The 1,153,433-nt window shown below is 40.1% G+C and overlaps 7 protein-coding genes and 1 non-coding gene across 17 annotated transcripts; 4 read left to right on the top strand and 4 right to left on the bottom strand.

Moving 5' to 3' along the window:
- Window positions 1-52,256: 52,256 nt before the first annotated feature.
- Window positions 52,257-54,856, bottom strand: NKX2-3 (NK2 homeobox 3). Its single transcript, XM_063103517.1, has 2 exons — window positions 54,502-54,856; window positions 52,257-52,987 (listed from the first exon to the last, which is right to left on the bottom strand). Exons 1-2 carry the CDS (start codon window positions 54,854-54,856, stop codon window positions 52,257-52,259), a joined length of 1,086 nt encoding a protein of 361 aa, XP_062959587.1.
- An 86,941-nt stretch (window positions 54,857-141,797) lies between these two features.
- Window positions 141,798-164,439, top strand: GOT1 (glutamic-oxaloacetic transaminase 1). The gene is made up of 9 exons (XM_063102292.1): window positions 141,798-142,025; window positions 150,003-150,184; window positions 156,924-157,047; window positions 157,515-157,627; window positions 157,994-158,098; window positions 159,892-160,042; window positions 160,128-160,293; window positions 161,034-161,176; window positions 163,871-164,439. The coding sequence occupies exons 1-9, from the start codon at window positions 141,908-141,910 to the stop codon at window positions 164,008-164,010; spliced, it is 1,242 nt and encodes a 413-aa protein (XP_062958362.1). The 5' UTR covers window positions 141,798-141,907; the 3' UTR covers window positions 164,011-164,439.
- A 5,720-nt stretch (window positions 164,440-170,159) lies between these two features.
- On the bottom strand, window positions 170,160-227,152 carry CNNM1 (cyclin and CBS domain divalent metal cation transport mediator 1). 4 transcript variants are annotated; one of them, XM_063103116.1, is made up of 12 exons: window positions 225,583-227,152; window positions 200,550-200,693; window positions 197,447-197,587; window positions 195,953-196,122; window positions 194,060-194,159; window positions 193,578-193,625; window positions 190,050-190,112; window positions 182,173-182,336; window positions 173,235-173,418; window positions 172,950-173,102; window positions 171,273-171,374; window positions 170,160-170,239 (listed from the first exon to the last, which is right to left on the bottom strand). In XM_063103116.1, exons 1-12 carry the CDS (start codon window positions 227,150-227,152, stop codon window positions 170,160-170,162), a joined length of 2,919 nt encoding a protein of 972 aa, XP_062959186.1. The 4 variants fall into 4 exon arrangements, with proteins under 4 accessions (XP_062959186.1, XP_062959188.1, XP_062959187.1 ...); XM_063103118.1 differs by lacking the exon at window positions 172,950-173,102; XM_063103117.1 differs by lacking the exon at window positions 190,050-190,112.
- An 8,736-nt stretch (window positions 227,153-235,888) lies between these two features.
- LOC134382905 (U4 spliceosomal RNA) lies at window positions 235,889-236,029 on the bottom strand. The gene has a single exon (XR_010024150.1). It is a non-coding gene; the product is annotated as a U4 spliceosomal RNA (small nuclear RNA).
- A 27,833-nt stretch (window positions 236,030-263,862) lies between these two features.
- Window positions 263,863-265,663, bottom strand: LOC134382272 (heat shock cognate 71 kDa protein-like). The gene is given in 2 exon segments (XM_063102720.1): window positions 263,863-264,826; window positions 264,828-265,663. Coding segments are annotated over 2 exon segments (1,746 nt in total). The 5' UTR covers window positions 265,610-265,663.
- A 31,113-nt stretch (window positions 265,664-296,776) lies between these two features.
- On the top strand, window positions 296,777-1,012,151 carry HPSE2 (heparanase 2 (inactive)). 3 transcript variants are annotated; one of them, XM_063103266.1, is made up of 12 exons: window positions 296,777-297,066; window positions 300,164-300,321; window positions 375,548-375,709; window positions 744,886-745,059; window positions 764,249-764,420; window positions 804,180-804,227; window positions 859,677-859,770; window positions 875,275-875,381; window positions 880,597-880,711; window positions 979,805-979,950; window positions 986,943-987,089; window positions 1,011,986-1,012,151. In XM_063103266.1, the coding sequence occupies exons 1-12, from the start codon at window positions 296,777-296,779 to the stop codon at window positions 1,012,149-1,012,151; spliced, it is 1,779 nt and encodes a 592-aa protein (XP_062959336.1). The 3 variants fall into 3 exon arrangements, with proteins under 3 accessions (XP_062959336.1, XP_062959337.1, XP_062959338.1); XM_063103267.1 differs by lacking the exon at window positions 744,886-745,059; XM_063103268.1 differs by lacking the exons at window positions 375,548-375,709; window positions 744,886-745,059.
- A 9,156-nt stretch (window positions 1,012,152-1,021,307) lies between these two features.
- HPS1 (HPS1 biogenesis of lysosomal organelles complex 3 subunit 1) lies at window positions 1,021,308-1,044,497 on the top strand. 5 transcript variants are annotated; one of them, XM_063102099.1, is made up of 20 exons: window positions 1,021,308-1,021,386; window positions 1,022,059-1,022,175; window positions 1,023,871-1,023,987; window positions 1,028,880-1,029,017; window positions 1,029,238-1,029,380; window positions 1,030,543-1,030,651; window positions 1,031,547-1,031,707; window positions 1,032,204-1,032,306; window positions 1,032,861-1,032,959; window positions 1,033,125-1,033,194; window positions 1,035,163-1,035,212; window positions 1,036,466-1,036,633; window positions 1,036,716-1,036,895; window positions 1,037,488-1,037,549; window positions 1,038,071-1,038,205; window positions 1,038,286-1,038,351; window positions 1,039,392-1,039,536; window positions 1,041,571-1,041,684; window positions 1,043,126-1,043,208; window positions 1,043,722-1,044,497. In XM_063102099.1, the coding sequence occupies exons 3-20, from the start codon at window positions 1,023,871-1,023,873 to the stop codon at window positions 1,043,882-1,043,884; spliced, it is 2,106 nt and encodes a 701-aa protein (XP_062958169.1). In that variant the 5' UTR covers window positions 1,021,308-1,021,386; window positions 1,022,059-1,022,175; the 3' UTR covers window positions 1,043,885-1,044,497. The 5 variants fall into 5 exon arrangements, with proteins under 5 accessions (XP_062958169.1, XP_062958168.1, XP_062958170.1 ...); XM_063102098.1 differs by having other exon boundaries at window positions 1,022,059-1,022,225; XM_063102100.1 differs by having other exon boundaries at window positions 1,022,059-1,022,225; window positions 1,041,571-1,041,793; window positions 1,043,722-1,043,807.
- A 1,827-nt stretch (window positions 1,044,498-1,046,324) lies between these two features.
- PYROXD2 (pyridine nucleotide-disulphide oxidoreductase domain 2) lies at window positions 1,046,325-1,076,877 on the top strand. Its single transcript, XM_063101597.1, has 19 exons — window positions 1,046,325-1,046,451; window positions 1,051,437-1,051,456; window positions 1,052,620-1,052,713; window positions 1,052,785-1,052,858; window positions 1,057,118-1,057,273; window positions 1,059,315-1,059,468; window positions 1,061,437-1,061,498; window positions 1,061,583-1,061,680; window positions 1,063,692-1,063,833; window positions 1,064,243-1,064,377; window positions 1,065,655-1,065,727; window positions 1,065,970-1,066,126; window positions 1,068,201-1,068,355; window positions 1,069,042-1,069,148; window positions 1,071,097-1,071,217; window positions 1,072,020-1,072,082; window positions 1,074,566-1,074,858; window positions 1,075,820-1,075,966; window positions 1,076,836-1,076,877. Exons 1-19 carry the CDS (start codon window positions 1,046,325-1,046,327, stop codon window positions 1,076,875-1,076,877), a joined length of 2,220 nt encoding a protein of 739 aa, XP_062957667.1.
- The last annotated feature ends 76,556 nt before the right edge of the window (window positions 1,076,878-1,153,433 follow it).

Genomic DNA, 1,153,433 nt, shown 5'->3' with positions numbered 1-1,153,433 from the left:
AATAGAGTAAGAGAGAAGTGCAGAAATCCAGGGACCGTCTTGGAGGCCTCCCACTAGTGGGGTAGAAATGTCTGCCAGATTGTGAGACTCTTGTAGCAGACACGGTCTTCTTTATGTTTTATCTCTAGCACCGAGCATCACATAAATGAGGAAGGAACAGAAACTAAAGAAGAGAAACTTGGGAGCAAATCTGTAGCTTGAAGCAAACTCAGTACTGCTCTTTCTTTCTAAGGGCCTCCCCACCAGTGACAATATGGCATCAGGTTGGGTGTCTTATTTGGGGCATCCCAGAACAGGCCTAGAACCAAACCAGAGTGGGGAGTGGGAATGGGGGGGGGGGGGAGGGGGCACAGAGCCTGGGCATCTGTCTACAGGTGTACACAGAAAAATAAACTGAAAGAAAAATCCCAGTTTGCTGCAGAGGCACCGATTCAAGGCTCTGACTTATCCCCTACATAATTTCTTTTGACTGTGAGGCCCCTGCCAAACTGAAGAACAGGAGCAATTATACCTGAATAGGGAAGCAATGAGTCATGATGGTTTGAGCCCTGCAGGCACCAGCTGAAAGCTTTCCCTGGGTATGGTAAGTAGAGACCCACCCTGGCAGCTGAAACAAGATGCTGCACTGAAGAGCAGCAGTGCTCCTCAGGGTGCTTCCATTGCTGAAGAGGATAACTGAGTGTAGATGACAAGGCGAGGGGCTCTTGGTCAAGGCATAGTGTCCCTTGAGTGCCTCCTTTGTACAGCACATGCCACTAAGCACAGGCGAGGAATCCAAAAGAAGCAGAAGACCCGGTTCCTGTCATGTGGCTCAAGAAAATTTAGAAAGTCATCTGTGGACAAAAGAAAAATCATACAACATAACTGAGCCCATACAAGCTGAGTGATTGGTGGGATGGAGTGAATCAGAGGAAGCTCCCCAAAGGAAAGAGTTGATAAGGATTTTGAAGAAGGGTTAGGACTGAAGAAAGAAGAGACAAGAGATGAGGGCATACCAGCTGGCAGTGATGGCCCAAGGAATAAGCAGAGGTATGGAGAAGAGACAGCTTGACCCTGAGAGCAGAGAAGGGAGGTTGCTTTAAAGGCCAAACCGGAGAGTGGTGAGGTCGTGTGCCTTTAAGAGGCGCTGTTCTTCAGGAGGAACCTGTGATGAAAATGGTGTTTAGGGAAGAGACTGTGTGGGGCTGAATTTGGGAGTTGCCAAATGCAAGGAGGATGACAGAGGGACTACTGAAGTCCCCTGGTTGGTAGAAATTTGCTGGGCTGGGACAGGTGGCAGTTGGACCCTCTGTTAATCTTACCTGCTAGCGGATCTATAAAAGATTAAAATAAGAATTTACATTTTATATTACTCTGTGGTTTAAAATCACAGTTGCACATATAAAATTCTTACAAGCATCTATTGTATGTCAGTCATTGTGTGGTAACTGCTCAGGTGGACCTCACAACCACTCTGAGGGAAACACAGGGGACTTCAAAAAGTTTGTAGAAAAATAGAATTAAAAGATAATACTAATCTAGGAAGCCATGTACATCACTTGATATCATGCATTCTAAATTTGCTCAATCAAATGTGAGTCTTAGGAGAACCCTGTGAATTAGGTGTGACAGGAATTATTATCTCCATTTTATAGATGAGAAAACCGAGGCCCAGAAAGGTTAAGGCACTTGCCCACACTCACACGGCCAAGGACCATCAGCCAGCTCTTTGGACTCTTATACTGGGATCCTTACACCTTACTTTCACTCTGATTTCATGTGCACAGTGTTAACAGGCTTTTGTACAATACCACTTTGGCCTAGATCTACTGCCTACTTCAGCTAAACACTAAATGCCTGGCATTGATTTACCAAAGGTCAGTAACTCAGTTTGTTCAGAGTCACTCAGCTGAGTCTGGTCTGCCTGGACAAAGCACCCAGGGAATGAAAGTAGGGGTGAGGACAAGGGGACCAGCCCTGCTGGTCACCTCCCCATCTTTCAGAAGACATAAACACTCTCCTTTTCCGTAGCTCCCAATTCAGAGAGCCTGGATGGCCAGAAGACGGAAGACATGTTGGATCTGCATTGCATCAGGTTGTGCAAGACACAGGCAGGCAGAGCAACAGCAAGGTCTCAAGGTCACCATTATTTCTGCATGCCAGGGTTGAGTTCAGGAAAGCAAAAATGCTGATGGTGACTTGGAAGCTGAGCAAGCAAGGAGGAGCTCCCCGAGGAGGCACCTTCCGAGGCCTTGTCCCCCACGTACTCCTGCCAGCCACCTGGAATCCACTTCCACTGCCTGACTGCCTCAAGCCCACACATCAAGTTCTTCTGTTTGGGGTGTCCTCCTCTTTTCCCCTCAAATCTTCCCTTTTCCAGGACCATGAGCTGCTGCTTTCAATTTTTCTAAACCACGTAATTACAGGCCAAGATGGTTTTTGCTGGTCTCACCTTCTGAACATGTGAACTTAAGGGTGTTTTGCATCTGGCTAAATCCTGAGATTCCTGCTTTATCTTCCACCTGGCTCACGTTTTTATTTGACTGCTTTCCACAAATCGCAGGGATGACTACAACAAAGTGCTGTGAATGGGGGTGGGTTGAACAGAAGGGCTCTGGAGGGGACTGGTAGGAGACCCCATTCTCAGGGGCTGGAAGGCAGCCAGAGCTAGGCAGGAAGTAAACAAGCTGCTGCTTAGCTTCAGGCAAAGATCAGGCACTGTATCCGTTCCTCTCAAGTTAATAACTTTTCATGGTTTCCATCTGAGCATAAGGCATTAAAACAGGCTTGGGAGCAAGAAGTTAGATTAGAGATTTAGCTTATCTCACAGGTATTCCAAGATGGATCCCTTCCAGAGGCGAGGGGCTTTTTTAGGGTGGGCACATCCCCTTGCAACAGCAGCAACTCTAAATATGAAATTATTCATGGAGCATTTTCCTACTCTAGAGCTTTTGTTCCACAAAAATTTATTGAGCACTTACTATCTGCCAGGTATTTGGAATGTGGGTAATGACAATAAGTAACATAATTTTGCACTTATGATATGCTAGGCCCTGTTCATTCTCATAACAGCTCTGGGAATTAGATATCAAACTAACCCATTTTACAGATGAAGAAACTGAGGCTCAGAAAAGTAAGAAATGTGCCTAAACTCATACGGCAAGAACATGACAGGACCAGGGTTCCAATCCTAGATTACCAAGGCTGTGTGTCTTGCCACCACCCCACAGGGCCCCAAGAAGTGAGCAGTAGTCCTGTCTACAGAAGCCCGCATCCCAGGGAGAGACTGACACATAAACAGTGAAATGTCAGTGCTCCTGACTCTAATAGGCATAACGTGGTCTTTTCTTTCTATCTGCCTCTTCCTAGGGTGGTGCTCCTGGGAGGGATCCCAGGACAATTGGGAATGTTAAGTATAATACCCTTCTTTCAGTTTTTGGTCACTTCTTTGCCAGCTCTCAGAGGGTCAAGAGGCCAGTGAGGAGTGGCCCCCTTGGAGGGTCCTTTTGTTCACATTTGACATCCAGATGTGATAGGTTAGGGCTGTCACACCCATTGTCTCACTTCAGCCCCTCCTGCTGCTTTTGCTGTTCCTTCTGCGTGGAATGCTCCTCCCCCAATGCTACCTGGGTCACTCTCTCACTTCTTCCTGGACTCGGCTCTGGTGTCACCTCTGGTCTCACCTCCCCGGAGGTCGTCCCCAAATTCCTTAGCTAAAATAGCCTCCCCTGCTCCTCTATCCCTCTCACTCGGCTTCAGTTCTCTTATCACACTTAATCACTGTCCAAGTTTGTATCGTGTACTTATTTGTTTGCATCTGTCTCCCCCAAGTGAAGACTGGGACTTTTTCTGTCTTGGTCACTGCACCTAGAACGAGATCTGGAACACAAGAGGTACTCAACAAATAATTCATTAAGTAAATCAATTTAAATTTACAACAATCTTGCGAGGTAGGTGTCATTAAACCCATGAACCTCTTGGCCACTTGTAAATAAGGAAGCAGGCTTAGAGAAGTCTGGTGGTGCAGTGTGCACATCAGTCTGTGTGCATGACCAGGCCCCTCTTGCCCACCCTACCCTCTTCGCCAGCACAGCACTCCTGTCCTCCCATGACTCCAGGACCCCACAGTTCTGTGGTCCAGAGACTGTTAGCTCATAATAGAAAGGAAAGAAACCCAACAATACCCGGGAGAGCCATTTATAAATCCCTGGGCAGGGCAGGGTCGTGTCCTCCCAACACAGTGTCAGTGTCACCAGCTCTTAAAGGCCTTCCCTTCCAGTGGCAACCTCGCATCCAGCCACAGGGCAGTGAGCCGTGCCCCGATCGCCCTCCAGAGAGGAAGAGAAGCTCAACCTCACCCGCTCGGCAAGGCACGCCCGCCTTGCTCCCTCCTGGCCTTTCACTGGCAGCCCTGGAGCAGGCGCCCGCACTTCTGTCGCAGTTCGCTCATCGAGAGGGACAGAGTCCTCCCCAGCCACGCTTAAAAATTTTTTTAATTTTTAAAATTAAAAAAAAAAGAATAACAACACATAATAGAAAATATAGTCAACATATAAAAGTATATTGTATAAAAGTATATTGTATAAAGTATAAAAGAAGAAACTAATCTATAGAAATTATATAATTCCACTACACTAGATAACCACTGTTACCATTTTGTATATCCCCTTTCATCTTTTATCAAAAGCACCATATGTCTGCAAATATATACTATGAATGCATATGCCCATTCATCACAAGACTGGAGTCACAGACTGTACCCCCAGGGCTTCTTAGAATTTTTATCACTAATTTCATTAGAGTAGTAACCTCAGTCTATACTGGAACTTTATCATTGTTCTGGATAAGTAAGAAGTTTTAGGAACTTACTGTTAATAATTTCTTCGTTCTTTAGTTTAATAAATACAAAGTCATTACAACATAGTACAACAGGAAAAAGAAGATCTGAGCTCTTTTCCTCTGTCTACCAACAAAGGGCAGTGTATACTCTGGCAAGAAGCCTGTGCATCTCAGTTTCCCCTTCTGTGAAATGAAAGTGACAGACTATGACTTGACAATCAGGGGAGATGATGCATGGGAAAGTGCTTAGTGAAACACAAAGCACTCACAGTTGGGAGGTACTGTTTGTACCCATCTCCACACATGCAAGAAACCAGGGAGATATAACACGGGTATTATTCTCAATTCCACTTAACACGTCCTAACAACCTAGGGCAAAGGCTACCTTGAGAGAGTCTGCTAGTTTCTAAGATGCGAATGTACCATTCCTTTGCCTCCAGCACTTAATAATGAGTCATTCCCATCTAAACCAGAGCTTATGTGGCCCCCAAAGTGGTTTGCTGTTTTCCCAAGAGAGGAGGAATACTGATACCATCCCAGTTAGTCTTGTCCTTGAGGAGCAGAGCCACATCCTGTCTGAGGCCGGTAGGTCCTGTTTTCTCAAAGTGTGTTCTGGCATCTCTGGCAGCACGGTGAAGGGAGGCTCATTAAACATGCAAATTCCCAGGGCCCCAGCCCAGAGCCAAAGTCCCAGAGGGGTGGGGCTCAGGAATCTGCATGTTTACAGCCCCATCCAGCTGATTCCGATGCACTCATAGAGTCTGGGAACTTCTGATCCAGGCCAACCTCTCACGTTACAGATGGGGAAACTGAGACTCAATGTTACAAAGCCATGAGTGGCCAAGTCAGAGCCAGAGGACCAGAACTCAGATTTCTTTCTCAATTTCTCTTTCTTTCTTCCCTCTCTCCATCTCTCCCTCCCTTCCTTCCTCCGTCCTTCCTTCAAGAACATAGACATTTTTTTTCTTACCACGTACAGTTCAGCACAGGGGCTCCAGTTTGTGGGGCAGCTCTATTCCACATGGCTATAAAATTCAGATTTCTTGTTTGTATTTAAATACGTTCTAGTTTTTTTCTTTTAAAGTCATAATTCTTTTAAAAATCAGTTAACGAGGAGAGATGGTTTGAAACATAGCAATGAGTAGCCATAATTTTTCATCTGCCAGCTGAAGCTAAGACAAGTGAAGAGGGAAACAGGCCAGAGTGGGAGCAAATGGAAAGAGCTTTATTTATTCATCCGTGCATGCACACATTTATTTATTCCCCAGACCAGCCCTACACATCTAGTAGGTGACTGGTGCTGGGACTACCACAGCACCTGACAGGGCGCCTGCCTTTGGTCCAAGTCAGTTCGTGTCACAGCTTCCCTCTATCTAAAAACTGAAACCAGATGACTGAGCAAGAGCTGGAGCCAAAGGGGCCAGCTGCAGCCCCGAGGGAAAGACAACATGATCCCAGTCCTGCCATCTTCTTTCATCTGACCTTCACCCGCCCGTCCTCCTTCTTCTTGGAGGGGCAGGATCCATGGTTTGAGCATCACATACGGTGTTTCTATTTGCAGACTGGCCATATCCTTGGTTCGAGAACAGCATCCAGGGTGAGGAAGAAAGAAGACTCTCCTTCCCTCCCAGAGCATCATTCCCCAGCATGCTGGGAACACTAGAGACTCAACGGGTGGTATCCCTGGGCAGACCGGCAGGCTTAGTTAACGACACAGAGCCAATAAACGTCATCTCTCTGGACTTTAATAAGGTTTTGAATAGGTTCCCACTTAACTAGTCCTTGAGAAACTTGGAAAATCTGGCTGAGTGTGAAAGTTTTATTAAGCAGGATGTTGAGGAAATTGGTGGTGCCATTTAGCACCCCCCAAAATCATTTTGGAATTAATTTGCTTTACCCTAGGTGGTCTTCAAGCCATCCTTGTCTTATTCCCCCTTTGTCTCTTTCCTAATCTCAATGACCCTTTAAAATCATATACCATCCTTCAGAGGGACTTGTGTGGCCTTAAGGATGGCTGTAAACTGGGACTTGCATAAAAACTGGGGTCAAGGGAGGTATAACAATGATTTAAGTAAACGAGGGCCAATTTATGTTTCAATTTAAATGTCTAAAACATAAAAACATTCTTAAATACATGCTGGCTGGGTACATGGAGAATAAAACTTCCTTTTGAAAATAAACTTTGTCTTCTACAATCAGTTCATTTGTACACCATAGCTAACATGGCTTGGGCAGAGAGAAAAGCATCGCAAAGGCAGATAAAAGAGCAGAAACTGCCCAAGGGGTTCAGAGTGGGGAGGAGTCGGGGGCTGCAGCATGAGGGCATGAGGTGTCTGAGGCTGAGGGTTTCCATCTCTGTCCTCAGTCAACCCTGTCAACCCACACACAGCTCCCCATCTGCAAGAGGCAGAAAATAAAACCAAGAAAACAATAGCTCCTGATATTTACAGCCACCGCTCACTATGTCTCCTAAATGCAGAGCACTGTGTTAAGAGATTTCCATCATTCTCTCACTTGATTTCACCGAAAATTAGGCAAGGGAGGCATTAGCATTCCCGACTTCACAGCTGATCTTGCCATGCCATCCTGCTAAGGTGGGATTAAACTCAGTGCCCCCCCACCCCCTGCCACTTTGAAGCTTAAGTCTTTTTATTTTTTTAATCATCGTAGAGAAGATGAATATAAGCGCCCGTGCTCATGATGACATGAGCGTTTCTCATGGTTTCCTATACTTATTAATATATTTCATCTTTGAAAAATCTTTTCTTTTTTTCCCAAAAGGCAGCAAGTTTTGAAAAAAATCATTGATTAAAAAAATACACAAGTAACACATATTTAATACATTCTTATAAGAGCCAAACAATTCAGAGTGAATAGAATGGAAAGCAAGAATTTTCCTTGACATTTCCCATAGTTAAAAGTACACATGTAATAAAAGCATTTTGTAGAAAAAAAAAATTTTTTTTTAAAGATGACCAGTAATGGGATCTTAATCCTTGACTTGGTGTTGTCAGCACCACGCTCTCCCGAGTGAGCCACAGGCCGGCCCTGTGGAAAAATGATTAAAAAGAGAACAGAAACAAAATCTATAGTCCCTCCATGCTGATGAAGCAAGAGGGACTAATTTAGAATCTTATTTTTCAATCTTGCTTTTTCTATACATGAGGTGCTTGTTGTGTGATAATACACCAGATATATTTTGCATCCTGCTTTTGTCCAATTATGTTGTGGGCATTTTCCATGTCATCTGCCTGGTCTTCTTACCCCTCAGAATTATTGACTGGGTAATATTTAATTGAGACCTATAGTTTGTTTAACCATTGCTGAACATGTAGATTCCTTCTAATTATTTGTTACCATAAAGTGTGTTGTGATTAAGATCTCTGTGCTTTTTTTTTTCCTTTTTCTAGTTTGGATTATTTCCCTAGCATTCCCAGAAGTGGAATTACTGGGTCAAAGGGTGTGAACATTCTTAAGGCTCCTGATCCAAATTGTTTTCCAAAAGGATTGGATCAATTTTCACTATTTGGAGGCTTGCTACTTTCTCTGCATGAGAAGTTCTGGGGAAAGCCTTTGTTTAAGGATTCTTCTTCCGCTTAGCTGAAATCATTACATTTTAATTTTGCTGTTTCGTACAGCCTCTTTCAAAGTCTGTTGACAATGTTTGACTATCTGATTATTGGGTGGAAGATTTATATTGGTCTCCCTGTCTCCAGGCTCTTCCTGCCTTCAATCTGTTTTGCATACTTGAGCCAGATTAATTTTTTTGGAAACATCACTTGCCTCATGTCACTGCCCTGCTCAGAAACTTGTAGTGACTCTTTATTTCCTTCAAGAGCAAGTCCAGATTCCTCTAACATGCCTTTGAAGACCCTCCATAATGGGCTCTCACCACTCTTCCCAATCTAATCTGATCTACAGCCCTCAGTGGAAACCTTCGGCCACTTCCCTTCTAGTCCCCAAATTATGTTCCATCTACTTTCCCTTGTGCTTATGTTTTCTTCTGCTTGGAATGCTTCCCCTTCCTTTCTACCTAGTCCAATTCTTCTCCGCTTTCAGGGTGGTTCCGTCCCATTCGGTCAGTGTGAGAATTCTGCAACCAGGTGCCATGGAAAGCAGGGAAAGTCCTGGATTTAGGAATACAGAGAGAGGGGGAAACAAAGGAGGGAAAGCAGAGAGAGATGTTTGCATGTTGTTGGGGCTGGAAGGACTCAGGCACCCCCACATTAAAGGCATGAATGGATTGGCAACGGAACCAAGGCCAGGCTCTTCATACTACTGATGACATTTAAGCTGTTTCTAATTGCCTAAAGAAGAGATCTGTGAAAGAGCAGGATTGTGGGCTAGGGCTAATAAAATAGTGATAACAATAATTATACTATATTAGTTACCATTAGCTTCACTTTAAGAAACTAAGATCTGAAAAGTAATGGTCTAAATATGAGAAAAATTATATTTTATGATAATAAATCCTCAGGAAGTCCAGAGCTGAAATTACAGCTCCCTGCTCATCAGAACTCATTGGCCTAGTCACTTGGCTGCATCTAGCTGCAAGGAAGTTTCTATGTCCAGATAAAAATCAGGGTTCTGTAACTAAAAGAAAGAGGAGAATAGATTTTGGGGTATGCAGCTAGCTCTCTCTGCCATCATTTACTGAGGATCTCTTTTCATTTTTATTCCAGTTTCTATACCAATTTTATTTATTTTTGTTTGGTTGATTGGTTTTTGGCAGCTGGCTGGTATGGAATTGAATCCTTGACCTTGGTGTTGTAACACCACTCTCTAATCAACTTAGTTATTCGGCCAGCCCTATACCAGTCTGAATTTTTATACCAAGCACATAGTAGAAAGAAGAGTAAGACCTGGATTCTGAGTCCAGAGCCCGGGCTCTTTGTTTTTCTTTTTAGGTTTCATGGAAGATTATTGTTCATTATACATAAACACAAAACAAAACAAAAACCAGAAAAAAAGAAAAAAAACACAAAATAATTGATTAACATCTTTTTTTCCTTGACATACACATGCACACACACATTTCACTTTTCAAAGACTGAGTCTTAAGCTTGTATATCTCAGCATGCAGAACTCACTTGGGTCCCTCCTTTAATAAGTGTTTAACTACATTTTTTTGTATATCATAGATCTTATCTGTGAGAAATATATAAGACTTTCTCTATATGTTGTAAAACACATGCAGTTCTCAATAAATAATACTGAAATGACTCTCTAAAGGGAGAAATAGCAATTTTTTTTTTTAAGATGACCGGTAAGGGGACCTTAACCCTTGGCTTGGTGTTGTCAGCACCACGCTCACCCAGTGAGCGAACCGGCCATCCCTATATAGGATCCAAACCTGTGGCCTTGGTGTTATCAGCACTGCACTCTCCCAAGTGAGCCATGGGCCAGCCCTAGAAATTTATTTTTATTGAGACTATCTAAAGTAAAACAGTTTTCACAGGTGAGAGGTTCACTAAAACAGCTGTGAACATGAAAGAGAAGGGTACAAAGATTAAGTTCTTCATCCCTCGATTTGTATTGTGTTTTGGATTGAAACTTCAGTTTTCCTGTAAAATAAATGGACAAAATTTGCCAGATAGAGAGGCTGGGTGGGTGTGGCAATGCTAATTTTGTGATTGCTTGGTATCTAAGATGCTAGGAAGTAGGAACTCTTGGTGGGATGGGATGAGTATCTTGGCCCCAGTTGGGGAGACAGGGGGTGGCGGCACAGGGCAGAGCGGGGCAGAAGGAATACTCTATTAGAAAAGGAAAGCTGTTGAGAAAAGAGGTTTCAGACTGATATAGATCACAGACAACAAAGGAAGACAGGGTTTAAGGCAGAGACTTGTTTTAGAAAGGTACAGTGGGCAAGGGATGGGGGTTGGGCTGTCCAACTGGAGTGGAAGTGTTTGCAGATAAGGCAGTTTCAGCTTTATAACACTGGGTACCTCCGAAGGTCACATTTTACCCAAGGACTGCAGCTAACGAATGATCAGGCCACAGTAACTGCCAGTATCTTGCCATTGTGCCATGCCTTCTGTGACTGTGTGAGCCTGAGTTTCTGCACACTGCAGTAAAGGGGCTTTTGTACCCTGAAGGAATGGCCAAGACTGGATGTTGCAGAGGGAGGTAAGCCAGAGAAAACCACAGGGAAAGGCTGGTTCCTAGAACATAAACACCCAGAGAACAGCCAGGTTAGTTCTGTTCTATGTTATAGCTCCATGCCAAGTACAGTGACTGGTCCCTGGTTCTCTTCACCCCCACCTGATGAAGACCCATTGAATGAATGAATGAAAGACTGGGACCCCAAGGTCACAAGCTAAGAAGTATCCATAAGCACCTTCCTGCTGGCCATTTAAGACGACCAGTTGGGAACATCAGGAAACATTCTATGGGTGGCAGCCCTGACCTATTTCATCATACGGGCAAATGGGGATCAAAGCCAGGTACTGGTTATATCAACATGGTAAGTCTTTGGTATGGGGTCTGGGGCCTTAAATGGCAGAGACTGAGAAGTCACAGGGATTGGACAAGGGGAGGACTTTATCCTTTCTGTGTCTCTTTTTGCCCTCTTCCTACCATTTTTCGAGTCTTTACTATCTATGTACCAGGCGTCGTCTTAAAGTGCTGTCCCTGCACTGTCTCATTTAATCTCCTGATATTCTGTATCGTCCCCATTTTCCAGATGAAGAAACTGGAACTGAAAAAGACAAAATAACCTGTCCAAGGTATGACAGCTCTTCGGTGGGGAAGCAAGATGCCAACCCAGCTCTCCCTGACCCTAAAACCTTCATCTTAACCACTGTTCTCCCGCCTCTAGCTGCTCCACACTGTCCCTCGGGTATTTATTCACTCACCTGGTTGCAAAACATACTTTCTTTTTCTATCTAACAAACATTTTGCTAGTATTTTGAAATATATTCAAATGAACAGAAATTTTGCAAAAATAGTATGAAGAATCCCCATGTACCCTTCCTCCACATGCCCCAAATGTTGGCGTTTTACTGCTGGGAGTAAATATTGACTACGTTTTCTGACTACATTATTATGTTCCCTCGGACTTAAATTTTCATCGGTTTTCCAGCGACCACAGACCCTTGCCGAGGGTGAGGAGAAGCAGCGACGTGGCAGCCGGCTGGTGGGCAGCAGGCTCCACTTGCCACAGAGGAACCCTGAGCTACTGGAACAGATGTGCTGACTGCCGGCATGCTCCCGAAGGACAGGAGGGTCACCCAGTCACTTGCCTGATGGGGAGGCTTCTGAGGAACAACCCAGAGCCAGGCTTTGAGAGATGCATTAGCTATAGAAGATGTCTAAACAGGGGAAACATTAGCAGTGACAGCCCCTCAGAATAATTCCTCCTCTTCCTCTCTGGTGCTGTCAATTCAGGGCAGAAAGACTTACAGTGAGCCTACTGTGTGTTGGGTGCGAATTAAGTACTGGGGCAAATGATAATATGATCAGTGGTGCAGCCTTTATCAGCAGAAAAATGAAATGGTTGACGAGAAAAAATAAGAGAGCATGGATAGGAATTTCCCCACTGGTAGCACATCAGGGACCTCGGTTGGGGAAAACACCTCACAAGTATTTTGGAAACAAAAATTAAGAGAGAGGGGGAGGGAGGGAGGCAGGAGAAGATGGGACAAGTTCACACATGAAAACAAGGCAATCCAGCTCTGTTTCCTGCCTAATGCTGGTGGTCTTTGGAAGGGAGGGGGAGACAGCTCAGGGAGGAGGCCCTGTTAGGCGTAGCCAGAAAAGCAAGGGGCCAGAACACTGCAGTTCTAAGGGTGGAACCCAACCGGCAACACAGGTGAGCCCCAGCTCAGCCCCCAAGCAAACTTACTTTGTGCAGAGAAGAGAGGATTTGGCTAATGCTTCTGGGACAATATTTACATACTCAGCAGAGGGGAGAGCTGATGGAGGGTGAGGAAGCGGCTCTGCCCCCAGGATCATTTATTGTCCCCGCAAGCCTTCCGGGTCCCCTTTGCTTGCAATATTCTCGGTGCCTCCCTCATGCCCAGTTTCATCCTGTAGACTTTCACTTACCTGAAAAACCCCAGTGGAGACCTGCTGAGGCTCTTGATTGGGATAGATCTGGATTCAAGTCCCAGCTCTGCTACTAACCAGTTGGGTGGCCACTTAGCAACCTCTCCTAGCCTCAGTTTCTCATCTATATCATGAGTTTGATGTGATGATTGAAGGAGATTATGCATGTCAAGTGCCCGGCATGGTTCCAGGCAGGTGGTCCTCCTCCTGACTTCTCAGGCCACTTTGCTCTCTCACCTGCCTGCCCTTGACCTCAGATCCACTGGTGGTCAGCATGCTGCTCTCTCCTTGTCCATCTTCTTGTCCAGGTTATGGTAGAAACAGCAATAGACCAAGGAGCCTAAAGATCTGGGTTTGACTCCTCATGCTGCCACTTAACAGTGTGACCTTTGACAAGTCACTTAACCTCTCTGAGCCCTGGGTTCACCACTTGCAAAATGGAAATTATACCTACCTCGAATGAGATAATGTAGGGAAGTACTCTGTGTTAAAGCACTTTACAGGAGTCAGCTGATGCATTGCTGCCCTTCCCACTTCTCTACCCACACCTCCCCTCTATCTCCCCACCCCCACCCACACCAAGCCCAGGCTGGGTGGAAAGAGCACTGGACAGGGAGTTAGGAGCTCTGAGCTTGGGTTCCAGCCCTATCATCAATTTTGGTTCTTAGGCAAATCATGATCCTCCCAGGGCCTCAGTTTCCTCACATATAAAGTGTTTGAACAGAGTATCTGTTTCATGGCCCCTTTACTGTGAGGTTCCACCCAGTCATCGTTGAAGAGGTCAGGAGTTTAATTTCCACTAGGAACATGGCTGGGCTTCAAGGCCGTCCCTGCATCTGTGCTCAGATATGCTTTCGTTGCATTCTTCTATCAATATGGCTGGGGATTATGCACTTCTTGGTTGTATGTGAGCCTGAGGGTGTCTCCAACGCTCGGTTTAGGTCACTTAGTCTTTTTGACCCCTAGCAGGGGAAATGTCTCGAGTTGGGGGGAAATGAAGTTGTCAAACACAGTCCTTAAGGAGAGGGAGATTTATAGGAGATCACATACAAAAGCACAGGAATTAAACAAACAAACAGGGAAAGAGCACTTAAAAGCTCAGACCAAACAATGTATGCTGCACGCTATGTTCAGGCAGGTCAACCAGTGGCCCACAGTCTCCCCGAGCACACCCAGGCACAACGGCCCAGACAATTGTTCATCTTCCAAGAAAATCTTCCCAGAAGCCATAGGGTTGCAGGAAGGTAAAGCCAATGACCTCACCGAGGGGAAGGAACGGCAGCGGTCAGTACAATCCTTTGGTGACCATTTTGTTTTATAAAACTTGCTTTTGTGGAGCCCAGGATTTGGGCCCTGCTGTCTCTCCTACCCCTCCTCACGGCACCCCCACCTCCTGACTGCCCCAGTCGCACTGCTCCTCCTCGAGTCTCTCCAGCTGCACTCCTGCCCTTGGTCCTCTTTCAGGTAGGGTCCCCATAAAATACAAGATGTCCAGTTAAATCTGAATGTCAGCCAAAGCACACACAAAACATTTTTTTAGTGTAAGTATATCCCATGCACTCTTTGGGATATACTTATACTAAAAATTATTCATGGTTAAGCTGAAATTTAAATATAACTGGGCATTCTGCATTTTTATTTGCTAAATCCAGCAACATAGATTCAGGGCATTCTTACCTGCTGTTACCTCTGCTCAAAATGGGCCATCCCCACATCTTGTCTCGGCCAGCTCCTTGTCATTCAGGCTCCACTCAAGCATTCCCTCCCTAGAGAGATGCTCTCTGTCTGCCCTACCCCCATCTCAATTTTAGGTAGCCATCCTGCCCTACAGTGCTCTCTAGCACATTTTCCTGTATTACTTTCTCACTCTGAAATGAGTTTGTTTATTTGTTTTCTTGCTTATTGTCTGTTTCTACCAGCTATAATAACAGACCTTCTGTGTTTTTCCTGGATCGGTCTCCTTCACCTGCATATACCTGGCACAGACCAGGCATTCAATAAATATTGGTTGAATATTGGAATGCGTGTTTTAGAGCAGTGCTCCACAAACTTTAATGAAAACCCTAGAGATTTTGTTCAATTTTGTTAAAATTCAGATTCTGATTCAGAAGATTGGGCATGAGCTTGAGATTTTGCATTGCTAACAAGCTCCTAGTGATGCTGGTGCTGCTGGCCAACAAACCACACTCTAACAGGCAATAGAATTCTCTGCAATGATGGAAATGTTCTGTACCTGCACTGTCCAATATGGCAGCCTCTAGTCACATATATTCCTCAGCATGACTGATGAATTGAATTTTATTTATTTATTTATTTATTTTTTCTTTAAAGATGACTGGTAAGGGGATCTTAACCCTTAACCTGGTGTTGTCAGCACCACGCTCTCCCAAGTGAGCCACAGGCTGGCCCCAGGAATTGAATTTTAAATTGGATTTAATTGATTTAGTTGAAATAGCCACATGTGGCTAGTGGTTACCATATTGGAAAGCACAGTTCTAGAGCAGTGGTTCTCAATTTTGGCTGCACATTTAGAATCACCAGAAGCACGTTCTTTTGTTTTGTTTTGTTTTGTTTTGTTCGCAGCTGGCCAGTACAGGGATCCAAAACCTTGACCTTAGTGTTGTTACACTGCTCTCTAACCAACTGAGCTAACAGATGTGGGCTGGCTGGTTAGCTCACTTGGTTAGCATGGTGTTATAACACCAAGATTAAGGGTTCGGATCCCTGTACCAGCCAGCCACCAAAAAAAATATTCCAAATGCTTTTTTCTGGCCAGCCACACACACAAAAAAAAATACAGATGCTCAGAACCCACCAAGATCAATTAAATCAGAATCTCTGGGTTTGGGTCTTAGAGCATTGGTTACTGTTGTTTTTTTAAGCTCTCCCAGGTTATTCCAAAGTGCATCCAGAGTTGAGGACCCTGCCTTGGAGTTTTCAGAGCAGCAATACTTTCCTTTGCTCATTCAGTCCTTACCACAGCCTGGACAGCAGATAAGGCAGTTGCGAGTAAATATCATCAATCCCATTTTGCTGAGAGTAACTAAGGTTCAGGAAGGTGAAGGAATTTGCTCAAGATTATATAGCTAGTAACTGATGGAGCCAGGACCTACACAGCCTTTATGTTTCCCCATCCAACCTCTGCCTCAAGTCCTTTGTGAAAAGAGTCAAATATCTGTCCTGCAGTCAGCCAGGCAAGTCCATCCTCTTTCCATAGCTGCCTCCAGCATCCATCTGCCTTTGATGCCTCCTTTCCCAGGACCTTGTCTGACCACCTCATTCCCCAGGGAGGCAAGTTGACTAGAATCCTCCCCCTGTTTTCATCTCGGATCAATAAAAGGATGGGTCTCTCTGCCAGATGGGAAGGAAATCTGAGTTTCAGTGGAAGAGGGTAGCTCCCCATGGAACTCACCAATCCCAGGGTGGGGTCTTGGGTCAAACAGTCCTACTCTTCCTGCCACACTTGCCCACACTGTGGCACAGACTGAAGGGCACTAGTGATAGAAGTGACAACACGGGTGACCCAGGGGAGTCTCCAGAAGCATTTACAGACCTTGCTGGGGTTTCCCATGGTGTGGTCTGGATATCACTGGTGGAGCCACACAGGTGATTTAGGTGATCTATGGGAATTTTTTTTTTAATGCTTAATACTTATGTATTTATTTTAATGTGTATTAAGAAAAATGTACCTTATTAAATCTGTAACTTCACAGATATTTCTAATATAAAGTTCCTGTCAAAATTAATTGATTTAAGAAAAAAGGAAGCCCTTATAAGAGAGAATTTTGAATGTACCTAACACAAAGAAATGATAAATGTTTGAGGTAAAGGGGAAAAAAATCAGTGGTTGCCAGGGTTTCAGGGGAGGGAGGATGGGAGGGAGGGACAGGTGGAGCACAGAGGAATTTTAGGGCAGTGAAACTAGTCTGTATGATACTGTAATGGTGCATACATGATGTTATGCACTTGGCAAAACCCATAAAATTGTACAGCACAAAGAAGAAACCCTAACATAAAACTGAGTTAATAGTAATATATCAATATTGGTTCATAACTGTAACAAATGCACCACACTAATGCAACATGTTAATAATAGGAGATACTGTGTATGTTTGTGGGGGAGGGTATGGGAACTATCTGGATTTTCTGCTCAATTTCTCTGTAAACAAAACTGCTACAAAAAGAACAAAAAAAATGGAAGCTCGTATAAAACAAAATATTAAGGAAATAATAGTAAAGCAGGATTTTGATTTGGCAAACATGGTGACGGTGGCCTGGGTGTGCTCCCGAGGATGCAGTGGGAGGGATGGACAGTGTACTTTGTATAGAGGATTGGAGGTGGAAGGGAAGGCTGGTGTAGGAGCATTCTTGTCCTTGTCAACAGCACCTCTTTAAATAATAAAGAATTACGGCTGCTGACAAGAAATCCATTGTCTTGGAATAATGGCAATGAATGAAAACAGCACAGCCTCGAGTCCTTCCTGGGCCTGCAGTGAGGTCTGGTGAGGCAAGGGACTAGCAGCTGCTCCCGCCCTTTCGAGCCCCAACAAGCCAGAGCGAGGCCACACTTAGCCCGACGTCTCAGCTGCAGTGTGTGTGCAGCGGTACTGAGAGCACCGCGGTGGTCTGAGCCCCGTGTCTGAGGGCAGCTCTTACTGGAGGCCAAAGAGCCTGGCTCCAGCTGTCCAGGGACAGGATTTCCTAAGGCTCACCAGTCCGCACTCTGGCCGGATCAGGGGGGGACTTAGCTCAGAGTGGTCACTGCCTAAGAGAACACACCCACATATCTATGGAACAAATCCCACATACAATCAGTTCACATCTTTATTTGTCAATTGGAACTCAGAGTTCTCTGGGGAATGGGACCCTGGGATGGGGGAAAGAGTCTGTGGACAGTATAATGGGCTGGCAGTCGCTCTTTGAGAATGAAATGGGATTGGATCCAGTTGTTAGGAATGAGAATCGCCATCTTTAAAGTGTCCTAAGAGAATCTATGAACACCCAAAATCCAACCAAGGTAAACGGGGACCATGGGGGAAGGAAAGGTGTTGGTGGTTAACTTCAGGGAGACCTGACTTGACTGTGGGTATAACTGAGGAAGCTTAAACAGATTATATTTTATGGGGCTCTAGCAAAACAAAGTGCGTGGAACAATAGTGTATATAAGGCATCCATGAAGGTGTATGCAGAGAGGCAGTTGGCCATTGTGTCTTCTGTAGGGTGTGTAAAGATGAAATAAGAAGATATATCCAAAGCGCATAGCAGAGTTCATGGAGCACAGGAAGCCCTCCATGGTTACTCATGGTTACTGATCAGCTCAGGCACCTCTGCAGATAAATCTTGGGAAGCCTTATCATGACAATGGCTCCCATTTCATGGCTTCTCATGTGCCATTCACTCTGCTAAGAGCATCAAAAAACATCCTCTCATTTCCAGGCAGGTAGGTGTTATCCTAATTCAAGACATTTGAATTACGGTTTATGCATTTGCCTCTTGTGATTTTAGCCATTTCCTCATAGACAAACCTCTTTTGGGTATAGTAACCAAATAGGATCTCAGTATTAGTTTGTTTTCTGTTGCTTTTAACAGAATACTGAAACTGGGTAATGTGTAAAGAAACAAAATTTATTTCTTACAGTTTTGGAGGCTGGGAAGTCCATAGTTCAGGGGAAACATCTGCTGAGGGCTTAGAGGACAAGAAGACCAGGGAAAGTTTGGAACTTCTTAGAGATTTGTTAAGTAATGGTAACCAGAATGTTGATAGAAATATGGGCAGTAAAGGCCATTCTGAGGAGGTCTCAGATAGAAATGAGGAAGAGCTTATTGGAAAGTGAAGCAAAAGTCATCCATATCATAGAGTTGCAAAGAATTTGGCCATCATGCCTGATGGCTTTACAGAATGTGGAACTTAAGAATAATAAACCAGAGTATTTAATGAAAGAAATTTCCAAGAATCAAAGCATTCAGGCAGCTGCATGGTGACTTTCAACAGCTTACTCTGGGCAATAGTAGCAAAGGCATGATGTAAAGGCAGAATTTGTAATGAAAATGGAAGCAGAAAGTGAAAAATTGAAAAACTCTCAGCCTGGCCACATAAAGAGTGAAAAGGTGCGTTTAGGAGAGAAGACCAGGTGTGTAGCCCAGGGCAGAGAGAAGGGGTCATCAGCAGAATGGAAGAAAGACCCTGAAGACATTTCAGAGATCTTCTAGGCTGACCCTCCCATCTCAGGCCCAGAGGCCTAGGGAGACAGAATGGTTATGGGGAACAGGCCCAAGACACCCCCACAGGCTCACTGTCCAGGATGCTGTTCCCTGCACTGTACCCTGGCTTCTCCAGCTATGGCTAAAGTGGCCCCAGAAGATACCAACCTGAAGCTTTGGTGGTGTCCACATGGTATTAAGTCTACAGGCTGACAGAATGCAAGAGCTGTGGAGGCATGCAGCCTCCACCCAGATTTCAAGGGATATGTGGAAAAGCCTGGGTGCCCAGGCAGAGATTTGTCACAGGGGTGGAGTTACCACAGTAAGCCTCCACTAGAGAATGCCAACTGGAAATGTGGGATTGGATTTGCAGCAGAGAACCCCACCAAGGCCAGGCCTAGTGGAGCTGTGAGAGCAGGACCACCACTGAGACCCCAGAACTGTAGGGCTACCAGAGTGCAATACCAGCCTGGGAGAACTGAAGGATGGCCTGAGACCAGGAAAACCATAAAAACAGGGTTGCCTGAGGACTTGGGGGCCCGACTCCCGCACCAGTGTGCAGAGGACGCTCGACATGGAGTCCAGAGAGATTATTCTTTAGCTTTAAGGTTTAATGCCTGACCTGCTGGTTTTCAGACATGCTTAGGCCCTGTTATCTCTTCCTTTTGGCTCATCTCTCCCTTTTGCAAGGGGAATGTCTGTTTTATGCCTGTTCCACCATTGTATCTTGGAAGTAGAGAACTTGTTTTAATTTCAGAGATAAGATTTTGGACTTTTTGAGTTGGTGCTGGAACAAATTATCACTCTGGGGCTATGGGGATGAAATGAATATATTTGTGTGTGAGAAGGACATGAGTTTTGGGCTGACGTCAAATCCACAGCCACCTCCAAGCCCGCAAAGCTGAGACCTAGATCCCTGAAGGCTCCATGGGGGTGCCCAGCTGGCCCATCCAGGTATCAGCCATCTGACGCAGGGAGCCACCTCTACAGGCTGCCACAGGATATACCTTAGACACCCTGAAGCTGCTAATCCCAACATCAACACTGTGCTTTTCCTTGAAGGATTTCCTTTCCTTCAACAAAATTGGTATTGAATAATAGTAACACTTAATCACAAACTGTTAACACCAATGCTTGTTGGATGTGTGGCCTTCCAGGCATTTGCATATGTACATATGTACTGATCTTGTTTTCTGACTTGAGAAATAATATAAATCTTTCCATGTCAGAACATATATTGCTGTATCATTTCTTAAAAGGCTGCATAGAATGCATGATTTTTGTTTAACTGTTTAAGGAAGATTGAATTTTTTTAATTCATCTGTATTTCATAATTCTTCAACAATGAAGATATATTATGTAAAAAAGTGGTCACAAATGCTTTTTTAAAACTAGTATTGAAAAGGTAATGTAACAACACAACTAGTTTCATTTTTGTTATTTTCCAGTTCTTGTCCACATAAAAAAACTAGAACAGATATTTTTACCTAGTTATAACCATGCTGAAATACTCCTTTATCGCCCTGTATCTGAAACATCTGTCCATGTTCCTGCAGACTTCCCTTAAGGGCTTGTATAAGGGAGTGAGAGCTTGGGGATGGCAGAAGGGGATGGGCTGCTCGATCGGGCAGTTTCTACAGAATTTATTTTATGCATTTGAAACTATTATTCTGAGAAGGGGTACAGAGGCTCCACCACACTGCTAAGGGGTCTGTCCCTGGAGACAAAAGAAACCAATTACTAACACCAAGGTCACGGGTTCGGATCCCCTTACTGGCCAGCTGCCAAAAAAAAAAAAAAAAGAAAGAAAAGAAAAAAAAGGAAAAGAAACCCTTTACACTGAAATACACTTATCAAAATAAAAATATGTAATATAGTAATAATATACATACTTCTCTGTGCATTAAGTAACAAGTTCTAGTAGTAGAACATTAAGTAGGGCTTAATGTCTATCATAATTTCAAAGTAGTGGTGAACATAAAAATTTCATGATATCTACAACATAATAATGTGATTTGAAAACATTTCTGATTTTTATTAGTGACAATTCTGAGGTTCATAACTACAACTGTGGTCCATTGCGTACATTAGTAATTGAAGGAAATGCTGCATTTTATTTAAAGGTAGTGAAGATGTCATTTTTCCCCCACTCAAATTCACAGACTTCCTGAGTTCTATGAGGGTCAGGGGTTCTAGATCAACAGAGCCCCACTCCAGAGAATTTTGACACATATTAGCCTGGGAAAGGTGAAGGAAGAAAATTATTTCCATATCTTTTTCCCCTTTCATTTTTTTCTATCCCTTCTACCCAAACGAGCAGCCTGTCCCTCATCTCCCACTACTTTGGGATCATTCAGAATTAATTTTTGGGTTTCTCCCATCCCTAGCCATCTACCCAGCTGCCAACCACTCCCATTCCCTGGTCTTTCTCTGCACATACATAGAGAGAAGCCCATCTTGCCACCTTCCAACTCAGCATGTTTTGTATTTGCACGAGATTTAACACGCACACCCCTCCTTCTTTTCCTGATCATTATGAAGTCGTCTAACAAGCCCTGTCAGTTCTGAACGAAGGAAGCTGGATAATCCACCTACTTATTGGAGGCTGCCTAATCCAAATAGATGTTTTTTATCATTGAAGGTATTTTCCAGGACTCTGCAAATCCAGAGGATCAGTCTCCTTCCTTCACACAAGCATTGGATTCATTTCTGAAATCACAGGCACCAACCAGGCTCTGGTTCTTGGCCCGGATTTCAGAATTTATCTGAGATTGTCCTCCCTTTTCCTTCCACCAATAATTACAAATATATTGCATTTGTGTGGCAACTTATGCTTCTCAGAAGTAATGCTCTCATACTTTTATCCAAAGCCAGGATGTGGACCCAGAACTCTGGATTCCTAACCCAATGTGTATTCCAGGATGCCTTGATTCAATTATTACTACTTCCATTATAACACAGGATTCTTTAAACGTGTTAAACATGTATCCCCTCTGGCTGAACATGAAAATCTCATGTTCTCCTTTAATACAGTTTGAACATTTAAAATAATTAAAATGTTGTGGCTGAAAACAAATCAAATCAATGGGAATTTTAAAAATACTCTTTATTTGATTTTTAATAACGAGATATATGTAACTTCAATCATACAATAGGGTGATCAAGTTGTCCCAGTTTGCCTGTGACTGTCCCAGTTTTAAAACTGAAAATTCTGCATTCCACAAACCCCTCAGTCCTAAGAAACCCTTAGTCTTGGGCAAACCTTCAGTCTCAGGTGAACTGGGGTATTGACTTTGGCATGCAGCTGCTCTGTTTTCAGTCTTTTCATCATTTGGTTCAAGATTCAAATTCGAGGGACAAAGCATCTGATTGGCAGAAAGAACTTGGGTCACTGGTCTTTGGCCAGGGAAGGGTGGAACACCTTGACTGGCCAGAATTTTTCCAATCCAGTATTTGCTTTCCCAAAGCAACATTAAGGATAGTCACCAGAAGAGGGAGAATGAACGGCAGGTGGAGCTGAAACAACACATGCTTACCCATCACCTCCTGACCTTCTTTCTCATCGTGTTGGTTTCTCGCTACCACTTTATTGTCTAGGGAAGGAGTTAAAGAAACCCAGGTGGTCCTAGCATCAGAATATAGTCTATTTTCAACTGATACTTACTAAGTGAGCCTTGTATACCAGGACCCCATTTCTCCCAGTTCAGCGACGAGATTTGAACCATAAGGAATGTTAACCGAATGAGAAAACTATCATTAAATTTAGTCCTTCATTTTACAGAGAAAGAAATGGAAGGCCAGAGAGGATATGGGGGTTCCTGTATTGCCAGCTGTTTGGGGGTGCATTTGCATGTCTCTGTGAATGACATGCACCCCCTAGAGTTGTGCAGGGAAGCCCCGGGAGAAGTGGCTGGTTTGGGGTTACAGAGTCAGTTCATGAAAGGGATGAAATAAGAACTTCTCGGACTCTTAGTCCAGGATTGTCTCTGTTGCACCCTTAAATTAAGTCTAATTAAGCCCAAAACTTGTTTTGTCCAACGCAAGTAATCCTCTCTCCTCCCCTTCAACCAGCCAGCACCTGGCACTTTGGTCCTTGTGGACTCAGAGCTTGCAACACACTTCAGCAGAGTAGGCACAGCTTCAGTGGGTGCATTTGAGAGATACATAATGCACTATCTCCAGGGATATAGGGTCTGCTAGTCTATTATATTGCCTGGAGTTAGAATGGCTAGTGAGTGAGGAAGACAATTGTTCTTTTACATTCTAGTGAGTCCTAGGGAGACTGTTCTGGGTTGTTCTTTATTTTTTAATTCTAGAAGCAAAGTATTCCTAGTCTTCCATGTCCTGGAGTCATTCTGACTTGTGTATCTGTCTAGCCTGATTCTGACCCCCACCTCTACTCTTCCTCACCCAACACCTCCCCTTCTCGGGGCTCTTTGATCTTGGCTCAGGTGGAAACCAGAGGAAATCCTAGATTAGGCTCTGATGGCCAAAGAATGTCTACCAGCCCCAGGCAGGGGCACTCAATTGGAATGAGATAAGAGCATGGATTTTACGTTTGTGAAAAAAATTGCATTTTGCAGTATTTCTGTAAAAGTTGAGTTAATCAATGTAGAAACTGAGTAGTATGGTTTTGATAGTGAAAAAATAAATACAGATTTTTATTTATTGCATGTGACAATAGGGTTTAGGGTAACCAAATATCACAGTTTGCTCAGGACTGAGGGATTGCCTAAGACATGGGGCTTTCAGTAATAAAATGGAGAAAGTCTGGGCAGATGGGGATGAGTTGGTAACGCTAGGGATAAATCATGATAACAATGACCATAATAATTTATTATGTGTCAGGCACTGTTCTAAGCACTTTACTTCCATTTACTTCTCAACCAACTCAATGAGAGATGTTCTGCATTTCTTTTTGTTCCATAAATGAGGAAACTGAGGATCAGATAAGGCAAGTAACTCACCCAAGGTCACACAGCTATGCAAGTGTGAAGTTGGGATTGAAACTCAGGTCTCTATGACTCCCAAATCCATGTTCTTAGTCGTCATGATAATATTTTCCATCAGACATATATGTAAGTAAATATATATTGGGATTAGCCTTTTAGGAATTATTGTATTGAATTGGGTGGCACTGGACCAGACATATCTATAACCACTCCCCAAATGGGAAAGAGCACAGAAAATTCTTTTTTGTGTGTGCAACGCAACATGCTTAATCATTCTTGCAAATGAAATAGAATGTTTAGACACAAATACAAATAGGAATGTATTATTTGATAAAGACGGGACTTCAGATCAATGGGGGAAAAGGTGAATTATTCAGTAAATGTTGCTGGGATAATTAGGTAGCCATCTGGAAAAAAATAAAGGTGGATCCCTATTTCATACTTTAGACTAAAATAAATTCCAAATAGAGCAATGGTTTATGCATGAGAATGAAATAAGATAAACACTAGAAGGAAACATGGAAGCCAAGAAGATCTTTCTGAGTATAATACAAAATTCAGAAGCCATAAAAGAAAACTTGATAAATTCAACTACATTTAAAAAATACCCTGCATGACAAAACAAAAATATCAAACAAACAGGGGGAAATATTTTCAATGCTCACCAAACAAGAATTCATTTCCTTAATTGATAAAGCATTTATACAAATCATATGAAAAAGACTAATAAACAACACAACACCATACAATAAAGAAATGAGGACTGAACAGTCAGTTCATAGAAGAAATTGACTCCTAACCATGACATCCATCAAAGGGAATTGGTTAAATAAATTGTGTTATTTCTATATAATGGAATATTACACAGCCATGAAAAAGAATGAGGAGACTGTATCTGTAGGAATAAGAACTGGTTTCAAAGATATATTGTTAAATTAAAAAAACAAAACGCATCACTTGGAAGAGTGTGGTTCAAGTAACGCCAATGTCACAGGTTCGGATCCCCGTACTGGCCAGCCACCCAAACAAATAAAAAGAAAACAAAATGCAAAACAATGTGTACAGTATGTGGCTATTTGTATGTGTGTGTCCTGAAGGAAGGTAGATAATATATTGTTATGTATGTATGTATGTTTGCAAATGAATGAAAACCTCTGGAAAGATATATAAGAAATCGATAACAGTGGTTCCAATAGGGAAGGGAGCTAGAGACTTATTTTTGTATCTTTTAAAATTTGTAATATGGCCAACTTCAATCAATCATTAAACAAACAAAGAAATAGAAATTTTAAATGTAAGAATGACCCAGGGCAAGCATCATGAATGTGAAATCTATGCACTTACAAAGGGCCTTGCCCTTGTTTTAATGCGCTGATGCTGCCATCTAGAAATTTTAAATAATTTTTTAACAAGAGGCCCTTCACTTTCATCTTGCACTGGGTTCTATAAATTAGTATCCAGTACTGGAGAGGCCATTGATTTACAAGTGTTTTCTGAGACTGAGTCCTGATTTTAAAGGAGATACTTGTGGAATTCAAATACATCTTCATTTTCATGTAGCCAATAATAACTACTATTAAAAAATAAATATCCAAATAAATCTTTGCAATTGCAGTGCAAACAAGCAAAATCATCAGTATCTGCTTGATCAGTAAAAGCCACACATTTGCTGGCAAAAATAACTACTCTGAAATGGTGAGGTGCTCCCTGCCCAAACTGGAACAGCTATTTACAACTCTTCAAAAACTACCTGACATTTCCAGCTTTCTGTAAAAGGAAGCTCTGCACAATAAAAATGTCATGTGGTTTCTGCCTCCCGAACAGACTAAACAAAATCATGCTTCTGTTAAAACATATATGCATGAGATAGTTTGCTTTTAGGAATTTTGTTATGATAACCTGGGGAGGAAAACAAACACAGTCACACTAGCTCCTACCTGGCCAGGGTTGCATTGGTCTGCCCGTCTCAACTCCAGATAGTCCTTTCAATGTGGGCAGCTTCAGCTAAGGATGCTCATCTGCAAAATGCATTTCATTATAGAACTAGAATTAGTGTCAGAAACATTATAAGAAAGTGAACCAAAGACAACCCTCAAAGGATGAGAAGGTAAGAAAGACGCAGCTTAGACAACAGTAATGTGCATTTCTTGTGCATTTGTTTCTCAGCTGAAAAATGGGTAAAATACTATCTGCTTCCCAAAACTATTCCATGGATTAAATGAGATAGTGGATGTGAGCATGCTTGGTAAACTGCTAGTTATTAAGAAATCATCGTCCATATAATTATGTGAGGATATTATTTTGAGTGGGTATTTGTGTTTCTACTGCCAGTGCTATTTTGAATGGGAGAGGACAGCCACATATAATATCCACACAACTAACTAAACAAACCTTTTTTCTAAGTTACAAAAGTAATACAGGACCTCACACTATAAAATAAACAAACAGCTCAGAAGTAAATAGCGTGAAAATGAAAACCCCTTTCACCTTCTGCCACAAATCCTGTTCCTCTGTAAGCATAACATGAATTCTTCCAAGAGGTTTTTTAAAAAAAATCCATCTAAATAATTTAAAATAAAACCATTAGAACACTCTGAGGTATGTCATAACCCCCTCATCATCTTTAGGGAATGTTATTTCTTCTCATGAGATGAGATCCTTACCACTCAACCTTCTGTAGAAGCAGAGATGCCTCTAACTCCTAAGACTGCTTCATTAAATTAGTTCCCCAACGCCTCCCACTTCCTGGCCATTGAGAATATTCACAAGCAGTCATTTTAAAAAGCAAACTCTACCATTAGAATAATCCCTGAATTTATTACTGAATATATCCTTGGGGCATAAGGTCTCAAGGGAGCAGACCAGTGGGTAACCCTAATCATTAAGGAAAGTAGCAATCTTGACTCACCTGTTAGAACAGTAATGATAATTTTAATAAGTACTTTACATGTATCATCTCTTCAGTTTTCACAAAGACCCTATTAGGTAGGTAGCATTATTAGTCCCATTTTAGAAACGAAGAATCTGAGGCACAGAGAGGTCCAGGGGCTTGTTACACACTGGACGTGGCAGTCTGTACTTTAAAGCCCCTGGTGGTGGCTGACCCTCACACACGGCTTTTGGAAAGTATGAAACAAACAGCCACCATGACAGAAAGTTGATGTTTCCCCAAGACCACCTGCATCAAAATCTCCAGGGATTTAAAAATAAAGATTCCTGGGCTTTCTCCCAAACCTGTGGAATCAGTAGTGTGGGATCCAGGAATCTATACTTAAAATTTTTTTAACTTTTTTTTTTATCGTGGTAGAATATTCACAGCATAAAAATTTACCATTTTAATTACTTAAGTGAACAATTCAGTGGCATTAAGCACATTCAGATGGTTGTGCAAACATCACCATCATCCATCTTCAGAACTTATACATCTTTCCAAACCGAAACTCTGCCCATTAAACAATAACTCCTGGGGCTGGCCAGTTGGCTTCGTTGGTTAGAGCACAGCCTTGTAAAACCAAGATCAAGGGTTCAGATCCCCTTACAGGATTGCTGCCAAAAAAAATCAAAAACTAAACAATAACTCCCCATTGCCCTCCCTCCAGCCCTTGCTAATCACTATTCTACTTTCCTTCTCTATAAATTTGCCTATTCTGTTTCAAAAAGTAGAATCATATGGTATTTGTCCTTTTGTGTCTGGCTTATTTTACTTAGCATAATATTTTCAAGGTTTATTCACGTTGTAACATGTATCAGAATTCCACTCCTTTCTAAGATGGAATATTCCATTACACGTGTATACTACATTTTGTCTACGCATCCATCCGTTGATGGACATTGGGTTGCTTCCACCTTTTGGCTATCGTGAATAATGCTGCTATGAACACAGATGTACAAATATCTGTTCAAGTCCCTGCCTTCAATTCTTTGGGGTATATACCTAGAAGTGGAATTGCCGGATCATATGGTAATTCTATGTTTTTCTGAGGAACCACCATACTGTTTTCCTCAGTGGCTGCACCATTTTGCATTCCCATCAGCAATACACAAGGGTTTCGATTTCTCGCCAACATTCGTTATTTTCTGTTTGTTTCTTTTTTTTATATGTATAATAGCCATACTGATGGGTGTGAAGTGGTGGATTCTGCACTTTTGAAATGAGCTTCCACATAATTCTCATTCGTACCAAAGTTTAAGAATTGCTACTTTTTAGAAATCTTAGCATCAGGAAGCAAGGATTGGTGAGCCTTCTAAGTCTGAGAAGCAAAACAGGGATTTGAACACAAGTGTCATCATCAATAGTAGACTGAGAAAGTTTGACATAGACCTCACCCCCTCAAATGAAAAGTTTTTTTAAAAAGGAATGGTCTTAAACCACCACCTTAAATGGCCTTAAATTTAAGTCAATGGTTTTAAATCTACCAACTAAGAAGTTGGCAGATTGAGAAAGAGAAACAGGGACACTATTTCTGATCCTGGTAACCACCCTGAGTTGGGCCAAAGCAAGAAGAAATTTCTTGCAAACCAAAGAGTTCCCCACAGCAGCCTTGGTCAATACTTTTAAATGACAAAATAACTTTTAGCCACACAGTCCACTACGGAAAAAAAGAGCTCCGTTCTGGAAATTTCTGGCTGAGGAAGTGTAGGGAGGCCCCGCCACCCCAGGAGAGGTGACGCGACGCCAGAGACCCATGAAAGGGAGGAACCGTGAGCCTGGGACCTTGGGTTTCCCTCCACCTGGAAGCTTCCCTAATACTTGGGTTCATATTCACATAATTTTCGGACAGGGAAATGCACCGGTAAGAGACTTGGGGAATGGGTCCCAGGTTGTCCAGTGATGAGAGTGTGCCCCCTAGTGGTTGTTCTCTACAACGTTCACGTCATTAAGATTCCCGGACCAAGGCGAGGAATGAATGGGCCGGTGGCCGTGACTCGGCCTGTACTGAATTCCATTACACTCGGTTGGAAGGGGGAGAATTCGGAGAATATTCCCCTCTGCCCTATTTCCTGTGGTAATGTGGATGCTGGAAGTACTTTCAGTAACGAAGAGTGACATCGGCTGCGTTCCTGGAGCGCTTGACGTATGTAGCATGTTCCTCCGCACAACACGGAAAAGCAGTTTTTATTACTGTTGTTATTACGATTACTCTTCTCATTTAACCGGTAAAGGTGTGGAGGCCTTTTCCAAGGCCTTGGGCTCCAGTCTTGAACCGCAGCTGCTCTCAACATGTAAGCACATAATAACATAATGAAAAAGAAACAGTAAGATTACTGGGAGGACGATCCATGCCTCCTTACTTAAATCCTCCGCCATGGAAAGAAGGAAGCAGAGAGACGCACTAGAAGATAACTTTGTGTATTTTTTGTACCGTGCAAAAGTACATATTGTAGTAAGCCTTACCACAGTATGAAGAAGGAAGCAGCAGATCCCTAATCTTTAGAGTCTGATGTAGCGCAGAGTAACTTCTCTCTCCACTGGGTGTCCCTGGAGGCCACTTCTGTGTCTACAGCACGTGTCTCTGGGGCCTTCAACTCCACACGCCCCGGCAGTAAGGGTTTGCCTATTGCTATCTAAGCTAAGGAGGTTCCCTCCTTTTCCTCCTTTATAAAAATGTTGGGTTGGACTCTGAGAGTAACCTTTGAATCTAAGACAATTATGTAATCTCAGGTGTAAAATGCAATACCCGGGGCTGGCTGGTTAACTAAGTAGGTTAGAGTGTGGTACTGATAACATCAGGTCTAGAGTTCAATCCCTGTACCAGCCAGCCACCAAAAACAAAAAAATAACATTTAATACTCCCTCTTCACAATACACAAATAATTAAACATTTTTTTTACAGCAGGAGGTATCTTACAATCAATGTCAAAAGAGATTTTCCTGCCACCACTTGCCCTGCCCTGGCCCTCTGAGTTGTTATTAAACTGATGGCATCTTTGAAATGAAGAAACCATTGAACACCTCAATGAGAGGAAAAAAGAATTGCTTGGGGTAAATGGGCTGGGCTTTCCAACTGACTTGGATCCCATGACCTTGTCGGTGAAATGGAGTCTTGACTGCTCAGCCAAGTCCTGAGTCCAGGCTGAAACCTTTATTATGAAAAGGGCTTGACATGAAAGTTGTCAAAATGTACACCTAAGAGCCTTGTAACATCAATTCCACTCCTGGGTATACACCCGAGAACTGAAAGCACAGGCTCACGTAAAAGCTCTCACCAGTGTTCATTGGAGCATTATTCATACAGCTAAAAAGTGGAAACAAGCCAAATGTCCATCAGATGATGAACGGATAAACAAAATGTGATATAGCCATACGATGGGATGTTATTTGGCCATAAAAAGGAATAAAGTATGGATACATCCTGTAACACGGATGAACCATGGAAACAGTATACTAAGTGCAAGAAGCCAGTCCTGTATTCTATTTACATAAAATGTCCACAGTAGGCACATGCATAGAGACAGAAAGCAGACTTGCGGTTGCCAGGGGCTGGGGAAAGGGTGAATGGAGAGTAACTGTTAATGAACATGGGGTTTCTTTTTGGATTGATGGAAATGTTCTGAAATTAAGTAGTAGTAATGGTTGCACAACTCTATGAATATACTACAAATTGCTGAATGATACATTTTAAAAGGGTGAATTTTATGGTATGCGAAGGGTATCTTAATTAAAAAATTTTTAAAAACAAAAAGCTGTATAAATAATTGTATATCACTTATACCTCAATAAAAATAATAATAAAAAGGGAGAGGGCTTTAGCAGCTGCTTTTTTGACTTTGGAAAGCCATTCAGGAAACACTCATTTACCCAGAGGATGGGACAAATTTCTGAGAAAGCAGAACCTTTCGGGTTCCAAAGCTTCCAGTGGGGAGACCTGCAGGGCCTGGGGAGATCCCACAGTATATCTCAAGGTGTCTGACATCTCTAGGCTCTTCCTCGGGGAGCACACTTAGAAACCGTGGACACTGGTGAGAAAGGATGGCGAAGAGGGGGCTGTTGGGCCAATCTGTGCTGCAGGCGTCCCTGTCAGGCAGCTCCCTCTCAGCTTGAAGGGGCAGTTTCTTAGCAGATGAACATTGAGATAAGGAAGGCAGAGCTGTTAGTAGAGCCAGACTACAGACTGATGTGTTTGAAGAGGAAAGTTATTCAAACTCAAACCTTCTAATGCTCTCAGGAAGTACTGTGCAGTGATTAAGCTCTAGGGCTCTGGCTTCAGCCTGGGTTCAGACCCTGACCCATCCATCACTTAGTTGCTGTGTGACCTTGGGCAATGCATTAAGATCTCTGAGCCTCCTTTCTCTGGTTAAAAAAAAAAAAAATTGGAATAACAATAGAACATACCCCACAGATATGTTCTGAGGATTAAGTGAAATAGTATAAATAAAGCACTTAGCCCTAAAATATATTTATGGTAGTTGTTGCCAACTCACCTAAACAAATTTAATAATGCACAATTAGGTTATTTTTGGTCATTATAGATAGATCCCAAGCATTATGGGTTGCTGAGGGCTAGCTACTCCCACCACAACTTCACACAAGTTTCAGGTCAAATTTTACCACATTTCAGACATTTATTAGACAATTTTATCAGCCAGTAGACACAAAAATAACCTGTTTTGAAAGCTCATTATAGCTCTGTCCTTTTGAGTGCTCTCACCATGACTTGCATGAAAGGTTTGCTTGCAAGGGACTCTACAGTCTAGAATAATGATTAGGTTAACCTTAAGGCTTTGGGCAACTCAGACCCTTTGACATCATGGCTGGACACAGGACCACTTCAGAATGAGCTACCATCTAGAATCAGCCTTAGGTACCATCTGGAAAGCTGAACTGTTTAGAGCCTAGCGGATTCCTTTTTCTTATTGTGCAAGGGTAGGGAGTGACTGTGAACTGTTCTAGCCAGCATGCAAATCTGGAATACTACTGACTTTAGTGATGAGAACTCATTTCTAACTGGGCTTATTAACAAGCCACATCTTTCCCCCCAATGAAAACCTAATACATTTATTATGCTCATGACAATGCTCTGATGGTACTGGGAGACAATAATGGCCGAAGCCCTCATAGTAGCAATGAATGTTTGATTAAACATAGCTGATCACATCTGTGCTATATATAATCCATGATTAAGGTACTGACTTCCCCTAGAGCAGTTTAAATGAACACTCACTTACTATCACACTGAAAATCATAGACATCTGAGAGCTGACTGCACTTCACAGTGCCCTGGTGCTTCTGAAATAGACACTTGCTTTTAGTAGGAGATAAACACCTAGATTCAGAGCCCATTAGCATTATGGAATGCCTCCAAAGTTTAAGTTCTCACAACGGCCCAGTGAGGTGCGGACTATGGCTCACTTTATCAATGACGAAACTGAAGTTCGGAGAGGTTAAGTTACTTGCCCAAAGCTACAGAGAAGTAGGATATTTGGCAGAAAGAAAGTGAAGAAAAAAGAAATGAGAATCTCCCTGTAAATTTAGATGAGGATCAAAAAAGAAGACACATGTGGCTACCAGACCTGCCTCCCAGCTGTGGAGAGCCTTCCCTGGTAACGAGAATCACTCATGCGCTTGTGTCATTCCAGCGCATCTAATTTACCTCCATTTGAGCAGTAATTTCATGCTTTCAATTGACTGCAGAGGGATGCACTCTCTTCCTGTGGTCGAGCTTAGGACCTCTAGGCCTGTTCATGGAGTCCCATCCCTGCCCAGCCCCAGACCACCTCTATCTAGAATTACAGCAAGCCAGGGGCTAGAGTTACCGCACTTAGCCCAGAAAGGCCCACTCATCCCAGCCTTTTAGAGCCAGGAGGTTAATCAATCATCATTTGCCAGTTGGCTGCTGTATTTTGGGCCTGCTTTGTTTCTATAAGGGCTGAAAATGAGCAAAGGGTAAGGGGCCATGGGGAATGGAACAGGCTAAGCAGGGCTGAAGAATGACAAGGGAATTTGGAGGCCAACATTCCCAACATGTCGGGGCTGCGGACACATGTGAGGATCTCCATAACTGGCATCATGCTTGTCACTAGGGGCCTCATGCACTGTCCCCTGCTGGGATTACTGAGGGCCTGTTATGTGCAAGGCATTTTTAAATGGGAACTTTAACACAGCCCCTGTCTCTGAGGGGAGGTTTGTAGAAGGGGAGTCAGGTAGGTGTCCCCCTTACACCCAACACAATCAACCTGTTCCCCCTCCCCTCCTCTTCTCTTGCTCATCTTTGCATCTTTCCAGATCTGTGAGGCCCCATTCACCTTCTCTTTTAGTCCAAGAAACCAGGAATCATTCTGGAGTCTCTCCCTTACCTCTTACACCTGATTAATTATCATGTCCTACAAATGTTAGCTCCTTATCTTTCCCATTTCCATGACCCTAGTTTCATATGTCATCATCTTTTACTTGGACTATTACAGTAGCCTCCCCACTAGTTTCCCTAATCCAGAATGTAGGTAAAGTGAAGGTAAAAGGTCGGGGTCCCCCAGATGTTCAGAATCCTGCCAAGCATTTGATGTAAATATGCATGAGTACCCACCCAGGTGTTCCTTGGTTATTGTCTAATGTAACTGCTCATGTGTGCCCAGGGGTTCTTTGGTTGTCTGACTCCACCCAGGTGTTCTTGCATTATTGGACTTAAGTATAAAGGATGAGCGGCTCCAACCCACAGTGCCGCCTACCCCTGGGATGCCCTTGGGGGGCAGGGGCATGGGGAGACCGCTACTGCTGCTGGAGGCTGTTGCGGCCAGGGCCCCTGGGATGCTCCAGGAGGCCACTGCTTCTGCTGCTGAGGGCTGAGCTTGTGTTGGAATGAACCTGTCAACTCTGCCAATGGCTCTCAGGAACTTTTCCAATTACCTAGCTCGTGACCTGTATGTGAGGGGTCTGTGACCCAGCCTGCCTAGCACATGAGGGGTCTATGACCCAGTCTGTACAATGGGATAGGTTTGAAGAGTCTATGAGCCCTAGCCCGACACAGGATCAGCCCCTTAACTCACCCTCTCCCCATTGTAGCCAGAGTGATCTCTCTAAAATGCACGCCTGACCATGCTAGAAATTCTTCAGCAGCTTTCCACTGCCTGCAGAATAAAGCCCAAGTTCCCCATTCTGTCACTCTTCCAGTAAATATTTGATGAGCACTTTCTCTGTACTAGGCTACATGCTAGGATCAAGTATAGAGGAGCAAAGAACAGAGTCTTTGCCCTCAGAAAGTTTGCAGTCTAGCAAAGGAGACAAAACAGGTAAACAAGAAAGCATAGTATCAGTCTGTGATAAGAGCCAAGTAAGGTATAGAGAATAGCAGTGGGCACCTGCTTTAGACCGGACATGAAGGGAAGGCATCTCTGAGAACTGAAGGGTGCATAGGAGGGAGCGAGGTGGGGGATGAGCAGAGCGTAGAAGAGCTTAATGTATTCTAGAAACAGAAGAAGGTTGTGTGGCTGCACAGTGATGAGAGAAGAGATGCAGAGAGCCTGGGGAGGTGGGAGGTTAGACCATGCCTTGTAGGCTGCAAGGAAGAGGAAGAGTTAGGATTTCATTCTAAGTACATGAGGAAGTCTCTGAAGGCTTTTAAGCAGGTCAGTAACTCAGTCTGACTTACATCTTTAGAAAGTGACTGGTGACTGCATGAAGAATGGCTCAGGGGGACACAAGAGTAGAAGTTATGATATGGGCTGAATTGTGTCCCCACCAAATTCATACATTGAAATCCTAACACCCAGTACCTCGGTATGTGACTGTATCATGTCTTTAAAGAGCTAATAAAAGTGAGGTCATTAGGGTAGGTCCTGATTCAATATTACCGATGTCCTTATAAGAAGAGATCAGAACACAGACACACTCAGAAGACCAGGGGAAGACACCAGGGAAGACAACCATCTGCAAGCCAAGGAGAGAGGCCTCAGAAGAAACCAACAAGGTACCAAAACTCTGATCTCAGACTTCTAACCTCCAGATTTGTGAGAAAATAAAGTTCTGTGTTTAAGCCACCCCATCTGTGGCACTTTGCTATGGCAGCCTGTAAAGCTATGCTAATTGTCTGGCCAGGTTAATTGTTGGAATCCTGCTGACGTAGCCAGGTGTATCGCTAGGGCAATTCATAACTAAAGCCAAAATGTTTCATTATTTTAGTTACATTAAGTTTCCATTTGTATTGTCCAGGCTAGGGCTCACAGACCCTTCAAACCTGTTGTATAGACTGGGTCACCAGACCCCTCACAGGCAGGTGCATGCTCGGTAATTGGGAAAGATCCCGGGAGCCATTGGCAGATGACACGAGCTCAGTCCTCAGCAGAAGCAGTGGCCCCTCAGGGAATCCCACGGACCCTGGCAGCAGCAGCCTCCAACAGCAGTAGCGGCCTCCCCAGGGGTGGGACAGGGGGGGCAGTAGATTAGAGCCACTCATCCTTTATACTTAAGCCCATAACCCAGGACACGTGGGTGCAAGTCAGACAACCCAGGAACATCTGAGTGCACGTGCACAATTACATGAGGCAATAACCAAGCAACACCGGGGTGCACGTGTACAGTTATCTATATCAAATGCTCGGCAAGATTCTGAACATCTGAGAGAGCCTTGACCATTTTCCTGTATTTTCCCTACACAGCCCTAGAAAACTAATACAAGTAGGATGCCCACTGAAGAGGCCACTGAAGAAGCCAGCAGGGGGAGTGGTGATGGTGGCTCGTTCCAGGGGGGAGGAAAAGGAGATAGATTCCAGCGAGAGCTTACGGTGTGAGCTATGCAACTAGGTGATGGGCTAGATGGGGGTGAGCGAGACAGAGAGATCAAAATGATTCCCAGGCTTCTGAGCTGTGTGACCAGGTGATGTGGTGCCCTTTACAGAGATGGGGGAGGACAAGAGAGAAATGGGTAGAAAGGGAAGGTGGGTTCCCCGCAAATCAATAGGCAACCCAACATAAGGTTTTAAAAACATTAACAGACTTCATTTTTTAGAACATGTAAAGCTACAGCAATAGCTACACCAATTGAAAGGTTAGGCAAATCATAACTAAAGCCAAGACGTTTCATTGTTTTAGTTATGCTAAGTTTCCATTTGTATTGTTAGGGCTAGGGCTCAGACCTTTCGAACCCATTGTACGGACTGGGTCACTAGACCCCCCACATGCCAGGCTGGGTCATAGACCCCTCACACTCAGTTCCATGCTAGGTAATTGACAAAGATCCCGGGAGCCATTGGCAGATGACACGAGCTCAGTCTTCAGCAGCAGCAGAAGCAGCAATGGTGGTGGCCTCTCAGGGCATCCCAGGGTGTTGAGAAAATATAGGAAAATGGTCAGGGCCCCTCAGATGTTCAGAATCTTGCCAAGCATTTGATGTAAATATGCACGTACATCCAGGTGTTCCTTGGTTACTATCTAATGTAATTGTGTATGGCCACCCAGGTGTCCTGGGTTATGGACCTAAGTATAAAGGACTAACGGCTCTGATACATGGCACTTCTTGGATGCTCTGGGAAGCCACTAGGGAAACTGCTCCTAGCTCTGAATAAAGCCTATTAACTTTTTTACCCACAGCTCCCAGGATCTTTTCCTATTACCTAGCTCGTGACCTGCATGTAAGGGGTCTGTGACCCAGTCTGTACAACGGGCTTGAGGGGTCTGTGAGTCACTTGACACGGGGGCACTAACAGCAACAGCCTCCAGCAGCAGTAGTGGCCTCCCCGTGGCCCCCCGGGGGGTATCCCAGGGGTGGGGGCCCCTGTGGATTAGAATCACTCATCCTTTATAATTAAGTCCATAACCCAGGACACCTGGGCGCACATGTGCAATTACATTAGACAATAACCAAGGAACACCTGGGCGCACGTGCATATTTACCTCAAATGCTCGGCAAGATTCTGAACATCTGAGGGGTCCTGACCATGTTCCTTCACTGTCCCTACAGAACATTTTTAGATTTATAGGAAAACAGAGCAGAAGTACAGAGAAGCAGAAGTATGCTTCTCTCCTCTGTGCAATTTCCCTTATTCCAACATGTTTTTTAAATTATTTTTTAATTGCCAGATAAAAATTGTATATATCAATGGGGCACAACATGATGTTTGGATATATGTACTCATTTGCAATGGCTAAATCAAGTTAACATATTGATTACCTCATATATTTTTTTGTGGGGAGAACACTTAAAATCTACTCTCAGCAATTTTCAAGGGCACATTACATTGAGATTAACTGTGGTCACCATGATGTACAAGAGATCTCCTGAACCTATTCCTCTTGTTTAACTGGGATTTCATATCCCTAGACCAACACCTCCTCAGCCCTCTCCCCCAGCCCCTGGTCACTGCCATCCTACTCTCTGCTTCTGAGTTTGACTTTTTTAGGTTCCACATAGAAGTGAAATCATGTGTTATTTGTCTTTCTGTCCAATACGAGTTTTATTTGTTTTATTTTTTGGTGGCTGGCCCATCCGGTGATCCAAACCCTTGACCTTGGTGTTCCAACCTAAGTTTTAAAGCCATAGGAAATTGTTCCTAGAATCAACACAAAACCTGCACATTTCTACCTGTTTCTCCTCAACACAGAGTGATGTCAAGCTGGGAAAACTTTGTAACGACGCAGCAGTTAGCACGGCTCGCCCCTACCTCCCTCTTCAACCCCGTCTCCCACCAACTTCCACCTTTCCTATCACAGAACTAGTTTTGCTTTTCCTCACTTAGCCTGGCCGTCTCCTTCCTATTCATGCCTCAGACTTGGCTCAAGTGTCACCACCCCCCAGAAGTCTGTCCTGACTCCTCCTATTGGGCCAATAACACCCTGTGCAACCCACAGGTTGTCACTCCCCATAGCAGAGGGAGGGAAATGTTCTTTATGAATCTGTCCTTTCCCCCTCCCACAATGACACTACAACCCACTGGATGGAGGGGCAGGGAGGGGTCCCTGGCTTATTGTATCTGTATTCCTAGTGCCCAGCACAATGCTTGGCTATAATATATACTAATAAATACCCCATAAATATAAATATTTTTTCAACTGAACAGAAAGTGATAGGTGCCATTAAAAAAAAAAGTGCTCTGGGAATTCAGGACTTAATGAACTCAAAGCCAGCCAGCAAGACTGCCTACTGATTGCAGCTCACACCTCCCCGGCAGGAGGAATGACACAGCTCTTGCAGGAGAAGGTACTGGAGGATGCGGAAGGGCTCACGGTAACAGGAGCAGCTGTTTGTCATGAGCTGTTGTCCAATGTGTCAGTGAGCCAGGCCCCGGGTGTGTGCCGAGTGCTGAAAGGAAATCAGATCATCTTCTGTGTGGATGGCCCATATCCCTGGCCCTCCATTAGAGTGACCTATTGCATGTGAAGGTAATTTGACATGTAATCTATAGATGTTTGAGTTGAATCTGAGTTTGTCCACCTGGTAAATGAGTGTTGGTTAAATGATCTGTGTTCTCCCTGGAGGTCGTAAATTCCATTAAGTGGTGACTGGGTCTTGGTAAGTTGTTTGAATACTTGGAGCTGCTACAGAAGAGGACATTACATGTCCAGTGTTATATCTCTGTTGTGTTCAACAAATAGGTTCCATTCAAGGTCTTACCATAAACTGACTGCGTGACTTCGGTGAAATCATGTCACTTCTCTGGCCCTCTATTTTCTGTCTGGGGGCTGGGGTGGGGAAGAGCCTGGATTAGAGAATCCCCCCTGAACATTCTATGACTCTAAGCTTCTCTTGCTGCTGGTGTGCTGAGGATTTCCCCTCGCTGCTAATCAGATAAGTGCCTCCTTGTGGGCTGTCCTCCCTTTCCTTGGACTGCACAAAAGGGGGGGGGGGGGTACTTTTCTCTATCAAAGATCCCTGATACACAGAAAAAACTACTTATAGTTTAAATACAAAATGAAAAGCTATTTAAGATAGCTGCTATTTCTATAAGAGAATTATGACTGGTTCAAGTTGTCTTATTTTTAAACATAAATAATACATAAAGCTATTTCAATATTTTTTAATTCCATATTATAAGTCAATGGATAAAAAGAGAAGGGAGGAAAGAAAGGGAAGGGAAAAGGAGACAGAGAGAGGAATCTGTACACAGAGGATGAGGCAGAGAGAGGGGGAGAGAGAGAAGAGGGGAGATGGAGAGAGGAGAGAAGAGATGGACGTCAGGGGAGACCAAAGGAAATGAGTCCCAAATGCCCTTGATGGGCCCTGCCGCTCAGCGGGGCTGTCGTCTTTCATCAGGGTATAATTTGTTCTCACTGGCCCCCAAGGGTAAGGCTCTAATTCATCACTGTCCCCAACCCGAGTCTTCATTTGTAGGTCACTTCTTTTAGTGACTAAGGATTAAATCCACTGTAGGAACCGCACTCAGTTAAGGGTGGGATTCTTCTTTAGGCTGTAGTGCCGATGACCAGATCAATGTCTGCCCCGTGAGTGAGGAAACTGAGCAAATCTGGAGGACTAGCCTTCCCCCCGGCCCCACTCCCGAGAGGCCAAGCCACCTACTTATCACTGCATTTTCCCCAAACAGTGATTGTTTGGTACCGGTAAATGTGGCCAGCATATCCATTTAGTGTTGGGTCATTCAGGGAATAGAATGAGTGATTAACAGATGCATGTGGCACGAAAACCACCAGGTTTCGTTGTAGGGTTTGTTCACTGAACAAGAGCGCTGGGCCCAAGAGAAACCTTATCCACCCACCAAGCTAAGCACCTGACAAAAGCCATGTCCACTTGGAGGAAACGATGCATTTTTCTAATTTTCCCAAAGGTGCCGGTGTTCCTACGTGACCCAGAGTCCAATCAGAGCAGTTTGCTGAAGAAACACTTTGATATTGTGGACAGCTCCAGAGGCTTGAGCTGCACGTGGGCTCCGGTGCCCCAAGACAGCAAAAGAGAAGGAGGGTGAACAACCTGAGACCTCGCCCCCACTTTACGTTTGCTCTCTGGCTTGATCCACATCGCATCCCTCTAGGGTAGGCGAGGTGGATTCCTATCTTTTTTCATATGGGGACACTATTGCTCAGAGAGATTAAGAGACCTACTCAAGGTCATGTAAAATAAGTAAATTTTGGAACTTAGTACAATACCAGGCATAGATGTGTGTCAATGAACAAAGAACTAAAGAAACTAATAGCCATCAGTTGTATAGACTCTGATCAGATGCTCTCGCTGACTCCCTGAAAAGGAATTTGGGGCTGATGCCCAGTCCCTCTCTTACCCGATTTTGGTCACCATCAGGCATAGGTGACTCTTCCTTAAAGGACTAGCAGGAGTGGGGGACCCAGAGAACCCAGGACCTTCCTCAAGGAACAGCCCAGGGAAGCCCAGGAGACTTGTTCCCCTCTGAAGCCTGAGTCTATATGGCCTTGGGTCCCTGGCCAACACCAGAGGGTGTCCCAGAGGTCCTCAAAGACAGTGCCAGAAAGGGTTGTGCATCCCCCTTTTGACCACTAGAGGGTGCAGGAAGAGCACTGCTTCTTGGCACTCAGGGGATGCTGAATAAGGTGGCATTATTGGTGGAACCAAGGTATGGGGGCAGTTTTTAGCTGAGAGACACCCCCAAGAGCAGCTATTGAGGAGGAAATGGGCATTCAACTGAAGTGACCAACAGTTGGTCAGTATGTCTTAAAAAGGCAAATAGATTAGTTCAATCTCCTGCTCTGATACTAGCTGTGTGTCCTTGAGCAAGTTGCTTTACCTCTCTGAGCTTCAGTTTTCTCATCTGTAAAATGGAGCTACTATGATTTGGGGTTGTTGAATTGCTGTGAGCCTTCTAGAATGTCTAGTGCACTGCCTGGCACTTTAAGCAGTTGGACTATGGTTGATTTTTTTTTAAAACCCCACTATGTTTCTAAACCCAGGAAAATTTTGAGAGGGTATCTGAGCCCTGGAGAGAGTCCCTGAAGAGATTCTGAATTGTAACTTCCTGGTGGAGATTGTGTTCCTCCCAAATAGTCATAAGTTATGAAAGTGTGTATGTTCACAACCTTGGAGGTATTTTTTGTTTACATTCCCAGGAGCACTGTGTACAACATTAAACACAAATTGGGGGCATGCAGAGTGCAGAGCTGGGAGAGGGGATGTGGGAAAGGAGACTTGCCAGAGAGAAAGGGTTGCGGATTGACGCAGGCACAGAAAATTAAAAAGTGGGAGATGGTGAGAAATAGTGGGGAAAAATACTGGATTGGACTTCAGAAGATACAGGCCACTAGGATACAGGTGACCTAGGGACACATGTTCTCTCTCAGATCATTTTCTTATCTTTAAAATGGGGAGGTTGGGCTGATCCCTTTGAGCTCTGACATTCTCTCATTGCACATTGGGAAGCAGGAAGTGATTCCCAAAGGAATCAGAAATGTAGGACAATGCCAACGTCAGCTCCAGGTCATATATCTTCAGTTCATTCTTTCATCAGACAAGTATCAAACATGTGCTGGGCACCGTGCTAAGGTGCTGCATGAAAGCCGGACAAACAAGACAAGTGTTGCTTGTCCTTACGAAGCCAGTCATCTAGTGGGCAATGCAGGCGCCTCTCCTTTAACATGTTCAGTCCCAGAGGCCAGGAAAGCACTGTTAAGGGTTAAATAGAAGGAGGGAGAACCCTTAGGCCTGTCTTATTCATCAAGTTCCTCATGTTTCTGTTGTTTGTTGAACCTGTGCTGAAGTCCAACTAGAAAAGAAATGCTGCCAATGTTTATAACATTAGTAATATTAAAAATAATATCCTTCACTTATACTGTACTTTATACTTTTCTAGCCTTTTTCTCCTAAATTATTTCATTTATATCCACCTCTGTGAGTAATGCAAAGGAAGCATAAAACATAACCCTTACCCTCAAAGAGCTTATTTTCTAAGTGAAAGTGGAAATAGTGAGACAACGAACAAGACTACTTAGATCAGGGTCTAAGTTTTGCAGGTAAGGCTATTTCACCTACATTCAAAGACAGTGTGATTGCTGTGGACTGTGCTAGCTGGAAAAGCCTTCAGAGTTAGGAGAGACTTGACTTAAAGTTAGGGGATACTTGACTGGGAAGGGCTGAGAGATTCCTGCAGGAATGAGCACGGCAGATAAAGTGCGGTTGGGGAGGTACAGTGAGAAGATTGTGTACATCATAGAAAAGATGAGAAATTTGGTTGACTAGGCAAGATAATTGGGGCTCACTAGCAGTCTTGAGTATATATTTGATCCTATTCACAGTGAGGAGCCATAATGTGGTCTAGAAAATGTAGGTACATTTGAGTAAGAGGCATTTGTGGAAAATAAATCCACTGCCTGTATGATGAGGAAGGGGTTTATTAGCGATACACCCAAGCCAAGGGACAAGTTAGGAGGCCATTACAGTAAAGTACGTAGGCTTTAGATTCAGGTAGATTTGATCGGAATCCTGGATTCTGTCACTCCAGAGCCAAGGGTCATTCAACATGGTGTTTATTTCATCAAAATTTAACTTCTTAATCTGTAACATGAGGATAATGGCACTTACTTTTCAGGATTGTTCTAGTATGAATTGGGTCAGGATATGCAGAGCCCCATGCCTGAAATGTATTAGGTGCTCAGTCAATATTAGTTCTCTCATTTCTTCTGCTCTAAGTGAAAAGAGACTCTCAGGGAAGTCATTTGTTGGCTGCTTTCAAACAAAGGGAAGAGAACAAGGAACGGTGACGCTGTTGGCAGGAGTAGGGATGTAAGGAGTTGCAGGCCGTGCTGAGAAACTCGAGATGACGATAGTATGTACAAGTAGAATCATCCCCTAGGCATTTGGAAATATGACATTAGAGGGAGACCGTATTAGTCCATTTGTGTTGCTATAACAGAAATACCTGAGACTGGGTAACGTGTAAGGAAAAGAGGTTTATTTGGCTTACGATTCTGGGACAGCTGTGTCTGGCACGGGCCTCAGGCTGCTTCTACTCGTGGCAGAAAGTGGCAGGCAGCCAGCAGGTACAAGCAGATCACATGGTGAGAGGAAGAGAGAGAGAGAGAGAAGGTGCCAGGGTCCTATAAACAACCAGCTCTCACAGGAACTAATAAAGCGAGATCTCACTCAGGACCCCCACCCCCCAGAGAGAGCATTAATCCATTCATGAGGGATCCACCCCCATGACTCAAACAGCTTCCAGCACGGCCACATTGTGGATCAGATTTCCACATGAGTTTTGGTGGGGACAACACATCCAAACTCTGTCAGAGACTAAGGCTAAAGCTGTAGATTCAGGGATCCTGGGTATAAAAGTGGCAGCCAACACTATGTAATGACAAGCTTCAGGACAGTGAGAGTGTAGAAAAGTCACTGAAACTTGGAGAGTTCCATTAAGTGGAGAGGGAAAAATGAGTAACTATTCTTTGTGAAAAAATGATCAGGAAAATACAGGGTGTCAAAACCACAATAAGACTTTTCAGAAAAAAAAAAGTCATGCCAAATGTTGAAGAGAAGTAATAAAGAACAAGCCCAAGGGGAAGCCATTTGACTGATGCTCAAAGAATGAGTCTCAGATAATTAGAGGCAGTGGCTGGACAATAGCTCCCCAGGAATGCTGGAGGCGGGATTTGGGCATTGGGGAAAGAGTTGAACCAGATGACCACAAAGGTATCTTCCAACTGGGCCTCAATATTCACCATGTAGCAGGTAAGAATCAGTCAGGCTAGGGCACGGGAAGGAGCTGGTGGACAAATGGTCAGTAATCTGACAGAAAAGGGAGGAAAGATATCTGAGGAAGGGGCACCAGCATTAAGAGAAGATAATATGGAGAGATTGCTACATGTTAAAGGTGAAAGGAAGAAGGCAGAGAATATTAGATTGCAGGGTAGGGGGACCTCAGAACTCAAAATTAGAAGCATTGTTTCTAGAAGAAGAAAAGAAATTATATCTAGACTTTCAGGGGAAGTGTTGCTTTTAGAAAGAAGAATGGGTGCTTATTCCTCTGAAGACTGAGGAATTAAAAACATAAACTGGGGAGAGTGGGGCTCATGAGGGGGAGCCTCCCAGTTGGCCTCAGCCTTCTGAGAGAAGATGGACATGTTTAAGGGCTTAGGAAATTGGGACCTCCTGTGGGGAATGCACAAGAAAAGCCCAGGCACAGGAGAAACAGGGGAGCCTGGGAACACCCATCGATGAATGACCATGAGGCCAAGAACAGTCATGACACTGAGGCTATTTCACCTGGAGAAGAGGTCTACCTGGGATTCAGTGGCTGGCTTTGAATACTTGAAGAGCTGACCTACAGGAATAGACATGGGGAATAGGAGGAGCTGTTGGTGGAAGTTGCAGAAAGGCAGATTCCACGTGGACATAAGGCAGAACTTTCTCCCACTTGTGGAGAGGTGAGTGGTTCTCCCATGGGTGGTGTCCAGGAGACAGAGAACAGTTTCTTGACTAGGATGATGATGATTTCTAGCTGAAATCTATAGCTGACTCTATAGGCATGTAACAAATTTAAAGAATCTCAGGTCTGGAAGGGACCTTAAAGGCCATCTAATTTAATAAACCACTTGACTCTTCAGCCCCCTCTGTGAGAGGCTCACCAAATGGTCAAGGACTGTAAAACACATCCATACTGAGATCAAACCTGCCAGTAGCAACTGGGGGCAATTGGTTTCTAGTTACTTATCATCTGGATTGAGAACTAATCTGTGTACCTTCCAGAGAATTCACTCTCAAAATGGTCCAGATGAAACTTTTATGATAGCCCTTCCCAATGAACTAGGAAGAATGTATGAAATATGAATGAATCTTGTACATAATTCTGAGTTGCTCATCACTTTTATTTATTACTTGAAACCCTAAACTTACAAAACAAATACTGGGTTATTATTCATATTTCAAAGGGATCCTTCACTTTACAAAATAATTCACTTTGGGATATTTTTAAGTAACAAATTCTAGTGATGAGTTTAAAATGTACTGTTTTTCTTCCTATCCCCCGTCAAAAGATTCTTTGCACACAACTTTCCAAGAACTCGTGGGTCACACAAAGTGAATTCCACTGGTATTACAATATAGCAAGCAATTTCTTTGATTAATCACCAACACACAAGTGGTCGATGATCAGTCTAGGTCCATCCAAAGGGAGGCTTAGCTGAGGGCATCTAATTTAATCCAGAATTTCAAGATCTGCACTTTTACCCAGGAAAGAAAGGTGGAAAATGTCAGAAATGTTCTCAGTAAACTACTACTGTTTACTAGATGTGGGACTTGGGGGGAGTGATTTAACCTCTCTGAGCCTCAGTTTCTTCATGTGTAAGCAAGGAATACTTAACTTACATGGTTATTCTGAGGATTAGAGAGAATGTCTATGAAGCACCCCAAACACACACACACACACACACACACACACACACACACACACACAGCCTGACACATAGTAGGAAGTCCCTCTGCTGCCTCCCCAGGGCTGACTTTGTTTCTCAGCAAGCCAGTGAGGTAGCACACCCAAGTATTGTTAATGCTGCTTTACACATGGCAGATACAAGCCACAAATTAAAACTTCACCCAAAACAAAACCTGGCTTCTCTGCCCTGGTTGCAGCTTGCCAAGCAAGCTCATCATCTCCTCTGGTGAGATATTCTAATAAGTAATAGTAAAAGAAGAGGGGACACAGATTTTAAGAAGGTATAAAGTAACAAGAGTTGTGGGGGTGGATAACCTCCAAGCACATGGCCCCTCCCCTGATGTCTTGCGGACGTCCTAGGTCCAGTTCCCAAAGGAGAACGCTGATTGGGTGGGAGACATGACTGCAGAGGTGAGGTGAAAAGGATGAGCCTTAGACTCATGTATTATCTCTCAGCTTGCCAGAAACCTCCCAATCTTCCTCGTCCTCATCCTCACCATCATCATCATCTTTACTACGACTAAATGGTAATTTCATAATCTCAGGTAAAAGTGAACAAAAGCCTCTTTTAACTGTATGCTCACCAGAATGGCTAAAATGAAAGAGAAATGAATGAAAATAATAAGCATTGGGGACCATGTGCTGGTGGGAGTGCAAATAGGTATACCCAGCTGCTGGGGAGAAAACTGCTTGGCAGAATCTACAAAGCTGACATTCAGAGCAATTCATAGCGATCGTACTCCTAGGTATATACCGAATAGAAGTGTGTATTACAGTCACCAAAAGACGTACTAGAACTGTGCTGGCCACTACAGTAGCCCTAATCACATGTGGCTATCTAAATTGCTTAAAATTTTAGAAAATTATCACTTCTGTTCTTCAACGGCACAGATATAGGACATCTTCATCACCTCAGAAAGTTCTATTGGACACTGCTCTGGAATGTTTGTAGCAGCCCTATTCACAACAGCCCCCAAACTAGAAAATATCCAAATGCCTATCAACAGCAAAATGGATAAATTAATTGTGGCATTTTCACACAATGGAATATACTAAAGTAATTAAAATGAACGACCTACAACTACACCCAACGATATGGATAAATCTCGCAAACGAAAGAAGCCAGGCAGATAGGAGTACATACTATATGATTTATTTTATATAATGTTCCCAAACCAGGCAAGACTAATCTGTACTGTCACGAGTCAGGATAGTGGCTCCCCTTGGCAGCTTTAGTAGTGACAAGAAGGGAGTATGAAGGGACTTTGGGGGACTAGTAACGTTTTGTTTCTTCCTCTGGGAGTTTGTAGCATGGGAAGATTCAGTTTATGAAGACTGAGCAGCTGTACATTTATGTTTTTCTGTATGTCTCTCATAGTTTAATATGTATCTCATAGTTCCAAACGCCCCTTTAGAAAACTCTGCTGCTATTAATCTGTTACCTATGGTCTAGGTTGGGGGAGGAAAGAAGTCTTTTCAACAGCAAATGTGGTTTGGAGATCAGTGCGCCCTGCTCCTGACGCCTCCCCAGGACTTGCAGAGAGGCCTTATGGCCTCACCAAACCCCATCTAGGACGTCGTATCTCGGCGCTGCGCGCTGGGCCTGGCTCCTCGCCCAGGATGCGATGGTCAGGACGGCTGCTCCTCCGGTTTGGCCTCTCACCACGAGAGTTAGCCATGCTGTCCCCGGGCCCGCGGGTGCACTCCCTGCCCACCGGGCTCTGGCCGCCCCGGGCCTGACTGGGAGGCAGCACCTGGCCCTTGGGTATCCCGCCCCGAGGCACCTGCGCGCCCCGGCGGTTCCGAGGACGCTTCCTCTTCGCGCCGAGCCAGGCCGCGGCCGAGCATTGAACTCTGTCCCGTCACGGACAATCGTAGTCCTTCCAGGGCTCGGTCCCCTCGAGTTGAGAGAAGGCGCCCGGGAAGTCCCCTCTGGCACCCTGAACCGTAAAGCGAAGGAGGCGCGCGGCCGTGACTGCGGCCTTGAACAACCCTGCCCAATTCTCCAGGGAAGCGCCCGCCCACCCCGTCCCCACCCCGTCCCCACCCCGGAGCAGATGCACTCTGGCGGCGCCCGCCGACCCTGCAGCAGTTCTGCAGACAGGGACTGGATTCCCCCCCGACCCTTTCTTCCCTGCGGTGATGGGCTAGAGGGGACTCGTGGCTGCTCCTGGAATGTCCTTTCACCGTCGGTCTCCTTCAGTTGAATTCCCCAGACGCAGCCAAGGTCTAAACCTCCGCTAAGCATTCCCAGCCCTGCAGACCCCGCCGGGTGCTGCCTGCCCCGGGCTTACCAGTCATGGCTCTGCCGGGTCTCAGTCTTGACTCGAGCCCACGGTGTTGGGGCTCCGAATCCTTGGGCCTGGCTCGCTCTTCCCCCTCCGGTGGACCCGGGAGTGCCTCAAGGCACCTGGCCTGGCCTATGACATTGATGCAGTGCCTGATGAGACTCTGCACTAAGCTACGTTTACACGGTTATCTCATTTAATTTTCAAAGCCAAGGTGATTAGCCTCAGAGTGTTTACACATATAAACATTCAGTTAACATTTGTGCATTTTATTGTAGCTTTGAAAAAAAGCCTAAGATAGAGACTCTGTAAACATATCCATGTGATACAGAGAAAACTGAGGTTCAGAGGCTTCTAATTTACTCAAGGTCTCTACTGCTGGTCGTGGTGGTGCTGAGATTAGAATGGAGTCAGCCTGACTCTAGAGTCCATCTTCTTAACTCCTCAAGATCAGGCTTTGCAGAAAAAATTGCTGGCCATCTAGAACTTACCCCACTTCTCCCACCAGTGGTGCCTACCCACCTCCTGAGCCTGGTGTGGCACAAGTCACTGTGCCACTCTGGGGAGGAGTTATACACTCATCCAGGGAAGCAAGGAGGGTTTGAGCCAGAAGTCACCTCTGAAATCATGTAGTTCACCCTTCTCTCTGCCTTAGAGCTCAGAGATCAGAGCCCAGAGGGACATCATACTTGGTCTGCTCAAAGTCTCATGGGTCATTAGAAAGCTTTCCTGGATTTTATGATTCCTCCTGTCTCACAGGACAATCTAATGAAGCAGTCGTTTGGGCCTAGGACGGAGATCTTTTCCTGTGGGTAGGGAGCTCAAGGAAGAGGTAGCTGTTTTGGTCAAGGGTTTTCACCCTCTGATGACCATCGTCCTGGAACCCCAGCAATGAGCAGCACGGAAATCCTTTAAGGACATGATGGGAGCTATTTATACCAGGAGACTGCAGGCTCCAGAGAAGGGTAGGGAGCGGGAAGGGGGCTGGTCCAGGCTGACTTTAAGTATCTCAAGACACGCAAACCACGCGGAAGCCAATCCATAGAACCAGCTCTGTTTCCTCTATGAGGGTCACACGGCTCTTTTCCAGAACAGGAGGGGATGCAGAGTGATGGAGGACTAACGTGGGCTGGGAGGAAGCCGGCCAAGGAAGGTGGAGATCTGGCTCTGAGAGCATCAAGAGGCCAGGTCCCAGCAGGATAAGGGGCTGGATTGGAGAAAAAGAAGTTGCATACTTAGGAAATCCCCAGAGGAGGGAGGGCAGCTACTCCCAGAAACTTTGGCTGCTAGAACGCAGATGCTGAAATCTTGCCTTGGGAGTGAGCACTCGCAGAGTGCCAGGCTGGGTCTTGCTCACCTACCATTGTCGGTACATAGTGAATGTTAGGGAAGTCTAATTGGGTCCCAGATGCAGGTCCTGAATTTATCTCATACATCCCAGTTTTCTATACCCACCCTGCCCAAGTCCTGGCTCTCTTCCCTATCTGCAATCCCCAAACGTTGTGTCTTGGTGTCAAGGTCTTCACGAAGTTCTCAATCAGCTTCGTTTCCTAGATTTTGAGCTGTAGAGCATGGTGCAACATCCTGGGGAGGGGGGGGAGTCATGTCCCCAGGTGGCGTTGTGGGTGTACAGAAGGCAGGACCTCCCTCTGGGATTGGGATGGGCTGCTAGGTGTCCTGGCTAGGCCCCGGGAGCCAAGAGTCTGGCTCCACATTTCCCTTGCAGCGAGCACCCAAAGCCACAGCTCCGTTCCACCAGGACAATCACCATGGCCCCGTAGCACCAGGAAGAAGGTGCTGAGAGAGGCTGGAAGGTATCCCCCACCCTCCAGGCCCCATGAGCTCCTACTGTAGTATCTGTCCCAGAAGAAAAAGATGCCAACCTGACCCTCTATGACGTCACAGGGAAAGAGTCAAATCTTTGCGCGACACCATGTTATAATATTGGAAAGTACCTAAGACTCTGGTGGCACAAATGAGGGAGTAATTACCTCCACTTGGGTGGTTCAGGAAAGAAGCTTGGCCTTGAAGCAGGAGCAAGAGTTCACCAGAAAGGTGAGGGTGGAAGGGCTTTCCAGATGGGAGTGCAGGTGCAGAGACATGGAGGCTGAGACAGCAGAGCAATGTTTGGATGGCTTCCTTTTTGTCATTCAGGCATCAATTTAAATGTAATCTCAACACGCTTTCCCCTACCGCCTACTCTAAAAGGACCCCCACTCCCAGCACTTGGTCTATTTCCTTTTTAGAATTTATCTACTATTTTTACATATATTTGTCTTCCCACCTCTCCCTTCAAATAAACTCTATGGATACTGTTCTTTTTTGTTGGTTGTTGTTGTTGTTGACTTGTTTGTTTTCCTCCACCGTCCCCAGCATCCAGAACAGCGCGAGTGAGTATGCAGTCGGTGTTCGGTATGTATAGTTGAGTGGGTGAATGAACGAGTCTTCGCAGTTGCAGGCCGTGGGGAGCGCGTAAGGAAGCGAGCATTCCCTCCCAGCCCTTAGCCTAAGCAACCCGCGGGAAGATAATGGCTCCAGAAGGGGGCTCGCCAGTAAGGGGGCTTAGGGCGTCACGGTGGTGACAGCGATGGCGGTGGGTAGTGTCCCAGCTCGAGGGCAGCCTGAGAGAGAAGGGACCTGGCGGCAGCGAGCTGAGGGACCTGCAGTCTGATGCACTAACTCACGCCAGGCTCCTGGGTCTTTTTGCCGCCTGAGAGGCGAGGAGAGGGAGGGTCTTCGCCCCCCAAGCGCCGCTTCTCCAGCCTCCCGCTAGGCCCTTTTGGATGCGTCCAAGTCGCATCCTGGGCGGTCAGAGGGCTTCGGCGGGCTCCCTTGCCTGCCTCTGTCGCCTCCCTCCCCTTTCTTCCTCCTCCTAGCGTCTCTCCAGCTCCCCAGCCGGGCGGCCCCGCCGCAGCCTGGCAGCCCCCACCCCCTCCTGTAAGGGCGAAATTGCTAAACTTGTAGCAATAATGACCCTGCATTCAGGCCGCCGACTCCCGCTGAACGCCTCCGAGCCCCGGCCGGCCCGGCCTAATCAGCGCGCCCCTCCCTGCTGCCCGCCCAGCCCCCGGCCCCTTGGCCGCCCCCTCCTCCAGCGCACAAAAAATGCGGAACAAAACCCCCGCGCATTTCTGCGTCCCTCTGTGGAGCGGGCTGCTGCACAAAGCCCCCGCTCTGAGAAGCGACGGGGAGCTCGGGGGGGACGTCAATCCGACGCGCTGAGGTTTTTGTTCGCGCAGGGGACCTCGCCTTCCTACCACACCTTTTGTTCGGGACTCCAATAAAAAGCCATTCTTTCCGCACCTTCCCGGCCCGGAGCTGCCTTTCAGCGAGGCCCGGCCCCACAATGGCGCGGCGCTCTCGGGCCTCTCCATTCACCCGCTTTGGCACGCTCACAATCGGCCGTGTGGCAGCACAGGCCTCGCACAGGCATTCTCCGCAAGTGACAAGGAGCCGCATAAAGCCGCGGCCGCCGGGGGAGAAGGGAGGGCGGCCGCGGGGGAGAGCTCGGCCGCGGCGGGGCGCACCGAAGCGCCGGCGGCGGCCGAGGAAGGAGCCGCCTTCGCGCGGCCCACGGCTGGGCCTGGGGAGAGGCTTCCCCTTCCCTGGCGACCCTCGAGGTGGGGCCGAGGCTAAGCCTAGACCTAACGCAGGGTCGGACGGCCAGCCCGAGCGTCTGGGCATCACAGAGCCCAGGGCCTCGATGGCCCTGCGCCTCCGGCCCGTCCTCCCTACAAAAGTGAAGAAATTAACGAACAAAGCCACGAAGAGACCAGACGTGTAGCCTGGGGCCTGGCTCAGGGGAGACCGGGACTGCGGACGGTGGTCCAGGGAGGGCCGCGTTCCCTTCCGCACCTTTTCCTTCCCTTCTCGCCCCGTTTAAAGGGCCCCTCCCTACTCTTGGGTTAAACAAAGTCTGTAGCCGGCCAACGGTTTGGACATATTGCACCTTGTTTATTGACTCCTGTAGTGTATGGCAGCGGGTGTGTACACGGCGTGTGGATATATAGAGATAATATGTGCTGAATACAGAATACGAAACAGAAAGGAAACCCGGTGGCACCTCCAGTAGGCCACCAGGTCCCGGATTTGTTCAACGCCCCCCTCCCCACCTCCGATCTCACTCGGCTGCTTTTCCTTGCACAGTCCTGCGTACCCCGACAATCCGGGGCTCTGAGCCGAGATACCCTGCGAAGGAGAAGCGGTTGAGAGAGGGCAGTCGACTGCGATGTGGTGCTCCGGGCCCTCAAAGGCGTCAGAGCATCGGTACGGTCTGAGCCTTCTCACCCCCGTTTTTCTCTCCTTCATGCTTTTTTTTTTTTTTGGTCCTTGGGTTCCCCGCTAACGCTTCGCGGAGGCCGCGGAAAGGCCGGGAAGAGAAGCCCTTGTTCCTCTGGGAAGCCGGAGTCCCAGCTTCCCGCACTGCCGGAGCCATCGGCCTCCCCGGCGCCCAGCCCACGTTTCTGCCTCAGAGACAGTCCTGGCGACCGGACCTGGGCATCCTCCTCGTCCCTGAGCCCCCTTCCCCAGGCCTCAGTGAGCTGCCATCTGGAAGCCCTGGGGAGCGAGGCGTGTATTTTTTTTAACGAGGGGACCTGGCCCTTGGATCCGGCTTTTCTCGCGCTTCAGTTCTGCGGCGCCAGGCTGCGGTGGGGCACCCGCCACGTAAACCGCCCAGTCCCTACCAGGCTCGGATGCCCTGTAAGGTGCCCTGCGCGCACGCGGCCCCGGCTGCGGCACCCTGGTGCAGCGGCTGTGCGCCGCCGCCGCCGCCGAAGCCTCCCAGGTTGTTCACGTTCACAAAGGGGCCGCCTCCGGCCGCGCTGCAGGCAGGCTGCATGGCCGTGGCGGCCGGGGAGGCCCCGCCGCCGCCGCCGCCTGCCGGGTACGCACAGCCGTAGCTGCCGCTGTAGGCCGCGGCGGCCGCGGCGGCGGCGGCGGCGGCTGCGGCCGCGGCAGCCGAGTTCCCATAGCCGTAGGCAGGGAAGCTGTTGTAGGAGTAGGCGCCGGCGCCCACGCTGTAGGGCGCGCCGTAGGCCTGCGCGCCGGGCGTGACGCACGGCTTGCCATCCCGCACCAGCACCGGTACAGCCACGCGGCGCGGCGGCGGCGGCGGCGCGTGCGCGCCCAGCTCCAGGGACTTGTCCTGCCGCTGTCTCTTGCACTTGTACCTGCGATTCTGGAACCATATTTTCACCTGCGTGGACGTGAGCTTCAGGCTGCTGGCGAGGTGCTCGCGCTCGGGCGCCGACAGGTACCGCTGCTGCTTGAACCTGCGTTCCAGCTCGAAGACCTGTGCTTGCGAGAAGAGGACCCGGGGCTTCCGGCGGCTGCGCGGCTTCGGCCTCTCGCTCTCCTCGGCAGCCTTGCAGTCTCCGGCCGCCTCTAGAGGCTTCTTCAGCGGGCAGCTTTCTGCGGAAGAAGCAAAACAACAGCGTCCCTTAGCTGTTCCCGGCCTCGCCGCGGCTCCTCTCCCGGAGCCCCGTGGCTCGCGTGCGGTAGTAAATGTCTGGGCTTTTGGGAAAGTTTGTGGCTCCTCGCGCGGCGGAACCTTGTACCCAAAAACACCCTCAGCGGGCGGAGGCACGTTTTGTGGGAAGGGGTAGTTACTGCGCTTTTATTTAGAAATTGAGCATCTGCGAGAGAAGAGATTACCCTGTATTAAACGTGCGGCTCGACGTGTTAATGACTATTTTCGGGATGAAAGATTGCAACTACATCGCACCTACAGTATTTGCGAACTCGTTTGCCTTCCACTCCACCACACATAGCTGAAGGTGTGAGGTGTGTTGATAATGGGGGGGCCGGTGTGCGTGGGTTGCGCAAAAATCTTTCTGTTCAGAAATATCTGAGTGTAACTCTTGCTCGTTGCCCAGAGGCTGTTTTTGCTTATAAAAGACTACATGCAAATGTGTGCGTGACGATGTCTGTGTTACCTTAAACCAAGTTCGATTGACTGATTTTAGACCGTTTTCTGTGGATTTTAGGCCTGGGGAGCTGTCAGTGCATAGGTTTTGGTCTCAGCCACGTCAAACCTCCTCTTGGGGAAAGAGATTCTTTGACTCTGTCCCCTAGAAACACTTCCCTGGGGTCTTTATTCAGGTATCCGATCTCCCTACCCAATTCACCTCCCGTCTGGTGTGAGCGGCCGGGATCTCGGGATTGAGTTCGGCGCGTTTTCTATTCCGCCCGCAGCCTGGCACACAAAGCAAAACGTTACGAATTTTCAAAAAGGCTGGCGCCTCGGGGGTGTGAGAGCTGCGGTCGCGCGGAATGGACTGTGTTCCCACGCACTCTTTGACCGTCCCCTCCCTCTCTGCCGAGTGCCAGGGCTGCGAGGACGCTGAGCTCCAAGGAGAGGACTGACGAAACCACCCATCTGGTCTCTACCAAGGTTCCTGTACCCTGCGGACGCTAGAGACACAGCCTGCTTGGGCTGTCTTTTCGGAGAAAAGGAAGTGGCTGCCTCGGACTCAGAGAACTCCTCTTACGCTACAGGGAACGCGAAAAACGTTCAGGCTCCTGCCCCCTTTTTTGGGAAGAGCTCTTTCTTTTTTTTTTTTTTTTGCGGGGGCGGGGAGAGCAAAAATACTGCCAGCATGAAGACAGCAGCTGAGCCCGTGTGGCTTACCAGCGTCAGGGTAGCAATAACCACTTTCCCTTCCCCGGGGCTGCATCGTCTCCCCCCTCTGGGGGGAGTCGTTGTCAGGGTCACCTCCTCATCCTTCTTCCACCGTCCGCCCCGGCTCCCTCGCAGGTAACTAACTGCGCTTTGCGGAGCTGTCGTTGACCGGGGCGGAGGCATGACCCCGGTCAAAGGTTAAAAGGAAGGGCAGCCGCCGGGCTGACAAGGTTTGTGGGTTGTTTGCGGGCGTTCCGCCATGGCTCCAGGTGTGCGGGTGCGTTTCCTTTCCCCCTCTACTCACTTTGGCTCCGGTCCCTCACGACCTCGGGCTCCTCTTCACGTTCCTTGGGCCCGCTGCACGAGTCTCGAAGGACCGTGTGGACATAGCTCTGGGGACAGATCCCCGAATCCCCGCGGCCGTCGGCTGCGGCTAGAGAGTTCAGATAGGACAGTTTCTCTCCCTCTTCTTCCTCGTCCTCCTCCCCTCCGTCAGAAAATTGCGTGCCCTCGGCTGCGGCAAGCATGCAGGGCGCCGCGTGGAAATGGTGCTCCAAGTCCGCCTGCAAGTGCGCGCCGTGGAAGTGCTGCTGCTGCTCCAGATTCAAAATGTCTTTGACTGAGAAAGGGGTGGAGGTGACCGGGCTTGGTAACATCATCAGGGCCACTTAATTGTCCAGTCCAAATACTCAATAAATCCCGGCGGGGGCGGGGAGGCAGAGCGACGGCTCCAGCTCTCCTTCTGGACTCCACCGCTGCTGCCGAGTCGAGCTTTTGACAGACGCGGTCCCACTCCAGTCTAAATGGCCTCCATTGGCCGGGACCTGGGGGTCTGGGTTTTGTTACAGCCACTGCAGGGACTGGGGCCGGCGCTGCGAAGCCTCTGTCCGGGGGCCTTGCGTCACGTCGAGGGGCGGGGCCCGCGCCCCGGCCGCCCTCCCCATTGGTTCTGGCTCATGTGGGCCACGCCCTCGCTTCCACCCAGTGGGATATTGCAGCGCTACCAGAAATAGACAAGGACTAGCGTAAGAGCTGTGAAGTCCAAGTCGCTGCGGGCGAGGCTGCACTGACCCGGGTGTCCAAAGCACCGTTTGCCTCCCCGTCTGGCTGCACTTTCCCGGCCTGGGCCGGTTCTGGGAGGCTCACTGTCCAGGAACCGACGCCTGGGAAGGATGCCCCAGGAGTGTGGTTTTTCCAGCTGTTGCGGAGGCAGAAAAACTTCCTGCCCGGTAAATACCGGGCGCTGGATCCACAAGGAGACTGGAGTGTTTTATCTATGGATGGGCGACGTGTCAGTTTTCGCCTTCTGCCTTTGCTCAAGCTGTTCTCTTCACCTGGAACGCCTTTCCTGCCCTTGTCTCCTCGAGTCGAAAGCTGTTCTCCAAGGCCCTGCTTTCAGATACCACCTCCACCATGGAAGCGCTCTCTGATCGCCTAGCTGGAAGTTCTCTCTCCCGCCTCTGAACTTGCAGCTCCTCTTAGCAAAGGACATTCCTGTCACTTACCACCACTCATTTAGTTTTATAGCTGTCTGTGCCTGTCTGATCGCCCCGTTAGACTGTGAGCTCCCTGAGGACAGAGTCCCAGTTGCATTTGCCCTTGTAGCCCCTTGCAGAGGCTTCAGGGAGCAGGTATGTGAAAGATAAGATGACAGAGTTTTATAAGTAAACTTTGGTGTCAGCTCTTGGTTTGAATCCTGGCCTAGTCAGTGTGTGGCCGTGGGCGTTTCTAAGCCTCAGTTTCCTCTCTATAAAAAGGAGACAGTAATACCTTCTTCAGGGTTATTGCTAGGGTTAAATGAGGCAAAGCACGTCAGGTGCTTAGTGCAGGGCCCTACGCATAAGTGCTCAGTACATGTCAACTACTGCTGTTCTGCATCAGAGGTCAAGCAGTGTTTGTTAACTGCATTGGTGGTGACGTAGCTGGAGTGTCACACATACTGGGTGGCTTCACACGGTTTTGAGAGCAGGAACTGTCCCCACAAGGGGGGTGACGCAGCTGTGGCGGCCGTCTTTTCCGCCTATAGAAATCGGGAGCCTGCGTCTAGGCCTTGACTCTACAAGGCGTCTTTCTAATTTCTCTACCGTCACACGCCTTCTGGTGCGCTCCTGAGGCCTTGGTTGTTTTCTGGGGGAACCTATGGGGTCCCCAGACCTGGAAACTCCGCGCTGGTGGGGACCATCTTCTTCCCGACCAGTAGGTGTTCACCCACCCGCCATTATGCGTAACCTAGTAAGGAACGCGGGCACTGCTGTGAGCCCACAGAGAGACTGGTGCACAGCGCTGGCCTTGAACATGTCGGGAACAGTTCCAACCTAACCCGTGACGCCCCTCATCTGGTCCCAGCCGCCCTAAGCATTTTTAGCGGCCAGGATGGTGGAGGCGAGAGAGACCGGCCTCAGCTGGAAGGGGCTGGTGGAAGGTGCAGGGACTGTGGACAACGCCCTCGGGCGGCATCAGACACTGGATGAGAGTGGGGAAGAGGGTGCAGAGCTGCCATGCGCTCCCTCCACCCCCCCGCAACGGCGAGAGAGTGGGTGCCCAAGGCCGGGGAGAGGAAGAACAGCCTGTCGGGAGTGGAAAGAGGCGGGGCTCTTCGGGAGGGAGCGGAAATGTGGAGGGAGGCAGCCTGTGGGGCCGCCTGGGGAGCTGGGGCGCCGCGCGGGCCGAGTGCGCCGGGTGGTACTTCGGGCTGCGTTGGCCCGCGGGCGATGGGGAGAGACCCTCTGTGGACAGGGTCTTGCCCCCGGATAACCATCCCTCAGCCACAGGGGCGCCCTGTGCCTTTCTGCTTTAAAACTTGAAACTATTGACGCTCCATGCAGAGGCCTGTGTCTCCAAACCAGGCCTTGACTCTGCAGAGGGAAGAATGCACCTGGTTTTGCTGCGGGTCGCGAGCGCTCCGCGCAGAGATCCAGAGAGAGGTGGGGGTGAGTGCGCGGCACTGGACACTGCGGAAGGTGGACCTTGAGTGTGCGTGCGCGCGTCACGGTGGCGGGCTTGGGTGCGAGAAGGAAGCTGCGCTCCAGCCCCACACGCCCACCCCACCCCCCACCCCTAGGCAAAACCGTCGCGGGGAAATGTTTCTGTTCCCTTCTGGTCCCCAATTTTCTTCGCTTTTTGGGTAACTACAAGATTCGGAAAAAAGAAAAAGGCTGCTGAAATGATCTTTCTGTCCCCAGCTTCCAACCGAAGCCTACTTTTCTCTTTGCTACATTCGCTCGCTTCTCAGCGGGGCTTCGCTCCTAGGCCTTACCTAAACTTAGCCTCAAGAACTGCGACCCCAAGAACTGGCCAGAACACCCCTCCTGCGCCCAGAACGCCGAGACACGCCCGCACACCCACTGCAGCCTCCAGAGCCCACAAGGTCGCCCTCTCTGCGCACGCAGAAGGCTGTCTTCTCCCCACCCGCAGGTCCACGAGGGTCCTCTCCCGCAGATCCCACTGCTGCCACTACAGAGCCAGGTATACTCTTTGTCCAGGCCTAGGCGGTTCCTTCTCGAACACCCTGACCAGGCTGCTCCTCAGAAGGCCGCCCTGGGGCGCAGCCCATATGCCTCCTTATTCACGCTGAAGGCGTGAGTAGCTCTGGCGAAGAGGCCCTAGCGGGCGGCTTCAATACCCTATTTCCCCTTCTCTCCCCATCCCCAGCCCCGCGCAGGGCTCATCCAGAGCTCAGGAGACTTCTTTCCTCTACTGCGTCCCTAGGCTTGATCTTTGTTTTATGCCCAGAGCAGGGGTAAGGGTACTCTCCGGCTGCTGTCCCCCGCGATTGGTTGTTCAGGCTCCCTCTGGTCGGTCTGGTACCCTGGCAGATGGGGCTTCCCGGCAGGGATCCCCGCCTGGCCAATCCCGTCTAGGTGGCCTCCCTTTCCGGAGCCAGCAGTCTGCACCCCCGACGACTGTGAGCTAGTGAGCCGCCAGCTGCGCGCGGCGCCGCTGTCGTGGAGGAAAACGCTAGACCCATAATTCTACAGCAGTCGCTTCGCGGGAGTCACTTATCAGAGTGTGGAATCTGGTTCCAACGCGTATCCAGTTACGATCGCGTTCTGGGGCGTTTACATTCTCTGGTGTGAAAAGGGCGTTTGCATTCTCTTGTGTGAAAAGGGGATCTTTGAAATCTTCTAGCTGTGCTCAACTTATAATAGGTATTCTTTCCAGACAGTTTAGCTAATTATTGTCAGAAAACAATGGTTACCTGCATGAAAGCGTTTGATTTTATTTTAATCGAGTATAGTATCTGCCTTGGTATACTTCTGTCACATCATACATTTACACAAGCCCCTCGCCCCACCGGAAACAGGAGTATGATTAAAGTTCATTTTAAATGGTGGCAAATTTCATGAAGGAGGAGTGCTATATAGATACATAAACGATAAATAAAATTGTCCCCTTTTTTGAGAAAAATTGCATACTAACCATTACAACAAATACATTATCAAATGAAAATATAATTATTTGAAAACTGTAGTGTTCTCATAACTGTTATTCCCTACACATTTTTGATTAATGTACATATAATTATAGGCAGATAATCGATAATTTTAGTTATATATGCTACTGCTTATCTTGTTGCCTCCCAGCTATTGAAATAGCTGTTTAAATATGTAACCCAGGCCACACACACACAAAAAAAATGTTGAAAGTTATCATGGCTTTCTAAATATAACACCACAATTATAAGTGATTTTCTGTTAAAGCATGATAAATCATCCTGTGATGACCTCAGCTAGGCTAAGCTACATAACATTTCAGGTGAATTTTTAGAATTGTTTCTTATTGCTCTTTTAGAAACTTCATTTTCAGTGACTTAAAAAAGACATCAAGAAAAAAGAGAAAGAAAAAAGTTTCCCTTTTAACGGCAGCACTAAATGGGTTTTTGTTAATTTGTTCTTGGTGGAGAGTGTGTGTGTGCTGATTTGGCTTTTAGTTGAGGGATGTTAGAAAGCTATCCAAAAATTTTTAGCGACCTAGAGGCAATAGCATTTCAATTGTTAGAAAGGAGAATATATTTTCTACCTTTAAAAAACGTCAACTGGGCTGGCCAATCCTAGAAAACTTTAAACTGGTCTAATTTCTTGAGAGTATTTTTTTTATTGTTGAAGTGATTTTGTGAGAGATTTTTCAATGCCATTTTGAGCATTTAGCTTGTTTCGCATGTGTTTACATAAATGTCAAATTTTCCTAGATTTTGTTTGGAACTGAATTTTTCTAATAACCTACCATTTCTCCTCCCTGGGAGAAAATCAGTCCAAATTTAGTAATTCGTGTAGTTCGTTGTAAATTAAGGGGACTTGCTGAGAACGTGAGTTTCGATTTCTCAGGGAGTGGACTTTTCAAGTCTCTCTCCACAATTTAAAATAAAAATATAAATTAAGCTTTCCTCACCAAATTCAGTTCTGTAAATAACACAATCAGGTCAGAAAGACTAACTGTACCTTTGTCGAATGAGAATTAATTCAATATTTTTTCAAACAAAAACGCCTAAAGGGCGCCTGTACGCAGACATTTATTTGTACTAGTTGCGTGTGCTATTTGGGAGTGCAGCGGATTTTAACTTGGGGATTAAATTGGAATTCGGAATGCATTCCTTAACTTTTTTCTTCTTTTTTCTTTTTTCCATAGTGTGAGTTTAAATTCATGTAGCAAAATTTCAATGTCTACAGAACGTTTAAAATATAATCTGACTTCAGAAGAGCAGCTTCAGTCGTTGGCCAGTTAGTTTACTTTCACCAGCCCGCCTGCCCTGTGCAGATCCCTGAGTAGCAGAGCGGGAAGAGAAAGAAACGTGGTTATCACATTCCCAGCAGCAGAGATCCTTCGTGTCTCTTCCTAGCGCTGTCTCCTCGGCGCTGTCTGCTCTCAGCCGCAAGCGGGCTCCGTGGGACCTCGGCCTCCTCGGACGCAGAAATCTGTCCCCAAATCCCCCTGGGGGTCACGTTGAAGAGAATACCTTCAAACCCTCTGAGAACGAAAAAGACCTTTCTCACTTGAAAAGAAACATTTGCCCCAGTCTTGTCGTTTGTGTAACGTCTTATCCGACCCTCGCTGCGTCCAGCCTGGAGATACCGGTCTCGGGTGCGGACCCGGAGAGCGATTCCCGGGGTGCGGCCGGCCCTTGGCTCCATCGGTGGCCGCCGGGTCTGCGATCCTGGCCGCCCACTTGCCCTTGGCTCCTGACGCTCCGGGGGCACCCAACAATTACCACCGCCCCGGCGGCAGCCCCGGCTCGCCAGACCCCGAAGGGATATGAGGGTGGGGTGGAGCTGGGGACTGCTGGGCTCCGACGCGGAGAGGACCGAGGCCGGGACAAGGGCGGCGCACCAGAGCGTGCGGCCGCAGGGATCAGAAGGCGCGACGCTCCCAAGGAGCCAGTGCCAGTCCCGCAACTCGGACCTCAGGACTTCGCAGCATCGCCCTGCAGAGACGCGGGTGTGCCAGGTCCGAGGGCAGGGATCCGGCGGCTCGAGGCTGCTGGGACTGTGAGGCCGCCAAGCCTCACTCCGCCCTGCCCGCCGCGGCGCCGCGTCTCCAAGCCGGGGCACTTTGTCCGCGCTGATGGGGACCGAGAGTGCCGGGCCTGGAGAAGAGGGCCCGGGAGACCTGGCTGGCCCCCGCGGCCTGGGCCTTTGTCCTTGAACCTGTCCCTAGGTTCTCAAACTCCCCTCGACACCACCCCCCCCCCCCCCCGCTCCCGCCAGCCGGAGCCGAGGACCCTCTTACCTCTGAGTCCCCGTAACTCCCGCGGCCTTCCCCCTCGCAGTCCTCCTCCTCTCCCTCGCGGCCAGTCTTGCCCCCTCTCGGCCCCTTCCTCTTTACCGAGCCCATCTCCTGCTCCGACACCCCTTCCCTTCCTCGCTCTCCCTTTTCCTCACTACCCTTCCCCCACTTCCTTTCTCCCTCACCTCCTCCCCCATCTCTCCAGCTTCCTTTCTCCCTCGTCTCCACCCCTCCCCACCTGTCTCTTCCTCATTTTCTCACTCCCTCCTTTCCCACTCCCCCCATCTTATGTTATTCTCTTTTTTTCTCCCTCCTTACCCCTTCCACTCTGATGCTCCCAGTGCCTTTTGATCCTGGGCCCCGCTGACATGAAGGGAGTCCAGGGTTGCACAGGAGGACTGTACAGGATGGGGTCAGACCCTTTGTCTCCCCCCTGTGCTTCCTGCTCTCAGAGGCCGCTCATGAAAATGCTCATGCACCCTTGGGCATGTGAATGGGATGCCACTCTGTGCCCTGCTCCAGCTGGTAAGACCTCCTGCCTCCCAGCCCCCCAGCCCCTCCCAGTGGGCCCCAGCTGGTCTGCAATGCTCCAGGTGGCGGGCTTGGCCACCCTCCCCATGGAAATCCCCGCTCCAGGCAGATCCTGAGGAGCCTCCATTTCCTTCCATTGTGGCAGTCTGGAGAGAATCAGACGAGAGCTGTGGGTGACCTGAGGCACCAGACATTCCTTGAGGGCAGATGGGGGCTTCCAGACCAGGAATCATCTCCCTTCCCCCCTACATACAGGTGAGAGCGGACTAATCTTCCCTTCTTTCCTGCCAGCCCCACTTTAGACTGGGAGTTGTTTAGCCTTGAGATCACCCCAGCTGGGAGGCGTTGAAGGGACTGCCTTAAAGTCTGAGAGAGGAGAGTGGCACTTCTCATGCCAGCCTTCAGGGGCAAGGACTGGGCATTCTGTAGCTGCTCTGGACCCACCCATAATCTCTTGCCTTCTCCCTAGTTGCCAGGTATGGGGCCAGTGGGGCCACAGTTTCACTGGCCTCCTGAGGGAAGACCGGGCTTCTGGCCTTGTCCTCTGAGTCACACTCCCCGGCTGCATCATAGACAGCCTGCTACCCTCCACCCTTTTACCTTCTATCTGCACCCATGTTTCTGAGATTGGTGGTAGTTGCATCACCCTGAGAAATATGGGTTTCCAACAGATGGACACAGACCTGACACGTACGTTTCTACAGACTTATCTTTCTCCTTGAATGAAGAAGATACTTTCCTGTGTGAGCACACTAGTGTGTGCACGTGTGGATAGGAATGGGGAAGAAGGCACTCCCTATAAACGTAGACTCCACACTAGCGCTCCTCCGCTCTTTCAGAGTGTGTGGTCATTACAGGAGGGCTGGGCCAACACTCTTTGTTAATTCTCTTCCCTCCTTTCCTCCCCCGCCACAATAATATGAATTACTGGTACTCATATGATATTTGGAGAGAATTGTTTATATGACCCAAGGTGAAAATTAGCTTCCATGACTATCAGATGCATTATTTCCATGTAGACAATTTATGGGATAATCACAATTAGTCTTGTACAAAGTGTAAGCTATAGTCAGAGAAGAGGCAATAGATTTTATTACCAGAGTTGTAATGACCATGTGTGTTCTTGAAAGTAATAAAACCACATTAAAATATCCTGCTATTTAGACTTTTTAAAACTCCACATGCCATGCCCTGACATTAGAGAGGGTGGCCTGAGTGTATGTATGTGTACATATTGTGCCCCCACTCTGAGCACATGTGAACATTTTATACCACCCACTATCAGCAAGCCAGTAGGAGTGTATAATATGTGATGGTTGTACACAAACCTCATGAGCATGCATATGTAAGGGTTGGCACCCATGATGCCATCCTCTGCAGGGAGAACCCATAGAGTGAGAAGGCTGAGTTTGGAGTGGAGCCCATGAGAGGTGGCTTTCTCTAAGCCATAATCACACTCATGCCTCTGTCTTGGGCTGGAGCACTGACCCTGTAGTCCACCAGACCTAGGTTTAGAGATAGGTCCTGCCACTGTTGTAGTCTTGTAATCTTGAGTCAGTCTTTCAACCTCAATAAGCAGCTGTTTCCTCACCTATAAAAGGAAATGATAATGATTCGGACTTTACAGGCCTGCAGTATGGATTAAAGAAATGATGGAAGAAAGCACTTGCAGGGCGCTCCCCACAGAGAAGTCCGTAGAAAATGTTCCTGTGATGGTGGCTGGGGGTGGACCTGAGCGTGGTTGTTAGGCACAGGCAGGGAGGTGCCGAACCTCTCCTTGGCTGAGCAGAGATCGGGCTGTGGGATTCCCTGGAGCTCCATTTTCCTACTTGGAAAACAAACAAACAAAAAGCTTTATTTATCAATCACATTGTGCTCTTTCTTGGTCCCTAAACAAGGAGACTCATTCTCTTAGTCATTGGAGTTTTAGGAAATACTCACGGAGGCACCAACAGCCTGCTCTTCGCTCCCCATACCTACTCCCCTCTCCTCATCCTCTGCAGCCGAAAGAAACAAGTCCTGCACTCCAACCAGAGCTTCCCGCTCCCACAAATGCATCATTTTCAGCTGCTGTAAACAAATCCCTGAAGTCTCATGTCATTGTTATCATGTTTAGATAAAGATCTGGCCAATTAGTGTCCGTGCTGGAATGCAAATAAATCAGCTGGCCAGGACCTACGCCGGAGGTGGGAACCCCTCTCCTACCCAGGACTCCGTGAGTCACCCTGAACTCCTTTTCTCCTTTTCCGCCTGGTTTCTAATATCTCCACTAGGCCTCAGGTGGACAGTGTGACTTTAGGCAAGTCACTTACCCTCTCTGAGCCTCTTTCTGTCTCTGGAAGGGAGTTAATGATGACTACCTTTCAAGGTTGGTAGTGAGTAGCAGTAATTGTAAAAATAATACAGCTGACAACAATAACAACAGCAATAATCCCACCACAACGACCACATAGATAATACTAGCTACTGTTCATGGCTTTCCTGCGAGCACAAGACAGTGGTTGAGCCTCCCCTCCTCCAACAATCCCCAGGTAAACTGGCAGACCCTAGACAGGCAACCTCCCACCTCTGTAGGGCTGGGAGAATTGACTCATAGGTATAAAGATCCCAGCACAGCACCAGGCAGCTGTCAACTTTTGCCAAGTGTCCACCATTGTTATTGTTTCTGCTTCTTGCAACAGCTCTCTGGTCATTGGCCCTTTTAATATAACCATTTTACAGAGGAGGAAACTGAGGCTCAGAGAGGTGAGGTAAGTTGCCCAAGATTGTTAAAGTTCTTTGCCTTGCACACTCAGCTTCCTCTCTTGGCCCCTCTCCCTCCCCAGGCCAGCCACGGCCGGTTACCAGCTCTGCGCCTGGCAGGGACTGCCTGCCCAGGCACCGTTCCCTCTGCTTCTGTGAATTCCTGCTCGTTTCTCGATGCCCCTCCCCCTCCTCAACTCTTCCTGCAGGGCCCAGGAGGTGGTTCACAGCCCCCCCGAGAAGAATGTGCCCCAGTGACAGGATTGACTGGAAGCTGCCTTGAAAATAAACACGGCTGGGTGCTTGGGCGGAGCCCCCTGTCCTCCCCATGAGCACCCCCGCCCCCAGCTGCTTCCTTTCTCTCCACCTCCGTCCTTGCTTTCTCTTCGGTCTGGGGCTGCCAGCCCTCTGCCCTGCCTTGTGAGGCGCCTACTGTTAACATTAATCACGATCATAAACTTCCCACCGGCGGGCGAACAAAGCGTTCAACCTCTACATGAGACAATGATCATTGCTCTTCCCCCTCACCTCCATTTTAGAGCCATGGAAATGGGGACCGCGGAAATAAAATTACGTGTCCAAGGGCAGGGACCAGGTAAGGGGTGGCTGCGAGACTTGCAGACTCGTGTGCTAGGGGCCGCCGCGGCACGCCTGAGCGGGCTGGCGACAACGTCCTACCCCAGCCGACGCCAGGAACCAGGACTCCACGGCCGCCTGGCCCAGGACAACCTTTCGTCCAGTGTGTGGGCCCCCGGGCTGACCCGCTATCCCGCAGGCCTCGCCAGCCTCCTCCGGCCCTGGAGTCCTTGCTCTGGGAGCCTCCGCGCCGGGGCACGGCCCGCCCAAGCCTCTGGGAGAGTCGCGAGGCCCCAGTGACGGGTCCCTGGAAACAGGTCACAGGGCATTTCGAGGCTGCTCCCCTCCTGCCTCTGTCACGACCTCTCAGACCGTCACTCTGCCCACGCCGTCGGGAGAAGTAGAAACTTCCCATTAGAAGCCCAACCACCGCTGTCCAGCGGGGCCAGGGATGCGCCGGGCCGGGCTCCAGACCTTGCAAACCCGGCACGTCGGAATCTGAGCAAGTGCCTCTGCCTCGGCTATGCAACCTGCGCTTCCTGCAGCAGAGCTGTGGGTTCAAATCCTGTCTCCGCTCGGTCTCCGGGCGAATTCCTTAACCTCTCTGAGCCCTGCTTTTCTGATTTGGAAAACTGGGAATACTAAAAATACGTACTTCAAAAGTTGCCTGAGGATTAAGGAGATAACCTCTGCGAAGCACTTAGCGCCGTGCCTGGCACCGTAAACGCTCCATAAATGTTAGTTTATTATTATTCACCCCGGGACAACGGCGGCTGACTTTTCCCGTTTCTGGGCGTGAGCTCGGGATCCCTGGGCGCACCGAGGCTGCTGACCGGCCGGGTGGCGCCCTGGGGCTGGCCGCACAGGCGCGGAGTTTTTGAAGAGCGGGGTTAACCCGGGTTCTGCTGTGTTTGGGGCGTGCTCGGGCAGTTACGTTAACGCGACCTGCGTGTGCGCGTCTGTCCCGCACCGCGTGCGTGTCGCGGCCTGTGCATGTCAGAAACCGGGTCCCCGTTGGCGCGCTTGTGGGGCCCTCACGCCGCTGGATTTAGATTTCGGCCGGGACGAGAACCTCCGGGTCCCCGGACGGATGCGTGCTGTCCACGCTGTGTACACAGCCCGAGCGAGGCTGGAGTCCCGGGTGCTCGGCCTCCAGCTCATCGAACGATTTGCGCTATTAATGGTTATTTTATTTACATCGTTCGAATGGTCCCCCCGGGTCTGTTTACACCAGCGTCTGGCCGTCCCGGCCGCAGTGTTTGGACAGGGGATTACGCTAATGGATGGCGAGCTGGGAGGGGAGAAGGAGGCGCGGCTGGCAACGGGGCTCCAGGACGCCGCGCGCGGTGGGCCTGGAGGGAACGGGGAGCAGGCCTCTCCCGGCTCGACCTCTGACCTTAGAAGGGAAGGAAACGTGTCCGCCCGCGATAGGAAGCCTCGGCCTCCAGCGCGGTGGGGGCGGGAGACGGCTGCGGCCTGGGCCCCTACCCCTCTCCTCGCAAGGCCGACTCCAAACTCGAGGCCGTCCCGCTTGGATGCGCACACGTCAACAAGAAAACAAAACCGGGAGCTACCGGGGTGGCTGCCGCTTTGATTCAGCCCTGTCGGGGGCAACCGGCTTAGTACATGGGACTCCAAATCCGGATTATGGCCTGGGCGCCTGGCGGCCGGCGGCGTTACAGCCGCCTTCAAAGGGCGGCCGCCCAGCGAGCGCGCATCTCCCCAACTTACGGAGGCCCTACAGCACCCCGCCCTAGTGCGCACCCGCAAACCACCACCGACCCGACGCAGTGGAAAGGCAGCCAGCTGGCAAGGGGCGGGTGGCCCAGTGGCGCCCAGGGCCAGCGAAGGGCTTCGGGGATCTTGGCAGCCTTCATCTTGAAAAGACTATGCCTGGAATTTCTGGCTTTGGAGCCAAGTACCTTTGCTACAGGGCTGGGGGCCGATGCGTAAAAATAGCTGACATTTAGTCAGCATTCACTTTGTGCCAGACACCTTGCCAAGAGCTTTTGCTGTCCACAATAATCTTAGGAACTATTATTATCCCATTTTACAGAAGAGGAAACTAACCGTGGGCAAGCCTTACAGCTAGTTAAGTGGCAGAGCCAGAATTCTAACCATGCCGTCCGTCTACAGAACTAGGGCGGTGGTGCTCAGCGTTTTGGGATTCCAGCACTCATTTAGGATCCTGATGTAAACTGTTAAGTCCTCTCCCCGGAATAGTGTGCATAGGCACATGCAACCCTTTGACAACGATTCCAGAGGCTTCTCGGAACCCCCTAAGCCCAACCACGAACCTCTGATTACTAAATTTGGCTCTATGGGTTATACAAATCACATTTGATTTAATCTGTTAATTTTGAATACAGACAAGGAAGGTGGTACTTTTCATATCCGTTTTACAACTGAACATTCCTGAGGCTTAGAGAGGTGAAGTCACTTGCTCGAGATCACAGCTAGTAAATGTGGAGTTAGGGTCCCGTGTCTTTAGACTCCAAAGTCTTCGTGCGCACCACTTCTCCAGTCTCCCCAGACCCTGAAGTTTTCCCTTTCCTTCCCTCTTGACTCCCTCTCTCCCCTCCGGAGGGCTTGGGGCCAGGTCTCCGGAGGATCTGGGTGTTTCTTGGGGGCCTCTGGGAGGTGCTCGGCTGGCGGGGGCGCAGCGCCAGACCCGAGTTGCCCTGTGCTCTGTGGACCGTGCTGCCAGGACGCGCGCTCCGGTAAACGGTTTATCTAAAGACAACTTCTGTTTCTCGTTCGCTGTCTGGAGTTGCCCAGCAATGAAAAATGCGCCTTTTCCCGAGACTCCGGCGCTGGTGATTTATGTGGGAACCGTCCTCACCCGCGAGGCCTGGGCTGCACAGCCTGCCCTGCGGGGTGGAGGGTGGGGGGCCTGGAAGAGAACCTGGCGCCCCCGCCCTTCCAGCGCCCACTTTTACAGCGCCCCCTTCCACCCCTACCCCCAGGACATTATACAGCCGCTCCCCCAGGAAGCTGAGCGCTTTATCGCAGTAAAGTAAACACCATTATCCCAGGTCCATTAACACGGCGATTTCGGCGTTGTAAATAGATCCGCGAAAGGGAGAAGACCAGCCCCCGCGAACTCCCTTGTAAAACGGTGAAGGTTCTCTAAGATTTATGGCTGCTGATTGGCACCCCCAACCTTCTAAGAAATCCCAGTCTTCGCCAAAGCCAGAAGGTGGGGCATTCCCCCTAACCTAGAAATCCCGCCCCGGGTGTTAGGGCTGCGAGGGTAGGGAGTCCTCAGGACGCGTCTGGCCTAAGTCATTAATTTCTTTAAGTCTCAAGCCCAGGAATGCTGATTCCTTTCCGGCTGTGGATGCATAGATAAACTCATGGCAGGGAGCAGCCAGTGTAGATGTGCCAATCTCTCCCACCCCACCCCACCCCCCAGGACCAGGATGCCTGCGTTCCAAGCTCCTTCCTCATTTGTAAACTGGATAGTGCTTTCAGCAGCTACTTAGGAGTCTATAAAGCACACGGGACTTGTAATTGGTGGGCACTGCCCAAACACCCCGTAATATAGGGCAGGCATTTGGCCAGCTTGTATGGCATTGCTTCTTCAGCTTCTCTTTCCGAAGAGATATGCCCACCCCTGTTTATTCTTTGGGCCAGCCTGTAAATATAAAGCCAAGTAAGGATGATGATGCTGGCACACAACAGAATGGGCAGCCCTAGTTCTCCACCTCTCTCAGTTTCTACTTCAAATGAGTGTATTTATTTTTTAACTATTCCAAGAAGTTTCTGCTCATCTACAGTGTGGTTTTCTTAACTCCTCAAATCAATATATCAAACAGTGGATTTTGAACTAGGAAGGGTGGCTCAGTTTGATTGGGGAAACAAAGGGACATGTTCACCAGGCTAAGAAAAGCTGCAGAGAACCCAGTGTCTCCTAATTCTTGTCAAGGTCACTTTCAGGACACAGTCCATGCCCAGAGCTGCTCCTTCTTTAGCCCTGAGAACTCAGTCATTCTTAGGGGGGCCACAATTTGGCTGAAGGATTGATCGGCGTTGGGGGAGGGACAGGAGACAAGAAATGGAGCAGAAAGTTGCCAGATTTGTTATTGGTTTTTTTTTTGTTTGTTTGTTTGTTTTTGGCATAACTGGTTTTGTCTAGAGCAGGACGTTTAAACTTTTTTGTGTGTCAAGAATTCCTTTGGCAGTCTGGTGAAGCCTACAGGTCCCCTTCTCAGAATATTTTTAAATATATAAAATAAAATACATAGGATTACAAAAGAAACCAATGATATTGAAATACAATTATCAAGATATTTTTTAAAAACAGACATAGTAATATATGTGCTTCTTTATTAATTAACTAAATAACAAAATCTAGTGGTGGGGCTAACAACCACCATGATTTCAAAGGAGTGACGAATGTAAATGGAATTTCAAGGTATCTGCAGCAGCAGTAATGTGCTTTAACAATATCAATGATTTCTATTGGTGATGTCACAGGTACTACTACTACTAGGTTTGTGCCTACATCAAATGGCATTCAAAAGAAGAAAATGCTAAATTCCGTTAGAGCTAATCAAAATAAAGATGTATTTTTTTTATCCTTCAAGTTCATGGAGCCCCTGATTTCGATCTTCAGATACCTTGGGAATCTATACACTGCCAGGTTAAGAATCTCTATTCTATGGTCAAAACCTAGACCACTTCATCTCAAAGAGAGTCTTTGGATCTTCTACATCAGAATCTTCTATGGGTGTTTGTTAGAAGATTCTAGGGTCCCTTCTAAGACCTACTCTGTGGGCAGACCCAGAAAAGTGCATTTTAAACTTAGTCCTTAGAGGATTGTTTTCACATGAAAGTGTGAGAATCACTGCATCTGGACTTCGCAGATTTGCACCTGCACTTTGGTTGGCTGCTTGGACGATGAAAGGAAGATCTCCTTGTAGAGCTGGGGGGTGAGGTGGAAAAGCAGGGCTTCTGGGCAGAAGCTGCTCTGTGGAGACTGTTTAGAGGTGGGGTACATGAACTTGGTGGGCACAGCAGGCTGGGGCATGTGAGGGAAGGAAGCTGGAATGGGGCACCTTGGTGAAGGGCCCCAAAGTGCTGGTGGAGGCTCTGAAAAAAATTAGAAATTAGCTGGTCCCCGTTCTAACCTTGACCCTATATTTTACACATGAGAAGGGAAGCTTACTAAAGACCACATTGCTAGTGGCAGAGGTATCCGCTATACTGAGATGGCAAGTTTAACTCTCTTGCTTACTGATATTGAATTCAGGGCATAACCACATAGTCAGTGGCAAGCCACATCTCTATATAACTTCTTCACCAACTGTAAGCAGTGGCTTTCTTTTTGCTTTCAAGTCCTCCTGAGTTCTGAGCTCCTTTACAGAGTCTTCCCCAGTTGGCACTTTTGGAGCTTTCATTTATTCATTCATTCACTCAATGAGTAACTACTTTCCATGGACCAGGCATTGACCTAGATGCTGTGGAAGATACAGAAATGAATAAAGAAGTGATCACTACCCTTCAGGAATTTTCACAGGTCTCCTTTCTCCTTATTGCCAATCTTAGGTAATCCTGATGTAGGGAAAGTTAAGGAAAATGGTCAGGGCCCCTCAGATGTTCAGAATCTTGCCTAGTGTTTGATGTAAATATGCACGTGCGCCCAGGTGTTCCTTGGTTAGTGTCTAGTGTAAGTGCGCATGGGCACACAGGTGTCCTGGGTTATGGACTTAAGTATAAAGGACAAGTGGCTCTGATCCACAGGGACGGCCACCCTTGTGATGCCTGCCGGAGAGGGCCGTGGGGAGGCCGCTACTGCTGCTGGAGGCTGTTGCTGCCAGTGCCTCCAGGATGCCCTGAGAAGCCACCACCACTGCTGCTTGTGCTGCTGCTGCAGACTGAGCTCATGTCATCTGCCAGTGGCTCCCAGGACCTTTCACAATTACTTAGCGTGGACTTGCATGTGAGGGGTTTGGTGACACAGCCTGGCATGTGAGGGGTCTGATGACCCAGTCTGTACAATGGGCTTGAGGGGTCTGTGAGTTCTAGCCCTCTCCCTAGCCCTGACAATGCAAATGGAAACTTAGTATAACTAAAATAATGAAACATTTTGGCTTTAGCATAGCTATTTCTGTAACACCAACTTAGTATAACTAAAATAATGAAACATTTTGGCTTTAGCGTAGCTATTTCTGTAACACCAGACAATTGGCGTAGTCGCATAGCTTTACACCTGATAACCATCAAACTTCTTTTGACTCAGTCCTGATTTAATGTTTATGCAATTGCCAAAGGGCAAAGAAGTCTTATTGAAAGGGAGAAAGAGCTTTTAGCATATTAATTGTAAACACGTCTTTTCTATTGTAATAGGTGACTAGTTAGACTGAGATTGATGAGCACCATTATAATGTTAAAGTGTTGAACTATGCAAGATACACCCAACATGACACTTAAGGATAGTTATGAAATCACTTGTCCCAGATCAAGCAAGTGATTATAATTGAAAGCACAGAGTAAACACAGCTTTAACTAATACATTTTCACCTGGCAGGAGCTTCAATGCTAGCAGTACTGTTTGACTTTTTTTTAGTATTCTCCCATGTGCCTTTATCAGGTTCTTAGATCACACACTCATAGACAGCAAGTGGGTCTGTGTGCAGAATTCAGAGTTTAATGAAAACATGGAAGCGTGGAAAGGGAATAGGGTCTAGAGTCAGAAGATCTGGTTCCAATTGTTTCTGTTACTTGAGAGCTTTGTGACTTGGACAGGTAAGTTGAGCTTGAGTTTTCTCTTTGGTAAAATGGGTAAGTAATGCCTATTTCATGAACTTGTTGGATGGAGTGAATAAGGTAATGTATGATAAAAGCACTTTGTAAATTGTTAAGTCACTGTACAATCTGAGTAGTTACTATATGCTTTTGGAGCCAGGTAGACCTGGATTATAAGCCGGGCACGAACTTGCCATTTGAATAAGTTATTTAACTTTCAGAACTTCAGTTTCTTCATCCATAGAATGGGACTAATAATACTCATTTTTCTGGATCGCTGTTCTAAGATTTAAATGAGATCATTTTATATAAAAGAGTGTCCATCACATTGCAAAGCAGTCAACAGCCATTCCTAGGTTCTCAATGTTGGGATGACAATGTGTCCTATTTATTCTCATTGTCCTTAGAGCATGGCAGAGACTGCTGCCGCACCTAATAGGCTCTTAATGTTTTGAATGAATGACTAAGAGAGCTTTGTAAATGTATCTCCATGCACAGCATAAGCTATGCTTACACAAAGTCCTCACTGGCCAAACAGAGCTACTCCTGGGTTGATTTCAATCTCAGCTCTACCCTAGTAGGCCAAGTGCATTCATCTCTCTCCTTGGAGGAAGATGGGGTCATGATGAAATTCAGAGTCAGTAGTAGCAAAAGGCTCCAGCAAAATGGCTTGGGAAAAAGAAACAAGTTTCTAAATTACTATTCATCAATCAAGCAATCAATCAAATATTTATTGAGCTATGACTGGGTACCAGGTACAGTTCTAGGTGTTGGGGGTTCAGCAAGACAGAAAAGATTTGTTACTATTCCCTTTAACCAGTACCAAGAGTGACTCCTAGAGTTTGTTTCTTTTCCTGTTTTCTTTTTGAAATAAGGGGATTTGAAAATCTGGAGGTTGAATCCCAGGAAACTTGCTGAGATGGTCTCTGCGGAATTCAATGATATATAAAGGACTGGAGAATCAAGCATATAGTAATCACATGTACTAGTCAGTAAGAACAGAATTCACTCATTCACTCTCTCTCTCTCTCTCTCTCTTTCTCTCTCTCTCTCTCTCTCTCTCTCTCTCTCACACACACACACACACACACACACACACACAGAGAGGAATTTGTTTTCTATTGTTTCCGTAACAAATTACCACATAGACTTAAAATGCAATTTTTTCTTACCATTTCTTTTTTGTGTGGTGGTGAGAACATTTAGCATTTACTCTCTAAGCAAATTTCAAGTATGCAATATAGTATTGTTAACTATAGTCACCATGATGCACATTAGATCCCCAGAACTTATTCATCCTGCATAACTGAAAAGCTGTATCCTTTGCCCAACATCTCCCCATTTCCCCCACCTCCCAGCCTTTGGCAACCATCATTCTTCTCTTTTTCTGCGTTCAGCTGTTTTAGATTCCACATTTGTGAGATCATGCAGTATTTGTCTTTATCTGCCTGACTTATTTCACTTATCTCAATGCCCTCAGAGTTCACCGATGTTTTTACAAATGGCAGATTTCCTTCTTTTTTATGGCTGAATAATATTGCATTGTATATATAAACTACAAATTTTTAGTCTATTTATCTGTTGGAAATGCAAAATTTTTTTCATCTTACAATTCTATAGGTCAGAAGTGTAACACAGGTCTCACAGGGTTAAAATTAAGGTATCAGCTTTTCTGGAAGCTCTAGGCAAGAATTCATATCCTTCCCTTTTCCAGCTTCTAGAAGCTTCCCACATTCTTTGGCTAGTGGCCCCCTCCCTCCATCTCCAAAGCCAGCTATGATGGGCCATGTCCTTCTCACACTGCCATCTCTCTGGTTATCTCCCTGAACCTCCTCTGTAGTCACATCTCCTTCTGACCACAGCTGGGAAGTGTTCTCTGCTTTTAAGAGTGTACATGATTAGGTTGGGCTCACTTGGATAATCAAGAATAATCTTATATCAAGGTCTGTACCCTTAACCACAGGGATAAATCTCTTTTGCCATGTGAGGCAAATATTCACAGCTTCCAGAGATTAGAGTGTAGGCATCTTTGGGAACTGTTATTCTGACTACCAAAGAGAGAGAGAGAAATATTCGCTTTATGTCTTTCCCAGGAAAATGTACTTCTGATAATTGAACAATTAAAAATTAAGAATACAGCTAAAGGTCAACATTTTCTAGTAAATTATATTTTACTCTTTGCTACACAATCAGCATCTGTGACATAACACATGACACTCAAGGCACAAGCCAGTGCTTTTAACTTCTGCCCCCTCTTCTCATCCAGGAGTCCCTTGCTACATGCGAGCTATCTTTGAGAGTGCAAGAAGCCAGCTCCTTATTAATTGCACTTTAAGCTTTTTATATTTTCAGGTTTCTATCCAAAGCAAGATGAGCCCCAGGCCAAGCTGTGGCATAGCTGAAGTTTGTCTTCAGGGCTGCCCAGTCTTCATCCCACCACTAAACAGACTCCTCTGCTTGAAACCATACAAGTAACTGTCTGAGGATATTTTTTTCTTTTTTGAGGTATACATATGGGGAAAGACTTGAAGAAAGTACTTTAAAATGATAGCGTTTATTAGGATTTCTTTCTTATTTCTCTCCTAAACATTATCTAATGTTCTTTTGTATTTATCAATAAAACTTTATATTTGCAGGGACCCAAATGCCCCAAGGGATCACACCCCGATCACATAAGCCCTTCTCGGCCACACCCCATCATGGCGCTGGTTGCTCTTCTCTTCCGTATTCTCCTTCCCGCCGGTGCAAATTACACACCAATCAGCTCCCCCCCAAGCCCCATGCGGTATGCTAAGTAGGGATTGTATTTTAAGCCAATCAGCTTTCCCCTTAAAGCCCTATATATGTGTGTGTGTGCTGCCTAATAAAAGGGCTCTCTCTGGTGGATCGTCAACTGGTGTCGACTCTTCCTTTCAATATTCACAATTGTTAGCCATTTGATGGAAAATTAGTTTTGCAATATGGAATTGAGAGTTGTAGATGATGAAAATTTAGATTTATACTTTTATTTCTGAGGAGACAGCCTTACTCAGAAGTGAGGAACATGAGAATGAGGTACATCTGGGTTGGAGATCTAATTCTTCCATATACAACCTCATTGACCCTGGGCAAGTGACTCAGTGTCCTCAGCTGTAAAATGAGGAAGCTAAATAGCTTTTACCTTCTGTACCCCACAAATACATATAATCAATTTTTTTTTTTTTTTTGTCGTTTTTTCCTGACCGGCACTCAGCCAGTGAGTGCACCGGCCATTCCTATATCTCAGCCAGTGAGTGCACCGGCCATTCCTATATAGGATCCGAACCCGCGGCGGGAGTGTCGTGTCGTGCTCCCAGCACCGCACTCTACCGAGTGCACCACGGGCTCGGCCCTATATAATCAATTTTTAAAAATAGCTTTTACCTCATAGTGTTACTGTGAGAATTAAATTACAGGTACATGCAAATTTCTTAGGCTGTTGTCTGGCACATAAATAGGCCCTCACTAAACATAAGTGTTATTTTTAGAGCTCAAACATTCTTAATCCAGGCTTCAAAGCAAATACCAAATCTATTATCAGGGACAGCAGAGGTGGTCATGTTCCCAATTTCTGAATGTGACAATTATGGACAAGCAGAATGTGTTTCCACTTGAAACCTTCAATTTGGGTGAAAACCCATAAATGATTTAATTATATAGACAAACTATTTGTAATGCAGAATATTAAGGCAAAGAATAAAAAAGTGGCTTTCAAACTTATTTACTTATTAATTATGGAGCATTTAGTATTTTCCAGGCCCTCTAGAGATAGGTCTCTGTTCCCAAGAACATGTAGCATACCAAGGGAGAAAAGAAATGAACACAAATAACTATAAAAAGATGCAGAATAGATAACAAGTACCCTGGAGGGCTAAAGAAGGGGATTCCTCTGGAGAGTGGTCAGGGAAGGATTTATGGAGAAGGTGGGGTTTGAGCTGGGCCCTGAAGGAAGGGGGGTTTTTGACAGAATGATGGGGTGGTGGGAGGACATTGTGAATTAACCCGCAAGCATTTTCAGATACAAACTTCCACCAGCACAAAGATTCAGTCCATGTTATTCCCAAGAGCCATGATCTTTGAAATAGGAAAGAGTTTCAATGCAATATTACATGGTTTCTAGAATAATAAATATGCAAATAATTTAATGTAAGATGCTTATGTTAAACAGTCTTTCAAAAAAGGAATACATCAAAAATGTATGCACAGCATAATATCAATGATGTAAAGTGCACAGAAAAAAGGTGAAAGGAAATACTTGAAATATTGCCACTATTAGATGAAGTTTCCCAGGAAGAAAGGAAGGAAGGAACAGGGGAAGGAAGGAAGGAGGGAAGGCAGGCAGGCAGGCAGTTGAACAGAGTCTCTAGGTCATAGTCCTACTGTAGCTTTCCTGAGAGTTTACCTGATCCATCTTGGAGAAGTCAACGGGCAAGGCTGTGCTGAAGTCCTGGAACTGAGGACTCTGGGACCAGAGAATCTGGCAGAGCTGCACTGTGGAATAGGGATTAAATATCCAGTAGATATATGGGCAGAGGCTGCTCTGCATGGTTCTAAGCATCTATAGAGTTCCTCTAGCTCTCAAAAGTAGATCAAAGACTGTAGAGTGAAATGAATGTTGTCAGCTGGCCCAGTCAACTGGCATGTCTAGAATTTGATCCATATATTGTCAGGATGAAGAAAGTATAGATAAGAATCTGGGCCAGGCTTACCTGGGCACTCTGCTGCAGGTTAAAAAAGGGTACAATGGCAGAGGAAATCCTGGTGATGACAGTGCTCAGAGCATCCAGTCCTCAAACCTTACTGTTACAGTCTGAACTGGCTGTCCTCTTCAATGGGGACAAAACTGTTCTCTGGGGGCCTCCGTCACTCTCTTGGGAATTGCCTTAGTCTCTCTTACTGGTTTACTGGCTTACTGGTTTCTTGTATCCCATGTTTTTTTCATGGTTACTGCCTTATTTTGTAGGAGCACTACCTCCAAGAACTTTTTTAAAAGGAAGGGTGCGTGGGAGGTCAGCAATTTGAGAGCTTGAATATGTTAAAACTACTTTTATTCTGCCTTCATTCTTGATGGATGGTTTGTCTGGATCTGGAATTCTTGTCTGAAAAATGATTTTTCTTCAGAATCTGAAAAACACAACTCCATTGTCTTCTAGCTCTCCATGTTAGTGTTTAGAAGTCCTAATCCTCTCTAAATCACCTATGTTTTCTCCGGAATCTTGTAGGAGCTTTCCTTTTTCTCTAATGATGTGAAATTCCACAATAATTGTGCCTTACCGAGGGTTTATTTTCATTCATTGTGCTAAATACTTAGTGGACCCTTTCAGTTTATCAATTCATATCCTTCAGTTTGGAAAATCCTCTTAGATTATTTCATTGATTTTTGTTTATTTTCTTCTTTCTCTCTTCTATTATTTGGATGTTGGATCTTTTGGATTGATTATTTTTCTTACCTTTTACTTCTCTTTTTTACCTCTAACTTTTTGCTCAAATTTCTGGGAGATTTCCTGGCTGAGGTTTTCATTGTTGCTTTCATGTTTTCAGTTTTCACGAGCTCCTTTCTATTTTGTCCTCTGAATGCAACTTTGTTGAAGGATATTGAACATCCTTTTCTTGTTTCATGGTTGCAATATCTTCTGTTATTTCTCTGAAGATCATATTGATACTTTTGTTTTCTCCTCTCTGCATAATTGCTATATCTTCAAAGTTGTGTTCTCTCTCTCTCTCTCTCTCTCTCTCTCTCTCTCTCTCTCATTTACATTTCATGATAATGGTTTTTCCTCAGATGTCTGGTGATTCTCGAATGATTAAGATCTGATCTAAACACCGATAGGAACCTCTGAGAGCAGGAGTGATGCTTCTTTTAACTCTGAGCTTCACTGCAGGGTGACTTGGGTGAGCTGTTTGCTGCAGGATTTCCATTGTCAGAAGCTTGAGGTGTTCCTCTAGGGCCCATCAAATTCTCAGGGAAGAAGCTCTAGTCTCCTGCCTGGCGCCTTCTGTTCTGAGACCTTGAGAATTCTATGGTATAAATTAAATTGGTTCTCAGCTTTCCCCACTATTAGCTTGAAACGTATCTTTCTTAATTCTGCTATCTCTCCCTACTCTTATAATTGGGAATTGAAAAAACTAAGCAACAAACAAAGGTAGGGCTATGTTGTGAGGTTAAATTCTGGATCCTAAGGTCAAATTTTCGTTTTAGAAAGGAGTCAGACTTGTATAAGAGGATGCAAAAATCAGGTAAGTTAGATACATCCTGTCTATTCGGCTAACTCTTCAATAGCCTGCGGTAACGGGGAGAATCCTGGATCCCCAGAACAGCAGAATGTCAGAACTGGGAGGCACCTCGGAACTTATTCAAGCCTGACACACATATGCAGAGAAAGAGCCCCCAAGCTCGTCACCACGTATTTGCTACAGAAGTTTCTCTCGGCCCTGTGTTTGCCTGGCTTAATGTACAGCTCTCTCCACATCCTTGAGCATGGATCTGCAAGGGAAGGGAGGGAGCCCAGAAGTCTGGATCTTGAGGGAAAGGAAAGTTTCAGAGGTGATCTGCCCACCGGATTATGTGCCTACAGAGGTGACAAAGAAACTGTATAAAAGTTGCCTTGTCGGGTTTGCCCCTTTGGATAAAGTTCTGAACAACTGGAAAGGGCTTGGTCCTGGAGAGGGTCAAAGAGTGATTACAAGGAAGAATAATGGAGGAAACCCCTGAACCACCGCTACCCTACCAGGGGCAAGGCAAGGCTACGGCCCCAGATGTCAAACCCATCATTAAAACCTGTACCATGGGCAGGTCAATAAAAAGTGGTGTTTCTCCCAGCATCCTCAGCTGGTGGAATCACAGCAAAAAATATACCAAAGGCTTTTAAGATGATCTTAGATGTCGTTCTGGTTGTTCTTTGTTTTGTAATGTCACTCACCTGGAAATGTGCTGATCTGACTCCACATCTTCCCATTTCCGCTTTATTTTATTTTGTATTTAATTGTAATTCTACTTATTTGATGAATAGATATTAAACTCATATTTTGCAAATTTCAAAAGGTACAAATATCCTGTTTTTCCATGTGTCCAGCCCCTGGTTTCCTTATGCAGAGGCAACCAATATCTCCAGGTTTTTAAATGAATCTTTCAGAAACATTATATGCACAGATAAGTAAATAAATACATATTCCTTTTTTTCTTGCTTTTCACCATTTGCACAGATGGCAGCTTCTGTACAAGGCTTCTGCACTTGTCTCCTCGCCAAACAGCACTTCCTGTTGTTTCACATAACTCCTCTACATGGTGTCGCACTGAGTGGACGAACTGTGGGCATCTAACCAGCCCACTGTTGACAGCCTCGGGTGACTTCGTCGCCACCTTTTCTTTTGAGGGCTTTATTTCCTAGTCTTTTTTCTCCACTCGTCTTTTTTTTATAATTACTTCTAAAAGGTATGACAAACTTTTAGAATTTTACTAGGTATTGCCAAATTACTCACTAAAAAGCTTATAGCAGTTTACATTTTCATCAAAAAGGTATGAAAGAACCTGTTTTATCAAAGTTTCACCAATACCGATTATTCTCAATTTCTGAAATATTTGTCTGTCTAATAGGTGTTTATTTACTTTTAAATATCATTTCCCACACTCTAACTACACACAAAAAATAAATGATTGCTAGGCAAAATTTACAAAATACGGAAAAGCAAAGTAAGACGGTTGAAAAAAAGAAACATGATCCCACCCAGTAATAACCAAGTTACAATTTGGGGGGTATTTACTATTAGAGCTATAATTTATATTTCTTTTCTTTTTTTTGGTAAAAATGTGGTGACATATTATATTGTTTTATAACTCACTTTTTAACATTAATAGCATATAATTAACTTTTTTATATTAGTTACTCTGTCTTTTATATATCATTTTTTATAAAATTTTTTGAAAAACATGTATAAATAGATATGTCATAATGAATATCCATATGCACACTGCCCATTTTTAAAATTATTAACCTTTTTCCATTTCACTTCATATATTTCTTTTTCTTTGATGAGTATTTTAACATAATTTCTGGCTATTTTACCCTAAATATGTTTTTCTAGATCTTAGTAAAACCACTCTTCCTCAGTTCTCCTCATAATCTGACATTATTACAAGTGATTTTACATATATAAAATTATGCAGTAATTATATGATTTTTATATATATACTTACAATTTCTAATTATGTATAAATTTAATTATGCAATAGAATTACAGGGCTGCTCTAAGGCAAAATGCTGGGACCAGGCAGGCTTCTTATCCTTAAGTACCCAGCACCTTTGTCCTTTCTCTTAGAGACCTAGCAAAACCATTCACACAAAGTTGCCAGGGATATAACGAAACAATACATACTGAAGAGCACTTAAGTCTTAAAATTTCTCTTTAGAGCACCATTAGCTGTGAGGTAGCTAGGGAAGACATTAATATTCTTGTTTTAAAGACCAGAAAACCAAGGTTGCGTGAAGTTAAGGACTTGCTACAGGCCACACACTGATGAACAGAGGGAATTCAAACTTGTCCCCTTACTTTAAGACCAGATGTTCTTCCTCCCAGGAGTTTTGCATCTTAAAAGAGGACTGCAGGAGACATTGTTGCTTTACACAAAGTAGTGAATTGGTGGTGTGGAATTTTCAGCTTTGGAAGAAGATATTCGGGAAAGTTACTATCTTTGCAAAGACTTTGGTCTCCCTGCCTTCTCCACCAGGAGTTTGAGGTGAGCCAACGAGGGTCTGCCTTGGAGAAGGAACTGGTTGAGGAGATTTTGCAAAGGAAGAGCTGATGGGATTTAGGGATTTGCTGGACACTGGAAAAGAGGAAGAGGCATCAGTGAAAATGCCAGTGTTTGAGCTTAGATGAAAGGAAGAATTCAGACTTAAGAGCTGATTTTGGGGGAAAGAATGATAGCACCAATTAATTTTGACATATTGCCTTTGGAGGAAACCATAGATAGAGGTGTAAAGTGGCCATTGGGAGATTCAGGGTTACAGCTCAGAAGAGGAATCTATAAGGCTGTAGAGTTAGGAATCACTGAGGTAGAAGTAATGGTAGGTAGAGGCCATGGCAGGAGATGGATAGAGACAGAGAGAAAGGACAGTGAGACGTGGAGAGGGCCAAAGATGAGTTTTTGAAATAGAGTCATGCTCAGGATCCTTGGGAGAGGGAAGTGACACAAACAAAGGAGACAGAGAAACACCAGAGAGAGAGAGAGAGAGGAGGATGGTGTAGTGTCACCTAAGTCTGATGCAGTCCCACCAGGAAGGCAGGGCTGGTCAACACACCAAAGGTTTCAGGATGTCAAGGAGGATGACAACTGAGAAAAGGACATTGGATGTGATGAGAGCTGAGAGGGTGTTCTGAATTGAGTGTTCTTGGGGAACCTCATGTTGAGGGATTACAAATGGAGTAAGGTACAGATAAAATAAGCACATATCACTCCATCACCCTGTGCTCCACTGCGGGGCTCACGGGGCCTGACCAGGGGAAGCAGTGGGTCCCACACTCTTCTCTCCCTGATGCTCCAAGTCCAGCTTCCATTCTCTTGCAAGTACATATTGCATCTAATCTGCTGTTGTTGTTCCTTTCTTTTTTTTTTTTTTTTGACCGGTAAGGGGATCGCAACCCTTGGCATGGTGTTGTCTGCACCACGCTCAGCCAGTGAGTGCACTGGCCATCCTTATATAGGATCCGAACCCGCAGCCTCGGCGCTATCAGTGCCGCACTCTCCCGAGTGAGCCACGGGGCCAGCCCTGTTGTTCCTTTAGACTAACTTCTTTCTAAATAAAAATATTGACAAGAGATTGTGACACAAGGCTCTTGGCCCTCCACCACCCTATCCCCTACATAGCTGTGTGATTCAAAATATTCATAGGAGGGGCTGGCTGGTTAGCTCAGCTGGTTAAAGCATGGTGTTATAATACCAAGACCAAGGGTTCAAATTCCCATACCAGCCAGCTGCAAAAAAAAAAAAAAAAAAAAAAAAAAAAATCATAGAAAAGTTCCCGGTAATAATGAGAGGAGGATGAGCAGGAGGAAAGAGAATGAAAGAGATTGTGTGTGTGTTTAATTAAGGTATGCTATGCATATATAGGAATGTGCAAAAATCTTAAGTGTATAGCTTGATGAATCTTTGTAAATAGATGCTGTGTAACTACTACCCAGACCCTGATATAGAACATTTCCAGCCTCCTAGAAGGCTCTCTCAATGCCCCTGAATGTGATTGTGGAGAAGGGGTTCAACCCAGGGAGAACCCATGATGGGGAGAAGGCAGGGGCAAGCCTTGGGAGCAGAAGAAGGAATAATATATTTACCCTCCTGATAATATCTGAGTCAGAGTCCTGACTTGAACGTTTTAGCTACTCCTGAGAAGCAGGACAGCATTATGGTGAGAAGTGTGGACACTGGGCTACTGCCTGGGTTTGAATCTTGGTTCTACCACTTACTGGCTCTGTGACCTTTTGTAACTTACTTAACATTTCTGTACCTCAATTTGCTTATCTGTAAAATGGGGTAACAATGGTAGCTACTTGATACGGTGATGGCAAAGACTTGATGAGGTACAGAGAATAGTGCCTGGCACATAGTAGGCACTCAATAAATGTTAGCTCTTTTTGAGCCACTAGTGGGAATTACAGGTGTACTGCCAGAGCCAGTGGGGCATATATCTGGGCATGGGTCATGCTGACCCTTCAAATCCCATCCTCAGCTATGTCCACCATGCTCACAAGGAGCCAGGGCTTTTCGCTGAATCACCCCTTCTCTTACCTGGGCATACAGTCCTCTCAGAATTCAGCCTCTCCATGGCATTTCTGCTTTATCCTGTCCCTGGGCCCTGCACAAGTAGCTGAGGGAGTGAAAACGGCAAGCCTAGCTCTGGTGGTGATCTTATCAAGACTTTTCCACCATGCTCGCTGGGTCATTGGAAAGGTTTGCTCACTGTACAGGCCAGTCAGCTTCCAAGGAATTCATCAGTGGCTGGAATTGGGTGTGTGTGACCCTCAGCTGCTCCCAGGGCTTGCCCCTTCCTTTTCCCCACCCTGAGTTCACCTCTGGAGTTGGACCAGTTCTCCACAATTGCGGCCAGGGTGACAGCAAGGTGTGATGGATGGACAAGGAGCCGTGGAGTGGCAGAACGCTTGGTCAGGAACACAAGGCTGTGTTTATGAGAAGGAAGAGGCTGTTTCCTGGAACAAGCATAATGCAGCTCTAAAAAAGGCAGGGGAAATACATCATGCAAGGGAGCATAACCCTGGGAGGGCCGCTGGGAATCCGAGTACCAGAGAAGCCCTGGCAGGTCAAGGTGCCTCCGACAAGACCTTTTTTATAGGCCATTTGCGTGAGGGTTTGCTGCTGTTCTCTACAGAGCTGACAGCCACTCAAGGTCTCAGTGGGGAGCTTGGAAGCTAATCTTAGTTGTCGCTTTCCAGACCTTCTCCACTGGTCCTGTGGATGCATTTAGAAAAGAAATAAACCCTACTGTTTTGAAAACACTGCAAAAATGGTGATTTTGACTGTTGACTCTTGCATTGCTGCAAATAGGTTGGAACCGTCAGCTCCTCCCCTGCCCCCGAAACCCAGGGCAAAAGAAAGTTTAACTGGATTCTCCCAATGGTCAAGAGAGGTACCAAAATATGTTTTTCTCAAAGAATGTTAATATCTGTTTATTCCCAAGGATTCTTGTTCTTCTGACTTCCTTGAAGATCCTGCTGTGCTATAAAGGAGACTCGGGATAAAATGAGAACTTTCTATTAGTTTTCTACAGCAGCTGTTAACGAACAATCATAAACTTAGTGGTGTTACACAACGGAAGTGTATTCTCTTACAGTTCTGGAAATGAGACGTATGAACCGAGTCTTATGAGGTTAAAATCAAGGTGCCAGCAAGGCTGGTTCCTTCTGGAGGCTCTGGGCGGGAGGGAGGAATCTGCTCCCTGCCTCGTCCTGCTTCTGATGGCTGCTGGCATTTCTTGGCTTATGGCCCCTTCCTCCATCTTCAAAGCTCTGAATCAGCCTCCCTCGGCTTCTGTCATGTGTCCTTTTTCTCTGTTGTAGTCTAATCTGCCTCTTGTGAGACACGTGATCAATTTAGGGCCCACCCAGATAATCCAGAATAATCTCTCCATCTCAAGATCTTGCAAAGTTCCTTTTGTGATATAAGGTAACATTCACAGGTTCTAGGCGTTAGGACCTAGATATTTTTGAGGGCTGTGATGTTTAATTTTATGTGTCAACTTGACTGGGCCAAGGGATGTCCACCCAGCTAGCTGGTTAAACATCATTTTTGGGTGTGTCTGTGAAGTGTTTCTAGAAGAGATCAGCATTCGAGTCAATAGACTGAGTAAAGAAGATCACTCTCACCAGTGCGGGTGGGCACCATCCGATCCACTGAGTGCCTGAACAGAACAAGAAGGTGGAGGAAGGACAAATCCACTCTGCCTGAGCTGAGACACCATCCCCTCCTCCCTCAGACACTGGACATCAGCACTTCTGGTTCTCAGGTTTTAGGACCCAGACCAGCACGTACACCATTGGCCACTTGATTCTCAGGCCTTCGGACTTGGACTGAATTACACCGCCAGCTTTTCTGGTTCTCCAGCTTGCAGATGGCAGATTGCTAGAGAACCTTGACTAATACAGGGGTCATTGTTCAACCTACCACATCCTCAAGTAACCATGGGAATTTACTGAGCATTTCCTGTGTGCTAAGTACCTTCATACAGGTACCCTTTTAATTCTCCACCCTTTGAATAGGTACTGTTCCTAATTTGCAGATGTTAACAGCTAATGCTCATTTAATTCTTAGTATGTGCCAATCTCTCTTCTTGGATTTTATATGTGTTAACTCTTTCAACCCTCACAGCAACCTATAAAGTAGGTACTATTATTATCTCTATCTTAGAGATGGGGAAACTGAGGCATAGACTGGTTAAGTAACTTGACCAAGATCTTCTAGTAAGAAGCGAAACTGGAATGTGAACCAAGTACATAGCTCCTAAACTTTCTGCCAGCCTAGCTCTGTTCTTCCTACTTCCTAGCAGAAGAGAGTTTACCGGGCTCTTGATTGTCCTTATTGCACTGATGAGGTGAAGGTGGTACCTGAAGACCTAAAAGTTCATCTTGCCAAATATCAGGGGTTTTTCATTGCCTGTTTGTGATCTTTTGCATTCATATTGCCCTTATATTGCCTTTGAAACTAAATATTCTTGGAGGAATAACATTGATAGCATTGTCATTAATACCGTTGTGAGAACAGGTTTACTGTGGTAGTTTTTATAACAGAAAGGGAAGCATGAACTTGGAAAGTTAAGAACGAGAAAGCTGGGATACCAGGGGGTGGAGGATTGGGAATAAAATGACCCAGCTTCTGCCCTGAGAGGAAGAGGCCATGATAAGTGGGGCAGGGAGACAGGGAGGGAGTGAGGAGACAGGGAGAGAGGCTTGACAAGTGAGAATTGGAGTGTTTTGAACCTACTGAAGGCAAGTTTTCTTCAGGGTGGCCAAGCTCAAAGTGTGGAAATGAATGAACAACTAGGCATTGGAGCAAGCACTTTACTGGGAAGCAAGGTGTAGAGAAGAGAGGACAAAAGGGACTCATTCCTTCAAATTTTTCAGCCCAATAAAACCCCAGTCTATTACCATAGCCTGCTCAGGGCTTTTCTAAGAGCTGCCACTGGAGAGGCTCCACCATCATAAGTACAACAACGACGTAATGCCCAGGTCACAAAGTGGCACCCCAGAGGCCTAATTCTGGAAGCAGTACTTCTGCCAGCAAAGCATTTTAAAAGTTGAATTAGAATTTTTTTTTAGTTAAAGCATGTACTTTCCAGCTCACCACACTTCTCACATTCTACATTGACATACGAGGGTACTTCAAAAGGTTCGTGGAAAATAGAATTAAAAAATAATATGAATCTTTCAATGAACTTTTTGAAGTACCCTCACATGTCAATGTAGAATTGAAGTACTCTTATATTCCCAACCCACTTCATTCATTACTTGTCCAGCCTCTGAAGGCATTTGAGCTTGCAATCTCTTTGGGGTAACGTCTTTTGCCATGTTATAGAGGCTGCCAAATTTCCAGAATGAAAGCTGTTAAGCCAAGGAAAACTATGCTTACAACCATCTTAATAACTCTAGAAGGTCACACACCTGACCTTTCACCCTCTTTTGTCCACTAAATGTACCCCATTAGAAGACCCATATGTCATGAATTTTATTGCCACAAATTATAGGGTCAGCTCTTTTCCCATTTTGTCCTCCACCCTTGGCTTTCCTGGGAGGCAGGAGGTTGTTTCTCCTTCAATGGGAAGTGTTTGTCTCAATGATTTTTAATGGGTGGGCAAGATTAACCTTTAGCTTCCACAAGTACCTGGGTTGTGTGGCAAAGAAGGTAGTTTGGGTCAAGACTCATTGGTGGCTGGCAGGGGCTAAGGAACCAACCTTAGGTCAGATGATTCCACCAAAAGTGATATGATGTCAGAGCTAGAAGAGAGTTTACACTCATTCATTCATTCAACAAATATTTACTGAATGCTAGCATTTTGCTAGGTGCTGGGGTCACAGAAGTAAAAGACAAAGTCCCTGCCCTCATGAAACTTACATCTAATAATGTAGCTACTTAGAAATCATGTACATAGTCCAATGTCTTTATTACATAGGCAAGGAAACCAGGATCAGATTTGGCACATGAATGGCCTAAAGTCGCATAGCTTGTAAGTGAGAAAACCAGGACTGAAAATAAGGTTTCACCCTGATTCCTTGGCTTTTTCTACTGCCTGCTTTCTTCTTACTTCCACGTCCTTCTCTATGGTTTTTAACTGCTTTCATCTTCCACAATGCTCCATCCCAGACCATCCTTCTACAGAAGTTGACCTTATTGAGGTCCCCTGAGCTTGCTTACCTATCGATTCTCCTATCTTCAAAGATTGAGAGATTTGTTCCATATTTATTAAGAAACTTTCCTCTATTGCTACATTACGTTCCTTCCTTCCTTTAAGTTACATTCAAAGGCTTCACCACCTTCTGCAATTATTATATTTCTACAAATGGATTAAACCTTTGTTTAAATGGGTCATTTTTACAGAAGAGTACAAGCTGTATGATTCCATTTATATAAAATTATAGAACATTTAGGAAAGGGAAGTGTATCAATAGTTGCTTAGTGTTGGGGTGGGAATTTACTGCCCAGGGGCATAGTGGAACTTTTTGGGGTGATGGAAATGTCCTCTCTCTTGACTGTGGTGGTGGTTACATGGGTACATACATTCATCAAATTTATCAAACTGTATACTTAATATGGGTGTGTCTTATTGTTTATACATCGTACATCAATAAAGCTGACTTTTTAAAAATGGGACCCCTTAAAACATGCTTGCCTCTCTGCAAAGAGACAAATAGGATCTGCCAAGTATAGAGTCGGGACTTTAAAATACAAGACTTAATCAGTACAGGTGATTCTATCCAGAGAGTAAGTGAGACTGGACAGGTGAATCTACTCTTCACTCATTTGGTCTCATTTGCCATGTGCCTGTCATGATGTAGCATTTTGCTGCAATGGGTGTAATTCTCATGGTTAAAGACACTTTTTGTGTGTGTATGTGGGGGTGGGGTGGAGAACAATATGGTTTTCAAATATAAGCCAGGTACGCCATCTAGTACCCAATTTATAAAGCACTGTTCTTGCCCTGGAGGAAAGACTGGCTGGGCTGTTTTGTGGAGGTGTCTTTAGAAAGGCATGTAAGTATGGGTACATCTTTTCTAGTTTACAGCTGATTTAAGAACTTTTCCAACATTGTTTTTATTATACACGATTTTTACTGTATCAGCTGACTTTAAAGCTTAACTATTCCATGTAAAAATCCACTCCACTATTTGTTCTCAGCATGAGTGAGGCCTAAAGGACAGAACTGAATTCTAGGACCATCACAGTCTAATTTCCCTCTCAGGTATTTGACAGGATATTTTCTTGGGGTCTTGACTCAGTTTATCAATTTACAAATAAGCCTGGGCCTCTCTATGACTTTGAATATGGACATCAGTGTACATGTGTGAGTGTATGCTTACAACTCATCTATCAACTTAGAAGCATCTTCAAACTCCTGGAAGTGAGAGATTATTTCCATTTTACAATAATATGAGTATGTACAATGGTCTCTGTGGTTACCTGATAAATACCTGTGGCCCAGTTTATTCCCACTGCTTTTCTAATCTCAAACTGTAATTGCAATTTCATATTTAAGGAGCTCAGTTAAACACCCTAGGTGTGCCAAACCAAATCCCCCCCACAGACACACCACAGGGCTGGTGAAACTATCCCACGGGGTCCATGCAATAACTAGTTCACTGAAGTTGTCCAGTCTTTCTCCAGCTTCACCGCAGCCTGTGGGCAATGGACATTCCATTTTGGGAAATGATTCATATAGAACTTAATCCTAATAATACCTTAGATTTGCTGGGCATTTTATAAATTTCATGGTACTTTCACATGCATTATCCTCATAATCCACCTGGGAAGTATATTGGACAGATATTATCCCCATTTCATTGAGGAAAAACCCAGCTCAGAGAGGACATGAGATTTGCCTAAGGTCATATGATGAATCAGCAGCAGAGTTGGAACAAGGACCAATAGCCACGAACAATTCATTAGACAAGGATAGAATAGAAAATCTTTAGAATTATCATAAAAGGATTCATCGGGCAAATATGAGGAAAACAGTCACAGTTCATTGAGAACCTACTATGTGCTGGGCATTATGAGAGGTACTTTATGTATATTACCACATTTAAGGTCACAGAAAACGTGTAGGGTTGTGATTATGTGGGAGAAATGGCTTTTTATTATACCATTTTACAGAAAAGGAAATTAGAGTCCAAAAGGATGAGTAATTCATTCAGAGAACTGGGAAGACGTCCATTCATTGTCCATTTTATTTTAGTTTTTATTTTTAAAATTTATTTAATTGACAAATAAAAATTGTATATATTTATGGTATATAACATGATGTTTTGCTACATGTATAAATTGTACAATGGCTAAATCAAGCTAATTAACATATCCATTTCCTCATGTACTTCTTTTTTGTTAGAAGAAAACACTTAAAATCTAATCTCTAAGCAATTTTCAAGTATACGATATACAAACTATAGGCACCATGTTCTGCAATAGCTCTCTTTTTCCTCCAATCTAACTGAAATTTTGTATCTGTTGACCAACATCTTCCCAATCCCTCTCTCTTCTCCCAGTCCCTGGTAACCACCATCGTACTCTCTGCTTCTGTGAGTTTTTGACTGTTTTTGATATCACATATAAGGGAGATCATGTGGTATTTGTCTTTCTGTGCCTGGCTTATTTCACTAAACATAAAGTCCTTCAGGTTCATCCATGTTGTCACAAATAACAGAATTTCCTTTTTGAAGGCTGAATAGTATTCCATTGTGTTCATATACTGCATTTTCTTTATTCTTTCATCTATTGATGGACACTTGGGTTGTGAATAGTGCTGAAATAAATGTGGGAGTGTGGATATCTCTTCAACATACTGATTTCATTTCCTCTGGATATATACCCCATAGTGGGAATTGCTGGATCACATGGTAGTTCTATTTTTTAGTTTTTTGAGGATCTCCATATGTTTCCCATAATGGCTACATTTATTTACATTCGCACGAACAGTGTACAAGGGTTCTAGTTTTCTGTACATTCTCACCAACATTTATCTTTTGTCTTTTTGATAATAGCCATTTTAATAGGTGGAAGTGATATCTCATTTTGGTTTTAATTTGCATTTCCCTGATGATTAGTGATGTTGAGCATTTTTTCATGTGCCTGTAGGCCATCTGTATGTTTTCTTTTGAGAAATGTCTATGCAGGTCCTTTCCCCATTTTTAAATTGAGTTATTTGTTTTCTTGCTATCAAGTTGTTTGAGTTTCTTATATATTTTGGATATTAGCCCCTTTATCACATACGTGGTTTGCAAATATTTTCTCCCATTCTGCAGGTTGTCTCTTCACTCTGTTAGTCACCATTCCTTTTGTAAGAATATCCCAGAATGAATAGATTACCAAGCCCCAGTCATTTTTTTCTTTCTTTCTTTCTTTTTTTTGAAGACGTATGGGGATCTGAACCCTTGACTTTGGTGTTAGTGTTATCAGCACCACGCTGTAACCAAGTGAGCTAAGCGGCTGGCCCTGCCCAGTCATTTCTTCACCTCAGGTCAGCATCTACTTCCTTCTCCTCAGCCCCCACCCTCATTACTGATCTTCACTTTAGTTCACCTTCAACTTCATTCTCAACCTCAACCTTATTCTCAGTCTTCATCTTTTTCTCCACATGATCAGACAGAGTCATTCTCAATAAATAATATTTGATGATAAGGAATTTTGTGTTTCCTGAGTAACCCCACCTACTCTCCAACTTGCCAGCACAAATTCTGACATGCCATCTTCCTCACGCCAGTCTGTAGAGAATTGTTTTAAAATATTTCTGTTGAGTAAGTTTGTATGTTGTTTTTTCCATTAATTTTAAGCTCCCTCAGATAGGAATTAGGGCTATACTTTGCTCTCTAGGCTAAGAAGCTAGCATAGTTATTTTTGCACTGTGAGAGGTTAATATATTTTTGTTCCTGGTGATGTTAGGATTATGTTCACATAGGATACACAGGACTTCTTCCCTGATCATTTTCATTTGCTTTTCGTGTTGGATCCAGAAGTTTATCACCTTTTCTTATTTTCGTGATACATTTTTTACTATTACCACTAGATTTTACTCAATGTATTCGTTTATTTATTCAACAAACATTTATCATGCTAGGTAACAGGAATACAAAAAGAATAAGACATGATCTCAGACTTCAAGTCTAATGGCATCAACTAAGTTTTTCTAATTATGCATGCATTTTATTTTGGCTTTGTAGTTGTTTTGCAAGAAGAAATTTGACTTGAAAGGATAACTATAATTTTGTGGAAAATTGTTGAATTCTTCTTGCAAGAATCCAGAGAGACATTCACTTTTGAGGTCTTAATGTGATTCTTTTCCAATGGTTCTTTACCCACAGTATGGCTGTGTTTGCTCTATTTGGCATGCTTTGCATTTCTCTAGCATTCAGCCAGACTCCTCTATTTCCTTCTCATGAGGAAGAAGCTTAGGTTGGACACAAGGGGCCTCCCAAAAGTAGTAAGTTGCCAAATAAAGATCAGAAACAATTGTATAGAAAGAAAGAAAAATGGAGAATCTTTCATGAGTCATGGTCTTTACCTTATAAGAGGATTTACTTACTACATCGGAATATCCCAGCCAAAAATAGTTATAAGATGCCCGTGGCTGGGGAATAGGACAGAGTTGTGGAGTTCTAGCAGGATTGAATCTTGGTGTAGAGATGCATGCTGCCCTTTCCTTTAAATGTGCTGATTTAGAACTGGGGTGGATCAGTGTGTGAAAGAAAAGACAGGAACAGGGTTCCCTTTCCTAGAACCTTCCAATTAGGAAGATGCTTTCTTACATCTATAGACATCAGACTAGATAAACATCATTTTGTTTCTGAGAGCATAAAGAATAAATTTTTTTGAAGTGCTCCTCCCCCCCTATAGAATCTATCAAGATAATTGTTTGATTATATTGTTATTATTGTTGCAATTCTCATCATTCCATGTAGTTCACTATGGTGGTTTTAAAGTATAGACCAGAGTAACAAATATTTTAGAATAACGGGGGTATTTGATAATTCTGTGCATGTAAGAAGTTGGCATGCATCCTTTGTCCAGTATCTTTACCTTTTCCTATATTTTTATTTGTTTTTCTAGATCCTTCATAATCAGGGGCTACCTTATCTTCCTAAACTTATTTTCCATATGGTTCCTCAATCAAAACCCCTCTCACAGGTTAGGTCAAGTTTCCTTACTTTGGTTCCTCCCCCACAGGATACAAATCCCTCCCACAGTTCCCCTTGGGAGGCATGCCTTTTCTGCCTTTCCCAATCCTTTCCTTCCTCCAAGGTCTACTTTAGACCAATGTCCTCCATCAAGTCCTCCCTGACAGCTCCTGCCCAGTTCCCTCTTCCTTCTCTGACCTCCTAGTACACAATAGTATGTGATAATTATAGCCTTCATTGGCCCAGTGGTTGACAGAACACCGCATTCACTTTTGATTTTTGCAAGCCCCTGAGGTTGGTAAAGAGAATTTTCGTGTCCCCTCAAAGAGAAGGAACAACCAGCCCAAGGTTATATTGCAAGTAAATGGCAAAACTGGGATGTCAATGTAGATCTCTGATGTCCAAAGCTTTGCCACTACAGTCTTTTGTTTCTGTCTTACACCTCTATACCTCACCAGTGCCTAGTTCAGTGTTGGGAAAAATTAGATGCTCCAATAACTATTTGTAGATGGCTCTATTGACCTTGTCAGACCTTCATCTTTCTTCCTACATGCCACCTGCTCCCAACTCAAAGTGACTGCTTCTACTTGTCATGAACCATGAGTGTGCGTGAGTGAGAGTCTGCAAAGCACCAGAGGTGGAAAGTCTGCTTTTTCCAGACATCATCTGTGATGGAAGCCGTGTTGGGGAGTGAGGCTGGGGTCTATCATCCAGGGATGCTGTCTGTGAGGGACAGTCTCCCTGAAGGGCTAGACAGGGGGATATCTCTAAGGCACAGCAGAATGAGGACATGATTTCACTTGCTTGTTATGAGGATTTTTTAGAACCAAAGAAAAGGGGTATTTAAAAAACACTGGCAGAATAAATCTCTCTCCTTTGGCTGAATGACATTTCATGCCTGCCCATAACGTTATGTCAGTCTTTGAAAAATGAAGAGCTAAAGCACTCTCTTTTCTCACTAGACAAAAGGAAGAGCTGGGTGTTTCCCCACTAGGAGACCCCACTGTGATGAGTGAAGCATTAGGATTGAAAGTGAGTCACTGGCATTGGGAGGGTGTGGGTGGGGGCATCAGAGCTTTCTCCTGAGTTTTCAAAGCCAGCAAATGTGCTTAGGGCCATAGTTACACACACCTGTTGGCTGCAACCAGTGCTGGTATTGTCAGCATGTGGGACATGGCTCAGGGAGAATCTCCAGCTGTCTTTAGTTCTTTTAAAATGGATCTTCTCCAGATCAGGTGGGCTAGTGTTTTATTTTTCGATAATGTTTAAAAAATTTAGGATTCACAAGAAGTTGCAAAATAGTACAGAAAATTCCTGTATATCCTTCACCCAGCTTCCCTCAATGATATCTTATCATAGATATTTGTTATTAGTGTGGTATTTAAGAACAAATAATTTATTATTATCTGTTACAGTTCTGGGTGTTGAACTCAGTTGCATAGTTTTCATGTGGGGTCTATCAGATGCCTTGGTTGCTATCAGATGGCAGCTGAGGCTCGAGTCATCTGAAGGCTTCTTTACTTGTGTGAAGCTGGTCTGGTCAGGCATCTCTTTCTCCATGTGGCCTCTGCAAGTGGATAGCTCAGGCTTGCTGACAGCAGGGTAGTCACAGCATGATCAGATTTCTTATATGGTGTCTGGCTTCCACAAGAGCAATTGCTCCAAAGACCTGGATAGAAACTGTAAGCTTCTTATGATCTAGTCTTTAAAGTCCCAGAACATCACTTCTGTCACATTCTATTGGTATAACAAGTCACTAAGGTCAGCTAGATTCAAGGAAAGAAGAACCAGTAGACCCTACATGACAACAGGAGAAGTAGCAAAAAATTGACAGCTATATTCAATCCACCACAACTGTTCTGTAGTTTGGTGGTCACCAAGTGAGTAGACAAACATGTGAAAGAAGAGATTATTAGAGCTGTTGTCAAGGTCATTAGTAGGATAAGTCCTTATGTCTAATTGGCCTTATGAGAATTTTTATTCAGTCACAGTGTCAAGCACTGGTAGGCAGTATATGTTTAATAGATGTTTTTTGACAGAGTAGTTGAATCACCTTCTCAACCCACAGGTAGTAAATGGAAATAAGCATGAAAGTAGTAAAGATCTCTGTGGACTTTAGGGTAAACCCTGGAATTAGCTTTGCACTGCTGTACATTCCATTCTCCAAATAGGCTGGAATCCATCAAATATTTTTTGCTATATTTGTGTCTGTTACAAAGTAATCTGCCTGGAATAGATCAGGCACTGTGCTAGGTGCTATGAAGGATACCAACATGACTTAAGTACAGCTCCTGCTCTCAGAAATGTTAATGGTTCTTCCTTATCTTTCTGCCGGGGTCTTATTTTCCAGCCGGGGTGTTATGCATGACTGGAAAAATGGAGAGGACCTAGGTGATAAGCGGGAATGGAGAAGCAATTGCCACAGTTGTGATGGTTAAAACAGGTTTGCTTGGTTATTCCATGAGGGATTAGCAGCTCGCTTCTCAACAGCAGCCCTGTTGTTGTCGTTGTCGCTGATATGTAATTGAACATCAATGCCTGTGTGCGGTATGTGAAGCTCAAACCAGGATAATTAGTATATTCAGCCTTACACAATAGAATCACTTTTTGTGGCCCTTTACCAATTTCCTGCTAACCTCCCTCCCCCTCCCCCTTTCTCACCTCTGGTGGCCTCAGTTCTGTTCTCTCCTTTTGAAAGTTCAACAAATTATTGTGATCATTGTATCTTTCTTTTTTCTTTTATTTATTTATTTATTTTTAGCTCCCACTTATGAGTGAGGACATGCGGTATTTCTCTTTCTGTGCCTGGCTTATTTCACTTAACAGAATTCATCCATGCTGCTGCAAATGGCAGTATTTCATTCCTTTTTGTGGCAGAGTGGTATTACATCGTGTATATACACCACATTTTCCTTATCCAGTTGTACGTCGCTGGACATTTCGGTTGGTTCCAACTCTTGGCTATTGTAAATAGAGCTTCAGTAAACATGGGAGTGCTGGTATCCCTTTGACATGACGATTTCCATTCCTTTGGGTATATAGCCACTAGTGGGATTGCTGGATCGTATGGCAGTTCTATCTGTAGTTGTTTGAGGAACCTCCATACTGTTTTCCACAATGGATCAATAGCAGCCTTTATAAGACTCTTTGGTGGAGAAACATCCTTTCTGGCTCGCTCTTAGGTGGCGAACAGGGAATGAAGATTGGCATGCTGGATCTTGACTTTTTTCTCTAAACAATTTATCCTCTTCCATGCCCAGATGTCTGATGATCCAGGGAACAATTTTTTGAACACATATTTTCTGAGTGGAAAGAAATATTCACTGAGGGGTGGGGTACATCCAGCTTACGGTGGGTGGAGTTGGGCAAGTCTTTCAGGCAGGAACACAATGAGCTCCAGCGAGGGCTGGAGAAGCAAGGAGAGAGTTAAGAGTGAATCATGGGCTGCTTGAATTAAGGGAAAGGCTCGCACTGAACAACGCAACTATTTATTTATTGAACATGTGTCCCATGATCCTCTTCCTCAGATTAAGGATGATTATAGTTCCAGTCCTGAGGTTTGTAGGGAGGAAATTCAGTGGAGAGGAAATTAGGTAGAAAACATAAAATGGGCGTGTCTGACAATTGCAAAAAAAAAAAATTGAGACAAAGGGCTCCACCTAGAGGTCTTTTCTAGTGATGGAAGCGGGAAAGTGGGACCCTGGTGTGTCTGGGCAGTGGACTTGGGGTCTGAAGAAGAGAGGAAAGTTCATGGCCTGAGATTCCCTCATAAATGGTGTCAGATTGTAGAGATCTGGGATGATAGAATGGACCACAAGAGAACTTTGTATGTCTAAACTCTGGAGAGTGTTATTAAGTGAAACCAGGAAAGGCTGCCTTAATCATGGGAGAGAAGCTAGACAACTGCCAAGGACTCAGCTACGGTGTGGCCAGTCTCTGGAAGTGTCACATTCTTTCCCACCTCCATGCCTTCACCTCTACTGGAGTACTCTCTGCTCTTCTTGTGCCTGGATAATATGAGGTTTTAAGATTTAACAGAAGCATCAGGACCATAGGGGGGACCTTTTCTGATTATTCCCAATTTGAATTAGGGATCCCTCTCTGTGTCCCATGTGACTAGGGTCCCATTGGACACAAGCTTCATAAGATAGAGATTTTGTTCATATTGCTCATTGTAACATTCCTAAAATTTGTAAATTTTCAAGAAACATTTATTTACTAAATAAAATATCTCTGTTGTAGCCATTATCATAGGTATCAAAATTGTGTGTATACTTGTCTGTCTCTCCCACTAGACTACGAGCTTCCCGAAGGCGGGACCATGGCTTGTTCATCTTGGTATTCTAGCACATTGTCTCAGAGTCTGGGGAATAGAGGGTGACTTATCAATATTTGTTGAATGAGTGTTAGGAAAGAAGGGGGCAATTTGGGGGTCACATAGGGTTAGTGACTCTAAGCTCTGGCTCACAGGAAGAGCACCAGGGGAGCATTAAAAATACTAATGCTCAGGCCCCATGCCAGACAAATCAAAACAGTCTCTAAGGTGGAGCCCAGTCATTTGTATTTTTAAAAGCGCCATAGGTGATTTTAATGTTGATAACCTCTGGGATAGGCTCTAAAGGAATGTCAGAATCTAGGGCAGCCAAAAGAACATTCCAGAACAGAGGCTCTGACCACTGGACAGGGAAGGGCTTCGGTTCTTTTTCAGAACTGTGTAGGTACTAGAGCAGGGAGAATAAGGAAAGCTGGATTCCATCCTAGCGCTCGATGGATTCTCTCTGGGAGAAGAACTGAGGTAGCCAAATGTGCTCTGTTTTTAAATTAGGGCATTTTCAAGAACAGTCTTTGCCATAATTCCCAGGACCAGCGGAATCAGCATTACCTGGGAGCTTATTAGAAAATGCCAAACTATTTTTCAAAGCAGTTGGATCATTTTACCTTCCTACCAACAGTGTAGGAGATGTCTAGTTCCTCCACATCTTCACCAGCCCTTAGAATGCTATGTTTTTAATTTTACCCATTCTAATAGGTATGTAGTAATATTTTACTCTGGTTTTAATTTGCATTCCTTAATGACTAATGAAGTTGAGCATCTTGTCATGTACTTATTTGCCACCTATATAACCTCTTTGGTGAAGTGCCTTCAAATCTTTTGCCATTTTCTTACTGCATGCTTATTATTGAGTTTTTTCTTTCTTTCTTTCTTTCTTTCTTTTTTTTTTTTTGTCTTTTTCGTGACTGGTACTCAGCCAGTGAGTGCACCGGCCATTCCTATATAGGATCCGAACCCGCGGCGGGAGTGTTGCCGCGCTCCCAGTGCCGAACTCTCCCGAGTGCGCCACGGGCTCGGCCCTTATTGAGTTTTTTCTTATTGTTAAGTTTTGAAATATGTTTTGTTAAGTTTTGATTATATTCTAGAAATAAGTCCTTTATCATATATATGATTCGCAAACATTTCCTTCCAATCTGTGGCTTGTCTTTTCATTTTCTTAACAGTGTCTTTCAAAGAGCAGAATTTTTTACTTTTGATGAAATCCAATGTATCTATTTTTTTTTTAACAGAATGTGCTTTTGGGGTGTGTCTAAGAAATCTTTACCTAACCCAGGGACACAAAGGTTTTCTTCTGTATTTTTTTTCTAGTAATGTTATAGTTTTAGGTCTTATATTTAAATCTATAATCCATTTTTTTGTGTACAGATATCCAATTTATTCAGCATTGTTTGTTTGAAAGACAATCTACTGAATTGCCTTCTACCTTTGCTGAAAATAAGTTCATATATGTGTGGGACTATTTCTGGACTCTCTATTCTGCTGATCTAATTGTCTTTACTCTGATATGTTGTCTCAAATTAAATGGCAAATTTTTACCACCATTAGCTGTAACACACATGAACAGATTTCATCAAATAATGTAATATATTTTCATACATAATGTTAAATTTTCATATATATTTTCATATCTATGAAATATTTTAATATATATTTTCCATATTTTCATATATAATGTTAGATGTAGATTTTTCAGAGATTTTTAAAAATCAGGTTAAGGATACTCCCAACTATTCCTGGTTCATTGACTTCTTTTTTTTTTTTTTTTTTGGTCCATACAGGGATCTGAACCTTGACCTTGGTGTTATAACATCATCCTGTAACCAACTGAGCTAACCAGGTGGCCCTGACTTTTTTTTTAATATCATAAATAAATGTTGGGTTTTGTCAAATGAGTTCTTTGCGTTTGTTGAGATAATTATATGATTTCTATTTTTTATTTTATTAATATGGTGAATTAAAATGATTTCCAAATGTTAAACCAACCTTGTATTCCTGGGACCCCACTTGGCTATAATATGTTAATATTTTTATATGTAAATGGATTTATTTTGATAAAATTTTGTTTCAAATTTTTGCATCTATATTCATAAGGGATATTAGTCTGTAGTTTTCTTGTCACTTCTTTATCTGGTTTTGGTATCAGGGAAATAATTGGCCTCGTAGAATGAGTTGGGAAGTATTCCTACTTTTTCAATTTTCTGGAAGAGTTCGTGTACAATTAATATTTCTTCCTTAAATGTCTGGTAGAATTCATTAGTGAGATCATCTGGGTCTGGACTTTTCTTTGTGGAAAGGTTTTTAACTACAAATTCAATTTCTTTAATAGATAAAGGGCTATTCAGGTCATCTGTTTCCTCTTGAGTGAGATTTGGCAGTTTGTGTCCTTCAGGAAATTTGTCCGTTTCATATGAGTTGTTAAATTTATTGGCATTAATTTTTCATACTATTCCCTTATTATCCTTTTGATAAGTGTAGGATCTGTAATGATGTTGCTGTTCTCATGTCTTATATTAGTAATTTTATCTTCTCTTTTTTCTCATCAGTCTGGCTAGAGTTTTATTAATTTTATTAATTTATTAACTTCATTGATCGTTTCAATGAACCAGCTTTAAGTTTCACTGATTTTCTCCATTTTTCCATTTTATATTTCTTCTATTTCTGCTCTGACTTTTATTACTTCTTATCTTCTCCTAATTTCAGATTTAATTTGCTCTGCTTTTTCTAGTTTCTTGAGGTGGAAGCTGAGGTCCACCAATGATTCAGATCATTGACTTGATTGAGGCCTTTCTTTTTTTCTGATGGACATTTAGTGCTATCAGTTTTTCCCTAAGTACTGCTTTAACAGTATCCCATAAATTTTGATATGTTGTGTTTTTACTTTCTTTCTGTTAAAATATTTTTTAATCTCACTTTTTATTTCTTCTTTGATTAATGGGTTATTTAGAAGTTGTCATTAAATTTCTAAATAGTTGCAGATTTTCAGAGATTTTGTTTGTTTGTTTCTTTCTTTCTTTCTACCTTGATTCTACTGTGATCAGAGAACATACTTTGTATGACCTGAATTCTTCTGAATTTATGTAGACTGGTTTGTGGTTAAGTGTATGATTTAGCTTGGTAAACGTTCCAAGTGCACATGACAAGAATGTGGATTCTTCTATGGCTGTGTGGAGTGTTCTATAAATGTCAGTGCAGTCAAGTTGGTTGGTAGTGTTATTTAACTCTTCTATCTCCTGGTTTTCTGTTTAATCTATGAATTGTTGGGACTGGGGTATTTAAATGTCAAATTATAACTGTGAATTTGTCCATTCCTCTTTGCAATTCTATCAGTTTTTGCTTTAAGTATTTTAAAGCTCTGTTATGAAATGCATAAACGTTTAGGACTGTTGTATTCTTTTGACGACTTGACAACTCCATCCCTTGTAATATTCTTTGCTTTGAAATCTATTCTGTCTTAAGTCAACATAGCCACTCCAGGTTTATTTGCTAAGTGTTAGCATGGCATATATTTTCCCATCCCTTTACTTTTAATCTATTTGTGTCTTTAGATTAGGAGTGCATTTCCTAAAGACAGCATATAGTTGGGTATTGATTTTTTTAAGTCCAGTCTAACAATCTCTGATTTTTAATTGAGGGATTTAAGCCATGTATACTTAATGTTGTTATTTGTATGATTAGGTTTAAATCTATCATCTTGTTATTTGTTCCATCCTTCCTTGTGCCCATTTCTTCTTTTTCTGCCTTCTTCTGGATTAAATTTTTTGTGATTTCATTTTTTTTTCTTTTTTGTTGGCTCCTTGCCTATCACTCTTCGTTTGATTTTAAGGGTTATTTTAGGGTTTATAAAATACATCTTTAATATATCTCAGTCTAGCTTCAAGTGATATTATACCACTTCGTGTATATATAAGAACCTTACAGTAGTCTTTAATTTCTCTCCTTTTGACCTTTGTGCTATTCTTGCCATACATTTCACTTTTATATATGTTATAAACCCCATATTACATTATTATTTTTGTTTAGACAGTCAATTAGGTTTCAAAGAGATTTAAATAATAATAATACTTATATGTTTACCCAATGTAATTACCATTTCCAGCTTTCTTATTCCTTTGTATAGATCCATACTTGTTTCCATATTCATTTGTATTCATCCATATTCATTTGTTATCATTTTTTCCTCTGCCTGAAGGACTTCCTTTAATAATTCTCTTGGGGTGAGTCTGCTGGTGATGATTATTTCAACCTTTGCTTTAGAAAGATATTTTCAGAGTATAGAATTCTTTTTTTTTTTTTTTTTTGGCAGCTGGATGGTATGAGGATCTGAATCTGTGACCTTGGTGTCTTGGTGTTCTAAGGCTGTGCTCTAACTGACTGAACTAACCAGCCAGTCGCAGAGCATAGAATTTTTGGTTGATACTTTTTTCTTCTTTCAATATCTTAATGATGTTTCTCCACTGCCTTCTCATTTGAATTGTTTCCAAAAACAAATCTGCTTTCAACCTATCTTTATTCCTCTGTATGCTGTGTTTTTCTTTCTTTCTGTTTATTTCTCTCTTCCTTTTGCTTTTCTTTCTTTCTTTCTTTTTTTTTTTTTTTTGGAAACCTTTAATATTTTATTTTTATCACTGCATCTGAGCAATTTGTTTATGACATGCCTTGGTGTAGTTTTTATGTGCCTTGTGCTTGGGGTTCATTGAGCTTCTTGAAGCTATGGGTTTTTATAATTTTTGGAAATTTTTTTGGTGATTATTTACTAAATATATTTTTTGCCATCTCCTCTCTCTTTTCCTTGGAGGAATCTAATTACATGTATGTTAGGCTTTTTGAAGAGATCACTTATGCTGTTTTTGTGTTTAAATTATTACATTTTCTTTCTTTTTCATTTTGGATAGTTCTATTGCTATATCTTCAAGGTCACTAATCTTTTCTTTTTGTGTGTAATCTGCCATTAATATCATTCAGTGTATTTTTCAGCCCACACATTGTTTTCAAATGTCTGCAAATGTGTTTTCATGTCTACAACTGAACAACAATAAAACAAATAACCCAATTAAAAAAGGCAAAGATGTTAAAGAGACATATATCCAAAGATAAAACACAAATGGCCAAAAAGCATATAAAAAGATGCTAAACATCACTAATTATTAGGAAGATGCAAATTGAAATCACAGTGATTATTCCCTCACATCCATTAGTATGGATAGAATTTTTAAAAAATGACAACAAACAAACAGAAAATAACAAATGTTAGTGAGAATGTGAAGAAATTGAAACAGTTGCACACTGTTGGTGGAAATGTAAAATGGTGCAGCCGCTATGGAAAACATTATGGAGGTTCTTCAAAAAATTAAAAATAGAATTATCATGTGATACAGCAATTTCACTTCTAGGTACATATCCAAAAGAATTGAAAGCAAGGTCTCAGAGAGATATTTGCACACCTGTTCATAGCAGCACTATTCACAATAGCCAAGAGGTGGAAGCAACTCAGGAGTCCACTGATGAATAAATAGATAAGTAAAATGTGGTTTATACATACAATGGAACATTTTCAGCCTTAAAAAGGAAGAACATTCTGATACATACTACAACATGGATGAACCTTGAAGACATTCTGCTAAGTGAAATGAACCAATCACTAAAAGACAAATACTGTATGATTCCACATATATGAAGTATCTAGAGTAGTCAAATTCACAGAAACGGAAAGTAGAATGCTGGTTTCCAGGGGCTGGGGGAAGGGAGAAATGAGGAATTTTTCTTTAGTGGGTATAGAGGGTCAGTTTTGCAAGATGAAAAAGTTCTGGAGGTTGGTTGTACAACAATGTGAATATATTTAACACTACTGAATTGTACACTTAGGAATGGTTAAGATGGTAAATTTTATGTTATGCATTTTTTACCACAATAAAAAAATACACAACAAATCATAAAATAGATCATAAAACAAAAAGATAATAAGCAAGAAATCTATTAACAATTAACATAATGCCAAAATATTTTGGGGAAAAGTAACATATTGTTTGTTCCTCTAGAAAGTCCATTTTTAAAACATGTTCTTTCTAACTATATAATTATAAATAAAACAAATGGTATTTCTTTTTTTAAAAAATATATCTTCCATGTCTCTACTTAACTTTTGGAACATATGTAACAGTTATAATAACTATTTTTAATGTCCTTCTCTGCTAAATCTAATATCTGTATCTGTTCTGTGTCAGTCTCAATTGTTTTATCTCCTTGCTATGGATTGTACTTTTTTGTTTTTAGATTCCTGGTAATTTTTTTTTTTTTTTTACTGGATTCCACACATTTAAATTTTATTTTGTTGGGGGCTGGGTATTTCTGTGTTCCTATAAGAAGTCTGGAGCTTTGTTCTAGGATTTGGTTAAATCACTTGGAAATAGTTTGATCCCGTAGGGTCTTGTTTTGAAGAGCTGTTAGGCAAGACTGGAGCAATGCTCAGTCTGGGACTAATTAGGCCTTACTACTGAGACAATGCCCTTCTGTGTTCTCTAACTCCCGTGTATCTTGAGGTTTCCAAGGTTTGCTGGTAGGAACAGATACTGTTGTGTGAGTGCCAGTCACTGTTACCTCTAATATTTTTGGATGGTTCTTTCTCTGGCCTCATGTAGTTTGCCGATCAGTCCTCAACTGAATATTCAAAAAGGAACCCTCTACAAACCTCCAGAACATTCCCTCTCTGTGCACTCTCTCCTTCCTTGTACTCTGTCCTAAGAACTCTAGCAGTCTTGGTCTCCCCAGACTTTCAGCTCTGGATTCTAAAGTCATGGAGTGTGCCCAGCTCTGGCTGGGTTTCCCCTCGTTGTGTTGTGGTTTGGAAACTCTCTCAAGGCAGTAAGCTGGGGCAATTGTAGTGCTTTTTTCATTTGTTTTACATCTCTCAGGGATCGCTGTCCTTCTTTGCGTGATATACAGTGTCTTTCAAACTGTTTCATATATTTTGCAGGTATTTTTAGTTGTTTCAGCTGGGAGAGTAAACCACTCCCTGTTACTCCATCTTGGCCAGAAGTGGAAGTCTGCATTTAAGCTTTAAAGCATGTGTTTATCCTTAAAGTTATTTATGTATTCCATAGAATTAAAAATAATCGATTTATATATTTCTCAAATAAAATCATAGTGTTTTTCACCTGAAAACTATTCCTGACCAAGTGAATTGCCCTTTGCTTTAAGAGCAACCCCATTGCTCACTCCAAGATGTTAGAAGAGCTGCATCTGAATATAAACCAAACCACATTAAATCATTGTGTGTGTACTTCACAATGACTGGTAAAACACAACTGTAGTTCTAGGTACAGCCACTTGAACTGGAGCAGCAGCATTAAATCTTTGTCTCACTCAAGTATGGCCATTCTGTGGTTTGCTTTACAGCTGACACGTCAAAGACATTATGAGGAAAAAGATGAAACTCAAAGGTAAGATTTATAAACATATGCTCCCTGCTCTTAGATTAAGTGTCCCTGAAGACTTCAGCCTAAAGTGGATCTCTCTAAGTCAAAATCCTGATCATGCACATGCTGATGTCTTCTATTTGGATACCAGCAGGAACTGTTAAGTGACTATGTAAATCTGACAGTAGTGAAGCACAGGCATTTATTCGATAGTGTTGAGTGGGGGAAGGTACAAAATGGGAAGCAGTAACAAATGGAAACTTCCTGTAGACACAGAGGAACGACAAGGATATTTCAGGCATGTACTGAAGTATTAAAATATAAGTGCACTCTAGAGAGAATGCAGCCTCTGGATCCTGGATTCAAGTTCTGTCTGTGACAATTATAGCTGTGTAACCTTGGGGAAGTCATTTAATCTTCTTCAATTCCCACAGTACTCCCTCATAGGGTTGTTGCAAGGACTGAATAAAATAATGTGTGCAAAGCACTCAGTACAGTGTCAGGACATAGTGAGCTGAATATAAGTGTTAGCTATTGGTATCATCATCATCATTACTGTCCCTGTTTTGGAGAATTGAATGTGCAAGGGCAGGAAGGGGTTAATGTGTGGAGCATCAACAGAGAGTGCCTCCTCTAGAAGGCGGAATCTGAGCTGGGCTTCGAAGCATAGAGAGAACTTCCAATGATAAAAATGGGCAGTGATTCAGGGTGTAGGAAACAGAATGAGCCAGAGTCCAGAGAAAAAAGCTTGAGATATATGCTCAGAGAAAAAGTCCGAGTCTAACTGGAGTGTATGGCGTTGCTGAGCAGTAGAGAGCGATAAGGCTGAAGGGGAAAAAATGACAGGTTGGCAATATTTTGATGTGGCAAATGAGGGGAAAGTAGGTGCTGTGTATAACCCAGGTATAAGCTGGACATCCGCATCGCCCAAGCTCAAAGAAACAAAGAACTGAAAAAAACAGTCTGACAACCAAAAAAGTATTTTAAAACTGATTCAAAATTTTACTTACTGTTCTCCAAGAGTATTAAGAAGCATGCAATTCATACACTTTCGGAATAATTCTTAAACTTCCCTTTCCTCTCCTCAATTCTTAGATCTCACCAGCCCTGGAGCATCTAACTCTCTTAACCTCTCACTTTCCATCTCTCCTGCCCTGAAACTCTCTCAAAAGCCTCAGCCCAGGAGGCTCTTATCTTTTGTTCCCTTCCTCCTTTCTTTCTGTCTCTTCAAGTCTTGTCTCTGTTTATCCACTCTCCTCATTTTGAATCTAAGGACCCTCTTGAAAAAGGCAGAGGTCTCCTAAGAAGGCAGGCTTAGGCAAGTAAAAAGAATATTCTATATGGGTGGGTGGTAGAGAGGTGGAGAACTCTTAATACATTTTTAATTCATCACACAAAGGTAACCCTAAGGTTTGGGGCACTGGTGATGGGATAATGAAAGATAAACCATAAAAGGAATAGGGAAGCCAAGAAATGGAAGAGCTTTGGGGGCAAGATGCTGAGTTTGGGGCTGAACATGGTTGCAGCTAGAGCATCATTCCAGGTATAGATGGACAAAAGAAAGCTGGATAAATGGGTCAGGGGTTTTAGACAGCCTTGAGCATCACCCCCAAAGAAGTGGTAGTTGACGGTGTAGGAATGAATGAGAAGAGAAATATAAAAAAGGATAGAGAAATATGACGGTAACAGACAGAACTTTAGAAAACGCCTACATTTCAGGGTAAGAGTTGACAGGAGGACTCATGAAAGGGGAAATCGTTGTGTCTAAACCTCATCCAGACCAATTCCATCAGAATCTCAGACGTGGAATTCATGCATTCATGTTGTTTAAAGGCCCCCAAGCAAGTCCATGTGAAGCCAGGGTTGAGAACCATTTTTCTAGTGGCCAACATGATGCTTAAAGGTTTTTAGGGTTTTATGGGAAAGCAATTGTTAAGGAATAAAGTCCTAGTTTTTTGGATTTAAAAACTAGAAACTCCAACATTCTCACTTTGCTGAGGAACCTGAGGCTCAAATAAATAAATAAATTTTGGACCTTAAACAAGACGTTTAATGAATTTCCAACCTCTTACTCACCTCTCACTGTCGTCAACGCCAACTCCTCTCCTCTTCTCACTTCAGTCCTCCTCGCGTCCTCTAATATCCTTGCCCTGAGAATTCCTGCCTCTCTTTCCGAGGCTGTGCAGTCCTTCCAAAGGCTCTTGGTTCAGATTTTGGAACACCATATTTCTGTCAGGTTAAAGGCTCACTTGAAATACTGCTGTGGATTGGCTGTCCCTCCAAAGCTTATTGAGACTTAATCCCCCTGTGGCAGTGTTAAGAGGGTGGGAAGTCCTGTTATGGTCATTGAAAGGTAGGGCCTCAAAGAGGTGATTAGATTATGAGGACCGTGCCCTAGTGACTGGAATAATCCATTGATGGTTTAATGGTGGTCATGGGCATCGTTCTGATGGCTTTAACGGGGGAGCGGGTGAGAAGCTCTCTCTCTCTGCTTCTGCCATTTCGCCATGTGACACCCTGCATCACTGTAGAGTTACCACCAGATGTGTTCCTTGGACTTTGGACTTCCCAGCCTCTGAAACTGTAAGAAATAAATTTTTTCTTTGTAAACTACCCAGTTTCAGGTATTTTGTGATAAGCAACAGAAACGGACTAAAACAGGTCCCTTCGGCAGCAGCAGGAGACCACGCTGTCAGAGGAAAACCGTTTAAGGGGTGTCATAACTCTGTGAGCCTGGAAGGAAGATTAACGTCTAGAAGAAAATGGGAGGGGGGCATCCTGTCTTTTGAGGTGCTGGAGTTGAAGATGCCGGGACTTCTAGCACAGCCCCCTCCTCAGAGACTCCAGCAGCTCCCTCCATGCTGTTTATAAAGTGGCGTCAAAGTCTGGGGCTGTGATGGTGAGTCCTGCCAGAGCTGATGAGAGCACAGCATTTGTGGGAATTCTGTGACTCAAGAGGCGAAAGGTCAGTTTCTTTTCACTGACAGTGTTCTTGCTGCCCGGGGGTTTATCTCTGGGAATCTTGACTGGTTTCCAGGGTCAGGCTTCACCTCCATTGTTATCTGGAAACACAGGAACAGCCCTTTTGTCGTGCCAGACTGGGTTAGACATTGGACCCCATTCCCCACGGCACTGTAATCACACCCTCCCCCCATGAGCAAAGTTCCACACTCTTCCAAAACAGCTGGAAGAGGATTTTAAAAAATACACAAACCTGCTTATGTTTCTCTCATATGCATACATTTGTGCTTGATTTATACTCTCCTCTGTATTTCATTTTCTCTCTGGCTCCACAAAATTACCAATGAGTGTGATCTAACGTTGGAATGCACCCTGGAGCTTGAGGACATGCCCGGAGTCCCCTGCAAACACTTGTCTTTCACTTGTCCTCATACACAGAAAGGATATGCACATATAACCCCTGAACTCACACATGCCTCCACAGCCCACAGCCACACTAAAAGTGGATTCGAGTTACACGTGTGGTGCTTCCACCTCAGCTCCCACAGTCCCACCTGGAGGTTTGTGCACACAGGGCCTATTCATTCCTGGCAGAGCCAGCCACATCAAAAACACACCTAAAGTCTCCTAAGAAACAAATGGCAACAGAGAAAGTTGAAAGAACAGACCTGCTCCTTCCTCTTGTCCTGAAGCAAAGCAACCAGGACCTTTGGGGCTAACTTGGTTTGCTGGGTTCCAGTGTAGATTCTTATAACAAACCCTGAATTCAACTCCAAGGCCAACAGCAGCAATCTCCTCCCCAGCAATGTCTGCTGGGTTCCTCCAGCTGTCTCTGGGGCAATTCTCCCTCAATGCAAACTATTAGCATTTCCTGTTAAAACATTTCTAATAAATAAATGAATACATCATCTTCCCAACCCGAAGCAGGTCTGAAAGCTGCCTATGAGCTACTCGGAGCTAAGGGCCGACACGGACCACCCAGCACCAGCCCACTGGCCCAGGGCCAATGCTGCTTTTGTTTGAATTCCTGTATGAGTAACTCCTCAAGCTGACGCCAGCCAAACTCAGTGAAATATTATTTTTAATATTAAATAAATAGATGGTGGGGCGTGTTGATCTTTTTTTTTTTGCTTGGTAAATTGCAGCATTGCAATCTAGAAGCCGTCTCTTGTATCCAGATTTCCTCAGATAGCAGAAGGAAGGTTGACATTCTCTTTGACCTTCCTCATGGAGCACTTACTCCCCAAGAGACAGAAGAGTCCCAGTTGGTGTTCACAGGACTCTATTTGGAGTAAGCTGGGACTTCAAATGGTAACAAAGCTTGATCACCAACCATTTCTATTAATTTTTCTAACTTATTGTTTCCTTTCTTTCTTTCTTTTTTTTTTTTTTGGTGGCTGGCCAGTATGGGGATACAAACCCTTGACCTTGGTTTTATCAACACCACACTCTAACCAACTGAGAGCTAACTGGCCAGCCCCCTATTTCCTTCCAATACACAAAAAATACATTCTCTTTATAGAAAAATTGGAAAGCACAGATAAACAAGAAGAAGCTGAAATGAATTACACAGTGAGATAATTACTGCTACATTTGGTGAATACTCTTCCTGGCTTTTATATATTTATGTGAATACATCATGCTCATTGTATGTTGATTTGACAAAAATAAACTCACATTGAACATATGTATATTTTTTACAGAGAATTAACTTTGGGCATCCATTTTGTGCCAATAAATACTCTCCTAAAACTCTACTCTTAAGGGCTGCATAATACCCTATCCTATAAATACGCCACAGTGTACTCAGTAGTCTCCCATTGTTGAATATTGATGTTGTTTCCAAGTTTTTGCTACTGTAAACAACACTTCAGTAAAAAATCCTTGTAAGTAAATCTTTGCTTACATTCTTAATTATTTTCTTAGGATAAAGTCCCCAAAATAGAATTTTAAGGCTTTGGCTACATATTGCCAAATTGACCTCAAAAATGAGTATACCAATTTACATACCCCCCTAGGGAAACAGCATGTTCCCCTGCTTGTACCTCTGCCACACTGCATACTAGTCTTCAAAAACCATCTTTGACAATTTGTTAAAAAAAAAAAAAAAAAAAAAAAAGAGCAACCAAGCTTAAACATGTAACAGGAGAGGTGAGCGATATAGAACTTCTGCCGGTCTGAGTGGTGGGTGGTTGCAGTCTTGGTCAGTGAAGGGGCCAGATGGACAAGAAGCCCCTGACTGTGTGGCATCAGAAAGGCTCAGCCAAGTGAGAAGACACTTTGACACTCGGATCAACGGGATGAAATAAGTGCTTGGAAGCCCTAAAGTGAGCCGAGACAAAAGGCTCTGCCTCAGAGTTTCCCAAAATGTATTCTTAATGAGATTCATTTATTTGGAAGGAAAAGACACTGAGGTCAAGACACTTGGGGAACACTGGGATAAGCCAAGTTAGAACAGTTTCTTTACAGCAGACTTTCTCAGAACCTGTGGAATGCTAGCAGGCATGCTGGAGCTCCAAGAAGGGAATTTGGTAGAGAGCCTATTTAACCATTGATCCAGCCCCACCCCCATCTTTTTTTACTTTCCACCAAGTATCTCATAGATCTAGTGCTGTTCCACTAGATCTTGTGGATCTAGTGGAGCACACTTTGGAAACACAGTCTAAAGCGTAAGGGGAAAATGGTTTTCACAGAAAGAGTAGAGAATAGGATAGGACAGAAAAGAAGGGATGGGAGAGAGAAGAAGAAAAGGGGAGGAGAAAATGAAGAAGAAGGGAAGGAAAATTAGAAAAGAGGGACAGGAAAGAAACACAAAGAGAAAGGAAAGGAGAAAGAGATGCAAAGAGAGGGAGGAAAAATTTAAGAGAACAAGGAAAAGTAAGCGGGGAGCAGAAAAAAGGAACAAGAGAGAGGCCCTTGTTACAAACCACCTCCCCACTGCTTTTAGGAGAGACCTGGGTGCCTGTAATCTCTTCCATGCTCATCATCTCTGGAAGCCACCCCAACTCCCAGCGTGTCACTCTCCAAAGCAGTTTTCTCTGGAATGTTCTCATCTCACAGCCTCTTCCTCAATAGCTATTACTTAAATGCAAAAATTCATTTGCAAGGGAAGCTCAGAACGTAGAGAAAAATGGCAAGCCTTAAAGAAACCCAGGAAAAGTAAAATACAGAGTAAGAAATTCCAAAAATATTTAATCACTATGTCTTGTTGTATAGCTTTATGTTGAAATACAGTAGGACATGACCAGAACAAACAAATGCACTCCCCTCAGCCAGGAAGCCTAGCTGCCTAAAGGGCAGACAAGGCAAACTGACAGTGTTTAAACACCAGCTGGGCCTTTCACCCAAGAGGGCCTGCTTTCAAGAAAACTGAAAGCACCAAAGTGGTAAAATAAATTCCTAAAAGCTTAAACGCAGTGCATGTACACAGTACATAAACCCTTTAGAATTCCACAGTAAAAAGACATTTAATTATTTAATAGAAGCTATCTGTTAATTTTTAAAAGTCTCGAGTAACGCATACTGAAATAGAAATTAGGCATTTTGAAATAAACTCATGATCTGTTCATCCAAATCTGAAGAAGCTTCTAGAATTCTCAGAAATATAGGATAGGATTTGAAGCAGTTACGTTAAGATTGACATCGTTTCATTTGAACGATGATTCCCAACCTCTTTTAATCACCAAGATTCTTTTCTTAGCATTGTTCCCTGCAATCAGTCACTTATCTGAGGTCATCCTTGTGTACTCAGGTACACAATGCTCACAGGTTCAACTGGCATGCTGGACTGTCAGGGCAACCAATAACATTCCAGAAATTTGTGTGATTTCAACTAATGTAAATCATAGTGACTAGCATGACACACCTAGGGCGAAGGGAGTTGATACTACTCTACCCAAAAGGAAAGAAAATTGACATTTATCAACCTAGTCAACCCTGTCACAGATGAGGAGTTGAGCCTTCATGTTAATGAAAATAAGACATAAACCATTATTACTGACTTTGTAAATGCTCTGGGAGTCCAAGACCCCAAGGACGGAAACCCCCACATTTGAGATATTTCTGAAAACCTTCCAGCTTTCAATAGAGCATTTTTTAGAGTTGACTCATCTTGAGCCTCTACACCAGGGATGGCTAGTGACAGCACGAGTGCTGCTGTTCTCATTTCCTGCGCCTGGAGCAGGCATGGCTAACCCATCTCTGCACTTCTGCCCATTGACTGCTTTTTTACTTCTCAATGCAGTGTTCCAAGCAAATAACAAATCAGAGCTGGTGCTGAAGATGAAACCAACTTGCTTTTCCTGCTCTGCCCTATGTCTTAGGTGATTTGTTCTTAAGGCAAGTATGAGGGATATAGTTTTGGGATTCCCCGAGTAGGGAAGCTCAAGAGCTCATAATAAAAATGGAACATGTAGAAATGAGGGGAGGTAAGAGATGTAGAGTCATGTGAGAATAAGGACCTGGCTTCTCTCCCACCCCCACTGACAGCTGATTGTAAATATAAATTCTCATCCTTTTTAGGGCTGGCCCATGGCTCACTTGGGAGAGTGTGGTGCTGATAACACCAAGGCCGTGGGTTTGGATCCCTATGTAGGGATGGCCAATTAGCTCACTTGGGAGAGCGTGGTGCTGACAACACCAAGTCAAGGGTTAAGATCCCCTTACTGGTCATCTTTTAAAAAAAAAAAATTCTCATCCTTTTTGCCTCTTGTACTCCTCTTCCTAGCACGGAAACAAAGATTGGACGAAAAAGTATCAGAGTGGATAGGAAAGGTTAATCCAAAAATGTATGAGTCTGGACTGGGGAAACTTTCAAAGGGGTATTGGGATAATACTGATATGGCCACAGGGTCAGGGCTTCCTGGTCTCCCAAGTCCTTTCTCTCACATTAATTACTTGGAGCTTGACAGCCCTGTGAGAAAGGCAGAGAAGGTATCATCCTTCCTTTGACTCATGAGGCAAGAAAAGCTTAAAGAAGGCAAGTGATTTTTCAAGGTCATATGCCTAGGAAGGGATGGAATCAGAAAAAGAGCCTGGATTTAAAACTCTGAATCCAGTGCTCTTTCTGATGCACTGCGCTTCCTGTATTAGGGTGTAAGCATCCCAGGGCAGGCAGGGTGGGGCCAGGAAATTATTTCAAAGATTTGGGATTAAATAACCCTTCTCAAAGATTTTGAGGGAAACATTTTGATGTAAAAATATTATAAAGACGCATTACAAAGTAGGATGCACAATTTGAATTTATTTTTATGATAAAAGATTTCAGAGATATTGGCACTAATGGTAATGAGCTTGCTGGGCACACCCCAGACTTTCTTTTCTGATCTTGTGCTTTCATTGTTCTCTGCTGTTCAGTGGAAAGGGTGAGAAGTATTGCTCTTCACCATGCCACCTTGCATCTCTTCTTTCTTCCTTCTCCTCCTTTTTCTCCTACTTGTTCTTCTTTGCCTTCATTTATTTAGGTGATATTGCCACACTCCCAGCACCCCAAAAGCAGCTTGTTGGTGAGATCATTTCAGAGGCATGGGGCTGCCATCAGGAAGGCAGTTATGGGAGGAGCTGACTCTCCCAGGGGTGAGGCAGAAGGTGTTGAGAAGAACTTGCAGTTGAACTACCCTGCCAGCAATATGTTTCCTAAGGTGGGCTGCCATAACAAAACACCATAGACCAGGTGGCTTAATCAGCAAAACTTTATTCTTATTATTATTGCAGTTATGGAGGCTAGAAGTCTGAGATCAGGGTGCTAGCATGGTCAGGTTCTGGTGAGGGCTCTCTTCTTGGCTTGCAGATGGCTGCCTTCTTGCTGTGTCCTTCCATGGAGGAGAGAGCTTTCTAGTGTGTCTTCTTATAGGGATACTAATCCCATAACAAGGGCCCCACCCTCAAGATCTCATCTAAATCTAATTACCTCCCAAAGGCCCCATCTCCAAATATGATCCCATTGGCAGTTAGGGCTTTAACATCTAAATTGGGGGAGTGGGGGACACAATCCAGTACATAGCAATCAGTTAGGATAATTTAAGTTGTGAGTCACAGAAGACCCAACTCAAAGATATTTAAGCAATAAATGGCATCTGTTGGCTCAGATAACTGGAGGCAAATTAAGTTGGGAAGAGTTACTCCTCAAGAACAGCCTGAACTATGTCATCAATGACTCTGATGTTTATAGCATTGCCTTCATGCTAAGACTGCTTATTCTTTCCATGTAGAATGTCTAAGACTTTATGCTTCCTCGTTCATCTCCAGTAAATGTGTCTCATCAGCTGGAATTATGTCATGGGTCCATTCCCAAATCAATCACTGTGGTCTAGATGGTGAGCTTTACTGATTCACTTAAACCAATTCTGAGAGCTTGTAGTGGACTGAATTATGTCCCCGCAAAACTCACTGAAGCTTGAATTGTGTCCCCGCAAAACTCACTGAAGCTTGAATTGTGTCCCCCGAGTTTTATGTATTAGAAACTTAGCCCCCACTGTGACTGTTAAGAGGGTGGAAAATCCTATTACGGTAATTGAAAGGTGGAGCCCTGAAGAGGTGATTGGATTGTAGGACCGCGTAGTAGTGAACGGATTAAAAATGGGGCGTGGTTCTGAGGGCTTTAGAGGAAGAGGAGGGTCTGTCTGTCTCTCTCTGCTCCACCATTTTCACAGTGTGATACCCTGCCGTCACTGTCACCACCACCAAGAACTTGGCCAACTATGTTCCCTGGACTTTGGTCTTTCTATCCTCAGAAACTGGAAGCAATAAATTTTGTTTTCTTATAAATCACCTAGTTTAGGTATTTTTTGTTATAAACAACAGAAATGGACTAATACAGAGCTCAAGAGTCAACCCATTCAATTTCTGTAGCTGCATCATAATCAGGGAATGAAAGGAATAGAGACGATAGGAGGTGACTATGTTGCTCACTTCAATTTTCTCTTCAAAACTGTCCAATTTAAATTGTTGACAATGTCTGGCACATGGCAAGTTCTCAGTAAATATGTATTATCTAATTGATGGCTGGCTGAGTGTTATGAACTATTGTGAGCATCCTGGGGAGAGGTAATAATGGCACGGACCCTATGGAAAGCGTAAAGTGAATGCTGTCAATCTTTAGGTCAACAACCCTCTGAACTCTTACGTGGTGGCAACACAAAGGAATTCAAGAAAGGGGCAGGAGTCCCTGGCCCTGAAAGCTACATTTGGGGTTTCATTGGGACCACACTGCATCTGCATCTGCTCCATCTTCCAGACCTTAGAAGAGTCACTTTCATCCTTCTTTCACATGGAGACTGGCACTGGGTTATGCAAGCCTGGTTGGACCTGAACTTTTGCTTTACTTAAAACAGTTACTTTGACTTATATCCACAAATTACTTTGAAAATGACTTGGGGATACATCTAGTTTAAAAGCTGGGAGTCCATTATGCTAAGTGAGATAAGCCAGTGACAAAAAGACAAACACTGCATGATCCCACTTATGTGAGGTACCTAGAATTGTCACATTCATAAAGACAGAAAGTACATGGTGGTTGCCAGGGGCTGGGGAATGAAGAGTCACTGTTTAATGTACAGAGTTTCAGTTTGAGAAGATAAAAAGAGTTCTGGAGATGAACGGCAGGGATGGTCGCACAACAACGCGAAGGTACTTAATGCCACCGAACCGTACACTTACAAATGGTTAGGATGGAAAATTTTTATGTTATGTGTATTTTACTATAATTTTTTAAAATTGGGAGTTGTGTGGGATTTCCTTTTTTACCTTACTTTTACCATCATATTTTTTTAAAGCTCTTTTCTTTTCCTATTATAGACATGTTACTTGGGCAGTCAGCAAACAACGTTATTCTTTTTCCTCTCCAGGCACCAAGATTTTTTTTTTTTATTTTTTTTCTGGCCAGTAAAGGGATCTGAACCCCTGACCTTGGTGTTATAACACCACACCCTAACCAACTGAGTTAACTGGCCAGCCCCTTTTTAAAGATTAAATATAGACCCTCTATTGAAGTACTCTAGATTACTTCCCAGACTTACTATGTGTTATTTTTCTGCTAAAATCTTTTCCATTTCTATCTTCCCTGATAATGGAATTCTTTTGCAGCTTCTTTTTCTTTTCCCAATGAACTAACTTTAGTGGCTATTAGAGTTACCATTGTCACACATTTTCTTGGGAGGGTCAGAATTGCCCAGCCAAGTTTGGGGTAGGATACAGCAAAAGCCAAATTCTATCACTTACTGGGGCTGCAGCCTGAGTGTCACATTCTTCCCCAGGCACTCAACAGTCACCTGCTCTGCCAGGCCCTTTAGGAGCCTGATTTCATGGGGTTGTTGCAGCTTCCCTGTGAGGTCTGCACATCATCACCATCATACACGGGGACTCTCAGAGAGGTTAAGCAACTTGTTCAAATTTCATAGCTTGTATCCTTGGCTGCGGATCCTGGTAATGTCTCTCCTTCTGTATTACACTGCCTCCACCCAGTCTTTTCCGCCTACTGCAGGGCATTAGGATATCCCCATCTCTGATCTCCCAGGGTACTGACTTTTTTTGCCTTTGGGGGGAGACTGAAAAGCCTGCTGGGAGGAGCGGTGGTGGAAGCCCCCGCGGTAAGAGATGAGTCATCTCGCTTTCCAACTCACCTCCCACTTTCTCCCAGCTGCATCTGCCCACTTCCCCCGTTCTCCAGCTGACACAACCACATCTAACCCAAAGGACACTTCAGTCCTCTCCTTGAGCCAACCTGGGTGGAGACAAATCCCCTTCTTCCCTTCATTCAGCAGAAACTAGGATAGTACTTTTCAAAAGTAAAGTAACATTTACTGCGAAAGTTGATGCCAAACCAAACTGCAACCAGCAAAGAGAAAAGCATCAGAGTAGCTGTACTGGGAGGATCCTCTTCATAATTTAACCCAGTCCTTCCAGAGTGGCTAAGGGTTACCTTAACTGCGGTTCTCCCCATCTGCACTCCCAACTCCCCTCATGGCGAAGCAGAATCTGATTCCTTCGTCCTTCCAACAATAGATCTGACAGGCTGGATGGACCATTGCCCCGCAGGAGGTCACCTTCACATTTCTCCAGGGTTAAAGTAACATGACCAATTTTCATATCTGGAATCTAGTGTCCTTCTGTCCTGTTGAGGGGCAGAGGGACACTGACATATTGAACCTTTGGTGTGAGAGGAACTTGACAAGGCCACCCCCACTAGCAAAATTCCATAAGAATTAGAGTGTGTGCAAATTCCAGGACCGCCTACAACTGGCTGTGAGACCTCAGGCTGGGCAAATTGTTCAGCCCTTTTAAGTCCCACTTCTCTCCTGCGGAGGGGATCAGGCAGGATTGAACTGGGAAGTGCGCACAGCACTCAACAACCCCCCCCCCCAACATTCCCATTATTAATGACCTTGACTCTGTGAGCTGGGTGTCAGTACTCCACACAAGAGGCAGGCTTTGAACAAGGTCTGCTGAAGAAAAGGCCCAGGTTCTTCCTATTTTCGCATTGCTGAGGCCCTCATCTGAGCACTGGTTTTCCTACTGTCTTGTACCGTTACCAGACTATGCATTTGTGGAGGCCATAACAGCCCTAAGTAAACAACTGTTTGAACTGAATGCATGAATGCCCATGTTAGAAAAGGAGAGGAAATGATTTGAATTTGAGAAACAGCAAAAGCACTATACCAGAGGCTAATAGACTAACTCATTTAGACAGTCAGTTAACATTTACTGAGGGTTAATGATGTTAACCCTAACATCACGGGGTTTCTAGCCTTGTTCATACAGATTCCACCATTTTGAATGCCTGGAGGGACCAGGGGGGTGGGGACAGGTTGCTGTGACCAGAGGAATGGGGACCTTGGTCTAAAAAGAAATCTGAATTATAATTTTTAATATTATTTTCTTATTGTCAGATAATTATAATCCTCAAACTAGGTTAGAAAGTATTGTTAGATTAAGTAAAAAATGATAATATAATATAATTTGTAATAGCTATAGTATTCTTACGTGAAAACATTTCTCTCCTTGGTTACATGGATCCTGGTTACTTTGCATAATCTCACAAAGCTAGTGATTTTAAATTCTAATTAGTGTAGAGTACAAGTGAAGGTTTTTGTTGGACTGTTGCTATGGGCATAAAGTAGTTGAAAAGAAGACACAGTGCCTAGGATTAGAGAGAAAGATTCCAGAGAGCAGGACTTCTCGTCTTGAAGATGGTCAGTGTCCTTGACTCAGTCATTCATTTGATTTGAGGAAGAGACAAGCAGCACAGGTAGGAACCCCAAAGGTCAGGGGCACATGCAATTAGTTGGGGGCACAACACCATGGCTGCCAAGGCTTGTTACAGTCAGGGTTGTAGATAGATAGGTGGAGAGGGGGGAGAAAAGGGAGGATCCCAGGGCTAAGAATCCCTCAGTGTAGGCACCTGCAGGTTTTGACAGGTAAGAGAACAGGCAGGTTAAAGCAGGTTGGATCACAGATGACATGGTGAGAAAGGGTTCAGAGGAGCAGCTCCTGGGCAGGAAATCTCGAAATTACTGTTAAAGTAGGAGTGAGATGAATCTGGGGACCTCACTCCTCTTGCAGTCAGTCTTGAGTCATTAAATGGATTCTGGTTGATGCAGAAAGGTAATCTGTGAAGGCTGCCTCATAAGGTGCCTCCAAGCATATCTGAATCCCGATCTGTCACAAGCTGAGTGATCTTGGTAAAGTACTTAATCTTTGGGCTTCCACTACCTCATATGTGAAGTGGGGATGACAACAGCACCTGCCTCATTGGGAGTTATGCAGATCAAATAACTTGGTGAGCGCCACATGTTTAGATTGTACCCGGCACCTAGAAGGTGCTTGATACCAGACAGTGATGATTATTCTGAAGTATAGGACTTGTAGCTGCCGCATTGGATTTGTGATCTCCTCAAGAACAGGTTCTATGGTTTTATCTTTAAGTACTCATTAAATTACTTGGTCATCATCATTATTGTTGCTAATAAAATAATGTTTAGTTATTTTGAAACACGGCTTCTGCTTCCAATGGTGACTAACACCTGACACCAAGTCACTTCTGTGGACCTGGAACCAACTCTTCTAGGTTTTCCACTAGCAAAGAGCTAGCCGAGCTACAGCTGTCACGTGAGTCGTCCCTGCACCCATCACGTATTTTTAAGCTATTCCCTGAACCTCAGATCTCAATAAAGGAGACAGCAGAGAGAGAAAGAAGAAAGAAGTATGAAAGCAGAAGTGGAGAACTGTTGACTCAGGGGGTTGGAAGAGATCTTGAAGGTTCTCCAGACCTACCACCTCACAGTAACCATGAGAGCAATAACAGGGATGTCAAGAAGGAACGGGGAGGAGTGAAGCGAGCAAGGAAAGGAGCCCTTCCAGGAAAGGCAGGTGTAAAGGCTCTCAGGGGGTTCAACAGAAGCTTTGCTTCTAATTACAGTATTATCAGTTGTTCTCCTTTAATTTGGATGGGTTGAGACCCCTGGGGAATCTTCTCCAGATACTAGGTCTCTGGCTGAGAATCTCCCTTGCAAAAAGGCAGCAATAATTGCTTGAGGATATTCCCATCAGATAACCTTGATTGAATTATAATAGACCTCTTCTATTAATTTTTTTACCCTAATTACTCTCTTCCATGTGGCTTTCTTAGTACTTGATGCATGTTACCATCTTTCTTTCTTTGTAGTTTCTTTCCATTTTAAATGTTAAGTCTCTCTACATCTCTCTTGCATTCAAAGTATAAATTATTTTTTCAAAAAACTTCCTTCATTTTCTTATTTTCTTTCCTCTGCTTCTCCAACTATCTTCTTTGTGTGTGTGTGTGTGTTTATTTTAAATTAAAAAAAATGTTTTTTTATCATTATATAGTGTAATTGATTTTCATGGCCCTTTACTGATTCCAACTGTCTATCTTCTGCGTTTTGCCCTGGACTGGAGACCAGAGTTCTGGATTCTGGCCTTTCCCTTATTGTGTGCCTCTGTTATTCCCTTAGTGCTTTCAATTCTTGGTCTCAGAATTGAAGAGAGAATGGACCAGGGCATTACTTTGTGAATCACCTTTTGACTAAGGGCTTAAAAGACACAGCTTCATCATCTAAGATGCAAGATGTTCAGGGCTGATATTATGCCACTGATACCATGGCAGGCTGACATTATGCTCTTGCAGGACTAGGTGTTCTGGCTGAAGCCTATCCCTGCTGCTCTATTGCCCATAGGCATTGGAACACTTTGCAATTCTGGGTAGATTCACTTTGGGATCAGAGACTTTAGGAGAAAGTTTCTTCAAAGTCTTGTAGTCCATATAGCCTCGAACCCAGGGAAGGAACTACTTTCCAAGGCAGCCCATCTACTCCATGGCCAAATAATAAAACTGAATTTTCAAAGAAAACATTCCTATGTTTGGTCATGGTTGCTGTCTCCTTAGCAAACTCTCCTTCCATGAATGACAGTTATCCTTAATTTTCAGTAGCCACAGCTCATTCTCTTCCTACCAAGGCTTTTAAAGTTATCGGAATACTGGATTGTTTCTCTTTTCAATTTACTGATGTGGAGGTAAAAATGTGCTTGTAATGCATGGATTCAAGCTCATCACCTTGGCTGGCTGGTTCACTCGGTTGGTTACAGCCCAGCCTTATAACAACCTCATCATCTTCACCATCATGTCAATGATGACAATAGCTCACACTTCTGTACAAGCTAACACTTCTAGCATCACTATGTGCTAGGCATTATTCTAAGCATTTTGTGTATATTAGATCAAGAAAATGTCATTTCTCTAAACAATTTTCCCTATTTCCTCTCCTTTAGGGAGGGGTCCAGAATATGATGGCACATCAACAAAGAGAAGGAACCTAGATGTCATCTAGTCCAATTCCCAACTTTCCAGATAAGTCCCAGAGAGGATATGTGTCTTACTGAAGATCATCCAGCTATTAGTGGGAGTCAGATCTTCTGACCTCTGGGCCAGAACACATCCCGAGTGTTTCAAACATCTTAACGAGAATAAGCTAACCATTCATTGTCAGGATCAAGTAAGGTATTTTAGGAACCTGGAATTCTTTTTTTGTAAGACTCTGCCTTATTTTGGTCTACATGTGGGTAATACTCCGTCACAAGTTGCCAAAATCACCTATTTTTCCTACTTTTTTATCTTTCAAGATCAGCCCTTCTTTGAATTTCCTTTTAGGCACGTGTGTCATCTCTCTTTCCATTTCTCAGGCTTTAAAAACCTTCCTAATGTAGCCAAGTGAATTTTTTTTCAAGTTAGGGTGGGGTTTCTGGATTGGGAACAAGATAGTCACTTGAACTTCTCTGCCATTGACTCTCTTATCAGAACAACTGATAAACACACTTAAATTGACCTATTCAAGACCTGTCAGGTCTTTCTCCTATGAGGCTTGTGGTGAGGAATGTCAGAAGCGGTAGAAAGGCAGGTGCCAGGATGAGGGGCATGCGGGGCAGGGATGTGGACAGCATCTTAGCTGGCTGTATGTTGAACAGAATGCCTGTCTAGCAGAAGAGCTGGCTCTTGGGCTGTTTCCATGGGATTCCATCTGAATTTTGCTTCTGGAACAGTCCTGGAGCACTGTATGGAAACGCCCTGCCCATTCTGGTTTTGAACATTTCTCTCTAAGAACCTTTGTCTGTGCCCTACCCACATTTGGAAGCAGGTCTGGCAACATCAGCAGAGAGGAAAGACTTGTTCTTCTTAGAACATGGGAATATTCTAAGTCAACAGCAGCTTTTCAATAAGGGTTTAGTGCATCAGTGTGTGAATATATAAAATATTTTTAAAATCATATTTGCCTTCAATAAGTGACAGCTTTATAAACAGCATTGACATGAATAAATGAGTCAAATTCAATTTAAAACTAATGCTAAGGGCTGGCTACTTAGCTTACTTGGTTAGAGTTTGGTGTAATAACACCAAGGTCTAGGGTTTGGATCCCCGTACCGGCAACCACCAAAATAAAAAACAAAAACAAAAGAAATCACTAAAGCAATATGAAAACTATTTTACTGTATAAAATATTGTTCAGAATTTTAAAATTAGGTTTGAACTTCTTTTTTAAAAATTATTTTTCATTTATTTTATTTCTTTTTTGGCAGCTGGCTGTCACAGGGATACAAACCCTTGGCTTTGGTGTTGTAATACTGTGCTCTAATCAACTGAGCTAAATGGCCAGCCCTTCTTTTATTTTTTAACAAAGAAATTATTATAATATTATTATAGCTGTATTTGTTGGGAAAAATACTGATCAGAGATTGTTTGTTTTTTAGTTAGATTTGGGGCAAAAAGTATGTTTTCCCCAATTATCTGAACTTCTCTCCCTTTTAGTAACTAGAAATTTCTTATGGGTTTTATAGTCACACACACCTGGGGCTCAGTCTTCATTCTGCCACTTACAATTGTGGGAGCTTGTTTATGTTACCGAACTCTCTGAGTCTCTGCTTCCTTACATGTGATAGCACTTAATTCACAAACCATGGTGGGTTTCAAATAAAATACTGTATGTGGAATGTTTGCACAGTGCTAGTTATATATAGACACTCAGTAAATGTTAGTTTCCTTCTGTGTGTGTGTGTGTGTGTGTGTGTGTGTTTGGTGTAAAGAGGAGGAATTGGGTTTGAATATGAATTGAAGGACTGTTCCAGAAATAAAGGACCTGTAAACAATCACACTAAAAACCAAACACGAAACCAGAAAGGAACAGCAGTTAGAAATAGAAAATAAGTTTAGGAAAACTGTTGTCAACAATAAATATTTATTAAGCACCTCCTATTTATATACTTAGGGCCCTCTGCCAGGTAGCCAATGTATATGGGACTCAAGGATAGTTCTTGTCCTCAAAGAGCCTACCATCCATTTGAGGAGGCAAGACATTCATTTGTAAAAGAGATCATTAAAATGCAAAGGAATTGTTACTATCTTAGTGGAGAGGAGAGAGCACTCTCTGTATTTATTGTATCTTTGGAGATCAGACAAAAGTTCAAAGGTGCTGTGGGCAGGAGGAAAGGGCAGATGAGAACATGTTGAAAGGACCAGCCATTTGAGTCCGATGACAAAGATTTGTAAATGTCTACACAAGAGGAGACTGTTGGTTTTGTTAAAACAGCAGTGATGAAAAATTATCTTAACATTTTCAGAAACAACAGAAAATCCCCAAACAAAGCTAAATGGGGCCTGGTAGCCTCACTGCACTTTTGCCAAAGGGGAGGAGATGAGTGCACAAGATGAAGACATCCCATGCATTCTGCTGGTTTCCTTATTGAGTCTGAGAGACACCTATACCCTTTGTGTTACTTATCAAGATCCTCTTTAAGCTCCGTTTCTTTCTTTTCCCAGCAGATCCCTGGAGAGATGCCCTTTCAACCCTCCATCTCTGCTAAATGCCTGTTGGATCCCAGCAGTGGAGCCCATTGGATGGCTGGATTTACTTAGAACAGTCTATTACCAAGCCCTGTTTAGAGTTGGCAAAAAGAATTCTAGCCAAATCCTCCAGGTTAGAAGAGACATGACAGCTCCTCCCAGAGGTATTCCCGTGACAAAGCACAGCAACCATCCTTCATAGGGTTAATATTCCCCCCTCCTCTGCCCCCCAACTTGCTGCCAGAGATCAGCTAATCTGATAATTACGGCAACAAACACAGTTTAGACAAACAAGACCTGACCCTGAGGGTTTGGAATGAAAACATTTACTCTCTCCCTCCCCAGAGAGACGGTGCCTGGAGCATACACACAGAGAGACACTGGGAAAATACCCTTGTGCTGGAGCAACAGGGTGAAAACATCTGTGTTCTTGTACTGCTTAGTAAGATAAAGTTAATGGGGAGAAGGCAGGGGTGGGGGAGGTGGGAAGAGCGGGGAATGGCGCAGTCCAAGGGCGTGCATGTTTGGAGCAGATGGAAAATGTATCCATAACTGGAGATGTAAGCAAATTGTAATTGATTTTACAAAAGAGGTTGAATGAAAGGAAAGGTACAAAGGAGGCTGATGCAGGATTCACGTGAAAAACCTGGGGAGTGGCTAAAGGAGGAGAAACAGCTTAAAACACCAAATCAGGATTTACTCCTGAAAGCTTGAGACGAAGGATACTCAAAGTGGTCTGTGATTCTAAGTGGATTTAATATCCATCTGCCAGGGAGGAGACCCAAGTTCTGACGGCCCAAGTTAGCTGGTCACCCTTTTCCCACCCCCAGTTTTATTTCTAAACTGAAAATGCCCCTTCCCCCTCCTTGCCTGCCTCAAAAGTTGTCGAGCTATTTTTTCCCCTTTTACTATTAAAATGCAACTTCCTAGAAGAAATCTTTCTTGGTTGCTCAAAATGGAGATGCTGATTTGGCCCTGCTTCAACCTGGAATTCCAACACTTATTCCTTTCTCAACTCCATCTGTAGGTGTTGCCCCACATATCCACGTCCTGGTGCCAGACGTCTTTCTTTTTCACACATGTCACAGCATCAGCTGCTAAACACTCCTTGTTCCTCTGAACTCTACAAATTACCTCTGGGCATCTAAATCCTGGGGGGTTTGCGCATTATGTGTACGAACAGCGCCAAGCTAAGAGGAATAACCGCCGTGATTGATGATAGGATCAAGGTTTAAAACGAGTTCCATAAGCTGAAAGATGATCTTGAATCAATAAGAGAGGCTGCACTAGGAATAAATGTGAAGCAATGCATTCAGGTCCAATAATCAATTGCCTGAGCACAGGATAGAAAGACCTATAAAAACAACAGTTTATGTAAAAACAAAACCAAATAGTTTCTGTCTGACAATTGGGTCAGTACGAGACAGCAACAACTCTGCTTACATAGTGAATACGATCACAGTAGGCATTAATAAAAGTGTTGTGATTACATTAATACTTTATTAAGTATAGGATAGGAATGAACAAAAAAATTTTTCCTCCAGAGTATAACTGTTGGCTGACCAAGCACACAGAGTCCAGCAGGCTATGCAGAGCATTTTGTTTGTTTGTTTGTTTGTTTGTGCTTTAAATCATTTAATTTAACTTAATTTCAGGTTCAGGTTCCCTATTGCAAACTATACAGCGTCTACCTTGGCAATAGTAAGTGGCTCTCATAGCCTGTTCAGCTGGTTCCAGTCGCCCTGTGTTTTGTAGCTCACACAGGCTCACTTGGCTGCCACCCTGCCAGTCTATTGGAGAGACTCCCACTCCCAAAGGAAGACACCTCTTTCCAAATAGGCTAGTCTGTCACTGTTCCTCATATATACTATGGTCATTCATGCATTCGCGCATTCATTCATTCACATACCCATTGAACATCCACCATGTGCCAGGCACTGTCCAGGAGCAGGGATTCGGTAGCGAACAAGACAGGGTCCTTGCCCTCACCAAGCTTGCATTCTCACAAAGGTAGGCAGACCCTAAACAAAAACTTTTAAAATGTTAGATAATAAGAAGGTATGAAAAGTTACCAGGTACTTGAAAAGTCTTCTGCCTAGACTTCCCAGAACATTACCTCCTGCCTCCTACCCCAGCTCAAGTTCCACTTTCCCCTGGAGGCAGAGAACTCCTCTGAGCCCTGCCTTCCCTGAACTGTTGCCCAGGGGCTTGTACCACATAATGTAGCACTCAACTGCTCTCTAATTGTTTTCCTGACGCTAATTTTGCCTCCCCTACAGACTGCAGGCGACTGTTAGCTCTTTGTGGTTATAGGATATGCCTTCGATTTAAATATATTCAATCTTTAGCTAGGTTGCTCTTTAAAGGGAAATGAAAAGCACAGTTCAAACCCGACTTGATTTTTAAGCCGATTGCCAGATAACAAGAGAACTTCTTCCAGTGCCTCTGAAATACTCTAGAATAAGAATGTAAAGTTAGGACAATAGTTTGTTTATTTGTTGAATTTACATCCTCCCAAGAGTCCTAGACTCCCTAAGCAGATCTTTAAAACAACAAACATACATTACACTGAGTAGTAGCAAGATTAGAAGGAACAGCAGGAGGGAAGCATCCCGCAAGCTCAAAGAGGGAGGAAAGGTAAGGACAGACAATGGCAAATGCAGAAAAATGCTCAGTCCAAAATTTAGCCCAAACGACATTCTTTTGGGTCTCTCACACTCTGTAGAAAAAAAGCAGGCCAAGAAAAATCAGAAACAATGGCACCTTCATACTGTGGACTGGTATGCGGAAAGAATAAAGTAGGTAAAGCTGATTAATAAAAAGATTGGCCACTACATAGCTTAAGAAGCAAGTCTCAGGACAATACAGGTAATATGATCCTTTTCATTTAAAAACTATATTTGCATACTTACATATGTGCATAAAAATGCATATAAGGATATATACCAAATTGTTTATAATGAATATTTCTGGGAATGGAGTTATAGGTAATGGTGTGGGGGAGACAGTCAGGGGAATTTAATAACTGGGTTTTTTTGTTTTTTTTTTTTGACTTTACGTATTTCTGAAGTGTTACATATGCTGAATTCAATTATATACTTTTTCGGAATGAACATTTATTGTTTTAATAAAATAACGATTAACAGAGCAGCCAGAGTGTTTGTTAATTTGTCTTTTGGAGAAGATACACTTGTTGTAGGGAACAAGATCATTAGTAATGTTTGGTTTGCTCCTTGGAGAATCGTAGATACCCAAGGTTGCTCCTGGATTTGCCTAAGTGCCCTCGTGCCATGTGGGAGGACTTCTGAAGAGAAATCCTAAGCATCATCAATGGACTGTGCATGGCTATCCCCTAGGGAACACCCCTGGGTGGAACAAAAGCAGGTCCAGACTAAAGACGTGGCAGGACACACAGGGAGAGAGATGAGGAGGCAGCAAGAATCACATTTCACGAGACTGCTCCCTTCATGCAGCTGAAGAACGCACTGAACAAATTCTTTGACAAAATTTTTTTTGTTGTGTAAATGAACTCCTGGAGAAATATGTACAAATAAAATTTTTATATCAACTGTAATTTTAGGCACTAAGGGAGAAAAATATTTAAGAGATGTTGAGGTCAAGAGCGTGGCTTCAGAACAACAGACATTTTGAATTCTAGGTTTGCCACTGACTAGCTTTGTGATCTTGGGCAAATTATGTCACCTGTCATTGTTTTCCTCCTACCTCTTCTCAGTCTTTTGTGGGACTCTTCTCTTTGCAGCCCCAAAATGCTGGTGTCCCCTGGGATGCTGTCTGAGGCCCTCTTCTCTCTTCCTTGGGTAATGTCATCTTCCCATGGCAAGTCACCGCTGCATGCCCGTGACATACGTGTCTGTGGATTAGGCCAAATCTGTCTTCTCAGCTACATTCTCTGCCTAGTACCCTTTAATGGATCCTCATTGTCCACACACTAAACCCTTTAACGTGCTTTACAGGGTCCTTCAAAATCCGGTTCCTGTGTATCTTTCCAATCTCATGGCTCACACCTTTCCCTCTTCCCTCTCTGCTTCTGTCATATCAAACCATTTTTCAGTTCTTTGACCAACGATGTTATGTGCTCTCTTAACTCTGGGCCTTTGCAACTACTGTATTCTCAGCCTTGCGTCCCCTTTCTCCTTCTTTTCTCTTGGCTGATTCATACTCATCCTTAGATCTCAGCTTAGACTTCACTTGTTCTGAGAAACCCCTCATGGTCCTCCTTGTCTAGGCTAGTTGTTAGCACTTAACCCAGCAATGTCCCGGGACCACACCCTCACACTGCGTTGAGTGGCTCCTTTACACATCTGGATTGCTCACTGGATCATGAGCCCTACAAAGGCAGGGACAGGATGTATCTTATTTGTCATTGTATACTTAGAGCATAACCCCTAATACTGGTACTTAGTTTCATAATAAATATTTGTTGAATGAGGTACTATTATTAGTAATATGAGTGAGATGACATAATGGTTAAGAGTTGGGGTTTGGATTCAAATTTTAGTTTTATTGATTAACAACTGTGCAAACTTTGGCAAGTAAATTAACTTCTCTGTGCCTCAGTTTACTCATCTATTAATCCATCTTAAGTGCTTACAACAGCATCTGGCACATAATAAGAACTTAAATAAATAGTACTTCTTATTAGCACTATAATTTATTGTAATGATAAAAATCTTTAATTAGTTTTAAAAGTTTAGATTTTTGAGTAAATCACAGTGTATTTGTACTTGGTAAGTCAGGTAGTCTAGTAGCTTTTCCCTCTAGGAAAGTATTTAAATACTTGGTGGAAAATTATTAGGGACCTAAGAGAGCAAGCAATTGTATCGTATTCATAATGTTTTAGAGTTCAGTTTTTGCATTACAATGGTTGGACTTTAAAAATAATCATCTTTCTATGATTGTTGCTTTTGTTCTAGATGGTAGTTCTCAAACTTTGGTGTGCATGAGCATCTCCTGGTAGCTTGTTAAATGATCAATAGCTACTATCCCAGAGATGGGTCTGGGATAGAGCCTGGGTCTGTGGACTTTTATCAAGCTGTCCTGGTGATTCTGATACATACTGAGGTTTGAGAACCTGGGAGCTAATAAAAAGCAATTGGTTAAAATCAGCAACTACTATGACAAAATCATGTAGCAGGATTGAGCTCAGCAGGGACTTTGTTGGATGGAAGTTGCCTTCTTGAGGGGTCTCTGAGAGATTGGCATGGAGCTGTCTCTGGGAGATGCCTCTACAACTGGGAGTGGCCTCTGGCGACTGTTGTTTCCTTCAGGAGAATCCTGGAGATGGACTGGGCCCACCTTTAATGAGAACAGCTCATGAGAATGAGCTCTGGGCTTGGCAACCAAGAGGGAGGGAACCTCTGGCTGGAGGTACCATTAAGAGCCCTTGCTGGAGGCACTGCCCCAGCTAGCAGCAGGTAGTAGCAGTGCTTCTCAAAGTGGCCCCTGGATCATCTGCATCCAGAATCACCTAGTAGGGCCAACTGGGCTCTCCTCCAGACCTTCTGAATCAAGATCTGCATTTTAAACAAGCTTCACAGATTTTTCTGAGATATGTTAAAGTCAGAGAACCAGTGACAGGGGCCAAATTGAGGAGACCTTGAGATACCAGTGTGTCCCAGCCTCTGCTGTCTGGAGTGGAGAGGTGTTTTTGTTCTATTCCACCCCCCTTCCTGGTGATCTGGCAAAGTTGGAGGCCCAGACCCTCTGGATGGAGCCTCAGACTGACTTCTCAGATCTTCAGTGGTCACCAGCCCCCAAAGACCAACTGGAGGGTGTAGCCTGGAAAATATTTTTTTGTAAATCATCATATAACTTTGTTTGAGTTACAGGCCTTATATGCACTTTTCTGAGAACAACTAAAATGGACATTTGCTTTTTAGGAAATGTCTGGTTAAAATGATTTTCTTTTGCAAGAAATCTTGATTATAGTAGATGAGCCTTGGTCTAGATTCTTCCTGTTGGGTCCTTTGAGGGTGGCAGGACCATCGTGGCATTCTTGATTCAGGTGAGTGAAACGTTTTGTAGGTGACATCAACTCTCCTCATCTGCCAAACAAAGACAGATGAGCAGGGACTCGGCAGCCGCGGGGGACATTACCGCCCTGGTTTGCCCATCAAACTCTGTCAGGCTCTGTAACTTGAAGAAAGGAAAGGGGAGCTACAGAGGGACAGTTTCTAACCAGCTGTCAGCAGGGCCCCACCACGGGCTGGAAGCCTCCCTCTCTGCCGGCCTGCCTCAGCCCTGACTTTGTTCCAAGGCTATTAGGGTAAAATCCTTGAGTCTCTCTCAGAGAAAAAGAAGTGGCCTGGGGCTGAGAGGCAGAAATTCAGAAGTAATTTCTCTCATTATACACTTCCAGTGCTTAATCACCATTTCAAAGAGGAAGAGCTACCGCAGCCGACTTTGAAAGTTTTGCCCTAGATGGGATGCAGATTCTTCCCAATCAGCATGCTTTTTGCTTTTCTCGCTTGCCTAAAATGGGGGAGGCCTGACTCTCCGGGAGGCTGAGTTGCAGGTGGCCTTCTGTTCCCAGTGATTTTTAGGGCTGGGTCAAGGGAGAATTCACAAGGTACTAATATAGAGATCCTTCTAGAAGCAGAGTCTGCTAGCATGGGTGAGAGTTCTGAGGAACCAGAGAGGTTGTTAGAGTCAATACAAGGTCTATCGTTGGAAAGGGAGGGTATCTAGAGAAGTCAGAGCAACATGATTCCAGTAATCTCAGAGTCGAGAAGTGACAGGTTTAATAACAAAAGCCCTGGGTGTCCTTGTAGCTTTTGTTTTGAGTAGATACATAAATTTGTGTTATTTTTGTCAGCCACTGTACTATTTTTACAAAATTATTCATTCAAGTTTATAATATTAAAATAATAACTAGTTTAGTCTATTATCCAAGATTACAGATGGTATGACAGTCAATATATCATATCAAGAGCCCTGGAACATGTTCTGAATAGTTACACAAGTAGTGCATGAATACGTTCTTGTTGTAGAATATTTAGAAATTTATGTAGCAAAATATCCCTTTCCCTCCCATTCCTATTCCCAGAGGAAACAGGTGTCAACAGTTTGGTGAGTATCCTTCAGTGAATGATCTTTCCCAACATTTACATACAAATGCAGGTATATGTGCACACATATCTTTTACATAAATGAGATCCTATATCACACATTGTTATGTGACTGTCTTTTGTTTTGTTTTATTTAATAGTATTGATCTTGGAGATATTCCCATGGCAGTGCATATAGGTCTGCTTCATTCATTTTAACATTAGCACAGAATTGCATTATATGGATGTGCCCTACTTATGTATGTAATCACCCACTAATTGGTGGACCTTAAAATTGTTTCCAATGTTTGCTTTTACAGACAGTCTTCACGCACATACATCTTTGTATACACATTTTGGTAGGACAGATTCCTGGAGGTAGAATTGCAGGGCTAGTGGCAAAGCTCACGCCATTTTTATCAAGCCACTTTTTAGTTTCATTACCATTTCTACATTTGTTCTCTATACAATGTGTCCAGCTCTGCTCATCTCCTGATTCATATCTATCAATGGTTCTCATGCTGGCAGTACATTAGATTTGCCTGAGGAATTGAGAAATTACATATGCCCAGGCTGCACCTGGACTCGCTGAATCAGAATCTTTGGGAGTAGGTCTCAGATTTCAGATTTTCTGAAAAATTCTGAAAATTCTAATGTGCAGCAAAGATTGAGAATCATTGATCTAAGCATTAAACAAAATAAAACAGATCTCTAGAATATTTTTAGATAGTATTATGAATTGTTATGGAGGCAGAGTCAGTCTAATAGTCACTGATTAATCTTTAATTGTTTACTCTGAAAATATCTTGAGTAAATCAAATTGTCCAGGTGAAAATAAACATGATGTTTAATAATTGTATAGCACTTTTATCACTTGAAAATGTTTTCCTTTAAAAAATATTAATAAAATCTCACGGCATCTAATAACCTTATTCATTTTATAATCCAGGAAGCTGATGGAGGTAAAATAATGCTTCTTAATTTATGAGCTTAGGAAACATCTGAGATCTTCTTAAGATGCAGATTCTGATTTAGTAGGCCTAGGGTATGGCCTGAGATTTTGCATTCCTAACAAGCTCCTAGGAGGCACTATGCTGTTAGTCTGAGGTTTGCACTTTGATTAGTAAGCACCTACGTAAGAGATAGTGAGCTCAATACAATTGGGAGCCAAAATCAATAGAAGAAACTAAGGGTCATTGAAATGAGAAACACTTGGTATAACAAAGGAGTGAAAGGAGAAGGTGACACAGGGTATGGAGGGATGGAGGGCAAAGAGGCCCTTCCTCAACATCAGCTAAACAAGGATGCCCTTCATCCTAGAGTCCCACACCCCAAACAGGGGTGCATGCTGAATATGGCATTAAAAACATTCCAAGGCTGTTGGCTGTCGTACTATCTATAACACTGGAGCTTTCCCAATACTGTTTCTTGCCTCTGACTATAACCTTCCCTTCTGCGGGATCCTGATGGGAACCCATGGGCCCTTTCATGCTCATCCTACTGTCTTCCATGCCTCCAATACAGCCCAATCCTCCCCTGGGGCCCAGAGGTCCTAACTTTGAACTTGACCTGTCTCTGCTCCCCACCTACTCTGTTGGTACAATGGTCTTCCAGAGAAGACTTTGCAGCCCAACTCTGGCTCCCATGCCCATCATACATGAAGGAGATGCTGAAGTCTCTTGGGAAGTCCACTTTCCATAAATGACAGAGCTGTCCTTGGGCAGTGCCAGTCACTAGTTTTCCTTTCGAACTTTAGGGATTCTTGTCCTATGGAGGATAATAATAAAAATCACAAATAAATGTTTCTGGTTCTCCCTTCTTTTGATTGTTGTTTTTTTCTTTAACTTAATAAAGATCTACGCTACTCAGAGTAAATTTCTTATTGCTTCACATTTCTTAACTGAATCACAAAGATAAAAAACTTGTATCTTACTATGCAAATTAGATTCTTAAAGTAATGTTTTTGTGTTTCTGTCTTTTGGAACAAAAGAGCTAGAAGCAATAATAACAAGGTAATAAATTTAAAATATTGTTATTATTATAATTGGCAACTGGCCAGTATAGAGATCAAACCCTGGAACTTGGTGTTACCAGCACCGTGCTCTAACCAACTGAGGTAACTGGCCAGTCCCCCAATTTTTTTTTTTTTGTCTCTTTTTGTGACCGGCCCGCATGGCGCTCAGCCAGTGAGCGAACCGGCCAGCCTTATATAGGATCCGAACCCGCGGAGGGAGCACTGCCGCACTCCCAGCGCCGCACTCTCCCGAGTGCGCCACGGGCTCGGCCCCCAAATTTTGTTTTTAATAGGCCATTTTCTCTTGAAAACTTTGGTTGCCAAAAGGGCCTCCAGAAATTTGAGATTAATATGTGCAAGCTGTGGGGGCTAAGAGGTGCTCCCGGGGTAGGAATTTCAAGGAATTTCAGCTGCTGCAAGGAACATTCTGAGGGGTAAAAAACTGGCCTCGACTAGATAATTCCCTCTATTACAGGCTTTGATGTCCTTGTCCACGAAGATATGTAGCACTGACCATGGCTGTATCTTATTAATTTTACTTGTGCAATGCTCTCATCATGTGTCTTCCCCATTAGATCATAGGAACTGTGAGGACATGAATTTTGTCTATTTGTTCACCATGCCCTTATCAGCACCTAGTACAATGCTGGCACATAGTAGATGGTCAATAAATATTTATGGAATGAATGAACAAATCATGAAGAAAAAGAAACACTGGTATTAAGTTATGAGATGAAGTTAAACTAAGGTTAAGATTTAAATCAAACTAAAACTAAAAAAAGCAAACTCTCAAGAAATCTACAGAGCTTAGGTACAGAAGAAAGATTTCTTAGAAAGGTTGGAAACCCATTGCTTTGGTTATGTGGGAGAATAAAATACACACACACCTTACCCCTTTAAATAATTTCAACATCGTTATGTAATTTTTCTCTTAAGACTATACCTCTTGCATTTCTAGAGGGGGGTATTTTTCTATTTAGAAATTGGAACTGTTGTTATGGAAATTAATATGATGTCAGGCAGCAAATACAGTGACCTCATCATAGGGACCTGCCACGTTCCTTTTAAACACAATTAGTGAACCAGTAGTCTACTAAAAAAAGTTTTTAAAAATATGCTCTACCTCAAAGGGAAGTTGTGGAAATGATTTTCAGGTGTGATTTAATTTGAACTATTCCGAGCTCCCTGAGATAAAAGCACAATATAATTTCAAAAAAACAGTAACACCTGATTCATTCTTTCATTCAATTAATTTTTATCACACAGGAGACAACATGGCACAGTGGAGCAGGGACCCTGGAGCCAGACTGTCTGTGTTCATATTCTCACCACTGTTCATCTTGGGCCAATTGCTTCATCTATTAAATGGGATAATAAGACCACCTACTTCAGTTTGAATGAGTTAGTATTTATAAAGCACTTAGAACAGTATCTGGCATATAGTAAGCACTTATTTTTTAAGTAAGTAGACCCCTGCAATGTGCCAGGCAGGTATTAAGCAGCAATAGGCCCCCAGGAAAGTAGTGAACTAGTATCTACTGAACACTTGCTATATCTCAAGTGCTAATCATTAAACACTTTTGCATCATTTCTTGGAACAACTCTGATGGAGGTATCAACCTCGTTCATTTCTTCAGCCAATATATATTGAGTGTCTACGACATGTCAGGAGCTGTAGTAGGTCCTGGGATACAGCATCTTGGGATTTATTTATTTATTTAAAATCACGATTATATGGACAAGTGTTTTTCACCCTAGATTTCCAGATCAGCTTTAAAATGTAGCACAGCACATTCTTCTTTATTAAAAATAGTTTCTCATAACTTCTGCAGTTTTAAATTACTACATGTGTACTGTTTTGTAGAGCTATTTTTTTCCTCTGCCTGTTCTACTTAATTATCACTGTTAGAAACTATCTTAGTTTTGTATTTTTGTGAAGTCTCTTTCAAACCTGTTGTTTTTTCAATAAAAACTTGATTTTTTTAGGTTATAAAAATAATGCATTTGTTTACTATTTTTCTATTAAAAGCAATGCTGCAGTGCATAATTGTGTACCTCTATACCTATCCATCTTTGCAAGCCTGTATAAATTTCTTTAGAATAGATTCCTAGAGGAGAAATTGCCTGATCAAGTGGGATGTGCATTTTAATTTTGACTATTATTGCCAAAATGCACTCTAATTGGGTTTTATCAATTGACACTCTCCCCAATAGTACATCTCAGTGCTCTTGGCCCTCACCACTATTTTATCAATGTTTTAAATTTTTGTCAATATGATGGGTAAACATTGATAAATTGGTGTGGTTTCAATAATGAGAATGATTTTTGGCATGTTTATTGGCCATTTGTATTTATTCTTTCCTGATTGATTTCTTTATATCCTCAGCTCATTTTTTCTACCAATACAATGAAGATCTAAGTATATAATAAATGTGACTGATAACCTTGTTGCAAATATTATATTTTTACTTATGGTGCCCATCACCGTACAAAGTCAATTATTTTCTTTATGGTTTCTGAGATTAGGTCACGATCAGGAAAGTCTATTCCACCCTAATTCTATGTTTCAAAAATCTCCATTATTTTCTTTATTTTGTTTATAATTTAAAATATTTAAATCTTATATCCATCTGGAGTTTATTTTTGTGCTTGGTGCAAAGGAGAAAACCAAATTTCTTTTATTCCATATGAATTTGACATGATAATTGAGTCATGACATTAAAGGAAGATCTATGCTTGAGAAGGTGCATTGTTTCTAAAAGCATGTATTGATGGTTAAATATGGTCATGCCATCCTGAGAGAATTCCAGAAGAACATATATCTATAGGCAATGCAGGGTCCTTTTCTGGGACAGTTTCCCTCTATGTTACAGTCCTCACACATACCAGCTATTTTAAAATGCTACTGTGATAGCTTTGATGATTAAAAATAATCTTTATTTTCAGTAATTAACAAAAGTCAGATATCCTGAAAATCAAATAATTGGCAAGTGAGTTTATATTTTTAACCTGATAATTTCCTTCTCGTAAATGTTTAATTATACGCTAGATGTAAATGACTCGTCAAAGCACTTTATAGAGGCACCTGCCGTTCTGGCATCTATTCCTGAATTGACAGGAAATAGCTAATCCACAGGGTAGAGAGAAAATAGGGCAGAACCTCCATGAGGGGAGGATGAATTTAAAACAGAGTGGAAATCTTTTGATTACCTTGTTTCACAAATCTCTTACCACATGGTGAAAGTCCTACATTCTTTTCTTGTTTTTCTCAATCGATAAAGAAGCTCTTTGAAAACCAGGTACTAGTGGTGTGGAAGATAGTTATTAAGAGTTAATTCTGAACAAAAGAGTTCTAGAGGTCTGTTGAACAACAACATGCATATAGTTAACACTATTGTATACATATTTTAAAATGGTTAAGATGGTAAATATTATATGTTTTTTGCCATAATTTTTTTTAAAAAGAGTTAATTCTGCATTGTAGTTTATGCTTTTAATCAATCAACAAATATTTGAGTATCTATTATGTACCAAATACCTTGTTGATGTGGATGATACCAAGAAGTGTATCTGATGGTTTCAGTTCTCAAGGAAATAACTAGCAATCAAGTTGGAGGAAAAAGTTATGTACACATGAAAATTAACTAACAATCTCAGTCAATATAAGATAGCAAATAAGGAGAAGAGGAATAAAGTGTTATAGGAGTTTAGAACAGACAGAAATCTCTTTGGGCTACAGTGACAGAAATATTTGTTAGGTATTCGAATGATTTTCAAAGCATTTTAATACATGTTTCCTAAATTGACTCTTTTAACAAATCTAGGAGATGTCATCTCTGTTTAACAGATGAGGAAACAAAGGCTCAGAGGCTATAATTTACCCAAGCTCACATGGCAGAGCTGGGAACTAGACTAAGCGTCTTCCAGGTCTTATTCCTGGTGGAATTTATTTAAATTGGCATTGAAGATTTGCTGCCAGAAAAAGTTTTGAGGGTTAGAGCGGAATCCAAATGTGCTAGGAATATTGTGGATATGTATTTGCCAGAATTAGAATTATTCTCTCCTATCATCCTGCCGAAGAGCATCAAGTAACTTTTAGTACAAAATAACAGATTATTTTTTTCTCGCTATTTACTGGATAGGGAAACTTCAATCATACTGCGGTGATAGAATGAGGACTAGCATACAAGGCTTCAATTTCACTGCTGTTTACACAGAGCCATTTTGCTAACTTCAGTCCGATGAAAGACATTCCTTTCCCACTATGTCAGACATCATTCTTTAAAATCATAACACTTGTGCAATATTTGAGATAGTTCTTATCTGACCCAGGTATGACAAAGAAGAACACTAACATAGCAGAATAAAGGCAGTGAATGAGAATTCAGAAGCAGTTTATCAGGGCTAAGACTGTATGAGTTGCATGCATTTTTTAAGCCACATCCTGCTGTTTCAGAAAGTGCAGGAGCATTAGGTCTGTTCATACAATAATGCTATCTGATTACCCAGGGTCAAGCTACTGTTTATCTTTGTAGACAGAACTCATATCCCTGACAGGGGCACCTAAAATCTTCTGTGTTTTTCACCAGTTACCTGGTCTACCACTTCAAGACATGTTCTTCCTACATAATCACCTAAAGAATAAGAAAAGTACTCCAATTTTTTAAAAAGTATATGGTAAAAGTAAACACAGATACAGTGGTCAGAAGCTTTGCTTTTATTTTCCTTCTCGGGTGCTCAATATTTGCAAAAGAAGGGTAGTGCTGCCCTCTACTGCTGACAGTTGAAATGTTAGAAATACATTCCCATGGCCCTGCTAGCTGTGAGTGAGATTACGACAATCTAGAGTATTACAGTGTTTTTAAACTATCTCTTTAGGAGTTGTTTAAAAGACAGTGTGTTCTTGGCAAACACATTGAATTTATTTCCTTCATTATCTCTTCATCAACCTTCATCTTGTACCAAAGCCTAGGATTTTAGGACATGACCCAACAAAAAAAAAACAGGAAATCACAATTTGGGGAAAAAATCTTAAGACATTGCTCTACAAGTAAGACGTTATTTGTGACACATTTAGGGAGAAACAGGGCAAGGAGAGGAAATTTTCTGACTTTGAGGTTTGTAGCCTTCCCATTCTTCTGTCATTTGGAGTGTCTTCTGTCATTTGCTTTTAGCTAATGCGATCCATTTTCCTCTTTGTGTTTCTCTGACTAGAGACAACAGTTGCCCCGTGATGTTGAGAGAACAGTGGCACAGTGTTTCTAAAACACTTTCTATTCTTTAGAAAAAGATAATATAGAAATACACAGGGCTATTGTTAACATATTTACATTTTAATTAATTATTAAACACATGTTGTCTTGTTATCTTTAAATTGCTTTGAGATTTTACAGACCTCTACAAAGACTTTTTCGGAGTGCTCTATATATATTTTTAAAATTGTGTTCTTTGCTTTCTTTTACATTTTAAAAATATTTCAGAGTACATGCCTGCAAGAGGCCAGATCAGACAGATTTGAAAGAGAGTTAGCCTAACCATTACCCTACAGCTACCCAGGGACTAAAGTGTAATTTCTGACACTTAACAATAATAACTTCTACAACTATGTTAAATAACTTCTACAAAAATCTTTTTTTAATTTTTTTAATTTACAGATAAGAATACTAAAGCTCAGACATATTAAGTAATTTATTCAAAGTTTCAAAACTAGTAAGAGGCAAAGCTAGAATTTGATTTCAGATCCAAGCCTATACCTTGTTCTACTATGCTGCTCATCATTTGATGAAAAAATTAAACAATTCTCAAAGGCGGTGCTTGTAAATAAAATCTGTAATGATGATGATGATGATGATGATAATGATCCCAGTTAACACTTATTGAGTACTTACTAAGTATCAGGTATAATTCAAAGAATTTTACATGAAGTCATTTAATTACATTAAATCATTTAATCCTCACAGCAAACCCCTTAAGGTAGAACTATTATTATCTCCATCTTACAAATGAGGAAAACGAAGCATAAGAGGAAATGCAGTTCCAGAGGTCATGCTTTTAACCATCATGCTATACTGCTTTTAAATAACGTACAAAAACTGTATAGCATAACAATTTCTAAATGGAGCCATGGAACTTAATTATATTCAACAAGTAGATAAAACCACCAATAGTTCTCAGTCCTGTTTGCATCTCTCTCTCTCTCTCTGTATCTCTGTTATACAAAGATCTCAGTAGCTTTAAATAAAATTCTGCAGGGCTGGCTGGTTAGCTCAGTTGGTTAGAGTGTGATGCTAGTAACACCAAGGTGCAGGGTTTGATCCCTGTATTGGCCAGCTGACAAAAACTAAAAAAAGTTTCTGCACACGCAGGTGTCTAATTTAAGAATGAACATTAGACCTGACTACTCCAGGCTTCACTGGACACGCCCTTCTATGAGATAGGAAGTAGCAAGATACCCTTGCTTGGGGAATGAATCATATATAAGGAGGGAAGAGAATCAAGGGAAGAGAAACAAGGAGATACGATTCCACCAAGGCACACCTGGAAAACAGCCAATTAATTTGTGGGGAGAGGTTGATAAGTGATTACTTTCCTCAGCAAGAGTAAGCTCATTACAGTGGGAGAACAGAACCACCTTAGGGGCTGAAACAGGAAAAAACACAAATTGTTTTCTCCATTTTCTCATACCACAACAATCAACACAGAAAACTTCTGTGACCAAATGTGTGGGAATTTCTTCCCACCAACAGGTAAGCAACCACTTCTGCAGCGGACACCAGCTGGGTGTCCTTCAATTCAATTCCTACTCTATCTACCTGGAGATAGCATCACATCCCACAAATTGTTATGGCCAACGTCCGGGTAAAAGAAATTTGCCCACGAGAACCAGGTGATAGGAAAAGGAAAAAAGTTTATTTCTGGCAGCCAGGGCTATGCAGGCCAATCGAGAAGCACAGCCCCGAGTTGAAACCTCTGGCAGCTTTTATTTTTAGCTAGGCGGGAATTTTTCGTACCTGACACAATCTAGCTAATGCAAGCAAGCCAGTGGTACATAAGCTAATTTTGTGGTTAGCCCTGTAGCCCCTCCCCACCGTGGATTCCCCATAGGGACTTTCCAGGCTAAAATGGCAGAGCCGCCTAAAATGGCATTGGCCATGCTACTCTGTTTATTCCCCCATTTATTTTAGCAAGTGATTTGTACAGAAGCAGAATGTATATGTTAAGGTCAGTAGGGGTTGGTGCGTCCCTTAACAAAATTAAGGGCTCAGTCCCCAAGACTGCCACCACTGCAGATGCCAGTCACAAATCCAGACCCCTGGAACTTATGTCCAACCAGCTATAAATTGTGGTTCCCACAACCCACTCCTTGAGTTCAACTGATTTACTAGAGCAACTCACAGAACTCATGGAAACACATACTTATGTTTACCAGTTTATTATAAAGGATGTTAAAAAGGAAACAGATGAAGAGATGTATGGGGTGAGGTATTGGGGAAGGGGCGCAGAGCTTCCATGCCCTCCCTGGGTGCACCACCTTCCAGGAAACTCCATGTCTTGTGGAGCTTTATTGTAGGCATGATTGACTACTGGCTATATTACATAAGCATGGTTGACTTCTGGCCATATTACATACGCATGATTGACTATTGGCCATCAACTTAACTTTCAGACCCTTCACCCTCCCTGGAGATTAGGGGTTGGGCTTAAAGTCTTAACACCTAATCATAAAATTGGTTTCCCTGGCAACTAGCCTCCACCTTGGGGCTGCCAGCCATCAGCCAACTCATTAGCATAAAAAAGGTACTCATCACTTTGGAGATTCTGAGGATTTTCTGAGTTGTATGCCAAGAGACAGGATGGAAGACCGAATATACATGTCACAATATCACAGGGCTTTATCTTACTTTATCACCCACTATTTATCCACACTGTGCCTCTTGAACAGATCTCCTGTTACAGCGTTAGTTTTTAAAGAAATATTTGTTCAGCACACAACCCAGCTTCTAAATAATCCCACCCTTAGTGACAGCATACACTCAAATATAACCATTCCAAAGCACTTTGCTCTTGAGTGCAAAGGGTGATAAACTCCTCCCTTCCCTGACTTGTTCCTAAATTTAGACCTTCTGGGTATTCAGGGGCAGAACTGAGTAAAATAAGCAGGTGCGGATTTGCTTAGAGGTCCATGCAGTGCCCACTGCTGTCCTTGCCTGTTCTGTCGCTTATACTAAGGGACAGTGCTGCTCAGCCCTGAAGGTTTCAGATTTCCAAGAGAGTATATTCTAAAAGAATTCATTCCAGTTAAAGCTGTTACTATGTGGGTTCCCAGTTCCTCTTTTCTAATTCTTTTGAAGAAAAGAGGGGGAAAAAGGCAGAAGGGAGATGGTAGGGAGGACAGATAATCATATGGAAGTCAGGACGCAGTGAGAATAACAACCCCTTTCTCTTGTGACCCTTACTGCCCTTTCCCTGGACACTCACTTTACCTGGAAGCCTCATTGTCTGGTCAGTGTTCTGCTCTCAAGAGTCTTTTGCTTGAATTATCCATTCAGCAAAGAGGCAGTGTTGAGTCAATTCTAAATCAAAGTGTTAAAATTAATCATGACCTGGGAAGCATTTTGTTTATTTCAAGATTGCCAGTTTTACTTACTGGCAGCCTACAGGGCTCAAGACAGAAGGGTACTGAATTTAAAGTAATCTCCGAGAACCTCACATTCCCAAAGGAAAAAGTTTGAGGCTTGGATCCCACATAATATACAGGCTTCCCTCCCCATCTCCCTTACCCCCAGTAACTGCCCTTTCTAAAATTCAGGACAGCTATTATGAGGACATGAAGAAAAACTTCATATGGCACCTTCTTTGTCCCTATCATCATTGACTTGGTTATGGAGCTTCTTGGGTTGTCAGTAAATATTTATTTGGCCTTAGCCAAACTGATAGTGTTTAGGTAACCTAGGGTTGTTTTCCCCCTGGGAATGACGTAGGAAGTGAGCATGATGTTGTTGGCCAATGCTGTGAAGTTCATACTTATAAATCAAATTCTGGGAAGGCCAGGCTGTGGAACACCCCTCTCAGGAGTTGCCCTCTGCCTCTGCTTTTAGAATCACTGAAAGGGAGACAGAATAGGGTTAGGCCTGTGAACCAAACTGACTCCATTTTCCTGCAGAGGACAGTTTGTTACTTTTCCACTCTTCAGTCATGAGACCCCTCAGGGCACATGATTACCCCATGGCCTACCCCAATAAAATAAACTGAGATAAGAGGGGAACAGATATTCACTGAGTTGTAAAACCCCTCCCCAAGGCTTGTTTATTGCAATTGTAAAAATAAAGTAACGGTTAACCTTAAGACCCCTTTAGGAATTCCCGCATGAGCACAAAGCTTCAAGGTGATACTACAATGACCCTCCTGGGTGACAATAATGACCACCACCACCATCTTGTACCTACTGAGCAGGTGCAAGGACCAAAGCCCTAAATGAGCTTGCGCACATGATGCAACCAGGAAGAACAGAGTGGACCACCTCCAGAGGTGCAGAATGATGCTGGCCTGTACCCCCTAACCTGTTTCCCTATAAAAGACCTTGAACAGCTCCCCTTGGCGGGGTGGGGGCTAGCTTTCCTGTAGCTACCTCCTTATGTATAAGTACATGTCCTCTTTCAATAAAGTGTTGCCTGCTTTACTGCTGGGTGCATTGTTCATTTCTATAAATTTGGGGCCCGAGAGCCTGATTCAGTAACAAAAGTTGTCTCGGCCTTCATTGTTGAACTTGCGATTTTTAGGGGAAAGCATTAATGAAACACTGTAGGTAGTAGCCTTTAAACCAGAGGCAACGTTTCTAAAAAGAAGCAGATGATACAGAAGGTCGACAGGTGTCACACAAAGTTCTTTGGCTTGTGTTTATTACTGAGTGGAAAATCCTTGTATTATCTGATGAATAGAAGCTGTGATATTGTTTTCTTCTGAAACACCAAGAAAATTAACTCCTTCATCCACCATTTGTTGAATACTTGGTAAGTGCAGGAAACTGAAGGAGACTTTAATAGGGTCAGATTCCTAGCCAGAAGAAGCTACAAGGGTTGTGGCAGACGTGCAATGACAATAATAGCTAACATTTAGGGAGCGCTTACTATACGCAACTAAACATTTTATATGTATTAATTCACATATCCCCACAATAACAAGAAAATACTATTATCTCCACTTTACAGAGCAGGAACAGAGAGGTTAAATAACTTGCCTAAACCTGCCCAAGTCAGTAAGCGGCAGTCAGAGTCTAAACCTACGTATTCTGGCACCAGAGCTAAGTTAACCACAAGGGCAATTGTAATGTTGCCAACAAGGTACTGGAGCTATTGACCAGGGTGACAGTTAAGTGAAGGCTTTATGGAAGACTAGGCATTTGGTCTGGGTTTTGAAGGTCAACAGGTGGAGAAGGGGCCCAGGGAGGAAGGAATCTCGAGGGGGAGAAAGAGGCAGTTTGGGTACCAGCCAGCCGATGGCAGCAAGAACTGGTTGAGTGTGTGGGGGAGGAAAGCTAGAAAGGGAGGCCGCGCCCAGTCCTGAAGCTCCCTGAGGACCACTCCCTCTCCGTTAAGGAACGGGGAGCAAAATCTCAAACTAGGAGAGCGGCAGAAAGAAATTCATGGTCACGTCCTGACTTTTGAGATCTCCCCCCGCCCCAGACACCAAGGCAGAAAGCACACCCACATTTCCCTCAGGGTAATGTCCGGCCGAGTCGGTCAAGGTCGCCTGCGTGGGCTCTGTGGCTGCACGCCAGGCGCAGGACTCGCGCAGGGATTTGGCTGCCCCTCGAGACGTGAGGCCGCGTCACGAACGTGCGCGCTGCCGGGCCTGGCCACAGAACACCTGCTCAGCGGGTACACGAAGACCCGTGCTCCGGAACTGGGCACGGCCACCTCTCCTTAGTCTCCAGGCTCTCGAAGGTCGAGGTGGCAAACTTTCGGGGACACCGGCCGCTCGGCTCCTCCCTTCGACCGGGGAGACGCAGGGAATAACAGCCTCAGCGATAGGAGCATGCTCTGCCAATCAACCCTAGCCCCCGCCCACACCTCAGCCAGAGTAAATTCCATTGGTTGTATCGTTACCGGCCCCCGATAAGATTCTCTTCTTGGATTGGCTAATAGCATGCCCTCCCTCCTCGCCCTTCTTCGTCGGAAGCCTACGATTGGTTAGCCGCGTTGCCAAGCTCCGGACGCGGCTTGCCCATTGGAAGCCGCGGGCCCGCCCGCGCCGGGTAGGTGAAGGTGAGAGTCTCCTCCGGTAGCTGTGCACAGACCCTAGCGAGCCACTCCCGGCGTCGCGTGAGAGCTCTAGGCAGATTCCTGCCCTCTCGCTATGGCGCCTCCGTCAGTCTTTGCCGAAGTTCCGCAGGCCCAGCCGGTCCTGGTCTTTAAGCTCACTGCCGACTTCCGAGAGGATCCGAACCCCCACAAGGTCAACCTGGGAGTGGGAGGTAAGGGTGCAGTGCCCTGGAGTGTGAGAGGCTTGGGGAGTGGAGCGGACCCAACCCGGCCCGTGGGGACTGGGGCAGAGGCCGAGGCTCAGCTGGGCGCTGCCTGAAGACGGGGTCCCGGAGAGGAGGCAGGGTCCACGAGGGCTTCGTTCAACCTGCCCTTTCTACAGATGAGGACATGGAGTTCCTGGAAAGGGGAGATGTGTCAGAGGTCACGCAGAACAGGTGTGGCAGCCAGGACAGAGACAATCGTTCTGATTCCGCATCCAGCATTCTTTATGCCACATTCTCCTAAGAAATGGGGCGGCCAGGGATTGAACAGAGGGGGAGGAAAATCGGAAGCCTGATGGGCTTAGGGATCCTGGTCGCTGGGAAATGGGGAAAGGAGGACTGTTAGCCCCAGGGAGCTCTGGTCTGGATCGGTAAATATCGAGTGAGCACCGGGTATCAGTCAGGTACCGTATTAAGCTTGTGGGGGAAGACTGAGTCTTGGTTTCGCCCTCAAGAATTTTAAGATCTGCAGCTGTCCGTACACTACAGTAGAGATCTAAAATGCTTCTGAGACGGGTTGATACTGCCAGGAGGGATCTGGGAAGACGGTGCTGGTCCTCGCAAGTGTGGTAGGAATGGGTAGAGATAAGGGAAAGGAGTGCACTTTCCACACATCCTTGTCCTCATTTCTTGATTTGGGCCTTGGACAGCTCAGAACATGGGCCACAGTTTCCCCGTCTTCCAAGAAGGTTTGTATGGGAGTGCTTCTGAAATTCCTTTTAACTCTAACCTTCTCTGGTGAATTTGTTGTTTCTGTCACTGTCATTTGGATGTTTGAAGACCCACAGACATTTTCTGGAGTTGGGTTTTGCCACAGCTACAGAGACAAAAATGCGTAGGATGATGTCCTATGCTAGGGAACAGACTTAGAGTAAAAGGATTAGAAATTTTGAACAAGAAAATGAAATTATTTTGTAGGAGAGGGCAACATGAAGGAGGTTCAGAATCAGACCTCCCATAGAGAATGTTTGTGTCTGTCCGTAGCACCTGTTAAAAAAAATCTTCACCAAGGAGTATGGGGGAAGGGTAAGGAAAAAACCATTAAAAAAGTGATGGTTTGTTGAAGCTGATGATTTGTTGAAGCTTGGTGATGGGTGCATGGGCATACATTATATTATTCTCTCGACTTTTGAATATGTTTGAAAATTTTCATAGTAAAGCATGAAGAAGAATAAGTCAATATTCTATAGTTTCACCCATGGAGGGAAAGTGATGTTTTCAACAGGCAGCAGAGTGAGAGAAATATTGAAAGATTGCCTCGAATTGAATTGGAATGGATACCATTCAAGCTTGTAATTTAAATCCAATCCAAAACCTCCAGTATTTCTTTACACAAGATATATATTGAAGATATATATCAATGTCAGTATAAATACATCTTTTTAAAACCCAGATATTATTGGCTCAATTACCTTGAACTATCTTACAGGGTTTTTGTGAGGATTAAGTGCACTGGTAAAGTGCTTACAACCATGTCTGGCACATAAGTGAAAGTTATATAAATGTTAGCTATTACTATTTTTGTTGTTTTGGCATTTCTTTGGGTGAGTTTTGTAAAAGATGTTGAATAAAATTTTTCAGCTCAAGAACTGCAAATGAAATAATTTATGACATTGGTTCAGAAATAAACTGCTCATGCAGAGAAAAGCACCCTGCTAGCCCAGGCTAGAAGTGATTGGCTCAGAATCATAGTCTTTAGCTCAGATGACCACCTCACCTGTGATGGTGCCTTTATCATGTTTTCCAGCAACCTAGGAATTCCATCTCTTTACTGTGAGTAAATGATTTATGTGTGTAATCTCATTTAATGCTCACACCAACTCTGGAGAGTTATTACTATTACTGTTTAGAGGTAAGGAAGCTGAAGCCCAGAGAGATGAAGCAATTTGCTCCAGGTCATATGACCACTAGGTGATAGAGCTTGGGATTCCAGGCCCGGTCTCTCAGGCCCCAGCATCTCTGCCCACTCCCCTGTTTAGGGTACTTTCGGATGGTCTGGGGGCAGCCAGTGTACTGTAGTGGGAAGAGCCAGGAGATTTGGGTACAGGCCCAGCTGTGTGGTCTAGCAGCGTGAACTTGGGAGAGTTGTTTAAAATTCCTGGGACTCAGTCTGTTAAGTGAGGAGCCAGGACTGAATGACCTCTCTCTAAGATTCAACTCTACTAAAAGTCTACTCCAAGATTCACTAGCATATTCTATGAACGTAGTATAGGGTAATAATTTTACTGGCCTCATCAGGTGATTGAGGATTAAATGAATAACTATGTGTGAAATGTGATATGTGAATGAAAAGTATTATGTATGTTATTTTTGATCATCACTGTGACCCATCTTTTTGTGGATGGAAAGTGCTCAGATAAGGGTAGAATTAAAGTAGAGTAGAACAAAAGGTCTCTTTCCAGCTTTTGTGTGTTCTAGCTTTATTTATACATATGCCAAAGTACACCCTTTGTGAAGGAAATGTAATTAATCACTTATTTGGGGCGAGATACTCTTTTTTCCCCCCAAGTTAAGATAAAACCTAATGGATGTTATCCAGCTCATGTTCTAGCAGTGTTGGATATGTTTAGAATAAACCATAACTATAATCTCAGCCAGTTCCTACTTGTAGGTGGTTTCTCCAGAGATTTTCTTCTTGTTATGATTTCAATAATTTCCTTGGAGTTAAAGTAGAGTATCGCATTTTCTACTTTTAAGTGCAACACTTTGAGTTGATGGTTTTATTGTTTCTCAGACTGAAGTGGCTTTAAGGGCAGGGGAGACATGGGTCCAGTCTGAGGCAGAGTGTAGCAAGAAATTTCTTCAAACACTCCAGTCCATTTTTTAAAATAAACTTAGCTTTCTTTTGGCCCAGATAAATTGTGCTAGCTTTGATATTTGTTGTTTTCAGTGTGGTTTCCTAGCATCTTCAAATAAAATTGTTGGAAAGATATGCTAGATAAGATGTTTCTGAGTACCCCTGGGCCCTCTTCCCGGTATCCTAGTTGGAGAAGGGTCCCAGAGGCGTACCTGCACGGGTCTTGGGTGGGGATGGAGAGGGAAGTGGAGATCTTAAGAGGAGGGTGAGGGTGATGGTTTGACCATTTAATTCTCTATGTTCTTCGTTCCCTTCCTTCTGCAAAGCAAGACGGCTGGGCCCACCTGTGGCCTGTTTGACTCCTCTAAAAGGACTTGTACCCAGGAAGAAGGGCAGTGGTGCATGGAGCTGGGAGCATGATGATGAAAAGGCCCTGACACAGTTCCCTGGGGCCTGCTTGCTTCAGGCTTTCTCTAGACATCTCTTGCTCTTAAAAAAAGCACATAGATCCATGAGTTTAATAGTATGACAGCCTAGCTTTTACTATCCTTGTGATCTTGGGCAAATTATTTAAGTTTTCTTGCCTCAGTTTCCAGATCTCTAAGATAGACATCACAATATCTATTTTGTGGGTTGTTATGAGAATTAAATAGAGTAAAGAAACATAAAGTATTTGGCACAGTGCCTTGTACGCACAGAGTATTTAGTAAATCCTTGTTGTTACTACTATGGCTTCAGCTACTGTTGATGGCTACAATTATGAAATCTTTCTCTCCATCCTGGACCTCTTCTCTGAGTGCCAGGCCCATACTGGACACATCCTGCAACCACCTCCAGTTCAACATATTTAAAGCACAACTCATCATTTCCACCTTCCCCTTGATCTTTTGTTTTCTTCCCCTTGTGTTCTGTATCTTGTTCGGCTTCACCACCACCATCTACTCATTACTCAGACAAGAGGGAGACCTTGGAGTCATCAACATCCCTTTCTCTGGTCTCATGTCTATTTATTTGGTTATTAGGTACTGTCTTTTCTACCTCATAAATGTATTTTGAATATGTCCTTTCTTCATCTCTGCTGCCACTTGCCTTAAATCAAGACCTCATTATTTCTGTTCTGGGTTATTGCAGTAGCCTTCTGACTTAACTCTCTGCCTCTGTCCTCCCCTCCAGTTTGTTTTTGGTGGTGTCACTCAAATGAGCCTGTTAAAATGCACAGCTGTTCATGTCACTCTCTTGCTTAAATGCTCTTGGTGCTTCCTCATGAAACGGAAGTTCCTTAGAAGAGACTCCAACACTCTTTGAACCACTTCAGGCTATTCATCCATGGATCCTACACCCTAGCCATGAATGTGGATCCTCAAAAACCTCATACTCTCCAAGTCTCTGGGGCCTTGCACAGGTGTTCCCTCTGCCTGGGATGCCCTTCTTCTCTTGTCTACCTTTTAAATTGTTATTCATCTTTCACCCTTGGTCCTCTGTAAAATCTTCTCTGACCCCTCAAAGGAGAATTAAAGGCTCTGTGCTCTATGTTTCCTGCAGGGCAGATGGTCTTAGTTTATCTTATAGTTACCTCTCTGTGTAGCTTCTTCTAGCTGGTGCCTGGCACATGGTAGATTAAGTCCTTGTTAAATGAATGAGTGAATGAAAGAATGAATGAGAAATGCATGGGCCTGAAAAACAAGAATAAAAATTCCCTGGGAGAGCAGGAATAGCAATTGTTGATAATGCTTGACCTCACTGCTCCAATCACCCAAGAGTAATCTGTATGTCTGCTTCATTAGGACAGTTAGGCGAGACATTGGGAATAAATCTAGAACTGAACCTCAGAGAAACTGGGCAATGGAGAAGAAAGGGGAGGTGGGGCTGACCCCGTGGCGCACCCGCAGCAGCGCTCCCGCCGCGGGTTCGGATCCTATATAGGGATGACCGGTGAGCTCACTGGCTGAGCGCGGTGCGGCCGGTCACAAAAAAAAAAAAAAAAAAAAAAAGAAAGGGGAGGTGAAAATTGCCCAATTTCTTTTTTGTGATAGTGTAGGCACAATGTCTCTCCTTCCAATCCCCAGCCCCAAGTAGTATAATAGGATTTTTTAGAGTTTTACAGAGTTTACAGTAGCACTACAGCCTTTTCTTTCTCTCCCACATTTTATTTATTTATAATACATTATTTATGAATGATCTATTATCATAAATATAAATATAGAGCATAATTATATAATACATATAACTCCCAAACACAGACATGAATCATAATAGAAATGGTTTTTCTATGCACACACAAACTTCTGTACATCTAAGTAATATCCTTTCTATATAGTCTAAACATGCTGCTATTGCTCGAAGATTTCTGGAAACCCCCTTTTGGAATGGCCTTTGAAGCAAGTAGAACCCACACAAGAGACTGTCTTTTTATAATTGCTCCGTGAGTATTATCCAGTTTACTCCCCCACCCTCTTCACTGGAGATGATGCAAGTACCATTTCCAAAAATTAAACTGACTTTCAAAGATGAGGATTTGGCACTATTGAAGATGTTCAAAATAATGAGATGTTCCTCCAAAAACAATTCCAAAAGGAGTTCAAGAATATTTTCATAATGGTAGCACTGTGATCATAGATAGGGTAATCTGCCTCAGGGACAACTCTAACTTGGAAATAGTTATTTTGGTATGACTTTAAAGAAACTAGACCAAATTCCACCTGGTAAAGTAGGCTTTTTGATCTTGTTGAGAGGGAATTAGTTTGGTGGGTCAGGAGGTATAATATGAGTGGTAAGATAGTATTGTTAGATTCACCTACCCAGAGACTGTTAGTTAGTTAGTGTCTGTGTCAGTCTGGAACTCTGTCCACATTTTTATTTACTAGCTTGATATGTTTCTCAGATTTGCAGATGGCATATTCCTGGAGAGTAGAGTTAGCTGATAGAAGACAGGCACAAAATTCAAAATTGGCTTATAAAGTCTTTTATGTGTTATATTCCTTTTGACCTAGTAATATTACATTTAGAAATTTTCCTAAGAAAAGTTATGAATATGTATAAAGATATAACACCATTCATCACAATGCTTATAATAGCAAATAATTGAAAGCAACATAGTTGACAAATTTATGCATACAAAGGAATATTATCTAGCCACTAAAATGATATTGTAAATGACTCATATATGAAAAATACACAATTGCATTCATAATAGGAGAAGTACAAATTACAATTACCCTGAGATACCGTATGCACCCTCATATTGGTAAAAATTTCCTCACTGGGTGAGGGTGTGGGGAAGCAGACACTCTTCACAGTGCTGGAGGGAATGTAAATTGATATAATCTCTATGGAGTGAAGACTGTAAATACACATCCTCTCACTCTTCCATTTTCAGCCTTGCATCTTACAGATATGTTTGTGTACATGTGAGATGATGTATGTACAAGGGTGTTCACTAAAGTTTTAATAGTCAAAGATTGTAAACAACTCAAATATGCATCAACAAGACACTGACAAAATAAAATATGATATGTTTGTCAGCTACACAGTTGTAAAAAAGAACAAGGACATTCTATACACAAATATATAAAGATCATCAAGTGGAAAAAGCAAGGAACAAAACAGGGTATAGTATGTTATATGCTACCTTTTGTGTAGAGAGGGCAGATGTAAGAAGCTGTATTTGTTTGTGTATGTATAGGGAAATTCTGGAAGGATACGTAAGAAACTAACAACAGTTATTTGTGGAGGGAGGGATTTGGGAAACAGATAGATGGTGGATAAGGATGGTATGAGAATGTATCACCTATTAGAAGAAGTTAATGTTGATGAAAGATATAATATTTACTTACGTGGAAAAAAGCATGTTGAAAATTCTATACACAATATGATCCATACTTTATTTTTAAAAAATACCCATGGAAAATAAAGCTTGGAAAGTTGTACACCAAAATTTTCATACTCCTTGTCTCTGAGTGCTGGGATTACATGTTAATTGCAATGTTTATTATTTACTTTCTGGGCTTTTCTAAATTTTCTACAATCAACATGTGTTGTTCAGTAAACAATAACTACTGTCCTAAAAAGTGACTTTTAAAAAAAAAGTCAGAGATTAATGGTAGGCAGAAATCAATAAAGTAAAATTTAATCAGAATTATTCTAAAATTTTGTTTCAGTTTCAAAATCACTTACATAAGTATAGGGTTGTTGGAGATCTAAACATGTGAGCAGAGAGGCAAATGACTCCTGTCAGGAATTCTGCCAGGAGAGATAATTGGCTTGAATACAAGGCCAAAGCAGCTGCCCTCTAAAGCTTTAATCCTAACATAACCATAGAGTAGAGTACAGGGAAAAAATCAGGAATAGGATAACTCAAAGTGGCCTAAAAAACTTTTAGGGTAGAAAAAATGCTTAGAAATTTACTGCAAAGCAAGATTAAATCTTGCGAAATAGATAAATTTAGATCAATGAAAGGGTGAGGCAAATGAAATGGGATGTACAGTCAAAATGGTCAACACTGGCTGATGTAAAAATACAGAAAGAGGACAAAGACGTGTTTAAGTGGGTCCCGGGGTGACTGTGTAACTGGTTGTTGGAATCTTCAGTCACAGAGCATTTACTCACTATTTGTCCTGTTTCTGTTCCTCTAGGACAAGAAGAGGGTGGGCCTCTTTCCACCCTTCTGTTTCTCTGTGTTTATGTTTGAAGGTGCAGGGTTCATGTGAAACGGCACCTAGACCTTTTCTGGCAATCCCTTTGGGAGATGCAGAAAGAAGAAGATTGCTGGGCCAATGGCTGTAAAGACCTTAGTGCACTGGCAGTATTGACATAGCATTTGTAAGACATTTTTCAGGGTGCTTTCCCATGCCCTCTCTCACTTGATCAGGCTCCGTGATGCCCCAGTTTTATTTCAGCATTCTACTTTTTGAAGGTCACATATTTAAGAGCTATAAGTTCTATAAGGATAGAAACCATTTCTGTCCTTCTGTTTGCCGGCACCTTGCAAAGGTACTCACTAAGTGAATGAACTTCACTTCGGTTTTCTTCACTGTTCTGTTTTAACTGGAAGGGGTGGAATTCTCCCTGTTCACAGTTACAAACTCTTACTTAGACAAAGCCTTCGTATCTAACGCTTTTTTATGTCCCAGCTTATCGCACAGATGATTGCCAGCCCTGGGTTTTGCCAGTAGTGAAGAAGGTGGAGGAGAAGATTGTACAGGACAATAGCCTAAACCACGAGTATCTGTCAATCCTGGGCCTGGCGGAGTTCCGGACCTGTGCTTCTCGCCTTGCCCTTGGGGAAGACAGCCCAGCTATCAAGGAGAAGCGGGTGAGTTTGGGGTGAGGGTATACTTTCTCTTTAGAAACCGACAAAATAAAAAGAGATTGGAAATTCCATTTTTTAAAAAGCATTAGGTGTTATGTCTATTGAACTGTAAATGAATAAGGGTTTAAGAAGTGTGAGTTCTGGAACCTGATAGCACAAATAATGTGGTCATGTAAAAAGCTCGGCTTCTTTGATTCTTCACTTTTGCCCAGTACATCAGATTTCAGCTGCTGGGTTCGAAGCAATCAGTGGAGATGCCAAGTAAAGGGAATTTAATGGAATAATAAGAGACTGGGGTTCTAGATTCTAGACTCAACTGTGCCACTACTTTTGACCACAGGCAAGTTATTTACCCCTCTGACTCCTACATCCACATGACAGAAAAAGACTAATTTGTGGCTCATGGTCCTGTAAGGAGCACTTGCATAGGGGATTGTTTAAGGGGCCTCTGAACCCCTTGAAATTGTATGTGGAATTTTGTGTGTACTTATTTCTGGGGAGAAGCTCATAGCTTTTATCAGATTTTCAGAAGATGTCTGTGGCCCCCAAAAGTTCAAGAGCCACTAGACTAGGTGCTGTCTGAAGTTTCTGTTCATTCTGATATTCTTTAATACTTCTAGCCTCCATCTCAGCATCTCTCATTTAAGTGTATAAGTAGAGATATATGGGAGAACATATTCAGAAGCAGACACAGTGAGATAAACTGTATGGGGGAGGAAGTGGTATGGGACAGGTTCTCAGTGTTGCAGGAATTCGGAGAAGAAGAATACTCATGAGGGCCAGAGATGGGACTTGAGCTGACCCTTGGAGAATGTGTGAGCGAGGCCAGGACATGGTTCTCAACTCTGGCTGTACATTAGTATCACCTGGGGTGTTTTTAAAAATGCACTGATGGCTGGACCCCATGGACCCCATGCCAGACCAGTTCAGTCAGAATCTCGGAGGTACCCTTCCCCCTCCCTGTCATTCCCTTTCCTCCTCCTCCTTTCCCTCCCCCATGGGCATATTTTTTAAAAGCTTGGCAGGTGATTCCTAAGAACGACCAGGTTTGTGAACCACAAAGTACAGAAGAGGGGAAAAAGGAGGGGCTTTCATCTGGAGTGGCAGGAGTCTTGGGATAGAGGTAGGCTGTAAGCAAGTCTAGGCTATAAAGAGACTTACAAGATTAGAGCTGGGAACATGGACAGATCAGGCAGGCTGACTGACAGCCAGGGCAGGGGAATTCATCTGAAGGTGTGAGCAGAGGAGTTATTCAATACAAGTGTTTGAAGAAGGTAAACCTGGATGGGTGGGAAAGGGAAGAGCTCAGGTTTTTGCAGTAGTCCAGTTAGATATGCACAGTTTAAACCAGCTGCTCTTACTTCTCCCCTGGGCTGGTGTTGAAGTGCAGCCTGTGGTTCATTCATTGAAGGCAATGAGTCATCTGATTTATTCCCCACATATTGTTTACAGCAGGTTTTTCCTTTTGCTGATCATGTTACCCAGATGCCCCTATAAGCAGAACGGCAGGGTAAAAGAAAGGCTGTGAACATGTGCATTCTTCCATTATCAGGAAGCAGGGAGGCTCTGAGTGAAGCTCTTGGAACTCAGGTCAGTGATTAGGCAAGTAATTAACTTAATTAGGGTTTTGTCTGGATTGGTATGAGATAATGTGACTGGTCTCAAGGAACTGAAGGCATAGGGGAAGAAATGTTAGAGTATGGAGATTATGGGTTGCATTGGGAAGTTGCTCTGAAAATCCAGTGTTTCCATAGAAGAAGAGGAGAGTCCTAATGTAGTTTGAAAGTGGGGAGCTTTGGCTACTGGGGCCTATCTTCTGAGATGCTGTGGATAAATTAGTTAGAATTCTGTTGTTCACAAATGAAAACAGAGATTCCGTGTTGGGGAGTTTCCTCCTCGAAGATCGTGAATTTCTTATACAGTTATTAACTCTTGGGCAGATTCTTGTTCCTCTGCCTGTTGATCTCCATTTTGACCACTTAATACTGTAAGACTTGGAGCCATTGCTCGAGGCCTTGACATGGGAACATAACCCTCCCTCTTAATGTAGTTCATCCTGTGTTGTGTTTTTGAATATGGAACAAGTTAAAATGTTAGTCTTCATGGCAAATATTTGAAGATACTTTTTTGGAGTGGTTTAGATACTCTCTTGGCATCTACATCCCCTGTGTTCCACTTGCTACTGAGCTCTGAGCCTTTCCTCTTTCCCTGGAAGTCCTCACAATGCCCAGGCTATTGTTGGTTCAGCCCTCTGTCATCTCATTTGGATTCTTGTGACAGCCTTCTAATTGACCTTGTTGCCTCTGGTCTCTTCCCCATTCTAGTATATTCTGCATACTGCAGCTAGAATAATTTTTCTTACCAAAAAAAGCCAATAATGTCACTAGTGCCTCCCACCCTCCAGCCCCCCTTTTAACTCGCCCATTGCCTGCAGGGTAAAATCCAGACTTGGAGCTTGGCATGCAGGGAATTTAGTAGACAGCCTTCATGCTGTCCTTCCAGTTGCTTATTCTCCCTCATCCCCCTAGGGGACCTGCCATTCTAAGAGCCTTGCTGTTTTCTAGACTCACCAGACCCTGTCATGACTTAGAGCCTTTGCCTGGCTCTTCCCTCTGCTTGGAATGTCCTCCCTCATTTCCCTAACTCCCCAGTCTCCACCTCCAAGTCCTTCAAGACCTGGTGAAGGGTCACTTCCTCGCTGAAGCCTCCGCTCCCTCAGGCAGAGCTAGTCGTTCAGAGTCATCACAAGACTTTGTTCACAGCTTGGAATAACAGTAGTACTTGCTGTGCTTACTATAATTTTGTATGTCTTTCTTTCCTACAAGAACAGGGACTGGGATCATGGCTTACTTATTCACCTTGCAGATCTTCAGCATTTAGCTCCTAGCCTAGTTCCTCAGAGATTCCCAGATGTTGGAATTCACTCATTCGTTCAGTCAACAAATGCTCACCACTAGGGTGAGGCACCATTTTAGATGCTGGACCACAGTGTTGGCCCAGAATCCCTGCCCTTGCATTAACTCTTGTGGACGGAAACAGACCATAAACATAATTGACAAGAAGATGGCATAGTATATTAAAGATGATAAATGCTGTAAACGTGGAGCAGGGGAAGGCATGTTAGGAGTGTGGGGGTGGGAATGAGGGTGGATAGTTTTAACCAGGTGGTCACAGTAGAAATAGAAGTGACATTTGAGCCAAAGTAGATGAGGCATGAATGGAAGAATGAATGAGTCCCCAAACAAATGGTCATCATTGTCTTCCCTTAGATTTTTCTTCTCAAGATTTAACATTGCCAGGTCCTGCACCCGTTTTGAGAAGACCTATTTTCTAGATGATTCCTCACTTCCTCTTATTACTTTTCCATTTTCAAACCTTAAGATCCATACAAAATGTCTTTCGAAAAATGTCTGGACATTTTTCATCTCCTGCATAGTCAGGTTTCAGCTTCTGAAATTACTGAGCCATTGTAGGTAGGAATGCTTGTGAGCCACAGCTCCTTGCCACGTGATGACACCCCAGTCTCTCACTTTGATCACTGCCTGTTGGAGACTTGAGGCTTTTGCTGTGGCTCAGATCTTTTCAGCACTGTCTTCTTTCTTCATCTAGTTCATGTGTTTGTAGTACCATGTGCAGATCCTGTGAGAGTTGCCAGGGGCACCCAGATGAAGACAGCATGGCAGCATGGCCCTAGCTACCAGCAGCTCCTGATCTGCACTCCTGCTCCTCATGATGAAGTCATAGCATCAGCAAATTGTGATCTCAGACAAGGGTTCTAGAGTCCAGCAATTGTATGCGGACATATATACTGGGGACACAGGCCTGCTCTGTCCAGCTTCACACACAGCCCTACTGGATTTCCCTTGTTCTGGAGGCTCCCGTTTAGCCCGCCAGGTCCAGTTACCTGGCTCCTGGAGAAGTTTGTACTTATTTCCTTTGATAAAATGATTTTCCTCTATTCCAAATACAGGACTTTTTTGGGCTCTGGGACAATTCACCAAAAATTAGTTCACAGAGTGACCAAATTGCTACATTGGTGATTCCCCCCAAACTTGTTTCTGTTCATTGTTGCTATTTGGAGCAACTTGTGTTTCACTGAAGCCATCCAGTGTTCAGTATATTTTTAGGGAATGATAATTTCTTGAGAATTTGTTATTTTAAGTGTCGTAGATGTCATGAATGTTAAGGATTAATGTTAGTCAAGTGGGTTTATCTCTTCCAACCACATTTTCAATGTAGTCTACTGACTTTCTAACTTTCTTTTAATGAATTTGCTTTCTGGAGTGGGAGAGAAAGGGCAGAGTTAATAGTGGAACACAGAAAATGAAAAACTATGCCTGGGAATGTTTTCACTGGTGGATACACATCTGTCACATTTTCTTGATAATGTAAAACCATGTTGAAGGGAAATCTTGCTCATCTGTGTAGGAAGTATCAGCATTCTAGAATTGCTTAGGTATTCGAAGTGTGAAGTAACATATGAATCTGACATTCAACTTAGCTGGATGACAAATATATACAAAAAAGTACACATTTGGGTTATATCTTCTTGGTAGTGATTTGCATACAGAATCCTGGTAGACCACAATGTGGGGGCAAAACCTTTAAAGCAATGGCAAGGAACCAGTGCTTGGTAGGGATCACTAAAAAGAACAGAGAAGTTCTTGTACCAAATTTGACGTACAGTGATTTCCACCCTGGTCCACTGCCTTTGCTTCTTTCTGCAGTATGCAGCTGTGTTGAGTTCTTGATCTCCTTGAACGTCAATTTTGCTTGTTTCACATTCCAGATAATATTCTTTCACTGGTGCTGAGACCTATGAATACAGCATTGGTAAATAACAGTATTGATAATTGGTATCATTGCCTTATTCATGGCTTAAATGGGATTTCTGCTAATGATTCATTGTTGATCATGAAGATATGGGTTGAATGAATTTTTTTTTCCAGTTATTTTAAGGAAGTATCCATTGTTTCCTCTTGTACTGAGCATTTATATCAGGAATGACTAAGATTTTCTCATGTGTTATGATGATTATTTGGGTTTTCTCTATTTGGCAGCATGACCAATTTTATAATATATCTCTGAATGATCATGTATTCATGGGATTCCTCTCACTGGATCAAGGGGGTATTTTTTAATGTACTGTTATATTGATACTGTTCATTAATGTTTGTTTGGGAAGTTAGTATCAAGACACATGAGGAAGCTAGGTCTCTCCCTTTTTTTACTATTTTTCCTCTGTCATGTTTTCACCTCAGTGTTATGTTAGATTTTTAAAAAGATTTAGGAAGCTTTTCCTCTCTACGTAGGAAGTTTTGGGTTTTTTTTTTTCTTAGCCTTTTTATTATAGAAAATTTTAAATCTATACAAAAGTAGAGAAAACAGAACGACGAATAAATCCCCATGTGTTTATCACCTAGCTTCAGCAATTATCTGTGTATAGTTAATCTTGCATATCTTCTTCTCCCCACCACTACCAAAGCTGCATTATTTTACAGCAAATTCCAGACATCTAAATAGGTTTTAAAAATTATTGTAAAATTTTATGAATAATACATTGATACGTTGTTTTCATTTTTAAAAAATAACTTCTAGATTAGGCCAAAGCCCTGTTTGATCACTATTGCTACATCCTAGACTCCTCCCGGAGGTGGCCACTGTTAGATTGGTGTGCGCCCTTTTATTTGAATAGACTTTTTCATGTGATCTTTTTCTTTCTTTCTCCTTATTTCTTTAGACAGATTAGGCAACATGTAATTTATGACATTTCTCTACTGAAAGAGTTATGCTGAAGCCTAATTAGAATAGTGAAGGGGCAAAATCAAAGATGTATAGGCAGAAGTACATCAGCCATTCATAGTGACAGATCTCGGGTGGGAAGACCTGGACTTGTGTCCAGCTGTGCCTCTCACCAGCCGTGTATCCTTTGGCAAACCACTTCTCTGAATCAGTTTTCTCATGTGTAAAGTAGGGATGTAGAACTTGCTTTACAGAGTGTGAAGATCAAATGAGAATGTATTTTGTAAATGGTAAAACATGGGACTTTTATTACTGCCCATATGAGGTCACTTTAAGATGACAGAAAGCCAAGGAGAGGAAAGTAGTAGTCACATATTGCCTTTTTTTGTTAGAACATATTTCTAAGGATTAATAAGCTGAGTTCTTAGAGCTGGCCAGTTAGCTTATTTGGTTAGAGTGTGGTGCTGATAACATCAAGGTCCAGGGTTCAATCTCTATACCAGCCAGCTGCCAAAGAAAAAAAAGAAAGAAAGCCTGATTTCTAGAGATGAGGAATACCACAGATTGATGTCAATAGCACGCTAGAAACATTGTTTTACAGGCTTCTACTGGAGGGGAATTTTGATCTTGGGATGGCTGCTGAAGAGATGGGTTTGCCTTTCAAGGCACAAACTAATGTGGCCTACGTATGTCCCTTACCTCTGTGTTCAGAAGGGAAGCTCCCCCTGGCATCAGAACTCCTGGGCTGAACTCCTGGCCTTCCTTCTCAGTAGTTGGTAACCACTTTGAGCAAGGTATTTCTCTTCTCTTAGCCTTAGTTTCCTTATTTGTAAACAAGGCAAATAATTGTACCTTCTCCATGTGAGGTTTTGATGAGATAATGCAGTTAAAGGGCTTAGGACAGAGCAGGCACAAAGTAAGCACTCATTATCACCTTATTTTTGCTAATATCATCTGACCTCACCATTATCAACCTGTGACCTTGTGTCTTCTTTTTCAGGTAGGAGGTGTGCAGTCTTTGGGGGGAACAGGTGCACTTCGAATCGGAGCTGAGTTCTTAGTACGATGGTACAATGGAACGAACAACAGGAACACACCTGTCTATGTGTCCTCACCAACCTGGGGTGAGTCTTTTAGCTGTAGTGCGAGGAGAAACAGAGAAGCCAGAGAGAATTATCCTTATAACTGGCTACACAGAAAATGTAATCCAGCCCTGGAACAGCAGACTTCGGGAATGGCTTGAGCAGTGGATTGTGGCAGTACGTGAGAAACTGGGCGCTCAAATTCATATCAGAATATTTTTCCCAAGACTCTTGGCAGACTTGTATTTTAGTCTATGTTGCAACTCCCTGGAGGAAGCATAAAGTTTAGATGCAGGAAGTACCACTATAGTGGGATATAAGTTTGCCATTTATGTGATTGGTTGAACTTGTCCTTGGTTATAGTCATTCTTCTATATCTTCACCCCTAGCCTCAATGTCATCCAGTGGACATTGAGCCTGTGAGGGCCCTGGAAGTAGACTTGTATCCTTTCCAATTATGCCTCCTGTTGTTTGTAAAAGCCTTTATCATTTTACCCCTTTGCTTGCAGAGAATCATAATGGTGTATTTTCTGCTGCTGGTTTTAAAGACATTCGATCCTATCGCTACTGGGATGCAGAGAAGAGAGGACTTGACCTCCAGGGTCTCCTGAATGATCTGGAGGTGGGTGATATAGAAGAAAAAGTAAAGAGAATCCTGTGGTGTTAGGAACAGCAGGGAAGGTCTTTGGATCAGTCGATAAGTGAGAAAGTCTGAGACATTCTCCCCAAACCGGCTTGTGGTTTCCGAAATAGCAGGTAATAGGAGAACACAATAGAGAGACCTGACAGAGTGATAAGAATACGGTCATTGGGCTGATCCATAGGCTTAATGCAGCCTTACAGCCCCAAGGTCACCAGTTTGGATCCCCGTACTGGCCAGCTGCCAAAGGAAAAAAAAAGAAAAGAATATGGTCTTACCAGTGTGCTCCTGACTCTGTCTCCTGCTGTTACTGCTAGTGTCAGTGCTGACACACTTCCTTCTCCTCAGAATGCTCCTGAGTTCTCCATCTTTGTCCTCCACGCCTGTGCACATAACCCAACTGGGACCGACCCCAGTCCAGAGCAGTGGAAGCAGATTGCTTCTGTCATGAAGGTAACTGCCTTTCCAGAGCATCTCTTAGAAAATAGTACGTATTTTTTAATGTATTCAAAAGCAAAACCTGTTTACTGAAAAATTTGGAAAATGGAAAAAAGTCCAAAGAAGGCAGTAAATATTAACTGTAAATTCTATTTCCCAAAGAAAGACACTGTTAATGGTTTGGTAGATAGGATGTCAGGCTTTGTGTGTGTTTGTGTGTTTGTATGTATAGTTTTATATATATAGGTTGAATAGCCCTTATCCCAAAACGCTTGGGATCAGAGTGTTTGGGATTTCAAATTTTTTTTGGATTTTGAAATATTTGCAGGATACATACAGATTGAATATCCCTAATCTGAAAATTCAAAATCCAAAATGCTACAGTGAGCATTTCCTTTGAGTATCTTGTCATCACTCAAAAAGTTTTGGATTTTGGAGCATTCTGGATTTCAGATTTTTGGATTAGGGATGCTCAAGGGATCATTTTGTCTATACTATTTTGTAACACACTTTGTTTTACACTTGAACTTCTTTATATACATGTCATTAAATGTTTTCCAGCGTCATTTTTCATAGCTACATTATATTTCTTTCATGGATATGTCATATTAGGGATTAGATAAATCATCTGATGGACATTTAGGTTTATTTCAGATTTCTCGATCTTATGAACAATTATGTGGTAAAACTTTTTATTTCTTTTCTTGGGATAACTTTCTAGATTGGAATTTCTAGCCCAAACTGTATATATTCTTCATTAACATGTTATAGAATACTTATTGAGAAACTATTATATGCTGGGTACCATGGGGATATGATAGTGAACAAAGCAGGCATGGTCCCCACCCTCAAAGATATGGCCTAGAATTCCAAGGGAGTTGGGGGAGCGTGAGTGACGAGGCTAGAGAATAAACAGGGGCTGGGGCCTGTGCTGAGACATTGGACTTTACTCTCAGGGCAGTGGGGAACCACTGGAATCTTTGATGTTAGGGAGTGACATGATGGGATGTGCATTGTCTTAAGGTCACCCTGACTACGCAGCAGGGAATGGATCAGAGGGAGGCAAGATTGCCTGCTGGCTGGGGGAGCAGTTAGGAGACTATTGCCATAATCCAGGTGGGAGGTGATGGTGACCTGCATGAAGTATGTGGTGGTGAGGGAAGTGAGATGTGGAAAGATTCTGGAGCACTTAGGAGATAGGATTAATAGGACTTGAGGTGTGATAGGATGTGGGCGATGAGCTGCAGAGGTAGGAGTCAAGATGCACCTCAGTCTCTGGCCGGGACAGTTCAGGGCAGGGACGTGGCGTCGCCCAAAGAGAGCCCAATAGTAGGAGCAGATTCACTGCAGGGAGCTCTTTAAGGAAATCAGAGTGGTAAGAATAGTCTGCTCTGTCCACTTGCTCTCAAGTACCCAGTAGACTAGTGCAAGGTTGTGAAGAGGCCCTGGGGATGCCAAGCCTACACTTGACTAAGCTTATCACACCAGGAATTCATGGAGAAGAACACACCAACGTAGGAGAGTACCTCCAAGCCTCAGAAATAAACCCTGTTGCCAAAGCTGCATCGTGACACCCTAGGACAATATATTTTTTAAAAGTAAGGTTTACTGAAATTGTTATATTTGTTGGTTGCTATTTAGCTGAACAGAGAAACGGCCGTGAAGTGGTGGTTGGGTGCATATAGCCCAGAAACAGGAGAAAAGGACGGTGCTAGAAATCCCTCCCAGGCACCAGTTGGGGAATGAAGGCCGGTCTGAGGTTGGTTCCAGAAGGATTTCCTGCCCTGACTGGCTTTCCTTCCTTGCAGCGCCGGTTTCTGTTCCCCTTCTTTGACTCAGCCTATCAGGGCTTCGCATCTGGAGACCTAGAGAAGGACGCCTGGGCCGTGCGTCATTTCGTGTCTGAAGGCTTCGAGCTCTTCTGTGCCCAGTCCTTCTCCAAGAACTTCGGGCTGTACAGTGAGTGCGCCCCCGCGCCACAGCCCGGCTGCCCCTGCCCCTCCCCGCATGGGGCCACCAAGGCTGACTCTCGTCCTCTCTTTAGATGAGCGAGTGGGGAATCTGACTGTGGTTGGAAAAGAACCTGATGCCATCCTGCGGGTCCTTTCCCAGATGGAGAAGATTGTGCGAGTGATTTGGTCCAATCCCCCCGCGCAGGGAGCACGAATTGTGTCCACGACCCTCTCTAACCCTGAGCTCTTTAAGGAATGGTAAGAGGCTCAAAGCCTTACAGGTGAGGGGTAGGAACGTAGACAGTTAATTGCCCCATTACATTTAACTGGGTTTCTTCCTTTTAGCTTGGCAGAGGCAGGAGAAAGTTACTTTAACCTCCTTGAATCTCAGATATTTCACTAAAATAGGGCTGATACCAGCCTCACACGTGTGTAACACCACATCTGGAACAGAGGAGGGGGCACTCAAAGAATGGTAGTTTTCCCATCCCCCTCCACCCAGTCTTCCTCCCCTTAAAGCTGAAAAACACAGAAAGAATTTCTGATAGGATAGAATATCAAACTTCAAGGCGGGATGACAATTTTGGGGCTCTTCATTCTTATCTCTAATTTACATACATTTTATCTTATTTTAGAACAGAATAATTTTTATGTAGTAGCCAAATCTGCAATCTCTATTTAATTAGGCCTGGTAAAATATATTATCCTGTCTACATCAGCACCTCAGTGAAGCCTGAGTTGAAACATTAGTGGTATTACAGCTGGTATACCCAAGACTAGCACTAGACTACATTTGTAAATACATTCCTTTCCTTCTGCCTGCTAAGTCTATCTCTCTGGTCTACTTATCCACCCATCCAGGTATCCACATACCAAAATAGGGAGGTTTTGATCCCATTTTCAGCTTATAGTTTAAATTACAGTTCTTAAACTTACATTTTTTTTGTTTACCATCTTTCTTGTCTGGCTTGATATTTGTATCGCTGTCCACGATTCAGGACAGGTAATGTGAAGACAATGGCTGACCGGATTCTGACCATGAGATCTGAACTCAGGGCACGATTAGAAGCCCTTAAGACCCCTGGGACTTGGACTCACATCACTGAGCAAATTGGCATGTTCAGCTACACCGGGTTGAACTGTAAGTGGCCCCTGCTGCCGCACGCATGTGTGCCCACATCGACACACAACCACCCCTCTCAGTCACTGGTCTCGAGCTCACCTCCATTGGCTGTTGCCTAATGGGTCAGCCATGACTTTGGACCAGGACAAGTTAGGTTTTCTCAGTGTGTCCCACCATCTCCTGAACCCCTTGGGTCTCAGGAGAGCATTGTCATGGTCTGCCCTGCTGACCCATAACCAAGCCATTTTCATTCTTCTGGGCTGGAAAGTGGCTCAGAGCCAGCCGGGAAGTAAGAAAATTTGTGACTTGTAGCCTTGACTTACAAAAGATTTCTCATAAATGTCAGGGACCTATTGGTTTTACCTTAATCCTAAGGGTAAATATTGTATGTAATTATTCAGGGACCTAATTTCTTAACAGGTCTTTCCTAGTCTCCAGGTATTGCCCTCAAAAAGAGGTTACAAGTCATATCTCTGTTTCATAAATAAAAATTTAGATTGGTAGTTGCAATTAAAAGTTGATCGAAAATGTAGTGGGCAGTCATGCACAATCTTGATCAGCTGTCAATTGGGCATATCTGTGATTAGCGATCCCTTCTGATGGTGGAAGATTCATTTATTTAATAAGTAACTCCCAAGCACCTACTGGCCAAGCCACCAGTCACATGGTACAGATGTGGCCACTCACCTTCGCTTCCGAGTGGCCCTAGAGAGGGGTGGATGGCTAGAGTAGGTGGAATGTCAGGGGCACTGGGAGGTACTATAACTAGGGCCACCAGGGTGCCAGTTTGAAATTGGCTCAGAAAAAGCTAAAGGAAATAAATGTAAATAAGACAGGTGACAGAAATTGTATTGCAGACACCTCAAAATACTTTGGGGTAGAGTGAGGCTGCCCAAGAAAGTAAAGGAATAGCTGAGTTAGCTGTAGTTGTCCTCATGTCTGTGAAATGGAGAATTAGTTCAATTGAATAAGTAAAATTATCCTTACACAATTATGTGAGTATGAAGTAAAATGGAAATGGTTTTTCATGGTAATATTCTAAAACCTCACAAAATAGGGATATCTCCTCGTAAAATATCCACATCCTCCCACTCTCCTGGGTAGGAAATTAGTTCTATTGTGAATTGAAAAACGATGAGAATAGACCTGTGCTTATAACACAAAAGTTATATTTTTAGCACTTGACATCATTTACTTTTTTTAAAAAGTGGATTTTTTTTTCTCCCAACATTTTATTAGGAAAAGTTTTAAACATACAAAAAATTTGGAGGAATTGTACAGTGAACCCCCATATACCCACCACCTAGTTTCTGTAATTCTCATGTCACACACCTTCCTTTTTACCTTTCATCCATCAGAACAGGGGCTTTTAACCTGGAATCCAGGGATATACTTTAAGAGATCTGTGAAGCCCCTGAAATTCTATTCAAAAATGTATATGAGTATATATCAGCCTTTTTCTAGGGAAAGAGTTCATAACTTTTACTAGCTTCTCAAACTGACACTCCCAAAAAGTAGAGAAGTCTCATTTTTATTTGAAAAAACAAAAGCAAAAACACCACGGTGGGAGCCCTGTAACCATAACAACTGCCTCTGGGGCACAGGTTTTTACAAACAGTGATGTCCCTGTGGCTATGTGGGCTGCAGTTCACACTGTGAAAGCCAAGCAAGGTCACTTCTGACACTAGCTTTGTGTGATCATTTGTTTAGAAGGGCATGTGGGCAGCACAGAGTCCAGAGCTCAGGTTTTCCACTTCCATTGAGAGGCAGTGTAGTGTTGAACACTGTGCTGGTGAACAGCCCAGACCTGGGAGCCACACTGCCCGCCTTAAAATCCCACAGCCACCACTGACCAGCTGTGTGACCTTGGGAAGGCCATTTGACTTCTCTTTGCCCTATCTGTAAAACAGAGATGATAAGGTTATCATCATGATTAACTGGACTAAAAGTGCTTAGAGCACTGCTTGGCACATAGTGTTTGCTCCTCTGATTATTATGATTTTGTTATTATTATCCTATTCCCTCAGATTGGTGGAGTCTTAAGGGTTCTAATTACTTAGGCAAAAATCAGCTAAAATTTTATCATAGTCCATTCTTGTCTCATCTCTGATGCATTTCTGAAAACATGGGAAAACCCTCCTGCATCTGAGAGAGAGAGCTGAGAAATGGACAAAGGTGTGATGGCGCTAGGTGAAAGAGGTCTGTGTAGCTTTGCAGCCTGCTGGTTCATTCATACAGAATTTATCAAGTAGCTCGTGCATCAGGCCTTGTCCAATGTACTGCAAAAATGAAATGTCAAAGGGAGGTTGCGGCCAGGAGCTCAGGGGTAAGCAAAACACAGGTTAGGGAATTGCTAAAGGAAGCCCTTTATAACCACTTTTTCATATCAGTTGAATGTTCTTAAGTCTGATGGTGGTTTTTAGTTGATAGGGGAGTCCTGGTTAATGTGCAGTTGGAAGGTAGTCCCAGCTTAAAATTCCCATCAGAAGTAGCCATATGGAACTTTTGCAGATTAGAAAGTTAATAAGGGTGTTTTCCAGATTCTAGTGAGTGTATTTTTTTGTTTGTCAGTTGGACAAAATAGCTCCTTTTGTTTTACTTCTTTATGATAAGGGGAAAGAAAAAACACTATAATGGTCATATAATTGCTGGACCTCCACTGCATAAAGGATCCTTACTACTCTGATTATGTCTTCTTTTGGTTTTCAACAGCCAAACAGGTTGAATATCTGATCAGTGAAAAGCACATCTACCTGCTGCCAAGTGGCCGGATCAACATGTGTGGCTTAACCACCAAAAATCTAGATTATGTGGCCAACTCCATCCATGAAGCAGTCACCAAAATTCAGTGAAGAAACACCATCCTGTGCAGCACCACCAAAGCGGTTCTCTGTCATGCATGTTCCCTACCTGCACAAACCTAGATGTACATATCACGGATAGAGACTTACTGAAGGACTAAAAGGCTACTCTGGTGAGGTGGCCTTGGTTTAAATTGGCCTCAGTTGAAGAGAACATCCCTTGAAAATAATTGGGGGCCTGGGATTAGAGCCTTTTGGAGGCCAGAGCAAATTAAGGTTTTTACTTAAGAATAAAAAAGTACTGTGATCATGAGACGTAGATACCTTACCCCGCTCGCTAGAAGCAGGAGTGTTGCTCCCATCGCTCATGGGCTTCTATGTGTGCCCTGACCCCAAAGTCTAGTCCCAAAGATCTCGTTCTCTGAAGGAGCCAAGTGTGATTGCAGGTGTTGGCTGTGGCATTAAAACTTGTCATCTCAACCCTCAGTGTCTTGTCTTCCTGCCCTTTCTGCATGGTTGTGTCCCTAGTCCTAAGCTTTATCTCTTCAGGGCAACCACTGTAAGAAATATATTTAATTTAATCATGACACACCCACAGATACATACACATATTTAACTGAAACAAAAGCTTCACAAAATAGTATTTACCCTTGCGGTGTATAGTGCATTCTGATATTTTCTAGTCCGTTCTATTGTGTTCTACTTCACTAAAAAAATAAAATAAAAATGCTGATGGAGACCCATGGAACTGATTTTGTGATTCACTAATAGATTGTGACCCACAGTTTAAAATGAATGCTTCAGAGGGATTTACTAGTGGCTAAAGGAAAAACTAAAATATATTCTCACGAATCGCCCCCTTTAGTGAACTCACTATACCATAACTCTGTCAGTTTTGCGAGCTTGTCATTCCTAGGCCAGCTTGGACTTCACAGACTCATAGGAGGGATGACATCACTCAGGATGTTTCTAGAACACCAGCTTCTCCCATGCAGTCAGAGTACCTCCTAGTCTACTGAAACAATTAGAACCACTTGTATTAGTCTGTTTTCTGTTGCCTATAACAGTATACCTGAAACTTGATAATTTATAAAGAAATTAAATTTATTTCTTACAATTTCAGAGGCTGGGAAGTCCAAGGTCCGGGGAACACATCTTTTGAGAGCCTTTGTGGTGACTCGCTATACCACTGCAGAGTGTCACTTGGTGAGGATGGCAAGATCTCTCCCGTGCTCATTTGTTCTGCTTATGCAGCCCTGAGTGTCAAACCCACGACAATCCACTAAACCGTTAACCCATTACTCCATGAATGGATGCATCCATTCACAAGGGCATGCTCATGATCCAATCACTTCTTAAAGGCCCCACTTTCAACACTACCGTAGTCTGATTTCCCACTCTTTCAACACTGTTACAAGGGGATCATGCTTCAGTGAGTTTTGGGAGGACATTCAACGCACAGCACCACTTAAACATAGGTCACAATTTCCAGAGAGTCCAAGAGACTTTCCAAATGGCAGTTTTGTAGAATTTGGTGGTGTTGAGTCTTACTTAAAACAAGAGGGATACTATTTGGAGTTTTATAATATTTAAAGTCAATTCTTGTTATTTTAGTAGATCTGACCCTTCTTAGGACTCCTTCGAGTTGTTATAAAATCTTTTAGTCTTGAAGATGATTGAGGTCTTAGAAGTCATTAAGTACAGCCTCTCCCCCAGGGAAATAGTGTCTTCCCTGCCATCCCTGATTCATCATTTTCAGCTGGAGTGGTAGTGGTGGTGGTGGATTCTTTCAGTACTTGGTGAGGCATCCCATTCTGCTGATGGAGTCCCTTAATTAAAAACATCTTTTACCTTGAACTGGCATTTGATCTCCATTTGTCCTACTCCCCTGCCTTTCCCTCCTTTAAATCACAGTAAGTCCACTGTCACTTCTAATTGATGACCTTTCACATATTTGAAAGCAGCAGTTATTCCTTGTCTATGCTTTTCTATGTGAACCCCTCTCTCCAGTGTTTCCACACTGGATGTGGTTTCCAGAGCCTCCCCCATCCAGCTGGCACTTCAGCAGTCCTTCAGAGGGCACTCAGTGCAGGTGTGGCTGTGCTGGCGGATGTGGATGGAGTGGAAGGGGTTAGATGCTCTCCTGCTCATCTCTTCACTGCCTTCTGTTCCCATTTCCTTTTATCAATATCTGTTCTCCCAATTTAAAGACACTTGTCTTTAGTAAGGGAAAGCAGCCAAAACAGAAGTCGAATGGTTCTACTTTCTGTTGATCTTGTATCTTTCTCTCCAAACACAGCTGTAAACCATGCATTTTCCACGAAGATGGTACTATCTCCTTGGAGGCAAGAATTGGTTCTTGGGGCCAAAAACGTCTGATATATTAAAATGATTTGTGGCCCTCCAAAGTGCAATCCTACCTGACAAAATCTTATTTCTTAGTATTTAATTTCTCTTGTTATGGAGATTTTAAATTTAATTTTTCTCTTTGCGGGGGGGGGGGGGGCGCTAAAGCCATTAAAGATAGTTAAACACTTCTTTAAACCTAAGTGCCAGTACCAAAGTGCTAAAATGTTTTTAGCATTTAAAAAAAGCCCCAATCTCAATGGGGACTTGGCCTTAATTCTATGCTTACATATATTTTGGTCAGTCCCCCACTGTACTCTATCCATGAATGTTAATGTGAAAAGGGGCTCTGTGTAAACTTGGGAAAAGCTGCAGGATTTTTTCAGGGCCTCTAACATGCAGATGTGCACCGTGAATTTCAGAGGTAGGATTCTTTCACAAATTTTGCCTTCTCATGAGCAGGGCTCTCATATCTCCAGGCTCTGCCAGGTCCTTGGCTGTGTAACCTGAGCAAATTATCCAGCTTCTCAGAGCCCATTTCATAGTCTATAAAATGGACCGTTTTATAGACATCCTTCTTTACAAGGTGGTTTTGAGAAAGAAATGAGCTAATGAATACTTAGTATGATACTTGGCACATAAAGAGCTTAGAAAAATAGTTGTTATTACCACTTATTATTACTGTTAATGAAATGAATAGCCTATTGAGGCTCCTGGGAGGAAATGTATGTGGTTCTGGCATTGCCTCTAATCATCCTGTTTGCAGGTTTGAGAAATTAGTAGTAGCTGTCTGATTCCAACCTTCCTTCCACAAAGATATTAGATGCCCAAACATATCTGCCCATGCCAGGCTCTCCCCTCCCTCCTGCATTGGTTTAAAACTGACCAATAAGCCTGGCCCACTCCCCTGTCCCTTTCCCCAGCTTTTGGTTAAGGCTTCTGATCTGCAGAAGTCAGAGTGACCAGCACATTGTCTCAGGGACTTGTCTGGGTCTGCAGCCCAAGACCTTGAACTTGGACAGCATCTAGCAGTGTCTCACCCATCACATAGGCTCAACAAATGCCAGCCCTTATCTTCTTAGTGCTCTTTCCTTGTCTTCACTCAAACTCCAGCTTCTCGTTTGGCTTTTACTTCCCATTTCTGGCATTCACTCCTATAAAATCTTACCCATCTGGCCTCCCAATGTAGAGTGCCAGGGCTTTCCTGTAACCTTACTGCAGCCTCATACCTGACCTTGAGGGGCGTGCCTCTCCAGGCAGATGGGCCACAGGTGAGATAATTACATGAGCACCACCCAACCTGCATCTCAAATGAAACCACTTTGGAGTTCCAAGATTCCAGAGGCAAGAAAAATAGCCACATTCCAGGAAAGACATTTTCATTTTATTTAAAAATTATTTACAATTTATTGAACCTTCACAAATGCTTTACTTTAAAATCCTTTTTTAAAACTTTTTTTAACCTGAATAATATCTTTGGGGTGGGGTGGGGTGCAGTATAGGCAGGGGAGTGGTGACAGGCTCCTTACAGGTTTTGCAAAGGGATGGATGTAATGCAACAGCGGTGGCCTAGGCCCGGTAGCCTAAGGGGTAATGAAAGGAAGACTAGCCAGGCAGGCCCCCTTGGGCCAGTAGCCAGCTGGGCAAGAAGACTGCATGATGGCAGTTCTTGCTCAAAACTCACCGTTTACTGGTTTGGGTCCGAGGCAGCAGCACTGAGTGCTGACACCTTGCCTATTCCTACCAAGAGCAGGTGTTGGGAGGGGCTGGCGGTGGAATCATCTGCGAGAAGTCATGCACTGCCGAGCTCAGGACGGGCTGGCCAGGCAAGGGTGTGTGGAAGTCAATAATACATTGCTGGAAAAGGCATCTCTAGCTCCAACATTTTTTTCCCCACGTGCTTTGGACCTCCTGTCTGCAACACCTGCTCTGGTTTGGTGGAGAAGTGGGGACAAAGGTGTGTGGGGTGAAGGTTGTACAATACTCTAAGGTGTGCCAAGAATTTCTGAGGACACCCAGTTCTTGGTGGGTGCCAGCCTTCCCCACTGATGGATGGACACTTGAGAAGACCCCTTGTAATTGAAAATCTGCCTTGAACTGCCCAGTATTCACTTTACTCTGCATTGCAGAAATTCTGGGCTGTAAGTTCTGCTATTTAAAATAATGTGTTTTTTAATCCCTTGTGTGTCTGAGAGCTTTGAGAATCTTATGAAAGCTGTAACCCTCTGGAAAACACACACAATACATACACTAAATTCTTATAGTTTTAGGGGTTTCATAGACTCTCCAAAGTCCAACTGTGGACTCCCTGGAGTGATGGACCCCAAGTTAAGAACCCCTGAGTTAAAGGTTCCTGTGGGTAAGCATTTTCTTTTGAGATGCAAATAACCCAGAGGAATTATCAGTCTCTCCCCTCCCCGTGTGATTAATGATTAAATGGGTGTGGGAAGGTGGGAGTAATAATTTTGGAGGAAGGAGAGAGAATCCTGGATGGTATACCACAGGGAAATGTTTAGGAATGGTTTGGAGATTCAGCAGGCAGCACTGGATCACTGGGCTCTTGACTGAGCGCACCCAAGGGGTAGGAGATAGATCAGAAAGGGAGACAGGTGCCTCAAAGACAAACTTCACTTACTTCCAAATTTTCCCTAAGGCCAGCTGTGGTTCCTGATCAGAATTCTTTTATTCTTGGAAGTAGGTATGTGTAGTCATTCTGCCATCTGGTGATAACTCATGGGATTGCACCTGCACCAGCATCCTGGAGAAAAACTGGAGATCGAGTAAGTTCCTGGAATAAAGTACACTTAGCTGACCTGCTGGGGTGTGGTAAAGGGTTGGGGCATGGAGAGAATGGATGACAAAGAAGAGCAATTCTTCAACATTCCTGTGTAATACATACTGAAGCCCCTATGAGAGCATGCATCCTTCTTGGCTGACCTGGGCACTCTTTGGTTTGTCATGGCTAAACTTGCTTTAACAGCTGAGGATAATCTCATATAAGTTTTTTTTTCTTTGATTTGCACTTAAAACCTGAACTTCCATTTCTGGCTCCCCACTGGGTCTCTCTGCTCCTCCTCTTCCAGAGCAGATTTATTTACCAATTGATGACTGCTGATTGGGAGCCAAAATAGGTATATCCCTGGGCAAAACAGTGACCTGAGTTTCTATCTCACATTTTTTCCTTTCCAGCTGAGACATGCTCTCCAGGCTGCTGGAACCCTTTTCTATCAGGAAACCAGTCACTGACAGTTTTCTGGGCTGTAAGATCAATCACATACGCATCAACAGTGCTAAATCCCACTGCTCTAAATTTCTGAAGGAGTTCTTGGTCCGTGACCTGAATAATCATCATACCTACTACTCCAGCCTCCTATGTGCCTGTCTCCCAGTGGCACCTTCTGAGCTAAGCTAAGAATGAAATATGGTAGAAAGTTATCATTTTGTTCTGCAGTAAAGAAGGGTGAGTTCCAGGACATGGGTCTCCTGTGGCATCAGGAGATCCTGAAGAACAAAGAAGAAACAATCAGCGGTTCCAGAGTGGCATTGTCAGCTTGGGGTCATCTCTTCGCCAGTCCCAGACTGTGCTGTGGACAAGACCATTTCTGGCATGTTCCATCATAGGCACCTCCTTCCTTTATGGCCATGGCAAGGCTCTGAGTCAAATTGGAGGCAACAAGGGAAAATCTGCCAAACTGACAGCTAGGGGTGGAAAGACAAACTGACAGAAGATGTAGAAAGAAAGGCAGAACACTTTGTCACCTGTGGGAGGCCTTGGGGGGAAGCAGATGATGGGAGGGTGGGTTCTCCCTCAAAGCTCTGGATCTCACACACCCAGCGAGTGCTGTCTTTGCCTGTCATGTGATCAGAGGCGTTAAGTTGGAGTTTTCCTCAGAGGTTCTCTCTCCATCTGTCGACCGCTTCCTTTTTCGACCACCTGAAAAACAGATTGTAATTATCAATCTGTAAGACTGGGAGGATATACACTCTCTCAGCGGTCTAAGCTCTCTTTAAAACAGAAGCAGAAATGGAGACAAAGCCCTGGATGCTTTGGCCGGAACTAATCTGCGTTGGATCCTGATGCTGATAGCAGCATATTTCCATCTCGAAGGATTAGAATGCACCTTCCACATAAGACGACATCTCTGAAAAGCCACAAACCCAGGCTAGAGCCTGAATTGAGATTTCCTGGAGGGCATTGGGTAAAGCCCATGTAATAACTCTGGGTTATGCTTTCCCACCACACTGAGGGCCCCAGCCCTACCAACTAACTGCCAGACACCTCTGAGAGAGGACTTCTCTCACAGTCTCTGATGTTCCATGAGCCAGGGTTGCTGGGTGAAGCTGGGAGCCATTCTCAGGGACCTACATTCTCCAACTCTGAAGCAACCTCCCTTCTGCGTTGGGGCAGGTGGGAGTAATTACATAATTGTCCTCAAGGATGTAAGAGCAGTCTGTTCTCAGCTTTGTTGTTTGTAGAAAGGACTATTTCCACCTTGTTCTCTCTGTCACTGATGTCCACCTATACAGGATATTGCTTTCTTTTCTATTCAGTCTCTTGACACAAATTCTTTCTTTAAAGGACTAGATGGTGAATATTATAAGTTTTGTGGGCCATATTATCTCTTCACAGCCACTTAACTGTGCCATTGGGGCCTTAGGATAACAAATGAGCCTGTCTATGGTCCAATTAGTCTTTATTTACAAAAACAGGTGGAGAAAGGAGGTCAGAATTGACCTGTGGGCATACTTTGCAGACTCCTGTTCTAGAGGACCAACAACCGAATGAGACGGATCCCCAAACTATCAAGGGCGCAGTACTGGCCTAAGCCCTACTGTGCACTGCCACAATTGTTCCTCACTAGGGTTCCCAAAGGGAGTGAGTGGTTCCTTCCCCAGGAGGAAGATCCTAACATCCTACTAACTGGCTTCTGGGTGACTTTCATCTGGGTGAAGAGCTAGCTACTCACTCAAGGTCCTCAGCAGCTTCTTTCCCATGGTTTCCTCAAAGTCGCTACTGCAAGGGCTGGTTTCCATATCCAGGTTGATGTTACAACATTCACTATCTGATGCTGAAAGAAAAGGAGGGAGAACTCAAGTCTTCGCAACCTACATGCACAAGGATTGAGGCAGAGTGATTCTGGGTGATGTCCCTCAGCAGGTGAGCATTTAAGAGCCAAGGCAGGGGTGGGTGTAACAAGGCAGGGATGCCTGGGAAAGTGTTAGCAAGAGGCATTTTACTGCCACGAAAGGAAAAAAGAGATGGAGAACAAGAGTAGGAATCCAACAATCCATGCAAAGTCAAATAGTTCCCTCTCCTCAAACACTGTTTGGCAAGAGAGATGGGAAGAAAACAGTATGTTCTCCACCCAGTATCTTTGCCAGACAAAACGCACATTTGAGGACAGGCAGGGACATCTCCTTCCTCTACTTGCACAAGCCCTGGAAAACCACAGGGCTCAATGACAATGAAGACTTGCCCCTGTCTTCTCCCACAGGACTCAGTGGGGATTCAGGGAGCCACAGAATCTCAGAGCTGGGGAGGGGTCTAAGCCTCATCGCAAATGCAGTAAGAACCTAACCAGGGAGGCAAAGTGGTATATTGGAAACTGCACTGCACCAAAGGCCACGAGGCTAGGCCTGTTTCTAATGCAATATTTGGACTTGGACAAGTCATTTTCCTTCTTTAGGCCTCAAGGTTCCTCATGTGTCACACGAGGAGGGTGGACTAGATGGTCTCCAGACTACCCCATTGCCTCTATTCTTATTCCTTTGCTACATTTTCTTGCTACATGCTTTAGCTACTAAATTTGGCCCTGGAATGGTGACTACGTATGTTACAGATTTTCTGGGTTAACCGCAAGTTCAAATATGTTGTCTCATTGACCTTAAAAATCTATGAGCACTTTTCAGGTCATTGCTCTGGACTCGACGGGTCTCATACTATGGATTGGGGTAGCTCTGAAAGGTCAGGCAGGGGAACTGCTGGGCTGAGGGGAGGGGATGGGGGGCTGCCGACAGCTTGGGGAAATGTGCCTCAGCGAGGCCACACAGAAGGAGCTAAGGACTGCTGGGACAGTGGGAGCTTGGAGCAACACCACTGTCAAGACAGAAGTGTTCAGTGTCTCAGACGAAGGTGATCTGATCTGAGACCTCAGAAAAAGTCCCACAGACTACCTTTGGTCTCTGGGGCCCAAAGTGGGGGAAGAGTCCTGCTGGTAAGAGTGATGGCTAATTCAACTTCCTAATCTGTACAAGGGTCTAAGAATAACTACCTCATATTTATAGAGCCTGGAACCAAACACTGTAATGTGCATTTATGTATGTCATCTCATTTATACTCAAAGCTGTAACTTACTAAAATTGCATAGCTCCTAAATGAAGGAAGAGCCAGGGTCTGAATTCAGGAAGAAACCTAGCTCCTAATACTGCCCTATGCAGTTTTCCTGGGAGAATGAATTAGATGGGGCCTGATGCATGGTGGGTGCTCAGTAAATGTCAGTTTCTTTTCCCTGGCTGTGTAAGGAGATGGAGGTTTAACATGGAGGCTGGGGTCTCAGGGCTCCCCTCAACCTCGCCCAGCTCTCTCTGGGCCATCCCAGTGGTGATCCCCCTGGCTCCTCTGGGCCCAGTCCACCCTTCCTGACCTGCTCTTGTGGGAACAGCTGCAGGAGACAGTGAGAGCTGCTGTGTACTGGGCTCCTCAAGGTCGGTCATTTCTCCCTGGGTGAAGGCTATCTCCTCCTCCATCCTCAGGTATACTATCTCACCCGGGCTTCTCAGCCCATCTGAGCGGCTGCCTGGGGAGGACAGTGAATGCATCACCTCTCTGCTCGGGAGAAGACCTGGAGCTCCACGGGGCACAGACGGCAGCCCTGGGCAGGGCTGTCCCTACCCCACAGCAGCCCTGCCCACCCGCCTGGCTGACTTACACGGCAGGCTGTTTCTGTTATTCAGGAGTGTGATGGCAGGGTCATCCTTGGGTGTCTGGGGTGTGCCCCGAGTTGTTGGGGCCTTGGTGGAGTCTCCGTCAGTGAAGGTCTCCATGTCAGGGGACTGGGGCGAGCTGTCCATGTGGCAGGCAGTGAGTGCATTCTGGTACTGCTGCCGTGTGATCTGGAAGGAAGTGGGCAGAAGCTCAAGAGGAGCCAGGCAGAGCCCTCCCTGGACAAAGCCAGCCTTCCTGAGCCCAGAAGCAGCCCCACTGGGGTGCTTTGGAACCCTTGGCCTCTGAGGCCTGAGATCCATGAACCGGGGGCCTTACCCAAGCTGTACCAGCACAGCAGCTGGGGGACAATGTAGGGCCCTTTGCTTGTTTACCACCAGTTCCCACAGTTCACTTTTATGGGCTCTAGACTCTTAAAGTGCACCAGGAGGAGCCAAACCTTCTTCTCTTGAGACCCTGGAGAGGATGGAGTGCATCTTCAGTTAGCAGGCTGGTTGTCCATGGAGAAGTTTAAAACACACATCTAATACCACTGCCAAGGTCCCTCTTCCTGAGGGCCAGTCCACGCAGACTTGGTGAGGATAAGGCAGGACTCTGGTAAGGAAAGCTCTCTTGCCCCAGGTGTTACCATCAGGAAGCCGGAGGTTGAGGCTTGAGAGCGCGCAGGCGTTTCTGATTTGGGCTTAGCCCATCACAGGATGAAACCTTAGCCCCTGCCTTCCAAGCCTTCCTTTCCCCTCTGGCTTCTCGCATGGCCTCGCTGGGGGTCTATGGGTGATAGTCAAGCCCAAGGCCTAGTCAGTCCTCGACTGCTCATCAGTCACACCGTCTGGGTTGACTCCATCATCCCTCATTGACTTCTGCCTTCCTCAGCCACCAGGCTTTCCTCCTTCCCTTCCTGTGCAGGCTGTCACTCTGGTCTTTTTTATTGACTGAATTACTTTATCCTGCTTTATTGTTCTATGATATTCTTGCTACTTTTTCTAGATCCTATGGTTCTCCAATTACTCCAAAATATATCAAAATCACCAATGTAACAAGAGGTTCTAGACATAATCTCCTGTTTCGTGAATTATTTAGCATTCCTTCTGAATATTAGGTCACCATCTTTGCCAAAATACTTAACCTCAACAGCCATTCCGGCAATGTTCCCTCTTCATAAAGAGAAATCTACTATTTCCCTCCAAGGGGGTGACCCATTGCTTTATTGGACATTATCACTCCTTTCTTCTCTAACAAACTTCAGGAGATTTTGCATGAGCATCAAGCAAATACTAATTAAGCACAACTCATCTAATCACAAAACAGCAATGAAGAATGTGTATCTTTTTGCAACACTTAATGGACACACCTGCAGATTCCAGGATTCTAATCACACTGCTGCGCATTTGAGTGGGCAAATATAGTTCTCTTGATGGTTTAAATCAGTGATTCTCAAACCACAGCGTTAGTTACCTGAAGGGCTTATTAAAACAAAACTGCTGGGCCCTACTCTTGAAGCTTCCAATTCACTAGGGCTGGGGTGGAGACTGAGAATTTGCATTTCTAGCAAGTTACAAGTGATACTGATGTGCTGCTCTGGAGATCACACTTTGAGAACCACTGACTTAAGACCTGGTTAAAATCAGACACAGGTCCCACTCAGGAGTTGATTTTTTCACTCTAAATAAATTTAAAGGATAAAGAAGCTTTGATATTTTTCAGGTCAAAACTATAGGTTCTGTGCTTTATGGCGTGAAATGACGGGTCTCAACTTAGCATTTGTCCGAAGTCTTCAATAGATTAAATGTTCTTGTTGAGAATGCCTGACTTTGGCAGCCCCCTTTGTTGGGAATTGAGAAGATTAGTCAGGTTCCAAAATTTCCCCCAAAGATAGGGAAATTTGGTCCTAACACCGAAGGACAAGAAAATTTCCTAAATGACACTTGATAACCCCAACAAAGCAGTTGATCTTACTCTACTTGGGTTCTTTAAACTAGTTAGTTCAGATTTGGCTTCTAGTTTAGTCAAAGAAGGCCAAATGACCCTTCACCTGGAAAATATGGCAGGAAGCACACTGCCTGTTCAAGACCAAGGTTCAAGTCCTGGTGTTGCCATTTTCAAGCTCGGCAACCTTGGCCAAATCATTAACCTCTCTGAGCTTGTAAAAGAACCAGAGATCATGAGATAACATGAGTGAATGTGTTATATAACTGTTAGGAGTGATTGTTTAAAACATGTCCACGTTCATGTCTCACAGTTCGACTTTATAATGGGCCTGCATTTCACAGACAGGACTCAAACCTGCCATCTCATCATGGCCGAATGTCCATGGCACACCATGAGGTGGCAGTGGGAGAGGGAGCCGTGGCCCCTGTGCCCCCAGAGTCAGTGCAACTGGAGGTGCTGTGAAGGCAAGACTAGGTCTTGGGAAAGTAAATCCTTAACCAAGAAAGTAAAGCAAAAGAGTAAGTAGGGGAAGGAAGAAATGCCAAGTAGGGAAAATGGGAAAAGTAAGATGGAGAAGGAGAGACATTGAATGAAGAAAAGGGAGGAGGAAGAGAGAAGGAAAAGGGTATGTTTCAGTCTGACATTGAAATGGATTTGCTGGCTTAGGGCTGCTATCTGATTGGTAGACTGGCTGTGTTCCCCAAGCTAAAAGCCTCTTGGCAGTGACAACTGTTGCAAATGCTCTAGTTTATTTAACTCATTTATTTATGTTTGGAAAGTTTCTGTCTGAGTTTTACTGGCAGTGAGCGGTACCAGCCTCTCCTTGGTCTTAAGAAACAGTGATATGCCCCTGCAGTTATCTGGAATCAAGGATGCAGGAACTCTAACTCTCTCTTTAAGCATTGTTATGGAGGACAGGATGGGAACACAATACTGTTTTACCTTTGGTAACAATACTGAGTAAACGGAATAGGGTTCCTCTTAAGCTACTGAGTTCCCCGTCACTGGAGGCGTTCACACAGATGTTAAACCACCACCTGTCAGTGGTGCTAAAGAGCAGATTCAGACAGCTACAGCCAGGAGCTAGCATTAACGAGAAGAAGCATGGCAGTGTGAATGGGGGTGCGGAGGGGTTGGTCCAGGGACGTGGGGAGGAGTGAGGCCGGGGAGGGTCTGCGCTAGCGGTGGGCAGTTGTCCAAAAGAAAGTCACCATCTGTTGGTTGCCTTCTCTATGTGTCTCACAGTCCTGCTTTCACACTGCTTCCTCCTTTTTAAAATTAAAGACAAAATCATGAACGACTTCTATGTCAAAGTGCTGCCTTAAAAGAAATTGCTGACAAGGCACGCCTCTGGAAAATGTATATGGGGAGGCAATGTATACATGCTGCAAATGTATACAGCTGCATTGCTGGAGCCAAACGTCCATCTCGACAGTTCCCTCCCTCGTTCAACAGCCTACGGCAAGGTCTTTTTACCTAGCCTGGTACTGCTGAGTAGAAATATGTGAGTCACATAGGTAATTAAACATTTCCTAGTAGATCCATTAAAAAAAAGTAAAAAGAAACAGGTGAAGTTAATTTTAATAATATATTTCATCTAACCCCATATATCTGAAATTATTTCACTTCAACATGTAATTAATATAAAATAATAAATGAGGAATTTGACATTTTAAAAACTAAGTCTTTAAAATCCAATGTGTTTTTTACACATATAGCACATTAATTTGGATGACCCACATGTGGCTACTGGCTACTGTATTAGACAGTGGAAGTCTAGGAGATCAACCTAAACTGCTCCGCCTAGTTTTGATCATCCAGCCTTGCACGGCCAACAGCTCCTGCTACTCGCCAGTGCAGAACCGCTGGTCCAGCCCAGCTCCTCTCTCTTCACGTCCCGTGAATGTACCATGTCTACTTGCCTTTCATAGCACTGTTTATGAGGGTCCTCTACATGGCACCACCTCTCTTATTCTTTCCCAGTTTTTAAATGTCCAGTACATCCTCCAGCCAATATAGTACTTTAAAAATGCCACCTAATTTTGTAACCACTTAGATACTACCCTGCATTGGTCACTGTTATTTAACTTATGTTACCTCTCCCTAACTAGATCTTAATCTACTTTTAAAGGCAGAGGATACGTTTTTATAGTTTATGTTTCTTTAGTATATTTCATGGTACCCAGAACCTTTGTTAATGCTCAATGAATACTTATTGATTAGTTGATCGAAGGAATCAAATTACTTTTCAAAAGACACGTTTTTTATTTTCTCTTCATTGCTGTAGATACAACTATTTCTTAGAAATAGCTTCAGTTCAAATTGTCTTCTCTTGTACTTTGGCCAGTTAAGAATTCAAGCACACTCTAAATTACAAAGAAAAGAATGTCTGTTTATACTGAAACTAGCAAAAAGTAAAGTTACCTTTTTGGACATTTTGACTTAGCAGTCAAGTTGTCCAGAAGTTAACCTTTAGGCTAATGTGATGCCTCCTGTCATTTTATAATGTTTTGTTTGCATTTTCAATTTTCAGGCAGTTTACTCATCCCTCAAAACATGATCCTGAAATTTAGGGATTCTGCCACTAGATGGTGATGGGGCATCTTGGTCAAAATTACACAATCCAGACATTTAAGACATCAAGCAAATATCTTGTTTAATAATGATACTTGTAGAAAATGTTTCAAAAAATTAATAAGGATTCTTTGTTACCTTCATAACTTATTAGCTACTATTAGTCACAGTTTTAATACTTTTCCCAGATAATCATTAGATGCACATTTTGTCTAGTTTTGTAACTTATCTTGAAGTCTAATTACTCTCAGACTTAAACAATTCTGGAACCTCAGTCCGTTGGACATGAAAAGTCCTTGCAAAAGCCTGTGCAAAAGCTTGCAAAACCAGCCACAGGGGCTTCGGCCTGTGAAAACACTTCTCTTGTGTAGTCTTTAGCTTCCTGAAAAACTCTTCTCATGTTAAAAAAAAAAAAAAGGTGGGGGGGAGGGAGACAGGTGAGAGAGGTATATAAAAGAACAGCCTAAATAATGGCCCTAACAAAGTGTATTGAATCAAGAGGAGTAATTTTCAACTATAGCCTAAGGCATAAACTTACATTAAAAAACAAAATAAAAGAGAAAACCAAACCAAAACAAACACTGTTAAAACAACAGCTTGAACTCACAAAGTGCCTATGTGTAGGACTACCCATTACAATCAAAGTTTTTAAGAGACAAAAGCCACAGGTTTAAAGAGGTTTCTGAATAATGCTTTAATTGGTGTCCAACCTCCACTCGATTTCTACTTTTGACATTTGGTCTTTTCAATTTCAAAATATCTAGGTAGAAAAAAAAGGACCATGTTCGGTGCTGCTCAGCTGCATGGTCAGAGCAAGGTCCGCTGGTCTGAAGGAAAGGACAGACACCTGTGCCTGAGCACTGGCCTGGGACTGGGACACTGCCACTGTCTCACTCCAGGAAAGAGACCTCCCCTTTGTTTTCCTTGTTATTTGTATAATGTTCCCTTTCCTTATGTTTTAGGGATGGAGCTATAGATCATCTGTAAGTCTTAAAAAATCCTTACAAATTTCCTGCCAGGCATTTATCTTTGAGCTTTGCCAAATCCATCTCCTAAAAGAGCTCGCTAATCTATGCAAGCCTAATGATGTTTTGGAAAACTCTGGGCTCTCCACAGTTGCTCAGTAAATGTGACTCCTCAAAATCTCATTCACTTTTTTCCCCAAAGCAGCAAACCAAATCCTCATATTGATTTTCTGAACTTATAATATAAGTGGTTATGGACTGAATGTCTGTGTCTTCCCAAAATTCATATGCTGAAATCCTAACCCCCAACATGAGGGTGTTAGGAGGTGGGGCCTTTGGGAGGTAATTAGGTCATGAGAGTGGGGCCCTCATGAACGGCATTAGTGACTTATAAGGAGAGAGCTTGCTTTCTCTCTGCTCTCCACCACGTGAGGATACTGTGAGGCCATCTGCCACCCGGAAGTGAGCCCTCACCAGACATGGATCTGCCGGCACCTCGATCTTGCTTGGACTTCCCTGCCTCCAGAACTGTGAGAAATAAATGTTTGTTGTTTAAGCCACCCGGTGTATGGTAATTTGTTCCAGCAGCCCAAACTAAGACAAATGAAAAGATGTGAGAAGCAAATTTAACAAAAATTCACACTGCACTGAAAACAGAATCGAAAATCCTTACTGTGGCCTGAAGATCCCAGGCGATGCTGCTTCTGTGTTCCACTCTCCTTTCACACCAGTTCCTACCTTTGCATGTCATGAACCAGCACTCAGACCCTTGAACTACCAAGCTTCTTCCTGCCTCTGCTGTTTCAATCTTAAATGTTCTTCCCACCTCTCCTTTCAGGTCTCAGCAAATGTCCTTTTCTCAGCCTGCTCTGATAACCATTTCAAAAGCAGCCTCCTTTGCCCAGTCAGTGTTTACTCAAGGATCCTGCTTATTTCCTTCATGGCCCTTATGGCTTCCTGAACTTACCTAGGTGTAGGGAAAGTGAAGGAAAATGGTCAGGGCCCCTCAGATGTTCAGAATCTTGCCGAGCATTTGATATAAATATGCACGTGCACCCAGGTGTTCCTTGGCTATTGTCCAATGTAATCGTGCATGTGCACCCAGGTGTCCTGGGTTATGGACTTAAGTATAAAGGATGAGTGTCTCTGATCCACAGGTACCCCTGCCCCCAGGATGTCCCCAGGGGGCAGGGGGGCCCAGGGAGGCTGCTACTGCTGCTGGAGGCTGTTGCTGCCAGTGCCCCTGGATGCCCCGAGAGGCCACTGCCACTGCTGCCCGATGCTACCGCTTCTGTACGCTGCTGCTGCTACTTCTGAGGACTAAGCTCATGTCATCTGCCAATGGCTCCTGGGATCCTTCCCAATTACCTAGTGTGGACCTGCATGTGAGAGGTCTGGTGACCCAGCCTGGCATGTGAGGGGTCTGGTGACCCAGTCTGTACAATGGGTTTGGCGAGTCGGAGCCCTAGCCCTGACAATACGAATGGAAACTTAGTATAACTAAAATAATGAAACGTTTTGGCTTTAATTATGAATTGCCTAACTCTACAATTAGCATAGCAATGGCTGTAACCTGACAATTGACGTAGTTGTATAGATTTACACTAGGTTATTTATGTGGTGACTTGTTTATCATCTTTCTCCCCCTGTTACATGTTAGCCCCAGAGAGGCAGCCGCTGGCTGTCTTCACCACAGTATCTCATCAATGCCAGGACAGAGCAGTCACACATTCAATATTTGTTGAATGACATACTCATAGTATGACTTCTCATTTCTTTTTCCATGAACCATGTGCCCGGTACTACACACCAAGAGTTAGCATATTAGAGTTTCTCTTCTCCCATTTTTCCCTACCTTCACTTCTAAGGAGGGTCTGTATAAGCAATGAAAGGGCCTCAAGGCTGGAAGCCACAGGGAGGAGAATCATGGGCTGCAGTTTTCTAAGGGGTAACCTCCTTGTCACGTTAAACTCATTACATGTCCACAGTCAGACACACCCATGAGTACTGCTTCGTTGGTTCCTGAAGTCACTTCTCCCTGGCTCCTCCAGCTCTCATGTCCTACAACTCTCCTTAAAGCCCAGTGATTTCAGGGCTTAGACTCTGAAGGCAAAGAGATTCAACTTTGAAGCTTGGCTCTGCCACTTACTAGCCATGTGGCCTTGTATTTATACTCCTCAAGCCTCAACTTCTTCATCTATAAAATGGGAATGACAGTAGACCTGCCTCACAGGGTGGTTGGGAGATTAAGTGGATAATTCAGACAAAGGACTCAGTAAAATGTCTTGCACAGAGCATCCCACAAGCAATAGTTATTATCCCACCTTAGATTCTTCCCCTCCCTCTGGTAACTTTCCATGGTTACTTTTCATGGTTACTTTTGTTGGCTGATGTCATTTTTAGCTCAGGGTGTCTGCAGAGTTCTGGAACACAAAAGGCCATCCAGCACACAATGCTGTCCAAATAATCAGGGCCTGTTCTGGACAGAAGGAAAGAGCCTTCTCCTACCTTTGTGATTTCAGCACACCTCCTATTACCCAGCCTGCAACTGGGACAACAGTTACCAAGTGAACTCACTGGGTATTTTGTTGGAAAGGGATAAATGGGGCTCTAGCCAGATTTCAGGCCAAAGTTTGTAACGGTTTGCAGAATGCCAGAAAACAAAACAAATAACATAAAACCTATTGAAGCAAGAGAAAGATGAGAAATTTAAAAGGCTTCTGTGCAATGCCAACCCCAATGAAGGGTATGAAGAAACAGCTCCCCTCCTCTTTAATTACAAGGCAGTGAGCATGCTGCCCCTCTCCATGGCATTTGCAGAGTGGTTCTCTTCAAATAGCTCAGCGACATTGAGTGGGTGTTACTAGTTACTACAAAGGATTTTCAGTTGACACACACACCCAATTGAGGGGGTGTTTTGGGGTTTTTTTGAGACTGGCTCGTACAGGGATCCAAACCCATGACCTTGGTGTCATGAGGCTGTGATCTAACCAACCGAGCTAACCAGCCGGACTCCCAATTGTGTTTTAGACTTTAAATATTAAGGTGTAAAAATATACTATCACACGTGAAATCATAGCATGGTTTCTTCTCCACATTTAGTCACCTGCAAATTTATCTTGAAAAATAAAATAAAATCAACCTGGTGCCAATGACGGGGAATGCAAAGGAAACAGTTCTGCCAGCCACTTGTCACAGGCAAGCTAATCTTCTATTGCTTTGTGCCTCAGTTTCCCCATATGAAATATAGGAGTCAGGAGATCTTAAAAGAGCGACAACAGTGAACAGTAATCAAGCTTACTGAACACAGGGCCTGTATAAAGCCAGGGAGCAATTACCACCCAGTATTATACTGGAACACAGGGGAATGAGGTGCACATTATGCCTAGGGCCAGGGGTCTTCCTGTCCCACTCCCCCAGCAGGAGTGAGAGGGGACCACGCTCCTGGGGAGTTACCTTCACGAACTGCACGTCACTGAGGATGTGGACCGAGTAGTCAGGCGTGTAGAGGTTGTTGCTGCTGCTGCACAGCTGCGTGTTGCTCCCCCCAAAGTCGCTGCGCTCACGGTTCGGAGACTCTGAGCGATTCAACCCGCTGCAGCGAGAAGGGGACCGGTTTACTGCAGATGGTGAAGGAGAGAAGAGAAGAGAAGAGGAGAGGGAGAAAAGACAAGGAGGGGTGGGTGGGGAGGAAAGAGGGGGAGTGGAAAGAGGGGGAGAAAGGGGGTTGAGAGAGAGAGAGGGGTGTTGTTTACTGAGGTTCCGTAAGACTTCCAGGCAATGTTAACACCGGGTGGTGGAAACGGGCCCTCACCCTTCCCATCAGAGCCCTGGAAGGAACTGAGCTGCTTTGCTGATGTTTATTCCAATGAAGAGCAAATACCTAAGACAGAAACCCATGGCTTCACCTGCTCAGGCTGCTCCCCACAATCTCTGCAGGGAGCAGCTGGGGCATTTGCTTGCCCCAGGTGGGGGGCTGAGGTGGTCCCCTGCCTTTCTCGGCTCTGTCTTCGGGTCAAGTGTAGGAAGACCCTGAGTGAGATGAGGACTGCTGTCAGCCTGGTTTGCTACCCCAGACCATAAGACCCTCTATCATGGTGAAGTATTTTACGTAAACTCCATTCACAAACCTTGTTTTAGAAAGTCCAAGGTCTTAGGTTTGCCCTCAAAACCATCTGTCACAGCATAAACAACCAATCCTCACCATGGTGATACATTTTAATGGGGTTCACTCAGGCCTGCCCCAACACTGGCAGGGCCTGGGATGAGAATATAATCAGAGACCCACTTACCATATGGATAAATGTTCACAAGTTATAAATCACATTAATAAACGGTTAAAATATTTTCTGTCCTTGTCCTTGACAAATTGTTCATAACAATCTGGAAGCCCAGGTTCGACTCCTTAGAATTCTGTGCTGAAAACAGGACTGTGTGGGGACAGCCTGGCCCTGGCCCTGGAGCTTCTGGACCCCTGATCCCCAGGGCTGTTTGGGTGGAGAATTCCGGGAATCCCAGATATCTGAAATGTGGTCTAGAAGGAAGGACACAGGTTCTGGGTGGGCACATCCTTAGGTCCTGTGAACTACCTGCCCCACAAAGAGGGACGGGACTTAGAAGGGCCAAAATGGGGCCCTGTGAAGTGTGGGTGTAGGGCAGGGCTCCTTCTTGCATAGAGCTGGGCAGGGCGGGACTGAAATAACCTACAGGCCTTCTGTCAAAGACCTCCCAAGAGTCCAGTCAGGTTCTTTTTACATTTTCTTGGGAAAGTTCAATTAAGACCATGTCACTTAGTTTCAAAATGGACTATGTGAGCTACTCACCCCAGGAACGACAGAAGAGAAGGTGCTGAAAGTGACCCTAACATCATCTCAACTCCAGGCAAGAGACTGCAAAGCCCTCCCGTCCCCCTGCTTCCCAAATGATGTTACTCGGCATTGCTTCCAAAAAGGGGAACAGGAGTCTGTCAGCCTCTCACAACACAGACTTGGTTCAGGAAGATCAAACGAAGAACTGGCTGGCCTTTGCTCTTTCAGGGTAGAACCTTGGAATTGAATTGTCCCTTGAGATAATGTTTCCATCAATCAAAATATTTGATTAACACTTATTTAAAGTGAGTCACGGAGGGTTGCTGAGCTGTTAGCTGCCAAGCTGTTATTGTCTAGAGAACCATGTAACAGAAGCATTAAAATAACAATAGGTTGAATAGTTTCTCATTAGAATCATAATAATCACTGCCTTGATATGATTATAGAATTAAGGATTCTACTTCCGGTCGGTCTTCCCCCTTCTCAGTAAATGTCACTGCTCCTGAAGCCAGAAGCCTGGAGTCACCCTGGACTCCTGCCACTCCCTCAGCCCCACATCGAGTCCTGCCGTCTCCCTCTGACATAGTAAGTCCATCTGTTCTATCTCTGCCTCCCCTCAAGTCCAAGTTACCATCAACCTCACGTGGACCACAGTCTGGTCTCCCCGTTTATAATCTGTTTTGACCTCAGCTGCCAGAATCACATTTTAAAAGCACAAACTAGCCTCCTGTTGCATCTGACTAAAACCAAAACTCCTTGCTGTGGCCCCTCAGGCCCCCATGACCCAGGCCCCTGCTTTCCTGTCTGACCTCACTCGGGGCCTCCCTTCCCTCCTGCTTGGCTCTAGCCCACTGGCATCCTCGGGCATCCTCAGTCATGCAGGCGTCTCCCATCTCAGCAGATGTCTCTGCCCCTGCTCCCCGACTCCCACCCCCAAACACGCTGCTTGCACCTCCGTCATTAGCTCTTATCAGAGAAGCCACTTTCTCTGAAGACCTTGTCTGGTCACCCTGGGAAGATTCCCCATTTTCCTCTGTACTGTCCCCTGTTCATTCCTTCAAAGCACTTTTCACAAGTACTAATTAATTACACGTTTGTACTTAGTTGTTAGGTCTGCTTACTTCAACTCTAAATTCCACGAGGGCAGAGACCTTGTCTTTTCTGGTCATCATCATTGAATACCTGGTATCTAGCACAGTGCCTGGCCTAGAGCAGGTACTCAAAAAATGTATCAAATGAATGAATCAGCACCTAAGGGTCCCTTAAAGAGTTCTTATTTAGAATCTAAATTTTGTTTCAAAAAAGGTTTCAGAGCTCTCAAACCTTCCTGGAATCAGAAAGCCTTTCCTCTGCAATCTAACGTCATTCTGGGGAAGCTGACTTCTCCAAGAAGATACTGGTGGGTAGCAGGATCCTCTAGAAATGTAGCTGGATAGAGTTAAATAGCCTGTGACTAGAATCAAACGGCACCAAGAAGCCTCAGGCTTTGGCCCAGGACTTGAGGAAGAGGCCACAGGGAGCATCAGGACTTTGTTTAATAGGAGCATGTGCAACAGGGGGTCCTGGGGTCAGGTGTCTAGACCTTATGTACTGGGTGATAGAGGAACAGACCCTCCTCCAGAGTGACCAAGGACTGAAAGGGACAGTGACGGTGCCACAGAGCATAGCATGAGGCACCAAGGTGATGGTAAACAGCTGTAGTATCGGACAGAAAGAGGTGCATTTCTGGTCCTGGTGCCTTGAAAACAAACCAAGGAGTTCTGGCTTGGCTAGACCCTCTGCAGCTATCTTGGGGTGGTAGTTGGCCAAGAAAGTCAATGTTCTTTCCTCCAGGCTAGTTGTTGTAGAAAAGCAGGGCAGGTAGTCCTGCAGGAGAGTGGCTTTTTTGGCATGAGAGTGGAGGCTGGAAAACTATACCTTGACCTGGTAGGTCTTCGCCTCAGTAACTCCAAGTGGCTACCTAGGACAGATATCTCTTGCAGACTGGCCACCCAAAGGCTGTAGGAATGAGATCTGCCACACTTCTTCATAGCACAGGGGGGGCTTGCGGCTTCAGTACCTGAGAAATCACAATTGCTCTGCGATAATCCTCCACTTTGCTTGGCTGGGCATGGGCTCCCCCAGCCTCACTCCTGCTGTTCCACATCCCCATCCTTTATGTCGCAATGCAAGATACATTCAGGGGGGATGACAGGGAGGCAGAGCCCTACCTTATCTACTAAACTCCCTGCATCCACACAAGCTTCTCCTGAATCACTTCCATCCCCTCTTGGAAACTGAGGTGACAGCCATGTCCCAGTTCCTCCCAAAGCTCTCATCGTCTCATTGACACTCGGCACAGATATGTCACCCTTCTGTCACTCACGAGCCAAATCACTGTTGTGCTGGCAGGATAAACATGCCTTTTTTTTTCTTTTTTTAAGTAAAAGCAATGCTATTGAAGGTTTATTCATAAAATCCTAAAGGATTCCCAGCACCAAAATATACAACTGTCTGACAAAGGTTGGGTCTGTAAAAGCAATTTTTAAAATAAAAAGAAACCCTCATTCTATGACAAAGAAAGTTCTGGCTCATCCTAGTATTGTGCAAGATCAACGTTTTCGTGTCCCAGAGTCTGACATTCCTCAATAGGTAGGATGCTGATGACTCGGCACTTTGGTAATTGTGCACATACACTCAGAGAGTTCTGAGAAAAGGAAATGGAATGGAAATGCTTTTAATAAAAAAGGAGAAGAAATCACTAACAGACCAGTGTCCCAGAAGCATGGCAAACTAGTTCAAGTTGTATAATTCCCCCTGGCATTTCCTAAGAGCATAGAGGCACAGCTTGGGGGAGTGAAGTGAGGAGGAAAATCCTAAGGACAGTGCAAAGAGACAGATCAGACAGTGATGGCCCTGTAAACAGAGGCAGGCCAAGCAGCCAACATGTCCCTTGCCCACTCTTGCTTTTTCACCATACCCTCAAGTTGGCTCTGGTGTGACTGGGTGGTGGGGAGCAGGATTTTCTGCTTGAGCCCCCCCCTGTGCTATGAAGAAGTGTGGCAGATCTCATTCCTACAGCCTTTGGGTGGCCAGTCTGCAAGAGATATCTGTCCTAGGTAGCCACTTGGAGTTACTGAGGTTAGGCAGAGAAGACATTGGAGCAAAATTGGGGGTGGGGTGGCAGAGGATGTGGAAGAGGATTTCACACCGTAATTGGGGCTGGATGGAATCTCTTCTCACTCTGCACTAAAAGGCAGGAGCCTCAAAAAACCATACACAGCCCTGGAACTCTTGCTTGTGACACCTGTATCCAGGGAGCCTTCACAACCCTGTCCTGGAAGCAGGACCCAAGATACAGAAGTGGAATGCCCTACTCCCCTTTCTGCTATGGGGATTTGAGGGAAAAGGAGGTTTCAGTGGCTGCCTGCCTATGGGGACGAGGGGGAACAACCTTCTCTGGTCATGGTCACTGTTCCACTGCCATCTGTGTTTTCCAAATTGGATGGGGGAGTTTAATTATATAGGCTTATGAGAGTACAAACTAGGATTATTAAAATTCATCATTCTGGAGTAATATTCAACATAAGCCAACAAATGCCAAAAGCCAGCCCTTTGAGCCCAAGTTAGGATCCCAGATGCACTCGCTCACATTACAAGGAGTTTTAATGGTTCCCAAATGTTTACTACACAAGAGCCAACCCAGAGGAATATTTCCACTTACCGCAGTTTGCAAAGTAAAAGATTATTTTTAGGGACTCCTTGTATACTCTGGGAGAAAACTTTATCATCATTGATGTCAAAGCACATTACAGATGGACAATAGGGCATTGAAAAAGAATCTCTGGTTCTGACCTGCCTCCTGTCTCTGTGCTTTTGTGGATTCAGAAGGACCGTCATAGAGAACTCAAAATTATCTCTACCATCAGGAGAAGAAAGAAGGAATGAATCTGGGGAGAGGGAATGATACCTGCAGTGGGGCCATGTACTTTCAGGGGGCAGGCCAGAAGTTTCATTTTTAAATGAAAGCACCTGCAAAGTTAGCTAATTACACCACACTCTGGAGGTAATCTACAAACTTCTCTGTTCTCCTTATTTCAGACTAAGGCTCAAATAGAAACGCCCTGTGGATAATGATGGCAATATTTGGTTCAGGGACCCCTGTCCTCAATCCAGTTTGAGCACCATATTCATTAGCATGGCTGCTTTCAAAAAACAAATAAATCAGAGCCCACTAGGGGGCGCAAAATGCCTACATTTAGAGGTGCAGCAAGGACCTAGGCAATAGGAGAGCAGGATCTAAGAGAGTCGGACCCCAGTCTTCATCCTTCTACCAACTTCCTACACATCCGGCACTGACCCAAAGGCTTAATTTCTCACGGTCTGTTTCTTTACCTGTTGTTTTCCAATGATACTTCCTGCCTATCTCCCATGGTAGTTGTGGGGGTCAAATAAAACAATGACAGAGTCCTTTTTAGGCTGAAAAGATTCTTTTTCCCTGTATAAGGTGAGGTGGGTTAAGACTTAATATATATGTAAATTAACATATCTCGATCAGAAATCAAGTAGGGGCACAGAAGGTGCCCAGGACATCTTTCCACAAAATCCCAGGCCTCTGAGGCTTCTTTTGGTGATATGGAACAAAGGCAAGAGAGACAGAGGTAATATCATAGTGTAGGTCCTGAGCATGTCACCCAATTGCTGAGAAGGCTTGGTGACTAGCTATGGATAGACACCAGACAAAAGAGGGAGGGGAGGAAAGAGCTGAAGGAATCGAGGCGCTCCGTACTCCTCGTTTTCTCCCGAAGTGCCTGCCGTTGCTCCACCGTGCAGAATTACACCAAGGGTGGGAATAAGCAGCTTTACTCTCACCTCTTTATTTGTGGGTTTCCCATTGGGTTGACCCTACTTCCAGTTAGGTCAAACATGCAGTCACGGAAAATGGGGGCTCGAAAGAGCTCTTGGGGGTACCTGGCACCAAGCCAGAGTTAGATCAGAAGTCTCACAGCATAGCAGGAATGAGTCACTTTAATCTCTGTCTGACACTGGGTTACCGTAATGTTTTTCATAACAAATACTGATGCACTAGAATTAACCCTCCTTTAACTGGGAAGTTACAATTAACAAGGTCATCGGTTAACTGAAGGCTTGTTAATTAAACAGGAAAATATACCCTTGCTTTGATCTGTTTGGCTGAAAATCTTTTTTAAATGTGCATCTTCTGTTTCATAGCACACTCTTGGCATTCACCAAGATTCACTGCACGTGAAGGATCCTGAAGGCCTATGTTGTGGTAATTTTAATTTTGCTGGCATGCAGGAATAGACCATTTAGCTGGCGAGGACACCAGATTGGCTTCTCACATTGACTGTCCTCTCCTGTAGTCACTATGAAGGCATGAGCTCTCACAAAGCAAGAAAAACTTAATTTCTTAGTGGAAAATCACCATCAAGTGAGAGAGAAAACTTTAGAGAAATTTGAGAAAGTGTTTAACTTGTCTCGTACAGATAAACATGGGAACCAGATGGTTTTTGATGGAAAACTGTGATTTGGGAGAAAACAGAAATCAACATAAATATTTCTGATGTTGCAAATCTAGGGGTTTGAGGCCTTAGGACATAGCAGTTTTGAATGTTGAGGGTCTCCGATACAGACATAGAAACATAACTGGATTCTTGATGACAGAGGATATGGTGGGGCCTCAGAATCATCACCCCAGCATTGAGATAAGGGACACAGATGGAGAGGGTATGGGAAATTGGACTGTGTTCCAACTGCAGGGCAATTTAACAGATAAATTCCTGGTTTGGTGATTACGTGCTCTGTGAGCCTAAGAGATCAACCTCTAAAGACGAAAACAATATAAACATTTAATTGATCATTCAGATTTATTTCTGAGTTTTACTGTGTAACACTGAGGAGCTGCTCTAGCTGATTAAAAAGAAACCCAGTAACTTTTATTAGTTAATGAGAGAGGTTAAACCTAATGAAAAGTTGTTCTGAAGTTTTTACGTATAGCATCCTTTCCATGAACACCCAGTAACTTTTATTAGTTAATGAGAGAGGTTAAACCTAATGAAAAGTTGTTCTGAAGTTTTTACGTATAGCATCCTTTCCATGAACAGAGCCAGAGAAAATACGATTATGACTAGGAAGATGAGGACATAGAAGGAAAGGTGGAAGAAAAATAGATAGGAATAAAGCATAGTATTCCATTATTTCCATTTTTCTCCTGCTGTACTCCTCACCCCTCCATTCTGCAGGCAGATGAATGAGGAAAAACTCACACTATCCTTCACCCCCACCATTTTTCTATGTACACACATAGATACATCCCTGGGAGGTAATTTTGCAAATGCCTCCATCGAACCAGAAATACCTAGGCTGTGTGGGCAAATAACTGTTATTTGTGCAACGTGCTACATCTTAGCCACGGGAATACCTGTTGGGAGAGACTAGTTCTCATGCAGGACAGTGACAGAGACCAAGGGCCTCTTGCAAACCCCATCGGATCTATGGAGACCAGAGACACCCATGCATGTTTACCTGGGGAGCCTGCCAGAGAGTCCCCTCTGCTGAAGGCGAAGTTACGAGACACAGAGACAGGCACTAAAGAGTCAGGGGCCAAGGATTTGTGAGTTGCAAAGGGGAAGAGAAACACAAAAGGAGAGAGACAAAGAGCAAAGTGGGTGAGACAGTCTGTTCCTGTATATTCACATCATCACATTTCTCTGCGAAAAGGAATCTTGCCTCTGAAAACATGGGAATCACATTTTCTTACAAAGTCACTCTCCAGAAAGATGAGAAAATAAGATGGACTTTGCTGAAGGCCTTCTGAAAAGATGTGCAATAATCTTACAGCAGATCAGAGACACCGATGACAAGCACAGGCAGTGCCCCATTGGGGAGCATGTGGGCAGCATCTCTCTGTGGCACCTGCTGTGAGCCAGCAGATGTGCTGGGAGCCCTGTACTGTGTTCCCACCAGGCTCTCCCTGCTGCCACAGGCATCCTGCTCATCTGTGGAGGGTGCCTGCACAGGCATTCAGAGGCCTGAAAGCAAAGTGTGTGCTCCTGCTAGGGGCATCCTTGAGGAAGCAGAATCCTGCCTTGGCCTCCTAGGAGCTCCCTCTGTGGTCACAGTGCTGGTGAGAAACTGCATTGCTAGAGGACCAGAACAAAGAAAGGGCAGTATTTCCAGCAGTTTTCATGTAAAACAACTTGATGAATTAAATCACAGTCCCTTCTTAGCAAGTACAAGTGCTCCAAAGCACCTGTCTTTCTATCCCCTTTTCCTTCTCTCTCTTTTGCCAGGGACTTTGAAATGGTGCTGGCTGTCCCTTGGGTGGGGTCAAGTGTGTAGCAACATTCCAGTCCTTTCCCCAACTTGATCCTGATCAAGTGGTCCTTCTGCATGGGAATCTGTCTTTATCTCTCTTCTATGATCATTCCCAGAATCCTTTTCATGGGGCTAAATGAAGCCAGTGTGCAGGTGATGGCGTGCTGAAATAAGCAGCTTCTGCAGTCTTATTTGCTGTACCAGATGCTTTTATCTGAAATTACCCATATGAGGATACTTCAAAAAGTTCAGGAAAAGATTCAAATTATCTTTTAATTCCATCCTTCCATGAACTTTTTGAAGCACCCTACCATATGCAGGGAAGTGGGAGGGGGGGCTTTATACCTATCTGATAATCATTTACTCTGTCATGAGCTGTCCATGAATTCTTGGATGGGCCCTTAATGTTGCAAGATGCACTAGTATCAAGAAGAATCAGTTCTTCCTGGGCTGCAGAATTAAGTGTATACACCATCAAACAGATAAGAGACTTGCTCTCTCTCCGTCTGCACACCCCTGTGTGCACCTGTTCAGGCTACCCTGAGTTTGGGCAAGGTTCTTCCACGGTACCAGCTCGCCATGGTCCTCCTGGATTCCCTGGCTATAAGAACCAAGATAATGCAGACAGTGCAGATTGTGTTCCCTTCACCCTGCACAGAAAAACCAGAGAAGCTTCCTTGTAACCTAAAGTTCAATTTTGAGGCACAGGTCACAGGGCCAGTGAGCTGGAAAACCCATCATCTCACTCCTCACCCTCAAAGGCTTATAACGCTGCAGGCCAGCTTCAAGGGCAGGACAAGTTTGCTAGGCCGAGACTCTACAAGAGTTTACTGCCTTATGACTTAGGCTTAAACTCTCCCTCGACCCACAAGCTGACATTCTTGGCCAGTGAAAGATGCTGGGTGACGAGACCCTGGGATGAGCATTCACCTGGGACAACCTCAGGGGGTGGCCAGCCTTCGCAGCTGTCCCACGCTGCACCCCACTAAGAAGCAAGTGCTTGGGGAAGGAGAAAAAATGTCTCTTTACCCCTACTGTTTAATAATATTTCTTTTTCCTCCTGAAGATTCATAAAGATCTCAGAAGAGTGGGGAGGAAAGATAGTTTAATGCTTCCTTTTAGTTAACTGGTTTTAAAGGAGAGATCAGTGTTGCAAGTTTACTCCTGTCTCACTGATAAAACCAAAGGATTTTGATAGAAAGAACTAGAGATAGGTAGGAAGGAAAGGAGGAAATCAGATAACATCCTCCTACTTAAAAAAAAATTTTTTTAAAGGAAAGAAGGTAATCTAAATTGGGTGGCCTGGGGAACCTTATGTAGCTCTTTTTTCTCAGAGTTCCCACCACTTTTGGTCTTCTTGCAAGAACCAGAAGAGGACCAATGTTTCCAGGTAACATGTTGGAATTGCAGAGCAGTCCCTAATATGATGGATGGTGGAAATCTCCTTTAGAGAATTAAGGTTTACTCCACCCTGCAGTCCCCACCCATCCAGAGTTCTTATATGGAGGACTGATGCTTCCTGCATCTTGACTGAGATTTGTCAGCTTAATAAGTATAATAAGGTACCAGGTTTTGTTGTTGTTGTTTGCTTGTTTTTTACAGATCTCCTTCAGCTCAAGTTCTGTGACCCCTTTAGGGTAGGCAGGTACTTCATTTCAGCCATCTGCTGGGCTATGAGGTGAAATTACACTATAAATTGTTCCATTATTTTCACATAGAAACTGCATTCTGGAACATGATGGGTCTAAAATCTGTATTTCACTGTGCTATGTGAACTAGTCAGGACACTGGATGCATCTAGGTAAGTCACCAGCTTGCTGGGTGATTTGAAATAAGTCATTTCTTTAGTTTCTCTTGTGTTAAAATAGTATCTAGCTGGCCATGTTCCAGAGAATGCGATATCAAACTCTGGGACCCCCTGATAAATTCCAATATAAGGCACTGTGTAAAATCTTTTTTTATGATGAGAGGAAACACACCATTTGGCATTAAAGTAGCCACTGTAAACACAAACAGCTCAAAGCAATGCAAAATTCAGACCAATGAATCAAAAAGAATCTACAGAATTCTTTCTGGATCACATATATCACAATAAATGCAAAGCCCTGTAAACACGAGCACAATAATTCCACACAGGAAATAGCAAGAAAGCACAGCACAGAAGGGGCAGAGCACACTAGCCATCAGCCCTGCACCAGCCTCCACCATCTACATGCACAGCCGGCCAGCAGACACCTCTCCACCAGCTGAGACGTGCTGAACAAGGAACACAAGCAGGCAAGCAACATATTGCACCAGCCTGGGACTTACATCCCCAAGTCTTACAGCCACTTCTTACTGAGGACAAACCCCAAGACACAATAATAGCATGTGAGAGTTTTCAAGTAAAAGCCAGTGGGTAAATTTTCATTCCAGAGAAGGAAAGGCCGACCCTCCACCAAAGCACACAAATCACCTGCCTGCATTCCCTGGCAAGTGGCAATGAATGGTGCCTCCGCTACTATTCATTACTTGCACGTGAGGAGAAGCCACAGAATTCCAGGCACACAGAATCTAAGCCCCCATGGTCTGTGGGTACCTGGCAGGAAGCAGTGTTCCTGGCAGAGCATTATAAAGAGGCTGCCAGCATTTGTCTCAGCCCCAGCCCAGGCTCAAAGTGCTTGGTCCAAGTCCCCACAGTGGGCTGAGGTGGGACTACGATGGGGAGGACGAGGAAGGGGTTTGAGAGATACATACGAAAGACGGAGGATCCAGCCAGACTTCCAACCTTCCGCACGTCATTATCTAAGGACAGAAGGATGCAGTGGGTTTCAGAGGCAATTCAGAAAACACACTTTCTGATGGGAATCTTCCCTCTTACACTCCACCCCCAGCACCAATTAACCCTGTAAAAACCGGGCACTCAAACAGAAGGGTAGGGAACAAGTGTAAAAAGCAAAATAAACTTTTCTTTTCATACTGAAAAACACCGCTCTCAATCCCTAACACTCAATAATGTGATTGCTTTTACTAATTTATTTTTTTCTTACTTATTTTTTTAAGCACAAACTCTGAACAAAAAGTGATTTTCCAGAAGAGGAAACTAAAGCCAAGAAAGTTAAATGGCTTGTCCATGGTCCATAACAGGAATCAAAGAGGAGTTCGGACTTGGACCCGGGTGCTTTTTCTACAATATCCCATTGCTGCCCCAAAAAGCTATGGCTTGGAAACTGGAATACCTGAGCAAGCAGTGGTCATGATGGCTGGGACACCATAGTAGGTGAAAGCTCCATTCTCAAAGCGAAGACCTTCCTTACCAACCTCCACCTCCACTTGACCCTGGAGAAAGAAGGAAGTGTACCAAGGGAATGTATGAGCACTTCCAGTTCTACTATTGCTTAGAACCCTAAGCACTTCTGCTTGGATGACAAGTGGACTCATGCTCTTACCCCAGGGGAATGTTAATTCTGTCCCGGTTTACATTTCAGAAATAGCACCTCCAACTTTGGTTGCTCTTTGCTGTAAATTCATTGCTTCATTGTTCATAAAGCAGCATGTAGTCGTGAATAACCAAGCTCCCCTCATATAGTGTAATGGCCCTTCCATGACACAGGTCCAAGCACCAGCTAACCCAGGGCCCTGTAAACTGCCCAATTGGTTTAGTCTGAGATTAGAACGTTTCTAAATCAGGCTGAGATAAAAATCTAATTTGGTGTGAAGCTTTAGTTCATCCCCTGTAACAATGATAGCTCATGTGTAGTGTACAGTGTGCATCTATGGAGCTGACACTGTGCTGTGTGCACTGCCTGGATTCTCATTCAGTCAGCCTCGCAACCCCATGAGGTCCATACCATTTGTATCCACAGTTTACAGATAAATCAATTTTGCGGTTCAAAGAGGTTAAATAACTTGGTCAAGATTAGTTAGGAAATGGCAACATTGGAATTTTAACGCCAAATCTTTCTAATTTTTGAACTTACATTCTTGCTACTACATTTTATTCCCTACACATCTTATTTGAAAACTGTTAAATTTATATTAAACATAAGACAGCAGATTGTATGTGTTCGTTATGTTATATAAACAATGTAACAGGACCCTTCTCAGTTTCCAACAGTGAAGAATGTGACTCCATTTTTGGAGAAGAGAGGTCATTTTATTGATGCTATTTGAAGCACATATGTCAGGCAAATGACAGTGTCAGAGGAGAGAGGCTGGAGGTGGACTGTAACAAAGAGAGGTCATTTCTAAGTTAATGTGAGCTGAATGAAGATTTTAAGACAATCACTGTATTTAGGGTCCATAACATTCTGGTGGGAAGAGAAAGGGAATCAATGACAGAGCTAATGGTGGAGCCAGAAGAGGGCACCAGCAGTGTGACAAGCGGGAACCACGCCTGAAACCTACTTAGGACAGGCCCACCAGGCACCCAGGGCAGAAGGTGGTCGCACGTATGTGAGTACTGGAGAGATGCTGCACTTTCACTAGCTCATTTTCTCCCTTTCTGGTCCTCTTCAGGGGTAGAAGATTCAAGAGACTTCAAAGGCTGAAATGTGGCAAAGAGAATGAATGTGTTCCACAGGCCTCCAGAGAGCAGTGCAAGGACCACTGTGGAAGTCAAAGATGGTGAGATTTCCGCTTGACAGCAGGAAGGGTTTAAACGAGAATTGTTTAAAGTTTAGGACAGTTTCATTTCAAGCAGAGACAAAGACGTATTAGAGGTTCTGTAGAGCAGTAGTTCTGGAAGCTCAGAAGCAGACCCCTCTACTGGGGAGATACTCATGCACCCCATACATTGCTGAGCGGTCAGATGAAATGCCACCAAAGATCTCACCACTCCCAGGACACCAGTCTCTCAAGTCTTGGTCCCTCCCATGGGTCATGCAGAAATGCCCACCCCCTGGGCTTGTTCCTGAGGCAGCCCACCAAGTCTTGAAACCTGGCACAGAGGGAGTCATAGCCATTCCACCTCACCTCGGAGATGCCTTTGTCTTGCCCTTAGAAGTCCCCTGACTTTCTTTTTTTCTGGTGGCTGGCTGGTATGGGGATCCAGACCATTGACCTTGGTGTTACAAGACCGCGCTCTAACCAGCTGAGCTAACCAGCCAAAAGCCTCCTGACTTTCTACTCACCTGTAGAAGCAGCACAAAGTAGTCCACAGGGCGGTTGCGCTGATAGAGGTAGTGTTCTGGGGCCTTCTTGTCCTTCTCATCGAACTTCAGCTCCTGGATCACGTTGGGATGTTTCAGGAGCCGGAGCAGGATCTTCTCCGAAAGGTATAGAGACTTAAAGGGTTCCACTTCTAGGGAGAGTGGGAGGCAGGGAGGAATCAGCCCCTCCTGTGTCCTGCCAGCAGTGGGCGCAACTGGGCTGCCTCTAGGAACACCCCCATTCATGCTCTGCAGCACCAGGCTGGCAGGGCTTCCGAGATTCCTCTGGGGTGGGGGATCCTAAACCTGAGTGTGCGTCTCAGGGCCTTCCCCACGCCTGCTGGGGACATGTGTATACTGGCATCTCAGGAGAAACAGGTCACCATGTCGGAAATGTCGGTTTTGTTATTAACTTTCTCTTTGATTTTATTTAAAGTTAGGCATGGATAACTAAGTAATGTGAGAAACAAAGACTTTGATGCTGTAATTGAATGAAATACAGAGAATTTAATCTGGTTTATTTGTATGATATATATTTGGTGAATGAAATAAAATACGAAGTTAACAGAGACAGGCAATTATTCAAATGATAGAGCTGTCAATAATGTGAAGCATCACTGCACCATATTTACATATTAACAGATATTATTGCATATATATATTATTATTTTATATTAAACAGATACAGCTGATTTGCTCTAGGAATTCAGACAGCCAGTAGTTAAAAGAAATCTATACTCAGAACTAGATGACATATTGAAAACTCAGCTTTAGAGACGCTCCAACTTAAAATGTTCTACTTCAGTACCTGGAAGAGTGCTAGCACTCATTGTACACTCAATAAATGTATGTTGGATTAATTAAAAATAAACTTAGAGATGGGTATGACCATTCTAGGTCAGCCCATTAATTAGGCATGAATGGGAAAGTCAGAGGGTTCAAAGACAAATTTTACAAGAGGGAGTTTATCTTTAAATTCTCTCATCTTTTTTTTCTGTCTAAAGACCTCAAGATTCACAATCCTCTTCTGTATATCAAGAACTCTTGGCTCACAGGCCTGTATGGCCCCTGTAGGGTACTGGACTCCAGGGTCTTGTCACTGGGTAGGACAACGCCTTTCCCTTCCCGACAAATACTCTGGGGCACCCCAACTCTCATAGGACAGGGGCTGGCCTCAGGCTCCAGCCAGGAAGCGAGGGAAGGAAGGAATGCAGCAGCGGCTTCTTCTTTCCTCGAGTGGATGAGAGTTGAGCTGTACTCACTCCCTCCTCTGGAAGATCAGTCTGGGGCTCAACAATGGCACGTGCACCCTGTTCCCCTGTCCCAAGCACCCTCCTTCCTAGAAGAGCGCTTCTCAGGCCTGGCTGCACATTGGAGTTAGGTCGGAAGGTATTCAAGATGGTTGGTGCCTGGTCCCACCCTAGAGATTCTGTTTTGACGGCTCCGGGGTGGAGACTGGGGCAGGCAGAGTCCTACCTGTGGCCATGAAGCGATGTGTGGCCAGCAGAAGCTGTGGCGAGACCTTCACCCTCATCTCCGAGTCGGAAAGCTTGAACAAGGAGAAGTCATGCCGCTTCCTCTCCCGGTGCGGGACTCTCTGCTTTTTCCGATTGTCGGCTGCAGAGTCACAGGGAACAGATCGCACCTATCTCAGGATCACTGTTGGTCTTTGGAGCTTTTCCCAGAGTCACAGGGATCAGAGAGATCTTTCGGGACCACACAAATTTCTGCCGTATCAACTACAGGTGACATTCCAACATCTCTTTCCCAGGGGGTGAAAGACACTGAGGAGGGACAGAAGGTGGGAGATCACTTCCATCCTCTCTGTGCTATTCACACTTTAGTGGTATAAAGTGGAAAAAGGGAAAAGCTGGATTGGGACTCCAAGTCCAGGATTTGAGCGTTGGCTCCCTTACTTACTAGCTGGACGGCCTCTCTAAGCATCAGAGATTTTGTTTGTTTTAATCTATACAAGGAGGCTAATATGTTTAATAACAGTTCTACTCATCTCATGCAGTTATTATGAGACGCCTACCAAAAACTACTGTGAAAGTGCTTTTACAAAGTCATGCGAACACGAGGGGCTGGCATTCTATGCATCAAGAGGATTAGTGGGCCCAGGGAGTTTCTGACTCTGTCTCCCTCTTTCCCTCAGAACTAGTCTCACCTGGCCTCTTCCTGCTGACTTAAACCATGCTCTGGGTGGTACCTTAAGCATGCCACCCAAGGGAGGAGGGTGGTCACCAGCTCTCACCACTCACAATTCTCCTGCTTCAATCCTAGCCTTTCTACTGATAGAGAATCAGGGGAATACAAGCAGGAAGAAAGGAGAAGAGACAGGAATGGCCCTATCATCTATAAAGGTGGGTTTTGTGGGTGGGGGCCTCAGGCAGGGCCTGGAACCCCCAATAGCCTGTATATTGGGCATGTGATTATTGGTTGAGAAAATATGCTTTTTCCAGTTTAATGTTTCTCTTGCTTACATTTTTAAGCTGTTCTTACACAATAATTTCTTTTTTGGTGGGGAGAATGTTTTCTTTGGTCACTTCTCTTGTGCTGTCCTTGAGTTGTGAATACAATTTTGAACCTGCTAACTAACCTGTCTCATCTGTGCTAAGGGGAATAGGGAAAGGGATCTGGGTTTTCTCCAAACTTGGTCTGGAGAAAGAGGACTGAGGAGAACTTCTAGTGCAGGCTGAGTGGTGCAGTGGAAATGAAAGGGAATGAATCCCTGTGGTGGGAAAATAAGGCTCCAGAATCTGGCTCCCTCGGACACTCCCTCTCCTTTAGGGAGTTGCTTCTGCCAGACCCTTTGGGTTTTCTGCAGGAAGGGAGAAAGTGCCCTGTCACCTGTGCAGCTCTTTTGTGGGCCGCCTTTGACTCTGAGCCTTTGCAGTCATCTGGCTCCTGCTTTAACGTTCCTTTTGCTCAGGTTGCAACAGTGGGGAGATCCAAACTCAGGTGTCCAGATCATGTAGGAAGTCAGGGTCATGTAAGAAGAAACCCAGTATTCCCAACTCCTTTTCATGGCTCTTAAGTAATCATGCCAGAAGATTATTTATAGGGATGGAAAACCTAAACCCTCTCCAGTAGAAAAAGGATCACTCAGCGTAAGAGTAGCAAATACAGGTAGAGGACCCAGTTCTTTTGCTCTCACTAGGGAACAATCTTCTGATTTTGCACAACACGTTTGCCTAAAAACCCCCTCGCACTCCCCCATCAGAATGCCACTTCTCATTTCGTCATTAGAAAATCATTCTTCTGATCTCCCTTTCATGCCTTGGATTTTCATAGTGGGTGTTTGCAGCATTAACATACAAACAAATGCCCTGGGAGGAGCATACTCATTTAGGCTATTATCAGCCCCTAACACCTTAGTGTGAATGTCTTCACCAATTTACCTACTGAGACATCTAGGAATGCTGAAGCAAGAGCATGGCATAGGTATAGGTGGAGAACGGGAAAGGAGAGCCATTCTGAGCTTAATCCCTGTTTGAAGAAGACAGCCTGGCTGGGGCAGCACAGCAACACCAGGTTCCTGGAGGGAGGTGCTGGGACACTCCTGCTAGTTTCCATCAAGGCTGGCACCTTTTAGATTTGATTTCTTCTTAGTCCAAAGGGAAGACACTCTTTCTGCACTGCTCTCTGCCTTACAGTATCAAAGCTTTTTCTACCAGGAGCCAGTTTCTGAAAGGCTGCTTCTTACAAACTGAGGACAGATGTCTGAAATGAGTTATATGAGGGGAGGGAAAGGGATGGCTGTCCTAGGAGATGAAATTCTAAGGAGGAAACACTTCCTGGCTTAGGGACTCCCATGGATTTAGATAAACACTCTCATCCCAGAGACAAAGCTGCCTTTGTGATGGTTGCAAGTAAAGCTCTGATAAGGCTCAGCAACCCAAAGCAGTCACTGTCTGCAGAGAGGAGACCATATTGTTCCTGCGGGGGAGTGGGTAGGAGGGTAAGGAGACCAGAAGGAAGGGAGCAGAGACAGGAGCAGACAGGTGCTTTGTCCAGGGAGGAGGGGGAAACCCAGTGGGGTGGGACTGAAAGGCATGAGGGAGAAGAGCAGCGTCTAAGAAGGGATGTCGACACTTTCAGCTTAGTTGAGGGGCAGGTAATCTCATGACAGTCTCCACCACTCACTGATGTTCCCGTGGGAGTGAACTGTGAGTGGCAGCCCAGCGGGTGCTGGGGTCTGCGAGACAAAACAGGAACAACTCAGGGGTCAGAAACAGGGGCTTCTGGAGATGAAGGCCTCTCGGCACTGTCCTGGGTCCACTTTGTTTCCTTTAGTCCCTTTTCCTTCCAAAGGCTGGGAGCTCTCCTTTTCATAGTCTTGGCTCAGTTCCTGAAGGTTCTCTCCTGATAAACACTTAGCTAGTGCGTTCCCATGGCTCAGGGGCGATTCGAGCCAGGGTACCACTTGCAGTGCTGGCACCTGGCATAGGTGGCTGACATATCAGAGCACAGGGCTTGCCTGAACACCCTTTCACACTGTATACCGAACTAAGCTGCACTAGAGGGTCTCAGAGGAAAATAAGATGTCCTTAGATGATAGCCAAGGCCACGCACTTACTGTAGAGGTCAGTTTCATCCAGGATCTCCGATTTGATGATCTCCTCTATGATGTCTTCCAGCGTGACAATGCCCATCACCTCATAGAAGGGGTCCCCTTCTCCCTCATTATTCACCCGCTGGACGATGGCCAGGTGAGATTTTCCTAAAGAACAAATGAAATCATAGAGCTAAGTATCTGGGACATTTTCAGAGATCTTTCCTTGTGAGAAAATGATACAAAGTTGCTGTCTGACCAATCTCAGGACTGAACTAATCTCAGGACCTCCTTAAAATATGAAGTTTGTGTGTAAGCTTTTATAAATGCAAACCTTAGAGTTTTACAGCACTGTTTCTTTTTAGGGAAGTTACCTAATATACCCAATGCCAGTTAAATTGTTTTTCTTTTAACTTTCACATATTAGCAAGTATATATTAGCTGAAGGAGTTTGAATAATCCAATTGAAAGAGCAAGAATTTAGAGTCAGAAGAATTAGGTTAGAAGTCATTCTTCTCCCCTAAACCTCCCAGCCCACTATCTCAGTTACTATCCCTGGGCAAATCATTTAACCTCAGTTGAGTAGCAATCTCTCGTCTAGAATCAGGGAATAATACCAGGGTGGTGATTTTAAAATATGGCCCCCAAATTCTTTGATATGTGTCCCATGGAGAGGTGTGGTCTATATCCCCTTCCCTTGAATCTGAGTGGGCATGTGACTGTTTCAACCAATAGGGTATGGGAAGTGTCCCCTAAGGGACTTCTGAGGCTAGGTCATAAAGGGCATGCAGCTTCTGCTGCAGCAACACTGTAAGAAGTCTGATGACTACTACCCTGAGGCCACCATGGTGTAGAAGCCATGCTTAAGTGACAGTCCCAGCTGAGCCCAGCCTTCCAGCCATCACACCAAAGTGAGTTAGCGAAGAGGCCACCTTGGAAGTGGATCTGCCAGTCTCAGCTGATCCAGCCCCATCTTTTCCCTCCCAGTTCTTTCAAGTCATCTCTGGCTGTGGCCTCAGACACCACGAAGCAGATATTAGCCATTCCTGCTGAACCTTTTTGGAACTCTTTTTTTTTTTGTCTTTTTTGTGACAGGCTGCACCGCGCTCAGCCAGTGAGCGCCGGCCATCCCTATATAGGATCCGAACCTGCTGCAGGAGCGCTGCTGCGCTCCCAGCGCCGCACTCTCCCAAGTGCGCCACGGGGTCAGCCCCCTTTTTGGAACTCTTGACTCACAGAATCTGTGAGCGTAATAAAACAGTTGTTTTATGCCTCTAAGTTTTAGGGTGGTTTATTAGCAACAATGGTAACTAGAACAACCAGTATGCATAAAATGAGTGTGGAGCTCAAATGACCTAGTTGGTGTGTGAAAAGGCTTTGTAAACTGTAATGTGTCATAGGCAAATATTTCATTTTTATTGCCTAATGGCAGAGTAATAATAGTTCACATTTGTTGAGCTCTTACTACATGCCAAGCACCATATGGGGTACTTCTCGTGTATCAATTCATTTGATCCTCACAACAACCCCTGAGGTGAGTACTATCATTCCCATTTCACAGATCAAAGAACTGAGGCACAGACTGGTTAAGTAACATTCCTAAAGTTGCACAGCCTGTAAGTGGCAGAGCTGGATTACAAATCCAGGTAACTGGGTTCAGTCCTAACCTAGGGTCTGAAGTCTTATCTAACAGTCCTGCTTCATGTAAGTTTGTTTTCTTCTGCTGTATAGACCCGTTTCCTGGTCCTGTATCTAAAATGCAAATCTGGGTGGTTCTTTTCCTTGACTAAAAGACATTTAAGGAGAAAATCTGGGGTACTGACTCATGTTATTCTTGCCAAAAACAATATGCTTTATCATGCTTTATCAGTGCTGCCCTTTATAAGCTTTTGTTTCGCCATTGCTAAAAATATCAGACAAGAGGAGTATGCAGTTTGCTGGAGGCATAATTAACCAGTAAAATTTAAACACATGAACTTCTGTATCAAATATCTGAAATCACAAGATAGCTACCCTTTCAGATTTTTAACTGAAGTGAAATTGGGAAGATGGCATTTTTATCACCCAAGAATGGTCTCTAATGTCTTCCCCACCTTCAACCTAACCTTTGACCTACTTCTATACTGGTCTGACCATGCCACAGCCCTGCTCAAAAACTCTCCATGGCTCCCTAGTGCTTACAGAATCAAGTCCAGATTCATTCAGACTTGGTATTATCAAGACTGCACAATGTGGCACTTCCCTATCTTTCTAACTGCTACATCCCTAATCATTCCATACTCCACGTGTACCAGGTTGCCTCCACATCCTCAATTTCCTCCATGTAAACTTTCTAAGTCTTTACTCACACCCCACCTCTACTGGCCCTTCACGTTCCAGCCCAGGTGCTGGCTCTTCAAGAAAGCTTTCCCAGATCTGACCCATTCTGAATCTGAACCAACCTCTCCTGGCCTTGGGCTCCTAAGCTTTTAATAATTCCATTAGAGCATTTATCACAATTTCCTGCTTCTTGTAGCTGGTAATGCACGTGTCCTACACTAGACAGCGCTTCCTCCTCAGATCATGAACTCCTTCCGGACAAAGGATTATGCACTTAAACAGGGTTCTCTCCATATATCAGACAGCCAATAAGTGCCTGATGAACTGAACTAAGCAGAAGGCAATAAAAATTCATAGTTCATACAATAGATATCAGAGCCATATACTAAAATCTTTATTTTTAAATAAAATATCCTGTGTTTAAATTAAATTCTAAACTCTGCATCAGCAGTTCCAAAATTATCCTTCTTGAAAACAACTGCATCCTACCCAACTGGACTGAAGTATTTTGTAGCTTGAATTAGATTATGCTAATTGTTACAATGTGCTCAATTTAAAGTTTTTCATTTCTGACACATTTTTCTTAAACTTATGGCGCCTGTTCTCACTTTTCCGCTAACATGTGCTAGCAGATGACAAAACAAATGAGGGATATAATGGAAAATTTGGAAAAAATGTTTCTTAAAACTGTTTTCTATAATTGGATTTTTTTGGTAATGTGGAGCCTAGAATACATATAATACAGACATTCTTCCTACCACTAAGATAATTAGTTCATATGATGGAATTACATGGGTTCATAGTTTCTGATATTTTGCAGAGTAGTATGTTTCCACATTAAAAAGACACCATTGCTCTGTATTTTAATAGGTAAGTTTGAGAAGACACTTTGTTATCACCAGGGAATAGAGATTTTAAGTTCTAATTATAGAATATTCAAGACAATGTACCTATGTAATCTGTCCAGAAACATTTTATAATTTACAATCAGCCTTTACAATTCCCTCCAAGGCCAGTAGAGATCTACAAATTAAGGAAGCCACTCTTTCTTAGATACAGACTGGGAAAGGGATTGGCAATCACATAACCCTGTTCTGAGCAGACACTCACAGGGGCAAGAAAACCAGGTGTGCCCACGACAAATATACCTGAGGTCCTTTCTCTTATCAAAAAGTTTGGCCTTTCAGAGACCTACCCGTGCACCCCTCCTCTTCCTGGGTCCAGAGGTGTCGGGGCTAGCCCTGAGGGAAGCCAACCTTGAGACACAGAAAAGTTAGTCAATCCCTCCTGTCACAACACTTTTTTTTTTTTTTTGTCTTTTTCGTGACCGGTACTCAGCCAGTGAGTGCACCGGCCATTCCTATATAGGATCCGAACCCGCGGCGGGAGCGTCGCCACGCTCCCAGCGCCGCACTCTCCAGAGTGCGCCACTGGGCTCGGCCCACAACACTTTGTATATACCTCTCTATTGGCATTTATAACAATAATAATAGCTACTACTACTACTACTAACTTACTACTACTACTAACATCATCATCATCATCATTATTATTGAAGCTACCATTTGCTATACACACTCTAGAGGCCAGGCACAGTGCCAGGCATCCTACACACATTATTTCACCATGTTGTTGTCTTCTAGTTATATGTGATCCCCCCCCACTGTGAGGGTAAGCTCCCTGAGGGGCAACAGCTATGTCCTATTTATCTCTGTTTCCCCAGAATATACCACCTGGCACATTAGGGCAATCCAAATCAAAATCTTACAAGTCGTACAAAGACAATTCAGTTAAAAAGTGGGCAGGGGATTTGAATAAATATTTCTTCAAGGATGATATACAATTGGCCAATGCTCATGAAAAGAGGCTGAACATTGAGAACTCAATACCTAGTGGCTGATAACTAGATATCCACATGCAGAAGAATGAAGTTGGATGACTACCTTACACTAAACATAAAAACGAACTCAAAATGGATCAAAGACCTTAATGTAAGAGTGAAAAGTGTAAAACTCTTAGAAGAAAACATAGGAGTAAATCCCTGTGACCTTAGAGTAGGCAATGGTTTCTTAGGACACCAAAGTATAATCATTCAAAGAAAAAATCTATATAGATTGGACTTTGCCAAATTTAGAAACATCTGTGCGTTAAAAGATACCATCAAGAAAGGGAAAAGACAACTCACAGGATGGGAGAAAATATTTGCAAATCATCAAATAAAGGTCTTGTGTATAGAATATATGTACAAAAATTACAACTCATAAAAAGACAACTCAATCAAAAAGTGGGCAAAGGATTTGAATAAATATTTCTCCAAGGAAGATACACAGTTGGTCAAAAGATGCTCAACACTGTCATCATTAGGGAAATTCAAATCAAAATGCCAGTGAAATACCATTTTATACCCATTGGTATGGCTATAATTAAAAAGGCAGATAATAACAAATGTTGGTGAGGATGTGGAACTCCAAGACATTGCTAGTAGAATTGTAAAATGATTCTCCTGCTTTGGAAAACAGTCTGGCATATCCTCAAAATGTTAAACATAAAATTATCATATGGCCCAGCAATTCCACTCCTAGAGAAATGAAAACATATGTCTACACAAAAGCTTGTACACAAATGTTCAGAGCAGCATTATTCCTAAGAGCCAAAAAGTAGAAACAATCCAGATATTTCCAAACAAATAAACAAAATGTGGCATATCAATACAATAACATATTATCTGGCGATAAAAAGGAATGAAGTACATGCTACAACATGGATGACCCTTGAAAGCATTATGATAACTGAAAGAAGCCAGACACAAAAGGCTACACATTGTATGATTCCATTTATGTGAAATTTCCATAATAGGCTAATGTACAGAGGAAGAAAGTAGATCAGTGTTTGCCAGGGGCTGGAGAAAGGACGGATGGGGAGTGACTGCTAATGAGTACAGGATTTCTTTTGGGGTGATAGAATGTTCTGGAACTAGATAGTAGTGATGGTTGTACAAGTCTGTGAATATACTAAAACCCATTAATTGTGCCCTTTGAAAGGGTGAATTTTATGTTATATGAATTTTATCTCAATGAAGCTATTACTTAAAAAAAAGAAAGCCAATTAAAAAAAAATAACCCATCCCTGAATGAATAGGAAGTTGGTGGGGCTGAAAGTTACCACCTACACACAGGTTAAGGAAAAGTAGGGACTGCTTCATAAAAAGAATAGGTTGACACGAAAGAGCAATGGTGGGTTGGAAATGAGTAGTAATGCTGGTAGTAAGTTAACCTAGAGCACACATCAGTGTTTTGTGCTCTAGGATGTGGAGACCAAAAGTGGACACAGGCAAGGCCATAGGGAGACCAGAAATAAGGGAGAGTATTACGATTTCCTGTCGAGGTGGAAATGGTGAAAAGGGATGAGGGCTTGATCACAGATGGGAGGGGACAATTTGAAGACAAAGAGCTATGGGCCTGGGACATAGTGACTTCACATCTTTTATCAGAGACCTTATAAATCTCAGGGATGACTTAAGAGTATCTAAAATCACAAACTGGGTCAAACTGGGTCAGTGGGGGTCAAATTTCCCAAGTGTTTCCATCTCTCTGTAGGCAAATTCTGGTTTCTAACATGCATTATTTCTCCTCCCACTTCCTAAAGGCATACTTGGGCAATGGCTTAAATTTGGGTTATTCTCTTTTTCTGCCCTCCTACGAGATTCTGTGAATCAGAACTGTGGCCCTTTCTGTTGAACTGTTCCTCTACAGACTAGTAGAAAATTTCAAATGGCATCTCACATTTCAGCTTCCCTCTAACTTTCTAGAAAAGTGGGATGCCTGTGAAATAATTTAGGCTAATAATAAGGATGATCATTATCATTTATACAGTACTTCCTAGTTTGTCAAGAAGCTTTATACAGAGTACAGAAAAGCCTTGGAGTTTTTGAGAATATGTTCCTGAGAACTTCCCACATCCCTCATTGCATGAATCAGAAATGAATGGACAGGCCCCCAGATTTCCCTAGAATCTATTGAGAGACATATGTCCTATGCATATTGTTAAATAAGTTAACCTCTTTTTCAACTCCCATTGAAGGGTCCCATCTCACCTGGTGGACATTTTCCTTAGCGGGTGAGGGGACTGTATTCCTTTAGGATCATTGCTGCCAACAAGATGACACATGGAGAACGGCAAAGCCATATTGAGCTGCAAATGTTGAGGAGCTGAACAGGCTAAGTGATTTGCTCTGCACACTCTCAGCCTTCAGACAAGTCTAAAACAATTGGGGCCCTGGCAACATCACCTTTCCAATTGCTAAAAATAGTCAAAGTGACAAACTTAAGCCTGCTAAATCCAAGGGCATATTGCATCTCATTAAGATATAGCAGAAGCAAAAGGTACTTCTTTAGATAGAAACCTCCAGAATGCTACTATTTTATGAGGCATTTTTATATGTCCCTTGAGTATACTACTGTGGCACTGAACACCAATAGATGAGAAATCTCTGGACTGAGCTAAAAGGTAAAGAAATAGTAGGTTTTATGGCAGTGCACTTTCTGAAATTGAAGGCTACATCTGAATCTGAGTTGTAAAGGGCATCTTTTACTCTGGGCTCACTTCTTACTTATTTACTTGAACTTACTGGGTGTTTTACTTCTGAACTGCTAACTACAGACTCCCTGGCCTCTGGCTTAAATCCCCACCATACTCCTGGTGTCCAGCCTCAACAGAAACCAAGCGCTGTCCTGATGGCTTGATTTGCTGACACTTGCCTTTCTTCATTTCTAGCAGCTGTGGTCTCCTTAAGCCTTGGTTCGCTTCCCTCAAGACTTGACTACTTCCTCTAAGCCTCTGATTTACAGTCTCTAGCTCCAGTGCTGCTTACATCCTGATAAGACATGAAAAATGGAGAATATGCCCCTATGGCTTGAGCCTTGTTTGTACCACAGCATTAGGATGGTTTTGGGTGGAACCAGAGAAATAATCCTCAATGAAGCATTGGAGTTGGAGTCATAACTCTCTAGGATTAAGTGACATTCATAGTGATCCATCATTTCTATCTTAACTCAGGGCCCACTGGTAAGACCCTCCACTCCCAATGCTTTGGAATGCATTTCACCTGGGTTCAATGGTTCAATGCTGGCTGTACAGAATTACCTGAGAAGCTTTAAATACACTCTACAGATTGGATTCCACATCCAGAGATTCTGATTTCATTGGTTTGGGGTGGGTCCATGGCTTCCAGAATTTGAAATGCTCCCCAGGTGATTCTAATGTTCAGCCAAAATTTAGAATCACTATCTTGGTTCGTAGCAATTGTTCTCAAAGTGGGGCTCCTGGACCACCAGAATCAAAATCACTTGAAAACTAGACAAAAATGCAAATTCTCAGGCCCCCCCCCCCAATCTAGAGAATCAGAATCTCTGGGGTGCAGCCCAGTGATCTGTGGTTTAATAAACTTTATAGGTAGTTTTAATGCATTGTTGACATGGGGCAGAAAGTAGTTGTTGACTGTTTAACGCTGGGCTTGGGAAGGGGTCTCTTGTGGCTTTTGCACCAATCACCTGAGACAGGCTTAAGGTACTACAGTACCTATTCAGATCTTGGAGTGTCTGAAGTCAATATAATTTTTCCACTACTGAAAGTTAAACTGGTCTTTTCCACTGCCCTGAGAATTAAAAGGGTGGTCCTAGTACTGGTTACTGGTAGTACTCTCCCTAAGGTTGTAACATATCACTAGCTGGTATCAACATACCCAAACTACAAGTCAGATTTCTTAGAAGGAAGACTAGATTTCAGACATTGTTTTTAAAGCAGTACTTCTCAGCTAGGGGTGATTTTGCCCCCACAGGAATACTTGGCAGTGTCTGGAGACAATTTTGGTTGTCAAAACTGGCATTTAGTGGTTAGAAGCCAGAGATAAAGCTAAACATCCTACAAAGCACAGAACAGCCCCCCACAACAAGGAATTATCTGGCCCCAAATGTCAATACTGCTGAGGTTGGAAGCCCTGCTTTAGTTATTTTTTTTTTTTTTTTTTTTTTTTAGTGTGTCGTTTTCGTGACCGGCACTCAGCCAGTGAGTGCACCAGTTATTCCTATATAGGATCCGAACCCGCGGCGGGAGCGTCGTCGCTCTCCCAGCGCCGCACGGTACCGAGTGCGCCACGGCCTCGGCCCGGAAGCCCTGCTTTAAAGAGACAGAAAGTTAGGCAGTGGCAGAAACATCACAACTATATTTTAGTATTTCAAAAGTTGAAATACCTTCCAGGGGTCTTTAACAAAAACAGCCTCATCTACTCTAGATGGTTTAGGCACATCCACAGAGAAGAGCTCTCAAGGACCCTGTTAGCATACCTCCTATGCCTTGGGGGGAAGAGCAAAAAATTGATTTGCTTCTTCTCTCTTTCAAAAATAGCTACTGTATTTTGGTAAGTAACTGTTTCCAAGATAAAATATAGAAGCCAGGAGGAAAGCATATTGCTTGGAAATAGAGGACTAAGGAAAGCAGATATGATTTTATGGCTTTATGGTTTCTGCCTCACTTATGACCCTCACCTTATAAAATATGGTGGCTTTTGCTGCATTCTTCTTTTCCTTGGTGTCCCCGCAGCATCTTTTATTCATTTGGTAGACAATATTGAGTGCCTGCTCTTCGTTATCTTGGTCTTGGTGACTCACTACCACTGGAAGTGTGTCTTTTGGAGCAGTAGCATGAACACCACATGGGCACTTGTTCAAAATCCAAGTTCTCAGGCACCCCTACTGACCTACAGAATCAGAATCTTGGGGGGTAAGGTGGGGATAAGACAATGAGCTCTCCAGGTGATTTTATGCATACTAAAGTTTGAGAATCACTGCTCTTGACACTTTTACTCAAAGTGTGGTCCTTGGATAGGAAGCATTGGGAGCATGTGAGAGATGAGAGAGTTCAGGCCCCCATCCCACTCTCTGAATCAGGATCTGCAGTTCATCAAGATCTCCAGGTGATTCTTATGCATATTTGAGTATAAGAAGAACTGGCCAAGACTACCCCAGTTTTCTTCCCACCCCTATGACTGATATTTTTCTGTTTCCATTGCAGAGTCCTTTATTTTATACTTACCTGCAGATAAATGCAAGGATACTTCAAAAATTTCATGGAAAAAAAGATATAATATGAATCTTTCCATGGACTTTTTGGAGCACCCTCCTGTATCTTTTTTTTTGACACTGGTGGGTATGGGGATCCGAACCATTAGACTTTGGTGTTTGTAACACTGTGCTCTAACCAACTGAGCTAACAGACCAGCCCCTAACCTTCATATATCTTAAAGACTCTAACTCAATGATTCCCAACCCTGGCTGCATGTTAGGATCACCCGGGGAGACTAAAAACCTACTGATGCCTATGTCCCACCCACAGAAATTCTGATCTAATTGATCTGGGATATGACCGGAGCTTTGGGATGTTTAAAACTTCTCTAGGTGATTCTAATGGGCAGTTGCAGTTATGAACCTCTGCTCCAGTCCTTGATCTCTGCTCTTCTAGTGTCCTCTGGATTAAAGATCCCAGCAAAGCCCATCACTTCAAATATCACCATCACCTCTTTCCTGAGAACTAGATTTATATCTTTACATCAGTGTCTATTTTGAACTCTCATCCTGTTTTAGACATTTTGCCTGAGCTGTTCCTCTGTCTTGTCAAAATCACTTATCCAAATAAGAACTCCTGATCTTCAAGACCTACCACCCCTGCTCTTCCTCCCTCTTCATTACAGTAAGTGGCACCATCAACTTTGTAGTTACCCCGAGCCATAACCCAAGAGTCATCTTTTACCTTCTTTTCCTTCACTTCAATTTAGAAAAAAATCCCGACATTCTTCCAATTCTTCTTCTTTCATTCTTTCAACAAGTGTTTATTGAATGCCTACTATGTGCCAAGCACTATTCTAGGCTCTTGAAATGCAGCAATAAACACAATGGACTAAATAATTTTCCTCCTGCAACTTACATGCTTGTAAATGGGTGTGAGAGATAATAAACCAGATAAACATGTAAAATATAAAACACAGTGATGAGGGGAAAGTAAAGCAGGGAAGAGCCATGAGGGAATGTGAGGGCATGAGGGAGAAGGTGTTATAATTTTAGGTAGGGAAGGTAGGGGATGAACTCCCTGAAGAGGTGATGTTTGAATAAAGATCTGAAGGCTGTAAGGTAGGGAGCCCCATAGATACCTGGGAGATGTCTTTGCAGTAGAACAAGATGCAAAGGCCCTGAGCTGGAAGTGTAACTGAGGAATGGCAAGGAGGCCAATGTGGTGGTTGTAGAGTGTGGGAGAGGACAGTAGTGGGAGCCAAGGTCAGGGAGTTGAGGGAGGGGGAAGGAGCGGATGTGACAGAGCCTGGAAAGCCTTTGTAAGGACTTTGGGTCTTACTCAAAGTGACATAAAAAGAAGCCACTGTAGAATTTAGTCTTTGTGTGTGTGTGTTTGTTCCTTTGCAAAACAGTGACATGATCTGATGTTTTAAAAGGAACTTTAGCTGCTAGAAACACAAAGTGGGCAGAGGTGGAAGCAGGGAGACCTGTTAGGAAGCTCTGGCAACTGGCCAAGTGAGAGGTGACTGGGGGCTTGGACTGAGTTGGTAGCAGCAAAAGTGGAGAGATGTCAAGTTTTGAGATATATTTGAAAGCAGAGTCCACACGAGGGACTGGATGTGGGCAAAAGAGAAGAGAGAAGTTGGCCTGAAAAGCTAGAAGAGTGGAACTGCAGTTGACAGAGTTTGGGAATATTAGGCTAGGAAAAGGTCTGACAAAGAGAGCCAGAGCTCAGTTTTGCTCAGATTTGAGATGCCTTTTAGATCTCCAAGTGGAGATGTCAAGTGGCAATTGGAAGTAAAATCGGAAGTTCAGGTTTATGATATCTTTGGAAGAATGAATGAAATAACCAAGGGAGTGAGAGTGGACAGAGAAGAGATCCCTTTCTGAGCTCTGGGGGCACTCCAACATTTAGAGGTCACAGAAATACAACATTCATGCAACAAATACTCGAGCATCTGATATGGGTAGGCACTCACTGTTCCAGGTGCTGAGGATATATCAGTGGATATGACATAGGAGGAACCAGTAATGGAGACTGAGAAGGAACATCCAAAAGGTAACAAAGTCTCAGAGATCTTTTTCCGCTTCCAAAGCCAAGCATCCTTAATTTCCACGCCCTCATTCCGTCCTGGATGACTGCACTAATCCTAACCAATCCTCCTTTTGTTTTTTCTAGCTCTAATCCATCCCATCCACTAAAACCAGATTAACTGTCCCCCAAACACTGCATTTGTGAGGTTACTCCACATTTTAGGAATATGCACCAGTTACCAGGGAGGATCGTTTCTGAACTCTTCTTTCTGGCATTAAAGATATCCATGGTTTTCTGGAATATATCTTGCCTTTCTTTTCCAGTAGTCTACCAAAATGTATTGTGTGCATTCCCTCTTCAGAAAATAACAGGTCAGCTAATAAACAGTGGAGCCAAAATTTGAACTCAGGGAGCTGAATAGGATCCACCCTGGTTTATGTAAAGCTTCAAGACCCAATAAGCAAGACTGGATACCTTAACCTAAGGCTTCTCAGACACAGAGCTGGTCTTGGAGGCTACTTCTGGGACCAGTTTGGCTCTCTCCAGGTTCAGCCTAGCCATAACCAGGAACCCCTGCTTAAAAATCACCATGGTGGCCGAGAGTGACTTGGCTAAGCTTTCACAGATGGTGTTATTCTCAGGCCACAAACCAACCTCACATATGAGGAAGATACATTGAAAGGAAAATAGGGCTGGTCTCATTTGTCCACCAGATCACTTAGTTTTGGGCCAGCCCAGGGGCTACAGTCAAACTAGGCTAGTCTCTGGGAGAAGAGAGATATCTGGGCTCTCAGGAGCTCCGTTTGAAATAAGCTGGATACCTGAGATGACCTTAAAACCCACCCTCCTTTTGAAGGTTATCATTCCAAGTGATGACAGCCTACAGCTACTCCAATGTTCTCCACACTGTTCCTGATCTAAACCAAGCTGACTCCTGAGAGCATGGGTCTACATTCATTGCACTTTCCAGTTTTTGCCATAGTGGTGATTGCAATACTTACTGTACATTTCATGCATACATTACCTCTGGTCTTCATATCACTGCAAAATGGGGATTGTTAATACTAATATATAGATTAGGAAACTGAGGCTCGGAAAAATAAAGTGACCTGTCCAAGGCCAACCATTAGTATGTCGTGCAGCCAGGAAACAACCTCATGTCTGTCTGCCTCCATATCCCGTGCTCTTTATAACACAATGCAGACTCTACATTTCAGGCCGAATCCCAGGTTTATGGTCTCTAATGTGTTAAGAGTAATGGGAACATATTTTGTAAATGCCCAGAGCCTGCAGGAAAGCATGCAGAGCTAATGCGCAGCACCTCACTAGTGAGTCAGAAGTGGAAGAGAAGGGCTTTGAGCTGGGAAGGGGAAAGGAGTCATAGTCCCACCTCCACACAAGACTTCTGCCTTCTGTTCCAACTCTTCCCATGTTTAGCCTGATATTTTATTTTAGTAGACTGCTTGGAGATTTGAGGGGTTTTGTATATATATGGTTGTGATATTTGTTGATATGGTCATGTTTTTTTCATTTGCCTGAGATGTCTGAGGAAGGACACTGTGATGGGGGAGGAAACCTAACTCTAACTGATGACACGATAAAGGAAATATAAGGAATCTACCACGGCTCAGTTTTGGTCTCCTGGGCCCTACCCAATGTAAACAGCTCTCAATTTTGTTTTCTTATTATATGCAGTGAGTTTTACATAGGCTGGATCAGAGAAGGGACTTTATATACATGATAACTAATTATATACAATTCATTTAACTAGATCAGGAAGGTAAGAGGCAATGGGGGAGTGTCTTACTTACAATGTAGGATTATTATGCCCCTTTTAAGAAGGAAGTTAAGCCAAAGAGTGGTAGAGGACCTGCCCCTGTCACAGCTAGTAAATGGAGGAGCTGGTATCTGAGTCCAGGCCTCTGGGACTCCGTGTTGGTGGCTCCACGGTCTTAGGCGGTGAGTCACAGCTGCGGGTTATGGTTCTACCTCTGTCACTAACATTGAGAAGGATACTTGAGCTTGCATCCCAGATGCCTCATATACAAAATGGGGCTAAAAAAAAAGCTGACCTCACATTCACGGTGAGCACAAAATGAATTACTGAATCGGAAAAATCTTTGCAAATATAAAGGTTTTGTTACCATAAGGGATTATCATTGCTATTTTTCTTTGTCCTTTCTCGGTATCAGTTTTTTCAACCTTAAAATTAAAGGATGGGACCAGGAGATAGCCAAGCTTCCTTTTCTGGCTCTAAAATTCTATCCTTTTGTAAATCTAAACAGCCCTGGGCTACCCAGTTTGGCTTTCCAGGATGCTTCTTTGTGATGACATATACCAGATTTTTAACAGTGCCAACAGTTACAGCCTCTTACGTTTACAAAGGGCTGTGAACTCTTAATGTTTATATCTTAATATTGAAGAACTCTATTGGAATGAGATAAGAAAAGCTATCTTGACACATACTAGGTGATTTTTACGTATACAATCAAATTGAATGAAATAATTCTCTACCAAATCAGGAAGAGAAACACAAAAATGTTATCCTACCAATCCTGCAGCAACCATCTAGATTTGGAAAAACAAAACTGCCCCTTTCTCTCTTTTTTAAAGGCTTCATTTTGTAGTAATTGTCCTATCCTACTTTATTGGAAATAGATTAATCAACACCTTTACCCACCTCCCCAACCCCCCAAATTTCTTGAGCCACTAAAAGGCAATTATGAAAAAGCCAACGTTATCATCCAGAGCACCATGGTAACCGACATCACCAGGGCATAAAAAAATAGTTGTTAGTCACTAGAATCTAAGCCAGCAGGCAGTTTGGTTTGCTAAGCAACACTTCAAAAATAGCAGAGTAATGACCCATCACCTGGAGGTCTGACTCTGCACAGCTTTGAACCTGGCCCCAGTAGGAAGTGTCCCAGGTCCCTACACCAATCCACAGCTTAGTCTTCCAGTCAAAGACTAACCAATCATTTATCCAACAATTATTAATTGAAGCTTTTTTCATACCAGGCACATGATTCTCAACATGGGCATTTACTTAGTTTCTCAGTTAAACAGAAGCTGTAAGTGAGATGGACACAGGAAGAACGCTTTTGTGAAAAGCATGGTGGGGCAGGGTTGAAACAGACTCAGAGAACTAACAGCTGACAGCCAGAAGACAGGGAAAAATTTACAGTAGACAGAGAACAGCTTTATAATACGGCACAAAATAACTACATTCCCATGACCACGATCCTGCGTCATCAAGAAAAGATTAAGTTATATTTAGGATCCTTTGTCGAGGAAGACAGAAATGGGTATAAAACACTTTAGAAATATCACCATCAAAAATGGTTAAATCATACAGTTTTGGAATTCGAAGGGAACAAAAATTATGTTTGACAAATACCTCATTCTGCCTAGTTCCCCACTTTTCTGCAAGAAAAGCAGCATCATGATAATTGCTTTACCAGCATTCAAATGTAGTGTTTCTCCCCTCTGCCTTTATTTTTTTAGCTTAAACTCCTGCCTCAGCTGAATGCTCTTTCCCCTCACAATTGCTTATCAGAGTCCCTCTCCTTCTTTCAAGGTCGAGCTGAAATTCTACTTCCTCAGATACATTTTCCCAGATCTCTCCAGAGAATTATTTCTCCCTTCCCCTTACCCCCCGCCCCCAGATGTTTTCTGGATGCCCTTGACTGTACCAAGGCTGCCCTGTACCATCATTGCCATCAGGGCTTTTCCTCCCTTCTCGTTCCTCCCTTTTTGTCATCCCCATGTATATATCCATGTCTATCTGCCAGAACCCTGGTACTCAGTGACTTAACTGCCCAGACAATGTCAATCATCACTGGGGGCAAAGGGAAGGTTGGCTGGTGGAGGTGGCGCTTTCCCTAATGGGTGTCACATGGCCCAGGAAGCCCTCATGGGACTCCTGCTGGGCCTCCTTCCTCAGAGTCCTGGCATGTCTACTCCCTTCTCCTGGGAAGATCTTCTTCCTCTGATGACCTCCGTCTCACCACCCTTTAGGATTCAGCTGAAACACCACTTAGGGAGGGGGGAGTCTATTCTTACCCATAAGACCAGGTCAAGGCCCCCAATCATATGCTCTCCTAGCTCCCTATACTTTTTCTTCAAATCACTTATCATGGTCTGTACTTATTCTTTCAGTTAGTGTCTCTCTCCCAACTCGACTGCAAGCCTCAAGAAGGCAGGAATGTGTCTGTCTTATCCACACTGTAACCTCCAGTGCCCAGCACAGGCCTGACACAGAATAATGCCTCTTCAATATATAAAAGAAAGGAAGGAAGAAAGAAAGAAAAAAATAATTGAGAAGAATCTCAGTTTGGAAAGAAACATACAACCAAAAATAAAAAGAGGATTTGAGAGTTGTTATTGAAGGTCCAGGGGTTCCCAAATGTGGGCCCAGAGGTGAACGAGTTTAAGAGACTACCAGGAAAACCCATGGACTCTCCTCTGAGACATCCAAATGCTTTGAGTCAGCTAGAAACACAACGAAATGTATTTGGTGGTTACAAAAAGGAACTGAGGTGAGCTGTGATATTCTTCCAATAAAAAGAACTTAGGATAAAAAGAGGAAATGGAATTTAACTGCAGCCTGTGAGATTTAGATTAGATAAAAAGATAGTCTGATAACGAAGGCTGGTATGGCCTGGAAAAGATAACTACATCTAAAAAAAAGTGTAAATTAGATTCTCCCTCAGGTTTTTTTGTGCCTGTTACAGCTCAGATTTTACTGTTACCTGGCATTACGTTTGCCCGGGTTAAAAAAAAAAAAAATGAATATTACATAACAACATTATAACAATCATAATGAAAAATTTTAACAACAAAAATATAAACACACAACTTTATTATCTCATATAATTATTTTTGCTTCTTCTTGTTTTCTTTTGTTCTTTCTCCCTGCACATGATGAGCTATCCTTTGCTTACCGTTTGCTGTATTGTTTAGAAGGTAAACATCTCATTCCAATTTTTACTAATTATTACTTAAGTAAAGTTGAACACATTTTAAAGTATATTACATCTAATTATATCAGTGAAATATAACTTTGAGTGAAAATAATTTTGAATTTTTTTATGGAAGACAAATTATATAGCACTAATGTTTTGGCAGTTTTTAGAGAATTAAGCAATGGAATGATTATTCTTCCTGCTGAAATAGCTCACATCAGGATTTAAAGTGTAAAGTAAAACACTGACTTTTTCAACCAAATTATTCCTCAGCGAAAAGGTTACATTGTGTCGAGGCCAGAAGCCCTTACTGGCTGGTTCCACATACTTTAGGCAATAAACACTTGCAGGAAGACTAAAGATGGAAGAGGATAACTTTCAGCTTCATAATGACTGGTCAATGTGTATCTTGCTCACCGCTGTATTCCCAGGGCCTAGTACAGTGCCTGGCCCAAAGCAGGAGTTCAAAAACTATTTGCTGAATGAATCAATGAATGAGCAAAGACTGGTATGAAAAGTGCCACAGGCCATCTTAAAGCCATGCTAGTCTACAGGTACAGTAACCCAGCATATATGGATTGTGCATATGTGGGTGTTACTAACTCAACAGAGCTAAGTTGTTCAACTGAGTTAAATACCAGACCTGTCGTGCCCAGAGACCTCTGACTTCAGAGCAAAGCTTTATTCCTTTCCCTTGTTGTCTAGGGCTGGTTTTCTCCTAAAAACAATTCGATAAATAGAGTAGTAAATTTTAGAAGTTAAGTACAATAAATTTCTAAGGCTCTATTTTATAAAATAATCTTCCCAAATTGTAGAACTCAACCCTGAGGAAACTGTAGTGAAAATAATACCATCATATAAGAAAATCACTCTTGGGATCAGAATAGGACATTTGATTTATGGATGATGGCAGGACCATGAGTTTTTCCCTTTAATCTCTTTTTAAGAATTTGATTAAGGTTGTTATTATGTGCAATGTATTTTAAATATGACAAAATATTAAGAGATATTATTTCAGGATAGTGGAATGATTATCGTCATGATTTTCATACTTCTTTTTTCTGCTGCTCTAATTTTTCTGTATGAAGTATAAAAACTTACAAACTTCAGTAAATATTTTTTAAAAGCAAAATATGCCACCTAATCATAGGTGGCACATTCCCATTGTATTTTCACATTTCTATTATAGCAATTTCCTTTTAATTGTTTATGAATAGGTCTGTCTTGCCCATATACTTATACACTGAGACTTGAGTTGTGAATTCCAATGCCAGTGTAAGTCATCGGGAAAGGTGAGTCCAGCCTGCCTTCCAGCTTTGCAGAGGGGAATACTATTCTCTCACTAGGCTCTAGGCTTTCTGGAAGTGGGGATTGTATCTCATACACCCAACTCTTAGCACGGTGCTTTGAACATGAAAAGGAGTTGTTGCAATACATAGGTGTACCTAAAGACGCAGAGAAACAATGTATGTAACTCTTTTCTTCTAACACTTAAAGTTTGATTCATCCTGCCAAAATAATTGGGCTGGAGATAATTAATAATTCATTTACTAGAGATCTGCAGATCTCTCCCGTTATATTAAAGTTTAACTCCTTCAGCCACCTGTTTAGTCTTTCAACAAACATTTATTAAAAATTTACTGTGTCATATCCATTGTTCAGTGCTGGAGCTACAAAGAAGACAGTCTTGCCCTCCAGATGCTCATTATATGGATGGTGGGGGGGGGCACTTATAAACAAATACTGATAGTATAGCTTATTAGTTCAATAATAGAGATATGCACATGGAACAATGAAGTTGGCCAAAACTGGGGTTTACAGGAGGAGAAGCTTCCTAGAGGAGGTGGCCCATGAGCTGAGTGTTAAAGGAGGAGCTGTAGCTGTATTAGCCAGGCAAAGTGTATTCCTGACAAAGAGTACAGCATGAGTAAAGGGACAAAGACAAGAAACAGCACAGTGCACCACGAGGTTCAGGGTTGCTGGAGTGTACAGCTGTGGCAGGGAACGCTGAGTGATGAGGCTGGAGGGGAGGGCGGGAAGCAGGTCATGAGGTCACTGCTGGCTGTGGTACCAGCTTAGACTTTATCCTGTAGGCAGTGGGGATCTGCAGAAGGGTTTTAAGCAGGGGATGACATTACCAGAGATTATTTTAGTGGCACTGAGAGGATGGATTTGAGGGAGACAAAAATTTGAAGAAGTGTAACTTCTTAGGAGGCAGTTGCACGGATGAGTAATAGATTTGTGTTTATAATTAATAATCATAGCTAACACTTACTTGCACTTGTTATATGACAGGTACAAAATAAGCATTACAGTATAATAATCTTAATATTTCAAACAACCTATAAGTAAACACTATTATTAGCCTCATTTTACAGCTAACAAAACATACATAAACAGTTCAGTAATTTGCCCAAGGTCAGTCTGGTCCTAAAGCTTATGCTCTTAATCATCATCTCATTTGTTTAATTTCTGTCTCTTATATTAGAATGAAAGCTCCATGCAGACAGGGACCATATTGGTGGTGTCTCAACTGTGCCTACACAAATACATGGTAACTGTTGAATAAAATCGATGAGTAACCTAAGTGGAAGAAATAGTGGATTAAATTATGTACAGATTCAAGAAATAGTTTCAATGCAATATTGGCATCCAAATATTTGGCCAACTTTGGTGATTGTTATGAACTAAATGTCTGTGTTCCCCCCAAATTCATATGCTGAATGATATAACCCCCTGGGGAACTATAAGGAAGTAGTTAAAGTTAAATGAGGTCAAAAGGGTGGGCCCTAATCCAACAGGATTGGTGTCCTTCTAAAACGAGGAGGAGAGACCAGAGCTCTCTTGCTGCCTGTGCGCATACACTGAGGAAAGGCTATGTGAGGACACAGAGAGCAGGCAGCCTTCTGCAAGCCAGGAGGAGATCCCTAGCCAGTAACTGAGTGGGCCAGGACCTTGATCTTGGATTTTTAGCTTCGAGAACTGAGAGAAAATAAATTTCTGTTGGTTAAGCCACCCAGTCTACAATATTCTGTAATTGCAGCCCAAGCAGACTAAGGTAATAATTAATAATATGAGGGCTTGTGGTAAAGGAGAGGTTTTTAAGCTGGGAGACTGGACAGACAGTGGTGCCACTAATTGGGGTAGAGACCCAGGAAGAGGAAGAGGAGAGATTTTTTAAAAAATGATTTTATATCAGTTTAATTGGGATAAAACTTCTCTTTAAGAAACAGATATTCTCAAGTTTAGTTTAAAGTATCAAAGTTTCTAAATGGGGTACTCTATCTGAAACTCAAAGCAAAATAACACAGAAAAGTTAAAAATAGAAGGAGGGCAAAGATATATCAAACTAAACTAAGGTAGGAGTTATATTTTACTATCAAAATGAAATTAAGGGCAAAAAACATCAAATATTTAAAAGAGTTTTTAAAAAACTGGCTAAGGTTGCAATCCATGATGAAGATGTAATGATCTTGAAACTTTATATGCTGGTAACTTATTTTCAAAATATATAGTAGATGTAAAAATTGTTAGAAATAGAAGAAACTGAAATGAGAGACTTTAACACCTCTCAGTGTTTGAGAGATTAAGTTGGCAAAATGAGGACATAGGGGTTCTGACTACTCCACATAATTCACAAGGTTGATGTAGCAGATGTACATAGAATTTGCACTCTACAAAGGATACAACTTCTTTTCAAGTATTCAAAGAAGAGTTAAGAAAGTATAAGCCATATACTATAAGCCAGTGGTAAAACCATGATAAATTAGTCCAAACAAAAATTGTGCAGATCACAATCTGTGAGTAAAATACAGGAAAATGGAAATTAATAATAAAGTGGAAGCAAAAATTGCAGCTATTTTTAAAAAGTAGAACTTCTTGACTGATTCTTGAATGAAATAAAGAAACAGAACTACAATTATCTAATTTATTTTCTTGCGGACAACTGATTTTTCTGCCTGAATCTTCATAGAATTTTATGTCTCTGATGTTAAGTAATTTCTTCAGTTTAATTCTGTTTTGATGGTTGATATTAATTTTTCCTTAGATACCATGAACCCTTGTGATATACAGATTCAGTTCTTCATTTTAGGAAATATTCCTTCTGTTTTAACTTGGAAATTGTTTTTTAAATCTTTTATTTATTTTGTTCTCTGCCTCAGGGTCTCTTATTGTCTGCTGTCCAAATAGTATATATGTATGTGTTTGTGTGTGTGTACATATATATATGTGTGTGTGTGTGTGTGTGTGTGTGTGTGTATGCACACACAGCTGCTTTTATTTGTTTATTTTTCTTCCATATCTATTTCTTATCAGGAATTCTGCTTTTGTGTTGATTCCGCTCTTTGACATTACTAATGTGTTTATTTCTGAAATAATAGGGTTTTTTTCTTATTTTTTTCTTTGACTCTGCCAACTACTTTTTATTTAATTCTTTTGTCCATTTATCTACTTTTAAAATTTCTTATAGAGTTCATGTTCTCTTTAATTCCCTTTAGAGTGTAAAGTGTTTGTGGTTTAATTTCTTTCTCTGTTTTCTGGGGTAAAACTTTCAGAAAAACTTTGTTTTTTGAGCACATACTTAAGACTTCTTTCACTGAAGACTTTTTCTCTTTTTTAGCTTACACATGTATGAAAGGCAGTTCTAAAGTTTTTTTGTCTGTCTAAAAATAGTGGTAGGTGGCTTTTCCTTGAACCTCCTCGGTGTTTACGTAGGCTTTAGTCTCCCTTTACACATAAGCATGAGAAGCATGGATTATTAACCCATCAGCAGTTTAGGAGAACCAAAGGGAGCGGCGTCAAGGCTGGAGACTGTCTAGCTACGGTGCCTGAAGTTTCAGTTTGGTCTTCTACATTCATTGTAGAAGCCTCTGCATTCTGCGCTTACTGTTCCTGAGGACACCTTTGAATTTTGAAGTGTTCTAAAACTTGTTGTGGTCAATGGAACAACACTAATCATTCTGTCCTTGGAGTTCACCTCACTCAAAGATAGAAATATATAGAAGTTAGCCATTTAAAATCATTTGTTCAATAAATGTTTATTCATCCCCTAGCCATGACGGCCACTGTGCTTCTCCTGAGGATACAAAGTAAATAAAATTCATTTTCTGCCCTCAAGGAATTCACAGTCCAGTGGGGAGAGATACTATTCCCTTTTGTAAAGTTAGCGTGCTAGTTGGAAAGACATTTTCCTTTTCCCCACTTCTACAGACCTGCAACTCATAAGAAATATAGAGATAAAATTCCATATGGACAAAGAGCTTTGAAGTCACGTAACCTGGATCTGAATCTGGGCCTTGGAATATTCTAGCTGAGTGATGATGTTAGGCAGGCCAAGTAATCTTTCTTAGGTCTTAGGGTTGTCACTTGTAACAGCAGAGTTGTTTTAAGGATCAGATAAGAGAAGGTAGATAGACATGTTTTGTAACGTGCAATATGCATATTAGCAATTATTATTTACAAAAGCTACATTTCTAATTTGCAGAAACTAGAAGTGAATCAGCCATGGGCAGCAAGTCAGAGGTGAAAAGGTCAGCTTTCAACCCTTTGGGTGGCAGGAATTCCAGGATGGAAGAGAAAATAAGACTGGTAGAGTGGGAAAAAGAACAGGCTTTAGGGTCCTAAAGACCTAGTTCAAATCACAATTCAGTCAGTTATTAGCTATGGAAAGTTGAGCAAGTCATGTTTTTGATCTGAGTTTTGGTTTCTTTGTCTGTAAAATAGAGTTAATAATACCTATCCAGGAGGGTTGTTCTGAGTATGTAAAGGGCTTGGCATGGTGTCTGGCAGAATTATCACTCAATTAATGGTAACTTTTGTTCCTATTAATATTAGTATTTTCCTAAGGCATATGTTTAGGTGGTTAAGTTACCTGAGATGCAAGGAAGTGAGGGAAATAAAAGAATTATTAAAGACTTGCATATAAAGTTATTTTTAGAAGTAAAGAAAAGCAGTTCATCACTTCAGCTTTTCTCTCCTAACCCGTGTTGCCAACATAGCTCTTATAGAAAATGACCACTGTATTATGTAGCTTGGAGCCTGAGAACATACCTTGTTAATTAGTCCTTAGTAAATCTTAGTAAATTAGTAGTTATTCTAAGTAAATCTATCAAGCATGTTAAGGGTTCTCTGTCGGTAATGCTTCTCAAGCATTAATGTACACTTGAGCCACCTGGGGGCTTGTTAAATGCAGATTTTCAGTCAGCGGATTTAGGATGGGGCATGCGATTCTGCATTTCTAATAAGCCCCCAGGCAAGACTAATGCTGCTGGTTCATGGACCATACTTTGAGGAAGTGGCAAGGCTCTGGAGAGACGTGGAAATCTTCCTTGGTATCGTGTTCAGTGCATTAGCCTGCTTCTCTAGTGATCTACCTAACTACAAACTAACTATTAATAGAACACCATTGAGCCTTTTTCAGACCAGATTTAGAAATTCTGCAGAGGGATTCATTTCAGATCAATATCTACTATATGCAAGGTGCTTGGGACACAAAAGTTAATGGGACACAAAAGTTAATAAGACACAATCTGCTTCTAAAGACTGCTCTTATTCTAACACTGTATGCCCTGTAGACTGTTAACTTTCTGAAAGCAGTCTTCTTTTCTCCCCTGTTGCCTAAAACTGAATAGATGCTCAACAAATACAAAATGAATGAATGAATGAGTTCACAGGAGTTTCATTAAAAATGTCTTCTGGCAGCACATGACAATGAGATCCTACTTTAACTGCTCTCTATCTTTACTATCACTCCTAAGAGGTGACTGAATTAAAATGAGGCAATTAGAGTAGCCCCTAATCCAATCTGACTGGTGTCCTTGTAAAAAGAGGATATTCAGACACCTAAGGAGACACCAGGGATGCATGCATAGAGGAAAGACTATGTCAGGACATAGTAGGAAGGTGGCTGTCTGCAAGCCAAGGAGAGAGGCCTCAAAAGAAACTGAGCCTGCCAACACCTTGATCTTGGACCTCTAGCCTCCAGAACTGTGAGAAAATAAATTTCTGCTGTTTAAGCCTCCCAGTCTGTTGTATTCTGTTATGGCAGCCTTAGCAAACTAATACAGATTTTTCACAGCTTTCGTGCCCAGATCCACCATCCTACTTCTGTAGGGTACATAAAATATGAGCATAATTCTAAGAGTGTATGGATGAACCTCAGAATGCAGTGGTAACTATTCATGCAAGGATTAAGGGGAGACAGAAGAGCATGAGAGGGTAAGTCCAGATTGGGTCAAAACAACTGCCACGTACACATTTCCATCCCCTTCTCATGATACCAACACAAAGTCCAGGCCTGTTTTCTCCCCAAATCTGAGACTGAAAGTAGATTTAAACTTTCTTCTCCCCTTCTCAGGCTATGTTTTGATATTTAACTTGATTTCAAAACACAAGTATGTGTCCAGAGGAAGACTCCAGATTTCTCTTTGTATTCAAAGTCCTAAAGAGTACTGGTGATAAGGTAATGAGATTGAATTTCTGACAAACAAAAAAATGTATTAAAAATGCACTGTCAAATGAAAGTCCTGCTAGCCACAGGGAAGCTATGTTTGAAACCTGATTCTAAAGTCAGTGGATTGATTTTTTTTTGTTTTGTTTTTAATAAACATGCCAACTCATACCTACAGATGAGGGCTTCCTTCAAAATAGTCATTCTGACATTTATTCTAACCATGTTACTGTTCTTAAACTATGTCTGGGGTTGCTTTCAGGGTCTGTGAGATAGTCTTTTGAATGTTTTCAATGGTGACTCTTGAGAGTAGATTCGATTTTCAAAAATAATCAAGGGTTCTTCTGGGCCAAGTCTGGTGAACTAATGGATCATTCAAACTGTGTAATGCCAAGAGGATCAACTCAACCCCAGAAGGCAGTTTTCAAAGACAAACCCTAGACATGGAGTAAACATGTTATAGGCACAACATCAAGCCTGGGGTATAGGGGAGGAGGATGGTTACTGCACTGAAGGAAACCCCACTCATTTGGATATGCAAGTTTTCTGGGGTCTCCTCTCCGCAGACTATTTCCTCAGGTCCACAGCTACCCTGTTTCTTGGTACCACAGTTTCCAGAAGTACAAGACTCCACTGCCTTTAGTCAACTTTTAATCCCCAACTCAGAACTAGATGGAACGAATAGCAGATGGGAAATTAAACACGTGGAAGAATGTCTAAGGTGTCTGAGGCTTTCTCTAAGGGACTCAAAGGACAAAATTGGGAGGCTCTGGAGACATGATTTTCTGCTCTGTGTAAGGAAGACTGTCAGCGGCTGGAGCTGTCCAGCAATATGGTTAGTTTGCTCTGGAAATGGTGAGCTTCCGGGGCTGGGAGGATTTTAAAGCAAAGGCTGCTTATTACGGGAGCCTGTAGAGATGTCCCTGTAATGGTGGGAACTATGCAGTGACCTCCAAGAGCTATCCCCAGAGTCCAACCTGCTCAATACTTGGCTCTTGGTGGGCCCTGGAAAAATACAGGTGGAATGGAATGAATGAAGAACATGGTGCACCCCATGAGCCAGGTAGAGGGGAGGAGGCCTGGGGCTCAGTCATGGAGCCAAGAGCTAGGGCCTCCTTGAGTATTTGATACCATAGGAGAGAAACTGCTTTCGGTACCCGAAGCCTCACATGGTTATGATAGGATTGGAGGGGACTGGAGTTGGGGGAGGAGAAAGACCACTGCTCACCCTTCTTAAACTCCTCCAGCACGGTGTCCAGCCGGGTATCATTGAAGACGCAGTGCAGGGGCCGGTTGTAGAAGCGGGTGACGGTGAGGAGCGGGGTGCAGTCGTCGGGGTCCACGAAGGCCAAGTCTTTGACAAATAGAATGTCCACAATGTTGTGCCGCTGGTCGCCCTCGTACACCGGGATGCGAGTGTAGCCGCTGCGCAGGATCTCGGAGACAGTGGCGAAGTCGAGCACCGCGTCCGAACGCAGCATGAAGCAGTCTCCGAGGGGGGTCAGCACCTCCTCCACCACCTTGGTGCGCAGCTCCAGGGCACCCTGTATAATGTTGAGCTCCTCTTTCACCAGGTCGTTGTAGGGGTCTGCAGCCCGCAGCGTCTCCAGAAGCTTCTCCCGAGTATAGAAGGTGCTGATCTCCTGGCGCAGCGCCCAGTCCAGCAGGCGGCCCAGCGGGTAGCACACGGGAAAGGCGGCCGCCATCAGGAGCCGGGTCAGGCACACGCTGTGTGAGGCGATGGCCAGTCCGTGCCGCGAACACACCGAGTAGGGGCAGATCTCGGCCCCCAGGAACACGGCGCCGGTGCACACGAGCGCTGGCAGCCACGGGAAGTGAATCCCCGCCTCACCGTAGTCTTCCCCGGTGCCCCCGACGCCAGGCAGCAGCGAGGCGTACAGCCAGCCGGCCAGGGCCGCGTTGGCTCCGGCTTGGCCCAGGAGCAGAGTGCAGAGCAGATGGGTCCCCCTGCCGCGCACGGCCTGCACGCGGCGTGCCTGCTCCTGCTCGGCGGCCGAGCCGCTGTTCCGCAGCACCCGTAATTCCACAGGGTCCAGCGACAGCAGGCTCAGGCGCAGGCCGCTGAACAGGGCAGACAGGGCGAGCAGCAGGAGCGCCCCGAGCGCTCGCAGCCACGCGGGCGGCAGCACGTCCCCTCCCGGGCCGTACAGCCGCGGGCGGACGCGCAGCAGGAAGCCACCGGCGGCACCGTGGTGGTGCCACGCGCGCCCGTCCCAGGCGCACAGCGAGAAGAGCTTCCCGCCACCGTCCGCGCCCCCGCGCTCCGCCTCGCCCTTGCGCAGCTCCCGCACCCGCACCTGGACCAGGGCCGAGCCAGCCACACCCCCGGGGCGCAGAGGCCCCAGGACCTCCACGTCCGACGCCCAGTCGCTCTGCTCGCGGCAGCGCTGCGGTCCCGGGGGGCGCGTGGGGACAGCGCTGGGCGCCACACCGCTCCCGCCTGGGGGCTCCTCGATAAACACTAGCCGCGGAGCCCAGTCGCCGGTGCCGTTCTCTCCTGGGGAGAGGGTGGGAGCTGGCACCGGCGTGGCGGGCGCCGCTGGCCCCGGCTGGAAATAGACGCGCAGGAGGAAGCTGGTGCCTTCGGCCGCGCGCAGGGTGCCCCCCTCAAGGGACACGCGGCCTCCAGCGGTGTCCTCCGGCCGCAGGCCCAGCAACCAGGCGGCGGCGGCCGGGGGCCGAGGAGACAAGGAAAAGAAGAGTAGGAGCACAGCGCCGTGGCTGCAGCAGTCTCGGAGCCTGACACCCGCCGCCGCCGCAACCGCCGCCGCCGCCATCCTGCACCCGGCTAGGCTGCACGTGATACTGCAGAAAGCAGAGTGAGAGCTGGAGGGAGGAGGAGCCGGAGCCGAGAACCCGGCCTCAGGCAGGTCACCACGTGTACGCCCCCTATGCGCGTGGGCAGGAGGCGGTGGGGGTTCAGACCCTGCCTGGGTAGGGGACGCCTTTAGGAGGCTGGAGACGGCCACGCATCACGGCACTATGCATAGCTAGGACACACTTCGGTATACAGTTATCTGAGCTGCAGCCCGGAGAAGGCTTGGCTTGGAGCATGGCTTTCTACTCCAGCAGCAGGGTGCCCATCTGCGAACTCCTTCCCGGCAGTAATTCCCTGCCGGCACCACAGCTTCCCCATGGGCTCGGGGAAATTTCCTAGGTTTTACCTCTCCTCCTAAACGCTTGCGTTCCCCCTTCTGGTCAAAGATATTGTGGAGGCAAGTCTTGAATCTGTGAAAAGATGCAGTGTTTGGTTTCAACTTCAGCTGACCTTTCATATTGTAGAAATTTCCAAATTATTTAAATTCAATTCCTTGTTAAGATCCGAATGTCCATCAATAAGATATCTTTGAAATAAAATATGATACCACTGTGCAATGGAATACTATACAGCAGGGAAGAAAGAATGAGGTGGATGCAATGTGTAAGTGATATGGAAATATCTCTAAAGTAATAGAAAAATAGCAAGGTGCAGAAGAATTTGCACAATATGCTACCATTTGTGTTAAAAGTATTTCTGTATAAATTCATATGTACATATACACACACATATGACTATATGCATGTACATAAATAGTAGATTTAAAATGCAGAGGGTACAGAAGATACTTGTAATAGTGTTTACCTCAAGGGAACAAGATTTGAATCAGGAAGCTTAGCTGAGAGAGACTTTTAAAAAAATTATAGATTAACTGGAAATTGCAAAGATAATACAGAGAGATAGATCCTTGTACCCTTCATTCAGTTTCCCCCAATGGCTACTTATTAACTATAGTACAATATCAAAAGCAGGAAATCGACATTGGTATAATGTGTGTGGACAGTTCTACGTCATTTGATCAAATGGTAGATTTATGAAACCATCACTGTAACCAAAATACAGATCTAGTCTATCATCACAAAGATCTAGGAGGGAGACTTTTTTCCTGAGTTCCCTGTATTGTTTAAATTTATGATGGGCCAGTATTTATTTTTATTTTTACTTATTTTAAAAGTAAATAAAACCTTTTAAACCTTTCCAACATAAAATGCTCTAATATGTTTGAAAGGTTTTACTTATTTTTACAATTACATAGTAAAATTTACTTTTTGGTGTTCTGTTCTAAGTTTTGACAAATATATATTCCATCACAATCAAAAGTAGTTTCATCACCCCCCAAAATTCTCTTGCTGTCCTGTTGCAGTCAACCTTTCCCCATATCCCATCCTCTGGGAACTACTGATCTGTTCCCCTATCGTTTCCTTTTCCAGAATGTCACATAAATGGAATAATATGGTAGGTAGCATTTTTGGGTCTGGCTTCCCTTACTAAGACAGCATAATGCATTTAAGATTCATTCATGTTATGTTTATTAATAAGATTCATCTGAGTTGTGTTTATTCATATTTCATCCTTCTGTATGGCTGAGTGGTATTCCATTATATGGATATATCACATTTTGTTTATTCATTCACCAGTTAAAGAACACTTGAATTATTTCCAGCTTTTGGCAATTATGAATAAAGTGGCCATAAACGTTTGTGTGCAGGTTTTTGTGTGAACATAGGTTTTCATTTCTCTTAGCTAAATTTACCATAGGTCTGTATTACTTTTTTAAAATGTAAAAGTAACAATAATTTCACATAGTACTTTTGGCACCTCTTACTAATGTAAAGAATCATTGCTATATGTGAAATCTTATATTCCATGGCATTTGTGAGACCCCAAAGATACTGGTTAAGAAAGCTTTACAAAGGATAAAGCCTAATACAAATGATCCCTGCTAAAAGTTATCTTCCTTTTAACAAACTCTTGTAACCCAAAGTGGAAATAGCTTCTTTCTGGTTTGGGACTAGACAGGCCTTAGTAGGCTACTGGTCACATTCCTGCGTAGGTAGCCTTTCATATTCTGCAGGGAATGTGAAACAAACCTGCCACTATAAGCATCTTGCATGTTGAAGAGACAGAATGAAAGTTTAGTCTGAAGAGGGAACATTAAGGAACGTTTATCAGAAGATATATGGGAAAGAGAGAAGTGGGGTCAACCATATGATTGTATATCTTAAGTATTGGCATAAAGCTTTCACTTCTTTCTCGACACTTAAATTTCTCTCCCTTCCCAAGCAAAACTCCTCAGCACAAAATACCTGTTACCCTAAGGGTCTTCCCACCTCTTATGAGCTGCAAGACTGTATCATCACAGTAACACCTAACACCTTTATCAACCTTTAGAGTTACAAAGGAATTTCATATTTACTGTTTCATATACATAAAAGTCATGTGAAGTAGATATAATTATACCCATTACATAGATCAGGCTAAGTGACTGGTAGAATTTCTTTGAATTCTAAGCTGATGCTCCCTTCATTCCATACAGGTGACCAAAATAAAACCTCTCAAATGTAATGAAGCAGGAATTTGAAAAGCTAAATTTCTAATTATAAAGTATTACATGCTCATTAAAAATAAGTTTTTAATGAAGAAAAGCATAAATAAATAAAATAAAACTATGACCTCATCATCCAGAGATAAACACTGTTAATATTTTGGCATACTCTTTTTTAATTTTTATATAGATAAATAATTGAAAAATACACACACGTGCTGTCTATATATTTATATATTTTACAATTGAATATATATATTATATACACAATTCTAGTCTGCTTCTGTCACTTAATATATAAGAGATTTCCCCCAATGTAATAACAATTATTTCATAAATGGGGTACTTAATCTGCCTGTAGCTTAGCTTCCTTATGTCTGAGTCCAGAACCTATAGTTTGAAAAGTTATAAAAATAATAATAGCAAGTAACCCTTACAGTCTGGCATAAATTAACTCATTTAATTTTCATAAGAACTTTTGCAAGTAGGTATTATAATTATCATTTCTATTTTACATGAGGAAGCTAAGCTATAGGCAGATTAAGTATATATATTATATATCCAATATTATATATAATACAGTATATATAACATATATATATTGAGAAAGAGGAAGAGAGAACTGTAAGAATGATCCTATTCCCAGTTGCATCAGCTCTATTATTAGTAAGTTTTAGGCTTAGGAAAATCCATTCATTTTTCTGGGCCCATTTCCTCATCCACAAAATGAAAGACAGTTGTAAGGTCCCTATCCTTTCATGAGTCAGTGAGTAAGGGCTAATGTACACTGCGTGAAGATAATCTAGAGAGACTCAGTACTTTTCCTTTTACTGAATAGGAGGGTCTGGAAAAGTACTGGGTTTCCAAAGCTCTGCTGTAACTGAAAGGATTCCTAAGGACAGGTTCAGGCAGTGTGATTCTGGTAAGAAAGAGCTGCCAAAAATAGCTCCTCAGAATGTGAACGTTCACTGTCTTCCTAGCTTACAAGATGGGCACCTTGTCACTTCTCAGAGAGAAGGAGGAAATAAAACTTGCTTCTAATATCATGACTATGCTATTTCAGAATGTACATGTTAAAATGCTTTTGTTTATTTTATTTTCTGCCCATCAATTCCATAAATATTTGTCTATCAACAGTGTCACAGACGTATTTGACACCATCCTTGCCATCTTAGAGCTTAGATTCTATGGAGGAAGACATGAACCAGAAATTGTTTACCTACCTAATTAATTTATTAATGACTGTTATGAAGGAGATGTTCAAAGTGGCATGAAGGTGTATAACTTAGGTATTCATCTACAGAGGAGGTTCTGGGAATATTATCCCCCAAAATGAGATATAATGAAAATGGAAGATCTATACATTAGCAAGAACATGAAATATATTTTGTGTCTTCTATTCATTTTTGTACCACTTTTAAAGCTATAACAATGTATGAATAATATACCTAATAATATAATCTGTTAACATTTATTGAGTGCTTACTATATGCCAAGTACTTTATCCACTTTAATCCTCAGAATAGATGAGAAAGTTGAGGCTCTGACTGGATGACTTTGTGAAAGCCACATGATTAGTGGGTAGAGGAGCCCAGTTGGATACACAGTCTGAATCTAGAGCCTATAGTTTAAAAAGTTAGAAAAATAATAATACCAAGTAACCCTAACAGAAGGCTTACTATGTGTCAGGGTAAAATTATCTCATTTACTTCTCAGAAGAACTTTTGCAAGTAGGCATTATTATTATTTCCATTTTACATGAGGAAGCTAAGCTACAGGCAGATTAAGTACCTTGGTGGCCAAGATTATATAACTGCTGGCTGAGGCACTGCCATTACACTACACTACACTACGCACATCGTTTTATATAGTTGCACTTACAATGTTCCCACAATTGTAGTATTCTGTTTCTTTTTATTCATCCTATAGCATAAGTATTTTGCCTCATTAAAACTATTTATAAACATACTTTTTCTTTTTCCTTTCCTTCCTCCACCCTCAGTTGTTGTTGCTAACGTTTATTTGTTGGTTTTACCACAGGTATAGAGGATTGAGTTAATCATCTTTGTTAGTTAATAGTTGATGGTACACTGTCTTCATGGGCTGTGAAAGACCTTCCCCACCACATCCTATCCCCAAATGCATCCCCTCTTTCTTCAGGCAGCCACTTAATATTGAAATATCCTTAAATATGTATGTATTCTTGAAAAATACATAGTATTGGCTTGTGTGTGCATGTTTTAGTTGAGATATAATTTACATACCACAAAATTCACTCTTTTAAAGTGTAAAATTCACTGACTTTTAGTATATTTACAAAGTTGTGAAACCATCACCACTATTTAATTTCAGAACATATTCATCATCCCTAAAAGAAACCCTGTATGCATTAACAATCACTCTCCATTCCTGTCCCAAACCTTTAGCAACCACTAATGTACTTTCTGTTTATGTGTTTTTAATTTTCATAAGATGTGCTACAGAAAAATGTCATGTTTCTTACATTTTCACTCAGTGCTATGTTTCTAAGATCTCTTTATGTTGCTGAATGTACTCCTGGTTTTGTGTTCCTAAATGCTGCATGGTATTCCACAGTGAATAGCCAGAATGTTATTTTTATCCATTCCCTTAGAGATTGATTTAGATTACAATCAACTTTTCACTATTACAAACGGAGCCATGGTGTAATCCTTGACCATGACCCTATTGGACTTGTGGAGGAATTCCTCTAGGATGTACCTGCTGTGAGACAGTTGGGTCCTAGGGCATACATTTACTCAGAACTGCCAGATTATTTTCCACTAGTAGTGCCCAAGGTTTCTTGTTTTCCTTGGATTGTTACACCCTGGATTATTCAAATGTATTATTCACTTCCCAATTTGGCTCAGCTGATAGGTATGAAGTGCTATCTCATTGTTTAAATTTGAACGTCTGATTCCTAGTAACTTTGTGCATCTCTTAATATATTTGTTAGCCTTTCAGGTGTGAAATTGGGGCTAAAGTTTTGGACTGGCATTTGAAATACATCTGCTCTATTTTATAGGGCATTCCACATTTGACAGTACTACGTATCTGAAAACAGAAACTTGTGCTTTCCTCTGATTGAATCCCTGGACCCAACTCTGACAGAAGCTGTAAGATACAGCTTCAATACCACCATGTAGGGATGGCTCCTTCTATACCTGCCAGTAGGCAGTCCGGACTTGTTAATGTCTACACAAGCAATTAATCATGCACAGCATTTCTGGGTTACAGGTGTTTCTACCAGTTAATAAGAGAAGCTCCTGCCTAGGGTAGGGAGAGTTTTTTTGTTTTCCCAAAAAGGTCAAGAGATTTTTTTTGGGGGGGGGGAATGGTTAATCCCCAGCATCCAGGCAGTCAGAAGGTCAATCCCACTTTGGCCACCAGCTAATCAGTTTATTCAACACCTGAACCAAGGAATCCAAGTACAGGATATCTGACTAGGTTACAGAGAGCTTGAAGGAGAGGTTATAACCTCTAGTCAAACAGAAAAAATTTTGAAGATGTTTACTGAGAGAAGATGGAAAAGTTGAAAGTTGTTTATATGTGATTGGTTTGTGTTGTTTTTCAGGATAATTGGGTCTCAGATGAGCAGTGTAGAAAAGTCAGTCTGAGACAGTCTTTTTTTTGGGACATAACTTCTACAAGAAATCTAAGACGGTCTTTAACACAGGTAAACATTCATTCTTTTTCTTTATAGAGCAATGATTTCTCAAGTTTTATTGTGCATAAAAATATAAATTACCTGGAGAGTTATTATTTTTGTTGCTGTTTTTAACTGATTCTATAAGAACACACAGAAAATTGCTGACAGTGGTTGCCTCTCTAAAAAGAAGCTGGTAGCTAGGGAACAGGGATAGGACAGAGACTTCACCTTTTTGACCTTTTAAATTTTGTGCAATTAACATACAGTTCCTATTAAAAAATAATTAACATTTAATTTAATTTTTATTTATTTATTTTTGTTGACTGGTATAGGGATCAAACCTCAGATATTGGTGTTATCAGCACCATGCTCTGACCAACTGAGCTAAACGGCCAGCAACATTTAATTTTAAAACGCACATTCCTATCTCCATTTCCTTTCTTTGTATCTGGAATAGGAGTGAAGAATCTGCATTTTAGTAAGCATCTCATGGGATTCCAATACAGCTGATGATTGGCTTACCGTTTGAGAAACAATGATATAAACAGTGGTTCTTAACTTTTTTGGGTGTACCTATTCCTGTGAGATTCTAATGAAAACTATGGGCCCTTTCCCTAGAAAACTGCGAATCTACTCAAGGACACAATGTGAATATATTGTGAATATAAGTGCAGGGGGTTCACGGGAACACCAGTGGTATCATGTCTTCAATCTTCATGTTAGGTATCCCTGATATAGAGATTTTGTTTATGTCAAGACGTGTTTTTGTTTGTTAAGAGTTAGGGTTAGGATTAAGAATAGTTTTAAGTGAGAGATGAGAGAGAGAGAGAGAGAGAGAGAGAGAGAGAGAGAGAGAGAGAGAGAGAGAGTGTGTGTGTGTGTGTGTGTGTGTGTGTGTGTGTGTGTGTGTGTGTAAGAAAAGAACAGAGGCAAATTCTACTTTTGATGCACGGTTCTTTCTCCATTACTAGAACTAGTACCTAACTAATAAAGGAACAGAATATGGGTCCCTCAACAATTCCCTTCTAGCTACATCCTGTCCACAAACACGTTAATGAAATTTTCAGATGACCCTAAAAGAAGACATGTTGCAAACACCAGGAAAGCCAAAGAAATTATATAAAACATTAACAATATGGCAAAGAGAATGACACTCAACTTGGAAAAATTTCAAGTAGAGGCATCTGGGGAAAAGTAATTGGAAAGAAAATTTTTCATGGGGAGGGCAACACCTGGAAAATAGTAATGGCTGTAAGAGACCCAAGGGTGATGCTAAACGGCAAATTAGATACATGTCTGCTGTATAATATTGTGAGAAAAATATGACACTGGCCTCTTGTCATAAAGCAGAAAGATAATGGCTCTTTCTGTTTGGCCCTGGTGAGATAGCACCTGGGATGCTGTTTTTAGTTTTGGACACCTCATTAGCAGAAAACTGTTGATTAGCATTTGGGAATTTGGAAGCAAGAAACAAGAACAATTGAAAGTGTTTATCTGACATGACTCAACCATTCAAAACCAATGGCACACAAGAAAAAAGGAATAAAGCTCTGTACCTAGATTGTGGTGCTGAGAAATCAAAGAAATCAAAGGTCTCTTCAATTTCAGCCTAGAATCACTGACTGAGTTGGGAGGAACTCTGGAGATGAATTTTCATGACCTTGTAGTTCCTGGGAGGTGCTAAAATTTTGTTAGATGGGCAGGTTTCTTTTGGACTATGTATTCCACAGGGATCTAAAAAGGGTCTTCTTAAAACATAGACCTGATAATATTATTTACCTGCTTAAAACCTTTCAATGACTTCCCATGGCATTTAGAATAGATTCAGCCTCTTAAACAGTCCCACATGGTTCTGCTGAATCTGGCATTTGCCTAAATCCTGACTTTAGTTGTACCACTCTTTTTTAGAACCTATTGCTAAGCATTTTTTCTTGGGGTGGGGAGCAGCTGGCCAGTATGGCGCCCTTGACCTCCTTGGTGTTAAAACACTGTGCTCTGACCAACTGAACTAACCAGCCAGCTCTAGCTTCTACCATTCTTTCCTGTGCTTACCAAGCTTCAGCCACATTGGCTTCCTTACTGTTTCTAGAACTCTGCAGGCTCTTTACAGCCTCATGGTCTTTGCATTTGCTGTTTATTCCTCCAGCTCATTGCATCATTGATTCCTTTTCATCTTTCTTCCTTCCATGACCATTTTATTTAAGGTCTCCATCCCTACTCCATCATCCTCTTTATAGTATTATCACGATCTGTAATTTTCTTCATTTACTTACGTTTATTATCTTCTTCCCCTATAAGGATGTAAAGTCCAGGAGAGCAAGGACCTTTTCTATCTCACTCATTCCTATATTCCCAGTGTCTAGCATGTAGTGCTAACACATACTGAGTTCTTACTAACTCTGTTCAGTGTGTTACATGTATCAACTCATTTAACTCTTACAGCAACACTATGACTTAGGACTATTATTAGTATTTTTTTTCAGTTTCCACAGAGACTGTCAAAAATTGCCAGTGCTGACTATATTTCAAATCATCATGGCAGGGTATTGGGAAAAGTGTTCAATTAGCAATAACTGCACCATGGATAAACCTCATTGGCTATGATGCTGCTACTGTGCAAAGCTAGGAATATTATTATCTCCACCTTACAGATGGGGAAACTAAAGCTCAAAGAGGCTAAGTATAACTTGCCCAAGGTTACACAGCAAGTGGAAGAGCCAGAATTTGAACCTCAGCAGTAATGAGTTGCCCAGGGTCTGGAGAACAGGCAATAGATTAATTACTTGGATAATTACGTACTATATCTCTTCCCCTATAAGAAATTCTAGTAAATAGGAATTTGCCTCCATGTTTGAGAATCTGATCTTGACTTATACCTTTTGGGGATAATGAGGAAGAGATAATTTAGGGAGGAGGACAGGAATAAAACAGGAGGTAAAACGTGGCAGAACAAGATTTGAACTTTTTGTGATACAGTCTCGGGAGAGGCAAAGGAAGCTAAGAGGAAGTAAAACAAGGACTTGTTTTTTGGTCTCTTAGGAGGCAGGGAACTGGGCCGGTGTAAGACGAATTGAGGGCATGTGCCTTGGCATAAGTTTATTTATCATGGGCTGAAACAAGACCTATAACCTATATTTTCGTGAGAGGATTGAGAAATAAATACCTGTTGAGCTAGGCAAAACAGACTAATTATAGCATGCCCAAGGCCTTGCTGTATTGAGTATTCAAGCAAGTCTGTCTCTGTGAACCTGTAGGACTAAGAATATGGGAACCAATGACAACCCTGCGTAATAAAATTAGAAAGACATATTTGGATGGAGGAGCCAACATGGACATCTTCTCAGTTTGCAGATTATCTGTAACCAAGCAAAACAAAGTTCTGAGCATCATGTCTAAACTGAAAGATTTTTAGTAAGCAAGGGATGATAAATTGAAATTATTTGGACATATCACTATTATTCATGTAAGTGAATGTTGACATTAACTGCCTTCACTATTTTATCAGTGGAAAAGAAAAGGTATCTATAAGAGATTTCATTGGTTCACTCATGGTGGCCTTGGCTTCTTCAAGCCTATTTCCCCTGACTCCTGTCTTGTTCTGTTTCTCTCCTCCTTTTTTTTTTTTTTTTTTTTAACAGTGCAGAGAGCAATCTTTATAAAACATAAATCTGATTATGTCGATTTCCTGCTTAAGACCTCCCAATGGCTCTCTGGTGCTCCTAAGATAAAGTACAAACCCCTTAACATGGCTTATGAAAGTCCTTCATCAGCTGCCATTTCCGGACTTTTGCTTTCATCACGCTGCTTCTCAATAGTAATAAGTGGCAGAGCTAAGCTTTGAACCCACATAGGCTACCTCCTTGCACTGCCCCAGCATTCAGCCATATTGAATTTCTTTCAGTTTCTCCCACGAGCCAGGCTTTCCCTTGTGTTTGGGCATTTGCTGCATGCTATGGCCTCTGCCTGGAATTTGGCTTAGACAACCCTTCCCTCCTCATCCTTCGGGTCTCAACGTCCACGTTTCTCCAAGAAGCTCTCTATGATTCCTCAAGCCTGAGTCAGATGCCCCTGCTCTATGTTCCCATAGGTTCTTGTTCTCCTGAAATGTAACTTATCATTATAATTGCTAGTTTGTTTATCTACCTCCTTGTCAACAATTTGGGTTCTGTGATTTCAGAGAATGTGATCATATTGTCCATCATTATATCGCCAACGTCCACCACATTGTAAGCACTGGGAATACATTTGTCGTATAAACGAACAGAAGATTTACGATTCATTAACGGGATATTCTCCGGCTCCGGGAGTTTTTAGAAACTTCACACTGGGGATTGAGAAGGGAGTGATGTGGTTTTCTGTTTGGATCTCCTGAGGGGCTGCGACTGTGAGGTCGGAGGTACGGCCACACCGCCCCTAGGGGGCGTCCGCGAGCCCTGGGAACGCGGCTCCTTCAGCCCAGACGTCGCGGAGCCTCCTCACAGCACCCGGACGTTCGCCTTCGGGAACTTCTCCAGGGTCTCGGAAAGTTCGGAGCTTCCTCAAAGGTCATGGACGGTGCAGTGACCCCCCAACACGTGTTCCGCCTCTGCCCTGACTGCCGTGACTTGAACAGCCTCGAACCCGGGACTCGAGCTGCGGAAGGACGGTGGCCTCCACCGGGAGCCTCTCACAGGAGGAATGCCCGAGCGAAGGGCGGCCTGAGGGGGCAGCCACGGGCCAGACGGCCGAGGATAAAACAGAACACCCGGGACTGATGTCGGAGGGGCGAGAAAACTCTACTTCCAGAAGAGAAGGGCCCAGAGGGGATTATCTTCGCCGGCCAGAGCGCCCCGGGGACGATGGACATGAGGCTGAGGGCAGCGCGGAGCCGCCGACGCCCGACCCCGAGGGGCCCTGGGCTGAGGGCCGGGGAGCAGCAGGTGGCAGCTGAGATAGGTGAGCGTCCCCTCCCCCTTTGAGGACTCCTAGAGGGACTAAGAGGGAGGGGGGTTTCCTGAGAAAATGTGGACTCCCTGCTAATTAAGAAGGTGGGGACTGAAAGTACAAGGGTCGGGGTGCGGCTGTGAAGGTATCAGATCGGGAAGAGCGCGGAAAATACAGAACCGGTTGTATTTGGACTTGCAGTTCCTGCACCCGGGTGACCTTTATGGAACTGAGCAGGAGATGAGTAGGTAGGACTCCACTGAAGAGCCTAGTCGCTATAAAACGTGAACGTAAAATCACCGTAGAAATCCCTCGAGCACTGGCAATGAATCGCCAAGCTTTTTTGTTTAGGCTGAGCCCAGAGATTGAGATATATTTGTTACTTGCTTGCCCTCATTCCATTCTTCCTACCTGTCCATTTCCCCTTCTCCCCCTTCTCGCTTTTTCTCACTCCCCGGGCTTCTTCTCATCTCCATCATTCCCTCCGTCCTTCCATTAAACCGGATCTTAACCCTAGAATTATGGTGGTCCGTGAGCTAGGGGCGAAAGAAAAATCACATCTTTTGTTTTGTCTAATATTTAAACAAATTTTAGCATCTTCATCAATTGTGAAAGCAATCACAAACCACAGCAGTATTAGCAGTGCCTGTGACTGTGTTACCAATAGAAATTATAGTAGTGTTAACAGTGCCTGTACCTTGGTCACGGTAGAAATACAGATATTGTCATTTACATTGTGGCATTTAGAAATGTTTTTACCCACTGCTGTGAAATTATGAGTTAGTTGACCTGCAGCCTGATCTTTTATTTAATGCATTAACATTGAAATGTACTTAATACTATGTCACCAGTGTTGAAAACTATTTTCATAACTGTAGTTCAGCAGAATTGGTTTCCTTTGAGTACTTCTCATCTTACTGTGGTGTGCAGGAAGAAAATTGATACTGGTCTTGAGAAAATGAATGATCCAAATCATTGAGCCATGAATTTTTTCCAGTTTAGGTGATTTCCTTCTTTCAACAAAATTGAAGAAGGACATAATGTAGTTGTTCACTGATAGATAATATTTTTAATAATATATCACTATGGGATATTTGGCATATAATTCTGGAGGAGAGCAAAGAATTATGTGATGTTGTGACAAAATGGTTACTTTTTCTATCTACTTATCTATGTAAACAACCTTTCTCAGTGCTTATATTTAAAAATAAAATAAGAAAGGGATTGATTTTTGTACACTGACTAATACTACCATCAAAAAGTACATAGATTTGTAAATAAAAGCCAAATTCATCTCATTAAGAGATACATTGCCAGTAAAAATTTTATGTTCAGTATTGATATAAATTTCATTATGTTTTTGCTGTTTTGCTCAATTGGATACTAATAATCATTGCAATGGCAACTTGATTCAGAAGAAATTTTAAAAATATTCTGAGCCTTATGGTCACAATAAGGTAAAATATCAAATTTATCATACTTTTATTTCAGAGAATTATGATAGATCTTCAAGCATAAAAGTATAATACATTCAGATTAAATGCAGTAGGGGAAGTGGAATGAAAAAGCAAGTTACAGGAGAAATAAAAATGATATGAATTTCCGAAGAGCTTGTTATATTTTTAAAATGGATGATGGTGGGTGGGTATCAGATTCCATTGGGTAGATTTGAAGGAGTAATATAACATTTTTGCTTGAAAAATCTTTTGAAATTATGCTGAAAATTACATCCTTTCCAACTATTTACATTTACAATGAAAAATTTTAGATGTTAACTAATAATGTGCAAGGAAGACCGTAATTTTTTTTTCTTTTTATTGAACTATAACATATACACAGGAGAAAGTACATCAATAACAATCTGACAGCTCAATGTGTTTTGTGTCTTTTGGTGACTCCATACAATTAGGAGTGGAATTGTTGGATAGGCTGATAATGGCTCCCAAAGACATATGTTCATGTCCTCATCCAGGAACCTGGGAATGTTACCTTATTTGGAAAAAAGGTCTTATCAAATGTAATTAAATAAAGGATTTGGGGATGAGATTATCCTGGGTTATCCAGGTGGGCCCTAAATGCCATCACAAGTGTTCTTATAAGAAAGCTAGACGGAGATTAGACACACATAAAGGAGAAGGTTATGTGAAGATGGAGTGATATATAACACAAATCAAGGAATGCTGACAGCTGTCAGAAGTTGGAAGAGGCAAGAAATGAACTGTTTTGAAGAGCCTATGGAAGGAATGTGATGTGTCTGACTGATACCTTGGTTTCAGACTTCTGGTCATGAGAACTGTAAGTAACTATTTCTCTTGTTTTAAGCCACCAAGGCTATGGCAATTTCTTACAGAAGCCACTAGAAACTAATACAGAGGGATACATAGCACATAGAAATGTTCAGTTATAGTAGATACTGCCAGATAGTTTTCTAGATTGGTTGTACCAGTTTATAATCCCAGTAGCAGTGTATGAGAGTTCTGGTTGCTCTAATCAAGGGTTGGGAGCCAGATAGTAAATATTTTAGGCTTTACAGGCCATATGGACTTGTAGCAGATACGCAGCTCTGCTGTTGTAGAATGAAAGTCATAGATAATACATAAGTGAATGAGCATAGCTGTGTTCCAATAAAACTTCATTTACAAAATAGGTGATGGGTCCTAGTATGCTTATCCCTGCTCTGTATCTTCATAAACACACAGTATTTTCTGTCCTTTTCATTTTAGCCATTCTGGTGGATGTGTAGTAGTATCTCAGTAGTAGTACCACATAACCCTGATGAATAATGAAGTTGAACATCTTTTCATATATTGACCTTTTAGATGTACTGTTCTGTGAAGTGCCTATTCAAGTGTTTTAATCGTTTTTAGATATAGCAGTTTTATTGAGATAAATCCATACACTATAAAATTTATACTGTTAAATTAAGCAATGCACTGGCTATTAGTATATTCACAGAGTTGTGCAACCATCATGACTACCTAATTTCACAGCATTTTCATTACTTCTCCCACCAGACCCCCATACCCATTAATGGTTGCTTTCCATTCCTTCTACCCCTAGTCCTGGGCAACTACAAATCTGCTCTCTGTTTCTATGGATTTGTCAGTTCTGGGTATTTCATGTAAATGGAATCATATAATATGTGGTCTTTTGTGTTTGGCTTCTTTCACTTAATGAATTTGACAAAATGTTTTCAGAGTTCGTTCATGTCATAACATGTATCAGTACTTCATTTCTTTTTATGGCCACACAATATTTCTTTATATAGATATACTACCATTTGTTTATCCATTCATTGGTTGATGGGCATTTGGATTGTTTTCATGTTTTGGTTATTTTGAATAATACTGCTGTGAACATTTGTGTACAAGTTTTGTGTGGACATGTTTTTAATTCTCTTGTGTATATACCTAGGAGTGGAATTGATGGGACATGTAGTAACTTTGTGTTTTAACCTTTTGAGGGACTGCCAAACGGTTATTCCAAACAGGTGAATAATTTTACAATCCCACCAGCAATGTGTGAGGGTTTTAATTCCTTCACATTCTCACTATCACTTCTTACTGTCTGTCATCTTGATTATAGCCATCCTAGTGGGTGTAAAGTGGTATCTCATTGGGGTTTAGATTTGTGTTTCCTTCATGACTAATGATTTTAGGCATCTTTTCATGTGCTTATTGGCCAATTGTATATATTCTTTGGAGAGATTAATTTGTATTCCAATTCTCTGACCACTTTTTGAGTTGTGCAACTTTTTGTTGAGTTGTAAGATTTCTTTATATGTTCTGGATGCAAGTTCCTTTTCTGATATATGATTTGCAGATGTTTTCTCACGTTCTGTGAGTTGTCTTTTCACTTTCTTTTGGTGTCCTTTGAAGCACAATTTTTTTTATTTTGATGAAATCTGATTTATCTGTTTTTTCTTTTGTCACGTATGCTTTTGGTGTCATATCTAAGAAACCATTGCCTAATCTAAGATTATAAAAATTTCTACCTATGTCTTCTAAGAGTTTTATAGTTTTAGTGCTTACATTTAGGTGTTTGGTCCATTTTGACCATACATGTAAAGGTATATTTTTAAACTCTCAATTGTGTTCCATCGGTCTATATATCTGTCCTCATGCCAGTACCATACACTTCCTTAGTTACTGTAGCTTTGTATAAGATTTGATGTCTGGAATTGTCAGTCTTCCAACTTTGTTTTTTTTCAAGGTAGTTTTGGCCCTTCTGGGTTCCCTTGCACTTCCATGTGAATTTTAGGATCAATGTGTCAATTAATACAAAAGAGACTGCAGGAATTTTGATAGGGATTGTATTGAATTTGTAGATCAATTTGAGGAGTATTACCAACTTAACAATATGAAGTCTTTTGATCCAGGAACATGGGAACAGAGAATATCCTTCCATTTATTTAGGTCTTTTGTAATGTCCTTGAGCAATGTTTTGTAGTTTTCAATATACAAGTGTTGATCCAGGAACATGGGAACAGAGAATATCCTTCCATTTATTTAGGTCTTTTGTAATGTCCTTCAGCAATGTTTTGTAGTTTTCAATATACAAGTGTTGCACTTCTTTTGTCAAATTTATTCCAAAGCATTTTATTCTTTTTAATGTTACTGTGAGTGGAATTGTTTTCTTAATTTCACTTTTGGATATTCATTGAAAATATATAGAAGTACAATCTGTTTTCATGTATTAATTTTGTATCTGCACGGTTGCTGAATTTACTAGTTCTAGTTGTTTTTTTAATTCTTAGCATTTTTTATGTATAAGATCAGGGTTATTAATTAATTAATTTTCTATTAATTTAATGAATTACATTGGCTCTTTTTATTTGCATTTTTGTGTATTTTTAAATTGAGGTGAAATTGATATAACATATAAATAACCATTTAAAAGTGTACAATATAGTAGTATTTGATGTATTCACAATGTTGTGCAGCTATTAGCTCTCTCTAACTTCAAAACCTTTTCATGACCCCATGGAAACACCCTATATGCATTAATTAATCACTCCCTATTCTTTCCTCCTCCTAACCCCTGGTAATTTCTAATCTGTTTTCTGTCTCTATGGATTTACCTATTCTAGTTATATCATATCAAGGGAATTATACAATTGACCTTTTGTGCCTGGCTTCTTTCCCTTAGCATAGTGTTTTTGAAATTCATCCAAGTTGTAGCATATATCAGTACTTCATTCCTTTTTTATGGCCAGATAATATCCTATTGTATTTATCCATTAATCTACTGGTGGACATTTGCATTGTTTCACTTTTTGGCTATTAAGAATAATGCTGCTAAAAATGCTCATGTATAAGTTTCTTTATGGACATATATTTTCTTTTTTTCCATTTTTTTTACATAAAAAAATGGTTCGGATTTATTCACAGAGGAAGCAATACAGAGGGAAAACTGCCCAACTTCCCATGCTGTGGCTGTGCCTTGACCCCAGTAATTGTGGAAAATGCTGAAATGTACTTTTTTTTTTATTGGTTATGAATATTCATGAAATACAAAGCTGATTGTCACCCCTTGTGCCCATGATGTGAGGGCCAGATTCATACTGGCAGCATACCCATTACCATAAATTGCATTTATACCCTGTGTCCTCCACCCAATTATCCCAACCTCCCTCTCCCTCCCTCCCCCTACCCACCCAACTCCACTTTGTAGCCCAAGGAATGTTCTCTCCCTCTGCAAGTCCAACATACTACTGTGGTCTTTCTTTCCTTCCTTCTTTCTCTCTTAGCTCCCAGACATGAGTGAGTACATGTGGTATTTATCCCTCTGTGCTTTGCTTATTTCACTCAACATAAGTTTCTCCAGGCTCATCCATGTTGTTGAAAATGGGAGTATTTCATTCTCTTTTGTGGCAGAGTAGTATTGCATGGTGTATATATACCACAGTTTCCTTATCCAGTCATCCATCACTGGACATTTAGGTTGGTTCCATGTCTTGGCTATTGTAAACAGAGCTGCGATGAACATGGGAGTGCAGGTATACCTTCGACATGATGATTTCCATTCCTCTGGGTATACACCCAGAAGTAGGATTGTTGGATCATATGGAAGATCTACCTGTAGTTGTTTGAGAAGCCTCCATGCTGTTTTCCATAGTGGTTGTACTAATTTACAGTCCCACCAACATTGTAGGAGTGTTCCCTTCTCTCCACACCCTTGCTAGCATTTGTTATTCACTGTTTTTTGATTATAGCCAGTCTAACTGGGGTGAGGTAGTATCTCAGTGTAGTTTTAATTTGCATTTCCCTCCCAGCACCATTTGTTGAAGAGGCAGCCTTTTCTCCAATGTAGATTTTTGTTGCCTTTGTCCAATATCAGATGGCTGTAAGCCTGAGGGGTTATTTCTGGGTTCTCAGTTCTACTGCACTGGTCTGAATGTGTACCATGCTATACCAGTACCATGCTATTTTGGTTACAATGGCTTTGTAGTATAATTTGAAGTCAGGTAGTGTTATGCCTCCAGCTTTAATTTTTTTGCTCAGGATTGCTTTGGCTATTTGGGGTCTTTTGTTGTTCCATATGAAGGGCAAGGTTGTTTTTTCCATTTCTGTGAAGAATGTCATTGGTATTTTGATGGGGATTATGTTGAATCTGTAGATTGCTTTGAGTAGTATAGACATTTTCACAATGTTAGTTCTTCCAATCCAAGAGCATGGAATATCTTTCCATCTTTTTGTGTCTTCTTTAATTTCTTGCAGGAGTGGTTTGTAGTTCTCATTGTAGAGGTCTTTCACCTCCTTGGTTAAATCGATCCCTAGGTATTTTATTTTTTTCGTGACAACTGTAAATGGGCTTACTTTCTTTATTTCTCTTTCTGTTAGTTCATTATTTGAGTATATAAATGCAACTGATTTGGGGGCATTTATTTTGTATCTTGCAACATTATTGAAGTTATTAACCAGCACTAGGAGTTTTTTGATAGAGTGTTTAGGTTTTTCTATATGTAGTATCATGTCATCTGCAAATAAGGAAAGTTTGACATCGTCTTTTCCAGTCTGGATTTCCTTTATTTCTTTCTCTTGCCTGATTGCTCTGACTAGTACCTACAGTACCATGTTAAATAGAAGTGGTGAGAGTGGGCATCCTTGTCTTGTTCCTGTTCTTAACGGAAAGGCCTTCGGTTTTTCCCCATTCAGAATGATACTGGCTTGTCATAAATGGTTTTTATTGTGTTGAGATATTTTCCTTCTATACCTAATTTGTTGAGAGTCTTTATCATGAAGGGATGTTGAATTTTGTCAAATGCTTTTTCAGCGTCTATTGAGATAATCATATGGTCTTTGTCCTTGAGTTTGGTGATGTACTGTAGCACATTTATTGACTTTTGTATGTAGAACCATCCTTGCATCCCTGGGATGAATCCCACTTGATCATAGTGTATAATTTTTTTAAATATGTTGCTGTATTCTGATTGCTAATATTTTGTTGATGATTTTTGCATCTAGGTTCATCATGGACATTGGCCTGTAATTTTCTTTTTTTGTTGTGTCTTTATCTGGTTTTGGTATCAGAGATATGTTGGCCTCAGAATGAGTTTGGGAGAGTAGCTTCTGTTTCAATTGTTTGGAATAGTTTGAGGAGAATTGGTATTAACTCCTCTTTAAAAGTTTGATAGAATTCAGTTGTATAGCCATCCAGACCTGGACTTTTCTTTGTTGGAAGATTGCTAATTACCGCTTCAGTATCCTTGTTTGTTATTGGTCTGTTTAGGTTTTCTGTCTCTTCCTTGTTCAGTCTTGGTAGTTTATATGTGTCTAGAAACTTATCCATATCTTCCAGATTTTCATATTTGTTGTCATATAGTTGTTTATAATAGTCTCTAGTAATTCTTTATATTTCTGTGGTATTGGTTGTAATGTCTCCCTTTTCATTTCTGATTTTAGTTATTTGGGTTTTCTCTCTTCTTTTTTTTTGTTAACCTAGCTAATGGTTTGTCTATTTTATTTATCTTCTCAAAAAATGAACTTTTTGTTTTGTTGATCTTTTCTATTGTTTTTTGGGTCTCTATTTCATTTAGTTCTGCTCTGGTCTTAATTCTTTCTTTCCATCTACTACCTTTAGGTTTGGATTGTTATTTGCTGTTTTTCAAGTTCTTTGAGGCATCGTGTTAGGTTGTTTATTTGAAATCTTTCTGTTCTTTTGATGTACGCATTTATTGCAATAAATCTGCCTCTTAGTACTACTTTTGAAGTATCCCACAGGTTTTTGGTATGATGTATGTTTATTTTCATTAGTTTCTAGAAATTTTTTGATTTCCTGTTTAATTTCTTCTTGGACCCATAGGTCATTCAGGAGCCTATTATTTAGTTTTCATGTATTTGTATAGTTTCCAGAGTTTTGCTTATTATTAATTTCCAGTTTTAGTCTATTGTGGTCTAAAAAGATACTTGGAATGACAGTATCTATTTTATGACAGACAGTATCTCTTTCTCTTTTGCATTTTGTTGGAATGCCTTTAATTTTACATAAATTTTAAGTTCCACAAGATATTACAAGTATTGGTTGTATAGGCATTATTTGTTCATGTTTACCCACGTTTATCTCTTCTAAGTTTTTCATTTCTTACTTTATTCCTATTTTTCCATCTATGATCATTTGTCTTTTGCCTGAATAATTTGACTTAGTAATTCCTTTGAAAGCAAGCCTGCTGTCAATAAAATCTCTCACTTTTTATTTATATCTCACACTTTTTATTTTACCTTCCATTTTGTGGTGTATTTTTACTGAATATGAGAATTCTAGGTTGGCTGTTATATTCTAGGATGTAATTCCATTTTTCTGCCTTTTATAGTTTCTTTTAGGAAGTTATTTATCAGTCTTAGTGTTGGGCCTTTTAAAGTAATATATTTCTCCCTTCTGTTTCCTAACATCCTTAAACACTTTCTGTTTGTCATTGGTTTTCAACAATTTTACTATGATGTGCCTAGGTTTAGTTTCCTAAATATTTAGCCCACTTAGGGTTTACAGAGATTCCTGCATGTGTGAGTACATTGTGGTTGCACTGTAGGGGGGCAGAATTGATTTTCAACCCAAAATTTGGCTTGAATGTTCTACAGAAAAGAGTTAAGATAGCAAGCTTGAGACTGCTATCCTTAGAAAGGCCTGCTGGCAAGGTTGGCACTTGGCTGGCATCTGGGAACTTAGATATCGGAAGGTTTTCCACACCATCACAAGTACCGACAAGAGTGGCTCACAGTGCCTAAACAGTTTTTGCAAACAATATTATTTATGCTGAACATCTGCTTTCCTCTGTGTGTCTGGGATTTTGGTACATTCTAGGCCTATGTGACCAACCCCCAATAAAAAACCCTGGGTGCTGAGATTTTAATGAGTTTCCCTGGTAAATAACACTTCATATGTGTCACGACTTGTTGCTGGAGGAATTAGGCGTGTCTTGTGTGATTCCATGGGGAAGGGACTCTTGGAAGCTTGTTCCTGGTTTCCTCTGGACTTTGCCCTATGTTCCATTTCCCTTTGCTGATTTTATGTTGAATCCTTTTGCTGTAATAAATCATAGCCATGAGTATAACTATAAGCTTATTCCTGGGAGTCCATCCTGCAAATCATGAACTTTGGAGTGGTCTTGGGCACCCTTGACACAGGTGTTAAGACTGATGGTTCCACACACACATAAAAAGGCTATGAAAAAAATTATTCCTTGCATAATGAGGCTTTCTAGGGAGAACAGGGCAGGTTTCCAAGTAGGTCCATCAATGACTTGAGAGAAAAAGGAGGGGCAACTAGTTTTGGCTTTTATTATGGCTAGGGGGTTGGGTTAGAGTGAGGGTTCCCATATGATGGTTGGGGCCTGTATATTTTTAACTCCATTGTCAAAGGAGGAAGCACATGTGCATTCAGTTTACCCAGATGTGGGGTTTGAAAGCCATCGTAGTCAACATCAAAAATAGGAGTCATACTCATTATAATTCACCTTTGATATTTGACAACTGAAATGTGCCATATTTCATTTAATTGAATTTGAACTTGCTTAAGCCGTATGGCATTTTTTGAGGCCTGCAGCCTGAGGCTGGAAGGAGGGGTAAAGTTCTATTGAACACTTTATTCGAGAGCCCAGTATTGTGTATTTTGAAAATTGAAATGAATGTCTTGGTCACTATTAGTAATATTTGGAATATCAAAGGTGATAGGAAATATCTTGGAGAGGCCTTGTATTGTGACTTTAGTATGTACAGAGATATGTGTAATCTTGATATATATTTTGCATATCAGCAAGGCATGAGATTCTGAGAATTCTTTACTCTGAATGGGGTAACCTCGGATAAGAAGTTGTCTGCTATTGGCAATGATCCAAGGATTGGTAAAAATGTGTAAATGGGACAGATTGTTGTTTTACTGGGTTTAAGGAACCTGGACTTGCATTTGAATTAACTCCTTGGTTGTGTTGTGGGGATTGCATGGGTGTTTTCCTCTGTAACCAGGAGGATCTGGATTTTTTTTTTTGAGACAAGGGTTTAGCCAGCAGCAGCAGCAGAAGCAGAGGTATTTAAGACATAGGTGCTAGTGAACCATATGCTCTTAGGAAAGTGGACTTCAGTATACCACAGGGTTTGGGACTATTCTTCCTCCACATAAGTGATGCTTGGTGGGCCATGTGTTGTATAGTACGTCAGACTTTGAGTGATCTATAGAACAGGGCCAGCACCTGGTTGAGACACACAATCAACAGCTGCAGTGTAAGAGTCACTTCTCTGAGTCTAGTGTTAGTTATGGCTTATGCTGGAGACACAATTGAGAGACACAATTTAATATGAGGCACACAGTTAAGTCCTGGTGAAGACACATGACCCAGGGCCACTTTAAGGAGGGATTCACTCTCACGCTTCTGTCTCTAATACCTGTTATTGAAACTTCCGATGCAGGTCTGTTAAATATCTAACAGAAGCTTAGTAGGGATCAGCAAATGCAGCACAAGGCAGCACAGCTCCAAGTGCAAACTCTCCAGCAGGCAGCAGCATAGCTCAAAGAGCTCTCTTACCAGCAAGACAGCAACTTAAAGTACATGCTCACTAGCAGTAAGCAAAGTCAGTTATCAGGCTAAAACAATAGAAGAAAGACCCCCAGTGGCAGTGGTCATCATCTCAACATTCTGCTCCAGGACTAGTTGTCATATGGTTGCCCTGTGGGTGTCAGGATTGCCACCCTCCCCCAACAAATTTCATTAATATGTCAAGACTGGTGATGTCACACATGCACCAAAAGGGTATAAAGAGATTTATTATTTATAAAATGAGGCTTCCTGGAGGGGAACAGGACAGGCTCCAAAGCAGGTCCAAAAATGCCTTGAGAGGTAACGAGGAGAGACTGGCTTTGGCTTATATTGTGGATATAGGGTGGGGCTGGGGTGAGAGTAGCTACATATGGGCCAGGGCTTATATGGTTTGAACTTTTTGCCAGTGCCAGAGGGGCCAGCTTGCAGGCACTCTTATTGGCCTGCCCAGATATGGAGCAAGAGAACAAAAGGAAGGGATAGGGCTTGAAAGCTATCAAAAATGGAGTCAAACTCTGCTACAGTGGATCTTTAATCACTTTTAGAAAATCTCTTTAAATATTATCTTACCTCTTTAAATATTGTTTCTGCCCCAGTTCCTCTCTCCTCTCCTTCTCCACCCACCCCAGCAGTCTTTTTTCTTTTTGTGCTTCAGTTTGGATATTTTTTATTGATTTCTGTGTGAGCTGATTATCCAGTCTTCTGTTAGGCCAGTCTGTTTTTATTTGTATCCGTTAAGTTCTTAATTTCAGGTACTTTATTTTAGTTTTAGAATGTCCATTTGATTCTTCCTATAAATTTCATTTCTCTTTGGAATTTTGTATCTTTCATCTCTATTGTCCATCTTTTCCTTTATTTGAATATATGTTTATATATATGAATTGTAAGTATTTTAAAGTCTGCTAACCCTAATATCTGTATCACCTATGGGTCTGCTTTTATTGTTTAAAAACATTTATTTTTTTTCTCTATAGGCCCTGCTCTGTGCATATTTTTCCCTCCTTTCTGTCTCTTGTAATTAGCTATAATATGGGGCTGAAGTTTTGAAAAATCATAATTGTTATATTATTGATTAAAATGTAATGTTCTGTTTTCCTTATTAATTTTTTCTCTAAGTAATAGACTTTATTTTTATAGCAGTTTTAGGTTTACAGAGAAACTGAACAGGATGAACAGATTGTTCCCATACCTCCCCCCCATACACAGTTTCTCCTATTGTTATCGTGTTATATTAGTGTGGTACATTTGTTACAATTATGAACCAATACTGATATATTATTACCTCAGTTTTACATTAAGGTTCCCTCTTTGTGTTGTATAGTTCTATGGGTTTTGCCAAATGCGTGTTATTTATTCACCATTACAGTATCATACAGAATACTTTCACTACATTAAAAATTCTCTGTGCTCCACCTATACCTCCCTCCCTCTCTCCTCCCTTGAAACCCTGGCAGCTGCTTTTTTTTTTCCCATTACCTCAAACATTTATATTTCTCTGTGTTAAGAGCATTCAAAACCTTTCTTCTAGCTAATCAAAAGTATATAATAAATTGTTGTCAATTATAGTCACCCTGCAGTGCTATGTAACACTAGATATTATTCCTCCTATCTAGCTGGAATGGGTAGGCGGGGAGGGGAGAAAGAGAGAGATTGGCCAATGAATCTACTTTACTTCATTGTGATCAATTTTCTAAGCTTTCGTATATGAGTGAGAACATGTGGTGTTTCTCTTTCTGTTCCTGGTTTACTTCACTTATAATGTCCTGCAAGCTTGTCTATATTGCTGGGAATGACAGGATTTCTTTTTTTTAATGGCTGAATAGTAGTTCATTGTGTATATATATCACATTTTCTTTATCTTCTCATCTGTTCATGGACACTTGGGTTGATTCCATATCTTGGCTATTGTGAATAATGCTGTAGTAAACATGGGAGTGCAAATATCTCTTTGATGTAATGATTTCCATTCTTTCAAAAAATGTCTGTTCAGCTCATTTGCCCATTTTTTGACTGGATTATTATTTTTTTTCTTGTTTGTTTGCTTGTTTTGTTTTGCTGTTGAATTGTTTAATTTCCTTGTATATTCTGGATGTTAATCCCTTGTCGAATACATCATTTACAAATATTTTCTTCCATTCCATAAGTGTTTCTTCACTCTATTGATTGTTTCTCTCCATAAAGTATTTGCCCAGCCCAATGTCCTGAAGCATTTCCCTTGTTTTCTTCTAAAAGCCTCATGGTTTTTGGTGTTACATTTAATTCTTTAATCCATTTTGAGTTGATTTTTGTATATGGTGAGAGATAGGAGTCTAGTTTCATTCTTCTGCATATGGATTTCCAATTTTTCCAGCACCATTTATTGAAGAGACTGAATATTCTTGTTGCCTCTGTCAAAAATCAGTTGGCTGTAACTACATGGCCTAATTTCTGGGCTCTCTATTCTGTTCCATTGGTCTGTGTGTCTGTTTTTATGCCAGTACCATGCTGTTTTGGTTACTAAAGTTTTGTGGTATATTTTTAAGTCATGTAATGTGATACCTCCAGCTTTATTCTTTTTGTTCAGTATTGCTTTGGCTATTTGGGGTCTTTTGTGGATTTAAAAAAAAAATATTCTGTGAAGAATGTTGTTGGTAGTTTGATAGGGACTGCATTGACTCTGTACATCACTTTTGATAGTGTGGTCATTTTCATGATACTGATCCTTTCAATCCATGAACATGCAATGGCTCTCCATTTCTTTGTGTCCTCTTTAATTTCTTTCATCAGTGTTTTATAGTTTCCCTTGTCTATGTTTTATTTTAAAACTGGCGGCTGTAAAAAGTGTTGTTTTTCATTTGAGCATGACCCTTAATTGATTACCCTCTCCATTTTTATAGGAAGAACAAAATGTTTGTATTCCCTTTCCTAAAACTTATTCTAGGATTGTGTACACAACCTTTTCAGAAATTTTTAAAAATGCATTTTAAGCCATGACTTGCCCAAGTTTTCAGATTTCTATTTTTATATATCAAAAGCGAAGTATTTAAAATTTTATTTCAGTGTGCATTATTCATCTTTCAAGACACTGTTTAAGTTTCATTTCTTCAATAATGGCTTACCTGACTGCTCTGGCCTATGCAATATCTCTCAATTCTAACCCATAGCATTTGCAATATGATAATGCACTGCTTTGTGAAATAGCTTATATAGTTGACTTTTTTTCTTTTTTGCTATTTACTTCCTACGTTACTATTTTATTTTATATTTGTGTGTCCTTTATACTTAATGGCAGTTCTCTTATAGGTTTTGTATGTGTGAGAAGTAGTGGTTGGGTATGGGTGGCTGCGTATGAGACCTTACAGGTGAAGAAGGTCACATATATTTTGGAAGAGCATAGCACTGCTGGCCCCCTGTTCTAGCCAGCAAATAAGAGATTACCAATTGGGTGGGCATAAAAAGGGGGAGATGATAATAGTGAAAATGAAGAGGTGAAATGTTGAATTCCTCCTTGAACAAGGGTTGTGGGGAGGCGGGAGCAGGGAAGATACATATCAGAAACTTCAGAGGTGTGTAATATTTAGGTTTTGCAGAAGAAGTTTGAGGAAGTATTGCTCTATATCTGTATTCTCCAATAAGGTAGCTGCTAGCCACATATGGCTTTGGAGCATTTGAAATATGGCTATAGTGAATTGAGATGTGCAAATACACACTGGATTTCAAATACAGTATGAAGAAAAGGTTGTAAAATATAAAATATCTCAGTAATTTTTTTATATCAATTACATGTTGAAATAACATTTTGGATATATTGGGTTAAATAAAATCTATTATTAAAATTAGTTTTACTCATTTTTTTAATCCTTTTTAATGTAGCTGCTAGAGAATTTAAAATTACATATATGGCTCAAATTTATGGTTCTCATCATATTTCTTTTGGACAGCGCTGTTCTAAAATGCAAGTGCCATGAATGCAGGAAACTGTCTCATTCATCTCTGTAATACCTAATACCTAGCACAGTGCAGAGCAGGTGGTAAGCACTCCCTGAATGCTTGTTTAATCATATGTCTCACCCTCCATCTACACCACAAACTTCTGATGACCAGAGAGTGCATTTTTTAATCTTTTAATTAAAACATTTTTAGGGCCGGCTCCTTGGCTCACAGAAGAGAGTGCGGTTCTGTTAGCGCCGAGGCCGTGGGTTCGGATCCTATATAGGGGTGGCCAGTGTGCTCCCTGGCTGAGTGTGGTGTGGACAACACCGTGCTCAGAGGGTTGCAATCCCCTTACCGGTCAAAAAAAATTTTTTTTTTTTTAAATTGAAACTTAATTGATTATACATATTTGTGGAGTACGGAGTTGAATGTCAATATATGTGTACAATGTGTGATGATCAAATCAGGATAGTTGGTATACTCATCTTTACAAAACCTTTTGTGACCTTTAACCAATTTCTCACTAACCCCCATTACCTCCCCCTTTCCCACCTCTAATAACCACAGTTCTGTTCTCTCCTTTTTTTTGTTTGTTTTTGTTTTATTTAATGTTTAGATAGAAAATTATTTTCTCAACATACACATGAAAGAAAGCTTCACAAATTTAATTCAAAGTCAATAGATAAGGAACAAATTTAACACACAAAGATTGACATCCTTACTGCATAAAGAACTCTTAAAAATGAAGTAGAAAAATATTAACAGAAATTTGGGGAAGAACACGAGCAGACAAGTCATACATTTCAAAGAAACACAGGTGGCTAATAAATACGTTCGAGGATGGTCTTGCCATCAGGGGTGGGGTGGCCCCACGGCCCCTGCATCAGCACCCTGGACATTCTCTGTTGGTTGCTTGGTTGTGGGCAGGAGCAGGGTGGCCCCATGGCACCTGCCTCAGAACCCCAGGCATCTGTTCTCTACTTTTGAAAGTTTAACATATTGTTGTGGTTGTTGTTTCTTACTTATTTATTAGCTCCTGCGTATGAGTGAGACATGTGGTATTTCTTTTTCTGTGCCTGGCTTATTTCACTTAATGTAATTTACTCCAAGTTGTCCGTGTTGCTGTGAATGGCAGAAGTTCATTCTTTTTTTATAGCAGAGTAGTATTCCATTGTGTATATATACTGCATTTTGCTTATCCAGCCATCCGTGGATGTACATTTAGGTTGCTTCCCTATCTTGGCTTTTGTAAATAGAGCTGTGATAAACACAGGAGTGTAGGTATCCCTTCAACATGATGATTTCCATTCCTTTGGGTACATACCCAGTAGTGGGATTCGTGGATCATATGGCAATTCTATCTGTAGTTTTTTGATAAACCTCCATACTGTTTTCTGCTGTGGCTGCACTAATTTAGTCTCACCAACAGTGTAGAAGGCTTCCCCTTTCTTTGCATCCTCGCCAGCTCATCAGCATTTATTATTCTCTGTCTTTTTGATAATAGCCAGTTTAACTGGGGTGAGATCATATCTTAGTGTGGTTTTGATTTTCAATTCCCTGGTGCTTAGTGATGCTGAGCATTTGTTTTCATGTATCTGTTGGCCATTTGTGTGTCTTCCTTTGAGAAATGTCTGTTCAGCTCCTTTCCTCATTTTTTAATCAGGTTATGTTTTTTGTTTGTTTGTTTTTTACTGTTGACTTGTTTAAGTTCCTTGTATATTCTAGATATTAATCTCTTGTTGGATGTATAGTTTGCAAATATTTTCTCCCATTCTGTAGGTTTTCCTTTCACTCTGTTGATTGTTTTGTTTGCTGTGCAGAAGCTTTTAAGTTTGATATAAATCCATTTGTTTATTTTTTCTTTTGTTGTCTATGCATTAGGGGTAATATTCATAAAAAGTTTGCTCAGTCCTGCATCCGGAAGTGTTTTCCTTATGTTTTCTTCTAGGAGTTTTATAGTTTCATGTCTTATATTTAAGTCTTTAATCCATTTTGAGTTGATTTTGATAAATTGTGAGGAGTAAGGGTCTAGTTTTATTCTGTGACGTGTAAATATACAATTTCCTCAGTACCATTTATTGAAGAGGCTGTCTTTTCCCCAATGTATGTTTTCGTATCTTTGTTGAAGATCAGTTGGCTGTAAGTATGTGGATTAATTTCTGGGATCCCTATTCTGTTCTACTGGTCCATATGTCTGTTTTTATGCCCATACCATACTGCTTTGGTTACTATAGCTTTGTAGTATAATTTGAAGTCAGGTAGTGTAATGCCTCTGGCTTTATTTTTTTTTTGCTCAGGATTGCTTTGACTATTCATGGTCTTTTGTTGTTCCATTTGAATGTTAAGGTTGTTTTCTCTATATCTGTGAAGAGTGTCATTGGTATTTTGATGGAGATTGCCTTGACTCTGTAGATTGCTTTGGGTAGTATGGACATTTTCACAATGTTAATTCTTCCAACCCATGAGCATGGAGTTTCTCCATCTTTTTGTGGTCCTCTTTAATTTCTTTCAGCAGTGATTTGTAGTTCTCATTGTAGAGATCTTTCACTTCCTTGGTTAAATTTATTCCTAGGTATTTTTTTTTTGGTAGCTATTGTAGATGGGCTTGCTCTCTTGATTTCTTTTTTTGCTAGTTTGTTGTTGGTGTATAAAAATGCTGCTGATTTTTGTATATTGATTTTGCATCCTGCAACTTTACTGAATTCATTTATTAACTCCAAAAGTTTTTTTGGTAGAGTCTTTAGGTTTTTCTATATATAGGATCATGGCATCTGCAAACAGGAACAATTTGACTTCATGTTTTTCAACTTGGATGCCTTTTATTTGTTTCTCTTGCCTGATTGCTCTGGCTAATACTTCCAATGCTGTATTGAATAGGAGTGGCGAGAATGGGCATCCTTGTCTTGTTCCTGTTCTTAAGTGAAAAGTTTTCAGCTTTTCTCAATTTAGGACAATACTGGCAGTGGGTTTGTTGTATATGGCTTTATTGTGTCAAGATACTTTCCTTGTATACCTAAGTTGTTGAGAGTCTTTACGATGAAGGGATGTTGAATTTTGTCAAGTGCTTTTTCTGTGTCGGGACTGCATTTTGATGTTTGAGTACCTATCCCTAGGCTCAGTAGAGTTGTTAGACACATAGTAGGCATTCAGAACATATTTTTTAGGATGAATGAATAAAAGAAGAATGCTTTCTGATGGCAATTTCCTCCAGCTTCCCAACTGTTTACTTCCTCTGTTATTAGCCAGTTCCCAGCTGGTTTTCAGACATTTCTTATGTGATATGTCTGGCTACTTGCCCCTTTCCTTTTCTTTCCTTTCCTCTCCTCTTCTCCCTCTCCCTTTAAACTCTTCTGTTTCTTGGACATCTTCAAACCAACATGGTACGTAGGCCCTGACAATCTTTTATTTATTCCTTCAAAAACTGTTTACTCAGCCCCCTCTGGTTTGTAGCTTTTTGTTCATCCTTACAAATTTCAATTAAATTTCATGGAGGGGAATGGAGCTTGCCAAGGGCTGAGTGGAAGAATCTAGCTTTCCTCTCTCTCTGCCCAGACACCTGTGTAGGCCTTTCTCAGTGGGGCTCACTACAGTGTGATTTACTTGGCAGATTGGAACCCTCTGTAGACCATTATCTTTTATAACTAAATAACTAAATGGGAGTGAGAACAAGAGAGAGAATGTGAGCCAAGAAAGAAAAGTATACAAACCCACAGATAATCTGAAGATCTGGGTGGTGGTCCCAGCCCTCAGACTAACTAGGAGTGTGATTTCAGGAAAATCTCTTCCCTTGGGGCTTCAGGGATCTTTAGAAAAAAACAAAGAGTTAGGACGCCGTATGATTTCTGTGGTCTCATCTGGCAGTAACACTCAGTGATTCTCTAACCACTAACCAGAGAGGGCTGAAGTGAGAAACAAATGATGATCAGACTATTGTGAATTCAGAAAGGGAGTCCATTGGTTTTGACCCTACTCCCTGTGGCCCTGTGTGCTAATTCATATTATTCTATCATCAATCTTGTAAACTCTTTTTTTTTTATTTTAGCATTTATTGGTACATATTTGTGAAGTACAGTATGTTGTTTCAATATGCATATACCGCACAACAATGCCCTTAGGGTAGATAGCATAGTTTTGTACCCATTAGTCCACCACTTTTCCTCCCCTCCCCCACCTCTGGTAACCATCACTCTACTCTCTACTTCAAGAACCACTTCTTTTTTTAGATTCCACGTATGAGTGATATCATGCAGTATTTGTCTTTTTGTGTCTGACTTACATCACTTAACATAATGGTTTCCAGTTCCATCCATGTTGCTGCAAATGACAGAATAGCATTTTTTAAAAAGTAACTGAGTAGTATTCCACTGTGTATATATACCATAGTTTTTTTTTTATCTATTCATTCACTGAGGACATTTAGGTTGATTCCATCTCTTGGGTATTGTGAATACTGTGTTGCAAATGAACATGGAAGTGCAGGTGCCTTTTTGATATACTGATTTCATTTCCTTCGGGTATATACACAAAAGTGAGATAGCTGGTAGTAGTGTCTATTTTTACTTCTCTGGGGAACCTCCATACTGTTTTCCACATTGGCTGTACCAACTTACACTCTCACCAGCAATGTAGGAGAGTTCCTATTTCTCCACATCCATGCCAGCATTTGTTATTTTTTGTCTTGTTGTTAATAGCCATTCTAACTGGAGTGAGATAATATGTCGTTGTGGTTTTAATTTGCATTTCCCTCATGATTAGTAATGTTGAAACTCTCTTACTCTTTAATCCTACTTTTAATTCTTTCTTCCCTGGTATTCCTTCTGGAAAGAGAATAGTAAAAAGGGGGCTCTTTCAGGGTTCACTTTAGTTCTAATTATTTTTGGTTGTTCAACTAGTACTTTAGCCTTTTTACTTACATCAGGCCAAAAATTCATTTTGAATGATTGCTAAAAGGCAATAAGTATTTTCAGGACTAAATTTTCTTGGTTTTTTTTTTGGCCACTAGCCAGTATGGGGATCTGAACCCATGACCTTGGTTTCATAAGGCTGTGCTCTAACCAACTGAGCTAACCAGCAGCACAGGACTAAATTTTCTTGATTAGAAAAGTTGAATAAATACCCAGATATCCTCAGAAATTTTCAGGTCTGTTGATCCAGCTGCTCAAGAAAGTTCTAGGATAAAAGGGGGCATATGCCTTGCATCCTAACAATAACTCATCTAGATCGTCTAAGGTCATAGAATGTTAAAGTTGGATGAAACCTTTGAAATTATTTGGTATAACCTTTTTCTTTTACTATGAACACTAAGGCATGGAGATATTGTTTTTCTCCACATAACTTGTTTGTGGGAGGTTTGTAACTAGAAACCTGCTGTTCTTTTCCTTACAGCTCTGTGTCCCAACCCACTGGACTAACAGGCCATAAATGGGGCGATGACCAGAGGGAAGCATAAGAACCATGTAGTCTGAGGTGGGAAATTCACTCAGCCTGTTTGCCTCATTGACAGTTGTTCCTTAGGAAATCACATGATCATCTCTCCATTGAAGGGATGGATCCAGCAATAGTGAGTTGCTCTATTGTCATTTGGGCTTAGTGGTACCCTCTGCCCACATAGAAGGAATGCAGGAAACTATGCGTAATTGACAGCATTTGTAAGCCTTACCCAGACTTTGTTCAATAATCCTTTTAGAGCTCTTACAGGGTATCAGCGGTGGGTATTAAAACACAGAAAAGAATGGGATTCTCGGGCTCTGCCTTTTATTTATTTATTTTAAAAAAATTTTATTTTAACTTGCACATTGTAATTGTCTATACTTATGGGATACAATCTGATGTTCTGATATATATATATATATAGGTTGTATAATAACTGGGTAAGGGTATTTAATGTATCAATCACCTCATGCATTTATCATTTCTTTGTGGTAAAAACATTTAAAAACCCTCCCCTCTAGTTATTATGTAATATATAAAACTTTAACCATTAACCATAGTCACCGTACGATATAGTAGAACACCAGAACTTATTCCTCCTGAGGACTCTGTCTTTTAGAAGCTCAGAAGCTTTTTCACTTCAGTGTTTGAGTTACTTCTCCATTGTATGTTCTTCTTCGTTGTAACCCAAATAAAGGCAACCAAGACTTTAAGATGACTTCCTTTCCCCACCCCCTACTCTTATTATCATTTTACAAGGACATGAACTTTAAAATAATTAATTTTTATTTATATATATATTCATAATTTAAAGTTTAATCAATTCTACAGGTTTATACATTTATAAAGGGTAGAAAAAACCTGTTCATGGTCCCACCCCTCCTTACCTCTGATTCTTCTTTCAGATGCAACCATTTTTGTCTTTTCTTGATTTATCCATGTTAGATATTGTCTCCTTATATGGAATGTGTGGATTTAGTTCTTTTATATTGCCTTACTCCCCTTTCCCTCCTCTGTTTTGCCATATAGTTATAAATTTTTGTTAGCTGATATGTAATGATTACTAACACTGTGAAAATGTTCACAGCTAATCTATATAATTTTACCATGATTAAATTTTATTTCTTACAAAAATTTTATTTTCCCTGAGGTTAAAGAGTTAACTGGTTACTTTTTTTAATGCATCTATCATTATTTCATCCTGGACTCTTCACTGTGCCCCCTCAATTTATTCAAACACATGAAGTAATTTACCAGTTTCCTGTCTTTTTTCCTTGAAGCTATCCCTCCTGTAGCCCTTAACTTCCCTTTCTAACTTGCTCTGATTGCTCTCCAGGCTGTTCCACAGCTGCATAGTTCCCAAGGTCCCCCTCACAATTACCTTAAGGTTCCCTTTGCTTTTCTTCTTTGTTGAATTCCCTGGTAACTGAATCCCATGTATTTCTCCTCTTTGTTTCATTCTCTCTCTCTCATTTTGGTAGAAAAGGAAATAAACTTTTCATCAGTTATTTGTCTTACCGTAGTCTTTTTTTGTCTTCCTTCTCTGCCTTCCATTTACTCTTTTTCAGATTTTAAACTTTCTCTCTATTCTAGGATCATGAAATTCCAAAAATTTAGGATTTCAAGGTACCCAGTTGAAACTAACAAAAAGTAAGGTTACTCTTTTGATATTTTGACTTAGCAGCCAAGGTGCCCAGAAGTTAACCATTAGGCAAATGTGTTTCTACAGTAAAGCGGGGTGTGATATGGCAGGAATGGGCTGAGCAAAAGAGAACTTTCTCACTAGCTTTCTTTATAAAGCCATCAGTTCATTCACCACAGTCCTCTCAATCTGATCACCTTTTAAAGGCCACATCTTTTAAATACTGTAATTGGATTTTCTACCCTCTTGGCACTGTTAAAACTGGGATCAGGTTTCCAATACAGAACTTTTGGGGGACACATTTAACCCATAGCAACTATGTGATCTAGTCTACCCCTTAGGTTTTAGAAAGAGGAAACTGAGGCCCCGTGAAATGGTGTACCTAGGGTCTTAGCTCATTTCCTTTACCCTCACTCTTTTCATGTTCAGTTTCTCAACTTACTGAAAACCCTATTCTCACATTCTTCTAACTAAAGTTATATCAGTTCCACCTATAGAATTAAAATATGGCATAACCTAATCCCTTTAGCTACAGCTTCTAGAAGAATCTAATCTCATGATGTCTTGACCCAATGACAAAGCAGTGTTGCACAAAGTTCTTTCTTTTTTGACTTGGGTATAGGATTCTCTACCAGGATTCCCAACTTTTTAATAAAAAGTACTTTTTACTGCGTGGCAATTAGTTTTGTCATTTATCAGTTATTAAAAGGTGAGCAACTTGGGCAAAATAATGGCTGATAACTGAGCTTAAGACATTGAAAATATTAATCTCTGTGTTGACATATGAGTGCTACGGATTTTCATATGTAAGACTCTCCTGTTTTAAATTTAGCCACTGGGGGAAAAATTCCTATTTTCTTAAGGTAAATGTTTGAAGTTGATATGATAACTGTGGAGGTGCACTGCTCAGATCTTTAAGACAATCTGCTGCAAGGAACATAGCTGTATGACAGCCTACCGATCTTATACCTTCAGATTCTCTGTGATGTTCACGCCAAGGCCACACCCCTCCCCACCACCCCTATTTCTTCTCCTAGCCAATGACTCAGCTCAGCATGGTTGCTAGAGTTGGACCATTTCTGCCCAGCATGGAACTCCTTTGACAGACAGTCTTTGCCTGGATACTCTGTGTTGGCCTGGCCAAGGCTTTCTCAGAGCTTTTCTCTAGTCAGAGGTTCTTCATACCCAATCCTCCTTCCCTCTCTCCTTTCATAGGTATCATGCCTACATCATAAATTGGGAGTTAAGGTTCTCTCCACTTACTCCTGCTTCTTCTTGCCTTAATCCTTCACAGACATTTCCCCAACAAATCTCTTGGATGTCTGATTTTGTCTTGGTATCTGCTTTTCAGAGTACCTGAGTCAACATATTTGGTATTTACAGGATTAACTGTAAGATGATTCAACAAACATTTAATGAATTTCTGCTCTAGACGAGGCAGATGCTGGAGATTCAAAGATAAATGAAACAAATCTCAGAGATTCCCAAGTGTAGGATAGTAATTAAGAGAGTGAGTTTCAAGTTCAAATCCATGCACCACTGCTTACTCCAAACTCTCTCACCGTCATTTTTCTCACCCCTAAAAATGGGATGATAAAAGTATCTATCTGATAGGGTTATAGTGAGAATTTAATGAGATCATACTAATAAGGCAGTTTTCACTTTTTCAAGCATTTAATAGTACTGAAGTAATGCTGGTTAGTATTAACATTAATGTAATGTGATGTCTTAAATATTTTGTTTTTTAACACACTGATTTTTTCCATTTATAAAACTTTTTTTATTGTGATGAAATATATATAACATAAAAGTTGCTATTTGAACCATTTTTAAATATACGATTCAGTGGCATTAATTACATTCACAATGTGTGCAACCATCACCATTATTTCCAAAACTTTTTCATCACTCCAAACTGAAACTCTATACCCATTGAGCAGTATCCCTTCATCCCCTTCTTTCCCCAGCCCCTGGTAACCTCTAATCTATTTTCTGTCTCTGTGAATTTGCCTATTCTAGATATTTCATATAAATGGAATTATATAATATCTGTCCTTTTTGGTCTGGCTTTTTTTACTTAGTATGTTTTCAAGGTTTATCCATGTTGTGGCATGTATTGGGACTTCATTCCTTTTTAATGGCTGAATAATATTCCATTATAGTCATGAAAAGATAACTCACAAAGTAGGAAAAAATATTTGTAAATCATAGATCTAATAAGGGTTTACTAGACCATATTTTTAAAAGTCCATTTATCTGTTGATGGACATGTGGGTTGTTTTCACCTTTGGGCTACTGTGAATAATGCTGCTATGAACATTTGTGTAGAAGTACCTGTTTGAGTACCTGTTTTCAGTTATTTGGGGTATACAATGAGTGGAATTGCTGGGCCATATGGTAATTCTAACCATAACCATTTAACTTTTTGAGGAACTGCCAAACTGTTTTCCACAACTGCTGCATCATTTCACATTCCCACCCACAATGTTCATGGTTCTCATTTCTCCACATCCTTGCCAATATTTCTTTCCTTTTTAAAAAATTATTGTTATTATAGCCATCCTAGTGGGTTTGAAGCAGTCAAGTATCTCCTTGTGATTTTGCTTTGTATCTTCTAATGACTAATGATGGGAAATCTTTTCATGTGTCTGTTGAGCATTTATATATTTTTTTGGGGAAATGTCTATTCAAGTCCCTTGCCAATTTAAAAAATTGGATTGCCTTTTTGTTGTTGAGTTTTAGGAGTTCTTAATATATTCTGGATAGCAAACGTTTATTACATATGTGATTTGCAAGTATTTTGTCCCATTTTGTTGGTTGTTTTTTCACTCTCTTGATATGTGCTTTAATACAAAAATATTTTAAATTTTAACGAAGTCAAGTTTATCTATTTTTTCTTTTGTTGCCTGAGCTTTTGGGGTCATATTTAAGAAACTGTTGCCAAATCCAAGGTCATGAGGATTTGCCCATATGTTTTCTTTTAGGAGTTTTATACTTTTACCTCTTAAATTCAGATCTTTGATCCATTTTGAGCTAATTTTTGTATGTGGTATAAGGTAAGATCCAGCTTCATTCTTTTGCATGAGGATATCGAGTGTTCTCAGCACCATTTGTTGAAGAGACTAATCTTTGCCCATTGAGTGGTCTAGGTACCCTTGTTGAAAATCAATTTGGCCATAGATGTGAGGATCTATTTCTGGGGTCTTAATTCAATTCCATTGGTCTATATGTCTGTCCTTATGCCAGTACCATACAGTTTTGATTACTATAGATTTGTAGTAAGTTTTTTTTCCAGTTTTAAATACAATTTTAATACATTGCATTTTCCACTGACAATATAGTACTTATAAAGTGCAATGTTACTTCCTTTCTTTGTGCATATGCTCCATATTCAAGTATTGAGAATGCCCAGGAATTTTCTATAGCATCTCAACTTTAGAACTGCCACAGAATTTGCTACAAATTTGAGTCTTTCAATGTTTTAGTGTGTGGAACAATGCTATGTCTATACTTGGGTTGGATTAATCAGCCTCTTCAATCGTGGGCCCTGAGAAAGCACCACCAAATGGAGCAGCTCTCCCTCCAGGAAAGCTATCAGTCATTCCTCCTGGCATGCTTCCTGCACTCTGGTATAGCTTGGTAATGATGGGGCTGCAGACTTTCTCCAGCTCTTTCTGCTGATGTTCAAATTCTTCCTTCTCTATAGTCTGATTCTCATCAAGCCAGTTGATGATTTCATTACACTTGTCAAGAATCTTTTGTTTGTCCTCATCGTTGATCTTGCCTTGAAGTTTCTCATCTTCAATTATTGCCTTCATGTTGAATACATAGGATTCAAGTGAGTTCTTAGATGACACCTTGTCTCTCTGCTTCTCATCTTCAGCTTTGTACTTTTCAGCTTCCTGGACCATCCGTTCAATGTCTTCCTTGGTCAAACGGCCCTTGTCGTTAGAGATGGTAATCTTGTTCTCCTTTCCTGTACTCTTATCCACAGCAGAGATGTTGAGGATGCCACTGGCATCAATATCAAAAGTGACTTCAATCTGAGGAATACCAGGGGGTGCAGGAGGTATGCCTGGGAGTTCAAACTTGCCCAGCAGGTTGTTATCCTCGGTCATGGCACACTCACCTTCATAAACCTGAATGAGCACACTGGGCTGGTTGTCAGAATAGGCAGTGAAGGTCTGGGTCTGCTTCGTAGGAATGGTATTTTTGCACTTGATGAGGACAGCCATGACTCCACTGTCAGTTTCAATACCAAGGGAAAGAGGAGTGACATCCAAGAGCAGCAAATCTTGAACATTTTCAGATTCATCTCCAGATAAGATGTCTGCCTGAACAGCTGCACCGTAAGCAGCAGTCTCATTGGGGTTGATGGTCTTATTTAGCTCCTTTCCATTGAAAAAGTCTTGTAGAAGCTTCTGAATCTTGGAGATACAGGTAGAACCACCCACCAGGACGATATCATGGATCTGAGACTTGTCGAAGGGCTTTCTCTACTACGTCCAGGGTGCCACGGAACAGGTCAGCATTCAATTCTTCAAACCAGGCAAGGGTAATGTAGGTATAGAAGTCGATTCCTTCATAGAGAGAATCAATCTCAGTACTCACCTGGGTGCTGGAAGAGAGAGTATGCTTAGCATGTTCACAAGCAGTATGGAGGTGTCGGACAGCTCTCTTATTCTCACTGATGTCCTTCTTATGCTTGCTCTTGAACTCATCAATAAAATGGTTGACCATTCGGTTGTCAAAATCTTCTCCACCCAAGTGGGTATCTCCAGCTGTAGATTTGACCTCAAAGATTCCATCCTCAACAATGAGGATTGACACATCAAAAGTGCCACTGCCCAAGTCAAAGATCAGCACATTTCTTTCAGCTCCAACCTTTTTGTCTAAGCCATAAGCAATAGCAGCAGCAGTTGGCTCATTGATAATCCTAAGTACATTGAGACAAGCAATGGTTCCAGCATATTTGGTAGCTTGGCGCTGAGAGTCATTAAAGAAAGCTGGCACTGTGACCAAAGCATTGGTAACAGTCTTCCCAAGGTAGGCTTCTGCAATTTCCTTCATCTTTGTCAGTACCACAGATGACACTTCCTCTGGATAGAAACTTTTTGTCTCTCCCTTGTATTCTACCTGGACCTTGGGCCTGCTTGCATCATTCACCACCACGAAGGGCCAAAGCTTCATATCAGATTGGACAACAGCATCATCAAACCTACATCCAGTCAGACGCTTGAAATCAAAAACTGTGTTGGTGGGGTTCATTGCAACTTGATTCTTTGCAGCATCACTGATCAATCATTTGGTATCAGTAAAGGCAACATAGTTTGGGATGGTTCAGTTCCCCTGATCGTTGGCAATTATCTCTACTTTTCAGTGCTGGAACACACCCATACTTGAGTAGGTGGTGCCAAGATCAATGCCAACTGCAGGTCCCTTAGACAGGGTTGCCTGTGTAAGTTGGTTCGGCTGGTGAAGAACACATACAACCCCCCAAGATGCCTCTGTGTTCAATGAGACCTGTAGTAAGTTTTGAAATAGGGTAATATAAGCCACCAACTTTGTTCTTTTTTTTAAAGATTGTTTTGCCTGTTCAGTGTCCCTTCAAATTCAATATGTATCTTAGGATGGGTTTTTTCATTTTTGCAAAAAATGCCATTGGGATTTTTGATAAGGATTGCTTTGAATCTTTGTATTCCTTTGGGTAGTGTTGTCATCCTAATAATAAGTCTTCCAATCCATGAGGATGGGATGTTTTTTCATTTATTTAGGTCATCTTTAATTTCTTTTAGCAATGTTTTATAGTTTTCAGTGTGTAAGTCTTGCACCTCCTTGGTTAAATTTATTCCTAAGTATTTCACTATTTTTGATGGTATTGTAAATGTAATTTTTCTTAAATTTCTTTTCAGACTTTACTATTAGTATATATAAATACAATTGATTTCTGTGTGTTGCTTTGTATCCTGCAACTTTGCTGAATTCATTCCCTAGCTCTAACACTTTGTGTGTGTGTGTGTGTGTGTGTGTGTGTGTGTGTGTGTGTGTGTGTGTGTGTGTGTTCTTTAGGGTGTTCTACATACAAGATCATGTCATTTTTGATTAGACACAGTTTTACTTCTTCCTTTCTAATTTGGATGTCTTTCATATTTTTTCCTTGCCTAATTACTCTGATTAGAATATCTAGTACTATGTTTAATAGAAGTAGTAAAAATGGGCATGCTTATGTTCCTGATTTTAGGGGAAAAGGATTCAGTTTTTCATCATTGAATATGATGTTAGCTGTGGGTTTTTTATATATGGCATTTATCATTTTGAGGAGTTTCCCTTCTGTTCCTAGTTTATTGAGTGTTTTTATTATAAAAAGTGTGTTGGATTCTTGTCAAATGCTTTTTCTGCATCAATTGAAGCGATTTTTTTTTTTTACTTCATTCTTTTAATGTGTGTGTTAGATTGGTTGACTTCATGGGGGGTAAATCTCTCTTTATCATAGTGAGTAATTCTTTCTTTTTTTTTTTTTTAAAGATGATTGGTAAGGGGATCTTAACCCTTGACTTGGTGTTGTCAGCAACATGCTCTCCCAAGTGAGCAAACCGGCCATCCCTATGTAGGGATCCGAACCCTTGGCCTTGGTGTTATCAGCACCACACTCTCCCAAGTGAGCCACAGGATAGCCCTGTGAATAATTCTTTCAATATGCTGCTGAATTTGGCTTGCTAGTAGTTTGTTGAGGATTTTTACATCTATGTTCATAAGTGCTATTGGTCTGTAGTTTTCTTTACTTGTCGTATGTCTGGCTTTGGTAACAGGATGATGCTGGCCTCATATAGTAGGTTTATAATATTCCTTCTCCTTAAATTTTTTTGGAATAGTTTGAGAAGAATTGGTGTTAATTCTTCTTTACATAGTAGAATTGGTAGAACTCACCAATGAAGCCATCTAGTTCTGGAACTGTCTTTGTTGAGGTTTTTTTTTTTTTTTTTTTTTTTTTTTTTTTTTTTATTACTGAATCAATCTCTTAACTTGTTTTGGGCCTATTCATATGTTCTATTTCTTCTTGAGTTAATTTGGTAGTTTGTGTGTTTCTAGGAAATTATTTTCACTTTAGGTTATCTAATTTGCTGGTGTACAGTTTTTACAGTATTCTCTATAATGGTTTTTATTTCAGTAAAATTGTAGTAATGTCCCCTCTTTCATTTCTGATTTTAGTAATTTGAGTCTTCTCTTTTTTTCTTAGTCAGTCTGCCTAAAAGTTTGTCAATTTTGTTAATATTTTCAAAGAACCAACTTTTTATTTTGTTATTTTCCTCTTATTTTTCTTCTCTATTTCATTTATCTTCATCTAATATCTATTATTTTCTTCCTTCTGATAGCTTTGGATTTGTTTTACTCTTCTTTTTCTAATTCCTTAAGGTGTACAGTTAGGCAATTGATTTCAGATCTTTATTTCTCTCTCTCTCCCCCTCCCCTTTCTTTTTTAATGTAAATAGTTATAGCTATAAATTTCCCTTTGTGCACTGCTTTTTCTGCATTCCATAACATTTGGTATCTTATACTTTTGTTTTCATTTGTTTCAGGGTATTTTCCAATTTCTCTTGTGATTTTTTTCTTTGATCTGATTGTTGTTTAAGAGAGTGCTATTTAATTTTCACATATTTGTGAATTTTTCAGCTTTCCTTCTGTTCTTGTTTCTTATTTCTTTTTATTGTGATTGAAAAATATACTTTGTGCAATTTCAATCTTTTAAAATTTATTATTGGCTTAACGTATGTTCTGTCCTGGAAAATGTTCCTGGTACACTTGAGAAGAGTGTTCTGTTGTTGTCGGGAAGAATGTTCTGTATATGTCTCTTAGGTCTTGTTAGTTTATAGTGTTGTTCAAGTCCTCTATTTCCTCATTGATCTTCTGTATGGTTGTCCTATCCTTTATTGAGAATGGGGTATGAAGTCTCCAGCTATTATTGTATAATTATTTATTTTGCCCTTCAATTCTGTCAGTTTTTGCTTTGTTTATTTTGGGCCTCTGTTGTTAGTTGTGTGTGTGTTTATAATTGTTATATCTTGATAAATTGAAACTTTTGTCCATATATAACATCCTATTTGTCTCTTGACCTTTTTTGATTTAAAATCTATTTTGCCTGACAATAATATAGCAATCTCAGCTCTCTTTTGGTTACCGTTTCTGTGGAATATAGTTTTCCTTCCTTTTATGTTCAATATCTTTGTATGTAAAATAACTCTCTTATAGACGATGTATTTTAAAAATCCATTCTGCTAATCTTTGCCTTTTAATTGGAGAGTTTGATCTATTTATATTTAAAGTAATTACTGGTAAGGAAGGTCTTACTTCTGCAATTTAGCCATTTGTTTCCTGTGTGTCAAATATGCTTTTGTTCTTCAATTCCTCCACAGGCTTCAAATTGTGGAGGAAATGAAAGAATCATGGTTTTAATACTTAACACATAAAAGTACTTTTTGATTGCATATATATTATATGACTTAGTACCAAGATGAGGGGTTCATTTTAAACAACCATTTATTAGGCACTTAGTATTTATAAAGTACAGTGCTTAGCTCTGTAGAGATATAAAATAAAACAATAATAATGGTAGTCACCATTTGTTGAGCAAAGACAAGCACAATATTAAGCCATTTCAAATGCCAGTTTATTTAATAATTGCAAAAACCACATGAGGTTAATTAATGTTATTGTTTTCTTATTCTCTCACTCCATCAACCAGTCTTCTTGGCTCTACTTCCAAAATATATCTCATTTCAGTCTACTTCCTGGCATCTTTACTGCTACTATTTTAGTCCAAGCCCAATAATTTCTCATGTGACCTGCTAATCTCCCTACTTGCATTCGTATCTCTCTATGATCTACTCTTATACAGCACAATTATGAACTTCTGAAAAATGTCAATAAGATTATGGCATTCTTCTTCCTGATATCCTTAAATGACTTTGTGGTATATTTAGAATAAAGTTCAAACTCTTTATTGTGGTATACAGTGTCTTACACAATCTGTCTCTTGCTTACCAGTCTTAAATTAAATGAGACAAGCTCTTTTAATAAGGAATACGACAGAGTCATAGGATTTATTACAACCTTTAATGATAGAGGGAAGAAAAAGGAAATTTCAAAGCTGTTTTTCTTACTTAACAAAGAAACCTTCCAAGTATTATACTTTTCAGAAAATAGGTAATAATTCAAATATTATTACAAAAGCAATAAATTATTAAGGGAAACAATCAGGAATGGAGAATTTTAGAAGTTATGGGTTACTATCACAGGACAAAGTGACAATTACTTATTTCTTGTGTTTTTTACAAATAGCACTTTTATAATAACAGAAATCAGAACCATGTTATATGTTTTCAAATATCCTCACAGTAGATAACAGAGTAAGTTGGATATTTTGTGAATTTTCTCAATATAGCACTTTATTAAATATAGTAGTTATTAAAGTAACAACAATAATAATTAACATATTACTTATACAATGTGCCAGGTACTATTCTAATTTCTTTATATTTATTAACTCTTAATCCTTCTGACAACACATCAGATATATACTATGATTATCATCATTTTATGGATGATGATTTGAGGTTCAGAAGGATTAAGTAATTTGCCCCAAATCACAATTTAGTGGCAGAGTCTGGCTTCAGAGTCCATACTTTTCATAGTACACTATATTGCTCCTCAAATATAGTATACTGTATAACTTTTTGTTATAGAATAGAGCTGCCTTTTCTTGCATCTGTATGGTAAAAGACAACCTTTTTCTTTACTCTTTCTGAGACTTTTTGCTCAGGTAGTTTTTTAGAGGCCATAGCTTCAAGGGTAAATACTGGAATTCCATTCAAATTGAGAGAATAGAGCAGGTCTGAGAATCTTGAAAGTTTTGATATAGAAGAGGACAGAGCAGAATTGTAAAAAATGGAATATGAGGCATGCAGTGCTTTGCATTAATATTCTCCAACCTAATCCCTTATTGTTCTCTTTCTGATTTAGTAAATCCCTAGCACAGTGGCATTTTGGTTCTTCCCAGTACATTCAAACTGCGACTGCATCAGGGCTTTTGTACTTACTCTTATCTCTGCCTGAGATACATTTCTCCCAGTTCTTCCAATTGCTGACTTCTTGACATTTAGATCTTCATTCAAATGTTACTTCCTCAAAAGATGCCTTATCTCACCATACCATCTAATGTTGCCCTTTCTCCCTTACTCTATATTACTTTGCCCTGTTTTGTTTTCTTTATAGTACTGAATTATTTATTTGCTTTCCTTTTTATTGTCTGCTGCCCTATTATAATATAAGCTCAATGAGGGCAGGGACCTTGTATTTTTCATTATTCTACCCTTGTCATCTAGAACTGTACCTCATGCATATAGACATTTAATCAGTATTTGCTGAGTGAATGAATGAAATTCCATTTAATAGATAAAGAAACTAAGGCTCAGGGAATTTTAGTGTCTTGTTCAAGATCACAGAGATATTAAGTATAGGAATTTGGATTTGAATCTAGAACTGGAATTTTAACAACCGAGCTATACTACCCAGCTTGCAACATGAGACAGACATACTGATAGTTAACTATAATACAGAATGACAGGAAGTGAGATCTGTGTTATATATGCAGGTTAGGTAGTAATGATAGTGAATGGCTCCTGAATTTGGTCTGAAGTGCTTTAATACCTCAAATTGTGGTTATTTTGCCAGAGTGTGGGAAAAGGAATTGCTTTTTCAGTTTGGGAAAGGGAACAGGTTAACTGCTCTGATAAAGGTGTGAAAGGTTGAGATTTGGGAAAGCATATGGATCTCAAATGTCCATTTTGTTCCTTTTCTATATAACTGGGGACATTTGAGGCTTTACCATATGAGGGTACTTCAAAAAGTTCACGGAAAGATTTGTGGTATGTTTTAATTCTATTTTTACACAGACTTTTTGAAGTACTCTTGTAGTGCAAATGTTGCATTAAATACAGGTGTGTTTTAAAAGATGCAGTGGCACTCAAATCCCTGCATGGTCTGGCCAAACTTCCCTTTTCAACCTTTTCTCCCATTGTTACTCATATTGAATCCTTCTTTAGATGATTTGGTTAATTCACTGCCCCTCTAATAGACCTTTCACTCTCCCTTCCTTGAGCTCTTGTCTGATGAGATATATAACCGCTATTACGATAAATCTGTGATATTCACAAACTTATCATTTTGGAGTTAGAAGGGATTTTGAGGAACTTCTAATCCAGAGAGCTAAAGAGACTTGTACAAGGTCATACAACAGTTAATGGCAAAGCCAGTCAAGAACCCAGCTCTCCACGACTTGGCAGTCACAGGCTCTATGCACAGCCCTTCTCGGCCTCACTTCTGGGTTGCTGGAAGCAGTCTCTAAAAGATATGATGAGAGGGCCTCTGGGTCTCCTCTGACATCAACTTTAAAATATGTGCCAGTGTGAATTTTCATATAGAGTATGGGATTTTTCAAGAAAGTCACGTCTGTTTTATTTACTCAGTGTAGTCCCTGACAGCAATATGCAAATATAGAATTTATTTAGTCTGCCTCCCCTGGTGACTTGCCAGTCTCTGACGGGGGAGGAACACATTTTATGTTTCCCGTGGGTTTTGTTTGTCATAGCTTGATTTCCCATAGTGAAAAGAGCCCTGGGTAGCCCCATATGGGACAAAGCTGGAGATCAGTAAATGCTTCTGTCTTATGTACAGTGGGCATTCATATTTGCTTATGAAGTTCCCCCATGCATTAAATTTAGAACTTGCCAAAACCTACCACTCAAAAATCGGTTTCTTGGATATTCTGATGAACCACAGTATTTGATGAAGGAAAACTGGTCTTTTAGCGACAGTGTAAGAGATTGCAACCTGGATTTTATTTACAATTTAGGAATCTCTCTTAACTAAGTATACTCCCTTAGGTAAAGCCTGATTCCTACTGAGAAATATAAACTCCTTCACCTCTGTTTTTCCTGTGCCCACATTTTCTTTATCAGAATGGATATTCTTGGTCCAAAAATCCAGCATCATCCTGCTTTTTAAAAATGTAGTTTGCTTGTAGGTATTCTCTTAGATAGCTCATTTACATGTTATTATGTTCCATGGTATCAGTAAAGAACAGTGGAACCCTTTCATGAAAAGAAGCAGTTTTCTTCCTCTTTCTTAATTGGTTCTGTCATCTGTCAAAAAGAACAGCAATTGCAACCCTGTTTTCTGAAATGATATTTCTTTTTTTCTGATGATAAATGAAGATCTAGGGAATTCATATAAGTTCAGTACATAGGAGAGAAATATAGTTTTTGAAAATTGTGATTGTGATGACAGTTATCTTTGGTAGTTTCAAGTCTAGAATTTAAAGAGGCATTTTTTGAAAGGGACATATGTGCCTAGAACATAGTCTCTTTTAAACATTTCACCCTTACTCTTATTCCCCATTGCAGAGTACGCTGTTGGTACTTTAGGTAATGACCGGAACCTTTCATTTATTGAACACCTACTGAGTTATAGCTACTTTTATGTACTCTAACTCATTTAATCCCCTCAACAACTTTATTAAGTGGCTATTTTAATACTAATGAAGAAATAGAAGGTCAGAAAGTTCAAGTAATTTGCCTATGGTCACACAGTTAGTTTAGTGGAACTGGGATTTAAACCCAGATTTGTTGACTTCTGTGGCCGTGAATGCCAGTTGCCTACCCAGTATTCATCCTCTCTTCTTTCTTATAAGCAGAACCCCAATTTTACTTGAGGCAGCAGAAGATTGTATTTCTCAGCTTCCTTTTTCAGCTAGGAGTGGCCATGAGTGGAAATTGTTAGATGGGACATCCAGGAATGACTCAGACAGAATTTATCTTTTCCTCTTCTTATCTTCCGTATTTCTCTCTAGAAATCAGATGTGATGGCTGGAGTTCTAGCAGCTGTCTTGTGAACATGAGGGAACCTTGACAATGGAAGCTACATTCCAATGCTGAGGATAAAGGAGTAGAACAATAGGAGTTTGAGACCCTGGGGACAATGTAGCACCACCATAACATCCCTGGACTACTTACCTTTAGATTTCAGGTAAATGAGAGAGAGACAGACAGAGAGAGAGAGGGAGAACCTATTTATCACATCTATATAACAAGCAGCTAAATGCAGTTTCTAATTAGAATAGCCTTCAAGAACCATTCTACATTTCTACACTAGACCAGTACTGTTGGTCCACCTGCCATTTTTGGAATAGCTGAATGACTAACCTTAAGTTCTATGTAATCAAGTGTCTTACTGTTTAAAGTGTGGTGGGTGGACCAGCAGCATCAGCATCACCTGTAAAAACTACAGTATTTCAGACATGGCAGTGGATCTGTTGAGTCAGAATTGCATTTTCACAAGATCTCCAGGTATGCCTATTAAAGCTGAGAAGCACTGGTTGCCTTATAGTCACAAGGACTGCTTGACTGAAGATGAGTTCTACAAAGTATACTATAGGTATGCCTTGCTTTATGCAGTAGATGTATTTATGATAAACAGTAGACTAATACAAATTTTATGAATTAAATCATATTATATACACCAGGATAGAGGGGCAGTTCCTTCTTTTTTTGGGAGGGGGATCACATCTATTATGTGCCAGTCATTGGGGTAAACATTTTACTTGCATTATTTTTTAAAACAGTCCTTTGGCTATAGATATGATAATAATAACTGTCATTTTACAAGTGAGAAAATTAGAGATTGGAGAGTTTAAGTAATTGGCACACTCGAACAATTTGTTTATGGCAGAATTAGGACCTGAACTCAAATATGTCAGATTCTAGAACCCACAGTAAGCATTTAAAGTAATCTCATGGTTTTCTCTAAGTCCATCCATGTTGCTGCAAATGGTAGTATTTCATTTTTTTTTTTTTTTATAGCAGAGTAGTATTCCATTGTGTAGATGTACCACATTTTCCTTATCCACTCATCTGATGATGGACATTAGCACTGGTTCCAATTCTTGGCTATTGTAAATAGTGCTGCAATAAAAATGGGAGTACAGATGTCCCTTTGAAGTGATGATTTCTATATTAAGTGAAATAAGCCAGGCACAGAAAGAGAAATACCACATGTTCTCACTTATTTGTGGGAGCTAAAATCAAACAAACAAACAAACAAATAAATATACAAACAAATAAATGGGGGTTTGGGAGAAGAAGACACAACAGTCAAAACAATTCCTTGAACTTGTTAAGACAAGTGAACAGATATGATATTGATAGGGGAAAGGGGGGAAATAGGAATTGATAAAGGGACACAAAAATCAACTACATTGTATATTGATAAATTTTAAAAAATAAAGTAATCTAATGGTGTAGTCTTTGGTAAAATCTCTCTCGTTTTTAATAAAATGTCCTCTGATCTCTTTCTGTACAAATTTTTGATATACTCACAGAAGTGATGTAATAAATATAAGAATAATGCTAAGCTATCTATTAAACATCAGTCTGCTATTGGCATTAACAGCATTAGTTCTGCTAGAACTCTTTAATTGAACCTTGCATAAAGTAATACTGATAATACACAGAATAAAATTTGCATTTGGGAAGTTACTAATTATGCTTCTTTGATCTTATAGTTTATATTTTCTTTCTGAAAACTGTTACCTTTCCATGATTATATAAGTAATATGTATTTATTATGGAACATATTTGAAGTATAGACTCGTATAAAGAATAACATAAAAATAATTTGTAAACCCAGAAATAACCAGGTATATCTTTCAAACTTTTCTAATATATGAAGGTACTTTAAAAAGTTTGTGGAAAAATTGAATTAAAAGATAATATGAATCTTTCCATGAACTTTTCCAAGTATCCTCATACATATTTCTTTACAAATATTCATTGTCAAAGTATTGTGAAGAATTTTATTAAGTTTGGAATTTTGCATATCAGTTTTTTTTAAAGGTAAGGTGCACACATATTAAACTGTTTTGTGTGGCAGACAGCTTGAAGTTTCCATTCTCTTCTCAGGAATTTGTGAATTTATATCTCATTATATTGTGTAGCTGGCATTTATACTATCAAGAAAACTACCAGGGTACACAAATGCTAAACATTTCTATTATTAAATGCCTTGTAACATTGAGGGTGGGAATGTGATATAAAGTACTCTCAGAGGTAGAAAGGCTCTTAGAGTTCTTACCTGTTGAAGAACCAACCTTCTTCCACTATCCTTATCTTTTCATGGCTTCATCCAGGGAGAACTGAGCTCACCACCTCATTAGGAATTCATTTTGTCTTTGTTGAACATCTTTATTTGGTAGATTTTTCCTTAAACTGAGCCAAAAACCTTACTTTCCTTTACTTTTTACCTGTTGGTCCTAGCTCTGCTGTCCACAACAAAACAGAACAAAATACTTCAACTTCTTTCTGATTTTCTCAAAGTGGGGCAAGTGTCCCAGGAGAATGAATGAGATTATTTATCTTTTGGACATATTTTTGTGTATTTTAAATGTACATTATAGTGCAGCAGTGAATATATATGATTCATAAATTAATATATATGATTGATCTGTTAAAATATGATCAAAAAAGTTTTGAACCAGTCTTTTTTTTAATGGTAAGTAACTTTATTTATTTTAAAGATAATTTATTATACATGTATGTGGGGTACAAAGTTGACTTTCTTATTTATTTATTTATTTTATATTTTATTTTATTGTTTATGCATATTTGTGAGGTACAAAGCTGACTGTCACCACTTGTGTCCAAGATGTGATGGCCAGATCCCCCAGCTGCCCATTACTACAAATTATGATTATTCCCCATGTCTCCCACCCAATTAATCCCTGATCTCCCTCCTCCTCCCTACCTCCCCTACCCCATTGTGCAACCCTAGGTATGCACTCTCCTTCTGCAAGTCCAACACAGCACTGTGGTTTTTCTTTCCTTCCTTCTTTCTCTCTTAGCTCCCACGTTATGAGTGATGGCATGTGGTATTTTTCCCTCTGTGCTTGGCTTATTTCACTCAACATAACTTTCATCAAGCTCTTCCATGTTGCTGAAATGGCAGAATTTCATTCTTTTTATGGCTCAGTACTATTCCATGGTGTATAAATACACAGTTTCCTTATCCAGCCATCCGTTGATGGACATTTATGTTGATTCCATATCTTGGCTATTGTAAATAGAGCTGTGATGAACATGGGAGTGTAGGTATCCCTTTTGCCATGATGATTTCCATTTCTTTGGGTATGTACCCAGTAGTGGGATTGCTGGATCATATGGCAATTCTATCCGTGGTTTTTTGAGAAACCTCCATACTGTTTTCCATAGTGGTTGTACTAATTTAGAGTCCCACCAACAGTGTAGGAGTGTTCCTTCTCTCCACATCCTCGTCAGCATTTGTTGTTCTCTGTCTTTTTGATTGTAGCCAGTCTAACTGGGGTTAGGTGATATCTCAGTGTGGTTTTAATTTGCATTTCCCTGATGATTAGTGATTTTGAGCATTTTTTAAAGTGCTTGTTGGCCATTTGTATGGCTTCCTTGGAAAAATATCTATTCAGCTCCTTTGCCCATTTTTAAACTGGGTTATTTGGTTTTTTGCTGTGTGACTGCTTGGCTCTTTGTATATTCTGGATGTATAGTTTACAAATATTTTCTCCCACTTTGTAGATTATCACTTCACTCTGTTGATTATTTCCTTTGCTGTTTAGCTGTGCAGAAGCTTTTTAGTTTGATATAGTCTCATTTGTTTATTTTTTCTTTTGTTGCTTGTGCTTTTGGGCTCTTGTCCATAAAGTCTGTGCCCAGTCCTAGTTCCTGAAGTGTTTCCCCTATATTTTCATTTAGTAGTTTTACAGTTTAAGGTTTTATACTTAGGTCTTTAATCCATTTTGAGTTGACTTTGGTATATGGTGAGAGGTACAGGTCTAGTTTCATTCTTCTGTTTATGGATATCCAGTTTTCCCAGCACCACTTATTGAAGAGGCAGTCTTTTCCCCAATGTGTGTTTTTGTTGCCTTACACAGTTGACTTTCAATAGTCATAAAAAATGTGTGATAATCCTTTCAATTTTATGAAAGCTGACTCTTATAGTCCCTGTTCCAAATAAGAAGCCTCCTGGGGCTTTCTTCAACTGACCTTTATAAGGTGATGTTTTCAAACTTCTACCTGTTTTTTTTTCACAGAAGGTCTCTAGCTTTCCTGGGTCCCTCCAAATGTGGGCTACCCAGGAAGAACAAAATTTTGTGTGGATAGATCATAATATTACATTGTATGACATACTAAGTCATTCAACCATGCTTTTGTTATTAGACATTTAGGTTCTTTTCACTTCTAAGTAATGCTCTGCGCTCATATTTATACATGAATTCTCGTGGATCATTCTGATTATCACCTTAGAATAACATTCTAATTGGAATTCTTGTGTATTATTCTGATTATTTCCTTAGAATGGCTTCCTAATTTGAAGTATTATGTTAGCAAATATGAATATTCTAGGGCCTTTGATATATATTGCTAAATTGCCTTCTATAAAGATTTGTATCACTTTATTCCTCCACTAGAAATAGACGAGAGTATCCATATTATTATATCATTGACAAAAATTAGTTATATCAGTGGGCATTAATCTCTTTTATAACCAGATGGACAAAAATGAAATTCATCGTTTTATTTTTACTTTTTTTGATTCTTAGTGTTCTAATTGTGTTCTGTAATTAATTTATACTGCACTGAATGTGTTTATTTTGCACGTTATTTTCAACATTATGTATTCGCTATTTGCTAAATACTTTCTTTCTTGATTTAATTTTTAGGCCAACAACAAATAAATGGAAAAATATTAAGTAAGGCATCCTATAGAGTTAGATTTTGCCTCTGTGGGAATAAGAAAAAAGAAGCCTAATATTTGCAGGTTCGGGTTAGTGCACCCATGCTTTTAAAATGCAGACCAGCAGATTCTCTGAAGAGAAGTACAAAGACATTTTACTGGTTTAAATTCAGGATTTAGTTTCTTGCAGGATCCTAGCAAAATTGTTTTTCCCTCTGTCATAATATGTTCTTTTTTTTATTACTCAAGTTGCTCTTGGGGGCATGCATGCATGTTTGTGTGTGTGTGTGTGTGTGTGTGTGTGTGTGTTTGCATGCACATGTGTATTTATTTGGACTTTATAAAGACATAAAATGATAGATATGATTGTTTTTAGGCTATTTCTAACCCTTAGTGATATCTTAGTTTGGTGGGGGATAAATTAACTCCCAGTAGTTTTCCAAAATGTTTGCTTTAAATATTTTTCCTATAATTAGATAAAAACTCACAAGATGGCATTCACTATTTTCTCCTCTGTGTTCCATTCTTTCAGAATAGATCTGGTAATTTAAAGATGACTGGGTAATATAGTACTATAACTTAATATTTCTATCCTAGCCAGGTAGCAGAAGTGTAAATGGTTACAGTCAGCAGTTTTTGCTTTATTTTAAATTTACAAATACTTCCCACTGTTATAGTATGATAATATTTTTATATTACAGTATTTTTTTCCAATATTTAAGTCACTTTCTTATATCTAATTTGCACTAGGGTACCTCTGTAGAACTAAATGACATCCCTGTGGCTTGAAAAAAATGAATTTGCCTCTCTGTGTACTTGTGTAACTGTCACTGAGTTAATAACCTCTGCAGAGGATAGAACATTCAATATTGTTTCTTGATTGCTGTTACTAATAGCAGCTTGTCCTATTTGCCAGTTATGGGATTTTCAAGACTCTAAGCACAGATTTTTAAAAAAGCACCGATTTAAAAAAAAAACCCTCTGGAATGCACGAAAGAGCATTATAAATATAATTTTGATGAGGCTATGAATGCTCAGATGAGAAATTGGAGAAAAGAAGGGCTAATAAATTATCTGAGATATATATGTAAAAGGGATCAAGGTATAGTGAAAATCCTGGGCTGAAAGCAAAATTCTTTTAAAAAAATGATGGCTAGACAACCATGCTACATAAGTACCCAGCTTGAAATTTTAACACTTTTCCACAGGGTATTGTATGCTAATGAAATAAAGACATTTAATGATACAACAAATATTTCTTGGGGTGTAGGATAAATAGGCATTAGTAAAGAAAATGAATATGAAGCACTGAGCATAGTGTCTGGCTCATGGTAGTAGTTAGTAAATGAAGCTATGATGATTATTGTTCCAGCTAATAATATTGTTTTATGGGTATGTGATAAAAGTTTAAAATTAGTTTTATTCATTTTTCAACAAGTATTTATTGGGCACTTACTATAGACAAAGTATTATGTGTGATAAAATAAATAAGATATTGTTGTTGCTTTGAGCATATAAACTATCATTATTAAAGATTCCTAATAAAACCAAATTGTTAGTATCTCTATTAGGCTGGGTTTTTTTTAATGTTCATGTTTGTGATACTGTGTACTTTGAGTCATTAACACTACCAGGATTTCATGTCACACACACTCACACACCTTTACAACAATCTCTTTTCTTTACTCCCAGTAGAAGGGTTTTCTTACAGTCCTGTGTCCTAGATGTTCTGGTCTGAAGGAGCCTGGGTTGGGCTGGTACCTGGAATGATGTTGGCTGCCCTAAGGGAAACACTACAATCATCATGTGGGAGAGAGGACAGAGAAGACTCAGGAAGGATGCTACAGTTGGAAAGATGGAAGATTCAAAAAGTATGGGCTTTATATATCCCTGGGTTGGAGCCTAGGATTCGAGGGATGCAGTAAAATGGGTCAGGATTAAATAAAAAAGGAAGGAAGTTGCTAGGATCCCTTCTGGCCCAGACAGCCAAATCTGGTTGTACTTAAGCAAGGTGACCACAGCAAGTTCCAGTTTGTCTAGGAGATTCCAGTTTATGCCTTGGTCCTTGTGTACATATTAATAGTATTCCCTTTAGCTCTCAGACAAATCCTAGGTTGTATGATAAATTATATAGTCACCCTGCCCTTAGGGTACAAAGGTGTAGGGGTCAAGAAAGATCCCTGGCTCATGCCATCTACATGACCACCTACAGAGAGAACAGGGACATACTGAGGGGAAATGATAAAAAGTGTTTACTGCGGACAATAAGATGAACTTCAAAGATTTCACCTCAGCTTGTTTTCATCTTGATAGAAAAAATGAGAAGCTGAATGCAAAAGTATTCCATTTCTCTAAGAGCCATTACCTCTTTCCCTTCCCAATTTTTTTTTTTTTTGAGGGAACTAATACTGGGTAGTAAGGAACTGCATTCTAGATCTGTGTCACTAACTTGCTTTATGGCTTTTCCTCTCTTTCTCTGCAGGAGCCTAAGTTTCCACATCTGTAAAATGAAGGACTGAATTAAATTATTTGTTAGGTCCGTTGCAGTTCTGATATTTAATGATTATTTTTTTTCATGAGCAGTACACTGGAAAAGAGCACCCTTGTAGAATTTTGTACTAGTTTAAAAAGTTATTCCAATGTAAGTGAGATAGCTAAGTCTGCTGTTGGTGAAGTATATTTCCCAGCTGAGCATTGCGTTGTTTGACTTTATATTACCTGAAGACTTGCTCCAGTTTGCTCTGTGGAAATTGAAAAAAATTGTCTTTCAGATAGCTTCAGTGTCATCCTTGTTAGAGAATTTCATTACCTGCATTGTGTCCTAAGAAGTGATCTCAGACAGAATGGGAAGCTCTGAAAGCATCCAGCTGCCACTAGAGATGTTATCTCCTGCCAAGGCAGTTCAGATGCAGGAGCTGAAAGCTCCGTTGATTTTGGAAGAAACATTGATCCACTGTTTCTGTGTCCATTGATTGATAGATTACAGTTCGGGAGCTACAAGCTTAATCATTAATTTCTGTTCTTGTCTCCCTGGACTTCTTGCCTTACACTGTTAATAGGCATTTAGCCACTCTTTATTCATACAAATGTTACCAGAGAAGTTATATGATCCCAGATTGGTTAATGATCTCTTTGCCTTAATCTTCTTTAAGGGCTTGCTTTAGATTGGATCTTCAAAATCATGTGTCTGCAACAATTACAATTCCTTGAAGTTGATACGACAAGTGAACAGATATGAGGTTGTTGGGAGGGAGGTGGGAGAGGTAGGAGGAAGGGAGGTTTCAGTAATGGGCCACGATAATCAACCACATTGCATACTGACAAAATAAAATAAAATTTTAAAAAAAAGAAAGATAAAATTTTTTAAAAAATCATGTGTCTGGCAGCAGAGATAGTGCACATATTTTACATGGCCAGAGCATATTGGCTTCCTTTTTGTCCCCACTGTGGTTAAAGGGCACTCCATCCCTTCTTGTTTAGAGGATTCTGTCAGTTACTAGATCATTTATGTCCCTCTCTCTGTTTGCCTGTCTGTCTATCCATCCATCCATCATCCATCCATCTGTCTGCCCATTTTATCTGGGCCCTGCCTAAATGTCTATCTCAAGCAACGCCAGAAGAGGACTTATCTCCTTTGTTTATCTTAGAAACTAATCCCATACCGGTAGGGTGGTTTTATGTCTTGGACCTTATTCTCCCAAATTTCAGTGCTTAGTTTTAAAACCCTATATTTTTAGATTCCATTTTCCTTCTCTGTCATTTTTCATTTATTACATTTAGGCCAAAGGCAGAAGAAAAATTCTCAGATTATGATTTTTTAACATAAAAAACCCTTTTATTATGGAGCATTTTCAAAAGATCCCACAAATAGAATTGTGTAATGAACCCCATTTATCTATCACTCAGATTCAGTAAGTACAACATTTTGAGAATCTTTTCACTTGTCTTTCCTGTTACTTCTTCCTAGAATATTCTAAAGCAAATCCCAACATATAGTTTCACTTTAAATACTTCGGGATGTGTCTCTAACTTCTCAGGACTTTTTTCTTTTTTTAACATAACAACCACAACAGCCTGTTTTCTTCCATCTCTGTTGACCTAGTTTTTGCTTAAAGGGAACTCTCATAATAGGAAGCATATAAAAAATGAAAGGGAAGTTGGGGTGTGTAGATGGGGGCATGGGAGCCTAACAGTGAATGTCAGAGTTGTTGTTAAAGGGAATTTTAATCCCTCTATTAAAATCAGATACAGGTGATCGGATTATTCAGATCCTAACAGGTTATTCCTGATATCACCATGTTACAGTTATTATTTAATCTCACTTGTAAGTAAATGCTCTTCTAGGGCTTCCCAACAGTGATTTAGGACTTGTGGACACTTTCATAAATATTTCATTATTTATCTAAAAGATAAGTACTCTTTTAAAAAACATAATTATGACCATATAGTTGTATCACATGTATAACCATATCACATGAAAGACCTACTGAGTTCATCATTTTTCTAGACTATTTCAGTGGATAGAACTAGGAAATGATTTTAAAAAGTTAAAATATATCCTGAATTCTTAGTAATACTCCCTATTGAAATTCAGTACTACAAGATTTTTATTTGAGCTCTTTTTTTTTTTTAAATATTAGTTGTTATTCTAATTCTACTTCCTTTTTTCCATGCTGAGAACTCCAGTTCTCATGAACGCTGTGCTATGGTTGAATGTCCCCACCCCTAAGCTCATGATGGAGCTTAATCTACAATATTGTATTTAGAAGGTGAGACCTTTAAGGGGTGACTGGATCATAGGGGTTATGCCCTCATGAATGGATTAATCCATTCATGGATTAATGGGTTAGTATATGAATGGGTTATCATGGGAATGGCACTAACGGCTTCATAAGGAAAGGAAGAAACAGATTTAATGTGTTCTTGCTTAGCCCTTGCCATGTGATTCTCTGAGTTGCCATGGGATTCTGCAGAGTCTCCACTAAGAAGAAGGTCCTCACCAGATGCGCCTCCTCGACTTTGGACTCTCCAGCCTCCAAAACTGTAAGAAATAAATTCTGTTTCTTTATCAATTGCCCAGTTTCAAGTATTCTGTTATGAGCAACAGAAAATGGAGTAACACATGCGGCAAATGATAGAATAAAACAGAATATTACATAAAAATTCATTTGCTTTACCCCATATTGTACATGTAACAGTCTAAGAATAATAATACCAACACTACTACTAACAATTGTGAAAATTACTGTGATTTAAAGTCACTTGAAATAGTTCCTGTGTGTGTGGTTATACACCCACCTGGATTCACATTTAGGTTGCTTTGTTTCATTTTATTTTCAATTTTTAGGGGCAGGGGCTGGCTGGTTAGCTCACTTGGTTAGAGTGTGGTGCTGATAACACCGAGGTCAAGGGTTTGGATCTCCATACCGGCCAGCTACCCAAAAAATTTTTAGGGGCTGCTATTAAGAAATTAATTTTATTTTATTTTTATGTAAAATATTTACATGGTTCTAAAGTGAAATCAGTAAAACAAGCTATATTTTAGAAGTTCAATATTTCTATATAAAATCTTAGTCTACTTGTACTTTGGTTTTTTTCTGTTGGCTTCCTAATAAGAACAATATTAAAATTAGCCAGATAACCTTTTCTCTCCCCCATTCCTCCTCCTCCAGCATCTGATTTACATATTATCCTTTTACTCCTAGATAACAACTATGAGTCAGACAGCAAGCTTATTCTACTTTTTTCATCCTCCCATTTTTTAATAGTTGGAACTACACCATTAGAGCATATAGCCATTGCCTACTATGTTCTCTCTCTTATAACTATCATTTAGTTATAGTTCTGTAAGTAAATGTGTAGTTAATGCTTACCATCAGTTCTTACACAGATGTCCCTCCAGTCATTTGAGTTTTGTAGAGATTATTCTCTAATAGATTTCTCTGGAAGTGCTCATGGGAACAATATTCCTTGAGTTTTTATATGTCCCTACTAGTTTTTCTGTGGCCTTTATGCTTTGAAAATCAGTTTGGCTTGATATAAAATCTCTAGCTCAAATTTTCTGTTCTTAAGTATATTAAATCTGTTATTTTATTGTCTCCCAGAATAAAATGCTGCTGTTAAAAACTGATCATAAATCTGATTTCCTTTCCCTTATAAGTGACTTTTTTTTTTTGGCCTCTGCAAAGAATATTTTCTTTTCCTTTTTTATCCAGTATTTTACTAGGGTATATTTAGGTATTGGTATTTGGGCGATGCATTGTGTCCTTTCAATATGTAGTTTAATTTTTTGGGGGGGGGGAGTTTCATTTAATTATAATTTTTCATATTTATTCTGTTGTACTACTTTGGTTTTCTTTAGGAACTCCTATTATACATATGTTAGTTTTTTAAAACCTGTTTTCTGTATTTATCACTTTCTCTGAAATTCTTTTTTATCTTTTTGTTCTTTTTTTCTTTTCTCTCTTTTTAAAATCTGTTTCTTTTAAGGCAGTATCTTTTATGTTTACTCATTCTGTCAGTGCTTTTGGTCTTCATTTCTGAAATGGTATTTTTCTTTTATTTCTAATTCTTTTCTATTACCCCACTTCAGAATTTTTCTAATTGTGATTTATGCTTTTTTCATATATCCTATCATTTTCTTAATTTCCTTTACTGTGTTTTGAAATATTAGACTATAGTTTTCATAGTTTTTATGGGCATGTCTTTTCTGGCATGATTTTATTTTTTCTATTACCAACTTCTATTCTCTTTTTCTTACACTATTTTTTTCATGAAGTTGATTATGATTCATTTTTGTTGCTCATTTTTATGCGAAATTGGTTTCCCTGAACTTTTAGGAAGGAGTAGTGGGTTAGGAGTATATTAGTCTATTTCTGTCGCTTATAACATAAATATCTGGAACTGGGTAATTTATAAGAAAGTAAAATTAATTGCTTACAGTTTTGGAAGCTGGGAAGTCCAAAGTCCAGGCAACACATGTGGTCAGGGTCTCCCTTTGTTGGTGGCTTTACAGCAATGCAGGGGTCTCACAGGGCAGAAATGGCAGGGCAGAGAGAGAGAGAGAGCTCCTCCTGCACTCTCCTTTTAAGGCCCTCAGAACCATGCCCACGATCACCATTAAACCATCAACTTAATCAAGGCCCCAACTTTCAATTACCATCATAGGATTTCCCACCCTCAACAGTTACAGTGGGAATTAAGTTTTGGAGGGACATTCAGTTCAAGGTAGAGATCTTTTCTAACTTCACAACTCCAGATCTCCCTCATGTGTATATGTATGTGTGTGTATGTGTGTTTGTATGTGTGTGACTAAAAACTACGGCTTTTTGCTTTCTGAGATATTCTGATTTTGTTTCCCTCCTCCAATTTTATATGAGCTTTCTGTTTCCTATGGCTTAGTTTTCCACATACTTCTCAATATGGAGTCTTTTCTCAAATGTTTCACATTATGGGATTTTATTTGCAGAAGTTTTGGTTGGTTGGTTTTGTGAGTTCATAGGGCACAGACACAAAGTGCTTCAGCCTCTTCAGATTTCCCACGGATACTTGAACCCACCCACAAATCGGGGTTTACAAAACTTGCCCACTTTTCTGCTGCTGTTTCAGATATGCCTGCTGCTCTTTCCAGTGAGTATGTACTACAGAGAGAGAGAGAGAGAGATAGGGAGGGAGGGAGGGAGGGAGGGAGGGAGGGAGAGAGAGAGAGAATGAGCATAAACAATGTGCACACATAAGTTAGGGGACTTCTGGGAAGGCTTCTAGGACCAAGATTCTCTATGCCTTGCTCTCTAACCATAGTATGCTCAAGAAAAGTGAACATAATCACAGGTATAGACTTAGTCTTTATATATATATATTAGTAAATGTCATATATCAACTTAAAAATCTGTACAGAAAAGCAAATTATCAATTTTGCTTTTGACAAGGGAAATAAAATTTGTTTTGTGTAAAATATATGCTGTTATACAGAAGAGAGTGTCATTTAGATCGAGGAGGGAAAGCTGATAAAAATGTTAAAAGACATGCTACATTGATTTAAAGGTTCATTAACTCTAACTAAATGTGTATACTCTATGAGCCCATTTACATGTTACATAGACTGATTCAGAATATTCTAGTGATTAAGAGCTTAGACTCTGGAATGACAGACCTAGCTTTGAATCCCCAAGCTACTATTTACTAGCTATTGATTACTGGTGAGGTACTTAATTGCTCTAACTCTCAGTTTTATTCTTCTTTAAAATGAGACAATTGGAAACTATTAGAGTTATAAAGATTAAATGTGCATTGAAATGCTTTGCACAGTGCCTGGTACTTAATAACTGCTCCAGAAAGTTGGTTATTTTAAGCATCATTCTTGGTCTTCATGGGTAGATAGATTTCCTACCTGAGATGATGGAGGAAGGGCTTATGGTGACGTCAGCTTTATTTTCATATTGAATCTTCCTATGTCAGTGGTAGTTTTTGCCTGCTTGTCTGCCCGCAGTCTTACTTGTGTACTCTTTCTCTTTAATAAGATGACTTTGTTGTGATTCCATCTTGCCTTGTGTAGAGCTAGGTCTGGGTCTGGAGCTCACAGACCCCTCGAACCTGTTCACGAACCCTTCACATGCAGGTCTATGAGCTAGGTAAACGGCAAAAAGGTCCTCGGAGCCTTGGTTGAAGAAAGAATAGTCTTTACTCAGCACACACACATCTAAGAGTTAGACAGTACAAAGAGAAACTCAAAACTCAGCTGCTACTGGCAAAGTCCAAAGAAAAACTGAGCAGCTACCAGCAAAGTAAACATGCTCTATTTTTAGACATGAGCTTTACCTGCCAGCTCTGCTTCACAAACTGAAGAAACCACAATAGCAATAAACTAGAAAGTTACATGGGTGCACATGTACACTAACTTCACCCACACACAACTTGTTTACAAGAAAGGTACTGCACGACCCCCAACTGGACTTAAGGTGGAGGGGCCTGACTAAATTATTCTATTTTCCCCACACTTTGCACAGAGTAGGTACTAAATAAATATCTGATAACTGTTTTTATCTTTACAGAATATGAGTAGTACATTACATGTTTTTAGCTAATCTGGTTAAGGCTCTGGTGGGCCATGACCAATTTTGTCTTCATGAAGTTCATACATTTTCATCACCTGGACTTTCACACTTTCCATCAGTTGGGAGCTCTTTCTGTAGGAGCTGATGGCTGTGACCAGATTTGAGATTTCTGTTTCATCTATCAATACTCTCTCATAAAGTGCATGGGTACATTTGTGGGCATTAACTTTCTTGATGTTTCTGATTGATCTATATTTTACAATTACTTATTTACCATCAGTAACAGAGACCCTGTAATTCCGTATTCCTTGTAGTGTTTACCCAATTAATTTCTGTCTTATTTGACTTTGGGACATTATTTATTAGTGACCTATTGGTATTACATATTCCTTTCTTTCTTCTTTTTATGGGTTGTGTGTTAATTGCTGTGTGAAGATGAGTTTCACTATAATTTTAAAGAACTGAAGAGGTTACAGTATTTAATTGCTAAAACTTAGATAAATTTAGCCAAGAGGAGCAGAGGCAGAGGTAGTTCTGGAAGGTCTTCTAAAAATAATGTAGTTAGGTTCTATTTAGCGTCCAGGTGATGCCGATGCTGCTGGATCTGTGGACAACACTTTGAATAGCAAGACTTTACACAAAAGCACGATCTGATTAGATATACAATTAACTATTAAAACACATTTTGCCTTCTATTTACATTTTTATGGGAATTAATTTTATGATACATATTGGAGTTGGGAAATTATTTATATTAAATATAAATATCAAAGATAAATGAGAGGATGCTGTCTTATTTATAGTTTTAATTTTAATTGAAGATGGATTAGGAAGCATTTTTAAATTAATATTAGGGGTTTAGTTTAGCCATTGAATTTTTTCTGACATTGCTAGGCATTTTATTTTTACATGTACACCAGCAAATTATTACAAAGAACCCTGTAAACTAGATTACTGTTCCTACTTTACATATAAAAAAATTGAGATTTAGGAAGTTTAAACAACTTCCTTAAGGCTTCTCAATACAAAATAAAGGTGGGATAACTTAGGTCTGACCTCAAAGTTCATTCTTCTTGTACTGCAGTAAGCTGCCTTCCCAAGATTGTTTTCCTGGGAAATGGGCTTTATCTAAAGGTTTAAAAATGTCTATGGAATGCTTCAAAGGCACTTGTATTTTTCTCTATCTGGGAAAATTTAGATAGTTTACTTTATGAGTCTTTATAGAGTTCTGTGATGCTTGTAGTCTTGATGGAAGGGTGTGTGTGTGTGTGTGTGTGTTTGCTTTCCCTTAAATGAGATGAAATCTTGTAAGGAGATATTTACTCCTCTCTAAAACCAGGGATCTGAATTAGATGATTTTTAAGATTGCTTCAAGCCCAAATATCCTATGAGTATAATATTTTTGTTTTTGAAAACGAATTGTAAGATGGCAGGGGTTAGGGTTGGGGGGAGACCTAAAATACTTCCACCAGAAGATGGCACTCCAACACTTCTACAGCATGCAATCTTTAGCTATTCCCAAAGAAGGAACTATTCAAAACTGGACACACAAAAAGAAAAAGAGAAAAAAGTATGAAATATTTCAGTCATTAATGTGATGCAAAATTACATTTGTATCAACTAATAGACCCCTGTAAACACAAATTGACATTAAGTCATAATCCCTTACTGTGCTCCATGACAGTTTTCACCACACTTCTATAGCACTTATCAAATGGATTTGCATTTGTTAATCCATTCATTTTTCCAGCTACACTTGTTTCTAAGGGCAAGGATGTTTTTATTCATCTTTGGATCCCAAGGGGATGGAGGACACAATATCTGGCCCACAGTCAGCATTCAATAAATATTTCTTCCTTTCATTCCCCAGAAACTTTTAAGTATTGTCTTGAATGCAGGAGAGTGTTTATGAACATTGGCCCATGCAGAACCTTTTATTTTATTTACTTTTTCCTCTCAACAATTACCTTATAGGCATCAACTCTAATGCCTTTATTATATGTCCTTTGATATTTTTATATCCTTGTAAAATATATTGTTTCGTGTGTGTTTAATTTGCACTAATGTCTATAGCCATTCCATCCTGAATGCACTTGATCTCCTCTAATTTACACTAACATTATTGTGCTGTAAATATGATCCTGATTTTTTTGTGTGTGCTTCTTGCTTACCATCGTATTTAGAACCTATCTATGTTGTTGTATGTACACTTAGTTCGCTGTTTCTAACAGTTGCCCTTCTCATTTTACTCATCCATTTCTCTTGTAACGAACAGGTGCCTCCAGTTCCTCACTATTAGACTCAAAGCTTTACTGGCCATCCTTGTTCAAATCCATTTATGAGTCTTTTGTGAGTTTTACCACTGGAGTTTATGCCCAATAGTGGTATTGCTGGCTCTTAGGGGATACACACACTTAATTTTGCTAAATATTGTCAGATCACTCTTCAGAATGGCCCAATCAGTTAACACTCCCATCATTGTGCAGGAAGGTTCCCATCCCCCTACATCCACAACTAATGTTATCTGATATTTCAAATTTTGCCAGTCAGATGGCGTAAAGTGAAAATATTTCTTGAATGAAAGAATGACCAGTTGAGAATCCATTAAAGCTAATAGGATGGTATGGTATTAACTTGTGTAATTTTCTTCCTTTGAGGATGGTTCCTAATTATCTGAACTTTCACTGTCTAAATTTAGGAGCAGAATAGATTTCATAAATTTTTTTGAGATATCCTATAGAATCTGAACTCTTGCTTCGAATTATCTGAAACCTAGGAATCAAAGGATTTAAATAACATGGTATCTCTTGTTATCTAACTTTGCTCTCTGAAACTAGAAAACAAATAGAGTTGTATTGTGAGTGATCCAGGATATGCTCAGGCCCCACTCCAAATCAATTATTATGTGCAGCCAGGACTGAGAATCACTGACCTAGACTCTCATATTATTTCTATTTCTACCTGAAAAGGAAAAAGATTATTTTAAAGTATTTAAACCCAGGAAATACTATTTCATTTTGTTGGCTAGGATTCAGAAAATCAAAAGAGGAATTTAAAATTTAAGTGTTTGATGGAAATTACACATACTTCCTAAACGTCATCAGCATGTAACATCTGCTGTTAGGTGACCAAAAGGACTAGAAGAATTGGAAAATTTTGGTGAGAGTTAAGACTCATGAGGCTTAACATAACTGACATTGAACTAAGAAAGGACTTGTATCTGCTTATGTGGGGACAAACTACTCCAAAGAATTAGGGATTTAGATGTTAATTCAGGCAGTGGTAAAATATTGAGTAAGTATGCACCAGTAGAGTCTACCAGTAGATTTTGATCATTGAGGAGTGGACTGAACCAGTGGTAGGCCTTTTATTACCAACATTTGTTTAACTCTCATTACTATAAACTAAGCATATTAGGGCATTTAAAAAGGTCAAAGTGTGCCATTAGCCTAGGGAACAAAAGAAAATACAGTCACAGCTAGTCACTTTTTGGGAGTTGACAAATACAATTGTGTTCCAGGCAAATATTTTATTACAGGTCCAATTTCTCAACGTTGAGATTAATATATTAGGTATATTGAGATAAGTATATATGATTTATATATTTCACTTTCTTAGAAATTATTTTTACCATTAATGAATACTTAAGAATTGTCCGACTAAGAAAGCAGTATGTATAAAAAAATACTTATATATATTTAATGAAGCTATAGAACATGTGAAAGGCAATCTGAATTTTTTTCCTGGGGCATTACATGTAAAAGTTCTCAGGTATTTTCAATAACAAACATACGAAAGCATAGTCTAGTTAATAGTCATAGAGCTGGCTTTAGTTTTAAAAGGTTTTCAAGAAACAGCTTGAACTTTTTGACTCTCTATTTCCTTACCTGAATTATGAAGATAAAGACTGTCCTATCTATGCTATGAGCATAAAATGAAATAGTGTACAAGCCTATGTACACCTAAGTTATTATTATAATATTTGAAAACCTTAAGTTCCAGGCATATAATTTCCTCCTAGCCTATCTATGCAAATTACGTTTATTTTCACAATGAAACCCAACCAGTAGTAGGAAAATGACTTTTATTGAGTAGTAATTCTCACTACACATGTAGAGGGAAGTATACTTGTGCCTATTTTATAGATGGGGAAATTGGGGCTCAGCAAGGATAAGTGGTTTGTGCAACAGAAGTCACATTAGCAGATAGTAAATTATGAACTAAATTTTAATCAGTCTATCAAACTCCAAAGTCTAAGCCTTTTCCATTATAGCCTGATGCTTTTCAGGACTTAGCTGAATCTATAAAAGGCAAAATGGTCTATGATGGTGAAAGATAGACTATTCAATGGGTATGACTGAGACATGAATATTTTAAATCTATTTTTCTATTACATGGTCTTCCACCTATAGCAGCCTCCCAAATAACTGTCATCCCTATCCCTAAACATTCTAAGGGATTTCAAACTGAACTCATTAGAGTCATACCTTTATTCAGGTTAAGATCTTCCCCACATAAGTACTGCTTGATGGCAGTAATGGGTACAAAGACCATCTAGCCGGAGTTATCTTATATGATGATGTGGAAAAATCAGAGTTATACATTCCTTTCTGCTTTACCTTTCCATACGTAGAAAGTCTTGTCATACCTTGCTTCTCCAGGCAGGACAGAGATACAGTTTTCAATAGCAATATAACACACTTTGTAACCAGGGTTTCCCAGCACTGTCCTTTGTCTATTCCTGTCTCCCCTCTCCTAGTAGAAGGCATATAAAACCTACTTAACTTGTCTTACTTTTTAAGATGCTAATCACAGGCAAAACAGCCTGCATGGTTAAAATATGTGGTTTAGACTTGTTTGATTACTGCATTTATTGATGTCATATTAGATAGAGTTGACCTTTTGTTTCAAGTCTACCACTAAATTATTTATATATAACTTAATTCTTGTCCCAGTCATTAATTAAGGGGGTATATTTGTGGCAAGTGTGGGAGACAGGGAATAGAAACAAGAAACAAATAACACAATTGTATAATATTTTGGAATTTATAAAGCACTTTCTCTATACATAACCTTACTCAATTCTTACTTTACTCTTGGATATTACATTAATTTTATAAAGTAGGCAGCTAAGGCTTAGAACAGTTAAAAAATTTATCCAAGCTAATTTACCAAAGCTAGATCTAGATCTGGCAAAGTCAGGACTTAAACTGAGGTCTTCCAATTCTTTGTCCAAGGTTTTTTCTACTGTACATTGACAAGTTGCAGAGGGGTATGCAATATTTTAGCCACTTACCACAGAGTGTGGTGATTAAGAATACAAACATAGGCTTTGGAGTCAGGTGGCCCTGTGTTTCAATCCTGTGTTGCCAGTTATTAGCTGTGTACCATGAGAAAGTTGCTTAACATCTGTATTAATTTTCTCCTATGCAAACTAGGTATAATAAGGAATTACATCTACCTCTCTGAGTTATTCAAGAAGATTAATAAGGTAACATTTGTATAGACCTGAGCACCATGCTTAGACCATAAGATCTCAATATGGGGAGGACCTCAAAAATTCAAGGAAGGATTTGTATTATCTTTTAATTCCATTTCCGTGAACTTTTAAAAGTACCCTTATACATATAGTCATCATAGACAAGTACACAAGCAATGAGTGATGAGACAGTGGACTGGCTGCTATATCTTCATGTTCCCTGTCCTGATTATGGTGGCAAGTATTTTTTTTTCTTCTTCCTGTTAGACAGCTAGATATAATTCTTTCAGAAGGGGAAAATGGGCATAGAGATAACTCGGATTTGGATGTTTAATAGAGGAAAGGGAGATGGAATATAGAGTCAATCAGTTTTTGACAGGCTGAAAGTGAGAAAAAGGCATTGGAAAAGTCAAACAAAATCATTGTAGTCAAGATGACCATCATTCAAAAGCACATACATCTTGCAGCAACACCGTATGCTACAAAGCAGAATTTGGCCATAAACTCAGGATATACCTGTAGTCCCAGTCACCAGTCCTAGTTAGTCACTGATATATTTCCACTTGGCTGAGATAAAATGATAACCTTATAATACAGTGATTTTTTTTCATAAAACTAAATTTACTCAGTTTAAACACATGTTCTTTATTTTGACATACCATTTTAGCTTTTTTTTTAATGTTAAAATTGTCCTTTTCTTTTGGAAAATAATAGTGGTAAGTAGATGATAGTTTTTTTTAAGGTCCTTACTAGACAAAACAAAAAGTTGGCAAACATATGTCCACTCCTCCCCATTAACTAATATTTATTTTGAAATCCCAAAGTCTAGAAGTCATGGAATCAGTTAATCTTCAAGTTTTCTTACACTTCTGGGAACCTAGGCTTCTAGATATCAAAGGAATTTACCTATAAAGACCATTCAGTAGATGCCAAGCAGAGCATTTCCGAGGAGTTCTCAATGCATCTAGTTCTAAGAATGCATTTATACAGAGACAGAACTCTTGTCCCCTAGATACTACAGAACAGAAATGACAGAAGAAATGCAGATTGTTGTCACCCAGCACACAGAAGATAGGATAGAAACATCAATCTAATATCCAGATTAACAATGAGCTACTTATAGCATGTTATTTAGGGCTAGATGAGAGACAAGACAAAAAACCATGATTTAGTGGTGGTGGTGGTGGTGGTGCTATTTGCTGAGTAGCTTTGGTGATCTGTACCCAAACTAGACCAAAGGACCAAACAATGTGATCATCTCGGAGTCAAACAGGGCTATCTGGAACTCCTTAAATATTATTGAATTGATTTCTTTCCCCTGATGTCCTGAAGCTGAACATGACTAGAATTTTAATGGCTAGACTAGAGAGATGGTTTTCATCAGGAATTAAGAAAATGAGCACGTTGTTTTGTTGGTTTTGATTTTAATACCACATACGGATTCTGATGAGGACATTAAATACTGGTTAAAGTAACTGGGCAGAGTAGTTGGGTCAGAAAGCAAAAATTGTGAAAATTTGTAATTAAGCACATTCTTATCACACCCAAGTTCATCCTTAGTCACAGGAGTAGGTATTTTTGAAAGGAACATTAATTATAGACAGCTAGCTGGCCGGTTAGTTTGGTTAGACTGTTGCTCTGATAACACCAAGGTCTGGGATTCAATCCCTGTACCTGCTGTGGGGGGAGGGGGGTTGGGGGGTGGAAGATAATTACAGACTTCTAGTGGGTGATTTATTTATTCAAATGATATTTCACTGGTCCCAATTAATGTCTCTTCTGAAAGTGTATTGACTTATAAGCCAGGGATGTTTAAGTCCCTGGAAAATCTGGCTCATTGTTAAAAATATATAATTTGTTTTAATTCTGAATATATCAAATGAACTAATGGCTTTGCAAGATAAATATTTCCTGAAGGAGAGGCCAGGAAAATGCTAATAACTGGGAAAACAAATTACTAAGCAGGACCCAAAAACCAATTTATTCTGACAAATAGAAGTATTTTTTCACATTCTTCTTGAGAGCAGTATATAATTTCAGTGTGTTGACCATTATTTGATTTACTGTTAATTTATTTAATAGATATTTATTGAGTGCCTACTAAGTCTGGGGATACAAAAACCACCAGCCTGTCACCATCTCTAGGGTGTGCTGAGTGCACATTTAAAAATTAAAATAATTTCTACTGGAACTTATAGTATACCACACACCTGCACACAGACACACCCACACCCACATATTTTAAAGGTGTGTTATAAATTTTCAGGAACTGAAGGAAGCAGGCCTTAGAGCTGGAGCCAATATCTGATACTTCAGTATATAACAGCTTGATTTTGAAAATCATCTTTAAATGATATGGCTTGGATTTTCTTCCTCCTTTAGCCTCATTTTATGCAGTCCTACTACTAGAGGAGGTCTTTGTGGCACTTTCCCATGTAAGCAACACAATCGCTGGATTTCCTGCTTGCATAGGGTTGGAAGAGGCTTTTCAGGGGACACAGTTGAAGGTCATCTACTCCAACCCTTTTCAGATTTGTTAATATGATCTGGGCAGAGGGAAGGGGAGACCGGTTGCTATTACAGTGTTGGCTGGTCTATGAGACTGCCCCTTGTGCATCCCCCTCCCTCCTGGGAAAACTTTTGTTCTGAATTCTAGAGTTTTGCTTGTTAAATACCACGGAGGCCCTGGATGCTCCTGTGTACGCAAACGCTGTATAAAGTAGTTATCTTCATCTGCCAAGTAGAAGGCCCATTTTGTTCTAGAAAGAAGCTGAAAGTAGGGCCCAGCAGTGTGACTGCAGCAACTGTGCCTGGTTTCTTTCCAGTGCTTTAGGATTGGGACCCAGAGCTCAATCTGCAAGATGCTGTGGGAGCTGGGGTGGTGCACTCAGGGCCTCCCGGTTGGGCTGGTCTCCTGCGACCAGGAGCTACGTGCAGGCAGACTCCGGCTTTGCCTAAGGACCGAGTTCGAACCCCCAACAGTGTCACTCTGTTCCTCTCTGGCACCGTTAAGTCGCACTTCCCTACAGGAGAGCAAAATCCAAGGATTGACCTCAAGGAGTGACGCCTCTGCCGGTGCAGTTGGAATAGAGTAGCCAAGCAGTGGCACACAAGGGCGCACAGCCGTCTTGACTATACAAGCACAGTCCAGGTCACTTTGATTTGGCTAAAGCCAGCGTATATTTAAGTCCTCAAGACCCCTATGCCTCGGCTGCAGGAAAAGCAGAGCAGAACCATGGCGCAGACTGGTTCCTTTTGCCCCTCGGCGCGGAGAAGCCCTTAGAACTGCTCATTCTGTGTTTTCCTTCTGGCCACCCTTTTTGCCCTATCGAGGTCAGAAGATGCTTCTGTGTGGCTGCCCATCGAGTCGCAGAAGTCGGAGCTCCTGTTTACAGAAACTCCCTCTGTGCTCTGGCAGGAATCACAGTCGCCTCCGCAAGACCCTCTGCAATTTAACTACCCTGGCTAATAATGCTGCTTCAACCCAAAGAGAAGGGCCCCCGAGCGGACGATATGCCTTATGCTGTCTATACAAACAGGAGCGCGGTCGGTGCGAATCCTTTACCCCAGCGCGCCGGTGGTTGGCTCTGGGGCTTTCCTGCCGGGGTCGGAGCTTGAACCGCCCTCCCTAGAGCCACGCAGGGAGGGAAGTAAAAACAAGACGTCCCTCCCTGTACCCGAGACGTTACAACGGTACTGTTTGGATCCCTGCCTCCGCTTATGACCCTAGAGGGTTAAATCAGGAGGGCACACCACCACCCCTTCCTCCTTCTTCCCGCCTCCCCGCTCCTCCCTTTACCTTTAAAAAGTTAAAAATGTCTGCAGTTGAAATCTCTTAAAGGGGCGGTGCTGGTGAGCGAGTACTCTTGGCACGAGTCTCTGGGAAGGCTGGCTAGGGGCGTGAGTTCGCTCCACCAGCACCAAAACACTGAAAAAAAAAAAAAAAAAAAAAAAAAACCGAGAGAGTGAGGAGGGGGGAAGGAAGAGAAAAAAAGGGGGGAAAAAGGCAGACAGACACACACTTTAGATAAGGACAATTAGTCACCAGCAAGACCCAGTAAGGAGAGAGGTTTAAATCAGAGGGATTGAATGAGGCTGCTCTGTGCCGTCCCTGAAGCCATGCCCTCCAGCAACTCCCGCCCCTCTGCGTGCCTAGCCCCGGGGACTCTCTACTTGGCTCTGTTGCTCCATCTCTCTCTTTCCTCCCAAGCTGGAGACAGGAGACCCCTGCCTGTAGACAGAGCTCCAGGTTTGAAGGAAAAGACCCTGATTCTACTTGATGTGAGCACCAAGAACTCAGTCAGGACAGTCAATGAGAACTTCCTCTCTCTGCAGCTGGATCCGTCCATCATTCATGATGGCTGGCTCGATTTCTTAAGGTAAGGCAGGGGCTTCGATGAATCATTTTTACTTTGTTAGTAACATCCCCCAACCCCTTCCTGTACCCCGCTACAAAAGGGGAAGAAGAAGAATAAGAAGAAAACAAACCAAGCGGATCTCTCAAAGAGAAGAAAGGTTTTCATCCTCCTGGAATATTTGCTGTGTGGCTGTAACTAGTGATTGAGAAAAGCAATGTTTTCTATTAAGATGCACATGTTTGCAATGCAGAAGGCATTTCAGAAACTTATCAGTTATGACTGAAAAAATGTTGTGCTTACATATATCCACAATTAGCCTCCCCGTCTCCTTCTGAAAAAGAAACAAGAGGTTCAGAGCAGTTACAAAAGTGAAAAAAAGGTCTCAAGCAACAAAGACCCGAGAGGAATGGTGTGTGTGTGTGTGTTTTGTGTGTGTGTCTGTGTGTGTGTGTGTGTGTGAGAGAGAGAGAGAGAGAGAGAGAGAGCGTGAGAGCGCGCGTTTGTCTGTGTTATAGTGGGGATTGCATAAAAGTGGAATTTTCGTGGAAGGTCTCTCCCACTCCCAGACAGAAAACGAATTTAAGGGGAGGCTTAAAAGGTGGGCAAGTTGGATGGAGTTAAAAAAAAATTTTTTTTGTATCCTCCGCTGTCATCTACAGACTTCAGGATTTTGGAAGGCGCTTTTTATTGACGGAATCCCCCCCCCCCCCTTAAATCTCCTGCGGTAACTGCACCGTTTGGTTTTTCTTTAAAGGGGGAAAAAAAAATTTACTCGGGTCATAATGTATATAAGGGGAGAGGCAAGGGTCCTAGAAATACTCCAGGGGTGTTTTAGAGGTCTGGACCGGGCACTGGCGGATTAGCAAACCGGGCTGTTTGTGCTTCCTTTTGCTCTAGGGCTTGGAATCTAATTGGGTTTACCCTCTCCCCGGGTTGTTACTGTTTAGTAGTTAGGCAACCGCGTTCCCTTCCCATCAGGGACAGAGTTGCAGTGTAAAATAAATAAATAAATAAATAAATCGTCTGCAATGTCGAATCCAAGTGTTGAGTTTTTAAAAATTGGCTCCAAGTTGTATACTCAGCTGTGGGCTCCCCGGAAGAGCCCTGAGCGCGCCCACTTCCACTTCTCTGCTCTGGGGCCGTGAGTATTTTTCACTCCTTGCGAAATTCGAGTTTTGCTTCTTGGGAAGCGCCCGCCCCTCAGCTCTCGGGGTCTCTCCCTGGCTTCGGCCGTGTCTGCGAACGCGACAGGTAGCGGGAGGCGGCACGTGGAGCGCTCCTTCCACGTGGAGGAAGCTAGCCCGAGGACTGAAAGGTTGTCCCCGCTGCTGTGGAAGCCGTTTCGGTTCCTGCGGGTGCAGCGCTGGGAGGGCGGGAACAGTTCCGCGCGGCCCAGCTTCCTCCTAGAAAGCCCTTCCGTGCAACAGAGCCCGTCTCTGAGTTCGTCCGACCGTGGGGTGCGACAGGGGTTTTCCGAAATGCACGCCCCACGTGCATCGCACTTCTCCAGCTAGGCGGACTCCTCCAGGTCTCCCCCCTTTTATTTTTAAATTAAAAAAACCCAGCCTGTTTGCACTAAATGCTTGCCTGCTGCAGAGAAGATTCTGGAAGCCAGCTTTTTGGAAAAGAAGCCGTGGTGCCGTGGTTGGGCGTATTTGCATTGGCTGTGCAGGCATCGGATGGAAGGCTGTTGGAAATTTTCTTTCCAGACTCGTGTTGCCTACTCTACCCGCAGCCGCCCCCCGCGACGCTGTGACTGCGCCCGCCCCGCGGTCCTTGAGTCCTGAGCCAAATGACCCTTTTCTCCACAGGACCTCTTGGGGTGACCACGTTTCTTCTTGAAAACTCTCCAAAAGCGGTCTCCGTTTTTTTTGTTGTTGTTGTTGGTGGTGGGGTGTGTGTGTGTGTGTGTGTGTGTGTGTTTCTCTTTCGTATCCACCTCCTTTATGATACTTTCTAACTTTTCCCTTTAGATTTGGATTTTCAGAGCCTGAACCAGCAAAGCGTTAAAAATAACTTACAGATCCGGAACTCAAGCAGCGGACCCCCCTCAGGATTAACAGCATCTGCATTGCTTCTTCCGTACTCCTTACCAAAGAAGCAGCGTTTAGCCTTTTAAAAACCTATTGATGGAAATCCCGAACTTAAATAGATGTAAACGATGCCGTTCTGGTGCTCCTGGAGTGCCCCCTGACTCACAGGTTCCACATTTCGGCAAATTCACTTTCCCTAGCGCTTCCAAATGGCCCCATATGGGAAGGGAAGATGAACCCAGCTCGGGAAAGATGGGGAGGAGAGGATGTTACTTTTCTTGAGATCAGGCTGAATTTTTTCAGGGGCCAAAGAGATATTGCTTATACGGGAGGGGGAAGAAGGGAGCAGTGCTCTCGGAAAGGCAAGGATTTATCCTGGGAATCTCTCTGCCCGGGGATTTGGGAAACAGTGCAGTTGTTACCGTGTGGTGGAGAAAGAAAATCAACCTTGGCATTAAAAAAAAAGAAAAGAAAAGAAAGAAAGAAAAATAAAAGTCGGAATCCACTTGACCTCAGGCGCCGAGCCTGGTCAGAGAGAAAAAAAAAAAAGGCAGATTTCATCTTCTCTACAGAGGTTGCGGGGCCCCTGGGGCCGAGGAGGCAGATGCGGGCTGTCGCGTAGAAAGTTGGCCACAGTCGCAGGCCGGAGGTCCGCGCGCTGCGCGTCTCCACCCGGAGCGCTTTTCTGGCAGTGGCTGAAACCCGGCAACTGCGCCCAGGCCCCGTGTTTTCGGCACGCGTTCTCTCATCCCATGCACACACACTGAACAAAAACATTCTATAATCCTTTGGAAATCAGTACCTTGCGCGAGCAGCGTCTAGGTGTCTGCGGGAGGGGGCCGCTGCGGGTGGCTGGACGCGGGAGGCGTAGCCCCCGAGAGCCGGGCCGAGGGCAGGGCGGACTGGGGTGCACGCGAGGCGCCGCGCAGCGCTGGGGCCCGGCGCGGACCGCCGGCTAGGGTGGGCACAGAGCCGCTAGTCCCGGACAGGACGCCTGCAGGGAGTGGGAAGAGGGCCTTGCTCCGTGCCCCGCGCGCTCTCGCCTTCTCCTGGGATCCTTTCCTCTCTCTTTCTCTACTCTGCAGCTCCAAGCGCCTGGTGACCCTGGCCCGGGGACTTTCGCCCGCCTTTCTGCGCTTCGGGGGCAAAAGGACCGACTTCCTGCAGTTCCAGAATCTGAGGAACCCGGCAAAAAGCCGCGGGGGCCCGGGCCCGGATTATTATCTCAAAAACTATGAGGATGGTGAGAAACTTGACTCTCATTCTTGCGGGATTGCGGGGTGGGGGTGTGGGGTGGGGGTGTCGGCGGCTTGGAGAGCGGGAGCGAGCACCCGCTGCGTGTGTGTATATTGGGGGGTGGGGGCGGATTTGGAGGAGAGCCTGGTTGAAGCTTCCCTGAAAGGCTAGAAGCTGCGGGCGAGAGGACGCCGGAGTGTGGGACTCCTGACGTGATTACCCAAAGGCAGCTGGTCAGGTTGTCCCCGTCCCGGCTGCCGGCCTTTCGCTGGGCGGCAGAGCCTCTGAGTCCGAGAACTGAGAGCCGAAACTCCTGGCAGGATAGTCCTAGCGGGGGAAGCGTGCGGCAGGTTTCTTGAGAAAATCCAGCCAGGTTCATAGATTACTAAAGGGTCAGAACCACGTTTCATTTCTAAAATTCTAGGTGAAAGTGTCTTTTATTCCCTTCTTACCATCCTGGGAGGAGGATACGGAGGAATTCAGCGTTTTTCGAAACCCACTCTAAAATTTTCTGGGATATCCCCTTTTAGATTGGTCCCTTCTTGAGGAAAGTTTGAAAATCTCTGCAGTGGGTTCTCCTTAACTGCTTAATCAGAGTCGCATTTTCCCCCTTAGTTTTAAAATAGGATTACAAATGCCCGCCTTCTTTCCGGCCAAGATAAGATGAGTTAAGTGTGGGAAGGGCTTTGAAAACTAGAAGTCCTTTTCCAGTATGAGAGGCCAATCTTTGCAGGTCTGAACAATCACATTTTTATACTAGGGAAAAAATAAAAATGGTCTTAAATTTTTTTGTTTAGAAGGTTTGATGTTAATATCTATGAACATTCTGTTTGGGTAGAGGGACATACTTTCTTTCAAAGAGTCATGATGGGAATTGGTGTCTCTTCAGTCACTGACGCTGTTACAGTTGGAGAGAAGAGGCATTAGTGTCCATTCTTGGAGGGCTCTCTCGCACCCACCGTTCCTTCTCATAAGTAAGCTATGCTTTTATTTTTAAAGAACTCAGGGCCAGGTTTTCAGAGCCCACTGAATTTTGTTACATATTGTCCTCATAAGTCAGCTAACTGAGGAAATGCTCTTGTATTTTCTGGGGCCTTCACTAAATGGGACTTCTGGAAAGGTTCTGTGTAAGGTTGGCTGAGGAACATTTTTTTAAAATGCTGGGGTAGATAAAGAGAGCAAAGGCTGAGGCTTCTTAAGTTTGAAGCATGACTAGGACTTATAATATTTGTCAAGGAGTGTAGGTGTTTAAGGCTACATCTTTTCAAAGGTAAAAGTCATTGACATAAAAATGTGGATTGCGGGTAGATTTTGCTGTCAGTCTGCATAAAATGCTGAAAGGTGAAAGATAATCCTGAGCAGCAACTCCAATGGTAATTTGACCCAGGGCCTTATAGCTCCCAGGGTCACTGTCAGCTCTGTGATCAGACACAAGAAGAAAGAATATTAATGGTTTTCCTGATGAAGCAGCTCTTCTTCTAATCCATTTTAACTACTTCCTCTTTAGTTTGTAGAAAAATTTGTAAGAGCCCCAGGAATTGCTGGAAGGAAAAGGACCATTATAAGTTTAGAAATTGGCCTTTTTCTGCCTCCTTGTAGGTAGGATTGTACTACCAATTCATCGAGAACAATGAGATCTACTTTAAATGAACGACACAACTTGTTTGGCTTTGTAAAAGAAGAAAGTGGGCATAATGGGGAGAAAAGAAATTGGCAAAAAACTGTGCCTCATCAAACTTCATAGAATTAAAAAAATCAGAAGTGGAAAAGACCTAAGAGGTCATCTTCAGTCTTCCAACCACTTCATGGACGAGTTCAGGATCATTCCATATGGAATCCCTTTCTTTTCTTTAAATTTGTTTAAAAAATGTAGATGTACAGAAAAGATGGAATCTTTTTCTTGTTTTGTCCAACCTGGTATTAAATATCTCTAGGAATGTAGTTTTGACCACTTCTGAGAGAGGGAGTTCTTCTGTCCCGTAGGTTTTGCCTGCAAATTTCTCCTGAATTTTCTCTTTATAAATGCTCTCCAATATTTACCATTATTCTTCTTTGCATTTTTTTAGACAGCTACCTTAAAAAAATTCTGTCTTTGTTGTGGGTGTTAGCTTCAAAAACAGGTTTCCTCATAGCTGTTTTTTATCTAGACTACCTGGATTTAATTCTTTTAAAACTTTCTTTTAAGTCATTCCTTCCAGACACTAATCTGTTTTATTGCTGCTAGCTGAACTCCTTTTGATTTACGTCTCCCTGGTAATAAGATGCTCTGAACTATATCAGTATTTGAGGCCTTAGCATAGTTAAAGAGAGTAGGAATGTCCTATTTCTGCCCTTTGATACTCACACATCCTTAAATCACCCATACTGTCTTTGTTGTTGCATGTTGTATTGCAGAATTCAAGGCAAAAATGTTTTGGGTATAGTCTCAGCAATTTTGTAAATATTGTATTTCATTCGTCACTTTTTGTCCAGTGATAACTGTTATCATGAGCCTCTTAAAATAATTAGGTCTTCTTAGTAAATGGCCCTGTAAGCACTTGGGCATAAAGGCACATTGTTAAAAATGTATTTACTTAAACATAATACAGAACCATGACATACATTTTGAGTAATAAACATACCTACTGGCACATTATGAAGTGGAATGATAGTAAAGAGAATATGGAACTTGGACTTAGAAAACCTGCACTGTAGGCCCAGCTCTATCACTTAAGAATATGTGGCACTGGACTTAATGTTTCCTTATAACATATGGATGATGATAATAGCTGCTGTGCATTGCTTCTGTGAACGTTCTAAGAGGTGATGTATATAAAACATTTTGTCAACTACAAAGCACTATATGTAAACTAAAAATTCTTACTTTTATTAAAGGTAACTTCAGGGAATTTATAACATATATTTAATGTTTTATAGTGGAATTAAGGAGTGAGATTAGTGAGTAAGATGAGACTGAAATTTATACATAAGGAAGAAGATAGATTTAGGGAATTGTTTGAGAGGATTAAGAGAATGTAGAGAGAATTATCTTTAAGGAACAGAAGGAGGTAAGAACATAAGGTGACTTTGTGTGTGTGTGTGTGTGTGTGTGGTGATGACAGAAGAGATTAATTTTTAGTTTTGTTATATACTAACATTAAAATGAACTGATAGTTCCAGCTTGGGCCAAAAACACTTTTGTGGTTCTTTTATTCATATTGCTATATGGATGTGATTTGGTGTTGTTGTTGTTGTTTCCCCCTGAATAAATAGTGGTGTAATTAATTCATGTGGTTTTCATATATCCAAATACTTTTTGAGCACATTAATGAAAGTGTATTTTCTTTAACTTTGTAAAACCACTGTTTATGTATCACTTTGGGAGCTTCTCTGGTTACTTATTTGACACAGTTAACTATTTCAATCTATGCTTAGGCAACTTGAATTCCATACAAACATGTTGATGATGGAAGGAGTAAAGACAGGGCTGTTTGTTGTTCATACCCTATGAATCTTACCTTTGCCTAACTTCCTCTCTGTTCTGTGTGATATTATGCCTTACTTGCTCCCAACAAATAAATCTTCAGTTAATCTTCTGTTCTGATGTTTATTTTGCTCCAGTCTGCCTCTCCTTGTTGAATATTCAGTGTGCTTTATTTGTATGCCTGTCTCTTTATGGCGATAACCACATCTTTAATGAAGATGTACACCATTTATTACGCACATCAAAAGCCAGTTTAATATTTCTGAAATATTGTATTCATCATGTCACTCTTTTGTTCAAAAACTTTGATTATTTTTGGATTGCTTACAGAAAGTGTTCAGACTTCCAAACTTGCATTCAAAGCCTTTCCCATTTCAGTCTCAGCTTAACTTTTACTGCCCTGTGTTTTCATACACCTTTCATTACAGCCCTACTTGACTGTTAATTGTCTCCTTGAAGCACCCTCATTATCTCAATCTCATATTCCTTTGTTTAGCCACTGTATCTCCACCTTGAATGTCTTTCTCTTTGCTCTGTTCAGATCTCACCCTACCCCACCCATTCTTGAAGTTCCATTGCAAATGTTCCTTATTTGTACAAAATCTTTCTTGAACAGATCATTCTGCTGTGATCTCTTCCTCTGGGCTGTTGTACCTTTTACCCTTTATGTGGTTCTTTTGGTCCCTTCAGCCTTGTTTTGCTGTTTAACATTTACATATATTTATTTGTTTTACCGTACCAGCTAGAATCCAAATTCTTTATAGGAAGGGACCATATCTAATTATTGATTTCACAATGTCTAGCATATATAAAACATGGTAGATCTGCAGTGAATATTCTTGGATCCATAACAGGTGAAAGCACCATGAAAGGCTCTGGGAAAATGCAGGTGACCAATGAAGAAGTGAGTGAGGGCATACATGAAGATTTTATTTATTTTTCACGTTCAACATATATTCCCATGAAGTTTGTTCTTAATGCTTATTTTAATGACATTCTTCATTATTTTAACCATGTACTGTTTATTTTGGTTGTTTAACTTGTCTTGGTTTTATGCTATGTATTGAGTGTTACCACCCAGTTTAAAGCCTTGCACTGGAACTACACTTTTTTTTTTTTTGTATCTGTTTCTACCTTATTGGCCTTATGTAGTTTCTGTGTCTGATTTTTCAATTCCTGATGTAATAGAGCCTTTTCACAACTTTGAAATATTTTTTATTCCATCTTCTGAAGATTTTTCTCTTCAGAGAGCTCCTAAAATCTAAATAATGAATGTGAGTATAGTTTGTAAACTCTAAGGCACTATACAACTATTATTATTGTTCTCTTTTCTCTAGGATGTTTTCCCAGTTTTTATAGAGGTGAGATAGTTAATTCTTTTCCTTCCTATTCTCATTCCATCAATCAAGATATATGATATAAGAACAGCACAACTGCTAAAATACATATTTGTCTTGAACTTATTATACACCTTTTGCTATCTCATCTTATTTCACATAATGTTTTTTGAAATTTGGTTACATTTAGCAAGTACTTATTGATTACCTACTCTGTGTTTAGTTTCATGCTGGACAAAGAATGGTAGAATATAGAATAAATAAAAATACTGTCCCAAATCACCATTAGAACACAAAAGTAGTAATTGCTTTAGGCAAGATCAACTAATCAGTGTTGAAATTAGTAGGTGAAACTTTAAAGTAAAACAGGATATTTGCATAGCCTCAAAGCATTTTCCCCATAATATTTATTAATTAATTACTGTGGTGGTTTTAGTGTATGTCCACAAAATTTCCACTTCTAGGAGGTAGACCTTAATTCCTCTCCACCTGAGTGTGGGTTGGATTTAATGACCTGCTTCTAAAGAAGAGAGACTCTGGAAAGGGGAAAACAGCAACTTTAAGGCAGAGAAACTGACTGATATCATTTTAACAGTGATTAAGGTTAACATCAACAGATAATTCTTTTTTTTTTTTTTTTTTTTTTGTGACCCGTAAGGGGATTGTAACCCTTGGCTTGGTGTCCTCCGCACTGCGCTCAGCCAGTGAGCGCACCGGCCATTCCTATATAGGATCCGAACCCGTGGCCTTGGCACTCCCAGCGCTGCACTCTCCCGAGTGAGCCACGGGGTCGGCCCGCAACAGATAATTCTTATTGATATCATATGTTCCATGATATGACATGATGAGAAGGGCACTTTGCCTTGTGATATTCTTCCCCAAATCCATAACTCTCTGTAAACATGATAAAATATCAGTCAAACACAAACTGAAAAACACTTTATGGGATACCTGACCTGTATTCTTCAAAAGATACTGTCCCTGCTCTCAATGAACCAATAAATAGCATAGTTGGTGAGATAATATTTACACTGACAAAACTGAAGAGAAACACAAAGACAGTACAGAATGAAGTGCTAAGTGTAATATAATAGTGCCAGGGTATAACAAGAAAAGTAGAGACAAACACTGGCTAGACTTACGTGGGAGTTAGGTTGGGCCTTATGAAAGATGGGTAGACTTTGGAGAGGTAGAGACAAGAAGAGAGGACATTTAGCTCAAGGGAAAGAGCAGGAGACAAAGCCAAGTACATATTTGGGTGGTAAGGAGACCACCCTGGTTACATAGAAAGTACATGTTAGAAATTATCTTAGTTCATGAGCTAGGATCATATTGAATTCCTTTTTATAGAAGCCTACTTGCACATTTTTATCAATTCAGAAATGTTTATAATTAAAGAAAATATATAAAAAATAAAGTACATGTTAGAAATTATCCCAATCAAAGTTCATATTGCTAGAATTATGTCTAAATTGTATTTTTTTTTTCCTGACCAGTAAGAGGATTGCAACCCTCGGCATGGTGTGGTCCGCACCACGCTCAGCCAGTGAGTGCACTGGCCATCCCTATATAGGATCTGAAACCACGGCCTCAGCGCTACCAGCGCCGCACTCTCCTGAGTGAGCCATGGGGCTGGCCCTAAATTGGATTTTAAGACATCATAATGTATCTTTGTTAGCTCCAAAATATGTAATTAAAAAAGAAGAAAAAGGAAGAAGAAGAAAGTACATGTGAGAGAGAGAAGGTTGGTTGGGTAAATCCAGCTCAGACTATGGGTATCTTGAAATTTAGTAAAATGGAATTGGCCCTATAGGAAAAAAGAGGCTATTAAAACTACTTTTTATTCCATTGGAGAAGGAAAGGACACATTTTCAACATGGGTTTTTTATGCCACTTGCTCTCTCCCATTCTCCATTTCCAAATTGCTGGACACATTCATGCCCTCTAATTAATGTGTGCTATAATAACTGCACTCGTCAAGGTTTGAGTTATGAAGCATACTTAAAAGACTGATAATTTAAAATTGAATTATTAATTAGATTCTTATATTACAGGGTTTATAAAATAAAATTTGCTTGATAAGTTTTGTTACCCTTGCTTCCTTTTCAGATTAAATAAAGGCTAGTATTTTATAATATTCATTCATTCATCCATTTATTCATTGAATGTGCATCTAGTTCCAGGCTCCTGTTTGACACTGATGCTGGGAAGGTGAATGAGGCCCAGGTGCCACTGTCAGATTACTACTGATCTCTTGTCATTTCAGCAGCATCAGCCAAAAGCACTTTCTAGAGACTTTTAGGCCCAAGAAAACCTTCCATTCCAACTTCATCATTTGGCATTTCATGATTTGTCACCAGTAACTTTAGAAGGATTTGATTCAACTTAATATTGTATTAAAGGGTATCAGTAATCACCTGAAGTTTTATGTATGTTTTATTCTGCCTTTTGGAGTCAGAATGAATGCATTTTCTGTAATGTCATTGAAATTTGGTACCCAGGTCTTGAGTGTGACCTGCGGTTAACTACCTCTGTGAATTTGAATGTGATATCTCACAAAGATTTAGTCATCATGTTGTTTAGTCACAATTTAGTCATTGTGGCCATGTACATAGTGCTAGAAGTGGTAGAAATCAGGAAACACTGGTCTGTTGCTGTGGAGGCTTAATTAATTTCAGTGAATCAGAAAAGCCAGTAAATAAACCTTTCAATGGTGACCACATTTGTATAATTTATCACCTGCTTATTGGGGACAAAGGTAATCCATCCAATTTCCTGTACAACACAAACTGTGCTACTGTTGCCAGTACCAAATACCATTATTTCTCCTGCCAAATTCATTTAAATTCTCTCTCCTGTTCTCCCAAGCCCTACTAATAGAATGGGTACCTCATGGAAGAAAAGCAGTTTCTTTCAAAATTTCTTGAGCCTGTTTAGCCTGTCTGTCACATGATATGGGCTCCTGGAATCAGGAGCCTCTTCTTAGAATCCTTCATCAAAATGGATTATATATTAAGAATCTTAACCTCAGTGCTTATTAGTGCCTTAAGTTCTCAGCTGTGTCAGTCTTTGAGACAGTGGATCAGAATTCTGAGTGCTATGTGTATGACAGAAAGAGAGAGAATAAGAGAGTGAGAGAATTTGGCATTTTATTTTCTGCACTTGTCTGTGGATGATGATTAAGGCAAAGTGAATATACTTTTCCAGACTAGAAGCCAGTGCTGTTCAAGGTATAGATACCTTGTACAAGTTTGTTGAACTTTATCCTTTGGCTTTCATGATCTAATTGAGTTGGGTTCGCTTTAGTACTTTGAAAACCAGTGTAATTTTGCTCAATTCAATAAACAGTGTTTGATTGTCAGTTATATGCCAGGCTTAGTGCTAGCTATTGGGACTACCGAGAGGAATAAAACATGAACTGTACTCTTAAAGTGCTATAGTCTTATATATTCAATATAATTTCATAGTGGTCTCCAGTATCATCTCTTTACTTTAGTCAGACCAATCTTCGCTTAGTTTCTTCACCTCTGTACTTTACATGAGAGGAATTCTTGTGTGTAAATTGCATGGATTTGGGGCATACATACTATACCCTTCACCTTGAACACAAATCTCCCCTCCCTGAATTTAAAATTTTACTCATTCTTCAAAGCTCTGCCATGTCCTCTCATTAAGCCTCCTGCTAAGCCAATCCTCCTTAATCTCTCCCTCTTTCTCTGAATTTTTCTTGTTATTTTCTGAATATGCAATCTAATTGAGTCCAAATGCCCTAGAATTTATGTTTGATTGACTTAAGAAGATAATTTTTATCTCTAGGAATTTACAATTAAAACATACTGGTATTGATATACACATAAAAATGCATACAGACATAACCATCATCATGCTGCGTGGAACGGACACACTAAATCAGGCAAATTATTTATGTTATTTACAAAGTTAAATGCATGTGTTTTGGTTTTTATGTGGTTTGTGTGGCAAAAAATGAAGAGTGAAAGATATAAACTGCATAGGTAGAAAAGATAGGGTGCATGTATATATCTATATGTTTGTGTTGAGGGAGTTGGAGGTTAAACCAGTACTTTATTTTCACTTGCCCTGGAAAGGCAAAAATGCCTTGTAGGATGGAAAGTGAGGTTGGAAAGCTGGGAAAAGGTAAATTTCCCAGATTTGGGTATTATCCCCAAAATACTGTGGAAGAATGGATGCTTCTCTGCAGCCTAATATTAGTAATAATGTAATAATAATATTACTTAACATTATTGAGTGCTTATTATGTGCCAGGTACTGTTTTAAACAATTTACATGCATTGACACATTTAACCCTCTTATCAATCCTATGAGGAAAGTACTCTTTACCTTCATTTCACAAATGGAAAAACTGAGGCACAGAGCAGTTAAATAATTTGCCCAAGACCACCCAGCTAATGAGTTGTGGAGCAGAGACCCAATGATATCAGTCATTAAACCTGCAGGCTTAAGTGGAGCCTCTGCTATGGTACAGATGAGTAGTTGGTAGAACCAGGACTAGAACCCAGTCCTGTACTCTTTTCACCATGCTTAGATAAGAGGGGATCCAGTCTTTTATTTGTTCATTGTTTCATTTATCCATCCATTTATTTACTTGGCACCCAAAAGCCCTATACTAAGCATTGTGGAACATTTTAAAAAATGTGTAATAAGAGCTCTTTCCATGAGTATATTCAGAGGTCTTGTAGGTCAGGATGCAAAATAGTTGTTAGGTAAAACAATGAAAGAGTTATTATAGGGAAATACATGAGAACAATTGAAAGAAATGGTTGTCGTATTTTAGGATATATCAAGTGAGTAGAACAACAGTTGATCCAATGTGGGGTAGAACTTGCTTTCTCTGGGAAGGAGATGTATTTTGGAAGCAGGAGCATTGAAGGGAATACTAGAAATGAATCAACAGTGTTATTAGTGTAAGGGAAACGTCAGGAAGAAGCAGCAGGGTAATAAGAATATTTGAAAAAATTGTTGGACAATTTTGAGAATATTTGAAAAATTGCTGGGCAATTTTAGAATGACTTGATTTTTGATTTATACACTGGAACTATTTTCTGCTTTATTCTTGCAAGTTGTAAGCCCACTGAAGCCTTGTGAAGGGAAAAGGGAACTGGTAAGGGTGAGATTTCAAGAAAGCCCTTTCTTTATACTTCCTCCCTTATCTTTCTCTTTGAACTGAGATTTTGTTAAATTAAGTAGAGAACACTTTTATTGCCACTTCAAATGAAGAAACCAAGGAACAATGAGGTTATATATTCTGCACAAAGTTTCAGGGGTTATTTAAGTAACTGGCTGAGCTGTGGTGGAATCCACAACAATCTCACTCCAAAGTTGGTGATTTTTACTACCCCTATTATAACATAACAGCACAATGTTTCTCATTCTTCCACCAAGACAGTTTCAAAGGCCTTTCCTTTAGGGGGAAAGGTCTTTATGTTAGCTCAAGCCTGATTTGAAAATGTGTCTGAGAATAGGGCTAAGTGATAATTACTGTTGTGACTGTTTCCATCTGGTTTGGGCACTCATCGCCTCACACCTATTCTGTAGCCTCTCAGCTGGGTTCCCGTCTTTAGCCTCTCTCCATCTTGCTGTCTGATTAATCTTTCTGAGGCTCCACTTTCGTCTTGTCACTGCCTAGCTAGAAACCTTCAGGTACCTCCCTTGTCTGCTAGCTCAAGTCCTCCTCGCTGTTCTCAGCTTTCCAAGGCCCTCTGCAGTCCGCCAACCCTCCTTAGCCAATTTCTCCTATCCTCTTTCCTATAGGAACCTGAGTCTGTTCACAAGCAGATGGTGTAGCTTCCTGTTACAGTGCTCCTACCCTCTCTGTCATTCTTTTCATTTCTAACCCTCTGGATCCCCAACTCCATCATCCTCTGCCACTTTTTATTCGTACCTGAATTCTACTTATCTTTCAAAGCCCTGTTCCAGTTTGTCCTCCTTCTCTATGATTCTTCAGTAGCTCAGCTCAGAGTGATTTCATTCATTCATTCATTCATGAAACATTTATTGAGCCTGAGTTCCTAAAGCACTTCTTGTCTAAAAATTAGTTCTTTAGCTATTTTCATATTCTGCCTTATGTTCCCAAGGTTTTCTTTGTGTATGTTCATATAGATTTGGCTCTTCCCACAGTTTACAGACCACTATAAAAGTAGTGATTGTATTGTTTCTGTAGTTTCTACATCTAGTAAAGAGCCTTTTGCATAGTAACTCTTCATCAATACTTGTTGACTGTTTACTTTCCACTTATTCAGTAGCTTAACATGTGAACAGGAATAGGATCTCTTCCATTCATTGTTTCTCCTTTTCTTCTTTTTTAATTCATAGGATATTTCTGGTTGATGCTTAACCTCTTTATTCATATGTTTACTTTTAAAGATTTATGCTTTGTACTCATTTTATTAATTACCAATGTAATGCATGCTCATTAATATAAATTCAAAAACACATATATCAAATAAAAAGTGAAAGCTTCCCTTCATGTCCTACCCCAATCCCGCTTCATTGATATAACCACTTTTGACAGACTATCATGTATCTTTTCAGATCTTTTGCTATGCATACAGAAATATATAAATTTTTAAATATATAAGTGGGAGTGCATTGTTGTATAATTTGCTTATCTATGTAACCTTTTAGTTGGTAATTATTGTATGTTCTTCAATGGCTAAAGATAATTTATATGTGGATAAGCTGTCTAACCATTCTTTTTCACTGGTACTTTTTTTTTTTTTTTTACAAGAACTTATCTGTTTGCTGTTTGTTTATAGTTCCTAACTAAACAGTGCTGTAGTAGCATATTTCTCTCTCCATATTGGAACTTGATCTAAATAATTTTTACCCCAATGTCTTTTTAAAGACCCTTATCTATCTTAATCCTTTTAACTAATACATTCTTTGGGTAAATGTCAAGAAAATGGCCACAGAAAAACTAACCTTATGTATGAAAGTATGGTTTCCTTTAACAAAACAAGTGCTTTGTAAAGTTTTGGATACTGATGGAAAGTGTCACTTAAAAATATTGACTTTTGGTTCAAATAGTATATCACTATGTGATATGAAAGAAATCCTGGCTGAGGATTTCTTGATTCTCTTTGAATGTCACTCATCTCCTTAAAGCTGCTCTGTGAATTTGAATACTAGTCAGCACATGAAGAAAGATTTATAAAGACCTGGCATAATGTTAGTTAGAAACAAACTTAGGAAGGCAGAAGATAGCTGACTGGTGTGCCAAACAAACAAACAAAAGCAGAAGGTAGCCATTCTTGAATAGCTCTCTAGTTAGTTGTTTGCAGGAGAAAAATAATTATACTTTATGTTTGTAATGTTCTTTAAAGATTGTAAAAACTTCTCTGACCCACATAGGAACTGTGTACAGTAATTGTATTTTAAATTGGCATCTCCATTTTATAAATGAGAAAACAGACTCAAGGGAGTTGTTCAAAGTAACATGGCTTTTAAGTGGCAGAATGGGGATTAGAACTCAGTACTTCTGTCTTTAAGACTGACACTCTTAAAAGAAGGATCACAACTAAAGGTAATTCTTCCACTCCACTGAAGTGAACTGGGTTAGGTACTTGTGTTCTGTGGTGCTGGGGCTAACCTGAGAGGCTAGAATGAGTCTACAGTTTCTGTCAGAGGCCATATCTGCTTGTAGGTGTGCTGGGGTCAGTTTAGTGCTGGGTTCTTCCATGTTTTTGAACTGGGAACATTGACAAACTCCTGAACAGGCTGCAGAATGCCATTTGTGGAGACCTGTGACTTGAATCCCAGACTTGTTTTAGACTGGGCCCCAAACCCAAGGTGAGGTTAGAACCAGTCCAGAGAATGGGACAGAGGGGACTTTGAGAGTACTCTGTGGGATGCTAATATCACTTCTAACAAAGAAATTAAAAGCCCTTTTAAAGCAGACATTCATTAGCTACCACAGTGCACCCAGTGGGAAGGAGGAGGAGTCTAATTCATTTACTAGAGAGGAGGCCTTATTGAGTAAGCAGGAGAGCTGGAAATAGAACTCAGACTTTCTAGTGACATAGTCACTAAACCATGCACACCTGAAAAAATTCCATGTAATCACCATTGAGGTAAATATTTGTGTATCTCTCAGTGGCCTGATAGGTATGCTATTCTCATCTGAGTGTTTATTTCCTTGTAACTGTTGGTAAACCAGATCATAGACTTATTTGCCTGGCCATATGAGGCCCCTTGGAAGAGTAGACTCAGGTTAAATCCTGTGAGATGTAGATTCAAAAGGAAGCACAGGCCATGTTTAGCAAAGTTAAAATCCGTAGGTGAAACTAAACACGTAACCTAAAACCATTAGCAAAGTAAATGCTGTTGTTTCATAGAACATTTGTAGAAGCAAATGAATGGCATTCCAGTCCAAAGGTCAGGATTTTCAACAACTTGCTGCAGAAAACTTACACTTATTAAATGTGTTCACTAGGGGTTTTTGTGTTAGTGGATGACTGTGGTCTTTTGTTTCTTTTGTTTTCTTCATGGCAATAAAGTTGAAATTTAGCAAGCTTTCAAAATGAAATTTCTCATAGAAGTTATAACCACAGGTTTTAAGTTTTCATCACTTAAATGCGGAGCAGAACGGTTGAAAACTCGTGGGGAAGGGAAAAGAGCATTGAGGACACATGTGGTGTGTATCAAGAATCTGTGTAAATCAGGAAGGTGTGGTAAGGGGGATTTCCTGTGTTACAGACTTGCTGAAATAGTGCTCTACCCTCTGTTGATAAATGTCAAATGAAGAAGGTGCTGGCCTTTCTTACACCTTACAGAGGTGGTTTGCCCCTTACCTGACATTCTGAGTTTCCTTGAAGCTGCAATCAACAGCTTGCAGCTAGGAAAAACTTGTCCTTGGGGATAATATGTTCTTTGATTGTGGCAGGTACCTTACTGTAGGATGGGGCCAGACTAGTACAACTGAGCGTGTTCTTTTTATTCCTGCTGTAGGAATATTCACTTTCAAGTTTCCAGGTATGATAATAATAACTACCATTTAATGAGCACTTAATGTCCCAAGTACTGGGCCAAGAGCATTTCAAAGGTGATCATATTTGGTTCTCACAACCCCATGAGGCAGGTACTATTAATTATCCCATTTGATAGAAGTTTAGAGAGTTTAATCAGTTTTTACCAGCTCGAGCTGCGCCTTAGAATTAGCTAGGGGAACTTTTTTTTTTCCTCGTTAATAATTTAGTTTAATTCACTTAAATGAGGGAGATGAAAGTGCATCTTTCATCTACCCTGGTGAAATTTTGATTTTAAATGCATATTTGAAAACTCACTGATTAACAGCATTTAAGAAATGATTTAAAAACATCAGGGTAAATCTTATGTGAAAAACAATGACATCATTCATAGTTCAAAATTTGTTTTATTCGCTGAACTAAAGTGGCTAAAAGTGCATCTCCAAACAACCTGGCTCTAATTCTGATTTTATTTTATTTTATTTTTTTAGTTTGGAAAGATAATTTATTATAAATATATGTGGGGTACAAAGTTGACTTTCAGTAGTTGTGTACAGTATGTGATGGTCAGATCAGGATGGCTAGCTTATTCATCATTACAAAACATAATCATTCTTTGTTTGTTAACCAATTTCTCATTAACCCCCCTCCCTCTCCCCTTCCCTCTCCCCCATCTCCTTTTCACTTCTAATAACCACATTTCTTTTCTCTCCTTCCAAAAGTTCAATATATTATTGTGATTGTTGTTTTTCTTTCTTTCTCTGTCTCTTTTTATTGTTTATTTGTTTATTTACGGATACAGTTCCCACTTATGAGTGAGGACATGTGGAATTTATCTTTCTGCGCCTGGGTTGTTTCACTTAGCATAATTTTCTCCAGGTTCATCCATGCTGCTGCAAATGGCAGAATTTCATTCTTCTTTATGGCTGAGTAGTATTTTATTGTGTATGTATACCACATTTTTCTTATATAGTCATCCATTGATGTACATTTAGGTTGGTTCCATAGTCTGGCTATTGTAAATAGAGCTGTGACTTCAAACAATATTACAAATCTGTAGTAACCAAAACATCATGGTACTGGCATTAAAAACAGAAATGCAGACAAATGGAACAGAATAGAGAACCCAGAAATCAACCCATGTATTTACAGCCAACTTATCTTTGACAAGGGCACCAAGAACATACAATGGAGAAAGGACAGCCTCTTCAATAAATGGTGCTAAGAAAACTAGACATCCATATGTAGAAGAATGAAACTTGATCCGAACCTCTTGCCGTATACCAAAATCAACTTAAAATGGATTGAAGACTTAAATATAAGACTGGAAACTTTAAAACTCCTGGAAGAAAACAGGGGAAACACTCCAGGATGTTGGACTGGGCAATGACTTTATGAATAAGACCTCAAAAGCACAGACAACAAAAGAGAAAATTTAAAAATGGGATTATATCAAACTAAAGAGCTTCTGCACGGTGAAGGAAAGAACAGAGTGGAAAGACAACCTACAGAATGAGAGAAAATACTTGCAAAATATGCATCCAACAAGGGATTAATATCCAGAATATACAAAGAGCTCAAACAACTTTACAGTAAAAAAACCAAATAATCCAATTAAAAAATGAGCAAAGGAGCTGAATAGACATTTCTCAAAGGAGGACATAAAAATGGCCAACAGGTATATGAAAAAATGCTGAATATCACTAATCATCAGGGAAATGCAAATCAAAACTGCTTTGAGGTATTACCTCACCCCACTTAGACTGGCTATTATAAAAAAGAAGATAACAAATGCTAGCAAGGATGTGGAGAAAGGAGAACCTTTCTGCACTGTTGGTGGGACTGTAAATTAGTAGAGCCATTAGGGAGAACAATATGGTGGTTCCTCAAACAACTACAGAGAGAACTACCATATGATTCAGCAATCCCACTAGTGGGTATATATCCAGAGGATTGGAAATCATCATGTTGAAGGGATATCTGCACTCCCATGTTCATAGCTAGGGAAACTTAAAAAAGTCTTGGGTCCTGGGCCAATTAAATAAATTTCTAGTGCGGAGTCTCACCATTTGGATTTTAAAAACTCTCCCTAAGTTGTTCTAAAGTGCACACCAGGGTAGAGCCTCTAGGTGAAGTGATTTGCTTAAGTCACCCCAGCTGGTCTGTGGTTGAGTTCAAGTACAGAGCCCAAGCATAGACAGTCTTAATCTAGAGCCCAGGCGTAGCCAACTCTACTGCAGTGATGCCTAAACTTTTAATGTGCATATGAATTGCCTGGGGATCCAGTTAAAAATTAGATGCCACATTTCTGACAAAGTTCCAGGTGACACCCAGGCTGCTGGCCCAGATTCCACACTTGGAACAGCAAAGTGTTGTTACTGGATACAAATATTAATACTAGTAGCTAGAAGGAGAAAATGTTCACGGAAAGGCAGCACCAGGATGGGGAGCTTGTAGATGTGTCTCATTCATTTTGCTATAGTGATTATGGCAGAGATCACAGGCTGATATAAACTTCTCAGTGATTTCCTTGGGCTATCCTAGGCTTTCCTAAGGTTTAAATAACATGTTGCAAGTTATTTCTCTATTCTCGAGATCTCTTGGAACTTTAAGACTAGAGAAACTAGTAAAAACTTCAGTTGTTGAGGCATTTCCATCTCAGGTAGAGATGTGGTTGTAATTGCTAAATTGGTCAATTGTCAAAACCCTATCTTTCTCTTCTTAAAGGGGGCTGAAACAGGAGTTCAGATAGATGAGAAATTGCAAGAAATCCACGAATTTTCACAATTAAATATTTATTCAATTAAGCACCTACTATGAATTGGCATTGCAATATAGTTTCCTTATAGGATACAAAAATGAATGTAACATAGTCCTTGCCATGATAGAACTTACTTTAGTGGGAAAAAATGACATGTAGACTAGACAATGATGTAGTGGAAGTATGAACAGACAAACTGCAGAGGAAGAAGCAGTAAACTTTACCTGAAATAGTTCATGAAGATTGTACAGGTGTCAACAGACAAATTTACTGTCATTATTATTTCTGATGGTTATAAATGTTTTTGACTATAGTTTAGTAGACCATTACTGAGATTTTTAAATTTTCCTTTATGTTTAAGAATGGTTTTATAATTTTGAGATTAAGGGTCCACATGATTCTCATCAGTTACATGCATGCAATTTTTTTTTTTTTTTTTTTTTTTAGAGTAGATGCCCAAGTATTTTCTTCTGGAAACAGCAGTAATACCAGTAACATCGATTTACATTTATTGAACATTTCCCTGGTGCCAGGCACTGTGCTAAACACTTTACAAGCATTGTCTCATTAAATCTTCTTTTAAAAACAGCTTTATTGAGATATAATTCACGTCTATATAATTCACATACCATTTACAGTTTACAATTTAATGACTTAGTGTATTTCACAGAGTTGTGCAGCCATCACCACAGTCAATTTTAGAACATTTTCATCACCCCAGAAGGAAACCTCAGACCACTTAGCCATTTCCTCCTAACCCTCCTGTCCTCCCAGCCCTAGTTAACCACTAACCTCTCTTCTGTCTCTGTGGGTTTGCTTATTCTGGATATAGCATATGAATGGAATCATACAATATGTAGTCCTTTATGACTGACGTCTTTAACTTAGCATAATGTTTTTAATGTTCATACTAGTTGTAGCTTGTATAGTACTTCATTGCTTTTTATTGCTTAATTATATTCCATCATATTGATATATAAACATTTTGTTCATTCATCAGTTTAACAGATATTTGGGTTTCTACTTTTTGGCTCTTATGAGTAATGCTGCTATGAATATGTGTATATACAGTTTTATGTGGACAAAGGTTTTTCTTTCTCTTGGGTATATACAAAGGAGTGGAAATAAATGCTGGGTCATATGGTAATTCTATGTTTAACTTTTTGAGGAAGTTTATGACAAATGCTTTTCCCTATGGCTGTACAATTTTACATTCAAACCAGCAGGGTATGAAGGTTCCAGTTTCTTCACATCCTTGTCAACACTTGTTATTGTGTCTTTTTTTGATTCTAGCCATTCTAAGGGGTATGAAATGGTATCTTATTGTGGTTTTGATTTACATTCCCTGATGGCTAATGATGTTGAGCATATTTTCTTGTGCTTTTTGGTCATTTGTATATCTTCTCTGGAGAAATGTCTATTCAGATTCTTTGCCCATTTTTAAATTGAGTTGTGTTTTTATTATTGAGTTGTAAGATTTCTTTATATATTCTAGACGTAAGTCCTTTATCAAATATATGATTAGCAAAATTTTCTCTCATTCTGTGGGTTGTCTTTTAACTTTCTTGATCATGTCCTTTGAGAACTTTCTTTTAGTTTATGAGTGTAATGAAGCCTTTTGGGTGCAATGCCAACTCTCTTTCCTGCCTATTTAACCGCCTTTGATATTTCTCACTTAACCTTTGGTCTGTTACTGTCCTATTCAAGGCCTTCTACTAAACTAGTAATCTCCTAATTGGTGTTAGTTGCCCTACTTTCTTAGAAAGGAAAGGAATAAACATTTCTTGAGCTCCTACTCTCTGCAAGGCATTTTATTTATTTATTTATTTATTTAATAGACAAATTAAAATTTTATGTATTTATCATGTACAACATGATGTTTTGAAATATGTGTATATTGTATGGCTCAATCAAGCTAATTAACGTATGCATTACCTCACATATTTATCATTTTTTGTGGTGAAAACACTTAAAATATACTCTCTTTGTGATTTTAAAGAATGTAATACATTTTTATGTATTAATTATAGTCACCATATTGTACGATAGACCTCTTGAACTTATTCCTCCTAACTGAAATTTTGTATCCAATCCCACACTTTCCACCTGCACCTTATTAGCCACTATTCTACTCTCTGCTTCTATGAGTTCAACGTTTTTAGATTCCACATATAAGTGAGATCATGTGGTATTTTTCTTTCGGGGTGCCTGGCTTATTTCACTTAACATAATGTCCTCCACATTTATCCATGTTGCCACAAATGACAGGATTTCTTTCTTCTTAAAGGCTGAATAGTATTCCAGTATACACACACACACACACACACACACACACACACACACACACACACACACACACACACACACACACACACACCACATTTAAAAAAATTTTTTATTGATCCATAATTGATTATACATATTTTGGGAGTTCAATGTTAACATATGTTGATCAAATCAATATTACTAGCATATATATTGTTACAAATAGTACTTATTTTTTATGCCCCTTGTCCAATCTCTCCCTATCCCCCTCTGTCTCCCTCCTCCCCTCTCTGATAACCCTGGATTTCTTCTCTCCCTCTGAAAGAATAATGGTTACTCTGTTGATTTATTTCATGGATGATCTGTCCAATGCTGAGAGGTGTGTTGAAGTCCCCCAATATTATCATAGAGCAGATGCTTCTTCTGTTACTCTAGAGTGGGCTTTGTGGAAAGAGACATCTGCTTCTTTTCTTTGGTCTCTACTGGTGACTCTCCTTGTGTCAATGCACTCCAGTGGCTGGTGGACCATCTGTGTGGTTGTTGTGGAATCTAGCTGCTTTCGTGGCAGCTGTGGTCATTGTGGTGGCTGTGGTGGGCCACCCACATGGAGATGATGTTTTTGGAATGCTCCTTGGCACTAGTGGTGTGCCTGATTGTAGGGAGCCATTCGGTCCCCAGATCCATGCCTCAGGACAGTGGGCGGGCTCTGAGGTGCTGTTGAACACACCACATTTTTAAATCCATTCATCCATTGGTGGGCATTTAAGTTGATTCTGTATCTTGGCTATTGTGAATAATGCTGCAATCCAATGAGCATGGGAGTGCAGATATTTCTTTGATATAATGATTTCCTTTCCTTTGGATACATGCCCAATAGTGGGATTGCTGGATCATATGTAGTTCTATTTTTAATGTTTTGAGGAACCTCCATGCTGTTTTCCATAATGGCTGTACTAATTTACATTCCCACCAACAGTGTGCAAGGGTTCCCTTTTCTACACATCCTTGACAAGACTTCCTATCTGTCGTCTTTTTTATAATTGTCTTTCTAACAGGTGTGAGGCAATATCTCACTGTGGTTTTAATTTGTGTTTCTCTTATGATTAGTGATGTTGAACATTTTTTTACTTTGTGGTCCATTTGTATGTCTTCTTTTGAGAAGTGACTATTCAGTACTAATATAGTTTGGATATGTTGACCCCCAAAGCTCATGTTGAAGTCTGATCCCTGCTGTGGCAGTGTTGGGAGGTGTTTGGGTCATGGGAGCAGATCCCTCCTCCTTGGGAGGAGAGGTGTATGTGGGTGAATTCTTGCTAATTTTCATGAGAGCTGGCTGTTCAAATGAGCCTGGCACCTTCCTTCTCTCTCTCTCTCTCTTTCTCACTGCTTCTCACCGTGTGATCTCCTTGCATCCACTGGTGCCCTACCATTTTCTGCCATGAGTAGAAGCAGTCTGAGGCCTGCACCCAATGCACCTGTCCCAGAATTGTGAGTCAAATAAACCTCGTTTCTTTATAAATTACCCAGTCTTAGGTATTCTGTTTTAGCATCACAAAAAATGACTAATAAAAAGTCCTTTGCCCATTTTTTAATCAGGTTTCTTGTTTTCTTGTTCAGTTCCTTGTATATTTTGGATGCTAACCCCTTATCAGACGTATGGATTGAAGGCAAGCTATGAAATGGGATAAAATATCTTCAGTCCATACATCTGAAAAGGGGTTGTTGATTGTTTCCTTTGCTGCACATAAGCTTTTTAGTTTGATGTAATCCCATTTGTCTCTTTTTGCTTTTGTTGCCCATGCTGTTGGTTCACATCCAAAAAAGTCATTGACCAGACCAGTGTCATGGATATTTTCCCTGTTTTTATACTTTGATAGTTTCAAGTTAAATCTAAGTCTTTAATTCATTTTGAGTTGATTTTTTAATATGGTGTGAGATAAAGGTCTAATTTCATTCTTCTGCTTTCCGTTTGTATGAATATCTTTTTCTATTCCTTCATTTTCAGTTTATGTGTTTTCTTGTAGGCAGCATATAGTTGGGCCTGTTTTTTAAAAAAATTAATTTATTATTATTATTTTTACATTCTAAGATGTTGTGGAGCAATTGGGGGAGAGGAGAAGGAAGTGGGGGTAGAGTGAAAGGAAGAAGAAGTAGGGTGAGAGTGATTGAGGTCCATGGCACACCCCTCATTCTGGCAGGGGAGCCCAAAGGGCTTCTGGCTGTGGCTTAGTTGTTGCTGGGCTGGAAGTGGACATCAGAGGGACATGGCTGAAGCCTTCAGCCCCCCACTGCCCTGGCTTGGGAGGCAGGGGCGCTTCTGTTGATGGTTCGGTGGTTGTTGCTGGGAAGGGTGTGGATGTTGGTGGTGTATGGCTAAGGCCCTCGGCCCTCCCCTGACCCTGGCTTGGGAGCCTAGGGGGCTTCCAGTCCTTCCAGGTTTTATAGGTGTTCTTTGGTGGTGTTAGACCTTTAGTGGTTAATATCAGAACTTTGTCTCTGATTGTGTGTATTTTTTTTTCCTTTCAGTTCTGTGTTGGATTATTTGCTATTCCCAACACTTAAACTCTGCACTAGAACTAGTTTGTTGTTTGTTTACTTCTAAAATTGGGGAACTTCCTAAAGGAACCAGTACTTGAGCCTTGTGGTTGAGCTAAATTGCTGCTTTGCTGCTGATTCTCTGGGGAAGGCTTTTTGTGCAGCTCAGGTTTTAATTGTTGACCTTGTAAGCACTTCCAGGTCTTGTGAGGTCCAGTACACTTGGGTTGTGTGAAAGCTCTGGTTTGGGACTGAGTCTTTTCAGCAAACTGCGACCCCCGCAGTTCTATGTTACTGAATAGTCTCCACTGAGTGGTCCCATGCTGATTAGAGGGGAGATCAGCTGTTCATGCTGTGCCTCAGTGTTTCCCCAGCAGGCCCATCTCCCCAACCACCTGCACTCCAAACACTTTCCATGGGATGGGCCATGCGTCGGTCCCTTGTGATGACTCATTGGCCTCCAAGTGGCTCCTTTTTTCTGTTGTCTGTGGCTCCTTGCTCCTATGTGGGTCCTTAGGAACGCTGTTAGTGGTCTTGCTGGCCTGGAGGCCACCAAGGCCCTCTTCTCTCATGCCACCTCCAAGTAACTTCATATGAAGGGCACAGGTGTGGCTTTTGCCATCTCTAGCTCTGTGTGCTCACCAGGGCTGGCCTTGAAGTGGCCAGGGCTCCAAACGGTTGGGACAGTCCTTTCTTTCTCTCATTGTGGCTTCTCCTGCCTTCATGAACTCTGTAGGTCTCTCTTCCTCTTCCCCTAAGCTCTAGTGGTCCCAGCTTGGCTGTCATTGCTTTTTAATGGTTGTAAATTCGTTGTTTGTGGGAGAGGGTGATGCTGGGTACCATCTATTCCACCATCTTTACCAAAGGTTACCCTGGGTCTTTTTATCCATTTGGCTACACTATGTCTTTTTATTGGAGAACTTAGTCCATTTATATTCAAAGTAATTATTGATAGGTTAGGAATTATGATTGCCATTTTGTTAATTATTTTCTGGTTGTTATGTAAATCCTTCATTTCTTCATTTCTTGCTGTCTTCCTTTGTAATTAGGTGATTCTCTGTAGTGGTATGCTTTTCATTTTATCTTTTGTGTACCTACTGTAGGTTTTGCATTGTGCTTACAATGAGGATCACATAAGCATCTTGTAGTTATTATAAGTGATTTTAAACTGATTACAACTTAATTTTGATGGGATTAAAAAACTAAGCATTTTTTCTCCACCCCCCCATTTTATGTTTTTGATGTCACAATTCATATCTTTTTATATTGTATATCCTTTAACAAATTTTATTGTTAAAGATCCTTTATTGTAGCTCTTATTATTTTTTATAGTATTAATAGTTTTGTCTTTTAAGCTTCATACTAAAGATATCAGGGATTTACACACTACCTTTACATTATTAGGTTATTCTGAATTTGACTGTGTACTTATTTTTACCAGTGAGTTTCATATATTTTTATGTTACAAATTATCATTCTGTTCTTTCAGGTTGAAAAATCCCTTTAGCATATCTTGTCAAACAGTTCTGATTGTGATGACTCCCTCAGTTTTAGTTTGGCTGGGACAGTCTTTATTTCTCCCTTATTTTTGAAAGATAGCTTTGCTGGGTACAGTGTTCTTGGTTGGCTGTTTTTTTCTTTTAGCACTTTGAATATATCATCTCACTCTCTCCTGGATTGTAAAGTTTCTGCTGGGAAATTTGCTGCTAGCCTTATTGAAACTCCCTTATATATGATTTGCTTCTTTTCTCTTGCTGCTTTCAGGATCCTCTCTTTGTCTTGGTTTTTTGACAGTTTGATTATTATATATTATGGTGTAGTCATGTTTGGATTAAATCAGATTAAAGATCTTTGACCTTCCTGTACCTGGATATTTATATCTTACCCTGAGATTTGGAAGGCTTTCTTTTATTATTTTTTTAAATAAGCTAAGCTTTTTACCCCTTTGTCTTTCTAGTCTCCTTTTTTAACTCCCATAAGTCAAAAATTTGCTCTTTTGATGCTGTCCCATAAATTCTGTCAGCTTTCTTCGTTCTGTTTCTTTTTTTCTCTTTTCTCTTCTGACTGTGTATTTTCCTTTTTTAAAAAAAGTAGATCAGCTTATTTATTTATTTGTTTACTTAATATTTACTTTTACATATTTGTGGGGTACAGTTTGTTGTTTTAATACATACGTATACTGCACAATGATTCACCTAGGGTATATAGCATAGATTTGTACCCATTAGTCCACTAGTTCTCCTCCTCCCAACCCCCCTCCCCTCCTGGCCTCTGCTAACCATTACTCTCTACTTTTATGAGAACCACCTTTTTTTTTTTAGATTTCACATATGAGCGAGATCATGTGGTATCTGTCTTTCTGTGCCTGACTTACTTTACCTAACATGATGGTTTCCAGTTCCATCCATGTTGCTGCAAATGATATTACTTCTTTTTGTAGCTAAATAGTATTCCATTGTGTATCTATACCACAGTTTTTAAATTCATTAATCCATTGATGGAATCTCATTGTGGTTTCATTTTGCATTTCCCTGATGATTAATGATTTTGATCACTTTTTATTGTACTGGTTGGCCATTTTTATGTCTTCTTTTGAGAAATATCTGTTCAGGTCCTTTGCCCATTTTTGAGTTGGGTTATTTGGTTTTTTGCTTGAGTTCCTTATTTATTCTGGATATTAGCCCCTTGTCTGATGTATAGTTTGCAAACACTTTCTCCCGTTCTGTACATTGTCTCTTCACTTTGTTGGTATCGTTGCTTGCTGTGCAGAAGATTTTCAGTTTGATGTAGTCGAACTACTTTAGTAACCTGTGCCTTTGTAGTCTTGCTCAAAAAGCACTGCCCATTTTCATTTTGTGTAGTGTTTCCCCTATATTTTTTCCAGTAGTTTCATAGTTTCGGGTCTTAAAATTAGGTCTTATCAATTTGAGTTGCTTTTTATGTATGGTAAGAGATAAGAGTTTACTTTCAATCTTCTACATGTGGATATCCAGTTTTCCCAGCACCATTTATTGAAGAGGCTGTCTTTTCTCCACTGTGTATTCTTGCCACCTTTGTTGAAACAATCAGTTGGCTGTAAGTGCGTGGGTTTATTGCTGGGCATTCTATTCTGTTCCATTGGTCTATTTGTCTGTTTTTATGCCAGTACCATGCCATTTTGGTTACTATAGCTTTACAGTATATTTTGAAGTCAGGAAGCATGATGTCTCCAACTTTTTTCCTTTTGGTCAAGATTGCTTTCACTATACATGGTCTTTTGTGGTTCCATACAAATTTTAAGATGGTGTTTTTTTCTATTTCTGTGAAGAATGTTTATCAGTATTTTGATAGGGATTGCATTGAATGTGTGAATTGCTTTGGGTCATATGGACATTTTGATGATGTAAATTTTTCCAACCCAAGAACATGAGATATATTTCCATTTATTTGTGTCCTCCTCATTTTTTTTCACCAATGTTTTATAGTTTTCATTGTAGAGGTCTTTCACCTCCTTGGTTAAGTTTACTCTTACACATTTCATTTTTATTGGTAGCTATTGTGAGTGAGATTACTTTCTTGATTTCTTCTTCAGCTGTTTCATCACTGGTGTGTAGGAAGGCTATTGACTTTTGTGTGTTGATTTGCATCCTACCACTAGATTGAATTCATTTATAACTTCTAGTAATTTTTTTGGTGGAATCTTTAGGGTTTTCTGTGTATAGGATCATGTCATCTGCAAATAGGGATAGTTTGATTTCCTCTTTTCCAAATTAGATGCACTTTATTGCTTTCTCTTGCTTTATTTCACTGGCTAGAACTTCCAGTACTATGTTGAATAAGAGTGGGGAAAGTGGGCATCTTTGTCTTGTTCCAGATCTTAGACAAAAAGCCGATTTTTGGTCCATTCATTATGATACTAGCTGTGGGTTTGTCATATGTGGCCTTTATTGTATTAAGGTACATCTCTTATATACCTAATTTGTTAAGTGGTTTTTTTTTTATCATGAAGGAGAATGGATTTAATCAAATGCTTTTTCTGCATTGATTATATGATTATATGTTTTTTTCTTCATTCTGTTGGTATGAAGTATCACATTTTCATTTATTGAATTGTGTATGTTGAACCATCCTTGCATACCTGGGATGAATCCTAGTTGACCATGCTGAACGATCTTTTTAATGTGTTGTTGGATTGTTTGCTAGTATTTTATTGAGAATCTTTATATCTGTGTTTATTAGGGATATTGGTCTGTAGTTTTCTTTTTTTTTGCTGTGTCTTTTTCTAGTTTTGGTATGTGAGTAATGCTGGCCTTGTAGAATGAGTTTGGAAGTATTCTCTTATCTTCAGTAGTTCGAAAGAGTTTGAGAAGAATTGGTATTAGTTCTTTAAATGTTTGGTACAATTCGGCAGTGAAGCCATCTGGTCCTGAGGCTTTCTTTGTTGGGAGAATTTTTATTACTGCTTCAGTCTCATTACTTGTTATTAGTCTGTTTAGGTTTTCGAGTTCTCATGACTTAACCTGGGTAAATTGTATGTGTCCAGGGATTTATCCATTTCTTCTAGGATTTCCATTTTGTTTGCATTATAGGTGTTTGTAGTAGTCTCTTATGATCCTTTGTATTTCTGTTGTATCAGTTGTAATGTCTCCTTTTTCATTTCTGATTTTATTTGAATCTTCTGTCTGTTATGAGTATAGCCACTCCTGTTATTTTTTGATTTCCATTTGCATGAAGTATCTTTTTCCATCCTTTCAGTTTCAGTTGGTGTGAGTCTTTATAGGTGAGGTGAGTTTCTTGTAGGCAGCATATTGTCAGTCCTTGTTTTATAGTCCATTGAGCCATTCTGTCTTTTAATTGGGGCATTTAATCAATTTATGTTTAGAGTCATTATTGGTATATAGGGACTCATTACTGCCATTTTGTTACTTTTTTCTGGTTGTTTTGTGGATCCTTTTTCCTTTTTCTGACCTTACTGTCTTCATTTGTGATTGAGTGGTTTTGTCTAGCAGTGTATTTTGATTTCTCACTGCTTATGTGTGTTATAAGTTTTTGTGTTATGGTTACCATGATGCTTACAAAAAACATGTTATAGTTATAACAGATTACTTTAGACTAATAACAACTTAACTTTGATATCTAAGGAAGAAGAAAAAAAAAGCCAATTCTAAATTTTGGTATCATTCCTCTCTACTCTTTGACAGTTTGTTGTTCCATGTTACATCTTTTATGTGTTTTTCTTTTTCTTTTTCTTTCTTTTTTTTTGGTGGCAGGCTGGTATGGGGATTTGAACCCTTGACCTTGGTGGTATCAACACCACACTCTACCAAATGAGCCACTGGTCAGCCCAGAAAGTATTTGAAGCCTTTTTTAAAAAAGTTATATCTTTTAATATTGCCTGTTTCTTATATGGACATTGGATATGTTTGTGTCTTCTTAGGTTTGTACTTCAGTCTTTATACTGAGGTTGTAAGCAATTTATTCACCACCTTTACAACACTGGAGTCTTCTGAGGTTGTCTGTGAACTTACTTTACTAATGAATTTTGTACCTTCAGATGTTTTCTTGCTGCTCCTTAGTGTTGTCTTCTTTCAGATCAAAGAACTCCTTTCAACATTTCTTGTAATGTAGGTCTAGTGTTGATGAATTCTCTAGCTTTTGTTTGCCTGGGAAAGACGTTATTTCCCCTTCATATTTGAAGGTTAGTTTTTCTGGATAGAGAATTATTGGCTGATGGTTTTTTTCGTTCAGCTTCCTGAATATATCATCCCATTCTCTTCCAGCCTGTAGGGTTTCTGCTGAGAAATTTGCTGAGAGTTGTACTGGGGCTCTGTTGAATATTCTTTCCTCTTGCTGCTTTCAGTATTCTTTCTCTGTCTTTGGATTTTGATAATTTGATTTTAATGTACATTGGGGTATTCCTCCTTGTGTGAGGCGAACGTGATAACCACTACACTACGGAAACTGCGGTAGGGGGTATTCCTCCTTGGATTGAAATTGATTGGCAGCTTCTGAGTTTCCTGTACCTGGGTTCTGTCATCTTTCTCCATATTTGGGAAATTTTTAGTCATTATTTTCTTGAATATGCTCTCTACATCTCTTCCTTTTACTTCTCCTTTAGGTATGCCAACTGTGTGGGAGTTATTTTGCTTAAGGGAGTCACATATTTGTTGTATTTCTGTATTATTTTTTATGTTCTTTTTTCTTTTTGTTCCTCTTATTTTATGATTTCATATGTTGTCTCTTCAAGCTCACTGATCCTTTCCACCTATCTGATTAAATCTGCTTTTGGAATTTTCTGTTGACTTTTTCAGTTCATATAATGTATTCTTTATTTCTAGAATTTCTGTGTTTTTTTTTTTCATTTGATTCAATTTCTTTTATGTTCCTCATTCTGCTTCTGGATTGTTTTCCAGATATCATTTAATTTTCTATCTGTTTTTTCTTGTGTTTCCCTGTGTGTCCTTAAGAAGGTTATTCTAAATTCTCTATCAGACATTTCATAAATCTACTGTTCCTCTGGGTCCATTGCTGGTACTTTTGTTTTCTTTGTCGGTGTCATATTTCTCTGTTCTTTCTTGATTTTTGTGTCTTTATTTTGATGCCTGGGCATTTGAGAAGACTGCTACCTCTTCTAGGTTTTATAGGTATTCTTTGGTGGTATTAGACCTTTACTAGTTAATAACAGTGCTTTGTCTCTGGGCTATGATTTTGATTAATTCTGAAATTGGGGGAACTTCCTGTGGGGACCAGCACTTGAGCTCTGTGGTTGAGCTAAATTGCTGCTTTGCTTCTGATTCCCTGGGAAGGCTCTTCATGCAGACTGGATTTTAATTGTTGGCCTTTTAATCACTTCTGGGTCTTACAAGGTCAGATATACCTGGGCTGTGTGGAAATAATGGGTCAGGACTGAGTCCTTCCAGCAAACTGTGCCACTTGCAATTTTATCACCTCACTGGTCTCCACAGAATGGGCCTGTGTTGAATGGAACGCAGATCAGCTGCCCACTTTACACCCTAGTGAATGTTTTCCCAGCAGGCCAGCCTCCCTTCCCACTCTCCAGACACTTCCCATGGGGTGGTCCATGCACGGGTCTCTTACAATGACTCATCAGCCTCTGGGTGGTTTCTTTTTTTTTGGTCGGCTCTAGCCCCTTGCTTCTATTTGGGTTCATAGGAACCCTGTCAGTAGTCTCATTGGCCTGGGGGTTGGTATGGTGTGTTCCAAGGCCCTCTTCTCCCCTGCAGAGTACAGGCAACTTCACACAAAGGACTCTGCTGCAGTTTCTGCTGGCTTCTGCTCTGTGTGCTGTAGCTTTTCCCCGCCTCTCACAAGGCTGGCCCTGAAGCTGCTGGGGCTTGGAATGGTCAGAGAGATTTCTTCTTCATCTCACCAAGGCTCCTCCTGCCTTCACAAACCCTGTGCATCTCTCCACCTCTTCCCCTGAGCTCCAGTGGTCCCAGGTTGGCAGTCTTTACTTTTTTAGTTGTTGTAAATTGGTTGATTTGGGGGGAGCATGCCGCTAGGGACCATCTATTCCACCATCTTGATGACCATATGTTTTCAAATAACCTGTCTTTGAGTTCACTGATTCCTTTTTCTGCTTGATCAGTTCTGCTGTTGAGCCCCTGTATTTAATTTTTCATTTAATTCATTTATTTTTTGGCTCCTGAATTTCTGTTTGATTTTTAAAAATAATTTGTCTCTTTAATTTATAATATTGGCTATTTATTGTTTTCTTGATTTTTTTTATTGAATTGTTTATTTGTGTTTTCTTGAAGTTTGCTGAGCTTCCTTAGAATTATTTTGAATTTTTTTTCAGGCAGGTGATATGTCTCTGTTTTTTTGAGTCATCTACTGAGAGATTACTTTGTTCTTTTGTTGATGTTAATTTCTTGTAGGTTTTTCGTGGTTTTTGTTGCCTTACATTGATGTATATATATTTGATAAACTAAAGAATTATTCCAGTCTTTGTACACTGGCTTTGTCTAGGAAAGCCCTTTACTAGTCAGCCCATTCAGAGATTCTGGGAAGGTTGTCTGGTGTGGTCCACAGGCAGGCTTGCTAATGGGGCCCTCTGGCAGGCTAGCCTGGTTCAGTGGGTTGGTAGCCATGGTACCTGGTTCTATGGGGTTGGCTGGTACCTGAATCCACTGGGGTAGACCTGTTTATAGGGTCTGTGTGGTTAGGCCTGCAGCCTGTGTTAGTGGGGTCATCCTGAAGCCTGGGTCCAGTGTGGCTGGCCTGATATTGAGGTAGGCTTTGAGCCTGAGTCTTCAGGGGCTGGCTAGGCACTGGGATGTGCCTGGTGCCTGGATGCACTAAGATGGGCTTGGATCCTCAGTTCGTGGGTGCTGGCCTAGAGTCTGGGTACTCTCAACCTTTGGGGGCCAGCCTGACACCAGGGCCTATGAAGTAGGCCTGTACCCCAATTCTGATGGAAAGGCCTAGTCCCTGAGTTCACTGGAGCCCGGGGCCGCAGGGCTGGCATGGAGCCTGGGCTTGGCCTGGTGCTGGGGTGGGCCTGGGTTCTTGGAAGATGATCTGGAACCTGGGATCATGAGTGTGGGCTCAGTATTAGAGCCACGGGTGCTGACCTGGAGCTTGTGGCCGTGGGGACCAGTCTGGAGCCTGAGTTTATTGGGGCCAGGCTGAAGCCTGCATGTGTAGGTGCTAGCCTGGATACTAGATTTGTGATGGACTGGGAGGCTGGCCTGAAACCGTGGTCCATCAGGTGTTCCTGAAGTCTGGGTCTGTGGGGACTAGTCCAGGGCTGGGGATTACTGGGACAGGCCTGGAATCTGAATCTGCTTGAATGGGCCTGAACTCTGGGTCTGCTAGAGTGTGGAGCCACAGGGGCTGGCCTGGGGGTGGGGCTACTGGGATTGGTCTGGTACTGGTAGGCCTGGAGCCTGTGTCTGAAGGTGCCAACATGGTGCCTGAGGCCAGGGTTGCTGACCTGGCTCTGTTTGGTCTGAAATCTGGGACAGGCCCTGTATCTGGGGCCACAGGGGCTGGTCTGGCCCTGATAGGGTCTGGAGCCTGTATCTGCAGGGGCTTGCCTGGAGGCTGGGTTTGTGAATGCTGAACTGGTGACTAGGCCTGTGGGGGGCTGGCCTGTTGCTGGTGCAGGCCTGAACCCCAGAGCCATTGAGGTCAGCCCAACCTGTGGCTGGTCCAGAGCCTGGGGTCACTGTGGTCATCCTGGTGGTGGGTGGTCTGGAGACCAAATCTGCTAGGGAGATCAGGAGCCTGGATGCTTATTCCACGGGTTCTGGTCTGTGGTCTGGGGCCATGGGGGCCTGCCAGCTCTGGATTTTACTGCGGCTGGCCCAGTGTTGGTGTCCAAGGCAAAGTCATTGCTAACTTCCCTTTCCCTCATGTGGTGGCTATCTCTCTCCATGCTGTACTGCCTAGAGTTGGAGGAGGGATGACACAGATGAAGTAAAACTGTCCTTCCTACCCTCTTCAAAGTATTTTAAAAAGTTTCTATGTTACACCCATGTTTTGTAATCTCTCACCTGGTTTCCTTAGCCCTTGTGAAGGTTTTTTCATGCATGGATAGTTGTTCAAATTGATGTCTCTTCTGTAGGATGAGTGCTGTAAAGTCTTATTTTACCATTTTGCTGGCATCTGGCTGGGACTCCACATTATATTTTATCTCACTTATTCCTCACAACAACTCTATAAACAGGTTTCCAAATACCAACATTTTAAAGATAAGGGTGTTGAAGTTTAGTGGGGTTAAGTAACTTGTCCCAGCTTTACAACAAGGATTTGGCAGAGTCAGTGCTAATGATTCTAAAATCTGTTTTTTAATGATACATGATTGCTCCCACTCTATTTTAGAGTTTCATCATGCCTCGTCCAGTAATGAATAAAATGCTGCTGCTTTCTTTTAATGAATTCCTGTTTTAACACACCCTTACAATATTTAAAAGCCAGAGAGGGGCTAATGATCCTCTTACCAGAAAATAATTATGCCTAATGATTCACTCTACACTTGCTTTTAGAGTAGACCTCTGTTTCTGGTATCTACGCTCCTTTTTTTTTTTTTTTTTTTTTTGGTGGCTGGCTGGTATGGGGATCCAAACTCTTGATGTTGGAATTATGACACTGCACTCTAACCACCTGAGCTAACGGACCAGCTCCTGTCTCTGCATAGTGTTTTTAAAAATCACCATATATTTATATATATCCTGTGCCAAGCATAGAGCCTGACACAATGTAGGTGCTTGATAAATATTTGTTGAAAGAATAATCAATGGATCTTGAGGAGGCACGGCTTGCATGTGAAGAAATTTTCACATGTTGAGAGTCTTGCTGTCTTAGAGCTTATTCATTCAGAAAGAAAAAAGTTCGGGAAAAAACAAACAAAAACTAAGTGGAAAGCTCTTAGTAATTGGATATGAAGAGGGAGTAGAATTCCTGGATTTTATTCCTAGCCTGGCAGCTGATTTACTCTGCTACTTCCAGCACCTGGCTTGTTCCTCCAGTGATCTCATTTTGTTTCCTAGTATAGGAGAAGACTGTGGTTAGAATGAGCAAAGTGAGCCTTATCACCTTGGTGGGCTAATGAGTTACTGCCGTGGAGAACAGTGTCATGCTCATCTTCTGGCAGTCTTGGTTCGTTGGAAGTTGGAAGGGCTCTGGAAATAACTGGGGGCCTAGACTGAGAAGTAAAATTTTCTTGGGAATGAAGGAATATAGAATGGGTTTTTGTTTTATGTACACAATCTTTTTTCTCTTTTCTGAGGTATTTAGTCAGGAGTGTTTTGAAAAGAAGGAATATTCTTTTGTCTTTTTTTGTTGTTGTTTGATTCACAAACTTCTTAATGTTTGGGAATTGATGAGCTAAAGATAAGGAAAAGGAAAGCTTTTTGCAGCTGGTTCCCAAATGGCCTTTCCTTGAGAGATAAAATTGGATTAGGGTTTGGGATCAGTTTGTGGAAAACAGTCTGAGAGTAAACCTGAGAGTAAAGGGGGTTTGTAGTTTATCCTTTAAACAATAGGGAGTTAAGGAAGGATTGAGACTAGAAAAATTACATGTGATATTTTAGTAAGATTTATCTCAAGGCATCTCACAGGACAGAATAGAACAGTGGTTTAGATGCCTATGTGCAGAGGTATCAAGGAGAGGCTAGTGCAGATATTCAGGAATGAGATTAGGACAGATTACATTAGTGAAGTGGCAGTGGGAAAGAAAGGGATAGTTAGGGAATCATGACAACAGAAAAATTGACAAGATATGGTAATTGATTTGATATGGATAATATCCTTTGCAATCAATTTGTGTTCCAGTTGTAACATGAAAGGAAGACTTCTTTTGAGTTTACTGGGATCAAACAATGTTTATAAATTGAGGGATTAATAGCATGGACAAGAGTCAAATTTAATTCTTTAAAATTCAGTTGGTGCAGGGCAGGTTTTTGGCTCTGTCAATTCAACTGGAAACAACCCCGTTTTCTATCTCTCTCTCTCCCTTTTTTTTTTGGCCTAAGCCCTCTACCCAAAGGCAAAATATAGCCAGACAATTTGATAGTTGAGAATGGGGCTAAAATATATTTTTTAAGTATTGGTACATGGGCAGAAAATGCTTTTGTATTTGAGACTCTCCCTTATACAGATATTAAGACATATCTGTGTGACAGATAAGTGTGAATCTAGTTAACCTACAGGGAAAAAATCTTTTCTGTAGCTAATACTGCACTTCTAAACCTGTCCTGTTGTCCTATATGTTCTTGCTTATGAATAGGGGCTACATAAGTGAGTGACTGGCCCAGTTAATAGTCATCACCATTGTTGTCATCAATAGTATAGGACTATTTTTATTATTAATGACTTTTTAAAGACATTTAATATGAGGTAGATATTGTACCCACATTATATCTACTACTTTATTTAATTCTCATAACCATCTTATGAGGTGGGTATCATTTCTATTATTGCACAGATGAGGAAGCTCAGGCTCAGAGATATTAAATACTTGTTCAAATTTGTACAGCCAGTAAGTGGCAGAACTAGAACAGGAACTCAGATTACTTTGACCCCAAAAGTCTGTTATATCTGGTAAAATACTTTCAAGCGCATCTCTAGCAGACATGTGATAAGCATCAGTTTTAGAGCTAAAAACTTGCAGTGTAATATTGTTGCAGTGTAATATTATTGTACCTCCCAAAGTGAAATCTTATAGGGACAAGGAATTATTTACAAAATGTTTGACATCATGTTTCCAGGTGCCTATCACTTTGCTACATACTGAACACATTTCAGTAAGTCAGTGACTAATAGTAATGAGTCACTATCTGCCCAGGTAGTTGTTGGGCCCATTTTTAGGAGCAAACATTATCTGTGAGCCACATGTTGCCTATGGGTGGAGGATGAAGATGGCGCGCGTGGGAAGTAGGGGAGGCGTAACCCAAGATAGCTCCAAAAGGTTTTTATTGGTCCTCCAGTATTTCCGCACTCGTGAACCCTGTGTGATCACTATGCTCAACATGTTAGTACAAAATGCATGCCCGCCTGATCCTTTAATTGATTGGTTAGTTCATGGAAAGCCCCTACTTGCTTGCTTATATAAATTGCACTGTAACGGCAATAAAGTGGAACTGCCCTGATAGAAGCCCTGCTGCGTCTGAGTGTCTCTTTCACGGGGCTGGGTTGGCGGGCAGCAGGCTCACTTTTCCCGGAGATCCCTTGGTCCCAACACCGGGGGTAATCCTGTCGGCTCCTTCTCCTTCTGGGTCTGCGGGAAGACCCCAGGCGTGCCCCCGCAGGTAGTTTTTTGTTTGTTTGTTTTTTTAATTGTGGTTAAAAAAAACCCCATGTAACATAAAATTTACTATCTTAGAACTAATAAATGAATTCAGTAAAGTTGCAATAAAATAAAGAATACAATATCAGCATACAAAAATCAATTGTGTTTCTATGCACTAACAATGAGCTATCTCAAGAGGAAATTAACAAAATGATCCCAATTACAATAGCATCAAAGAGAATAAAATACTTAGGAATAAACTTAACTAAGGAAGTGAAAGACTTGTACACTGAAAACTACAATACAATGATGAAAGAAATTGAGATACAAATAAATTGAGACATCCTGTATTCATGGATTAGAAAACTTACTATTGTTAAAATGTCTGTACAGCCCAAAGACCTCTACAGATTCAATGCAATTCCTTTCAAAATACCAGTGTCATTTTTTTGTTTTTTACAGAAATAGAAAAAACAATCCTCAAATACACTTGGAATTATAAAGGACCCTGTATAGCCAATACAATCTTGAGAAAGAACAAATCGGGAGGCATCATATGTCCTGATTTCAAAACATATTACATAGCTACGGTAATTAAAACAATACGATACTGGCATAAAGCCAGACATATAGACCAATGGAACAGAATTGAGAACCCAGAAATAAGCCCATGTATATGTGGTTAATCTTTGACAAGGGTTCCAAAAATACGCAAGGAGGAAATGGCAGTCTTTTCAACAGATGGTGTTGGGAAAACGATATTCACATGCAAAAGAATGAAATTGGACCCTTATCTTACCATGTACGAAATCAACTCACAATGGATTAAAGACTTTTAAGACCTGAAACTGTATAACTCCTAGAAGAGAACGTAGGGAAAAAGCTTCATGACATTGGCTTTGGCAAAGATTTTTTTGTTATAACAACTAAAGCACAGGCAACAAAAGCAAAAATAGAAAGTGGAACTACATCAAACTAAAAGGTTTCTGCCCAGCAAAAGAAACAATAACAGAGTGAAAAGACACCCTATGAAATGGGAAAAAAATATTTGCAAGCCACATATCTGATAATATCCAAAATATGTAATGAACTCCTTTAACTCAATACCAAAAAGCCCCCCAAATAATTTAATTAAAGGGCAAAGGACTTGAATAGACATTTCTCAATGGAAGACATTCAAATGGCTACAAGTATATGAAAAGATGCTCAGCACCAATAATTGTCAGGGAAATGCAAGTCAAACCACAATGAGATATCATCTCACACCTGTTAGTATGGCTATTATGAAACAACAACAAATGATAAAAAGCATTGGCGAGGATGTGAAGAAATTGGAACACTTGTACACTGTTAGAAGGAATGTAAAATGGTAAGCTGCTGTGGAAAACAGTATGGAGGTTCCTCAACAAATTTAAAATAAACTACAATATGTTCCAGAAACCTCCTGGGTATTTATCCAGGAGGATTGAAATACCACTCTGGAAGGGATATATTTGTACTCCCATGTTCATTGCTACAGTATTTACAATAGTCAAGATATGGAAACAACCTAAATGTGCATCAACAGACGAATGTATAAAGAAAATGTGGTATATACATATAAGGGAATATTATTCAGGCTTAAAAAGAAGGCAGTCCTGCCATATGTAACAACATGAATGAACCTGGAGCACATTATGCTAAGTGAAATAAATCAGTCATAGAAGGACAAATACTGCATGATTCCACTAATAGGAGGTATCGAAAATAGTCAAACTAGTAGAAACAGAGAGTAGAATGGTGGTTGCCAGGGGCTGGGAGGAGGGGAAAATGGGGAATTGCTATTCAATGAGCATAAAATTTCAGTTAAGCAAAATAATTAAGTTCTAAATAACTACTGTAGAACATTATGCCTATAGTTAGCAACACTGTATTGTACACTTAAAAATGTGTTACAAGGGTAGACTTCATGTTAAGCATTCTTACCACAATAGTATAAAAAATGTTTTTTTAATTTTTTAATTTTAACTTCTCAATATACACTGTAGTTGATTTTCATGTCCCTTTACCCGTTCCTCTTTCCCCTCTCACTACATCATATCTGTTGACTTGTCTTAACAAGTTAAAGGAATTGTGATTGTTGGGTCTTCTTCCCTCCCACCATTTGTTTGTATATTTATTTATTTATTTTAAGCTCCCACAGATAAGTGAGAACATGTGGTATTTCTCTTTCTGTGCCTGACTTGTTTCACTTAATATAATTTTCTCCAAGTCCATCCATGTTGTTGTAAATCGTAGTATTTCATTCTTTTTATAGCAGAGTAGTATTCCATTGTGTAGATATACCACAGTTTCCTTATCTACTCATCTGTAATGGACAGTTGGGCTGGTTCCAACTCTTGGCTATTGTAAATAGTGCTGCAATAAACATGGGAGTACAGGTATCCCTTTGGCATGATGGTTTCCATTCCTCTGGGTATATTCCCAGCAGTGGAAAAGCTGGGTCATATGGTAGATATATCTGTAATTGTTTGAGGAACCTGCAACATTTTGCAGTCCCATCAACACTGTATGAGAGTTCTTTTTTCTCAACAACCTTATCAGCATTTATCATTCTCAGTCTTTTGGATATTAGCCATCCTAACTGGAGTGAGATGGTATCTCAAAGTGGTTTTGATTTGAATTTCCTGAATGCTGAGTGATGTTGAGCATTTTTTCATGTGTCTGTTGGCCATTTGTATATCTTCCCTTGAGAAATGCCTATTCAGCGCCTTTGGCCATTTTTTAATTGGGTTATTTGGTTTTTTGCTGTAAACTTGTTTGGGTTCCTTGTATATTCTGGATATTAATCCTTTGTCAGATGTATATTTTGCAAATATTTTCTCCCACTCTGTTGGTTGTCTTTTCACTCTGTTATTGTTTCTTTTGCTGTGCATAGCCTTTTAGTTTGATATAATCCCATTTGTTTATTTTTCGTTTGGTTGCCTGTGCTTTTGGGATCATATTCATGAAGTCTGCACCCACTCCTACTTCCTGGAGTGTTCCCCTATGTCTTCTTTAAGAAGTTTTATTGTTTCAGGATGTATATTTAATTCTTTAATCCATTTTGAGTTGATTTTGGCATATGGTGAGAAGTACGGGTCTAGTTTCATTCTCCTGCATATGAATATCCAGTTTTCCCAGCACCATTTGCTGAAGAGGCAGTCTCTTTCCCAGTGTGTAGACTTGGTGCCTTTGTCAAAGATAGATGGCTGTAGGTGTATGGGCTGATTTCTGCGTTCTATATTCTATTCCATTGATCCATGTGTCTATTTTTATGCCAGTATCATGCTGTTTTTGGTTATTATAGCTTTGTAGTATAGTTTAAAGTCAAGTAGTGTTATGCCTCCAGCATTATTTGTTTTGCTCAGGATTTCTTTGGCTATGCTTGGTCTTTTGTTATTCCATATAAATATCTGGATAGTTTTTTCCATTTCTGAGAAAAATGCCATTGGAATTTTGATGGGGATTGCATTGAATCTGTAGATCAATTTGGGTAATATAGACATTTTCACAGTGTTAATTCTTCTGATCATGGTTTATCTTTCCATCTCTTGTGTCCTCTTTAATTTCTCTCAACAGTTGTTTGTAGTTCTCTTCATAGAGATTTTTCACATCCTTGGTTAACTTTATTCCTAAGTATTATATGTTTTTGGTTGGCTATTGTAAATGGGCTAGCTTTCTTGATTTCTTTTTCTGAATGTTTACTGTCTGAGTATAGGAATGCTACTGTTTATTGTGTTGATTTTTGTATCCTGCAGCTTTGTTGAAATCATTTATCAACTTTGAGAGTTTTTTGTAGAGGCTTTAGGCTCTTCAATATACAGGATCATATCATCCACAAACAGAGACAGTTTCACTTCATCTTTTCCAATCTGGATGCCCTTATTTCCTTCTCTTCTCTGATTGCTCTGGCTAATACTTCCAAAACTATGTGAATAGGAATGGTTAGAGTGAGCATCCTTGTCTAGTTTCTTTCTTTTTTTTTTTTTAAATTTTATTTTGTCGATATACATTGTAGCTGATTATTGCTCCCCATCACCAAAACCTCCCTCGCTTCTCCCTCCCCCCCTCCCCCCAACAATGTCCTTTCTGTTTGCTTGTCGTATCAACTTCAAATAATTGTGGTTGTTATATCTTCTTCCCCCCCCGGTTTTTTTTTTTTTTTTTTTTTGTGTGTGTGTGTGTGTGTGTGTGAATTTATATATTAATTTTTAGCTCCCACCAATAAGTGAGAACATGTGGTATTTCTCTTTCTGTGCCTGACTTGTTTCACTTAATATAATTCTCTCAAGGTCCATCCATGTTGTTGCAAATGGCAGTATTTCATTCGTTTTTATAGCTGAGTAGTATTCCATTGTGTAGATGTACCACATTTTCCGTATCCACTCATCTGATGATGGACATTTGGGCTGGTTCCAACTCTTGACTATTGTAAAGAGTGCTGCGATGAACATTGGGGAACAGGTATACCTTCGACTTGATGATTTCCATTCCTCTGGGTATATTCCCAGCAGTGGAATAGCTGGGTCGTATGGTAGATCTATCTGCAGTTGTTTGAGGAACCTCCATACCATTTTCCATAGAGGCTGCACCATTTTGCAGTCCCACCAACAATGTATGAGAGTTCCTTATTCTCCGCAACATCGCCAGCATTTATCGTTCAGGGTCTTTTGGATTTTAGCCATCCTAACTGGGGTTAGATGGTATCTCAGTGTGGTTTTGATTTGCATTTCCCGGATGCTGAGTAATGTTGAGCATTTTTTCATATGTCTGTTGGCCATTTGTATATGTTCCTTAGAGAAATGCCTACTTAGCTCTTTAGCCCATTTTTTAATTGGGTTGCTTGTTTTCTTCTTGTAAAGTTGAGTTCCTTATATATTCTGGATATTAGTCCTTTGTCAGATGTATATTTTGCAAATATTTTCTCCCACTCTGTTGGTTGTCTTTTAACTCTGTGAATTGTTTCTTTTGCTGTGCGGAAGCTTTTTAGTTTGATATAATCCCATTTGTTTATTTTTCCTTTGGTTGCCCGTGCTTTTGGGGTCGTATTCATGAAGTCTGTGCCCAGTCCTATTTCCTGAAGTGTTTCTCCTATGTTTTCTTTAAGAAGTTTTATTGTTTCAGGGTGTATATTTAAATCCTTAATCCATTTTGAGTTGATTTTAGTATATGGCGAGAGGTATGGATCTAGTTTCATTCTCCTGCATATGGATATCCAGTTATCCTAGCACCATTTGCTGAAGAGGCAGTCCCTTCCCCAGTGAATAGGCTTGGTGCCTTTGTCAAAGATGAGATGGAAGTAAGTGTGTGGGTTGATTTCTGGATTCTCTATTCTATTCCATTGGTCAGTGTGTCTGTTTTTATGCCAGCACCATACTGTTTTGGTTATTATAGCTTTGTAGTATAGCTTAAAGTCACGTAGTGTTATGCCTCCAGTGTTATATTTTTTGCTCAGCATTGCTTTGCTTATGCGTGGTCTTTTATTGTTCCATATAAATGTCTGGATAGTTTTTTCCATTTCTGAGAAAAATGTCTTTGGAATTTTGATGGGGATTGCATTGAATTTGTAGATCACTTTGGGTAGTATGGACATTTTCACTATGTTGATTCTTCCAATCCAAGAGCATGGGATATCTTTCCATCTTCTTGTATCCTCTCTACTTTCTCTCAGCAGTGGTTTGTAGTTCTCATTATAGAGATTTTTCACCTCCTTGGTTAACTCAATTCCTAAGTATTTTATTTTTTTGGTGGCTATTGTAAATGGGCAGGCTTTCTTGATATCTCGTTCTGCATGTTCACGATTGGAGAAAAGAAATGCTATTGATTTTTGTGTGTTGATTTTGTATCCTGCTACTGTGCTGAAGTCATTTATCAATTCCAAGAGTTTTTTTGTAGAGGTTTTAGGCTGTTTGATATATAGGATCATGTCATCTGCAAACAGGGACAGTTTGACTTCATCTTTTCCAATCTGGATGCCCTTTATTTCCTTCTCTTCTCTGATTGCTCTGGCTAGTACTTCCAACACTATGTTGAATAGGAGTGGTGAGAGTGGGCATCCTTGTCTAGTTCCTGTTCTTAAAGGAAAAGCTTTCAGCTTTTCCCCATTCAGGATGATATTGGCAGTGGGTTTGTCATATATGGCTTTAATTATGTTGAGATACTTTCCCTCTATACCTAACTTATAGAGGGTCTTTGTCATGAATGAGTGCTGAACTTTATCAAATGCTCTTTCAGCATCTATAGAGATGATCATATGGTCCTTGTGTTTGAGTTTATTAATATGGTGTATCACATTTATTGATTTGCGTATGTTGAACCAACCTTGCATCCCTGGGATGAATCCCACTTGATCGTGATGAATAATTTTTCGTATGTGTTGCTGTATTCTGTTTGCTAGTATTTTAGTGAGGATTTTTGCATCTATATTCATCAAGGATATCGGCCTGTAGTTTTCTTTTTTGGTTATATCTTTACCTGGTTTTGGTATCAGGATGATGTTTGCTTCATAGAATGAGTTTGGGAGATTTGCGTCCGTTTCAATCTTTTGGAATAGTTTGTAAAGAATCGGTGTCAATTCCTCTTTGAATGTTTGGTAGAATTCTGCTGTGAATCCATCTGGTCCTGGGCTTTTCTTTGTTGGGAGCCTTCTGATAACAGCTTCAATCTCCTTTATTGTTATTGGTCTGTTCAAATTTTCTACGTCTTCATGGTTCAGTTTTGGGAGCTTGTGTGTGTCCAGAAATTTATCCATTTCCTCCAGATTTTCAAATTTGTTGGCATATAGTTGTTTATAGTAGTCTTGAATGATTCCTTGTATTTCAGATGAATCAGTTGTAATATCGCCTTTTTCATTTCTAATTTTTGTTATTTGAGTCTTCTCTCTTCTTTTTTTTGTTAGCCATGCTAATGGTTTGTCAATTTTATTTATCTTTTCAAAAAACCAACTTTTTGATTCGTTGATCTTTTGAATTGTTTTTTGGTTTTCAATTTCATTCAGTTCTGCTCTGATCTTAATGATTTCTTTCCGTCTGCTAACTTTAGGTTTGGATTGTTCTTGTTTTTCTAGTTCTTTAAGGTGAAGTGTTAGGTTGTTCACTTGCCATCTTTCCATTCTTCTGAAGTGAGTATTTAATGCAATAAATTTCCCCCTCAATACTGCTTTTGCAGTATCCCACAGGTTTTGGTATGATGTATCATTGTTTTCATTAGTTTCAAGAAATTTTTTGATTTCCTGCTTGATTTCTTCTTGGACCCATATGTCATTAAGTAGAATGCTGTTTAATTTCCATGTGTTTGTATAGTTTCCAGAGTTTCGTTTGTTATTAATTTCTAGTTTTAATCCATTGTGGTCTGAGAAGATACATGGGATAATTCCAATTTTTTTGAATTTATTGAGACTTGATTTGTGACCTAATATGTGATCTATCCTGGAGAATGATCCATGTGCTGATGAGAAGAATGAATATTCTGAGGTTGTTGGGTGGAATGTTCTGTAGATATCTGCCAGTTCCAATTGGTCTAGAGTCTTGTTTAGATCTTGTGTTTCTCTACTGATTCTTTGCCTAGATGATCTGTCTAATATTGACAGTGGGGTGTTCAGGTCCCCTGCTATTATGGTATTAGTGTCTGTTTCCTTCTTTAGGTCTAATAGAGTTTGTTTTATAAATCTGGCTGCTCCAACATTGGGTGCGTACATATTTATGATTGTTATGTCTTCTTGATGCATCAGTACTTTTATCATTACGTGGTGTACATCATTGTCTCCTTTTATGGGTTTTAGTTTAAAGTCTATTTTGTCAGATATAAGAATAGCTACTCCAGCTCGTTTTTCTTTTCTGTTTGCATGGTAAATCTTTTTCCATCCTTTCACTCTTAGTCTGTGTGAATCTTTATGGGTGAGGTGAGTCTCTTGTAGGCAGCATATAGTTGGGTCCTCCTTTTTAATCCAGTCAGCCAGTCTGTGTCTTTTGATTGAGGAATTTAAGCCTTTTACATTAAGGGTTGTTATTGAAAGGTGTTGATTTATTCCTAGCATTTTATTGGTTGTTTGGTTGTCTTAGGTGTCTTTTGTTCCTTGCTTTCTGATTTACTGTTTGGTTTCTGTGTTTGTTGGTTCCTTAGGTTGCAGATAGCGTTTTTGTTTGCTTGTTTTCTCTTCATGAATGCCATTTTTATTATACTAGTGGGTATTGATTTTTCTTGGGTTTTTATGGCAGTGGTAGTTATTTTTCAGGAACCAAACTCAGTACTCCCTTGAGGATTTCTTGTAAGGGTGGTCGTGTGGTAGTGAACTCCCACAGTTTTTGTTTGTCTGAGAAATATACTATTTTCCCGTCATTTCGGAAGGATAGCCTTGCAGGGTAGAGTATTCTTGGCTGGCAATCTTTGTCTTTTAGTATTTTGAATATATCATCCCTTTCCTTTCTAGCTTTTAGGGTTTGTGATGAAAAGTCTGATGTTAGCCTGATTGGGGCTCCCTGATAGGTGATTTGACGCTTCTCTCTTGCAGCTTTTAAGATTCTCTCTTTGTCTCTGAGTTTTGCCAATTTGACTATGACATGTCTTGGAGAAGGCCTTTTTGGGTTGAATACGTTTGGAGATCGTTGAGCTTCCTGGATCTGAAGATCTGTGATTTTTCCTATACCTGGGAAGTTTTCTGCCACTATTTTTTTGAATATGTTTTCAATGGATTCTCCATTTTCCTCCCCTTCTGGAATACCCATGACTCGGATATTTGAGCGCTTAAGGTTGTCTGATATCTCTCTCAGATTTTCTTCAATGTCCTTGATTCTTTTTTCTTTCTTTTTGTCTGCTTGTGTTATTTCAAACAGCCCATCTTCAAGTTCAGAGGTTCTCTCTTCAATTTCGACAAGCCTGCTGGTTAAACTCTCCATTGTGTTTTTTATTTCGCTGAATAACTTCTTCAGTTCAGCAAGTTCTGCTACATTTTTTTTCAGGACATTGATTTCTTTGTACATTTACTCTTTCAGATCCTGTATACTTTTCCTTATTTTATCATGATGTCTAGCTGTGTTTTCTTGTATCTCATTCAGTTTCCTTAGAATTATCACTCGAAATTCCTTGTCAGTCATTTCAAGGGCTTCTTGTTCTATAGGATCTAGAGTTTGAGATTTATTAACTTTTGGTGGTGTACTTTCTTGATTTTTTGTATTCCTGGTATCTTTTTTTGGTGTTTATTCATTGTGGCAGGGGGTTTCACAGTCCACCGGTTTGAGACTATTGACTAACTAAGATGTTGCTGTGGTTGCCAATTTCGTATGGCTACCTCCGTGGCTGCTCAGTTGGCCTCTAGTGCCTTGTGTGTATGGTTGCCTCGGTCTTGGGCCTCTCCGGGGAGCCATCTGTCTGGTCAGCTTGGACTCTGCTGGGCTGCTGGATCACGTACCACAGGGTGTGTGATCTCTGTTGAGCTTTCACTTCCCATGCAGGACTTCTCCCTATTCCGTGTGCTCTGGCCCAGGCTGTTGGATCGTGCAGTGGCGACCCCTCAGGGTGTGTGGTTTCTGTCGAGTCTCCACCTCCCTGGCCGCACGTCTCCCCACTCTGTGCGCACAGTGCTGGGTTGGGACGTGTCTTCTGCAACCCTCGTCTATCAGCTGGGCCTTCAAGACCCTGCTCGGTACCTCCTCGCCCAGGAAGTCTACCAGGTTTCTGCTAGGCACAGACAACCGGTCACTCTGGGTGCCTTTGTAGCACTGTGTAGATCTTTCTCGGAACTTGTTCACCTTTGTATCCCCCCAGCATGGACCGAGTCTAGCGCCCGCCTGCAGACAGCTCTCCGGCAGGTTCAAGTGGACTGGGAACTCTCTTACCACACTATTCCCAACCAGAAATTGGTTAGGCGTTTATCCGAACTGGTGGCCACAGAGATGGTATCTGCCTCCCAGTAACAGGAAGTTTACGGGGGGCCAGAGTCCAGGGTGTGGTGGAGTAACAGTCAGCCCTGCCCGTACTTCCTTGCCCTCCCAACACTGGCCGGGGGCGCCCCATACCACCAGCCCTGCCAGAGAACCGTGGAGGGAGTAGGAGGGGAGGCCGGCCCGCAGGCTCCGGGAAGCCCCGCGCTGGGGCAAGCAAGTGGGAAGGCTCAGTGAGGAGCCGAGTCGAGTCGGGCCGGAGCTGCCAGCACCTGGGAAAATGGGAGCAGCCCCGGGGCGGTGAGTGACCCAGTGATGCAGGCAGAAGCCAGGTTGGCATCAGCCCCCCAAGCAGGGCTGGGCCAGGGGTCACTCACAGGGCTGTGCCAGGTCGGGCGCTCACTCTCTGCCTCTGGTTTGTCGCCTTCCCCGTTCTCGGCCGCTGCTGCCTCAGGCTGTTCATTCAGTCCCGCGGCGTGGCTCGGGCGCTCCCAGGAATCTTCTTTTATGCCGGCTTGAAACCTCGAATCCTGAATAGGGCAGCTTGCCGTCTTCAGTGCGGCCCAGGCCTCCGGGATCCTGTCTGCATCCACAGCAGCCCTGGCACCGTGTTCCCAGGTATTTTTTTGTTTGTTTGCTTCTTTTTCAGTTGCTCCTACAATCCAGGAAATTAAATCTGGCACTGTGACCTTGATTTGCATATGTTGAACCAACCTTGCATCCCTGGGATGAATCCCACTTGATCATGGTGTATAATTTTGCATATGTGTTGCTGTATTCTGTTAGGTAGTATTTTATTGAGGATTTTTGCATCTATATTCATCAAGGATATTGGCCTATAGTTTTTTATTTTTGGTGTATCCTTGTCTGGTTTTAAGATCAGGGTGCTGTTTGATTTATAGAATGAATTTCGAAGAATGGCCTGTGTTTCAGTCTTTTGGCATTGTTTGTAGAGAATTGGTATTGATAGAATTTGGATGTGTTGTCCCTGCCAAAACTCATGAGGAAATCTGATCCCCAATGTGGCAGTGCTGGAAGCTGTTTGAGTCATGGGGGCAGATCCCTCATGAATGGATTACTGCTGTCCCTGGGGGAAGAGGGGTAGTGAGTTCTTGCTTGGTTAGTTCTCGCAAGAGCTGGTTGCTTAAAAGTCCCTGGCACCTCCTCTCTCTCTCTTTCTTCCTTTCACCTCGTGATCTGCTTGTACCCTCCAGCTGCCTGCCATTTTCCACCATGAGTAGAAGCAGCTTGTGGCCCATGCCAGATGCAGCTGTCCCAGAATTGTAATCCATATAAACCTTTGTTATTTATAAATTACCCAGTCTCAGATATCTCTATTATAGCAACAGAAATGTACTAATACAGAAAATTGGTACCAAGAGTGGGGTGTTGCTATAGAGATATCTTGTGGAATATTCTTAAAGCATATGTACTTCACAGGGCCTGGTTTTCACAAAGCCTTGCAGTTTCAAATATTTACCATGTGGAGGACTGGATATTTTCCTCAGGCTATAAAGTCTCTGGTGTAAGATAAAGATTTGTGGCCACAGCAAGGTTGCTGGCTCAAGGACAGATAAGTTACTGATTGTTATGTAAAGATACTGAAAAATTGTTGTAAGATCACTTAATTGTCTAATGGAATGTCATCTGACTTGTTTCACTGAAAGTTACCAGCCTATATTATTAAACTATAACCCCACCTATGTTCTCTTCCTGTAATTTCCTGGTCTGGAAAATAAATACAGGAAGAGAACCCCAATTTGGGGTTAATTTCCCAAGGAAGGGTGCCTCTTACTTGAGGGTTCCGGGGGAGATTAACTACTTTGGGGTCTCTCACTGCTCAGAAGAAATGGGCTTTTAGTAATCCTTTGTGGCTCCATCACCCAGGGGAAGTGGGGTGACAAATTCATGGGGGACAAAGTGACAATATCTGAAAATGTGGATGCAGCTTTGGAACTGGGTATTAGGCAAAGATTGGAGGAGTTTGGAGGACTTAGAAGAAGATAAAAATATGAGAGAATGCTTGGAACATTTTAGAGATTGATTACATGGTTGTGACTAGTATGCTGATAGAAATGTGGACAGCAAAGGTCATCCAGATGATGAGGTCTCAAATAGAAATGAGGAACTTATCAGGAATTGGACAAAAGATAATCCTTGCTACACCTTAGCAAGGAATTTGGCTGCACTGTGTCCATGCCCTTGGACTTTGTGGAACCTGGGACTTAGGAGTGACCCAGAATATTTGGCAGAAGAAATTTCCAAGCAGCAAAGCACTAAGGAAGCTGCATGGTTGCTTTTAATGGCCTGTGCTGAGTTATGGCACAAAAGGCATGATGTAAAGCCAGAATTTAAAAGGGAAGCAGAGTGTAAAGATTTGGAAAATTTGCAACCTGGCCATGTGGTACAGATGTGGAGAGCAGGAGAAAAATCCAAGTGCAAAGCACATAAACTGGTTGCTAAAGACAGCTTGGCGGTGATGCAGCTAGATGCTAATAGCCAGGACAATGGGGAAAAAGCTTTAAAGGCATTTGAGAAGTCTGGAAGGGTGCCCCACCTATCACAGGCCCTGATGCTTAGAAGGACTGAGTTGTCCCAGAGGACAGACCTGGGGCACAGCTGCCCTTGGGAACCTGCTCCCTGCATTACAGCTGTTCTGGCTGGACCAGCCCTGCTTCAGGTGGCCCCAAGTGTGGTTCATGCAGCAGCTCTGGAGAGTAGAAGCCTGAAACCTTAGTGGTGTCCACATTATGCTAAGTCTACAGGCTGGCAGGAAATGAGAACTGTGGAGGCATGGCAGCCTCCACCCCGATTTCAGAAGATGTATGGAAAAGCCTGGGGGCCCAGGCAGAGACCTGCCACAGGGGTGGAGCCACTGCAGAGGCCATCTACTAGAACAATGCTGAGCAGGAAAGTGGGGTCAGAGCCCCCACAGAGAACCCCCACCATGGAAATGTCTATTAGAGCCAAGGCAGTGGGGCTGCTGCCAGGATCCCAGAACTTTAGGGCCAGTGGTAACATGCAACACAGGACTGGAAAAGCCACAGGCACCAACGTAGCCTGCTGGGCTGTGCCTGGCAGAACTGTGGAAGCAAAGCTGCCTGAAGATTTGGGGCCCAGATGTCCAATTGTGCCCAGGATGCAGGACTTGGAATCAAAGACGATTATTTTGGAGTTTTAAGACATAGTGGCTGCTCTGCTGGGTTTCGGACTTGTTTGGGGCCAGTTTCTCCTTTCTTCTGGTCTATTCCTCCCTTTTGAAATGGGAATGTATACCTAATGTCTGTTCCATCATTGTATCTTGAAAGTAGATAACTTGTTTTTGATTTTTACAGGTATGCCGCTGGAAGGACTTTTGCTTTTGGTCTCAGATGAGACTTTGGACTTTAGAATCTTAAGTTGGTGCTGGAACAAGCTAAGACTTTTGGGACTATTGGGATGGAGTGATTGTATTTTGTATGTGAGAGTGACATGAGTTTTAGGGGGCCAGGGGCGGAATGATAGAGTTTGGATGTGTTGTCCCCACCAAAACTCATGTGGAAATCTGATCCCCAATGTGGCAGTGCTGGAAGCTGTTTGAGTCATAGGGGCAGATCCCTTATGAACGGATTACTGCTGTCCCTGGGGGAAGAGGCGTAGTGAGTGAGTTCTTGCTCAGTTAGTTCTCGCAAGAGCTGGTTGCTTAAAAGACCCTGGCACCTCCTCTCTCTCTCTTTCTTCCTTTCATCATGTGATCTGCTTATACCCACTGGCTGCCTGCTGCTTTCTACCATGAGTCGAAGCAGCCTGAGGCCCGTGCCAGATGCAGCTGTCCCAGAATCATAAGACAAATAAACCTTTGTTCTTTATAAATTAACCAGTCTCAGGTATTTCTGTTATAGCAACCCAAACAGCCTAATACAGGTATCAATTCCTCTTTGAAGGTTTGGTAGAAAACTGCAGTGAATCCATCCAGTCCTGGGATTTTCTTTGTTGGGAACCTTCTGATAACAACTTCAATCTCTTTTATTGGTATTGGGCTGTTCAAATTTTCTGTATCTTCTTGGCTTAGTTTTGGTAGTTTGTATGTGTCCAGAAATCTATCCATTTCCTCCAGATTTTCAAATTTGTTGGCATATAGTTGTTTATAGTAGTCTCTAATGATATTTTGTATTTCTGAGGTATCGGTTTTAATATCACCTTTTTCATTTCTAATTTTTGTTATTTGGATCTTCTCTCTTCTTAGTTAGCCTTGCTAAAGGTTTGTCAATTTTATTTATCCTTTCAAAAAACCAACTTTTTGTTTCATTGATCTTTTGTATTATTTTGGGGGGTTTCTATTTCATTTAGTTCTGCTCTGATCTTAATTACTTCTTTCCATCTACTAACTTTGGGTTTGGATTGTTCTTGATTTTCTAGTTCTTTAAGGTGAAGTGTTAGGTTGTTTACTTGCCATCTTTCCATTCTTCGGTAGTAAGCATTTAATGTGATAAATTTCCCCCTTAGAACTGCTTTTGCCGTATTCCACAGGTTTTGGTATGATGTGTCATCATTTTCATTAGTTTCAGGAAATTTTTTGATTTCCTGTTTAATTTCTTCTTGGACCCATATGTCATTAAATAGAATGTTGTTTAATTTCCATGTGTTTGTATAGTTTCCAGAGTTTCATTTGTTATTGATTTCTAATTTTAATCCATTGTGATCTGAAAAAACACATGGAATAATTCCAATTTTTTTGAATCTGTTGAGACTTGCTTTGTGACCTAACGTGTTCTATTCCTGAAGAATGTTCCATGTGCTGATGAGAAGAATGGATATTCTGAGGTTGTTGGATGGAATGTTTTGTAGATATCTGCCAAGTCCAATTGTTCTAAAGTGTAGTTTAGATCTTGTGTTTCTCTACTGATTTTTTGCCTAGATGATCTGTCCAATGTTGAGAGTGGGGTGTTCGGGTCCTCTCATATTATGGTGGTAGTGTCTGTCTCATTCTTTAGATCTAATAGTGTTTGTTTTATAAATCTAGCTGCTCCGACATTGGGCACATATATATTTATGATTGTTATGTCTTCTTGATGGATAAATCCTTTTATCATTACATAGTGGCCTTCTTTATCTCTTTTTTGGTTTTTGGTTTAAAGTCTATTTTATCTGATATAAAAACAGCTACTTCAGCTCATTTTTCATTTCTATTTGCATGGCCTATCTTTTTCCATCCTTTCACTCAGTCTATGTGTGTCTTTACCAGTGAGGTGAGTCTCTTGAAGGCAGCATATTGTTGGGTCCGTCTTTTAAACCCAGTCAGTCAGTCTGTGTCTTTTGAGTGGGGACTTTAATCATTGTACATTTAGAGTTATTATTGAAAGGTGTTGATTTACTCCTAGCATTTTATTGATTATTGTTTCGATGTCTTAAGTATCTTTCGTTCCTTTCTTTCTGATTTTCTGTTCATCTTCTGTTTGTTGGTTTCTTGGGGTGGTAGATAAACTATTTTTTCTCTTTATTGTTAGCATTTTTGTTTTACTGGTAGGTTTTGTTCTTTCTTGAGTATTCCTGGCAGTGATGGTTGTTTTTCAGGTATCAAACCCAGTACTCCCTTGAGAATTTCTTGTAAGGCTGGTCATGTGGTAGTGAACTCCCACAGTTTTTGTTTGTCTGAGAAATATACTATTTGTCCTTCATTTCAGAAGGATAGCCTTGCTGGGTAAAGTATTCTTGGCTGGAAATTTTTGTCCTTAGTATTTTGAATATATCATCCCATTCTTTTCTGGCTTTCAGGGTTTCTGATGAAAAGTCTGATTTTAGCATGATCGGGGCTCCCTTACAGGTGACTTGCCACTTCTGTCTTGCAGATTTTAAGATTCTCTCTTTGTCTTTGAGTTTTGCCAGTTTGAGTGTAATATGTCTTGGAGAGGACCTTTTTGGATTGAATATGTTTGGGGATCTTTAGGCCTCCTGAATCTGAAGATCTGTGACTTTCCCTATACTTGGGAAGTTTTCTGCTATTATTTTGTTGAATATGTTTTCAATGCCATTTCCTTTTTCCTCCCCTTTTGGAATACCCATGATTTGGATATTTGAGCCCTTAAGGTTGTCTGTTATCTCTCTTAGATTTTCTTCAATTTTTTAAATTCTTTTTTGTGGTCCACCTGTGTTAATTCAAACAGCCTGTCTTCAAGGTCAGAAATTCTCTCTTCTGCTTGTTCTCGCCTGCTGGTTAGACTCTCTGTGGTGTTTTTTATTTCGTTGAATGAATCCTTCAGCTCCACAAGCTCTGCCACATTCTTTTTCAGGGCATTGATTTCTTTGTACATTTCTTCTTTCAGGTCCTGTATATTTTTTCTCGTTTCATTGTGTTGTCTAACTGAGTTTTCTTGTATTTCATTTAGTTTCCTTAGAATTGTTGCTCAAAATTCCTTGTCAGTCATTTCAAGGACTTCCTGTTCTATAGGATATAGGGCTTGAGAGTTGTTATTTTCCTTTGGTGGTGATTTACTTTCTTGATTTTTCGTATTTCTGGTATCTTTCCTTTGGTTTTTAGTCATTGTGACAGGGGTATCATGGTCCACTTGTTCCACCCTGATGTCCGGCCTGGATCCGGAAGGGACTGCCAATTCTGGGCAGTGGGGACTAGCCTGGGCTTGGGGTCCTGCCATGCCTGCCTGTTCCTGCACGGCTGGCTTGGGGCATGTAGGCACAGTGGCTCTTAGGCCTCTTGGGGCAGTGGGGACTGGCCTGGATTGGGGGTCCCATGGTGCCTGCCTGTTCTGGCATGGCTGACTTGGGGTGTGTGGGCCTGGTGGCTTTTGGGCCTCTCTAGGAGGTGGGGACTGACCTTGGCTGGAAGTCCCGAGGTGCCTACCTGTTCCAGGTGCCTGACTTGGGGCGTTTGAGCCCAGTAGCTCTTAGGCCTCTCTGGGCAGCAGGCACTGGCCTGGGCTGGGGTTCCTGTGGCTCCTGCCTGTTCCATTGTGGCTGCCTTGGGGTATGTGGGCCTGGTGGCTCTCAGGCCTCTCTCTGTGGTGGATACTGGCCTGGGGTGGGGGTCCCATGACTCCTGACTGTTCTGGTGTGGCTGACTTGGGGTGTGTCTGTGTGACTGTTTTTGACATCCTGTAAGCTCTATAAGTCTTTTACTTCTTCCATACCTCATGCTTTAAAAATGATAGGGAACCACACAGTAGATAGTTTGTTCTTTTAATTTATGGATAGATTTATTAATTATGAGGAAGATAAGTACCTTCAAATTAAAGCATTCAAACTAATATTTTTTGAACACTTATTTTGTAGCACACACTGTGCCAAATGTTTAGTATAGTTTGTTTCATTTAAATATTTACAAAACCCTGGGAGAAAATTATTACTATTTACCTTTTAATGCTGAGGTCTCTGAGATTCAGCAACCTAAGCTGAATCATAAGTTATATGAGATGACATGATTAGTAATATTTGAAATCAGGTCTGTGTTGTTTTTGATTGCTTATTTTTATTACTCCTGAACCATATCTCTTTATCCAGTTATAAATTATTATAACCCTGGAAAAAATTTACAGTAATAATCACTTTAAAATGTGTAGTTCAGTAGTGCTGTGCTCAGTTAGTATTGAGTCTATGAGAAGGATATGTTCCCTCCATCTTCTTCACCTTCATCAGATTCATATTTCACATTAGTATTTCTGTATTACATTTGTATGGTAGTGATGGTTGTTTACTAAGTACATTGCATATATGTGTTATTTAATCTTAAAAAAACTGGTATGGTAGTGATGGTTGTTTACTAAGTACATTGCATATATGTGTTATTTAATCTTAAAAAAAACTGTCAGGTGGGTACTCTTATTCTTATTTCAGTAAAGATACAAAGTTAGAAATCAGGTGGCTCGCCCAAGTTCACATAGCTATTAAGTGGGTCAGAGTGGAACTTGAGCTTGTTACTCCTAACTCCATACATAGTATTCTTCCTTCGATAACCTATTAAAGTTAGTAGGCCGTTCTCCCAGGAGTTGAGAATGCAATTGGCTAATGCTGTTGATTCACAGATGAATAATACCATGCTTGCTTTTAAGGAGCTCCTCTTGTAAGGAATACAGATATGTGAATAATGCATATGGAATAGAATGTCAGATTTAATCTGGAGACATGAACAAAGTCTTATGGTAGTACGGAGGCATGAAGAACTAAGTCATCCTCAGCTAATACAAATTTTCATCTCCCCTAATACATCTTCAGGACCATATATCTCTAACTAGAATCAGAGGACTCCTGAAGGGTTGTGTGTGTCTGTGAATGTCTTCTTAGCTGTCTAGGAATTCTTTACTAGAACTTTGTAATTTTATGTTTCATCTTAATGATAATCTACTATACATGTGAATATGCATTCTAATTCATCTGAATGAACACTTTTGTTATGGGATTTTAGTATCCACGTGTATTAGTCTTTAGGATTGTGTTGGTGCCAAGTCATACTACTTCTTTAATTGTCTCAGGTTTATGGGGAAAGAGCAGTGGCAGACTTAAGTCATAACTGGTGCAGTTAGATTAGACCATATGAATGAAGTCAAGATCATGTCAGAGAGGACTCTAGGAATAAAAGTTCAGAAATAATTCAAATAAAGAAGAGTGGTGGGAGAGTTGAGTGATCCATAGGACCTATCCCAGATTCAAGATTATAGTGAAAATGAAGATGATGATATGATGATGACAATTTACAATACTGATTATGGTGACAGTTAACATTTATTGGGTGCTTGCTATGTGACAGGCACTATTCTGTGTACTTTAGGGTATTAGTTTATTAACATCATAATAACTATGTGAGCTAAGCATTTTTATTTCTTTATTTTCTATATGAGGAAACTGAGGCAAAACTTGTGCCATAAGTCTTAGCTATAGTCAGGTCAGGAGTGGTTTGCTATTTCAATAAAATGACACCATTCATCACATTAAATTTATAATAATTTAAATTTTATGGTTTTTTTTCAGTTTGTTTCTGTTTAACTTATGAATTTGTTTGGTTTTTGTAGTTGTTTAAGAACTACAGGTAAAAGCTGATTTTTATGTTTTTTAAATATTTAAGTAACATGATGATAACAATAATTTATTTTAATTTTTTGCAGTGGTCCATGAGAATGTACTTTCCTCCCTTTGTCTTTAAAGGGGGATCTGAATTTAGGTTTGGAAGACACTGCCAGAGAATGTCAGAGATGCCCTCTGTTGTCCTCTATGACAAAAGCATGCTGCTCTTTAGGTCTAGAGATTGAAATAGTGGACTCTCGACTTTTTTGATAGTGTCCTGTTAGTAAAAACTTTTTGAGCACACTCACAAGTTTTGTTTGTGTATTTATTTATAAATTATAAACCTGTATTAGTATATTAGTTATATTTTATATTAATATAGCATATACACAAAAATGGAAATTATAAAAGGTTAAAATGTGTAAATAAATGTTACATTATTTTCTCCTCACATCCTGTGGTGCACACATAACCCATTTTGGAAACCACTGGTATAGAGGACAGTATTTAATTAAGTCAGAAGACTGGATTCTATTTTTGGCTCCATTGCCTTTGCCAAGTAATTCTTATTTCTATGTCTCTATTTATTCTTAAAACTTAAAGGTCATAGGCAGTTATTTTCTGATAAACAACTTACAACTTTGCTCTTTCTTACACTACAGCTAGTCTTAGATTGTAGATAATGACTAGTGTAAATATTAATTTTAGGGATCAGGACATTTGAACATAATTCTTGCCAACATTACCCACATTTTATTTGTGATGGGTTAACACCTTGGATTTTTTAGGAAAGGATGTTATCTATGATCCTGCTTATCTATGAACTGTTAAATATGTTTGTGAAACATTGGGTTAAGCCAAATTAAATAGGTGTCTTCAAGGAGCCTTTAATATACTAATGCATAATATAAATCTCCAAGAGAGGGGTAAAGTATATTAAAAGTTCATAAAACATGCTTTGAGAAACCCTGGGTCTCAGAACTTTTGGGGAGTCACAGTGGTATAACAGTTAAGGACACTGGCTTTAGAGACAGGCAGACCTGTATTTGAATGCTAGCTGTGTGAACTTGGTCAAGTCAGTTAATCTTGCTGGGCCTTATTTTTTTAATTGGTAAAACAGAAATAATAAATAGCTAACATTTATTGAGCACTTCATTTAGTCTTCACAGAAAGTCTGTGAAATAGATTGTCTCATTTTCTCTATTTTATCGATAGATGTGGAAACTGAGAATGAGAAGTTTATGTAAGTTCTCCAAGGTCACTCAGTTTATAATTGGTGAAGTAAAAAAATCTAACTCAGGTAGTCAAGTCAAGTCAGACTTGACTCTAGAACCTGTGCTCTTAATTATTACCCCTCACTGCCATATTGTGTTATTGTAGAATGACACAATATTGTATATGTAAAATATTAGCACAGTGCCCAATGCATAGTAGGTACTTAACAAATGGCAGTTATTCTGTTCTTCTAGATGAGTCGTGACATGGTTGACCCATAAAGTGATCTGTGACAGAAAGGACTCTGTACTGAATGAATTTAGAAAACCCCCACAGGGAGGCAGGCAGTGGGGAGATTCATATAGGTAACAGAAGTGTCTACCTAGGCTAGGCACTCTCTCTGCTCCTGACACTGGTTAGAGCTGCCTTTGGGCTCCTTCTGACTAAGGGAATAGCAGGAACTCCCTATTGTGCTGGGTGCTCAATTAGTTCAAAGGAAGGCAAGAATTTCTAGGATCTTTTGAGGGTTTACATTAGTCTCAAGGAGGACCCACAATGAGATGCATTGCTCCTTTTAGAGTCACAGTCAGAGCCCATTCAGAACATCATATTCTTTTTTTTTTTTTTTCGGCAGCTCTCCTGTACAGGGATCGAACCCTGGACCTCGGTGTTATCAGCTCCTATCAGCTCCATACTCTAACCGAGTTCATTGTCAGCCCTCAGAAGGTTATATTCTAACTAAACAAAAACAAACAGGCAAGCAAAACAACAGAAAAACTCTTGCTTGATAGGGTCATTGGTTATCCATCCCATACCACGCAGTCAAGTGAGTTCTTTCAGTTCTTTCAACTAACTTTGGCACTTCCTAATTTAGGGCTAAGCTGCAGTTTTCATGTGTGTCTGATGTCATTTTGTGTATAGCTCCCACCAGGGAATCATCAAACTTTGCAGCAGTAAGCACTTTATTAGAATTTCCACAGAAAGACAAAACCATTTAAGTTCATACATTTTTAAAATTAAAAAAAATTTTTTTATTGAAACATCATTGATTATACATATTTATGGAGTATAGAGTTGAATATCAATACCTGGGTGTAATACGGGATGATCAAATCAGGATAATTGGTACACTCATCTTTACAAAATGTCATCATGCTTTGTGACCCTTAACCAAGTTCATGCTTTTTGATGAGGTCTTCTCCTCTCCTCCCAAACCCGGAGTCTTTTTCTCCTCAATTGTCTGTTCTGGCATGTGGAATAAGAGAGAAAGGTAGGTGTTTCTGCCTTTTGGGGAAAAGTGGATCTTCCATTAAAACTTGCTCTTATGTGTGTTTTGCTTTCTTGGCCTGTTTATATAAATATAAGAAGCCAGAAGCCAGTGAAAATAAAAATCATGAAGCTATCCATGAGACACGAAGAAGCAGCTTCCTTGAATGATAAACAAGCTCAGCTGCTGGAAGGTCTGTGGTCTGATATTCATTACTGAAAAACTTACACTGGATGGACAGTTTGTCTGGATGAGTTAATTAATTTTAAGTTTCTCTGTCCTCTTAGAAACATACCATTCCAGATTGGCTGAAAGCATGTTTACTTTGAACATTCATCAGTAATTCCGGGTCAGCCATTCCACAGCTTGGTTTGCTTTGGTGCCAGCTGCGTGTGGCAGAAAAATTAATTAGATGTTTCTTGTTGTGTTAAAATGGAGAAAAGTCATTTGGGGAAACAGGATTCTTGCAGAGAGAAGGGATTGTGGAATTTCCGCTTTCCCTTGGGACTGAGAAGTCATGAGCACTAAAACTAGTACATATGGATCCACGAGGAACTTAGGGGCTTTTTCCAAGGATAGCTTCTCATCTCTGCAAATGAGTTTCCATTTTGATATTCCAAAAATATTTAAACAAATTATTTCACTTGTCTAAAGGCTCTTTTCCTATCACAGATTTACCATGCCTTCCGAGTCCTATTTGAGTCCTACCTTTGCTCCCAAATATTCTCTTATTGCAATGGCTTTATTAAGACTAGGAAATAATAAGCATGGTCTTTCCAATGTATTGTACTACTTGCTACTGTTTCAAGTATATTTAGTGGATCTCTCAATTAGACTTAGGTGAAGAATTACCTTGTGAGTGGGTAGAACAAATAACAGTCTTTGCAAATGGTTTTTTTTTTTTTTTTTTTTTTTGTCCTTTTGTGACTGGTAAGGGGATCGCAACCCTTGGCTTGGTGTCGCCCGAACCGCGCTCAGCCAGTGAGCGCACCGGCCATTCCTATGTAGGATCCGAACCCGCAGCAGGAGCGCCCCTGCGCTCCCAAGCGCTGCACTCTCTCGAGTGCGCCACGGGGCCGGCCCTGCAAATGGTTTTTTAAAAAATTCTTCCTTTTCCTTCTCCTCCCCATCCTCTTTTTATTGATCAGCATTATTTAGGTAAAATATGCCAATTTTTAAGTGTACAATTTGGTGATTTTTTTGACAAATATGTTTATTTGTTAACCACTACCACAATCATGATATAGAACATTTCTATTCCTCAAAGTTTCTTCTTGCCCCTTCATAGTCAACCCTCTGCTCCACTCCCCTTAGGAACTATTAATATGCTTTCTGCCACTACAGTTGGGCTGCTTTCAGTTAGTATTATACTTTGGAGATTCATCAGTGTTGTTGCATGTATCAGTGGTGGTTTCTTTTTATTGTTAAGTAGTATTCCATTTGAATGGATTTCCTTATCTACTTCCCACCTGATGGAAATTTGGATTCTCTCCAGTTTTTGGCTGTTATGAATAAAACCGCTATAAATATTCATGTCTTCTCATGGACATAGGTTTTCATTTCTTTGGGGTAAATACTTAGGAGTGGAATTGCTGAATCACTTAGTAAATGTATGTTTAACTTTTTAAGAAATTGCCAAACTTTTCTCCAAAGTGGTTGGACCATTTTGCTTTACCACCATCAATGTATGAGAGTTCCTGTTGCTCCACATCCTCATCAAAACTTATTATGGTCACTCTTTTTGATTTTAGCTATTTTAGGAGTGTGCAGTGGTATATCATTGTGTTTTTGTTTTCATTTTCCTAATGGCTTGAGATATTGAGCATTGTTTTATGTGTTATTTGACATCTGTATATTTTCATTGGCAAAATTACTGTTCAGATCTTTTCTTCATCTTTAAATGGAGGTGTTTGTCTTATTATTGAGTTGTAAGAGTTTTTATATATTCTGGATGCAATTTCTTTGTCGGACATTTGTTTTGTAAATATTTTTTCCCTGTGTACGGTTTGCCTTTTCATATTCTTAAAGTGTCTTTTTGAACAGTAAAAGTTTTGATTTTGATAAAGTTCCATTCATCATTTAAAAAAGTAATTTGTACTTTTTGTGTCCTAGGGGTTAACAAAATACGTTTTTAAATAAGCAGAGCCTACTTTCAAATATTATACTGCTTCATGCTTAGTGTAAGTACTTTATTTCTTTCTCTATACCTCATGCTATTGATGTCATAATTTCACTTAAACGTATTCTAAACACAAAATTCATTGTTCCTATTTTTGCTTGAAACATGCAGTTGTGTCTTAGAGTAATTAAAAATAAGAAAAAGACTTCGTTTTACTTCACTTATTCCTTTTCTCATATTCTTCACTTTTTTAACATTCAAGTTTCTGACATACTCATATATCATATATTCCTTCTGCCTGAAGACCTTTTCTTTAATATTTCTTAAAGAGTTGGTATGCCATCAATGAATCTGTTTGAGGAAGTATTTCTCCTTCAGTTTTGAAGGACATTTTTGCAAAGTATAGACTTTGCATTAACATTTTTTCTTTCAACACTTTAAAGATGTTACTCCATTTTCTTTTATGATTTCTGATGAGACATCTGCTATAATTCTTATTTTTCTTCCTTTGTAGGCCATGTATCTTTTTTTCATCTGGCTGCTTTTAAGATTTTCTCTTTGTCTTTGGGTTTTAGTAGTTTGATTATGATATACCTAGGGGTGTGTGTATGTGTGTTTGTTGTCCTTGTTCATTATCCGGCATTGTGTTTGTGTTTCTTGAGTTTATTGGATCTGGCAATGGTTTGTTGTCTGTCACTGATTTTGGAAAATTCTCAGTCATTATTTCTTCAGCCCTGTTCTCTCTTTCATTGCCTTTTAGGATTCTAGTTATGCATATGATATACCATTTAACATTGTTTCTCTGCTCTTGGAATATTTGTTCTGTTTTTTTTTTTTTCCATTCTTTTTCCCCCCTGTGCATTTCATTTATGTAATCTCTATTGATCTATCTTCTCTTGCTTGCATTGTTTCTAACAAGATATCTGCTGTCATTCTTATCTCAGCTTCTCTCTTCTTCTATGCCTATCATATCTTTCTCCTTTAAGATTTTCTCTTTATCTCCAGTTTTCAGCAATTTGATTATGTTGTGCCTTGGTGGTGTTTTCTTCCTGTTTATTCTCCTTTGAGTTCTCTGAGTTTATAGATTTTATGTAATTTAGAAGTTTTGGTCATTATTTTTCAAATATTTTTTCCCTCTCTTTTCCTATCCCTTTTTAGGAGCACCAATTACTTGTATGTTAAGCCACTTAATATTGTCTAATAGCTCAGTGATGCTCTGTTAAAGTTTTTTTGTCTTTTTCTCTCTGCATATATGTCATTTGGGGTGGTTTCCATTGCAATGCCTTCAGCTCCATTGTTCTTCTCTTCTGTGGAGTATAAGTTACTGTTAATACAATCCAGTATACATTTCATTTCTGTTATTATATTTTTATTTCTAAAAATTCAGTTTTTTCTTTCATATCTTTTATATTTCTCATTTTCACTGTTGTGCTTTTCTCTATATTTTCAAACATATGGAATATATTTTTGATAGCTTTGTCTGTTACTTCTATCATCTGTGTCATTTCTGTGTCTGTTTATATTTGTTGATTTTTGTCTTCTTTATGGGTCATATTTTTTTGCTTCTTTGTGTGGTAATTTTTAATTGGATGTCAGACATTCTGAATATTAAGTTGTTGGGTGCTGATGTTCCTTTAAAATATTTTTTGTCTTTTTCTGAGATGAAATTAAGTTCCTTCACACAGTTTGATTCTTTTTTTTCAAGGTCTTTTTCAAACTTTGTTAGGGTGGTCAAAAATAGTATTTAGTTTATGGCTAATTGGGCTTCTGTACTGAGGCAATACCTTTCTGAGGCAGTAACTTTCTACATTCATACCATTCTTACTCAATACCTTGTGTGTTATGAGGTCTTTTCAGTATGGCTGTCCATAACATGAACTATTTCTGGTTCTGTGTGAACTGTGGTGATTGTTTCACTTACTCCTTTCCTGGTGTTTCCTTCCCTTGCTTTGGTAGTTTTCTTACGTACATGTGCAGGTCATTACCCAAAGATGTTAGGGGATGCCTCCATAGTTCTCTGGAGCTCATGCTTTTTGTGTAGCTGCCTCCTATTCTGTACTCTGTCCTATACATTCTAGTTGCCTTGGCCTCTCCTAACACTTAACTCTGTCTCCTCAACTCAGCAAAACTACTGAGTTCCTTTGGGTTCTCCCTCATCATACTACAGCCTGGAATCTGTCTCTAGGCAGTGAGGTGGGGCATTCATAAGGCTCACCTTGTTTGTTTTCCTTCCTCAGGGATTACTGCCCTGGATCTCTGTTTCTCTGTGTCTGAAGCCTTTTCATGTATTTTTTTTATCCTTTAAAAAAGCTATTTAAGATATACCCTGGCCAAGTTATTTAACTTATCTGTGCCCAGTTTTATCATTTGTAAAATAAGGGGGGGGGCGTGAAATAGGTGATTAGATGGCCTCTGGCTGAGAGCAAAGCCCTGTGTAAAACAAGAATAGTTGTAGAAGCCTCAAATTAGAGGCACTGGAGGAGTTGGGGAAGATCACTAACAGGGAAGGAATAAGGAGACCTTCTTCAATTTTCCTTCAATATTATCCCAAAAGCAAGTATATTAATTTGCTAGGGTTACATAATAAAATACCACAGACTTGGTGGAATAAATATCAGAAATTTATTCCTCATAGTTCTACAAGCCAGAAGTCTAAGATTAAGGTGTTAGCACGTTTGGTTTTTTCTGATGCCTCTCTCCATGGCTTATAGGTGGCCTCTGCCTTTTTATTGTGTTCTCACATGGTCCTGATGTCTCTTTGTATATCTTTACTCTCTCTTCTTATAAGGAAATCAGTCAGGGCCGGCCCTGTGGCGCACTTGGGAGAGTGCAGCGCTTGGGAGTGCAGCAGCGCTCTGGCCGCAGGTTCGGATCCTATATAGGAATGGCCGGTGCACTCACTGGCTAAGCGCGGTGCGGACGACACCAAGCCAAGGGTTGCGATCCCCTTACCGGTCACAAAAAGACAAAAAAAAAAAAAAAAAAAAAAAGGAAATCAGTCAGATTGGATTAGGGCTTACCCTAATGACCTCATTTTAACTCTTTAAAGGCTTTATCTCCAAATACAGTCATGTTTGGAGGTACTGAGGGTTAGAGCTTCAACATATGAATTTGGGGTTTGGGGAGACACAGTTCATCCTGTAATAGCTTGTATTTGTTCATTTTCTATTGCTTATAGGAAAATACCTGAAACTGGGTAGTTTATAAAGAAACAGAATTTATTTCTTTTAGTTTGGGAGGCCGGGAAGTTCAAGGTCTTGGGGATGTATGTGGTAAGAGTCTTCTGCTTGGTGTGGACTCTCTGCAGAGTCTTGAGGCAGTGCAGGGTATCTCATGGCATGAGTGTGCTAATGTGCTCTCTTCTTCTCCTTATAAAGCCAACAGTCTACTACCATGATAACCCATTAATTTATGAATGGATTAACCTGTTCATGAAGGCATAACCCTCATCATACAATTATTGCTTAAAGGCCCCACTTTTCAAATACCATATTGGAGATGAAGTTTCATGAGCTTTGGAGGGGATAGGTATTCAAACCATAGCACAGCTAGTATTTCTATAAGCACAAAATTGACAAGTAATTAATTCTTGACCATGAACACTGAATATCTGTGATTTGACTTAGAAATGTTACCAATCTAGGATTGGAAGTAGCTGATCTTAGATATTGATACCTTTATTAAATTTGCAAGAAAAAGCAAAGCATAGTGGTCACCATCATAACAGGGAGGCTTGTTCCCATAGTGTGGCCAGTAGTGACTCTGTTTAGCTCTACGATAGGAGCTGTAGAAGCTACAAAAGTAGTCCCATGCCTTAGTCTTTAAGGAACTTAAATATAGTTGGAGAAACACAATGAAATTTCCTTAGAAATCCAACAAATCATAAAGGAGAACATACTAGAGTATTATCCATGCTAAGTGCTTTTGGTATTCGTATATTAAGATGCAAAAGTGTCCCATAGGAAGGAAAGTTCAGATGTGTTGGAACTAATAAGGTCTGAAAAAGTAAGATAAGGCTTTGTGGCAAAGATGGAGCTCAAAAGTGTTTTTTTAAGGATGGGTACTTTTGGGTAAGCCAAAAGGGATGAAAATAAGGAGAAAAAAATGTTCACCTTTGCCAAAAATAATTTCATTGTCTAATGAGAGTTTAATCTTCTGAGACTGGATCAATTTCAGGATGTTACTTGTGAAAATGGAAGTAATTTTTCCTTTTCCTGTATCACTAAGGGATGACAACAATTAATATTTTAATAGTGGTTATAACTCTTGTATTTACATTGAGATGGTTATAGCATAATTTTCCGAAGGTTAAGAGCTTTTCAGATCCTGTCCAGTGTTTACTAAACAAGTCTCAGATTTAATTTGTATCCCAAATAAAATTTACTATTGTTCCTTATTATAACTATTGCCTCGACTTCTACTGTGTTCTCTATCTTGGTTAAGAGCATCACTGTCAACCTTGTGTCTTAAGGAAAACTTTGAAATATTTTAAAGTATTTTCTGAGCTTAATTTTCTATGTTTATTTGGCTACAAGGTATAGCTGTTCTTAAGTCTGAAAACCTCTTTCCTGCCATTGCTATGCTACTAGCCCTTCTTACCTCTTTCCTGGACTATTTTGACAGATTATTGGGTTTCTCTGCTACCCAGATCTCCTAATATGTTCCTCATACTGCTGTTAGACTGCGTCTAGTGAATAGCCTTTTGTAGGCTACTTCTCTGATTTAGAGCCTCTGACATCTCTTCAGAGCCCAGAGGATAAAGCTCAAACCAGAAAGGCACTCATGAGTTTTCGTCCAGCCTGTTTTTCCAGCTTTCTTCCCACCCTACTCTACTCTAGTTTTAGTATTCTAAGAGTAATGGCAAGAGGAAAAGGGAATATTCTAAATAGGAAGCAGAATTACCAAAGGCATGAAAATATGTAATGTACTTGGATTCTCCATCAGATAGATTTCTACTTACTCTTTAAGGCTTGATAAACATGTCACCTCCATTATTACACATTCCTTGACTTATCCCCTTTCTCGATTTATAAAGATTATAAGTACTTACTACATTATTTCAGAGTTATTTATGTTCTTGCATGTTTCCATAGTAGGTTGTGAGCTCCATGAGGGGAGGGACCAACATTTATTCATCTTTGTACTAGTATTCCTAGTGTTCAATATAGTGTGTTGAGCACCTTATAGGGGCTGACATATTTGTTTGAATTAACATCAACATGCATAACTAATACTCTCTCTTGAAAGCCTGGTCCTTTCTAAGCCTCCTAACTCACTAGGTCCCCTGAGGCTGCCACTAGGAGGCTCCAAAGTCATCCACATGAGGAATTTGGTTTGCCTCCAGGTTAGGCAAGGAACTGATGATACTAGACAAATTCTTATCAAAAGTTCAGATGTCTAAACCTTTGTTTTAATTTTTCAGAATTCTGTTTAGTTTTCCAGTTGACTTTTGCATAGAGCATCTTTGGACTACACTTTGCCCTTTGAAGAGCTTACACCTAAATGATGACAAGCCAGGAATATAAACATTCTACTGCTAGCCAGTCTTCTACCCATACCGTTCTCAAAGAGGCTAAGTGATTTTTTTCAGGCAAGAATAAGGGCAAAAACTACTGACTCCAAAATCCAGGGTCTAAATATTTCTTCTTTCCTTCATCAAAAAGTATGTGTTAAATGTGATTATTAGTTCTTGTCTTTTCCTCTCACTTATTTAACTTCCAAATGACTTTAATATACCATATTCCAACAGTAATTGCCATCTAAGATTATTGCTGCTCAGTGGCCAAATATGCCAAGCTGTTGGCTCTAACTGGCATTCATGACTGCTGCTTTGGTGTAATCAATTCTAAACTATTTCTTAGAAGATCGTCTTGTTAGGGTCCTCTTGATACTGGGATAACCTAGAGCTTCTTTCTACTACTTGGAGCTGAGGAGTAAGAGAGGAACCTGCAGAGCTACACTGATGTTTGCATGCACCTCTGTTTTCTCTTTTCCATATCTAAATTCTGTCTTCATGGCTGAGTTTATCTTCTATGAGGGTTTCTCCAGAACTTAACAGTCTCTCTTTTTCTCCTAAGTTCAGAATAACTGAATCTTAGAAGAACTTTAGTTAATGGAGTTCAATCTCCTACTAAGTGTGCTTTAAAATAGCCCCAGATACACTGAGTGAAACAACAAACATCTTAATTTTGGCCCAGACTGTTATTTAGCTGTTCTTGTCTGAGCTCAGTCCTTTTCTAAGAACTAATGCTTTACTTCAAGATGTGTGTATCACTGCTGACAGTTATTTATGATTACTTGGTCCTTTTATTTAGCACTTTTATGAAGAATCAATTAGGCCAAACAAAATATCTTTGTGGATGGAATCTTAGTAATTGCAGAGGAAAGAAAGTAGATGTGATACATTCTGATACTTTGAATAGATTAGTACTGTTTTAGACCCAGTTCTGCAGGGACTTTCACTTGAAAATATACTTTAAGTTGATTGGGTATGAATCTTAGTGTAGAGATGAAAAATTAGGACTGTAGTCAATACTGTGAGGAGAGGCTTAGAAATATTTAACAGATGAATGATTTATGCTAATTTGTTGTGGGAAGTCTCTGCTGCTGGGTTCAGCCTCCCACCCAATTGTATTGCATATTTTTGTGAACATTCTTGAGATGGAACCATGGTGTCTTCATCTGGGAATAATGCAAAACTAGAGAAACAATGCAGACTGCAGAGGAGGGAACTGGAGCAGATACTTGAATATTCATGGACATCTGCCAAGTATCCATATATATTTACATACATTTAGCAGAAATGGATAAAAATGCTTGCTAAGGCAGATTCTGCCAGAGAGTAATTTGTCCTGCTGGGTGACGTAGTGGAAAGAGCACTAGCAGTCAGGACGTCTGGGTTCTAATCTTGGTACAAAATCGCTGTGAAACCTCAGACAGATCACCTCATCTCCGGTTCCAGTTTCCTTATCTGTGAAATCTCTTTTGTTCCTGTAGAGCAGGAGTCAGCAAAGTGCAGTTTGCAGACCAAATTCTGCCACCATCTGTTTTTGTAAAGCTTTATTGAACACAGCCATGCCCACCCATTTATGTGTCATCTGTGGCTGCTTTTGCATTACAACAGCAGAGTTGAGTAGACACAACAGTGCTGTGGCTTCAGTGTCCCCTCAAGCTCATGTTGGAACTTAACCCTCAATATGGTGGTGTAAGGTGGGGCTTTTAAGAGGTGATTGGATTGCGAGTACTATGCCGTCCTGAATGTATTGAAATGGGTTGTCATGGTTGTGGTTCTGATGGCTTTATAAGGAGAGTGATTGAGAAGGTTAGCTCATTTGCTCTGTCCATATTCTCACCACGTGATACCCTGAGTTGCCATGGGATTCTGCCTTCTGGACTGTGGCTTCCCAGTCTCTGAAACTGTAAGAAATAAATTTCTTTTCTTTATAAATTACCCAGTTCCAGGTATTATGTTGTAAGCAATAGAAAATGGACTAATACAAACAGAGACCATATGGCCCACAAAACTAAAATATTTAGTCTGTCTCTTTATAGAAAAAATCTGCCAACTCATGCTCTAGTGAACATTTGAAAAAATTTAGTGGTTTCCACCCATTGAAACTAGGGATGCTACTGATATCTGGTTGGTGGGGGCCAAGAATGTGAAATGACCTGCAGGGCAGGACATAATGAAGAACTGTCTTGTCTGAAATTCTAATAGCTCCCTCCTAAAGATCCCTTCTTTTTTATTCTAAGGAGACCCACTTTTGAAGCCTACCTCAACTGTTTTAGGCCACTAAGGCAACAGTTTTCCAAGTTGAATGGGTTAGGAAAAATTTTTAATCACTCTCCTGAGCCTGAAAAAGGGGATCCACCTAGAAATGAAACCATTTATTATGCTTAATGGGTGAAATGTTATAAGCATTCCCTTTAAAATCAGGAAGAAGCCAATGATGCCTGCTCTGATTACTTTTATACTAGAAGTTCTAGCCAGCACAATAATGTCAAGAACTTTGACATTATCATGGGATTTTACCATACTTGCAAGCTGACAAAGGTAGTTTACCAAGTATCATGGATACTGGCAGAAGATGTGAGACTCCTGTGTCAGAAACAAAAGACTTTATTTTCACAGCAACAGCAGTGGCCAGAGTATCTGCAGTTGTTTTGCACCAGTTTCCTCAGTTCCAATTCCCATAGGGCAACAAAAAAAGGGGTAGGTGATCCTTGCTGCAATGGATTGTATTACAAGAAGAGAATGCTGAGCTTAGGGAAACTGAATCTTTTATAATGGGCAGTAAACAGGCCTGCTATCTATTCTGGAGGGAAATATTATCTTTATTATATTGGACAATAAGCATGCCTACCCTTTGCTCTGGAGGGATACACTATTTCTGTCTTCCAAGGCTGTTTACTATACAAACATCATTGAAAAGATAACTTGGAACAATGGCAGTCAACTGTCTCAGACTGTAAGATAAGCAGAAATGCAAGAGTTCTATGTCTCCCAACAAATCAGGAAAATAAAATAAAATATATAAGAATTGAAAAGGAAGAAACAAAATTATGATTAGGAGATGATATGATTATTTTCATAGTGAATTCATGAGTGTGGAGACACAAATAGTTAGAAATAGTAGGAGCTCACTAAGATTGCTGAATTCAAGCTTTATATATCAAGTTGTATTTTTTAAACTAGGGACAAAAATTTAGAACATATTGTAAAAGTGATACCATTTACATACTTTGGGTTTTCTAACAAAGGTTGCACCATATTTTGAGAGGGAATTGTAAAATTTTATTGAAAAATATAAGAGAAGACCTACATGGACATAAATTATGTCATGGATAAGAAAACTAAATATCTTGAAATTGTTGCCAAATTAATTTATAAATTCAATGCAGTTCAGACTCCTGCAAAGTGTGTGTGTGTGTGTAATTTACTGTATTAGTTCATTTTTTGTTGCTTATAATAGGATACCTGAAACTGGGTAATGTTTAAAGGAAACACGTTTATTTCTTACAGTTATGGAGGCTGAGAAGTCCATGGTCCAGGAGGCACATCTGGTGTGAAGGCCTTCTTCTTGGTGGGAGCTCTGTACAGAGTCCTGTGACAACACAGGGTATCACATGGCAAGAAAGTGGCAAGAGCTCATTAACATGCTCATTTACTCTTCTTATAAAGCCATGAGTGCCCCCCCATGACAACCCACTAAAACATTAACCTATTACTCTACAAATGGATTAATCCATTCACAACGGCATAGTTACAATGATCCAATCACCTCTGAAAGGTCACACCTTTCAACACTGCTATAGTCTAATTTCTGACTCTCTTAACACTGTTATAACAGGGATCAAACTTCAATGAGTTTTGGGAAGACATTCAATTCACAGCACTTATTTAAGAAACAGAGTATCTCAATAGATTCAGAGAAAGCTTTTGATAAAATTCACCATCCATTCATGATGAAAACTCTCAGTACTGGTAACACCAAGTCACGGGTTCAGATCTCCATACTGGCCAGATACCAAAAACAAACAAACAACAACAACAACAATCAAACAAAAACCTCTCAGCAAACTGGAAGAGTAAGGAACTTTCCTAACCTGATTGAAAAAAAAAAAAAGAAACTCTACAGCAACATCATTCTTAATAATGAAAGACTGAACACCATCCACCTGATATTGGGAAGAAGGCAAGGATGTTCTCTCCCTTCACACTTATTTGGCATCATACTTGAAGTCTTAGCCTGTGCGGTAAGGCAAGACAAAGAGATAAAAGGCATGTACATTGGAAAGGTAGACATAAAACTGTCTGTATTTGTAGTTGATATGATAATCTACATAGAAAATCCCAAAGAATCTATAAAAACGTTCCTAGAACCAATATGTGAGTTTACTAAGGCTGTAGGATACAATATCAATATATGAAAGTGAATCTTATGTCTATATAGGTACTTGGAATGAACATTGGAGTTGGAAATTTACAAAAAGAACCATTTATGATAGCACCAAAAAGTATAAATTTAACAGAATATATAGAGAATATTTGTGCTGAAAACTACAGAACAATGGTGAAAGAAATTAAATAAGAGACAAAATGTGTTCATGAATTAGAAGACAAGATTATTAAGTTATCAGTTCTCCCTAATGTGATCTATAGATTGAACTCAATCCCAATCAAAACCAGACAACTTTTATGTAAATATGTGTGTATAAACTAGAATACATAAACACACACAAACACTCACTAAAATAGTTCAGTTATGAAAAAGCATAAAGTTGCAAGACTCACATTACCTAACTTCAATGCAATATGAGTCTAAAGCTATAGTAATCAACAAACAATAGTATTGGCAAAAAGATAAACACATAAAAGAGTGAAACAGTTTGGAGTGCTTAGAAATAGACCCACACAAATAATGCCAACTAATTTTTGAGATGTGTGCAAAGGAAACTCAATGGAGAAAGTTTAATCTTCTCAACAAATGATGCTGGAAAAATTGGAAGTTCTTATGTGAAAAGATAAACCTGATACATACCTCACATTTTATACAAAAGTTAACTAAAAAAAGATTATATGCCTAAATGTAAAATACAAAACTTATGAAACATCTAGGAGAAAAGGTAGGAGAAATCTATGTGAACTTGAAATTGGCAAAAAGTTTTTAAATAAAGTGTCAAAAGTATATCCACAAAAGAAAAAAATTAGTGAGTTGAACTTTATCAAAATTAAGAAAAATTTTTTTCTCTGTGAAGGACTCTGTAAAGAGAAAGAAAAAGTGAAGTCATGGACTGGGCATGAATAATTTAAAATCATGAATCTGATAAGTATTTGTATCTAGACATATTAAAAACTCTTAAAATTATATAAATATATGAAAATAGGCTTAATGTCATTGTCATTATGGAAAGGAAATTAAAACCACTATGAAATACCCTTACAAATCCATTAGAATGTCTAACTAACAAAACTGACACTACCAAGTGCTGTTGAGGATGCTGAGCAACTGGAACTCTCATACATTGCTAGTGAGAATGCAAAATAGTACAGCTACTCTGGAAAAGAGTTTGACAGTTTCCTGTAAAACTAAATATGCACTTACCATTTGATGCTGCAGTTTTGCTTCTATGAATTTACCCAGGTTAATTGAAAACTAATGTTCACAGAAAAACTTGTGTATGAATGCTGATAGAAACTTTATTCATTGTTAAAAACTGTAAACAACCTAAATTTCCTTCAATGAGTGAATGGGTAAGCTGTGGTATAACTATTCAATGGAATACTAATCAGCAATAAAGAAGAATTAACTATTGCTTCACAACAACATGGATGAATCCTAAATGTATTTTTCTAAATGAAAGAAGCCATACCTCAAAGGCTCCTATATTATATGATTCCATTGTTATGATATTCTGGAAAAGACAAAGCTATAGGAACAAAAAAAACAAAACCCAACAAATCAGTTTTTGCTAGGATAGGTTGGAGGGAGGGGTTGGTAATAAAGGAGTAGCATGAGGGAATTTTTTGGGTGATCATAGTCTTTTGTATGATAATGTGCTAGTGGGTACCCAGTTCTATGCAATTGTTAAAACCCATAGAACTGTACTTCACGAAGAGTGAATTTTACTGTCTTCAAATGTAAAAAAAAAATCAACAAGGGTATAGGGGGAATCAAAGTTGGACTGCAGATTTGACAAATGAATCTAACTGTATTGGGATGATTCACAACCACACTGAAGGCTTAGAGGAAAAAGGAACTGATCCAACTAACTTTATTTTGCTTGGACACTTTAAGGCTAAAGAAAAAAGGAACTGTACAAAAATACTATACTATAGTTGGTAAATTTGTTTCTCAAAGGAGTATGGGTTAACAATTCTGGAACTACTTTGCAAGTATACTATTGTTGAACAAATTATCAAATATATTGTAGTTGATGAGAACCATGTTTCTCATTGTCAGAGAAAGAAATCACAGTCATGTGCTGCATGCGTCATTCTGGTCAATGACATACCACATATAAAATGGTAGTCCTGTAAGATTATAATGAAGCTGAGAAATTCCTATCACCTAGTGACATCATAGCCATTGAAATGTTGTAGTGCAGCACATTACTCACATAGGAGCAATAGGCTATACCATATAATCTAGGTGTGTAGGAGGCTGTATTATCTAGGTTTTTGTAAGTACACTCTATGATGTTTGCACATATGAAATTGCCTAATGATGCATTTCTCAAATGTATCCTTGTTGTTAAGCAATGCATGACTGCAAATAAGCAAATGGGAATGATGAACCCGTTAGTTCTGGATTGTAGCTGGAGGAATTGGTATGAACTGGTGTGTTCTTTTTTCTTTTAATTGGTATACAGAAAGATACAGAAATAAATATAGATATGTGTGTATACATTAGTTAGTAAACATATACACATTTCCTAGCTCTGTCTACTTGAGAAGTCCTAGAAGTAGTGACACCCCAGTAGCAATGAACGCATGTAGTGCCTAGGTCTTGGTTTCTAAATATCATTTTCCAACCAAAGGAACCAGGGCTCCTCAGAGAATTGGTTAATTACAGGATGAGCAGGGAAAATACAAGATGAGCCTGGAGCATTTGTGGTGCCAGAAAGTGAAGAAGAGCTTAAAAAAAAGATGAGGATATGTCAAAAGGTCATGGGAGCCAGCCTGAAAGATCTCCCAATAGCCAAAGCTGGAACAATTTGAGCAAGAAATAAATATGACTTAAAGAATAAAATAAATATTCATAAATTCATATTTATATAAACAATGATTGAATAAACAAAAAATGGAGGAGACAATTTTTCCTTACAGAAGAATTCTAGTTAATAAATATAGAAGGAATGAGAAAAGTAGAAAATCACCATAAAAACACCAGAGCAATAATTGCTGTAGGCAAGATCTACAGATGAATGCTAAAATTAGGGAGTAAAAGTTTACAGAAAAGTGTGATGTTGCATAGATAGCCTCAGAGTATCTCCTACTCATTAGTTACAAAGGCAAGATAGTAACTTCACAGTGGAGAAACCTGTCAGAAATTATCTTAACCAAGGGATCAAGGTTATTAAAATCACCATTAATAAGACCTAAGTATACTGTGGTTTCCTTCCACAAAATCCGTAACTTTTTCCAACAATGTAAAAACATCAGTCAACCCAAACTGAAGGACATTCTACCTGAAAAGGACAATGCTTGACCAGTAAGTCATGAAGACAAGGAAATACTGAGAGACTGGCAGAGTTCAGAAGAGACTAAGGAGACATGGAAACTAATGCAGTGTGGGATCCTGGATCAGGTCCTGGAATAGAAAAAGGGTACTAGTAAAAAAACAGGTAAAATATGAATAAAGTCTGTAGTTAGTAGTATTTGTATCAATGATAATTTCTTAGTTTTGGTAATTATCCCTTGGTTGCATAAAATGTAAATAAAAATGTAAACCAGTACTACAGTCATGCGTCGCTTAGCAATAGGGAAGCATTCTGAGAAATGTGTCATTAGGCGATTTTGTTATGGTGCAAAAATGTATTATGAAAGGGAAAAGCAGTGAATTTTCCTGTTATATACACTGGCCACTAGTTACCTGAGCATGGGCCTTCTAATTATGTTAATAAGTTTCTCTGTGCCTCACTTTCCTTATCTGTGAAATGGGGATTAGAATAATACCACCCCCACAAAGTTATGAAAATCAAATTACAGGTAGGGATTGTGCCTGGCACTCAGCAAGCACTCAGTGTGTATTAGCTAATTGTTATTAACTATTATTTTCCTATGGAGATGGTTGGGAATCATTTAAAAATGCAAGAATTCTAAAGTAGACAGCAACTCTTTCACTGGGAGTCAGACAAAATGTGTCAAGTATTTGACTTTCTATCTTAAATGTCTGAGCTACCTTTGGGAGGGTCACTCTATGGGTAAGCTAGGCATTTCTCAACATATTTTGTAGTAGGTTTGTTTACACCAGAATTACCACAAATACGTGAGTAATACATTGTCCTATGGTGTTATGACAGTTGTGATGTCAGGCGATAGGAATTTTTCAGCTCCTTATAATCTTATGGTACCACTGTTGTATACGTGGTCTGCGTTAACTGAAACATCATTACGTGGCACATGACTGTATATGTTTTTTATGCGTATGACAAAAGCACATACATACATATATACACATACACACATTCATATAGATATATAAGAATATTACATTCAGGATTTACAATGATGGTTATCTTTCTGAGGGGGTGGAGACAGGAAAGAGAATGTCATTGTAGAGAGGTAAGCAGAGGACTTGGAGTGTTTCTGAACTATTTTATTTCTTTAAACAAATCTGAGGCAATATTTATATGGCAAAATGTTATGAAAGGATAGAGCTGAGTGTGAGGATACATGGGTGTGGGTGGGTATTCTTTGTACATTTCTCTGTCTGAAATATTTTATAATGACAGCAATATAAAATGAAGGATTTTTATTCTAGAGGTGATATGCTGAATGCCTTAGAGATCCATGAGCCTGGATTTATGGATGCTGCCTTAAGACTGTTTTAATTATCCAGATGTGAGATAGATAGTATTAATTGGAATTGAAAAGGAGGGGACAACACTGAGAGACATTTTGAAGCCACGGTGGATAAACTTGGTGACCTGAAGGGAAAAGAAAGAGAGAATAATAAAAGATGACTGGGGGTCAGAGACTAGAAGACTAGGGAAATTAAATGACAAGCCATTTGGAGGGAGGGGAAGGTAGGTAATGAGTACTTTGACTTGGGACTCATAGGATATCAACACAGGGGCTCTTCTACAGTCTGTGAACTTCTTTCAGGGGTCTGAGGAATAGTTAGGATCTCTTTTCCCACTGCTGTTATAATGGCTGCATTGAAGCCAGGAGGGAATGGAATGGCTTGAGTCTCTACTCTCTCAGTTTTTAAGAGGGCAGCCAAAGCATTCTCTCAGGCCTGTACCCCATTCTGGATCCACTGCTATAATAGCAGTATACAAAATTGCATCAAAGTTATAGTAGCTAATTTCATATAATCTACAGAGAAAACAGAATATTGACTAGGTAACAATGGCATAGTGGTCTCAAGGTTTTAAGGTGATTCATGTTTTAAAGTATTGAGGAACCTTGTGTTTTTGTTTATTGTTATTTATTTTTTGTTACTTTAAAAATGTTTTTGATTGTGGTAAAAACCACATAAAATTTACCATCTTAAACATTTTTAAGCATTCACTTCAGTTGGTTTGTACTTTTCTTTGGATGTACTCTAGAATATTACTATCCTTCTGAGACTATTAAATCTGGAAATAAGTATAATATCAAAAACAACATACTAATAACAAGAGTAATTATAGCCACCCTTTCCTGAGCTCATATTATGTGGCACGCATAGTGCAAAGTCCTTTATGTATCTTTATCATGATAGTAGATGAAGAAATTCAGGCTTAGAGAGGTGCTTTCATCTGCCACTTCTACAATTAATAGGTAGAACTTGAACTGAGATCTCCTTGACTGCAAACTCTAAACTGTGCTGCACTTGGCTGGCATGGAATATAGTGTGACTGTGTTGCCTCCTATATTCTGGATGCTCTAATTCTACTAATTTAGACTAAGAATACATTTATCTCTTTTGGCAGCAGCATCATAGCACTGACTTATATCAACCTTGTATTCGACCAAAGCTTACAAATTTTAAGATCCCGAGTATATGAGCTTCTGTCTCGTCTTCCAAGATAAGATGGCCTTCCCATCTTATGTAATTAATTTTCAGTATAAATTCAGGACTTCATATTAATGTCTTTACATTTCATCTTGGGGATTTCAGCCCAAGTTTTTAGGTTGCCAAGATAATTTTCAATTTGAGTCTGTCATCTGTGGTATTAACTCTTCCTCCAGATATATGACCATGTGCATCTTTGATAGGTATCCTTGCTTTGTATTTATCTAGTCATTGATAAAATTTCAAACAGATTAGGGTTGAATAAAGAATCTATACAACATATCTTTTTTCTCCCCCAAACATTTTTGAAATGTACTTTTCTAAAGTCTAGAATATATGTTTGGCCATGTCCATAGTTATCTTTTCTTACTATTATTAATATGAAGATAATATGGTCACTTTATTTCAAGGTTCTGGTTGGAATGATGAGAAGATAGTTTAATTGTTGCTTTCTCTGCATTCTGAGCAATATATTTATTAGACAGGAAATGGAGAGTTTAGTAGGTGTGTTACTCTTTGAATTAGACTTCCATCAGGACATAACAGAATAAATGAAACTCCCCTTCACTTTTTATACTATGTTTTGGTACACGTTTTGTAATCTTTTCTGAGAAAGCGTCAGACTCGTATTTCTTTTCCACATAATCAGTCTAGGTATACTACTGTAACAGTATAATTTGGTTTTCTTTTTAGTTTCTCACTTTTATTGTTTAATGTAATTCTATAATTAAGCTCGTATATTTCTATATAGGAGTAACTTCTGGAAAGAACACTGGGTTTGACTTTGAAAATTCCTGGATTTGGGGCTGACCAGGCTGTGTGAACTTGAGCAAGTCACTTAAGCTTTGTGGACCTCAGTTTCTTCATATATTTAAAATAGGGGTAATAATACTATTCTTTATCATTTACAATTACAAAAACAAGTTAGGATGTAAAAAACAGGTAACTAACTATTAGTGACTTATATAAACAGTGCATTTGTCTCACATAACAAGAAATCAAGCGATGGGCAGTCTAGCACAAGTGTTTCCTTTTGAGGAAGGCTGTTTTCTGGAAAGTACATCTGCTTTGAGGGAAAATCATACTGAAGTATAAAAAGCAGCCTATCATGAATGAGACAATAATTGGGGAAGAGGCAGATGTGTAGAGTGACTCTGTACCTCCTCTTGCTCTTTTCAGTGACTTTCAAAATATTTTTGGATTGAAAGAGCGATTACTGAGTCAGAATAAAGATATTTTCCCAGAGGTACATGAAAAATTGCAGGAGAGGAGCTGACTGGTTATCTCAGTTGGTTAGAGCTCAGCCTTGTAACACCAAGGTCAAGAGTTTTGTTCTCCATGAAGGCCAGATGCCAAAAAAAAGAGAGGAAAAAAAAAAAAAAAAAGTAACAGGAGAAACCCTGAGCAGGTAACCCATAGAATGACAGTCCTAACTTGAGCTGAGTAGGCTGGCTAGGTGAATTTGCAAATAGGCCAAGTATCCTGAATACACATGCTGGAGCTATCACCTGGTCCTGCGGCATGAGGTAAAGGGAATGATTTTCATGGTCATTAGTATTCAAAGTTGTATTATTTTTTTCCCCATGGAAAATGGTAAAAGATGTTAGTAAAAGGCCCCAGGAGGTACATAAGTCCTGGAAGTGAGCTGAAAAGGAAAATAGAGTAGTGAGAATCTTAAATGAGATCAGAGAGAGCTAAGAAACAGAAACCTCTGAAGAATTTGGACATGACCAGAGGAATTGCAGAATATGTCATGGAATTGGAGATCCTCAGGTTTATTACTTATGCATCTCTTCAGTCTGATGAAAATTCTGGTAGTTTGTAAATTCTGTCATTTTAGATGAAACAAGACTTTGATGTATGTATAGTTTTTTGTTTAGTTTTAGTTTTTGCTGCCTGCCTTCTTCCTTTCTTTTTGTAGACATTGTTCGAAGCGATGTTGCCTTGGATAAACAGAAAGGCTGCAAGATTGCCCAGCACCCTGACATTATGCTTGAGCTCCAAAGAGAGAAGGCAGCTCAGATGCATCTGGTTCTTCTAAAGGAACAATTCTCCAATACATACAGTAATCTCATATTAACAGGTAAGGCTATCGGAGTCAGCTGAAATCTTAGAGCATTGTATATTGATGGTCTCCATCTTTAGCAACTTGATGCTTGGGGTCCATCTGCCTGTCTCTACGCACTGTATTGCTTTTTTAACTATGATGACTCTTGTCTTTCTGTAACAAATATTTCTTGTAGTTTGCGGATCTATTTTGGCTTGAAGTTATGGGCAATTCAGCATGTGTTTTCTCAAAAGACAGAACCAATGAAACTTAATGAAGCCTTACAAAAATATGACTTTCTAGTTGTGTGCCAGTAGATTTGAGAGAATTACTAAATTTGGTGTCTTTTAAGAAGCAGCTATTTTCTTCTTTCTGTGTGTGCCCTTTCTGTGAACCCAGTGAATATAAAGATGAAATGTAAAAGAGATAATGATCCTCAGGCAGAGCTGAGAATGTTCTATTCCTGGTGAAGTTTGAAAATATCTGGAGAATTTGATTTTCTTTTTAAGAGCAAAGGCTATGAGATTGAGCCATGCTCCCTTACATCCTTGGTTCTAGGAGGAAAGTGAATATGTGTCAGTGCTGCAAGGAGAAAAACTTCTTGCCAGGCTGCCTGCAAACTTTGCTGGTAAAGAGCATGTGAGTTGCATGACTTTGTCAGGCTTTGGAAAAGATTGTAAAGCAGACTCTAATGTAAGAATCATTAAGGATTTTAGATGAGCTGAGAAGAACAGTCCAAGTTACCTTCATTTTCTTGAAAGCATGCAAGGCAGACCAGCATTATATTGATCCAAATAAACTTTAACAAATCAAAAGTGTGTGTTTTCCCTTGTTTATGAATATTTAAAAAAATAAAAAGATGGAATGTCTGATGGGCTGTTAACATCTCACACTTATTTTTGTAAACTCTAAGTTAGGAAAATTTTAACTTTTTTTACAGGCTTCTTGGCATTTCACCAGGAATTGCTGAGTGGCAACCAAATTGTTTTGCTTTTGAAAAATCACAAGAATCTTCCAACTTTTTATCTTGTACCTGGTGGAAAACCCAACAGCATGAGATGAAAGCCAGATATAAATGTGGCTTTGGCGAGCAGAGAAGAGGATTATGGATTTTTTTTTTGCTCTTTGATAGGTCATTAAGGAGGAAAGACTTAAAAGTGATTTATGGCCTTTGCATGATTTCCTTAAATTGGTTAGTGAAACTGGGTTTAAGTTTAGATGTTTGATAAGAACATAGATTTTTCTCCAAGTTTCTTCGGTCCATCACAGATATACGTGTGTGTGTGTGTGTGTGTGTGTGTGTGTGTGTGTATTTAGTATTTTCCAATTCAGTGATTAGAAATGGGATATTTTTATTCCATCCTTATTCTAATATTTTTAGGCATGTATTAGAGAGGTCAGACCCTTTGTTCTTTCATGTGGCATATAAAGGGCTTAGGGTAATTCTAACCCTAAACTGTGGATCCAGAGTGTGGCTTGAAGGCATATTATCTTTGAAAACACAAGTGTTCTATTGAGTTCAGTGGAATCTTTTCTAATTCTCAGTAACATAATCCGTTTGGATGTTTATTCGTAGTTCAAACTGTTGGAATCAACATTGTCAACTTTTACTCTGACAACTTGCTTACTTTCCACTAAACAAACTTACCCTAGAGAAGAGCCTCTTTCCTGCTCTCACTTCTCTCAAGCTGCTTCAAAGAGTCCTCCGGCATTTTCCACATTTTTCACCCAAATGCCTGTGCAGAGGTGGTACCTTGCTGCAGACAGAGCATTTGGTGTGCCCCAGTTTGTTTATATGAGAGTTCAAAAGGTTTTTGTTCCAGGTGTTGGGAAGAGATGGAGTTATTTCAGTTTAGCACCAATGGTAAAACTATTTTAATGTCCTTTAACTAAGTCTTTGATTTTACACAGTGTGGTTTTCTAATTGTTATGAAGTTTAATCCTTGATTTCTTGTATAAATCTTGAGAACATAGTCTCCAGACAGCTAAACATAATATTTAAACATAACTAAACTAACTTTTGTAAATATTTCCCTTTTCAGTGATGAATGTATATTGGTAAGGAGGGTGAGGTTGAAGGGGCAAAGACCTCTCAAATGAAGTGACTTTCTTTACCAACACTTTCAGAACACCTACTCTAGGATTTCTTCTTGGTGATATTCCACTTATTCTGTATAACTCAGGCATAATGTTTGCAATATCTGCAATGAAATTACTTTTGTGGGAACCTGATAAGGAAACAGGGCCTCTAAATCTTAGCAAGATATCATGTTTTCACACCCTTGACTCCCCACCCCCCACCAATTATTTATGGAATTTCATGTATATGGGTAGCAGTGTGTAATAATTGTTTCCTGGTCAGTTAGTGATATATTCTTTATTTTAAAATAAGGTAACTAAGATCCCAATATTGTAAGAGTTAATAAAGTCATTTAAACATTAGATGGTTAAAAACATATTGAAAATGATCAATGTTAAGCTCTACCTCACAAGCAATCCTTGTTCATTGATGTTCTTTCTTTAGCTGATGTGACTGTCAGCTGTTGAGGTGTGAGGTATGCTTTTATATTCTACATTCCAGCTAATGATCCCTCTGAACAGCTACCCCTCAGATAAGAGCAAATGATATTCTAGCTTTGAAGGTCTTCATACCATTTAATAAAGGGAAACAGCTCTATAGTCCTTAACAATAGGCCAGTTAATGGAAATTAATTCAAACTAATAAGCTGTAATATATATATCTTGTTGTAGTAGTCCTCATTACATCTTATAGAAAAGTGGATTATTTTCATATATTTTTGCATGGTTTTAAACTCGTCTTAATGTTTTGAAGTGTATGATTTACATGGTATTGGAAATAATGTTAGTATCACCTAGCCTAGAGGGTTTTTGAGGTAAACTTGAGGTTATGGGAAGGTGATGGAACAATTCCAGCAGAGCATCAGTGATGGAACTATTTTAAATGGTGATAAGTCATGTTCTGCACTTTTCACATCGACTTGCTGACATGGGCATGTATACTCGTCCTGCAGTTTCTTGAGTCTGAGAGTGTTGTCACTACATGTCAGTGGAATGACAAATGAGAGGGCGAATTGGGTAGGAGTCTTTAAGAAGGATCAGGGATCACATGTTTTATGCTTTTTTGTGCTCTCATGATTCTTAATATAATAATGCTCTACAAATTTGTTGAAAATGTTCTGCTATGCACATAAAGTATGAATCTTCTTGAAAACTACTTTTTAAGGGATAATATTGACATGTATTGAATAACTTTTGCAGGTTTAGATTTAGTTATTTGTCACCCCTCCCCTTGCCCCCTCCCCCCTTTTTTGAGGTGTAAATTGAACGTTTGGGTGGATCTCTGTACTGTAATCAAATGAAAAACAAAAGTTAAGTCAGCCTTAAGGGGAAAACAAATTTTGTAGGACTTTGTTTAGAACATAAACTCCTGGAGGGCAAGGAATATCATATTTGTGCAGTGTTCTGTATAGTATGTAGAACATAGTGAATGATCCTGAAATGAAGTTGAATTTTAAAAAAAATGATTTGTGCTGCAAAGTCATCTAGTCAACCCTCTGTATCCAGGCAGCTTGAAACCATAATCATTATAAATGGATGGCGTTACTCAAGACACTTGCCAATATTTCTTTATGAGGACTCTTGTTAATGACTGTCACTTTTGGTTCTGTACCTCTTCCTTCAGTCATTAGACTCTGTACTCGACTGGGATTCCTGTGTTTGGCTTTACTATTTTACTGTGGCAAATGAGTTGAGCAAAAGATGCTTGTACTTCCCTGTTGTGGCCCATTCTCCTAATTTCAGTTGAGCAAAAGTGCTCAAATCAGTGGGATAAGAAATGCTGTTTCAGTTCCCACAAACCATAATGCTCAGAGAACTGTTTCTAGGTAAGCATAAGCTACAGTAGCCAACCAAACAGAAAACATTGTTTTAGACGCGAATTGTTCCTCTATAACACCATTCTTAATCATCCCAACCTAAAGCAATGTTTTCTTTATTTTTACTGTTATTTAACAATTGTCTGTGTCATTAATTTATCAATTTGGTAGAAGTTTAAGATAATTTTTGCCAATGTCTGTTGATTTTAATTATGTGTCAAAATTAATTTTATTAGTGGTTTGAATAAATAATTTCCATTCTCAAAATGGCTTTTACAACTTCTCAGTAAAGTCCACTTATTTGTTTTTGAGATCCTGAGAGATCATCTGCCATCCTATTTTACTTATTCCCTTTTCCTTATTTTCTGCACTTAAGTGAGTCTACTATAAACTTATCTGCACAAACCGTGTCATTAAATACTTCATGTTTTCTTCCACTCTACCCCAGATACCTGGATTAGCCTCATTTCTCCCCTTTGCTCACTCTTAGCTCATCCAAAACCATCTTTAAAACCTCTTTATATAGTTGCACTGCATTTTACATTATTGTCAGGAGACAAGGAAACATGTGCTTCATTGACTTTGTTCTTTGTAGGGGGAAAAAAGTACATTTGTCTGTCAGTGTGAACCTAGGTGGGTTTGATTGGACATACATCACAACCCAAACCCCGGATAGCAGAGTTTTTATTAGTCTGTTTTTGTGCTGCTGTAACAGAATACCTGAGACTAGGTAATTTATAAAGAACAGAGGTTTATTTGGCTTATGATTCTGGGACAGCTGCATCTGGCATGTGCCTCAGGCTGCTTTTACTCATGGTGGAAAACGACAGGTACAAGCAGATCACATGGTGAGAGAGAGAGAGAGAGAGAGAGAGAGAGAGAGAGAGAGAGAGAGAGAGAGGAGAGAGCGCCAGCCAGCCAGATGCCTTTAAACAACAGCTGTTGTGGGAACTAATAAAGTGAGAACTTACTCACTACCCCACCCTCAGGGAGAGCATTAATCCATTGATGAGGGATCTGCTCCTATGACTTAAACAGCTCCCAACACTGCCAAGTTGGGGATCAGATTGCCACATGAATTTTGGGAGGACAACACATCCAAATTCTATCATTGACATATTACAGAATGATGTGGATTATATCACCATAGAAGACTCTTTTAGAGGGTTAGAGATTGTTCTCATGTATGTATGTGTGTGTGTGTGTGTGTGTGTGTGTGTGTGTGTGTGTATGTGTGTGTGTGTGTATTCTAAACTGTTATTCCAAACTTTCTGGGGAAACTTCAAAATGAAAAATTTATATATTAGCCCTTCCAATCATAAAAGATGTGTTTTAGAAGTAGCTGATAAATGATATCTCTGTATTAACCCATTCTTTATATATAAAGAATGATAAACGATATTTCTGTATATAACCCATTCAAGAGAGTAAATGTCATAACTATTTAAGCACACTTGATGGGATTTTGAGTGTGCTTTTGAAGTAATGTGTACATATATTCAACCTTAAATCATGATTATGATTCTGGATTTCAGGACTCCTGGATCAAAATTAAAGAGTTCATTTCTTTGAAGTTTAGTTACACATAAGTGAATTTTCAGGGTCTTTATCCAGAACAATGATTCTTAGGTTTCGAATGGTAAAGATTTCTTATTGTTTTTTATCTTACAACTTATTTTTTCTCTAAAAGATTTGACCCCGAGATTTTTTTCCAGTATTTTATTTTGAGAATTTTCAAACTGCACAAAACTTGAAAGATTTGAATAGTAAATGCCTATATATCCATGATGTAGGGCCTAGATTCTATAATTAGAATTTTGCTATACTTGCTTTATCTCATCTATTTATCTGTCTATCCCTCAAAGTTGAAGATGTCAGTACATTTCATTCCTAAACACTTTAACATGTGTATCATTAACTAGAGTTCAATATTTATTTATAGTTTTTTGGGAGAGGAGGGAGGTGGAGTTTATACAAAGTAAAATGTGTAAATCCTAAGGTGGCCATTCCATGAGTTTTGACAAATACATAACATTTGTGTAACCCAGATTCCCATCAAGATACAGAGTATTACCATCACCCCAGAATTCCATCAATCCCTTTCTAGTCAATCCTTACCCAGCCTCATCCCCCTCCCCCTCTCCTAGCACCTACACTTCTGATATTTTCCCACTATAGATTACTTTTGCCTGTTCTAGAAATTCATATACATGGAATCAGTGCAGTATGTGTTTTTTTGAGTACATCTTTAAAAAAAAAATTTGATATTTACTTGTACATATTTGTGGGGTATAGTGTGTTATTTCAATACCTGTAAAAAATTTTTTTATTGGGGATAAGGAGAAGGAGTTTATTCATGTCATGAAGAGGTTTGTAGCTGCCCATTTTCTGCCTGGTTGGGGACATGGGTAATCAAAATACCTTGATTCAGCTTTCAACAGCATTTACTGAGTGCTTACTGTATACCACTGTTTTCTGCTGCCACTCACAATTCCATATTATGTCATCTTTGGGGTAATCCATCATCAGACTCACCTAATGATGACTATTTACAGGCCAGTTGTCTGTCCCCTGCCACCAGGCCAGACCCCAGTGGGTCCACACATTTGTGGATCCTGGCTTACCTGCTTTAAGCTAGTTGGCCATGATCTGAATGCCATTGGTCCTGGTATCCTGGTTTCTTCTTGATAATTTATTTCCTTACCTTCTTCTCTCACCAGGAGCTGTAAGAGAAAGGAAAACTGGAAGGAATTCTGTTCAAACTCTTCTCTGCTAAAAATTTAATTAAACAAGGAGCATTGTGAGCATGTGGTTGATTTCACAAGGCAGATATTCTTCCTGCTTCTTTTCTCTTTGTAATAGGAAAAATTCCCCCAAAGTACAGATGTCACTAAATTTATCTGAGGAAGTGCCTTCCTCTTATTATTTTATATTGAAAAGTTTATTGATTACATATATTCGTGGGGAACAGAGTTGAATATCAATACCTGTGTACAATGTGTGATGATCAAGCCAGGATAATTAGAATATTTACAATTACAAAACATATAAAAATTTTAAAAATTGTTTTAGTGCAAAGAAGGATTCAAATATAATCATTATTCTATAGTCAGTTTTTCTCCCCACTATCGTGGCATGTCATATATCTGGCTAAGTCAATCCATATGGATCTAACTCATTCTAATTGTTTGCATTATTTCCTGTAGTATTAAAAATAACATAATTTATTTAATCATTTCCCTATTAATGTATACTTCAACATTACATTATTAATATACACATATTATTTCTGTAGATTTCTCTAAGTGAGATGTCTGGGTTAAAAAGTATTTTTAAATTTCATAAAGTCAGATTTATTGAGGTATAATGTACATGCAGCAAAAATCCATTTTGACAGATGTATGTACTATGTAGTCATAACCACCACCACCACCACTGATACAGAAGATTTGTCACCTTAAAAAGTTCTCTGTCTCCCTTTGTAATCAGTCTCCTTTCCTCACCTCTAGTCCCTAGCTGCCTATGAACTATCTGTCTCTAAATATCATATAAATGAAATAATAAAGTGGTCATGTGTATCTGGTTTCCTTCACTTAACATAATGTTTTTTGAGATTCATTCATCTTATGTGTATTAGTGTTTCATTCCTTTATATTGCTGAGTAATATATCAGTGTGGATACTCTACAATTTATTTATCCATTCATCTGTTGATGGTTTGTTTCTACTTTTTAGCTATTAAGAATAAAGCTGGTATAAACGTTTGTTCTCAGATCTTTGTGTTGACTGTTTTCATTTCTCTTGGGTAAATACCTAGAAATGGGATAGTATGGTTTTATAGTAAGTGTATATTTAACTTTATAAGAAACTCTCAGACTGTTTTTCAGAATGTCTGTACCATCTTGCATTTGCAATCAAGTGTGCAAGAGTTCTAGGTCCTCCATTTTCTCATCAGCATTGGTATTGTTTGCCTATAAAATTGTAGCTATTTTTGTGGGTGTGTAGTGATATGTAGTTGTAGTTTTAATTGGCATTTCCTTCATGACTAATGATACCGAGCATCTCTTCATGTGCTTATTTGCCATTTGTATGTCTTCTTTGGTGAAGTGTTTGTTCAAGTCTTTTGCCTATTTAAAAAATAATTAATGAGTTATATTTTCTTACTATTGGGTTTTGAGAGTAAAGTATATATTCTGGGATATAAGTCCTTTATCAGATATGAGATTTGCAAATATTTTTTCACAGTCTGTGACTTGTCTTTTATTTTCTTAAGAGTTTCAGAGAACAGAAGCTTTTAATTTTGACCAAGTTCAATTTATGAATTTTTTCTTTTATGGTTTGCATTTTAAATTTTAATGCATCTTGCCAGACGATTTTCAGAAAAGATTGTAGCAATTCCCATTCCAACCAGCAGTGTATGAGAGCAGTTATTTCCCAGCATTCTCATTAGCACTGGCTACTACTGCTCTTTTTAATCTTTTTCATTCTAGTGGGTGAAAAACATCTCATTGTTGCAGTTTTCTGACTATAGACAGGGTGTGTATATTTTCACATTTATTGGTGATTTGTACTTCCAATTTGGTGAATTGCCTATATATATATTCTTTGCCTTTTTTAAAATTGGGTGTTGATCTTTTCCTTATCAGTTTGTAATTGCTCTTTGTGAATTAGGAATATTAATCCTTTGTCATATTTCCTCCCCGGATATCATTCATTTTTTGATTCTGATTTTAATTTAGAGCTTTAATCTTTTACTGCAACTGGAATTTATGTTTTATATAGTATGATGTAAGTATATAACATTTTTTCCTTCTAAATGGCTAGCCAGTTTGCCTACACTAGTTTTAAAACATTCTTTTGACACTGAATTGAAATACTGTATGTTATACATTATACTCCCACATATATTTGTACCTATTTCTGAACACTATTTTCTGTCATTTTTCTATTCATTATTTAGTTGCCAATTCTATTCTCCCTCATTATTCTTTTTCAAAGTTTTCTTGGTTAGTCTTATATAATTACTTTTCAAACTGAACTTTTCATTTTTTCCAGTTTAAGAAATTCATCACTGGATTCTGATTAGAATTACATTCAGTTTATAGCCTAATTTGGGAAGGATTAATATTTTTGATATAATCTTCCACCTGACAACATAGTATATCTCTCTACTTGTTCAGTTCTTGTTTATGTCATTTGATAATATTTCATAATTTTCTTTCTATACCTTTCTTATTAATTTTATTCTTTAATATTTTATAGTTTTGTTGATGTAGAGAGTGAATTTCTTTCTCTTTATAACTTTTTTCCCAACATTATTAATTTTAATCATGTTTAGCTTATAGTCATTTCTTTACCAAATTTTAAAATTAATTCTGATAGATCATAAGTAGAGTTTCTAGTGTTTTACAGGTACATAAGCCTATCAAAGACAAGTGTATGTTTGTTTCTTTTCTAAATTTTTACCAATTATTTTCCTTTTAATTTCTCAAAACCTCTAAAACAATATTGAAAAATAGTGGTGGTAGATGCTTTTCACATGATTTTATTGCAAATGACTTCACTATTTTATGTACATAGACACCTAAATATTTTTCCATTAAAGCCAATACCTTTAAAGACAGAATAAGTTTATATATTTATATTGTATTTTTAAAAATAGAGATGTCTTCAGTTATTTCTGGTTGTAATAGATGAGTAATATTAGATTAATATTCTTCCAGACATTTCTCTATCCATACTCACACACATACATACATAATTCATAAATGTAGAAACACACATAATTTTATTCAAATCAAGTAATACAATACTTGCCTGTTTTGTAATCATTTTCCTAACAAAATTTTGTGGACATTTTTCTGTGTCAGTGAATATAGGTTCATATTATTATTATTATTATTTTGTGTGTGTGACCGGTAAGGGGATCATAATCCTTGGCTTGGTGTTGCCCACACCGCACTCAGCCAGTGAGCGCACCGGCCATCCCTATATAGGATCCAAACCTGTGGCCTTGGCGCTCCCAGCACCGCACTCTCCCGAGTGAGCCATGGGGTCAGCCCTAGGTTCATAGTATTTTTAATGGCTACATTAGAATTACATTATATGGATGTATCATAATTATTTAGTTGATCTTCTAATGATAGGCATCATGGTTGTTTCTAACTTTTCACATGACTATAGACAATGTTCTGATGAACACCGCTGCAGATATATTTTTGCACAATTCCTAGAAGTGTGATTGCTGTGTCAAAGGAACTCACATTTAAAATTTTTTTTTTTTAAATTTTATTTTGTCGATATACATTGTAGCTGATTATTGCTCCCCATCACCAAAACCTCCCTCCCTTCTCCCCCCCCCCAACAATGTCCTTTCTGTTTGCCTGTCGTATCAACTTCAAATAATTGTGGTTGTTATATCTTCTTCCCCCCCCCGGTTTGTGTGTGTGTGTGTGTATGTGTGTGTGTGAATTTATATATTAATTTTTAGCTCCCTCCAATAAGTGAGAACATGTGGTATTTCTCTTTCTGTGCCTGACTTGTTTCACTTAATATAATTCTCTCAAGGTCCATCCATGTTGTTGCAAATGGCAGTATTTCATTTAAAATTTTTATGTATTTAGCAAATGGATATACCCGTTTATGCTTATACTAACAATGCACAAAAGAGCTCATTTATCTTGTCTCTTGCTAATGCCGATTATCTTCTATCCTTCTATTTATGTCAAGATAGTAGATAATAATTGATATGGCATTGTTGTTTTTAATTACATTTCATTTATTACTAGTAAGGTTAACTGTCTTTTTGCATCCTTTGTTATTTTCATTTCTTCTGTTAATTGTTTCTTTAGCTCACTATTTTATTGGGGTATAGGTCATGTCTTACTGAATTATAAAATCTCTATATATTAGGGATAGTAATCTTTTGTCATACATATTGCAAAACAAATGTGTTATTGGGCCTTGTGTGTGTGTGTGTGTGTGTGTGTGGCTGGCCACAGAGATTGAACCCTGGTCCTTGGTGTTATCAGCACTACGCTCTAACCAACTGAGCTAACCGACCATCCCTGACCAGCCCTACTGGGCATTTTAAATTTGTTTTTGTTGTATGTATTATTTAGTAGTCTTTCTATTTTGTTTTTCTTCTATCTTTCTTTTTTCTTCTGTGCTCACCCCTCCCTGGCTAGCAGTTTGGGGCTTGTCTCTGTCCTGTCCTTGGTGTTCCTAGTCCAGAATCAGGTTTTACAGTAGTGTTTGGGGGCTGCTGCAGTGTGGTGATATTTTTTTCAGTCCCTGAGTCACATGACTTATGTGAGTTCTAGGTGGCAAGGCTATTTGTTTATCCTTCTGTCCTGCGGCCCCTCCCTCCCCTTTCCCTGCCACTTCCCATCAACTATTGCCTCTGACAGTAAGTTGGCGGTACTTTTTTTTTAGATAAATCCAATTAGTGAGTCTGGTTCTGTTCCTCTGTCTCTCGTAGTACACTTTTCATCTGCATTATCTCTTAGCAGTTAAACTACTGTTGCCGCTGTGAGAGTGATGAGGTTGGCAGGTTTGGAGCAGGAACTACTTTAGATATGGCAGTCAGAGAAGTCCTTTCTTAGCTGAGACTTTCTGGCTGAGTAATCCTTATTATGTTATCAGCCTTAGCATCCCCATCATTAATAGGCGGGTAGTAATATTTGCATTACTTTTTTTTTGTCCTGGGGTTATTTTGGGAATTCTCATCTTAGAGGGTATCAAAACTAAAGGAATAATATTCTGTTCTTGTATGTGAATAATAACTAATGAGTGTGAAACTACTTCATAAATGGTAAGAAATAAATGGATATATGTTTTTAAAGTGCTTATGTTCATCTCTTTATAGATGAAGGAATCATAGTGGTCCCTTGGTGCAGAAATGTACAAGTGGTAGGACAGCTTTAATTCCACATAGTGTATTGGTTCAACATGTTAGTTTTGGGATTAGACTGAGTTTGAATCTAGATCAGCCACTTACTAGCCCTGTTATCTTGGGCAAATTTGTTGTTGTTGTTGTTGTTTTAGCTTTAATTTCCTCAGGAGTGAAATGGTGATTTTATCAGTACGTACCCAGAGAATTGCTTGAGGATTCAGTGAGGTTTTACGTAAATACTGCATTTAGCACTTTGCCTGGCACATAGTATGTATTCAGTAAAAGTTAGATTTTATTACTATGATTAATCTCACCGTGCTTCCAAATGTAAGTATTAAGCTTGGGTAGCTCAGTTTCTTTTCTGGTACTGAAATCTCTCTCTTTGTTTCTAAAACCTCAATTAACATAGTGTAGTAAGAGGGAGCTAATCAGATACATTTTGAACTCTGCTGTTAACTGGTGTTAACTTCATGATTAATCTTCCACCACTCTGAATCTTGGATTTCTCAGTTATCTGGGATCTGTGTAAGGATTAGTGAAATAAAGCACAAAGAGTCACTTAGTCTCCTGGAAAATAAAAGTCTGAAAATTTGTCATGGGAAGCATTGTTCGTAATCTTTTGGCCAAGATTTTGAGTTCTTTGAAGGCCTGATACTAATGAGATGAACATTAGTTGGTATTAGAATTCTTCCTAAAATGAAGTTGAGCAGAACAGAAATTAGGTGGTATTTTACATAATTAGGATGAGCCTAATGCTGTTATCAACACAATGAAACGTCTGCGTAAAAGTCAGCCGCTATGCATAAGCGCATAGTCATGAGGTTTTAAAAGCACACAACTAGAAGTTCCCCTGTTCTCCAACTGCTTCATAGTTTTAAGTACGAAGATATACTGTGTTGTTTGCAAGTCCTCTTATATTGCATAAGTGAAGATTTTTTTTACAAGCTCAATTTCTTATTAGATTCAACCTTTGTAAAATTACATTTTATAAACATGATCAGAAAAAAGCATAATATAGGAGAAAATGATATAATTACAAAAACTGTACATATTGTACATTAAAAGCATGCATTTTTTGGCAATTAATATAGTGAATCACTAATGGATATATATTTTTTAAGTGCTTATGTTCTGCTTTTACCAAAATAGACTTGAGAGCATTGATTGATGTCTCCCCCAAGTTGATGGAAGCTTTGTTTTTATGAAATGCAAAATGAACTTCCACCTTGTTTGTAGGAGACCTCCTTGTTAGGAGACCTGGAAAGATGATGATTACTTCTTGCTTTTCACCCTTACTTTGTAAAAGATGATGTAGGAAGGATTCCTTTGAATCCATTTTTTACGTTAGCTCTTCTGTTTTCTCAGTATGTGAAGCAATTTCTTATAGGTTTCTTTGTTTAGGCTGATAGCATCATATCAAAACATAGTTGAAGAAAAGCCATTTTTTTTTTTCATTACTTATCTTTTAATAAACATTGTATCCTATACAGAAATTAATTGAGACCTCCCAGGTAAGCACTCAACCTGACACACATGGCTTTAGTTACCTGGGATTTTTGAAGAGTAAGTTTATAACCATTTTGAATCATTTGGCTTTGCTTCATGAGCACTTTGTATCTACAATTCTGTGGCCCTTCACAGTTCTAAATTGAAAGAATAGATTTGTAACAAACAATAATGGCATGGTGACTCTAAAGACAAAGAAACAGAACTTGAGCTATTTCAATTAGCTCATGCGACCATTGCCAGAAGAACCAAGGGCAAGGTTTGAATGCCTCGATCATTTTCACCAACAACTGGAAACTTGTTCTAAAGCAACAGAACAAATCATGGCAATGTCTGCTATCATACACCTATTTTCTTTTTTTTTTTTTTAAATTTTATTTTGTCGATATACATTGTAGCTGATTAATGCACCCCAACACCTAAACCTCCCTCCCTTCTCCCTCCCCCCTCCCCCCCAACAATGTCCTTTCTGTTTGTTTGTTGTATCAACTTCAAATAATTGTGGTTGTTATATCTTCTTCCCCCCCCCGGTTTGTGTGTGTGTGTGTGTATGTGTGTGTGTGAATTTATATATTAATTTTTAGCTCCCTCCAATAAGTGAGAACATGTGGTATTTCTCTTTCTGTGCCTGACTTGTTTCACTTAATATAATTCTCTCAAGGTCCATCCATGTTGTTGCAAATGGCAGTATTTCATTCGTTTTTATAGCTGAGTAGTATTCCATTGTGTAGATGTACCACATTTTCCGTATCCACTCATCTGATGATGGGCATTTGGGCTGGTTCCAACTCTTGGCTATTGTAAAGAGTGCTGCGATGAACATTGGGGAACAGGTATACCTTCGACTTGATGATTTCCATTCCTCTGGGTATATTCCCAACAGTGGGATGGCTGGGTCGTATGGTAGATCTATTTGCAATTGTTTAAGGAACCTCCATACCATTTTCCATAGAGGCTGCACCATTTTGCAGTCCCACCAACAATGTATGAGAGTTCCTTTTTCTCCGCAGCCTCGCCAGCATTTATCATTCATAGTCTTTTGGATTTTAGCCATCCTAACTGGGGTTAGATGGTATCTCAGTGTGGTTTTAATTTGCATTTCCCGGATGCTGAGTGATGCTGCGCATTTTTTCATATGTCTGTTGGCCATTTGGATATCTTCCTTAGAGAAATGCCTACTTAGCTCTTTTGCCCATTTTTTAATTGGGTTGCTTGTTTTCTTCTTGTAAAGATGTTTGAGTTCCTTATATATTCTGGATATTAATCCTTTGTCAGATGTATATTTTGCAAATATTTTCTCCCACTCTGTTGGTTGTCTTTTAACTCTTTTAATTGTTTCTTTTGCTGTGCAGAAGCTTTTTAGTTTGATATAATCCCATTTGTTTATTTTTCCTTTGGTTGCCCGTGCTTTTGGGGTCGTATTCATGAAGTCTGTGCCCAGTCCTATTTCCTGAAGTGTTTCCCCTATGTTTTCTTTAAGAAGTTTTATTGTCTCAGGGTGTATATTTAAATCCTTAATCCATTTTGAGTTGATTTTAGTATACGGTGAGAGGTATGGATCTAGTTTCATTCTCCTGCATATGGATATCCAGTTATCCTAGCACCACTTGCTGAAGAGGCAGTCCCTTCCCCAGTGAATAGGCTTGGTGCCTTTGTCAAAGATCAGATGGCAGTAAGTGTGTGGGTTGATTTCTGGATTCTCTATTCTATTCCATTGGTCAGTGTGTCTGTTTTTATGCCAGTACCATACTGTTTTGGTTATTATAGCTTTGTAGTATAGCTTAAAGTCAGGTAGTGTTATGCCTCCAGCTTTATTTTTTTTGCTGAGCATTGCTTTGGCTATTTGTGGTCTTTTATTCTTCCATATAAATGTCTGAATAGTTTTTTCCATTTCTGAGAAAAATGTCTTTGGAATTTTGATGGGGATTGCATTGAATTTGTATATCACTTTGGGTAGTATGGACATTTTCACTATGTTGATTCTTCCAATCCAAGAGCATGGGATATCTTTCCATCTTCTTGTATCCTCTCTAATTTCTCTCAGCAGTGGTTTGTAGTTCTCATTATAGAGATTTTTCACATCCTTGGTTAACTCAATTCCTAAGTATTTTATTTTTTTGGTGGCTATTGTAAATGGGCAGGCTTTCTTGATTTCTCCTTCTGCATGTTCACTATTGGAGAAAAGAAATGCTACTGATTTTTGTGTGTTGATTTTGTATCCTGCTACTGTGCTGAAATCATTTATCAATTCCAACAGTTTTTTTGTAGAGGTTTTAGGCTGTTGGATATATAGGATCATGTCATCTGCAAACAGGGACAGTTTGACTTCATCTTTTCCAATCTGGATGCCCTTTATTTCCTTCTCTTCTCTGATTGCTCTGGCTAGTACTTCCAACACTATGTTGAATAGGAGTGGTGAGAGTGGGCATCCTTGTCTAGTTCCTGTTCTTAAAGGAAAAGCTTTCAGCTTTTCCCCATTCAGGATGATATTGGCAGTGGGTTTGTCATATATGGCTTTAATTATGTTGAGATACTTTCCCTCTATACCTAACTTATAGAGGGTCTTTGTCATGAATGAGTGCTGAACTTTATCAAATGCTTTTTCAGCATCTATAGAGATGATCATATGGTCCTTGTGTTTGAGTTTATTAATATGGTGTATCACATTTATTGATTTGCGTATGTTGAACCAACCTTGCATCCCTGGGATGAATCCCACTTGATCGTGATGAATAATTTTTCGTATGTGTTGCTGTATTCTGTTTGCTAGTATTTTAGTGAGGATTTTTGCATCTATATTCATCAAGGATATCGGCCTGTAGTTTTCTTTTTTGGTTATATCTTTACCTGGTTTTGGTATCAGGATGATGTTTGCTTCATAGAATGAGTTTGGGAGATTTGCGTCCGTTTCAATCTTTTGGAATAGTTTGTAAAGAATCGGTGTCAATTCCTCTTTGAATGTTTGGTAAAATTCTGCTGTGAATCCATCTGGTCCTGGGCTTTTCTTTGTTGGGAGCCTTCTGATAACAGCTTCAATCTCCTTTATTGTTATTGGTCTGTTCAAATTTTCTACGTCTTCACGGTTCAGTTTTGGGAGCTTGTGTGTGTCCAGAAATTTATCCATTTCCTCCAGATTTTCAAATTTGTTGGCGTATAGTTGTTTATAGTAGTCTCGAATGATTCCTTGTATTTCAGATGAATCACTTGTAATATCGCCTTTTTCATTTCTAATTTTTGTTATTTGAGTCTTCTCTCTTCTTTTTTTTGTTAGCCATGCTAATGGTTTGTCAATTTTATTTATCTTTTCAAAAAACCAACTTTATGATTCGTTGATCTTTTGAATTGTTTTTTGGTTTTCAATTTCATTCAGTTCTGCTCTGATCTTAATGATTTCTTTCCATCTGCTAACTTTAGTATTGGATTGTTCTTGTTTTTCTAGTTCTTTAAGGTGAAGTGTTAGGTTGTTCACTTGCCATCTTTCCATTCTTCTGAAGTGAGCATTTAATGCAATAAATTTTCCCCTCAATACTGCTTTTGCAGTATCCCACAGGTTTTGGTATGATGTATCATTGTTTTCATTAGTTTCAATAAACTTTTTGATTTCCTGCTTGATTTCTTCTTGGACCCATATGTCATTAAGTAGAATGCTGTTTAATTTCCATGTGTTTGTATAGTTTCCGGAGTTTTGTTTGTTATTAATTTCTAGTTTTAATCCATTGTGGTCTGAGAAGATACATGAGATAATTCCAATTTTTTTGAATTTATTGAGACTTGATTTGTGACCTAATATGTGATCTATCCTGGAGAATGATCCATGTGCTGATGAGAAGAATGAATATTCTGAGGTTGTTGGGTGGAATGTTCTGTAGATATCTGCCAATTCCAATTGGTCTAGAGTCTTGTTTAGATCTTGTGTTTCTCTACTGATTCTTTGCCTAGATGATCTGTCTAATATTGACAGTGGAGTGTTCAGGTCCCCTGCTATTATGGTATTAGTGTCTATTTCCTTCTTTAGGTCTAATAGAGTTTGTTTTATAAATCTGGCTGCTCCAACATTGGGTGCGTACATATTTATGATTGTTATGTCTTCTTGATGGATCAGTCCTTTTATCATTAAGTAGTGTCCCTCATTGTCTCTTTTTATGGTTTTTATTTTAAAGTCTATTTTGTCAGATATAAGAATAGCCACTCCAGCTCGTTTTACTTTTCTGTTTGCATGGTAAATCTTTTTCCATCCTTTCACTCTTAGTCTGTGTGAATCTTTATGGGTGAGGTGGGTCTCTTGTAGGCAGCATATAGTTGGGTCCTGCTTTTTTTTTTTTTTTTTTTAATTTTTATTTTTTAAATTTTATTTTGTCGATATACATTGTAGCTGATTATTGCTTCCCATCACCAAAACCTCCCTCCCTTCTCCCTCCCCCCCTCCCCCCCGACAATGTCCTTTCTGTTTGCTTGTTGTATCAACTTCAAATAATTGTGGTTGTTATATCTTCTTCCCCCCCCCCCCGGTTTGTGTGTGTGTGTGTGAATTTATATATTAATTTTTAGCTCCCTCCAATAAGTGAGAACATGTGGTATTTCTCTTTCTGTGCCTGACTTGTTTCACTTAATATAATTCTCTCAAGGTCCATCCATGTTGTTGCAAATGGCAGTATTTCATTCGTTTTTATAGCTGAGTAGTATTCCATTGTGTAGATGTACCACATTTTCCGTATCCACTCTTCTGATGATGGGCATTTGGGCTGGTTCCAACTCTTGGCTATTGTAAAGAGTGCTGCGATGAACATTGGGGAACAGGTATACCTTCGACTTGATGATTTCCATTCCTCTGGGTATATTCCCAACAGTGGGATGGCTGGGTCGTATGGTAGATCTATTTGCAATTGTTTAAGGAACCTCCATACCATTTTCCATAGAGGCTGCACCATTTTGCAGTCCCACCAACAATGTATGAGAGTTCCTTTTTCTCCGCAGCCTCGCCAGCATTTATCGTTCACAGTCTTTTGGATTTTAGCCATCCTAACTGGGGTTAGATGGTATCTCAATGTGGTTTTGATTTGCATTTCCCGGATGCTGAGTGATGTTGAGCATTTTTTCATATGTCTGTTGGCCATTTGGATATCTTCCTTAGAGAAATGCCTACTTAGCTCTTTTGCCCATTTTTTAATTGGGTTGCTTGTTTTCTTCTTGTAAAGTTGTTTGAGTTCCTTATATATTCTGGATATTAATCCTTTGTCAGATGTATATTTTGCAAATATTTTCTCCCACTCTGTTGGTTGTCTTTTAACTCTTTTAATTGTTTCTTTTGCTGTGCAGAAGCTTTTTAGTTTGATATAATCCCATTTGTTTATTTTTCCTTTGGTTGCCCGTGCTTTTGGGGTCGTATTCATGAAGTCTGTGCCCAGTCCTATTTCCTGAAGTGTTTCTCCTATGTTTTCTTTAAGAAGTTTTATTGTCTCAGGGTGTATATTTAAATCCTTAATCCATTTTGAGTTGATTTTAGTATACGGTGAGAGGTATGGATCTAGTTTCATTCTCCTGCATATCGATATCCAGTTATCCCAGCACCACTTGCTGAAGAGGCAGTCCCTTCCCCAGTGAATAGGCTTGGTGCCTTTGTCAAAGATCAGATGGCAGTAAGTGTGTGGGTTGATTTCTGGATTCTCTATTCTATTCCATTGGTCAGTGTGTCTGTTTTTATGCCAGTACCATACTGTTTTGGTTATTATAGCTTTGTAGTATAGCTTAAAGTCAGGTAGTGTTATGCCTCCAGCTTTATTTTTTTTGCTGAGCATTGCTTTGGCTATTCGTGGTCTTTTATTGTTCCATATAAATTTTAGGATAGTTTTTTCCATTTCTGAGAAAAATGTCTTTGGAATTTTGATGGGGATTGCATTGAATTTGTATATCACTTTGGGTAGTATGGACATTTTCACTATGTTGATTCTTCCAATCCAAGAGCATGGAATATCTTTCCATCTTCTTGTATCCTCTCTAATTTCTCTCAGCAGTGGTTTGTAGTTCTCATTATAGAGATTTTTCACATCCTTGGTTAACTCAATTCCTAAGTATTTTATTTTTTTGGTGGCTATTCTAAATGGGCAGGCTTTCTTGATTTCTCCTTCTGCATGTTCACTATTGGAGAAAAGAAATGCTACTGATTTTTGTGTGTTGATTTTGTATCCTGCTACTGTGCTGAAATCATTCATCAATTCCAACAGTTTTTTTGTAGAGGTTTTAGGCTGTCCGATATATAGGATCATGTCATCTGCAAACAGGGACAGTTTGACTTCATCTTTTCCAATCTGGATGCCCTTTATTTCCTTCTCTTCTCTGATTGCTCTGGCTAGTACTTCCAACACGATGTTGAATAGAAGTGGTGAGAGTGGGCATCCTTGTCTAGTGCCTGTTCTTAAAGGAAAAGCTTTCAGCTTTTCCCCATTCAGGATGATATTGGCAGTGGGTTTGTCATATATGGCTTTAATTATGTTGAGATACTTTCCCTCTATACCTAACTTATAGAGGGTCTTTGTCATGAATGAGTGCTGAACTTTATCAAATGCTTTTTCAGCATCTATAGAGATGATCATATGGTCCTTGTGTTTGAGTTTATTAATATGGTGTATCACATTTATTGATTTGCGTATGTTGAACCAACCTTGCATCCCTGGGATGAATCCCACTTGATCGTGATGAATAATTTTTCGTATGTGTTGCTGTATTCTGTTTGCTAGTATTTTAGTGAGGATTTTTGCATCTATATTCATCAAGGATATCGGCCTGTAGTTTTCTTTTTTGGTTATATCTTTACCTGGTTTTGGTATCAGGATGATGTTTGCTTCATAGAATGAGTTTGGGAGATTTGCGTCCGTTTCAATCTTTTGGAATAGTTTGTAAAGAATCGGTGTCAATTCCTCTTTGAATGTTTGGTAAAATTCTGCTGTGAATCCATCTGGTCCTGGGCTTTTCTTTGTTGGGAGCCTTCTGATAACAGCTTCAATCTCCTTTATTGTTATTGGTCTGTTCAAATTTTCTACGTCTTCACGGTTCAGTTTTGGGAGCTTGTGTGTGTCCAGAAATTTATCCATTTCCTCCAGATTTTCAAATTTGTTGGCGTATAGTTGTTTATAGTAGTCTCGAATGATTCCTTGTATTTCAGATGAATCACTTGTAATATCGCCTTTTTCATTTCTAATTTTTGTTATTTGAGTCTTCTCTCTTCTTTTTTTTGTTAGCCATGCTAATGGTTTGTCAATTTTATTTATCTTTTCAAAAAACCAACTTTATGATTCGTTGATCTTTTGAATTGTTTTTTGGTTTTCAATTTCATTCAGTTCTGCTCTGATCTTAATGATTTCTTTCCATCTGCTAACTTTAGTATTGGATTGTTCTTGTTTTTCTAGTTCTTTAAGGTGAAGTGTTAGGTTGTTCACTTGCCATCTTTCCATTCTTCTGAAGTGAGCATTTAATGCAATAAATTTTCCCCTCAATACTGCTTTTGCAGTATCCCACAGGTTTTGGTATGATGTATCATTGTTTTCATTAGTTTCAATAAACTTTTTGATTTCCTGCTTGATTTCTTCTTGGACCCATATGTCATTAAGTAGAATGCTGTTTAATTTCCATGTGTTTGTATAGTTTCCGGAGTTTTGTTTGTTATTAATTTCTAGTTTTAATCCATTGTGGTCTGAGAAGATACATGAGATAATTCCAATTTTTTTGAATTTATTGAGACTTGATTTGTGACCTAATATGTGATCTATCCTGGAGAATGATCCATGTGCTGATGAGAAGAATGAATATTCTGAGGTTGTTGGGTGGAATGTTCTGTAGATATCTGCCAATTCCAATTGGTCTAGAGTCTTGTTTAGATCTTGTGTTTCTCTACTGATTCTTTGCCTAGATGATCTGTCTAATATTGACAGTGGAGTGTTCAGGTCCCCTGCTATTATGGTATTAGTGTCTATTTCCTTCTTTAGGTCTAATAGAGTTTGTTTTATAAATCTGGCTGCTCCAACATTGGGTGCGTACATATTTATGATTGTTATGTCTTCTTGATGGATCAGTCCTTTTATCATTAAGTAGTGTCCCTCATTGTCTCTTTTTATGGTTTTTATTTTAAAGTCTATTTTGTCAGATATAAGAATAGCCACTCCAGCTCGTTTTACTTTTCTGTTTGCATGGTAAATCTTTTTCCATCCTTTCACTCTTAGTCTGTGTGAATCTTTATGGGTGAGGTGGGTCTCTTGTAGGCAGCATATAGTTGGGTCCTGCTTTTTTTTTTTTTTTTTTTAATTTTTATTTTTTAAATTTTATTTTGTCGATATACATTGTAGCTGATTATTGCTTCCCATCACCAAAACCTCCCTCCCTTCTCCCTCCCCCCCTCCCCCCCGACAATGTCCTTTCTGTTTGCTTGTTGTATCAACTTCAAATAATTGTGGTTGTTATATCTTCTTCCCCCCCCCCCCGGTTTGTGTGTGTGTGTGTGAATTTATATATTAATTTTTAGCTCCCTCCAATAAGTGAGAACATGTGGTATTTCTCTTTCTGTGCCTGACTTGTTTCACTTAATATAATTCTCTCAAGGTCCATCCATGTTGTTGCAAATGGCAGTATTTCATTCGTTTTTATAGCTGAGTAGTATTCCATTGTGTAGATGTACCACATTTTCCGTATCCACTCTTCTGATGATGGGCATTTGGGCTGGTTCCAACTCTTGGCTATTGTAAAGAGTGCTGCGATGAACATTGGGGAACAGGTATACCTTCGACTTGATGATTTCCATTCCTCTGGGTATATTCCCAACAGTGGGATGGCTGGGTCGTATGGTAGATCTATTTGCAATTGTTTAAGGAACCTCCATACCATTTTCCATAGAGGCTGCACCATTTTGCAGTCCCACCAACAATGTATGAGAGTTCCTTTTTCTCCGCAGCCTCGCCAGCATTTATCGTTCACAGTCTTTTGGATTTTAGCCATCCTAACTGGGGTTAGATGGTATCTCAATGTGGTTTTGATTTGCATTTCCCGGATGCTGAGTGATGTTGAGCATTTTTTCATATGTCTGTTGGCCATTTGGATATCTTCCTTAGAGAAATGCCTACTTAGCTCTTTTGCCCATTTTTTAATTGGGTTGCTTGTTTTCTTCTTGTAAAGTTGTTTGAGTTCCTTATATATTCTGGATATTAATCCTTTGTCAGATGTATATTTTGCAAATATTTTCTCCCACTCTGTTGGTTGTCTTTTAACTCTTTTAATTGTTTCTTTTGCTGTGCAGAAGCTTTTTAGTTTGATATAATCCCATTTGTTTATTTTTCCTTTGGTTGCCCGTGCTTTTGGGGTCGTATTCATGAAGTCTGTGCCCAGTCCTATTTCCTGAAGTGTTTCTCCTATGTTTTCTTTAAGAAGTTTTATTGTCTCAGGGTGTATATTTAAATCCTTAATCCATTTTGAGTTGATTTTAGTATACGGTGAGAGGTATGGATCTAGTTTCATTCTCCTGCATATCGATATCCAGTTATCCCAGCACCACTTGCTGAAGAGGCAGTCCCTTCCCCAGTGAATAGGCTTGGTGCCTTTGTCAAAGATCAGATGGCAGTAAGTGTGTGGGTTGATTTCTGGATTCTCTATTCTATTCCATTGGTCAGTGTGTCTGTTTTTATGCCAGTACCATACTGTTTTGGTTATTATAGCTTTGTAGTATAGCTTAAAGTCAGGTAGTGTTATGCCTCCAGCTTTATTTTTTTTGCTGAGCATTGCTTTGGCTATTCGTGGTCTTTTATTGTTCCATATAAATTTTAGGATAGTTTTTTCCATTTCTGAGAAAAATGTCTTTGGAATTTTGATGGGGATTGCATTGAATTTGTATATCACTTTGGGTAGTATGGACATTTTCACTATGTTGATTCTTCCAATCCAAGAGCATGGAATATCTTTCCATCTTCTTGTATCCTCTCTAATTTCTCTCAGCAGTGGTTTGTAGTTCTCATTATAGAGATTTTTCACATCCTTGGTTAACTCAATTCCTAAGTATTTTATTTTTTTGGTGGCTATTCTAAATGGGCAGGCTTTCTTGATTTCTCCTTCTGCATGTTCACTATTGGAGAAAAGAAATGCTACTGATTTTTGTGTGTTGATTTTGTATCCTGCTACTGTGCTGAAATCATTCATCAATTCCAACAGTTTTTTTGTAGAGGTTTTAGGCTGTCCGATATATAGGATCATGTCATCTGCAAACAGGGACAGTTTGACTTCATCTTTTCCAATCTGGATGCCCTTTATTTCCTTCTCTTCTCTGATTGCTCTGGCTAGTACTTCCAACACGATGTTGAATAGAAGTGGTGAGAGTGGGCATCCTTGTCTAGTGCCTGTTCTTAAAGGAAAAGCTTTCAGCTTTTCCCCATTCAGGATGATATTGGCAGTGGGTTTGTCATATATGGCTTTAATTATGTTGAGATACTTTCCCTCTATACCTAACTTATAGAGGGTCTTTGTCATGAATGAGTGCTGAACTTTATCAAATGCTTTTTCAGCATCTATAGAGATGATCATATGGTCCTTGTGTTTGAGTTTATTAATATGGTGTATCACATTTATTGATTTGCGTATGTTGAACCAACCTTGCATCCCTGGGATGAATCCCACTTGATCGTGATGAATAATTTTTCGTATGTGTTGCTGTATTCTGTTTGCTAGTATTTTAGTGAGGATTTTTGCATCTATATTCATCAAGGATATCGGCCTGTAGTTTTCTTTTTTGGTTATATCTTTACCTGGTTTTGGTATCAGGATGATGTTTGCTTCATAGAATGAGTTTGGGAGATTTGCGTCCGTTTCAATCTTTTGGAATAGTTTGTAAAGAATCGGTGTCAATTCCTCTTTGAATGTTTGGTAAAATTCTGCTGTGAATCCATCTGGTCCTGGGCTTTTCTTTGTTGGGAGCCTTCTGATAACAGCTTCAATCTCCTTTATTGTTATTGGTCTGTTCAAATTTTCTACGTCTTCACGGTTCAGTTTTGGGAGCTTGTGTGTGTCCAGAAATTTATCCATTTCCTCCAGATTTTCAAATTTGTTGGCGTATAGTTGTTTATAGTAGTCTCGAATGATTCCTTGTATTTCAGATGAATCACTTGTAATATCGCCTTTTTCATTTCTAATTTTTGTTATTTGAGTCTTCTCTCTTCTTTTTTTTGTTAGCCATGCTAATGGTTTGTCAATTTTATTTATCTTTTCAAAAAACCAACTTTATGATTCGTTGATCTTTTGAATTGTTTTTTGGTTTTCAATTTCATTCAGTTCTGCTCTGATCTTAATGATTTCTTTCCATCTGCTAACTTTAGTATTGGATTGTTCTTGTTTTTCTAGTTCTTTAAGGTGAAGTGTTAGGTTGTTCACTTGCCATCTTTCCATTCTTCTGAAGTGAGCATTTAATGCAATAAATTTTCCCCTCAATACTGCTTTTGCAGTATCCCACAGGTTTTGGTATGATGTATCATTGTTTTCATTAGTTTCAATAAACTTTTTGATTTCCTGCTTGATTTCTTCTTGGACCCATATGTCATTAAGTAGAATGCTGTTTAATTTCCATGTGTTTGTATAGTTTCCGGAGTTTTGTTTGTTATTAATTTCTAGTTTTAATCCATTGTGGTCTGAGAAGATACATGAGATAATTCCAATTTTTTTGAATTTATTGAGACTTGATTTGTGACCTAATATGTGATCTATCCTGGAGAATGATCCATGTGCTGATGAGAAGAATGAATATTCTGAGGTTGTTGGGTGGAATGTTCTGTAGATATCTGCCAATTCCAATTGGTCTAGAGTCTTGTTTAGATCTTGTGTTTCTCTACTGATTCTTTGCCTAGATGATCTGTCTAATATTGACAGTGGGGTGTTCAGGTCCCCTGCTATTATGGTATTAGTGTCTATTTCCTTCTTTAGGTCTAATAGAGTTTGTTTTATAAATCTGGCTGCTCCAACATTGGGTGCGTACATATTTATGATTGTTATGTCTTCTGGATGGATCAGTCCTTTTATCATTAAGTAGTGTCCCTCATTGTCTCTTTTTATGGTTTTTAGTTTAAAGTCTATTTTGTCAGATATAAGAATAGCCACTCCAGCTCGTTTTTCTTTTCTGTTTGCATGGTAAATCTTTTTCCATCCTTTCACTCTTAGTCTGTGTGAATCTTTATGGGTGAGGTGGGTCTCTTGTAGGCAGCATATAGTTGGGTCCTGCTTTTTGATCCAGTCAGCCAGTCTGTGTCTTTTAATTGGGGAATTTAAGCCTTTAACATTAAGAGTTGTTATTGAAAGGTGTTGATTTATTCCTAGCATTTTATTGGTTGTTTGGTTGTCTTAGGTTTCTTTTGTTCCTTGCTTTCTGATTTACTGTTTGGTTTCTTTGTTTGTTGGTTCCTTAGGTTGTAGATAGTGTTTTTGTTAGCTTGTTTTCTCTTCATGAATGCCATTTTTATTGTACTAGCGGGTTTAGATTTTTCTTAGGTTTTTATGGCAGTGGTAGTTATTTTTCAGGAACCAAACCCAGTACTCCCTTGAGGATTTCTTGTAAGGGTGGTCTTGTGGTAGTGAACTCCCGCAGTTTTTGTTTGTCTGAGAAATATACTATTTGCCCCTCATTTCGGAAGGATAGCCTTGCAGGGTAGAGTATTCTTGGCTGGCAATCTTTGTCTTTTAGTATTTTGAAAATATCATCCCATTCCTTTCTAGCTTTTAGGGTTTGTGATGAAAAGTCTGATGTTAACCTGAGTGGGGCTCCCTTATAGGTGATTTGACGCTTCTCTCTTGCAGCTTTTAAGATTCTCTCTTTGTCTCTGAGTTTTGCCAATTTGACTATGACATGTCTTGGAGAAGGCCTTTTTGGGTTGAATACGTTTGGAGATCGTTGAGCTTCCTGGATCTGAAGATCTGTGATTTTTCCTATACCTGGGAAGTTTTCTGCCACTATTTTGTTAAATATGTTTTCAATGGAATCTCCATTTTCCTCCCCTTCTGGAATACCCATGACTCGGATATTTGAGCGCTTGAGGTTGTCTGATATCTCTCTCAGATTTTCTTCCATGTCCTTGATTCTTTTTTCTTTCTTTTTGTCTGCTTGTGTTATTTCAAACAGCCCATCTTCAAGTTCAGAGGTTCTCTCTTCAACTTCGACAAGCCTGCTGGTTAAACTCTCCATTGTGTTTTTTATTTCGCTGAATAACTTCTTCAGTTCAGCAAGTTCTGCTACATTTTTTTTCAGGACATTGATTTCCTTGTATATTTCCTCTTTCAGATCCTGTATACTTTTCCTCATTTCATCATGATGTCTAGCTGAGTTTTCTTGTATCTCATTCAGTTTCCTTAGAATTATCACTCGAAATTCTTTGTCAGTTATTTCAAGGGCTTCTTGTTCTATAGGATCTAGAGTATGAGATTTATTAACTTTTGGTGGTGTACTTTCTTGACTTTTTGTATTTCTGGTGTCTTTTTTTTGGTGTTTATTCATTGTGGCAGGGGGTTTCACAGTCCACCGGTTTAAGACTAATGACTAACTAGGATGTTGCTGTGGTTGCCAATTTGGTATGGCTCCCGCCGTGACTGCTCAGTTGGCCTCTAGTGTCTTGTGTGTGTGGTTGCCTCGGGTCTTGGGCTTCTCCGGGGATCCACCTTTCAGGTCAGCTTGTACTCTGCTGGGCTGGTGGATCACGTACCACAGGGTGTGTGATCTCTGTTGAGCTTTCACTTTCTGTACAGGACTTCTCCCCGTTCCGTGTGCTCTGGCCCAGGCTGTTAGATCGTGCAGTGGCGACCCCACCGGGTGTGTGGTTTCTGTCGAGTCTCCACCTCCCTGGCCGCACGTCTCCCCACTCTGTGCGCACTGTGCTGGGCTGGGGCGTGTCTTCTGCACCCCTCGTCTATCAGCTGGGCCTTCAAGACCCTGCTCAGCACCGCCTCGCCCAGGAAGTCTACCAGGTTTCTGCTAGGCACAGACGACCGGTCTCTCTGGGTGCCTTTGTAGCACTGTGTAGATCTTTCTCGGGTCTTGTTCACCTTTGTATCCCCCCCCCGGTATAAACCGAGTCTAGTGCCCGCCTGCAGCCTGCTCTCCGGCAGGTTCAAGCGGACCTGGGAACTCTCCTACCACACTATTCCCAACCAGAAATTCGTTAGGCTTTTTTCCAAACTGGTGGTCGCAGAGATGGTATCTGCCTCCCAGTAACAGGAAGTTTACCGGGGCCGGAGTCCAGGGTGTGGTGGAGTGACAGTCGGCCCGCCCGTACTTCCTAGCCCTCCCAAAACTGGTCAGGACGCCCCACACCCCCAGCTCTGCCAGAGAACCGCGGAGGGAGTGGGAGAGGAGGCCGGCCCGCAGGGTCCGGAAAGCCCCGTGCCAGGCCAAGCAAATGGCCTCAGTGATGGCCGAGCAGGGCGGAGCTGCCCGCACCTGGGAAAATGGAGGCAGCACCGGGGCAGTGAGTGGCCTGGTGGTGCAGGCGGGAGCCGCGTGGGCATCCACCCCCCGAACAGAGCTGTGCCAGGGATCACTCACAGTGCTGTGCCAGGTCGGGCGCTCGCTCTGTCTCTGGTTTGTTGCCTTCCGTGTTCTCGGCGCTGCCGCCTCGGGCTGTTCAGTCGCGGCGCCGCTCGGGCGCTCCCAGGAATCTTCTTTAATGCCGGCCTGAAAGCTCGAATCCTGAATAGGGCAGCTGGCCGCCTTCAGTGCGGCCCCAGCCTCCGGGATCCTGGCTGCATCCACAGCAGCCCTGGCGCCGTGTTCCCTGTTTCAAGACTCGCTTTTGCAGCTAAGAATCAGTTCTTTTCCTGCTCCACACTTCAAAGCTGTTGCCTGTAAATGAGGCAGCCTCTCCTGCCGGGGGCAAAGTGGCGTTGAGCCCCCACGACCGGCCAGCAGCAGCAGTTCTCCCTTAAGAGATGGCCAGAGGAAGTTCCACAAGTTTCCCGGCTGCCTGAGGCCCAGTGGCCACCTTTTCCACCTCAGCTACTCCGCGCCAGCCGCCACAGCCGCCGCCATCTTGAAACTCCAAAGCCATTTTTTTTGGACAATGAATTAAATGCAGACAGCTCTCTGCAGGTCGTGTTGAATCCAAGGGTGGATTTTAGAGTATTTAGGTCAGTGCTCTCCAAGGTCAGGGTGGGGGTGGGAGAGGGTGTAGAGGCACTCCAGAAGATGTGTAAGGCAATGCACTGGGTGAGGGGGAGTTTTGCTAATAATTACACACTCAACCTGTCAGAATATTGCTAGTTTTGAACATTTCTGGTTTATTCTGAGAAGAAGTGAGAATTTTCCTAATTATAAAATTTATTTCCAGTGCATTTCAACATATTGCAGTTTACTTGTGCCCAGCTACATGGATTTAAAGGGATTTTTGAAAAGAAACTGGATTGAATATAGTACAAATGATGCTAGCACAAAGGAATAGCAAGAAAATTCCAAAACTGACAGTTTGTCTTTTAGTACGAACACTTTGTCAAAGCACATAATGTGGTAAAAGTAATCTGACAAGAAATTGACCAAAAATTGTCTAAATTATCAAAAAGACTACTTGAAATTTGGATTTTCATCTGTTATTTTTAAGAATGAGTCTCATTGAATGTTTATAGAATGTCCAGAACATAGTTATTAATACCACTTTAAAAATAGGGGCACAGATAATTTTTGAAACATTACCAAAATGAGACAAAATTTAAAAACATCGCTTATTTAATTTTTTAGTTTAAAATTTTTGTTTTGACCAGTTTTATAATGTAACTAAATTAAATGTTACTACAGTATGTGCATATGTAATGTATATATGTCTGTGTGTATATGCATAGATATATATATGTAAATGATATATGCTCCAAAATGCTTTATTGATAAGTATATGCAATCAAAAAAATCTGGAGACCAACAACAATAAAGTCCTTTGTTCCTCAAAGCAGCATTGGAGAGTGGATATGAACAGGAACTTTGGGGTTAAATAGATCCTGTATACCATGTACTAGTTGTGTGGACGTTGGGCAAACTATTTAATCTCACTCTTGTTTGTAAAATGGAGAAAATAATACAGGCTTTGTGTGGATTAGATGAACTAATATTAGCAAGTGCACAGAACAAAGCCATGTGTGCACTCAGTGAATGGTAGAGATTGTGGTTATCGTTATTATAAAAATTGTTATTATTAGTAGAGAGATTAGCCCTCCTTTAATGGAATAGTCCATAAATAAGCACGTGTCTCAGATACTATTACAATGCAAAGTGAAAAAGAGCTAGGTGGATTCCAAAAGAAATAAGTCCTTAAGGTTCATGATTGTCAGAACTTAAATTTTCCATGCATCCTGATGTGTGTGTGTGTGTGTGTGTGTGTGTGTGTGTGTGTGTGTGTGTGTGTGTGTGTGTGTGTGTGTGTAAGGGTCCAGGCTTTGGATGAAGTAAAGTTTATTGTAAAGATTAAGTAGGCACGGGCATGTGAACACACTTGCCACACTTCTTCCCCAGAGCCGTTCTAGTCTCTCTTTAGAGTTCTAAAGAGGAGGCATGCAATCATCCTACAATTTCTTTAGTCTTTTGCCTGTTTCTTTTGAATGTAATGGCTTCCGCTGTTATATGTTACCTGTTCTTTTTCTTAGAGTGAAGAAAATTTACAGATCTTCAGATAAAGCTTCACACATAATCTGCTTGAGGGTAGAAGTATGGTGGGTGTAGGAGGTGATAAATTGGACTATGCAGCAGGGAAAAGTAACTTTTTCTTTATTTGAAATAGCCATTTTATTCTCCTGTGGCTTATGATATAAAATGTATTATTGTTACAGTGATTGATGGTTACCATATTAGGGAGAAATTTTCAGAGTTGAGAGACCTGAATTTCAGCTTTGCTTGTTGCTACTTTCCTGGGACAAGCCTCAGCTTCCTCATTCATAAAATTGGAATCATAGTTTCTGCTTTTCATAAATATTCATTCATCCCATGTTTGATCCCCTGTCACATGCTATCACTGTGCTACTCAATGAAGTTATAGTCCAATAAGAAGGTAAATATGCTAACAATTATAGCTCACTATGATTAGGGCTATATTAGAGGAATAAGAGCCTGAGTTGGCCTGAGGGGGTCTTCATGAAGGAAGTGGTGCTAAAAGTTTCCTACTCTTAAATAAAAATTCTGGTTAGCACCTGTTTTGGAAATTAAGGACTGTTTGACAAACTAAAAGGCATAGGCACAACAACCCAGTTTTCTTCAAAATTGTTGGTAGTCTCTGATGCTCTTCAAATAAAAAAAAATTAGTTTACAGGTAAGTATCAAACTTTTTTGTGTGTTTATTAGGATTAGAGGTACTATGTGCAGGCACCTGCAGATGTGGTTTGGAATTAAAATTGTTAAACAACTTGGAAGGAACTCAGTCTTTCTTCCTTCTCCTTGCTGTTTTTCTTTCTTTATCTCTTTTGCTTGTATGAGGATATACATCAGGGTCTCATCCCTTTGCTTTCTCCTTCCAAGTTTTAATCTACACTTGTAACTTGAACTGTTACACAGAAGCAGGTACTGGTTTTGTGAAGTCTGTAGCTAATGGAGTTTTAAAGGCTCTCTTTGAGAAAAAGAATACAGAATTATGAACTCAAAATTACATACAAAAGTTTATATGGAAAGGCAAAAGACTGAGAATAACCAATACAATACTGAAGAAGATTGTATTGAACAAAATCACTGACACTTCCTAACTTCAAGATTTACTATAAAGTGACAGTAATCAGGATAGTGTAGTATTGGGGAAAGAAAACACAAATAGATCAGTGGGACAGAATAGAGGGCCCAGTAATAGACCCACATATGTATAGTCAACTGATCAACAAAGGAGAAAAGGCAATTCAATGGAGATAGGATAGTTATTTGAACACACTGTAATGGAACAATTGGACATTCATATACAAAAAAGCCAAACACCAAAACCAAATAAACTGGGAAACAGACCCTATACCATTCATAAAAATTAACTCAAAATTGATTGCAGACCTAAGTGTAAAATGCTAAACTAAAAAAACTAGAAGATAACATATGAAAAAATCTAGGTGACCTTTGATTTAGCGATGAATTTTTAGATGTAACAAAAGCGTGGTGATGATTTAACACAAAATAATGACAATTTGATGCTATTATGAATCCTTTGGGTAATTTCAATAGAATTTTGGGGTTTTCTAATTCATTAGTGAGGGAGAGAGGGGAAAAAAAGTAGTGTTTTTCTTCTGTCATCATCGAGTATATTTATTTTATCCAATAAAAGCCTTTTCAATTGCCATTTCCATTTACCCTGAACATATTTTCCCAAGATTACCATTTTTTTCAACTCGTTTTGTGAGTTTTATACCTACTTGTATAAATGAGTCTTCCTTCTCCATAAATCTTCCCCTTTCCAGCGCAATGAAATCAAACTTTATGTGGGAAGGGAGGAAAATGCTTATTGTTCTGTACTCCCGAGGAAAGGAGAACATGGTATAATTTTCAAGGGGGGAGTTTTTGCACACACCCCAAGGAGCAGTTTCCACATCTGTGCTGTGGCTGCTGCTCCATTCTCATCAGAGAATGTAGGGCTGAAGAACCAACCAGGAGATGAGAATGCGATCTCCTTTTCAAGTGGGTCTAGCCAAAAGAAGAGTATGTACTAAGCAGTAAACAGTTCAGTGAACTAATGCCAATGAACATGCTTATTTCTTTTAAAATAGCTTCAAGAGTATATTTTCTTAGGAAGAAACCCCCCCCAAGTTAACTGTCTTGTGTCTTTGAGTCAGATAATTCTGTTTATGATGTTTAAGAGATGTTTACTTATGATACAAACTTATTTGCTAGCATGTGATTTCTAGAGAACAAATTGGTCTGCTTTTCTTAAAGAATTTTTATTTAAATTCTGCTCTCCACTTGCATCACTGACTCCAGGTTCACATTTCTTTATCCTCCATATGAGTAGATCCACAGAACCTGATTTCCATGGTACCTCATGCAACCAGTCTCATATTCAACAGTGATGTTTACTACTTGCATCTCATTGTCATGTTAGGACGTGGATAGTGAGATACAAGGAAAGAGGCATTAAGTTTTCTTTCAACTTAATTGTATATGTGGTAACTCCCTAATTTATTTTTCATGAACTGGCTGTTCCAACCCACTGTATGGAAAATTTTTCTTCATGTCATCTTCAACCTCTTTGTGGAAGAGGAGGATGAAAGAAAAGCAGGGCCCACATTGGCTTTGCAGCCAAAATGCATTCTGGAGTGTTTGGTGGGCCACTTTTGTTCTTGAGAAGAACACTTCTCTTGAGAAGAAGAGGCAATAAAGAGACAACTCCATATAGCAGAAGAGCTTCCTGTTTAGCATTATCATTCCATTCTTGGAGTCGCCCCAGTTTCAGCTGGGAAATAATCCATCCGTCCTGTGCCAGCTGGGAATGACTCTTTTGTTTGCCTGGCTGAAGTCGTCATTTTAGCATTTAGTATTCTAGGCAGGAATTCCAAGAAACTCATAAAAAGCTAACCAGATAAAAATTTTTCCAATTTAAATAAAAGTTAGAGCTGGAAGGCTTATTAGATATCACGTCCAACCCTGCCACATTATAGGTAAATAAACTGAGGCTACTTGTTCAAGCTTACACAGTTGTCTAGGTGGGACAGAAATCCAAACTTTGAATTTTTGAGTTCATTGTTTTTCCTACTATACTGCAAAATGCTTTCTCTCTTGGAAATGAAATAACATTTGTCAAATTGAAAAAGAATTATCCAGTTAAAGACTTAATTCATGTTATGTACTCCAAAATTTTTATTGAGGGGCTGCTCTGTCAAAGGCAGCGGTAGGCACTCACAATATGGAGTCCAATACATCAGTGTTTCAGCCCTAGATGAGCCTACAAGACCAACAGGCAGATCCATGGTGACAAATGAAGGATAAGTACTCTATTCGCAGAGATAGGGATGAAATGTTGTGGGACCCAGAGTAACTCTGCCTGGCGTATAGGGAAGGCTTCACTAAGTGGATGTCTTACCTGAGTCCTGAAGGAAGAATATAAATTGTAAACTGCATGAGAAGCTGTAGTTTAATTTTATTGAAAATGTGACATGCACTTAATCCTTTATGGCCTTTGGAGACTTTCAAGTCCCTGTAGTCACTTACAAGAGCATCTAATTTAATAAACCACTTCACGCTAAGAAGACTAAGGTGACAGAATAAATCCAAGAGGGACTTTTTAATTCTCTTTGAATCTTTTATCTTTATTTTTGGTGGCTGGGTGGTAATTGCTCATATGGTCTCTTTTTAGGGTAATGATTCAACTTTAGGCATGGATAATGGAAAAAAATAGAATATCCCTCTGTCATATGCTTGTGTTTTAAATAAAATTGTAATTGTTTACCTAGGTGATAATATAAATTAATCATGAAATATTTTATTGAGAGAAATTCAAAAAAGCAGATCTTTAAATATGAGGGGCATACTGTGTTACTAAAATAAACTGTGATTTTTTTTTTAAACAATGTCTTCTCTCTGTCTTATCATAGGTCACCACAGGTCACCTTCAATATGCCCCCTCTTTTTAGTATATGCCTGACTGTTAGTTTGAAGTTATGAAATACCTGGTTAGTACTTTTCTGCTAATCTCTTAGGGCACAATAAACTTTCAGCAGACTCTCAAATCCTCTAGCACAAGTCAGTTTTCCAACTGCCTAGTTTCCTGTCTTTGTATTTCTTTTTTCTCAGCTTTTTCCTGTCTAGTAGCTCAAAATGACAGTATTTTCTTTTAACTCTCCAGTAGATCTGCTCTTTCGAAGAAGAGGCATGTGGAGTCATCATCTTCTTCAGCTCTTTTTAATTCCTTCATGTAGAGAGGAATATAGCCTGTTTTATTTTATAGGAATTAGATCTATATTTTTATATCCTGTTTGAAAAAAATAGCAGATTTAAGCTGCTAAGAAGGTCTCCTATCTTGCTTCTTGATGGAATATTAATATTTGCAGAAGGCTAATGGGATGTCCTCTTAGAATGATGAATCCAGGAGATACTTAATGTTCACTTTTTTCTCCTTCCTTGTTCCAAGAAAACCAAATATGTTAAATGAGCAAGTCCCTAGGAGGTACATGTTCAATATGCACCTAGAAGTGAATGAGCTTCCATAAAATTTTAATAATATGCTGTTGCTATTCTAAGTAGTCTTTTGTCAATCATTTATTAACTGAAAGTCATGTGCCTATAAGGAACAATGCTAGGTGCCATAGAGAAAAAGAAGGTAAATATATGTTCTTGATTTCCAGGGTAGCTCACATAAAGGAAGTGTTAAATATTGATCTAATGTTAAATGCCAATATAAAAATATTGTTTACAATTACAAACTTAATAGGTAAATGTGAAATTAAATTGTTACAATTTATGCTTTGTGTTGGTTGAGGTACAGGACGGCATGGCTCTTGAGGGAAAGGTGTCTACAGAGAGAGCACTAACCCACTTTCCAAATTAGGTAGGAAATATGGAGATAAATTGCTAAGAAGTGATAGAGAGCTAGAAAACCAATCACAGAAATTTAAAAAAAATTTACAGTGTCAGAATAGAAACTGATTAGTACTGAAAGGTATAGTTAACCTTTCAGAACTAAGTGATCTCTTTAAGGGAAAGTTTAAATATTGTTTCAAAAGATGCCTAGACTATTATCAGATTAACATCAGAAAAAAGGACATGGAACACTTTCTAGAAAAATTAATGAGTCAGAAAGGCCAGTAGGACTAGAATTCTGACTCTAACATCAACAGTGAGACTTTGGAAAATAATTTATCCTCTTTAAGCCTCAGCTTTCTCAGCTATAAAATGGGTATAATAATAGTATATTATTATAATATAATAATAAAATAATCTATTATGTAATATAATAATATAATAATGTACTTCATAGGATTGTTGTGAAGATTAATGTGTATGTTTAGGGCTTAATATAGTGCCTAGCTTACAGTAAGCCTTTAAGTAAGTGGAATCATCATACATATTATAACCAAAGCTTGGAAAAAAGAATAGGGGTTTAAAATATAATAATAATGTATTAGAATTTTAATATTTTTTTCTCTTATATTAAAATCAGAATTTCTCTTCTTATACCAGTTCATGAGAACCCTAGCACTTCAGTTAGCTTTTTGCAGGTTTAAAAAAATTGTTGGTGGACAAAGACCCTAGGGTTCTGATCAAGAAGCCAGAATAGATTGTCCCCAGCGTCACTCTCTTCCACAAATCAACAAATTTACAACATAAAAATGTAACATCAGCCAAGCTGGGGCTGCTGGAGCTCAGGGGAAGGGAAGGAGAGACCTATGGAGTTCATGAAGGCAGGAGAAACCATGATGAGAGAAAGAAACAACTGCCCTGAGCATTTTGGGCCACAGCCATTTTAATGCTGCAGCTGCTGAGTGCATAGAGCAGAAGCTGGCAGAAGCTGCAGCTATGCCCTTCAGATGGAGTTACTTGGAGGTAGCAGGGGAGAAGAGGACCTTGGTGGCCCCCAGGACAGCGAGACCACTAATAGGGTTCCTGTGGACAAATGCAGGAGTGAGGAGCCAGAACAGCTGAAAAAGTACTGGTTCCCACAGGAAGTTCCCCTGTGCTAGAAGTAAGCAAAGGACAAAAAATTAGTTCTGGCCCAGGCACACCACCAGCGTCTTGGGGCCCACTAGGGGACATGAGGCATGGAGCCAGGGACAGGACTTCTTCCCCAAACCATGCACACTGCCAGTGCCTTGGGGCCTGCCTGGGAACCCAGGGCTTGGAGCCAGGAAACAGACCCCACTCCCACATCCAGGCACTTGGGGCCCAGGGTATGTAGCCGGGAACTGGATCCCCTGCCCACAACCAGGCACACTGCGCCAGTACCTTGGGGCCCATCTGGGGACCCGAGGCATGGAGAAGAGGATCAGACCCTCATCCCACAATGAGGCACAAAATGCCAATGACTCAGGGCCTTGCCTGGGGACCTGGGGCATGGATCTAGGGACTGGTCCCTCCTCCCACAACCAGGCACACCATGCCAGTGACTCAGAGCCTGCCCAGGGACCCAAGGCATGGAGAAGGGGACTAGATACCCCTCCCACAGCCAGGCACACTGCGCCAGTGCCTCAGGGCCCACCTGGGGACCCAAAGTGTGAAGAAGGGGACCAGACACCCCTCCCACAACCAGGCACACTGCACCAGCACCTTGGGGCCCGCCTGGGGACCTGAGGTATGGAGCCAGGGATCAGACACTCCCCACAGCCAGGTACACTGCCAGCACCAAGGAGCATGCCAAAAATGTCACCTCCATGTGGGTGGCCCACCACAGCCACCACAATAACCATGACTTCTGTGAAAGCGGCTAGATGCCACAACCACCACATAGATGGTCTGCCAGCCCTGGAGTGCATTGACACAAAGAGAGTCACCAGCAGAGATAAGGAAAAGAAGAGGAGGTCTCTGTCCACAAAGTACATTTCAGAGCGACGGAAGAGCATCTGTTCTATGATAATATTGGGGACCTGATCACACCTCCCAGCATTGGACAGGTCATCTAGGCAACAAATCAACAGAGTAACCATTATTCTTTCAGAAGGAGAGAAGAAATCTAGGGTAATTATAAGGGGGAGGGAGGGCAAAGGGGATGGGGAGAGGTTGGACAAGGGGCATAAAGAATAATTATGATTTGTAACAATATATATTCTAGTAATATTGATTTGATCAACATATCTCAATGTTGAACCCCCATAATATGTGTATAATCAATTTTGATTCAATAAAAATTAAAAAAAAATTGTTGGTGAAATATTGTTGACAAAATATCATTAACCTGATATGTAAATTGCCTCCCAACCTCTGTTAAAGTCTATATCAATGAAATTATTATAAGTGGAGCTTATTGTAAGATGTTTTTAAAAGAAACTTTAGGACAGACTTTTTTACATGTAATAAATGAAGTGGTAGACTATTTTAAGAGATTTTTTAAAGAACTAAGGTATTCTACAAATCTAAATACAATAGATAATTTTTGAATTTTTTAATGTTTCAGGTAATAAGATGGAGTTAAGAATAAAAGGCACATAAGAAGTACTCATTTAGTATTTATTATATCATATTAAGGAAATAATATGGAGAGATTTAAGATATATAAAGTTCAGAAAGGGTAAAAATCATTGGAATTACAGCCTATTTGCAAGATATATAGGATCTTTTAAAATATGAAGTATAACTAGTATTTTGTGTCAGAATTTAATGACAAAGGGCTGAGATTGGATTACATTTGGAAATGGAAAAGACAGACATCTAAGAAAAACAGGCTCTGTGGGAGGAATAGAACCTCAGACTGTATATAATAGAACCTTAGACAGTACAGCTATAGAAGCCCCACCCATTCAGAGTCTTGACAATTTCATGAGGATACAATTTGTGACTTTCCTATCTGCATTTTTTGAAAACACAAGATCTGGTGTTCAGTCCTGATTCTTTCACTTCCACTAGTGTTTTTATTTTGGACATGTCACTTAATTCCTGTGAACCCGTTTTCTTATCTTATTATGAGGATAATGATATCTGTCTAGCTCACAGTATTGTTTTCAAGATTAAGTGAAATAATGTGCATAGAAGTACTTTACAAACTATAAAACCCTATTTAATGATGAGGCTGTGTTACAATAGGGGAATATTCCTAGGTGTTAACTATGTTGTGTTTAAGGAAATAGTTCACAAATATTATAATTGTGAAGTTCTTATCAATATTAGAAGTTTGCAATTTTATATCATCAGATAAAATTTTATTGACCCTTTTTGACTTAGTTACTGGAGATACTTAAATTGTGAACAGAGAATGCTAAAGTTTACTGCAAAAATTTTCCAGAATTTTTAGAGAAACCTAAAACACATTAAAGACATGAAATTTCCTAATATTATTGAAATGACTGTATATCTCTGACAATGTAAAAGAGGCTTTACTTTTTAGCTTTGTAGGGACTCCAGAAATAAGTTTTTTAATTAAAAGAAAGATACCCTTTTTAAAAAAAAAATCTCTGTCATCTCATAGTAAATATAAGTGCAGTGAGTTGTCTCTGTTCCCTATTTGAAGCGCAAATGCAAATAGTTGCATTGCTCCTTTTCAAATTAGTATTCAAGTGTATTGGGGGAGGAGAGACTTATGCTGGTCCTTGGGTATAACTGTTGAGCTGAATTTGGTGGACTCCATCCCTAGGCAATATTGGCTCCTGAAGTCTGCAAATTATATATACCTCTTGCTCTATCTTTAGACTCAGTTTTGTCAGAACCTTGTGGTCCACCGTATCTGGCATGCGTTGATGATGTATTTGTCTCAAGTCTCTGCTGTGTACTTCAGATAGTTGTGAGCCTGCTGGCTGTCTTCTACCTTTTCTATAGGTTCTTCTTTCTCCTCACCATAGACAGTCCCATGTCATGACTGCTGTCTTGTTATCTTCTTATTCTTTCCTCCACAGTATGTGGAAACCTTTGGGTTTACTCAAGGGTGCCTTTTTTTTTCTTTTCTTATCTGTAGGAGAAAGGAAAAGAAAAACACTTTAGTCGAATCTCACAACTTAAAGAAAACACAATTCCTGGAAACATTTCAGTGTCCCATGATATGGATTGTTCACAAGTGCAAAAGTTTAAACAGCCAATCCAGAAGAGATATACTGAGAAATGTATAAAATATAGACAATATAGAAGGATTTTTAAATAAAGTAGAAGGGAACCACATATTAGGGACATTCTTAATTTTAGCTTTGGGAACATTATTAAACAATCCTGGACCTCAGTTTTCTGATCTCCAAAACAGGCAGCAAAATATTAACTACCCCATAGGATTGTTGTGAAGATTAAATAAATAAAGCCCTTAGAAAAGTGCCTGGCATACAGTACTCAATAAATTTGAGTTGTACTATTATTTTCATTGTTGACAAAATCTAGTAGAATGCTAGATAAAAGAACAACCAAAATTTAAAATTATATGCTATTATGTAATTATTCAGCAAATGTTATGCAGCTGTTAAATTCATGGGCTACTTTTTTTTTTTTTTTTTTGACCGGTAAGGGGATCGCAACCCTTGTCTTGGTGTCGTCCACACCACGCTCAGCCAGTGAGCGCACCGGCCACCCCTGTATAGGATCCAAACCCACGGCCTCGGCAGTAATAGCAATGCACTCACCCGAGCGAGCCACAGGGCCGACCCATAGCTTTTTTTTTTTTTTTTTAATTGTGGTTTTATATATATAACAAAAGGATTGCGTTTTTAAACATACAGTTGTGTGGTATTACTTACATTCACAATACTGTGTAACAACTACCTCTGTCTAGTTCCAAAGCTTTTTTGTCATCTTACATATAAACTCTGTACCCATTAAGCAATAACTTCTCATTATTCCTTTCCCTCCAGTTTCTGGCAACTTCTAATCTACTTCCGCCTCTGAAATTTTTTCTTTTTTATTTATTTTTTCTCAATTGACCCATAATAATTGTACATGTTATGGAGTACAATGTGCTATTTGAGTACATTTAGACAGTGATATAATCAATCATACAGGGTATTTAGCATATTCATCACCTCCAACGTTTGTCACCTCTTCATGTTGGGAACATTCAACATCTGCTCAACCAGCTACTTGAAGTTATACAGTAATTTGTTGTTGACTGTAGTCTTCCTGTATTGCTGTAGAACACTAGATCTTATTCTTCCTATTTCTTTACAGTTTTATATCCATTGACCACCCTCTCCCCATGCCCCATGGAATTATTTTTTAGGAGAAGTAGAAATATTTATGGCATAATGTTAAAAGAAAAACACCATATACAAAATCATCTACTGAATGATCTCAATTTTGTTTCAACTAGGAATATATGAACTTTATGAAGATTTGAAGAAGATATATCAAAAATACTTTTTATATCTGAGTGGTACATTATGTGTGATTTTAATTTTCTTTATGTTTTCGTGTGTGGACTTTACTCATCCAGTAAAAAAGTTGTTTCAGATTGCACTATAAGGCAAAAGCATACTATGTTTATACATAAGAAAAATGCTTTAAATGTGATTCAGAAAGATTGAAAATAAAAGTGTGTAGAAAGTATACCAGGATGTTCACACAAATACTTGTATACAAATACCTATAAGAGCATTAGTCATTATAGCCAAAAAGTAGGAACAACCTAAATATCCATCAGCTGATGAATAGATAAACAAAATGGGGTATATCCATACAATAGAATATTATTTGGCAGTGGAGTATTGATACATGTACAACATGGATGAACTTTGAAAACATTGTGTTAAGCCAGTCACACATTTTGCATTTATATGAAATGTCCGGAATAGTCAAATCCATAGAGACATAAAGTAAATTAGTGGTTACCTGGGGCTGGCGGCTTGGGAGGAAATGGGGGGTGACTGCTAATGAGTATAAAGTTTCTTTTTGGGGGTGAAGAAAATGTTCTAAAATGGAATGTCAGTAAACTAAAATGCATTAAATGAGACAAAACAAACTTTACCATGCTAATAGATACAATATGCAATGACAGTTGTGAATAACTATGTACCAAATAATCCAAAACAACTTCTTAAAAGTAGATATCTAAGATATAGGCGAGAGACTTAAGAGATAAAAGGAAAAATAATCAGGAATGTTAGTATTTACTACTTCACCTCTCAATTCAAAATAGATCAAATAGACACCAAAAATATGTATGGATATAGAAATGTACATGTATATACATAACACACATACACACACTTTTACTTTGAAATATAGAAGATACTGTCTTTTTAAGTATCCCATGGAGTATTATCTGAACTTGATTGTAAAAAGTTCATAATACACAAAGAAAATCTCAATACAATCCCTAAAGATTAAACAGTATGTAACGCAATAAAACTAGAAATTAATAATAACATCTACAACAAAACCTTTCCCCAGTATGGAAATAAAAAATAAGAAACAGAACCGCAAGAATCTCTTAAACTATTCCTGGGGTGTACAGAAAATACAAACAATCTAAAATTATAAAATTTCTAGAAAACTGGTAATGAAAATATTAGATATCATAAACTATGAAATACTGGTAAAGAGTTGTTCATAGGTAAATTTGGAGGCTTAAATAATTATCTTAGGAAAGAAAGGATAAAAATCAATGTACTAACCACTTAACTAAAAAAATTCAAAAAAGTGAAAAAATATATATACATAGATAGTATGTATTTGTGTAAAGAAATTAGAGGGAAACATAAGAAACAAAAGTGATGATTTAGGGGTGGACACAGGCAGGAGCATGGGATGAATAAAGGTAGGTTAAGAGGGAGATTTTTTCTTTTTTAAAAATGTTTATTATTTATTATTAGCATATTCATTATTACAAATTGTGATTTTTCTTTATGCTCTTTACCCAACCTATCACTCCCCAAACCCCCCCTCCCTGCCCGTCTCTAGTATCCTTAGGTTTGTTCTCTCCTTCTGAAAGTTCAATGTATCGTTGTAGCCTCCCTCCCTCCCTCCCTCCCTCCCTCCCTCCCTCCCTCCTTCCTTCCTTCCTTCCTTCCTTCCTTCCTTCCTTCCTTCCTTCCTTCCTTCCTTCCTTCCTTCCTTCCTTCCTTCCTTCCTTCCTTCCTTCCTTCCTTGCTTCCTTGCTTCCTTGCTTCCTTGCTTCCTTGCTTCCTTGCACCCAGTTATGAGTTAGAACATGTGGTATTTCTCTTTCCTTGACTGGCTTATTTCACTTAACATAATTTTCTCCAGACTTATCCATGTTGCTACAAATGGCAGAATTTCATTCTTTTTTATGGCCGAGTAATATTCCATTGTGTATATATACCACATTTTCCTTATCTAGTCATCTGTTGATGGACACTTAGGTTGGTTCCATATTTTGGCTATTGTAAATAGAGCTGCAGTGAACATGGAAGTGCAGGTATCCCTTCAACATGATGATTTCCATTCCTTTGGATATATACCCCATAGTGGGATTGCTGCATCGTATAGTAGTTCTATCTGTAGTTGTTTGAGGAAACTCCATACTGTTTTCCATAATGGCTGTGCTGATTTACAGTCCTACCAACAGTGTAGAAGAGTTCCCCTTTCTCCACATCCTTGCCAGCATTTGTTATTCTCTGTCTTTTTAATAATGATCAGTGTAAGTGGGGTGAGATGATATCTCAGTGTGGTTTTGATGTGCATTTCTCTGAGGACTAGTGATGCTGAGCATTTTTTCATGTACCTGTTGGCCATTTGTATGTCTTCCTTTGAAAAATGTCTATTCATCTCCTTTGCCCATTTTTTTGCACATTTTTTCACTAGGCCTAGTGAAGCTGTTGGGGTGGGGTCACCCTTGAGATCCCAGAACTGTATAGCCACCAGCAAGCAACACCAGCTTGGGAGAGCTGCAAGCATAAGACTCCAACCTGTGAGAGTTGCTGCATGGGCTGAGCCCAGCAAAGCCGTAGGGACAGGGCTGCCTCAGGCCTTGGGGGCCCAACTCCTGCCTCAGTGTGCCCAGAGGGTGGACATAGAGTCAAAGGAGATTATTTTTAAGCCTTAGGATTTAATGATATTTGCCCTTTAGGGTTTTTAATTTACTTGATGTCTGTTACTCCCTTCTTTCCTGTCGCTCCCCTTTGGAATGGTAATGTCTATTCTATACCTGTCCCACTGTTGTCTTTTAAAAGCATGTGACTTTAATTTCACAGGTTCATGGCTGGAGGGAATATCCATCAGGAAGAATTGTGCCATGAGTATCACCCATATCTGATTTATGTGAGACTTTGGACTTAGACCTTAAAGTTGATACTGGAACGAGTTAAGACTTTTGGGCTATTGGGATGGAATGAATGTATTTTGCATGTGAGAAGAACATGAGTTTTAAGGGCCAGTGGCAGAATGCCGTGGTTGAATGTGTCTCCCCAAATTCATGTGTTGTAAACTTAATCCCCATTGCAACCGTGTGTTGAGGGGTGGGGCTTAATGGGAGTTGTTTAAGTCGTGGGGGCAAAGCCCTCATGAATGGATTAATGCTGCCATAAAAAGGGCTTTTGGGAGTGAGCTCTAACTCCTGCCCTCTGCCTTCTACCATGTGAGGACATAGCATACCAGGCACCACTTTAGAAGAAGAAAATGGCCTCACCAGACATCGAACCTGCCAGCACCTTTATCTTAGATTTCCCAGCATCCAAAACTGTAAGCAAGTAAATTTCTGTTTATAAATTGTCCAGTCTGTAGTATTCTGTTAGAGCAACACAAAATGGACTAAAACAGTGCCTTTTTAATGACATTTTGCTTCTTAAACTATGTGAATGTATGATTTATTCAAAAATTTAAAAATACTTAAAAAGCACTGTTATTAGCTTTTTTTCAGGAAAATATTCTCTTTCAAAAACTTTAACAAGACAGCTCTGATTGATAGCTAATTTAGATCTGAGAGAGGAATTCTTTAAAGGTGAGAAGGGCTGTACTTTTCAAGAAATACCCTTTTTGAAGAATAAAGTGGGTCAGTATTACATGACCAAATTTATATTATATAATTTAAGATTTTCAGAGATCAGCAAGTCTCATTGCAAGAGCGGTAAATTTATGTTTTAAATGCCTGCTATATCCTAGGTGTGTTATTTCTAATTCTTATAGCAACCTCACAAAAACTAGTGGTTTTACCATTAATTGACATATCTAGAAGCTGTAGCTCAGAAAGGCTAAGGAACCAGAACGGCTTTGAATGTTTGACTTCAAAATCCAGTCAGGCTCCTTCCCTCAGGTCATGCTGTCTCCAAAATATAGTTGATTATGCTTCCAGATATTTTGAAGTAGTAGCATTTAGAACTGTTGATACTCACGCTCCTGAGGGTTTTTTGAATGTTTTTCCCTGTGAATTTTCTATTGGAAGTTGTAACCTGACTGAAAGGACGAGTCGACACCAGTTGACGATCCACCGGAGAGAGCTTGTTTATTAGGTGGCACACACACATATATATACACGGCTTCTAGGGAAGGCTGATTGGCTTAAAATACAATCCCTACTTAGAGGGCAACCAGCGCCATGATGGGGTGTGGCCCAGAAAGACTTATGTGATCAGGGTGTGATCCCTTGGGGCATTTGGGTTCTTACACTGACTTTATTCCCAAAGGTCATTGGAGTTGCTTTAGACCAAACACATTAGGACCACAGTCTACCATTTTTAGAGTTATGGATTAGTTGAGTCGTGACACTTACTTGATTATTAATGACAGTAGTAATAGCCATCACATGTCGATCACTTATTATTTAGTAGGCACTATGTACATTTATTGTATCTTCTAATGTTTACTGCATAGTAAAATTCTATAGGATTTTATTAGTTGTTGGGGGAATGGCAGGGAAGATTGCATAGCTCAGCAGGTTTGGGAAATACTGAGAACTTTTTTTCCCCCCACTGCAAGACTTATCAGAGCCTTTAATATGCCAGTATATATGTGAATATTAATGAGGGGGATATATATGTAGTTTTCCCTAACCTTATTTGACCAGCAACCCTTTCCTTCCCTTTTTTCTCCCCATTTCCCAGAATGTCTTAAGACTAGGGCTATCCAAAGAATGTACTTACAAAATGGTTAACGGAAACAAAGAATGATTACTTATTGTAATGATGAATAAACTCATTATCCTGATTTGACCATCACACTTTGTACACAACTATTGATAGTCAACTTTGTACCCCACAAATATGTATAATTATCTTTCAATAAAAAAAAGATGTTCCTAACAGAAAAAAATCCCACTATCTAAAAGGATTTGTTTGGAAAGGATTCTCAGCTTTTGAGCTCAAACATGTAACAAACATGACAGAAACTTTTGAGTTAAAGAATCTTTAAAAGGGAAGCTCATAGAGAATTAAAAATCCACAGTGAATTTTGTTTAAAGTTAATGAACAATGTCCTTTAATGAAAGAGAATATGGTAAAAGGACCAGGAAAAAAATGATATAGTAGAACTGCAACATCAAAAACATTTGAAATAAGTGACGTAGTAATGACATTCATGCCCCCATAAAAGGGTAAATTAAGAGCAGGTGGGGTGGAAGAATATGTTGGCATAGCTGTCAGGAAGCACCACAATAGGGAATGGAGCACAGAATGCCAAATGGAAAATGTTAAAGAGGCTTTGTGCCCTTTGTTTTATTTAATTTTTTAATTTTTTTATCAGAACAACTCCACTTTTTAAGGAGACAGAGAATTGGACCAAAATCACAGCAAGTAGTGCCTGTGTCTTTAAAGAAATCTGTTATTTGTACATCAGTGCAGCTGTGAGTATTCTAGAAAAAAATTCATGGATTTAAAGTCCAGAGACCTGGGTTCAGCCTTTGCTCTGCAGGTACCAGCTAAGTGGTTCTGGACAAATAGCACAATATTTTTTTTTTTACCATTATTTCACAAATTCAGTTAAATGAGATAGTATATGTGTTTGTGGTACATAGTAGGAGTTTAATAAGCTTAGTTGTAGCTCTGTTTCTCTTTGAGTACGTAAAAGAAGTTTGGGATATTTTAGAAATTTTGTTTCATTTTCTAATTTTATGGGATACTATTACAAGAAAAGCTGCTAAGAACTAATAGTTTAAAAGGAATATTTTTGTAATTGATAGAAATGTTGGTCTATCAATAACATTTCTGAAGGCATATTAGCATCAAAGGAGGATATAACAGAATACCTGAACTGGGTAACTTATGAAGAAATAGAATTAATTTCTTACAGTTTTAGAGGCTGTGAAGTTCAAAGTCTGGGAAACTTCACAACCTCTTTCTTCTTTGTGGGAACTCTGTACAGGGTCCCATGGCTACCTGGGTGTCACACAGTGAGAATGAGCTAAGCAAGAGAAAACTAACTTTCTCACTTGCTCTCTCTATAAAGCCATCAGAACCACACCCATTACTTCATGAATGGATCAATCTATTCACAAGGGCACAATCCTCACATTCTAATCACCTCTTAAAGGCCCCATGTTTCAAATACCATAATTGGATTTCCCACCCTCTGAACACTCTTACAATGGGGGTCAAATTTCCAATACATGAACTTTGAAGGGATGCATTTAACCCATAGCAGAGATGAAGGATGGTTTTTAGAAAATGTAGTCACATTTTCACATATTTGATCACCTGTTAAAATAAATTCTTTGAAGTACTTTTCTTATCCTATTCATTTATTTGTCGGTTCATGTGTTTATTGTTTTAGCAAGTATACTTAAATTTTATTTAGCATTTATGAATACTTAAATTTATGCTTGTGAAAGGAGAGTATTCTGGTGATGATTTACTACTTAAATTTATGCTTGTGAAAGGAGAGTATTCTGTTGATGATTTACTGCTTTGGGAAAGCCTCATTGCAGTAGAACTTCCCAAATGCTCTAGGTTCTTTTTCAGCAAGTATCTTCATTCATTCGGAACATATATATTGGGGATTAGCTATGTGCCAGGCACTATTTTAATTGCTCCAAAATATAATAATGACCATTTTCAAAGGGAAGAGAGAGAAAAAAAAAAAAAAAAGCCCGAAGCAAATAAAATACTCTGTTAAATGGTGATGAATGTTATGGGGAAAAATTAAATTAGGAAAGTGGGCTAGGGAGGCTGAATAGGTATTTAATTTTAAGTAGAGTGTTGAGGAAGAGCTCACTAAGAAAGTGACATTTGAAGAGGACCAAAAATAGTTGGGGAGCAGGTCATACATGTAATACAGAAAGAGTGTTGCAGGCTGATAGATTACCATGGGCAAAGACCCTGAACTGCAAGCGTGTCTACTGTGTTCCAGGGACATCCAGGGACCCAGGGTGGCTGGAGAGATGTGAACAAGGAGGGTGGAGTAAGGGGATATATTCAGAGAGTTAATGAGAAGGGGGAATTGTATTAGTCTATTTCTGTTGCTTATAACAGAATACCTGGAACTGGGTAATTTATAAGAAAACAAAATTTATTGCTTACAGTTTTGGAAGCTGGGAAGTCCAAAGAATAAGTCCAGAAAACATATCCGAAGTCCTTGATGGTGGTGACAGTGATGCAGGGGTCTTACATGGTAGAATGGCAGAGCAGAGAGAGAGCTAACTCCTCAGTACTTTTCCTTTTAAAGCCCTCAAAACCACACCCATGACCACTATTAAACTGTCAATGGATTAATCCATTTATCTGGGTGTGGTCCTCAAAATCTAATCACCTCTTCAAGGCCTCATCTTCCAATTACCATAATAGTATTTCCCACTTTCTTAACACTGTCACAGTAGGGGTTAAGTTTCTAATACATGTACTTGGGGGACACAAGTCAATCCAAGGTAGGAATGAAGGGATGGGAAGGGACAGATGGTTTATGGTCTTGGAGATTTTTCAAGTTAGAATAATTATTCTAAAATCATCAAAAAGTATCACAGAATTTTGAGATGGGTTTTAATAATCTGTTTAAGAATTGCCACACAACACTATTGACATAATAAAATAATTTTCAAGGGCAGGGATCATGTCTTATTTTTCTTTGAAAATCCAGTAGCTACAGAGTAAGCAGTTAACACATTTTGTTGAGTTGCGTTTCTGAAATGAATTCTCAGAGGTGGGATTTGGGATTGAGATCTCCACATTAAGAATTTTTAGAAGAAATTATTTATAAATTGATTTTGGTAACAAATGGAAAATTTCAATCAAGTTTTAATAGTTTTTGATGTAAACTCCTGGTGCTCAGATTAGTTAATTCAAAGCTTAAACGATCACAAAAACATTCTTTTTGGAGAAAAGATATGTCTTTTAGTAATTTTTCAAACTGAGACACTTTGTGCATGTTTTAGTTTTTATTATGCATTGCATTCAATCTATGAAATAGCATGTTTATTATCATTAAGGTTTCTTTTTAAGTCTAGGACTTAAAAAATTATAAGGAAATCAGAGCTTAATTCTGCATTTCTAAATCTTATTGAGCTTGATGTATGGGTTGGTAGAAAGACCTAGATAACTTCACTGAATTTGCAATTTTGGGTCAGTTCAGATAATGACTATTACGTATTGCCTGAAAACAATGAGAAGCCATTGGACTGTATTAATGAGAATATCATTCTCAGATTAGGAGTTTAAAAGGATCTCTGTAGAGAATAGACAGTATTCAAGATAGGAGGACAGGAGACCAGAACAGAAAGACTATCTCAATTGACTAGGGAAAAAATGAACACAGTTAAAGATAGTGGAGCTGAAGAAGGGAGAGACCCAAGAGATATTGAGATAGGACTGAGAGGTTTTAATGACTGAATGTATATTTGTGTTGTATATTTGTGTGTACATGTGATCAAAATTGGGTGGAGATCAGGCCAGGAAGAATGACGATTGTAAGATTAGTATCATATTTCTGCGTAGATCCAGATTGCCGCTTTAACAGTTTGTCTCCATTTGTATGCAATTGTATAAATATCTTGGAATTACTAGAGTTTGCAGTAAAATTCAGTAAAAAAACAATAAATAAAAAAAGAAAAAATACAAAATTTAGTGGCTAAAGACTAACAGTCAAGTTATTTTGGTATTCAGTATAGCTTTCATCCTAATACCCTTAACAACTGTTTTTTGAATTATCAGCATTAATTGGAATCTCGGTTTTATTTTCTCTTTAAGTAAGAGATAGATCCAGAAATGTAAAATCTTGCTCTGGGATGATCATTAGGACAATAGCAGACCTGGGAACTTAAGGGACTTAAAATATCATTCGTTTAGGTCAAAAGGCCACTCAGGTTCCCACGTAGCTGCACAGCTCTTCATTTGATCGTAGTCTTCATGCACCATTTCTGGTATTGTGTGCACATTTGAGAGAAAAGGAGCCAAAATCAAACGAGTCTCAACAAAGAGAATTTCAGCAGTCATGTTAGGAGTATGCAGAGGACCATAGTCTGCCCTCAGATGCACATCCAGAATTTCCATTGACGTCAATACTTACTGCTCACACATATCCAAGGGCAGGATCTGGCCTTAGAAATTAAATTAAATAATTCCCTGTGTGGGACGCCAGAAAGTATCACAGATCTGCTGAGAGGGACAAGCTACTAACCATGAAAGGGAAGTTTTTCAGTGGTAATGTCAACACTGACGAATTAAAATGGCCCAGAGATGCAAAATGTGGGCCCTGCCCATTACTGTTTAAGTTTACAAATGTTATGATGCACAAATGTGTTTTGAAGAGTACTCATGATTTTTCAAACATGCAGTACAGGCTTTAGTGAAATTTTCATCCTTTGCCTGTTGTATGCATTTAAATGCAGTGAAATTAAAATTCTAACTTCTAAGATTCCAAAATCACTTTTATTCTGTAATTTTAGACTTGGAATAATACAGAGAAGACCAAATGTTCTCCAGACTGGTGCTACATTTAATCCATTCGTGGATGCATTTTCCACAGTGAAGTTGTCTGGAGTTTAAAAATTGCTAGGGATCTTTCAGACCGAACAAATGGGAAACAAATACTCTGCATGAGCTTCTGATTTGGAGGTTGGCTGAAGGTCAAGCCCTTGTCAATCCTCAGAAGGAGAGAAATAGTCTCTCGCTTTTTCTTTTCTTTGCAAAATAGTAAATGGGAGAGAGTCCATTTAGTTACTTTGTCACTAAATGTAGAAAACACATTTGCTCTTTTTTTTTTTTTTTTTTTTTGTCTTTTTCGTGACCGGCACTCAGCCAGTGAGTGCACCGGCCATTCCTATATAGGATCCGAACCTGCGGTGGGAGCGTCTCCGGGAGCGTCTCCGAGCTCCCAGCGCCGCACTCTCCCGAGTGTGCCACGGGCTCGGCCCCACACTTGCTCTTTGAATGAAAGATGAGATTAGGATAATTTTTTTCTATGAGAAATCCAGTTCACATATATACAGAGGTCACTATTTAAACCCTTCAGATTAAAATGCCCTTTTCTATTACTATATTTAGGCTGTTTAATGCTGATTAATAATACTTTCTTTTCCCCAAACCTTCAATTCAATTAAAGAAACTATTATTGTGTGACTGTTTGAGGGTAGTTCTAGGGCTGCCACTCTGGGCTGAAAATCCAGTCCCAGTTATCCAGCTACTCATCATCTGTTGAGGAGGCCAGGCATATTACAACCTACAGAGAAGACAGAGTGTGGTAAGTTCTATAATAGACACATAAACAAAATTCTGAGAAAGAGAGTGCTCAAATTTGCCTGCTATTTTAGAAAGGCCTCAAGTAGCCCTGACCATCTGTGATGCACTTTGGAAATGAGTGTGATCTTGACTCGTGGCAGAGGTGTGGGCAGGATAATGAGAACAGTATTGCAGGTGGAGTGATAACCCTGAACAAAGAATTGGGTGAGTGCTTGATTGGATATCAGGGAGCAGTGAGACATCTGGTGTGCTTAGAATATAGGGTACATTGAGTACTAATAGCTAGGTAAAATAGTTGAGACCAATCTTTGGCCTTTGAATGCCAAGTTGAGGAATTTAGATTTTGCTCTGAAAGCATTTTTTAGTGTTTTTGTATAACTTCAGTCCATATCAGGATAAAATTCCAGACATTTCTCTTTAAAATAGTCTCACAGATATTATCTGTAAGCCTTTTGTACTTACACCCAGTTTTTATATTTTTCACTTTCTCTCAATACTCTTAATAAATATGATTATCTTCCCATTTAGGAAGATTTTAATATTGAGTGAATAGTTTTATGAACCAGTGTGATGGGTATTGTAGAAGGGATTCAAGGTGAAAGGAGTGATATGAAAATCTTAGGGTAAGAAAAAGGGACATATGAAACAAAAACAGCTTTCAGCTCATATTTTCTTGGAGGTTTCTCTGGCTTAGAGATAATGTAGGTTTCTAGCAACAGGCAGGCAGATAGCCCCAGCCTGACAAACTATGGTGCTAGGAAATAAGCTTGGGCCTTGGTGTTAGCCCTAAATGCATAGGCTTAGATAAACTGCTTCTGTGGACCTCATTTACTTTGTTTTGACAATAAGGAGTTGATCTAAGCAAGTTCCAGGATCCCCTCCACTTCTGTGATTCAATACTGAGCAGTCATAGCTGCACCTAGTAAGAGAGATTTCTCTTGAACTTCTCTTTGTTGCTGTTGGGCAGTGCTAAAGCATACTAGCATCTCACTCACAGATTCCTTCATCTGATTTGCCCTTTTTTTATCCCATGTCTCTCACCTACAGGCCAAGTGAAGGGTGGTAGAAAAGAATGGTAGTGGAAATGAAAGGAATGAGAGATGCTAGAGATGGGGGAAACGTTGGTAGTCAAAGGTCTACTTTGAGCTGGAGGTGTGAAGGATGTACGTCAGAAGAGGGAGACACAAAGCTGACAAAACTGATTTATGCACCTTCTTTATGTACCTTTTGTGTATCAGGTAGTGTTGACTGGCATGGATTGGTCCATTGGCTTGTTTTTGCTGGTTCTACTCTAACTTCTTCAGATACAGTCACTCTCTTTACTGGCAACCAAAGGCATACATTTAGAATAGGTGCTATTTCTGGTCTTACTAGGTTTTTGTTTTTTGTTTGTTTCTGCTTTTTAGAGTTTTGTCCCTTGAGGAGATAAAATTCAAACTTTTGGCCTCATTCAAATCAACTTCTAACCAGTGGAGCCAGCCTGCCTGGCAAACATAGTTCCCCAGGAAGGCTCAGTCAGCACTGGCGTTGTTTGCAGAAGTGTCTAACTTTAAAAATAGCTCTCTGAATATAAGGGAAAACACATACCCTGAGAACATTTGGATCCTTTCTGTGTGAGGAACTTTGACATACCTGGGAACTAATGTGCACCTCGTAGTTTGTTAGTGAAAGGGGCCAATACATATTTGCATAGAAAAAAGGCCAATTTACATCTTAATTTCCCCCAACACTTCCCATAGGGGAAAAAAGCCTGAAATCATTGTTTTGTCCTTGGTTTTCTGGAATTGAAAATATGAACTTTAGTGCCCTTAAATGCACTGGTTACCAAGAAAAGCAAATGCTTCTCTGTGGCATTCTCTTGACATTCTGAAGCATTATTCTGCCTCGCATTTATTTCAGGATGGTGAGGAATGGAGTTTTATGGTCCTGGCTGCAAAGGGCACAAGCCACACAAATCTTGGGCTTCTGACCTGGCTGTGAATGTCAGCCTTTTCTCAATAGCTGCATCTTTCATTTCAGATTGAAAACAGGGTAACTGGGCCTGAAATGACTCCTGGGAGAAAACCTTGAACAGTAATTTTTAAAAAATAAATAAATAAAAAAGACTTTCACAGATTTGTGTACAGCTCTGTGGGCCTTTAGCACATACTTGCAGATGAACGATGCCTTCTGGTTCACAGGCATTTTCAGCCTTTTGCAGAATTCACATTGTGTTCTTCGGCTTTTGTTCTTTGTACTTGAAGATATTTTCTTTTCCATTATTGACCCGCCCCCCTGTCAAGTACATTTGTTGGTGGAAAAGAAGCTCAGAGTACTTCTCAACGAATACCTCTTCTGGAGAAAAGTAAATGAAAAGATAGTTGAGAAGGGATGGAGAACTTGGTTTATTTAAAACTAAGACTCCTTTTCTTTTTTTGACCGGTAAGGGGATTGCAACCCTCAGCTAGGTGTCGTCCGCACCACGCTCAGCCAGTGAGCGCCCCGGCCATCACTATATAGTATCCGAACCCAAGGCCTCGGCACTAACAGCACCACACTCACCTGAGTGAGCCACGGGGCTGGCCCTAAAACTAAGACTTCTGATCAGCCCCCCTTCTTTTATCTTTCAAGCTTAGGCAGGAAATCTTGGGTATCATGTCATAAAAATTTTAAAAAGAGGTGAAATACATGGAATCCCACTGTAAATTGTAAAATGCTATTATCTAAATGTAAGATGTGGAGCACGCCAGGTTCCTAAAGCAGGAGCCTGGGTCCTAAAGCAGGAGCTGAGGATGAGCTTTCTCTGCCTGGATGATGCAGGCAAGGAGCATGCTGAAAACACCACTTCCTCGCAGGTGGCCCACCACAGCCACCGCCACAGCCAAAGCTATAGCTGCCGCAAAAGTGGCTCGATGCCACAGCAGTAGCCACAGCTACCATGCAGGCGGCCCACCAGACACCTGACTGCAGTGACACAAGGAAAGTCATTAGCAGAGACGGGAAAAAGAAGAGGATGTCTCTCATCAAAGTCCACTCCAGTGCAATAGAAGAAGCAACTGCTCTTCCATGAACCTGTTGTATTTCTGAGTTGAGTAATTTTTTAAAATTAAAAAAAATATATTTTTAATTTTACTTCTCAATATACATTGTGGTTGATTTTCATGCCCCTTTACCTGTTCCTCTCCACCCCCTCTGCTAGCCTCTCACATCATATCTGTTCACTTGACTTAAATAGTTCAAGGAATTTTTGTGGTTATCCTGTCTTCTTCCCCCTCCCTTATGTGTTTGTGAGATTATTTATTTATTTATTTTTAGCTCCCACAAATAAGTGAGAACATGTGGTATTTCTCTTTCTGTGCCTGACTTGTTTCACTTAATATAGTTTTCTCTAGGTCCATCCATGCTGTTGTGAACGATAGTATTTTCTTCTTTTTATAGCAGAGTAGTATTCCATTGTGTAGATATACCACATTTTCCTTATCCACTCCTCTGAAGATGGATATCTGGGCTGGTTCCAACTCTTGGCTATTGTAAATAGAGCTGCAGTAAACATTGGAGTACAGGTATCCCTTTGACATGATGATTTCCATTCCTCTGGATATATTCTCAGAAGTGGAATAGCTGGATCATATGGTAGATATATCCATAATTGTTTGAGGAACCTCCATACCATTTTCCATAAAGGCTAAACCATTTTGCAGTCCCATCAACACTGTATGAGAGTTCCTTTTTCTCCGCAACCTCTCCAGCACTTATCATTCTCAGTCTTTTGGATTTTAGCCATCCTAACTGGAGTGAGATGGTATCCCAAAGTAGTTTTGATTTGCATTTCCCAGATGCTGAGTGATGTTGAGCATTTTTTCATGTGTCTGTTGGCCATTCGTATATCTTCCTTTGAGAAATGCCTATTCAGCTCCTTTGGCCATTTTTTAATTGGGTTACTTGTTTTTTTTGCTGTAAAGTTGTTTGAGTTCTTTGTATATTCTGGATATTAATCTTTTGTCAGATGTATATTCTGCAAATATTTTCTCCCACTCTGTTGGTTGTCTTTTCACTCTGTTGATTGTTTTTGACTGTTTTGCTGTGCAGAAGCTTTAGTTTCATATAATCCCATGTTTATTTTCCATTTGGTTGCCTGTGCTTTTGGGATCATATTCATGAAGTCTGTACCCACTCCTACTTCCTGGAGTATTTCCCTATGTTTTCTTTAAGGAGTTTTATTGTGTCAGGATGTATATTTATTTCTTTAATCCACTTTGAGTTGATTTTGGTATATGGTGAGAAGTATGGGTCTACTTTCATTCTCCTACATATGAATATCCAGTTTTCCCGACACCATTTGATGAAGAGGCAGTCTCTTTCCCAGTGTGAAGACTTCGTGCCTTTGTCAAAGATCAGATGGCTATAGGTGTATGGGTTGATTTCTGGGTTCTGTATTCTATTCCATTGATCCCTGTGTCTGTTTTTATGTCAGTATCATGCTGTTTTGGTTATTATAGCTTTGTAATATAGTTTAAAGTCAGGTAATATTATGCCTCCAGCTTTATTTATTTATTTTTTGCTCAGGATTGCTTTGGCTATGCTTTTGTTATTCCATATAAATATCTGGATAGTTTTTTTTCCATTTCTGAGAAAATTTGATGGGGATTGCATTGAATCTGTAGATCACTTTGGATAGTAAGGACATTTTCACAATGATACTTCTTGCAATCTGAGAGCATGGGATATCTTTCCATCTTCCTGTGTCCTCTTTAATTTCTCTCAGCAGTGGTTTGTAGTTCTCTTCATAGAGATTTTTCACATCCTTGGTTAACTTTATTCCTAAGTATTTTATATTTGTGGTTGGCTATTGTAAATGGGCTAGATTTCTTGATTTCTTTTTCTGCATGTTCACTGTTGGAGTATAGAAATGTTACTGATTTTTGTGTGTTGATTTTGTATCCTACAACTCTGCTGAAATCATTTATCAACTCCAAGAGTTTTTTTGTAGAGGCTTTAGGTTGTTCAATATATAAGGTCATATCGTCTGCAAACAGGGACAGTTTGACTTCATCTTTTCCAATCTGAATGCCCTTTATTTCCTTCTCTTCTCTGATTGCTCTGGCTAGTACTTCCAACACTATGTTGAATAGGAGTGGTGAGAGTGGGCATCCTTGTCTAGTTTCTGTTCTTAAGGGAAAATCTTTCAACTTTTCCCCATTCAGGATGATATCAGCAGTGGGCTTATCATATAAGGCTTTAATTGTGTTGAGATACTTTCCATCCATACCTAACTTGTAGAGAGTCTTTATCATGAATGAATGTTGAATTTTATCAACTGCTTTTTAGCGTCTATGCAGATGATCATATGGTTTTATCTTTGCTTTTATCGAGGTGGTGTATCACATTTATTGATTTGCATATATTGAACCAACCTTGCATCCCTGGGATGAATCCCACTTGATCATGGTGTATAATTTTGCATATGTGTTGCTGTATTCTGTTAGGTAGTATTTTATTGAGGATTTTTGCATCTATATTCATCATTTTTATATTATTAAATAAAATTTTTAAAATATAAATAATTGAGGTTAAAAAAAAGTAAGATTTTATACAAAAAATGAAAGGGGGTGGTTAAATAGATCTCCTACACCTATTATGTGATTTACTTTAAGTATTTGGAAATGTTCTATTTTTCACAGATGATTTTGATTTAAAAATTTGTGGAATAATGACCTTGAGATTATCGCATTCACACTTTCCTTTGGGCAGAGTCTACATAAATCATCTTAGAAAGATGGGTATATTTTTCTTGAAAGTCTGTAGAGTAGGAAAATATATACCTCTTTTGGCAGCCTTTGTTGGTGTTTCACATGCCTTGAGATGTGAATTCTGATTTTTGATCTAAGGACCTCCTGCAGCAATTGAAGGCTGTTGCTTTTTTCCCATTCTCAATGAAAACAGGGTAGCTGTGCACCAGTATTCATGCAATATTCCTTTGAATTCTTTTTAAATTTTTTATTAAAATTCTTTAAAATATGCAAATAATAGTTGCATATATTTATAGGGTACAATGTGATGTTTCCATACATGTAAACATTGTGGAATGATCACATAAGGGTAGTTAGCATATTCATCACCTCAAATATTTATCATTTCTTTGTGGTAAGACCACTTAAAATTCTCTCTTGTAGCTATTTTGAAATATATAGTACATTAGTATTAACTGTAGTAATCTTGCTATACAATATAGCACCAGAACTTATTTCCCCTATCTAACTATAAGTTTGTACCTGTTGACCAATGTCTCCCCTTTCCCTGTCTCCCCCTGACAGATTTTGGATTTGTTGGCTCTCTTAAACTCATGTTGAAATCTGATCCCCAATGTGGCCCTGTCCAGAGCTGTTTGAGTCATGGGGGTGGATCCCTCGTGAATGGATTAATGCTCTCCCTTGGGAGTGAGGATAGTGAGTGAATTCTCACTTTACTAGTTCCCATGCTAGAGCTGGTTGTTCAAAAGATCCTGGCACCTCCTCTCTCTCTCTCTTTCTTCCTCTTTCCATATGATCTGCTTGTACCCACTGAATGCCTGCTGCTTTCTGCTATGAGTAGAAGCAGCATGAGGCCCACACCAGATGGACCTGTCCCAGAACTATAAGCTAAGTAAACCTTTGTTTTTTATAAATTACCCAGTGTCAGGTATTCTGGTATAGCAACACAAAAATGGACTAATACACCCCACTTCCCCCACCTCAGATAACACCCATTCTGCTCTCTACTTCTATGAGTTTAACTTTTTTGCGTCCATATATAAGTGAGATCATATGGTATTTGTCTCTCTGTGCCTGGCTTATTTCTTTTAACGTTGTGTGTTCTAGGTTCACCCATGTTGTTGCAAGTGACAGAATTTCTTGTTTGTTTTTTTTTTTTTTAAGGCTGAATAGTATTCCATCATGTATACTTGAATAGACATCTCTCAAAAGAAGAAATACAAATGGTCAACAGGTAAATGAAAAAATGCTCAACATCTCTAATCATCAGAGATATGCAAATTAAAACCCCAATGAAATATCACTTCATGCCCGTTTGTTTGGCTGTTATCCTTTAAATTCTTGAAGCCTCATCTTCTCTGAATGAAATATGTCTGATTTCTTTAGATTTTCTATGTAGTGTCTATTTTCTTAAACTTTATTTCTGTGAACATCTTCTCAATTCCCCAAATCTTGTTTTAGTTATAGAGCCCCAAAGCTGAGATCTCTAATTAAATGCTTACTCAGTGCTATAAGATGTATTTGTATCTGAGTGGAAAAAATACAGTTTCTCCCAGTATACTCTCACAACACGCTTTTACTGCCAGATGTGTGGGGATTTCTTTCCATTACCAAGCAAGCAAGAAAGCAGTCAGTTCTGCAGTGAACACAAGCTGGGTGTTCTGCAATTTAATTCCAGCATTATCAACCTGGAGATAATGTCAGATTGCATAGATTGACGGCTCAGTCCCACAAAGACTGTTCCCCATGTCCAATGCCAGTTGAAAACCCAGATTGTTTTACATATGCTTCTGATCAATTGGCTGTAAATTGGGGTTCCCATGTTCCTTCCTTAAAATTCTTAATACTTTTATCTTTTAATCTGTGTTTTGTCAGTAAAATCTAAAGGCACAATGAAACATGCATGGGAGCAGAGAAGATGCATATAGTACATATGTCTGCCATAGTTCTCTGCTGTTCCATTAACATATAACGTTCATGATGCCTACTGTACAGCTTCTATCACATGCTTACCTTATACTTGAGGCCCTGTGCTCAATAGGGCTCCATGCTTGGTTTAATGCTCTGCTGCCACCATTTTGAAATTTTTAGTAACTATCTTTGAACTTGTGTTTTGTGAGTTCCAATGAGACAATTTATCATGAGCATGAATAGAGGAGATATGAGTAATATGCATATCATCTGCCATTTCTTGCCTCTCTTATCATGATGCTCTGAGCACAAAATTCCAATGGATCCACAATATGAGTAAGTTCAACAAGATTCAAAATGAGTCCAGGGTAAGCCCATTACATCTATGATTAAGTGTTGGGGCGTTGAGGCCACACACCTCCTCCCGGGGCAGAGAACTAGCCATGACCCCACCCACATACGTGTATGTAATCTGTTGACATATGTGCTGTATGCATCTTCTCTGCTCCCATGCATGTTTCATTGTGTCTTCAGATTTCACTGACAAAACACAGGTTAAAAGATAAAAGTATTAAGAATTTTAAGGCAGGAACAATGGAGTATTAAACCAAACATGAGGCCTTTTTGAGCATGGCCCCTTGTGTGACAACATAGATTGCATGTCTATGGAAATTATTCTGGCTCTTCATTAACATTTCTGGTGCCTGGGATAGTATGACTCGAAGGTTAAACTCAGCTGAGCCTGTTGACCAGAGAACCTGCATGTAGAATCTCAGTGTGACATGGTTTTCTCCCAATGTGGTGGCTGGCTTCCTTCCCTTAGAGGGACGTTTCAGAGAGCAAATATTCCAAAAGAACTAGGTGGAAGTTTTTTGACCTTTAATGACTTAATGTTAGATATCACATAACATCAACTTTGCCATATTCTGCTGGTAGAAATGGTCAAAAGCCATTCAGAGTCAAGAGGAAGGGACACAGAGCCCAATTCCTGATGGGAAGAGTGTCAAAGAATTTGGGTCCATGCTTGAAAACTGCTTTAGTGCCTAAACTTATCAAGCACTCAGGTGTTCTTGTATTCTTCTTTTCTCTCTTTACCATTTCCACTTTGTCCCATCTAGTTCCTTCTCTCCCCCCACCTCTTATTTTCTCTCATTGCACCACACTTTGTCTCATTATTGAATTGGAGAAGATTTTTAGAGTTGGAGAGAAACATGAAAGTAGGTGAGAGACTGCTATGGTTTGAATGTGTCCCCCAAAGATCATATGTTGGATACTAAATCCCCAATGCAACAGTGTTAAGAGGTGAAATCTTTAAGACGTGATTACATCATGAGGGCTCTGACTATACAGTCATTAATACTAATGTCATTATTTCAGGAGTGAGTTTGTTATTGTGAAAGTGTCTCATGAGAAAAGTGAGTTTGGCCCCCTTTTGCTCTCTCTCACATGTGTGTGCTTTCTTGTACTTCTGCCTTCCACCATGGGATGATGAAGCAAGAATGCCCTAGTCAGATGTGGCTCTTTGATCTTGGACTTCCTAGCCTCCAGAACAGTAAGCCAAATGAATTTCTGTTAATTTTAAATTACCCAGTCTCAGGTATTTTGTTATAGCAACACAAAACAGACTAAGATAGAAAGTTGGTATCAAGAAGTGGGGCTGTTATTAAAAATTGGTACCAAGAAGTGTTTCACACATAGCAAACGTTTGAACATTTGCAAGTGGATAATGGGTAGACACTGGAAGAATTTGGAGGAGCAGACTAGAAAAAGCTTGGATTGCTCCGAATGAAGTGTTAATGATAATTCTGGTGAGAGCTCAGAGAAGGACAAAAGAGAGAGCCTAAATCTTCTTAGGGATTATTTAAGTGGTCATGATCAGAATGTTGGTAGAAATATGGATGGTAAAGTCCATTCAGACAGAAATGAGGGACAAGTTATTGGAAACTGGAGTAAAGGCCATCATTATAATATGGGTACAAAGAACTTGGCTAAATTATGTCTGTGTCCTAGGACTTTGTGGAAGGCAGAACTTAAGAGCAATTAACTAGGATATTTGGCAAAAGACATATCTAAGCAGCAAAATGTTCAAGATGCTGCATGGCCTTTTTTGGCCACTTACAGTAAAATGAGAGAAGAGAGAAATGATTTGAAGACAGAATTTATAATAAAAAGGGAAACACAATAGAAATATTCAGAAAGGTCTCAGCTTGGCCATTTAGAGAAGAAAAAAGTGTGGGAGAGAATCCTAAGGGTGTGATCAAGTGACCATTTGCTAAAGAGATTAATGTGGATAGAAAGAAGCCAGGTTTTATTCATCAAGACAATAGGAGAGTGATCCTGAAGTCATTTCAGAGATCTTTGGGGCAACCTTGGACCTTGAGGGTGAGGTTTTCAGAGAGAAAACCTGCCCCGTACTGCCTCAGGACACTGCTCCCTGAATTCCAATATTGGACTTCTCCACCTCCAGGACTGTGAGCCAAATGAATTTCTGTTCATTATAAATTACTCAGTTTCAGATATTCTGTTATAGCAGTGCAAAATGGACTAAGACAGAGATGAAGAGGGGAAGATAGAAGGAGTGGGATTAGCATTCAACTCCCCATTTAGCTGTGTGAATACATGGTGATATTTCAAAACTCCAGATATTTAAGTTATCTCCAATCAATCTGTATATCAGCCCCACCTCCATGTCAAGAGAGATCTGTAATGACACACATTTTCATTTCTTATTATTTATTTGTTGTCTATTTGCTCTTGAGAATAAGTATGTCTACTATTCCTGGTCTCATGTTCTCTGCTCTTCACTTCTCTATCAACCCTATTACACTTCTTGAGTCTTCTAGAATTTAAGCAACATGGTTTCAAATATTCTATAATTAGCACTATATGAGATAGAAGATTATTCCAAATAAACTTCATGATGTGGCTATAAGAGGAATTTTGGCCTATAAGCGTGGAAAAAAAACCCCTCATTTTATTTTATTTTATTTATTTTATTTTTTTAAGGTTTATTATTATTTTTCTTCCAAATTTTATTTTATTTTGTCAATATACAATATGGTTGATTATTGTGGCCCATTACTGAAACCTCCCTCCCTCCTCCATCTCCCCTTTCCCTCCCAACAATGTCCTTTCTGTTCACTTGTTGTATCAACTTCAAGGAATTATAATTGTTATGTTTTCTTCCCCAGCCCCTGGTTTTATTGTGTATTTATTTACTTATTTTTAGCTCCCACAAATAAGTGAGAACATGTGACATTTCTCTTTCCGTGCCTGATTCGTTTCACTTAATATAATTTTCTCTAGGTCCATCCATGTGGTTGCAAATGGCAGCATTTCATTCTTTTTTATAGCAGAGTAGTATTCCATAGTGTAGATATACCACATTTGCCATATCCAACCATCTGATGATGGACATTTGGGCTGGTCCCAACTTTTAGCTATTATAAAGAGTGCTGCAGTGAACATTGGAGAACAGGTATACCTTCGACCTGATGATTTCTATTCCTCTGGGTATATCCCAGCAGTGGGATAGCTGGGTCATATGGTAGATCTATCTGCAATTGTTTGAGGAGCCTCCATACCATACCATACCATACCATAGAGGCTGCACCATTTTGCAGTCCCACAAACAATGTATGAGAGTACCTTTTTCTTCGCAACCTCACCAGCATTTATCACTCACAGTCCTTTGGATATTAGCCATCCTAACTAGGGTGAGATGGTATCTCAGTGTGGTTTTGATTTGCATTTCCCAAATGCTGAGTAATGTTGAGCATTTTTTCATATGTCTTTTGGCCATTTGTATATCTTCCTTTGAGAAATGCCTATTTAGCTCTTTTGCCCATTTTTAAATTGGGTTGCTTGTTTTTTTCTAGTAAAGTTGTTTCAGTTTCTTGTAAAAGGTGAAAGATTTATACGTTTTGAAGAGAAACAAAGAGTTCAGTTTCTTGTATATTCTGGATATTAATCCTTTGTCAGATGTATGTTTTGCAAATATTTTCTCCCACTTTGTTGGTTGTCTTTTCACTCTGTTAATTGTTTCTTTTGCTGTGCAGAAGATCTTTAGTTTGATATAATCCCATTTGTTTATTTTTCCTTTGGTTGCCCATGCTTTTGGGGTTTTATTCAAGTCTGTGTCCAGTCCTACTTCCTGAAGTGTTTCTCCTATGTTTTCTTTAAGAAGTTTTATTGCTTCAGGGTGTATATTTAATTCTTTAATCCATTTTGAGTTTATTTTAGTATATGGTGAGAGGTATGGGTCTAGATTCATTCTTCTGCATATGGATATCCAGTTATCCCAGCACCGTTTGCTGAAGAGGCAGTCTCTTCCCCAGTGTATAGGCTTGGTGCCTTCATCAAAGATCAGATGGCTATATTTGTGTGGGTTGGTTTCTGGGTTCTCTATTGTATTCCATTGATCAGTGTGTCTGTTTTTATGCCAGTACCATGCTTTGTAGTACAGTTTAAAGTCAGGTAGTGTTATGCCTCCAGCTTTATTTTTTTTTTTGCTCAGCATTGCTTTGGCTATGCATGGTCTTTTGTTAGTCCATATAAATGTCTGGATAGTTTTTTCCATTTCTGAGAAAAATGTCATTGGAATTTTGATGGGGATTGCATTGAATTTATATATCACTTTGGGTAGTATGGACATTTTTACAATGTTGATTCTTCCAATCCAAGAGCATGGGATATCTTTCCATCTTCTTGTGTCCTCTTTAATTTCTCTCAACAGTGGTTTGTAGTTCTCATTATAGAGATTTTTCACATCCTTAGTTAACTCAATTCCTAAGTATTTTATTTTTTTGGTGGCTATTATAAATGGGCAAGCTTTCTTGATTTCTTTTTCTGCATGTTCACTGTTGGAGTATAGAAATGCTACTGATTTTTGTGTGTTGATTTTGTATCCTGCAACTTTGCTGAAATTATTTATCAACTCCAAGAGTTTTTTTGTAGAGGCTTTAGGCTGTTCGATGTATAGGATCATATCATCTGCAAAGAGGGACAGTTTGACTTCACTTTTTCCAATCTGGATGCCCTTTATTTCCTTCTCTTCTCTGATTGCTCTGGCTAGTACTTCCCACACTATGTTGAATAGTAGTGGTGAGAGTGGGCATCCTTGTCTAGTTCTTGTTCTTAAAGGAAAAGCTTTCATTTTTTCCCCATTCAGGATGATATTGGCAGTAGGTTTATCATATATATGGCTTTAATTATGTTGAGATACTATTCATCTATACCTAACTTATAGAGGGTCCTTGTCGTGAATGAATGTTGAATTTTATCAACTGGTTTTTCAGCATCTATAGAGATGATTATATGGTCCTTGTGTTTGATTTTATTAATATGGTGTATCACATTTATTGATTTGCATATGTTGAAACAACCTTGCATCCCTGGGATGAATCCCACTTGATCGTGGTGTATAATTTTGCGTATGTGTTGCCATATTCTGTTAGCTAGTATTTTATTGAGGATTGTTGCATCTATATTCATCAAGGATATTGGCCTGTAGTTTTCTTTTTTAGTTGTATCTTTACCTGGTTTTGGTATCAGGGTGATGTTTGCTTCATAGAATGAGTTTGGGAGAATTGCCTCTGTTTCAACCTTTTGGAATAGTTCATAAAGAATTGGTGTCAATTCCTCTTTGAATGTTTGGTAAAATTCTGCTGTGAATCCATCTGGTCCTGGGCTTTTCTTTTTGAGAGCCTTCTAATACCAGCTTCAATCTCTTTTATTGTTATTGGTCTGTTCAGATTTTCTACATCTTCTTGGCTCGGTTTTGGTAGTTTGTGTGTGTCCAGAAATTTATCCATTTCCTTCAGATTTTCAAATTTGTTGGCATATAGTTGTTTATAGTAGTCTTGAATGATTCCTTGCATTTCTGAAGTATCAGTTTTAAAATCACCTTTTTCATTTCTAGTTTTTGTTATTTGGATCTTCTCTCTTCTTTTTTTTGTTAGCCATGCTAATGGTTTGTCAATTTGATTTATCTTTTCAAAAAACCAACTTTTTGATCCATTGATATTTTGTATTGTTTTTTGGGTTTCAATTTCATTAAGTTCTGCTCTGATCTTAATGATTTCTTTCTGTCTGATAACTTTGGGTTTGGATTGTTCTTGGTTTTCTAGTTCTTTAAGGTGAAGTGTTAGGTTGTTCACTTGCCATCTTTCCATTCTTCTGAAGTAAGCATTTAATGCGATAAATTTCCCCCTTAGTACTGCTTTTGCAGTATCCCACATTTTTTGGTATGATGTATCATTATTTTCATTAGTTTCAATAAACTTTTGATTTCCTGTTTGATTTCTTCTTGGACCCATATGTCGTTAAGTAGAATGCTGTTTAATTTCCATGTGTTTGTTTGTATAGTTTCCAGAATTTCATTTGTTATTGATTTCTAATTTTAATCCATTGTGGTCTGAAAAAATACATGGGATAATTCCAACTTTTTTGAATTTGTTAAGCCTTGATTTGTGGCCTAACATGTGATCTATCCTGGAGAATGATCCATGTGCTGATGAGAAGAATGAATATTCTGAGGTTGTGGGATGGAATGTTCTGTAGATATCTGCCAAGTCCAATTGGTCTAGAGTATTGTTTAGATCTTGTGTTTCTCTGCTGATTCTTTGCCTAGATGATCAGTCCAATATTGATAGTGGGGTGTTCAGGTCCCCTGCTATTATGGTATTAGTGTCTATTTCCTTCTTTATGTCTAATAGAGTTTGTTTTATAAATCTGGCTGCTCCAACATTGGGTGCATATATATTTATGATCGTTACGTCTTCTTGATCGATCAATCTTTTTATCATTATGTAGTGCCCTCATTATCTCTTTTTATGGTTTTTAGTTTAAAGTCTATTTTGTCAGATATAAGAATAGCTATTCCAGCTTGTTTTTCATTTCTGAAAAATGCCCTCATTTTATATGCCAAGAGCATGTCTTGACAAGAGCATGGGCTTTGGAGGAAACTTAAAGAGCTGGTTTGTATAAAGCATCTTTAAAACGTCTGCCTTTTGAATGATGCCTTCTGACTCAGTGTCTTTATTTCCAAGGCTACCACTGGAGTATTGCCTTAAATCGCAGAGGGCACTTATAAAATAGCACTTTGATTTGTTAAGTGGAACTAAATCAGAAACATGTAGACTTGGCATCACTAAGATTTACAAAGTGATTGAGCAGTGTCAGAGTTTTGCCAAGTAAAACGTTGTGACGAACTCTAAATATTATTTTATCACATACCTAAGACTACAACATTCCAGGCTCTACAGGGTCATTTCCAAAGATGCCCTTACCCTGACAGGACCTATGGCTTTAAGAAGGAAATGTATCATGATGTTTGTCTTCAAATCTGTTGTTTTCCACATGCCATAGGCTTGGTTATTTGGCTTAGTAGATAGTTAGGAAGGAACAGTAGCATTTTATGTTGGTATTATTGGATTTTGGGCCAAGGTAGTTCAAACTAGGTACATAACAGTGGTGGTCCACAAGGAGTATTAGGCTAACAGCTTAAATCCCAAATAAAGCCTTTTTAAAATAAGTTATTAAGGAAGAATGAAGGATAAGAAGTTCTGTACTCTCCTTCTTCCCACATCCACACCAATTCAATGACAAAATATGGAAAAATTCCTTTTGTGAGACATCCCAAAACTAGTTGAGAGACTCCTATACTCCAGGAAAGCATGAAACCAGGCACATCAAAACTGGTAAGGAAACTCAAGACACCCTCTCACTATAATTCCTACTGTGGCACAGCACCATACAAACAGAAGGAAACTCCCAGATCCCAGCTTCTCCCTGGAAAGGGAAAGAGTTGCACCATGTGTCCTGTGTCCCAACTTTTCTGCAGAGTGCTCAGAAGACTGGCTTATGTTGTGCCTATCTTGGAGTGCTGACATAACCTGGCATACTCTAGCTGCCTGAGAATCAGTGGGAACAAAGATAGTAGCTTGGGTTGGCAGTCACTGTAGCCTATCCTTTGGCTCAGCACAGAATGAGTAGATGGAAACCCCCAACTACCAGCTTCTCCCTGGTGAGAGAAGGAGTTGGACCATGCATCTAATGTCCCAACTTCTCTGGGACTACACAAAGGACTGGCTTCTGTCTTGCTTCTTTGGGGGTGCTGACAAGTCTGACATATTCTAGCAGCCTTGGGACCAGTGAGATCAGAGATGGTGGTTTAGGTTGGCTATTTCCAAAGTCCCTTCACTTGGCTGAGCACAGAGTGAATAGGTAAAAAAAACCCAGATCACAGCTTCTACTTGGGTAGAGAAAGAGTTGGACCACACATCCAATAACCCAACTTGTTTGGGGGCTGTCCAAAGGACTAGCTTCTGTCTTTCCTGTCTCAGAGTACTGATGGGACCTGACATACTCTAGCTACCTGGGGGCCAGTGGGAATAGAGATGGGGGTTTGGGCTGGTAGTTGCCATAGCCCCTTCCCCTGGCTCATCACAAAGAGACCAGATGAAAATGCCATAGCTCCCAAATTTTCCCTGGGGAGGGAAAGAGTTGGACTATGCATAATACTCCAACTTCTCTGGAGGCTTCCAAAAGGACTGACTTCTTTCTTGCCTATCTTGGAACACTAACAGTATGCTTGCTTCCTGGAGGCCAGTGCAAACAAAGGCTGTGGTTTGAATTAGCAGCCACCGTAGCTTCTTTACCTGCCTCAGCACAGAGAAAATGGAAAAAAGATTCAGATTTCCCCTGGGTAGAGAAAGAGTTGGACAGAGCATCTAATGATCTAACTTTTCCAGAGGTTGTCAAAGGTACTGGCTTCAGTCTTGCTTGTCTTGAACTGCTGACTGGACCCAGAATACTACTGAAGCCTGGAGGCTGCTAAGAACAAAGAAAGAAAGTAGGTTGGAACAGTGCAAAGGCTTGAAATGCCCCCAGAATCATAGGCCAGGCTTATTGGTGAGGGTTATCTTCTGTACGAGGCCAGTTTGTGAAGGCTGGGACAGGTTACTGTTTTCTCTAATGCACAGCTACTATTGCAAAGAATCAAAGAAAATAAAGGAATAGGGAAATATGTCCCCTTCCCCCACAAAGGAATAAAGTAAATTTCCTGAAAATGACCCTAATGAAATGGAGATATATTATTTACCTGATGGAGAATTCAAAATAACCATTATAAATATATCAGTGAGGTCAAGATAAAATGCATGAACAAAGTGAAAATTTCAAGAAAGGTAGATAATATAAAACAAACAAACAAACAGACAGACAGACAGACAGAAATCTTGGAGCTGAATATAATAACTGAACTGAAAAATTCACTATAGGGGTTTAGCAGCAGACTAGAGCAAGCAGAAGAAAGGATCAGCAAACTGGAAGACAGATCACTGGAAATTATCTAGTCAGAGGAACAACAACAACAACAACAAAAAAAGAATGAAAAAACTTAAGGGACCAATGGGATACCATGAAACAGATTAATATGTATATTTGTGTATCCCAGTAAGAGAAGAAAGAGAGAAAGGAACAGAAAGCTTATTCAAAGAAATAATGGCTGAAAACTTTCTAAATCCTGTGAAGAAAAAGATCATCTAAATCCATGAGCCTCAACAGGGCCCAAACAAGATGAACCCTAAGAAATCCACCCCAAGACACAACTTAATCAAATTGTTGAATGTCAAAGACAATGAGAACACTTTGAAAGCAGCAAGAGAAAAATCACTAGTCATGTACAAGGGAATGCAGATAAGGCTATCAGTGGATTTCTCAGCAGATACCCTGTAGGCTAAAAGGGAAAAGGATGATATATTCAAAGTGTTGAAAGAGAAAAACTTACAAACAAGAATAGAATGCCTGGCAAAACTGTCCTTCAAAAATGAAGGAGATAATGACCTTCCCAGATAACAAAAGCTGAGAGAGTTCATCCCCACCAGACCTACCTTACAAGAAATGTTAAAAGGTAGTTCTTTAAATTGAAACAAAAGGATGCTAAGCAGTAATATGAAAGCATATGAAAGTGTAAAACTCAATGGTAAAGGTAAGTATATAGACAAACACAGAATAGTGTAATACTGTGATAATGATGGGTAAGTCACTTTTAATTCTGTGTAAAAGTTAAGACAAAAAGTATGAAAAATAACTATAAATATAAAAATATATTAAAGGACACAATATAAAAAGATGTAAATTGTGACACCATAAACATAAGATGTGGGGGAGGAAGAAGTAAAATTGTAGAATATTTGTATGCAATTGAAGTTATCAGATTAAAACAGACCATTATAACTATAAGATATTTTATTTAAGCCCATTGGTAACCACAAAGGAAACACCTATAGAAAATACACAAAAGAAAAAGAGAGAGGAACCAAAGTATATCAATACAAAAATAAAAATATCAATGTAATACAAATGAAGACAGCAAGAGATGAAGAGAGAGACAAAAGAACTAGAAGACAGAGAGAAAACAATGAAGAAAATGGCAATAGTAAGTTCTTCTTTATCAATAATTACTTTACATGTAAATTGATTAAACTCCCCAGTCAAAAGATGCTGAGTGGCTGAATGGATTAAAAAAATAAAGTCTTCAAGAAGCTCACTTTATTTTTTGACAGTTTTTTTATTGAAAGATAATTGATTATATATATTCTGGGGTACAACCTTAAATATCAATGCATGTGTACAATATGTGGTGATTAAATCAGGATAATTCATATACTCATGTTTACAAAATTTAATCAGTCTTTGTGACCCTTAACTAGTTTCTCACAAACTCCTCTCCCCCTTTCCCAATTCTAATAACTACAGTTCTATTTTCTTTTTTGTAAGTTTAATGTATTATTGTGATTCTTTTCTTGAGACTTAAGGACAGATATAGGCTGATAGTGAAGGGACAGAAAAAGATATTCCATGTAAATGCTAACCAAAAGAGAAAAATGTTGGCTATACTTATATCAGACAAAATAGACTTTTAGTCACAAACTGTCACAAGAGATGAAGGACATTATGTAATAATAAAAGGGTCAATTCACCAGAAAGATATAATTATAAACGTATATCCACCCAACGTTAGAACACATAAATATTTAAAGCAAACATTGATAAACTAAAGGGAGAAATAGATGGCAATATTATAATAGTAGGAGATGTCAATATACTATTTTCAATAATTGATACAATATTCAGACAGAAATCAGTAAGGAAACAGCTGACTTGAAAAACCCTGTAGACCAAATGGACCTAACATGCATATATGGAGCATTTAATGCAACAGCAGAAGAATATACATTCTTCTCAAGTGCACATATGGAGATTTTGTAGGTTAGATCATATGTCAGGTCACAAAACAATTCTTAACAAATTTAAGAAGATTGAAACCATGCCAAGTATCTTTTCTGACCATAGTAGAATGAAACTAGAAGTCAGTAGTAGAAGGAATATTGGAAAATTCACAAATATATGGAAATTAAACAACACAGCTATAAACAACTAATGGATCAAAGAAGAAATCAAAACGGAAATTAGAAAATATCTTGAGACAAATGAAAATGAAAATGCAATATATCAAAACCTATGGGATGCAGCAAAAGCAGTACTGAGGGAAGTTTATAGTGATAAGTGCCTACGTTAAAAAAGAAGAAATATCTCAAATAAACAATCTAAATTTACACTTCAAGGAACTAGAAAAATAAGAACAAATTAAGCCCAAGGTTAGGAAGGGAGGAGATAATAAAGATTAGAGCATAAATAAATGAAATAGAGAATAGAAAAATAATAGAAAAGATCAACAAAAATAAGACTGGGTTTATTTGAAAAGGTTAACAGAATTGATAAACCTTTAGCCAGACTAACCAAGAAAAGAACAGAAAGGACTCAAATAAAATTACGAATGAAAGAGGAGACACTACAACTGACACCACAGAAATACAAAGGATCCTAAGAGACTACTGTGACTAATTATATGCCATCAAATTGGATAATGTAGAGGAAATGGCTAAATTCCTAGAAACGTTAGTCTACCAAGACTCAGTCATGAAGAAATAGAAAATCTGGACAGACCAATAATCAGTAAAGAGATTGAATCAGTATAGAGAAACCTCTCAACAAAGAAAATCCCAGGACCAGATGGCTTCATTGTTGAGTTCTTCAGAATATTTAAAGAAAAACTAATGTCATTCCTTCTCAAACCCTTCCAAAAATTTGAGAGGAAGGAAGACTGGTAAGCCCATTTTATATGGCCAACATTACCCTGATGCAAAAGCCGCACAAAGACACTACAAGAAAAGAAAACCACAGGCTTATATCCCAGATGATCACAGATGCAAAAATCCTCGAAAAATACTAGTAAATTGAATTAAACAGCACATTAACAGGATCATACACCATGACTAGGTAGGATTTATCTCTGGAATACAAGGATGATTCAACATACAAAAATTAATTAATGTGATACACCACATTAGCAGAATGTAGGATACAAATTACATGATCATCTCATAGATACAGAAAAAGCATGTGACAAAATTTAATACCCTTTCATGATAAAAACTCTAAACAAACTAATAAAAGAAGGAAATTACCTAAACATAATAAAGACCATATATGAAAAGCCCATATCTAACATCATACATAATGGTGAAAAACTGAAGGCTTCTACTGTAAGATTGGGAACAAGGCATAATGTTCACCCTCATAATTTCTATTCAAAATGGTACTGGTAGTTTTGGCCAGAGCTATTAGGCAAGATAAAGAAATAAAAGGCACTTGAATTATAAAGGAAGAAGTAAAAATTATCTCTGTTTGCAGATGACATGATCTTATATGTAGAAAACTGTAAGGACTCCACAAAAACATTTTTAGAACTAATAAATGAATTCACTAAAGTTGTAAAATGCAAAATCAACAAACAAAAATCACTTTGTTTCTATACACTAACAATGAACTATCTGAAAAGGAAATTGGAAAAATAATCTCATTTATGATAGCATCAAAAAGAATAAAATACTTAGGGATAGCATTAATTAATGAGGTGAAAGACTTGTATATTGAAAAGCACAAAACATTTATGGAACAAATTAGACACAAATAAATAGAGAGATATTTCATGTTCATGGATTAGAAGATGTGATATTATTAAAATGTTCATATTATCCAAAGTGGTCTACTGATTCAATTTTTTATATACTAAATTCCCCATGGCATTTTTTTACAAAAATAGAAAAAGCAATTCTAAAAGCCATATGGAACCACAAAGGACCCTGAATACCCGAAACAATCTTGAGAAAAAAAAAAAGTCAGAGGCGTTATACTTCCTGATTTCAAAATATATTACAAACCTACTGTAATTAAAACAGTATTGTACTGGCATAAAGACAGACATATAAACCAATGGAACAGAAATGAGAGCCCAGAAATAAACCAGTTGACCTATGTACAGTCAACTGATCTTCAGCAAGCATGCCAGAAATACACAATGGGGAAAGGATCATCTCTTCAACAGATGGTGTTGGAAAAACTGTATGTCCAATGCAAAATAATGAAAATAATGAAATTGGACCCTTTTCTTACCTAATGCATAATAGTCAACTCGAAATGGATTAAAGACTCTTCAAAGAAAACTCTAAATGGATTAAAGACTTAAACATAAGGCCTGAAACTGTATAACTACTAGAAGACACAGAAGGAAAACATCATGACATTGGCCTTGGTAATGATTTCTTGGAGATGACACCCAAAGCACAGGCAACAAAAGCAAAAATTAAGTAAGTGGGACTACATCAAAATAAAACGTTTCTGCACTGCAAAGGAAACAGTTGATACAGTGAAAAGGCAACCTATGGAATGGCAGAAAATATTTTCAAATCATACATCTAATAAGAGGTTAATGTTCAATATATACAAGGAACTTTTGCAACTCAATAGCAAAAATACAGATAACCTAGGCATGAACAGACATTTCTTAAAAGACATGCAAATAACCAACAGGTATATGAAAAGATGCTCAACATACTAATCATCAGGGAAATGCAAATCAAACCACAATGGGCTATCACCTCACACCTGTTAGGATGGCCATTACACACACACACACACACACACACACACACACACACACACACACACACACACACACACACAAAGATTAACAAAGTTTGGTGAGGATGTGTAGAAATTAGAACCCTTCTCCTCTGTTGGTGGGAATGTAAAATAGTTGCAGCCACTATGGAAGATATATAATGGTTCCTCAAAAATTTAAAAATACAAATACCATATTATTCAGCAATCCTACTTCTGGGTATTATCCAAAAGAATTGAGATCAGGATCTTTAAGAGATATTTTCACTTCCATGTTTATTCCAGCATTATTCACAAAAGCAGATATGGAAGCAAATTAAATGTCCATTGATGGATAAATGAGTAAAGAAAATGTGGTAAATACATATGAGGGTACTTCAAAAAGTTTGTGGAAACATTCATATTATCTTTGTGTGTGTGTCTTTTATTAGCATATTCATTATTACAAATTGTAATTATTCTTTATGCCCCTTACCTTACCATTTACTCCCCAACCCTCCTTCTTCTCTCCCCCCTATCTCTAATATCCTTAGGTTTGTTTTCTCCTTCTGAAATTTCAATGTATTATTGTGGTATTTTCTTTCTATCTTTTAATTCTATTTCTCACAAACTTTTTGAAGTATTCTTGTACAATGGAACATTATTCAGTGTTAGAAAAGAAGGAAATCCTGCAATATGTGACAACACTTGGAGGGCATTATGCTAAATGAAATAAAACAGTTACAGAAGGACAAATAGTTTATGATTCCATTTATATGAGGTATCTAAAATAGTCAAACTCATAGAAACAGAGAATAGAATGGTGGTTGCCAAAGGCTAGTGGAGAGGGGGAAATGGGGAATTGCTATTCGATGGGCCTAAAATTTCAGTTATACATGATGAATAAGTTGTAGAGATCTGTTGTACAACATTATGCTCATAGTTAACAATAATGAATTATATACTTAATTTTTTAAAGGGTAGCTCTCATGTTAAATGTTCTTAATACAATTTTAAAAAATTATCTTTTATCTCAATAACCTAAGACAAGTATTTTCATTTTTGCTCTTTTTAGGTAATTATAATATCATGTGCATACCATTTTGTTTTCCACTTTTCCTATGGATTACAGCATAGTGTGAAGAACATGGACTTTGGAGCCAGACAGATCTGGAATCAAATCTTGGCTCTATCACCTACAATCTCTATGGGTTTGGTAAAATTGTTTATCCGATATGGTCTTCAGTTTATATATCTGTAAAATGAAAACAACAACTGACCCCCAATATAACACGGGTTCCATATGATTAGTCTCTGTGTAGTGTCTTATTCAAAGAAACAGCAGTTTAGTAGAAAAATGTGACTGAAAGTAATTAAGATATTTAGTCTTTAAACAACAAAAAATCTAACATCTTTGTTCATATAAAATGACATGTAAACTTCTCATATTTAAAGCATAAAATTTGCTAAGTTTTGACATATATAAGTGTGTATACACACACACACACACACACATAAAATCATCACCACAATCAAGATATCGAGCACATCTATGGTACCCCAAAGTTTCCTCATGGCCCTTTGTCATACCTTCCTTTTGTACCGCCTATTTGCCCTATCACTAGGCAACCACAGATGTGTTTCTTGTTTTACATATCAGTTTGCATTTTCAAAAATTTTATGTAAATGGAATCATACAGTATGTACTGTTTTTTTGCTGGTTTCTTTCATTTAGTGTAATTATTTTGAGATTCATCCATGCTGTTGCACCTATCAGTAGTTCATTCCTTTTTATTGTTAATAGTCTGTTGTATCAGTAAACTACAATTTAGCTATCCATTTATGTGTTAAAGAATATCTCTGTTGTTTCCAGTTTTTGACTATCAAATGAAATCACTACGAGTATTCTTGTATAGGTCTTTGTCTGGACATATGCTTTTATTTCTCTGGGTAAGTTCCTAAAAGTGGAATTTCTAGGTCATATGGCAAGTGTATGTTTAACTTTTTAAGAAACTGCACAACTGTTTTCTAAAGCGCTTGTAATCATTTTACATTTCCCTAGCATTTTGTGGGGAATTCTGGTTGTTCCACGTCTTTGCCAGCTCTTGGTATTTTTTGTAATTTTAGCTATTCTAATAGATAGGGAATAGTATCCCATTGTGATTTTAGTGTGCATTTTCCTAGTGAATAATGGTGTTCATGTGTTTATTTGCCATCATTATATCTTCTTTGGAGAAGTGTATGTTCAAATATTTTGCCCATTTAAAGAATCCAATTTGTTTACTTATTATTGAGTTTTGAGAGTTCTTCATATATTCTAAATCCAAATCTTTTATCAGATATGTGATTTGCAAATGTTTTCTCCCAGTCTAACTTGTCTTTTCATTCTGTGAGCATCATCTTTCAAAGAGCAGAAGTTCTTAATTTTGATGAACTCCAGTTCATCAGTGTTTTTCTTTTATGGGTCATGCTTTTGGTGTCATCACATTCTTAATGCATAGCAAAACTTAAAAAAATGTTTTGAGACAATTCCTTCTAATTGCTCTGGACAACAGTGCTGGAAAACCTTGCTCTACACTTTCTCTAAATCTCCTCAGAACCTAGATATGCACGCTCTTTTGTTTCACTATCTCTACCCTATTTTTCCGCTCTTTATTATGGACAAAATATCCCAATCTTATTTGTCCAAGTAAGTATAGTTTTTTTTTTCAGGTTACCAAGTGAGAAGCTACTACACTTACAGTAGCTGTAGTGTCTATGTAACCTTCTTTAGATGAGAACAGACATGGACAATGTGAACATTAAATGTGATGATATATGAAAGCACGGAGACTAAGTAAATATAACTGTGATTATAATTGCCATTTTATGCTAATTTGGCTAAACACTTTTTCACAATCACAACTGTGAAGAAAATTGAGTATTGGTACTATGTAGATTAACTATAGTGGATATATAATACATGTAAGCACATAAGAGGGAAGGAAAGAGGGAAGAAAAGTATTTTTGTAACATGCTCTCAAATATATATTTTTTTAAACTGGAAAATTACTTCTTTTCCATAGATGTAGTAACCTCACATATGAGATACCACCTAACAAATAAGGATGTCCAAAATCTATAAAGCGATTTGAAAACTGAGAAGTCTAGCTCTCAAACTGGATCCAGTATTGCCCTGTAAGCCAAAAATGTCCTTCTATGTTACTTTAAGGTAGCTATCCATAATTTCCCTGTGAGATGGTCTTAAATGCTTAAAGACTTCTGAGATCCAGGTTCGTTCAATAACTTTCTTAACATGTACTTGGACAGCATTTCTAGTTTCCCACCTGTCCTTAAGAATTCATCTAGAATCCAGAGGTATCAGAATCAACTGAGTTCTATGATCCTGGGTTTGTTCCGACTAGGTTTAGATAGTATTGTTAGGGAACTTCTGGCCTCCGAGAATGAACTGAGAGTTATTACCTTTTTTTCCACTGACTGGAAGAGTTTGTGAATGATTGCATTATTTCTTCCTAAATGTTTAACAGAATTTGTAATATAGATACTACAAAGGCAGCTGGGACTGAGATTTTGAGTGAAGATTTTTAAATTACTAATTTAGTCTTTACCCATTATAGGTCTATTTACATTTTCTGTGACTTCTTAAGTCAGTTTGGTAATTTTTATCTTTCTAGAAACTTGTCCATTTCATCCAAATTGTCTAATTTGTTGGCATAAAATTTTTCATAATACTCCCTATAACTTCTAGAATTTCTGTAGGATCAGTGGTGATATGTCCTCTTTCATTCCTGATCTTGGTAATCTGTCTTCTTTCTCCTTTTGTTTTTTTTTAGTAAGTCTTATTAAAAGTTTGGCAATTTTTTGATTATTTCAGAGAGCCTTTTAAATTTTCATTTATTTTCTCTATTGCTTTTCTATTTAATTGATTTTCACTCTCATATTTATTATTTCCTTTCTTCTTTTTGGTTTGGGTTGAGTTTGCTCTTCATTTTCTAGGTTCCTAAGGTGGAAACTTGTAAGTTACTGATTTGAGATATTTTTTCTTTTCTAAAAGAGGCATTTAAAGCTATAAATTCCCTTCTAAGTATTGCTTAGCTGAAAATGGATAAATTTATTGCTGATTATTTTTACTGCAGAAGATATAGTAGCAGTTTGTAATCTTGCTTTGGCAGAGACTATCCAGATATTTATTCTGTTTGGACGTTGGGGTTGAATATTTACTGCCCTGACAAAGTTACAATCTTTAGGGGCATATACACTGTTGCTGGGAATTCTGTTTTGTCCCAAACATTTGTTCTCTAGAGAAAGTTTTACAAAACTATTTCCTCAGCTATCTACTGAAGCTTATTCACTTTCTGCCCTGCATTTTTTTTCCTGCATTTTATTATTTCAATTGTTTTCCATAACCCCTTGAAACCAAAGACAGGTAAAGAAGTGAGGGAAATGGTATTCCATGTAATGAAAGAAACTGGAAGTTAGAAGGTGTGGATTTTGTTCCCAACTTCACTACTCATCTAGGTCAGACGTATATTTTGGATGAAGAGGGTGATGTGATTTCAGAGGTGTCAAGAAGTCATTCTTCATACTTACTTTCTCTCACCCACCTTTGTCTGATTAATGCCCACTCACTCTTCAAGTCTTAGATATTTCTTCGAGAACTCTCTGAGCCTTTGCACTTGCTTAGACCTCCTCTCTTCTAACACCCTATCTTAACCCTATCATAGCAGTTACATTTCAGTGTACTGCTTGCTTATTTATCTTTTCTCCATGTTCTGTGAGGAAAGGGCCCATCAATTTCATTCACATTATATCCAGTACCTGACAATACTGGGTATTTATGTCGAATAAAAACAATTGATTTCTAAAATTTAGCAGTTATAGCTTTACTCTTATGTGTATTTTTTACTCATCAATGTAAATATGTTTTTTACATCCTTTCATGAAAGCAGACTTTGTTGGGAGGGAGGTAGGGGCACCTTGCGAGGCAGCACCAAAGGCAAACTGGGTGTGGAAAGGGGAAGTGGGCCCATTGAAGGACAGCTGCACCGACCTAACAGTTTTAGGTAGTGCTGCTCCACATGCCTCTGAGCTTAACATGGTTTTCATAATTCTTGGTTTTTAATAATATTGTAACATTTTATATTATTGTCAATGATGAAATGGAAAGAATGTATGTTTTATTTGCCAATCGCACAAAACTGAGCTGATGATCTTGTACCTGAGAGAAATATGTTCAAATTTAAAATGATCTGACAAACTGAGAAAATGGGAAGAAATAAAAAGAAGGAAATTTAAGTTTAATGCAATTACTTTAAAAGACAAGTGGGTCAGTGATGGCTTCATGTTCTAGGAATAGTATTAATGTCTGTAATATGCTTTAAGCAAGAGAATAATAGTAGAAAAAGAAGAAAAATTTACAAGAATTTTTTTCCTGATTTTATTCTTTCTAAGGAGAGCTATAGGGGACTTCAAACAGTTCATGGAAAAATGGAATTAAAAGATTTTAAAAAATACAAACTTTATTTCTCAACGTAAGCTCCATCAAGTTCAAGACACTTTTGTAAGGGATGATACCAGCTGTTTAGTCCATCCCTAAAGACCTGGGAATTTAAACATGTCAATGCAGTCTTTTTTACATTATTAACTGAAGAAAAACGGGTGCCTTTTAAAGATTTTTTTTTTTTTTTTGGCTTTAAAATTCTTTTTTTTTTTTCCTTTTAAAGATTTTTTTAAGATTAGGAAGCAAAAAGAAATCAGAAGGAGCCAAATCAGGACTGTAAGCTGGATACCTGATGATTTCCCATTGAAACTCTCCCCATATTACTCTTGTTTGATGAGAGGAATGAGCAGGAGCATTGTTGTGGTGAAGAACTCACTAGTGAAGCTTTCTTGGGCGTTTTTCAGCTGAAGCTTTGGCTAACTTTCTCCAGACACTCTCATAATAAGCAGATGTTATCGTTTTTTGGCCCTCCAGAAAGTCAACAAGCAAAATGCCTTGAGCATCCCAAAAAACTATTGCCATGACCTTTGCTCTTGACTAGTCTGCTTTTGCTTCAACTGGACCACTTCCACCTCTGTATACAGGATATATTATATACATATATAAAATATATATAAAATGTAAGGTTCCCCTCACTCATGTTCCCCAATCCTACTTCCCTGGAATAGATACCATTAACAGTTTTATAAACTTTCAGACCTTTTTTATTCGCATATAAATATATTTATGTGTGTATATATAAAACATATAGCAAATGTATAAATATAAAATATCTATACAGGCACACATTTATTCACCATGAATTTAGTCATTTTAATCTATATCCTTATGCATGTATTTTTATGAACTTGTGATAGTATTTTTGATTGATAGTTTACTAGAAATAGAATTGACAGAGTAAAAGTTATTCACATTTTAAGTGTTACAGGCAAATTACCTTTGGTTTATACTCCCTCCAACTGTGAATGAGAATGTCCTTTTCCCCATACTCTTGCCAACATGGGTATTATCAACCATTTCAATTCTTGCCAAGTTAAAAAGTGATATCTCCTGGTTTAGTTGTTTTTGGATTATGTTAAAATTTTTATTAAATATTTGTTAAGAATATTTCCTCTCAGGTTAATATTTATTTTTTTAACTTCATTTATAGTGTTTCTTTCAAAAAATTCATTTTTATTTTATCAAATCTTCAATATTTTTACATGATCCTTAAAACAAATCTATGAAGGTGAGAATTACTATCATCATTATACAGATGAACTAACTGAGGTTCATAGAGTTTCAGTGACTTGCTCAAGGAAGAAGGGCTCATATCTAGGCCTATACTGCTAGAAATATACACAACGGCAAGGGAAACTGTAGAGAATAGGTGAATAGGATAAGGAGCCACAGAACAAAGGAGGCTTTAGTACCAACTTGTTCCCTTCCAGACTGATTGTTCCTCAGGGCCCAGCCATTGGTCAACAGCCTTTAAGGAGGCTGTACCTTAAGCAGCAGTAATAGTTTGCAGTGGCCTCTAGGTGGTTCTGGTGATATGAGGTGTCTGTAACTCCTTTGGCTTGGATTTGACACGCATTTCCCTTCCTCTCCTCTCTCTGTCAACTTTGTTTTATGGGTCTTGGCTCCAATCTTGGTTATTAACTTTGCTTACTGCACAACTTCTGGCTCTGACCATTGGCCATGCCTATGGACAGATTACTGGCTGAAATCTCAGTGGATCCCCTGGTTCCAGATTAAGGTTTTGGCCCTGGTTTAAGGCCATGGTGCTGATACTGGGTCTCTTAGGTCTTTGTATCAGTGAATGACAGAGAGATGGAGAGTTGGGAAAAATGCAACATAAAAATAACTATTTAAAAACGCCCTCAAAATGTTTAATGAGAAGATTTAGCTACTGGATACCAAGTATCTGTGAGCAAGAAGGGGAAGGTTGGAAGAATGTCACATTTCAGTCTTCTGTCTGACTAGAAAGAACTAGTTAAAGGCAGTTTACTCTTTCAGCATGGATTGAAATTATATCAATTCTCCCTAATCTGGGGGTTGGAGAGGAGCAGAGACACTAGAAGAAACTGGCATATACCTCCTAGCCAATCTGAAATCTAGAAGGCCAAGTAAGACCTGGGTGAGGGAGTTATCAACTAAAAAAGCAAGGTACAGAACATTGTGCATAGTATAATCCTATTATTGTAAAATAAAATACTACCCTAGAATGTTATATTGGTTAGTATTCTAACTCATAAGCAGTAAAAACCAACTCTGGCTGATTGAAGCAGAAAGCCTCCTGATAGGGATTTTAAAGGCAAATTTGCAGAAGTGTTAGAGCAGTTTCTTTCCCTGCCCATTTCCTCCTGCCCTGTACTCCTCTACCCTGTACATCACTACCATGAGCTTTCTATAAATCATGGTCCCATCCCCAACCATGGAGAAAAGCCAAAATTTTCTCCCGTATACTTCTCAGAAGATGGAAATTCCTATCTTATGTTTAATTTTTAATAACAAACACTTCTGTTTTAAAGCACTTGATATACAATATCCCATTTAATCCTTACAACAATCCTGTCTGCAGCTAGGGAATTTGAGACAGAGAGCTTAAGTAAGTTGCCCAAGCTCACACAGCTAGTAAGTGACAGAACAGCACTCCAGAGTCTGTGCTCTTAACCATCTTAACTGTATACTGTGCTGTCCTTCTTAGGCAAAAATATGGGTATGGGTGAATGCTTTCTTTAACAATAGGTAACATTTATTATAGTTAACATTTATTGAGTGTTTATTGCATTCCCGAACATGTACTGTGATCTTTACATGTAAAATATTATTTAATCTTTATGACAGTCTTTTGTGGGAGGTATTATTATCTCTGCTTTACAGATGTAAAACTTGAGGTTTAGAGAGATAAAGTAACTTGCTCAAAGTTGTACAATCAGTAATGGCAGTACTGGAACTTAAGTATAGATCTGATGCCAGGACCTATGTTAACTATCCTGCTATCCTGATAAAAAAACAAATAACAAAACCCAGCTACGTTTAGTCTTCCAAGTAAACCTACAATTAAAAATTCAGATATTGAAAAGCAACTTTCAGAAATTTCTTAGAGTAACAGGAATGAAGACATATCACTTGAGGACTTGGTGTGGAAGCAGTGTCTTGTAATGGACAGCATACTGGGCCATGTGTGACACAGGACACTAGGTTTGGAGTTCTAGACCTCCCACCAACTCATGTGAATTATGTAAGTTAGTTCATCTCTCTAGATCTAAGATTTATCTCTAAAATTAATGCATAGGAGTAGATCATTTCAAAGGATGTTTCTGATTCCAGTGTTCATCGATTATTGTCATAGGTAGATTACATAAAGGAGATGTTGAACTGTCTGGAAGTTTGCTTTTGCCTCGCTGTCCAGTCTGACATTATGCTGTCTGGGCTTTTTGTGTATTCTTTTCCAATTTGATGGATTCCCTTTGCCATGGCAGACATATTTCCTTCCTGCCTAAGTTTCCCCCACCATCACCACTCTGTCTCTGAAGTATTACCACCTCTTTCTCTCAACATGTGGATTTCTTCTCTGCTTGGCTTCCTGCATAGGACCATGCTCTGCTGTAAACCACCACCCCAGTCCACAGCCTACTTTGAGTTCCTGGATTAATTGTCATCTGCACCTGTCAAAAGATACTTAGTTACCTTGAAATCTTTATTGTTGCCCCCCACTTTTTTTTTCATTTTCTGTAGAATTTTAAACACTATAAGCTTAAAATTTTAAATACACAGTTGACTTTAAACATAGAAATATTTCCCCCAATGTATGCGTCAAGGACATTTTTTTATGCCATATTATGTTCTTATTATGTCTTTAGTGATTTATTTCCCATATTTTACTAGCTTTGTAATAATTATTTCCTTCTTCTTTTAAATCGATCCTTATGTTTTAATCCACAGGTTTGTTTTTGGTGTGCATGGGGGAAATTACGTTATATTATTGCCTTTTCTGGCATTTTCCTAATTTTGTTTTTGTTAGGCAGGAAGTATTTTTTAATACATTTCTGGGAGTTGGAATTTTTCTTGTACAATTTCCCTAAGCTTTTATTTTTACTATATCTATATGAGATTCCATGTTGCCATATATTTGTATATATAAAATTTATATAAATTTTTGCACCCAACTCTTTTCCCTTTTTCAAAATGACATGAATTTGTTGTTCCCAGCAAGTAAGTCTACTAAGATAGAAATGCTAATTTATTTGGGTGGACATGCTAGTGTTTTCATTTAAAAAGAGAGAAAAGAAAACTACTGTTACTTATATTAGCCTTTTTCATCACCAAAGTAAATCACTAGTACATATTTGAAAATGGTCATGATCACCAAGAACTACTTGATGCCAGTGAGGATGAAAGATATATAAAAAGAATAAGCAGGTAGAATATTTCATTTAGACCTCCAGGCATCTGCTGATCCTGAGAATAAAAAGTTCACCACAGTTCTTCGTGGTAAAATGGACACTTCAATTTTTTTTTTTTTTTTTTTTTTTTTGTGACCGGTAAGGGGATCGGAACCCTTGGCTTGGTGTCGCCCGCACCGTGCTCAGCCAGTGAGCGCACCGGCCATTCCTATAGAGGATCCGAACCTGCGGCCTCGGCGCTACCAGCGCCGCACTCTCCCGAGTGAGCCATGGGGCCGGCCCGACACTTCAATTTTTTAAAAAGTCTGCTCAGTAAGGGACCATGCAAGACTCTTGCTGAAATCATTGGGCAGTTCTGAAACTGAAACTTGGATAATGGCCTTTATTGGTGTAAAACAGGGATTGGTAAACTTGGCCTGCAGGCCAAATCTGGCCTGCTGCCTGTTTTTGTATAGTCTACAAGCTAAGAATGGTTTTAACATTTTTAAATAGTTGAAAAAAATCTAAAGAAGGATAATATTTCATGACATGTGAAAAGTATATGAAATCCAAATTTCTGTATCCATCAGTTGGAACACAGCCACACTAATTCGTTTACACATTGTCTATAGTGACTTTTATGCTACAGTGGCAGAGCTGAGTAGTTATAACAAAGCCGGTATGGCCCACAAACCCTAAAATAATTACTGTCTGGTCTTTTACAGAAAAAGAGAGGAGATAAAATTAAAAAGTGGGGAGCACAAATGAGGATAGAGGCAGAATTCCTTTCTCGTTACCTTTTATTTATTTTCCCTATTGTACAATAAGCTCTATTCCTCTTTCTCTTTCACACATTTCCACCTGACTCCTCGTCCATATTCACGAACACATATTTGTTTGTGAAAGAAAGAAAACTAAAGGTTTTTATTATGAGGGTTTGTGGTTACTCTTAATTTTTTAAATTATATTTTCCTTTATTGTTTTAAACCTGGAGTTTGGGCCATCTGGGAAAGAACTGAGAATCTCAGTATGTAGGCTCTCCACTTGGCAACAGCTAAAATTACTGCTTTGACTAGTCAGGAGGAGTGAGACCAAAAATGAAGCTTTGTTGGCCTGTACTGAGAAATTTGGACCAGTTCTGACAGTTTGAGTACCATTTTGACCACTGTGCTGGGAATCCTGTTTTGTTCCACTGTAAAGACTTTAGGTTAGGGGTTAAACTCCAAACATTCAATTCTTTGTGAGGAAATAACAACACCAAAAACTAGCGGCTTAGTTTGGAGGAGAAGCTGAAACTGATTCAAATAAGATTTTATTAACTAATTTGGGGAGCATTTGAAGCTTTTCTTTTTATACAATCCCCCCTTTTTCTCATCTCCACTGGTACTCTGAGAATCAGATCACCTGGGGAAAGCAGATTTAAAAAATTCCAGATGGTGTGTGCGATGCTCCAGCTGTGGAGAATCTCTCCCAGTCAGGCAATCTGCCTTTCTGCTGGAACCCTCTAAAACTGCTGCCCATTTGTCATGCTTCTCCAATTGCAGCCTTCTGGATAGCTTCTCTTTGCCTTGTCTGACTCTTCCTTTCCAGTTTTTATCATCCGCCTCCATGAGCTAATGTAGTAACATCTCTTCATTGGCTATAAATCCATAGAAGAACCCAATATAAAATACGGTTTTGTGAAGGAAAATTGGAAAACATCTGTTTTTTTACCCATAAGATTCAGTGTTCACTTGTCTCATATGACGACGTGACTATTTGTGCATGTGTGAAAAAGAAAAGAAACAGGAAGAGGGGAGGGAGAGGCTAGCATTAGGGTGAGCAAGAAAGAATTCATACATGTGTTTTTGCAGCCAGCTGGACAAAATAAGCTCATCTCTATGTCAGCTTGATTAGAATTTGGGTTAATGTTGGGAAAGGTCAGTCTTACTGACTTGAATAAACTTGATGGAGCTACCGAGGAAGTGATTGATTCTGGATTGGTCCTGGCTGTTGTCTTGATTACAAGCTTTGTCTAGAGTTGTTGCCAGCTTATGTTGGCAAGGCCTGAAAGCTTATATGCATTTTTTTGGTTTCCAGGGAGTTCAGGTGGGTTTTCCTTGGGAACTAAGCACTACAGGAAGGTTAAGGGAAGAAGCAGATGGCAGATGAAACCCCATGCTGTTGGGTGCCTTCTGCCCTCATCGTGTCTTTCTGTTGTGAATATACTTTCCCTAATTTGCAGAATATTACATACGTGAATTACGGAATCTTCTGTTTTAGCTATGTTATGTTCTATAATTGGGTTTAGATAAGGCACATGGGTCACTGATTTTATTTTACTTGGTATTTGGTACCTTTTAAAAACTGGATGGAAAATTACATAAATTGATAGGAACTGAAATTTCCATATTGTCACTTTTTAAAAAATTGAAGTAAAATTTATATATAGTAAAATGCAAACATCTTAGGTATACAATTTGATTAGTTTTGATGAATGTATATACCTGTGTAACCATCATCGTAATCAAGGTCTAGAACATTTCCATCACCCAGAAAGTCCCCTATTATCCCCTTCCAGTCAATCCTCACCTCCTAAAGGAAACCACTCTTTTGATTTCTATCACCATAGATTATTTTGCCTGTTCTTGAATTTCATATGTACTCTTTCATGTCTTGTGTTCCAAGCTTAACATAATGTTCCCAGTACTCATCCATTTTATTGTGTGTATCATTCGTTCATTTAAAATTTTTTTTGAGTTGTTTTGCATAGTATGAATATCCCACAATTTATATATGCTTTCTCATGTTAACATCTAACAGCTTTGTAGAGTAGAAAGTTTTAATTATGATAAAGTCAATTTATCAAAATTTTCTTTTATGGTTAATGTTCTATGTGTCCCATGTAAGAAATGTTTGTCTACTCCCAAGGCCACAAATAATTTTTTCCTCTGTTTTCTTCTAGGCATTTTATAGCTTCAGCTTTTACACTGAGGTCTTCAATTCATCCTTTCACATTAATTAATTTCGTCAGGGATAAATGTTCGTTTTTTCCATATGTTTATTCACTTGTTCCATCAATATTAGTTGAGAAGACTATTCTTTCTCCCACTTAATTATATAGTTAAGGATTTGGGCTATTGGTGTGTAGCTTTTTTTTTTTCTTCTCCAATAATGTCCTTGTCAGATTTTGGTATCAGGGTTAAGATGGCTCATAAAATGAGGTGGAAGCATTCTTTTCTAATCTGTTTTCTGAAAGAGTTCGTGTACTATGGATGTTAAGTCTTCCTTGAAAGCTTATGGAATTCACCAGTGAACCCAGCTGGGTCAAAAGTTTTCTCTGTGAGAAATTTTGATTATATTAAAATCTAAATCATTATAAAACTAAATTTTAGTTTCTTTAGCACATATGAGGATATTCAGATATTCTGTTTTTTTCATGAGTAAATTTTGTTCAATTGTGGGTTTTTTTTTTAAAGGAATTTACCCATGTCATTTAATTTGGCAAATCTACTGGCAGAAAGTCATTCATAATATTTCCTTGTCATCCTTTTAATGTCTGTAGGATCTATAGTGATACTCCTCTTTTATTTGTGATATTGTTAATTTGTGTGTGTGTGTATGGATTTTTAAAATCTTTTTTCTTAATTATTCTTGCTAGGTGTTTATTTTATTAACCTTTTAAAAGAAAAACTTTGGGTTTTGTTAGTTTTCTCTATTGTTTGCTGATTTTTATTTTATTTTTTTTGACTGGTAAGGGGATTGCAACCCTCGGCACGGTGTGGTCTGCACCACGCTCAGCCAGTAAGCACACCGGCCATTCCTATATAGGATCCGAACCCACGGCCTCGGTGCTACCAGAACCGCACTCTCCTGAGTGAGCCACTGGGCCGGCCCTTGTTTGCTGATTTTTGCTCTAATCTTTCTTAATTTCTTACTACTTACTTTGGATTTAATTAGCTCTTCCTTCTCTAGCTTCTTAAGGTGGAAATTTATATCATTGGTTTTAAATCTTTCTCTTTTCTCTAATATAGGCACTTAAAACTATAAATTCCCCCTTTAAGCAGTGTTTTAGTTGCATCCCACAAGTTTTGATATATTGTTCAGTTTGAAATATTTTCTCATTTCTTTTATGATTTCTTCCTTGGCCTATGGATTATTTAGAAAGGTATTATTTAATTTCCAAATAGTAGGAGATTTCTTAGATATCTCATTACAAATTGATTTCTAATTTAATTTTGTGTAAGTGGACATACTGTTTAAGTATTCCATCTTTGGTTTTTAGATTTACAGTTGGTATTTTTCATCAAAATAGAGAAGTTTTGAGCCATTATTTCTTCAAGTATTTTATCTGTACCAGTTTCTTCCAGGATTTGATTATGTGAATATTAGATCTTTTCATATTGTCCCAAGGGCCCATGAAGTTTTAAATTTTTTCAATAATTTTTTTCCTTTATTCTTCAAATTGGATTATTTTTATTGATTTGTCTTCAAGTTCACTGCTCTTTCTTCTACAATCTCCTCTTAAGCTCATCTAGTGAATTTTTTATTTCAGTGCTAGATGTCTATTTCTTTCTTTTTTTGCAGTTTCTATTTCTTCACTGTTATTATGTTAACTGATTAAGACTATATTTTCCTTTAATTCTTTATGTATTTATAATAGCTGCTTGAAAGTGTTTGTCTGCTGAGTCTAACATCTGGGCCATTTCTTTTTCTTTTTATGGCTTATCATTTTGATCTATTAATCATGTTCTTCACAGAGCAAAAAGCTTTTTTTTAAAAAAATTTTATTTTGTCGATATACATTGTAGCTGATTATTGCTCCCCATCACCAAGACCTCCCTCCCTTTTCCCTCCCCCCCTCCCCCCCAACAATGTCCTTTCTGTTTGCTTGTCGTATCAACTTCAAATAATTGTGGTTGTTATATCTTCTCCCCCCCCGTTTTTTTTTTTTTGTGTGTGTGTGTGTGTGTGTGAATTTATATATTAATTTTTAGCTCCCACCAATAAGTGAGAACATGTGGTATTTCTCTTTCTGTGCCTGACTTGTTTCACATAATTCTCTCAAGGTCCATCCATGTTGTTGCAAATGGCAGTATTTCATTCGTTTTTATAGCTGAGTAGTATTCCATTGTGTAGATGTACCACATTTTCCGTATCCACTCATCTGATGATGGACATTTGGGCTGGTTCCAACTCTTGGCTATTGTAAAGAATGCTGCGATGAACATTGGGGAACAGGTATACCTTCGACTTGATGATTTCCATTCCTCTGGGTATATTCCCAACAGTGGGATAGCTGGGTCGAATGGTAGATCTATCTGCAATTGTTTGAGGAACCTCCATACCATTTTCCATAGAGGCTGCACCATTTTGCAGTCCCACCAACAATGTATGAGAGTTCCTTTTTCTCCGCAGCCTCGCCAGCATTTATCGTTCAGAGTCTTTTGGATTTTAGCCATCCTAACTGGGGTTAGATGGTATCTCAATGTGGTTTTGATTTGCATTTCCTGGATGCTGAGTGATGTTGAGCATTTTTTCATATGTCTGTTGGCCATTTGGATATCTTCCTTAGAGAAATGCCTACTTAGCTCTTTTGCCCATTTTTTAATTGGGTTGCTTGTTTTCTTCTTGTAAAGTTGTTTGAGTTCCTTATATATTCTGGATATTAATCCTTTGTCAGATGTATATTTTGCAAATATTTTCTCCCACTCTGTTGGTTGTCTTTTAACTCTTTTAATTGTTTCTTTTGCTGTGCAGAAGCTTTTTAGTTTGATATAATCCCATTTGTTTATTTTTCCTTTGGTTGCCCGTGCTTTTGGTGTCGTATTCATGAAGTCTGTGCCCAGTCCTATTTCCCGAAGTGTTTCTCCTATGTTTTCTTTAAGAAGTTTTATTGTTTCAGGGTGTATATTTAAATCCTTAATCCATTTTGAGTTTATTTTAGTATATGGTGAGAGGTATGGATCTAGTTTCATTCTCCTGCATATGGATATCCAGTTCTCCCAGCACCATTTGCTGAAGAGGCAGTCCCTTCCCCAGTGAATAGGCTTGGTGCCTTTGTCAAAGATCAGATGGCAGTGAGTGTGTGGGTTGATTTCTGGATTCTCTATTCTATTCCATTGGTCAGTGTGTCTGTTTTTATGCCAGTACCATACTGTTTTGGTTATTATAGCTTTGTAGTATAGCTTAAAGTCAGGTAGTGTTATGCCTCCAGCTTTATTTTTTTTGCTCAGCATTGCTTTGGTTATGCGTGGTCTTTTATTGTTCCATATAAATGTCTGGATAGTTTTTTCCATTTCTGAGAAAAATGTCTTTGGAATTTTGATGGGGATTGCATTGAATTTGTAGATCACTTTGGGTAGTATGGACATTTTCACTATGTTGATTCTTCCAATCCAAGAGCATGGAATATCTTTCCACCTTCTTGTATCCTCTCTAATTTCTCTCAGCAGTGGTTTGTAGTTCTCATTATAGAGATTTTTCACCTCCTTGGTTAACTCAATTCCTAAGTATTTTATTTTTTTGGTGGCTATTGTAAATGGGCAGGCTTTCTTGATTTCTCGTTCTGCATGTTCACGATTGGAGAAAAGAAATGCTACTGATTTTTGTGTGTTGATTTTGTATCCTGCTACTGTGCTGAAATCATTTATCAATTCCAACAGTTTTTTTGTAGAGGTTTTAGGCTCTTCGATATATAGGATCATGTCATCTGTGAACAGGGACAGTTTGACTTCATCTTTTCCGATCTGGATGCCCTTTATTTCCTTTTCTTCTCTGATTGCTCTGGCTAGTACTTCCAACACTATGTTGAATAGGAGTGGTGAGAGTGGGCATCCTTGTCTAGTTCCTGTTCTTAAAGGAAAAGCTTTCAGCTTTTCCCCATTCAGGATGATATTGGCAGTGGGTTTGGCATATATGGCTTTAATTATGTTGAGATACTTTCCCTCTATACCTAACTTATAGAGAGGGTCTTTGTCATGAATGAGTGCTGAACTTTATCAAATGCTTTTTCAGCATCTATAGAGATGATCATATGGTCCTTGTGTTTGAGTTTATTGATATGTTGTATCACATTTATTGATTTGCGTATGTTGAACCAACCTTGCATCCCTGGGATGAATCCCACTTGATCGTGATAAATAATTTTTCATATGTGTTGCTGTATTCTGTTTGCTAGTATTTTAGTGAGGATTTTTGCATCTATATTCATCAAGGATATCGGCCTGTAGTTTTCTTTTTTGGTTATATCTTTACCTGGTTTTGGTATCAGGATGATGTTTGCTTCATAGAATGAGTTTGGGAGATTTGCGTCCGTTTCAATCTTTTGGAATAGTTTGTAAAGAATCGGTGTCAATTCCTCTTTGAATGTTTGGTAAAATACTGCTGTGAATCCATCTGGTCCTGGGCTTTTCTTTGTTGGGAGCCTTCTGATAACAGCTTCAATCTCCTTTATTGTTATTGGTCTGTTCAAATTTTCTACGTCTTCACGGTTCAGTTTTGGGAGCTTGTGTGTGTCCAGAAATTTATCCATTTCCTCCAGATTTTCAAATTTGTTGGCGTATAGTTGTTTATAGTAGTCTCGAATGATTCCTTGTATTTCAGATAAATCTGTTGTAATATCACCTTTTTCATTTCTAATTTTTGTTATTTGAGTCTTCTCTCTTCTTTTTTTTGTTAGCCATGCTAATGGTTTGTCAATTTTATTTATCTTTTCAAAAAACCAACTTTTTGATTTGTTGATCTTTTGAATTGTTTTTTGGTTTTCAATTTCATTCAGTTCTGCTCTGATCTTAATGATTTCTTTCCGTCTGCTAACTTTAGGTTTGGATTGTTCTTGTTTTTCTAGTTCTTTAAGGTGAAGTGTTAGGTTGTTCACTTGCCATCTTTCTATTCTTCTGAAGTGAGCATTTAATGCAATAAATTTTCCCCTCAATACTGCTTTTGCAGTATCCCACAGGTTTTGGTATGTATCATTGTTTTCATTAGATTCAATAAATTTTTTGATTTCCTGCTTGATTTCTCCTTGGACCCATATGTCATTAAGTAGAATGCTGTTTAATTTCCATGTGTTTGTATAGTTTCCAGAATTTCGTTTGTTATTAATTTCTAGTTTTAATCCATTGTGGTCTGAGAAGATACATGGGATAATTCCAATTTTTTTGAATTTATTGAGACTTGATTTGTGACCTAATATGTGATCTATCCTGGAGAATGATCCATGTGCTGATGAGAAGAATGAATATTCTGAGGTTGTTGGGTGGAATGTTCTGTAGATATCTGCCAATTCCAATTGGTCTAGAGTCTTGTTTAGATCTTGTGTTTCTCTACTGATTCTTTGCCTAGATGATCTGTCTAATATTGACAGTGGGGTGTTCAGGTCCCCTGCTATTATGGTATTAGTGTCTATTTCCTTCTTTAGGTCTAATAGAGTTTGTTTTATAAATCTGGCTGCTCCAACATTGGGTGCGTACATATTTATGATTGTTATGTCTTCTTGATGCATCAGTACTTTTATCATTACGTGGTGTACATCATTGTCTCCTTTTATGGGTTTTAGTTTAAAGTCTATTTTGTCAGATATAAGAATAGCTACTCCAGCTCGTTTTTCTTTTCTGTTTGCATGGTAAATCTTTTTCCATCCTTTCACTCTTAGTCTGTGTGAATCTTTATGGGTGAGGTGGGTCTCTTGTAGGCAGCATATAGTTGGGTCCTGCTTTTTGATCCAGTCAGCCAGTCTGTGTCTTTTAATTGAGGAATTTAAGCCTTTTACATTAAGGGTTGTTATTGAAAGGTGTTGATTTATTCCTAGCATTTTATTGGTTGTTTGGTTGTCTTAGGTTTCTTTTGTTCCTTGCTTTCTGATTTACTGTTTGCTTTCTTTGTTTGGTGGTTCCTTAGGTTGTAGATAGTGTTTTTGTTAGCTTGTTTTCTCTTCATGAATGCCATTTTTATTATACTAGTGGGTATTGATTTTCTTGGGTTTTTATGGCAGTGGTAGTTATTTTTCAGGAACCAAACCCAGTACTCCCTTGAGGATTTCTTGTAAGGGTGGTCGTGTGGTAGTGAACTCCTGCAGTTTTTGTTTGTCTGAGAAATATACTATTTGCCCTTCATTTCGGAAGGATAGCCTTGCAGGGTAGAGTATTCTTGGCTGGCAATCTTTGTCTTTTAGTATTTTGAAAATATCATCCCATTCCTTTCTAGCTTTTAGGGTTTGTGATGAAAAGTCTGATGTTAGCCTGATTGGGGCTCCCTTATAGGTGATTTGACGCTTCTCTCTTGCAGCTTTTAAGATTCTCTCTTTGTCTCTGAGTTTTCCCAATTTGACTATGACATGTCTTGGAGAAGGCCTTTTTGGGTTGAATACGTTTGGAGATCGTTGAGCTTCCTGGATCTGAAGATCTGTGATTTTTCCTATACCTGGGAAGTTTTCTGCCACTATTTTGTTGAATATGTTTTCAATGGAATCTCCATTTTCCTCCCCTTCTGGAATACCCATGACTCGGATATTTGAGCGCTTGAGGTTGTCTGATATCTCTCTCAGATTTTCTTCCATGTCCTTGATTCTTTTTTCTTTCTTTTTGTTTGCTTGTGTTATTTCGAACAGCCCATCTTCAAGTTCAGAGGTTCTCTCTTCAACTTCGACAAGCCTGCTGGTTAAACTCTCCGTTGTGTTTTTTATTTCGCTGAATAACTTCTTCAGTTCAGCAAGTTCTGCTACATTTTTTTTCAGGACATTGATTTCTTTGTACATTTTCTCTTGTAGATCCTGTATACTTTTCCTCATTTCATCATGATGTCTAGCTGAGTTTTCTTGTATCTCATTCAGTTTCCTTAGAATTATCACTCGAAATTCCATGTCAGTCATTTCAAGGGCTTCTTGTTCTATAGGATCTAGAGTTTGAGATTTATTAACTTTTGGTGGTGTACTTTCTTGATTTTTTGTATTTCTGGTATCTTTTTTTTCGTGTTTATTCATTGTGGCAGGGGGTTGCACAGACCATTGGTTTGAGACTAATGACTAACTAGGATGTTGCTGTGGTTGCCCATTTGGTATGGCTCCCTCCGTGACTGCTCAGTTGGCCTCTAGTGCCTTGTGTGTGTGGTTGCCTCGGGTCTTGGGCTTCTCCGGGGATCCACCTTTCTGGTCAGCTTGGCATCTGCTGGGCTGGTGGATCACGTACCACAGGGTGTGTGATCTCTGTTGAGCTTTCACTTCCTGTGCGGGACTTCTCCCCGTTCCGTGTGCTCTGGCCCAGGCTGTTAGATGGTGCAGTGGCGAGCCCACTGGGTGTGTGGTTTCTGTCGAGTCTCCGCCTCACTGGCCGCACGTCTCCCCCTTCTGTGCGCACTGTGCTGGGCTGGGGTGTGTCTTCTGCACCCCTCGTCTATCAGCTGGGCCTTCAAGACCCTGCTCGGCACCGCCTCGCCCAGGAAGTCTACCAGGTTTCTGCTATGCACAGACGACCGGTCGCTCTGGGTGCCTTTGTAGCACTGTGTAGATCTTTCTCGGGTCTTGTTCACCTTTGTATCCCCCCGGTATAATCCGAGCCTAGCGCCCGCCTGCAGCCTGCTCTCCGGCAGGTTCAAGCGGACCTGGGAACTCTCCTACCACACTATTGCCAACCAGAAATTCGTTAGGCTTTTTTTCCAAACTGGTGGCCGCAGAGATGGTATCTGCCTCCCAGTAACAGGAAGCTTACCGGGGGCCGGAGTCCAGGGTGTGGTGGAGTGATAATCGGCCCGCCCGTACTTCCTTGCCCTCCCAACACTGGCCGGGGATGCCCCACGCCACCAGCCCCACCAGCGATCTGGGGAGGGAGGGGAGAGGAGGCCGGTCCGCAGGCTCCAGAAAGCCCTGCGCCAGGCCAAGCAAGTGGGAGGGCTCAGTGATGGCCAAGCAGGGCGGAGCTGCCCACACCTGGGAAAATGGAGGCAGCACCGGGGCGGTGAGTGGCCTGGTGGTGCAGGCGGGAGCCCGGTGGGCATCCGCCCCCCGAACAGAGCTGGACCAGGGGGTCACTCACAGTGCTGTGCCAGGTCGGGTGCTCGCTCTCTGTCTCTGGTTTGTCGCCTTCCGTGTTCTCGGCTGCTGCCGCCTCGGGCTGTTCAGTCGTGGCGCGGCTCGGGCACTCCCAGGAATCTTCTTTAATGCCGGCCTGAATCCTCGAATCCTGAATAGAGCAGCTGGCCGCCTTCAGCGCGGCCCCGGCCTCCGGGATCCTGGCTGCATCCACAGCAGCTCTGGCGCCGTGTTCCCTGTTTCAAGACTCGCTTTTGCAGCTAAGAATCAGTTCTTTTCCTGCTCCACACTTCAAAGCTGTTGCCTGTAAATGAGGCAGCCTCTCTTGCCGGGGGCAAAGTGGCGGTCACACCCCGCGCCAGCAACAGTGGTCCTCCCTTAAGAGATGGCAAGAGGAAGGACCACAAGTTTCCCGGCTGTCTGAGGCCCAGTGGCCGCCTTTTCCACGTCAGCTACTCCGCGCCAGCCGCCGCAGCCGCCGCCATCTTGAAACTCCCTAGAGCAAAAAGCTTTTAATTTTGATAAAGTAAATATAGTTTGTCGATTTTTCTTTTTTTATTGGTTATGAATATTCATGAGATACAAAGCTGATTGTCACCCCTCGTGCCCAAGATGTGAAGGCCAGATCCATACTGGCAGCATGCACATTACCACAAATTGTGTTTGTACTGCATGTCCCCCACCCAGTTATCCCTAATCTCCCTCCCCTTTCCCCCTCCCCCCCAATCCACTTTGTAGCCCAAGGAATGTTCTCTCCCTCTGTAAGTCCAATGCACCACTGTGGTGTTTCTTTCCTTCCCTCTTTCTCTCTAAGCTCCCACTTATGAGTGAGTACATGCAGTATTTATCCCTCTGTGCTTTGCTTATTTCACTCAACATAAGTTTCTCCAGGCTCATCCATGTTGTTGCAAATGGGAGAATTTCATTCTTTTTTATGGCACAGTAGTATTCCATGGTGTATATATACCACAGTTTCCTTATCCAATCATCCATCAGTGGACATTTATGTTGGTTCCATGTCTTGGCTATTGTAATCAGAGCTGCAGTGAACATGGGAGTGCAGGTATCCCTTCAACATGATGATTTCCATTCCTCTGGGTATATACTCAGAAGTGGGTTTGCTGGATCGTATGGAAGAGCTATCTGTAGTTGAGAAACCTCCATACTGTTTTCCATAGTAGTTGTACTAATTTACATTCCCACCAACAGTGTAGGAGAGTTCTCTTCTCTCCACACCCTTGCCAGCATTTGTTATTCACTGTCTTTTTGATTATAGCCAGTCTAACTGAGGTGAGATATAGTTTTAATTTGCATTTCCCTGATGACTAGTGATGTTGAGCATTTTCTTATGTACCTGTTGGCCATTTGTATGTCTTCCTTTGAAAAATATATATTCACCTCCTTTGCCTATTTTTTGATTGGGTTATTTGATTTTTACTTTGTAATTGCTTGAGTTCCTTGTATATTATGGATATTAATCACTTGTTGGATGCATAGTTAGCAAAAATTTCTAATTTGATTTTAATTTTTTTATGGTTTATTTATTTATTTATTTATTTATTTTTGACTATGGATAACATTTTCCTGTTTCTTTTATCTGGTGATTTTTAAATTAAATACTGATATTGCAAATAAAAATATTGTAGTGTCTGAATTTTGTTGTCTTGCTCTAAATAGTACTGCTTTTTACTTTAACAGGCAGTTCAGTTACTGGCTGGTCACCTTACACACTTGTAGACTTGGTTTTATGTTTTGCTAGTGCAAATCCGTGGAAAGGCCATGGTGTTTTCCTCAAGTCCCTCTATCTTCACAGGATTCAACTTTCAAACTCTGTCTCCCTTGTGGATTTTATCAAGACTTGGTTTCAGGCTTTGTTATGGTGGATCTAGAGTAGGTCTTACACTAGAGCTTGGTATGGTGTAGCCTTTTGGTTTCTCAACTAAATCCCAGTGGTGTTATCAAAGTATTAACACATCTCTGTGCTTTGACAGGCCTATGAACTCTGCTTTTACTTTAGCATTGCTTGTTTTCTAATATCTCTGTTCTCTTATCAACTTTGTAATAACTGCTATCTGGTAAAACTTTCATGGTCTCGCTCTGAACTCAATCAGGGATTCACATGGAACCTCACACTTGGACTCCTGAGTCCCCGTTCTTTGCACAGCCACCTTTTTTCTGATGCTATGTCTCATGTGTTACAACTACTTCAACCAACCTCAGCTCTGACTTCTGCCTCTTCACTTTTTTGGCAGGGGAGGGTGGGATCCCTTTGATCTGCTCAGACTGCAACTCTGTATACTGCAGATGGGAAATTATACTCAGTCAGAGCTGAGTGGTCATGGGGCTCACCTATTGTTTCTCCTTTCTTTCAGTGGTTGCAGTCATGTGCTGTCTGTTGTCCACTGCCTGAAAATAGTTTCCTCAAATAATTTTTTTCAGGTTTATAGTCTAGTTGTTTATGTCAGGAAGGCTGATCCTAGTACCAGTTACCCCAGCATAGTTGGAAGTGGAATTCTAGGTTTACTATTTTGTTATTTGTTTTCTATTTGTCCTGTCTGGGTTTTTTTTTTCCTTCTTTTTTTCTCCTTTCCTGCTTTATTTAGGTTACTCAATATTTTCAGATGTTTTACTTTAATTCTTCTGATGACTGTAACTGTAAGTTTTTGTATTTTTTTTCGTGTTTGCACTACAGATTACAATATGGATCTTTAATTTATCATATTCTACCTAGAGTTAATATTATGCTATCTTTAATAAAATGCAAAACTTTTGTAACAGTACAGTTCCATTTAACTCCCACCCATCTTTTGTGATATTTTTGTCACATATTTCACATTTACATAATTTATAATCCCTACAATATAATATTGTAATTTTTAAAATTAGTCAATTTTTTTATTGTGGTAAAAACACATCATAAAATGTATCATAGCCATTTTTAATTTTAGTAGTGTTAAGTATATATAATAAGTTGATTTTCAAGAAGTTAACAGAAGATGGAAAGTATAATTTGTTAAAATTATTAATATATTTAATATTTCCAGTCCCCTTTATTGTCTGAGTTTTCATCTGGTGTTATTTCTCTTTAGCCAGAGAACTTCTTTTAGCACAAAGTATGTGTTTGTTGAAGATAAATCCATTCAGATTTTGTTCATTTGAAAATGTCTTTAATTCTCCTTCATTTTTGAAGGATATTTTGCCTAGTTATGGAATTCTGGGTTGATAGTTTTTTGCTTTTTATTTTTTGGTTTTAAAAAATGTCCCACTTTCCTCTGGCCTTCGTCCTTTATACTGAGAAATTAGCTTTCATTTGTTTCATTCTTCCTGAATATGTAATGTGCCGTTTTGCTTTGGCTGCTCTCAAGATTCTCTTATTATTTTTGGTTTTTAGCTGCTATACTATGTGTGCCAAGTATAGCATTCTCTCTCTCTCTCTCTCTCTCTCTTTTTAAATTTGGATTTGGTGAGCTTCTTGGATCTAAAAGTCATTGTTTTAAAATCAAATTTGGGAATTTTTTATTCATTAGTTTTTCATAATTTTGCCCCACAATTTTATGATCTTCTCTTTTTGGGACTCTAATTATACATATGTTCAACTATTTGATATTGTCCTACAGATCCCTAAGACGGTTAATTTTGTCCAATCTTTTTTTCTCTGTGTTCTTTAGGGTTAACACTTTCTGTTGACCTGTCCTTAAGTTCATGACCTTTTCTTGGGATGTCTCCAGTCTTCTGTTAAGCCCATATACTGAATTTATTATTTCACATATTGTACTTTTCGTTTCTAAAGTTTTAATTTGGTTATTTGTTATCTTTATTTTTATGCTTAGATTTTCTATCTTTTCATTTATTAAAATCATTTTTTCCTTTAGTCTTCTAGTCCCTTAGATCATGTTTATAATAGCATCTGTAAAGTCCTTGTCTGCTATTTGTAACATCTGTGTCATTTGGGGGTTCTTTCTTATTGACTGCTTTTTCTTAAACCTATGGGCTTCATTTTTTTATTCGCCTGTATAGTAAGTTTTTTATTGTAGCTGGAAATTAAGTTTGATACACAGTGAAGAATATGGATGTTGTTTTCTTTCTCTGAAGAGTGCTTTTTTAAAAAAAATTCAAGCATACAGTTCATTTATTGGTTGATCACCTTCAGCTAGGGTAGACTTCATTTTACATGTTGATAGAGCAGGTTTGTTTCAGCTTTCTTTAGTCTTATGATTAATTCTTAGTCTCGAGACATAGTCTTTACTGCTATGACATTACTTCTTTCTGCAGATTTGTTGGGGAGCCAGAGATGTTTATCAAGTCCCTCTAAGTTGGCAGTATTCAAACTCAGAATATTCTCTCCCTGCATTAGGCAGCAGCTTTCCACTTGTCACTTCCCACCAGATGTTTTGGTGTCTTACAGTTCAGAAGTCAGTTTATGCTTAGGTTGTATACTTAGATTATAATTTTATGCTTAGAATAAACAATTAGTTTTGAGGACTCCCTCTTCTGTTGCCTTTTCCTCTCTTGGATTTCCTATCTCAATTTCTGGCCCTTTGCCAGCCCTGAACTCTCTGCTCTGGGGGTTTTTGCACCAGTCTGCACAGAATGGAGAATGCCTGAATAGATAATTGCATAAATTACTGTATAATGGCTCTTTCATTTTTCTATTTATGGACTAAATCAATGTTGCATAGGAAAAAAAAAAAAGAATATTTTATTTAAAAACCAGTTGTGCAAATAGATACACAGATTGTCATGGTTACAAGCCCAGATGGCTCTTTTGTGACTAGCCTGGGAAATAATTGGCAATGATAGATAAGCATGCCGTATCTAACTAGTAGCCAAGTTAGGAACACCCTGTCATCACAGATCATTGAGCAACCTCAGGATGCCCCTGAAGAGTATGTACATTTTCTCTTCCTGTTTCGTTGTAGCAGGATGGGAAAAGATGCTTTTCCTGGTGAGCTGACCAGGAAACTGGCTTTGTAAAATCTCATGTACCCTGTGAAATAGCATTTAAGTGTCTTCTTTTTGATTTGTACCATTCATAGGAAAGGATTTCTGGTATGTTTGCCCAGTATATTTTATTTTCTTCCTTCTGATTATAGCATCTCCCCTACCATCCCACCTTTCCTTTGGAGAATTCTTCGTGTGGCTTATCTGGGACACTCAGTCTTCATACTTGTGCTCCTTGTCTGTCTCCCTGATCCACACCCCATCTTTCTCACCTCAGGGATGAAAATGGGGCCCAAATTTACCACAGTGGTTGGTTCAGGTGTAGGCCAGGATATTAGCAAGACCAAACAGAATTTTCCTTAGGCTATTTCTGTTCAACTTAAGCCATGAGCTCCTAAGGCATGAACCATATCTGTTTGATCACCTTTGCACTCCCTCCATCTAGCACAGGCCTAGCACCATGTTAATAAATGTCGAATAGAACAAGTTGCCCTTGGCAGAAACATGGTGACTTTAGCATTTCAAGATTGGATGTTTCTTTTCATACCTGATAGCATCTGTATAAGAAATATGGGTCAGAAATGGATAAAATTATTGATTAAATGGGTTTTACCAATATATCATTGAGGGCATGACTGATAGAGAACAAAATGTCAAGGGGAGTAAGTTTAAGGCTAGAACCTCATTTCCCCAGACAAGCACAATTTTGATCTTTTCTCCCCCATTGAACTTTTCATGTTATGTTTTTTATTGGATATTAACAACTTATAATTGTACATATTTATGGGGTATGATGTGATGTATGATATATGTATACCAGGTGGAATGATTGAATAAAGGTTATGAACATATCCATCACCTCAAATAGTTATTTATTCTTCCTGACCAACTGAAATGTACCCTTTGACCAACATCTCCCTGTTCCCCTTACTCTCCAGCCTTTCATAACTACCAGTCTTCTCACTGCTTCTATGAGTTCCACTGTTTTAGATCTCACATACAAGTGAGAATATGCTGTATTTGTCTTTCTGTGCCTGGCTTATTTCACTTAGCATAATGACCTCTAGGTTCGTCTATGGTGTCACAAATGACTTAATTTCCTTTTTTTAAAAAAAGACTGAGTAGTTTACATTGTGTATATATACTACATTTTCTTTATCCATTAGTTGGTTGATGAGCACTTAGGTTGATAGTATAAGTTGGCTTTATGAATAATGCTGCTATAAACATGGGAGAGCAGATATGTCTTCAACATACTGATTTCAGATCCTTTGTGTATATACTCAGAAATGGGATTGCTGGATCATATGGTAGTTCTATCTTCAGTTTTTTTTTTTTTAAGAAACCTCCATACTATTTTTCATAATGACTGTACTAATTTATATTCCCACCAACAGTATATAAGGATTTGTTTTTCTCCACATCTTTGCTAGCACTTATCTTTCACATTTTTGGTGATGGCCATTCGGACAGTTGTGAAGTGATATCTCATTATGATTTTAATTTGCATTTCTGCAATGATTAGTGATGTTGAGCATTTTTTCATATAACTTGTTGGCCATATGTCTTCTTTTGAGAAATGACCATTCAGATCCTTTGCCCACTTTTTAGTTGTGTTGTTTTCTTACTACTGAGTTTAAGAAGTGCCTTATATATCTTGGATATTATCTCCTTATCAGATGTATGGTTTGCACATATTTTCTCACAATCCATATATTGCCTTTTCACTCTGTTAATTGTCTCCTTTGCTATGCAGAAGCTTTTTAGTTTGATGTAATTCCATTTATCTATTTTTCTTTTTGTTGGCTGAGCTTTTGGAGTCAAATCCAAAAAGTCATTGGCCAGACAAATATTGTATAGGTACTCCCTAGATTTTCTTCCAGTAGTTTTATAGTTTGAGGTCTTAAATTTCAGTCTTTAATCCATTTTGAGTTGATTTTTATAAATAGTATGAAATAAGGGTCTAATTTCATTCTTCTTTACATGGATATTCAGTTTTTCCAACACCTTTTATTGAAGAGACTGTTCTTTTTCCATTGTGCATTTTTGGCATTTTTGTTGAAAATCAGTTGATCATAAATGCATGAGTTCCTTTTGGGCTCTCTGTTCTTTCCATTGGTTAATTCATCTATTTATGCCATTACCATGCTGTTTTAATTACTATAACTTTGTAACATAGTTTGAAGTCAAGTAGTGTAATGCCTCTATTTTATTTTCTCAAATTGCCTTTGGCTATTTTTTATTTTTATTTTTTTGTGATTCCATGTGAATTTTAGGATTTTGTTTTCTATTTCTATGAAAAATATCATTGGAATTTTGGTAGGGATTGCATTGAATCTGTAGATGGCTATAAGTAGTACAGACATTTAGTAATAGTAATTCTTCCATTTCATGAACTTGAAATATCTTTCTATTTATTTGTGTCTTCTTTGATTTCTTTTATCAAAGTTTTGTAATTTTTAATGTATAGATCTTTCACCTCCTTGGTTAAATTTATTTCTAATTTTTTTGTAGCTTTTGTAAAAGGACTTTCTTAATTTTTCCCCCCAGATTGCGCATTGTTAGAATATAGAAACACCGCTAATTTTTGTGTTGATTTTGTATCCCACAACATTGCTATATTTATTTATTAATTCTAACAGTTCTTTGGTAGATTTTTATAGATAGGGTTTTCTATCTATAAGGTCATGTTGTCAGCAAACAGTGACAATTTCACTTCTTTTTTTCTATTTGGATGACTCTTATTTCTGTTTCTCACCTAACTTCTCTGGCAAGGACTTCTGGTACATTAAGTAGAAGTGGTGAGAGTGGGCATCCATGTCTTGTTCTTGACCTTAGAGGATAAGCCTTCAACTTTTTACCACTAAGTATAATGTTAGATGTTGGCTTGTCATATATGGTCTTTATTATGTTGAGGTACATTCTTTCTGCACCTAATTTGTCAAGCGTCTTTTTTTTTTCAAATCATGAAGTTATGTTGAATTTTATCAAATGCTTTTCCTGAATCTATTGAGAAGATCATATGGTTTTTGTCCTTCATTCTGTTAATGTGGTGTATCATATTTATAGATTTGTGTATGTTGATCATCTTTCCATCCCTGATCATGGTGAAGAATCTTTTTAATGTGTTGTTGAATTCAGTTTACCAGTATTGTGTTGAGGATCTTGCATTTATGTTCATCAGGGATATTGGCCTATAATTTTCTTTTCTTGTAATGTCCCTATCTGGTTTTGGTATCTAAGTAATGCTGTTCTCATAAAAAGAGTTTGAAAGTATTCCCTCTCTTGAATTTTCTTAAAGAGTTTGAGAAGGATTGGTATTTTTTCTTTTTTAAATGTTTGGTAGTTTCAGTTGTGAAGCCATCAGGTCCTGGGTTTTTCTCTGATAGGAGACTTTTTAAAAAATTAATTCATCTTGGACTTATTATAAGTCTGTTCAGATTTTCTATTTGTTCATGATTCAGTCTTGGTAGGTTGTATGTTTCCAGTAATTTGTATATATCATCAAGGATACCCAATTTGTTGGCATATAATTGTTCATAGTAATATCTTATGATCCTTTTGTATTTCTGTGGTATTGGTTGTAGTGTCTCCTCTTTCATTTATAGTTTATTTGAGTCTTCTCTCTTTCCTAGTCTAGCTAAGGGTTTGTTGGTTATGTTTCTCTTTCAAAAAACCAACCTTGATTTCATTGACTTTTTGTATTGTGTTTGTAGTTTCTGTTACATTTATTTCTGCTCTGAACTTTATTTCCTTCCTTCTGCTAAATTGGATTTAGTTTGTTTTTGTTTGTCTGGTTTCATGACATGTAATGTTAGGTTGTTTATTTATCTTTTTTCTTTTTTGATAGAGACATTTATTGCTATAAGTTTCCTTCTTAGAACTGTGTTTACTGTATCCAATTAGCTATGGTATGCTGTGTTTCCATTATCACTTGCCTCAAGATATGTTTTGATTTCCCTTTTGATTTCTTCTTTGACCCATTGGTTAAGAAGCATGTTGTTTAATTTCCACATATTTGTGAATTTTCCAAGATTTCTCCTGTTACTGATTTAGAGTTTCATACCATTATGGTCAGAAAAGATAATTGATTTAATTTCATTTCTCTTAAACATTTTTTTATTGGTTATGAATATTCATGAGATACAAAGCTGACTGTCATCTCTTGTGCCCATGATGTTGGGGCCAGATTCATACTGGCTGTATTCCCATTACGACAAATTGCATTTGCACCCTGTGTCCCCCACACAATTATCCCCAACCTCCCTTCCTCTCCCCCCTCCCCCCAATCCACTTTGTAGCCCAAGGAATGTTCTCTCCCTCTGCAAGTCCAACACACTACTGTGGTCTTTCTTTCCTTCCTTCTTTCTCTCTTAGCTCCCACATATGGGCGAGTACATGTGGTATTTATTCCTCTGTGCTTTGCTTATTTCACTCAACATAAGTTTCTCCAGGCTCATCTATATTGTTGCAAATGGGAGAATTTCATTCTTTTTTATGGCAGAGTAGTATTCCATGGTGTATATATACCACAGTTTCCTTATCCAGTCATCCATCAGTGGACATTTATGTTGGTTCCATGTCTTGGCTATTGTAAACAGAGCTGCAATGAACATGGGAGTGCAGAAATCCCTTCGACATGATGATTTCCGTTCTTCTGGGTATATACCCAGAAGTGGGATTGCTGGATCATATGGAAGATCTATCTGCAGTTGTTGAGAAACCTACATACTGTTTTCCGTAGTGCTTGTACTAATTTACAGTCCCACCAACAGTGTAGGAGTGTTCTCTTCTCTCCACACCCTCCCCAGCATTTGTTATTCACCATCTTTTTGATTATAGCCAGTTTAATGGGGTGAGGTCGTATCTCAATGTAGTTTTAATTTGCATTTCCCCAACTTATTTAAAGTTGTTTTGCACAGTCTAATATTTGATCTATCCTAGAAAATGTTCTATGTGCACTTTAGAAGAATGTGTATTCTGTTGCTTTTGGTTGGAACATTCTGTGCATGTGTATTAGGTCCATTTGATCTAAAGTGTAATTCAAGTCCAATGTTTCCTTATTGGATGATCTGTCCATTGTTGAAAGTGGGATATTGTAATGCAACCTATCTCTCTCTTCAGATTCTTTAATATTTTATTTATATATTTCAGGGCTCTAATGTTGGTTTCATATATATGAGGATACTTCAAAAAGTTTATAGAAAGATTCATATCATCTTTTCATTCTGTTTTTCTTCAATCTTCTTGAAGTACCCTTGTATTTACAATTGTTATATCCTCTTGTTGATTTGACCTCTTTACCGTTATATAATGTTTTTCTTTGTTTTTACAATTTTTGACTTAAAGTCTATTTTGTCTGATATGATTGACTACCCTGATTGCTTTTGATTTGTATTCTTATGGAGGTTTTTTCTATTTTTTCAATTTTAATGTTTGTTTTTAAGGGTGTGGGGGTTCTTCTAGGCAGCATAGAGTTGAGTCTTGTATTTTTATACGTTCAGCCATTCTATGTCTTTTTAATTGGAAAATTTAATCCAATTACATAGTAATTATTGATATGTAAGGACTTACTACTGCCATTGCGTATTTTTGTTTTGGTTATTTTTTATATACTTAGTTTCTTTTTTCCTCTGTTGGTCTCATTTTTTTGTGGTTTGATAGTTTTCTGTGGTGGTATGCTTTGGATCCTTTCTATTTACTTTTCATGCATCTACTACAGCTTTTTGCTTTGTGGTTACCATGAGGCTTACGTAAAATATCCTATACTTATACTTATAACAGTCTATTTCAGGTTGATAAAATTTTAACTTTTTTTTTAAATGAATTTGATACCCTTCAGGAATAAGAATAGTGACTGTTGGCTAAAATTTACTGAGAGCTCAGCTTATGCCAGTCATTGCCATAAGCATGGATATTGTGTAATTTTTCTAAAGGAATTTTATTACTTATTTATTTACTTACTTACTTTGAATATTTTTGAGATACAAAGCTGATTGTCCCCCTCCTGCCCATGATGTGGGGGCCAGATTCATATTGGGGACATACCCATTGCCAGAAATTACTTTTGTACCCTTTGTCCCCTTCCAATTATCCCCCAACCTCCCTCCCCTTCTCCCCTCCAATTTGTACCCCTAGGAATGTTCCTTCCCTCTGTTGGATCATGGGACTACTGTAGACTTTCTTTCCTGCCTTCCTTTCTCTCTTAGGTCCCACATATGAGTGAGCACATGTGCTATTTATCGCTCTGTGCTTTGCTTGTTTCACTCAACATAAGTTTCTCCAGGTTCATCCATGTCGGTGCAAGTAGGAGTATTTCACTCTTTTTTATGGCAGAGTAGTATTCGATGGTGTGTATATACCACAGTTTCTTTATACAATCGTCTGTTAATGGACATTTAGGTTGGTTCCATACCTTGGCTATTGTAAACAGAGCTGCAATAAACATGGGAGTGCAGGTATCTCTTCAACATGATGATTTCCATTCCTCTGGATATATACCCAGAAGAGGGATTGTTGGATCTTATGGAAGATCTATCTGTAGTTGTTTGAGAAACCTCCAAATTGTTTTCCAAAGTGGTTGTACTAATTTACATTCCCATCAACAGTGCAGTAGTGTTCCCTTCTCTCCACACCCTTGCCAGCATTTGTTATTCAACATCTTTTTGATCATAGCCAGTCTAACTGGAGTGAGGTGGTATCTCAATGTGGTTTTAATTTGCATTTGCCTGATGACTAGTGATGTTGAGCATTTTTTCATGTATCTTTCGGCCATTTGTATGTCTTCCTTTGAAAAATGTCTATTCAGCTCCTTTGCCCATTTTTGAATTGGGTCATTTATTTTTTTTACTGTATAATTGCTTGAGTTCTATGTATATTCTGGATATTAGTCTCTTGTCAGATGCATAGCTGGCAAAAATTTTCTCCCACTCTGTAGGTTGTCTTTTCACTGTGTTGATTGTTTCTTTTGCTGTGCAGGAACTTTTTAGTTTGATATGGTCCCATTTGTTTATTTTTTCTTTTGCTGCTTGTGCTTTTGAGTTCATGTTCATAAAGCCTGTGCCCTGACCTAACTGCTGAAGTGTTTCACCTGTATTTTCCCTTAGTAATTTTACAGTTTCGGGTCTTATACCTAGGTCTTTAATCCATTTTGAGTTGATTTTAGTGTATGGTGAGAGATGCATATCTAGTTTCATTCTTCTGCATATGGATATCCAGTTTTCCCAGCACCACTTGTTGAAGAGGCAATCTTTTCCCCAATGTAGATTTTTGTTGCCTTTGTCTAATATCAGATGGCTCTAAGCCGGAGGAGTGATTTCTGGGTTCTCTCTTCTACTCCACTGGTCTGAATGTCTATTTTTATACCAATACCATGCTGTTTTGGAAATCTTAACTTTGATTGCATACAACAACTCTGCAGTTTTACTCTTCCACCCTTACACTTTATGTCTTTGATGTTGAAATCTACATCATTTTGTAATTTGTATCCCTTCATGATTTATCTTAGTCATAGTTGTTTTAGTAGATTTGTCTTTTAACCACACCAGATTTGTCTTTACACACCACCATTACAGTCCACAGTATTCTGGATATGACGCTGTATTACTTATACCATTGAGTTTTGTGCTTCTGTATATTTTATGTTATTAGCTACTGGCCTTTTGATAAAGCTTAACAAACTCCCTTTGGTAATTCCTGTAAGGCAGGCCTAGTGGTGATGAACTATCTTCACTTTTGTTTGTCTGGGAAAGTTTTTATTTCTCCCTCATTTCTGAAGGACAGCTTAGCTGCATACAGTATTCTTGTTTGGCAGGTTTATTTTTTTCCCACCACTTTTAATTATCATCCCAGTCTTGCCTGGCCTGCAGTGTTTCTATTGGGAAATCTGCCAGTAGTCATGTGGAGACTCCTTTGTATGTGATATATTTTTTATCTCTTACTGCTTTTTGAATTTTTTCTTGTCTTTGGTTTTTGCTAGTTTGGTTGTTATATGCCTTGGTGAACTACTCTTTGGGTGCTATTTGATTGGACACCTCTGTTCTTCCTGTACCTGGATGTTGGCATCTTTCCCCATATTTGGAAAATTTTCAGCCATTATTTTAAAAATATATCCTTTTATCTCTCTTCTCTTTCTGCAACTCCTATTATGTGAAAAATTACATTTTTTGATGGTGTCCCGTAATTCTGGTAGGCTTTATTTATTTATCTTTTGTTCTTTTTTCTTTTTGCTCCTCTGGTAATTTTAAATGTTCTGTCTTTCAGCTCACTCATTCTTTCTTCTGCTTGATTGAGCCTGCTTTCAAAGCTTTCTAGTGCATTTTTAAATCAAGTCATTATATTCTTCATCTCTAGGATTTCTATTTTTTGTTTTTTTAATTTCTTTGCCAAACTTGTCATTTTGTTTCTGTATTATTTTCCAAATTTTGTTTATTTTTTCATATAATTTTGTAGTTCACTGAATTTTTTTTTACAAATGATTATTCTGAATTCTTTGTGGTTTCATAGATCTCCATATTTTTAGGACTCATTGTTGGAGCTTGTTAGTTTCTTTTGGAAGTGCCATGATTGCCTGATTCTTTATAGTCTTTGTGTCCTTGAGTTGGTGTCTGTGCATTTGAGGAAACAGCCATCTCTTCTGACTTTTACAGGTGTTCTTTGGCAGGGATAGACTTTCACCATTTAGTCGAGCCTGTGATTCTGGATAAGCCAGCTGGTAATGGCTGTAAGCAGGTAGAGCTTGCTTTTAGGTTCTCTATGTGGCTGGGTGCTACCCTTGCTCTGAGTCTGAGTAGGGCTACTGACTGGACTCTGCTGTCCAGTGGGATGACTGACTGAACTCTGCAAATGGGTAGAGCTGTTGTTTGGACTCTGCAATCACCTCTGATCAAGCTGGGCCACAGGGTGTATTCCCTGGTCAGGTGGTACTGCTGTTTGAGTTCTTCAGTTGAGCAGAGGTGCAGGCAGGGGCCCCATGGTTAGCAGAGTCATCGCTTGGGATGGACAGGACCAGCTGCCATGCTCAAGAGAAATGCCCTATGAGGCTTGCCTCCCTGCCTAGGCAGGGCCATGGGGTGGGCTTTGAGGCCTATCCAAGAGCTGTTTAATTTGAGGGTGTGGCAGTAATAGCCCTTGCTTTTTCCAGAAATTTGCTGTAACAGGCATCTCTCTCTCTAGGTGGAGCTTTGGAGTAGAGTCTGAGGCTGGGCTGGCCATCTAGGGGTTCAAGCCAGATAAAAATTCCTGCCACTCTTGGGAGTGACTAGCTCAGTCTTGCAGGTGGTCTATGCTGTTGGCTGGTATCTCTGATCAGGCACCATTGCTGGCAGGTACATAAAGCTAACATCAAGATCTGTGAGCTGGTCACTGTGAGCTTTGCCTTGTTTCTACCTGACCCCAGGTGGTCTAGCCATGCTGTTACTCTCTTGTGTTTTCTGTGAGGTGAGATCATCATGGGCTTCCTGAGAAGGATCTCAGAATGCTATGGACACTGGTTGTCTACCTCTAATTCTCTTTGACCACTATAGAAACTTTGGACTCTGAAGAATCCTCTCAATGTGGCAATTATGCCAACATGGGGCGGGGGGGGACCATGCGGTTAAAGTGAGACTATTTCTCTTACCCGTCTGATGCAGTTTTTATACAATTCTGGGCTCCATGTAGGTGTTTCAGGCTTATTCCCAAGTGTTTGGGTTTTCACAATGGAGTTCTTGTCTGTGGATAGCTGCTACTTGAAATTTCTGTGAGGAGTAGAGAAGCCTAGGACCTGGTATTCCACCATCTTGCTGATGTCACTTCTCTAATTTGGATCTTTAAAGGAGGGATATATGTGTGCATGTGTATGCACACATGTGAACAAGTATTTGTGTGTGTGTGTGTGTGTGTGTGTGTGTGTGTGTGTGTGTATACTGAAGGATGAACAAGAAGTTTATTTCTATTCTCAAATTTGTTTCTTAAGAGTTTGTGTCCCACTCTGCCCTTAGGAAATCAAAAGATTTAGGAAGTTCTTTCTCTAGCAATGCCTGTTTCAAGTATACCAGTTCTATATGTCAAACTTTGGGGAAGTGGCGTTAGTGTTACTGAAATAACATTTATGAATTAGGAGACCTGGAGGATGTCATAGACTGGTCAAGAGGAGAATTATTTTGAAGTGAGAATGATGGTATCTGGTTAAAATGTTTTTGTTACTTTTACATTGTTACTTTTACAACCATTTCTGTTTCCCTGTTCTTCCTCCTCCTGTTCTCCCTTATTCAGTCTCTGGTGCTCTCAGAGTCATAGCTATCTTGACAGGGATTTTTTGAAAAACACTGCTACTATACTATGAATTAAATTATAATAGGCTTCACAACAATTCCTTGAGCTTGTTGAGACAAGTGAACAGTTATGATGTTGATGGGGGAGGGGAGGGAGGGAGGGAGGGAGGAAAAGGAGAAATTGGTAAAGGGACATGAAAATCAACTATATTGTATATTGATAAATTAAAATAAAAAAATAGGCTTTTTGGAAAATTTGTAAATTTAATTATTGTACATATCATTGTTTCATTGTGGAATTGTTATTAAGTTCTAAATAATCAGTCTATATATGGACATTTATAAAACAACCTGCTTGTAAGTTGGAGATATTCATTGTCAGCAAATTTAGACCTCACGAATGTTTAAGTGCCTGTATAAAATAGCGTTATGTCAAGGGCTTTCACATATATCTTGCATAATCATCACAAAAAAGTGTGTGTGTGTGTGTATGTGTGTGTGTGTAGGGGTATTATTTACCTTCATTTTATAGATTGAAATTTGACAAACAGTTAAAAACAAATATTGTATCATTCTTTAATGAGAGATAATAAGATCTTTAGCATTTAAATGTTCATTTGATATCTGACTAAAGTCTTGGTATTTCTTACATTAATTTCCATTATATCTTCTGTAAAAAACAAAAGTTTTATCATCTTTTATTTATGGTTAATTATCATTGCCAGTAAAATGGTGCAGATTGCTGCTATATGTACCCAGCACTCTTCTAGGCCGAACAACATATACAGAAGATGAGGAAGATATAAATCCTACCTTCAGAGAAATTTCAGTCTCAGAGAAAAGACATTATTAACCTAGGAAACAGAAAGCAATACAATACTTTAAGATAAACTACCAGTGATTCAGAATACCTGCTTTTTAAAAAAATTTTCCTTTAAATCCTACTTCACAGATTGGGTTAAGGGTTAATTTGACATCAGTTTCTCATATCAGACTTTGATACTGTTCTTTATGAAAATTCAAAGCACAATAATTAATTTAAGTTTTAAAGTGTGCTCCTTGGGTGTCCCAGATGTGTTTGGCAGCAATTGAATTATTAGACAAAATTGAGATAATCATCAAGCTGAGAAACAGCTTATTTTATATACATTTTGTAGAAAGTTAAATATTCTAATGTTGATTGGTATCTTGAACTTTCCAAATAGTCAATCTGTAAAGGCATTTGAGAAGCCCCAGGACTTGCTCTCTCCTTGTCTTCAAAAATGATAGATTTCACTTGCATTTTTACAATGGCAACTCATAACTCTCCCTAGCTGCAAAGGAACAGCTGTCTTAGCAGGTACAGAGGATGAGAAAACACTTTTCAAAAACTTCTGGGACTTCCCATTATCCAGACGTTTTTAACGTTTTTAAATTTGTGGAGAAAATGAAAGTTTTATTTGTTTATTTGTTTATTTGTTTTTAAATGAAGAGTCTACATTATGATAATTGACTGCACCTGTTTGGAATCAGCCCTCCCCATTTTTCACTGAACATGCCACTGCACATGTTTACTTAATTCCTCACAGAAATGTGAATGTCATCAAATAAGAAATGTATAATATTACCATTTTAAAAATAAATAAGCAGGTGGCATTTTCAGGAGAATTATTTCCATGAAATTCCAAATTTTGTAAACTAATGCTAAGTATTTTGAAACCAATTGTTTCAAGGAGTTGAAGAAAATCTATTACTATTAAATTGTAGCCAGATGACCAATGATTAAAGGTTATATAGCTTCAAATTTTTTTGTTTTGGGTCATCAGAGATTAAGCACAGTGGAATATTTTCTGTGAAATCAGAAGTAGGTCCAGGGCAAAGAGTTCTAAAAGAGATGGTGTTCTGGAAGGGTCTCATTAAAAATGGGAAGAAAACAGGTAATGCCACCAACGAATGTGTGAGAAAGCATTTCCTCCAAATGCCAACTCTATGATTCTGCCTCATTCATGACTACATTAATTAACAAGTAATTACCAATATCTCTAATCAATAGCCTTCAGGTAAAGATTTTTAAAGGAAGAGCCAAAAAGTCCAGGATTCCTTATAGCTGCCTCAGATAGTGATGGTTGAATAGAGGCCCTGGCCAGTGAACTCTTGGAATTATATGAAAATTAATCTCTAACTTTTATATTCCAATGTATGACGAATAGCAACATGTTAAATTGGAAGTTTGTACTAAAGCATTGATATACAATATATGTCAAATGCTGGAGCAAAGTACAATGCGGAAGTATATACCTGGAAACTAGACACATAATCTTAAAAACTCCTCACCCATGTGGAACATATTGAAGTGCGGATTGTTAGGTATTTGAGGAGGATTTTTAAAGGAAGCTTTATTTGGATAAAGTGGCACTGTGAAACTTTTTTTCCACATCTCTCTCCCAGGGTGGGGTGAGAGTGCTTCCTTCTTCACCTAAGATCAAGAGAGAAAGGCTGCCTGAAGCAATTGATATGGATTTCCTACCACAGAGTAGGGAATGATGCAGTAAACTGACTTCTCTCCAGGAAATCTAGAGAATAAGAGATAGATGGCCTAGCTGCTATTGTGGTGGAGAAAAGGAGAATTGTTATTGTAATTGGCCTGCACCCTGAAAAGATACTTGGAATGATTTCAATTTTTAGAAATGTGCTGAGACTTAATTTGTAACCTAACGTATGGTCTATCCTGGAGAATGTTCCATGTGCTGATGAGAAGAATGTATATTCTGTGGTTGTTGGATGAAATGTTCTGTTGATATCTGCCAGGTCCAGTTGGTCTAAGGTGTAGTTTAAATCCTGTGTTTTTTTGTTGATTTGTTGACTGGAAGATCTGTCCAGTGCTGAGAGATTGCTATTAAAGTGGTCTATCTCTTTCTTTAGGTCTAAGAGTGTTTGATTTATATATCTGTGTGAGCCAGTATTGGATGCATACATATTTATGAGTGTTCTGTCTTCTTGCTGGATAGATCCATTTATCATTATAAAACGGCCTTCTGTCTCTTTTTATGGTTTTTGGTTTAAAGTCTATTTTATCCGATATAAGGATAGCTATTCCTGCTCGTTTTTGGTTCCCATTTGCATGCTATGTTTTTTTCCATCCTTTCTCTTTTAGTCTGTGTGTATCTTTACAGGTGAGGTGATTCCCTTGAAGACAGCATATAGTTGGGTTTAGCTTTTTAATCTCATCAGTCAGTCTGTGTCTTTTGAATGGGGAGTTTAATCCATTAACATTTACCTGTTATCGACAGGTATTGTTTTACTCCTGTCATTTAATTGCTGTTTGTTTAGATGTTTTAAATATCTTTTGTTCCTTTCTTCCCCTTTTATTTTACATCTTCAATATTAGGTGGATATTTGAGATGCCATGATTTAGTTTCTTTCTCTTTCACATTTACATTTTGTTTTAATGGTGGGTTTTGCTCTTTCTTGTCTACTGTGATAGTGATTATCATTTTTCAGATTCTAAATGCAGTCTCCCTTGAGAATTTCTTACAAGGCTGGTTGTGTGGTGGTGAACTTCCACAGTTTTTGTTTGTCTGGGAAATACACTGTTTATCCCTCATTTCTGAAGGCTAGCCTATTGGGTATAGAATTCTTGGCTGGCAATTTTTTTCTTTTAGTATTTTGAATATACCATCCTATTTTCTTCTGGCCTGTAGGATTTCATTTGAGAGATCTGCTATTAGTCTGATGGGGACTCCCTTATAGGTGACTTGATGCTTTTCTCTTGCTGCTTTTAGAATTCTCTCATTGTCTCTGAGCATTGCCAGTTGGACTATCATGTGTCTTAGAGAGGATCTTTTTGGACTGAATCTGTTTGGATATCTTAGGCTTCCTGGATCTGAAGATCTATATCTCTCCATATACCTGGGAAGGTTTCTGTTATGATTCCCTTGAATAGGTTTTCCATGCCTTTTCCTTTCTCCTCCCCTTCTGGAATACCTATAATTTGTTTGTTTGTGCACTTGAGGTTGTCTTCTAGTTCTCTTAGATTTACTTCATTTTTTAAAAAAAATTATTTTTTTCTTTTTCTGTCTGCTCACGTTATTTCAAAAAGACCATCTTTGAGATCTGGAATTCTTTCTTCTGCTTGCTGTAGCCTGCTACTCAAAAACTCTCTGTTTTGTTTTTTATTTCATTGAGTGAATCCTACAGTTCCAGGAGTTCTGCTACATTTTTTTAAAAAGTGATAATTTCTTTATAAATTTCCTCCTTCATATCCTGGATAGTTTTTCTTGTTTCATTGTGTTCTCTAATTGAGTCTTCTCTTGTTTGAGTTTTCTTAAGATCATTGCTTGGAATTCCTTTTCAGACATATCAAGTGTTTCCTGCTCTATGGGTCTGGTACTTGAGAATTACTGTATCCCTTAAGTGGTGTCATATCGTCTAGTTTATTTGTAGTTCTAGTATCTTTTTGTTGATGTCTGCCTATCTAGTAGAGCACTTGTTTCTTTTATTACTCTGGAGTGGGCTATGAAGAGAAATGCTTTCTCCTGTATTTGAGGGCTCCGATGGTGACTCTTCTTATGTCAGTGCAGTTGAATGTGTGGTGGGCTGTCTGTAGGGTGGCCTGGGCTTCTACTGTGTTGTTGAGCCATCTTTGTGGTGGCAGTAGGTGTGGAGTGGCTGTGGTCTACCACTTGCACAGAAATGACGTTTGTGGCACTCATGCGGGATGGTCACTTTGGTTCCTGCTTGGGTGGTAGGAAGGCTCCCTGGGGCTTCAGGCTGGGCCCCGTGCAGGATGTGGTGTGCAGGATGCTACTCACCTTGGCTCCTGGTTGGGCAGTGGGAGAGGCTTTTTAGGGTCAGACTTGCTCCTGGTGGTATGTGTGATGCCACTGTCCTTGGCTCCTCCTTGGTTGGTGGGACAGTCTTTCTGTGGCTTCAGGCTGGGCCCCCAGTGGCGTGCAGTATGCTGCTTACCTTGGCTCCTGCTCCTGCATTGTATATCTTTTCCATCCATTCACTATTAGTCTGTGTGATTCTTTACAGGTGATGTGAGTTTCTTTTTGGAAGCATATAGTTGAGTCTGGTTTTTAAATTTAATCAGTCAGTCCTTGTCTTTTAAGTGGGTAATTTAATCCATTTACATTTACAGTTCTTATTGAAAGGTATTTTCTTACTCCTGGCATTTTATTGACTTGTATGGCTGTTATAAATATCTTTTGTTTCTTTCCCTTTTGTTGTTTGACTTTAGTGTTTGTTGGTTTTTTGAAGTAGTGAGATAGACTTTTTTCTCTTTCTCATCTGCATATCTGCTGTATTAGTGGGTTATTCTTTTTCTTTCTGAAGTATTCATGGTGGTGATTATCATTTTTTTGGTACCAGATGCAAAACTTCCTTGAGATATCTTTTAGGGTTGGTCGTGTGGTGGTGAACTTGTGCAGATAAATCTGCTGTTAGTCTGATGGGATGATAGTCTGGAGTGGCTTTTGAAGACAGAGACTTCCTCTTGTAGATGTGTTTTATATTGATTCCTGGGTAGGATGTTTTAGTTTTGGTTCTGGGTAGACACAGTACTGTAGTCTCCATGTTGTTATTTTGATGGTATTTAATATGGGAGTTGTCTGTGAGCACCTTCGTGGCCTAGACACTGGGGTAATCAGTAGTTCCTTGCTGAAGTGTGTGATACTGGGATGGGTCATCAAGGTTGTGGGTGAGATCTCAAGCTCTTGCGAGAAGTACAAGGATGCCCTGTTATTTCTTGTCTGAGATGGGTGACCCTAGGCAGATTCGCTGGCACTCCAGCTAGTATCCTGTGACACTGATAGGTGCACTGGGGTGATCCAAAGGTCCTCAGCTTAAATGGATGACCTTGGGTAGGGTTTCTGAGGTTTGGGATTAGTATTTTAGGCTTTTAGGGGAATAATGGGGTGCCCAGCAGCTTGTCAGCTAGAGTGGGTGACTCATTGGTGTTACAGGCATTCTGGACAGAGTCCTGTGCCTCCAGGTGAGGTGTTGGGATACTCTGCAGCTTCACTGTTGAAATGGAACCATTGGATGTGGTTACTGGATTTCTGCATGGAGCCCTGTACTCAGGAAGGGTACTGGGATTGTCTGTAGCACCACTGCTGAAGTGGGGTACTCTGGGCGAGGTGTTATCAGTTTTAGATGGGACCATTCACTCCCAAGAGGGATGCTAGGGCCCTCTGTAGCTGTTCAGCTGGAGTGGCCACTCTGAGCAAGGCCTCTGCAGTTGAGGATAGGCCCCTGTGACTCTAAGAGCATTTCTGGGACACATTGGATCACCTCAGTTGGGGTGGGCTGCCATACACAAGGTCTCTGAGGCTGTGCATGAGCTGCTATGCCCCCAAGAGGGATCCCAGCAAGGGGGTAGGCAGCCCTGGATGGGCTCATTGGTGCTGCAGGAATGTCTGTTCCTGAGGGAGTTATATGAGTCCTCTGCCACCTCTTCTTGGCTGTAAGAATTGCAAGGCCACCTCACCAAAGAATGTGGGGTTGCCAGTAGTGGCTAAAGCCCCAATTATGCAGCCCTCTGACTCTGTAATGTGTGAGTGTCAACCCACTCCATCCTGAGGCTGGCACCCTTGGTGTACTGTACCAAATGTTCCCAGGGTGCAGGACACCACGTATACATGGGTGTGGGCAAACCAGCACAATGATGTGGGCTTTGGGGAGTGGAACTGCTGCTGGGACCGGAGAGAAGTGTTCTCAGGTGTTGGGGCTGATCTCAAATCTGTGATTGCTGCAGTAGCCTGGGGATCAGGGGGTGAGGGCAGTTTCGCATGTGTCCCTCCCTAGGTCAGTTCATTTACATGTGCCCTCAGGAGTTCCAAGCACCAGGTGCATGGCTGCAAAGTCCACCCTGGAGATAGGCGTATGGGTTCTCCTCTCCTTCCTCATGGCTCTAAGTATTGTATGGGCATCCCATGAACATAAGCTGGATCACTGGCCCTGGGTAAAGGATCTGAATAGGCTGCTTTCTGGGTCTGAAGGGTGTGCACACCAACTCCGTTCATCCTGAGGGTGGCACCCTTCTGCACTGGACCATCTGTTCCCAGGGTACAGGGCCGAAGGCAAATTGAGGGTGTTGGGACTGATCCTGTTCCCAAGCTTGCTGCAGCAATCTGGGACCTGGGGGTGGGGGATATGGCTCCTTGTATGTCTCTCCCAAGCCAGTGCAGTTGTCCATGCACACAGTAGATCCTAACACTAGGTACATGGCCACAAGGTTGGCACAGATTCATCCATGGGTTGGGCTGCTTGCTGGCGTGCTCACCTTCCCCTGGTCAGAAACTCCTCCTGAATTCCCACTGTTCTGAGTTGGGGTATGGTATGGTGGTGGCTGGGAATTTTCTTCCATTCTCTGTGTGACTATTCTGAGTTTCTGCATTCACCAACAACTGCTGCTCCTCTGATGTGTTTCAGCTCTCTCCTTTCATTTTTCTTGTCCAAATGTAGCTGCGCATTTGGTACGTTCTCTGTCTTTGTGGGAGAGACAAGCAATGTGTCCTAGTTGGCCATCTTGCTCTGCCCCCTCCTGCAAGGTATTTTTAAAGGTGTGTAATTGAGTGAATTATTGTATGAGCTCATGAATATCTGAGAATATCCTTTTGTTTTCTTCACATATGAATGACAACTTGGTTTGGTACAAAGATTTGTGGTTATGGTCATTTCCCCTTAAATTCTGTAATTCATAGTTGTCTTGCATTTTGTGTTGTAGAAAACAAATATGACTTTTGTTTCTTTATATATAATTTTTTTCTTGCTTGGGTGATTTTATAGTCTTGTTGTTTCAATTTCAAACTTGGATATGTCTAGGTATAGGCATTGTATTAGTCAGGGTTCTACAGAGAGACAAAATAAATAGGATATTTTATAAATATATGAGAGGGGATTTATTAGTGGAATTAGCCCACACGATTGTGAAGAAAAGTCCCACAGTAGGCCATCTGCAAACTGGATGCTGGTAGTGTGGCTCAGTCCAAGTATGAAGGCCTCAAAACCAGGTAGACCGATGGTGTCCTGGTGTAAGTCCTGGAACCCAAAAGCTGAAGAGTCTCGAGCTTTGATGTCCATGGACAGGAGAGAAGATGTATCCCAGCTCCAGCAGATAGAGAACTTCACCTTTTTTCTCTTTCTTTTGTTCTCTCCATGCCCCCAGTGGATTGGATGGTTCTTGCCCACATTGAGGGTGGGTCTTTCCCACCCAGTCCACTCAGACCGTCATGCTAATCTCTGCTGGAAACACTCGCATGGACACACCTGAAAAGATAGCTTTACCAGGTTTCTTGGCATCCCTTAATCTAATCAAGTTGACACCTAGAATTAACTTTCACAGGCATTTTTATACTTATTTGGTATAAATTGAGATAAATTTAACCAGAAAGACATGAAATCTAAAACAGTAAATCTACAGCTCTGCTTACAATAGCCAAGATATGGAATTCAACTTAAATGTCTCTTGAGAGACAACTGGATAAGGAAACTGTGGTATATATACATAATGGAATACTAAGCCATAAAAAAGAATGAAATTCTACCATTTGCAGCTACATTGATGAGCTTGGAGAAAATTCTAACTGAAATAAGCCATGCACAGAAAGAGAAATACCATATGTCCTCACTCATATGTGGGAGAGAGAAAAAAAGAAGGGAGGAAAGGCAGGATGGAAGAAAGAAAGAAGGAAGGAAGACAAGGAAGGAAAGGAATGAACAACAATCATAATAAACTGAACTTACAGAAGGAGAGAACAAAACTGTGATTACTAGAGGTGGGAAAGGGGGACGGAGGTTAGTGAGAAATTGGTTAATGGACACAAGGAACGAGTACATTTTGTAATGATGAACATGCTAATTATCCTGATTCGATCATCACACATTGTACACAGGTACTGATAATCAACTCTATACCCCACAAATATGTTTAATTGATTTCAGTTAAAAAAACAGTAAATCTAAAAACAGTAAAGCTTTACTGAAGCTCATAAAAGTAGATCTGAGTAGAGAAGCATACCATATTCTTGGAGAAGAAAACTAAATGTTGTTTCTTTCCAAATGCTGTGTACTTTCATCTTTCATCCTATGGTGAAACATTGTTCGGTTGGTCAATTACTATGTGTACAATTAGTAATACAATTCTAATCTGAATCTCAAAAGAATTTTGAGGATTGAATTTTTGGGGATGGAATTTGACAAGTTTATTTTAAAGTTCATTTATAAGAAAAGTATGTGAAAGTAGCCAAGACATTTTTGAAAAATAATGTTACAATGCTAATGTTTTGAAAACACTGGAATAGATAGAAAGGTCAATGGCATAGAGTCTAGAAAAGGAAGTATATACGGGAATTTTTTTGTTGGGAGGGGGTTGGCTGGCTGGTATGGGGATCTGAACCCTTGACCTTGGTGTTACAACACCACACTCTAACCAACTGAGCTAACTGGCAAGCACCTATATGGGAATTTAATATGTAAAAAAGGTTGTAACATTTCAGATCAGTAAGGAAAGATAGATTCAATAAATTGTGCTGAATATTTGACTATGCCCTTTTGAGAAATAAATTTAAATTTTATTTTCTGCTTCATATCACATACAAAAATAAATTTCAGATGGATTAAAGTCTAAGTAAACTTGTTTCTAAATATATAAATGTTACAAAAAAGTAGAATAATATATATTTTTTAATTTTGGGTATAAATACACAAGTCATGAAACTTAGAAATAATAAAGGAAATAAGTGGCAGTTGTGATTACATAAAACTACACTTCTGTTTTACAAACTGCTTTATAAAATTAAAAGATTAATAACAGATTAGAAGAAAATGGATGCAAATATAGAAGACAGAATGTTGGTGAACGTGTGTGAAAATGGACACTGCTGGTGGGAATATAAAGTGGCATAAAAATTAAGAGGCCCATTTTTAGTAATCCTAAACGTAGGACTCTCTCTTATAGAAACAATACCATGAGTTTGTTAATACATATTTTATTTGCAGCATAGCTTAAAATAGCAAATTACTAGAAATATTGAATGTGCATCAATAGGAATGATTAGATAAATTTGGTACAACCATTCAGTTGAAATACATGCAACTATTAAAAGGAATTCAGTAGAACTATATGTGCTGATATGGGAAGATGCCTGTGATATATTTTAAAATGAAAAATGCAATTTGAAGAATTATCTATAGTATAACCCAATTTTTACAAAAAGGAAACTATACATGTTGAACATCTATGTGAACATATATGTATGTAGATAATCTGTAATCTACCTGTATAATCATAGGAAAATTGTGGAAGAATACGTATTATGCAGTCAACAGAAGTTAGATATAGTTTTAAGGTATGTAGGTAGACATTGAGACTTGAAAATAATTTCTGAGGAATAATTAAGGATAAGTAAACATACAGCCCTGACTCTGGTTATTTTAGTTTGGTCAGATCGGAAGTGAGACAGTTCGACCAAAGAGCCAACATCTTTCCTTTCCTTTCATTCTTTGCACTAACACTCCCTTTCTATTGCTTGATTCCAGGACTCCTAGAGACTATTTCCAGTGAACTTGCTCCCTGTCCCTGTTCTACCATCCCTAGCGTGGATCTTCTGTAATCCACTGCAATATGATGATCTTACTGAAGCCACTCTGTCTTTGTAAAGGCCAAACACAATATAACAGTCCAGAGTACCTGCTGCTTCAGAGGGAAAATGACAAATATATATATATTTAATGTCCTTCATTTGTACAGGACTTTACGTAATGATTTTACATGAACTACCTTCATTGATTATCCAATAGTCCTGTGAATTAGGAAAGGCAAGTATTCCCATTTTATAGGAGGCTTGACATAACTCAAGAGAAGTGAGATAAATGGTAGTGAGGGAGTGAAAGATAGATCTATATATTTACTCAGAGTGAGAGAATGATCAGTAGGAGATGAAATAACTCTGATGGGTAGGCAGAGCACTGGATGGAATCAGAAGCCTATGGCTTTGAACATTTCATTTTACTTCTCAGACTTTTGCTCATACTATTGTAAAAGATTAGTCAGGGTGACAAACTCAGTGCTTTTAAGGATTAGACAGGAATTTAAATGAGTGGAGCACAGAGTGAAAGGTTATAAAAGAATGGAAACTGGTAAGCTAGATCTCATATGCTCCTTCTAAAGACTTTGAAATTTTTAAAAATGTGCTGTTGATGGCAATTAAAGCAAGTCTGTTGGCCAGATCCAGCCCATGGGCTTCCAGTTTGCAACTACTAGATTAGTTGATTTCCTTTCAATTCTAACATCCTCTTATCCTTTTTAAACATATCCAAGTGGTTGAATGAATGAGAAAAGCAATTGGTGGAGGGCATTAAGTTTATAATATGATTTCTAAAAACTTTTTATTTGGAAACATTTTAGTGATTAGCAATATACAGAAAGTTGCAAAGATAGTACAGAGAGTTTCCTGGTACCCTTCAACCAATTTCCCCTGTTAGTAACATCTTGCATAATTATAGTGCAATATCAAAACCAGGAGACCTATATTGGTATAAAGTATGTATATAAGGTCTATGTCATTTATCATGTGTAGATTTATGTAACCACCACTACGGTCAAGTTTAGGAACAGTTTATCACCACAAAGATCTCATGTTGCTTCTTTATACTCACACCTACTTGTTTGCCTACCCTGATCCCTAATCCCTGGCAATGACTAATCTACCTGTTGTCAGACGTTTTGGTCTTTTCCTGTTTTAGGCTATTGCAAATCATGTGTGACCAATAGTGTTTAGGTTGACTCGTGCATTCTTTTGACATGTCCCATCCTTTTTGTTGAGTACTATCTCTCTTTCTAGCAACAGAAGATGCTCCAGGCACATCTATACTTTTCCTACCTTGATTTCTGTGGAATTAATGATTTTTCTAATGATTCCTAGTTTCTTTAATTGGAAAATGGTATTTAGAGACCATTATTTGAGTGCTAAGTGTGCTTATTGCTACTGGAGTGTCACTGTTTCTAGGTTCTCTCTTTAGACAAAGCTAGGAAATGTATATATGTCTACTAACATATACACACAAACCTCCACATCCATATCTATATTTATTTATAAATCTGTGTTGTGTATATTTATGTTTGTGTATGCATACACACACACACACAAATAACATAATAGAGTTAGAATCATTTGTCACCATTTTCAGTCCATCTTCCTTTGATATCCTGATTAATTTTTTTTTTAAATTTTGGAAACAATAAAATTTACTGTTGGTGGTGTACAATTCTGAGGGTTTTGGTGAATGTGTAGGGCCATGTAGCTGTTACCACAGCACAATACAGTATAGTTCTATTACCCACTAAATTCCCTCATTGTTCCTGTTTATAGTTAATCCCTCGTCTACTTCTAACCCCTAGAAACCACGGATCTGTTTTTTTATCCCTATAGTTTGACTTTTTCCAGGATGTAATATAAATGGAATCATACACTACATAGCCTTTTGGATCTGATTTCTTTCACTGCAAAATGCATTTGTGACTTATTCATGTTGTTGCATGAATCGCAGTTTATTCTTTTATTTGCTGAATAATATTTTATTGCATGGTAGTACCACAGTTTGTTTTTCCATTGTCCTATTGAACAGTAATGGGGTCATTCCCAGTTTTGGCAATTATGAATAAAGCTGATGTAAATATGCACATATAGGATATTTTGTATGTGTGAAAAATTTTAAAATTCACTTGCATTTGATTCACTCCACTAAGGAGTGTGGAGTAGGATTTTTGAGTTAAATGGTAAGTATATGTTTAACTTTATAGGAAACTGCCACAGTGTTTTCCAAACTGCCTGTACCATTTGCATTCCTACCAGCAGTGTATGAGAATTTCAGTTACTCGGCATTCTTGTCAGCAGTTGCTATTATCAGTTTTGTTAAGTTTTTCTACTAGGTATGTGGTGATATATCCTTATTGTCTTGATTTGCATATCCCTAATGACTATTGGTGTTGGATGTCTTGTCATATGCTTATATGTCATCAATATATAAATACTTTTTTGGTGAAGTCTCTATTTATACTTTGGATTTTAAATTAGAAATAATATTTTTCTTTATTTAGAAGGAATAAAAATTAGCTAAAGAAAAATTAGAAAAAGCAGGTAACCCCCTCAAAAAAGGAAATATAAAACACTCTTCCATACACCCTGTAAAGCCATATTTTTACATGTTTTTCTAGACCTTTTACTATTCATCTTATATATGAAATATGTATGTATTTAATCAAATGTATACTGTGTCTATTGTTTTCTGACATGGCTTTTTGAAACTTGAGTGTTGTAGTAGGTAAAGTAATGTCACCCCTCGCCACCCCACCAAGATGTCCATGTTCTAATTCCCAGGAACCTGTGGATATGTCACTTTACAGGACAAAGGGGAATTTAGGTTGAAGATGGAATTAAGGTTGGTAATCAGTTGACCATAAGATAGGGACGTTGTTTTGGATTGTCCAGGTAGATCCAATGAAATCACAAGGGTTTTTAAGAGTGGAAGACAAAGGCAGAAATGTTAGAGAGATTAGATGCAATATGAGAAGGACTTGACTTTTTGTTGCTGGCTTTGATGATAAAGTGGGTGAGGGTGGTGTGTCATGACCCAAGGAATGTGGACAGATTCTAGAACTGGAGAAGGCAAGGAAATGGATTCTCCCTTACAATTTTCAGAAAGGAATGCAGCCCTCCAAACACCTTGATTTTAGCCCACTGAGACCCATTTCTTATTTCTTAACTTCCACTAATTTAAAAAGCCACTAAGTTTGTGGTAATTTGTTATAGCAGCAATTGAAAACTAATACAAGTGTTTAGATAAATCTTCTACATCAAAATGTTCATCCACTTAATATAATTCTCTCAAGGTCCATCCATGTTGTTGCAAATGGCAGTATTTCATTCGTTTTTATAGCTGAGTAGTATTCCACTGTGTAGATGTACCACATTTTCCGTATCCACTCATCTGATGATGGGCATTTGGGCTGGTTCCAACTCTTGGCTATTGTAAAGAGTGCTGCGATGAACATTGGGGAACAGGTATACCTTCGACTTGATGATTTCCATTCCTCTGGGTATATTCCCAACAGTGGGATGGCTGGGTCAGGCACAGAAAGAGAAATACCACATGTTCTCACTTATTGGAGGGAGCTAAAAATTAATATATAAATTCACACACACACATACACACACACACACACACAAACCGGGGGGGGGGGGGAAGAAGATATAACAACCACAATTATTTGAAGTTGATACAACAAGCAAACAGAAAGGACATTGTTGGGGGGGAGGGGGGGAGGGAGAAGGGAGGGAGGTTTTGGTGATGGGGAGCAATAATCAGCTACAATGTATATCGACATAATAAAATTAAAAAAAAATAAATAAATAAATTTAAAAAAAAATGTTCATCCAGTATAGGTTTTTTTTTTTTAAAAAAAAAACTTTATAAAAGCAGAGGTATAAAAACGTTAAAATAAACATGAATTTGAAAGGAGTGGAGGAGGGAGTATGATGGGGTCCTGAAGTACTTCGTGGAATCCTTAGGGTTCCATAGAATTCACTTTGAAGATTATTGATTTTTAATGATTGAATAATGGTGTGTTTTCTGCTTTCATGGGATCAAAGTTTCTTATTTGACAATGACATTTTCTTTCCACCTCTTTCCTCAAGCAGTAGGTGAACAGCAGGGAAACCTCATGATCTCAAGATGTAATGCACAGGTTGAGGACATTTTCTAGACATGGCCCTCTGTGCAAATATGTGTCTGCTGAATCTAGATACAGCAGCTGTTTCTCACTTTCTTACTGATGTGCCCCATTCAGCAGTATCTGTGAAAAACACCTTTAAAATGTCATATTTATGATGTGGCAAGTGGAGATTAAGGTTATTGTGCTTATATTTGAGTGAGATCTATGTGGTGTGACTGATGCAAACATTCAAACTAAAACTAAAAGCCTAAGTTGACTCATGCATGTTTTGTGAATGTTGTGATTACTCATACTTAATAAGGTAGTGGAAATCACAAGAACAAAAATTGCTAATAGCTTGCTATATTTGAGCATCTGGCATTTTCTACATAAGCCTAAAAAGTGCTGAGCCAATTCCTTTTTCATTGGCAATATGTCACATTTACCTTAGAGATGGACCTATTGACTTAACTACACACTGTTTATTATTGTATTTGAGGACTTTCACAGCTTTCCCTGCTGTGTCTGCCAGTATTACCCTTTAAATAATCAAAATATTATCAAAACTGATTGTTTTCTGGTCCTTACAACTAGTTGTATCTCTTCCTTTACTTGGAATTCTTCCTTCTACTTAGAATTCTCGCCCATCTTAACTTTATCTTAGCCTATTGAAGGTTCTAAGCATTTTCCAAATATGAGCTCAAATTCTGTCTTCTTACATGAAACATCCTTTTATTCTCTGAATAGAAGGAATTTGTCTGACTCATTGTGCCATGCATTATGGATATTTGAGTATTTATAACCTACTTGAAATAGGGAATTTCTGAAAATTTTTTTATTCCTTTAGGCCCTAGTATAAATTTTAGGTTCTTAGGAGATATTACATTGGGTTATATGAGATTAAAATTGGATCAGAAAAGCTAGGGCTATTGACACAGCCCACACAAAGACAATTCTTCACATTTGAAAACTCAGCTTTTGGTGACTTGGTTTTAGTGTTCATATGTGTGTGTTTTACTTTGTATTATGTATTTTTATTCCTAACACACTGTTTCACGTATTTGATAGTGAAGTTTCAAAGAACTAGACTATTTAAAAGAAAATAGTACGTTAGTCTTGGTCACCTCAGAACAAAGAATGAGAAAATTCAACTGTGTTAGTTCTGAGTTCATTGTATAATTGATAAACATCCCGGAAATTATTATTCTCTCTTAAGCCTTGGGAGACTGAAGGAAAAATGAAGATTCTTCCAAGGTTTCTTTTTCTATTGTGGGCAATTTCTTTATTAAACAATTCTTATTTCTCCCTTCAGCTGCTCCAATTAACAAAAGGCTACATTTCAAGTAAAACCAGATATGTATTCTACACATAACTCTCATTCCCCCAGTTCCATTTATTCATGGGGAATGAGTGGTCAGCCTCACCTGTATTCATTTAACAAATATTTATCCAACACAAATGCTTGTTGAGCACCTAGAACAGTGTCTAGCCCATACAACCATGACTTATACGAGGTTCCTATCCACATAGGACAATCATTGTAGTGGGGACTTTTTCCAGATCATTAAACTATCATTTTCTCATTGAAAGTCCATGCCCTCTTATCTTCCTATTCTTCTCAAATCTTTGCTGACTTCAGCTATCATACTGAACTTACCTCTACCTTCCTTTGTGACTTCACCCTATGTTTGCTATTAAACTGCACTTTAGAACCCGTGTTATCTGGATGCCTAACACTCTGGCCTCTGTTCACTGTCATTATTGATCTTCATCTACAGATCACAATTGTTCATGGCCAGAATCCATAGCTCACTATCAACAGAGGTTGGGGACTTTTGCTTTTTACTAAGATGGAATAATAGGGACTAGATTTCCCTACCTACTTGAAACATCTGCAGTACTGGACAAAATATATGAAATAATGATTCTGAAGACATAGCACGTCAGGTGGTACAGGACAGTGATCTCTGAGAGAGGGAAAACAAATGATATAAACTGTACAGTTGCACCATGCTTAGCTTCAGAAATCTTTAGAAGGTCCCCATTGAGTCTTCAGCTGGTTACTAATCAGCACTTGGTCCCCATTGAGTCTTCAGCTGGTTACTAATCAGCACTTGTGTGTGATGAAAATGTCTGAGGCCAGGGAATGTCCACCAAAAAGAAGCAGAGGGAACAATCTGCAGGGATTATATGGGTCTGGGAATAGTTTATATTCTCACCAGCTACAGTGAAAAACCTTTTAATTAATGGGATATTAGATAAATTACTCAGAAGGGTATTCCTTTGTTAGTGGGGCAAAATTAGTATTAGGCCAGAGGTTGCTCTGATCTTTCTTAACAAAACTTTTTAGTTTTTTAAACTTTCCTTTTTAGGAAGCTTCAAAAGAATCAGACTAGCTCCAAGAGGGAGGAGCTCATGAAAGTGGTAAAGTTGTTTATGCACTTCAGGGCTCATTCCTGAGCTGGGAATGCATGGATCCAATCCTAAATGCCATATGAAAAACTCTGAGAATGTGTCTAAGAGATAGACCACTAATTCAGTATCAATCCAACTAACAGACCATTGGTCTAGTGCCACTGCTGGACACAAACACACTATAATATATAACATATCACTATAAAGATTTTGAAAACAGAACTGTCACTGAAATCATATCCCAAGAAAGGTTGGTTTTTGGCTTGCACTTATGTGGTTAAATTGCCTATTAAAACAAAAATATCAATACTATTCATAGGACTGAACAAGATTCAGAGTCTTCATACTATTTAAAATGTCCAAGATATACAAAAAGAGAATAACAAATTCTGGAGAAGATGTGGAGAAAGGAGAACCTTCCTGCACTATTGGCAGCACTGTAAATTAGTTCAGCCATTATGGAGAACAGTGTGGATGTATCTTTAAAAACTACAAATAGAACTGCTATATAATCCAACAGTCCCACTGCTGGGTATCTACCCAAAAGAATGGAAATCATCATGTGGAAGCGATACCTGCACTCTTGTGTTTATTGCAGCTCTGTTTACAATAACCGAGAGATAGAACCAAACTAAATGTCCATCAATGGACAAATGGATAAGGAAAATGTGGTATATATACACAATGGAATACTACTCAGCCATAAAAAAAAGAATGAAATTCTGCCATACACAGCAACATGGATAAGCTTGAAGAAAATTAAGTGAAATAAGCTCAGCACAGAGAAATACCGCACGTCCTCACTCATAAGTGGGAGCTAAAAAATAAACAAATAAATAAATGAAAAAGAAAGATACAACAATCACAATAATATGTTGAACTTTCAAAAGGAGAGGATAGAACTGTGGTTACTAAAGGTTGGAAAAGGGGAAGGTGGAGGGGGGTTAGTGAGAAATTGGTAAAGGGTCACAAATAATGATTGCATTTTATAATGATGAATATACTAATTATCCTGATTTGATCATCACATATAGTACACAGGCATTGCTATTCAACCCTGTACCACACAAATATGTATAATTGGTTATGTTTCAATAAAAAAAAGTCCAGAATATTACAGATACAAATGACAAAATGACACAGATATTGGAATTATCTGATAAAGGTAATACCCCAACAAATAAAGGTGAACACTTAAAATAAATGGAAATATAGACTGTCTCAGTAAGGAAATGGGAAATATAAGACAGAAGCAAGTGGACATTTTAGAACTGAAAAATAAAGTAACTAAAGTAGAAAAAACTCACTGCAGAGGCTTAGTAGAGTGAAGAAGACAGATGAAAGTGTTAGTGAATATGAAGATAGGTCAAGAAAAACTCTCTGATCTGAACAGTAGAGAGAAGAAAAAAAGATTGAGAAATAATTTAATAGATCCTCAGGGACCTGGGGTTCAGTATGTAAAGGTTTAATACTTATGTCATTGGAGTCCCAGAGGGAAAGGAGGAAAAGTGCAGTGCAGACAAATATTTAGAAAAATAGTTTCTGAAACTTACCAAATTTGCTGAAAGATAAACCTGCAGATTCAAAAAGCTCAGAAAACCCCAAACAGTATAAACTGAAAAAAATTTACACCAGATACATCATAATCAGTCTGCTGAAATCTCAAAGCAATGAAAAGATACCCAAAAAAAAAGATGCACTATTTACACAGAACTGCAATTCAAACAACTGCAGATTTCTCAGCAGAAATTGTAATGGCCAGAAGGAAGTGGAAAAACATTTTTAAAGTGCTGAAGGAAAAGAACTGCAAATTCTATATGTCAAGTAAAAATATCCTTCAGAATGAAGGTGAAATAAAGACATTCTCAGACTAACGAAAATAATTCATTGCCAGGAGACCTCTTCTAAAAGAATTGCTAATGATAGTTCTTTAGACAAAAGGGAAATGATACCGGAAGGAATCTTGGAATATCAGATATGAGGGAAGAGCATAGAAATGGTAAATTTTATATCATGTGTGTTTTACCACAATAAAAAAGTAAAAGGATGTTAAAGGTTACATATGCAAACACTAATTAAAAGAAAACTGGAGAGGTTCCATTAATATCAGACAAGTGACTTCACAGCAAAGAAAATTACAAGGGATAAAGAGGGATATTACATAATTATAAAAGGGTCAATTCACCAAGAAAATACAATTCTAAATTTGGGTGTACATAACAACAGTGTTTCAAAATATATGGAACAAAAATTTACTAGGGTAAGTTAATTATTTAAACGTTACATTGAAATTATTCTATTTATGTAAAATTGTACAAAGTGTAAACTAATCTGCAGCAACAGAAGTGAGAATAGTGGTTTCCTGAGAAAAAGAGGGTATGATTACAAAGGGTCAGAAGGAAACTATAAGGGGAGATGTATATATTCATTATCTTGATTGTGGTGATAGTTTCACAGGTATATACAAATTTTAAAATTTATCAAATTGTATACTTTAAATATATGCTGTTTATTATATATAGATTATACCTCAATAAAGCTAAATGGAGACTTAAAATAGCTTGTAACATATCTGATCTTCCACACTCAACTTAGTTCATAGACTATGTATTTTTCCCATTTCTACTACTCTTACCTACCAAATCTGCTCTCTGCCTTCTTTGGATTTCTGGTGTCTTGTTCACTTGCAGCTCCTTCTTTAATTTTGATTACCCCTTTCTGGCCATACATCAGAGGAAGTCAAGAGACTTCCAGGAAGTGCTGGAATGTGTAACCTTACCATTTTGACTGAGAAAAAAAGAACCTAATCTAAGGTAGAGGGTGTGAGAAGGACAGATTTTTAAAAAATTTTATCTTAAGGTCTCGAATCTTGAAGTCACAAAACTAGCAGTTATTTATAAGATTGGTCTACTGGAAGGAAGCAAAAACAAGAACAAAAACAAAAAAACCAAGCACATGAAAAGATGCTCAATATCATTAGTCATAAGGGAAATGTAAATTGAAACACCAATGAAATATTACTTCACACTAGGATAGCCATAATAATAATTTTTAAAAATGTAAAATTAACAAATGTTGATGAGGATGTAGAGAAATTGGCATCCTCATACAATGCTAGTAAATTGTATCCTTATAGTCTGGATGTGTGATATAGTATCTCTAGGATATGATCTGTAGTTTGTTTGGGTTGATGTGATGTGTGCTTGTTTTTGTTTTTATTTAATGAACATAGAAGTTCTTTGTAAATAAGTGCTGCCTCTAGGACATTGTAAATTTGGGAATAAAGTAAAACAGAGGGCCCAGGCAAGTGCAAGGACTCTAGAGTCCTAGAAAAGAAAAAGGCTTCACTTTCAGAAGCATTTTAATATATATGGTCTCATTGCTTCTCAGAACATTTCAGTGATGTAGGTGGATTTATCCTTATTTCATGAAGGAGAATACTTATTTTTCAATGTAATTAGTGCTGACCTAGTGAGTTTTCTCCAAGGTTAAAGAAGACTCAATACTACCAAAATCTTCATGAGAGAGGGTCCTTTTTCTCCCCAGTTTTCTCTCTCCTTGAAAGGCATGGGTGCCTCCCAAGTCTAGAGCTTTTGCCATCTGAGCAAACAGCTGACCCCAACTTTCATGCTTCTGGGATAAAGAAACAATTGGAAAGTAAATATTGATTTTAAGACCACTAATATTGCAGAATGAAAACAATACTGAACCAGATACTTTGGGGCTCAGGCAGTGAGCCCTTCAGGATAGGATGTATAGAGTCAAAGGACAGGCCACTCTGTGTACATTATGATGTGTACTATATCAGGTATAGAGATTTAAAGAGAAAAGCTGCTGGGAAATGTGAACTCATTGATCTGCATGATTTGATAGTAATCTTTACCCTCTAATTGTGTAAAATCTTGGATATATTATTCTAAGCTGATGTTTTCTCATCTATAAAGTAGAGATAATAATGGCATCTGTTTCAAAAGCCTTCTCTAAGGATTAAAAAAAAGATCATTCATACAAATTAATTAATATCAGACCTGTTGCAGAGTAAGCAATTAATAAATACTAGCTATTAATATTTAATTAACTGTCATGGATGAATAAAAAGATGACATGTACTGGCAACAGAAAATCTGTTATAAAACACTTGGAAGTAGGGGGAGAGAAGACACAAAGAACACCTTTAAATAGAAAGAAATTGGGGTACAGAGACTTGACCAGAGAAATTTCCACATGGACAATTTCCATATGGATATCAGGACCACCAGAAATGCAGCCTGATCTGAACTAAAGATAGGTCATGGAAGAAGGAGAGAGAAAAGATCTCTATTCCTATGTAATCATGAAAATAATGAGGTAGAGTGTTCTCTGGATTTTGGGTCAAAGACATGAAATGGGTCCTAGGTTAACAATCTGTAAGAATGAATAGACGGGGTGGTTTCCACTTCTAAAACATAAGTAGGTACTTAAGAGCCATCTTGGGTCCTGTTGCAGCAAGCAGTCCTTTGTCTTCTGGTCAAGGAGAGGGAGATTGGGAGAATAGCTTCTACATAGTTCTTTCTCTCTGGAGTCTGGACTCTGGACTCAGGGAAAAATCAAGGTTTTCTTCCTTTGACATCAGATGGGTGGAAAACTGATTATTTTGGTTGCCTCTACAGTTTCCTCTTATTCTCCAAACTTAGAAGATTGGAATTGATTACTACTTTGTCTTTGAACATAACTATATTTGAAAGCATTTGTCAACTAATATTTGGCAGTGGTTAGAAAATGCCTCCGTTGATACAGCTTCAGGTTTCACTTATGATTTGGTTTGGGTATGTGGCTGTTACTATTAGTTTCCTACCCAATAGCTATTCCTGTCCTTCTTCCTTTCTAAAAGGGCCTCAATTTTGTTCCAGAACAGGCAGCTGTGTGTTTCAAGGGAGGCTGATTCCTTCTCAACCTTAGGGAGGTGAATTTTGATTAAGTCAATCATGGTGGTTCTAATCTCTTTACCAGTGATTGGTTTGGGAATGGCCAAAGAAGTGAAAATGAAAGTCTACTGTGAGGTTTCTGGGAGAAGTTTCTTTACTTATAAAATAAATGCACTGGGAAAAAAAAGGGCTCCTTTTTTTTTTTTTTTTTTTGCCTCCACACCCTACTGTGTGAGGAGGTGATGCCTGAGGACAAAAGCCAATACTCTTTAAGGATAGCAGAGCAGAAATTGGAAAGATATCACTGAACCACATCATTAAAGATAACACTGAGCCACTGAATTAATTAATCCTAAAAACACCTTACTTCATGCCTTCTCTTATTATGTAAATATTATATTTATGTATTGTTATAGTACTTTTTTCCTTGTCATTTGTTGCTGAAAGTGTCTTAATTAATTCAGAGTAGAAACCTGTAGTGAGATGCTCTACATCTCATCCTGTCTAGACCCTCAAGTAGGCAATAAATACGGTGATCAGGAACATGCACTTTGAAGTGAACTGGACTATGTTTAAATCCTGGCTGTTATCTTTTATTAGATGAGTAACCTTGGATAAGTTATTTAATCTCTTTAAACTGCCTTTTTTCCCATTTGTGAAATAGGAATAATAATACAAGTGTATTAGTATGTTTTTGTGTCGCTTAGAAAAGAGGTTTATTTGGCTCACGATTCTGGGACAGCTGCATCTGGTGTGGGCTTCAGGATGCTTCTGCTTATGGTGGAAAGTGGCAGGCAGCCAGCAGGTACAAGTAGATCACATGGTGGGGGGGGAGAGAGAGAGAGAGAGAGAGAGAAGGTGTCAGGGTCCTTTTAAACAAAGAGATCTGGTGGGAACTAATAGAGTGAGAACTCACTCACTACCCACCCTCCCCCAGAGTGTTAATCTGTTCATGAGAAATCTGCCCCCATGACCTAAACAGCTCCCAGTATTGCCACACTGGTGATCAGATTTTGACATAGGCTTTGGGGGACAACATATTCAAACTCTATCAATGAGAGTACTTCAAAAAGTTCATGAAAAATGGAATTAAAAGATAATATGAATCTTCCCATGAACTTTTTGAAGTATCCTTGTATTAGTTATTAGGATTAAATATGAATGCATTCATAGCCTTAACACGGTATCTCTCACAAACTAATTGCTCAATAAATTATTATTATTGTTCACAAATGCAGATTGATACTACTGTTCACACCATTTATGCTTTTAGCAAATATTGGTTAGACACATAGTTTTTAGGCTGAGTGTTGAAGACAGCTTGCTTCTCTCCTGTGGAGACAAAAATCTAAGCTGTGAGATGAATTGTATTTATGGGAGAAAGTTTTACAATTTACAGGAAACTGTAAAGCTGTAAATGGAGAGATCAGAGAGCTGAGAATTCTTTATATCTGTGTTTTCTAAGATGTGGGGAGGAGGAAATGGACTATCTGGTTCTGCTACTCTGACTTTTGAGATAAAGCTTCAGAGGGCCCTGTGTCCGCTCTTGTAGCTAACAAGTATCCTCCTGTGCCAGAGTTGGCTGTTCTAAATTTGCCAGGTCATATCCATGGCCTCTGTGTTCCCTGGCCCTAAAGGCTGAGCTGACTCACCATTTTCAGCAAGTGTGTAAGACACAAATTGGTGGCGATTCTAGAAAATCACTTAAAATGCCTCTTCCCAGGTATACCTCTTTTTCTTTGGAGGCAGGGATCATGAGAGGCCAAATAGGTACTGCTGTCTTCTTTCACTAGCATAGTCTTGTGTGTTCTTCATAAAAGTTAGGAGACCTGCATTATTGTATTCACCTCTGGGTAACCTCACCTATCCCCAACACACAAGCATGCATACTCTGCCCTTCCCCCAGGTATACCTCAGCAAATAGTAAAACATTTTATAGTTACAAAAAGAGGTAAAAAACTTGGAAAGCCCTGCTCTGGAGAAGCTGCTGTGAGATTGCCATGGAAATAGAATGTCAGATCATCTTTCAGTCCAGGGAAAGCACACTGAAATGCACTGGGGTACAGAGTAAAAGAGAACTGGGCTGGAAGCCAGGAAAGCATTATTTTATAACAGACTTACTGTGAGATCTTAGAAAGTCACTTTACCTTTTTATGTCTATTTACTCATCCCCAATTAATGACTGTATATTTATTGAATAATTATTTATTTAATAATTATGAATAATATCTGAATTATACATTCGAGTAATCACTTAAAGTTTGATTATTTTACTGAATATCTTCAAGAGAGCAGGGACCATGTCTGATATTCTATTTGATATTGTAATTGCTAGACTAATGCCTGATGTAGAGTAAGTGCTCAAAAGATAACTGTGAAAAAATTTATGACTGAAGAATGAATATGTAATATAAATGGTCTCTGGGAGAGGATCCCTAAAGTCCCTTTGTATTGTATAAATAAAAGGAAAGTTATGTTTACTCACACCTCTCTCCCCAAATGTAAAAATGAATAGTGCTTCCCTGAGAAGGAATACAAATATCATTGTATTTGGAGGGGGAAACCACCACAAGATACTAGTGGCACTAGAAAGAACGGAAGAAAATCCAGCTATTTTAACTTGATACTAGTGGATTTGGCATAGCTTGAAAGTATATGGTTGCATCATGCACTTATCTCAAAGACCAAGGTAAGATCATATAAAGGTAAGACTTGGACTATGTGGTCTCAATCAGGAATAAAAGAAAGTCCAATTCTTCATGTGTTGAAATAAATTTGGGGGTTTCCATAAAGGTTTATTGGGAAATTGAAGAATTCTGCAGGAGAAATTGACTCCTATATGTGAGATGCCTCTCATGTGAAGGACATCTTGAAGTAATATGCAACTCTTGATGACACCTCTTCAACACTTAGTAAATCTGACCTTTTCTTTCATCTGTCATTATGCTGAATCACATGGCCCAGCAAGCAGCTAACACATTGCAACCAAACTTCACAATTGTAGGCTGAGAATATGTGCTCCCTCAAATTGATTAGTGATATTACCAGTGTTTAAACCCATTTCCTGTCACCTTGGAGGATGGAGGTTACTTGACAGGAAGTCATTCTGCTGTCATCTGGCAGGGCTGCTAATGCAATTCTTTAAACTTTCTGTTGAGTAGAAAGGCAGCCGGCTTTATTCTGGTCTAAAGCTTTTGCACATGTTGAGTAATGCAGCATTTAGTATATCATGGAAGCACCTAGTTTTGATACTAATGGAATGTGCATTTCCTTGAGACTTCTGAGTTCCCAAAGGTTTTGGCAATTGCTGACATGGAAACTGTTTTAGTTAAAAATGAGCTTATTTTATGCGTAGAGGGTCATTTTGCATTAGCTGTGTCTCCAAGTCGATTTTGAAAAATCACCTCTTTGGGGAGTGGGCAAAAAAGAAGCCCCAAGAGGCAGACCATTTCCTCTAAGAAATTCAAGAAACTTTTTCTTTGTATTGAAGATATTATTTGTCATACATTTTCCTTGTCATATTGAACATTCCCAGACCATCATTTAAAACAGATTGGTAATTTGGCCCTTAATTTTGGCACCTGTACATCTTTTAAAGCTCTGGACTGTGTTTTTAGACTTTAATACTCTGTAAGTTAATATGCTTTTAGGGCCTAAACACCACCATTAACAGCAAATTGGCCTCTCAGGATGCTTGATAGAACCATTTTTATATTTATTTGTTTAATCTTTATTAGCTAAGGGTTGTCCAAAAGCTCTAAGGGAGTGATTTTCCCATGAGGCTTGGAGGCATGTTTAAATCTTTCCCTATAACTTCAGGGTTAGGAGAGGGTTTGATCTTTGTAACTGCTTTAGGCTGCTTATGATTCCAACCTCTGTTTTAGGCAGCCTTGAAGACCCAAGCATAAGCTGTTCCAATACCCTGGATTGTAGGCCTAATAAGCCCTAGATTTTCCTAGCTAGAGAGGACCACAGAGATCAACTGGTCAAAACGACTTATTTTACAGGTGGGGAAACTGAAGTACAAAGAGAAGAAGTGATAAAGTTGCTAGAGTTTTAAGTTGTTTCTCTTCCCAGGGAGTATTTGCTTTTTAATAGAAGTCATCTAACACAAAATCTTCGTGAACCAAAGGAAAAGATTTCTGTTGATGGGGTTTCATGAACTGTTGGGTGGTGAGGAACTATTCCTAGACATAGAAGCTGTTAAGTAGATTCCTATTCCTTGTACTTCTCCTTATTAGTACTAAGTCCTCTTCTACTAGGGTAGTGAGAGTCTCTAAAGGTGAAGAGTCTTCATTTCACATCATATCAGGTGTGTTTATTTCAGGACATCACCTAAGCACAGAGCCTGGAATGAAATAGGTGCTTGAAAATGTGGATGGAAAACATATACCAAAGTAGCTTTAAATATATTGATCTAATGAAACGTAGCATTCTATTGAAGGAAGAGCATTATACTTAGGAGTCCAGATTTCCAACCCTAGTGGTAGCTCAGTCACACATGACTGGTGATTGCTGAGTGGTCAGTATTCTGAAATTGTGCAATTAGTATTCATTGTATCATTAGTATTCATAAAGATTCATGAGGATTCATGAGGGTTTTGTGTCTATCCTAAAGTATTTGACTAATGTTTTGCTGACTCTTCTCTGGCAAGGGATGGGATGGGAAAAGTATCCTAGATTCTTAGAGTTAAATGGCTTCTTAGAGGTTGTCTAAGCCAATCTACTATCTGAGTTTTGCTTGATTCTCCTTTGCAGTAAAGCTGTCTAATTGTTAGCCAGGTTTTACTTAAACACTTTCAGGATAGGATGGGCTCCCATATTATGAAGTTGCCTGGTCATCTTTGAACAGATCTAGAAGGTCGTGCTTTTAAAAACAAGTTATCTTTAGCTATTTACTGCCTCTCTTAAAATTTCTACCCATTCATGGAATTTCTGATCTCTGGAATCATAGAAATCAAGTCTATCCCCTCTTCCACAAGACTGCAATTCTTTAGCCTGTTTTTTCCCCAAGCTTAGTAGAGTATATTGTTAACATTATTATGGCTTCTCATAGAAGATGAGAATTTCTGAACAGGCTGATTCCATGGTCATTTTTCTTCTCAAGTACGTTTTATTTATATTTTATAATATTTGGTGCTAAAGGATTTTCAAGGAGGTAGCCAATAAACACATTTAGTTTTCTTCTTGGTCTTTTGGCTTTTCAAAACAATGGTTGCTTTATACTTTTGTTTGTTACTTTTAATTATAGAGCAGTTTCATTTGATGTCCTCTTTAAGCAGAGTAAAGAATCTCATTCCCCAAAGAATCACACTGAGTTTTGGATTATTTCTTTATTGGAAAAGAGTTGTGGTCACAAGAGAGAGGGTTTAAGAGTCTGCTGTTAATAATTGGTTTGGGTAATTTCATTTTTCAGTCCAAAATAAGTGAATAGACAATAATATAGTGTATCACTTCCCAGTTCAAAAAGTTTCAGTGGCCCTGACTGCCTGTTATTCATGTCTAAATGTTACCATGCTACTCAAAGTATGATCCATAGATGGGTGGTATAAACAGCACCTAAGAACTTATTAGAAGTGAATTCCCAGGCACCACCCCACATCTGTTGGATTGTAATCTCTGGGGAAGGCTCCAAGAATCTGTGTTCTAATATCTTTACAGGGGATTTTTATGCACACTAAAGTTCAAGATGCATTGGTATGAAGTTTTTAAACTAACATTCAACATTTATTGAAATGCCCAAACAGCGTTTCTTGATTTTTCCTTTTTATTTATTCTTAAGCTTTGTCCAAATTCAAATACTTGATATTCCATCAGAGATCCTTAACTTACTTTTCTACTAATTTTTGCTCACACCATTCACTCTACTATGAATGCCCATACTGCTTTTTTTCCTTAAGACCCAGTTCATAGTGGCCTGTTTGATAAAGACATCATAAAGTTCCCAGCTATAAGTGGCTCTTCCTCTTTTCTAAAAGTGTCATAGCAATTTACATCTCCCTGCACATTGTATTCATCTCTAAATTAGGATCGTTACTTTATCTTTTCTCCAAACTTACACCCATCTCTCTACTCTACTCCAATTATATAATTTTAAAGGAGAGGTCTTTTTCTTAACATTTCCATAAGCATGTAGTCAGGGATGAAGAAATATTTATTGAGCAGATGATATAATCTACTATGGATGAAAAAACAACAAACTCAGAATTTAGAGGTCTGGGTTCTAGTCTAACCTCTGCCATCAGTCAGTTTGATTTCTTGAGCAATTCTCTTCATCTCTCAGGAAGTCAGTGTTTTCATCAATAAGGTAAAAGAATTGAACAAGTTAATTGTTCCCAAGCAATGGATGCCAGTGTGTGAAAAGCTTTTAGCAACTTAGGATGAAATGAAACAATAAGAACAAAGTGATAAATTTTTTGAAGCTAAATTTATTTAATTTTCAAGTTTGTGTTCTTTTTATATTTTTGTTATTAAACTATCTATAACATTGTGAAATAGTGTTGATAATTGATGATAGTTGCTTTTTTTTTTTTTTTTTTGCCCTTTTTTGTGACAGGTAAGGGAATCGCAACCCTTGGCTTGGTGTCGTCTGCACAGCACTCAGCCAGTGAACGCACCGACCATCCCTATATAGGATCCGTACCCGCGGCGGGAGCGCTTCTGCACTCCCAGTGCCGCACCCTACCAAATGAGCCACGGGGTCGGCCCGATAGTTGCTATTTTAAATGTCTATTTTGCTAAAGCAAATGACTACAAAAATATTAGCAACCCTATTTTGGCACCCCATATACATATATATAGTTTTGAAATTTTACTGGTCCATGGAATCCATAAGTATGTGAATCACTGGCTGAGGTGCTCTCAAAGTCTTCCCCCAGAGTCAGCATCCTATAGTCTATGAATTGTAGTTCAATCAAGTTTAGATACGAAACTCCTATGGGAACCCCTTTGGAGGTGCTATGGAACTGAAGTTTGGAATTGTACAAAACACTGGCTGCCTTGTCCTTCCAGTCCACTGTTGAATCAGTACTTATGGATGGAGGCAAGGACATGTGGCTGCCAGTAGCCCTGTTCTTGGGAGTCACCTTTTGCACTGAAAAACTATGTAATTAAACCAAAATGTAGATTTTTTTAATTCCCCTAACCCTCACGAAATTTTTGGTTCACACTTGATGGGCAATAGAAACTTTCAGGTATAAGTTAAGAAAGTGGTGTCAGTTAATAGTAAATGGCAATTTTTCTAAAATGATGCCTGTTTTCAGATATAGGACTGAACTATATTGCGACAATAGAGGGATCACTTAAGACAAGCTTATCAAAACTGTCCTCAGGATTTCTTTATTCTATTTCCATTTCAATCCCTATATCCATTGCAGTCCCCCAAGCACTGAGTCTAGCTGCTTTAGTATTCAAACAGACTGACTCAAGAGACTTTCTGTATCTAATTTTACAGTAGCATATCTCTTGATTATTAACACATTAAAGGCAATATACTTCTAGCTTAGAAATCTGATGCTAATTGGCTTTGGAATATTTTACTTAAAAAACATTTTCCAAATGGGGCTGTGCATTGTTCAGTTTCTTTATTCAGGAATAAAGAAAACAATAATTCTGCCAGGAAAAGATTATCCAGCGGGGCAGAAACATTTGAGTCTTAGAGTTTACCTGTCAATCTTGTATTTTCATGTTCTTTGTCTAGAAACAAGCCTACAAGCTAATTGACTTCTGTTCCTTTCCTCTTGGCCTCTCATTTTTCTGAACATAGAGACTTAAATTTAAACAAAGATAAAATTCCAGGGGAAGCTGGCATTGATCAAGGTTTAGATTAAATTAAATTAAGTGCTTTTATTGAACTCAGCAGTATTAGTTATTAAAAACAGAAGGCTTTACTCTTGCTATGCTAGTGTAAAAAAAGAAAACAATGACTCATACTGTGGCACAGATTTTATTGGGAAATTAAAGCACTCGTTTTCTCCTATTCTATTTAAACTTTTGCAGAGAAACACATGTAAACAAGATCAGGAGAATGGAAAGCAGTGAGGAATCAGTCTTTCTGGGCTCTGGTGCTTCATGGGTTCTAGCTCTCAGTTGTTGGAACAGAGGGAAAAAATCTTATCTGGGAAGAAAACAGGAAGGCATACTAGGATTTTCTTATTTGGAGGGCATAAGTCAGTCGAGCTGCCAAAGTACTTCTTTGTTTCTGGAGTGACTTGGAATTGCGCATCTAGGGAAAGGGGAGAGAGCAGCAGAATAGTGTACCATAAAGAGCATTAGCCAGGAAGTTGGACCCTGAATCCCAGCTTTAGCTTGACCACATAAAGGCTGGTTGACCTTGGATAAGACACTTAGCCTCACTTTTCTTTCTTTCTCAGCTGTAAAATAAGGAGCTGGACTAGATGGTTTCTAGAGGCCCTGTTCTCATTTTGCCATCTGTTTCTATGTTTTATTTTATACCTATGGGAGACCCTCATGACATGAATTGTCATGAATTAATTGTCATGAGTATGACAATTAATGCAGACTGGAGTCAGAAAACTATGGCCCCCATGTAAAATCTGGCCTGGTAACTATGCAGCAAGATGGCAGAATAGGACTTTCCGGTGCTTGTCTCCCCACAGAAACATCAATGTGAACAACTATTCATGCATGCAAATACCTTCACAAGAGCTAAGGAAACCAGGTGAGAGATTATAGCACTGGGTATAGTTCAGAAATGAGAAAAAACACATTGAAGAGGGTAGGAAGGACAGTTTTACTCTCCTCTCCCAACCCCAGCAATGTGGAGAAAGATCCCCCTCAAGTGAAGGGGAGGAAATTAAGCATTGGATGTTGTCTTGGACCCCAACATGGGACCTGCCCAGTAGAACCCAGTGCTGGGCAGGCCCCAATAGCTCCAGACTCCAGGCTGGTATGTAGTGAGTGAGCCTCCAGGCCCACCCCGGCCCAGGCTGGATCCCACAGCCCTAGGCTCCAGGTCTGCCTAGTGGACTAGGTCTCTGGGCTGCCCCACTGCCAGACTGATCCCAGTGGCTCCAGGCTCCAAACCACCCCCAGCACTGGGCTGACCCCTGTGGCCCCAGGCTTCAGGCCAACCCCCACAGCCCTACTCATCAGATCAGCACCCATGGACCCAGTCAAAAGGCCAGCCCCTGCAGATACAGGTTCCAGACCAACCCAGCACCAGGCATGCTCCTACAGCCCCAGGCTCCAGGCTGGTACCTGTAAACTAAGACTTCAAGCCTGCCCTGGCACAAGGTAGGATCCTGCAGCACCGGGATGCAGGCCTGCCCAGCAGACCAAGTATCTGGTCTGCCTCAGCATCAGGTTGACCCCAGTGGCCCTAGGCTTTGGGTTGGGGCCAGCACCAGGCCAGCCCCCACAGACTTAGGCTACAGGCCCATGCCAGGCTTCAGGTTTGCCCCAGCACTAGACCAGCCCCTGAAGCAATAGTCATCAAGAAGCACCTGTGGACCCAGCTCCAAGCTGGACCCCATGGGTATAGGTTCCAGGCTCACCCAGCACCAGACCTGCCCCTGGGGCCCAAGTTCCAAGCATGCCCCATATTTCAGAGTCCAGAGACAAAATAGCTCACACCTGTCAGAACCAGGATGGCTCCAGGCCTATCCCAGGACTCAGTTCCACCCCAGCACCAGGATAACACCCCTGGCTTAAGACAAAAAGCCAGTACCTGAGGGCCTATGTTCCAGGAGACTCAGGGGCCAGTCCTGCTTCAGACCATTGTGCCAGGCCAGCCCCATGAATCAAGGCTCCAGGACACCCCGCCAGTCCTAGAACTCAGGCCCTGCCCCAGTGCCAGGCCAGCCTCTGTGGACTCAGGTTTCAGGTGGCTTTCATGGATACAGGCTGCAGGCCTGCTCTTAAGTACCAAAGCTCCAGGTAAGCCACTGAGGACTTAATCAACAGGTCCACCCAGTGGGTCCAGGTCCCAGGCCCAACTCTGTGGAACCAAGCATCAGGCCCACACACCTGCTGACACAGGCACCAGGCCAGCCTGTCTAAAAATCAGCAGTAAGCTTTCCCACAAACCATGCCAGACAGCCTGACCAGAATCTCTGGAGAGGCTGACTGGTGAAGGGGTTTCCCATACAAAGCCAGTTTGAGAAGACTGGAATAAATCTCTACTTCTTCAAATGCACAGACATCAATGTAAGGTAAAAAGAAACATTGAAAACCAAGGAAATATAACACCACCGAAAGAATACAGTGATCTCTCAGTAGCTGACTCCAAAGAAATGCAGATAACAAACGACCTGAAAAAGGAATCAAAATAATTGTTTTAAGGAAGCTCAGAAAACCTTAAGAAAATATAGAGAAACAATTCAGTGAAGCTAGGAAAGCAATAAACAACCAAAATGAGAAGTTTAATGGAGAGATTATCAAAAAGGTAAAGTGTGGTGTTATAACACAAAGATCAAGGGATCTCCATATTAGCCAGCCACCAAATCAAACCAAACCAACCAAACAAAAAACAAACAAGAAAAATCAACCAGAAATTCTGGAGCTGAAAAACACAGTGAATGAAATGAAGAACGAAATAGAGAGTTAGACTGATCAAGCAGAAGAAACAATCTGCAAACTTAAAGGCAGGTTATTTCAAAATATACAGTCAGAGGGAAAAAAGAATGAAAAGAAGTGGAAAAGGCTTATGGGATTTATGGGACAGCATCATAAGAACAAATTTTTAAGTTAAAGAATTTCAAGGAGACAAGAGGTAAAGGTGTAAAAGCTTATTTAAAGAAATGGTAGCAGAAAACTTTCAAAATCTGGAGAAAGATAAAAATATCCTGATACAGGAAGGTCAAAGTTCTCTAACAAAATTTAATAAAACAGAACACCACCAAAACATGTCGTATTAAACTGTCAAAAATCAAAGACAAGCAGAGGATCCTAAAAGCAGGAAGTAAAAAGGAGATTACACATGAGGGAGTCTCAGTAAAACTAGCAGGGAACTTCTCAGCAGAAATGTTACAGGTCAGGAGAGTGGGGTGTTATATTCAAACTGCCAACTAAGAAATACTGTACCAGGCAAAGCTGTCCTTCAGAAATAAAGGAAAGATAAAGACTTTCCCAGACAAACAAAAGCTAAGAGAGTTCATCACGACCAGACAGACCTGTTTTACAAGAAATGCTAAAGGGAGTTCTTCACCATGAACACAAAGGACAGTATTTAGTGACACAAAATCATATGAAAGTATAAAACTCACTGGTAAAAGTAAGTACACAGTCAAATTTATAATACTCTAATAATGTAAAGGTAGTGTGTAAATAACATATCTTTAATAGGAAAGGTAAAAGACAAAGCTATTAAAAAGAATAATTGCTACAGTAATTTGTTAAGGGGGGGTGACTAGTTAGCTCAGCTGGTTATTGCATGATGTTATAGCACCAAGGTCAAGGGTTTGGATCCCGGTCCGGGCCAGCCACCAAAAAAAGAAAAATTAATTTGTTAAGGGATATACAATATAAAAAGATGTAAATTGTGACATCAAAAACATAAAATGTGTATGTGTGTGGGTGTGTGTGGGTGTGTGTGGAGTAAAAGCATTGAGTGTTTTTCTATAATCAAAGTTAAGTTGTTATGAGCTTAACAATAGCCTGTAATAAGTATAAGGTGTTTTCATACCATTGTATGACAAAACGAAAACCTATAGAAGATATGTAAAAGATGTAAAGTGAGGAGTCAAAGACCACAAGAGAAAATCATGTAATCACAAAAGAAGACAGCAAGAAAGGAAGAAACAAAGGATCTGCAAAGCAACCAGAAAACAATTAAGAAAATAGCAGTAGTAAGTTCTTACCTAACGATAATTACCTTTAATGTAAATGGATTAAATTCTCTAATCAAAGGACGTAGAGTGACTGAGTGGATAAAAAAGTAAGATGCAACTGTTTGCTGCCTACAAGAGACTCATTTCGCCTTTAAGGACACACATAGGTTTAAAGTGAAGGGATGGGAAAATATATTCCACACAAATGGAAAACCAGAGAGCAGGGAACTAAACTTATATCAGATAAAATAGACCTTAAGCCAAAAACTCTAAAACAGGACAGAGAAAGTCATTCTATGGTGAAGGGGTCAGTTCATCAAGAGAACATAACAACTGTAAATACATATGCCCCCAACCTAAATATATAAAGAAAATATTAATAGATCTAAAGGAAGAGAGAGACTGCAATATAATAATAGCAGGGAGTTCAATACCCCACTTGCAGCAATGGACAGATAATTCAGATAGAAAATCAGTTAGGATACATTGGACTTGAACTACATTATAGACCAAATGGGCGTAACATATACAGAACATTCCATTCAGTAAGGAGACTGAATCAGTAATAAAAAGTCTATCTTCAAAGAAAAGCCCAGTACCTGATGACTTCACTGCTGAATTTCATTAAAAATTTAAAGAAGAACTAATACCAATCCTTCTAAAACTCTTCCAAAAATTGAAGAAAAGGGAATTCTTTCAAACTTATGAGACCAGCATTATCCTGATACCAAAGCCAGAAAAGGACATTAGAAGAAAAGAAAATTACAGGCCAATATCCCTGATTAACATAGATGCAGAAATCCTCAACAAAATACTAGCAAACTGAATTGAATAGCATAGCACCTTAAAAGGATTGTTCAGAATGATCAAGTGGGATTTATACCAGGGATACTAGGATGATTGAATGTACACACATCTACAAATGTGCTGCTCCACATTAATAGAATAAAGAACAAAAACCATCTGATCATCTCAATAGATGCAGAGAAAGCATTTAACAAAATTCAGCATTCACTTATGATAAAACCCTCAATAAATTAGGTATAAAAGAAATGTATCTCAACAGAATAAAGCTCATATATGACAAACTTACAGATAATATCATATGCAATGGTGAAAAGTTGGAAGTGTATTCTATAAGATCAGGAACAAGGCAAGGATGCCCACTCTTGCCACTTTATTCAACGTAGTACTGGTGGTCCTAGCCAAAGCAATTAGGCAAGAGAAAAAAATAAAAGGCATCTAAATTGGAAAGGATGAAGTGAAAATTATCCCTGTTTGTAAATGACATGGTTTTATATAGAGAAAATCCTAAACACTCCACCCAAAACTTGTCAGGACTAATATATGAATTTAGTAAAGTCGCAGGATAAAAAATCAACATATAAAAATCAATACTGTTTTTATACACTAACAACAAACTATTTGAAAAAGAAATCAAGAAAAACACCTCATTCTCAATGGCTTCACTTAGGAATAAATTTGACCAAAGAGGCAAAAAACCTATACACTGAAAACTCTAAAATGTTGATGAAAGAAATTGAAAAAGGTACAAATAAATGGAAAGATGTTCCATGTTCACGGATTGGAAGAATTAATATTGACCACATATCTATACTACCCAAAGCCACCTACAGATTCAATGCATTCCTATTAAAATCCCCAAAACAGTTTTCATAGAAATAGGAATGTCTATCCTAGAATTCATATGGAACAATAAAAGACTCTGAATAGTGAAGGCAATCTTAAGCAAAAAGAACAAAGCTGAAGGCATCACGCTACCTGGTTTAAAAGACTATAAGGCTATAATTATGAAAACATCCTGGTATTGGCACAAAAACAGACATACAATCCAATGGAATATAATAGAGAGCCTAGGTAAATCCACACATTTACAATTGATTTTCGACAAAGGTGCCAAGAACACACAATGGGGAAAGGACAGTCTCTTCAATAAGTGATGTTGAGAAAACTGGAAATTCATATGCAGAAAAATGAAGTTAGACTCTTATCTCACACCATATGCAAAAGTCAATTCAAAATGGATTAAAGACTTAAATTTAAGATCTGAAACTGTAAAGCTACTAGAAAAAAAACAGGGAAAAATCTCCATGACACTGGTCTGGACAATGATTTTTTGGATATAACTTTAAAAACATAGGTAACAAGCAAAAATAGACAAATAGGATTAGAGCAATCTAAAAAGCTTCTGCACAGCCAAGGAAACAATCAACAGAGCAAAGAGACAACTATAGAATGGGAGAAAATATTTGCAAATCATACATCTGAGAAGGAGTTAATATCAAAAATATATAAGGACCACAATTCAGTAGCAAGAAATCAAATAATATGATTAAAAATTGGGCAAAGGGCCTTAATAGACATTTCTCAATAGAAAATAGCCAACAGGTATATGAAAAGGTGCTTCACATCATTATCAGTGAAATGCAAATTAAAACCACAATGAGATATCACTTCATCCCTTTAGAATGCCTATTATCAGAAAGATGAAGATAAGTGTTGGTTAGGATGTGGAGACAAGAGAATCTTTGCATAATGTAGATGGGATTGCAAATTAATACAGCAATTACTGAAAACAGTATGGAGGTTTCTCAAAGAAATTACAAATAGAACTCCCATGTGATCCAGCAATCCCATTATTGGGTATATGGTTGTCCCTTGGTGTCTATGGGGGATTGGTTCTGAAGGAGATTAAATCAGTGTGTCAAAGAGATACTGCACTCCCGTGTTCATTGTAGCATTCTTCACAAGATATGGAATCAACTTAAGGTGTACATCACTGGATGAATGGATAAAGAAAATGTGATATATATACACAATAAAATACTATTCAGCCTTAAAAAAGAAGGGAAACCTGTCTCTTGGGACAATGTGGATGCCTGGAGGACACTATGTTAAGTGAAATAAACCAGGCATAGAAAGACAGAAACCACATGATTGCATATATGTGAAATCTAAAAAAGGTGAACTCATGGAAGTAGAGGTAGAATTACTGTTACCAGGGGCCAAGGGGAGGGGAGATGTTGGCCAAAAAAATTTATTGGTCAAATTTTCAGTGAGATTGGAAGAATATGTTCAAGAGATCTATTGTACAACATGATGACGTAGTTAATAATAATGCATTTTACTTTGAAAATGAAAAAAAGTAGATTTTAAGTGTTCACACCACAAAAAATAAGTATGTGAGGTAATGCATATATTAATTAACTCAATTGATCCACTCCACAATGTGTACATACAAGGGTACTTCAAAAAGCTCATGGAAAAATAGAATTAAAAGATAATACAAATATTTTCATGAACTTTTGGAAGTACCCTCCTATTTCAAAACATGATAAATATAGACAGTTTTTATTTTTCAATATTTTTCAATAAAAAGTACTTTGTGACCTGAAAAAAATTAACTTGTCTATACTCATATTTCCTTAGTTTACATATGTTCTTTTTCTGTCATAATCTCATCCAGCATGACATATTACAATTAGTTGTCATGCCTACTTAGGCTCCTCTTGACTGTGACAGTTTCTTAGACCCCTCTTGTTTTTGATGACCTTGACAATTTTGAGGATTATTGTTCAGGTATTTTATAGAATATCTCTGCACTGGGATTTGTCTGATATTTTTCTTATGATTAAACCGAGGTTATAGATTTATAACCCTAGCTTATAGATTTGGGAAGAAAACCACAGAGATAAAGTGCCATTCTTATCACATCACATCAAGGGTATATGCTGTTAACAAGACTTATCACTGTTGATGCTGACCTTGATCACCTGGCTGAGGTAATGTTTGTCAGGTTTCTGCACTGTAAAGTTACTCTTTTTCCTCCCATTTTCATACTGTACTTTTTGGAAAGAAGTCACTATGTGCAGCACACACTTAAGGAGTAAAGAGTTATGCTTCACCTCCTTGAGGATGGAGTACCTACATAAATTATTTGTATTTTTATGCATGAGAAATTTGTCTTTTTTTCCTACTCATGTACTTATTCAATCACTTATTAATGTCAATATGGACAAAGGATATTTGTTTTCTATTTTGCTTTACAATCAATATTACTTCATCTATTTTATTATTCAAATTGTTCCAGTTTTGGCCATGCGTAGCTCTTTCAGTTGGCTGCCATGTTCCTTTGACATACCTCATCATTGTGGGTTTTTGTTGTTATTGTTGAGCAATTGCTTTTGCCATTTGTATTTGTAAATAAAGTTTTATTGTAACACAGTCATGCTTATTCTTTTACATATTGTTTATGGCTGCTTTTGCACTTACAACAGCAGAGTTAAATCACTGCAACAGAGACCGTATGGTCTACAAAACCTAAAATATTTGCTATCTGACCTTTTCCAGAAAAAGTTTGCTGGCTCTTGATAGACCATTCTCTATGTTTTCCAGTAGAATATTTTAGCTATAACTCAATGGAGTATAATTGCTAGGATTTTCAGATTTAAATTTGTCATATATTTTACTCAGAACATTATTTTGACTCTGGTACCATCAACAAGCCTTTATTTAACACTCACGGGATTGGGTGGCTATGTTCCTTTGGCTATTACTGCTTCCTTGCCTGGGTACTTGACTAGTTGCAAAGTGCCTTTTCTGTCATCAGTTTTTCCATTGAAGGGAAAAATTTAAACGTCAGATTTATTGTATCTTTATTTCTTTTACTAACTTGGAGTAAAGAATTCATCTAATCATGGCCTGAGTTGTTTAAATGGCTGTGCACTTTAGAAATTTCTTGTTGATAGTGCTAGGTCTGACCCATGGAGGTAGATAGGAGAATTTGATGTGAAGTGAAGAATGTTGACTAGAGTTTTGTACAAGCCCATCAAGCTTAAATTGGTAATTTAGTAAATTTAGTCAAATCACAGAGCCAAAGGTTCCAGTAGTGAAATATGAGTGCATTAGCCCACTTCTGTTAAGTGTTTTCCAAGTCCATGTGCTGTGACCTGTAGTGAGAGAAAATAAATCATCAGGCTCCATAGTGGTTTAATATGTCTAAACATCTGGATTTGAACATAATTCTTATTTCAATATGGTTTTCACACTCCAACATCATCATCTCACCAAATTAGTAAATTCGTCAATAGAGGGTGATTACAGAAATGGGGTCATTTATTTCAAATAATAAATGTATTAAAGTCCCAGTGAAACAACATTAGTTTTATACATTCAAATTACAGTCCAACCCTGTAATAACACAGATAGCATTGGGGTGGACAAGTCTGATACTAATATGCTTTCTCTGGTGTATTGAGACCAATATTCCACATAACATCACGCACACAGGGGACAGGATTTGACCCACAGTTTAGCCTGATTCACATTATAGCATAATGGTGCTTTATGATAGAATTTTACTATAAAAATAAAAATTAAAATAATGAACTGAAAAAGTTAAAGTTCTCCCAGGTACTTTAAGCTTAGCACATAATATAAAGTCCTATTTCTTTCTTCTTGCATTGCCAATCTTTTCAAATCAGTAGTCTGTCCCACAGCCTCCACTTTTAATTCACACTTTCATTACCTCTCTGAATCTGTCTTTTTCTCCAATTACTTGCCTGAACCTGAACTCTTGAAGGTCACCATGACCTCCTAATTGCCAAATCCGAATGTCTTTTCCCATCCTTAGTTTCCTTGATTTGCATGCAATGTTTAGTACTATTTTGCATCTCCGAGTGTTTTTTGTTTTGTTTTTCTATCTAGTTCTTAGCCCTTAGTCTTTGTCACTCTATGCAATTTTCCTTAGTGATTTTGTTCCCTACTTTGACTTCACCTCTATACACATGATGGTCAAATCTAAATTTTCATCCTGATCTCTCTCCTGGATTATTGTTTCCACTAACATTTTCATAAGGTGTCTTGAGTTATCTCAAATCCAGTGTATCTTAATCTTAACCTGTCATTTTTCTCTCATAAATTTGGTTCATTTCTTCTGAATGTTTTATTTCTATTAATGATGCAACCATTATTGTGGTTGTCTAGGTTTTACATTAGAGTGATATTTGATATACCTTTTCTCATTTTCCATAGCCAATATGTTAACAAGTTCTAATGACTCTGTCCTTGCACTGCCTTTTTTTTTTTCTTGCTTTGCCTTTTTGTAAATATTTATTGAGTAGTGTCCACTGTTTGCCAGGGATTGTTTTTATTTTACTCTTCATCTCTATGCTATCCTAGTTTACCATTCTACATCTGCACTACTATAACAACCACCTCGGACTGGTTTTTCTGCTTTATTCTTTCTCCATTAACCCATCTATCATACCCCATGCCAGAGGACGTTTCTTAAAAGTGCATTCGATAATGTAATTCAAAGAACTGTAACTGATTCCCCACTATCAAGAGGATGAGGTAAAACTCCTAAGCTTGATGATAGAATCTTTCCACCATTTGGCCCAGGCCTATCTTTGGAGCAGTAGTCCTCTCTTCTTTTCTGTATAATCCTCTTTCCTCCAAAACAAGCTTGCTTGTAGCCTACTGACCTCACCTTTTGTTTGAGCTTTCCTGCTTGAAAATTGTGACAGTCAGAGTCTAGGCTATTTACCTAAAATGCTTTCCCCATTCCATTCTGTAGCACATCCTTTAAGTCTCAGCTCACATCTAATGAGATTGCTTTGGTGCAGAGTGGCAACATGAAAAGACAGTGTGGTGTATAAAAAGAAAAACAAGAGAGTTGAACTCAGATGGCTTACCTCTACTAGTCACCATATGAGTGACTTTGGACAAATTACTTTGCCTGTCTAACCTTTGTTTCCTCATTATAAAAATCAGAGTATACAGTTACATTCACAGAGATAATGGGAGTATTAAGTAGACATATGTAAACTCTCCAGGCATAGTATCTGGCACCTAGTAATTGCCCACAAATGTCTATTGCATCTGAGTCTCCAAAGCCAAATTGCAATAGCATTGTTTGCACAACTCAAACACTCCTCCTCCTTATATGCACATGCCTATCTCTTTGGATCCAAGCAATAATAGATACATCTAATTCCAACCTCAATTGGAATTCTGTCTCTGACTTGCCTTGCCTAACCCTAACCCTAACCCTAACCCTTTTGGGCAGAATTGAAGGGAAATAAGAACTTGTTTTTTGGTAATGATGAACGAGTTTACAAGGTTAGAGTCTCTTTAGTATCCTTTGATATCCAGGAGATGTCACTACGGCCTTATATGTTTTGTGAAAGGGTAGAATGTTCCTTTTGAATGGGTGGACCCCTTAGTATAGAACTTTAGGGGATGGATTATCTTTACCTGGCCTTTCAAATAGTGAGTACATGACTGTCAAGGGAAAGGCATTGAAATTCAAGGCCCAAATTCTTATATAATCCTGAGAGTGATGGTAGAGTTGTTGGAAGGCTGAGTAATCTGGTTCAATTGCTACTTTTGGAAAAAAATGATTTGAGATCTAACATCCAGAACAGTTTGGAGCTAAATGAAGGAAGATCTATGTTTCCAGGGAGCTGAAGCCGAGGTGTGGTGATTATTTATAGGCATGTTCATGCACTTCTTACAAGAAGCCTTCATAGGCAGATAGTACCAGCCAAAGTCATGTGAAGAAATCTATGGTCTTCTTTCATTATTTTTATGTGTAGAATTCTCCACTGTGCTCAACAAAAACTAGCTGAGCTTTCGTCAGGAAGATACTTTAAGGCTATTACAGGAAAGAAGAAAACTCTCAAAGTTTTCTCCTTTAATTTGGCAAAACAAAAGTTTTCAAAAAGTACCTAAAAAGAGAATGTTTGAATGACAATGTGTTTGTTTATAGTCCCTTAACCACATTCACAGCTTTTTCTGTTCTATTTGACTGTGATAAAATATATCCAACTAAATGTTGGCTTAGCCTTCTGACATCTAGGTGAAGACTGTCAAATTTCATCATAGTTGAGCTTGTGTGCAGTATAGTACGTAGAATGAAGACCTCAGGAATGAATGGTTTGGGCACAGCTAGTGGGAGCATTTTTCCTGTTGAGTTAGAAATAAACCAGTGCCCCTGATGGAAGGAAAAGTTCACTGTGCTGTGAGACGTGCCTTCTGTGAGATGAGGCTCTGACCACTAATGACACTTGTGCTTCTCATTACAACAGACATGTTAACCACATCATGTTGGCTGTGCTCCAGCCCAAGCCATTGCAGCCTTCTTCTTCTGCAGCCTTCTTCATCTTCGCCTCGGTTGGCTGTAGAATTCTTCACTTCCTGTCCTAAACTTTTGTGAGGTGTCATGGCTGTTAAACAGCTGCCATGTTGCAGGCCAGATGTGACTGCACTTTAGTGTGCATGAAATGTTCCTCCTATAAAATATGAGATAGTTTAAAAATCTGTTTTGAAGGTTTGTAAAACATTTAGGATTCCTTCAGATAGGAGGGCTATTTGTATATTCTTAAATTGTGTGTGAAAAATGTTGCAAAATATAAAATACAAATGGTAGAAATACTGTCATCCCTTTAGTTCCCTGCTCATTAATGTAAGTTGCTAGCTATTTTGAGGGGAACAAGTGGATATGATCCAATTAGACTTTCAAAAATCTATGACAAGTGTTTTTATTAAAGGCCTTTAAAATGTAGCCATTGTGTTGAGTTTGGAGTAGGAAGGGTCTGTTTTGACTGAAGTAGGGACTTATTTAGGAACAGGAAACAAAAGGAACGAATGAATGCATACTTATGTTATTTTAAAAATGTTTCATTGAGATATAATTTACATACAGTGAAGTACAAAAATCTTAAGTGGGAAGTTGGATCATCTGACCTCCAAGCAACCAAAGGTCTGATTTCTATCACCATAGATTAAATTTGACTATTTTAAAGCTTCATATAGGGCTGAGCCCGTGGCGCTCAGCGCGGCGACGCTCCCGCCGCGGGTTCGGATCCTATATGGGAATGGCCGGTGCACTCACTGGCTGGGTGCCGGTCACGAAAAAGACAAAAATAAATAAATAAATAAATAAATAAATAAATAAATAAATAGAATCATGCAGCATGTGCTTTTTTCTGTCTGGCTTCTTTCATTCAGTGTAATTTTTGAGGTTCGCCCATGTTGTTGCTTATAAGTAATTCATCCTTTTTTATCACTGAGTACTAGTCCATTATATGAATATACCACCATTTGCTTACCCGTTATTCTCTTGATGGACATCTGAATTGTTTACAGTCTTTAGTATTATGAGTAAAGCTTCTATGAACATTCTTAAGGCTTTTTTTTAGGCTCAGGTTTTCATTTTTCTCGTATAAATATCTAGGGGTAGAATTGCTGAGTCATATGGTAGATAGAAGTATGTTTAATGTGTTAAGAAACTGCCAGACTATTTTCCAAAGCAGTTTTACCCTTTTACATTCTTACCAATAATGTATGAGAATTCTGGTTTCTTCACATCCCCTCCAACATTAATTATTTTTCATTTTACCAATTCTAGTGGGTGTGTAAGGGTATCTCATTATGGTTTTTTAAAAAAACTTTTTATTTTCAAATAATTTTGGATTTAGAGAAGAGTTGCAAGTTCCATAAACCCCTCACCCAGCCTCCCCTAATATTAACATCCTACTTTGATCAAAAATAATACATTGATCCATTGATAAGAACTGAGAAATTAACATTATTACAATATAGTTAATCAATATACAGATTTTGCTTGAATTCCCTCAGTTTTTCCACTAATGTTCTTCTTCTGTTCCAGGATCCAGTCCAGGATACCACATTGTATTCAATTTCATTATGGTTTTAATTTATACTTTCCTGGTGACTAATGATCATTTTTTCATGTGGTCATTGGACATTTATAGATTTTCCTTTGTAAAGTGTCTGTCCAAAGTCTTCTCTGTCCAAAGTCTCTGTCCAAGAGTCTTGCCTGTTTTTTTTTTTTTTTTGGGGGGGGGGGAATGAGATTATTTGCCTTTTTATTTCTGATTTTTAAGAGTTTCTGATTTATTCTGAATATAGGTCCATTGTCAGATATATGTGATGTGAATATTTTTTAACAAAACCGAGGCTTATCTATTTTCTTAATGGTGTCTTTGGTGAGCAGAAGTGAATACGTACTTAAGGGAGGAAGTATAACATTAGAATTCCCATGGGTCAGAAAGAAGATACAGATTTAATATTTTAAAAATTAATTTAGAGAGAAGAACATACAGTGACTTCTTCAAAGAGGTAAGTTAAACTAAGTTTGCCTGGACACTGAAATATAAACCTGGAGGGGGATATGTCAGGAATGGGCCTAATAATGATAATGATAAAAATAATAACAATAGTAATAGTAATTGCTAATACTTGTTGAGTTCTTACTATGTAGCATACCCTTTGCTTTATAGGCATGATTTCATTTTGTTCTTACAACAATTTTATGAGATAGGATTATTATCACCTACATTTAAAGGTAAGGAAACCAAAGCTTAAAGAAGGTAAATAATTTGTTCAAATTATGGCTAGAAAATGGTGGATTCAGGCTGTGAATACAGGCAGTCTGACTCCAGAGTCCGCATGCTTAATTTCTGTGCTATTATGGCAGAAAGGAAGATAATCAGTGAACTTCACTGTGGCTAAGAACAGGGAAACCAAGAGCTGTGGAATACTGTTTCTGAAGTCATTGCTGTGGCAAAAGGAGTATATTGATAATTCTCTGGAAGACACTGTTTTATCCTTTGATAAAAACCAGTGCCCTTCTATCTGGGAAAACATGTACAATTTTTGGTAATTATACTTCAAAATGATGGAATCAGCAAGGTCAACTAAAATAATATACAGTAAGGAGGAGGAGAGTGGTGTTGGAGATGTGTGGTTCAAGAACAAATTATACAGACTGAAAGTTGGTATATGAAGCTGAGAGGGAATGCAACCGATATATATATAAGTGTCGAGAATATGGACAACATGAGCGTGGTCTTTGTTGCTGGATCCCAGTACTGTAGCATTAAGAGGACCATCACTGAAGCTTTCTTCATAGATGGAAGCTTAAGGAAAAGGAAATAAGAGCTCTTTTACACAGCTTCTGGAACTTATTAACTGAAAAGGCAGTCAAGGGTAAAAATAAAATATATTTGAGGAAAGGTTGAAAGATTTAATGAATGGCAGTTCTATGAGTTATTTAGGGGAACTAGTCTGTGACAGGGAAGGGACAGGGACATTCCTAAGCTTTGCAGTTGATGTCCAAGAGAATAGCTATGCTCAATTTTAACAAATTCCATTGTAAAACTTTAGGACATTATATGTGTCTGAACAACTTGTCTTTTCCAGAATATGAAATTGTATGTTTATGTTTTTGTATATGCAGCTCTTTCTGGCTCAGATGCCCTAGGCCTCTTCATCCTTTAAGACATACCTCAAATTGTACCTCTTTTGTGAAGCCTTAATCAACATTTCCAGACAGTTGGTTACTCCCTGCTCTGTGCTCCTTGTGATTTACTCTATTTCAATACCTATCACAGTATTTAGGCAGTCTTGCAGCCTAAATTTTCACTAGTGAATGACTGGATGGAGGGATCATGGCTCTAACTTGATGTGACAAATCTTCATAGAAGTCAAAGAAATCAAAGAAGGGACAAGAAAGTACAATTCTCCTATGTACCCAGAACTAGGAACTGGATATTGGTTAATGTAATGATTCCCATCACAGCTATTATCCCTATTGTGAACAGAGACTCAGAGAAGTTAAATAATTTGTCCAAGATCAAAGAGCTACAAAGAAGTATATATAGCCATGATTGGAACCCAATACTATGTAACTTCAAACCCTTTACTTCCAACCTGTACAATATGACAATATTTTGTGTTATTTTTATTTTAACTTACATACTGTAATTGTACATACTTATGTTGTACAATCTGTTTTGATACATATATAGGTTGTACAATAATCAGGTTAGGGTAATTAATGTATTAATCACCTCATATATTTATCATTCCTTTGTGGCAAAGACATTTAAAAGCCTCTTCTCTAGCTACTATGTAATATGCAAAACTTAACTGTTTGCCATAGTCACCCTACCGTGCAAGAGAATATCAGAATTTATTCTTCTTATCTAATTGTAATTTTGTACCTATTGGCCAACATCCCCCAGTTCCCTGCCCCCTATCCCCAGTCTCTGGTAACCGCTGTTCTATTCCCTGCCTCTATAATATCAACTTTTTTTTCCCTCTTACATTCCATATGTGAGTGAGGTCATGTGGTATTTGTCTTTCTGTGCCTGGCTTACTTAATATAATGTCCCCCAAGTCCATCCATGTTGCTGCAAATGACGGGAACTATTCATTCATTTTTATGACTGAATAGTATTCCATTGTGTACATATACCACTTTTTTTAATCCATTCATCTGTTGTTGGACACTTAGGTTGATCCCATATCCTGGCTATTGTAAATTGTACTGTAATAAATATGGGAGAATGCAGATATCTCTCATATGAAGATGTTTTGATTCCTGCATCACTTTTTAATTTACTCCACACCTGGCTACCATTAGAATACCTGTAGGGAAGAGGGATATTACTTCTTTCCTTAAGCGTTCTGTGCCTCCTTTGCAGGCATCATCCTACTCTTTCTCGTACATACTTTGTTGTATAATAAACTCCTTGACTGCAAGGCTTTTTCTTTTTCTACATTATTTTCTCTGTAGATCTAGCACAATGCCTTGTACATAGTAGGTGCTCAAGGAAAACTTATTGAATTAAATTAAATTCTACTGTGCTCCAATGGTTCAACACAGAGGCTAGGCTGTGGCTTGGAAATAAAACCCTCATCACCTCACCTTCCCTATAGATTTCCCCAGTAAACGATTAGCAGCAGCATAATCTCATGCCTGTGTTCTGGAATACATTAACATTTTCTATTTTAAAATGTCTTATTTTGGCTCTTTTAGAGAGTTATTTTAGGAAATTCTATAAAAAACAAAACAAAACTGGTTACTATGAAAAAACATTTAAATTATAGAATTAGTCCTAAAGAAGGCAGAAAGCTAAAGGGGCCAAGGGGCTATTCTAGTTCTCGAAAGCCCAAGGGAACAATAAAGTATTTTATACAGTAAAATATATTTTTGTCATTTTTAACATTTCTTTTTTAAAAAGTAACCTTGTCTTACATATGAACTTATCCTGTATTTAGGAATATGCAGTAACTTACTGTCTCTTTCTTTAAGAAAATTAAAATCTGTTTAGGAAGACCAGATAAAGATAAAAGATGCAACTGACTCATCTCTACATGAGTGGAAAGGTGTCAGAGCTATATGGCTTTAGAGAAATATATGAGGAACTGATAAAATAAAAGGTGGTTGAGACCTTAAATGGTCAGGGAGGGTTTTGAAAACAGTGGAGTCACCTGGATGCAGCCTGCTTCAGAACGGCTCTCAAGCAATTTTATGTTGCTGGGAAAAAACACACCACCTTGCTAATTGGTCTCACTTTAATTTCATGGTCATTAACCTGAGATAGGCCTTGGCGATACACACCGATCTTAATGCTTTTCTTTTCCATTCATTCTCTTATTCTTTTCACTTTCTCCTCTCTTCTCAAAACCTGCAACACTCCTTTCCCCCCTTATTCTTTACTTTCATTGGCATGCAAACATGGATCCTTTTAAACCTAAATCAAACCATGTGACTCTTCTGCTTAAAACCTCCCAGTGGCTTCCTGTGTCTCTCAGATTAAAGCCACAATTCTTGCAGTGGCTACAAGGCCATGAGGTCTGCCATCCACCCTCCACTTCACCTCCCACTGTCTGCCCACTCTCTGACCTTTTGCCTAGTTCTCTCATTTGTTACCCTCACTGGCCTCCTTGTTCTGCTTTGAAAATATAGAGCATGCTCTTTTGTAAGGGCCTTTGCATTAGCTGTTCTTCTGCTTGGAAATTTCTTCCCTCAGTTGTGTGGCTTATCTCTCATTTCCTTCAGGTCTCTGTTCAAATTGTCAGAGTGGCTTTTCTGGCCAGCAGTATGAAATACCAGTCCCCACTCTGACCTCAGAACTTTCTAGGCCCCTTACTCTGCTTTATGTCTCTCCACATTTTGTATTTATTTGTTTATCCATTTATTGTCTGTTACTTCCCATTAATGTAAAGGACTTTGTTTTGTTCTTTGTTATATGTTTAGAGCCTACATATTACAGACACTCACTAAATGAATGAATGAATGAGTAAATGAACTAGACATTTAAGAAATGCATAGACATTTGAGAGATGAATGCTAAGCAAGTTAGGGAAATAGTATGAGAAAAAAAGCAGAGATGGGAATATTGATGATCAATTATAGAGAAAGTGAGTAGACCAGTATGACTAGAGCATGGGGTTTAAGTTTGGAAATGGTAGGACAAAATTTAGAAAGTTAGGTTGAGGTATATTGTGAAAAATTCTGAAAAATGAACTAAGGCTTTTTTGAGTATGTGTGTAGATAATATGAAGTGATAGCAGGAGAATGAAGTGTGTTTTTACTGCTACTAAATTGGACAGACTCTATTAGGCACATTCCATGGAAGTTAACAATCTCATCACTGTCCTTTTTGGTAGAGCTCCAGAAAATAAGATTGCTTATTTTGCAATATAAATGAACAGATTTTAATTAATTTTCATTTTTTTAGCTGGAAGACACATTTGACATATGCTGTCCAGCTACTACCATGATGCTGTAGGTGCTTTTATGGCAAGGACCATTGTTTAGCACATTGTCTGGTATTTTGTAGTAGCCAGTAAATATTGGTTGTAGAGACCCTATTTGTTAAGTGGAAACAAGTCCCAAAGAATTTAAATGACTTACCATAAGCTCACCCAATAGACTGGTTCCAAAACTCTAGTCTTTTGCCAACTGTTCGTCATGGTTTCTTGAGAGCAAGTAATTCAAGCAATTAGCCATATAGTTCAGATGCTAGACTTGGATTTTTTCTCCTTAAACGATTGACTATTAAAATACAACAGTATTTGTTGTATTAGAGGTAAATAACTAAATGAGATCTACTTTGCATTAGAATGGAATGGAATAGAATTGTAAGCACAGTTAGTTTTCCTGTTGACTAGTTTCGTATCCTTAGTTCATTGCTTATTAGTATTATAATCTTATCTACAATGTACAGTGAATTTTCTTTATCATAATTAAATTTATCTGAGAATCTACTTGGTTGGTTACTGGCAACTTTGATATTAGAAAGCCATGTCTATTTTTAGGTGCTTGAAAGCTCTTTTTTACTGATTCTTGACTTTCCTTTATCAAGAAAAAAATAAAGATTTATTTCCTTTGCCTTTAGATATTAAACATCAGTGACTTTACCCTAAAAACTCAGCCAGGTATTCATCTGATTCTATGAGAATCTCGTGTTAGGGAATCTACGGAGTTTGTAGATAAAACTTTCTCCATTAGAGTCCCCTCTCCCCATCCCTAGATATTCATCTGTTTAATTGTTGTTTTTGTTTATGTTTTGTGATTAATTTAAACATCTTCTAACCTGGCATCTTTGTATTAATCTCTCTTTTCACTTCTTCACATTCCTCATAACACAGCATCTCTGTGGATGTATTTCATACCAGTTGAATGAGAGCTTTTGATGACACCATTTAGATCAGTGGGCATTTTCTTTTTTCTGACACGTTAGCTTTTGTCTTTTTACCTGAAGGAAGGCCAAGACTTTTTCCCCTGAAAAATATTTTTAAATGTATGTTTAACGAGATGAAACAAATAACCTAATTTTTGCAAGAAAAAAAAAAAGGATAGAACAGCTATATTTTTATAGTGATAGTTTGGAAGCAGTGGTTTAAGATGAGTATAGAGTTTTTGACTAGTCAAATGGACAGTTTGAGAGAAGAAGGCCAGTAAGGAGAGTGTTGCTTTAATCCAGGACTCAGGTATTAGGGTTAAGGAAGTATTAGGGAAATAGGAAAGAATGTCTAAACACAAAGTAAGGGAGAAATAAAAATAGCTGTAGAAATAAGGCATTTAGGAGGGCACACTAGTTTTAAATATATTGGGAAGTGGGGATGGGAGAAGAGCATAGGGGTAGAAATAGCCACCAGGCAGGTGATGAATTAGACAAGTTAAAAGAGATATTAATATTGTAAATAGAGTTTTGTACTTTTAGTAGTCTGGTGTTCTTTTACGTGAAGATTGGATCTCCTGAACAAGAGGAGACAGGAGCAATGAATATTTCTTGAACCTGTCAGTAAATTTTATACTAAACTAACTTTTCATAAATGTTATTTCAATGACTCTAACACTAACCCCCTGAAGGTATGAGCCTCACTTTCCAGATGAGGATGTTAAGTTGCCCAAGGTCTCACACTAGCACTATAGAGCCAGGGCTAAATTCATTCATTGTTGGTTTCCAAAGTCCATGCTCTTGCTGTTTGTATCATACTGATTCAGACACCTAGAAAGGGGAAAATTGGAAATGAACTTTGGGAGTAGGGATTAAGAAATACTCAGACATAGGGCAGGTGGACAGCATGAAGGAATTAAGTTGTCTAAGAAAGAAAACAGAGTAGCTTAGGTAGTGTGAGAATCTGACTGTTTGACCAGTAATATTTTATTCAAAACCAGATTATGTAAGTTTGGTATTGGTTCTACTTGAGATTTTTCTTCAATTGTCTGGTATCATTGAGTTTTTCTCTAAATATTTCATATACTCAATGTATTGGAATGTTGCCATGTAAGGTAAACATATTTCCATCCTTGGCTATAGATTCCATGAGGGATAGCTACTGAAATTGTCAGAATTTGGAAAGGTTCTAATTATAATATCCCACTGTATTCTAGATTAGTAGCCAAACCACAGCAGAGATTGAGCCACAGAGGAAATACATTTTGACTTGATAGCCAGAATATCTAGCTACTAGGACATAAATGTTGTCTTAATTGTTTATTTAACATTGAAACTTGGGCTGTGAATAATATTGGGTTGGATCATATGAAATTACCAGTATTCTACCATTTTTAACAAAAATAAAATAACAAAAACAATAATTTATTAACATTACAAAATCTTTATGATGTGCTAAATGATTAACACAATTATTTCATAATTCTTGAAGCAAACTTTTCTCCTTTTAGAGATGAGGCTAAGAAATGTTGAGTTGTACAAGGGCATTTAGGTTGGAAGGTAGCAGAGTTCACATCTGAGCAAAGATCTCTCTGACTGTGAGTGGTCTGCCTTTTAGTATATTAGGTTGATTCCTTATGGAGAACTACAAAAGTGAAGTAATAATAGTAATCATTGTAGTAATAACTACCTGCCTGTGGTATTTATCTCACATGGAATGTGTTATTTTCATTTTAATGAAGCCATGCAAAAATGGATATCTTGCCTCTCTAGCTTCAGGTGGCTTCCTAATGTGGCTTCTTAGTATATGCCTCTTTATCTTTTCTGAGGTCAATCCAATGTGATTTTTTAAAACTCTTTCTTCTTGCAAACTCCCTCTCTGGACATTTCTGCTTTTGTCATTTAAATATATCTTGGAAAATAGGGAGGATGTTTGAACAGTGTATCAATAAAAAAGGATTTTTCTCTTTTGTGTTTGTTGTTTCTTAATGAGCTACTGTAGCAGCAAGCTTCTGGTCACATTTTTTATCAACTGATTAATAAATACATAATCTTGGTTTATATGTGTTTCTGTTTAAAGACACCTTATTTAATATGTATTTCATGCAAATAATAATACAAGTAATTTATAATTATAATTTATAAGTATAATTAATAATAATTATATACTGTATTTCTTTATAATAAAGCACTAGCTGAGAAGTAATATTTTCCTGACCCTGGGTAATGTGACTGTAAATCTCTTTGGCTTTTTACCTTACAACAGTGCTGTCCACTATACATTTTTGTAATCCATCATCATCTCATGAATCCACAAATTTAGCCACTTTTCCATCTTTTCCATCTTTTCCATAGCTTGTCACTCACTGTAAATGTTATTTTAGCACTATCTGATGTGGCCTCAGATATAGATCAACCAACTTCTTTTTCCTTTTTCTGGATGTATTGTATTGTTCATTGATAACACTGAATTCACAGCCTAAAAGAAGTTTATCTAGCACACGTAGTTTTTCCATAAGTCACATCACAGCCTTCTTGCACTTAGAAACACTAAACAGCACTTAAGCACTATGCTCGGGAGCCACCACTTTAAACAGCGAAATCATCAGCAAAATGGTGAAAAAACATGGCACTAAATAGGCCGGGAAAAAGACACTTGTTTGTAGAATGAGAGCTGAAGCAAGAAGGCAAGCATAATCTCGTTTGACCTCACATGAGAACATGCAACTCCTTTTTTTTTTTTTTTTTTTTTGCTGCTCTGCATATGTCAGCAAATGACCAAGAAAGCACCAGAGTATTGACTCTGGTGTTACAAATAAATTTTAGCAAGTAGACAAATTTGCAAGTACAGAGTCAGCAAAAATAAGGATCAACTGTAATTGAATTTATTGCAAACCACAGTTTTTTATGCATTGCAATTTTCAGGACTTTTATGATGCTTTGAATAAATTAGGAAGAATAAAATAATATCTTAAAGTTATTGCATGCTTTGTTAATGTATATTTCTCAGAATAGCCCTATAAAGGACATTTTTGAATTTATGATGTGGTTACTATTAGCCAAATAGAAGCTGAAATAAAGTGATTCTTTTCAAATCATAGAACAAGCTACTGGTTGGTCAAAATGCAACCGTGGCAAAACAGCACCAGATTGCCAGGTTATTTTTGCCACTTCTTTTGGCACTATCTGTGCCTCTTTTTTTTAATTCCTGCTGATGGAAGGTGATTCCTTTTAAACTATAGCCTTTTTTCCTTCATCTCTTATGCCCCCTCAGAGGTACATGTTTATTTAACAAATACTTATTGAAGGCTTTATCTAACAACATTTGCAATTTTTAATATTTGCATAACAAGTCTGATGTAGTAGTTAAAACCTCAGGCTGTGGAATTAAGCCTGGTTCAAATCCTGGCTCTCTCTTTTACTAGCTATGTGGATTTGGGCATGACATTTATTGTCCCTGAGTGTGTTTCTCCATTTCATATATTTACTATAAATATGTGAAATTTATAATCATATATGATGTATATGAAATATCTGCTATTTTGTATTAAATGCATAGCACAATGCCAGGTATATATAAGTATTTTATAAAAAGTTTATATTATTATTATTATAAAAAGCCTGTTTTAAATGTGAATGCAGTAATTCTCTATGGCAGACAGTGTTTGTATTACCCCTGTTTTTTATTATTTGCTTTATAATAATAAATCCCAGAGATGTTAAATGACTTGCTTCCCAGATTCCATCACCATTAATTCTGGGTTAGCTGTCCCTCCCATGAATTTATAATAAATTCTGTTTTTCCACTGTTAGAGTATTAATTACAAGGTAATTCAATAAGTCACTTGAAATAACATGTGGGTAGGGATCATGTTTGCTGTCTTTGTGATTCCTGTTTGCTCAGCTCATTGCCTGGCACGTGGTTGTCCCCCAGTGTATGATTACTGAATGAATAGGTTAAAAAATGCCTAAGGTCATACAGTTTGTATATTGTAAATTAGACTTCCTGTTTTTCCATTTCCACTCATTTCATGATATCATTGCCATTATATCCACACATCTTAGGCACTACACTAGATTAACAGATGGAAGGCTACAAAGATACTTGCACATGAGACAGTTTCTATTCAAGGAGCTTCTAGTCTATTACAGGTAGCCAATGGATAGTTTCTAAGTTTACTATGGTTCCTTTAACAAATTACCAGAAACATGTGGTGTAAAACAATAGAAGTTTATCCTCTCACAGTTCTAGACACCAGAAATCTGAATTCTAGATATCAGCAGGGCCAGGCTTCATTAGAAGACCCCAGGGCAAATTCTGTTTTTTGCCTCTTACACATCTTCTGGTGACTCCAGGCATTTCTTGGCTTGTGGCTTCATCACTCCAGTCTCCACCTCTGTGGTCCCATTGCCTTCTCATCTTTTATCTTTTCTCCTTTGTATGTCTCTTATAAATACATTTGTCATTGGATTGAGGGCCCACTTATATAATCCAGGATGATCTCATCTCAAATCCTTAATTGCATCTGCAAAGACCATTTTTCCAAATAAAGTAACATTCACAGGTTCCAGGAATTTGATGTGGATATTTTGAGTGGCTATTTTTAGCCTATCACGAACAGCAATAGCTGTCAAGTCTGTTTTTATGAGGGTACAAACAGTTCTTAACATCAGGTGTGAGGAAGATTATGTAGCCAGCTATAAACAGAGAGATGGCAGTATGTACAAAATACAGCTCAGCCATGCTTAGCGGTTGTCTTTTTAGAGTATATTAAATTCTGAATATCTTCCCAGCCACCCATGCTAAATTCTTATTGAGAAATTTAATATGCAGCTCTCATCTTCAACCCTGGAAAGATAATGGAATGCAGGCTCTGGAACCAGATTGCTTGGCTATAAGTCCCTCACTCAACCCCCATTATTTACTAGCCATGTGGCCTTGAATAAGTCTTGCCTGTAAAATGGGAATTATAATAGTACTTACCTCATTGGTTTGGTATATGGATTAAACAAGCTAATACATGTAAAGCATTTAGAGTAGTGCCTCGTACATAGTAAGCACTTAGTATGCATTAACTGTCATTAGCTATTGTTGTACTTGCCTTTGTTGGGGATGCAGGAGAAATATAAGATGTGGTGCCTTTCCTGGAGGTCTCCAATATCCTGTGGAGAAGACAGGATTAACATAGCTGAGTTCTGGTTGTAGTGATGCCGGAGGAAGGGTCTGGAGACGCCGATAGCAGGCCTCTACCCACCCTGTCCTCTTACCAGGTTCTTGACTCTGCCACAGGAAAGAATTCAAGAGCAGAATCACAGTAGAAAATGAGAACAGGTTTAATATAACTAGTAAGAGATACAGATTTCACAGAGAAAATGAGGCGTAGCTCCAGAGACTGGGCAGGGCCTGCACCAAGTTTAATACAAAAGCAAGAAATATACACTTAAAGTTCAGTACAGAATGTAGTCTGGCTTAAGAGTGAACAGCCACTTGCTGAAAGTAAGTTTGATACAAAAGAAAGCATATACACCTCAGCTGGCAAAGTGCAGGTTGGCTCCAAGAAAGTAAGCAACAACCCTGCCAGGATTCAGCTTTTATAGTTTTGCTATTTAATAAATGTTCAATTAAGTGGGCATTTCCCAGTTATATAGCAGTCTTGCACATGCTCATTTGGTCTCTTTTTGGAGCATGTTCATTGGTCAAATTCTATCACATGTACCAAACATATTCAAGAATGTTCTGTGCTCTTTAGCACCTCTAGTGGAAGGTTATTCAAGGATAAACTCCCTTACACTGAACACACTCAGTTACTAGGGTTATATTAACCCTTCTCTACTGGTGTGCCCAGTCACTGGATTTGCATAAGCCAGCCCCCCAAATCCCTGTATTGGTGCCGAAAATAGGTCTAACTACGACCAGAAAGGAAGGTTAAAAGACCTTACCCAAATATACTTCTGGAAAATTCCAATGAAAAACATGGGTCTCTTATTTTTTTCCTGTGACAAAAATATTATATATTCTTGTTTTTAGAAGTTGTTCACATTTGGTAAATCAGACTTAAAATTTACCTTTTGTTATAGTTAAGATGTGATCATCAAGACCATCTAGTTCAGAAGTGCTATTTATTTTACATGCCAGATACCTTTTAAAGTTTTGTAGACCTGGATATTTTACTTTGGGGGCAGTGTCTTTACTATACATGAGACAATGGCATTTGCAGGCAGGAAATTCTTGAAGCATTCTCAGATGGTGATACATTGGAGGGATATTCTGAAATTAGCGAATCAGCTTGGGGCTTTAACAGGATAACTGCTTTCTTCTAAAAGATGCTTCAATCTTTGGGTCAAAGTTGTGACTTGCAGTTAATCTAGACGGAAGACTGCTTATTCAGGCAATTTTGACATACTAGTCATGGTAATAAAGCTCAAGCAGAAAATTGCAAACACTGTAAATTTTGTGTTACTACATTATTGATTACTTTCTTGGCAAGGATTACTACAGCCTCTGCCTGATGAATGGCACAACAGGCCTTAAATTTATAGTTCATTAATGTAGTTTATTATTATTCCTACTTGATCTGTACAAACTATTGCACTGCAGTTTTTTTTCCTTTTTCTCGGTTGCTTAGTGCAATCTAGAAGAACAAATAAACAATTCAACATTATGGTGTTACTATTACATGACTAAGAAATCAATGTATAAAATTTAACATCTTATAGATGAAATAAGTTCCAATGTTCTATAGCACTGTAGGGTGATGATAGTTAACAGTAATTTATTATATATTTTCAAATAGCTAGAAGAGAGAATTTTGAATGTTTCCATCACAAAGAAATGATAAACGTTTGTGGTGATGGATATACTAATTACCCTAATTTGATCATTACACATTGTATACATGTATCAAAATATCACACTATACCCCATAAATGTGTACGATTTAATTATGTATCAATTAAAAACAATGATAATAATGTTTTTATCTTCTGAGAAAAAACTGATCATCTGTATCAAAAGTGTTCTTGATCTCTAAACCAGGAACTTGCCCACATGGGATTGCCCCCAAAACACATGTCTTATAAATATATTAAGAGATAACTGCATCAACATGAGACTACATTTATGGGAACTAAAATGCTTTCTGCATTGCTAATTAGGTGTAGGACTTCATATAAAGAAAATAGAACCAGGATGGTTGTCTTTCTTTCTTCCATTCCTAATCTTAAGCTTTTGGGGAAGAGAGTTGAGGGGGTGGTTTGGGCTAAGTAAGAGAAGAGAAGAAGAAGGAAAGACAGTGTCAAGGTCGTTTTTATTTACTATGTAAGTAACTTGATAAAATGTTAGATAAACAGCCCAATGGAGCAGAATGGAGATCTCAAAGAAAGATCCATGTGTATGTATGTATTATATATGAAAAGGTGACAACACAAATCATTGCCATTATATGTGAAAGATAAGTCTATAAAGTTAGTAGAGGAAAAAGTAAGTGAATATCTGTGTAATCTAAGAGCTCAAGAAATGACTTAGAAAAATTTCAAAAGCGCAACCCATAAGGGAAACACTGATAAATTAAAACTAAGGATTTTTGTTCAGTGAAGCCTTCAGGGATAAAATTAAAAGGCAGATGACAGAAGGAGAGAATATATTTGCAATGTTTATCATCAATAAGAGATTAAATTCTTAGATATATAGAACTCCTGGAATCTACAAGAAGATAGCAACAAGAAGAGAAAAATAGGTGAAGAATAAGAAACTTTGCTTAGGAGAAAACCCCTAAAACCTAACAAAAAAATGATTAAAATCACTAGTAATTTTGAAGATGCAAGTTATAAAAACACTGAGATACTACTTTCTACGTATTAGACTGGTAAAGTTAGGAAGTTTGATAAATGCCAAGTGTTGACAGGCGTGAGGGGATATTATTTTCAAACTATTAAAAATAATTACAGCTAGAATGATTTGTTAAGGTGGACACGAAAAATATGTAAATCGTGACATCAAAAACCTAAAATGTGGGGGACTGGGAATAAAAGTGAGGGGATATAGGAACCCTCAGGTACTGCTGGTGGGATTGTAGCCATTCTGGAGAGCAAACAAAGAGTATCCATAGTCTGACTTTGAAATTCTGCTTGTGTGTTTACACCCCTATGGAAATTTTCATGTGGGTCTATAAAAGGGCATGTAAAAAGGTTTTCATTGCAGCTTTATTTGGGGGAAGTTGGAACAATTTGGGTGTCCATTACTGGGAGAGTGCAGAGATAAAATGTGATGACTGCATAGCAAGGAGTATTATGCAGCAATTATATGTTATATATAACATATATATGCATGCCAATTTGATGTTATACATAGCAACAGGGATGGATCATAAAAACATTGTGAAATAAATAGACAATGATATATAATACAAATCATTTACATCAATTAAAATACATGCTCTCAAAATAATACATATTTATGCCCATGCAAGGAAAAATATATTAAACACATTTAAGTGGTTGTCTGTCTAAGGATGGGGGCGTGAATGTGGTATGGATATAAAGAGAAAAATAAATGCAAGAAGAGAGGGGCTTTGCAAGGATCAGTGATGATAATGTGTCATTAACTGAGTATAATTCTGTCCTCTGCATTTGAGATCACAAGCAAAACAAAACAACAACAGCAAAAAACAATGTTATAACAACAGAAACTTTAAAAAATGCATAATTCCTCTACAAATTGTAAGTTGTTTGAAAGAATGGGTTTGTTATTGTTCTTGTTAGTCTTTGTAACTCTGGTGCCTGGCACATAGTAGTAAGTGCTAAGTAAACTTTTGTTAATTATATGAGTACAATGAATGGATAAATGAATACAACTAATTATTTTTCAGTAATCTGTATGCCTTAGAATTGTTATCATCAAATTTTAAACTGCTTTGAATTGGGGAAGTAAATACAGCCCTCTGTTTTGGTGATGCCGTGCACTATATCACAAACTGTTTAAATGAAATCTGAGGCTTCTTTCTCAAATACAGATTTGATTACTTTATGATTAAATTTTTTATTGGTTTCCTTTAAGCTTTAAGGGGAAAAAATTACTTTTAAAACCTTAACATGCACATGTTTGGCTTCTGTCTACATCTTCTTTGCCTCATCTCTTTCCTCAAGCACTGTGAGTTCCTTGCCATAGGGAAATTCTTTCATTTCACAGTGTGACATGTTGTTTGATAATCTTTTGCCTCTTCACATTCTGATCTTGCAATAGTGCTCTTTCACCCACAGAATTATAGGGTGGTTCTAGATACTTGGTATAATTTTTTTTAAGGTCTATTTTAGTCCAGTTATTTGTGTTCAGCACTGTTCTCAATTCAAAGGATGCAATGATAAGAGAAAAGGGTACATTACTTAAGTCAGTGTGCTTTTTTAGTATCAGCCCACTTTGAGCAGTATTACCAAATCATTAGTTTTTCACTAGTCTAACTCTATCCTTGCCTTCATTGAGTCAGAGAAGCTTTCATAATTACAAAATGTCAGAGTTGCAAGGGGCCTTTAAGTTCACTCTAGTGCAAACCCTCAGGACTCTGGTTAGGGACTGAAGGCAATAGGGGAAGTGACTGGCTTAATGTCACAGTGCATTCTATCTTCAATCAAGAGTACATTCTAGAAACCACATCTTGCTGCTACTTAACCTCAGCAAGGACTCAACATGAAAACTTAACTAGGAAGATAAAACAAGAAACATAAAGAAGGGAGGGTTAAAGCTCAGATATTTCCCATTTGCTACTTTGAGGCTTGAGGGATTTTTTTTTTTTTCTTTCCTAACAAATAGGGGAAGTCTGGGCATAAATATTGACCAGTGCAACTGTTAACTTTCTGATCAGGGAATGAACTGTGGACATTTCCTTTCTGATACTGAACAGCAGGTGGGAAAGGGAAAGGTTAGTATAAAAAGTCCTTGGGTTACTAAGACTTGACTTACATAAACTTGGCTTTACATAGTTTTCCATAAGCCAAGATAAGTTTTTCTTGATGCAAATACGTATATGTCATGCTTGGCCTTGAGTAGGTTATTGTATGAAGAATGAGAAGGCCACACAGTAGTCTCATTGGGATGTCATGTTCTCTCTCATTTTTTTTAATGACAGATAATCATTTAATTATCTAGTAAAGTAAAATGATTTTGATTTATGAAAGAAAAAAAAAACTTACCTAAGAAACCCTACAATAAGTAACTTTATGGAATTCAGTGAATATTAATGGTAAGAAACCTGATCAATGTAGCTACGGGGATCCAGACAGCACTAATTATCCAGAAGGCAAACTAAGCATACACTTAAAGTGTCAGCAAAGATAGGGGCACTAGATTTTTTTAAAAGAATTAATTGTTTTTTAAAAGCATAGAAGTAGCCACCATGGGGAAAATCAGAAATTTGTCAGTTTCCTCACACTTTTTTTTTTCCTATACAGGTTAGTATTGGTTTTATTTTGGGTTACATGGTGCGAGATGTGTAGGGAGGGGGAAGTCCATATTTTTCAGTCCTATAAAGGTCTTAGTCCCAGGAGTGACTCATGTGTGTGATAGACTTTTTCCAGTATTCCTCAAGGACTCAGAATTTCAGCCTTAAGTGGGTCAGATACTCTCTCTCTCCTCTTGCTTCTAGACCCTGGTCAATTTGGAAAGACACCCACCATAATTGGGTTGTTTCTGAACTCTCCCAAGTTAAAAATCTTATGAGGCATCTATCCATTAACAAGTGGCAGTTTGGGGTCACTAGTGGTTACTCAACTGAATCATCATCCAAATATTTTACTTTATTTGCTTTACCAGTTCATTATTTAAATTGTTTTTTTTCCAAACTTAGCTTAGAGTCTGTCTGAGGCTTGACCACATGTGAAGTTTGACATTTTAAAGGTCAGCTGGTTTGAATTATTTGTATGTAAGAATCAACAGATCTGTTTTTTCTTTTTAAACAGGGAAATGTCTATTGTTTTTCCACTTGAAAAGCTAAATAAAATGTACAAATATCTCATGAGCTTTTCCCAGACTTTCCCAGAAAGAGTTTGTGTTTGTGCTGAGACAAAACACAGGGAAGTTGCAACCTCAGATGGTTTGGCGACAGTTCACATTGTAATAGCTGAAGGGTTAGATGAGAGTAAACCTATGGAAGGAAGACTTCCACTGGTTTAAGTGTGGAGAAGAAAATATGACTTTTTTCATGTCTGTGTTGTAGCACTCCACAGTATCATAAACTCTAATAGAGAGCCACATTCGGGGCATGGCTGGGTTGGAAAGTATGTGCTAAGCTGTTTCTGGGATATTCTGTTGACTCTGAGTTTATACCTAGCTCCAGTATCCATGTCAGCCTTTTGAGCTTAAGCCTCCATGGAAGCTGCCCGCTAAATTCTTAGAAAATTGTTTGGAGTCTACCACCCTCTCCTAACTGCTCTCTCCTCTAAACTGTTGTTCCCATGGTAGAAGATGATCTTAAATGCAAACCAGATAAAAACTTTTCCATGAAACCCTAACTTTTTACCATAGCCTGGAAGAGCCCTGCATGATCTGAACACCAACCTAAAAGGATTTTCATATCAGCTGAGTTGAGGGGGAGGGCCAGGGAGGTAGCAGACGGCCTGGTCATTGGTTGGTAGTAGAGAAACAGTCAAAATAAAGCACCATTGTTTATCTTATCTTTTTTATACTGGTACCTTCCACACAGCTATCTCAGAGGTCCTTTTATTATAGTGTTAACAACTCTCACTTAATATATTACTGGCACCTTTAAAAAAATGTGGCACTTTGGTAGAATATACTCTGGGGAAGGAACTATTTCCCCTTCTCTGCCACCTCACTCTGCTTCTGTCTGGTCCCTTTGTGTCTCTCAACCTCATCTCTTTTTTTAGTTCCTTTAATTTGTCAAGCTATTTCTGGCCTCAAGACATTCACACAGCTGTTCCTTCTGCCTGGAAGTTTTTCCTCATCCCCCCTTTTTAAAAATTGTAACATAGTTGATTATACATATCTGTGGGGTATAGCATTGTGCAATATACAATGCTCAAATCAGGATAATTACTATATTTATCATCACAACATGTAATCATTTTTTGTTGCCCTTCACCAATTTCTTGATAATCCCCCCTCCCACTTTCCCACATCTGGTGGCCCCAGTTACGTTCTCTGCTTTTGAAAGTTCAATGAATTATTGTGATTGTTGTATCTTTCTTTTTTATTTGTTTATTTTTTTTTTAGCTCCCACTTATGAGTGAGGACATATAGTATTTCTTTTTCTATGCCTGGCTTATTTCACTTAACATAATTTTCTTTAAGTTCATCCATGGTACTGCAAATGGCAGGATTTCATTCTTTTTTATGGCTGAATAGTATTCCATTGTGTATATATAAAATAGTTTCCTTATCCAGTTGGCCATCAATGGACATTTAGGTTGGTTCCAACTCTTAGCTATTGAAAATAGAGCTGTGATAAATATGGGACTGCAGGTATTCCTTTGACATGATGATTTCCATTCCTTTGGGTATACACCCAGTAGTGGGATTGCTGGATCATATGGCAGTTCTATCTGTAGTTGTTTGAAGAACCTTTATACTGTTTTCCATAATGGCTGTACTAATTTATAGTCCCACCAACAGTGTAAGAGGGTTCTCCCCTCCTACATGTAGGAGTGTTTGTTATTCTCTGTTTTTTTTCATAATGGCCAGATTAACTGGCCTGATATCTCAAAGTGTTTTTGATTTGCATTTGCCTGATGCTGAGCAAAGTTGAGCATTTTTTCATGTTTCTGTTGGCCATTTGTATATCTTACTTTGACAAATGCCAGTATAGCTCCTTTGCCCATTTTTAAATCAGGTTACATGTTTTTTAATGGTAAGTTGTTTGAGTTTCTTGTACATTTTGGGTATTAATCCCTTATCAGATGCATAGTTTGTGAATATTTTCTCCCATTCTGTAGGTTATCTTTTCACTCTGTTAATTTTCTCTTTTGCTGTGCAGAAGCTTTTTAGTTTGATATAATCCCATTTGTTTATTTTTACTTTTGTTTCCCATACTTCTGGGGTCTTATTCATAAAGTCTTTGCCCAGTCCTACATCCCAAAGTGTTTCTTCTATGTTTTCTTTTAGGAGTTTTATAGTTTCAGGTCTTATTTTTAATTCTTTAATCCATTTTGGGTTGATTTTGGTATATGGCGAGAGGTACAGGTCTAGTTTCATTCTTCTATTTAAAGATGTGCAGTTTTAGGGTCGGCCCATGGCTCACTCGGGAGAGTGTGGTGCTGATAACACCAAGGCCAAGGGTTCAGATCCCTATACAGGGATGGCCAGTTAGCTCACTTGGGAGAGCGTGGTGCTGACAACGCCAAGTCAGGGGTTAAGATCCCCTTGCCAGTCATCTTTAAAAAAAAAAAAAAAGTCCGGTTTTCCCAGCACCATTTATTATAGAGGCAGTCTTTTCTCCACTTTATGTTCTTGTTGCCTTTGTCAAAGATCAGTTGGCTGTAAGTATGTGGGTTGATTTCTGGGTTCTCTATTCTGTTTCATTGGTCCATGTGTCTTTTTTTATGCTGCCATACCATGCTGTTCTGGTTACTATAGCTTTGCAGTATAATTTGAAGTCAGGGAATGTTATGTCTCTGGCTTTATTTTTTATTGCTCAGGACTGCTTTGGCTATTCAGGGTCTTTTGCTCTTCCAAGTGAATTTTAGGATTGGTTTTTCTATTTCTGTGAAGAATGTAATTGGTATTTTGATGGACATTGCATTGAATCTGTAGATCGCTTTGGGTAGTATGGACGTTTTCACAATGTTAATTCTTCCAGTCCAAGAGCATGGAATGTCTTTCCATCTTTTTGTGTCGTCTTTAATTTCTTTCAGCAGTTATTTGTAGTTCTCATTGTACAGATCTTTCTCCTCTTTGGTTAAATTGATTCCTAGGTATTTTATGTTTTTGGTGACTATTGTAAATGGGCCTCCTTTCTTGATTTCTTTTTCTGCTAGTTCTTTATTGGAGTATAAAAATGATACTGATTTTTTCATGTTGATTTTATATCCTGCAACTTTACTAAAATTATTTATCAACTCTAAGAGCTTTTTGGTAGAGTCTTTAATGTTTCCTATATACAGGATCATGTCATCTGCATACAGGGACAGTTTGACTTTGTCTTTTCCAATCCGGATGTCCTGTATTTCTTGCTCTGGCTAGTACTTCTAATACTATGCTAATTAGGAGTGGTGAGGGTGGGAATTCTTGTCTCATTTCTGTTCTTAGATGATGTTGAAAGTGGATTGTATATGGCTTTTATTGTTTTGAGATAATTTCCTTCTATACCTATATTGCTGAGAGTCTTTATCAAAAAAGTATGCTAAATTTTGTTAGTGTCTTTCCTGTGTCTATTGAGATAATCATATGTATTTGTCCTTGATGTTGTTAGATGTCATGTATCACATTTATTGACTTGCATATGTTGAACCATCCTTGCATGCCTGGGATGAATCCCAGTTGATCATGGTGTATAATTCTTTTGATGTGTTGCTGTATTCAAATTGCTAATATTTTGTTGAGTATTTCACATCTATGTTCATCAGAGATATTGGCCTGTAGTATATTTGTCTGGTTTTGGCATCAGGGTGATTCTGGCCTCATAGAGTGAGTTAGGGAGAATGGCTTCTATTTCAAGTTTTTGGAATAGTTAGAAGAGAATTGGTATTAATTCCTCTTTAAAGGTATGGTAGAACTCAGCAGTAAAGCCATCTGGTTCTGGGCTTTTCTTTGTCGGGAGACTACTGATTACTGCTTCAATCTCATTGCTTGCTATTGGTCCATTCAGGTTTTCTATGTCTTCTTGGTTCAGTTTTGGTAATTTGTATGTGTCTAGAAATTTATCCATGTCCTCCAGGTTATCAAACTTGTTGGCATTTAGTTCCCTTCTTCCCCTTTTATTGTTTGTCTTTGCTTGTTTTTTTGAGGTGGTAAGATTTCATTTCTTTCTCTTTCTCATTTGAATTTTGTTCAACCAGTGGGTTTTGATCTTTCTTGTGTATTTGTGGTAGTGATTATCATTGTTTGGATTCCAGATGCAGGATTCCCTTGAGGATTTCTTGCAGGGCTGGTCATGTGGTGGTGAATTCCTGCAGTTTTTGTTTGTCTGGGAAATACATTATTCCTCACACATTTCTGATGGATAGCCTTGCTAGTATAGAATTCTTGGCTGGCAGTTTTTTTCTTTTAGTATTTTGAATATATCATCCCATTTTTTTCCGACCTCTAGGGTTTTTTTTGAGAAGTCTACTGTTAGTCTGATAGGGGCTCCCCTACAGGAGACTTAACACTTTTCTCTTGCTACATTTAGGATTCTTTCTTTGTCTTTGAGCTTTGCTAATTTAACTATAATGTGTCTTGGAGAGGATCTTTTTGGATAGAATCTGTTTGGGGTTCTTTAATCCTCCTCAGTCTGAAAGTGCATGTCTCTCCCTATACCTGGGTAGTTTGTGTTATTATTTCATCAAATAGGTTTTCAATGCCTTTTCATTTCTCCTCCCCTTCCGGAACACCCATGATTCAGATGTTTGTGAGCTTAAGATTGTCTGCTAGCTCCCTTAGATTTTCTTCATTTTTTGAAAACCTTTTTTCCTTTATTTTTTGTCCACCTTGGTTATTTCGAAGAAACTGTCTTCAAGATCTGAAATTCTTGCTCCTGCTTGCTGTAACCTGCTGCTTAAGCTCTTGGTTGTGTTTTATATTTTGTTGAATGAATCCTTCACTTTTAGGAGTTCTGCTATGTTCTTTTTTAAGATATTAATCTCTTTGTAAATTTCTTCCTTCATATCCTGGATATTTTTTCATTTCATTGCATTGTCTGTGTCTTCTTGTATCTCATTGAGTTTCCTTAAGATTGTTCCTTGGAATTTCTTTTCAGTTATTTCAAGGATTACCTGCTGTATGGGGTCTGGTACTTGAGAATTACTGTATTCCTTTGGTGGTTTCATATTTTCTTGTTTTGTCATGTTTTTAGTATGTTTACATTGATGTCTGGTCATCTGGTAGAGCAGTTGCTTCTTCTGTTATTCTGGAATGGGCTTTGAGGAGGGAGACTTCTTCCTCTTTTTCCAGTTTCTGCTGGTGACTTTCCTTGTGTCAATTGCAGTCAAGTGGGTGGCAGGTGGCCATGGCTGCTACTGTTGTGGCAAGCCACCATTGTGGTGGCAATGGCTGTGGCAGGGGCTTTGTTGGACCACATGTATGGAGGTGATGTTTGCAGCATGCTCCTGCCTTCTGTTGGGTGGGCTAATGCCCCCGACTCCTGCCTAGGTCCCTGGGCATGCTCCTGCCTTCTGTCAGGTTGGGGAGGCTGCACTTGGATCTTGCTGTGGGTTTTTGCCTTCAGCCTAGGGCCCTATCAGCTAACTTTACTGGGTCAGCTGCCACCAGCATGAAAGAAAAAAGGTGAGTTCAGGGAAAAAGGGGCAGTGCTTGCCGATCCATGTGAGGAGCTCTTCGGCAGTGTGCGTGGTCCCACTGAACCAATGGGTGGGCAAGTGGGTGAGTGTGGGGCTCTAGCTACAGCTCTCCTCTCTCTCTTTTTGTCTAGCCAACTTCTACTCATCCTTTAGAACTCAGTGTAACTTAGTCATCATCAAAGACATCAAAGAGGACTTTACTATAAATGGTTGAATGAATGAGTGAGTGAGTGAATGGGGCAGATGAAGAGGAACAATGCAGAGTAGTAGCCCTCAAGGAACATATAATGCTAGAATGATATGATCTGAAAACTTGCAAAGCTTATGGTACAGGACAGCTAATAAGTTAAGAGAACTGAGTACTTAGAAGAGCTAGTGACCACTTTTAGCTGAGTTATTTATTATAGACTTCACAAAACAGATAGGTTTTGAAGGGAACTTTAAGGATGGTAATATCTGTGTAGGTGTAGAGGAGGGGTGCAAGCAAGTGGAACAATTCCTGTTGGGATAAATGAATATGGGAGTTGGACTGGAGTTGGAGAGACTGACTGGAGAAGAAAATCACTAAGTTTTAGAGGTGGAAGAGACCTTATATTCAGATTCAAATGACCTTAGTTGAATGCCTACTGTGTGTCATGCATGATAATATTTTTTTTACTTACTTTATATTTAGCCCGACTATATGAAAACATTATTATTAATTTTTATATTCTAGATAAAGAAATTGAGATTCATAGAGGTTAAGTGACTTGCCCAAGATCATACAATTAGCAAGTGGCCAAAACTGAACTCCTTATCTCCTTTCTCAGAGTCTAGTATTCTTTCTACTTTCCCATGCTCCTTCTTACAAAAAGTCCCCAAAATAAGAATCTTGGGTTGGAAATAGCTTGTGGAAAACTTGATATGAAATTAGAACTTTTTTCTTTAAACAACAGAATCTATTAAAGGTTTTTGATCAGGGGAATTACATGATTTAAATAATATTTTAGAAAGATTGTTCTGGTAGGCATGTACAGGATAGGTTAGAAGTGGGAGGATCTGTTGACAGATTGGTAAGGAAGATACTGCAGTAGTCTCTGCATGAGGTGAGAAGTGTCCTATCTGGGAATTGGAAACATGGAAAGCAAGTTATGAATATTAAGAAGAAAAATCAATGAAGAATCAACAATTCTTGGTGAGTATTAAATGTAATGGGCAGGAGAGAGAAGCCAAAGGTGATTTCAAGGTTTTGAGTCATCTAAGGGAATGGTTTACCTTTATTAAGAGAGAAAGAGAAACCAAGGATTGGCATTGATTTGGGGGAAAATATAATAAAACTGGTTTATTTATATAATGATAGCAAGACATAATTAGAGATGTTCTGCAGGCATATTAAGAAGATATGACTGGAACTTGGAAGATTTGTTTAATAGTTGATTAATAAAAGAAGTAGCAAATATTATGAATGCAAATGAAATCTCTCAGGAATAGAGGGTTTTAATAGAGACAAGACAGAGGACTGAGAATAGGTCCTTGGGGAATACTAACATCTAGAGGGAAGGAGTGGAAGAGGTACTTGAAATATAGATAATAGAGTGTTTAGAGGGTGGGAGAACCAGACTAGAGGAATACTATGGAAAGGAAGGTGCTTTAAGAAATCAAATGTATTCAGTAGTGTGGCAGTATCCGATGCTTGATATTTGCAGATGGTTTCTAAGTGATTATTAAAACAATATTCAAGCTATTATCTAGGGTGGGGCTGAAATGAAAGGAATGCCAATACCAAGTAGCTCAATCTAATTGTACTTTCATTAAACTCCTTTATTTATAATGTGTTTTGGCTATTTTCCTCCAAAGAGCTTAGATCTCTGTGCAGAAAACTTGAAATAAGGATTGCTTATATGATACACTCATGAGAAGGAAAATAGAAAATAACTGGAGAAAAATAAAACACAGAGTTAGGAAAGGGTAGGCAGTTGAGAGAAGAGCAAAATCAAACTTCAGGAATGTGATGGTTACAAGTCCCTGGATGGATACTGGGGTGGGGGCAAACATTTTTTCAATTGATTAAGCTATGCAGGAATTCCTCATTTAGTAATAGACATACTCTTCTTAAGTTGTATGAACATTCTCTTGTGTTTCCCATTGATTTACAATATAATGTGAAATACTTTATCTCCATCTGGCATTACGTCTAGATAATAGATCCTGCTGTTCCTAATGAGTGTTCTTTGCTAAGTTTATCTTGGCCTTTGGTCCCTAGGCTATAAAGGCATCTCTAAAGCCTTTTCCAACCCCACAGTCTATGGTTCTTCGACCAATCCTTAATTAGAAATGGCCACCATTGATATTCTCCACCTAAATAAATATTCTGACACATCTTTTTTTGAAACTCTTTATGTTTTCTTCTAAGTTATGGAATGCCACTACTTGGCAAAAGTCTCTAAGGAGATATTTACCCATACTTCTGTATTTCTTAATGTTTCTCCATCACTAGTCATTGACGTGGCTGGTGTATAGAAACCAAGTACAAAGCAAGGTGGCACAAGAGTGAATGTTAACATAAATGGGAAGATGAAAGCCAGGAACACCATTTAATATAAAAATGCATTCTCAATGTTGAAAATAAACAAACAACCAAAAAAGACTGGAAGAAAACACCCTAAAATGTTAATAGTAGTTGTCTGTAAGTGTGGGACTTATGGTTTATTTATTTTTGTACCTTTTTGCCCTTGCTTTTTGTATTGTCTAAATTATCTACAATTATCATATTTTAACTTTTACATCAGAGAAAAAGGGAGTTATAAAGGTGCCTTTTTTTCCTCTGCATATCCCAAAGGGCTTAAACATGATAGAAGGTCAGAAAGTACGTTGTGATTGTTTATTGACTGATCTTAAAATAGTGAGTAATGAAAATCTTGTGCTGTAAAGAAATCTCATGCTATGTGCATCCTGAGGGTCCTTAAAGTGGTTATCAGTATTTTACAGGTGGGATTGAGATGAATCAGGTTCCCAATTCAACAAACATTTACAGAGAATATACTCTATGTAACATAAAGGAGATCCTGAAAAATGAAGAAGACAATGTCTCTGCCTTTTAGGAACTTACACTCTATTTAGGGAAAATGAGAAATGTACATAGCTAACTAGACTTTGAAGAAAATGAATTCATGCTGTATTAGAGGTACAAATAGGGCTGTGGGACTACAAAGAGGGAGAGATTAGCTCTGCCTTAGGGTTGTAGAGAGATGCATTTTAAAATTTTCTGCTTTCAGATTATACTCGTATAATAATTAGTTCCTCCCAAATTTAGCTATTCTCAACCCAGCATTATAACTTTTCTGATCTGCATAACCTTTTTTATACTTGATCTATCTTTTTAACTTTAATAATTCAAATACATGAATTTAGAAAGTAAACTTTATTTTACTGCTATAAATGGAAAAACCAGTTCACTCGCCATAAGTAGACGATAACTAAAAATAAAGACAGTATAAACAAAATAGTGTTATTAAATTCTATCTAGGTAGTGTTGCCTGTTCCTTGGCTCTGAGACTAAATCCTCATAAAAAGAAAGCTTAGCGAGTGTCGGAGAGGTGCTAATGATATGTTAGCACGGCACTGAGACGTACTTCTTAACAAATCAGAAGTTCAGAAAAAGAATTCAAAAGGATATGACTTTCTCCCTATGTGATTCAATGTTATTTAATGCCTTCTCCTACCACTGTGGTACCAGTTTCACTTCTTTGGAAGTACTTTGGTGAATCAACAGTCCACATTTTAGGTTTGGTGGATATGATATCAGAAAAAAAAGAAAAAAAAGCAGAGTTCATGGAAGAAGTGATGTCTAAGGCTTTTGGATGGTAGAATCTGAGGCAAGGATATTCCCGTGTTCCTATGCTGGCAGTAGAAAGAGGAGAAAGAAGAGGAGAAAGACTTGCTTCTGTTTTATAGTCTTATTTTTCTGCCCTCAGCATCATTTTGGGTCTAGAAGTAAGGATGAACTGAATGCCAGCTTTCCTTATTTCTAATGCCTTTTCCCTAGTTGTCTTCCTCAAGAGGAAGGACTCCATTCCCAATCCATCTGTATGTCTGCTTTAGACTATAAATGCATCTGCAGATGTGAATAATGGGTGTCTTTTCAAATGCAGATGAAGTTTATGTGCTGAAAATGGACTTCACTAGTGCAGTTTGCTGGAGTTTATCAGCTTCAGAAATACAACCTCTCAAATGTAGATCATTGAACACATTAGTATCATTTCACAAAACATCTCAGGCACAAACCATGCTTTGATGCTTTGAAATCCAAGATAAATGCTGTTAGTAAAGACAGAAAGTGTTGTTACTGTATGGGCTAGACCTTTGAAGAGATACAGGTGTTTGGATTTGGCAGGACATCAGCAGCCACTGGGATGCCTTTCCCACTAGACTTTTTTTTTTTTTTCCAGAGATGAGATAGTTTTGACAAGACACTGGAGAGAATACTTCTCAGTTTTGTGGGGGAATGTTAAATTATTAGATTTATAAGATCCATTTTGTTTGCCTCAGAAGACCCAACTTTAAGCTTGTTAAGAATTGTAGGAGAATGCAAACTAATAATGAAAGCACTTTCTTAGAAAGTATGAATTCACATCTCATGGTAATGTTCACAAAATGTGATCAATATCCTAGATCCCCTCTTCTTGGAATAATAATAATAAATATATTGGCTGTCATGTTTTTAGTGCCTTGTGTGCTTACTACATGTCAGATACTGTTTCTCACTTCATACACCTTATCTCTAATCTCCATATCAACTCTGTAAAGTAGATATTTTTTACTACTTTCAGATGGAGAAACTGAGGCTTAAGGAACTGACCAAGGTCACATAGATGGAAGTGGTGGGAGCCAGTACTTTCTAATTCTGAAAGTCTGGGTCTTCAGATTTGGTTCTTAATTTGACATGATGCTCCAGGTGAAGTATGACAGGAATATAATCCAGTAGAAATATTATAAACTTTTAATACTAATGTAACTTAAGTTTACATTTTCCTCTCTCCTCCTTCCTACCCTCTGTGGCATATGAGTATCGCATAAGCATAAGAGGTTGTTAATGCACAGGGTTTAGAGTCAGGCAGATCTGGTTCAAGTCCAACTCCATCACTTACTAGTTCTCAGATCTTGGCAAGAAATTTAATCTCTTTAGTATTCAGTTTCTTTAACTATAAATCAGGTAAAATAAAAGTGCCTGTCTCTGAAGATTGTCCTTAAGTGAGATAAAGTAATAAAGTGCTTAGCACATTGCCTCGCATGTAGTAAATGTTCAGTAATAGACAGCATGAATAATAATCACTATCATTATTTTTTCATTTAATCTAAGTTCAAATTTTCCTATTGTAGTAGGTTCTCTTTTGTTCCACAGTTCTCTTTTTTTTTGTTCCTCAGACCTCTTTTTCTTTGCGTGTTTTTTTAAATCCCATTATCGGTTTGATTAATCCTTGACTTTAACTTGGTTTTTACAATGCCCTTCCAGTTTTTAAGTATGTATTAAAAATGTGTCATATGCAAACTACTTGGCCTGATTTAGCTATTGTATGTGTTTATAAATATATGTGTTTGTGTGTGGGTTTTAGTATGTGAGTGAGTGACATGTATGAAGACAATGAAAGCCCTCTCAGATACTAGCCTTATGGGGCATTATTTTGTTAACCAGCCTACTGATCTCCTCTTGGGAATCCAGGTTCATCTTTAAGCAGCTAAATTTTCTGGAAGATCAGTGACTCAGATTGTCAAAGCTTACAAGGAGCAAATGCTGGAAGAGGCAACTCCTCCAGCTGTTCTCTTTCTTCTCTCTGCAGATGTGAATACTCCCCACAAACCTCTGTATGGAATCTGGGAAAATCAGGAGGGAAACTGTTGAGCTGTTTATTTTATTGCAAACAGAGGTTAAGACAGTCTTTTCTGAATATTTTTCTTGGAAGCCAAGAATGAAATCTTATATTACTTGACTGATATGTTTATTTTGAGGGAATTTAAGATTTAACTACCTTGAATTATATCTCTGTTCACGACATGCCTACATGATCTTCTTAAAGCCCAAGGAGTCCAATGCAACAATTGAGAAAAGCTGCTAGGGAAGTTGCGGGAGGGTGAGACTCAGGAAGTGGAGCCACTTTATTAATGGGGCATGCGGAATCGGAAGACTGCTGTGTGGGCATGCTTTCACAACCAGGGGATTCAGATAAATCGGAAGTTTGAAGGTCTCAAGGCTAAGAAGGCTTTATCCATTCTTATCACAATGGTGAGGGCCCTTTCAAGGGGACTGGAAATACTCCAATCTAAACTTATTGCCATGACCTATTATAAGGTCTAGCATGCCAATCTCCTGACTTTGTGTGTCGCACTCTTTTCCTCATTCAGTTTGTGCAATGCCTTAGCTTTCTTTTGGTTCCAAAGATACACAGAGTTCTTTCCCACTTAAGGGATTTTGCACTTGTTCTTCCCTTTGATTGAAATCTTCCAGTTCCAGATCTTTTCACAGCTGCTTCCTTCTCATCATTGAAGCTTCAGGTCATATAGTTCCTCAGAGCAACCTTCCCTGACCTCTTTTGGCATGATGCTAGTTGCTTCCTAGTGTTCTTCTCTCTTTCTTTCCTTGTTAAACACATTGCCACACAGCCGAACCACTGTGTTCTCCAGCCTCCCTTGGAGCTGGGTATTGCCCTGTGACTAAGTTCTGGCCAATGAAGTGTAAACCAAAATGTAATGTGGTACTTTGAAAAGAACCCTTGAAAGAGGTGAGGTGCATCCTTCTTTTCCCCCTTCTCTTTCCTGTTCCCTGGAACACCTAATGTGGTGACTGGTCTATAGCAGCCATCTTGGATCATGGAGGAAAGGACATTCACTAGGTATGATGGAGCAGAGATCTGGAAAGCCTGAGTCCATGATGAATTTGTGAGTCTCTAAAATAGCCGTGGGCTGTCTATCTCTAGACTTCTTTTAAATGAGAGAGAAATAAACTTTATCTTGTTGAAGCTATTGTTATTTTGAGTTGTTTTGTATATTCAACCAATCCTACTCCAAACCAATTTAAGTTGTCCCTCTCCTGCCTGAATACACCATGCTCTATCATACCATTATTTTCTGGCTTGTCTTCTTCATGGCACTTTTAATAACTGGGAACTCTAACTTTTTTCTTTTTTTATTGTTTGTCTCTCCTGACTAGAATGGAAGGTCTGTGGGAGCAACCTCATCTCCCTTGTTCACGGTGGTGTCTTCAGAGAGAAAACAATATCTAATAGCTACTCAGTAAAAAATTATTAAGTGAGTGTATAGTCCAAAATTCCTTCTACTCATACCAGTATTTGTCTCTGTGATTCTGTTTACATGACTGACCAGTAAATCACACCTTCTTTCTTAGGATAGAGTGATGTATATAGAAATAGGTCTTTCTAGCCTTAGAGTTTTATATATTATTGATGCTTTGATCTGTCGAGTATTTAATAATCAATTTAACCTTCATTTCTAATTTTTTGGATGGGCATCCATTGTCATCTCTATGCACTGACAATGAGCAAATTTGGGTTATTGTTAGTTTCGTTATTGTAAAATCTAATTATACATACGTTAAAAAGAAACAAGGTGGGAAATTCTGTTTTTATTTGTACTGACTTCATACTTTACCTCAAATAGAATGAAAGGTTTTTATTTCTCCCTGATGTGCTAAATGAGACAAGATTGGTGCTTTGTAGAGCTGTGCTCCCAGGATCCCAATAGCTACATGATGTTAACCAGTGTTCAGCTTGCCATCTCTTTTGACATCATGCAGAAAACACACTAGATCCCCCTAAAAGTGATTTAGAGGCAACTATTAGTGATATGGGAAAATATTGATATAGAATGCTTTTCAAGTAGTGGAAAACAAAGGAATATTCATTAACTCTTAAATATTTCTAGTGTTTTAAGGGAGGAAAATGAGGAACTACCCAAGACCAAATGATATTAATACATAGAGAGAATCTCAGAGAAGGGATGATAAAATATGATGACCTGTGCTTATAAAGGCAAGAATGAGACTTCTGGACCCACAAAAGCAAGGGTGGATTGTGAAAAGATGAGAGGTTTCAGGGTTTTGTTGGGGAGAAGGAGGTGGCAAAGAGGATTATGAGAGTGGAAGGAAATGTGGAGAGAATGGAAGAGGATATTACCCCAAGTACAGAGAAGGGGAGCATAGCTTTCCTCACAAAGGACTGGGTCTCTTTCTCTCCGTACCCTCAGTATTCACACAGGGCTGGCATGTAGGGTGCTCAGCAAATGGTGGATTGAACAGGAAAAGTATAGCGTGCTTCCTCTGTGTGGGCACCATAAATGCTACACCTTACCCACTTTTCAAAAGGAGGTAAACAGTCTCTTTCATTATATTCCTTCATATGAATTAACAGGTTTTCTGCACCAAAGTTACAAAAACCGTGGAAAAATATCTATATTAAAACCAATCTGAAGATTTCCTTTCTATTACAGAAAAGTAAAAGCATGTAAATACAGAACCTTAAGAAATGTCAGGAAGTAATTTCAACCAGATAGTGACTTTTAAAGCTTGAAGCTTATGATGTTCTCCCTAATACTGTTTAGCATTATCATTTTTGAGGAAACCTTGGTATCTTGCTGTCACAAGTGTTAAATCAAGGTTTTTGGTGACACGTTCAGTGCCACTAGGGCTCCTAACAGAATGGAAAAAGAATAAAGATTTTTAGGCCTTCCCACTTCCCTACCCAGAGTCCTCTCCAAACTCTTAGTGTTCTTTTTCTTCCACTGCATGTTCCTTCTTAATAGTAATGCCTAATGCTTATTGAGTGTTTATTGTATATTTGGCACTATACTCAGTACGTTGCTTATGTTACCCTTTTTAATCCTGTAAATTAAAAATGTGGATTCGAGAGCATTATTTTTGGTTTACAGATGAAGAAACTGAGTCTTAGAGGAGTTGAGTGAAGTGCTCAATGTTGGATAGTCACCAACAGGCAGAGCTGAGAGGAAGACCTGGGTCTATTAGGCTGCTAAGCATGTGTTCTTAACCAGTTGCCCTGTCATATGGCCATGTCATGACCGACTCCATGATGCCCACTGTTTTACTCCCTAGTTGTCATGTATCTTCAAGATATATGTTAACCATCTCCCCCAATTCCTCAAGCTCCAAAATAGTCCATCCCTTCCACTCCCTCAATGTGAGCTATGTCCTTTTGCTCTGAACCAAGTTGGCCCACAGGACTAAAGCAGGGCAAAGTTTGCAGGATACCACAGTGCACAGACCTAGGTTGGTGGTAGAAGGGGCCAGACCCAGGCAGTATGAGCACAGTTTGGTTCAGTGAGATGTCTGAGTCTGTCCACATTCCTGCTGTTTTAGACGGCAGCATGGCAAGATATGCCAGTACTGGTAAGGCCAAAGGGACATAGTCACAGTGTCAGAACTAGATTAGACACGTCCAGTGTGGGATAAGGCCAAGTCCTCAAGGTTCCAGTTATGTGGGAAGACTTCTATCCCAAGGCTCCTACCCCAGGGAGGACACCAAATGAATTATAGCTCCCACAGAAATCTTACAACTGAAACCTTGCATTGGGCATCTTAGAACTAGCAGATCAACCAGGCGGCCAGAAGGAAGCTCAGCTTTCTTGTGAAAAAAATATCCCCCTCATCCACCAGGAGCCTTTGGCATCTGTTTTCAACTATGCAGCAGTCCCTTAGACTTATTTGAGGCCCTGGCAAAAATGGGAGGAAGAGAAAGTGTGGATTGGGTGTCACAAATCATTATTCTTTGTCAGAGTTTACTACCATTTCTGCTACAGACTGAATTGTGCCCTCCTTCACCCCCAAATTCATGTGTTGAAGTCCTAATCCCCAATGTGACTGCATTTGGAGATAGGGCTTTTAGGAGGTAATTAAGGTTCAGTGAGGTCATAGGGTGGGGTCCTAATCCAGTAGGACTGATGGCCTCAGAAGAAGAGAAAGAGAGATCTCTCTCTTCATGCACACACCCCAAGAATGACCATGTAAGCACACAGCAAGAAGGTAGCCATCTTCAAGCCAGGAAGAGAGCCCCCACCAGAACCCTACCATACTGACATCCTGATCTTGGACTTCCAGTCTCTAGAACTGTAAGATAATAAATTTATGTTGTTTAAACCACCACGTCTCTGATATTTTGGTATGGCAGCCCGAGCTGACTAATAAAACATCTTTATTATCAGAGCCTTTGCCCTCAGTGGCTGGTTATTTCCTTTAGCCAGAGCATCAGGAAATCTTTCAGTCCCTAAAAGGATAGCAGACTGATCAGAGAAATTCACACTGAGTTGTGAATGACTGATAAGTTTAACCTGGGGAAGGAAAGATTTGCCATTTTAAATTGAGGTTTGTTGCAGCCCCTCTCCCACTCCTTCCACACCCTCCCAATCCCGGCCTGTTTTGCACCCCCTCACCCCCCGCAGGGAATCATTCCTTAAATGTCCTTGGCTCTCTTGACTGCCTTCTTTTCACACACATGGAGTGGTGGGACACAGGGAAAAAAGGGGGTGATCTGCTTAGCACCTCACCTGTGAAAGGGAGTTCACCTCTGACAGTTGATTATTCTTTTCTGACCATGACAAGTGCAAAACAAAATCCTGTGAAACGGAATCAGAAAGAGGTCACTTATCAGCCCCCTCTATACTTAAGAATAGCAATTCAAATCAGCAATCATTTGGTATAGTGTTAAGAGTGATTAAAGCTTTGGAATCAGTCACCTGGACTTGAATCTTAGCCTCACAGCATGAGAGTACTTCAAAAAGTTCATGGAAAGATTTGCATTATCTTTTAATTCTATTTTTCCACAAACTTTTTGAAGTACCCTTGTATAGCTGTATGAACTTGGGCAAGCTATTTAACCTCTCCAAGACTTCATTTCCTCATCTACAAGATAGGGTTTGTGATAATACCTATTCAAAAGGCTGTGGAATTTAGTTGGATAGTCTATGTTAAGCTTGTAGCAGAAAATCTGACTAAGTAGTGAATTAATGTTAGCTTTATTATTTTTTACTAAGCACCTCCTGTAAAGGACACTATACTTGGAAATAAAAAGAGAAAGAATGCTCTGCTCCTGCCCTCGGGGAGCTTACAAGTATGAAAAACAGCATGCAGGATTCCTTTGAGATTAAGAGAACCTCATAGATACCAAGTCTTTTAAAACATCTACAAAATTCCTGTTTTCCGTAAAGCCACTGTCACATTTTCCTGAACATGCAATTTATCTGTCTTCTAAAACCTTTTGATGTCAGCCACGCTAGGTTTTTTTTTTTTTTTTTGCATCTTTCCTCCTGGCCCTGTACACAATGTAGCCAAATATTATACCTCATGTATTATTTTTTTGTCACTTCCCTGGTGCTTCTCCAAAGCAGACCATTTTCTTGCATGCAAAGGAGGGAGCCTTCCTTGGAAGAACATCTAGTGCAGAGGCTCCACGTATCACACATGTGGGCTTTGTCGTTTCTTCACAAAGACAGTATATTTTCTTGTAAAAACAAAATAAAACAGCTCTGTAAGAATGATCAAGGCTGGGCCGGCCCGTGGCTCACTCGGGAGAGTGCGGTGCTGATAACACCAAGGCCCCGGTTCGGATCCCATATACGGATGGCCGGTTCGGGCGCTCACTGGCTGAGCGTGGTGCTGACAACACCAAATCAAGGGTTAAGATCCCCTTACCGGTCATCTTTAAAAAAAAAAAAGAAAGAAAAAAAAAAGAATGATCAAGGTATCTTAATAGTACCAGTTAGGATAAAAATACTTTTGCTCCTATCTTCCTTTGGAGCCAGGTCTGCAGTATATCTGTAGTCACAGTGTTGTCATCCAGACAGGGTTATTGCAGTGCACTTTTTGGTTTGAAAAATAAACCATGCATTAGTCTTCTCGTACTGATAAAATGTCTCTTTTGTCCTCTTCCTCATCTACACCCCTCTTTTTTCTCTCATTAAACTAGCAGTATGAGAATGGGGCTAACCACCATTGCTTGTCACTTGTACTTATATTCCTAGCTAGAATCGCCACCACATGAACTTTCCTTCGTTACAGGCTCTGACATAAGGTGGCACAGAAAGCTAGACAGAGGTCAGTGCATATGTAAACAGTGATACCAATAGTTAAACAAGTAAAGGGTGGGGAGGGGAAGTTTTACCACTTCTCAATGAGCTAAACATTGCAATGGCACTGTGTAGTTTTTGAAGGAGGTAGCATGTTGTCAGCTCATGGCTTAACATTTGAATTGCTTGTCTTTTTGAATGAATTATTTGAGATGGGAATGTTGATTTCTTTATTGAGTAAGCACTTGACAATATTGCACTGAAAAAAAAAAGGTGCTGGTATGTTTTGCCATCACATAATGTGACAATGAAATGCCAGGTTAGTATATTATTTCTTTGAGATGTACTTTTAGAAAATAAGTGTGAGGGAAGTCGGTACAGCCACCGAGATGGTCAGAAACATTTGGAAATATTTATTACATAGCAGGAAAAGTATATTTGTTTCTGTCAAAAAGGATAGCATCATTTTCTTTTCCATTCATTTTAATCATTCAACAAATATATATTGAGTATCTCCTACTACATTTCAATGATTGTGAGATGTGTCATTATTTCAGGTAACACTGAAATAATGTGTCAGGCATTGAAAAATGAACGATAAATGCTGGCGAGGCTGCGGAGAAAAAGGAACTCTCATACATTGTTGGTGGGACTGCAAAATGGTGCAGCCTCTATGGAAAATGGTATGGAGGTTCCTCAAACAATTGCAGATAGATCTACCATACGACCCAGCTATCCCACTGTTGGGAATATACCCAGAGGAATGGAAATCATCAAGTCGAAGGTATACCTGTTTCCCAATGTTCATTGCAGCCCTCTTTACAATAGCCAAGAGTTGGAACCAGTCCAAATGCCCATCATCGGATGAGTGGATACGGAAAATGTGGTACATCTACACAATGGAATACTACTCAGCTATAAAAACGAATGAAATACTGCCATTTGCAACAACATGGATGGACCTTGAGAGAATTATATTAAGTGAATCAAGTCAGGCACAGAAAGAGAAATACCACATGTTCTCACTTATTGGTGGGAGCTAAAAATTAATATATAAATTCACACACACACACACACAGACACACACACACACACACACACACACACAAACCGGGGGGGGGGGGGGAAGAAGATATAACAACCACAATTATTTGAAGTTGATACGACAAGCAAACAGAAAGGACATTGTTGGGGGGGAGGGGGGGAGGGAGAAGGGAGGGAGGTTTTGGTGATGGGGAGCAATAATCAGCCACAATGTATATCGACAAAATAAAATTAAAAAAAAAATAAAAATAAAAAAATAAAACTAAATCAACTGGAAAAAAAAAAAAAGAAAGAAAAATGAAATAGTGGGTCAGGCATCTTATGACGTGGCTCCCACTGATCCCCACCTCCTGGTATTCATGCCTTTGGGTAATCCTTGAATGGACCTAGTGACTTGCTTTTAACTAACAGAATATGGCAAAACATATGGGATGTCACTTCATGAAGGTTACAAAAGACTATGACTTTAAATTTTGCTAGGGCTCGCTGTCTCTCTCTGTCTCTGTCTCTGTCTCTGTCTCTCTCTCTCTCTCTCTCTCTTGCTGGCACTCTCCTTTTCCTTGTTGCTTGTTCTGATGAAGGAAGATGCTATATTGTGACATACTCTATGGAGAGGCCCTGAAGACCCAGTTAAGCTGCACCTGGATACCATATGAAGAAAAAGAAAAAAGAAAAGAAGATTCTCAAGAGTTTTGTTTCCTAACTTAATATAGAAAACTTTATCTTTCCTTAGTTTTGACTAGACATAAATGCTGTTACCATTTTTTCTCTGTTTGCCATACTCTGCCTTCATATTATATGGTTTCCATTTTATTTTAGCTGCTTTTTTTTCTTCCATGGGATGTAACGTATCTTTATGTAAAAGACATGGGCTTCAAGGCCAAAGCTTACTGGTTTTGTAATCTTACTTAGTTTTTCTGAACTTTAGGTTACCTATGTGTAAAATGGGAATAATAATATTTCTATATTAAGAATGACCTTTTTATTTCAAGTGACAGAAATCCAGCTCAGTCTAACTTAGGCAACAGTAAAAGTGGAAATATATTGATTCAGGTAATTTCAGTCAGGGGTGCAATTGAGGCTTAGGGATTACTGACCAGGGACCACAATGTCATAATAACTGACCCTTCTATCTATAAACTCTGCTGTTCTCTGTTCAGTTTCATTTTCTCAGGCTGGTTTCTTTTACATGGCTGGAAACTGGGTTACCAGAGACTCTTATTTTTAACATCTCTAGCACAGCTTTGCCACTAGAGAGGGATGAATTTCTTTCCCCAGATCCAATTTATTAAATGCCAAGAAAAGACTGATTGGCTCACCGTGGGTTACATCCATTGTGGGAAGGGACAGCCTGTAGAAAACTACCTGGTTAGAATGTGTGTTTGGGTAGAGGGCACTATATCTTTTTTTTTTTTTTTTTAAGGATTATTATGAGGGAAACAAAACTTCTTCTAACGAACTTGGTTATACTATTGTTGTTGATATTTTTTTCTTCGGGTGTAAAAGGAATAGTCTCATCTCCATGTGTCTAAAATAGAAACTATAATCTATGCTCTGTCTTCATCATCAGCACACATGGGAGTGGTGGGACACAGGGAAGGAAGTCCTAATCCCCAGTGTGACAATGAGATTGGGCAACAATGAAATATATCAATGTGAATGGTAAATGCAAAACAAGAAATTAATATTATCTAATTGTCTCTCTTTAGGTACCATTAAATTTCCTCTAAAAAGGGTTTTGACATGGAAAACAATAGATATAAGATGCTTTAAAACATTGAAAAGATAAAATAATTGCCCACAATCCTACTATTTACTTAATGCATTTTTGCGTATTCTATTCCAGGCCTCTTCTACATCCTCAAAACATTTACAGAGTTATAATTGTATTTACCTATCACTTTTTAAAAAATTAACTTATTTTGAATGACACATTGTAATTGTACAGACTTATGGGGTGCAATCTGTTGTTTCTACACATATGTATTATATAATTATGAGGTCAGGGTAGTTAATGTATCCATCATCTCATGCATTTATTATTTCTTTGTGGCAAAAACATTCAAAATCCTCTCTTCTAGCTATTATGTAATATACAAAACTCGACTGTTAACTATACTCACCTTACGGTGCAATAGAACACCAGAACTTGTTCCTCCTATCTAATTGTAATTTTGTACTGTTGGCCAACCTCTCCCTGTTTTCCCTTCCCCCTCCCTTTTCTGATAACCACTGTACTCTTTGTCTCTATAGTATCAACTTTTTATTTTTAGATTCTACATATGAGTGAGATAATGTATTTGTCTTTCTGTGCCTGGCTTACTTCACTTAATATAATGACCTCCAACTCCATCCATGTTGCTGCAAATGACATGTGTTTACCTCTCACTTTCTAGTCTGCTTTTAATATTACGTAATAGATATTTTCTGCCTTTCTAGGTAGCAATCAGAATGATAACATAATGGCTGTATTCTATTCCATCATGTTGATGAATCATAATTTATACTGCACTTCCCCTTTATTGGTTATATTAAGAGGGTAAAAAAAGAGAGAAATGAAAGAATCTGTCAGCATCATCTGCAAATGTGATAAGTTGGGAAAGCTATCAGTAGATCAACTATGAGCAAAAGGTCATTTCTTAAAGGAAAAGAAGTAAATTTTGGAAACAGTAGAGTGATTTTCATGTTCCAGTATCTGTAGAACAATTTGGAAACTTATAAAGCTTGTGCTTTGTGACCATTTAGAAGAAAAAGTGGTAATCAGTAAGAACCAACTTACGTCCACAAAGAAGAAATCTTGCCAAAGTAAATTTGCTTCCTTTGGTTAGGGTTAGTGGCTTGATGTATTGAGGAATTTCATACACAAAGGGTGTATTGTTTCAGAAAAGCAATTGACAAAGGCTTCCATGTCATGCATCTTGTAGCCAAAATGATGAATTTGCACCTAAGTGAGTTTGCAGTTGATTGAGCAACCATTGTGGTGTGACAGCAAAGCAATATAAAGCAATCCCAGGCTCCATTAGGAGATGTGTAATGTCCATAAAAAGAGACATAATGGTCCCCCTGGTTATTAAAATTAATAGTGCTCAGAAAGGTCCCTGGATCTCAGGTAACCTTTCTTTCCAAAGTCAGCCCTGAGGAGAAGATAAAAGAATAGATGTGCAAACTTAAAAAGGTCAAGTATGAAGAAACTTGAAGCTAACTAAAGATTTCAGACACGGATGAAGGAAAGAAGATACTTTATATTTAAGCCAATAGGCAGGCATTATAATAGTGTCAGACCAGGCAGAATTAATGTGTTATAGGTTCACTGAGGAATGGTATTGTGTCTCATTGACCTTTCTAATCCCATCTCACCCCTACAGCCCAGTATATTTTCCCTAGAACAGAATAAATACAGAGTAAACAATTGCTGAATAAATGATAAATGCATATACATGAATTGAGTTGCCTTCCAGGCTGAGAAGATGTCCTACCAATCGCTCTGTCCCTCAAGACCATTGAAACAGTATAAACTATAATTCACCCAAAGGCAGTACTACTGCCTCTAGCATTGTGCAAAGAAAATACTCCAGTGATAGAGCTTATACTCATCCTATCCAACTCTTTCCTTTTCAGATAGGAAAACTGAAGCTCCAGAGAGACCAAGAGCCTTGTCCAGGATCCCATAGCTCATTAGAAACACAATTGGTTTAGGAAATGCTGGTCTTTTGGATACTAGTCCAGCTGTAAATGGACTCATGTCAATCACTCCTGAGCTCATTCTCCACCATTACCTTTTGCCTTCCAAATTGGTCTGCATTCTTGTTCTTATACCTATTTGGCCTATCAACAGCTTTCTCTGTACCCCTCACTGTTCCCTGTATAGGATTGTGGTCCTCAACCCTATCCTATTTTTTTTCCTCTTAAAAAGACAAAGATGATGGTTTTATTAGTTATCTATTTCTGTGTAACAGACTACTTCAAAACTAAGTGGCTTAAATTACAAACATTTATCATCTCAGTTTCTGTGGGGAAGGAATTTGGGAGCTGCTCAGCTGAGTGGATCTGGTTTAAGGTCTATCATGAAACTTCAGTCAAGATATTGGCTAGGGCTGCAATCTTATCTGAAGGCTCAACTTGGAAAGGATCCATTTACAAACTAATTTGTGTGGTTGTTGGCAGGCCTCAGTTCCTAACTTGCTGTTGGTCAAAGGCTTCAGTTTCTCACCACATGGGTTTTTCTATAGGTTGCCTGAGTATCCTCATGACATGATAGCTGGTTTCACCCAGAGCTAGCAAGTTAAGAGACAGAGAGAGAGAGAGACCCCATTCATTGGAATGACATACCATCTGCCATATGTTATTTGTCACACAGACCTTCCTAGTACAGTGTGGGAGGGACTACACAAGGGTGTGAATACTAAGAGGGGAGGACCACTGGGGCCCATCTTGGAGGTTGGCTACCACAAAGGTACAGGAGTGCTCTTTGCAGAAACAATTAAAATTTATTTTAAAAGTTATTTTAGTAGTAATATATTTATGCAGCCCCAAATCAAAGTAATATAAAAAGATATTCAATACAGGTCTCCCATTCTTGCAATCATCCTTCTGATTTCTCACAGATAACCATTTTAAAAAGTGTCTTGTATATTGATTTAGAACAGAAGTTGAAAAACTTTTTTAATAAAGTGTCAGATAATAAATATTTTAGGCTTATGGGCCATACAATCGCTGTCACAACTACTCAACTCTGTTATTGCAGCATGGAAGAACTCATAGACAATAGTAAACAAGAGAGCATGGCTCTATGCTAATGAAACTTTATTTATAAACACTGAAATTTGAATTTTTAAAAGTAATTTTCTGTCATGAAATATTATCCTTTTGATATTTTTAGCCTTTAAAAAATGTAAAAATCATTCTTAGCTTATGGACTGTATTAAAATAGGCTAATTTTGCTCACTGGCAATAGTTTGCAGACTTCTGTTCTAGGCTTTCTTTTCGCAAATATAAGCAAACATGAATATATAGTCTTATTTTTTCTCCATCAGGAACGTTAAACAATCCTAGGTTACTCCAGAACAAGCCACTTATCTATAGTCTCTCAATTTTTGTTTGTTGGAAAATCTTCTGGCAACTACCCTAGGTCTTCAGGAGTCATTCAACATGCATATTTCCTTACAAAGCTGGGTTTTTCCTCCCCTTGTTTTGAATGAGGAAACCTTCAGTATGTAATATCCTGGATCAGTAGGGCCAGAGGGGATCTTGGATATCATCTTGTCCACCTCCCTACTCCATTCTCCCTGTTATACACCATGAATCTGAAGTGTAGAGTTTTAAAAATTTTATTTTATCAGGGGTAGAGGTAGTACCACAACCCTGGTCAAGGAAAGCCTTGCTTTGCTGTAGGTCATAAACAGTGGAAAAATGGAAGTGTCCACTGTCATTGAAGCTTCCAATTTCTTTATTTCTTTGCCTGGAGCACTAACAGAGGTATGTGTTTCTAGAACTTTGTGTCCACTGTTTGTGTTTACAAAGTCATGTTTGATGTTCCATGAGTATTAATAGGAATGTGGCAGGATGCTGATGACTGCTAAGAAGCATCAGAGGCCAGGGAGGACACAGAAGAGGGATGGGTTTGAGGTAAAATTGTGAGACTTTTGTGGTAACTGGATAAATGAAGGCTTAAGTCTGTGTGTCTGGTTGTTTTCTCTCTTGGTTTTTTTTTTTTTTTTTTTTTTTAATTTACTTTTTAAGGGCAGGATTCCAGTGGCATGAAAAGAATAAGGATGAATAAGGGACAAGAGGTATTATAACTTTATGTTTAATTTGTCCTAATCACTGCTTTTTATTTTTCACCTTGTAGGCTTGGTGGAAAAAACATGTCTTATATTTAATGGGGCTTTGAAAACATGTTCGTGTTTTATTGTTATGACCATTATTGTCAATGCTGGGAAGAATGTGATTAGTAGAGAAGACAATGAGAAGGTATTTAGGCAGATGGGTTGGTAATGATTTAAGGAGACCAAACTTTTTCCACTACTCGAAAAGCTAGTATGAAGCATGCCTCCTTTTCCTCATGTTTCATGTAGTGCTTATTGATTATGGGGGTAGACTAAATCAGGATCTCTCTTTTTGAGTGGGCAATCCTAGCTGTATTTACACCATGTCTTTTCCTCAGTTCAGCTCTGTGTACTCTATATGTTTCACTAGTCTCTAGCAATACTTTATTTTAATTTTGTTTTCTACCTTTAGTTATTTTTTAAAATTTTTTTAATTGAAATATAATTGGTTGCACATATCTGTGGGGTACTGTGTTGAATATCAATACTTGTGTGCAATATATGATGCTCAAATCAGGATTCTTATTATATTCAACATTACACAATGTAATCATTTTTTGTGGCCCTTTACCAATTTCTTGCTATCTTTAATTCTTATGTAGATCTTTCCTCCACTCCTGTTCAACTTCACATCTCCTCCCACTGGCTTAGTGCCAATTTTAAAAAACTGAATTTCTTTTATAATTTTTTTCTCATTGCACTCACTCTATGGCTTCATAAATTTGTTCAGCAAGCTACTGTGGACAGACAAAAATCATGCCCTTTTGAGGTTCACTTTGTAGCAGGAGAAGACAGATAATAAGGGATAAACATTATCACTAGTTAAATACAGTATTTTAAAAGGTAATGTCATCTACTTCCACTTCCAAGAAAGTACAGTAGATGTACCTTTCCCTATTCCTCTTGCTAAGTACAACTAAAAAGCCTGGATATTATATACATACATACATATATATATGTATGTATGTATATAATACATATGTAAATATGTAAATATATAATATATAAAATTTAAAAAGACTCTGAAAGGTGGAAAGAAGTCAGACCAGAACCCAAGGAATGACACAATGGTGAGTCCCCTAGGTTTTCTTTTTGCCTCCAATATCTCAGACTTGGAGCTGAAGAAGCCAGCAACCTGGAAATAACAATGAATTCAGACCAAAAAAAGCCCCAACAAAAGCCACTTCTCTCTAGCTCTCTGGCCAGTGGACAAATAAAGGAGTGAACCAGCAAGACAGAAAACTTCTACACAATAACCACTCTACCCCAGCCAGATACTGCAGAAAGTGTGTGCCCTAGCCCTTACACTAATAAAGGCTGAGTGGGGAGCATAAACCTCCACTCTCATAATGTGAATCCCCAACACCCTTGCCAAGATGGTATCCAAGTAGGGAACCTTGACTTTATCCATATTAGCTGGTATTGAGGTGATTCTGTCCCACTTTACTTCAGTGTCAGTGGAGACTGTGAGGAGCTGGAATTTGCATTCCTGCCCAGTAGCAGTGAAGGTCCCCCATTAGGTGTCAATGAAGGCTGAGGGGCCAACCTGGACTTTTACCTCCACCTGGCAGTAATGAAGCAGTGTCTTCACTTCCTCTGCCAGAGCAGTGTCAAAAAAGCCAGTTAAAACAGAATGTTTACCATACCAAGCAGCTGCCCAAATAAAAACAAATAACCCAGAAGGTTTAAATAAGATACAGAGTTACATAACAGAATGTGAAAATTTCCAGGTTTCAGTAGAAAATTACTTGGCATATCAAGGACTAGGAAGATCTCAAACTGAGTGAAAAAAGACAATTGATAGATGCCAACACCAAGATGAAAGAAATGTTAGAATTATCTGATGAAAATTTTAAAGTAATCATGATAGAAATGCTTCAATGAGAAATTATGAACATACTTGAATCAATTTTAACATAGAATGTTCCTGCAAAGAAATAGAAGGCATAAAATGGAAATTTTAATACCAAAAAATACAACAACCAAAATAAAAAGCTCAGTGGATATTCTCAATAGTAGAGTGGCAGCAAGAGAGGAAAAAATCACAGAACTGGAAAACAGAACAATAGAAATTACTCAATCTGAACGAAACAGGGAAAATAGACTCAAAAAAATAATAAGAAGAACAGAGCCTCAGGGACTTGTAGGACTATAACAAATAAGCTAATATTCCTAATATTAGACTCTTGGAAGGAGAGGGAGGAGGGTGAGGCTAATAAAGTACTTGGAGAGATAATGGTCAAAAACTTGGTAAGAGTTAGAAACCTATCGATTCAAGAAGCTGAATGAATCCCATTCAGGACGAGCTCAAGGAAATCCACACCAAGACACATCATAATTAAACTTCTGAAAACTAAAAACAAAGAAAAAATCTTGAAAGCAATAAAAGTAACACCATACCTATAAGGAAACACAATTCAAATGACAGCAGATTTCACATCGGAAACCATGGAGGCCAGAAGGAAGTGGCACAATGTTTTTTAAGTACTGAAGACTGTCAACCCAGAGTACTATGCCTGGTGGAAATATCCTTTAGGAACAAAGGATAAATCAAGTCATTCTTACATCAAGGAAAAGGAAGAGAGCTTGTTGCCAGTAGACCTATTCTAAAGGAATGGCTAAAGGAAATTTTCTCAATAGAAAGGAAATGACAAAACAAAGAACTTGGAACATTAGGAAAGGAGAACACCATAAACAACAATATTGGTAAATACAATAGGATTTTCTTTTACTTTTGGGTTTCTTAATTATGTTTGACAGTTTAAGCAACATATATAACACTGTCTTATGTAGTTCTAAATGAAGGTAGAGAAAAATTTTAAAACAATTATATTATGATGAAGAAGGGTAAAGAGATGTAAAGAGGGTAAGGTTTTTGTATGTCCCTTGAACTGGTAAAATGACAACACCAGTAGATTGTTATAAATTATGAATGTACAAGTATAATGCTATACCTAGAGCAACAACTAAAAAAGCTGTGCAAAGAAATACACTGAAAAACACAATAGATAAAACAGAATCCTAAAAAATTTTTCAAGTAAGAAAAAAGGAGAAACAAAAAACAGAGCAAATAAAAAAATAAAATGGAAGCCTTAAGGCTAATATATTAATAAATATACTAAGTAAAAGATAGAGATTGGAAAAGCAGATTCCAAAACATGATCAACCTATATGCTATCTCCAGGAAACTCAATTCAAATACAATGATGTATGTAGGTTGAAAGTAAAAAATGTAAAAATTACACCATGCAATAATCAAAGAAAATCTGGAGTAGCTATAATATCTGATAAAAATAGACTTCACAGCAAAGGGGATTACCAGAAAAAGAGAGAGACAATACATAGAGATAAAGGATCAATGCATCAAGAAAACATAACATTCCTAAAGGTATACACAGGAAGTAAAAGAGTTGCAAATATATGAAGCAAAAACTGGTATAACTGAAAGGAGAAATAGATGAATCCACAACTATAGTTGGAGACTCAACGTTCTTCTTTCAAGAATTGGTAGAACAACTAGACAGAAAATCAATTAGGATGTAGAAGAACTCAACAATACCTCAGACAAGAAGATCTAATTGACATTTATAGAAATTTCACCCAAAAGCAGAATACACATTCTTTTTTTTTTAGTATTTAGTTATTTTTAAATTTTTATTTATTTTTTATTGGAACATAGTTGATTGTGTGTATCTGGAGTACAGCATTGAATATCAATACCTGTGTGCAATATGTGATGTTCAAACGAGATAATTAGTATATTCTTTATTATACAATGTAATCAATTTTCATGGCCCTTTACCAATTTCCTTCCTTTCCCTCTCTCTCCCTCCCTCTTTCTCAGCCCTGGTAAAATCAGTATTGTTTTCTTCTCTTAAAAGTTCAACATATTATTGTGATTGCTGTATCTTTTATTTATTTATTTTTATTTATTCATTCATTTATTCATTTATTTGTTTTTATAAGCTCCCACATTTAAGGGAGGACATGCAGTCCTCATTTCATCTATGCATTTTTGTTCAACTAGTGGGTGTTGTTCTTTCTTGTTTATTCATGGTAGTGATTATCGGGGTTTTTTGGATACCAGATGCAGTTCTCCCTTGAGGATTTCTTGTAGGGCTGGTTGTGTGGTAGTGAACTCCTGCAGTTTTTGTTTGTCTGGGAAATATATTATATCTCCCTTGTTTATAAAGGATAGCCTTGCCTGGGTATAGTATTCTTGGCTGGCAATTTTTGTCTTTTAGTATTTTGAATATATAATCCCATTCTCTTCTGGCCTTTAGGATTTCTGATGATAGTCTTCTGTTAATCTGCTGGCAACTCCCTTATAGGTGACTTGACACTTTTCTCTTGCTGCTTTTATGATTTTCTCTGTCTTTTAGCTTTGCCAATTTGAGCATAATGTGTCTTGGAGAGGACTGTTTTGGGTTGAATCTGGAGATCTTTGAGCCTCCTGGATCTGGAGGTCCTTATCTCTCCCTATACCTCAGAAGTTTTCTGCTATTATTTCATTGAATATGTGTTCTGCGCCTTTTCCTTTTTCCTCCCCTTCTGGAATACTGATGATTTGGATGTTTGTGAGCTTCACATTGTCTGCTAGGTCTCTTAGATTTTCTTCATTTTTTAAAAATTCTTTTTTCTTTTTTTCTTTTGTTCACCTGGGTTATTTCAAAAAGACCGTCTTCAAGATCAGAAATTGGTTTTTTTTTTTTGCTTGTTCTAGTCTGCTGTTTAAACTCTCAGTTTTTGATTTTGTTGAATGAATCCTTAAGCTCCAGGAACTCTGGTGCATTCTGTTTTAGGGCATTAATCTCTTTGTACATTTCCTCCTTCAGGTCCTGTGTACTCCTTTTGTTGTGTCGTCTAACTGAGTATTCATGTATTTCATTGAGTTTCCTTAAAGTGGTGCTTGAAATTGCTTTTCAGTCGTTTCAACCACTTCCTGCTCTATAGGGTGTGGTACTTGAGAATTATTATATTCCCTTGTTGGTGTTATATTTTCTTGTTTTTTCGTATTTCTAGTATATCTTCCTTGGTGTCTAGTCATCTGGTAGAGTAGTTGCTTTTTCTAGTACTTGGGAGTGGGTTTTGAAGGGAGGGAGTTCCTCTTGTAGATGTATTTTATAATGACCACTGAATGGGGTGTTGTAGTATTGGTTCCAGGTAGATGCAGTAGTGTAGTTTCTGTGTATTTTGGCCACATTCAGTGTTGGAATTGCATAAGATTGCCTCTTTGGCCTACTCCCTTGGGCACTTAATAATTCCTTACTGAGGTTGGTGACACTGTGTTGGTTTGTCAGGACATGAGCAAGCTCTTAAATTCCTGGGTGTAGTGCCTTGGAGCCCTGTCACTATGGTTATTATGGGTGATCTTGGTCAGGCCTAATGGCACCCTAGCTAGTTCCCCTTGACCCTGATGGGTGCACTGCGGTATGCTGATGCTCCTCGATTTGAATGGGTGATACTGGGTGGGTTTTCTCTTCTTTCCTACAGGGAGAGGTTCCTCTTGGGACTGTTCTTTCCTCAGTTGGGGGATGGGTTGGGGTTGATTGGGAACCTTCTTCCTTACTCTATTTGAGTATCCTGGGTTTCTATACTCTTGGAGGGTTCTCTGTGTGTCTTTCCACAGATGAAGGTAGTCCTGTGGGCTACCTACATAACTCTCACCCTCAGTTGTGCTACTGTGCATGGCAGGGTAATTCTCCCTGTGGGTTGGGCCACTGGGTCTCAGGTCTGTGCTTGCTCACCTCTTTCCCTGGTTCTGCTGGTGACTCTCCTGTCTGTGCCAGTGAATGGTCAGCATGTTGCCTATGAGGTAGCAGTGGCTTCTGGTGTGGCAGCAAGCTATGTTTGTGATAGAAGTTGCTTTGGCTATGGCTTTCATGGACTACTCATTCAGCAGTGGTGTCTGCAGCAGTGGTAAGGAGTGCTTCTGATGGTGAGGTTGCCCATCACCTGACACCCTCAGTGGCAGGGTTGGCTGTTGGGGGTGGGGCGCTTTCCAGAGTCTGGTCAGGTTGCTGGTTGTGCTGGCATCCTTGGTGACAGGGCACATTCTTTTCAAGGGCCCACAGACCATATACCAGCATAGACCATGTCCTTGCCATGAAACAAACTTAAAAACATTTAAAAGCATTGAAATCATAAAGAGTGTGTTATCCATCCACAAAAGAAACAAACTCGATATTAGCAACAGAAAGATAGCACAAAAATCTCCAAAGAGAAACCAAACAATAATGAACACATGTTAAACAATTCGTCAATCAAAAGGAAGTTTCAAGGGAAATAAAAAGGTTCATTGAATGGAATAAAACAGAAAATATAGCATATCAAAACGTGGGAGACATAGCTAAAACAATACTGAGAAGGAAACTTATAGCACTAAAGAAGAATCTCCAATCAATAATCTAAGCTTCAACCTTAAGAACCTAGAAGAAGAGCAAAATAAGTCCAAAGTGAGAAGAAAGATATAATAAAAATAAGATTATAAATCAATGAAATTAAAATCAGAAAATTAGTAGAGAAAATAAATGAAACAAAAAGCTGATTCTTTGAAAAGACCAATAAAATTGATAGACTGGTAATACGAGAGAGAGAGAGAGAGAGAGAGAGAGAGAGTGAGTGTGTGTGAGAGAGATGCAAATTACCTATATTGGGAATGAAATAAGATATTACTACAGCCCCTGCAGACATCAAAATTATAATAAAAGTATAATAACGGAATACTACAAACAACTGTACACAGATAAGTTTGACAACTTAGGGTAAATGGACCAAATCCTTAAAAAGCATAAACTACCACAGCCCACCTAACATGAAATAGTTAATTTGAGTAGCTGTATAACTATGAAGGGAATTGAATGTGGGATTTTATTTATTTATTTATCTTTTTGGCAATTGGCCAGTATGGGGATTCAAACCCATGACCTTGGTGTTACAAGGGTGCACTCTAACCAAGCTAACTAGTCAGCCCTTTTGAATGTGTAATTTTAAAACTCCCCAAAAAGACATTTCCAGGCTCAGATAGTTTCATGGGAGAATTCTATTAAATTAACACCAATTCTACACAAGTTCTCCAGAAAATACAAGAGAGGAGAACATTTCCTCATTCATTTCATGAAGCCAGTGTTGCTCTGATATCAAAACCGGAAAAACATAGAACAAATAAAACTACAAACCAACATCTCTCATTAATATAGAGGCAGAAAAATCCTTAACAAAATATTAGCAAATGGAATTCAGCAATATATATAAAGAATTGTACACCATAATCAAGTGGGGCTTATTCCAGGGCTATTAGACTGTTTCAGTATTCAAAAAGCAATAAATGCAATCTACCATATAAACAGACTAAAGTCAAAATTTGATATGTCCTATCAATTGATGTAGAAAAAGCATTACTTGATTACTGTAGTTACCTAATAAGTCTTAAAATTGCTACACTGATTCTTCCTACTTCATTTTTCTTTTTCAAAATTGGTTTATCTACTTTCTTTGTCTTTCCATGTAACTTTTAGAATAATATTGCTGTATCTACAAAAACTCTTTCTTGAATTTTGGTAGGAATTGCATTAAACCTGAATATCAATTTGGGGAGAATTGACATATTTACTGTGTTGAGTCTTTCAATCAATTAACACGATGTGTTTCTTCATTATTTAGATCTTCTTTGATTTCTTTCATCTACATTTTAGTTTTCAGCATACAAATCCTGTACATTTTGTTGGATTTATACCTAAGCACTTCACTTTTTTGAGCAATTGTAAATGATATTGCATTTTTTATTTTTATGTCCATATGTTCATTGCTAGTATATAAAAGTACAATTGATTTTTGTATGTTCATTTTGTATCCTGCAACCTTGCTGAACTCATTTTTTAGTTCTAGTTTTTTGTTATTCCTTAAGATTTTCTGCATAGACAAGGATGTCATCCAAAAATAGGGACAGTTTTGTTTCTTCATTTCTGTTCCCTATGGCTTTTATTTCCTTTTCTGCCTCATTGCAGTGACTAGAACTTCCACCATTAGATTGAATATAAGTGGTGAGAGCAGACAGCCTTGCCTTGTTCCTAACGCCAGGAGGAAAGCATTTAGTCTTTTACCACTAAATATAAAGTTAGCTGTAGGTTTTTACATAGATGTCCTTGATCACCTTGAGAAAGTTGCCCTCTAATCCTATTTTTTTGAGTTTTTATCATGACCTAATGTTGAATTTTGTCAGATGCTTTTCCTGAATCAGTTGATATGGGACATCAAATTTCTTCTTTAGTCTGTTAATATGGTAGATTGCATTTATTACTTTTTGAATATTGAAACAGCCTTGGAATAAGCCCCACTTGATTATGGTGTACAATTCTTTTTATATATTACTGAATTCCATTTGCTAATATTTTATTAGGATTTTTATGCCTCTGTATTAATGAGAGATGTTGGTTTATAATTTTGTTTGTTCTATGCTTTTCTGGTTTTGATATCAGAGCAACACTGGCTTCATGAAATGAATTAGGAAATGTTCCCTTCTCTTTTATTTTCTGGAGAAATTGTGTATTGGTCCAGGGATAGACATATAGACCAATGGAACAGAATAGAGAATCTATAAATAGCCCCTACATAAATATGCACAGTTGATTTTTGATAAAAATGTGGAAGAAGTTAGATAGAGGAAGAACGGTCTTTTCAACAATGGAGAAATTAGACATGATGGCGGGGGGAAAAAAAAGAATGTTGACCTACACCTCACACCTTGTACAGGAATTCACTCAAAATGAATTACGGAGCCAAAAATGTAAAACAAAACCATAAACCTGTCAGAAAAAAAATCATAGGAGAAAAATCTTCAGAATCTAGGGTTAGGCCAAGAACTGTTAGACTCACACCAAAAGCACAACTCATAAAAAGAAAAATTAATAAGTTGGGGTTGTTAAAATTAAAAGTTTGCTCTTGAAAGGCCCACTTGAGAGGATAAAGACTGGGAGAAAATATTTGTAAACCACATATCTGAAAAAGACTAATTCTACAATATATAAAGAACTTTCAAAACTCAACAGTAAAAAAAATCCAACAATCCAGTTAGAAAACTAACAAAAGTTTCAGGTCTTATATTTAAGTTTTTAATCCATTTTGAGTTGATTTTGGTATCTGGTGGAAGGTAAAGGTCTAGGTTGATTATTCAACACACGGATATCCAGTTTTCCCAAACCATTTATTGTAGAGGCTGTCCTTTCCTCAATGTATGTTCTTGGTGCCTTTTTTGAAGTTAAGTTGGCTGTAAGTATGTGGATTGATTTCTGGGTTCTCCATTGGTCCATGTGTCTGTTTTTATGCCAGTACCATGCTGTTTTAGTTACTATAGCTTTGTAATATAATTTGAAGTCAGATAATGTAATGCCTCCAGCTTTATTTTTTTTTGCTCAGGATTGCATTGGCTATTTGACATCATTTGTTGTTCCATATGAATGTTGGTATTGGTTTTTCTACTTCTGTGAAAAATATCATTGGTATTTTAATGGGGATTGCATTGTTTTGAGTAGTATGGACATCTTCACAACATTAATTCCTTCAATTCATGAACATGGAATGTCTTTCCATCTTTTGGTGTCCTCTTTAATTTCTTTCATAAATGTTTTGTAGTTTTCATTGTAGAGATCTTTCATCTCCTTGGTTAGATTTACTCCTAGGTCTTTTACTTATTTGGTAGCTATTGTAAATGGGCTTGCTTTCTTGATTTCTTTTATGCTGGTTCATTGTTGGTGCATAAAAATACCACTGATTTTTGTATATTGATTTTGTATCCTGCAAGTTTATTGAATTCATTTATCAGCACTAATAGATTTTTGGTAGAGTCTTTACATTTTTCTATATATAGGATCATGTCATCTGCAAACAGGAAAAGTTCGATTTCATTTTTTTGCAGTTTGGATTCCCTTTATTTCTTTCTCTTGCCTGATTGCTCTGGCTAGTACTTCCAATACTATGCTAAGTAGGAGTGGTGAGAGTGGGCATGCTTGTTTTGTTCATGCTCTTAAAGGAAAAACTTTCAGCTTTTCCCCAGTTAGGATGGTATTGGTGGTGTGTTTGTCAAATATGGCTTTTATTGTGTTGAGATACTTTCCTTCTATAACTAATTTGTTGAGAGTTTTTATCATGAAGGGATATTGAATTTTGTCAAATGCTTTTTCTTTGTCTAGTGAGATGATCATATGGTTTTTGTCCTTGATTTTGTTGATGTGGTGTATCACATTTATTGATTTGCATATGTTGAATCATCCTTGTATCCCTGGAATGAATCCCACTTGATCATGGTGTATAATCTTTCTGATGAGCTTTGAATTCTGTTTGCTAGTATTTTGTTGAGAATTTTCGCACCTATGTTCATCAAGGATATTGGGCTGTAGTTTCATTTTTTGTTGTGTCTTTGTCTGATTTTGGTGGTAGGCCAAAATCTGATGCTGGCCTCATAGAATAATTTTGAGATAATGGTGTATAAAACTCCTAGAAGAAAACAAAGGGGAAAAACGTCGGGATGTAGGACTGGGAAAAGACTTTATGAATAAGACCTCAAAAGCACAGGCAGCAAAAGAAAAAACAAACAAATGGGATTATATCAAACTAAAACTTCTGCACAGCAAAGGAAGCAATCAACAAAGTGAAAAGACAACCTACAGAGTGGGAGAAAATATTTGTAAACTATGCATCCAACAAGAGATCAATATCTGAAATGTTACAAGGAACTCAAGCAACTAAATAGTGAAAAAAAAAAGAAAATCTGATTGAAAAAATGGTTAAAGGAGCTAAATAGATATTTCTCATGAGAAGAGATACAGATGGCCACAGATACATGAAAAAAAGCTCAACATCTTTAATCTGTCAGCGAAATGCAAATCAAAACTACATTGAGATAAAATCTCACCTCAGTTAGACTGGATATTATAAAAAAGACAGAGAATAACAAATGCTGTCAAGTGTTCAGAGAAAGGGGAACCATCTTATACTGTTGGTGGGACTGTAAATTAGTACAGTTATTATGGAAAATAGTATGGATGTTTCTAAAACAACTACAGACAGAACTGCCATAAAACCCAGCAATCCCACTACTGGTTGTATACCCAAAGGAATGGAAATCATCATGCTGAAAGGATACCTACACTCCTATGTTTATCACAGCTCTACTTACAATAGCCAAGATATGGAATTAACCTAAATGTCCATCAATGGACAACCAGATAAGGAAAATGTGGCATATATACAGAATGAAATATTACTTAGCCCTAAAAAAGAATGAAATTCTGCCATTTGCAGCAACATAGATGAGCTTGGAGAAAATTATTTTAAGTGAAATATGCCAGGTACAGAAAGAGAAATACTGGATATCCTCACTCATAAGTGGGAGCTGAGAGAGAGAGAGAGAAGAAAAGAAAGAAAGAAAGAAAGGAGGAAAGAAAGAAAATAATCACAATAATATTTTGAACTTTCTAGAGGAGGGAAAGGGGGAAGGGGAGGGGGATAGTCAGAAATTTATCAATGGACACAAAATAGCTAGTTAGGAAAAATAAGTTCTAGTGTGATATACAGTTGAGCTAGGCATCTGTAATTAACATTAATTTATTGCATGTTATCAGATGTCTGGAAGAGAGATCAAATATCCTCAACACAAAGAAATGATTACATTTTGTAATAATGAAAATGCTAATTATCCTGATTTGATCATCACACATTGTATGCCGGTATTGATATCCAACTCTGTACCCCACAAATATGTATAATCAATTATGTTTCAATAATAAAAAAAGGAAAAATAACAAAAGTCATGAACAGATATTTCACTGTAGAGGACATACAGATGGCAAATAAACACGTGAAAAGATGTTCAATATCATTAGCCAGTAGGGAAATGCAAATTAAAACCACAATAAGATATCACTAGATACCCATCACATTGGCTGAAATTAAAAATAGTGAGAACAACAAATGCTGCTGAGGATGCAAAGAAACATACATTGCTGGTGGGAATGTAAAATGGCGCAGTCATTCTGGAAAACAGTTTAGCAATTTCTTGAAAGACCAAACGTGCTATCACCTTTCAACCCAGCAATTGTACTCCTGGACATTATCCTAGAGAAATGAAAACATGTTAACGTAGAAACCTGTACATGATTGTTCATAGTAGCTTCTTTGTAATAGCCTAAAACTTGAAACAACCTAGATGTCCTTCAGTGGGTTAACAGCTGAACAAACTGTAGTGCATCCAAATTACTCAGTAATGGTTTTGGGGGGCCAGGAGGGAATGTAGTGGATTGAATTATAGCCCCCCAAAACTCATTGAAGCTTGAATTGCATCCCTCACATTTCATGTATTAGAAACTTAGCCCCCACTGTGACTGTTAAGAGGGTCGGAAATCCTATTATGGTAATTGAAAGGTGGAGCCTTGAAGAGGCGATTGGATTGTAGGACCATGCAGTAGTGAATGGATTAAAAATGGTGGTCAGGGGTGTGGTTCTGAGGGCTTTCAAAGAAGAAGAGAATCTGTCTTTCTCTCTCTTTGCTCTCTCTGCTTCCACCATCTTGCAATGTGAAAACCCTGAGTCACTGTCGCCACCACCAGATGGACTTTGGACTTCCTAGCCTCAGAAACTGTAAGCAATAAATTTCATTTTCTTATTAAAAAAACAAACAAACAAACAAATTACTCAGTAATGGAAATGAATGGATTACTGATACAACTACTTGGATGAATCTCCAGAGAATTATGCTGAATGAAAAAAAGCTAATCCTCAAAGGTTATATATTGTGTCATTCCATTCATGTAACATTCTTAAGTTACAAAATTATAGAAATGGAGAACAGACTAGTGGTTTCTAGGTGTGAAGTTTGGGGTGGGGGGCAGATGGATACAGAAGGGAAATAAGTGTGGCTATAAAAGAAGAACCTTAGAAATCTTTGAGGCGATGGAAATGTTTTGTGGGTCTGTATCATTGTCAGTGTTCGGGTTGTGATAATGTAGTATAGTTTTGAAATATGTTATCATTGGGGGAAACTGGGTAAAGGGTTCATGAGATCTCTTAGTATTATTCCTTTCAACTACATGTAAATCTATAATTATCTCAATTAAAAGTTTAATTAAAAATTAATTAATTGATGCTATGGTAAAACAAACAAAATAGAGCTGGGTAAGAGGGTTTGGAAATTCTGGATTTGCAGGGAAGGGGATGATTTTAGAGTAGTCAAAGAATACCTAATTGAGACAGTAACACTTGAGCAAAGACTGAAACAGGTTGGGGAATTAATCGTGTGCCTCTAGGAGAAAAACCATTCAGATAGAAGGAGCAGCCAGGGTAATAGCAGTTTGATTGTGGGACTTATAATTACCTGCTTATATGTTGTCTGTTCTTAGGATCTGAGTATCTTGAAGACTAGGTCTATGTCTTATTTGCATTTGTATTTCCAGTGCCTACCTGGGCATATGGACATTGAGTAAATTCCTTAATTCCATTCTTACACTCAACTTTGTCTATCATTATATAGAACCAATTCTTCTTCTCTTCTTCCTATAATTGTATTTATATTATAACAAGTAGGATTATAACGTACCTTTATTGTGCAGGCATATTCCATCACCAAAAACAAATATTCTTACTCTTTTTCAGTCATGGGTTTACTAAGAGCCCTGAGGAAGAGGCAAACCATTTCTGTTCCCTTTAGTTAATTTTCCTTTCATTTCATAGAATACATTTCAGGTAGGTGCTCAAAAGTCTTTCATTTATTCTTTGTCCTTCTCTTTTCTTCTCCTGTCCCCTTGACTTCATGTTGCTGCCGTGTTTGTGCTCAAGAACTGTGAGAATCCTCCCCTTTTGTGGCCATTTACTCTGTGTTTCAGAGTGGAACACCTACAAGGCAAACACAGCACTTTTGCTAGACTGATGGTCTTTTATAGCTTAACATCAATGTGTTAGGCTCCAGTAAGGGATGGAGATGGGTTACAAAGAAGTAGATAGAGTACCCTATCCTGTCATTCGTGATAATCATAATAGTTGAGTACTTTATATGAGCACTTGCTGTACACCAAGCATTGTGCTAAGAACATGACTTATCTCTTTTAATCCTCAACTACCCTACAAGGGAAGATACAGTTATTATTGTTCCCATAAATACAGATGAGAAAATAAAGATTCAGAGAGACTGAGTGATTGTTCAGAGTAATAGTACCAGTAAATGGCAGAGCAGGGACTTGAACCTTGTCTCATAGTATCAAAGTCTGGATAGAGCACTATCTAGATTTCTTTATCAATTTGGGTTTCTAGTTGAAACTACAAACCCCCCTCTAGCTAGCTTAAGTATAAAAGGAATTTGTTAAAGAATATTAGGTAGCTCACAGAATTCCTGGAAATGCCAGAGAATAAGGTTTGGAGGTTACATAGAAACATTATCTAAAATTGGAATGGCTCCAGCAAAGCCCGCACTGTTTCTGCTGCTGCCCTTAGTTAAGGCAAATCATACCATACATCCATGGATTCTGGGTGCAAGACATCGGATCACCTGGTGCCCTTGAAAGTTGAATACATTCATCATTATCCTTGCCAGAAAATTGATTCCACATACACAATGCCACATTCTTCATGTTTTTCTCCTCATAATTCAAATCTCATATGGTTGTTTCTGACTGGCCAAGCCTGGGTTACCATCCAGTGCATTAGCTGAAGGAGAATCTGGGAAAGTGAGTTCTCTCTTTTATCTTCATGAAATGAGACTAATAATGTGAAAGGTCCCCTAACAAAGGAAGAATGTTCAGAAGATGCTAGGAAGCCAAAGATGACAAACATTCATAACAGTGACCTGGTCTTTTATATAACCCTATCATTTCCATGTCTAAGCCCCCCGAAGTGTGCTATCTAATTTGGTAGCCATGAGCCACATGAGCATATTGAGCATATGAAATATGGTTAGTCCAAATTGAGATGCACCGCAAGTATGAAATATACATGGGATTTTGAAAACAGTATAAAAACTAAAATATTAAAAATCTCAGTAATAATTTTTATATTGATTACATGTTGAAACAAGAAGCTCTAAATACATTGGTAATTAATTAAATAATATATATTAATTAAAATTTATTTTACCTTTTTATTTTTTCTTCTTGTGGATAGCAGAAATTTTAAAAATTATAAATGTCGTTTGCATTTATGACTCACACTATATTTCTATTGGACAGTGCAGGTCTGGACTACAAATCCTAGATTTAGCTCTTTCCTTATAGCTGATCACTTGCATCTAGAACACCAGTTTTTCTCCATGAATTGTCACCCACTAGTTTATAGTTACCAATCCGTACCTTGAAAGAAGAACATGAAGATAGGTGACAGAACACCATGGAAGATATTTACTTAATAAACTTCTATTGCACCTGTGGGAGTAAGTCTGTGACTGCATTGATTTTAGAAAATTTCCCCACAGAATTCTGACCCTAACTTCTGGGGAATAGACTTTGAAAAGAGAGGGTCTGTGCTGATAAGTGATGTCACAGTTGGGCAAAGGAGTATGTGATAATGAACCATGCAAAGCTCCAGACACTAAAGTTGGGGGTTTACAGATGTGTTTTTATGGATCCTTATTTACCATGAACATTTAGATGGTAATTGGAGCACAAATTGTCTGTTAAAATAGTTATTTCAGCTTTCCCCTTGACTGTCGTAATCTTTTAGTAATCCCTGTTTCGGCCTTCTCCAGCTGTCTGCCCCTTATTCAGAGAGAGGCCAGCTTCCCCTTTGCTGCTGTGAGTGAAGGCTGAGCCTTAATGTGTGGCCACTTACATAGCTTCTCAGCTTTCTAGTCAAAAAAGAGGCCAGATCATTTTATATGGTTTCTCCAGTGTGGAGAAGCAACTCTGTCCACTCCCAGAGCAGACGCTCCCACTAGCAACAATGACATAAATGGATCATTTCCAGTTGCTAAGTACTCATTATGTGCCAGGAACTGTGCTAAATACTTTATCTGCCTTGGCCCATTTAATCCTCACAACAAGCATATGAGATAGGTACTGTTATAATACTCAGTTTACAGATGAGGGAACTGAGGATCAAAGAGGAGACAAAAAAACATGCCTAAGGTCACCTGGTTTGAGCACCTAGTGGAGCTAGGATTTAGTCCCAATTGTGTAAGCGTACAGAGCGTGTGCACTTAACAGTTATGCCAGACTGCTTCCCTTAACTAGAATTCTTGTGTGTTGACTTTGAGGAAATATTATCCAAATATTCTACTGGCAGCTGGATGAAGCTGTTTGCAGCAGGAAAGGCAAATTCTCCTGAGAAGGTGGATAAACGTTGTACTCCAGAGGAGACTATGTTGTCTGCCTAAATTGCTTGTGCCCCTGGGGCTCAAAGAGGAGACTATGATTATTTAAGTTGAGAAATCACTCAGTTCAAAATAAAATTCTTATGGATAGAGTTTTCACTATTTTTAGTTCAATCCGGTTTTTATGGAAAGTTTAATCTAATTTAATTCAATTACATGAAATGTTAGTAAAAGATGTTCTGGAAGTTAGAATGGAACATATGACCCAAGGGAGGTGGGTAAGTCATTAGGAATAAAATGTCTGACTGTGAGGGCTGTTGAACATTGGACTGGATTGTGTAATCGTGGGACCAGCTAGATTTCTGTCTCCCAGGGGTGGTTTAGGTGTGAGATTCTCTGAAGAGGGACTCATAGTTCCTTGTGATTCTTCTTCTTAATAAACTTAAACTATTGTGTCAGTTGAGGTCCTCTGAGAAGCAGACTCCAAGAAGCAGTTAGACATGTAGGAGTTTTATTTGGAGAAACATCCATGTGGAGTAAAGAGAAAAGGAGCAGGAGTAGGCAGGGAGAGACTTCAGCTGGTGATGCAGTTCTGACACCTATCTATGAAAGGAGCAGGAGAAGGAAAGAGAAGTGGGCAGGAAGAGCCTCGGACTACAGTACAGTTCTGAGAAAGTCTTGGCCAGGCAGATGGGGAGTCTTTAAGCAGAAGTTCCCATTAGAGAGATGCCATGTTGTGGGGGTCTTGCCTAGCTCTACTGTGCCTTCTGTGCTTAGTCATTGCCTGGGAGCAGCACAGGGGTCAGAGGGTGGGGGGTGGGCTAGGGAGCAAAGCCTCACAGTGAATGCTGCGGTGGATCTAAAGGTACAGCAGCTGGAGGCTATCAGACAGCTATGCTTCTAGCAGCAGGTTCCCTTAAAGGGAGATCTGAGCAGGGTACCTCCATGTCTGCCACAGTTACATATTGCCTTGCCAAACTGGGGTACTTTCCTAAAATTTACTGCTAGTGTCAAGTGAACCAAGAAGCAGACTTTCTATTTCAGCAGTGTTTTCTCCTAAAAGTAATGCCCTAGCATCAAAGTGCATTGTTTATAAAAATTTCTTCATCCCTTCCTTTCTAGACACCATGTCGAAATATCTGGACTTCTATTTCTATATTTTCTGGAATCTGTTAAAACTTTGCTATTTTTGTATCTAATAATTTTTCTAAAAGCTTCGAATTTCTGTTCTGATGTAAGTAGAAACAACATTCTTGTATATACTTTTCACTTTCATTTATCCCTGAATATTATTAATCATTATTAATTTTTTCTCCTGAATATATTTAAAATTTATCCTTTCTGTTTCTTGTGTTGTTAGATTAGCTCAGTTTCCTCATTCTCACTTCCTTGGGTTATTTTAGTAGCTTTTCATCTGTTCTCCCTGCTTCTAGTCTTGTTGCTGTTTAGTTCACTTTCTGTACAATTACCAAACACAAATCTGACCTTTTTCAGAGAACTTCAATAGCTTACAAGAATTTAGAGGGGAAAAAATGTAAGCTTCCTAGCATGGTATGTGAGGCAACTCATGAACTTATCCCTGCCCACCTTGCTAACTTTATCTCCTTCTATTCTCCACCTTGAGCTTTCTGTTCCAGTGCTATGGAAACAATTATAGCTCTGCCAATTGCCCGCCTGTGTATATACTCTTTTCTTTGCGTAGATGTACTCTTTTTTTGTTCACCTGATACACTGCTACTAAAAATCTGGTCAGATATCACATCCTCTTCGAAGCTTTTTCCTGATTTCTGGTCAGAATTGATCACTTAATCTTTTCTATTCCTGCTGAGTCTTCTACCAGTCTATAATTGCAAGCTTCATGTTTTGTGTTGTAATTATTCGTACTGTATCCTCAAGGGCCCAGGCTTGGTCTTATTTTACTTTACAATACTTGCTCCTAGCACAGTGCTTGTCCCATGATAATGGGTTCGGTAAAATTTGTTTGAATTGAAGTAAAATTGAGTTACATTCTTTGTATTGCCCCATAATGCCTACTACAGAGTCTTGTTGAACATTTGTGTAGTAGTATGTAAATGAATAAAATAAAAATATATTTAAGGAAACATATGAAACCTCAATTTCAATATTCAGTAAATGGATTTATTATTGATGTTTACATCTTAATCTTACCATTTTCATTACTTGAGAGCAGTTGCTTTACTTGTCTTACTACTGGGTCAACACCATTTATATATGTATCACATAAATGTGGTGATGCAATATGAAGGAATTGAGGGCCTGAGTTATCTTGCAAACAAGGCCCTGACCTAGTATTATTTTGTGTAACTTGTACTGCTGAATTTTTTCCACTCAATCCAGAATCTGATTATACCAACTTCTAAATTAGATGATGGCATACAAAATAAAATTCTGGAATCACCACCATATTTTTTGAACACCTAATGTATATAGTAGGACCTTTGTAGTTTACTTCTTCTTATTTTGCCTATAAGAATTGTTTCTATTAAAAAATGTTAGTGGTTCTTCCTAAAATTCCTCCAATTTTCAATAGACTTATAGTGAATTGGGATAGGGGGGTGTCTGTATTTAAACTGACAATGATAAAATAGTGTTAGGTGGATCTTTGTGTAACATTTATGAATGGCTTCCTCCTCTTCTACTTTCCCCACCAAAATAGCAAGAATCAAAAAGCCTGGCACAATCTGGAATAGTTGCCAAGTCCCTATGTGAGGCCTTTATTTCGCTTTTAATGAAGACAGATCACAACAGAGCCCCAGGAGAACTTCAGTCAGACCTATAGTAGCCTCATTTCCTCCCAGTAGGAGGCATGATGAAGAACTAATGGTTCTGAGGATGGGTGCTCTAGAGATATTCATAACAATACTAATGTGGAAAGGGTTGACTGAGGAGAAATTTGGAGGAGGGGAGCTGGGGCTAAGCTATGTGTAAAGGCAGGGGCCAGGCCTATGTGTTAAAGTTAATCAGAATAGATGATCTGACTATCTCCCAGAATATAAACACGCCTCAAACTTAATGGTTCTACTTATGTTGAAAGAAATCAAGAAACAAACTTTGTTATGTTATTTGGAATAAATCTGTTCGGATGGTAAGCAGAACCAGAAACTGTTTGAAGTTTTGTGACAAGCCAGGGGCATACATGAATATGATAACTTTTCCTTTTTGAAAGCACTTGATTTTATCAGCTTGTTTACCTATCTGTCACAACAGAGCATAAAACATGGGGAAACACTTGCATAGACTGATACCTGAGAAATGTTGTTCATGGTAGCTGAGAAGCAATAAGAGAGTCATATATCAGTTCTCTGTTCTTGGTCAAATGCAGTAATAAACTAGTTCTTTGAAAAAAAAAATCACCTAACTGGATGTCAAATAGAATGTGACAGTGGGCAGATTTATAGCAAAGGGTAGACCTTGTCTGTGTAACAAATTGCTCTCTTGCACCAGTATTTCATGCTCTGTGCAGATAAATCAAAAGCAATTTGTCACATTCTCAAAAATTCACTCCCATTAAGTTGTTAAACAAAGCAAGTAATTTCGATTCAGAGTTTTCTATCATTAATCCTCAGCCAATGGACACTATTAGGCCTCTGACAAACCTGGATGGTTATTGCTGCTGGAGCAGAACTGGTTAAATCTTATTCTGCCTTCCAACAGGGAGCTAAAAGTAATTGTAAAGTATTCCGTCCCCGTCCCCCTTGGCTGTGCGTGTAGATTTAAAATTAAATTGGTTCTGGTTAGCAAGCTAGAGCAGGGCAACTAAATTAAATTTTCTGAGGAATGTTGTGAATCCTATGTGAAAAAAAATACAGACTTTGTGTGTTTCCTGCTATCCTTTCTTTGTACTCTGCTCTCTCCTGTTCTTTGTACTCTTAACATACTCTCTTCCCTGTTGGTAAGGCCAGCCTTAATTTAAAATTTATCCTTTCTGTTCCTTGTGTTGTTAGATTAGCTCAGTTCCCTCATCCTCACTTCCTTGGATTATTTAAGCAGTTTTCCATCTGTTCTCCCTGCCTCTAGTCTTGTTGCTGTTTAGTTCACCTTCTGTATAATTACCAAACACATATCTGATCTTTTTTTGGCGACCTTCAATGGCTTACTAAGCATTTGGAGTTTTATAAGCATTTCTATACATATGTATTTCTCTGAAAGTTTCAGTCACTCCTTCTAGTCATCACTTCCAAATGCTCTTTCTTTCCCCAAGTGCAAACTTCTCCCTTTCTTTCTCTTCTCATTCACACACTTTTCATGGAATGAGATTATTGTGAGCATTTTATCAAGTTTGCGCAGAGGAAAAGCGAACACAGAAAAGACCTGACTGTCGACTATGTTATTAAAGCACAATCACAGACTTTTGATGATGCTAACTTTCAAAGTAGATGATGACATTTCAAAGAAGATTCTAGAATCATTCCCTTAGAACTAAGTTTTTCCTACCCTCTCATTTTTCTTTTAACATGTATTTTCTTACTATAAAACTAATGTTTCCTCATTGTAGAAAATATGGAAAATTTAGAAATGTACATAGATCAATATAAAAATTGTATTGAAGTTTATTGAGGAATATAGAAGTAAATAGAAGAAAAAATAATCTTATCATCAAAGACAAAAACAATTAATGATTTGGCATACCTCCTTCCAGTGGTTTTTTTTTTTTTTTTTTTCAGTTCATATTAGTTTCTAAATTATTGACATTATACTGTGTATACACTTTCAGATATCGTTTTATCTCTGGAAAGTTTTATAATGAATTTTTCTTAAATTGATCTTTGATGTAGGGGCCTGGCCTTGAGGTAAAGCCACTGCATATCTCCCTGCCATGATTCTCTAACTGAATGTTCAGTTAGCTGGGCATCTGGAATGTGATAAAATTGGCTTCATTTTGGCAGCAGATAGATGTCCATCTTTTATTTTCCCATAGCTCTTGAGTATAGAAGGCAGGTATTTTGATGCTCTCATGGCTCCGATTTCTCAGCTTGCAGTAGGGTGCTTTTTAATAGGACCTGGGTAACTTTTCTTATTAAACATTCATTCTGTGTGTAAGAAGATATTACTAGATCAGACATCTGATATTACAGCAAGTTACTCAGCGTGGCTGTCCTGGATTAAAAAGTGTTTGCTATTTGCCTTTAGGCAACACATTGGAACAATCCTAATTTTTATTTTATGGTTTCTTCCAGATAGATGAATGCCCCAAATGATTCTAAATTGTGTGGGTTTGAGAAATTCATAGTGTTTTTTGGTTTTATTTCGTCTCTTATTTTTATTGAAAATAAAATATTTTCTTTTATTATCGTCTTTTATTTTTATTGTCTGACAAATGCTTAAATCCTCCATTTTCACCTTCTAAAATTTCATTTCCCTCAATGATCTTATGAGAAAGAGAGAAAAAAAAAAAAAAAAAACTAGCCGTTTACTTTATTTCCCTCAATCATTTGTGGGTTTGAGCTCGACCAGTCATTTAGTATGGTATTTGGCTTTTATTGAAGAATCTTCCCCTTCCTTTTAAGTTCTTAAATACTTCCCTTTCAAGAAATTTGTTTAAAACTATTTGAAGATCCATCTCAGATCCCCAGTGAGAGCTTTAATTCGTTTTGTTTGCTCTGATGTAGGCATCTCCAAGCCATAGTGGTCAGTCAGTGATCTCCATCCCCGGACATTTTCATTTGGGCTGCTCATTTGGGTAGGTTTGAAACCAGCTTTTCTCCAAAATAAAGAGCATTTAGGGTGCTGTTTTCTGAGCTTTCATAAGGAATCCAAAAGGTAGGAATATGTCAGTCTTCTTTGAGGCCAATTCCTTTTCCAAGTATTGTTGGGCATTGCTTCACCTCCGCTGTGCACTAACTGAAGATGCCATATGGGGTTATAGGAATTTGCACACAATTTACTTCACTGTATAGTTTGCAAATGATTTCTGCCTGCAATTCATCTCAACAGTTCTCACATTAAAGCAGATACATAAGTTTAAATGGTGACTTACTTCCAATATGTAGAGTACTCAAGTTGCAGGGCTAGTGGCTTTAGTCATCTCAGTTTGGTTTTTGGACTTCTCTATGGGTTACTCAAGGTTTCACTATAAAGATATGGGGTTCTTTTAGCATTTTGCAACTGATGTTTTTGCTAGTTAGATTGCAATTCTATCTTGGATCTAAATTACTTAATAAAATTCTTTAATATATTTCTTTTGAAGATCTGACATCTTTGAATGGAATCTTAACTTTATTCAGTGATGTCGAAGGAATATAAGAAGGAAGAGAAACCTAAACTCACACCAAATGGCATTGCTAGAGGATTCTCTTCTACTAAGCATGGTGCATAGCAGAGATAGAAGCTAGCAATTCAGTGGGCTGGTGTTAGAGGTGTTTATTGCAGAGAACAGAGTAATTACCACGTATAAGATTTTTCCCTCTCTGTACATTTTCCTTAAACTACACATCCAATTATTCTCTAAATCCTGTTTATGGTAATGATTTCTTAAATGTCCCTTGAGTCTGTCTCTTCATCCTCAATGCCACTGTACTAGCAATGCATTTGTTACTAGCATTTATTACTTAACATGGAGCCAGGTACTACAAGATGCATTATTATATTTCATTCTCATAACAACAATTCTGCAAAGGTAGGTATTATTATCTTTATTTCACAGAAGAGGAAACAGAATTTTGGGAAGATTATTTAATTTCTCAAGGTGAAACAACTTGTATGGTTTTAAACTCATATCCATCTGGCTCCAAAACTACTTCATCCACTGCCTATTTGCAACAGCCTCCTAATTTTCCTGCCCCCCTCCATCCCATTTCTATCTCTTTCCAATCCTTTTTTGTGGTATTATGTTAGTATTAACATATACAAACATTAATGTCCCCCTCCCCCCATTGCCTAAAGAATGAAGTCTATACCTCTTGGCTTGTTTCAGCCTGGTCCCAGCTGGACCCCTAACTTATCTCTGACTACTATCTTGAAAATTCCATCTCTCTACCTCCCAGCTTCGTATGCTTCACCTGCACCAAACGTGTTGGCATTATCTGAATGCTTAATGTCTCTGTGCTATTTTGGTTACCTAAAATACATTCCACCTGCCCTTTTTGATCTGTGAATTCCTATTCATCTTCTTAGACCAAGCCCCAGTGTTTCTTCCTTTGTTAGGCCTTTCACAGCTTTCCTAGGCAGAATTAGTAACTGATCTCTGCACTTCCATTACACATGCAAAGTGCCTTAATTATTTATGTCTATTCCTTCTCACAGCCTGTGAACACATTAGGAGCTGGAGTCAAGTTTTACTGTTTGTACCATCTCCTGTAGCTCCTAACAGTCTGGCAATGGCACCAACGAATGTGCTGCCCCTACAAAACTTAGAGAACCACATCATATCCTGGTCAAAGAAATACGATCCAAAGACTAGAACAACATTTGTTAAGGTCCTCTTTCCTCTGTAAGCCACGTCTATGCCCGAGAGACTTGTTTCTCATTGCTGTCTGATACGTTCTCTTCCTTCCCTTTTCTGTTTTTTGGCTAAGCTCTCTTTTTGCTTTTCTTCTGGCTTAATTCTGCCTTCCTGTTCTGATTCTTTATATTCTGCATCACAAGGACTCAAAGAACATTTTCTGGAAGAGACAGAAATTTCTTCAGATGGAGGGTGGCCAGGTGAAGCTGCGCAGGTAAAAAACTCAATTCTTTAATGTAATTAAGCAAGTTCTTAGAGGAAGACTGTGAACACTCACGCCTTAATACCTTAAACAGTTTTTTCAACCACAAATATATTTCATGTTGAATTTGTATAGTGGGAAGATAACTGAACATGATCAGCTGATCTGAGTTCAAGGTCTCTGTTCTGGCTCATTCTGAGCCTTAAATGAGGTATGTGATGTAGAAGCGTTTTGTAAGCTACAAAGCAATACAGTGACATTGAGTGATCACTGTTGCTCTGGAATTGTTCACAGGCCTACATTGAACATTGTCCATTCCTGCTCTGCCTCTAAAGGCTTCTTCTGTCTCATCTAGGAAGATGCTGCTCCTGAATTTTTTTTTTTTACATTATTTTATTAAATATAGCATAGAAACTAAAAAAGTGCATAAAATATATATGTATAGTTTAACAAATGAAACCATGTAACTATCAAGAAATAGAACTTTGCTGGCACTCCCTGAGTGACCCCAGGTGTCCTTTGGCTCATTTTTCAAACTTTTAGCACTGGCCTGTTTATTCTCTTCAGTTGAAACTTCTCTTTACTGGTGACTAAGAATTCTTCTTGAGCCTGATACTATACTGAGAACAGTGAGGGTATCTCATCAGGGAAAGATTTATCTAACAAAGCAGCTGTGTCTCAGCGCCCCACTTCTGCCGTGGGCACCGGGACTACTACTTCCCTCCCTCACACTGTCAGCTTCTTTCCTCTCTGCTCGGGGAAGGTAAGCAGACTGTCCCTAAGTGCTGCTCCTAGTAGCTCCATTGAGTCAACAATATTTCTGGTCCCTTTATCACAATACAGTTATTGTTTTTATGAACACTTTTTTCTTCTTACAATAACATTATGGTCTCCTTTTATAAAACTTGGAAAATAGTGTATAGATGAATATTAAGTAATCATGCAGAGATAGCTTACATTTCTGTTAATTGTTTTTCCCACATTTGAACAACATTTATCTTGCTTTTTTTATGTAATGTGATATTGTAGGCCTTTGCTCATGTCATTAAAATTCTTCATTAAAATAATTTTAATGGCTGCCTAATATTCCATCCCATGGATATAGTTTATTAAACATTTCTTTATGAATGGCATTTGTCTTCTATTTTTAAAAAATTTTATAAGTAATCTTGCAATAAACACCTTTGAGCACAAGTTTTTGTCTGCATTTCAGTTGATTGACTTAGGCTAAATTCCCCAAACTGAAATTACTGAGTTATAAGGCATGCATTTCAAAACCAACATTTTTTAAAAAATCAATTATAGAAGTATTACGTGTTCCTTATTGACATTTGGGAAAATATAGGAAAAGAATAAAGATTACAAAAGTTACTTTATGAATTTCTGAGGTAATAAATAAACCCTGAAATGTCAGTGGCTTACCACATTAGTAGTTTATTTCTCTCTGAGAGAAATGCAGATCAGGCCTTCCCTTTGCGACTTTCCTCCAAGCATCAGGGACCCAGGAGACTTCTCTTTTTGTCTCCACCATCTTGTGACCTCAAAGTTGCCTTGGTGTCACAGCTGACTGACAAGGGGAAAGAAAAGTGTGGAAGACCACACATAGATCCAGGCCTGGAGTTGACATATGTCACTTCCACCCATACTCCAGTGCCTGAACTCAGTTAAATGGCCAAGGGGGCTACAAAGCTATGAGGAAGAGCTAACATTTTAGTAACATATTTACGTTATTAAGTATTCTAACTTTGAATATTTTTGAAGCTCTTGATGTATAATGCCAAATTATTTTTTAAAAATGTGGTACCAACACTGCGTGACAGTGACTTGAGTTGTTCTTTATTGTTTCATGTCTTGCTTAACTTCTCTGGGTCTTGGTTTTCTCACATGGTTATTGTGGGTTATTTATCCAGTCCATTCTCTACTCTCTTCTCTACCATATATCTCTTTAGTGCTATGATCAAGAAGTGGTCTCACTGACTCTTTTTCTTGTTTCTTGCTTTAGTGGCACTTAAAATTTTCTTATATATTCCTGGAAAACTGCTTCTCAGATTTTCTTTTGGGGTTCTATTTCACTTTTACCAATCTTATATGATTATTGTGACTAATTAACAATTTAGTGTAGGTCAAAAGCTTATTATAGTGCTTAGCATAGAGTAAATTGTTCAATAAATATTATGTAATATTATTATTATCGTATGAAGAGACTTGGACTCCCCAAGTCAGCATTATACTTTTACTTTGGTGTCCTGGACATGTTTTGCATCCCTCTGTGCTTGATTTTGAGTGTTCTGGGCACTTTTTGGGTAACTTTTTATTCACAAAATAGAGTGATTTCTATCAAATAAGCTTAACTACAGAGATGAAAGAGATTTTCAATAAATGTTTCTAGAGATACAGGAAGGGAAAATAAATTATTATTTATTGAATACCTACCATATGCTAGACACTATTTTGTACTTTTATACTCTATCTCATATAATTCTCCCAGCAACCCTGGAAGGCAGGTATTATTATCCAAATTGACTAGATAAGGAAAGTGCGGTTCAGGTAATAAATCCAAGATCACAAATGCTAGTAAGTAGTAAGATCAGGATTTAAATCCAGATCTGTCTCCCATCAAATTCTACTATTCCTTGATGTCTCCTATTTATCTTGTTTTCCTGTTGCACTTGTGGTATGTTAATGTGACTGATGTGCAGTTTTAGGCCATGCATTGTGAGAGCAATTAGAATGACTATTGTTAAACACCCAAAAAAGAAACTTGAAGCATATTTGAGAATCCTTTAAGGTTCTGAGCTTCTTCTTTGCTTCTCTACTCTCTTTTTTTTCTTTTGGATTTTTTTGTTGAGAACCAATTATACCTCTTTATTTTCATTTTTAACATGTAAGCAATGTACTAGCATTAAAAACAAAGTGAAGCATTATACCTCCTTAATCTGGATCTATTGGCCACATTGCCCTGAGACCTCAGCTACGAATGTATATTGAAACACAGCTATTCCTCAAAATTTTATATATTTATTACTTACTTTGCCAGCCTTTTAAAACTCAAGCCTATTTGACATAGATAGCAACAGAAACCCCAAAAGATTCTATTATTTGTCCATGTCAACTAATCAGTATTCCCTTTGGATTAAGAAAAATTAAGAAGGTCCTTTTATCTTCTCAGATTCTAACATAGTACACAACATATATACACAAGGAGCAGTAATTTATAGCATACATTTTAGAGTCAGAAAGACCTGGGTTTGAGTCCTGACTTCATCACTTCCTTGCTGTGTAACTCTAGGCAAATTATTTTTGTAAGACTTAATTTCTTTATCTGTAAAATGGGTGTAATAATAGTACTTCCTCATGGCATTGTTGTAAAGATTACATGCTTAGCAAAGCTCCTGACACAGAGTAAATTCAAATCATTGTTATTATAAATAATATTAAATGAATAAATGACCTTCATTACGAAGTTGGTCTAATATTCTGACTTTTTAATTATTGGAAAAATTTCTTAATGTCTAACCTATATTCTTTATACTAAATTTTAGTCTCTATTCTTATACTGCTGATTTTCTTCATATCATTTATCTCTGAAATAAATAATTCCAATTCCTTTAACATTTCCTCTAATGTTCCTTTGGCGTCTCTGGCTCCTCTCCAGATTTTTTATGGCTTATTCGGTTGTCAAGTACTGAGTTGATCACTATAACCAAACAAGAACCTGATCTACTTTTTAGTGTCCTGGATTATCTAGATACCTATGGTGTTCCTAATATCATAGGTTCTTCACAATAAAACTGCATAGCAGTGGTTCAGCATCTCCTTGGCTTGCTGATTGGGTTTCCCAGAAAGCAGATTCTGAGATGGAGATGGCATAGAGGGAGTTTTCTGGGAAGTACTCTTAGGATTAACACTTTTGGGGAAAGGGAAGGAGGCAGAATTGGGCAGAGGGAGATGTTGATCTGTGATCCATTCCAAACAAGGGCTCACTGAACTTCACCAGAAGCTGGGATGGCCTCTCAGAGTGGAGGTGAGGGCGCCAGACCTTCACATTGACCAAACACTGGATGCATGACCTTGGAAGAGGTGGCTCTTTTCAGCCAAGGACAATTCTTGGAGACAGCTGTCTGCTAAGGGTTGTCATCTGGCAACACTCTCAACAGCTGGGGAACTAAGTCCTTCAATCCTGAAAGGGAGATCTGGTGGGCACAATTTAGCATCCACTATAGCCTGTTTTGTGCAGTTGTTGCCCATGACCCTGAAGGGCATTGTCTTCCATTATCTCTAATATCGATCTTTTAGTTTACAATTCTTTCTTCAGCTTATGTCCTTTGGGTTTATCCTCTAAAATAAAACGATAGGAAACGCATCTGAACACATCAAAGGAATTTTCAATCCAGGGCCAGTAACTGTCAACCTAATTCTTTCCTGCCTTTATCATATAGTAAGTGCTATACATAGCAACTCATTGAAAAAATCTGTAACTAGTTGTTTCTAATGTGGGTCTAGGAGGGACGGTCACTAGAATGCCATGGGTTATAGTTGCTACCTCCATGCCTTTAAACTGATGGATTGGAATCATTGGAGCCTAAACATGTAGGTATCTCTCTCAGTTGTTAAATAAAATGTCTCCTTTTTCTTAAGTTTAGTTTGTTTTTTCCCCCACCCTCATGTATCAGTTGGTGGGCTCCATTCAGAAGTACTTGTTAGTAACCATAATAAGTATTATATAGGCATTAATGCAAATATTTAGCCTATATATATATATATATATATAATGGATGTTACTTGTGGTCTCTATTTTCCTCCTGTCTCTTATGCACAGATAAGTGAGAACTGGCAATAATGTATTAAATGTTAAAGAATTTTTGAAAATACCTTATATTTGTATGTCATTAAAATTGAATTATATGTACATGAGAGTCAGGGTGTTGAAGTATTAAATGTCAAATAGTACTATTCACTCTACTATATTACACTGAATGTTATTTGAGATTATGTTTTAAATTATTTGCCTATCTTTAATATAGACAATTGTACTGTAGAGCCAGTGTAGTTTTACCATGAATTCTTTTATTTCTTGACTTTATGGGTTTATTGTTTAGCTTCTTTAGCTTATAATTTCCTCAATGGTTATTTAAAGGATGGGAGAAGTGTAGGAAATATGCAGAGAATCTGCAATTTTTACTAGAAGCCATCATTTTATAGATAAACAAATATTAAATCAATCAGAGAGAACAAATCTATGGTTATTAGAGGGGGAGGGAGAGGGAGAAGGAACAGAGGGAGGGAGAAAGGGAGAGACTGAATAAGGGGCATAAAGAATAAGTATGATTTGTAACAATGAATATGCTAATAAAAATAAATTAAAAAAATAAAAGCACTCAATATTAAAAATAAAATCAACCAATCAGTACACAGACTGTTTTTAATCCCTGTGCATGTATGTAGCTGCTTAGGTTCTGATTTGTGGGAAATTTGAACTACCATAGAACTTTTGTGTTTAAAATAATTCTGGGAGAGTATATCGTCCTCACTGAATTACCTTCACTTTCACTTTTTAAAAGAGAATATGTATGATTAATAAAGATTATATGACAAGCTTATACTTACCAAAATTCCTTTTCACCTTTAAAGCCCTGTCTTCAATACATGTTTTCTGCCACACCTATGTTCTGTTCAAGTTTACTATTCGGTTGGCCTTTGTCTCTTCCAAACATGATCTAACTCTTCTTCCATGTTATTCTCCATCTCCTCGGTCAGTCTTGAAATCATTACATTTCAAGCTGTTTCTTTTTTTCCAGAAACTGTTAAAATTCCATCTGTTATTCTTAGTTACAGGAAAAATATTGTATTTGTTATTTTTCCCCAGATCTTAGGGCACTTTACTAACTTTATCCTCACTCATTTACAAAGAAAGCTAGGTAAAGCAACAAGTATTCCTAAGATAATTGATACATCACAGTGTACTACGATATATAATTTACAAAATACTTTCATACTCATGTTAGCATTTAATTATCACAATAGCCTAGTGAGATGGGTGACATTTTCTCCATTTTATAGTTAAAAATCTGGGACTCAAGGTAGTAAAATGACTTTCTCAGGATCACAAAACTATTAAGCCTATTCTGCTTAACCCAAGGTTTCTGAGCCTAAGTCTAGTGGCAAAGTCTGTTCTCACCTAAGACTTCTATAGCTTCAATTATGGTATATGTTGATTTTTATCATAAGTTTGTGTTTACACTGTCTCCCTTTCTAGACAGTAAACTTTTTGATGGCAGGCACCAGGTCTTACTTAACTTTGTATCTTAGGTATTAGAGTGTCTAACATGACAACCACTCAGTATAAATTTAAGTGAATCAAGGACATCAGGAAAGCCTCACAAATTATTGTAGCAAAGAAGAGAAGTGAAATAGAACCTCAAAAGAAAATCTGAGAAGCAGTTTTCTAGGAATATAGAAGAAAATTTTAAGTGCTACTAAAACAAGAAATAAGAGTTAGTAAGCCTACTTTTTTTTAAAACTGAACCACAAAAGATAAAAAAAATGTTTTTATGATAATTTATTATACATATATGGAGTACAAAGTTGACTTTCAAAAGACAGACTACTCCTTGATCATAGCACTAAAGAGGTACAGGGTAGAGAAGAAACAAGAGACAAGAGAGAGACTGGATAAATTCTTTACCTTGATTTTTGATTTTTTAAATAGCTTTATTGAGGTATAATTCACATACCATTCAATTCATCCATTTAAAATATATAATTCTATGGCTTTTATTATACTCCTAATTTGTGCATTTATACTATAATTAATTTTAGAATGTTTTTACTACTCCAAAAAGAAAACCTACGCTCATTAGCTACCACCTCCAAACCCCCATCCCTTCTAGGCCTAGGCAGCCACTAATCTACTTACTGCCTCTATATGCTTATTCTGGACATTTCATATAAATGGAGTCATACGATATGTGATCTTTTGTGATCGTCTTCATTAACTTAGCTTAATGTATTCAAGTTTCATGCATGTTGTAGCATGTAAAAATACTTCATTCCTTTTTATGGCTGAATAATATTCCATTGCATGGATATATAACATTTTGTTTATCCATTCTGCTGCTGATTGACATTGAATTTGTTTCCCTCTTTAGGCTGTTATGAATAATGCTATTATAAAATTGTGTTGAAGTTTGTGTGTGGGCATACGTTTTTATTTCCGCTGGGTATATATTTAGAAGAGGAATTGTCAGATTACATGGTAACTCTGTTTAACCATTTGAGGAACTTCATCACCTATTTATCCATCTATCCATCTGTTAATACATTTTGGTTTGGGTACATTTTTAACCTAAGTTGCAGAAATTATTATACTTCAGCCCTAAACATTTTAGCATGCATATCAATACAATGAAATGCACAAATAATAAGTAAATATCCACTGAGTTTTGACAAATGCTTACACACGTGTAACCCAGGTTATAGAGTTTTAAGTTAGGACCTTGAAGGTATAACACCTCCTTCCTGTTTATAGAGGGAAACTGATGTTCAGAGACCTCCTTCCAGTTTATAGAGGGAAACTGATGTTCAGAGAGGGGCAGTAACTTTTCAAAATCAAAAGAGTAACAGAATGGTTTAGCATGCTTTGACTCACATTTTCATCCAGATCTTAAGTACTGAGGTTGCTATGATCCATAGACAATACATGAAAATAACATCACACGAGATCTTTTTATCTCATACTTTTTGTACATAGACTTTACATATCAAATAATAAAGTTACCTTTCAGAGCGCTTTATGAAATAAATGAGTTTAGACACTGGAAAATCTAGCGAAGATCATAAGTTAAATTCTCACTTCTTTCTTCAATTAAACACACCTTTATTCATATACTTCCTAATTTGCAAAACCATTTTCAAGTACTATGTCCACTAATATTTTATTCCAAATCTCTGTTTTCTAAATCTTTCACCCTTTTGGGGCAATAAACCTCTTAAGTCAGCATTTTGTTACTGTGGATTCAGATCCTAAGGCATCTTTAATACTGAAAGAAATAATGGATGACTGTGTGGGTTGTGATTACATTAACAAATTATTAGCATTTTCAGGCAACCTAGATGTCAAGTGCTCTGGAGTTAAAGTCTTAGAGATTGAGGTACTTGGTGTTGATTATTAGCCTGGGTAAGAAAGATAAGGAGAGCTGGTAATAGCTGAACATGTGCCAGATGCCAGGCATTGTGTGAAGTGCTTTACGTGCATTATCTCACTTATCCTCATAATCCTCATAATGCTATTATAAGTGTTGAACAGCTGGGGAAACTGAGGCCTAGAGAGGTTAAGTAACTTGCTCAAGATCACTCATAAGTGATATGGCCAGAATTAAATTCCAGGCCTGTCAGATCCCAGAGCACATGTTGCAACAACTTTTTCTGCTTTACTATCTCTGGGACAGGTACCTTTTAATATTTGAAAGCTGTCAAGAAAGATTATATTAGTGTGGTTCCAGAGGGCAGAATTTGGACCAAATATGGCTATTAGAGGCAAGTATATTTAGACTCAGTATGGGAAGTTTTTCAGTCAGAACTGTCAAGAAGTGAATAAGTCAGTGTTGTGTAACAGCAAGCTTCAGGCATAAGAAATACCCAGGTAGGGGTAGGTGACTATTGTAGAAAAGGTATTTGCATTCAGTTGGAGATTGGATTTGCTTGGACATTTCCCCAATATTGGAATCACATGGGAGACTTTTTTTTTCCAAATCAACTTTACTGAGGTAAAACTAACATGCAATAGAGCTCAGTGGAAAAAAACAAAAACAAAACCAAAAACAATTAATATGCAATAAAATGTACCCATTTTAATTGTACATTTTTTTTTTTTACAAATTTATACAACCATGTAACCACCACCAAAATCAAGATATAAAACATTTTAATAGGCTTCGAAAGTACCCTGTGCTTCTTCATGATTAACACCCCCTTCATCCACAGCCCCAAACAACCTAAATCTGCTTTCTGTCACCTTAGATTAGGTTAGATTGTTCTTTTCTAGTGTTTCATATAAATACAATCATATTGTATGTAGTCTTTGTGTCTGGCTTTTTATGCTTAGCAAAGTAATTCTGAGATTCATTCATGTTGTTGCAATAATCAAGCATTCATTCCCTTTTACTGCTGAATAGTATTCTACTGTATGGCTATACCACATCATTTCTCCATTCATACACCTGTTGATGGACATTTGGGTTTATTTTCAGTTTTTAGCTAATATGAATAAAACGACTATGAACATTTATGAATACATTTTTGTATCGACATACGTGTTCATTTTTCTTCAGTAAATACCTAGTAGTGAAATTCATGGGTTATATAATAAATGCAAGAAATTGCCAAACTGTTTTCCAAAGTTGTTTTACCGTTTTACATTCTCACCAGCAGTATATGAGAGTTCCAGTTGTTCTACATCTTCATCAACATTTGGTATCGTCAGTCTTTGTAACTTTATTTACCTTGACAGACGTGGTGGATCTCACTGTATGCATTTTTTACAGTTTTGTTGGAGTATAGTAGACATTCAATAAATTAGAATTACTTAAAGTATTCAATTTGATAAGTTTTGACATATATATACACCTGTGAAACCATCACAACCAAGATAATGTACATATATCCATCATTCTTGAAAAGTTTTCTTGTGCCCCATTGTGACTCTTCTCTCTTTCCCTCCCATCCTCTACTCTATTCCCAAATAACGTTGATTTTCTTTTAATTGCTATAGAGTAGTTTGCATTTTCTAGAATTGTATACAAATAGAATATTGCAGTTTGTACCCTGTTTTTGGTTTCTTTCACTCAGCATAATTATCTTGCTGTTTATCCATATTGTAGTATTTCTTTTTATTGCTGAGTGGTATGCCATTGTATGATTATACCACAGCTTGTCTATTTCTGTTGGTTCTAGTTCTTATTTTTTTATTTTTTTATTTTTTAAAAGGTGATCGGTAAGGGGATCTTAAACCTTGACTTGGTGGTGTCAGCACCACACTCTCCCAAGTGAGCCATGGGCCAACCCTAGTTTTTGACTATTAGAAATAAACCTGCTGTGAGTATGTTTGTACAAGTCTTTATTTGAACATATGCTTTTATATCTTTTGGGCAAATACCTAGGAATGGACTGGCTGAATTACATGACAACTATATATTTAACTTTTTAAGAAACTGTCAAAATGTTTTCCAAATGATTGTACCATTTTTTTACATACTCATTAGCAATGTACGAGAGTTTCCATACCTCTACATTCTCACCAAAACTTGGTGTTGTCCGTCTTTTATTTTTAGTCATTCTAATAAGTATGTAGTGGTACTACATTGTGGTTTTAATTTACATCTTCCTAATGACTAATCATGTTGAACATTTTTTTATGGGTTTGTTTGCCATCCATATATCTTCTTTGGTGAAGTGTTTGTTCAAATTGTTTGCCCATTTTAAAATTTGGCTTTTTATTTTCTTATTATTGAGTTTTAAGAGTTCTTTATATATTCTGGATACAAGTCCTTTATCAGATATATAGTTTGCAAATATTTTTTTCCCTGTGTGTTACTCGTCATTTCATTCTCTTAATTGTGTCTTTCAACAAGCAAAAGTTTTAAAAATTTTAATAAAGTCCAGTTTATAAATTTTTTAAATAGATTGTGCTTTAGATGTTCTATTTAGGGCTCATGGACCAAATCTGGCCTGCTGCCTGTTTTTGGCAGTACATTTTTTTTGGAACACAACCATGCCTACTTTTTACATATTCTTTATGACTACTTTTGGGCTACGAAAGCAGAGTTGAATAGTTTGAACAAAGATCATACAGCACACTAAGTCTAAAATACTTACCCTGCCCTTTACAAAAAAAAGTTTGTCTAACCCAAAGCATAGTTTTAATGACTGTGCTTTCTTGTTTATATTTTATGGTTTTAGGTTTTACATTTAGGTATACAATCCATTTTGAGGGTTTTTTTTTATGGTTAGATGTATGGATCAAAATTTGTTGTTTTGCACATGGACACATTACAGCACAATTTGTTGAGAAAACTGTCCTTTCTCCACTGAATTGCCTTTGTACTTTTGTCAAAATCAGTCTTCCAAATGTGTTTTAGTTTATTTCTGGACCCTCAATTGTGTTCCATTTATCCATTTGTTGATCTTTAAAACCACTGTCACACTCTCTTGATTACTTTTAGCTTTATAATAAGTCTTAAAATCGGGTAGTATCAGTTCTTCACTTTGTTCTTTTTAAATGGACCCTGTTCTAAGTCCTTTGTATTTCCTCATATCTGTTTAAATCTCAGCAGGTTTTTATTTTATTTCATTTTTTTAGAAAAAAGCCTGCTGAGACTTTGACTAGAATTGCATTGAATTTATTGATCAATTTTTGGAAAGTTGACATTTTACCAATATTAAGTCTTTCAGCCCATAAACATGGTATAATCCCCAGCTATTTGGGTCTTTAATAATTTCAGTAATGTTTTGTAGTTTTCAGTGTTCAAATATTTTACTTCTTTTGTCAGACTTATTCTTAAGTATTTCAGTATTTTGATGGTATTGTAAATGGCATTTTAAAATTTTTAATTTCTGATTTTATGTTGCCAGTATATAGAAATACTATTGATTGTTCTGTGTTGATCTTGTATCTTGCAACCTAGTAGCTTTTTTGCAGATTCCATTGAATTATGTAATCCAAAGAAAATAAAGAATTTTATTCCTTCTTTTCTAATCTGTATGCCTTCTCTTTCTTTTCTTGGCTTATTGCATTGTCTGGGACCTCCAAACCAATTGAATGAAGTGGTGAGAATGGGCAAACCTGTCATGTTCTGAATCCTAGGGAAAAAGCATTCACACTTTTATTGTTAAGTGTGATGTTAGCTATAGGTTACTTTATCCAGTCAAGGATGTTTATATTCCTACGTTGCTGAGAGTGTTTATTATGAATGGATTTTGAATTTTGCCAAGTGTTTTCTGAATTTATTGAGAAGATATTATGATTTTTCTTTTTGATCTGTTTATATGGTTAATTATATTGATTGTTTTTCCAAACATTAAATTAACATTTTATTCCTGAGATAGATCTCACTTGATCATGATGTATTATTGTTTTTGTATATATATTTCTATATTGCTGGAACTTTCCTTGTGGGATATTTTAAAATTACAGATCAATTTCTCTAATAGCCATAGGGCTATTCATAGGACTCTGTCCTTGCTATCCTTACTTATTAATTCCAGGAGTTTTGTTGTTGTTGATCCTTTGGGATTATCTATATTAGATAATTATCTCATCTGCGAACAGTTTATTTCTTCCCTTCTAATTCGTATAACTTTTATTTCCTTTTCTTGTCTTACTACTCTAGCTTGGACTTCCAGTGTAATGTTGAATAGGAATACTGACAAAGAATATCCTTGCCTTTTTCCTGATCTTAGGAGAAAAGCATCTAGTTTCTTACCATTAAGAATGGTATTAGCTAAAGGGTTTTCTGTAGATTTTTTTTATCAACTTGAGGGAGTTTCCCTCAATTCCTACTTTGCTGCATTTTTTAAAAAAACCATGAATCAGTGTTGAGTTTTTTCCAAATGCTTTGCTGTAAAAATTATTATTATTATTATTATTAGCATATTCATTATTACAAATCATGATTTTTCTTTATGCCCTTTACCCAACCTGTCCCTCCCCCAACCCCCTCTCTCCCTCCCCCCATCTCTAGTAACCTTAGGCATGTTCTCTCCTTCTGAAAGTTCAAAGAATTGTTGTGATCTTTTCTCTCTCTCTCTTTTTTCTTTCTTTTTTTCCTTCCTTCCTTCCTTCCTTCTTTCTTTTTCTTTTTCTTTCTCTCTCTCTTTCCTCCCTCCCTACCTCCCTCCTTCCCTTTTCTTCCCCTCTTCTCCCATCCCCTCCCCCTGCTTCCTTCCTTCCTTCCTCCCTTAGCACCTAGTTATAAGTGATAACATGTGGCATTTCTCTTTCCTAGTTTGGCTTATTTCATTTAACATAAGTTTCTCCAGACTCATCCATGTTGCAGCTCTATTTACAATAGCCCAAATATGGAACCAACCTAAGTGTATATCGACAGATGACTGATTAAAGAAAATGTGGTGTGTATACACACACACACACACACACACACACACACAATGGAATACTCCTCAGCCATAAAAAAGAATGAAATTCTGCCATTTTCTGTATAAATTAATATAATCGCGTGATTTTTTTCTTTTTTAACTTGTTGACGTGGTGTATTATATTGATTGATTTTTGAACATTGAATCAGACTTGCACACCCTAGGATAAATTCCACTTGGTTCTGGTGTATAGTTTTTATGCATTGTTGTATCAATTTGCTAATGTTTTGTTGAAGAGTTTTTCATCTATGTTCATGAGAGATATTGGTCTATAGTTTTCCTTTCTGGTATTCTTTTTATCTGGTTTTGATATTAGAGTAGTGGTGATCACATAGAATGAGTTAAGACATGTTTCCCCTTCTATTGTTTTCTGAGAGAGATTGTAGAGAATTGGTATCATTTCTTCCTTAAATGTTTGGCAGAATTAATCAGTGAAACCATGTGAGTCTGGTGCTTTCTTTTTTCAGAAGTTCATTAACTATCAATTTGATTTCTTTAATAGATATTGACCTGTTCAAATTATCTACTTCTTTGTAAGTTTTGCTAGTTTGTGTCTTCAAGGAATTGGTCTATTTCATATAAGTTATCAAGTTTGTGGGCATAGAGTTTTACTTAGCATTCCTTTATTTTCCTTTTAATGTCTACTGGATCAGTAGTTATGTCCCCTTTTTCATTTCTGGTATTGGTAATTTATGTCATCTCACTTTAGATGGTTGCTTAGAATATGGTGTTATAACACTGATGTCAAGGGTTTAGATCCCCATACTGGCCAGCCACCAAAATGTATATATATTCCCTATTGCATTTTTAAACATTTGAAATATAAGTTGTCTACTCTGTGCCTGATAATTTTAATACCTGAAATCTTTTGGGTTCTGATTCTATTGTTTTTTGCTGTTCTTGTTGCTTCTTGCTCATAGTGCCTTGTCTTTTATTGCTAGTTATTTGGGGAAATTCTTTTCAGTCCTGACTTGAAGAGTTGTTTTCCTCCAAAGATTATTTGTGTTGTTTTACCACGTACCTTTGGGCACTAGGAATTCCTGACCACTTAAAAATACGTTCTAAAAATTTTTTTTAAAAGACAAAAGAAAAAAAAAAAAAAAGAAAAAGGAAGACAAACTAAATATAAATAAATAACGAAAAAATAAATTCTAAGATTGAGATTTTTTTCAGCAACACCACTAGTGTGAATTAAGATTAGATACTTATGTGATAGCCAACTTGTGGCATGTGTTTTCAGAATTTTTTTTTCCCTCCATCCGTACATCTCTTGCCAAGATCAACAGAGGCAGTATTTTTTTTTTTCTGTCACCTTTTTGTGGGATTCTTTTTTTATTTTGTGTTTAAAATTTTTGTTTCTAGTTTATCATGTCACTATGATATAGCCAGCCCTTTGAGGTCCTGGGGGCTGGGTAATGTTCCCAGGTCTTGGCTTTAGTGTTGATTTTCTCACTGGATTCCTTAATTTCTTCCCTCTTTGGTTTCCCTTGCTTTTTTGCCAGTTCAGTTATGCATTTTACAGGATATTTTTATATTTTATTCAGAATTTAATTTTTTACCCAGGTCAAGTAGTATTCAGGGTATCTAATTTGCCATCTGTCTAGAAATGGAGTTCGGGCATTTTCTTTTAATATTTGGTCTCCTGGCTCATGACTTTCACATAATTTGGCTCTGTAAATGCAGATGTTTACATGAACTGCGTATCCTTTTATCTTTGGGAGAAAGGGATATCTTTACTGGCTTTGTGACTGTGTACCAGTTAATCTTTTTAGCCTCGTTCTGAAAATTATGGTGATAACGATACAAATACTCACTTAATAATATTGTTTTGCAAGAGTATGATGAGATAATGCACCTAAAGCACTTAGACCAGTGTATGGCATTTGATAAGTAGTCAGGTTAGCTAACCACCTTCTTGCTCCAGGAGAAAGAACAACTCTAGGAAGGTTTAACACTGAAAATAAAACAGTGTTAATGGCTTTTTTCAACAATATGCTGCTCACTTCTGTCACGGAAGTTAGTCACAGTTCTTCACTACTGGGATAATTAAAATCATTCAGGGGAAATAAGAAACTTGTCATGAGGCAATTTATTTTAGTTGTCAGTTAACTGGTGGATGAATTAATTTGTGGTTTTTGGAAGTTGGGACTGAAACTAAACTCAGCAGAAAGAGCATTGGCGTAATTGTGAGTATCTTATTTGTTCCTAAAGAGATCTACAAAGGATAATAGAGAGTTGTTTTGCTCAATAAATGCCTGAGAGTTTATAGATTGAGAACTCTGAAAGGAAAGATTCATATTTGTTCATTTCTGGATTGATTTTCTTTACCTGCTGCTATGCCTTGCACATGATAAGCATTCGATAAATATTTGTTGAATTAAGTAAGAGATAGACTTGGTGGTGTTGGGATTTATTGAAGAATTCTTATTCCAAATTTATTCCAAAGCTCAATTAGAATCTTCGAGATTGTGATGGGGCCTTGGTTGTCATGGTAAGTCTTGACCTTCGACAGCTGAGGATTTGGATAACGCAACAGGAATATAGTGCACCTAGTCCTGAGGGCCCTCTGATTTTCTGATAACATTTAGTTTACTTAAATTTTTCTTTTCCTTTCATTTAATTTTGAGAAGATTTTCAACTTTTTGCTCATTTTTTTAGTGTTCTCCATCCCCAGTTTTATATCTGAAAGATCTGCATCCAAATGCCAGAAGTATAATTCTCCCATACTTTCAATTTAAAAATGTAACTTAAATTGTTAAGAATTAACAACTATTAATGTAATTCAATTACATTCCACAAATCAGTTTGAAATAAATGTTTCACAGCTATGAGCTTTTAGCTGAACCTATTCTACATGATTTGAAATATTTATTGAGTTTTTGTTAACTCTTCCATGTTTTGGGGATCATGTTGACATTTTGATGACTTGCTATAGAACGGCTTTCATTGGTTATTGCTACTAATTTGAATATTGTTCTTTACGTTTTGGAGAAAGCTGAAAAATAGAAACACTTTGAATGCACTTTAGAATTTAGATCATAGAAGCTTTGTCTGAAAATTTTGAGGTGAACGATTTTATAAAACAGGACGAGGAGGATATTCATAAAGTTTAAAGTACCTATTAGAAAGTAGAGCAACAGTAAAACTAAGAAAATAATTTATGCACTCCACATAAACATGTGCATTTATACAGTCAAATTGCAACAAGAAAGTTACTTTTTTTCAGTTCTTTCTGAGTTCAATTGACATTTGGAGTAAGTACTTCGATGGAGTGACCAGAAACACTTAAAATTTAGTACTGTTGCTAAAATAGCCATGTCAAAAGTATACTTTCTAATCATCCCATGCACACAGCATAGGGGTGTACAAGGCTCTATCTAACTATTAGGATGCCCTGGGCTTCGTACCCCTTTTACAACCCCAGGGGAGCCAGAACTATCACTTTTTAATATTGTCCTTTACGTGGAAGGTTTTTTCTTTTGTTTTGTTAGGTTAGTTGATTTGTTTTTGCCTACTCAGTTAATTTTTAAAATATACTATATCATAATACCACACTAATCTTGAAAAAAAATTTTTAAAGGAAAAAACATGAAATTCAATTTATCCAAATATCAACTAATTTCATTTTCTATGTTCTTTTCTTGCCTTTATATACATGTATGCACATTTTTATATAGTTGAAATCATAATGTAGAAACAATTTGGGTCATGCTTTCATCATATAGCATTTTGTCACATGTATTTTCCTATAATATAATCTACCCTTTATAATAATCATTTTAATGGCTTCTTTATTCTCTATCAGTTTTGTTATCACTTTTCAGTTGTTGAACATTTAGATTTTTTGCACCTTTTTTTCTACTACAGTCAGTGATACCACATATTATCTCATTAAGTACCTTTGTTTCTTCTTTACAATTATTTCTTAAGGACAAATACCAGGAGTGGGATTATTGTGTCAAAACATAATAAAAAATAGTAAATAACAGCTTACATGTTTTTGGTACTTACATTTGCCAGGCTGTGGGTGGGGTAGGTCTTTACCTGACTTTAATCTTCACAGCAACCCTTTCAGACAGCTACATTATTATCTTTATTTTACAGATGAGGTAACTGTTAAACAACTTAACTAAATGGGCATTGGAACCCTACCACTCTGAAAACTAGAGATTACAATTTGGAACCACTGTGTGAGTCTCATGTTCTGGATATATTTTACCAAATTTCTCTTCTAAAGAGTTATATTAATTTATAGAAATTCTCTATCCTGTCTTGCCCACGCAAGTGGTATGAGTACAGAATCACAAGAACCTTAGAAAGTGTTAGGCATCCCCCCATCTTCCCACCCCTCTGCTCAGTTTTGTTAATTTAATAGAAGCAATAAGTACCCCATAGTTAATGATGGGATTTCGGAGTTGGAAAGGAATTCCTGAAATATCATCTTATGATTAATAAATTGAGATTCAGTGGAGTGAAGTAATTTGTTCAAGACCAGCCCAGGGCCGACTTGATTCCCTGGGCTAGTGCCATTTGCAGTACATTTTACTGCCATCCAGCTGTTTGTGTCTTTCTTCTATGTTCTCATTCTTATTTTTACTTGGTCCTTGCCCACAGATACCAACCAAAAAATATGCAGAGTGAACCCAAGAGTAAACATTTAAAAACAAAACAAAATCCAGTTTATAAGACTGAATCAGGCTGGCCAGTTAGCTTGGTTGGTCAGAGCTCAGCCTTGTAACACCAAGGTCAAGGGTTTTATTTCCCCTACTTACCCTCCCCCCACAAAAAGCAAAAAGACTGAATCAACTTTATTTCCAGTTCATTTTTATTGGGGAAGGGACAAGATAAAAAAGTCAAAACCAAAAATCTATATTATTTTGAAAGAGAAAATGATTGATCCGATGCTGGTATCACGGGTGAGATTACTAATTCTGAGGATGTGGGACTAAATTACTAGTTTTCGCATATCTTTTAAACATTTCTAGATTGAAAGAAGTCTCAAATTTAATTGGCTTCCCATGATTCCTTGTTTTTGTTGGAGGAAATGCTTTGTTCATAGTTAATGAGATTTATTTACTAAGGCCTTATGGACTGTAGAGAAACACCTTTTGAAATATAAATGAATTATTTATGTTTCAGTGTTTTTATGCCAGTCAGTTTGAGGAGGAGAAAAAGAGAGAGTAATTGACCACTTAATTTCTGCCAGATTTGTGCTTAATGTACCTTCACTTTTGTAATCCCCAAACAGAGGATATTATCATCCCCACTTTACAGATAAGAAAACTGAAGCCCAGTGAAGTTAACTGATTTGTTCAAGGTCACAACAGATCATTAGGAGGTGAGATGGTATCTGTCTGATTCCACTGTGTTCTCTCATTGAAGCTCACTGATATTTTTCATTAATTTCCTAGTACAAAAATTGGAATAGTCAATTATAATTAACTTTTTTTTTTTTTTTAAATAAGTAGACAAAGATTTTTATCCTTCTCTGTCTCTGGAAAAGATGATTTCTGAATAATGATCCTAAGAGTTATTCTGAAACAATTTCCTTAAGGATGAGGATGTAAATAATCAGACTCCACCAACAGATTCCTATGAAAAATAAATGTAAGGAAGGATCTTTAATGTAACCGAAAGATGGTTTTACTACATTTCCTTCAGGGCTGATTACCATGTGCTACTGGGCTTTCTTCAGGCCTTATCCTGATGTATGTGTGTGGGTATGTGTGTTTGAAGACCTGTCTCTATTCATTAATTCCTGCCACTATTTTTTGTGTGTGTTCACACTTTCATTTTAAATTGCTTAATTATATTTTCTTCTGTCGTATTGTTTCCACCAAGGCTTACATTTTCTTATTTCCAAAGGATACATTTGAAATGAGTCTGGCAAATGCTTGTTTTTTCATCTCTCCCCCATGCAATTTCTCTTACTTTTTCCCTTGTTAGGGTGTCCCTTCACGTCTTCAATATTGCATCATTTCTGCCCCTCCTCCCTTTTTGCTTTTCATGTCAGTGTCTGGTCTGATGAATTGTTTTTCTTCAAAGCACATCCCTGTGAATATTTCTTGGATTAATCCTACTTTACTTTTGAACTCCCCTTCCATACCTCGGATGTTCTTTCTTTCCTGACCCCATGGCTTTCATAATGCTTCTCTGTCTACCCTTCTTGCTTTCCCATTTGCTAGTCTCACTGATCCTGTGTTGTCCACATGGTTCACATTTTTTAAACCAGAAACATCTGCATTGGGAGAAGATGCTAATAATAAATAATTAAATTTAGCACGTTCAGTGTCTTAGCCCTTTTTACCAATGTTTAGTTCTTTCACATAACAGAACTAGTAGGAAATATTAATTTTTCCCCCCTGACTGCAGAAACATAAGAAATTGAGGTAAATTGAGATCCAGCCCTGGAATTCACATAGTATTAAAGCTGATATTGTGATTCTTAGCCTTTACCTGAAGAAATTAACTTACATTGTATGTTTGTGTTCTATAGAGCATTAATCAGAAGCGATGATATAGATTTTGTGATATAGGAAAACTCTGTTTGGTATCTTAATCATTTGAAATTTGTGACTTTTTTTACCAACAGCAGTACCGAGGCATTCCATTGTGCTGCCTCTGTAAATTTACAGAGGATACAAAACCGTTAAGCCTATGTTTTGCCTTTTTCAGAAATCAAAAGATTGAGAAAGATCTGACCACATTGCCTTCATATGTGTATAACTAACTACAAATGAAACCCATTGAAATTTGGAAACTGTTTTTAAACAGTTAGTTATACTTTTATATCTGCCAGATTCATGATTCATCCTATCACTCCCTTGTTTAAAAAATGTTCTGGCTCCTAGTTCCTTGCTAAATTAAGGAAGCACTCTAAGAGCTTTACCTGGCTGACTCTGCTTTCACATACATCCATTCTTTTCTTGTCTTATGCTTTACTGATCCTCTCAACGCTTATCTGCCCCCTTATCTCCACTACTTATTAGCTTACCTGTCATGACATTCCAGTATCTAGCACAAAGCCTGTAATGTGGTAGGAACTCCATAACTGTTGAATGGATGAATCTCAATAGCTCTCCTAATGAGTCCTTTTATCTCTCTCCTTTGAACCTTGCTAACTTTTGGCAAGCGCTTTCCCTAAGGTGTTCTTTCCTTACTAGGCTTTGTAGATAAGTCATTAGCTTGCACCTCTTCTGTCCCTTAGTAACCCTATAACTACTGGCTGGAAATTATGTATTGCTATAGTGTTAAGGCATTATACATAATAGATGCTCTATAAATTTACGTGGAGTTGGGCATATGTAAAAGTGAAAAAATTATCTTTATTAAATATGTTCTATTGGATTAGACTGGCACACCTTTTATTTAATCCCAGCAAATGTGTTTTGAATGTGCTTATGTGTTTTGCATGTATCTGTGTATAAAATACATGTATAGAATATATGTACAATAATATATGAATATTTACACTATTTCCTCTCCAGTCTTGTTTTTGAAAAACCATTTGGTAGAAGATTTGTGATTGAGAAATATAAGAATTCATGGCAAAGATAGTCTTAGGGGTATTAAAATCTCATCTGTAAACATCTTTATGAAATTATTTATTTATTTTGTATATCTTAATATTGATACCTCACAAGAAACTTTTCAGGTTCTTTTCATCCTAAAGTTTTGACAAGATTCTCATAAATTGGTTGTGCTTTTTTTGCAGATTTATATGGATAACAAGAGGGTGTTACCTTTGTATAGCTGATTCTGCATCTAAACTTTCAGTACCTTTCAGGCTTTATGCTCTGTCTCTAGGGTTTCACTATGGTCCTAGAGGTTTAAGTAATTTGGATACTTTGAACGGAATAACAAAAATAAATGCAAAAAACTGCAGGTAGCCTTAATTTAACAGATTCTGCAGAACTGAGTAGGCATTTCCAATTCTTCTAGGCCTTAGCTCTGTCCATGCCAAAGCACATTTTTTAGCCTCTCTTCCATATACTTTAGCTTCCTTTCTCCTAAGAAATTAAGCATACAGTTGGTATTAATTAGGCCCTGGTTTTAGCTTGCTGTCATTTTCTTTACGTACTTCAAGGCAGCATGGCAAACATTTTTGCCCCTGCTCTGTCAACATTTACTGTTTTGTCTGTTTTTTTTTTTTTCACCCTAATTCCCAATACCATTCTTCTTTTTCTGTGGTATCCCAAAGTCAGCTGTTCATCATATGCATCTCTTGAAATAGTTTATGTGTTGTTCTATGCTAACCTGGATTTAGAATTTAGCACCTCATATTTGAACCTCCTCACTACCTCCCAAAATTCATTTGCTCTAAAGCACCAACAGACAATGTAAACTTTGTTGAAAATTTCCTAAAATAGCATAGGAGAACTTTTATATCACTCATTTCACAGCCAACAGTTTCAAAATCCCTATTAAATATTCCTGTTCTTTAAAATCTCTTTAGGTGCTGGTGGTTAGTTCAGTTGGTTAGAGTGTAGCCTTATTACACCAAGGTCACAGGTTCAGATCCTTCTCTTTAGCCTTACTACCCTCAAAGATTTTTCTTCCCTTATTTTTTCCTCCATGCTCAGCTTTCCCGACTCCTTTGTCTCCCAGCTTTTCCAAGAGAATCTTATTTCCTCATCACTTTATTATGCAAAGTGATTCAGGTCAGTTCCAGCTCCTACCTGCAAAGTTACATATTTAAATCTACCACAGGGCTGAAAACAAACAAACAAAACAAACAAAAAAACAACAACAAAGGGCCTTTAGTAGGTGGATCTATGTTGTTTAGGAGGCAGTTTAATGTTTTTTTATTACCTGAGGGTTCTAACACCAAACTGTAATCATACCAAATACTCATTTCAGTTATATTTTGTATTCTCTCCAAGAGAAGCTATTTGCTAAGAGGACAAATAATTCTCTATATTGTTTTTACATCTAATATCCCTTATAGGAGTGGTTTAAAATTAACATATTTTGGAATATATTCATTGGAAAAGGAAAGATATACAGACAAAATTTTTCTGCCTATACTAGAATTTTCCCTAAGTACTAGGTGTTCTGAAGGAATTCTTATGGGGAGGATTAAATATAACATCATGTATAAGGTGTGGGGTCTAGCTATTATTGTTATTTATCATTCTTGTTTATTGTTATTATTATAGATTTTATTAGATACCACACTAAAATGATGTCCAAGTATTAAAGCATCTTTTTAAAACAAGCATATCAGAACCCTAATGTCCAAATGAGTTTTAATCCCATTAAAGTAATTCTTATGTGAGGTTACACACATACTACAACAATGTTGATATCACCGGAAGCATCTTTGTCCTTTTGTTCCTGGGAATTAACTTCCAGACAGTTATGTCATAGTGACCATAAGAAGAAAATAAATTTCACTGCATTGTATATAAAAATTGGTTTTTACTCCAAATGTAATTAAGTAGTTCAGTCACAAACTTTCTTCTCTAATTTGGCTCCAATTGCTTTTGACTTAACCCTAGTGAAAGTGTTCATTTAAAATAACATGCCACTGGCTCAGAAGGTAGTTCCCAAGGAGTACCAATGGTAGCAAATTTGGAATAAATATACCATTTCCTAAACAAATAAGGATTTTAGTCCTGACTTGGACACTCAATAATTGTGTGATCTTTGACAAATAATTTCTCTTTTCCTCTGGGCCTCAGTTTCCTTCTGTAGTCTATTGAGGGAGGTACTATCAAACTCTCTCATTCAATGATTGAAATAGGAAATGAACAGCATACAAAAGCAACAACCTGAGACAACTTTAGATGGAGCTTCAAGAAAAGGAAGAGAGAAGATGAGATGTTTACCAGGAGTGTGATTTTATTATGTACTCTTGTTTGTTTTTGATGCTATAATTTACGTTTTTACTTCTTAGATTTGGAAAAAATGCTGTTGCAACTGCAATTTTATTAGGGGAGGCAAGTCTAAAGTGCATACCTAAGAATAGGATGTATAATGTAAAAAACCATCAGAAAAGAATGAACTATATTCAGTGAATAAATGGTTAATTGTGAACTTGAATAAAATTGGAGTAGAACTCAGGAACACAGTGTTGTCCTTTTTTATTACATTACCAGAACTCAATATATAATGTATGATTTAATCGTCAACCAAGGCAGCTGAGATGCCCTCATGGTCAGACGGCTGTATAGCCACGGAAATCTGAGTTGGCTCTCAGAATACCCATTAAGCAGCAGCCAAGGCTGAAGTTACAGTGTTTCTGGGAACCCCTTCAGAAGCAGGGTAAAAGAGTAGGAAAAGTGTAGGCTTTAGTGTTTGATGTGATCTAGATTTACATCCTGGCTCTGGCACTTAACAGTTAAGTGACTTTAGGAAACTGATCTCACTTCTCATCCTCAGTTTCCACATGCATATGATAGGAGTAATTCTGCCTACTTTGCAGAATTTTTGTCATGAAATAGTGTATGCAAAACACCTTACATAGATGCTCAATAAATGAGATTTTGATTACGTCCCCAGTTTATTCTTTAGGGCTCATGGAAATGTACCTTTATAGGCCCCCACTTAAGGGCAGACAAAGCATAACCCTCTTGACTACATCATAGCATAGTTGGTATGGAAAGCACAGACAGGAGCTGCACCCAGATGTGGTCCTTATTGTCTCGCAGGGATATAAGGCAGAAACAGATGTTTTTCTTCCCTAGCTCCACAGGGTATTACTGGGCCGTGGTCTTTAAAAAAAAAAAAATGCCTTGTGTACTTTTTTGCTAAAATAACTTAGATTCTTAGGCATGTTGGAAATAATTTAATAGTATTTATTTTTATTTATTATTTAATGACATTTAACAGCAAATATTTAAAGTTAAGGTAATTATGTTATAGAATTGTATTTTTATTTAAAATAATTTGTTCCTTGATTAAACAAATATTTATTAAATTCATGTTGAAAACACAGTACTGTGGCATTTAATCAGAGCCTCGAAGAATGAATTTAGACATACAGATTTAGTAGGGCAGGTCATTCCAAGCAGAAGAACAGCCTAAGCAAAGAATTCTGGAAAACTGTCTATTGTAGGCAAGCAGGTAAAATATTGCCTATCTTTGACCAACAACTCTGTGAGCGGAAATCCACTGTGCCTTGTTAATATAAATGGGGACTGTTTCTTTTGTGAAAATAGGCTCAGCTATAGAAGATGAAACCTGAAAACTAGACAGGAATCATGAAAGATGCAAAATAGTAAATATAAAAAAGTAAATTGTTTGTGGCTCAAACAATAAAAATCTACCAATTTGCTTCTCTCTTTTTGTTTATGTACCACCTTTATTCAGGAGAGAAAAATATGAAAATCTAGGATGAATCCTTTTTCTCCTCTGCCTACCATTGTATCACCTCTTTTAAGCATTTTGTTTGGTCACTTCCTAAGGGCTAGAATTCAAGACTAGTTAGGAAAGAAGTATGCAGCCTGGATGACAAGGAAGGACTGTTTTCTGTAGAGGGCCCCTTCCCCCTAAAGAAATAGAATGCAATCAAATTCACCTAAAAGGACTGGAACACGAGGGCATCCTGTTCCACTCTGTCTCAAGCCCTGTGGATAGAATGAATGTCCTCCTTTCTTTCCTGTGGTGCAAAGTTTGCTAGCCCCAGTTCTGGTGGTCAGCCTGAGAATATAATTGCCAGCATAAGCCTGAGACCGAGTTTCCCCAACTTCATTCCTTTGTGTATCATCTTCATGATTTTTGTCACATCCAGTTACCATCTGTTCTATTGTCAACTTAGTTTTTTAAAAAACAAAGTGTAAAAAATACCTTATAATTTTTAACTTATATTTATACTTTTATGAATACTTATGTTTACCTTACTTAAGGTAAAAACATCTGTAAAATCTCAGGTTTGGTATGTTAATTATATTTTTTAATCCATAATAAAATTAAAAGTTTGCCCATTTGTCACCCAGACCCATCTCATGAGCCACCAGTGGTATACATACAGCATTTTGAACAGTAACAGTTTCAATTTACCAATGTCCCCTGACACTGCTGGCTGGAATATCTAAGAAAATGATATCTGAAAAATGCTAAGAAAACTACAGCAAGTTCTACACTTATTTCTCACAATTTCATAGTATGAAGCTCTCTTGTTCATCACTGTTTCCCAATATCTAGAAGAGTTTTGGGCAGTTTCTGGTTTCTCAATAAACTTTTATGAATGCGTTTATGGATAATTGAAGACCCAAATATTTGTTTACTTTCTATCTTTTTACTCAGCAAATTTCAGAATGTGGCTTCCATTGACAGCATATTTAGCAGCATCTGCTTGTTCTGTGTAGATGGTGAACCAGAGAAGGTTATACTTGATCACACTTGGTTACCTTAGAGCCATCATAGTCACAGGGGCCCCTATTTAACCACATTTATTGCTGGAGTTTTGTTTCCCAAAATATAGGACATAAAATTTTAGGTGGTCTATGAATGATTTCACATGGTTCTCAATGAACATGTCATTAAATAACACTTGAGTCACAGAGTGAGGAAGTTTTTCTAGTTTCAACCCTCTTTTAATTCTGTTTGCATCAAGTAAACTCAATTTGCATCAAGTAAACTTAGTTTGGTACTAACTGGATACCTCTCAAGGACTTCAAAAGACAGGCAGCAGTATATAATTATATTTTAATAGTATTGCTTTTTAAAAAATTTTTTAATCTCTGTTTGCTGAGCAGTATATTACATTGGTTAAGCAGACAGGCTTTGGAGTTACTCAGCCTGAATTAAGAATACCAGGTCTGCTGCCTATTGGCTGTGATGTTTTGGGTAGATTACTTAACTTCTCTGTGTCTCTTTCCTGTCATCTGTATATGGGTCTAATGATGGTAACTTTTTCATAGGATTCAAGTGAAGATCAAAAGAGCTAATATATGTAAAGCACTTAATATAGTACCAAGCACAAGGAAGTACTCAATAAATAATAAATACTCTTTGGGTTATAACAGCTTTGTAGTATAATTTGAAGTCAGGCAGAGTTATGCCTCCTACTTTGTTTTTGTTTTTGTTTTTGTTTTTGTTTTTGTTTTTGTTTTTGCTCAGGATTGCTTTGGCTATTCAGGGTCTTTTGTTTTTCCATATGAAAGGTAAGATTTTTTTTTTCCATTCCTGTGAAGAATGTCATTGGTATTTTGATGGGGTTTGCATTGAATCTGTAGATCACTTTGGGTAGTATAGACATTTTCACAGTGTTAATTCTTCCAATCCAAGAGCATAGAATATCTTTCCATCTTTTTGTGTCTTCTTTAATTTCTTTCAGAAGTGGTTTGTAATTCTCATTGTAGAGGTCTTTAATCTCCTTGGTTAAATTGATCCCTAGGTATTGTATTTTTTTGGTGACAATTGTAAATGGTCTTACTTTCTTTATTTCTCTTTCTGTTAATTCATTATTTGAGTATATAAATGCTACTGATTTCTGGGCATTTATTTTGTATCCTGCAATGTTACTGAAGTTATTAAACCAGCTCTAGGAGTTTTTTGATAGAGTCTTTAGGTTTTTCTATATATAGTATTAGGTCATCTGCAAATAGGGAAAGTTTGACTTCGTCTTCTCCAATCTGGATTCCCTATATTTCTTTCTCTTGCCTGATTGCTCTAGCTAGTACCTCCAGCACTATGTTGAATAGAAGTGGTAAGAGTGGACATCCTTGTCTCGTTCCTGTCCTTAAGGGGAAAGCCTTCACTTTTTCCCTATTCAGAGTAATACTGGCGGTGGGCTTGTCATAAATGGCTTTAATTGTGTTAAGATATTTTCCTTCTATATCTAATTTATTGAGAGTCTTTATCATGAAGGAATGTTGAATTTTGTCAAATGCTTTTTCAGCATCTATTGAGATAATCATATGGTCTTTGTCCTTGCATGGTACTGGTATAAAAATAGACATTCAGACCAGTGGAGTAGAATAGAGAACCCAGAAACCACTCCTCAGGCTTATAGCCATCTGATATATAGACAAAGGCAACAAAAATCTACATTGGGGAAAAGATTGCCTCTTCAACAAGTGGTGCTGGGAAAACTGGATATCCATATGTAGAAGAATGAAACTAGATATTAGATATGCATCTCTCACCATACACTAAAATCAACTCAAAATGGATTAAAGACCTAGGTATAAGACCCGAAACTGTAAAATTACTAAGGGAAAATATAGGTGAAACATTTCAGCAGTTAGGTCAGAGTGCAGGCTTTATGAATATGAGCCCAAAAGCACAAGCAGCAAAAGAAAAAATAAACAAATGGGACCATATCAAACTAAAAAGTTTCTGCACAGCAAAAGAAACAATCAACACAGTGAAAAGACAACCTACAGAGTGGGAGAAAATTTTTGCCAACTATGCATCTGACAAGAGACTAATATCCAGAATATACATAGAACTCAAGCAATTATACAGTAAAAAAATAAATGACCCAATTCAAAAATGGGCAAAGGAGCTGAATAGACATTTTTCAAAGGAAGACATACAAATGGCCGACAGATACATGAAAAAATGCTCAACATCACTAGTCATCAGGCAAATGCAAATTAAAACCACATTGAGATACCACCTCACTCCAGTTAGACTGGCTATGATCAAAAAGATGGTGAATAACAAATGCTGGCAAGGGTGTGGAGAGAAGGGAACATTACTGCACTGTTGATGGGAATGTAAATTAGTACAACCACTTTGGAAAACAATTTGGAGGTTTCTCAAACAACTACAGATAGATCTTCCATATGATACAGCAATCCCTCTTGTGGGTATATATCCAGAGGAATGGAAATCATCATGTCGAAGAGATACCTGCACTCCCATGTTTATTGCAGCTCTGTTTACAATAGCCAAGATATGGAACCAACCTATATGTCCATTAATAGATGATTGGATAAGGAAACTGTGGTATATATACACTATGGAATACTACTCTGCCATAAAAAAGAGTGAAATACTCCCATTTGCACCAACATGGATGAACCTGGAGAAACTTATGTTGAGTAAAACAAGCAAAGCACAGAGCGATAAATAGCACATGTGCTCACTCATATGTGGGAGCTAAGAGAGAAAGGAAGGCAGGAAAGAAAGACCACAGTAGTGCCGTGATCCAACAGAGGGAGGGAATATTCCTAGGGCTACAAATTGAAGCTGAGGGGGAGGGAGGTTGGGGATAATTGGAAGGGGACAAAGGGTACAAAAGCAATTTCTGGTAATGGGTATGTCCCCAATATGAATCTGGCCCCCACATCATGGGCAGGAGGGGGGACAATCAGCTTTGTATCTCATGAATATTCAAAATAAATAAATAAATAAATAAAGGCCTATGGAGGCAGTGTTGAGGAGAGAGCTGCGAAGATTCCTTGACAGTCTCGCTGAAAGAGAGTCCCACATGCTTCCCCATTTAGAATCCAGCAAAAATAAATAAATAAATAAGCAATAAATGAGTAATAAGTACTCAATAAATGTCAGCTATTGTATTTATTTTATTTTATTTTGTTTATTTATTTATTTTTGGCTCCTGGCTGGTATGATTGTATTTATTTTTAACAAGTGATAATGGTTTTCCATTATAGTAGGGAAATTTTATGTTAATATAAAATTTGAGAAATAGAAATAGTGGTCAATGTAGAGAAAAATATTGTTAATAATAGTATAGGGAGTAGGATGTTATAGCTAAAATCATGAAGGTGGTGACTAAGCTTTGGAAAGTGCTGTGCTAGGGTATTAGTTACAAGTGAATTAACCAGTTCTTGTAAGGCTACCAAGAGGCAGTGCCTCTCAAATCGAATGTTCTATGGAAGTGTTCCAAAGCTTATTTGTGACCAGCGAACTTAGCACACAGCCTGGGCCAACGCAAGCACTCTATAAATATGAGGGTACTTAGAAAAGTTTGTGGAAAAATAGAATTAAAAGATAATATGAATCTTTCTATGAACTTTTTGAAGTACCCTTGAATTTGTTGAATGGTGAATGAATGCATTTAACTGGCATACAGACTAACTGAACTTCTTGGCTAAAACTCATCTTTCCTATTTTACTTTTTGAGGAAAATGTTGAGCCTACTTCCAGCCACCCTGTAGCCCACCTCTATGTAGACTTAACGGTGGATTTTTCTAGTTATAATCATAATAAAATGGCAACTTTGCTAGGTGTACATTAATATTCAAAGCATGTGGATTTTCTTGCAAGCAACAGCAATAGAATATCTTCACTGTGGGCTCTCGCTGGAGAGCTCTGTCCTGACAATTGTTGCCACCGTCTTAGCTGAGACCATTAATAGTTGAAGAAGCTAAAGATGTGCTCTCTATCTACTTTTCTGTGAGTTCTAAATTCTATTCTCAGACCAGGTAAAACCAACAGGTTACCCAAATTTCATTACTTATTATCCTGCATATATGCCTTCATCGAGCTTTTTGTTATACCTCTGAAATACTAATAGTATTGGACATGACCTTCTTATAGGGAGGGCTATTGAATATTTTGTAAAAAACATGCTCAAAAATATTGTTTATTTTATTGTGAAATATGTCTTATAGAAGAACCTACTGTTATAAATTCCTTTTTAAAGATGAATTAGCATCCTTTATTTTATTATAAAATAAAATTTATTTGAGTGACTATATTTCCCTTTTACTCCTGAGTGATGGGAAACTTAGAACTGAAGTTAATGTCCTTTTACAGTAACACATATGATGGGGTTTGGATGTGTTGTCCCCTCCAAAACTCATGTGGAAATTTCATCCCCAATCTGGCAGTGCTGGAAACTGATTGAGTCATGGGGGCAGATCCCTCATGAATGTATTAGTGCTTTCCCTGGGGGAGAGGGGAGTAATGAGTGAGTTCTCACTCTATTAGTTCCTACGAGAGCTTGTTGTTTATAGGACCCTGGCACCTCCTCTCTCTCTCTCTCTTGCTTCCTCTCGCCATGTGATCTGCTTATACCCGCTGGCTCCCTGCCACTTTCCACCATGACTAGAAGCAGCCTGAGGCCCATGCCAGATGCAGCTGTCCCAGAATCGTAAGCCAAATAAACCTCTTTCCTTTATAAATTACCCAGTCTCAGGTATTTCACATATTAGCTTAGGTTTTAAAATAAATGCATGCTTTTTATCACTATGACTTCCATTTTAATGAAATATTTTGTAGATGTCTTTTATTGTAAGCCATTTATAATCTTATTTGGAAGCAGGTAGTACTAGAAGGCATTTTAGATAGTTTAGATAAAGTACACATCTCAAATTGTCTGTTTTCAAATCTTGGCTTCATTGCTTCTCAGCTGTAGTCTTGACATTTCACTTAATCTCTCTGTGCCTCATTTTTTCATCAATAAAATGGGAAAAATAATAGATTCTATCACATAAATTGTTGAGAGGATTAAATCAGTTAACATTTAGTATGGTGCTTGGCAAATCATAATGGAAAATAAATGTTACCTATTTTTCAAAAGTAGGGAATGTGATAAACTAAATAAGTATGATTTAATCTTTATGAAGAGTAAATTGATAATTGAAATAGTTAAAAATTAAATGTGCAGCTTTTTCACTTCCGAAACAAACATTTTTATATAGGATTGTGATTTGCCAAGGCCTATGTCCTACTATAGGCTAGGTAGCAGATATGTAATGAGTGAGAGTATTTTGGGGAGCAGGTTTTTATTAAACTCTTAACTTATTCAGTGCCTATCATGTTATCCATGGGTTGCTGTGGTCTTTAGGGATACATAAATAAACAAAACAAAGTACTAGCCCAATTGAAACTACCTTCTAGGTTTAAGATGGTATAAGAGAAGAAGGATAGCTTCAGGGGTAAATAGAATCTAAACCACAGAGAATGCTAATTAATATATAGTAATTCCAAGGGAGAGTATGTGAGTTCTAGTCTTTAAAATTGAGCTGGAACTTCCACTTCCAGCCATGATGGAATAACAGGAACCAGAATTACCTTCCTGTCTTAACTAAAAAGCTGAACAAAATATACAAGAAAGGTTTTAGATCTTGGAAAAAAGGCAGCATAGGACTGTGATTACTGAGAAGAGTGAAACAAACTTCTCTAAGTTATTGCCTGGAAGTAGTTTCTAGGTCGCATCCCATGTACAGGATGCTATAGGATGTGTAATAAGGACATCTCATTTTTTTCTGGGAGTCATAGAAGGCCTCCCTGAGGAAGTGATGTTTATGCTAAGATCAGCTGCATACATTGTTCTAGGTGCTAGGGTGGCAGGGTTGAACAGGACAGACAAAGTAAGTACTTGCTGTCATGGAGTTTATTTTTTGGTGGATGAATAAGCGATACGCAGGACAGAATGGTTAAGGATGACAGAGTGTTCCATACTGAAGAAAGAGAAGGCTCAATGACCCAGAAATTAGAGAGATTCTGGTATATCCTAGTGATTAAACATTTAGTTTGATTTGAATGGAAATTAAGGAGTTGGTGGTTGAGGAACTACAGTGAAGCTGGAGAATGATACAGGGATCAGAGCACACAGAGGGTTGTAGGCCATGTTAAGAACATAATGCTTTATCCTAGCGGTAATAAGAAGCTGCTGATCGTTTTAAGCAAAGAAGAGATTGAGTCAGTTTTTTCTTTTTCTTTTTTTTTCGTCTTTTTCGTGACCGGTACTCAGCCAGTGAGCGCAGCTCACTGGCCATTTCTATACAGGATCTGAACTCGCGGCTGGAGCGTCGCTGCGCTCCCAGCGCCGCACTCTCCCGAGTGCGCCACGGAGTCAGCCCTGGCTTTGAGTCAGTTTTATATTATTAAAAGATCCCTCCGGCTACAAGTCAAGAATGAAATGGGATAGCACCAAGCTCAAGGGTTTGGATCCCTGTCGAGGCCATGCACCAAAACAAAGAATGGAATGGGCTACAGGTAAAGAGATCAGTTAGGAAGTGATTGTAGTAGATGCCCCAGTGAGAGATGAGAGACTGATTACAGTATTGACAGTGGGGTAGAAAGAAGTAGATGAGTGAGAGAGATTGGGTGATAGAATAGATATCTGGGGAGAGAGAAAAGTCAAGAATGACTTCCCGTTTCTGTCTATAGCAACTGGGAGAAGAATGATGTCTGAAGAGACAATTGTAAAGAAGCAGAATATTTGGAGGAGGATAAAATAAGTCCAACTTTGGACATATTGCATTTGAGATGCCTACGAAAAATATCCAAGTAGAGTTGTCAAGGTGGTGAATACACAAGTCTAGAGCTCAGGTCTGAGGGCCAGTGAGATATGGGAGGCTTCAACATTTGGATGATAATAGAAGTCGTGGATGTAGATAAAATTAGCCCTGCCCTGCCACGGTATGTTTAAGTAAACTTTTTTTTTTTTTTTAAGTTCTCTTTATGCTCAGTAGTTGTTTTAAGGTGTTTCACACACATCTGTGTTCTACAAGAGATGCTCCTCGTCTTTGATTTCCTTTAGGGTACTTCTACTTCCTCCTAGCTTCTGGTATAAGCTTCTATATATATGCACATACCTTCAACATTTTTGATAGAGGGACCAGGAAGCATTATTCCTGTTCCAACTGGTGACTGGTGAGGACCCACTTTTTCTCTCTAACAGGTCTATCATTACACATTCGAGGCAATGGATTTCTTAGGAATTACAGGAATTTTGAGGGACTTTCTATCCTCTCATGATGTTAGAAAAATAAATATTCATTCTCTTCTTGGAGCAGGCAGCTAGAAATGTAGTGCTCTGGGAAATCCCTGAAGTAATGAGCTCTGCAGTGTAAAGACCCATGTGAATCATTTTAAGGCGCAAGTTGATTGAGCTTGTCCCTAAATTGGCAATGGTTTTACGGAGCAAACATCTGTGGCCTTGGTAGACCTCAAGAAAATAGACTTATAGCTGACAGTTTTTGAGCTAATATTGGGGAACAACTGTAGATCTGTGTGTGCATGTGTGTGTGTGTAAGATATGTTTCTGCAGAATTCTACTCCAACAAGGAACATGAGTTTTACATTACTGTTGTTTGCCTTTCTGTGCAAGACTGCCTTCAGTCTTTCCCTTGCTGAAGCTGAAGTGCTATTCTACTCTGATGTTTCTTCAGTGCAGCTGGAGGCATGTCTTCTGGCAAGGTTCTGTGTTTATTATAATCTCTGTGATGTGCAAAAGTAAATTTCTTCTTTAACTTTCTCTTTACATACTGAGAATTATGAATGTGGTTTTAATTAAGGATTTCAAATTGAAACATTTCCTTTTTCTTAGGACAGTTTTCAGTTAGAATATTTTAGGGTTTTGAAAAATACCAGATCCTCAACTCACAAAGTGCAAAGGAAAAATAAAAATCATCAGTCACTCCTTCAAGCTGCCGTGGTGTGGCTAAGGTTGTAAGACATGGATTTGGGTCATTGTCACAACTGAGTATTCTGCAATTCTTTTTTGCTCCCTTTAGGTAACTATAGCCTATTTGCAGATTTGGAAATTTTTTCCTAAATCATATCATGGGTGTTTACCTTTATGTAAACTCATGCCTATTAAGAGTAAGTCTTACCCCAGGCCTGGCTTTTCAGATCAGATACTGGCTTTTCCTCTTAACAGGCTTGTGACCTTGACAAGTTAATCTCCTTGTGAGCCTCAGCATCTTTATGTATGTAATTCAGATGTCCTGCTCTTACCAGTTGCAAAATGAATATTCAAAATGAAATGACTCCACATGCTTTGCTTCCTTTTAATTATTAAATATATAAATGAATATGCTTGTTTTTATGTGGAAATAACTCTGCAGCGCTATTACAGAACTCAAGTGACAAATGTTGCCTCTAGAGGTTGACTGCCACATCAGCAAAGGATTTGTACCCCGCTGCTGTTGCTGTTCCCTCTATCCCATAGTGTTGCTCCTTTATTCTAGGACAGCTCTTAGGACCCACTAGTTCCTGCCCAGAAGCATAGCTTTGTTTGCTTCTAGATTTGGGCCTCCACCCTTCTTTCCCCACAGTCTCATAGCCTCAGCACAGGCTGCAAGCAGCTGCTCAGGAAGAACACAGAAAGAATGATGAATTCATAGAATTGCCAGTGTTTTCAGGAGGTTTACTCTTGCCGGAAGCTGTCAACTATGTTTTTATGGGTAGGGATTCCACAGCTTCCCTTGATAGATACAGTCCAGTCAAGTCATTCCCTCTTATGCTAGCAGTATAATGTTACTATCAATGACTTGGATGAAAGTAGAGAATGCATTTGTGACAGGAAAGTGGAAGGGCTGTGCTAAGTGATAAAATGAGGATCCAAAATTATCTGAATAGGCGCAACTAAATTAAATAACTAAATTAAGATGGACTTAAATATACATACAGCCAAATGAATTGTTACTTGGTGGGAAGAGATGTTTGCGTATCAGTCTGTATGAAAGATCACCAAGGTTTTAGGTGAAAGTGATGGAACTAACAAAAGCATCAATGTTTAAGATATTTTAAAATAAGAATAATATGTAGAATGGGGACTGTGATAATCCCATCAGACCATACTTGAACTGTTACTTTCTATATCAACATGTTACTGTTGAGGGGGATAATAACAAACTGCATTTATAGGAGAGCAATCAAAATGGAGAATAACCTGATTCATTGTGATCGTGTTTAATTATGACACCTAGCATTTGTTTAACCAGTTTCTAGTACTAAACATTCTGTTGAGTGTTTCTATTAGTTTTTGTTGCATAACAGTGGTAGATTAGAATATTGTTTAGCAAATATGTACTCCTCTCTCCTCCCACATCGATTGGAAGATTATACTTTTATATCCCATTGATGTGGAGTGTGTCTATGTGACTTGCTTTGAATTCATGGTTCCCACAGTTTACTTTCCTTCCTCTTGACTTTGGAGTTGGGCACATGACTTTCTTTGAACAATAGCAAGCTAACAGATATGACAGGCAAAAGCCCAGCTTTTTTTGTGTTATCTTAGATGGGTTCGTCCTCTACATCCCTGCCTTTTACCATGAGATGGACAGCCTTGGGGAGCTGCAGCCTTGGGGAGCTGCTGATCTGAGGAAGATGAGGCATGTTTAGAGCAGACCCAGACCCAATATGCAGCTTTTGGAGTGAATTCCAGCCAAAACCAGCCCAGATTAGTTGAACTCTAGCCAACTGACAAGGAGGTAGAAATATGCTTATTGCTGTACACTGTTGAATTTTTAAGTAGTTTGTTGTACAGCGTTATTTTGGCATACTTGATCAATACAGCAACAGGCAACCTCAGAATCTCAATGGCTTACAACTAAAACCTTCCCTTGCTCAAAAGTCTATGAATCAGTTGTGGCTGTGCTAGAATTGGCTGAGATAGGCTAGGCTTGGCTTCAGACTGTAGGTTGGTTTCAAATCAGCTTTTCTTATTTTCCTTGTACTAGTGACTCTCTGGGGCATATTCTTATTGAAGGTCTTCAGAGTACAAGAGGACAAGCAAACCATGCAAGGATGTTTAAAGTTCCTGATTATATCAGTTCTGCTAACATTCCATTGACTAAAGCAAGTCATTTTGCTAAACCCAACACAATTGAGAAAGGGAAGTACGTTCCACCTACACTTGTAGGCCCTGCATAGATGGCAGAGCATGAATGTATAATTTTAACACAGGGAAGGTATGAAAAGTTCAAAACAATGATTGTCCAATCTAGCCCAGTACACTAGACATATTATTTATTTGAATCTTTGTAACAGTACTATGGCATCAATACCATTTATATTTCCCTTTTATAGATGGGACAAACTGAGATACAAAGAGGATAATAAAAGGATATTTGAAATATAAGTATGCAAATATCAAACAGTCAGCAGGTTGTGGTTATAAGATTTGAACCTTCAGAGTATGATGCCAAAGACTGTACACTTTATCACTGTGATTCATCCCCTCCCAACATGTCCTATGAGCCATGTTTAAAGCAATCAGAGCTGTTTTGCTTAGAGAGAAGAAACCATGTGTTGACCATCCTCTTAGTTCTGAAGGGCTGTCATATGGAAGAGAGAGATAAGATACATTTTACGTGTTATAAAAATGTAGCACACTTGGTAGGGGTAATGGGTAGAGAGATCAAAGGGATATAAATTTTGGCACAATTACAGAAAACTTTTTTAACAGTCAAAAAAATCTCAAAGATGGAATCCAGTCAAACACCTAGGTGACCAGTAGGCATGGATATTATAGAGAAGCTTCCAACATCATATGAAAAACCAGGTGAGCTTATGAGAGGTTTGAAACTGTAATAATCCTTTTAGCCAAGAAATTCTGTAATTCTATGAAAATTTAAATAGCTCTAAAAGTAGAAATTCACTCTCAATTAATAAAAGCTTTTATTATAGTAGTAATGAAGCAGAGTTTTCCAATGTTCAAATGGTTAGAAAATTTTCAGAGCTAGCTAATAATTAAGAATCTTATGTCATGCTCTGAGCTAATCCCCGTTCTTTAATATTCCAGATGTGTGGAACAGATAACTTAGACATGGACTATTGATGAAAGTGAGGTATAAAGACAATTCATTGAACTGGAAGCCACTAATTTACCTCCTTGTTCCTCTCTGGAGCTTAGTTTCCTCCCAGGTAAAATGGGCAGTGTTAGACTAGATACTCTCTAAGAACTTTTGACTTGTCTCTGAAAGACTATGATTCTACATATTAAATACAAAGAATTAACAAGTAAAAATTGTATATATTTGTGGCGTACAACATAATGTTTTGATATATGTACACATTTGTGGAATGGCTAAAATGAGCTGTTTAACATATGTGCTAGCTCACTACCATTTTTTTGTGATGAGAACACTTAAAATCTATTCTCTTAGCCATTTTAAAGTATACAATATATTGTTATTAACCATAGTCACCATGATGTACAACAGATCTCTTGAACTTGTTTCTCTTGTCTAACCAAAATTTTAATCTGCGAGCCCCTTGATCTTGGACTTCCCAGCCTCCAAAACTATGAGAAACAAACTTCTGTTGTTTAAAAGCTCTCCCCACCCCCAAATATGTATATAAAGAATTAAGGGTTCTTTTTGTTTGTTTGTTTGCTTATTTTAAAAATAAAAGTAACAGGGCTGGCCTGTGGCTCACTTGGGAGAGTGTGGTGCTGATAACACCAAGGCCATGGGTTCGGATCCCTATATAGGGATGGCCGGTTAGCTCACTTGGAGAGAGCATGGTACTGACAACACCAAGTCAAGGGTTAAGATCAACTTACCAGTCATCTTTTTTTAAAAAAAAAAGTAACTTAGGGCATCGAAAATTTACACTGTTGTTCTTTTTTAGAAATAGCCCTGTCTATTCACAGCCATCTAGACAAACATCAAGTGTGCAAAACAAAGTACGATTGTGTCTTCTAAGTAACACACAGGAATCCATCTTTCCTTCTTTCTTTTCTTCCTCTGCTCATCCCTCTTCTCCACTGACTTTTTGACAAATTTTTAATTTTAAAATTAAAAACTCACAGTAAAGGAGTGTGTATGGAGCAGGGAGACATCCAGCCTGAGAGGCAGAAGCTTCGCAGAGACCACATGCTCTGTGGTGCTGGCACGCAACCCAGCAGGTAGGCCTTGCTGCCACTGCCTGACTCTATCCCTGGCCCGGGTGAGTGCATGAGGAGCAGGGAGATGTCCAGCCGCAGAGGTAGAAGCTCCGCAGAGACCACGTGCCCTGCGGTGCTGGCATGCAACCCAGCAGGTGGGCCTTGCCACTGCTGCCTAACTCCATCCCCAGTCCAGCCGAGTGCATGCTGACCAGAGAGGCGCCTCCCTTGAGAGGCCCAAGACCCAAGGCAACCATGCACCCAAGGCACTAGTGGCCAACCGAGCAGACACTGAGGCAGCCATACCAAATTGGCAGCCCCAGCAGCATCCTAGCCAGACAATAGTGTCAAACCAGTGGCCTGTGAAATCCCCTGCCACAATGACTAAACATCTAAGGAAAGATACCAGAAATATGAAAAATCAAGAAAGTATACCACCAAAGGGTAATAACTCTCAAGCCCTATATCCTATAGAACAAGAAGCCCTTGAAATGTCTGACAAGGAATTTCGAGTGATAATTCTAAGGAAACTAAATGAGATACAAGAAAACTCAGCTAGACAACATGATGAAACGAGGAAAAGTATATAGGACCTGAAAGAATAAATGTACAAGGAAATCAATGCCCTGAAAAAGAATGTAGCAGAGCTTGCCGAGCTGAAGTATTCATTCAACAAAATAAAAAACACGACAGAGAGTTTAACCAGCAGGCTTGCAGAAGCAGAAGAGAGCACTTCTGGCCTTGAAGATGGGCTGTTTGAAATAACACAGGCAGACAAAAAGAAAAGAAAAAAGAATTAAAAACATTGAAGTAAATCTAAGAGAGATATCAGACAACCTTAAGCGCTCAAATATCTGAGTCCTGAGTATTCCAGAAGGGGAGGAAAAGGAGATTCCATTGAAAACATATTCAACAAAATAGTGGCAGAAAGCTCCCCAGGTATAAGAAAAGACACAGATCTTCAGATTCAGCAAGCTCAAAGATCCCCAAACGTATTCAACCCAAAAAGGTCTTCTCCAAGACATGTTATAGTCAGATTGGCAAAACTCAAGGACAAAGAGAGAATCTTAAAAGCTGCAAGAGACAAGTGTCAAATCACCTATAAGGGAGCCACAATCAGACTAACATCAGGCTTTTCATCACAAACCCTAAAAGCCAGAAAGGAATGGGATGATATATTCATAATACTAAAAGACATAGATTGCCAGCCAAGAAAACTGTACCCCACAAGGCTATCATTCTGAAATGACGGGCAAATAGTATATTTCTCAGAAAAACAAATACTGCGGGAGGTCACTACCACACAATCAGCCTTACAAGAAATTCTCAAGGGAGTACTGGGTTTGGTACCTGAAAAACAACTACCACTGCCATAAAAACCCAAGAAAAATCAAAACCCACTAGTATAATAAAAATGGCAACATGAAGAGAAAACCAAACCAAACAAAACAAAAGGCTATCTACAACCCAAGGAACCAACAAGTACCGAAAACAAACAGTAAATCAGAAAGAAAGGAACAAAAGACACCTAAGACATCCAAACAATAATCAATAAAATGCTAGGGTTAAATCAACACTTTTCAATAACAACTCTTAATGTAAAAGGCTTAAATTCCTCAATCAAAAGACACAACCTGGCTGACTGGGTTAAAAAGTAGGACCCAACTATATGCTGCCTTCAAGAGACCCACCTCCCCTATAAAGAATCACATAGACTAAGAGTGAAAGGATGGAAAAAGATTTACCATGCAAACATAAATGAAAAACAAGCTGGAGTAGCTATTCTTATATCTGATAAAATAGACTTTAAACTAAAAACCATAAAAAGAGATAATGAGGGCCACTACATAATGATAAAAGGATTGATCCATCAAGAAGACATAACGATTATAAATATATATGCACCCAATGTCGGAGCAGCCAGATTTATAAAGCAAACTCTATTAGTCATAAAGAAGGAAATAGACACTAATACTAGCAGGGGACTTGAACACCCCACTATCAATATTGGACAGATCAGCTAGGCAAAGAATCAGCAGAGAAACACAAGATCTAAACAACACTCTAGACCAATTGGACTTGGCAGATATCTACAGAACATTCCATCCAACAACCTCAGAATGTTTATTCTTCTCATCAGCACATGGATCATTCTCCAGGATTGATCACATATTAGGTCACAAATCAAGTCTCAATAAATTCAAAAAGATTGGAATTATCCCATGTATTTTTTCAGACCACAATGGATTAAAATTAGAAATCAATAACAAATGAAATTCTGGAAACTATACAAACACATGGAAATTAAACAGCATTCTACTTAATGACATATGGGTCCAAGAAGAAAACAAATAGGAAATCAAAAAATTTATTGAAACTAATGAAAATAATGATACATCATACCAAAACCTGTGGATACTGCAAAAGCAGTACTAAGGGGAAAATTTATCGCATTAAATGCTTACTCCAGAAGAATGGAAAGATGGCAAGTGAACAACCTAAGACTTCACCTTAAAGAACTAGAAAACCAAGAACAATCCAAACCCAATGTTAGCAGATGGAAAGAATTCATTAAGATCAGAGCAGAACTTAATGAAATTGAAACCCAAAAAACAATACAAAAGATCAATGGATCAAAAAGTTGGTTTTTTGAAAAGATAAATAAAATTGATAAACCATTAGCATAGCAAACAAAAAAAAGAAGAGAGAAGATTCAAATAACAAAAATTAGAAATGAAAAAGGTGATATTACAACTGATTCATCTGAAATACAAGGAATCATTCGAGACTACTATAAACAACTATACGCCAACAAATTTGAAAATCTGGAAGAAATGGATAAATTTCTGGACACACACAAGCTACCAAAACCGAGCCAAGAAGATGTAGAAAATCTGAACAGACCAATAACAATAAAGAAGATTAAAGCTGTTATCAGAAGGCTCCCGACAAAGAAAAGCCCAGGACCAGATGGATTCCCAGCAGAATTTTACCAAACGTTCAAAGAGGATTTGACACCAATTCTCTACAAACTATTCCAAAAGATTGAAACAGAGGCAATTCTCCCTGACTCATTCTATGAAGCTAACATCACCCTGATACCAAAACCAGGTAAAGATACAACTGAAAAAGAAAACTACAGGCTGATATCCTTGATGAACATAGATGCAACAATCCTCCATAAAATACTAGCTAACAGAATACAGTGAGACATATGCAAAATTATACACCACAATCAAGTGGGATTCATCCCAGAGAAGCAAGATTGGTTCAACATATGCAAATCAATAAATGTGATACACCATATTAATAAAATCAAACACAAGGACCATATGGTCATCTCTACAGATGCTGAAAAAGCATTTGATAAAATTCAACATTCATTCATGACAAAGACCCTCTATGAGTTAGGTATAGATGGAAAGTATCTCAACATAATTAAAGCCATATATATGATAAGCCCACTGCCAAATCATCCTGAATGGGGAAAAAATGAAAGCTTTTCCTTTAAGAACAAGAACTAGACAAGGATGCCCACTCTCACCATTCCTATTCAACATAGTGTTGGAAGTACTAGCCAGAGCAAACAGAGAAGAGAAGGAAATAAAGGGCATCCAGATTGGAAAAGATGAAGTCAAACTGTCCCTGTTTGCAGATGACATAATCCTATATATAGAGCAGCCTAAAGCCTCTACAAAAAAACTCTTGGAAATGATAAATAATTTCAGCAATGTTGCAGGATACAAAATCAACACAGAAAAATCAGTAGCATTTCTATTCTCTAATAGTGAACATGCAGAAAGAGAAATCAAGAAAGCTTGCCTGTTTACAATAGCCACCAAAAAAATAAAATGCTTAGGAATTGAGTTAACCAAGGAGGTGAAAAATCTCTATAATGAGAACTACAAACCACTGCTGAGAGAAATTAGAGAGGATACAAGACGATGGAAAGATATCCCATGCTCTTGGATTGGAAGAATCAACATTGTAAAAATGTCCATACTACCCAAAGTGATATACAAATTCAATGCAATCCCACCAAAATTCCAATGACATTTTTTTCTGAAAAGGAAAAAACTATCCAGACATTTATATGGAATAACAAAAGACCATGCATAGCCAAAGCAATTCTGAACAAAAAAAATAAAGCTGGAGGCATAATACTACCTGACTTTAAGCTATACTACAAAGCTATAATAACCAAAACAGCATGGTACTGGCATGAAAACAGACACACTGATCAATGGAATAGAATAGAGAATCCAGAAGTCAACCCACACACCTACTGCCATCTGATCTTTGACAAAGGCACCAAGCCTATTCACTGGGGAAGGGACTGCCTCTTCAGCAAATGGTGCTGGGATAACTGGATATCAATATGTAGGAGAATGAAACTAGACCCATACCTTTCACCATATAGTAAAATCAACTCAAAATGGATTAAAGAATTAAATGTACACCCTGAAACAATAAAACTTCTTAAAGAAAACATAGGAGAAACACTTCAGGAAGTAGGACTGGACACAGACTTCAGGAGTCCATCCCCAAAACACGGGCAACCAAAGGAAAAATAAACAAATGGGATTATATCAAACTGAAAAGCTTCTGCACAGCAAAAGAAACAATTAACAGAGTTAGAAGACCTCCAACAGATTGGGAGAAAATATTTGCAAAATATACATCTGACAAAGGATTAATACCCAGAATATACAAGGAACTGAAACAACTTTACAAGAAAAAAATAAGTAACCCAATTGAAAAATGGGTAAAAGAGCTAAATAGACATTTCTCAAAGGAAGATATATGAATGGCCAACAGACACATGAAAAAATTCTTAGCATCACTCAGCATTCAGGAAATGCAAATCAAAACCACACTGAGATACCATCTCACCCTGATTAGGATTGCTAATATCCAAAAGACTGTGAATGATAAATGCTGCTGAGGTTGCGGAGAAAAAGGAACTCTCATACATTGTTGGTGGGACTACAAATTGGTGCAGCCTCTATCGAAAATGTTATGGAGGTTCCTCAAACAATTGCAGATAGATCTACCATATGACCAAGGTATCCCACTGCTCGGAATATACCCAGAGGAATGGAAATCATCAGGTTGAAGGTATACCTGTTCTTCAATGTTCATTGCAGCACTGTTTACAATAGCTAAGAGTTGAGACCAGCCCAAATGTCCATCATCAGATGAGTGGATATGGAAAATGTGGTGTATTTACAGAATGGAATACTACTCAGCTATATAAAAGAATGAAATACTGCCTTTGCAAACACATGGATGGACCTAGAGAGAATTATATTAAGTGAAATGAGTCAGGCACAGAAAGAGAAATATCACATGTTCTCATTTATTTGTGGGAGCTAAAAATAAATACACAAATACACAAACAACCGGGGATGGGGAAGAAGACACAACGATTACAATTCCTTGAAGTTGACTATAAGCAAACAGAGGGGCAGGGAGGTTTTGGTAATTGGCCACAATAATCAATCACATTGTATATTGAGAAAATAAAACTAAATTAAAAAATAACTCACAGTAACAATAGCTTTTTAAGATTCTTCTATCTGCTTGAAGTTTTTTACAAAATGTTTACGACAAAAACATGCTAAAATGAGTGTCTGATGGGAAGTTCCAATTTCTTGTGAAATTCTTGCCCAGAAAAATCTTCTATGATGAGATAAGTTATATTTTGTTGATAGGGTCGCATGCTAAGGTCCTCCTGGGTTGTTGCCACGTGAACTTTCCCCTGTTATAGTCTCTTACATATACATATAACAGAAATTGTCAGCTGAAAGAGGATGTCACTAGACCAAGAAATGCTTGGTGGCAACAAAAGCCCCACCTTACGCTTTACATTTTTTAGGACAGAGGTCATGGGACCAACCAACGTAATGACATTTGAACCGTCTGTTTTTCCTGGATGTGTTGATTGAAGTAGAGCTATCGATTTATCTGAGCAGTTGTATTGTAATGCTTAAGTGGTGTGGTTCATACAAAAATGTACTTGTTACAATAAATCATGAGAAGGCTAGCTTCCTGAAGCTCTTACACATTTAAAATTACATAATTAATGATAAAATTTTCCATATAAATAAATGTAGATTATTGTAACCATTGTAGAAAATTTTTGCTTTAATGCTGCTTTTTGTTCTCCTAAACTTATCTTAATAGAATGGAGGTAACTCAGGAGAAACTGGACTCTTCTAAATTAGCAGCATGACATACTGTGGTAGTTAACTGGCATTTTATCAGATCTGGCTTTTTGAGTACAGTTTTCAACACAAGTTCCACTACTGAATAAAAGATGGGATGGCATTGTTATAAATATTAAATTATTTTAAATTGTAAAAACGACCAGTGTTAAAATAACTGTATAATAGTTACCAAAACAGCTTGCCCAAGTTTCAATGAACATGAATAGTGTAGTTCTCAGCTTACTGACATCAATGGCTGGTTTGTCTCTTTACTAGCTTAAATGGCACCACCATGAAACAAAAATTTCAAACTGTTTACAATTTACTTGGCCTGCCATCTTTTAAATTATATTTTTTTACAATTTAAAAAATATTTTGAACATAAACTGAGACTTTGTTTTCTCTCTCTTTTTTTTTTTTTTTAAGACCGGTCAAGTGCAGTAGTGAGAAGGGGACAACAAGTAGAACAAGGAGTTCAATCAATTGAGATAACTCACTACCTTCAGACCAGCCTTGTTTCTATTTTTATATCAAATATCTTCAGATTTGAATAATTTACATTAGCATAAAGTACAAAGACAGTGTACCTACATGCTGCTTGTAAAGGGATGTATCCAGTAATCAGGCTGGGATTTTTTGCTGGAAGATCTGAAGAGACAGAAAACAGATTAGAGGTTTCTGTAGGAGCTTCAAGGTCAGAGAGTTTTCCCACCCTTCATTTCACATGATGGGCTCCAGTCTTAGGTTGAAGGTTAGTATGTTTATTTGTGCAGATAGAATGGCACAGAAATCTCATTCTCATAATTAGCAGGCAAATTCTTTTTTTTTTTTTTAAAAGATGACGGGTAAGGGGATCTTAACCCTTGACTTGGTGTTGTCAGCACCACGCTCAGCCAGTGAGCGAACCGGCCATCCGTATATGGGATCCAAACCCGGGGCCTTGGTGTTATCAGCACCGCACTCTCCCGAGTGAGCCACGGGCCGGCCCAGCAGGCAAATTCAATTGATCATTTTGCCCATACAAATGACAGCTCATACAAATGCATACACTGGTTCTTTCCTGTTGAAATGAAATAGTGAGGAACCCCATATTTCAAATAAATATCTGGAGCCATCTTCCACGGTGATGTAGAAAGCTGGAGAGTGTCACTCCTACCTTAACAACAAGAAAAAGCCATATACTATAAAAAGTCATAACTTTTTTTGAACCCTTCAGTGAGCTGAGGTTGCAAGGAAACCATCAAGCCTGAAGTCTGAGGAAAGACAGGTGCCCCAAGAGAGCACTGGCCTACTTGTGGCAGAGCACACAGGAAGAGGAGGCTATCATATAAGTGAGTAGGATGAATTTAGGTAAAATTTTTAACAAATTGCTAAATACTGACTGTGGGCTAGCATGAGTGCTCTGGGAGCTTCAGACACAAAAAGGGTTCATACCCAGTTGCTGGCTCTTCTCCGTGGACCTCTGCTGGTGCTAACAAGAAAGACTGGGGATAGGATAAAGTGAAGACTGAAGAAAGTCTCCCTTGATGGTGCAGGCTGGTAGAGAGATATGGCTGCCACTGCAGGAAAGGTAAAAATTCCTAGCTGGATCCTTTCCCCCTAAGCAATAGAAGTTTTAAGTCACTAGGGGAAGGGCAGTAAGACTGTTAACACACGGCACAGGCTCATTGTGACTGACAGAAGACAGAGAAAAAAGAGATATCTATTCCCTGATGTACGGAAAGAAACTATGTCAGGCCCAGATCACTAGAGGTCTTTTACCATTTTGGAAAGGGCAGGATCACTGAGAAATTCCTGCCCCAGGAACATAGGGCCAGCCTAAGACTGAGGCTAGAAAAGGACAACAGGAAAACCTACTCCCAACCTCCCATCACTAGGTCAGCAAGCACTGAGTAATAAGCATCATCAGTTTATTGCTTGGCAAGGAATGGAGGCAAGGGCAAGCCAACTTTGGAGACTCTTCAGAGACTCTGAGGCATAGGAGCATAGCAAAGGCATAGGGCTAGGGGTAGAGCAGGCTCCTTCTGCAGAATAGAATCCACCAGCTGATCAATCCCATCCTAAACAAAAGATAACGCTAGAGTGAATATATGAAGATGAATAAATGCCAGGTTCTGCCCACAAGAAACATACCATCTGTTAGGAGGGGTACAGCATACTAGTCTTTATCTCTTTTCTCCTTAAGTGCTAGAAGAGAAACAATATATTTCACTTACTAAATGCACGCTATGTGCCAGGCACTGGGTTAACCATTTTACATTAGATTATCTTATTTGATCACTATAAAATTCCTTGAGGCAAGTCGTGATATAGTAAGAAACAAATTTGGTCTTAGTCCCTTGTTCCTGGCACAAAGCTCCTTGGAATTTCCTTAGTGATAGGAGTGTCTATTGTTCAAAACATGCCCCTTTCCATCACACCTGAGTTTATGATAATGTGGTAACTTAGGGTGTGGTTCCTAGAGAGCCTTAGAATGGGACTGGTCATCAGAAAAACCAAGTGATTAGAGTGTTGGAACTCGTCACATATTGCGCACAGGTATTGATATTCAACTCTGTACTCCACAGTTATGTACAATCAACTATGTTTCAGTAAACAAACAAAAAAGTACAAAGTGATTAGGGTTAGAACTTTCAGCCCTACCCACCGACCTCCAAAAGGCAGGGGGAGGGGAAGAGATTAAGCTATATAAAAACTCTTGAACAATGAGATCTGATGAGCTTCTGGGCTGGTGAACACATCAAGGTGCTGGGAGGGTGGTGTATCTGAAGAGGGTATGGAAGCTCCATGGGGACACTCACCTCCCCTATCCCCCATACCTTGTCCTGAGCAATTCTTCCATCTAGATGTTCCTGAGTTGTATCTTTTAAAATAAAGGAGTAAATGTAAGTAAATGTTTCCATGAGTTTTGTGAACCATTCTAGCAAATTATTGAACCTAGGAAGGAAGTCATGGGAATTCTTGATTTATAGCCAGTTGGTCAAAAGTACACATAACCTGGACTGTAGAGCACCCAGCAGAGTGCCTGATACATAGATATGAGCTTATTTGGAAAGCTCTCCATTATGTTGGTACACATGATCTTATTCTGTCATTCCCCTTCTTCAACCCCAGAAAGGCAATCATACCTCATTTATTTACTGATCTTGCAGGGTGTGGCAGGAGTTTGAAGTGACTCACTCCTATTAAATATACTAATACATGTATTACAGCCTTTTATTTTTAATTTTGTGTATTAAGAACAGTGTAACATGAGAGTACTTCAAAAAGTTCCTGGAAAAGTAGAATTAAGAGATAATACGAATCTTTCTACTAACTTTTTGAAGTATACTTGTATAGGATCTTCTGTCAGTTCTCTGCTATTTCTCAAAATAAGTTTATTTGAGCTTGTCTATCAAGTATATTTCATCTTATCTACAATTTATTGATAAATTTTACGTCTATAATCTGTTGATAACTCTTATGTTTTTACATTGTAGTTTTCTTTTTTGTGCTTCCATATTTCTCTTTCCTGGTATACACTTATTAATGTATAGTAATAAAGTTTTGGCATCAACAATAAATCAGTCCTGCCATATACAATATTATTCTCACAGTCTGCTTTATATCCACTCTTGTGTTATTGTACCAGCCTAAATATGGTAATCATTGCTCATTATCTCTTTAATATTCAATACTTCTTCCTAGATTTAATCTATTCCTTTGTCAAGTGCATTCATTAAGTGCCTGTTTTCTCTACTGATTGTTGGTTTTATTCATTTACCTCCTTAATCTTGTTTCCTAGGGACACAACCAACTTTCACAGGGAATAAAGCAATTTAGGCATTATTAGTCATGAGTTCTTATATTTGCTTAGTTTTTCACTTTGCAAAAGCTACTTATCAATAGACTAGCTAGAACTAGTCCTAACCTGGAGAAAGTTAGGCTGGGAGATATTGACCAAAGATGCTTTGGGTTCAAACACCATGCTTCAAACTGGATGCCTAATATACCTCACCCCAATTCCATTTTATTACACCTTTTTATGGACTCCTTCACAAAAACTCTGGACTTTTAGACTAGTGATCTTTCCCATACATTGGATGGTAAAATGGAAAGCATCTGTGTGCAATTATCAATATTAACATAGGAAAAATAAATAATTTTATAAAGATGTTTGTAGATTCATTTGAGACCTCAGTCCCCCTGTTACAAGAAGTCCCCAAATCCATGTGGTTATTAAGTATTGTCTATGTATTAAACAAACAATATTCTTCTCACATAGATGTACTATTGAATTTTGTGTATATATATTGCTGGGAGCATACTGAATTTTGAGAACCTCTTTATTATTATAAACTTTCTTAATAGAACTAAAATGTGATATATATATATAACATACATACCTATGTGTATGTTTTAACATTAATAATGGCTGCCTCGATTTATATCCTAGCCCTGTCACTTACTAGTTGTGTGCTTCTCCAAGCTTCAAATAGCTCATCTGTAAAATGAGGAGAATAATGATACCTATCCCACAGCCTTGTCAAGGGGTTATATGATGTAATAGGTACAAAATGTTGATCATGGAACCCAGTCCTCAAACATATAAGTTATGGTTATTAATCACATGGTGAATCCCCAGTAAGCACCCGCTGATACTCCGAGCTCTAGTTGTTGCCATCCAACTTATAGCACTGGTTTCCTGCTGGAAACCATGTGCCTTTGCAGTGACCCCATGGCTGTTTACTGTGAATGTTCTACAGCATTGCTTTAACCACTTAGAAAGAACATATATGTAATTATTTTAATAAAACCTTGATCTCTGCTTTTTAACAATATTTAAAAATGTGGCACAAATAACAAGTATAATGAACAATGTGTTCCACATTTATTCCTTTTGTTCATTTCAAATTAAGATTCCAGTTAGTTAAACTTTAACTCAAAAAAAATATATATAAATATATATATTTATATAATTCCAATTAAAACAGGGTGAGGCCTGCCAGATCCTTTAGCCTTCTGAAATACCTCTTAGAAATTACTCCTTTTGGGGCCCATTTTCTAGAAATAAAGCCAATTTGAAATAGAAAACCAGTCAAAAACTTTTCTGTCAATGATAGTTCACTGTGTGAAATCTAATTTTTTAGAGAAAAAAAACAAATCTTATTCTAAAGGATCAATGGCCCTTAATGAAGTTATAAAAAGAAATTATTCGAAAATATTATTGACTTTATTAGTGATCACACTTTTGTTCTAAAGACTTAAGAAAAGACAGTCTCCCTTAGGAACATAATTAAACTGTTTTTCAAATTTCTTTTTGATTGTTTTCTTAGAAAAACACATATAAAGCAACCCCTCGTTACTTAACAAATCTCTGTTAATATTCTCAAAGTGAACAAGACTTCCTAAGATAAGAACTACTAAACTATATTGCCACTCCCATTAGCAAATAGTTTTTCTGCTTAATTATTCATGTATTCTTTTAAGCAGAATAAGTTCTTTTTGTGTTTTTTGCTTTTAAAAATAGCTTTATTGAGGTACACTAATTGATATACAATAAACTGTAAATATCTAAAATGTTCAATTTGATAACTTTTGATACGTACATACACTCATAAAACCATCACCACAATCGAGATAGTGAACATAGCTGTGTGAGGAGGCAGTTAGCGTATAATACCTTCCAAACTGTGAAGGAACTTTCAGACTGAAGAATGAAGCAGGCAAATCCATACAGTTTACAAGGAGTTTTATTAAAGGGTAGCTTACATACAGGTAAGGTCACATTCAGTGAAGAATAAGATGCCTACAGCACATGAGAACTCTCTGTCTCTGGCTTTTAGACAAGGCTTATATAGCAAAAGCAGTGTTACTGAAAATAACTTCAAAGAAATAGCTTAAGAAAAATAAGTTTCCTGTGATCTGTGAAGCAGGGGGCTTGTGATATTTGTGTTCAGACTAGCTGATACCAGGAGTTGTGATAAATCATCCACTCCCTAAACTCTATGTTTTCATTATGCTTGCCCTAAGGTTCATGTGTAACTGGTCAGTGAAACAAAGGAATGAGGTTAAACAGGAGTTAACACGGTAGTCAGGACACAAGATGGCATCAGTCCTGTTCATCCTCTAACAATATTCATCACCCCCAAAAGTTTCCTTCTGCCCCTTTATAATCTTTCTGTTTGTTGAATAGACTAATCATTCTCCACTGCTTGGCCATTGCAGCTTTGTTAAAATCAGTTTTCCATATAGTGTGGGTTTATTTCTTGCCTCTGTTCTGTTCCATTGATATGCTTGTTTTTATGCCAATACCAAACTGTCCTGACTATTGCAGCTTTAACATAATTATTGAAATCAGGTAATGTTAGCCTTCGAACTTTGTTCTTTTTCAGAGTTGTTTTGGCTATTTTAGGTTCTTTGCATTTCCCTATGAATTTTAGAATCAGCTCATCTAACTCAGCAAGAAAATTTGTTGGGATTTTGATTGAGATTGTGCTGAATCTATAGATTAATTTTCGGAGAATCGATATTTTAAAAATATTGAGTCTTCTAACTCAGTAAATACCTTTCCATTTATTTAGGTCTTCTTTAATTTTTCTCAGTAATATATTATAGTTTTCAATGCATAGGTCTTTCACAGATTTTGTCAGATTTAGCCTATCATGTACTGAATTATGTCCTTTCAAAATTCATATGTTGAAGTCCCAACCCCCAATATGACTGTATTTTGGAGATAGGGTCTTTTAGGGGTAATTAAGGTTAAATGAGATCATAAGGGGGGGCCATAATCTCATAGGACTGGAGTCCTTAAAAGAAGAGGAAGAGACACTGGGAGTGTACATGAATCGAAGAAAAGCCATGTGAGGATAGAGAGAGAAGGCGATTGTTTGCAAGCCAGGAAGAGAGGCTTCACCGGAAACCAACCCTGTGGGCACCTTGATCTTGAGCTTTTAGCCTCCAGAACTGTGAGAAAATAAATTTCTGTTGTTTAAGCCACTTAGTCTACGGTATTCTGTTAGGGCAGCTCAAGCAGACTAATACATATCCCTAGATATCTCATATTTTTGATGATATTGTAAATGTTTTTTTTAAAGTTTCAGTTTCCAATTGCCCACTGACAGTATATATATAGAAATATGATAGCTTTTTAATATCGATCATGTAGCCTGCAAATTTGCTGAACTCACTTAGTTCTATAGTTTTTGTAGAATTCATTGAATTTTTACATAGATGATATGTTGTCTGTGAATAAAGATAGTTTTACTTATTAATTTCTAAACTAGGTGCCTTTTATTTCTTTTTCTTTGTTTAATGGATGGACTAGAACCTCCAGGAAAATGTTATAGAAGTTATTAGAGGAGACATCCCAGTCTTGTCCCTGTTCTTAAAGGGAAAACATTCATTCTTTCATCATTGAGTATATTGCTAGCTAGATGCCTTTCATCAGATTGAGGAAGTTCCCTTCTATTCTTAGTTTGCTGAGAGTTCTTATCTGAAAAAGATGTTGAATTTATCAAATGCTTTTTCTGTCTATTGAGATGATAATATATTTTTCTTTCTTAGTTAGTTAATATAATACGTTTCATTGATTGATTTTCAACTCTTAAACTGGCCCTGCATTGCTAGGTAAACCCTACTTGGTCATGATATATTATCCATTTAAATATATTGTTGAATTCAATTTTTTACAAAGTTGCTTAGAATTTTTACATCCATATTCATGAGGGATATCTGTACTTTTCTTGTAATGTTATTGTCTGATTTTGGTATCAGGGTAATACTGGCCTCACAGAAAGAGCTGGAAAATATTCCTTCCTCTTCTATTTTCTTGAATAATTTGTTTAGAATTGGTAGTATTTGTTCGTGAAGCATTTGGTAGAATTTGCCAGTGAAACCATCTACGCCTGGAATTTTCTTGGAGAGAAGGTTTTTTAACTACCATTTAAATTTCTTTAACAGAAGTTTAGATTACCTAATTCTAATACCTGCAGAATTTTGTAGTGATAGCTGTCTCATTCCTATTACAAACAATTAGTGTCTTCTCTCTTTTTCTTCTGATTATTCTGGCTTGAAGTTTCTCAATTTTATTGAGCTTCTCAAAGAAGCAGCTTTTAGTTTCTAGATTTAGTCTATGGTTTTTCTTTTTCTGTGTCATTGATTTTGCATTAATCTTTATTATTTCCTGTCTTGTGGTTACTTTGTCTTTAATTTGCTCTATGTTTTCTATTTTCGTAAGGTATAAGTTGATGTCTAATAATGGCATTTGGCTATAAATTTCCTTCTAAGTACTGTTTTTAGCAGTATCCCATAAATTCTATGTTGTATTTTCATTTTCATTCAGTTAAAATACTTTCTAACTTTTCTCTTGCTCTCTCTATATATGCACACACACACACACACACACACACACACACACACACACACACGGGGCTTCAAAAAGTTCATGGAAAGATTTGTGTTATCTTTTAATTATATTTTTCCATGAACTTTTTGAAGTACCCTCATATACACACATACCTTTTATTTTTTAGAGTAGTTTCAGGTTCACAGCAAAACTGAATGAAAGTACAGGGTTCCCATATAACTCATGTCCCCACACATGCACAGCCTCCCCCACCATTGAGGTCCCGCACCACAGTGCGGCATTTGTTGTAATTGGTGAACCTACATTCATCATTATCAATCAATAGTTTACACTCTTGGTGGTGTGGTGCTATGGATTTTGACAAATGTATAACAACCTGTAATCACCATTATAGTATCACACAGAATAGTTTCACTGCCCTAAAATCCCCTGTACTCCACCTATTCATCCTTTCCTCTATCCCCCTGACCCACTGGTCTTTTTGCTATCTCCAGAGTTTTTCCTTTTTCAGAATGTAATATAGTTGGAATCATAAAGTATGTAGCCTTTTGAGATTGGTTTCTTTCACTTAGTAATATATATTTAAAGTTCCTTTATGTCTTTTCATGGCTTGATAGCTCACTTCTTTTTAGGGCTGAATAGTACTCCTTTGTATGGATGTAACACAGTTTATCCATCCACCTATTGAAGGACTTTTTTGTTGTGTCAAAGTTTTAGCAATTATGAATAAAGCTGCTATAAACATCCATGTGCAGATTTTTGTGCAGAAATAAATTTTCAATTCATTTGGGTAAGTACCAGGGAGTGCAATTGCTGGATTGTATGTTATTTAGAAATGTTTATTTTTTTTTCCTAAATGTTTAAGATTTTTCTAAACGTCTTTTTATTATTGATTTCTAATTTAATTCCATCATGCTTGTAGAATATACTTTATGTGACTTGAATTTTTTGAAATTATCAATACTTGCTTTATGGCCTGGAATATGGTCTGTCTTGATAACTGTTTTGTGTGTACTGGAGAAGAATGAATATTCTGCTTTTGTTGGGTAGTGTTCTATAAATGTTAACCAGGACACTTATTTGATAATAGAGTTCAAGTCTACTCTATTCTTGCTAATTTTCTGCCTACTCATTCTATAAATTTTTGAGAGAGTGGTATTGAAAATCTCTGGCTATAATCAAGGATTTGTTTATTTCTCCTTGCCATTCTATTGGTTTTTGCTTCCTGTATTTTGAAGCTCTGTTATTTGGTGCATAAATGTTTAGCATCTTTATTTCTTCTTGATTTATTGACCTCATTATCATTCTGAAATGATCCTCTTTATCCATGGTGATATTCTTTGCTCTGGAATCTACTTGTATGATATTAATATAACCACTCTAACTTTCTTTGACAAGTGTTAATATGGTGAACCTTTGTTCATCCTTTTGCTTTTAATCAGTTTGTTTCTTTATGTTTAAAGTGCAATTATGATAGGCAGTATATAGTTGGTCTTAAATTTTTTCCAGTGAGACAATCTCTGCCTTTTAATCTCAGTATTTAGAAAATTTATATTGACTATTGTTATGTTTAGATTTGAGTCTGTCATCTTATTTGTCCCTTTTTTGTTTCATTTCACTCTTTTTGTTTTCTTTTAAATTAATCAAAAAATTTTTAATGATTCCATTTTGTCTTCTTTGTGGGCTTATTAACTAAAACTCTGCTTTGCTATTTTGGTAATTGCTTTAGGCTTTAAAGTATACAACTTGAATCTATCATAAGATACCTCCAAGCGACATTACACCACTTCATGTATAGTATAAGAAGCTTATGATAATAAACATCCATTTATCCCCTCCCAGCCTTTGTGACATTGTTATCATGCACTTTAGTTTTATATGTTATAAACTCCACAGCACATAGTTATTATTTTTGTTTTAACAGTTTTTGAAGACATTTAAGTTGTTAGAAAAATATTATCTATTTACCCATATAATTACCATTTCCAGTACTCTTTATTATTTTGTGTAGATACAGATTTCCATCTGTTATTTTCCTTCTGCATTAAGGACATTCTTTAACATTTCTTGTGGTTCAAGTCTTCTTGTGGTGAATTGTTTGACCTTTTGTCATTTTGACAATTTTTTATTTCACCTTCATTTTGTGAAAGATATTTTTACTGGCTATAGGATTCTAGGTTGACAGGTTTCTTGTTGTTGTTTGTTTTATTCTTTAAGTACCTTAAAGATGTTGCTTCAGTCTTCTCATTTGCATTGTTTACAGTCAGAAATCTGAAGTCCTACTTACTTTGCTCCTTTGTATGTAATGTATTTCCCCCCTCTGGCTGTTATATATGAAAGCAGTCATAGACAATACATAATTGAGTGAGCATGGCTATATTCCATAAAAATGTATCTATGGGCACTGAAAATTGAATTTCACATTATTTTAACATTACTTAAAAATTTTTTTCAGCCATTTAAAAATGTAAAAACCATTCTGGTGGTAGGCTGGATTTGGCCTGTGGATCATAGTACTGATCCCTGATTCATAACTTTGTTCCCATGCTGAAATGAATTCTGCATTCTAAATAGTTGACATTGAAATAGAATTTTGAAATACAACCTGTTGGTTAGGTAGGGGCTATGTAGCCTTTGTGTTCTTCTAATAGCCCCCTCTGCTGGTTAATTTTATTCACAAACATGTTATGAATATGGATTTCTTAGGAATCATTCCCCTTACAAATAATTTGCAATACCAACTCACATTTACTAGTAAAATTGAGTTTGGGATCCTTCCACACAATCCCAAAGAGGCTTTTTCGGCAACTTTCAGTCTTCAGCTTTCAGCCTCTAGTATGGGCCACTGTTCCTTCTTCAAATCCTCTTTACTCTAACTTTCATGATGGTTGTGGCTTTAAAACCACGAAAGTCAACCTACCAAGTACAGAGTGAATTTCCTATTGTCAAATTTGATTTTTTATTAGTTTCTCCAAACAAACCACAGATATGTAATTTGCCAAGGAAACAAAGCTTGATATTCATGCTTCAGTGTTGTTGTTTTTTTTAACAGACTGCTAATTGCCAGCACTTACTGTATTCCAGACTACCAAGGTTGAGAGGGGCAGAATTTTCAGTTTCTGGGTCAACCCTTATCTTGATATATGACAACAAAATTTCAGCCTCCAGAGGTAGGGATGCTACTAATTTAGTCAGATTCATTTATGCAGACATTGAACAAGCATTGTTGTAGTATTGGGCAAGCTACTTAAACTTTCTGAGCCTCAGTAGCTTGTCTACAAAATAGAAAGAATAGCTACTTTGATGGATTGTTAGGGATTGAATGAGATAATGTATGATATCTGATAGCTATTGATAGCTATGATTATTATTTGACAGCCATTACTATTTGTCTGTAAGACTGTTTTTTTTTTCCTTTATGAAACCATCTCTTTCTCCAATAGAAGTTCAATTCCCAAATGTTTTCCTGCTTACATTTTGTGAGAGCATAATCTGATTTATGCTCATCACTTTGACATTTATATTCTAGAAAAGATTCTATCCTCCACAAATGGAAAGTTTGCGCTCTGCATCCTCTGTTTCAGATAATGCCTAAAAATGCTAAATGGTCTTAGGTGATGTCCCTGGGTACCTTTATTATTAATAGTGCTTTATTAAAAGTCTCTCATATTTGCTTCTGATCATTAATATAATTATTTTTCACTTTTAAAACATAACTCCATTGAGATCCCTGTCATAGGTTTTTTATGTCTTTATGTCTTGATTTTGGGGGTCTGTGTGTGTGTGTGTGCATGTGTGTTTATGTGTTTAGTGTTCTGTATTTCAAAACCTCATCTTTATGTTGTAAATATTGTATTTGCATCAATCTACTTTGGGGAATGATTTAAATTTGTGGTATCTAATGTTCTCTACCAGCAAAGAGTATTTTTTGCTCTAAAAACATGTTGTTCCTACTCCAACTAATAATGGGAGAACTGAATTGCCTTCACATTGTAGTGATCTGATATCCAGATTATATAGACATAGAAAGGTGTTTTATTTCTTCTATTACATGTATGTCTGGCTTCAAAGTACAAATATGAAGTCTTGTCTATCTGTGCAAGTAGAGCACCCACAGGGGACTGTGGAGTAAAGTAAATGACACTGTTATATATAGGAAGGGCTGATTAGCATAATTAGGTGGGCAGAAGATCCAAGAGTAAGATGACAAATTAGCTTAAAATCCCAGAAGGGGGCTGACTGCATAGGGTTGGTTTGCTGTCTCCTGAGAGATGATGCCTCTGAGTGACTCTACTAATTACAACATCTTGTGATCAAGACTTGATGGACATGGTCCTGGAGAGAAGAATCAGCTGAGGAGAAACTGAATGTGAGGAAGTGATAGAGAGGGGAAGAAGACATAATCTATATTATGGAAAAGCTAGACTACCCACTGTGGGTCACAGAGTTTGGCCAGATTGCAGCTGATTAAGGGCTCCCTTGAACAGCAAGTATTCTCATGTGAGAATAATACTAAAGTAGTTTCTATTACAGTGTTTCTGATTTTTACTGGAAACAATGGAGAGCTACATGTGGGATGACTGGGAAACAGCTGAAAAAGTCTTTATTTTTCCTTCATATTTTTTGCCAGACAATTTTTTATTGTGGTAAAACGTACATAACATAAAATTTACCATTCTAACCACTTTTATGTATAAAGTTCAGTGGTATTAAGTACATTCACATTTTGTACTACCATCGCCACTATCCATGTTGATATTTTGAAAGATGTTGTTGTTGCATATGGAATTCTAGGTGAACAGTTATTTTTTCTTTTAGCACTTTGTTTTCTGGCTTGCATAATTTCTGCTAAACCTACTATAATTCTTTACCTTTGTCCCTCTCTGTGTAATGTGATTTTTTTCTCTGGCTACCTTTAAGATTTTTTCTGGTTTTCAGAAGTTTAAATATGACGTGAGTTTGAATATATGTCTGTGTGGTTTTCTGTGTTTTAATCCCACTTACCATTCTCTGAGCTTTCTGGATCTGTTCATGAATTTATCTACCTTTGTCACTGGAACCTTTAATATGTTAATTATAACTGTTTGAAATTTCCTGTCTGATGGTTCCAACATATGGATCATTTCTGAGACTGATTATGGTGATTGTTTTGTCTCTTGATAGAGAATTGTTTTTCTTGCTTTATTGTTTGTCTCATAATTTTGGTTAAAAACCACACAGTCATGTGTGAGACAATAGAGACTGAGGTAAATAGTACTTATGCCTGAAAATGGGCACAATTCCCTTTCTGTTAGGCCTTTAGTATGGGTGGGAGGTGTTTGAGTCAATCTAGTTAGGAATTTAGCTGGGTTTGGATTTTATTGTTGCTATGGTCACATTATTGCAGCACCACTGTCAAATTCCTCTAGCGTTATCTTGTGCTTAGGTGAGGGCTGGGTTGCCAGAGTATGTTTCTCAATGTTTCTGTTCTACCCTCAGCTTTATGCTCTCCTTGTGAACCTATACACCAGAAAGGGTCTTTCTGTGTATTCTTCCTGCCATTATTTGTCACTCAGTGCTTGCTAGCTTAGTTGGACAGGGCAAGGGGCAGGGAGTACATTCTATGTTGTCCTGGTTCAGCCTTAGTGTTAGATAGACACTGTGTCTCTGGGTCTCAAGAAGTGGTACTTTCTCATTACTCATTGTATTTCATTCTAGGTGACAGGGAATCTCTAATGGTCTGAACCCTGGACTATTTCATGCCCCATCCATATGGAAGTAGGTATTTTCTGTTCCTTTCCCTCCATTGCAATGGGTTTTCAACTGTGCCCTGAGAGTGATGGGATGTACTCCCTGTGCCCTTGCAGCTTAGAGCTTTTGTATCTCAGAGAAGATAGGAGAGAAGGATCTGGGCAGCGCTTTGTGCCTTTCCCAGAATGGCTTTTTCCATTTACAACCCTTCCAGGACTGAACCACCAAGGGCAGCTCTCTTTGATCTCCTGTACTGACCCCATCCTCCCCACTCCCTACTCCCATGTGCCCAATCATTTTAATGCATGCCCCATGAGTTCTAGGGAGAAGTTTTGCAAGTGAATGCCAAACTCTCTTTGTGCCTTCCCATGGGTTCTATGCTTTCACGCTACTCCACACTCTACCTCTTGCAATTTTTTAAACTTTTTGGTTGAGTTCTTACTAGCTGGTATGGCGCTTGGAATCTCCTCCTCTTATGCTCTGCCCCAGGTAAGCAAGTGCAGCCAATCCATCTCTCCTTGCAAGTGCCTATCTTTCTGTAGAATTCGTGCCAGTTGGTTGCTATGAGATTTTTGAACTGTTTCTGATGGATTCAAGAAACAATTTTGTAGATTATCCAAATTTGTCTTATTGTTAGGATAGGTGTGAAGCTTTTTTCAGTTTACTGTATCCTAAGCAGACATCAAAAGTCCAGTGAGTTAATGCCTGAACTTTTGAAGATGTCAAATAGCTTTATTGGTTATTACAGGTAAGTATGATTTATAAGGAGCCTCAGTGGTTTAGAATAACTTCCTATAGAACTATTTCTATGAGTACAGCAAGCTTGGTTTTTCTTGCCTCTCATCTGGTAGTGAGTATCCCTCTCTTAGTGCCCACAGATCTTGGCTTTCATGTTTCTCAGTATGTTCCTTACATGTTAGAGGTCCTTTTCTTTTCTCTCTACCAGAATTTCAACTGCTTGAGGGCAGCAGTTATAGCTGTTACTCGTATTTGTCCTTCCCTGTACCCTGCTAGCATAGTGCCTTATATATAGCAGTAGGTTCAGACATGTTTGCTGAATTCCAGTTAAAGAAATCTAACTACAATTTTAGATCACTACACTATTGGGTCTTTATGGTGTCATTTGATTTCCTGAATGGACAGTTGAAAAGTCATGAGTTGGCACTGACAAGCAAAGAAATGCTGGCCTGTTATGGCTGATGATTTAAAAAAAACAAAACAGGTTTCAATCTTCTTGTGTGAGCAGCACATTTAGCAATTTATAATTGAATTTCTTGTAAGTGAACCTTGAGACAGTTCTCTCTGCTTGATTACACAGTAAACCATTTCTCATAAAAGAATCATCAACTCATAAAATAGTCATTATGATGCAAAGTGTGCATGAAACATGCAATATAAAGAAAGCAGTCTAGAGGAAATTAAGAGAAAGAGCAGAAGACATTCAAGAAATCATCACTTTTAAATTCTCATTCATGCCTTTAAGATTTTCAATTCCCAGAGTAAAAGAAAAGAGACAACTTTTTCTTGTTATGTTATTCCAGATCACTTTTTTTATCATAATTTTTTTAAATTATTGAGATACACAAGTCTTGGTTTTGTCTTTGTATTTCTGATCAGCCTACTTAGAGAAAAGACCAGAGGGAAGATGAAGAAGATAATATTCTCATTCACTTTTCTCACACTTTACATTTTACAAAACAATTTTACATACCTCATATGTGGTAGAGATAGTTAGGACCTTTAGTTCCTAAAGTAACTGAAGCTCAGAGTGATATGACTAGCCCAAAGTCATACAGGTAGTAAGAAGCAGGGTATGAGTCATCTCTCTTCTGGCTTAGTATCCTAAATTGCCCCTTTCTAACTGCCCTGTTTTTGTTAGGATTCATTATCTATCTATCTATCTATCTATCTATCTATCTATCTATCTATCTATCTATCTATCTATCTAATCATCTATCTGTCTGTCTGTCTGTCTATCTATCTATGACTTACAGCTCATGGAGGAGATAGAACTTTTTACTTTTTCTTGGCTATTCTAAACCATGCTACCTCACTATGCAAAAACATTTTTTCTAATGATACAGGTAGAAAGGGGAGGTGATAAGAGATGAAAGAAAAAGGAGAGGAAAACAGAAAATGAGAAAAAGATAAAGATAGGAAGTTCTCTTTTTCTTTCTATCCACCGTCAATATCAAAGGCAATAATGTTGACTGGAGACCTGGGATTAGAACTCATATCTTAGGAAGCTTTGTTTGCTGAAGCACCTTGCTTGTCTGGAGAAAAATGAAACAGATTGTCTTAATGCCTTATTTGGCAAATATAAGAGGGAAAACATTTCTCCTATGTGTTTTCTTTAAAAGCCCTCCACAAATGCTCAGAACTTTTAGGGGAAGTTTTGCTGTTCTTCCTCATTTAGCTGTGAGAATAAAATGGCTCAGCCCTTCCATAAATTGCCTGTTGCATAAGAATTATTCAAAGAAGATTAATGGCAAGGATGTTTGTGAAATGTCTCTGTGACTTACATTTGTAACTATTCAGATATGTGGCTTTTGCCATTTGCATTTAGTTTACATTTTAAATCTATTATTTTGGAGCTCAGCCAGACAACATATAGCCCAGCAGAGGGCCTTGAAACTGCGTAAACAAATAAATAAATGATCCAGTGAATGTAATATGCATGTTAGTGAATTCTCAGTTCTCGTTCAAGGAAGTCAGTAGGCCTCTAGTGGCAGGTGGGTATAAGAGCTCATTCTACTTTTCCCAATTTCTTTTTCAGTTTTTTCTTTCAGTCTGTAGGTTCTTAGAAAAAATGCAGGGTTATATGGTTTGCAAATCCTTCATCTAAAGAGGATTAGTTCTTTGAATGTAATGAAAGTGGGGGCTTCTATAGTTGGACACCAGTGTTGCTATCTGCAAACACAGTTTGATATGGATTCACAATCAATCCTAAATTTTAGAGTCATTTTTAGGCTCCCTTTCTGGTTTTCCTCCTAATTACAACATGTATTTTCCCCAGCTCTTTCAGAAGATAAGGTGATTTTAGAGACACTTATACTATAAGTTATAGCGAAAAGAACTACAGATATAATTGATCTGACCCCATAGAAAATTTCTTGGAGGCAAAACTGAGCGTATTTGCAAGACAGTTAAATACTGATTTACTCTTTGTCTTAACGACTAAAGAAGCCACATTCTAGCTAGGTTTTAAGAGAGTGTATATTAGATTAGAGAATTTTTAAAGAAAGACCCCCTCAAAATGCGAAGGAATATGAGAAAGAACACACAGTGGTGAAAAGCCAGATAGGAACTATAGAGAAGGGATGATTTCATATGAGAAATATTTGTTCCCTGAGAAAGAGGAAGAACAGAAGAATTGAGGAAATGGCCACAGGAGAAGCATGAGTTGGTTATAGGACATATTTTTTGAGGAATACCTTCCTGGCTCTGTGCTGAGCAAAAATAGAACACCTTTTCACTTTTTAAAAACCTCTGCAGCAATAGGTTGAGGACAAGTGGGAAGGGAGAACATTGAAGCATTCCAGAGAGAAATGGCAGCAACCACAGCATTGCTAAAATTCAAAGGCTCCTCTGCTCAGCCAGCCTCCCTCAGTCTGAGGTAACTTCCTGCTTCTGTCATCAAGACCTTTTGGGGTTTCACTTCAAAGATTTTAAAAGGTCCAGAACACACAGTTATCTCTCCCAAGGTACTTTTTCCTTTCCAAATTTATCTCTACCCAACATGTATTGTTAGCTGTTTAAGCCATGTTATTACTACATAGAATAATCTCAAAAGACAGACTATGTTAGTTTCCGATATTTAGTTTTATCACATTGCCAACCCAGTTTGACATGGATTCACAATAAATCCTAAGTTTTAGAGTCATTTCTAGTCTCCCTTTCTTGTTCATCTGGTAATTACACATATATTTCTTCCAGCTCTCTTAGAAGACAAAGTAAGGAAGAAGCAATATCTACCTGGTTTTGTCTAGGCAAGTTATTCAAGCTTTCTGAGATTTCTAACTTATAAAATGACAATAATAATATTCACTTTGAAGGGGTGTTGGGACGATTAAAGTAATAGTTCTAACTCAGCATAAGACCTGTATTCCAGTAAGCTCTGCAGTCTACCAGTTGGTTCTAGGTAAAGTTACTTTTTGTAAAGTCACTAGTTCTGTTCCTATTAATTCTTTCCTTATCACTTCTAGGCTGCACTCACTTATATAAGGACTTGGGATATCTGTTGTCAAATAGAATTATGGAATGTGTGGTCCACTCCATACATGTTGATTTGTGTGCTACAGAGAGGGCTTTTCTATCAGGAAACCTCTACCATTAGCTTGTATAAAACTAGACCTTCTTATCAAAGTGATGCCATTGACATATTTGAATTTAACTTTTTCATAAACCAAATAAGAACAAATTTTTTTAATTCAATTTTCTTATTTTTACTTTTTAAAAACAAATTGATGAATTTAGACAGGGCTACCTTAAAAACTTAAAATACTTTATTTTATAGCTAATTATGATTTCTTTACATTAATTCACATATTGAAAAAGAAGACTGTCTTCCCACTTCTCCCTTTATTGTCTTTCCTCTCCTTTTAGAAGAGGCTATGGCTATATTGAAACCTTGATTTTTCACTTGTAAAAGCCTTTGGTGAATCTGTTCCTTGACTTCCTGGTAATGAATCCAATATGTCCCTACCTCGATAGACATTTAAGAAACTTTTTTACACCTCTTCAGTCCAGCTAGGTTCCTTGTGTAGTTTATCCTAAACCTTGAAATATACTGCCTTTTGCATGCAGAAGGATGGGATATTTCAAATCTTAGCTTACTCTTTTGCTTATTTACTCTGATTCTGTTTGATAGTGGTGCTAAATTATACTGGCTTAGCCTTATTCAAGGTGCAGAGTACTTTCATATATTTCTCATATTATCCTTTACATACACAGGTGTGTGTGTATGTGTGTGTATACACATATGTCAAATTTATGCATATTGATTATGCAGCCTCTTGTAAAACTTATTAACTGGGAGGGAAAGAAGGTATCATTAACTTTCTTTTCACTCATTCTTTCCTTCTCTATCTCTTCTCCATTACCCAAATTCTATACTAGATGTTTGTTCTTGGACAATTCACTTAACCTCTTTGGGCTTTAGTTTCTTTATTTTTGTTTTTAAAAGGGAGATACAGGTAGTAATTCCCTGCCCTATGTGAGAAAGTTATTTGTAAAGTGCTATGAAATAATAATGAAATTTCTTTTTTTGATTCCCCACTGGACTGTGGGCCTTGGAATGACAGAGAATGAATCTGATTCAGTTGTGTAAACCTAAAGTACTTGCAATGTAGCAGGCCTTCAGTGTCTTGTGATAGGAAAGAAAGGAAAGAGTATAGAAGGAAGGGAAAGGTAGCAAGGGGAAGGACTGAAGGGAGCACAGAAATTAAGGGGAAAGGGAGAAGGTGAAGGAAAAATCTTCAGTGCATTTGATACTTTTTCATCATGGTTGAGTTTAGCAGCTGAGACTGTTGCAGCTAAAGGAATGTGTTGTAGCTGAAGGAAAGCAAAGACCCCAACTTTCCTTTAATGTCTCTGGTCCTGGGCACTCTCACCCATTTACATGGCCTCTGAAATGGATGTTCTATTCCTTGTGTCCACAAGACTAACTCTGACTCATCTGTTTTGGTGTAGCAATAAAAATTGCCAGAATATAAACAGTAAGTAAATAATTCTTTCTTAAGAGTAAGAGATGGCTTTTATGAGTTTCTTGCTTTGATCTGATCCCCTCTCTTTCTCTAACCTTGCTGCTCTTTGACCTTTCTTAGTTTTTAATCCCTTTGTTCATCTCCTGCTAAATCTTTTTTTTTTTTTTTTTTTTTAACTTCCCTGGCTGCGGATGTCTGCTTCATCTTAGTCTTAATCATTTAAAGACTTTTTTTTTAACCTGCAATTTTTTTATGAATTACATGCACAGAGAGCATCTAGCTAGTGCTTAAAGGCGTAACACTTAATTGATATGCCGGATTTATTGTTTTCCCATTGCAGTGAAGCCACTGATTTCTTATGCGAAACTCAAGACTGGTTTCTATACGCCACAAATTGTACAGAGACCATACAGTCTGGATATTTTAATAAATTACCAATTAAAGAAACTCTGTTAAGTCGACAAACCACATATTCTGATATTAGTCTGACAAAATATGGTCACGTAGACATGACATAAGCTGGACTGCAGAGTGGAACACACATTACACATATAGAGAGTAACACCTCATAGAGCAAGCATTACCTAGAGCAGAGCTGGCAAATAACTGATGCGTATGTCACCACTACTACTTTCATCCCTGATTATGCAGACATCAACAAGTAATTTCAATTCTTTTTTCCACTGAGCTCACATTTTGCCTAAGACTCCAGGAATGTATTCCTAATCCAGGTAAATTGGCATATAAAGTGAAATCCAATAGCCATGCCTGGAGTAGTGGTTAAAACCATAGGCTTTAATGTTAGGCAGATTTGAATTCAATCCCAGCTGAACTTATTAGCTGTGTTACCCCTCTTAGCTTTAATTCCATTCTCTGTAAAATGGGGATAATCGTAAATGCATCCTAGGGTCGTTATAAGCTTAAATGAGATTATATAAAGCACTCAGCAAATTCCTGACATATAACAAGTGTTAAATAAATGGTAGCTGCCATTATGGTTAGAATTAAAAGAGTTACCAAATGCATTCTTGAGAGGCAGTATGACCGATCTCTGATGGAAAAGTAAGGGGCTGTAATTTCACTCTTAAAACAGCATCCACATAGCTCTGAGCAAACTTCTTAATAGTTCTGAGTTTGTGTCTCCTATCAGATGTTGTTATTGATTCTGAAGGTGAATGGTGGACTGAAGAGATGACTGTGTCAGACTATGCAATGATAAGCCGGGGCTAACTTCACCCATCAGTACCCCTCCTGTATAGTTTATACTTGCTTGAACTTCTCTGAGATCATGAGGTAATTTTGTGTCTGCAGATACACACTCTGTGACTTGCAAAGAACAGTATTGTATAATTCATCTCATGAACTCAACAGTGTGAACTCTGTCATTGAAAACAATGTGCCACTACAGCAGTTGGCAGCTGCCTTAGTGAAGCTCATTTAAAAGAAGCATTTGTTTATATGTTTGTTTGTTATAAATGCCTACTCCTAGGCTTTGTCAACAAGGAAAAAAATGTGTGCAGGAGATAGTTAGCAAAGCATATTTTCATGCTCAGCATTCTTACATATAGCCTTGTGCTGTATTTTTAAGTTCATTTTCATCTAATCACAAACTTCAAAACCCAGATTTAATTTTCTTCAGAGTAAAGTAATTGTATGTTGGATCTAAACAGGATACTTTGCTTTTCAAAACTCTTTCAGATAAATAGATCTGCATAGTATCCCAGGAAGTAGGCAGGCAGGGTATGATATATTTATTAAAAAATTAAATTTTGACTTCCTTCTTTTTAAAAATGATCAAAAGCTGGTATGGGCTTTTGACCAAGCTATTTTCTTGTTAAATTGACAAAATTGTCTTGTTAAAACTACAAAATCAGTAAATTTCTAATTATATTATACTCTCCTGCAGAATCAGCCATGACAAAAATCCATCTAATGGCGAATAAACTCTAGCTCTAAAGAGAATCTGTAAAGTTATCTGGCTTGATAGGAAACAGAAATCCCACACCACATGCCAGGCCCCAGTCCCCTTATTCTGCATCTGTTCAAGGGGGAAATGCTTGGAATGGAAAAGAATTCCTATTGGTTGGGAAACACAACTACTGGTAATTAAAAGCTCTCATTCTTTTACTGAGCAGTCCCAAGACAATCAATAGGAGCTTGTGCTCTAAAGACTCCAGCTGCCTTCAGCCTGCAAATGACCCAGTTCCCAACCTTATTTTAGTCCATAACACACCTGTGCACTGGCTAGGACACACTGGAGAGTAGACGGGAAGTCCCCTGTCCAGCCTGCTCCTGGCCACATCAGAGACACACACCAGGTGTGACTGGAAAGTAATCAGGTTCACTTACAAACAAAACAAGACAACCAAACCATGAATAGGATTTATGCGTCCAGTTGAGGATTGTTCCACAAAGGTGGTCATCATGGAAAATGGAAAATGCTGCCATTGCTCATAACACTTTTAGAATGTCTCCTTGAGAATGGCCTTTAGAGATTATGATCTTCTCATGAAAATTTGCACATTTCTTTATATTCACATTGGTCATTTAACCAAAAACTTCGTGATTTGCTGTATAGATCTGGTGCTCCAAAGAGAGGTCTATAAAGGAGAGATAGACACCACCAAATATGTCATCACCGCCACCAACCACTTTTAACAAGCAGTAAAAGTAGTTGAGAAAGTGATGTTGAAAGACATCTTTAGGATGCTCACCCAGCCTTCACCACCACAGCCTTCACTTGAGTGGGAGAGAGGAGTAAAGGAGGGAGTTCTCCTGCCCTGACCCCATGCTCCTAACTTAATTTGGTAAACAGCTTTTTCCCCCTTTCTCCAAGTCTTTCTCATCCCTGCCTCCTTCTGAGGCAGAGGCAAATTGCCCAGAATTTTCCCCCCTCCCTCGTTCCTAGCCCTCTCTTTTACCTTTCCCCTCCCAGTTACAACTTCAGGAGTTAACTTCATGTCACTTGCAAAACATTTGGCAATGCCTTCAGTCAGAACGTTAACATCTTAATGGCATTTAACAGTTGCCATACCTTGCACATAACAGAAATAAATATTCTTGATTTGATATAATTTGTTAATGAGGAGTGTACTTGAAGGTGGTCGGAGTTTCAGGAAGAAGACCAGGGATGGAATTCTGGTGTTCTCAATTAATGTCACTACTCTGAGCCTCAGATTCCTCACCTATAAAATGGGAATAGTAATACCTTCTTCTCAGGATTTGTTGTAATGATTAAATATTAGAAATATGTATGTAATATAGACCAACATAATGTCTGGAACACAGGATATATTTAATATGTGGTAGCTAATTATTAAAATGATAAAGTTCAGAGAAGCTAAGACTTTCCTAAGGTCATATGACTGATAGCCTGGTATGAACGTGGATTCAAGTTTGTTGAAGTTATGGTTACTACTAATTCATGATGCTGACTTTTTTCATTTCAATAATATTTCTCTGTCTTTGTCTCTGAAACTTCCCTGTGTACAGGTCAAATATTGACAAAGGTCTAGTTTTAAGGAAATTATTATTGGACATACTGGTATCATTTAAATAATTATCAAAACCACACAAGAATGTGAATACTTTAATATTATAAACTCAAGCATAGCCCACAACCTCAAAATGTAAGCAGCTCTAAATGGAGACCCTTGTAGTTTAGAGAATGACCATTCCATACACACCCAGTTGTTCTTTCTGGAAGCTTTAACCTTGCAGATACCTTCTGAGGAAGCAGATCCCTTTGATGAAGCTTCTCTCTCCCTCTTTTATACTTTTCAATCCAGAGAATGTCAAAGCTGGAAAAGACCTCAGAGATCATCTAGTCTGCTTTCTCAGTTTACAGGTGAGGAAACAGGCCCAGAGGGGGCAAGCGACTTGCTTAAGGCCACATAGCTTAGAAGTAGACTCAGGTCAATTAATGCCTAATTTAAAGCATAGTGAGAAGTTGGTTAATGGGCACAAAATTACAGCTAGATAGTAAAAACAGTTCTGATGGTGTACAGTAGTTTGAGGCATCTATAATTGATAATTTATTGTATGCTGTCAAATGGCTAGAAGGGAGGAACTCAAATATTCCCATCACAAAGAAATGATAAATTTTTGCAGTAAAGAATTTATTAACTACCTTGATTTGATACACATTGTATACATGTATTAAAATATAACTGTATACCCCATAAATATGTACAACCAATATGTTTCAATTAAAAAAAATAAACTTCTAAAACTGAAATAAAACAAAACAAAAAGAAAGAAATGAGCCCCTACCACTGGCAACTCTTCCGAAGCACCAAGGAATTTCTGTCTTCCAATGAAACTGTCATCTTAGGAATGAAAGAGAATCTGTCTTTAGCTGAAATTAGAATTGAAGTAATAACATTTTCTAAAAGTAGCTGATATATATGTATCTAAAATTAAATGAGAAGACTCAGAATTTTATTTGCTTTTGCTCACCAGGCAGTAATCTCATCACTTGGAAGCTTTGGAACCAAAACACTACAATATCCTTTCCCTAACTTAGGAAGGAGTAATGCACAAATATAGCCATTTACAGAGAAAAAAATATTTATTGTTTGTAGATTTGCCACAGAATGCTAGTTTTTCATGAGAGGTGATGTTATGTCTGCTTTCAACAGTGAGTGTAGGAATGGGAATAGCTTTTAGCAAGAAGTACTTTAGGAAATTTGAAGAACTTTTCATTTATTTTTCTGTTGGTCTTTATGTTATGGTTTAATTTAATTATTGAAATATTATATAGTTCCCAAACATCTCCATTTTCAAATATGAGTTCCCAAATCCTACAGCCAAATACAAATGCCTTTTGAATTAGCTATGTCTATGTTTCACTTCAATTTTGTAATAATTGAGAATGTATTGTGTTTTGTATTGGATCCTCTTTTCTAGTACCAACCATTTCATGTATACCCCAATATAGAATTTTAAGTTAGAAGGGATGTTAAAACTCCATGCGTCCAACTTCACGTGATTGATATGACTGTAAAATAATGAGAAAGATTGTTTGGAAAACTCTACCAAAATCAATTCATCCTACTGGGCACTGTCACTTGTAAGAGTAGACTTGTGGTGGCAGAGATCATAGCCACAGACAAGCTTGGAGGGTACACTGTGGTACACTGTGTTGTTGCTTCTAAGTAAGCAAGCACATAAAAAAGATAGTACAGTATCTTCTAATGATTACTCTATCTGTAGACCATTAATGTTTCTGTATACCAGTTCCCATTGCTTCAACATATACAAATAAATATTTCTTGAATATCTGTTATGAGCCAGACAAGGAGATAAAGCAGTGAATAAGGAAAATTAGTCCCTGCCAAAAGTCATGGAATTTACATTCCACTGGGGGAAGACGCTGTGCTTTTTGTCATATCCTTAACAACTCTTATGTTAGCATATTGCATTATAATTATTGAAAAGGCATTCTTACGGAGAATATGTTCAGGGGAAGTGATTGCTTCCCCTATTTCACTCACAGCTACAGTTCTAGGGGCAAGACTGATACAATATCAAAGATTCATTACAGCTGCAAAGGAGTAAGGATGAATCTCAGCAATACTATTGAATGCAAAAGGTAAGTTCCGGAAGATTACTTATAGCATGAGTGTAAAAAGTCAGGATATCTTTTTTAAATAAAGCTAAACATAACTAAAACTAAAAAACAATATGCTTTTAGAAGTATATGTATGATCAACCTATATTTTTAAAAAGCCAAGGGAATTATAAACAAAAGATTAGGATAGTACTTACCTCAGAATATCTACCCTCAGAGAGGTGGAGGGAAGGGGTAGGGTAGGAGCATGTAGGTAAATGTGTGTTATTATCAGTATTACAGTTCTTCTGTTGGGTGTTGAGGTCATAAGTGTTAATTAGCTACCAGATAACAATTAGAGTGTGTCATGACCAAAGAATTATGAATAATTCAATGCCGTGTAAAGTAGATTAAAAAATTTTTCTCTCTCAAAGGTGATAGTCCTTTAAATAGTTAATCATGGCTAACGTGATTTCCTTTCATTTTCTTAGTTCCAGACTAAACATACTGATTTCTTTAAACCATTTTACATATTTTAGTATGACTAAAACTCAACTTATTTTCTTCACAAACATTCTCTGCATTTCATGTTTTAGTTGATGACTGAAACATGAAATTCTCCTCTGATCCACTCAGGCTTGAGAATTTGGAGTCATCTCTGAATCTTCCCTCTTCTTTTGTCTCCTCCCAAATCTGATCAGTTTTCAAGCCCTGTGGAGTCTTATCTCTAACCACCCCCCACCCCCCAATCGCCTCTGTTTCCACTGACATCACCCTAGTGTAAGCCCCCATTATCTATCTCCTATAATATTGGATATTTCCCAACTGCTGCCTCTACTTCCAGCCTATCACTTCTCCACCTCTCCCATCAATTTTCCACTGTGCTGTCAGATTTATTCTCCATTCATACTTTCACACTGCATGGCATTCCTCTGTTCAGAACTTTTTAATAGCTATCGATAAAGTCCAAACTTAACAGCTTGCTCTTCTAGATGTTCTGCCTTCTGTCCCTACCTATTTTCAACTTTATTTTCTACTCTTTTCCTTTATCCATCATATACTACAGCTCAGCTGGACTATTAATTCACCTTTCCTTACAAAGATACTATGATTTTCTGTCCCGTCCTGATAGTCAAGAGTTTTTCTTAATTAAAAGGTAGTTCATATTCTGGAGTGAAAAATAGACATGAAATAAGACAACTTGATCTTAAGATCACCAGCTGTAGGATCTTGGACAAGTCACTGAATTTCTCTAAGTCCCAGTGTCCTTATCTGCAAAAGATAAAATTCAATTAAAACATTGTCATAAGGCTTAAATAAGAATGTATATTTGTAAAATACTTTGTAAATATTGTTACATATAAGTAGTACCTCCTGTTTTTGCTTCTAAAGATGATCTTAATTACCACTCTTGGAAATTTTCATTTACCATTATTACCTTTTCCTCTATCTGAATCTGTTTTCCTTTTTTGGATTCCAGTAGCACTTTCACTCTGCTTTACTGTATATGGGATCCATAGATGTGACCATATGTGCATTGTCCAGAGAGCTCCGCTTCGTAGAGGTCAGCTGAGTGCTTAGGAGGCCAGTAGCATGGATAAAATGGGGAAATGGACATCTTCCCACATTCCTTTATAATCATTTGAATACCTACCACTGTGCTAGGTGCTATAAGAAAGGTAAAAATGAATCAGGCCTAGTTACTTAACCTGTATACCTTTTATTGTAACTATTTAAATTCATGATTAAAAAGTATTATTCACCTTTTTATAATTCATTTCTTTGCCAAATCTCCACCTTATCTTTCAAGAACAGAACACTGGTGAGGTTTTGGAAAGAGTTTGAATCTGATAGCAGTTTAGAACTTCATTAACCAATATCAAATCCAACAGCAGTGCTGTGTGAGTTGGGTCACCAGTTGTCAATAATATAAGAAAATTATCTCTCCTAACTTCTGCATTTAAATTTTTAGGCTTAATGTTGCATGGCTGTAGGTTTAGCCTTTAATTTATAAAGTTTCTGTATTTTAATTATGTCTAGATGAATGAAGTGAATGTTCTTTATATGGCTCATTACCTACATTAGTAAAGACATACTGTAGTAAAATGTGTATCACATTTTTTTGCTGGCCTATTTCTAGAACTGATCTATTACAGTTTCATATTAACTTCTCTAGATAGTTTATGAATTTTAAATATAGACTAGATTATAAATTTCCAACCTCTCATAGCCTCATGAAGACTTTATATGTGGTCCACAGGTGTGGCCATATGTACATTGTTAGGAGTACATTCCTTTATAATGATTTAAACACCTAACAGTGTGCTAGTTGCTGTGAGGAACATAAAAACAGATCAAGCCTGGATACTTCTCTAAAAGAGAGAATGAAAATGTAAAAAAGATAATTATATTACAGGGAAAAATATTACAATGCATTCAGGTGTGTGTAAGTTATTATATTTTAATATAGTCATCTTTACAATTAGAGTATAAGTTACACACTATCATCTTCATTTTACAGGTTAGGAAACTGAGACTCAAAGAGATAAAGTAATTTGTCTGTGGTTATACAGCCAGTAAGCTATGGAGCTGGGACTTAAACCCAGGTCTGTCTAACAGAAAAGTCAATTACAGCAGGATTTGAGCCATAGGCGAGAGGTACAAACTACTATGGGAGATTAGAGAGAGAAAATAGTCCCAACATGCAGGTTTAGGAACAGCTTCAGATTTTGATGAAAATTTGTCCAAAATGTTATGTACCTACCTGATCCCTTTTTGAAAATTATTAAATATTTGAAGCATACAGAATGATGTTGTCTTAGGCTATTCACACTGCTATAACAGAATACCTGACTCTCAGTGACTTATAACAAACAGAAATGTGTCAGCTAATAGTTCTGGAGGCTGAGTAGTCTAAGGTCAATGCACCATTAGGTTTGATGTCTTTGAGGCCATTCTCTTCTTCCTTGCATGCGCCTTGCATGATACATCCTCTGGAGGGGAGGAAGGCTGGATCCTCACATGGCAGAGGGCTGAGAGAGAGCTCCCTCCTAAAAACTCTTTTATTAAGGCATTAAACTCACCCATGAGGGTGGAGCCCTCATGGCCTAATCACTCTCAAAGAACCTATCTCCCAATACCATTACGTTGGGAATTAAATTTCAACATGAATTTTGTATGGGACAAACATTCAAACCATAGCAAATGTAGAAAATAATATAATGAATATTTATGTATTTACTACGTATATTTGTCATATATTAGGATTTTATCAAATTTACTTCAAATCTTTTCTTTTTTCTTCAACAAAAGCTTATAGATATACTTGAAAGTTTCTCTGTACTCTTCCTAATCCAATTTCTTCTCTCCCTTGAGGTAATAACCACTGCCGATTTTGGTATTTGTTCTAAACTTGATCTTTTTGATTCCTGTGTCTTCACCAGCATTTGTTATTTATTCTCTGCCTTTTTGATAATGGTCAGTCTAACTGGGGGGAGATGATATCTTAATGTTGTTTTGATTTGCATTTCCCTGATACTTAGTGATGTAGAGCATTTTTTCATGTGTCTCTTGGCCGTTTGTATATCTTCCTTTGAGAAATCCCTATTCGGCTCCTTTGGCTATTTTTAATCTGTTTACTTATTCTTTTTTACTGTTAAGCTGTTTGAGTTCCTTGTATATTCTGGATATTAATCCTTTGTTGGATGTGCAGTTTGCAAATATTAACTCCCTTCCTGTACGTTGTCTTTTTGCTCTGTTAATTTTTTTTTTATTTGCTGTGCAGAAGCTTTTTAGTTTGATATAACCCCATTTGTTTATTTTTTTCTTTTGTTGACTGTGCTTTTGGTATCTTATTCATAAATTCTGTGCCCAATCTTACTTCCTGAAGTGTTTCCCCTATGTTTTATTTTAGTAGTTTTATAGTTTTGCATCTTATATATGTCTTTAATCCATTTTGAGTTGATTTTGGTATATAACAAAAGGTATAGGTCTAGTTTCTTTCCTCTACATATGGATGTCCAGTTTTCCCAGAACCATTTATTTAACTGGCAGTCCTTTCCCCAGTGCATGCTTCTGTTGCCCTTGTCAAATATCAGTTGGCTGTAACTATGTGGGTGGATTTCTGGGTTCTCTATTATGGTCTATTGGTCTGCATGTCTGTTTTTAATGCCAGTACCATACTGTTTGGGTTACTATAGCTTTGTAATATAATTTGAAGTCAGGAAGTGTTATACCTCTGGCTTTATTTTTTTTGCTCAGGATTGCTTTGGTTATTTGGGGTCTTTTATTGATCCATATGAATATTAGGATTTTTTCTTCTATATCTGTGAAGAATGTCATTGATATTTTGATGGGGATTGCATTGAATCTGTAGATTGCTTTGGATAGTATGGACATTTTCACAATATTCATTCTTCCAGTCCAAGAGAATGGAATGTCTTTCCATCTTTTTGTGTCTTCTTTAATTTCTTTCAGCAGTGATTTGTAGGTGTCATTTTAGGGATCTTTCATCTCCTTGTTAAATTGATTCCTAGAAAATTTTTTTAAATTTAGTTTTCTAAATTCCTAGAAAATTTAGAATAAAGTTGATTCCTATTTTATTTTTGGTGTGACTACTGTAAATGGGCTTGCTTTCTTGATTTCTTTTTCTGGTAACTCATTATTGAAATATGAAAATGCTACTGATTTTTGTGTGTTGATTTTATATCCTGCATCTTTACTGAAATTATCAGCTCTAAGAATGTTTTGATAGTCTTTAGGTTTGTCTATACATAGGATCACGTCATCTGCAAACAGGGACAGTTTGACTTTGTCTTTTCCAGTGTGGATGCCCTTTATTTCTTTCCCTTACCTGATTTCTCTGTCTAGTACTTCTAATACTATGTCAAATAGGAGTAGTGAGAGTGGGCATCCTTGTCTTCCTCCTGTTCTTAACAGAAAAGCTTTCAGCTTTTCCTCATTCAAGATGATATTGGCAGTGGGTTTGTCATATATGGATTTTATTGTGTTGAGACTCTTTCCTTCTATACCTAATTTGCTGAGAGTCTTTATCATGAAGTGATGTTGAATTTTGTCAAATGCTTCTTCTGCATCTATTGAGATAATCATATAGTTTTTGTACTTGATTTTATTGATGTGGTATGTCACGTTTATTGACTTGCAAATGCTGAATCTTGAATTCCTGGGATGAATCCCACTTGATTATGGTCTGTAATTTTTTTGATGTGTTGTTGTATTCTGATTGCTAATATTTTGTTGAGGATTTTTGCATCTATGTTCATTAGAGATATTGGCCTGTAGTTTTCTTTTTTCATTGTATTTTTGTCTGGTTTTGGTATCAGGGTGATGCTGGCCTCATATAATGAGTTAGGAAGAATGGCCTCTGTTTCAATTTTTTGAAGTAGTTTGAAGAGAATTGTTATCAATTCCTCTTTAAATGTTTGGTAGAATTCAGTAGTAAAGCCATCTGGTTCTGGGCATTTCTTTATTGGGAGACTGCTGATTACTGCTTCAATCCTGTTGTTTGTTATTGGCCCACTCAGGTTTTCTATTTCTTATATTTCTTGATATTGCTGTTACAAATTATGAGTATTAATATATTAATATATTCTTATGTTTCTTGATATTGCTATTACAAATTATGACTATAAATGTTGTCTTATACTGCAGTGGTATTTTTGATGTGTCAGCTTGGCTAGGCTAAAGTCTCCCGCTATTCAATCATACACTAATACATGTTTTGCTTTGAAGGTATTTTTGTAGATGTGAGTATATTTTATACTCAGTTTATTTATGAGAGATTATTCTACATAATCTGGATGGTTATTTCAATCAGTTGAAAGCCCTTCAAAGCAGGGTTAAAGCTTCCCCAGATAAGAAGAAATTCTGCTTAAGATCAGCAGCTTCCTTCCATGCCTGTGAGTTCCAGCCTGCCCTTACTGGTGGCCTATTGCACAGATTTCAGATGTAGTATCCAGATCCCATAATTGCATAAATCTTGTAGTAAACCTCTTGATATATATTTCCTACTGGTTCTACTTTTCTAGTTGAATTCTGACTGATAAATAACTATTTGAAAATTCTGGTAAGTTGTGTATTTCTTCTTTCCTTCCATCCTTCTTCTCTCCCTTCCTCCCTTCCTTCTTTAACATTAGGTATGTTGTTGTTATTATTCAATAATTAAAAAATTATTACTTTGGGCCGGCCCCGTGGCACACTCGGGAGAGTGCGGCACTTGGGAGTGCAGCGGCGCTTGGGAGTGCAGCGGTGCTCCCGCCGCGGGTTCGGATCCTATATGGGAATGGCCTGTGCGCTCACTGGCTGAGCGCGGTGCGGACGACCCCAAGCCAAGGGTTGCGATCCCCTTACCGGTCACAAAAAGACATTAAAAAAAAAAAATTATTACTTTGAATTGCTTATCTGTTTCCTCTCTCACTTTGGGGCTATAATTATCTTCCAGTATTTAACAGTGTATTGCACACAATAGGTACACCACACATATTTGCTGAATTGACAGCCTATAGCCATCACTCTCCATTTCTAATCTGTTAGTTCTAACATACTATAAGTTTATAAACCAGACACAAAAGTTTGTAAGAAAAGTGCATTAAGTGTTAAGAATAGATAGGTGCTGAGTGAAGTTTGGAGGGACGGAGTAAAGTTCATGAACTTCTTTGCATCTGGCTCATAAATTAGTGAATTCTTATCAGAAGCCACTTTAAAGTTTGTCAGAATCATTATGTAATTGGTTTTCTGAGAAACTGCTTTGTGCCAGTCCCCTGGAAGGAGTAAGATATGTAAATAGCTGAAGACAATGAAGCACTTTGGGTGCTGTGCTAGAGATTTGCCCGGGGTGCTTCAAGGGTCGAAAGGAGGTAGGAGATTGCTTATAACTCAGCTTACTGACTAAACAAGTGAAATTCATTTTCAAATGTGGTTTTAGATTTTGTCAAAGACCAAAATTTCAACGAATTGAGTTTTAAAGATATAATTAGCTTTTATTAGTGATTCATTAATAGGGCTGCATCCCATCTATGAAATAAGGGTGCCACTGAGCGGAGCAAAGGGGGTAGGTTTTATAGGCAGAAAAGCCTGAAGAAAGCAGAAACAAGGTTCAAAAAGTGGGTTGGTTGTTTCAAATTTACTTTTCCTTGAATGGGTTAAAGTAGAGAGGACTAACTTATCATGCCAGCTCAGATTGACTGGGCCCCTTTTGCTTGATTGTGGTGAATGTCTAGTTTTTTGGAAACATGAGGTTTTTGGAGTATGAGTGAGAGTGAGCTCAGTCTAAAACAATGGACTCCCGTAAATTTTATTTAACAATTCCAAAGAAAAGGTGTGAGAACCCATTGATTAGAAAGTTGTAGACACAAACACTTGAGAGGCCTATAGCTAGTATCTCATCTTTTAAATATGTGATTGAAGACTGGTTTCTTAAAGTTGTACCACATCCATCGGTATAGTATATTGGCTAAGCATACAGGCTTTGGGCTCTTTCCTGTATGTGGAAGAGGCTGAGTGGTGTGGTAACTTGCCATATTTTATTGATTCTAAGAAGGACTCTTTATGGCTTGATGAGTTATTATGAAGTAAACACTTTTATAAACACCACTGAGGTCAAGAAACAGAACATTTTTAGCCACCTTGAATCCCCTCAACGTGTCCCACTCCAATTAACCTCCTCCCTGCCTCCATAGTAACCACTATAGCAATCATTTTCTTATATTTGTTTGTGTTTTTATTACCCAACTGTGCATTCCTATGCACTATAATTTGGTCTTGCCCATTTTTTTGTTATTTTTGTTAATTTTGTAAAAATGGTTTTAAAGTGTCTTTTTACTTCATCCTTTCCTGTTCCTTACAGTTTGTCTGTGGAAGAATCCAGGGTATTCGACCTGTGGAATTTCCTACAGTTTGAATTTTGCTGGTACATTCTTATGTTGTACTTCAACATATTCCTGTGTCCTCTGTATTTGCCTGAAAATTGATAGATGAATCCAGCTGATCAGACAGGTTCAATATCTTTGGCATGACCAACAGTTCTCAAACATTTTAGTTTCAGAATTCTTTTATTTCTTTGAAGATCCTCCAAAAGCTTCTGTTTATGCGGGTTATGTTTATTAATATTTTCCATATTAGAAATTAAAACTGAGAAATTTAAAAATATTTATGTAATAATGTATTTTTAAATGACAATAATAAATTCATTACATAAGTAATGAATAAGTAACATAAGTAACATTTTAAAATCGTAAATAACTATATTTTACAAAATAAAAAAAAAGTCTGATAAGAAAATTGACATTGTTTTACATTTTTTGCAAATCTCTTTGACGTCTGGCCTAATAGAAGACAGTAGGATTATCATATCTGCTTTTGTAATCTGTTGTATTATGTTGTTTTATTTGAAGTATATGAAGAAAACCTAGACTCAAAAAGATATGTAGCTGGAAATGTAAAGACCTCACAGATCCCCTGAAAGGGTTCCAAGGTCCTTAAATTTCACTGTGAGAACCTCTGGGCAGGTAGGTGGTTTTGAGTTTTTTTATCAAGAGGTACGTGACATCTGGTTGTCCACCTTTTTTATGATGATAGCAGCTATCAATGCTCAGTGTCCAAATGCATTAATTCATTGGACATTGCAAAATGGTGATATTCTATCATTTCTTTTTAATGTTGCAATAACCTTTTAAAAAAAATCTGCTTCCCCTCATTCACTGGTTACTCAAGTTGTAGGTAATATAGGAAAGATAGGATAAGTGATTGATTCTTTCCCTTATTTATCATTTTTCAAGGTAACGAATTGGTTCTCCAGTGGTGACCAATTGGTTTTTAAAGTATCACTATGGATTAATGAGATTAAATGTATTGCATGGGTTCCAGCCAATTACAATTATTATCCTTTTTGAAGCTTATATTGCCCCATCTTTAACTAGTCAGAGCCTCCTGAAATTATCTCCTGAGTTCTGATAGTGAAGAAGCTAAACCTTATCATTTCTTCACAATTTAGCATCTCTGAAATAAGGGTGTGTTTTATAATTAGTTGGGTGTCGTCGTTTATTTGGCAACTTTTTTTTTTCTTTCTTAGCATATACAATCAGTAGCATCTTAGATCTGGTAAAATACCTTAACACAATTAAGATTTATTTCTTAAAATCTGATTGAAACATGTTTGGTTTATGACATCTTGTTAGATCATCTGAAACACTGGTCTCTAAGCTTACTTTTGGTAGAGTTGTTAAAAAACCTGAGGATTGTACCAGATATTTTAGAGATCTAGGCTCAATAGTGGTGTATATCACTTCTACCCACATTTCCCATTGAATGAATGAAAATCACATGATTACAACTGAAGTGCAAGGGATGCTGGGAAATGTAGTCTTCCTTTGTGCCTAGGAAAGGATGGTATGAAGAACACAGCAGGCCTCTGAAACATTAAGTAACTTGCTTAACATCTGTATCTCAATTTCCTCATCTATAAAATGAGGATAATAAGAAGACCTACTTTATAGGGTTATGCTAAGGATTAAATAAGCGAGTACATGTAAAATGTTATGTAATAGTACCTGACATATTAAAAGTGCTCAATGAATGTTACCTATTAATAGCAATATCATTTCAATAGCAATGTCTTAAAACAAATACTTAATATGTTCCAGAAGTCTGAAGCTTGGTTATTCCTTAAAAGGTATTCCTCAGAACATGCTCAGATTCAAGAAGCACAGAAAGCTTTGGCAGATATATCTGTACTCTAAACCAGTCCCTTAATGAGGCCATCCTTTTTGAATTGTCCTTGGATTGTCAGGTCAAGGAATAAAGATCTCTAGGAAAGAAACTACTTGGTAGTTATGGCTTGTTTTTTGCTTTTTCTCCAAGGAATCCAGTTCCATTTTTGTCACTCTAAGAGACTCATGGATGTTAGGTGTTTGGAGAGCTGTCTGCTTCTTGACTATTTGAGAATGCTTTTAAAAGGTTCCAGAAAGTGCTGTTTGTTGATAAATCAGAATATGCAGAAAGAAGAGTATTAGTGAAACTGTAAAAGTAAGAACAAAATTTTATGCATTGGTGCCAGCTGTCATCCCACTTAGGAACACACATCATAGATTTCAATGCTTTTCAGACATCTGTTCTCTTAACCATATAAAACAGTCATTCTGTCAGCAAAAGTCCTGGCAAAAGAGCTCCATTATTTCAGGAATCACATTCCCAGGCCTGGTGCCTGTATCCTTCTCCACAGTTATGGATATGGAGAAGTCACATAATATTCTCTTGCAAAATTAGCTCATGACCTAGTACTTGTGTACACGTTTTCTTACCCCATGGCTGGAATTCAAGCTTCTTTCTACATTACTAAATATGTTGCACTAGATCAGTGGTACCTGGGCACCCTCTCTATCTCCTAATCTGAAAAGCCACCATCTAAATCCTTTTCCATGTGTATCATGACCACAAGTTGTCTCTAATCATCTGGTGCAGATTCTTAGCTACCTCACCTAGACTTTTAGAATCCTCCAAGCTGAACTCATTCCTCATGACAATTATCTAAACCCTTAACATTTCGAGATTGAACCCAGATCTTGCAGTTTATTTCAAGCTGTTTGTCAGCTTTCACTTGAACCTAGAAACCATTGTTGTCATTTGAACTCTTTACCATCTGACGATTGAAACCAGACCACAAGCTGGTCTTCCAAGCTTTTAATGACAAGAGATTGAACCCAGACCTCATTCCTGACATCCAAAACTCTTACCATTTGAGGATTAAGCTCATTCCCAAATTTCATCCAAGCCCCATGCCATTTGGGGACCAAACTTTAGGTCTTAGGACTTTTATCTAACTTCCTTACAGTTTCTGGATTTAACCCATGCTGCTCGTATGTTATCAAAGCATTATATCAATTGGAGGTCGATTGTATACCACAAAGCGGACAGCCAAGCTCTTTAGCAGTTAGATATTGAACCCAGACCTCGCTGAGGATTGTCTTCCAAATTTTGTGCCAGCTGGATTTCGAGCCCAGTCTGTGGCTGCCTTCCAACCCCCTTATTGATGGGGGAGAAACAGAGGTCCCCAAACCACTTTAAATATTCTATCCTGAGGGATCAAACCTATCTGTGGTCATTATCCAACCTCTTTACCAGCTGTAGATTAGACTGAGCTGTCAAAAACCAAGTGGAAAGATTGGTTGAAAGCCTATTTAACTTTTTCAGCTGCTAAAGATCTTGAATGATATCAGTAGCTCTGAGGAGCAGTACTTCTCAAAATGTGGTTTTCTACTACCTGCATCAGAATCACCTGAGGATGCTTATTAAAAAGCAGATTTCTGGGCCCTGTCCCAGATTTTCTGGCTCAGAGTTGTTAAGCCTGTAGCCATGGAATCTGCATATTTAGCAAGCACTCTGATTCCCAGGCACACTAAAATTTGAGAACCACTGCCCTTGAGCAAGGTCTCCCTTATCCATTGGAGAACAGTCCCAGATCTCCCAGCTGCCATGCAGCTGCTCACCAGCTGGATCTAAAATGCAGGTTCTTATTAATATATGCTATCAGTGCATTATTTTATTAGCTTGGATGTATAAGCCAAGTTTTTCCAAACCATTATTCAGTTGTGCTAGTTTATAGGATGGGGCTTATTCCCCTGGCTCAATAAATATGGGGGGAGGGGAGTAAATTGATTTGTGGTACAGCACAGCCAACTCTGCCCCGGGGTTTTTATTTCCCACTCAAAAAGGACCACCATCAATATCGTATCTTGCCTTGGGAGAAGTACACCAGCAGCCTTGATGAATGCATGTTCCTCAGGACTACACTGTCCCGCAAATGAGAAGGTGAAAACTGGTCCTCCGTTAGCTTCACTCCAGCAGACAAATTGGTCACATTGGCATAGCAGGTGAGACCCTAAATTTGTTGTCTACCCTGCTTCTTTCTGCTCTCTTGCATTGTCCCCCACCATACAAAAAATCAGAACATTTACAAATGTACTATTTCTTAAGGAAATGCAGAGGGATGGAGAATGAAAAACAGACAATCTCAATGTTAACATCTGGAGCAGACCAAATTAAGATGTAAGAACTCATTACTGCAGCAATTACTTACTAGGTCTGGGAAACTTAAACCTAAATCTGGGTTGAAATTTTTCAAGCATGCCTTAATATAAAAATAACTTGCGAAAAAATCTGCATGGACTATTGTGAATCAAATTGAATTTTATGTCCACTATTGAAAATGCATGGCCCTGCTTTCCCATTGATTCTGAGAGGAGAATCGTACTCTTTAGGGCTGAAATGTGTGCCTTTGCTTTTGACTAAGGTATGTTAAAGATTATTTTAAACCATAAATCTTTTCCCCACACACAAGAGGACTGTTTATTTTTTAAACCTTTTGGTTAAAGCTAAGCTAAAATTCTCATGATGTTAGGAGTTTTGTTAATAAACCTTGATTATGTCTACATGAGCACTTTTCCTATAGGATTAGATTTAGTAGGTGTCAAGCATAATTCTTGTAAATTCTTCACTCTCTTTCCAGGAGGGTGTAAACCCTGAGGCTGAGTGTTGTGTCACTGAATCTATTATTTTCAGACTGATGCCTTTTATTTCTGAACCATTAGTGTCTTTTGCCCATTAGGTAGAGGAAGGCATGATGTTGATATAAAATAGTTCCCTCCTTCTCATTAGGTCTTATTCCTTAATCCTGCTTTCTTCTTTTTCTTCAGTTTTCCCTCCACATCCTTCTCCCATTCCTCCTTCTTCCCCCTTTTCTCCTCCTTCCCCTTTCTTCCCCCTTTACACTTATTGTTTTTTCTCTTTCCCGCTAGAATGTAATCTCCATTAAGACAGGGACTGCATCTGCATAGTTCACTACAGTTCCTCAGCGCCTAGCACATACTAGACAATATTTATTGACTAACTGCCTTCCTGCTTGAGTCAATAAATTAACGAATGAGAACAGTCAGAAAAGAAACACGTGACTTTAAAAATCCCCAGTGATATTAAAGAAAAATGAAAGGTAAAAATTTCATACATTAAGGTGGTGTTGAAAAATCACTTTGAAAAGTATAATCCAGCCCTTATATTAGAGGCTAGATGAGGTTGGTTTGGGTTTTGGGTTTGTTTTTTTTTTAATTTGCTTTTTAGAAATTTTATTTTTGACCATGGTAAAATAAATATAACATAAAATTTACCATTTTAATCATTTTTAAGTGTACAGTTGTGTCATTAAGTATATTCCTACTGTTATATGACCATCACCATCACCCATCTTCAGGACTTTTTTCATCTTATTAAACAAACTCTGTACCCATTAAACCACCTTTGGAAACCACCATTCTTCTTTCTGCCTCTATGAATTTGACTACTCTAAGTACCTTATTTGGGTGGAATCATACAGTATTTGTACCTTTGTAACTGGCTTATTTTACTTAGCACAATGTCTTCAAGGTTCGTCCATGTTTTATAGCATGTGTTAAAATTTTCTTCCTTTTTAAAGCCAAATAATATTTCTTTGTATGTTTGTATTGTCCTCTTGGAACTCATGTGGAAATCTGATCCCCAATGTGGCAGTATTTGGAGCTGTTTGAGTCATGGGGGCAGATCCCTAACGAATGGATTAGTGCTCAGGGTGGGGGTGGGGGTGTGGTTCCTGAGTGAGTTCTTGCTCTGTTAGTTCCTGCGAGAGCTGGTTGTTTAAAAAACCCTGGCACCTCCCCTTTCTCTCTCTTGCTTCCTCTCACTATTTGATCTGTTCGTACCCGTCAGCTACCTGCCAGCTGCCCACCACTATCTGCCATGAGTAAAAGCAGCCTGAGGCCCACGCCAAGATGCAGCTGTCCCAGAATCATAAGCCAAATAAAGCTCTGTTCTTTATAAATTACCCAGTCTCAGGTGTTCTGTTATAGCAACACAAAATTGGACTAATACAATGTTCATACCACATTTTGCTTATCCATTTATCTGATGACAACACTTGGGTTGCTTCCATGTTTTAGCTATTGTGAATAATGCTGCTATAAATGGGAGTACAAATATCTGTTCATGTCCCAAATTCTTTTGGGTGTATACTCAGAAATGGATTTTCTGGATCATGTGGTGATTACATTTTTAATTTTTTGAGGAACCACCCTAGTGTTTTCCATAGTGACTGCACCATTTTACATTACCACCAGCAGTGCACAAGGGTTCAAATTTCTCCACATCCTCAACAGCCAACACTTAACTTTTTTGTTTTATTTTTGATAATAGCCATCCTAATGGATATGAAGTGGTATTTCACTGTGGTTTTTATTTGCACTTCCCTAATGATTCTTAATGTTGAACATCTTTTTATGTGCTTATTGGCCATTTCTCCATCTTCTTTGGAGAAATGTCTATTCAAGTCATTGTGCATTTTTGAATTGGGTTGTTTTTTTCTTGTTGTTATTGAGTTTTAGGAGTGCCTGAGGTTTTATTCATGAGAATGTATCAAAGTTAATACAGAAGGCAGGGTGATAAAGCACAAATAATCTGTACCAGGAATCTGATGATTATGAGTTCCAGCCCAGGCTCTACGACTTAGCCTTGTGATTCTGGAAAAATTCTTTATTCTTTCTAAACTTCAGCATCCCTGAAATTTTCACTCTGCTTACCTTTCAAGGTTGTGGTCATTCAATAAGACAATATATAAAAACTTTTTTTTAAACTACAAAGCCTTAAGCAAAAAGGAAGTGGTGTGTATTAGTTAGGTTGCCAGAAAAACAAATATGTGTGTGTGTGCATGCATGCGTGCATGTGTGTTTGTGTGTGTGTATAGAGATAGAGACAGAGAGAAAAATGGAAGTTTATTTTAAGGAATTGGCTCATGTAATTGTACAGACTGGGAACTCCAAAATTTGCAGAGTAGGATGGCAGGCAGGACACCCAGGGAAGAGTTGCTGTTCAACTCCGAAGGCAGTCTGCTGACAGAATTCCATCTTTCTCTAGGGAGGCCAGTTTTTTTCCTATTGAGTCCTTTCAACTGATTGGACGAGGCTCACCCACATTACGGAGGGTATTCTGCTTTACTCAAGGTCTACTGATTTAAATGTTAATCTCATCTAAAAAAATACCTTTATAAAAACATTATAACAGTATTTGATTGAATATCTGGTTACCATGGTCTAGCCAAATTGATACATAAAATTAACCATCACGTGGTATAATGCTACCAAACTACGCCAATTGTGTGGCTGGGGCTATTGTAGGACTCCTGCCAATTTAGCCAATTGTATCATTAAAACAATTCATAACTAAAGCCAAAATGTTTCATTATTTTAGTTATACTGAGTTTCCATTTGTATTGTCAGGGCTAGGGCTCAGACCCTTCAAACCCATTGTACAGAGTAAGTCACCAGACCTCTCACATGCCAGGCTGGGTCCCCAGATCCCTCACATGCAGGTCCACGCTAGGTAATTGGGAAAGATCCCAGGAGCTGTTGGCAGACAGTAGGATCTCAGTCCTCATCAGCAGCAGCTTACAGCAGATCTAGCAGCAGCAGCTGTGGCAGCCTTCTTGGGGCATCCGGGGGGGCACTGGCAGCAATAGCTTGCAGCAACAGACTCCAGCAGCAGTAGCAGCCTCCTGGGAGGCATCCCAGGGGCAGGGTGACCCTGTCAATCAGAGCCACTCATCCTTTATACGTATGTCCATAACCGAGGACACCGGGGCATACATTCACAATTAGACAATAACCAAGGAACACCTCGGTGCATGTGCCTATTTACATCAAATGCTCAGCAAGACTCTGAACGTCTGCGGGGCCCTGACCATTTTCCTTCACTTTCCCTACAATGACCATCATCGGATGAGTGGATAAGGAAAATGTGGTATATCTACACAATGGAATACTACTCTGCTATAAAAATAAAAATGAAATACTACCATTTGCAGCAATATGGATGGACTTAGAGAAAATTATATTAAGTGAAATAAGCCAGGTACAGAAAGAGAAATGCCGCATGTTCTTGCTTATTTGTGGGAGCTAATAAAAATAAATATACAAACAAACGGGGTGGGAGAAGACACAACAATCACAACAATTCCTTGAACTTGTTAAGACAAGTGAACAGATATGTTGTTTATTGGGGGGGAGGGGAAAAAAGAGGGGGTAAAAGGAGGAATTGGTAAAGAGACACGAAATATTGATAAATTTTTTTAAAAACCATACATGCAGAAAAGTGCATACAGCATTAATGAATAGCTGGATGTATTTTTACAGTGAACATACCTGTGTAACAACCACAACAGGTTAAGAAATAGATCATTACTGGCACTAGGAAGGTCCCTCCATGACTACTCCCACTCACTAACCTTAATCTCTTCTTTGAAGGTAATCACTGTTCTGACTTTAGAAACCACAAATTAGTTTTCCCTGGTTTTGAACTTTAGATATATGGAAACATAAGGTATGTACTCTTTTGTGTTTGGCTTTTTCCGTGGTATTATTTTTGTGAGATTCATGCATATTGGTCCATATGGCTATAGTTTGTTCATTATCATTGCTATATTGTATTCTTTTGTTTGAATATATCAAGTTCATTTATTCTGCCTATTGTTGATGAACATTTGAGGTATTTCCAGTCTCGGGCTATCAAAAATTGTACTTCTATACAAGAATGTCTAGAGACTTTTTTGTTTTTGGTGAACATATATTCACATTTCTGTTGGGTATATGCTTATGAATAAGATTGTCAGGTCATGGCATAGATAGGGTTTTAGATATTGCCCAACAGTTTTCCAAAGTAGTTATCTTATTTACATATTATTAGCCCTTTCAGTTTTTCTACATCCTCATCAACACTTGGTATTGATGGTCTGTTTCATTGTAACCATTCTGGTGGGTATGTAGTGGAATCTTATTGCATTTCCTTATGCCTGCTTGAGCCCATTTTCTATTACCCGTCTTTTTCTGATTGATTAGGTGTTGTGACTATATATATTGGATACAGTCCCGCTGCTGGTTACATGTATTACAGATATCTTTACCCAGTTTTTGGATTGCTTGTTCACTGGCTTACTGGTGTCTTTTGATGAAAAGAAATTCTTAATTTTATTGTAGTTCAGTTTATCAATGCTTTCCCTTTCTGGTAGTGCTTTTTGTATCCTGTTCAGGAAATTATTGCCTACCCCAAGTAATAAATATATTCTCCTGTGTTATCGATGAGATTTTATTGTTTTTACTCTTTACATTTAGGACTAAAATACCCATGCAACTTTTTGGCTTATGTGTAGGAATGGAAGGTGGGTTAAGATAATTTGCATATCCAGTTCACCTAACACCATTTTTTAAAAAAGATCATCCTTTCCTTAATTGTGTGCAATGTAACCTTTATCATAAAGTAAGTGTTCAGATATATGTGGTTATACTTTCAGACTCTTTGTTCTGTTCCATTGGCCTATTTGCCTATCCTTATACTAATATCACACACTCTTATTACCGTAGATTTATGTCTTTTTTTGTGGTTTTTTTTTTTTTTTTGGATTGGTTTTGTTTTTATTGAAACATATTTGATTGTACATATCTGTGGGGTACAGCATAATATTGATGCCTATATGTATTATGTGATGCTCAAATCAGGATAATTAGTATGTTCAACATTATACCATGTAATCATTTTTGTGGCCCTTTACTAATTTCTTGCTAATCCCCTATGCACCCCCCCTTTCCACTTCTGGTGGTCTCAGTTCTGTTCTCTCTGTTTGAAAGTTCAATGAATTATTGTAATTATTGTTTCTCTCTTTCTTTTTTATTTGTTTATTTTTTAACTCCCTTTTATGAGTGAGGATGTGCAATATTTCTCTTTCTGTGCCTGGCTTATTTCATTTTAACATGATTTTTTCTAATTTCATCCATATTGCTGCAAATGGCAGAATTTCATTCTTTTTTTATGGCAGAGTAGTATTCCATTGTGTATATATCTACAATTTCCTCATCTAGTCACTCATAGATAGACATGTAGGTTGATTCCAACTCTTGGCTACTGTAAATACAGCTGTAATAAACACGGGAGTGCAGATAATCCCTTCAATGTGATGATTTCCATTCCTTTGGGCATATACTTAACAGTGGGATGGCTGGGTCATATGGCAGTGATTTCTGTACTTGTTTGAGGAACCTCCATACTGTTTTTCATAGTGACTGCACTAATTCACAGTCCCACCAACAGTGTAGGAGGGTTCCCCTTTCTCTGCATCCTCGCCAGCATTTGTTATTCTGTTTTTTTTTTTTTTTTTTTTTTTTTGGTAATAGCCAGTCTAACTGGTGTGAGATGATATCTTAATGTGGTTTTGATTTATATTTCCATGATACTTAGTGATGTTGAGCATTTTTTCACGTGTCTGTTAGCCATTTGTGTATCTTCCTTTGAGAAATCCCTATTCAGCTCCTTTGTACATTTTTTTATTGGGTTACTTGGTTTTTTTACTGTTAAGTTGTTTGAGTTCCTTATATATTCTGGATATTAATCCCTTGTTGAATGCATGGTTTGCAAATATTTTCTCCCACTCTGTAGGTTGTCTTTTCACTCTGCTGTTTGTTTCTTTTACTGTGCAGAAGCTTTGTAGTTTGATATAATCCTATTTGTTTATTTTTTCTTTCATTGTCTGTGCTTTTGGAGTCTGATTTGTAGTCTTTGTCCAGTCCTACTTCCTGAAGTATTTCCCCTCTGTTTTCTTTTAGTAGTTTTGTAGTTTCAGGTCTTATATTTACATCTTTAATCCATTTTGAGTTGATTTTGGCATATGGTGAGAGGTACAGGACTAGTTTCTTTCTTCTACTTATGGATGTCAACTTTTCCCAGCACCATTTGTTGAAGAGGCAGTCCAATGTATGTTCTTATTGCCTCTGTCAAAGATCAGTTGGCTATAAGTATGTGGGTTGATTTCTGGATTCTCAATTCTGTTGCATTGGTTCATGTTTCTCTTTTTATTCCAGTACCATGCTATTTTGGTGACTATAGCTTTGCAATATAATTTGAAGTCAGGGAGTGTTATGCCTCTGGCTTTTTTTTTCCCCCTCAGGATTTCTTTGGCTATTTGGTGTCTTTTGTTGTTCCATATGAATGTTAGGGTTGTTTTTCCTATATCTGTGAAGAATGTCATTGGTATTTTGATGAGGATTGCATTGACATTTTCACAGTGGTAATTCTTCCAATCCGAGAGCATGAATGTCTTTCTATCTTTTTGTGTCTTCTTTAATTTCTTTCAGCCGTGATTTCAGTAGTTGTCACTTTAGGGAACTTTCACCTCCTTGGTTGGATTGATTCCTAGGTATTTTATTTCTTTGGTGACTATTGCACATGTCTTGCTTTCTTTGTTCTTTTTCTGTTAGTTTGTTCTTAGAGTATGAAAATGCTACTGATTTTTGCATGTTAATTTTGTATCCTGAAACTTTACTGAAATCATTTATCAGCTGTAAGAGTTTTTTTCAAGAGTCTAGGTTTTTCCATATATAGAATCATGTCATCTGCAATCAGGAACAGTTTGACTTTGTCTTTTCCAATCTGGATGCCCTTAATTTCTTTCTCTTGCCTGATTTCTCATAGTACTTCCAATACTATGTTAAATAGAAATGGTGAGAGTGGGCATCCTTGTTTTGTTCCTGTTCTTAAGGCAAAAGCTGTCAGCAATGGGTTTGTCATATATGGCTTTTATTATGTTGAGATACTTTCCTTCTATGCCTAATTTACTGAGAGTTTAATCATGAAGGGATGTTGAATTTTGTCAAATGCTTTTTCTGTATCTATTGAAATAATCATATGGTTTTTTCTTTGATTTTGTTGATATGGTGTATCACATTTATTGGCTTGCATATGTTGAACCATCCTTGCATACTTGGCATAATCCCACTTGAATATGTTCTATAATTTTTTGATGTTTTGCTGTGTTCTGATTACTAATATTTTGTTGAATATTTTTGCATCTATGTTCATCAGAGATATTTGCCTGCAGTTTTCTTTTTTTGTAACTTTGTCTGGTTTTGGTATCAGGGTGATGTTGGCCTCAGGGAACAAGTTTGGGAGAATGGCCTCTATTTCAATTTTTGGAATAGTGTGAAGAGAATTGGTATTGATTCCTCTTTAAAGGTTTGATAGAATTCAACAGTTAAAGCCATCCAGTCTTGGGTTTTTCTTTGTTGGAAGACTACAGATTATTGCTTCAAGCTTGTTGCTTGTTATTGGTCTGTTCAGGTTTTTTATTTCTTCTTGGTTCAGTCTTACTAGTTTGTATGTGTTCAGAAATTTATGCATTTCCTCTAGGTTTTCAATTTTTTGGGGTATACTTGTTCACAATATTCTGTAATGATTCTTTGTATTTCTGTGGTATCGGTTGTAATTCTCCTTTTTCACTTTTGTTATTTGATTTTTCTTATTTGGGTCTTCTCTCTTCTTTTTTTAGTTAGCCTCGCTAATGTCTTGTCCATTTTGTTTATCTTCTCAAAAAACCAACTTTTTGTTTCATTGATCTTTTGTATCATTTTGGGGGTCTCTATTTCATTTAGTTCTGCTCTGATCTTATTTCCTCTGATGTACTAATTTTGGGATTGGATATTTCTTGTTTTTCTAGTTTTTTGAGGTGTAGAATTAGGTTGTTTATTTGAGATCTTTCTACTCCTTTGATTTAAGCATTTATTGCAGTAAACTTCTCTCTTAGTACTGCTTTTGCAGCATCCCACAGTTTTTGGTATGATGTGTCTTTATTTTCATTAGTTTCAAGAAGTTTTTTGATTTCTTGTTTAATTTTGTTTTGGCCTCATAGGTTGTTTAGGAGCATGTTGTTTAATTTCCATGTATTTGTATAGTTTCTGGAGTTTCATTTGTTACCAATTTCTGGTTTTAATGTTTTGTGGTCTGTAAAGATACTTGAAATGATTTCAATTTATTCTGAATATCTTGAGACTTAATTTGTGACCTAACATGTGGTATATCCTGTGGAATGTGCCATGCATTAATGAGAAGAATGTATATTCTATAGTTGTTGGGTGAAATGTTCTGTTGATATTTGCCAGGCCTAATTGATCTAAAGTGTAGTTTAAATCCTGTGTTTCCGTATTGATTTGTTGCCTGGATGATCTGTCTAGTGTTAAGACAAGTATGTTCAGGTCCCCAACTGTTATCATATTGGGGCCTATCTCTTTCTTTAGGTCTAACAGTATTTGCTTTAAATGTCCGGGTGTTCTGGCATTGGTGCATATGCATTTGATTGTTTTGTCTTCTTGCTGGATAGATCCCTTTATCATGTAGTGGCATTCCTTGTGTCTTTTTATGGTTTTTGGTTTAAAGTCTGTTTTATCTGATGTAGGAATAGCTACTCCTGCTCGTTTTTGGTTTTCATTTCCATGGTATATCTTTTTCCATCCCTTCACTATTAGTATGTGTGTGTCTTTACAGGTGAGGTGAGCCTCCTGGATCTGGAACTCTGTGTCTCTCCCTATACCTGGGAAGTTTTCTGTTATTATTTCATTGAATAGTTTTTCACTGCCTTTTCCTTTCTTCTCCCCTGCTGAAACACCCATGATTTGGATGTTTGTATGCTTAAGATTGTTTGTTAGTGCTCATAGATTTTTTTTTTGTCCACCTGTGTTATTTTGAAAAGACCATATTTGAGATCAGAAATTCTTTCTTCTGCTTGCTCTAACCTGCTGCGTAAGCTCTTGATAGTTTATTTTGCTGAATGAATCTTTCAGCTCTGGGAGTTCTGGTACATTCTGTTTTTAAGGTATTAATCTCTTTGTAACTTTCTTCCTCCAGATCCTGGATACTTTTTCTCATTTCCACTGGTGACTCTCCTTCTCTAAATGCCAGTAAGTGGTCAGTTGGTTTCCTCTAAAGTGGCTGTGGATGCTGCTATTGCAACAAGCCATGCTTGTGGCAGCAGTTGCTGTGGTGGCTGTGTCAGACCACCCATGTGGCACTGGTGTCAGCAGCCTGCGAGGTCCCTAGGCATCCTGCTGCTATCAGTCCTGATGTATAAGTCTTGATATCTGATAGAATAAATTCCCCAGCTTTGTTTTTCTTCTTTGTGGTTGGCTTGACAATTCCTGGACCTTCATATTACCATATAATTTTTTTCATTAGCTAATAAATTTCTATATAAAGCCTACTCCTGATTTGATTGAGCATGCATTCAATCTATAAATAAGTTGGGGAGAGTTAATAGTGAGTTTTCCAGCCCATAAACATGATATATCCATTCATTTATTTATCTCTTATTTTTCAGCAATATTTCATAGTTTTCTGTGTAGATGTCTTATATATCTTTCAATTTATTTCAATTTATTCAAAGATATTTGTTTTTATATACATTGTTATTGGAAATAGTCTCGTTTTTTTAAATTTTATTTTGTAATTGTTGATGGAATATTGAAATACAATTGATTTTTTTTATATATTGACCTTATATCCAGTGACCCAGCTTAATTCACTTATTAATTGTAAAAATTTATCTGCATATTTATGTATACAATCATATCACCTATGAATCGTGACAATTTATTTCTCTCTTTCCATTTCTTACACCTTTATTTTTATTTCTTAGCTTATTAGATGATGAAAACCTCCAGTACAATGTTGAAAGGAAGTAGTGCTAGTGGGTGTCTTCATTTCATTACCAATCTTTCACTTTTCTAGCATTAGTAGGAGGTTTGCTGTAGATATTTGTAGATACCTTTTATCATATTAAGGATGGTTCCTTAAATCCTAATTTTTCAGAATTTTTATCATAAATAGGTGTTGAATTTTATCTAATGCTTTTGCTGTATCTGTTAAGATGATATAATTTTTCTCTTACATGATGAATATTGATTGATTTTGAATATTAAACTAACCTTACATTTCTGGAATAAACTCAGTTTAGTTTTGATGTATTACAGTTTTTATATATTGTTAGACTTTGTTTGCTAAGATTTTATTTAGGATTTTTACATCTGTGTTCATGAGAATGCCTGACCTGTGGACTGGGAAGAGTTCCCTCTTTGTCCATTTTGCTCATAGTTTCAAATCCATTGGGGTTGATTATTATTTTTTCCTCATTATTTTACTAATGTATGCAGAGTACATAGTGATGTGTCAGTTTTAATTCTTGATTTGTTATTTGTGTTTTTTCTTGTTCAGTCTTGTCAAGAGTTCATCAATGTTATTAATCTTCTCATTTTGGCATTGTTGCTTTTTTCTATTTTACGTCTGTCTTCTACTCATTGATTTCTGCTCTTATATTTATTACTTCCTTTATTGTACTTTCTTGGTTCTAATTTGCTATTCTTTTTCTAGCTTTTTGAGATAGAAGCTTAGATAATTTCTTTAGACTTTCTTATTTTCTATGTGTATTTGAGGCTCAGTTTCCTGTTTTCCTCCATATACTGCTTTAGTTACATCCCTTGAGTTTTCATACATCTTCTTTTTATTATTGTTCAATTCAAGATATTTTCCAATTTACCTTTTGAGCTATCCCTTGGCCTGTAGGTTATTTAAAAGAATATTGCTTAATTTCTAGTTATTGTTGAAAATCTTTTTCATTAAATTTCACTTTAGATAATATACTCTTCAATTCTTTCAAATGTATGACTTGCTTTGTAGCCCTGCATATGCTCTATTTTGGTATATGTTGATTGAAAAGCATGTATTTTTCTCTTTAGAGTTCTATAAATATTGATTAGGTGAAGTTTATTGATTACATTCTTTAACTCATATTTTCTTGTTGATAGTTTTTATCTGCTTCTGAAGATTACTGTTAAAGGTATATTGAAATATCACACTGTGATTTGTGCACTTGATTATATATGCTGTTATGTCTCTTAACAATTGCTTTATACATTTTGAGGCCATGTATTTTACAGACATGGAAATTTAGAATCATCATATCGACTTGTTGCATTTACTCCTTTAACCATTATTCTTCTTTATCTATAGTAATCCGACCATATTAGTTTCTATTACTGCTGTAACACATTGCCACACATTTAGTGGCATTAAACAACTGAAATTTATTATCTTACACTTCTGGAGATCAGAAGTCTAAAATGGGTCACCCAGGGCCATGTTCCTTCTGGAGGCTCTAGGAGAGAACCTACTTCCTTGATCTTTTCAGGTTCTAGAGGCTGCCTACATCCTTTGACTTGTGGCTCTCTTCCTCCATTTTCAAAGCCAGCACCATAACATATTCAAATCTTTCTTTCTCCCTCTGCTGCTTTTCTCACATTGCCTCCTATCCACCTTTGACTCCTCTTGCATCCCTTTTATGAAATCTTGTGATTACATCAGGCCCACCTGGATAATCCAGGATAATCTATCCATCTCAAGATTCTAAGCTTGATCACATCTTCAGGATCCCTTTTGCCATATAAGTAGCATTCATAGGTCCCAGGAATTTGGATACAGACATTTTGGTGGGGATCAGGGAGACATTATTCAGCCTGCCATTCCATCCTTAAGTTTTCATTTTCTGATAGAAATATATAGGTACACACAACTTTCTTTTGGTTAGTGTTTGCATGATATTTCATTTTCTATCCTGTTACTTTTATCCATTTGTAAAGTAAGGCAAATCATAACTAAAGCCAAAATGTTTCATTATTTTAGTTATTATTTTAGTTATACTCAGTTTCCATTTATTTTGTCAGAGCTACGGCTCAGACCTTCCAAACCGATTGTACAGACTGGGTCCCCAGGCCCCTCACATGCAGGTCCATGCTAGGTAATTGGGAAAGATCCCAGGAGCTGTTGGCAGATGACATGAGCTCAGTCCTCAGCTTCCTCAGCTGCAGCAGCTTACAGGTCTGGTAGCTTACAGGTCCAGCAGCGGCAGTGGCCTTACAGAGGATCCTGGGGGCACTAGCAGCAGCAGTCTCCAGCAATAGTAGTGGCCTCCCCATGCTCCCCCATGGGAGGGGGCATCCCAGGGACGGGAGGCACCATGGATCAGAGCCACTCAGCCTTATACTTAAGTCCATAACCCAGGACACCTGGGTGTACATGCACAATTACACTAGACAATAACCAAGGAACACCTGAGCGCATATGCCTATTTACATCAAATGCTTGGCAAGATTCTGAACATCTGAGGGGCCCTGAAAATTTTTCCTGTATTTTCCCAACACCTTTCCTTATCCTTATATTTAGAGTTTGTCTCTTTTTAGTAATATATGATGGGTTTTGTTTTTCTGTTCAGCTGACAATCTTTCTCTTCTATTTGGGGTTCTTAATTCATTTCCACTAAATGTTGTTACTGACATATTTGAGTTTAGATCTATTACTATTTATTTTCTAATCATTGCACTTTTATGTTCCTTTTCTCTTATTTCTTGAATTTTAAAATTTATAACTTTTATTTCATTTTCCCTCTATTGACTCAATTTAAAAATACTATTTTATAATTTTCTAGTGATTATACCTGAAATTATAGCATGCATTCTTGACTTATTAAAATATGATATAAATTAGTACCTAATCTTATGATTTACTGGACAATGCAAGGACCATAAAATACTTTTAAGTCTGTTCAGCTACTTCCCATCTTTTACACTGTTGTTGGCATTTGCTCTACTAATTTGTATACTTTGAAGCCCACACTCCCAGAAGAGAGTGAGCATAAAATGGAATCCTCTGGACCCCTTTGCATCTGCCGATAACCGCTTTTGACCATTAAAAAAAAAAACTTTTAGATTGTTATGATTGCAGCTTGCCTCCTGCCTTTCACATCATAAATTTCTTTGTGGACAACTTCAATCCAGAACTATACAGAGAAGGGGATTTGGGGAAATGTAGTTCCCAGCCTAACCGAGTTAGCACAACACAAACCAACATACTCTGTCATTTTCCTCCAGAAATTATTTACTTTTGCTTTTAGCAGACAGAGTAGAGGCCAACTACCTTAATCCAGTTTGAGAACAAGTTGACTTGAAGTTCATTTCTGTCTTTGTGAGGACTGTTCTATTTCTGATTCGTTCATTCTTCTAGGTTGAATCCTTTTCAGCATCCCAATAGAAAGCTCAGGAAATTTACCCAGGAGTTTCTTCCTAAACTACAAATATTTGTATTTCAACACTGTGAGACTGCTGAAAACTGTGCTTGGCATCTCAGTGTCGTAGCTGCTGATTTCTCCTTGACTATTCAGCTTCTTGGCTGTGCACTGCATATGAATCAGCAAATGCTTTGAAAGAAAAACCATGAAAGAATATTCAGCTAACCTCAATTAGGGACCCTTCTTTCATAGATCTATCTCTTATGTCCTGACTGTCTTGATAACTCTGATGCTTTCAAACTGAATTTTTAAATCTGTTTTTTTTTTCAGTTATTCTCAACAGGAAGATTGGTCTAGTACAGCATGACTTTTTATAACCAAGAATGGAAATCTTTGAGTTATTTTCAAATTAATCAGCCACAATGTTTAACATAATAATAAATTATATTGGGTGATTGAGAAGGGGTCAGAGATAACATTAAGAAACATAGTAAATAATGGTTATTTTATTGGCTGTCTTCTCTATTTGCTGAAGAGAATTGTCTACCATAGTTAAATAAATAAATTTGCTACTTCGTGATCACCCTGGAACATTGTAATGCATGGAGTTGCCCAAATGACAGATAAGTAATAAATTGCAGTTTGATGTGTCTGCCTTTAATGTGTTTTTTAATTGGTTATTTTAATAAGCTTTGCCTTTCCCTCTGGATCAGCAGTGATGTGGGTCTGCAGTTGTGCTTCACTTTCAGCTGCTTGTGATGATGATGGTCTATCTCTTTAAGGAGTCCCAAAAGTCACCCTTCGATAGACTATTTAGCTTAATCACAAGTCATATCCTACAAATTTCATGAAAATTCATGTAGTCATTTTTACTTGCTGTGGAACAGATAAACAGACAATTATATTTATATACATTGGATCTGTGTAATCTACAAAATACTAGTACAAAAATACAAAAATAAGTGATTTTAGCTAGATCATGGGCTATAAAGTCAATACACAAAAATCTGTTGTGTTTATACTAGCCACAAAAAACTGGAAAATAAAATATTTAAAAAATTTTTCAATAGCATCTAAAACAGAAAATCTTAGTAATAAATTTGGTAAATTGGATCTGTGAAAATTTACATGAAACAATTTTATTAACATTTATAAGAGTAGAGTGAAAAGGGCAGGGCCTTTTGGATAAAAAAATTCAAATGCTTGTTTTACCACTTACTAGCATGGTAACCTCAGAAAAGGTAGTTAGCCTCTCTAGGCTTCAGTTTCCCCTTTTATGAAATGAGTATAGTAGAAATTACCTCAGGGGGTTGAAATGAGTTAATATATATGGCACATGGAAGGTGTTTAATAAATGTTAGTGGTTGCTCACCTCTTTCCATAACAATGTAAAGACCATGCTCTACCTCTGAGTTTAAAATGTTTTATTGCGAATGTAGCCAAACTGGCTATTTTTACTTTTGCAGGACACTGGTTTGTTGATTAAAGCAAAAGTATATTGAGGGCCGACCCCGTGGCTCACTCGGAGAGTGCTGCGCTGATAGAGCTGAGGCCGTGGGTTCAGATCCTATATAGGGCTGGCCGGTGCGCTCACTGGCTGAGCGTGGTGCAGACCACACCGTGCCGAGGGTTGTGATCCCCTTACTGATCAAAAAAGAAAAAAAAAAGGATATTGAAAGAAAGAATACCATCTAAAAATATAATGAACATAACCATTTGAAAATTAATTTTAAAAACAAGGTCAGGGAACTGTCATACTGGAAAATACTGCTTTATAAATGCTGATAGTAACCAAGAAGATTATTTATGGAGAGATAGTAATTTGGAAACCTAGAGATAAAGGATTTTCTATTGTAATAAAGATATCTAATAAAATTGATTTAATTATTTTAGGGCATTTACTACTCCTTGGGAGAAATGATACTTCTTATATTTTTTAACTCTGTCAACCCCATAGAGCACCAGCTCAATGCAAAACATATTTAAAAAATTTTTTTTATAACATTCAACATTAGTAAGTCATCTAGGAGTCCTAGAATATGCAAAAACATGTTATTGTAGCATTATGTCTCAAAGTATCTAACTTAATTTTAGTTAGCAATTGACTTCAGGAAATCTGACTGCAAAATGCAGTATGAGCACAGGACCAGATATAATAGAGCTCACAATAGGCCACTACATCGATAAATCATCTGGCTTCTTCTAAACTGATGATTGAGAGCCTATGACTGTGAGGAGAAAGCAACCATTCTTAGAACCATAGCTGCCATGTATTGAGTTCTTACTAGAAGAAACTCTGTGTGTGTGTGTGTAATTTACCTCCCAACAATCCTGCAAAGCACTTTCCAGTTGATAAAAATGAGGCTTAGAGAAGTAGAGCAAATTTACCTGGGCTGTAGCTGTTTAGCATGTAGTAGGGACCTAGTACCAGACGTTGATTCCAGAATCTGTGTCCTTAAACATCATATTCTGCTCTTGCATAGCATTCCTTAAATTGATGCGATTCTATCTGACCCTTGCTGGCAAGGCCACTTTCACACTTAGATGGAGAAGGCAGTGATTTTAAGTATTCTAAGGTCAGCAATTCCTCCCCAGCTTCACGATGTCTTGGAACCTATGAATTGAGGTTTCTTGTTAAGGTGAGCATGTTCAAGCTAATGACTGAGACACTGCCTAAAAAAGAGATATACTGCCTCTGTGTAGGGGATTTAGTTTAGAGACCAAAAGTGCTGGAGTTTCTGAACCTTTTCATGATTTGTAGTAAGAAAATGTTTGAAGTTCTGGTCATGAGTCTTTGGTCCAGGTTTGAGGTTAGGTGGCCAAAGTCTTGTCACAAATGATTTTTTTAAAACATATACTTTTACATATTTGTGGGGTACAGTGTGCTGTTCCCATGCATGCATATACTGCACAATGATTCACTTATAGTTTTGTACCCATTAGAGTGGTGCTTATTATTAGCAGCTTACCTCTTGGTTAGAATGATAGATCAGAAAGTAGTTTTCCTGAGAGGAAGAATGCAAGGTCATTGAGGGTACTAGAAATATGCTTGAGGCAAAGGGGAGTAAACCAAATTGGGAGGCTGGAGAAAGCCAAGATTGACAGTTCTTTCATGTTCTGGGATCTCTTTATTATAGGTTTGGCCCTATTCAGTGCATAGAGGATATCTGCCTAAGAGCCCACTTGAGCTTTGGTTTTTGCTCTGCTGTTGTCCCTCCCCAACTTTCCTGAAAATAGGAATCACCAGCAGTGGCACAGATTCTTGAGGTTCCCCTCCCAAACCTAGTGAATTAGAATTTTCAGAGGGGAAGCTTATTAATCTATATATATAAAATAAGTATTCAAGGGGAAAAAGAGGAAAGAGAAAAAATTTAAGGTGGTTGTCATCATAGAGAAGTTGAGCAATATTGTTTAATATCTGTGCTGTTTCATATAGTAGCCACTAGCCACATGTGGCTACTGAGTGCTTGAAATGTGGCCAGTGCCATATGTCAAAATGATAATCTTTTGGATATATTGGGCTAAAGAGAAATGTATTATTGAAATTAATTTCATCTATTCTTCTTCTTCTTTTTTTTTAACAGAGCTACCAAAAATTTTTGAATTACATATGTACTTTGTATTTGTTTTTCTGGGCAGTGCTGCTTTAGAGAGCACAGGATAGACTAGTATTTCTCAGGTATGGTTCATGGGCCACCTGCATCAGACTCACCTTAGGTGGATTGTTAAAATGGTAGGTTCCTGGTTACCAGCCCAGGAATCTTGGAGGTTGAGTCTCACAAATCTGTATTTTTAACAGGATTCACAGGTGATTCTTGTTCAGAGTAAAGTCTGAGGACTCCTGGAAAAGCTGTTTATTCCTGTCTTTCCCTTTTCCAAATCATAGTGATATAGGAGGTAGGACCTGGGGGGCCTGATAGCCTCGACCCACCCAGTCTTCTTGCCAGGTTCTTGACTCCACCACAGGAAATAATTCAAGGGCAGAGTTACAGTAGAAAGTGAGAACAAGTTTAATATAACAGATAAAAAATACAGTTTTCACAGAGGGAATGTTCCATAGCTCCAGAGATTGAGCAGGGTCCATACCAAATCTAATACAAAAGTAAGTTTAGTACGGATATCAAGTCTAACACAAAAGCAAGAAAAACATACTTAAAGTTCCGTTCAAAGTGCAGGCTGGCTCAGGAGAGTGAGCAGCCTCTTGCTGAAAGCAAGTTTGAAACAAAGCAAAGTATACACACCTCAGACAGCTAAATGCAGGTTTCTGCTAGGAAAGTAAATGACAACCCTGCCTTCATCTGGGATTTGGCTTTTATAGTTTCTCTATCTAATGAATATTCAATTAAGGGGGGGTGGGTCCCAGTTATGTAACATTTAGTCTTGCACAGCTTCAGTCAGTACCTTCCTGGAGCATGTTCATTGATCAGACCCTATTGTATGCACCAGGCAGATTCAAGAATGTTCTGTGCTCTCTATTGAGCATGCCCAGCCACTGGATTTGCACAAGCCAGCCTCTTATGGTCTCATTTTCCCCTGTTGGTGCTAAAAATAGGTGTAACTGGCAACAATAACTTTCCTAGAGAGGAGAGCTTAGAGGAGGGGTCCTGAGACCTCAGGGAGTAGCTGGAAACCCAGAGGCCTGTCCTGAAACCTGAACCCAGGGAAACTGAACACCTCCTGTATTAACAGGAGTTAGGACAATTCAGGTTAATTCAGGATCACCACCAGGTAATTTCCTATGGGTAACTCTTAATAAATTCATAATTCTCCCTGAACAATATTCCTTGTGGATTGAGGATGGAGCAAGGGTTACCCATAAGAAGATTGTTCTGTGGTTGAAACCTGTCGATATTAACATATCATTTTTCCTGGCTAGTGCTGAATAGGTTGATGAGAAAGAACCACACTAATTAAATGGAAGCTGGAGTGGCTTTATTAATATAAGACAAAATACACTTCAGAATAAGGGATATCACCAGGGGTAAAGAATTATACTACATAATGATAAAGGGTTTGATTCACCCCCCCAAACACATAACAATCCTAAACATGTAAGCTAACAAGAGAGATTCAAAATGCATGAAGCAGACTTGGCCTGTCAGCGTTGGGTGCCTTCCTCATGCTACAGCCTGCTGGTGCACTGCTGCTGACTGGGCAGGGGCAGTGTGGGAGGCGGGTGACTGGCCAGGCCCACTGAGTGTGACAGATAGTGCTGGCAGCCACTGGGCACCCCAGCGTTGGTAGCTCCACACCGACCATGTACTTCCTGAGTGGCTGGCCCAAGAGGCTGCTCTGGGAAGCCTGGCCGAAGCACCTTTCCACGTTAAATCCAACCCATAGAGGGCCTTCTTCACCATGCTGGCCCCGGCCTGCCTCAGCATCTGGTATAGCTGATCTAGTGTGTTAATAGTAACCTACAAGGAACACCCAAAATTATTTACTGAGTTTGGATCCTACAAGCAAGCTGAATGGAGGCTAGATAGTACCATGGTAGCTGTGTCAATGTCAAATGGCCACATCTTATTTTTTCATATTGCATCTACAAGAGGGGATAAGTACCTTTATGAACCAGTATATCCCAAGATGTGGCTGTGAACTTCACCTAGGAGGTGTGGCCGGACCTGGATGATGTCCAGAGGACTTTGTACAGGGACATCATGCTGGAGACCTACAGCAAGCATTAGAACTGCATTAGCACACCTCAGGTGATCTTCAAGTTGGAGGAAGAAGCAGAACCATGGACGATAGAAGAACCCCCAAGTCAGAGTCTACAAGTTCTACAGAATCAGAAGTCCAAGGTTGAGGGGTTACATCTGGTGAGGGTCTTCTTCCTGGTGGGGACTCTCAGCAGAGTCCAGAGATGGTGCAGGGTATCACATGGCAGAGTGTAACAAAAGCACATCTACATTATTTCTCTCTTGTTTTTATAAGACCACCAGTTTACTCTCTGATAACCCATTAAACCATTAGCCCATTAACCCATTGGGGGGGAAGGAATTAAAGGGGAAAGTTTTCATTATATGAAAAGTTTAAATTTCTGAAAATTAATAGAAAAAAAAGAACAGCATTCAAAAAGGAAATAACAAACTGGAAAAAATGTTTGTAGTAAATAAGGCCAAGGCTTACTATTTTTATATAAAGGAATCATATAAACTACTAATAAACACACAAAGATTCCACTATATAAATAGGTTAAAGTAGTATAGGAGGAAATACAGTAACTAACAAACACAAGAGAAACTGTTCAGGCCTAATAGTAATCCAAACAAAATAAAACAATAAATATAACAAAATTTTTAAAAAAATTTATAAATCCTTTTGACCCATAAATGTATTGCTTAAAATGATATGGACATTGTGGTATATTTAGAAATTTTAAATTCAGTTTTGTGGGCAATATAAAGCTTATTTTTTTCATTCTAAGTTAGAATTTTGTGAGCCTTTTGAAGAACCATTATAATAATGTCTAAAATTTGATGTACTTGTGCATTTTGAACTACTGTAGCTAACTTTATTATTGCTTGATTTAGATATGCTCCTATAAATAAAAAGAAATAATCAGAAAAAAACACATGAAGCAAAAAACTGATGGAATTGAAAGCAGAAAGGGATTAGTTCACATTTCTGCTTGGTGACTTCAATATTCCTCTCCAGTATTTGATGGGATAAATGAGTCAATAAAGATGCATAATACTTGAAAACATCATCCAACTTTATTTGACATTTATGGAACAAACAGTACATCCAACAACAGCAAAATACATACCTTTTTCAAGCACACAGAGAACATTCATCAAGATAGGCCATATTCTGGCTCTTAAATCCAGGTCAAAATCTTAATACACTTACAAGGAATGAAATCAAATAAAGTATGTCTTCTGATTATAATGAAATGAATCCAGAAACCAATAATAGAAAGATATTTATAAAATTCCCCCAAAATCTGTAAATTAAAACCATACATATCTAAATAACCCGCAGGTCAAAGAGGAAGTCACAAAGGAAAATTTAAAATATTTTAAATTGAATAAATCTGAAAATACACCATATTAAACTCTCTGGAATGCAGATAAAGTGGTGCTTAGAGGTAAATTTATAGCATTAAATGCTTATGTAAGCATCAAAGAGCTAAGTTTCAACATTAAGGAACTATAAAAAGAAGAAAAATTTAAACCCAAAGCAAGTAGAAGAAAGGAAATAATGAAGATAACAAAAGACGTCGGTGAAATTAAGAACAGAATAAAAAGAGAAAATCAATGAAGCAAAAGCTAGTTCTTTGAAAAAAATCAATAAAACTGACAAACCTTTAACTAGATTGACTAAGAAAAAAAGAGATAAGACACAAATTATATGCCCCAAAATTTGAGAACTTAGATAAAATGGTCAAATTCCTTGAAAGATATAAACTACTAAAACTCACTCAAGAAGAAATAGATAACCTGAATAGTACTGTATTTATTAAAGAAAGAAATGAAATTAATAGTTAAAAATCTTTCAGCAAAGAAAACTCCAGGATCATATTGCTTCATTGGCAAATTCTACCACACATTTAAAGCAGAAATAATACCAATTCTACATCAACTCTTCAAGATAATAGAATAGGCCTCCTCAGTCATTTTATGAGGCAAGCATTGCTCTGATACCAAAAATCAGATGAAGATATTAAAAGAAAAGTAAAGATCAATATCACTCATGAACATAGAATCAGAAATCTTCAACAAAATACTAGCAAATTGAATCCAACAGAATATAAAAAGAATAATATATCATGATCAAGTGGGATTTATTCTGAGAATGCAAGACTGGTTTGACATTTAAAAAAATAAATCAATGTTTTTCAGACTTAAGAAAAACCGTCTCAATAGATGCAGAAAAACCAGCTGACAAAATTCAACATTCATTAATGTTAAACTCTCAGCAAACTAGGAATACAAAGGAATTTCCTCAACCTAGTTAGGACCAGCTACAAAAACTATCATCATGCTTAAGGTGGTTTTCCTCTGTAATAAAGACAAAGCAAGGATGTTCACTTTCACCACTCCTATGCAGCAGGTAATAGGCAACAAAGAGAAATAAAAGGCATTAGGTTGGAAAAGAGTAGGTAAAACAGACAGTGTGAGTGCCTTGGAAATTTCAAAGAATCTACAAAAACACCGTTGGAACTGATGAGTAGGATACAAGATCAATATAAAATCGTATTTCTATATCCTAACAATGAATAATTGGAAATTGAAATTTAAAAAAATAGTATCATTTACAATAGCACCCCAAACCATGAAACAACTAGGTATAACTCTAACAAAATATGTATAAAATCTGTATGCTGACAACTACAAAACACTGAAATCTTTCATTATTTCCTTTACCCAGTGGATATCTTTGATCCTAGACACTGCATTTCCTGCAATACACACAGAGTTGTATTCTCTTGGGCATTAGTCCTCATTTATTCATTTATTTATTCATTCTACAAATATTTATTGAGCATTTTCTTTGTACATAGCATTGGGGAAACAATGAATAAACAAACACACCATGACACCTGCCTTCATGGAGTTTTCACTCCAGTAGCAGAATAGGCATTAAACTACTTTTTACAGAACTCTGTAATTACAATTGTGAAAAGTGTTTTGGAGAAGTAGGGAATGCCATGAAAAAAATCATGTTATTTTTTTTCTCATTCTAAGTAAATATACACGTTTATATGTAATTCAGAATTTTTAATTTTATATTCTTAACAAAGCCTTGCTAAATTTTATTAGTTTCAGGCCCCACAAAACCTGGATCCATCCCTGGTTGCAGCCCTTATAGTATTACAGATAAGTAGACAAATTTATATAGTAAGACAAGTGGAAGGGACCTGATCCAGATTTGGTGGGAAGGTAGTGAAAGGCAGTGAAACTTGGACATGAAAATCATAAGAGTCAGCAGTACAAAAGCAAGGAGAATTGCAGATTCTCCTTAAGGGACTCGTAGGAGTGTCTTTGGGCCAAGCAGAAATCTAGTAGCTATTGGTTGCCATGGAGACACAAATCAATTTTGATTATGATTTTACAGAAAATTATGAATTTGGACTAAACTAAAGGGCAAGAAAATCTTTTATGGTTTTCCTTCATTGGTTCTGCCTATAACAGGAAAGATCACAGAATTAAGTAAAACCTTACCATGAAGTAACAGAAGGCAGCCCCAGATAAGGTTGGTAGGAAAAGCATTTAATTAAAGTCAATGCCTTGAGAGAATAGGTCAGATAAATGGATTTCACCTTCAATACGTAGCATGCTTTAAAATATAGACATATACATTTAGTATTTCTTAGTATTTAATGTTCCCAAGAATTTAATTTTCTAGGTCCATCTAGCACTAAATAGTTGTTAATATTATTATTTTTTTATTTTTAAAATTTTCAGATGCTGGTTGTAAAAACTATTGCAGTGTATAGAGTAAGATAAGATCATCCACTCTTATCCCTAATTGCTGGGTTAGCTGTTAGTTTGGTGGATCTCTGTTCAGACTTTTATTTATGGATGTACAAATATGCTCATATATACCCATAAACACATAGACACAAAGAGAGCTTTCAAAACCCTCAAATACTATACTTGTTTATCAACTTGCTTTCTCACTTAACAGTGTATCAAAGTCCTATTTCTATGAGTACAGGTTGATCAACCTTAATTGTTTCAAGTGGTTACATTATATTAATAGTACCATAATTTAAGAAAAAATTTCTTAAGGAAAAAATTTTAAACATATACAAAGAAAAGCAGAGAGACTTGTATAATCAACCCATCACTCAATTTGAATAATTATCAACTCAAGGCAATTTTGCTTTGTCTATACACTCACCTACTCTTCTACGCATTTATGAATAGACAGGAAAGTTATGGTTAAGATTTTGCTAAACAAATATAACTATAGTGAATATATTTGTAAACGTATCTTTACATGTTATCATCAAATCTTTGAGCCCTGGAGTGAGGAAATGTCAATCAAGGTATTCTCTGAAGGAAGAGTCATCTGGGAAGGTAGATGTCTGGACTACACTAGATTGCAAAGGAAAAACTAAGCGGAAAACTAAAATCTGGAAGTTAGCTGTTTTGTATAGCTGGGGGCTTGGTTTTAATGGAAACCAGTCATTAGAAATAAGTGTTCTCAGTTAAGATAAGCTCTAGCTTGCATGTTAAGCTTATAAACTGGAACATCAGATCAGTGTAGCTAGGACACTAATTGGAGAGTATCAAAACTGGAACTTTATGGCACCTTTGAAGGGCTCTCTAAATGTAATAATGGGAATGTAAGTTTTTATATAGAGATTGTAAAAATTAGGGAAATGTGATCTGTATTTGAAAGGGCCCAGATTGTACTCAGATTTTCTTGGCGTGATTTCTCTGAAGATTATCAGATGTTTGCATTATTCAGACCTAGTTATAATATAACATGCTTTACCAATAAAGAGAACTTTGTTTTTTCTGGCTCAAAAAAAGGATTTATGTCTTTTTAAACTCTCCTAAGTGTTAGTTGAAGGGCTGCTGAGGCACAACTCCAACTTAATTCCTAAAAGAGTTCAGAATTCTGGTTTCTCGATTAAACTATTATATACTAGAAAGTGTATTTTACTGATTCCATGAGGTATTGCATCAATTAGGTTGTGAAGATGTAATTTCCCAATTAGTGGAGTTGGGAAAAGAGCAGAACAAATAAAAGAGACATCTCTAAGGAAGAATTACTCTTCTTGGAGTTGAGTTGAGATAAAGGATTTAAAAAATGGAAGAATGGGGCTGTAGTTTAAGACAGGATAACCAAGAGGGTGATGTTATCATCAACAGAAACAGAGTATTTCTGAGAGGGAAAAAAAGTTTTGGGGGATAATGATGAGTTTAGTTTTGAATATGCTCCTTTTGAGGTTCAGAAGATTCTTGGAGTCAGAGAATTGCTGGCTAAGATACTGATTTTAGAGCACCTCCTATAGAGATATAGGCTGAAGCCATATGGATGAGTCATCCATTGGAGCTTATACAAGTACTCAAGGCAGAGGAGTAGGTCTTAGAATACCTCCCCATTTAATGTACAGAATGATAAAGTGAGGCTAAGAAGAACCTGACAGAGACAAGAGAGCCTACTTAGAGCAGTGACCCAGAAGAGGAGAGTTAGCACTTTTCTGTGTTTTTCACAGTGACTGTCAATAAAGGGAAGTCAAAGTGTTTTTTATTTGCTCATCAATACATTTGAATAAGTGGCTGCAATGACTTCAAGAACTCCTCAGTTAGGCTACTAGGACTTATTATTACTCTTATAGTTATTTTATAATTAAATACTATGACCAAGACATAAAGAACTCTTCATTACTTGTCTACAAAGACCATTATCATATTGGAAATTTAAGTAGGTTGACATGTCCCACCTAGATAAGGCACAAGGGAACCATGAAGAGATGTCAAATAAAACTTGAGAGCCATCATATCAGTGAAATGGAATCCACCATGTTATCAGCACGACTTCTCTGGGAACAGTCATACCATATGTATGGTGGGGGCAAGTGAGCTAATATTTGTTGGGTACCTGTTATGTGATACTACAGAGCATTCTTTAAACTTCACAACAGCTTTGAGAGAGAGGTATACTCAATTTGCTGAAGAGGAAACTGAGGCTTAGAGCAAAAAAAGTCACATACAATTTGGATGTATGATTTAGAAAGTAAGATTCTCAGGGGGTAAAAAATAAAGTAAGATTCTTATAATCACCAAGCAACTAGGTAGGGAGTAGGTGTAGACTTAGATGACACAAGAATAGCAGACACAATAACGTGAATGTACCTAATGCCACTGAATTGTATACTTGAAAAGGGGCTAAAATGGAAAATTTTATGTTATGTATATTTTAGCATAGAGAATAAAAAGAATGGCAGAATTCTGCAAATATTAAAGCTGGATGATGGATATGTGGAGACTCATTATATTTTTTTCACTTTGTACTCATATATGTTTGAAATTTTCCATAATTAAAACTTTGAAAATAATATTTTTAAGGGCAAATTTAAAACGTGTGCAGCATCTTTTCAGAAGCATGAGAATTAGGGACATAAAGTATCTGTTACACAACATCTGCATAACAGTATAACTACTTGAAAAACATTACATCCATTTAACCTAGGAGTGACTGTGAGATCACCATCTTAATAATACATTCTAATAGTTTTAATATTTAATGTTTTTTACAAAATACTTATACATCAAGTATATGTCACATTTTTATGAAGTAGGTTTTATCATTTCCCTTTTACAGAGAGCTACAGTGACTTGCCCATGGTCTCATAGGAAGTAGGAGGCAGAGCTGGGGTTCAAATACAAGTTTTTGAACTTGTCTGTCCCCTGAACTTCCTGGGTGGTATTAATTTGATAGTGACGTCTTTATGACATCTCTACCAGTGTTCTGGGGCTCTAAGCTTGAAATGTTTGCTTGCCAGTAGTGTCACTGTTGGATGACTTTGGGCAAGTCAGTTAATGTACTTTAATTTCTAAAGCACTTCATTTTCTTCATTTCAAAACCGAGTGAACTGGACTAGATGAGAATTTTGGTTCTTCATCTCTAAAATTCTGCAAATTAGATTTAACAGTAATTTAGGCACTAATAGAGGTATAGTGATCAAAAGGGAGCCAGTAGTGACGTTGTATGTGCTAGATCACATATAGAGTTTTACTTTTATTCCTGAATATCCTATTTTAAAGAGATATTGATAAAGAAAACTATAACCGGAGAACAACCATAGTTTATGCCCTCAAGGCCCTTATGATCCAGTAGACTAGTTAAATTCATGTTACAGAACTTCTTGCCCAATCCCTATCTCTTCTCATTCTTTATATTTTCAATATAGACTTTGGATTTTCTGGTCCTTCTCCATTATTCCCTGTGACAAAATTTCCAGCCATGCTCTTCTTGTTTGTTTGCTTTAGCTAGTATTTATGTCAAAATAAGCTACACTACACTTGAAGGAAAACAATTTTTTTGGAGACCGTTGTGATTGCCACTTAGTGTCTAAGTTAATTTCAAGTTCGTAAGTGCTCAAATAATTCCTTTTTGTATTGCCTATGTAAAAGCAACTTATTTTTTAAACTAAACATTTAGTCTATTTTATTTTACTATATAGATTTATATTCAAAATCAGTTATTTTTATTTTTTGGAAGTTTGTAAACATATATTTTTCCTTATCATTAATAACTCACATTCTGTTTTTCATCTTTTTCTTTTTTAATTTTTTAGTGACTCGAGATTTTTCCCAAGGCTACATTCAGAGTTTTGAACAAGTAAGGAAAGCCTTCTTGCATTTGCATTTATTAGCCTACCTTTACTCCTATTTTTAGAATTAACATTATATTTATGCTACCTTCTAAAGCATAAGCATACATTGATCTCTTCCTAGCAAAACCTACATTTGTTACATCTCTTCCCCTCTAGCATATTAGTAATGGAACTGTCATTGCATTCCTGATATGCTACATTGAAAAGGATAACCTTTCTATAACCTACATAGCCTGATTCTAATCTCAAGGAAACATCAAAAAACCCAAATTGAATGACATACTACCAATTAAATGACCAGCACTTTTTAAAACTATCAGTGTCATGAAAGACCAAAAAAGGATGAGGAATAGTTCCAGATTTTAAAGGAGACTAAGGAGGCATGAAAATTAAATGGAATGTGTGATCCTGGGTTGGATCAATAAAATTTCTATAAAGGACATTTTGAGGACTGTTAGCAAAATTTAAGAAAAGTCTGTAAATTAGATAATAATATTGTATTTATATCATTTTCTGATTTTTTGGTTATGTTAGTATACTATGATTATGTTAGTGAAAATTTCCTCATTTTGATAATTGTACTTTCATCATTGTTCTTGATCTTAGGAAAAATACACTAAAATACCTAGGAGTTAGAAAAACAAAAGCTTTACAGTTATTGAAATTCCCCGTGTATAACTTCTTCATGATCTAACAGCTCTAGCCCACCTCTTGGATTGCTCAGAACTCATGTCCTACTTCCCACTATCTTTCATTAAGATTCAACAACCTTGGCCTTCTTTTTGTTCCTCAAACATTTCAAGATTGTTTTGCCTCAAAACGTTTGTACTTGCTATTTCCTCTGACTTCAACATTCTCCTCCCAGATCTGTGCATGGCAGGCTTCTCATCATCATCGGGCCCTGGCTCAAATGTGACACTTCAACACCTTACCTCAGAGCAGCAGTCTCTGACTACTCAAACAGAAGTAGTTCTCCACCCGGTATCAATTACAGTAACCTGTTTTCTTGTCTTCATGGGACTTATCACTATCTAAATCTATCTTGTTTACTTACTGCCTGTCCCTCCCTCACCCTCCACTCTCCCATTCCTCCCTATTTAGGATGTAGGTCCATGAAAGCAGGACCTTGTCTGTTCTGATGACTGCTATACACCTACTGACTAGATCAATGTGGGGCACATAGCAAGTGCTCAGTAATATTTGTTGAATGGATGAATGCATTTATATGTACAAAGATTGGAGATGAATAGCAGCAGAAAAGAAACCAGTTCTAAAGAATGATGTTATGGATAACTAAAAAAAAAATTATTTAACTCCATTAGCCATTTAATTCTACAATAGAAAGTGCCCGTGACCCCAGAAGAGTGAATAACACCTGAAGTGCTGTCTGCTGTAATGGTAGTACTGACTGGTGACATTCTACCTACCTCAAGTAAGGCCTGAAGGGATAGGACATGGTATATAGATTAGGGAGAATAGAGTCTCCCAATTTAACTGGTATGACAGTTAGAGGAGAACATCTGGAATCCAAACAATCCTGGACTGTTCATGGAGCAGTAGATATGTCCCTGAGATAGGATGGGTTTCCGGGCTAGTGGAAATAGGGCACTCACACACTTTGAGAAAAACTCCTTGGCCTGAGGGCCCTTCCTAATGAAAAATTTCACATTCCAACTTGTTTTTTGTCTGTGAAGTGGGCATGTCATTATTACTTTGCCACATTTTGAGACGTGCTGGAGAAGAGCTAAGGCAAGCATTTGTTTAATACAGGCACTAAGTAACAACATTCCTCATTTCATCTTCTTCCGACCTTTTCAAAGCCCCCCTTCAAAGCTATCCTCTTTGAGGCCGTATTTACTCCATATTAAATGTCTCTGTTAGTAAATTCTTTGGGTAAGGGCCAGTCTTCATGGTGTTCTTGCTAATGCAAGACTTTGGAACTATCTATAAATGACAAGTCTCCTTTGTACAATTGGTTGGAGCAATAACCACCACTCTGACCCCTGGGTGGCAGGAACCGTTTCCCATTCTTCATTTTTTGTAGGGATTTGTACAGAGCTGGGCTTCATTAGCCTCTTTTAAATGCATAAAAATGCCGACCACACTTTGCAGACATGAAGTTTTCAGGCACTTGTAAGTTCAAAAATACCCTTTATTCTTTCCAACTCAGTGAGAAGGCTGTTCCCCACGGAGGCCTAGCCACAAAGCAAGTTTGAAGTTTTCTTTTGTTTGGCTTATGCGGAATTATTGGTGAACTAGCTATAGAAGCCCCTCCACTCTTTTTTTATATGTTTGGGGTGGGGGAGGTTAATGGAAGCAACAAAGCTAAAGTTGTCTTTATTTCACTTTCTTATGTCAAAGGGGATCAAATTGATTTTGCTTAGATTTATACAAATACAGATACACTACTTTCACCTCGATGATAAGAAAAAGAAAGAAATTAATGGCTAAACATTAGAATTATTGGCTGAAAAGAAAACTGTTTTGGATTGTGAGGTGAGATTATATTCTAGCAGGAGTGCCTATCCACCGGGAATAATAGGCACTGGATTTTACCTGTTTAAACTTTAACTGTTATATATCTGAAATAGCATGGGAAACAGGGTAATTTCAAAGAGCCGTTGTCATTTTATGCATGCTAGAAAAATAAAGGTAGATAGTAAGTGGAAAGCTTGAGCTGGAAATCAATTGACAGGAAGAGTAATTTACTATAAGGAATATGGAATTGGACATCAGAAAACTTTGGCCCATGGCTCTGTTTCTGTCTACCTGTGCAATGTTAGGCAGATCTCGTGATCTCTCTAGACCTAGATTTAAACTTTCAGTCAATAGGCAATATAATATAAGAAATAGGTATGAAATTATTTTGAAAAGAAATAAGTGCTATAATATCGAGGGACTAAAGGGGTTATTTAGTTAAGTAGAAGTATCTATGCAATACAATGGCATTTGTTTTATACAGATTTTTTCTGTGAGGCGACTGTTATTTAACAGATATTTTGGTCAAATATCTGAAACTTAGGTATGAGATGAACAAACTCTGATTTGGAAAAGGATTCCTTATATGGAAAAAGTCGCCTATTTTTCCTCCTTCCTTTCACAGCACATATGCTAAACATATAGTTTGTATTCACTGTTTCTACTTTCTCAGCACATTCTCAGTTCTCAACAGCAGGCATTCTGGCTTCCATTTCTATCATTATTCTTAGTTTTCTTGAAGTTCATCAGTCATCATCAGATAGTCAAATCTAACAGTCTTTTGTTTAGGCTTTGTACTTAGTATCTGCAATAACGTTACATTTGCTCCCTCTTCCAGGTTCTAATGCCCACCACCCCCACCCCACAATCAATTCCAGCATTTATTATATCTCTGTGTTCTAAGAGGAAAATCAATGATAAGTTATAGGAAAATGATAGAACATGAAACAATGTTATATGTTAAGTTGTGAAACATAAGATAGTATCTTTGTTCTATGACAATATAAATTTGCAAAATGTTTATTGATAGAAACTCAGAAAAAGAGAAACTATGAGTGCCATCTTGTGGCAAGGCATGCCCTACAACATAAAATTTGGCAAACCTCATCCCCCACCCCCAAGTGATTTATCTGTGTTCTGCCTGTCTCTGTGTCAATTGACACTGAAGGCCTTAAAGTCACTTAAAGCCTTTTTTTATCTGTAGGCTCTGAGTCACTCCAGTAATTCTCGGTGTTTCTCTTCCTTTTGTATCTATCTTCTTCATTTTTCAAGCTTCAGTATTATATCCTCTTATCATTTTGAAAACCGCCTCCTTCCTTGGATCTCATTGCTATTACTTGATCTTGGTTCTTGAATCATTCTGTAACTTTCTCTTATGTATTCTTGACAGTTTCACTTACTTTTCTCCTGACCACTGTGGCTGTACCCAGACTTAGCTCTAAGTAGGTTTGCCAGATAGACACAGGACACTCAATTAAATTTGAATTTTAAATAAACAACAAATAGTTTTTTAATATCAGTATGTCCCAATTATGAAGGTTCTTCAAAAAGTTCATGGAAAGATCTTGTAATTCTCTTTCCACAAACTTTCTGAAGTACCCTGGTACTACATGTTACATACTTATATTAAGAAATTATTTGTTGTTTATCTGAAATTCAGATTTAACTGGGCATCTTGTATTTGCATTTTTGCTAAATCTGGCAACTCAAACGGCTTGTCTTCTTTCTCCATTCGTGGTGGATATGGAGATGTACTGCTCAGATTTTCCCCTCAAAGATGTACTTGTTGTCCAGCTGTGGGGGGTGAGGTCAGCAGACAGCTTCCATCTGTCAGCTCCTTTCAGGATCTGCCTCACCTGTAGAGAGCTACCTCATGCAAGGTCACCCCTTCCCAGGGCAGCTCACATCAATGACTGAATGATTCGGGACAATGCTGACAGGCAGTATTTGCTTCAGAGCTCCCCACCAGTTTGGTAGCAGCCTGCATTGGCAGCTTGATTCTTCCTCTGTACAATCTGCATCCTTACTTTCCCATTGGCAGCTTGACTTCTTCCTCTGTCCAATCTGCTTCCTTACTTTCCTTTCAAAGGTATTGATCCCTAACAAACATACAAACTCTTACTCAGCTTTTGCTCTTTTTTTTTTTTTTTTTGACCGGTAAGGGGATTGCAACCCTCAGCATGGTGTGGTCTGCACCATGCTCAGCCAGTGAGCGCACCGACCAGCCCTATATAGGATCCCAACCCGTGGCCTCAGCGCTACCAGCGCCGCATTCTCCCGAGTGAGCCATGGCGTCGGCCCAGCTTTTGCTCTTGAAGAATCCAATCTTCAACGTTCACTCTTTCGAGAAACTCATTCTAATGACTTCAACTATGACCTCTCCAACTATGTTGATGTGTCCCATGTATGTGTCTATGGATCTTTCATACCTACATTCATGGCTGCATATCTAATACTTCTCCACTTGAAGATCTTTTCAGACAGAACTAAACTTGTTATCTTTTTATTCATTCATTCAACAAATATCTACTGAGTGCCTACCGTGTTCCAAGCACTGTATCACTGGGGTTAAAACAGAGAGCCAAACACACAAATTCCTGCCCTCATGGAGCTTATGTTCTACTGGGGAATACATAATAAACAAGATAAATTGGTAAAATGAATTGTAAGTAATAGTGCGACAAGTGCTAAAGAGAAAAAAACAAGAGGAGCATAGGAAGTATGTATAGGTGAGTGTATGTGGGGTTTTTTTTGTGTGTGAAGGGCAGAGGTTTGTGGAAATTTTATACATGTATTAGGCTAGGAAAACATTAATAAAAATATGCTATGCTGTAGCACTAAATCTAGATATCAGTAGTTTAGCTTAACAATAGCTTTTGTTCATAGCAAGTCTGATATAGATGACTCATCACCTCATCCATCGATTCGAGAATCTAGGCTTCTTTCATATTGTGATGCTGCCACGTAGACATATTGTTTCTAGGGGCAGAGGGATATGGAGATAGATCAGTACCAAATAAGCGCCTTGCCCTGGAAGGAACACACATCACTCCTGCGCACATTCCCATTTGCCAAAGCTAAGTCACATGCTCCTACTCTAACTATAAGGGAAGTCTGGAAATATCCTCCTGTCTACCCAGGAATAGGAAATGGTGCTGTGATCAGGACATTTTTGTTTTCTGCCACAGAAGACTTCACTGAAAAAGTAACATTTGAGTGAAGACCTGAAGGAATTTTGAAATATTTTGCTCTATTTTAAGATCTATTTGTTTTAAATATATTATCACTCACAACCCCTGTGCTATTGAAGACTTACAGTCGTCTTGCATTCTTGTTTCATCTCCTCTATATAACCAATCAAAGGCCTCTCTTGTCTATGGTATTGCAATAATCTGCTATATTATCTATCTCAAACCCTTCTCCACTTGGCAGCCCCCAATCCATCTTCTGTGTCACAGTTGGAGTGAAAGTTCTAAAGCAAAAATCCTGGAAATTTATGATTTACCTTAAAATTTTTTATTGATATGAACACACCCAATTGTAGCCATACAACTGTGATTTTCCCACTAATTACTATTATCTACATGTCTTGAAAGTTATAACAAAGAACAAGATTGAAAAAAATATAAACACTTAAGTACAAATGAAATACCTTCCTAATAAAATTTAGCTATTAATCACTGCCAACACTAATTGATAAATTAAATTTCTCAGTGAATTAGGTTTTCTGTGTTTTGTGTTTGACTATAGTTTCATTTTTTTATATGCACATTTCCCTCAGCTCTTAAACTATCTGCCTATAATTTACCAGAAAGAAGACATCACCTGCTTTCTGAGCACTTTGTAAATAGCTCTGGAACCCTCCTATCTAATTCTGACTTCCTGCATATACTCTTTCTCCCCATTTTATTCTCATAGATAAAACAATTTTAATACCATGTAATTTTTTTATTGGTTATGAATATTCATGAGATACAAAGCTGATTGTCACCCCTCATGCCCATGATGTGGGGGCCAGATTCATACTGGCTGTATACCCATTACCACAAATTGCATTTGTACCCCGTGTCCCCCACCCAATTATCCCTGACCTCCCTTCTCCTCCCTCCTTTCCCCCGACTCCACTTTGTAGCCCATTGAATTTCTCTCCCTCTGCAAGTCCAATGCACTACTGTGGTCTTTCTTTCCTTCCTTCTTTCTCTCTTAGCTCCCACATGTGAGTGAGTACATGCAGTATATATCCCTCTGTGCTTTGCTTATTTCACTCAACATAAGTTTCTCCAGGTTCCATGTTGTTGCAAATGGGAGTATTTCATTCTTTTTTTTTATGGCAGAGTAGTATTCCATGGTATATATATACCACAGTTTCCTTATCCAATCATCCACCGATAGACATTTAGGTTGGTTCCATCTCTTGGCTATTGTAAACAGAGCTGCGATGAATATGGGAGTGCAGAATACCATGTAATTTAAAAGTTTATGCTCAGAGAATTCAAGCTTGAAGTAGAAAAAATATATTATGGGAGATCCCTGTGCTTTTAAGTAATGTGTAGGCTCTCTAGTAAGTCTCTTCCAAATTAGGCAACTCTCTACCCTTTTATGTCAGTCTCTCGGTAAAAACCTTCTAAGTTAACTCCAGTGGCTCAGACTTGAAGATAAATGATTTGGAAACATCAGGACTTGGTTTCTAGTTTGTGAGCTTTTTGAGATTAGTGTCTTATTTATTTTGTATTCTCTTTACCTTGCTCAGTGCATGCTATGACTGCATATTCAGTAAATGTTGAATGAATAAATGAGTGAATGCTAGAGTCTTCTTAAAAGAGTCTTGTTTGCTTCTGAACATCTAAAAACATTTTAAAATAAAAGTTCTTGAACAACAATACATATTAATTTTTTTAATTCTGAAGATAATTTTTTGTTTGGCCTTGAGTGGTTAGAGCAGAGACCCTGGTGTGTGTAAATACTTCAGCCTTTTCTGGTATTACTACTTGTCTGACCTGTCTCTTGGAATGAAAGGGTGGAATTTTGGAAAGTAGTATCTTCCCACATTTGTGTTCCCACTGCCCCGGCTAAATGAGTTATAATAATATGGGAGTGCTTATTTCTCTAGCTTTATGACAATTTATTTCACCCTACCCAAGTGTCAGTTTCAGTGTGTGGAAAGAGCTCTGCGTCTTTTGGAATAAGGAGAGAGGGAGAAATTAAATCATTTCAAAGTATTCCTGTATTAGTGATGTTAGGCACTAGTCTTCCTAAGAGTTTTTAATGATTTATCTCTGCATCTAAAAGAGAATGGAAAATGAGACAGTAAGAAACTAATTTTTCCCCCTCATGGGCTATATTCACATCAGGGCATTTATGCAGAACCATTGCCCTTGAGCCTGTATTTTGCTCAGTAACCAAAATAGGAGCTGAATCTTATGCTGCAACTTAAAATCCATCTCTCACTTAACATCTGTTTCACCATGTTATTAAGATATTAATTTGTAATTTGATATGTGCCAGGGATAACACATTTTTATTTCTGTTATATTATCAGCAAAGTTCATTAAACTTGACTATGATTTGGAACTTTATCCTTTATTTGACTTTCATAACGTCTTTAAGGAGGATGATTTCTCCTAAGAGGGGAAAATCTATTCTGTACCAGATTTTGAGCTCCCTTGTGATTTATCTAGAGCCACTTCATAGATTAAGGGACATTGAGAGCAGAGAGCAGATGGGCATTGGAGATCATCTGATTTAACCACCTTCTTTATAGGTAAGCAAACTGAGGCTCAGTGAGGATAAGGGATTTGCCCAAGTAGCTAACATGGAAGCAGTGCAGTGAATTCTTATAATTTTGTGTTGCCTTGGTATCCATTTTGAGTATAAGTTTAACTTTCTCATACCAGAAGCCGGGCTTAGTTATTCTTTACACTGTTTCCATTTCTACACCTCCTCCCTGTTCCTCAGTGTAGTCGATCCAGACATTGACCTTACGCAACCACTTCCTGGTGACCACCTCCCTATGGGACAGCTAGGTTCAGCTTACTTGAGTTGCCTCGCTGACCCCCCATTCCCCATATGGACTGCAAGATATGCCACAGGGCACCTCTTAGTCACAGCACAAGTGCAGGCAAAAGAAAATGTAGAGGACAAACAACAAATTAATAATGCTATTAGAATAAAAACAAAGATTCAACCATCTTGTTTTAAAAAGATTAACATGTTTATTCTTTGAAAACCTTTAATAACACATAATAACGCACTTTGTTGGTTTGACCGTTATAAAAACTCAAGGACATAATTCAGTTTGGTTTTCCCTTGGTTTTCTCATCTCTAAAATGAAGCTAAATATCTCATTTGGTTATTATAAACATTCAATGAGAGTTTGCTTGTAATTGTTTTTATATTCTTGTGTGTGTAAAAAAAAAATGACTGGTTTAAATTCAATTTGTCTGTTGAACTACCTAGCCACTTTTATACATAGCTCATAGCTTTTAAGTCTTGGATTAGCTTGTGTCACTGTGCTTACTTAGGAATCGAGCCTGCCCAAGTTGCTGGTGACAACAGTAAATGGCTTTAGTAATTCAACCTTAATGACCTCCCTATCATTTGTTTTTTAACCTCCAAAAAAATCCAAGTTGCTTTTGTAACATGGAAGATATCTGTTGGAAGAAAAACTTAGCAGTGGTGACTGGCTGCTCTTTTCCTTCCTCCCTCCCTCCCTGCCTTCCTTCCTTTCTCTTTTTTCCTCCATACTTTTTATTTTGAAACATCTAAAACCTGAAGGAAAGTTGAAATATGTGATTCATCAATTGTTCACATTTTTTCACATTTGCTCTCTGTCACCAATATGTTTATTTGAGTTTTTGCTGAATCATTTGAGAGTAAGTTGTAGATATCATGACATTTTACCCCTAAATACCTCAGCATATATCACGTAGCAACAAGAGCATTCTCCTGAATAACCACAATACCATTATCACACCTAAGAAACTTGACATTTATTCATTCAATATCATCTAATACACAGTTTGTATCCTAATTTTTCCTTATTATCCTTGTAATGTCCATAGTAGCTATTCCCACTCCCCTTACCTGCCAATCCTGGATCCAAATAAGGATTATGCTTACATTTAGTTTTCTTGTCTCTTTAGTCTTTCTTAATCTAGAATAGTTCCCCAATTATATTTTGCCTTTTGTGACAATGACATTTTTAAAGAGTCCAGGTCAATTTTCTTTGTAGAATGCACCTATATCTGGATTTGTCTGATTGTTTCCTTATGGTTAGATTATGTTTAAATATGTTTGGCAAGAATACTACATAGGTGATGTGCAGATATGCTTTCTAGAAGGGACTGAAGGGTGCTGAATGTGGAGGTTGTGGCAGTTTTTTGGGTGAATGATATTAGTGGCCTGAATGACAGTCATAATGGTAGGGGCTGAGGAAGAACAAGTCTGGGAAAGGTTTAGAAGATGGACTTGATGACCACCTTTGGTTATGGTAGGTGATAGAGAGGGTGGAATCTAGCATAATTTCCAGGGTTACTGAAAAATAACTATGTCATTCATCAATTCAGGAAATACAAGAAAAGAAATAGGTTTATTGGGATGGCTGATGAGTTTAGTTTTCACATGTACTGTCTGAAATGCCCATGAGTCATTCAGTTAGAGATGATTGATATGACTGGGCTGGAGGTCAGAAGAACCCTGGACTAGAGATTTAAATTTGGGACAAAAAGGTAGGTAATAAAACCATAAGGGATGAATCAGATATGCTAGACAGAATATTAGGTGAAGAGAGATGGGTGATAAAGCACTCTTAGTTAAGATTTAACAGAAGCTCCTAGTCCAGTGCTTTTTCCCTATAGTTATTGCTTAGTTTTTCAGAATTTTAAGTTCTGAGGTTGTTCCACTAATTTGCTCTTAAAACTCCAACTAAACTCAGAAGTGTTGGGCTTTATCACAGATTGGATTTGCCCCAACCAGACTAGAGAATCACTGACACTGACGTCATACTCATATTCATACTCATAGTGATCCATGTTTCATACAGGAACCCTTAGATAAGTGTGAAACTTTTTCTCCCACAGGAGCCACACTCTAGTTAAGATGGACCTGCCAGACCTCCCCCATTGTTCCTTGGTTCAATCACAGAATGTGCTGAGGCATATTATGCAAATTAACCAAATACAATAAAGATCATCATACATCAGCTGTGCATGTACACATGAATGTTTTTGCAATCTGATTTGCAGTTCTGCAATGGAAAAGTTCCAGACTGACCTAGCAGAAGAGAAAGAAAGGAAAACAAAAGAATGTTCTCTGAGCTCCATTTAATACTTTGACTTTATCAAATTTGTGTGCTGCGTTTCTGCATGTATCTGTCAGCATATGGAGAAAAGAGTCAGGACTCAATCATTTCTCTCCACTCTTCCAAGAAATCTCTTGTACTCCCTTCACAGGTGGAAGTCTAGGTCACCAACCCCACTAGAGAGTGTTTTATTTGACACTTGGGAATCCAATAACCAAAAACTTTCCCATTGCCAGCATGCTTAGAATCATGTCAGATGAATACAAAATGGAAATTCTTATCCAATGAACTCTAAAGAGGAGATGAAGGAGATGAGCCAATATAAGAGGAAAAGGGAAAGCCTAGGTACTTCTTGCAGGGAAAGGGAAGGCTGAGCCGGGGAGGGAAGGCTGAGTGTTCAGCTGCCAATACCTGTTACTTAAGGACTGACATTTTCCAGAGTTCATTTCAGGGAAGGCAACACCTGATTTCACTTAAAACTGCAGCATCTGCCCTTTCCCCTGGCCAGCCCCTTACTTCACCCACCAGACCCATGAGGACTACAAGAAAGGAGGGTGCAACTAGTGGGTGAATGGGGGCTGGGATGAGTGGGAACTTCTTGAGAGCCTCCACCAAAGTTTTGATCTGATCATGCAGCTGACTTCGGAGGAGGCTTCTCCCACATGCATAACACTAACAATGCAGTCAAGTGCCAAGAAGCAAAAGAGAGAGCTGTCATAATTATTTAAACATAATGCTATTTTTTTGCTTTGGTGGTGGTTGTTTTAATAGCTGTTGCTGTCTAGCTTCTGCTTTCTTGAAGCACCAACTCTGCTTGATATGTGGAGCAGATAGGAATTTTTCTCTTGAATATTTATATTAGCCTTACCAAGGAGAACTATAAAAGATGATTAGGACACTGATATTCAATTATTTTGTTCTTTTCTATTCTGGCCCTTACTGTCTCTCTGCCTTCACTGTATATGTGTGTGTACACACATACTTACACACATATGTGTGTACGTATGAATGTATGTATTATGAGAGTACTTCAAGAAGTTCATGGGAAAATGGAATTAGAAGACAATACAAATCTTTTCGTGAAATTCTGAAAGACTCCAGACATACAGAAATATTTTGAAAGTATATATATGTTTATCTAAAGGATGATCCAAATTTCCTGATGTTAATTTTAATCTAAAAGACGTTCATTAAGGCTAGAATAAGAAAAAAGCCCAGAATTGCAGCCAATGCAGAAGACTTTGAAAGCACAGAAATATTTGTTCAGTGCCTTTTTTTTACAACAAAAAATATATTGTTTTATAGACTGCTATTTTTCACTTAGCAATATATTATTTTTGCCATGTCAAAAATATTTTTCTGTAGTGCCTTTATTGATTTCTATCCTATATGTTTATTTATTCACTCTCCTATTGCTGGAAATTTAGTCAATCTGTCTGTCTCTGCCACTAAACAAAGCTGTGATGTCCCTTCCCAGAGAAGTTTTTAAAGTCTTATGAGAATTGTCTAACTTGCAATTTATATATGCAGATTGGGGTTTAGAGCAGGGAATTATAAATTACAAGGGAAGTCATTACTGTGTATCCTAAAAGTGTCTAAATCAGGATAATTGGTGTAGTTATCTCTGAAGATTATGCAAAAATAAATCCTACCAACCCTCCTAGACTAGCTTACAAAAAGAGACAATCTAAGAACTGGGCCTCTGATTCCCTATTGATGTTATACTAAATGGAGCATATGTAGTGCTCATATCTAAATCAACCCACAGGATCTGAGATGCAGAAAACTAAAGCCTGGAGTCTGATTTTTAAAATTCCAGGAAAATATAAGGAAATAATATTCTTGTAGAAAAATGATCAAACTATAAAGGAACAGATTCTTGCATATGGCCCTACTGAATTAAATACTTATGATATGCAAATGTCCTTGATTGCTGGGTGGAGGTTTATATACCTCTGGCTAGGATCTTGGAAACAGACAACCATAAGTAAGCTCTTAAATGGAGGGCAGGCTAAGTAGTAGTTAAGGGTCTCCACAAGAAGAGGAAATAGATCTTTCCTAATCAATCATAATTCTTTGCTGGCCTCATGAGCTTACTTCAGCCTAATGGAAGAAATGTCCTTGCAATTCTTGTCTTTCCTAGAAACCTCTGGTATCTAATAAATGCTTGGTCAGAATTCAAAACTCCTAGCAATAATTCTTGTAGCAACACTTTTTGCTAATGATAAATGGTTTTTTTGTCTCTAGAATTTATACATGGAAGATTATTTTTTGTAGCCATGTCCAAGGGATAGAAACTTTTTCCTTATTTTCCATATCCATTCTTGTAGTGAATCAAATTAATCAATAAGCAGTAGGCATCTTATTTGCATTAGGCAAATTTACATTAGGCAAGGAGCAAAGCAATAGGTCCAGGTGTCCAATCCTAAGACTGCATTTACTACCCGACCTCCATAAGTTCCACTCAAATATGGGGGCCATGATGACAATGCATCTACAGGTATCACTGTCTACTGAGACCCTGGTGAAATATTCCTCAAAATGTCTGGGTGTTTCCTTTTCCTCTATTTATGGTCATCTGAGTAAAAGGTCTCTTTGGAGAAGGAGAATTATTATAATATATAATGCTACAGTGTTCCTCCTAAAGACTTGGCCATGTCTTTAGTCAAAGGGTTCTGGATCTGCACATTGGCTCATGACAAGATACTAACAAGGGATCAGGACTTTTCACTGGGGCAACTGTGCTCAGCCTCATTCATTTTTGTGTTTTTCTGATCGTAGATTTTAATTAAATAACACTTATGTTTTGGTCATCTATTTTCCCCTAGGAATGTTCTGCTCTATTAACCACCTTCACAACTCCCTGCCAGTCAAGCCCCCTTGGCTGCCTTTCTGCCTTGCTAGCCATTATGGTAATTGCAACTTTTTGGCTGTTAGAAGTTAAGCACTGACACCTGGACCTGTTGTTTTCCCCCCGCCCCCACCCCTCACCTCCCATCACACTCATGGTTATTGGTAAGTCCAAACTTGGCCTGTAGATAAGAGCTATCACTGAACTTCTCAGTGATGCTGAACCTGTTTCACCAGCACATTCCTAATGGCCTTTTGGGTTCTCCTCTGGAACATAATTGGTTGTATTAATATGAGGGAACTTCAAAAAGTTCATGGAGAATGTAATTAAAAGATAAAAATAAAAAACATAAACTTTATTTCTCAACATAAGCTCCATCAAGTTCAAGACACTTTTGGGCCGAGCCTGTGGCGCACTCGGGAGAGTGCGGCGACGCTCCCGCCGCGGGTTCGGATCCTATATAGGAATGGCCAGTGCACTCACTGGCTGAGTGCCGGTCACGAAAAAGACAAAAAAAAAAAAAAAAGACACTTTTGTAAGCAATTATACTAACTATTTAGTCCATCTCTAAAGAACTGAGGGTTCTGGGAATTTAACTATATCAATGCAGTCTCTTTTACATTACTAACTGAAGAAAAATGGGTTCCCTTTAAAGTTGTTTTAAGATTAGGAAATAAAAAGAAGTCAGAAGGAGCCAAATCAGGACTATAAGGTTCCCCATCAAAAATCTTGCAAAATGGCCCTTGTTTGATGAGAGGAATGAACAGGAACATTGTCATGGTGGAGAAGGACTCTCTGGTGAAGTTTCCCAGGCATTTTTCTGCTAAACTTTGGCTTTCTCGAAACACTCTCCTAATAAGCATATGTTATTGTCCTTTGGCCCTCCAGAAAGACAACAAGCACAGTGCCCTGAGCATCCCCCAAAACTTGCCATGACCTTTGCTCTTGACTGGTCCACTTTTGCTTTGACTGGACCATTTCCACCTCCTGGCAGCCATGGCTTTCATTGTGCTTTGTCTTCAGAATCGTACTGGTAAAGCCATGTTTCATCGCCTGCTATATTTCTTTGAAGAAATGCTTCAGGATCTTTCTCCCACTTGTTTAAAATTTCCATTGAAAGCTCAGCTCTTGTCTGCAGCTGCTCTGGGCACAACAATTTTGGCATCCATTCAGTGGAAAGTTTGCTCATCTTCAGTTTTTCAGTCAGAATTCTGTAAGCTGGTCCCATAAAAAAAAAAAAAAGAATTGTGTAAGCTGAACCAATTCAGATGGTGTTGGATATTGTTTCTTCTATTGGTAATTGTTGATCCTCCTCAATTAGGGCGTGAACAAGATTAATTTTTACCTCACAAATTGATGTGGAGGGTCTGCCATTGCAGGCTTCATCTTTAACATTGTCTTGTCCCTTCTTAAAACAAGTTATCCATTTGTAAATGGTTAATTTCTTTGGGGCATTTTGTCCATAAACTTTTCATAAAGCATCAGTGATTTCACCAATCTTCTACCCAAGCTTCACCATAAATTTGATGTTTGTTCTTGCTTCAATTTTAGTAGAATTCATGTTGCTATAAAGAGGCTCTTTTAATACTGATATCTTATCCTTCTTAGTGCCTCAGACTAGATCCTGTGAGTACAAGTTTATTTTGGTGCAAAAAATTTTTGAAATCGCATGTATAGTTTTTTTATAATATTCATTTTCCATGAACTTTTTGAAGACCGCTTGTATATACATTCTAACATGGCCAGGTCCCTTAGTCTCTTTTATACCTCCCTCTACCATCTGCCAGGGCAACTTAGGCCCTTCTACATTGCTCGACATGACCATTACTTTTTCCAGGCTTCTAAAAGTCACCCCAGCAGTGAGTTTGCCTCATCCCCTGGGATCCTTGCCAGGGTATTAAATCCCATGTCCTAAGAAGGCAACCTGCATTAACTGGATTTTTGATTATCTAGCCTTACATCTTGGCCCCCTTGATCAAGCACCTTCAAAATCCAATCCCAGGAGCACATCCTTGGCTCCTAATGGTACATCCTAGCTAAGCTAATTCTCATAACTCCTTGACTGTTTAGTCTTTTCATTTCCATAATTGGGTTATGCTAAATTTTAATCCTTTTTAACTTGGTATCCAGGAAAAGAGATGGGGAAGCTCCTGAGGGGTCACCTGTTGCCTTGCAGTGTTTTCCAGCACAGAGCAGGAGATACCTCTTATTAGGGAAGAATGGAACACCTTGTAAGCTTTGGGGGTTCTGGAGAGTCTTCAGCTCCAACATCTAAGGCATCCATCCAAATGTCGCTATCCTATATTTCAAGGTACTGGGTTTTTACAACAGAGCCTTGATAGCGTAATAGACCAGGCTTGATTGAGCATCCAAATGTCTCTGAAGCCTTGTAACTCTATCAGCTCTTCAGTTTTCTTCTTAGCTGTGTCTTTATTAATGACCAGAAAAGTTCTCTGGTTTTCATATTTAGCCATTAGTTACTTGTTAACATCTTTCAATTTTTCATTAGTTTTCTTTAGGGCCTCAAATACAATTTGCAGTAACCTGCAACTCTGCTCTCTTTGTAGACATTTTCTCCTTATATCTTTTAAATCCCTGAAATACTACACCTGCATTCTTCTACCTGGCTGTTTTTGCAGATTACCCAGTGAAATCTTTAGCAAAGAAGCCATCACTTTTTGTCTGGACTATCTATATCCACCTACTCTATTCGGAATGACCCCATTTTGTCTGCTAGGGGGTAAATGAGCCAGTCTTAAATCTCCACCTTACTGTCTGTTTTCTTGGACCATTTTCATCATCACTTGCAGCAGTTTGGGTCTTCCAATAAGCAGACACTGAGATAGGATTAGATGTGCCAGAGACTGATTGGGGGTAAGAGGGAGTGGATGAAGGTAAAGAAAGCCTTCAAACCAGTCTAATGTCTGTGGAGGGAGGGAAGAAAGGATATTTAGGAGGAGTCTTAGACTACAACACAGTTCCAAAAAAGGTTTGGCCAGACCCATGGGAAGTCCTCAAGACAGAATTGTCTACAAGAGGAGTCCCACAACTTGCTGGAAGGGACCTTCCTTAATGTCCTTAGCCACCATGCTCAGTCACTGACTGAGAGCAGCTCACAGGAAGTGTGGCCTCAGCACGAATACAGTGGTAAATGTAGAATGGCAGCAGCTGGAGCCATAATCAGTTATGCTTCCCGTAGCAGGAGATCCAGGTGACACACTTTTATGGCTGCCCTCCCTGCCTCACACATAGATAGTTATGCCTAGGGATCACTCAACCATACCATTATTATGATTTCTTATTGAGAATGGGTTTGTATAAACTTTCTTGGCCTGTCTAAAGAAATAATCCCCATTTGTGGCTTTGTTTCAATGTGAAAACATGTATCATGTTTCCAGTAGCTGACTGACAATTAATCTTTAGAACAAAAAATTATAAACCAAAAACTTCCTAGAACCATAAGAGGCCACTTGGACTATTTCTGGGCACTTTGAGATATAAACCAGCAAGTGCATGCTCTATCACTATTTCAACAGCTTGGCAAAATGACTTCTCTTTCTCTGCCCTTTTTAGACAGAGACTTTTCAAGCTTAGCAACAACATTCCAACCCTCATAGCCAAAAGAAAAAGAATATAGTATAAAAGTGTGGCTTTTGTATGTGACCAACATGACTAGTACATATGTTTCTGTCTAATTATTCCATCCCACGTTGCTAATCTGCTGGTTATCTCCAAGTTACTGTGTCTAGTCTATAAATTCCTTGAAAGCAAGGACCATGTCTCATCTTTGATTACTACGCTCAGCACCCAAGTGACTACTTCAGTGCCAACAGGTATTGGGTGACCTCTTTCCTTAACCTTCTCCTTCCTTTCCTGGGCAAACTCTTTATAGTTTCACATCAGAATCACAATTTTTGGAGAGATGCCCTGTATCATTGCTCTTCCCTGCATTATTTAGCACCCACACCCCTCACTCCTGGGGGAGCCAGTTCTGTCCTTGAGCTGATATGGTATTAAGTCAAGTAAGAGGTGTTGTACTTCTTACTGCTCTACGGTAAGATTTACCACTGGCTCAGTGGGACCTTAGCCAAAAAACTGGTTAGTGTGTCATCATGGCATCTTAAGAAATTTCTTCCTAAGAAAATATATCTAACTATGGCTAAAGATGCCAGTTTCCATAATACACCCCAAAATATCACCACTCCAACCCCCACCTCCACCCCACCAGAACAACAAGCCATATTCAGAGGTTTCAAAACACATAAATGGAAATAAGATGCTTTTTATGGTCATTAACATGTTCTAAAAAATGATAGACTATGGATGTTTAGGTGATATGATTTCTTGAGAATTCTTCCCAGTCTTCTAGTCGTCTCCCACATTTCTTCAATTTGTGTATACTCTATGCTTTTTAAGAACATATGTTGATATCCATTTTCTTGTTTGAAACATAACATAGCCTTGGGAAGTAGGCAAGACAAGTATTATTGATATTTGAAAAACAAAAAAAATCTAAAGTACCACAGAGTTAAATGATTTGTTCAAGGGAACAGAGTAAATTTTTTGGCCAGTGATTAGAAAACAGAGAAGTAAGGTGGACCGTAATCTTTAGGAAATAAAATAAACAATAAATATGTACTTAGTACCCACTGTGTGCTGGGTACTGAAGCTAGTCTTGGGAACAGAAGATCAAATAAGACCAAGGCATCAAAGAATTTAGAATCTGTGAAGTGGTCTTCAAACTTTTTTAGTATAAGATCATTTTCACTAAAACAAATAAAAATATTTTTATCGTAATTGTAAATAGACAAGGTAACAAAGCAAATAGTACAGAAGATCTCATGATAAAAAGCAAGAGTCTCCTGTGCCTTCTCCTACCACTGCCTACCCCAGCCTCTCTCTCCAGAGGCAAACTTTGTCATTTAAATGAGTATGTTGAACCACTTTTCTTTTTAGTATTTTTATTAGAAAAAATAAATCTATACAAAAAAGTGTAGTGAATAATGTAATAAATACCCATCACTCACCAGTACTAACTTTGTTAAGATTGATAAATCTTTACATATGGACATATTTGCTTCAGTTTTATTTTAAAAAGTAAAACATTACAGATATCATTTAAACCCACCTGAGTATTGCTCTCCAATCCTATTACCTTTCATCCCAATAAGGAGGTAACCAGTGCCCTGAATTTTTAATTTACATTTTCTTTTACTGATATTATATAAATACATACAGATGTCTTTATAATATAGTACACATTATACAATTATATATTAATATATATGAACATATTTATATTTAAATTAATATGTTTACATTATATTTATATTTTATTCATGATATATTTATATTAATATTCTATATATGAACATATTACATATTTAAAATATATAATTTTATATTTATAGAAATGTGTAAATATTTATAAATATATAACATATATTGTGTTATAAATATGTTTATATCATATGTAACATGTAAATATATAATGTTATATATAAAATATATATAATATATATTATATATGTAATATTAATTTGTATTATATATTATATTAATTGTTATATATTAATACATACTGTACTGTTTATTTTTATATTACATATAATACTATATATAATATAATATACACATAGTATAATATATAGTATGTATAGTATAATATGCATAACATGTATATTTACAGTATAGTATATTATATAAACATAAATTTATTTCCATAATTTATTTTTCTTACTGTGCATTATGTATTTGAGATTATTCTCTGTTAATACGTGTAACTCTGGTTTATTGTTTTTAAATTACTTATCAATTCTCATAGATGAACATTTAAGCTGTTTCCAACTTAATGCAAACAACATTTCAATCAAAATTCTTGTTCTTTTCTCCTTGTACACAAGCAAAAAAGCTTCTCTGAAGAAAGCATTCAGTCTTTCACCATTCAGTATGACATTAGCTGAGATTTTTTTGTAGATGGTCTTTATCAAGTTAAGGAAGAATCTCTTCTATTGATAGTTAGCTATGAGTTTTTGTTTCTTGTTTTTATCATGAATGGATGTTGAATATTGTCAGATGTTTTGTTAACAGCTATTGAAATAATCATGTAATTTTTCTTCTTTAGTGTGTTGATTTGGTGAATTACGTGGATTGAATTTTTTTTAATCTTTTTTTTACTCATTTGTTTATTTATTAGCTCCCACATATAAGTGAAGAAATGCAGTATTTCTCTTTCTGTTCCTGGCTTATTTCACTTAACATAATTTTCTCTAAGTTCATCCATGTTGTTGCAAATGGCAGAATTTCATTCGTTTTTATGGCAGAGTAGTATTCCATTGTGTAAATATACCACATTTTCCTTATCCAATAGTCCAATGATGGACATTTAGGTTGGCTCCAACTCTTGGCTATTGTAAATAGAGCTGCAATAAACATGGGAATGCGTGTGTCCCTTTCACACGATGATTTCCATTCTTTTAGGTATATACTTAGCAGTGGGATTGCTGGGTCATATGGCAATTCTATCTGTAGTTGTTTGAGGAACCTCTGCACCATTTTCCATAAAGGCTGCACCATTTTACAGTCCCACCAACAGTGTAGGAGGAGTCCCCTATCTTCTTGTCCTTGCTAGCATTTGCTGTTCTCTGTCTTTTTGATAATAGCCAGTCTAGCTAGAGTGAGATGATAATCTTAGTGTGGTTTTGATTTGCATTTCCCAGATGCTGAGAGTTGTTGAGCCTTTTTTCATGTGTCTGTTGGACATTCGTATATCTTCCTTTGAGAAATGCCTATTCAGTACTTTTGGCCATTTTTAAATCTAATTACTTGTTTCTTTTACTATTAAGTTGTTTGAGTTCCTTGTATATTATCGATATTATTCCTTTGTCAGATGCATAGTATGTAAATATTTTCTCCCATTCTGTAGGTTGTCTTTTTGCCATGTTAGTTGCTTCTTTTGCTGTGCAGAAGCTTTACAAGGATACCCACTCTCACCACTCCTACTTAACATAATATTGGAAGTACTAGCCAGAGAAATCAGGCAAAAGAGTGAAATAAAAGAAATCCAGATTGGAAAAAACAAAGTCAAATTGTCCCTGCTTGCAGATGATGTGATCCTATATATAGCAAAGCCTAAAGACTCTACAAAAAACTGTTACAGTTGATAAACAGTTTCAGCAAAGTTGCAGGATACAAAATCAACATGAAAAATCCAGTAGCATTTTCATGCTCCAAAAATAAGTTAGAAGAAAAAGAAATCAAGAAAGCTAGCCCATTTACAATAGTCACCAAAAAAATAAAATACATAGGAATAAAGTTAACCAAGGATATGAAAGATCTCTACAATGAGAACTACAGAGCACTGTTGAAAGAATTAAAGAGGACGCAAAAAGATGGAAAGATATCCCATGCTCTTGGATTGGAAGAATTAACATTATGAAAATGTCCATACTACCCAAAACGACCTAAACAGTCAATGTAATCCCCATCAAAATACCAATGACATTCTTCACAGAAATAGAAAAAAGTCCTAACATTCATATGGAACAAAAAGATGCTGAATAGCTAAAGCAATCCTGAGCAAAAATAAAATAAAATAAAATAAAAAGCCAGCGGCATAACACTACCTCACTTCAAACTATATTACAAAGCTATAGTAACCAAAACAGCATGGTACTGGCATGAAAACAGATACATGGACAAATAGAACAAAATAAGTACCCAGAAATCAACCCATATACCTACAGCAAACTGATCTTTGACAAAGGCACCAAGAATATACATTGGGGAAAAGAATGCCTCTTTGATAAATGGTGCTGGGAAAATTGGACATCCATGCATTGAAGAATGAAACTAGACCTGTACCTGTTGCCATATACCCAATTCAACTCAAAATTGATTAAAGAATTAAATATACATCCTGAAACTATAAAACTCCTAAAAGAAAACATAGGGGAGACACTTCAGGAAGTATGACTGGGCAAAGACTTTATGAATATGACCTTCAAAGCACAGGCAACAAAAGGAAAAATAAACAAATGGGATGATTGATTAAATTTCGAATGTTGAACCAGCCTTTTACTTCTGGGATAAACTCTACTTAGTTGTGTTATTCTTCTATTTATACTCATAGATTGAATTTGTTAATTTATGTTGAGGATTTTTTCTTATATTTTCATGAGAAATATTGGCTTATATTTTTTATTTCTTATAATGTCTTTGTTTGATTTTGGTTGTGGGTAATGTTGGTCTCAAAACAAGTTGAGAACTGTTTTCTCCTCTTCTATTTTTGGGAAGAGATGCTGTAGAATAGGTATTGTTTCTTTCTTAAATGTTCACTGATGTAGAATTGGTTTTACCAGTGAAATCAACGGGCCTATTTTATGTGGTCTTCTTTGTTATAAGATTTTAATCTATGATTTCAATTTATTTATTAATTTTTTTATTTATCAATATACAATGTAGTTGATTTTTGTGTCCCTTTACCAATTTCAATTTCTTTAGTAGATATATTCCTGTTATCTATTTTTCCTTGAGTGAATTTTGGTAGTTTGTGTCCTTAAAGGCATTGTTTTGTTTTATGTAAGTTCTTGGATTTATGGACAGTAGCAAGTTGTTATTAATATCTTATTTTCATTTTAATGTCTATATGCTTTGTAATGATTCATCTCTTCCATTCTTCATATTGGTAATTTGTATCTTTGCCTTTTTTTCTTGGTAAGTTTTTTAGAGTTTTATCAATTTTATTGATCTTTTCAAAGAACTGGCTTTTAATTTCATTCATTTTTATCTTTCTCTTTCAATTTCACTAATTTCTACTCTTGTCCTTATTATTTTTTTCTTTCTGCTAGCTTTGGATTTTATTTGCTTTTCTTTTTATAGCTTCTTAAGGTAGAAGATTAGGAAGATTAGGTTAGTGATGTAAAATCTCTCTTCATTTTATTTATTTATTTATTTATTTATTTATTTATTTATTACTCAATGCTGTATTTTATTGCTAAAGTATTTAAACAAATAATGTAATCAAATCAAAATGATACTTTTCAATTTTTCTTTCTTCATATTTCTTAATGTAATTGACCCTAATTTCAGTGAGTTCTTTATTTGTTACTTTTTGCATTTTCTACTGGTTAGAGTTCCATTTTTTATTTTCATTTATTTATTTAATTTTTATAAGGTACTCATCATCACTTTACCATTTTTTTAATGTGACAAGGACATGCACATTTATTTATTCAAATAACAAATACATAAACTGACTAACAAATGAATAATAAAATACTCTGTAGAAAGTAAGGCTTCTAATTTTCACAATAGCTGGAGATGTAAAACTTGTTGAAATTTGCATATTTCATTTTATAATCTCTACAATTATTTGAAATAGCTCTCTAAAGTTTTCCAGAAGCAAGCAAATATCAAATTAATTTCAACAGAGGAAGATGAGTAAACTTTTCAAAATCAAATTAATTTCTAAGCAAATCAACAAGTCCACTTAAAAAAAGAAATCAAGAACAGAAATTAAATATTGAAGTTTACCAACATAAATTGTACAAAATGTCAATAAGACAATATAAACACAAGGGCACTTCAAAAAGTTCATGGAAAAAAGAATTGTAAGATAATGGAAATGTTTCCATGAACTTTTTTTGTTTGTTTAAATTTTTCCTTTCTTTTTTTTTAAAGACTGAGATCATAGGAAATATATTCTCTGGCCACAGAAACAGAAGGAAATTTAGAAAACTCACAAATGTGCCAATATTAAACAACACTCTCCTAAATAAACGATGGGTAAAAAGAAAAATCACAGGGAAATTAGAGTACTTTGAGATAAAGATCAAAGCATAACATAGCAAAATTTATAGAATACAGGGCTCATGCAGAGCTAAGATGAAAATTTATACTTGTAAACATCTATATTAAAAATAAGAAAAATCTCAAATAAGTAGTTTAAACTTCTACCTTAAGAAAATAGAAAAAGTAGAGCAAACTAAACCAAAAGCAAATATAAGTGGGAAATAACAAAGATTACAACAGAAATGTTTGAAGTAGGGAATTAAAAAACAATAGAGGACATCAACAAAACCAAAAGTTGATTCTTCAAAAAGATCAACAAAATTTGCAAACCTTTATCTAGACTGACCAAGGAAAAAGAGAGAACAAAATTACTAAAATCAGAAATAAAGTAGGGATATTATTAGATTCTCACTATGGCTTTTTGAGGTGGTAAGATTTAGTTTCTTTCTCTTTCTCATTTGCATCTTTGTTCTATCGGTGGGTTTTGTTCTTTCTTGTGCATTCATGGTAGTGATTATTATTTTTTGGATTCGAGATGCAGGACTTGCTTGTGGTTTACTCGCAGGACTGGTTTTGTGGTGGTAAATTCCCACAGTTTTTGTTTGTCTGGGAAACACGCTATTTCTCTCTCATTTCTGAAGGACAGCCTTGCTGGGTATAGTATTCTTGGCAATTTTTTTTTTTTTTTTTTTTTTTTTTTTTTAGTATTTTGAATATATCATCCTATTTTCTTCTGGCTTGTAGAGTTTCTGTTGAGAAGTCTGCTGTTTGTCTGATGGGGGCTCTCTTATAGGTGACTTAGTGCTTTGCTTTTGCTGCTTTTAGGACTCTCTCTTTGTCAGTGAGCTTTGCCAGTTTGACTATCATGTGTCTTGGAGATGATCTTTTTGGGTTGAATGCATTTGGGATCTTTGAACCTCCTGGATCTGAAGGTCTTTGTCTCTTAGTATACTTGGGAAATTTTCTGTTATTATTCCATTGAATAGTTTGTCATGCCTTTCCTTTTCTCTGCCCTTCTGGAATACCCCTGATTCAGATGTGTGTGTGCTTAAGTTTGTCTGCTAGCTCTCTTAGATTTTCTTCATTTCTTAAAATGCTTTTTTCCTTGTTTTTGTCTGCCTGGGTTATTTTGAAAAGACCATCTTTGGGATTAGAAATTCTTTCTTCTGCTTGCTCTAACCTGCTGCTTAAGCTCTTGGTTGTGTTTCTTATTTTGTTGAATTAATCCTTCAATTCCATGAGTTCTACTACATTATTTTTTTAAGGTATTAATTTCTTTGTAAATTTCCTCCTTCATATCCTGGATATTTTTTTTCTTATTTCATCATGTTGTCTTCTCATATCTCATTGAGTTTCCTTGAGATTGTTGCTCAGAATTCCTTTTCATTCATTTCATGGATTTCCTGCTCTATGTGGCTTGGTACATGAGAATTTTGTGTTTCTTTGGTGGTGTCACATTTTCTTGTTTTTTCATATTTCTAGTATCTGGATGTTGATGTTTGGTCATCTGGTAGAGCGGTTGCTTCTATTACTCTGTAGTTGGCTTTGAGGAGAGAGACTTCTTCCTTTTTCCAGGCTCCACTGGTGGCTCTCCTTGTGGCAATGCAGTTGAGTGGTTGGTGGGCCACTTGCACAGTGGGCATGGCTGCTACTGTGGTGTTGAGTCACCCTTGCAATGTCAGTGACTGTGGTGGTGGCTGTGTTGGACAGCCTGCCTGGAAGAAATGGCAGTGTTTGTGGAATGCTCCTGCCTTCTATTGGGAAGGGTTGCTCACAACTCTTATAAATAATGTATTTTAACTTTGACTTTTTATTCTATCAAGTTTTGACGGATTTTATTGATGCACTGTTCTGTAAGAAAAGGACATTGATACTGATACTCTTGTATCTACTACCCCTCCCCTCTTTCAAGACTCTTGCTATTTTCAGTAATATTTATTTTTACCTCATCACTGTTATTTATATTTTGTTCTTCAATCCCAACCAAATCCTCTATGCTTTATTATAGAAAGTATGCAAATATTGAAAAGCAATAAAGTGGATTTACATAACTCTGACAATGTTAATATCATTTACTGCTAGGACAAGATCTATGTTAGGTTAACATTTTCTACTTTATAGTCTAATGTGACAAACCTTTGGCCACTCAAAGAATTTTCCTATCATCAAGGTCAAATGGTATATCTTTATACTCCTTTAACTGCTTAAGACCATATCACAATTTAGTTTATTTCATATTAGACTTGACTTTCTTATATAGCTCTTTTGTTCCCAGGCTTTTAAATGGCTTTTTCCTCTTACAACATGTGTCTTTGTTACATTCACATATTTTTCTAACCTTTTTGTCATAGTGTTTATGATTCAGAGACTGGAAAATATACTGCCTTTTTGCTGTCATGTAAACTGGTTCCCTGTAGGTCTGTTGCATAGTTCTCATTGTAGTACTTTCCATTATTACCCTCTGGGTTTGATCTACTCATTCTGGATCCCAGGACTTCCTCTCTTGTTTGGCTGAAATGAAGCTTTAAGTAATTCCTTTAAGAGGGTGCATGGAAGTTACATTTCTGAGTCCTTGCATGAGGACTCCTTTTTCATATTGAGACATTTAATGGACACTCCACAAAACACCAATTGCAATTTTTGCATTCATTGATTAAGAAAATTAATAAGAATAGGAAGCTATTATGAATTCAACAATGCTTTTAAAGTAATTTGTTTTGCATACATATGTATGTGTCATATGTTATTTATTCAGTCTGGAGATAGAATAATGTCCGGAATTTTGCAATAACTTGGCCCTCAGGTTGAGACACCAATATGAGATAAAAATGTTTTTTATATTTATTAAAGGGCTTAAAACAATAAAACAACAACAACAACAAAGAAGAGGAGTATGTGACAGAGACAGTACATGGCCCACAAAGCCTAAAATATTTACTATATGATGACTCTTGTATTGGTCAGAGTTCTCTGGAGAAACAGGGTCAATGTATATGTAGTATAAAGTATTGGCTTATATGATTATGGAGGCTGAGAAGTCCCATGACATGCTAGTCTACAAGCTGGAGACCCAGAAAAGTTGGTGGTGTAGTTTGAAGGCCTTGGAGCAGGAGCACCAATTGCATAGATTCTAGTTTGAGTCTGAAAGCCTGAGAACCTGGAGCACCCAGGGCAGGGGAAGATTGATGTCCCAGCTCAAGCACTCAGGCAGAGAGAGAATTCACCCTCCTCTGCCTTTTGTTCTATTCAGGCCCTCAATGGATTTGATGATGCCTGCGCACACTGGGTAGGGCCACCTGCTTTACTTGGTCCAGCAATTCAAATGTTAATCTCTTCTGGAAACATCCTCACAGACACACCCAGAAATAATGTTTAACCACATATCTGGGTATTCTATGGACCAATCAACATATAAAATTAACCATCATAGGCCTTTACAGAAAAAGTTTGACAACTCCTGTTCTAGACTAAAGGAAGGATTCATAGAAGAGAAGTAGGTTATAGCTTCCTGGAAAGCAAAGGGAAGGAACACTTCAGGCTGAGAAAACAATATATGTAAGCATAGAGGACCGAGTGCAACTGTGAGAGGTATTCATTGGAGACTGAGACAGTTCACATATCTTAAAGCCTCTACAAACGATATGACTCTTAGTTAAACTTTCATAAGCCTATATAAGAATAATCCACATGTTCTTTGTTTCACTGCAACCAAGTGCTAGGTTGTATTGCTTGATAGCAGTGAGTGAGGGCCTGTTCTCTTTAAAATGTATGTAAACCAGACTCATAGAAATATTGGGAATTATATAAAAAAGAACATAGTGTATATAGAAGAGTTAAACAATAGCACCAAAGACTTAAAAAGAAAAAAAAACCTTCCCATAAAAGCACACCCTTAACTTATATATGGTAATTATTAGGTACTAACTGTTTTAATGTTTTTTCTATTCCTTTATTTTAATGTAAAAGGTACAAAAAATAAATCAAGAAAAGGACCATAATTTCATGCCTAGAAAATATACCTTTGTATGTGTGGAAATGCAGACTCAATGAAAACTTAAAAATAAAAGCCTCATTACCTTCTTTCACCTCACTTCCTATACTGCCAGTGGATGCCTGAAACCACAGATAGTACCAAACCATATATATATATACTGTTTTTTCCTATACATACATACCTATGACAAAGTTTAATTTATAAGTTAAGCACAGTGAGAAATTAACAACAATAACTAACAATAAAGTGAAACAGTTATCTAACAGTATACCGTAATAAAAGTTATGTGAATGTGGTCTCTCTGTCAAGGTATCTTATTGTATTGTACTCACCCTTCTTCTTGATCTGATAACCAAGATGGTTACTAAGTGACTAATGGGCAGGTAGCCTATCCAGTGTAGATATTCCAGACAGAGGGATGATTCATGTCCTGGGTGGGATGCAGTGGGATGGTGTGAGATTTCATAACACTACTGAGAACATACTACTCTCACATACTAATTTCAGCATCCATCAATGGTTCTGGACTATAAACATTACTACTGAGGTATTGCCTAATGGAAGTTTTCTATTTTCCTTATTTCTTCCACATTTACTCATTAATTGGTATTCTACTGTAAGGAAGAGATTTTCTTCCTCTGCCATTTATTTATTTAATCAATGACTTATACAGTTTGACTTACATATATTTACTTTATTCTCTGGGCTATAATCCAATGCTATCATTATTTATTTTGTTGTTCAAATTGTCTTAGTTTTGGCCATTGGGGGCTGCTTCAGGTTTACTCCTATGTCCTTTTGACATATCTCTGTCATTTTTTGAGCACTTCCTTTCTCTCTGGTACCACAAAATATCCCAGGCATATCTCGTATTGTATTTTCTCTGATCTAGCCCTGGCATCAACCATTTCTCCAAGGAGCCCTGGTTTCTTTATGAAAGAATGGTATCCAGAAACCAAACCCTGGGTGCTAAGTACGCTGATTGATACTGGAATATTATTGCTTCTAGACCTGCTCAGTTAGAAAAAAAAAATATATATATATACGTATACACACACATATACATACATGTATACATATATATAATTCATGCATACAAATATCTATATTTCTGTATCTGTGTGTAAATATATCTATGTCAAATATGATAAATGAATATATCTTTGACTATAAATCGAGTTATACTGACACTTCCAATTCTAATCCAACTCCATAGGATCTATTCTAGCCTCCTCCCTTTCCCTATTTGTAACCTCTTTCTGCAACATAGATTTTCTATAATTTATTTAACCAGTTACCATTTGATAGGCATTTGGATTTTTTGTAGTTATTGGTTATCAAAATTTTAGAGCACTGCAATGATATTCTTTGCACATAGCTCTTGGAGAACATTTACAAGAATATAAGGATACTTTAAAAAGTTTGTGGGAAAATAGAATTAAAAAAAAATACAATTCTTTCCATGAACTTTTTGAAGTACCCTCTTATATGTAGAAAAAATGTTTAACAGTGAGTGAGCTTGCTTGGCTTAAGGTACTGGGCATTTAAAATCTTGATAGATATTTCCAAACTATCATCTAGAACTATGATTTGCATCTTTTAAAACTAGTTTCTTAAGGGCACAATTCTTAAAAGCAATATTAGCCTCTTTACTGATGTTAGTGTCTCTTCTGTTCTTCTCCTGTCACTGTTTAGATGGCTTTCTGATGGGATCTAGAGGTCTTGCTATACTCACTGGCACTTAGTTTTTCCTTTAACAATCTACTTAAATAGATTAATGCAACAATTAGTGTCTAGCCAAGAGTCTTCTGATAGTGTTGTAATTTTTATTCACAGACATTTCCCAAATCTCATTCTCCTTTAACAGCTTTAGCCGAATTATAAACATTGGCACTGATTTCTTTATAACCTAGTTAAGGTTTCATTGCCCTGACAAAACTGGAGATATTTCTCTTCCTATTAAAATTAGCTCTCAGCTTAGAGATATCTTCACTCTTTTTGAAATGACTGTGTTTTCCTCCTAGGCAATTTTCAAACTGTCTCTCTTAATAGCTACAGTTAAAATGCCCCCTCCCCACTGGTAATACTCACTAATTCAAATGGTTCCCCATTAACTGATGGTTCCTCTCTGAATTTCAAGAGGCAGAATTGGTTCAGAGTCTACCTCATTCCATTTCATTCTCGCATTTCTTTTCCGGCTTCCTGCAGAAATTCCTCTGTTTTTACAACCTTGATTGGATAGTCACCTATGCCTCACCAGTATTATTCACTCAAAACTGAATGTATGTTATTTGAATGCATTTAACAGCATGAAGTAATAGACAATCTAAAGAGAATTTGCTACAGTGAATAATAATTGAGGTTGGATAGTAAGGGTACACACAGATTGTAAGTGGTGTTAAATGGGTGTAAATAACACCTGTATGAGTGAGACATTTATTAAGGTTTTTGTGTAACAGACACTGGATTGGATACTAAAAGGGCAGACATGGTGTCTTCTCTTTGGCAAATGCTCCAGACTGCCTTTAGAGAGGGAGGCAGAGCTGAACAATGATAGCATGATTGGCTATTGCTGTAATAGGAGCAGATAAAGAGCTGGGAGAAACCAGAGGAGGGAGCCCCAAGACCCTGTCTTCGGGAGTCAGGGAAGCTCTCACAGAGTAGGCCACTGACCTGTGCTGTAGAGAGTGAAGAAAAGAGGAGGAAAATATGTTAGAAAGAGATAATAAGCTTGGAACAACATGGGGCCATTGAATAATGTGGTTTTTCAAGGAAAAATGGGGAGTTATAACATAGACCAAATTTTATCAGACTAGTGTTTGAGAAACTCTTTGGACCAAGAGTAAGCAACTATAACACAGAACACATAGTTAATATGTTTAAAGAACTCAGTTGGATCCCATTCTTTTCTTAATTGGCAAAAAGGACTGTAATACCCCTTTGTGACTATTTTGTTCCTTTGCAACCTTCACATGGAGAGTGTTTTTTCTGTGTGGCTAAGGACTTGGGCAACGATACTTACCCTTAGCTCTTGAAGAACAGAACTGGTGACTTCAAAAAAAGAAATGGGTGCTAAAGAGTAGTGTCAGCTTATTTGAATTGTGAACACTTGAGAACATGAAGAGATTATCAAATCACATGAACAACAAAATGTAGAGACTGAACATTCTTGAGGAGAATGCAATATTTTGATGTTAGTTTTCTGAGGCCAGCTTTCCTCTAACCCCAGCAAGAAAGAAAGCATGAAAGAGACCTATTTGTATTAGGGTTGATACAGGGAATGACTTCTTAAGTATTGAGTTATGAAGAAGCTATAATGCCTTACCTTGATAAAACCCAGGAAGCAAAACTGGAAGCCAAAATTATTGAGGAAGTTACAATTTAATTCCCAGAGGACACTTGTTGCTCCATAATTTCTATAGAAGAAGAATTTAGAGACGGGCATAAATTTGAAAAGTGAGGAATGAGGCCATGTCTATAAGCTTTGTTTGCATAGTACTTTGCATAAAATGAAGAAAATGTCAACAGTTCCTTTCAAAGAATGGGGGAAAGGTAGGATAGCCATTACTTTGGGGGAAATAAATAAACAAAAACACGAAAGGGTGAGAAGCTAATCCTGGATAGAGAATCAAGGAAGGTGAAAATCAAGAAACCGTTAGATGTTCAGCAGAAAGGGGAGCATGGGAAACAACTGGGACAGGAAGTAAGCTACTTTGAAGATGTTAGCATCTATAAATTGGAAGATCTCTGTGACAGCTTCCATATTCTTTATAGGAAGAGAGCCTCTCCCAATCTTTGAAAATGTTTTACTTAGCTTTATATCTTCAGTCAATACTGTTCCACTTAACTCTAGATTTGCACATTCTGCTCACTCAAATTCTTTACTTATGGGGCTTCCCGTCAAGATGGCGGAATAGACAATTCCTAGCATCACCCTCTCCTGCAAATCAACCAACTTGCAACTATTAAAAAGCAATGACAGGAAGCCCAAGAGCTTCACTGGAACAGGCAGGAGCCACATGCCATGGGGCCCCCAGTCCAGCCCAGTACCTGCCTCCCAGAGAAGCCTGAGAGCTGCTGGGCCCACACACCCCGAGTCAGCCACACTGGAACAGGCAGGTGCCATGGGACCCCTAACCCAGGCCAGTCCCCACTACCAAGAATTGGCAGTCCCTGTGAGATCCAGGTCAGACATCAGGGTGGAACGAGTAGACCATGATACCCCCTGCCACAATGACTAAACACCAAAGGAAAGATAAAAGAAATATGAAAAATCACAAAAGTACAGCACCATCAAAGGAAAATAATAACTCTGAAGCTCTAGATCCTACAGAACAGGAAGTCCTTGAAATGGCTGACAAGGAATTTCGAGCAACAATTCTAAGGAAACTAAATGAGATACAAGAAAACTCAGACAACACAAAGAAATGAGAAAAATGTATACAGGATCTGACAGAAGAAATGTACAAAGAAATCAATGCACTGAAAAAGAATGTAGCAGAGCTGGAGTTCCAGTCAAGATGGCAGAATAGAAAATCCCCACCATCACTCTGTCCCAGAAATCAACCAATTTGCAACTATAAAAATGTAACAACAGCCAAGCTGGGGCTGCTGGAGCTCAGGGGAAGAGGAGGAGAGTCCTACGGAGTTCATGATAGGGGAAAAGACATGATGAGAGAAAAAAACTGCTTGGAGCATTTCGAACCATGGCTGCCTTAAGGCTGGACATGCTGAGTGCATGGAGCAGGAGCCAGCAGAACCCATAGCTGCTCCCTTTGGATGGAGTTGCTTTGTGGGGGCAGGGGAGAATAGGGCCTTAGTGGCACACAGGATAGCAAAACCACTAATAGGGTTCCTGTGGACCCACGCAGGAGTGAGAAGCCAGAACAGCTGAAAAGGGAGAGCTATTCAGAGGCTGCTGAGTCATTGCAAGGGTCCAGTGCAGGGCCCATACCATGGGAAATGTTTGGAGCATGGATGGTGGGGGAGACGGGCCTACCAGGAGAACACTGGGACACAGCAAGGACAGCTGATCCACCCCCAATCAGTGCAGGACTGCTTAGAGGAGACTGGTCAGGAATGCAGAATTGCATGGGGTGCAGTTTGATGAAAAGATTCAGGCCCAGAGCAGTTTCTACACAACCCAGGTGCATCAGGTCTCTGGAGAGCCAGAAATACCTATAAGGTCTACCATTAAACCCTGAGCTGCGCAAAAAGCCTTCTCTAAGGAAACAGCAGTAAAGCAGCAATTTAGCTTGAAAACACAGCTCAAGTACTAGTTCCCACAGGAAGTTCCTCCATTTTAGAAGTAAGCAAATGACAAAAAAGGACCCCCCACCCACAGCCGGGCACACTGCCAGTGCCTCAAGGCCCCACCCGGGGACCCAGGGCATGGAGCCAGGGACCAGACCCCCTGCCCACAACCAGGCACACTGCAAGCACCTCGGGGCCTGGGGTATGGAGCTGGGGACCGGACCCCCCACCTACAACCAGGTACACTGCCAGTGCCTAGGGACCTGCCTGGGGGCCCAGGGCATGGATCCAGGAACTGGACCCCCCCAACCCACAACCAGGCACACCACCAGTACCTCAGGGGCCCACCTGAGGGCCTGGGGCATCGAGCAGGGAACTGGACCCCAAGCCCACAACCAGGCACCCCACCAGTGCCAAGGAGCATGCCAAAAACATCACCTCCATGTGGGTGGCCCACCACAGCCACCACAGTAACCATGGCTGTCACAAAAGTGGCTGGATGTCACAACCACCACACAGATGGTCTGCCAGCCACTGGAGTGCATTGACACAAGGAGAATCACCAGCAGAGACCAAAGAAAAGAAGAGGATGTCTCTCTCCACAAAGTCCATTCCAGAGTGACAGAAGAAGCATCTGCTCTATGATAATATTGGGGGAACTGAACACACCTTTTAGCATTGGACGGATGATCTAGGAAAGAAATCAACAAAGTAACCATTACTCTTTCAGAAGCAGAGAAGAAATCTAGGATTATCAGTGGTGGGAGGGGGGAGGGAGGACGGATAGGGAGAGATTGGACAAGGGGCATAAAGAAGAAGTGCATTTTGTAACAATATACATACTAGTAATTTTGTTTTGATCAACATATGTCAACATTAAATCCCAAAAATATGTATAATCAATTATGATTCAATAAAAAAAGAATGTAGCAGAGCTCGTGGAGCTGAAGGATTCATATAATGAAAGGAAAAACACAACACAGAGTTTAACCAGCAGGCTAGAGCAAGCAGAAGAAAGAATTTCTGACCTTAAAGAGAGGCTGTTTGAATTAAAATAGGTGGACCAAAAAAAAGGAAAAAGAATTTGAGAAATTGAAAAAAATCTAAGAGACATAACAAACAACCTTAAGTACTCAAATATCCGAATCATGGGTATTCCAGAAGGGACAAAAAGAAAAGGGCATTGAAACATATTCAATGAAATCATAGCAGAAAACTTACCAGGCATAGGGAAAGTTACAGATCTTCAGATTCAGGAGGCCGAAAGATTGCCAAACATATTCAACCCAAAAAGGTCCTCTCCAAGACATGTTATAGTCAAGATGGTAAAACTCAAAGACAAGGAGAGAATCTTAAAAGCTGCAAGAGAGAAGCGGCAAGTCACCTATAAGGGATCCCCAATCAGACTAACTATTGGACTTTTCTTCAGAAACTTTAAAAGCCAGAAAAGAAAAAGATGATATATTCAAAATACTGAAAGACAAAAATTGCCAACAAAAAAATACTTTACCCAGCACGGCTATTCTTCCAAAATGAAGGACAAATAGTATATATCTCAGACAAACAAAAACTGCAGTTCACTACCACATGGCCAGATTTACAAGAAATTCTCAAATGATTATTGGGTTTGGTACCTGAAAAACAATCATCACTGCCATGAATACTCAAGAAAGAACAAAACCCACCAGTAAAACAAAAATGCTAACAATACAGACAAAAAATAGTTTATCTACCACCCCAGGAAACCAACAAACACAGAAGACACACAGAAAATCAGAAAGAAAGGAACAAAAGATACTCAAAAAATCTAAACAAAAACCAATAGAATGCTAGGAGTAAATTAACACCTTTTGATAATTACTAAATGTAGAAGGATTCCCCACTCAAAAGACACAGATTGACTGACTGGATTAAAAAGATGGACCCAACAATATAATGCCTTCAAGAGACTCACCTCATCTGTAAAAACATGAATAGACTAAGAGTGAAAGGATGGAAAAAGATATACCATGCAAATAGAAATGAAAAGGAGCTGGAGTAGCTATGCTTATATCAGATTAAACAGACTTTAAACCAAAAACCATAGAAAGAGATAAAGAAGGCCACTATTTAATGATAAAATGATCTATCAATCAAGAAGACATAACAATCATAAAAATATATGCAATCAACACCAGAGCAGCAAGATTTATAAAGCAATCACTACTAGACCTAAAGAATGAGATAGACACTAATACCATAATAGTGGGGGATGTGAACACCCCACTGTCAACATTAGACAAATCATCTAGGCAAAAAATCAATAGAGAAACACAAGATCTAAACAACACTTTAGACCAATTGGACTTGGCAGATATCTACAGAACATTCCATCCAAAAACCTCAAAATATTCATTCTTCTCATCAGCACATGGAACATTCTCCAGGAGAGACCACATGTTAGGTCACAAAGAAAGTCTCAACAAATTCAAAAAAATTGGAGTTATCTCTAGTTTTTTTTCAGATCACGATGGATTAAAATTAGAAATCAATAACAAATGAAACTCTGGAAACTATTCAAACACATGGAAATTAAACAACATTCTCCTGAATGACATATGGGTCCAAGAAGAAATTAAACGGGAAATCAAAAAATTTCTTGGAACTAATTAAAATAGAGACACATTGTACCAAAACCTGTTGGATACTGCAAAAGCAGTGCTAAGGGGGAAATTTATTGCACTAAATATTTACTTCAGAAAAATGGAAAGATGGCAAGTTAACAACCTAACACTTCACCTTAAAGAACTAGAAAATCAAGAACAATCCAAACCCAAACTTAGTAGACAGAAAGAAATAATTAAGATCAGAGCAGAACTGAATGAAATAGAAACCAGAAAAATGATGCAAAATATCAATGAAACAAAAAGTTGGTTTTTTGAAAAGATAAATAAAATTGACAAACCTTTAGCAAGGCTAACTAAGTAAAGAAGAGAGAAGACCCAAATAACAAAAATTAGAAACGAAGAAAGTGATATTACAGCTGATATCTCAGAAATACAAGGCATCATTAGAGACTACTATAAACAACTATATGCCAACAAGTTTGAAAATCTGGAAGAAATGGATAAATTTCTAGACACACACAAACTCCAAAACTGAGCCAAGAAGATATAGAAAATCTGAACAGACCTATAACAATGAAGGAGATTGAAGCTGTTATCAGAAGGCTCCCAACAAAGAAAAGCCCAGGACCGGATGGATTCACTGCAGAGTTCTACCAAACCTTCAAAGAGGAATTGATACCAATCTCTACAAACTATTCCAAAAGATTGAAACAGAGGCCATTCTCCCAAACTCATTCAATGAGGCAAACATCACCCTGATGCCAAAACCAGAAAAAGATACATCATAATTAGAAAATGACAGGCCAATATCCTTGATGAATATAGATGCAAAAATCATCAGTAAAATACTAGCTAACAGAATACAGTAACACATAAACAAAATTATACATCATGATCAGGTGGGTTTCATCCCAGGGATGCAAGGTTGGTTCAACATAGGCAAATCAATAAATGTGATACACCACCTCAATAAAAGCTATGACAAAAACTATATAATCTTCTCCATAGATGGTGGAAAAGCATTTTACAAAATTCAAAATTCATCATGATAAAGACTCTCTACAAATTAGGTATAGATGGAAAGTATCTCAACACAATTAAAGCCATATATGTTATACCCACTGCCAATATCATCCTGAATGGGATGAACAGGATGAACAGGAACTAGACAAGGATGCCCAGTCTCACCCATATTATTCAACATAGTGTTGGAAGTATTAGCCAGAGCAGTCAGAGAAGAGAAGGAAACAAAGGGCATCCAGACTGGAAAAGATGAAGTTAAACTGTTCCTGTTTGCAGATGACATGATCTTATATATTGAATAGCCTAAAGCCTCTTACAAAAAAACTCTTAGAGTTGATAAATGATTTCAGCAACGTTGCAGGACACAAAATCAACACACAAAAATAAGTAGCATTTCTATACTCCAGCAGTGAACATACAGAAAAAGAAATCAAGAAAGCTAGCCCATTTACAATAGCCAACAAAAACATAAAATTTTTAGGAATAAAGTTAACCAAGGATGTGAAAAATCTGTACGAAGAGAACTACAAACCACTGTTGAGAGGAATTAAAGAGGACACAAGAATATGGAAAGATATCCCAGGCTCTTGGATCAGAAGAAGTAACATTGTGAAAATGCCCATATTACTCAAAGTGGTCTACAGATTCAATGCAATCCCCCTCAAAATTCCAATGATATCTTTTCTCAGAAATGGAAAAAAAATATCCTAACATTTATATAGAACAACAAAAGACCACAAATAGCCAAAGCAACCCTAAGCAAAGAAAAATAAAGATGGAGGCATAACACTACCTGGCTTCAAACTATATTACAAAACTATAATAACCAAAACAGCATGCTGATGACATAAAAACAGACACTCAGATCAATGGAATAGAAAAGAGAATCCAGAAATCTACTCATACACCTACAGCCATCTGATCTTTGACAAAGGCACCAAGTCTACACACTGGGGAAGAGTCTGCCTCTTCAGCAAATGGTGCTGGGAAAACTGTATATTCATATGTAGGAGAATGAAACTAGACCTACACCTCTCTCCATAAACCAAAATCAACTCAATATGTATTAAAGAATTAAATATACATCCTGAAACAACAAAACTCCTTTAAGAAAACATAGGGGAAATACCCCAGGAAGTAGGAGTGGGTACAGACTTCTTGAATATGATCCCCATAGCACAGGCAACGAAAGGAAAAATAAACAAATGGGATTATATCAAACTAAAAAGCCTTTGCCCAGCAAAAGAAACAATCAACAGAGTGAAAAGACAACCAACAGAGTGGGAGAAAATATTTGCAAAATATACATCTGGCAAAGGATTAATATCCAGAATATACAAGGAACTCAAACAACTTTACAGCAAGAAAATGAATAACCCAATTTAAAAATGGGCAAAGGTACTGAATAGGCATTTCTCAAAGGAAGATATATGAATGGCTCACAGACACATGAAAAAATGCTCAACATCACTCAGCATTTGGGAAATGCAAATCAAAACCACTTTGAGATACCATCTCACTCCAGGTAGGATAGCTAACATGGAAAATACTGAGAATGGTAAATGTTGGTGAGGTTGTGGAGAGAAAGGAACTCTCATACAGTGTTGGTGGGACTGCAAAATGGTGCAGCCTTTATGGAAAATGGTTTGGAGGTTCCCCCAAACAATTACAGGTAGATCTACCATATGACCCAGCTATTCCACTGCTGGGAGTATACCCAGAGGAATGGAAATCATCATGCCAAAGGGATACCTGTACTCGTGTTTATTGCAGCACTATTTACAATAGCAAAGAGTTGGTACCAGCCCAAATGTCCATCATCAGATGATTGGATAAGGAAACTGTGGTATATCTACACAATGGAATTCTAGTCTGCTATATAAAAAAGAATGAAATACTACCATTTGCAACAACATGGATGGCCTTAGAGAAAATTATATAAAGTGAAACAAGTCAGGCACAGAAAGAGAAGTGCTACATGTTCTCACTTATTTGTGGGAGGTATAAATAAATAAATAAATAAATAAATAAATAATAAATATACAAACAAACAGTAGAGAGGGGAAGAAGACAAAACAATTCCTTAACTTGTTAAGACAAGTGAACAAATGTGATGTAGATGAAGGAGGGGGCAGAGGGAGGGGGAAAAGAGGACATGTGAAGGGACATGAAAATCAACTACATTGCATATGGAAAAGTTAAAAAAATGCTAATGAAGTCCTAAAAAAAAAGTTCTTCTATGTCTAAAGCCATCTCTAACTTAACATGCTCCAAACCACTATTCTGATCTTTTCCTTCCCCTTCTACCTTCTCCCAGTCTTCCCTATTTCCTTCATAAATGTCAAGGTCATCTTTCTGTTGCTCAAGTCAAAAACTTGAGTTGTCTTTGACTTTTTTTTTCTTCTCACACCCCACATTCAACCCTTCAGCAAATCTTATTGGCTCTATCTTAAAACATTCTAGAACCCAATGGCTTCCACAATTTTCCTGCTAACCATCCTGGTACAAGACACTATGATCTTTTGCTTGAATTATTGCTATAGACTCCTAACTAATTTTCTTACTTTTACCACTGCTCTCTCCATGCCCTCTAGTCTCTTTTCAACTGAGCAGCCGGAGTGATACTGTTAAGATATGAGTTATGTTCACAACCATCTACTGATTTTCTGTGTCATTCAGGGTAAAAGTCAAAGTTCTTAGCAATGGCCAATAAGGCCCTACACAATCTAACCCTCCTACCACTGTGAGCTTATCTCCTACTGCCCCATTTGGGGCAGGCACACTGGCCTCTTCACTGTTCTTCACATTCATCAATCTCATACCTATTTTGAGCCTTTGCCCTTACTGTAACCTCTGCCTGGAATTCTTTTCATAGTTATTTACTTAACTTACTCCATCACCACCAATGGGTTTCTGCTCAAATGTTACCTTATCAGTGATACATTTAAAATAGCATACCAACCCCTATTGGTTCTACCTATCCCCTACCCTGCTTCACCTCCCCTACCAGGGACACTAAACATAACCCCCATGAGGGTAGGGCCTCTTTTCTGTTTTGCTCATTGCCATTATGCATGTATGTATAAACAAATAAAGTATATAATAGTGCCTGGCACATAGTAGGTGCTCAATAAATATTTGTTGAATAAGTTAATGTGTGCCCTATCTTTTGCTTATTGGATTATTATTTGTCTGCTTTGTTTTTGTTTTTTTATTTTTAGTTTTTAAATTTTATTAATATGTTTATTTTTACATTCTATGATGTTATTGCAGAGCAGTTGGGAGGATGGGAGAGAGGGGAAAGGGGAAGGAAATGTGATGGAAGAAGGAGGAAGGAGGAGGGGTGGGATTAAGGCCTGTGGCACCCCCCTCATTCCCACAGGGGAGACCAGAGGGCTTCTGGTGGTGGCTTGATCATTGCTGGGCTGGGTGCAGATGTCAGCAGGGAGTGGCAAAAGCCCTCGTCCCCCACCACCCCATCTCAGGAAACTGGGGCCCTTCTTGCTGTGGCTTGGTGGTTGTGTGTGTCGGGGGGGCATGACAAGGCCCTTGGCCCCTCAACACTCTGGCTCAGGAGAGCCCAGGGAGCTTGCTGCGGTGACACCGCTGGGGTGGTTGCATGTGTTGGGGGTGTGGCCGAGGCCCTCAGCCCCACCCTTGGGACTGGTTGCTGGTGTCGGGGGCCATGACTGAGGCCCCCAGCCCTCGCCCCTTTCTGGCTTGATAACCCATGGGACTTCTGATCCTTCTAGGTGTTATAGGTGTTCTTTGGTGAAATGAGACCTTTACTAATTAATGTCAGACTTTGTCTATGATTGTGGGTACTTTGTTCTTTCTTTCAGTTCTGTGTTGGATGATTTGCTGTTCTTACCACTTAAACTCTGCGGCAGAACTAATATGTTGTCCTTTGCTTTCTTCTAAATTGGGGGGACTTCCTGTGGGACCAGTACTTGAGCTGTGTGGTTGAGCTAAATTGCTGCTTTGCTGCTGATTCCTGAGGGAAGGCTTTTTGTGCAGCTCAGGTTTTAATGGTTGACCTTATAAGTACTTCCAGGTCTAGAGAAATCTTATGCACCTGGGTTGTGTAGACACTCTGGTCTGAGCCTGAGTCTTTTGATCAAACTGCACCCCATGCAATTCTATATTCATGACCAGTCTCCCCTGAGTGGTCCTATGCTGACTGGGGGGCATATCAGCTGTCTTGGCTGTGTCCCAGTGTTCCCCTGGGATGCTCGTCTCCCCCACCACCTGTGCTCCAAACACTTCCCATGGGACGAGCCATGCTCCGGTCCCTTGCGATGACTCACTGGCCTCTGAGTGGCTCCTTTTTTTCAATTGTTGTGGCTCCTCGCTCCTATGGGGGTCCATAGGAACTGTATTAGTGGTCTTGCTGGTCTGGGGGCCACGAAGGCCCTCTTCTCCCCTGCTGCCTCCAAGTGACTTCATCTGAAGGGCACAGCTATGGCTTTTCACATCTGCTCCATGTGCTCAGCAGCTCCAGCTGGGAAGCATCCAGGTTCAAAATGGTCAGAGCAGTTTTTTCTTTCTCTCATCGTGGCTTCTTCCACCTTCATGAACTCCATAGGTCTCTCCTCCTCTTCCCCTGAGTTCTAGTGGCCCCAGCTTGGCTGTCGTTGCTTTTTTATAGTCGTAAATTGATTTGTTGGAGAGAGTGATGCTGGGGACCATCTATTCTGCCATCTTGACCAGAAGTCCCTCTGTTTTGTATTTAAAGTGTCAAGTCATGAGGAAACTAAGGGAAATAATTTGTCATTAACATCTTAGTGTGAATTCATTGATCCTTATCTATTTCTTTCTGATATAAGACTGAAATTAGCCTTATTGAAGAAATGGCTTTTTTGACAAGATGAAATCTTAGATCTTGAATTTTTTTAAATCAATAGCTGGTGCTTTTCTAGTTACTATTTTGTTTCATTTCTTCCTTTCACTGCCATGTAAGTTGAATGTACCTGAGTCTATTCCTTGTTTTCCATTTACTCATTCATTAAATTCTGATTCCCACCCTAAATCTAGTCTCTAAGATCACTGTTTGATTAATCTAATGGCTCTTTTTTTCTCAGTCTACTCCTCCTTGAATTGTCATTAACACGTACATTATCGAGCAGCACCTCCTTGCAATTCTCCTATTGGGACTTCCTTAAGACTGCATTTCTGGGTTCTTCTCCCTGACCTTTATAAGAGGACATTTTTGAAAGTTTTGTCTTTAGCCATCTTTCCACATTTTCTCCTTCAGAAGTCTCAAGATCTTTTACAATATCAACTATCAGCACTGTATAGGTGACTCCCAAACCTATAGATTCTTTCTCTCTCAAGCCCCAGCTCCTCATCTTCAACTGCCTGCTAGACAGTGCTCCTTAGAATTATACTCCTGTGAAAATGTCAAGGCAACCTGACTAGAGGACGTAGAGGCATTGGCACCCTCTGGTGGAAAGAGTTGAAAGTCATCTTTAAGTATCTACTTGCTTGGATGGAACTGGACAGCAGATATTCCAAGGAAGATTACATTTGTTGAGCATCTACTAAATTTTCTATGTTCAAATATACGTACTTTTCTAATAAGCTCTAGATCACTTCTCTTACCCAGCAATAATTATTTTAGACAAATCTTTATTTGGCTCTTTCAGTTTCTTACTAGACTGCTTTTATGCAACAAAAAGGATTTGGGTTGTGAGAATGCTTCAACATGACTTTAAGGCAGAAAATTGCTGTGTGTTAGGTGTTATGAAGGATATGAGATGCAGAGCCTGACTTAAGAAACTTAACAGGTCAACTAGGAAAATATGCCTTTCACTCTGGAAACATGAATAAATCAAGAGGTAAATCCCAAGATAAGACAGTGTTACAGGAGATGTCACAAGGCAGTGAGATGCCTGTGATTGGTATAGCCTCTGAGTTTACAGAATGTTGAGGTCACTTTGGGGAGGTTGGTCTGTTCAGTCAGGAACAGCTTCATGAAAAGGCAAGACTTAAACTTTTCCTTAATGAAGTATTTCCCAAATTTCTAGCACTCTAGTTCTCCATTTTTGCTGTTAACAAACCATGTATGTTATTTCTCCACACTGTTCTTTACCTCGACACTATTTTTTTTAAAATAACTTTTGCCTTGCCTTAAACCATCGAATCCATTAAATCACAGGTTTGATATGCTTTTGTGTTTGATGTGAATTTGTTTTTCTTACACACATGAAACAAATACAGGAAATACTCATCATATGGAGATAATTAGTTCTAGAAAAAAGCTACTTAAAGCAAATCAATCTACCTAAAAGAACATCAGTCATTTATATTAAATTTTGATACAAACACTTGATTAATATTTTAGTTTAAAAATGAAAATAAATATATTTTATTGTATGCTTAGTAAATTATAAGCTGTCACTGTAACTATGAAGAATTTGGATGAACAAAATGTTATTTAATTGAATATTGATTATTTTTTCTGATAAAATAATTTAACTTTCATGACATAGTCAAATATTAAAAGACTTCAAAATGGACCTCTCTTGATCTTTTAATATTCAGATTATTTTTTAAGTAAACTATAATAGTAATTCTCAAGTCTCAGGGAACCTATTTGAGAAATTCTGTTCTAGGGACTTGTATAATTGAATGCTGGTACAATGTAAACCCCTCTGCATAATTATTAACCTAAAAAACTTTTTGAAACTATATACCACCTAAAGTCATGTTATCCATACCTTGGAAAACACTGCCTAAAAGGATAAGTGAAATCTGGATATGTTTAAAAGAGGACTAAGGGCATGACAAGTGAGGAGAATAATTAGAGCAAAGGTCAATGGGGCAGGGAGTTCTATAGTAAATAGAACTGACTGACATCAGTAAAGAACTCATTGAGAGAAACAGAGAGGACTGAAGTTGGGGGGAAATTATAGGTGGGTTGTAGAGGCCTTGAACTAAGGAAGAGAAACATATTGAAAATCCACTAAGGTTTTGAGGAGTGAGTAAAACTGATGAGAGTGATTGGGGAAAGATGAATTGGCAGGATGGAAAGAATCTAGAAGCAGACAGCCAAGTACAGACAGTGTAATAATTCATACAAGTGGAATTGAGAGCTAGAAAAGAATGGTGGCAATAGAAATGAGGGAATGGGATAGTGTGAGACACATCATGATAGAAGTGATGGTGTCTGGGATCAACCTGACAATGAACATATTTCTAGTAATGGTTGTGGTATTTCCATTCTCAGAAATATTAGACATGTACACTTAAGTGAAATTATTTGGAAGTCCTGCTATGCTGAGCTATTTTTCAAGACTCACCAGCCAGACATCTTTCCTGGCCTTGTACCCGACACTTCTATAGACCCGGCAGTGCCAGATCTTCGGATTTTTCAAGAAAAGTTAGAAATCCAGCTACTTTGTGAAATCTTCCCATTTTTAAACATCAGCAATTAAACTATTTGTCAACAAATAAAATACACTGTGGACTAGACTAGGTTGCCAGTTTGTAACCTCTGTCTGTAATTCTGTGTGCTGCTTTCTAAAATAACCTTGAAATGTATCTTAGACCAAAGGGTAATAGTCCCTTTTAGAAACCTATCTGTGTAATTCCTTATTAGTGGGAAGCTCATAGAAAGGCTTTTTGTAGTAGCTAATATTTTCCTTTTGTTGGACTGCTGATTTGAAAGTTACAAGCCTTTCTCTGCTTCTTCCCAGCCAGGTCTCTAGACAAACTTTATAACTTTGCTGATTGCTCTGGACTCCACCTGATATTTGCTCTAAATGCACTGCGTCGTAATCCCAATAACTCCTGGAACAGTTCTAGTGCCCTGAGTCTGTTGAAGTACAGCGCCAGCAAAAAGTACAACATTTCTTGGGAACTGGGTAATGGTAAGTAAGGATGTTATTTCCTCTGAATTGACAAGATAAAGGGGAAAAAATAAGTTGGCTTGCAGTATAGTCTGTCAGATCACCTCTAATGCACTGGCCCAGAAAACATTTGGGATGTTTGGCCACTGAGTTGACTGTCCAAACGGTAAAAAAAATTTTAAAAAAAGATAGCGAAGGACAGTAGATTTAGTGAATCCACATCATTTGCATCTCAAGTTATCTCTAGTTACTGCATTCTAAGTATGGGGAAATGCCACAAAAAGTGGGGAAAATATAAAAATATGTTAGTCTTTAGAAAATACAGACTAACAAATTGATGTTAAACCAAATACAACCTGTTTGCACACCCTGAGCTGCATTTTACAATGTGTGTTCTGTAGAGCACTGGTCCTACAAGATGATCCTTTCAAAATAATAATTAAAGAGCTTTGGTAAATATATTTGAGGACTGCCATATATATATGAACCTCTTGAAGGTTCACAATGCATATTAGCATATAAAAGGCTCTGAGAAGGCTTGCTGCAAAGAAATCCATTTAATTTTTTTTTAACCCAGCATTTCTTAAACCATTTAACCAAGGCTTGTTTCAGGAGTGTGCAACCTATGCAGTCACATAGGACCCCATACTTACAGGAGACCCACATGTGGTTTAGTGCTTTGCTGTTGCTGTCTTGAAATTCTTAATTTTTTAACAAGAGGACGTACACTATCATTTTGCATGGGACCCTGCTAATTAGGTAACCAGTCTTGTTTATCATTGATATGTGTGTGCGTGTGTGTATGTGTGTTTGTGTGCAGTGTATGTAGCATCTGTTATCATTCCTTCAATGGAATAATATTCCATGAAACAGTTTGGAGAAATATTTCCTAAATTATACTATTTTCTCAATTATCTTTATGTATGATATATACATATTCTATTCTGTAGATTCCATGACACTGTTACATTGAGTCAATCAATATGGCTTATAGCTAAAATTAGACAGTGTAAATCTGAAAATTTTCTGATTCTCTAATTAAAAGACTTTTTGGTAAACCTTAGAACAAAACAATTGAATCTAACAAACCAAGAATTCTCTTAAAATTACTGTTACAAATTGATTCCAACATTTTTGTCCATGGCCTTGTATGTCTGTAGCTAACAAATATTTGTTTGGAGCACTGTGTATGTGTATGTGCCTGTGTGTGCACACATGCAGACACACACATATGCACTTACATATGTATTTATTGCATTCTGGAATTTAAAGTCCTCATAATAAAGTGGCAAGGGAGGATGATCTTATAAGAATAAATGTCCTATTTTCCTATCAGTGGCCATTAACTGTAATGTAGTCCTCAGTTTCTTTCCTCTTACTCTGCTTTTCTCTCTTCCTCACACGAAGTGAAGGAAAATTGGAGAGAGTTAGGGACCAAATGGAGACCTGCTAAGCTGAACTGAAGATACTTTTACTTTAGAAGGCAGAATTGGGGTAGCCTGAGATTTTTCATGTTCCATACCAATCTGGGTATCACATATTCCAAGACAAAAGCAGGAGCAATGTGATTAGCTATGAACTAGGCAAACTTATTGCATAGCAGGCAAGGTCCTTTGCTGATCCGTCCCCCTCCCATCTTCTATTTCATGCTTTTTTGACATACTTTGGTATTTTATGTTGTCTACTCATGACCACCCCACCTAACCTTGCCCTGCTCCAGTATCAGACTTTAGCCAGCTTAGCTCTGTTCTCCAAACAGAGAAAAATATTCTTCAAGCACGGCGTGTACCTGCCTTGAGGGACCACTTAGGCATAATGTTGAAAATGGGCGAGAAGAGTATTAGACAGTAAAGAGTGATAGGGCCTCTGCTGAACTGGAGAAAACATGCTCTGCCAAGAGGTTTTGTTTATCTTCTTTGTAAAATATTGTGCTGCCTAAATAAAATTGGTTTGTAAAGTACTTAAGTAGTTATAGATAAGCTGAGTGCAGTTAAAACTTACCTACAAGTGACTGATGGGAATAACTTTTCTAGGGTTTTTGGCATCTCTTGAGTGGGAGCTTGTTAAACTCAACAAATTTTCAATTGGTATAATTGGAGTGATTTGGGGTAAGAGGGGAGAGTGTATACATCTTTCTGTATACACTCATCTATTCCAGACAACTGAGATCTTGCCCCCTCCCCATCCATCTCCTTCCCCCACACAATGCTAAATAGTTCAGAGATGGAGCTAATAGCATTAAAAGAATGCTGTTTAGTTACCTGAGCCATACACCCTTGGTTCCCAACATCATCCTTTTAAGTGCCTCTTTCGTACTTAACAAAAACAAAGAATCATTTATAAGGAGGCGAAAAGGCACTGTCATAGATAAGAAAATAGGAATATAGATAGGAATAGATGAAAAAATAACTAAATCCATGAATTTAAAAATTCTATAAAGTGGAAGATATTCAGTGACGTTTTTGTGAGTATTTCTATTGGTGATTTTTGACTATCTAGTCAGGAAGTCTAGAGGTAGTCACTGTTCTTCCCTCTTTTTTTAAAGAGTGCATTTCTATTTTTGATGTGACTTTAATAATCTGCCCAATTCAACTTACATTTTAGGATTTGAAGTTTCTTCTTCTTTTTTTTTTTTTTTTTGGCTGTTTCTTCTAATTCATTTTGCCAACTACGGTTAGATTTTCTTGTGTGAGAATCCTATCTGTTAAGATATCCAGTGTCTTCTGCTCAGAATTCTTGTGTTGTACATTCAGCCCCTTCCCCCTCAAAAAATTATCTTCATGGTTATCCTCCTGTCCTTGACTCCAATGTTCTATTCATTTTCCTCTTTGTAACCTTATCTTTTAGGACAGAGGTAATAGTTTAATCATTACATCCAGATTCAGGAAGAGACAGTAGAACTGGCCGGTCCTTTTATCACTCATCCTTCTATATACCCACACCCTGTTAACATGTGTTTTATCTATACAGCAAATCTAACATTGAAAAGACTGAAGTAGACATTTCTTTGGTTGTTTCTCCTAGAGTGGCTAAACTTCAAATGGCTAACCTGCTATTCCCCGGCTCTCTTCTGAAATCGGTGAATAGTGTAGGCTACAGACCACAAAAACAAGATAGACCCAATATCAAGAGGTAAAGATTAAGAATTTAGGATGCCAAAGATTATAAAAGAATCACTTTCTTGATACAAGGTTTTTAACAATTAAATTCCATGGATATAAAATGTTTCCTTAAATGTGCATAAATTGTAAACCTTGTAACTGATTGATGATGATTTTCTTCTTCTTTTTTTTTTTTTTTTTTTTTTTTTTTGCATTTCTATTAACCATTGGTAAATCTAAAGTAAGGAAGAACTGGGGGATTTTTGAAGCTGGAACTCAAACTCGGACATATAAAAGAATTTTAGTCCAACTCTGCTCCAAAGAAATTGTTGTGTATTCTTTAGAGGGCTATATTTAATAACAAAAATTACCTTAAGATGATGCAATACCTCTAATTGAATGACCACAGTACTACATTATGAATTAAAAGTATGCTTCCCAAATAGATCTGCCTACTTTTATAAGCAGATAAAATCTACTGTAGTTAATTACTGAATCAGTGTCACGTATTTACATCTATACCCGACCTTCACATTCACCCATTATTTGTCTTGTGCTTTTAGTTATACATCTCAGTTCCCTGGAGCCTGTCTACTGAGTGATTTGATGAAATCAAATTTCTTTTATTTATTTTTTATTATAAGCATATTATTATTACAAATCATGATTTTTCTTTGTACCCTTATAGAACCTATCCCTCCCCAAAGCACTCCCCCCGTTCGCCCCCACCACCTCAGCCTCCCTCCCATCTCTAGTATCCTTAGGTTTGTTTTCCCCTTCTGAAAGTTCGATTTATTGTTTTGGTCTTTTCTTTCTGAAATGAAATTTCTGACCTTAGAAAGTTTAGTTCTGTAGAGGTGATGACTCTGATGATTGTGGTAGTCCAGCTTTATTTATTCATTCACTCAATATTTATTAAGCTTTAATACGTATTTATGTGGATAAATATACATGTATTCATGTACATTTATGTACAATGTATAAATGTACATTTATACATTTTGATTGTGTATATTTGTGTATATATAACAGTTAGAATCTTGTGAAAGCAAAACACAGGGTTGAACCACAGTCTTCAAACACATTGCCAATAATTAACGAGGTTAGGTCGTAGCTCAGAGCTTTAGACAATTATATTTTCAGAGGATAGAGTTTTGATGGTTAGGGAAGGAAAGAGGGGAAGAGAGGAGGAGGAGGGAAAATGGGAAACATGTGCAGGTAGTTTCTTTATCTGCTCACTTTTTTCATTTCCCTCTCCCTGTCTGCTTCTCACCTTTATTACTTTCATCCTGTCAATCTTTTCTCCACACATTTCCATCCACATACTCATACATACTGTCATGGAATTTAGTCATCCTTGCATTTAATGTATGTTTTGAGCGCTTGCTATACAAAATATTATGCCAAGTGTGAGGTGGAGTTAGAGGATATCTTTGAATTCCTTCTTTGCCCACTACTGTATGTCTTGGTAGAGCATACTGTGACAGAGAGTGACTATACAGATCAAACAATTCCTAGTCCCCAGAAGTTTATTATCTAAAGGTAAAGGCAGGATAAACTTAAAACTTTTGAACAATGAAACCCTCAAATACTACAACTGGAGAGATCCCTTACAGTTTGAAAGAAGTAAAGAATGAATCAGGAAAATTGTTAAACCAACCAATAATATAGGATAAAAATATAAATTAATGCACAAAGGTGTTGATAAATTCATAGCTTGCATTTGTAAGCACTTAAGTTAATTATCCTTTGATTTTTTTTTTTTTTTTTTATTTTGAAGGGCATAACAATGCACATTTCCTGACACTGGTTGGTGACAAAAAACTTAGGGTTACTTCTTTAGGAGGCTTATATTTGTAATTATCAACAATATTGTCATCCTATATTTGCATATTTAGTTTATGTGGCACTTCCAAATGGATTCTTCTGTTTGGACCTCAAAATGCTAAATAAAGTGCCTGATAAAGTAAATATTAGGTGAGAAAACATTCTCACTTATGAGAGGTGAAGTGAATTGCTAAAGGCAGCAATAAGTGCTAAATCTATGTCAGGACGATTATACAATATATGTGTGCATTGAAACAACAAACAGTACATCATAAATCTGTACAAAGAAAAAAATAAATTAAAATTTAAAAATAAACTGTCAGGAGCTCGTGAATTCTAACAGAAAGTGAGATATTTTTTCTACTAACTTATGGTTATTCTTTTAATGGTATTAAGATTTCTTGGTTTTCTTTACTTCATTTAGCTTTGATTCAACAAACATTTGACTACCTAGTATGTGCCAAAGATACTGTACTAGGTTAGAGAGATACAATGGTAAATAACAGATAAATATAGCTGCCTACATTCTTATAGAGATAGATAGTAAATAGGACTTTAAAAAATCAGTTTATCATTATCTTTTCTCTCACAGCATTTTTGCCCTTTAGTAATTTAAATTGAAATGTCCAACTTTACTCTGTTGCTTTTCCTTTTTAAATTTATTTTTACAGCAGTTTTAGGTTTGCAGAAAAATTGAGTGGAAAGTACAGAGAATTCCCATTTACCTTCTTCCTGACCCCAGCCCACATACACAGTTTCCCCTATTATTAACATCTTGCATTATTGTAATATATTCTTTACAATTGAGGAGCCAATATTGATACATTATTATTAACTAAAGTCCTTTCTTTACATTAGGCTTCACTTTTTGTTTTATACATGCTATGGATTTTGACCAATATATGAGTAAAACTACATGTGTCCATCATTATAGTATTATACAGAATAATTTCACTGCCTTAAAAGTCCCCTGTGCTCCACCTATTCATCTTTCTTTCCCTGGCAACCTCTGATCTTTCTTTTTTTAATTGTAGTAAAAATATGTACAACATGAAGTGTACCATTTTAGACAATTTTAAGTGTGGAATTTAGTGACATTTCTATTGTTCTTCTAACAATAAATTACTATACACAGCAAGATAGTTATGAGAACTTGCTGCCCTTTTGCACCATCTTGAGCATTTTTACGTCTAGCATTTGTATCTTTCCTTTTTTTTCCCCTCCCTTCACTTCCCTTCCCCTCCTTTCTCTTCCCTTATTTTCATTTTACAATTCAATGATTCTTAGTAAATTTAAAGACATACAGCTATCTCCACAGTCCACTTTTAAACATTTCATCACCCCCAAAACATCCCTGTGCCAATTTGAATTCAATCCCTGTTACTGTTCCCAGCCCCAGGAGACACTAATTTGCTTTCTGTCTTTATAGATATGTCTTTTATGGACATTTCATATAACTGAAATCATACAATATGTAGTCTTTTTGCACTGATTCTTTTTCTCTTAGCATAATGTTTTTGAGGTTTATCCTCGCTGTAGCATGTATAAGTAGTTCATTCCTTTTTATTGCTGAATAGTATTCTACTGTTTGGATATACGCATTTTGCTTTTCCACTCACCAGATGACAGATGTTTGTATTGTTTCTACTTTTGGCTATTATAAATAATGCTGCTACAAACATTTATGTACAAGTCTTTGTGCAGACATAAGCTTTCATCATTTCTCTTAGGAAGATACCTTGGAGGGGAGTGAAATTGGTAGGTCATAATGAAAGTTTATTTTTACTTTCTAAAAAACTGCCAGACTATTTTCCAAAGTAGTTTTCCAAAGTTTCCAAAATTCCATTTTACATTTTCACCAGCAGTATATGAGGGTTCCAGTATTTCTACATCCTTGGCAACACTCATTATTGTCTGTTCTTGATTATAGCTATTGTAGTAGGTCTGAAGTAGTATCTTAAAATGGTTTTAATTTGCACTTCACTAATGACTAGTGATGTTGAGTATCTTTTCATGTGCTTATTAACCATTTGTACATGTTTGGCAAAATGTCAACTCAAACCTTTCCCTCTTTTAAATAGGTTGTTTATTTTATTATTAAGTTGTAAGAATACATATTCTGTAGACAAGTTCTTTTTTTATCAAATATATGATTTGCAAATAGTTATTCCCAGTATATAACTTAATCTTTTATTTACTTAATAGCATCTTTTGAAGTACAAAAGTTTTGAATTTTGACAAAGTTTAATTTATCAATTTTTAGTTTTACGAATCATGCCTTTGGTGTCATCTTTGCCTAACTCAAGATCACTTTTTCCCCATATTTTCTTCTAAAAGTTCTATACTTTTAGCTCTTACATTTGTACATAAATCCATTAAGAATTTATTTTTGTGTATAAAGTGAAGTAAGGTACTAAAGTAATCTTTTTTTGCATGTGGATATTTAGTTTCCCAGCACTATTTATGTAAAAGATTATCTTTTTCCCCCATTGAATTATCTTGGCACCTTTGCCAGAAATCAATCAACCATAAATGATTTCATTTCTACACTCTTAATTCTGTTCTATTGATCTATATGTCTGTCCTTATGCTAGGAATACATTGTCTTAATTACAATAGCTTTACAATGAGTGTTGAAATTGGGAAGCATAAGTTCACCAACTTTGTGATAGATCACTTAATTTGTTTTATTTTAATTATTAGGGATGGTAAACCATTTTATATGCTTCTGGTCATTAGTATTCATTTATATGATTTTTTCTCATATTTCTATTGGCTTGCTCATTTTTTACATTTGATTAGTAAGAGCTTTTTAATATCATGAACATTAGCTCTTTATCATATATCTTGAGTACATTTTTTAAAGTTTATATTTCATCTTTTGAATTTGTTTATTGTGTTTTATTGCCCGTGTAAAATTTTATGTAACCATTTTAACAATTAAAAAAAAGTTCTCCAACTTTGTTCTTCTTTTTTAAGATTATTTTGACTATCCTGGGTGTTTGCATTTTCATGTAGATTTGAGGGTCAGCTTTTTAATTTCTTCAATAAAGGCTGGTGGAATTTTCATACAGATAGCATTGAATCTAAAAATCAATTTGGAGAGAACTGCTACCTTAACAATATTGAATCTTCCTATCTATGAACATAGATTGTCACCCTATTTATTTAATTTTTAATTTCTCTCAGCAAGGTTTTGTAGCCTTTTTATAACTTTTGGACTTCTTTTGTCAAATTTATTCTTTTTTTTCTCTTTTTTTTTCTAATTTTATTTTATTTTGTCAATATACAATGTGGTTGATTATTGTGGCCCATGACGAAAACCTTCCTCCCTCCTCCTTCTGCCCCCTCCCTCCCAACAACTTCATATCTGTTCACTTGTCGTATCAATTTCAAGGAACTGTAATCGTTGTGTCTTCTTCCCCCCCCCGCCAGTTTATTTGTGTATTTATTTATTCATTTTTAACTCCCACAAATAAGTGAGAACATGTGATATTTCTCTTTCTCTGCCTGACTTGTTTCACTTAATATAATTCTCTCTAGGTCCATCCATGTTATTGCAAATGGCAGTACTTCATTCTTATTCATAGCAGAGTAGTATTCCATTCTGTAGATATACCACATTTTCCATATCCACTCATCTGATGATGTACGTTTAGGCTGGTTCCAGCTCTTAGCTATTGTAAAGAGTGCTACAATGAACATTGGAGAACAGGTATACCTTCGACTTGATGATTTCCATTCCTCTGGGTATATTCCCAGCAGTGGGATAGCTGGGTCATATGGTAGATCTATTTGCAATTGTTTAAGGAACCTCCATACCATTTTCCATAGAGCCTGCACCATTTTGCAGTCCTACCAACAATGTATGAGAGTACCTTTTTCTCTGCAACCTTGCCAACATTTATCATTCACAGTCTTTTGGATAATAGCCATCCTAACTGGGGTGAGATGGTATCTCAGTGTAGTTTTGATTTGCATTTCCCGAATGCTGAGTGATGTTGAGCATTTTTTCATGTGTCTGTTGACCATTCATATATCTTCCTTTGAGACATGCCTATGTAGCTCTTTTGCCCATTTTTTAATTGGGTTACTTGGTTTTTTTTGTTGTTGTAAAGTTGTTTGAGTTCCTTGTATATTCTGGATATTAATCCTATTTTGATGTATATTTTGCAAATATTTTCTCCCACTCTGTTGGTAGTCTTTTAACTTTGTTAATTGTTTCTTTTTCTGTGCAGAAGCTTTTTAGTTTGATATAATCCCATTTGTTTATTTTTGCTTTGGTTGCCCGTGCTTTTGGGGTCATATTCATGAAGTCTGTGTCCAGTTCTATTTCCTGAAGTGTTTCTCCTATGTTTTCTTTAAGAAGTTTTACTGTTTCAGGGTGTATATTTAATTCTTTAATCCATTTTGAGTTGATTTTAGTGTATGGTGAGAGGTATGGGTCTAGTTTCATTCTCCTGCATATTGATATCCAGTTATCCCAGCACCATTTGCTGAAGAGGCAGTCTCTTCCCCAGTGAATAGGCTTGGTGCCTTTGTCAAAGATCAGATGGCTGTAGGTGTGTGGATTGATTTCCGGATTCTCTATTCTATTCCATTGATCAGTGTGTCTGTTTTCATGCCAGGACCATGCTGTTTAGGTTATTATAGCTTTGTAGTATACTTTAAAGTCAGGTTGTGTTATGCCTCCAGCTTTATTTATTTATTTATTTATTTGCTCAGAATTGCTTTGGCTATGCATGGTCTTTTGTTATGCCATATAAATGTCTGGATAGTTTTTTCCGTTTCTGAGAAAAATGTCATTGGAATTTTGATGTGGATTGCATTGAATTTGTAGATCACTTTGGGTAGTATGGACATTTTCACAATGTTGATGCTTCCAATCCAAGAGCATGGGATATCTTTCCATCTTCTTGTATCCTCTTTAATTTCTCTCAGCAGTGGTTTGCAGTTCTCATTATAGAGATTTTTCACATCCTTGGTTAATTCTATTCCTAAGTGTTTTATTTTTTTGGTGGCTATTGTAAATGGGCAAGATTTCTTGATTTCTCTTTCTGCATGTTCACTATTGGAGAATAGAAATACTACTGATATTTGTGCATTGATTTTGTATCCTGCTACTTTGCTGAAATCATTTATCAACTCCAAGAGTTTTTTTGTAGAGGCTTTAGGCTATTCGATATATAGGATCATGGCATCTGCAAAGAGGGAATGTTTGACTTCATCTTTTCCAATCTGGATGCCCTTTATTTCCTTCTCTTCTCTGATTGATCTGGCTATTACTTCCAACATTATGTTGAATAGGAGTGGTGAGACTGGGCATCCTTGTCTAGTTCCTGTTCTTAAGGGAAAAGCTTTCAGCTTTTCCCTATTCAGGATGATATTGGCAGTGGGTTTATCATATATGGCTTCAATTATATTGAGATACTTTCCATCTATGCCTAACTTATAGAGGGACTTTGTCATGAATGAATGTTGAATTTAACAAATGCTTTTTCAGCATCTATAGAGATGATGATATGTTCCTTGTGTTTTATTTTATTGATATGGTGTATCATATTTATCGATTTGTGTATGTTGAACCAACCTTGCATCCTTGGTATGAATCCCACTTGATCATGGTGTATAATTTTATGAATGTGTTGCCATATTCTGTTACCTAGTATTTTATTGAGGATTTTTGCATCTATATTCGTCAAGAATATTGGCCTGCAGTTTTCTTTTTTTAGTTGTATCTTTACCTGGTTTTGGTATCAGGATGATGTTTGCTTCTTAGAATGAGTTTGGGAAAATTGCCTCTGTTTCAATCTTTTGAAATAGTTTGTAGAGAATTGGTGTCAATTCCTCTTTGAATTTTTGATAGAATTCTGCTGTGAATCCATCTGGTCCTGGGCTTTTCTTTCTTGGGAGCTTTCTGATAACAGCTTCAATCTCCTTTATTGTTATTGGTCTGTTCAGATTTTCTACATCTTCTTGGCTCAGCTTTGGTAGTTTTTGTGTGTCCAGAAATTTATCCATTTCCTCCAGATTTTCAAATTTTTTGGCATATAGTTATTTATAGTAGTCTCTAGTCATTCCTTGTATTTCAGACGTATCCATTGTAATATAACCTTTTTCATTTCTAATTTTTGTTACTTGGGTCTTCTCTCATCTTTTTTTAGTTAGCCATACTAATGGTTTGTCAATTTTATCTATCTTTTAAAAAACCCAACTTTTTGATTCATTGATCTTTAGTGTTATTTTTTGGGTTTCAATATCATTAAGTTCTGCTCTAATCTTAATGATTTCTTTCCATCTGCTAACTTCGGGTTTGGATTATTCTTGTTTTTCTAGTTCTTTAAGGTGAAGTGTTAGGTTGTTCACTGGCCATCTTTCCATTCTTTTGAAGTAAGCATTTAATGCAATAAATTTCCCCCTTAGTACTGCTTTTGCAGTATCCCACAGGTTTTGGTATGATGTATCATTATTTTCATTGGTTTCAATAAATTTTTTGATTTCCTGTTTGATTTCTCCTGGGACCCATATGTCATTAAGTAGAATGCTGTTTAATTTCCATGTGTTTGTATAGTTTCCAGATTTTCGTTTGTTATTGATTTCTAATTTTAATCCATTGTGGTCTGAAAAAATACATGGGATGATTCCAATATTTTTGAATTTGTTGAGACTTGATTTGTGACCTAATATGTGATCTATCTTGGAGAATGATCCATGTGCTGATGAGAAGAATGAATATTCTGAGGTTGTTGGATGGAATGTTCTGTAGATATCTGCCAAGTCCAATTGGTCTAGAGTGTTGTTTAGACCTTGTGTTTCTCTGCTGATTCTTGCCTAGATGATCTGTCCAATAATGACAGTGGGGTGTTCAGGTCCCCGGCTATTATGGCATTAGTGTCTATTTCCTTCTTTAGGTCTAATAGAATTTGTTTTATAAATCTGGCTGCTCCGACATTGGGTGTGTATATATTTATGATTGTTATGTGTTCTTGATGGATCAATCCTTTTATCATTATATAGTGGGCCTCATTATCTCTTTTTATGGTTTTTAGTTTAAAGTCTATTTTATCATATATAAGAATAGCTACTCCAGCAGCTTGTTTTTTATTTCTGTTTGCATGGTAAATCTTTTTCCATCCTTTCACTCTTAGTCTATGTGAGTCTTTATAGGTAAGGTGGGTCTCTTAAAGGCAGCATATAGTTGGGTCCTCCTTTTTAATCCAGTCAGCCAGGCTGTGTCTTTTGATTGGGGAATTTAAGCCTTTTACATTAAGAGCTGTTATTGAAAAGTGTTGATTTAATCCTAGCATTTTATTGATTTTTGTTTGGATGTCTTAAGTGTCTTTTGTTCCTTTTATTTCTGATTTACTGTTTGTTTTCTGTATTTGTTTGTTCCTTGGGTTGTAGATAGCCTTTCTTTTGTTTGTTTTCTTTTCATTGATGCCATTTTTATTATACTAGTTGGTTTTGATTATTCTTGGGTTTCTATGGCAGTGGTAGTTGTTTTTCAGGTACCAAACCCAGTACTCCCTTGAGAATTTCTTGTAAGGCTGGTCGTGTGGTAGTGAACTCCTGCAGTTTTTGTTTGTCTGAGAAATATACTATTTCCCCTTTATTTCGGAAGGATAGCCTTGTGGGGTAGAGTATTCTTGGCTGGCAATCTCTGCCTTTTAGTATTTTGAATATATCATCCCATTCCTTTCTGGCTTTTAGGGTTTGTGATGAAAAGTCTGATGTTAGTCTGATTGGGGCTTCTTTATAGGTGATTTGATGCTTCTCTCTTGCAGCTTTTAATATTCTCTCTTTGTCTTTGAGTTTTGCCAATTTGACTATAACATATTTGGGAGGAGACCTTTTTGGGTTGAAAACGTTTGGGGATCTTTGAGCTTCCTAAATTTGAAGATCTGTGTCTTTTCCAATACCTGGGAAGTTTTCTGCCACTATTTTGTTGAATATGTTTTCAATGCAATCTCCTTTTTCCTCCCCTTCTGGAATACCCATGACTCGGATATTTCAGCACTTAAGGTTGTCTGATATCTCTCTTAGATTTTCTTCAATGTTTTTAATTATTTTTTCTTTTTTTATTTTTGTCTGCCTCTGTTATTTCAAACAGCCCATCTTCAAGGTCTGAAGTTCTCTCTTCTGCTTCTGCAAGCCTGCTCGCTAAACTCTTTGTTGTGTTTTTTATTTCGTTGAATGAATTCTTCAGCTCAGCAAGCTCTGCTACATTCTTTTTTAGGGCATTGATTTCCTTGTACATTTCTTCTTTCAGGTCCTGTATACTTTTCCTCATTTCGTCATGCAGTCTAGCTGAGTTTTCTTGTATCTCATTTAGTTTCCTTACAATTATCACTCGAAATTCCTTGTCTGACATTTCAAGGGCTTCTTGTTCTATAGGATCTAGAGCTTGAGAGTTATTACCCTTTGGTGGTGTACTTTCTTTATTTTTCATATTTCTAGTATCTTTCCTTTGATGTTTAGTCATTGTGGCAAGGGATTTCACAGGCCACTGGTTTGACACTATTATCTGGCTAGGATGTTGCTGGGGCTGCAAATTTGGTATTGGTGTCTCAGTGTCTGCTCAGTTGGCCACTAGTGCCTTGGGTGTTTGGTTGCCTCGGATCTTGGACCTCTCTGGGGAGTTGCCTCTCTGGTCAGCATGCCCTTGGCCAGGCTGGGGATGTAGTCAGGTGGCAGCAGTGAGGCCCCCCTGCTGGGTCGCATGCTAGCACTGCAGGGCACATGGTCTCTGTGGATCTTCCACTCCTCTGGCTGGATGTCTCTCTGCTCCGTGCACACTTGGCAGGCCAAGGATGGAGTTGGGCAGCAGTGACGAGGCCTACCTGCTGGGTCGCGTGCCAGCACCACAGGGCATGTGGTCTCTGCAGAGCTTCTGCCTCCCCTTCTGTATGTCTTCCTGCTCCACGCACACTTGAACAGGCCGGGGATGGAGTTTGGCGGTGGTGGCGAGGCCTGCCTGCTGGGTCACACACTGGCACCGCAAGGCATGTGGTCTCTGAAAGCTTAGGTTATTGATTTGAGATTTTTATTTCTAATTTAGGAGTCTCAGGCTATACATTTTCCCTTAAAGATTGCTAAAGCTGCATCCCATATGTTTTTATACATGAGGAGAGTTCAAGAAGTTTGTGAAAACATGGAATTAAAAGACAAAAATAAAAACTTTATTTCTCAACATAAGCTCTGTCAAGTTCAAGACACTTTTGTAAGCAATGATGCCAGCCATTTAGTCCATCCCTAAAGAACTAAGGGTCCTGGGAATTTATCCACGTCAGTGCAATCTTTTCTACATTATTAACTGAAGAAAAATGGGTACTTTTCACAGATGTTGTAGAATTAGGAAACAAAAAGAAGTCAGAAGGAACCAAATCAAGACTGTATGGTGGATGCCTAATGATTACCCACTGAAACTTTTGCAAAGTTGCTCTTGTTTGGTGGGAGGAATGATAGGAACATTGTCATGGTGGAGAAAGACTCTCTGGTGAAGATTTACCACGTGGTTTTCTGCTAAAACTTTGGCTAAGTTTCTCAAAATACTCTCATAATAAAATGTTATTGTTCTTTGGCCCTCCAGAAAGTCAACAAGCAAAATGCCATGAGCATCCCAAAAAACTATTGCCACAATCTTTGCTCTTGATGAGTATGCTTTTGCTTTGACTGGACCACTTCCACCTCTTGGTAGCCATGGCTTAAATTGTGTTTCGTCTTTAGGACTGTAGTGATAAAGCCATGTTTCAGCTCTTGTTATGGTTCTTTGAAGAAATCCTTCAGGATCTTGATTCCACTTGTTTGAAATTGAAAACTCTGCTCTTGCCTACAACTGATTTGTGCACAACAGTTTTAGCACACATCCAGTGGAAAGTTTGCTCAATTTTAATTTTTCTGTCAGAATTGTATAAGCTGAACCAGTTGAGGTGTTGGCTGTTATTTCTGCTGTTAATCATCAGTGCTTTTCAGTTAGGACACAAACAAGATTAAGTTTTTCCTCACAAATTGATGTGGATGGTCTGCCACTGCAGGCTTCATCTTCAACATTGTCTCGTCCCTTCTTAAAACAAGTTATCCATTTGTAAAATGTTGGTTTCTTTGGGGCATTTTCTTCATAAACTATTTGTTAAGCATCAATAATTTCATCAGTCTTCCACCTAAACTTCAGCCTAAAGTTAATGTTTGTTCTTGCTTCAATGTTAGCAGAATTCATGTTGCTATGATAGGGTATCTTTTCAAACTGATGTCTTATCCTTCTTAGTGCCTCTGACTGTATTCTGCTTAGACATGTTATAACAAGTTAATATGAGTTTATTTTGGTACACAAAAAAATTGTAATCAGTAGTTTTTTCATAATACACACTTTCCATGAACATTTTGAAGACCCCTTGTATTATATTTTCATTTTCATTTCATTTCAAATGTTTTCTAATTTTTCTGTGGTTTATTTGACCCATGGATTATTTGTTTAATTTCCAAATATTTGTGGATTTCACAAATTTATTTCTGTGTTAAATTCTAATTTAATTCTGTTGTCAGAGCACATACATTGTATGATTTTAATCCTTTTAAATTTATGAGATTTGTTTTATGGATTAACATATGGTCTTTCCTGGAGAATGTCCTATGTGCACTAGGAAAGAATGTGTATTCTGCTGTTTGGGGGTGAAGTGTTTTATAGATGTCAGTCAGGTGAAGTTAACTGATAGTGTTACTCAAGTCTTCTATATCCTTACTTATTTTCTGTCTAGTCGTTATATCCATTATTGAGGGTGTAGTATTGAATTTCCTGTTTCTGTCTTCAATTTTGTCAATTTTGCTTCATGTACTATTGTGTTGTTGTTAGGTATGTATATGCTTATAATTCCTATATCTTTCTGATAAATTGAGATCTTTCTTCTCATTATAAAATGCCCTTTGAAGAGTATGAGTGGCATGAGTGAGCCAAGTGATTGTATGGTTGCATCTCAGAAACCAGTAGGGCTTGCAGTGTGACTGACAACTAACTGAAGAGTAGATTGCAGAATTCAAAGAAGCCTTTTCACTGTTTGACAAGGGTAGTGATGGAACTGCAACAACAAAGAGATTGGGAACTGTAATGAGGTCTCTTGGGCAGAATCCCAGAGAAGAGTTACAGGATATGATTACTAAGGTAGATGCTAGTGGTAATGGCACAGTTGACTTCCCTGAATTTCTAACAATGATGGCAAGAAAAATTAAAGACACAGACAGTGAAGAAGAAACCAGAGAAGCATTCAGTGTGTTTGATAATGATAGTAATGGCTATATTAGTACAGCAAAGCTTTGTCATATGATGACAGACACTGGAGGAAGTTAACACATGAAGAGGTTGATAAAATGATCAGAGAAGTCTATACTGATGGTTATGGGTACTTTCACTTATCTCATGACTTTTTGTTCCTCTGTCTTTTCTTTAATGCCTTTTTTTATGCAAAAGAAATATTGTCTAAGGTAGCATTTTCATTTTTTGTTTTATTTTCTTAGTAGTTTCTTATTAGAATCTACTTTTAAATCTACATCACAATCTACTTTTGAGCAATACTAACTTAAGTCCAGTTTAACATAGAAACTTCACTCCAGTATAGTTCCATTTCCCCTCTCCTTTATGCCATTAATATTCTAAATATTACATCTTTATATGTTATAAGCCCAACAGTACAGTTTTATAGTTTTTGTTATATGCAACTCTCATTTCAATCAGTTAAGAGAATAAAAAAGTAATGAATATTTTCAACGGTTTTGTATTTACCTTTGTAATTACCTTTACTGATGTTTTCTATTCCTTTGTGTGGTTTTAAGTTATCATCTAGTGTCATTTCCTTTCAGTTTGGAGGACTTCCTTTTTTTTATTTCTTATAAGTCAGACTTGGTTGAAATAAAACCTTTATGTTTTTCTTGGAAAGTCTAAATTTTGCATTCAGTTTTGAAGGATAGTTTGATGCATATAAAATTATTGGTTAACAGGCTTTTTTTTTTTCTTTCAGCATATTGGGTATGTCCTCCCACTGTATTCTGGCCTCCATTGTTTTTCATAAATACTCAGCTGTTAATCTCATTGTATCCTTCTATATGTGATGAGTCATTTTAGTTTAAAAATTTCCATTTGATTCTTGTTTATAATTTTTCTTTATCTATATTCCTATTTGATGAGTCAATAACATTATACCTTCCTTTAATTCTTTGTTATGCCTTTTAGTTCTTTGAACATCTGAGAGCACTTCAAAAAGTTCATGAAAAGATTTGTATTATCTTTTAATTCTATTTACCACTAACTTTTTGAAGTTCCCTTGTATATATAACAGTTGTTTTGAAGTCCTTATCAGCTAAGTTTAACATTTAACCCCTCCCCCCAGAGACAGTTTCTATTGATTGCTTTCTTTCCCTGTGTATTAGTCATACTTTCCTATTTCTTTGCATGCCTCATAATCTTTATTGTTGTTCAAAACTATACGTTACAGATAACATGCTGGAGCAACTCTGAATTCTGAAGCTTCCCTCCCAGAGGTGTTTTCTGTTGTTTATTTTTTCGTGACTTTCCTGGACTAAATTCTGTAGAGTCTGTCTCCCTTGCACAGTGTAGCTACTGATACCTCTTAAGTTTTTAATTTTTTAATCATTTTTATTATTTTTTGTTATTTTTATTTATTTTTCTTTTAATATTTATTATTTTTAAATATTATTATTTTTTAATTTTTAAGGCCAGTATCCTAGGGGTTGTCTATGTCGACTCAAGGCCAGCACCCTTGAGTTAACATAGCTTAATGGTGTACCAATGATTGATCAGAAATTTTGCTTAATTACCTGAGCCAGTAAGCCTTCCAGCTTTTGCCAGTGGATTTGTGTGTGGGTTGAGGGACACGTTCAAAATTTAGGCAGTTTTCAAGTCTGACTGGCTTTTGCTTTCTGATATGCCTTCTTGTGTCTCCTCTCTGAGTGTCCTAGGTTTCACATTCACCTGGGAACGCATGGATAGCCAGAGCCCTCTCTAGTCTCCACTGAGCATGTGCAGCCTTCTAGCTTACTATGGGTATGTGTGAGCTTATCAAGGCTCACTATGGCTGCCTTATTCCTCACATCTTCCTGTTAAATTTCTTGCAAGTCTGCTAGTCTATTTCTTGCCCCTACCGCTATCACAACTTCAAGCTGAGATATCAGCCTTCCCTGGAGCACATACTCCATTCCAAATCAAGTTATCCCCCTCCAGCAGTGAAGCTGCTGGTTTTTAGGAATTTTCCTACCCTTTTAGAACTACCAAGTTAATGGAAGCTGGAGGAGGGGGTTTTGATCAAAATTACTTCACTAAGCTACTTTGTTATTAATGAACATTAAGGTTTTTTCTAACTTTTTAGTACAGTGCCATGTTTATGGAGTTTCCTTCTTACCCTATGTATTACTTTCCTAAACCTGTCATAACAAGTTACCGCAAACTTGGAGGCTTTAAACAACAAATTTATTCTCTCACAATTCAGGAGGCCAGAAGTCTGAAATTAAAGTATCATTGGGGTTAGTTCTTTCTTGGAGGCTCTGAGGGAGAATCTATTCCATGCCTCTCTCCTAACTTCCAAGGGTTGCCAGCAATCCTTAGCATAGCAGCACCTCCCCAATTTGTTTCCATAGTCATGTTGCATTCATCCCTGTGTGTCTGTGTATCTGAACTTCTTTCTCCTTTCTCTTATAAAGACAGCAGTCATTGGATTTGGGGCCTGTCGTAATCCAGTATGACCTTATATTAACTAATTACGTCTTCAAGGATCCTATTCCAAATAAGGTCACATTCTGAGCTGACCCCGTGGCGCACTCGGGAGAGTGCGGCACTGGGAGCGCAGCAGCGCTCCCGCCGGGGGTTCTGATAGGGATGACCAGTGCGCTCTCTGGCTGAGCGTGGTGCGGCCGGTCACAAAAAAGACAAAAAAAAAAAAGCAAATAAGGTCACATTCTGAGGTTCCAGTAAACAAAATTAGACACTATTTAATCCAGTACATCATTTATTATGACGTATCACCTGAAAATTATTATGGTCTTGTTGTAAATTATGTGATCTTTTGTGAAGATTAGTTTGAAAATGAATGAAACAGAAAGATGGCACTGCTAACTTGACTTTTTTATTTGGGTAGTTCCTCACATTAAGATAACTCACTCTCTTTTTTGGTTATTTTGTTCATACTGTTAAGAAAAAGGCAGAGAAACCTGTGGACAGGAAATGGTTGGCAGAGCCTCACCCTTCTCAGCTCTGACTTACATGTCTGCTTTTAATCTAGAGCCAAATAATTATCGGACCATGCATGGACGGGCAGTAAACGGCAGCCAATTGGGAAAGGATTACATCCAGCTGAAGAGCCTGTTGCAACCCATCCGGATTTACTCCAGAGCCAGCTTGTATGGCCCTAATATTGGGCGGCCCAGGAAGAATGTCATTGCCCTCCTAGATGGGTAAGTCAGATTACTTAGCTGTTTTTATGACATTTTTCATTAACTGTAATAAATTAACGCATTTGTATTTTTCATGGTTATTTTTGGTCTTAAGAAGAAAGAAGGGACTTCTCTGTAGCAGCTTCCCCCACTCTAAATCAGGGATTCTACATCAAACAGCGGAAGAACTTTTCATCTCTCCAGGCCTTCCGCAGTAGGTAGCGGGTAGTAGGATAGAAGAGGGTATTACAATCTCCAGAACGAATTGGAAGGGACGCATTGCTTGAAAAACCACATTTAATATTACATCATTTCATAGCACCATTTTATATTTTAGAAAAAGCAAAAAGATTACTCACTCTGTTCCAGTGAGCTCTTATAGAAAGTAAAGCTTTATAAAATCTTGGCCAATAGAGCTGGGTTATAAAGTTGAGAAAAACTACAAATACTTACAGATTAAAGCACAACTAACCTGATAGATTTATTAGCAGGTAGCCTGGGGAATTTCTGTCACTTGATTTATTTAATTTTGACTGATCTGACAGTCATTTTTCAAGCTTTGGTGTGGATGAGGTGCTATGCCTTTCTCTGTCTTTTTCCTGCTGGTAGGCCAGGCTCAAACTGGATTATTGAGACATCCATGCAGGTTGGGCCCAGTTATGCAGGGTCAGAGGAAATACCTGACTATGAATTTGTTGCCAATAAAGAGGTAGAATTGCAATCTAAGGGAGCCACAGTGGCATGAGGAAGGTTGTAGATGTTGAATCCAAGGCCCAAAGTGGAGATGTTACCAGAGCAGGAAAGGTAGAAACAGTTAAGTCGGGAGATTCAGGAGCTGATCTTGAACACAGTACCCTCGGGCACCAAGGCACACATTTTATGTGGAACCTTATCATGGTCTGGAATAGGTATGGTTGTTCTTTCAAATTCAAAGATGAGTGAGACATTTTCCAGTGAAGGGCACAGACCAACTAAGGTTAGAGAAATGCCATACAAGTATAAACAGAGATATACGAGAAGAGGGAAACCTTTGTCTCCTACATGGCTCTTGTGACTTGATAGTTTTGTGACTCCTCTCTTTTCTGGAGACTTAGTCTTAATCTAAGCTTATGAACATAGCAGACATTACTGAAGGTTTGGAAGCGGGGAAGGATTTACATTGTAACAACATTAACAACCTGAAATTGAATTTTAGGCATTTTTCTCTTTATGAAAAGTTCTCGAGCTCTTATTTCAACTCCTATTCTTTCCTAACTTTTCTCTTTTTTCTCCTTGTCTCTCAGGAGCAACTTTCCCTTTTTTGTAGAAAAATTTCATAACTTTAGTCCCTACTCACAAATACATCTCTGGGCTTCCTTTTACATACTTTCATTGAGCTTTGAAATTATTCTGTATATGTTGGGAGATGGGGAGCTAGAGATGGAGAGGTTGGTACTATTTTACCTGTTATAATCAGGGGATATGGGTCACATTTATAGAACTTTCCTCACATTTTGTAGATACAAAATCAAGCAAAGCTAATAATTAAGTCCACGTAGTTATTCTTTTGGATTATTCTTTTTCTTTAATGATTTGATTAATACATTCTTATAGGACCCACAATATCCTTTCAGTAGCATGACCCTCTATCAATGATTCATTTATTCTGCAAATGTTTCTCGAGGAGCTCCATAGTTCCAAGTAGTATGTTAGGAGCTGGGAATATAATAACAAACAAAAACATACTTTTTTTTGCCCTCATAGAGTATTCACTATATCAGGGAAGACAGAGGCATTAATCAACTGATCTTAAAACTAGGATATTATTAAGGAGAGGTACATGGTGTGAGGAATGACTATAAGGTCACAGAAGGGTTCCCTGAAGAAGTGACACATAAAAGTAAGAGATGTATATAAGGTGTTATATTAGTCCGTTTTTGTGTTGCTATAATAGAATGCCTGAGGAGGTTTATTTGGCTTACAGTTCTGGGACAGCTGCAGCTGACATTGGCCTCAGGCTGCTTCTACTCATGGCAGAGAGCGGAGGCAGCTGGTGGGTCCAAGCAGATCATATGGCGAGACAAAAAGAGAGAGAGAGAAGAAAGAGAGAGAAACTAATAGAGTGAGAACTCACTCACTACCCCCCCCCCCCAGAGCATTAATCCATTCATGAGGGATCCGCCCCCATGGCTCAAACAGTTCCCAACACTGCCACATTGAGGATCAGATTTCCACATGAGTTTGAAGGGGGACAACACATCCAAGCTCTATCAGGTATAATCTAAAGGATGAGTAAGAGTTAACTAGACAAAGTGAGAAGTGAACAGTATCAATGCTCTTGGCCGAAAGAAAAGCATGTGCAAAGGCCCTGAGGATGAGAAAAGGGACAGGTTAGCTAGAGAAAGATGTAGTTAGAAAAAATAATTAAGTGTATAGGGGGTTATAGGCATAATGAAGGGCTTAGAATTTCTTCTGAGTGCATTTGGGAAGATATTGAATGTTTTTAAGCTGGGGAGGGAAATGATTTGATTTATTATATAAAAATTATATTATGTCTACTCAGTGGAAAATGCATGAGAGAGAAAGCAGTGAAATCAGTAATAAGGCTCCTGCAGTAGTAGTACAGAGAAGGAATGATGGAAAACTGGACTCAGGTGGTAGCAGTGGAATATATTGTTGGAGGTAGAATCCATAGGACTTGATGATATATTGGATAATTATATGATAATGTGACATAGGGATGTGTAAATAATTGGATAGATGCTGTTATCAGTTACTGAGATGGGAAGACTGGGGAATAACTGGTTCTGGGAAGAAAATCATGGCTTTGGTTTTCATGTTATGTTTATTGTGCTTGGATCTAAATGGAGATATCAAGTATATCATTGAATACAAGTCAAGTGATCAAGGTCTCTGCTAGAGATATTAATTTTGGGAATCTTTAGCATGAAAATGGGATTTAAAGCCATGAGAATAGAAAGACCAGTTAGGGAGAGTTTAGAAAATGAAGAGACAGGATAACTAAAGATCCCTGGGGAACTCACACATTTAGAGATGTAAGAAAAGAGAAATGGCCTCAGAGGTGAAAGGAAAAGGAGATAATGAGGTGCACATCAACAAAGATAAGAGAGTTTTGGATAATGAGGAAGTGCTGCTAGGAGGTCAGGAGGTCAAGTAACAGGAGGACAGAAAAGTATCCTTGGATTTGGCAATATGTAGGTTTTGGTAACCTTGAGAAACTCAGTTCAAGGGAGTGGAGTGAATGGGGGTGGGAAATTAGAAACAATAGTGCAGACAACAACTCTTAAGAGACTTTTTCCTGTGAAGGAAAATAGAAAAACGAAGGAAGATGTGAGCCAAGAAAGGTGATGGCATTTCCGCCCTTGAACGGAAGATAAAACAGTTTTGTACGTTGATGAATTATCCATAAGAGGAGAAGAGCTGAATGATAGAGAAAAGGAGAATATAGCCAAAGTGAGACGTTTTTTAAGGTTAGAAGAAATGGAATCTAGCGCGACTGGCCTTCATTAAATGGAGGGGCGGTTCTTCCAGGATAACAAAAGATAAGAAACAAATATTTCTCTATGTAAGAGATTAAAAAAGTCGTACTTAGGAGAAGCCTCTACTCAGTACCCTCAGTGTGGTTAGGGCATCCTGGTTTGTGTACATGGTGTAAATGTGAACACACAGAGGCTCATTAATTATAAGTCAAGAAACTTGGGCACAATAATAAGCAACACATGAAAGAAATGAGCATGTAACTGGGGTGCTCTGGTGGCAAATGGTAGGCGCCACTTCCTTCATATCTGGAAATTAAAATAAGACACGAGAGTAAAGTAGAGAAAATCACTTAGAGCAAGGAAGAATACTGATGAGTGCATTTCTTTTTTCCTTTTATGTGCCAGGAAAAAAATGGAGGTTTATCTTTCTTAATATTTATGTACTAAATATACAGTGAAATATAACTAGAAACACATAAACATCCCCAGCAACTTGAACTAACTATAACAAAAATGTCAGCACTCTAAATTACCAGCTTTGTCTAATCCTCCTTGTTATACAGATACAATTTTACATACTTGTGATCATTGTACATGCATCATTTTGAGTTCTGCATTTTTTACTCATTGCTTCATATGGCCCTTTCCTTATTTCTACGTAGTTCTCATATTTGTCATTCTTAATAGCAATAAAATATTCTACTGCATTAATGTACCAAAGTCTGCCTAAGCATTCCCTCACTGTTGGGCATTTGGGCTGTTTCCAGTTGTTGCCTATAATATACAGCAGAGCTATAAACATCTTTATACTAATAGGTTTTTTATTTCTTTTGAATTACATCCTTGGGCTATATTCCAAAAAGCTGGGTTTCTGGATCAAAGTATATGATAATTTTTATGGCTCTTACATTCGTTGCCAAATTTCTTTTTAGAACGATTTCACCAGGTTCAAGGGCAGCAGAGTATTAGTGTGTCTTTTTCCCCCAATATCTTACAGCAATGAGTATTGTCATTTTTATTAATTTACTCTTATTTTAATTAATGCAAGATTGTACTGCATTTACATTTGAATTCTGTTAACTATGAAAAGACCTGAGCAGTTTTCCAAATCCTTATGTTGTCTTGTTTCCTTTTATCCCATTTGGTTGATAACACAATAATAACCATTTTGCTTGAGGCCCAGACCAGGTGACTATTTTAGATTCAGTCCTTTCCTTTGTTCACATACTCAATTAGTTATTAAGTACTCTTATTTCTGACTTATTAGTACTACTCAAATCCCATTTTCTCTTCATTTTTATTTTAAACCTTATCATTTTTCTTCCTAAATGATATCTCTGTATCTAGTCTCAGACTCTAATAATTTTTCTATATAGATTTCTAAGTGGTTTTCTTTAAAAAAAAATGCAACATCTGGTCAAGTCATTCTTGCTTGAAATCCAACCCTTTCAGATGCACTTCAGGCCTTTAGGGCCTGTGTCTGTCTAAATTTGCAGCTAATAAGCAGCTATACCCGCTTGTGCAAACTGCCCTCTATCTACATCAAAGTATATGTAAATTTTGGAAGATGCCATATTTATTTTTACCATTTGTATTAGTCTGTTTTCTGTTGCTGATAACAGAACACCTGAAACTGGGTAATTTATAAAGAAACAAAATTTATTTCTTTCAGTTTTGGGGTCTGGGAAGTTCGAGGTTGAGGGATGCAACTGTTGAGTACTTTTTCCTTGGTGAGAACTCTCTACAGAGTCCTGTGACAATGCAAGAACTGAGCAAGAGCACGCATTAATGTACTTCTTTCTCTCCTTGTAAAGCCACCAGTCTCCTACCTTGATAATCCATTAATTCGTTAACTTGTTATCCTTGAATGGATTAATCTATTCATGAGGGCATAACACTCATGATCCAATCACCTCCCAAAGGCTCCACCTTTTAACGTTGCTGCATTGGGGATCGAGTTTCCACAAGAGCTTTGGAGGGGACAAATATTCAGATCATAGCACCATTGCATCTTTTATTTTGTGTCATTTTGTTTAGAATAATATCCTCTCCATTTGTTTCTCCTCTTTTCTTAGATCCTCTCTAACATCTTCAGGCGGGACTTCTTATGGCCTCTGTTCTTGCATGGTACTTTGTTTATTTTTAAACTACAGCACATATCAAATTGATGATAACTTATTTGTTTACATATCTATCTCTTTTGACAAACTGTGGACTAGGATCAGGACCCTGTTTGTTTTATTCATTCTATATCCTCAGAAACCTAGCAATACAATAGATGTCTTATAAATGCTTGTTGAATTAATAGTGTCTATCTTATTCAACAATTGGCTCTAAGTTCATCAGACACAAAAACAGGATGCATGATTGTGATTGTGAAGCATTGTAAATCATTATATAGTTATTTGATAAATTATGGTGATTTTTATAAACCATAATGATTAGCTTTAGTTTTATAGAACCAAACTATTTTTTTTAACTTTAAAATTTAATTGTACATATTTGTGAAATACACTGTGTTGTTTCAATACATGTATATATTGTACAATGATTCACTTAGGGTAGATAGCATATCCATCACCTAAACATTTGTCTTTTCTTTGTGGTAATTTTTAAGCTCTTTTACTTAGGCAGTAATAGGACTAAACAGGACTATCTTCCCAGTTAAAATATCGGCTAAATTAGGACAGAGATAGAATCTTCATGTTTGTATCTTGAGGGACTAGTGTGTTGTTTGGAAAATGAGAAGTACTTCATAAAATGCTTGTTTTATTGTTTTCATTTCCTCACTTTGGAACTATTTCTAGTCATTTATTTTTATCTGAAGGCATAAAGAATTGTTCTTTAAGGTTATATCAGTTTCCTGTTTTTCTTTTGTAAGCTTTTATGCATCATCTGTGTAATGAGAATTTTATCTCAGTCTACTGCTTTTCTTTTTACCTTGAAACATCTTTTTATTGTTTCAAAGTTTATTTTTATTATAATTTTTCTTGTCTTATGTTGGTCAACAAGCCTTGCCCACAAAATAGAGATCCCAGTCGCGAGAGAAACTTAACTAAAAAACCTATATATTCAACAGCAGAGAAAAATCTGCACCCGAGACCTTGAAAATTCTATTTAGTACCCAATTTTTAAATATGAATAGATAGCCAAAGATAGCAGACAAACGAAACCAGCAGCATGAAAGAGAAAACCAAGATAAATAAACAATTGACCTAAGATGAATTATAATTCAAAATCAATACTTTAAATATAAAAATCTGTAATTAGAATCCCTATAAAGTTATAGTAAGATACCATACTTATAGAGTGAAAACACACTTCCATGAAAAATGGTACAATCAGAACAAAGAGATATTTTTGAAACTAAACATATTAAATCTAATTAAATTAAATCTAATAAAGGTTAGGCAATAATTTCTTAGATACAACACTAAAAATGTAAGTAATAAAAGAAAGCATTGATAAATCAGATGTAATCAAAATTACAAACTTTTGTGCTTCAAATGGTACCATCAAGGATGTGAACAGACAACATGCAGAATGGGAGAAAATATTTGCAAGTCATATATCTGATAAAGAACTTGTATCCAGAACATATATAAAAAACTCTTGCAACTCAGCTATAAAAAGACAAATAACCTAATTTAAATATGGACAAAAGGGATTTGAATGGACATTTTTCCCTAAGAAGATAAACAAATGGCCAATAAGCATATGAATAGATGATTAACATAGTCATTAGGGAAAAGCAAACCAAACCACAATGAAATACCACTTCACACCCACTAGGACAGTTATCATCAAAAAGATATACAATAACAAGTATTGGAGATATTGGAGAGGAACTGGAACCCTCACACACTGTTGGTGGGAATGTAATACCATACAGCTGCTTTGGAAAACAGTCTAGCAGTTACTCAAAAGGTTACACACAGTTAACAAATGACTCAGCAATTTCACTCCAAGAAAAATGAAAACATATATCCACACAAACACTTATACATAAATATTCATAGCAGCTTTATTTATTATAGCCAAAAATGGAAACAATCCAAATGTCCATCAACTGATGAATGGATAAATAAAATATGGTATATCTACACAGTGGAATATTATTAGACAACAAAAAGAAATGAAGAACTAATACATGTTGCAACATGCATGAACCTTGAAAACATTATTGTCAGTAGAAGAAGCCAGTGACAAAAGGCCACACATTGTATGATTCCCTTTACATGAAATGTCCAGAATAGGCAAATCTGTAGAGACCTGTAGAGCTAGGGCTGGGTCTATAGCTCACAGACCCCTCAAGCCCATTGCCCAGACTGGGTCACAGATCCTTCATATGCAGGTCTACGGGCTAGATAACAGGAAAAAACATCCTTGAATCCTTGATTGAAGAAAGAGTAGTCTTTATTCAGCACGTACATGTCTGTTAGGCAGTCCAACAAGAAACTCAGAAACTCAACTGCTGCCAGCAAATTCCAAAGAAAAATGGAGCAGCTGCCAGCAAAGCACACATGCTCTGTTTTTAGACATGAGCTCTCTGCTGGCCAGCCACTGCTACACAAACTCCAGAACACACACTAGCAACAAACTAAAAAGATACATGGGCACACATGTGCACTAGCTCCACTCACACGCAACTTGTTTACAAAGAATGTGCTGCACCACTCCCAACTGGACCTGAGGCAAGGGAGCCTGACTAAACTATTCTATTTTTCTCACAAGACCAAAAGTAGATTAGTGGTTGCTTAGGGCTGGTGGAGATTATGGGGAAATGGGGAGTGACTGCTAATGGGTATGGGGTTACTTTTTAGAATGATGAAATATTCTAGAATTAGGTTATGTTAATGATTGCATAACTCTGTAAATATAATAAAAATTATTGAATTGCACACTTATTTGGGTGAATTGTATGTGTATTAGTCCATTTTGTGTTGCTTATAACAAAATATATGGAACTGGATAATTATAAAGAAAAACGACATTTATTGCTTACAGTTTCTGAGCCTGGAAAGTACAAATTCCATCTGGTGGTGGCAACAGTGGCCCAGGGGTCTCACATTGCAAGATGGTGGAAGCAGAGAGAGCAGAAAGAGAGAAAGACAGACTCTCCTCTTTTTTTAAAGGCCTCAGAACCATGTCCCTGACCACCATTTTTAATCCATTCACTGCTACAAGGTCCTGCAATCCAATCACCTCTTCAAGGCTCCACCTTTCGATTACCATAATAGGATTTTCCACCCTCTTAACAGTCCCAGTGGGGGCTGAGTTTCTAATACATAAAACTTGGGAGACACAATTCAAGTTTCAGTGAGTTTGGGGGGAACATAATTCAGTCCACTACAGTATGGTATGTAAATTATACCTTCAAAAAGTTGTTGAGTCCAATACAAGAATAGGAAGATAAAATCAAAGAACTCCCCAATACAAAGAGCTTTAGACAGAGACAGAAAATTTGAGGTAAAATATTACTGATATAGAGGATCGATACAGGATACCCAACATCTGTCTTGTAGGAGATCCAGATCCAGAAACTAGAAAGTAAAATATGGTTACAGAAAGTATGAATATCTTCTCAACCTTGAGAATATAAAAGTAAAGGGACAGTTGACAGAAAATAGAAGATAGAAATGGAGAGAAGAAATCAAGCATAGGAAGGCTAATATATAATTTATGGGGATTCAGAAAATATTCTCTAAACCACTGAAATAATAAATGGAGAGGTGGAGGAGAGGAGGCTCAGTAAACCAAGCACATGGAATTTGCTTAACTCTTGACTAGAATGACTTATGGCAGCAATTCCTTAAATATGCTCTGGAGAATATCAGTTCTGCAGGTATTAAAATTATGTGGAGGGGAAAAAATTAAAAGTTCCATGGTCAAGTAAGTTCGAGAAACAGTGGGATGCACACATTTACTGAAACGCTTTCTGGCACGTTTAATACATTAGTTTACATTCTGAATCTCCAAGAAGGGGATTTAGTATACAGTATTTCCTGAATTTATTTGACCACAGAGTCTTTTCAGAGGCCTTCTTGAGGGACTAGTGTTCCACTAACATGTTTTGGACCACATTGACTTAGAATATGAGCTCTGGTTTGGGTGAGGATTGGCAGCAGAGCAAACACTAAAAAAAAAAAAAAAATACAATTTGGAGAACTCAGAGAACCTGGACTGCTTCAATAGCCTCATTAATGGTCTGCCTGCTTCCATTGTTGTCCTCCTCCAATCTATTTACCTCTCAGTTGCCAGAAAAATCTTCGACAAAGATAATTTATATGATGTCAGTCAGTTGCTAAAGACTCTTTAACACTTTTCATTGCTCTTGGAATAAAATTTAATATCCTTACCAGGGCCCACAAGGCTCTACAGTGAATGAACTGGCCACTGCCCAGCTCTCCATTTTTATATTCTACCACTTTCCCTTTTTCTTATGTCACTCAAGCCTTGATGGCACGTGGGATGTGCTAGGCCTCTCCCTTTAGTGTTCTCTCCACTTGCCACATGGCTGGTTCCTTTTAATCCATTAGAGTCTGTCCTTGAGTAACTTAGCTAAGTAACTCCCTATCAATACACTCTTATTTCTCTTTATGGGATTTATCACAATTTATATATGTATTGCTTGTTTAGTTGTTGGTTATGGATTATAAACTCCATGAGGGCAGGAAGTATGTCTGCTGTATTTACTTTTATATGAGGGGTCTTCAAAAAGTTCACAGAGAGCTTCATATTATATTTTAATTCCATTTTTTCATATACTTTTTTATTGAAATGTAGCTTATTATACATACTTGTGGGATGCAGATTTAAATATCAATACCTGTGTACAATATGTGATGATCAAATCAGGTTAACTAGCAAATTCACATTACAAAATGTAATCATTTCTTTATGTTGAGGATTTTCGATCTCTTCTAGTCATTTGATAACATGCAGTAAATTAATGGTAATTATAGACATCTAGCTCAACTGTATATCAATAGAACTTATTTTTCTTAACTAGCTGTTTTGTGTACATTAACCCATTTCTTGCTATCCCCTCTTTCCCAGTTCTGATAACCACAGTCTGTTCTCTCCTTCTGAAAGTTCAATGTATTGTTATAATTCTCTTTCTCTTTCCCTCTTTTCCTTCCTTCCTTCCTTCCTTCCTTCCTTCCTTCCTTCCTTCCTTCCTTCCTTTTTTATATTTTAGCTCCCATTTATGAGTGATGACATGCAGTATTTCTCTTTCTAGGCATGGCTTATTTCACTTAACATAATTTCCTCCAAGCTTATCCATGCTGCTGCAAATGGCAGAATTTCATTCTTTTTAATGGCTGAGTAGTATTTCATTGTGTATATATATGGACATTTAGGTAGGTTCCATATCATGGAATATCATAAATAGAGCTGTGATAAACATGGGAGTACAAGTATACCTACAACATGATGATTTCCAGTCCATTGGGTGTATACCCAGTAGTGAGATTGCTGGATCATATAGTAGTTCTATCTGTACTTGTCTGAGAAACCTCCATACTGTTTTTCACACTAATTTACAGTGCAACAACAGTGAATAAGGGTTCCCTTCTCTTCTCATCCTCGCCAGCATTTGTCATTTTTTTTTTTTCTGATTTTGTAGGAGCAGAAATTTTTATTTATTTATTTACTTTATTTTAACTTCTCGATATGCATTATATTTGATTTGTGTGTCCCTTTGCCCATTCCTCTTCCCCCCTCCCCCTCTGCCCCCCACTACATCATATCTATTCACTTGTCTTAACAAGTGCAAGGAATTATTGTGATTGTTGTATCTTTCCCTCCACCCTTTATTTGTTTGTATATTTATTTATTTATTTTTAGCTCCCACAAATAAGTGAGAACATGTGGTATTTCTCTCTCTGTGCCTGACTCATTTCACTTAATATAATTCTCTCTAGATCCATCCATGCTGTTGCAAATGACAGTATTTCATTCTTTTTTATAGCAGAGTAGTATTCTATTGTGTAGATATACCACATTTTCCGTATCCACTCATCTGATGATGGACATTTGGGCTGGCTCCAACTCTTAGCTATTGTTAAGAGTGCTGCAGTGAACACTGGAGAACAGGTATACCTTCGACTTGATGATTTCCATTCCTCTGGGTATATTCCCAGCAGTGGGATAGCTGGGTCATATGGTAGATCTATCTGTAATTGTTTGAGGAACCTCCATACCATTTTCCATAGAGGGTGCACCAATTTGCAGTCCCACCAACAATGTACAAGAGTTCCTTTTTCTCCAAGACCTCTCCAGCATTTATCATTCTCAGTCTTTTGGATTTTAGCCATCATAATTGGAGTGAGATGTTATCTCAAAGTGGTTTTGATTTGCATTTCCCGAATGCTGGGTGATGTTGACCATTTTTTCATGTGTCTGTTGGCCATTCATGTATCTTCCTTTGAGAAATGCCTATTCAGCTCCTTTGCCCATTTTTTAATTAGGTTGCTTGTTTTATTGATGTAACGTTGTTTCAGTTCCTTGTATCTTCTGGATATTAATCCTTTGTCAGATGTATATTTTGCAAATATTTTATCCCACTCTGTTGGTTGTCTTTTCATTCTGTTGATTGTTTCTTTTGCTGTGCAGAAGCTTTTTAGTTTGATATAATCCCATTTGCTTATTTTTCCTTTAGTTGACTATGTTTTGGGGTTCATATTCATGAAGTCTGTACCCAACCTTCTTCCTGCAGTGATTCCCCTATGTTTTCTTTAAGGAGTTTTATTGTTTCAGGATGTATATTTAATTCCTTAATACATTTTGAGTTGGTTTTGGTATATGGTGAGAAGTACAGGTCTAGTTTTATTATCTTACATATGACTATCCAGTTTTCCCAGCACCATTACTAGAAGACATAGTTTCTTCCCCAGTGTGTAGACTTGGTGCCTTTGTCAAAGATCAGATGGCTGTAGGTGTATGGGTTGAATTCTGGGTTCTCTATTCTATTCCATTGATCCATGTGTCTGTTCTTATGCTAGTACCATGCTGTTTTGGTTTTGTAGCTTTTTAGCATAAAGTCAGGTAGTATTATGCCTCCAACTTTATTTTTTTCCCTCAGGATTGCTTTGGCTATGCTTGGTCTTTTGTTATTCTGTATAAATGTCTGGATAGTTTTTTCCATTTCTGAGAAAAATGGTATTGGAATTTTGATGGGGATTGCATTGAATCTGTAAATCACTTGTGGTAATATGGACATTTTAACAATGTTACTTCTTCTGAAGATATCCCAAGAGCATGGGATATCTTTCCATCTTCTTATGTCCTCTTTAATATCTCTCAACACTGGTTTCTAGTTCTCTTCATAGAGATTTTTCACATCCTTCGTTAACTTTATTCCTAAGTATATTATGTTTCTGGTGGCAATTGTAAATGTGCTAGCTTTCTTGATTTCTTTTTCTGCATGTTTGCTGTTGGAGTATAGATATGCTGCTCATTTTTGTGTGTTGACTTTGTGTCCGGCAACTTTGCTGAAATCATTTAGCAACTCTAAGAGTTTTTTTGTAGAGGCTTTAGGCTGTTCAATATATAGAATCATGTCATCTGCAAACAGCGACAGTTTGACTTCATCTTTTCCATCTGGATGCCCTTTATTTCCTTCTCTTTTCTGATTGCTCTGGCTAATACTTCCAACACTATGTTGAATAGGAGTGGTGAGAGTGGGCATCCTGTCTAGTTCCCGTTCTTAAGGGGAAAGCTGAAAGCTTTCCCCTTAAGAACGGGATGATATTGGCAGTGGGCTTAACATATATGGCTTTAATTGTGTTGAGATACTTTCCAACTATACCTAATTGGTAGAGAGTCTTTATCATGAATGAATCTTGAATTTTATCAAATGCTTTTCCACCATCTATAGAGATGATCATATGGTTTTTGTCTTAGCTTTTATTGAGGTGGTGTATCACATTTATTGATTTGCCTATGTTGAACCAACCTTGCATCCCTGGGATGAATCCCACTTGATCATGGTGTATAATTTTGTTTATGTATTACTGTATTCTGTCAGCTAGTATTTTACTGATGATTTTTGTATCTGTATTCATCAAGGATATGTAGTTTTCTAATTTAATGTATTTTTGTCTGGTTTTGGTATCAGGGTGATGTTTGCCTCATAGAGTGAGTTTGGGAGAATGACCTCTGTTTCAATCTTTTGGAATGGTTTGTAAAAAATTGGTATCAATTCTTCTTTGAAGGTTTGGTAGAACTCTATAGTGAACCCACCCGGTCCTGGGCTTTTTTTTTGTTGGGAGCCTTCTGATAACAGCTTCAATCTCTTTTATTGTTATCAGCCTGTTCAGATTTTCTATATCTTCTTGGCTCAGTTTTGGTAGTTTGTATGTGTCCAGAAATTTACCCATATCCTCGAGATTTTCAGATTTGTTAGCATATAGTTATTTATAGTAGTATCTAATAATTCCTTGTATTTCTGATGTATCAGTTGTAATATCACCTTTTTCCTTTCTAATTTTTGTTATTTGAGTCTTCTCTCTTCTTAGTTAGACTTGCTAAAGGTTTGTCAATTTTATTTATCTTTTCAAAAAACCAACTTTTTGATTCATTGATCTTTTGAATCATTTTTGGGGTTTCAATTTCATTTAGTTCTGCTCTGATCTTAATTATTTCTTTCTTTCTACTAACTTTGGGTTTGGATTGCTCTTGTTTTTCTAGTTCTTTAAGGTGAAGTATTAGGTTGTTAACTTGCCATCTTTCCATTCTTCTCAAGTAAACATTATTCAAGTGATAAATTTCCCCTCAGTTCTGCTTTTGCAGTATCCCATAGGTTTTGGCATGGTGTGTCATTATTTTCATTACTTTCAGGAAATTTTTTGATTTCCTGTTTAATTTCTTCTTGGACCCATATGTCATTAAGTAGAATGCTGTTTAATTTCCATGTGTTTGTATAGTTTCCAGAATTTCGTTTGTTATTGATTTCTAATTTTAATCCATTGTGGTCTGAAAAAATACATGGATGATTCCAATTTTTTTGAATTTGTTGAGACTTGCTTTGTGACCTAACATGTGGTTATTCTGGAGAATGTTCCATGTGCTGATGAGAAAAATGAATATTCTGAGGTTGTTGGATGGAATGTTCTGTAGATATCTGCCAAGTCCAATTGGTCTAAAGTGTTGTTTAGATCTTGTGTTTCTCTATTGATTTTTTGCCTAGATGATCGGTCCAATTTTGAGAGTGGGATGTTCAGGTACCCCGCTATTACGGTGTTAGTTTCTATCTCATTCTTTAGATCTAATAGTGTTTGCTATATAAATCTGGCAGCTCCAACATTGGGTGCATATATATTTATGATTGTTATGTCTTAAATATATATGCACCCAGGTCGGAGCAGCCAGATTTATAAAGATTTACATATATTTATGATTGTTATGTCTTCTTGATGGACAGATCCTTTTATCATTATATAGTAGCCTTCTTTAAGTCTTTCTATGGTTTTTGGTTTAAACTCTATTTAATCTGATATAAGAATAGCTACTCCAGCTGGTTTTTCATTTCTATTTTCATGATATATGTTTTTCCATTCTTTCATTCTTAGTCTACTTGTGTCTTTACAGGTGAGGTGAGTCTCTTGAAGGCATTATGTTGTTGGGTCCATCTTTTAAATCCAGTCAGTCAATCTGTGTCTTTTGAGTGGAGAATTTAATCCTTTTAAATTTTGAGTTATTATTGAAAACTGTTGATTTACTCTTAGCTTTTTATTGATTTTTGTTTAGATGTCATAAGTATCTTTTGTTCCTTTCTTTCTGGTTTTCTGTTTGTCTTCTGTGTTTGTTTGTTGCTTTCTTGGGGTGATAAATAAACTATTTTTGTCTTTACTGTTAGAATTTTTGTTTTCCTGGTAGTTTTTTTTAAAAATTTTAGTTTATTTTGTCAATATACAATGTGGTTGATTATTGTGGCCAATTACCAAAACCTCTCTCCCTCCTCCTTCTGCCCCTCCCTCCCAACAACCTCATATCTGTTCGCTTGTCATATCACCTTCAAGGAATTGTAATTGTTGTGTCTTCTTCCCTCCCCACCCCCCAGTTTATTTGTGTATTTATTTATTTATACCTACCACAAATAAGTGAGAACATGTGATATTTCTCTTTCTGTGCCTGACTTGTTTCACTTGATGTAATTCTCTCTATTTCCATCCATGTTGTTGCAAATGGCAGTATTTCATTCTTTTTTTATAGCAGAGTAGTATTCCATTGTGTAGATATACCACATTTTCCATATCCACTTATCTGATGATGGACATTTGGGCCGGTTCCAACTCTTAGCTATTGTAAAGAGTGCTACAATGAACATTGGAGAACAGGTATACCTTCGACTTGATGATTTCCATTCCTCTGGGTATATTCCCAGCAGTGGGATAGCTGGGTCATATGGTAGATCTATTTGCAATTGTTTAAGGAACCTCCATACCATTTTCCATAGAGCCTGCACCATTTTGCAGTCCCACCAACAATGTATGAGAGTACCTTTTTCTCCACAACCTTGCCAACATTTATCATTCACAGTCTTTTGGATGATAGCCATCCTAACTGGGGTGAGATGGTATCTCAGTGTAGTTTTGATTTGCATTTCCTGAATGCTGAGTGATGCTGAGCATTTTTTTCATGTGTCTGTTGGCCATTTGTATATCTTCCTTTGAGAAATGCCTATTTAGCTCTTTTTCCCATTTTTTAAATTGGATTAATTAATTTTTTGTTGTAACATTGTTTCAGTTCCTAGTATATTCTGGATATCAATACTTTCTCAGATATATATTTTGCAAATATTTTCTCCCACTCTGTTGGTTGTCTTTTAACTCTGTTGATTGTTTCTTTTGCTGTGCAGAAGCTTTTTAGTTGGGTATAATCCCATTTGTTTATTTTTCCTTTGGTTGCCCATACTTCTGGGGTCATATTCATGAAGTCTGTGCCTAGTCCTACTTCCTGAAGTCTTTATCCTATATTTTCTTTAAGAAGTGTTATTGTTTCAGGGTGTATATTTAATTCTTTAATACATTTTGAGTTGATTTTAGTATATGGTGAGAAGTATGGGTCTAGTTTCATTCTCCTACATATTGATATCCAGTTAACCCAGCACCATTTGCTGAAGAGGCAGTCTCTTCCCCAGTGTATAGGCTTCTTGCCTATGTCAATGAATCAGGTGGCTCTACGTGTGTGGGTTGATTTCTGTATTCTCTATTCTATTGCATTGATTAGTGTGTCTTTTTCTATGCCAGTACCATGCTATTTTGGTTGTTATAGCTTTTTAGTATAGTTTAAAGTCAGGTAGGGTTATGCCTCCAGCTTTTTTTTTTTTTTTTTTTTTCGCTCAGAATTGCTTTGGCTATGCATGGTCTTTTGTTATTCCATATAAATTTCTGCGTAGTTTTTTTCCATTTCTGAGAGAAATGTCATTGGAATTTTGATGGGGAGTGCATTGAATTTGTATATCACTTTCGGTAGTATGGACATTTTCACAATGTTGATTCTTCCAATCCAAGAGCATGGGATATCTTTCCATCTTCTTGTGTCCTCTAATTTCTCTCAACAGTGGTTTGTAGTTCTCATTATAGAGATTTTTCACATCCTCGGTTAACTCCATTCCTAAGTATTTTATTTTTTGGGTGGCTATCGTAAATGGGCAAGTTCTCTTGCTTTCTCTCTCTGCATGTTCACTATTGGAGAATAGGTGTGTTGATTTTGTGTCCTGCAACTTTGCTGAAATCATATATCAACTCCAAGAGTTTTTTTGTAGAGGCTTTAGGCTGTTTAATATATAGAATCATGTCATTTGCAAACAAGGACAGTTTGACTTCATCTTTTCCAATCTGGATGCCCTTTATTTCCTACTCTTCTCTGATTGCTCTGGCTAGTACTTCCAACCCTATGTTGAATAGGAGTGGTGAGACTGGGCATCCTTGTCTAGTTCCTGTTCTTAAGGGAAAGGCTTTCAGCTTTTCCCCACTCAGGATGATATTGGCAGTGAGTTTATCATATATGGCCTTAATTATGTTGATATACTTTCCATCTATACCTACCTTGTAGAGAGTCTTTATCATGAACAAGTGTTGAATTTTATCAAATGCTTTTTCAGCATCTATAGAGATGATCATATGGTCCTTGTGTTCGATTTTATTGATATGGTGTATCACATTTATTGATTTGCTTATGTTGAACCTACCTTGCGTCCCTGGGATGAATCCCATTTGATCATGGTGTATAATTTTCCATATGTGTTGCTGTATTCTTAGTATTTCATTGAGGATTGTTGCATCTATATTCATCAAGGATCTTGGCCTGTAGTTTTCTTTTTTAGTTGTATCTTTACCTGGTTTTGGTATTAGGGTGATATTTGCTTCTTACAATGAGTATGGGAGAATGGCCTCTGTTTCAATCTTTTGGAATAGTTTGTAGAGAATTGGTGTCAAATCCTCTTTGAGTGTTTGTTAGAATTCTGCTGTGAATCCATCTGGTCCTGGGCTTTTCTTCTTTGGGAGCCTTCTGTTAACAGCTCCAATCTCTTTTGTCATTATCGGTCTGTTCAGATTTTCTATATCATCCTGGCTCTATTTTGGTAGTTTGTGTGTGTCCAGAAGTTTACCCATTACCTCCAGATTTTCAAATTTGTTGCCATATCGTTGTTTATAGTTGTAATATCACCTTTTTCATTTCTAATTTTTGTTATTTGGGTCTTCCGTCATCTTTTCTTAGTTAGCTGTGCTAAGGGTCTGGCAATTTTATTTTTCTTTCAAAGAACCAACTTTTTGATTCATTGATCTTTTGTATTGTTTTTGGGTTTCAATTTTATTAAGTTCTGCTCTGATCTTAATGATTTCTTTCCGTCTGTTAACTTTGGGTTTGGATTGTTCTTGTTTTTCTAGTTCTTTAAGGTGAAGTGTTAGGTTGTTAACTTGCCATCTTTCCATTCTTATGAAGTAAGCATTTAATGTGATAAATTTCTCCCTTAGTACTGCTTTTGCAGTATCCCACAGGTTTTGGTATGATGTATCATTGTTTTCATTAGTTTCAATAAATTTTTGATTTCCTGTTTGATTTCTCCTTGGACCCATATGTCATTAAGTAGAATGCTGTTTAATTTCCATGTGTTTGTATAGTTCCCAGAATTTCATTTGTTATTGATTTCTAATTTTCATCCATTGTGGTCTGAAAAAATACATGGATGATTCCAATATTTTTGAATTTGTTGAGACTTGATTTGTGACCTAACATGTGATCTATCCTAGAGAATGTTCCATGTGCTGATGAGAAGAATGAATATTCTGAGGTTGTTGGATGGAATGTTCTGTAGATATCTGCCAAGTCCAATTGGTCTAGAGTGTTGTTTAGATCTTGTGTTTCTCTGCCAATTCTTTGCCCTGGTGATCTGTCCAATATTGATAGTGGGGTGTCCGGGTCCCCTGCTATTATGGTATTAGTGTCTATTTCCTTCTTTATATCTAATAGAGTTTGTTTTATAAATCTGGCTGCTCCAACATTGTGTGTGCATATATTTATGATTGTTTATCTTCTTGATGGATCAATCCTTTTATCATTATGTAGTTGGCCTCATTATCTCTTTTTATGGTTTTTAGTTTAAAGTCTATTTTATCAGGTATGAGAATAGCTACTCTAGCTCGTTTTTCATTTCTGTTTGTATGGTTAATCTTTTTCCATCCTTTCACTCTTAGTCTATGTGAGTCTTTATAGGGGTGGTGGGTCTCTTGAAGTTGGGTCCTCCTTTTTAATCCAGTCAGCCAGTCTGTGTCTTTTGACTAGGGAATTTAATCCTTTTACATAAACAGTTGTTATTGAAAAGTGTTCATTTACTCCTAGCATTTTATTGATTTTTGTTTGGATGTTTTAAGTGTCTTTTGTTCCTTTCTTTCTGATTTACTGTTTGTCTTCTGTATTTGTTCGTTCCTTGGGTTATAGATAAACATTTTTTTTTCTCTTCATTGTTGGCATTTACTAGTGGTTTTTGGTTTTTCTTGAGTTTTTATGGCATTGGTAGTTATTTTTCAGGTACCAAATCCAGTACTTCCTTGAGAATTTCTTGTAAGGGTGGTCATGTGGTAGTGAATTCCTGCTTTTTTTGTTTGTCTAAGTAATATACTATATGCCCTTCGTTTCAGAAGGTTATTATTGCAGGGTAGAGTATTCTTGGCCGGCAATCTCTGTCTTTTAGTATTTTGAATGTATCTTCCCATTCCTTTCTGGCTTTTAGGGTTTGTGATGAAAAGTCTGATGTTAGTCTGATTGGGGCTCCCTATTGATGATTTGATGCTTCTCTCTTGCAGCTTTTAATATTCTCTCTTTGTCTTTGAGTTTTGCCACTTTGACTATAACATGTCTTGGAGAAGACCTTTTTGAGTTGAATACAGTTGGGGATCTTTGAGCTTCGTGAATCTGAAGATCTGTGTCTTTTCCTATTCCTGGGAAGTTTTCTGCCACTATTTTGTTGAATATGTTTTTAATGCAATCTCCTTTTTCCTCCCTTTTGGAATTCCCCATGACTCGGATATTTGAGCACTTAAGGTTTTCTGATATCTCTCTTAGATTTTCTTCAATGTTTTTAATTCTTTTTTCTCTTTTTGTCTGCCTGTGTTAGTTCCAACAGCCTCTCTTCAAGTTCAGAAATTGTCTCTCCTTGTTCTAGCCTGCTGGTTAGACTCTCTGTGGGTTTTTTTTTTTTTTTTTCATTTTGTTGAATGAATCCTTCAGCTCCACAAGCTCTGCTACATTCTTTTCCAGGGCACTGATTTCTTTGTACATTTCTTCTTTCAGGTCCTGTATATTTTTTCCCATTTCCTTGTGTTTTCTAACTGAGTTTTCTTGTATCTCATTTAGTTTCCTTAGAATTGTTGCTCAAAATTCCTTGTCAGTCATTTCAAGGGCTACTTGTTCTATAGGATAGAGACCTTGAGTGTTATTGTTTTCCTTGAGTGTTATTGGTGGTGATGTACTTTCTTGATTTTTCATATTCCTGGTATCTTTCCTTTGGTGTTTAGTCATTGTTACATGGGGTATCACTGTTCATTCCTTCCACCCTGATGTCTGGCCTGGATCCTGAAGGGACTCACAGTTCTGGGCAATGGAGACTATCTTCTGCTGGTGGTCCCATGGTGCCTGCCTGTTCCAGCATGGCTGGCTTGGTACATGTGGGCCCAGTGGCTCTCAGGCCTCCTGGATGGCAGGGACTGGCCTAGCCTGGGGGTGCTGCAGTGCCTGCCTGTTCTGGCACAACTGACTCGGGGCATCTCAGCCCCATGGCTCTTGGGCCTCTCTGGGCAGCAGGGACTGGCCTGGGCTGGGGGTTCCCATAGTGCCTGTCTGTTCCAGTGTGACTGACTCTGTGCATGTGGGTCTAGTGGTTCTCAGGCCTCTCTGGGTGGAGGGGACTGGCCTGGACTGGGGGTCCCCCAACGTCTGCCTGTTCTGGCATGGGTGACTCTGAATCTGTGGCCCTGGCTGCTCCCAGGCCACCCTGGGCAGCATTGACTGGCCTGGGCGGGGAGTCCCACAGTGCCTGCTTGTTCTGGTGTGGCTGACTCATGGCATGTTGGCCAGGTGGCTCTTGAGCCTCTCTGGGCTACAGGGACTGGCCTGGTCTGGGGTCCTATGACTTGTGTCAGCTCTGGCACAGCTGACTCAAGGCGTGTGGGCCCAGCGGCGCTCGGGCCTCTCTGGGCAGTGAGCACTGGCTTGGGTTGGTGGTCCTGCAGCTCCTGACTGTTCTGGCTTGGCTGATTCAGGGCTTGTGAGCCCAGCAGCTCTTCGGTCTCTCTACGCTGTGGGGACTAGCCTGGGCTGGAGGTCTTGCAACTCCTGTCTGTTCCAACATGGCTGACTTGAGGCGTGTGGGCTCACCAGCTCTCCAGCCTCTCTGGGTGGCAGGCACTGGCCTCGGCTGGGGATCCTGTGGCACCTTCCTGTTCCAGCGTGGCTGTCTCAAGGCATGTGGGCCCGGCGGCTCTTGGGCCTCTCTAAGCGATAGGGACTGACCTGGGCTGGAGGTACTGGAGTGCCTGCCTGTTGTGGTGTGGCTGACTCAGGGCATGTGGGCCCTGTGGCTCTCAGGCCTCTCTGGGTGGTGGGCACTGGCCTGGGCTGGGTGTCCCTTGGTGCATGGCTACTGCCTGTTCTGGCACGACTCTCAGGCCTCCAGTTGTTGCTTTTTAATAGCTGCAAATTGGTTGATTTGTGAGAGAGAGAGATGCTAGGAACCGTCTACTCCACCATCTTAACCGGAAGCCCTCTGTTATTCTCTTTTTGATAATAGCCAGTCTAACTGGGGTGAGAGGAAATCTCAGTATAGTTTTGATATGTATTTCCCTGATGACTAGAGATACTGAGCATTTTTTCATGTACCTGTTGGTCATATGTATGTCTTCTTTTGAGAAATGTTTATTCAGCTTCTTTTCCCATTTTTTAATCAAAATATTTGGTTTTGTACTATTAAGTTGAGTTCCTTGTATATTCTGGATATTAATCCTTTGTCACATGCATAATTCAAAATATTTTCTCCCAGTCTGTAGGTTCTCTTTTCATTCTGTTGATTGTTTCCTTTGCTGTGCAGGAGCTTTTTAGTTTGATATAATCCCATTTATTTTTTCTTTTGTTGCCTTTGCTTTTGAAGTCTAATTCATAAAGTCCTTGCTCAGCCCTACATCCTGAAGTGTTTTCCCTGTGTTTTCTTTGAGGTGTTTTATAGTTTCAGGTCTTATAGTCAAGTCTTTCATCCATTTTGAGTTGATTTTGGTATATGGCAAGAGGCAAGGGTCTAGTTTCGTACTTCTACACACGGATATCTGTTTTTCTCCGCACCATTTATTGAAGAAGTTGTCCTTTCCCAATGTATGTTCTTGATGCCTTTGTTGAAGATCAGTGGCTCTAAGTACATGTATTGATTTCTGGGTTCTCTTTGTCTATTCCTTTGGCCCACATGTCTGTTTTTATGCCAGTACCATGCTGTTTTGGTTACTATACCTTCATACTATAATTTAAAGTAAGGTAGTGTAATGCATCTGGCTTTATTTTATTTTATTTTGCTTTGGCTAATCAGGTCTTTTGTTTTCCATATGAATGTTAGTATTGTTTTTTCTACTTTCATGAAGAACATTGGGATTTTGATGGCAATTGCATTCAATCTGTAGATTGCTTTGGGTAGTATGGCATTTTCACAGCATTAATTATTTCAGTCCATGAACATGGAATGTCTTTTCTTCTTTTGGTGTCCTCTTTAATTTTCTTCATCAGTGTTTTGTAGTTGTCATTGTACAGCTCTTTCACTCCCTTGGTTAAATTAATTCCCACCTATTTTATTTTTTTGGCATCTATTATAAATGGGCTTGCTGTCTTGATTTCTTTTTCTGTGAGTTCATTGGGCATGTATAAAAATGCCTCTGATTCTTATATATTGATTTTGTATCCTGCAACTTTACTGAATTTAATAGCTCTAAGAGTTTTTTGGTGAAGTCTTTAGGTTTTTCTATATATAGGACCATGTCATCTGCAAACAGGGACAGTTTGTCTTTTCCAGTTTGGATGCCATTTATTTCTTTCTCTTGCCTGCTTGCTCTGGCTTGTACTTCCAATACTTTGTTAAATAGGAGTGGTAAGTGTGGACATTCTTGTCTTGTTCCTGATCTTTTAGGAAAAGCTGAAAGCTCTCCTCATTCAGTGTGACATTGGCAGTGTGTCTGTCATATATGGCTTTTATTTTGTTGAGATACTTCTCTTTTATACCCAATTTGTTTAGAGTCTTTATCATGAAGCATGTTGAATTTTATCAAATGCTTTTTCTGCTTCTATTGACATAGTGGTATGGTTTTTGTCCTTAATTTTGTTGATGTGATGTATCACATTTATTGATTTGTTTATTTTGAACCATCTTTGCATCCCTGGAATGAATCCTAATTGACCATGGTGTATAATCCTTTTGATGTACTGTCATATTCTGTTTGCTAATATTTTGTTGAGAATTAATGTTTCTATGTTTCTTAAGGAGATTGATGTGTATTTATCTTTTTTTATTCTGTCTTTGTCTGATTTTGATATCAGGGTGATGCTGGCCTCATAGAATGAGTTTGGGAGAATGACATCTGTTTCAGTTTTTTGGAATAGTTTGAACAGAATTCATATTAATTCTTTAGAGGTCTGGTAGAATTCAGCAGTGAAGCCATTTGATCCTTGGCTTTTCTTTGTTGGGTGACTACTGATTACTGTTCAGTCTTGTTGATCATTATTGGTCTGTTCAGTCTTGGTAGTTTGTATTTGTCCAGACATTTATCCATTTCCTCCAGATTTTCAAGTTTGTTGGCATATAGTTGTTCATAATAGTCTCTAATGATTCTTTGTATTTCTGTGGTATCAGTTGTGATGTCTCCTTTTTCATTTCTGCTTTTTGAAATTTGGGTCTTCTGTCTTTTTTATTTTATTTTTTTAGTTAGTCTAGCTAATGCTTTGTCTATTTTGTTTATCTTCTCAAAAAAACATTTTGTTTTATTGTTCTTTTGTATCTTTATTTTATTATTATCATTATTTTTTTGCCTCTGTTTCATTTAATTCTGGTCTAATCTTTATTACTTCTTTCCATCTACTAATTTTGCGATTAAATTGTCCTTGTTCTAGTTCTTTGAGGTATAACATTAGGTTGTTTATTTGAAGTCTTTCTGTTCTTCTGATGTAAGCATATGTTACAATAAACTTTTCTCTCAGTACTGCTTTTGCAGTATCCGATAGGTTTTTGTTGTGATGTGCTTTTATTTTAATTTGTTTCAAGAAATTTTATTGTTTCCTGTTTAATTTCTTCTCTGACCCACAGGTGATTCAGGACCATGTTGTTTCATTTCTGTGTATTTGTATAGTGTCCAAAGTTTCAAGTTATTGATTTCATTGTGGTCTGGAAAGATACTTGAAATGATTTCTATTTTTTAAAATTTGCTGAGACTTGACTTGTAACCTAATATGTAGCCTATCCTGGAGAATGTTCCATGTGCTATTGAGAAAGATGTATATTCTGCAGTTGTTGGGTGAAATGTTCTGTAGATATCTGTGAAGTCCTATTGGTCTAAAGTGTAGTTTAAATCCTGAGTTTCTCTGCTGATTTGCTGCCTAGATGTGCAATGTTGAGAAAGGAGTGGTGAGGTTCCCAACTATTATTGTATTGGGGTCTATCTCTGTCTTTTAATCTAACAATATTTCCTTTATATATCCAGATGCTTTGATATTGAGTGTATATATATTTATGACTGTTATATCATCCTGCTGGATTGATCCCTCTATCGTTATATGGCTTGTCTCTTTTTATAGTTTTTGGTTTAAAGACTATTTTATCCCTTATAAGAATAGCTACTCCTGCTCAGTTTTGGTTTCCATTTGTGTGGCATATCTTTTTCTATCCTTTCACTATTAGCCTGTGTAAGTCTTTAAAGGCAAAGTGAGTTTCTTGTACACAGCATATAGTTGGGTCTAGTTTTTTAATTCATTAAGCCAATCTATGTCTTTTGAGTGGGGTATCAATTCATTTACATTTAAGGTTGTTATTGAAATGCATTGTCTTTTTCCTGGCATTTTTGTTGACTTTTTTTAATGGTTTTATATATCTTGTGTTACTCTCTACCCCTTTTATTGTTTTTCTTCGGTGTTTGTGGGGATTTTGTAGTGGTAAGATATAGTTTCTTTTCTTTCTCATTTGCATATTTGCTCTACAAGTGGGTTTTATTTTTCTCTTGTGTATTCTCTTGTGTATTATTGTTTTTTGGATTTCAGTTGTAGGACTCCCCTGAGGATTTCTTTTAGGGCTAGTTGTGTGGTGGCGAACTTCCACAGTTTTTGTTTGTCTGGGAAATACACTACTTCTCCTTCATTTCTGAAGGATAGCTTTGCTGGGTATAGTATTCTTGGCCAGCAGGTTTTTTTTCTTTTAATACTTTGAATATATTATCCCATTCTCTCTTGGGCTGTAAGATTTCTGCTGATAAATCTGCTGTTAGTCTGATGAGGACTCCCTTATAGGTGACTTGATGCTTTTCTCTTGCTGCTTTTAGGACTCTCTCTTTTTCCTTGACTTTTGACAGTTTGACCACAACGTGTCTCAGAGAGGACCTTTTTGGGTTGAATCTGTTTGCGGTTCTTTGAGCCTCTTGAATCTGGAAGTTCATACCTGTCCCTATACCTGGGAATTTTTCCACTTTTATTTCATTGAACAGGTTTTCAAAGGCTTATTTGTCCTCCTCCCCCTCCAAAACACCCATAATTCATAATTCAATATTTGTACCTTAGGATTGTCTGAGAGCTCTCAAAGGTTTTCTTCATTTTTTTAATTCTTTTTTTCCCACCTGGATTATTTCTAAAAGCCTGTCTTCAAGATCAGAAACTCTTTCTTCTTTTTATTCTAGTCTGTTGCTTAAGCTCTTGGTTGTATTTTTTATTTTGTTGAACGAATTGAATCCTTCAGTTCTAAGAGTTCTGCTATGTTTTTTTTAAGTTAGCTATCTCTTTGTAAAATTTCTCCTTCTGATCCTAGATTGTTTTTCTCTTTCATTGGGTTTTCTATCTGCATTTTCTTGTGTCTTATTGAATTAAGATTGTTGCTTGGGATTTCTTTTCAGTCATTTCATGGGACTAGAGAACTATTGTATTCCTTTGTTTTTTGAGGGGAGTCATATTTTCCTGTGTTTTGTTTGCTTGTTTGTTTTTGTATTTCTAGTATCTCTATGTTGATGTCTGGATATTTGGTGGAGCAGTTGCTTCTTCTATACTCTGGAGTGGCTTCTGAGGAGAGAGACTCCCTCTTGTAGATGTTTTAGGTTGACTGTTTGGTAGGATGCCTTAGTTTTGGTTCTGGGTGTGTGCAGTAGTGTAGCCTCCATGTGGTTACTATGACCATACTCAACATCAGAGTTGTCTGTGAGTGTCTCCATAGCCTAGGCACTGGGACACTCAGTAGTTCCTTGCTGAAGTGAGTGATACTGGCTTGGGTCATTGAGGTTGAGATCCTGAGCTCTTGGGAGAAGCACCAGGGTGCCCTGTCATTCCTTGGCTGAGGTGGATGACCCTGGTTGGACCAGCTGGTACCCTGGCTAGTGTCCTATGACCCTGATAGGTGCACTGGTGTATACTGAAGCTCCTCGGCCTGAATGGATGACCCTGGGCATGGTTTCTGGAGGTGAAGATTAAGTCCTTAGACTTTGAGGGAGACAATGAGGTGCTCATCAGCCCCTCAGCTAGACTGGGTGACTCCATGGTGTCACTGGAGCTCTGGGCAGAGTGAAAAAGAGAAATTGGGGTAGTCTGTAGCTTTGCTGTTGAATAGGGTGACACTGAGTGAGGTCACTGGATTCATGTGTAGGGCCCCATACCCTCAGGAGGGCCACTGTGTTGCTCTCCAGAACCATTGTTGAAGTGGGCTACTCTGGGTGAGTCTTAGCAGTTTGGGGCAGGACCCTTCATCCCCAAGAAAGATGTTGGGGCCTTTTGTACCCGTTCAGCTAGATTGGCCACTCTAGGCAAGACTGCTTCGGTTGCGGGCAGACCCCTGTGACCGTGAGAGGTACGGGGACACTCTAGAGCTCCTCAGCTGGGCTGAGGAGCTGTCCTGTGCTAGGTTGCTAGGGTTGTGGGTAGGCTGCTGTGCCCCCAAGAGAGATGCTGGATTCCTCTGAAGCCCCTCTACTTAGGTGGGCAGCCCTGGGTAGGCTCTCTGATACTGCAGGCATGGTTCTGTGCCTTAGAAAGGCATATGAATCCTCTACCACCTCCTCGTGGCTGTAAGAACTGCAAGAGTGTTTTAACAAGAAAGGTAGGGTCTCTGGAAGTGGCTAGAGGCCCTGATTAAGCAGCTCTTTGGCTTTGTAAAGTGTATATGCTGACTCCCTCTGTCCTGAGGGTGGTATGCTCACTGCACTTAACCTCCTGTTCCTACGACACAGGACACCATGTGTGTAGGCAACCCAGTGCAATGATGTGGCCTCAGGGGTATGGAACTGATACTGTAGCCAAACCAAAATGCCTTTGGGTGTTGGAACCAACCTGAAACTGCGATCACTGCAGAAGCCTAGGATCTGTGGGGTGTGGGTGGCTCCACCTGTGTCCTTTTTGGACTTAATGTAGTTGTGTGGGCTCTGAGTAGTTCCTACCACCAGGTGCATAGCCACAGCAGCAGCGCAAAATCACCTATGGGTTGGGCCACTGGCTGGCAGGGCTGTGCTTACTCACCTCTTTCCTGCAGGCAGAAACTCTTCCTGGGTCATTGCTGCTTGTACTTGTGGGATAGGGTAATGATAGCCAGGAATTTTCTTCATTTCTCTGCTTGGCCATCTTGAGTTTACTAGGAAGCAAATAATGGTCTTTACAGTCACAGTAGACCATGTGTTGTAAGCTATATGTTCAATGGTCTGTAAACCAGAAGTAGGAAAACTGCCTTTTTTTATCCAAAATTTCTGTCTTTGGTCATGTCTAATTACCAATACTTCTACTAAGTGTGTGATGCTGATTTATAGACTCTGTCTTTTACTCAAGGCATGGATAGCTATAAAGGCTTTAGTGGGCCCAAGGCACTTTTAATTTCATGGGTCCCTTCCACCTTAAAGACATATTAAAAATTATATTTTATGACTCCATTGGTATAAAGACAAATATATGAAAACGTTTTCTTCAACTTAAAACTTCATCTTTTCTTTTCCTGATTTTAATCTGTGGTCTCAAAGTATTGTGGGTCCTTGGCATTGTGCCTGCTATAACTAATGGAGAAATGAGCAATAGAAACAAAGGGTAACTTTGGGAATTTATTCACTATCATATCTACTCTGGACATCAGTATCTTCATAGGGGATAGTAATAAATTATTTCTGAGATCCTTTTCAGCTCTAACCGTCTTGAGTTCTGAGATACTTAGTTTAGCACAAAACAAACAAACAAAAAACTTCTCAATTTATTTCCAAATATGTAACAACAGCCTCCTGTTTTTTCTTACAGCAAGTGAATATAACAGGATGGTGAAGAGCATGTACTTTGGAACTAGGTGAAACCTAAGTTATCTACTAGCTGGGTCAACTTGAGGAATTGCTTAACCTCTCTAAAGCCTTAGTCTCCTCATCTGCAAAATGGAACTAATGAAATTACCTGTTTCTTAGGTTTGTTGTGAAGATAAAGGGGATAATGAATTTAAGGTGCCTAGCACAGTTCCTTGCACATGTTGACTCCTAAAGAAATGTTGGCCATAATTGTGAAGAACAGAAGTGTTTCAGACAAAAAGGCAAGTTTTAGTCTAGTTGCTTTTTAGCATATGACTCAATGTAGCCTTCTAAGAGGTTCAGAAAATTGAGTGAGAAAAGGACCTAGAAAAATTAGCTACATTAACATGTCCGTATAATGAGGGTGATTGCAGCTCTACTTCCTGCCTAGAAACCTGCTAATGCCACATTCTTGTTTAGAGTGGGATGATACACAGCTGGGGGACATTTGGTGCACTGAGTAATGATCACAATTTTATTCCTAATAGTTGTTCTGTTTTATTTCAACTGTAAAGGTGTTATATGACTTGACTGAATGTGAGAGGAAAGAAGAGAACAATGTATTCTTCTTATTAGTTCATAAGAAGAAAACTTCCACGTCTCTGCTTCTAGAGAGAGACCAAAGCTGTTCAATGCTCATTAACAGGGAAGCACTGGGTGCTGCAAAGGTGTGCTCCCTAGCTGAGAATTCTGTTAACAACCAGTTTCTTCTGAACTCATTTCCTTTTACTTTTTTTTTTCTTTTGTCTCATGGAAAGGGTTTTCTTCTTGATTGGAGAAGCAGCCTAATTCCTTACCCAAACTTAAGCTTATGAGTTATTGCCATAACGGTCAAAGATGTCTCTCTCTGCCTTGAATATCAGAGAAGTCAGTTTGGGATGGAGGTTAGAAAGAACATTGGAGAAGGAGGCTGGAGTGCTGGAATACAGACTTAGATTGGACACTTTACAAGTCAAATGGTCTTGGGAAATATTCTTCCTCACTTTCTTCTTTCCACTCCTTTCTTCTCTTCCCTCTTCTTCTTTCTCTTACAATCCTACTTTCTCCTCCAAGAATGTTCTACCCGTACAGGTGCTGCTAAGATCAGAATTTGTCAAAGGTGTGGTTCGTGGTCCTCCTGCGTTCCAAGTACCTGGAGGGACCATTAAAATTGAAGGGTGATTCTTAGGCTAAAGTCCAGACCTGCTGAACCAGAATGTGTGGGGATGGGACCCCAGAGATTCCTTGCACACCAAAGTATGAGAACCACTATCCTGCAATATAGGCAGAGCAGGTTTTTTATTTTTGTTTTACAGATCAAGGAATGCAGGCACAAAATGTTAAATGATTTACCAAGTTAGAAAGCCAGAGGCAGGAAGAGGAAGCTCACAATTATTGAGTGCCAACAGTGTTCCAGGCACTACCCCTGTTCCTTCATGTATGTTTTCTTGTTCATCCTCACAACATCTTTCAGAAGTAGGTGCTGTTCCATGCATATGAAATAGCTCAGGGTGGTTAAACAACTTACCCAAGGTCACGTAGCTAATGAGCTGTGGATCCAGGTCTCAAACTAGACATCTGTCTGACTACAGGGCCCATTCCCTTTCTACTCTGTGGTGCTGTTTTCCTGAATTTTTATCTTCCAACTAAACCAAACAGTCTAGCATATGAAATAAAATACAGTCCTTCTCCACCTCAGTTCCATAGTTTTCATTCTCATAGAGTCAGCTTCATACCCGTGCATATCTGCCTCTAGAGAGAGACCAAAGCTGTTCGGTGCTCATTAACAGGGAAGCACTGGCTACTGCACAGGTCTGCTCCCTAGCTGAGAATTGTGTTAACAACCAGTTACTTCCAAACTTGCTTCCTTTTACTTTTATTTGGTTTTTCCATGTGAAATTCATAATGACATCCTAAGGCAGTTTCATCTTTCCCACCAAGCTCCACAGCCAAGTTAAATCATATCATATTAGTTATAACCTTCTTTGCTTGAATCCAAGTCTTTACAACTTCTTCCACAGCATTTTAGACTTTTGAAACATGTCTATCATGGTATTCCTCTAGCTAGCACCTTCCAGCTCCAGCCAGAGACTTCCAGATCTATTTCAACAACTAGTCTTGTTATCCCCCATTCCCCTGCCTTTTCCTTCATTCCAATCAAGAAAACCTATTTGGTGCTCCTGTATGTTATTCTATCATATCTGCTTTTGTCTTGTTCCAGACATTATCCTGTAGATTTTCTTCTCCAAGCCTCCTACTAGCAGCAAATAGGCTTCATCCTGGGGTGCAGTTCCAGCTAATAGTGCCTGGGGCCCTTTCTTGACAAGGATTCTTAAGCTAATTCTGAGAAAAGTGAGGGAGGATTGAGATCTATTACCAATGTCTATCATGGACTTGGGAAAATGGAACAGCACCACACACATCACAAATTTGCCATCTCTGCGTGGTTGTAACAAGGGCTTTAGAGTCAGAATTGGGTTTGAATCCCAGCTCTGCAGTTTGTTACCTGGTTGATCTTGAGCACAGTTTTTCATCTATAAAATGAAAGTGATAATACCAACCTCATAGGGTTGTAAAATATGTAAACTGCTTACTAATTACCAGTCAATTACCAAATGGTAGTTAACAAGGGAACTTCAAAAAGTTTGTGGAAAAAAGGAATTAAAAGATAATACAAATATTTCCATGAACTTTTTGAAAACCCCTCATATTTTTTCCTTTCGTCATCCAGAATCCCCCTTAAATTAAACTCCGTGAATGTAACTTTTATTGACAAGAAAGATTGGTTGAAGAATCTTATCCATCTCAAATACATTAAAGGCTCAATAAATCTATCAAACTAAAGGAAATGTAAGCTCAAAGGGAAGCCTAAATAGAGATCTGCACTAGCCATTAAAGTCAACAAACATATACAGTAGCTATGCTATTTACCAGTCTACTGCCAATGTGATATTGTGTATAAACAGGGGTGGGGAAAGGAGAAGGTAAGAGGGAGTGAGGAAGAGAGAAAGGGGAAGATTAAGAAGAGGGAGGGAAGGAAACAAAGAGAGATGTCAATATTTCATTTGTTCTTTGTAGCACCTCATATAGCTCAATATATAATCAGCCATGTGGCTTTGGACCAAATGGAAGATCCCCCTAAATTTGTTGTTTATCTAGAGTTCAGCGTGTTTTACTGCAAGTCAAGGTGAATAATTTTTCACAAGTTTTTCCTAGGCTTTTGTGTCGAATGGCTGTCACATCTTACTTCTGTTAGTTATATAACCAAAGATTCTCTGTGGACAAGAAAGATCAGGCGGCTGCACTCTTATTGAAGTATGTACTCATTTAGACATCTAGTTCCCTGTGAAGGATTTATCTTCTTTCCTGGGAGCAAAATTCAGAATCCAGTTTTTAGGGGCTGCACTCTGTGGTCCAGAAGTAGAAATCAAACCCCAAAGACCATGAATAAAAAAGGGCCTTATTATAAGAGAGAGCTGTGATATGCCCTGGGAGAGAAGACTCAACAGTATTTCAAATACGTCATATGTGCAGGTGGATAAAAAAGGAAAGAAATTCTCCCAGATTTGGGGTCCCTTGCGGGAGGAAAGGAACTCTCACAATGTAAACAGATATTTTGTTCTACTCTATAGCAGCAGATTGGGTTTAATGGGAAAATCCCCCAAATAGTGAAATGTCCGCCTGGCACTGGCCAACTTCCTTTGATAGCGGTCCCTGTCCCCTTCCCTCTCTTATGTTTCTTTGCATGACTGGAGGTCAGCCTGAGGGCAAACACCCCTTGTCCTCGAAGATCATTATCCACATATCTGTCTTCACAATTCAGGTATCGAAACATTCAACACTGGAAAACCAGGATCTTCTCCTCTTGTTGATATTCACTTCCTGGGTCATCTGTAACGTGTACATTCTTATACCTAAATGTAGGGATTAAAATGGAAGTGGATGGTTGAAAATCCTTGGATAATACCACAACCTAAACAAAATTTCACTTTCTCAGTGGTATTTCATTCCTGACAGCACTATTCTGTATGCATGTTACTCCACCTCTAATATTACTGTTGCTGAGCATTTTGCAGCTGTGTTGAAGTTATTCATTTATGTGATTTGGGTCAGTTTCTGAGAAACAGGCAGAACTAGAGAACAGAAGACTCCATCAATGTTACATTTGAACCAAGAAAATAGTAATCTTTTTAGACTTGTCCCACACAGCGCCAATATAGATATAAAAATAGTGCCAATATAGATATAAAAACGACTATAGGAATGATATAGATACAGAGTAGATATAGAAAGCCTTAATTTTCAGAGAAGAAGCATGGGATTGGGTAGAATATCCCAAATTCATTGATTATATCTGTTCCTCAAAATTTTATCTAATCACTTTCCTTTACATGTTATTTCTATGGTCGGTTTTTCTTTTTCTAGTTTTTAAAAAAATTTTATTCAAAGACTTCTGAAAATGGAATATTTGTCCCATTTTAGATGAGTTTGTTACACTTCTTGAAAAACAAGAGTATGTTTTGTCATCTTGATAATATTTAGAAATGCATATTTTGTTTGACATTGTTTGCAAATTTGATTTTTCCTCAAAATAAGTGTAGAAATGCTTCCATATGCTTGAGGTTGGTCTCATCATTTTGTAAGAAGGAAAAAGGAAGAATGTAGTTTATAGCAATTTTCACATGAACACATATTTAATAATGGCATTTCCTCAAAGTTAGCTAAAATAACTTTTCTACTGATTCAATATACTACTAAAATTTACAAGATAATATTATTTATTTAAAAATATTAAATTGTCATTGAAATATTTTTTAAGATGTAATGAAACTGTACTTTACTATTTTGACTTCTTATACAAAATAAAATATTAAGAATCTGAATTTAATTTTCTTCTCCAGCAGACAACAAATCACATTAGCACCATTAAAAATGCTTCAGTTTTTCATACTAAATTCCTTTTTGTGCAATAAATTCCTATATATAAATTTTCAAAAAATTTATTCTGTTCCATACATCTTCTGACTAAATCCTGAGCTAGGGATGTTTTAATAACTGCAGCTTTTATTATATATTTTAATATGTGGTAGATCAAATAAATGCCCCTTCATTATTCCAATTTTTCATAATTCTCTTGGCTTCTTCCAGATGAATGTTAGAATGATTTTGTAAAGTTTCAAAAATATCTGCTGGAATTTTTTTATTAGAAGTTTATTAAGCCTATAAATTAGTTTAGGAAGAATAATTGGTTTTCTTCTCCAAGATCATGGTAGGTCTTATCCTATATTAGATTTTAAAATGCTACTCTGTAAACTATATAGTATTTTATTTATGGTTCTAGTATATTTCATATGTAATTATAGATTCTATGGATTTTCTTTGAGAGATGTAGCGTGCAGGTGTGAAGACAAAACATTAACATTACTTTATTTTTGGTTTTTATTTATTTATTTTTAATTGAAACATAATTGATTGCATATATCTGTGGGGTATAGCCTCAAATATCAATACCTGTGTGCAATACATGATCCTCAAATCAGGATAATTACTATATTTATCATTATACAACATATTACTTTAAATGTCACATTCTATAATGGAAGGTTATAGAATTTGATAATGGAAGGTTATTTAAGAACTTAATTCTCACATATAGCAGAAAAAAACTATCCAATGCATATGAGGATCTCCAGATTATAGTATCATGAAGAACCAGTTTCAAATTTTTAAAATGCCAAATTAGATGTGTTCTTAATTTTGTGCCCAGAGCCTTTTAGCCATGCAGGGAGTTATTTATTTATTTATTTATTTATTTATTTTTGCCCTAATTTTCTCATTAATACATAGCTATTAGTATCAGTGACTATTTACCTCACATTCTTTGAGGCATATTCAGGAGAATTAGAATATATTCACCAGCATCAGCATCAAAAATCTGCTCCTGGGTTCCTCATCTTGGGCAACAGCATTGCTGCAGTTAGGTCTTTGTCATCCTCTCATCCTCTTGAACATACCAGTGGTGTTTCTCAATTGTGTCTTTTTTCATTCCCACATTTCAAAGCCTCCCATCTCTCTGTAGTAATCTCCTGCCAGTTTATCTACACCATTATCTTTCTTCTTTACCATAGCCAGAGTGATCTTAAAACTTAAATCTGACGAATCTGATCCTGAAATTTCCTTGCTTAAGTTTAAACACAGGATAAATCCGACAAACATACATTTCGGACAAGTTAGCTATATTTTATAATACTATGTTGTGTGCTAATCATACAAAGATAAATAGAACCTGGATTTATACTTTGTTGTTAAGGGAAAGGCCAGACTTGGTGGCATCACAGGCCAGCTCCTAGTGACCTGACAAGCCCAACCTCCTGCCCTTCCCTTACTCATTCCCGAACATCCAGCCATACTGACTCTTGAGAACACAGCTCACCTTGACTCTTCCTTGCTTTGCTCATGCAGTTCTTTGTCTGGGCAGCTCCTCGTGGCAAAATCCTACCCTTCTTTCAATGTCAGATTCAACGTCATGTACCATACGAAGCTTTTCTCAAACCATATCCCTTCTTTCAACACCGTAGAAGGTAGAGCTAACTGCTCCCTTGACTGCAGTTAGTTTGTACCAGTACCACAGCACAAAGAAATTTTGATTGCTAATTGTCTTTGTACCTGCCTGTCTCCTGGGCTTCGTTGTAGTTGTCTTGTAACGGAAGCCTCGAGTCAGTCACCTTTGATATCTGCATTCAGTACAGTCTTAAAAATAAGCACTGAAGCACTCAAGTCCATGAGACGAAGCCAACAAGCAAAGCAGGCGCTCACACCCTTTTCCTTTTTTCTAATTAATAGTGTTTTCTAAAGGTAAATATTCAACTTGTTTTTTGTATCTTAGAGTTGTACTATACTTCTTAACCTCAGTGAAAACAGCTTGGAGACAGCATAGTAGAAAGAAGGTAGGATTTGGAATCAGAGAATTTGGATCCAGTCTGTACTACCTCTATGAATTTGAGCAAGTTGCATAACCTCTATGAGACTCTGCCTCCTCTATTGTAAAGTAGGAATATCTACCTAACCGGGTTATTTTGAGGATTATGTGAAATTACACACAAAAGAAGCTGAAAAACATGTTATAATGAGAGAGCTCTTTAAAAGCCAGTGTTGGAAATCGAGGCTTCCAGTCAAGATGGCAGAATAGACGGTCCCCAGCATCACTCTCTCCCACAAATCAACCAATTTGCAAGTATGAAAAAGCAATGACAGACAAGCTGGGGCCACTAGAGCTCAGGGGAAGAGGAAGAGAGACCTACCGAGTGCATGAAAACAGGAGAAGCCATGATGAGAGAAAGAAAAAACCGCTCTGACTGTTTTGAGCCTTGACCACTTCAAGGCTGGAGCTGCTGAGTGCACAGAGCAGGAGGTGGCAAAAGCCATTGCTGTGCCCTTCGGATGAAGTTGCTTGGAGGCAGCAGGGGAGAAGAGGTCCTTGGTGGCCCCCAGACCAGCAATACCACACTAATAGGGTTCCCATGGACCAACATATGATTGAGGAGCCACAACACCTGAAAAGAAGGAGCCACTCAGAGGCCAATGAGTCATCGCAAGGGACTGGAGCATGGCCTGTCCCATGGGACATGTTTGCAGCATGGGCGGTGGGGGAGACGGGTCCACTGGGGGAACATTGGGGCACAGCAAGGACAGCTGATCTCACCCCAGTCAGCATAGGACCACTCAGAGGAGACTGGTCAGGAATATAGAATTGCATGGGGTGCAGTTTGATGAAAAGACTCAGGCTCAGACCAGAGTTTCTACACAACCCAGGTGTGCCAGATTTCACTAGACCCGGAATTACCTTTAAAGTCAACCATTAAAACCTGAGCTGCACAAAAAGCCTTCCCTTGGGAATCAGCAGCAAAGCAGCAATTTAGCTCAACCACAGAGCTCAAGTACTGGTCCCACAGGAAGTTCCCCCATTTTAGAAGTAAGCAAAGGACAACAAATTAGTTCCAGCACAGAGTTTAAGTGGTGGGAACAGCAAATAATCCAACACAAAACTGAAAGAAAAAACAAAATACCCACAGACCAGAGACAAAGTTTGATACTAACTAGTAAAAGTCTCATTTCACCAAAGAACACCTATGACACCTAGAAGGACTGGAAGTCCCCTGGGCTACCAAGCCAGAATGTGGAGACGGCCGGGGGCCTCAGCAATGCCACCCAACACCCACAACCAGTCCCGCAGGTTGGGAATGAGGGCCTTGGCCATGCCCCACAACACACATAGCCAGCCCAGTGGTGACCACCGAGCCACCACAGGAAGTGCCCTGGGCTCTCCTGAGCCAGGGGGTGGGTGACCTTGGGCCTCAGCCACACACCACCGACATGTGCAGCCAGCCCAGTGGTGACCACTGAGCCACTGCAGAAAGTACCCTGGGCTCTCCTAAGCCGGGGAGGTGGGGGGCCTTGGGCCTCGGCCATGCCCCCCCAAAATGTGCAACCACCCCAGCGAAGACCACCAAGCTGCAGCAAGAAGGGCCCCAGGTTCTCGAGCTGGGGTGGTGGGGGGTGAGGGCTTTTGCCACACCCCTCTGACATCTGCACCCAGCCTGACAATGACCATGCCACTGCTGGAAGCCCCCTGGTCTCCCCTGTAGGAATGAGGTAGGTGCCACAGGCCTCAATCCCTTCCCTTCTCCTTCCTCCTTTTTCCATCACATTTCCTTGCCCTGTCTCCTCTCCCCCTCCCTCCCAACTGCTCTGCAACAACATCCTAGAATGTAAAAAAAAATATTAATAAAATGACATTTTCTTAAAAAAAATAATATAAACGTCAGTGTTATTTTCATTATGGTTATTTTTAGATGAATATGAAAACAGTTTTACATAAAATATTTCTGTTTTAGAGATTTTAGAAATTATTTTGGAGGAGTAAATCCCATGTAAGTATATATTTTTTAAAAAATTAATTTTAAAAAATGACACATATCCAAGGTTGTCTAGGTTTTCTCATTTTTTCCTTTTTTTTTGGGGGGGGGGCAGATGTCTGGTAAGAGGGATCAAACCCTGGACCTTGGTGTTATTAACACCATACTCTAACCAACTGAGCTAACCAGCTAGCCAGGCTTTCTAATTTTTAAAATATCCTGGACAAGAGGTGCAAAATTTTATTGCCCCTTCTTTACTTCTGGGCCATTCTGCTTCTGTGAGGCATCAGTTCTCTGCTGCTTAGAGTACATGTGTGGCAGGGATAGTATTTTGAATACTAATATGTTTTCTTTCTCTTTGTATTTTTTCATGTTCTTTCTCTTCATTGAAACTGATAGCTGGTTGTATGCTTATTGACTCAGGGGTAGCACATGGCAGGATGGAAAAGGCAAATAGCACACAAGCCTTTCTGGCTTCTGAATTCCAAAAGGGGGATCCTATGCATAGGGCCAGAAATAATGAGGGGAGTAGAAGCCACTCTCCCAAGACTCAAAAGAAATTTTTCTGGGCTGGGGAAAGGAGATAAGTGTATTAGTCCATTTCTGTTGCTTATAATAGAAATATCTGAAATTTGTAAAGAAACAATATTTATTGCTTACAGTTTCAGAGGTTGGAAAGTACACAGTCCAGTGGGTGCATCTGGTGAGGGGCCTTTTCCTGGCGGTGAGTCTATAGTGGCACAGGTATCACCTGGTGAGAATGACAGGATCAAGAGAGAGCTAACCTCTTCACCTGGTCTCCTTTTAAAGCCATCAGAACCGTGCCCATTACTCCATGAATGGATCAATCCATTAACAAGGGCATAGTCCTCACAATCTAATCACCTCTTCAAGGCCCCACCTTTCAGTTACCATAATAGGATTTCCTATCTCTTAATAGTTATGGTGAACACTAAGCTTCAGTGAGTTTTGGAGCTACATTCAATTCACAGCAATGAGGTAAAGAGAAAGTGAAATCCATGGGTTTCAAAAGCAAAGGGTGGCTGTGCACTGCCTTCCAAAGAGTGCTGCTAGGAGGGGTGGCATGACCCCATAAAAACTGGCTGTTTCGGGTGTCTGAAGATACTTCTTCTTTAGCCAGTAAGGAAGCGAGTAATCTGTATAATGGGGTCAATAATATCCACCTCACCAAGCAAAGCAGTTCTGAGAATTATAAGAAATAACACATGTGAATGGCTGATACTAAGTAGGTACTCCTTAAATATTATATTCCCTCCAACTCACATTGATGTTTTGGCCTTGCTCTTCAAACCAATTCCATTCCTGTCTCAACCCCATGATCCATTTTCCACATTCTTGCTCCTGGACTGCTGAATGGTACTGGAGAAAAGGCAGCAAAATCATGCAGGCGAGAGGCAAGCGAGGGCTGCCATGGTCTCCTCCTCTTTCTCCTCATCCTCCAGGGTATCAGAACTGGAAGGAATATCTTAAAGAACTAAGACATTCCTTTCGATTTCCTGTGCTTGAGTGGTAACTCTCTCAAATGATAGCATATGGCCCCAGAACACATGGATGGGGAGAAGGAGGCAAATGGATAATTGAGTTATTCACAGACATGTGATTTCTGATACCCCGTAGCATCTGTGAGTCCACAGATGTGTCCTCCTGGCCCTTTGGTTTTCCTGGAATCTCCAGGAATAAAGGAGAGTGGGGGAATTGCTAGCAAATCTCTGCCGCGTGCTTAGCTATGCGGAACCGTGTCTGGTTTCCCTTTTGAGCTGAGCATACTTGTCAGATGATACTCAGTTCTCTATTTAGCTGCTCCAGAAGTGGATAGATTTCTCTTTGTGGTGCTCAGGTATCTACACTCAGACAGAGGTGGAAGCCCATGACTGGGGCATGTTTTATAGAGCTCTATACTTGCATAAATAAATTGGGTTTTCCCATGTTCTCTCCAGGAAGAGAGGCCTGTGGGTTTCAAAGGCTTCTATTGTGCTGTCGTCCTAATGTTATTGTTTATTTGTTTCCTAACAGGGATCAGAGTCCTTAGAGAATAGGAAAGGAGACAGATAAGTTTTGATTATAAGGAAATTGATGTGAGAGCCATCAGGCATGGGCTTGGGAAGACAGACTTAGGTAGAATGCTATATTTGGGTCTTGCTTTCCGGATGGTGAGGGATGTGTGGGGAGCTGAACATAAGGTTACCTCCACCTTCTTTACAGTTTGACTTCCAATAGATATGGATAGGCCATGACTATGGCTGTGGACCTCTCAGAAAGCATTGCTGCTTGCAGATTGGTCCAATCTATATCTCAGTTGGGTATGTAGTTTATTTTAAGTTCAACATCTTTTTTTCTTTTTATTCCTTACAGATTTATGAAGGTAGCAGGAAGCACAGTGGATGCAGTTACCTGGCAACAGTAGGTATTCACCATTTTTGCTCTTCCTTATTATCAGCTGCTATGAAATGAAAGATAATTAGTTGTCACCAAGTTCATAGCTGACATTTAATAAGCTATCTTTCATCCTTCAAGAAAAATTTTAAATTAACTCTAAAGCTGTTCTTATGGCACATGCTGTGTCATAGTAGCATGATTTTGTTTTATTTTGCTGTTTTCAAGAAAAAACAAAATGAAACAAAACAAACAAACAAAAAAACCCACCAGTACATTTTAGAGAGGTCAGCTATTATGTACAATTTTAAATTAATCTGTCATCAGCAAGTAGGTAATAAGGATCTAAGCATGCCACCATTTCCCCATAGTCTTTTCCTTTGGGAATAAATTTTCTTGAGAGGAAATAGTTTTAATTGCTCAATATATCATGTGAAAATAGAAACACTGCATTATATTAATAGCAGTGGTTTTAATTAGTGCCAAGTGAATCACTAATATGAAGCAGGTTTAAAAAAAAAAAAAGAATATCGAGAGATTTAAGCAGCTTCAAGAGAGGGGATAAACCCCAGCATTACAGGAGGAAGCTCACAATGGCAAAGATTTGTTAGCCAAAGGGTAGCTCGACTTCTAAAGATATTTATCTGATATATAAATTTAAATATTTTTAAGTCTCCTTAGGGCATTTGTGCCAGAATGTGCAGCATGTCACAATGTCTTGCCAATTTTATACTGGAATTTTGCCCTTTATTCTGTAAGAAATCTTCCAAATTGTCTCTCATCTAATGTGGTGCTCACAGCTGAGACATCTGTGCTTCCCTTCTGGACCCTCATAGCCCTTCACTACAGCCATCCTTCTCAGTTACTCTAACTCTTCCTGCCTTGTACATGTATTCCTGTCTATCCTGTGTTGTAAGTGGGTCACACTATCCATTGCAGATTCATGACAAGTGTGAAAGAAAGAAGTGGATGAAGTCTTTATTAAATATCCCAAAAGGGTTTTTGGTTTGTTGGCAATCGATAACTTCAATCATAATGGGAAATATTTTAGCCTACACATATACTGATAGTTTCTCTAAACAAGTTCCAAATATTTTCAGAAATTCCTATCCTTCTTCAGTTTGTTTTTGTGAGTCATGGATTGAATCAGTCTGAGTATCTTGTCATTCCCTTGCTTAAAACCCCACAATGTCTTCCCTTTGCGTTAGACCAAAAGCCAAGCTCTCTACTCTGGCCTTATGTGGTTGGCCTCTGGTACCTTCTGATCTCACCCAGTGCCACTCTGCCCTTACTCGTTCTGTCCCAACATGCTTATGGTCTTTTAGTTCTTTGAAGGTTCCTGTGCATATTTACCTCAGGATCTTTGAATATTCTATTCCTTCTGCCTGAAATGCTGTTCTCCCCGCTCTTTGTGTGGCCGGCTCCTTCTCATCTTTTATGTCTCACCTTTCATATAATCTCCTCAGAGAGGCCTTCCCTTTGATCCTGTCCAAATCATGTCCCTCATTTCATTTTTTTCTTAGCTGTTTTTTTTTTATAACACTTATAACTTGCAATTTTTTTCTCAATATTCGTTTTTGTGATTTGTTTGTTTTTCTCTTCCACAGAGTGGCACTTATTCAACTCACCAAGTACTTATGCAGACAATTGTTTAGTAGGCATTTACTATGGGGGAAAACAGCAACAGAAGCAACAATGATAATAATAATAATAATGTGCCAGGAACTTTTCTCAAACTTTATTTGCTTTACCATATCTGATTCTCACAACAACCAAATGAGGTAGGGACTATTTTCGAGGAAGATGTAGAAAATCCAAAGATTATACAGAAAGTGGCAAATTTTGCACTTGAAATTGGATCTGTCTCACTCCAAGGGCTATTGTCTTATCTGTTACTGCTTTGATAACAAGACAATGTCCCTTTACTGAAATCCTGTTCAGTGTCCTCACTAAAGGTTATCTGGATAATGTGACATAAAGGCTGAAGCTTGAGGAACTTACTGGATTTGTAGGGAGAGATAATAGGATCAGTGTAAGAAAATTATTGCCTAAGAATATATGGCTGACAGGGAGGGATCAGAGAAAGCTTTTCTTCTTCACTATTCAAACACTCTCCCTGGAACAAATGAGATGAAGTGAGCACAGTATTTTTTAATAATGGAGAAATACATTTTTTATTGACTACTTTAAAAATATTGGTCATGTCTCAAGATAAATATCATGTTTGCAACTACTCCAAAAATACCCCCAAAGCAGGCAAGGGGTTGTTTCTTTTGGCTCCAGGATCAGCACTCATTTGGGCACAAGAAGTAGCACCTGGAATTTAACCATTTATCCCTTCCAGAGTTTTCAGTCCAGACTTGAAGTAGTCATGAAAGAATCCCAGGAAATTCTGGCCAGGAGAACTCAGTGAAAATTAAAGCCAAATGCCATGCTTGTCCAACCCTGAGAAATGCTGAGGTGAAGATTTCTTAATAATGTAAGGGAAATCAGGATTTCATTGTCAGGAAAAAAGGAACTAACATAGAATGTGTCATTTGTCACTATATGAATATGTAGATGGTAGAAAGAATTAATTCAGTACTGGGATATTGAGCTTGGAGCTTGAATAACCAGAACTCAGAGTCTGTAGTCATGAATAAACAGGTCTCTGTAGTTAGACTATTTTGATTTGGAAGCTCATTCTCATGGACCTGCTGTATTTTGAGGATCAAGATATATGACTTAATTATTGGTTGTGCCCACCAGTGCATGTAGAAAACCCAGCAAAAGTTAGGGAGATAAAGTTCTAATTACAAGTATAGTGGAGTTGTATTATTCCAATTATATGAAGTTCTGGGATAGATTCTAAAAATCAGAACATTGACTGCCTCTGTGGGTGTGGGAGGTAGGGATATGGATTGAGAGGGAAAGGGGCATGAGGGAATTTTCTGGGGTGATTACAGTGTTCTACATCTTGATAAGGATTTGGGTTAACAGGTATATTCATTTGTAAAATTCATCAAATAATTTGCTTAAAATTTGTGAAGCTTATTATGTATAAAATGTACTAAGGAAAAGAACCGTAAACAGATATTGAACTTTAAATAATTGTATGAAAGATGATGTGTTATAATGAAGGGTAGCAAAATCTGCAACTTACTTTGAAATGCCTCAAAACATAAAATGGATCAATGAATGGATAGAGGGATAGATGGACTGATAGATGTGTGATAAAACAAGTATAGTAAAATGTTTATGACTTCCTGGAAGATGACAACTAGAGGTGCTCAGGGTATATTCATCCCACAGAAGATCAAAACAAGCCTACTGCCATCACTGCCACAGTCACTGGAACCATTGTCTGGTCCCATAACTGTCATGCATTGTAGAGCAGCTCCCTACAGAGCAGCAGTCCTGCAGGTGGCCCGTTGCTGCAGCCACAGACACCAGAGATGTCAGGGAGGTGGCTGCAACTGCCAGCACCAGTCCCACCACCTGACATAACCCTGCTGCCACTAAAGACACTGCAGACATGAGGGAGGCAGTTGCAGCCATTGGCACTGCTGCAGTCCACATGAGGTAACCCGCTGCCACCAAGGACACCACAGATGTGAGGGAGGCAGTTGTAGCCACTGATGCTTCTGCTGCTGCCATGAGGTAATGCTGTCCCACTGCCAATGTGGAGACCGTAGCTACATGGGTGGCCACTGCAGACACCACAGCCAAGCAGGAAGCTACTACAACCACCATTGTTATAGTTGCCACCACCACTGGTGCTGCTAGGAAGCCACCATCATCATGTGAGCAGCACACCACCATTGGAGCCACCTCTGCCACATGGGCAGCCTGCCAAAGCTATTGCCACAGCCACCACTGCTGCAAGATCAGTGGCCTGTTACCACAGTAGTAGCCACAGCAGCCACTGCTGCTATGCATGTGGACCACCACCAACCACCTGACTGCATTGAACACAAGGAGAGTCATCAGCAGAGTCCAAGGAAGGTGAGTAAGCATTAACCCACAATCCAGTGGCCCAACCCACAAGGTGAATTATGCTGCCTGCCTTGGTGGTGCACCACAGGGCATGGGAGCTTTCTGGGCAGACCATGTGACTGCCTTGATCCAGGGAGAGACATGTGCAGAACTCCTGGGGAAGGCAGAAACCTAGGGTAGCCAGAGTAAGGAAGAAAATGTCCAGTGCACCTATCAGGGTGACAGGATGCTAGCCAGAGTGGCAACAAGCCTGTCCACTGTCACCCACCCCAACCAAAGAGTGACAGGGCACCCAGGTGCTTCTCCCAAGAACTTAAGATCTCACCCATATCCTTGATGACCCAAGGCAGTGTCAATAACCTCAGCAAGGAATAACTAAGTGCTCCAGTGCCTAGGCCACAGAGACCCTCACATACAACTCCAACGTTGATTACAGCTGAAATACCCACATGGAGACTACAATACTGCATCTACTTTGAACCAATACTAAAATACCCTCCTCAGTGGTAAATATAAAACACATTTACAGGAGTCTCTTTCCTCAAAGCCCACCCTAGAGTAATGGAAGAAGCAACTACTCTACCAGATGACCAGACACCAATGTAGAGATACTAGACATATGAAAAAACAAGAAAATATGAGTCCATCAAAGGAATACAATAACTCTCAAGAACCAGACCCCATAGAGCAGGAAACCCTTGAAATGACTGAAAACTAATTCCAAGTAAAAATCTTAAGGAAACTCAATGAGATCCAAGAAGAGAGTTAGATGACCCAGTGAACTAAGCAGAACTATCCAGGATATGAAGGAGGAAATTTTCAAAGAGACTAATACTTTAAAAAAGAATGTAACAGAACTCAGGGAACAGGAGTCACTTAACAAAATAAGAAGCACAACTGAGAGCTTAAGCAGCAGGCTAGAGCAAGCAGAAGGAAGAATTTCTGATCCTGAAGATAGTCTTTTTGAAATAACTCAGGCAGATTAAAAAAAAAAAGAAAAGAAAAGAAAAAAGAGTTTTACAAAATGAAAAGAATCTAAGAGAGAGAGCAGATAACCATAAGCACAGAAACATCTAAATCATGGGTGTTCCAGAAGAGGAGGAGAAAGGAAAAGGCATTGAGAACACATTCAACAAAATAATAGCAGAAAACTTCCCAGGTTTTCTGGAACTTTAGATTCAGGAGGCTCAAAGATCCCAGAAGATTCAGTCCAAAAAGGTCCTCTCAGAGATACTGGAAAAACTCAAAGGCAAATAGAAAATACTGAAAGCAACAAGAGGAAATCATCAAGTCATCTATAAGGGAGTCCCCATCAGAGTAACAGCAGACTTCTCTACAGGAACTCAACAGGCCAGAAGAGAATGGGATAATATATATAAAATGCTTTAAAAAAAAAAAGCCAGCCAAAAATACTACACTGAGCAAGGCTATCCTTCAGAAATGAGGGAGAAATAGTGTATTGCCCAGGCAAATAAAAACTACAGGAGTTCATCACCACACAGCCAGATCTACAAGAAATCCTTGAGGGAGTCCTGCATCTAGAATCCAAAACATGATAATAACTACCAGGAATACACAAGAAAGAACAAAACCCATTGGTAGGAAAAAAAATGCAAATGAAATAGAGAAAGAAACTGTATCATACCACCTCAAAAAGCCAATGAACACTGAAGACAACCAATAAAAGGGCATGAAAGAAACAAGAAATATTTAAAGCATCCAAATGAAAATTGAAAAATAGCAGGAGTAAGACAGTATCTTTCAATAACAACGCTAAATGTAAATGGATTAAATTTCTCACACAAAAGACACAGACTGGCTGATTCGATTAAAAAGCTAGACCCAACTATATACTCACCTATATGCTCAACGATAGGCTCACCTCACTTGTAAGGACACACACAGACTAATAGTGAAGGAATAGAAAAATTTTCCATGCAAATAGAAATCAAAAATGAGGAGTAGTAGCTATCCTTATATCAGATAAAATAGACTTTAAACTACAAATGGCCAACAGACACATAAAGAAATGCTCAACATCTCTAATCATCATGGAAATGCAAATCAAAACCATATTAAGATATCACCTCATCCCAGTTAAGCTAGCTATAGTAAAAACCACAGAGAATAACAAATGCTGGTGAGGATGTGGAGAAAAGGGAACCCTCCTACACTGTTGGTGGGACTGAAAATTGTGTAGACATTAAAATGGTATGGAGGTTCCTCAAACAACTACAGATAGATTGCCATATGATTCAGCAATTCCTTGGGTATATATCCAAAGGAATGGAAATCATCATGATGAAGGGATAATTGCACACCCATGTTTATTGCAGCTCTGTATACAATAGCCAAGAGTTGGAACCAACCTAAATGTTCATCATTGGACTACTGCATAAGGAAAATGTGGTATATTTACACAATGGAATACTACTATGCCATCAAAAAGAATGAAATACTGACATTTGCATAATGTGGATGAACTTAGAGAAAATTATGTTACATGAAACAAGCCAGACACAGAAAGAGAAGTAACCGTGTCCTCATTCATAAGTGGGAGCTAAAAACAATAAATAAATAAACAAATAAAGAATGAAAGATACAACAATCACAATTATACATTGAATTTTCAAAAGGAGAGAACAGAACTATAGGAAAGGAGGGTGGTGGGTAAGGGAGGAATTGGTAAAGGGCCACAAAAAATGATTACATTGTATAATGTTGAATATATTAGTTATTCTGATTTGAGCATCACATATTGCACACAGGTATTGATATTCAATGCTGTGGCCCACAGATATATACAATCAACTATGTTTCAATAAAAAATAATGTTCATTGTAGGTTGTAGATGTTGGATATATGTTATTTACTGTACAATGCTTTCCACTTGCCTCTAAGTTTGAAATTTTTCTTAATAAAATATTGGGGAAAAGCCTAAACTATTACATCTAAACAAGTAATGTTATCTATTATGAAATAATATATTGCTGTGAAAATATTTATGGAAAACATAAATGGCAAAATGTTTTTGTTAAATGATTAAAGTAAAATGTAAAATATATGTTATACTTCAACAATATAAAAAAATGGACATAAATATAAACCCAAAGAAAAGGCACTAATAGGTTAATAGTGTTAATCCTTGGATTAGGGAGCACACAGACTCTTTTTTTCTTTTTACTTTTCTGTACTTTCCAATTTTTTTTTAATAAGTTTGTAATGCATTTTTGTTTATAGTGAAAAATCATCAGTGCTCAGCTTTATCCTTTCCAAGTCTTATTTCCCCACTCCAGAAGCAACCTTTACAGTTTTAGCCTCTTCTGACATTTGTTTCCATGTTTCTAAATAAGTCTGATGCTGCTATTTCTTGACTTTTTTCCAATTCAAGTATCTATTAATTTCCTACGATGGAGATGAGTTTAGCTCTCATACCTCGCTAACCCCTCATACACTCAAACATATTTACCTCTTCCCGTTCTCCAATATTTTGTACCTGAAGTATTGGCTAGATCAGAATTCGGTGTTTACATTTTTACTAGTATGTAAAAATGATGTTCAGCAGAGACAATGTGGTGTGCTATGATTAGTTTCTTTCACAACTTTTCGTTTCTCCTAGGGTTCATAACTGTCTTTTTTTTTTTTTTCATTTGCTTAGTTTCCTATTAATCTATCCCTAATTCATTCCTAAAATCTGCCAGAGCAGTGAATCTCCTCTCTGTATTCAGACATCTCAGGTAACCATGGGTTTCATCTTCTCCTTGGACATTACTTCTGTTCCCATCTGGACAGGGTGATCTCTGTGTTCCTGAACAGCTGTTGTCCTGGGATTGCCCTTCATCATCATCCTGGGAATTCCTATTGACTCTCTTATTTGTTGGATCCATGCCCTATTTTGAGGCTTACTCTCTCATTTTGGTGGAACATTTCTTCTAGGAATTTCCTGAGAAAAGATAAATGAAAAGTAAACATGTTGAGACCTTGTATTAGAGTTTGATTTATATTTTGGATATGCATAGATTTCCCTCAGATTTTGACACTTGTCCTCCATTTTATTCTAGCGTTCCTTATAACTATTGAGAAATCCAGTGCCATTTAAAATTTCCAATCCTTTTATGTGCTCTGCTTTTTTCTCTCTTGATACTTTTAAGATCTTCTCTCTTTAGTGATTCTTTATGTGGTTCTTTTCATTGTGTAGGTATGTGGTAGATCCTCTTAATCTGAAATTCATGCCCTTCAGTTTAGGGAAATTTTCCTGATTTTGTTTTCTTTGATAACATCTATCCTTCCTTCCTTCCTTCCTTCCTTCCTTCCTTCCCTCCCTCCCTCCCTCCCTCCCTCCCTCCCTCCCTCTCTCTCTGGAACTTTTATTAGTCAGATATTGGAATTCCTCAAACAGTACTGTAATTTTTAAATGTATTCTCTCCTTTATTTCACCTTCTGTTTTCTGATAAATCTCCTTACCCTTCTAAATTTTCTGTTGAAATTTACACTTCTGCTATAATATTCATAATTTCCAAAAGCTCTCTTTTATTTCTCAGAATGCCCTTTTTATTGCTTCTTTCCTTGTTTCTGGATGCAATATATTTTATCTGAGGATATCAGTTTTAGCCTTGCTTATTTTTTTTCTTTCCTCTTCTTTTTCTTTTTTCTTTTCTTCCTTTTCTCCATCCAGCCCCTTTCTTTCTTTGTCCAGTAGTATTTTTATGGTCCCTGCATTGGTGGTGTTTCTTCTATGTCCTTCACCTCCTCTCCCCATTTATTTTTATTAGTTTCTGGTTTTCATATTAAAGCTTTTCTTCAAATGTCCGAAGGTCTTTGAATCTCTACTCTTATTTAAGAGAGAGGCATAAAAAGCTGATTGGATTGTTTTGTTCCTGGTCATTTCTTCTTAACTAATGAGTGTCTGTAGGGTGATCTGCTTAGATCATTATGGGATCCCTGTCTATATCTGTTGGTCTTTTCTCTCGGGCAGCTCAGTTGTTCAGAGAAGAATTCTTTATTCTTTTAACTTGGAGGTATAAATCTGCTAGCATGCTCCCATCTGAGGGAAGGAACTGTATATCTTATTGTTTAGAATGTTGCCTTTCACTTAATCCTCTAATTTTCATGTGATTGCCCCCCACCTTAACTGTGCTTGGTGCCCCTGACTCTAGCTCAACTCTTGTGCTGTGTTTTCTTGGAAATGAGGCAGTTTCCTAACTATGTAGGGTAGTGGTTCTGTAACCTTTTTGTCTCAGGGCCCTTTTCACTCCTGGAAAATATTGAGGACTCCAAATCACTTTTGTTTATGTGGTTCATATTTATAAATACTATATTAGAATTAAAACAAATTTTAAAATTATTTATTTAAAAATAACAAGCCCATTACGTTTTAAAGTAACATTTTTATAAAAAGTGACTATATTTTTCAAAACCAGAATAATTAGAAGAGTGGTATTATCTTATATTCTTGCAAATCTCCTTAGTATCTGACTTAATTGAAGGTATATAGATTCACATATATTTTCTGCATTCTATAGAAATATATTGTTTTAGTTTAAAAATACAAAGAAAATTTGGCCTCATAGAGAGATGTAGCTGGACGAAGGAGGAGTTTTTAAATATCCTTTTCCAAATAATTCTGTCTATTCTTCTCAGATACTACAATATTCAGCAAGTGAATTAAAGGTTAACTACAACGTGGAATGAGAAACCATATGAATGTACTTTGAATAGATCCTTTCTATTTTGCATGATTTTGTAACATTATAAATTGATCATTTGGAAAATATTGCATAACTGAGTTATGAGTTATACAGAACAGTTATATAGTTGACACATTTTATTATAAAATATCAAAAAAATCACATTCATTAATATCACCACTTACCTAATCAGAACTCTTTAAGTTTTGAGAAACTAACAAGCTCATGGTGGCGAATACAAATTTTCTACAATGTTAATTTTCACTTAGCAGTTCAAATGTTGTAATCAGCAACAAGTTCTGTCAGATGTTTTCCTTGATGTGACAAGCTCTCTTTGTTTGTTTTTGAGAAAATGTCTTCCAAATACTCAAGTCTACATAAACATAATTTGTCTGTCAATTGTTTTTTCAAGTAAAAATGTTATGTTAAAAAAAAAAAGACCAATTCAGTTGTGACTCAATCATACAAGTGTTTGCCCTCAAGACAACAATCATACTGTGCTATTAAGCAACGTAGTGTATTTCTCATTGAGTTATACAGAATCTTTTTTTTAAATGTGCACTAAAAGGTTGAAATTTAATAAAATTAATTTTTATTACTCTATCAAGGAGATTAAGTGGAACTGACATTTTTGTTTTATTGTAATCCTGTGACAATGACCACCACTACAGTTTGATACTCCTGACTTGACCTGTGGTAAGCAGCTTTACCCACTGCTTCTTTAGACCATCAAATATCAAATTATGAGAGTTAAATGATTTAACACTTTATATACTTTATTATCACTTGTTTTTACTGGCAAGCACTCACATAAAAGATCTTCATCCATGATTAGTTGGTACTGATACTGAATAGATGTAAGAAAAAAGCTTTGTTTGTAGATTTACCCATTTGTAAGACAAAAGTACACTTTGACTAACAAAATATTAATTTTGTCTTCACATTTGCAGCTAAATAATTAAGCTACTGTATTGTTTGGAACTGCCACTGGTATGATTTCTTTTACTGACTTTTCATCAGATGGGCATTCAGCAATGTCATCTGTACAAGGCTCTATTAATCCCTTAGCTAATCTGTGTAGTTTTTCAGTCAGTGCAATACAGTATTACCCTCTAAGATGCTTTTCTAAATTCAAAAATTACTTCTCAAAATAATTTTAAAATGCTATTGCAAACAAGATAAAGTTATTATTTCCATGTAGCTATCATTTCCAAGAAAAACATTAAAATTTTAAAATAATTTATTGGATGATTATGAGGTTACACAGGTTATAACAGGTATAATAGAAAATAACTTGTAAGAACATTGTAGAAAGTATTGAGAACTAAGGTGATCTTTGAAAACATACATATAGGATAGTCTAGAAAACAAGACTATCCAATATACATTCAGGTTGTCAGAGCAATTACATTGTCACATGTCATATAGACTCTGGAAAATGCCACTGTACACTTGTGAGTGAGAGAGAATGAGGCAAATAATGTCTTAGTATTGTTATGAAAATAGTTTTGAACTCCAGGACTCCTAAAGGGGTCTTGGGAACCCCAAAGAGTCCCTAGACCATACCCTGAGAAGTGCTGAGGTAGAGAGAGTATGGGGATCTGAGTCTCTAATTGCTTCTCAATTCTCCTGTTTCATTCCACCCATCCCCTTATTCTCAAAGGTACCTGGTAGGTATTTTTAAATCCTGAGATTTTCTGGGGTTCTCAAGCTTTAACACACATTAGAATCACCTGGAGGGCTTACTGCAACAGACTGTTGCTCCCCACCTCCATTCCCATCTTCTGATTCAGTAGGTCTGGGATGGGGCCTTAAATCTGCATTTGTAGAGAGTTCTCAGGTGACACTGATGCTGCTGGTCTAGAAACCACACTTTGAGTGTGCTCTGTGGAGTTTGAGGCTTGCAGCAGGAATCGGTTTGCTTTTAGGCATTCCTCACCACAGGTGTAGGATTCAGCTTTCTCTGGTTAGCTAAGTCAGTTACCACCCTCCCTTCTCTTTTCTAGTATCAGCACTTTTATTGTTTTTTCTTGCCCTATTCTCTTAGACCTCACGAGCTAGTGTCTTTTGTGGTTTTTGTTTTTGTTTGTTTGTTTGTTTTGCTTCTGTTACTATTGTTTTAATAGAGTTTTAGGAGGGAGCTTTAGTAAGTGTCCGTATTTAAACCATCATATTTAGCCTGAAATCCTACTGTTTTTTTTTTTTTTTTCTCTCTCTCTCTCTCTAGGAGTGTTTTAATAAGACAAACTTACAATGTTAATTTTCAAAAAATATGAAATCCATTTTTAATATTTACCAAATTTGCCAAACCCAGGTGTTCCTAATGCCTAGGCCCCACCATAGACCAAAAGAAAAAAAAGAAGAAAAAAAAGTCTGTATGGGCCAGATTTCAGCATTTTTAAAAACTTCGTTAGGTGATTCTGACATTTAGTGTGGACTGAGTACTTCCCTGGAGCCTCCTGATTCAGCATGTAACTTCTGGGTACTTAAACTCCACAGAACACAATTATAGTGTAGTTTCTAGACCAGCAGCATCAGTGTCACCTGAGAAGTTGCTACAAATGCAGATTTAAGGCCCCATCCCAGACCTACTGAATCAAAAACTTTGGAGATGGGACACAACCTTCCCTTTTAACAAGCCCTCCAGGTGATTCTGATGTGCTTTTAAGCTTGAGAACTGCTACCATAGAAGACCACTGCTTGGAACTGACTTCTAAGAAAACATTCATCACCATATTTTTTGGCCTAAAACTTTCTTCAGTAGCTTCCATTCTGACGTGTGAATGGGGAAAAAGATGTAAGAAAAATTGTCCTGGCAAATGGCCTTTAGAAAATTTCTGCCCCTCATAGTCAAAGTCATAACTTCAAGTCATCTAATTTTTAGTAAGTTTTTCTCTTACATAAAAGTCAGCTCTTTTCTGTTTTCTGGTCTTAGTCTGCACTTACGTTATTCTTCACTTCTGCTTTTGCAGAAAAACAAAATATGGTGGGTATACTATAGCTGTAGGCTTAAAGAGATCAATTTTATAATTTAGATTTTTAGGTACATTTAAAATGAACATTTTTTAAAAAGTCATTGCAAGAGCAACTATGAATTTGCCCATAGTATAAGTAAATGCAAGCAAAATTACTCTGATAATAGCATCTATTATAAACTCGTGAAGATTTCCAGGGGTAATGGGATATTAGAATGACTTGTTAAGCAAAGATTCTGCTTAAAAAGAAAATCTAAAGAAATCCATCACATAGATAAGCAATTTTAGAGAGAAAAAAATGCTAACAAAATGTAGATTCTATTTAGAAAAAAAAGTTGAAAAAAGATTTAACAAAGTAATTCACAGGAATGTTAAAACTTATTTAAAATGGTGTTTTGGAAGTGATGAACCTACAGGGCTATACATTATAGTTTGATAGATAAAACAAGGACTTTGAAGTCTAATAGGCCTAGACAATTCTTCTGACCCTTAGCTGATTTGTGGTCTGGGAGAGAAAGTAAATCCTTCAGAGCTCAGTTTTCCTATCTATAAAGTGGGGTTAATGCCCACCTCACAAAACTACTGTGGATACTAAAGGAGGTAATATATGAAAAGCACTTGGCCCAATACACACAGTATATGGAGCCCTCACAAAATGAATTTCCTTCTGTCTTTCTATGATCCCTCACAGTCTGTATTTATGAAAGTGTCTCACTATAAAATATACAGGTGTTTAGCACAAACTCTATTACTAAGCATTTTTTTTTTTTTTCCGACCGGTAAGGGGATTGTAACCCTTGGCTTGGTGTCATCCGCACCACGCTCAGCCAGTGAGTGCACCAGCCATGCCTATATAGGATCCAAACCCGCAGCCTTGGTGCTATCAGCAGTGCACTCTTCTGAGTGAGCCACGGGGCTGGCCCTATTACTGAGCATTTTTATAGCACTCTGCAGATGCTTTTGCCTATGGGCTTTTGCTTATGGCCTTTTCAGACAAAGGAAGAAACTAGGTGGTTCTGTGGGGTAACCCTGTTATGTTCTCTTTATTAATTCAGTCAAGAGATATTTATTAAGAATGTACTATGTGCAGGCACTGTGCTAAATGTTATTGATAGACAAGGGAGCAAAAAGAGAAAAGATCCTTTCCCCTGGGGAGCTTAGTAGGCTTCTAGTTTATCCCTCTAGTGACCACTTCTGAAAGCCATGCTTATTCTCTTTCTTTTGAAAGGATAGAAAGGAAGAGATGATCCTTGTGAAGGAAATAAGGACCACAGTAGGAGGAAAACTCTTGTGAGCCCCAGAGAAAGCTATGCCTAGACAAGTGTCTGCTGCAGATTTTAAATGAAAGGACAGGGAGGGAAGGGAACCATCCATGACTTTTTGGCTGCAAACAAACAAACAAATGAGGAAGAAAGAGAAAGAGACAACTTTCCAAAAGCATGTTAAAGAATATCAAAGAGTTCTTTGTTCTAAGAGAGAGAAGACTATACATACATCTCTCCATGTGTATATGCATGTATTTTATTTTGATTGAGCATTTTGGGGATCAAGCTTTAAAGTTTCTTACAGAAGTGACCTAGAGCATGGGTTTTGCTGTGTAACTGACTTGAGTTCAAGTCTTAGCACCTACTATCTGTGATCTTGGGCAAGTTGTGATCTTGGCACCTCATTGAGCCTCAATGACTTTGTAAATTAGTTATAACAATACCTATGACACAGGCAGTGGGCTCTTTGTCACTGGCCCTAAGGGTGTTTGTAGCTTTCCTCTCAGCATAACTCTGGAGGCTGCATAGTCCCAGAGAAGCTATCTCATGTGTGTGCTGTTGTTGTGGGTGAGAGAGGGTAAGCTACTACCTTCTCATTTCAGAGTACACACACATACAGAAAATCCCAAAGGCGGCTCTATCTTGTATTATCTCCAGATTCCTTGGAATAAAATCCAAAAACCACACAGGGGAGTGAAAGATTAATCTTTGCACTTTAACTTCCTTGGACCTAAGTTCTGGACATAAATGTGGAGACTTATGGCCCAGATCTCTAGGGGATTTCCTCATAGTGACCCCCTCAATCATTAGACAGTGTCCCACATGAACCCTCTTCTCCATACTCTCCCTCTCCCCCAAATGTCTAATCCTTTTACCTCTTTCTCCCCCTCCAGATTCTTGCCTTGTTAGTTCACTGCAGGTGTTCAGCTAGCCAAAGGAGAAAGATCCTCCCTCATGAGCTGATTGATTTCTTCTGGTTCATTGAGTAGTACTGTGGCCTTAAAAAATTGTAATGATTCTTTCCAAGAGTGTGTGGGGCTGTACTTCCCCAAAAAAGGACAGTATTTTGTGGAGACTTAGATGTTGGGCCAGAAAGTATTCAAAACCATGGGGTAAATAAAGTTGCATCCTTCTGGATTTTATTTAAGGATGAAAAGGGTGGAGGTCCATAAGACTGCATGAATGTTCTGAAAGAGTTTGAACATCCAGCTCTGTCCACAGGCGTCTCCTTTGCCTAAGGAGGGAAAGTTTGAGAAACACAAGTCTGGAGCCTATAACACCTGCTATACATTAAAGCTTCCCAAGCACATTATATACATTATAACAGGGGCATCTGTTAAATGTATGGATATTAAAAGGGCTGCTTTTAGACTTACTATGCTTGAAATCCCCATATCACCCTATCTTTGTGGCAGGTCCCAATTGTCCTTGTCTCAATCACTCTGGAGCCCGGGTGATAGGTGCTGATTGGTTAAATCTATTCATCCTGCAACTTCATGGAAAATCAAAGGTTCTTGGTACCAGCTTAGACTGAGAAATTTCTGATCCCCACTTTCTTTATTCCTCTGTTAAACAAGTATTGGACTAATCTGGAGTAAGACTGTCTGATTTTGTATCCTGACTCACACTTATCTTGGACAAGTCATTTCATGCACTGAATCTCAGCTTTTCCATCTGTAAAACAGGTATTCATTCATTAAAAAATATTTTTTGAGCATCCACTGTGTGCTAGGCACTGGTCCAGGTGCTTGCAATAGGTTAGTGAACAAAACAGACAAAAATCCATGCCCTTGAAGAGCTTACATTCTAGGGATACATCAGGTTATAGCAATAGCTACACTAATTGTCTGGTTGGGGTTACTGTTGGACTCCTGCCAATGTAGCCAATTGTTAAGCTAGGCAATTCACAACTAAAGCCAATTTCCAATTTTCACAGTTTTCCAATTGTGTTGCTAGGGCTAGGGGTTAGGGCCCACAGACCCTTCAAACCTGTTGTACAGACTGGGTTACCAGACCCCTCACATGCCTGGCTGGTTCACCAGACCCCTCACATGCAGGTCCACGCTCTAGGTAATTGGGAAAGATCCCAGGAGCCATTGGCAGATGACATGAGCTCAGTCCTCAGCTTCTGCGGCAGTGGCTTACAGAAGATCCGGTGGGTGGCACTGTGGATCAGAGCCATTCGTCCTTTATTCTTAAGTCCGATAACCTGGGACACCTGGGTGCACATGCGCAATTACATTAGACAATAACCAAGGAACACCTGGGTGCACGTGCATATTTACATCAAATGCTCAGCAAGATTCTGAACATTTGAGGGGCCCTTACCATTTTCTTGTTTTCCCTAATACCCACCCCTTCAGGGTCCCTCACTGTACAGTCTACGTGTTCAGAATCTTCTGCGATGTTCCCTTAGCAAAGATAACTGACCCTTGCATTTACATATTATACATTACATCCCAGTCCCATTACTTCCCAGTCCCAAAAGTCTTTAGCTTGTTGCAACACCAACTGAAAAGTCCAAGGTCTCATCTGAGACTAAAGGCAAAACTCCTTTCAGCTATATACCTATAACAATCAAAAATAAATTTATCTACTTCCAAAATACAGTGGTGGGACAGACATTGTGTACACATTCCCATTCCAGAAGGGAGGAATAGACAAGAAAGGAAAACCAGGCCCCAAACAAATCCGAAACCCAAACGGGGCAAACATTAAGCACAATGGGGCATCTGGGTCCCAAAAGCATCGGGCAGCTTGCTCCTACAGCTCTGCCAGGTGCAGCCCACTGAACTGCCCTGGTGCCTGTGGCTTTTCCAGGCTGTCCTTGCACATGGCTAGCAGCCCCACAGTTCTGGGCTACCGGCAGCAGCACCGCCATCCCGGCTCCGCTAGACATTTCCCCAGTGGGGGCTCTCTGTCGGGCCCCAACCTCAGTTTTCTTCTGCTCCACATTGCTCCATAGATTTCCTCAGCGGCTCCATCCCTATAGCAGGTCTCTGACTGAGTACCCCCAGCTTTTTCATACATCTTCTGAAATCTGGATGGAGGCTGCCACACCTCCACTGCTCTCATGTTCTGCCAGCCTGCAAGCTTAATATGATGTGGATGGATGCCTCCAAGTTTTCCAGCTTGTGTTCTCGAGCTGCTGCACGAATCACACTTGGGGCCGTCTGAGGCAGGGATGCTCCAGCCAGAGTGGCTGTGATTCAGGGAGCAGGTTCCCGAGGGCAGTGGCACCCCAGGTCTGCCCTTCAGAAAAACTCAGTTCTCCTAAGCCTCAGGTTCTGTGATGGGAGCGGTGCTCCTCCAAGCTTCTGAGATACGCTCAGGGCCTTTCGTCCACTGTCCTGGCTGTTAGCATCTAGCTGCCCCCTCCCTAACTCCTGAATTACTTTAATCAGTCGGCATACACCTGCCATTCACTCACAGTCCCAGGCAGTTCTCCAGTGTTCATCCACGCAGTTAAAACAGCTGCATTCACCCATTTCATCAAGGAGTGGCTGCCCTACCCCTGCGCATATCTGCGGATATCCTGTAACTGTTGCCACAGAGACAGGCGTACAGTAACGGAGGCTAACTTTTCCACCTTTTCACCAGGTGGAAACATACTTGAAATGCTTCAAAGGCACCTGACCTCGGTCATCTGTCCATCTGCATGAGGCACTCTTTTCCCGGGTTTATATGGCACCTGGCGAGCCATTAGGTTTATGCCGAACCCTCCAAGCCTTCTTGGGTTTAAGTGACACCTGGCAAGCCATCTGCCTTCAGACGAATGTGGCACGCAATTACGTCGTCTCCAGAGCACATCACACCATCCACCCCTAGGTCCCATAACTGAAACAGCTAGGGGTTCTCCCTGTTTCTGCCGCTTTACTGTTTCCCCAAGCCAATCAATTCGACCTGGGTATATGGAACATAGGTAGTGAATTGAGTCACCTGTAGGTTACCTACTGGTCTGCCCAGTCCCATAGGCTGCTCGTGCTTCACTTTCTGATGAGCAACAGATTGTTCCAGAAGATGCACAGTCTCCCACAACTCACCATCGGGTTTGTCATCATCCCTGGTGTTGGAAGCAGGAGTGACCTCTTTCTGTACTTCAGCCTCTAGGGCATGTACTCACATTTCCAACCTATCTGCTTTCTGCTGCAAATCTCAAAACTGTGCCGCTTCATGGGGTTTCTGGTCCATGTTGGCTTACAGTACAGTGAGCAACAGCCGGACCCCGTTCAACAGGAAAGCGGCCACTGGGCACCACATACCCAAGGGTAGCCACATTTCTTCTCCCTCCCAAGGGGCTTTCTGCTTCTTTGCCTGCTTGGCATCCTACCCATGATGCCAATAGACTGGGTCACCAGACTCCTTACATGCAGGTTCATGATAGCTAATTGGGAAAGATCCCAGCAGCCATTGGCAGACAGCATGACCTCAGCTTCTTCAGCAGCAGCAGCGGCCTCCTCATGCCCCCCACCTCCAGGGCATCCTGGAGGTGAGGGGGCGCCATGGATCAGAGCCACTCATCCTTTATACTTAGGTCCGTAACCCGGGACACCTGGGAGCCCACACACATCTACATCAGACAATAACCAAGGAACCAACTGGGTGCACGTACATATTTACATCAAATGCTCAGCAAGATTCTGAACATCTGAGCAGCCCTGACCATTTTTCTATATTTTCTGTACAGGATAGTTGGGGTAGGAAGACAATAAACAATAAATATAAGTTAATTATATAGTATATTAGGTCAAAAGTTGAATACAGGAAGTGCTGGAGGAAAGAGAGCAAATTGCAATATTAACAGAGTGAACTTTTAGATGGTGATATTTGAGCAAAGATGTAAAAGAGGTAAGGGAGTTAGCTAAGCAGACACCCTGGGGAAGAATGTTCCAGGCAGAGGGAGCAGCTAGGTTGAAGTCTGCAAGATGGAAGGGGTCTTAGGTGTCAAAATAGTTCCCACTACACAGGGTTGTTGTGAGGAAAAATGAGATGATGCATATAAATCATTTAGCGTAATACTTGTAATTGTGAGTGTTTAATAAGTTTTGGTTATGATTATTATTGTTATTGTAGAAATCACATTTCTAAATGTTCAATCTGTTGTAGAGTGTAGGGAAAATTAAAGATAAATGGTCAGGGCCCCTCAGATGTTCAGAATCTTGCTGAGCATTGGATGTAAATATGCACGTGCATCCAGGTGCTCCTTGATTATTGTCTAACGTCAGTGCGCATTTGTACCCAGGTGTCCTGGGTTATGGACCTAAATATAAAGGACGAGTAGCTCTGATCCACAGGCCCCCTGCCCCCGCCCCCCCCGGAAGACTCCTCATGGGGGCTACAGGGAGGTTGCCACTGCTGCTGGAGGCTGTTGCTGCAAGCTGTTGCTGCCAGGGCCCCAGGACCTTCCGGGAGGCCACTACCACTGCTGCTGCTGCTGAGCTCGTGTCATCTGCCAACAGCTCCCGGAATCTTTCCCAATTACCTAGCATGGACCTGCGTGCGAGGGGTCTGGTGACCTAGCCGCCAGTGAGGGGTTTGTGACCCACTCTGTACAACAGGTTTGAAGGGTCTGAGTCCTGGCCCTGACAATACCAATGGAAAACTTAGTATAACTAAAATAATGAAACATTTTGGCTTTATTTATGAAATGTTTAGCCATACAATTAGCGTAGCTATTGCTGTAGCAAGATATAGAATCTTTTAAAATAATCCACATAGCACATTCATGTAATGTTGCCTTTTTAAAGTTGCCATTTTCTTCCATATATACAATACTTTAAGGTGAGAAAATATATTATCTCTGAATAACTTCCTTTCTTGTCAAGTGCCATGGAAAACATGTAACCTATGTTACATCAATAATGTTTTCGAAGCTAAATGGAAGATACGACTATTGTTCCTATGTCTTCAGTTACTTTTATCAAGCTCTCAGTGGTTTTTATCTGAAAGGCTGCTACTGCTAAAAGCATAGCCACCTTCCGTGGAGAACTTTTCAGTATTCCGAACCAGTCTAACCATCTTTCCTTTCCACTTTTTTCATTTTCAAAGAAAAGAATGGCAGATATTATGATTAGAATTCTGTTTTACTGTCTCAAAGTGCAAATCCTCAGGAATAGAAGCTCTTTTATGCACAGCTAGTGTTTTGTGTAATGTACTGTATGGAGGTGGGATGATGACAATGAAAGATAAGAACTTATTTTTTTTTCTTTTTTATTTTTATTTTTATTTTTTTTAATTTATCTCAGATTTTTATTTTATTTATTTTTTTTAAATTTTATTTTGTCGATATACATTGTGGCTGATTATTGCTCCCCATCACCAAAACCTCCCTCCCTTCTCCCTCACCCCACCCCCCCAACAATGTCCTTTCTGTTTGCTTGTCATATCAACTTCAAGTAATTGTGGTTGTTATATCTTCTTCCCCCCACCCCCCAGTTGTGTGTATGTGTGTGTGTGTGTGTGTGTGTGTGTGTGTGTGAATTTATATATTAATTTTTAGCTCCCACCAATAAGTGAGAACATGTGGTATTTCTCTTTCTGTGCCTGACTTGTTTCGCTTAATATAATTCTCTCAAGGTCCATCCATGTTGTTGCAAATGGCAGTATTTCATTCGTTTTTATAGCTGAGTAGTATTCCATTGTGTAGATGTACCACATTTTCCGTATCCACTCATCTGATGATGGACATTTGGGCTGGTTCCAACTCTTGGCTATTGTAAAGAGTGCTGCGATGAACATTGGGGAACAGGTATACCTTCGACTTGATGATTTCCATTCCTCTGGGTATATTCCCAACAGTGGGATAGCTGGGTCGTATGGTAGATCTATCTGCAATTGTTTGAGGAACCTCCATACCATTTTCCATAGAGGCTGCACCATTTTGCAGTCCCACCAACATTGTATGAGAGTTCCTTTTCCTCCGCAACCTCGCCAGCATTTATCGTTCATAGTCTTTTGGATTTTAGCCATCCTAACTGGGGTTAGATGGTATCTCAATATGGTTTTGATTTGCATTTCCCGGATGCTGAGTGATGTTGAGCATTTTTTCATATGTCTGTTGGCCATTTGTATATCTTCCTTAGAGAAATGCCTACTTAGCTCTTTTGCCCATTTTTTAATTGGGTGGCTTGTTTTCTTCTTGTAAAGTTGTTTGAGTTCCTTATATATTCTGGATATTAATCCTTTGTCAGATGTATATTTTGCAAATATTTTCTCCCACTCTGTTGGTTGTCCTTTAACTCTGTTGTTTCTTTTGCTGTGCAGAAGCTTTTTAGTTTGATATAATCCCATCTGTTTATTTTTCCTTTGGTTGCCCGTGCTTTTGGGGTCGTATTCATGAAGTCTGTGCCCAGTCCTATTTCCTGAAGTGTTTCTCCTATGTTTTCTTTAAGAAGTTTTATTGTTTCAGGGTGTATATTTAAATCCTTAATCCATTTTGAGTTGATTTTAGCATACGGTGAGAGGTATGGATCTAGTTTCATTCTCCTGCATATGGATATCCAGTTATCCCAGCACCATTTGCTGAAGAGGCAGTCCCTTCCCCAGTGAATAGGCTTGGTGCCTTTGTCGAAGATCAGATGGAAGAAAGTGTGTGGGTTGATTTATGGATTCTCTATTCTATTCCATTGGTTAGTGTGTCTGTTTTTATGCCAGTACCATTCTGTTTTGGTTATTATAGCTTTGTAGTATAGCTTAAAGTCAGGTAGTGTTATGCCTCCAGCTTTATTTTTTTTGCTCAGCATTACTTTGGCTATGCGTGGTCTTTTATTGTTCCATATAAATGTCTGGAGAGTTTTTTCCATTTCTGAGAAAAATGTCTTTGGAATTTTGATGGGGATTGCATTGAATTTGTATATCACTTTGGGTAGTATGGACATTTTCACTATGTTGATTCTTCCAATCCAAGAGCATGGGATATCTTTCCATCTTCTTGTATCCTCTCTAATTTCTCTCAGCAGTGGTTTGTAGTTCTCATTATAGAGATTTTTCACCTCCTTGGTTAACTCAATTGCTAAGTATTTTATTTTTTTGGTGGCTATTGTAAATGGGCAGGCTTTCTTGATTTCTCGTTCTGCATGTTCACTATTGGAGAAAAGAAATGCTACTGATTTTTGTGTGTTGATTTTGTATCCTGCTACTGTGCTGAAATCATTTATCAATTCCAACAGTTTTTTTGTAGAGGTTTTAGGCTGTTGGATATATAGGATCATGTCATCTGCAAACAGGGACAGTTTGACTTCATCTTTTCCAATCTGGATGCCCTTTATTTCCTTCTCTTCTCTGATTGCTCTGGCTAGTACTTCCAACACTATGTTGAATAGGAGTGGTGAGAGTGGGCATCCTTGTCTAGTTCCTGTTCTTAAAGGAAAAGCTTTCAGCTTTTCCCCATTCAGGATGATATTGGCAGTGGGTTTGTCATATATGGCTTTAATTATGTTGAGATACTTTCCCTCTATACCTAACTTATAGAGAGTCTTTGTCATGAATGAGTGCTGAACTTTATCAAATGCTTTTTCAGCATCTATAGAGATGATCATATGGTCCTTGTGTTTGAGTTTATTAATATGATGTATCACATTTATTGATTTGCGTATGTTGAACCAACCTTGCATCCCTGGGATGAATCCCACTTCATCGTGATGAATAATTTTTCGTATGTGTTGCTGTATTCTGTTTGCTAGTATTTCAGTGAGGATTTTTGCATCTATATTCATCAAGGATATCGGCCTGTAGTTTTCTTTTTTGGTTATATCTTTACCTGGTTTTGGTATCAGGATGATGTTTGCCTCATAGAATGAATTTGGGAGATCTGCGTCCGTTTCAGTCTTTTGGAATAGTTTGTAAAGAATCGGTGTCAATTCCTCTTTGAATGTTTGGTAAAATTCTGCTGTGAATCCATCTGGTCCTGGGCTTTTCTTTGTTGGGAGCCTTCTGATAACAGCTTCAATCTCCTTTATTGTTATTGGTCTGTTCAAATTTTCTACGTCTTCACGGTTCAGTTTTGGGAGCTTGTGTGTGTCCAGAAATTTATCCATTTCCTCCAGATTTTCAAATTTGTTGGCGTATAGTTGTTTATAGTAGCCTCGAATGATTGCTTGTATTTCAGATGAATCAGTTGTAATATCGCCTTTTTCATTTCTAATTTTTGTTATTTGAGTCTTCTCTCTCCTTTTTTTTGTTAGCCATGCTAATGGTTTGTCAATTTTATTTATCTTTTCAAAAAACCAACTTTTTGATTCGTTGATCTTTTGAATTGTTTTTTGGTTTTCAATTTCATTCAGTTCTGCTCTGATCTTAATGATTTCTTTCCGTCTGCTAACTTTAGGTTTGGATTGTTCTTGTTTTTCTAGTTCTTTAAGGTGAAGTGTTAGGTTGTTCACTTGCCATCTTTCCATTCTTCTGAAGTGAGCGTTTAATGCAATAAATTTCCCCCTCAATACTGCTTTTGCAGTATCCCACAGGTTTTGGTATGATGTATCATTGTTTTCATTAGTTTCAATAAACTTTTTGATTTCCTGCTTGATTTCTTCTTGGACCCATATGTCATTAAGTAGAATGCTGTTTAATTTCCATGTGTTTGTATAGTTTCCAGAATTTCGTTTGTTATTAATTTCTAGTTTTAATCCATTGTGGTCTGAGAAGATACATGGGATAATTCCAATTTTTTTGAATTTATTGAGACTTGATTTGTGACCTAATATGTGATCTATCCTGGAGAATGATCCATGTGCTGATGAGAAGAATGAATATTCTGAGGTTGTTGGGTGGAATGTTCTGTAGATATCTGCCAATTCCAATTGGTCTAGAGTCTTGTTTAGATCTTGTGTTTCTCTACTGATTCTTTGCCTAGATGATCTGTCTAATATTGACAGTGGGGTGTTCAGGTCCCCTGCTATTATGGTATTAGTGTCTATTTCCTTCTTTAGGTCTAATAGAGTTTGTTTTATAAATCTGGCTGCTCCAACATTGGGTGCATACATATTTATGATTGTTATGTCTTCTTGATGGATCAGTCCTTTTATCATTAAGTAGTGTCCCTCATTGTCTCTTTTTATGGTTTTTAGTTTAAAGTCTATTTTGTCAGATATAAGAATAGCTACTCCAGCTTGTTTTTCTTTTCTGTTTGCATGGTAAATCTTTTTCCATCCTTTCACTCTTAGTCTGTGTGAATCTTTATGGGTGAGGTGGGTCTCTTGTAGGCAGCATATAGTTGGGTCCTCTTTTTTGACCCAGTCAGCCAGTCTGTGTCTTTTGATTGGGGAATTTAAGCCTTTTACATTAAGGGTTGTTATTGAAAGGTGTTGATTTATTCCTAGCATTTTATTGGTTGTTTGGTTGTCTTAGGTGTCTTTTGTTCCTGGCTTTCTGATTTACTGTTTGGTTTCTGTGTTTGCTGGTTCCTTAGGTTGTAGATGGCGTTTTTGTTTGCTTGTTTTCTCTTCATGAATGCCATTTTTATTATACTAGTGGGTATTGATTTTTCTTGGGTTTTTATGGCAGTGGTAGTTATTTTTCAGGAACCAAACCCAGTACTCCCTTGAGGATTTCTTGTAAGGGTGGTTGTGTGGTAGTGAACTCCCGCAGTTTTTGTTTGTCTGAGAAATATACTATATGCCCGTCATTTCGGAAGGATAGCCTTGCAGGGTAGAGTATTCTTGGCTGGCAATCTCTGTCTTTTAGTATTTTGAAAATATCTTCCCATTCCTTTCTAGCTTTTAGGGTTTGTGATGAAAAGTCTGATGTTAGCCTGATTGGGGCTCCCTTATAGGTGATTTGACGCTTCTCTCTTGCAGCTTTTAAGATTCTCTCTTTGTCTCTGAGTTTTGCCAGTTTGACTATGACATGTCTTGGAGAAGGCCTTTTTGGGTTGAATACGTTTGGAGATCGTTGAGCTTCCTGGATCTGAAGATCTGTGACTTTTCCTATACCTGGGAAATTTTCTGCCACTATTTTGTTGAATATGTTTTCAATGGAATCTCCATTTTCCTCCCCTTCTGGAATACCCATGACTCGGATATTTGAGCGCTTAAGGTTGTCTGATATCTCTCTCAGATTTTCTTCAATGTCCTTGATTCTTTTTTCTTTCTTTTTGTCTGCTTGTGTTATTTCAAACAGCCCATCTTCAAGTTCGGAGGTTCTCTCTTCAACTTCGACAAGCCTGCTGGTTAAACTCTCTGTTGTGTTTTTTGTTTCGCTGAATAACTTCTTCAGTTCAGCGAGTTCTGCTACATTTTTTTTCAGGACATTGATTTCTTTGTACATTTCCTCTTTCAGATCCTGTATACTTTTCCTCATTTCATCATGATGTTTAGCTGTGTTTTCTTGTATCTCATTCAGTTTCCTTAGAATTATCACTCGAAATTCCTTGTCAGTCATTTCAAGGGCTTCTTGTTCTATAGGATCTAGAGTTTGAGATTTATTAACTTTTGGTGGTGTACTTTCTTGATTTTTTGTATTTCTGGTATCTTTTTTTTTGATGTTTATTCATTGTGGCAGGGGGTTTCACAGTCCACCGGTTTGAGACTAATGACTAACTAGGATGTTGCTGTGGTTGCCAACATCCCATTTCGTATGGCTCCCTCCGTGACTGCTCAGTTGGCCTCTAGTGCCTTGTGTGTGTGGTTGCCTCAGGTCTTGGGCTTCTCCAGGGCGCCACCTTTCTGGTCAGCTTGGACTCTGCTGGGCTGGTGGATCATGTACCACAGGGTATGTGATCGCTGTTGAGCTTTCACTTCCTGTGCAGGACTTCTCCCTGTTCCGTGTGCTCTGGCCCAGGCTGTTGGATCGTGCAGTGGCGACCCCACAGGGTGTGTGGTTTCTGTCGAGTCTCCGCCTCCCTGGCCGCACGTCTCCCCACTCTGTGCGCACTGTGCTGGGCTGGGGCGTGTCTTTTGCAACCCTCGTCTATCAGCTGGGCCTTCAAGACCCTGCTCGGCACCGCCTCGCCCAGGAAGTCTACCAGGTTTCTGCTAGGCACAGACGACCGGTTGCTCTGGGTGCCTTTGTAGCACTGTGTAGATCTTTCTCGGGACTTGTTCACCTTTGTATCTCCCCGGTATAAACCGAGTCTTGTGCCCACCTGCAGCCAGCTCTCCAGCAGGTTCAAGCGGACATGGGAACTCTCCTACCACACTATTCCCAACCAGAAATTGGTTATGCTTTTTTCCAAACTGGTGGCCGCAGAGATGGTATCTGCCTCCCAGTAACAGGAAGTTTACCGGGCCGGAGTCCAGGGTGTGGTTGAGTGACAGTCGGCCCGCCCGTACTTCCTTGCCCTCCCGACACTGGCCCGGACGCCCCACACCACCAACCCGCCAGAGAACTGCGGAGGGAGTGGGAGGGGAGGCCGTCCCGCAGGCTCCGGAAAGCCCCGCGCCGGGCCAAGCAAGTGGGAAGGCTCAGTGACGGCCGAGCTGGGCGGAGCTGCCAGCACCTGGGAAAATGGAGGCAGCCCCAGGGCGGTGAGTGGCCTGGTGATGCAGGCAGGAGCCAGGTGGGCGTCAGCCCCCTGAACAGGGCTGGTCCAGGGGTCACTCACAGGGTTGTGCCAGGTCGGGCGCTCACTCTCTGCCTCTGGTTTGCCACCTTCCCCATTCTCGGCCGCTGCCGCCTCGGGCTGTTCAGTCACGGCGCGGCTTGGGCACTCCTAGGAATCTTCTTTAATGCTGGCCTGAAACCTCGAATCCTGAATAGGGCAGCTGGCCGCCTTCAGCGCGGCCCCGGCCTCCGGGATCCTGTCTGCATCCACAGCAGCCCTGGCACCGTGTTCCCTGTTTCAAGACTCGCTTTTGCAGCTAAGAAACAGTTCTTTTCCTGCTCCACACTTCAAAGCTGTTGCCTGTAAATGAGGCAGCCTCTCCTGCGGGGGGCAAAGTGGCGGTCACCCCCCACGACCGGCCACCAGCAGCGGTCCTCCCTTAAGAGACGGCGAGAGGAAGGTCCACAAGTTTCCCGGCTGCCTGAGGCCCAGTGGCCGCCTTTTCCACCTCAGCTACTCTGTGCCAGCCGCCGCAGCCACCGCCATAGTTTCTCGATAAGAACTTATTAACTGAAAGCCTTCCCTGTGCCAAGTATTGTTGTAGCTTCCATGCTAAATCCTTGAATGACCCCACTACCTTGGTACTAAAGTGTGTTACAGACCAGCAGTATCAGCATCACCTGGGAGTTACTAGAAAGGGAGACTCTTAGGGCCCACCCCAGACCTTCTGAGTCAGAATCTGCATTTTAATAAGATACCCAGCTGTTTCATGTGCTCATTAAAATCTGAAAAGTACTCCCCCTAACAAGCCAAATATCATTAACACCATCTCTCTCATGAAGTAAGCTTCAAAAAGAGCACGTAACTTGTCTAAGTACTCACAGCTAGTGAACGATGATCCCGGATTTAACTGAGGTCTATTCCCAAAGCGGAGTCCATGCTCTTTCCTCTATACTATTTCCCTCACAAGTTATTTTTAATACGCATATTTCATAATCTATAGAAAAAGTAAAAGAAATCAGCTCCTACTTGAGTACACTTTGAAGGCATTTGCCCAGACAGGCTGAGTGTAAATGCCTGGTCCGAAGAAGAGGGACAAGAAGATGATAATTGAGCTTACGTGTGGCTGTGGGTGGACGAGTCACATGCTCCCTTGCTTTTCTGAGGTAACCTGCCTTTCTGTTGAATTAGGGAATCCAAGGGTAATTGTTGGCAGGATTCTCTCAAAATCTTCCTCTGATGAGCAGAAGACGAGAGCGAATGGAAAAGGCAGACCATGGCCTGAGGAGATGAACAATCTGGTGTACGAGACAGGGAATGTCTTTTTTATGAGCAAGGAGGTATTTTTACGGTTTGCTTTGAGTGAATAGCCTCTGATGTTGGGAAAACAGACTGAGAACAGCTGGACCACACTTTGGATCAGTTGCCACAACAACTTGATACATTTGTCTCCGGTGTCATTCGATCCCTTGGAGAGCTGTATTACCTCAATGTGGATGTTTGACTTTCAGGCTTACACTGTGCAGTGATTGTATTGGTCCAATTACATAAACTGTTGATTATATTCATTTGGAAATTTGGATTTTAGGATTTACAGAACATGGCAACCTCACAGGTACCTGGAACCTAGGATCTTATGGAACCATCGTTATATTTACCACCCTCAAAACTCTGATTTCCAGGGGCAAAACATACCTGATAGCATCTGGGAAAGTCATGCAGCTATACAAAGGGATCCCCAGTCTTCAATTTCTGGTAACATATTCCACTCTCTCATCCCAGGTTATCTTTGCAAGCAATACTTTTCAAACTTGATCTCAGTACATGTTGTTGTTAATAGCTGTATTTATCTTTTTCTTGGAAAAAATAGGCAAGAGACACCATTTAAAGGTTTACAAAGTAAAATTGAATGCACTTGTATGATTTCAAGAACAACTTAATTTTTTTCTCTTAAGAAGCTTAGAAATGACTGGTGTCTTGATAAATTGGGAGTGAGCCCAGCTACTGTCTTTAGAGAGAGAGAGAGAGCTCAGTGCTTGTGTGAATCCTTTACCATGACAGACATTTATTCTCCTAAGTGCGTACTTTCTCCTCTCTTTGATGAGAAGTGGTCAAGCACTCTTATCCCATCTCCCAAATTTCTGGCAGCTGAAACTGGCAGTCCTGATAAACTTATATACCACATCTTTGCCCACTGTCACCCACCACCATTATCTTCTCTGAAACACATGGCTCCTTTCTGAGGAACAAAATCTCCTGAGAGAGTTCAGGAAAGCAAAAAAGCAGAAAAAAACTAATGTCCTTCGAAGCTATGGAGGATGGTTTTGAGTATGTGCAGGATGTAATTTCATCATTGTCTAGAGTTACATGGCTGTTTCTGGGATCAAGGAGTTTCCTAAACAGAATGTATTGTTGTTAGATGGCAGCATAACTGTGGTTTTCTGCTGGCTTTTGGTGCAGAGGTGGATAGCTGTTTCCCGTCATTTTTTTCCTCCTTCCCACTTCATTTCATATAAATAAAAGAAAACAAAGTTAAGGGTAACATAAAAGAATCACCAACAACAAACACTTCTGGTAAAGTTTTATACTTGGCCTATAGAAGTCAATGAATTCAAAATTTCTATAATTTTTAAAATTCATTTACATTGTAATTAGTATAGTTTTCCCAGGGCCTGTTCAGCTTTAAACATAAGAGGCTTTACTGCGAATCACATGAAAAATATGGCCAAACATTATGAGCACTTTAATATTTACATTTCCTGTTCTGTGTGGGTAATTTTGTAAATTGGAGGTTAGCCTGACAGGTTTGGATTGGGACAGGGAGGGAGCTGACCAGCTGGATTTGGAAAATGCCGTTCCTTTTTCGATATTTGGCATGCCTTGAGTGATTTCCCTGTGTCATAGGGGATTTTTTCATTTAATAAAGAGCCAAGTTTTGCCATAAGGAGTGCACAAAACCTCTTTTCCAGGGCAAAATCAGTAGCATCACCAGCAATCTTTCAGTGCTTGAGAAAACCAACTGAATCAGCCTCAAGAGTGAGCAGACTATAGGCTGGTGGGACTTGAAATCTTAGGGAACACCTCCAGGTCCTAAGAGAACTCCCAGATCCTTACCCCTTAGCACAGGAGCCAAAACTCTAGTGCTACTTCTTTGGGTTTAAAACCCTTTCTAAAGTAGTCAACTCTTTTATAATTCTGATGAAAACTATTTATTTTTGGAAAATGTGTATGTGCAAGAATGCACACACAGATTTCAAAGTTTTTATGGATCCCCTGGAGCCCATTCGTGGACCTCATAAGGAATCCAAGTACCCTATGTTAAGAGCTAGGTTTGAGTATCGCTTCCTCCTGCCCTCACACCCTCACATCACACTTCTAACATCCAGGCCCCCAACTACTCTTAAAATGCCTTTGAAGTAAAACACATAAAAGCCATATGATATTAATATAAATGAATTTATTCTTGTTTAATAAGAGAGGCAAGAAAGGGGTTGTGGGTGAAAGGACAAAGAAGAGTTTTTCTTATACTCTCCTCTTTTATTACTTTGGTCCATGTTTTGTACATGATTAGTGCTCAAGAAAACACAGAGAGAATTGGAAATAACACATACAAAAGACTTGTGTGACTGTCTGAAGACCAACTTCTCTTAGATCATTTATTTTGCCTGGGACTGACATGTGACAGAGTTTGGATGTGAGAGAAAAAAAAAAATGCAGTGAGATATTTGTATAATATCACAATCCATACAGTTTTTAATGAAGTTCCCCCCTCACAGATTCATGGAATATTGCTGGTTGGCATATTCTCATTCCAAGCACTTCTGGGAACATTTGTGGGACAAGTATATTTACTGCTATTATATGAAGAATTTTAATTAACAAAAACTAGTGCACTGCCTATATATCAGACATTTAGTGGACAGATTGCAAAAGGCCACTGAATACTCTGGCAGAACATCATTTTGAAGAATCTGTTCAACAATTAACAGTTGCTTTCTGTTCACTTGCTTCTGTGTTCAATTCCACCTTTCCAAAAGCTACATTGTGTGTGAGTTTAGCAGATAGACAGGAAAATCCTCTTGACTCTACCCCAGCCTCTTCTCTCCAGTGGTGTGATCCTCCATGTACTCAGATTGTAATTGCTCACTGCATTTTGGGTACCCTCAAGTCATTTGGTAGCTGATGTTTGCTCCTTGCTCCTGTACCTAAGGATCACACATTCTTTTTTCTTTTCTAATTTTATTTTATTTTGTCAATATACAATGTGGTTGATTATTGTGGCCCATTACTGAAACCTCCCTCCACCCTCCCTCTCCCAGCAATGTCCTTTCTGTTTGCTTGTCCTATCAACTTCAAGGAATTGTAGTTGTTGTGTCTTCTTCCCTCCCCCTCACCCAGGTTTTTGTGTGTTTATTTATTTTTAGCTCCCACCAATCAGTGAGAACATGTGGTATTTCTCTTTCTGTGCCTGACTCATTTCACTTAATATAATTCTCTCTAGGTCCATCCATGCTGTTGCAAATGGCAGTATTTCATTCTTTTTTATAGCAGAGTAGGATTCCATTGAGGATCACACATTCTTAAAGCTACTGTTGCAGTGCCTTCAGGAGGAGGGGAACTGACGTTTTTGTACGTAATTGACATTTTATTTCAATTCTGTTCTTTTCAACTTCTTTGGAGTCTTTTAGGGCTTCTCAACCCACTCAGCCTTCACAATTCCTGCCTTTTTTAAAAATCACATTGCTGAATTACTGTCTTTCTAATTTAAGTATTGTTTTGTGGTATGCAAGAAATACCATTCTACTTGGAATCCAGAGATCTTAGGTTTTTATCTATAGTCTACTTATCTGTTGTAGGGCCTTAGGCAAGTCAATTTAATTTTGCTGAGCTTTGATTTCTTCATCTATAAAATGGGGGTGATAGAATAATTGTAAGAGAAAAGGGAGATAACATGTTAAAGTGTTAGGCTGAACCATTCAAAATTACCAATATTCAACAATTTTCAACCCACAAAAGAAGGCAATTTCATTTAGTTCAACTTAATATCAAACACAGACCATTGTAAATAGGAGACAGTCAATAAATGTTGAATCTGAATCTGTTTCATTTGGTGAGAAAGTGGAACCATAATAATTAAAGGTTGCTTTTAAGATAACTTCCCTGATCACACTGAAATGCATGCTTTATTCCTGAAGAACAGCCTTAACAGTTCTGTGAGGAGACAATTCCAGGTCTATCCCTGATGTCATGTCTTTCCCCTGAGCATAAAATACAAAATGTTTCAAGACTGTGTTAGATAACAAGATGTTTTTCAGGACCTCCTAAAAAGAATAAACTTAAGTATAATTCCTTTTAACTTTCTAGCAGTTTGCTCAAAGTTGTATAAGTTATTTAATAAAAATTATGCTGTAGCACATATATTAAGCATATTGTTCCTAGAACTATGCTTTTGGTCAAAACAATGTTATCCTATTTTGTACATGATAAAATAAAGGTTGAGAAAGGTTAAATAATTTAATCAATGTATTGTCTTTGTTATACTATACTTAATCAATTAATATATTTAGTTAGTAGCAAAGCCTTTATTAGAGCCTAGTTTTCTAGAATTTCATGTCTTCCTTCATTTCTTCCTTGATTGGACACATACTTATTGAGCACCTGCTATGTGACAGGCCCTGTGCTCCTACTGTTCAGTCACATGGTATGGTTTATTGGTTTAACCTGCCAATCCTGCTGTTCACCTGCCCCTGAGCTCACCTTGGGTAAGTCTGTCTCAGAAGTTGTTTCTAATCTGTAAAAGTAGGTGTTTATGCTAAGTCATATCTAGGGTCCATGTTAGACCTAGATACTATTCTATTCTTAATAGAAACAAGAAAAATAACTTCCAGATGTTACTATAATAATGATGCTGGTGCTGCTTTTTCATATTCTACCCAAATTGGTGAATTAAGCATCTGTAAGTGGTAAAATAGAAGAAAATAAAGGAACAGAGGAATAGGAACAGGAAAAAGATAGGAAAATGAAGACAACAGGGAGTGAACAATGACCAAGGATATTTGCAGACTATATATTTTGTCTTTGGTAGATTTAAAATATTAAAAAAATATGACCATCTGTGATGCTTTTTCTAAGAGGCTTTTTTTTTTTCTTTTTTAGCATTCATCAGAAGGACAGTTAAAGGGACATGAAAACTGGGAGTGCTAAAATAAACTTATCCCTTTACATGTGACCAGTTTTCCCAAGGCTGGGACTGCCTTTACTATACACATTAAGAGATGTTGGATTTAGGAAGAAATTACCACCTCCCTCAAATATTAGGCAGAGAGATACCCACCTCAGGTGGTCCAGAATAAAAGTTTTATGTATCCTAGAAGGGTTTTTACAAAAGTAAGTCAGTGGGTTACTTTCTGTCTTCACATAGTAATTTAATTAACTAAAATGTGAAAAATCAAGGAGGCAGGAAATGATTACATTTTGTGTAGGTCTCAAAAGCAGTTAGTGCCATCCTTTCTAAAGTCAGTTAGCCATCAACCATTTCAAGGCCAGCTGGCACTGTAACTAGTACCTCCATGCGGAGCATCCCAAGACCCCAAACCTTCAGTTAAGTGACATGTTCCTTGAACATTCAATGGCCCTATGCTTGTACTTATAGAGACTTAAGACATGAACTTGACCACCCGAATGCCAACATGGTATATTTGTTGCAGGGCTGGCTTCATGGCCTTATGGCCTGTGTGGTTATACAGGGCTCTGAGCTCAGAAGGGCCCTGCACTTGGTTTAATGCTCTGCTGACACAGACTTGAAATTCTTAATTTTTTAACAAGGGGTCCCACATTTTTATAACAATGATGCTGGTGCTACACTTGGCTCCACAGATTATATAGCCAGTCCTAATTCCTAGTAATTACTTCTAGCCTTCTTTCTTTTTTTCTTTGTTTTAAGATTTTCATGCCAATGCTGAGATCATCAAATATCTGTCTTAACCAGTGCAGTAAGGGGCACCGAAGATTAAGTGAATAGCGTTGTTCAGTATTAATCTGCTCTGCTTCCCAAATGACAAACCCTGAAATTCCCCTTTCTGACTATTACCTCAGGTTAACTTTACCCAAGTCCTTTTTCCTACAGATCTAGCCCTTTGCCTTCTCCATAATGGAATTAATAGCTATATGGGTCACACACTTATTATGTATATTGCATTTTCTATGCATCATTTTATTTAATCCTCACAGCAACCATGGAAGGTTTACACTGTTATACCTTTTTGTAGATGAGGAAGGCAAGACTCAGAGGGCTTTGCTAATTTTCCCAGAATTTAAAGCTTGGTTTTATTTTTGGCACCAGCAGCATCTGTTCCCCAGTTACACAAAGATTCTTTTTTGTGTGTAAGACCAATATTTGGTTCCACTTGAGTATTTTCTGTCTCTCAATCCTGACGTCTCTTTTTCTCTTTGTCTCATCTCCCATCTTCTCCCTTATTTTCAGTCCTTTTTTTTCTAGGTTTTTACTCCTTCTAGGCCTGGACAACCCTTTCTTACTCATTCTCTAGCCCTACCAAAAATTCTGTTTTGTTGTAAAGAAATTTCTCCACATTCTTAATCTTTTCAACAAATACCTCCTTCACCTTCTTGCCTTTTGAAATTTTATGACTTTGATATCATCTAGTAAATAAAATGTATGTAAACCAGCTGCCACTGCGGGAAAGCAGTAACTGTTTTGCATACATCATAGAGAATATTATTCTCTAAAGTAAACTAATTAGTTACAGCAATTTTGGTATTATTGTCATTGACCTCTCAGCAAACAAAGAAGATAACAGTGTAGAAATAATTAATGCCTTTTCTACGTTAATTTTGCAAATATTTATTGAACACCCCTACATGTTAATATTTTTAAAGAAAATATAGTTATTAGCATTCAGTTATTTACATTCTATTCAACAAAGTTCCGGTGAATTACAGTGAATATCATTTTATATCTGGCCTATGTAGTCTCACCTAAACTATGAATAATCATCTAACTGGTCTCTCTGTCTCTTCTAGTCTGTCTCACTTCTCAAACCCTTCTCATTACTGCCATTTTGTTATTTTTCTAAAACACACATCCAATGACATCATCCTCCTGTTTAAAAACAGTGCTTTATTCATAGCAGTCCATCAGCAAATCTTGTTAGTCCTACTTTCAAAATAGATCTAGATTCCAAACACTTCTAACCATTTCTACTACTGTTACCAAAATTCTGAACAATTTTCATTTCTTACCCAGGCTATTGCAATAGACTCCTAATGATTTCCTTGCTTCCACCTATATCTTATTTCAATAAGCAACTAGAATGATCCTATCATTTCTCTGCTTATGATCTTTTAATGTCTCATCATGTGACTTAGAATAAGGACCAAAGGCCTTAAGATGACCTACAAAGCCCTACATTAACTGGCTTCCTAGACTCATCTCCTACTACTACCCTCTGTACCCTGCCCAGATCTACTCAGGCCTACTTCCTGTTCCTTGAAACACAACAGTCATGCTCTCACCTTAGATCTTTGTATTTGCTTCTATTTTTGTCTAGAATACTGTTTCTCCAGAAATCTGCATGACTCACTTCTTCCAGGACTCTGTGCCAATGTTACCTTATCAATGTGGCATTTCTCAAAGAGGATAAGCAATCTTATCCTCTTTGTAATCCCTTATCCTTAATTTTTTTCTTCATAGTGCTTATCCCCAATATGAGACACTTATTAGTTTTGGAGGTTTTTTTGGTACTTTCAGGATGTAAGTTCCATGAGAGCAGAGGCATTGTCTGTCTTATTTACTGCTGTATTCCCAGTACCTAGAATGGTGCCTGGTACATAGAGATGCTTGATAATGATTGCCAAAGGAGGGAACTAAAGGAAGATTGGTAAAGATTAGAGACCTAATCAACTTGGTATCTATTATGCCCAGAACATGCCTTGTGTTTTCTTGGAATGTCTAACCCTCACACCTCTGCCCTTCAGTCTGTTATCCTTTGTGACCATAATAAGTCTTACTTCCTGTATAAATGTTAAATGAACTTCATCTATCTCTGAACTCCTATGGTGCTATCATGTTTTATTTTGGTCTCATCAAGTCTTTCTTTATTGTTCTTTAAATATTTCTAAATTTATTTTACAGATTTGTATTATTTGCCTAGACAGATTTCTGTTTAAACTAAGTCAAACAATATTTATTGAGTTATACTGTCCGAGCATGTGTTTAGATACTGAACATCCAAAACCTCTCTTGGTTCATAGCTGTAAAATAAGGGGAGGTTGGACTAGACTAGATTTTCTTTCCTCAAAGCATACTCTAAGGAACATTAACTCCAAAGCATGTTTATAGTTGATCCCTGGAAGAAAAAACAAACCCATTATTAAATAAATTTGTGAAACCCTAGATTAATTCAAGTTTGTTCACTGCAGTCTCCTCAGTCTAACATACATATTACTGTCATTTTTCAGGGGGAGCACCCTTTGTGATGGGTGTTCCATGCACGTGCTTTGGGAAAATGCTACACCAAATGGTCATTAGGTTTCTCCTGTTTCTAAAATGTCAAAATTCTAACGGACTTGCCCAAGGTCACATGGCGGCATAGTATGAGAGCTTAGACTGAAACTTAGTTCTCTTAGACATCCGTTACCCAAGTTTATTTATTGCAGCTTTGTTTGCAATAGCAAAAGATTGAAAACAACTAAATAGTTTAATAATAGGGAATTGGCTAGATAAAAATCATGGTGTATGCATGTAATAGAATACTAATGCAGATTAAAAAGAGAAAGCTCTTTGTGTACTAATATGAAATGGTCTCCAAGATATATTGTTTAGGTTAAAAAAAAAAAAAAGTCAAGAACAATGTGTAGAGAATGTTAACTTTTGTATAAAAATATGTGTGTGTGTGTATGGGGGCAACATATGCTCTGCTTATAAGTGCTTAAAGTTGCTGATACAAAAGAAACTGACAACATTTGTTGCCTCCAAAGAGGGAAAAGAGGTTGCCAGGACATTGAGGTAGGAGGGAGACTTTTCACCATGTGCTCTTTGTTTCTTTTGATTTCTGGGCCTCGTGAACCTATTAGCTACTCAAGAAATAAAATTAAATAAATGAAAAGCAGTCCTAGGTGATTCCAGTACAACAGCGATTTGGAAACTGCTGGACTATATTTTGTTCTCCTGGACCAAAATCCTTTGAGACTTCATTAGTCCAAGTTTTATCATGCTGCCTCCAGTGACTTACTTTATGCATCCTTTGAAGGAGATAATCATTCCCCACTTCTCCACCACCAGCCTCCCCCACTTCTCAGCCTGTGTACAAGGTAATGATTCCCAGGAGAGCACTAGTGCAGGTTATTCTGTACCAAACAAGTTCATACAACCTGGGAGGAAGTCTGTGTCAGGGCAAGGAGGGACTAAGGAATGGCTAGCAGCCAGATTCAAGGTGGGTGTCCTGAGATGAGTGCTGTCCTCTGGTGCCAATTCAGCCTACTCCCTCCTTGCGTTTCAACTTTCTCCTCTGGAAAATTGGAATAATGGAGCCTGACTCAGGGAGGTTTTTAGGCTTAATTAGAGTATAGATGACAAGATGCTTGGCAAACACAGTGGGTTCCAGATAGATGAAAGAGGGATTTGTTGTGGAGAGAAAATTGCTTGAGGGGCACTCATGGATATGACCATATGGTAGCATCATTCCAGGGTCTCTGGCTGTACTACCATCCCTCATAAAGAAAGCATAAGGTGGCCATATCTTCTTCAAGTTCATCCTGAGTGTTTAAGAGACATTATGAGAAAGCTGCAGTGCAGAGACACAGCTGATGCCAAAAATTGCCTCCCCTGTTCAAACAGACTCACTTGCCAGCCAGTTGCCAAGGTCTTTCCTGTGGCCAAGAGAGGCTATGGTGTGCAAAGGATACCTTTTAAAATCTGCCTTTTTAATAGTGGTGGTCTCATTTTAGAGTAGAACTTAGAATTATTTTTAGAGGCATTGAAAGGAGGCCCAGTAATGAGTTGTATGACCTTGCACCAACATTTTCACCTCTCTGAGTCTCAGTTTCGGTGTCTGTAAATGAGAGGGCCCTTAGGGTCACACAGTCTCTTCCAGTTCTAAAATAAGAAAACTACTCAACACAACTAGAAAAAAGAAAAAAAGAAATCCCAGGTGTTTTTGAAACTCTGCACTCATACTGTCATCAAATTGAGAAAATAAATTTGCAATTAGAAGAGTTGACCCAGTATCAGCTCCCTCTTACTCATTAACACTTGGCCATTCTACCTTAAGTGTACTTGAGTTTGACCTGCCCTACCAGCAACACTTCCTCTTTTCATTTTTCATTCAGACAAACAAACTAATAACTAGCCTGGTAGCCAAGAATGAAATCAGTAGCAAGTAGAACAGCTTAGTTTTAATGATGCTGCAACCAAATTCTAATTGAACAAAGACTCTAACTATCCCTGTTCTTAGCCCATTAATGCTTCATGAGTACTCAGTGAAGTTAGCCACGCTAGTTTCCCAGGGAGGAAAATGCTAACACTGTTTGTTGTCAGCTGTCCTTTCCACCTCTACAAATGGACTCATCATCCTGTATAATTTCAATTTCATTTTGGTGCAGTATTGTTTGTTTTCTTTATCTTTCAAATTTTTTGAGTGAACATTTATTCAAAGGTGATTCTTTTTTTAATGTATCATTTGTTTTTTATTTACATATCAATTATTTATTTATTTTTAATTTAAAATTTACATATTTGTGGGCTACAGTTTTGTTTCAATACATGCATATATTGCACAATGATTCACTTAGGGTAGATAACATAGTTTTGTACCCATTAATCCACCACGTTTCCTCCTCCCACCCCACCTACCCCACCAGTCTCTGGTAACCATTATTCTATTTTTATGAGAACTACTTATGGTTTTTGTTTTTAGAGTGCACCTATCAGTGATATCACGCAGTATTTGTCTTTATGTGCCTGACTTACTTTATTTAATATGATTGTTTCCAGTTCCATCCATGTTGCTGCAAATGATAGGATATCATTTCTTCATATATATAGCTGAGTAGTATTCCATTGTATATACATACCACAGATTTTTTATTCATTCATCCATTGATGGGCATTTAGGTTGATTCCATCTCTTGGCTGTTGTGAATAGCATTGCTATGAACATGGGAGTACAGGTGTTTTTTTGATATATTGATTGCATTTCCTTTGGATATATACCCAGTAGCTGGGTCATAAGGTAAATCTATTTTTAGTTCTCTGAGGAGCCTCCATACTGTTTTCCACAGTGGATATACCAATTTACACTCCCTCCAGCAATGGAGGAGAGTTCCCTTTTCTCTGCACCCTTGCCAACATTTACTTTTTGTCTTGTTGATACAGCCTTTCTAACTGGAGGGAGATGATATCTCATTGTGGTTTTAATTTACATTTCCCTGATGACTAGTGATATTGAGCATTTTTTCATGTGCCTGTGGCCATTTGTATGTCTTCTTTAGAAAAGAAGGTCCTCTGCCCATTTTTTAATTAGGTTATTCATTTGCTGTTGAGTCATTTAACTTTCATATATATTCTACATTATAGCTTCAAATACTTTGTCTCATTCTGTAGATTGTCTCTTCACTTTGCTGACAGTGTGCCTTGTAGTGTGAAGCTTTTTAGTCTGATGTAGCCCCATTTATGTATTTTTTGCTTTAGTTGCTTGTGCTTTTGTAGTCTCACTCAAAAAACTGCTGACCACTCCCATTTCGTGTAGTGTTTACCCTCTATTTTCTTCTAGTAGTTTCATAGTTGTGGGTCTTAAATTTAGGTCTTTGATCCATTTTGAGTTGATTATTTTGTATGGTGAGAGATAGGTGTCTAGTTTCAATCTACGTGTGTGGATATCTAGTTTTCCCAGCACCAATTTTTGAAGAGGCTGTCTTTTCCCCAGTGTATATTGTTGGCACCTTTGTTGAAAATCAGTTGACTGTAAGTGCATAGGTTTATTTCTGTTAATGTCTCTCTATTAACTCTGTTCTCTATTCTAGCCCATTGGTCAATTTGTCTGTTTTTATGCCAGTACCATGCTGTTTTGGTTACTATAGCTCTATACTATATTTTAAAGTCAGGAAGTATGATGGCTCCAACTTTGTTCTTTTTGTTCAAGATTGCTTTAGCTATATAGAGACTTTTGAGGTTCCATACAAATTTTAAGATTTTTTTCTATTTCTGTGAAGAACATCATTGGTATTTTGATAGGGATTGTGTTGGATGTGTAGATTTCTTTGGGTAATGTGGACATTTTGATCATGTTAATTCTTCCAAACCACAAACATGGTATATTTTCCCATTTATTTGTGTCCTCTTCAATATTTTTCACCAATGTTTTATAGTTTTCATTGTAAAGGTCTTTAACCTCCTTGGTTAAACTTACCCCTAGATATTTCATTTTTTTAGTAGCTGTTGTGAGTGAGATTACATTCTTGATTTCTTCTTCAGCTATTTCATTACTGGCATATAGAAAGGCTATTGATTTTTATGTGTTGATTTTGTATCCTGTCAACACTGCTTCATGATAAAAACACTCAACAAATTGGGTATAGAAGGAATGTACCTCAACACAATAAAAGCCATATATGACAAACCAACAGCCAATATCATACTGAATGGACAAAAATTGGAGGCTTTTCCTCTAAGATTTGGAACAAGACAAGGATGCCCACTTTCCTCACTCTTACTCATCATAGTACTAGAAGTTCTAGCCTGTGCAGTAAGGCAAGAAAAGCAATACATGACATTCATGTCAGAAAGGAGGAAGTCAAACCATCCCTACTTGCAGATGACATGATCTTCTACATAGAAAACCTGAAGACTCCACCAAAAAATTACTAGAACTAATAAATGAATTCAGTAAAAAATACTAAAAAACAAGAGTATGAAACTCATTTGACACAGTCATGTTTTAATGTAATTGGAATTGGAATATCAGGAGAGAATGAAACAGAAGCAGTTTTTTGAATATCAAATGACTAAGAAATTCCACAGATTCAAGATGTTCAGCATCCTCAGAAAGTTAAGTATGACCCATACAGTATGACCCAGCAATTTCACTCCTAAGTATCTACCCAAAGAATTGAAAATAGATATTCAAACAAATACATGTACATGAATGTTTACAGCAACACTATTCACAATAGCTAAAAGGTGGAAGCAACCCAAATGTTTGTCAATAGATGAATGGATAAACAAAATATAGTATATTAATACAATGGAATGTTATTCTGCCATAAACAGGAAAGAAATAGTGATGCATGGTACAACGTAAATGACCTTCAAAAACATTATGCTAAGTGAAAGAAGCCAGTCACAAAGGACCACATAATATTTGATTCTATTTATATGAATTACCAAGAATAGGTAAATCCATAGAGACAAAAAAAAAGTAGTGGTTCCAGGCCTGTTGAGAGGGAGTATGGTAACTGATTTCTTAATGGGTATAGGGTTTCCTTACAGGGTGATGAAAATGTTTCTGAACTAGATAATGATGATGGCAGTACAACTTTGTGAATTGTTCACCTTAAAATAGTTAATTTATGTTATGTGAATTTTTCTTTCTTAAAAAAATAACTTTTAATGAGGAACCCCAGAAAATGCCAATCAAGATAGATACAAAGAAAATCATACCTAAATAAATCATAGTCAAGTTGCTGAAAACCAAACTTGGCTGTTTAAAAATGTCACTTTATTATTTTCTAGCTTCCACAATTTGTGTTGATAAGTCAAATGAAAGAAGTATGCTTACTCTTTTGAGAGTAATATCTTCTCTTTCTTTGGCTGCTTTTAGGATTTTCACTTGATCCATACCTCACACTATATATAAAGCTATTAATTCAAGAGAGATCACGGGCCTAAATGTGAAAGGTAAAACAGTAAGGCTTCAGAAAAAAACATAGAATATTCTCAAGACATCCTTGATAGTATAGTGGTGAAAGAAATTTTAAAAAGAAAATTTAAAAAGATTTTTTTTAAAGAGAATATTCTAAATGACCTTTGGATAGGCAAAAGTTTCTTGAATAGGATGTAAAACTCACTGACCCTGAGAAAAAGATTGATTAATTGGATTTTATTTCACTCAATGAGAGTGATAAATCAAGTCACAAACCGAGGGAAGATATTTGCCAAATACAACCTACCGTGGGTTTTTGTATAGCCAGTGAGTCTGAAAACATGCTTTTTGCATTTGTAAGTGGTTGAAGAAAAATGAAAAGAAGAATATTTTATGAGGTGAAAATTGTATGGAATTCAGATTCTAGTGTCCATAAAGTTTTTTTGGAACACAGTTATGCTCATTTACTTACATATTGTCTATGGCTGCTTTTATATTATAATAGTAGAGTTGAATAGGTGAAATATAAGAGAACACATAACCCCCAAGGCTTAAATTATTACTTGACCCTTTACAAAAAAGTCTGTGGACCCCTGGGCAAGGTTATAGGCCTTCACCATACCTTCAGGCCCATCAAACCCCATAACCCCCAAACTACCTCCCTTCCCTTCCCCCTACACACACCCTGACTGAATGTGCCCTACAGTGAAGTCCTGTGAAAAAAAAAAGAGATAAAATTTGCCCTGTTCTCATCCAGAAAGACCCTTTAAGTCTTTTTTATCTGTGAGGTACACTGTAATCTTGGGGAAAATATGTCCTGGAAATACCAGGTCACTCCGGTTATATTAATTCTTCAACCTTACCAACTGTTGGTGCTACTTAAATTATGATGGTCAATTCCAACCTCAGGAAGACATAAAAGTGAATAAAAAATATCATAAAAGGAAATTAATTTACAACAAATTAAAGATTAACATCTTCATGATTCAACCTCAAACTGTATTCTATGAAGTAAAATATTTTATCTGACAAAGAAAATAGTGTTTTTAAACTTTATAAGAGAAGGGCCTATTGAATCTTTTCAAGATATCTTATAAAGTAAAAAAAAAATGGGGGAAAGAAAATAAAGCAGGAAACAAAACTAAACATTGCTTTGCATAAATAAGGCCTTTCTGTCTTCATAAAGGCTGGGGGGAGTTACACTACTGGGAAAAAATTATGAAGGTCATAGCCCAGAGACACAGGCCCACTAAAAGACTGAGATTTAACCATAAGGTTATAGGACACTTCCCTTCCCTGACTCCTGACCATCACACCAACAGCATAATAGCAGTGAATTACAGCTGAAAGAGCTTACAAGACACAGATTCTCTATGAGGAGGAGTAATTAGGGAAGCCTAAAGTCAAAAGAGGAGATGTAAACAAGAACACGAGAAATCTGAAGCCTCTGATATCTATAGTTTCAGCAAACATGAAACACAGCCTAACTCGTTCTTGCCCAAAACCTCACACTTAAAGATCATTTACCTAATTAGGTTTCTGTTACTCAATTCAACATGTCAATTTTCATCAAAAAAATTACAAAGTATGCCAAAAGGAAAGAAAAAATACAGCCTTAACAAAGAAAGCATCAAAATCAAACTTAGATATGACACAGTTGTAACTATTAGATGGAATTTTAAACTGTGATTAATATATTAAGGGCTCTAATGGAAAAATAGACAACATGCAAGAATAAATGGGTGACATAAGAAGAGAGATGGAAATGAGGAATGCCTTTGATGTGTTCATCAGTAAACTGCATGTGGCTGCGGAGAGATCAGTGAGCTTGAGGATAGGTCAATACAAATTCCCTAAATTGAAAGAGAGTGATACTGAAAAAATACTTGAAGAAATAATGGCTAAAACTTCCCAAATTTGGCTAAGGACATAAATCTACAAATTCAAGCTGCTGAGCAAACCTCAAACAGATAAACTCAAAGAAATGCATACTAAGACACATCATAGTCAAGCTTCTGAAAACTAAAGACAAAGAATAGTCTTGAAAGCCATGAGAGAGAAATGCCACTATGCCTATTTTTTCCATCAGAAACCAGAGGCTAGAGGGAAGTGGCACAATATTTTTTAAGTGCTGAGAGAAAAGAACTGTCAGTCCAGAATTCTATATCCAGTGAAAATATTCTTCAGAAATAAAGGGTAAATCAAAACTTTTCAGAAGGAAAACTGAGAGAATTTGGTAACTGTCAACCTACCTAAAAGAATGGCTAAAGTAAGTTTTCTAAAAAGAGAGGAAAAAACAAAAGAAGGAATCTTGGAACATCATATAGAAAAAAAGAAAAACAGAAGGGTAAAAGATAAATGAATACTATAGGCTGCTTCTCCTCTTGAGTTTTCTAAATTATGTTTGATGGTTGAAGCAAAAATGATAACACATGCTAGAGTGGTTGTCAATATCGTAGAGAAATAGGAGTAATACCATCATCTTTTACAACAAGCAGTTGGTATATATAGTCTAAAGTTGAACATAATTAAAGCAAAACCTTAGTGACTTCACCTGATATTCATCAATTGCTTATTGAAGTTCTTTTTCTTCTATTACATTCAAATACCATTAAATTTGATCCATTTTGTTAAGAAAATAGCATATATGGCATGATGACATTGTCCTAAAATTATTGATGTCTACCAGTGTTTTTATTATGAATATATACATATGTAGATATATGTATATGTATTATACACATACAGGGTTGTCTGGCATGATTTCACTGAATGTTGGTATGATTATTAAATTTGTACTTTTTGTCATCGTGTTAAAGTTTTAAAATGAGTACATATTTTTGTTACAGAATCAAGTTAGTCTATTTAAAAATTATGAATCAAAAGAATATATCAATTAAAAATAATACATTTAAAGGAAAATTACAATTTTACTTTAGAATATTAATGATGCTCTAATTCAATTACACAAAAATGCAGATCCTGAAATTTAAAATATCCTACCAGAAATGGTTTCTTTGGGGATCAATTCACATTTCACACAACACAAAAACTGACCTTATATTTACTTTTGTCTTGAAATCTAACTAGTAGTTAGATATCTCTCTCCCTCAATCTCTTTCCACCTCTCTTAACACATATGTACACACATGCATGTATATTATTGGTAAATAGTCCCTTTGAAAGCTTTATATGGTAAGTCACCTTTTCTTAGAGAAGAAAATAGAGAAGTGGCAATTGCCATATTGATTTAAGATTTTCTTTTGGTGCAATATTCCACAGAGTGAACATCCTTTAAGAAGGTATAGCTCTACGATGTTGAGTTTGCTAGCAATAAAAGTTAGGTGCAGGCACTCAAATATACAAGGTGTTGGTGAGTGTAGCTAGAGAAGCAGTTTGATGTGTGTGTGTGTGTGTGTGCATTTATGAACACTGGGTGTCTGGAAATAAGCAACATCATGCAGGGTAGAGTTGAACCTCTAGCTTTCCTCTTATGTGATGCATGCAGGTTAGGACATGTGGTTTCATGTCCTCAGTGAGACATGAAGCAATGAGAATGCCTCAATAAATCTACCTCAAGCTATAGGCTGTCCTCAGTGAAAACTGAGGTATCTAGAAATCTAATAGAGAATATTAGATGTAGAGACAAACTGCTGCCACCAACTAATATGTGACCTTTGTTAATTGGCCTCCCTTCCAACAATCTAGATTCCTCTTTGTTCATTAATAATCTCTTTGGTCACCGTGTTTTTACCCCAGGCTCAGTTTGTCTGGAGAAAGAATAAGAATGATCTCTCCCCTCATCAACTGTTTTTGCATGGTATTAGAATGAATGTTATTATTCAGCCAGTCATTGACAGACACCCAGTCAATTCAAACTAGAATTATCAGTGACTTCTCCAGATTAATCTTTTAAATTTCATACAAAGGAAAACCTCTTTATTATTAACCATTGTCCAGACAGATTGATTGGTATAATGGAGTATTGTAATAAACACCCATGTACTAGTTAATATAAAACAAATTGTTTTAACAGGTAAATCTCAAAATCTCAGTGGTCTAACAGTAGAAATTTGTTTCTCACTACTGTGACTGTCCAATGCTGATATACTTGGTGGGTGGCCTTATATGTGGCCATTCTAAGGCCCAGATATTTACCATCTTGTAGTTTCTTCTACAAGAAGAGACTTTCCATTCATCTGGCAGTGAGCAAGGACACTATAAGGAAGACATGGCTTCTTAATTTCTGCTCAGAAGTGATACACATCTCCACCTACTTCTGCCCTGAAATGACACATTACTTCTGTTCACATTGCTTTGGCGTAGCGCCCTCTCATGTGAGAGAGGCAGAGAAATATAGGTTCTGCCTAGGCAGCTGCTTCTTGGCAACAACTCTGCACTAGAGAAGGGAAGCACAGATTTCTGGTGATCAGTAAACTGTCTCAATCCCATCCAGGGTAGCAAGCCCAGGTGAATGTTGGGCTCACCTCCTGGCCTCATCTTTCTCAAGCTTGAGTTGGTTACTATCCAATTCCTATAAACAGTTGTTTTATACATTTTGTGTTGGTTTTCTAGTTGAGTATGATACAAAGGTAATTCTGATACCAGCTATTCTGTCATGGCTGGAACAGGAAGTACTACTTACCTTGGTTTTAACCCAGCATTTTCTAAACTTATTTGACCATGGAGTCTTCTATTCTTCATATAGCAATTACTAAAATACCTTGAAAAACATTTTTGCAAAGAAAAGAGTAGAGTGATACCACCTCCATGCCTTTACTCATCTCCCAGGTTTTTGCTTTGGTTATTGTTTTGGTTTTGTTTTTATTTTGTTGTAATTGTTTTGTTTTCTTGAGAAATTTGAGTTTAGTTCAGTATTGTTTAAGTGGTGAGGATGGCTGAAGTAGGCAAGACTAAAGACCTAAAGGCGGCTGAAAAGCAATTGTACTTCACTACAGGACAGATGAAATAAGCACAGTGCTCTACAGCTCAGACACCTGGCAGATCACAGGAGAAAGGGAAGGGTTTTTGGTATCTGTTACTTAATACTTACCTGGTCTCTGGTTTCCTACCTACTAAGTATCTGTGAGCCATATTTTCTAATCTGCCAAACAGGGAATGTTCATGAGGATTAGATGACGCTATATGTAAAATAACCAGCAAATAAGAAGGAACTTAATACATATAAGGCTTCTCCCATCCTGTTTCTACTTTTTATGTCCTCTTAATTAGTGATACACTAACTTAATTATAGTTAAGTTGTGCTATTCTGCCACAAACAATAGCAATTATATGAAAGGAGACCAGGAAAAAGACGTGGTAATTATATAAGCAACTCCCAATTTACAAACACTGAAATTTAAAACATACTGCACATAGATGCCAGGTTCTGACAACTTAGACCCTGCCGTTCCTGTTATTGATGTCCCACAGTTAGATTTTACCATAAAGCTAATGAATTAAGCTTCATGCCCCTCTCTTGCTTGATTCCAATGAGTGCTGCGAGTTGCTGAGAGTCGTAGAATGTTCTAGGTGGTGAGGGGGTTGGGGCAGGAAGCATTTCTATGTAAGTATTTCTGGTAAATTACCTAAAGAGCTCTCAGAAAAAAGGGACTTGATTCTCTAAGTTTCTGGGACTTTGTTGTGATTTATTTTGTCATTCTATATAAACATTTCCTTTTGTACCTAATTTTTGCTTTTAATTTCTTCTCCTTAAAGAGGGCTCCCAAAATTGTGTAAGTTTCAGACCCAAAACACATGGGCCTACTCCTGCCCACAATTCTGGTGCCATTACCTGCTCTTTACTCTGAAAATTTCCAGAGGTCCCTCTGCAGAACCACTTCGATGGCTGGAGCTGCATATGCCTTTCCCACCACTTTTATTTCCCAGCTTCCGTAGAGCTGTCCTCATCACTGCTAGAATCAAGGTCCAGCTATCTGAGCCTCTTCCAAGACACAGTGTTTCTCCACATACAACACTGGATACATAGGGGGAAATGGTCTGGGCTTGAGGCTGAGGATCCAAAGTGTGCAAGAAGTTAAGAGAGAGGGAAAGATCCAGAAAATGGGGCCCTTAGCACAGCGCTTGAGCCTCAGAGCCACCCTTATGGCTCATTGTGGGTTAAATCCTACAAATACTCATTCTTTCAGTAAAAATATTTTATTGAGTACCCATTGTTTGCCTGTGGGATTGCCCACGACCCTGACCTTTGTTTGTACCACTGTTCTATAACATTTTCCCAGAGTACAAAGTCTTACAAATTCCTGAACTACAACCCTTTAATTGGTTGGATGACTTCTGTATGAATTTACATGAACTGGTTCAAGAAAGCCAAAGAAACATCCATATTCTATAGGATCTTTCTTCGTAACAGTGTTCATTTCATCTAAGTTTTCCTGCCCAAAGTAGTTCTGAACACAGGATAGAAATGTTGACCATCACAAAGATGAAGAATAATGTAGCCTCAGAAGGAAAGACTGATGGCAAGTTGTGAAGAAGAATGTGCTCAGTGGGAGCCCAGAGGGAGAGCCTATTGGAGGAGGGCAAGTGGGATCTATAAAGCTTTGCAGAGACTCAAGTCAGCCTTCTCCAGGGTTCGGCTTTGAGGTGTCAGAATAGGTTTTATAGGTCAACAGGGTTGTTCTAATGATTGTGTAAGCTTCTCCCCCTTCAGTGGAGAAGGCCTCAGTTTTATGAAATTACCTGCGCAGTCAGCGGGCTGGGTGTTAGAATTCTGAGCAGACTGGCCTTCCTCCTCTAAAGCAGCAGGCAGCAAAATAGGTCCGGAAATTCCTGAGCATTGGGAAGCCAGCACTAATGCAATTACCTGAAATAAAAGAAGGGGTCAGATTAAAAAAGGGCAAAGGTTTTCTTTTTAAAGTAGAGGGCCATGTAAACAAAACCAGCTGCCCCTGGAGCCAACAAACTCTCCTCATTAAATGTTTTAAGAGACTAATGGGCATAAGTGGCTAATTGTAGTACAATCTTGAAGACCAAATCTAGGGGTCTGAGGAATGGGGTGGGTGGGATGGGAATAGAGTTAAAACCTGGCTGTCAGAGACAGAAAGTGAGACCTGTCCAGGCAGAGGATACCTAAATGGCCAGAATAGAAGTAAGAGTAAGCTGCTTTGACTAGGAGTCTCTTATGTATCTATCAGTGTGCCTGTGAGATAGGCTTGGATGTCTCAGTTGGGACAGTTTTAAGTTTATATGCTAGTTGAATAGAATCCAGAATAGGTTGGGGTTTTTTTCTAGTATTATTTTTGTTTTCAAAAATGATAAATATTTATGGTCAAAGTCACAAGAATATTTAGCCACTGAGAAAATTACCCATAATCACATTATTGAGAGATATCCATAACCAGAATAGTTTTTTAAAATAACTAATTATAGGAAATTTTATGTGTATATACTAGGAAAAACTCTGGAAGGGTCTACAACAAAGTGTTAACAATGGGTCTCTCTAGGTGTAGGGCTTATATTTTTCATTTTTATATTTCTATGAAGAAAACTACAAACCACCATTGAGAGAAATTAAAGCAGACAGAAGATGGAAAGATATGCCATGCTCTTGGATCAGAAGAAGTAACATTGTGAAAATGCCCACATTACCCAAAGTGATCTACAGATTCAATGCAATCCCCATCAAAATTCCAATGACATTTTTCTCAGATGGAAAAAACTATCCAGACATTTATATGGATAACAAAAGACCATACATAGCCAAAGCAATCTTGAGCAAAAAAAAATAGAGCTGGAGGCATAACACTACCTGACTTTAAACTATATTACAAAGGTATAATAACCAAAACAGCATGATACTGGCATAAAAATAGACACATGGATCAATGGAATAGAATAGATAAGCCAGAAATCAACCCATATGCCTACAGCCATCTGATCTTTGACAAAGGCAGCAAATCTACCTACTGGGGAAGAGATTGCCTCTTCAACAAATGGTGCTAGGAAAACTGGATATTCATATGTAGGAGAATGAAACTAGACCTGTACCTCTTACCATATACTAAAATCAACTCAGAATGGATTTAAAAATTAAGTATACATCCTGAAACAATAAAACTCCTTAAAGAAAACATAGGGGAAACACTCCAGGAAGTAGGAGTGGGTACAGACTTCATGAATAGGATACCAAAAGCACAGGCAACTAAAGGAAAAATAAACAAATGGGAATATATCAAACTAAAAAGCTTCTGCACAGCAAAAGAAACAATCAACAGAGTGAAAAGACAACCAACAGAGTGGGAGAAAATATTTGCAAAATATATATCTGACAAAGGATTAATATTCAGAATATACAAGGAACTCAAACAACTTTATAACAAGAAAACAAATAACCCAATTTAAAAATGGGCAAAGGAGCTGAATAGGCATTTCTCAAAGGAAGATAGATGAATGGCCAACAGACACATGAAAAAATGCTCAACAACATTCAGCATTCGGGAAATGCAAATCAAAACCACTTTGAGATACCATCTCACTCCAGGTAGGATGGCTAACATGGAAAAAACTGAGAATGGTAAATGCTGACGAGGTTGTGGAGAAAAAGGAACTCTCATACAGTGTTGGTGGGACTGCAAATTGGTGCAGCCTTTATGGAAAATGGTTTGGAAGTTCCCCAAACAATTACAGATAGATCTACAATATGACCCAGCTATTCCACTGCTGGGAATATACCCAGAAGAATGGAAATCATCATGCCGAAGGGATACCTGTACTCCCATGTTTATTGCAGCTCTATTTACAATAGTCAAGAGTTGGAACCAGCCCAAATGTCCATCATCAGATGATTGGATAAGGAAACTGTGGTATAGCTACACAATGGAATTCTAGTCTGCTATATAAAAAAGAATGAAATACTACCATTCGCAACAACATGGATGGACTTAGAGAAAATTATATTAAGTGAAACAAGTCAGGCACAGAAAGAGAAATACCACATGTTCTCACTTATTTGTGGGAGCTACAAATAAATAAATATACAAACAAATAAAGGGTTGGCCGGGGAGAAGACACAACAATTCCTTGAACTCTTTAAGACAAATGAACAGATGTGGTGGGGGGGGGGAGGGGAGAGAGGGAGAGGGGAACAGGAACGGGTAAAGGGTCATGAAAATCGACTACAATGTATGTTGAGAAGTTAAAATAAAAAATAAAATAAATAAATTTTTTAAATAAAATTTCCCTTATTTATTTATTTATTTATTTATTTATTTATTTATTTATTTATGTGTATTTACTAGGAAAAACTCTGGAAGGGTATAAAGCAAAATGTTAACAATGTGTCTCTCTAGGTGTTGGGCTTATATTTTTCATTTTTATACTTCAATTTTGTTTATGTCCATTTTCTAATTTATCTACAATGAGCATTTATTCCTTTTATGATAAAAAATAGAGGGCAACATTTTAAATAAAATAAGATAAAATTAGATATTATACTGGAAATAAAATGTAAAACTAGGAAATAAAGAGAGTTTGTGAATGAATTGGTGATTAGTTCCATTTATTTTGCACACTCTGCCATCTTTGCCACCTCCCCAGGTGGAGGTTTGATATGACCTGCCAATCTAGAGGCAGGAATGATGATAGTTGCTGGCATTAATTGAGACAGACAATATTTGACCATGCACAAATGTTTCAACCTCATTGCTTTTGTAATAGTTCCCAGAAAGGTTATTTCTGTACAGCCTTCTTGCCTTCAGCTTTTAGTTGAACAGCTCAGCCACTTGTGGTGTGATCCTAAAAGGTGCTGAAATTTAAAGAGAGCATGGAGGAGGACTATAATTTACCTAAAAGTGTCAACGCAGGTCATTCTAAAGCCATTCTGCCAGGTTTTATATGGATAAGCCGGGGCACCTCTAACTGATGAAATTCCTTCTTCCCTCCCTTCTTTCTTTCCTCTCCTCAGTCTTTCCTTTCCTCTCCAATTTATTTGGTCTTCAAATTCCTTTGTAGCCATTACTAAATTAATTAACTCTTGTGGAGACTGGTGGGAAGCTAAGAGTCATCCTTATCTTCCCAGTGAAAAAGATGGAGAAAAACAGAGAGAGTTGCTCTCAGATCCCTGGGCAGTTGGTTGGAATCCAGCCCTACCTCCTTTCACCCAGTTTTAGTTAGAAATCGCCATCATTGTCATTTTAGGCAGTTTATTCCTACTGAATGGTTACCACAAACTACTCCACCTTCTTCATCCCCCAATCTAAGTGACGTATTGGGCCCTTAACCACAGGCAGCCACTATCAGAGAACCAAAGCTCTGTAACAGGCAGGAATTTTTTCAAATAGCCACAGATTGTCAACTCTGAATGTTTTCTTAGAAGCTTCACATTTACAAACGGTAAGTAACTAACTGATTGTCCAAGGACATCCAAGGAGAGGCTTAAGTATTCATCAGATTTGTACCCTATGGTTAAATGATCTCCTCTTTTAAAAGTGATACTAAATTCTATGTGACCAAAGGTCAGGCTGAGGGAAGAAGGGATCCTTAGCTGGGTCAAAGGTAGAGAGGCAATGCCCAGGGCCACACTGGAGACGCATTTTAAAGGGTCACTAACCTCTCTGTTCACTTCTCTTACTCTCTTGGAGAGCTCTTTATAGCCATGGATTCATCCATTACTTGGAAGAAGATCCCCAGGTCAACATTTCCTGAATCAGCTTTTCTCTGTACCTCCTTCTCATATCTCCAACTACTTGGTGTAAATTTCCTCCTTGATATTCTGTGTACCTTTGATACCTCAAATAGAATTCTTCATCTCCCTTGACAAATCTGCACCCCATTCTGACTAGCCTACATGTCCTTGGCACTAATGTTCTCCAAAACATTTTCTCTCATAAGTTCATGGTCATCATTGACTCCCTTCCTTTCTCTTACCCTCTATAGAAGCTTTACTAGTTCTTCCTTCACAGACTCTCTCCTTCACTTCTTTTGTGCCCTCCCTTATTTAGACCCAGATCACTTCTTGCCTGTACTATTGAGACAAGATAACTTTGTCCACTGGTTTCTCTGCCTGTAGCTCTTCCCCTTTCAATCTAATTCACAGCCCACAGGAACAGCCCAAGAACAACTGAGAATGATTAAGTCCAGCTTGTTAGGCAAATAGTGGGGCCAAAAAAATGGGCTCTAAGAAACTTAAACCAAAGTTTTTACTGGAGTTTCTCTCCCATATGTCACATGAAGGTTGAATTAGACTATTTCTGGGTCCGAGAAAATAGGATGTCACCCACTGAGGGAACAGTAACAGGCAGCATATTTCAGAAGCATGTCAGAAGAGCCTTTCATCAGTCAGAGCCGTAGTATAATGGAACTGTCCTAGTAGTATGTGACAGTGACTTCCTCGTCCATGGATATGTTCAAGCAGAACCAGAAAATCACTTCTCAGGCATGTTGTAGCAAGGTTACATGCTTTAGGTCAGCTAACTATTAAAGTCTTTCGAACCTTATGACGAACAAATGTTTTTGGCCTTCCATATCCCTCCGTCTGCCTTCCACCTTCTGGGAACCCAGAGTTTATTCTTGCTGCTTTGTGCTGCCCTCATTCCGAATCCTACAGTGGGTGAGCATGCTCTCCTCCAGAGAGATCCTCCCTCTGCCTGCTCCCACCCCATGGCCTCTTAGTCTGAGTTTCTGCTACCTTGGGCCTTTAAGTAACTTGGAGAGGGCAGATTTGGTTACTGAATACCTTTAATGTGCCAGCTTCTGTGCCCAGCATTCTTTCTTATTTGACTAGTACAACACTATAGGTTTGTGTTTTTAAAATCCATCTTAAAGAAGGGGAAATCCAATATCATATTGGTAAGTGGCAAAACTAGTATTGAACAAAGGTTTTCTAACTCCAAGTTCTGTGTACTTGAGAAAAGGGAGAAAAGGAAGGAGGGGAAGAGTGAAGGGACCCTTGACCCTAGGCCACAGATTGTATATGCAAGAAAGGATGTTCACAGGGAATCCTACGTATTGAAAAATAGCATCTGGAATTTTTATATTAATAACAAACTATATGTGTTGCCAGCAAAAAATTATAGACACTTATGTTTAATATAGTTACTGAACTAACAAAGAAAAAACTATAATATATATGATTAAATAACAATAGAATAATTACAGTGCATTTTTTGTCATATGCCTAATGACCATATAATATAGTTACAAGTATTTATGTCCTGAAATGTGTGTTAGATTAACATTGCACAAATTATTTTTAACTTTAACACTACTCTGTCCCAATATGTCTAGCATGTAGTATGCCATCTATCTCAACTTTTTAAAAAATCACAGGTGTTAATAGTGAAGTACTAATAGGAAGAGGTTGTAAGAGGTCTTAAGGTAATATACATCGATATGCCCCACAGTATGTGTTGCACATAATAAACATTTACTGTATCTGAGTCTAGCCTCTATACCAGGGTTGAGGTGAAATGTTTGTGTCATTGTTTTGTTTTATTCCCTTATAAAAGTAACCATCAAAATTTTCAAAAACATAAACCCTCTTACACAGCAATTCCACTTTTTTAGGATTCTATACTTACATAATTAATCAGCCCCCTATTGTTTATAACCTCATCTTTTAAAGCTGAAAATTAGAGAAATTAGAAAACAACTAAAAATCATTGAGTGCCTATTGTGTGTCAAACTCTTTAGGTTTCTTATCTGATTAATCCTCAATTAATCCTGAGGAGTAGATATATTATCCCTCTTAAGAATTTTTTTAAAAGAGAGAAAAAGGAGAGACCAAATAACTTGCCCAAGATCATATAGGTAGAAAATATCAGATCTAAAATCTGAACTCAGATGTCTCTGGCTAAAACCCATATTCTTTCCAACATACCAATGATTTAAACATTGAATTCTGTGGAAATGTGCTGAGATGGTAAGGGAAGCCAAAGGAAAGGCTGAATGGGTGGAACTCATCTCCCACCCTCACTTCAATCAGAGCACCTGCTTTATAAATAAATAAAATTTTTAAAAAGCTTAAAAATTAACCACTCTAATATATCACATATTGGTATAGGGATTTAACATTAAAAATAAGGTTCACATAGCTCTATAAAATGCACTGATGAATGGGTATCTTCTTAAGAATGAAATAATCTATCATTAGCTATCAACCAAAGAGAGTTTATTAGATTGGAAAAGGCATCCAGGAATCATAAGCATTAAGAAACTGATTCAATTCAGAATTCTGCAAAGATAAGGATAAGGAGAGTTGTGAGGGAATGAAGGTCACCTAACCCCAGCCCAGTCTCAGCTTAGTCTTCAGAATAAGGGACTCACAAAGGAAGTCCCCACAAAGCCAGATGGGCCTGTTTTAGTCAAATGTTTACAGCAGAGGGTCAGCATAACGTGATGTTTCACTTAAGCCACTTAGCAAAAACCAGACTAAAACAAAAACCAATGAATACCAACTTGTTACTTTAGGGGAGGGCTCTTGGACTTCAATTTATTTGATTTATTTGTTTGTTTGTTCATTAATTATGAAGGTAGTAGGAAACTATAAAATATATATATTTTTTTTTTTTGTCCTTTTCGTGACCGGCACTCAGCCAGTGAGTGCACCGGCCAGTCCTACATAGGATCCGAACCCGCGGCGGGAGCGTCGCAGCGTTCCCAGCGCCGCACTCTACCAAGTGCGCCAGGGGCTCGGCCCTAAAATATTTTGATAGTAGGTTGACTACAATATATTTTGTCCAGAGAATTAAGCTAGAGACTGGAAACATTTGAGACCCACTCACTGCATTAATTCAGATTTTTGCTTTTGTGTTTATCTTCTTATTTAAAGGTGTGGAAACCTGTCAAAGGTATTCTAGTATTCTTTCAAAATTCTCACATACCTTTATTACTTTAAGGTGGGGGGTAAGGGATGGGCATGAGATGGGTGTTACTTTCCCAAGGGAATGAAAAAGTAATCTTTTCCTCAGTACCCAATTTGTATTATGGAATTCCTGTCAGTTCCCATAGAGAAAGCAATGGGGTTTCACCTGACAAAAGCTGAAAAAAATCAAAGTATTAGCCCACAAATGGAGGTGGAAATAGAGAAGATAAAAAGTACATTTTCTTGAAAAGTACACAGGTACAAAACCTTTCAGGATATGGGAGCCCAAGTGGAACCCTGGGCTGTTTCCTCAGGCAATATAGACCTCTGGCTAGAAAAGTGTATTTGCAGTCCCCTGCTCAAGATTTTATCTGATTCTTATTTTATTTTTATTCCAGTTGCTACATTGATGGCCGGGTGGTCAAGGTGATGGACTTCCTGAAAACTCGCCTGTTAGACACACTCTCTGACCAGATTAGGAAAATTCAGAAAGTGAGTAAAAGTATCCTGGGAAGAAGAGGATTAGTTTGGGGGTAAGGCAAGGAAAAGGTCCCGGGGTCCTGACTGGACTTGAGCACTGTGGGAACCAGGGTAGAAAAATAGAGAAATACTACAGTCCAGATGGGCATGGTCAAGGGCTCTCTCTCAACAATCGATGATTGTTGTTCATTGTTTTTCAAATTAAGAAAGGTTTTTGCGTGCCATATCAAGGTTTAAAAATTTCTCTATTTTAATAACAAATATTTTTTATCGTTTGTTTGTAAATTGTGATTTTCATAACGGAGAATAGGTTTACTTTGTTATTTTCTTTTTTGCAGGAATTTTTTTGAGTTAGTTTAAGGAAAGAATGATTACATTAATTTCGTAGAATTCTGGTCTGGAGCATTAGAAATTCTGCACCATATTTATACTTTTCCTAGTGTCTGGAATCAGCCAACTAAGATCCTACTTTTGTAAGGATGAGAGGGAAACTAAGTCATATTAAGCAATTGCATGTACATCCTGTCAGCAAAACACTTTTGGTCAATGGTTCTCAGACTCAAGTACAAACAGAATCACCAGTGGTGCTTGGTAAAGTTTCCAGTCTCTGATGTTCTGATTTAGTATGGCTGGAGGAGATCCAAGAGATCTCTATTTTTAATTATCATCTGTCAAGTGATTCTATGTAATGCAGATGATCCTAAGATCACATTTTGAGATACACTGGATGAGTTAATTGAGAATTGTAAGGATCTTACATCTACAATTTCTTGAGCCTCTGCAAGACACAATATCATGCCTTTTGTTGTACAGTCAGGTTCTTTTCCAGGGAATGGGGACCTTTTGAATACTCAGGTATATCTTGAGCACATTAAACAAATCTTTGCAGAAAAATTGCAACAGGTAGGCACTCAATAAATATGGGATGTGTATTAGTTTGTTTTCTGTCACTTTAACTAAATACCTGGGTAATTTATAAGAAAATAAAATTTATTTCTCACAGTTTTGGAGGCTGGGAAGTCCAAGGTCCAGGGTCACATCTGGTCAGAGCTACCTTCTTGGTGGGAACTCTCTACAGGGTCCTGTAGCAATGCAGGCAATCTCATGGTGAGAATGGAAAGAGCAAGAGCTAACGTGCTTACTTGCTCTCCTTATAAATCCACCAGTGCCACTCCCTGGTAACCCATTAAACCATTGACCCATTAATTCATGAATGGATTAATCCATCCATGAAGGCATGATCCCCATGATCCAATCACCTCTTGAAGGCCCCACCTTTTACCATTGCCCTCCACCACTGCATACTTCTTAACCATCTTAACCAGAATGTTCACAAACTGAAATAAGTAGCTAAGCTTACATCCTAATTTATCCAGATCCCAAGAAATTTAAGGAAAAGGACCAAAATTGAGATGCAGACCTGTAAAAACATGTCTTGTAGACTTGGAGGGGGAGGGTCAACTGCCATTGCAGGGAGGAACAGTGGAACCCCTAAGAGAAATGACCTATATGCAGAAGGCATCTGTCAGGGGAGGGCTGGATTTAGCATCAGGGCCTGGAGTCACCTTTTGGCTATTGCAGACAAAACATGATCAGGGGTCCCCTTAAGCCAAGGTTCCTATTTTGGCTATCTCTTGCTTTGCAACAAATTACCCCAAAACTTAGTGGCATAAAACAACCATTTATTATGCTGATGGCTTGTATGGGTCAGAAATACCCACAAAGCACAGCAGGGATGGTTTGTCTCTGTTCCCCGATATCTGAAGCCTCTGCTGGAAGACTCAAAGGCTGGGGTGACTCAAACATGCTGGAATCATCAAAAGGCTTGTTCACTTCCTTGTCTGGCAGATGATGCCAGCTGTTGGCTGGCATCTTCGTTGGGGCTGATCACTGGAAAACCTACACATGAACTTCCTATGTAGCCTGGGCTTCCTCCCAAGGTTCTAAAGTTAGATGCCCAAGGAAGAGAGCCAGGTGGAAGCTGTATCACCTTTTCTAATCTACCCTCAGAAGTCACGGGACATCACTTCTGCCATATTCTATTCACCGAAGCGGTCATCAAGACCCACGAAGTTTTGAGGAAAGAAGAAATAAACTTTTCCTCTTGATGGGGGAGTGGCAAGATTCTGGAAGAGCGTATAGGACCAGAAGTATTTTTGCAGTCATTTTTGAAAAATACTAACTTCCACAGTCCTATCTTCCCTGTTTCGTTTAGTAGGCCTTGAGTCATTTCCCTGACTAGTTTTCTTTTCCCAGTTCTGTTTTACAAAGCTCACACTAGATATTGCCTTAAATGGTATGTGCTGGAGGTGTTGCTGGATCACAGATTCTCTGAGATTTTATTCACAGGATAGTCTTTCCTTTGGCTGCAGCAGCCTGGACCCAGTTGTCAGTAGTAGCTCCATGATGAGAATCTCTCCCACCACAGCCCAGGATTTACTAAACAATGGCCTGCCCGGGGAAAAGGAAAACTGGGAGATCAGAACAGAGTACCCAAGCTTTGATTGTTGAAAAGTTGCTTTGGCTGTTCCTGAAGTTCCTGGTGGATGGGGGCCTGGAAAATTTGGGTCCGAAGTGCAAACTGGGACAGACTGGCCAAATGTCTTCCCTGCATGCACCTAGAACCAATTCAGAGATGTGCCACATAAGGTTTGAATGTCTCATATACCTAGAACTTTTACCCAAAAGCTAGAAGTGGAATGTTTGTTTTTTTTTCTATTAGTAGAAGTTAAGAGAAGTCCTAAAGACTCCCTCTTGGGCCCACAGTGGTGGACAAAGGGCAGATTTCCCAACAAAATGGAACCATGTGGGAGTGGTTTGATAAGTCAGTGGTGAGGCTACTTAAATAGGAGGTAGGGCACAGAATTTGAAGTCTGATGGCCTGGTTTGGAGCTCAGGCTTCACTGTGTGGCCTTGAGCCGGTCACTGGATTTCTCTAATTTTGTTTCTTCATCTGTAAATAAGAGAATAAGAATACTATTTTTCCTCCCTCTTAAGATGAAGAATGTCACGTGGGGTCCTGTTTTGTTAATTGCTATTGAATGCTAGTTTTTATTGCTATTATTCTTGTTGTTAACAGTTATCATAGTTATTTTTAACAATAATTTCTATGACTAGGGAAGATTTATGCTACCTTCATCCCCAACATGTTCTTTGCTTTTTTTTCTTCTTTCCTCTTTTTCAAACCCTGGGGAATATGATAGGTGATATTTTTGGCACCTGAAAGGCAATGACTCAATTGCTAAAAACAGCTGTGGTTTCCAAATTTGGACTGCCACTTAGAAAAGAATTCTCAGTTTTCTGAGCAGTGGGTGAATTATCTGGTTGTACAAAAATCTACATGATATATTTGAAAGCCAAACAGAGATATGTTTTGACAATGTTTGGACAACCCACTCCTTTGGATGATCCACAAACCCTCTCCCCTCCACTAGAATGACGATAATCATCTGTACATCGGGAGATGAGTCAAAGGAAAGAGTTGAAAATCTAACAATGCAGGAAAGACTCAGATGGGAAAGCGAGAGATGTTTAGGACACAGTGCAGATGGTATAGTGTGGATAGCTGGGCTGACTCCAAAACAATTACATAAGAACCAAGAAGAACCACTTTGGCTGAAGTAATTTGGACTCTATGACTTGTGTCTTCATCTCCTAGAGGAATCAGAGAAGGAAATAACACTTTTTGATATTATTTTCAGCAATTCAATAAGCACAGTAAGGAGTTGGTGAAATCCCAGTCATAAAGGGAAGTATTTCCAAAAGTACTGTTCATATGATTACATTTTGAATACTAAATAAACTGAACAATTGGCTTCCCCAATATTTGAAAAGTTCTCTCCTTTCTTCCTCCCTTCCTTCTTTGTTCCCTTCCTTCATTTATCAAATGTTTATAGCATTATAAACAGTTTATTATTATTACTTTCTAGGCCCCTGAGAATAAAATGGTGAGCAAGAGTGATGTGATGCTTATCCTCAAAGACCTTAAAATTTAGTGGGAAAAATAGTTGATGAAGCAAGCAATGATTATAAGATGTGATGACTCCTATAGGCTGCTATGGAAGTCCATAGTGGGAAGTATCCACCTAAGCTTGTAAAGGAAGGGAAATCAGGGAAGCCCCTCAAGAGGAAGTAACATTTAGGCTCAGACCTAAAGGATAGACTCCCTCTAATGTCTACAGTGCTCCTTAGGGTTTGATCAGAGGTCCACTGGTGGGAGGTGTGTGTGGGTAGAGGGAATGGTTTATATTTTTTCATTATATAGGTTGAGAATCCCTAATCCAAAAATATGAAATCCAGAATCTGAAACTTTTTGAGCACTGACATGATGCTTGAAAGAAATATTCATTGGAGTGTTTGGATTTCGGATTTTCAGATTAGGGATCTGAACGGGTAAGTATAATGCAAATATTCCAAAATTTGAAAAAATATGAAACACTTCTGGTTCCAAGCATTTTAGATAAAGGGTACTCAACCTGCATGACCATGATCATTCTTTTCTTAATATCATCATTGCTTATGATATGTAGTAAAGATAAACTCTTTTGAAGTCTCAATAAATGCAGTGACATTTTGCCACTTCTTCCAACATACCGTAGTTGTAGGATCATGGAAGTAAGGCAGAAGGATATGTAATCCTTTTGAAGTAATTAGTAGATTTAGAAGGAAACCTTTGCTCTCAACCAACCCTCCAGTTTATCCATTTATTTGAGCCTCTTAGTATATCAAAAAAGAAAGGAGTAAAAAATAAGTTATTCTTGAGGACTATAGTAGCACAATTAAAGGAAAATGAGGACAATGATAATGTTAACCTGCTCTAATGAAGAAAATTGGAAAATGAAACACATCACTAGAGTAAGAACAGTAGTATCACCACAAAAGTCAGTGTTTGATTGATTGATTCATTAGTTCACTCATTCATCCAGCAATGTTAAATGCTTATTTCAATGTGCCAATACCTATCCCAGTGCCTATCACTTGGCAGGTCATCAATAACTGTTAGAGGGAGGGAGGCACAAAGCGAGGTGCAGGTGAATGAACAGAGTAAAATAGTAAAAGTATAAAAGAAGTAATGTCTTGTCTCTTTCACATTTGTACATGCTTTCTCTGCTGTGCACTTTGTAGAAGAACTTCATCTGCTGCTAACTTTGTGGCATAGTGTTGAATAGATAGTAATTGACCTAGACAGCCCTATGGCTATGCCTACATGTGGGCATAATAGAAGAGTGTCTTCTGCATATGTGTTTAGGGGTGAAGAAAAGAACCCAAAATAGCATGTCAGTCTGTTGGTAAATGCCAGATATTTCATCTGAGGAAAATGATCTTTCATTCTACATTAGGAAGATGATGTAAAATGTAAAAAACCTGGGAAGAGGTAAACTACGCTGGTTTAAATTCACTAAGGTGTTGAAGTCAAATGAAAGATCCTTTCCCAAGAGTAAGTTTTGGTGGAGGGGAAGAGAAACATAGGCCAAGAAAGTACTCAGAGGAGGCAGAGGACCCCAAATATGAACTGTACCACATTTATACTTTGAGATGACATCCATGGGTGAGTCTAAGTTTTATGGGGCCTAAGGCTTATATAATGGGGACCTCTTTAAGAAAAAAAAAAAAAAACAAGGCAAATTTGCAAATCTTAGCTATATCTGACCGTATGAACACTTTAGTAGGCCCCTTTCCCAGGACATTGGTAGATGTCTGTGAAAACAGAGAGCTGGAGGTTTAACCTCCATGAGTTTCCCGGTAAATTAGCCTCTGTGACCCCACTTGGTTGTGCATCTGCAGATAGGAGAATATGATCTAAGGGAAACTGGCTTTTCTCCTTCCTGTATAAGACACTAATAATATTATATGAGGAATTTAACTCAAAAGTATATTTATCACAAGAGAGCTCCAATGTTTCAAATCATTGTCATTCCATGAACCTAGATTTCTTTGATTCTTAGACTCAAATATTTCCTTGATTCTTAGACACAAATAATTATAAAATGCACAAACAATTTAATAACAGCTGGGAGGGGAGAGGGTAAATAGCAGGCAAGTTTCATTTGATACTGATTATGAAAAACATTCTCATTTCAAAAGCATTAAATTTTGGAAAATATATCATTAACTTATGGAAATATAGTAATTTTATTACCTTTTGAGTTATAAATGCTGTATATCGAGTAGATCATATATTAATAATCCATTGAAAAAACCAGTAATTTGCTCAAGGCCACAGAGCTTGCTAAGTAGTAAAGTTAGGATTCAAACCAAGGCCCACCTAACTCCAGGATCCACACACTTCTCCATGACACTATCTTGCATCTCCTACACTTACTAACCATTTATTTTGTAACCCATGTAGTATTTATATTCCTAATCACCAAGGATTAGGAAGGCTTTCAAAAAGGAATACTTAATGTTCTTGGTGAAAGAACATCAATTTGACCTCACAATCAGTGAGAATCTGCAGTGGGTGTCCTAAAAGTGAGGGCTGAATGAAAGCTGGGTATCATGATATTAGTCAAGTGATAATGGAAGAGGACAAGGCTTTTCAGGGTACGACTTGCATTCACCCATTGGATTCCTTTTATATGTCTCATATGCATAAGCTCTTAGTCAATATATAAGAAGAGACAGCTTGAGGTGATCTTCCAATGTTTCAACATGGAAGTGGAATGATTATATGATTTGTCCTGAGCAAGAGTAAAATTACCACTGAGGCTGGTGGAGCCTATGACTCATAGCAGGTAAAGTGTCCAGTAAGCCTGAGGGCTTGGATAGTCAGGGAGAAGGACGGGAAAGGGAAGAAGAGTGATTTGTGTGCACGTAGATGCTTTCCAATCTCTCTCTCCACTAGCACTTATCCTTGAATGTAGTCATTGCATTGTGACTCTCTGAAACTTTCTTTCTTATTTTCTTGTATATGCTCATCATAATTTCCTTGCCTCCCCTCGTGACTTTATCATTTTTTGTGTATGTTCTTATTTTAATTTTACATTTTGTTGCAATTACATTCGATTGCTTTTCTGTGGTTTTAGATTAAAAGAGCAGAGAATGCAATTTTAAATCCTAAAAATGTCACAGAAACAGAAGCCACAAATTAAAAATTGATCTGATACCAAAAGAAAATGGGCAAACATGGCACTCTGGAACAGGGAGATGATAAAAAGAAACTATACAGAAAAAAATTAATGAAACTGACAGGAAATATATTAGACAGAAGAAATAAATCAAGAGGAATGGGATGAGATATTGGAGTAACTGAGTTCAGAATAGCTTGGCTTATCTAACCTAAGAAAGACATGTTAAATATGGAGGCAGTTTAGTTAACCAGAAGTTTGTGGGTTTCCTCAAACAGGAAAGTTTAGTTAGAAAGTGAACAGAGCCCTGAACTAGAATTGTGAGAATTTGGTGTTTATCCTTGTGATCTTGAGACTATTAGTTAAATTTTCTGTAACTTAGCCTTTTCATCAGTAAAATGTTATCTCTCACTTATTTAGCAACTATTTAATAAGTAAAGTAATTGGCATGCAAAAAGGGAAAAAATAGAAAATTACAGTTCAGTATAATAAGGTCAAGGCCAGAGATCGGTTCAACAGAATTAACTTTCTGAAAGTTTGAGGAAAGTTTCACAGAGGAAGTAACATTTAAAATAAGCCTTGAAAAAATTATCAGCCAATGTATGTGAGGGGGAGGAAGGGGCGAAGGTAATCAGTAAAAAATTAAAACAACATTGTGTAGTTGAAAAGTAGTGAGTCCATTCTGTGTGGTGAACCATAGGTCTTGTGAGGAAGGATGGGAGAAGAGGTAGCTGAGGGGTGGTTATGAAGTGTCTCTTAAATACCAAGTTAAATAAAGCAATTAGCATATTATCCTATGGGTCAGTGGTTTTCAATTTTATTCCACTATGTCTAAAATACTCCCACAGACATATAGCTAAAATAAACTATGGGTTGTGTGCAGTTACTGGTTCCTTTGCTTCTACTTCCCAGTTAAGGAAACATTTCATACATTTCAGACATTTTCTTTTTGGTGAATAAAAAGGACGTTATTATGGCAACTTTGAATCCACTCTTTATTTTTAAGTAAATCATTTCCCAAATCACTGCTTTCAGTGTTATTAGAAACAAGTTACCTGTAGCACACACCTCCCAACTGACCCAACAGACCTCTCTGTGAGCACGAATAATTGAGTACTGCAGCTGTCAGTGGGGAACCATTGAAAGTTCTTAAGCTGGGCAGGGATTTGTCAAGGTAACAAATGGCAGTAGAGTGGATGACGGACTAGAGAAGGAAAAGATTAGAGGCAGGAAGACCAAGGAAGAAATGATAAGATCCAGACCTCGGGAAGGGACATTGAGGAAGGAGAGCAGAGAATCACTATCATCCCCTTCTCTTCCAATATAGGTGGTGAGCATAGAGTCAAAAAACACACAAGAAGGATGGAAAGAAACATAGGAACAGTTCTGACCTCTCACCTTGACCACTTGTAAATACAATGAGTAATAAAGACAGCAGAGAGGCAAGGGTATCCCTAAGAAGAGCTCTGTGTATAGGTAAGGTATAAGAAGTTTTCTGAAGCTACTCAGCTCTTGGTAACAAACTATATAGGAGACCAGTTCTGGTACTTAAAGAGCTACTGCTCTCCTGAAATCCCAGGGAAGGTTGATTTCCAAGTAGATGAGATGCTGGAATTAATGGACTCCAGCTTCTTTTGGAGGGTGGGCCTCCTGCCCGGGCTGATTAGCCCAGCTGGCCTGTCCACTATTCCTGTTTTATTGCTTCCTTTCTCATTAAGGAAGGTGTTGGGTTTGGATAACCATAAACAACATGTCTGCTGCTGTAAGGCTACCATCTCCTGCACAGCCAGTGGCTGAAGCCAAGCTCTCAGGAGTCTTTTTAAAAGACTTAGATCACAGTTTTGGAAGGAGGATATCAAGAAATACAGGAAAAGGAAGCCCAGGTTTGAAAATGTGCCACATAAATGGTTATTTTCTTATTTTCACTGTTCTTTTTTTCTTTCTTTTTCTTTTTTTAATTCAAAGTGGTAGGGAAAATAAAACCTAAAAAAAAAAATCAGGGCTGTTTTCCCTAACCTCTCTCTTTTCTCTCACCCCTCCTTCCTCAGCGTATCCATGTGAAACTATCCTGACCGACCTTGACCCTGAAATGTGAGGGGAGGGAAGCTGGAAGGATTTCTCTTTGTACCACTCTGCCTCTAGAAGCTCAGGGATTCTGAGCAGCCGCTGGCCTAAGCTGTGGGTGCCTCAAGGCTCCCTTAACCAAATGAATGCCAGGGCTGAAGTCTACTTGGGAAGCTGAAAAGGAGCCCACCACTGAGCTCCCCTCTACCCTCACTTAAGTAATCTCAGCATTCGTTTTTCCCTCCCCAGTGTATCCCTTAAAATATTCTTCACTGGCACATCGTTTCTCACCAGGAACTGTACCCTTTTTCTTTCCAAAGTCCTCCAGTGTTCCCTCTTCCAGCACAGGGAGAATCATATTTACTCAGAAAACCACAGTGTTGAACTATAGCCCTCAGTTTCTTAGAGTTTTGCTTTCTAAGGGAATTTTGCAGCTGGTTCCATCTGCTTCTCCTGATTTTTATTTTTGCTCTTGTGTCCACACTGATTTCCTCCCTAGGCCCAGCCTGTACCCAGACTTGGCATCCATACCCCCACCACACATCACCATGATGGTCTTCTCTTCTCACAGAAGACTCACAGTTCATCAAGCCTCCCGCCATGTCCCAAACAGTAAACGTTTAGAAAATATTTGTCCATTTGTACCGACTACTCCTAGAACCTTTAACATTAATACTTTCTAGGAATATTTCCCGCACAAAACATTTCATATATCTGGTTTAGTTTTTGTATCAAAGTTCTACCTCATGGTGTGTTTTTTTGTTCATGTGGCTTGACAGGGGCTACCCCAGTGCTGAGAGTGGATAAATGAATGCTAATTACGTTTATGTGAATTAGCCATGTGCATTTTTAAATTCTAAACTTGCCTTTTCAGCTGCTTAGCATACATCTGGGCTATTACCTATCACGAGTGGTATGTCTGAAGGAAAAGTGACCAACTCTAATGTTAGATTCATTCAAACACAATCTCATATGTCTTGAACCAGCAGAATGGTCTAGCTAACATTTTGGTTTTACACGTCTAGTGCTTACTGTATGCCAGACACCATTTCAAGTGCTTTACAAATATAAAGTAATTAAAATATAAAATTCTCTGAGGTGGATATTTTTACTATTCTAATTTTACAGCTGAAGAAATTGAAACACAGAGAGGTTACACACTCAAGGTCACACAGTGAGTAAACGATAGAACCAGGATTCAGATGCAGGCGATCTGTCTCCAGACTCCATGCCCTAACTGCTACTCAATGCTACCTCACCAATAACAATCATTTTGGATTGTTTCATTCTGAATATTCTGCAGGTCAGAGAGAATTCAGATTAACTTTTATTTATGCAGCATCTGTGTCCTTTAAGGGTCCCGGGTACATAGCATTTTTATAAATCCAACCATTTTCTGGAATCAAGTCCTCATTAAAAGGAGCTAGACTTTGAACTCCCTTTGAAATATGATCATCTCATACAAACTGCCTCTCTGAGTTGGGCATGTCACCCTCCAAATAAGTACTTATAGAAAATGTTCTCAAGGGATAGGTGGTGGAAACACATGAAGGTCACTTATCTTCAATATCAGAACATTATAAGGAGCTTGATACTTCATAAAATCCTTCTGGTATCCAAGTCACATTGGATGGTAATTTGCCTTTACCACTTCTGAGGTTACTGGATTCCATATATAAATTACCTGCTAAGCAAAGCGGGATTCCCCTTTTTATCTCTGAAGTAAAGGAGGAGACCTCAGGCCTGATAGCCTGAGATTTAGTAAATAAACACATATTACTCTTATCGAGATCTTTCATGTTGTTATAGGTTTTCATAATATGCCTTTATTTTTCCTGATATCTAAGGTTGTTTTTGCTATCAGCATATTGCTTCCAATTCTTTGGCCAGTTCATTTGCCCTTTCTTAGGTCATGTAACTTCCTTAAAGAGTGGCAGTTTACTGTAAGCTTGTGCAAAGGCAGGTTTAGAATTGCATTGACTTCTTTGTGTGTCTAGAGCACCACAATCTCCAGTTAAGTACCCCACTCTGTGCCAGGCACTCTGTTAGGAAATGAATACAAAAGTAAATAAAGATTTCTTACTTGGATCATAAATGGTAGCTCAGAATCCTACCACTGAACTGTAAGAATATTTGGCATCAGTTCCTCTGAATTCATGCATCGCATTAGAGAAACTCACATGAATGTTCATCTGCTAGGTCTGTGCCTCTTCCCACTAGCTCTCAGGATCTGCCTGTTATTGGCCTGATGTTATTTATCCTTTGAAGAAACAAATGGGATCCTTAACACAATCCTGTCAGGCATTTTTCCATCTTATGGATGAGGAGAATGAAGCTCAAAGTGCTCATAGAAATAACAGAACTTTGGTTTGCATACCACAGTTTTCATGATACTTTCTCACATACAAGTACACTTACTGATACACACGGAAAAGATTAATCTTCTTCATGTCCTAATTGAAGAGGACTGATGATTAACAGCAGAAACAGTAGCCAACACCATGGACATCTCAGTTGGTTCAGCCTACAAAATTCTGACTGAAAAAATTAAAGATAAGCAAACTTTCCACTCAATGGGTGCCAAAACTGTTGTGCCCAGATCAGCTGCAGATGAGCAGAGCTTTCAGTGGAAATTTTAAACAAGTGAGATCAAGATCCTGAAGCATTTCTTCAAAGAATTATAACAGGAGATGAAACATGGCTTTACCAGTATGATCTGGAAGACAAAGCAGTCAAAGCCATGGCTACCAAGAGGTGGAAGTGGTCCAGTCAAAGCAAAAGTGGATGGTCAGGAGCAAAGGTCATGGCAAGGTTTTTGAAATGCTCTAGGCACTGTGCTTGTCTTTCTGGAGGGCCAAAGAACGATAACATCTGCTTATTATAAGAGTGTTTTGAGAAAGTTATCCAAAGTTTCACCAGAAAAACGCCCAGGAAAGCTTCATCAGAGTCCTTCTCCGTCATGACAATGTCCCTGCTCATTCTTCTCATCAAACAAGGACAATTTTACAAGAGTTTTGATAGGAAATCATTAGGTAGCCACCTTATAGTCTTGATTTGGCTCACTCTGACTTCTTTTTGTTTCCTAATCTTAAAATATCTTTAAAGGGCACCCATTTGTCTTCAGTTAACGATGGAAAAAAGACTGCATTGACATAGTTAAATTCCCAGGAACTTCAGCTCTTTAGGAATGTACTAAATGGCTGGTATCATCACTTACAAAAGTGTCTTGAACTTGATGGAACTTATGTTGAGAAATTGTTTATATTTTTTATTTTTATCTTTTAATTTTATTTTTCCATGAACTTTCTAAAGTTCCCTCGTATGATCGCATAGCAGCTACACTGAATCTTTATATAGTCAGATCTGATTACTCTCTTGCTTAAATCCCTCCAATAGCTTTCCATCACTCTCAGAATAAAAACATCCCTCCTTTCTTCTCTGACCTCATATTTTAAATATTTTGTTCCCTCACTTACTACACTCCAGATGGTTTTCTTTTGGTTCTTACAAACAACAGTCCTGTTTCCACAGGTTCTTTCTCTGTGCTGTTCCTCCAGCTCCATTAAGGGGCTGGCTCCTTCTTTACTCAGGTCTTGACTCAGATACCACCTTCTGCAAGGGCCTTCCATGACCACTATCTAAAGTATTGACCCTCCCCTCCTGCCAAGTCACCGTCTAGTATATTACTCTGTTTTGTTTTCTTCTTAGCCCTTATTATTTTCTAATTTTATTTTATTTGTTTACTAGCTTATGGTTAGTCTCCTCCCTCTGACTAAAATGTAAGTCATTAAGAGCAGAGACTTGTTCTGTTTCATTGCTGTATACCTGCCCCTAGAACTTGGCGTGGCATATAGCAGGTGCTCAATAAATATTTGTTGAGTGGATGAATAAATGCATTTGATAATGCCTTAATATTTTTGGATATAAATTCTTAACCCTTTCTAGCTTCATTTTTTTTATATTCTTCCTAGGCAATTTCAACTATTTCTGAATATCCTGGAGGCCAAAGGCAAAAAAGAAAAACACAAATATATTACTCAGCTCCAGTTAGTCATAAAGGAAGCACAAAGTTTATCATGTGCACATATATTCTGCTAGCACTATATTTTAAGGGGAATCATAGATGCAGTCCTTTAATTTCACTATATGGCTCTGGTTTTTGATCATTTAAGGTACTTTTCTTGCTTTCTTATTTGTACGATTTCCAGCTTTCCGTGGGTTGGGTACTCTGAGTAGTGTTGAAAGGGTGAGAGGACTGACTACCTTGTCCTCAAATGACTCTTCTTTCTCTATGTTAATCTTTTTATTTAATATTTAACTACATGCCAATTTGACCTATACCATTAATTCTCAGGATTTTTCTTCTATTCCCGATCACAATCCCTACTCCCATCTCAAATTTATGTATTTTCTTTTACAACTCTATTTCTGAAAAGGTCAGTTACTTTGCCAACCCTAATATAAATAGGTTCCAAATAATGCAAACTCTCTAGTAAATGAGGTGATGGGGGCAAAGGAGCTGTGCCTGGGTAGAAATGAAAAGACAAATTTGATCATTTGCTGATGTCTACCCATGGGGTTGCCACATATTTTTTTTCTTTGGGGAGAAAGCACAGAGAGTTAAATTAAAATCATACTCATCAACTCATGGCAAACTATTATCATCTGTCCTGTTTTTTTTTAATTTTCACTTCCCCCTTATATATGACTTCCTATGGATTTGATATATGCCCTTAAGGGACATGCGTCCTTATATGCTATGTAATGCTGTTGGGTGTGAATGAGTAATTACATAAATAATATTGTGTCATAAATCTCATTATATATATTTTTTAACTTACTACTAAAGTTTTAAAGCCTATTCATGTTGTTGGATTTACATGAAATTTATTGTTCCAACTTCTGCATGCTATTTTATAATATGTATCCACCATTTTTTAATTTTTCCATTCCTCCAGCAATGGACACCTGCCACAAGCAATGACATACTCATACTTGTCTCCTTAGAGACCTGAGGAAGAATTTCTTTGGTATTTATGTTTGGGAGAAAAATTGGTAGGCCATGAGACCCAAATACACTATTTTCTTTATTCAGCCCCTCTCGTGCATAAGTGGCGTTCTCCCAGTTCCACCTTTTACTCTAGTCAGCACTGCAGCAACCAGAGCTAGGCCGGTGTGCAGGCTGTAGCCAACTTCGTGCTAGTGTAGTACGGTAGTACTCACCTCTCATGTCCTATTCTGGGACTTCTCTGAGGCAGAGACATGAAATACTCAGGGGACCTGCTCAGCACTCAGGCCTGCACATAAAAGGGGGTGGGGAGCGAGTAGAAAGCAGAAAGGGTTAATAGTTAAAAGGCTATTCTTGTCCTTCTGAGGACAGGAGACAAAGGATAAATGCTTCTGATTGTATCCTCCTGGAGATAATTCTGAGACAGTTTATAAGGTTCTCACCAAGATCCCTGTGAGACTGAGTACAAGTTGCCAGCAGTGGTTGTCAATTTGAAAATGCATACTTGTATTGGTTTTCCCTTCTCTCCTGTTTTAATCCCCTAGTTCCTTGTTCCTGCTCCTTGTTTTTATTTCTCAAATGAATTACCTGTAGACAAGTCTTAGACTCAGGCTGTGCTTTCATGGGCTACCCAGCATGCACCATTACCCATAAGTACGAGCAGATTGCTTTCCAGAGTATCTGCACGCTGATCTGGATAGTTTGGCCAGTCTCCAACTTGTGGATCAGAGGGGCTGGGCCGTTTCAAAACTTCAGAGAGCCACCTTTTGACAAGAGGCTTGCCTCTGCTTGGAAGGTATGCAGCTTCTCCCTGTGCAGGGTCTATCACCTGTGGATCAGTGACTTTTTTTTTTTTTTTACATTTATTGCAGTTATTTTCAAACTATGGTTGCAAGTATATGCCCTGATAATTATAAAATACCTCTTCCAAACATTGCTCTCTACCCTCTGATGATTCATGACTTCTGACGCATGGACAGTGCACGTATCATAGATGTGCCATAACAGAGTACTGAAAAAATTTTCTCAATACTTGTTGATATGGAAACATGACACAATTTATATTTTCCAGTGAAGGGTGTTGCAGTCAGCTTATGTCTTAGGATATGCACTTGTTCTGTCGCATTGTCACTTGGGTTTACTCAGAAAAAAAATAATTTCTCTAAGTGCATATGTGCCAATGATAAAGCTTTTGTGTGTGTGTGTGTGTGTATGCCAACTCACTGTACTGGGTGCATCATCATGAAAAAAGCGCATATTATGACCACCTAGGAGCAGACAATCAGAGAAACTTCCTTAAGGGAGTGTGTGTTGCTTCTGACTTGGAAATAGCTTTTAAAATCTCATTATCCCCTTCTGCTTTTGTTGTGTGAACAGGTGGTTAATACCTACACCCCAGGAAAGAAGATTTGGCTTGAAGGTGTGGTGACCACCTCAACTGGAGGCACAAACAATCTATCAGATTCCTATGCTGCAGGATTCCTGTGAGTAACACTTACAGTTTCATCCTCAGGGACTTTCAGAAAAGAACAGTAAAACTGTGACACCTCTCATTCTTTTGCCCATTGCAGGGGTGAGGCATTCATTTGTGAATGTCCATAGTCATTCAATGAACAGTGATTAGTGCCTTCTCTAGATACTAAAATGTCAGGCACAAGCATCATAGAGCAAAGATAGCAGTAGTAGTAATAACAGCAATGATAATAGTAATAAGAGCTTTATTTAATGTCTGCAGTTCAAAACACAGTGAAACAACATACATTTTCTCATCTAATTTTTGCCATAGTCTTGGAAGGATTGGTAACTATAAGGCATGGTGTTTAACCTCCAGAAACATGTGATTGGAGGAACTGGGATAGGAGATAACTACATTGTAAAGCTGTGGGAGAAAAGTGCCTTAGTAATAACAATACCTTTATATAGTGCCAAGCACTTCTGAAGTGCTTTATATATATTTAACAAGTTAACAACCAGTGAAATCAATGGTATTGTTTTTGTAACAACCCAGTGAAATAGATACTGTTATTATCCCCATTTTATAGGTGAGGAAACTGAAAGACAGAGTTGAAGTCACTTGCCCAAGATCACTTATTTAGTTAGTAGTAGAGCTCGAATCCAAACCCAGGCAGTGTTCTCCAGAGCCCAGCCTCTACCACTGCAGTGGACTACCTCTCCTTCTACACATGGTCTAGCTACAAAAGGAAAGTGATAGACATACAAAGGAATACAGAATTTCTCTGATTGGGAGTATCAGGAAGGGCTCTGTGGAGGAGGTGTCATTTGAGGGGAACATAGAAGGATTAGTCTGATTTCTACAGGAGGAAAGTGGTAGTGATGGCAGAGGGGAGCATTCTTGGCCAAGGAAACATTATGGGCATAAGCATAGAGGACGGGAAATGATTAATGTGACTAAAGCCTCACTATCTGCAGGGATGTAATGAGGGCTGAGGCGAGGGAGGGGATCTACCACCAACTCATGGAAGGTCTTGAAAACCAGGTAAAGGAAATGAGGCCTTGTTCTATACTCATGGCAAGCCATTAAAGATTTTGGAGGAGGAGAGAGATACAATCTGACATATGTTTTAAAACTCTGGCTTTGGCAATAGTATGCACAAGAGTTTGAAAGAGATAGGAAAATGAATTTGAAGGCTACTGCAGTCATCTTAAGCCAGAAGCATGAGGGCCTCAGACTGGCCTGCCAGTATCATATGGCAGGGACTAACCCCTCGGGACCATGGACTAACCAAGTGACTTGTTCCTGGTCTGGTATAGTTTTTTGGCTGAGCAATGTCCTCCTAAGAACTGCAGTTTTGCCCTCAGCTACTTTGTTTTGCTACTAAAAGCTGTTCTTAATTATACAGATGCAGTTCCCCTTCACTGAGGCAGCTTCTTTAATATATTTGTGAAGGACAAATCAGGCCAGTCAAGTAGATTGCCTTTACAGATGGAATCCTGGCAAATACAGATGAAGATAATGAGTCAGTGTAATTCGTGGTAATACCTTGTGTCCTCCATCTCTGTACCCTCAGCATCTAGCATTGTGTAGCACAGAGTGGTTGTCCAACAAGCATGGTTCCAATGAATAAAATGGAGTGAGGTGGTATTTGATACAATGTTGGTGTGCATCTTCTCTCAAAAATACTGTCCCTACTGATTTAATATGAGCCCTGTAGCAAGGGTGAGAAGCCAGATTGGCAGTTACAACTTGCAGGGGACCCCTTGGAAAAGGCAGAGGAATGGTTTTTGCTCAGCCATCACCAAAGGACTCTGCTGCAGGGCTCAGCAAGCAGCCCAGTTGTACTGAGTATTTTTATGAGCATTCTTCCCTTTAGGAAATGATGTGAAATGAGAAATGCCATGACCTTCATGGAGGAAGCTGGAGCACAGACCTGTCTTTTCATGAACATCACCCAAATATTCATAGATCCCTGCACTCACTTTGCAAAACAAAGATAAATGTAGTTGTTTAGATTTGGGTTATAATTTAGATGCCCAATGCTTGGTTGACACTGATCAGATGGAACTAGTTAATTGTGCCTCTGGTCTTCTCTGTTACCTGTTTGTCACACATTTGGTCTCAACTCCACTAGCAGCACCCAGCAATGTGCCCTTTGAGTCCAGTTTTCCAAGGGGCATAAATTGCTTCCGGGGGGCTGGGGGGGGGGAAGTAAAGCATTCTAGGAAACTCTAGAAGGTAGCAAGAAATTGAAAAAAATGCATTTTCTCCAGGATTTTATCGATGTATAGCATAACCATGAGCTCACTAAGACACATACACATGCATGGACATATCAGAATTCTCTGCTACCAAGTATTCATGGGTAGTGTTTCCCAGTCAGGGCTTTGGGATTCTTTGGAGCACTACAAATACACCCCTGGCACACTGCTGTGTCTCCAGCACCTAGAAGTGTCTGGCACACAGTAGATATCCAAAAAACTTTCGTGGAATGGAAAATAAGGGTCAGAGTAGCATTCTTGGTGCGACACAGTCATGTTACCAACTTTCTCTACCTGAGCATAGAAGGGAGTCTTGGAAGACCATTTATTTCCCACATCCAGAGGGCTCGTTATTACAGGAGAAAGATGAAGATAACTTCAGTACTAAACATCCTGCTCTGAAAGCCATGGGGAAGCAGCGGTTCTGGCCGTTGTCATTTTTGAATGTTCTAGATCCTGGATATATTAGGATGTGAGTTTGGATAGAAGGATGCACATCCTTCCCTCTTATTTTAGAGTTTCTTCGAAAAGTTCTCAGATACTAACAAAAAAATCAGGCTTACTAATTAACATGTATTTGACGACTGTACATTCTATGCGGGTCACTATGCTATGCTCTATAGAGGTCACAAGTAGGAACTGTGTATACATAGGTATTTATATACCCAGTGCTTTACCAATGACTTACATAGCCACACAAGCATTTTTGTGCATATCCTCAATGTGGAGAATAATGGCTGCCATTTATGGTTGATTAATTAATGTTATTGAATAAATAATGAATGAGTGAACAAATAGGATAAGATACAATCCTGTATAGATATCCAGATGTTGCTCAATGTAGGTGCTCCTGTAGATGTGATTACGCTTTTATGCATTGTTTTCTTTCTTCATTCACTCAATAGCATAAGGATAGAAAGGTGAGTAAGTAAAAACAAATTTATCTATATTTGTTTTTATAGATAAATACTTGTTAGATATAGACCTTATTGTATTTGTGCTGTTTCAGTGTGGGAAGACCACTGATTTAGAAGACATTAGCCCAGAATTCATGTTATGGTTCTACCACAGGACATATCTTGATGAGTTATCTAATACTGTGCCTCAGTGGCCAAAGGAAAAGCTAAACCTGTTATCCTGACTTCACAGGTTTTCCAAATTAATAAAAAAATAAAGGCATGTAGCTTGGCCATGTAATGTTCCAAAAGCAATTTCAATTCCTGGGTTCACGATGTCCCAATTTGAACAAGAACAAAAAGTTCTACTATATTATAATCATATTTTTATTTTTATTTAAAACTTTTGTTTTTATGTTTTGCTTTCCTTTTGTTTTGCTTTGTTTTGGTTACTTTGTCAGTACATATTTGTCAGTTTTTAGGGAAATAAAGTATAATTGTAAATGTGAAAAAGATTTGAAAATATACATAATAATATTTATTCATAATTTAAAAATTAGCAATGCTCTTTATTCCAGCAAGGATAAAAGCTTAATTCTTCTACAAATCACAGTTTTGGAGCTCTATATGTTTTCGGATTTGGTAAATCATAACTCTGCATAATTTTTCCCTAGTTTGCTGAATGGTGAGTCTCAAAGTTTCCCAGAATCTAATTTTATCCAGATAAATTTCAACTTAACAAAGAGTATTGAACACATACATGGTGCCAGGCACTGTGATGGGTGTTTTGCTACAAACTCAAACATTGTGTCTATGCTTGATGAGCTCACAACCAATGGGGTGGGGTAAGTAGAGAAATAAGCAAGTGATTATCATTCAGTGGGCTAGCAAGGGGGTATGAATAAGAGTTCTCGGGAACTATAGAGGCAGGCACTGCTGTTGGCTTGGGCAGCAGAGTTTAGAAGGAGATGAAACTTGAGTTGGAGATTAATAGATGGGAAGCAATTTGCCAGATTAAAGTAGGTGGTATAGAGGAGGAGAGGAAGGGTATTTTAAGCAGAAGTGAAAGCATGTATAAAAACTCAGGTAAGTATGAGAAAGTATGGTGTGCTGGGGTAGCCAAGAGTAGTTTTATGTGGCTTAGAGCCTCTGGGGAATGGGGTTTAGGGTGAGAGACGAAGGGAGATGACAGATAAAGCTGGACACACATATGCTTGGGATAGGTTGTGAAATGCCTTGTCTCTCATGCAGAGAAGACTGAAGCTCTGAGTCGCATTTATTACACATATATTATTACAGTTAGAAGTTTCCCTATGTCTAGAAGTAGGAAGAGAGAGAGAAAAACAAACAAATACATGAAAAGGTGATTGAATTGAATGTGTAAATAGTGAAGGCAGAATCATCAGTGGGTGTTGTAAGAACCAAGAGGACAGTATTTTTGAGGGATGACATACCCAGGAAAATGGGTGTTTGGCATAGTGGTGTACACAGTAAGTGTATGAGCAATGCAGGTCCTCCACTGCAACATATGTGTGAACTTCTGAATAGTTAATTATAGTGCCAAAGAAAATTATTATTGCATTGACTGCTGATGGTAATATATGAGAGGCACAAATGACTGGAATACTCTTGCATAAGTCATAGGAATGTGTGGGTTAGAATCCCATAAGAAGTACATGTACAGTGGCAGAGTGCAAGCAGGGGAGTTTGAGTGGTGGGATGTATAGTGTGTGTGCTTGTATGATTGTATGTTCTGTGGTCAGGAGGGGAAGAGGGGAGGACATTAGACTTACAATTGGCTAAGGTGTTCATTTGTTGGTATTCCAGGAGTAAAAGGTAAGTCATTAGCAACAAGCTATTTTTTTACCAGGACAGTTCATTTTACTCCCCTTGACCTCTGTTTCTTTCCCTATAAAATGAAGAAGCTGGATTTGCTGATCTCTATAATCTCTTATAGCTGTATATTAAGGTCCTAGGTAAATTTAGTGGTGAGTGGTTGGTGTGTATGTTGTAGCCAATCTCTATAGAGCTTGTTATATGCTATTTAAAAGCAATTTATTGATGTAGCTTTTTTCCTCGGCCCTAGATGGTTGAACACTTTAGGAATGCTGGCCAATCAGGGCATTGATGTTGTGATACGGCACTCATTTTTTGACCACGGATTCAATCACCTCGTGGACCAGAATTTTAACCCATTACCAGTAAGTATGGGATAAAGATTCCCAATTTCTTTTCCGTATCATTCAGTTCTTTTGATCATGCATTCTTCTACGCTAGGAGAATCTTTCTCCTCTTCTTGTTACCAGTTAATTTCATAAATCAGGCAGAAGCATTCTTATCATTCACTTGACCCACTTCACAGATTTTTGGCTTCACCACACACACCTATCCACACACATATTTTATATGCACACACATACACTTGCATATATATGCATATGCACATATACATTTATAAATAATGTATTTATTACTATTATTTTAACAAATCTTGATGCAGTTGAGATTCCCCATCTACTTGTGGCCTGTTTGAACTCTGCTTTAGAGTGAGTTTTTCCAGACTGTTTTCTTTTAATGCTAATAGAAGACATTACTTAATGTCAAATGCAACATGTTGAAAGCAGATGGGGGGATTGTTAGCCAAGATCAGATAGAGTAAGAACCCATCTCCTGGGGAGTGGCTGAAGTGCACTTACGTTTAGATGTTGATTCCTATGTGACAATGGGGAGATTTTCCCAGAACAACTTCGCTAGGAAAGTAAAGATAAGAATAAAGTAGAATGGCAAAAGCAGAGATCTGCGTTTGTCTAGTGACCTTACTGGCCAATCAGAGAAATCCCACTTAGACCAGGAAAGCTATGCTTATCAGAAATGTTACAAGGGTTATCCTTTTTCATAGACATCATGATGAAAGGTTAGACTCCTCTCATCAATTCATAGAATTTCAGAGCTGGGATTCCTCTTCAAAACGACCCGGTTCCACCTCTTTTAAAAGAGGGACTGATAGCCCATGGTGGAGCAGGGAAGGAGGGATGTATATGCTCTAGCCCAGTGCTCTTCCTACAGAATTACTGCTGCACTGGGGTCCACAATAAACAGACCAAACTGGAACCAGTGAGTGTTCTTGCCATTTGCTTCCCTCTGCCTATTTCTGCCCCATATCCTCCACCCCACAATCCCTGAGCCAGGAGGCCCCCAAGCCCAGAAGAGTTTTGCACCCAACAGCACCATTTCCAGTCTCAAAAGAACCCCTCTAGGTTAGAGTACTAATTATTGTATCACTGGGTGCACACGACTCCAAGACTCCAGTGAAATCACAAATATTACAACCAACTGGCACAGTTGCCTTTATTCACAGGACAAGGATACCTCTTCCAAGTATGTGTGTGGAGCTGTGATGGGAAGGGGTGAAGAGGGAGTTTTCAGTTTGGAACCATAGAGGTTTGTTTTGTTTTGTTTACCTCATATCCTTGCGGAAATAAAACAAAATTATCAGAAGAGTATCTGTGAAATGTAAGCATTAAACAAATATAATGTCACACAGAAATAAATATTTATTGAACATCAGGCACTGGGGAAGAGACTAGTAATAGATAAACAAATAAGTAAATAACAGAGTACTGTGAGGGCTTCTTTAGGTGCATGTTCAGGAAAGTCTTCTCTGAGAAGATGACATGTAAGCCAAGAGCCTAATGACAGCAAAGAGCCAGCTATGCAGATTTCACAGAAGAGCTCTCCAGGCAGGGAAAGAGGCTCCAAGGCAGAAACAAACTTGGCATGTTTGAGGAAACACAAGCACACCAGAGTGACTGGGGCATGGCAGTGAAGGGGCAGACTGGTTGGAAATGAAGTAGGCATGGGTCAGATCACACATGTAAGCCAGAAGGAGTTTAAGTTTTATTGTAAGTACTACGGAAAGCCATTGGAGGCCTTTAATCAGGGAAGTAAATGATGTAACTAACATTTTATAAAGATCACCCAGGCATAATGAATGCACCAAATGTTAGTTATTTTTTTTAATAATGTAGATAATACTTAACAACTTACAGGTTGTTTCCATAGATGGTGCATCACCAATGCCTCTGTCCTTCCTCTTTCCTTCTTTCCTTCATTCCTTCCTTCACTTATTAAAATTTCATTCACTCTTCTTGATTATGCACTATGTGCTGATTGCTATTCCTGCCAACGTGCCACTGTGGTGAACCAAAAAGACAAGGTCCCTGAACTCTTGGAGCTTATACTGTGGGGAAACGTACTGAGAAATGGAAAATAAACACACAAATGAACAAGATAATTGCAATTTGTCATAATTGCTCTGAAGAAAGCCTGGTGAGATAAATATGTCTATTTATACTTATTTTTCTGGAGAGAAACTAAGGTTCTATGAAGTTGTTAAGTAACTTATTCAAGGAAAGACAAGTAGTAAGAGCTGGAGCATTCAGAGTTTTCTAGTTCGAAATCCATTTTTCTTTTCGGTGTGCCACATGTTTCTTGCAGTGCTCTCCTTGCAGTGTGGTCTGAGGCCAATTTTGCCTTACAGTTGAGTCTGGATATGAAAACAGGCATGTTGGGGAACTGAAAAGAAGAAAGCAGGCTAGAACAAGATGGTCTTTGCGTAACTAGACAGGCTTAATTCCAGAGTTGGACAGACCTGGATTCCATGTTGACTCTCTCTGTACCTTTGCATGGCTGTGCATGAGTTAAAGGCACAAGTCCTCATGACTTTGTTCTCCCTGAATGAGAGTTTTTGCTAGTGCCTTTCTTTAAAAGCATGGCACAAAAGACCTTGGTTGATACGTGGTGGAAGCAGAGCTCATAGATGTTCATAGGAAGCTAAAACAAATTCCACTGACTTAGCACAAAGGTTCAAATGAGCTGGGCAGCTGTATTTCTGGAAACACCAAGCTCTAATAAAGAAACCGTATGTAAAAGCACTTAAAAAGGTAGCAGGCTTTCCTTTTATCTTTCTTTGCACTAATAAATTCTGCACCCTATAAGTAGAGAACTTGGCAGCTGGAAGAATGTGTCCTAAGTCTCCCCTGGAAAGTTTACAAGACTAGACCAGGGTACCAATCTGACAGACACTGCCGCAGGCCCCTGGAATGTGTAATGGGGACAGACCTGGGAATCGTATTGGTTGCTACTTGAGAGAGTTGTGCAATTGATAACCAAACACTGCCAATAAAAACTTGTGGATTCTACATTGTGATTAAATCTTCAAGAGAATTTGTTAAGAGTTTAGGGGATTAGTGAGTTGTGTTTTGGTTGCATCCCAGAAAAATCAGTATTTTCTGTTTCAGTTCCTTCAAATCCAGTACATTTCAGGAAGAAATTTTCTTAGCAAATACTGTCTTGTTTGTTTTTGTTAGTGTTCTTGGATAAATTCAGAAAAAATGAGCATTTTGGCCTTATTGCTGCTCAACCCATATCCCATATTCCCCCTTCACCTGCCCAGACAACTTTGATCTCAGTTTGAGGCATTCCAGCCCAGCTCTGGCAGGGCTATTCCAGTGGTGCCAGTCTAAGATTGAGAGAATACGAGGATGGTCCTTTAAAATAGAAACAGCCTCGGAAAAGATTATTTTCAATTACATCTCTTGTTCTTCATGGTTGTTCCTCTAGAAAAGTGCCAACCCTCCTCCTGATGTGAGATTTTTTCTTCTCCTGGGAAGAGAAGAACATTTAATTCATCCATGCTTCATCACTCAACTCACGCCCCTTTCCCCTGACCCCCCTGCCATTGGGAAAGAGGGGACATGAGAGTCTCCACAGCTAGTTAGTCTGTCATGGGCTCCCTTGGGAGTAGGCGATGTTTGTGCAGAAGATATCTGTACATTTGGTGGACATAGTCCAGACCCCACCAGATATGGGCATTTCTCCTCAGAGGGGGTTTTGGAATTTAACTTGATGCTTTTTTTTAAGAGCTTGATTTACAGAGCTTTCAGAGAGAAAGGAATGGTGAATTATTAGTCAACATCTTCTTAACTCCCACTCCAGGCTAGCTAAAGCAGTCTTCACACAAATATAATTCAATTCAAAAAATGTCAACACCTCAAAAGTGTCTGGCTCTATGCTAAGCATTCTGAGGATACACAGAAGAACACCCAGTTACAAACCCGTGTCCCACTGATGCTGAATTGATGCAAAAAGAATAGCATCTAATTAGGAAGCATCATAAGGAGCAGCAGGAGCCTGGAAATATGACGAGATTTGTGGGTTCTAGTCCTAGCTCTGCCATTAATTAAATATGTGTCTTTGAGTTCCGATTTTCCCATCACTTGAATTAAGATAAAAAATGCCTCCACTATCTACCTCCAAAAGTTATTGTTACAATCCTTGAGGAAGTTAGGTATGACAATTCTAGAATTCCGATTTTGTATATACACATATAGAACTGGAAGGGAACACATCTAAATGTTAAAAGTGTCTTTCTTTGAGTGGTGGGATTACAGGCAGTTTTTATTTTCTTCTTTGTGGATTTTTTACATGTAAAATTTCTGCAATCAGTAGTATTGTTTTTAAAATCTGAAAAACAAAGTCTATTTTTAAAGAAAAAATAGATTGCCTCAAAAGGATTAAATGCTTTAAATAGCTAAGCAAATATGACCTCGGGCTTACTTACTTATCATTCATGTTTCATTCATTCATAAACACTTATTACATTCCTGTGCTCTATACTGTGCTAGACACTAGAGACATTGTCCCTGTCCTGAAGAAGCTTGTATATAGACAGGGAGACAGATAAGTTAGCAAGGACTATGGCAGAAGTGCATGAGTAAGGTAGAAGAGGGATACAGAAGCCAGATTGTGTGGAGAGCAGGCATGGGGCATCAAAGAAAGCTTTCTGGAGGAGACACTGCCTGAGCTGCATCTTGAAGAAGGGCAAGTTAGCCATAGGAAGAAGAGTTCAGGGTCTTGAGGGATCTTCCAAACAGAGGCAATGTGCAAAGAGACAGAGGCATTAATTTTGCAATAAGTCATGGTGGATAAATTATGAAAATTATTTAGGAAACTTTTCCCATTACTGTCCAGTGGCCACACAGGGTGTGTGAAAATTAAAGAATTTCAAAGCTTCAGACCTGGAGGTGGTAGGGCAGGGAAAGTACAAAGCCCAGCCAAACCGGCCTGTGACCTGTTTCCTGGTGTAGCCTTCTTTCTTTTTTCTTTTCTTTCCCGTGGGAGCCATCAGAAAGATGAAAGAAGCAGAGTGTACCTGTTTAGGGATAGCTGTGATGTGAAACCCAATCCTCTCATTAGGGGCCCTGACAAAGACTTCTCCATGTGCAGCCTTCCTTTGTGGGACCCTCTGGCTGCTGAGAGAAGGGCATCCTGGCTGCAGGATCAATCACGGAGACTCAGGCTAGCTGCACGTCAGTGGCCGAAGAACCTGGGCTGCATGCCCAGTGGACATGATTTACTTCTTTTCTCCTCTGCGCCTCTAAACCCTGGCTTCTTAGGTCAGAGCCTGTGCTGTGCACCATCTGACCATGCAGGCAGCTCTTTCACCCCTAATGCTTTTACACAGAAGCTTCCCTGATTTTTTTTTTTTTTACTACCAGATCTTGTTCTTTGCTTATTTATCAACCTGAGCAGTGTGCATAGGATGTCAGCAACACATGGCCAGCAGTTGTAACAGCTCACCCTGATGGAAGCCTTCACCTTGGGAAGTGGAAAGAGCTTTGGACCTGAAATCAGAAGATGCAGGCTCAAAACACGGCACCATAATTTTCTAGTTGCATGGATCTTCATTTCCTCCTCTGTAAAACGGGACTAACTGTGCTGGTGTTGGAGAATGGGGAGGATTTGAAGGTACTGATTAAAAGTATTGGCTTTGGGATCAAACTGACCTGGATTTCAAACCCAGCTCTATCATTTACTAGCTATATGCTCTTGGATTTATTACTAAACCTCAATAAACATCAATTTCCTCTCCTATAAAATGAAGATAATAATGTCTATCTCAGAGAGTTGTTGGAAAGGATTAAATGAGCCAGTGCATATGTATCTTTTACCACATGGTAAATACTCAATAAATTTTAACTATTATTATTTAAAAAGTCACTTTGTGAAGTGTAAAATTCTGTAAGTCCTAATAATAATCACTAATAGCCTGAACATAACTATGGTGAGATACTACACATTTGAATATTTGTACAGATATCTAGAAATCAATTCAAGTAGTGATGACTAATGTATGAAAAAACTTTTTTTTATAAAAGATTACTAGGAAACTAGAAGACCAAAAAAGGAAAGCTGTGATTCCTGCACTTGAGAGGAATTAACTGCAAATGGTTAAGGACAAACTAAAAATTACATTTTATTTCCCTCCAGAGAAGATGCTGCCAGCCTTTCCCAGGAAAGGAAATTAAGGCAGTAACCAGGCTGCAGTACTAGGTCTAGCACTTTCATTTGGTATTTATAAATGGCCCAATAAGCCCTGAAAACCATGATATGTCACATCAAAGTGCTAATGACAGCACATTATGTGAATCACTGAGAAGCAGCAATTGAAAATCCCACTCTGCCATCAACCATTTATATTGTTCCCAGATTGCAGCACTGAGGGATTACAGCGACAGCACATTGTGTGGTGACCTGAATAAATTCAGGAGAAGCAGCAATTACAGCCTCACTGCGCTTGAGCTGAGAAGCGTAGTGTGCCACTTCTGAGGCATCCTGCAGATGAGGAGCAGCAGGGTCAGCTCTGGATGAGCAGAGCTACACCTCACCTAACCTCATCAGCTCACCAAAAACACTAAAAAATTACCTAAAATAATCTGACAAAGAGAGAGTGGGAGGGAGGAAGGCAGAAAAGAAAGGAAAGAAGGGAGAGGAAAGAAAGGAATGAACTTTGGTGGATTCATCATATTTGCCACAATATGATGAATTTAAGGTTATTTCATTTTAGATATTTGCAAACATTAAGTGCACAGTGATGTCTGGTTATGACCTTTAGAGACCAACAAATAAGTCTCTGATAGAAGTGACCATGAGAGCCAAAGATATTATATTAATATCTTTTTTTTCTAATTCAATTATGTTTTTGTGGTTGTTTAAATTACATTTTGTGATTGTACAAATGAACATAAAATTGTGGTTTTTATTCTTATTTAAATACACTACAGTATTTATAAATTTTAAAATCTATCAGCCATTAGGCACCTCACTCACTCACTTTCAGCTATTATCAATTTCTGCTTATTTCATCTGATTCGGTTTTAAGCATTGAAAGAATTAAATAGAACACACCGTTCTTACTTACTCTAAATTTGATCCAAGAAGATCTGCCTTCTACTCCAGAATTCACTGCCCTCATCTTGATGTCAACATCCTTATAGCTTTTCTTCCTTAGAGCAGTGATTCTCAAGTCTGGCTGCAGATTATAGTCACCTAGGGAGCTTTACAAAAATATCTGTGCTCAAACCAAAATTATTCCAAGTAAAAATAATGAAAAAACATGGATTTATTTTATATGACATTTCAGAAGACACATTAAAACATATAATGGGTATTATAACGTGCAAAGTTTTCTTGAAGCATATATATTTAGTCTTGTAATAGTTGCCTGAATGTTTTGCTATTAAAATAGAGCACTAGTGGGAAATTATGGGAGATATTGCTCGTAAACCCTGTCATCAGCAGAGCTCTTAGAACTAGGTAAGAAATAGTTCAATGGTCACTGATACCTAGCTGAATGTTATGAATTTATAGCTGAAAAAGATTTGGGTAGGTGTTGGTGTGTTCTAGTACTCTTTATTACTCTAAGAACTAGCCTACAGTTTGTCAAAGGAAGATAAGGTCTTATCAATTTATTTTTATTTCTATAGAAAATTCATGGTCAGGAAAGTCATCAAAATGAGACTTTTAATAACCAACCCAAAAGATTTGAGAGTCTTATGAAATAGACTCTTAACCTGATTATTTTCCAAGACAGTTAGTACAGCAATACCCACAATACCATCAGGTAAAAAAAAAAAAAAAAAAAAAAAAAAAAAAATCTGTGCTCAGGCACCAGCCCCAGAGATTCTGATTTAGTTGGAGTGTAGAGGACTCCAGGTGTTGGCATTTTTTAAAGCCCCCCAAGTGGTTCTAATGTGCAGCCAGAATTGAGAAGCACTGGGTTAGAGACTTCCATTTACCCTAAGTTAGAAATTACTTTTCCTTTTCCTCTACTCTTCTGTACTCCTCTTGCTCCAACAGAGATATTAACAAAATACTTAGTACTACCATCATTCATTTGACAAATACTTATTATCTATTACATGCCAGACATGTCTAGTTTCTGAGGAAATAGAGGTGAAGGAAAAAGACAAGATCCCTGCCCTCCCTGGAGGTTACAGCTTAGGAGAGACTAAAAATAACTAAACTAATAAATAATTAATTACAGAATTTAGAATGCTGTGTAGGAGACAAACAGGTTGCTAAGTTGAGTAATCAGGAGGGAGACCTCTTTGGAAAGTGTGGCCAACTAAGTCTTCACTGAAGAGGCAGCCGTTAGGGTAGCTGGTGGAAGAGAAGCACATTCTCTCAGAGGAAACAGCATCTGCAAAGGCTGCAAAGGGGAAACAGCTCAGTTACACTTCAGAGGCCATGCAGTGCCTCTAAGACCAGCCTGAGGCTTTGTCCACACGTGGCCAGGCACAGAGGCGATCCCCTAATGCCTACAGTGTTTCCCCATCACTGACCCAGCCATTTCCATGTGTACCCTCTGTCACCTGTCATCAGGCTTTGAAATGAGAATGTCAAGACATTTGGGACTTTGTTATACTATTCTATTTTTGTGTATGTTTGCAAATTTCAGTGGTAATTTTTTTTTTTAATGGCCTTGTGCTAGGGTGTTGTGACATACACTAAAGCAAAGCACCATTTTAGTTGCTGTGGAACACAAAAATAAAGTCAGATTCCTTCTCTCAATGTTTACAATCTGTTCAGGGTGACAAAACATAAAGCCTTGGAGAGATAGTAAATAGGTGATGTACGTAAAGTCTGTCTTGTTCACTCATTATGTCCGGAGTCTAACATGAGTTTCTCTGTGTAGAAGGTACTCAATAAATATTTGCTAAAAGAAGGGAGGAAGGGAGGAATCCAAATGAACCACAGACAATAGGTTCTTTAGACCTCTGAGATAGGAAATATTACTACTGGCTGGAAAGGAGGATCTGGAGGGGAGAATTAGAGAAAGCTTGGGCAACAAGATGTCATTAGTGGACATTTGTAATATTAGTTAACGAAAGAACACATGTTCCTGAGAAATCTTCTTGCCCCAGGGCACTGTGGTGTTGTGACAGCAGAAAGGAAAGGAGGCCTTAGGATAGAAGGCTCACTGAGGGGAGGACCAGGAGTTCTGGATGTCACTACAGGTTCCTCCACCAGCTCACTCATTGTGGGGCGCTGGGTGCTCTGGGCCCATGTCAAATGTGAAGGTTGAACTTGGTCGTCTGAGTTCCCCTTGAGCTCTGATGTTTTCTAATTCATCTTCAATACCTATTTCCATACCAGTATCTTCAGATGGACCTCCCTGCTGAACTTAAAACCTTGTAAAATAAAATTAAACTGCACTATTTCACTTTGAAATCATTCAGGGAGTCATCTCTTTTCCCAAGGCTGCTGTAGCCCTATTATAGCACTTAGCACTTTCTTTTGTTATTAGAATTGTTTGAATACATCTAATTTCCTCTCTCTGACTATAAGCTCCTTGGAAACAGAAGTCATCACTCCTATGTTCATACCCCCACAATGCTCTGATTACAGTCAATCCTTGCTGAATTCTAAAGATGCTTGGTGACTGGGATTCTGGAGGCTGCAGTATATTGCTCAGTAATGGAAAGATTTAAGGCAGGCTGTTATTGTCAGGTGCTGTGTGCAGACTGTGTACAAGGAAGCAGTACAGCTTAGTGCTTAAGAGCCTGGGCTCTGGACTCAGACAGATCTGGACTCAAACTCTTCCAGCTCCACTGTCTATTTGCTGTGTCGCCTTTTGCAGATTCCCTCATCTTGTACCATCTGTATAATGGGGATGCTAATAGTCCATACTTCATAGGGTTAGTGTCAGTGCTTAAGACAGTGCCTGACATTTAGTAAGTACATAATAATATTACCATTATCATATATTCTAAATATATGAAAAGTATTCCTTGGACTTGGTTGAAATTCTAACATATTGGGAAAGATAGGAACACCTCGGAAACAGTCATCCCAGTAGTACCAGACAGGTTCTATTTACAAATTATCAGTAACAGGAAATATTTTAGTTACAACAATGTTAGTTTGCACATAGAGTGTGCTTCAAAATCTTCAAAATCCTTCACATTTTATTTAATACTTCATATATATAATAATAGTTTTATTCTTTGGCTTCTTTGACTTTATTTTTTATGCCCTACTTTAAGTTTCCACAGCTTACTTATTCCATTAATTCATCTGCCTTTTCCAGCTTCCTGATAAGGTAAATAGGATAGATATACTCATTCTGTTTGGCAGAGAAGAAAACTGAGACCCAGAGAGGTCCAGCAATTCACCCAAGGGAACAGAGCAAGGCAGTGGTTCAGAGTTCTGTGGTTCTTCAGTACTACTTGGTCTTCTCCCTCTGTTTGGTTCTGTCACAGCTTTGTCAAGAGCAGAAGAATCTGGTCGACTGTATCCCCTAGAGGCAAGGTAGATAGAAATAGCAATGAGGAAGCAAAAAACTGGCTTCAAGGTAAAATAAAATGATCCAGAGATAAAACATTTAACTGTCGTTTAACCGCTGACTTTTATAGGTTTACATTTTTACTTAATAATGAAAGTAAAAAAGGAAGAAATGAACAAATTTTCAATTTCATGCAGCAGCAGGTTAGTTTCACTGCTCACCCCTAATACATTAATGGAGCAGTATAGGGTCTTTACATTCCTTATGGCAGTTACCATTTTGCCCCATTATTATATATGTACGTGTCTACTCCCATAAAAATGGGATGACTTTAAAACCTCTCCTCCCCTAGAACCATGAACTGTGCAGGAGCTGGACTGTCCCCTAATGTTTACCCATCTGATGATGGATGTCAGATCTAGAATCAATTAAATTGTTTGGGAGAGCTATAACAGGGCATTTTCCTTCTTGAGGAAGGTTCCAGGATTGGCTCTGAAAAACTAAAGGTCATTAATGTCCCTCCCTTTATCTTACCTCCTGGGAAGTACTGTAAACATATATTGGAGGCCTTGCCATGAATGTGACCTGATCTTGACCCTTGCCCTTGGGGGCAGGTGGAATAGAAAAAAAGATGTCAATCCAACACATCATAACAAGTGCCCTCAGTCTGTGCAATAGGAGTAACAACTGAATTCAGTTAGGGGTAATCCACCATAAATCTCCAGTTCCCATTCCTCTGGACATACAGGGCTGTAGATCGAGATGTTATATCTCTTACTATCCTTGCTATCTTTTAGACCTTAATCAAGGTTATGAGTTTCATTTCTTCTCCTGGGACCAGTTGGGACAGGATAGGGAGGCAAGTTGGGGAGTGATTTATGTGTCCTACTACATGTGAATATCACCACGACATGTAAACATCATACTACATGTTCCACTTCTCTACACATGACTCTTCTCTATCAGGAGACTCCCCTCTGGATGTTATGAGCATTCACAGCACAAGCATGTGAAATTTCAACACCAATATACATTCAGCAGTGAAAACCACAGCAGGACACTGAACTGGCTCAAAGGGCTTCACCCGCAAGGTCAACTTAGATTTATTTTCCCTACTGGGAAACTTGCCCAAACTTTATCAGTTGAATTGAGGAGCCCTCCTCCCCGACAAAAGAGAAAGGATAGTGTCTTGAGCACCTGTGTCCAACAGAGCCATAAAAGTTTGAGTTCCTTCCTCTGCAAAGTTTCCCAGCATGCTCAAGTGGATGCATATGACTTTTGGTTCCCCTTGGAGACAGGGAGACCTCAGCCCTGCCTCTAGTCATCTTTAGCCTTAAAAACGCTAGAGTTGGGATAGAGGGGAAGAGTAAGATGTTGGCACTGAGGGAGAGCACAGCTCCACACCAGTAAGCAAGGCTTTGCATTGACATTAATCTGATTTTTTTAATAACATATTTAGTGAGATATAATTCACATATCATAAAATTCATCTGTTAAAAGTGTACAGTTCAATCATTTTTAGTATATTCATAGAGTTGTACAACCATCACCACAATCTATTTTAGAATATCACCCCAAAATGAAGTCCCATACTTATTAGAAGTTGCTACCATTTCTCCCTTTCCCCAGCCCCTGGCAACTACTTTTCTACTTTCTCTCTATATAGATTTACATCTTCTGGACATTTTATATAAATGGAATCATACAATATGTGACTTTTGTATCTGGCTCCTTTCACTTCACATAATGTTTTCAAGGTTCATCTGTGTTGTACTATGTATCACCACTTCATTACCTTCTATTACTGAATAATATTCCATTGCATGGATATGCCACATTTAATTTATCTATTCATCAGTTGGTAGGCATTAGGACTGTTTCTGCTTTGTGGCTATTGTGAAAAATGCTGCAATTAAACATTTGTATGCAATGTGTGGTATATGAGGGTACTGCAAAAAGTTCATGGAAAAATAGAATTGAAATATAGTACAAATCTTTCCACGAACTTTTTGAAGTACTCCTGTATGTTTTTCATTTCTGTTGGGTATATACCTAGTGGTATGGCTTGAATGATGGCCTCCCCTCCAAAATTCATGTTGAACCTTAATCCCCAATGCAATAGTATTAAGAGGTGTGGCCTTTGAAAGATGATTAAGTCTTTGGAATGGGATTAGCATCCTTATAAAGGTCTTGAGGTTGAAGGGAGTGTTCTCTTGCCACTCTGTCCCTTCCACCATGTAAGGACATAGCATTCCTCCCCTCTGGAGGGTACAGCAAAAAGGCACCATCTTGGAAGCAGAGTTCAGCTCTCACCAGACAGTCCTGCTGGTGCCTTGGTTTGGAATTCCCAGCCTCCAGAAACATGAGAAATAAATTTCTATTCTTTAATAAATTATTCAGTCTCAGGTATTTTGTTATAGCAACACAAATGGACTAAGACACCTAGAAGTGGAATTTCTGGGTCATATGGAAACTCTATGTTTAAAGTTTTGAGGAATTGCCGAACTGTTGTGCAAAGAAGTTTCATTATTTTATTTTCCCACCAGCAACGTATGGGGGTTCCAATTTTTCCACATCCTCACTAAAATTTGTTATTGCCTGTCTTGTGATTATAGCCATCCTAGTGGGTACATATATTAGTACATTTCTGTTGCTTATAACAAAATACCTGGAACTGGGTAATTTATAAGAAAACAAAATGTATTGTTTACAGTTTCAGAAGCTGGTAAATCTAAAGTACAGGGAATACTTATAGTGAGGACCTTCTTTGGCGGTTACTTTGGTGATGCAGGGTCCCACATGGTGAGAATGGTGGAGAAGAAAGAGATTCTCACGTGCTCTCCTTTTAAAGCCCTCAGAACTACGCCCGTGACCACCACTATTAATCCATTCACTATTACACGGTCCTACAGTCCAATCACCTCTTCAAGGCCCCACCTTTCAATTACCGTAATAGGATTTTCTACCCTCTTTACACTGTCACAGTAGGGACAAAGTTTTGGGGGGACATCAATCCACAGCATTCCACCCCTGGCCCCCAAAACTCATGTTCTTTTCACATACAAATACAATCATTTCATTCCCATAGCCCCCAAATCTTAACTTGTTTCAATTCAAAAGTGCAAAGTCTCAAGGCCCCATCTGTGAAATCAAAACAAGTTATCTACTTCAAGACACAATGGTGGGACAAGTATACGGTACATATTCCCATTCAAAAAGGGAGAAATAGTCAAAAAGAAAGGTGTAATGGGTCCCAAACAAGTCCAAAAACTAGAGGGCAGGCATCAAATCTCAATGCTGGCGAATCATACACCTTGACTCCATGTTCCACATCCTCTGCATGCTGGTGTGGGGTTGGGTCCCCAAGTCCTCAGGCAGTTCCATTCCTATGGCTTTCCCGGTCTGAGGCCATGCTTTAGCCCTCACAGGCTGGCATTGCACACTGGTAGCTCCACAAATCTGGAGTCTCTGTGGTGGTCCCTCTCTCACAGCTCCGTTAGGCATTGTACTGATAGGGTTTCTCTGCTGCAACTCTGACCCTACGTTTCTGCTAGGTGTTGCTCTATCGAAGGCTCTATACGGTGAATCTGCCCCATGACAGATCTCTTCCTGAGCCCCCAGGCTTTTCCATACATCTTTTGAAATTGGGGTGGAGGTTCCCAAGCCTTCACAGCTCTGGCATTCTGCAAGCCTACAGACTTAACACCACGTGGACACTGCCAGGGCTTTTGGCTTGTATTTTCCAAACCTGTGAGTCCAGACACACCTAGGGCCAATTTAGCCACAGCTGGAGCAGCCAAAGCAGCTGTGATGCTGGTGTGGGGAGCAGCATCCTGAGGTAGCCCTGGGCAGTGAGCATGTGGAGGGTCCCTCAGGCCTGTTCCCCGAGACCATTCTGTCTCTCTAGGCCTCAGGGTCTGTGATGGAAGCGGAAGCCTCTGAAATGCCATCAAGGTCTTTCTTCCCTTCTCTTGATAATCCCTTTCTTTTGTACTCATCTCCTTAACAAAGGATTGCTGGGCCATACTATTGAATTGTTCTCCCTAAAATGCTTTCTGTTTCTCTACCACATGGCCAGGCTGCAAGTTTTCCAAATCTTTACACTCTGCTTCCTTTTCAAATTCTGGCTTTACATCATATGTTTGCCACCATAACTCAGCATAGACTGTTACAAGTAGCCATGCAGCTTCCTGAATGTTTTGCTGCTTAGAAATTTCTTCCTCCAAGTACCCTGGGTCAGCACCTTCAAGTTCCACATTCCAAGTTCAAAACTTTGAGTCATGAACAGAATGCAGCCACATTCCTTGCCAGTTCACAGCAAGTGTGATCTTTGCCTGTTTCCAATAAGCTTCTTCTCATTTCTATCTGTGATCTCCTTAGAATGGTCTTTATAGTTCCTATTTCTACAAGCGTTCTAGTCACCACCATTTGACCAGTCTCTAGAATGTCCCAAACTTTCCCTGGTTTTCTTGTCTTCTAAACTCCACAAGCAGCTAGGCTATTTCTAGCCTGCTCCTTCAAATTCTTCCAGCTTTTACTCATTACCCAGTTCCAAAACTGCTTCCACATTTTCAGAGTCTGAGACTAGTTTTGTTTCATTTGTCTCATATGGTATGATGGTGAATTTTATGTGTCAACTTGGCTAGGCCACAGTACCCGGATAATTGGTCAAACATTATTCTAGATAATTCTATGAAGATATTTTCAGATTAAATTATCATTTAAAACAGTAGATTTTGAGTAAAGCAAATTACCTTCCACAATGTGGATGAGCCTCGTCCAATCAATAGAAGACCTTAATAAAAAAAGAAGACTGACCTTCCCTGAGCAAAAAGGAATTCTGTCAGAAGACTGCCTTCAGACTTGAACTGCAACCTAAAATCTTCCCTGGGTCTCCAGTCTGCCAGCCTACTCTGCAGATTTCAGACTTGCTAACCTCCACTAGTATGAACCAATTACTTAAAATCAGTCTTTTTCTCTGACTCTCTCTCTATGTGTCTCCATCTTTGTCTCTGTCTGTCTCTCTCTATACCTACATTTATATATGTACATATATGTGTAGTTGTGTGTGTGTGTGTGTAGTTGATGCTTGAACAATGTGGGGGTTAGGGGCAACAACCCCCTACCCCCATCTCCCTGCACAAAAGTCTGAATATAACTTGTGACTCTCCCAAAACTTAACCACTTAACTACTTAACTACCACTTAAGTGTAGTAAGTAGTTAGTAGTCCCACATACACTTTAACTAGTTAACTACCACTTAAGTGTAGTAAGTAGTTAGTAGTCCCACACGCACTTTCCCCCTTGTCATTGCCATGTGCACTCCAAGTCCTGTGGGGGTGGGAGGATTGGGGGGTAGAGGTGTGCCTAGTTGTTACTTCAGTAGTAGTTAAGTACTAACTACTAATAGCCTACTAACAGCCTACTGTTAGGTAGGCTACTTAACTGTTTGGTTAGGTATGTCTGCATGACATTAACCAAAATTTTTCCAGTATATTTATTGAAAAAAATCCACATACAAATGGACCTGTGCAGTTCAAATACATGTTGTTCAAGGGTCAACCGTGTGTGTGTGTGTGTGTGTGTGTGTGTGTGTGTGTGTGTGTGTGTGTGTGTGTGTGTGTGTGTGTGTGTGTGTATTCTATTGGTATTGGTTCTATTTCTCAGAAGAACCCTAATACAGACAGCATTTAATTAATGACCTTTATAAAATACTAACCATATTATGTTGAACTTCACCTATTCATCTCTTTTTCTCCTCTCCCATGAGGAGAAACATTTGAGTTAAAGTGGCTGAAATGTTGGGTGTGGAGACTTTGTTTTATCTCTTCTTTCTCAAACATATAGTAGGCACTCAGTAAAACTTGAATGAGAGAGGGACTGATTGGGTGAGTGCATGACTGGATTTCTTCAGCTGCTGTTATTGCCTTCCCCAACATCTCCATTAGACAAAACTATAGCTGGATTTTAAGGTCCATCTCAAAGACCAACTCTGTCTTGGCGCTTTTCTTGAATTCTCCTAAGTGAATGTTTTTTCTCCTGTTTCTAACCTCAGTAACATTTTATCTGTATCATGTATGGTGTTATTTATAAATATTTATAGTTTTTTGTAAGCTTGTCATTATTTCCCTTTCTAGAATATGAGTTCCTTGAGGGTAGGGTCTTGGTATACTTTCCTTATATCTTCTCTAGCACCCAGTACATATTCATACCTAAAAGACATGAAAAAACTGTTTGCTGAATTAGATTCTCAAACCAGGGTAGGGAATCACTGGTGCAAATGTGCTAATTACCCACAGCTGGTCTTAAAGGTGTTTTTGATTATTAGTTAGCAGCTCAGATTCCCTTTAGGAAACATGGCCTTTTTGCTAATGATCATTTTAAACACTATACATCAATGTGATGACTGGTTGCCTTTAAAATGGGTCATAAAGAAGACCAGGAGTATGTCAGCAAGACAGCAGAATGGGGAATTTGCAGTTATTGTCCCCCCACAAAAACATCAATTTTAACAGCTATCACACACAAAAATACCTTCACCAGAGCTGAGGAAATAGGTGAAGAGATTACAGCCCCTTGGTGTAGGACAGAAGTAAGAAAAGATGCATGCAAAAGGGTGGGAAGAACAATTTATACCCCTATCCCAACACCAGGCAGCACACCACTGAGAGAAATACCTTCTGTTTGGAGGAAGGAGAGGGAAGTGAGAACCAAACATTGCCTTGGATCCTGACACTGGAACTGCCCCAGTAAAACCCAGCACTGGTCAGGCCCCCACAGGTCTAGACTTCAGGCTCGTACTTTTAGACTAAGCCCCCAAGCCTACCCTGTCACCAGGAAGGATCCTGCAGCCCAGGACAAGGACAGCCTTAGCAGGCTCAGGCTACAGATCACCTCCAGAACCTTCTGGCCTCCAGAGTCCCAGGCTTCAGGCCTCCCTAACATAAGGCCTTACCCCATAGCCCTGGTCATCAGATCAACACTGGAAGACCCCTGTGGATACAGGCTCTGGGCCTATTCAGCACTAGGCCAGGCCCTGTGGACTCAGCCTTAAGGCCCACCCCAGTGCCAGGTTGGTACACTAGACCTCAGGAATCAGGAAAAGCATTTGACAAAATTTAATATCCTTTTATGATAAAAATTCTCAACAAATTAGGTGTAGAAGGAATGTATCTCAACACAATAAGGGCAATGTATGACAAACCACACAGCTAACATCATACTTCTTGGTGAAAATTTGAAAGGTGTTTCTCTAAGATCAGGAACAAGACAAGGATGCCTACTTTCACCACTTCTATTCAACAGGGTACAGGAAGTCCTAGCCAGAACAATTAGGCAACATAAAGAAATAAAAGGCTTCCAGATTGGAAAGGAAGATGTTAAATAGTTCCTGTTTGCAGACAACATGATCTTATATATATAGAAAACCCTAAAGACTCCACCAAAACACTATTAGAACTAATAAAGGAATTCAGCAAAATTGCAGGGTATAAAATCAACCTACAAAAATCAGTAGCATTTCTATACACTTAACAATGAACTATCTGAAAAAGAAATCAAGAAAATAATCCCATTTACAATAGTCACAAAAAATAAAATACTTAGGAATAAATTTAACCAGGGAGATTAAAGACCTATACATTGAAAACTATAGAACATTGATGAGGGCTGGCCAATTAGCTCAGTTGGTTAGAATGTGGTGTTATAACACCAAAGTCAAGGGTCTGGCTCCTCATACTGACCAGCTGCTGAGAAAAAAAAGAAAGAAAGAAAAGGTGTAACATATTAAAAACATTTTGATGAAAAAAACTGAAGACGAATAAATGGAAAGATATTCTGTGTTCATGGATTGGAAGAATTAATGTTGTTAAAATGTTCATACTGCCCAAAGTGATACACAGATTCAATGCAATCCCTATCAAAATTCCAATGACATTTTTCACAGAAAAAAGAAAAACAACCTTGTAATTCATATGAAACTACAAAAGACCCTGAACAGCCAAAGTAATCTTGAGCAAAAAGAACAACTCTGGAAGCCTCACACTACCTGACTTCAAAATATACTATAAAGCTGTAATAACCGAAACAGCATGGCCCTGGCATGAAAACAGACACATAGACCAATGGAACAAAATAGAGAACCCAGAAATAAATTAGCACATTTATGGTCAATTGATTTTTGACAAAGGTGCCAACAACATACAATGGGGAAAGGACAGTCTCTTCCCTAAATGGTGTTGGGAAACTGGGTTTCCACATGCAGAAGAATGATATTAGACCCTTATCTCACACCATATACAAAAAAATCACTCAAAATGGATGAAAGACTTAAATGTAAGACCTGAAACTATAAAATTACTGTAAGAAAACATAGGGAAAAAGCTCCATGACATTGTTCTGGGCAATGACTTTTTGGATATGAACCCCAAATCACAGTCAACCAAAGCAAAAATAGACAAGTGAGACTTCATCAAACTAAAAAGCTTCTGCACAGCCAAGGAAACAATCAACAAAGTGAAGAGACAACCTACGTAATGGGAGAGAATATTTGCAAACTATACATCTGATAAGGAGTTAGTATCCAAAATATATAAGGAACTCAGCTCAGTAACAAGCAAACAAATAGCTCGATTTAAAAATGGGCAATCTGAGTAGATATTTCTCAAAAGAAGATATACAAATGGCCAACAAGTATATGAAAAAATGCTCAAATCACTTATCATCAGAGAAATGCAAATTAAAGCCACAATGAGATATCACCTCACACCTGTTAGAATGGCTATTATCAAAAAGACAAAATCTTTTTTAAGAAGTCTTGGCGAGGATGTGGGGAAAAGGGAACACACTGTTGGTGGGAATGTAAGTTAGTACAGCCATTATGGAAAACAGTATGGAAGTTCCTCAGGAAATTAAAACTAGAACTACCGTATTATACAGAAATCCCACTACTGGGTATATATCCAAGGGAAATGAAATCAGTATGTTGAAGAGATATCTGCACTCCCATATTCATTGCAGCATTATTCAAAATAGCCAAGCCAGCAAAGGAGCCGGCCATGGGCCAGCCTTGCCCCCGACCCCCACCTCTGCCCCCCACCCACCTCTCCCCTCCCTCTCCCACTGCTCTGTAACATCTTAGAATGTAAAATAATAATAGTAATAATAAATGAGTTAATTAAAAAAATATTTGCTCTATTAGAAAGAGATGGAAAGTAATGAGCAAATATTTTTCTCTCTTTTCTAGCTATTGGAAGTAGGAAGTAAGAGTAGTTGATATAATTTCAGTTCATAGTTGGCAATGAGGACTTAGAAACTGGAGTCAGTTAAATCTAATTTAGCAGATTGAAACCTTTTATATAAAAGTTAAATAGAATTAAAAATGTGATGAAAAAAATGAAAAAATAAAATAGCCAAGACATGGAATCAGCCCAAGTGTCCATCAACAGATGAATGGATAAAGAAAATGTGGTGTACCTACTCAATGGGACACTATTCAGTCCAAAAAAGAAGGAAATCCTGTCGTTTGGGACAACATGGATGAACTTGGAGGACATTATGTTAAGCAAAATAAGCCAGGTACAGAAAAACAAATACTGTATGATTTCACTTATATGAGATGTGGAATTTTAAAAAGTTCAACTCACAGAAGCAGAGAACATAATAGTGGATACCAGGGGCAGAAGTGGGGTGGGGTTGGGGAGATGTTAGTCAAAGGATACAAAATTTCAGTTAGATTACAGAAATAATTTCAAGACATTTATTGTGCAACATGGCGACTCTAGTTAATAAAAATGTATTCTTGAAAACCGCTAAGAGTAGATTTTAAGTGTTCTCACCACAAAAAGTGATGTTATGTGAGATAATACATGTTAATTGGCTTGATTTAGCTATTGCACAATGTATAGATATTTTAAAATATGTTGTACATGATAAATATGTACAATTTTTATTTGTCAATTTAAACGTTTTTAAATGAGCCAATAACTAGATATTCATAGAGACACATATGAAAAACCTTTGAGCAGAATACACCAAAGCTTCAGAGACCCAAGTAGCATGGGTGTTGAATTGTTCTAGAAACTCTAGTTCACATACCTTGTTATCATCTTTATCTTTTGAGCTACCAAACAATGAGAGCCGCAAAGGAAATAGATCATTTCATACCATGTTTTTTAATCCTTAAGACAACTGGAGACATTATCTTCAATCTTCTTTTGAGGAAACAAAGGCCCAGAGAATGTAGGTAATATACCCAGAGATCACTCACAGCCTGCCTAATCCTCATATCTTGCTCATAGCTAAGCCCTGTGAAGTCCATCTCAGCAATGTGTCTCAAAGCCAAGCTACCCGCTGTCATTATTCTAGTCTCCAGCATCATTTAGAGCCTCTTTAGTGCTTTTCCTGGATTATCACAGCAGCCTCCTACAGGTTTCCCCGTCTGTTTCTCACACTTCCAATCTGTCTTCCAGTGTATCGAAGTCAGAGACATGATCATGTTATTCCTCTTCGTAAAAACCTTAACCCCACTCCTAAACATGGCATTCAAGCCTTTCCATAATCTGGATTTGCCCTGCCTTTCTAATCCTATTTCCAGCTAGCCAGTCTCCAAAGATTACATGTCTTCCATTGGAACCACCTACTAATGATTACCCCCAACATATTTAATACTTTGCTTCAAAGCCCAGCCGTATTTCTACCTTCCCTAATTGTCCCCAATAGGAATCTGGTTCTTGCTATAAAAGCTGTCTATCATAATTATAAATATACAGGTCAATCTCTCCTTTTGGACAATGAGCAAATTGAACGCAGGAAATATTATGATTATTGTACCTAGCTCATAATAGGTGCATAGTGAAAAATTATTTAATTGGCTGGGATTAAATTGAAATGAATTTGAACTTTGGGTGAATCAGTCATTAGAAGCCATACCTCACTCTGAGGAACAGTTACAGCTGCTGCCTAAAGGGACACTGATCATAAATTCTTTAATCACTCTAGAGAGTAAGACACCCACAATTCAGGCAGTTATATATCAACTATAATATGGACAGACTGGCATCTCAGATATTCAGGACTACTTTTCCTTGTGTAGCACTGAAAAGCACCTGGGTGCAGCTTCATACCAACTCAAATAAGACTTGAGGGGGTTAGAAGGGTGAAAGAGAGAGGTAGCTTGCCAAATGAAATGTCTTAGAAACACCAATTTAATGACTTATATATAAATTAATCACAAACATGTGGATTAAATTTCCCCAGAAAAGGCATGTTTTGGCTCTCTCTGGACCTCAAATGATTGAAAAATGATTGGAGATATTTCCTGAACTCAAAGACTGAGAAGGAGCAGGTCTATACTTCTTTAACTGCAAATATTAGTACAATAGATAAATTATCCTGGGGGTCTGGGGAAGTTAAAAATATGGACAGGAAATAAGAAAATGAGATTTGGCTTGAAAGTATGCTCCAGGTACATCTGGGGCCAAATAATCAGAAACAGAGAGATTTTGTTTGAGGGAGAACCAAATAAAGTTATAGAGACTATAAGACATTCAGGATGACTTCTAGGTGGTATGGCCCATGTGAGAGAAGAAGGCTGCTCATTCTTACTTCTAAATATGTAAAAGAAAAGGCCCTGGACTATGGAATATGAAATGGTACTCATTGTCCACAGAATGTAGACAAGGTCTTTGTTTTTGTTTATATCAAGATGGACCTGGTGTAAGAAAGGTCTAGCTAAAATTGTACTAACTTTTTCAGAACTCAAGAAAATAAATGACCAAAATAAAGACTGTAGTTGTTGAGCATGGATTCCAGAGGCAAGATGAATATGAGTTCCAAAGCAAGAAAAACTGAAGCTCAAATTCAAGCAAGATACCTTCTCTAGGGAAGGACACAATCTTTGAAGCCATCAACACATCATGGGCTATCCATAGCTGACCTTCCTAAAAGTGTTTTATCCTTGTCATTTGGAAACACTTTTTGAAGGGATCAGATATTCATCCAAATAGGTTCAGTCACTGTAGGCAAGCTAACCTTGGAAAATGAGCCATGTTATGTAGTGTCAGACAAGTACATTGAAGACCAAATGCTCTAATGCCAAGTGAATGCAAAGAATTTTTCTTCAAGTCTAGAAAACAGGACTAAAGAAAACAATCTATTGTTCTCTAAGAGGAAAGATAATCTGACCTTACAAAAGTTTCTGGATGCCCATGAAGTATGAGAAAAAAAAATTTTTTTTTTTTTGTCTTTTTCGTGACCGGTATTCAGCCAGTGAGTGCACCGGCCATTCCAATATAGGATCCGAACCCGCGGCAGGAGCGTCGCTGCGCTCCCAGCACCGCACTCTCCCGAGTGCGCCACGGGCTCGGCCCGAAGTATGAGAAAATTAATAATGGTAAAAACCATTTTTATATTTGTGCAATGTTCTGTCACTTACATGGTGCTCCACAAAAATTGTCCCACAGTTCTCTCAGTAACTACCAGGCAATAGTACTATCTCATTTTTACTGACGAAGAAAATGAAGCACATAAATAATAAATAATTTGCTAGCTAGTGGCAGAGTCAGGGACTGAATCTGTTTCTTCTGACCCGTAATTCAGTATTCTTCATATGTCTAAATAACCTCTTAGTTCATAGGTATAACTTTATATGAAAGTTATCTTTTTTGATTAAGTAAAAGGGGAACAGACTTCAGGATTTGTGCTGGAAATGCAGACACCCCTGCCTTACTCTCTTATGTTTCTATTCTTGCTTTGTACAGAAGTAGTGACCAGGGGACTTGACCCAGCAAGATGACCTTCTAATTAAGCTCATCTCTTTGTTTAAATCTACCAGCTTAATGGAGACAAGACAGGGAAAATTGCGAACATCTGGATAGTTGAGTCAACAGCTGCCAGGAGGCCTTTTCCTGACAGGCTGACTAAATTCTGCAGTAATTCCAGGAGGGGTTTGAGTCAAAGAAGAGGATTCAATGGGAATGAAAAGAAACATTCCAATCATGAAGATAAAAGTGGAATTTTATTGAACAGTGATGGGCAACAGTGTAGAATTAGTATGAAGGGAATATAGGTAACTCGCAAATACTTCTAGGGAGAGCAATCTAGATGGTAAAGGGGCTGTGGATATTATGTTGTGATTATGGATTGAAAGTTCTAGAGAGTGTAGGCTAAAGAAGGGCACACTCACAGGTGACGCAAAGGTTGTCTTACAACGTCTGAAAAGCTGTCCTGGATAAGAGGGTTTTAGATTTCTTCTGCAGGCCATAGGTTTCTTGTAAGGCACCAAACTGCACCTCTGGATGGAAACTAAAAGAGGAAGATTTCAACTCCTGCACAAAAGTGATGAGCCAGGATTTGAAACCTGAAGTCTGAACCCAGAGCCCTTCACCTTGACTACTGTGCTATTTTAGCAGGGCTTGAATTCATGCTATACAACTCAGATATTTTTAAAAAAACAAACTTTATTTCACAAACTGATCATTCTTGTGCCCCTAACCCAACTTGAGAGTGGATAATTTCATGTGTTTTATCTTCAAGCTCACTGATTATTTCCTTTTTGATTAAGTCTGCTGTTGGAGTTTTCTGTTGAGTTTTTCAATTCAGATAATGTATTCTTTATTTCTAGAATTTCTATTTGTTTTTTAAAAATTGATTCTATTACTTCTTCAAGTTTCTCATTCTGCTTCTGAATTATTTTCCAGGTATCATTTAATATTCTATCTGTATTTTCTTGTGACTCCCTGGATATCCTTAAGAGGGTTATTCTGAGTTCTCTGTCAGACATTTCATAGATCTGCTGCTCCTCTGCATCCATTACTGGTGCTTCGTTTGTTTCGTTTTGTGGCAACATACTTCTCTGTTCTTTCTTGATCTTTGTGTCTTTGTTTTGATATCTAGGCATTTGAGGAGACTGCTATTTGCTGCTGATTCTCTGGTGAAGGCTTTTTGTGAGGATCGTTAATCATTTCTGGGTCTGTGCCGTGTGGAAATTCTGGCCTGGGATGGAAACTTGCCTGCAGACTGACCCCCTGCAGTTCTATTTTCCTAACCGATTTCCACTGAGACCAGCTACCCATGCTGTGCCCTATGTTCCCCTTGTGGGCAGCCTTTCTCCAGCACTCCAATTGCCTCCTGTGAGGCAGGCCCAGTACGCATCCCCCACGATAACTCACCAGCCTCTGGGCGTCGCTCCTCTCCAGTCGGTTGTGACCATTTGGCCTTATGTGGGCCCAGGGGGATCCTGCCAGTGGTCTGTATGGCCTGTGGGCTGGTATGGTGCACTCCAAAGCCCTCCGCTCCCCTGAACACTCCAAGCAGGCTTACACGAAGGGTGCCGTGGCTTTTTTCAGCTTCAATCCGTGTGTAACAGCTAGTCACCGCCTCCGTACCAGGCTGGCTTAGAACAATAGGTGCTGTCTCTGCACCCTGTCACCATTGCCTCTCCAGGAACTCCACAGGCCTCTCCTCCTCTTTCCCCAGCTCCAGCGCTTCCAGGTTGGCAGTCTTTGCTGTTTAATAGTTGTAAATTGGTTACTTGTGGGAGGGTGGGACCTGGAAATCATCTATTCTGCCATCTTGATGACCTCACTCTCTGGACTGTAAACTTTAATGTGTGGTGAATTGTATAATATGTGAATTATATCTCAAGCTGGTTTTTAGAAAAGCCTCATATAAAATGTAAATACTCTTTAGTGAGGGTCATGCTATAAAAGAATACATTGACTGACTGAGAGCAAAACTTCAGAAATGGAATCTTGAATTGGTGAAGTCTGGGGTGGGATCTGGCAAGGGGCAGGGCCTGAAAGACGAGGAGGCACAGGTAGAACTGGTGCCATCCTCACCTGCTTCTCCACACTGTCTGGCCTTGCCATGGCAACCAGCCAGGTCACACACAGACATGCCCAGTGCATTGGACATCCAGAGGGGGAACGTTTTTTAACATCCCCTTCCTCAATATGACAAAGTTATTTGTAGTGATGATCAGTAATACATTATTTTCTTGATTCTTTTTTCGTACTAAAACAGCTGACACTTTAAAAGAGCAAATACAATTTTATTTTAAAGATATTTCTATTTAAAATATTGCTCAAATTCAATAAAATATTTTAGTTTAAACCAAAATTTGCATTTGCCAAACAGAAATGTTTACCTCACAGCTTGTACTCTGTGTTACTGTTTACATATTCGACGCAAAGTTCTGCAAGTGGTCACATAAAAAGAATTGAAATAACTCTAGTTCTGTTTTTTATCTTTACAATCACCATGCAATCACTGTCTATTTAGAACCCAGTGTTTAAATGTAGGAATATGTAGTACCATCGGGGTTGGGGATGTGAAGTCTTGGCTGGAAGAGAGCTTGCAGGATGCCAAACAGCTCACACTGTTACAAACTTATTCTCATAAGGAACATGTGTGTAGGGGACCCACTGAATAAACGGGAGTTCTTGGAATTAACTTCCATGTAGAATACAGTGTTTACTAAAGGATAAATTATTGAAATGTGCTAATTTGAAGCTTACACATATATTATTAAAATTCAACAGTAACCCCAGGGGTTGTTTAGAACTTAGGCCAACAAAAGACTTTTTCAGGGAGGAGTATTTTATCACTGGCAATGTTTAGAATTGTTGGCACATGGTGATAATAAAAAGCAGACTGACTTTTAGTCAGTTTTATTATTGTTTTTAAAATCTCTACACATAACGTACCCAGGGTGGACTGCTCCCACCACCATACATGTGGGACACCACTGACGTTAAGTTCCGTAAGTCTGCATAGATTTAATTGTACCCATAGTAAGTGATTGCTTATATATTCTAACTATAGTTACTGTGATTCAAACATGTTAACCTAATAGTAAAAAAATGTGTCATTTAAATCTAAATTTGCTATTCATCTGTTATACGATCCTAACCCCGGAATTAAAAGGTTAATTTTTATTAAATATCTGAGCTCATGAAGGCTGTAATGCCCACACTAAGTTGTAGAAAGTTAAAATGGATTTATCAAGGTAAAAATTGGTTTTGTTCCTTAGGAAGAAAAGACTAACTCTTGTAAACTACATATAGCTAGATATTGAGCTCTTGGGACACTCAAGACAAATTTTGTTTTTAAATGTTGAAGATATTTTAATATAAAAAGTAGATAGTACATGAAAAGAAGAATAATGAAAAGCAAGTAATTTTAACAATACTATGTAAAAGCATTTGAAAATGCAACTCATAATGACATACAGTCTAGATTTCACCTCTTTTTCAATGGAAAGGTGGTATGAAATATGAGAAAAACACATATAAGGAAAACAGGTCCAATTTACCCTGGAACCTGAATTATTAAGAATTCTATAGACACATAATTTACTCATATATTAGAAATCTAAAGTTTGTTTGGAGAACTAAAATATCCCATCAATCTGTCCATTCAACCTCCATCCGTTTTTCTTCCTGCCTGCCTTGTTTGCCTTTCTGTCTTATTTCCTAGTGTTTTTCCTTTTTCATTCTTTCAGGTCCTCTTATAATCCAGCACTGTATGAAGTAGTAGATTACACAGATGAAAAAATTATAATTTATGTTTTTTAATCAAAATATTTTAATACTTACTTGTACATATTTGCGGGGTAACTTGTATCACTACATGCATGTACTGCACAGTGTTTCACTTTGGGTAGACAGCATCGTTTTGTACCTGTTAGTCCACCACATCTCTTCCTCCCCCCTCCCCTCAGCCTCTGGTAACCATTATTCTACTCTCCCCTTCTATGAGAACCACTTTTTTTTTTATGCTGATAATGCCAAGGATCAGGGTTCGATCCCTGTACAGCCAGCCACATATAGCCAGCCACATATATATATATATATATATATATAAAAGTAGATAGATAGAAAAGTTATAATTTCTGCCCTCAAAAATCTCTCAATCTGCTGGCAAAGACAGACACATAAACAACTTGTTATAATTCAGTGTTGTTAGTTCTGTAATGTAAGAATGTACAGAGAAATGCAGGAACATTAAGGAGGGGGTAATTAGCTTAGGGTGGGCAGAAAGAAGCTCCTTATAGGAGGTGACATCCAAGCTGAGTTTTAAGGGCTGAGAAGGAGTTCTCCAGGAGGTGATGGGAAGCAGTGGTGGGGCAGAGGGAAGACATTCTATAGTCAGAGTCCAAGACTTGTTTTACTTTTTTTCTTCTCCTATTCCCCAATTTCAAATTGAAGTAATTTAAAATCTTTCATCATTCTCAATGTTTTACTGACGAACATTCAGTAAATGGGAAATTCCTGTATTGTTGAGTTTACAAAGTCATTAATTGATTTCGTAGAGCAGGTTGTCAAGCTCACTTAAATAGGATCTTTATAAATTTAAATTCTTACCTTAAAATCTTTTTTCATTTCTTCTCAGTTCTGTACACAAGCATGAGTGTTGGGAAAACATTACTTTATAATTTTCCCCATCTCCATCTTTCAGGTTTAAGGGGTCCTATTAATTTTAATACTCCAGTTCTTGGTGTATGAAACCTGCTTACCCTAGTTAATTCCCTTGAGAGCCAAGAGCTCCCTCAGCACTTCCTTTCCTCAGAAGTTGTTTTAGGGTGAGGGGCCTGCTCAGCCTCATTGGAAGAACCATCAGGCCCATCCTAGGGCTGGCTACCTTCCCCAGATCCTGAAGTTCCCAACCACAGCAAAATCAGACAGTTGAGAAAAGGAAGGTACTTCTCAGAAATAGAGCTGTTCTCATATGGATTTAATTAACGAAAATTCATTCAACCAGAAACCTAGAAATATGATTATGCCTTACTGTTTTCCAGATAACCACAACAGTATCTTCCACCCCACATACTCTTCTTACACTGTGACATTGACACTCTTCTCATAGAGTGGAGGGCTCTGTGTTCCCTCTTCTTGAATCTGGACAGACCACTGTATCAGTGGAAGCTACACCATGTGACTTCCAAGACTAGATCATAAAATGCCAGGCACTTTTGCCTTGTTCTCTCAGGATTCTTACTCTTGTATCCTTGCCTCCATGCCCAAACTAGTCTACACAGAGAGACCATGTGGAGAGGCTACATGTAAGTGTTCCAACCAATATTCAGCTGAGGTTGCAGCCAAAAGCCAACATCAACCACCAGACACATGAGTAAAACTGCCCCCAGATGAATCCAGTCCCCAGCCTTTGAGTCTCTGTAATTGTTTTATTAGAATTTTATTTTCTAGGGCCGGCCCCGTGGTGCACTCGGGAGAGTGCAGCGCTTGGGAGCGCAGCGGCGCTCCCGCCGCGGGTTCGGATCCTATATAGGAATGGCCGGTGCGCTCACTGGCTGGGCGCGGTGCGGGCGAAACCACGCCAAGGGTTTCGATCCGCTTACCAGTCACAAAAAGACAAAAAAAAAAAAAAAAAGAATTTTATTTTCTAAATCAAACTGATACTATTAACCTATCAATCTATATGACCTAGTATGCTAAAATAGCCTAAATATGGATCTACCATGACAAGTATCATGCTTCTAGGTTTGTGTTGGGTGAATTTAAGAAGAACATAGTATAATGAGAAATGTCACCTAAAGATCTTTTTAAGGAAAATTATTTTCTTCATTCTTCCTGGTTCACGTAAGTGGGGGTTAAGCTAGTCTAGCTTTTCTGCCCCTCCTGAGATTATAATGCTTTCATTATGAGAGTCTCTTCATTCTGGCAGCTCTCTTCAGTCTGAGAGCTGCAAATGAAATCCAATGTGAATGATTTAAGGTGACCCTGCCTGTCAGACTTTCAGCCCAGGACTTGAATTGTATATTCCTTCATACCCCTCACTACCTGACTCTATTCAGCAGGACATGCTGCCCCATTATCCATCTGGCTTCAGCATAACCTCAGTTTCCTATCATTCTCTTTTTCTTGTTGGTCAGCTTAAGAGAATGGCCCAATAGATAAATGTTTCAGGAGATTAGAAGAGAGAAAAATTGGCATGTCTGTGGTTTGGGGCATAATAAGAACCTACCTCAGACTTGTCTACCTTTTGCAGTTTCAAATGTTTTATACTGCTGGTGAGAATGCAAAGAAACTGGATCTCTCATACATTGCCGATGGGAATGTGAAGCTGTATTGCCGCTCTGAAAAAAGGTTTGGCAGTTTCTTAAAAACTAAACACATACTTAACATACAACCTAGCAATCATACTTTAAGACATTTATCCCATAGAAATGAAAACTATGTTCACATAAAAACCTGTATACTATTGTTCATAGCATCTTGATTAGTAATGATGCCAGAGGAAGGGTCTGGGGGCCTGATATCAGGCCTAACCCAGTCCGCCCTCTTAACAGGTTGAAACAATTCAAGAGCAGAGTCACAGGAGAAAGTGAAAACAGGTTTAGTGTAACAGATAAGAAATACATGTTCCACAAAGAGAGTGCAGCCTAGCTCCAGAGTCTGGGCAGGGCCCATACCAAGTTTAATATAAAAGTAAGAAATACATACTTAAAATTTAGTCCAGAGTGCAGGCTGGATCAAGAGAGTGAGTAGCCACCTGCTAAAAGTAAGCTTAACACAAAAGTAAAGCATACACACCTCAGCCAGCAAAGTGTGGGTTGGCCCCAGGAAAGTGAGCAACAATACCACCTCCTACCAGGATTGAGCTTTTATAGTTTCACTGCCTAATACATATTCATGCTGATGACTATTCAGTTAAGGGGGTGGTTCCCTGTTATGTAACATAGTCTCTCACATGCTCAGTTGGTCTCTTTCTGGAGCATGTTCATTGGTCAAATCCTATCACATGAACTGAACATATTCAAGAATATTCTGTGCTCTTTAGCACCTCTAGTGGAAGGTCATTCAAGGGATAAACTCTACTTTATTGAACATGATTGGCTACCAGGGTTATATAACCCCTCTCTGCTGAGCATGCTCAGCCACTGGATTTGCATAAACCAGCCCCTTGTGGTCTAAATTTCCCCATGTTGGTGCTGAAAACAGCAACAGTAGCTTTCCTCTAGGGGAGGGCCTAGAGGAGGGGCCTGAGACCTCAGGGAATGGCTTAAAACCCAGAGGTATGTCATGTAACCGGAACCCAGGGAAACTGAGCACCTCATATTTCAGTAATAGCCAACTATTAACAATATGTCAAGCACAACTTGGCATAAACAAATTTGGTAAAATAACAACTCTTCTTGATAGGTATTCAGCTCAGCTGATAGGAGCTGGAATGTGGGAAAACCAGTCAGTGGCCTAATGAGCATTCAGTATGTCATGAGCATTAGTCACTGTGTTTCTAAAAGGGCATGGCAAGTGTCTATTAATCCAGTAAGCTGGTTGATGGAAGAGAGCCTCTAGTGTATTATATTTGAAAACCAGCACAGTAAGCTATATTATATGTTAAAAGTGGGAATAATTAAAATATAAGGACCTCTTAGAAATTAAATATATAATTTCCAAGCAAAAATAATAATAAAACGATTGGAAAATGAAGTAAAGTCCCCAAATCTAAACAGAAAGAAAATAGGAAAGAAAAGTTTATGGAATGAGAAAGACTAGAAGGCTTCCCATTTCACTAGTAGAAGTCCAGAAAGAGAAAGCAAAGCAAATGGAGGGGAGGAATTGATCAAAGGAAATAATACAAGAAAATATCCCATAACCAAATATGTCCTTGAACTGAAGGGAGATGTCTTGACATTTTAAGGACCTAGCAGATTCTGAGCAGAATGAAAGAAAACTAATCAGCATTTAAACATATCACTTTAAAACCTTTCAGAGAAAAAGGGAACTAGGCTAAGATTGACGTCAACTTCCTCATCAACAACATGAGAGGCTAGAATACAATGGAACGATGCTTTTAAAATTCTAAGGAAAGTTAGTTTTTAACTCAGAAATGTATACCTCATCTAACTTTCAATCAAGTGTGAGGGCAGAATATGGACATTTTCAAACATGAAAGTCCAAAAAGTACCAGCTGGGTAGCAAACTTACAGAGCAGACAGTCCAGATTAGAGCAGGAAAATGGAGGATTAAACAAGTAGTATATTGGGGATTTTAGAAAAAACTGAGAACATGATAAAGGCATAGAGTTCAAGAATAGGAGAAAAGCCTTTTATGAAGTGAGAACCCAATAAGAAAGTCATGATTCAAATGTGAGCACACTAGAAGTTCACATGACTTTCAGCAGGTGGTTTTCAAAATTTAGAATACACCTTTCAACAAAGAATGGAAGATAACTGTGGTTACAGAATTGATCATAAATATTATCAGCCTTGGAAAAATGTAAAATTATAGCACAGCTAACAGAAATAGGGAAGCAGAAGATGGGAGGAGAGATGGAAAGAAAAATGGGAGAACATGACCTCTTACAAAGTGAAATTGAATTCCAGTTCCCTGAAAGTACCACCAAAATAACCCAGCCATCAGGTAAAGCTGAGTGGATTGCATACCACAGTAACAGGGAGCACTACCTTGGCAAATCTTATTCTTTTTTGTTCTAAGACTCTTTTTAAATATTCAATGCAATGTTGAAGGTCTGGCAATAGGACTCTTCCCCATTGTAGATTTTGCTTGCATGTTAAATCCCCTATTTCTGATTTAAGGCCATTCACAAAAAGTGAGGAGAGAACTGGAGTCACTTCTGCTTCAGGTTCTACTGCTGAATGCTGTCTAACAGTGTTAATGAGCTTATCTTATCCTTAAATTCCCAAATGGACTTGTTACAGAGCAAGGGCTTGCTGCCTGATGTGCACAGAGGCCAATACTATGGCAGTGGTTTTTGAGAAAAGAAAAAGGCTTTTTTGTGAGGTCAACCAGCACAGAGGCAGGAGGCACAGCTCAAATTCATCTCCTTGGGACTGGACAGATTTTAAAGGGTCAGTGGGGGTGTAAAGAACTGGGAAATAGTTGATTGGCTAGCTCTGGATCAGACCATATGACTAAGCAAGGGTTGATTAGCTAGCTCCAGATCAGACTATGACGAGGCAAAAGTTGATTGGCTAGTTCCAGATCAGTCCATATATGGTAATGAAACTACTGGATGCCAGATCTTTCTTGCTGAAGGACCTCTTACTTCATGAAATGCTCTGGTGGTTCAATTCCCAGCCTTTTAGTTCCACAGATGGAAGATTTTGGGTTCCTATGTTGCTCGAAGTCATATGAAGGGCAAGGTCCTTCTCTCTGCACATACTCAGCTACATCCTATAAGACAATTTGTAAAACAACTTGAAATAGGGAAATAAAACCAGTTTTAGCTAGTTTTAGACATTTCAGACTCATCCTTTCTTTACTTATTGGACTGAAGCCAAGCTTCCTATGCAATTCTGGATCTTTTAAGTTATCTATAGGGTCTTCCCATTCTGCCTTCTCCGACCAAGATTTTGCATGTGAGGTTCCCACTAACATATAAACCAATAGGCATCAATCGGGGATCCCTATATTATATATAAATAAAACTATTCTAAATTCCTCTGTAAATTTCACAGTATCTTGTATAGGCTATGCAAAGTCTTTTTTCAATGGCTCTCAGCTCAGACTGAGATCAGAAACTTTTAAAAGCCAGGGATTTTTTCTGTCCTGAAAGGGGCTTAAATATAATGGATAATTGAGCATTAAGGGTTTCTTGCTAGCCAAGAGAAAAGTGGGGCTAGGATGGGGAAGGACTGATAGTAAGGTGAAGGCCATTTGTTTCTAGGTGTGAGTTGTGGAGGGTATCTAAAAGAAAGATAGTTTAAGTGTTTCCTAATTTTCCTTTGCCTTGGCCAAGGAATCTCTTAAAGAAACAATTTTGGAATTTGAATTTCTTTTGAATCCGTCTTCCTACCAATCAAAAAATGCAGACTATTTGATGTTTACTCCCTGTTTCATTGTAAAGTGTTTCTGAAATTAACATTTTTTGTTTATATCAAAAATTCTGTAATTTTAAATTAAACCTGGTGAAATTATGCTATTTAGAAAGTAAGTTTATGAATTTGGATTTTGTTTAAGAAGCAGAGGTGTGGCCCAGAAAGTTGGAGCATTAGATTTAGACCGAGACAAACCCATGAAAGTATGGAAATAGATGGTTTAAATTGTCACTGTACACCTCATGACTTGGGTCCCCATCCAAATGGCTGGGCTGTCTCCAATGGAAAACTTGATGAATTTTCAGTTCCCATGGAACAGAACGTTTAGAGAAGAGATCTCTCGCAGAGTCAGTCCCATTGACGAAACAGCAACAGTGAGAAAAGTTCTTATAAGCTTTTGAAAACTGACCCAAAACAGTTTGTCCATAGGATGCTGGTCAAGAAGAAACCTTCTGAACTTTTTAGTCCTTGGGGCTAGCTTGAGGTCATCATCCTTTCTCCTCTGAACTTTCCTCTTAAAGGTGCACAGCAAGGAGTGGCAAGGACAGACAGAAACAGGTAGTAGTGTTAGTGATCAGGCAGATTTCTATAAAGGATAAAAGTTTTCCCAATCTTATCAGATAATCAAAGGATTCCTAAAAAGGGTTTCTTAATCCTGGAACACAAAATAAACTTAGCATTTGGAGAACTCAAAGAAATGAAATAAAATGAAATCAGATCTAGGCTCAATGCAGAACTTATAAACTTCATTGTCAAGGTCAGAGAGATCTCAGCAGGAGGCTACAGAGCTCAGGGGAGCACTGTTTTTGAATTGGGGGTCTTTAGTAGTGATGGTGAGGAGGTATCAATTGAATCTCAGTGCACCTGCCAAAATTGTTGGATGCTGGCTCCAAAAAATCACCAAACTAACCTGTTGATAAGGCAAAACTGACATTATTGCTTACTGTGGTAAGAGAAGGAAAAATACCTTTACAAAATTTTAGTAGCATCTCAGAGGGGTGAGGTCAAAATCAGGATATTTATGAGGATTTTTTTGTGGTCTGGTTTAAAGCAGGTCTTTCAATGTGGGGACTTGATTAGGACTGAGGAAGTACCATGATGTAATAGTTTAGGATGGGTGGACACAACAAAGCAAGGGTTTTGAGGTGACAGTTTCAAAGAGTCTTAGTAAACAGTCCTTTGATACTATCTATTGAAAACTTGAGCAGTCTGATGTTCATTTAAATAAATTTTCAGGAAGTTCCCGTAACAAACAATAAACATATTTTCAAGTGGTAGCTCTTCCTGGGCAAGAGCTTCCTGGAATAGTAATGTCATGTTGATGAAGATGCTGAAATTAAAAAAAAAGAAAAGAAAAGTCAACATAAACAGCAAGCTGCTTGCTAGAGATGGTTTCCATTCTCAGTGAGGTATAATGGATAACTATGTGTCATTGCTAACAAAATAATTAAAGGTTTAAATACGTCATTTGAAATTGCAGAAATGAACAGAAGAGAAATTGAGAATATCATTTCATCATACCGGGAAAAGGAAGGAAAGAATAGAAGTAGAAGGTGGGGGCTTTTAAAGAGCTAAATCCTCATATTTCATGCCACAAATTCAGGGATAATTTCTAAAGATGATAATCAAGAAATAGTAGTACATTTGATGGGAGAGGCAGCACTCTTCAGTATAAGCCTTTTGATATTTTTTTTTAACCCTGTCAATATATTGCTTTGGTAGTTAGAAAATAAAAATAAAAAAGGAAGGGCTGGTTAGCAATTGGAAATTCAGTAGAAAGGTCACAGAGTATAAGGGCTGTGATTAGAGAAGGGGACTTTGATGAGCTCTGTTTTCTCAGTGGTGGTCGGGGAGGGGGTTAGGAGAACACAGGGGATGGGGAGAAAGTAGAAGCAAAGGGTGTGCTTGAGAAGTTTAGGCCACCAGGAGACAAAGAAATAGGATAATCCTGAGGAGGGCACTCTGAGCAGGAGGGGGCTGACAGTGACAGATGCAGAGAGGTGACTGCGACCCTGCTGAGCTTCCTCTTTTCTCTCTCCTGCCTTCCCTCCCTTTCTGCTTCTCCTTTTCCTCTTTCACTGTAACATGGGCCTGAAGTAATTTTTATTACAGTTTTTGGTGTATTTATGGAGTATAGTTTTATGTTTCCTGTTCGTAATTGAAAAAGCAGATGAGTTCAACATTTTCTGTTTCTCACAAAAAAAAAAAAAAATGTTAAACCAAATTGAGTTGCATTTTATTTCTCTGTGGCTTCGAGTGACTTCTTTCTGTAGGCAAGTGGCCTTCAAAGGCCTGCCCTGCCCTCCCCCCAGCCTACACTACTCCCTTTGGTAAATGAAATCCACCTTCTCATATGCCAGAATTTTTATTGTTTCCCTGGTGATTTGTGCTCTTCTATGACACCTTTGTTTATTTTAACCTACTTTAAGTTTTACCTGTGGTATCATAAAGTGGTCACTTTGTAGCTTAGTATATATTATTCAAATAATTTCTGTACTTATTTTTGACCTTTACATATATTTTTTCCAGTAAAGAGTGAAGCAGGGACTTCATTCCACTTAGAAACTAAGTAATCTCAATTTTTCACTAAATAGTGATGATAAACACCTGAATTATAAGAATCAGTGTATGAAAATACTAACTGGAGGTTCATGCAGGGTGAATGAAATTCTAACAGGTAATTACTTACTAATATAACCCCTTGTCTTTATCAGACGAATTTATCTCAGATATATAATTTAAAATGACAAGAAAAGATTAAGTAGTCTGTCTTCAAATTGGAAGCTCTTGGGAATTATTAAAGATTTTGGTGGTTGTAAATGGCCAAGGAAAAGAAAGTCAAGAATTGGCATCATAGCATGGTAGTAATACTAGACTGGAATCAGAGGACATGATGTCTAGTTCTAGCCTCTAGCTAGCTGTGTGACCGAAAGCAAATTACTTAATCTCTCTGAACTTCTATTTCTTTATCCATAAAATGTGGATAATTATAGCATCTATATAATCATAACATTATAAGGCTGTTGTGAGGATTAATTGATATAATGAAAATGAAATGCTTAGCATAGTGCTTGGCACATAGTAAGCACTTAATAAATATTAACTATTGTATTGTTAATATTTCTTTGATTTTTACTACTACTAATTCACCATTTGGCTTTAGGCAAGTGACTTTACCTATATGATCATCTGTTAAAGTAGATAAATTCCCTTTCACCTCTGTTTTTGGAGATACTCCAATTTGGCTCTCTTCCACCTAAGATCCACCATTTACCACCACAGACATGTGGTTCTGTGTGGAAAATGGGTACCCTGAGAATAAGTACCTGTATTTTATCCCTAGGTAGGTAAATAGCAGACATTCCTTCTAAGGTGATTACATAAGCAAATTGAACCTAAATTCTTCTCATGATCCATAAGTAGCTGCTTAAACCCAGGATCCTATCTGATGTCTTTTCCTTTTTAAGGTTGCTCAGCCTGTTTTCTGAGTGATCCTCCCCTATAATGACCAACTGCAGAATCAGCCTGCCCATCTTCCCTCTTCCCTACTATCCCAAAAAGCAGGAAAAATGAAAAAATAAAAGGAAAAGGGAAAAAAAGTCCCTTTTTCTTGTTTTGTTTTAAGAACTGCTTCACTAATCTGTGTGGAAACACTAATCTCTATGGAGACCACTGAGGTCAAGGTTGTTCCCAAGGCTCTAGAAATTGGATACCCATCTCAGTGTAATCATTCTGAGTAATATAGTTCCTGTCATCCTTTTATTTCCCTGGATCTTGACAGTCTCTTTCTCACTGCTCTCAGTCCTCAGTCTTCCAAACCACTTCCCTTAAATTAGTAGGAAACCAAGGACAACCTGGGATTGTCCCGTGGTTAAAAGAGATCTTATTCCTGACTCCAGTGTACAAAGGGAATCATCCTTCCTTGGGCTTTGCTCTGGGCCTGAATCTTACCCAAGGACTTTTCTGCACATTGGATAGACTGGATGGGTCTGTGGTATCAAAATGGTTCTGAGTTCCTCAGCAGTGTCAGGGCATCTAGGACCTCTTGCCCAACTTCCTTCTAGGGCTTTCCAAAGAAAACTGCATCTCTTTCTCTCCTTTATAATGTTCTCTTTTTGATTACTTCTTAACTATAAAAGTAATACATGAATAATTATCCTTGAAAAAAATATAATATACTCTAAGTAAGGGGAGTTCTGTATATTCTATTTCTAGTCTTATTCCTCTCTTCCCTTCCCTGTAGGTCTTAACTTTTATAATTTTGATGTGTATTTTTCCAGATTTCATATTTATGTGCATATATTGAAGACCTTTATTAATATATGTAGATCTACCTAATCTTTTAAAGTGCTCCAGTAATCCACATTATGGCTGTATTTTGCCTAATTTAGCAATTCCCCTTTTGACAATCATTGAAGATACCTCTGTCTTTGAGAAATATAGTAGTACTAAGTGAAAGAAGCCTGTGACAAAAGACCATATAGTGTATGATTCCTTTTATATGAAATGTCCAGAGTAAGCAAATCTATACAGTCAGAAAGTAGACTGGTGGTTGAATAGGCCCGGGAGGTAGAGGGAGCATTGGGGATGATAGCTAATGAGTGCGGGGTTTCTTTTTGGAGTAATGAAAATGTTCTAAAATTGTGATGATAAATGCACAACTCTGTGAATATACTAAAAGCCATTGAATTACACACTTTAATGGGTAACTTGTATGGAATATGAATTATATCTTAATAAATCTGTATAAAAGAAAAAGAAAGATAGTAGTAATCTCATTAGGAATGCTTCATTAGGACTAATTAAATTAAAGGCCATCTCCAGGGACTGCCTAATAGTGCTGGTGGTTTTTAACCCCAGCTGATCTACACAGGTAGCATGTTCTGTAACAAGCCTAGTTCTCTTTTGCAGATAAAGCCTTTTTAGGTTTGAGACATGACCTATGTGACCCATGGCCTTTGTGAAAAAAGCAAGTGGAGTGGTGGACAGGGCTGAGCAGTGCTGAGCTCCTGTTGGTTTCCATTCTCTATCCTAAGAGTAGGAGTCTAGCAGGAAACACTAGCAGGAAACACTCTCACCCTATTTCACCTGTGGTTCTAGAATGGAAGGCAGCAAACCCAATGCCATCTTCTTCATCCTTGCAGGCCTGAGTAATAAGTAACAATTCCCAGAGTGGGCTCTCCAAAGAATCCTTCTTCGGTTACCTCATGTTAAAAATGGGCACTTTGGAGGGGAGTAGAAAGGTCTTTTATATGCTGGCCTCAAGAGTCATGCTCACCAATAAGGCTGGAACAATTTCTTTCTCAAATGCGCTCACGGCATCTCTGAGAGCTTTTCTATAGTAGATGTGAGTTCCAGATTTTGTATGGCTGACTCTAGGGTCCTAATAGTAAATGCTGTTACATTAAAATAATAATGATAATTAAATGTCATTTATTGAATGCCTAGTATGTATCACTTGCATAGCAGAAGAACCCCTGTGAGACAGGTATCATCTCCTTTTACAGTTGAGGAATATAAGGTTAAGTAACTGGCCCAAGGTCATGCAGATCTGTTGCCCCAAAGCCAATGCCCTTTCTGCTACACCGTGCTGTCACATATGTTTTTTAGCCATGAATATCATACTAATGACCTTAGAGCTCTTTGAAATCAGGAGCCTTACTCGATTAATCCCTGTCTCATTCATTACTCCTAAGAGGATACTCGGCCCACAGCTGGCTCTTAGTACATGTTGGTAGAAATGTGTTCTCAGAGCCCTCTGCTTTACTTCATCTGTGCAAGCCTTTCCTGATCATGGCCATGTACCACCTAAGGCGTCTGAGTCCTGTGGGGGGAATTCACACAGGAGGCCATGTGGGGCCTCAACTAACTCCAAGAAGGGATTTTCTTTTTCTAAAAAGAGGATGTTAGGAAGAGTCTAAAGGGAAATGTTAGGAAATTAAAATCTGTGGAATCAGCATGAAGGCTGCTTGCGGATTGCATTAGTCATGGAAGGTGAGTTCACTTTCGAGAAAGCAGAATAGTGGAGAGATGGGGATGATGTAGTTGGCAGGATGCAAATGACAGGTACAAGAGTTCACAAAGTACCTTCAGAAGGAAGAAACTCAACCCCAGTCATCCCTAATGCACTTGAGCATGTGTGGATCAGATTAGGAAAGAGAGAAAATTAGAGCAAGTAGCCAAAGCAGAAAGATGCACATTGAGATATGATTATAGGTTCATAAGAACAAATAAAATTGTCCTCTGAAACACGCAGGTGCTATCTCCAGAGAGAAAATAAATCATCAAGCATAGCATCTTGCCTCAATGAAAAGGAGATATACTTGGAAAGTAGTTTTGTTTTGAAATTAGAAGTAAGGCCAGATAAGAAAGAAAAAGGAATAAAGAATCCTCTTGCTCTGAATTAGAACTCCATAGACTTAGTGCCCCAGAGTAGATAGAGAAAAATCCTAGGGAGATTCACAGTTATGAAAATAAGCCTGGCCTAAATGCCAATGCCAAAAGACCCTCCTCACCTAGCAATGTTTTGTGAAAGATTTTTATGGAACTTTGTCTTGGAGGCATCTTTGAATGCCCTCACTGCTGATCACTATTTCTTAATCTCATGAAATACATCAGTAGTCCATGAGTGTTATAACTTGGAAACTGGAGTCCAGTCTTTGCAGTAAGTAAATCTTGAGCTCAGTCCTATGTCTGCTGTGAACATGTTAGGAGATGTGAGTTAGTTAATTCATTTTTTTTGTTCCCTCAGTTTCTCCATTTGTAACAGAAATAATGTAGTTTTATTGGTCAGTTGTCAAAATAAATGCTTTTTAAAAAAGTAAAATTATCTTACTCCTTTGAAACCCATTCAACAACCATTCATTAAATGTTGGTCTCCTTTGTGCATGGTACAGGGTTAGAGCCTGTGCAATATGATCCCCATGCTTAATCCACAGGATTATTGTACCAGGCAGAAAATGGACCAAGTGCTGACATATGTTAGGTCTTTCTGCTTTCTTTTCTAGAAATATCTCTCCTGGAATCCAACTCTGGAATTTCCTGACTTTTCAAAGTTTAGATAATAAATCTTCCATTGCAGTAGTATAACTTAATGCCTTTATTTGCCTGAATTATATTTTTAAAAGAAAGTTGTATAGTCCCACTGCCCTCAGTGAGACCACAACAAGCATATGTCATTAGATTTATACTCAGACTTGAGATTTTACACTGTACAGTTCTAAGAACTTTAAACATACAATAATTAACACTATCTGGTTGAAAACAGAATCTGGGAAGGAACAGTATTCTTTGAATTGAACCCGAGAGATCATTTCAAGCCTCAAACTTAGAGTCAGAAAATATGACGTATAATTTCAAAAGAGGAACTACAGTTGAGCTATCCTGGTTAGTTGTCCACCCCTGCATCTTTCATCTGTGACCATTGCCAGGGTCACATTGTATGAAACGGCTGCCTCTGTGATAACCATCTAGGAGGTTCTGCCTCTTGTGAAAAAGTTAAAGAAATTAGTAGAAGGGGGCTGAGAAGACAAAGCAATGTATCCAACTACCAAGTCACTGCTAACTGCTGATTTTCCTATTCTAATAACCAGGTAAATAAATGAATGAATGAATGAATGAATGAATGAATGAAATTATCCCAACAGTACCTGGCTTATGGATAAGTCAGAGCTAATTATCAGTTTATTGTTTAAGGGAAAAAAAAAAAAAAGCCAACACTTTCTCTTAGTCCAGAGAGAGAGCTCTGAAGTAGGCAGGAAGTTTTTCTTAAGGAAGAAAAGTCAAGTCAGCAAACATTCATTTGAGTACCTACTGGGTACAGAGCATCATACTGTGCAATGAAGGCATAAAAGCAGGAAAGCAGTAGAAGCTGTGCCATGCAGATAGTACCAGAGGGCAAAGTAATAGACCTTAAGCTGAGCACAGAAAGATCAGGTAAGTAGAATAAGACTCCTTAGGGGAAGACTTCCTTCAAGGGGAAGGAATGTTCAGATCTGGCTTTGGGAAGAGGCAAGGGGCAAGGAAGGATGGCAGAACCCTTGCAGAGATCTGTAGACAGCCTGGCTCGCATACAGGGGGAGTGTTCTGAAGTGGCCGGAGATGCCAGTGAGATGTAACACAGCTGGTTCAGAGAAGGCCTCAACTCATGGATGGACTCCATAAGTAGCTGGAGTCACGTTGGGTTCTTAATTAGGAGAATAAAGCAAATGGAAATGGAGTATGAGGAAGTTTCTTTTGTGGCAGCTGTTCAGGAGTCACTAGGGTAGGGGACCAGGAGGCAGGAAGGTTGCCTGGGAATCGGTCCTGGTCTGAGACTGGGGAGCTATCCTGGGTGAAAGAGACCTAAGAGTAGTCCCATTATCCTCCTTCATCCCCCTCACCTCCGTGCCCTAGAGCCTAGCCCCATGTGGGACAGATAGGAGTACTTTAGCACAGGATTAGAGAGTGGAGACTTGTCAGTAGAGACCAGGAGAGGCTTCATGGAATAAATCTAGAAACATAACTTTGTTGAACTTTGACAGGCACAATAGTACTTGAGGTGGAGAAGGAGAGAGAGAGAGAATGAGAATGAATATCGATTTGGAGGGATAGAGGTGGTATTTAATCTTGGTTAAATATGCTGTATGGTATGTTATGGCCTTTATATTTTCATTAAATTTATATTTTAGGTTTGCAATTTAAATTTATAATTAAATTATAATTTACATTTTAATTAAAAGTGGAGAAGGACAAAAGAAGGGAAAGCTAACTAAATAGTCTGACCTATTTTTTATAACAGCTTTATTGAGATATAACTCACACACCTTAAAATTCACCCTTTTAAAGTATACAATTCAGTGGTTTTTAATATATTCACAGTTATGTAGCCACCATCACTATATAATTTTAGGACATTTTCATCACCCCAAAAAGAAACCCCATACCCATTAGCAGTAGTCTGACCTATTTTTAATTTTAAATTCACAAATACAGTGAGTATTGAGGCTCAGATTTCCAGGAATTCTCTGTCTTCCATAGCTGGGTGGAAACCTTGAGTGACTCTCATTAATCTTCAAATCCCGTGTCACTGCTACTCTAAAGAAAAACATGCTGGTGTGGCTAGGCTGTGGGGGTTGGGGGTGAGAGGAAAGGACCTGTAACCCAGAAGGGAAAGATGTATAAGAAAACCTCAAGAGAGAGAAAGGAGTTGTTGGGCCTAGAGAGAAAGAAAAGCCAAGCAGAGTTTCAGAGGAGATAGAGAGGCAGCACTTCTCTCAGCAGCTCCCATAGCCTGAGAATCTAAGGACAATCTTGCAACTGCTCTACCCACTCAGACCCCTGGGGCTTAGCTGAGCTAGAAGTTATTTCCCTTCTTCTACCCATCTTCCCTGGAGCAGTGCTCATCTTCCTGTTTCTGCCGTGGTTCCTGCTATGTGCCAGGCCCTGATCTAGAGGCTTTCTCTGTGTCAGTCTCATTGAATCCCCACAACAGACCTATGAAGTAGACATGGCTGTCCCCCGTTCTTATAGATTAACAAACTGAAGTTTATAAAAGTTCAAGTAACTTGCTCAGGATTAGTCACTTGATAAGAACCAGAATTGATTTTGAACCAAGGACTTCAACCAGGACTCATTTAGTTCCTAGATCTTTAATGTCACTACCTCAGTAGGGTCAACGTGACTTCGTCTAAAGAGTTCAGTCCTTCTGCATCCCTCTTGACACCCCAGGGCAGACAACCAGGGCACAGGAAAAAGTCCACTACCCAAGTCTGATAAAAGCACTATGGTAACTAAGGTAATACACACCTTTGAACCCTGCACTAACGTTTTTGAGCTCTACGTGGTCTTCTCAGCAGTGTCTTTTCTGTGTTAGCCCCTCGTGCATCTGACATGCTTGATCCCAGATGTGTGATTTTCATCCCATGGGGTGGGGCTGCAGTACTGGGGATCCTGCTAGCTCAGCTACACTCACGGGCCTGCTTCTTTGACAGGGCCTGCAGGAGGTGGCTAGTGGTGGTTTTGTAACCTCTGATTTATTACCGTCTCAAACCAGAGACAAGTACTACACAATTTAGTACACACATGAGCACACACACACACATACACACACACACACCGTCTGTTTGGAGAGGAACATGAAGAAGGAAACATTCACAAGGCATCACCATTGATTTCTCTTTTCTCCCAGATCAACTGTTCTGATTTCTCCCTGTTGCCTCCTTTGCCTGTGGTCTGTCAGCTGGAGGTGATGACAAGGAATATTTCAGACTCTTTCCCCATCTGCTCCAAACACCAGGAAGCTGCAGGCCTGCTTCCCTCCAGGCCAGCATAGAAATCCTGGTGTCAGGATAGAGCAGGCTTCCAAAAGCCAACCACAGAACATTTAATACCTGTGCAAACCCCACATAGAATTCATATACCATAGGGTCATGGCTTTATGAGTGTTTCCATGACATGGTATTATTATGCCGCAGATCTCTCACCTCATATGTCACTCAAGCATTCTCTGTCAGGAAACCAAGGAATAAACATCCAAAAAGAAGATTAATATTAGAGCGACTAAGAGAGTAAAGTTCACCCAACCATATGGTTCAGCTCAGAAGGGATGTGTGTGAGCCCTTCTCTCTATCCCTTCACCCCTGCCTTACACCTCATCCTGTCTAGCACTCCAAACAAGAATCCCTTTACAGCAAGGTTGCTTGGGCTACCTGCTCCAGAGTCAGGAGGGAAGCTTGTAAAAAATGCAGATTCCTGGGAATCATAATTGCTGGGATATGACTTAGGAATCTGCATTTCCCAGGCTCCCCAAGTGATGTTCATGCACTGCAGACTGCCTTATCCCATCCCTGAGAAGCAAGCCATCGACCCCATTGAGTACGTTTAGTCATGTAGAACTCATGACTTCCTTGGGCAGGTAAGTCTAGTGAAAGATATTGGTAATGAGGGGAGAGATATCTTTTATTGAGCTGAATTAAACCTTCTCTAGTCCTAATCATTATTTCCCCTTTTTCCTTTTCCCTCTGGAGCCATAGGGACTAAGTCACCTCCCCTTCCATGGGAGAGTCTCTAACTCAGATCTATCTGTGTCCCACCTCAAGAAACAGAGAGCTGACCCCACCTGCTGGAATGAGCACATTGTCTCCAGGGGCAAGTTCTTCCCACAGCTCTCTGGCTCATCCTCTCCTTCACAGCCCCCCTGGCCACATGGACAAGTCACTGGTGGCCTGATGTTGTCCTGCCTTTGCACAAAGGCTTGGAGAAAACAGGCAGAAAATCCACTGACTATGGAAGATAAATTTGACTTTTAAAAAAAGATGTGGTTGTTTCTGGGTACCTAGGTCTTTAGCATGCCTTAGTGAGAATAGGTGAGGAAGTTTCATAAGAGGTGTGGTTTGAAGGCCACAAGAAAGGCTCTCCATCCCCAAATGCCTCCATGCACATGCCAAGGTGGCTGAAATTCCCCTGTCCCAAGATCATCCCTTTTTGGTAGGCTTTGCTTTTCTAAGACATCTTAGTCAAAATGGAAATACCCATGAAAAAATCACATGCTAAATCATTAGCAGTTTGCAAAAGGAAAAGTCAGAGCTAAGCCCTGGGTCATGGTCCTTTCTTTCTGTATAGCCTGAGCTTTCTTTCTGAGCCTGAGTTTTCTTCATTTATTAAGTGGAAAGAATGATAACCTCCACTGATCACCTCACAAGGCTGTGAGGATTCAAGAAGATAATGTACACTTCATGCACTTTAGAGTGTTCTGAAGTGTTCTTATTATAATCCAGTAATATTAGTCTAGCCAGTCGGGGCAGGGCACTGCAGCAAAAGGTCTTGTCCTGTCAGGGTCTTGCAGGAGGGCTGGAGGCAAGTGCCTTGGCTAATAAACCAGTTTCTGGACTCTTGCTTAGGGGCAAATCCTAGCTTTGTAGCTTTAGATGAGATTCTCTCTCTCTCTCTCTCTCTCTCTCTCTCTCTCTCTCTCTCTCTCTCTCTCTTCTCTCTCTCTCTCTCTCTCTCTCTCACACACACACACACACACACACACACACACACCCATTTCTTCATCGGCAAAACAAGGATGTGATAATGATATATGTTTTTGTTAAGATTATATAAAATAACACATAAAGCACTCACTAGAGTGCCTGGTGTATAGGGCTCTATAATCATCATCACCACCTCCAACATCATTATCATCACCATCATCCAGTGTGAAGAGGAACACATTCTTCAAGTTTTGCCTGCTTGGGCTTCTGCTTCTTTTTTCTACATTCTGCCAATTGGCAAAAAAGTAAAAGCTTAAGAATATAGAGTTGTGGGAAAAAAAGAATATGAAGTTGTTACGTAGACCATGGAACCAGTTCTTTTCTGCTGAGTACCGAGTAAAATGATATGGATGATACTCGTAACGCCAGGGACTGCCATACAGGAGGACGGCTGTATGTCCCTGTTTGCCCACAATTGTCTCCGTTTATTCCTGTGGTAATTTCTAAGTGTCCCAGTTTGAGTGATAAATTGTAGTTACTTAAAATGGGTAACTATGTGAGATGATGGATATATTAATTTGCTCTACTATCGTAAACGTTTTACTATCTATGTATATCCCATAACGTTATATTGTATACCTTAAATATACATAATAAAATATATATTTTTTAAAAGTTGGAAAAAATTTTTAAAAAATTTTTTCAAATGCTAAAATCTAGAACTTTCCTTAAGGGCTAGAAACATTAAGACAGGTTACTAAGAGAGCTTGTGAAATTTTCTTCCTTGGAAATATTTAAAACATGCCCATCTGGCTGAGATGATTTAGAACAAGTGCAAATAAGTACTCATTTATAAGCCCTCTAAAGTGCTTTGTTTGCTTTGGTTTAACTAAACTGCCTTGCCCTGCCTCCAGGAGGTACATAGGTAGTAAAATTAATGGAAACAACATTCTTAACTACAATTTGCCAAACAAAAATTGCTTTTTGCTGTGGGCTAGTGGATGTGGATGAGCAACCATTATTACTTTGGAGCCAGTAAAATTCTGCTTCAGACTGTAGGAAAAAAATACTGTAAGTTTGTAAGCTAACAAATTCTTAGACAACTAAAAGTTCTAAAGGAGAATGTAGAATACTACATAAAAAAATTGTAACAATATAAGCAATGTGCCAAATTCTGTATATATATTAACACATTTCTCCTCAAAAACCTATAAATGTAGTACTACTATTACACATACTTATGGATGAGAAAACTGAATCACAGAGAGTTAAGGAACTTGTTCAAATTATGGCAGTCAGGATTTGTTACAGGCAGTCTGGATCTAGAGCCTATGCTCTCAACACTGTGCTGCACGCTCCCAGGAAAAAGAGAACACTTTAGTTTAAATAACATGGGGACCACAGCATCAGCTAGTTTTTAGCCCATCTTAGCTGGCTGCTGATGAGAGAGGTCTTCTTTGCAACTGAGAAAAACAAACTGGTTCTCACCATGGAAAAAGCAAAGAAAACAATACTTATTGAACTTTACATTTAATGCTCATGACAGCCATGCAGGGTAGGTGTCATCATTTCCATTTCACAGTTAAGAAGAATGGGGCTTAGAGAAGTTAAGGAGTTTGTCTAGGCTTCACAGTAAGTCAGGGGCAGAAGAAAGACTCCCACCCAGGAACCCTGTCTGACCCCGGAATCCCTATTAACATCTGTGGAAGGCGCCTGTGATTAATATCAAGCCAAACAATTTTGAATATAGAAAATGACCCTAGATATGTGTGTATGTGGATATGCAGAAAAAGGATAAGAAGGAAGTATAGTAAAAAATGTCAGCAGTGGTTATCTCTGGGTAGCAGAATAATGGGTAATTTGTTTCTTCTCTGTATATTTCTTTATTTTTAAGTTTTGCTTAACAAACCAGTCACTTTTAAAACAGCTTTCACCATGATTCACCAATTTAAAGTGTACAATTCAGTGGTTTTTTAGTATATTGATAAAATGGCACAGCAATCACTTTTAGAACATTTTTATCACCCAAAAAAGTAACCCCGTAATCATTAGCATTTGCCCTAGTTGCCCCCAACCTTCCTAGCCCTAGGAAACCACTAATCTACTTTTTGTCTCTATTGAATTACCTATTATGGACGTTTCATATAAATTGAATCATACAATATATTGTCTTTTGTTAATGGCTCCTTTTACTTAGCATAGTATTTCAAGATTCATCCATGTTGTAACATGTGTTTGTACTTCATTTATTTTTATTGTAGAATAATATTCCATTACATGGATATACCACATTTTATTTATCCATCCATCAGTTAATGGACATTTGAGTTGTGTCCACTTTTTGGCTATTATGAACATTCGTGTACAAGTTTTTGTGTGGAAATATGTTTTCATTTCTCATGAGTATATATCAAAGAGTGAAATTGCTGGGTCACTTGGTAACTCTATGTATAACCTTTTGAGGAATACACGTATCTTTTTTAAAGTTTTTTTTTTTTTTTTTTAAGCCAGGACCCCAGGAACCACTTATATGATAATTGGACCGGGGAAGATTTTCTTAAAACTAGATTTTCCATATAAACCTCTTGTAAAATCAAATCATCCAAATAAGAAAGAGAAAAATAGTATAAACTAATCGTCAAGAAAGATTTGTATGTACATTGAATCATTTGCTTGTTCATTCTAAAAATATTTTTTGAGTATCCGTTATATACAAGAATGGACTGGTGGATGTGAAGTCAGAAGATCTGATCACTGCCTTTCCAGGCTCTCTCAGGGAATGTCTATGAGAATCCAGTAGGATCAAGTATATTGTACATTGTAAACGGCTGTTCAATTCAACTATGAAGTTAGTAGATGTAATGTAAGGGAGGCAAAGTCCTCCTGGGGTGGACTAAGAAAATACACTCGGTGGAGAAAAAAAAGCCTAAGATGCTAAGAGGAAGGTGGGGCCTAAATGGAGACAGGACTGGTCTTTGGTCTCAGGCTGCTCGGGGTTCAACAGGAGGTTCCTAACGGAGGCACAGGATCATCCACGAGGTGTATCTTGGGGCAGAGACAAGTCCTGTGTGGCTCTGCCCCTTCTTCCACTTGCTGTTTATCCCAATGAAATCTGTTCAGGGAAAGGCAGTTTGTCAAGTCATACTTTAGGATACCCACGACTTATCAGCAAAGGAGTAGGGAGAAAGCAGTAGGTGGTGACCATCATTCCCAGGATCTAGGATCTGCTGATTGGAGGTGGAGGTTTTCAAGGAGGAGCTTGGCAGTAATGATAGATAGAGCTTACGGGCAAGGCTAAGGGAGTCAGAGAGAGTGGGAGAGAGGAGCATAGAAGAAACAGACTATAATCCTGGCTCTGCACTCTAGTTTTCAAAACCTTTCAGTAGCCTGCACTACCTATACAATCAAGTCCTTAGTGAGACTCCATGACACTCCATGGCCTGACCCCAGCTTAATTTTCCAACCTTCATTTCTACTGTTCCCCTTCAGACATCCAGCCACCCTGAAGTACTTAATCTCTCCCACATGAAATCAAAATCCAGCCTTTATCTGGAATAATCTCCCTTACTTTCTGAGTATCCAAATAACCACCAGTTCTTCAAAGTACATCTCACAAACCATCTCACAAAGTACATCTCACAAACCACAAGGACTCTCCAGAACCTTCAAACCTTCCTCCCAGAGAGAATTAATCTCAGACTTGCGGGATTCTTATAATGCTCTATCTGTATAGTGACTCTCACAGGCTGTCTTTACCTCTCATCAGGGTGTAGGCCCCTCATCAGCAAAACATGTCCCTTATTCAACTGTCCCTAATATAGAGTCTGGCACATAGTAGGTACTCAATAAATGTCTGTTGAATCAGCAGGTGAATGAATTAATGGAATAAGAATGTGGATAAGGAGAGAGAGAAAAGGATTTGGGAGATGTGAAGAGAACCATAATCAGATGATTGCCAGTGCAGGCTAGGAGAGAAGTCTTCAGGGTAAGATGACTGGAGAATGTGCTGAGGTATAGTTGCACGGGGAGTGGAGATTGGTGGGGGGGGCAAAAGTGGGCAGAGGGCAAGATTATACAGGGCAAAGGGTGATCTCTATCCTAGGAACTTAGACTTGAGCTAAAGAATAAATAGAGCTGCTTTGATTCCCAGGGACACAAACTCAGGTGTCTATAGAGGTGAGACAAGGAATGTTAATGAGCAAAGTGGGTAGGGAGTAGTGTGTACCCTATCTGGAGGGTACAGCCTCTGCTCAGCTGCAGAACATTCTTGGAGGTTAGCCATGGTAGTTTTTCAAGAGAATCCAGAAATATGTATTTTTTGTGTGAAATCTCCCATTTATGAAATATTGAAACAATTAGGGTTTTTAAAAAACTATTTTATTGAAACATAACATATGTACAGAAGGCACACATATCCTAAGTGAATTTTCAATGAATTTTCACAAATTGAACATGCCCATATAACTAGTACCCTGATCAAGCATCAATATTACCAGCAAACCAGAAGCCCCAGCCCTCCCATGTGCTTCCTTCCAGTCACCACTCTTCTGACTTATAATATCATCGAATAATTTTGCCAGTTTTTTACTTTATATAAATGAAATCATAGAGTATTTAATTTTGTGTGCGTCTGGGTTTTTTCATTCAACATTATGTTCGTGAAAAACATCCGTGTTGTTGGATATAGTTGTGGAGTGCTCATTCTCATTGCTGTAAAGTATCCCACTCTGTGAATATACCACAATTTATATACTCATTTTACTGCCCATGGACATTTAGAGTTTCAGTGTTTTAACTATTACACATAGTGATGCTAGGAACAGCTAGTAGATGTCTTTTGATAGACATACGTGCACATTGCTATTGGGTGTATACGTATGAATGAAGTATCAGGATCATAGAGTATGTACATGTTCAGCTTTAACAGATACTGCCACAAGTGTCTGTACAGATCTACATTCCCATCAGAGAAGTATGGAAGTTCAGGTTTCTCTACAATCTTGTCAGTACTTAATTTTTTTTTTTTTTTTTCGTTTTAGCCATTCTCATGGATGTGTCATGGTATTGGTTTTGATTTATGTTGCCCTGATGACTAATGAAATTCAGCACCTTTTCCTATGTTTACTGGCCATTTGCATAGCCACTTTAACAAGGTGTCTGTTCAAATTTTTTATTAACTTTTCTATCAAATTGTCTATCCTTTCCTGTATATATTCTGGATATGAATTCTTTGACAGATACATGTACTGTAAATATTTTCTCCCACTTAGTCACTTGCCTTTTCACTCCTTTAATGGTTTCTTTTGATAAACAAATATTCTTAATTTTAACATCATCCAATTTATCAATTTTCTGTTTATGATCAGCATTCTTTGTGCCTTGTTTAAGAAATATTTGCATATTCTGCTGTCACAAAGATGTTCTCTTATGTTTCCTCTAAAAGCTTTCTTGTTTTACCTTTCATATTTAGATCTGCAATCCATCTGGAACTGTTTTATTGTACAGTATAAAGTAGGAGTCAATAATCATTTTTCCATATGGATATTCAATTGACTCAGCACCACTTATTGAAAAAGATCACCCTTTCCCCAATGTACTGTATCAATGTCTTTGTCATAGTCAGGTCATCATATATTTGAGGGTCTGTTTCTTGGCTCTGTATTATGTTTTATTTGTCAACTTGTCTATTCTTGCACCAAAACCTCAGTATCTTAATTACTATAGCTTTACAATAAATCTTCATATCTGGTGGTATAAGTCTCTTCCAGCTATGTTTCTCTTCTTCAAGATTACCTTGGATAATTTTGGCCATTTCCATTTCCATATAAATTTTAGAATCATCTTGTTAATTTCTACAAATTTTGATCTGTAGTTTAATTTAGGGTGAATTAACATCTTTACAACATTGTTTTCCATTCCATGAATATGGTCAATCCCTTCATTTATTTAGACTTCTCAGTTCCTCTCAGTAATGTTACAGGAGGTATAGGTCTTACCTACCTTTCATTAGATATTTGATATTTGTTGAGGTTATATCTTTCTTAAACTTTCATTTTCTATGTAGTTGTTGCTAGTATATAGTAATCAAATGAATTTTGTATGTTGACCTTATATCCAATGACCTTGCTAAGTTCACTTATTATTCTAATAGTTTGTAGATTCTTTTGGATTTTCTACATACACAATAACATTGTCAGCAAATAATGACAGTTGTATTTCTCCTATTCTGATTATTACTCATCTTTGAATGGGGCCATCTATTCCATCTATTCGCTGAACAAGTATGTGTATGGGGGCAGTGCACTATTTCTATTAGGATTTGATGTTCACACCTCCTTGCACCAAGTTCATATTTTCTGTGCACTAGGAGTACGTTCCCTCTTCTATTTTCTGCATTCCAGAGGTCAGTGTAGCTCACAGTAATTTCCCTTAGATCTAGAATAGACTGTCCGTGTTGCTGTCTGGTAAGTTCACTCCTCTCTTTATCACCATCAATCTTTTTTGGCTAGAAGTGCATGTGGTGAACAATGAAAATGGAAGATCAACATGGTTTCTTCTTCAACTCAATTTTTCTATGTAAGGAGCCAAGTCTCTATACGGACACTCTCTACTTCTCTGGTGGCCCACTTTTATGCCCTTACATTTATTAGTGCTAACAAGAGTACCCTTTCAAGGCAATGACACTTTTCAAGACTCTTTATTCTATCTCCAGCAAACAAACCCAACACTTGGTAAGTATGCTTTATAATTATGGTGCCTGGTATTGTGGCTGTTTCCTTGTTTCACTGATAATAGGCCTCTTCTTAATGCTGTTTCTTATTCCTTTTGTTGTTGTCAAATGGGTTTTGAAAGAGGGGAATGAAGTTAATATGCCTTTATTCCATCAGCTCCAACCAGGTGTCCTCTTCACATTTTTAAAAACTAAGATTTACAGTTTTTCTTATTATAAACTTTCTGCACGTTCATGATAGAAAGTATAGAAAGTAAATGGAAATACACAGAAGAATAGTTAAGAACACAATAATGTGACTCGTTTGCCTGAGGCAAGGGCAGCAAAGACTTTGGTATAACTGCAAGACAAGAGGTGTTAATGGACAAAGGAATCCTTTAGAGAGCCAGACTGTGCCAAAATATACAGCCCTCAAAGGGGAGTTTAGTTAGACAAGTCCACAGGACAAGCAGAGTGTGCAAACATAAACAGGCCTCGGAGGGGAGATATGGGCAGGCAAACACATACAGGGCCCTACAGGAAAGCAGAGGCTGCATGAAAGGCAGAATGTGCAAACAGCACCGAGCTCAGGAGGGAAGCATGAAGAGGGTGGAATCCTAGTCATTAGAGGTGCTAGAAGGCTTATTAAGTTACATTCCAGTCCCTGGAGCTAATGCTGAATCATTCCCTGTTAAAGGTTCATTTAAAGTGTTTTTGCTAAATGGCTCAAGAGGGGGTATAACTTCCCTAGAGAAGATTTTAAAGCCGTTAGAGCTGGAAGGGACTTCAGGGAGACTCTAGGCCACCGACTCCCAACACGTGATCCATGGACCACTAGTGACAGAGGAAGTTATTATAATGGACACCTTTTTTTTACTTGGATAGTCATATTTATTTTATGAAACCATAATTTCATAGATATCCTTATTTAGGATGAGGTTAAAGTTGGTAGTAATGTTAGGCTGGTGGTGATTTAAAGAAAACTATTAAGCAAATAAAGCACAGGTATTGTGCAGATAATACAAAAATTAAGAAGGTTTGGAGCAACTCCCTCATCTCAGCTATGAGGAAACTAAGCTGGAGAGGAAGCATGACCCACCCACGGCAGAACCAAAGCAAGCACCAGATCTCTCAATTGCCAGACCAGTGTGTTTTCTTCTGCAACTGACAGACTTCCCTGTTAATTTGAGAGAATTCAAAATTGGAAGGGTTTCTAGGCATCAACTTACCCTTCGGGACTACTGCTTGCCTTATTTATGATACTCATACCATTGTAAACAAACTCTCTGCCTTCATGTAGTCATCTATTTAATAGACATTACAAAGCATTGTGCGGGGTGATGTAAGGAATACTCAGATAAGAGGGGTCCCTGACCACAAAGAACTTAGAATTTTGTGGGGAATTAGATATTTAAATACAAAGAATTATTCAAGACACAATAAAGTAAGTACAGATACAGTGATACAAGAAAAGTAGGAGGAACACAGAAAGAGAATTATTTTCAGGTGGAGACTGAGAGTCAGGCTTGGATGAATGAGTAGGATTTCAATGGGTAAAAAGGAGGGAAGAAAATTCTAGGCATAGGGGGACAGCAGGAATGAAGATTGGGAGGTGCCTGAGTATGTGGGGGGTTTGGATAATGGTGAATAGTCTGATCTGGCTGGAAGCCTAGAGAGAAGAAGCAGTGTACAGGATGCTGTGAGACATAAGGCTTAGAGGAGTCTTAGTGGGCATTGCATGTACTGCAAATTTTTCTCAAGATTATGGGAAAAGTTAGATGGGACTGAGGAACCATATATTCCCATAGTGATCATTACATGTCTATATTACTATTTTCTTAACACTGAGAGTACTCAAAGTACCCTTGGATCCTTGGTGAGTTCTGTGGAGGAAAGAGTACTCAATAAACAAAATCATGATGCCACATGGTACTGTAAAAAGAAACAGGGGCTACAGGACCAACCAGATAGAGACACACTTGGCTGTCCACCTGGAGAAAAGAGGTCCCAACATGCATGGAAAGCAACTCCCCAGCCAGCACGGGAAGAGCCATAGAGAGAGAAGAGAAATGAAATAGCAATCAGCGACATCAGTTAAGTTCCTCTTTCCTACTGTGATACTGGAGAGGCTTCAGTGACCTGTGGCCTTGGAAAAGCAGGGAGACTAATGACTTCACGTTATCTGAGGATCCAAAAGGTGAGAGGTGAGATCAAGTCTTGAGCAAGGGGATGTCAGGGTGGTAGACCGAAAGATGGTAGAAAGTTCAGCTGGTACAGACCAAGAGAATTTACCTGACCACAAAGAACTTAGACTTTTATGGGGAGTTAGGTATGTAAGTACAAATAATTATTCAAGACATGTCTGAACATGTAGTTGACCCCTGGGAATCCTGGGAGACTGAACACACAGCCAATGACCACCCTCACATGTAAACCAGGGGAAGGAAAAAAGAAGTGTTTATTAAGAATGCAAACTGAGATCACTCACAAAGAATCAGCATCTATTGCAATAACACAATTAATGATTAATATGTGGGTGAACACTTTTCTTTGTTCTCCGTATAACTTTATGGCAAGATTTCTGGTTCTATCTTTCAAATATTCCCCGGAATGCTGAGAATATGTTTTCTTGAAAGTCAAGGGTTTTTGAAAAGTTCATGGAAAGATTCATATTATCTTTTAATTCTATTTTTCCACAAACAATTTGAAGTACCTTGTAGTTCATGTAATCAACTGCCTGGGGAATTCCCATCACAGATACTTTGAATCAGGCATTACGTTTAGTAATCTGAAAACAAGTGTGTGTTTCTGCATGTCAAATTAACTAAGAGATGGGGACAGCAATGAGACTAATTGAAAAATATCAGAAATTCTAAAAATAATTTATATCCTGCTTTGGAATTCACTTTAACCCACACAATTTTTATTGAGGTCTGTCTGCAGATATAACCTTTAGTGCATCCTTATAGAAACAAAAAAAAAGAGATTTCTTGACCCTGGAGGACCTTGCAGTCTAGTGAAAGAAAGTGAGCTAAAACGCTGGGTAGCAATCAAGCTTTATTAAAGAAAAGGAATCTGCCAACCTGCACTCAAAATACAGAGCAGCAGCTGGGGCTGCCCTCAAAGTAGAGGACAGCACCAGGCATTGGGGTGGGAGGGCTTATATGGGCTCTAGGGCTGGATGATGCAATCAGGGAGGGGTTTTGTGCTGATGCAGAAGCTATGCAGCCAGGGTGGAGAATTGCGCCCTTGCAGAAGCAAAAGGGTTTCTGTTTCTCAGAAGTCATGAGGTTTCTTACAAATGGAGGGGCTGGCAACCATTTTGTGCTTAGCTTTTCCTAAAATGGCACCAGTTATATTCAGAACCTATCATCTAGTAGTTGATGGACAACTCTAATATAGGGCAAACTAAAATAAATGTTATAGGAGAGCTCATATAGGATGTCTTGGAGATTCAAAAAGAGAGATCACTCTTTTCATTTCTCATCAAATCTAAGATGCTGTCAATTGAAAAACATATCATTGTTTTATGCAACGAACTCTGATAATTAAACTACAACATGTCATTGATGGTAAGAAGCATCCCTTTTCCAGACATTTTTTAAATGTGAAGAAAAAGTCATTGTAGAATTGATGAAATGTGGTAATTGAAGAATTTTGACAGGTTGAAATAAGAGAAAAAGCCCAAAGTAGAGGTCCTTCTGTTTTTTATATACTACATACATTCTTTGATCATTCACTTCCATGACTTCAATCACTCCCTCTAGGATCATAACTCACAAGTCTTCATCTCCTGCCAGAATTTCTCTCTTAAAATGCAGACCCTTATATTCAACTTTATTTCATTAATTTCTTTAACACTTATGTAGTACCTATCAGGTGCCAGGCATAGTTGTAAGTGTGTTATGTTAAGTGTCACAAAAGCCCTGTGAATAGGTATTATAATTGTGACAATGATGACGACAATAATTATCCTCATTATACAGAGAAGCTAAGTAACTTGCCCAAGGTCACACATCTAGTAAGTGGCAGAACCACTTACTAGCTACCATTTTCCCTTGAATGTCCTGCAGTATCTAAAAATCAACATATCCCCAAACTGAATTGATTGTTCCTCCATAAACATGCTTCTCCTCAGGTTTCATAGTATTATCATCTCCAAGGTCCCTCAAGTTAAGCCCCTCTTCCCCATTCACTATATCCACCTTATCATTGTGTCTGCCAGTGTTCCTTTTTCTCTACCCACTGTCTTTACACTAGTTCAGTGTTTGAAAACCTGCCTGGATATTAAAACTTACCAGGGAAAGTTTATTAATGATAAATATTCCTAGGCAGGCCCTTCCCCAGGAGTTGCTGATTCAGTGATTTGGGGCTGGAGTAGGATCCAGAAATACATATTTTTAACAGGCACCTTAGATGATGTACATATTCAGGCATTTTGGGGATACAGGGCTGTATCAGTCAGGGTTCTTTGATTGCAGGCAACAGAAACCAACTCTGGCTAACTTAAGTGAAAAAAGGAGCTTATTGGAAAGTTATGGATAGCAGTCAAACTATCTTAAAAAGCTAAGCAACCAAGAAAGGGTAGGAAATTGAATATCTCTGGGGTTCCAGGGAGCAGGCATTAATGAATGAATAGTCTCTCAGAGGCCACAATTGGGATGAATGAGCTCCAGTCATTTTTCAGTCTTTGTGTCACTCAGTTCATATCTCAGATTCCAAAGAGAGAGTGTTTGACTGGCTTAGCTTACATCATACTTCTTCCCTTTGGTGGGAGGACAGGGCATTTTTATTGACAGTCTCTACAGAATAGCATCCAGCAGGGAAGAGATTCTTTTCTGAAAGGAAAATGGGGGAACTGTTAACAGAAGAAATGGGAGTTGATGTTGAGAAGGTAGAACCAGCAAATGTTCACTACAAACAGCCCAAACACATAGTCCAAGTCTTCTTCTCTCTCATCTACAGAGGTATGCATCCTCTTTAATCTCTTTCTTTTCTTCCTCAAACACACATCTCATGATCTAACTTTCCTGATTAAAACTCTTAGAGGACCCATTCCCACTTACAGGTTAAAGGTCAAGTTTCATAGCAATGATTTTGTGGCCTACAGAGAGCTGACCCCTACACATCTCTTCAGTCTTTTGCTGCCCCTCCTTTCTCACCCCCTCACCCAAATCCCTTAATGGTTCAGTCATGGAACTATTTGCAGTTCCTCAAATACCCTGTACTGTGCCATGCCTTTGCATTCATTTATTCTTTTGTTTGTCGATGAGTAGTTATTGGAAGCTCATCATAAGCCAGGTACTGGAGGTAAAACTGGGATCCAAACAAACTAGTCCCTGCATTCATGGAGCTTATTTTGGGGGGACAAGGTAGATGTTAATGAATTAATCACAAAAAAAAATGTATAATTACCAGTTGTTCTAAGTGTTTTGAAAGAACTGCAAATGCTACCATGAGAAAGAATGGGAGGGACATTAAGCGCTTCCTTAAGAAAGTGACATTTGAGCTGAAGAAGTTGACTGGGTGGGAAAAGGGGAAGCTTCTAATCGAGGCAATGCAGGCTGGAAAATGGCATTTTTAAGTAACAAAAAGAAGGCCAGCGTAACTGGAACATATGGAGGGAGGGCCTGGCATGAGAAGCAGTTGTACCAACAGGAATAAGTTAATCAAATCAGAAAGTTTCATTTGGAAGGAAAATGTTTAACCTTGGACAAGTTGAGTTTTTAAGCACAACAAGAAATACAGGTGCAGATGATCTCTACTCAGTTGGAAATGCTAGTGTGTAGATTTTGTCAGCTATCGGGCCGGGGATATTGATTTGAGAGTCAGATGCAGAGCTGAACTGTGGGAGTAGATGATACTGCTGAGGAATAGATCTGATAGAAGCAGGCTGAGGACAACTTTAGAAAAGACAACAACTAAGAAAGATAAAGAAAGCTTAGTAAAACAGTGGAGGGTCTCAGAAGGCACAGGAAGAGAGTTTTATGAAGGTGTTCAATTGCAATATTAAATTAGAATATTAAATTGCAGAGGTGGAGAAGAATGACCAAGAAAGTACTCACATCTAGCTCACTGGTGATGAGAAAGAAGGCTTGTATCAGATTGAAGGAAAGTAGTGGGTAGGTGATTTTTAAAGGAGGCAGGAGTTATAGAGACTTTTCCAAGAAGTTTGTCAGCAACGGGAAGGAGAGTACTGTAGCAGGAATGAGGAAATAGTTTTTTAAAATGGAATTTTGAAGTAGTGAGAAAATAGACTTAATGGAAATAAGTCAAGATTTATGATGCAAATAATTAGGGGAGTCAACTTCTGAAGGAGGCCAGAGGAGAGGGGATCCATTGCAAGACGCTTCTCATTTTCAGCAATGGGGGGGTCATAATAATAATAGTTATTTTTCTGCAGTTTTGCTAAGTATTAGGAAGTATTCTAAGTAGTTTTTAGAAGTATTTAGTCTAATCTTATCAACGACTCTGTAAGGTAAGTACTATTATTTTCCTCATTTTACACATGAAAAAAAAAAAAAACCTGGGTTCAGAGTTTTAAACAACTTGCCCAAGATTTCAAAGCCAGAAAGTGGTATAAGCAAAATTTAATTCCACATAACCTCATTCCAGAATCTCTACTCTTAACCAGTGCACTGTAAGATGATAAAGATTTTGAGGTTGCTAAAATGGAAGTTTAGGATATTCATATCAGATGGACTGAAACTTTGTAGGAAAATAGGATTTGAAGGCATCTGCCGCAAGTGGGCAAAAGAAGGTGAGGTTGGGAGACTGTGGGAAAAGGGGTGATTTGGGAAGCTACTGTGTGAGGAATTCAATAGGGATCCAGTAAGAAATGAGTTGAAAGATTGATCTCCTTCTTACCTGCAGTGAGAGAAATGAGTATCATGATAAGATGAATGTGCTTATTTTTCTTGACCCTTTCAAGATGGATCCAGAGGCTGAAGTACTTGGTTATAGAATTAAGGGCAGGGGGAATGGTCCTAACATCTCAGCTTCACAGTGTGCTCAAGTGTGACTTCCACCCTGGTATGCCTATGTCAGTGTTCAAAGGAGCGCTTGCTCCCCGTTACCTGAAGGTTGAAAATCATGAGCATCCATCTCTGAATCACTGGAATTGTATGAGAAGATATTGGGCTGTGGGGGGAGATTTGCCAACTCATAGTCAGCGATGTACTTTTTTCTGTCTAGAACTATTCACTCCGTCTTCGGAGAATCAAGATTACAGCCAAAGTTTTACAAAAGCTCTTTGAAGTGACTAATATATTCTTCTTCTCTGTGGCCGTAATGCTTAGTCCTCTTACGGAATTATAACTGCTGTTACAGTACAGTTATTAGTGGGCATTTTTTATCCTACTATGAGACTATCAGCTATGGAAGATAGGGACTATGTGTTGTCCGTATCTGTATTTCCAGTGCCCAGGACAGAGCCCGGAAGAGCACAGTAAGCCTTTAAATTGGATTATTGTAAGGGAGAAAGACCTCTTGCTCAACTTCATGGAAATTATACCTAGTGCAAATAATTATGTATTTAAATTAATGCTTGGACATGGACAAATCACTTTCCATATCCTCACTCTAGTTTTTATTTGAGTAATTTATGGAGACAATTGCAGTGTTTCAATAAAAATAATACTTCTGTATGGTTCAGAATTTGACTTATGCCACACATTTGAAAAATTGAACTTTGAAAAATTGAATTTTGCAGTATAAGGATATCCTAACATTAAAGCATTTTTAATTATAATTGAAAAGTGGAAAACTATTTTTCCAACTACAAGGATTCTAAACATTTATCCCACATTAAATTATTACATTAAAATCCTGTGTTTTTTTAATTATATGAAGGGAATTAAATGAGTAATTCTCTATCTAACGAGTCATCTGAGTCCTAAATAAAGATTATTTCTAAATGAATAGCTATTTCTCTTCCTCACATTGTTCTTGCTTCTCCTTTCTAATTTGATACAGTTTATATTACAGTCCTTGAGTTCACACAACCCTAAATTTAATTATCCTGATATTTCCTTTTTACATCAAGAATACAATTAGATCATGGTGGATCCATTTGAAATGACTGTGCATTTCAAATTTGCTGTTTCCTAACTGGATTATAAATCTTAATGTGCTATGGATTAGTTGCTTTTGTTTGTTTAACTTTCTTGCTGTTTAGCTTTCCCTCCATCTTGCAAACTATATTTTGAGAGAGAAAACATTATCTATTTCTGTTATTTATCTGCTTTCAAAGGAGTTTATGTTTTATATCTTTGGTTTATTGCTCCAAGATCCTTTCTATTCAGTTCTCTATTTGTGCAGTCTATTTTTTAAGAATGATTCTTTTGCTTTGTTCGTATGCTCTTAATTTCCTCAAAACTGTGTTTAAAACACACTTGTAAATGGTTTTAGAGTATGGTCAAACCAATCATAATTGCATTTGGCCTACTACATCTTTATGTTCCAGCAGTGGTCAAGGTCTTGAGCCTTTTAACACGTGTGCCAATTTATGTCACATCATTTGCAGAGCACAGACCTTGCTCACACCTTGTTCAAAATTCACAAAAATATTTATTTTTATGCACAAGAGAACAAGGATAACATATGTATGAATAAATTCAAATCCAACCCCACTGCTAAAAAAGTGATTTAATGTATGTGCTCTGCCATTGATGGTTTATTCAAGCAACAAATTTATTCATTTATTCAATAAAAATTATTGACTTCCTGCTATGTTCTTGGCACTCTTAGTTACTGGGGATACACAGTGAACAAAAGAGACTATTCTAGCACTCATGGAATTTTCATTATTATAGACCCCTCTACCCCCACTATAGATAATCATCATGATAACTAAGTAAGATATATAGTATGTTGCATAGAGATAAATGCTAAGTATTTTTAGAAAGCAAGTAAGGTGGCTGGGAAGTATTAGAGAAAAAGGTAAAATTTTGAATAAGGTGGTGAGGGATGACATCTGAGAATATATACTGGACACCAGCTTTGTTCCACGAATATGGCAAAAAGGCAGACACAGTTCTTGCCCTCAGGGAGCTCACAGTCCAGTGGGGAAACAGATGCTGAACAAGCAATTACCAGTCTGCTGAGTGTCCTAAAAAGGGGAGAGTCAAGCACAACAAGGTATTATGAGTGCTAACCTGAGAGTCAAGGAAAACCTCCCCAAAGAAGCAACATTTCAAATGAGACCTAATGGATGATAATAACATTAGCTAGGTGAAAATGAGGGTCAGCCTTTCAGGTGAATCAGGAGGGTGACCTCTAGAAGCCCAGTCAAAGGTATAGAATCCTAGAATTCAGGGGGCCCTTTTTCCAAATTCCACATTTTATGTGTGGGAAAACCAAGCCCTAGGAAGGTTAAATGATATGCCCAAGTTACACAATGAGTTGAGGACAGGATTAGGACTAAAACACCTAACCCCTAGAATGGAAACTCCACAAGTAGTGATTTTTTTATCTGTTTTCTTCACTATTGTATTCCTAGTGCCTAGAACAGTAAATGTTAGTTGAATCATAGAAGGAATGAATTGCCTGACTGGCTCTTCAGTGTTTGGGTTTTTTTTCACTCTATCATAAAGCTCATACATATCGTAAAGCAATGCTAGGCCCCTAGAGCTGAGTGTGAAGTGTGAGGCAAGACAGACACACTCCCTGTCCTCCAGGGGCTTAGCATATTGCACTGGTGGGTCTCAAAGCTTTTGGTCTCCCCTTTATACTCTTAAAAATTATTGAAGAACTTAAAGATACATGGATTATGTCTACCAACATTTACCCTATGAAAATTAAAACTGAAAAAACTTAAAAATATTTTGTATTAATTCATCCAATAATAACAACAATAAATACAATTACATGTAAGCACGAATAACACATCTTATGAAAAATAATTGTATTTTCCAAAACAAAAAATAATTAGTGAGAAGAGAGGCATTGTTTTATGTTTTTGCAAATCTCTTTAGTATCTGACTTAACAGAAGACAACTGAATTCTCATGTTTCTGCATTCAGTTTGTTGCAATATGTTGTTGTGGTTGAACTATATAAAGAAAAACTGTATTTACATAGACACATAGTTGGAAAATGGAGGAGTATCTAACAGCCCTTTCAGACAATTCAGATATTCTTGTTTGGTACTACACCAAACCTCAAATAGTAGTGATTTTCCAAAGGTTAGTTGCAATGTGGAATCCAAAATGAACTTTTCATACTCTATTACACTAAAAGTCATTGGTCTGTCTTATCATATGAATGGATCTTTTACCCACGCATGATTTTATAACATCATTCATTGGTCATTTGGAAAATATTGGTTCAGTGAGCTATATGCATCTTCCAAATGTTGTGTAATTTCATTATATAGTATCAAAAAATCACTGCATTGATGTCACCCACAATCTCATCAGAAGAGTCACTAATTATTGGGAAGTTGTCAAGCTCACAAAGGTAGATCCAAGTTTTTCAAAATTCTAATTTTCACTTAAAAGCTCAATTTTTTATTATTGGCAACAAATATTTTCAGTTGGTTTCCTTGAAGTGACAGGCTCACTTCATTCATTTTGGAGAAAATGTCTGCCAAAATACCCAAATCTGAATAATTATAGTTTGTCTATTAATAATTTATCAAGAAAAAATGATGTTCCATGAAAAAAGCAGCTAGTGTAGCTTACAAATCAAATGTCATGTGCTTCTCGAGATTATCACTGCACTTTGGAATGCAGTAAAAGTGCTCATGTATACTTCCACTTTGTCATGTGGAATATTCAGAAGATGTGTACTCGAAAATAGGGACTAAGAAAATAAAACATTTTTCCTGCTTCAGCAAGAACATTCTTAAGTGACACTGGTTTTGTTGTTGCTGTTTACTGCAAGTGTGCCGTAGTAAAGAACACCACGACCCAAGCGCAGTTTTGTGGCACCACCTGAATCCAGGCTCCAGCAGTTTTACCTTCCATTGCTTCTCCACTGTCAGTCCAAATGCCAGCATAGTGAATGAGGCAAATAATGTTTTAGTATTAGTGTGAAAATAGTTTTGATTTTAAAGACCCCGTGAAAGAGTCTCAGGGAACCACAGGGGTCTGCAGAACATCCTTTGAAACCTGCTAAATTAGACCATCCCTAATGCGGCCTCTGTATCAAGTTCTATAAAACTGAAATTCTTTGATTTTATTCAACATTTTACCTTTTTATTCATGTGAATATTTCTGATTGGCACTTAGATTAGTGCTTTAGCTTCTCTCATTGATATTTTCCATGCACGAATTTATACCCCTTACTCGGTGTCGTTTGCCTCACGCAAACCATTATTGGTATGATTAAGTTAAATGTGACTTCCAGCCACTCCTTTCGGATTTTTTTCTCTGAATCCTTAGTGCTATTTTCTCATTCCCATTTATTTTCACTGAGCCTTGAAAACCTAGAACCTTAGAACTATGAAACTGAAAAGTTTCTCTAAAGCAGAGCCAGACTTGCTACAGGCAAAAGAAGGTGGGATTGAACTTTGGCAGTTCTGAGAGCAGTCTCCTTATACCCCCCCTGAGAAGAGAAAGTTGACCTGACAGTGGTCCTATCACTGCATATTTTGATTTCACTGATCTGGAAATGACCCAACCATTGGAATTTTTTTTTAAAGTTTTCCAGATGATTCAACCCTATCCAGTCTGGGTAGAGAACCACTGATCTACACAGCTTTATATTCATATGAAGAAACTGAGGCCCAGAATATATAAGTGACTTATCCCAGGTAATACAATCGTCACTGTCAGGGCAGACCAGGAAACCCCCATTTTCCACTGTAGCGTTTTTCCCCCCATTATGCCTTCTCTTCAAGTTGTAAAAAGGGTTGGAGGGTATGGGAGAATGATGGAAGACAGACCTAAGAAGGGTGTGCCTAAGGGTGGGCAAAACCTGGGATGAATATGAAGTTTAAAAGAGAAAAAAAAAAAAGACAGAGGAAAAGTGCTTAGGGCAAAGTGCCAAGGAACTGAAAGAGGCAGATGTGTGGGAGAAAAAGACAAGAGAAGGAAGTGGAGGGAAAGCGTATGGAAGAGAGGTATGGACACAAAGAAGGAGATAGGGAGGGGTGGGAAGGAGGTAGGCAGGAAAGTGCCTGGAGTAGAATGCCACCCATGCTCTTCTAATAATATGAGTAAAATGTTAAAAATAGGATCACACAAACAGCTTTCTTAACACACCTTTTAAGGAATAGTAAGCGTCATGCCTGCAGTTCCCAGACTGCTAAATATTGTGGAGTTGATTTGTTGACAAAATTGTTTGACAAGAGGGGACCAAAACCAAATTTCAACCTCCACACTACTTTGCTGAGCTCAATAGTAAGCAGTTACCTATTGCTTTTCCTCATGTAATGGGTCAGTAATTCTGGAGAACAGTATCCTGGTTCTCTGTTTGGTGCTGCTACTAGAGGAGCCAGCCTATGTCACTGGCCACCTATGGACAATTTAGATAAGATGTGTCAAAGGACTTGATGATACATATGAGCCCATCTGCTGAGGCCCCACCAGTGTGTTCTCTATCCCCACAAAGCGGCATGCTCACACCTCTGTTCACTAGCATCCCTCAGGAACCTGCTCAAACCTTTCACTTTTTTCATCAAGCTCAACAAAGCGTTCTCTAGAGATTAATGTATATTCTTTACTAGAAAACACTGATGCAAAATCAAAAGTACCTTAAATAGGATCTAGGTCAATTGTTCTCAAGCTTGGCTACCCATTTAGAATCAGCTGGGGAGCTTTTAAAAAGTGCAACTCCCAGGCAGCATTCTAGACCAATTAAATCAGAACTTGGGGAAAGTTGGACCCATTTATCAGTATTTTTTAAAGCTCCCCAGATGATTCCAGTGTACAGCCAAGGTTGAGAACCACTGACCTAGGCCTTCTTAATGAGATATGCTGGGGGACATTACACAGACCCAGGGAATAAATAGTCTGCCTTGTTTGCTCCCAGCCTCCCCAAGAAACTAATGTAAAATATTAATAAATACATTCCAGAATCTACTGGTAATATTCAGTAAACCTAGTGTCAGGAAGGTTCATGACTATCAGTACCCACAGGAAGATGAAGAAACCCCAGTGGAGGAGGAGGCTAAAAGATGCTTGACTTTGAGCCATTCTTTCCTGGCTTTCTGCCTGCCTCTCTGGCTACACTTCACTTCCCTTTGTAAGCTTTTCTTCCTCTACCTATCGTATAAGTATCAACACAGGGTTCTTTCCTAGGCCTACTTCTTTTCTTATTCTATACATACTGTGTGTAAACGCATCCACTCACAAGTCTCCAATTATCATCTATTGGTTGGTCACTTACAAATACATATGTGTTGCCATTTCTCTCTCCTGACTTTCAGCTTCCTACTGGACATATCTGACTGGGTGTTTCACAGGCATGCCTGTGTGTAAGCTCCACAACTCCTTTCCCCTAGCCCTCCATTCCTTTGCCATAAGTTTAAATCTTCTCTAGTGTCCATATCTAGATGAATGGCACCACTGTCCCCCAAATGCCTGAGCTAGAAACCTTAACTTATCCCTTTGTCTCACTCCCTGCATCTTCTTGTTTCTGTCCTTGTCCCATGCCTCTCTTCAATCTGTTTTCTACACTGAAGCCAAATTGATTTTATAAAACGCAGTGCTTGTTAACACCTGCTTAAAACCCTTTAATTTATTGTTTCTGGAATAAAATTCAGATTCCTTAAAGTGTTCCACAGGGACCTGCATGATTTGGCTGTTACCCACATCCCCAGCCCCATCTCTTGCCATTTTTGTTTTTGTACTCTGTTCTCCAGCCAAACTGAATTTATTCTAATCCCTTGAATGTGGTTTATTTCTTATCTCTTGGTAAACTCTATTGTGTTCATTGCTGCAATCCCAGTGCCTACCACACTTCCTGGTACAGAGTCAACACCCAGGAAGCACTTGTGGCATGTGTGTTCATACATGAGAGTATGTTTTTAGGCACTTAAAGCCTTAGATGTTCTCCTCCCTGATGAGAAGCTAATTCCCCAGCACTAATCTATTGATTCAGAGCTATGAGTATAATGCTTCTGTTTCGTTCCCTTACTCTGATCTGTTTTTCTTGGCCTTGGAGAGCAAATCTGACTCTGGACCCCTATGCTATTAACCTCACTTCCTGATGTTTCACACCAACCCTGACCTTTCCCCATTCTCCCCATCTCTGGTAACCAGATTCATCTCCACTTAACTCTACCTCAATAGGTCAGGAGGAAGGACCATCAGTATTCTCTGTTCACATCAGAAATGTCCTCTCTTTCCAGCATCACCTGCATGGTTTCCATATGATCTGCTTCCTTAGCAGTTTTGTTTGGGTTCTCCACTAACCCAAAATAATGCAATAAAGAAACAGTTATGTCTAAACTAATTTTTCTGATGATAATATGAAAATATCCTTCCAGCTCTGTCTTAGCTCTGATTCTCATTGAGCCCTTGCTTTTGTAACAAATGGAACTTTTCTGTTGTCCTTTTCAGCTGAGGCCCCAAAGCTGAGGTCAATTGGTATAAAGTGCCCAGTACATCTTAAAGAGAAGTTAGAGCTAGACCGTTCTTGTAGGACTTCCTCAGGGGTAGCCCCACACCAGTTCTGGACCCAAACGAGATAGGACCCATTGCCTATCTCCTTTCTACATATAATAGGGGAGGTTGATGAGAGAGAAGAGGGTGTCTGTGTCTAAAGAGATTTGGGTCAACCTGGCAGTAGGGACAGAAGGATGGCTCTTCCCCTCCATCACAAGCCCAATGATAGGTTTCCTTGGCCCTAGAAGTACTATAGGAGAGCATAAGAAGAGTTCTTGGGAGGACTTGGCACGTGTCCCCTAAAGTTTGGCAGGCAGAGAGTACACTGCCTGGTCCTGACCTGGAAACGTCTAATGAAGAAGCAGGCTGGAGCTGTTTCTAACAACTGAATGAAAAGTGAGAGCTACTATTTTATCCAGCTACACCTCTACTGAGGGCAGGGTGAGGATGCCTATTTCCTTTGGGCTGGAGTAGATACCACAGAAAGGTAATGAAGCTTCAGGTGTCTTAAAAGAATCACACCCCAACAGAAGGAAGTTCTGAGAGATATATCAGCAATATAAATTTAAAGCAGTTTTAAGTGGTCAGCCATAAGGTATATTGCCTACATAGGAAAACAGTATAACATGGAAGTTCTCAGCAGGAACCCACAAAAATGCACCACAAGAAAAGGGTCCCTCAGAGGAGCATCTCCCTCTGAGTGTGCACCAAAGCCAGATTGCAGCAACACCAGACAATGAGGCATTTTAGTCCCCATGTTGCCTTTCTTCTTTCCCTCTGCTCCTTCAGGAATTGGTAGGGAGAGGACCAAATTTTAAAAAATAAAAAGCAAACAAACAAAAATACATATCCCCTTCCCCCACGATATTTCCTGATTTGTGTCAAGCCTAAACCAACCAAGATATGAATCGAATTGGATGAAAAACTAAAGTTTTGATATAAGATTGGCTAGACTTTTTAATACATGAAAATGAAATTGTCCATTAATATCTAAAAGGTAAAAAATCTGCTTTGAAATGACATTCAGGGATAGGAAAGTGGGTTTAAAAGGCAGTAGTAAAAAAAAGTGTAAAGTTGTTTTCTGTGGGTACCCCACCAAGTTGAACCCTTTTAATAAACCATGGTACTTGCACCCCTAACATCTTTAGGGGAGAGGATAGAAAACCTCACATATAAAGTAAGCTTAGGAGGTAACATGCTAACTTTTCAGCAAATATTCCAGAATTTATATACCAATGAAGGAAGTTCTCTTCAAAAATGTCACTTCAGAAGGCTCTGCCATGCTTTATTGATATTGCCTTTGCTCAAAATATCTGGGAAATATTTCTTTAGGAATTATTTTCTGAGTTTATGACATATTCTTTGGTACTTTATCTATCACTAATCTTTCTGTGTTAGTGATACGTTGGATTTTTTGAAGTAGCCAAAAATTATTTGAAGCCCAGACTAATGAATAGAGTGGATAATTAATCTGGGAAATTTTACTTGGGGTGAAAAAAATCCCAGGTTATGACTACAAAGTGGATTTCTTCCATGACTTTTACTGGCTCAAAAGGCAGTTCCAATTTAAATATCCAAGTGGTTGTGTCATGGCAGTATTATTTGAAGCCCTAAGCAGGAAAGAACTTAGAATCAAATTGTCCTCAATGTCTTGGTAGGATAAAACAGGTGGCAGCTGTCAGATCTTCAGAGTAGATGCCATTCATCCCTCAGTATCATGGCTTTTACCAGTCCTTCTACTTGTGATGTCCTGGCATTTACAGCCTTATGTCTAACTCCTACTTCTGTTACTTTTCAAACTGTAAATTTCTTCTTGTCCTGAAAGGCTAAGTCATCTCCTTGCCTCCTTAACTTCAGACAAAACAACAAGCACAGTTGTTGGACACCAACAAAAAGTCTGGTTAATTACTCTCTGAGGACCAAGTGAAACTATTTCACATCATTAGAAAAAAATGAAAATGGTCATTTTGAAATTCAAAATGACTATTAATGACCAAAAAAATCAGTATGTTCTCCATCTGCATTAAAATTCTCCACGAAAGGGTTCTCACATTGGCTTTCATTGTTCTGTTCAATTTTCAAATTTCCAGATCCTACTAAAGTCTGCTGGAAAGCTTCCTAACTCTCTCCATTCCTCAGAGTGGGCAATAGTCACTGAGCTATCCCAGGCCTTCATGCCTTGCTTCAGGAAGTAGCCTTCCAATTCCTCTGCCGACCCTGTTGCTAAAGTGATCTAAAGATTTCTCCCCATCTTGAATACCACTCAGAACCACCTCTGAAAAAATCAGACCCTGATTTCATCCAAGAGTTAACTGCTGTTTGGAATCACACAGGTCTATTCAATATAAAAAACATATGTTTAAAATTGACATTTGGACCAATTTTTGCATCCATTAGATCCCAGATTGAGAAGAATTGCATGTGATTAACATTACGAAACATAAACACTGTGTTCCAGTGACTCAAAAGAAAGCCAGGAAATTTTGTATTAAGGCATTATTGTATCTTAAGAATGTCCCGTTGTGACTTTCCTAAATACCTCCAAAATCCTACCTTCTGTAAAATTCTACTTTACACTGTTTGAACCCCAAGTTATGGTGATGCTTCTTGACATCACAGCTGCTTTATCTGCAGTCCTAGTCCACTGGCTGAAATCTTCATTGCCCACACTGCCCCTGGATGTGTCCAGCTTGTAGCAGTCAAAGCCAGACATCAGCTGGAAAAGGGTACCAGTTGAGATCCACAGACTCACAAAACACTGGAATTAGAAAGACCTTAGGGATCATCCAGTCCCTACAACTGGGAATATTGAGGCTCCCAAGAAGGGGCATACCTGGTCCCAAGTCCTCAGTGGATATCAAGATGGCCAAGGATCAGAGTAAGCCCAGAGCATGTGCTGAAATGGAAATGGACTCAGACCCATGAAAGATGCAGAACCAGCCCTTGTCCTTGAGAATCAGTAAGGTCAGAAGTAATGAAGGTCAAAATAAACAAACAAAAGGAGGCTTTTCCAGGGTCTGCAATGTTTTCTCTGGATCCCAAAGAGAGAGAGAGAGAAGAGAGACAGACACAGACACAGACAGAGAGAAGACTAGTGTTCCACTCTCTTCAGAGGAAACATGATAGACTAAATTCAGCTGATTAAACCTAGGAGGCATCTTTTGAGATCATCTTCTCCTACTCGTTTATTTTACAGAAAAGGAAACTGAGGCCCCAAGATTATTAGTGACACAACTTGGACTAAAACAATGTCACTTCAACTTCCAGTCTGGTCTTCTTTCTATTATTTTACAAGAGCTAATATTATTGAGTGCTTATTATGCACCAAGCACTGTTCTAATAATGCTTTACCCAAAATGTATTGTTTAGTCCTCTCTACAACCCCTTGAGGTAGGCACTTCTATTGTCTCTATTTTTTCAGGTAAGTAAAGCCAGAAGGCTTTCTGTGCTGTGCTTTCACCTGAGATATCCAGAAAAGTAACTGCTTCATTTTCTCTGGCACAGGGTATTATATAGGTTAAAAAAAATGTTGTTTTTTTAAAAGCCCACCTATGTGGTAAGGCTTTAGTGGGGGACATGTGAGAAGATGAGATGTGTAAGACTGAGCTTGTTGCCCTACATTTGAAAAACTGAGCATCTTTCCCTAGGAAGACCGTCTTTGGGATATTAAACCATGAATGTTAGTCACGGGCTCCTCCAACCCTCTGGATTCATAGATTCGGGGACTTTAAACCATGAATGTTAGTCATGGGCTCCCCCCAGTATTAGCCTACATGTGCACTAAGGTTGTTTGGATACCAGACCCGGAGTAAAATAGATCACAACAGCAGCTGCAAATGCAGGAGCCAACAAATGCCCCTGGAAGAAGGTAGGGCTGCAGCTGGGAAGACCCGATGCTCCTGATGGCACGGAGAGAAAGCTTGGAAATGCAGTTTCCCCGTTTCCCCTTCCCCAACTCCCACAGCACAGAAGGGCACCGTACTAGGGGTAGAGTCTAGTATTTTCTCTTCCCAAAAGCATGGACTCCTTGTTCTTCCCATTCTCCTCCATGGCCAGCTGACATGGCACCCTCTTTTGGAAGTCAGTTTTTCCAGTCAGAATTAATTGTTCCTACCTCTGTGCTTTCTGTACTTCCATGTATTTGCATTTTAGCATCTAGAGCTTTTGATCTTCTATATACCTTTCTCCTCCACCAGGGTATAAACTGTGGGAGGGTGGGAACCGTGTTTCCCACATTTGTTGTCCCTAACTTCCACAGTATGGTACCTGGCACAGGGCATGTATTCAGTTAATGTTGGGGGAAGAAAGGGAAGAAGAAAATGGGGGGAGGGAGACAATGGAGAGCAGAGATGAGGGACTAACATGTCAGGGCCCTTCTCCACTAGGCCCAGGGCTCTTTCTTCAGTAACGTGCCTCACTACGTAGTCGTCCCTCTGCTCACTCCCCAGTCTTCTCCAGGAGGTCGCCTTGGGGGTGGGGGGCATGATGTGGGTGAGGGGATGAGAATGCAGGGATGCAGTTCTCCCACATCTGACTCTGCAGTCCTGCTAGGGGTTATGTGTGGAATGTTGTGTATACACTGCAGGATGCAGGACTGGGACCCTGGAGCCAGTCTGCAGCAGTGCAGAGACACTCCAAACAGCTACTCATCACCTCTCTAAAGAAGAGATTGTCGGGAGCTTATCAGGCAGTGAAATCAAAGGCTTTTGGACTGAGATGACGCTCTCCTATATGACCTCATGACACTTGCTGTAGGATCCCTTGTACGTGGAAAAAGGAGAGTCAAAGTTAATCCTCTAAATTTGTGGTTCTCAAAGTAGAGTCCCAGACCATAAGCATCACCTGGGAACTTGTTAGAAATGCAATTCTTGGGCCCACCCCTGTCTTACCGAATTAGAATCTCCATTTCTGGGATGGGGCCCAGAAATCTGGGTTTTAACAAGCCCTCCAGGTGATCCTTCATGCATGCTACAGTTTGAGAGCCACTAGAAGAGTTAAAAGCCTCCAAGTGAGGGATGACACAAGTGAACTGAAGTAAATCTGGCTGGGCTTAGTACCTTTCAGCTGGGGAGCACAAACCTCACCCCACCTTCAGCCCCACGTACATACACTCCTCCGTTATGTCTGTCTATAAATACAAATGAAGCAGCAAGAAGGAAACCGAAAGGAGCCAGTGGGCACCAATTTGGTCTGCAGGTTTTTCCAATCAGATGAAATCCTGGCAGTTCATGAGGCTCCAGTAAATCTGTACCAGAGGCACCAGGGATGACTCCAATCATCTAAGCACTCTGTAACAGAGCACGCCATAACTATTTATGTATGGCATAAGCCTCTTTCACATACCACATTCTGCAGTTTGCTTTTTTCACTAAATATCTTGGACAGCTTTCTATAGCTGCGCAATTAGATCCATCTCTTAGTATTCTAAGGCTATGCCATCATTTATATAACCTTTCACTTATGAATAGACGTTTAAGTGGTTTACGTTGTTTGCTATCGGAACAATACTATAACGTTATTTTATTTGTTCATTAATTCATTTACTCAAATATTCATCAATATTAATTGATTTCCTTCTACAAGTGATGTACTGTGAGAAGGGCTGAGTATACATATCTGAATAATGATCCCTGCTTTGTGGAGTTTACAGTCTAGCCACAGAAATATATACAATAAATGAGGAAGTAGTATATGATCGTACATGGCGGTAAATGCTATGAGGGAAGTGAAGTGTTCCATGGTAAAGTAACAAGGAGCATTTATGTGGACAGCAGAGCCAGGGAAGGACATTTTGAGAAATGGACCCAAGAGATGGTAGGGCATTCCAAGCATGGGGAACAGCATTTGCAAATCCCTAGATGGGAAAGCATTTGGCATTTTCAAGGGAGGAATTGAAAAGAGGCCAATATGGCTGGAAGGAAATGGATGAGAGAGAGTCGCATAAAATAAATTGGATAGTTAGGCGGAGACCCATCATGCAAGATCTTGTAAGCCATGGTTTGCATTTATCTGAAGGGCTATGGGAAGCCACTGGAGACTTTTATTCAGAGGAGCGATGTGATCATGTATATTAAAGATTACTCAGCTACTCTGCGGAGAGCAGATTGGAGTGGAGTAAGAGTGGATGAGAGTGAGACCAGGCAGGGAACCCTTTCAGTAGTTCAGTCAGGATGATTATGGATGGTTTGGGACAGGCTAATGGCTGTAGAGACAGACACATTCAAGATACATTTTGAAATTAAAAGCCAACATGAATAACAGGAATGGATGTGGGGACTGAAGAAAAGAGACCTGGACAACTAATGAATGGTGGAGCCACTCACTATGTCATGGGGAAAACTGGGGTGGGGGGGATAAATTTGTGGGGGAAGGACAAATCAAGGGCCCACTTTGAACATGTTCAGTTTGAGATGCTTGTGAGACATCCTTGTGGAATATTGAGCAGGTAGATTAATCACAAGCCTGGAGCTCAAAGTTGATGTTTAGGCTGAAGATCTAATTGTGTCAGTCTGTCTAAATACAGGTGAAAGTTAGAGTAGTAATGATGCAGGAAAGAAGCAGAATGAAAGATGACAGACACAGAGGCCAGCCATGCTTAGGAGGAACAGCACTTCTGACTTGCACAGAAAGAAGCAGAAGGGTACACAGGCAGCCATGCATAGACTGGCAGGAAGAAAAGGGAGCTCCCACCATAGTTTCTTGTCTTGCCTGAAGTGTAAAGCAAGGCTGCTGACTGAGAGGGATGAAAGTGAGTAGAGAAGAGGTTTTGAGGAGAAAGGAAATGAACAAAATAGTCATCTCAGAGATTAGAAGAGCAAAGTTGATAAAGAAACTAGAGAAACATCATGATCACTAGCAGCATCAAGAGCACATTTGAGGTTTGAGATCATGCTAAAGTGAAACCTGTCTGCCTGATTGTGTGCTTTTCTCCAGCTGCATTCAGTGGCTTGAGTATGAAGATGGAGAAGATGGATGGATAAGGATGTCTATGTATGTTTTTGCAAGTCTGTAGTAAAAATACCTAGACATAGAATTACTGAATCAAAGGGTATGTGCATTTTAAGTGTTGACAGATATCACTATCAATAAATATTTGCAGATTTAACTGGAAAATTTTTTTAAATGCTGTTTTCATTCCTTTTAGTTTATTTCAACACCACAAAAATAAAAACTTTAACTGAATAATAGTATTATTAAGACCAATAACTCAGAAGTTTCAAAACAGAAAAGTTTAATGCAATTTAAGAAGGGAAACAGAAAATCAACTAGCATAGATTTTCTCTCTTGTGCGTGAGAGGTTGTTGCTGCACGTGTGCTGGTTGGGTAGGGGTGTGTGTGTGTGTGTGTGTGTGTGTGTGTGTGTGTGTGTGTGTGTGTGTGTGTGTGTGTGTGTGCACGTTACAAAATGGAGGGATACTTATCTTGCCCCAAATGGACCAATGACATCCTGACTGAGTCCAGGGTACACTATAAGTGGTCTGTGGTTATTACCACTGATTTTTCACAATGTCTTTCCACTATGCAAGTCTCTGTCAGGAAAATAGAGTGGTTTGGCTAGAGATGACTAGGATTTGCTGTGAGTGGGGTGGAGCTGTCAGATTTATATGGCTTTTTCTCTTAAAAATATATGGCCTTCCTTTTTCATTTGTAGTAACTGTAAAGCCCATCTGGGGCTGTTGCTTCCCAATCACTCGGCTCCCTGTGCTATGATGAATGCACAGCACATCTCTCTGAAGGGCTGCTCTTCCGGCTGACACATCAGATAGGAAACTCAGAGTGGTTTGGTCCTAAAATTCATCCTGGGTGTCCATGTTTCCGTAGTTCTTTCCTTTCACTTACATGTCAAAGGTTATTATAACTAATTGGGTGTCTGTTCTCCTCTGGCTCTCACAGTTTGATCTGCACAGACTTTGCTTCACTGATGGAATCACCATGTGGCCTGGGGAATGGGTGTTCATCAAAACACCATCCATCCTCTCTCTCTCCTACTCTTCTTTTAAATTCCAGCTCTGCCCCTGGAAATGCCCTCCGAAACTCACATCATATGTTTTTTGATAAAACGACATGACTCAGAGAATGTAAGCATCTACAATTATAAAGCTCAGCTTTCAAAACTTAAGTGTGTTTGAATCTAAGCCAGTCAAATGAACTAAAAGCAGGCCAGGGGGAGGCCAGCACGGGAGAGTGATGAGTGGCTCTGGGCTGAGCAGGATGCCTGCCATGAGGCTGTCAGGGATGAGGATCCTTTTAACTGTTGTCTCTCTCATCATCATGCAGGATCTAGAAGACAGATGTCAGCCACCTTAATGAGAATGTAGGTGATACAAAACTAGAGGCATTCTCCAAGGCATAAAAAATGTAGGGGGAATTATATGGAAGGAAAAAAGCGGTTTTTCAAAGTTGACTTTGCTGTAATAGAAGGTTCAGAGATTACCTGACTGTGCACAATATCCACCTGTCCCACCTCTGAAGGGCCTCATATAAGCAACTGGGGACCTTAATAGTACAGTTGATTTTACTAATCTGGGTACAGTCATTAGCTCTGTGGCTGTGGATACCCCTCATAGGAGGGACCATAGGATTCAGAGGTCCAGTTTTTAAATATGCTGGGCACTGCATTGGCCTTGTGACAGGAGGCAGGTTTAATTATTCAACAAATATTTATTGAGTGCCAGCCTTGTGCCGTATAGCTATGAAGGTAAAAGACATGGCCTCTTGCTCTTAAGGAGCTCAGAGTCCATCTACAGCAGAGACAAACAATAAATAAGTAACCAGAAAATAAAATAATTAGTAGAGGTTGTGGGAATAGGGCCTGGAGAATTCTGGGAAAATGGCTATTTTAGATAAAATGGTAGAGACAGATCTCTGAGGAGGGACACTTAAGCAGAAACCTGAAGGATAAGAATGAGGTGGACTGAAGAGGAGCCAGAGGAAGCGCTGTCTTGTGCAGGGGCCTTAGAAGGGAGAGGGTCAGGAGGATTCACAGAACAGAGGGTAAGCTGGATGTAGGGAGGCAGTAGGGTGATATGAAATGGGGCCGGAGAGTGAGTCAGCAGCCAGGCCATGCAGAGCATGCAGACCACTGTCAGGCGCTTGGATTCTAGTCTGAGAACAACGAGCAGCCAGTGAAGGGATTCAATGAGGAACTAATATGATCCCATTTAAGTCATAGGAGAATGACTTCAGCTGCTCAGTAACAGATCATAAAGTTCAAAAGTGGAGGCAAAGAACCGAGATAGGAAACTGATGGCTAGACTAGGATAATGGCAATGAAGAAGGCAGAAGGGGACAGATGAAACACATATTAGGAGGTAGAAATGAAAGGACATGCAGATGGGTTGAATGGGAAGAAGTAAGGGTAAGAGGGCAACTAAGGGATCATTTTTTACATTCTGCTCCCTTTTATGCAGGCCCCAGGATAGTATTATCTTAAATCTCATCAACAATACACAAACCCCAGAGTGGGTTTGAGCACCCCTGAAAAAAAGATCTTTCCACCTCTCACTATGCAAGGGTGGACTGGCTAAAAATCTTTGCAAGAGATTTGAATTGATATTAGCATGGAGTCCTGGAGTCCTATGCCCCAGAAATTTATACCAGCTTTATCCTCCCCATGCCCAGTGAGCCCTGATCCTATCTAGTCATGACCACACAAAGCCGGTCCCTCCCCATCATTTACTTTTATGGTTAAGATGTTCTCTCCAGTCCTCTACCCGGCACTTATTCCTACTTGGAATTCCTAACCCACCCTTCTTCCTATTAGTGTCATCTGTAAACTTAATGATGACCATGTTCTGTATTTTAGCCTCCAGGTCCTTTAGAAACAATGTACTCTATTTATTTTTGAAGTAATGAGCAGATGGCCATGCTGCATGAGCACAAGCACTGAAATTTGAACCTGAAAAAATGTGATTTTGGAATAAGACTGGTTCCCCATGCCTAGTGCTAAACCTTATACCATAAGACTTTAATTTAATATAGGAGTTGGTGTTGTAATCAGAACAAAACCTACCTCAAAGTTGATCTGATACATCCACTAATGTGATTGTTATGCTGCAAGAGAAATGAGATTTGTTAAGTAACTTCTACACATTTCTATTTCACAGCCACACCAAAGTTGCAGTTTTCCTTGTAACTATGCAAATATCAACTCAGAGTAAAAGGCAAAGATTGTGTCTAGACCTTGCTTTGTGTGTGTGTGTGTGTGTGTGTGTGTTTGTGACCGGCCGCACCACGCTCAGCCAGTGAGTGCACCGGCCATCCTTATATAGGATCCGAACCCGCGGCGGGAGCACTGCCGCTCTCCCAGCGCTGCACTCTCCCGAGTGCGCCACGGGGTCAGCCCTAGACCTTACTTCTAACCATTGTATCCACAGGGCTGAGATTTCCCTGGTTGCAACAGTCTTTTCCTGTACCTTCCTCCCACACCCCAGTCTTTAACTAGCACAGATTTCTGTCTTCCACATCTAGATGTACCAGAAGGCTGCACATAGCAGTAACTCTAACTTCTGAGGCCATGGACTTTTTTCCTGAGAAATGATGGCAGTTGTCATATCCCTGTTCTCTGGGGTAACTAGGATGTGTGTAGTGTTGGGGAATACATCTCAGATGATGCATTCTTAGATAACTCTTCATGTAATTTTGCCTTGCACTCAGTCAAGCATCTAATATACAGGATAGGTACTGTTACTGGAGCATTACCTCAAAACATGTAAGTTGAAACATTATTCGTGGTTGATTTTAAAAGCTGCCAAACACTACTTTCCTCATTCTGCCAAATTTCTGAATTCTTTTATGGAGGTAAATATCAAAAAGTCTTTCTACCAGCCTCATCCTTCTGAGTTCACATGCCCCCAATCCATTCCACACCCATGTTTTACTTCCTGCCCTTCTGAGATCCAGAGGCCACACACGTAGATGTTGGTCACTACTGAAGCCCACAGACCTGCTTTGCTTTCTCTGGAACTTGATGGTCTCACCCATCAAATTCAGTTTTCACCAGAAGATCCTCCTGTTTGCCTTAACCAGTAGCTGCCATTTTCTCCTCTCCGACGGTTTTTCCTTTGGTAGTCAAATGCTGCTTTGGCTTTCCCTTAGGTCTGTCTTCCCAGCAGGTAGCTGTAGGTGTCTCTTCTGTTTTTTGGACTCATTCCGTTTTATGGTATATGCCTGTAAAATACATAACAAGAAAAAGGAAGTAACCTTCTGGAATGGAGTTGTTAAGAAATGTGAGGACTGAACCGGTCATGAAAATGTAAGACCTCTACTTCAAAAAAGTGTCATTAAGTGTACTAAAATGTAAAGCTTTGTCTTTTCTTTGTCTCTCTTAACTTGTCATAGTATTTTTTCTTTGCTATTCAATGTTTTTCTAAGTACATAAAAATTAAGATTTTAAATAATTAGCATGAAATTTACCATTCATCTGCATATTGTGCATGTAAAATTTAAATGCTAATATAAGAGCATTTAAGTTGTATGTGGAATTACCGAAATTATACAGGGCCCTTCTGAGCATGGGACCCAGTGCAGCTGCACAGGTTGCATGCCATGAAGCCAGCCCCAGAACTGAGAAAGGATGATAGGATTGATTAGCTGGGAGAAAGCAGGTGGAGCAGGAACCCCTGCCACTGCCAAAAAAAATCCCTTATTATATTATGAAAGGTCCCTAACCTATCAGGCTTTCTGGTCTGATTTCTGTCAAGAACATCTGAAAATCTTTTTTATACTTTAGGCTAAGGAGGTAGAAATGATAGGAGGGGGCCATGCCAACTTTTTCATTATAGTTAACAAGGAAACTTTTCTGAGGTAGAAGTGGGAGATGAGATAGCAAATCTATAGGATATAGACTTTCATTCCTAATCCTAAGGGAAAATTTTAAATACATTTTCAGTATCCCACTTATACATTTAAAGCAGCTGCTGGCACTTAAAACTGCAGAATGGTGATCAGAGCAAAATTAGGATGAAATTTTCCATCCTGCTTATTTTGTGTGTAGAGTTTGACTTTGTACAATTCAAGATTTATGTCATTATGCTTTTGCAAATGTCAGAATTATCAAATTATATAATGAGATTTATAGTAATGTCTTTATTTGGGATTCAGCAAGTTATTTTCCAGCCTGCAGTTTTCTGAAATTGGACTTTCCTTTCAACTTTGAAAATTTTGCTCATTTCAAAGAATCCATATTTTATTTCATACTGGATTTCTACGCCAAGATTGCTATTCTTTTTCACTTCCCCATCAACTAATATTTCTTTATACAAAGTCTATAAAACCCCATAAATGAAGCTCTTTAGGTTTGTAGTGATTAATTTCTAATATTTGGGTAGTTGTGTATGAAAATACGGAAGGTAGTTACTGAGTTTGGTACTGTGGCTTTCCGTTTGCACTTATTAAGAATAAGAATATGTATTGGCAAAGTACCTATCCAAAGTGTTCCTACCACTAACCCGCAATCACCTCCAGAATAGTAAGAACAAGGTTATGGCTGAAAATAAAAAATGCTTTCTAATGATAGTGTGCCATGCTCAACCAGGAGAACTGCTTGTTGTCCCTGGTCATAGGCAGCATACATATGGGAAGAATTGAGCCACAAACCAGAAAATTCTGCTATGTGGATGACCACTTTAGTTAATTTCGTTTCTAGTATATTTTCTGTTGGGAACGATCCAGTCTGGCAGTATACATTTGCCAGTTAATTACCAGTCCTCCTCTTCACTCGATGTCAACAAAAATGGTCACCATAGTGATAACTATGAGCAAGGCCCAGGACAGGATGCAGGTCTTTTGCCTCTTCTCCCCGCTTTGTCTCCTGCTTGCGAGATCTCCTGACAGAGGCAGGCGTTTTCTCTCACCCTGGAACTGCCTCACACAACTCATGTACTTGGAGATAGAGGGGAATAAAGATCCTCTGTCCCTCACAGTTTGATTATTTATTTTCGTATTCATATTTTTACACGTATGCCCTGGCTTTGGGGTGTAACAATACCCTTTGTAACAAAGTTAACTATGTTTTAAAAGTCACATTGCTTTAGTCCCTTTCTATTGCTTTAACAGAAATACGTGAAGCTGGATAATTTGTAAAGAAACAATACTGCATACAGTTTAAAAGGCTGGGAAGTCCAAAGTCCAGGGAACGCATCTAATGAGGGCCTTCTTTGCTGGTGGCTCTATTCAGCGATGCAGGGTGTCACATGGCAGATGACTTGAGCAGAGAGAGAGTGCTTTTCATGCACTCTCCTTTTAAAGCCCTCAGAACCATGCCCATGATCACCATTAAACCATCAATGGATTAATCCATTCACTACAGCATGGTCCTCACAATCTAATCACCTCTTCAATGTCCCACCTTTCAATTACCGTAATAGGCTTTCCCACAATCTTAACACTGTCACAGTGGGGATTAAGTTTCTAATACATTAAACTTTTAAGGGACACAATTCAATCCATAGCACACATAAAGCCTGATATCAATGAAAGTATTCTAAAAGCCATTAGATACACTTTCTTCCTAAAGAGTGGATCTTACCTTGCACCTTAAAGCACACTTTACTGTGAGACCTGGATCCACTTGAGTTTCAGCCTTGCAGAGCAGAGTCTGGAGTCCAGACAACATTAGTGGACCCTATAAAAGCACAGACAGCATACTCTATGTTTAAAAAGTAAAATGTGAGTTTTGGGGGGACCATTTCTTGAAAATTCCATTTTTAAATCTCTCTATAGATGGCCCTAGGGTCTGTAAGTTGAAGCCTGTCTAGCAACCTAAATTCTGCTCAGGAGTAAGGAGAGAGATGGAGGGACTGGCCCAGTTATCTGCAGCCAGCATTTCTTTCCTCAGGAAAGATTCTGAACTTAGAAGCGCCTCGAACATATAAAACCCTTCTGCAGTGTTCAGAAGAGTAAAGGGAGATACCCCTTCTCCCTAAGCCCAGCAGAGTTTGGGGTGTATTTGTCCTGCAGAGTGTGGGTTAATAGACAACTTCGGTCATGCTTTCCCACCAGTTACACATTGTAGTCATTTCAGGTTCAGCCATGTGTGCCAGATTAAATTAAATGCGTTTTTAAAAGTCTCCAAAGCAGGAAAACATCTTTCTCTGACTGGTATTTTTTACATATTCGTTAATGAGTGTCTGCACAATAAAGATGTGGTCTGTAGCTTGTTTTCCAAGGAGGAATCCAATTTGGCTCTCATGGATGTTGCTGCTTCTCAGATATAGTTTAATTCTTTAATTGAAGCAGCTGCAAAATAGCTTGTGGACAACGCAATGTTCCACAGGCTTTCCTGGAGCTGTCTGAGTGGAGACCACCTTCAGTTTTGTGTTCTGAATCTCCCAAGCTTGTCAGAATGGCTGTCAAGAACATGTCTCCTCTGGGACTGGATGACCCTGCTGTTGGCCTGTTAAAGCTGTGGTTAAGTCTGCAGCTGACTTTACAGACTTGATATTCTACTCTTTGTAATCAGAAAGGCTCTAGCATGATGCCACCCTGGACAAAGGAGTCAGCCAACTTCTTTCCAACTGCCCTTCCAGAGATTTCTCCACTAGCTCAGCTTCTATAGCCCACCCAGAAGGCAGTGGGTTATTGTAAAACCTCTTCTTTAAGCATATCACATGCACCTTACAAATACTTGTACAAATACTTTTGTTGCAGAAAAGCATAGGTAATAAAAAGAAGGCAAGAGTATTTGGGGAGAGAAAGAACTGGCACAAGCCCACAGGGGCTTGCACTCCTCTGCTCACCAACATCCAAAGGATGAGTCAAGGCAGGAAACATGGGATTTCAGAGTTAGCTCAAAAACTCTACTTACAGACCTTATTGGCTTTTGGCTAACTAAACTGTAAATTCTTCAAGGTGTGAGACAATGTCTTAGTTGTTTCTCTTTGTCCAGTACATCACAGGTACTCAGCAAATGTTGACTTGTGATGATGACAATGACAGCACTCATGATGATGATGGTGAGGATGACTATGATGATGATATCTAGCCAAAAAGTCCTTGTAATATTGATCCGCTCATTTTTAGTTAAGGTGGGGCCTTGTTCCTAGCCTGACTCTAAGACCAAGACTTTGTTTGGTATGTAACTGGCCCCGACCTTTCATAAAGAAGTGCCACTATTCACTTTTGAATTTTGTCTTTTTTCCCCCCACTTTCTTTCTTTTTCCTGCATTTTCCCCCCAAACGTACTTTAGCCTCTGCCTCTTCTCTTTTGATTGGTTAGCTGTTTGACTTCTGTCTTATCTGCTCTGGACCTTGTTTTCCCCGTCATTCATCCTTTCAAGAATATATTTAGATACAATACATATTACTCAGGCATTTACAGAAGATGATTATTAATAGTAATATCAACCAATATTTCACAGTGTCTACTAGTCACCAGGCACTGGGCTGATCCCTTTACATGCTTTATCTTGTTAATGCTGACAACAACCTTATGCAATAGGCACGAGTATTACCCTATTTTATAGGTGAGAATTCTGAGGCTTACAGGGAAAGTAGTCACCCAAAGTAGTATTCTCACTTAGAAAGTGCTGAAGTTGAACAAGAACTAGAATTCAAGTCTAACTTCAATATATAGCTTGTGCATTACAGCTTGCAAAATGACATAGAAGAGGTCTCCTGAGTGAAACAAAACCTCTGCACCCGCAGCCCTCTCACCCACATGAGGACACTCTGCCTGAAGAAATGCCCTATTCTCTCAAGCCCAATCTTTAGTTACTGCCTCCCAAGTTGCTTCTGACCAACTGCAGGCAAAAACTGTTAAGTCATATTCAAGAGCCTTTCCTGATTATTCCAGCATTACTTAGCCACCTTCCCTCACTGTATTTTGAGAAGAGGTGGAGAAATATTCAGGGGCACTAGATGCTGGGAGGGAAGCTTTCCCTCACTCCTACTTCATGGGTAATAATCAAGCACTGAAAGAAGAAGACATTTATGAGTAGAGACTGGTTCTACCTGCCAGGACTGTGGAAGGAACTGTCCCATGCTTTATATTGTTCAGTGTTCACCACAATCGAGCAAAGAAAGTTTTTACGGTTAAGGAACTTGAAGCATAGAGCAATTGAGTGACTTCCAGTGAATACAGGTAAATAAGAGTTTTAATTGGAATTTCAATCCAGAGTGCCTGACTCCAAAGCCTCTTCTGCCTCTACCAGGGCTATACACAGCATCCAAATATCCAAAGTGGTCCAGGGAACCAGCTTCATTGCAAAAGCAAAGATTGTAATGCAAGCATTCCGTCCTTGGAAATTTTAGTTGGCTGGGGTGAATGGAAGGAAAAGTTCTTAAATGAACATTACCTAAATATTAGACATTCTTACATATCACCATCAAACATAACATAAAATGTTAGTTTAATGGGATACTTTCTCCCCTTCTCCATGCCAGGTAAATAGACAAGTATCATGGGTATGTCTGCACGTATATTTAAGAGATACTCTATGATGTTGTAAGGGATGGGGATGCAGTAGTGTTTTCCATTTGCCATATTCTAGGTCAGTGGCTGTCCAAATGAGGGGGTTGGATGGGGGGATGATTTTGTTGGGGTATGATTTTGTTACCCAGGGGACATTTGGCAGTGTCTGGAGACATTTTTGGTTGTTACAAGTAGTAGAGAGGTAAGCCACTAGCATCTTATTGGTACAGGCCAGGGATACTGCTAAATATCCTACAATGAACAAGGCAGCCCCCCATAACAGGGAATTGCCTGGCCCAAGCTACTAATAGTGCCAAGGATGAGAGGCACTGCCTAGGTCTCAAGATCAGGGAAATGGTATGCTTTCTCCCAGGTTCCCAGGTTTCTAGAGAAGGGATTATTCCTACTGTATTTCCCTGCATTGTGGATAAAAAGTAACCCTGCCTGGACCTAGGAATCTCTCAGAGAATCAGGGAGACCCTGATAAATGCAGGAAATTTGGCAGTGCTAGTGAAGAGATTCTTCACCATTGACTTGTCTGCTTGCTGAATCCCAGATGAAAACTGAGATTTTGGCAGCCTGCTCCTTTTCTCTTCACTATGTGTGCAATTATCACTCTTGTCTCATTTGTCTCAGGTTCGTTCTCTGCATTTCAGGCCCCTCCTCACAATGTGGAGGTCTGGACAGTGATTTTCACACCTGAGGCTCTGGCTCTGCTAAGGCATTCAGAGTACAGTAAAAAGGGGTACAGGGCACCTTGGGGGCAGTTCAGGTAAGAAGGAACACGTTTACCTCCTGCCTTTCCCCGTATCTGACTCAGCCAGTGAAGTGTGCCCTCCTATTTTGTTAATGCTCACGGAAGCATTCACAGGAGGAAAAAGGATGGGGCTGATTTTCATCCACAGGCAACAGTTTCATCTGAATTTTTAAGACAGCTTCACAGTGAAGTCACGAATTAGTGAGATATGATGTGTGTCCCCCTTTGGCTACGTACTTTACCCATTTGATCAGGCTGACACTTTTAATTCTAGCAACACTTTTCATTTATAGATTCGGAGAACTACAGTACTAAGATTATCTACATAAGTTTGATACATTAATTCATTAATTCAAATATTTATTAAGCACCTGCTATATATCTAGGCACTGTGCTAGATGCTGGGTAACCTCTAAGCTGCAGTATCTTCATTAGTAAAACAGGACAAAACAATAGTGCTTCTTTACAGGACTGTTCCCGGAATTCAACAAGATAATACATGTGAAGGGCTGAGCACATCTTAAGAACTCAATAAATGTTCATTGACATTGTTATGAACCTGATCTCACTGAAGGACCCTGATCTCACTGAAGCGTCTGGTCAGAACACAAACAAGTAAATAAACAATAAGCACACAGTGTGGCCACTGCTGTGAGGGGAACTGTAGGCTTCCACAGGGTGCAGTACAAACGGAACCTTCACCTAGACTTGGAAGTTCAGGGAGGCGGACTAGAGGAAGTTTATTTAGGTAGAGTCCCAAAGAATGAGAAGGAGTTAGCCAGGAAGGTGGGGGAGGAAATGGCCTCTCAAAGAACTGGAGGAAGGAAAGTAGTTCGGGGTAGGTCGAGTGCATGGGGTGTGCTAGAGAAGTCCTCAGTGGTCACATGAGGAAGGACTTATAGCCATGGAAAGAGAGGATACTACCCTGAGAGCAGTGGGAACCACTGAAGCACTTTATTTTATTAGCATATTCATTGTTACAAATCATAATTATTCTTTATGCCCCTTACCCCACCAACCACTCCCCAACTCCCCTCTCCCCTGCATCTCTAGTATCCTTAGGTTAGTCCTCTCCTTCTGAAGGTTCAATGTATTATTGTGACCCTTTCTTTCTTTCTTCCTAACTTCCTTCCTTCCTTCCTTCCTAGCACCCAGTTATGAGTGAGGACATTCAGTATGTCTCTTTCTGTGTCTGGCTTATTTTATTGAACATAATTTTCTCCAGGCTCATTCATGTTGCTGCAAATGCACTTTCAAGTAATGGAGGGATGGTATCATATTTGCATTGTGGAATGTTCTCTCTGTTGCAAGGGGGCGAGGAGAGCAACTAGGAGAAATGTGGTGGTTTTGATGACACCATATTTGCAATAGGAATGGGAATAAGTGGGGGGACTGGAGAGATTTTTCAGAGGGAAGATGGATAGGACATGAGCTCTGACTGCATGTGCAGAGTAAAGGGCAAGGATGAATTAAAAGATGATGCTGGGTTTGACTTGAGCAATTGGATGAGGAGGGGCGCTGTTCATTGAGTCTGCAAACATGGGAGAAGAGGCAATTTGGGAGCTGGTGGAGGAGGGAGGAATTGGCATATGTCCAAATTGTATGTACTGAGTTTGAGATGCTTGTAGAGATGTAGAAAGGGCAATTAGAAAAGCAAATCCATTTTTTAAAAAATACACCTTTGAAAGCAGAGAAATAGGAGCAGAACTCCTATTTTAAGTTAAAGGAAGTTATCAACAGAACTATGAGTATGGATTCTTTAAAAAATAGAAACTTTTAATTCTCATTTTAAATGTTTATTTTTGAAAGTTTAGAAATTATTCTTAAAAGAAAAAAATGATCTATAACTCTCCTAGAGATAACTCCTATTTTCATTTCAATGTATATTTTTCAGATTTAACTGCACAGAGAGATGCTTTATTTCCACCACCCCCCAAAATAGGATCTTTCTATTTTAGAATCTGCTCTTTTTCTGTGCATTGTAATGAACATCTTTTGACATCATTAAATATTCTTCTAAAATATAATTTTTAGTGACTACAAAGTATTCATAGTTGGATCTACCATAAGTTATCCACTAATTAATTTATCGAACATTAATTGTCTTCAAGGTTTTTTCCCCATTAAAAAAAATGTCGTGACCATTGAACCAATTAGGATTCTTTGGTCATAAGAAAAAGAGGGAGGGAGGAACTCTGGGTAACTTAAGCAGAAAAGGAAAGCTGAAGCACCCAGCTTGGAAAGGGCAGGATCTAGGGCAACATGGGGAATCTACTTGGCAGCACCAACAAACGGCCAGTCTCCTTAAGGTGCTGCTCCATAGACTCTGCTTTAGCCACTCCCAGTCAGCCTGGCCGCACCACTCAGTTTTCAAATTCCCTGGAAAGAAAGTGCAACTGGCCTAATATGATGATTTACCTCAGGAGAGATCAGGGAGCCTTAGTAAACAGTATATAATCATGGCTGAATCATTTCCCAAAGGAAAATCCAGATGCTGTAACCAGAAGGAGGAGGAACTGATATTAGAGCACAAAACCAACAACGTTAGCTGCAGTCATCCTACAGATAAATCTTTGCACACAGCCATGATTATTTCTTTGAAATAACTTATAAGACGTGGAATTGCATCAGTGACTATGCAACAATTTAAGGCTTTTGTTGCATATTGTCAAGTTACTCTCAAGAAAGTTTATTCCTGGCAATTCGTTCCTTTTTTTCTTTTTTCTTTTTCTTTTTTTTTACTGTGGTAAAATATACATAATGTAAAATTTTCTATTTTGACAATTTTTAAAGTATACAATTCAGTGGCATTAAGTACACTCACAATGCTATGCAACCATCTTCACTATTTCCAAAATTTTTCATCGTTCCGAGTAGAAACTCTGTATCCATCGAGCGGTAACTCCCCAGTCTCGCCTCCCCACAGGCTCTGGTAACCTTATCTACTTTCTGTCTCTATGAATTTGACTGTTCTAGATAGTTCGTGTAAGTGGAATCACACAATATTTGTCCTTTTGTGTCAGGCTTATGTCAGTTAGCATGATGTTTTCAAAGTTCATCCATGTTGCTGCATTATGAGAACTTCATTCCTTTTTATGGTCGAATAATATTCCACTGTGTGTATATATCATGTCTTTTGATGGACATAAGTTGTTTCTGCCTTCTGATTATATGAATAATGCTGCCATGAACATTCATGTTTACATATGTCTGAGTCTCTTTTTTCAGTTTCTTTTGGGTATATAACTGGGATGGAATTGCTTGATCATATGGTAATTCTATGTTTAACTTTTTGAGGAATCACCAAACTTTTCCATAGTGGCTGTACTATTTGTCAATTCATTTTTGATACCGAACACCAGGAAATGTTTCATTGGCATACTAGACCTTCATGATCTGACTATCCAAGTTATTGAAACAAGAATAGTTCAAATGCATTTTTTTGCCAAAAATAACTCTCACTGAAAGCACATAGTTTGGCATTTTTACAGCAAACTCATCAGTTCTGCCCCTGGCTTTTTGAACCCAGACAATATCATTTTCCTTTTCCCAGTGAGCAGATGAAGGTGTGTCTTCATAATTGTTTGTGCAAGCTCATGATTGCTTTCACTTTCATCATGCCTGTGATTCTGACTTCACACTCCTGTACTTCTGATGCTCCTTTTATAATGACCCTCTGGACTGTAGTTCTACGTTGGAGGCTTCATGGGTCTCCATTCCACTCAATTCTCCAGTTTGGGTATCACCCCCATTGCACTGGGTTAGAAGTTCCTCACTACTGCCACTGGTAGATCCACAGAGCCCCAGCAAACCCAACTAAGCCTCCTCCCACCCTTACTCAAGTTTGAGATTGATGGGGCTAAGTACAGGAAAATTGTGTAATTTTTTTTTAAGTGCATTACCTAAAATCCAGCTGTAGATAAAACTGGGTAAGAGAAGCAAGGTGCAGGAGACCAGACCAAGGGGAAAATGGGAACTTCTAGGCGCTCCTAGTTCCAACCATTTATTGAGTGCCGTTATGTCCCAGGGTCTGGTTTAGGCTCTGGGGATATAGCTGTGAGAAAGCATAGTCCCATCATCATGAAATTCATAGTCTGGAAGGAAAGAGATGTATGAGTCAAATACTTCTACCAATAAATGTGTAAATACAAACTGAATCAAGTGTCCTAAGAGAAAGAAACAGTTCTAAGGGAACATATAGCACAGAAATGTGACTCAGCCCAGGCAGGGGATAGGGGTTGTCCAGGAAAACTCCCCTGGGAAAGTGACCCTTGAGCTAATGTTCAATTAAAGCATGCGTGTGTGTGTGTATGTATGTGTATGTGTTGGGGGTGTGTAGATGGGAGTGGGAATTAATTAGAGAAACAGAAAGGCCCTGTCTGTGGTGTGAGGAAGAAAAAATTAATGTCCTTGAGCATAAATGGCTAGGTAGACAAAGGTGAGGTGGTATGGGGACAATTTGTACTAAAACCACTAGTCTTCCTTCTCTAGCCTGCAAGCAATGGAAAATCCTTTGACAGTTTTAAATGGAGTAATCAAAAAATGGGTTGAAGCCTATTTCTTTCCCTCTAGAAAGGGAAGCAGGAAAAATTGTTGCTTTTAGAGTTTCCAAAGATGCTTTGGTCACATGGAAATTTTCTGGATCTGCCTTGTAGCTCCCTCTCCATAGGTTGTTTCCCCTACATGTTAGCTCTAGCATCTGGCGATATCTGGTGCAAGAACCAGCAGTCATATTCCACTTGGTTTCTTCTTAGCTCTCCAAAGCCAAGTATCTAGATGAAGAGTGGCTACTGGTGTAGCATTTGTGCCTACTTAGAGTTAACTAGGTTTGCATGACTTTGGAAGTCACACAAGAGGCTCCAAGGGAAAATATTTGTCATTGTGCTTTCACACTTCAGTGCATGTATACTTCCAGAATATTGAGATTAAACAAGATCAGGTACTTGCAGCAAGGCATATCAGTGCTCAGGAAAACCATGACCTTTGAACCTTACAAAGTTATCATTTCACTCCCATTCAGCTCTGGAAGCCCTCCCATCAGCTTCAGGAGGTGAATCTTAATTTGATTTTTCACTCAATCATATACTATGTATTGAATACCAATATTTATGGCGCTGAGGATGCAAAATTAAGCCCTGATTTCAAGGAGCTTCCTTCCAATCCTTAACCTTTTTGACATACACATCCCAGTTATGTTTTCAGGGTAACTTGAAACATAACTGGGTACATAGTAGAATATTTTCATGAAGCTAAAAAATCTTTCAAGGAATAAAGGAAAGAATAAGCAACATTTATTAAATGCTTTTGTGTATCAGGCACTATGACAGATGTTTCCAGACATATTATCTCATTACTTCCCTATGAGAAACTGAGGTTTAGAGACAAAAAATAATTTTCCAGGATTTGAATACATGTCTTTCCACTCTAATCAAATTATTTTTCCGCTTTTGTTTTTCTGTAAAGCCTTCCCTGAATTCTCTCAATCATAAATAATTGTTTCCTCTTTTGAATTCCCAAGATACTACAAGTGGCTCCTGCCCATGTGGTGTTTACTTTAGTCAGCCTTGTTTTACAGAGAGTTGTTTACATGTGTCTTTGCCCCTAAGTCCCCTGAGGACAGAAAGATGTCTTGTTCATCTTTGCATCCCCCGGGCTGAACAGAATACCTTGCACACCACTAATATGTGCTCAGAAAATGCTTGTAGAATGAAAGAATCAACTAATGGATTCACAGCTCTCACTGGGTTGGTCAGAGCCTAGGGCCATAACCCAGCCCCCTCTTCCTACCCCTAGCTGTGTAGTGTATCCATCAAGGTTCTCATGGGCATGCAGTGTAGACAACCCAGACCATAAGCCCACTCCCTGATCACACCTTCATGAGCAGCTTCCCCTTGCCACCTTTCTGGCCTAATGTTGCACACTCCAGAGCTATGGGCCACCCTTATTAAGCCAGACTCCAGGTTGCAATACATGCAGGTCCTGGCAATAAGCTAGAGACCATCTGGGAAGAGAATTCTTGGGTCCTGGGTACTCAGAGCATGGTCTAGAAAGGGGCACTAGCTCAAGAGGGGCATGTGTCCTTGGCTCTGTGGACTTCTTGCCCATGGAGAGGGGTGCCACTGAAGGAAGGCTACAGCTTAGCCGTCTGAATGAAGCAAGGGTTCTTGCCTAGCTCTAGATTACTGAAAATAGTAAATGTGAGAAATAGTGAGTGAAGTAAGTGGATAAAGACAAAATATTTCCAAAATATGCATTGGATTCATATGCACTAATAAGATAAAAAGAAACTTTAGAACTAAATTGTAGGAACACGTTATGCACATTTTTAGTTATTACTATTACTCTGTGTGACTTTTTTCTTTTAGATACGTTCTTTACTTATTTATTTCTGACAGAACTTAATATCAATAAGCTTTTGTGAGCTAGGGTTGGGTTAGGAGGAGGTGAGATTGAGGATAGAATGGAAATACCACTGTTGTTGCTGTTCTACCAGTAACAAGCCTGTCCTCCAGAATTAAGGATTTGAGCATTTTAAAAGCTAAGAATACTGTTTTATGCTCATTCTCTATGTCTAACCAATCACACAGCCCTATCAATGTTATCTCCTAAATATCTCTAAAATCCCTCTTCTCTTATTTCACTTCTTCACCTTAATCAAAATTATCGTCTTTCTTCTAAACTAACCTCTTAAGTAGTTTTCTCCAATCCATTTCCTACATAGCTATGAACGGCAGCTTGCTAAATATAAATTGAATAATGTCACTTTCCCTCTTAAAATTCTGCAATGACTTCCCACTTATTTTAAGATGCACTCTAAAAGCCTCAGGCTACGTGAACGGGCTCTACCACCTCACCTTGTCCCACTCTTGCCCTCACTTGCTGAGCACCAGCTAAATCGGTCAGCTTTCAGATTCTCAAACATGCCAAACTCTTTCCCATCTCAGAGCCTTTGCATATGCTCTTTCTCTCATTCAAGACACTTTCTGTCCCATCCCCATTTTTCCTCAAATCTTATATGTCACTGCATGAGAGACTCTGTCCTTGGCCTCCTAGACTGGGCCGTACCTTCTATTATATGATCTCACAGAGCCCTGCCATATTCCTCCATTCATTAATTGCTGACTCATTAGCTTAAGGACTATCTTTCTTGCTAGGTTATAAGCTTTGTGATGGAAAAAACTGTATTTGTCCCATATTCACTATTATATCCCTAAGGCCTAGCACAGAGCCTTAAACATAATAGGCATTCCACATTTGAATTCTAGCACCTCCTATAGACCAGGCACTGTACTAGGCATTGGGCTATAGGAACAGGTGCGGTATTTTTAGACCTTGAGGAACACAGAGCTCCGCAATTAATCCAGTAAATTCTACAGCCCTCTGTCAGGTTCTCTTTTCCTATTTATTTTCATTCAACTCACTACATAATACTGCCTTGTCTAGCTTTCAGACAGCAATTGACTTTTTGATAAATACTGAAGAAAAAGAAAAGATTTAAAACCTCTGTCTTTCTAGTGTCATCTGCTATTAGTTTTCCCTCTGCAACTAATAAATGGACACTATTTTTCTTCAACCTCTTCTCATGTCTGATAATTTTAAAGAATGTCTGTCTGTATCTCTCTTTGTCCCTTGAAAATTGCAATGCATTTCTTCCTTTGGTTTTTTTTATTATTTACATAAAAACCATTGTATTTGCCTTCCTTCTTAATGACCCTATTTATCTGAAAACTTCTCATTACATTCCATCTTTTTTGTTGTTGTTGTTAGATATGTATGTGTACTCTTTATTTTGTCCTATCTGTTCTATACATAAGATAATTTTTTCTGCTTTTTCATGTCATTTCCTTAAGAAGTGTTCAGGAGTAATTTTATTTATTAAATTTTATTTGTGATTATATAAATGGCACACATTCATAGTGTAATAAGAGAACAGGGAGAAAGTGGGGGAGGTAGGGAAGAAGGAAAGAGAGGAAGAAGAGAGGAGAGAGGAAGGGAGGAAATATAATTTGATTCTGCTGAGAGCTGGTTTACATGAGGGAAAGATAAGGGCAGAGAAAGAGGGAGGGTGGAGTTTTTAAAAAGAGGCAGAACAAATATGGAACTAAGACAAAAGTAAGGGTGAAAAAGGAGCCTGAAAATGGTACATGGATCTAAGTAAAGATGAAAATTTGTACCATCAACTGACTTACCAACCAGAATCCTCCATTCTGCTCAGGGAAGAAATGACAAACTAAGAGTAAATCGCCATAAACCCATCTCTCTTTGGGTAAAACAATTCAAAGAGATGCCAGCCTACGAGTGGGTCAACGATGTCATCTTCCTAAAGGAAGTTCTGATAAACAAATCCTACATAAATTTTTATTTATTATCTTTTTAATATATTATATGATACATACAAAAGATTATCTAGGCTTACATGTTACTTTTAAAGCAAAATACTGTCAATACCTGTGAATCCACCACTCAGTCCCATAACTGAAACATTACCAAAAATTCCTATCAACCTATGAGTTCCCTCACTGTCTCATTCCCTGATTCTTCCTGCCCCACCCAAGGTAAGCATTCTAAATTTTGTGTTTATTGATCTATTGCATATACACATATACACACAATTTTATTACAAATGCATGTGTGTTTAAACAATATATATGAACTAATTGTGAGTAGATATTTTAAAAAACAAGAAGAAAACATTTGCCTACACTATACAAGAAACACACAGCTATTACCTAGATCATATGCTTTACCTGGGCACACTATCCTTGAACTGGGGGGGGGGCAGTGGGGGATGAAAGCTTTTGTCCAGCAATGTACACTTTTGGAAATGGAAGTGAAGAACTCCATCACAAATCATTTTCATAGAATATCAAAAGGCTAGGCAAGGAGAAAAGGAAATGGATTATCCAGAAATGGAAAATCAGTGAATTTGCCAACAGAGCAAGTTTTGGGGCTTAACATTCCTTATTACTATGCTTACTACTAAACGGTTAATAGAAAATTCCTAAAAATAAAATGATTTCTGATTTCATTCTCTAAACTGAAGAGGTTTCCATGTTTTCTTCTCCATTACAGGTTTATTTTCATTATAAAAGATCTAAGATAGTTTTTAATAGAAAAAAATTACATGATTGTGAACTTTCACCTTCAAAGCAGGAAGGCGGGGGTGAGAGAGAGAGAAAGAGAAGAAATATTCCCTCTTTGGAAGTTCTTTTTCAGTTCCCTCCTTGGAAGTTCTTTTTCAGTTCCTTTCATATTTATGGATAAGAAGACTCAATGTCATAAAAATGTAAATTCTCCTCATTTGAGTTATGAATTCAATGCAGTTCTAACATCCCAACAAATTTTGTTTAGATACTGGATAATCTGATTCTGAAATGTCTGTGACTGAGCAAAGGCCCAAGATTGGCAAAGGCATTCCTGAAAAGTAAGATAGCAGAACTTGCTCTACCAGATTTCAAGACATAGCATAAAACAATGGTAATTAAAACAGTGTGGTATTAGTGCAGAACAGAAAAAATGCAGCAGAATAGAGAACCCAGAAAGAGACCCATGAATATAGATAATATAAGACACAGAGGGCATCACAAATCACTAAAGAAACAAGATACTACCTAATAGATGATGTTAGCTTAATTGACCATCCATATGGAAAAATATAAAATTAGATACCTACATCACACCATACTACCAGACCAATTCTAGATTGATTAAAGATTTAATCATGAAAGAAATAAACTCTAAAAGTTTTAAAAGAAAATATAGAATACCTTTACAAACTAGATATAGGGAAGGAATTCTCAACACACAAAAAGGGCTAGAAGTTTTATGCCCACTAGATTGTCAAAAATTAAGAAGTCTGAAAATAACAGGTGTTGGCAAAGATGTGGACCAAGGGGAGTCCATACAAACACTGCTGGAGGGAGTATAAGTTGGAATAATTGGAATCACTTTGGAAAACAGTTGGGCATTATCCTATAAAGTTGAGTATTTGTATACTTATATGTGACACAGCAATTATACTCTTAGGTATATATTCTACAACAATGCTTCACTAACTTTAATGAGCACCAGAATCACCTGAAGAGCCACACAATTCGAGGAGGCCCACCCTTGGTGATTCTGGTTCAGGAGGCCCTGGATGAAGTCAATTAATTTGCACTTTTTTGAAGCATCCAGCTGATGAGGTTGCTTCTGGTCTCCAATCACAGTTGGAGTAACACTCCTCTAGATTTCTTCACCTGTGTATTAGGAAACAAGAACAAGAATTTCAAAGCACATTGCTTATAATAGCAAAAATATGGACACAATGCAAACATCAATCAGTAGAAGAATGGATAAATAAATTGTGGTATGTTTACACAATGAAGTGTTACACAGAATTGATAACGAATGAACTATAAGCGTATATAACAACCTGGATGAATTTTACAAGCATAAAGTTAAGTAAAAAAAAGTAAATCACACAAAATTACACACAGAATGAAACCACTTTTATAAAGCTAACAAATTAAATAATATATTGCTTAGGAGCAAATTTATGAATAAAACTATAAAATATAAAGCAAGAGGATGAAAAACACAACAATGATAAAGGGAAGACTCACATAACTCAGTGCAACAGTGTAGGTATTATGGTAGCTTTCAAGGTGGAGGGTGGGTTCTCACATGCTTCAAAACTGTCATAAAAGTTACATATATTCTCTGATATAGGGAAAACACATGCATAATGTCCATAATAGAAAAAATACTTAAATAAGAGCCAGACAATCAGGTGAGCTAAAGGAATCAAGAAAAGATTATAAGGAAAATAAAATTGTAATAACAATTAAACTATTCATTGGGCATAGTAAATAACAGAAATAATTCTGGAGAAAATGGATATAGCAATGTGGAGGACAAACTAGAGACATCCTCTTGCAGAGGGAAAAGGAAAAAATTTAAAAACAATGAGAAAGGAGATGATAGATGCACAGAACTAAGGATGGAGATGTAACAGACACCTGATACAGAGAATGGAACAAATATAAAGAAGTAAGAATTCAAAGCAGTATCTAAAGAAAATTTTCATGGGTTGAAGGAAAGTCTTAGTAATTTTGATCAAAAGTTGTCCCCCCAATAGCAGCAAATTAATGCAGAAACCCACAATCCTGGTAGGAGTTCAAATATCAAAGAAAAACATGACTCCTCTAAGCATCCTGGCAGAGCACAAATGCTAGAAAATAAACGAACAGGCTACCCACACATACGAGAAGAACAAAGCATGCTAGACTTCTCTGCAACAATAAACACTGCAAGGAAAAGATTTCAAAAGTGTATTTGGAAAAATAAATGGTATGATTAATTAAGGAAAGTTTAAACAAAAAGAAAAAGTATAATAAAATGGAACTGAACCTCTAGATATTAAAATGTAAATTATAATAATTTAAATGATGTGAAACAGATTTTTTGAAAATGGCAAGTTCAGTGGAAAAGAATAGAAAATTCAGACACAGAATCACATATAACATTTTTTTATCAGTATATAATGATATACATATATTGCAATTCACCTCTTTTCTCTATTTTTGGTTATTATTGTTGTTCTCTTAAGGCCCCCAGCAGACTAGATGGTTCCCACCCATACTGAGGGCAGATCTTTCCCACCCAGTCCACTCAGGTTCTCACGCTAATCTCTTCTGGAAACATTCTCATGGACATACGTGAAAAGATTGCTTTACCAGGTTTCTTGGCATTCTTTAATCAAGCTGACACCTAGAATTAACCTTTACAGAGCTGATACAAAGTGCTAAGAGAAAAACACTGTCAGCCAAAATTTCTATATCCATCAAAATTCTCCTTCAGACGTGGCCAAGAAATTAAGACATTCTCAGAAAAACAAAAACTGAGGGAGTTTGTGACCACTAGACCTGCCATGCGAGGTCAAGGGAGTCTTGCAGGTTGAAATGAAAGTAAACTAGACAATAGCTTGAAGTCATATGAAGAAATAAAGATCTCAATAAAGGTAAATACATGGGCAATTATAAGAGCTAATATTGTTGTAACAACGGTTCATAACTACTTTTTGTCTTCTGTATGACTTAAGAGACGAATACATTAAAAAAACCCAATTATTAGTCTAATGTTTTTAAAAGAACTATTAGTTTATGTTTTTAGGGACACAGGACCTTATAATTTTTTTTGGCCCTCGTTTACTGTGTTACTATATTCTTTTGTCTTGATTTTTTGTAGTGAAACATTTCTCATTACCTTTTGGCAAAAAGGATTAAAAGAAGAAACAGGATCCAACTATATGCTGTCTATAAGAGATTCACTTTAGATCCAAGGGCACAAACAGATTGAAAGGATGTAAAAAGTTATTCCATACAAATAGTAACCAGAAGAGAGCAGGGGTAACTGTACTAATATCAGACAAAATAGGCTTTAAATCAAAAAGTTTACAAGAGACAAAGAAGGACATTATGTATTAATAAAAGATCCAATGTAGCAAGAAAATATAACAGTTATATAAATTTATATATCTAATAAAAGAACATAAAAATATATGAATTAAAAACTGGCAGATTGAAGGAAAAAATAGACAGTTCTTAAATAATAGTTGGAGACTTCAATATCCTACTCTCAATAATGGATAGAACAACCAGAGAGAAGATGAGGAAATAGAGGGATTAAACAATACAGTAAACCAACTAGATGTAACAGACATACACCGAGCACTCTACCCAACAATAGCACACACATTCTTCTCATTACATATGGGACATTTTCCAGGAAAGACCCTATGTTAGGCCACAAATTAAGTGGTCTATAATGTAACATATACATACAAGGGAATATTATATAGCATTAAGAAAGGAAGGAAATTCTGACACATGCTACAACATGGATGGAACTTGAGGACATTATGCTAAGTGAAATAAACCAATCACAAAAAAGGCAAATACTATATGAGTTCACTTATATGAGGTACTTTGAGTAGTCATAGAGTCAGAGAGTAGAATGGTGGTGGTCAAGGGATGGGAGAAGAGGGAAAGAGGGAGCTAATGTTTAATGGGTATGGAGTTTCAGTTTTACAAGATAAAAAAGTTATGGAGATGGGTGGTGGTGATGCTTAAACAACATTATGAATTTATTTAATACCACTGAGCTGTATGCGTAAAGTGATTAGAATAGTAAATTTTATGTTATGTGGATTTTATCACAATTAAAAAAATAGGGAAAAAAGTATTGGTCATTAGGAATTAAATTCATCCAATTCTTTTACGTGTCTATCTCAAAACCTCATTAGAGCTTTACCCAGATATCATCATCTCCTTTCTTAGAAGAATGGTTTGGCATTTAGCTGTCCCGTAGTAGAAAGCAGACTGGTTTCAAGGTAATAAATCTGAATGCAAATTCAGCTTTACCACTCAATAATGGTATTATTTAGGTTGACCTCTCTGAAGTTTATTTTTTATCATTACATAATCATTGAGAATTAAAGTAATATCTCTTTTTCCTAAATGTGAGTGGCTTGCTTACAAACATGTCTTACCTTAAGTGAAAATTGCCATGGCCACCAAGATTATGGCCATGCCTAAATGCAAGTTTGGGAACAAGCCTATTTAGCTTTTTCAGATTTCCTAAATAAAAACCAGGGCGTTGGTGATAAGACATTGGAATGAGAAAAAGAACAAATTGTAGTGAGTTCAAATGGAGAAATGTTTTGTGCTTTTGCCTTTCTTGTCTTGTAAATGCTCCCAGAGTGTAGAAATCAGAAATTAAATCACAGTAACTCCTGATATTAAGGGTCCTTCCAGATTCTATACCTACCCTCTATGTTGAATTCTTTGTTTATCAGCTGTGTCTTTGCACATCACAGGGTGAATTAAAGCGTTGTACAGCCACTGGAGGCAAATAGATCTCTGTTTGCTTTCATGGTCTACCACTGACTAGTTTTGTGGTCTGAGATACACCTTTAAACATTCTGAGTATGTTTTCATATCTGTAAAATAGGAATAATAATCCCTAACCAGAGGAGCTACAGAGAAAATACAGGCTGATAGTAGCCAACTTAAATATTAAAGTTTTTACTTTTATTATTTAAAAAAAGGTATGTTACAAATCAGTAAGAAATAGGTGGAAATCCCATTGGAATCACTTCACAAAGTAATAATCAAAAACACAGAAGCTGTAATCAAATAAAAGCAACTTAAGCCAATGATATTTTTTCATACATATGATCGACAATGATCGAATATTTGCCATTTTAAATAATAGGAGACCGTAATTAACAACCATTCTAAGGCCACTTAAAATTAATTAAGGTAATGGTTGGGGAAAGCTTATAGCCCACTACTCAGGGCAAATTTGGAGCTATGGTTGTGGCAAAGGGCTTTGAAACTTTGTTCTGATTTATGCAATTCACCAGAATATTTTAAGCAGCAGAGGTTATAAATGACCACACAAGAAAAACAAAGATCATCAGGAGGCTTCTGCCTGGGAAGATGAAGGCTGAGAAGATATGATTGATGTCTTCAAGACATTTCAGGGTATTTACTGAATAATATGTTCACTGAATTCCAGAATTGGGAGTGGGCGGGGTCCCCTAAACAAATTAGGAAGGCCTGTTTTACATGGTGAGTTACGAACACTGAGTAATTACTCCCTAATAGGTGATAAAAGCTTACACAACTTTTATATTTATATTTATAAATGCAAATTTTATATTTATATCAAATACAAAAACAAAATATGATAATAGCAAATACAACAGAAATTAAGGTGGTAGTGAATAGGCTTTTGTAAGCACAGAAACATGTGTGGGCTACAGAGTGAATATTTATTAATCAGTTACACATGGACCCAGGAATGGTCAAAGCATCACGTTCTTTTTAGTTTAGAATTATTCTTCTTATTGTAGAACTACTGAGAATGACAAAGAATTAGTACCACGATTTGCATACATTTTTCTATTTGCCCTCCCAGCTCTGGAATGGGGGACTCTGGTCTCCTGCCTGGAGAAGCTTCATCTTCATCCCACTGAACCATATGTCTTCAGTGTTGATATTTGAAGAATGACATTTTGGAGTCTCGTATAGATAACAATCCTAACAATTGGAGATCCAGTCTACAATTAAACTGAAGTCATAAACCAATATGAACGTAAAGTTGTAGGAAAAGAAATTTGAAAATTTAAGGCCCCACTTGGTTATTTCATATGTGAAAAACTTTGATTCATTTGTTTATATGCTGTTCTGGTTCTGATCTGCATTTCCACATTTAGCCAGTTGAAAAAGACACTTTAGACAGTGCCCACTTTGTTATCAGCCCAGACCGAGTGTTTGTTGGGGTGACCCTACTTGTAGGTTTAGGGTCCCGTTGGTCGTGACTCACTGTTCTCCTGGTAGGAAATAGTTTCTGGCATGTGTGTTTGTCATGTTTACCCAGAACACCTGAACTGCGTGCTCTCCCTGACTCTCCACCTCTCTGTTCCCTCAGGACTACTGGCTCTCTCTCCTTTACAAGCGCCTGATTGGCCCCAAAGTCTTAGCCGTGTATGTGGCTGGGCTCCAGCGGAAGCCACGGCCAGGCAGAGTGATCCGGGACAAACTAAGGATTTATGCTCACTGCACAAACCACCACAAGTAAGTCTTCACAGAGATGGCACAGAAAGGCCACTCCTGATGGAGCTTTGGCCTCTCTTAGAATTTTGTGCTATTTGGGACCCTTCATTCACTAATCTTAGTTGAAAACTGCCTGTGGAACCACCATATCTGCTCTTTGTGCGTTTCAAATCATTTCTGGTAAATGGCTTTTTCTCCAAGTAAACCTCTCTTCTCATACTTACAGGATTTATTCATAAAGGGTTCATAAAATACATGCCATTTGCTCAATTTACTTATTCATCCAACAAATTTTTATTGGGCATTTTCTCTGTGCCAGTTGATGTAATGCCCAGGAGGCTTTTTTGTGTGCCTAAGCCTGAGCCAAGTCAAGAGGTATAAAATTTTTTCCTATGATCCACCAGCAGAGCTTGAGGAAATAAATCTCCATTTCAAAGATGAATGCTGAAGAGCTATATCACTAGAAACCTAGCCTGAGACCAGGGTTTCTCAAACTGGAGGTCCCAGAACAAAACGTGTGCCTGAAGGTAGTCATGCCAACTTGAGATCCACTGTCAGTACTTCAAAAATCCTTTTGGCTATTTTAAGGGTTAAAAGGCTAAAAGAAATCTGGGCTTCCTTTTTTAAGGGGCTAGAATTATAACAACTCAGTGTGGTAATATGTGGTTATCCTTCTCTTTTTGATCTGAAGTGCTGGTTGTCATTAGAGTTGTCTTTAAAACAAACAGGAAAATTATCAGTAAAGTTAGGCAGATGAAAAATTTTCAAACATGAAGACCATAAGGGAAAAATTTAAAACTGGGCCTAAAGCAAAACCCATCTGGCCAAATATGGCTTTCTTACATCATTTCCTGTTTAAGGAGGAGTAGGATACCCTGGAAAAGAGAATTCTCTCTCTGAATGCAGAGAAAACCTGGGAGGGGTGGAGGGGAGAGCCGGTAAGCAAGTGCCTCCAGCCAGACCTTCATTCCGCCCTCCTATCAGGGCTCATCAAGGGGAGTAGGTACAACAAAGAGCTCGAAGTGGTCGGGTTACAATAGATGCCCCTTCTCCTTCCTTGATGAGAGAGGAGCCAAGCCATTTAATTTATCATGATAAGATTTTTCAAAGAATCACTCTGAACAGAGGCGGGCCAGGGGCCAGTTATCTTGTCTGTAGATACAAGTGCCTATTGTGGATGAGGGGAGCCTGGTTTGGGTAGCAGCCAGAGGCTTTCAACATCCCTTTTGCTCAACAGGAAGCTCAATCCAATACCTGACAGAGAGTGACTGCTTTATGGCCTTGGCCTGGAGTTATCTGATCATCACACAAGGAAACATTGTATTCCTTGTCTCTGCCCTGGCCCTGAGGTAACCACCCAAAAGGTGGACTCCCAGCCTCAAGAGAGAAAAATTACTCTTGGCACCTTCTATCCCTGTTGGAAAGCACATCAGTCTGTGGCCTTTATACTATTGGCCTGAGGACCCAGGGGAAAAGTATCTGTAGCAGTGGGCTTAGCAGGACTCGGGTGTCCTCACAGAGGGCTCCTTACTTAGTCTCACTTCAGTGTTCATCCTCACATTCTTTGATGTTTTCATGGGAAGTTGTCATTAATATTCTGAGTGTACCATGAACTCAGGGCCAGTGTGTCATTTATCTTTGTATTCTTGGTGTCTAATATAGTGACTGACATGAAGAAGATCTCAGTAAATGTTTTCCAGATGAATGGGTGGCAGAATGAATGAAGAAATAGGGCATCAAGAATTTACTACTGATTTACAGTTACGGTCTCTTCCCCCTTTGACATCACCACATCAGCCAGAAGGAGGTGGTGTGGTAGAGAGGTTAGGAATTCTACCACTTAGGAGCATGAGACCTCAAACACGTTACTAAAACATCTGGATGTGAGACTCTACATCTCTCCTCTACTTTCTGTGAGAAGTCACCGCAGAACCTTTCTGGGGAAGTGGTGTCACTGGGCTTCTATCAGTACAACCTCTCCCTCTCTCCCCTTAAAAAGAAAGAAAGAAGACTTTCATAGTCCATTCCGCATATGACCGTAATGTTAATAATTGGTAGGAAGGTCTTTTTGTTCCTATCAGATCCATGAAGAAAGCTCACGAGGGATTCACTGAACTGGCTGAGGTGGCAGGTCTCCTCATGTCAGCAGGTGTCAGGTACCCAGATAGGTAGGGCACAATGATAGGAGAAATGTCTGTTCTCCTTTCTGGGAAGCCATGTGCCCTGTCTGTGCCCCCACATCTGCCACAGCAGACATAAGGAAGCACTATTGATTCATTAAGTTTACTTGTGGCTAATGAGGCCAGAATCACAGAATTGTCCCAGAGTGGGGGACATGTTGACTTCACGCTATTTATTCAACCTTGACCAATACTCTGAAAACAAATGTCCTGGGTCAAAACAGGGGCTGGGTGAGAAAGTATAAACTTACTAGTAGAGCAACCCAAAGAAAGTGTCTATTAAAACAACAACTCCTGCATTCCAGTATGTGCCGAACCCTTTCTATGTTACAAGTATCCTGCCAGGTATTTGCATTTATATTACCTTACTGAATTCTAAAGTTTCTACGGTATTACCCCTATATGCAAATAGCATTAGGGATACAAAGAATTATACATTTGGAAAGAGCCCTTAGAGATCATTTGGCCCAGTGTCCTTTCAACACAGGAATCCTTTTTATATCTGACAGTTGTGTAACATCGACTAGGATTCCTCCCTGCCTCTCATGGCAGCCTCTTGCATTATTCATTTCTGACCTAGCAGAGCATTGTCTCTTAAGACTGATTTAGGTGAAAAAATTAGATACTCATACCAACATCAGCAGGTGTTTTTCTGCTTTCTGTTCTGGAGTTAACAAACTAGGACACTGGCAGAATGGCAGTTCTCTCCCTAGATCTTCTTGTTAGAGAACAATCAAGTTTTGACAGGGAAGACTTCTTTTCATATACTGCTGAGACAGTGTATGTTTCTGGGGTGGAGCCAAGGTCCTTAGCCAAATTTAAAACCAATTGGAGGCTGGTGAATGTTGAAGCAAAATTGAGCCTTTTGGGGTTCAAGTTCATTTATTATTGGCAAAACATGACTTCCTGTTTTTCAGAAGAAGTTTTTTTTTAAAGACTCATAAAAAAGGTTCCTGAGGCTTCTTGGACATCAAATGGCTCTTACAAAACAATATTTTGATGAGTTAAGTGTAAATGAATCAGAAACATGTGGATTAAATTTCCCTTAAAATACACAGGGGCTTTGAAATTAAGGGGAAAAAATGTTTGGCAAAACATGGCCTGACTCTTACCGAACCCAAAACCTTTCAATTAGATTTGGAGACAATGGACCAACCCAATTTTCAGGCACATTGACTTTCACTGGGAATGACCATGGACTGCAAAGCATTGTCCTCCCTTCCCTTTCCCAGCCTCCCATCTTTACTGGAGACATTTCTAGAACATAACTGTTTTCTATCTGCAAGTCAAGATGTACCTCCCCATGTGACATCCCCCACCTCTTATATTCAGGATATTCCAACTCCAGCCTCCTTTCCCTGACTCACTTCCTCCTTTTCTCATGGCAACACAGAGAAGATGTCAGGCAGGAAAAGAATAGCTAGAAAAAATTAACTCCAGATACATGGACTCTCTGCTGGTGAAAAAGTCTCACCATGAATGAGACATGGAACAAGATAGATATCCTCCAGACAGCTTCTCTCCAGAAAGGGGCATTCACTAAGATAACTGAAAGCCACCTGGACTTGACAGCATGAGAAGGTCAGCAATTGCCTGCAGGCTGAGCCTTCAGACACCATTTTCTTAAGGAACAGATGCTCCTCTCAGATTATTCTTCTGTGGGCAGAGAAAATACATTCTTCAGGAATCTGGATTCTCAACACAGTACTTCCAGGTTGGTGCTGTACTTCCCAGCCAAGAATGTGTCTTCGCAGCCAAAAGGCCTCTGCTTAATGTCCTTGCCTATCAGCCAAGCAGGGAGAGGGATGGCTGAGGCAGTCTTCAATGCCAATTTCTACCTGAGGAGGCTCCATGAGTTCTGTGAGAGCCTCTGCACGTTGGTCCCTGGGCTGTTCTGGTTTGTTTCTCCCAGGGGACTATGCAAATGGAAATCAGACCATTGCCAAGCAGCTTGAAAAGACAGCTTTCCCTGCAGCAGTGCTGTGATTTCAGGTCTCACTCCCACCCACCACTTCCCCACATTCCACCCTTCTCCTCTGCAGTCTCCCAGGGCTCATTCTGCCCCAGCTCTGCAGAGGAGAAACTCATAAATGCGACCATGTGGCTCTCTCCTCCTCCACTGCTGGCCTTAGAGAGTGTTGTTGGATGGTAGCCAGCAAAATGTTTACCGCAGTCTGGCAAAATTGGTACCTATCCATGCCTATTTTGCTCCCAGTCTGAATTCCAGAGGACCTGTCATTCATAGTATCTTCTTCAGTTTTGCACACAGTAAGGTAAACTGAAAACCCACCAATGGAATAGAGTTGGTGTTCTTTAATGATGGTCAGTGTGGACACAGGCTGCCAACATCCTTATTCAGAGCTCTCAGAACACAGATCTTCTCAAATCAATTGGAATTCTCTTCTGACCTAACTCATTTGGCTACAGAAACTAGTTCACATTTTGCAGGGGGTTGAGAGGGACCCGAAGAAGAGGGACCAAATAGGAAAGTCATGTAATGATTCATTAGAACAAAAATGCAGGCATCCAGAAAGCCTTGAACAACACCATGTGCCCTCCTACAGATGCAAGAGAAGTCATCTGATGCACAGCCAGCAGGATATACTTTGGGAGTTCTTCTCATAACCTTCATGGATTGTTCTAAGCAAACAAGTTCCCAAACCCAATTCATTTGCTAAATCCCAGAAAGATTTTTTAAAATATAGATTCCCAGGCCCCAATCCCAAATGGACTGAATGAAAATCTCCAAGGAATAGCTCTGGAAACTACCTTTGAAAAAAATACTCCAAGTTATCATACTGACCTGCCTTTGTACCCAACTCTTAATTAGCACCTTTAGAAGCAGAGATGAGTGACCCCTATAGAGGGGTGCTATTTCTACAAGAAATGATGTTTTCCACTGGGCCAAGTTGACTTAGAGTTTCTCTGAACTCTGCCTTTGAAGGTGGGGCTTGGTCGTTTTTCTGTTTCCTCTCATTAACCCATCCAGATGGGGTCTTAAGGGACCCCTTAGAAACAAAGTTTTTTTCTTACACAGAGAAGGAAATCATTATAATTTGGTGATACGTGCTAAAAGGCTCTTGCACGTAGGCATATAGTTCTCCCAGGCTTCTGAACATCCTGTGCTGGTTTAAAAGGATTCCAAAATGGTGAATAGTTTTACAATCTTGGGGTAGGTAAACAGTCAAAGCAGTGATTAAAAAGATAAATAAATTTGACTACATAAAAGTTTTTAACCTTATATATCATCGTACAATGTAAATAAACTGAAATGGTCAAAGAAAACTGGGGAAAATTTCGCAACATACATGCAGATAAAAGATTGCTACCTTTAGTAAATAGTTTTTATAAATCAATAGAAAAATGGACAAAGGATATGAACAGGTCATTTACCAAAGAAAAAAATGAAATAGCAAGGGAAAAATACTGCATCTCGTTATGAATTTAAAAATACAAATTAATACAACATTGAAATGCCATTTTTACCTCTCAGGTTGACAAAGGTATTTTAAAAGGTTGATAATATCCAGTGTTCTTATGGGTATGAGGAAATGAGTACTCTTATACAGAGCTGGTGGGAGGAAATTGGGTACAAGTTTTCTAGAGAGTTAATATCAATATTATCAAAATGTGTGTATCCATCAGGATAAGAGAGATTATGCTGTGATCATGAAGAACCCTAAAATCCCCATGGATTTCAAAGAAAATTTATTTCTTGTTCACAATGCTTGTCTGTCATGGCCTAGCTGTAGTCCTGCTCCACATCATCTTCATTCCAGCACCCAGGTCAATAGAGCATCCTCTGTCAAGAACACTGTCAGTCTTCGGGAGAGGGGAAAAGAGACATGGAAAAAATGGGCTGGCTCTTCAAGCTTCTGCCCAGAGGTTTTAACATGTCCACCTACATTTCATTGGACAAAGCAAAGCATGTGATCATTCTGGGGTTCAACAGAAAAGAGACATAAAATCTTCCCACAGGGAGGGTCATCACTGAGAATGTACTGGAAAATTTGGTGAAGAGTCATATAATGTGCATTCCCCTTGACCTAATGATTCCAATCTCTAGGACTTATCCATCAGAAATAATCATGATGTGCAAAAAGATTATGTACAATGAAGCATCTGTGACAATTTATAAGGGCAAAAAATTGAAAACAACATAAGTCTGCAAAAGTAGGAGATTAATTTAATAAATTATGTTACATTTCTATGATTGAAAAATTTAGCATCCTTCCACAAGAAGCAGAATATATAATAATATGGGAACACATTTAAGATGTTCAATAACACAGTGTAACTAGTGTAATCCCAATTATGTAAAAACTGAGTAAAATATACGTATGTGTGTATATATACAAAGTACTCAATAAATATTTGTCAAATTAATAAATTAAAAAGAACTGGAAGGATGGTTTGCCAGAATGTTATCATGTCTCAAGATAAAGGATTTCGGAAATTTTTCTTTTTCTTCTTTGTGTTTCTCTATATTTTAGCTTTTTTTTCAGTTATTATGTTTTACTTCCACACTATGTTGTATACCATTATATATATATGTGTGTGTGTGTGTGTGTGTGTATCTATATATTATGTTTTCTAAAATTATTGCAATAAATTTAAATGAAAACAAAAGGAGTGTAGTGGGAAGCAGGATTTTTGTGCAAGAAACCACAATAACAAGGTTTTCCTGCCTTTAAAGATCTATGGTGGCCAAGACCCATAAAATAAGTGCCCTTTCCTGGGGTGGTCCTGTTTTATGCAGTCTGTAAGTGATTTAGGAGCATCTAACTGACCACTTTATTTCCATCTTTTCCCTTCTCTCCCTCTGGATCTCAGCCACAACTACGTTCGTGGATCCATTACACTTTTTATCATCAACCTGCATCGATCAAGAAAGAAAATCAAACTGGCAGGGACTCTCAGGGACAAGCTTGTGCACCAGTATCTGCTGCAGCCCTATGGGCAGGAGGGCCTGAAGTCCAAGTAAGTCCTGACCTGGAAATAGCTTAGGAGCAAGTGCAGCAGGAGCGGAGGGAGGGCAGGAGTTGGAGTCAGGCCTTTGCTGAAGGCACCAAGGTTGCTACTAATTCACTCAAGGGCCAGAGGGATGAAGTAGGACAGAGAGTGGTCTGGAGTCAGAGGACTACTGACTCCCTCTGGGAACCTGGCCAAGCCCCTTCCTATCTCTAGGCTTAGATTCCTTAACTGAAAAGTCAAATGGTGGATGAAATATTTCTCAGCAAGGGCACACTTGGTGTTGATCAAGACAATTCTTCATTATATTGGATTATCACATCGCAAGCTAGTTAGCATGCTTGGTCCCTGCCCACTAAATGCCAATAGTGCTCCCTGGTCATGTGACAACCAAAAATCCGAGCAGTTGAGAACCATGTCCCTTCCAGCTATAACATTCTGTAATGCTGTGACTCCCCTTTTGTCATCATCTACAAACCTCGTGGGCCTTAGAGAAAGGAGCGCTAGACAAAGGGTCAAAAGTCCAGAGACCAAGAGTCAGGTCTGCCCCTAACCATAACGGGGCACATCACTGCTGGATCTGTTCTTCATCTGAACAATAGGAGAGATATTATATTTTTGGGGCTTCGGGGCCCCTTCAAACTCCATCCATATATATGATCCTGTGATCCTGTGATGCTCCCTACCTCCCTCAGTCTCTACCAGAAACTATTGACAACACTGACCTCTCCCAGAAAGCAGCTCTAGGCCACAGCGAAAGGGCCTGGTCAAGGGCAAGGCCATCCCAACTCCCTAAGCAAGGCCTCTCAGCAAGGGGATGGGATGCTGTACAGACTGGGGGCGTTCCCCTTCCTTTTTTAATGTTTACCAAGTTTAACAAAGCTGTAAACTTGGAGCAGGTGGCTTGCACTCCCACAGCTGCCCACAAATATTTGCACTATAATTGTTCACTGTTTCACGGCAACCTTGGTGGCTTGCATTTGGCTTCCAACTGTATGTGCAATAGGAACAAAAGACAATATGGGAAGTCACTTACTGAGTCTCTTTAGCCCACCCTAGATCTGTATTTTCAGTCTTGATTCACATACCGGCTCCTTCTTTCTGGCTACATGCACATTGCTTCTACTTTTCTTTCTTCCCCATCCTACCTGTATCAACAGGACTCTTGCATACTTTATCCCCTTTCTCCCCACTTTCAAGTGGTTCATAACTGGTGGGCTGAATTCCTGGCCTTCATCCTAGGCAGCAGACCCGGTTCTGATCCCAGCTTCACCACTAAATGATCATATTACATGGGCAAATCCTTAAATCCTAATCACTTGGCCTCAGTTTCCTCATCTGTAGAATCCAAGGGCTGCTCTACATTTGGTAAGACTCCTTCCAGCTCTATAATTTCCATCCTGAGTCTGATTTTCTGAGGATCATGAGTGCATTTAAATCTCTTATTGCCGGTCAGTAATGATCTGAAAAGCCATTTCTAGCAGAAAGGCTGATTCTTCAGCAATAATTGTGACAGTTTAGGGTCCTCTGGAACCAAAGAGCTTAGGAGCTGAGCCTGCCCAGTGTCAGGAAGACTGTGAACACTGTGTGGAGGGGGCTGGCAATCAAGGTTAATCCCTGCTCTGCTGTTTGCTGGCTGTATGTCCTTACGCAAGTTATGCAATCTCTACGAGCCTCAGTTTCCCCATCTGTAACACCTCTCATGTGGAGCAGAGTGAAATGGGTAATCTGTGTAAAGTTCCTGACACACAATAAGTGCTCCATAAATGTCCATTTCCCTCCTTTTTCTCAACTCAGAGCTCTAGCCAGTTGAGGCAGAAGGGGAAAAATTGCTGTCCTTAAGAGTGTTCTTCAAAAGAGAAGTGTTCTCAAATTTGAAGATGTGTTGACAAGACATTTGTTAAGATTATGATAAAAAAAAAAAGCATGCTAAAAATTACATAAGAGCAAAAGCATGAAACAGAAGGAGACACTGTCAGAGGGTAGCATCTTTTTATGAGATTGTTGCCCCACCACCCAAGGGCACAGGCCTCCAACCCGATTTACCCCTTCCCTGTGTTCCTGCCTCAAAGTTTATTCTCCTGCTGTTTGAACCTGGCCACACCTTGGTCCCTGTCCTGACTATGTGTGCCATTAAGGATGATTAAAGTGACTGACTGTCACTGGCTAGTGATATGCTGTATGTTCTGTTTTGCTGTCCTGTACCTCATCTTGCCACCATATCAGTGCGGAGTCCTGTTCTAAGTTTGTTAAGAATGCAGGAGAGGGACAAGGACAAAGAGAATGTTATTCCACAGGGATCCTGAAGAAGGGTTTGGTAATACCCACTGAGATCAGATAATGTCATGTATCAAAAGAACAATGGAGCTGGAGTCAGAAGGCCTGGATCTGAATCCAGGTGCTGTCACTGATCTGTGTGATCAAACCTCAGCTTCCTAAACTGTTAAATGGGATTATTGTGAGAATCAAATTAGAGTATACAGATGAAATAAAGCCTTTTATGAATGTAAATTCCATGCACCCATGCATGCACATACATCTATAAATACAGATACAGATACACACATGTGATTTTACGTATGTTATGTGAGAGGGTTTGGACTGGAAGTCAGGATAACTGGATTCCAGCCCCCGATCCTGCCACTAAGTCACTGTGAAACTTTTTCACTCACTTCTCTGAATCTACTCCTCTCCTGTAAACTACTAATTTAATACCACCCTTATTCTAGACCTGGGTGGCTCTGCCCCTGTGCCATGCCATCTTGGACCATAAGCTGCCAAGCAGGGACTGTCATATACACGTTCAGTACCATGTCCAGTGCTCTGCTCAGTAACTACTAAAGAGCAAGAGCCCCCAGTGGTTCTGGAATGGGGGTCTCACAGGTGTGGTTTCAGTAAAGCAGACTGTGCAGAAAAGGATAAAAGGAAATGCTAGGAAGTAATTTCAGTGTTTGGTCTTTTTCTCTCTTTTATAAGCCTCTGGAGCCAGACTCTGTGTTCTGTTTCTGCTAATTCCTTGCTACAGCCTGAAGCCATATTAGCTCAGCACAGTATGGAAAATTCTGGGAGAAAGGGAACATGTAATTGCTCCTGTCTGGAGGAACCAGGAAGAGGATATAGAGCAAGTCAGTGAGCCATTTGAGACACCAGTGGACATTTTGGTCTGGGGTTTCAGGAGTAAGGAGATGCCAGAAAATTTTTTTGATTGGTTCAGGACATGGGGTAATTTTCATTCTCTTAGAATTGCCATCAGAGCTGGGAAGATTGGAAATGTCTGAAAAGGTATCTCCATGTGAAGTCAGAGCCAAGGTATGTCAGGTATCACACAGGAAGCACCCCTGGGGCCACTAATCAGGCATAGTCTAGGCGTCCAGGTTCACATGAAGGTTCCTGTTTCCCATCTCAGTGAGTGAACTAACCCCAAAACCTCCTACTCAAGTCTCCACTCCTGTGGGAGAGATTGTTCTCGTCCAGGAACCAGGCGAAAAGTGGGTGCTATGTACCCCATGGGTTAAAAGTTTTAGAAAACTTCTTTGTGTACACAGAAGGGTATTCTGCATCTGGAACACATATTCTTTGAGGAATAGGTGAAAGAAATAGGGAGATTTAGTTCACTGAAGAAAAGTAAGGTAAGTCGTGAGGACATTTCAGATATTCACAGGACTGCCAAGTGAAATTAAACAGATTTGGCCTAGAATACTCCAAAATGACAGAAAACCAGGAAGTGCAATTTCAAAGAGATAGATTTCACCTCAAAACGAGCTCATTTTCCAAAGGCTTGCCTGGCCTGACGAAGGACAGGATAGGCTTTCTCAGGAGGCAGCCTATTAATCAGGGGGTGAGCGGCCATCTCAGAGGTGCTCTAAGATTGCTTACTCAGTGGGAGGTTGGGTAAAAGATTACTGCTTCCCACCAAGCTCTAAAATTCCATTATTCTCTTCTATTCCCCTTTCCCCCAACTACCATTTCACTTTTGGAGCCTGTGGTGTCTATGGTCACCAGCAAAGTAGTTTCTTCAAGCCACTGAAAGTCCACACAGAGGCTATGCTACAACAGGGATTGGTGGTAATATCTAACTAGTTCTTTTCCAGAAACTCTCCAGCTATGGGTCCCTCCCTTGTCATGTTCCCTGGTTTCTCACCTTACTGGGAGAAAGACAGCCCATTTCACACCCAGGATAATAGTTCCCATTCTGGATCAGTCAGAGGAGAAGAGCACCTTTGGGGCAGCTCTACTATCTACAAAAGAATCTGCCTCAAGTGATCACAAATCAATAAAACATTATCCTCTAGGGAATCAGTTCTACCTGAGACATAAATATCTCCCCAATGTCTTTCAACAGAGAAGCAATGTGAAGGTGGCCAAAAAGTCAACTTACACACAAAAACAGGAGGATTCACTTTTCCAGGGAAAAATCAAACCAAGAACAGGTGTTAGGTCCAATCCCAGCGTTCTTCCCTTTGTGTCTTATTCAGTCCCATTTGGGGGAAAAGTAATCCAAAAATTAGAAAAATAGGAAACAGCTTTCATTGCATTGGGTGTTCTGTGCCGACACACTGACCTAAGGGAAGCAGTAGATGCTAAGAATCCTGGGGTGGAATGACGTTCTGAGATGGTCTGGTTCATTCCCTTGCCTTCAGACAGTGTGTCCTAAGCCATCTGAACCAGAGGATGCCCCATGTCTAAAGACCTCTGGGAAAGGAGTGACCACACTCCTAACATGTCTGAACACTTAGTTTATAAGAACACTGGGGCCCACTGTACCTACAGCTGTGACGTTATAGATGATGAGGACCTTTAATAGCCGTTACCGCGTGTAACCTTCTGAGTGGCACCATGAAGCGTGTAGAACAACTCTTGCCTCCCTCCCATCTCGGGGCTGAAGACACTGAGTCTCAGAGCATTAAGAGACTTACTCAAGAGTCACACAACTAGTAAGCGATAAAGCTAGAAAATACCTACCATCCAGTTTTCCTGACCCCTAATCCAATGTACCTTCCTCAACAATGTGTTACTCTAACAGTTCGGCAATATAAAATTATAATTACACAGGACAAATATACAGGGGTGACTGAACTCTGTCATGGTACTGTCTGGGTTCATTTCATCTTAGGCACCTGTATAGAAGGAATATATTTGAAGAGTGTTAGGTTACCCTGGACTTCTCTCCTTTAGGCTAATTCATCCCAGTTCCATTAACTTTTCCTTACAAGTCCTAATTTCACACCCTTCTTAAAAGTTCTTCTATGAGCTGCTTCTAAGACTGCCTCCCAATCACAGAATTCTAATAAAAGCCATTTTTTTCCTCAGCAAAATAGGGGAATTTCCTTGTTTCTTCTATGCTCTTCTCAAATGGAGAGATTATTAAATACCAGGAGTGACTGCACATCAGTTTAATTTGAGGTCTATAGAAATCAATCTCAATATATTATGTTCCAACCCCATATACACAGGCACTGTAGCTCCCCAGCACCTCACAGAACACCCTCAGAGGTATTTTTCTGAGGAAAAGTGCCAACAGGAGAGATTTCCCAAGGAAACTGGAAAGTATATATCTTCACTCATTCATCAATTTTTATTGAGATCCTACTTTGTGCTAGATATAACTTGTTCCTCTTTAGCAATCTAACTTGCAGTAGCAATTAATTTAGCTAAAATTTTTAGAGAATTGTGGTCCCATACTGTGAGTACTCAGGAATTCCAAGTAGACAACTTAGGGGGAAAAGTCTGAATATAAAGTTTAATGTGAATGCTTCAGATCAGAATGTCCCTTGACTTACCTAACACTAGGCCATGTCATCACCTGGCCTTCGAGAGCTATTTAATGTGGAGTGCTTAGAGGTAAGACCACAGGGAGGGGATTCTGAGGTCCCTGCCCTCAAAGAGCTCATCTCTATTATTAGAAACAACTTTACAAGAAAAAAACAAGCAACCCAATTAAAAAATGGGCAAAAGAGCTAAGTAGGCATTTCTCTAAGGAAGATATACAAATGGCCAACAGACATATGAAAAAATGCTCAACATCACTCAGCATCTGGGAAATGCAAATCAAAACCACACTGAGATACCATCTAACCCCAGTTGGGATGGCTAAAATCCAAAAGACTCTGAACGATAAATGCTGGCGAGGTTGCGGAGAAAAAGGAACTCTCATACATTGTTGGTGGGACTGCAAAATGGTGCAGCCTCTATGGAAAATGGTATGGAGGTTCCTCAAACAATTGCAGATAGATCTACCATATGACTCAGCTATCCCACTGCTGGGAATATACCCAGAGGAATGGAAATCATCAAGTCGAAGGTATACCTGTTCCCCAATGTTCATTGCAGCACTCTTTACAATAGCCAAGAGTTGGAACCAGCCCAAATGTCCATCATCAGATGAGTGGATACGGAAAATGTGGTACATCTACACAATGGAATACTACTCAGCTATAAAAACGAATGAAATACTGCCATTTGCAACAACATGGATGGACCTTGAGAGAATTATATTAAGTGAAACGAGTCAGGCACAGAAAGAGAAATACCACATGTTCTCACTTATTGGTGGGAGCTAAAAATTAATATATAAATTCACACACACACACACACACACACAAAAAAAAAAAACCCCGGGTTGTGGGGGGAAGAAGATATAACAACCACAATTACTTGAAGTTGATATGACAAGCAAACAGAAAGGACATTGTTGGGGGGGAGGGAGGAGAGGGAGGAGGGAGGGAGGTTTTGGTAAGGGGCAACAATAATCAACCACAATGTATATCGACAAAGTAAAATTAAAAACAATAATAATAATAATACACCATATATCTAACCATAAAATAAATAAATAAATAAATAAAATTCTTTTCAGGTTGGTTTTTCAACATTAAAAAAAAAAAAGAAACAACTAAAAGAAAGCAGCCTGTGGGTGGTGCTATAATAATAACAGAGGTGCAGGGTATTTCTACTTTGGGGCTATTAGGTTCCATAGTAATGTGGAATTTCATATCTGCATGAGCCTTTCCTTTAGTTGCCATGATTTTAGCTGAAAGAATCTCAAGGCTCCTATTAACCAAGAATCTTATTGCCTATTCTGTGAAAAAATGAACATCTTTTTTTTTCTTTATCCACATACTGCTCATTTCGTTCCATCTCTCTGGCATATAACTTTTGCTTTGATTTCACCCTCATTAAATCCTATATCAAAGGAAAACATTGGCATCTAACTGCATGCCTTTAGAGAGGTGTCATTTGATGTTAACCAAACAGAATGGTTCTGAAAATACTCAAGTAATTCCCAGGTGCTAAGACTTAAAAAATATTTTCATGTCCCTGTTGGAACAGACCATATTTATGCTATTTCATCTCTGGATTCAGGGCTTAGCTAATGTGAAAAGTCCTGAGGCCTGAACTGGCCACCATCTGACCCACCACAGTCTCTCACTAAATGATAACTGGAAGCATGGCATTTAGTTTTTGGACATGGACATACCTGGTAAAAGGAGCTTTGGGAAAAACCTTAATCCCAAGAATTCAGTACCAAGATTTCTCACCCACAAACTCAAAAGCAAAACCTGAAGATGTGTTTTCTAGAACCAATGGGCCATTAGTCCATTTATCTCAACAGACTCAAGACATCTAAGAGTTTAAGTCCTATACTGCTGCTATTAGTTGGTACCTGAATTTTTGAACTCTGCTTAACCAGATGTATTCCCTGCAGGTTTCCATTATCCTCACTTGTCTGGGATCATTTAAATTAGTTTTTTTTTTTTTAATAAACCACTCTATGAAAGTTCTGTAGTTATTAAAAGATGACTTTATAGAGGAAAAATTTTGGACCCTTATGGGTTGAGAGGTTTTTCTATAACATCCCTGACAGAAAGCCTTTCAGCTTCTGTTTGACTGTAGGAACGATCCTCCTTATATGAGGCCAAAGGCTTTTCTACCCTTTTTGCCATTTCTACCCTTGCTTTACAAAAATGAAGCAGTGTAAATCTATACCTTCTTAACAATTTTTCAGTATATCTCCCCTTAGAGTTCTAGTCTCCAAGCTAGATGTTCTTCCTCAAACAGCCTGGTTTCCAGATTGTTCACCTCAGAATCTTGTTCACCTTAGAATCCATTGAGTTATAGGACCCGGATCTCACAGTATTACGGTTTCAATTTTCCTGCCTCGGCCAAGCTTAGCTGAAGAAGTAGGAGATTTGAACATTTCATTATTACAATTCACCTCACCAACAGAATACAGTAACCATTCTACATCTTTTGCCAATTTCATATTGAAAAATGGTATTCTTATTTTATTTTATATTATTTGAGTATTAGTGAGTTTGAAATTGTTTTCATGTATGTGAGTAGTACATTGCTTTTATAAATTTTCTGTGTCCTTTGCTTTTTTTTTAATTGGGGTGCTAGTCTGTTTTATTAATGATTAGTAAGTTTGCCCTAATACAAGGCAAATTTTCTCCTTTGCTATCCATCATATGTATTGAAATATTTTCTCCAGTATTTTATTTGCTATTTTTCTAACGATTTCACTTTTAGGATATTATCTTGACATAAAGAAGCGTTCCCTTCTTACATAGTTAAATCTATTTTTTGCTTTGTGGTTTCTTCCATTCCACTTACACATGTATGTATTTATATTCCTGAAAACAGATAAATATGCATCTTCATTTTCTTCTAGTTTCCTTTTTTGTTTCATTTTTATATTCGTTTTTTTCATTCATTTGGGATTTGTTTTGATGTATGGTAAGAGGTAAAGAGCCGCAATGTTCAAGCCAAGAGTCTGTGAGGAAACCTGTTAACCCATGCAGGGCTTTAGGTACCAGTTTTAAAATATCAGGAAATAAAATGGCTCCTTTTTTAAAAACCAAGGCTTAGAATGGTGACCTCTTTACCTGGAAGAAAAGGCACTGCTGGTGCAGATAAGCCACATCAGCTGCAGCCCTTTTGAAAGGCCATCCAGAGCCGCTCAGGAAGAAAGACAAGCTGCAGAGGCTGGGAGCACCAAATGGCGAGAAAGGTGCCCGGGACAGGGGAGATTTACGAGCTGGCTGTGAGTGAGCAGGAAAGTGGTACTTATTCTAAGCACTAACATTCAAGTTAGTGTTCCGGCTCAGAAGTCTGAAATAGACACTGTAAAAAGCAGGAACATAAATATATATGAACATATATATTTATAAAAATACTTACACTTAAGGTTCTGAGGCAGTCTGTAGAAAAAAAGAAAGAGAAGTGAATATGTAGAAAAATGAACCTCCCAAATCTTCACTAATACACACGTACTCACTGAAACTTCGAGAAACTTGGATTCTTTTAACCCTTGTGCTAATTAGGGGGTATTTTGAGGCTCGTAAAGAGATAGTAGCTATAACCAATATACATAATGTTATCTAAGTAAATAATTATATACATATCTGAAAAACATAATGATGGTACTGAATGAGGTATTCTTTTTCCTCTTAGTCCCTCCTGCCTGAAGAGAACTTGAACCACTCTTTTGTCTATAGGGAGCTTTTGGTGACACAGCTATAGGGAGCTTTCGGTGACACAGCTCGGGACTTGAGAAAAATCTGAATGACTTTATAGAACTTGCCTTTCAAGAACAAAAAAGTTTTTCTTTTCAGTGTTAAACACAGAGTTGGTTGTTAGGGCTAATGCTTCATCTGATTTGGTTCTTCATCCTGTAAAGTGTTACACACATGAAAGAGTACTTCAGAAAGTTCATGGAACAATAGAATTAAAAGATAATACCAATCTTTCCGTGAACTTTTTGAAATACCCTCGTACTTCCCTGGTACCTATTGAGGAGCATATTCATCTCACCAGTGTACAAGCTAGAGGGGCCAAAACATTAAATGAAGCAGTTCTTTTAAAAGAGCAAAAATGCTCACTTCGATCTATTCAACAAAAAACTTGCCCTTTATGTTGAAAAAATGTGGCCTCCTGACATGGTCCTCCGAAAAAGTAAGAAAAGCTCCTTTTATTCAAAATAAATTCAGAATGTAATGGTTAGAGAAATAGTTGATTCCCCTCTCCTCCAGCTGCAAACATATTCCACCCCTTCTTCTACCCGTGGTGTTCAATCTTGGCTGCACTTTGAATCACCTGGGGAGCTTTAAAACCCCAATGCCCGAGCCACACCCCAGACCAATTAAACCAAAATCTCTGGGCTGGGACCCAGGCACCAGTATTTTTTAAAGTTCCCCAGGTGATTCAAATATGTGGCCAAGGTTGAGAACCACACTGTCTCTCTATAAACTGCTGGAACAAGATCCCCAGATGATTTGCATCTTTGATTTCTCCCAGATTATATTCATTCAGGCACCAAGCCATTTTGCCAAAGGTGTGAACATGCCATGAACCCCTGGGAGTTCTCCATGACTGAGTGGAGGATGAGTACTGGCTCCCCGAACGTTTTATTGTTTGTTTTGTTTCAACTCCCAGATTAGTAATGTGCAGATCACTGTACAGATTAGAGGATTAGAAAATGCTTTTATATTTTATAGCACCCTGACATCTTAAACCAAGATGTTTAGGAATCCAGGGTTTTCAATGTTACTTTCTGAGAGTTTTTCATTTGTTCTCGGCTCTGGAATATATTTTCTTCCAGCTCACTCCCAGCAGCTGGAAACTCTCTGCATAGCTGTCCATCAAGGCTATGGTCTCCCCTCCCCACCCCCACTCACTTGGGGACCCTCCTTGCAGGCAGGGATTTCCATTGTGTCCCAGATGACCCAGACAAAACACTGGCTGGTAAATGAGCACGTTAGGGTATAGCTAACATGTTTCTGAACAGCTGATACTAAACTGAGAGGCAAGGAGCAGAGTATATAGGCAGTTCTGGTGGACTGAGAAGAAACGACCTTTGTCTTCTCCTATCTCCACACCTTCCGGAAGCTCAAATATAAGCCTCAAGTTCTAATCCAACTCAACCCTTTAACAGGGCCTAGGCTTTGAATTAATGTCTGTGGCTGCTAAGCGTCAGGAAGCCCAGGGCAGGATGTGGCTCATTCCAGACTAGAGGCCTGGAGCACTAAACTGTGAACCAACTGGTAAACACCACCAATCACTTTGCAGATAACTTTGCAAGAATGATTCAGTCGCCTCACGCTTGGCACTTTGACATCTGTGGATCCTGGGACAGAGCCTGTGACACCTGGGACATCTTATTTTTCCCTTTTGAGGGTATACCAGTGCACGTGATGTTATAGGGTACATTTTGTCAAAGCCAGTAAAACTGAGATGTTTATCTCTTTGACTTAACGTATTTGAATAGGTATCCAGAAAGCCATGACCGTATAGTAATGGAAATAATTTGGGGTGTGGACTGTATCTCACACTCTTACGTATGGAAAACCTGTCTGTGTACATGTGTGCATGTGTGTGCACACACCCACACACGTACCTGCCCTCTGACCTGATTCTCTTCGTCCCACCTGTACGGTGTCTGTAAAGGGGAATGCCTGTCTGCCCCCACAACTTCCTCTTCCAGCTGCACACAGTTAGGGCTGGGGAAACCTGGTCCCTCCTACAGAGGATACATTAACTCTAAGACAGCACAGATCACATGAGAATAATTACAGGACCCTGGGAGTGTGAGAAAGGGAGAGACGAGTTCTGATTGGGGAATCTGGGAAGTCCTTGGGGCTGAGGACCATGAGCAGGAGTTGGAAGGATGAGCCACTTCTAGGAAATGCTGCAGGGAAGGCAACAGGATGAGCTTACTAAAGGTTTGGAAGTACAAAAGTTCAAGGCTCATTTTGTTTGGGAGGTGGCAAATCATCTCGTGTGACTGGAATATAGGATGTTTGTGGGTTGAGGGGAAAGGCCACAAAGATATATTAGGGACAGACTGCAGAAGGCCTTAAAATCCAGGCTAAGTTTGATTTTCCTTCTATTTCTGCTCTTTGTGTAATGTGTTTATTATGGTGTGTCTGGCCGCACATTTGCATGTTTCACTGTTTTCTGTCTTAGAGAGCAAGGACTAAGTCTGTTATAATTGAATTTGTACAACACAGAGAACAGTGGGGATATGAGTAATGACCCTTAAATACCACTTGTAAATGTCGGTGATCACGACACCAATTCTTTATAATAGGAAGGGGACATAGTTAACCACATACCAAAGTCTCCGTGGTTTTTATAGCTGGTTCCTATTGTGTCCTGTGGTTTGAGTGTGATATGCCTACAACATGGAGCTTTGAGATAGTTGCAGAAACAAATTTTCTTTCCAAACTGCCCCCAGATGATTCCCTCATCTGTTGGGAGTTAACAATATCAGTATAAATCCAGGTTACTTAGCTAGGCTCTCATCTTGTCTGCCAAATGTGCTTAGTTATTTTAAGCCATTAGAAAGCACATGGTAGAATCCCATTATGGCTTGGACCATTATTACACAGACTTGGATAGAACACAGATCAGATCACAACCTCCAGACTATATCTCTAACTAACCACTTGCCCATAAAATCCCCCAGCTCTGCTTGTAGAAAGGAGTCCTAGTGTTTTCTCCGGTCAGTGATCCAGAAGCTAGACCTAAACTCTTCATTGTTTCAATACGCCCCTCCTAGGGCAAAATGAAGACCAAATGATCTTAGCCTCAAAATGTCTCAGTGGTCAGGAACTTCAAATAAGGTGTGGAGGGGCAGGGAGAACAGAAAGGTTTTTTCCTTGTTTTTTTCTTTCTTACAGCCTCCTCTCTTTAACAACAGTAGAGGAAGGGATTGGAGTATCCAGCCAGGCACATAGGAACTCCTAGCCAGGTTGATTGAGTGGAACTCAACAAGTATTAATTAAACTACTGTCATAGACAGGAAGGCAGAATTACATACTATTGAAAATTAAGAAACAAAAACAATTCAGTCTACCAAACAAAATGACTCAAGCACACAGATAAAATGAGTTGCTAAAAAGGAGGTGCAGAAAACGGTGTCTCTAGTTCTTCCAGCAAGGGCTTAAGGCCCTGAGGAGGAGGCTACATGTATCTGATGGAGCTTGGAGGGAAGAACTGGCTTTTTGACAGATTCTACCAGATTCCAGGTAGAAAAAAGAAAAAAGCACACAGGATAATAGCTTCAGGACACACGTGAAAGGAAGTAATCCTCCTCCCCTTGACCCCTGAGGAGTGGGAGCACCCCAGTGAGAGTCATGAACACCCTAGAGCCTTTGCCCCAGCGGGGCATGTGGAACCGGGCGACACTACCCTACCCGTGGCGGGCAGCCTGAGCGGCCCTTCTCAGCGTGGTAGCTATCTATCACTCGGCAATTTCACATGAACTTCCTCTCTAAGCTGCCCCACACGTACAGCCTCTCCCCTCTCCCAGAGCAGGAGAGGGGTGCAAAGCCCCTTTGTCCTCAAACCTGGCTGGCCCCCTCCGGGCTCTAACCTGCCCTTGACCTGGAGAAGGGCAGGGCAGCTGCACATACCAGCTCAGCTTCCCAACTCAGCGAGGGGGGCTCGAGGAGGCAGCTCGGGCCTGGGGGCCTGCAAAGCACAAACAGGTGCGGGGCCAATGGAGTGGGAGGGGGCGGCCGGGGACCCTGGACCCGGGAGGGCCCGGCGCCTAGTCGAGGGGGCGCCGCCGACCCCGCACCTGCGCCGGGACCCCCCTCTGCACACTGGCCGGGAAGCCGGCACCCCGGCAGGAATTGCAGCCTGGCTTCACACGTTTCCTTAATATTAGGCCACATTCCAGGTGGGCCCCCTGCCAAGTGGACCGCTACGAACTTTTGGTTGGGATTTGATTGATACTGTGATTTGTTCCTCCGGGAGGCCAAGCGCAGGGCACGTCTCCTGACCTTCCCGGGACTGGGACTGGAGTGCGGGCAGTGGGGACAGGCGGAGCAGGCGGAGCTTTCCGGCTTCCTGGGAGCCACCACGGAGCCAAGCGCTCCCGGCACTGTTGCGTAGGGCAAGAGTGACCTCTAGTGGTGCATAGGAAAGCACTGGGACTGGATTCCGAGCTAGGAGGGCGTGCGAGTACTGAGCAGCGAAGGGAGCTGAGGACCCCTCCCCGCGCGCACGCCCATACACACACACACGCACACGCACACACACACACGCACACGCGCACACGCACACGCACACGCACGCGCACGCACACGCACACACGCACACACGAGTCAGGTTTGTATGCATTCTCTCTCCTCGCCCGCTCTCTCCTCATTTAACAATCCAGAAACCAAGACCAGAAGCGGCTGGTATCTAGATCTGCACATTTAGTGTCCTGAATCTGAGATCTGCACATTTAGTGTCCTGAATCTGAACTAAAACTCAAGTTTCTGGCCTTCCGGTCCAGAGTTTTTTCCTTCTAGGTTGTAGTTCTGCTACCCACATACTTATATACAATATATCTTTTATTGACCGCCGGCTGTGTGAGTGGTGGACAGGAGAGTGAAGGATGAGTAAGACTGACACGTGGTCTTCTTATCTGGTGGGGACACTGAGGAGCAGTCAGCTGTCACAAGAGCATGGGTGCTGAGACCCACAACTACTGAGTAACACGGGAGCACTTCGGAGGCCCACCTACCGCTGACCTGAAGGAGGAGTAAGGGCCAGGAAAAGGTAGCTGGAAGGAGTGTGGAGAAGGTTCTGGGCATGGGGAACACGTACAAACCCCTGAGATTAGAGAGACCGTGGTTGCAGAAATCGTAGTGTAGGATGAAAGGAGGTGGTGGTGGGAAGCTGGAGTGGGCAGGAGCTAGAGCAAATCTCTGGGGGGCTGAAGGAGTCGATAAAAGGGCCCGCTCATGGGGACTTTGGACAGTGTTCTTAGACTAGCGGGAAGCCACTAAACATTTAAACAGGTAAATGTCATGATCAGATTTCTGTTTGTGCAGGATCACTCTGAATTTGGCATTAAACCTTGCCTCAGGCTAGCTGTGAGGCATAGGCAACCTGCCTGAAAAATGGCCAAGCCAGAAGCAATCTTAGGGTTCATCTGGTCTATCACCCATCTTACAGATGGAGAAACCTAAACTCAGAGAAGGCAAATAACTTTCTCAAAGTGGCTGAAGCAAAACCGGTTTTCTTTAAGTCCCTTTGCCTCCCACTCAAGGCCTCAAAATACGCCAGCCTGAACCAGACACCAGTTCCCAAGGCTGCTTCTGATAAAACACACGCTTCCCCACAAAAGGCCCCCCCCCCCCCCCCCGCCCTGCCCCCTCCGGCCCAGACCAGAGTTTAGCAAATTATCAAGACTGGGAAAAGACACGCTCATTAGACTTGCTTTCCTGAGACCTGATAACAGTTGAAACCTTGCTTAAATATCCACAGCTATTGAAAACCCTGATAAGATGTGAAGACCAGAGATTGTAGACAGGTGGTGGGGGCAGGGAGGGTGACCCAGCCAAGGAGCTTCCATGGAGACCTGGGGAGTAGAGGACTTGACTCCAAATTGACATGTTGAATCCCATTTCAAATAACATGTAAAATTAAGAAAACAAGTTTAGGAATTGGAAAGTAACTCAAACTTTGTAAAAACAGATGGTGATAAAATGCAGTTGTCCTAATATTTGGATAATTTAAATACCCTCAGCAGTTCAGGCAAGCTAGTGAATTAAGAGAAATAGCTCAACTTAGGCTGGATCATTTAGCATTTGGTTTGAAAAGTCATGAGCCAGTAAGGAGGTCCCAGAATATGATGAAAATATGATAAGAAAGGTTTTCAAAGAAGGAAACATGATCCTGGTGAGTGCCACCTGGAATTGGAGAAACAATGTGAAATAGTAGAAAGAGGTGATCAGGAGGCCAGATTTTGAGACCTAGCTTAGCCATTTATTAGCTATGTGACCTTTCCCAGGTCACCTAACCTCTCTGGCCTTATCTCGGTGGTAAAGTTACAATAATAATAATACTGCCCTGTATATCATACAGGGCTTGTTAGCAATCACATGTGGCAAGGCAGGCGAGATAAGACTATGGTTAAAGGCATCAGTGCAAATCTTGGGTCTACCACTTTCTGGCTATGTGACTTAGGTGAGTTTTAGACCCCTCTAAACTTTGATTTACTCATCTGTAATGTAGGGATGATAACACCTGCCTCAGTTAGTTGTTGTAAGGACTAAATGAAATGGTCAAAGTAAATCATAGCCTTTTGCATAAATAGTGCTCCACAGTTGGTGATTTTTATCATTAATGTGATTATGTTTGCAAACTTACAAACTGTTCAGTGCATATAAATGAAAGATTATCGTTATATTTAGCATGATATGACTTCACTGGGTAACAAGATGAATATTAAAAGAAAAATATAAGCAGGAGAATAGAATGGGGGTTATAAAGTACATCATCCGTCTTTATGGTGAAGGGGGACTTATAGATAAGGACGTATGAAGACTCAAGCTCTCACAAAACCTTACTCGTAAAACTAACTCACCTTGACTTAGCTAAGAGATGGTCATAGAGATCTTTTTTAAGGATGAAAAACAGTAGCAATGATCCATGGCCTGCGTCGGGTTAGGATAAGGTATCTAATGAGTGACTGTGAGAATTATTGATAATTCAGATCTCATCTAACATCTCCCCAAGCCACTGAGAGCAAGAGTAATCGGTACGTTAATAAATCTGTAAAGACACTCAGTGAACCTCCAGGGAGCCTCTTTAGAGCAGGAGAAACTCAACCCAGAAAGACCAGAAATAATGCAGACGAGCCTCAAAAGTCTATTCATTTATTCAGAAGATATTTAGTACCTGCTGTGTGTCAGGTAAGTCTTCAGGCAGTCAGAGGAGGTAACCCCTGAGCAGACTCTGCAAGGGTCCGTTGCAGTTAGTCTGACAGAGCAGGGCTGGTTGTGCTCGAGGGGCAGCACCACACCCAACAACCTAGAAGCAAAACTGCAAGTCCTCTAAGGGCAAGGGGGCCTAGCCTTTTGGAGTATGCAGGTTCCTTTTAATGTCAACAAATGTAATGTTTTTCCCACTCATAGTAATTGTCCTTTCAAAATCTCTTTCTTGAAAAAAGTATATGATACTCCCCTTCCACCAAAAAAAATCTATTAGGAATTTTATACCAGTTTTAAATAAACTTGCTTCTTATTAATCCAAAAAATATTCACTACACTTTTCAATGAACCTTGTGTATTTTAATCCCAATAGTATCCACATACATTTTCATTTGAGATTTAACTCATCTATGTAAAGGACATTATTTTTTCATTCTAAAGCAACCTTTGTGTGTGCACATATTGATGACATCCTTGCTATAACAAGCAGCTCATCTCATGCCCACTCCCAGAGGTGTGTGATCCACAGTAAGAGTTGAAGCAAGGGGGCAGGATCTGAGACTGGAGAGGTAGCTGGAGCTAAGCTTCCACATCCATATCAAAGTAAAAGGGATGGGGACTTGTAGTGACAACAATAGGTCACTCTCAGCAGCATGGCGCAGAGACGGGTTGGGAGGCAAGTTCTGAACTAAGATGATAGCAGTGAATGGAGAAAAAAGAGCAGATTTGAAAAATACTAAAAGGTAGAATTGCTCTGACTTAGTAACCCTCAACGTGGGGATGGTAGGGTGTCTCAGGAGATTCCCAGCTTTCTGGCTTAGGTAATTGGAGAAATAAATAGTGGTACCATCACAAAGATTTTTTTTAAAACAGAGTTCCGATCCCCCCATACCTGCCAGCTGGCATGCGTGCACGCACACACACACAGACACACACACAGAGAACAGAGACAAGGACAGGGTTTGAGGAGAAGATTTTGAATTTGGACATAGTGACTTTGAAGTTGCTGTGGGACAGCCAAGTGGCGATACATAAGTTCAGAAAAAGGATTTAGGCTAGAGATACAGGTTTGGGATGCATCAACATGTGGGGTAGTAATCAAAGTCATGGGTGTGGGTAATAGCACCCAGGAGGAGTATATAGTGGGAGAGGAGTCCAAGGACAAGCACCAGGACCCCCCACATCTGAGAAGCAGGTAGAGGGGAACAGTTCCACCTCAAAAAGAAACAACATCCAGAAATGAAGAAGGAAAACCTAGAGCCAGAGATATGAGAGCCAGGGGAAGAGAAGGTTTTCAGAAGGGAGCCATGGAAAGTGTGAGTGCCACAGAACAGTCAAATATGGTAAGAGCCCAAAAGTTCATCTGTCCACAATGACAATGGAAAGAATAACAACAAAAACACCATCCTTTACTTACATGGCTCTTTATGCTTTCAAAGCGCTTTGGCATTTTTTATTTCAATACATTCCCACTACAGCCTATATATATAACATTCTTACAGATGCAAAAGCCGCAGGGCAGTGAGGTTAAGGGATTTGCCACAGCCATCCAGAAAGTTAGTTACCTGGCTCCTAGAATTAGAGATTTCAGTCCAGAGTCTTGACCATGTTCTCTGGTTCCATCCACACCCAAGTTAGCTTTTCAACGAACCAATAAGGAAATCAGAATGGGGCCTATTCTAGAATAACTACTTGTTATTAGAGGAGATTTTTAAAGGTTTTCTTATCCAATTTGTTTTTCACTTCCCAAAATCCAAAGATGTCACTATCCTGGGATCATCTGACTCTAAAAGGGTATTACCTAATTCCCCAAGAGGAGGGTTTGCACCTATTACTATATATAAGGGATACCACTGATGGTTTTTAAGCAGAGAAGTGATATAAATTTGAGCGTGCTTAGGAAAGATTGATCAATATTACTGAGCTTGTATTTGACTGTGCATATGTCTGGTTGTTGGGTGTTCACATCACCTGAAACAAAATAATAAAAATACACAGTAAAGATCCTGGGCTTCTGGGCTGGGCTTCTTTTGCAACCGAACCCCTCTCCTCACCCTACCTCTCACTCCAATGAATAGGCTATTTGTACCAGAGAGGGTCACTCCTCACATTTGGAAGCAAAAGCTCCTTGCATATTTGATGAGGTCAACATTGACCTTCAGCTCTCAACTCTCCAACTCCAACACCTTCCAAGGGCAAGCCTGGCTCTTCATACAGGAGTCCCCTGCTCACTCATTGTTTCCTCAGTCATTCCAACAAGAGGAGGGGGGCTGCTCCCTCGGGCCTGTCAGATCTGGACCCAGCCCAAACTTATCCATGTGGGGCCGGGCCTGGAGCTCTTCTCTGCCCAGCTGTCCATTGGGAGCAATTTACAACACACTTATCTCTGGGAATTCTCTGCTCTACCGGCATGGGTCTAATTATCTCTCTCTACACCTGTCTATCCTTCACAGCACCCGTAACAATTTATAACACTTCATTCTGTTTATAGCTCAGATGATATCACTGCAATGTTATCACATTGGAAGTTGGGCAAGGCCCAGAAACAGTCGTCACTATGCAATGTTGGTTTTCTGAGAGCTACTCACAGCATTATTTCCAGCTGGTAGCCAAGCCCTGGCCTTTTCTACTGACCCATGAACCTGAGCTTCTACCTGGGTACATGGCTGTCAGGAACAGTTGGGAAGTTTTATGGGTTCTGTACCATAGGCCAACAATGAGTGGCATTTCCCTCCCACCTAACCTAAAATAGGCTGTTCCTCTTTTCTAAGTTTGCTGTATATGTGGTGCCCCTGCTCAGGGTGAAAATGGCTGGCTACGCACAAAGAATAAAAGCAAGCAAGATAGGTGAATTGTGATCACACATATCTATTTTGTTGTGTTAAAATGGAAATATCTATTAAATATGAAATATGAACTCATTCTTAGATTAGAAAAAGCAGAGTTGTTAGATATGTCTCTGTCCCCTTCAGAATAATCCCAGACAAGTAACATGATGCCAATTCTCTACTCTTTCAAATGAATTAATGAAAGATATGAGGTAAATAGGAGATTTCTGAAATCATCTTAAGTTCATGCAACGTTCTACAGGTAAAAACTCTTTAGGTAGAAAAGTCAAACTGAGCTGCTATTATAATAATTTTTTTTTTTAAAGGCATGAAACATTTCCAGCTTATGCATCACAGAGACTTTCCACTTCCCTAAACAATATGTCTCTTGATTTTTTTTAAATTTTATTGTATTTTGTCAATATACAATGTGGTTGATTATTGTAGCCCATTACTGAAACCTCCCTCCCTCCCTCTACCCTCCTTCCTACCAAAAATCTCCTTTCTGTTTGCTTATCTTATCAACTTCAAGGAATTGTAATTGTTATGTCTTCTTCCCTCCCCCCCACGTTGTTTGTGTATTTATTTATTTATTTATAGCTCCCACAAATAAGGGAGAACATGTGATATTTCTCTTTCTGTGCCTGACTCGTTTCACTTACTATAATTCTCTCTAGGTCCATCCATGTTGTTGCAAATGGCAGTATTTCATTCGTTTTTATAGCTGAGTAGTATTCCATTGTGTAGATATGCCACATTTTCCATATCCACTCATCCAATGATGGACATTAGGGCTGGTTCCAACTCTTGGCTATTGTAAAGAGTGCTGCGATGAACATTGGGGAACAGGTATACCTTCGACTTGATGATTTCCATTCCTCTGGGTATATTCCCAGCAGTGGGATAGCTGAGTCATATGGTAGATCTATCTGCAATTGTTTGAGGAACCTCCATACCATTTTCCCTAGAGGTTGCACCATTTCGCAGTCCCACCAGCAATGTATGAGAGTTCCTTTTTCTCCGCAACCTCGCCAGCGTTTATCACTCACAGTCTTTTGGATTTTAGCCATCCTAACTGGGGTTAGATGGTATCTCAGTGTGGATTTGATTTTCATTTCCCGAATGCTAAATGATGTTGAGCATTTTTTCATGTGTCTGTTGGCCATTCGTATATCTTCCTTTGAGAAATGCCTATTTAGCTCTTTTGCCCATTTTTTAATTGGGTTACTTCTTTTTTTGTTGTAAAGTTGTTTCAGTTCCTTCTATATTCTGGATATTAATCCTTTGTCAGATGTATATTTGGTAAATATTTTCTCCCACTCTGTTGGTTGTCTTTTAACTCTATTAATATTTCTTTTGCTGTGCAGAAGCTTTTTAGTTTGATATAATCCCAATTGTTTATTTATCCTTTGGTTGCCCATGCTTTTGGGGTCATATTCATGAAGCCTGTGCCAAGTCCTACTTCCTGAAGTGTTTCTTCTATGTTTTCTTTAAGAAGTTTTATTGTTTCAGGGTGTATAATAAATTTTTTAATCCATTTTGAGTTGATTTTAGTATATGGTGAGAGGTATGGGTCTAGTTTCATTCTCCTGCATATGGATGTCCAGTCATCCCAGCACCATTTGCTGAAGAGGCAGTCTCTTCCCCAGTGAATAGGCTTGGTGCCTTTGTGAAAGATCAGATGGCAGTAGGTGTGTGGGTTGATTTCTGGATTCTTTATTCTATTCCATTGATCAGTGTGTCTGTTTTCATGCCAGTACCATGCTGTTTAGGTTATTATAGCTTTGTAGTATAGTTTAAAGTCAGGTAGTATTATGCCTCCAACTTTTTTTTTTTTTCTCAGAATTGCTTTGCATCCCAATTGATCATGGTGTATAATTTTGCATATGTGTTGCTGTATTCTGTTATCTACTATATTATTGAGGATTCTTGCATCTATATTCACCAAGAATTTTGGCCTGTAGTTTTCTTTTTTAGTTGTATCTTTATCTGGTTTTGGTATCAGGGTGATGTCTGCTTCTTAGAATGAGTTTGGGAGAATTGCCTCTGTGTCAGTCTTTTGAAATAGTTTGTAGAGAATTGGTGTCCATTCCTCTTTGAATGTTTGGTAAAATTCTGCTGTGAATCCATCTGGTCCTGGGCTTTCCTTTGTTGGGAGCCTTCTGATAACAGCTTCAATTTTTTTTATTGTTATTTGTCTTTTCAGATTTTCTACATCTTCTTGGCTCAGTTTTGGTAGTTAGTGTGTGTCCAGAAATTTATCCATTTCCTCCAGATTTTCAAATTTGGTGGCATATAGTTGTTTATAGTAGTCTCTAATGATTCCTTGTATTTCATACATATCAGTTGTAATATCACCTTTTTCATTTCTAAGTTTTGTTATTTGGGTCTTCTCTCTTGCTTTTTTAGTTAGCCGTGCTAATGGTTTGTCAATTTTATTTATCTTTTCAAAAAACCAACTTTTTGATTCATTGCTCTTTTCTATCATTTTTTAGGTATCAATTTCATTAAGTTCTGCTCTGATCTTAATGATTTCTTTCTGTCTGCTAACTTTGGGTTTGGATTGTTCTTGTTTTTCTAGTTCTGTAAGGTGAAGTATTAGGTTGTTCACTTGTCATCTTTCCATTCTTCTGAAGTAAGCATTTAATGTGATAATTTTCCCACAGGTTTTGGTATGATGTATCATTGTTTTCATTAATTTCAATAAGTTCTTTGATTTCTTGTTTCATTTCTTCTTGGACCCATATGTCATTAAGTAGAATGCTGTTTAATTTCCATGTGTTTGCATAGTTTCCAGAATTTCGTTTGTTATTGATTTCTAATTTTAATCCATTGTGGTCTGAAAAAATACATGGAATAATTCCAATCTTTTTGAGTTTGTTGAGACTTCATTTGTGACCTAACATGTGATCTATCGTGGAGAATGATCCATGTGCTGATGAGAAGAATGAATATTCTGAGGTTTTGGAATGGAACGCTCTGTAGATATCTGCCATGTCCAATTGGTCTAGAGTATTGTTTAGATCTTGTGTTTCTCTGCTGATTTTTTGCCTAGATGATCTATCCAATATTGATAGTGGGGTGTTCAGGTTCCTCGATATTATGTTATTACTATCTATTTCCTTCTTTAGGTCTAATAGAGTTTGCTTTACAAATCTGGCTGTTCCAACATTGGGTGCGTATATATTTATGACTGTTATGTCTTCTCGATGGATCAATCCTTTTATCATTATGTAGTGGCCCTCATTATCTCTTTTTGTGGTTTTTAGTTTAAAGTCTATTTTATCAGATATAAGAATAGCTACTCCAGCTTGTTTTTCTTTTCTGTTTGCATGGTAAATCTTTTTCCATCCTTTCACTCTTAGTCTATGTGAGTCTTTATAGGTGAGATGGGTCTCTTGAAAGGAGCATATAGTTGGGCCCTCCTTTTTAATCCAGTCAGCCAGTCTGTGTCTTTTGATTGGGGAATTTAATCCTTTTACATTAAGAGTTGTTATTGAAAATTGTTCATTTACTCCTAGAATTTTATTGATTTTTATTTGGATGTCTTAAGTGTCTTTTGTTTCTTTCTTTCTGATTTACTGTTTGTCTTCTGTATTTGTTGGTTTTTTGGGTGGTAGATAAACTTTTTTTTTCTCTTCATTGTTGGCATTTTTGTTTTACTAGTGGGTTTTGATTTTTCTTGAGGTTTTATGGCAGTGGTAGTTATTTTTCAGGCACCAAACCATTACTCCCTTTAGAATTTCTTGTAAGGGAGGTCATGTGGTAGTGAACTCCTGCAGTTTTTGTTTGTCTGAGAAATATACTATTTGCCAGTCATTTCAGAAGGATAGCCTTGCAGGGTAGAGTATTCTTGGCTGGCAATCTCTGTCTTTTAGTATTTTGAATATATCATCCCATTCCTTTCTGGCTTTTAGGGTTTGTGATTAAAAGTCTGATGTTAGTCTCATTGGGGCTCCCTTATAAGTGATTTGACGCTTTTCTCTTGAAGCTTTTAAGATTCTCTCTTTCTTTGAGTTTTACCAATTTGACTATAACATGTCTTGGAGAAGACCTTTTTGGGTTGAATACATTTGGGGATCTTTGAGCTTCCTGAATCTGAAGATTTGTGTCTTTTCCTATACCCAGGATGTTTTCTGCCACTATATTGTCGAATATGTTTTTAATGCAATCTCCTTTTTCCTTCCCTTCTGTAATACCCATGACTCGGATATTTAAGTGCTTTGTCTGATATCTCTTTTAGATTTTCTTCAATGTTTTCTAATTCTTTTCTCTTTCAAACACCCCATCTTCAAGGCCAGAAGTTCTCTCTTCTGCTTCTGCAAGCCTGCTGGTTAAACTCTCTGTTGTGTTTTTTATTTTGTTGAATGAATTCTTCAGCTCGGCAGGCTCTGCTACATTCTTTTTCAGGGCATTGATTTCCTTGTACATTTCTTCTTTCAGGTCCTGTATACTTTTCCTCATTTCATCATGTTGTCTAGCTGAGTTTTCTTGTATCTCATTTAGTTTCCTTAGAATTATCACTCGAAATTCCTTGTCAGACTTTTCAAGGGCTTCTTGTTCTATAGGCTCTAGATCTTGAGAGTTATAACCCTTTGGTGGTGTACTTTCTTGATTTTTCATATTTCTGGTATCTTTCCTTAGATATTTAGTCATTGTGGCAGGGGATTTCATGGTGCACTGGTTTGACACTATTGTTGACTGGGATGCTGCTGGGGCTGCCAATTTGGTATGGCTGCCTCAGTGTCTGCTCAGTTGCCCACTAGTGCCTCGGGTGCGTGGTCACGTCGGGTCTTGGACCTCTCCGGGGAAGCGCCTTTCTGGTCAGCATGCACTCGGCCAGGCTGGGGACAGAGTTGGGGGGGTTGGTGGGTGGCAAGGCCTACCTGCTCGGCTGTGTGCTGGCACCACAAGGCACATAGTCTCCATGGATCTTGGGGCTCTCTGGCCGGGTGCCTCTCTGATGGGTGTGCACTCAGTGGGGCTGGGGATGGAGTTGAGTGGCAGCAGCGAGGCCTACCTGCTGGGTCATGCGCTGGCACTGCAGGGCCATGTCTCTTGATTTAGAATACCTGGGTTCAAATCCTGGCTCCTGGACCTCCAAGCTGTATGACCTTTGGCAAGTCACTTAGCTACTCTAGGCAAAAGTGGGATAACAATCGTGACTTACCCCAGAGGGTTGTTGGAAAGTTTGAATGAGTTACTAAAGTAAAGAACCTAGGTCAGAACCTGCAGCATAGCCAGTGTCAATAAGTGTCAGTTGTATTTCTATCAGATAACAGGCAATGTGGGGCTCCCTAGGCATCATTGCAATGGCTCCCTTATAATGCCATAATGAGTCCCATACTGTTTTATCTCACTGTAGGTCAGTGCAGCTGAATGGCCAGCACCTAGTGATGGTGGACGACGGGACCCTCCCAGAATTGAAGCCCCGCCCCCTGCGGGCCGGCCGGACATTGGTCATCCCTCCAGTCACCATGGGCTTTTATGTGGTTAAGAATGTCAACGCTTTGGCCTGCCGCTACCGATAAGCCACCCTCACGCTCACAAGTTACCAGTGGGCCTGCTGGACTGCTTTTAACTCTTCCACCCTAATCGTGTCCTTATTTTTCATACGTCTTCTTAGCAACCAGCCTCTGCCACCCTATCTTGCTGGAATCAGCATAAACTTGCTCTCCAAAGAAACTAAATGTCATAGCATGAGCTTAGCCTAAGTAGGTCATGTTCATCCCAAAAGAAAATGTAGATATCATCTGTACCTATATAAGGATAAAGGTATGTGTGTAGAGCTCTGTGTTTCCATTTACGTACACCATGAAAACAAGCTGACAGTGCACTCCCAGGACACGTTTCCAAACAAGTCCCCATGATCCTGGTCAAATAGCAATATAACTACAAACCCCAAACCCTAGCCTGTTGCTGCTGCCCTTGCAGAAGATGAGGAAGGAAAAAAGCTGGCTGGATCTGCAAGAACCCAGTCCTCTTCTAACTCCTCCTCCTTTGTTTCCTGCTGCTGCCCTGGGTTTCCTGACACCTCTCTTTCCATAGGGGAGGAAGTGGGTACGTCAGCTGTGGCCTGCTGTGCAAGCTGTTTATGTCCTTTCCTGGCTGATGCATGAGTGTGTGCATCTGGGCTTCCGACAGTAGCATCCATCACCAGCTGTTCCTCTGGGAAGCGGGTGCTTCAGAAGTAAAAGTACAACCATACTCCAGATTTTGTAAGAAAGATCTATTCCTCTGTGAATCCAGATTCCCCCAGAGTTGGAATGGAAGTCAGGTAGCAATATTCACTGAGTGGAGAGCAATGTACTAGGCACCACAAAAAGCAACCACCATCCTTCATTTTGCTGTGAGGGAGAGAGTGTTGTTAGTACAAAGAGAAAGCACACTGAAACATCAAATACACACAAACACACACACACTCCAACTGATCAAGGCAAATTAGATCTGCCCAGAATTGAGGGAATGTTAAGGGCTTGACAGGGAAACTCAATGGTTTGTTGACCAATACCATATTTTTTAAAACATGTGAATCAAAGGTCATACAAATGCTTCTTGCAAGTAGCTATGTTCCTCTCAGTGGCATTTACTAGGTAGAAATCCAGTCTGGTCATTGAGTATGACCAGGTCCACCCTAGCCCAGACCACTGTATTTGAGCATAGAACAAAGCTTTCAATTAACCATTGTGGGGAAGAATAGGGAATCCAGAGACAGGCAAAACTGTGGAATGGTAGGTGGAAGCTTCTAAGTCAGGCAAGTGGAAAGTGGAGATATTTAAAGTTCATGGTGAGGACCTTCTCTGTGATTCTAGGGGATGTGGGTCTTTGCAAACAAGCTGCAACTGAAATGACTTTTTCTGTGGATATGATTTTCTTTCTCAGGATAAAAGACACGAATGATGCTTTTTTTTTTTTTTTTTAGAGGAGATATTTGACACTGTCCCAGGGTTCCCATTAAAGCAGTGATACAATTTCTGCTGTTGTACAAGGATAGAAATGGGGCTATGTGGAGGGAGGGGTGCTGAGGGCAGAGGCCAGGGCAGAGGCCAGGGCAGAGGCCAGGGAGACTGCCCAAGATGCCCAGGGAGTTAAAGATTTGGGCCAAGTCTGCAAAACAAGAGACAGGAGGAAGATTAGACAAGAGAGGAAGTAGAGTATTCTTAACTTGGAGAAGTGGGAAATCGGGAGAGGGAAGCCGACTAGCTAATTTTACGTGTAAGGAAGGTAGTGGACTCAATTTTGGTTGTGCTTATCATTAGGTACAGGAGGATCAGCACACAAGAGGTGTGCTACAGAGCAAGAAAGGGAGAGACCAAGGCTCAGGCTGGACCAGTCAGTGGCTGTGCTCAGTGTGGAAGCAGCTGGAGAGAGAGGAGCAGAGCCCGAGATGCCCAGCAAGGCTACCCAGAGGGGCCTTCTTGCTGTGGAACCACTCACCTCCCACTGAAGCTTCAGCTCGAGAGAGCAAGAGAGAGAAGTGCCAAGACTGGGAGTATAAAGGAGGGGAAAAGAGGGACAAATAGACAGGTCAAAGTGAGGAAGAGAGAGGAAAAGAGAAATGAGACAGAAAGATTGTTTCCCTAAACTTTAAAAATGTATGTAGATACCAGAATCTCTTCTATATACCGGTACAGGTGCAGCTGCAGGGTTGCTGATAATAACAAGAATCACCAGACGTCCCTAAGGGCCTAGCCTGGGCTAGTTTGCTTTGCATACATAGTAGCCCCATGATGGAGTTACTACTGTTTTCCCCATTTTTTTTCCTATGAGGAGTGGAGAGGGTCTGTAGCTTGCCCAGGGTCACTCAGGGGAATGGGTTGCTGAGCATGGAACAATCCAGAGCCTGTCCGCTTAACCACCAGGTTCCGTGGCTGCCCGAGTCATGAGCTCACCCCCTTTACCTCTCTGTAGGTTCTGCTCACTCAGTATGGCCATGCCTTTCAGAGCTCCATTCAAACACACTTTCTGTAAATAAGTGTTGATTCTTCACTAAGCCTTGCAGAGTATAGGTAATTCCTGCTTCTTTTGTCTTTCTCTGTGTATTAAATGCTGCTCCCAAGAAACTTCAGTTTTGCTTATTTTTTAGTTAATAAAAAGAGAAGAAGGAGTCACTGAAATTTATCTTTAGAGTCCTGCAATTCTAACTTTGCAACTGTCTTATGGAAGAAGTATTTGCATTGTTCAAAGAATACGGAGAAACTCACTATAGCATCACATTCCATAGATACTGTAGCAAGGGTTCTGTTCTGGCTTTTTCCCTAGTGGGGGGTGAGGGGAGGGCTGCTCTTTACAGGTATTCCTTTATTGCACCCACCCCAAAAGACAGCCTGCAGCAAGCTCAGCATCACGATCCGCAGCAAGCTCAGCATCACGATCCACATCAAGGGAGCAGTTTGCCAGGCTGGAACTGGGGACAAAAGAGGTCATCCCGCAGCTTCCTGGATCAGATTTTTTCCTTCCTAAAACAAGACATGGCCCAGATAATCTGTGACTTAAGAGCCACTCTATTTTAAACCAAAATGGGCTTGCAGAAATGCTTATTTGAGAGAGTAATAATGCACAATGAGAAGTCTGTGCCTTTTGTTGAGATGGTTCTCTGCTCCTCCTGCCTCCAGGAATGATTTTCTTTCTCATTTCTTGTCACAAAGGCTCAGAACAAGTTCTCATTGTTATTAGGGCCCTGGGAAAAAAAGCTGCAACTGTGGAATATTAGCATTATCTCCAGCTGGAGTAAAGCTTGAAAATACCAAAACTGGGCTACAGTGAGACTAAGGCCTGGGACCCCAGAACCACAATTCCCAAAAGATCACTGGCCCTCTGCAGCCTCAGCCCTTCCCCAGTAGTGGGCAGTCCCCAGGCAGGTGGACCCAAAGCCCTGCAGAGGTTGTTGACAGAATCTGCCTGAGAGGCCCCCGCCAGCTCTCAGCACAGATCCTCTGCAGCCTGCTGGGGGTGAGGACTCAGTGGGGCTTGACTGCTGGGCTCTGGGTGGCGTGAGGTCCAGCCAGGCCCAGCATCTATCTGTAGGTGTGCTCTGCATGCACCCAAGGCCCCAGTGTTTGGGATCAATGCAGCTGCAGGATTCACCTTGGAGATCCACTGAGAGTAACTTTATTTCTGAAAACAAAACGGCAACGTTTAATCTCTGCAGAAGCAAAGGTGAGCCAGGTGGATCCCTCTGATGATAAAAACACTGGAATAGCGAAGGACTTTAACACTTCAAAATATCAATAGAGCAACCAAAAATAATAAAGGTATGGCTTTGAGAAGGCCAGGGAAGAAAGGGCATAAACGCTTATCTGGCATGACTTCCTCCGCGTCCTCCTCTCTCCAGCCGGAGCACAGCTGCCCCAGTCTGGACACTGTCAACTGCTCTTCTCCAAGTCCGCAGCCTCCTCTCTGCCAAGCCACTCTATCCCCAACCGAGAGCCTGGAGAAATCTGCTGTACGGAGATGGAGTTAAGTGTCGATTTCAGAATTGTTTGTAATCTTTTCTTAGGATGTACAAGAATTGAAAAGAAGATAGTAAGACGTACTATCGTTTCATTGTTATTATAAGACCTGCACAACTGGAGTCATTGTGGCAATGGATTTCACGGTCCACTGCTTCAACAGTATTGTCTGGCTAGGATGCTGCTGGGGCCTCCAATTTGGCATGGCTGCCTCAGTGTCTGCTCAGTCACCCACTGGCATCTTGGGTGCGTGGTCGCCTCGGGTTCCAGGGAGGTGCCTCTCTGGTCAGCATGCATTCAGCCAAGCTGGGGATGGAGTCTGGCAGCGATGAGGCCTATCTGCTCGGTCGCACTGTCACCACGGGGCGCATGGTCTCCGTGGATCTTGGGCCTCTCTGCCAGGGTGCCTCTCTGGTCAGCGTGCACTCGGTCAGGCTGGGGATGGAGTCTGGCAGTGGCGAGCCCTACCTGCTTGGTCATGCACTGGCACCAAGGGGCACATGGTCTCTGTGGATCCTGGGCCTCTCCAGCGAGGGGCATCTCCTTCCTTTCTCTGGAACTGTGTTCTGTTCTCTAGGAGCAGTTTCTCCAGCTCCACACTCTGATCATGAGATGTGGTTAGGGACTGTTGTTATCTGGTTTTCTTTAAAGTGAAACCTATAAAATGGAGATTTTTAACACACTTCTCTCAGAAAATTAGAGAAAACACAAGCAAAAAATAGAAAAGATTTAAACAATACCATTAACACATTTCATCTAAATGATATATATAGAAAATCACAACCAACATATGAATGCATAGTCCTTTTTCAACAGCACATGGAAACATTTAAAAAACTTGACTAAACATTATGAGAAAGTTTCAAAAACTTCAAAAGAGTGATAACATACAATGTATTTCAGACAACAGTGGAATACAGATGAAAACTTAAAATATATATAACCAGGAAATCTCTTTATATTTGGAAATTACAAAACACAATTCTAAATAATCCATGAGGGAAAAACATTCAGAAATCACATTAAAAAGTAGAAAATATTTTAAACTAAATGGAAAATACTGCATACCAAAATGTGCAGGAAGAACTTCCAAGTTCTGGTAATGCTAAGGTTATATCAGACTGACCCTTTAGCCAATAAAAATTATACACCCTGCACAAAATTTTAAAAATCAACTCTTCGAAGGCAGTGGAGAGTAACTAAGAGCAGGCAGAAACTGCAGGGAATATGGCTCTTGAATGAGGGGAATCACACTGGGTGAGATCCACATTTACCTGGCTTTTCCCCAAAGGGATTCCCCCAGTTTACAACAAAATGTGAATCCAAGCAGAAAGCAGCTGTTTTACTGGGCTGTGGAGTAAGAGATCGGTGCTCAGGACAGCCAGGGCAGCTAAAAATTGAGCAGGGAAGAAAAGGGAACGACAGAGGGAAGAAATTAAAAAGCTAGTACCAAGTGACCTCAAATATTTGACTGACCTCTGAACTTCCTTCCTTAGGCTTAAAATAGGAGTTCTGTTTATTTCTCTGCTTTCAAAGGTATATATTTTTAAAAATAGATCTGCGTTTCTAATTGCCCTTCCTACGTCTCTACAAGCACCTCAAACTCAGTACGTACAATTTGCACATATACCAATTCCTCCCTCCTCCACCAGCTCCCAAATTGCCTCTTCTCCCATGTTTGCAGACTCAATGAACAGCGCCCCTCCTCATCCAATTGCTCAAGTCAAAACCCAGCATCATCTCTTAATTCATCCTTGCCCTTTACTCGACACACAGTCAGAACTCATGTTCTATCCATTTTCCCTCCAAAATATCTCTCTAATCCATACTCTGAGTCATTAATACATTTAAACGGATTCAAATCATACAAAAGATGTTCTCTGACCACAATATAATTGAAATAGAAATCAATAATGGAAAGATATCTGAATAACTTCCAGATATTTGGAAATTAGTAACACTTCTACATAATCCATAAGTCAAAGAAGAAATCAATAGAAAAATTAGAAAGCATTTTTTAACTAATTGAAAATGAAAATACAACAAATCAAAAGTTGTGGGATGCTGATAAAGCAGTACCTTGGGGAAAATTTATCACACTAAACCCTTTCATTAGAAAAGACAAAAGATCTCACATCAATGGCCTCTATTTCTACCTTGAGAATCTATAAAAAAGAAGAAAGTAAACAGAAGAAAAGAAATAGTAAATCAGAACAGATATTAATAAAAGGAAAAAAAGAAAAACAATGAAAATTGATGAAGCCAAAAGCTGCTTCTTTGAGAAAATCTATAAAATCCTTTGGGTGACTTAAATCCTTTTAAATTTATTGAACAGAATAAAGACTCCAGAAAAGACCCACACATATGTAGTCAATTGATTTGAGACAAATGTGCCAAAGTAATTCAATGTAGAAAGGAAATTGTTTTCAACAAATGGTGCTAGAAAAAATGGACATCTATATGTAAAAACAAAAACATGAAGCTCAACCTTCTCTCACACAATATACAAAAATCAACTCAAAATGGATCATAGACCTAAAGGCAAACTTAAAAATATTAAACTTCTGGAAGAAAACACAGGAGAAAATCTCTGTGACCCTGGCTTAGACAAAGACTTTTTAGACACAAACAGCACAAAAATTTCTGCTCTTCAAAAGTCATTATAAAGAAAAGGAAAAGACAAAACCACAGATGGGCCAAAAAAAAAAAAAAAGTAAAACAGATATCTGATAAAGGATTTGTATCCAAATAGATAAAGAAATCAAACAGATAATAAGAAAAACAATCCAATTTTTAAAATGGTTAAAAAAAATTGAGTACCACAGAAGAGATACAGATGGCATATAAGCACATGAAAAGAAGTACAATATCATTAGTCATCAGGAAAATGGACATTAAAACCACAATGAGATACCATCACATACATACTACAATGCCTAAAGTTTAAAAAGAACACTACCAAGTGCTAATGAGTCTACAGAACAACTAAAATTCTCAATATTGCTAGGGGGAATGTAAAATGGTACATCCACTTTGGAAACAATTCAGCAGTTTAAAATAAATTTAAACATAAGACTTATGATACAACCTAGCAATCCCACTCCTTGGTATTTACACAGGTGAAATTATAACTTACATTGAACCACCTCAGAAAATAACAAGTGTTGGCAGAGATGTGGAGAAATTGGAACTCTTGTACACTGTTGGTGGAAATGTAAAATGGTCCAGCTGCTGTGGAAAACATTTTGGTGGTTCCTCAAAAAATTAAAAGTAGAATTACCATATGATCCAGCAATTTCACTTTGGGTATATACCCAAAAGAATCGAAAGGGTCTCAAGCAGATATTTGTACACCCATGTTCATAGCAGCATTATTGATAATACTAAAATGTGAGAGCAACCCAAGTGTTAGAGGAGTAAATAAGCAAAATAATGTGATATATACATACAATGAAATATTATGCAGGCTTAAAAAGGAAGGGAATTATGTGAAGTGAAATAAGCCAGCCACAAAAAGACAATACTATATGATTCCACTTATACGAGGTACTTACAGTAGTCAAAATCATAGAAAGAAAGTAGAATGGTGGTTGCCAGGGGATTGGGGTGGGGGGACTTGGGAGTTAATGTTCAATGGATACAGAGTTTCAGTTTTACAAGATGAAAAGAGTTACAGAGATGGGTGGTGGTTGTACGACATTACAAATATATTTAATACCACTGAACTGTATACTTAAAAACAGTTAAGATGATAAATTTTGTTATGTGTACTTTACCACAATAAAAAAAATTTTTTTTAAAACATGTTGACACAATAACCTGTACCTAACTAAAAATAGATTAAACTGGATTACATCAAAATGTAAAACCTTGGTGCTACAAATGATACCATTAAGAAAGTGAAAAGATAAACCACAAAAGGGGGAAAAAGCTTTTCCAAACCATATATGCAATAAGGGAATTATATCTAGACTATGCAAAGAACTCTTACAATCCAATAATAAAAAGACAAATAATTTTAAAATGAGTCAAGAACTTGTACAGACATTTCTCCAAAGATAAACAAATGGCCAAAAAGCACATGAAAAGATGCCAAACATCATTAGACATTAGAGAAACACAAATCAAAACCAAGCGATACCACTCCACACCCACTAGGATAGCTATAATTTTAAAAAGACGGACGATAACAAGCATTGGCTAGGATGTGGAGAAATTGAAGACCTCATACATAGCTGGTGGGAAACGGAAACTAACAGTAGGGCAGTGAATAGGTAAATAGCAGCATATGCATTTGATGGAATTTATTCAATCACAGAAATTCATGCTTATGAAGAGTTTGACACAAGAGAGAAACATGGTGAGTGAACGTAGCAGGATAAGGAGTACACATACAGAACGATCTCAAGTGTGGGCTGCGGAGAGAGGGCTATGTGCTGTAGGGGGGGAGGTGGAAGATTTCGCCCTAGGGTGGGCTGGGGGGCGAGGGTGGATAGTGGTGGGGGAATGATGCTAGCTTTGATGGTACCGAATCTGGAGGTGGCGGAGGCATTGATTCTGGGCCCCTGCCTTTCCCTAAGGGATGCTCCATCTGCTGTACCCCCAGCCCGGCCCTGCACCCCACCCCTTGCTGGGCTGGGCTTAAAGCTCCCAGGTAGCACCAAGCCACCAAGGTGGCTTGGGTGGAGATTTAGTCCCTTCTATGATCTACACCAGACCCCTTCCCCTTTCAGCTACTCCAAATGCACATACAATTTAAGTCTTGCCAAACACAAGTTCAAGACAAAACCCCTAATGTGCACCCACCCCCACAATGAATTAATCCTTCTAAAGAAATTCCAGCGTTAGCACTCGGGAGGACTCCTCTGCAAGAGATTAGGGAACGCAGTCACAAAAGGGCAGCTCTCGCCCAGAGCCGCAGTTCAGCAAGTAAAGCCAGAGGGTTCTGATCTTAGTGTGGCCCCTCAGCAGTTATTTCTTCTCTCTGGGCCTGTTTCCCATTCAGTAAAATGAGGCCAACATGGGGACGGTACCGTGCCTCCGCTGGGGAATCCTTTGAGCTAAGGCAAGCGGAAGAACCGAGCATAGTGCGGGACACACAGCAAGAGCCTCTGACCGCTGTGGACACGTGGCTGGGCCGGGGCGCTGAGCCAGAACCCGCCGCCCCGTGGCAATACCAGGCGGGGGCGGGGCTCCGGCGGGGGCGGGGCTTCAGCGCGTCCCGGGAGGGGCGGTCACGTGGCGCGGTCACGCGGCGCTACCCGGAAGTGCGCCCCCAGGCGGGGCAGGCTGGGCGTGTGTGGGCCGCCGTCTGGTACGTGGGCTCCCGGACTGTCCGAGTGTCCCCGTTGGCTGTCTCCTCTGTGGTCGGCGGGAGTCCTCGGGAGCCCCCGTGCAGCCCTCCCGGCAGCGGGGGAGGGGCCGTAGGGGGTCCCCGAGAGCGGGCCCCTCCCCTGCACCCGGGCGTGTGGCCGTGGGCCGGCCGCTTCAGCCAGAGTTTCTCCAGCTTGGAAGTGGAGGGTGCTACAAGTCAGGCCTCCTTCCCAGGGTGCCGCGAGGTTCGGGGTGGGGGAGGTGGGGATTTGGGGGTGAAACTGCCACATAAACTGTAGAGCGCTGGGCAAGCAGGACGGCTGCCGCTGGACGGGAGCCCCGCGGCGGCGAACTGCTGCCCCGCGCTCTGCCAAGACTCACTGCGGGGCCTTCGAGCCCTGCACCAGCAAGGCCGGGCCCGAGTGGGGGTCGGGACCCGGCTGCTGGAAGACAGGACCAAAGTCCATAGGGACAGTTTGCGCGGCAAGGAAGGGAGAGCCGGGGTCCAGATGGTGAGAGTGGACACTGAGGGTGTTTTCCCCAAGTTAGCCCAGTGCCATCAGAGCTCCCTTTGCATTAAGTCCCCCGTGAGTCTCCTCTTAAGAACAGGATAGCGAGGAGAGGAGGTAAATCACAAAATGACCCCATGCCTCATGTTCTCTCCGTTTTTAAGCGTCTGCAGCGCCGAGGATGCTGTACTGCTCTTCCATGAGCTGGCAACCGAGTCGGTCCACCGCAGCCCTTTCTGAACCTGTGGCTGTCTGAAAGCTCTGCTGTGCTCCTTGCCAAGGTAGATGATCTTGCCTCACCTGGGCTGGACAGGGAGGCAGGCAGAATGAGGTAGGCAGTGGACTGAACACGCCTGGGCTCTGCAGACCCTCTCATCCCCCTACTCCTTCCCCTGCGCTGCATCCTGATGGCACCTTTGCCTAGTCTCCTATTCATCCCTTGCAGCCAGGCAGTCATCATGGCCTGCTAAATCTCTAAGCTACACATTCTGAATAGGCCTTCCTCTCCATTCTCCTGGCCTCCACCAAGGAGTGAGCCGTCATTACCCCACACTGAGATGACTGGCCTCCACTACTTTGACCTTGTCCACCTCCAGCCAGCCTTTCATTGTCACTTCTCTGCTCTCCAGCCTACGGGGCCCCCTGCTGTCGCCCACCACCTCCTTCCACAGCCCACCATTCAACCCACTTCCTTCTAGGCAAACCCCCAACTTTGTCACACTCACTTGGGCGTCCCAGAGCTGCTTCTTCCAGCAAACTTCTCTTCACAACTTTTGCTCTCCCAGTCTCTGCCATGGTGTTTAGCAATTCCATGGGAATAGGCTGCAGTCTGTTCACTGTGCTATATCTCCCCGCATGAGCCTGTAAACACCTTGGGGCCTGGTGCTCTGAGTTAGAGTTAATAAACCAACTGGAGATTTGGGAGGAATTCAGTAAGGATCACTAAGCTGGATGTGGGGATCCTGAGATGACTGAGTCCAAGATCTTGAGACACTGGAATCTTCCTGAGGAAACTGCACAGCTTCCTGGTCATTGTCACAGTTTGGCACAGGAACAACACATCATACCTGTGTGGCACATTGAGCTCCACAAGAGGATTTGAATCCTCACCAGGCTTAGTCACGCTGCCCAAAGGTTGAGGGGTGAGTGTCTTGCTGCACCCTGGGGGGCCAAGACTCAGTGTGGGAAGTGCTGTATTAAGAATCTACCTGTTGGTGGATAATAAAACACATTTTGTGTAATCAAGTGCAGAGGGTACATGTAGGGATGGTGGGGACAGGGTTTGGAAGGGCTGAAGAGACGATGGATGTCGCCAGAAAAGTAGCAGCTAAACAGGTATGAGAAAGAACCGGGGACAGGTTTCCCAGGCAGCCTCTGTTTCCACCAAGAGCAAGGGAGATTTTTGAATGAAATTTCTGTAATGCTGTAATAAACTCCTCATGGGTTTTGAGGCTCATCTTCTGGAGCTGCTTTTTGTTGGAGGGAAAGACAACTCTGGGCTGTCCCAGAGGTGGAGGTGCACAAGCCGCCTTCCTTTTCCAGACCAGGAATCAACTGTCTGCCATGAGCATGGCTTTGTGCAGTTGAGTCTCTGTCCAGACAAAGAACTGGGTCCCTTCTTATGACTGGTTACAGTAGATCCCATGGCAGGTCTGAAGCTGTGGTGAGAGGGGCTGGATAACACAGAGGAATGTGCTGTGGCCATGGCATCAGATGGGCCTGGGTTTGGATCCTGGCTCTACCACTTCTCGGCTGTGCCTGTGTCCTGCTGTATGAAATGGGAGTCATTTAAGAGTCCTACTTTATCAAGTTGTGAGGGTGTGACAAACTGACACCAGGAAGCCCCGTATGGCAGTGCCTGGTGGGCAACAAGGCTCAGTGAGTGAGTGTTGGGGTTTGGGGGGTCCTCTTCATTGCTCAGGCTGGGGGTGAGCAATAGGTGAGCATAGGACCTTGACATTGCTTCTCCCTGGCAGATGAAGTGTGTCTTGGTGGCCACCGAGGGTGCGGAGATCCTCTTCTACTGGACAGATGAGGAGTTTGAAGAAAGTCTCCGGCTGAAGTTTAGGCAGTCAGAGAATGAGGAGGAAGAGGTGAGTGTAAGGTCTGTGGTCCCTGCGGGGCTGCATGGGAGAGAACAGCACGAAGCTACCAGAGGGCAAGGAGGCAGAAGAACCTGCCGTCACCCTTCCTGGGCCAGCCTGAGGGATGAGCAGGGCAGTGTCCTTGGAGGTCAGCCTCTTGATGCTCTGAGTGCAATGATCCCCTCACCACCACCACCAGGGCTCACAGGGCTAATGAGGATAAGAGGTGGTGAATTTTAATCCCACAACAGAGAAACTTGGAGCCATCAGTTTCTTTATCTAAAAAGTTTAGGATAAGGTTGATTCGTTAATTTTTTAACAGCCATATGAAGGTATAATTGACATACCATAAACTGCATGTATTTGGAGTGTACAATTTAATATGTATGTATACTTATGATTCCATCACATTCAATAAAATGAACATATCCACCTCCCCAAAAGCTTGCAATCCCCCTTTACCACCCCACCCCTAGCAACCACTGATGTGAGATCTGATTTCTTTTTTTTTTTTAAGTTAAAAATATATTTTTTTAATTGAGACATAATTGATTGTACGTATCCATGGGGTACAGCGTTGAATATCAATACCTATGTGTAATATGTGATGCTAAAATCAGGATAATTACTATATTCGTCATTATACAATGTATTCATTTTTTGTGGCCCTTGACCAATTTCTCATTAACCCCTCTTCCCCCTCCCTCTTGTCCTCCTCTGGTGGCCTCAGTTCCAGTCTCTTTTGAAAGTTCAAGGAATTATTGTGATTGCTGTATCTTTCTTTCTTTGTTTATTTTTTTAGCTCCCATTTATGAGTGAGGATATGTGCTATTTCTCTTTCTGTGCCTGGCTTATTTCACTCAACATGATTTTCTCTAAGTTCATCCATGTTGCACGAATGGCAGAATTTCATTATTTTTTATATCAGTAGTATTCCATTGTGTATATATATCACATTTTCCTTAACTGTTCTGCTTTCGGTCATGATATAGATTAGTTTGTATTTTATAGACTTCCATATACATGGAGTGATACAGTATGTACTTGGATTTAGTTTTATTTTTGTTTTCTGTTTGGCTTCTTTCACTCAGCAGAATAATTTTGCCACTCATTCCGTGTTGTATCGTGTATCAACGGTTCACTTCTTTTCATTGCCGCATAGTAGTTAGCATATTAATATGCCACAATTATTTATTCATTTACTTGTTGATGGACATCTGGGCTGTTTCCAGTTTTTGACTATTACAAATGAAGCAGCCGTGAACATTTATGTACAAGTCTTTGTGTGGACATAATGCTTTCATTATTCAGAGACAGATACGTGGGGTAGAATGGCTGGATCCTTCAGGTGTATGTTTAACTTTTTAAGAAACTGCCAGTCTTTTCCAGAGTGGTTATATCATTTTACATCCTACCAGTAGTGTATGAGAGTTCCAATCCCTGCACATCCTTGCTAACACTTCTAATGGTCAGTCTTTTCAATTTTAGTCTTTCTAATAGATGTCTACTAAAATTTCATTGTGTTTTAATTTTCATTTCTTTAATCATTAATGATTTGAACATGTTTTTAATGTGCTTATTTGCCATATCTTTTGCCTATTTTTTATTAGGTTGATTGTTCTTATTCTTATTGAGTTTTGAGAGTTTCTTACATGTTTTGGATTCAAGTCTTTTGTTATTAGATATAAGTTTTGCAAATATTTCCTTCCAGTTTATGGCTTATCTTTGCATTCTCTTAACAATATTTTGCAAAGAACAAGAAGTCTTTTGATAACTCCAATTTATCCATTTTTGCTTTTATGGATCATGCTTTTAGTGTCATATCTAAGAAATCTTTGCACAACCCAAGGTCACAGAGTTTTCCCTGTATTTTCCTCTGGGAGTTTTATAGTTCGGGGTTTTATATTAGGTCTAATAATGTATTTTGAATTTTTGTATATGGTGTGAGGTGTGGATTGAAGTTAATTTTTTTTGGCATATGGACATCCAGTTTAACTCTTTAATATTATAGTTGAGAAATATTTGTCATTTTCACTTACATAATTTACACTCTACATTTTATTTCTTTTATCTTGTTTTATTTTATTTTTTTTGTGGCTGGCCAGTAAGGGGATTCAAATTCTTGACCTTGGTGTTATCAGTCCACTCTATGTTTTAAAGGAGTAATTTCTTTTGAAAATTTTTTCCAGATTAATTTTGAGTTAAAAAAAAATTTTGATGGGGGTGTAGTAACTAGAATTCTTGCACTTTTGCAGCAGCATAATACACTAGTTGCCTCTCAGTTCTCTTTTTGCTTAAATGGGCCAAATTATCCAACTGGACAACTGAGCCCATTCCATGTCAGCAAGTTAATTCATCATCAACATCACAAGTATACTTTTCACAGTCTTTAAGAGAAAAGAAGATATCAGAGGTCATAGACATTCAAGTAGTTTTATTTAAGCTAAAGAACAGGTCAATCTGTTAGGCTCATTTATTTTTTAGCAGTAATATGTGTAATTTTGAAATTAAGAGTGTTTAAGTATTTCAGTTCTAAAACTACTGTTTCAGCTAGATCAATTTAAGAAGCAAACTATTTGACAGCCTTTCTCTTCCTCATTATTAAAAACCTGATAAAGGAACAAACTCCTGATTTTTCAGTTCTTAAATGACTAGCATAAAGGAAAAATTCTTTAAAGTCTTATTTTTATGTATGTAACACTTATTTTTTTTCTGATCATATAAATAACATGAGTTAATTGTAGGAAATTTGGAAATACAGAGAAATCGTTTTTAAATAACCTATAATTCTACCACCCAGAGCCATTAGCTTTTTAAAATACTTTCCTTGGGTCTTTATGTTTTATATAGTTGGATCATACGACACTTACAGTTTTATTTCCTGGATTTTTTCTCTCTTGCCATTATATCAAAATCATTCTTTCATTTTGTTAAATATTCTCAAAAACATAATTCTTAATGGAAGCATTATATTCCAGTATATGAATAAATGTATCATCATTTATCTAACCATTTTCATAACATTGGTCATGTATATTGCTTCTAGTTTGCAATCATTATTGCTGTAGGGAATGTTTGTGCTTGGTTTATCCCATATCTGATTATTTTCTTAGGATAAATTCCTAAAAATAGAAATATCAAGTCAAAAGCTGTTTAAAGACATTATACCACTTTATAATTCCACCCAGATATGAGAATGACCCTTTGCACTTTACATACACCAAATATTTTCATCTCCTCCCACCAAAAGAAAAAATTCTTGCTATACTTGCAGGAAACGCTACTTTTAAAATGAGTTGCTGTATGCAATCTAGATTTTTAAAAGACTTTTTCATTAATATAATTTGTTCATAACCATTCAAGAAAATCATGGTATGTGAATAATTCAACACACATTTGTTCTTGCCTATATGGGGGCATATTCATTCAACAAGTATTAATTGATAACCTACTGTGCGCCAGCCTCTGTGGATAAAGCAGTGAACATAGCAACATATCCCTGCTCTCATGGAACTTGGAGTCTAAAGAGAGAAGATGTACTGCAAACCAGATGGCAAATAAACACCACGAGTTCAGGTAGTGATAAATGGTCTGAAGAAGTTAAACAGGTGTGCGGTGGGGAGTGGGGGCAGGGTAGCCCAAGGGTGGTGAGGAAAGGAGCCATCTCTGAGTGGGGACCAGAGTGATGGGAAGGAACCGCTTGCAGGCTTGACTGGCAGACACTGCAGCAGCTGGGCGCAGACCTTGGTTCCTGAGTACTGAGAATGTTGGCAGGAAAATATGCTCTGTGCTCCTGTGTCCCACTGATATTTTAAATGCTGCACATTACCACTGGCCAGTTGCCTGTTTTTCTTTTCAAGGCAATGTCTTACCCATCTCCTTGTAGATTTCACCAGCTCCGAGTTAGGACTGTGCACTCCCCATATTTCATCCAACTCTCCTGAAGTCAGCCTGGGGAAGGTCAGCTGTTTTCCACCTTTCTTTTCATTCCAGGGTGGGGAATTTGAATTGTAACCATTCCACTGGCATTATCCCATTTTTATTCACAGATTTTCAACAAATTTGTCCAGTTCCTTTTTGGTTTTGTTTATTTTTTTTGTTTCTTCTTTTGGAGGGCAGTGAGAATGGATGGAGGAAGAGCTTATCTAAGTAATGCATACTTCTTGCAGAAAATAGGGAAAGTACAGAAGCAAAAAGTAGAGAGAAAAGATCACTTGTAATCTTTATATTCAGAAATAATAACTCTAACAATGTTGACTTTCTTAATATTTTTTCAGTACTTTGTTTTTTCTATGCCTTTTTAAATATAGAGCATTCACATCTTTTTTTTTTAATAATATAACAGTGTATCAGAGGAATTCGCCGTGTCTTTGAAACACTAACGTTTTAAGTGGCTATAGACTCTTCCACCATTTAGATGTACTGTTATTTATTTAACTATGTCTCTGATATTGAGCATTTGCACTTTTCCTCTCTTGTTTGCAGTTGTAAAATGTGCTGTAGTGAACATCTTTGTTCATTTATCTTTGTCCCCATCGCCAATCATTTTCCTTAGAATAAATTCCCCAAAGTAGTCCATGCCAACAAATGGTACATGTAGCAAAAGTCCTTTGAGTTGGCCAGTTCTCGACTGAGTTGTGGAAATGTGACCTGCTTCCTCGACGGTTCCTTCTAGATTGAGAGCCTGAATAGCACAGTTAGTTTGCTGACCCTTCCCAGCCCCTAACCACTGCCCCATGTGTTGGAAGCAGTCTCTTTGTCCTCCTCCCTAGCAGGACAGTGATGCCCTCCCAGGCAGGCCTACCAATGTGGAGCCCCTTGATGTCAAGGCCTGGGTCCTGTCCATCCCTTTGTCCCTGGTGTCCAGCCCACTCTAAGTGGCATTGCTTTACCCTCTGCAGCTCCCTGCCCTGGAGGACCAGCTTAGCACTCTCCTGGCGCCAGTCATCATCTCCTCCACAACGATGCTGGAGAAGCTCTCAGACACATACACCTGCTTCTCAGCGGAGAATGGCAGCAGCCTGTATGTCCTTCACCTGGTGAGTGTGTAGTCCTGGGGCCCACGTTCCTCTTCCCTCAGCTCCATGGAGAGTCTGCTGCCTCTCCCTTATCTTGAACTTTAGACTCCTTTAGCAGGCAGAAACTGCACCTTGTCAAGGTGCCCTGGGACCTGAGCCTCCCCTCACTTGTCCGAAGAGATCAAGGCAGGTGAAAGGAGTCCCACAGGGGTGGCTGACCTTGGCCCGGCTGTGCCCACAGTTTGGAGAATGCCTATTCATCGCCATCAATGGAGACCACACAGAGAGCGAGGGGGACCTTCGGCGGAAGCTGTGCGTGCTCAAGTACCTGTTTGAGGTGCACTTCGGACTGGTTACTGTGGATAGCCAGCTCATCCGAAAGGAGTGAGTCCTCAAAGCTGGCCCCTCCGTGCCCTGTGCTAAGCACCCTTGCTGGGCTGGGCAGCCCCCACGAAGCTGCCATTCCACTCTCTGCCCCTGGCTGGGTCCCTGAGTCAGAGAAGCAAAGCTCAAGGGAACCTAGAAGACCACATGGCCTGACCCTCTCATTTTACATATGGAGAAGCTGAGGGCCGAGAACTTAAATAACCTGCCCAAGGCCATCCAGCTGGTTAGTGCAGCATCCAGCCTAGAAACCTGAGCTCAGGACTGTCAGTCCAGTTCTCTTCCCATTCCAATATCAGTCATCTGTCATTACAGACCTGGTCTGAGCTGATCCTCTCTTTCTTCTTAAAGAAGCTGTAGACTCTGCCTCCAGACAGATGCCTGCCCATGCCCACACATAGTCTCATGAACATTTTCTGAGGGGTCAAACCCCCAAACCCATCTCTGAGCCCATAGTAAAGAATTTAGCAAAAGAGAGTATGGTTCAGTGTATACACTGAAGTGAGAAGGATCCCAGAAAAGGAGCTCAGTTGAAATGTGGACTCAGAAGAGAGAGGTTCCTGGTGGGATCACCCCCTGATTCTCCAAGATGGATTGGGAAGTTGCAGAGTTGGAAACTCTGGGTCTTTTGACTTTTGCAGCAATGTGAGCAATACCCATATTGAGGCACTTATCAAATGAACAAACATCATTTTGTGAGTCATTTTGGTTTCGGTGGCAAATGCTGCAGGCAGCGGATGCCTGTTAAGGGGCTCGTCAGCATTTGAGATGCCACAGCCCTGTGTACAGCCCTGATGGCAGACCAGAGTTTTCTGTTTTCAGTGACCTGGGGGGCATGGAGAGGTACAGAAAGCTCAGACACCCTCCTGGCTCTCTCTAGCTGGCTTTATGTGATATGTCTGTGTGTGAAAGAGGCTGAGGAGTGATGCGATGTGCTCAGGCGCCTGACTCCTGGCTCTGGGCCCATCCCACCACACTCCGCAGCTGGGGCCCAGCCCAAAACATGGCCTCTTCTGTTCTTTGTGGGCTCTCCCAGTTTTATTTGGTCATGTCACATGTGAGTTCACCCAGCTCTGACTCTGATCTGGGACTGATCCTTCTGTTTGATGGGGATGAGTGGCTTTGTCATGGTCTCTCCTGCTCTCTCTGGCTCTGCCCCCAGGCTGCGGCCCCCGGATCTGGAACGGCGTGTCCAGGTGTGGGAGCACTTCCAGAGCTTGCTATGGACTTACAGCCATCTGCGGGAACAGGAGCAGTGTTTCGCTGTGGAGGTGACTACTGGGTGCAGGAGTCCTCAGGCCAAGGAGGTGGCAGGTCAGAGGGGGCATCCAGCTTTAAGACCATATTTTGACCTTAATGAGTGAGGGAACAGGCAGGCGCTGTAGGTGAGTCACTGCCTGGCTTACGCCAGCCTCCTCTCATGCCTCTTGTCCTAAGCACTGGTCACATGGCACTTCCTTCAGTTTCAAGAATACTCTGTGTTTAGCTCTGTCCAATGTGGATGTCATTCACTACACGTGGCTCTTAAACACTTAGAAGGTAGCTAGTCCAAATTGAGTTAAGCTATACATATAAAATATACTAGATTTTGATAACTTAGTACAAAAAAATAGTATTTTAGACATATTGGGTAAAATAAAGTACATTGTTAAAATTAATGTCACCTCTTCCTTTCTGCTTTTTTAGTGTGGTTACTAGAAAACTCTAACTCGCACCCTGGTCTGGCCCTACGCTGCAGCTGCGCGACATTGCTCCGGCACCCTCTCCCGCCTCAGCCTGTGCCAGTGCTGTTTCCTTGGCTCGCTCTGTTCTTCCTCTCCCTTTCTCTGGCAGCCCTCCTAGTTCTTTAGATAACAGTTTAAAGGTCACCACCTCGGGTCACCTCCCGGGTGGGTCTGTGCTCTTTTTCTGTGGCTCGGTTCTGTGTGTGTCCTGCTCGACGCTTCCTGCAGCTGGCACGTACTCTTGACTGTTCCCTCCTTACTTTGTCGGCCTCATCCACTAGCATCAGTGACCCAGACCCTAAGCCTCGGGTAGGTGGGACCGTGCCAGTCATAGTCTCCCTGCTCCCAAATATGGACTGAGCGGATGCACCCCCCAGCCCAGGGTCTGGAGCTGGGGAGCAGGGTTGGTGATGTGGCTTCCTCTTCCTGCTCATGTGACCAGGCTGTGGAGCGGCTGATTCACCCCCAGCTCTGTGAGCTGTGCATAGAGATACTGGAGCGCCACGTCATCCAGGCTGTCAACTCCAGCCCCGAGCGGGGCGGCGAGGAGGCCCTGCATGCTTTCCTGCTCGTGCACTCCAAGCTGCTGGCCTTCTACTCCAGGTGAGCCCCGGCTCAGTCCGCACGTGGCCTTTGCCCCCTCTTACTTGGCCCTTGCCCCTTCTTATGTCCTCTTCCTGAGAAGCACCGCTTCCTGGGCCAAGGAAACCTTCAAGACCCGTCTCTTCCATGAAGACTTCCCAGATTCTTCAGTTCCTCAGACCCTCTCAGCGCACTCACTTCTCTAAAGTATTTCTTCCTGGAACCCTGTCCTAGAGTCTGGATTTAGAAGAACTTTTTTTTGTGCTGTTATTGGTCTCTGGTGCTTTCCCGTTGGTAAATTTTTTTTTTTTACACAACTAAGTTTTACTTTAAAAATTGACTAGTTAACTAATTTTATTTATACTTTGCCTGTCTCCAGGAAGGATTTAATTAGCTGGCACATTTGCAGACTCCTTGAGGGCAGGGGCCAGGCTGCAGACTCCCTGAACCTGCCTGCCTCATCCATGGCCACCTGCCAGGCTCATGTTTACAGGCTGCCCGTTTCCCGTCTCTGCAGCCACAGTGCGAGCTCTCTGCGCCCTGCCGACCTCCTCGCACTTATTCTCCTGGTTCAGAACCTCTACCCCAGCAAGAGCACAGTGGAAGATGATGATGCCCAGGTCGGTGGCAGCTCTCTGGGCAGTGGGAGGCCGTCAGGGAAACGGCTCAGAAAACCAGCCTGGAGAGTGGGGGTCAGGCTTCCTGGGGAGGCCGTGGTCCCCAAGTCACAGTTCTAGTCATGTGGTTGGTATGACATCCTGCTGCTTTCAGAGATAAGGGGAATTCTGGAATGCGGGTGGTCTAGTGGGTTAAAAGTGCAGACTTTTGGAGTCGGTCATGTTTTGAAACCCAGCTTTAGTGCTTAGCTGTGTGAGCTGAGCAAGCACTTGCCTCCCTGAGCCTCAATTCCCTTATCTGTGCAGTGGGGATAATGATGGCATCTGCCTCTCAGGGTTGTTATGAGGCACAGAAGAGACAAAGCACATTGAGCCCAGCAGGGCCTAGGGCATGGTGAACACTCGGTGAGTCTTAGCAACACCATTGACCTTGTCGTCAGCAGCAGTGGTAGCGGTAGCTCTCAGGGCTTCTCTGTGAAGTGTGGAGAGACAGAGGACGGATGGGAGGCAGGCAGGTCAGGCATGCACTAACCCGTGTGTCCCCTGCCCTATCACAGCCTTCCCTACCGAGGCCCCAGAGAAGCCAGAACATCCCTGTGCAGCAGGCCTGGAGCCCTCATCCCACAAGCCCAGCCGGGGGGAGTTCTGCAGAGACGGTGTGTGCTCTGCGCTGCGTGGAGGACAAAGGGGAGGGTCTGCCTCAGCCACGCAGCCAGGCCTTTCCCACCTTTCCTGCCTCTCCCAGGAGAGCAGGGCCAGGCTGAGCCAGCTGGGACAGCCTCTCCTGGCCCTCAGCTGAACTGCCCTCTTCTCCCTCCCAGGAGACAGACAGCTTCTCCCTCCCTGAGGAATACTTCACACCCGCTCCTTCTCCTGGCGAGCAGAGCTCAGGTGAGGCCTGGGGAGGAGGCGGCAGTGGCGGCATGGGGCAGTGCCAGTCGACAGCTCCGGGGAATGTCTTAGGATTCAGCGGATCCCACACCTTATAAGGGTCCAAGCACAGACACCCACATTCCTAGCACACAGGATTCTGTCTGCAGCTCCCCCGTCTTCCCTCCCAGCGCCAGCAGGATTCAAGGACTGTTGAGAGCACATAGATGATCCCTAGAGCTTTTTATGACAAGTGGATTTCATTTAAAAATTTATCTATGTGTATTCTCAGCCTTATCTTTCTTTTCTGTAATTAATAATGAAGTAAAATTAAGTAATAATCATTTGATTTTAAGTACATTTTAAAATATAAATATTCCATCTCTATTGTTTATGCCTTATCTGTTTTTCCAAAGTATATGGGTAAACAATAAAAAAACTGTAAATATTCGAAATGCTGACAACAACAAAAAAATAGACAACAGTGCTTAGAAGTAGATAAACCAAAATCCAGACTGTTGTATGTCACTACAAATGAGCATTACATTTATCTCTGAAGTTCTTAGGGGAAAAAAAGGAAGGAAAGCAAGCCAGGGTTTCAGGAGGAGAAACTTCTTTGGGAACTAAGTGTGGAAAGGAACTTCCGGTGTGGCTTCCTTAAACCACGGTGTGGCTCCCAGCCCCAGCTGCACATTAGAATCACTGGGCAGCTTCAGCCAGTCCAGTTCAGGCCCAATAGATGGGCCTGGGGCCCAGGTGTGAAAATTGCTCCAGGTGAATTCAGTGTGCCTCTGGCAGTAGTGGTTACTGCTATGTACAAGCTTAGGTTAAACAGTGGTTCTCACCCAGCTGCAATTGGACTCACCTGGAGATCTTTAAAAACTACTGAAGCTAGGCCTGTTCCCAGAAATTCTGACTTAATTGGTCTGAGCTGTGGCCTAGGCTTCAGGATTTTCAAAAGGTCCCCAAATGATTTCCATGTGCAGCAAAGGTTGAAAACCATTAGGTTAGATGTTCTTAACTTTAGGACCTGGGACCTACTTCAAGGAGCCTGGGACCCCCTGAGGTTTTGTGCCAATTCTTATATGCTTATACATTTTTCTGGGGTGAGGGTCCATAGCTCTGAGCTCTCCATGAGCCCAAGATATGTTGATCACTACTCTTAGGTGATCTTTGAGGTTCCTTCTTACCACTCCCTTCCCTCATTCATCACGATCCTCCTCCTGGTCCCTCTGTCTTAGTAGTTTTTTTATGCCTCAGAGCTGTAAATAATGCTGTTTTGCTGCACACAGAACTCACAACTTACAAATGGACTGAGTTCCTGTCATCCATTTTAAAATCAGGTGTTTGAAAAGTAGGAACACACTTTCCCTAGAGAAACATGATTATAAATAAGTTATTTGGAATGAAATATGAGGTAACAGTATTATTACAAGCACATAATATTTCAGATATACAGTGGGCTCAGTAGGTTTTTGGGAGCAATACAGTACTAGGAAGGAAACCTAACTCAGTTCCCAGCACATAGTAGGTAAAAGTTTGCTGGCTGACTGAACGAATGGACAAGTGGAGATGGTGCGGCTGAGTCCTGGGGCAGACGGCCTGAAGGAAGAGAGGGCAAAAACTAGGAGGAGATAGGGGTCAAGGGCAGCGTGCAGAGGAAAATGCATTCCCCCCCTCCCCCAGTAACCAGTGCAGGTGCATCCTCAGGAGCTCAACTCCCAGCAGCTGTCTCTGAGAAGCTTCTCTCCCCCCGGCTGCTTTAGCCCTGGTACTGCGGAGTTCACCTTGCATTTGCCAGCTGGGAGAGGATGAGCAGGGGTAGAGCCGCTCCAGCTGCACTAGATGGCCCTTGCCCCACCTGGTGCTGCATGCTGAGCTACCAACAGGGCAGGGCCACCTATGTCTCACCCCCCTTCTGACATTCTGTTGGGCCATTATTTACATTCTGACAGTACTTATGTTGTTGTTATTACCTGCGGCCTATAGGTAGCACCATCTGGCTGGAGGGGGGCACCCCACCCACTGACGCTCCTCAGGTGAGTTTCTCTGGGCCTGCTTGGTCACCAGCTGATCTGAGATGCTGTGGCGAGTACTGGGGACTCTGAGGGTTTCGCCTCCAGGGTGACTCCCCACCAGCACCACCCTTCCTCCTGCCCACCTCAGGGCTGGACAGTGGAGGAGTCTATCCCTGTGGCCAGGGCCCAGGGAAGGGGGTACCTTCCCCAGGGCTGGGCCTCAACTCCTGATTAGTCCTCACCTTCCCCGCTGTTCTCGGGAATGAATATCCTACTGAAATTTTGATTTTTTTAAAAAACAAGATTGTAAATATATTTATGGTAGAAAAATTTGGAAATACAAAAGTATGGAAAAGAGAATAAAAGTTACTCTCAACCCCATCCTCAAAGTGAGTTTAACAAAGTGTTTCCTTCTAGTCTTTTTTTCTGTGATTATATACACACGTGCACACACTACATGTGTATGTACACACATTTTTTAATCATATTTAGATCCTAATGTATTTCATTATTCTTTTTCATTTGAGCATTTTTCCATTCACTAAGCACTCCTCAGTAGTGTGGTTTTCAGCAATCGTTCAAGTTCATCACATGTATATGTTATTTATTTAGCAAATTCTTAGAGCGATCAGTACATTGTTTCTAGTTTTTTGCTATTATATGTAACACTGAAGTGACCTTAGAAGTTTTTCTGGCATCTCTAATGATTTCCTTAATTCTCTAATTTTTCCCACCAAAGGCTTTCTTACATCTCATGTTGTGTGCCTCAGCCTCCCCAAATTGAGCAGCTGTCAGGATGTTCTGAGAGTGACCGAAATGACAGAATGTATTTAACTTTAAGTGCCTTCATTTAATTGAAAGCATGGGGAAGGAGCCTCTTCTCTCCCATCCATTAGTGTCTATTTTCCTGCCTTTTTGGCCCCTTTTCTACCACTCACTCCAGCTCCTATCCCCTTTCCTACCACCCTGCTGGGCATCCAGTCCCTACTGCAGGCAGAAAGTCTGGAGGAAAAACAGAGAGAGATGTAGAGAGAGAGAGAGAGGGAGAGAGAGAGCGAGTGAGAAACCACAAGAGCAGCAGAACTGGAGCTGCCAGGGCAGCCTCAGCAGACTGCAGGGGCTTAAGAACTGGGATCTCTGGGAGGTAGACATTGTTATTCCTCATGGTTCACAGGTAGGACAGCGAAGGGACAGCCAGGGGTGGACCAGATGTGGGGAGGCTGACGGCTCTCCCTTCCCGACCCACTTCTCACGCAGCTCATCTCCCTCCATAGATAGCTGAGGACACCCTGCAAACGCTGATTCCTCATTCCCCAGAGCCTTCCAGCCCCAGAAGGATCTTTCTGGACACCAACATAAAGGACAGCCATTGCCCCATGGCACCGCACACCATGTACTGCCTGCCCCTGTGGCCGGGTATCAACATGGTGCTCCTGACCAAGGTGCGGGAGCCCTCACCCTGCCCCGGCAATGCTCAGGGCCTAGGCAGCTTCACCACTGGCCACCCTCTGCTCCTCCCCTCAGGGCCCCAGCACCCCCCTGGCCCTGGTCCTGTTCCAGCTGCTGGAGGGGTTTTCCCTGTTGGAGAAGAAACTGAAGGAGGGGCAGGAGGCCGGGAGCTCCCTGCGGTCCCAGCCCTTTGTGGCAGACCTGCGCCAGAGGATGGACAAGTTCGTCAAGAACCGAGGGGGGCAGGAGATTCAGGTGAGGGCCACATCCCAATGCAGCTACCCATGGAGGACAAGAGGGGTCTATTCAGTCCACCCCAGGTGAGAAGCCAGCAGTTCTGGGTCCCTGTCCCTGCTCTGCCACAGATCTATGATCCTTGGTTTCCTGTTATGGAATGATAACAAAAACTTAACAGCTGCTCTTTAAGTTTTCAGAACTTCTCTATGTGAGTTAGGCAGCACACAAATTATAATTCCCATTTTTAGATGAGGAAACGGGCCGCCCGCAGCAGCTGCTGCGCCTCGGCATCCAGCCCCACCCAGCTGTGCCGGCCTTGGGGGCTCCCCTTGTCTTGTCATTCTGATGGCTTCCGTGCACAAGTTGTGCCCATCTCAGCAGTGAACCCCATGCTGAGACCTGGAGACTGCTCTTTAACTCAGAACCTGCCCAGTGAATCAGACATGGTGTAGGTGGTATGCCAGGTGCTCGTGGGGCTGCTGGAGATGCCAGCTTTGTGGGGCAAGGGCAGACTTGCCTGGAGGCCTAGGGCCCTCAGCCCAACATGGGAAGGGTCTCCCTGGATCTTCCTGCGGGAATACGGTCTCCAAGCTGCCTGTCCTCCTCACAGAGTACCTGGCTGGAGTTCAAGTCCAAGGCCTTCTCCAGAAGTGAGCCGGGATCGTCCTGGGAGTAAGTGGTGGGCCCTGAGGACAAGGGGTGAGTCATTTGGAGAGGCGCTGTTTCTCAGACTGCGTTTCCGTAGGCCAAGAAGGAGAGGGTGCTCAGGAAGGAGCTTATGAGTACAGGAGGGCCTGGGGAAGCCTGAATTCAGCCCGCGGGAGGCGGGAGGGAGGCTGGGAAGGGGAGGCCGCAGTGGAGGGGCAGGGCTGTGAGGTCCCAACACCGGGCCCGAGCCACAGCTTCAGTGCTGACTCGGGTGCCACCTTGGCAGGTCACTTCTCATTTATCAACAAAATGATTTCAAGCAGGAGATTTCATCCCATGTCCGTGGAGCACTACATGGGGAGAAACTGGGGGGCTGCTTCCCGGCTCAGTGAGAGGCCTTGTGCTTGATCAGTATGGCCCACACAGGACAAGGCACCCCCCACCCCAGGTCCTGCTGTCCTGGTGCAGGAGCAGGGGTGGCCACACAGGTGAGGCGCACCCCCAGGTCCCTTCCCGCTGTGATGTTCTCACCTCTGGGTCCCCAGGCTGCTCCAGGCATGTGGGAAGGTGAAGCGGCAGCTCTGTGCCATCTACCGTCTCAGCTTCCTGACCACAGTGCCAGGCCAGGGAGGCACACACCTGCCCCAGCACCTGCAGGACCATGTCCAGAAGCTCATGCAGTAAGTGTGTATGTCCCCCTCGATAGCAAGAGCGGGAGCGTGGGGCTTGCTCCTCACAGCAGCCCCTGCTTCTCTTTCAGGGAAAAGCTGAGGGACTGGAAGGACTTTCTGTTGGTGAAAAGCCGAAGGAATATCACCATGGTGTCATATCCTGACGCCTAAGCCAGGAGAGTTTGTCGTGTGTGCGTGTGCGTGCGTGTGCGTGTGTCCTTCCCTGCTCACCGGAAGGACCGCAGGCTCTGGGGAGGGAGAATACGTATCCCGCCACCTCATATTCTTCTCTCTGAGGAAAATAACAGGAGACAATGTCCCATGTGCCTCGTCTGTGGGAACACTGCGTGCTGAAATTTCAGAAGTTTCTGCTGTCCCAAAATTCATTCATAAGGGCCTTAAAGATACTTTGTGTGAGTGTTGCTCAGCTGGCAGAATGTTAATAGCTATTCCACGAGGGTGGGCACAGGGCTGCCTGTGGACTGGCTGGTGTGAGGGCCATGCCTGCCTCCTCACATCCTGCCAGTGCACGGTGGCGTGTGAGGCTCTGAGCAGGCCTGCCGTGAGTGTTGATCCCTGTTTAAGAAACCATTTTCAAGACGTATTTGACCCTTTTATTATGGACCACTAGTTTTACTGAATTCTGATTTCACCTGGGACTTTATATAAAGCAGCTTTTCCTGGATTAAAATGTCTGATGCATCAGGCCTCAGTCTCCTGAGACTTTGGACTTCAGTGGACAGGTGAAAGGAATGCCACAGGGCTTCTTGAGCCAGCAGCCACTGCCCTCTCAGGGGTGTCTCTTCCCACCCTTGAGGCAAAGAGTAGAGATGAGCAAGATCACGGGGAGGTGCGTGGCTTGGGCGGCCAGCTGGGCCCAGTCATTGCTGTGTGGCTCCACTCACGCTCCAGCCTGGCCGTCCATGTACCTCCAACCTGCTCCTCCCAAAAATCATCAACTGTGAGCATCCCGTGTCCTTGCAGGGCCCAGAAGTGCCCATGTTAGATGTGCAAGGATCAACAAGGATCTTAGAACTTCTCAAGGCTTGGGAGCTGAGAGTGCCAGGGAGAGAGTTCTAGGGAAGCAGGGACAGTGGGCTTGGCTGAAATGGAAGCTGGGGACAAGGACAGGAAACACCTCCCCCCACCCCCACCCCAGTTCCCAGCTTTACAACACCTTAACTCATACTTTCACCTACCTGGAAGACTTCCCAGGCTTGGTGCACTTCATCTATGTGGACCGCACGACTGGGCAGATGGTGGCCCCTTCCCTCAGCAGCAGTGAAAAGACATCATCGGAGTTGGGCAAGGGGCCCCTGGCTGCCTTTGTCAAAACCAAGGTAACCAACCACTCCCCTGTCCCTGGTACTCTTCACTGCCCATTGGATGGGACATGCTGAGGCCTGAACACAGCCCGGGAAGAAGGAGCCCCTCCGTGCTCTGGGCTCCCGGGAGGCTCTGGTCACCCCCACCCTAACCATCACTGCACTCTGTCAACGTCTGCATGCTCTGTAAGAACAGAGGCGTGTCGTCTTGACCTGCAGGCCCGGTACCCAGGGTGAGCAGGCCTCTGGAGGTTGGGTGGCACTTCCTGGGTGTTCTCACGCACCTGGGGTTAGCAACGTGCTCTGGGCAGCCAGGCAGGGGAAGACATGACCAGTGCCTGGCAAAAATAAATGCTCAACAAGTCTTTGTCAAGTTAACTAAAATGGACAGAAGAACTGCACGGGGGATTAGTTTGGGCATCAGAATTTAAAACTAGATGGTTCCTACTAAGGAAGCATTCTCTGGGAGTTCTTCCATTCTCCTAATTTAACTGACTCTTCATGGCAGACTCACATTTTGGGTGGGAAGGAGAGATCTCTACCACATTCTGAAAAAGCAGTATATATAGATATGTGTGTGTGTGTATGTTTGGTCCAAATAAGTCTGTCCTAATGGTTCAAACAAGATGGGCAGCAAGGCTTTTGTGGGAAGTGCAGCTCTGCCTCTTTCTAGTTGTGTGGCCTTGGGCGTTACTTAGTCTGTTCCAGTTTCCTCATATGTAAAAGAGGTAACGACACTATATTTACATTGTAGGATTATTGTAAAGCTTACATGAGATGATGCATGTAAAATATTTAGCACAGCATGTGGCACAAAGTACAGATGCAATTCATGGAGTATTTACTGGTATCATCAGCAACAACAACTTCATCTTCATCTCCCTTTCTGGAGATAGTGGAGTCATCTTGGGACGTTTTTTCCCATCGTGTTTCTGTGCAGTTTGTTGCAGTCGAGATCCCTCTGTATATGCAGTTGTGTTCACCACATTTGCATTCCACATTGTATCAGATGCATTTCCTCATGCCATTAATTCTTTATGAGACTGACGCGCTACCTACTGCGCTAACGAGGCACCTAATTCTTTATAAACATGATTTTGAGCAGCTCCATATCAGTCCATCATGTGAATGTAACATAATTTACTTTACCATTTCCCTGATGTTTGAACAATTAGATTGTTCCAGGCTTTCGCTGTTATGAATAATTGTGCTGTATACACCTTTCGTGTGCACATCTGTGTCCTCATCTCTGATTATTTAATCCTCAGTGTGGATTCCCAGAAGTGGAGTTACTTGGTCAGCTGGGAGGAATGCTTGTAAGGTTATTGATGCATGTTGTCAAATTGCTTTCCTGAAAACTATAGCCAGTCCATGTAATTGTGTGCAGATTTAATTAGCTATTACATCGCGATTGGTTTGGAGTGCGGCATGCCTCCCTTCCACTAAGGCTTTCAGTGAGGGCGCTCATCGGCCTTTTCCCAGCCCAGGAGGTGGGCAGAGCTGGCTGTCCCTGCTGCCTTCCCTCAGCTAGTTCACAAGCCATGGTGACAGTCCCTGCATTAGGCAGGAAAACATCCCTGAGGGTCCTGTGTTTGTGTCCAACCCTTTGGTGAGCCCTGGTTTGGATTTCACCCCCGCACAGAGGACGCGCCTGGATCAGGGTGCGCTGCACATTCAGATTCACCCTCCAGCACCTTCCTGGTATGGAGCAGGTGACCCTAGACAGAGGAGTTGTTTCCAGGTGGCCACACCTTGATCTGTTGTGTTAATTAACAATGTCCCTGGCTATTTTCTGACCTCAATGATCAGTTTAGTAATTTATGGCTTATGTATAGAAAAGTTATATAAAGTGTTTTTACTTGTATTTTATCCCCACAATAATTGGAAGGGTAGTCCCTCCGTAGGTCCATCCAATAATGATCTATTATTGAGCTCCTGCTCTGAGCCAAGGTCCCGGGCACTAATGAGAGGCTCCTGGCCCTCAAAGAGCCCCTCAGCAGAGCGCTTTTCTTCCTTCCAAGTGACGGGTGCACTCTCCTCCTTTCCCAGGTCTGGTCTCTGATCCGGCGGGCGCGCAGATACCTGCAGAAGGGCTACACCACGCTGCTGTTCCAGGAGGGAGACTTCTACTGCTCCTACTTCCTGTGGTTCGAGAATGACATGGTGGGCAAGGCTGGGCCTCTGGGGCAGGATGGTCCTGATCTGACTTCCTTTCTTCTGAACTGTGTTCAGTCTCTCTCTTCACCTCTTCTTGCCCTGGGTGGACGGACAGGTGAGTGCTGCGGTTAGGACCCAGCATTCAGAGGTCACATTTTCACGTGGGCATTCAGCTTTGCTCTGTGGTCCTCCACACATCCATGTGACAAGTTCATCCCCACTGTTCCCATGGTGCTCAGGCCGCACATTCTCCAGCAGGGCCTCAGCATCATCAGCTCCACCTGCAGAGCATGGCACTGTTGTTCCCATGTTGTAGGTGGGTGAGCCGGAGTCCAGAGCATTTACTCAGCCTGCCCACGGTGACACTGGCAGGATGGCTCAGGGCTCTTGCCCCTGGGCCTGGTCATCTTTCTCTAGACCTCACTGCACTGCAGTGTAGGTGCTGGCTGTGGGACCTGTCCATCTGCGGTCTCTCTCCCCCTTCCTCTCCTCCTTCCCCTCTCCTTTGCTTTCCTTCTGTTCCTCTTTTTGTTTTCTCCTCACTTGTCACCTTTGGTCATTATTCCAGCTCTCTAAGGATCGTTCCTTCTACCCCTCACAGCCCCTGTCTCTGGGTCCCCGTACTCCTGTCCCCTTCCTTGCCCTTTCTGCTCATGTAGTGCAGTGTGGTTACTGGGGCCTTCTGCCACCGTTCTCTCATTCCACTCTCACAGCCCCATGCAGCAGTTGGGCAGATGGAGACACCGATGCTCAGGACAGCAGACACCGTGGCCAGGGCCGCAGAGGTTATAAGCAGTGAAGCCAGAACCCAGGCTCAGCTCTCCTGACCTGCAGGCTCCTACCTGTCCTCTGTGCCCTCAGAAGTGCTAGCAAGTTCCTTTGCCCTCTACCTTAGTTTCTAGGGAGAGACAAGTCTGTGTGCTTGGGAAGCCCTGTGGGGTAATAGGATGAAGTGGAGCTGTGGTGGGGAGACCCAGGTTTGAGTGCTGCCTGCTCCACCCAGCCTGTGCGGAACCACCCCCTCACCTGTAGGGCGGCTGCACAGGTGGGTATCAGGTGAGAGCGTCTTCAGGAGTGCCATGATCGTCCCCCACCTTCTTCTACTCTGGGAATCCCCATTTCTTCCGCAGCAGATACTTGGGCCTCTTGATCATGCCTTGCTCTTCACAGCCCTGTGTGAAACCCCCACCCCTACCCATGCCGCCTCCTGGTGGGCCCCACCCCACATGTGCCCGTCACTGATCCAGCCTCTTATTGTTGGTGACAAGAGCTACTGTGTGCACCATCCCTGATGTTCACCAGGCGCCCGCTGTTGTTCCCCCACACAGATGAGAAAGCACTGAGCACACAGCAGGGCCACGCTGGGACGCAAACCCAGACTCCAGACCACCTTCTTCCCCACACCTGTGGCCTCCCCATCCTTAAGACCCTTTTCTTCCTTCCTCAGGGCTACAAACTCCAGATCATCGAGGTGCCCATCCTCTCCGATGACTCGGTCCCTATTGGCGTGCTGGGAGGAGACTACTACAGGTGCCGCCTCCTCAGGGCTGCTGGGAACAGTCAGGGCACCACATGTGGGCAGTGGGTACCAGCTCCCCACAGGGGGAAGCTCCTTCTCCAGGGGTGCCCCACCCCAGGAAGTGAGGATGCCGCCCTGAGAGCTCTTCTCAGGCTGCCCAGCGTCGGTGGGGGAGGAAGCCAGTGGAGAGCGCAGTTGAGCTCCTGCCCATCGTCCCTGTTGATGCCAACTCAGCAACGTGGGGAGATGTCTGTGCTGGGCCCAGAGCTCCTGCTGGCTCCTAGCCTGGACACCACCCTTGTCAGTGAGGATTGAGGGCCCAGAGGAATGGGCCGGGGCCTGGGGCTAAGCCCAGGCAGCTTAGGTCAGTGAGGAGCAGGAGGAGGTGCCACGACCCCGGTGCTGGGTCCTAGTAAGATGCCCACAGCGTGGGCATCTGAGTGCCTGCCCAGGGCCGGAGAGGCCCCAGCACTGGGAGGAGGGCCACAGCCTCACGCCTAAGTCCTGTCCCTTTCCTCCCTCAGAAAGCTCCTCCGCTACTACAGCAAGAGCCACCCGGCTGAGGCCATCAAGTGCTACGAGCTGCTGGCCCTGCACCTGTCAGTCATCCCCATGGAGCTGCTGGTGCAGCAGGCCAGCCAGCTGGCACGGCGCCTGTGGGAGGCCTCCCACATCCCCCTGCTCTAGGCAGGGCAGGTGGCCCTCGCAGTCTGCCTGTGCACCCTGTTCTGCAGCCTGTGCTAGAAATGTTCCCCACACAAGAGCCGCCTCCTGGCTGTAGCAGCCATCCTGAGGGTGGGGCAGGGTCCTGGGGTAACCCCAGGGTTTCTTAAACTCCACCCAGACCACCCTCTATGCAGGGTGATGACCAAACCCCAGATCCTTCCCCTGGAGGAAGAGGGAGGCCCACGAGTTTCCGTTTGCCACCTTAGACATCAGCTGCTGTGAGGCTGGAGATGGCAGCGCCTCTCCGTTTCTCCCCATGAGACAGGGAGGAAGTCCCCAGTGCCTAAGGCTGTCTGAAGACACTGACTCCCCCTTTTCTGCTGTTCTCTGCTATTTCCTACCCCAGATAAAAGGGGCTCATTGGCTGGGTTTGAATTCCAGCTCTGCCACTTCCTCTCTGCAGCTCTGGGCAAGTTTCTTAAACTCTAAACCTATTTCCCCGCATTCAAAGTGACAACACCTATCTGAGGGTGGTTGTGAGGATTACCGAACACTGGCAGGTGCCCAATAAATGTTGGTTATTGTTGTCATGTGAGCCCAACATGCCTGTGCCTCTGGACCCTTTTGTTGGTGTGATAAGCCCTTGCTAAGTCCTGGCCCCTTCACGCCCCCTTGCTTCTCCCCTGGAGCTGTGGGGTTTGAGCTCCTGGCCCTGGTCCAGAGATTTGGATTCACTTGGTCCATGTGGAGCCCAGGATTTGATGTTTTTAAAAGCTTCCCAAGCAATCTTGCGTGCCCAGGATTGAGAACCACTGTTCAAGGGGTACAGCCCTTCTAACCACGAAGTTCCAACCCTAGAGTAGACACAAGGACAAGAGACGATCAGAGCACTGGGGCTGGGAAGCATCTGATCCTCTTGGACCAAGAGGCCGGCGCAGGGCTGGAGAGAAGTGACATGGCAGAAATAAGCATCGACCACAGCGGAAGGAGGGACGCCTTCGTGATGGCATAAAGGAGCCAGGCCCTCCATGTCTATGGCCTTGAGCTGAAATCTGTGCAGGGAGGACTGGCCTTTCTCTGCAGAGAACAGCGTGGAGAGGACAGGGATGCTGAGGGAGCCAGAACGACACTGGCGCTGAAGTCCTCAGAGGGTGGCAGTGGGGACCAGTGTCCTCTGAGATGACTGGATCATGTTCCTTCTTAGTGTTTTGACTTTGTGGATGGAAATCAAAGAGAGGAACGTTGGTTGTGGAAAATACAGAAGAGCACAAAGGAAAATAAGTTCACTATTTAGGACACCCACTTATGTCACCTAATATTTTTCCTTAATTTTTAGTGGCTGAAAGATGTGATGCGTCTAGTTTAACCAACCCCCCTGATATTTCTATATTACAAATAACACCGATGTGAACATTCTGAGTCAGACTTTAACAGATCTGCACACGGTATAACCCTTCCACAGTGTGTGGAGGGGTGCCTGAGGAGAGGGGGAGGGGTCCTCAGCAAGCCCTTTAACTCAGAATCACCCTTACCTCATGTTCTCCCACTTTTAAGATTTATTTCTAATGGGTTCCATAACACTGACATGTCACAGCAGTACAAACACTGCACTGCCAGGGTGCTTTTTTCCTACAAGGGGAACGGGCTGCTGAGTAATGAGCAGAAAACAAAGGGGCTCCTAATTCAAGAGAGGATGAAAGGTGGTAAGAAAGCATTTCAGCTGGAGACAGAGATGTGATCTTTAATCCTTGAGGATTCTTGGAAAATGGGAAAGGTGCCAAAAGAAATGTCCAGGACTTCAAAAGAAGGTGGCAAGCCCCGAGAATTACAGACACTGAACTTGCTCCTAAGGCCTTGTGAGAGTCTGCAGCAGCCTATGTTGGCAGCAGTTAAGCATTTAGGAGAAGACAGAGGGCTCCCCAGCAACACACGTGGCCTCTGCAAGTTTGCTGAAGGTCCTGATCGTGGTGATGCCAAATGGTTGCTCTGGTGGCTTCTGTGATATAGAGTTGTCACCACCTTGGACTATGTCAGGCTCACCACCCTACCCAGCTCAGCTGACCTGAGTGTGTCTTCTGCGTGTCAGGATTCCTATCCCAGACAGGTCATTCCTCACTGAGAAGGTCCTTTGAGAGGAAGGGGACCTTTGGAAGTCTGTTGGGGCTCCACCACTCACTCCGGGTCCTTGTCTTTAAATGTGGACTGGCACACAGGAGCCTTCAGGCGTTATCTCCTGAGTCCTGGAGGCGGCACCAACTTCTTGGTGACAGCCAACCCGTGACTGCCTGGTGCAGACTCAGCAGCGAGGAGCAGCGTGTTCTGTGTAGTCCTGGCCCAGGGCCAAGAAGGAGCAGCTAGGCTGCAGCTCCGCCTCTCTTCCTCCCTTCTCACTGCTCCTCCTCCTGCCTGGGTGGCGCAGGAAGCTGATTACTGGCCTAGTACTGCCCAGCCTGGGGCAGAAATGGCTGCAAGTGGCCGAGATCTCAGCAGAGCTGTGGGCGCCGCTCTCTGCCCTGTCTGGAGACAAGTTCAGTCAGAAGCAAGGGGACGCCTGAAGCCTGAGTACGATGCTGTGGTCATAGGAGCAGGTAAAGCAGGCTGAGCCAGAGCTGAGTGGCAGGGAAGGCAGCCCCTGCTCGGAGGCCTGGTAGAGGCCCCTTCGCCAAGCCCCACTGTACCCTGTACTCTGGGCACAACCTAGCTAGGAGTTTGTACAAGAGCAGGGGCTGTGATGGAAAGCCCTCAGGTCTGGGAGTCGGGCATCCGGGGTTCTGGTGCTGGCTGTGCCTATGACTTGCGGTGTGGTCTGGGGCAAATTCTTGCCCTCTCTGGACTTGGGTCTAGAATGATAAGGGAACACTAGGTAAACTCAGGGGTTTCCCTGTGTCTCCTACATAATCAGCTAGTTCCTGCCACACTCTGAAAATATTTGGTATATAAGGGTTGGAAAGAGCCTTGGGAAAACAGGCAAGTGAAATCTAGCCACCCCAAATGCCCTGAGCTCTGGCCACCACCACCTCACCACTGAGGCTACGCATCCCCAAAGGAAACCACAATCATTTTATAGAGGGAAGGAAGGAAAAAATAGAACTGAGTCCTAGACCACTGTATTAGTCCTTTTTTGTATTAGACCACTGTATTAGTCACCCTGAGACTGGATGATTTATAAAGAAAAACGAAATTTATTGATTACAGTTTCTGAGTCTAGGAAGTCCAAAGTCCATCTGGTGGTAGCAACAGTGACCCAGGGGTCTCACATTGCAAGATGGTGGAAGCAGAGAGAGCAGAGAGAGAGAGTCTCTCCTCTTCTTTTAAAGCACTTAGAACCAGGCCCCTGACCACCATTTTTAATCCATTCACTACTACACGGTCCTACAATCCAATCACCTCTTTAAGGCTCCACCTTTCAATTACCATAATAGGATTTCCCACCATCTTAACAGTCACAGTGAGTGGGGGCTAAGATTCTAATACATAAACTTGGGAGACACAATTCAAGCTTCAGTGAGTTTTGGGGAGACAATTCAGTCCACTACAACCACCTACTGTGTGTCTGTCGATCATGAGGGTTCCCATTGCCTTGCTCCTCTGGGACTTTGGGGGATCTGCAGTGAGCCTGTGGCTCTTTGGGGAGCCCTAGGCTCCGAGTAGCAAAGTTGGCTGGATGACTGGCTGAGGCCATGGGCCCAAGACCAGGACCAGATTGCCTTCCCCGGGGGCCTTCCATTCATATTCACAAAAGGCCCTAAATGCAGTATTTCCAACTGGGTTTATGCAGAGACAACGACAGTACTCAAAGAAGATGACACTTAACATACACTGTTGAAGTTGTAGCCCTGTTTTGGCATTTCTTCATTTCTGTATGTACTAAGAACAGTTGTGAGCTGGTGAATGTTTAACAGTCACCTCTCCAGGGAAGAGAGAGAGAGAGTGTGTCTGTACACGAGTACTTCACAAAGTTCGTGGAAAAATAGAATTAAAAGATAATACAAATCTTTTCACGAACTTTTTGAGGTACCCGTGTGTATTATATATACACACTTTTTTTTATAAATACTGGAATAAAAGGTGTAGTACACAGTCTTACAAACAAAATATGTAATATAAAGTCATAGAGTCAATATAAATTCATAAATTCGTAAATTCTACGAATATAAATTCATAGAGCCATTGATTCTTTCTTTGATTTTTGCCAAACTCAGTAGCCACCCTGTTGTTCCACTTGACGAGTGTAGTTTGAGTGGAATGTCGCTTGATATTTTCATTTACTTTAAAGAGGAGGATGGAAAGTGAAACAAACGAGACAGTGAAGACTCACGTCCCAGCTGCGCTCCTCCTTTAATCATGGGAATGTCTTTGCTCGGTCAGATAATATTTTTCTAATACTGCCAGGAAATTTCCTGCATTTTTTGTGTTATTTATTCACGATGTAACAGCTGTAGGCATAAAGCCCTGTTAAATTTAATCTCCATTATTAGCATTTTTCCAACACATTCTTAAGACTAACAATCAACAGAACAACCAATCAGGCCCTGATGTGTAACGCGTGCTGATTTCTGTGGTGTGAATGCTCTCACCATGGCCTTTCTCGTTACCACCATGAGGTGGCTGAATGTGATTTGAGAGGGACACGCAGTAGCGTATCACTGCACAGTGGGGCCACCTGCACATAGAGGCCGGTGACCACAAGAGCATAGGTAATAGGCAAGTGTAGTAAAATAATCAGGAAACGATGAGTTCTGCGTATTTATTACCTTAATTTTTAATATAATTTATTTCATAGTAAGTTTACGTAATTTAATTTTTAACGACTGCATTTGACAGTTGGCTCACAAACTTCCTGGGCTGGCGGGAGCCAGCACCAGCACCCGTGGACTGGGCTCAGGAGACGGAAGCACCCCAAGCCTCTCAGCCCCCTCTTCCTTCTACCCTTGGCCACAGCCCACCCCTGCTGTCCCCTGATGGGAAGGTTGCCTGGGGCACCAGCAGCTTTGGTGAATTGCCCACAAGTGTGAGCGGGTCTCAGTGTGTGAGCTGAGCCTGGACGTTGCTAAACATACGTAAAGCCAGGTTTAAAGGCATTTCAGGCCTGAGTGACGAACACAGTGGCATCTTTGGAGATCAGAATTCTCTCCCAGTGCCTGAAGTCACACACATAGATTTAGTCATTTGACTAAGTGTGCCTAAGAATGACCTGAGGAGCTTGTTAAAGTGCAGATCCTGGGCCTTAAACCTGGTGATCAGGATCCTGAGGGTAGGAGGCAACTTTGGCAGTCAGTGCATCTAAGCAGCCAGCACTGAGAGCAACTGACCCGGGCGCTGCGGAGCACTACCCCACTCAGAGCCCAGCGCTGCCACCTGAGGGCCGTGTAGCAGGCCTGGGCTTAGCCTGCCCTGCAGCTCAAGACCCCTTTGAGGGGACAGGGAAGGTCACTGGAAACCTCAAGGGGGCTGAGCCAGGACTTGGGGTGGGGGTCCTGGCTGATGGGTCCTCTTCCTTAGTCATTTGTCTGTGTATTCGTGGACTTACATGCCATGATTGAACTGGACCCACTTGCTCGGAAGACTTTATTAGTTTTCCAAGACTGCTGATCAGCACTAATTAAAAGACAAATAGCTACTATTTATCACAGGCCTGCTAGGGGTCAGGTGCTTTACATATATTATGTTTTACAAATATTATTATTATTTACATATATTATATTACTACATATATTACATATATTATGGGTCGTCGTCCCTGCAACACTGCAAGGTCAGCCAGGAAACAGGAAACAGGCTCCTCTCAGTTTTACACCAAAGAGGCTCAAGGCGCAGGGCGCTTAAATGATTCCCTGACGCCATGCCTGGTAAACAGTAGAAGCCGGGTTGAGTCCAGCACTTTCTGCCTTTAATTTGTATGTATTTGAGAGGAGGCTTTTCAAGCTGCAGGTTCAATCCATTCATGGGTCTCAACCAACATATTTTTAAAGAATCTTATGAAAATTTTCAAAAGTCCATAGAACAAGATAGCATGTCGACCAATACTTTTTAAAGTAAAGTATTACCTAAGAGATTCTCACATGCTTATCACATGTTAAGAGTGAATACAAGTAAATGAAATGTTTGTTTCTGTGAAATGCATTTATACATGTAGTGTGTGCCAGGCCATGGTGTAAAATGCATTTCTTCCAGTGGATCATGGTCAAAAGGGTTTGAAAAACTCTCGGCTTTAGAGATTCCTTTCACGGTTGAGAAGTTGGCTCAGTGACCTCTAAAGTTCTGGGAGTCTCCATGTCGGAAATTTAAAACAAAATTAATTCAGCCTTGAAGATATTCATCATGTGGGTCATCACTTCTCCCTATTGGTGGCTATTTATCAGATTAACAGTTGGGCACTTTGAGTCAACACTGGGTTCAGGTCAGTGCTCCGAGAACACAGGCATCTACTGTCATCTTTAAAGACTCAGATTGACTGTCTGTCACCAAGGAGAAAAACAAGCCAGGTGTTCCAGACAAGGCCTGACCCCACTCTCTGAAAACCACCAGGTCCTGTTCTCTGCCCATGAGTGATTGTCCATCAGCAGTTGCATTTTCTCCTGAGAGGAAGGAAAGGAAGAGGTGGGCTCGGCCCAGGGCCTGTGGGCTCAGTGTGTGCTCCTGAGACCACCTGCATCAGAATTTCCTGGGCGCATGAGAAGCCAGGCTCCAGGACCTGCCCTCAACCTGACAAATAACTGCTCTGGGGACGGGGTCTGGGAATCAAAATTTACCCGACTTCCCCGGTGATGCCCACCACAGTTGGAGAGGCACTCACTACCCAAGGGGTTGGTGTGGAACATGGGATCCCAAAGCCAAATTCAGGGCTCCCAGCCCAGGCAGCCCTCCTGAGATTTTTAGAAAAAACTTTATATGTAAGTTAATAAATTTGCCCCATCAGCCAGCACCCCTGACACACACCTACTTACTCTAGCACACATTGAATCTGTGCGTGTTTACTTCATTTTGAACTGTTGATATTTTATTTTTGCAACACTGGGGATTGAGAAAGCAAACCCATGTGAATAATGCCTCCTTGGCACTATTGTGCCCATTGTGAGCACAACAAGCCATGCTTGACAGCAGCAGGTCACATGACAGCACACTCCTGGATGGCATATCATTCCATGCCACACTGTGACATGGGGCACACCAGCGTGCTGGCCACCCTCTCTTCCCTTCCCTGCTAGGTAAACGGTGATGCTCCCACAGACACAGTCACCTGCTCCTCCCCCAGCGATGGATGCCCTGGCGATGCTTTCGTCGGATGACCATGGAGTTCTCCTTGCCCCTCACTCCAGCATGGAGCCACTGACCAAGCCAGGGAGACGGGACTTCTTTCCAGCCTGGGCGAGAGCCGGGGTTTTCTTATTCCCCACAGACCAGTGTTTCATGGCGTTGAGCTATATGCTGCTCCAACATCCAAGTGCAGGTGGTGGTGGGTGGTGGTGTCACCAGTGATCTTCATGGGCATAGGGATGGGTGCCACACTCCTCAGGAAAGTGTCTTCCCACTAACCAGTGATGCTTTCCCCCCTCCCCCCGTCTCATTACAGGACACAACGGGCTGGTGGCAGTGAGTATCTCCCCCTGGGCCCCTGGGCGTGTGTCTCTCAACCCCCATAGAAGGAACATGAGGAAGCGGACAGGATCAGAGTGACAGGAAAGAAGGAAAAGGCAGCCAAGTCCACGCTCCCCGGTGCTGACCGGGGCCTGGGTCGAGTGTGCACCTGCAGCCAGTTCAGGAGGTTATCTCAGTCGCCTTTCCTCTCCTTTCCTCAATGAGTGTGGTTTACCCCGTGAGCTGTGGGAGAGTCGGGGAGCTTTTGGAAGCAAGCTGAGGAAAAGGTAGGGAAGCATGTCACTGCATAGCCGAGGAGCAGGTTGAAGACTAGGGATTAGTAACGGGGGCTGGCTGGGGCCCTAGACTCCAGGCTATGGGCAGTCCTGTGTAGAGAGCCCTGTGCTCCCCAGCTAGGCCCAGGCCATGACCACCGTGGAGGACAAAGCCAAGATGTCCAAAATATGCCCTGAGACAGCAAGGACCCCAGCCTAGTAGAGGTGCCAGGGCCCCTATCCAGCACGGCCACCTTACAGATCCCAAGCTGAGCCAGGCCAGAGTGACCCTCAGGCTATGCTTCTCAAACCTGGGTCCATGTACCTCTAGGAGGCCAGAGAGGGTATTCAAGGCCACAAGACGAACAACATCTTCTAGAAGCAGTAGCGGCTCTAGAAAATCAATGTGGGGGTGCTAAGGGACTTATGTCAAACCTTAATACTTTACCTGACCTATCAATTTTACCTGAACATTTTACAGGGGTCTTTTGTAATTCAACTGATCAGTAATTTAAAACATTGATTTTATATTAATGTAAACACAGTTCATCCCCCAGCTCTGCCACTTTCTGGCTGGGCGCCCACAACGTCAGCCTCACTGTGCTGCCCCCTGCTGTGCGTGCAGGAGGAATGAGGCCACTCCCTGCCTGGAAGAGAGACACATCCAGGCAGGGTGGGCAGGGTGTGGCATGAGGTCCCCAAGCAGACCTGTCAGATCTTGGAAGATATCTGGGTAAACAAAGAGAACAGCATTCCCAGAGTTGGGAACAGCATGAGCCAAGGGGTGGCACGCGGGCCCATAAGTGAGGACCCTAAGACTGCAGGTCAGCCTCAAGGTATCCAGGACATTCCAGGGGGATAAAGGGAGGGTCCCGTGTCAACCACCCCCCCACCCCCCGCCAGGCAGCATACCTGCAGAGACTGGGCATGAACACAGTGGTCTTCGAGAGGCGCCATGTGATCGGGGGTGCAGCTGTCACTGAGGAGATTGTCCCAGGTGAGCCCCAATGTGGTGTGGGGAACCAGGGGGTAACCGCTGTTGACTATCTTCATTTGATTTGGTTTCAGGGTTTAAATTCTCCCGAGCATCCTACCTTCTCAGCCTGCTGAGGCCGCAGATTTACACCGACCTGGAGCTAAAGGTGAAGCAGCCCCCCATGGCCTGGAGGTGGGGGGTGGCAGTTCCGTCTTCCCGGCCCGGATGAAGGCTCCCTACTATGTGCCCGGGTGATTCCCCACGCCGAGGGTTCTCTCCTCCCAGTGCTTGTCCCGTCCGCATGGTTTCCCTGATGCAGTCCCACGGATGGGCTTTGTCTAGCCCACACAGTGTCTTAAAAATTGGGAAATTTCACATAAAAGTCAGACCTCTTTTGAAGAATGAGCTTTGTCAAAATCCAGCTCATGTAGGATACCTGCTGAAGCCTTGGGCACTTGAGTTTGCAAAGCTGCCATAGGACGCAAGCCCTACCTCTGCCCTTATTAAACATCAGCGCCTGCTACCATTCTTGGCAGCTTGAGCAGGAAGTTGGACCCAGGGCCTTTCACCTCTTCCGGCTGCCGGGCTGTTTTGTGGGAATCCTGAGAGCTGTCCACTGCCCTTGGCTTACTTTCCTTGGTCCGCTAACTCTGTGCACGGGCGCCCAGCTCCACACCCGGCCTCCCACACCGCCTCGCCCTGACGCTCTATCATCAACTCCAGCACCACACTCCTGAAGCAGGCTTAGCTTGTACCTGCTGGGGGACTGTGTCACACACCACTCAGAGAAAGGTTCTCAGTGCCATCTGTACTAGCAGCTGCCACACTCTTTAGCACCAACTTTGGTCTAAATTCAAAGTTTGAAATTAATAGGATGTTCAGCTGCTGTTCCACTGTTCACAGCTCTTTGGCTGCTCTAATCGGTTTATGTAGAGTTTTGTGAACCAGGTAACTGCAGGAACCCACTAAAGAAATGACTCCTTGCATCGGAGAGAGAGAGAGAGAGAGGGAGCGCCCCCAGCCCAGCCACCTGCAGTGCCGTGTCCACTCAGGCTCGGCCCTCGCCTGACCTGTGACGCTTCACTTTCGCAGCACTGCCCCTTCCCCTCCTTGAGCCAGAGGACACCCCAGCCCTTGTGGGGCCTCACTGGGCCCACCTCCCCCTTCACAGCTGTCATCGGGAGCCGTGGATTGGGTCACTCCCCAGTGCCATCCACCTGTACGATGAGTTTGCTTTCACAGCGGCCCCACACAAAGTGGCGGAACCCCAGCCAGGAGGGCAGAGCTTTCGCAGTGGCAGGACCTCTTCGTCCCCCACCAGCCAGCAGCCACCTCCTCCACCTGCCCCTGGGCCAGCCTGACCTCATTGCCAGAGGCAGCCCTCCTCCACCTCCCCTTCCAGCCCTCAGCCTTATGCACTTTGCTCAGGCTTTACTCCTGGGCTAAGGCGGGTCCATGAGAATGACCTGGGAAAGTGGTGGGGAAGTAGCAATTTCTGAGGGTTCTGGCACAGAGTGTGACTGTTGGAGTGGCGAGGCACAGGAACCGTCATTTCTACAGCATTCTGGGTCATTCTGAAACAGGGGCCCCAGAGCCCAGCTCCAAGAACCGCACCCCTTAACTGTTCCTCAGACACGCCTTGTCCCCTCCCAACAACTTCCACCCCGGATGGCTGTGCATGCTGAGAAATCTCATGGGTACATCAGAGGAAGGGTGTTCTGTGGTTTTGTTTTTTTTTAAAGAGAGAACCGCATGGTCTAAACAAAATCATGGATATAATCCGATGGTTATTTAACATTTCCTTCTTTTTCTGAGTCCACATAATTAAAACCATCAAGAATGACAAAGTCTCCACTTAGAAAGTCCTGGAATCAAATGAAAAATTATTCATGCTCAATTAGTTATACTTGAAATAACCCTTGGGTTTCTCTCAGGTCACTTATTGGGGGAGTTTAATGATTCACTCACTCGGTAAGTGTTTCTGAGCACCTGCTCCGTGCCGGGCACTGGGAGAAGCTCTTGTAGATACAGCGGTGAACGAGGGAGGCGAGAATCCTGCTCTTAGTAAGAGACCTTCAGTAGAGGAGAAAAGAAGGCAGTACGATAGAGAGAGACTGGAGGTTCCAGCCTAGACGGTGACCAGGAAATCCTCCTTGAGGAGGTGACATGTGAGCTGGCATTCAAATGCCAGGAAGTCCCCAGCCATGTGGACACCTGAGCAGAGACAGTCCAGCCAGAGGCAGTTGGAGGTGGACAGGCGAGGCGGGCGTGAGCAGGCGAGTGAGGGGCAGAGGCGCGGCAGGTGGGGAGGGAGGGACAGGGCCCGCTCCGGCAGCCCCTGCAGGTCATGGCGCAGGGACGCACTTCCTCCCAAAGGCGGGGAAGCTAGTAGAGGCGTTAAACAGGAAGTGGAGCGATAGGATTCGTGGCTCTCCTTAAGATCGGTCCCCTGCTGGATGGCGCAGATTGCGGTGGTAGGAAGAGGGCCCGCAGGTGGACCTGGGAGGCAGCTCTGCAGTAGTCACGGGATGGTGGCTCGGGCTGAGGGCAGCAGATGTGGAGAGAAGTGTACAACGCCTGAGACAGAGCTGACTGATGAGAAGCGGCAGTGGATGGGATGTCAGGGTGAGGGAAAGAGCAACTAAGTGTGCCTCTGGGAGGAGCCAAGCTGGAAGTTCCTTCAACTTAGAGTCAAAGAAATTCTCCTCTTGGTGTTGGAAAGGACCCCAAGGTCTCGCAGTCCAAGCCCCTTCCAGTGTTTGGAATCACCCCGGCAGCATGCTCGATGCTGGTGCCATCCTGCCCATCTGGAATGTCTCTGTTTGGGGCAACTCCAGCTGTGATTGTTGGGAGGGTCCTTTTTTTGTGGTTTTCTCGTGCTTTCCTAAAACTTCTACTCACAGATCTCGTTTCTGTCCTCTGGGGACGTGACTTGTGTGCAATGTGGCATTCATTTATTCAGTCAACAGAATACTTATTAACTGCGCTGTATCTACATGCAGGGGGAACAGCAGTCAGCAAAGTGGACAATGCCCCTGACCTCACAGAGCTTACATTCCATGTAGGGGAGACGAGGAAAGAACTAAATATGTAATTGGCCATGGGCTGACAAGTGCTATGGAGAAAAACAATTCAGGGTGAGGGGGCAGAGAGCGCTGGGGTGGACAGGGGAGGCCTGGCTGAGAAGGAGACACTGGAGCAGAGACCTCAAAGAAGTGATGGAGCGGGCCACGGCTCTGAAGAAAGAAGTCTCTAGACAGCGAGGACAGTAAGTCTTATCTGTGGAGGTAGCACAGGCCCCTTTTGTTTTATTTGTGCCTACTTTGAAGAAGTAGATGTGCTCTTGGAAATATCTGTGTGCTAATCAAATATTTGTAATTCACATAATATTTTAAATGCAGCCAGGGAACTTTCATTTAACGTGACCCTGGAGTAAATGAGTCTGCAAAGTAAATACAATTTTTTGATGTGAATAATTTATCTACCTTGTAAGTATGGATTTTCACATAACCATTAGTTTATTGTGTCTTTTCTAAAGTTTAATTATTTATTTTTGAGGTGAGGCAGTTACAGAGTAGTGCTGAGAGCCAGGGTTTGGAGTCACGGAGATGTGGTTTTGAAACCCAGATCCACCTCCTAAAGTGACCTGGGACAAGTTATTTAACTCTGTTGATTGCATTTGCACAATGAAGATAATATGTACAAGTTGTTATGAGGTAATGATTGTAAACCCTAATACAGTCGCTGGCATAGAGTAAGCATGATATGGTGCAGTGTGGTGTGTTATGGCATGGCATGGCATGGTGTGGTGTGGTATAGTAAGGTATGGTATGGTGTGATGTGGTATGGTGTGTTGTGGTGTGTGGTGTGTTATGGTGTAGTGTGGTATGGTGTGTGGTGTGTTATGGTGTAGTGTGGTGTGGTGTGTGGTGTGTTATGGTGTAGTGTGGTATGGTGTGTGGTGTGTTATGGTGTAGTGTGGTGTGGTGTGTGGTGTATTATGGTGTAGTGTGGTATGGTGTGTGGTGTGTTATGGTGTAGTGTGGTGTGGTGTGGTGTGTTATGGTGTGGTGTGGTGTGGTGTGTGGTGTGTTATGGTGTAGTGTGGTGTGGTGTGTTATGGTGTAATGTGGTGTGGTGTGGTGTGTGGTGTGTTATGGTGTGGTGTGGTGTGGTGTGTGGTGTGTGGTGTGGTGTGGTGTGTAGTGTGGTGTGGTGTGGTACAGAGTGGTCTACCACAGGGTGCATGGGTAAGAGGGCTTTCTGTAAATTTACTTTAAAAAAAACAAAAAACAGGAACAGGACCACATGCCTTGGGACCCTGCACGCAGGTACTTACATGGTCACACAGACACAACTGGACAAAGGTCAAGGGAAGAGACCACGGATCCTTTAACATGTTGCCTGTGCTGTTTGTATCTTCAGAAACATGGGCTGAGGCTTTATCTTCGAAACCCCCACTCCTTCACCCCCATACTGGAAGAGCGCGCAGGGGGCAAGGTGCCCAGGTCCCTTCTGCTGGGCACAGACATGGTGGAAAACCAGAAGCAGATCGCCCAGTTCTCACAGAAGGATGCCCAGGTAGGGAGAGCGGCCAGTGACTGAGCTCTTCCCTCACCAACCTGTAGGTGGCTCTAGGAGAGAAAAGGGCCTAGCTGGGATTGTCCTCAGACACATGGTCTGAAGGCCACAGGGCCTTGGACAGGCCACCCAACTTTCCTAGGAGGGCTCCAGTCTGTGTGAACCTTGGTCTCAGGCACTGCGAAGAGAAGGGGCTGGCAGATGGTGGTTAGGACAGTGGACACTGGAGGCTCTCAAGCCTGTGTGTGCCCAGGAGGCCACTGTTCCGATGGCCTCCGCGTGCGGGATTCCAAAGAGACCCATCGGTGTGTACACATACCGCATGTCCCCCCCTGCCGCTTGCAGGCAGGATTCCGAGCGGTTATCCAATTAAAGCTTATGAAAGCCACACAGGAGGATGGAGGGAAGATCAGAGACAATCAAGGTTAGAACGAGCTGGATCAGGAACTTAGGACAGGAGAGTTGTAGTAACTACTCCTAGAACTTGGCAAAAATCCCCCAGCAGCCCAAGGCAAGAGAGCGTCCATGAAGGTGTGCTGGTTTGGTGAGAGGAAGAGCACATACCGGATGGAGAATCACACTTTTCTTGGGATTGTATCCTAGGAATTTGCTAGGTGGCTTTGTCTAGACAAGTCTCCGAATGATGTAATGGGCCTGGTGCGGTTGGTTCTGCAGATATAGAAAGATTCTTTTGGGCCATTTTTGTACCAAGCATGGATACAAGCTCGTGATGTAGCATTAAATCTTATCTTGATGGAGACATTTTAATAAGAATCTAGGTTAACGTGATCTGTGCGTGTTGCTTTTTGTTGCATTAATCTTTTTTTCTTTTTTTGGTTCTTGAACACCCCTGGGATTTGGGGTGATTGATTGATTGATTGATTCATGTTAATCTAATGTTGGGAAAAACCTAGAGAACCACAGACACATGGCATGCTCATCTCAACAACCAGCAGTTTCCAAACCTGGCTGAGGATCAGAACCACCTGGGGAGTTTAGCCTTTTGAAAGTGCTTCTTGAATGACTCTTGTGCAGTGGGCTGGTGACCACTGCCTGTACCCTCTTCTCCAAACCCCACCTGTCTCAAATGCAGTAGAAAAGATTCAGCACAAGGCTGGGCCCTGGGCCTGCAGGACACCGGCTGTGGCTCTGTTCGCTAGTGACCACGCAAGCAGGAGGCAAGAGCCCGCTTGCCATTGCGGAAAGACAGGAGGCCGAGTTCTGGTTTTGACTTTGCATGGTGTCCTATTAAAGGCCTGCTCTGGAAAAAGCTGTTCACCTTCGTTTTTACCAAGACTTCTCAAATGTGCTTCAATATATACTTTTCTTTATGTAACACTTAGGAAAATTCCATGGGTACATTCATGGATATAGATGAACTAAAATATACAGCTCTGGCTGAGAACCAAGAGAGACCTCCAGGGGCACAGGCATCCCTCACTGCCCCTGCTGCCCATCCAGAGAAGGGAGGTAGGGTGCCGGGAGCCAAGCTGTTGCAAGTGCATTCTGTTGTGAGGCTGGTGGGGTGAGAGCACATAGGCTTCTGTTACTGCATGTGAGGGGACAACATATGAGACTCACAGACACTTTGGAAAGAAAGAGCAGGCAGCAGGGAGTGAGCTCTAACTTCTACCAGCAAAGTAGGAAAGTACAGAAGAAAGAGGAAACTTCTAAGTGACCTGCGGTTTATCATAGAGGCCACACCCTAGGGTACTTGCTGGTTTTCTGTGGCTGACTGGTGTTGGCCAGCATTGACCCCTTATCCCTGTCACTGCCCTGGGTGGCTCTCCTATTGCCCATGTCTCACTGACCTTCCTGAGGTGCTCGTCCTGACGTTGATGTTAACACAGAGATCAGAACTGGGAGGAACTCAGCCGAGCTGAGCCGAGCCGAGCCACGCTGGGGAGGAGGCCTGAGGAGCCATCAAGTCTCAGCTGAGGGGTGCAATGGGCCACATGGGCCTGCAAGGGGGACAGAGAGTGGGGACTTTGTCTATGAGGGACTCTGAGTGGGGGGATCCTGACATAGAGCTCTGTTTCAGGCTTTTCCCAGATATGAGAAGTTCATGAGCCGCCTGGTGTTAGCCATTGAACCTCTGCTGGATGCAGCCCCAGTGGACGTGGTGGCCTTCTGGCGTGGCTCCCTGCTGCAAAAGCTCAAGGCGCTGTCCACCCTCAGACCCCTGCTGAAGGCAGGTAGGTCCAAAGTGCAGGCATTGGAGCATGATGAGTGACCTGCACGAAGGCGAGCCCAATTCCTTCTATGCCCTGATGTAAGCCTGAACCTCTAAGGCAGACTGCCGACCATGACCAATTAATAGGCTATTATTGTGATCAATTAAGTGCTGCCTGGAGCACTTTGTTGAGAAGGTCTTAGCCTAGCATGCCCTAAAATAGAGTCTGAGACAAAGGCTTATGTGCAAGTAGTTTATTTTGAAGGATGATCCCAGGGCACAAAAATAGGGGAAAGGAGGAGTGAAACTGGACAGAGAGTCATCACCAGGGTGTGTTACTTTGCTGGCCACCACTGTGTGTGACAAGGGGCTGGGCCCTGTGCAGACGCTCTGAGAAGCCCTGTGAAATGCATTTGAGGAGCATTCCCAGGAGAAGGAAAAGGAAATATATATCCATCGGGTTCTGTCCCCCATTGGTCAAGGGCGTTAACTCCTGCACTTCTGGGCTGTGCATCTGTACGTACCAGGTAGGCTCCTTTGAGTGGTCTGTCATGGTGCCAGAGAAGCCCCAGGGAAGAAATGAAGAGGCAAATTTTACAAGACTGAGGTGAGACGCTGTTGGGGTTGCACTGTATGAAGCTGTTCAAAGCCTGCATGGAGCTTGTCACCATAACCGTGGCCGGAATAAAATGTAGGGGCCAAGAGTGAAGAGCTGCCCCTATACAAGAAGGATGCTAGATTTGGACCCAGCAGGGAAAAGTTCTGTGATCAATTAGTGCTGTCTGACATGGGTACGAGAATGGAAGTCTCATCAAGTGTGCTATTATTTTCTACCACTCCTCCAGGGTATACAGGCCAGTTTAGCTTCTATATCCTAGAAAAATACTGAATCAGTTAGCTGTGGTCACACACACACACACACACACACACACACACACACATAAAATTCCAGTGGCATATAGAAATAAACATTTATTTCCCACACATCTATATGGTTTGGCTGATCACGGTTGGCTCTGCTGATCTGGTCTGGTCTTGTGCATGTGTTTGTGGCTGGGGCAGATAAGCTGGGGCAGCTCTGCTCCAGGGTCCTCTCATCCTCCTCTTGGAAGCAGCGTGCTAGTCTGGGCAGGGACTTCTCACATCAATGGCAGAAGCACCGAGGGCAAGCTACGATGTGCAGGCCCATTTCAGGCCTCAGTTTGTGTCACATCTGCAAACATTCCATTGGCCAACCAAGTCACATGGATGAGTCCAGAGTCAAGAAGCAGGGCATGTCAATCCAGCTACAGTGCCTGGGAGGAACTGCAGTTTCATGTCAAAGAGTGTGGATATAGGGAGGGGTGAAAACTTAGAGGCAGTGGAATCTATCACACACACCAAAAGTAGACATTGCCTCTCAGATTACCAGTGTAAGGAGTTTTGTGCAATAAACATTCATTCAATAAACATTTATTGAGCAACTTCTATATGCCCTACACTAAGCTAGGCACAGAAGGTCTAATGGCTAGAGAGCCTGATCCCCACCCTCAAGCCTTAATACCCAGTCACTCTCTGAAATGGTCTTAATCAGTGTCAGGGGAATGGACTAGCTAAGCCGCTAGCCTTACAGAGTTCAAAGTAAGAAAATAGGATACAATTTAAAAATTTTCCAAAAAATAATGCTAACAGCTAAAATATACCTAGTGCCTATGAACTTGTAGATGCTTTGCATATCTCATGTAATCCTCATGATAGCCCTGGGGGAATGAAATATGACTCCCACTTTACAGAGAGAACCAGGTTCAGAGAGTTCAAAATGTGCCAGAGGCCCTGCGCAGAGGAGGAGGTGTGGCCAGGACTCAAGCTGAATCTGTAGCCGCACTGCTCAGCTCCAGACCTCCCATCAGAAAGTGGCAGCCTCCTGCCGTTCTTTTATCCCCCAGGGATCGGATCGGGGTATTTCCTCATTTCCTGTCTCAGTTGATGTTTTGTGGATCTTCTCTTTTAGGCTACATCCTGGGAGCCCAGCTGCCCCAGTATTACCAGGTCCTCACAGCTCCGATTACCAAGGTGCTCACCCCAGCCTCAGGCATGCAGTGAGGGGACCTCCCAAAAGGGCCCCTAAGCGCTTCTCCCTGCTGTTTTGCTGTCCAGGTATTGGATCAGTGGTTTGAGTCTGAGCCTCTAAAAGCCACTCTAGCAACAGACGCTGTGATTGGAGCCATGACAAGTCCCTATACTCCGGGGAGTGGGTGAGTGGTGGAGTTAGGCTGGGCAGCGGGGATGGAGAGGGGCAAATTCTCCAGCAAGAGTGAAAACTACTGCCGTGTGTGGAGCTCACCCAGTGAGCCAGGCACTAAGCCAAGCCCTTCATACATATTTACTGTAACCCCCATAGCAACATCTGAGAACTGCAGTTCAGAGAAGGGAAGTGTCTTACTCAGTGTCATAGAGCTAGTAAGTGACAGAGCTGACTTCCTGTCCAGGTTGTCTGACCCCCCCCCAAAATCTTCTTAGCTAGTACTCTCTACTGCTTCCCTAAGAAAAGCTCCTCCTGCACCTCCCCCATGGTATCTCAATGTTAATACCTTCTTTCCTCCCCTCCCTCCCTCCCGCAAAGCCCCTTGATTCCTTCCCCTGGGCTCCAGGACACACTCACACAGACACCCTTGTGTGGATGGGAAGCTGCCTTTCTCTGTATGAGTATGTGCTTATTGCCCAGTCCGAGAGGTGGCAGTCAGACACAGGGAAGTCTGTCCTTGTGGTATGACTTACTGAGCCCTCGTAGGAGCAGGGATGGAGGGGTGTGCACATGAGTGTGCGTGCGCCTGCTGGGTGGAGGATGGTGCCAAGTGTTGGGCCATTTCCAGTGCACCAGGAGATGCAGCTAGAAGCTGTCAATATGGCTTTTCTCTCAAGGGATAAGAGCACCCCTTCGGAAGTGGCTTTTCAGCACACATAAAGCCGGCTCCAAATTCCCCAGGGGCCGTGGTGAAGGGGGTTGGCAGCAGTTGCTACACCTTGGCCCAGCTCTGTCATCAACCAGCCAATCTGGATCTTCCAGCTGGGCCTCCTGTCCTTTTCTCTCCAGGTTTCTGGAAGGCACAGCTACTCCTTAGTTTGTGAAAAGTGCCTTCAAATAATTTCTTTCTTCATTCATTCTTTCAACAGTGATGATGGAGCACTTGCCTGTGCTAGGTGCACTTGCCTGTGCTAGGTGCACTTGCCTGTGCATACAGTAGTGAAGGGACCAGAAGTCCTAATGGGAGAGAGACACAGAGCAAGTGATGATAATGGAGCACTATGCCTGCCACAATAGGAGGCACGGCAGGGACACAGCCAAGTCTAGGGTCAGAGAAGGCCTCCGTGAGGAAGAGATGTTTGATCTGAGATGCAAAGGACAGGGAGGAATTAGCTAAACAAGAGATGTGAAGGAGGGGGCTCCAGGCTGACTAAACAGCAGATGCAAATGCTGGAGTTGACAGGATGTGTGCTCTGTTCAATGCACTAGGAAGTTCAGTTTGGTAGGAGTGCGGGGTGTGAGTGGGCACAATGAGAAGGGGGCCGATGAGCAAGCAGGAGCCCCCAAGGCCACTTGATGATACTGGCTGTTACCCAACGAGCAATGCTAAGCCTGTGGAAGGCTTTGGAAGGAGAGAAGTGGCAGGAGCATAGCTTTGAGATAGGGTTCCTGGATCTGCAGGGGAGAAAGTGAGGGAGAAGGTGGCTCAATGAAGGGCACTGCTGCAGCAGTTCAAGGAAGAGGAGAGAGAGACAGCCGGGAGAGTGTGTGCAAAGCTCTTCGGAAGGCAGAGTTGACAGCACTTAATTAGATCTGGTGAGTGACTGGAAGGGTCAAGGTTGACACCTGGAATTCTATTGGAAACTGAAGGTACCATTCACTGCAGTGGGGAAGATTGAAGGAGAAACAGGTTGGAGAATGGGGAAAAGGTGATGGTTTAAGATGCCTGCCAAGAAAACATCCAAATGGTGATGTCTGTGGGTAGCTGGACACACTGGCTGGAGCTGCACATTTGGGCATCAGCGCCATATTGTTGGTAATAAAACTATGCATAGACACATCTGCTTGGGGAGAGAGTGTAGAATGAGGGGCATAGGGCTCTGACAAAAGCCTTGAGCTCTTTTAAAGGTGAATGGAAAAGAGCCAGATGGGGGCAGGGAGAAGCACAAAGGAATAGATGCACCTAGAACTTAGGAGACTAAATCTGCCTCCAGGCACTGATTCTAATGGTCTGTCCTCAGGTATGTGCTGCTGCATCATGTGATGGGGAGCCTGGAGGGGATGCAGGGGGCCTGGGGCTACGTCCAGGGTGGCATGGGTGCCCTGTCTGATGCCATCGCAAGTTCAGCCACTGCTCATGGAGCAAGTATCTTCACTGACAAGGTGAACAGCCCATCTAAACCTTGCCCTGATTATTGGCAAGGATCCCATGATAGCACAGAATCTCGGATTTGGAAGGCCCATCATTTTACTGATGAACAAGGAGGGGCTCTGCATGAAGAGACTGAGGTTGTGCAGCCTGTTGGTGGCTGAGCAATTATCAACAAGACCCCAGTTCTTCTGCCCACGCCCTTCAAATTACCAGCTCACTATACCCCATTGGGCTGAGCCTTCGTGTTGGAGGGGGTGGGTTAAGGCTTCATGGGGAAGCTGCAGAGCTTAGGGGTGGAGGCGTGGATTTGGGATAAGGAAGCTATGAGTGCCTGGGACATAAGCAATGGAAACCATCCAAGATCCAACTTGGATTTCCCTTGCTGGGGGGTTTCTGGGGCTTCTTTCTGGTGGGCTGTAGACAGTGGTGAAGGTGCAGGTGAACAGCGAAGGCCGTGTTCAAGGAGTCGTGCTCCAAGATGGCACGGAGGTGAGGAGCAAAGTGGTGCTATCCAACGCTGCGCCGCAGGCCACCTTCCTGGAGCTGGTGCCACAGGTGAGGGCGGGGCTGTGGAGGGAAGATGCCCGCCGAGATGGGCATTGGAAAATGGGGCCTTGGGGAACCAGGAAGTCATGGGGGTAGGAGATGTGAGTGCCAGGTCTCTGTGTTTGGAGAAGCAGATAGGTAATGGGCTGGTGGCAAGCAGGGAGGAAGCCTCCCAGGTGATGAGAAAGGTGCAGAGAGGTGAGGTGACCCAGGCCATGCAGCTGGTGGATGGCTGAGCCAGAGCTGGAACCCAGGTTACTACTGAATTATTACTACAGCTTTCCTGCTATCTTGATTTTCCCCCCTTACCAACTCTAATTCCACTGTCTGTGTCAATTATCTATTGCCACCTGAATGCTGCATAACAAACAACCACAAAACTTCTGGGCATGCAGTAGGAACTATTAGTACCCAGGTCTGGAGAACTCAGTGGTCTTGGCTGAATTCATCTGACCTGGGCTTGCTCATGCGTCTGTGGTTGGCTGGGAGTTACCTCATCAGCTCTGCTGATCTTGGCTGGGTGTGTTCACATGCCTGGGAGTTGGCTGGCTGGGGTTGGTCCAGGACAGTTTCTGCTGGGGTGACTGGGGTGACTCGGCTATGCTCCCTGTGACTTCATCCCCAGGACAGTAGTCCAGGCACGCCCTCAGGGTCTGGCGGAGGGCAAAAGCAAGCAAGCTCAATCACGCACGCATCATGGTGTTTGATCTGTGTGCATCATATTTGCTAACATTGACCAATGCAAGTCTCATGGCCGAGCCCAGAGGGCACTACAAAGTTACACAGAAAAATGTCATGTATACAGGGAGGGGTGAGGATTTGGGCCAATTTTTGCAATAGACCACACTTCCTGTCCCCCAAAGGTATGATAATACGTATATGAGCTTGGAGCACCCAACTATTCTTAGGGCTATTCATAAGGAAAAGCATACTTTTTCTGAGTGATTCACTAATAAAATTCAGCAAACATCAGTGTAAAGCATCTTGTGAAGGCAGTTCTGAGATAATCAACACTTCCAGGATCTTGCAGACTGGAAGAGAAAAGAGGCCTACAAACCACTGGCCCTATCCAGAGGTGTGGGCCACTGGCAGAGCACAGAAGTGGGTAGTGCCAAGTGGGAGGGGGTCCAGGAAGGCTACACAGGGGAGGTGGCTTTGCCTGAGCTCTGAACAATGAAGAGAGTTTCTGGAGGCAGAGGCCGAGGCACCAGCCTGAGCAAAGGAAGAAGGCAGCTTCCCGGGGCCTTGGCCATCCCCAGTACTTACGCGGAGGCTTCTCCTTTCAGAAGTGGCTTCCTGAGGAGTTCGTGGAGAGAATCTCTCAGGTGGACACCCAGTCTCCTGTTACCAAGATCAACGGTAAGAGGCACAGATTGCAGAGCTCTCTCTTGACACTACCTGAGCAAGAAATCTCCAAGTGTGGGCAGAACTCACCTCCGTCATCATGTCCCTTCCCTGACCTCTGCCCTGCCCCCACTTTGCAGGTGAAATACTTTTTTTCCATACTCTCATATCCCAGTCCACCACTTGGCAGGCAAGTGACAGCTGTGGAGGGAGGACCCTGGGGCCTGAGGATCTGACTCTCCTCTTTGGTCCCTCAGTGGCTGTAGACAGGCTGCCCAACTTCCTGGCAATCCCCAATGCTCCTGGGGGCCAGCCACTGCCCCACCACCAGTGCTCCATCCACCTGAACTGTGAAGACACCCTCCTCCTCCACCAGGCCTTCGAAGACGCCAGGCATGGTCTGCCGTCCCAGCGGTAAGTGGGCTCTGGGCTTTGCATCTCCTGGGATGTTCTTACATGTGGGCCTGGGGCAGCAGCTGTCCATGCCAAGACTCAACAGGGATCGGTCTCTTCTGCCTGGCATTAAACATTCACAGTGGCTAAATCCATGTGTAAGTTCTAAGGACAGAAAGTGCATCCCAGGCAAGAAATCTGTGGACCAGGGCAGGTAAGGGGTGAAGAGCAGGACATGTCAGGGAGTATCACAGGTTAGGGGCAAAGCATGGACAGTGCAGGCATTTGGGAAGAAGAGAAAAAAATGCTTTCTGGGAAAGAATCTGATTCAGCAGCCCTCAGAGGACATACACTCGCTGAGTGCCCTGTTCTGTGTCCTCTCTTATGACTGATAGCTGCCTTCATGCAAAACTCTACAAGCATCTCCCACCTTCCACTGCAGCTGTAGCTCCATCCTTCCAGGAACAGGCAGGGATGCTATAGGAGCAAGCATCTCTCCGTCCTGTCCCTTGTCCAACAAACACTTGTCAAAAACCTATTCTGTGCCAGGCTTTGTACTAGGCATGGGTTGGGGGGCTGAGGGTCAGGCAGGGACATGAAATAGACACAAAGCTTGTAATAAGACAGGCACACAATTATTTATAGCATAAGGTAAAGAAGATATGTACCCAGAGAGCAGGGTGGAGAGCAAAGTTCATTTATCAGTTCATAAATTTTAAGGGCCCCTACGCTGTGCCAGGCTTGGCTCAGGGACCTGGGCACAGAGCAGCAAGCAAAGTCAGCAAAACCTCTGCCTCGGATGGCTGACCTTGTACTGCTGGGAGACAGGACAACAAACATGCACTGATGATAAGCCCTATGGAGAAAAAGTCAGCAGGAAAGGGGAGGGTTTGCTATTCTTTATGAGAAGGACAGGAAAGGCCTCTCTGATAACTGACATTTGAGCAGAGACCTGAAGGATATGACAATGCAGGTCTTGTGGGTATCTGAGAAAAAACATCCAGATGGAGGGAAGGTCAGGTGCAAAGGCACTGGGGCCCCACTACTGTGATGGAGGCACAGGGACGAGGCCACGGTGGCTGGAGAAAAAGAACCCGGGAGTGAAAAGTCTGAGAACCACAGCTGCTAGGTCCCATCAGATCCTGTGCACTGCTCCTGGCTTTTACTCCAGATTTATGCAGAGCTCGACATACTTTAGAAAGACCACCCTGGCCACTGTGTGTTCAAAAAGTTAGGGCACCTGTTGCAATTGCTTACTGTTGCAGAATCCACGGGAGGGAGGACAGTGGCTTGAACCAGGGAGGGGGCAGCAGAAGTGATAAGAAGAGACCAGTACTGAGTGTATTTTGAAGGTGAAGACGACAGCATTTGCTGTTGGACTGGAGGTGGTGGTGTGTGTAAAAGAGGAGCTGCTGGAAAATGGTTTCCATTTACTGAAAAGGGGAAGAGGCTGTTGGGGGAGGAGCAGGTCTTAGAGGATATCTGGCATTTGGGTTTGTACGAGTTATGTTTCAGATGCCCGGTGGACGCCAAAGTTCAGAGAGACTGTCACAGCTGAGGGATGCTGGGAGAAGGGGCATTTCACGTGGCCTTGAAGGATGCTAATATTTGGAGACCAGAGGGGAAATGTGCTTCAGGTAGAAACAGGGTTGTAGGCAAAGGCGGCAGGGCAGGAAGCAGTTCACGGGTCTGTAGGGTGTTGGATAGCCCCACAGCTCTGTTGTTTGGCCTGCTCAGGAAAAGGTGATTGGGCAGCAATAAGGCTGCCTGAAATCTGGCTGCCTGAGTATCTGCTTAGGCCTGGCCTCTTAACTCATTAGCATTGCATGTCTGGACCCTGGAGTCCTGGGCAGAGCCCGGGTGTGTGGTGAAGGAATGCAGGAGCAGGCCCAACATTCAGAGGGACCAGGACCAGACCTGGAGGCCCGGCAGGGGCTGGGGGTGGGGGCGCCTGCACAGATGGACAACCACGTGGGTGTTAGTGTCATCTCAGGGCCTGCATTTTGTCTCGAGTCATTTCAGAGCGGCTCCCAGCCTTTCCTTCAGGGCCACTGCTGCTCTTCAGACCTGACCCTCTCCTCCCCACTTGTCACAGGCCCATGATTGAGCTCTGTATTCCTTCCTCGCTGGACCCCACCCTGGCTCCCCCCGGCTGCCACGTTGTCTCCCTCTTCACCCAGTACACACCCTACATGCTGGGTGGAGGCAAGGTCTGGGACGAGCAGGAGAGAAACGCTTATGCAGACAAAGGTAATGAGGGCTACACTGTTCTGTCTCCAGAATGACAGCTGGCCATGCAACCCGACTGGACTCCTATCCTCCTGACTGCCCCATTCAGGGTGGCCACCTTCAGGTCAACATAGTGAATGTCACTGGGGTCGTGCACTGGGCTAAGAGAGCTGAGAAGACAATTCCTGCCCTCAAGTTGCTCACAGTCTACTGGGGGAGACTAACTACGAAACCAGTTATTACAGTACAACATATGGTATCAAACCAAAGGAGGACGCCATGAGCCAGAGGGACAGAAAGACTTTGAAAGGAAGGGACATTTCAGCTGGGTTTAAAGGATGAATAGGAGTTGCTCAGGCAGCAAAGGGCATTCCAAGCAAAAGAAATAGCTTCAGCAAAGTCATGAGGTGGAAACAGCTTGTACATTCAAGAGGAGACAAGTCACTTTGCGACTAGGGTTGGGGTAAGGAGGTAGGAAACAGTGGGGGCCTGGACTAGCCTAAGACCATAGGTCTTTAGGATGAATTATTTATTTGCCTGTGGACTGTTTTGTTTTCAATTATTTATGTATAATTTGCATATGATAGAATAGGCCCTTTTAAGTGCATAATTTAACAAATTTTGGTAAATTTACCACGGTGTACAACAGTAACACCTCCTCCTCTTCTTCCCAACGCCATCTGACTTCCTGCCGTCGGGCACCCCAGTGTTTGGCTGCATCGAGGCCTATGCTCCTGGCTTCAAGGGCTCTGTGGTGGGCAGAGACATCCTCACACCACCTGATCTGGAGAGAATCTTTGGGCTTCCTGGAGGGGTGAGTATAAGCCCTGGGGTCCCTCATCACATTCTGCTCCCTCCCTCCCACCCCTCGCTGGCTGTGTCCTCTTGGCTTTACTCAGCCCTCATTGGGAAGGTAGGACAGTGCAGAGACCATGGCTGAGAGGGGACAGAGAAGTGGTCAGATCTAGGGAATGGGGGAGGAGAGGGGACACAGAGACACAGGGGAGGTGGCACCAGCTGAGATCACCAAGACGGTGGCCCTTCTACCTCGATGTCCACGTCAGCCTCTCCATCTGACTTTCTTCAGAGGGAGCTCCCCTCCTTAAGGCAGCATGTTCTCAGACTTCTCAGTTTATCAAAAACTAGAGACTGGGGGCAGGAGACCAGTGACAAGGCCAGGTCCAATACGGGAGCCCCTAGCTGCATGTGGCTGTTGGGCACTCAGGAGGCGTCTAGGCTGCCATGAGATGTGCTGCAGGTCAAAGTGCCCCACAGATAGCAAAGACATAGCACAGAAAGAATGGGAAATGTTTCATTAACAATTTGTATATTGATTACATATTGAAATGACAATAGTTTGGACATATTGGGTTAAATAAAATATATTATTGATGTTAATTTCACCAGTTTGCTTTTACTTTTAAAATGTGGCTACTAGTAACCTAAAGTTACATGTGTGGCTCATGTCACGTTTTTATTGGATAGTGCTGGTCCAGGTATAAGGAGGGCCGGGCAGCGGGGACGGAGGGCCCGGGTGGGTGAAGAGGGCATAGGGCAGGTAGGATGGCGAAGTCTGGGTAGCAGTGTGCACCTGCAGGTTGGGCTGGAGCTGATGTGAACGATCCAAGCCGGAAGGTGGTGTCATTCATGAGGCAGGAAGATGGGGGAAGAGCAGCCATGAGAGAAGAGAATGGGCTCGGTTTGGGATATAGTGACGGGGGCAGCCAGAGACACATCCCCGTGATGCCCAGCAGGCGTTGGTCTTGCCCAGAGCTGCCTCTCGGGTCGGACCTTCCTCTCATCCCACGTTGCCCCTTTCTCCACCTGGGGCTGGTCTGATCCAGGCCAGCGAGACAGCCAAGCTCAGGTCCCAATGTCCCTTGTCTGCCGATTACTGTGCTCTTGCTGGAGCTTGGACCCCCAGGGTCCAGGCTCAGATGGTGCCCTGGCCAGAGAAACATGTTCCAGCAGAAGCGTGTGCCAGCAGCCTGAATTAGTCAGACTCGTCTCTTTGTCAGACATAGTGAAGGGGACGCCTAGTCCACAGCACAGCCCTTACTTACGATTGTCCCTTTTCTTTCCCGTTTGGTTTCCTCACACTCTGAAGATGCCGCCTACCCTTCTTTCTTCCTGAAAAATGCCTCTGGAAACTATACCCCCAGCCCTACGACATGGCCTATTCTCTCTCATCCCTTCCCCTTCTGCATTTTAAGAGACCAAGTGTGTCGTCCATTTTTGTTGTTTATAGCAGAATACCTGAAACTGGGTAATTTGTGAAGGAATAAAATCTATTTCTTACAGTTTCAGAGGCTGGAAAGTCCAAAGTCTGGGGGACACATCTGGTGAGGGCCTTCCTGGTGGATCTACAGCCATGCAGGGTGTCGCATGGCAAATGGCTTGAGCAAGAGAGCTAACCGGCTAGCTCGCTTTCCTTATAAAGCCATCGGAACAGCACCCATGACCACCCACTACACCATCGACTTATGACTCCATGAGTGGATCCATCCACTCACCAGGGCCTGGGCCTCACAGTCTAATCACTTTTTAAGGCCTTGCCTTTCGATGACCATAATAGGATTTGCCACCCTCAACAGTGGGGATTAATATGTAAACCTTTGGGGGACACAATTCAACCCATAGCACCAAGAAAATATCCTGGGAGGAGAAGAACCGTCCTTGGAGAACAGGGGAGGGGAAGAAAGAGCTGGGCAGTGAAGACTGTAACACTCCTACGTTAACGCCCGCGGCCCTGCCTCCTGCAGAACATATTCCACGGTGCCATGTCCCTGGACCAGCTCTTCTTCGCCCGCCCCGTGCCCCTGCACTCCAGCTACCGCTGCCCACTCCAGGGCCTGTATCTCTGTGGAAGTGGGGCCCATCCTGGTGAGTGACCCACAGTCCCTCTGCCCTGCATGGGCTGCGAGGGTCTCCAGAGGTCAGAGGCTTACAGAGGAGGAAAAGGATACACAATGAGGGGGCAGCAGGGAGGGATGGGGACAGAGAAGTCCCACTGCCACAAGCCAGCTCTCTTCAGAATTCTCAGTGTGAGACACAGCAGTCGCCTCAGCCGGGCTGGCCACAATCTCAGTTGAGCTCATGCCTCCTCCTCAGGAAGTTTCAGGATGTGTCCCACTGGAGGCACCTCTCCAAATTCCAGTTTGAGGTTGCGGGAGACTCATGTCCCTAAATTCCTCATCCGTGTTAACACCCATAAGGATCAGTAAAGTTAGGTTTCTCAACTTTAAAATTCTCTCTTGTACCCAATCCAAGCCTAACTGATCTCACCGAGGCTACCAAATCATAGCGATACTCTGTGAGCTGTGTGGGCCTCGGCATCTGGAAAGGGTCTGTACTTCCACATCTCCTGCCTCCAACCCTTAGTCTTAGATTTTAATTTTGCCTGCTGAGTGTCCCGCCGTCTAGCATGTCGACTCTGAGACCTTGAGAGGAGAGCGCTAGTGTGGACTGCAGGCCTGGCCCCTCCCGGAGCTTTGGTGCAGGGAGCTGGATGGCAGCCCAGAGTCTCTTTTAATAGTTGTCCCGGGTGATCCTGATGCCCGAAGCCCTAGCGCCACCCTGGAAGCAGCCCCCCTCGGCTTTGTCCCTGGGCCTCTGTAAGCCCCGCCCCTGCGCTTCCCTGGTGGGTTTTGAGCAGAGCTTTGGTTCATGGGGGATTCCCTTCCAGGAGGAGGTGTCATGGGAGCCGCTGGACGAAATGCGGCCCACGTGGTCTTTCAGGACCTCAAGAGTATGGGACCCTGAACCAACTCTGACCCATCAAGAAGAATTCACCCCTGAGCTTCTAAGTTCCCCACTGAGTCAACTTCACAGGAAGCTCTGCTGCAAAGGACACTACTTGACGCAAGAAGTCCTCAAGGTTCAAGCCATTATTTTAGAAGAAACGTACAAGTTACATTTAGTATAAGTTAGCCTTGTGCCCCACGCCTCCGTGAATGAGCTGGTTTTGTTTCATTAAAAACAGTATTTTATACAGACAGTTTTCTTGTATTTTTTTCTATGTATTAGTAGGACTATGTAATAATAGGAGGAATAAACTTGTCTAGGATACTCAGTATTCTCAGAACGTCAGCTGGAAACAGTCCATTTGACCAGTGAAGAGTCTGGTGCAAGCATCGCCTTCTCACGGGCTGGGCCCCCTACCAGCTGAATGGACGACTGCCCCGGTGAGGCCCGGTCACCTGCTGTCTTGTTCCCAGGAAACTAGAAGAATGCACCCAATACCCCAATGACCCGCAAAGTCACCCACAGCAGCCATGGGCCTGAAGGACCCTTAGCATCTGAAGTCATCAAGACCTGCAGTCAGGCAAACAGCAATCAGGGGTGACTGCAAAGAGGATTCCACTGAGGCCATCTGGGAGCCGCCATTCCTGATTCTAGAGCATTCAGCCTCCCACTTCTCATGAGCTAAACCTGTCACATCACTAAAACCTTTCAATATAAACCTATGTAATTCTAAAGTGAGATGGGTTGTCACTCTTGGTCAGAAAGACTCATACAAATGTCCCCTGGTAAAGCAGCTGTCCCAGCCAACTTCTCCTTTTCCAGCGGCCAAGGCCATGGTCCAAAGCAGCCCCATCTGCAGAGGAGACAGAACCTGTCCCAGAGCATCTCCTCCCTCTGTTCACTGGGAAAATTTACACAGATTAAGATACACCCACTTATTACTTAATGTTGATAAACTCAAATTTCTCATTTGTACGAGCTGTTTTAAAGATCAAATAAGACTATAAGTCATGTCTTAGTCCAGTATATCTGGCACATAATAAGCATTCAATACATGGAAGTGTTGCCACTAATGTCATTGCTGAAGATGTTACTGTCATTTTCATATTCTGCAGAAGGCAGTCTTTTTAATATTCTTTTTTTCTTTTTTAGCCTGGCACCCAGAATTGAAACTATTCCACTAGAAGCTCTGTGACTAGGACAGGGTGAGCAATCTTGGGGTCCACCAAGCTTTTTCCAAACTAACCCCCCACCCCAATTCAGCATTGCTGCAACCCACTTCTTGAGCTTGTTGGAAATTTGGTTTCAGTCAGGATTGCTGGTTTTCTGAGATTTACTTTTCTCAAAAGAATTCCCAGGGCCCAAGGGAATAAATGCTTGGAAAGAAAGAAAGGAGGAGGGAATGAGGGAGAAAGACAAAAGAGAGAGCAAGGGGAGAAAAGAAAGAGCGGAAAGCAGGAAGGAGGGAGGACACAGGCCGAGGTCCGGGGCGGACTAATAGCTTTAGCAAGCTGTGTCTTCATGTTCTGTGCGGGCGTTTGTCTCTTTCATGTCCCACCTGGCCTCAACAGCACACCTGCTCCTGATGCTCCTAACACAGGAGCGAGCAAACGTGAACAACACATAGGAACTTGGGAAATGCCCGAAGGCCTGGAGCAGGTCACATCTGACTTGGTCTTTAAAAATTTTCATTGCTTTTTCTTGGTAAACAAAAGTCACAAATGCTTCCTGTAGGAAATTTTTAAAATATGATAAGAAAGAAACATAAAACTCACACATAATCTTACTACAGAGGTGATCGCAGTTGCCATTTTCCAATATTCCCAGCAAGTCTTTCACATAATTGGGATCATATTCTATATTGTACGTATGGGCTTTACATCTTTCTTTCATTTGATTTCATGTCATAAGCATTTTTCAGTGTCATAAAAATTCTTTGAAAACATTATCTTTAATAGCTGCCCAATATTCTCTTGTAAGAATGTCCCATAATTTATCATGGGACTTCCAGTTCAGCCTTGGCCTTGAGTGCTAATTAGCACCAGCCAAAGGCCCAACAGCTACTCTTTTATCATCTCTGTTCCTAGTTTAATGTCTCCTTATCATGTCCGGCATCACAGAGGACAGCCGCTGTCCGGGCAAACACTCCAGGGAGGGGGGAAGAGCGGTTTTAGCAGCAGGGAGAGGAATTTCCCACTGTTTGGTGATCTCCCCTTCTATGTCTCATGTGTCTGAAAGATAACATTTGGTCCACACCGAAGACAAGATAGGCCTCGACACTGTGGGGTGCATTGGTTTATAGGAGCCCCGAGCACATGCCAACCACTGAGCAGGGTGGGTTACTCTTACCCAAAGTGATGACTCTGCAAATTGGCCATGAACTGGGCAAATGGGTCCCTTGCTGACTCCAGTGCATAAAACTCTTACAAAGATAAATGTCAAGCCATATTGTTACCTGATTTACAGTTGCCCATTTCCCCAAAGCAGTACGGACCACTTCCTCTGAGACACAGTCCTATAAAAACCTGAAGTTCCATGGAAACCTCACCTGGTTAAGTCATTATGGCATGAAGAAGAGCCTCTGCTCTGCTGGCCCCTGGGCGGTGGTGTCCAGAGTCTCAGTGAGGTGTGAGGTTTGCAGCTCTGGGAGGAAGCCACTGGCCTGGACGGAGGAGTGCACTGCAGGCCTCATGAGTGTGCGTCCTCCTGACACATGTCTGGCTGGCAGAGCAGTTGACAGCCGCCAAGTTCTTCTGTGGGACATTGATACTACCCCTGTGGTAAGGGCGGGGGAAAGAGGCCTGCCAAGCACAGGAGGGCATTCGTGGGGGAGTGAGGATGCACGTGAAGTTAAAAGAAGAAACACAAAATGCAAAGTAAGGAGAAACACAAGTGGACATCAAACCTGAAAAAATATTTAACCTTACTGGGAATCAGTTACATGCAATTAAAACCAGACAATCACGTTTTACCTAAAAAAAACTGAGAAAAATTATTTGTGAAAGAAAATTACCAGCGTGGGGCCAAAAAGACACTCTCACATGTTGTTGGCAGCAGCAGACGTTTGCATTTGATAATGGGACTCAAAATCCCTCCTGCATGTGCTTTGGTGGGTTATTCCACATCTTGCCAATTATCTGCAGGAAAATATCAGAAGTTCCCCAAGGATTTCAGTACACGAATAGTCAGGCAATGTTATTTGCAATGAAATAATATTGGAAACAACCTAAATGTCCCCAAAGAGAATTAGTTTAACTAATCATGCTAACTGCACGTGATGGAATACCAAACAGCAACTTAAAAATTAAATTTTTGAAAGTACTTTTTTAATCACATGGAAAAATGGTAATAGAAAGTAAGATACAATAGGATCTCAATTTTGTTGATGGATAGATCTGTCTCATACATGTAATTTATACATATATAAAACATACATGTATACACAGAGACAGAGACAGAGAGAGGGACAGAGACTGAGAAGAACAGAAACAGAGAAACAAATGGGAAAGAACGAAGCACCCGCAAGGTCACGTAGCCTGAACTCCTTCTGGCCGCTTGGTGGCAGTTTGGAAAATGGTCCTAACACTCCTGCATATAACCTATCTTAGCTTAAGAATGAGCCTGTAAAGGGACGTAAATGGACAGGGCTTTGAGACTTTGTTTAAAATGATAGTCTGAGCCTGGGCCAAACGGCTTGTGAGTTGCTTGTGCATTGCTATACATTTATTGTGGATAAATCAGAGGATTTCTGACATGGTGCAGGCCTCAGAGGTCCTTCGTGGAGGCACGGGGTCCTCAGTCATCTCAAGTTCCCGTAACAACACAGACGGGAAAGGAAATATGCAGATTTTCAGTGTTTCAGCAGCTCAACAGAAACCCAGCATCCTTGTAAGGAGACTGCAGAGGTGAACCCGAACATGGACTTCCTCTGATTTTATCTGATGTTATGTCAGCTCTGTAATGCCTGGGTTGTCAGACCAGCAGCTCCGCAGCTGATTAGATACGTGTGCTTTTGACTAATAAGAGAACTGGAAGATGAATTAAATGATACTGAGCAAAGGACATTAGCTTGGTGTGTAGAAATCTTCCAAAACAATGTGTCTCTTAAGAAAAAGTAATAAAATAATAAAGAAGGTCGTCAGTAGTGAAAAGGCTTTTGAGCCAGACCTACACTTCCTCCACTGTACCAGTTGGTCTTTCTGTCTGGGCCTCCAGGACCTGCAGAGAAAGTGTAGGTCTGGCTCAAAATGCTGTTGTATATAAAAGGGTTGACTGTGTCTTCCTTACAGAGGGGGTGTGAGGATTACACATATAGAAACAAAGCTCACCCAAATATGTACACTGTAGGACCCAGCGTCTCCAGCTACAGCCAATGGAAGTGCTTCCCTGTGTTCACCAAAAGACACATTGTGGACTGCTCATACCAGCACTATTTCTAATACTTGCAAACTGGAAGCTACCCAAATGCCTATCAAAAGTAGAATGGATAAGTAAATTGTGTTACATTCACACATGGAATATATTCAGCGATGAGAATGAATGACCTAGAGCCACATGCAACAATGCTATGTTGAGTCAAAGAAGCCAGACACAAAATAATACATGCTGTAGGATTCCACTTGTGCAAAAACGGGCTAAAGCAAAGTAGTCTGTTAGAAGTTCACCTCTGAGGGTGTTAGCTCCTAAAAGGGAGCCTGAGCAGGGCTTCAAGGGTCTTGGTAACATCCTCCTGTTTGATCTGTGTGATGGTTATGCAGGTGTGTTCCATTGCTGAAAAATTCATCGCGCTCTACACTTAGGGTATCACAGCTTTCTGTCTGTATATTATACTTCAACAGAAAGTGGAAAAAAAACTAGCTCAGTGCCTGGAACAGTGATAGTACTTACTAACATCATTACTACTTGTATAAAGCTCCTATTTACTGGCAAAGCCCTATGTCTGAGTCTAGTCTTGGAAGGGGAAATGGAGGAGGAGGGTAAGAAAGGAAAAGAGACAGAAGGGAAAGGAAAGGAAGGACATGGGGACAGACCCCTGAGGATCCCCCCACCCATGAGCCCTGCTTGCTGCTGTCCATGCCTTGTGTGGTCCCCTCCCCTTGTGTGTGGGTAAGGCCTGTGGCCTGCTTCTAACCTATAGAATGTGAAAAATGTGACAGGATGTATGTGATTGTGTTACATGGGATGAAAGTGCCCATCCTACAGGACTCTCTCCCTGGTGAGAAAGCAAGTAGCCACATTGGGAAACCCTCTGTGGCAAGTGACTGCCGTGGTCTCCAGCTGACCGAAGTTCTCAGTCCTACAACCTCAGAGAACTGGATGCTGCCAACAATCCTGTGAGCAGGAAAATGGAGCTTCACCAGTCGAACCTCCAGATGAGAATGCAGCTGGCCAGCATCGTGATGACAGCCCTGGGAGGCCCTACACGGAGGACTCAGCTAAGCTGTGCTGAATTTCTGAACTATGGAAACTGTGAGACAATAAATGCAAGTTGTTTGAAGCCACTAAGTTTGTAGGAATTTGTTACACTGTAATAGATAACTAATACCGGGGAGAAAGACAAACAGCCTTGCTCGTGGTGGGTACGAAGTACATCTCATGATATGCATTGAAATTGTGTCCTAAATTTCAAAGTATTCTCATTTACAATGATCCTGTGATCTGGACTTTGCTCTTGTGGCATCTGCCCCCCAGTGGGGCTAAGCCCAGAGTCAGCCATCACCGAGAACATTAAGTCAGACCCATCTGGGTTTGGATCCTGGCTCTTCCACCATTTGGCCTTGGACAAGCTCCTTACCTCTTCCAGGTCTCAGTTTCTTATGCGACTAACGCAGATGATGATATTTTGCCTTGCACAAGTCACACAGTAAAGACTAGTTTTCCTCCTTCCTTATAAAATGATATTACTACACTCAGAAACAAAGGAATCAGACAGAGTGAGAGGCATTCTGCAACATTCTGCACCCGATCCAAAGCAAGCGGATAAAATTAAAACCACCACAAAAAGAAATGGAGCAAGATTCCCTTCAGTTTAAGGCACTGGACATCCCTCACTGTGAAGGTTGGGACCACAGCATGCACACACGCACACACACACATCCCTGTACAATAAACTATACCAACTCTCACACACAGATCAATATACCAGGGCAAGAGAGAAGGAAGCAGGCAGGGCAGTTTGCCAAAGGCAGAAATCTGTGTGTGGGCTGTGAAGCTGTATTTCTGGTCCAATAAATCTACCTGCTTTGAAAGGACTCCTCCAACCTCATGACTGCAGTTAACTACCTTCCTCAGGGGCTGTTTGTTACGTTCAAGGTCAGGTGATGGGCACTGGTTTTCAAAGTCACACACAGTCACTCTTCACCTGCCTCTGGGAAAGCTCTGTAATATCTGAAGAATCAGCTAAAAACTAGTCTATCTACAGACTGTTGAAAAGTTGGGAGAAACGGGATTGATTAGCCTCTGACTTCTGTCCCTGTTGGATTTCCAAACCTCACCTCCACGTCCTCTCTAGGATGCCTCACCTAAAACCAGTATGTCCATTAATTTTCTGTTTGTTGAGTCTCACAGTAGCATAGGCAGCAGCCCAAAAAAGAAACAATAATAATGGCTGCTGTTTAGTTAGCCCTGACTCTGTGCCAGGCACTACGCCAACCATTTCCCATGCATTACTTCACTTAAATCCACAACAACCCGGGAGCTGATTACAGTGGGTCTCTGTTTTTACAGATAAGTAAACAGGCACAATCAGGCTAAATAGTCTCCCTAAGGTCACAGAGCTGGGAGCTGACACAGTCAAAATTTGAACTGAGGTCCTTCTGACACCAAAAGTCATGCTCTAAGTGAGAAGCTACACTCTGGGAAGCTTTAGCTGGCTGCTCCTGCTTTTTGTTAGAGATGTTTATACCATCTTGTCAGTGAGAGCAGCCCAGATGCCTCTAGCATGAGCTCCTGCTATGGGACTGTGCGGCGACCTGCACTTCATCAGGGCTCGAAGGCAGACCGGAGCCCAGGGACTGGGTTTTGACTACAGAAGCCAGAGGCTTATCCACCCGCCGTAGAAACTGGAACAGCCCATATTTGGAGTTGGGAAGAAGTTTAATAATAGTACACAAACTTCCTTGGAAGAGGATAGCCTAAAGGGGAACTGGTTAAGAGAAAAAAGCAGCACTGTTTTTGTAATAACCCTTCTCAGTCTATAATGAGAAAACCTCTCTTCTGTATGGAGCAACCTCCTAGTGTGAGTCACCCCAAGACTCAACTTCCAACCGCTGCCCCTTAGCCCAGGAAGCAGGAACATAATGGAGTAGTCAGGTGTAAATTACAGGAGCCCGGCTGCGCAGGAAGCAAGGTGAGTTATAATAGTAGAGTAAATTAATTTCACATAAGTGGGATTAGCAGTTAAATAAATAGCATTCCCACCACTAACCCTGTCTGGAATGCTGTGTCCCCTGCCAGGGGACAGAAAAAGCTCACGGCTGAGCAGGAATCGGGTTGCAACGGTCACCTACCCACTGTTAAGGACAACTCCTCTGGAAATATAAGGCAGAAACATTCTTATGTTAGGAAAGACATTCCAAGTTGAGAAAAGGAAATGATATATGGGGAAAAGCTGCCTCTCACTGATGGTTCAGCCACCTTTTATGGAGGCTGAGATGCTCCAAGAGGCAACGGAGCCCTGAGAGCAGGCTGAAGAGTCAGGGAGGGACCGCCCAGGATTTGGGGTAAATTGGGGGTAATAAATTCTGTGGATGGATCCATCAGGAGCTTCCATTCCAGGCTGGGTTCATGCTGGTTTTATTTTTAAATTGTCTTGTTTGTTTGGGCTTTTAGCCTTCTGTCCCTTTCACAGATTTAAAGTGACCTCTGTTCAGGTGAGTGGAGTCCTGTGTTCCTCAGGACCTTAGAAGAGACAGAGCATGGTGGGGAGACCAGGGCTGCGGTTAAGCCAGGTCAAGGCAACAGAGCTTGAATTTCAACTCAGGCTCCTGCTCTACAAAGTAGGGTCAGTAATACTTCACAGTGTTGGTGTGAGGACTAAGTTAAATTGAGCCAAAAGAAAAAAGCCCCAAATCCAAATTCTGACCTTCTGAAGATAAACGTGTAAATAAATAGCCACTCTCTTTCCTCCCCTCCCTCTTTCCTGCGAAACAGTAGGGCCAGACAAGAAAATCCAGAGTGGACACTATCCAAAGGAGCTTAGACTCAAAATCCTCCCAAGGCACGGGGAATTGCCTGGCCTTCAGGTAATTCTCGGTAAGGACCTCCAGGGATGCTTCACGAGGCTGATTCTTACTCTGCATTTGCTTAGAGTCTTGAGCTAGTCAAGGCTGCGGCGTAGCAAGGGACAGGGGCACGGGAACACTCTGTGAGTCCTTTAACCAGGGTTCCTAAACTTTTCCGACTATACACACTTGAGTGGGGCCAAAGAACACCGACGCCTGCCTAGTCACCACCTCTCTCCTGAGTTTGGTAAATAGGGGGGTGGGGTTTAAGGAAAGGAGACGAGACTTGCAAAAGAACCAGGTGAACTGGGGAACTTGTTGACCATGCAATATACACGACTCCTTCCCTAGTTTCATTATAGGAAAAGAACCTGCCATTATACACTGATTTTAAATTATAAATGAATGCTCTATGACCCCAAAAATAACTCCACTAATTTTATTATGCTAAACCTTGATACTAAGATGAAAGTTATTAAAATAGCATAAACCCACAAGCAAGCAAGCCACCAATGAAGTGTCCCTACATAATAGAGTGACCAACCATGCCAGTTTGTCCAGGATTTTCCCAGTTTTAGAAAGTTCTGGATCCTGGCAAACCCTTCAGTCCTGGGCAAACTTGGATGATTAGTAATCCCACTTTGCAAGCAAAATATAAGGGGATCATGTGTATATGTCCTTTATCAATAGGGGTATATGAGAGTTAATTATTGAACTGCAGCTTATTTACGTATAATGTATAGACATATTGAACAACTTTATAGACCAAAATTCTCTGGAAGTAAACACTCATTACTACTCGCTGTAGGAAAGACCAAAAAACTCTCCCCAGACTAAGTGGTTAATGAGGGCACAAAACCAATAGTAACATAAATAAAATGAATAACAGCGACTGAAAACCACAACAGCTCAAAACAGCTGCTCCAGAGCTAACTGAAGAGCGTTCTTTCAAATATGGGAGAAATTCCACCTGTGCATAGTAACATGCAGAACAACAAATTTAAGTCCTCAGCAAACCCTGGGAACGCTAATTTTAGTTTACGAATCCCAAATTTTTGTGGGTTACTGGCAAGTAACCAGTCATTGTATGTAAGAAGGAAAGTCCATGTGATCATCTGTAGGAACCACGGGAAAGTCTGCATTCTTGGGTCAGTTCATAGTCATCATAATGACACTTTGTTCCCTCTGGGGTGTCAAGCCCAAGACCTTGGAAGTCACTGCTTTAGTTCATTTAATAAAAGAGAAAACTGAGGCACAGAGAAGTTAAATTACTTTTCCAGTGGATCCCCCACCAAAAGATTTTCTGAAGGTTACAGAAGTGTGTTAGAGAGGCAGATTTGTAGGCTTTTCAGATATTTAGTCTCTTCTGTTTAATCACTGCCTCCAGTTATATCTGAAATAGTGAAAGAGGGTTAATTCCATCAGCCCCTCTTAGGACCTGTTATGGGTTGAATTGAGTCCCCCCAAAAACATGTTGAAGTTTTAACCTCCTGGTACCTGTGAATGTGACCTTGTTTGGAAAAAGGGTCCTTGCAGATGTCATTAAGTAACGACCTCTAGAGGAGACCATCCTGGATTTAGGATGGGCACTAAACTCAATGACAGGTGTCCTTATAAGAGAAAGGCAGAGGGAGATTCGAGACACAGACACAGAGGGGGAAGCTCATGTAAATACAGAGGCAGAGACTGGAGTGATGCAGCCACAAGCCAAGGATGCCTGGAGCTACCAGAAGCTGGAAGAGGTGAGGAAGGATCCTCCCCTACAGCCTTCAAAGGGAGCATGGCCCTGCCGACACCTTAATTTTGGATTTCTGGCCTCCAGAACTGGGAGAGAATATATTTCTTTTGTATTAAGCCACCAGTTTGTGTCACTTTGTTTCAATAGCCCGAGGAAATGAATACAGGACCTCTAAGTGGCTCACAGCCCCTGGGGGCCGCATGTCCTCCTTCTCACACTCTGCAGGTGATTGAGGACAAAAGAGGCTTGCAAGGTCTAGGGTTCAATCCCTATACCAGCCAGCCACCAAAAAAACCAAAAAGATGCTTAGGGGAAGGGGCAGCCCCTCCTTGTCACTCTTCACCGTTTCTTTCCTGTCCCTGTCATAGCAGCATCAGAGAGTTTGGGGCCTCCCCCCTGCAGGACACACAGCTTGTGCATGGAGAGAGTGGCCTGATATCAGTTCCTGTGCCATGCACCAGGCAGGTGGGGGAGCCTGGCTGGCACCCAGCCCCTCCTCCCTGAGGCCAGGAAGTTGAGGGCCTGTTCCTGGTCAAGCGCTTGCAGCAGGACCCCTTGACATTCTCCTGTCCACATGCCATTTGGCAAGGGCAAGGGCTTGGATAAGCCCTTTGCTTCCTTTTTCTAGGACAAAAGCAAAGAGCCCATCAGATTACTAGGGGAAGGGGCCTGCCTCTGAGAAGCTAAGAATGTCATACATGACCTTGCTTTTACATTTAGCATCTTCTTATAGATGCAATATACAAACTTGGTTGGGTTACAGTTTACTCTGATCTGACTGCTCATGAACTTCCACCCAGAGGAGGGGCAAGCCTCCCTAGGGCCAGGATGGCACCAGCCGGTACAAGGTCGATGGTTATAAATATTCATATTCATACAGAGTATGAACCCAATTTTATAAAATAAATGTACTCACATGTCTATCTGCATTGAAATGTCTGGAAAGAAAACACCAAAATGTTATCTATCTGGAGTCGAATTAAAAATATTTTATTTTACTTTTGTTTACCTCTTTTCTAATATTACTGCAATAAACAAGAAGGAATGATGTAATAAAAACTAACAGGGAAAAAAACGCCCATGCTTACAGCTTTCAAGCACAAATATTGTTAATATTTTGATGCCTGATAAATAAAAACACCAAAAGAGATGTAATGTCATAACTACATATATTACATTAACGCTTTCTTATTGCAGAAAGGAATACAGATGGCTTTTTCCAGTGAAACACTTTTTTTCCTTAGCTTTGATCATCCTGTGTTCATAATACTGTGGTTTCACTTAATATCATCACGAACATTTCCCTCCGTTGTTCCAAATCCTTCCATTCATAATAATCATAATATTTAGTCGGTGCATAATAGTCCCCTAGGCATATAAATCTTTATTTACTTACATAGTCCCTATAATTGGACATTTTAGTTTTAGATTTGCAATTTTAAAATTAAGGATTTTATGTTTAAATCAAAATTTAGAGAGCCAGGCAATTTACAAGTTGTATTATCTTTTTTTTATCCCAGTGGTTTATTTTAATTAATGACCAATCATTTAATTTATAACTCTCCATGGTATCTATGTATGCATTCATGTCTTATCACAGTGTTCTTTTCTTTAAATTACAATTTTTCTTTAAATTAAAAATTTTTATTTATTATTATTTTTTTTAAAGATGACCGGTAAGGGGATCTTAACCCTAGACTTGGTGTTGTCAGCACCACACTCAGCCAGTGAGCGAACCAGCCACCTCTATATGGGATCCGAACACGGGGCCCTGGTGTTATCAGCACCGCACTCTCCCGAGTGAGCCACGGGCCGGCCCTAAATTAAAAATTTTTAAATGTTGCCAACATTTTGGGTCCCAGGATCCAATATGATTTGCCCTCATGGTACTGCGACTTCCCATCTGCTGAAGTGGACAGAGGGTTTGCAGGAATCTGTGTAGAGCCAAGATTTTCCTTAGATGTCTGGTCCATAAAGTCCTCGGCACCTGGTCCAAGAGAGGAGGGTCGGGTGGTTTATGCCTCCCTGTCACTCATGCTGACACTCACAGGATAGAAATCAGCAGGAGTCATGGCTGACTGTTTCACCACCATTTGGAGTTAGACTTGCCTTGCTCCATCCAGTCAGGTCATGGCTGGGCAATCTTGCTCCTGTCTTTCAACGTGCTGCTAGCCTTATTGGTTTGAAAGTGATTTTGAATATTAATTGATACAGAGTAAAAGAAACACTGTTTCTGCCACCAGGTTTCCATTTTCCTAAAATACCCGTGTTGTGTTCAGTTCCAGTCCTGCCCTGCCTTCATTCATGTGACATCCCCGCCTTTCTGCCAGGAGCACACATATGTGGCACATACCATGCCATTCCTCACCCCTCGCTCGTGGCAACATCACCAAGTGATCACTGCATTCTTTCCAGAAAAGCCTAATAAAGCAGGTGCTGGCACCTGAGATTTAAAAAAAAAAAACTATTTGCCGTCCCTGGAGGCAATAATGTTTAATATCTCTTCTAACTGACAGTCTGTGAACCTTTATCCAAATCGTTCCTTTTTTACTTTCTAACTTAAAATCTGAATTGAATGTGATTGCAAACAGAGAATAAAAAGTCTCAGCAATTACTAGCGTGAATCCTGATGGGAATCCTCGTACTGACCAGAGCGGGGAGAACAGCCTGGAAGGTGGGATACGAGGACCAGCAACACAGAGACGACGAATCTAAACCATGTGGAAACAGAGGCACTTCCTCAACCACACTCAGCTAAGGTTTTCCCCAATCCTTGGTGAGGAGTGATTGGAAATTAATATCAGAATCCCACTGTGTGTCCGTAGTTCACAATATATAATTATGCTTAAGTTTACAGTAAACTGCACATAATTCTCTTTCCATCGTATAGGTTTAGACCATCTCAAACAATTCTTTTATCATCTTTAGAAGCCCTACTGCAGAACTAACTGGATATCATTATCATTGTAAATGTGTATTGGAGGGCCCCCCAAGTGACTGCGGTAAACAAGATTCTTATTCCCAAAGCAAGGGGCAGGTAAATAAAACCCTTTCCAGAATGCTGCTTTGATAATGCTTAATTTTGCCTGGAGTGCCACATGTTACAGTGGCACCACAGGGCTTACACCTGCAGCCATTCACCATTTCACAAACATCTCTTAAGAGCCTACCACAGAGCTGGCACTGTGCTAGGTGCTAGGATACAGCAGAAAATAAAACTAAGTCCACAACCTCAGGAAGTCTCCAGGAAGTAAGCAATGACAACATGAGTGAGAATGCGACCTTATGCAAAAGTCTGAAACAATCACTAAAGGACAAGAATGAGGAAGACAGCAAGAAAGTAGTAAAAGGGCTGATGTAAGACTAAGTGCATATTGGTACAGAGCAGGTCCATGGACTCTGTATTAAATATTTAGAATAAAGAAATGGGAAGGCTCGTTTTTCTTTCCCACTCTCCAAGACATAAATCACACAAATAGTGAGATTCCGGAGGATTTGGATGGGTTTGAACATCGGGATATTAGGTAGCAAGTCCCTGTAGTGTTTGCAGATGGCCTGAAGTGGGGCATGCAGGCGAGGAGAGGAATTCACGCCCCTCCTGGATTAGGGGGAGATGGAGCTTTTAGGGAGTGACGATTGACGTGCTCATCTTGGATCACAACTGCAGGAGGGACAGCCAAGACACAGGCAGGCGACGGAAGGGATTGTTTCATCAGGTTCCAGCCTTGTGCAGTGCCAACCTTGAAAGGAAAAGAAGAAAAGCTTGGAGACACCCAGTTTGGTGAATGCTCAGCCTCAAGAAGCTTAATTGCCAGGAAGGGCTTAGCAGTTGGGTCTGCAGTGAAGAAGACAGAGCTTAGATGTGACTAATCAGAGCTTTTAAAATTACTGCTTGAATGTGTAACTCTGCCCCCAGGCCATTTGACCTTGGGCTGTGTGAAGGGATGTTGAGGAGCCTGTTGTCTTCACAGTGCTTGCCAGAGAACAAGCTGAAAGTGCAAATGATTGCCTGCTCCAGAGCTGTCCTCAGCTCCTCAAACCTCCACTCCTGTTACTGTGGTTTGCAGCTGCCTTTCCTGCCTCCATCTGCTTACCCTGAAAGCCTGGCCTCACTTGATAATAGCGAAAATTACAGCAATGCCTCCTTGTATCTGCATAGATCTCACAGTTTATATGCTTATGACAATTTTTATTTCATCTGATAGAACAATATGTATGTGGAGACAGAGTACATATTATCACCTGCCCGCGCCACCCCCCCCCCCTCATTTTACAGCAGAAGAAACTGAGGCTCAGACAGCAGGTGGGTATTTTCTTAGTCTCATAGCTGGTCGCAGTGCTAGATTCCAACACAAAAATTTTCACTGTAAACACCACTGCAATACAAGGGGTCTTTATAAGACAGCGTGTCCACACAGCTGATTGTAAGCTACTGATGGATCTGCCACTGAATTGCAGACATTTTGGGGTGAGGACTTAATCCTGAGGGCAGGAGAAATGCTCTTTCCTGGCAGCCAGGTCTGGAGGATGTGGGGTCCAGCCCATCCCTGCTAGACAGAGATGGAGGTAATGATGGTTGAAAGGAATAAAATTCAGCACCAGTTAAAGGATGAGACACAAACACAAGGCAGCTCGCTGGAGAGGATTAAAAAACCCTTCAGCGGGCACATCTGCTTTTATAGGGTTAGAAGAGAGCTGATAGGTTTGCTGAGGACCCGGGGCGTTCCGGGATTGGATGGATTGCGTTGCTAAGGGGCCAGGAGCAGGGAGCCTGTGCTGATTGGCGTGCGATTCGCGCCGGCGGGAAGGTATTGTGGCGCCGGCGGGAAGGAGAAGGCGGAAGGGAAGGGTAGCCCGCGCCATGATGGGGCGCGGCCGAAAGGGTTCTTATATGACCTAATAATGGTGACAGTCCCAATGGCATAAGACTCAGCCTGCTGCGCCCTGCCCCGGCCCTAACGCAGTTTGGGGTGGTCAGAATCAGCCCCTGACACCTGGAGGCAGTACCTGAAGCGCTGTCCGTTGCCTGGGCACGCGGCATGCCTTTGCCCTGCATTGGAACAGCATTTGGAGTTATCTCTCTGCTCCACTGTGTGCCGTCTTGGTGCTCTTATCTCCCCCGGAACGAGGGCCCAGAGTGACCCCAGTCCAGCCACCAGACTCTCTCCTGGGACCTCGGCACAGCCTAGCGGGACATGCTTGAGCACGTTTATTCCCGGGGCAGAACTGGAAGGAAGCTGTAGAATAGTTTCTCCAGCCCAGACCCCAGAACACTCTGGTTCTTGTCCTTTTCGAAGTCCTGTTCTCCTCCATTCCACTGGACTCCGAAAGCCCCCGGTGCCCTTCCAATAAATCTCTTTTCCATCTAAGCTGGTGAGAATCGGTTTCTGTCGCTCACAAGCAGAGAACAGTTGGACATCTCCGTCTCCCTCTATTCCAGAGAAGCAGCAGAGTACAAAGAAAAGGGCCCTGGAATTGAAGCCAAAACTCTGCGTTAGAATCTAGTCTCGGCCACCTCCTGGCGGGGCCATCTCAGACAAGCTACTTCACCTTTCTGAAAACTGTCTCCTCACCAAAAAATATGGGTAACAATAAGCACATCATCTGCTTGTCGAAAGCATTACATGAGATAACATACAGAGGCCCTGGCACGGCACCTGACACACAGTAGGTGCTTTCCTGCCTTCCTTCCAATTCTACTCCCTCTCATCTCCTTCCTGGTGATTTTTGTCTCCAGCCTCCTCCTTCTCAACCTTCTCTCTCCTCTCCTCTTTCACCTCCTTCTTTTTATTTATTTGTTTATTTTTATTGAGACATAAATTATACATATTTGTGGGGTACTGAGTGGAACTTCAATTTCGATACGTGCATACAATGTGTGATGATCACATCAGGGTAATCACAGCCATCCATTTCACCTTCCTCTGTATCTGCATCCTCTGCTTGCTAAAGCCAGCACCTCGCCCATCTCCCTCCCCCACCCTCACCTCTAACTCCTCCATCTCCCCTGCTCTCACCGAGTAACCAGAACACAGGTGACATTCAGGGCACGGCCTCGACTTAACAGCAAGTTAATAGTGAGTGACATGCACATGGGACACTTTCAATGGTTCTTCTATCAATTGATCATGAGACATCAGGTCAATTCAAAATAGCTTCTAAAATAGCTAAGAATGGCAAAGGAATTTATAAAGCTGTTTATCCCGGGAGAAGAAGGAACTAGAGCAAGATCTATAATCCTTCCCCGACCTGTTAAGGGGAGCATCGACCTGGGTACTTTGTAAGGAAAAGAGGATAGGCCCAGAAATACTCCCCGCAAAGCAGAGAAGATACACTGGGACTAAGTGAGACAACGACCCCCTTTCATTTGGAGATAGGAAGGGCACGGAGTTTGTGAACAGGCTGAGGGTGGAGTAAGGTGAAGTCGCAGGGTGAGTCGTGGCGACGGCAGGCTGGCCCCAAGTCAGATGATGTGCTTGGGGCTGAGCAGACCCTTTCTGTCGTGCCTCTGCCTCTTGTTTCAAGCCCTGTAGGGGAAGCGGGGTCACTGGGGGCTCTGTGCAGGCCTCTGTGCATCACCCAGAGGGACATTTTGGTCCCGGGACTGTAGTCAGTCCTTGGGAAGTCGGCAGGCAGCTGAAAGGTCAGGGCACGACTCTGGCACTTGAACGGGGAGAAAAGCCTGAGGCTGCCCTGGATTCGGGGCCGACTGTCTGGGTTGCTGCGAGCAGTTCGTGTTCTCCGCTCTTCACTGCCACGTCCTTTCATCTGAGTCCCTTTCCTCTGAAATTGAAAACACACAAAAATAATTTTTGGCTTAGATGATAATTAGCCATCGACTTGGTTCCACAGCTTCCAACAGCCTTGGAGGCAGGAGCCTTTTACACCAGAACGGCAGGGGTTCTGGTGGGGCTGTGGCCTGGCCTTCTCCTTAGTCCCAGCCAGAATTCAGTTCCGGTAACTCTTCCACCCAGTGCTTGTGGGAATATTCAGGTGCATGTTTCCAAGCGAGCACTGCTGCTTGGGCCACGTCAATAGGCTTCCTGGGACTTAATATCAGAGGAGAGCTTTCTGAAATTAGGTCTCCAGTGTGACCCATCTAAAGCTGTGTCTCTAACCAAGCACGTTCAAAATTGTTTTAAAAAACTGTCTGAAAGTGTGGAAAAGAGTTTTGATGGCCTGTGAGCTCTCAGAGAGCAAAGCCCAACATTGAAAAGGGGACAGAAAGAAGAGGTCTTCTTCAGATGCCCCCACTGCTGAGGCCATCAGCATCTGGGACACTAGTGTGGGGTACATGTCGCTTCCCTCTCCCCTCCTTTTTCTCTTTGTTTCCAGTGGTAATAAATAGAGAACCCTGGGTACCAGAGGATGTCATTGCTAGTGACTAATGTCTGCCTAAGTAAGGAGCAGGGTCCACATGGCAGCTGCATTCAGGTGCTTGACTTGGGTGGACTTCTGTTGGACCTCACAGCCCCCACTCCCTTTCACAGTGCCCTTCCACACCGATTCCAGTCTTGTCCATGGGACTTTCTCTACCAATGGGACAGTAGCAAATGGGAAAATCAGGGACAGTTGGGAAGGAAAGAGCCAAATAGATCACAGTGAATGGTTTTAGGACAAGAACTGTGGATACTGTGAGTACAGTGGAGGCACCACTTCACGGTCCTGGAAGTTACCATTGGCTTTCAAATCACCAGAGCCCTCCTCCAGGCTTGGCTGAATGTGATCTCAGCAGATCAGCCAACCAATGGGTACTAAGAGAGTACTAACTATATGCCACCTCCTGGAAGCCATGCCTGCCAAATCCAGAAAAGTAAGTTCACAGCAATAAATGGAGAAATAAGTGGGAGTTAAATAATTCTATATGGACTTCTGGAGGAGAAAGGCTTGAATTAGACCAGGAGGAACAGCTAGAACTTAATAACAAAAAAAAATTTTGGCCTGGGATCAAGACAGGTCAGCATGAAAGAGTGCCATGATTGATTAGTGATGTCTGCACCAGCACAGGAATGGCAGGGGCATGCCATCTAGTCACCATCTCCGGACTGGATGGTACTTAAAGTCCTTTTGCTCTTTAACAGTCCATGACTAATGGCGTTTGTTTTTTAGATACAGCCAAGGCACCCAGAGTCCCTGTTACTTGGGGTGGTCAAGAGAGGGAAAAGGCAGAGACTAAACTTATTTTGTCAGATTTCTCACCCAGAAAACTGAGAAATTTGTTAGTCTGATCTAGAATCACCCCAACTGCAAGCATGCTGGCCACTAAGGGCAAACAAACAAACAAACAACCAGAAATGTTAGAAAATTTTAGGTGGAAATAAAAGTAAGGGAATGATTAACATAAAACCTAGAATTATCTTTGGGAAGAGGAAAGGGAATTCCATTGGAGAGAGTCTAAAGAGTATCAAGTCACTGGTGACGTTCTGTATTTTAAGCTGGCTGGTAAATAATTTGGTGTTTGCACTTTTTAATGTGTGATATATTTTATATATACATATACACAGATACACACACACAAATGATTAGGTCAAGTAAGAGAAATAACAGACTAAGCACCATGTCTGATGTCAGCTAAATCTAAATCAAGCATTTTCTTCCGGCATCACCCCACATCCAGAAACGAGTTGAAGAAGTCCATATAGAATTATTTAACTTCCATTTATTTCTCCATTTATCGTTTAGTGCTTGAGTCTAGTGCTTCTGGTGTTGCGTGGTAGTGACAACTTAGGACACGGAGTTGGAATACCTACTCTGCCACTTATTAACTATGCCACATTTTATTTGTCTTAATGTTATCACATTCTCATCTGTAAAATGGGGATAGCAATTGCCTACGTTAAAGTGTTGGCATAAAGGGAAAAGGTGATGATGAATGCCAATGTTCCAGAAAGTTCTGTATTTTATTAATGGCTTCCCACAGGCATACGACCACCATCTGCAAGGCTCCAATGATGTGCTTTTGTGACTCTTGTGCCAGTGTATCTCAAAGGCTCTGGTACTGCAGTCATCAGAAGGCTGGTGTTCTGATCAAGCCAGGGAGCTGCTTTCTCAACAAAAGCTTTGTCTTCTGCCACCCCAGGATGTCAGAGAAGAGACCTCCTTCTCTGGAGATTGTTTCTACATCCATTATTCCTAGATGAATGGCCACACTTGGGGCCCAGAGCCGTGAGATACCAGGCATTTGTGACTTTTCCAGATGACACTCGTCTCAGGCTCTCCATAGTCTCAATCCCCTTAGGAAAGCACACAGGGACATAACTTAGGGTTAATTTCCTGGCTCTCTGGGAGATGTCTGGCCACCCAATTGACCTGATTTACTCCCAGGAGGCACTATTATGAATTACTACAAAACTTAGTGACTTGACAAACATTTATTATCTCACAGTTTCTGTGAATCAGAAGTAGCTTAGTTGGTGGTTCTGACTCAAGGTCTCTCCTGAGCTTGCATTCCAGTTGTTCCCAAGACTGCAGTCTCAGAAAGCTCACCTGGCGCTGGAGGATCTGCTTCCCAGCTCGTTCACGTGGCTTTGAACAGAAGGCTTTAGTGCCCTGCTGGCTGTTGGCTGGAGGCCTCAGTTTCTTACCATGTGGGCTTCTCCTTATGGCATGGCAGCTTGCTTCTGCCAGGGCAAGTAATCTGAGAGAGAGAGAGAGTAAGGCAAAAACCACGATGTCTTTAAAAATTTTTTTAGGTTCCTCATCTGTTATTGGTTTTTTAAAAAATCATACATAGTAATATTGAAAAACTAAATTTCAATGTTTGATGTTATATAAAGTTCAGACCAGATGATAGAGATCTGCTATGCTTTGCAATGTGTTCTTTAAAATAACAGCTTCATTAAGATATAATTCATATACCATACAATTCAGCCATTTAAAGTGTACAATTCAATGGTTTTTAGTACATTCACAGAGTTGTGTAACCATCACCATGATCAACCTTAGAACATTTTCATCACCCCAAAAAGAAACTCCATAATCATTAGCAATCACTCCCTATTTCTCCCTAAGCCCCCTAGCCCTAGGCAACTAGTAAGGTACTTTCAATCTATGTGAATTTCCCCATTCTGGACATTTGATTTAAATACAATTATACAATATGCGGTCTTTTATAACTGGCTTCTTTCACTTAGCATAATATTTTCAAAGGTTATCTTTATTGCAGCGTGTGTCAGGACTTTATCCCTTTTTATTGACAAATAATATTCCATTGTATGGATATACCAAACTTTATTTATCAGTTGATAAACATTTGAGTTGTTTCTACTTTTCGACTGTTATGAATAACGCTGCTATGAAGATTTATGTACAAGATTTTGTGTGGACATATGTTTTTATTTTGGGGGTCTATATCTAGGACTGGAATTGCTCAGTCATGTGGTAACCCTATGTTTAACATTTTGAGGAACTGCCAGACTGTTTCTCAAAGTGGCTGCACCATTTTACATTCCCACCAGCAATGTATAACGGTTCCAATTTTTCTACATACTTGCCAACACTTGCTATTTTTCTATCTGGTTTTTTTTTTTTTTTTTATTGTCGCCATCTAAGTGAGTATGGAGTGGTATTTGTGGTTTTGATTTACGTTTCCCTGATGGAAAATGTCGTTGAGCCACATTTCATGTATTTGTTGGCCGTGTACGTATCTTCTTTGGAGAAATGTCTATTTGGTTCCTTTGTCCATTTTTTAGTTAGGGTATTTGGCCTTATTATTGAGTGGTAAAAATTCTTTATATATTCTAGAAACAAGATCCTTATCAGAAATAATTTGCAAAAATGTTCTCACATTCTGTGGATTTTCTTTTCACTTTCTTGATCAAGACTTTTGTCTTGAAGTACAAAAGTTGTTTATTGTTGATACAGTTTGTTTTTCTTTTTTCTTTGTGCTTTTGGTGTTACACCTAAAAAACCATTGCTTAATCCAAGGTCATGAAGATTTTATCTGTTTTCTTCTAATAGTTCTATAGTTTTAGCTCTTATATTAGGTCTTTGATACAGTTTGAGTTAATTCTTGCATATGGTGTGAAGTAGTTATTTTCCATGTGGACACAATGTATTTTATAACCTACTCTCAGAAGTGACTTGCCATTATTTCTGCCACATTCTATTAGCCTCACAGGCCAACTCTGTTCCAATGTGGACAGGAACTACATACCCCCTTCTGGTCATGAAGACCAGGAGGATAGTTGAGCACCGTCTCTGAAGCTGGTTACCATACCACAAGCTTTCAGTGTTCATAAATCAGGGAAATTATTGTTATTACCTTTACTGAGTAATGAAATGAGGTTATAAAATATTCCCTCAGCTGTAAATGCTAGCAGATTTATTCCTTTGTTATTGATTTACTTTCTTTTGTGTCCTGGTAACGACAAGATCTATCATTTCTTGAGCTATTACTTGTTCCCAAACACACAGCCAATTTTCCTTCCCATTATTTCTGATCCCCACTTATTGGATATTAGAAGCAGTGGGCCTCTATCCCCCATCTGTTGATAAAGAAACCACAGGAGAGGTTAAATGACATGTCCAAGGTCACCCAGCCAGGAAGTGGTAGTCAAGTTCTAAAACCTTGGTTTGTCAGACTTCAAAGTCTACCTTAGCCTCCCCAACTGCTGTCCCAGTCTCCTTGATGCGTACTTCAGGGCTGGGTTCTGTCAACTTCTCTCCTCTCTTCATGCCACATCAGTCTGGTTATTCTTAAAATCAGCTTCCTCAAAACACTTGGAAACACAAGCTGAAGAGCCATCAGCATCAGTTTGCATTAGGCTGAGCTGCAGGATTTAGGGAGAGGAAGCCATGATGGCAGAGGAGGTCCAGCGGGATCTGTTCAGTTCAGTTACCTTTCCTGTTGCTATAGCAGATCTCTAAAGTATTGTACCAAAATCCAAACTATTACCTAAGTACATTTTTATTTGCATTTTATAGTTTATTTTGAATAGCTGAGTTCCTTAATAGTTATTCATATTGTACTATTATCCTTTAAAATGTTTTACAGCATCAAATATGATTTTTTTACATCTTGTAATCAAAATTCTTTCAAAATGGAATCAAAATAAGCCTAGTTACAAATTCAAAAATTACATGACTGGATACTTTTATGTGTACCTTTTCCGAAAGGAGATGTAATGTGCTTCTCTCACTCTCTCTCTTTTTCTCATTCTCTGTCAGTCTCTCTATCTCACTCTCTCTGCCCCACTGCCCCCCACTAAATTTCAAGGAGACCCAGAAACTAGCAGATGGAAATAGAGACAAGGGGAATGTTTTTGCCCCTCAAAGTAATTTAAAACCATTTTCGAAGGTTTTTTTTTTTTTTTTTTTTTGCGGAAGGTGAGATTTTGCAGTCTGGGGCTTTTTCACTGTAAGCATTTGCCATTAAAAAATGGCTGATGTTTTTCTCCTTTAAAGCACCCATACAAAACCACTCAGGTCAGGGGGTCCTCCCTGTGCTGCAGTCATTTTCATCCCACCTCCTAACCCCTGGAGACTTTATGTTTCTAAGGAGGGGCAACATATTGGAAACTTAATTCACCCAGCAAAGCTTCAGGCAGACACAGGAAAAGCAAATATATCCAGAAAAGTGCCTCATTTATTTTGCTGCATTTAGCCATTTCATGGCCCTCGAGTGGCTGTCACATTCCTCCAGGTCACAAAAACAAGCCTCCAGCATCAGCGGGTTGCCTACAGCTCCAGTGGGCCTTCTACAAATGCAAGCACACGTCACTTCTTGTTCCCACAGGCTAATTAGTGAGGTGGGACAGCAGTGGCTGGCTTAGACCTCACTGCAGGAGCTTCCTAACTGGCCTGTCTGCTTCTTCCCAGACTCCACACCATAGACAGACCTTTCTGAAATGCCCACACTTCTCTTCCCATCTTAAAATCACTCTGATGGCAGGAATGAAGACAACCAGGCATTATGAACCTCCTGAAGTAGTATTGAAAAAAAAATTAAACCTGAATCTGATGACATGTGCAGATCAAACTCCCAATGTACGGGAAACACATGGATAGAGGCACATGCTAAATGATACCACAAGCACACAACCCATAAAATCCAAATTGTGGGAAACTCTATCTGACAAATGACCAGGTTTCTTCAACAAAAAATTACAAGGAAAAAAAAAAATAGATGGAAAGGAAGCCTATGAATTAAAAGAGACTTAAAAAAGCAATGAATCAAATTAACAAACTGTTTAAAAAAAAAAGTCAAGACAATTAGGGAGCTATGAACACCTAACTGGATATTTAATGATGTTAAGGAAATATTGTCATTTTAGATGACTTAGTGGTATTGTGGTTGTGTTAAAACAAACAAACAAACAAACAAACAAAAAACTGTCTTTTATTTAAAAACATACTGAATATATACAGTTGAAATGGTATCTAGATTAGCATCCAATTAATCCAGGGGTGGTGGGAAGAGGCAAAGGCACAGCCGAAATGAGTCTGGCCATGTTCATTGAAGGTGGGACACTGAGTTCATTATATTATTACTTATACTTCTGGTATATTTGGAAAATCTCTATAATAAATATTTTTTATAAAGAAAAACCATGTTCTGATGGGTCCCCCATGATCTCTGGATCTCATTGAGACCCTAATGAAATATATTGACCCTAAAACTGCATGTACATTCAGGTATTTGCATACAACTTGAGAGATCACAGACCCCTGATCCCCCTTAGACTTCTGGCCCTCAAGTTCCAGTACTAACCAATGTCCTTGGTGGTCTGGGCCAGCCACCTCTCCAGCTTCTCCCCACCACCTGCCACGGGCACATGGCACACCCGCTCTGCCCACACCCGCTCCCCCACGCCTCTAGTCGTGATGTTCCCTCTGTCTGAAGACCCTTTCCTAAGGCCCGTGTCAAATCTCACCCCCTTCTACAGTTCTCCCTAGCCAGCACCTGGCACACCCCTGCCCTGGCCCTGACCCCAGAATGAATTCTCCCGGCCCTGTACCTCCAGTGCTGCCATTCACCAGCCAGCTGAGCCCCACCCTGCTCCAAAAGCCAGAGCTCACAGGTTTGCTCCTGCTACACGGCACGCTCCCCTGGGGCCCATTCACCATACTCTTTTTTATACTGAGCCCAGAGCTTTGTACACAGCTAGTAAATGTTGGTTAAAATGAATTCAATGGAAAATTTAAAGCCCTGGGGTCAAGGGAGAGCTAATGGGATCTCACAGCTCAAACACCAATATTACTGACATGTCAGAACTGGAGAACAAAATGCTGAACTCCCTGGAGCCAGGTCTTCCGTCACATTTGTCAGATAAGGATTCTGTGTTCTGGGGTGGCAGGGGTGGCAGGGGTGGAGGTGGGCCCTCTGCCAGGTTGATGGCCAGTATGGCCTCAGCCACTGCAAAAGCCTGGGGGTCCATTTAACTCCTACATCTGGTATTTCATTGGTCCCCCTGACAACCCCACAGGATGTGCCTGTGGAGTGGGGTGGGGGGCCCTTTTGGGCGATCACACAGGTCCTGAAGACACGTGCTGCCTGACACACCTACCATCTCACCCCACCTGAGACCCCCGTCTCCTCTTGGGCTGCAGACAAGTGGTCAGGTAAAGCCTCATTCACCATCAGTATAAATTAGTGCAACCTACTAGGCAGGGGTGAGACAGAGGACTTTGGACACCCAGGAGCCAGCCCGAGACCCAAGACCTCCAGGACTGCAAAAGCAGGATGAGGGAGAAGAGTCCAGAAAGGGAGGGTCCTGACCAGAAAGGATGGGCACGTATTAAGTCCAGGGTAAACAGAGTGGCTGGAACCAGGAAAGAGGCCACCAAGACCCAGAAGAGAGAACGCAGGGCTAGGTCAGACAGGGCCCATGACAGGGTAGATCCCAGGGACCATTAAGCCCCTACCACCTCCACCATGGCATTTGCCTGGCACCTGGTATTTCTTTTAAAGGGTTTGGCCTTTCTGGATTTTTAAAAGTCACCCTTGAGTTTGACAAGATGAGAAAGGGATGCAGAAGGATAGGTGATTTCTCTGAGCTTGATCAGTCTCTAAAGGACAGTGGTAGAGGCAGGCGGGGCAGCTGCAAACTGAGATTCTGTTTGCCCATCCAGGCCCCTGGGCTCCCCTAACGCACTGGAAAGGGAACTCTGGGTGTAACCCGGCACCTCACCTGTTCTCTTAGGTGATCTTCATCATCATCCTGAGAGAGGTAACATTGTTCCCATTTTATAATTGAGAAAACTGAGACTCAGCGAGGACTTCGGAGCAGTTAAGTGCCTTGTGCAAGGGGCTGTGGTTAGCAAGCAGTGGCACTGGGATCAGAAGTCTGGTCTGACTTGCTCAGAAGCCCAAGGCCTATGACAATTGTCATTTCTCACATGTTGCTGTGTCCTTCAAGGCCTTAGTCTTCTTCAGGCGACATACTTGTGCCTTGAATCATCCCGTCAGCTCTTACCACTTAAGGTGATGCGGCTCAAATTCCTGCAAATATGATATGGCATCATGGGCAGGGGAACTGGACTGCTGGCCGTAAGGGGACAGCCTGGGAAGCCAACCCCAGGAGGTGAGTGGGGGGTCACGCCCATCACTGCTGGTTTGGCCGGCATTTGCTCTCTCCAGCTCTGCTCCTCCCTAGACAATGAGGCAATTGCTAGCAGAAAATTCTTTAATACACCTACCTGTTCTGGAAGTGGTACCACCCCTTCAGGGCTTCTGTGTCCCTGGGCAATGTTTCTACATCTAAAATCCCCCATTTCCCCTTCCGTCAGTAGCATCTTAGAGGGGACCCCCAAATCCTGTTCCAGTCTTAGTCACACCCACACTTGCTGACAGATCTGGAAATTGTTCTTATTAACCTCTCATTATCTCATTAGAGATTTGGTTTTGACTTGTCCCATTTTGTCCTTCAAAGCTCTAGGTGCCATCCTCTCCCCGCTCCCAACAGCACGATGAAGGATGGACTTGCAGGGAGAGCCGGACTTGTCCCCCCACCTCCCCTCCCTGTCTGCAGAGCTTCAGTTCCCTTTGTTCATCCTTTCATTTCTTCTTTAAACACAGATCCCTGCAGCCTCACTCGCATACTTTCCATTTTTCTCCTTCACTCTTTGAAGAAGTCTTCATGGGCACCTCTGTCCAGAGCTCATCCTGTGTGTATTTTCATAATTATTTCCTTTGCTACGATTTTAACCTGTACATGGCAATTTCAGGTATCCGGAGCATTGCAGGGATTGTGGGATTGTAGGTAACCCACCTTCCTGGCCTATTTGCCCCTTCCCTCTCCCGGGAAAATGCCCCTTGACTCCAAAATCTCTGCTTCTTCATACATCATAACAACAATATTAACTAACATTGGAGAGGTGCAGTACAGTTTTCAAAGCCTGTTCGCTGTCCCAGGTAATCCTCCCAGCAACCCCAGGAAGGAGGTTTTGTTATTACCATCCCTATTTCACAGCAGGGGACACTGAGGTTCAGAGACTACCCAAGGTTTCCCTGCTGGTGAGAGGCACTGTGAGAAGCACAAAGCAGGTGCCCACAGTTTGGAAGTGCTTGCTGATTTCATTTTGTTAGTCATCACCCTCAAAAGCCCAGAGATACGAAGACACAATCTTCCCCCATGAGGACTTAGTTGTAGACATGTGTGGATTTGCCAAACTGAATTCCAAAAAGATTGTTCCAGGTTCACTCCACCCAACATGTATGGGAGTGTCTGTTCCTCCACACGGTCACCAACACTGAAAGGGCCAGAATTCTGGCCGTCTGTTCGCTGTACCTGTAAAGGCAGGATAACCTCTGCCCTTCCTTATCCTAAGTTCCTAGGCTCCAGGTCTTCTCTCCTTTATGGGAGAGAAACAAGAGAAAAAACGGGGCTAGAGCCCCTCCGTACGCGGGTCTGCAACCACGGTTCCCCTTTCCAATCGGGGTCTCGTTTGGCAGCTGGTTTGAGTGACGCTCCCTGACATTCCTCCAGCCTCACCACAACTGTGAGCTGTCCTCTCTGCAGCCTGCAGCAGCCCCTGCACTTTATAAGCTGTCACAGATGGAGCCTACTTTTTCCTTTCTGAACGTTTTAAAACACTTTCTATCAGGTTCACACAGAGGTTCTTCTTGGTCTAAGGTGCACTTGAACGTCTTCCATGCCCCTGCCCTGCCCGTCCACCTCCGCTCTCCTTCCTAAGCGTAGACATCTCTCTCCATCACCTCCTCTCCCTGTAGTCTCACCCTGGTTCTTACCGCTGAGCTTGTGGGACTTGTCAAAGTTTTAAACTCTCTGTAATTGATGCTTTCCTTCTTGCTTTGCACAGACACGGGATATTTTCTCAACCTCATTGAAACAGAATTCCATGGCTCCAGCTACCACATCTTTCAAGATGGGATTTTTGGCCCATCCCCACACCCTACAGCCACCAACAAGACCCAATGTCCTCAGCTCCCTCCAGGGCCAGGCCTGTGGGACCCGGGGAGAGCCCTGCCCACACAGCGAGGGAACCTGCTGGAGGGGCCTCCCTGTCCAGCCTTTCCTCTTGTCTTGGATCTCACCTGAAGCCAGGACACAAAAGTGCGTGCCTCCTTGGGGCAGGGCAGAGGCTGCCTGCCGCAGGATGCACAGGCAGAGTCACCATGGGACTGTTGTTCCACGGCAGCCTCAAGCTGAGCCAGGATGAAAGCTGACACTGTGAGCCTGAGAGAGTGACACGCCCAAAGACAAGGGCCCTGGTGGAAGGGCAGCAGGATCTGTGGCCAGGGTTCTGGAGACATACACAGTGAAGGAAATCAAATCACCAAACAATAATAACCCCATTCATAGCTATTCACACCCCATTCCTTTTTTTACCTTTATAGTCTGTTTTTAAAATTTTTTTGAACTAATTATAGAGTCAGAGGAAGTTGCAAAGACGTCTGTCCCACGTAACTCTTCACCCAGTGGTTAAGGGTAAGCTCTAGTACAAAATCAGAAGCAGGAAACTGACACAGGAGCAGCACGTGTGGCTCTATGCCATCTTCTCACATGTGCAGGTTCGTGAACCGCCACTGCAATCAAGATGCAGTTCTACTCCATCACTGCAAAGAATATGGCTCTTCCTTTTACTGGGTCCTAACAGTGTCCCAGGTCCTGTGCTAAGCATGATCTCATTTATTTCCTATAACACCCTACAAAACAGGGTCTGTAATTATTTCCATTTCCCACGCCAGAAGACTGAGGCTCAAGATGGTCACGTGTCTCATGCAGGGTCTCACAGCCAGTACGTAGCAGAGGACAGCAGCCGGGGTCTGGGTGCCTCCGTCACACAGCCTTGCACATGCGTCTCCTCACGGCGTGGTCAGGAGGCCCCTTGTGGTCTAGGTCTGCTGGGTGTCAAGCTGGACTGGACACTTTGAGGAGCATCACCCTTGCATGTGTGTCGTCTGATTTTACCAACGAACTTGGAGGCTCTTCTGGTCCATTCAGTGCGGAAAGGGGTTTGTGGCAGACAGAGAAGGACAGCACAGTTTAAGGAGAAGACTGGGTATCAACCCTAAACAAGAGAATGAATTTGTAAGGGAACAAGATGAAGCAAGAAGAAGGTTTTCTCCAGAGTAAGAAGGGTCATGAGCCAAGAGCTTCCACAGAAGAGACAGCGGAAGAGCCGTGTGGCCTCGGGGAGAGGGGCGTCAACAGAATCTCCCTGGGGAGGGGGGAAGAGCTGGCCCCCCACACGTGTGCTCAGGAAGGGGCTGCAAGGTACACGCGGCTCCTGAGTCTCCAGCTCTTCCCACCACCACGGCAGTGGTGCTCTTCAGGGGAGACCCTTGGGGTACCAGCCTCCATTCCTGCCTCGACTGCTTGATCTGCAGAGGAGCCTTCCACCTGCAGCAGCATTGGCTCAGAGAGGTCGAAAGCAGACACTGTGTTTCATGCCTTCTAGTTCTAACCAGCCCAAACCGATAAAGGACGATGATCTGTGAGCAATCCCAGCATGCGGGACCTGAAGGAAGAGTCTCCTGAATAGAGAAAAATGGAATTGGGTTTAACTCCTCATGGATGGACTTGTGGATTCATAGTATGAACTTAAGACTCGTAATATGGACTTATGGATTCACACATACGAACTTACGGATTCGTTTCACTTTACCCCGGCTGTGAGCTTCACTCCTTAATCAGCATAACCACCATGCAACTCTCCTTTCTGGAATATAAAATCCCCAGACTATTTGCCATCCTAGAGCCGCCTGGTGACTCTCTTCCCTTGTGTGAGTTCCCTGAAAGCAAGCACATCATCTCAGCTCCCTAGTTCATCACCGACGCGGTCTTTGTCTTTCCTTTAACAGTATTTTTTCTCTCCTGATCAGGAAATCCCTTAAGAATACAAGTGAGATGATGTACAGGAATGATCTCCAATATGTCTTTCTTCTATTTCTTCACCGCATGGTTTCTTTCCTTTCCCGTAGAAACAAATTAATCGTAACACATCACACCTGATCACGACCCTGCGGTTGAGAACCAGCCCCCACCGTTTTCCCTGCAGGATGCATCACATGTTTTCAAGTTGGATTCAAGGATGTTTGCAACTCAGGCAAGTTGGCTGTGGTCAAGATCTCTGGGGTAGTCAGTGTGGCTGCTGGCAAAACGTCACTAATTTTGAAATGCCTTAAGGCGGTTTCCATTTGGCGAGCAATGTGATGGCTGTTTAGTGAGATGGGGCTTTTGGAAGTGGCTTGATGTGGCCATTCATGCAGCCATTACTTACACGTAACTTCTCTCCTTTGTTTTTTTATGGCTGCAACATTTTATGGTTACATGTTAATCACATTTTCTACTCCCTTAAGCTCAGCCCAGGCAGTGATATGTTTAAGAGCCTCCTCTCAGCACGAAGAGAGGATGCCTGAATTCCTAACTGACAGCACCTTGCAGATTTGGAAGCTTTTCCTTCTGTGATCCTAGAGAATGTGGACCTGTTGGAGGTCAGGATACGGGAAGTGTCTGTGTTGGCCCCACCTGCTGGGTCCCCAGGGAGCCATATTTCAACGGTAAGAAAAATGTATAGTTCTTGCTCTTAGTTGCAAGTCCAGATGTGCACACTCTGAAGAGGCAGCACGCTGAGAGGTGTTCGTGGCCAACACTCAGGACAGCTGCTCTTCAGAAGCAAGGCCTGCGATTTGGCACTAAGTACCCTCTCCTGCTGTTTGCCTGGAATTGACATTGCCCTTCGGGATGTTTTGAGATAAGCCGTAAATCTCTCCCTGCCTGTAGTTTGATCTACCAAGCTGGCAGCGCTCATCGGACCAGCAGGTGGGTTGGCTCCTCAGTGGGGTACCTCCAGCCGTCCCTCGGGGGGCAGCCTGAGGGCATGAATTATGGCCCCAGGGGACCCATCATTACTTGGAAGTTTGGCACATGGAATTGTTACTTATGTCTGCAGGAGCGGGGCGGGGAACTTAAATGTTCCAGCAGGCTGTTTGGTTGACTTAGCTATGCTCCCATAATTCTACAGAGAAGAGCACACGAAGTTCTTGGATGTGAACGCCAGAGACCTAGGAGAGGCTGGTGTTGGTTGCAGACAAACTCTCTTCCACCAACCCAAAAGGTAACAGATAAACAAATGGGAACTTCAAGTTCAATGTCTGGAGGAGGCAGCCTTGATGAGGACAGATGGTTTACGTGATGGCTGTTACTGTTTTTTCAAGTGATCACACCAAGAGATGTTCTTGTCTCAAGATGAGGGGATTTTCCTTCCAATCCAACATTTTCTAAGTGTGTTATTGTGCCCAAGATACCAGATAGACTTTGACTTCTCACTTGATCATCATAATAGCCCTCTGCTATGGCTGTTGTGATCCACATTTTACCAATGGCTACGTTGAGACTCAGAGAGAGAAAATAACTTGCCCAAGACCCCTCAGCTAGTAAGTAGGAGAATGGAAGTTCGAATCATGCCTTTCCCTTGATTTTACATTATCACTGAGAAGGTATCTTAGCTCAGGGCATCATAACAAAATACCATAGACTGGGTGGCTTAAACGACAGAAATCTATTTTCTCACAGTTCTGGAAGCTAGAAGTCCAAGATTAAAGTGCCAGTAGATTTGGTTTCTAGTGAGAGCTCTTACCGGCTTGCAGACGGCCACCTTCTCCCTGTACTCTCACATGGCCTTTCCTCTGTGGCACACACAGAGAGAGAGACAGAGAGAGAGGGAGAGAGAGAAAAAGTTCTCTGGTATCTCTTCTTGTAAGGACACTAATCCTGTTAAGTCAGGGCCCCACTATTGTGACCTCATTTAATCTTAATTACTTCCTTAGAGGACCCATCTCCAAACACAGCCACATTGAGGATAGGGTTTCAACATATGAATGTTAGGGGGACACAAACATTCACTCCACAGTGAGGGCTACCAATTCCTACTCAACACGGGTATGTTGAGGTCATGCATGCAGAGCCTCTAGTATCCAGCTCAGCATGATGCAAACGGCTGTCTTCCTTATACCAGAGGAGAACACCCGGCTGAGGATTGGGGTGACTGGAGCAAAGGGCTAGACCAGGCCATATGTCCCAGTGAGCAGTGGAAGGAGTATGTGGGTCACAAGTTGACCTGAGATGGGTGTGGTAAGTGTCTCAGGTTCCCTGAGGGGGCCTTGGATTGAGGATGGAAAGGATTCTCAGGGACATGAAATGGCAGAAGTCCCCATATCTTCCCTCTCCCTTCCCTTCCCTCATTCCTTTTCTTCCCTTTTTGTTTATTTATTTGTTTGTTTGTTTGTTTGTTTGTTTATTCATTCATTCATTCATTCATTCATTCATTCATTCATTCATTCATTCATTCATTCCTTTTTGTCTTTGCCTCCAGAGTCCTGCAGATTAGGATTACATGGGCCCTGGAGGCTATCTTGTATCCCATCTAACATCACAGTTCCTCAGGCCACCTACAACATTAGTGCCACACATTTATCCAGCTTCTTCTTGAATATCTCCCCTGTCAAGAAATTCACCAGCTCCTGAGCCAGGCTATTCTATTTTCAAGTATCTTTACCTGAAACAAACCCTTCTCTCTGCAAGTTCTGGTTCTACACTCTGCGCAACAGAAATGGAGTGAGCCCTCTAGAAGATATTTAGAACAAACCTTCTCTCCCTCCTCCATTTTCACCCATCCCTGATCTCTTCTTCATGCTCGGTGTTTCCTTCTATATTTCCATCTCCAAGATGACCTGGTCACTTTCTAAGATACATTTTATATTTATACCTGGAGAAAATTCTAGTGAAATGAACTTGAATTCACCAGAATTAAACCCATTTTAACTGTTCCCTGCACTGCTTCCTTCTGAGCCGTGAAGCTGCATTCATCCTCTCAACACGACTTAATGAGAGTGACCTTCGTGCCAATACCGCTCAAGACACAAGGAATATAGCCTCTGAGTAGGGTGGACAGAGTGCCTGATCTCACAGGGTGTCTTCTCGGGGAGACAGGTAATAAACAAACATTAAGAAAGTCGGGTAGGAAATGCCATGAAATAAGAACATTTTCTTTCACAGTCAAATTCTATTTCTAAAGTAGAGTGAGCACTTACTTTGAACGAGGCACTTTGCTAATTATGGAAGTAATAATCTTGTAAGCAAGCATAGTTTTTTAAAAATAGATTCCATAGGGTTTTGTGCTCTGATCCTCACAAGGACCTTGTAAAGTAAATAAGGTGGGCATTATTTTGATTATTAAGTCCACTTTGCAAATGAGGAAACTGAGGCATATTTTAGCAGCCACACAGCCAGCGAGTGTGGAAACACGCAGCCCTCTGACGCCAACACCATCTTCGCCGGGCCTGCCCCCAGAGATTAACAAGTTTGCTGATGGCTTCTCCTTGTTTCCTAAGACAGCCGTAGTTCAGTCCTTAGCAGTACTGTCTGCTGGTTTTTGACAAATGTATGCATTTATGTATTTACGTGATGCCTTTGGTGGTTTAGAAAACATATCTTGCATCTCTCTGTCATGATTGGCCTTTGTGTGGAGCACACTGATGCAGGAAGGCAGGAAGCCAGGGAGAGACACCACCGCAGAGCAGGGGCCTGGTTTTCACATCAGGAAGTGCAGGGTGAGACATCTGGGGAGGTCAAGCAGCCACTCGGTCGGTTGCCAGGACTTGAGGGTGGAAGATGTGGCCGGCACAGGCGGGGAGCCCCAGGCAGGTGGGTCACAGCTGCAGGGAACAACCAGACTGGGCCAGTGGTTTGTGGGGGCTTTGGGAAATGAGCAGAATGAAGGTCCCCGAACAATCAAGGAAGCAGCAGTTTTTGGAGGTCCACTAAATGAGGTGGCAAAAATTCATGGCACTTCCCTGACTGCTCTGTCCTGGCCAGGACCCTCAGCCCTTGCTTCTCTTCTCACTCAAGAAGGGGCAACCCAAACAGAATGCACTCATCTCTCTGGGTTTCTCATTATTAGTCTTTTTTGGAAAACTACACAGGTATGTCTTACTCATTTCCTAGTCGGTTCTGCAACTGTTCTGCTATGTAACCTCTTTATGATACATGTGCATATGGATCAGTCCCTGTGTTTGCAGGTACATACTGTTCGGTTACCTAGACCAGGGCCAAACAGGCAAGCTTGGTGGACTTGTCAAAGACATCAGATTATGGGAATGGGTGGCAGGAAGCAGGCTCTTTACAAGTAACCAAAGAGAACCAAAGGAAACTTGAACTTTGCTGGGCAGAGTAAGGAGATGCTACATGACAGAAGAAAGCAAAAGCTTTTAGTCTTTTTCTCTCCCACCTTGACCAGCTGGATCCTGACCCTGCAGAAGGTCATCCTTTTCAAAGTAACCTGGCCATAGCTGCAGAGATTCAAGGGGTCTGGGCTGTGGCATCTCTGAGTGTGACACACTCAGTAGTTAGACCACATTTTTCTATAGTGACCAGCATGAGTTATATTTAAAATGCCATGAGGGATGAAAGTAAAATGAAAACTAGGCAGTAAAAAACAAAGTAAAAATGTAAACCAGGGCATCCAATTCAGGTAACCTCTGATTTATTGGATGGCATTTGATTTGTTCTTTAATATGCCACATGTGACTTTAGCCCTCTGAGCCTATCTTCTGGTCTGTCACATGACAGGAATGAGCCAAGTGAACCCCAAGGTCCCGGAGATACTGGGTACCTGGGAATCAACCTGCTGGAGGGATGGGAAGGATACTAGATGCTTCCAAACATGACTAATTTGCCTTCTTTCTGCTTTATACTCATCCTTCCCAGTTTACAGAGTTTTTGCAAATACTTATTCCCTCATTAAATCTTCATTGTGACTATGACTATGAGCCGCCTGGTTCCATATGGCTTGGCAGAATTTAGTGAGTTGTCCAAAGTGGCATACATCTCAGAGTAGGACGCAAACCCGGGAGGTCTGACTTGCTGCCCTGGCTGTTCACCGCCTTGGCCTTGACCCATCACGTCATCTCGCTTTGTTCTCCACTCCCTCACCTGTTCCGCATTCATAAGCTCTCAGCCTCTTACCGTGGCTCCTGCCTACAGTGTAAGTCACACACGTCCCCCACCCCCCGGGACTGGAATTGTTCTTCTTTTAGCACCTCTGGGCTCCTTCCTCAAGCACAATCTGTACTCAGCCCTGGGCTGTGTCTGTTTTTGCCAACCAGATAATACTCAGTTCAGACCCTGAGACTTCCCCTGGTCCTGGCTGGTATGACCAATATCCATGAGGAAGGAATTCAACAATAACTGCCCAAAAGAATTATGCGCATAAAGCAGGAGGGTCTTTCTGCCACACGTCTGAACAGGAAAATCAATTCAACAAATATTTATTGGCACTTACTCTGTTCAAGGCACAGTCTGTATATTAAAAAGAGAAATGGTATGGCCTTGAGGTGGTAGAAAAAATAAAAACCTGGCTCAACCAATTTGTAAACGTCTGAGAGAACACAGGGAATGAGGTAGGCTGCATAAAGCACTTGTCCAATCAGACTAATATCTCTATTTATTCCACAATGAGAATAATGACAGCTCGAAGGATATGTCATCCTTTTGGACAGCAGTATGACTTCTCTTCCAGAAGCCAAACAGTGAACTACATCAAGTGGCACCATGCCTGAGGGAGTAAGTTGGGCCAACACATTGCAAGCTGCTCAGAGGGGGACACGGGCAGGCACATGCTGGTGTTCAGTCACACGCAAGTGTCTTCTAGCGTTGAAGCCGCAAGGTGCAGGTTGGCTGGGAATGCTTGTGCGAATTGCTCCTCCTTGCACACCTGTACCGGAGTCTCTTCCTCCTTCCACTTGTAATACCCAATTTGACTCCACATAGATTTTGTGTGTTGTTTTTTTCTCACAGAATGGCTGTCCGTACCTTCTGGGCACATGAAACTAAGACACTAACTCAAGGCTTCTAGGACTGTATCCATCTGATAGAAATTGGAGGTAGAAATGAGAGAAAGCAGAGAGTGACTAGGCCCCTGGAGAATATCCTCTGAACAGTCAGGCTAAAAATGGTGCTGAGGCATCATGTGATGTCACAGAACTGCAGGGACCCCAAAAGTGTGTGACCCTTAAGTCCCTGATACCTCTTCCTGACAAAGGGCACCCAGCGCCAGCCTGGACATCTGCCCTGGCCATCGATCACCCCCTGTGCTGGCCCACCGGCCAGTCCTCGGCAGCTGTGCTTATCCGCACACTTTTCCTTAATGTTCATTTCTCCAGTTACTTCCACTCGGTGACCACAGCTTTTGCTCCTGTAGGCCATCGTGAACACACATCATTCCCATAATTTTTAATGTCTGGGACTCCTGCAAGATTAAGAGCTACTGCGGTGTGGGACCAAATTAAACATTTGAGATCCTTTTAAAATTACGAAAGAAATACAAGCTCACTGTATAAAATTCAAACCACACGGAAGTAGGCAGAGTAAAAGCATTCAGGTCTCCCTTCATCTCTTCCCCAGAGATACCCACTCTTAACAACTTCCAGACTTCTTATTATGCATCTATATTAATCAGGGCAGTGCTTCAGTCCCATTTGCACTTTTAAAGAGCTCTCCCTGGCTACAGGGTGGAGGACAGACTGGAGGAGCCAAGCATGGGGACAGGGAGTCCACTTGGCCAAGGGAAGAATTATGGTGGCCTGGACGAGGTGCAGTGGGGAAGATGGCACCAAGTGGGCAGCTGCAATGTATTTTGGGGCGATAGAACCAGTAAATAATTGCCGAGTGACTCACTGGACCAATGTTTGAAGCCACCTTCCCTTCGCTGCATTCCTCTTTTGTCCTCGTTCTTCCTGGCAACAGCCAGGAAACCAGAAAGCCTTAAAAATAGACCCGAGCTTCCCCTCACCTGCCATCTCAACGTGGTCCCTGGAGAGCAGAGCAAGGATAGCACAGGGGGCAGCCCCCACTAGATGCAGAGGTGACTTTTCGTTTTAAACCCCTATTTTTAAATACTAAGCACTTACTAGAAAGTGACCCTCCAACGTACCTGTATATTTATTTCTCGATGGTTTCCAACCCACAGGTGGAATTTGAAGAGGCCGGATATTTGGGAAAATAACTGACTCATACCACCTTTTCAATTGCACCAGATTTATTCCTGGGGTGTGAACCTATTTTCAGATTTCTTTCTCTTCCCACTTGTTTTTAAATTGCTAAGCCATCCCTATACATAGCCAGGGAAAAGGCTGACTGAAAATAGCTGCTTAGAGAAACAGAGCAATTTGGAATAAGCAAAAATAGCTCTTTGTGGTAACTTGAGTGTCTCATTTTCAATATTGATTTCTACGCCATCTTGAGTGTGGTTTTCTGGAACTGCATGTGTAGGCAGGTAATGGCTCCACCCTTGTTTATTTCCTGATGCACACAACACGCAGTGGCTCTCTGGTCATGCATGTTTAGAATGCTGAAATAAACCCAGGGAGCAGACTTATTTTCACGTGTGGTCATTAAAACTGTAGGTACCACATTCACAATGGCCCGTCAGTGTCTTATGAGGTATTTCAGACCACACTGAGCAGCCCACTTCTTCTATGATTCTTACCATCAGGTGTTGCCTGAATTCTCTTCCTTTGGCTTTAGTCTTCACTGCCTAGGTGACTTTTGGAAATTAGAGGCATTACTTCAGAACAGCAGTTTTCAACCAAGCCATACTTCAGACCTATAAACCCTTGGGGATGGAGATTGGGCATGTTCAGTGTGAAAAAGCTGCCCACAAAATCCTGCTGTGCACTCTTGTCAGACCCATGGCTTTAGAGTCATCTACACTTGCACATACCCAGGACACAGGAGGCATTGAGTGCTCAAAATACAAGTGTTAGAATCCCAGGTGGCTGCAAGTCTGTGACGAGAAACCCCAGCCAAGACCCTGGAGAAGCATCTCAATGTCCTGCGTCTCTCACCCAGAGATACTTTGTCCACCAAGTGTAGGAAAAAGGACACACACACGCGCACACACATCAATAATAGGATGGATGAATCTCAAAATAATTATGCTGAGCAAAATAGGCCAGACCAAAAATGAGTGCATATGATATGATTCCATTTATAAAAATTACAGAAAATGCAAGCTGATCTATAGTGACAGAAACTGCTGGGAGACAAGAAGCAGGGAGGAGGGATGGAATACAAAAGGACACAGGAAACTTTTTGGGGTGATGGGTCTGTTCATTATCCTGATTATGGTGGTGGTTTCACAGGTGTATACATATGTCAAGACGCATCAAACTGTCCACTTAAATGTGTGCAGTTTATTGTATGTTTGTTGTGTCTCAACAAAGCTAGCGGGGAAAAAGATGACTCCAAAGGAATTAGACAGGCAGCAGCCTTCCTGAGCCATAGGAAGAGCGTGGATTACCGTAACAGTCCTTCTTCAGCACGATGCCAGGCCCATGCCAGCTGTCACGTGCGTCATCTCATTTCATCTTCCTACCAGCCCTGGGAGGACATGGAAGACCAATAGTCTTCCCGTATTCCCTCAGTGGGTACATGGTGGAGCTGCGAGTGGACCCATGTCAGAATGACTCCGCAGCCTAAGCTCTTAAATCCAAAGAAGGATTTAGTTCTGGATCTGCTACTAAGTGACCATGTGAATGAGTTGGGAGGGTCCCTAGGCAAAAATCCTTTTGGCAGCCTGGATACCCCCAGGCAATACCTCTTTATAAGAATTTCCTTCGGGGGAGGGTGTCACCAGATTGTCCCCCAAATTAATCAAAGCCTGTAGGTCTTAAATGAAAGGCTGGCTGATGTCACTTAATTATAACGTAGCAATTTGGATTTAGGAGTCACTACTATGTGCATTTGGCTTTCAACTGTTTACCTGTCAAGGAAGGATGGGCTACTTGTGGTGGGCAGTCCAGCCCCTCAGTGGGAGTCCCTGATGGCCACCTCTCTGGGGCAGCCGGGACAACAGGTTACCCACGTGGTTGCTTGAACAAGTCACTTCAGTCTTCCGGTTTCTTCAGATGTAATAAAAATAATAATTAGTTTAATGACACTGGGGAAATGGCCTAACTTTTCTGTGCCTCATTTTCTTAGTCTGCAAAATGGGCTAAGAATAGTATCTACCTCATATAGTTGTTTAAAACTAAATGAAATAATATAAGTAATGTGCCCACAGAACCTGATGCACAATACATAACAGTTAGCTGTGGGTGAGTTGTCATTGTTGTATTTTGCCATTCACAAGGAGATTTAGGTATTAAGTTTACACTCACTTTACAGAATAGGAAAACAGTGTTTAGGAAGGTTAAGTAACTTGCTTAGTTAGTGAGTACAGAGCTAGAACTTGAGCCAGGAATGGATTACATGGTGGAAAAGGTCCCTCCTGCTCCAGCACTCTGTGGTTTTTCTTCCTAATAACATTAGTGATGATAACTTTGTAATATTCATCATAAAATGTCCCCAAAATCACTTACAACTCCTGATTGTAAAGGGAGAGAGGAGTAGGCTGGAGGGACCCTCTGTGGGCAAATCTGCTGACCCTCTAATCCGAAGTCTGCTTCTGCTCACCTGGGGCCCAATGCCTCCTATAAAAGGAGTTAACTTTCACTTCCAAAAGTAACTGCTGCAAATAGATTCACAAACTTTTTCTGAGTTGAACTCCAAAGTTATTTGGAACTGGATGTAAAGCATCCCCAGTAATCTTGAATCAATAGCAATCCTGAAGGACACTCAGACACTTGATTTAGAAGGCATCTTTGTGAACCAGACTAAAACCCTGGGTAGCAATGCCAAAACTATAACTTCTGATTCTTCTTTATTTACTGCTACAAAATCCCAAATCTTATCTGGCAATTCAGCGGTCTGGTTAAGGGGAACATTTTTCAGGGACAAAAATGTTGAACTGGGTTTGTCTTCAAAACTGAGAGGAGAAAAAGTACCTAGAGGTTGTTCATTGTCAGTGCCTTAGTACTCAGAGTTCTGGCTTCTTGGTGATAAAAGTAGAAACCACTTGCGCTAATTTAAATAAAACAGTTACGGAAAGAGCAGGTCTAAATACTCATATTTGTATTTGTTTTCTTAAAGAGGATCCACACGCTGTATAAGCTTCAGACCCATAAAAGCTGGTTCCATCCTGTGCTCCTTACCTCAGTTTCTCTGCAGAGTGTCCTCTGCTGACCCCACCACCATGTGCAGTGACTGAAGTGCTTACCTCAGGCCAGACCCTACATGCCGTTCCACTCAAGCCCCAGCTTTGTTGTCCAGAGTCCTTGATAGAAAGGATCACACCAGTTGCTGTCAACCAATGCCTTGGCCTCTCCCCGATCCAATGACCTGGAAGTGTGGAGGGGATGGAATCCTCTGATATAAAAAGAGCTCAAATACCAAGGTCAAGGTTTGGATCCCCATGCCGCCCAGTCACCAAAAACACAAAACAAATGAAAACTAGCTCTGTTCTCTTAGCATAGCCCATGAGTGAGAGTAGTTCCCAAAAAAGGTAGCTCCAGATTGTGCTAACTATAGAGGAAAGCAAGACAGAAAGACCCTGAAGAAAAAGATCAAATCCTCCAAATGATCTTCCTCTTCTTCTCCCTCTTGCTTTCTCTTTCCCTCCCATGGAGGTTGGCAGCGTGGCCAGGGGCTCAGAGGCAGCAGGTCCCAGCACTTGGCCAGAGCCCCGGAAGTCACAGTGGGCTGAGGTGGTGGTGGCAGAGCGGGTACCCAGGGGTAGTTGGCATTTTCATGACTGAGCAAAAAAATAAGTAAATTGAGGTTAATTGGAGCCAGGGTTCCACTGTTGGAGAAGGGATTTGCAAATATGGAAAAGGAAAAAATAATAGAAAGAATCCTGAGATGATAGATTGTAACTGGAAGTGTTGATGTAAACTTGTGGTCAGATAGATAAATAGATGGATGGATGGATGGATGGATGGATGGATAGATGTGTGTGTTTACATGTATACATACATATAAATATATAACCCATGGTGGGTATTCGTATACCTATATACACACATACAAAATTCTATCTCTGTCTGCCAAGAGGGCCTAGAAAACTGTCACACCCCAGGAGGAAAAAAACATCAAGAGTTTGGTTTCTAAATACCTCCCTCCACTAAAAGGTACCAGGGCTTCTTGGAGAAAGGCCTGATTTCAGGGCTGGGGCAGAGAAAGTACAAGACAGGGGTGGAATATCTTGTTATTCCATAAAATTATTTGTCATGCTTTATGTCAATGAATGGTGTAGACCTGTCAAAAGGACACAGGAGCCAACTTGAATGGGCTCACTAGCCAAATCTGGGACAATTGAGCACCAAAATAAGTAATGATATTAATGGATTACAATCCATTGTCTGTAATGACTTGAATAGATAGGTAGGTAGGTAAATAAATAAGTTAATCAGAAGAAGTTGAGAGATATTCCAAGGCAATGACAATGTCATGTTCCTCATCAAACCTCAACCCATCCCCTGATATTGACTGGTGTAGCCTTGTGTCTTAGTCCACTTACTTCACTTATAACAGAACACTTGAAACTGGGTAATTCATAAAGAAATGAAATTTATTTCTTATAATTCCATAGCTCAGCATCTATTGAGAGCCTTCATCTTGGTGAGGACTCTCTTCAGGGTCCTGAGGCAGTGCAGGGCATCACATGGCAAGAGGGCTGAGCGTGCTCATGAGCTAGCTCAGGTCTCCCTTCCTATTCTTATATAGTCACCAGTTTTACTCTAGGATAACCCATTAATCCATCAATCTGTTAATCATTGAATAGAGTAATCTGTTTATCCATGAATGAATTAATCCATTTATGAGAGCAGAGCACTCATGATAACCTCCTGAAGACCCCACCTCTCAAGACTGCCACGCTGAAGATTAAGCTTCAACATGAGTCTTGAAGGGGATATTCGAACCATAGCACCTTGGAGTATCTCCCCAGCAAATGCTTGTCAATCAAAGGGGGAAATGGTGAGTCTGCAATGCAGAAGTCTGGCAGACACCTTGTCCAGGCAGCTGATCGGGGATCACATCACCAGTGGTGTGAGGGTAGACATCATGTGTCCCCTGATGAGATTCACTGAGAGGAGACCAGACCCATTTCTGTGGTTGTCCTGTCAAAATGCATGGCCTGAGTCTAGGCATGAGGAAGCACCAGACAAATCCGGTGAGAGACTGTACAAGCATTATAAATTGTCCAGGTCAAAAAAAGATAGGGAAAGACTGAGGAACTGTTGCATATGGAAAGGAAACGAAGGAGCATGACAACCAAAAGCAACATGTGATCTGGACTGGATCTTGAACCAAACGAGAAGAAGAAACATTGATGGCACAGTTGGCAAATTTTGAACGAGGTCTGTGAGGCGGATGGTCGTGTGGCATCAATGTCACTTCCTGATTTGGAGGGTTTGTGGTTATTATATAGGAGAATGTCCTTTATTTGGGCAAGTACATACTAAAGTATTTAGGGGTGTGGGGTATCAGGTCTGCAACTTGTTCTCAAATAGTTTAGAAAAAGAATAACGATAATGGGTAGATGGGTACATAGAGAAAAAACATAACGGAGCAGAGGAGGTAAAATGTTAACTGCAGAATGAGGGTAAAGGAATAATGGGAGTTCTTTATACTCTTCTTGCAACATTCCTGTGAGCTTGGAAGTATTTCAAAATAAATTATAAAAATTATTTATAAAACCACAAAGTGCTGAGATTGCTATCTGTGCCCCCCAGACTCTTGATAAAGGGAAGGGAACACTTCTTCACTGTTTGAGCAGAGCCTCTAGAAAGTTCCAGCCATGATCCACTTCAGTGAACCAAGTACATCCCCCTCTTCTGCTGACCACTGAGAAAAACCAAAGCAAAATAAGATGAATTCTAAAATCTCTCTGGAGAATAAATGAGAAACTGGCAGTGCTTTGGTACGATGCTATGAAGTAACCCTTTGTTTACAATCTCAAAAGAAAACAACGGGTTCAGAAATAGAAAGCGTTTAAAATTTTAAAATTAAGTGCCTCTGGCAAGCAGTTGGAGCTGTTTGATGAGTGCTGAGGCAAAAAGCACTGTCCTCAGCATTTTCATCTACATTTGTCACATTATAAATATTGACACTGAGGGAGATCAGGGTGGTAGAGCCTAAAGAGCTCATTCTTAGGAGTCAGACAGTCCCGGGTTCAAATTCAGACTCCTCCACTTTCTGGTTGTGGCTTCGGCACGTTACTCAACCTTTCCAAGCCTTGGTCTCTCCCCCTGCAAGGTGCAGATAATGACAGCTACTTCCTGTGGTTCTGTGAGGCTTGGTGAGATGTCACATGCAAAGCATCCCATATTTGGGAGACCTCAGTGTATTAGTCTGTTTTGCTGTTGCTCATAAGAAAATACCCGAAACTGTGTAAATTAAAAAAAAAATGAAATTTATTTCTTACAGTTTTGGATGCCAGGAAGTCAGTCCAAGGTCTGGTGGCATGTCTGGTGAGGGCCTTCTCAGTGGGGGCTCTATACAGAGTCCCGTGGCAGTGCAGGGTATCGCATAACGAGTGCTCACTCACTCTCCTTATAAAGCCACCAGTCCACACTCATGATTAACTCTTTACTCCATGAATGGATTAATCCATTCTCCATTACTCCATGAATGGGATCAATCTTCCACATGAGCTCTGGAGAGGACACACATTTAACCCATGTCACTCAATGTATAACCATTTCCTTGTTTCCTGTAAAACACCTTCAAGTCCCACCCACATCTCTGGGCCATACTTTAGGAACCTCCTAACCGAGAATAAAACACTTTACCAGCTTCATTTGGGGCTCTCCAAGCCCAGGACTCCTGTGATCTCTTTCTTTCACCCTCATGACATTTTTTCTTCCTGTCTTTATTTCAGCCAGACATCCCTTAATCTCACGGTACGAAGTCCAGACAACATTTTTGACATGTCCAAATGTATTCTTTTCCCTTTAAGGCATGTCTCTCCACTTCTCATGGCTTATAAGCCAGGGGAGACAAGAGGAAAAAATGTTAGTCTGTCTCAGCCTGTCTACAAAGAGAAGCAACGCGGTAAGAAATTGAACTGAGATCAATTTTCGAAGGACTGAACTTAGTAACAGAAAGCCAAATGAATCTCAAGGACTGGAGACACAAGACGCAGGGGTCCTGCTTGGGTCCTTGTCTCTCAGAAGCTGGTTTATTCTGAGAAGAACGTGTCATCTTTTAAAAGCCAGCCTGATGTCAGGGTCGGTGGTCACTCTTGCTCCTGCTTCCCATCGTTTTTCACAGCCGGTGGGTACCTCACCCAGAAGCTACTGCTTCGGAACAAGCCCCGTGATCATCTCATACCTAACCCTTTGCTATCATGTCTGCCGGAATGGGAGGGAAAGGAGGGAAGGACAGCCCCGCTGCCGTTCCAGGCTTCACACGAATTGCTTCAAAGCTGGGGAGGACGAAAAAGAAAGGACCAAGGGACAAATGGCCTAGAGATGCCCTCATTGTCTTCAGCTCCAACTTCCTATCCTGAAACCAGGCCAAGTTCCAAACACGCTCCTTAAAGATCATCCCAGCATGAGGGATGTTCCTCTAGTTTTCCTCTGGAAAACAGAACTATGAAAGAGTGCGGATTTGGGGGAAAAAAAGGCATTTTTTTTTTCTTTTTGTACTTTTTTTTTGGTATTGTGTATTTCTTTTTTTGTATTTTGTATTTATATATTTTCCATGAAATACATAATCGTAGTAGAAATTTTAGTAGATACAGATAAGCCAAAAATAGGAGTGGAGGGAAGAAAGGAAAATCATCTCTAATGCTACTGATATGTACATTTTTCCTTTCTCCAAAAATAAGATGATCTTGTACATGATCTTTTGTAGCCTGCAGTTTTCATTTAACAGAGAACCATAAAGCATCGCCCCTTGCCACTAAGAATCTTCCAAACTGTCCCTTCCAAAGGTTGTATTACATTCCTTAGGATCAAAGTTTATGTAACTAAATCTCTGGTGAATATTTAGGTTCACTGAATGTGGGTTGAATATCCCCACATTTTACTGCAAGCACACCTCGGAGGTATTACAGGTTTGTTACTGCAATAAAGAGAATTTCACAATAAAGCCAGTCACACAATTATTTTTTGGTTTCCCAGTGCATATAAAAGTTATGTTTGCAGTACACTTTAGTCTATTAAGTGTGCAATAGCATTATGTCTAAAGAAACAATGTACATACCTTAATTAAAAAATACTTCATTGCTAAAAAATGCTAATGATCTTCTGAGCCTCCAGTGAGTTGTAATCTTTTTGCTGCTGGAGGGTCTTGCCTCGGTGTTGATGGCTGCTGGCTGATCAGGGTGCTGGTTGCTGAAGGCTGGGGTGACTGTGGCAATTTCTTAAAATAAGACAACAATGACATTTGCTGCATCAATTGACTCTTCCTTTCAAGAAAGGTTTTTCTGCAGCATGTAATGCTGTTTGAGAGCATTTGTTCAACAAAATAACTTCTTTCAAAGCTAGAGCCAATCCTCTCAAACACTGCTGCTGCTTTTTCAACTAAGTTTATGTAATATTCAATCCTTTGTTGTCGTTTCAACAATGTTCACAGCATCTTCACCAGAAATAGATTCCATCTCAAGAAATGACTTTCTCACTCATCCATAAGAAGTAACTTTGCATCTGTTAGTTTTATCATGAAATTGCAGCAGTTCAGTCACATCTTCAGGCCCCACTTCAGTTGTAGTTCTCTTGCTATTTCCACCACATCTGCAGTTACTTCCGCCACTGAAGTCTTCAACCCCTCGAAGTCACCCATGAGGGCTGGAATCAACTTCTTCCAGCTCCTGTTAATGTTGATATTTTGACCTCCTCCCATGAATGGCAACTGTTCTTAATGGCATCAAGAATGGTGAATCCTTTCCAGGAGATTTTCAATTTGCTTTGCCACATCCATCAGAGGAATCACTATCTACAGCAGCTATAGCCTTAGAAAATGTATTTCTTAAATAACGGGGCTTGAAAGCAGAAATGACTCCTTGATCCATGGGCTGCAGAACGGATGTTGTGTTAGCAGACATGAAAACAACATTAATCTCCTTGTACACCTCCATCCGAGCGCTTGTGAGACTGGGTGCATAGTCAATGAGCAGTATATTTTGAAAGGAATCTTTTATTCTGAGCAGTAGGTCTCAACAGTGGGTTTAAAATAGACAGTAAACCATGCTGTAGACAGATGTGCTGTCATGCAGGCTTTGTTGTTCCATTGACAGAGCACAGGCAGAGTCAATTTAGCATAATTCTTAATGGCCAGCCCTAGGATTTTTGAATAGTAAGTGAGCATTAACTTCAACTTAAAGTCACCAGCTGCATTAGCTCCTAACAAGAGAGCCATGAACCAACCTCTTCTGGCTTCAAACTCTTCTGCAGCTTCCTCACTTCTCTCAACCTTCATAGAATGGGAGAGAGTTAGGACCTTGCTCTTGATTAGGTTTCGGCCTCAGGGAATATTGTGGTTGGTTTGATCTATCTAGACCCTAAAACTTTCTCCATATCAGCAATCAGGCTGTTTTGCCTTCTTATCACCCACATGTTCACTGGAGTGGCACTTTTAATTTCCTTCAGGAACTTTTCTTTTGCATCCACAACTTGGCTAATTGCTTGGTGCAAGAGGCATAGCATTTGACCTGTCTCAGCTTTTGACATGCTTTCCTTGCTAAGTTTAATCATTTCTAGCTTTTGATTTAAAGTGAGAGATGTGCGACTCTTCCTTTCACTTGAACACTTAAGAGTCCACTGTAGGGTTATTATCCGGCCTAATTTCAATATTGTTGTGTCTCAGGGAACAGGGACGCCCGAGGTGAGGGAGTAAGATGGGAACAGCTGGTGGGTGGAGCAGTCAAAACACACACATTTGTCAATTAAGTTCACCATCTTCTATGGGTGAGGTTCATGGCACCCCCAAAACAATTACAATACTGACATCAAAGATCTCTGATCACAGATCACCATAACACATAAAACAATAAAGAAAAAGTGTGAAATATTGTGAGAATTACCAAAACGTGACACAGAGACATGAAGTGAGCACGTGGTGTTGGGAAATGGCGCAGAAGGACTTGCTCTACACAGGGTTGCCCCAACCCTTCGATTTGTTAAAAATGGACTGTCTGGGAGTTGTAATGAGTGACGCACAACAGAACAAGGGAGCCTGTATATAGCCAATGCTGCGAGGAATATCTGCACAGCCCAGTCTTCCCATTCAGACATGGTTATTTCCTTAGAATAAGTTCCCACGTGTAATACTAACGTAGCAAGGGTGGGCATGTTTCTAGGGCAGGACGTTTCTTGGGCTTCTGCCGTATGTCAGTTTTCCTGCCACGGAAGTTGTACCAAGGAGGTAACACATCCTCACGTTCAGGGGGTCATAGCTGCCAAGCTCTGCCTTTATCTTCTTTAACCTGCTGTGAAACTAATGACATCTGAGTTATTTACACAGTTTGGAAAGGTGGGGTGAGGGTTAGCAGCTTGTGAGAGAAGCCAAAATAGGAATGAAGAGGGGGCTATGGTTCTGAAAGCCTTATTCCCACCGGCTTGGAAAAACATCTCTTCAAGAAAGTATGGCCTGCAGCCACCGGCGATTCCTTCCACAACGTAAAGACCTCGAAAATAAAAGTAATATTGTTTCTTTGTTTCTTTTATAAAAATTATACTAGCTCAATCTAGAAGGTTTAAATAGTAAAGAAAATTATATTTCAAAAAATTCTACTGGGCCAACCCTGTGGCTCATTCGAGAGAGTGCGGCGCTGGGAGTGCTGAGGCCGTGGGTTCAGATCCTATATAGGAATGGCCGGTGCGCTCACTGGCTGAGCGCGGTGCAGGAGACACCAAGCCAAGGGTTATGATCCCCTTACTGGTCACAAAAAAAAAAAAAAAAAAAAAATACTAAGAAATTCCTCCAAATTCTCACAACCCAGAGGATACCGCTATTAACATGTTGGCAAATTTCCTTCCAGTCTTTTTTCTTTGCATATACGTTTTATTCATGTAAAATAAATAAGATGTAGTAGCCATTTTGTAGTCTACTTTTTCACTTTTCTCCCTATACCAAGGGCTTTCCTGCCCTTCACTTACTCAGGACTCTGCTTCCCGAAGCTCTCATGCTTCCAGGAGGACATGAGCCCATGGTGTCTGGTCAGAGAGTCCCTTGTCAGCCTGGCTCCCAGGAGGTAAAATATGCATCTCTCCCAATGCTTTGACCTCTGGCTCCAGCACTGGCCTTCTGAACACTCCTAACTGGTCCTGCCTCTACAATAATCTATAAGCCATTAGCTGGGGCTATATTAAATCTAGAAAGGTTCATCCCTAAGACCTCAGCTTTTATCTAGGGTCGATGTAATAAATGACCGGCTGAAGAATGTTTCTGCATCTTCTGCAAAAGTCTTCAAAGAAAGCGTCTATTATGTTCCTCACTGTCCCTTCTGTTGAGATTCTCATGATAAATTTGTGCTCACATTGAGTGTCGGGGAAAAGTCTGACTCTCCTGACAAATGGTTATACTTCCTTTTATCCAATAACTCATCGTATTTCCCCTTTTGCTTTAGCTCAATTTAGTGCGCAATTGCGGTAACTATCTTCTGCTGGGTTGCTGGTTAATCACTTCCTCCTTTCATCCATATGACTTTGGATATTTTATCTTTAATCTTGCTGTCCTGGGGTCTATCTTTTTAATTGTTGCTCCTCTCAAATTTGTCTGGAAGTTAGTAGGAATACAAATCATAAATAAGTAAACAATGATCTTGACCCCTAGGCCATCTCTTTAATGTCATGCCCGCCTTAGTAATTAATAATTCCCTTTATTAATCTTAGGCTCCCTCCTGGTATTTCCGGGCAACTGCACCCAAAGAGCTATTATAGGATGCAGCTGGGTCCATTAGGCCTGACTGAGAGGCATGGGATTTTTTAGGAATGAATTGATATACATTGGCGCCGCTCAGTCATTTTCCTGGATAACTGGGGCCCTGGTGAATCTCTCTGATCATACACACCCTCTTTCTTATATAACCATGAGCTATTTCCCTGCAAGCATAGTAGCCACTCCACTTTCATGCCAGCCCACCTGGCAACCGATAAAGTAAAACGGAGAGATCCTGGCCAGTGGGGCCTCTTGGCAGTACCCCGGGACCCATGGGAGTGGACACTATTGTTTCTGTCTGAAGCAATTCTGCCACTTAACATTTCCTTCTCCCTAAGCCCCACCGTGGACCTTCTTTGGTCTATGTCTCCCTACTTTGGTATACGGCCCCTTGGGGATCTCTCTGCCTCCTAAAGCCACTCCCACCCATCAGGGCCCCATTCCTTAAGTGACAGGTCAAATTGCAGACCACGGTTCTCCACCCCTCCCTGTAGCTGCGTGCTTGCCACGGCCACGTGGGCAGAAGGCACTTCCCTGCTCCTTGACTTTACGTTTGGCTCTGTGACTTGCTTTGGTCAATAGGCTGGGACAGAAGGGAGGTGGACTAGCTGCAGGCCTAAGCCTTGAGAGGCCTGGCGAGCTCCCACTTGCTCCCTGTGCTCCCGCCACAGCCATGAGCACAGCTGCTCCTGGGTAGCCGCTGCTCCTTCAGCCCAGGGCCTAGGCGAAGCAGAGCTTGTCCAAACTCATAGATTCATGAGCGGAATAAGCACTTAATGCTGTTTGCCTCCGAGCTGTTGCAATGGTTTGTTGTGCAGCAGAAGCTGCTGATACACTCTGTAACAGAGCCTTCCAGAAAACCTGGTTCTTGTTCTTGTCCTTGGCCTTTTGGCCTTTATTCTCCAGACCATTCTGCTAACTCCTAAGTCCTCTAGAAATTAGACTCCACTTCTATGAGCAGTCCCAGCCTGTCCCAAGGACCCCAGCTCAGGGGAGAGTCCTGGGCTTCCAGGTTATCCCACAGGGCTCGAATCTCTAGGATGTCCTAATAACCAGTAGGTATAGAATGTGTGCATCTTGATCTTGACGTTAAAAACAGCTAACACTTACTGAGTATGTGCTAACGAAGTTCCAGGCCCTGCTCTCAGTACCTATGTAAGTTATTTCAGGTGTTCCTCAGAACTATGCGACAGGTATTCTGCCTTACACACAGGAGACTGCTGCCAAGTCTCACGGCCATGTGGAGGGAGAACTTGAACGCAGCTGTGTCCGACTCCTGAGCCCTCACCGTGCTGCATTTCTCTTGTTTATCTCAGTTGTGTGAATCACTCTGTGCCCTACCAGCTAGGTTGGCAGACAGAGCAATTTCAGTCACAGCCAGGCTCTCACCCCATCTCTGTGCTTGGGGCCAGAATGCCAGTCCTGGGCTTGTGGTAGCTCCCTCCCCCAACCCCAAACCCCTCATTGCAGGTGGCCCCCTGGCAAGAATTGTGGCAAGAATCTGCAGAGAGCAGATACCCTGTGCTGTGTCCCGCTGAGTGGCAGTGAAGCTTTGGGGAGCCATTCTGTGACCAGTGCAGCTGGAGAGCTCAGAGGCAAGGGAGCAATAGGATAATAAGGGAGGGTTTTCCAGAAGCTTCTGGGAGGAGCTTCGTGTGGCTTGCCGGATATTTGATCATGTTGTTCCTCCAGGGCAAATCCTGGAGATGCCCACTACTGCTGAAAATCACTAAATCACAAGGCGGAGCTGGATATGGCCCTAGAGACCTTTGGTTCCAACCCCCTCATTTTACAGATGGGGAAACTGAGGACCATGTTTTTGCAATGCAGTGTCTCACTCCGACTTCCCAGGAGTATCAGCAAGAGTTAAACACTACTGGGGCAGCACGTTGGTCCCTTATTAAAATTTTTATGCAGTGTTGTCTTTAATTTAAACTGAGAATACATCCCTTAATAACTAATTCTGTATCTTGCACATTCATTTCTATTAGTGTGCTAATTCATTCAGCTGAGCCGAAATGTGTCAGACTAGCATTGAACCAGCCTCTGTTCTGGACCCTGTGTGATTAAAAGTGACACATTTGCCTTTACATTCATATGCTCTTGCGGAGCTTTTGTTTAACTAGGTGGGTGTGTTTATATTGTGAAAACCTGTCCCCTTCTGGGTGCTCCCCACTGTCCGGGTCCCAGGGGCAGGTGAATTTGTCCCTCCCAGAGGACTCCCAGGATGGAAATGTGTTCCTGAGCAGATGTGTGCCAATGTCATCCGGAAGAGAAGGCTCCCCTCACCTCTTTGCTTATTTTCCACGTCCTCAAGAGCTTCTTCCTACCTCCTGTTGAGTGGCCTCACGTGAGAAATGGTGCTCAGTTCCTAAGGGATTTACTCCTCAGAATGGAACCCAAAGGTGGGCTCATTTCTGGTCAAGAATGCTTCGTCAATCTTTTATCAATTCCCTGGGAGCAAGCAAGAGGGTTGCTCATTTCACACCTTGACCACCCACACCTGGCCGGATGACATGTCCTAGATCCCTCAGAGAGAGGCCCCCCCACCCCCACTCAATAATGTGCACGGAGGCCAACACCTCTGTCTGTCGGCAAGGACAGTGTCCTCGCTGCCCTTCAACAAGTCTGCTGGAGGTGACAGCCTCGCTATTCTCTGGCCATGGCTTTCAGAGCAGGCTGGTGCCTCTGTCGCCCCTCCCCTGAAGGGTGTAAATTGGTTCACAAATCCTGCAATTCGTTTAGCTCATGCTCCACTGAGTTTCCTCGGCGATTTTCTGGTTTATTGCCCACTGCCTGGTTGCTGAGATTCTTGTAAATTGCGTTGCCCTCTGCTCTGTTCTGCCATTTGTCCAGGCTCAACATGGAAGCTGCTGTCCCGGCACTTGCCATGTGCCACTTGTGAATTGTTCTAAAGCGACAGGCCTGCCACAGGCAGACCTGCCACCTGAATGGCAAGGAGGCAGCACGGTGAGACAAACCCCAAGGGCATGGAGCTAATTTATGCCGCCAGGCAGAACCCATCTTTCTCTCCTGTCTCATTCCAGAGGAGGAATCAATATATTGAAGCAGTGGGACCGCTCAGTGCTCTTGAAATCTTTCTTGACGCCATCCCATCACACCCTAGGGACTGCAGATGACTGAAAGACGGACAGACTAGCACTACACTAGCACTGCAGAGACAGAGAAGATGTGACTGGAAAGTGGCTAAAAGTGCAGGCCTTGATCAGACAATCTAGGTTCAGATGCAAGCCCTGCCACTTCCTGGCTGTGTGACCTTAGCTAAGTTACTTAAGCTCTCTGTGCTTTAATTGCTGTTCTATAAAATAGAGATTACAAAAGCATCTACCACAGGATTGCTGTGAGGTTTAAGTGAGATAATATATGTAAAGCATAGTCCCTGGCATATAGTAAGTGCTCAGTAAATGTCAACCATTATCACTATTAACAGCAACAACATATCATCCCGAAGCAGCACGCCAGAAGCGAGTGGACCCCACCCACCTCATCCCCTCAGCCAGCCAATTTGTCTCCAGGCTACGGCACTGTTACTCTGACCACCCCTTTGGCTTGGTGTTCCTTGTTAGTTTCCTCTCCTGTCTGCCTTCTTTCCAGCTCCCTCTGGTTAACACAAGGGCTTCATTTTCTTGCACCCTTTAATTGGGAGAGACAAGCCACCCGTCATAATGAAAAGAGGGGCCTAGCCGGCTTTTGCTCCCACCTCTTCAGAGCAGAGTTGTAAATTACACATCGCATTTATATAGATGCCATATAATTATATAATTATAGGCACTGTTTTTATAACATACACATGTGAACTTTTATATGGATCAAATCTTTATTTAGAAAGTCTAATGTACATTCTCCCGGCATAGACGGTTTCTCAAATGTTCTCAGCAGCCGCCAGAGTCCAACGTGCTGATAGCAGCATTCTTCCAATTAACCTTCATTTTAGCTGTCTTTACCAAAGAATGCAGCAGAACCCTGGGGGCTCAGAAGCCACTTTTGCAGAGCTCTCCACAGGAACTCAGAGATGGAAAAAACCTTGGAAGTCATTGTACCCAAACTCCTACCAAGCCCAACAACCTTTATTCAATGGAGACTGGAGATCTCCATAGAGGAAGAGTCTATTGCCCTGATTGATGGTGCAAGACATTAGAAAGTTATTTCTTACATTGAACTGAAGTTTATCCCTTTAGAATTCCTCCTCCACCCCTCACCCTGTTCATTCTTCCCTCCTGGCCAACAGTGGAAAAGTCCAGCCCTTTTAAACACAACAGGCTTTCAAATACTTAAAGCTGTCCTCCCATCTCTCAGCCCTCTCTTCTCCAGGCTAAATATTCCAAATTCCCTCAAACAACCCAGACCCAGTTTCCAGACTCTTCTCCATCCCAGTCATTTCCCTCTGACCACACCCTGGTCTGTTAATGTTGCTATTACTGTGGCTTCTAAGCATATTGAAGGCAAGAACTGTGTGTTGTTTTTCTCCATCTCCGTGGTACCTGGTCTGATGTCTTTCACACAGCAGGTGCTCCATAAATGCTGGCTGCATTGAATTGAAGGAGCTTGCACAACATCTTAGATAAAGGACTTAGAAGGAAGTCCCTACATGGGGTAGGGGGCTCTGGCCAGGGGGTGACAGGAGATGAGGGCACAGGATAACAAGGGCAGAGGAAGGGACCTCTAACAATGAGATGCTGTGTCTATGCTGCACCTGGGGGGCATAGTTTCCCAAGGTTTCTACACAGTACCAATTAGCCCTCACTCCATAGCTAAACACACCATAGCTAAGTGGCTTGAAAGCAACAAGCATTTGTTACCAGTCATGAGGCTATGGTTCAGCAGGCCAGATCTATGGTTCAGACCCAGGCTTGGCTGACCTCGGCTGAGCTCACTCTTGCATCTGCAGATCAGCTGGGGGCAGCCACAGGCCCCTCACACACACATCTGGCAGTTGGCTGGCTATAGGCTGGGGTGGTGGGGTGATTAGGCCATGTGTCTGTTGTCATCCACCAAGCCAGCTCATGCATATTCGCTTGGCAGCTCAGCAGGGCTCCAAGAGAAAGCAGAAGTGCACAAGAGGTCATAAGGCCTTGGCTTGGAATTGGAACATTGTCACTTCCTCTGCCTTTCACTGGCCAAAGCAAGTCATAAGTGCAACTTAGATTTAAGGGATGGGGAAAAACACTCCACCTCTTCATGCAAGGAGTTGAAAAGTCACGTTGCAAAAGGTATGGATACAGGGAGAAATGGGGTCATTTTAACAGTCAATTTACCCTCTCCTCTCCTCCCTCCCTCCTTCCCTTCCTCCCATCCTTCGTTCTATCCATCCATCCTTCCATCCAATGCACACTGATTTTATACCTACTATAGGACAGGACCATGCTATGGGCTGGAGGGATGGCTGTAGGACGTATAAGTTGGTGACATGAGCTCTAGACTTTGGAAGGGTGTTCCACCCAGAAGAAAGCCACTACCACAACAGATCAGGAGGACAGCTGCTGGTGCTCACAGAGTTGCCTCTTCGGCCATCAGTATCCTCTGTCTTGCTGTGGCCACAAGAAGATGGTCCCTGTGCAGACACTGACCTGGCATTGTTGCTGCTGCTGCTGCTGCTGCTGCTGCTGCTGCTACTGCCGGAATCCTGAACGACTTAGGAACCCAGCCAGTCACTGTGCACGTTGCCATGCTGCGCATCGTTCTAGTCCCTGCAAGGACATAGACAACTGATAGGCCTCTTGAGGACCCAAGCTTTAATCGACTGCAGAACTCTCCCAGGGTGACTTGTGACAAGACTGGAACTGCTGGGCTGGGTGCAGCCCGGGATAGAGAGCCGTGCAGAGCTCTTGGCGAGGCACTGTTATAGCTCAGTTTTATGAGCTCTTAAATCTTCACATTTTCCAAAATGAGGGAGCCCGGCAGGAAGATTAAGCACTGCTGGGCCGTTTAAATCATCAGCACCAGCCATCCTGGGGGCAAGATTTGTTTTAGGCCCTGGCGTGATCTTGGTGTCAAAGACCCAGGGAAATGAGTGGTTAAGAGCTTGAGTTCCTTGCCAAGTACTGCCACTGACTAGCTGTGTGACCTTGAGCAGGTGACCCAACTTCTCTGTGCTTCAGTTTCCTCTTCAGAAAATGGGGAGATAAGCACTCAAAAGAATCCCTCAGGAAGTTCAAGAGCCCTGTTATGGGATCCAGTGACTCTGGGGGCTCTTGGTGGCTTCCAGCTCCTGGAAGAATCCCTCCACCCTCACCCCACCCCCAATGACCTAGAAGTACAGGAGCCCTCAGCTTTTAAATGAGCCAGAGTCAGAGACAACCCAATCCCTGGGATACTCTACAGTCACTAGAGTTTCCCTGGGCCTGGGGTGTAGATGCACCTGGCTGCTATCCTGCTCCGAGTTTGCTGAGGAACTCTGGACAAGTCACTTAACCTCCTTGAGTCTCTGAGAACCATCATGGTGCTCCCATGGACTTCAGTAGAATGAATGGCACATCAGGTACGAAAATCCTTTAGAGACTGTAAATCTCTGCGTCATAACACGTTCCATTCGTTTAACAGCTACCGAGCACCACACACTCTGCCAGGCCCTGGAGTAGGAAGATGAGTGAGGCCCCATTCTTGCCCACCAGACACTCAGCTGCGTGGAGAAGCAGCCAGCAAGCTCCCATTATAGGGCTGGGGCCCTACCAGGGCCCAGAGGAGAAGTTGTAGGGGACGGGGGAGGCCGAGGGCCAGGGAGGCTCCACGGAGGGGCAACAGCCATGAAAGCTCAACAGATCCAATGGAGCTGGCCAGGCCGGAGAGGGGGAGGTGACGTGAGTGTCCAGCCAGAGAGAGCAGTGGGCAGATCGAGGACGCTATGGCCACACTGGGCCTGGGCCCGTGTCAGTAGCAAGGAGGTCGGGAAGGAGTAGGGCCTCAGGCGCCAGGCTGCAGGGCAAGGGATGTGAAGAGCCTCAGCCGAGCTATTGCAGAAGCCGAGGTGCTCATGGGAGAGAGCTGAACAGTGCTAACAGCCAGTGTTCCCAAGCACTTACTGTGCCAGGGCCCTGTGTTGAGCACACACGCTCTCCCATGCATTGCCCCTAGAAGCTAGGGCCAGGTATTATCTGTGTTGTGCAGATGTGGCAACTCTGTACCGAGCTGAGGCCACCCAGGGAATCACGAGCAGAGCTGGCTCCAATCCCATCTCCTTACCTAGATGGGTTACCACATCTCTGTATGAAAGGCGGCCTCCCCCACTGCCCCAGGGACCCCCGGGTGCCCCAGCAGGCTCATCCATCTGCACCTGCAGCACTGCCCACTCCCCACCTGACCCGCATTTACCCTCTCTCCCCAGGGCCTAGCCTGCAGCCTGCCAGGAAGCCCTGTCCCCAGAGAGTGCACTTTGAAATCCTCTTCATTATGTTCCTAATGGGGGAAATTAGAACTAGGAGCTTGAAGCTTTTCAGGGCAGCCAATAATATTTACAGTAATACTGTTTTAGGAGATGAAATATTTATAATAGGGTAGACTCCATCATATTGCCTGTTGTCTGAGGTTCTGGGCTGCAGCAGCTGCATTATGAATGGACCCAGTCATTAAAATGCTTTCAAAAATACCTGTGCTCCTGGAAGCTCCTCTCCAGAGGACATGGCATCGTGTGTCCCCATGTAAGAACTGTTTCCAGGGCTCAGTAGGCCAGGGTTCCTTTTCCACCAGTGACCGCAGGGACGCCCAGCCTTCTCCCTACACCCCTGTTCTGGGGAGATGCCCCTCCTTTGTTTGGATCTTGGGTTTTCTGTCATAGCCCTTATCACCGGCTACTGTATTTACCACCTTTCTTACTGGACTCCCCACCAAAGAGTTCATTCCTTAAGGGGCAAGACACTGTCTGTCTTCTGAACAGCTGTTTCCACAGTGCCTAGCACAGTGCCTAGCACAAGGTAGGGACTGAATGAGCGGTTATTGAATGGACCACATGACCCTAAACTCATCATTTCTTGAAGAGTTGATTGTGGATCCAACAAAGAGGGATTTTGCTAAATCTTTTTTCTCTCTTGTTAAGTTTTCTGTGCATGCTTTGTAATATACTCCATTTTACAAAGGAGCATTTCTTTTTGATTGATTTGGAGTAACCCTTTCCAGGTCTAAAGTGTGTCCCTTGCTTACTTGCTTTTTCTTAGCCATTTTCTTCTTTCTCATTCTCATCTTGTGATATTACTATATTATTATTAAAAGAGGTTTATTATTATTATTATTTTATTATTATTTATTTATTATTACTGTATAATTACTCTTTTTATTTCTCTGTCTTCTTATCCCAGTCACCACCCCTATGGCCTTCAGTAAACTTCTCTGTCTCCAGTTTGGGGATGTGCAGTGACCAGAATGCAGGCCATGTTCCAGCTGTGGCCAGTTCACAGGCAGACAATGTTTTCTGGCAGGAGTCCAATGTCCAGGCTTCTTGGCCTTTGAAGAACATCTTCCTATAAATAACTGCAGAGAACAGTTTGCAAGGACTCTAGGTCCCTTTTCTGGGTTTCGTTTGACAGTAGGATACAACTCAGACCAGGGAGACAACGGCCCTGATCCCAGGTATTTCCTTCTTTTGAGGGTGCTTCCCAAGTCAATTGACTGAAAGGTGAACTATATGAACTCCAGGGCTGGGGCCAACATCTGTGATGTGGCTTTTACACACATAGCATCCTTTTGTGTGGACAGGCGGGGGTGGACCAATCAAAGTGTGGCCATGAAGTAATAAAGCTATGTTTGGCTCATGAAGTAAGAAAGCTGATTTTCTAGTTTGGCTCTGAAGGCTAACAGAGGTCTTCAGGAGTGTTTCATATAAATACTATTAGATGTGAAGTATAATCAAATACTTTTGAAAAAATTTAAATAACTTCCATTTATCATTTTGCCTGTACACATGTGCAGTTACCACCTCCCAGAATGCTGATGAGTTAGTAACAAATGGCTACTTTCAAACATCCTGTTTATTTATGTGTTCAATGATTTTACCCTTCATTATAGATCAGTGGTTCTCAAACTTGTCCATGTGGCTGAGCACCTGGAAGTTACCGGGCTTTTTGCGGAACACCATGAAATACTGATACGTTTAATCCCATTATATGAGCCAGGAACAATTTTACTAGCAGAAAATATAACTATATTAATGTGCACAATATAATATCACAGCCACTAACACACATGTCCTAGGGAGGAAAAAGCTACCAAGCTGAGATTGGCTGTGTGTGAAACTTCTGTTTAGCATTTGTTTGCTGCTCGTTCGTTCCTGCTGTTACCTCCTAAGGCTGCCCAGCAGTGGAGCAGCGGTGTGTACCAAAGCTTTTAGAGAAAAATTAAGGGTGGGGGTGAGAAGACAGAGCAGTTTTGAGTAACAGTCCAATCCATGAGGATTCAGAAAGCCCCTTCTAGCTGCCCAGATGTGGGGCTCTGGTGTCAGAAGTGCCCCAGGGACGTGGGCAGCTCCCCCAGAGCCACCAGCTGCTGGGGCATTTGGTTGAGGTACTAGACTCCAGGTGACCTGGCTGCTGCTGAGATGATATCCCTGTGACATTGTGTTCACATGCAACCTGAAGTCACCTGGGCAATCTCTTCTGTGACCATGATGAGCGGCTGGGCATAATCAGAAGGAATCAAAGGGACGGTCTCGCACTGACCATCCGTGTCTCCCGGGATAGGGCTCACCCAGATCATCCAGGATGGCCTCACCTGGCCCGAGCGTGTGCTGCTGAGGATGAGGATAACAAGCTCTGAACTCTCTTCCCCTCTTTCCCACCACCACCCACCCCGGGCCTGCTGCCCCTAAAGGGCCCGTTTATTTGTGGGCCACAGTCTTCAACCAGTGTTACCACCACTTAGTTCTATGCCCACTGGACCTCTTTCCTAGGGCTGCCATAACAGATTACTACACTTGGGGTCTTAAAACAACAGAAAATTTATTTTTACATAGTTCTGGAGGCCAAAAGTCCAAAATCATATCAATGGGTCGAAATCAAGGTGTCAGCAGAGCTGCACTCCCTCCAAGGGCTCTTGGGGAGAACGTGTCCCACACCTCCGACTTCTGGTGGCTCCAGGCTTTCCTTGGCTTGCAGTTGCACAACTCCACGCTCTGCCTGTCTTCACCTGGCGTACTGCTTCCGGGGAAATATTGTCCTTAAGATCATGAATATGATAAAGCAGATGATACTTTAACAAGGTCTGCCTCTGGGTGATTCTTACAGGTGATGAAGCCCCCTGCCAAGTCTGGACAGCTGACCTGATCCCCTGCCCCAGAGGAATTGCACTGGGCCGAAGAGTGAGGGTACCCGACTTCACCCTGCTAATCGCTTTCTGCTTTGTGGCTTCCAAAATGCTTATCACATGCCAGGGGATTATCATTTCATGTGCTGCTTGTCATCAAGGCTGTTAAACTTCTTGCTCTTATCTGTTCATTTTGGCCATTTGGATTTTCCATCTCATTGTCTCTTGTATGCACTGCAGAATTGCAAAGGAGCCTCTGCTGCTCGTTCCCATCCCAGCAGTTTTTCTCTCCTTTCAGAAGATGAAACCAAACAGGAGCAAAGTGGCCAGGGCCGCCATCCTGGACCCCAGGCCCCCATGGCCCGGGGCAGAGGGAGTGTTTGCAGCCTGACCCCATCTCTGGCACAAAGCACAGAATATGGTCTTAGTACATTTCATAGAGAGAAAAGAGGCAGGAAGTTCTGACACCATTACTCGGGGTCACTCGGCATCACTTCCTGGCCCAAGTCATTAGAAAATTATCTGCTTCTTTTAATGTCAGTGTCTCACCAGACTGTGAACTCCCAAGGACAGAGATAATAATAGCACTAATAGCCACCATTTATTCAGCTCTTACTATGTGCCACGCACTGTCCTAAGTATTTAATATACATAACCTCGTCTAATCCTCCTCACAGCTCAGTGAACTGGGTGCTGCCTCTGTCTTCATTTTGGAGATGAGGATACTGATGTGCAGAGAGGTTAAGCGACTTGCCCAGGGATGAAGCTGGAATTTGAATTCAGTCCAATAAGCTCCAAAGCTTCTGTTCTTAACCCCAGCACCATTCACAGTGCCTGGCACACAGTAGATGTTTAATAGAACGTGGTGAAAGGAACAGGTAGATAAATGGATGCCTTCCTCCTGCTGTCCCCGCTTCCCCAGGCTCAGCCTGTGCAGACACCCCCCTCTCCATCAGCCTTCCTGGCAGAGCAGCGCTGCAGCCCAGCTGCTCCAACGGTGCCTCAAACCTTGTGCCAGTTCTCTGCAAGTTCCTGGTTCCAGTGCCTTATGTGTGGCTGTGACCTATCAGGAAGGAGCATGTGGTTCTGGGAAGAGAAGAGCAGGTCATGGGTCCTGAACAAGGCCATGTCCGGAGGCCAAGAAGAAAGAGAAACCAGAGTTCTCTGCAGAGACTCCTATGGGTGTGGCCATCACCGGGGTGAGACAGGTGGTTTGGTTCAGTCAGGAACTGAGATCCAGGGCTGTGCAGAGAAACAGACCTGGGCAGAAATCCTAGTTCCATCACATGTAACATTAGAAAGTTGCTTGACCTCTCTGGTCTCAGTTTCCTCATCTATAAAATGGGCAGATTTATAGTATCCTGTCTCATCGGGTTGTTGTGAGACTTAAACAAGGTAATGCATGTAACTCATTTAGAACAGACCCTGGCAACCGTGACCGCTCAGTGAGGTTTAGCTACAATTCTTCCCATTTGCACAGTGCTGTACAGTGTATAAAGCGTTCTCGCGTACTCTTGACAACCCAGTCCTAAAGGCAGACCCCAGGGGGACTTTAAATTCATCAAGCACCAGACATTCCAAGGTAGGAATTACCCCCGTTTAACAGAAGAACCCCAGGCTCAGAAGGATTACATTACAGGCCTGAAGCAGAGCCAAGCCTGTGTGACACTGGAAAGCATCCTATCAGGCATGGTGCCAGGTTATTTCCCAACCAAGGGAAAACATCACCACACCCATGAAGGCATTTAATTTGCCACAGCCCTGGGGATTTAAGTTACTACCTTGCCCTGGCTCTGCTTGGTAAACAGCCCTAGCTACGTGTCACCTCCTAGAAGAGGTCCTGGTTATAAGGCCAAGGCTTGTGATGCTGTAAACAGTTGCCCACCCATTTTCATCCTGCAAATAAATGCCTGGAGTCTGGCCAGTGGTCAGGGTGACCTCTGTAGAGATGAAAGCAGAGCCCTATTGACCAACCCCCCAAAGCTGGAGGCCAAATGGTTCTTCCTCTGCTGTTTTCCAGTGTGTTTTCCCTATTAACATTCAGGCTGCGTCAATCCCCTGGTGGAAATTGTGCTCTTGCATACGTTATGGATACTGTGACCATCTGCATGTGCCCCAAACACTTGTTTGCTGACCCGGGGGATCCCTTTAGCTAAAAGGCTGAAAGGTGTGAGTAATCCCCCAATTATGAAAGACTCCGCTGTAAGGAAGCAGCTGAAGCCAAACCCAAGCATCAGCAGACGCGTCTTCTATCCCGGAGGGCAAAGGGTGAGAAAGACCCACAGTCCCAAATGGTAGAACATTATAGTTTATTCCAAAAGGAGAGAATGTGCTCATTAGCCTCCCAGGCCCACCGCGCAGGTGCCTCCAGGCCACCGTGTCCCCAGATGTGTTCCATGGAATATTTCAAGGATGTTAACAAACATTCCGCCAGGGGTAAGAGAGGCAAGAGGGCATTGGGGGGGGGGGGGGGCTCCACTGTCCAGCAATTGGGAAACTCTGGACTAAAGAAAGTTAAGCCAGTGTCCTTCCTTCCCAAGCCATTGAACGCTAAGGCAGATGAGCTACAAGAGAAAGGTCCAGAACACAATGCTTCCCAAACATGTTTGACAACCATCACCAGGGACTCTGTTCTCCCACCTCTGTGGCATGAGGCCTTTAGTGTGGTGATGCCGGAAATGCCCTAGTCCACAATCAGAGAGTTCCATAAGGGCAGGAACCTACCTTGTTCACCTTTGCTTCCCGCAAATCACCTGGCAGCTCCTGGCTTACAGTCAGCAATCATAAAATTTGTTGAATTCAAATGAATTCTAAAGCCCCTTTAATAGGCATTTGTCACAGCTTTGCAAGGACTATGTCCTTGGAATTCTGAAGACAGATTTCTCCCAATTGTCTCTGATTTCCTGAAACAGATTCTACCTTTGCCTCAATTAAGTGTGACTTAAATTCCTGCCCAGGATGTTACTGGCAACTCTGAGAACTACTTGCTGGGATACGTGGCCCTTACCCTTACCAGCCAGGGCAAAGCAACCAGCCACACAGGAGTTCAAGACCCAGCTCCTCCCATCCCTGAGGTGTCACAGACTCTGTTTTCGCATGTGAGACATGAGCTTGATTACTTCCTAGGTTCATGGAGGTGAGGATTCAGGGAGAGAACAGAGTGATGTATCTGACGCATAGTAGGTGCTTACTGAATATTAATTCCTTTCCTTGTCACGCTTCCAAAACCCTGAACAAGGCACAGAGATGAGTTTAACCCAAAAGGTTGGGAAGGACCCTTGTGGAGGGGAAGATACAAACCTTCAACTGACAACGATCACAAACACCAAGGCAGCGCTCGCGCATGTTGACTCCACACACATCATTACACATCACTCCAGAATCCCAGAAGTGCATTTCTGGCTCAGCTAGCCCGGCTGACAGAGGCCCTCTACTTCAGGGAAGGTGTTTGCACTCAGTCAAAACCACAGAATGCCTAGTACTTAGCCTGAGGTTTTAGGAGATAATTCATAACCCCCATCACCAAACTCTGCTTCCTGTTCAGAGCACTTCAGCTTGTGCGGTGCAGTCCACAGCTCACAGACGGGGGTGTGGCGGGCGGGCGGGCTGCACACACCTGGCCCAGAGGCCCCACTCGGCCGCTTAGTAGCTGTGTGATTAGGGACAAGTTAATGCCTTTGAGCCTCGGTTTCCTTGCCTATAAAATGGGAATCATGATGTCTACCTCCTGAGAATGTCATAAAGATTCAGCGAAGTAGAGAAAAATAAAAGGACTTTATAAAGCACATAGTGTTCTGCCATTCAAAGAGAAGCTGCCATAATGCTGTTTCTTGGAAGAAGCCCAGTGACCTTCCCAGGGCATTGGATGTGACCCAGGGACTCCTCAGCGGGAGGAGGCTCATCTCTCTGGTGGGTCCTGTAACTTCGGCAGTGCTGGCAGTGGGAGGAGGAGGGAGCAGGCCTGGTCTTGGCATCACTAACTTTGCTGCAACACTGCAGCTATGAGCAGGCAACCCACAGGGTGCTTGGGAGGTGAGCTTTGTGGGTACTTGTGACTTGACCTGTACCCCACCTCTATGTCCTCGCCCACAGCTTAGGACTCAGGTAGCCATACATCCCAGTCTGCCTGGTTTACACTTGTTGTCCCCATGTACTTACAAATAAAACTCCCCTTTACTCTCAAAAGTGCCCCAGTTTGCATGATAACTCACATAGTCCCCTGACTTAGGGCTTTTTCTGGAGGCCACAGTAAAGGAGAGAGGGCTTCCTCCCAATCCCACTGCCTCTAGGAAAATGATCGAATGTCACACCTGGACATTCCCTTACAGATCTGCTAGTCCAACTCACTTGACTTGTAGTTGAATAAATTAAGGCTTAGAGAGGGCTCAGGAATCATTCCCAAGTTTACCCAGAGAGTGAGCTCCAAAATCAAGTCTCCCAAATCCTAGGCTGGTGTTGTTTCCCTCCCGTGTTTCCTGCCCAGAGTGAGGAAGGGGTACACGCCTAAACGAGGCATGACTCTAACCACTGGCTCTATGATGCTGATAGGGAGCACGTGACCTTAGGTCCTGCCTTAACCTGCCTGTGCCCCTGTTCCATCATCAGTAAATGAGGGTGTGGGCCAGATCGCTAAAGCCTCTTGTGTTCTGATTCACTATTCACTCCCTTTGCTGGGGGCTGGCCAGTTGTCTCCTCCTGCAGGCATGACTTGAGGGCAAGCATGGAGAGTCTCCACACACAAGCTGGGGGCAGGGCTGCCCCTCCAAGCAGAGCCCACAAACGTGTCTGTCACAGCCAGGCGTTCCTCACCAGCAGGACATTGGGCACAGACTAGCTGAGTAGGCCTTTGCAAAGACACAGCAGGAGGACACAAGAGATGAGGAGGCACTCCCAGTGCCCCTCAATCCAGGCACTGTGGACTCCAAAGTTGCTTGTGCAGAATAAAGGTCCTTTATTCCTGCTCACCCAGTCCTGGCCACCCTTCACGGAGCAGCCTGACTGTTGCTTCCTCTCTGGAGATTTTGCTAATGTCCAGACCAGCACCCCTACAAGCTGGATGTGTTCTCTCCCTTCTCTGAACAAATGAACAAAAGTGACCTTTATTGAGCACATACTACACGCTGAGCATGGCACTGGGTGTTGCACATCCTACCTGTCCTCACGCAGCCCAGCGCGTTACACGCCGTGGTCCCTCCAGTTAATAACTAAGGACACTAAGACTCAGAGACCACATTGCAGTGTGAAGGAAAGAGGCAAAGGAAGAAAAGTGACCAGTTTTCAGGGAGGTCAGTTACTATTTGGAAATGAAGGTGACAGGAAATTGCCCTGGAAGGGGAAGAGAAAGGGAGCCATTTAAGCTTCAAACATTAGCTGACTCTAGTACGCAGGCTCTGACCACAATGGCGCTGAGCCTCGTGGGGTGAGTTGTGTTATCCTCATTTCATCATCCAGATATCGGCAGGTCAGAGAAGCTAAGTGATTTGCCCAAAGTCACACAACTCAGAAATGGAAGGCTGGATTCAACCCGAGTTCCCTGACGCCAAGCCCAGAGCACTTCCCATCTACACCACGCTGTCTTGGTTTGAGCAGCCCCCATGTGCAGAGCACCATGCCCTGGGACCCTCAGCGTACATCTCCAGGAAAAACTCCCCCTGAAGATTCTCATGGGAGTTTTCTCTTAGAGGAGGATCTTCTGAGATGGTGCCTGTGGAGGATGTGGAAAAGGGTGGGAAAAGAAAAACATCCCCTACCCCCACTCCACTGAGGCCTGTCAAAGCCCTCGAGGGAGGTCAGAGGTGGCCTGTTCCATCCTTGTGCTCATTACAAAGCCCTCCCTGGGGCAGCCACTCCTTTAGTTCCCCAGAGCCTGGGCTGGGGAGGTGGTTTGGCCCTACCCTGCCAAAAAATTCTCTTGGAGAACTTCTGCTACTCCCCGATGTGCTGAGAAATTCTGAACATAAGCTTCTTGCCCATGCAACACAGCATCCCCCAACTCCTTCATGGAGCAACCTCCACGTGCAATTCCACAAGTGAGCGCCTACTGTATACAAGGCACCTTGCCAGGCTTTGAGATGAGCAGGTCCTGGCCCCTGACTCTCAGGAGCCCCATTCTTGTAGAAGGGTCAGGACAAATGCATCCTCCACACAACTATGACACCAGGCAGAAGAAAAATGCTGAGGAAACACTTTAAAAAGAAGAAAGGTCTACATGCACAAAATCATTCTTTAAAAAGATTCATTCGGTTACTTGCATAATTTAAGCTACCTCTGTGATTTGTCTGTGTTTTAAAGCACAGAATCTTTTTCCAAATAAAATCTTTTCTGAAACCCACAATGTATTACAACACCAACAATGACAATGAGACTCTGAAAAAGGTGACGGTGGAGTTCCTGCAGTCAAGTGAGCAGTTGGATGTCACCACTTGGACAGCTCCTAGACCACACTGAGAACCCCCAGTCTATACAGTGACAAAGTGCACAGCCAATTAATTATCATCCTAAGGACCACATAGCAAAGGAAGGAAATGATCATATAAAGACAAAAAACCAACAACAAAATGCCAGGTACACTGTCCATGGCTTCTGCTGAGGAATTACACATCTAAATGTGAGTAGTAAGGTTTGGGGGTGATTCTAACATTAAAAAATTGTATGCTAATGTTCATTGTGTTTCATAAGGGGGGAGAGAGGCACGTGTCCACTATTTGGGGGAGTGCTGGGGGCAAGCATCAGCATTTCAGGTAAAGGGACTAATTGAGCAGAGATCTGGGGACTGTCAAGTCTGGAAGGCTAAATGGAGTACAGGACATGAGGAGGGGAATTGGGAGGAAAGAGACAGAGAGATCCAGAACGTGGAAGGCTCCCTGTCACTTGGTGCCTTTCTTTGATTTCCAGGCAGCAGAGAGCTGTGTTTCTGAGGGGAGGGACTTGTGGAGTTGTCTTTGTTCCCTGGTGGAAAGAGGGTCTGAGGGTCACCCCAGGGTGCTCCCTTGGGGAAGGAGCTCTCCCAGCTCCCCCCCTTTGAGGGCAGTTCGAGCCTTCTGTCCCTCGTCTAGGAGCCAGAGCCCAAGAGCCCCTTACCAGGGCCATTGCCAAACGCAGCTTCCTTAGGCTGGACTCACAGGCCCTGGAGGCCCCAGGAAGCCTTATAGCAGAGGCTGGTTCGGGGGCGGCCATAAGAGGGCAGGAGAGGGCTGGTAATGGGCCACAGCTGCAGCCTCTGCCAGCGTGCAGACCCACGGCCCTGCTTTAGGAGCCTGTGCTGGAGAGGAATCAGGGTAGGGGCGGGAGTGGAGGGCATCCAAGGAGAGGGAGAAGGGAGAAAGGAGGAGCAAGGCTAACGCTACACTTGGGGACAAATGCCATGATGAGAACCGGACTATGGCAGTGGGACTCCCAGATGAACTACTTCCTGGCTGAGTGCGACTGAGTGAGCTAACTGACCTCTCTATGCCCTATTTCCTCCTTGGCAAATTGGGAGATATTAATAGTAAAGTTATGGTGGTGTTCTCACAAAAGGCAAGAGAAAGTCCTGTGTTGACCCCAATGTACTGGCAATGCCAGTCCTACATACTGGTGCATAAACAGGTTTTAGTGCAGTCAGGGATGGGGACTCCTCTCACCTTTACCAGGACAAGGTCCCCTGGGCCACTGGCCAGCACATGGCCTCTGCAGGGCCTCTCTCTACTGCTGGACCACACTCCTCTCTCCCTCTTTCTCTCACCCATCCCATCACATTCCCAAGCAACTGAAGAAAACACTTATCCACAAAACCCCTCTTTGCCAGCTGGGAACCCAGCCTCCAACCTGCCAGAATATAGGTGGTCCCTCCAGGAACTCCCCCCGAACCTCAGGGCCCCACCTGTGACCTAAGAACCCTGAGTGGGCCACTTCCCCAGAAGTGAGCAAGTCCGGAGACTGTGGGATGTACACACAGGCGCACACATAGCCGGAGCCAGGGAGGAAGCGTGGACCCCAGAACAGAAGAAGACCTCGCCAGGGAGCTGCACGGGGCAGTCGGGGCCCCATTCTAATTCCTCCTCTGCCCCCTACTCCTGCTCACCCTTGTCTTTTAGGTCTTTGCTCCACAAAGGAAAAGGGGGAGCTGGATCCCCCTTCACTGGCTGCCCCCAGGGATGGAACAGGGTAGGGGCAGGAATGGTCTGTAAGGAACACCCTCCCCGCAGGGTGAGGACCACCTTCTCCACTCTCTTTTGGGTTCCCAGCCCCCAACAGAGGGCCTGTCTCTCAGTGCACACTTAAATGTTTGCTGACCACAGGTCATTGGATGATGTTCCTATCACCTGTGACAACGGGGGACTACTAGCCTCCCCTGAGCCCCACACATGTGACCACCTGCTCTCTCCCTCATCCTCTGCTCCCACCCAGGACTCTGCAACAGAAGCAGCCAGTCTTGAGTTGCTTCTTCAACAAGCTGTAGTTTCCTAGAGTTGGGGGGTCACAAACCCCTTTGAGAACCTGCTGAAAGCAAAAGCCACCTATGCACACTTTCTATGTACATTTTTAGCAAATCTGCAGATTCTTCCAAAGGCCACTCACTGGCCCTCCTGAAACAAGATTCTCTGCACCAGCTCATGGGACAGCCCCTGTCACCTGAGAATCAGGATGAAATTCGCACCCTGAGAATCCAGCCTCTGCAGGACCAGAACTGCCTCTGCAACCTTAAGCAAATCAGTTTGCCTCCATGGGCCTCTGTTTTCTCATCTGTAAAATGGCCTCAGTCAGCTGTTTCAGGACCAGGTGTGCTTGTGTGCAGAAGAGAAGCATAGGGCTTATTGTCTAGGGACCAGCCTCCTTTCTAGCACTGAGGGGGCTGCACTGCCCCTACCCTTGCAGAGCTAGGTGCGATGCTAGAGGGCCCAGAAGTCTCATCCAGGACGTTAAAGGAGTGAGTGTGCCCTTGGCTCTGGTTTCCTCTACCCCCCAGCTCACTGCCTCTGGGAATATCATGCACTACCCATGCTGGACACTTGGGCTCTTCTCTCTTCCTGGCCCCCTGGATCCACTCCATCACAAAGGTTTGCTGTTCTACTGTGAGGCATCTCTCAACTCTGTCCTGCTTCTCTGATTCTCTTGCCTGGATGACTCCAACAATCCCCTGTTCAAAGCCTTGCCTCCCCCATCCATTGTCAAAAGAGCATCAGAAGCTCATTCTAAAACAATGTGATCACGTCACTCCCCTGCTTAACACCCCTCAGTGGCTCCCCATCACCTTCTTGCTATGGCCCGTGAGGTCTGCCCACCTCTCCAGCCTCATCTCTCCAACTCCCTAGACACTGGGAGCCCCACACGTGTGCTGCTGTCTGCTGTGGGCACCCAGGCCTTCATGCTGCCCCTGCTCTTTCTGGAATGTTCATCCCCAGCCCTCCCTTTTCTTCCTCCATCTCCCCCCCTCCCCTTCCCTAGCCAGCTCCTGGTGTCTGTCACCTCACTACTTAAACCTCACACCCTCTGGGAAACCCTTCACTTCTCCCCAGGCCAGGTTAGCAGCCCCTGCTCCATGTCCCCACCTCCCTCCCTTCCCCTGCCAAAGACTGACCATTGTGGGTTTTAGTCACCTCTTGCCCCACTCAGTCACAAGCTCTAGGAGGGCAGGGACCAAGCCTGTGAATCATGGAGCCCTCTTAACAGCACCTGGCCTGCGGTAACAGGGGCTCCAGAAAGTGTGTTGAATTAATAAATGAATGAACAAAGGCACACGTGCAGTAAGAGTAGGTATCCTCAAGAATAGCTGTAATTCTTCTCTGCCCCCTTCCTTGTTCTCCTCTGTATGACATATTCCTTTTCCTATTGCAAACCCTTGTCCCAGCACTGAGCTGGAAAGAATCTTCGGAACCCAATTAATTATGTAATAAAAATAACAGAGCTAGCATTTAAACACCCCAGGTACTCTGCTAAGCTCTTTACATGGGACACTTTATCTAATCCTCAACAGACATATGAAGCTGCTGTCCCCATTTCACAGACTAAGAAGAAAGGCATGGGGAAGTTAAGTGTTTCCCCAGGACCGCCCAATTAGTAAGTGACAGAGCTGGCTTCCACATGCTGGCTGTCTGACTGGAGAGCCCACCTGCTCATGCCCCCACTCCACTCCCTGTTCTTATCCAACCCTATGTTTCAGATAAAGAAATTGAAAGCCAAACAACCCAACGGCACACGGCAGATTTATAGAGAGCTGGGATGGGTGCTCAGACCTCCATGCTCTGGGTCCACGACTCTTGTGCTCACCACCCTGACTCCCCTGAGCACCCCCCAAGGCCAGAAGATGCCACCCCCATTTCCTTCTCCCTAATGCCCCACCATCTGCACACTCTGAGATGCTCCCTGAAAGCTGCACTGCTCTCCCGGCCACAGGAGAGACCCCACAGGCTTCCACTCGTGCACAAGGGCCTCTGCTCTGTGGCCAGTACCTGCTCCCGTGGCTGCAGCTGCGGGTGAGCTGCAGCTCATGGTTTAATGAGCTCAGTTCTTCCCAAGTCTTGATTGACACTGTCTTACAGCTACTGGGATCTCATCCAAAATCCCTTTCCACCCAGTAGCCCTGTTTCGAGCTGTAAGCCATCCCTCTTTTTGTGTGCCCCCCTGCCCCCGGCTCCTGGTTGGACACAGCCACTCTCCAGCATAGGGTGTCAGAGCTGGGGGGCCTCAGAGTATCCCACATAGAGGTTTTGCAACTAAGTCCTGAGGAGGTGACTGGGGTATCTGCCTGGGAAGGGGCACAGAGGGGTCCGGGCCCCGGCCTCCACATCAGCTAGGGAAGCTCAGCTGTCCATCTGCTTCGTGTAACAGTTCCTCGTATGCTTTCATTTGAACAAAGGATTCTGACTGTAAACAAGTCTCCAAGCCCCTGAAATGGACTCAGACCCTCAGCAGGTCCCACATTCCCTCTGAGCTGGGTCTTAACAGTCTTACCCAGAGAGGCGGATCCTATCCTCCCTCCCTGTTGTCACCTTGTAGATATTTATAGCATTGCCGTGTCCACCAGAGAGCGTAATGGGCTTTTTAGGCTAAACCAATTAAACTCTCCTCCCGTAAGTCATGTCTCCCGGATGGCTTCTGCTGCCCTTCTCTGAACTTGCTCTATCTTCATTATCTCGGCTCTGCGTGGCGGGGGGAGGGCACGGCCTGGGCCTTCACACACTGGCTACAGGAGATGTCTGCCTCTCTTTCCAGCCCTGCCTGTGTCCTTCTGCCTCCACTGCCCCTTCTCACTACCTGGGCTGTGTAGATGTGATCCAGACCTGGGCAACGTAAACTGGGAAGCCGAAGACTCTGGAAGGGGTAATTGGTCTTCTCCTCCTTTTTTTCTTTGCCCCCTGCAAATATCAAGCAATATCAACAAATGTGCAAATAGCAAGCATCTAAGCCTGTGTGAACTGCACTGGGAGGGGCAGGCGAGGCTGTGTGCTGCAGAGATGGCTGAGCTCTGGGTGTGCCCGAGGTGCCCATAGCCTGGCAAAAGCTGGTGCTGTGAGATGTTCCCTGTTGGTTGTCTGTGATCCCTGAGGGCTGGTGGAGAGGTTGCAAGGGATTCCCCACCCCCCCTTGTCGAAAATGAGTGTGTTGCTATTTCTTTTCTAAATCAACAATAGAATAGTTACTTTTGTAAATGGAAGGGGTGAGGGCTCTGAAGGCATGCCGTGGGAGCACACTCACCCTGTGTCAGTGGAGGTCACATAAGTTCAGCTGTGACTCAGTCCCCAGCCCGCAGGCTCATCACTCAGCCCAACCCCACTCGCCAACCTGGTGGGTTCCACCACCACGTGGCATGAAATTCTTTTTATGTTTAGTCATTCTTAGTTTAATTTACACCTAGTGTAGACCATTGGTTTAAGACAAGAAGCATAAGGAACACTGAGATGGAAATATAATATCAAGTTAATGAGAAGCATAAAAAATAGAATAATTCTAAAAATTTTCCCAGTATTCCATAAACTGATGCTAAAAAGGGAAAACACAGTGGCAATTATAGCCAATTTGGCTTTTTTTATTTATTAAGAATAAAGATAATCCATTACTGTGATGTATTTTTGAGAAGTGCTTGCAAACAGCAGTTTCAAACTTTCTCTTTAATCTGAATAGCCAATGGAAGAAAATCTTTTACATTTAAAAAAGTAGTTGATTTTTCAAAACACAAAAATTTTAATAACTCCAAATATAAGGTTTTTAAAGCAGTTGTTTATACTGCAAGTTATAATTACAATCTACATTTTAAAATACAGGTTTGGCCCTCAAATAAAACCTATATCAAATAACAATATGTCAACAAATCACTTTTTCTGCATAATTAAAGTAAATTAAACAGCATTTATTGCTTATTCAATAAGGAAAATGCTCAAATTTATCTTTCTACATTATGGATATAATGAGTGATTAAAATAAACTTTATAATACAATCTTTACTAATACACTGACCTAAAATAAAATTATTACATTTAAGAATCACTGTATTATACACCACAGAAAAATTACAAAGTGATTTTTTTTTTTTTTTTTTTTTTTTTAAAGATGACCAGTAAGGGGATCTTAACCCTTGACTTGGTGTGGTCAGCACCACTCTCACCCAGTGAGCGAACCGGCCATCCGTACATGGGATCCGAACCCGGGGCCTTGGTGTTATTAGCACCGCACTCTCCCGAGTGAGCCACGGGCCGGCCCTACAAAGTGATTTTTAAAAATCTGTTAGCATTCTCTAAATTTTTCTACATTTTCCATGATAGATTTGCATTTTTCGGGCGCCTGTGGTTGGATCAGGTTGTGTGGCTACTTCTGGACAATGAGTTGCGAGTAGAAGGTTCTAGACCTTCCAAAAGGATGTGAATTTTCCCTACTTTCTGATGATTGAAGGTTAAATTAAAAGAAACATTAAGGAAAACATCTCAGAAAGTTTTCAGAGATTTTTCTGAAGCCCCACAGGTTTCCCCATCCACCACCACTCCATATACTAATCAGGGGCCAACAAAGTGGGAGGCACTTGCGCTATACAGGTAACCAAGACTGATGTGTCCCCAACCTCATGGAGCTTACAGTCCATGGAGAGCGGGTTGGGGGCAAGATGTCACAAATACTGGTGAGAGGCATGAAAGAAAGCAACAAGTTGCTGAGATGAAAATAATTTGGGGGCAGAGGGTAAGGGCTGCCATCTCAGATAGGGTGTCCAAAGCCCGGCTGAGGAAGAGGCCCTCGTTTAGAACTGGATAGAAAAGGAGAGTGTCAAAAATGAGAGGAAGCTCATCTGAGCAGAAGGACCAGGATATTCTGATGCTTCGAGGCAAGAAGAGCAATGTGGGTAGAATGTAATAAGGACAAGGTGGCTGCAGGGGGTGAGGCCTGAGAGACAGCCAAGGCTCGACCATGCAGAGTTTTGAGGGCCATGGAGAAGTCTGGATTTATTCTAAGGGCATGGGAAGCTCCCATAAAGTTTTTAGCAGAGGAATGACAAGGTCCCACCTGTTCCCATCACCAAGCTCAAACCCTAACTTTTGCCCCAGGAGGCCCACATGGAAGGATCTGGAGACTCACTCTACCCAACTGGAGGCTCCTCCTGGAGGCCCAGTGTCTGTCCTGGCAGCCAGGCCACCTCGTGTCCCTGCGCCCAAGCTCCAGCCTTGACTCCTCGCCCTGCCACCCCTTTGCTCTGACTAGGGCCTGTTCTGCTGTCACCACTTCTCCTGGGATAGTTTCTTGAACTATGGTCCCCGCAGAACCTGAATCAGAATCACCCAAGGAGCTTATGCAGAACCAGGTCCTGAGCCCCTTCCCCAGAGAGGCTAACTGGGCAGACCAGGAGTTCTAAATTTTTAGAAGCTTCTGAAGTCTTCAGAAGAACCCTGGAGTGTGAGTCTGGGGATCTCCTTCCCACTGGCATCTCTCCCCAAGGCCAGCCACCTGCTTGCTGCAGCACCTGTTTTGCCCTCCTGCCAGACACCCAAACATGCACCCCCTGTCCAGCATTCCCTAACTCCCCAGACTCCCGGTGGCCAAGGCACATCTGCCAGACCCACACCTGGGCTATTTCTTGCAGGGCATGCTCTCAGGTACTGAACATGTGTGTGAGCCACCACCAATACCTGTCTATCACCGTGCCCTCCTCTCCAGTGTCCTTGGCTCATCAGTGTCTCATCCCCGCAGCTGGGATCCACAGGCCCCACAGGCATGTCTACTTCCCACACCACCCCACGGCCTAGCACATGGGCTGTAGTGTTGGACAGGCCTGCGTTTGAATCCTGGCATTGCTACAGACCAGCTGGGTGCCTTCAGGCGAGTTACTCATTCTCTTTGAGCTTCAGTTTCTCGTTTGGGAGATAGAAATAACAATATGCAATGGACTGAAGGTTTGCATCCCCCCCCCAGATTCCTATGTTGAAATCCTAGCCCCCAATGTGATGGTGTTAGGAGGTAAAAACTTTGGGAGGTACTTAGGTCATGAGGGTGGATCCCTCATGTAGGAGATTAGTGCCCTTATAAAAGGAACCCCAGAGAGCTCACTCACTCGTATTCAACCACGTGAGGACGCAGTGAGAAGTCGGCAGTCAGCAGCCTGGATGAGGGCCCTCATCAGAACCCGACCGTGCCGGCATCCTGACCTCGGACTTACAGCCCCCAAAACTGTGAGAAATAAACTTCTGTTTATCAGCCCCCAGTCTATGCTATTTTGTTATGGCAGCCCAAACTGTCTATCATACCCTAACTCTTACACTTTTGTTATGAAGATTAAATGAAATAATACATGTAACAGTACCTAGCATATAGCCAGCACTCAATAAATATTAGCTATTACTATTATTCTTACCGCGATCACTTTATTATTCCTGGCCAGGTGTGATCCACCTGACAACCACGCTCCCATTCTCTGTTAAATGATGGCAGAAGCCTCTCCTGACATGAACCTCTCCTCCCTGCTGTCCTTCCCTGAGTGAGGACACCGGCCCGGGTAGAGCCGTCCAGCCGTTCAGGAGAGGGGAGATGGCAGGAAGCAATTGCCCAGGAGCCAGTCGCCCCTCCCCCATGGTCTGTGCTGGTTTTTCAGGAAGGAGAGAGGCTGAGCCCTGTTCCCTCCTCCCATTTCTGCCTCCCTCGCTAGGTCTATTTTTATCAGCTTTGCACTCCCCTGAGCTGTGATGTTTGGCTACAAGGAACAGTTTCTCCAGGTGGGAGAGAAAACACACATAACCTCCAAGCCTCTGTCTAAAATCAACTGCATGAGTGGTTCTGCTGCTCTGGCACCTCTGTGTGCTCCAGCTGGGAGACCAACTGTCTGGGAGCTGGGGGCCATGATGCTGGGCTGGGACATGCCAGGCTCCCAGATGAGAAAGCAATGTATTTTCTACCAACTAAGCTGCCAGATGGTGGCCTGAGACCTCCAGGCTCCAGAGACGGGGCCAAGGTAGACACAAACCCACATGTGAGCTGTCCCCTTACCTGGTGCCTACGGGCTGTGTCAGGAAATGAGCTGCCCAGAACCACACCTATCAGAGTTGGCAGGGAACTCAGAGATCACCTCTTCCAACCCTTCCACTGAACATCTGGGGAACTAAGGCCCAGAGGGAAGGTACTCTCTGAGTCCACAGTGAGGCAAAGCCACAGCTCCTGGCCTCCCAGTGACCTCCCTGGGGGAATCACTAGCCAGGCTGCTCAGCCAGGTCACCTCTGGCCCAGAGTAACAGTTCCACACCTGGCTCAACCAGTGTCCCTCTGCAGCTGCCTGGCTGGCCCCTGGTCCCACTCTGTTTACTGCCAGTATTGCCTTCCTGTTTGTTTTCTTACGGGAAGAGCTAGAGGAGCCAGGCAGGACCACAGCTACTGAATGGTCCTTCTGAAGGGCAGTCTGTTATTCCAGCAGCTCTGGAATGTCTAGAAGGATAAAACAGAACTGCTGTTTGCCACAGTGGAGAGCAATCTGGCCCCTGCTCCAGCCCTGTGTGTATGATTGGGGTCAGAGTATTTAAACTTCAAATCCTAGATTCCAAAGCACGTGTGCACCATTTTTATGCCTGCACCTCCTAATGCCCCTGAGAGGTCAGGTCAATGGGCTTTATAGCCACCACAGTCTGTCGATGATCCACTGAGACCCAGGCAGTCACGTGAAAGTTTCACGAGTGCTTAGCTGTCCTGTCTACGCCTCCCACTCTTCTTACCCTGAATGGAAGTCTTGGAAACCAGTTTAGTCTCACATTCCTGGCACCAGACACAACTGGTGGGATAAGACTCACTTCATGTGAATCTAACATAGTCTCTCAAAACTTATGGGGTTCTCAAATAGAGGGCCACCCCTTCCACAACACACTTTACTTCCAGTTGTTGAAAAGGTATTGTAATAAATTGATTTTGTCAGTACAAGAAACCTGATGGCCAGGAACTTGCCATAATGCATTTGCAACTCTGCAGAGCATGAGACATGTGTGGGACTCTGTGTTGTGCAATGCTTCATCTATACAGCGGCATGTGATGGCCTGGGCTGATGGCACAGTGGTTTTTTGCCTCTTATCTCAGATCCTCCAAAATGGCCCCATTGAGACCTTTGATTCTCCCCTTCCACTTCTTGGGCAGGTGGCTCAGCCTGGGATGACCCATCAACTCAGGGAGCAGATGGATGGAGCCCTGAGCTAAGCCCCAGTGCCTCCTCCACCCTCCCCAGCCCAGGAAATGGCCAGAGGCCCCGGAGCAGGGATAGGAGCCCAGGCCCACAGCTGATTAGAAAAGAAAGAGCAGGGGAGGCTAGAGGTGGCTCCTGGCAGGGTAGGTATGGGGTGCTGGGGTGTGGGGTATATAAGGAGGCGAACCAGCATGGGGGTCTGCAGGGAGAGTGATAAAGAGGGGCACAAAGCCAAGAGCATCCAAAAAGCACTGAGGCCCAGCCTCCAGGGTCTCTAAGCTCAGCAAGGAAAGCCCTAGCTTGCTCCTTTTCCAGAAGAACAGCCTACTGAGTCACCTGCACAGGCTGTGGACAGAACCACTGAACTCCTGGATACTCCCTAGCAAAATCTCTCCAAGTGGATGGAGAAAAGTCAGACCCTGGGGATTTCAAATTCATTTTCCTTTTCCTTTAGGAGCCAGAAAGACAGCTTTGCCCCCACTTCCCCTCAGTCCCCCCACCCGTCCCTCCCTCTGGGCCCTCACCCCAACCCTGCCTCTGGGCTCATTATCTGCCCACTGGTATTCAGAATGATTTCATTAATGTCATCGCAAATGCAGTCATGAAGAACTTATTAAGGAAGGCTGAACTGGCCAACGTGTCCCACAAAGAGCCAACTTAAATACCAAGCGAAAGATCCATTTACGGTGTCAAAGTAAACCCCAAATGCACACGGTCAAAGAAACATTCTTGCTCTTGGTCGATGCAGAGGGTGCTGCCAGAAAAGCTGCAGGAAAATTATTAATATCTATTTTGGGGAAACATGGATTAAAAATAAACAGCCGCAATTGAGGGCAGACATGTGACAATGGAGCAAATGTGAAAGGCGAGCGCAAGGATGTGCAGTCACAGATTTCGAGCCTGAATGATCAAGCTTTATTTGTTCCCTGTATGGCTCGTAATTTTAATCTTTTATTATGCAAAGCAGCCAGTTTGGTTTTACATTGCCAAAGGATGCTTGGCATGATTAACAGATCACATTTGCCAGTCCCCCCATCTACAAAAAGGTGGACCAGCTTGAAGGAGATTGTTTAAGTTATTTTCAACTCTTTGGATAGGGAGACACAACCACCCCCAATCAGCATTCCCTCCCAAAAGCTGACGCAGAGAAAAACTTACAGTGGGGTTGGGTGAGGTGGAGGTGTGGGGGATGATCCAGGTGATCCAGAGTCCCGGAGGATAAACCTCCCTGTAGGCCAGTGGGCAGCCTTCCACCTCCAGAGGCTCATGACAGGGCTAGAGCTACAGGGGAGACCTATGTCTCCAAGGAGAGAATGGGTTTAGTCTTTGCTCCTCCTTGGGAGCTCTCCAGGGTACTGGAAGCCTCTACTTGAAACTCTTTTTGGGTCCAGTGGCCCCTCGGGCCTTGAGCTGGATCTGCTGCCTCCGCTTTCCTGGATTTTGCCCTCTGTATACCAGTTGCATCTCATACTAACAGCTCTCTAGTGTCTGTGTCCTCTTCAGTCTTAAACAGTGTGAAAAATCAGCGTGGTGTGGTTGAAAGGAGATAGGTGCTCAGATAGCACAGCCTTGGGTCTGCACCTCATCGTGTGAGTGGAGAACATTGTCTCCTCTCCTTGAGCCTCAGCTCTCTTTTCTGTAGAATGAGATCATAACATTTGCCTCTCAGGGTTGTAGAGACTTAAAAGGTTGGTGAATATAAAATACTTACCTTGTGTCTGACATATAGTAGGTGCTCAGTAACAAGTGCCTGACAGTAATACCTGCATTTGCCCCAGTGCTATGCCTAGGCTGCTCTTGTAACCTCTCTGGATGAGAGAGTCTAGGAGTTAGGACTCAATGGTTGCAAGGAACAGAAAATGGGTGTGGGCTTATGTAAAAAAAAATGTGACTTGCTTTACAAGGACAGGGTGGTATCTCCTGGAAGCCAAGAGCACGAGTGCACCACACTTCAGCAGGGTTGCACACTGGGGGCTGTCAGGTCACCAGGGCACTTCACCACCTCCCATCTCTGCTCCTGCATGGTGTCTCCTTATCCCCTGTGCTGGACTGTTGTTTCTGTTCTTCCATCCATGCAGCAGATTATGCCCTCCGGTCTTCATGAGTATTCACATTGTAGGTCTAGAATAGATGCTTGCCCAGACTGGCTCCATTTTCTCACTCCCAATTCCAATTTATTGGAAGAGAAAGTCTGATCAGGCCAGTTTGGCAACACCCCTGATCCAAACAAACCAAACTGGGACAGGTCACCCAGCAGATACGTGGCTACTGGTCAGGGGGAGCCATTCCCAGGAAAGACAGGATGAACACACATCCGGTGGCATCACTTGAACTTCTGGTGCAAACCACTTTCAAACGCTGGTTGATATATAAAAGCTGTTTACTTGTTGTATGATAGATAGGTAGATAGAGATAGGTAAGACTTTAGAAGTGACAGAGGCAAGGGTACTTCCATCACATATTTTTAAAATGTGTTTTTCTTGTCATCAGACTCATGGAGAATGAAAAGCTAATGGTCCTTGTCAAAATGGAACCTACCAATGCCATTCAATAACTCTCACTGCCTGGGAGCCATGGTAGGAGACATCGTAAACATCATATTTGCATAGAGGCCCCCAAAGGTGTACAGTCCCAAAGACACCTCGGCAAGGGAGGATGTCAGAGTGATGGGGTCTCTTGGTTTTTCAGTCTGTGTTCCAGAGGTAGCATGACCTTGAAGGAGACACTGCTGACCAAGAAGGACTAACCATGCAAAGAAAGCGAATCCCAGAATCTGTCCCCACACAGCCTGTTCTAGGAAAAATATCCCCCCTCAAAGGGTTTAACTGCATATCCTCACTCTCCATGCACTCTGGATCCTTCTCTGCATCCCTTTTTTCTAGCAAAATGTGCTCACAGTCTTACGGCATCCTCTGTTATCCATCTAGGAAATGCTTCTCAACTTGGCTAAACATTAGGATCATTTAGAGAGTGTTTAAAAATAGAGATCCTGGGGCCGAGCCCGTGGCGCACTTGGGAGAGTGCGGCGCACTTTTGGGAGAGTGCGGCGCACTTTTGGGAGAGTGCGGCGCACTTGGGAGAGTGCGGCGCACTTGGGAGAGTGCGGCGCTGGGAGCGCGGCGACGCTCCCGCCGCGGGTTCGGATCCTATATAGGACTGGCCGGTGCACTCACTGGCTGAGTGCCGGTCACGAAAAAAACAACAAAAAAAAAAAAAATAGAGATCCTTAGATCTCCACCCCCAGGGACTCTGTTTTGAAGGTTCAGTATTGGGGGACAGGAACTTATTTACATCAGACTTGAGAGCCCCTGAACTAGGGTAAACAGTCTCACACCACAAACATAAGTTGAATTTCTACTATGTTGTGCCTGCTGATAAAGGCTTTAGATGTGATTTCTAAGAATGGCTTCTGCTTTTACTGCTCAAAAGGAAATGATCTCTTTCTTTTCTTCTGCACTGACAAGCTCACCAGAGAAAAAATGCCTTGGGGAGTAACCCAGGCTGATCAATAGAGAGACTGTGTCTGGACTTTTAAGGATGCTGCCCCATCTTCCCAAGTATCCTCAGAAGAATAGTACCCACCAGCCTGCAATTTGAGAAAAACAGTGTTTTAGTGAAAGGCAGCCAAATCAGTGCCCATGGGGCAGTGGGGCAGGGATTTGCCTGTGATTCCAAGGGTATACTCTACATTAGGTAGAGATCACGCCACTGTTTGCATGATCCAACAGCCGGGACTATTTGCTAAGGGTTCATCGGTAATGGACAGTGAGAGCCCTCTACCCACCTCCCCCCCCCACCGCCAAGAGAGGCAGAAGGCGTTGGGGCCTGGAGGGACAGGGTAGTTGGGATTGGCAGAGAATCAGGGGATCTGGACCAGAAGTCAAGAATATGCAAGAGCCTGAGGGGGCAGGGACCTCAGAGGAAGCTCAGAGCTAAATCAGGGGAAGCAGAGAACTTTGCTGACCTCACAGGAAATCTAGGAGGGAATCCTGGGCAGAAACAAGCTGACCTCAGCTGGCCTGCAGAGACTTGTAGCCTGAGTAATCTGTGTGGCTCATGGGGAGAGCTGGGAGCTTTCCAGAGACAGAGAATTTGGCCTTAGCCACAGACTTGACTCTAATAAGCTGTGTAACCTTGGACAATCTGCCTCACCTCTCTGGGTCTTGTTTTCTCTGTCAGTAGAATGGCAAAGAGAGGACAGGTGATCTCTGGGTTCTCTCCCAGCTCTGTGTCTCTGTGGAAGACATTGCCACTGAGCTGGGAAAAGCTCAACCCTAGCTGCTGTGAGTGCTGGGATCTCCTCCTCACTGGGCTCGGTGGCCACCCTGCCTGCTCAGAGCCACAGCACTGAGGGGACCATCCCTTGACTGATTTGGAAGAGCAGTGGGCACCGAGGGGAAGGTGACAACCTGGGAGGGAGCCAGAAGTTGGGAGCCTGGAGGGGGGGTCTCACAGCTATTTGGGGGGCAGGGAGGCTGCAAGCCTAAGGGGACCTGAGGCCAGACAATTGCTGTCATGGTGGTCTTCCTCTCCCTCCTCCGGGGACCTCAAGAGACCCTGCAAAAACATCTCACTACTTCTACACACAGAGTGAATCTGTCACTTCAGCCATGATCAGGTTACACAGGCTGACTTTGGGCAGGAATAGCCTCAACATGGTGTAAGAAGCTGTGGGGGATGGTGAAAGCCACCCACTCCTTTGATGGGTGAAAAACAGACGGTGAACTACCGCTTCCTCATGCTGACTCGTAGTCGTGGGGTCGGTATCAATCAGTGTCTGGTCAGGAAAACAGAAACCACAGCAGTTATGTTAACAGAGAGAATTTAATCTAGAGAATTGGTTAAACATGTATAGGATGATTGAAAAGGCAAAAAAAAAAAAAAAAAAACAGGGTCGGGGGGCAACACATTGAGGTAACAGAGTGAAAAACTGCAAAAAAGGGGCCACCACCCCAGGGCAGGAATACAGGGAAGCGTTGGTGCTAATAGAGAATCTAGAAGCCTGGAGGAGCTGCTGCCTGAACAGGGGGGAGCTGGGGCCAAGACTTCTGAGGAGGGGGTGCTGGCTGCTGGTGTATCTAAGGGGCATGGGGAGGCTGATTCCAGAAGAGTGCAAAAAAAGCTAGAAACTGGAACGGACTTCTGCTGCTGGGATGAACAGCCATTGCTGGGACGAGGACACCAGGAATGAGAAGCCAGTCAGAAGGAAGCAGGTCCCAGCCCTCCTGCCTTCCGGCCTCCTGCTAGCCTCCCCATTGGCAGAGCCGAATAGCCAGCAGTCAGCAAAGGGACCGTGTGGCTTGCAGAGTCTCAGCTCCACCCCGCAAAGCAGACTACAAAACGATGGGGTTAGGCCAGGAGATGCCATGCGTAGCCCGTTTGGCAGCCATGGGCCCCTGTAGGAGGGGAGAACCGAGGAGGCCGAGGGAGTGGTGTGAAAGCCAAGCTACAGTTTGCATGGATATGATGCTCTGGGACCCACAGAACTGCGAAGGCCCTGGGTGGCTGGGCTTGGGGTGAGACCCAGCTTGTCATGGCAGTGGGCGCCCAGCTAGTGCCCAAGTAATTTGGGACTGAACCCCACTCTAGAGACCAGAAACCGAGAAAAGCCAGGCTGAAGGCTCGCCCCCTCAGTCTCGGCACGTTCTCCCCTCTTTCCTTCCTGTCAGGGAACAGGGAACAAACTGTGAGGAACTAAGTGCTCAGTGCACACGCGGGCGGGACCAGATGTTGTCCTTGCTGGGAAAAACCCACATGCTCTGCTGGGAGGAGAAAGAAAAGGAGCTCTTTTTCTTGCCGTAGAGAAGCCAGCAAAGTGGAGGGGAGGGGAGGGCATTGGGTAGGGGACACGTGAAATTTTGCATTGACCCATTTTCACAAGCTCATCACTGTGGGACTGCGGCATCTGGGAAGCACCTGCCTACATAGACCAGGCAGCAGAAACACAGCCCAGCAGAGCCCCACACTGTGTGCTTCCTGGGGTCACCTCCTGGGTCTCAGCATCCATGTCTGGGGAAACTAAGTCACCCAGGAAGTGGGGACAGGGGAGAGGGACCTCATGTTCAGACAGGAGCTGGGCCCAGGAGAAGACCCAGCCAAGGACACTGGGCAAACTCAAGCCTCACCTCTGCAGATGTCCCCAGAGGCCCCCCCAGGAACATGCCACAGCCAGGCTGACCTTTGGAGTCTGGCCTGACACTCAGCCTTGTGGTTTTTCTGAATGAGGCTCCAGCTGTGCTTTGGTTGGTGTGTTTTCCCTGTGACTCCGTCACGTCCAGACATGACACCAGGTCTTTGAGCTCAG

This window comes from Cynocephalus volans, chromosome 7, assembly GCF_027409185.1.
Source record: "Cynocephalus volans isolate mCynVol1 chromosome 7, mCynVol1.pri, whole genome shotgun sequence".
Classification (NCBI taxonomy): domain Eukaryota; kingdom Metazoa; phylum Chordata; class Mammalia; order Dermoptera; family Cynocephalidae; genus Cynocephalus; species Cynocephalus volans.
The sequence above is the reverse complement of the archived record's forward strand: the minus strand, read 5'-3'. Positions and strand labels throughout refer to the sequence as shown.

Bases quoted from the DNA above. Each gene is read 5' to 3' on its own strand.
- NKX2-3 (XM_063103517.1), bottom strand. From the start codon at position 54,856: ATGATGTTACCAAGCCCGGTCACCTCCACCCCTTTCTCAGTCAAAGAC. The intron at 52,988-54,501 runs GTGAGTAGAGGG...CTTCTTCCGCAG, and splicing joins CGTGAGGGACCGGAGCCAAA to AAAGCTGCCCGCTGAAGAAG.
- GOT1 (XM_063102292.1), top strand. From the start codon at position 141,908: ATGGCGCCTCCGTCAGTCTTTGCCGAAGTTCCGCAGGCCCAGCCGGTC. The intron at 157,048-157,514 runs GTGAGTCTTTTA...CTTTGCTTGCAG, and splicing joins TGTGTCCTCACCAACCTGGG to AGAATCATAATGGTGTATTT. The intron at 157,628-157,993 runs GTGGGTGATATA...CCTTCTCCTCAG, and splicing joins GTCTCCTGAATGATCTGGAG to AATGCTCCTGAGTTCTCCAT.
- CNNM1 (XM_063103116.1), bottom strand. From the start codon at position 227,152: ATGGCGGCGGCGGCGGTTGCGGCGGCGGCGGGTGTCAGGCTCCGAGAC. The intron at 173,103-173,234 runs GTAAGTCAGCCA...TGTCCTCCCCAG, and splicing joins TAACAGAAACAGCCTGCCGT to GCAGCCGCTCAGATGGGCTG. The intron at 170,240-171,272 runs GTGAGTAGCTAG...TCTGTTTTTCAG, and splicing joins GAAGCTGCTGAGGACCTTGA to GTGGTCGAAAAAGGAAGCGG.
- HPSE2 (XM_063103266.1), top strand. From the start codon at position 296,777: ATGAGGCTGCTCTGTGCCGTCCCTGAAGCCATGCCCTCCAGCAACTCC. The intron at 375,710-744,885 runs GTAAGGCTATCG...GCTTCTTCCCAG, and splicing joins CAGTAATCTCATATTAACAG to CCAGGTCTCTAGACAAACTT. The intron at 745,060-764,248 runs GTAAGTAAGGAT...CTTTTAATCTAG, and splicing joins TTCTTGGGAACTGGGTAATG to AGCCAAATAATTATCGGACC.
- HPS1 (XM_063102099.1), top strand. From the start codon at position 1,023,871: ATGAAGTGTGTCTTGGTGGCCACCGAGGGTGCGGAGATCCTCTTCTAC. The intron at 1,029,381-1,030,542 runs GTGAGTCCTCAA...CTCTGCCCCCAG, and splicing joins AGCCAGCTCATCCGAAAGGA to GCTGCGGCCCCCGGATCTGG. The intron at 1,039,537-1,041,570 runs GTAACCAACCAC...CTCCTTTCCCAG, and splicing joins CTGCCTTTGTCAAAACCAAG to GTCTGGTCTCTGATCCGGCG.
- PYROXD2 (XM_063101597.1), top strand. From the start codon at position 1,046,325: ATGGCTGCAAGTGGCCGAGATCTCAGCAGAGCTGTGGGCGCCGCTCTC. The intron at 1,057,274-1,059,314 runs GTAGGGAGAGCG...GCTCTGTTTCAG, and splicing joins TCTCACAGAAGGATGCCCAG to GCTTTTCCCAGATATGAGAA. The intron at 1,075,967-1,076,835 runs GTAAGGAGACTG...ATGGTTATGCAG, and splicing joins AACAGAAACCCAGCATCCTT to GTGTGTTCCATTGCTGAAAA.